The sequence below is a fragment of the Mobula birostris genome, chromosome 4 (assembly GCF_030028105.1).
Source record: "Mobula birostris isolate sMobBir1 chromosome 4, sMobBir1.hap1, whole genome shotgun sequence".
Lineage (NCBI taxonomy): Eukaryota > Metazoa > Chordata > Chondrichthyes > Myliobatiformes > Myliobatidae > Mobula > Mobula birostris.
Window position 1 is genome coordinate 17474359 of NC_092373.1, and position 1153433 is coordinate 18627791.

The 1153433-nt window shown below is 43.3% G+C and overlaps 11 protein-coding genes and 1 pseudogene across 24 annotated transcripts; 11 read left to right on the top strand and 1 right to left on the bottom strand.

Annotated features, from left to right (window-relative positions):
- The first annotated feature begins 108461 nt into the window (after positions 1–108461).
- igsf10 (immunoglobulin superfamily, member 10) lies at positions 108462–151324 on the top strand. Of its 5 annotated transcripts, XM_072254953.1 has the most exons (9): positions 110513–110929; positions 111016–111120; positions 113636–113935; positions 114017–114146; positions 121007–121397; positions 125924–130060; positions 134291–135194; positions 148338–150283; positions 150424–151324. In XM_072254953.1, exons 3-8 carry the CDS (start codon positions 113724–113726, stop codon positions 150244–150246), a joined length of 7683 nt encoding a protein of 2560 aa, XP_072111054.1. In that variant the 5' UTR covers positions 110513–110929; positions 111016–111120; positions 113636–113723; the 3' UTR covers positions 150247–150283; positions 150424–151324. The 5 variants fall into 5 exon arrangements, with proteins under 5 accessions (XP_072111052.1, XP_072111053.1, XP_072111054.1 ...); XM_072254951.1 differs by lacking the exon at positions 110513–110929 and adding an exon at positions 108462–108551 and having other exon boundaries at positions 148338–151324; XM_072254949.1 differs by having other exon boundaries at positions 148338–151324.
- Positions 151325–168000: 16676 nt separating this feature from the next.
- LOC140196181 (mediator of RNA polymerase II transcription subunit 12-like protein) lies at positions 168001–888072 on the bottom strand. Of its 4 annotated transcripts, none has more exons than XM_072254957.1 (46): positions 887879–888072; positions 886734–886899; positions 848784–848888; positions 832799–832990; positions 830959–831118; positions 790372–790544; positions 771386–771496; positions 768594–768866; positions 728281–728430; positions 726627–726726; positions 715703–715839; positions 700785–700919; positions 697926–697968; positions 691334–691566; positions 686425–686529; positions 673033–673215; positions 382053–382197; positions 379433–379551; positions 367720–367863; positions 363145–363308; positions 357769–357900; positions 351617–351844; positions 348155–348296; positions 342242–342362; positions 335436–335537; positions 324562–324675; positions 321757–321974; positions 304196–304384; positions 303408–303482; positions 296944–297119; positions 295115–295276; positions 286541–286652; positions 284875–284964; positions 281823–281932; positions 279158–279293; positions 253403–253564; positions 248014–248376; positions 246173–246332; positions 240494–240714; positions 211358–211414; positions 205685–205771; positions 194228–194445; positions 191712–191865; positions 185696–185770; positions 172594–172675; positions 168001–168844 (listed from the first exon to the last, which is right to left on the bottom strand). In XM_072254957.1, exons 2-46 carry the CDS (start codon positions 886830–886832, stop codon positions 168792–168794), a joined length of 6510 nt encoding a protein of 2169 aa, XP_072111058.1. In that variant the 5' UTR covers positions 886833–886899; positions 887879–888072; the 3' UTR covers positions 168001–168791. The 4 variants fall into 4 exon arrangements, with proteins under 4 accessions (XP_072111058.1, XP_072111056.1, XP_072111055.1 ...); XM_072254955.1 differs by having other exon boundaries at positions 351617–351841; positions 697926–698052; XM_072254954.1 differs by having other exon boundaries at positions 697926–698052.
- LOC140196190 (P2Y purinoceptor 12-like) lies at positions 404418–418480 on the top strand. 2 transcript variants are annotated; one of them, XM_072254968.1, is made up of 3 exons: positions 404418–404522; positions 410819–411111; positions 416595–418480. In XM_072254968.1, exon 3 carries the CDS (start codon positions 416597–416599, stop codon positions 417614–417616), a length of 1020 nt encoding a protein of 339 aa, XP_072111069.1. In that variant the 5' UTR covers positions 404418–404522; positions 410819–411111; positions 416595–416596; the 3' UTR covers positions 417617–418480. The 2 variants fall into 2 exon arrangements, with proteins under 2 accessions (XP_072111069.1, XP_072111068.1); XM_072254967.1 differs by lacking the exon at positions 410819–411111.
- LOC140196189 (P2Y purinoceptor 13-like) lies at positions 434309–451187 on the top strand. Its single transcript, XM_072254966.1, has 2 exons — positions 434309–434385; positions 446309–451187. The coding sequence occupies exon 2, from the start codon at positions 446316–446318 to the stop codon at positions 447345–447347; it is 1032 nt and encodes a 343-aa protein (XP_072111067.1). The 5' UTR covers positions 434309–434385; positions 446309–446315; the 3' UTR covers positions 447348–451187.
- Positions 434337–500482, top strand: LOC140196185 (P2Y purinoceptor 14-like). 3 transcript variants are annotated; one of them, XM_072254961.1, is made up of 3 exons: positions 434337–434385; positions 488304–496328; positions 499992–500482. In XM_072254961.1, the coding sequence occupies exon 2, from the start codon at positions 488306–488308 to the stop codon at positions 489422–489424; it is 1119 nt and encodes a 372-aa protein (XP_072111062.1). In that variant the 5' UTR covers positions 434337–434385; positions 488304–488305; the 3' UTR covers positions 489425–496328; positions 499992–500482. The 3 variants fall into 3 exon arrangements, with proteins under 3 accessions (XP_072111062.1, XP_072111060.1, XP_072111063.1); XM_072254959.1 differs by lacking the exon at positions 434337–434385 and adding an exon at positions 463918–463998; XM_072254962.1 differs by lacking the exon at positions 434337–434385 and adding an exon at positions 477475–477533.
- Positions 463918–480182, top strand: LOC140196186 (P2Y purinoceptor 14-like). Its single transcript, XM_072254963.1, has 2 exons — positions 463918–463998; positions 477322–480182. The coding sequence occupies exon 2, from the start codon at positions 477324–477326 to the stop codon at positions 478440–478442; it is 1119 nt and encodes a 372-aa protein (XP_072111064.1). The 5' UTR covers positions 463918–463998; positions 477322–477323; the 3' UTR covers positions 478443–480182.
- On the top strand, positions 463935–508607 carry LOC140196184 (P2Y purinoceptor 14-like; annotated as a pseudogene).
- LOC140196187 (P2Y purinoceptor 14-like) lies at positions 555341–556503 on the top strand. The gene has a single exon (XM_072254964.1). The coding sequence runs from the start codon at positions 555341–555343 to the stop codon at positions 556433–556435; it is 1095 nt and encodes a 364-aa protein (XP_072111065.1). The 3' UTR covers positions 556436–556503.
- LOC140196188 (P2Y purinoceptor 14-like) lies at positions 585696–591891 on the top strand. Its single transcript, XM_072254965.1, has 2 exons — positions 585696–585785; positions 590843–591891. Exon 2 carries the CDS (start codon positions 590854–590856, stop codon positions 591889–591891), a length of 1038 nt encoding a protein of 345 aa, XP_072111066.1. The 5' UTR covers positions 585696–585785; positions 590843–590853.
- LOC140196183 (P2Y purinoceptor 14-like) lies at positions 619332–625246 on the top strand. Its single transcript, XM_072254958.1, has 3 exons — positions 619332–619436; positions 620624–620713; positions 622475–625246. Exons 2-3 carry the CDS (start codon positions 620641–620643, stop codon positions 623572–623574), a joined length of 1173 nt encoding a protein of 390 aa, XP_072111059.1. The 5' UTR covers positions 619332–619436; positions 620624–620640; the 3' UTR covers positions 623575–625246.
- Positions 647781–657357, top strand: gpr171 (G protein-coupled receptor 171). 3 transcript variants are annotated; one of them, XM_072254969.1, is made up of 3 exons: positions 647781–647863; positions 649762–650114; positions 655512–657357. In XM_072254969.1, the coding sequence occupies exon 3, from the start codon at positions 655555–655557 to the stop codon at positions 656545–656547; it is 993 nt and encodes a 330-aa protein (XP_072111070.1). In that variant the 5' UTR covers positions 647781–647863; positions 649762–650114; positions 655512–655554; the 3' UTR covers positions 656548–657357. The 3 variants fall into 3 exon arrangements, with proteins under 3 accessions (XP_072111070.1, XP_072111072.1, XP_072111071.1); XM_072254971.1 differs by having other exon boundaries at positions 649762–650015; XM_072254970.1 differs by lacking the exon at positions 647781–647863 and adding an exon at positions 648259–648329.
- Positions 888073–942027: 53955 nt separating the features above from the next.
- clrn1 (clarin 1) lies at positions 942028–984075 on the top strand. Of its 2 annotated transcripts, XM_072254492.1 has the most exons (5): positions 942028–942280; positions 970492–970675; positions 972391–972415; positions 980302–980317; positions 983664–984075. In XM_072254492.1, exons 1-5 carry the CDS (start codon positions 942028–942030, stop codon positions 983927–983929), a joined length of 744 nt encoding a protein of 247 aa, XP_072110593.1. In that variant the 3' UTR covers positions 983930–984075. The 2 variants fall into 2 exon arrangements, with proteins under 2 accessions (XP_072110593.1, XP_072110592.1); XM_072254491.1 differs by lacking the exons at positions 972391–972415; positions 980302–980317 and having other exon boundaries at positions 970492–970671.
- The last annotated feature ends 169358 nt before the right edge of the window (positions 984076–1153433 follow it).

Below are 1153433 nucleotides of genomic sequence, written 5' to 3' on the forward strand. Positions count from 1 at the left end.
CGCACCAAGTATATCGTTTCCTCTTCGCTTGTTTTCTGTGTGTCCTGCGCATGCCCAGTAGGAGGAGATTCGCCCAAATATCCGTCTAATGTGGACAGAGGTATTTTGAAAAACGCTTAGTGTGGAGACCCATTGTTTTTACTCGAAACCGGCGTTTTCAAAATTATCCGGCGTAGTGTAGACGTAGCCTAAAAATGTTGCAATCGAACCGACTTCCACTGGCAGTCCGTTCCACACTTGCACCCCTCTGAAAAAGATCCCCCTCAGGTTCCTCTTAAATATTTCACTTTTCACACTTATTGTTATTCAAATCATCAGCTCTGCCGGTCAATAATTATTTCCAGTGAATGAAAGTTCTGTGTATTCTACCCTCATCTTTCCAATCCATCATCACCTTTCCAAATGGAGACTTCAACCGACTTCTTACTTCATTTTTGATCATATTTTAAATTCTGTGCCACGCAGTTTTAATGAGGGGCACATGTTTCAATCCTTTAACACGGGTTTATCTCTAATCTTAAACAGAAGAAATTCTGTAGATGCTGGAAAACCAGAGTAACACACACTCACGCACAATGCTGAAGGAACTTAGCAGGCGAGGCAGTATATGTGGAAAAAAATAAATAGTCGACCTGTCAGTCCTGGTGAAGGGTCTCAGCCGAAATATCGACTGCTTATTCCTTTCCATGGATGCTGCCTGACCCGTTGAGTTCCTTCAGCATTTTGTCAAGTCAAGTCAAGTCACTTTTTAATGTCATTTCGACCATAGCTGCTGGTACAGTGCACAGTAAAAACGAGACAACGTTCTTCAGGACCGTGGTGCTACATGAAACAATACAAAAACTACACTGAACTACGTAAAACAACACAAAACTACACTAGACTACAGACCTGCCCAGGACTGCATAAAGTGCACAAAACAGTGCAGGCATTACAATAAATAATAAACAAGACAATAGGCACAGTAGAGGGCAGTAGGTTGGTGTCAGTCCAGACTCTGGGTATTGAGGAGTCTGATGGCTTGGGGGAAGAAACTGTTACATAGTCTGGTCGTGACAGTCCGAGTGCTTCGGTGCCTTTTGCCAGATGGCAGGAGGGAGAAGAGTTTGTATGAGGGGTGTGTGGGGTCCTTCATAATGCTGTTTGCTTTATGGTTGCAGCATGTGGTGTAAATGTCTGCAATAGCGGGAAGAGAGACCCTGATGATCTTCTCAGCTGACCTCACTATCCGCAGCAGGGTCTTGCGATCTGAGATGGTGCAACTTCCGAACCAGGCAGCGATGCAGCTGCTCAGGGTGCTCTCAATACAACCCCTGTAGAATGTGGTGAGCTGGTGTTGAAGGACCAGCACCAGAGTGTTACTCTTAACTTTAATCTATCTTGTTGTCTGTTTTATGCAAATGACATGTTTCAACAATAGTAGTGGAGGAGCCTTTGGCTAGAAACAAATGCATCACATTCTGTCCCTCCTTGCCTTAAATTTCATCAGCTTATCTGAAAAGCCATTGAAATATAATGGGGGCAAGGTTGAGATACGTCTCTACCAAAGGAGGTGTAAGACACTCCTTCCCTCTGCTAGCCTGCAGGTCACCCTTCAGCAACGTGTAGCACCTGCTTAGCCCCCTCTCCACCCCCTGATCAGGATCACGAAGACTTGGCAGCAGGTGGTGGATGGTTGTATGAGCAGCTGGTAAACATCACAAATCCTGGATTAGATAACATTTAATGTTGTAAATTGCCGGAAGGTGTGGGGTGGGAGCGGAGAATGCCTGTGATTGAATTGGGACTTGACACTAGTGGTGCTGACTGAGAGAGGTGAAGTGAATTAGGGTGAACTGAGAGTGAACTGGGAGAGGTGAAGTGAATTAGGGTGAATTGAGACAGGTGAAGTGGGAGAGGTGAAGTGAATTAGGGTGAACTGTGAGTGAAGTGGGAGAGGTGAAGTGAATTAGGGTGAATTGAGACAGGTGAAGTGGGAGAGGTGAAGTGAATTAGGGTGAATTGAGACAGGTGAAGTGGGAGAGGTGAAGTGAATTAGGGTGAACTGTGAGTGAACTGGGAGAGGTGAAGTGAATTAGGGTGAATCGAGACAGGTGAAGTGGGAGAGGTGAAGTGAATTAGGGTGAACTGCGAGTGAACTGGGAGAGGTGAAGTGAATTAGGGTGAACTGAGAGTGAACTGGGAGAGTGAAGTGAATTGGGGTGAATTGAGAGAGGTGAAGTGGGAGTGGAGAATGCCTGTGCTTGGGTGGAGACTTGACACAAGTGGTGCTGGCTGAGAGAGGTTTGCAAATTAGCAGATCTACCTGTAGGAAATATCGTGAGCTAAGGAGATAATGGTGTCTGACGGCGACTCCTTTGCTTGCGTCATCGGAAACAGCTCTATTTCAATCTTTAATATCTCTATTTTTCCCTTTCAGGGTTCTGTTGAAGACCCTCACCTGGAGTGACACATTGACTACGGTTCTTTGTGGGAATAGGACCCGCTCTCAGAGTCTCATGACTGGCCATTATTCAATATATCTAGGACACACCTAGAAGATTAGCTCACCTTCCAAGTTCCGGGATTCCGTGGCTCTGGAGGTGGGCGGGCTCAAGATCGGTGCCTCTGCAGGGAATCGGTGTGTCGTGGGAGATGGAAGATCTCTGGCTGTGTGCCCAGAGACCCGAATTCTTTGGGCACAGAGCTCGGAAAAAGCAATGCAATGGACTTTTAACATCGTAAATCCACAAATTGTTTGTTATGTCTCCCTTCTCGCTGTGAAATGGAGACATCTCTTTTTCCCTTATTAAGGAGAGAGAAAGCCTGTGGTATATTGAATTACTGGGTGACCGAGCAGTCTTTGGGTACTGCAAGTCTGTGTTTTTATTGATGCTTTGCTACATGCTTGAGTGCCCGGTGGGGGGGGGGGTCGCTAATGTTTTTTACTGGTGGGGAGGGGGTATCGTTGCTTTGCTGCTGCTTACACGTGGGAGGGGGGAGCTGGGGGGGCTTTGGGGTTCTATCATCTAACTGTCGTTCATTCTTTGGGGCACTCCTCTCTTTTTTGTGGATGGTTGCAAAGAAAAAGCATTTCAGGATGTATATGGTATACATTTCTCTGACATTAAATGTACCTTTGAGACCTTTGAAATCTTTGAGAAGGTGACAAAAAATACGAGGAGAGGGAAGATAGAGGAGGAGAGTGGAAGTGGAGGAAGTAACTTGAGAGAAATGTGTAAGATTATGAGAGTGATAGAATGGTTGGGTGGAGCGGTGGAAATATACCTTTACCAAAGGAGGTGTAAGGCATTCCTTCCCTCCGCTAGCCCGCAGGTCACCCTTGGGCATCTATTTAGCCTCCATCAGGGTCACATAAAGGCACGGGAGCAGGTGGTGGATGGTCGTATGACGGCTGGTGCGTATCACAAGTCCTGCTTATGCGACCACTGACACCAGGCAGACAATCTCTGAAGAGTATTGATAATGACTGGGGTCACCCATCTTGTTAAGACACTGCTCAGAAGAAGGCAATGGCAAACCACTTCTGTAGAAAAATTTGCCAGGAACACTCATTGTCAAGACCATGATCGCCCGCATCATATGACACGGCACATAATGAATATGAGGATAGAGTGGACAGCCAGCACTATTTACCCAGAGCAGCAATATCTATGGTGATTGGAGGAAAAGTTTTTTTTCACAGAGATGTATGGGACACACTGGCAAATTGCGGTATTAGAGGCAGATACATTCGGGGCATTTACGAAACTCTTAGATAGACACATGGATGAAAGAAAAATTAAGGGCTATATGGAGTCATAGAAAAGTACAGCACAGAAAGAGGCTCTTTAGCCCATCTAATCCATACTGAACCATTTAAGTTGTTTATTCCCATTGACCTACACTGGGACCATAGCCTTGCATGCCCCCACTATCCATGTACCTATCCCAACTTCTCAAACACTGAAATCAAGCTAGCAAGCACCACTTGTGTTGGCAGCTCATTCCACACTTTCATAACCCTCTGAGTGAAGATGTTTCCCCACATGTTCCCCTTAATCTTTTCACCTTTCACCCTTATGGTTGATTAGGTTAAAATGTCGGCACAGAATCATGAGCCAAAGGGCCTATATTGAGCTTTGCAGCTCTATGCTCTATGTTCAAATTAAGTATTTGCATATAAATACATCTTACATTTCTACCCTAATATATCTCACATTTTTCTGCATATGCGTCACTGATATGCTATGTGGTTAGGAGAGATGTGGAGAAGACAGGAAAGTAACAGCTTTCTCTTGTGTTAATTAAGGACATCTTGTCACCCATATAGGGATCATGCTGCTGCTATGTCAACTTTATCTCATTTCCTGTGCTTTTGTTTTTGACTCGTGAGTCACATATGTTCCCATTTGAGTGTTCCTTTCAAGCTAATTCAGCTCACATTATTTTAGAATCAAAAATACATAAAATGTAGGCTTACACGATTATTATGATCCATTTTCCAAGCCTTTCCATTATTCACAAGCTAATCGAATAAATCTTTTCTCCCTAATGTTCTCACCACCCCCCCCCAACACTACCCTCACACTTTGATGACATACTGCATGTCAGTGGTATTAAACCTGCTTCCAATTCTGATTCTGAACCAAATTTTCTTTTCCTTGCTCTTCCTTTCCTTCTGTCCTTCCTCACATCAACTCTTATTCACACTTGTGTCCATGGTACCTGGGATGGGAATCTTGCAAGAACAGCACCATGATGAGTTTTGTTCACCAATGATCTTCAGGTGATATCAACAGTTGTAACGGGAAGTTATTAAGTGGAAGGGGTGAGATCAAATGGTCTTTGTCAACTGAATCTAGCCTGAACTTTAAAGACTACTTGGCCGAATGCATCTTCAGGGCTTTGCCAAGCATGCAAAAATAGGCCGAGTTGAATGGAAGCAAGGTTTGCATTTTTGCTTTGTGGCCAAGGTTGCGGATAGTACAAAGGTAGCACATCATGAACACAAGAGATTCTACAGATGCTGAAAATCCAGAGTAACACACACACACACACACAAAATACCGGGGGAGCTCAGCATGCTAGGCAGTAACTAAGGAGAGGTACAAACAGTCAATGTTTTGAGCCTGGGAGAGTCAGGCAGTGTTGAGGAAACAGGGAGTTTTTCAGAAGGACTTGGCCAAATTAGGTTAATGTATGAGGAGCATTTGATGGCTCTGGACCTGTACTTGCTGGAGTTTAGAGGAATGAGGGGAGATCTCATTGCACCAAGTGAATATTGAAAAAAAGGCCTATATCGATCTGGTATGCAGAGGATATTTCCAATAGTGGGAGAATCGAGGTCTAGCGAACATAGCCTCAGAAAAGAACAATATCCCTTTAGATCATAGATCATAGAAGATGACGAACCTCTTAGCCAGAATGCGATGAATCTGTGGAACTCATTGCCATGGCAGCTGTGGAAGGCAAGTCATTGAGTGTATTTGAAGCAGAGGTTGATAGGTTCTTGATTAATAAGGACATCAAGGGTTACAAGGAGAAGGCAAAAGAATGGGGTTAAGAAGGAAAGTAAATCAGCCATGATCAAATGGCAGAGCAGAATCGATGGGCTGAATGGCCCGATTCTGCTCTTACATCCAGAAGTGTTATGGTCTAAACAGAAAATACTGGAAATGTTCCCGGGGGTGGGGGGGGAGTCAGGCAGCTTCTGTGAAGAGGGAAACAATCTGTCATTAAAGCAAAATCAATGAAATCTAAAGTTAAAACTTTGAAAAATGAGGAACACTGACTTTGGAGAAGGTAGTAAATATTTTAGTTAGCTAAGTAACTGAGAGAAAATTTAACAGGGTATAAAGTTGTTGTAAATTTTCGCACAGAAGTTTATATTGGAGCATGGAATAATTTTCCACAGGAAGCTGAGGTCATTACATAATTTTGAGATAAAAGAGATGTGTTGAAAAGGATGATGGAAAGAAGTTAGCAATGAGGACCTGATTTATTTAATAAAACTGCTGACAGAATCACATCAACTTCTTCAGTGTCATAAATCTTTTAGTTCCATGCTAAAAGCATACCATGAATTGAAGAGACTGGCAGTAGTACTGGAGGCACAGGGTACAAATGAAGGCTCTTAACTTTTCACGGAGCTGATGGCCGGCTACGACATTTCTGAAAGCAAGTGAAATACGGGAGTCAGTAATGTAAATCAGACTGGAAGCAGGCCTTTCAGTCCATCTAGTCACAGTAATAGAACACTACAACATAGATACAGGCCCTTCAGCCCATCTAGTCCATAGAGTCATAGAACGCTACAACAAAGATATAGGCCCTTCAGCCCATCTGGTCACAGTCATCGAACACTACAACATAGATACAGGCCCTTCTGCCCATCTAGTCCATAGAGTCATAGAACATTACAACATAGATGCAAGGCCTTCATTCCTCTGGTCCATTAATTCATTGATAAGGTTCATCCATCGTCATCGATGAAGACCTCGCCACCATTAGTACTTTTTATGAGGTCGAGTTGCTAGCTCGACGCTCAACCCAGCATGGATGGAGAGTGTTCAAGGGAGCCGGCTGGATTCGAACTTGGAACCTCTCGCCTCGAAGTCCAGCGCTGATGCCACTACACCACCAGCCGGCTATATGATGGTGTCGGGACTAGAGCTTGATTTGGATTTAAGTGCGGGAGAGTTGCGTAGCGTCAGCCTCACTCTCTCTTCCCAATTCCCATCTGGATCCAGTGGGAAGACAAGAGTCCAGACGGCTGGAGTTGGGACTAGGCGCAGTGGATGAGCAGGACGTCTTCTGTGTCTTGTCCTGCTCTACACGTTCCACGACGCTTGCAGAGATCACCTTTCTTGACTTTTGGACCTTCCATTGGTCTCGTCCGCTCAATCCGCCGGAGTCTGTCTTCACATGCTGGGATAGACAACTCTCTATCTCACCGAGGGTTTGAGACCCGTCGGCTACCCTCACCTGGTTTAGCTGGCTTGTCGAAGCCGTTGCCCGGGGTGTGGCCACTGTTGCATGCAAACAGCTACGGGGAGCCACAGGTGAGAGCTGAGTGCCAGGTGGGGACCAAAGGTGGACTAACCACCTTAAAAAGGATGCAATGTGTTCCCCCACCAGAGGTGCTACCCCTCCCTGACACCCCATACACCCCAAGTCATTGAACACTACAGCACGAAACAGGCTCTTCATCCTATCTAGTCCATACGATCATAAAGTCATTGAACACTACATTGAAGCTTCAGGCTCTTCAGCCCATCTAGTCCATAGAGTCATAGAATATTGCAGTGCAGGAAGAGTCCATCAGCCCATCTAATCCATAAAGTCATAGAGTCATTGAACATCACAGCAGAGAAACAGGCTCTTTGACCCGTCTAGTCCATGGCAAACTGTTAATCTGCCTAGTCCCATCAACCTGCACTTGGAGCACAGCCCTCCCTACCCCTCCTTATCCAGATTTCTCTTAAATGTTGGTATTGAACTTGCATCGGTCACTTCCAGTGGCAGCTCATTCCACACTCACGTCACCCCCTGAGTGAAGAAGCTCCCCCCTCATGTTCCCCTTAACCATTTCACCTTTCACCCTTAACCCATGACCTCTAGTTCTTGTCTCACCCAACCGCAATGGAAGAAGCCTGCTTGTATTTAATGCCAACCACAGTGCCCACCAAGTTCATCCAATTTGTCTGCATTTGTCTCATCCCTCCTATCCAAGTTCTTATCCAAATATCATTTGAATGTTGCTTCGTACCTGCCTGAGACACTCTCACTGGCAGCTCATGTATATACTCAACATCCTCTGTGTGAAGAAGTTGCCCCTCAGGTCTCTTTTAAAGCAGCAGATTGATATAACAAAGAAAGATCGATCTCCAGAAATGCAGGCCAACATCTTGTATAGTACGGACTGGTAAGTGCAGAGTGGCTTTTTGCTTCATCTCAGAGCAGGGGTTCCCAACCTGGGATCCACAGACCTCTCGGTTAATGGTAGGAGTCCATGGCCTAAAAAAGTTCAGAACCCCTGCCTTAAAGAAAAGACCACTTGTTGTTGAATCAACACCATCAAAACAAATGATCACAACACTCTCTCTTCTCTCTCTCTCTCTTTGGTTGTCCATCGAAATCCGATGACGACGTCCATTCCTTTAACGGTGAGATCTTTGATGACTATACAGTCCTATCCTGGACCCACAAGCTCTATTGCAGGTGGGACATATGTATGTGGTAGCAGTGGTAGTGGTGGCAACCATGGCTGCATTTCTCCTGGCTCTCTTCCGCTGTCTTCTGGTTGTTCGTTCCATCTCCAGAATACAAACCCCGTCCCTACACAGCTGTCGCCAAGTGGTACGGTCAGCAGCAACATCCTCCAGGTCCTCGGGTCTGATCTTGCACTTCCTTAAAGCATTGTTCATCTGATCCTTATAGCGCTTCTTCAGCCCTCCAGCTGAGTGTCGACCATGTTGTAGCTGGCCGTATAACACTCTGCGGGGTAGCCGACATGGGGGCATCCTTATCACGTGCCCCAGCCACTGCAGCTGTTGCTGGGTGATCATGGTCTCAATACTCCTGCAGTTGGTCTTTACAAGTATTTCAGTGTGAGGCACCCGCTCACGCCAGGTAATTCCCAGGATGCGCTGGGGGCAGCTTATGTGGAAGCGCTCCAAGGACTTGATGTGACGGCTGTAGGTTACCCAAGCTTCACAGCTATAAAGGAGGGTGGTGACACAGACCACTTGGTATATGGCGACCTTTGTGGAGGGACGAAGGCTCCTGTTCTGAAAGACTGAATGACAAAGTCTCCCAAAGGCAGCTGATGCCTGTTTAATGCGGCTCTGGATGTTGTTGTCAATGCGCTATCCTCAGAGAGAATGCTCCCCAGATATTTGAAAGATGGCACTACTGACAGCTTTTCATCACCAACAGTGAAGACAGGTAGAGTGGGTGGGACACTGGTATTCCATTGGCAAACCACTTCTGCCTTGGTGGTATTAACAGTCAGCCCCATCCTGCTGTACGCTTTCACCGCCACAGCAAGGACAGTTTGAAGATCCTTCGGAGTATGGGCCACAAGAGCACAGTCGTCTGCATACTGCAGCTCCAGGACCCGCTCTCTATGTAGATTGGTGGTTGTGTGGAGCCTCCTGATGTCAAAGAGGTTGCCATCTAAACTGACGTCCACTGCCACACGGCTGCTGTCTTCAATCTCATTGTGGAGAAGCTTGGTAACACACAAGAGGAAGGTGTTAAAGAGTACCTGTGCTAGCATACACACTTACCTCACCCCTGGGCTTGGACTCTTGTCCTCCTTTGGTCACCTGAGCAGTCGTCCCATCGTGGAACTGGCGGAGGATGTTAACAAATTTATTGGGACAGCCAAACCTGAGGAGGACATCCCATAAGAGCTCTCTTTGCACAGTGTCGAGTGCTTTGGAGAGGCCGACAAAGGCCATAAACAGGTCCTAATGTTGCTCCCAGAACTTTTCCTGAAGCTGCTGGGCTGTGAAGATCATGTCAATCGTGTTCCTGTTCTTCCTAAATCCACGCTGCGATTCAAGCAGTATTGACTCGGTGATGTTGCTGATGAGTCTCTGAAGCATCACCTTAGCCAAGACCTTTCCAGCAACAGAAAGGAGTGATATGCCCCTACTATTGCTGCAGATGGCCTTGTCACCCTCGTTCTTATAAATGACAACGATGTTTGCATTTCTCCATTGCTGTGGGATGTTCTCATCAGTCCAGGCCTTGGTGATGTACTGGTAGAGGGTGCGCATACACATGTACCCTCCGTTCTTCAGTAACTCAGCAGGGATATTGTCAGTACCAGGGGACTTGTTGTTCTTAAGGGAATAGATAGCTGATAGAACCTCCTGGAAGGTTGGTGGTAGACTGAGGTTGTGGATAGGAGGAAGCTCAGGCAGTTCGTCCAGGATGGTGGGGTTTGCGTCAGAGTCCTGATTAAACAGGGTGGTAAAATGCTCAGCCCACCTCAGCAGAATGGAATTCTGATTCTTCAGAAGTGTGAGACCATCTGCTGTTTTCAGGGGAGTAACGCATAGATTTATTGGGCCGTAGATGGTTTTGACAACATTGTAAAAACTATGCATGTCATTATTATCGGCAAAGGACTGGATTTCATGTGCCTTTTCAGTCCACCACTCACTTTGTATGGCCCGTATTGCCTTTTGCACTTTCCTCCGAGCTGCCTGCCAATGCTGCCTGATGCTGGTGGATGAAGGGTTGTCTAAAGTTGCCCGGTGTGCTTTGTGCATGTCATTTAGCAAGTTGTGGATGGTGTCTGAGTTATCGTCAAACCAGTCTTGGTGGTTCCTTCTCTTACGGCTGATGGATTAGGCTGGTGCATCATAGAGCGCAGAGCTGATATAGGTCCACTGTTGCTCCATGGTATTTTCTGAGCTCAAGCAAGGTTCCAGCTCCCTTAGTTTCTCAGCTAGGAGGCGTCGAAACTCACTTCTTGCTTCTGTGTTTCTCAGGCGGTTGCAATTTAGCCGTTTTTTATTGGGTTTTTGCAGCCGCAAGGAGGGATGCACTTTCATATGGAGCTTGGCCACAATCATATAGTGGTCAGTCCAGCACTCTGTGCCTCTCTTGGCACGGGTGATGAGAACATTCTTGATGTCACTACATCTCACAATGATGAAGTCGATCATGTGCCAATGTTTAGCGCGAGGGTGCATCCACGAGGTCTTACATTTTGCCTTCTGCTGGAAGCTGGTGTTGGTTATGGTAAGGTTATGCTCAGAGCAAAGAGTAAGTAGCCTCAAGCCATTTGCATTCACCTTGCCAATACCATGCCTATCTAGCACTCCACTCCATATCCTGTTGTTCTGCCCCACCCTAGCGTTGAAGTTCCCAAGCAAAAGGATCTAAACATTCTTAGGGATCCGGCAAAGAGCTTCATCCAATGTCTGATAAAAGCATTCCTTGGCCTCATTCTCAGATGGCAAAGTTGGTGCATAGGCACTGAGAAGCGTGGCATAACGTTTCTTTGCTGGGGGATACGAAGGGTCATTAGTCTTTCACTAATGCCAACAGATGTTTCTGTAAGACTTGGTAGAAAGGTGTTCTTGATGGCCAATCCTACTCCGTGGAGATGTTGTCCACCTGGGGGAAAACCTTTCCAGAAGAAGGTGTAACCCATCCCTTCCTCTGTTAAAGAGCCTTCATCCAGGAGCCTGGTCTCACTCAGGGCAGCAATGTCGATGTTGTAGCGCCTCAGCTCAGCATCGATCAAGGCTGTTCTCCGGTGAGGTCTGTCAGAGATGCCATACGAGTCCAGGAGAGTCCTTACATTCCACGTTGCCAGTTTTAGGTTGTATTGTTTCTTATTTCGACTGCAGTAGTGGAATAACCCAAGAGGCGCAGTAATCTATCCAGATGAGTGATTAAATGGACAATTTTTAGGCCACCTTTTCTAGGCTTTCCCCAATTGGGGTGAGCAGTGCGGTCCCTAAATAGGGCTGCTCAGTCGCACAGGGCTCTGCCGGAAACAGCTGCCACTCTGTCCCAGCTGCTAGCGACCAAATACCCTGTACCACTGCCGTTCAGGGTTCTGACTAGGAGTTCCCAGTACATTTGTATCTGCTCCCGTTGCCAGACGCCCCATCGCCATCAGACTTCGACCATATGTAAGGTCCAGGTATTGTTCACTGTGGTCAGAGGTGGAGACCTGCGCAAGGAAGATTTTAAAGTGCCACGGGGGCGCGCCATCCCCAGTAGCACTATCTTCACCATGATTAGGTCAATTCCGGTGGCAAGGGTGATCCCAGGACAACCCGTCCCACATCTTGGGTGCAGGAGGTTGCCGGGTCCTTGGTCTGTTAAGGCTCACCTATTGTGCGCTGGCAGCCCATTGCTTTTCTGTCAGAGTGTGCTCCCTTAACCTTGTCTCAACAGACTTACCACAAGGCAGTGGGGCTATTTGCCCATTGCTGGGACAGTGGTCGATGAGCGCCAGGGCATGTCCACACAGTGGTGGGCCTGCACGCCACGTCTCTGGGGCCCACTGCTGCTCCAAGATCCCCTGTAGTTTAGCCTGGGACTGTAAGATACCCAGTTTCCGTGTGTGGCCCTGAGGTGGCACTGCAGGAGTCTTGGTGATGGAGGGGCTCTGTACTGGCAGGAGGAGGCTTACACACTCGGCTCCTCTTTTCACCCTCTATTAAGAAGGCTAGCCAGTGGCAATAGCTGTAAGCACAGTAGCAGGCAGAGAGCACTATGCGGCATACAGCATGCAGCATGCACTAACTACAAGCAATACTACACTACTGCACTAGACGCTTCACACACACCCTGTGAGCAAATACTCCTACACACACACTAAATGGTCTAACTAACACACACACACACACACACACACACACACACACACACACACACACAGAGGACCAGTGTAAGTCAGGCAGCATCTATGGAGGGGGTATAAATGGTCGACGTTTCAGGCGTCCAGGACTCACATTGTTGTTTATGGGATCTTGCTGTGCCAAAATTGGCTCACGCAATCCCAATCTACCATTGCTCTCACACAATATGTGTACTTCATGGTTGCAAAACATTGTGCAATAACCTGAATGAGCACCTCAAATAGCCTCTCCAGATCTGATCTTTTTGCTAAATTACCAAGGCATTTTCCTTTAGTCTGGGAAGCTTTATCAGATACATAAGAAGAACACTTCGATCTTTTTACATCTGGAGGAGAAAGCAGTTCCATCTTCATGTGGCAAAAGGTGTTTCATCTGCCAATGTTCCAGTGTGATTTTCCTTTATTCCGTTTCAGAAACTTGTATCACTCTGATTTAACTGTTGTGAATCTGTCTCAAACAGAGCAAGAATTCAGGAGTTGGAGAAACTTAACCATAAGATCATAAGACATGGGAGCAGAATTAGACCATTTAGCCCATCGAGTCTGCTCTATCACTTCATTATTTCAAGATCTGCTGGATCTTGCTGTGCAGATATTGGTTCCCACACGTCCTACATTACAACAGTGACGAAACCTCCAAAGCTCTTCTATGGCTGTAAAGTGCTTTTGGTTGTTCTGAAAGGGATGTGATTTTCGTTATGTACATGCAAGTCTTTCTTTCCTGCTTTGGTATCATGCTGTTTCAATGTAATTAACAGTGTTTGCTTAACGATGTGAAAGAAGTAATATTTCCCTTTAAGAAAGGTACCTTTGAACCATCTAAATGAACTAACAATTTCTTGATCTTCTGAAGGATTTGGTGAGGTGAACTTAATTCTCCAGAATGCAGGCGCACCAGCTTGACACGGACGAAGGTTGGCCATCATTGGAAGGGTAGCATAAGGATGGATTTCAAGCCAGATTAAAGCATTGTGGTCCAAGAGCCAAAAATGAATCAGTGATCAGCCCCACTACTCCGTGCCAGCCACAATCCTCACCCTGAGCCTCTGTCTGCCTGGGTCTCCTTCTCTTCTTGCTACTATCATCAGGCAAAAGGTGCAAACACCTTGTCTCCCACACCCAGAATGCTGAAGGAACTCAGCAGGCCAGGCAGCATCTATGGAAAAGCGTAAACAGTCGACGGTTCGGGCCTAGACCCTTCACCAGGTGTTAGGTAGGGTCTCAGACCAAGACATCAATGGTTTACTCTTTTCTATAGATGCTGCCTGGCCTGCTGAGTTCCTCCCCATTGTGTTTGTGTTGCTTGGATTTCCAGCATTTGCAGATTTTCTCTCGTTTGTGTTTGGGTCCCACACCATCAGGTTCAGGAATAGTTCTTGCCCTATAAACTATCACTTCTGCCCCTCTGACCCTCAATACAGGTGCCACTCAGTGCTGTGTCCTAAACCCCCTCCTTTACTTCCTGTACACCTATGACTGTGCCGCCACCCACAGCTCAATCTGCTAATTAAATTCACTGACAATACTACACCAGTTGGCCTAATCTCAAATAATAATGAGGCAGCCTACAGAGAGGAAGTCATCACCCTGACACAGTGGTGTCAAGAAAACAACCTCTCCCTCGCTGTCACAAAACCAAAGGAGCTGGTTGTGGACTACAGGAGAAATGGAGACAGGCTAACCCCTATTGACATCAATGCATCTGGTGTTGAGATGGTGAACAGTTTTAAGTTCCTCAGCATACACATCACCGAATATCTCACATGGTCTGTACATAACGGCTGTGTGGTGAAAAAGGCACAACAGAACCTCTTTCACCTCAAACGGTTGATGAAGTTTGGCATGAGTCCCCAAATCCTAAGAACTTTCTACAGGGGCACGATTGAGAGCATCTTGACTGGCTGCATTACTGCCTGGTATGGGAACTGTACCTCTCTTAATCGCAAAATTCTACAGAGAATGGTGCGGACAGCCCAGCGCATCTGTAGATGTCAACTTCCCACTATTCAGGACATTTACAAAGACAGGTGTGTAAAAAGGGCTGGAAGAATCATTGGGGACCCGAGTCACCCCAACCACAAACTGTTCCAGCTGCTACCATCCAGGAAATGATACCTCAGCATAAAAGCCAGGACCAACAGGCTCCGGGACAGCTTCTTCCACCAGGCCATCAGACAGATTAACTCTTGCTGATACAATTGTATTTCTGTGTTATATTGACTGTCCTGTTGTACATACTATTTGTTATAAATTACTATAAATTGCGCATTGGTCACTTAGACGAAGACATAACATAAAGATTATTACTCCTCATGTAATAAAGTCAATTCAATCCAATTGGGCTCCTAGACCAGATCTCCTCACCTCAGCATAGAATAGACAGTGGAGTCACTTTTGGGGACTCTGCAGCTTGTGTTCTCAATGTTATTTGTTTACCTTTTTTTATTATTTTTGCACAATTTGCTCTCCTTTGCAAATTGGATGTTGGTCTGTCTTTGGTTTTTGGTGGATTCTATCGTATTTCTTTGTTTTCCTCTGGGTGCCTGCATGAAAACCAAGGTTGTGTAGTATATGGTATATTGATAATAAATATACTTTGAACTTTGATAGGCTTGGAATGGCAATGGCTCTGCCCATGACTTCAAGAAACTGCACAGAGTCACGGACTCATTATGGAATCCAACCTCTGCTCCATGGAACTCTGCCCAACCTCTTCACTGGAGTATTTCACTGGAGTATGGCATGCTTCAATAAAGCAGCCAACATAATCAAAGACGTGAAGCATCCCAGAGATTCTTTCTTCTCCCCCTTGCCATCAGGTAGAAGATACAAAAGCCTAAAAGCACACACCACCAGGCTCAAGGACGGCATCTATCCCATTGTTATAAGAATACTGAACAGTTCCCCAGTGCAATATTTTAGACCCTTGCCTCAAAGTCTACCTCATTATGGTCCATGTACCTTACTGTTTGCCTTCACTGCGCTTTCTCTCTAACTGTAACATAAGAACACAAGAACATAAGAAATAGAACATAAGAAGTAGGCTATCTAGCCCATCGAGCCTGCCCCGTCATTCAATAAGATCATGGTTGATCCATCCGTAAACTCAGCTCCACCTACCTGCCTTTTCCCCATAACCCTTAATTCCCCTACTATGTAAAAATCTATCTAACTGTATCTTAAATATATTTAGTAAAGAAGCCTCAACTGCTTCCCTGGGCAGAGAATTCCACAGATTCACCACTCTCTGGGAAAAACAGTTTCTCCTCATCTCCATCCTAAATCTTCTCCCCTGAATCTTGAGGCAATGTCCCCTAGTTCTAGTCTCACCTCCCAATGGAAACAACTTTCCTACTTCTATCTTATCCATCCCTTTCAAAATTTTGTATGTTTCTATAAGATCCCCTCTCATTCTTCTGAATTCCAGAGAGTATAGTCCCAGGCGACTCAATCTTTCCTCATAGGTTAACCCCTTCATCTGGAATCAACCTGGTGAACCTCCTCTGCACTGCCTCCAAAGCCAGTATATCCTTCCTCAAGTATAGAGACCAGAACTGCACACAATACTCCAGGTGCGGCCTCACCAGTACCCTGTATAGTTGCAGCATGACCTCCCTACTCTTGAATTCAATCCCTCTAGCAATGAAGGCCAACATTCCGTTTGCCTTCTTAATAACCTGTACCTGCAAGCCAACTTTTTGCAATTCAAAAACAAGCACTCCCAAGTCCCTCTGCACAACAGCATGCTGCAATCCTTCACCATTTAAATAATAATCTGCTCTTCTATTAATCCTTCCAAAGTGGATGATCTCGCATTTACCAATGTTGTATTCCCTCTGCCAGACCCTGGCCCACTCACTTAACCTATCTATATCCCTCTGCAGACTCTCCACATCCTCTGTACAATTTTCTTTTCCACTCAGTTTAGTGTCACCAGCAAATTTTGCTACGCTACACTCAGTCCCCTCTTCCAAATCATCAATGTGAATAGTAAACAGCTCCGGGCCCAGCATCGACCCCTGTGGCACCCCACTCACCACTGACTGCCAACTGGAGAAACACCCATTTATACCAACTCTCTGCCTTCTATCAGTTAACCAATCCACTATCCATGCCAATATGCTTCCTCTGACTCTATGCGTCCGTATCTTATTTATAAGTCTCTTGTTCGGCACCTTATTGAACGCCTCCTGGAAATCCAAGTATATGACATCCACCTGTTCCCCTCTATCCACTACACTCATTCTGTCCTCAAAGAACTCCAGTAAGTTTGTCAAACAGGACCTGCCCTTTCTGAATCCATGCTGCATCTGTCTAATGGAACCACTCTTTTCTAAATGTTTCGCTATTTCTTCCTTAATGAGAGCTTCAAGCATTTTCCTGACAACAGATGTTAAGCTAACTGGCCTATAGTTGCCTATCTTTTGCCTACATCCTTTTTTAAAAAATGGCGTGACATTTGCTGTCTTCCAATCTGCCAGGACCTGCCCAGAGTCTGGAGAATTTTGGTAAATGATTACCAACGCGTCCACTATAACCTCTGCCAATTTCCTCAGCACCCTGGGATGCATCCCATCAGGACCAGGGGACTTATCTACCCTCAGGCCCTCTAGTTTTCTCATCACTATCTCTGTAGTGATAGTGATTTTATCGAGGTCCTCACCTCCCATTTTGTCCATAACATCATTCTTTGGCATATTAGACATGTCCTCCATCATGAAGACTGACACAAAATAGTCGTTCAATGCCTCAGCCATTTCCTTATCACCCAATATCAATTTCCCCTTATCATCTACCAAGGGACCTACATTGACTTTAGCCACCCTCTTCCGCTTTATATATTTATAAAAAACTTTTGCTATCTGTTTTTATATTTTGTGCCAATTTACTTTCATACTCTATCTTCCCTTTCCTTTCTTGCTTAGTTGTTCTTTGTTGCTTTTTAAAGTTTTCCCAATCCTCCCACTACTCTTTGCGACTTTGTACACATGAGCTTTTAATTTGATACTATCTTTTATTTCCTTAGTTATCCAAGGCTGGTTCACCCCACACTTACTGTTCTTACTTTTGACTGGAATATACTTTAGTTGAGCACTGTGAAAAATCTCTTTGAAAGTATTCCACTGTTCCTACCAAATAGCTTGCAATCTACATTAGCCAACTCCTCCCTCATTCTGTTGTAGTCTCCCTTGTTCAAGCATAATACACTAGTTTTAGGTATGACAATTTCATCGTCCATCTGTATGTGAAATTCAATCATACTATGATCACTCTTTCCAAGAGGATCACTGACTACTTGTCTCATTGCACAGCACTAGATCTAAGAAAGCATTTTCCCTTGTAGTTTCAACATAAGAACATAAGAAATAGGAGCAAGAGTAGGCCATCCAGCCCATCGAGCCTTCCCCGCTATCCAATAAGATCATGGCTGGTCTGTCCGTAAACGCAGCTCCAACTACCTGCCTTTTCCCCATAACCCTTAATTCCCTAACTATGTAAAAACCTATCCAACTGTATCTGTATTGCTTAAGAAAGTCATCACGGATGCATTCTATGAAGTCCTCCTCAAGTCTTCCTTGACCAACCTGATTCACCCAATCTATGTGGAAGTTAAAATCCCCCATGACAACTGCAGTTCCATTCTTACAAGCCTCAGTTATTTCTTGGTTAGTCGCCTCTGCCACTGCAATATTTTTATTAGGTGGCCTATAGACAACTCCTACCAGTGAATTTTTTCCCTTTTCTATTCTTAATCCTGTCAAGTACCCAGTGATGGGTTAAAGAACCAGCAAAAATGGAAAACAATTTGGAGTCTTGTATTGTTATTGACTAATACTCTTCTATTAGCAACTATGCAATACAGTAATATAAAATCAGATATATCAAACAGGTTAGCAAAGATTATATGTATATAAGTGCGGAAATATAGAAACTAAGCTTCTTCAAGCCTGGGGTAAATGGATAGAGTCTTACGGTGATGAGAAAAGTTCAGTTCAGTTCGTGATATTGAGTTGAATAGTGATGGAGAGAGAGAGGTGTTTGGTTCTTCAGGTGAGCTGATGCCATCGATCTTCCCGTTGTCCTCTGAAACTTCCAAGTTAGCCAAACTTGACCAACTTAAGAGCACTGTCTTCGAGTGATAGTCTACCAACCCAGGCGAGGGTTAGACACACTAGTAGACTCCAGAGGGTCGCTCTTTCATGCACTAATAATCACAGATCGATCCCTCAGAATCGATCCACAGTCCCACACTCGTGGGCACCTGAACAGGATAGTGGAAACTTCACCACACCCTTGTGCGTCTGCATGTCCCGTGTCCTGTGAAACGAGCAATTACGCTGGTTTAAATACTGTTGTGCTGAACACCAGCTGACCATCAAGTATTCCTCCCTTCTCTCTCCGTAGGAACACAGAAGCTGGCAGGGTCCTTGCAAAAGTGTAAACATGCTGCACAGATACCATAACATCATCTCCAAGCAGTCTTCGCCTCTGTCTCTCTCTTAATAACAAGATGCCTCAGTTGGACACCTCTCTCTCTCTTTTAAAAGCACAGTTCATAGGGATAATTCAGGATCCCGTCACAATCTCTACTCAGATTCTGCTCCGTAGATCTTATATCATCTCTCACAATCGCCCTGATCTCATCCTTAATTAAGAGCGCCATCCCACCTCCTTTGCCTTCCTGCCTATCTTTCCGTATTACCTGACACCCTTGGATATTTAATTCCCAGTCATCTCCACCTTGCAACCAGGTTTCTGTAATGGCCACTAAATCATATGCCTTGGTACTGATCTGTGCTACAAGTTCACTAACCTTGTTTCTAATACTACGGGCATTTAGATAAAGTGTCCTTATACTCAATGTCCTTTTAGAATCTAGTGACCTATGCGATTTTCGCATTTTACTTTTATGCTCTTACTTTTTTCTTCACTAACTCTAGCTTTGGTCTCTGCATCACTTCCCTCTTCTTTTCTGTGTGGGTTCCCATCCCCCTGCCATATTAGTTTAAAATCTCCCCAACAGCACTAGCAAACGATCTCCCTAGGACATTGATCCCAGCCCTGCCCAGGTGTAGACCAGCTGGATGGTACTGGTCACACCTCCCCCAGAAGCGGTTCCAATGCCCCAAGAATCTGAAACCCTCCCTCCTGCACCATCGCTCAAGCCGCATATTCATTCTAGCTATCCTGCTATTCCAACTCTGGCTAGCACGTGGCACCGGTAATAATCCTGAGATTATTACCTTTGAGGTCCTGCTCATTAATTTATCTCCTAGCTCCCTAAATTCAGCTTGTAGGACCTCATCCCACTTTCTTCCTATACTGTTAGTACCTACATGCAGCACGACAGCTGGCTGCTCACCTTCTCCTTTCAGAATGCCCTGCAGCCTCTCCGAGACACCTCTGACCCTTGCACCCGGGAGACAACACATCATACAGGAGTCCCGTTTGCAGCCACAAAAGCTCCTCTCTACTCCCCTTACAATGGAATCTCCTACCACAACAGCTCCGCCACTCTTTTTCTTGCCCTCTTGCGCAGCAGAGCCACCCACGGTGTCATGATCCTGGCTACCGCTGCCTTCACCTGATAAGCCACTTCTCCCTACGGACTCCAAAGCGGTATATCTGCTTTTGAGGGAGATGACCGCAGGCGACTCCTGCACTACCTTCCTGCTACTGCTCTTCCTGTTGGACTTCATTCTGCATTCTGTTATTGTTTTCCCTTGTTTCCTCGGTGTATTGCTGTGATGAAATGATCAGAATGGACGGTATGCAAAACAGAGTTTTTCACTGTAAGTCATTACCTGTGACAATAATGGTGGTTGTCCGTCATTTCCGACACTGACGGTGAAATCTGTTTGGGAGAGTTTCAAAAGTGGAAAAGCCACTGCACTGGGGCAGTTCCATTCTCTTGACCTCGGAAGTCCATGTCCATTGGTACAAGTAGACATCACAACTGGGGTCTTCCTCGGTTGCAGTGGATGACCATGACTTCTTCTGTGCCTTGTGGTTCACCCTTGCTCTCCACGAAGTGTTACGGAACCATCTTCCTGGCTATTGGATCTCACTGTAGATTTTATCTGCCCAGTCCATCAGAGCTGACTTCACGTGCTCGGACAAGCATGTCCCTATCTCACTGGAGTATGAAGCCCACCGGCTACCTTCACGTGGTTTAGCCTGCCTGTTGAAATGATGTGGGTGTGCCTTCAGTCACATACAAACAGCTACTCGGAGCCATAGGAGAGAGGTCAGTATCTGGTGGGGACCAAAGGTGAGTGAGCTGCCTCAGGATGGACACAACAAGCCCCTTCACATGTGACAATAATAAACCTAATAAAACACACAGAAGATGCAAGTGTAACTCACCAGGTCAGGCAGCATCTATGGAGGAAAGTAGCGAAATAAACAATCAATATCTGGGCACGGAACATCAGCTGTTTATTCCTCTCCATAGAAAAAGCGCGTGACCACTTCGTTGAGCATCTTCAATCCATCCACTAAAGTAAAACTTTCCAGAAATCCAAACATTTTAATCCTGATTCCCATTCCCTTTCTGACATTTTGGTCCATGGCTTCCTCTTGTGCTATGATGAGACCACTCTCAGGTTCTGTCTGCGTAGCCTCAAACCTGATATCATGAATATTGATTTCTCCTTCTGGTAAAAGCATTTTCCCTCTCTCACCCCTCTTCTTCTATTCCCCATTCAGATCTCTTACCTCTTCTCAACAGCCCATCCCTTCCCCCGGGTCCCCTCCTCCTTCCCTTTCTCCTATGATCCACTCTCCTCTCCTTTCAGATTTCTTTTGCCTTTCCTGCCCACCTGGCTTCACCTATCACCCTCTAGCTCTCCTCCTTCTCCTAACCCCACCTTTTGATTCTGGCATCATCTCCCTTCCTTTTCAAGCCTGACGAAGGGCCTCGGCCTGAAACATCGACTGTACTTCTTCTTATAGATGCTGCCTGGCCTGCTGCGTTCCACCAGCATTTTGTGTGTGTTGCTTGAATTTCCAGCATCTGCAGATTTCCTCGTGTTTGAATCTTCCAGTGTTTTGTTTGTGTTGTTTTGTGTTAATAATTATCTGTGGAATTCTCTGCCACAGGAAGCAGTTGAGGCCAGTACATTGGCTATATTTAAGAGGGAGTTAGATATGGCCCTTGTGGCTACGGGGATCAGGGGGTATGGAGGGAAGGCTGGGGCGGGGTTCTGAGTTGGATGATCAGCCATGATCATAATAAATGGCGGTGCAGGCTCGAAGGGCCGAATGGCCTACTCCTGCACCTATTTTCTATGTTTCTATGTTTCTATGTTTCTATTAGCCTATTTAATTAAGCAACAATATATTGAAAATACCTAAAAGCAACCAAGAAATATCAAAGAAAATTTAACCGCATTTCACCTACTTGTTGTGTCCACATTTTACAGACTTTTTGATTTCTTCATGGAAGGTGAGGTGTGATTTATCATCCAAGCTGATTTGTAAATGGGTGCAGAACTGGCTCAAAAACAGAAAACAATGCGTTATGGTGAGAGGATCATCTTCACACCTAGAAGATGTTAAAAGTGGGGTTCCGCAGGGATTTGTTTAAGGGTTGCTGCTGTTTTTAATTTACATTAATGATTTGGAGAAGCACATAACAAATAAACTAGTAAGGTTTGTCAATGACACAAAATTAGGGAGATAGGCTGATAACATTCAGGCAGCAGAATCAATATATTTAGATCTCAACAAAATCAGATGTGGGCAAGTAAATGGCAGATGAAATTTAATGTAAGTAAATGTAATGTATTACATATAGAAAGTAGAAATACTAGACATAAATATACAATACAAGGTCTTGAGTTAGAACGTGCGCTGAATGAGAAGGATTTGTGCGTCCTGGTAGACTCATCACTATCAATATTGAGACAATGCACAGATATAGATGGGAAAGATATACGTTTCTTAAGAAACTTACACTGGGACCAGACAGCATCCATCAGAATAGAAGGAGAAGTGAGTGAGTATGTGAATATCATGAGAGGAGTCAGGCAAGGTTGTGTCTTTTCGCCAGACTTATTCAACCTGTATAGCGAAAATACCTTGAGAAGTATCAAAGACATCAAAGGATTCACAATTGGAGGCCATAATATAAATAACATCAGATATGCTGATGACATTGTATTAATAGCTGACTCAGAAACAAAACTTCAAGAACTACTCCCTATAGTGACAGCAGAAAGTAATCGCAGAGGCCTCTCAATCAACACCAAGAAGACAGAAAGCATGGTCATCTCCAGAAAGACAAACATTCCACAATGTGTGATCAAGATCAGAAATACAAACATCAAACAAGTCAACAAATTCAGATATCTTGGCAGCCTAATAACAAGTGATGGCAGGTGCGACACAGATATTCAAACACAGTATAGCAATGGCAAAAGAAGCTTTCCAAAAAGTGAAAACCATATTAACAGATAGAAAGATGAGCACGTACACTAAAAACAGAATACTGCAGTGCTACATTTATTCTATCCTGACTTGTGGAAGTGAACGCTGGACCATTTCCCCGGCAATGGAAAAGAGACTAGAAGCAGCTGAATTATGGTTCTACAGGAGAATGTTAAAAATATCATGGACCACACACACATCAAATAAAGAAGTTCTCAGAAGAGCCCAAGCAGTTCGATCACTCATACCAACAATAAGAGAAAGACAACTCAGATTCCTAGGACACATCATGCGGAAAGATGAACTAGAAAAACTCGTGCTCTCTGGAAAGATCGAGGGGAGCAAGCCTAGAGGAAGACCTCAGCTTATGTACATCAAAGGCCTAGCCAGGTGGCTACACAGCGAGGAAATAGAAGTCACCCAAAGAACAAGGGATAGATCTATATGGAAAACCATGGTCACCAACATCCGTATCAGACATGGTACCTAGACGGGCAGACAGACAGAAGCAGTTAGGAAGGCTAATAGAATGTTGGGCTATATAATGCATTCAGTGGAATTCAAGCGAAGAGACGTTCTCCTTAAGCTATATAATGTGGTTGTGAGGCCACACCTTGAGTACTGTGTACAACTTCGGTCACCATATTGTCTGAGGGATGTGAAGACACAAGGGAGAGACAGAGAAGGACAACTAGACTCATTACAGGTCTGCAGGGTATGAGCTATGGAGAAAGATGGAAAGAATCAAATTTTTTTAACCTAAGTAGACGTGGAATGAGAGGAGAAATGATAGAAGTGTTCAAAATCATTAAGGGTATAAGTAAAGTGGATGCCAGCTGCTACTTGAAAATTAATCTATTATCAAGTACATGGGGCACTAGGTGGAGATTGGTTAAGGGGAGATTTCAGATCAGTAACAAGAATTATTTCTTTACACAGTGAGTTGTGAACACATGGAACAAACTACCTAGTTGTGTATTTGAGAGTAGTAGCTTAGAGACTTTCAAATCTAAACGCGATAGTTATTTCAACACACTATGCGAATAAGAATTTGGTAAGTTTTGTTGGGCCAAGTGGCCTATTCCTGTCTAATGTCCTAATTTCCTTTCACTAAGTAACTCACTAGACCACTTCAGAAGGCAGCTAAAGCCCAAAAAGATTGTGGTGGGTCTGGATATGCCACCCAGAACAGGAATGGGATATTTCCTTCTCTTCAACAGAACCAGATTGGATTTCAGTCCGTTTCTATCATTGATACTGATGCTGATATGGTGGTAGGTTGGAGATCCATCTCTACCAAGAAGATGTAAGGCACTCCTTCTCTCCGCTAGCCTGTAGTCATCCTTGGCAAGCTGTAGCACCTACTTAGTCCCCTGATTAGGATCACAAGAAGCCATGGGAGCAGGTGGTGGATGATGTATGAGCAGCTGGTGTCTATCACAAGTCCTAGTTATGTGTCCACTGACGCCAGGCCGACAATCTCTAAAGAGTATTGACAATGGCTGGGATCACCAGTCTTGAAAAGACACTGCCCAGGCAATGTCAAACCACTTCTGTAGAAAATTTTCTGAGAACAATCATGATCAAAGACAGACTGAAGATCATGATGCCTACTTCATGTGACATGGCACACAATGATGATAATGACTAATACAAGCTTCTTTAATCTAAATGATTAAATTAACCAAATGTTAATCCTTCAGCTTTCCTGGAGAGATTGAACATGGTCACTAGGTTGCTGGTTTAGTAAACCTTGAGAATCTAAGTCCACATTCTGTACCACACACAAAAATCAATAAGACAGACTTTTGACTTCACAATTTACCTCATCATGGCCTTGACCTTATAGTCTGTCTGCACTGCACTTTGCCTGTGACTGTAACACTTCATTCTGCATTCTGTTACTGATTTCCCTTGTACTACCTCAATGCACTCAACAGATTTGTATGGATGGTATGCAAATCACTGTTTTAATTGTACATGTGGCAATATTTTAAATTGAAATTCGCTGCCTGAAGGCAAACTATATTCCAGTAAAATTCACAATGTTGCACCTTACTTCTTTGAATATCTTTCTTGCTGTTCCTTACTTAATGTTCAACTCATTGCATTGTTAAAGCTGATGTAAAGAGAGACTCGCCCATGATAAAAACACAAAATAGTATTTTCCATTGACATTACTGGGTGCCTGTGGAAAACATAGGCATGACATCTGCAACAAGCAACCAACAGATCTGTAGAAAATCATGAACACAAGAGATGCTGTCGATGCTGGAATTTTGTACAACACACACAAAATGCTGGGAGGAACTCAACAGGTCAGGCAGCATCTATGGAGGGAATACACAGTGACATTTCTGGCCGAGATCTTTCTTCAGGACTGGAAAGCAAGTGGGAAGAAGTCAGAATAAGAAGCTGTGGGAGGGGAAGGAATACAAGCTGGCAGGCGATGAACCAGGTGAGGGTAAGTGGGTGGATTGGTGGGGGGGGGGGAGGAGGAATGAACTAAGAAGCTGGGAAATGACAGGTGGAAAAGATAAAGGGCTGAAGAAGAATGAATCCGAGAGGAGAACACAGCGGACCATGGGAGAAAGGGAAAGAGGAGAAGCGCTAGAGGGAGATGATGCACAGGAGAGGAGAAAAGAAGGAGTAGGAGGGGAGACTGAATGGAAAAAGAGAGATGGGGGAACATGAAGAAAGTACCAGAAGATAGAGAAATCGATGTTCAGGCCATCAGGATGGAGGCTATCCAGTCAAGTACGAGGTGTTGCTCCTCCAACTTGACTGTGGTCTCACAGTGGCAGTAGAGGAGGCCGTGGAACGACATGTCAGAAAGAGAATGGGAAGTTGAATTGAACTGGGTGGCCATTGGGAAATCCTGCAAAGGAGCTTGACAAAACAGTCACCAGCAAATTTAGGAGAGGAGAGAGAATGCATTTAACCCTTGAGAAATTTGCATCTTAACACAAATAGATGAGGAAGTGGCTTTTTCAACATTGCATTAGCATACTGTCATTGATTAACAAATCATTAATACCCCCAGACCATCAGACTATTGAATTCCCTGCCACTATCCAGGTCTCATTGCTTATCAATTGTCAAACTTCTGGAATATATTTTATTATTCTTGAATTTGAATAAGAGCATCCCTGTCATGGTGCACTGCTTACCACAGCCTGATATCATGTGAGATGTGTATAGATGCTATCGACCCAGCTGCACAAAGAATAGGTATGATTCTGTGCACGTAGAATCATTGCCATGCGAAAGACCATTTGGTCCATCTGATCAATGCTAACTTATGGTGTTACAATCTGATCAGTGCTCACAGTATGTCAGTGCAAAGGCTCTGTTGGGAAGGAACACAGGCCAAGGGTTCTTCCATTGATAGACATTGAGTGGCTGAGTCCAGTGGGGCAGCCCCTCAAACCAATAAAGGGTGCGTCACCCCAAGGGGCAACAGGAATGGCAATGTTGCTATGAAAAGAAAATTATATATAGTGAATATAAGGGGACATAATTTTAAGGCAATTGGATGAAAGTATAGGGGGGATATCAGAGGTAAATTCTTTACGCAGAGAGTGCTGGGTGTGTGGAACATTCTGTCAGGGGTGGTGGTGGAGGCAGACACTTTATGGACATTTAAGAAACTGTTAGATAGGCACATGGATGATAGGAAAGTAGAGGGTTATTTATTTGTTGAGATACAACATGAAATAGGCCCTTCCAGTCCTGTGAGCTGCGCCACCCAGCAATCCCCCATTTTAATCCTAGCCAAATCACCTGACATACAATGCCCAATTAACCTATCAACCCAACATACTTGATCAGCAATTTCAAAAAGCACTTGTTAGGTATCAGCAAGTTTACCAATATTCCTGCACGATGCACAAAATTAGAGATACATGTCTACAGTTAGTTCCTCTATTCGCTACTTGCTAGACAATCTCGGAAGACAGTTAACAATACCTTATTGCTGGAATGATCTATATCTAGCTCTTGTTAGCTCACACAAGCAAGGCAGCGTCTGTCTCTTAACCTGTCACACACATAACCCAGGTCTTGAGTAATACCTAGCTAGTCAAGCTTGATAACAAAATTTAATCCAAAAGTTAATCTTAACTTTATAATTTTCTTCCATGGCAAACTAAGGCACTAGGGCTTTTCCTTTTGGAGGGAAGGAGACTGAGAGGTGACTTGATGGAGGAGTATAAGATAATAAGAGGCACAGATAGATTGGGACAGCCTTGCCTTGTTCCCAGGGTGGCAATGCCTAATACCAGAGGATATGGTTTTAAGGTGATTGGAGGAAAGTTTAAAGGTTTAGAAGGGATGTCAGAGGTGGGTTTTTTTTACACGGGTAGTGGTGGGTGCATGGACTATCCTCCCAGAGGTGGTGGTAGAGATAAATACATTAGGGCCATTTAAGACTCTTAGAAAAGCACAGGGATAAAAAAAAAATGAAATGCTATGTGAGCAGGAAGCAGTAGATTGACCTTTACTTTTATTTTATTTATTATATTTTAGAGATACAGCACTGAACAGGCCCAATGAACTGCACAACCTACTTAACACAAGCATATGTAATCATAGGGCTACTTACAGCGACCAATTTACCTACTAATCAGTACTTCTTTGGACAGGGTGAGGAAAGCAGAGCACTGGGAGGAAATCCACAAGGTATGGGGAAGAATGTACAAACTCCTTACACACAGCACCAGAACTGAACTCTGAACTCTGACGCACCAAGCTATAATAGTACCTCGCTAACCACTATGCAACCATGGCGCCCTCGGAGTAGATTAAATGGTCAGCACAATATTGTGGGACAAAGGACAGTATTGTTGTATGTTTTCTGTTCTGCTCTATGTATTGAATGTATTAACCAAAAGACACTATATTATTATGAATAGGGTTTGTTTTTGGAATAAAAGTTACAGCTGATCAGTCCTCCTTTTTTTTCCTGAAGCCCTGAAATTACTTACTTTCAACTCGTTACCCAGGCCATGCCATCTTCTCATTACTGCCATCAGGGACGATGTACAGGAGCCCAAGGATGCACATTCAACATTCTAGGAACAGCTCCATTCCCTCTGCCGTCAGATTTCTGAATGGTCCATGGACTCATTGTAACTTATAATTTACTAGTGTTTTATGTCTTGCAAGGTGCTGCTGTCACAAAACATCAAATTCCATGACATATGTCCATGTGAATAAACCTGAATCTAATTCTGATTCTAATATTTATCCGATTTCCTTTCAGAAGCCCCAATTGAAGTATGTGATGTGATCCAGATCATACAACATGCTGAACAAAGATACAGTTCCTCATTTTACCCTGCATCAGTTGTGAACAATGTAACATCATTGCTCTCATGACTTTGGATAGAATATTGAGGCAGCACGGCAGAGTAACGCTACGACAGTTCCAGCAACCTGGATGTGATACCTGCCACTGTCTGTAAGGAGTCTGTATGTTCTCCTTGTGACTGCATGGGATTCTGCCAGGTAGTCCGGTACCCCTGACATTCACAAAGCATACAGCGCCATAGGTCAATTGGACAGCTTGGGCTCATTGGGCCGGAAGCGACTGTTAACCTGTTGTTTCTCTAAATAAAAATTTTGTGTGATATATTGAGCTCTGTATTACAATCTAAATGTACAAAGGCAACTGGAAGTGAGACAATGAACATCCATCCTGACCGCTGAGAGATGATTGTCGATGGCCATGACCTCTGGAACCAATAAAGACAGCAATGGAAGGGTCAAAAATGGAGAAGAATTTCAGCTGGTTGAGAAGCAGTCTCAGAGAAAGCTGAGGGCAGAAAAATGCAGCAGTTGTGGCAGAGAACACCACAGTGTTGGGATCTCCTGAGCTACAACAAACAACAGGTGATTATGTACTTTGGTGCTTCATGGGATGGAAGGCTGTCATTGTCAGAGTGAGAACTGAAAATGCTGGAGGAACTCAGCAGGCCAGAACCATCAGAAATAATCAGACTGGAAAGAAAGGAATATTCAATGTTGAAGACCTCCTTCATCGGGCCTGAAAGATAGGAGAGAGGTAGCCAGTATATGGGTGACCACAAGAGATTCTACAGATGCTGGAAATTCAGAGTAACATCATAAAAAAAAAGCAGGAGGAACTCAGCAGGATCCAGGGAAAGAAATAAACAGTTGATGTTTTCGGATGAGACCGTTAAACTAGTCCTAATGAAGTGTCTCAGCCCAAAACATCAACTGTTTATTCATTTCCCTGCATGCTAGTGAGGTAGAAACAGGATGATTTGGCAGATAAATGCATGGCTGAGAAGCTGGGGCTGGGGGCAGGGCTTCAGGTTCTGAGATAATTGGGATCTCTTCTGCGGGAGATATGACCTGTACAAAAAGGGACGGATTACACCTGAAGCCAAAGGGAACCAACATTATTGCAATAAGATTTCTTAGAGCTGTTGGGGAGGGTTTAAACTAATTTGGCAGGGAGATGGGAACTGGAGTGAAGGGACTTAGAATAGGATGGATGGTAAAAAAGCAAAGATAGCGTCAGGAAGGACAGGCAGATGTCAGGAGATAGGACAAAATTGCAGCCAGCTGGGTGAGTATCAGTGCATTAGAGATGCAGAATCAAAAAGGGTAGCAAATACAGTACTCAGAGTGCTATATCTCAATGCACAGAGCATAAGAAAAAAGGTGGATGATTTTGTTGCACTTTTACAGATTGTCGGGTATTCATCACTGAATCATGGCTGAAGTATGGTTGCAGTTGGGAGCTGAATGTCCAAGGTCCCATGTTTTATCAGAGGGATAGGAAGGTAGGTGGAGGGGGTGGAGTGGCTCTGCTGGTAAAGAATGGCATTAGATCAGTAGAAAGATGTGACATAGGACTGGAAGTTGTTGAATCCTTGTGGGTTGAGTTAAGAAACTGCAAGGGTAAAAGGACCCTGATGGCAGTTATATACTGGCCTCCAAACAGTAGCTGTGATATGGACTACAGATTACAATGAGAAATAGATGAGGCATATCAAAAGGGCAATATTATGATTGTCATGGGAGATTGTAACATTAGATTAGATTAGATTACGAGGACACTCAGTCCTCGTTTATTGTCATTTAGAAATGCATGCATGCTTTAAGAAATGATACAATGTTCCTCCAGAGTGATATCACAGAAAAACAGGACAAACCAAAGACTGACACTGATTGAACCACATAATTATAACATATAGTTACAGCAGTGCAAAGCAATAGCATAATTTGATAAAGAGCAGACCATGAGCATGGTAAAAAAAATGTCTCAAAGTCCCCGAGTCGATTGACTCCTGAGTCCCTGATAGCAGGCAGCAAAAGGGAGAAACTCCCTGCCATAAACCTCCAGGCACCGACAAATGCCGATGCATTGGAAGTACCCGACCACAGCTGACACTGAGTCTATCCGTCGGAAAACTTCAAGCCTCCGACCAGCCCTCCGATACAGCGTCCCAAGCGCCATCCTCTGCCGAGCGCCTTCGACCTCGCTCCAGCTGCCGAAACAAGTAAAGTCGAGGATTCGGAGCCTTCTCCTCCAGAGATTCCAGACCACACAGTAGCAGTGGCAGCGAAGCGGGCATTTCAGATGTTCCTTCGTACTCTCACATCCGTCTCCATCAAATCAGAATTGTGCACGGTACCCTACTTGACACAAAACAGATATCATTCACCGGAGTGGCCGCGCACACTGCATCGCGCCGCCATCTTAACCACTTCAGTCCAATGCAGGTAGATTGGGAAAATTCAGTTGGTAATGGATCTCAAGAGAGTAAACTTGCTGAATGCTTACGAGGTGGCTTTTTAGAGCAGTTTGATGTTAAGCCCCTATGAGCTAACAGCTACATTGGATTGGGTGTTAGTTAATGAACAAGAGGTGATTAGGGAGCTTCAGGTAAATGAACACTTAGGAGGCAGTGATCACAATATCATTGAGTTCAACTTGAAACTTGATAAGGAGAAAGTAAAGTCTGACATAGCAGTGTTTCAGTGGAGTAAAGGAAATTACAGTGGTATGAGAGATGAGTTGGCCAAAGTAAATTGGAATGAGATGCTGGCAGGGATAACAGCAGAACAACAATGGCTTGAGTTTCTGGGAAAAATGAGGAAGGTGCAGGATAGAAATACTCAGATGACAAAATAGTATAACCATGGCTGACAAGGGAACTCAAAAGCTAATGTAAAAGCAAAAGAGAGGGCATACATCAAAGCAAAAATTAGCAGGAAGATTGGGATTCTTTTAAAAACATACAGAAAGCAATGAAAAGAATCATTAGAAGGGAAAAGATCAAATATGAAAGCAAGCTAGCAAACAATATCAAAGTCAATAGAAAAGGCTTTTTCAAGTATATAAAAATAAAAGAGAGATGAGAGTGGATATAGGACTGCTAGAAAATGAGGCCAGAGAAATAATACTGATATGGTGGGAGGGAGCAGAAAGGAAATTATAGACCGATTATGCTGACCTCAGTGGCTGGGAAGTTGCTAGAGTCCGTTGTTAAGGATAAGGTTATGGTGTACTTGGTGTCACAGGACAAGGCAGGACCAAGTCAGCATGGTTTATTAAGGGAATATCTTACCTGACAGACCTGTGCCTGTGGGAATTCTTGGAGGAGATTACAAATAGGATAAATAAAGGAGATGCAGTGATGTTGTATATTTGGATTTTCAGAAGGGCTTTGACAAGGTGCCACACATGTGGCAGCTTACCAAGTTAAGAGCCCTTGGTATTACAGGAAAGTTACTGGCATGGTTACAGCATTAGCTGATTGGTAGGAGGCATCGAGTGGGAATAAAAAGATCCTTTTCTGTTTGACTGCCAGTGACTAGTGATGTTCCACAGGGATCAGTGTTGGGATGATTTCTTTTCAGGCTGTATATCATGATTTAGATGATGAAATAGATGGCTTTGTTGCCAAGTTTTCAGATGATACGAAGTTTGGTGGAGGGGCAGGTATTGCTGAGGAAACAGAAAGGCTGAAGAAGGACTTGGACAGATTTGGAGAATGCTTTATACTTTTACTTTCTACTTTATTGTCGCCAAACAATTGATACCAGAACGTACGATCATCACAGTGATATTTGATTCTGCGCTTCGCACGAATGGGCAAGAAAGTGACAAATGAAATACAATGTTGGAAAATGCATGGTCATGCACTATGGTAGAGGAAATAAATTTGCAGACTATTTTCTAAATGGGGTGAAAATCTAAAATTCTGAGATGCAAAGAAACTTGAGAGTCCTTGTGCAGAACATCCTAAATGTTAACTTGCTGGTTGAGTCAATGGTGAGGAAGGCAAATACCATGTTAGCATTCATTTCAAGGGGTCTAGAATACAAGAGCAGGGATGTGATGCTGAGGCTTTATAAGGCACTGGTGAGGCTTCACCTTGAGTATTGTGAACAGTTTTGGGCTCCTTATCTAAGAAAAGATGTGCTGGCATTGGAGAGGTTTCAGAGGAGATTCACAAGGATCATTCTGGGAATGAAAGGGTTATCATATGAGGAACGCTTGATGGCTCTAGGTCTGTACTCACTGGAATTTAGAAGGACGAGGAGGGGATCTCATTGAAACTTTCGAATGTTGAAAGGCCTAGTCAGAGTAGATGTGGAAAGGATATTTCCCATGGTGGGGGAGTCTAGGACAAGAGGGCACAGAGTTAGGATGGAGGGACGTTCATTTAAAAGAGAAAAGCAGAGAAATTTCTTTAGCCAGAGGGTGGTGAATTTGTGGAACTTGTTACTACAGGCGGCTGTGGAGTCCAGGTCATTGGGTGTATTTAAGGCGGAGATTGATAGTTTCTTGATTTGCCACAGCATCAGAGTTTATGGGGAGGAGGCCGAGGAATGGGACTGAGGAGGGGAAAAAAAGGATCAGCCATGATTAAATGGTGGAGCGTACTCGATGGGCCAAACAGACTAATTCTGATCCTTTGTATTATGGTCTATGGTCTGCTGAGCGCCTCCAGCACTTTGTATGCATCAGTGATCTTTCTATATTCCCTTTCTGAGCACCTCATAATGTCTACAATGCCATCAGATTCTCTTCAGTTTTGCCTGTTCCAAGGAAGACAAACCAGCCTATTCTCCCAATCCAAGCACCCTATCCCAGCAAAACACCTCGTGAATCTCCTTTGTGGCTTCCCCAGCACAATCATTCCTTTCCTACAGTGGAACAACCAGAAATGCACACAACATTCCAGATGAAGCCTAATGTTTATTAATGTATCATGAACTCCCTTCCATTGTACAGGATAATAAATCTGACTATCAAAGGGAAGTGTCCTTTATGCATTCTTTAACTACCTTGTTTTTTATTGTTTACCTGCACTGCACTTTCTTTGTAATATGTACACTGTATTTTGCATTATTATTGTTTTACCTTGTTCTATTTCAATTCACAATATAATAATTTAATCTGGGTGAACAGTATTCAAGACAAGCTCTTCATTATGTCTTGGTACATGCGACAATAATACCATGAGACTCTAAGGCAAAGGAGCAGATTTAGGCCATTTGACCAATTTGACCAGGGCCGGGGTCAAAGTGCTCGGCAGAGATGGTGCTCGGTGCTCGGTGTTGGAGGGCTGGTCGGAGGCTCGAAGTTTTCAGACGGACTCAAGAGTCGGCTGTGGTCGGGCGCTTCCAGGGTGCTGCATCGGCAAGTTTGCAGCGCTGGAGGTTCATGGCAGGGAGAGTTTTTCTTCCTTCTACCGTCTGCATGAGATGGTGGGACTTTCAAGAGACCTTGAGACTTTTTTTTTACCATGCCGATGGTCTGTTCTTTATCAAATTACGGTATTGCTTTGCACTGTTGTAACTATATGTTATAATTATGTGGTTTTTGTCAGTTTCTTTAGTCTTGGTCTGTCCTGTGTTTCTGTGATATCATACTGGAGGAACGTTCTATCATTTCTTAATGCATGCATTACTAAATGACAATAAAAGAGGACTGTGTGTCCTCATAATCTAATCTAACCTAATCTAATCTAGAGTATATATATTTCTATATTTACTGAAATATCAGAGAAATCAGCCCTTCCTGCCCTTCGAGCTGCACCACTCAGTAACCCACTGATTTGGTCCTAGCTGAATCACAGGATAATTTACAAACACCTATTAACCTACTAACAGATACGCCTTTGGACTATGGGAGGAAACCAAAGCACCAGGAGGAAACATACGCCATCACAGGAATAATGTACAAACTCCTTACAGACAATGGCAGGATTGATGCTGCCACCTCCAGGAATCTTTTTATATGTCTACCCAGAGGTTTCTCTTTCCCTTGGTACTGCCTATGTCTTGCTACTTACTGTATCAGATCACTCGTCTGAGTGTTACTGGTACCATGTAACCTAGTACTACCTGTCGCATGGTCAGGTGGCCAGCAACTAAACCCACCTCCCCATCAGGCTTGGCTGGTGAGGAGGGTGGCTAGACACCTCACCAGGATGAAAAACAAGACCTGTCAAAGGGCAGATGAACCCTCTCGTAGGGTCAACGGCCATCTAGCAAACACGTGCGGTGAAGCGCGGAAAGGGCATCCCTTGCATCGAAGCTTGGTCTGGCCATTCACTGCAACAGAACTTCCCCTAGCCGTTTTGGACCCCACCATGCCACTGGATCTGGGAGGGGATGTCGAGAGGGTGGGTCTGGACCTGTGCGACCCCCTACTCACCTAAAATCCATTCACGCACATGCTGTTCCTTTCTGAGGAGTGAGGTATCCTCACAAACCCCACTAACTGTCTGAAAGGAACCATCATCATCCTATGGGATGGATAGCCAGAGAGAGACTTACTGTATAGAACCATACCTCGAGTCTGAGATACCTTAGAAAGTCACATAGTTGAATATGAGAGTACGTCATGAAAAATATAGAGTGTAGTTGCTCAAAGAGAAAAATTCCTATCAACTTCTTTTGGAAAACTGCAGAAAAGCAACAAATGCCAGCCGCACAATGAATACTCACATCCCACAAAGTTCAAGGTAAATTTATTATCAAAGTACACACTGTATATGTCACTATATACAACCCTGAGATTTGTTTTCCTACAGGCATACTCAGGAAATCCAAGAAGCATAATAATTAATGAAAGATCTCACCCAATGGGATGGACAAACAACCAGTGTGTAAAAGACAACAAACTACGCAAACTGTGAAAATAATAATAATAATAAAGCAATAAATACTGAGAACATGAGTAAAAGAGTCCTTGAAAGTGAGTCCAAAGGTTGTTGGAACAGTTCAGGGATAGCTAAGTGCAGTTGAGAGAAGTTATTCCTCTATCTCTTAATATCAAATCCCTGAACAAGAAGGCACAGCAGACCTCAACTTCCTAAGAAGACTGAGGTAAGCAAGGCTCCCACACCCCCATCTTATCAGTGTTTTATTGGAGCACCGTTGAGAGCGTCCTGACATGTTGCATCTCCATCTGGTATGGGAGCATTCGAGCATTGGACCAGAAGCCCCTACAGATGACGGCAGAGCAGATGTGACTGAAGTTCTGGGAATAGTTCATAAGCCACAGGAAAGATACGTCCCACAGATGAAGTTCTCAAATGGCAGGGGTAGGCAACCAAGACTGACAGTAAAGTTAAGGACTGCATAAAAACCAAGGAAATGGCATAAAATGTAGCAAAAGTGAGTGGGAAGTTGGATGATTGAGAAGCTTTTAAAATCCAACAAAAGGCAACTAAAAAACTATAAAAAGGGAAAAGACTAAATATGAGGGTAAATTGGCCAATCATATAAAGCAGGATACTAGAAGATTTTTTTCAGTTATTTAAAGAGCAAAAGGGAGGTGAGAGTTGATATTGGACCACTGGAAAATGATGCTGGTGAGGTAGTAATGGGGACAAAGAAATAGCAGATGAACTTAATGAGTACTTTGCATCAGTCTTCACTGTGGAATACACTAGCAGTGTGCCAGAGGTCCATGGTGTCAGGGAGCAGGAGTGAGTGCCATTGCTATTACAAACAAAAAATTGCCAGGCAAACTCAAAGATCTTAAAGTGAATAAGTCACCTGGACCAGTTGGACTACCCAGAGTCCTGAGAGAGGTTGCTGAAGAGATAACGGATGCATTGGTCATGATCTTTCAAGAATCACTTGATTCTGCTATGGTCCCAGAGGACTGGAAGATTGCAAATGTCACTCTACTCTTTCAGAAGAGAGAAAGGCAAATGAAAGGAAATTATAGGCTAGTTATCCTAACCTCAGTGGTGGGAAATTATTGGAGTCTATTATTAAGGATGAGGTTACGGGGTACTTGGAGACTAAGGATAAAATAAGTCAAAGTCAGTATGGTTTCTGTAAAGGGAAATCTTGTCTGACAAATCTGTTAGAGTTCTTCAAGGAAGTAACAAGCAGGGTGGACACAGGAGAGGCAGTGGATGTTACTTACTTGGATTTTCAGAAGGCATTTGTTAAGGTGCCACACATGAGGCTGCTTAACAAGATAAAGTCCTATGGCATTACAGGAAAGATACTGGCATGGATAGAGGAATGACTGACAGGCAGGACAACAGACAATAGGTGCAGGAGTAGGCCATTCAGCCCTTTGAGCCAGCACTGTCATTCACTGTGATCGTGGCTGATCATCCATAATCAGTGCCCTGTTCCTGCCTTCTCCCCATATCACTTGACTCCACCATCTTTAAGAGCTCTATCTAACTCTGTCTTGAAAGCATCCAGAGAATTGGCCTCCACTGCCTTCTGAGGCAGAGCATTCCACAGATCCACAACTCTCTGGGTGAAAAAGTTTTTCCTCAACTCCGTTCTAAATGGCCTACCCCTTATTCTTAAACTGTGGCCTCTGGTTATGGACTCCCTCAATATCAGGAACATGTTTCCTGCCTCTAGTGTGTCCAATCCCTTAATAATCTTATATGTTTCAATCAGATCCCCTATCATCCTTCTAAATTCCAGTGAGTACAAGCCCAGTCGCTCCAATCTTTCAATATATGACAGTCCCACCATCCCGAGAATTAACCTCGTGAGCCTACGCTGCACTCCCTCAATAGCAAGAATGTCCTTCCTCAAATTTGGAGACCAAAACAGCACACAATACTCCAGGTGTGGTCTTACCAGGGCTCTGTACAACTGCAGAAGAACCTCTTCGTTCCTATACTCAACTCCCCTTGTTATGAAGGCCAACACACCATTAGCTTTCTTCACTGCCTGCTGTACCTGCATGCTTACTTTCAGTGACTGGTGAGCAAGGACACCTAGATCTCGTTGTACTTCCCCTTTTCCTAACTTGACACCATTCAGATAGTAATCTGCCTTTCTGCTCTTGCCACCAAAGTGGATAAACTCACATTTATCCACATTAAACAGTAAGTGGAATAAAAGGGGCCTTTTCTGGCTGGCTGCCAGTGACTAATGGTGTTCCTCAGTGGCCAGTATTGGGAATGTTATTTTACACATTGTTTGTCAATGAGTTAGATCATGAAATTAATGGATTTGTGGCTAAGTTTGTGGATGATATGAAGACAGATGGAGAGGTAGCTAGTGTTGAAGAAGCAATGCGATTGCAGCAGGACTTAGACAAATTGGAACAATGGACAATAAAGTGGCAGGTGGAATACAGTGTGGGAAGTGTATGAAAATGCATTTTGGTGAAAGGAATAACAGTGCAGACTATTCTCTAAATGGGGAGAAAATTCAAACATCAGAGGTGCAGAGGGACATAGAAGTCCTCATGCAAGACTGCCAGAAGGTTAATTTACAGGTTGAGTCTGTGGTAAAGAAGGCAAATGCAATGTTAACATTTATTTCAAGGGGAATAGAACATAAAAACAAGGGGATAATGCCAAGGCTCTATATGACACTAGTCAGGCCGCAGTTGGAGTATTGCCAACAATTTTGGGCCCCATATCTCAGAAAGGATGTGTTGACATTGGAGAGAGTCCAGAGGAGGTTCACAAGGATGATTCCAGGGATGAAGGGGTTTACATATGACGAGCGTTTGGCAGCTTTGGGCCTGTACTCACTGGAATTTAAAAGAATGCAGGGGGAATCTCATTTAAACCTACCTAATGTTGAAAGGACTAGATAAGGTGGATGTGGAGAGGATGTTTTCTATGGTGGGGCTATCCAGAACTAGAGGGCACAGTCTAATAACTGGGGGGGGTGGGGTTGGTAAGGAGGAATTTCTTTAGCCAGAGAGCAGAGAAACTATGGAATACTCTGCACATACTGTGGTGGAGGCCAGGTCCTTGGGTATACTTAAAGCAGAATTTGATCGTTTCCTGATCGGTCAGAGCATCAAAGGATATGGCAAGAAGGCAAGTGTATGGGGTTGAGTGGGATCCGGGATCAGCCTTGATGGAATGACAGCAGACACTTAATGGGCTGAATGGCCTAATTCTGCTCCTATGTCTTATGGTCTTATTGTCTAATGGACTGTAAGAACAGCTGAGAGGATCATAAAGGTATTCCTACCATCCATCGAGGACATTTATCAGGCATGCTGCGTACACAGGGCCCTTAGTATTAAGAAGGATCCTACCCATCCACCTAGCATCCTCGTTGGCTTTTTACCATCAGGCAGGAGACTGCGATGCATAAACACAAGAATGGTCAGGGTGAGAAACAGGTTCTTCTCCCAAGCCATTAGGGTTCTGAAAACCATGTCGCGTCATATTTGAAGTGTTACCGGTTAATCTGTTCTGTACCTTACAATATTTAATATTAATGAACTTCAGTTGGTTTTTAATGCATAATTCGTCTGTAGATTTTATCCTTACCTTCATAAGTTATCATGTGTTATGTGTGTCATGTGTTACTGTGCTTTACACCCTGCTTCAGAGAAAGCTTGTCTCATTTCTATGTACATTATATGGTTATACATGTTATATACATGTATATAGTTAAAACATAGAAAACCTACAGCACAATACAGACCCTTCGGCCCACAATGCTGTGCCGAACATGTACTTACTTTGGAAATTACCTAGGGTTACACATAGCCCTATTTTTCTAAGCTCCATATACGTATCCAGGAGTCTCTTAAAAGACCCTATTGTATCCGCCACTGGCAGCCCATTCCATACACTCACCACTCTCTGCCTAAAAAATTACCCCTGACATCTCCTCTGTACCTGCTTCCAAGCACCTTAAAACTGTTCCCTCTTGTGTTAGCCATTTCAGCCCTGGGAAAAATCCTCTGATTATCCACATGATCAATGCCTCTCATCATCTTATACACCTCTATCAGGTCACCTCTCATCCTCCGTCGCTCCAAGAAGAAAAGGCTGAGTTCACTCAACCTATTCTCATAAGGCATGCTGCCCGATCCAGGCAATATCCTTGTAAATCTCCTTTGCACCCTTTCTATAGTTTCCATATCCTTCCTGTAGTGAGGCGACCAAAACTGAGCACAGTACTCCAAGTAGGGTCTGACCATGGTCCTATATAGCAGTAACATATACCTCTCGGGTCTTAAACTCAATCCCATGGTTGATGAAGGCCAATGCACTGTATGCCTTCTTAACCACACAGTCAACCTGTGCAACAGCTTTGAGTGTCCTATGGACACGGACCCCAAGATCCCTCTGATCCTTCACACTGCCAAGAGTCTTACCATTAATACTATATTCTGCCATCATATTTGACCTACCAAAATGAACCACCTCACACTTATCTGGATTGAACTCCATCTGCCACTTAAATGCCAATAAACTTGACTAGACTGGACTTGGTTGAAGACCCTGATGTTAGAGCAGCAATAACTGTTCCTGAACCTGGAGGTATTGGTCCTGAGGCTCCTCAGCATTGAGAAGAGAGCATGACTTGAGTGGTGGGTGTCCCTGATGATGGATGCTGCTTTCCTGCGAGAACACTCTATGTAGATGTGCTCAACGGTGGGATGGGCTTTATCCATGATAGACTGGGCTGTATCCACTACTTTTTGTAGGATTTTCCGTTCAAGGGCATTGGTGTTTCCACACAAGGTCGTTGGATATGGTCAAGGAAGAATTGTTCACGTTCTTTACAACACAATAGCAATCTTCACAACTCTTGGTAGAAACTAAACTTACCATAAGTTCATAACCAGCAAGCAAAGAGTTAAAACACTGGTAAAGTTTGTTGCTTGGAGACTTGCAATTGAAGAAATTTGTTCGGTGAATTAGCAGCCCCACGTGTACAGTAAGTATTTGAAGCCAACAAGAAGCAGAATTGGGGAGGACAATGGGAGTTACCAGTTCACTCTTGCCCGTGTTGTGCTACATGATGAAGTGTGATCATTCTAGTGGAGTACAGAAAGTTCTCCGAAGGAATTGTCCGTTGGTGGGTCTTTTGCTGGATGTAGAGGCCGATCCGGAAACCACATAGAACATATAGAACATAGAATAGTACAGCACAGTACAGGCCCTTTGGCCCACAATGTTGTGCCGACCCTCAAACTCTGCCTCCCATATAACCCACCCCACCTGAAATTCCTCCATATACCTGTCTAGTAGTCTCTTAAATTTCACTAGTGTATCTGCCTCCACCACTGACCCAGGCAGTGTATTCCACACACCAACCACTCTCTGAGTAAAAAACCTTCCTCTAATAGCCCCTTTGAATTTCCCACCCCTTACCTTAAAGCCATGTCCTCTTGTATTGAGCAGTGGTGCCCTGGGGAAAAGGCGCTGGCTATCCACTCTATCTATTCCTCTAAATATCTTGTATACCTCTATCATGTCTCCTTTCATCCTCCTTCTCTCTAAAGCGTAAAGCCCTAGCTCCCTTAATCTCTGATCATAATGCATACTCTCTAAACCAGGCAGCATCCTGGTAAGTCTCCTCTGTACCCTCTCCAATGCTTCCACATCCTTCCTATAGTGAGGAGACCAGAACCGGACACAGTACTCCAAATGTGGCCTAACCAGAGTTTTATAGAGCTGCATTGTTACCTCACACCTCTTAAACTCTATCCCTCAACTTACGAAAGCTAACACCCCATAAGCTTTCTTAACTACCCTATCTACCTGTGAGGCAACTTTCAGGTATCTGTGGACATATACCCCCAGTTCCCTCTGCTTCTCCACATTACCAAGTATCCTGCCATTTACTTTGTACTCTGCCTTGGAGTTTGTCCTTCCAAGATGTACCACCTCACACTTCTCCAGGTTGAACTCCATCTGCCACTTCTCAGCCCACTTCTGCATCCTATCAATGTCTCTCTGCAATCTTCAACAACCTTCTACACTATCCATAACACCACCAACCTTTGTGTCATCTGCAAACCTGCCAACCCACCCTTCTACCCCACATCCAGGTCATTAATAAAAATCACGAAAAGTAGAGGTCCCAGAACCGATCCTTGTGGGACACCACTAGTCACAATCCTCCAATCTGAATGTACTCCCTCCACCATGACCCTCTGCCTTCTGCAGGCAAGCCAATTCTGAATCCACCTGGCCAAACTTCCCTGGATCCCATGCCTTCTGACTTTCTGAATAAGCCTACCGTGTGGAACCTTGTCAAATGCCTTACTAAAATCCATATAGATCACATCCACAGCACTACCCTCATTTATATGCCTGGTCACCTCCTCAAAGAACCCTATCAGTCTTGTTAAACACGATCTGCCCTTCACAAAGCATGCTGACTGTCCCTGATCAGACCATGATTCTCTAAATGCCTATAGATCCTATCTCTAAGAATCTTTTCCAACAGCTTTCCCACCACAGACACAAGGCTCACGGGTCTATAATTACCCGGACTATCCCTACTACCTTTTTTGAACAAGGGGACAACATTTGCCTCCCTCCAATCCTCCGGTACCATTCCCGTGGACAACGAGGATATAAAGATCTTAGCCAGGGGCTCAGCAATCCCTTCCCTCACCTCGTGGAGCAGCCTGGGGAATATTCCATCAGGCTCCGGGGACTTATCCATCCTAATGTATTTTAACAACTCCAACACTTCCTCTCCCTTAATATCAACATGCTCCAGAACATCAACCTCACTCATATTGTCCTCACCACCATCAAGTTCCCTCTCATTGGTGAATACCGAAGAGAAGTATTCATTGAGGACCTCGCTCACTTCCACAGCCTCCAGACACATCTTCCCACCTTCATCTCTAATCAATCCTACTTTCACTCCTGTCATCCTTTTGTTCTTCACATAATTAAAGAATGCCTTGGGGTTTTCCTTTACCCTACTCGCCAAGGCCTTCTCATGCCCCCTTCTTGCTCTTCTCAGCCCCTTTTTAAGTTCCTTTCTTGCTCCCCTATATTCCTCAATAGACCCAGCTGATCCTTGCTTCCAAAACCTTATGTATGCTGCCTTCTTCCACCTGACTAGATTCTCCACCTCACTTGTCACCCATGGTTCCTTCACCCTACCATTCTTTATCTTCCTCACCGGGCTGGATTCCCTTAATGAAGAACACTTGTACGTGACTATTTTTAACATGGGGAGGCTGATGCATGGGCAGAGTTCTTGGCAGATTGTGGTCAGGTTCCAGTGACATGATATGCAAGATGGCTGAGGGCCCTTCACTCCTGCAGCCTTTCTCTGCCTTCACTGCTCTTGTGATGTGTCATCATCATCAGCTAGCTCCACCCCTGAGACCTTGGTTGGATTGGTCTTTGTCTGGCACCTCCCCCTTGACCTTATCACCATGGATGACCCTACCAGGAGCTAAAGCTCAGACGACATCACTTTCAGAATCTCAGAAGCTCACAAACCTCTCCACCACAGCAAGGTGATGATCCTCGGTGAGGATGATGAAGAGTCTTCCTCACAGTAAGTAGAACGTGTGCATTTGAGAATCTTCACACACGAACAGGTGCACACAGAAACACGTACTCATGTAATCACACACATGGTCATTCACATGCACATAAACATACTCTCACATCCACCTCCATTACTCTGATATTGTCAAGTCAAGTCAAATTTATTTATAAAGCACATTTAAAAACAATCCATGTTGACCAAAGTGCTGTGCAAACCATAACAGGTAGCTAAAATCACAAATACAAGAAACACAGAAATAAACAACAAGGCACACAGCTTACAGACACAAAAGAAACAACACACGGGACTAGGCATAAGCCAAAAAATCAGCCACGTCAGGAGGATTCAAACGGTAGTGAATAAAGGTAAGTTTTGAGCCTGGACTTAAAAGAGTCAAAGGAGGGGGCAGATCTGATAGGAAGGGGAACGCTGTTCCACAGTCTAGGGGCTACAATAGCAAAGGCGCAGTCACCCCTGAACCTAAATTTAGATCGTGGGACAGCCAGAAGCACCATGTCAGCCGACCTGAGGGACCTGGAAGTAGAATAAGGGGTTAAAAGGTCTGCGATATAGGAGGGGGCCAGCCCATTTAGGGCTTTATAAACCAACAGGAGAACCTTAAAATCAATTCTAAACTGTACTGGTAGCCAGTGGAGAGAGGCCAGGATAGAAGTAATATGAGTCCCTCTTCTGGGCTCCTGTCAGGAGCCTGGCTGCAGTGTTCTGGACCAGTTGCAGGCGGGACAGGGACGACTGACTAATCCCAGTATACAGGGAGTTGGAGTAGTCCAAGCGGGAGGATATAAGGGCGTGGATGACTTTCTCGAGATCTTTGAAAGAGAGAAACGACTTGATTTTGGCAATAGTATGAAGCTGGAAAAAACTGGCTTTTACATTAACTTGCTTAACTGCATTACATTAACTTGCTTGTCAAACTTAAAGGCAGAATCAAATATCACACCAAGGTTTTTGACATGGGGTTTGACAAGGGTGGACAGGTTACCAAGACTGTTGGTAAACACTTTGACGGAGACAGGGGAGCCAAATAGGACAACTTCAGACTTGTCTTCATTCAGCTGTAGGAAGTTTTGTGCCATCCAACACTTTATGTCCTCAAGGCAGTTCATGAAGCTGACTACATTTCACCAGTCGTTTGGTTTCAAGGGGAGATAAAGCTGTGTGTCGTCAGCAGAACAATGGAAGGAAATGTCCTGTTTTTGAATGATTTGACCAAGGGGAAGCATATATATAGAGAAAAGAATGGGACCTAGGATGGAGCCTTGTGGGACCCCACAGGAGAGACTAGCTGGAGAAGAGGAAAAATTGCCTAGGTTGACGGAAAAGCTTCTATTTTTGAGGTAGGATGTGAACCAGTTCAAGGCAGTGCCATCAACACCAACTCCGTACTGGAGACAGTCTATTAAAATGGCATGATCCACAGTATCGAACGCTGCGCCGAGGTCAAGAAGAATTAGGATGGCAGAGTCACCTGAGTCGGTAGAGAGGAAATCATTTTACACTTTCAGCAGGGCAGACTCTGTGCTATGATAAGCCTTAAAACCTGACTGAAATCTTCCCAAGATGTTGTTTTAGTGTAGGTGGGGCAGCAATTGACAAAGAATAACCTTTTCAAGAACCTTTGACAGGAATGGAAGTTTAGAAAAAGCTCTGTAGTTACTAGGTAAGGTAGGGTCTAGGTTGAGTTTTTCAGGAGGGGCTGGACCATGGCGCGCTTGAAGCAGGTTGGAACAGTACCAGTGACCAGGGAGCTGTTGATAATAGAGAGGATGCTGGGACCGGCTATGTCAAAGACACCCTTCAGGAGGGCAGTGGGGACAACGTCAAGGGGGCAGGTTGCAGGTTTCATGGTGGAAACAATCTTTGTAAGAGAGGGTAGCGTGATGGGTTGGAAAGAGTCCAGTTTAGATGAACAAACTAGTGAAACAGTTAGGTCACGGGTAGGGGGGGGCGAATGTTCATTCTAATGTCTTCAACTTGGCTAATGAAGAATTTTTTAAATTCTTCACACTTAGCAGGGGACACATCTAAACTAGTACTGGGGGCGGGACAAATGACAGAGTTTATGGTACTGAATAAGACTTGGGATTATGAGAGTTGTTAGCAATTAGGTCAGAAAAGTATTTTGCTCTCGCAGCCTTACACACCACAATTGTAAGCTGTATCTCGGTTAATGATGAGTTTGAGTACAGAGAGGAAATTAAGAACCTGGTGGCATGGTGCGAAGACAATAACCTATCCCTCAACATCAGCAAGACGAAGGAATTGGTTGTTGACTTCAGAAGGAGTAGTGTACCACACAACCACATTTACTTTGGTGGTGCGCAAGTGGTACAGGTCAAAAGCTTTAAGTTCTTCGGGGTCAATACCACAGATGATCTGACTTGGTCCAACCAAATAGAGTCCACTGCCAAGAAGGCCCGACCAAATAGAGTCCACTGCCAAGAAGGCCCGCCAGTGCCTTTACTTTCTGAGAAGGCTAAAGAAATTTGGCCTGTCCAATAAAACACTCACTAATTTTGATAGATGCACCATAGAAAGCATTCTTCTAGGGTGCATCACAACCTGGTATGGAAGTTGTCCTGTCCAAGTCCGGAAGAAGCTGCAGAAGATAGTGAACACAGCCCAGCACATCACACAAACCAACCTTCCATCCTTGGACTTAGTTTACACCGCACGCTGTCAGAGCAGTGCTGCCAGGATAATCAAGGACACGACCCACCCAGACAACACACTTTTTGTCCCTCTTCCCTCTGGGAGAAGGCTCAGGAGCTTGAAGACTCATACAGCCAGATTTGGATACAGCTTCTTTCCAACTGTGATAAGACTGCTGAACGGATCCTGACCCGGATCTGAGCCGTACCCTCCAAATATCCGGATCTGCCTCTTTGTTTTTTTTTGCACTACCTTACTTTCCATTTTTCTATTTTCTGCTTATGATTTATAATTTAAATTTTTAATATTTACTATCGATTTGTACTCCAGGGAGCGCGAAGCGCAGAATCAAATATCGCTGTGATGATCGTACGCTCTAGTATCTATTGTTTGGTGACAATAAAGTTTAAAATATCAATTGTTTGGTGACAATAAAGTATAAAGTATAACTGCATCCTGCCATTTGTGAAGATTGTATCTCAAAATTTCAAAGGAAATTTGAAGCTTATCACGCTTCCACTTTTGTTCGGATATTCTGCACTTCCTCCTCAGGGCTCTGGTGGTGTCATTAAGCCAAGGCAGAGCTTTATGCTTAGGCTTTTTGAATTTAAGGGGAGCAACAGTATTCGGAATAGAAGAGCAGATGGTATTAAATAAGGAAGTAACTTCCTCAGTGCTGAGATGGGGAGAAGCCTCAATAGTGCAGGTATTAGGAGCAGCTATGAGAGCCTCGGAGAACTTATTGGCAGTCGAAGAGTTAATGTAACGAGAGCAATGTACAGGGAGATGAAATTTATTAGGAGAAAAAGGCAGAGAAGCATCAAACAGAACAGCACTATGATCCGACAGGCACACATCAATTATTTCCAGATTGTAGATCGGAAAACCAGATGATAAGAACAGGTAACACACATAGGAGTTGCTGGTGAATGCAGCAGGCCAGGCAGCATCTCTAGGAAGAGGTACAGTCGACGTTTTAGGCCGAGACCCTTCGTCAGGACAGTCAAGTGTGTGGCCTAGCATGTGAGTGATAAGCAAAGCAAGATTAAAAGACTCAAGCAGATGCATAAAATCACTTACGAGAGGCTTAGCAGGACAGCAAACGTGAATGTTAAAGTCACCAAGAATCAGAACTCGATCAAAGTTGGGTATATTATTTGAGAGGAAGTCCGCAAATTGAGTGATAAAATCCTTATGCATTTTTGGTGGACGATACACAAGAGCAATTAAGAGGAGATTGACTTTAATTAATTGCACCTCGAAGCTGGGGAAATAATCAGAAGTGTCTTCTACCAGGATGCTATCCTTCACAGTTATGACCTCCTGTCTGTCTCTTGTTTTAATTCCCATGTTCCCAGCACCTGCAGGATTTAGCACATAGATATAGAACAGTAAAGTACAGTACAAGCTCTTCGGCCCTTGAAACCGTGTCTACCTTTTAACTCGCTCCAAGATCAATTTAACCCATCCTGATACATAGTCCATAGCCCTCCTTTTTCTATCCATGCCTATCTAAGAGTAATTAATTATCCCTACTGTATCAACCACTATTAGCATGCCAGCAGTATATTCCAGGCACTTAATGTACTCTATAATAAACCTACTTCTGACAGCCCCCCTAAACTTTCAAACTTTCCTCCTATCACCTTACAAGGATGTCTTCTGATATTAACCATTGCTATGCTGGCAAAAAGACACTGGCTGTCCATATTATTCCATCTGTGCCTCTTTTAATCTTACACATCTAAGACCATAAGAATAATTAAGCCATTCAGTCCATCGAGTCTGTTCCACCATTCCATCATGACTGATTTATTACCCTTCTCAGCCCCGTTCTCCTGCCTTCTCCCCGTAACCTTTGACACACTGACTAATCAAGAATCTATCAACCTTTACTGTAAACATCAACCCCTCATCCTCCCTTGCTCCAAAGATAAAAGTTCCAGTTTGTCCTACTTGACAACTCTGCTGCTTCATTGCCGTTTTCACATTTACTCTCTTACATAACCGTTTTGGATGGTCTCTCTTGCTGTGGAAGTCATCAGGAATATATGTTGCTTCCTCACAGCCATGAACTAATAAAAGTGTTTTATTGGAGCTGGCAATCCACAGCCCCACACTGAGAAGCTGCAATGTCAGTGTGCATTAGGAAGAGAGAATCTCTACACAGCATAGACTGTGATGAATAACCTCTGTGTCATCCTGGAATGCGTTGTTTCGTCCAGCTCTACCCCATCTGAAAAACGAAGGCAGAATCTTGTTGATTGTGTTTGGTGGTGTGGCCACGTGGGTTACAAAGAGGGAAGTGTTTCAGTATGGAAAGTCAAACCAGGGTAGGGCTTATGGAGTGAGTAGTAGGCCCAGCGGAGTGTTGTGGAACGGAGCAACCTGACTGGTCATTGTAAGTTGTCCTGTAATCAGGCTCGGGTTAAATATGTGGGCGACTGGGCAGTACAGCTCGTTAGGCCAGAAGGGCCTGTCCCACATTGTATCTCTAAATAAAATAAATGCATAAGCTGACAGAAAGATGCCAGAAACTCAGATAACCACCTGTTAAAACAGTGGCATGCAGAAGTAGCATGCTTCTCTGAGTGGAGGCCTGTGACTAGTGGTGTGCCACAGGGATCAGTGCTGGGTCCATTGTTATTTGTCATCTATATCAATGATCTGGATGATAATGTGGTAAATTGGATCAGCAAGTTTGCTGATGATACAAAGATCGGAGGTGTAGTAGACAGTGAGGAAGGTTTTCAGAGCCTGCAGAGGGACTTGGACCAGCTGGAAAAATTGGGCTAAAAAATGGCAGATGGAGTTTAATACTGACAAGTGTGAGGTATTGCACGTTGGAAGGACAAACCAACGTAGAACATACAGGGTTAATGGTAAGGCACTGAGGAGTGCAGTGGAACAGAGGGATCTGGGAATACAGATACAAAATTCCCTGAAAGTGGCGTCACAGGTAGATAGGGTCGTAAAGAGAACTTTTGGTACATTGGCCTTTATTAATCGAAGTATTGAGTATAAGAGCTGAAATGTTATGATGAGGTTGTATAAGGCATTGGTGAGGCCGAATCTGGAGTATTGTGTTCAGTTTTGGTCACCAAATTACAGGAAGGATATAAATAAGGTTGAAAGAGTGCAAAGAAGGTTTACAAGGATGTTGCCGGAACTTGAGAAACTCAGTTACAGAGAAAGGTTGAATAGGTTGGGACTTTATTCCCTGGAGCGTAGAAGAATGAGGGGAGATTTGATAGAGGTATATAAAATTATGATGGGTATAGATAGAGTGAATGCAAGCAGGCTTTATCCACTGAGGCAAGGGGAGAAAAAAACCAGAGGACATGGGTTTAGGGTAAGGGGGAAAAAGTTTAAAGGGAACATTGGGGGGGGGCTTCTTCACACAGAGAGTGGTGGGAGTATGGAATGAGCTGCCAGACGAGGTGGTAAATGCGGGTTCTTTTTTAACATTTAAGAATAAATTGGACAGATACGTGGATGGGAGGTGTATGGAGGGATATGGTCCGTGTGCAGGTCAGTGGGACTAGGCAGAAAATGGTTCGGCACAGCCAAGAAGGGCCAAAAGGCCTGTTTCTGTGCTGGAGTTTCTACGGTAAGTGCACCCCTGAATGTTAATCAATTCACACCTTGAAGTGGATGGGCTATAGCAGTAGAAGGCCACAAACGTACACTCATAGCCATTTTATTTGATACGGGAGGTACAAGAATTAACATAGCCACTTAGTGTGCACACAGTAACTAACCAGGATATTTTCAATTTCATCTAACTTGAAGTAAAATAAGACATGAGTTTATTTTTCATCAACAATTATGTTCTGGCCTATTCTTCTATTAGTTGGGAGGAAATAGTCTAACCAGTTGTTTGCTTTACATATGACTTTCCTCCTTCTTTCAATAACTTGAAATCCACACAAAGTTATTTCAATAGCAGAAAACGTTGGAAGAGATTCCTACACTCCTGAAAAACACATTGCATCTCAGACATGTGTTCTTGCTGAAATTGAAAAGTCTGCGCTGATACCTCAACCATAGCCACCTCATGGAATGTAAAAAGTATGCAAAACTGAGGAAATAAAAATATCGTCATGTTATTGAAAAATCTCCAGAGGGAAGAGATTATGCTCAGGAAGATGGAAGGTTTCAGATGTTTCAGAAAAGGAATTGGTCATGTGAAATATTATGCTTCTTTTAAATAAAGTAACAAGCTTTGGAAGTACCCACTGACTAGAAACAGCTGCCTAGGTATTTTGCCTAGGTAAAAATCTGTGCATAGAGGCTTATAATGTGTGAAAGCTCCTCTTGTTACAGACACAACTGGAGAACATCACAGATAAAGTAACAACTTGCCACCTGTTAATCCTACAGACTTCATCTGAAAGTCTAAACTGGAATTCCATTTACTGGTAAAGAGGTGTTCTGTAACAAGAATAGAAAATGATGGAAACTTTGAAGACATTGCAAAGCTTTAGACAGGATTTACCAGGATACTGCCTGACTGAGAGAACAAAGCTTATGAAGAAAGATTGAGTGAGCTAGGGCTTTCCTCTTTGGAGCAACAGAGGATGGGAGATGACTTGATAGAGGTGCATAAAATTATGAGAGACATAGACAGAATGGACAGCCAGTACCATTTTCCCGGAGTGGTAGTGGTAAATATCAGAGGACATTCTTTAACGTGAGTCGAGAAAAGTTTAGAGGAGAAGTCTATAATATAGGGATCTATTTCTTTTAGCTCAATGACCCCCTTAGCACTAGTTATTGACTGATAATTTATGCATTTGCATTGATTTGTGTTCTCTCTGCAAAGGGAATATACACATTAACTTCTCCTCCGAGTGTGTGACTTTATTTATTTGATGTGCTGCTGTACAGACGCAACAAATTGGCGACAGGCACAAGCTTCAATGTCAGAGGATATCACCAACTGCAACAACTGTTATGAGAAGACAGTGAGAGGGAAAAGTAAACTGAAACTGTAAGGTGACTGAGATCACAGATGCTAGAAAAGGGCACATGAGTAATAGTGTACGAACATAGTGAGAGACGCAAAGTTAAAGTAAAAATAGCCTGACAATGGCCTTATTTGGGAAAGTTGATGAATTTGATAGTGCCAAAGAGGACTGGGATTGAACTGTAATGTAATGCTAATGATGTGGATGAGTAAAGTAAGTCTCCACACTTCTTAGCTTAATGGGTGCTGGAACGTGTAGTCTCTTACACAATTTAGTAACTCCTGAAGTGCCTGAAAGCAAGCTATTTGATGAAATTGTTGCAATTTTGCAAAATCACTTGAGCTCCATACTGCTAGTAATAGCTGTGAGATTTAGATTTCACAAAAGGAACCATTCAAAGGATGAAAGTATTTCTGAATATATTGCAGAACTGCTCAAACTTTCCCAATACTGTGATTTTAGAAATGGGCGTTCTAATACATTAAGAGACAGGCTTGTATGTGGCATGCATAGACAAAGCACTCAAAAGAGGCTACTCTCAGAAAGAGACCTGACCTTAGAATGGGCATTGACCATTGCAATATCATTAGAGACTACAGCAAAGGATGCAGCAGAAGTACAGAAAAAGAATTTAGAATGTGAAATATGCAAAATGTCTCTGGGTGGTGCAAAAAGCCAAAAATGTTATCAATGTTGCAAATCCTCCCATGAGCTGTCATGCCTAGAACTGCATAGCATTACTGAAGCAGATCACAAAATCATATGGATCACAGCAGATGTGTCTGGTGTAACACTTAAAATGGAGCTGGATACAGTGTCAGCTTTGTCTATAATTTCAGAGGCTGACTACAACAGACTACTTTCTAAGCTACCATTAGAATGTACCTCAGTAATGCTAAAGACCGATGCAGATGAGAAAGTGTCTCGCAAAGGCAAACTGAGAGTGAATGTGATGTACAAAAACAGCAGTTGGAGCTTTATGCGTTGAAAAGTGGAGGGCTAGCACTTTACAGACATGAATGGTTGAGAAAAATCCAACTAGTCTAGCACATAATCAAAGCTGTCAATGTGTCATCAACCGGCAACTGCAGCCCAAACAGTAGCACTAACCAGAGACTGTCACAGCTGCTTAATGCTAATGAGAAGGTGATTGAGAACATTATTGGTAAACTCAAAGGCATAAGGTCCAGAATTGAACTGGATGAAGCACCAACACCAAGATTCCATAAAATGCTTCCAGTGCATTATGCACCATTGTATGCCCTAAAGTGGGTGCTGACCTTCAGAGCTTGAAGGCGTCAGGCGTTCTCTCCAAGGTTGAGTAAAGCGGTTGGGCTATGCCTGTTGTCCCAGTGATCAAGAAACGGAAGGCCGGAAGTGTTCGCCTATGCGGGGACTTCAAAGTAAGCTTCAACCTGGTGCTGCATACTGTGCAGTAACACCTGCTTCAAAGCAGAGAGATTTTTGCATCTTTGGCAGGCGGGAAGAGGTTGTCACAGGCCTATCTGCAAATAGAGATTGAGGAGTTCAAGCAGGAAGTTTCTCACCATCAAAACTCACAAGGGACTGTTCAGTGTAATCGTCTCATCTTTGGTGTCGCATCAGCTCCAGCAATTTGGTAAATAGCAATGACCCAAGTGCTCCAAGATATGTCAGGAACACAATGTTACCTTGATGACATCATTGTGACTGGCAAGAATGATGAAGAGCACCTCCAGAGGCTTCGTAAAGGGCTTACCAGGCTGAGTGAGTATGGTCTGGGTGCAAAGAGAGAAAAATGTGAGTTTTTCAAGAATGAAATCTCATATTGTGGACATGCCATTACATAAGTCACAAGAGAAGATTGAAGCAGTACTGCAGGCACCCAAACCAGAAAATGTGTCACAACTCAGGTCATGCATGAGCTTTGTAAAGTACTACCACTGGTTTCTCCCAAACATTGCTACAGTGCTGCATACGTTAAACACACTGTTACAGACAGGAGCAAAGTAGAAATGGTCAGAAAGAGCATTCAAGGAAACAAAGAGACTAATAATATCAGATGAACTGCTCACCCATTACTGCCCATCAGACTGACGTGTGATGCATCCCCCTATGGCATTGGTGATGCTTTGTCACACACTATCATAGATGGATCTAAACACCCGATTGCATTTGCTTCACAGTCTAATGTTCTAATGTTCTAGTTCCCTTTCACTAAATAATTCACTGGACCATTTCAGAAGGCAGCTAAGGCTCACAAAGATTGTAGCCAGTCTGGACATGCCACTCAGAACAGGAATGGGGTGTTTCCTGCAATTCAAGAGAACCAGATTGGACTTTAGTCAGTTTATATAATTGATATTGATACTGAAGGTAAGGCACTCCTTCCCTCTGCTAGCCTGCAGATCACACTTGGGCAAGCTGTAGCACCTGCTTAGTCCCCCGATTAGGGTCATAAGAAGCCATGGGAGCAGTTGGTGGATGGTCTTATGAGCAGATAGTGCATATCACAAGACCTGGTTATCTGACCACTTATGCCAGGCAGACGATCTCTGAAGAGTATTGATAATGGCTGGGGTCATCCATCTTGTAAAGACACTGCCCAGAAGAAGTTGATGGCAAACCACTCCTGTAGAAAACTTTGCCAAGAACACTCCTGGTCAATTCCATGATTGCCAACATCATATAACATGACACACAATGAATGAGAGCCAGCTCTGAGGCTCAGCAAGGAAGTGTAAAGTCAGGCAGACTGGTAGTGATAGGAGACTCGCTAGTTAGAGGGATATGGACGTGGATATGGATGGGAGGGCCATGATCCAGGTACAGGTCAATAGGACTATACAGCTTCAATGGTTTGGCATGGACTGGATGGGATGAAGGGCCTGTTTTGGGGCTGTAGTTTTATATGACTCTATAAATCTATGACCTTATTATTAAGAAACATAGAAAACCTACAGCACAATACAGGCCCTTCAGCCCACAAAGTTGTACCAAACATGTTCCTACCTTAGAAAATATTAGGGTTACCGATAGCTCTCTATTTTCTAAGCTCCATGTATCTATCCAAAAGTCTCTTAAAAGACCCTATCGTATCCGCCTCCACCACCGTTGCCGGCAGCCCATTCCACGCACTCATTACCCTTTGCGTAAAAAGCCTACCCCTGGCTTCTCCTCTGTACCTACTCCCAAGCACCTTAAACCAGTGCTCTCTTGTGGCAGCCATTTCAGCCCTGGGAAAAAGCCTCTGACTATTCGCACGATCAATGCCTCTCATCATCTTATAGATCTTAAGGATAAGGTTTCAGGGCACTTGGAGGCATGTGATAAAGTAGATCACAGACAGGATGGCTTCCCTAAGGGGAAATGTCTCCTGTCAAATCTGTTGGAGTTCTTTACGGAAGTGACAGGCTGGATAGACATGTACCTACCCAAACTTCTCTTAACCATTGAAATCAAAATCACATGTACCATTTGAGCAGTCATCTCATTCTACACTATCACTACCCTCAGAGTGAAGAAGTTTCCCCTCATGTTCCCCTTAAATATTACAACTTTTACCCTTAACCCATGACCTCTAATTGTAGTCTCATCGAATCTCAGTTTACTTGAATTTTCAGAAGGCCTTTAGCAAGGTGCTGAGCAGGAGGCTGATTAACAAGAAAAGGGCTCCTGGTATTACTGGAAAGGTACTAGCATGAATAGAAGATTGGCTGATTGGCAGGAGACAAAGAATGGGAATAAAGGGGTCCTATTCTGGTTGGCTCCCAGTGAAAAGTGGTGGTCCACAGGGGCCAGTATTGCGACCACTTCTTCTCACAACATATATCAACAATTTGGATGATAGAATTGATGGCTTTGTGGCCAAGTTTACAGATGATACAAAGATAGGTAGTGTTGAGGAAGCAGGGAATCTGCAGAAGGACTTAGATTGGGAGAATGGGCAAATAAGTGGCAGACAGAATATAGTGTAGGAAAATGAATAGTCACGCATTTTGATAGAAGGGATAATGGCGTAGACTATTTTCTAAATTCAAAAATCAGAGGTACAAAGTGGTCCATGTGCGGGTCAATGGGACTAGGCAGAAAATGGCTCGGCACAGCCAAGAAGGACCAAAAGGCCTGTTTCTGTGCTGTAGTTTTTCTATGGTTTCTAAAGGGACTTGGGAGTCCTTGTTCAGGATTCCCTAAAGGGTTAATTGCAGGGTTGAGTCGGTGGTAAAGAAGACAAATGCAATCTTAGTATTCATTTCAAGAGGACTAGAATATAAGAGCAAGAATATGATGCCTAGGCTTTATAAGGCCGCCCTTGAACTATTGTGAGCAATTTTGGACTCTTTATCTAAGAAAAGGTTGGTGGCATTGGAGAGGGTGCAGAGGAGGTTCTTGAGAATGATGAGTTGATGACTCTGAGCCTGTACCTGCTGGAGTTCATAAGAATGAGAGGGGATCTCATTGATGCCTATGGAATATTGAAAGGCCTAGACAGAATGAATGTATAGAAGATGTTTCTTATAGTGGGTGAATCTAGGATCATAGGGCACAGCCTCAGAATAGGACCATTTAGGACCGAGATGAGGAAATATTTCTTTAGCCAGATGGTAGTAAATCTATGAAATTCATTGCCACGATGGATGTGGAGGCCAAGTCATTGAGTATATTTAAAGAAGAGCTTGATAGGTTCTTAGTTAGTCATGGCATCAACAGTTACAATGAGAAGGCAGGAGAATGGTGTTGAAAGGGCTTATAAATTAGCCATGATGGAATCGCAGAGCAAACTCATTGGTCAACTGGCCTAATTCTGCTCTTATGTCTCATGGTCACATCTCAGATATGATGGCGCAGAGGAGGGCGCAAACGAGATTCATTGAGATGTTGCCTTGGATGGGGAGGATTAGTTATGAGGAGATTTATTATGGAAAGGGTTGGTCTGTTCTAGAGTGAATGAGGTTCAGAAAGGTTTATAATTTAGGTATGTAAAATTATGAAGGGTATATATAAGGTAGACCGCTGAAATGTTTTCTCCATATTAGAGCTGAATAAAACCATAGATTTATGGAGGAAGGGATTTGGAGGGAGACCAATATTCTCATGAGCAGGTATGTTAGAGCTGTTGGGGAGGGTTTAAACTAATTAAGCAGAGAGGTGGGAACTAGAGTGAAGGGATTCAGGATAGGACGGTTGGTAAAAAAGCAAAGATAACATGCAATCAGACTGTCAGGAAGGGCAGGCAAATGATAGGACAAAATCTCAGCCAGTATGGTGAGTATCAGTGCATTGGGGATGCAGAATCAAAAACGGTAGCAACTGCAGCACTCAAGGTGTTTTTTCTCAATGCACGGAGTATAAGATGATCTTGTTGCACTACTACAGATTGTCAGACATGATATTGTGGCCATCAGTGAATTGTGGCTAAAGGATGGTTGTAGTTGGGTGTCCAAGATTACACATTATATCAGAGGGATAGGAAGTTAGGCGGAGGGGATGGCATAGCTCTGCTGATAAAGAATGGCATCAAATCAGTAGAAAGATATGACACAGGATCGGAAGATGCTGAATCCTTATGGGTTGAGTTAAGAAACTACGAGGATAAAAGGGCCCTCATGGCAGTTTATATAAAGGCTTCCCAACAGTAGCTGGGATGTGGACCACAGATTACAACAGGAAATAGAAAAGGCATGTGAAAAAGGCAATGTTATGGTAGTTATGGGAGATTTCAACATGCAGGTCAATTGGGAAAGTGCGGTTGGTAATGGATCTCAAGAAAATGAGTTTGTCATTGAGTCTACTAGGGGATCAGCTATACTGGATTGGGTGTTAAGTAATGAACCAGAGGTGATTAAGGAGCTTAATTAAGGTAAAAGAAACCAAAGGAGGCACTAATCACAATATGATTGAGATCAACTTGAAATTTGATAGGGAGAAAGTATTCTGACATAGCAGTGTTTCAGTTGAGTAAAGGAAATTACACTGGTGTGAGAGAAGAGTTGGCCAAAATAAATCGGAAGGAGGTGCTGACAGGGATGACAGCAGAGCAGCAATGAGTGAGTTTCTGGGAAAAAACGAGGAAGGTACAGGATAGATGTATTCTAAAAACAAAGAAATACTCCAATGGCAAAATAGTACAACCATGGCTGACAAGGGAAGTCAAAGCTAATATAAAAGCAAAAGAGAGGCCATACAACAAGGCAAAAATTAGCAGGCAAATAGAGCATTAGGAATCTTTTAAAAACATACAGAGAGCAACTAAAAGAATCATTAGGAGGGAAAAGATCACATACGAAAGCAAGCTAGCAAACAATATAAAAGTGGATAGTAAAGGGCTTTTTTTATGTAAAGAAGAGAGATGAGAGTGGATATAGGACCGCTGGAAAATGAGGCCAGAGGAATAATAATGGGGGCCAAGGGGATGGTGGGTGAACTAAATGAGTATTTTGCATCAGTCTTCACTGAGGAAGACACTAGCAGTGTGCCAGATGGTGAAGGGTGTGAGGGTAGAGAAGTGAATGCAGTTGCTAATACAAGAGAGAAGGTGCTCAAATGCGGAAAGACCTAAGGGTACATAAGTCACCCGGACCAGATGAACTGCACTCTAGGGTTCTGAAAGATGTAGCAGTAGAAATTGGGGAGGCGTTGGTAATAATCTTTCAAAAATCTTTGGACTCTGGCATGGTGCCAGAGGACAGAAAAACTGGAAGTATCACTCCTCTCTTTAAGAAAGGAAGAAGACAGCCGAAAGAAAAGTATAGACCAGTTAGCCTGACCTCAGTGGTTGGGAAGGTGTTGGTGTCAATTGTTAAGGGAGAGGTTACAGAGTACTTGGTGAACAGGAGAAGCTAAGACAAATTCTGCATGGTTTCCTCAAGAGAAAATCCTGCCCGCTGAACCTGTTGGAATTATTTAAGGAGATTACAAGTAGGATAAATAAAGGGGATGCAGTGGATGTTGTATTTTTGAACTTTCAAACGGCCTTTGACAAGGTGCCACACATGAGGCTGCTTACCAAGTTAAGAGTCCATAGTATTATAGGAAAGTGACTGACATAGTTAGAGCTTTGGCTGATTGGTAGGAGGCAGCGAGTGGGAATAAAAGAATCCTTTTTGGTTGTTTGCAGGGACTAGGAGTGTTGTGCAGGGATCACTGTTGGGACCACTTCTTTTTATGCTGTATATAAATGATTTAGATAATGGAATAGGTGGCTTTGTTGCCAGTTTTGCAGATGATACGAAGATTGGTGGAGGGACAGGTAGTTTGAGGAAACAAGTCAACTGCAGAAGTGCTCAGACAGATTTGGAGAGTAGGCAAGAAAGTGGCAAATGAAATACAAGGTTGGAAAATGCATGGTCATGCACTTTGGTAGCAGAAATGAATGTCTAGACGATTTTCTAAATGGGGAGAAAATGTAAAATTCTGAAATGCAAAGAAACTTGGGAGTCCTTGTGCAAAACTCTCTAAAGGTTAATTTGCAGGTTGAGTTGGTGGTGAGGAAGGAATTCATTTCAAAATGTCTAGAATACACAAGCGGAATCTGATGCTGAGGCACGGGTGAGGTCTCACCCTGAGTATTGTGAACAGTTTAGGGCTTCTCATCTAAGAAAAGATATGCTGACATTGGAGAGGGTTCACAGGAGGTTCACAAGGATGATTCTGGGAATGAAAGGGTTATCAGACAAGGAATGTTTGATGGTTCTGGGTCCGTACTCACTGGAATTTAGAAGGATGAGAGGGGATGGCATTGAAACCTTTCAAACCTTCCTAAATGGTGGAGGAGTCTAGGACAAGGAGGCACATCCTCAGGATAGAGAGGCATCCTTTTAAAACAGATGCAAAGACATTTCTTTAGCCAGGGAGTGGTGAATTTGTGGAACTTGTTACCACAGGCAGCTGTGGAGGCCAAGTCGTTGGGATGTATCTAAGGCAGAACTTGACAGGTTCTTGATTAGACATAGCATCAAAGGTTACAGAAGGAAGTCTGGGGACTGGGGCTGAGGAGGGGAAAAAGGGATCAGCTATGACTGAATGGCAGAGCAGACTCGATGGGCCAAATGGCCTAATTCTGCTCCTATGTCTTATGGTCTTATGGAATCTGAGGAGGTCCATTTCCACCTAAATAGTGGTGAGAACATATATAGTGATCATATAAAACTTGGAACCAGGCACCGAATGCTCTGCACCAGATTGGATTGATACAGGTGAGTGTTCACTGGTTAGAGTGGGTATAGTGGGCTGAATAGAGTGTATGAGTCCATGACCTTATAAAAGTTAAGCTGAGCCCTATGTGATCTGTCAAGAGAATGTAACAGATTTCTGTACCATCTTTAAAATGAAGAAATGATCATTAGTGAGTGAGTCCACTGGAAGCTGGAGGCCTCGAGGCAGCCTGCCCCAGGGTTGGATGCCTGTCTGTGTGTGTGAGTGGGTGGACAGGCCTGTTTTGTTGTTGTTGCTGCTGCTGCTGCTCCTGTTGTTCAGCTAAACACTGTGGGCGTGCTACGTTGGCGCCAGAATGCGTCGCGACACACGCGGGATGCCCCCCCCCACACACACACATCCTTAGGTTGTGTTGGCTGTTCGTTGCCACGGCGTGTGCTCGCTGGACTGGACCCAAGTAAGGAAGAATGGCAGACTATCTTTATCATGGTGGTTGCTGGTACTGGTCCAACCCAGCAGCAGCAGATAGCAAGCTCACGACTCGACTCGGGAGAAGACAGCAGCAGATCCCCCATGAAGAGTTGGAAACAGTAGGACATGGGAACAGCTACAGAACCTCAGAGGACGACTGAAAGACACCGCAAGGCAAACAGCAAGAATTCTGCAGATGTTGGAAATTCAAGCAACACACATCAAAGTTGCTGGTGAACGCAGCAGGCCAGGCAGCATCTCTAGGAAGAGGTACAGTCGAAGTTTCAGGCCGAGACCCGTCTCGCCAATATACAGAAGGCCACATTGGGAGCACCGGACGCAGTATATCACCCCAGCCGACCCACAGGTGAAGTGTTGCCTCACCTGGAAGGACTGTCTGGGGCCCTGAATGGTGGTAAGAGAGGAAGTGTAGGGGCATGTGTAGCACTTGTTCCGCTTACAGGGATAAGTGCCAGGAGGGAGATCTGTGGGGAGGGATGGGGGGGATGAATGGACAAGGGAGTCGCGTAGGGAGCGATCCCTGCGGAAAGCGGGGGGGGGGGGAGGGAAAGATGTGCTTAGTGGTGGAATCCCATTGGAGGTGGCGGAATTTACGGAGAATAATATGTTGGACCCGGAGGCTGGTGGGGTGGTAGTTGAGGACCAGGGGAACCCTATTCCTAGTAAGGTGGCAGGAGGATGGAGTGAGAGCAGATGTGTGTGAAATGGGGGAGATGCGTTTGAGAGCAGAGTTGATGGTGCAGGAAGGGAAGCCCCTTTCTTTAAAAAAGGAGGACATCTCCCTCGTCCTGGAATGAAAAGCCTCATCCTGAGAGCAGATGCGGCGGAGACATTGACTTCTCTAACTTCCGCTAATGCCCCACCTCCCCCTCATACCCCATCCGTTATTTATTTATATGCACACATTCTTTCTCTCTCTTTTTTCTCCCCCTGTCCCTCTGACTATACCCCTTGCCCATCCTCTAGTTCCCTGCCCCTTGTCTTTCTCCTTGGGCCTCCTGTCCCATGATCCTCACATATCCCCTTTGCCAATCACCTGTCCAGCTCTTGGCTCCATCCCTCCCCCTCCTGTCTTCTATCATTTTGGATCTCCCCCTCCCCCTCCCACTTTCAAATCTCTTACTAGCTCTTCCTTCAGTTAGTCCTGATGAAGGGTCTCGGCCTGAAACATCGACTGTACCTCTTCCTAGAGATGCTGCCTGGCCTGCTGCGTTCACCAGCAACTTTGATGTGTGACACCACAAGGCAAATCATTCTCTATAGCACAGTGACTCCACTAAGGTACTGAACAACAGTCCCCTTTAAATAATCATAGAATGCAGGAAAAGTCATGCCAGTGACAATTAACTTGACAAGGTTAAACAATAAGCACAAGGACTAAACAACTCTAGTTAAGATAACGATCTGTAAGTATAGGTGCCTGAGAAACCTAGAAGCTCAATGCTCCACAGCAAGCAGCAGAGGCCCATAGGGTTCATGCCAGTGAATTCAAGCGACACATTCCGCTGTTTGTTTTGATGTATTGAAATAAGTAAACGAATCTGAATCTGAAATCTGAAAAGGTGACTGCTCACACATGCCTCAGAGAATGTTTAACTTTACTCTCTGCTACCCAGGCAAATGATCTAAATAATTGCTTGTATAGCTGGCTGGTGGCGTAGCGGCATCAGCACCGGACTTCGGAGCAAAGGCTCCCGAGTTCGAATCCAGCCAGCTCCCTTGGACGCTTTCCATCTGTGCTGGGTTGAGTGTCAAGCTAGCAACTCAGCCTCGTAAAAATAAGGAAGCCTGCTAAAAAAACGCCTTCATGACGGCGACCCGATGACTCCACTTGGAGTTAAGGACTTTCTTCTTCGTCTTCTTCATTTGCTTGTATAAATTAATCATCTTGCTTACACATTAAAATTGTTGAATAATTGTCTTTGATTTTCGAAAGCTCTATAACTGAAAGGAGCATTGCAAATGGAAGCCTTTCTTTAAGGAAAATTAATGAATTCCTCTAATAATATGCTAGTAGGCTTTTAAAGAGGAGTTCCATGATGGATTAATAGTAAAGACATAATGCTGTGTGGCAGACTGTTCTGTCAGGAGTCCAACCAAAAATTCCCTTCAACCAACATCACTAAAAATAGACCAATCAATCAATCATCACATTGCAGTTTGTTGGATCAAGCAATGTACAAAATCGATGCCATATTTTGCTATGTTGATCATTTCAAATGGATTTAGTGCCTGTGAACAGCTTGAGATGTTTATGTGAAACACAGCAGAGGTGCCAGACTTTCTCGTTTTGTGAGGCCTTGCAGGCTTCAATTTTCCCATCCTTCCTGATTACAGTAATCATTACTGGAACAACAAGATAGGCGGAGTAATTAGTGTAAATTGTTAATTGAACTTGCTATGGGCAAGATTGTTGATAAAGTACAGATATAATGGTGTAGGCTGCCAAACTTCCAATCATATTTAAATCTTTTGTTACTGAACTCTTCTGGGAACTTTAAATTTTGTTGGCCAATTCATTCTTTCAATAATAACATAAGCAAATATTTAGATTTATATGGTGGATTTAACAGAATCAATCTTCCCAGACCATTTTATGGAAGTACTATCAAATCAGATTTGATGTCATCATTTAAGAACAGTTAGACTCTCCAGAAAAGTGAACTGATAATGAACAGGATTTGATCTGATGTGAGAATGCCTCCAGATGAGCCAGAACAAATAACCTGATGTCCGCAAGTCCAGTGGAGACCGGAGGCCTGGAGATGGCCCATTCTGGGGCTGGGGGATTGTCTGTATGGGTGGATGGGTACATGGGAGGAAGGAAACAGTTTGTTTTACTGTTGTTCTGCTGAACAATATGGGCATGCTATGTTGGAGCTGGAATGTGAGCTGCCCAAGCACAATCCTTAGGTTGTGTCTGTTGTCTGTGCAAACGACATAGTTCACTGAATGATTCAATGTTCTATGTTCTATGTAAGCCGTGCTGGCCCCTGCGACGAGCCATAGAGCTTTGGACTTCTAGGTTTCTCAGACACCCGTATTTACTAATTGTTACTTTAACTAGAACCATTACTTCCTGATGCTTTTTGTTTAATCTTGTCGCATTCATTGTGACTGGCACTTGTTTCCCACATTCTGTGATTATTTAAAGAGGACTCTCATTTAGCTCCTGAGCGGAGTCCTTTTGTGTTTATGGAGAATTTATCCCGCAGTGTCACCTGGTCGTGCCGCCGATGACTGTTGGTATTCCTGTGTCTAACCTCTTGTTTCCTTCTCCTCATGGGGAGTATGCTATTCCTCCATTGTAGAGTCAAGTTGTTGCTAGCGTTCACCAGGACAGAGACCGCTGCTCCTTCACTCCTGTGTCAAATTGTAGCCAGAGCTCAATGTGACAGAGTCCACTGTTCCTTCGCTCCTGTGTCAAGTCATTGCCTGAGCTCACCGTGACAGTCTACCATTCCTCTGCACTTGGTTCCAGTCCTGCCAGTGACCACTGTGACATATTGTATGCCACAGATTTCAGTAACGATATGGAACATCAATTAAGTTGGGCATTTGAAGACCCAAAGATACTTCAGAAACTGCAATGTTACCAAGGCTTGCTTGGTTAAAATCTGGAGCTGGAGCAAATCGATTTACACATCTCTGCACTGCTCTCGTCTGATCTTGACCTTCTCCAGTGGTCAACGGTAGAGACAGGTTTTAAGGCAGAGGAGGTGGTGAGGAGCTCATTGACACTGGAGTTATACAGCTGAAAGCATGGCCATTGGTGCAGGAGATGGTTCTACTCTAACACTGAAGAAAAGCAATATAACCTGTGGCTTCACTGAGTATCTGTTTTGATGAATTTATTTAGAGGTAGAGCACGGTAACAGGCCCTTTCAGCCCAAATATGCCTGTGTGACCAATTAATCTGTCAACCCATAAATCTTTGGGATGTGGGAGGTGTAGTTGGTGGAAGCATCCATAATTCACAACAACTGACATTGGGATGGGATTCACTTTAAGGGGCTGGTCTGATGTGATGATATAATTACATAAAGTACTTCTACCGCACTTTGAGTGCAGTGCTTGGGGTACAATAAATGAGCAGTTATGGTTTTCTTAAACATCAATGCCTCACGCAGTTTTATTTGCAAAAACCTACATTGGTAACCCCAATGCTTTAGGATGATTCCAGAGATATGAGACATTGAGCATGTCAGCCAGTGCAATTGCTTTGAAACTGCTGGAGTTTTGGGAGCAAAATGCCGTCGTTTGGTTTGTACAAGCCAAGGCCCAATTCACACTGTGAGAAATCATCACCAACAGCACCAAATTTTAATCTGTGGTAGCATCGCTCTGTAGTTCCACAGATGCAAGAGTGGTGAGTGTACTGGAACACCCGCCTGAACACTGTAAATACCGTTAATTGAAAACTCAGCTTTTACAGTTTTTTGGAATAACAGAGTCTGAACACGCAAAACAGTTGCTCTCCTTGCTAGCCTCAGCGATGCTAAGCCATTGGAGCTAATGGATCACATGCTGTCTCTCCCAACAAAATTACCATCCTTGTTTTATTTTTAAAGGTCTCTTCTTGCAGCAAATGTCTGATCAAGTTTGCATAGCCCTCACTAATGCACCCATGAAGTACTATAGGGAACTTGCTAAAATGGCTGGTAGTCTACACTCAGCCAGGCATATACTCTTCATTACAGACACCTATTCAGGGCAACACTTCCTGTCTGACATGGGTGCTGCCAGCGTTGCCTATTGATGAGAAGGCAAAAAGTGACAAAACCTCATTGAAGGCCACCAATGGCAGCAGGATCCAGACTTATGGGACACAACATGTGACGTTGTGCATCAGTGGACCATGTTACACATGGGACTTCGTCATGGCTAAAGTGGCTAGACCTCTGCTTGACCCAGGTTGCCTGTGTGCCCAAGGTCTATTAGTCGATCTTAAGGAATGCCAGCTTGTGGATGTCAAGAGCTTTAGGTCACTAGTTTGCTCCCCCAGTAAGTTCCCCACAACGCCCGTCAAGTGCATGCACCACCCCATATGAGTTACTTGCCTGCTGGGTAAATTCACCAAGACCACATTCTCCACTAGAGTCGCAAAACATTTCTACAACTGGCCTGCCAGTCCATGCCCACTTGCATAGACTGGCCAGGAAAGGCTGGCAACCGTTAAGGCTGAGTTTGCCAACATGTAAATGTTGGCATTGTACACCAGTTGAATAGCCCCTAGGCTTTGCCTCTCCATATGGTCCCTCGGTCCGATGGTGATTGCCACCCATGTGGTGATTACTGATGCCTTAACAAGGTTACCACTCTCAATCGTTACCCAGTTCCACACATCCAAGACTTTTCATCACGTTTAGCTGGAAAGTTAACTTTTTCCAAAGTCAGCTTAGTTAGGAGCTACTATCAGGTGCCTGTATGCTTGGAGGACATTTCCAAATCAGCTGTGATAACCCCGTTTGGCCTCTTTGAGTTTCTGTGCATGCCGTTTTGACCAAAAAGTGCAGCACAGACTTTCAAACGCTAACGGACTTTGTATTAAAAAACTTAGACTTTCTTTTTATTTACCTGGATGACAGGCAGTAACTGTAAAAAGTATTCACCCCTCCCCCTTGGAAGTTTTCATGTTTTAGTGTTTTACAACATTGATTAACAATGATTTAATTTGGCTTTTTTGACACTGATCAACAGAAAAAGTCTCCTTTGTGTCAAAGTGAAATCAGATCTCTACAAATTGGTCTAAATTTATTACAATTACTAAACACAAAATAACTGATGCATAAGTATTTACCTTCTTCAAGACAGTATTTAGGAAATGCACCTTTCGCAACAATTAAAGCCTCAAGTCTGTGAGGATAGGCATTTATCAGCTTTGCACATCTCGACACCGCAATCTCCCCATTATTTGCAAAACTGCTCAAGCTCTGTCAGATTGCAAGGGGAACATGAGGAAACAGCTCTGTTCAAGCCCAGCCACAAATTCTCAAATAGATTGAGGTCTAGACTCTGACTTAGCCACTCCAGGACATTAACGTTGCTGTTTTTAAGCTATTCCTGGGTAACTTTGGCTTTATGCTTGGGATCATTGTCTTGCTGGAAAACAAATCTTCTCCCAAGTCGTAGTTCTCTTGCAGACTGCATCAAGTTTTCCTCCAGGATGTCCCTGTATTTTGTTGCATTCATTTTACCCTCTACTTTCACAAGCCTTCCTGGGGTTGCTGCAGTGAAACATCCCCACAGCATGACGCAGCCACCACCATGCTTCACAGTAGGGATGGCATGTTTTTGATGATGTGCTGGGTTTGGCTTATGCCAAACGTAATGTTTAGTCTGATGACCAAAAAGCTCAATTTGGTTTCATCAGTCTATAGAACCTTCTTCCAACTGACTTCAGAATCTCCCACGTGCCTCCTGGCAAGCTCTAGCCATGATTTCATGTAGTTTTTTTCAACAGTGGCTTTCACTTTGCCACCCTCCCATAAAGCTGTGACTGGTGAAGCACCCGGGCAACAGTAGTTGTATGTGCAGACTCTCCCAACTCAGCCAACTGAAGCTTGTAACTCCTCCAGAGTTGTCATAGGTCTCTTGATGGCCTCCCTCACTAGTCCCTTTCTTGCATGGTTGCTCAGTTTTTGAGGACAGTCTGCTCTAGGCAGATTTACAGCTGTGCCATACTCTTTCCATTTCTTGATGATTGACTTAATTATACTCCAAGGGATATACAGTGACTTGGAAATTTTATTGTACTCATCCCCTGACTTATGCCTTTCAATAACCTTTTCGTGAAATTGCTTGGAATGTTCTATTGTCTTCATGGTGTAGTTTTTGCCAGGGTACTGACTCACCAGTAGTTGGACCTTCCAGATGCAGGTGTATTTTCACTACAATCAACTGGAACACCTTGGATACACACGGTGACCTCCATTTAACTAAATATGTGACTTCTAAAAACCAATTGGCTGCACCAGTGATGATTTGGTGTGTCATATTAAAGGGGAGAATACTGATGCAATCAATTATTTTGTGTTTTATATTTGTAATTAATTTAGATCACTTTCTAGAGATCTGGTTTTACTTTGACACACAAAAGAGTCTTTTTCTGTTGATCAGTGTCAATAAAGCCAGATTAAATCTCTGTTAATCAATGTTGTGAAAAGATAAAAAATGAAAACTTCCAAGGAGGGTGAATACTTTTCATAGGCACTGTACTTGTCACCAGAGTATCCAAATCCGAACATGTATCTCATCTCCACACACTTTTCGAGCACCTAAGCCAACACAGGTTGATTAGTAATCCTGCTAAATGTCAGTTTGGGTTCTCAACCATTGACTTTCTCAGCCATCACATCTCCGCAGAAGGTGCAAAAACCCTCCCATCAATAGTAGAAGAAGAAGAAGAAATTGCCTTTAAACTCATGAGAGAGCATAGGCCATCAACTTTTTTGCTGTTGATGTTTCTGTAGCAGGAAATTCTTTTTTTACGAGGTCGAGTTGCTAGCTCAATGCTCAGCCCAGTACAGGTGGAAAGTGTGCATGGGAGCCAGATGGATTCGAACTCGGGACTTTCCACCCCAAAGTCGAGTACTGATGCCACTATGCCACCAGCCGGCACGCCATGAATAGTAATAGGTTTCAATAGGTACATTTAATGTCAGAGCAATGTATACAATATACATCCTGAAATTCTTTTTCTTCGCAAACATCCACAAAACCAGAGGAGTGCCCCAAAGAATGAATGACAGTTAAATGTTTGAACCAAAAGCACCCCCCCAGCTCCCCCCATGCATAAGCAGCAGCAAAACAACGATCCCCCTGCCCCAGCAAAAAAGCATCAGCAACCCCCACCAAGCATTCAAGCATGCAGCAAAGCATCAATAAAGATACAGACTTGCAGTACCCCAAAGACTACTCATTCACCCAGTACTCGACATGCCGCAGGCTCCCTCTCTCCCTAATAAAGGAAAAAGAGATGTCCCCGTTTCCAGTGTGAGGGGAGACATAGCAAAACAACTTACTGATTTATGATGTTAGAAGTCTGTTGCATCGCTTTTTCTGAGCTCTGTACCCAAAGATCTCGGGTCTCTGGGCACGCAGCCAGCAGCCAGCTCGTTGCTTTCGATCTTCCGTGTACTCCCACGACACACCAGTTTTCCGCGGTGGCACCGATTTCGAATCCGCCTGCCTCCAGAGCCACAAAAGTCTGGCACCCTAATGCACACTAGTCTTCCAGGCCGTACCTGAGATATCAAAAAGCTGCTGGTCGTAAGGCCCTGAGAGCGGGTCCCACTCCTTCAAAGAACCAAAGTCAGCATGTAACTCCAGTTCAGGGTCTTCAAAAGAACCTCGAAAAGGATAAAAAAAAGAGATATTAAGGATAGAAAAAGAGCCGTTTTCAAAGATGCAAGCGAAAGAGTTGCTGTTAGGTGCCATCATCCTAAGCTCTGTCCTCCGCTATTATGGATTTCCCACTGCCCCGCACTACTAAAAAACTACATGAATTTTTAGGCATGGTGAATTTCTATCACCACTTCGTTCCGCAACCTGCTGAACCTGTGCTTCCCCTGTATAGCGTGCTTAAAGGCAATACTTGTAATCTTGACTGGTCAGTGGATGTGACCAGGACATTTGATGATACCAAACAACGTGCCCCATCTGGTGCAGCCACTCCCCAACACACCTATAGACATTACTACTGATGCTTCAGACAATGCAGTGGGTCCTGTCCACGAACAGTTGGTCATTCACCTTCTTCAGCTGGCAGCTCCGTTCCCCCAAAAGGAAGAACAGCAGATATGACCATAAGCTTCTCAGTTTTTATCTGGCTGTCCGCCATTTTCATTTTCTTCTAGAGGGTCACCAATTCACAGCATTTGTTGACCACAAACCCCTCTTGTACACGATGGCCAAATTATCAGACCCTTGATCTGCATGGCAGCAATGCCAACTGGCCGAGTTCGCAACTGATATACAATATATCAAGGGGAAAAATAATGCTGTGGCTGATTGCCTTTCATGGCCAGCCATTAAGGCCATATACATGGAGGTTGACTATGACAGTATGGCAGCTGACCAAGCTACTGACCCAGAGGTCTAGGCTAACAGAACAGCAGTCTCGAGCCTGTGATTGGCTGATATTAAGTTCAGGGAGGCTGGGGTTTCTCTCCTGTGTGATGTCTCAACCAGTCGCCCTTACCCCATAGTGCCCGCAAACTGGAGGCAGACTGATTTTGAGTCCATACATGGTTTCTCGCATCTGGGCCGGAAAAACTCACAGAAACTGGCTGCATTGAAGTTTGTGTGGCACCGCCTTAGAAAGGACCGTGATTGGACGACAGCCTGCTTGGAGTGCCAGCGGGCAAAAATTAACCGTCATGTTCAGGCACCATTGGCACCTTTTGAGTTCCCTGAGCAACAGTTTGACCATGTCAATATGGACTTTGTTGGTGCTCTTCCCCCTTCCCGTGGTTTCATGCACCTCCTTACTATGGTGGCTCCCTCTAGCATCGACGATGGCTGCAGATGTGACTCAGTCATTCACCAGAATCTTGGTTGCTCGATTTGGTACCCCATCTGATATTTCCTCTGACCGCAGTCCCCATTTCATATCCGACCTCTAGGATGCGTTGGCCCAAAGCCTCAGCGTTAGACTAAATCACACCACAATGTATCACCCACAGTCCAATGGCCAAGACAAGCAGTTTCACCACTCCTTAAAGGCTGTTCTGAGGGTTTCCCTGACAGAATAGTGTTGGCACGATTGTCTCCCATGGGTCCTGCTGGGGTTCAGAACAGCTGCAAAAGAGGGCCCGCAGTTATCTGCGGCTGAGTTGGTACACAGGCAGCTGTTACGAGTGCCAGGTGATTTTATTCCTGATGCCGCGATCACCTGGTCGGCCTCTCAACAGTGGTCCATCCTCCTCAGTGAATTCAATTCCTTTTCACCCATTCCTACCTCCCATCGTGGTGTACGGCACTCTGAGGTTCCCGTTGACCTATACTCCACCTCGTTTGTTTTTGTCCGTCATGATGCACATCAACATCCCCTTAGGCCCTCTTATGATGGCCAACTCCACATCTGGAACAGAGAGAAAAGACTTTATGATAGATAAGCGGGGTAATCCGGCCCACCAAGATTTGGAGGATTCCACTACCATGCCCCTGCTGTCAGGACATGACCATGAGCGTGTCAACACACCTCCGAACGAGCCAGAGGCTTCTCCTGTTCCTCCACCCTTGGAATATAGGACGCAAGCTAGGCAGCTCACCTGAGCTCCAGACAGGCTCACAATATTGGTTTTAGTGTATCCTTTGGTGGGGCCTGTATAAGTTAACATAATTGGGGAAAAAAACCTACATAATTCGCAACCTCCGTATCCAAACCAGCTCCTCCAACACTTTGGCGGTTTCCTCCAATATCCCGACGGGCTCCTCCGACACTCAGACCAGCTCCTCTGATATCCCGACCAGCTGACCCCATCCAACATCTCGGCCGACCCCTTCGACAGCTCACCAGCTCTGCCACCAACACCGGCTCAGCTACTCCGATCGGCACTGATGGAGCAGCCCCACAGTACCCCATGGTTTTGGAGTAGAATTGCCTTTGGATCGTAAAAAACTAATTTTACAAAGAATAAAGCACTTTTGCTTGGCCCCTAAGAGGCTGATGTGCTCACACTTGCCACCATCTTACTGGAAGTCTGCACGCTGAAAGTGGAGAAGAAGCATTCAGGGTGCCACTGAGACCTCAGGGTGACGATTGATGACATATGGAAGCCTGGCCTAAGCAGTACAAGACGGAGAATTCTTCACTAGCTATTCTCCTGCCCACCCTGTCAATCAACATCTACTCTCCTCTCCACAGATGCTGCTTGGCCTGCTGAGCTTTTGCACACTTGTTGTTTGTCTGTCTGTGTTTGTGTGCAATTTTTCATTGATTTTAGTGTGTTTCTGTGAATGCCCATCAGAAAATAAATCTCAGGGTCGTGTATTTACTTTGATAATAAATTTACTTTGAACTTTGAAATCCTTCAGCAGATTATTTACTGACCCAAATTCCAGCATCTGCAGTGCCTTGTGTCACCTTCTGCTTTACTTGTGGAAAAGCCTGTGGTTCTCAGATTAGTCTCTGGTAAAAACAATGTGGCAAGATGCTAAGTATTACTTCTGGTTAGTTCCTGCCTATCCAAATACATATTAACAACCAAACAGAGAAGATTATCCACACTCATGAAAGGTTATTCATAATAATGATAAATAATTTAGAAGTCTTGCATGCAGTGGACATTTCCTAATTGACAGCCTTTACTCCTGTGGCTATATTTTGCAAGAAGAAGTTGCTTACTCTTTCTTGGAAAGTTAGCATGAAGTCTTTGTCCACCTACGTATGTAGTTTAACATCTTGAGTTCAGCTCTCTGACTTCATTTTCCGAGATGGTCGCTCAGAATTAAGAATGATTTCTCCTACTTCAGCCTCGTAAGTTCTGAGGCAGCTAATGGGACCCATCTGCAAACCAGCCACGGGGTGGTGAATCTGGGGAATTTGTTTCCACAAACAGCTGTAAAGGCTAAGTCACTGGGTACACTTAAAGCGGATGGTGAAAGGTTCTTGATTAGTAAGGGTGTCAAAGGTTACAGGAAGAAGGCAGAAAAGTGAGGTTGAGAGGGATAATAAATCAGCAGGGCAGCCTTGACAGGCTATGTCTTACGGTCTGCTTTATGATTTCCTGTCAGTGTCATCTTATGTACAGGCACCCCTCTATGGACATACAATTAATCTATATGTATAATCTATCACATATTTACTGCATTTTTAATTATTTTGTTCTTTATCTTATTGTGTTTCTAATTGCACTGCATATTATCCAGGGTAGCAATTATTTCATTCTCCTTTACACTTGTGTACTGGAAATGACATTAAACAATCTTGAATCTTGCAGCTTCTTCACAGGTTAAGCAAAAACACATACCTTTCCATTCAGATTGCTATCAGAAAGTTTGCTGAGTGTAAATTGCCATATTTCCTACATTATAAAAGTGGTTATAAATCTGTTTGGGACGTCCTAAAGGCACTTTATAAATGTGATTTATTTCTGCAGTTGTGGAACGTGTAAGAAAATTAGCATGTAAGCTATATATCAGGCAGCCATGATTTGAAAGTAATGTTCGCTCTGTTAGTGTTTCTCAAGCAGGTATTAACCCAGTTAAGTTCATGCAGAAAAAAAGATTAGCTTTGTTTGTTGCATGTACAGTACATCAAAACATTGAAACATACAGTGAAATGTGTTGTTTGAGGCGACAATGAACACAGTCTGTGGATGTGCTAGGAGCAGTCTAGAAGTGCCGCCAAGTTTCTGGCGCCAACATAGCATGCCAACAACTCAGTAACCCTAATCCGTACATCTCTGGAATGGTCATGGGGAGAACATGTAGACTCGTTACAGACAGTGGTGGGAATTGAACCTTCGATCCTGACTGCAGAACAAATTTGAGCCTGTAATTGACATCTAATGCAAAGTGGAAGAGATCTGATTTCATTGAGGATTTCAGTATATATAGAGTTATAGAAGTAGGAACATTAAAATACGCATGTTCTTTTGAGTGAAAAGATGTGTCAATGCTGTTGCACTCAAATTTAGCACCTTAAATAGTGGGTTCCATGCACTACAATGTAGCTGCATCAAAGCTTGTCAAATTTACGGAGCGAAATGTGAGCTGCTGGGGAAACTCCAGAGTCAGCCACTCCAGATGTTGGGTCTCGACTTGAAATGTCGACTGTCAATTTCCCTCCACAGATGCTACCTGACTCACTGACCTCCTCCAGCAAGTTGTTCTCCACTCCAGATTCCAGCATCGGCAGTATCCTGTGTCTCCATTTTCACTACCCCAGCCAGCTGTGCTGTGAGAGAGACACAGGACGACGAGAGAGGGAGAGAGGGAGAGAGAGAGAGAGAGAGAGAGTGGGAGAGAGAGGGCGAGCTACACATACAAAACGCTGGAGGAACTCCGCAGGCCAGGCAGCATCTATGGAAAACAGTACAGTCGACGTTTCAGGCCGAAACTCTTCGTCAGGATTGGAGATAAAAAGCTGAAGAATAGATTTGAAAGGTGGGAGGAGGAGAAAGAGAAAATTGCGAGGCGATAGGTGAAGCTTGGAGGGCAAGGGATGAAGCAAAGAGCTAGGAAGTTGAATGGTGGGTGATGGTGTGGCAGACAATGGCCTGGTAATTCTTAGTGGGGTCCTGCTTGAGGGGTAAGTAAGAGGAGGTGTCTGAGAGAGTTGGCACTGGGCCTCAGCAAGGTAAAGGTCAGTTCACCGGACTACTATCAGCACCTCCCTTATCTATGGGCTTGACGGTAAGGTTAGGACTAGTGCGGAGGGAGTGGGGAGAGGGAGAGAGCGAGAGATGGCAGGGAAAAAGGGGGAGAGAGGGAAAGGAAGATGGAGAGGGGGGAAAGAAAGAGGGAGAGAGAAAGAGAGGGGGGAGAGAGAGAAAGAAAGAAAGAACTCAAACACCAACTAACAAGTAGTGTAGTTTAAGAACCCAGGAGGTTAGAAATGAGGCCTTCATAAGATGGAATTATTGTGCCATTTGCTATTTATGGTAGCTCTTATCTTTGTAAAGTATTTGTATCCATAACACTGAAACAGTTCATTCTGGGCAAATGTCCAATGCAATAGCCCTCTCTAATGAGCCTAATTTCGAAAATTCCTTTCCATGGAGTGGGAGATTCCTTTATTATTGCAAAACTGCATGATCTTACACTGATCTAGTTTGAATTCCATTTGACATCTGCATATAGTTCTGCAAGTTCATTAGTGTATTTGTTGCATTTCAACGTTCAAAGGTCAAAGTAAATATATATCTCCATATAAAGTACTACCTTGAGATTCATTTTTGCTGATATCCACTATACTTCTTAATTTGAAACTTGAAATAAAAACAGAAATTGTTTGTATACCCCCAGCAGCTCAGGAAGCATCAGTGGAGAAAGATCTGCCAAGTATCTCCAACATTTTCTATTTTTATTTCAATGTCTAACATTGCCAGCTTTTTTGATTTCCAGTCTAATGTTGTCTGAAAATGCTTTGATTGTACATTCAATTCCAAAATATACGTAATATGTGAGATGTAGGAGAAGTGACTGTCCCACGACTGATTCCTGGAGAACACCACTTTGTAATAGTTCCCAAATAGGAGGAGAACTTCCTTTCTGTCTTGAAATGCAATTAGATCGTTACCATCCATTCTTCATCCATTCTTGTTTTCCATCTTGAATGCGATTCTGGAACTGCTGGAGCCTGTGATTTGCAATTTGGAGATCATTTAGACATCCCAGTGCTCTGCAGTCTCCGAGGGGACTCCGGGAGACAGAGACAGCACGTGGGAAGCTCGTGGCGAGAAGGCTACCAGGCGATGTTCGACTCCATTTCACCAATTAAAGCTTCTGTTGTTTACCAACTAAAATGACGAGGGAGATTGAAACACTGGCTGCCTGCCTTTTTATTGCTGGGAAATCACTCGGCTGCCAGAGAGGGGAGACTACCTATTTATCACTCATGAGATCATTCTGCTATGGAGAGGGAAAATGCTGCACAGGTCTTCTGCATTTTGGAAGTGGACTTGGACTGTGGACTTTTATTCAGTCTTATTGTTTTTTTTTGCATTCTATGCTTCCCCCTGATCTTTCCCATTTTTTTGGGGGGGTGCAGGAGAGGGGGATTTGGGAGTTGATGTGCCTGTTCCATTTTGCCCATACTCCCAAGTTCAGTATCCATTAATGCCAAACAGTATCTGATATTGACCCAGATTGACATTGTTTATTCCAGGTGACTAATAGTTTCCAGATTTCCTATATTTCAATGCAATCTCTATCCCAGCAGTGTGTGTTATGCTTCAGTTGCAGAGACTAGGGAAACCAGATTTACAACAGTAACTGCCAGAAACCAGTCCCCATTCTGTTCATTTAATGGTGTCCATCTGTTTTAGTCTGAGCAGGATTGAAGCAGCCAACATTGACCCTCAGACACCCAGCGGCCACGTTAATAGGTACACCTGTACATCTGCTTATCCGTGCAAATATCTAGTCAACCGATCATATGGCAACAACTCAATGCATAAAAAGCATGCAGACATGGTCAAGTGGTTCATTTGTTGTTCAGAGGAAACATCAGAACGGGGAAGAAATGTGATCTAAGTGACTTTGACCGTGGAATGATTGTTGGTGCCAGATGGGGTGGTTTGAGTATCTTAGAAACTGCTGAGCTTCTTGCGGTTTTCACGTACAACAGTCTTTAAAGTTTACAGAGTATGTTATGATAACCAAAAACAAAGCATCCAATGAGCGACAGTTCTTATGGGTGAAAATTTCTTGCTAATGAGTGAGGTCAGAGGAGAATGCTCAGACTGATTCAAGCTGACAGGAAGGTAACAGTAACTCAAATAATTATGCATTAGAGCAGTGGTGTGCAGAAGAGCATCTCTGAATGCACAACATATTATACCTTGAGGTGGATGGGCTACAGTAACAGAAGACTATGAATGTGTATTCAGTGGCTACTTTATTAGGTACAGGCCACTTAGGGTACTCCTCATACGCTCTTAGAGGAGAACTTGTTATGGTACATGTTCAGTCTTGGGCATATTTACTGATGTCTGATAAATCTGATGCTTTGAGACTTTTCAAATATCGTTCTTCTCCAGAAGCATTAGAGAAAATATTCAGAATAAAGCTGTCTGATCCACTGCAACCTTTTGCGCTGGAATGGGGGGAATGGATGAATTTGGCTGTAAAAAATTTACAAGAACAGCCAGTGTTAACACACTATTAGGAAGGGAAATACAAAGTTAGCATCCATTTTGACAGGACTAGAATATAAAAGCATCGATGTCATGCTCAAAGTTCTAAGTGAATTTAATATCAAAGTACATACATGTGACCTTCTACTACCCTGAGAGTCTTGTGGGCATTCACAGTAGATACAAAGAAACACAACAGGATGCTAAGACTTAATGAGGCATTAGTCAGACTGCATCTGGAGTATTGTGAACTGTTTTAGGCCCCATATTTAAGAAAGGCATTGAAGAGAGTCCAGGGAAGTTTTGTGAGAATGATCCCAGGATAGAAAGTGTTAACATATGAAGACCACTTAATAGCTCTGAGCCTGTACTCTCTGGAGTTTAGGTGAACGAAAGGGGATCTCAATAAAACTTACTGAATATTGAAGGGTCTAGACACAGTGGAGAGGATGTTTACGTTGGTGCAGGAGTCCAGAATAGAATGGTGTCACCTTGGAACAGAGGTGAAGATAATTTCTTTAGCTAGAATGTGATGAATGTGGTGAATCTGCAGAACTCATTGCCTCAAACAGCTGTGGAGGACAAGTCACTGGGTATATTTAAAGCTGAGATTGATCAGTTCTTGATTAGTAAGGGCATCAAAGGTTACAAATTACAGGAGGTAGGGATTCTGGGCCAGATGTGTGAATGGGTACAGAATTTTTTTTTAATTTAAAATAAATATCAAAAATAAATATATACAATAAACCATTCAATAACTTTTCATCCTTTACATACGTTTCCATTATACTCAGTACATATCCGTATTTATAGCCGCCCATGTGGCACTCCAGTAGTTCAGCTTACCATATCATTGTTGAGGGGTATACCCCCCGCCCACCGACCCCTCCCACTCCCACGGGTGGAGAAACCTATACTGTGGTCCTTCCCCACCGGGCCCTTGCGGTGGCTGCACCGAGTTTCAGTGCGTCCCTCAGCACGTACTCCTGCAGCCGAGAATGTGCCAGTCGGCAGCATATTGACTCAAAAACAGAAAACAATGAGTTACGGTGAAAGGCAAACACCAGGAAATCTGCAGATGCTGGAAATTCAAGCAACACACATCGAAGTCGCTGGTGAACGCAGCAGGCCAGGCAGCATCTCTAGGAAGAGGTACAGTCGATGTTTCGGGCCGAGACCCTTCGTCAGGACTAACTGAAAGAAGAGCTAGTAGGAGATTTGAAAGTGAAAGGATCATTTTCACACCCAGAAGATGTTAAAAGTGGGGCTCTGCAAGGATTAGTTTAGGGGCCGCTGCTGTTTTTAATTTGCATTAATGATTTAGAGAAGCACATAACAAATAAACTAGTAAAGTTTGCTCGTGACACAATATTAGGGGGACGGGCTGATAACATTCAGGCAGCAGAATCAGTACAGTTAGATCTAAACAAAATCTACATGCGGGCAGATAAATGGCAGATGAAATCATTACATATAGGAAATAGAAATATTAGATATAAATATACATTGGCGGGGGGTCTTGAACTAGAAAGTGCACTGTTTGAGAAGGATTTAAGCATCATGGTAGGCTCATCACTATCAACATTTAGACAATGCACAGAAGTGATTAGGAAGGCGAATAGAACGTTGGGCTGTATAATGCGCTCAGTGGAGTTCAAGTCAAGTGGAGTTCTCCTTAAGCTGTATAATGACCTTGAATACCCTGTACACTTTTGGTCTTCATGTTACGCTAATGATGTGAAGGCATGGGTGAGAGGCTGGGAAGGACCACTACACTCATTTCAGATCTGCAGTCTATGAGCTAGCAAGAAAGAGTGAAAAAGAATTAAGTCTTTTTAGCCTAAGTAGACGTAGAATGAGAGGAGACGGGATAGAAATGCTCACAATCATAGAAGGTATAAGTAACTTGGATGCCAGCTGTTACTCAAAATTAAACCATCATCAAGGACATGGGGCTATAGGTGGAGACTGGTTAAAGGGAGATTTCAGACTAACATCAGGAAGCATTTCTTTACACACTGAGTTGTGAACACATGGAACAAACTACCTAGTTGTGTAGTTGAGAGTAGTACCTTAGAGACTTTCAAATCTAAACTCGATAGCTATTTCAACACACTACTATATATGAATAGGAATTTGGCAAGCTTTGTTGGGCCAATGGCCTATTCTGGTCAAAAAAAACTTTCTAATGTTCTAATGTTTTGGGAGGGAAGACAAGAGAATTGGATTGAGAGAGAAAATAAACCAGCCATGATAGAATGACAGAGCAGACTCGATGGGCCAAAAGGCCTAATTTTGCCCCCATATCTTATAGAGTTGGTTGAAGGTGGTGGACATTAATTGCTTTAATATCCTTGTAGCTCAGATCTTTGGAGTATGTGTCAGTTGTTTGGCGTAGGATTTCAAGACTTAAATGCTGAAAGCCTGTCTAAATCATTAAACTTCGTACCTGACTCTGTTATCCCTGGCTTTCCTTGGAATATTTTTGTAACCAAGTTCAAGACATGCATGTCTAATTATTTTCCAAACTGCAATACAATGAATAAGTGACCTTTTCATCTTACCCTCCTGGCAAGAAGAACATCTGAAGTTTAACCAAGAAATCTCAGGACAACTAAGGGATGATGCTTCGCTAACAATGATGATTTTTAAAGAAGTAGCATTATAAAGAGCATGTGGAAAATGAAGGACTCTAAACTGGCTGCCCAAGGCCTGCTTAAAGCAAAAAGAGACAGGCAACATTAATTAGGACAAAAGGTTATCCAAAATCTTAAGCTCGCCACTGCTTAAAAGCAAGGGATCACCTACTTAAGTCATTGATAAAGGAGATTTTTTTTTCTTCTCTCATGGAATTGGAATTTGAATTGGAATTGGTTTATTATTGTCACATGCACTCAGTGGCCACTTTATTAGGTACACCTGTACACCTGCTCGCTAATCTAAATATCTAATCAGCCAATCATGTGGCAGCAACTCAATGCATAAAAGCATGCAGACATGGTCAAGAGGTTCAGTTATTGTTCAGACCCATCATCAGAATTGGGGAAGAAACGTGCTCTAAATTATTTTGACCATGGAATGATGGTGACAGACAGAGTGGTTTGAATATTTTAGAAGCTGTTGATCTCCTGGGATTTTCACACACAACAGTTTCTAAAGTTTACAGAAAATGGTGTGTAAAATATAAGAAACATCCAATGAGTGGCATTTCTGTCAGCAAAACTGGCTTATTAATGAGAGGGGTCAGAGGAAAATGGCTAGACTGGTTCAGGAAGGTGACAGTAACTGAAATAACCATGTGTTACAACAGTGGTGTGCAGAAGAGCATCTCTGAATGCACAACACATTGAGCCTTAAAGTGGATAGGCTATAGCAACAGAAAACCACAAACATGCACTCAACAGCCACTTTATTAAGTACAGGAGGTATACTGAGATACCGTGAAAACTTTGTCCTGCGTACTAGATCATTGTGGTAGAACAAGGTAAAACTATAACAACAGAATATAAAACCAAGGGCATAATGTTAAGGTTTTATCAGGGTCTTCTGAGGCCTTACTTGGAGTATTGTAAGTAGTTTTGGGCCCCTTATCTATGAAAGGATTGCTGACATTGGAGAGGGTTCAAAGGAGATTCAAGAAAATGGAAGGTGTATCATATGAGGAGCATTAATGAAATTCAGAGAATGAGGGGTGACCTCATTGAAACCTATCGAATGTTAAAGGGCCTTGATAGAGTGGATGTAGAGAGGATGTATCCTATGGTGGAGGAGTCTAAGACCAAAGGACACAGCCTCAGAATAGAGGGGTGTCCATTTAGAGAGGAGATGAGGAGGAATATCTTTAGCCAGAGAGTGGTGAATCTGTGGAATTTGTTGCCACAGGAGGTTGTGGAAGCCAAGTCATTAGGTGTGTTTAAGCCAGAGGCTGATAGATTCTTAAGGCCTGAAGGGTTAGTTAGGGCAGGAGATTGGGGCTGAGAGGGAAATGGATCAGCCAAGATGAAATGACAGAACAGACCTGATGGGCCAAGAGGCCTAATCCTGCTCCTATATCTTATGGTCTTATAGAACAAACTGCAACTGCTCAAAAAAATGTAGTACAGGGAAACAATAAAGTGCAAGTTTATCCCCATTTCCCTTAATGAATATTGTAACAGTATTAGCTATTCGCCATTCCTCCAAGACCTTGCCTATATCGAGTCAGGTCAGGAAGTTATTGGTCAAGACCCCAGCAATCTCATCTCTCACCTCTCTTAGTAAGCTGGGGTATATCCCACCTTAATGATCTTTAAGACATCCAACACTACCTCCTTCCTTCTTTCTTCCCTTATTGAGCTACAGCTACAGCAAGGAAAGTCCCTTCCGGCCCTTCGAGCCATGCAGACCAGCAACGCCCCCCCCCCCCCCGATTTAATGCTAGTCACATCACAATGACCAAATAACCTACCACGGGAGGAAACCCATGCTGTCAAAGGGAGTGGTGGGAATTGAATCTGGGTCACCTGTATGTAAAGCGTTATGCTAACCACTATGCTACCATGCCTCCCCACTTATCCTGAAGTACCCTAGAGTAAACACTAATTGTCCTTCTCCTTGATTTTGACAATAATCAAATTTCAATGCATGTGACTATAAATAATCTGTTTACCAATTTTATTGAAACCTACACCAATCATCAACAATGCACATCATCAACTACACATCTCCTACATTCATTACATATTATATTCTCCCCCTATTCTCCCCCTATATTCATCAGCTTCTGCCACTCACCTGCACATTAATGGTGTCAGTGAACTAACATTTCTGAACAAGTTTGGATGTGAAAAAACCTTGAGGAATCCCACTCAGTGCAAACTCCATACCAACAGCAGCCAAGGTGGGGATTGAACCCAGGTCTCCGGTGCCAAGAGGCAGAAGTTTTACTACCTACACCACTATTATTCAATCAGGGGAGGCTCGGAATAGGATTTGATGTGAAGCTAGATGCAATCAGTGGCCACAATTAAGTACCATCAGCAGCAGCATCGTCATTATATGCCCTGTTGTAAGACGTGGATGATCATGATCTTTGACCATGATTGTTCTTGGCAAATTTTTCTACAGAAGTGGTTTGCCTTCTTCTGGGCAGTGTCTTTACAAGACGGGTGACCCCAGCCATTATCAATGCTCTTCAGTGATTGTCTGCCTGGTGTCAGTGGTCACATAACTAGAATTTGTGATATACACCAGCTGCTCATACGACCATCCACCACCTGCTCCCATGGCTCCACATGATCCTGACTGGGTGCTACACCTTCCCAAGGGTGACCTGCAGACTAGTGGAGGGAAGAAGTGCCTTACACTTCCTTGGTAGAAATGCACCTCCACCTCGCTGCCCACATTATTAAGTATTGGTGTTATCTAATGCAGTAGAAAGGCTACAGCAGCAAAAGAACACAAACATATACACAGTGGCCACTTTATTAGGTATGGTAAGTACCTAATAAAGTAGTCAGCATGTGCACATACATGGTCTTCTGATGCTGTACCCCATCCACTTCAAGGTTCGACATATTATGCATTTAAAGTTGCTCTTCTGCACACCACTGTTGTAATGCATGGTTATTTGAGTTACTGTAACCTTTCTGTTGACTTGAGCCAGTCTGGCCATTCTCCTCTGACCTCTCTCATTAACAAGGTGTTTTCACCCACAGAACTGCTGCCCACTACATGTTATTTTGCTTTTCTCACCATGCTCTGTAAACTCTAGAGCATGGGTCCCCAAACTTTTTTTTAATGACATGGACCCCTGCCATTAACTGAGGGGTCCATAGACTTCAGCCTAGCAACCTCTATCCTAAAGACTAGTGAGCATGAAAATTCCAGGAGATCCTCAAACCACAACGATTGGCACCGACAATCATTCTACGGACAAAGTCACTTAGACCAAATTTCTTCCCCATTCTGATGTTCAGTCTGAGCAGCAACTGAACCTCTTGGCCATGTCTACATGCTTTTATGTTGCTGACACATGATAGGCTGAGTAGATATTTGTATTACCGAAAAGGTGTAGAAGTGTAACTAATAAAGTGGCACTGAATGTAGATGCTGAGGTTATGAAGAGAAAGATAGAGAAGTGAGTTAGAGAGGAATTGGAGCAGGGAGGTGTGTGTGGCAAATTGTTGACATTGACAATTTGTGCCAAACGTACAATTTGTATGCTGTAAGTACAGCTTTATTCACAGCTGTTATCCTAATTAGTGGCTTGTTTTCTTCAGAGTTAATTCAGGCTTCATCCATTACATTGTCCGACAGTTAAGTCCCTGAAAAAATCATTAACCATTCCGCCAAGAGGAACTCCTGACTCAAGAGCTCAGTTTAAAAATAACAGTATGAATCGTTGTACTGCAGCCAGCTAATCATTCAACTGCAATAGAACAAGAACTATCGCGCAAATAATATGATTGGCAAAATATCCTGCTGATCCAGAAAAGTCTGGCAATGAATTCAGCAGAGCATTTTGGATGAATTAACGACATTTGGATGAGATATTTTAAATATTTTTTAGCCTTGTGATGTTCCTAGCCATGTTAATGTTCATTAGAGTCCATGGCACATTTATAGAGACATCTCAGAATGATGCATGCTGTCAGTTAGTACGGTTATCTAAACAACAGTCCTATACCAGCAAAGTCCCATAAACAGCATTGACATAAAAGGCCAATTCATTTCTCGTTGGTTGTGTAGAGATAGGGGAGGAATGTTAATCAGGACTCCTTGCTCTTCTTCATACATCTCATCATCTTTCCTCTCCATCTGCTCTATCAGGAAAAATAACAGAGGGCGGGGTGAAGGATCTGGTTGAACAGAAAGTTATTCTTCCAAATTTAGACCAAATAAAAACTGCCAATTATAATGACCAGGGTCCAGGTTAGCTTGTCTTCATCCATGTTGATAAGTATGACATACATTATTGATAGAACTGTGGATGAGGAGTCTACAAAAGGTCCAGAAATGATATACAAAACACAGTTTTGCTAACATAATCCCAACATTATCAAGTGAGCTGGATTTATCTATATTCAGTAGTCACCTTATTAGCTGCCTCCTGTACTTAATCAAGTGAACATTGAGTGCATGTCCGTGGTCCTCTGCTGCTGTACCCCATACACTCTAAGGTTCAATGTGTTGTGCGTTCAGAGATGCTTTCTGCACACCACTGTTGTAACGCATGTTTATCTGAGTTACTATCTGAGTTAAGTTCTATCTGCTTGAACCAGTCTGCATTCTCCTCTGACTTCTTTCATTGATAAAGCTTCCACCCATAGAATTTCCACTCACTGACGTGTCTTGTTTCCTGCACTTTTCTCTGTAAACTCTGGAGACTGTTGTGCATGAGAATCCCAGGAGATCAGCAGTTTCTGAGGTATAATCCAACAATCATTCCAGGGTCAAGATCACTTAGATCACATTTCTTCCCCTTTTGATGTTTGGTCTGAACAACAACTGAACCTCTTGACAGTGTTTGTATGCTTTTATGCATTGAGTTGCTGCCACATACGGCTGATTAGATATTTGCATTAATGAACAGACGTACAGGTGTGCCTGCTAAAGTAGCCACTGAATGTATGATGTCATGGTCTTCTTCAATGTTGTTAGTTTACATAATAATCATGACCCAACCTATATAAATATTCTGGCACAACTTGTCATTTTCTGAATGAAATGTGTTTTGAATGTGAATAGACTCCTCATCTAGAATCATCTCAGAATGCTTCATGTACATATTTGATTTTGCCACACCACTCCTCCCCATTGTGTTGCTCCCCTCTGGTTATGTTGTCTGAAGAAAATGAAGCATTTTCTCATGCTCAACATTATCTAGTCTACTGTGTTCTCTCTTTATTATCCAATACATCCCAACGATTACTCTGGTTGTTGCATCAATACTGTTTATAGGTGTCATAATAGACTATGTTCAAAGTAAATTTATTATCAAAGTACATATATCTCACCACTTACAACCCTAAGATTCATTTTCTTCAGGGCATACTCAATAAATCTATAGAATAATAGCCATAATAGAATCAATGAAAGACGGACCAACATGGGTGTTGAACCAGTATACAAAAAGCAACAAACTGTAGAAGTACAAAAAGAAAGAAAGAATAGTAATAAATAAATAATGAATATCAAGAGCATGTGATGAAGAGTCATTGAAAGTGGGTCCATTGGTTACGGGAACAGTTCCGTGATGGGCAAGTGAAGTTGACTGAAGTTATCCACTTTAGTCCAAGGGATGATTGCAGAAGGGTAATAACTGTTTCCAAACCTGGTGGTGTGAGTCCTGAGGCTCCTGTACCTTCTTCCTGATGGGAGCAGTGAGAAAAAAGCATGTCCTGGGCAGTGGGGGTCCTTGAAGAGGGATGCTGTTTTCCTGTGACAATGTTTCATGTGGATGAACTGGGCCGTATCTACTGCTTTGTGTAAGACTTTCTGTTCAAGGGCATTGGTGTTTCCACGCCAGATTCAGATTTAATTATCACATGTACAATGAAACATACTGTGAAATATGTTGTTTGCATTAACAACCAACACAACCGAAGTATGTGCTGGGGGGCAGCTTGCAAGTGTTGTCACGCGTTTCAGCGCCAACACAGCATGTCCACAATGTGCAGCAGAACAACACAAGCAGCAACATCAACAACAAAACAACAACAGCAAAACAAATCCCTTTCTCCACCACCAACTCACACACACAGGCAGGCTTCCAACACCAGAACAGACAGCCACCAGGCTCCAGTCCTTGCCTCTGGACTCTCAGGCTCACAGATATCAGGCCTCTGACCTCTGGACAAGACAATCCAGGAGTTTCAACCTTCAGGCCTCCATCTCTGATACTTATGGGTATCGACCCGAGGACTCACTGATAACGGGACGTCAACTCATTGAATTTTGGCCCTCAAACCCAGGACTTGCCAATTATGAATTTTGCCTTTGGGTCTCAACTTCCAGACTTGCATGGACGTCTGACTCAGATGACCCAGTGGGGGGGGGGGGGGGCGGAGGTGGTGTGGCATAAGCCATTGGCCCTCGTAACTCTCCCAAGTCTTTGTAACTTCAAGTCTTTATATCATTATCAAACCTTTGGCTTGGACAAGTGTATCACCAACTAAACAAAGACACTCAAGACTTTGTTAATGAAAGTTCAGGCATCAGTAGATTAGTTATCTGCTTACATAGTGTAAGGTGAATTTAATTCAAGTTTAGTAGATTTGGGAAATTGAATGTTCCGTCTACTCAAAGGTGACTTATTTTGCAGTAGATTGCTACTAATCCTTTAAGAAGACCACAGCCTTGTCATGGTTTGGAGGCTTGCATGCCTCAATGACCCAGTGAACTATGTTGTCTGGAGTCATGGCTTTATAATTTGGCTCTTGGTAGGGTCACCCATGAGAAATAGGTCAAAGGGTAGAGGCCAGACTAAGAGTGGTCCTCTTGGTTCAGGGTTCAGTTCAGGGCTAACAACCCTGGCTGGAAAAACAACGTTCATGAAGAATCCTTCTTCATCTGAGTACAATGGTATTCCTGAGTTTGCACCCAAGACTTGCATGAATGACTGTAGTGAAAACCGAGAGGAAGGTATGGACATGATGAAGGTAGCTCTGGAGACCGCCAGAGAGGGGGGGACCTTCATTACACCAGCAACGTACAGGCAGTAATTGAGATTGCTACTAATGTTATTGCCTGGTAATCTGAAAACCAACATGAATGACTTGAGCATATATCCAATCACAGGAGCAGCACAATTTAAATTCAGTTACCTAAATAAGAAGCTGTTGTCAGTAAGGAGACAAAAAATAAACACTGATTTATGAAAACCTAACTAGTTTACTGATAGGCTCAGGGAGTGCTTCTATTATCAGACCCTTGAATAGAACTCTTGTACAATAAAAGTAAAGATAGAGATTAAAGATTAGCTTTATTTGTCACATGTAAATAAAAATAGACAGCGGAATGTGTAATTTGTGTCAACGACTAACACACTGTAAGGATGTGCTGGTGCCAACACAGCATGCCCACAATTTACCGGTGCTTACTAACTCCTACAGCTTTGGGATGAGGGAGGAAACCAGGGTATGCGGAGAGAATGCACAGGGAGAATGTACAAATAGCTTACAGAAAGAGCCGGAATCGAACCCTGAGCGCTGCCACTGTGAAGCGTTACACTAGCCAGGACACTACCGTGCCGCCAAGTTGGACTCCTGTACAATAAAATGGACTTCTGACCTCAGAATCCAACTTGTTATGACCTTGAATTTCATTTATTTTACCTCCTTTGCATTTTCACTGTAGCTTTTGCACTTTATTCTGCATTGTTATTGTTTCAACTTGTTCTATCTCAATGCACTGTTATAATGATCCGATCTGAGTTGACAGTGTGCAAGACAAGCTTTTCACTCTATCTTGGTGCATGAGCTAATAGAAAACTTGCATCAAAACTAATCCCAAATCTGTCCCTTGACAAAGTCGGCTTCTGATTCCAGTGCCACAGAAACATGTCCGATTTTTAAATGCTTTCTGTAGTACGTAGCTCAGTTAGGGATGGACTATAAACTTCAGCCTTGCAAGCAATTTCTATGTCCCATGAAGGATAAAAACATGTTGAGGATCACTGGAATGCATTTCGAAAAGGTCTGTTATGGCCGCATCATCATTTTTATGGGTTTCCTAATACACTTTTACTTCTGGCCTTTTTTTCCACAGGCTGTGTTCTCTTGTCTGCAACATGGGTAACACTGATTATTTGAATCCAGGATTCTTATTCTTCCTCATGCCTCTCTCTTCTCTCAAAGGTTTCAAAGTACATTTAATATCAGAGTATGTCCTCTTCAGAGACATCCACGAGACAAAGATACCCCATAGAAAAATAGAAACATCAAAGGCCTGAAGCTCCCCTCCCTTCGCACAAGCATCAGTAAAAGCATGGACACCCACCCGCACAAGCAAATGTACCTACCCCCCTCCCACCCCACCATGCAAGCAGCTGCAGAACTGCCAAAAAGTCCATTCATCCAAAGTCCATCAAACCACAGTTCCCAGACCAGCACTTCGGTATCTCAGGCAGGCTCGCTCTCTCCAGCAAGGGAGAGAGGGGTTGCTCCTGCAAGAACGAGAGCGGAGACTGGCGACTCGCTGTTCCGACGTTACAATCTCTCACTTACGGCTCACAATTCCAACTCTCTCAGCCCTCTCTCATGTGTAACAAACGCTGTTTCAAGGGAGCTCATTCATGACTGGCAAGTCCTTGCGCTGTGCAGTGATGTCAGCAAACTTCTGCAGCTGTTCTTCATCAAGTTCTGGTACAGTGATTCGAATGCACAGGAACATAAGAAATTGAAGAGAGTAGTAGACTCACCCAATACATCACAGGCACATCCCTGCCCCCATGAATGCTATCTACAGGAGGTGTTGCCTCGAGAAGACAATGTTGTCTTCTGGGGCTGTGACCTCCGGCCTCAGAATCGAGGGTCATTCATTTAGAACGGAGATGGGGAGGAATTTCTTTAGCCAAAGAGTTGTGAGTCTGTGGAATTCATTGCCACAGGCAGCTGTGGAGGCCAAGTCACTGGATATATTTAAGGCAGAGTTTAATAGCTTCTTAATTAGTCAGAGCATGAAGGGATATGGGGAGAAGGAAGGAGATTGGAGCTGAGAGGAAAATTGGATTAGCCATGATGAAATGGTAGAGCAGACCCAATGGCTTAATTCTGCTCCTATATATTATGATCTTACAGTCCTATCTATCACCAAAGTTACCTACCATCTGCAGCAAGCCATTTTTTTAACAACTATCAATGGGAAGGAGCTACAGAAGTCTGAAATCCCACGCACCGGGATCAAGAACTAATGAAGGGTCTCACTCCAAAATGGCAACTACTTATCCCCTTTCATAAATGCCCCCTGACCTGTTGTATTCCTCCAGCCTTTTCTGTCACTTCCCTTCAACCATTTGTTTCTTAAACCAACCTGAACAATCGCAACCCCAGTACGGCAAAATTACAAGCACTTTGATCATTTTGCGCTACAATGGACATTTTTTTTGTTCTAATTGAGTTCTTTCTTGTAAAAATAATATATAATTTATGTTTAATTCATGTGTTTTTTTTTGTGAATGCTGTTCGTCTGATTTGATGGAGACAGCCGTGAGAGCACGGAGGAACATCTGGAGTAACTTCTGAAATGCCCGGTTCGCTGCCGCTGCTACCATGCAATCGAGAATCTCCGGAGGGAAGGCCCCAAAATCCTTGGCTTTGCCTGCTGTTGGCAGCCGCGGCAGGGGTCGAAACGTTCGGCAGAGATGGTGCTCAGTGCTCGGTGTCAGAGCGCTGGTCGGAGCTCGAAGTTTTCAGACGACTCAGAGTTGGACTGTGGTCAGGTTTGGCAGGGAGAGTTTTCTTCCTTCTCCCATCTGCGTGAGATGTGGGACTTTCGAGAGACTTTGAACTTTTTGCCGTGCTAATGGCCTGTTCTTCATCACGTTACTGTATTGCTTGCACTGTTGTAACTATATGTTATAATTATGTGGTTTATCAGTTTTTCAGTCTTGGTCTGTCGTGTGTTTCTGTGATATCACACCGGAGGAATATTGTATCATTTCTTAATGCATGCATTACTAAATGACAATAAAAGAGGACTGCGTGTTCTCATAATCTAATCTAATCTAATGTTACGTGACCGTGGTGTGTTGCAAGGAATGAAAGGCCTCGAAAGAGTGGACATGGAGAGGGTGCTTCCAATAGTGGAGGAGTCTGGGACTAGAAGGCACAGCCTCAGTATAGAAAGACTTCATTTTAGAACAGACATGAAAAGGAATTTCTTTAGCCAAAGGATGGTGAATCAGTGGAAACCATTGCCACAGACAGCTGTGGAGGACAAGTGTTTAGGTATTTAAAGAGGTGATTGATAGGTGCTTGATTAGTAAAGGTGCCAAAAGTGTCAGAGGGAGAAAGCAGGAGAAGGGGCTTGAGAGCGAAGGAAAAAAATCAGCCATGATTGAATGGTGGAGCAAACTTGATGGGCTGAATAGACTAATTCTGTTCCTCTGTCTTATGGTCCTAAATAAGATTTTCATTGCAACTGTGCCTATACTGTACATAGTTGTTTATATAACAATACACTCAACCTTGACTTTGAGCCTCCTGAACAATGGCTTTCTTCTTCCTCACTGATCTCGCATAGATGCTATTATTCCATCCATAGTTTAATGAATCAGTTTACCTCCAAAACTCTACAATGACGATTCTTGAACTAAGTGCAAGCAAATATACAACAATATGGGAGGTTTAATGTCCACACATTTGCTCAAAAAACCAGACCTGGTTCAGCAAATGCTGGCAAGTGTGATGTTGAAACTCAGTCCGAGGGTTGGAACAGTGCTTGAACCAAGTATTGGAACCAACGCTGCTGGTGAACACAGATATTTTGAAAAGAATCTAATAAAGATTACTTTATCTGAATGTAGACTGACATGTTTAATCAAAATTAACAGGGTAACAATTGGTTGTAAAATAACATGAACATTTTGGGAGGTTGGTCACGGATCTGAAATAACCTACTAAGGCAGGGGTTCCCATCCTGGGGACCATGGACTCCTCAGTTAATGGTAAGTGTCCATGGCATAAAAAAGGTTGGGAACCCCTGTACTAAGGAGAATGAATCAATTCTTCTAATGCATTTTCACCTGATTTGTTTGCTTCTGGTATTCTTTTATTTAAATTTTCTTTTCGGTCTATAATTTCCTAGCTCCTTTTTGTTTTTCTATTGCCTGACCCACTGATTTCTTCAGCAGTTTGTTTTTTTTTATTCATATTCCAGCATCTGCTGTCTCTTGTGTCCACTTTATCAGCGTTTAAGACCGTAAGCCGTATGAGCAGAATTAGGCCATTTGGCCCATCGAGTCTGCTCCACCATTCCACCATGGCTGATTTATTACCCCTCACAACGCCATTCTCCTGCCTTCACCTTGCAACCTTTGACACCCTTACTTGTCAAGAACCTACCAACCTCCATTTTAAATTCAAAGAATGATTTGGCTCCCCCAGTAATCTGTGGGAACACCAGAAATAGGATGATTGTAGTTATCCTCTTTTATTCAAGAGCCTGTTGGGTGAGGTGTAGTAACTGTTCTTGAACCTGGTGGTGCGAGTCCTGTAGTTCTTGTACCTTCTACCTGATGGCAGCAATAAGAAAAGAGCCTAGGTGGTGATGATCTTTGAAGATGGATGCTGCTTTTCTATGGCAATATTAATGGTTGGGAGGGCTTTATGCATCATGTATTAGGCTAAATCCACTACCTTTTGTAAGATTCTCTGCTCAAAGGCATTGGTGTTCCCATACCAGGCCATAATGCAGCCAGTCAGCACATTTTCCACCACACAATTTTGGAAGTTTGCCAAGGTTTTTGATGACATGTTGAATCTCCACAGACTCCTGAGGAAGTAAAGGTTCTGTTGTTTTCTTTGCAATTACATTTACATGATGTGTCCAGGAGAGGTCCTCTGAGATAGTGACACCCAGGAATTTAAGTTACTGACCTGTTCCACCTCTGATCCTCCGATGAGTACAGGCTCGTGGACCTCTGGTTTCCCTCTCCTAAAGTCTACAATCAGTTCCTTGGTCTTGCTGTCATTGAGGGAGAGGTTGTTGTTATTACACCACTCAGTCAGATTCTCAATCTCCAGCCTGTATGCTGATTCATCACCACCTTTGACACAGCCCACAACAGAGGTGTCATCAGCAAACTTGTATATAGTGTTGGAGCTGTACTTAGCCACACAGTCATCGGTGTAAAGTGAGTAGAGCAGGGGGCTAAAAGCACACGTCCCTGTGGTGCACTTGTGCTGATGAAGATGTTTTTACCAATCTGAGCTGACTGGGGTCTGCACGTGAGGAAATCCAAGATTCAATTGCATAATTGAGGCCCAGGTCTTGGAGTTTACTGATTAGATTGGCCCTGGACTCACCACTATAGGAAACATCCTTTCCATATCCGCTCTCTCCAGGCCTTTCAATATTCAACAGGTTTCAATGAGATCCCACTACCGCCCTCCCCTCCCCTATTCTTCTAAACTCCAGTGCATACAGGTCCAGAGCCATCAAACACTGCAGAGGTGCAGGCATCACAGGATTAATCACTCAATCACTTTCATTAACAAGTTGCAGCTGCAGGAATCAACACCATCATCATCATCATCATCAGGTGCCGTGCCCAGTTTAAGCTTTGACTGTCATGGCCCACGCACTCCTGTTTCGGGTCAAGTGGATCCATTCATTGGTATTCATTTCCAGTTCTCTGGCTGCTGTCTCCATCATCATTTGTCTTTGCCTTCCTTTTGTTTTCTTCCCTTCAATCTTTCCCATAATTACTCCTCTTTCCTAATCGCATGTCCAATAAAGTCACATTGCCCTTTCATGATCTCATACATTATTTCTCTTTTTGTACTTGCTCTGTTCATGACATCCTCGTTAGATATTCGTTTCGTCCATGATATTCTTTGCATCCCCCTCAAAAACCACATCTCTGCTGCTTCAATTCGTTTCCTCATGTTACTAGATATTGTCCAACATTCTGAGCCATATAACATAACTGGATAAACATAACATTTCAGTGCTCTGAGGCAGGTTGTCATGCCTAGTTTAGTGTTGGTCAGTATACTCTTCATTCTCGTAAAGGTGTCTTTTGCCATCCCTATTCTTCTTTTGATGTCCAAGTCGCACCTGCCATCTGATGTCACCCAGCTTCCTAAGTAGCAAAAGTTCTGTACTTGTTTTATGTCTTCCCCGTTTATTCTCAGCCTGCAGATAGGATTCTCCTTCTTGTTGGATATCACCATACATTCTGTCTTTTTGCAATTGATAGATAGACCCATTTTTGCACTTTCTTCAACAACTATATCAATTAAGTTTTGTAGTTCTTCCTCCATACTTGCAATTAACACAGTGTCATCCGCATATCTAAAATTATTGATGTTTCCACCACCAACTTTGATACCCAAGATGTCTCTTGTCTTTTGTAATATTGTTTCACTGTGCACATTAAATAAATCAGGGGAGAAAACATACCCTTGCCTCTCTTGATTTTCGTAAACTAACTCACTTCTCCATCTGCTCTAAAAAATTTGTTTGTTTTGTTTGTTTTATCGACTACACAAAAGCATTTGATAAAGTGAAACACAATAAGTTATTCGAAATATTACAGGAAACTCTAAATCTAGATTCAAAAGACCTCCGCCTAATCAGAAATCTGTACTGAAAACAAACTACCGCTGTAAGAAGAGATGGAGAAGTGTTAAAATCCCTAAAATCTGCTCTACCATTCATTTAGACAATAGCTCATCTTTATTTCGCCCTAACCTCAGTAGGGCACATCCGCCTTGAATATACTCGTTAAATGAATATCCAAAGCTTTCTGGAGTAAAGAGTTCCAAAGACTCACAACCTTGACCTAAGACCAAGAGTGAGCAATCCAGTCTGTGAGAGTGAGTGTCCTAGTTCAGGTGATGGGTAGAACTTGGCCTCCACAGCTGTCTATGGCAATGAATTCACCACTCTTTTCATCGCTGTTCTAAAGAGACAGCCTTGTATTCTGAGGCTGTGCCCTCTGGTCCTGAACTCCCCCACTGTAGGAAACATCCTCTCAATGTCCACCCTGTCTAGTCCTTTCAATATTTGATTGGTTTCAGTGAGGACCCCCCCACCCTCCACCTCATTCTTCTTTATTCCCAGAGACCCCTTTTGTTTCTTTGCATTTTTCCTTTTCACTTCGCTATCTCCATGGACTTGCTAAACTCTGCCAATAGATTCTTTAGAATTGCTTTCCTAACAGCTTCCACGAGCATCCATTTTATGTCGTAGTTGAAGGGAACTCTTGGTTGTACTTTTCACTCGGAATGTATTTATCTCATTTTGGCAAGGCAACTTTAGTGTCATGATCACAAGTATAGTTTCTAGTAAGTTTTTTTCTTCTGTTAGTACAGAACTAGTGTGACGAAAATGGGTCCAGGGTTAATGATATGTTCTTTGTGTGAGATGCAAGGTCTCTGGGAGACCTCCAGTATCCCGGATAACTACATCTGCCTGAGGTGTATCGAGCTGCAGCTCTTCAGAGGTCGTGTTAAGGAAATGGAGCTGCAACTTGATTAACTCCAGCTCATACTAGAAAATGAGGAGGTGATAGATAGCAGCCACAAGGAGATAGTCACGCCTAAGTTACAGGAGGCAGGTACCTGGGTAACTGTCAGGATAGGGGAAGGCAATAGGAAACCAGTGCAGAATACCCCTGTGGTCATTCCCTCAATAATAGGTGTAAAACTTTGAATACTTTTGGGCAGAGGATAACCTATTAGGGGGAAACCACAGCGACCAGGTCTCTGACACTGAGGCTGGCTCTGAGTCTCAGAGGGAAGTGGGGTAGAAGAGGATTACAGCAGTGATAAGGGATTGCATAATCGGAGGAGCAGACAGCAGATTCTGTGGATGTGAAAGAGACACCCAGATGGTATGTTTCCTCCCAGGTGGCAGGATCAGGGTTGTCTCAAATTGAGACAACGGTATTTTAAAAGGTGAACAGGTGGAAGTTGTGGTATATATTGGTACCAACGACATAGGTAGGAAAAGGGAGGAGATCCTGAAGAGAGAATATAGGGAGTTAGGCAGAAAGCTGAAAAGCAGGACTTGCAGGGTATTTTCACAATCTGTTGTCTTTTGCATGTTGGTTGTTTGTCCATCCAGTAGGGTGTGGTCTTTCATTGATTTCATTATGTTTCTTGGATTTACTGAGTATGCCCACAAGAAAATGAATCTCAGGATTGCATATGGTGACATATATATGTAAGATGACAATAAATTTAATTTGAACTTTGAACCCAGTAACCCATTGTCATCATTCCAAATGTTATTTAGTTATTTAAAATTCCTCAACAGGACCTGAATTTATGTATATTTCCAAATCATCTGACAGGATTGTGCTGAACAGTGCACGTTGTAGACAATTCCGTCCTGGTTTGAAGGGTTCAGAAGAATCTGATGAAGCCAATGTAAGAATGTTAGACTCATCTACAGATGGGGGGGTTGGTTTTTGATGAGGATAGTTCATGAGATGGTGCATCCTGACCTCTGCCTCTATGTGCTCCTAATCCATGACGTTGAGGCTTTCAATATCATCCCAATTATTGTTAAAGGAATTCAAAAAACCACAGGGTGTATTTACCAAATTTGACTATTGGTAGAAATTATTAATTCTTCTTAATAGTTTATTTTAGAACTGTGTTCTACTTCCCAAAATGTTCAGTTCATTTACACCAATTGTTACCCTGTTATGTTTCATGAAACATGTCGATCTACATACATACCAAAAATAACTTTTATTAGATCACATTCAAAATATCTGTGTTTACCATTAGTGCTAGATCTTCAAGTATAGTTCCAACCCAAGCAATGAATTGTTAGGAAGAAGAGCTGGGAGTCTAAAAAGGAGGCATAAGAAGGGGTAGTGTGGCACAGTTATAGGATTGCAATGCTTGCATCTTGCACTGAGGCCACTCTACATCAAGCATCTGATTCGGCAACAATTGACCAAAGTGCTCTTCAAAGAAAAGAGAGTTTGATGAGTGAAGAAACTCATCCACATGGATAGTGTTTTGACCCACTCAGTGGCCCTAGCTAGCTCCTGTACCTAATAAATTAGCCACTGTGTATACGTTCATGGTCTTCTGCTGCTGTAGACCATCCAGATGGTTCGATGTGTTGTGCATTTACAGATGCTCTTCTGCACACCACTGTTGTAACATGTGGTCGTTTGAGTTACTGTTACCTTCCTGTCAGCTTGAACCAGTCTGGCCATTCTCCTCTGGTCTTTCTGATTACCACGGTGTTTTTGCCCACAGAACTGCCACTCACAGTGTGCTTTTCGCACCATTCTCCATAAACTCTAGAGATTGTTTTGCATGAAAATCTCAGGAGATTAGCAGCTTCTGAGGTACTCAAAACACCCTGTCTGGCAACAATCACTCAAGGTCAAAGTCACTGAGATCACATTTCTTCCCCCATTCTGATGCTTGGTCTGAACAACTGAACCTCTAGACCATGTCTGCATGCTTTTGTGCCTTGAGTTGCTGCTACATTATCAACTGATTAGAAATTTGCATTCATGAGCAGGTGTGCAGGTGTACCTAATAAAGTGGCCACTGAGCGTAGGTCAACAACTTAATCAAGGAGATGATATAACATATTTGCATATATAAGTAGAAAGTAAGTAACAATATAAGTACATAGAAGGGAATAACCTGGATTCAAGGGGATATTGACAAGCTCATAGAGTTGACCAGAACATGGTGCAGCACTGTAGTGTAGCAGTTAGTGTAACACTAATACAGTGCCAATGATCCGGTTCAACTCCCACTGCTATCTGTAAGGATTTTATACATTCTCCCCATGACTGTGTGGGTTTCCTCTGGTTCCCTCCCACATTCCAAAGACACGGGTGTAATTGGGCGATGTGGGCTCATTGGGCCAGAAGGGCCTGTTACCTTGTTGTGTCTCTATAATAATACATGACAGATGGGATATAATGCAGAAGAATGTGAAGCAATTCCAGTAGAAAAGCTAGATCTTCATACTTTATACCTTATTGTCGCCAAACAATTGATACTAGAACATACAATCATCACAGCGATATTTGATTCTGCGCTTCCTGCTCCCTGGAGTACAAATCGGTAGTAAATATTAAAAATTTAAATTATAAATCATAAATAGAAAATAGAAAAATGGAAAGTAAGGTAGTGCAAAAAAACCAAGAGGCAGGTCCGGATATTTGGAGGGTATGGCCCAGATCCGGGTCAGAATCCGTTCCGCAGTCTTATCACAGTTGGAAAGAAGCTGTTCCCAAAACTGGTACGAGTCTTCAAGCTCCTGAGCCTTCTCCCGGAGGGAAGAGGGACGAAAAGTGTGTTGGCTGGGTGGGTCATGTCCTTGATTATCCTGGCAGCACTGCTCCGACAGCATGTGGTGTAAAGTGAGTCCAAGGATGGAAGATCGGTTTGTGTGATGTGCTGGGCTGTGTTCATGATCTTCTGCAGCTTCTTCCGGTCTTGGACAGGACAACTTCCATACCAGGTTATGATGCACCCTAGAAGAATGCTTTCTAAGGTGCATCTATAAAAATTAGTGAGGATTTTAGGGGACAGGCCAAATTTCTTTAGTTTTCTCAGGAAGTAAAGGCACTGGTGGGCCTTCTTGGGATCTATTAAATGAAGAGAGGTTGTGCAGTGTCAATGCTCAATGGGACCTCATTGTGCTTACACACAAGTCACTGAAGGCCAGCATGCAGGTGCAAAAGGTAGAGTGCAAAAAGTGGTATGTAACTCTTTGTCATAAGGGGTTTTGATTACAGGAGTGAGGAAGATTTCTTATAATGTTATGGGGACCACACATGGAATATTGTGTACAGTTTTAGTCTCCTTACCTTAGAAAGGATGCCCCTGCCATCGAGGAAATGCAGCAAAGATTCACTATATTGGATCCAAAGACAGCTTCTCTGACCTGTGGGAATTAGGAGTTGTGTAATTTTCAGTGAGATCGCCTCAATGTCCTGGTCCAAAATGTTGACTGCTTATTCCTCTCCACTGATGGTGTCTGAAATGCTGGAGGAATTTGCAAATCAGACACCATCAGTGGAGAGAAGTCAACATTTTGGACCAGGACATTGAGGCGATCTCATTGAAAATTACACAACTCCTAATTGCCATGAGAGACGAGATCCACAATGTCTGTGCTGAACATTAAATTAGATCAGAACCTGTGGACATCATGGCAACCATGCTCCTCTCTATACATACTCTGTCTATTTTCCTCACTGCATTATTAAAGCAGCCAGCATAATTAAGAACACTACCCATCCTGAACGTTCTATTTTCTCCTCCCTCCCATTGAGCAGAAGATTCAAAATCCTGAAAGCATGTAGGCTCAAGGACAGCTCCTATCACACCGTGATAAGACTATTGAATGGATCTCCAGTACTCTAATGTGAACTTCAGACCTCCCTCTACCTTGTTACGAACATGTACCTTATTATCTACCTGCAGTGCACTTTCTCTTCAACTGTAACACTTTATTCCTCATCTGTAATTCTTTTACTTTGTTCTACCTCAACCACTGTTGTAACAAATTGATCTGTATAAACACAAGAAAACTTGCAGTTGTTGGAAAACTCAGCAGGTCAGGCAGCACCTAGGGAAATGAATAAACAGTCGACCTTCCGGCCAAGGCAGAGTCCTGAAGAAGGGCCTTGGCCTGAAACATTAACTGTTTACTGTTTACTGCCTTATACTAGCATGCTTGAGGATGATCTCTGTCATTAGATTTCTCTGTGTAACTCATGTGATCCATGGCTCCCCTTGAACTCCGCACTATCTGAGGCTTTCTACCCGAAGGATATGACATGTGAGCGTCAGTGTGCCTTAACTGACTTCCAACGAATGAAATACGCTCCTAAGGATGACGGCCATGACTGGGCTTACCATCCTGAATGTGACACTGCACAGTAGCTTTGGGTGCACGCTGTGCAGTCAGTGGCTGGCTGACTAACACTGTTAGTAGAGACTCCTTCTAATGTAGGTGTTGACTGGTAGGTAGCATGCTTTGCCTGCTCTTCCACATACTCGTTTGTGCGCTCCGCTGGATCACGGGTTTGAAGATCAATTTTGGAGCTGAGGTCCTCATTTTGCTCTTCCATGGCTGCCTCTAATGCTCCAGCTTTAGCTACTGCAGCTGCAGCTCTTTTCTCCCATTGAAGAGCATCAAGTGATACCTCTAAGCATGCCTGTTCCATTTTGATTTGGTGTTCCTTTTCTGCAAATGCTGCCTCTGCTTTAGCAGCTTGGGCTTCAGCACGAGCTAAGGCTGCGGCTGCACTGATGGAGGAGTCATATGGTCGATTGGATGAAGACAAACCTGAGGCATGAGACCTTGTCCGTAGTGACTGAGATCCTGATGATTTTTTGTCTGACATTTTGAAAAGAGAATTGCCTTCGTTTTCCAGAAAGCGTCGTTTTACTTTCCTGTCCTCTTCACACGCCTTGCATGAATTGACAGGCAGATAAACTCCATCCCCAATTACCACACTGACAAAGACATTCCAAGTTGACTTTCTTTAATGTAGCAACTGGCAGTAGGGTAAAAGGTGTCCAAATTCCCATTATGGTTAAGTAAAAGGCAAGCATTAGGAATACCACAAATGATACAAACTAATACACAAGACACTATACAAATAAGTTCCAAATATATCATAAAGATAGGCTACTGGTAAGCAAGATGTTGCTACATACAATGTATCTTATGCACATTTTCTCACTACAAGGTAGCCAGAATATGTGGCCCGTATGAATATTCCATCTGCATTTTATCTGCACACAAACCATTCAAATATCTCTGATTTGTGGAAATATGCATAAACATCAATAAATAATAAACCCAAAGATTACTTTTACATACCAACGATGCTTTCAAAGACCTGAACGTCAGGATGATGTCGAATGAAAAGGCACAAGCTCTCCCTGAACTCTACATGGAGAACTGGCTCAACGCCTAGTGATGATGTCATCAACTAGAGACACAGATCACATGACCTAAATGACTGCTATACAAAACTACCAGCAAAGTGTGCTAAATAACAAATAAAAATAACTGACTACTAAGGCAGAACATGCATTCAGAGATGCTCTTCTGCACACCACTGCTGTAATGTGTGGTTATTTGAGTTACTGTTGCCTTCCTGTCAGACTGAACCAGTCTTTTCATTCTGCTCTGACATTTCTCATTAACAAGGCATTTTTGCCCACAGGACTGCAGCTCACTGGATTTTTTTGTTTGCACCATTCTTTGTAAACTCTAGAAACTCCCAGAAGATCAGCAGTCCTCCGGTCCTTGCCCTCAGACTCTTAGACCAGCGGTCCCCAACCACCGGGCCGCGGACTGGTGGCAGGCCGCAAAGCATACTCTACCGGGCCGCGAGGAAACGATATGATTTGGCAATATGTGTCAGCTGCACCCTTCCTCATTCCCTGTCATGTCCACTGTTGAGCCTGAACAGACGCGAGGTCATTACGCACGTGTCATCTATGTCAGCGCAGGAAGAGGATCAACTCCTTGAGCTTGCAAATGACGGCGGGCTGAAAAGTATGTTTGACATAACATCTCTGCCGGCATTCTGGATCAAAGTCCAGGCTAAATATCCTGAGATAGCCACGAAAGCACTGAAAACGTTGCTTCCATTTCCAAGATATCTCTGCAATGAATACAACGAAAACTAAATTGCAGAATAGACTGGACATAAGGAACCCCCTTCGAGTATTGCTGTCTCCCATCACTCCTCGATGGCACCGTCTTGTTGCAGGGAAACAAGCCCTGGGCTCCCACTGATTCAATGATATTGGTGTGTTGCAATGATTTTATATGTTCATACGGGGAAAATATGTGCTGTGTGTTTAATATCCAAATGTTACTTAAAATGTTATGATGCTATTGACTTATAATTGACATATCACTATATTCATGCAAGGAAAATATGCACTGTGTTTAATATTAAATTTGTTAGATAAACCCTTTTAGAAACAAAATTGAGTGTATTAGCCACTTTAAGTGACTTATCACCTACATTAAAGTGATTTATCTTTAAGTGACTTATAACTACATGCCCAACTTTGGAATTTGCCCCAGAACCTATAGATGTTTTAGGTAGTGTCCAGATGAAGAGTCTTGACTTGAAAAGTTGACTGCCCATTTCCCTCCACAGCTGCTGGCTAGCTCACTGAGTTTTTCTAGCAGCTTTTGTGTTGTCCCAGATTCCAGCATCTGTGGTCCCTTGTGTCTCCACCTTGGTTTTGAACTGACCATGTGGTGTCTTTCCAAAGGTATCATCTCTACCATTCCAAGAAATGATTGTTTGAGCCCAACACATCATTGACTGTCTAGACTTAGTCACCAGAGAAGACCTAGTCACTTGTAAGGGAGGCTACTGAGATGCCAACAGTCACCCTGTGTTGCAAGGGGGCATTGAGAGCGGACCCAAATGCAAGACACAGATACTGAAGTACTAGGAACTGGACTAAGATTATCAAAAATGCAAGGGAAGTCAGGAAGCAAGGATTGACCAGAGGGAAATCCAGGAGAGAACAAAGCAGAAGTGGGAAGAAACAAAGCTGGACATGGACATGGGCCCTGGACTAGACAGGGACACAGGGCCTGGGCTAGGACTTGAACTTAGAACCCGGGACCTGGACGAGGAACTTGGAACTAGGAGCCTGGACAAGGACTCCGAACAGAGACTGGACAGGGACTTGGAACCTGGGTCTTGACTGGGACTTGGAACCTGGGTCTTGACTTGGACTCGGAACCTGGGTCTAGGTTAGGACTTGGGTCTAGGATCTTGGCTATGACTCAGGACTAGGATCTTGGCTAGGGCTTGGGACTAGGATCTTGGCTAGGACTTGGATCTAGGATCTTGGCTAGGACTCGGGACTTGGATCAGACTTGACACTCAACTGGGACTGGAAACGCGAGTCTTCACTCGGACTGGACTGGAAACACGAGCCTTGACTCGGACTGGACTGGAACACGAAGCCTTGACTCGGACCGGACTGGAACATGAAGCCTTGACTAGGACTGGACTGGAACACGAAGCCTTGACTTGGACTGGACTGGAACACGAAGCCTTGACTTGGACTGGACTGGAACATGAAGCCGTGAATTGGACTGAACTGGAACACGAAACACAGAGCCAGGACCCCTCCTTGGATACAGGACATGGGGCTGCGACTCTTCTTAGACATGGAACACCGAGCCAGGACCCCTTCTTGGGTACAGGACATAGGGCTGGGACCCTTCTTATACACAGAACACTGAACATGAAGAGACAGATCTCCACTCAAGGTAGTGGCAAATGGCCGGGCCTACCTAGCAAAGGTGAGAACACGAAGAGACAAGACCACACAATGATAGACTGTTCCTTCTCTTGACGCGACAAGGCTCCAGTCTCCCTCTGGCGAGTTAACTTGATGGGGATTCTGACAAAGTCACAGACAAGGTTGCAGACGAGGTTGCTGACGAGGTCACTGATGAAGGTTACTGACGAGGTTACAGATGAGGAAGCTCATAGGGTTCTGACGGGAACAGTCCAGCAGCTATCACTGGACCCCAGAGCTATTTATGTTGTCAGCCCGAGACAAGAATCAGGTGCCTCAATAAAAGCCCCCAACGGAACAAGGGAAAAATGGAATAACCGGAGTACGGAATCCATGGACCGGACCGTGAGCCGAAATGTGGACTTCATGGACCGGACCATGACACCCTGAGTTTGCTGCAGAAGTCAGTGGCTGCAGATGGAGATGAAGTTCATGGCTCCACAATCTCTAAGGCTTTGCACAAAAAGGGTATCTATGGAAGAGTGGCAAGGAAGCAGTCCTTTTCTGTAAAGACTTGGCAATGCATTACTTAGAAGATACTGTAACCATGTGGAAGAAGGTCTTGGGATCAGATGATACTCACTGTGGAACTTTTGGCCTCAACACTAAATGGAACATGTGGCATAAATCTAATACTACGAATCAGGCAGGTAACACCATCCCTACTGTAATGTATGGTAGAGTAGCACCATACTAAGGGGATGCCTTTCAGCAGCAGGGACTGGAAATGTGGTCAGAATTGATGGGAAGATGAATGCTGCTAAATACAGAGAGATCCTGGATAAAAACCAGCTAGTCTCGGACAGAAAGCTTAAACTGGGAAGGAAGTATGGCTTTCAATAGGCACATTTAATGTCAGAGCACTGTATACAATATGCATCCTCAAATTCTTTTTCTTCACAAACATCCACGAAAACAGCGCCAAAACAATCTGTAGTGGAGCTACTAGGACTTGATGTTTCAATCCCTATGGTAAGTTGGCACTCTTGATGTTAGCAGTGGGTTTGGAATGGTGACAAGGAGGGAGGGTAGGTACATCATTGGGGTCATCAGGTGGGCACGCTCCTTCTTTGACGTTTCATTGATAAGCCCACGACGTCTCCAGAGGGTTCAACGGTGCTACCTGGCATCCCAGATACACCCCTCTCAGTTCCATACCCTCCTGTCTTCATCTTGCAGCCCAGTTGTTGTCTTTCCTTTTAATCCAAATCCAATTGCTGCTTTCTTCTGCTGCATTTGACAAGGACTTGATTGCTTGTTGGAGGGAGTGACCCCTCACCCCCATCCTCCTCAATAGACTGGTCGTAGATGTAGCAACGAATCCCCTGCATCCCACTTCTACAGGGAAAATCTTGGACTTCCAGCCATTCTGGGCAGCATCAGTTACCAGTTCAGAGTATTTGGTCTTTCGTCTCATAAGCTTCTTCGACACCATCTTTCCATGGTGCTGTCAATTCCACCACATATGCCAGCTTGGCTGTTGTGGACCACAGGACCATGTCTGGCCGGAGTGTTGTAGCCACAATGTCTGGGGGAAACACAAGCTTTTTTTCCAAGTCCACGTCCATTTTCCAATCCTGAGCAACCTGCAGAATGCTTACATCTTTTGATGTTGTATGGTGCTCTGGAGGTTGACCTGCTGGTACAAATCGTGTGATGCGGACATTTTCTGCCGATGTTTGTGGGAGAGCATTTGTGATGATTCGCCTCTGTTCCAAGATTGATGCCAGCTGTCTGTACGCCAACTGTACCGCCCCTGAGTGAGGCTCGTGGTGCATCCTGTTAAAATATGCCTTAATGATTCAGGTGCGTGACAAAGAGAGCAAGCGGGGTCTTCTCCCCACCACCGGTTCAGGTTCTGGGGTGTGGGTAGGAGGTCATAAGTGGCTCTGATGACAAAACTTAGCCGAGATCCCTCCATCTCCCAGATGTCACAATCAGGTTTATTGTCACCGGCATGTGACATGAAATTTGCTAACTTAGCAGCTGCAGTTCAACGCAATACATAATCCAGCAGCAACAGAGAAAAAAAAAATAAAATAAAACATAATAATTAATAAATAAGTAAATCAATTGTGTATATTGAATAGATTTTTAAAAATGTGCAAAAACAGAAATATCGTATATTAAAAAAGTGAGGTAGTGTCCAAAGCTTCAATGTCCATTTAGGAATTGGATGGCAGAGGGGAAGAAGCTGTTCCTGAATCGCTGAGTGTGTGCCTTCAGGCTTCAGTACCTCCTACCTGATGGTAACAGTGAGAAAAGGGCATGTCCTGGGTGCTGGAGGTCCTTAATAATGGACGCTGCCTTCCTGAGACATTCAAGGTGACTGGAATTCCAAGGTGGGCAGAGACGCACAAGATGAGTGGGGGGATCTCATTAGCCACTCATGCAATGACACCTCCAATGAGAGGGGCTACACCTGCTGGAATTTGCCAGTTATAACAACATGGTGCTGTCGAACACACTTGGAGATCACAAAGCACCCCGAAGATGGACCTGGCGTGCCCCCAGTGGTCAACATCACCAGATTGACTACATCCTGGTGCAAAGATGGCACAAATCTGGTGTGAACAGACCGAAGACCAGAACATCCCAGGACCAGACGTGAGCAGTGACCATGACCTTGTCGTGATGAACATCAGAGTGCGCTTGAGGAGAATCAACAAGCCAAAAAACAGCCGGCTGAGATTCGACCTTGAAAAACTGAAAGACCCCACTATCTCTGAAGGATTTTAGGCAGCAACTGGGGGGATGTTTGCACCAATACCCCTCCTTGATGAAGACCTGGAGACCACCACAAATAACTTTAACACAGTGATGACGGAAACAGCAAGAAAGATTCTGGGGAAAAGCCGTCGCAATTCTAAACCATGGGTCACTAACTAGATACTGGATATTTGTGACACAAGAAGGAAATTAAAGAAAGATAAAAACACAGCAGAGGGAAGAACAGAATACAGGAAAATCAACAAGGAAATCAGGAGGGAAATGAAGGAAGCAAAGCAAAGATGGATAGCCAAACAATGTGTGGACATTGAAGACAGCCTCTCCAATAATAACACAAAGAAGGCCTACTAACTGGTGAAAGATCTTACCAAATAAAAACAAGCCAAAATGAACACCATCTAAGACTAAAATGACAAAAGTCTCACAGAAGAAAAGGAAATAATGGAAAGGTGGACAGAGTACTGTTCAGAACTGTACAACTACCAGAGCAAAGCGGATCCGAGTGTGCTGAATGTGCAGGAATCTTCCAATGAGGATGACTATCCAATCATGCGTGAAGAAGTTGAAGCTGCAATATGATCACTGAAGTGTGGGAAGTCAGCAGGAGTTGAGAACATCCCTGCTGAACTGCTGAAGCATGGAGGAGAGGCCATGATAGACATGTTTACCACCATCTGCAATAAGATCTGGCAGACAGGTGAATGGCCGACACCTTGGACTCAGTCGCTGATCACTGTGCTTCCCAAGAAAGGCAATCCCCAACTTTGCCAGAATTACCGTACCATCAGTTTGATCAGCCATGTAAGCAAGGTAATGCTCAGAATCATCTTGAACAGACTGAGACCTCAGTCAGAAGATATCATTGCCGAGGAACAAGCATGCTTCCGTAAGGGCGGAAGCACCACTGAGCAGATTTTCAACCTCTGCACCCTCTGTGAGAAACACCTTCAGCACCAGAAAGAGTTCATAGACTTCAATAAGGCATTTGACAGAGTCTGGCATGATGCCTTATGGGCCACTATGAAGAATTCAACATGGGGCAGAAGCTGAGTCATACAATCCACCAGTTTTACGCCAAGGGAACCAGTGCAGTACTCACTCAGGGCACCATCGGGGAGTGGTTCCATACCTCTGTAGGAGTCCGTCAGGGCTGCCTCCTCTCCCCCACTCTCTTCAATGTCTTCCTGGAGCGAAAAATGAGTGTTGCCCTTGAAGATCATGTGGGCACAGTCAGCATCGAAGGGAGGATCATCACAAACCTAAGATTTGCTGACGTCATTGATGGACTTGCAGGAAAAGAGGACAAACTGGCCAACCTGGTCAGCCATCTTGGCAGAGCCTCCACAAAGTTTGGAATGGAAATAAGTGCTGAGAAAACCAAGCTCATGGCAAATGCTAATGGTGCCATCACAACAGACATCACAGTCCATGGTCAGAAACTTGAGACAGTGCAGCAGTTTAAGTAACTGGGGGTGATTACCAGTGATGAAGGATCAAGACTAGAAGTCCTGGCAAGAACCGCACAGACAGTGACTGCAGTATCCAAACTAAAAGCAATATGGAGGGACAGCAACATCACCATGAAGTACAAGATCAGACTCCTGCCTGCATTGGTATTCTCCATCTTCTTGTGCGCATGTGAGACAGAGCTACAGAGGAAGATACAGGCATTGGAAATGAGATGCTATCGCAACATCTTGGGCATCTCATACTTGGACCACATCACAAACGAGCAGATCTGAAAGTCCATCCAGCACCTCATTGGCCCCCATAAACACCTTCTCACAACGGTGAAGGAAAGAAAGCTGAGATGGTACGGCCATGTAACAAGATCCAATGGCCTTGCAAAGACCGTTCTACGAGGAACTGTGGGGAGGAAAAGAAGAAGAGGTAGACAGAGGAAAAGATGGATGGACAACACTGAAGAATGAACAGGGAAAACATTTGCAGTGACCAAGGCTCTGGCACACAACCGTGACAGATGGAACAGACTGGTGCAAAGCTTGTCATAATGGCACCCTGATGACTCCACCAGGAGTTAAGGGCGGAAGATAAGGCAAGGCAAGGCTTTCTGAGACACTGCTCCCTAAAGATGTCCTGGGTACTTCGTAGGCTAGTGCCCAAGATGGAGCTGACTAGATTTACAACCTTCTGCAGCTTCTTTTGGTCCTGCGCAGTAGCCCCTCCATACCAGACAGTGATGCAGCCTGTCAGAATGCTCACCACGGTACAACTATAGAAGTTTTTGAGTGTATTTGTTGACATACCAAATCTCTTCAAATTCCTAATAAAGCATAGTCACTGTCTTGTCTTCTATATGACTACATCAATATGTTGGGACCAGGTTAAATCCTCAGAGATCTTGACACCCAGGAACTTGAAGCTGCTCACTCTCTCCACTTCTGATCCCTCTATAAGGTTTGGTATGTGCTCCTTCGTCTTACCCTTCCTGAAGTCCACAACCAGCTCTTTCGTCTTACTAACGTTGAGTACCAGATTGTTGCTGCGGCACCATTCCACCAGTTGGCATATCTCACTCCTGTATGCCCTCTCGTCACCACCTGATATTCTACCAATAATGGTTGTATCATCAGCAAATTTGTAGATGGTATTTTAGCTATGCCTAGCCACACAGCCATGTGTACAGAGAGAGTAGAGTAATGGGCTAAGCACACACCCCTGAGGTGCACCAGTGTTGATTGTCAGCAAGGAGGAGATGTTATCACCAATCCGCACAGACTGCGGTCTTCCAGTTAGGAAGTCAAGAATCCAATTGCAGGGAGAGATACAGAGACCCAGGTCCTCAATCAGGATTGTGGGAATGATGGTATTAATGAATGACAGTTAAACGTTAGAACCCCAAAGCCCCCCCCTCCCAGCTTCCCACTCCCACACACAAGCAGCAGCAAGGCAGTGACCCTCCCCCCCACCTGCAAAAAAGTATTGACGCCCCCACCAAGCACTCAAGTGTGCAGCAAAGCTGTATACCAAAGACTACTCGTTCACCCAGTAATTCGACATACCACAGGCTCTCTCTCTCTCCCCCTAATAAGAGAAAAAGAGATGTCCTCATTAATATTGCCAGCAGGACAACGACCCAAAGCACACTGCCAGAGCAACCATGGAGTGGCTTCAAATGAAGGAAACTGATATCCTTAAGTGACACAGCTAGAGTCCTGGCGCTAACACAATCGAACAACTCTGGCAAGACCTCACAATTGCTATGCACCACCGTTCCTGGATTAACCTGGCACAGCTTGAGCAATTTTGCAAGGAGGATTGGCAAATTTTGCTCCATCACATGTGCAGCTAATAGAGACTTGTTCAGCAAGACTACTGGCAGTACTGTAATAGCTGTGAGAGGATCTTCAACTAAGTGCTGAGCAAAGGAGGTTGAATACTTTTGAAATGCTGCCATTTCACCTTTTGAATTTTTAGTTTTTCATGCTTTTCCCCTGTTTTTTGGACTCCACTGTAAAAAAAAACGGCGCTTGTGACTCAGAAACAAAAATTCTCAGCTAAAATGATCAAAATCCCTGCTTGTAATATTTATGTGAACAGAGTTCGGGACGGAACACTTTTGCAAGGCACCGTACAACTTCCTACTCCACTACGAAGACTCTTCAAGGGATGCATACCCTGAAGAATTTCGATCTTTTCTTTGAAATGAGTTCATTGAGACCCTCTCCAACTGCTCCCACTCTGTGACCTCTGCTGCACTGTGACTCTTTGACCATGTACTCACCCAAATCCACTCTTGTCCTCCTACTACCCCCCTCACCTTTTTATTCCAGCAGCTTCCCTTTTCCTTTCTAGTCCTGATGAAGGATCTCAGCCTGAAACAGTGACTGTTTATTCTTTTCCATAGACTCTGCCTGAGCTACCCAAGTTCCTCCAGCATTTTTTGTGTGTTGTTTTGCTGCAGAATCTCTTGTGTTTTAATTACAATGTTTTTTTCAGTTTTGGTTTCTTATTATTGTCACATATACCAAGATAGAGTGAAAAGCTTGTCTTGCATACCATTCATACAGATCAGATGATCTGTGCATTGAGCTAGTAATGGGTAAAACAATAGTGATGAAGAATATGGTGTCACTGCTACAGAAATGCAGGCAGGTAAACAATAAAGTGCTTGATTACCTGACTGGCAGACCACAGTACGTGTGCTTGCAACACTGTGTGTCCGACAGAGTGATCAGCAGCACTGGGGCTCCACAGGAGACTGTCTTGTCTCCCTTTCTCTTCACCATTTACACCTCGGACTTCAACTACTGCACAGAGTCTTGTCATCTTCAGAAGTTTTCGGATGACTCTGCCATAGTTGGATGCATCAGCAAGGGAGATGAGGCTGAGTACAGGGCTACGGTAGGAAACTTTGTCACATGGTGTGAGCAGAATTATCTGCAGCTTAATGTGAAAAAGACTAAGGAGCTGGTGGTAGACCTGAGGAGAGCTAGGATACCGGTGACCACTGTTTCCACCCAGGGGGTCAGTGTGGACATGGTGGAGGATTACAAATACCTGGGGATACGAATTGACAAAAAACTGGACTGGTAAAAGAACACTGAGGCTGTATACAAAAAGGGTCAGAGCCGTCTCTATTTCCTGAGGAGACTGATGTCCTTTAACAACTGCTGGACGATGCTGAGGATGTTCTATGAGTCTGTGGTGGCCAGTGCAATCATGTTTGCTGTTTTGTGCTGGGGCAGCAGGCTGAGGGTAGCAGACACCAACAGAATCAACAAACTCATTCGTAAGGCCAGTGATGTTGTGGGGATGGAACTGGACTCTCTCAAGGTGGTGTCTGAGAAGAGGATGCTGTCCAATTTGCATGCCATCTTGGACAATGTCTCCCATCCACTACATAATGTATTAGTTGGGCACAGGATTACATTCAGCCAGAGACTCATTCCACCGAGATGCAACACAGAGCGTCATTGGAAGTCATTCCTGCCTCTGGCCATCAAACTTTACAACTCCTCCCTTGGAGGGCCAGACACCCTGAGCCAATAGGCTGGTCTTGGACTTATTTCCTGGCATAATTTGCATATTACTATTTAACTATTTATGGTTTTATTACTATTTAATTATTTATGGTGCAACTGTAACGAAAACCAATTTCCCCTGGGATCAATAAAGTATGACTACAACTACTACTAAGATCATACAAGGTAGATTGTGAGGTCAAGAGTCTATCTTATCATTCAAGGGGGTAAATTTTGAGAAACAGAGAATTTAGATTTATAAGAGTAAACAATTAAATAGAAGCAGTGTTGGCGCTGGATTTGGCACGTGATGAGAAGAGAGGCTAACTCCAGCATCAATACAGGACTTCATTGGACCCCAGAACGTCGGAGGAAACGGAGGAGACCAAAGACAACTTGGCACTGCGCCGTGGAGGCAGAAATGAGGATCCTGAACCACTCCTGGTACATAATACAGAAGATGGCTAAGGACAGACAGAGATGGAAGACGTTAATTGCTGCCCTAAACGTCAGCGGGGTAACGGGCAGTTAAGTAAGTAAGTGAGTGATCTACAGGAATGATCCGGCACCATTCTGCAAACTTTGAAATGTATTTAGACAGATGCATGGATCGGAAAGGTTTCTGGGCGAAACAGAGACAAAGGGGATGTGTTCAGGTGGATAATCTGGTCAGTATGAACGAGTTGGGCCGATGGGTCTGTTTCCATGCCATGGAACCCGCTAAATGTCATTACCTAGCCACGCTCTCAAGACCCGCCCTTCTTGCTTAGTTAAAAGAAAGTACGCGCTTTGTACTTCTTGCTTGTTTTGGACCCACTGTCTTTGGAAATTTCTTGTGCAAAGACTACCGGTAGCTGTGCGGCGTTTGCAACGCGAATATATTGTCCAATACCCTACCTATCAGACATCACCCTCAGAAACATTAACGCCCAAACTGGGATCTTGGTGGTACCTTCTGTTTGTTGCGAAATGAACGTTTCCAGATGTTTCGTACAATGACTGCAGGGTTGTCACTGGCGCCAGTGGTGCAAGAGCAAAGCGTATGATGAGTCCAGTGTCATAAATTTACGCGTCGCAGTCTGAAAATTCCTCTGGATAATAACGAGACTAAACTGCAGCTATGGCCGTATGAATGACACCCTGCAGCCGGTTTCACTGAGAATAACTGGAATCCTTAAGTGCAGGTAAAACCACTACTTACATCGCCACTTAATAATAAAAAAACACTTTAAACACACTTTAGCCCGGCTCTCCTGATACAGTATATGGGCACTCAGTACTGGGTTGGGGGGGGGGGGGAGCGTATCTCTACTGCTATGCTGTTCCTGTGTCTCGCCACGATGGGCATTTGCAGGTACAGGTAGCGGGCAGTCGTGAACTCTGCCAGGGACGATTGCCTGCTTCTCTTTTGGGGATACATACGTGCCCGGATATCCTTGGAGAGGGAGCATACTGTCACCATGGGTACAGAGGGGGATTTCCGGAGACGGTGCCCTCCTCCAGAAATGAATGTTTTATGGACAGTAATAATCATGTTTTTATTTGTATTTGTTCACCTTGTAAATATTTAATGTTTGTATTTTGTGTATATTTGTGCGAATAAACTTTTTGTATTTGGGGAAAAAAAACTTTAAACCTGATTTCGTGGATTGCGTTTCCAGTGCATCGTTCACAAGTTAGCATGTGAGAAATCTACTCACTATAAATTGATAGTTCAAATTATAAACGTGTGAATCGAAAACAGAATAGCTATAAATAAACGAACGTGTTCGGTCACAGTTAACCAGCAAATGCTTCGTTAATGGGTCCGTAAAAGTACGATCAGGGATTATCACCTGAAATTTGTTTTCGGGATAAAGAATAGTTTGATGCAAAGACGTGTGTGTGCGTTGGGGCGGGGGGGGGTGTCTGTGTGTGTGTGTGAGAGAGAGTGTGTGTGTGTGTGTCTGAGAGAGAAAGAGAGAGAGAGGAGAGAGAGAGAGTGTGTACAGATAATTTGAGTGTGTGCGAGAGGGGACGAGAGAGAATCGGAGTGCGTGTTTGGAAAGTTTATTTTAGTTTGGAAAGGTTGAACATGTATAGACGTGCCTGGGAATATGTGTGAGGCTGTAAGAAAAGATGTATGGATGTGTCAGTGTGCATGTTGCATTGTATGAGAATATGCTCAAGGGTGTGCGCGATAGGGTGTGTGAGAGAGAACGAGCTTGTGTACAGAACAGGGCGTAAGTGTGCATATGTATGGGGTTAAGTGGGATCCGGGATCAGCCATGATGGAATGGCGGAGCAGACTCGATGGGCTGAATGGCCTAATTCTGCTCCTATGTCTTATGGTCTTATGCGCGAGAGCATATTTTCCCGTATGACTATGGGAATGAGACTGCGTGCTCGAGAGGAAGAAAATGCATTAGTGCGTCTGACTGAGAAAGCAGACCAGTGTGTGAGGTTCATATTGTGTGTGCAGACTGTGCAAATGTGTGAGATTGAGCACGTGTGTATGACATTGTGTGACTGCAAATGTGTGAGAATGTGTCCTGCAGAGTGAACGCATATTGTATCTGTGAGAATGTGAGCAAAGTGGGCCGCGTGTAAGGAGGTTTTATTCACTCCGCGCGCGCGCGCGTGTGTGTGTGTGTGTGTGTGTGTGTGTGAGTGATTGTGTGCATCTGTGTGTCTATGTGTGTATCTGCGTGTGTGTTTATCTGTGTTTCCTGTGTGTCCGCGCGCTTGTGTGTTTTTTGGGAATGTGCACGCGAAAGAGCGGACTGACAAAAACTTTTTACAGTCGCTTGTCAAAAGTTCCACAACACCGTTTCGGTATCTAAAGCTGAGGGAACAGGTCCGAAAGAGAAAGATGGTGGGATTCGGGGCGAATGCAAACGCAAGCGGGATGTACAGGCCTTCAGACCTCCCCCGACAAAGAAATCCCAATGAGTGTCAACATTTAGAGAACCTTCTGAAAAATATTCAATAAAAGTTATGGGGGGGGGGACAGAACGCTGACTGAACCGGTTGAGAGGCTGAAACAGCAAGAGAGATTCTGTAGCTTGCTTTATAAAGCGGGGGCTTACTGCGTGCTGGCATGAACTGGAGAATACCCTCCCCTTCTCCCTCTCTCCCACGCCGCAGACTCCCCAGTGCACTGAGGGAGGGTTCTGCTGTCTATGGAAGCCTGTGCTGCACCAAACGTCTATGAACGTCTTGTAATAAAGCACTAAAGAAATTCTAACCGACCTATTGAAATATGAAAGTACTTTCGACAAACAGGTGCCCGTGGTATCCGCGCTAAACACTGGTCCTTGCGGATTCTGGCTACCAGGAAGCTGTAAGTGCTTTAAACTTTACCTGTTGCCGTTATCCCTTTTGCATTTGAGTGTACATTTATTTTAAGTAGGATTAAATGCGGAGGCTTCTCGGGAGAAACTGAAGGGCAGTCTGACAACACATCAGCTTGAAGCAATTGACGAAAAGAACCAAATTAAAAGGCATACACTCGCTGTATTTTAGTGAAGAGCTGTCCGCCAAGCACAACGGAGAAATGACTTGGGCTTTTGGCGGTCTTCTGGTAACTGCAGGTTAAAATTGTTATCAAATTCTTAGATGTCGGTATACAGTTATGATCTGTAATGCTTTGTAACGAACTGTCCTCAGGGAGAGCACAACCTCGTCCAGGGAAAACTTCCAGATTGTACCTGGTAATCCACGTGCATTTTGCCGGAACGCTTCACCCACCGAAGGAACAATAAATGCAACAAGGCAAGTCGCTCTGTTAGCCTTTGTGCGCTGTCTTTCATTGATCCGATTCTTTTTATTTACTGTGAATGGCGGCAAGAAAACCAATCTCAGGGTAGTATATGGTGGCATAGAGTGTATGTATTTGATAATAAATTTACTTTGAACTTTTGAACTTCGTAGTCAATAAAATACGGTTGTTTTAAGGGAGTTCTCATTTTGAGTATCTAAGTTACCGAGTATCTGTGTAGAGAGGAGACTAGGTATGAGTTGCATTTGAAGAACGTGCAACTTTCTTTCGTGATAGTGTTTGATTTGTTTAAAGTCATTTTGCTCTCAGTTAGAATAGTCTAATAGTATTCAAAGTTTTAATAAGACTTTTTAAAATATTTGATGGTTGACGGCAGCCGCGAGATCTCCTCAGCTGCATAGAATCAAACGCGCGACCTGGCAGGGACACGCAAGAGTGGGCGTCCAGACCGAGCACCAAGTCGTTAGATCACAGACTCAGCACCCAACGTCTTCGGCTATTGGCAGAACGGCTCCGGACTCCGTGTAAAATAACGTGGCCAGCAATCTTCCTTCTAATTGGCCTGTTGAGCGCTTTTAAGCCCGCATTGCCCCCCCCCCGTCAATTTTAAAGCGGAATTCACCGGGGGGGGGGTGTTTCATCTACACACTACGTAATGTAAACACACATAATCGGAGGAAAGACATCCTTGCCATAGAGGGAGTACAAAGAAGGTTCACCAGATTGATTCCTGGGATGGCAGGACTTTCATATGAAGAAAGACTGGATGAACTAGGCTTGTACTCGTTGGAATTTAGAAGATTGATGGGGGATCTGATTGAAACGTATAAAATCCTAAAGGGATTGGACAGGCTAGATGCAGGAAGATTGTTCCCAATGTTGGGGAAGCCCAGAACGAGGGGTCACAGTTCGAGGATAAAGGGGAAGCCTTTTAGGACTGAGATTAGGAAAAACTTTTTCACACAGAGAGTGGTGAATCTGTGGAATTCTCTGCCACAGGAAACAGTTGAGGCCAGTTCATTGGCTATACTTAAGAGGGAGTTAGATATGGCCCTTGTGGCTAGGGGGATCAGGGGGTATGGAGGGAAGGCTGGTGCAGGGTTCTGAGTTGGATGATCAGCCATGATCATAATAAATGGTGGTGCAGGCTGGAAGGGCCAAATGGCCTACTCCTGCACCATTTTCTATGTTTCTATGTACATGAGGCAGATACATTAAGAGCATTTAAAAAAACTCTTAGATAGGCACATGGATGATAGAAAATGGAGGGCTATACAAGAGGTATGGTTAGAGGTTAAAAGTTCAGCACAACATCATGAGCCAAGGGGTCTTCACTGTGCTAAAATGTTCCAAACTCAGTAGCGACTTTATTAGGTATCTATGTACGCTTGTTTATTCGTTAAGTGCATGTGGTATGGCATGGGCAGCAATGGTCTTTCCATAATCATGAATGATCTTGAAAAATGCTTCCACAGAGGTGGTTTGCTATTGCCTTCTTCTGGGCAGAGTCTTTACAAGACGAGTGATCCCAGCCATTATCAAAACTCTTCAGAGATTGTCTGCCTGGCGTCAGTGATTGCATAACCTAGACTTGTGATACATGCCAGCTGCTCATTAATGCCAAGCATATGGCAGCAACTCAATGCATAAAAGCATGTAGACATGGTCAAGAGGTTCAGTTGTTGTTCGGACCAAACATCAGAATGAGGAAGAAATGCGATCTAAGTGATTTTGGTCATGGAATGATTATTGGTGCCAGACAGGTTGGGGGTTTGAGTATCTCAGAAACTGCTGATCTCCTGGGATTTTCACACACACAACAGTCTCTAAAGTTTACAGAGAGTGGTGTGAAAAACAAAAAGCATCAGTGAGCAGCAGTTCTGAGGGTGAAAACACCTTGTTATTGAGAGAGGTCAGAGGAAAGTGGCCAGATCAGGTCAAGCTGACAGGAAGGCGACGGTAACTCAAATAACCATGTGTTACAACAGTGATGTGAAGAAGAGCTTCTCTGATTGCACAATATGTCGATCCTTGAAGTGGATGGGCTACAGCAGCAGAAGATCACAAACATACACTCAGTGGCCACTTTGTTAAGTTCAGGAGGTATATAATACTGTGGCCACTATGGGTATGAATATAGAATGAGGTCTTCTTGCAATGGACAGAACAATTTTGTAGACAAGAGGGAATGTGAATATTAGAATCTGGCCCAACAAACAAGATGCTGGAAGAATTTGACATGCCAGTCTCCATCCGTGGGGAGGGAGTGGCAATGGACAGTCAGGTTTTCTGTTTGAGACCCTTCATCTGCACTGAAAAATAGAGTGGATACAGTTAATATAAAGAGGAGCAGGAAGAGCTGGCAAGTGATAGGTGGATCCAGCTGAGGAGGGGGTGATAGGGAGATGGAGGAGGAGAGAGTGGAGGTAGCGATAGATGCCGACAGGTGATATATTCATTGAAATATCTTGGCTGTCAAAAACAAAAATTACATGTTTGCATTTTCAGATCACTCTCGGAATCTGGTCCATTGACAGAAAACTTCCAGCATGTAACTGCTTTTCACAGGGCGATTCTCCCAAGCTGCTGAGAGAGGATGAAGCCAGTCCATGGGCGATGCCTCTTGCCTGCCTCTTGGCATGGGAAACTGCTGGTGATCCTGGCAGCCTTCACCTGGTGTTGGCGCTTCTGCCTGTCCTGTCCCAAGCCATGTGCCTGTTATGTACCCACGGAGATCCACTGCACCTTCAGATATCTCAACACCATCCCAGCAAACATCCAACCTCAGGTGGAACGCATCAATTTGGGGTTAGTCTCAATCATGTTGCCTTTAGTAATGTTTGGTTGGATGATGATAGGCAGGCACTAAGATACCTGTTTTTCTCGCAGTTACAATAACCTGATGAAATTAACAAGTGGCAGCTTCACTGGCTTGAAAAGTCTTGAATTGCTGATGCTTCACAGTAACAAGATTGAAGAGATACCGGACAATGCATTCAAAGATCTGCAGTCCCTGCAGGTAGGCTTTCCCAGTGTTAGAAGTTCCTGTTCATTCTTGGCATGCTAGCAAGGCTGACACCCTTCCTAATTTAGCTATAACAAGAAGTTGGACAGACTTTCTTTGTTTTCCCTGGAGTGTGGGAGACTGAGGGAGGATTCAATAAAGACCACACTTGGAATATTGTGAGCAGTTTTGGGCCCCTTATCTAAGAAAGGATGTGCTGGCATTGGAGTGGGTCCAGAGAAGGTTTACAAGAATAATCCTGGGAATGAAAGGGTTAATGTATGAGCAATGTTTGATGGCTCTGAAACTGTGCTGACTGGAGTTCAGAAGAATGAAGGGAGGTCTCAATGAAACCTATCGAATATTGAAATCCCAAGATAGAGTGAACGTGGAGAGACGTTACCTCTCATGGCAAAGTGGACCAGAGGGCGCAGCCTCAGATTAACCACTACTGCACTATAAATACAGTAAATTTTTATTGCATAGTCCTTTTTGAATGTAGAGAAATGAATTCAGAATCAATTTATACTGATTTGGCAAATTAAATTTTCTTTCATTCGTTCATGCCACAGTTCTTGTCCGTGCTCACTGGCCTCTGCACTTCTTCATTGAATCGGTGAAACAGCCAGCAGAATCAAAGACCCACCAACCCCCAGACATTCTCTTCTCTTTCCCACCCCCACATTTGTGTGTCAATGCAAGGAGCATTCGTAATAAGGTGGATGAATTGAAAGTGCAGATTGTTATTAATGATTATGATATAGTTGGGATCACAGAGACATGGCTCCAGGGTGACCAGGGATGGGAGCTCAACGTTCAGGGATAATCAATATTCAGGAGGGATAGACATGAAGGAAGGGGAGGTGGGGTGGTGTTGCTGGTTAAAGAAGAAATTAATGCAATAGAAAGGAAGGACATAAGCCGGGAAGATGTGGAATCGATATGGGTAGAGCTGCGTAACACTAAGGGGCAGAAGACGCTGGTGGGAGTTGTGTACAGGCCACCTAACAGTGGTAGTGAGGTCGGAGATGGTATTAAACAGGAAATTAGAAATGTGTGCAATAAAGGAACAGCAGTTATAATGGGTGACTTCAATCTACATGTAGATTGGGTGAACCAAATTGGTAAAGGTGCTGAGGAGGAGGATTTCTTGGAATGTATGCGGGATGGTTTTTTGAACCAACATGTCGAGGAACCAACTAGAAAGCAGGCTATTCTGGACTGGGTTTTGAGCAATGAGGAACGGTTAATTAGCAATCTTGTCATGAGAGGCCCCTTGGGTAAGAGTGACCATAATATGGTGGAATTCTTCATTAAGATGGAGAGTGACATAGTTAATTCAGAAACAAAGGTTCTGAACTTAAAGAGGGGTAACTTTGAAGGTATGAGACATGAATTAGCTAAGATACACTGGCAAATGACACTTAAAGGATTGACGGTGGATATGCAATGGCAAGCATTTAAAGGTTGCATGGATGAACTACAACAATTGTTCATCCCAGTTTGCCAAAAGAATAAATCAAGGAAGGTAGTGCACCCGTGGCTGACAAGAGAAATTAGGGATAGTATCAATTCCAAGGAAGAAGCATACAAATTAGCCAGAGAAAGTGGCTCACCTGAGGACTGGGAGAAATTCAGAGTTCAGCAGAGGAGGACAAAGGGCTTAATTAGGAAGGGGGAAAAAGATTATGAGAGAAAACTGGCAGGGAACATAAAAACGGACTGTAAAAGCTTTTATAGATATGTAAAAAGGAAAAGACTGGTAAAGACAAATGTAGGTCCCCTGCAGGCAGAAACAGGTGAATTGATTATGGGGAGCAAGGACATGGCAGACCAATTGAATAATTACTTTGGTTCTGTCTTCACTAAGGAGGACATGAATAATCTTCCAGAAATAGTAGGGAACAGAGGGTCCAGTGAGATGGAGGAACTGAGTGAAATACATGTTAGTAGGGAAGTGGTGTTAGGTAAATTGAAGGGATTGAAGGTAGATAAATCCCCAGGGCCAGATGGTCTGCATCCCAGAGTGCTTAAGGAAGTAGCCCAAGAAATAGTGGATGCATTAGTGATAATTTTTCAAAACTCGTTAGATTCTGGACTAGTCCCTGAGGATTGGAGGGTGGCTAATGTAACTCCACTTTTTAAAAAAGGAGGGAGAGAGAAACCGGGGAATTATAGACCAGTTAGCCTAACGTCGGTGGTGGGGAAACTGCTGGAGTCAGTTATCAAGGATGTGATAACAGCACATTTGGAAAGCGGTGAAATGATCGGACAAAGTCAGCATGGATTTGTGAAAGGAAAATCATGTCTGACGAATCTCGTAGAATTTTTTGAGGATGTAACTAGTAGAGTGGATAGGGGAGAACCTGTGGATGTGGTATATTTGGATTTTCAGAAGGCTTTTGACATGTCCCACACAGGAGATTAGTGTGCAAACTTAAAGCACATGGTATTGGGGGTAAGGTATTGGTGTGGGTGGAGAGTTGGTTAGCAGACAGGAAGCAAAGAGTGGGAATAAACGGGACCTTTTCAGAATGGCAGGCAGTGACTAGTGTGGTACCGCAAGGCTTAGTGCTGGGACCCCAGTTGTTTACAATATATATTAATGACTTGGATGAGGGAATTAAATGCAGCATCTCCAAGTTTGCGGATGACACGAAGCTGGGGGACAGTGTTAGCTGTGAGGAGGATGCTAAGAGGATGCAGAGTGACTTGGATAGATTGGGTGAGTGGGCAAATTCATGGCAGATGCAATTTAATGTGGATAAATGTGAAGTTATCCACTTTGGTGGCAAAAATAGGAAAACAGATTATTATCTGAATGGTGGCCGATTAGGAAAAGGGGAGGTGCAACGAGACCTGGGTGTCATTATACACCAGTCATTGAAAGTGGGCATGCAGGTACAGCAGGCGGTGAAAAAGGCGAATGGTATGCTGGCATTTATAGCGAGAGGATTCGAGTACAGGAGCGGGGAGGTACTACTGCAGTTGTACAAGGCCTTGGTGAGACCACACCTGGAGTATTGTGTGCAGTTTTGGTCCCCTAATCTGAGGAGGGACATCCTTGCCATAGAGGGAGTACAAAGAAGGTTCACCAGATTGATTCCTGGGATGGCAGGACTTTCATATGAAGAAAGACTGGATGAACTGGGCTTGTACTCGTTGGAATTTAGAAGATTGAGGGGGGATCTGATTGAAACGTATAAGATCCTAAAGGGATTGGACAGGCTAGATGCAGGAAGATTGTTCCCGATGTTGGGGAAGTCCAGAACGAGGGGCCACAGTTTGAGGATAGAGGGGAAGCCTTTTAGGACCGAGATTAGGAAAAACTTCTTCACACAGAGAGTGGTGAATCTGTGGAATTCTCTGCCACAGGAAACAGTTGAGGCCAGTTCATTGGCTATACTTAAGAGGGAGTTAGATATGGCCCTTGTGGCTACGGGGGTCAGGGGGTATGGAGGGAAGGCTGGGGCGGGGTTCTGAGTTGGATGATCAGCCATGATCATAATAAATGGCGGTGCAGGCTCGAAGGGCCGAATGGCCTACTCCTGTACCTATTTTCTATGTTTCTATCACGAGCCGCAAGATGAAAGAAAACTAAAAGCATGTATCTCAAGCTCAGTTACAGCTTCAATCCCGTGGTCATAAGACTATTGAACAGTCCCGTTATATGATAAGATAGACTTCTGATCTCACAATCTACCACAATATGACCTTGTTCCTTACCGTCTACCTGAACTGTACTTCCTCTGTACCTATTGCACTTTATTCTACATTATTATAGCCTTGTTCCTTATTGTCTGCCTGCACCACACTTTCCCTGTAACTATAACACTTTATTCTGCACCCTGTTGTTGTTTTACATAGTTCTTCTTCTTCTTGGTCCCTTAGCTTCCAGTAGGGCATAGGCCATAGATGACCTCCTATCTCCATTGTCCAAAGTCGGTGGTCTGATTGCAGTTCATCAGTGTTTCGGTAATCCAGTGTATCCACTGTACATGGGATCAGCCCCTGCAGCTGCACCAGAGACGTCTCATGATGGGGACGTAGGGTCGGACTTTGAGAGGCGCTACATAGTACTGCCTCAATGAATTGATCTATATTAACACTAAGCAAGACAAATTTTTACTGTACCTTAGTACACATGATTAAATAAAATAATTTACCAATTCATCAACTTGGACTGAGAGGATTACAAAGTTATTAGAGAGCCTGAAGTCAATTATCAGCTCGTCTGCATAATATTTCCTTTCAACAGGAGGGGCTAGATGGGATGCTATGTATTCTGGTATTGTGGTTCCCATTACTGAATCTAGTTTTCATGCAAGATATACTTAATTAACCACATCTATATGCCCCAGCTGATGCAGTAAAATTTGAAGTTTATTTCTTGAGTTATTCCAATCTTTGATTTCTAGTCACTATTCCTAGCAAAATGTTTTATCAGCATTCCATAAGAAGTGTTAGATGAAAATGGATCTCATGGAAACCTAATAAACATTGAAAAGCCTAGACTGAGTGGATATGGATAGAATGTTTCCTAATGTTTCCTGTAGTGAGTGGGGAGTCTTGGACCAGAGGGCACATCCTCAAAATAGAAGGACTCCCTTTATAACAGAGATGAGAAGCAATTTCTTTAGTACGAGTTTGGTGAATCTGTGGAATTCATTGCCATAGGCAACTGTGGAGGCCAAGTCATTTGGTATTTTTAAAGCAGAAGTTGATAGATTTTTGATTAGAAAGGGCATCAAGGGTTACGTGGAGAAGGCTGGAGAATAGGGTTGAGAGGAAAAATAAATCAGCCATGATAGAAGGGTGGAGAAAACATGATGGGCCGAATGGTCTAATTCTGCTCCTATGTCTTATGCATTTGGTTCACTGCTTATTTACTACCTGCATACTTCTTACAGACATGAGGTTGACAAATTCATTGCTGGTTGTCATTGGAGATGCACATAGCAAGATATGTGAAGAACTTAAAGGGCCAGTTGTAACTGTGATACTCAAGTTGTTTGGAGTCACAGCACAGAACAGGCCCTTTGGCCCAATTGGCCCCTGCTAACCACGTTTTCCATCTAAGCCAGTCTCATCTGCCTGCAATTGGCCCATAAACCTTTCCTGCCCATGTACCTGTCAAAATACTTTATTAATATTGTTAATGTATCTACCTGAATCACTTCCTCTGGCAAATATATAACATCTAAGTGTTGCTATTTAGCAAATAATCATAGGTTAATGCTATTCCTCAGTTTGAAACAGAGTAGCTAATCGCTCATCAATTGCCTGCAAATAAGTCACCATTATTTACACCATAGCTCTGTCGCCCATTCACCCAGCTGTTTATCAGCATTATTAACGTTATATCTCCATCGCCCATTCACCCAGCTGTTTATCACCATTGTTACATTATACCTCTATTGCCCATTCACTCAGCTGTTTATCACCATTATTAACATTATACCTCTATTGCCCATTCACCCAGCTGTTTATCACCATTGTTATATTATATCCCCATCACCCATTCACCAAGCTGTTTATCAGCATTATCAACATTATATCTCTGTCACCCATTCCCCCTGCTGTTACATCACCATTAACATCATATCTCCATCGCCCATTCACCCAGCTGTTTATCACCATTATTAACATATCTCTCCATCGCCCATTCACCCAGCTGTTTATCACCATTACTAACATCATACCCCCTCATCCATTCACCTAGCTGTTATATCACCCTTTTTAACATTATACCCCCACCACCCATTCACCCAGCTGTTTATCACCATTATTAACATATCTCTCCATCGGCCATTCACCTAGCTGTTATATCAGCCATTGTCAACATTATTACTCCATCCCCATTCATCCAGCTGTTATAAATTAGTATATAAACTCAGAATGTCAGAGGCCTTGAAGTATTTTATTGCCCTGTGCTCTCAAGCTATTCCATCTGATTACAATAGCAGGAACAAAATCACAAACCACAATGAAAGTACTTGATCGACAATATAGAGTATATGTCACCACTGCTTTGTCATTTGTAGGTACCATAGAACATAGAACAGCACAGCACAGTACAGGCTCTTCAGCCATAAGGTTGTCCCAGCCCTGTAACCTACTCCAAGATCAACCTAACCCTACACTCCCACATATCCCTCCGTTTTTCTTTCATCTAAGAGTTCCTTAAAAGTCCCTAATGCACCCGCCTCTAGCACCACCCCGGCAGCACATTCCATCATTCCATGCACCCACCACTCTGTGTAAAAAAAAAAACTACCTCTGACATCACCCCAATACTTTCCTCCCAACGCCTTATAGTTATCCTTTTTATATTTCCATCCTGGGAAAAAGAAGTCTCTGCTGTCTACTTGATCTACTCCTCTATCAAGTCGCCTCTCACCCTCTTTTACTCCAAAGAGAAAAGACCTAGCTTGCTCAAACTATCCTCACAAGAAATGCTCTCTGATCCAGCCAGAATCCTGGTGAATCCTAGCACCCGCTCTAAAGCTTCCACCCTCTTCCGAGGCGATGCAGAACTAAGCACAATGCTCCAAGTGTGGTCTTACCTGAGTTTTACAGAGCTACAACCTTATCTTATGGCTCTTGAACTCAATCCCCTCAATTAATGAAGGCCAACACACCACTCTCCAGTTCGGCTGAAGAGTTTTGGGTCAAAACGTTGACTGTACCCTTTTCCATAGATGCTACTGGCCTGCTGAGTTCCTCCAGCATTTTGTATGTGTGGCCAACACACCATACGCCTTCTTAACCACCTTATGATCTTGTGCTGCAACTTAGAGGGATCTATGCACGTGCACCCCAAGATTTCTCCCCACCGCTAACAACTGTAACAACTTTATCTGTTGCCTTTAAAGGTTCTGAAGATGAGCTACAACAAGGTGAAAGCATTGAATCGTGAGACTTTTCGTGGTCTTCGCAATATGGTACGGTTATACATGGATCACAACAAAATTGAATTCATAAACCCCGAGGCACTCTACGGGCTCACTTCATTGAAACTGCTCCACTTGGAAGGAAATGTGCTTCAGGAACTGCACCGAGATACATTTGTTACATTTCGCTTCAGCCAGATCTTCAAAATTTCTTCAATCAAGCACCTTTACCTGTCAGACAACGCGTTAACATCAATTCCAAGTGACCTCCTGTCTTACATCTCAGATATTGAAAGTATCTACCTAAATGGCAACAAATGGTTTTGTGACTGTAAATTGAAGTGGTTAGCTGAACTCAATGAAAAGCAACCAGGTATAGTCATGCATTAATCTTACCTGTTGGTATTTACTACAAGATAAGCACTTTGCTGCACCGCATATTCAGGTGATACACAAATCCATGTACAAAATGTCTCCTTACAAACATACACTGGAATTGAACTCCAAACTCTGGGACCATCCAAGCAGTGATAATGTCGCCCTAACCACTATGCTACCATGACACCCCAATTAATAGCATCAGAAGCACATATGGCTGATAAGAAAGAAAAGAAGCTAAAAATAGAGCAAGAGAGCCTTTTGTATATTTGAATTTAATGATATTATGGAATTTGTCTGTATGCCCATAATTCAGACCTTCATATTCTAGGTATAGCCTGTATCATACCAGACCTTACTTACTTACTGCCTATAACACCGCTGGTGTTTGAGGCAGAAATGAAAGTCCTCCATCTCTGTCTGTATAGAATGATCCTTCATTGCTGTTTCCGTAACAAATTTTTTTGAGCAGTCAGGGTTGCTAGCCCTGAGCTGAACCCCCAAACCTGGAGGACCGGTGGACCACTCTTAGTTTAGCCTCTACCCTTTGACCTGTTTGGTATGGATGACATTTCTAGCCAAAGCACTGGCACTGATTCCAGCCGACCTAGCTGTCAGGGTCACAGAGGCATGCAAGTCTCCAAACCCTATGACAAAGTTGTGGTCCTCTTGGAAGATATTAGACCTAGTGGAAAGAAATTCAACTTGGAAGTTAGCAACAATGAGAAAGATCAGTTTGACCACTGTTATACAGCTTACCCAAGACCTATTCCCACCCAGTTAAAATGGACCAATCCTATACCTCACATCTTACATTAGGTCATACAGAATCAGGTTTAATATCACTGGCAGATGTTGCAAATGTTTCAAATTGTAACTCAGCTAATTCAACAACATTCAACAACTATGATAATATTTTTGATAATAAATTTACTTTGGACTTTTATCTAACCTAATGTTCTGTCCCTCTCTCCCACTGTCTTCTTAAGACTTTTTAGACCTTCAAAATTTAACTGCTATCTATATAGACAAGCTAAAGTTATTTGGAGTTTTAACTGTGTTTTGGTGACAAGAGTTTCAAAATTAGTCATGTTACAACATGAAGGCTCAGGAAAGTTGCCCAGAGAACTGAAATACAGCAATACTCACAGAAAAATTAGTTTTAATTCACCTCTGGATGTTGGCTTTCCAGAAATGTCAGATTGTGATGATGCTCTCTTGAACCAGCACAGTTCTGATGATGCTCCTCACACTGTCTGTTAGAAGGAGTCATTGAATTTAAACCTAGTAAGGATCGAAGAGTTACCATACCCTGTGGCCACTATATTAGATGCACCTCTACACCTGCTCGTTAACACAAATATCTAAGTTGCCAATCAATGCATAAAGGCAGCAACTCAATGCATAAAAGCATGTAGACAGGGTCAAGAGATTCAGTTGCTGTTCAAACTGTGCATCAGAAATGGGAGGAAATGTGATCTAAGTGGCTTTGACCGTGGAAAGATTGCTGGTGCCAGGTGGGGTGGTTTGAGTATCTCAGGAACTGCTGATATATTGGAATTTTCACATACAGCAGTCTCTAGAGTTTACAGAGAATGGTGTGAGAAACAAAAAAATTCACTGAGTAACAGTTCTGTAGACAAAAATGCCGTGTTAATGAGAAAGGACAGAGGAGAATGGCCAAACTGGTTCAAGCTGACAGTAACTCAAATAACCATATGTTATAACAGTAGTGTGCAGAAGAGCATCTCTGAATGCTCAGGACGTCAAACCTTGAAGTGAGTGGGCTACAGTAGCAGGAGATCATGAGCATACACTCAGTGGCCAGTTTTTTTAGGTATAGCAGATACCTAATTGAGTGACCACTGAGGGTATAGTGCTTGTTCTGTTGCGGCACTGGCCAAAAACAAAATGTTGTGACTTTTGTAACAGAGTGGCAGACTGGAAAGTAAAATAAGGACGATCTTTTAGAGTTCATAATAATAAGTTAAATTACTACATGTGTTTGGCAATACACCAACAAATAGTTGTCTGGATAGATAGAGTAATTAAAATGTTATTAAGCTTTTGAGTGAGAGACAGTGAAAGGAACGGAGTACACAAACAATAATCTGCAATCCATTGGCAGGAAAAGAAGTCAGCAATGCCTTCAGGCTTATAGTTCTATGCAAAAATCTTAAATATATATACACACACAAACACACACACACACACACACACACACACACACACATATATATATATATATATATATATATATATATATATATATATATAGATAGATAGATAGATAGATATAGATATAGCAAGGGTTCCTAAGACTTTTGCACAGTACTGTAGTAATTTTCAGTATTGCACTGTACTGCTGATGCAAAACAAAAACACATTTCATGACATGTGAGTGATGATAAACCTGATTCTGATGTGGGTCTCTATTGTAGACTGAGAGTGGGAAGGGGGCAGGGAGAAGGGAATCATGGTTGGGAAAAGGGGAAGAGAGAGGGGAAGGAGCGGGAAGTACCAGAGAGACATTCTGCAATGATCAATAAACCAATTGTTTAGAATCAAATGACCTCACCTGATGCCTCAGGGCTGGGCGTGTCTGTGCACATGCCACTACACACCCCTGGCTCACCTTCTCTGCCACCAGTCCCACACCCCTCCCACGGTGCTGCACCCTTGCCAATCCCAACATCCTTTGCTCCCACCAAATTCGCTCTCTACTCCTCTTTGACAAATACAGTAGTGTGTGCAAAAAGTCTTAGGCAGCCTGGCGTGTGCACTCTCTCTCTCTCTCTCTCTCTCTCTCTCTCTCTCTCTCTCTCTCTCTCTCTCTCTCTCTCTCTCTCTCTCTCTATATATATATATATATATATATATATATATATATATATATATATATATATACATACGTGTGTGTGTGTGTGTGTGTGTGTGTCTAAGACTTATGCACAGTGTTGTACATCCATACAAAGAGGGTGGATGAGGAGGGGTTGGAGAGTTGTTGAGAGCTGGGGAGGGGAATTAACTTCTTCCAACCTATAAATAAGCAGAGTGAAATAAGAAGCAAACCAGCCCAGAAATCTGCAACGTGTCACCCCAGATCACAACGGAATGATGTCAGAGTAGATACAGTCATAAACATTGAGGGATTAGAAACAGCAACATGTTAAGTTAAAGGTATGATAGTTGGTTCAGGACATACCCTTCCTGTAAACATACATAAAGTGGTTATTTTTCATAGTTAGGTCTTGAAACTTAATTCATCATTAACTGTGCGCAAATATCAAGTGACAATAATTCATGCCTTTCTTTAAAAAGTTGCTTATTTTCTAAAGCAACATACACAAGATGCTGGAGGAACTCAGCAGGTCAAGCAGCATCCAAGGCCACCCTCAGGAGGGAGGAGCAACACCTTATGTTCTGTCTGGATAGCCTCCAACCCGATGGCATGAATGTCAAATTCTGCTTCCAGTAAAAAAAATCTCCCCCCTTCTATTCCTCATTCTGACTTGTTATCTTTTCTTACTGCCTATCACCTCCCCCGGGTCCTCTCCTCCTTCCCTTTCTCCTATAGTCCACTCTCCTCTCCTGAACCAGATCCCTTCCTCTCCAGCCCTTTACCTTTCCTATCCTTCTGGCTTCGCCTATCACCTTCTAACTATCCTCCTTTCCCTCCCCCACTTTCTTATTTAGTTGTCTTCCTCCTTCCTTTCCAGTGCTGAACAAGGTTCTCAGCCTGAAACGGCGACTTTATTCATTTTCAAAGATGCTGCCCAACCTGCTGAGTTCCTCCAGCATCTTGTGTGTGTTGCTTTGGATTTCCAGCATCTGCAGAATTTCTCATGTTTAGTAATTCTTTCCTAATTTTGTCTTTGAGTTTTCACAAAAATGAAAGGACTGCTCAGTGAATTGGTCACATAGGTGTAATCGGGCAGCCGGGGGTCATTGGAAGGGAAGGAGTTGTCACCGTGCTGTATCTCTGAACAACAAATAAAGAAGTCCCCTCTCTGGATACCAATCTAGTAACTTAAGCAGAATGCTACTATAGACCCAAAGGATTAATTTCATGGTTAGCTATACTGCAATTTCAAATTTTATTATACGCAGTATAGGGCACGCAGAACTAACTTAACTGTGAAAGGAACCAAAATGATATCAAAACTCCTTTTCAGGTTGTGTGAAAGGTTGTAGAATTTCAGATTAAGGTGCACCTTACTCATTTAATCAATTGATTAAATAAATTCCAGCAAGGCAATTTTGGCAAATAATAAAGTACTCAAAAATCTTTCGAAAATAAGATGAGGGCAATCTAAAATTCCCTCCACTGTCATGGATCTCATAGATTTGGTTTCTACGTCAGAATATGTGACAGGCAACATCACACAGATACTTAATTTGGAATTATTTGCTTAACAGTGAAATTGTGAAAAACTTATGGCAATGGTTCATTATGAGTTGCTTGTTAAATGTACTAAGCCTGAATTTCCCAGGATAACACTTGGTGGCATCTTTTTGCAGGAGTGCTTAAGTGCAAACGAGACCGCAATGACCCTAGTGGTCAGATATGTCCCCTGTGTACGAACCCAAGTATATCCAAGGGCAAGGATATATTACAGCTGCCATCCTCAGCGTTTGTTTGCACACCCCCGAAGATCCAGTCTCCACTGAAGATCCGAAAGAGTGTCTTGGAAGAAGAGGGGGACTATGCCGTTGTTCATGCCCAGGACTTTGTGGTTCCACTGGGTCAAATGAGTTTGAACATGAGCGACCAGTCGGGGAACAGGTGTGAAATAACGTGCAATGTTCACAGACCTTTAAGCACTCCAGGGGTGACCCTGGATCCAAAGGAAGACTACGTGCTGCTAAACACATCCTTATCTACCTTCCTAGTTTGTTACATTGATTACGAGAAGATCCAACGTCTATGGGGCATCCTGGCAATGTATGCGGACTCGCCACTGAAGCTCGGGAGGGACAGGCTGCTAAGTAAGACACCTTCCATGAGCTACCTTTACAAGCAAGCCTCAGCCGTGGATATGCACATTTATACCGGTGTCCAGGCAGAGATCAGAGCTGACCACGCATGGCTATTGCAAAGCGAAATCACTCTGCAGATGGATAGGAGCAGGACAACTCTCAACGTCTTGCAGGTCAAATATCAGGTGGGCATCCAGGTGACCCTGCAGGACTTGGAAGTTAAGCCGGGGAAAGGCAGCTGGGTGATGATCAAGAGAGCGGAGAGTGCGAGGACGGAGCATTTTATAGTGATGGGTGGGACCGTGGAGTTGGAGTGTCAGGCGTTTGGTGACCCCAAGCCTATCAATGAATGGATACTTCCAGATGGCAGCAAAATCCGAGCCCCCTACAGCAGTGAGGACAGTCGGATTTCAGTCAGTGCAGATGGCCAGTTCAGATTGAGGGTTGCCGACCTTTATGACACTGGCATCTATCACTGCATAGGAACTAACTACCAAGATGCAGACGTGGTGAGCTTTAGGGTTACAATATTGGACCCCAATGTTGCGGAGAAGGTTCTAAATGGACCTTCCCTTTCTAAATCCACTGGTGAGTCGATACATTTCCCATGCAAAGCCTCGGGAATCCCAAATGCATCTGTACGATGGGTTCTTCCCGACCATAGAGTTTTAGATCACGCCACTGCGAGTGGGGTAATCATGCCGAACGGGACGTTAAGCTTAAGGAAACTCAAGGTTAGGGACAGCGGCTTTTACAGGTGTGTGGCTTCAAACCGTTACGGGGTGGATGTTCTAGCACTGCAGATGACGGTTACTGGCCCCTCCATTGCCTCCGGGAAAGAGAGCTCTGGAAGTTATGACTCATTTGAGGAGGGCAAAGGGTCAGGGGAGATTGAGGAAGAGCTCTTGGGGTCTGAAGATGCGGACTGGTTAACCACCAAGAGCACACCAGAGCCCGAACTGGATCACTCTGGTAAACCGGAGGCTGGAACACATGCACCAACCACTGCGCCACCAATCGTCATACCCAGGAGAAGGATGGGTGGCTTCAGAACTCGCTGGTGGGCAAACCACAGGATCTTGAAGCAGCCCAGAAGGAGGGTGGACCCCCAGCGCTGGGCAGAGTACCTGGCGAAGGCCAGGAAGAGCATTGTGGCAAAGGCAGCCACGCAAGTGTGGATGACCGCTAAACCTCAGGGGACTACCCCGGCTACTCGAGAGGAAAGCGAAACATCGGGAGATGAGGCGGGGAACCCAGAGGAGGAGGAGTTTATAATAGTCAGTACCCTCCGGCCGTTGGAGGTTATAACCACTTGGGTATCTCCTGGATTAAGAGCAAAGGTTGCCCACACGGATGAAGCTCCAGCGGGTGCACAATCTCCAATACAGGTCCAACATATCGAGCCGGAAGACAAGGTCACAATGTCCCCTGAGCAGAAGGTTCTTACAGACCCCAGCCTGCGTTCCATGGCAATAGATTCACGCTACATAGGAAAGCCCACTCAATCGGTCAATGCAGAAGAGCAGCTGACATTTCCAAATGATCTACCGGGCTCCCACATCGTGGCAGCACCAACACCAACTACATTGGTGACTGATGCACCAGAGGAGGTAGACCATATGGTCTTTAAGGGCGGGGCCATGACCACACAATGTTCTCCCGCTCACACTATGACCATCACCACAGATTTTGAACGATTCCTTCTCAAGAACACCCAGAAGACCACCATCTCTCCAAACCTCTTGCTTCCCACAATGGTTACACAGGAGATCCATATTTTAAAGGAATCCACCACTGACACCTTAGTTTCCAAACCAGGGAGGATGGGAAGAAGAAGGAAGTTGTCGTTTAGGAGGCGGTTCGGCCGACCAGGGGTAAGGAGACACAGAGTGAGACCTGGGCAGCGGAGAACCTCGGATTCTGCACTGACACAGTCACAACACACTTCCTCTGTCACAGAGGTCCCAAAGAGACCCCCACTTCCATTGCCCGTACCAACACAGACCAAGGTTGGATTAGCATGGATCCAACAACCTGGAGGTCCAGTGGATCTGCCTTTTGAGAAAAACTCCCAAAGTGCAAGTACTCAGGAAGCGACACCTACCTACAGGGGGGATCGTTGGCTCCAGATGACCAATCCTGACAGCAGAACAAGAACCCTCACTTCTAAAATCACAACGCAACCTGCTCAGAGCACTCCAAGTGCTAGATTGACTCCTACCAAGCTGATCAGAAAGCGACCAACAGAAAGACCTTCCCAAACTAGCTTCTCTTCAAATGCTCCAACCACTGTGCAGCCTACTAGCAAACGTCTTATGGTAGTCCATGGGAAATTTCCATGGGATCAGTTTTTTGGGGTAAACAGGCAAAAGGACATTCTCCGAAGTCTTGGTAAAGTCTTGCAAGGTGCCTGGAGTACAAATGCTACTCACGGGGCAGTCACTCTCACAAAGCCCACTCTCTGGAGCGTAGGAACCTCTGTGCCAACAACAGACCCAGTTCGACTTCTCCCCTCCACCGTGCCTGACCCAGTGACCACCACCAAGCCAACCATGCTGCCCTCCGTTACTTCCACCAGTGATGTTGTAAGCCCCACCCTCCCAACCATGGTTGGAACTGTGCCAGTCACAACCAAGACTCTCCTTACCACGTCGCCCTCCACCCAGCCAGCTCTGACTACGAGAAGAATTTTCTTCCGACGCAGGAGACCAGGAAGACCCCTTGGCGGAACAAGGAACCATGTGAACTTGTCACGGCCTGGAATGGGTAGAACCCGGTCAATGGAGAGCAGGAATAGGCGGCCGACACAAAACAGGATGATGTTGTCTCCAACCATCACGGTGACCAGTAAAGTGTCTCTCTCAGTTGCTGTTGAGATGAATGGGAATCCTGTGCCAAGTCCAGCTGCATCCAGGAGTCAGTATGATTCAAAGCTGTTGGCTCCACCCGGCAGTAACTCTCCTAGTCAGCCCATTGCAACCATCCCAGCCACCCTTCCATCACACACCACTACACCCCAAAAGTTCATAACCACAGTGAGCGTACCAGCCACCACCAAAAAGGCAAATAGCCTGCCTAGGATCAGAAATAGGTATCCCCCTAAGCTGATGATGACCACCATCCCTGCCACCCAAACACATAGCATTTCCACAGCTATTGCCCCAAATCCTGAACCAAGGGTGCACCCTACAACTGTGATCGCATCCTCTGCTCACTCTCTCACCACCCTCCAACCAACTTCCAGGACTAACCCTAGATTCCAAATCACCTTGCACAAGTTTGACAGGCAGCGGCCTCCCTTACGCTCCAAGTTCAGGGCGAACAGGCCACGCTGGGAAAAATCCCACAGCTGGCTCTTTGGGACGGGTCAAGCGGTCACCCCACGGAGTTTGACAGAAGCGTCTGCGGAGTACAGGGCAACCACACCTAACCCTAAAGCAGACCTTAACAGCAACATAGAGGACAAAGACAACAGGGAGGATCTGTCCAGCGGATCCGACCCTTCATTGCCCAATTTTATCCCTGTGGACCCGGAGCTTGGAAAGCGGCCCTCAAAACCAAGAATAAGCCATGAGATGGCAGCCAGTCTCACAGTGTTGGCTGATTCGGAGGTATTCATACCATGTGAGGCAACTGGAGATCCGCACCCCACCATCCGATGGACGAAAATCTCCACTGGTAAGCTTCTTGAATGGCTTGATGGCATAGTAGGTTAGAGGTGAATTGTTCTGAGTAACTTGCATAACTTTCTGAGAAACACCAAGTGATTGAATGAATGAACAGAGAAATGCGTGAATGAGTGGTGGGAAAAAAATCAGTGACTGATTGCTCTTGAATTGTTGGGGTTAGTCCATTGGAAACGTCTAATAGAGGGTGCTATGGTAGTGGAGCAATAGAGGGTGCTATGGTAGTGGAGCAGTTAGCGCAATGCTACTACAGCTCAGGGCATTTGAGTTCAAAGTTCAATTCCAGCGTCATCTGTTAGGAGTTTTTTTGCATTCTCCCCTTGAATAATGTGGGTTTCTTCCCACAGTCCAAAGACGAACCAGTTCATAGGTTAATTGGTCATTGTAAATTGCCCCGTGGACATGAGGCCCTCCACTGGCCAGGGTCAACCATGGGTATTGCATCCTGGTTATCTGCGTGATGCAAGCTGGTACACAAGGCAAAGCAGTACAATATGGAGAGCATGGTGTTGCCATGTAGCAGACTCCCCACTCTCCACGCAGCTGATGAATCCAAATGAACAACAGAGACTGATGCAGTTTGGCACCCGGTGGCTTTGTGGGAGTTGCCAGTCAGCATTCAACTCAATGTTAGGCTGTCTTAGGAACCCCAGCTCTGGATTTTTCCCTTGGGGTTTATTCCTGAAGCCTGGGTACAGCTGCAAGACAACTGAGGTTTGAGACCAGAGTTTTCCTTCTCCTAAATGAACTGTCAACCACGGCTGACAAGCCGCACCTGCCCGAAGCAACAGGTTTAAAGGTGCAGGTAACCTGCCTTTTCCCCTTCTTCTGTCAGTAGAGACGGTTCCACTGGGCTTAGCAGATAAATCACATGTGAAGGCCGGAAGCTGGACCTGGTTAGAGGCCGATTAATAGGTAGTGGGAGCTTATCCCCTCTAACTCCCCCGACCAGGACAACCTTAAGGAACCTGTTCTGTGATTAGGCTAGTGTTAAATCGGTGTGTTACAGGGCAGTGTGGCTCACTGGGCTGAAAGAGCCTCTTCTGCACAACATATCTAAATAAATAAACTTTATGTAACATGCTCTCACTCAATCGGAGCAACTTATTTAATCGATCGCACATTTCGATCATTCGTATCACTCGTATCACCTCACTCACTGCTTGTTTGATTCACTCATTGGTTCAATTGTTCTCCCTTTCTTGAGTCACTCTCTCACTCATTCATTCACTTCCTGACTCATTCATATATTTACTGAGTTATGCATGCGTTACCTCACTTATTCATTCACTTAACTCATCCTTCTATTACTGCACTCATTCATCCATGTCCCCTCTTGCTCATACACTTCCACACTCATTCTTTCACTTGTCCATTCACATCCTAGAACATAGAACAGTACAGCACAGGAACACAATGTTGTACTGCACCAACTAAATCAGTAATCAAATGGCCAACTAAACTCCAACCTGATGGCACGAACATCGACTTCTCTAACTTCCGCTAAGGCCCTACCTCCCCCTCGTACCCCATCTGTTACTCATTTTTATGCACACATTCTTTCTCTCACTCTCCTTTTTCTCCCTCTGTCCCTCTGAATATACCTCTTGCCCATCCTCTGGGTACCCCCCCCCCCGCCTCCTTGTCTTTCTTCCCGGACCTCCTGTCCCATGATCCCCTCGTATCCCCTTTGTCAATCACCTGTCCAGCTCTTGGCTCTATCCCTTCCCCTCCTGTCTTCTCCTATCATTTTGGATCTCCCCCTCCCCCTCCAACTTTCAAATCCCTTACTCACTCTTCCTTCAGTTAGTCCTGACGAAGGATCTCAGCCTGAAACATCGACTGCACCTCTTCCTACGGATGCTGCCTGGCCTGCTGCGTTCACCAGCAACTTTGATGTGTGTTGCTTGAATTTCCAGCATCTGCAGAATTCCTGTTGTTTGCGGCCAACTAAACTAATCCTTTCTGCACAGTGTCCTCACTCATTCACTCATTTGCGAACATTCTTTCATCCATGTCTCAGTTCATTCATGCATTTATTTACACATTCACACCACTTCACTCATTCTATTTACTCACTTACTTGTTTTTACCTACTGGTTTATTCACTCATATTCATATGTTAATCTATTCGTTCAGTCACATTCAGATTATTCAACAATTAGATATATCCATTCATTCTGAAGCATTTAATGAAACATGCATCACTTTGGTTTGAATCCTACCATGCAGAATGACATTGCCATTTGTGAGAAGTTATCGAAATGTAACAGATAGAAACAGTCCGCTCAGAAGTCACTTGAAATCCAGTGTTGTGAGATGCCACTCCGGGGAAAGCCTTGTCATATCTCCTAGGGTTGGTCTCACATTACGTACAGCTTTAGTGAATCTGCTGAGCTCGGTTGAAAGGTTCGCTATGGTCCCAATGTTTATTCGAATCCACTGATCCTTCATATGTGCATTGAGAAGTTCAATAGTACTTTCTCTTATGATACTGAGACCAGTGGTAGAGTTGATTTGCATTAGCCATAGATTTCTTACATAGAACATAGAAGAACACAGCACACTTCAGGCACCTCAGTCCTCAATGTGCCTAGTCTGAGATCAATACAATCCTTCCCCCTTATATAACACTCCATTTTTAAAAATATCATCCACGTGCCTATCTAAGAGTTCCTTAAATTTTCAAAATGTATCAGCCTCTACCACCATCCCTGGCAGGATGTTCCATCCACTCATCACTCTGCGTAAAAGCAAAATCGACATCTCCCCTATACTTCCCTCCTATTTCTTGTTACCACTGGATTGCAATCCAGCCTTGCACTCGCCCAGCTGTGAATTACTTTCTCCATTTACAATAGGTAAGGCATAGGTCATTTACACTGGGGGACTACAAGCCCTTTGTAGCAATGAACTGACTTCCCTTATCAAATTTCTTCAACCATTTCTTTTCGAGGATTATGACTCACAAACAATCTGCTGGAGAAACTCAGTGACTCGAGTGGCATCTGTGGGAGGAAAGAAATAGTTACAGTGTCTGTCGGTCCTGATGCAGGATTTCGACCGAAAACAACAGTTCCTTCCCCCCAGATTTACTTTATTATTTAAAGATCCAGTGCAGAATAGGCCCTTCTGACCCTACAAGCTACACCACCCACATCACGCTGGAGGAACTCAGCAGGTCGGGCAGCATCCGTGGAAACGATCAGTCAATGTTTCCGGCCGGAACCCTTCGTCCTGATGTTTCCACAGATGCTGCCCAACCTGCTGAGTTCCTCCAGCATGTTGTGAGTGTTGCTTTGACCCCAGCATCTGCAGAGTATTTTGTGTTTACGAAGCTACACCACCCAGCAGCCCAGCTATTTAATACTAGCCTAATCATGGAACAATTTACAATGACCAATTAACCTATTAACTGGTACGTATTTGGACCCTGGGGGAAAACGAAGCATCTATTCTCATGGAAGGACTTGCATACTTCTTACAGACAGCATCAGAACTGAACTCCTAACTCTGATGCATCGAGCTGTAATAACATCACGCTAACCGCTCCACTACTATGGCATCCAGATACCATTTGACCCACCGAGTTCTTCAGGCAGATTGTTTGTTGCTCCAGATTCCAGTATCTTCAGTCCCCTGTGTCTCCTTATGACTCACCCTATCTAGACTGATTACTTGTAATGAATTCTGTTCTTTATCAGAGGTTGCATTTATCAAATAGGGACTTCCCTGAAACTTTAATAGGTCATTGATTATGGGATTCTTGATTCACTTTGATGTCTAGCAGCTTTAATGCACACACGTTAGTTTTTTTTTACTGTAATATATATTTAAACCTTTGAGGCACTGAACATTTTTCCTGATTACATGCTTTCTACCGATTTGAAAATCACAAGCACACAGATGCTCCCCAAACATTCCTGAAACTTATGTTAGTCAAAACACAGTACCCATATGTGCAGTATGCAGCTACATCATTGTAAAAACTTGACATTTTCTGTATTACAATTATGATTGATACCACTTATAAAACATAGTATTACAACATTGGTCCTTTAAATAGCTCGGAATTCAGCTGTGCTGTTTTTTATAATGCATTGTAAGACATACATATTGTATAGTATTACGTTGTACCATATATGTAACATTACTCAGAATTTATATAGTGTAAATTTCATATTGAACATTAATTTGTTTGAAGTTCTTTGATTTGTTGTAGGGGCAACTGTCACAGCTGACACCAAACGAGGCAATAAATTTGAGGTGTTTCCAAACGGTACTCTGTCCATTCAGAAGATCAAAGTTCAGGACCGCGGACAGTACCTCTGCACAGCGGAAAACCAGCATGGCTCCGATCATCTCCTGGTCACTCTCTCTGTGCTGGCTCACCCATCCAAGATACTAGAGCCTCGAGTAAAGAAGATCATGGTCCACTCGGGATACCCGGTGGAGATGAAGTGCAAATCTCAGGGACGCCCCTCTCCAACCATCTCCTGGATTCTATCCAACAGGACCATGGTGAGAAACAGCAGCCCGTTCAATGGGAGAGTCTCGGTGTTACCTGACGGCACACTCCGCATTAAAGCGGTGACCGTGTACGACCAAGGGAACTACAGATGTGTGGCCAGCAACCCTGCCGGGATTGACTCAGTCACGGTGCGGATGCAAGTGGTGGCTGAGCTACCCATCATCCTGGAGGACAACCACCAGAGTCTGGATGCATATGTTGGGGAAAACATCAGACTGCCCTGCACTGCTGTGGGGACACCTCAGCCCACCATCCACTGGCTGGTCTTTGACGGCACTGAAATCAAACCCTTGCAATTTATCAGCACAAAGCTTTTTGTCTTTACCAACGGGACACTTTATATCAAATCCTTGACCCTGTCTGACAGTGGGAATTATGAATGCGTGGCCACCAGTTCCAGTGGCTCTGAGAAGAGGATTGTCAGCCTCCTGGCTCAGCGCAAGCAGCAGCTGCCTAAGATCATGGCAGCTTCACCCAGCAGGAACAAGCTGAACTATGGAGATAAACTCCGACTCCATTGCTCAGCTACGGGATACCCGAAACCCCAGATCCTCTGGAGGTTACCTTCCAAGATAGTAGTTGATCAGTGGCACAGGTAAGGGTCTTGTGACCTAGAGTCCTAGACTACCACAACACTGAATCAGGCCCTGTAGCCCATCTAGTCTGTGGCTAGCCCCATCTAACTGCACCCAGACCATAGCCCTCCAAACGTCTCTCAACCGTTGACCTATCCAAGTGTTACACTTGAACCCACACCTATCACTTCCACTAGTCTACTTGTCTAACTCTCTGTGGGCACAGGTCTAGGCTGTTTTGTTGGTGGTATTTTAACCGAATGCACTTGAAAGGAAAGTTGCCTGCTCAGTTTTCAACTCTCCAGCAGCACTGCACAAAGTAATTGACATTGACATTGGTGTATTATTGTCCTATGTATTGAGATGCAGTGAGAAGATTTTGCTTGCATGCCTTCCAAACAGATCAATCCAAACATACCAAACACACAGTGGCTGCTTTACTAGATACACCTGTACACCTACTGATCAACGCAACTATCTAATCAGCCCTTCACATGGCAGCAACTCAATGCATAAAGGCATGCAACCATTGCAAGAGGTTCAATTGTTGTTCAGACCAAACATCAGAATAGGAAACAAATGTGCCCTTGGTGACGTTGACCATGGAATGATTGCAGTGCCGTCAGGGGTGATTTGAGTATCTCAGAAACTGCTGATTTCCTGGGATTTTCACACACACACAACAGTCTCTAGAGTTTACAGAGAATAGTGCGATAAACAAAATATACCCAGTGAGTGGCAGTTGTGGGCAAAATTGTCCTGTTACTGAGAGAGGACAGAGGAGAATGGATGGACTGGTTCAAGGTGACAGGATGCTGCCAGTAACTCAAGTAACCACACATTACAAGAGTGGTGTGCTGAGGAGCATCTCAAAATACATTGAACCATGAAGTGAATTGCAGAAGACCACAAACATACAATCAATGACCAGTTTATTCGGCATTAGAGATATATTGTAAAGTGGCCACTCAGTGTACACGAGGTAGTAAAAAGAAAACAAAATGCAGAATATAGCGTAGCAGTTACAGTAAAACTCCAGTGCAGGTAGACAAATAAACTTCAAGGACCACAATAAAGTAGAATAAAAGATTAAGAATTTACCTTCAGTGTATGAAAAATCAATTTAAAAGTCCAATAACTGCCACCACAGTGCCTGATCCTATTGGTCTGCCAAAGGGTATCAGAGAATCAGAATCAGATTTACCATTACTGGCATATGTCATGAAATTCGTTGTTCTGCGGCGGCAGTACATTGCAATACATAATAATAAAAGGAAAACTATAAATTACTATAAAATATATGTATAAAAAAATTAAAATGTAGTGCAAAAGGAGAGCTAAAATAGTGAGGTAGTGTACATGGGTTTGTTGTCCATTGAAGAGCAGGTGACAGCCCAAAATTGATGGCCAACAGTGAGCCTCTAACACAAAGGTTAACATGTACCTGGCAGGAAATATGTTCCAGATGCTGGGAGAGTCCAGTACCAGAGGACGTGGTTTAAGAATAAGGGGTAGATCATTTAGGACAGAGTTGAGGAGGAACTTCTTCTCCCAGAGAGTTGTGGAGGTGTGGAACGTGCTGCCTCAGAAGGCAGTGGAGGCCAATTCTCTGGATGCTTTCAAGAAGGAGCTAGATAGGTATCTTATGGATAGGGGAATCAAGGGTTATGGGGACAAGGCAGGAACGGGGTATTGATAGTAGATGATCAGCCATGATCACAGAATGGCGGTGCAGGCTCGAAGAGCCGAATGGTCTACTTCTGCACCTATTGTCTATTGTCTATATTCTATTATTTCTCAAGGCCAGAATTTACTGAGTCACAGTGGTTTAGGAGTCACACAGCATAGGAACAGGTCATCATGCCGAACTGGCCCACACTGACCAAGATTCCCATCGAAACTAGTGCCTGTTTGGCCCAGGTCCCCCAAAACAGTTCCTATCCATGTACCCAACAAAGTACCTTACAAATGTTGCTAATGTACTGCCTCTGGCTGCATGTTTCATATATGGACCAAAGATCAAAGTAACTTTTATTATCAACATGCATCTATGTCACCACATACAACCCTGAGATTTATCTTCTTGTGGGCACACTCAGCAAACCCATAGAACAGAAAAATAACCATATCAATGAAAGATCAGCCAGAGTGCAAAAGGCAACAAACTGTGCAAATGCAAATATAAATAAATAGCAATAAATAACAAGAACATGAGATAACAAAATGAAGTGTCTTTAAAGTGAGATCATCGGTTGCAGGAACATCTCAATGGATGGGCAAGTGAGTGTAGTTATCCCCTTTTGTTCAAGAGCCTGATGACTGAAGGGTAGTAACTCTTCTTGAACCTGGTGGTGCAAGTCCTGAGGCTTTTGCACTTTCTAGCTGATGGCAGCAGTGAGAAAAGAGCATGGCCTGGATACCTCTGATGATGGATACTACTTTTCTACAACAGCGTATCATGTAGATGTGCTCATCGAGTGTAAGGGTTGCCACTCCAACTCCTATTAAATCTCTTCCCTCTCACCTTAAACATCCTAATGCCACCCCAAAATTTGAGATTCATCTGGGTTGGTGATAAAAGTGAATGATTCATACAGCACAGGAACAGACCGTTGACCAACTGGCTCAAGTTCAAGTTTATCATCATCTGGCTAACATGAGGGGGCACAGTTTTAAGCTGCTTGCAAGTAGGTACAGAGGTATGTCAGGGGTAAGAATAGAGTGGTGAGTGCATGGAATAGGCTGCTGGTGATGGCGGTGGAGGTGGATATGATAGGGTCTTTTAAGAGACTCCTGGATAGGTTTATGGAGCTAAGAAAAATAGAGGGCTATGGGTAACCTTAGGTAATCTCTAGAGTAAGTACATGTTCAGCACAGCATTGTGGGCCAAAGAGCCTGTATTGTGCTGTAGTTTATCTATGTTTCTAAATGGTGGTGCAGACTCAATGTCCCAAATGGCATAATTCTGCTCCCATATCTTATGATTTTTTGGTCTTATTATTCATTCCTGGAGTCCCAGAAACGTCCCCATAAATCTCTTTCGCATTGCTTCTAGCTTAACAACATCTTTCCTAAGGGTTTCCAAAACTGAAGAAAGTATACCAAATGTACTTCAACAATGTCTTGCACAGCCACAACATAACATCCCAGCTTCTGTGTTCACTACCCTGATTGGCAACAGAAGCCATTCTAATCCTCAGTGCTGAAACCTTGTCCAGTGACAGGGCCTCCTGGCAGCAAAGCCATCACCAAGAAGCATTAAGCTCTCCCACCCCCATCCCCAGTCATCTGAAATATACCCAATAGCTAATCAAGCCAGCTGACTAAATCATTCAATATTGCAAACATTAAAAAATAAAAATATGAAGAAAATAAGAAACTCAAATACTTCGAACAGCTGAAATGTCTTGAACAGCTGACTGATTGATTCCCTTCCTTCAGAGTTGCTGGGTTCCAACGTGTAGATGTAATTGCAGTAAATTCCTTAAAAGGTTGACTGCAGCTTCAGGATTTCTATATTCAGGAGCAGAATAAGTAGGCCCCATCGGGCCTACTCCACCATTCCATCATGGCTGATTAATTATGTCTCTTGACCCCATGCTTCTGCCTTCTCCTTATAACTTTTGACGCCCTGACGAATCAAGAACCTATTAACCTCCGCTTTAAATGTACCCAATGACTTGGCCTCCATAGCCATCTGTGGCAATGAATTCCACAGATTCACTACCCTCTGGCTAATGAAATCTATCTTCAACTCTGCTGTAAAGGGATATCATGCTATTGTGAGACTGTGCCCTCTGATACTAGGCTCACTCACTATTGGAAACATCTTCTCCATGTCCACTCTATCAAGGTCTTTGAGCACTCAATAGATTTCAATGCGATCTCCTCGCATTCTTCCAAAGTCTAGCAAATACAGGTCCAGAGCCATCAAACACTCCTCATATGTTAATCCTTTAATTCCCAAGATCATTCCCGTAATCTTCCTCTGAACTCTCTCCAATCCCAGCTCATCCTTCATTAGAAAAGGACCCCAAAACTGCTCACAATACTCTGAGTGCTATCTGACCACTGCTTTATAAAGCCTCAGCATTATATCCTTGCTTTTATATTCTAGTCCTCTCGAAATTAATGCTAACATTGCTTTTGCCTTCCTCACCACCAACTCAACCTACAAGTTCATCTTTAGGGAATCCTGCAAGAGGACACCAAGTCCTTTTGTACCTCTGATCTCTGAATTTTCTTCCCATTTAGAGAACAGTCTACACTTTAATTCCTCTACCAATATGCATGACTTTACATTTCCCTACATTATATTCCACATGAAACTTCCTTGCCCATTTCCCCAATCTGTCTAAGTCCTTAAAAAGACTCCCTGCTTTCTCAACACTACTTACCTCTCCACCTATCTTCACATCGTCTGCAGACTTGGCCATGAAGCCATCAACTCTGTCAGAATCAGGTTTAATATCACTGGCATATGTTGTGAAATTTGTAAACCTTATAGCAGCAGTAAAATGCAATACATGATAAATAAAAAACTGAGTTACATTAAGTGACATTTGTTTATTAAATAGTTAGGTTAAAATAAGTGGTCCAAAAAAATAAAAGTAGTGCGGTTGTGTTTATAGGTTCAATGTTCATTTAGAAACTGGATGGATGAATCCATCATCCAAATTATTAACATATAATGTGAAAAGAAGCGGTCGCAATACTCACCCCTGCAGAACATCACTGGTCACCTGCAACCAACCAGAAAAGGTCCCCCTTGTCCCGCACTTTTTCTCTTGCCAGTCCACCAATCTTCTCTCCATGCTAGTATCTTTCCTGAGATACAATAAGCTTTTATCTTGCTAAGCAGCCTCATGTGTGGCATCCTGTCAAAGGCCTTCTGAAAATCCAAATAAACAACATCCACTGACTCTCCCTAGTCTATGCTGCCTGTTATTTCCTCAATGAATTCTAACAGCATTGTCAGGCAAGATTTTCCCTTAAGGAAACCATGCTGACCTTGGCCCACTTTATCATGTACCTCCAAGTATCCCAGAACCTCATCCTTATTAATGGACTTCAATGTCTTTCAAGCCACTGAAGTCAGGCTAACTCTCCTATAAATTCCTTTCTTCTGCCTCTCTCCATTCTTGAAGAGTGAAATGATATTTGCAATTTTCCAGTCCTCCAGAACCATTCCAGAATCTAGTCATTCTTGAAAGATCACTACGAGTTCCTGCACAATCTCATAAGCTACCTCTTTTGGTGTAGGTTTGGTGTACTTGGCAACAAATGATAAAATAGTCTATAGTCAGCATGGTTTCCTGAAGAGGAAATCTTGTTTGAAAAGTTTGTTGGAATTCTTTGAAGAAATAACAAGCGGGATAGACAAAGGAGAATCGATGGTTGTTGTGTGCTTGTATTTTCAGAAGGCCTTTGACAATGTGCCACACATGAGGCTATTTAACAAGTTAAGAGGACATGGTATTACATGGAGGATACTATCATAGATAAAACATTAGCTGATTAGCAGGAGGACTAGAATATAGAAGCTAGGATGTAGTGTTGGTGCTTTATAAAGTGCCGGTGAGGTGTCACTTGGAATATTATGAACAGTTTCGTTTCCCTTATCTAAGAAATGATGTGCTGAAATTGGAAGGGGCTCAAGGGAGGTTCGTGAAAATGATTCCAGGATTGAAAGGCTTGTCATATGAGGAACATTTGATGGCTCTGGGCCTCTAATTACTGGAATTCAGAAGAATGAGGGTTGACCTCATTGAAACCTATCGAATGTTGGAAGATCTCAATAGAGTAGGTGGTTCTATGGTGGGGGAGTCTGAGACCAGAGGACATAGCCTCAGAATATAGGGACATCCTTTTTGGATGGAGATGAGGAGAAATTTCTTTAGCCAGAAAGTGGTGAATCTGTAGAATTCTTTGCCACAGCCAGCTCTGGAGGCCAAGTCAAGGCAGAGGTTAATAGATTCTTGATTAGTCAGGGCATGAACGGTTACAGGGTAAAGGCAGGAGATTGAGGCTGAAGGAAAATGGATCAGCCATGATGAAGTTGTGGAGCAGACTTGATGAGCCAAATGGCATAATTCTGCTCTTGTATCTAATGGTCTTATGGTCTCTTTCAGGACCCTGCGGTTTGCTGCATGTGATCCAGGTGACTTATCTACCTTCAGACCTTTCAGCTTCCCAATCATCTTCTCCTTAGTAATAGCAACTACACTTACTCCTACTCCTTGACACTCTCCTATTTCCAGCTTAATGCTAGTGTCTTCCGCAGTGAGGACTAATGCAAAATATTATTTAGGTTTGTCCATCATATCTTTGTCCAGCAGTCCAATATGCATTCTCACCTCTCTTTTACTCTTTAAATATCTGAAAAAACAAGTTTTGGTATCCCCTTTTATATTATTGGGTAGCTTATGTTCATGTTTCACCTTTCATCTCCTTATTGCTTTTTCAGATTTTGGTTTTTTAAAAGCTTCCCAATCCTCTAGCTTCCAATTAGTTTTTGCTATTTTATATATTGAAAAATGGTCATTCTTTTAAAAAAATATTCTCACTTATTCTAGATTAAAGTAGACATTAATAGAAACTATTTAGGAATAAGAGTTGACATCCTAGCTAAAATATAGCAGAATCCTTTGCTCTAAACTGGTCTCATGGAGCCATGGGATCATACAACATGAACACTATGCCCAACTTAACCATGGCAAACAAGATGCCTTCCTGATCTCATCCCATTTGCCTCTATATTGCCTAAATCCCTCTGAACATTTTCCATCCATGCACCTGTGACAATGTCTTTGAAATGTAATTATACCTTCATCTACCACTTTATTTGCAGCTATTTCCATATATTTTACACCCTTTGCATGAAAATCTTGCTACAGGTCCCCAACAAAATCTTTCACCTTTCCCCTTCAACATACCCTCTAGTTTTATACTCTCTTGGAAAGACAGTGACAATCCATCACCTCTATGACCCTTCTCCTGTCTCCAACCCTCCTCCTCTTCTTGGACCCACCCTGCACCAATGACCTTCTCTCCTGTCTCCAATCCTGCTCCTCTTCTTCGTCAGCCCACTCTGGGTTCTCTGCCTGCTCTGGATCTTTTCATCTCTAAATGGCAAAGAGATATACATCCACTAGCTTGACATCAGCACTCCTCTCTCCTCTTTGAAACTTTCTCCCTCTGAGTGGACTGGCCTCCATTCTCTCCACACCAATTCCCAACTCCCCATCAAACCCGCAGACAAAAGGGGTGATGATGTTGTGCAGTGGACTGACCTCTACCTTGCTGAGGCCAAGCAGCAACTCTCACACACTTTATCTTACTTACCACTTGAAAAACACCTCGCTAAGGACCATCAGGATATTGTCTCTGACTCCATCACCTACCTTATCAAATCTGGAGAACCCCCATCCACAACCACCAGCCTCATAGTTCCCTTACCCTGCACTGCTTATTTCTACCTCCTACCCAAGATCTACAAACCTAATTAGGTACATAATAAGGTGGCTACTGAGTAGTCTTCTGCTGCTGTAGTCCACCTGCTTAAAAGATTCAACGCGTTGTGAATTCAGAGATGCTCTTCTGCACACCACTCTTGTAACACATGGTTATTTGAACTATTGTAACCTTCTTGGCAGCTTGAACCCGTTTGGCTATTTTCTTCTGATCTCTCTCATTAACAAGGCATTTTCGCCCACAACGCTGCTGCTCACTGGATGTTTCTTGTTTTTTTTGCAAACTCCAGAGATTGTTCAGCACAAAAAAAATCACAGGAATTCAGCAGTTTCTGAGATACTCAAACAAACCTGACTGCCTCCCACAATTATTCCATGGTCAAAGTCAATTAGATCACATGTCTTCTCCATTCCAATGTTTGGTCTTGACCATGCCTGCATGCTTTTATGTATTGAGTTGCTACCACATGATTGATATTAGATATTTGCATTGACACACAGGTGTACGGGTGTACCTAATAAAGTGGCCACTGAATGTATATGAAGAAACAGCTCCTTCCCCTGAACAGCCCATGCATCCATGAATGCTAACTTGCTGTTCCATGTCCTGCACTATGTATTCACACCAGTACAGCACAGTACATGCCCTTTGTTGTTTCTCGTAATGTTATGTCTTTGCTGCCCCAAAACAGGTTTCAAGTCATATAAATCAGTGATAATAAACCTGATTCTGACAAACCACAGGTGTCCCAACACCAATTCCTGTGGCACACCACTGCTCACAGGCATCAAAATTGAAAAACAGCCATCCTACAGCTGCCATCTACCTCCTTCCACCAAGCCACTTTTGTGTTCATTTGCCTTGCTCATCTTGGGTTCCATGGATTCTGTACCAGACTACCATGCAGGTTACAAATGCCCTCCTGAAATTTTAGTTTCTTTGTGAATATCTCTGCCAGTCTTTACTTTAATTTCTTTTATTTTATTATCTCTCCAAAGCATCTTGTGATACTGTCCTCTGTAATGTGCACAGGACTACTCCAACTTGTTTGCAATATTTTTTGAGTGACAATTATTTTACCCTGCTTAAATGTGTAGGCATGTAAAATCCATTTGCAAGACAAACTGCATTCTTTCCTCTGTCTTCCTTCTCCTTGGTGCCCTGAAACCCCAAACTAAAATGGAAAGAACGAAGGGAAGATAGAGGGAGGGGGGAAGGTGAGAGGGAAGAAGAGAAGGAACGATAGATAGTTGAAAAGACAAGAAGAAGAAAACTTGAAATAGAAAGGGGAAGAGTAAGAGAGAGAAATATGAGAAAGAAAAAGAAGATGAAACAAAAGAAAGAACAGAAAGAGAATGGAAACAGGAAAGAAAGAATCAAAGTAAGAGAGGGAAGTAAGTAAGAGAAGGCAAAATGTGAATAAAATTTTAAAAAATGAACAAAGAGAAGAATGTAAGGAAGGAAGAAATGAAGGGACAGAGAGGCATATTTATACAGTTTTCTTTTTCAGAATATTGGAACCATTCATGGTCTTTTTAACGTATGGGGTTCTTTTCAAGTTCTATCAACTTTTTAGCTTGCGGAACATATTAGTTTGTGAAAACATTTTTCTGTAAGCACCAATAAGAAATCAATCTATTTTAGTCCCCATGTTGTTTGGGAGTTAAGAAGGGGTGAAGAATCTAGGGACAATTCATCTGTTAAGACCATAAGACTATAAAGACTATTCAGCCTATTGAGTCTGCTCTGCCATTCCATCATGGCTTATTTATTATTCCTCTTATACAGGACTGGGTCTGAAATGGGGAAGGACACTGCAACTACATATATCTTTGAACAGGGATGGTGGTGCAGGAGTAACTTGACACAAAAAGATCTGGAGTCTCAGCTTGAAGCCTCAACTGCTTAGTCCTTTCAATAGATGCTTCCTGGCCTGCTGAGTCCCTCCAGCATTTTGTGTGTATTGCCTTGGATTTCCAGCTTTCTCTTTTTTGTCACCTTATTACTACTTGCTAATAACTTGCATACTTCATTGAAAACCTGCTTTTTCTTTCAGTTGCAGTTAGAGCTCTAGGGAACTCTTTTCAATATCATTTATGTGTTCTTAGGCCAGGAAACTTCCTCTTCAGATCCATGGAACTTCCTTAGGCCGTGTGTGGCAAAAACCTCCCAGAACTAATCATTCATACAGTGAATGTCAAAATGATCGAAGGAGTTAGCTGTAGTATAAACTTTCAGGCAATTAATTGGTAACAGCAGAAAAGAATTCTTTGTTTATGTGTAAAGCTCAGCTAGGCGTTTATTGAAATATGCAGAGTCCTGAATTAGTCAGCTGGTTAGTTACTAAATCAACAGATTTGAATGACTTGAATTGCCATGTAATGATGTGGATTAAATTTAGCATTTTAGCTTCTACTGGCAACTGAAAGTCAATCTTGGCAAGCAATTAAAGTTCCCCAACTTCAATTCATCATCATCATCCCTGAGGCCTGACGTGGTCGTTCTGTCAGAAGCCTCAAAGCAGCTGGTCATGGTAGAACTGACAGTCCCCTGGGAAGGCTAGATTGAGAAGGTGTTTGAGTGTCAGAAAGCCAAATACCTGGTGCTAGTAGAGCAATGCCAGAGACAGGGGTGGAGGGCATGAAGCAAACCTATAGATGTGGGTGTAGAGGTTTTGCCGGCTGCTTGCTTTGTATAACCTACTCTTTCCTTGGCATTATGGGGGCTGCAAAGAAAAGGGCTGACAGGACCATCGCTGAGGCTGCTGAGCAAGTCTCCAGATGGCTATAGTTCAAGAGGTGTGATCCATGAACCAGTACTGCTGGGGCCTGATCATCCCTTGCTGGGTCGCCTGGGTGAGAGTGTCTGATGTTGAAAGACCTGAAACAGCCGACGAGCCCGGGTCACGTCACTGATGATGTATCTCGGCACGTCCAAGGACGTATCTCAGCGTCAAGTCAAGCTGTGCACTTTGTAGTACTGTCAGTGCCTCACTGAGCTACTGGTGCAGTGGTCCGCAAATGCTTAGGGATGTGCAAATCCTAACTTGGCATTTGGTGACTTAGATTTGTTAATTTATTAAATAGCTGGGAAAAAAAAAACTGGAATCAGTAATGGTGACCAAGAAACAGTCAATCTGTTGTCAAAACCTCTCTCTTTCACTGTCGTCATTTGGGATGGTGGTTCTTCACCCCCTGACATATGACAGTTGAGATACAGAATGCACAGCCAGATTTCAGGTCCATTGATTCAAAAGCATGAGCTTGAAGGTCCCCATAGAGCATAGAAAATACAGCACAGGAACAGGTCATTTGGCCTACAATGTTGTGCCAAACCAATTAAATTAGTATTCAAGCAGTCAACTAAATTAATCTCTTCTGCCTACACAATGTCCATTTCCTTCCATTTCCCTCACATATGAAAATGTCGCTTAAAAATCCCTAATGTATCTGCCTCTGCCACCACCGCAGGCACCATGGTAGTTGGGTCTTTACAGTCAAGCATCTAAGAACATTTGTTAGGTTTTAAAAAATGAGCCACAATTAAGGACACAGTCAAAGCTACTGAATTTCAAAACACAATAAACTACTCATTTAGTTTATTCGATTTTCCATATGAAGGAGATACACTGTCCTTTATCTAGGCTATAATGACTTTTGAGCCATTGTGTTTAACCCTTAGCTGTCTTGTTCAAGAACAATAAGACATGAACAGTAAGAGGCAGTGATGAGGAACTTACGTCAACTGTTTATTCCCCTCCATAGACGCCGCCTGACCTGTTGAGTTCCTACAGCATTTGGAATGTGTTGCTCTATATTTCCAGCACCTGCAGAATCTCTTAGGTTTTTGATCTTGATCTATAATTTTATTTAAAAGCACTTCATATTCATAACTATGAAATGATCAGTTATTTTAAATAATCAATTTACTAGTACCTATTAGGAGAAACATTCATGTTGACATGTGACCTTCATCACAAGCCAATGTGGTCAACCCTAAAATGACCATTCCTATTTTGAAGGGAACCAGAATGGGCAATAATAAAACATTGCTTAGCAATGTCACTACACTGTGAATGAATAGGTTCTGACTGGTCATTGAATAATTTGTCAGTAACTAATTCATCAACCAGGACTTTAGTTGTCACATGTCCTAACAGTGTTTCCCTGTGAAATTTTATCAGCCTGACAGAAAGAGGAAGAATGCTATTGGCACACTGGTCTTCGTCAATCAGGGTATAACAACTGGGGGATGTGTTGCAGTTAGTCTTTGTCAGTCGGGTACAACAACTAGGGGATTATATTGCAGTTGTACAAGATACTGGCAAGAATACGCTTGGAGTATTGCATATAGCTTTGGTCACTCTGCAATAGGAAAGATACTATTAAACTGGAAAGGATGCTGCAAAGATTTACAAATATCAGTATGTTGCAAGAATTCTTGGGATTGAGTTACAGGGGGGAGATAGAACAAGCTTAGTCTTTAATCACTGGAGCTTAGGAGACTGAAAGGAGTTGTTGTAGAGGTGTATAAAATCATGAGGGGCATAAATAGAACATGAAATAGTACAGCACAATACTGCCCATGATACTATGTCAACCTATATAAATCTACTACATGATCAATGTAATCCCTCCCTCCTACACAGCTCATAACCTTACATTTTTCTTACATTCATGTGCCTGTCTAAACGTATTAAGTTTTCCTATTGTATCAACCTCTACTACCACACTCTGTAATAAAAACTTGACCTCTGACATCCCCCTTAAACCTTCTTGCACTCACCGTTGAAGGATGTCCTCTGGTTTCAGCCATAGCTGTAGTGGGACAAAGGTGTTGGTTGTCCATTCAGCCTACACCTCTATGAAGTTCAAAGTAAATTTATTATCAAAGTACATATATGTCACCATACACAACACCAAGATTCATTTTCTTGAGGGCATACTCAATAAATCTATAGAATAATAACCATAACAGAATCAATGAAAGACCACCATTCTCCTTCTCTGCAAAGAGAAAAGCCCTTTCCCCAACTTTTCTTCATAAAACATGCTTTCTAATCCTGACACCAGCGAGAGTAAGTACATCCAACCCTTTTCCCAGGGTTGGGGGATGAAGAACTAAAAGGCATAGGTTGAAACTGAGATGGGAGAGATTTAACAGAAACTTGAATGAAGGGTCTTGGCCCAAAGTGTCAACTGTGTTTTCCATCTCCATAGATGCTGCTTGGCCTACAGAGTTCTTCCAGCATTTTGTGTGTGTTGCTTTGGATTTCCAGCATTTGCAGATTTTCTTGTACTTGAAAGACAATGTTAGTAGACAGAGATTGGTACTTATGTGGAATAAACTGCTAGATGAAATGGCTGAGGCTGGTGCAATAACAACCTTTAATAAACAGTTAGACAAATCTTCAGATAGGGAATTTTTAGGTCAGTAAATTGAACTGGCTTGGATGGTCATCTTGGTTTGCATGGACCTGCTGGGCCCTAAAGGCTTACTTCTTTGCTGTATGACTCTATGAAGGTACTCAGGTGAAGTATCTGGAATTTGTTGAAGATACAATGTGAGCAGCTATGGGTGTTCCAGATATTGGCTGAAATCTGTTTTTCTTACCTCAGTTCTCCCTAGATTTCTCTTCCCTGACTTGCATTTCAACCACTCACAGATATGTCCTCTACTTTATTTTCCAGGAAGGGAGGCCGTGTGACGGTGTTGCTCAATGGGACCTTATCAATCGACTCCATCACCGAGAAGGATGCAGGGAACTACCTGTGCGTCGCCCGCAACAAGCTTGGGGACGATCTGATGTCGGTGAAGATTGACGTGTCTATGAAGCCAGCGCTGATTGACCACAACCAGTCCATCCACAAGCATGTGTCGTATGGGGGAGATCTTCGAGTGGACTGCAAGGCTTCTGGGGCCCCCAAGCCCGAGATCTCCTGGAGTTTGCCGGACGGGACCATGATCAACAATGTCCTGCAGGCAGATGACAGCGGCAGGCGGACTCGTAGGTATGTCGTGTTTGGCAACGGGACCCTCTACTATAATAAAGTGGGGATGGCGGAAGAGGGAGATTACACGTGTTATGCACAAAATACTCTTGGCAAGGATGAGATGAAAGTTCACGTGACTGTACTGCCTGCACCGCCCCAGATCAAGAAGTCCTATAAGCCCCTCCACAAGGCAAGGTTTGGCGAATCTGCAATGTTTGACTGCCAGGCGACAGGAAAACCACTGCCAAAGATATTATGGATGTTGCCAACGAATGAAATCATCTCGTTCTCCAAGAACAGATACCACCTATATTCCAATGGCTCCCTGCTCATCAAAAACATTCAGCTGTCCGACGCTGGGGAGTACACGTGTATTGCCCGTAACCCTGGTGGCGATGATACCGAACTCATGCATCTCAGCGTGGTCTTAACCCCACCGGTCATCAACGGTTTCCACGGGAACAGGACAGTCATTAAGGAGATTGCGGTGAGGCACTCGAGGAAACAGATACACTGCAAGGCAGAGGGATTTCCCATGCCCCAGGTCACTTGGATTATGCCAGGTAACATTCTGCTAAGTGCTCCCTACTACGGCAGCAGAATTGTCGTCCACTTCAATGGCACCTTGGAAATTCGCAACGTCCGGGCATCAGACAAAGCCCAGTTCACTTGCTTGGCCCGCAATGAAGCGGGCCAGGCCGCTTTGGTGGTCAACTTGGACGTCACCCAGATGCTCAGGAGGCCCATGTTCAAGAATCCATTTAATAAGAAGGTCATCGCCAACGCAGAGTCCACCGCTATCCTCAACTGCTCAGCAGACGGCTACCCACCTCCAGAGATTCTCTGGATCCTACCCAATGGGACACGGTTCACCAGCAGACACAAGGCTGCCCGCTTCCAGATGGGGAGCAACGGCACCTTCTTTATCCACAGTCCCACTGTGGCAGACGCGGGCAAGTATCGCTGTGCGGCCAGGAATGAGATCGGTTACATAGAGAAACTCATTGTCTTTGAGGTTGCCCAAAAACCCACCATCCACACTCATCCACTGGGACTAATACGGAGCATAAGCGGAGATGCCTTAAGTCTCAATTGTTCTGCAAGTGGGAGTCCGGTGCCAACTATCGCATGGACCACGCCAAGTGGTTTTGTCCTTAATAGACCCCAGATCAATGCAAAGTATATCCTGTTCGAAAACGGGACTTTGACTATTAGGGAGATAAGCATACATGACCGGGGTAATTATATCTGCAAAGCTCGTAATAACGCTGGTGTCTCCTCCTTGGTTACATCGGTCTTGGTCATGGCCTACACACCTCGGATAACCAACGATCCCCCCACATCCGTCCATCTGAGGGCTGGATCACCCATTCAACTCAACTGCATGGCGATCGGAATTCCCAAGCCCGAAATAGTGTGGGAGTTACCTAATCACATGGTGCTTTCAACGTTCAGTAAGGTGCGCCCCACTGGGAGGGAGTACCTACATCCACAAGGAACATTAGTGATCCATAGGATGTCCATTACCGATTCAGGGACTTACAAATGTACAGCCAGAAGCCGACTCGGCAGTGACTCGAGAGTAACTTTCGTTCAGGTCGTCTGAAGCGACTGCTCTTCATAAAATGAAGTCTTCCTCCCAGGTATTCTTATATTCATTTTTGAATAATGTTTACAGACATTAATATTAACTAGTGCCAAACACACAAACCAATGAACTGGCTTGTTTCAGCCATGAAAGGAATATTTTATTTTCTTATTTTTAAAAAATCTGATTATGTAGGGTGCAACTTCAAACAAACACCACTTCTGACCAGTTTCAGAACGAACAGAATGAAGAGTAATACCAGATGAAGATCCATCCAAAAAAGTGCTGCTCCTCTGTGAAGAGTTTGGGATGCCACGGTAGCAAAGCTCAACGGTATTACAGCGCAGAGCATCGGTGTTCAGAGTTCAAATCTGACGCTGCCTGTAAGAAGTTTCTACATCCTTCCTGTGAGTGCCATTGGTTTCATCTGGGTGCTCCGTTTGCTTCCATGCTCCGAAGACGGTTGGTAGGTTAATTAGTTATTGTAAATCATCCTACGATTAGGCTAGGGTTAAATAGTTGGGTTGCTGAATGGCAAGGCTCCTTGGGCTGGAACAGCTTGTTCCAAACTGTATCTCTAAATAAATAAATAATATCCCACTGTCCTCATCAAGACTGCATGGAGAGGCAACTTGTCATATTGTCTATCGTCATGAAAACTTTTCTGAAAAATTGGCAGAGCTGGATGACTAATGGAAGGGAACCTTGAATTACTTTTTCATCCCATTGATGTTACAATCTGTCACAAATAAAAACAGATTTCTAAGTTGTAGAGAATGGTGAAATCACAGACTAGACTCCATTACACAATAATTTATTCTTTGCTTCTTTAACATTTGATGACGCGTTCTTTCACCATTGTAAAAGAATTGCCTAGATAATGCAATCAAACAGCAGAAATCAACACCATTAGAAATTGAGAAGTATTTAGATCTACCTTTCAGCTTCTACATGCAGGTCAAAAGAATTCCCAACATGACCGTCCGTTGCATTATTTACAGCTTTTATTTCTGCATAACACTTGCAATCATTTAACATATAACAGTATGAATCCAGGTGTAACTAAATGTCAGGTGTAATATAATTGATCTTTACTTGGAAAACTCTATAATAAAAGTTTTTTATTAAGTTGGTGATGAAATATTATCTTGCGTTGTGACTGAATGCAATGCATATCCTGCATTGATTGGGACTATTGGTGATGTAAGACCCTAAGAACATCCTTCTATTCTGAGATAAAAGACACACAGATGAGGGTCATTAAATTGTGGGCACCCAATGCCTTGCAACACTTGCACGTTTGTGACACAAATCACACATTTCACTGTATGTTTCGATGTTTCAATATTCATGTTCAAAGTTTTTTATTGAGTTGGTGATGAGATATTATCTTGTGTGGAACTTTTACCCATTGAGAATGTATCCATGGAGTTAAAGAACATGGTCTTTATCTTTAAATATTTAACACAAGCAGCTGAGGAATCAATCAAAAGATGGAGCACGTGTCACACCATGGGTTTTGCTGAGGGTCAAATGCCCTTATGAAGTTCTGGATGTTGAAGATCAGGTGGCAGGCTGTAATTGCACTTTTATTGCAAAAGTGTTTGTGTGCCAGAGGTGAAAAAACTTATAGAAAAAGTGCAAAAATATTTACAGTGCAAAAAATGGCAAAACAAAAAAGAGAAAATACAGATATATATCATCAGACCTTTAAGACTCCAAAATATCAGCCTGAAGGAATACACATCCCCTTACCACACGTTCTCTGCCTTTTCCCCACTTGCACCAAAATGAACCTAGAAGTAAGGATCTCCTTACTCGAAGAGAAAAGGGATCAGCCAGTCCTTGGAATGTATAGGAGTTGTTACCACGAGCCTGAACAATTACATAAAAACCAAAACACATGAATTCACATCCTTCTAAACAATTGCAAATGTCCACAATTATATTCATGACAATATGATCACAATGGCATTGCGCAGAAAACAATCAATAACTAACCATTTTCCAGGAGCCAGCACTCTTCCCCATTCCCCCAAAATGAACTCTATCACTGAGCCAGCACCGAGCACGTGCTACCTTAAACAGGCACCTTTTTTAAGACACCCCACCCATCAATCAGGTCCCCTTCCCTGAACCAGGAAGCGTCAAAGAATGTCACTGTCCTGGAGTGTGCAAGTACTCTCGTTTATGGGTAACACAAGAGGGCACAATTCTAAGGTGCTGGGGAGTAGGTACAGAGGAGATGTCAGGAGTAAGTTTTTTACTCAGAGAGTGGTGAGTGCATGGAATAGGCTGCCAGCAACGGTGGTGGAGGCAGATACGACAGGGTCTTTTAAGAGACTCCTGGACGGGTGCATGGAGCTTAGAAAAATAGAGGGCTATGAGTAACTCTGGGTAATTTCTATAGTAAGGACATGTTTGGCACAGGTTTGTATGTTTCTATGTTTACAAACAAAACCATCCATGCTGTGTATTAGCCTAGCATGTACCTGTGTAGCATAATGCCAGCACTGCCAGACAGGGATTGTCATAGTCATAGTCATACTTTATTGATCCCGGGGGAAATTGGTTTTTGTTACAGTTGCACCATAAATAATTACATAGTAATAAAACCATAAATAGCTAAATAGTAATGTGTAAATTATGCCAGGAAATAAGTCCAGAACCAGCCTATTGGCTCAGGGTGTCTGACCCTCCAAGGGAGGAGTTGTAAAGTTTGATGGCCACAGGCAGGAATGACTTCCTATGACACTCAGTGCTGCATCTCGGTGGAATGAGTCTCTGGCTGAATGTACTTCTGTGCCCAACCAGTACATTATGTAGTGGATGGGAAACATTGTCCAAGATGGCATGCAAATTGGACAGCATCCTCTTTTCAGACACCACCGTCAGAGAGTCCAGTTCCATCCCCACAACATCACTGGCCTTACAAATGAGTTTGTTGATTCTGTTGGTGTCTGCTACCCTCAGCCTGCTGCCCCAGCACACAACAGCAAACATGACTGCACTGGCCACCACGGACTCGTAGAACATCCTCAGCATCATCTGGCAGATGTTAAAAGACCTCAAGTCTCCTCAGGAAATTGAGATGGCTCTGACCCTACTTGTAGACAGCCTCAGTGTTCTTTGACCAGTCCAGTTATTGATAATGAGAATTATGGGACTACTGGGGGTGGGGGTGGGGGTGGGGGGTAAGGAGTTACTTGTGGCAGACCCACTCTGTCACAACTTGGCACACTGCCCTTCATCAGTCAGGGCATTGAGTTCAGAAGTTGGGAAGTGATGTCATGGCTGTCTATGCAAATCTACGCCATCTGGCTAATTTAATTGTCAACTTTTGCAACAATTGTACAATGAGGTATCCCTTATAGCTCAATGATATATCAATACTGGAAATACCATAGATAGCAAATGCTTTGGAAAACACCATTGCAACTGTCTAACTAGTCTATTGATGTGGTATTATGGACTGCTAAAATTGTACCATTTAGACTATTATATACATACTGGTTCATTATAAGCAAAAACCCAACCAGAGCAACAGAGAGTCTTCTCAATAATCCTGCATACTTTTATTTTTAAACTACTACTTTTTGAAAGTTGTCATCGAATCCAATGCATCTCATAACGTTGGTGCCTCTGTCTCATTAGTTGCTGTGTAAAATGTTTTCTCCTCATTGTCTCATGCTTTTGACAAACATTTTACATCTGTTTCCTCTGTTGAATAGTTCTTGGGAATATGTTATCCGGATTTACATAAACGAAGGCTTTCATGATTTTGAACCCTGCTGTCAAAATGGCTGCACAAGTTGAAAGGGTGTTATAAAATACCATAAGGCATGCTTGCCTTTATTAACCAAGGCATTAAGATCAGCAAGCAAAAAATAAAGTTGTAGCTTTATAAAACTCTGGTTAGGCCACATCTGGAGTTTTGCATTCAGTCCTGGTCACCATGATAGGCTTTGGAGAGGGTGCATCTTTATCTATTGAGATACAGTGCAGAGTTGGCCCTTCTGGCCCTTTGAGACACACTGCCCAGCAACCCCTGACTTTACCCGGGCCTAATCATGGGACAATTAACCTATCAATTGGTAGGTCTTTGGGAATGGAGGAAACTACAGGAAACCCATGCGGTCACGGGGAGAACGTACAAACTCCTTACAGGCAGCAGCGGGAATTGAACCCAGGTTGCAGGTACCGTAAAGCGTTGCACTAACCACTACACTGCCGTGCCACCCTATTTGCAGGGGCTAATAACTAGTAAATAGAGACATGGATCGTGCTAATGTGCTAACAGGGAATCACAAACAAAGCCAGGAAGTAGAGACATGGACTGCTGAAACCGAAGTTTCAGGATCTTCTTTAATCACATTATAGTGTGCACCCATTGTTGTAAGAGAAAATTGGATTTACTGTAGACCTGAGGATAATCATTTTATAATCAAGGCCTAGTCCGTTCTTTAATTAAGGCTTTCTGTAATTACCATTCTGTTATAAAAATGTACAGTAGTATTATCAAACTGGTAATCTTGTCATCTGAGACTGTTACTGTGGTGCAGTAGGTGCAGCAGTTAGCCCAATCACTTTACAGCACCTGCGAGCGCCAACTGGACTTCATTTCCCACTGCTGTCTGTATGGTCTGTACATTCTCCCCTTGCCTGAGCAAGTTTCCTCTGGGTAAGGCGGTTCCCTATGGGCTAGGGTTAGAGAGCTGTTAACATGCCATGTCGGCACCCAGAAGCGTGGCAACACTTGAGAGCTGCCCCCATTCTGCAAAATTACACTTAATTATAGACTGTAGAGCAGTACAGCACAGGAATGGGCTGTTCAGCCGACACAGTTGAACCAATTAAATTAATCAAGTTGCTAACTAAAGTTTCAATGTGCATGTGACAAATAAAGCTAATCTCTCTATTTAACTGAGGATGTTAAATATGGCCGGCACAGTATTGTAGTGGTTAGCACAACGCCTTGCAGTACCAATGACCAGGGTTCAATTCCCACAGCTGCCTGAGAGGAATTCGTACTTTCTCCCCATGCCGCGTGGGTTTCCTCCGGGTGCTCCGGTTTCCTCCCACAGTCCAAAGATGTACCGTTTGGTAGGTTAATCGGTCATTGAAAATTGTCCCATGATTAGGCTAGGGATAAATCGGGGTGGGGGGGGTGGATTCTGGGTGGTGTGGCTCGAAGGGGCTCCTGGTGCACAACTAGTTAAAAAAAATCACCATTATTTCAAACACCAACTCCATGTGGCTTTTCAGTATGCTCCTACAGTGCTGAAGAGGTTCTCCAGGATGCTGCCTGGTTTAGAGAGCATGTGCCATAAGGAGAGGTTGAATAAACTTGGGTTGTTTTCTCTGGAACTGCAGACACAGAGGGAAGACCTAACTGAAATTTATAAGGTAGGTAGAGTAGCCAGTATCTTTCCCCCGGTTTGAAATGCGTAATACCAGAGGGCACGCATTTAAGGTGAGAGGACTGTGATAAGTATTTTCTACACAGGGTGGTGAGTGCCTGGTAGGTATTGCCAGGGGTGGTGGTGGAGGCAGCTACTGTATGGCAGAGGTATTCAAGGGTCTCATAGATAAGAATCAGAAACATATGTCATGAAATTGCTGTACAGTGCAATACATAAAATGTACCATACGTTATAATAAGAAATGTATTAAAAAGTAAATAAATAGTGCTAAAAAAGAACAAAATAGTGAGGTAGCGTTTATGGGTTCATTGTCCATTCAGAAATCTGACGGTGCAGGGGAAGAAGCTGTTCCTAAAATGCTATGTTTACAGGCTCCTGCGGCTCCTGCAGCTCCTCGCCAGTGGTGGTAATGAAAAGACGTTATGTCAAGGCTAATGCACATGATGGAGCTGGCTGAGTTTACAATCCTCTGTCACTTTTTCCCAATCCTGTGCAATGGCTCCTCAGTACCAGACAGTGATTGATGCAACTAGCTACAATTCTCTCCATGGTACATCTGTAAAAATTTGCTACAGTCTTTGATGGCATACCAAATCTCCTCAAAGTCCTAATTAAATATCAACGTCGGGGTGCCCTCTTTGTAATTGCATCAATATGTTGCACACATGTATATGAAGAGAATGGAGGGATACAGGCCTTGTGCAAGGATTAGTTTAATTACATGTCAAATGAAATTAAAACATAGAACAGAACTGTACAGTACAGGCCTTTAGGCCTACTACATAAGCCTACTCCACTATTAATTTAACCCTTCCTTCCAACACAGCCATAGGGGCGGCATGGTTCTATAGCGGTTAGCACTAGGCTTTACAGTATCAGTGCTCAGGTTCAATTCCCGCCCTTGCCTGTGAGGAGCTTGTATGTTCTCCCGGTGGCTAGGTGCTCCAGTTTCCTCCCACAGTCCCAAGATATACCGGTTTGTCCTGTGGTTAGGATAGGGTTAAATCAGGGGTTGCTGGGCAGCGTGGCTCAAAGTTCTGGAAGGGCCTACTCTGCACTTTATCTCAATAAAATAAAATAAAAAATAGCACTCCATTTTTCTTACACCCTTGTTCCGAGCTAAGGGCTTCTTAAATGTCTCTACCACCACCCCCAGCAATGCATTCCAGCTACCTACCACTCTCTGTATATAAAAAACACCTACTTCTGACATCTCCTCTGACTTCCACCACTCACCTCTGGTGTTGCTCATTGCCGTCTCCACATGCACAACACCAGAGGCCAGCAATCACCTTGGATTGCTGGAGTTGGGAGCTAATGATATGACCAGGTGCTCTATTGTGCTTCAATGCCAGGAACTACGCTCGCTGGCAACTCCTGATTGCATTGGTGAGTGGATTCGAGGTGCTAGTCAGCTTCCCTGATTCCTTGTTCTATTGAAATCCCAACTATTTCTCCATGTCCGGATATCTGCAGATCTTCTCAGAGGCCATAGATTGACATCACCTAACTTGTCTGGCCTAATGAGAGGAATGACATCTCCTATTCTGCAAACACGAGGAAATCTGCAGATACTGGAATTTCAAGCAAGTCCCCCATCCCTCCCCACCGATCTCCCTCCTGGCACTTATCCTTGTAAGCGGAACAAGTGCTACACATGCCCTTACACTTCCTCCCTCACTACCATTCAGGGCCCCAGACAGTCCTTCCAGGTGAGGCGACACTTCACCTGTGAGTCAGCTGGGGTGATATACTGCGTCCGGTGCTCCCGATGCGGCCTTCTATATATTGGCGAGACCCGACGCAGACTGGGAGACCGCTTTGCTGAACACCTACGGTCTGTCCGCCAAAGAAAGCAGAATCTTCCAGGGGCCACACATTTTAATTCCACATCCCATTCCCATTCTGATATGTCTATCCACGGCCTCCTCTACCGTAAAGATGAAGCCACACTCAGGTTGGAGGAACAACACTTTATATTCTGTTTGGTAGCCTCCAACCTGATGGCATGAACATTGACTTCTCAAACTTCCGCTAATGTCCCACCACCCCCTCATACCCCATCCGTTATTTATTTATATACACACATTCTTTTTGTCTCTCTCCTTTTGCTCCCTCTGTCCCTCTCACTATACCCCTTGCCCATCCTCTGGTTTTCCCCCCTCCCCCTTTTCCTTCTCCCTAGGCCTCCCGTCCCATGACCCTCTCCTTTCTCCAGCCTCGTATCCCTTTTGCCAATCACCTGTCCAGCTCTTGGCTCCATCCCTCCCACTCCTGTCTTCTCCTATCATTTCCGATCTCCCCCTCCCCCTCCCACTTTCAAATCTCTTACTAGCTCTTCCTTCAGTTAGTCCTGACAAAGGGTCTCGGCCTGAAACATCGACTGTACTTCTTCCTAGAGATGCTGCCTGGCCTGCTGCGTTCACCAGCAACTTTTATGTGCGTTCCTCATATTCTGCCTCTGTCTGATATTAATATTGGATTTCCAATTTGAGGTAACTCCCTGTAAAACAGAGATGAGGACGAATTTCTTTACCAGAGTGTGGAATTCAGTGTCACAGACAGCTGTGGAGGCCAAGTCGATGGGCATATTTAAAGCGGAGATTGGTAGGTTCTTGACCAGTTAAGAATGAGAAAGGTTACTGAGAAAAGGCAGGAGAATAGAGTTTAAAGGGAGATGGAATGGCGGAACAGACTTGATGGACCAAATGGCCTAATTCTGCTCCCAAGTCTTATGTTAACTATTACTTCCTGTGTCATCACCCCTCCTTTCAATACACTTCTTGTCCTCCCTTTTCAATTCCCTTCACACTCATTTTCATTCCCATCTCCCTCTTTGTTCCTCTTTATAGAAGAGGGCAGCACTTTAAGATGAGGGTGGCAACGTTTAAGAGAGGTGTGCGGGGCAGTTTTTACACACAGAGAGTGGTGGGTGCCTGGAATGCCCAGGTCAGGATGGTGGTGGAAGCAGATGTGAAAGAGGCATTCCAGAGTCTTCTAGATAGGCAATTGAAGATGCAAGGAATGGAGGCATGCACACTCAGTGGCCACTTTCTTAGGTACACCTGCTTGTTAATGCAAACATCTAATCGGCCAATCATTGGCAGCAACTCAATGCATAAAAGCATGGAGGCGTGGTCAAGAGGTTCAGTTGTTGTTCAGACTGAATGTTAGAATGGGGCAGAAATGTGGCCTAAGTGATTTTGACCATGGAATGATTGTTGGTGTCAGACCGGGTGGCTTGCGTATCTGAGAAACAGCTGATATCCTGGGATTTCCATGCACAGAAGCCCATAGATTTTACAGAGAATAGGTTACAGCACAGAAGACCATGGACATACACTCACTCAGTGGTTACTTTATTTGAGGAACAGGAAGTACCTAATAAACTGGCCACTGAGTGTATGCTGAGCAGCATGCTCAGCATCCATGTTGTGGGCCAGACGGCCTGTTCCTGTGCTGTACCCAGCTGTTCTGTATGTTGACTTAGCAGGTTTTGGTAAGATTAATTTCACTCAAGAGATATGGGGTTCTGGGGAAGGGGTGATTGGGAGAGTATGAGGGTTGTGGGCAGATTTACAAAGAGCTGCATCAATGTATTCTGTGTGGTGACCGCTCCCTATATATTTTTCTGCGCACATTCATTTTCTGGCCAGCACTGAAGACAACAATAGCTGTGTTCTCTGAGCTGTTCCATGGCTAATGCTCTGCCTCTGACAGCCCAAGACTGGATGAAGTCATTATTGGCAGGGAGAGCACTGGAAGTCAGCTGCTCTCCCTTCAGTCAGTTCAGTAATGGCGCCTTGTACCTAGTGACTGTCATACCACTGAGGTAGGCAGCACCTATAGAAAGGAATAAACAGTCAATATTTTGGGCTGAGACTCTTTATCAGGACTGGGGAAGGAAGGGGGCGGAGGCCAGAATAAGTAAGTGGGGGAGGGGAAAGAGTACAAGCTAGAAGGTGACAGGTGAGGCCATGTGGGTGTGAGGGGGTGGGGTGAGTGAAGTGAGAAGTTAGGAGGTGATAGGTGGAAAGGGTAAACAGGTGAAGAAGGAGGAATCTGATAGGAAGGGAGAGTGAATCATGGGAAAAAGGGAAGAAGGAGAGGCTGCAAGGAAAGGTGATAAGCAGGTGAGGAATGAAGATTTATGCGGGGCACCAGAGCGAGAAATAGAAAAAAAATAAGAGAAGGGGAAGGGGGAGAAATTATTAAAAGGTACAGAAATCAATGTTCATCCCATCAGCAGGCCAGGCAGCATCTCTAGGAAGAGATACAGTCAACGTTTCAGGCCGAGACCCTTCGTCAGGACGTTTCAGGTCTCGGCCTGAAACGTCGACTGCACCTCTTCCTAGAGTGCTGCCTGGCCTGCTGCGTTCACCAGCAACTTTGATGTGTGTTGCTTGAATTTCCAGCATCTGCAGAATTCCTGTTGTTTGTTGTTCATCCCATCAGGTTGGATGCTTCCCATATGGAATAGGAGGTATTGCTCCTCCAACCTGAGAGTGGTCTCATCGAGGCAGCATAGGAGATCATGATGAAGGGTCTTGGCCCAAAATGTCAACCGTTTATTCTTTTCCATGGATGTTACCTGACACGCTGAGTTCCTCCAGCATTTTGTGTGTGTTGCGATATTTGTAAGGCAGGTTGGATGTAAACAGGCAAAAGCAAGATGAAAACAAAATATCTGCACATAAAAGTACATCATTACTTTTATAAAGATAAATAAAAAGCTCTAGATTAAATGGAGTTTGAAACATTAATATTTAACTATTTTGAAGTGTGGCGTGTGGCCGTGGTTAAGGCATCGGTTTAGTGATTTGAAGGTCGCTATGTCGAGCCTCAGCTGAGGCAGCGTGTTGTGTCCTTGAGCAAGGCACTTAACCACACATTGCTCTGCGACGACACTGGTGCCAAGCTGTATCGGCCCTAGTGCCCTTCCCTTGGACAACATCGGTGGCGTGGAGAGGGGAGACTCGCAGCATGGGCAACTGCCGGTCTTCTATACAACCTTGCCCAGGCCTGCACCCTGGAAACCTTCCAAGGTGCAAATCCATGGTCTCAGGAGACTAACGGATTCCTATTAACTCTTTTAGAAGTTGGTCAAAATCTACTGTATAGGTTGGAGTTCCAATGACCAAGGAGTTTACACTGATTTATTGGGCTGCGACTGAGACTGTGTGGAAAGAAGTTCACTACCCACTGGCGTTCATCACAGTGAGGTGGAGAGCAACTGAGGAGTGTGGGGGGAGGACAACAGGCAGTGCAATTTTATTGTAGCTTCTGTGACAACAGACGCTAAAAATAACTTACAGACAGTTTCAGTGTTGTCTGTAAGACTCAACCTTACAGAACCAATTTGGAATGGAATATTAAGCCACTACCATCAAGCAGGTAATAGGAGCGTCCAAATATACACCAAGTGGCCACTTTATTAGGTGCACTTGTACACCTGCTCATTAAAGCAAGGATCTAATTATCCAAACATGTCACAACAACTCAATGCATTAAAGCATGCAGACATGGTCAAGAGGTTCAGCTGTTGTTCGGACCAAACATCAGAATGGGGAAGAAATGTAATCTTTGACCATGGAAAGATTGTTGGTGTCAGACAGGTTGGTTTGAGTATCTCGAAAACTGACAATCTCTTGGGATTTTCAAGCACAGCAATTTGCATTTTTGTTTGCAAAGAATTAAAAAAAAATCCAGTGAGCAGCAGTTCTGTGAGTGAAACTGTGCACCTAATGAGAGAGGTCAGAGGAGAATAGTCAGGCTGGTTCAAGCTGACAGGAAGATGACAGTAAATCAAGTAACCCCCCGTTACAACAGTGGTGTGCAGAAGAGCATCTCTGAATGCACAACATGTTGACCATTGAAGTGGATGGGCTACAGCAGCCAAGACCACAAACATACACTCAGTGGTACTTTATTAGGTACAGGAGCTAACTAATAAAATGGTCACTGTGTATCTTCCCATCCACATTCAATCACCCTTCCTTCTTATGGGAATGCAATGTTATATCCAAGTTATAAAAGGAGTGACATTAACCTACCCCATGAGCTATAATGACTCGGTCTGAATTCTTATACCCACTGTAGGTGTGCAAGTATTATGGAAGAAGTCTCTCTGGATGAATATAAAACACAGTTCAGGATGTAAGAGATTCTGTAGGTGCTACAAATCTTAATCAACACACACACAAAGGCTTTGCAGTATATTCCTGCCGCAAAACAACAAATTTACAAAGTACGCCGGTGATAGTAAACCTGATTCTGATTCAGATTAAGTGCTGGAGGACCAACACAGTGAGAAGGGAGCTGAGAAGTGCAGTGGAACGGAGGGATCTGGGAATACAGATTCATAGTTCCTTGAAAGTGGAGTCACAAGTAGATAGAGTCATAAAGAAAGCTTTTGGCACATTGGCCCTCAAACAATCAATGATGAGGCCTAATTTGGAGTATTGTGTCCAGTTTTGGTCACCTACCTTCAGGCAAGATGTAAATAACATTGAAAGAGTGCAGAGAAAATTTGCAAGGAGGTTGTCAGGAGTTGAGGGTCTGAGTTATAGAGAAAAGTTGAATAGGTTAGGATTTTAATCCCTAGAATGTAGAGAATGAGGGGAGATTCAATAGAAGTAAACAAAATTATTAAGGGTATAGATGGAGACTTGCAGACTTTTTACACCCAGAGTGGGTGGGACTAGAACTAGTGGTCATGGGTTAAGGATGAAAGGTGAGAAGTTTAAGGGGAACATGAGGGGAAATGTTTTCACTCTTGAGGACGGTGAGAGTACGGAACAAGCTGCCAGCACAAGTGAAGCATGCGGGGTTGATTTCAACATTTAAGTCAATGGGACTGGGCAGGTTAATGTTTCAGCATGGACTAGGTTGGTCAAAGGGCCTGTCTCTGCTGTGGTCTTCTATGACTCTAATGACTGTTCCTGAACTTGGTGTATGGGACCTAGGGCTCCTGTATGTCCTTCCTGATAGCCTCCCTAGAATGTGTTTTATACCATTGCTCATGCATAGGTTACTAACAACAAAAATCAAAAGTTTTTGAGATTTGCAGTAAGTTAATCAAAATTTCCATTTTGTTTTATAAAACTCTGTGTCAAAATTTTCAGTTTAAGTTAATTTATGGTAACATCACCTCATTATGTGGCACTGCATGCCAAGCCTGTTTCACACTGAAGTATAGCGAGTAAATTCTTCCTTCTTCCGACCATATGCTCAGCGGCTGGTGTGTGAGACTGCTCTTCTGTGTATCGAACACATCCATGCTGCAAATTGTAGGTAAAGATGCCAAACCAATTCTATTGTTTTACTCCAGTTGCAAAGCGGAGAAGGGAGCTATGTAGAAGGAATGGAGAGTGCGATCTTTGTTTAAAAAACAAATATTAGCTTTAATTGTCACATGTACACTAAAAGCTAGAAACATATGTGAAATGCAGCTATGGCCAACACAGGTCCAAGGACGTGCTGGAGTAGGCTGCAAGTTTTCGCTCGCTTCTGGCACCAACATAACATGCCCACAACTTCCTAGCCTTATATCTTTGGAGTCTATGTGGGGGAAAACTGTAGAACCCAGAGAAAACACACACAGTCACAGGGAGAATGTGCAAACTCCTAACAGACAGCAGTGGTGGTTGAACCCCAGTTGCTGACGCTGTAAAGTGTTATGTTAACTGCTGGCCTAGACTGAACAAATGTTATAATATTAAAAAGACATTTACGTGTAAGATTTGCTGCTTTGTTTGAGGCACTTACCTGGTTAAACCTGTGGTGCCTGGTTTCCCTTCAGAAGCTCCAGGATCTTCCCTATTCCAAAGACATGCTAACTGACCGGCTACAGCAACTTGCTCCGAGTGTGAGTGGCGTGAAGGAGGATGAAAGTCGACTTGATAGAGGTGTATAAGATGATAAGAGGCATAGAAAGAATAGACAGCCATCACCTATTTTCCCAGTGTGGCAATGGCTAATACCAGAGGACAGTCTTCAAGGCAGGGGTTCCCAACTTGGGATCCACAGAGCCCTCGGTAGAGATCAATGGTATAAGAAGGGTAGGGAACCCCTGCTTAAAGGTGGGTGTATGTAGGGGAGATGCCAAAGGTAAGTTTTTTACATGGAGAGTGGTAAATGTATGGAACACACTGCTGGATAGGTGATAGAAGGTAATAAATTAGGAACAGTTAAGAGATTCTTGGATAGGCCCATGGATGAAAGAAGTATGGATGGTTATGAGCTATGTAGGAGGGACCGGTTAGGTTGATCATAGAGTAATGTAAAAGCTCAGCACAAAATCATGGGCCAAAGGGATTGTACTATGCTGTACCATCCTATATTCCCAAAACATTTTGACCTGGATTCAGAACTGGCTTGCCCATAGAAGACAGAGAATAGTAGTCAAAGGGACTTATTCCAGTTGGAGGTCTATAATTAGCGGTGTTCCACAGAGATCTGTACTTGGACCTCTGCGGTTTATTATGTACATGAATGACCTGGTTGAAAATGTAGGTGGGTGGGTTGGTAAGTTTGCAGATGATATGAAGGTTGATGGTGCTGTGAACAGTGTAGAAGACTGGCAAAGGATATAGACCAGTTGCAGATAAGGCAGAAAAATGGCAGATGGAGTTTAAACTGGACAAATGTGAAGTGTTGCACCTTGGTATGTCAAATGCAAAGAGACAGCACACTGTTATGGTACAAGACCCTTCGTAGTGTTGATGAGCAGAAGAATCTTGGGGTCTGAGTTCATAGGTCCCTGAAAGTGGCTACACAGGTTGACTGGGTGGTTAAGAAGGCATATGGCAGAGTTGACTTTATTAGTTGACGCACTGAGTTCAAAAATCAGGAAATTATGTTGCAGCTTTATAAAACTCTAGTTAGGCTGTACCTGGAGCTTTGCATACATTTCCGGTCATCCCATTATAGAAAGGATAGCAAGACTTTGGAGAGGGTGCAGAAGAAGTTTACCAGGATGCTACCTGGATTAGAGGGCATGTGCTATAGAAGAGGTTGGGCAAACTTGGGTTGTTTTCTCTGGAGCAGCAGAGGCTGAGTGGAGATCTGACAGAGGTTTATATGATTATGAGAGGCACAGATAAAGTAGACAGACAGTATATTTTCCCCAGGGTTGAAATGCCTAATAGCAGAGGGCATGCACTTAAGGTGAGAGGGGGTAATTTCAGAGGAGGTGTGATGGACTTTTTGTTTTACACAGAGAGTGGTGGGAGCCTGGAATAACTGGTATGGTGGAGAGGCAAATACATTTGGGACCTTTATGAGATGCTCAGATAGTTACATGAATATAAGGAAAATGGAAGGTTGTAGGCATTGTGTAGGCATAAGGGATTAGTTTAGCTGGCCATTTGATTACTTTTTTTTGGTTCAGCACAACATTCTGGGCCGAAGGGCCTGTTCCTGTTCTGTGTTCTAAATCAGCCATGATGGAATGATGGAGCAGACTTGGTGGCCTAATCCTGCTCCTTAAATAAGTCATGGGAAAGATAAATAATGAAGTGGTGTTCATGGGTTCATGCTTTGGCCAATTGTTTCATATGATCCCATGTGGACTCCTGCAGCATTTCTTTGTGTTAACAATGTCATATTGCTTCAAGTTGTTGGAACAGACATCAAAGAAACTTCTATCACCACCATTTGAAAACAAATTTTGACAACACTGGAACTGGGTAAAAATGATTAGAAAGTGACCGAGCTGCGTGGAATGAGATAGGTAAAGAATAGTTGCCTAACATTCATACAGTGAAATGCATTGTTTGTGTTGACCAGCACAGTCTGAGGATTGTGCTGTTGCAGCCCACAATTGTCGTCAGGCTTCTGGTACCAGTATAGCATGCTCACAACTCATGACCCTAACCGTGTGCCTCAGGAATGTGGGAAGAGGCTGGAACACCTGGAGGAAAACCATATGGTCATGGGGAGAATGTACAGACAGCAGTGGGAATCAAACCCTGATCAGTGAATTCTGCATCGTAAAGCATTATGCTAACTGCTATGCTAACGTGCCTCCCCGAAGCATAATAGACTAACTTACAATGTTATTATGGTGTGCCACCAAATGCCACTTGTCACATTAAAGGACTATCGCAGGATGTCTAAACATATGCTTAACAGCCAGATGGTATAGCAATGCAGTTATAACTCTGGATGGTGGCACAGTTTTGTAACATTTGCTCAAAGGTGATCAAAACTCTCTTCTGCCATCAGGAAGAAGGTACAGGAGCGTCAGGCCTCACACCACCAGGTTCAGGAATAGTTATTACCCCTCAACCATCAGGCTCTTGAACCTAATGGGAAAACTTCATTCAACTTCACTTGCACCATCATTGAAATGTTCCCACAACCAATAGACTCACTTTCAAGGGCTCATCTTATGCTTAAAGTATTAATTATCTATTTATTTATTTTTGTATTTGCACAGTTTGTTGTCTTCTGCACTCTCGTTGTATGCCCAAGTTGGGCAACCTTTCACTGATTTTGTTTTGGTTATTATTCTATAGATTTATTTAGTATGACCACAAAGAAATGTATCTCATATGGTGACACATATATACTTTGATAATAAATCTACTTTGAACTTAGTTAAAAGAGCATACACACATTAAATACTATGTGCATGCAATGGAAAAGATCTGTGGTACTGAGGCACAGCCTCAAGTGAGTTTTTAACCTGCATTGCAGTTGGTCTATATATGGCAGAAACTGCTAATCAGTTTTAAAGTTCAAAGTAAAATTTATTATCAGAGTACGTACATCATGTCACCACGTACAACCCTAAGATTATCTTTCCTGCGGGCATACTCAGCAAATCTATAGAATAGTAACTGTAAACAGGATCACCGAAAGGGCAAGAGCATAGAAGATGACAAACCATGCAAATGCAAATACAAATAAATAGCATGAAATAACAAGATAAAGAGTTCTTAAAATTAGATAATTGGTTCTGGGAATATCTCAATAGATGAGTCTAGTTCAATCACAAACAAGAGAAAATCTGCAGATGCTGGAAATCCAAGGAAACACATCCAAGAGGAGTGTAGTTATTCTCTTTCATTCAAGAACCTGATGGTTGAGGGGTAGTATCTGTTCTTGAACCTGATGGTGTGAGTTCTGAGGCACTTGTACTTTTTACCTAATGGCAGCAGCAAGAAAAGAGCATGGCCTGGGTGGTGAGGATCTCTGTTGATGGATACTGCTTTCCTATGACTGTGTTTCATGCAGAGGTGCTCAGTGGTTGAGAGGGCTTTACATGTGATGTACTAAGCCGAATCCACTACCTTTTGTACGATTTTATGTCCAAAGGCATTGGTGTTCTCATACTAGGCTATAGTGCAGCCACTCCTTAGGAAGACTCGCAAGACTCTGCAGACTCCTAAGGAAGTAGAAGTGCTATTGTGCTTTCCTTGCAATTACATTTATATGATGGGTCCAGGACAGGTCCTCTAACATACTGACACCCAGGAGCTTAAACAGAATTGAGCAGCACAGTAGCCAAGCGGTACATGTAACACTTTACAGCACCAACTTTAAGAGGGTTCAATTTCCACTGCCTTCTGTAAGGAGTTTCGTACGTTCACCCTGTGACCTCCGGGTTCTCCAGTTCCTCCCACTTCTAAAGATGTATGAGTTAGGTTAGTAAGTTGTGGGCATGCTATGTTGGCACTGGAAGCATGGGGACACTTGTGGGCTTTTGCCAACACAAGCCTCAGACCGCATGAGTTGTTGCTATAAAACAATGCATTTCCCTGTATGTTTTGATGTACATGAGGCAAATAAAGCTAATCTTTCTTTCCTTTGAATGCAAGTTCAGGCAACAGCATCTCATCTTCCCTCTAAGCATGTTGCAATGTGCACCATTCAGTAGTGAAATCAACAATTTCAGATAGCCTGCCTTTCCAGTTTAACTCTGAGCTGGTCAAATCTGATGAAATATCATTAACCTGCAAAGTAAACTTCACTTTACTTTCTCCATGGAAGTTGCCTGAACTGCAAAGTATTTCCAGTACTTTATTTTAGGTTTCTACCATCTGCAGGTTTTTTTTTGTATCTTACCATAATATTATAAGACATAGGAACAGAATTAAGCCATTCAACTCATTGAACCTGCTCTGTTCTTTGCAGCTTGGCTGACTTATCATTAGCATACCCTCGATGCAAACAATACATTTCACTGTATATTTCGATGCACAAGTGACCACTAAAGCAAATCTTTATCTGGCAGATGTTCTCATAGGAAGCAAATGTTCAATAAGTGATTCACACGTGAACTTGAACTGTTCCAAACTGGACAAGCACACCAAGCACAGAGTCAAGACCCATTTTCTCCAGTGTTAGTTGATGGTTTATTAGATTTCAACTTGTAACCAGTACTCTTATCCTTCATCATACCCTCTTGACCAGAACGTGACATATAAATTACCAAACTCAACCACACACAACAGAGCTGTTCAGAGATGCTGTACAATAATATCATTACTCTGAGGGAAAAATAGCTTTATTATCTTAACAAACTTCATTTCTTCCTCTTAAAAAGTGCTTTTGTAAAATTATAAATCTAGGCAAAATTAAATAAACAGTTTTGCCACGTCCTTAAGAGGCTCAAGCCATCCATGAGACCATGTCATCTGTGGCCATAACTCTGCAGATGCACCTACCTCGTTACGGTCAAGTTCATTCATATAAACCATTATTGTGTTGCAGTGCATCAGAAGAGAGACTTTGCCAGCAAATAAATAAATTCCATTTATATCTATGTTTTTTTTCCTCTCTTAATGTAGATCTGCTAAAAGCACAAAAATGACTTTTAGCAAAAAAAAACAGCTTTCCAGAGGACCTAAATGATCCAAGAAACATTTTGCATTGTAAAACTTCAAGTTCCTTTCAAAATAAAATAGTCTAATCTCACTTTACATTATTTGTTCACAGCGGCTACGTCACAGGGGTAAATGTCAAAATAATATTTAAAGTGAACTGAAGTAAAACTGAAAATAAAAAAGCAAATCACGATGAACAATCAATGGTGCCGCCGTCTCTACCAACCCAGCGGCGTTCCCGAGGAGGGTTGGTCTTGTGCGCTAATCTCCAGTATTTTCCAAGACATTGTGCTTTTCTTTCCAAGGTTCAATAATGGGGAGGGTGGCTGTACGGGTTCGATGGCTGCTGTGGCTGATTACCTGGCAGAGGACACACAATGCACAAATTTCACAGTTAGGTAACATTCGGAATCCGGCTTAATTCTGAATAAAGCGATTGTTAGGCTCTTGATTGATAAAGGGGCTATGCAGGAGGATGGAAGTGCAAAAATAAACAGCCATAATTGAATAGTGGAGCTGATTCAGTGTGCTAAATGTCTGAATAGTGCTCTGATATAGAGACATAGAATCAGGGAAAAGTACAGCACAGAAACAGGCCCTTCTGCTCATCTAGTCCATGCTGAACCATTTAAACTGCCTAGTCCCATCGATCTGCACCCAGACCATAGCCCTCCATACCCCTCCTATCCAAATGTCTCTTAAACATTGATTTCGAGCTCACATGCACCACTTGCACTGGCAGCTCATTCCACACTCTCACAACCCTCTGAATGAAGTGGTATTCCCTCATGTTCCTCTTAAACATTTCACCTTTCACCTTTAACACATGACCTCCAGTTGTAGTTCCACCCAACCTCAGCGGAAAAAGCCTGCTTGCATTTACGCTGTCTATACAACCCAGAGATTCTTTTTTGTATACCTCTATCAAATCTCCCCTCAATCTTATGGTCTTATAGTACTTGGAAGTAAACTAGCAGCAGTCCATAGGTGAAAGATAGACGCTGTTTTCACAGTCAATCATAAGTGGTTTTCCATAAATCACAAATGCACAAAATCACTTGATTCAGAAGCCATACCTCCAGAGCAAATAACTGTGTTTATTAACACCAGTTAACACAAATATTTATTATTGTCTTCTGCTGCTTAGTTACAATCGATGATGGAGATGACCAGCGAAGAAGACAGTGGGATATAGATCAGTCGCTGATGCGGGTGGAGAAGTGGTAGACAGAGTTTAACCCAGATAGGTGGGAGGTGTTGCATCTTGGTAGGTTCAATGTAAACAGACAGTACACTGTTCAGGGCAAGACCCTTAAAAGTGTTGATAAAAAGAGGAATCTTGGGGTTCAGGTTCATAGCTCCCTGAAAGTGGCTGCATATGTTGATGGGGGGCTGAGAAGGCATACGGCATGCTTGCCTTTGTTAGCTGGGGCAACAATTTCAACAGGCAGGAAGTTATGTTGCAGCTTTATGAAACTCTAGCTAGGCTGCATCTACAGTACTGCATACAGTTCTGGTCACCCTATTACAGGGAGGATGTCAAGGCTTTGGAGAGGGTGCAGAATGGTAATACCAGCATGCTGCCTGGATTAGAGGGCATGTGCTATAATGAGAGGTTGTTTTCTCTGGAGTGCTGGAGGCTGAGGGGAGATCTGATAGAGGTGTATAAGTTTAAGAGAGGCACAGATAGAAGAGATAGACAGTATCATTTTCTCAGGGTTGAAATGCCCAATAGCAGACATATCAGATGGGATGCATTTAAACAGAGAGGTGGTAATTTATAAAGGAAAGATAAGGGGCAACATTTTTACCTAGGGAGTGGTGGGTGCCAGGAATGCACTGCCTGGAGTGGTGGTAGAGGCAAGTACATTAAGGACCTTCAAAAGACTTTTAGATAGGTACACAAATATGAGGAAAATAGTATGATATGAACATTGTGTAGGCAGAAGGGCCTATTCCTGAGCTGTGCTGTTGTGTGTTCTAATGGTACTGAATTAGGTGGTCCCACACTCAACGGCTGATTCCAGTGGGCTTCAAGCATCTGTAAATGTTATATTATTTAATATCCTTCCACAACCAGCAGTAGAAGTGATTGCTTGAGGACATACACAGAATGCTGGAGGAACTCAACATGTCAGGCAGCATCCATGAAAAGGAATTAGCAGTCAACATTTTGGGCTGAGCCCTTCATAAAGAGGAGGGGAAGGGGAGAGAGGAGGGGAAAGAGACGGAGGAAGGAAGGAGGGGGAGGAGGGGAAGGAGGGAGAGGAGGGGAAGGAGGGAGGAGAGAGAGGAGGGGAAGGAGGGAGGAGGGGAAGGAGGAAGGAGGGGAGGAGGGAGGAGGGGAGGAGGGAGGAGGGGAGGAGGGAGGAGGGGGAGGAGGGAGGAGGGGAGGAGGGAGGAGGGGGAGGAGGGAGGAGGGGGAGGAGGGAGGAGGGGGAGGAGGGAGGAGGGGGAGGAGGGAGGAGGGGGAGGAGGGAGGAGGGGAAGGAGTACAAGCTGGCAAGTGATGGGTGAAACAATGTAAGGGGAGAAGGCATGTTTTTGGGATTCATTTTCTTGCAGGCATTTACAGGAAAATAAAGTGCAATAGAGTTTATGAAAAGCTATACAGAAAAAAGCCAGACAAATAACCAATGTGCACAGAAGACTGATGCCATCAATAGATATAGAGAGATAGATGATGCTGAGAAAAGAGTTGGAGCGCCCTTGAAAGTGATTCTATAGGTTGTGGAAACATTTCAGAGTTGAGGTGAGTGAAGTCATGCATGCCAGTTCAGGAGCCTGATGTTTGTAGGGTAGTAACTGTTCCTGAACCTGGCAAGGTGGGACCTAAAGCTCCTGTATCCCTGACTGAAGGTAGCAGTAAATATGGCCCGGATGTTGGGTTCCTTGATAATGGATGCTGCTTTCTTGTGGAAGTGCTCCTTGTAAAGTGCTGGAGAAACTCATTGGGTTAGACAGCATCTATGGAGAGAAAGGGCCAGTCAACGTATCTGGTCAAAGCCTTTCACCTTGTCTCTTTTTCTCTCCACAGATGCTGCCTGATCCACTGATTTCATCCAGCAATTTGTGTGTTACTCCAGACTGCAGCAGGAACTATGCCAATAATGACATTGACAACAATGGGTGTAAAATATTTCGTGGGACAAATAGAAAAAAAAGTATTTTGAAAAGTGGATAAGTTGTCAGAGCCAAATGAAGTATACCACAGGCTGTTAAAAGCAGCAAGGTTCCTAGATTTCAGTTGAAAGGGATTCTTAGAAATCTTTGCAACCATAAAATTAACACAGATAAACAGAAGAGATTTTGCAAATGCTGAAAATCTTGAGGAACTCAACAGGTCAGGCAGCATCAATGGAGAAAAATAAGTAGTTGACATGTTGGACTAAGACCCTTCATCAGGACTAGAGAGGAAGAGGGGCCGAAGCCAGAATACGAGTGTGGAGCAGGGGAAGGAATACGAACACAAGAGATTCTGTAGACTCTGGAAATCTAAAGCAACGCACACAAAATGCTGGAAGAACTCAGTAGATCAGGCAGCATCTACAGAAAAGTTAACGTTTCAGGCCAAGCCCCTTCATCAGGACTATAACCTGGCTGAAGCCAAGTGAAGGAAAAAGTGGTGGGTGGGGAAGGGGAATGAAGTAAGATATCTGGCAAGTGATAGGTGGAGAAGTAAAAGGCTGAAGGAGGAATCTGATAGGCTTGGCCAGTGGATCGTGGGAGAAAGAGGAGGAGGAGAAGCACCTGAGGGAGGTGATGGGTGGATGAAGAGAACAGATAGAAGGGGAACCAGAATGGAGAATGGAAAAGGGGAGAGTAGGAGGAAGAGGGGAGAAGTCACCATTAGTTAAAGATATCCATCATGTTAGAGTCTACCCAGATGGAATATGAGGTGTCACTCCTCCAACCTAAGAGGGACCTCATTATGACAGTTAAAGAGGCCATGTTGGAATGGGAGATCAGCACAGATGTTGACAGATATACTGTACACAGTTCTTGTTCCACATTGCTGCATTCACTTCTTTATGAAGAGGTGCACGAATCAGCTTTGCAGTAAGCAAAACCATCAAGCATTTAAATTCAAATCTGAATGCAGTACTTACTGGAGAGTTGCTTCTGCAGCTGTCTAACCAATGCTGCTGTCTGTTGTTGCTGCTGGGTCTGTTGCATGCCCTGTCTTGAAAACTTGGGGGAGAAAGAAACATAATTAAAAAGTAATCTGCTTATTATTCCTGTATTGTTATTTCTTCAGGATGTAAGTTCTGCCTATATATGAGAAAAGGTAAAAAGGGTTCATTGTCCAAAGCAGATAACCCATAATACCACTGCTTTTCCCCCTAAGGTTCTTTCATAAAGTAGCACATGACCATTCTCAGTGACTTCCAGTACCTAATGAAGTGGCAACCGAGTGTATGTTTGTGGTCTTTTGCTGATATAGCCCATCCACTTCATGGTTCAATGTGTCGTATGTTCAGAGATGCGCACCACCATTGTAATATGTGGTTATTTCAGTAACCGTCACCTTCCTGTCAGCTTGAACCAGCCTGGCCGTTCTCCCTTGACCTCCTTCATTAACAAGGCATTTTTGCCTACAGAACTGACACTCACTGCATGTTTTACTTTTGCTTTTCACAACCATTCACAAAAACTCGAGAGACTGTTGTACATGAAGATCCCAGAAGAGCAGCATTTTTTGAAATACTCAAACCACCCTGTCTGGCACCAACAATCGTTCAACAGTCAAAGTCCCTTAGATCACACTCTTCCACACTATAATGTTTGGTCTGAACAACAACTGAACCCTTTGACCATTTCTGCATGCTTTTATGCGTCGAGTTGCTGCCACATGATTGGCTGATTAGATATTTGCTTTAATGAGCCGGTGTACAGGTGTACCTAATAAAGTGGCTACTGAGTGTAGAATCATAGAAATACACAGTATAGAAACAGACCCCTTTGACCAACCTCAACCATGCTGCCCACTATGCCTATTCCTGCTAATCTCATTTGCCTGTCCATCTTCCTCCATGCCTTTCCTATCTTAGTACCTGTCCAAAAGGTTGTTAGTAGATCTGCCTCTACCATCTCCTGTGGAAGCTTTTTCTAGATATTCACCATCCCCTGTGTGAAACCTTACTCTTCAGATCTTGTCAATTTTCTCCCATCTCACATTAAACTGTGCCCTTCAGTTCTAGAATGTTAACTCATGGGAATACCCTATCCATGCCCTCATAGTTTTAAAATCTTTCATAGACACCCCTCAGCTTCTTCCAGCAAGAATAAACCCAGACTATTCAATCTCTCCTCCAAACCGCCATTCAGGGCAACAACCTGGTGAATTTCCTCTTCTTGTTCTTTTAAAACCTGTCACCCCTACTGGGACACAGGCCGCCAACAGCTGCTTGCCAGAGTCCTCTGTCCTGGGGAGTCTTTCAAATCCAGGTATAGTCTATCTACATCTCTTCTAGGTAAAGACTGGTCCTCTCCCTGGGATGAGGTCTTTGGATCTTCATTTGGTGTTTCTGTAGCACTAGGTTTTTATGGGATGGGGTTGCTAGTCCCATGCCCAAACCTCCTATTGCATCCGGTCTTGGGACCGTCCATGGTGGAATTTGAATTTCCTCTGTACTCTCATTATTGCTGTGACCTCCTCCTTGTAGGGTGATGACCAGACAGGCCCACAGTACACCAAGTGTGATTGAACTATGCTATGTAAAACTGCACAACTCTTATGCTCAACACCTTGGCCTATTATCGTAAGCATACTCAGTGCCTTTTTCACTACCCTTTCCACCTACACTTCCACTTTCAGCAAGTTATGGACAAGCAAACCAACATCATTCTACACATCAATGGTCTTAAGGTCACTGCCATTTACTCTATATGTCCCACCAGAACGTAACTTCCTAAATTGCTTTACCTCGTACTAACAGATCTTCCATAAGACAACAGACCATAAGACAAAGAACTAGAATTAGGCTATTCAGCCCATCGAGTCTGCTCTGCCATTCCATCATGGCTGATTTATTATTCCTCTTAAACCCATTCTCCTGCCTTCTCCCTGTACCTTTTGACGACCTGAATAATCAAGAATTTATCAACCTCGCTTCAAATATACCCAATGACTTGTCCTCCACAGCCAGGGTTGGCAATGAACTCCACAGGTTCACTACTATCTGGCTAAAGAAATTAATCCTCATCTCTGCTCCAAAAACAATTTCCTTCTATTCTGAGTCTGTGCCTTCTAACCTGGACTTGTCCACTATAGGAAACATCCTCTCCACATCCACTCCATCTAGGACTTTCAATTTCCAAAAGGTTTCGATGAGATTCCCATGCATTCTTCTAAACTCCAGTGGCAGATCCATCAAATCCTTCTCATATGTCAACCCTTTGCGAATGTCACTCCACTATTTAAGAAGGGGGCAAGGAAGCAAAAAGGAAATTATAGACCTGTTAGCTTGACATCGATGGTTGGGAAGTTGTTGGAGTCAATTGTCAAGGATGAGGTTACGGAGTACCAGGAGGCATATGACAAGATAGGCAGAACTCAGCATGGTTTCCTTAAAGGAAAATTCTGCCTGACAAACCTTTTGCAATTTTTTGAGGAAATTACCAGTAGGCTAGACAAGGGAGATGCAGTGGATGTTGTATATTTAGATTTTCAGAAGGCCTTTGACAAGGTGCCACACATGAGGTGCTTAACAAGATAAGAGCCCATGGAATTATGGGAAAGTTACATATGTGGATAGAGCATTGGCTGATTGGCAGGAAACAGAGAGTGGGAATAAAGGGATCCTATTCTAGTTGGCTGCCAGTTACCAGTGGTGTTCCACAGGGGTCCGTGTTGGGGCTGCTTCTTTTCACGTTGTACATCAACAATTTGGATTATGGAATAGATGGCTTTGTGGCTAAGTTTGCTGATGATATAAAGAAGGTGGAGGGGCCGGTAGTGCTGAGGAAACAGAGTCTGCAGAGAGACTTGGATAGATTGGAAGAATGGGCAAAGAAGTGGCAAATGAAATACAATGTTGGAAAGTGTATGGTTATACACTTTGGCAGAAGAAATAAACAGGCAGACTATTATTTAAAGGGGGGGGAGAATTCAAAGTTCTGAGATGCAACGGCACTTGGGAGTGCAGGATACCCTTAAGGTTAACCTCCAGGTTGAGGCAGTGGTGAAGAAGGCGAGTGCAATGTTGGCATTCATTTCTAGAGGAATAGAGTATAGGAGCAGGGATGTGATGTTGAGGCTCTATAAGGCATTGGTGAGACCTCACTTGGAGTACTGTGGGCAGTTTTGGTCTCCTTATTTAAGAAAGTATGTGCTGACATTGGAGAGGGTTCAGAGAAGATCCACTAGAATGATTCTGGGAATGAGAGGGTTAACATATGAGGAATGTTTGTCTGCTCTTGGACTGTATTCCTTGGAGTTTAGAAGAATGAGAGGGAACCTCATAGAAACATTTCGAATGTTGAAAGGCATGGACAGAGTGGATGTGGCAAAATTGTTTCCCATGGTGGGGGAGTCTGGTACGAGAGGGCATGACTTAAGGATTGAAGGGCGCCCATTCAGAACAGAGGTGCAAAAAAATTTTTTTTAGCCAGAGGATGGTGAATCTATGGAACTTGTTGCCATGGGCAGCAGTGGAGGCCAAGTCATTGGGCGCATTTAAGTCAGGGATTGATAGTTATTTGAGTAGCCAGGGCATCAAAGGTTATGGTGAGAAGACGGGGGAGTGGGACTAAATGGGAGAATGGATCAGCTCATGATAAAATGGTGGAGCAGAATCGATGGGCCGAATGGCCGACTTCTGCTCCTTTGTCTTATGGTCTTTCATTCCTGTGATCATTCTTGTGAAACTCCTCTGGATTCTCTCCAATGCCAGCACATATTTTCTTAGATAAGGGCCCCAAAACTACTTACAATACTGACTAATGCCTTATAAAGCTTTAGCATCACACACTTGCTTTTACATTCTGGTCCTCTGAGAATGAATACCAACATTACATTTGCCTTCCTTAACATCGACTCAACCTGTAAGTTAATCTTTAGGGTATCCTGCTTAATGACTCGCAAGATCATGTGTACCTCTGATTTCTTAATTTGGTCTCCATTTAGAAAATAGTCAACGTTTTATTCCTTTATCAAAGTGCATGGCCATATACTTTATTACACTGTATTCCATCTGCCACTACTTTGTCCATTTTCCTAATGTGATTAAGTGCTTTTGCAGGTTCCTCAACATCACCTGCCCCCCCATCTCTTTTTAGGTCATCTGAAAACTTGGCCACAAAGCTAACAATTCCATTATCCATCTCCACTCTATTTGTTTTCATGATGTGGCTTTTCATTCCTGAACATCTAGAACACCTATCCTCACTCCACAGCTCCAACATCCCCCCGACCTGATATAACAGGGATAGGGTTCCTCACGTCCTCACCTAGCGAACCACAAGCCTCCCCATCCAACACATAATTTTCTGCAACTTCAACCATCTCAAACAGGATTCAAACACCAGGCACTCTTTCCTCTCCCATGCTTGCTCTGTAGGGATCGCTCTCTGTGTTACCCCCTTGTCTTCTTGACGTCCCCGCTGATTCCCACCTCTCCAGCCCTCGAGACACTTACCCGTACACCAGTCTCATATGTTATACATCTCTTGCCTCCCCACAATTCAGTGCCCTAAAAACTCCTTCCAGTTGAGGGGCCACTTCGTTTGTGAGTCCATAAGACTATAAGAGCACAAGACATAGGAGCAGAATTAGGCCATTTGGCCTATTGAGTCTGGTCTGCCATTCCATCATGCCTGATTTATTATCCCTTCAACTCATTCTCCTGCTTCTTCCTGCAATTTTGACACCCTTAGTATTTAATTGATCACAGCTCACCATTTGACATAATCATACCATCATTTCTAATCAACAAGCTCCAAAAACTGGACCTCTGTTACCTCCCTCTGCAATTGGATCCTTGACTTCCTCACTGGGAGACCACAATCTGTGTGGATCAGAAATAACATCTCCTCACTGTCAATAAGCAATGGTACACCTCAAGGACACACGCTTAGTCCACTGCTCTACTCTCCCTACACCCACGACTACGTGGCTAGGCACAGCTCAAATGTCATCCACAAATTTGTAGATGACCTAACTACTACTGGTAGAATTTCCGTTGGTGACAAGAAGTGTATAGGAGCAAGACAGATCAGCCAGGGATCAGCCACATCTACAACCTTGCACTCAACGTCAATAAGACCATGGAATTTACTTTGGATTTCAGGAAGGGGAAGTTGAGAGAACTTACACCAGTCCTCATCAAGGAATCAACAGTGGAAAGTGACACATGTTTCAAGTTCCTGGGTGTCAACTTCTCTAAGGTTCTATCCGGGGCCCAACATATTAATGCAATTACAAAGAAAGCACAACAGCAACTACTGTATATTTTATTAGGAATTTGAGGAGAATTGTTATGTCACCAAAGACACTTCCAAATTTTCTACAGATGTACTGTGGAGCAGTTGCATCACCTTCTGGAACCCTCTCCAATGCCAGCACATCCTTTCTTAGATAAGTGACCCAAAACTGCTCACAATATTTCAAGTGAGCAATAAAACATCAGCATTGCATCTTTGCATTGTTCTAGTCCTTTCAAAATGAACGGAACTCAATGCATAAAAGCTTGCAGATATGGTTAAGAGGTACAGTTGATGTTTAAACCAAACATCAGAATGGGGAAGAAATGTAATCTAAGTCACTTTGATTATGGAATGATTACTGGTGCCAGATGGGGTGATTTGAGTATCTTAGAAACTACTGATCTCCTGGGATTTTCGCGCACAACAGTCTGTAGAGAACTGTGCAAAAAACATATACAGTTAGCAGCAGTTTTGTGGGTGAAAACGCCTTGTTAATGAGAGAGGCCAGAGGAGAATGGCCAGACTGGTTCAAGCTGACAGGAAGGCGACAGCAACTCAAATAACCACACATTACAACAGTGGTGTGCCGAACAGCATCGCTAAACGCACAACATGTTTAACATGTTTAGCGTTAGGAGGGATGATGGCACCTAATGGCTTCTCTTTTGCTTGCATCTTAGGAAACAGCTCTATTTCTACCTCTAATATCTTTACTTTTCCCTTTCAGGGTTCTTTTGAAGACCCTGACCTGGAGTTACACGCAGGTTTTGGTTCTTTGCAGGAATGGGGCCCATTCTCAGGGTTCCACAACTGGCTGTTATTTGACATGCCCAGGGTATGGGCCTGAAAATGTCGATCGCGTTCGGAAGCCTAAGATCTCAGGGCTCTAGAGACGGACGGATCGAGGGTCAGTGTCAGGGCCGTAGACTCGTGTGTCATTGGGAAGGCCGGAAAATCTTTCGCTGAGGGCCCGAAGACCCAAGGTCTTTGCGATCTTTGGACACAGAGCTCGAATAAAGCGATGAAACGGACTTTTAAGATCGTAAACCAGCGGGTTGTTGTTATGCCTCCCGCTCGCTGTGAAAATGGGGGACACCTCCCTTTCCCTTATCAGGGAGAGAGAGAGAACCTGTGATTTATCAAATTTCAGATGAAATGCAAAGCTTTTGGGGTAACTTTGGTCTGTGTCTTTGCTATTGCTTAGTGCACGCTTGGGCTTGGTGATGGTACCAATGAGCGTTTTTTTTGCTGGTGGGAGGAGGGAGGGATTGTTGCTCACTGGCACTTACACACAGGAGGGGGAAGCTGTGGGGGGACTTTGGGTTCTCACGTTTAAGTGTCGTTCGTTCTTTGGGGCACTTCTCTGTTTTCATGGATGTTTGCGAAGAAAAAGCATTTCAGGATGTATATTGCATACATTTCTCTGACATTAAATTTGACCTTTGAACCGTAAAGTGGATGGACTACAGCTGCAGAAGACTACGAACAAGCACTCATTATTAGGCACGGGGGGGGGGGAGGGAACCAAAATAAAGTGACCACTGACTGTATTTTATAATTTCTGAGAATAATTGTCAATATGCAGGGTTAAGAAACTGTCTATTCAACTGTGTTCTGTTAGACAGAAAGTTTGTTAGCAACACAAAGACAAAAGCAACACTGACAGAGCTGCGTTGCAGTTGTCAATTCTGGCAGCGAGCTTAATGAGTAAATATATCGTAACCAGGAGTTGTTTTTAAAAAATATTGTTTTGTCAAGTTACTATGTGATTTGTATTTGCTCAATGTCAGCTTGTGGATATGTGTTGTCCTTGGATTGTTTATCTTTGCACTAGCTCTGGTTTTTCACTTTGTGTTGCAGGTATCTCATTTGGGATCATGGGGATTGTTAAACTCTCCCCGTATTTATCACTTTTATTCAATTTGGGATAATTTAATTGGCATGTTATGTTCAATGTCTGGAATTCCTACGTGCTCAGGGAGAGCAAGTCAATCTCTTTCTGCAAGGTTGTTGTGGTTCTTTGTTGGGTGAAACTCAGACTGACTCGTTCAGTGTATTGTCAGTGATTTCTGTTCATTAAGATTTTGTAGTTTGCCTGGGCTGCTGTTAGTTTCCCTAGTTAATTCACTTAATAAGTGTTTAGTTTTGTTTGAATTGCCAAAGTCTTTGTGATTCCTGCACTGGAGTTTGCTGGTGATCCTCACAAACTAATCCACAAATGAAGCAGCTTTCTGAGACACAAGGTGAGGGTGAACAGTTGGATTTTACGGAACAGAATCTGATTTATTATCACTCACTTATATGACATGACTTTGCTGTATTGTGGCATCAGAACAGTGCAAGGACTATAAAATAAATAAATAGTAGAATGTAAAAAGTCAGGGACCATTCAGAAATCTGATGCAGGATGGGAAGAATCTGTTTCTGAATCTTTGAATGCGATTCTTCAGGTTCCTGTACCTCCCATGCTGAGGGTGGTAATGCAAATGTCCTGGATGGTGAGGGTCCTTAGTGATGCATGCCACCTTCTTGTGGCATCACTTCCTGAGGATGTCCTTGATGCTGGGGATGTTTGTGCCAGAGATGGAGCTGGCAGGGTCTACAACCATCTGCAGCCTCTACACTGGAGTCTCCATACCAGGCCGTGATGCAACCAATCAGAATGCTCTCCACTGTGTATCTGCAGAAACCTGTAAGAATCCCCCATCAGCTTGTAGTGACTCTAAAAGCATAGGCAATCACTTCTTTGCCCCATGGATTTGCAGAATAATAACTGTGGAGGAAGTTAGATTGTGCCAGAAGACTCTGGCTCCACTTTTCCTAACAGAACTTCGTCCAAATGCACAAAATCCACATTACTGTATTAATATACCATGCTGAAAGGAACATTGCTGTCATCAGCAGGATAAGCCCTCACATCCCAAAGGCCAAGAATACTGCACTGCCAAAGAGAAACAGACTGTCAAGAATATTTCTAGCAACCTCAATCCTTACTCTGCCACAGAACAGTTTGTCAAACTTTTTCAGTGGAACTCTCACAACACGCAGGAGGAACTCAGCAGGTCGGGCAGCAATCCGTGGAAAAGATCGGTCAACGTTTCGGGCCAGAACCCTTCGTCAGGACTGTAGAGGGAAGGGGCAGAAGCCCTATAAGGAAGGTGAGGGGGAGGGTGGGAAGGAGAAGGCTGGTAGGTTCCAGGTGAAAAAACAGTAAGGGGAAAGATAAAGGGGTGGGGGAGGGGAAGCAGGGAAGTGATAGGCAGGAAAGGTGAAGAAGGAATAGGGGAAAACACAATGGGTAGTAGAAGGAGGCAGAACCATGAGAGAGGTGATAGGTAGCTGGGGGAGGGGGTAGAGTGAAATAGGGATAGAGGAGGGGGGGGGAATTACCGGAAGTTGGAGAATTCTATTTTCATACCAAGGGGCTGGAGGCTACCTAGACGGTATATGAAGTGTTGCTCCTCCAACCTGAGTTTAACCTCATCATGGCAGTAGAGGAGGCCATGTATGGACATATCTGAATGGGAGTGGGAAGCAGAGTTGAAGTGGGTGGCTACTGGGAGATCCTGTCTGTTTTGGCGGACGGAGCAGAGGTGCTCGACGAAGCGGTCCCCCAATCTGCGTCAGGTTTCATTGATGTAGAGGAGGCCGCACCGGGAGCACCGGATGCAATAGATGACCCCAACAGATTCGCAAGTGAAGTGTTGCCTCACTTGGAAGGACTGTTTGGGGCCCTGAATGGTGGCAAGAGAGGAGGTGTAGGGACAGGTGTAGCACTTGCGCTTACTGGGATAAGTGCCAGGTGGGTGATCCGTGGAGAGGGACGTGTGGACCAGGGAGTCGTGGAGGGACCGATCCCTGCGGAAAGCAGAGAGGGGTGGAGAGGGAAAGATGTGCTTAGTGGTGGGGTCCTGTTGAAGGTGACGGAAGTTGCGGAGGATAATGTGCTGGATCCAGAGGCTGGTGGGGTGGTAGGTGAGGACAAGGGGAACTCTGTCCTTGTTGTGGTGGCGGGAGGATGGGGTGAGAGCCGAAGTGCGGGAAATGGAGGAGATGTGGGTGAGGGCATCATTGATGACAGCAGAAGGGAAACCACAATCAAACAGTGGAAACTTTGCATATTACAGATGTCACATGCATTTATTGATTGTTTTAGTTTAGGTTAGAGATAACTAAGTACAATTTTGACTCATGTTTACAAACACAAGAGACAGGAACAGGAACTGGAATTGGAATTAGTTTATCATTCTCACATGTACCAAGCTCTGTCATGGATACAATCCTCTCCACCATCGAGGCTGTCTTCAGCTGGCGATGCTTCAAGAAAAAAGCATCCATCACAGAGGATCGTCGCCAACTGGGACATCCTCTTTTCTTGTACTACCATCAGGGAGGAGATACAGCATCTTTAATAATTCAAAGCAGCTTCTTCCCTTACTATCAGGTTTCCCAAATCACGAAAAATGCTTCATTATTCCTTTGTTTTGTACTATTTATTTATTCTGTAATTTATTGTCACTTTTAAGTCTTTGCTCTGTACTGCTGCTGCACAACAACAATTATCACAACAGGTAAGACAGGGAGAGTAAACTTAATTCTGATCCTGAGTACTTCAAGATAGTAGAAAGGAAAGCAGTATGCAGAATATAGTGTTATAGTGACAGAGAAACTACAGGCTGGCAAATAAAGCACAAGGGGTCGTGATGAGGTAGATTGGGAGAACAAGGGTTCAGACTCAGAACAGAATCACTATCAGAATCAGGTTTTTTATCATGGACAAATGTCATGAAATTTATTGTTTTGTAGCACCAGTACAATGCAACAATTTACAATACAAAATGCATAAAATAAATACATAAGGTGTGCAAAAAGAGAGAATATAGTGAGCAACACACACAAAATGCTGGATGAGCTCAGCAGGTCAGGCAGCAAGTATGAAAATCAAAGAATAGTCCAAGTTTTGGGGCGAGACCTGATGAGTTCCTCCAGAATTTGTGTGTGTTGCTTTGGATTTTCGGCATCTGCACATTCTCTTGTGTTGTGTTCATGGACCATTCAGAAATTTGAAATCAGTTGAAACTGTTCCTAAAACACTGAGTATGGGTCTTCAGGCTCCTCAGTGCATTGATATGAGGAAATGATCTGTATGGACAGTGAGCAAAATAAACTTTTTACCTGTACGTTAGTACATGTGACAATAATAAACCAATTTACCAATCTGTGTGCAGCTGAAGGACTTCGCCTCCACAGCCAAAGGTGGCAATGAATTCTACAGATTCACCACTCTATGGCTAAAAAAATTCCTCCACATCTCTGAGTCTGTGCTCTCCGGTGTTAGTCTCCCACAAATGGAAAATTCTTTCCATATCCGGTCTATCTAGGGTTTTCAATATTCAGTAAATTTCAGTGAGATCCCCACTCATTCTTCTAAGCTCCAGTGAGTACAGGCCCAGAGCCATCAGGTGCTCCTCATAGTAAAACCTTTCATTTCCGGAATCATTCTCGTAAAACTCTAAAGGGCCCTATCCAAAGACAGCACATCCTTTCTTAGATATGGATCCCAAAACTGCTCACAATCAGAATCAGGTTTAATATCACCGGCATATGTTATGAAATTTGTTATATGGTAGCAGTATATTGTAATACATAATAATAAAACTGTGAATTACCGTAATAAAGTATTAATTACAATATTACAATAAACATAAAAATTAAATTAGTGCAAAAATGTAGTGAGGTAGTGTTCATGGGTTCAATGTGCATTCAGAAATTGGATGGCAGAGGGGAAGAAGCCGTTCCTGAATCATTGAGTGTGTGCCTTTAGGCTCCTATACCTTCTTCCTGATGGTAGCAATGAGAAGAGGGAACATCCTCGGTGATGGGGCTCCTCAATGATGGATGCTGCCTTTTTGAGGCATCGCTCCTTGAAGATCGTCCGAATGCAGTCTGACCAATGCCTGATAAGCCCTCAGCATGGGAGCACAGAGGTTAGTGTAACACTTTACATTGCAAGCTGTAAGATTGACGTTCAGTTCCTACTACTGTCCACAAGGAGTTTGTATATTCTTCTCCTGAGCATGTGAGTTTCTCTGGGTGCTCCAGTTTCCTCCCACATTCTAAAAAAACATATGGGTTAGGGCTTCTAAGTTGTGGGCAAGACATGCTGGTGCCTGAAGCGTAGTCACACTTGCAGATGCCCCCAGCACATCGTTGGACTGTGTTGGTTGTTGATGCAAATGAAGCATTTCACTGTACGTTTCAATGTCCATGTAACAAATAAAGCAAATATCCTTTAATCTTTAGCATTTATATTCTAGTCCTCCAGAAATGAATGCTAACCACCAACTCAGCCTGTGAGTATTCAGTAAGTTAATTGACAAGGTGAGCAGTGAGGAGTGGGGAAAGCAGACACAAATTCCAAATATTTCTGCCGTGTTCCTCCATACCACTGGTATTTCACATCACGCTATTAAAGGTAACACCCCATTTGCGTACTGACATACAATAAAATACCTTCAACGAGTGCAATTTCCTCAGAGATATTTGCACAGGAAAATGCTCAACAGGGAAACAAATTCACTTTGTGCAGTATTAGCTGTTAATATGATCTCTCACCTTCATCAATAAAAATTTAGCCAGGTCAAGGTTTAGAAAAAAAGACAGAACATAGAACATAGAATATTACAGCACAGTACAGGCTCTTTGGCCTACAATGTTATGCTGACATGTTAACCTACTCCAAGATTCATCTAATTCTTCCCTCCTACATAGCTCTCCATTTTTCTATTATCCATGTACCTCTCTAAAAGCCTCTTAAGTTCCCCTAATTTATCTGCCTCTACCATTACCTCTGCCATGGCATTCCATGCACACATCACTGTCTGTGTAAAGAACATACCTCTGATATCTCCTCCTATACTTTCCTTCAATCATCTTAAACTTATGACATCTTATCTGCCTCTGGCTATCCACAGTCTATGCCTCTTACCATCTTGCAAGTCACCTTTCATCCTCCTTCGCTTCAGACAGGAAAGTCCCAGAGCCTCCGCTCGCTCAACCAAAACCCAAAAGACATGGTCTCCACGTGTCGGGCACGTGGCCAAGTAGTTAAGGTGTTCGTCTAGTTATCTCAAGGTCGCTAGTTCGAGCCTCAGCTGTGGCAGCGTGTTTGTGCCCTTGAGCAAGGCACTTAATCACACATTGCTCTAGTTTGTGCGAGGAGTGGCGCCCCACACAGACTTCCAATCTGCGCCTTGTAAGGCATGAAAATGCCCGACGCAGGCCTCTCATGGTCGAGTCGACATTCCCTCCCTTCCCCTCTAATACAGGAAGAACCCTGGTAAATCTCCTTTGCACCCTCCCTAAAGCTTCTACATCCTTCCTATAGTGAAGTGACCAGAAATGAACTCAATATTCCAAGTATGGTCTGTCCAGAGTTTAAAGAAGCTGTAACATTACCTCATGGCTCTTGAACTCAATCGCCTGACTAATAAAGGCCGAACACCGTGTGCTTTGTAAACCAACCTATCAACTTGTGAGATCTATGGATGTGGACCCCAAGATCCCTCTGTTCCTCCACACTGCTAAAACCTTGCAAGTTAACCCTCTATTCTGCATTCAAGTTTGACATTCCAGCAAATTATAAGCTTTTCCCCCTCAAAAAAGTCTTATTAAAATATTTCTGCCCTCAAATCTGTAAAATAAACTGTAATGAAAAGGTGAACTATTTTGAGAACAGGTATTAGAGAACTCTTTGTAGAAATATTTAATTAGTTGCTTGCTTACCAGTGCTTGCTGTGTCTGCACGGCTTGAATTCCTAATGCCTGCTGACTCTGTTGTTGCTGCTGTTGCTGCTGCATCTGTCAAACAGGCACAGCCAGTTATTGTTGAATTCCAATGTCAGAGAATCATAGAAGATCTACACTCAGTGGTCACTTTATTAGATACATCTGTACACCTGCTCGTTAATGCAAACTATCTAATCAGCCAATTATGTGGCAGCAACTCAATGCATAAAAGCATGCAGACATGGTCAAGAGGTTCAGTTGTCATTCAGAACAACATCAGAATGGAGAAAAATGTGATCTAAGTGATTGTGATTGTGGAATAATTGTTGGTGCCAGATAGGGTGGTTTGAGGATCTCAGAAACTGTTGATCTCTTGGGATTTTCATGCACAACAGTCTCTGGATTTTACAGAGAATGGTGCAAAAAGCAAAAACTATATTCAGTGAGTGGCAGTTCTGTGGATGAAAATGCCTTGTTAATAAGAGAGGTCAGAGGGAATGACCAGACTGGTTCAAACTGACAGGAAGGCAACAGTAATTCAAATAACCACGTGTTACAACCTTGAAGTGGATGGACTACAGTAGCAGAAGACCATGAATATACACCCAGTGGCCACTTTATTAGGTATCATTTGCATTCTGTTCCTTCCTAAAAATATCTAAAAATATGAGGACCAACATGTCATACTCTGTCTGGGCAGCCTCCAAACATTGATTTTTCTAAGTTCCAGTAATTTCCCCACTCCCTTCTTTGTTTCTTTTCCTTTCTTCTCTCTTTTCCATTCCCCATTCTGGTTACCCTCTCACCCCTTCTCTTCCTCTTCTGCATCCTCATTACCTGTCCGTCACCTCCCTCTGGTTCTCCTCCTCCTTTCCCCTTCTCTCATGCTCCACTGTCTTCAGCCCTTTATCTCTTCCACCTATCACCTTCCAGCTTCTTATGTCATCCCCCTTTTCCCACTCACCTGATCTTACCTCTCACCTGCCAACTTGTACTCCTCTCCCTTCTCCCACCTTCTTATTCTGGCTCTGCCTCTTCCTTTCTAGTCCTGATGAAGGGTCTCAGCCTAAAACACGGACTCTTTACTTCTGTCCATAGATGTTGCCTGACCTGTTGAGTTCCTTTAATATTTTGTGTGTAATCTGCATTTTATCATTTTTGCATGTTTTTCCTCTAAATGCTTATGTTTTGAAATCATTATCTATGAATGTTCAAAGTTCAAAATAAATTTATTTTCGAAGTACATATATAGTATGCCACTCTATACAGTATGTCACCATATACCATACACCATATATCTAACCCTGAGATTCATTTCCTTGCAGGCAGTCTAAGTAGGACAATGAAATACATTAGAATCAATACAGAACTACACAGACAAAAACTGACAATTAACCGTGGTCCAAGAGAAGGCAAGTTGTACAAATACAAAACAAAAACAAACATTCGTGGTCTTCTGTTGTGACCAATCAATGAGAGGGAGTGCGTAAATAGAACTACCTTTTCAATCAGGTCTGCCATCAAGATTTAAAAGGCAGAGCTTCACAACACTTTCTCAAAGTTGGGCTGTGACCAATCAAAGAGAGGGATTCATTAGAAAGGGAAAATAAAAATAACGCAAGTGCAGGCGGAGCGGCCGTTCCTTTTAGTGTGCCAGGGTTTAGAGTCGCTATGACTCACCAGGCTTAGGCGAGGTAAACTATCTCCTAAGTTGTTTAATTTTTGTTCATTCCTCATCTGTTAGGGCATACTAGTGTAGTGAGAATAGCTCCAGCGAAAGTGTTTCGTACAGTTTGTGGGATACAACCAGAAGACCATAAGACATAGGAGCAGAACTAGGCCATTGGGTCCATCCAGTCTTCTCTGCCTTTTCATCATGGCTGATCCATTTTTCCTCTCAGCCCCAGTATCCTGCCCTCTCCCTGTATTCCTTCATACCCTGACCAATCAACTATGCATACAGACTTGGCCTCTACAACAAAGAATTCCACAGATTCTCCACTCTCTGGCTAAATAAATTCCTCCTCACCCCCGTTCTAAAAAAAACGACTCTCTATTCTGAGGCTGTGTTCTCTTGTCTTAGACTCTCCCACCACAGGAAACATCCTCTCCACATCTACTCTATCAAGGCCTTTTTCTCAGGTAACCTCCTTTGAACCCTCTACAATGTCAGCACATCTCTTTTAAGGTAAGGGACCCAAAACTACTCAAAATACCCCTGGTGAAGCCTCACCAGTGCTTTATAAAGTCTCAAATTACATTTTTGCTTTTATATTCTAGTCCTCTTGAAATGAATGGTAACATCGTATTTATTTTCCTCACCGCAGACTCAACCTGCAAATGAACCTTTACGAAATCCCGCACAAGTAGTCCAAGTTCCGTTTGCAGCTCAGCTTTTTGTATTTTCTCTTCATTTAGAAAATAATCAACCCTTCCATTTCTTCTGCCAAGGAGCATGATCACACATTTCTCGACACTGTATTCCATCTGCCATTTCTTTGCACACTCTCCTAATCTGTCTAAGTCCTTCTGTAGCCTCTCCACTTCCTCAAAACTTTCCGCTCCTCCACCTATCTTTGTCTTGTCTACACACTTTGCAACAAACCATCAATCCCATCATTCATATCATTAACATATAATGTAAAAAGATTTGGTCCCAACACAAAGCCCTGTCCAACACCACTATTCTCCAGTATAATTTTCCAGTGGTTCGATATCTACTCTTTCCTCTCTTTTACACTTTATGTATCTGAAGAAACTTTTGGTATCCTCTTTAATATTATTGACTAGCTTACTTTTGTATTCCATCTTTACCTTCTTAATTACTTTTTTAGTTGCCCTCCGTTGGTTTTTAAAGGCTTCCAATCCTCCAACTTCCCATTAATCGTTGCTCTATTATATGCTCTCTCTTCGGCTTTTATGTTGGCATAGACTTCTCTTGTTAGCCATGGTTGTATCAACTTTCCTCTGTTCATCTTGAAGAACAGATATGAGGAAGAATTTCTTTAGCCAGGGACTGTTGAATCTGTGGATTGGTGCAGCAGACTGAATGGGCTAGATAACCTAATTCTAATCCTACTTCTTCCGGTCTTATAATATTGAATAAGTAATACTGAGAACATGAGTTGTAGAGTCCCTGAAAGTGAGTCCATAGGTTGTGTTCAGTGATCACTTCAGTGTTGAGGTAAGTGAAATCTTACAGTGTCTTATTGCATGTGATAATAATAAACCAATATCTATAAAGAAAATAGTGCTCTTGTATGAACTGGAAAGTACATTTACCCTTGCTCTGTAATACCAAATGGTCATCACGTCCTTTGGCTATTCCCTATGGCCTTCATTGGCATCTGTCACTTTTGCTTTAGAGGGCTGCACTCTGCAAATCCTCTCTCCCCAGATTTTTCCTTAATGTCATCTCTTCCAGCTTCATCATTTGACAAGGTTTTCTGGTCAGCTGATATTTTTATGGCTTGATGTATCATTTTTACTGAGTGGGGGTATATGCAACCCTTGATGGACTGCAACAGTTGGATAACATAGGGATGCTAAGAATTGTAAACTGAGGAGTTCTGCTGGCAAATGAAAATGATGAACACCCAACATAACTCAATGAATGAATATCTTCCTCTCACAGAAGAAGTCTGCACACTTGTTGTGCCAGGAAAAGTTGAATTTCAGCAAGAGGAATTCCAAGGAGTTGTTTTTGCAGGAAGTGGAAAAATAAGAGAAATTTACATTGGAACTTTTCCTTTTCCAAATATTATCCCAGAGTAAGTAGGGAAACGTGGAGGTTTAATCCTCTTCGGAATTGGTGGAAGTGCAAGAAGTTTGTTATTCCAATCTCACGGATTTCTTTGCTCTTGATTTGGACACAAGCTAACTACTAACAGTCACTTCAATCGTAACTTAGCCCAACTAATGTATTAGGTTGTAGTTTTGGATGGATTCTTTAAACCCTTCCAAATTCTGCAGTAGTTATGCAATGGGGATAACTAGCAATAGCTTAAAAGAAATGGAAAAAGTACATAGCTGGTTGAAATAAAATCTGAAATATGGGATCCAACAGCAGTAATTCTAGGACTGCAAACCACGCATAGAAACCGAGTATCACATTGTGGAAAATTGTGTGCCAGATCTTCCTGGTTAGCAAAAGCTCCCTGGCATGGTAAGCTTATGGAAAATCAGCATGACTGAATAACTGTCAACTGCACCAACATGAGTACCACATCAGCAATTATGCTCAAGCAACCTTTCACTTTTCTGAATCCGTGATCTTATCAATCACACTGAGTGGTGGGGTGGAAATACGTCCCTACCAAAGGAGGTGTAAGGTGCTCCTCCCCTCTGTTAGCCTGCAGGTCACCCTAGCGCAAGTTGTAGCACCTGCTTAGCGACCCCCCCCCCCCCAAACAATCAGGATCATGTGATGCTATGGGAGGATGGTAGTATGCAGAGCTGGTGCATATCACATGTCCTGGTTATGCAACCACCAACACCAGACAGACAACCTCTGGAGAGCATTGATCATGGCTGGGGTCACCCATCCTGTAAAGACACTGCCCAGAAGAAGGCAATGGCAAACCACTCCTGTAGAAAAAATTCCAAGAACAATCATGCTCACGGAAAGGACATGATTGCCCATGTCTTTAAAGATGGCTCATAATGAATGAATGAGCGTGAAGAAGGAAAGCAGATAATATTAATATTCCCCATAATATTTATAAACAATACTAACAAGATTTTATAATTATTTGATTGTTATTTTTGAGAATGCTGTAGAATGTATTCAATTTTCCAAACAAAATCATATGGAGGAGCCATTATGGTATGAGTGATAGGTTCAAGGTTTAACCAAAAAAGAGTGAAATGCCCATTGGAGAGTACTTAATTTTTATTTTATTTTATTTATTTAGAGATACAGTGTGGAACAGGCCCTTCTGGCCCAAATGAGCCTCATCACCCAGCAACCCACCTATCTAACCCTAGCCTAATCACAGGACGATTTACAATGAGCAACCAGTAAATTTCTGGACTGTGGGAGGAAACCAGAGGAAAAACATGGGTTCATGGGAAGGATGAACAGACTTCTTACAGTGGACACTGGAACTGAACTCTGATGCCACAGATGCAATAGCGCCACGCTAACTGTGAGGCTACCGTGGCGCTCGGTGTGGGAGCACAGTACAGAAATGCTGAAAGCCTGTTTCGATTCACAGTGAGGAGCATCTAGTCAATCCACAATGAAATAAAAGGTTTCTCTGTGTGAACTGCAAGCGGGAAATTTTATATTAAATTTTAGTTGATGCACAGAGCAAGCAGACAATGATGAATATTCACTTTGACTTTTGATGAATATATAGTTTCTTTTTCTTAATATTAAAATATATTCTACAGGTGGGGGAGTGTGAAAAGGGAATATATTGCATGTATTTCACTTTTTTAATGCTGTTGTTTAATATTCAATGAAAAGTCTCATGACTAATGAAGGAAAGGGGCAGATGAGTAGTAAACCTGTGGATTTCATTGCCACTGATGGCGGTGGAGGCCAAACCATCGGGTATACCTGAAATAGAGGTGAATAGGTTCTTGATTAGTCGGCGTGTCAAATGGAAAAGTAGGAGAATGGAGTTGAGAGGGTAAAACAAATCAGCTGTGATCGAATGACAGGGCAGGCTTGATGGATTGATTGGCCTAATTCTGCTCCCATGCCTTATGGCCCCCCTGGGTTTAGTGCAACTTTGTTATTGCAGTTACGTAGTCAGACAAATGTTACAGCTTTGAAGATACGTTGGGAGTTTTCAGTGAATGAAAAGAGGGGTATGGAGGGTTATGGTCCAGGTTGATGGGACTAGGCAGAATAACAGTTCAGCATTGACTGGATGGGCCAAATGGCTTATCTCTAAGATGTGCTGTTCTATAACTCTGTGACTCAGATTTGTTTTCCAGTTAAAAACTAAAGGGATAACATTGCTCAACAGCACACAATTACACAGGGTACAATACCAAATCTCACCTGCAGGAGCCGCTGCTGTCGTAGCTGCTGCTGCCTTTGTCGCATCTGTTCTTGAGAGAGTTGCACTGTGCCCAGGTTTGCATGGGGGCCTGATGTCACATGTTCAAGGCCAGCTGCCATCAAAGCGCTCTGCTGCAGTGGTTGATGGGTAAGCCTGTGCCGGAGAACATGGCAGATATGACTTAATAATGCAACCAATACACTGGGTCGCAGAAGTACCTCGTAACACTGCTGAACTGACCAGACATACTATTAGTCACACCCATGATTATTGAAGCTGGTTACCACATCAGCATAACCTATACTAAGGACATCACTGTAAACTCACTCCTTGAAGAAAGGATGGGCAAGAATCCAATCACAAACAAGAGAAACTCAGCAGATGCTGCAGCCCCAAGGAACACAGGAAGGCCAGTTTCATCCCTGCCTGATACCTTTCTTCATCAATTTCCATGGGAATTATAATCAGATATGTCACAAAACAAACACTGTACCAAATTTGATTTGCCAATGCTTGGACTGGGTGGATTTTTACTGAATTCCCTTTAGCCTCCTGAATAAGTTGAGGTACTGGTGAGCTTTCTTGGCCATGATGTCAACATGGTTGGACAGGACAGGCTATTGATGATGTTCACTCCTAGGAACGTGAAGCTTTCAACGCTCTCAAAAGTTCATCTCTAACGTAAAAGGTGATGTGGAGAGAGGGTCTGGTGAAATCCAAGAGACTTGCAGATGCTGGAAATATAGCATGTTCACTTTCAGCCTCACCAACTCTTATAGATGCACCATGAAAAACATCCAATCTGGATGCATCACGGCTCGGCATGGCAACCACTCTGCCTGTGAACGTAAGAAACTATAGGGAGATGTGGACACTGCTTAGCATATCACAGGAACCAACTTCCTCCCTATGAACTCTGTCTACATTTCTCACTGCCTCGGTAAAGGAGACAACATAAATGAAGAAGCCACTCTGTTCTCCCTCCTCCCTTCGGGCAGAAGACACAGAAGCCTGAAAGCACATACCACCAGACACAGGGAGAGCATCTATCCTACTCCCATAGGATTATTCAACAGTCTCCTGGTACAATAAGATGGATTGTTGGTCTCGCAATCTTCCTCCTTGTGGCCTTACACCTTGCTCTCTGCACGCACTGCACCTTCTTTGTAACCATATCACTTTATTTTGCAATCTGCTATTGTTCTGCCTTGTACTTCCTGAACATACTATTGTTCAAAGGTTCATTTATTATCAAAGTATGTATGCAATATACATCCAAGATTCATCTTCTCCAGCTAGCCAGGAAACAAAGAAAACCATGGAAGTGATTCAAAGAAAAATATCACCCCCTCCCTGCACAAAAAACCCCACAAATCTCACAAATGGCAACACAATCATGAAGTCTCCATGTGGAAAAAAAATCCATGCAAATGGCAACAAGAACATCAACCCTTCCCAATATAAAACCAAATTCTGCAACCAGCAAGGACATCAAACCCCAAATCCCCTTGCACCAAAAAACCTATGAAATCACACCAAACAATTTGAAATTGTCTGAATGAATGGCATGCAAACAAGTCTTTCACTGTGTCTCCGTACATGTGACAATAATAAACCAATTCCAATTACTCACACGTATCATTTTATCAGATATAAACTATCATGGAATGGAACTGGGATGGCAAAAACCATTGGGAAACATAGAAGTCACAGAATAGGAAACAGGTCTGTAGCTCAGAATGGATCCATCGTAACCCTGCTTCTTCTGTGTAGTTTGTTAAAGAAGCGTACTAGCCGAGGACCGGAAGACAGATGTGAAATCTGCTTCATAAAAAAAAATTGCCAGAGGGCAAATTGCTGATTGTAAAATCATGCAATAATTCAGAAGGTACTGGTTCACTTACTTTGGGTGTATGAGGTGTCCAGATCTGGTGAAGGGGCTTCTTGTGTCCATTCGGGTACAGCCCACTCACCTTCGGTCCCCACTGGACACCCAGCTCTCACCTAGCTCCAAGTAGCTGTATGCATGTGTCAGCTGCCAGACTCCTGGTACGCCACTTTGACAGGCAGGCTGAACCATATGAGGGTAGCCAGTGACCTCATACCCTGGTGAGACAGGGGCATGCCTGTCCTAGCATGCAAAGTCAGCGGACTAAGCAGATGAGACCTACAGTAAGATCCAAAGGCCAGGAAGGCGGTACTGCAATGCTCCGTGGAGAGCGAAGGGCATGACCAGGCGCAGAAGACGTCATAGTCATCCACTGCAACCAAAGAAGACCCCAGTTTGTGAAGTTTGTTTGTACCACTGGACTTGGACTTTTGAGGTCGAGAGAGTGGAACTGTCCCAGTGCAATGACTTTCCCACACAGGTTTCCTGTCATCGTCGGATATGATGGAAAACCGCGTTTAGTTCATTCCAGAAATACATATAGTAGAATGTTTTCCTACCTGTATTGAGGGGTGGTAAGATTTACCTAAACCTGTAATGCGAAGCAACAAGCTAAACAGTACTTACCGCTGAGTGCCCTGAGGATTGGAGGGGTACGGGGAGGCCTGCTGGTGAATGTAGCCACTGGGCTGTTGCTGTATTTGCCGGATGCGATCCATAAGGGCCGGGTTTGAGTGAGCAGTCGGGTACGGTCTGGCGCTGTAGCCCGGTGACAGCACGCTGGTGCCAACCTGCTGCTGCAGAGACATTGGAGTGCTGTAGGCCGTGTATCCATGGGGCAGGGCCTATACAGAAGGAGATGATCAAAATGAGAATCAAGATCAGAAACTGAAACTAAAAAAACTCAGCAGATCAGCTGTAGAACATAGAACAGTACAGTGCAGTACAGGCCCTTCTGCGTGAGATTGTGTGCTGACCTTTTCAGGAGCAGTATTAGCCCTCAACCATCCGGCTCCTGAAATAGAGTGGATAACTTCACTCACCCCCAACACTAAACTGATTCCATGACCTGTGGACTGGACTCACTTTCAAGGACTCTATAACACATGTTCTAAATATTATTTATTACTTATTTATCTGTTATCATTACTTTGTTTTTATTTTTGTATTGACAATTTGATGTCTTTTGCCCATTGGTTGTTTCTCTGCCTTTATATGTAATATTTCATTGATTCTACTGTATTTTGTATTTACTGTGAATGCCCACAAAAATGAATCTGAAAGAGTAGTATACGGTGAAATATATGTACTTTGATAATAAATTTACTTTGAATTTTAATCTACCCCAAGATCAATAGACCTATCCCCTCCTACATTGCCCTCCAGTTTACTTTCATCTATGTGCCTATCTAAGAGTTTCTTAAATGTCTCTTAACGCATCTGCCTCTACCTCCACCCCTGACAGGGCGTCCCATACACCCACCTCTCCCTGTGTAAACTAAATCTATCTCTTGAAATCCTTCCAAGCATCTGTGGGAAGAGAAACAGTTTATATTTTGTTTCTGCAACACTTTGGAAGGGAGTAACAAAGTCACTTGCGCCACGCAGAACGCAGAAAACTTTATTTTGAGATAAGGAAGGTCAGTGTCACATCCAGGCAGAGAGCTTTGTTTTCATACTTTTTTTTTACCCTACCAAATATTTCAGATCTTTTACATTCCACCTCAGAATCTTTTAATTTGATGCCTCACCAAAATATGCATTTACGTTAATTCAGAAGGTTGAAGAATCTCAGTCACAGAGTGATAGAGCACAACAGCATAGAAACAGGCTCGTCTAGCCTGCGCAAAACCACTACTCTGCCTAGTCCCATTGATCAGCACCTGAACCATACACCTGCGAACCCTTCCAATCCATGTACTTACCCAAATGTCTCCTAAATGTCAAAATCACCTCCGCATCCACCTCATCCACTGGCAGCTCGTTCCTTATTCACACCACCCTTTGAGTGAAGAAGTTCCCCCTCAGGTTCCCCTTAAATATCTCGCCTTTCTACTCTAACTTATGACATCTCATCTCCACCCTGGTGCCCATCGTCTTCCCCTTTCTTCCATGGTTCTCCTCCCTTTTCCTTCTTCTTCAGCCCTTTACCTTTTCCACTTATCACCTCCCAGTTTCTCACTTTATCTCCCCTCACCCACACCCCCCCTCACCTGACTTCACCTATCACCTGCTAGCTTGTATTTCTTCCCTTCCCTCCCCTCAACCTTCTTACTTGGGCTTCCTCCCCCTCCCTTTTCAAACACGATGAAGTGTCTCGCCTGAAATACTGGCTGTTTATTCCCCTCCACAGATGCTGCCTGACCTGCTGAGTTCCTCCAGCATTTGTTTGTGTTACCCTGGTCCCACCCAACCTCAGTGGAAAAAGTCTACCTGCATTTACCCTACCTATATCCCTCATAATTTTGTGTACCTCTATCAAATCTCCCCTCATTTCCTATGCTTCAGGATATAAAGTGCCAACCTATTCAACATTTTCCTAAGCTGAAGTTTCAGTTAAGACGGCATTCAGTTATGTGTTACTCTGGATATCCAGCATTTGCAGAATCTCGTGTTTATTCATTGCCCATCCCTGACTGCCTGGAAGAAAATGGAGATGAGTATAAGACAAAAGGGGCAAATCAGGCCCTTTCCTTGCTCATCAGTTCAACAAGATGGTGGCTCATTGTTTATCATGGTCTTCTTCACAACATCATCATCATTATATGCCATGTCGTATGATCATGGTCTTCCATCTGTCTTTAATCTGAGAAGCTCTAATCAGCTCTTCAAACTCTTGCCTGTTCATCCCTTGACGTAACTCATGAATGCCATGCACTGCTGACCACGACTTTTTCTTCCATCAATCTTTCCCGTCACTGAAAGATGTTCGAGCTTCTGCTTCCTTAGTACATATCCCAGAAATTCCAGCTGCCGCTTCCTGATTGATGATATCAGCTCTCTTCTTTTGCCGGCTTTTCACAGCAGTTCCTCATTTGTTACTCCATCCTTCCACAATATTTTTGCCATTCTTCTTAAAAACCACATTCCTGCAGATTCATTTTGCTTTGATATTGTCCAACATTCGCTTCCATATGTTAGTGTGGGATGAACGTAGCACTGAAACACTGAGTTTCATACCCACAGAAATTATATTATTCTTTAGTATCTTGCTCAAATGCCTGAACGTGCCATTTAGCAATCCCAATCCTCCTTTTATTTTCAACATCATCCCAACCATCAGATGTTATTGTGCTTCCATGTCTGTTTAATTGTTTTGTTTCAGTCCTCATTTCTACTTTTCTTCCTTCTTTATGACAACTATACATTTGGTCTTCTTACAGTTGATGGTCAATCCCTCTTGGCACTTTCTTCAACTACTTTATCTTTAGGTTTCTTTGGAGCTTCTCTTTAGAAGTAGCTATCAACATGGTGTCAGCTGTGTATTGTAGATTGTTGAAAAAGTATCCACCAATTATCAAGCCTGGAATACTGCTAATTTCTCCTAGACTCTTCTCGCTATAAAAGTTGATTAGACAGGCTGAGAGAACAGAACCCTATCTGACTCCCCTCTTAATCTAGACAAAATCACTTGTCTCATTTTCAATTCTCATTCCTGCTCTTCGTTCCCAGTACTAACTTCCGATGATTCTGATATCTTCACAACGCTCTGGTCTATAAGTCATTTCAGAGAACAATAAAGGGACAACTGACATTAACTGGGGTCTTGAGTTACTCCACACTAGGCCAGATAAACACCCAAACCAGATGTACTTTTTTGACATCCTTTCAGGTGAGTGGTGGAAAGTTTCAGCGGAATGTCAGAGGTACGATCTTCACACAGAGAGAGGTGGGTGCCTGGAATAGACTGCTGGGGGCAGTGGTGGAGGCTGATACATTACAGACATTTAAAATTCTCTTAGACAAACAGATAGATGAAAGGAACAATAGCAGGTTAAGAGCTAAGAAGGAGGGAGGGTCAAGATTGATTATGAAGTAGATTCGGATACGAACAGAGGTAAGGAGGAATGTTGTTAGCCAGAGAGCAGTTAATCTGTGGAATGTTCTGTCATAGAGTGTGGTGGAGGACAAGTCCGTGGCTATATTTAAAAAGGAAGTTGATCGTTTCCTGATCAGTCAAGGCACCAAAGGATGTGGTGAGAAGGCAGGTGCATGGGTTTGAATGGGATCAGGAATCAGCCATGATGGAATGGTGATGCAGATTCGATGGGCTGAATGGCCTTATTCTGCTCCCATGTCTTGTCATTGTTGGATACAACACACATTAGGTATACCCATAAGAAAATTAATCTCAGGGTTGTAAAAGGTAACGTGTATGTATTTTGATAATAAACTTTGAACTTTAAATAGCCAACAGAGCTTTTCATTGATTCTATTGTAATTTTTGTTCTACTGTGAAAACAATCCATACAGAATGGGGTCTGCAATTGAGGAAATCAAGGACCTAGTTGCACAAGGAAATGAATCTCAGGATAGTATATCGTGACATATACGTAGTTTGACAACAAATTTCAGTTGTTTTCCCCACCTCTCTTCAGGTTTGGAAAGAGCCAGTCTCAATGATCACAGTAAATTTAAGTACAAATTTGATGAGGTTTCAAAAAGAAGGCATCTAGGGGTAAGAAAGGAAAACACAGCAGGAATTCTGTGTAACACTGTACATGCATCCCCATCACTTGCCATTATTAAAGCCATATCTTATTCTTAATGCTCTGGTTAGAAAGAATAGCAGGCTCTATCAGGTTCTCACATGGTCTTCATTGGGACACTTTAGCGTTCCCAAGAGTTTCCACTTCCATTAAATTTCTTGCTGAAAGTTACTGTAAAACAATACAGTGTTATCCCCAGCAGGACAGGAATCATGATTTGTGTACGGTCACAGAAATAAGTTTTTTTTAATTAATTCAAGGTTGATCTGCTGCCGCTTCTGTTTTGCGGACTGTGAAATAAAACTTGAGAACGCTTGCTTAATGTGGTTGGTGAGACACCTGAATAACGGTTACTGTTCTGCAGTGTTGCTGGAACAGGTTCTTCTCTGTCACGACATATGTTCATATCTCAATCTGGTAGGTGTGAAGTTTATTAGTATATGAATCTGGAAAGGAAAGTCAGTATCAAAAAAAAATTCTGAGCTGTAACAAAACCTATGTGATTCAAGGAAGGAGATCTGTCACCTTTAGCAAATCCAACCTATATGCATCAGCAGACAATGCAAGCACCACCAACAATGTACGATACTGGGAAAGAATAAATACAGTTCAAAGTAAGTTTTACCAGGAGCTGGTAGAGCAGTGCCAGAGACGGGGTGGAAGGCAGGTTGTGAACCTTTACAGGTGGGGTAAGGTTTTGCTGGTTGCTTGCTCTGCAGAAGCCACTCTCTCCCTGGTATAAAGTGGGCTGCAGAGAAAAAGAGCCAACAAAACCATCACAGAAGCTGCTGTGCAAACCTCCAGATGCTTATGGATCAAAAGCTGTGACTTGTAGACCAGTGCTGCTGGGACACAAGCCAGGGCCTGATCGGCCCTGTCTGGGTCGCCTGGGCGAGGGTGTCATATGTTAAAAGAACCAAAACACCCGACAACTCCAGGTTACATCTCTGATCATGAGTCCCAGTACCTCAGTGTCAAAACATGTATACACTGCCATCTAAATACACCACATCCACTGACTATCTCTTCTACAGGATCATCATTAACAAACTCCATTAAATGAATCAGACAGGATTTCTTTTTCATAAATCTGTAACGATTTTGTTGAATCTTACGGAGCATACAATGGAATAAGAAAAGGAAAATTAAACAAAAAGGGGTAGTAGAAGTGAGACAAAGTATGCCAGTAAATATCCAGAATCTCAAAAAAGTATAAGTAAATTTATTATCAAACTAAGTACATGTCACCATATTCTACCCTGACATTCATTTTCTTGTAGGAATTCACAGTTCAGAAATACAATAGAGTCAATGAAAAACTACATGCAAATGAAGACTGATGAACAACCAATTTACAAAAGACAAACTATACAACTACAAATAAACAAATAATAATAATAATAAATAATAAATAAATAAATAGATAGCTATTTCCCGATCAGGAAACAATCAACTTCCGTCTTAAATATAGCCGCGGACTTGTCCTCCACCACAGTCTATGACAGAACAGTCCACAGATTAACTACTCTCTGGCTAACAATATTCCTCCTTACCTCTGTTCCCACTATAGGAAACATTCTCTCCACACCTACTCTCTCTAGGCCTTTCAAAATTCAATAGGTTTCAATGCGATGCCCACTTTTCCCTCTAAACTTCAGCGAGTATAGGCCCAGAGCCACCATACGCTCCTCATATGTTAAACTTTCATTCACAGAATCATTTTCATGAACCTTCTCTGGACGCCAACCATTGCCAGCACCTCTTTCTTAAATAAGGCATCCAAACCTGCTCAGAGTTCCCTGAGGGCGGTCTGTCCAATGTCTTATAAAGCCTCAGCACTGCATCCTTACCTTTTATTCTAGTCTTCTCAAAAATGAATGCTTACATTGCATTTGCCTTCCTTACCACCAAATCAATCTGCATGTTAACTTTTAGGGAATACTGTACGAGGACTTCCCAAGCCCCTTTGCATCTCTGATGTTTGAATATTCTCCCCATTTACAAAATAGTCTACGCCTTGATTCATTTACCAAAGTGCATGACTACACACTTCCCTACACTATATTCCATCTCCTAATCTACCAAGTTCTTTTGCAGATCCCTGCTTCCTTACACTACCTGCCCGTCATCCTATCTTCTAATAGTCAGCAAACTTGGCTACAAAGCCATTAATTCGGTAGCAAACCAGAAAAGGGCCCCTTTATTTCCACTCTTTGCCTCGTGCCAGTCAGCCAATCTTCTGTTCATGCTAGTATCTTTCCTGTCATACCATGATGGGCTCTTATTTTGTTAAGCAGCATCATGATCTGCACCTTGTTAAAGACCTTCTAAAAATCCTAGCAAATGACAATCACTGACTCTCCTTGTCTAACTTGCCTGTTATTTCCTCAAAGTATTTGGGCAGATTTGTCAGGCAAGAAGTCCCCTTCAGGAAACCATGCTGACTCTGGCCTATTTTATCATGTGACTCCAAATACCCCAAAACCTCATTCTTAATAATGGACTCCAACATCTTCTCAACCACTGAAGTCAGGATAACTGGCCTATAATTTATTTTCTTCTGCCTCCCTCCCTTCAAGTGATTCTTGAAAGATCATTATTAATGTGTCCACTATCTTTTCAGCTACCTCTTTCAGAACCCTGGGGTTTAGTCCATCTGGTCCAGATGAACAGATGAATAAACTGTCTTCAGACTTCTCAGCTACTCAAGCACCTTCTCCTTAGTAATAAGCAGCTATACTCATTTCAGCCCCCTGATATTCTTGAATTCCTGGGATTCTGCTAGTGTCTTCCACAGTGAAGAATGACACAAAATACTTATTAAGTTCGCCTGCTATTTCTTTGTCCCCCATTAATACATATTAACAGAGGTAATAACACCCCCATTAATAAAGTTGGTGGCCTGGTAACCTGGTTACATACATAAATAAAGATGCATACATAGAAGAGATTTAAAAGAGACACGTGCTTTTAAAAAGAATGGGTGTTTGTCTCAATTTTCTACCAGTTATGTTTGATCGGGGTTCAAATCCCACTGTTCTCTGTTAAGGAGTTTGTGTGATTGCATGGGTTTCCTCAGGTGCTCCGGTTTCTTCCCACGTTCCAAAGACTTAGGCTTAGTAGGTTGGGAGCATGCTATGTTGGCTGAAAGCACGGCACACTTCTGGGCTGCTCCCAGTACAAATTCGGATTGTGCTGGCCATTGACGCAAACAAGGCATTACACTGTGTGTTTAGATCTTTCGATTTATGTGTGACACATAAGCACGACCACAAGAGATTCTGCAGATACTGGAAATCCACAGCAACACACAAAGTGCTGGAGGAACTCAGCAGGTCAGGCAGCCTCGATCGATAAAGAACAGTCAATGATTCGGACCGAGACCTGACATCGGGACTGGAAAGGAAGGGGGCAGAAGCTATACTAAGAAAATGGCGGAGGGGGGAAGGTGGGTGGGGGAGGGGGATTAAGTGGAAGGTGGAAGTGTTAAGGGTAAAGGGCTGAACAGGAAGGAATCTGATAAGAGAGGAGAGTGAACCATGGGAGGATGGGAAGGATGGAGGGGCACCAGAGGGTGGTGATGGGCAGATGAGGAGGAGGGGAAAAGGCAGGAGTCGAGCCAGAATTGTGAATGGAATAGGAGAGAAGAGGGAGTAGAGAGAAATAGACCAAGAGTCAGAGAAATCAATTTTCCTGCCATCAGGTTGGAAGCCACCAAGAAAGAATCTGAGGTGTTGCTCCTCCAGCCTGGGTGTGGTCTCATTGTGACAGTAGAAGAGGCCATGGACTGACATGTTGGAATGGGAATGAGAAGTAGAATTAAAATGCATGGCCACTGGGAAATCCTGCCTCAATGGTGGACGGAGCAAAGGTGCTCAACTGTTGTGGAGGAGGTGACATGAAACTAACCTCTTCATCTTTTGAAAGGCTTCAGACTTGGTGAATGTGGACCAACAACTTACAACCATTGAAAGGATGCTTTGTTATGAATTCACAAGCAAGAGAAAATCTGCAGGTGCTGGAAATCCAAGCAACACACACAAAATGCTGGAGGAACTCAGCAGGCCAGGCAGCATCTATGGCAAAGAGTACAGTCGACGTTTCGGGGTGAGGCCCTTCAGCAGGACTCCAGCATTTTGCGTATGCTGCTTTGCTATTTATTGTTTACTTCTGGGATCAGGTTATAATGGGTAAGGCTAGTATGTACTTGAGAAGACTTGGTGGCCTGCTCTTCTACACACCTCTATTGAAACGCACGGTTATTTGAGTTACTATCTCAAAAAATAATGAGATGGTCTACAGGGAAGAAGTCATCTCTCTGACAGTGGTGTCAAGAATACAACCTCTCTCTCAACGTAACAAAGGAGCTGGTTGTGGATTACAGAAGGAATGGAGATGGGCTAACCCTTATTGACATCAATGTATCTGGAGTTCCTCGGCATCCACATCACCGAGGACCTCACGTGGTCTGTACACACCAGCTGCGTGGTGAAAATAGCACAACAGCACCTCTTTCACCACAGACAGTTGAGGAAGTTTGGTATGGGCCCCCAAATCCTAAGAACTTTCAACAGGGGCACAACTGACAGCATCCTGACTGGCTGCATCACTGACTGGAATGGGAACTGTACTTCCCTTATCTACAGGACAGGTGCGGACAGTCCAGCGCATCTGTAGTTGTCCGTGATTCAGGATATTTACAAAGACAGGTGTGAAAAAAAGGTCTAAAGGATCATTGGGGACCCGAGTAACCCCAACCACAATCTATTCCAGCTGCTACCATCCGGGAGATGGTACCACAGCATAAAAGCTAGGACCAACAGGCTCCAGAATAAATTCTTCCACCAGGCCATCAGAGTGATAAACTCCAGCTGATTTGAGTATATTTCTATGTAACATTGACTGTTCTATTTATTATAAATTATTATGATTGCACATTGCACATTTAGACAGAGATGTGATGTAAAGATATTTACTCCTCATGTATGTGAAGGATGTAAGAAATAAGGTCAAGTCATTTCAATTCCTGTTAGCTTGAACCAGTCCAGCCACTCTCCTCTGACCTCTCTCATTGAAAAGATGTTTTTACCCACAGAACTGCAACTTACTAGATAATTTTTATTTTGCAGCATTCTCTGTAAACCCTTGACGCTGGGGTTCCCAACCTGGGATCTACCGACCGCTTATAAGGTAGGGGTCTTATAGGGTAAGGTTTGGAACCCCTACTCTAGAGAATGTTGTGTGTGAAAATCCCAGGAGATCAGCAATTTCTGAGATACTCAACCCACCCCTCTGGCTCTAACAATTATTCCACGGTCAAAGTCACTTAGATCACGTTTCTTCCCCATTCTGCTGCTGGGTCTGAACAACAACTGAATTTCTTGAACATGTCTGCATACTTGTATGCATTGAGTTGCTGTTACATGATTGGCTGATTATATCTTTGCATTACCGAGCAGTTGTACTAGAGTACTTAAAAACAAAGTGGCCACTGAGTGAATGTGCAAGTCAAGAGGGTATGCAATTTGGAGGGGATCCTTGAGGTGGTAAGTCTCCTGTGCATATTATGCCCTTGTTTTTCTGGACAGCAGAGATCATGGTGTTGGAAGATGCTCTCAGTGCAGCCTAAGTGAGTGCTACACATGCCCTTACACTTCCTCCCTTACCACCATTCAGGGCCCCAAACAGTCCTTTCAGGTGAGGCAACACTTCACCTGTGAGTCGACGGGGATGATATACTGCGTCCGGTGCTCCCGATGTGGTCTTTTATATATTGGCGAGACCCGACGCAGACTGGGAGACCGCTTTGCTGAACACCTACACTCTGTCCGCCAGAGAAAGCAGGATCTCCCAGTGGCCACACATTTTAATTCCACATCCCATTCCCATTCTGACATGTCTATCCACGGCGTCCTCTACTGTAATGATGAAGCCACACTCAGGTTGGAGGAACAACACCTTATATTCCGTCTGGGTAGCCTCCAACCTGATGGCATGAACATCGACTTCTCTAACTTCCGCTAGGCCCTACCTCCCCCTCGTACCCCATCTGTTACTTATTTTTATGCACACATTCTTTCTCTCACTCTCCTTTTTCTCCCTCTGTCCCTCTGAATATACCTCTTGCCCATCCTCTGGGTCCCCCCACCCTTGTCTTTCTTCCCGGACCTCCTGTCCCATGATCCTCTCATATCCCCTTTTGCCAATCACCTGTCCAGCTCTTGGCTCCATCCCTCCCCCTCCTGTCTTCTCCTATCATTTTGGATCTCCCCCTCCCCCTCCAACTTTCAAATCCCTTACTCACTCTTCCTTCAGTTAGTCCTGACGAAGGGTCTCGGCCTGAAACATCGACTGCACCTCTTCCTACAGATGCTGCCTGGCCTGCTGCGTTCACCAGCAACCTTGATGTGTGTTGCTTGAACGATTGTGCATTGTACAGGTGGCACATACCACGGCAATACAGCATTGATGGCAGGGAGTGAATGTTTAGGATAATAAACCATTTGGCCAACTATGACCTAACTTATAAATGAAAGGCCTTAAATTATCCCAGCAAGTAATATATACCCAAAATTATCATATTTAATATGTGCTAACATTTATCACAAGAGATTGGCAATAAATCCTAGCTTTGCCAGTGAGAACTAAAGCCAGAAATATGAATAAATGAATGAGATATGCTAGAGAATACAGAATTAATCTGACAACAAAGGTAACCAATCAGCTCATTAAACCCATGACAGCCCTCCGAATGAAAATCATCTAGGTAACCCCATTCCATTCCTAATCCAATTAAGCCTAATCCTGTTCCATTCCCAACATCCCTGCCAATGTATTCATTTCCAATACTTACCCAATTACATTTTGAAAGCATGGGGCTTTTGCTGTCTGATTGACTTCCCTGAAGCTCCCAAGGATGATGCCAATCCCATCCGGCTTCAGATATCAGCTTTCTTTGCTCAGTATGCACTTTGAGGACTGGCATTTCTCTGGCAGGGCCAGAATTTCATATTGATCTTCAGCCCGCTCTTCAGAAATGGTCGAGAAGAGTCTTCCTGAACTACTGCAGTCCTCAGGGTGTCCTCGCTCCCACAATAACTCCAGCCATTTCAGTACTGAAATAGGGTAACTGCAAGAGAAATCCACTAGCCCTTTGGCAGCAAGTTTCAAAGCTCTCCAAAACAGAAGGGCACGGAATCTTTTTCCACTTAGTTTTAATAGAAGGGATCTTGAAGGGTTTGTATACTGGGCTTTTAATACCTTAAATAGTTTAGCAAAAGAAGATTCAGGAGTAATGAGGAGATGGTTGGGATGATCCATGAACAATTCGCTAGTTTTACCATTCTACAGGCAACTACTAAAATCAATTGCCTACCTGTGCCTGCTGCATACCAGGGTACTGCGAGAGCTGAACAGATCGAACCTGTTGGGCGTAAGATCCGCCTTGATCAACTGTTTGGCCCTGAAAGGAATCAAATCAGAATGTTTTCAGGTTTCTTGCACAAATCACGCCATTGTGCCATCTGCTGGCCATTAATCTGCACAGCTCACGGAGCCAGACAACAGAGAAAGGAAGACACACAGCTGTTTGCTGGAAAACTAACTCATGCCAGCATTTTCACTGCAGCAAGAGATTCTATAGATGCTGGAAATCCAGAGCAACACAGCAGGTTAGGCAGCATCCATAGAGAGGAGTAACCAGTTGACGTTTCTGTCCAAGATCCTTCATCAGTACTCAAACACGAGAAAATCTGCAGATGCTGGAAATTCAAGCAACACACACAAAATGCTGGTGGAACGCAGCATTTTGTGTGTGATCCTTCATCAGTACTTCATCTGAAGCGAGGCTGGGCATTAATAGACACAGATTCTGCAACATCACAAGGTTCAATAGATGGGAAAAAATGTCCAAATACATAAGCAAAAAAAATATTCCTTTGACCTATTCATCAGCCTGCCAGCTTGTATTCCTTCTCCTCCATCCACTTTTCGTATTCTGGCTTCTTCCTACTTCCTTTCCAGTCCTGATGAAGGGTCTTGGCCCAAAACATCAACTGTTTATTCCTCTCTACAGATGCTGCTGGACCTGATGAGCTCCTTCAACATTTTGTGTGTGTTACTCAAGTAGAATATGTTACAATGAATCCTTCTTTCTAGTGAATGCAAGCTCAGATAACCATCCCTGTAAGCATATTGCAGTGCACGTAATTCAATACTGAAAGCAGTCATTTCAGATAACCTGCCTTTCCAGTTTATTTCTGAGTTGGTCAAACCTGATGAAATATCACAACCTGCAAAGTAAACTTTACTTTCTCCATAGAAGTTGCCTGAACTCTTTCCAGAGTATTTCCAGCACTCTGTTTTATTTGAGATTTCTAACATCTGCAGTATGTTTTTTTCTATATCTTTACCATAAAACATACGAGCAGAATTAGAGGGATATGGGACAAACAGAGTCAAATTGGATGAACTCATGTAGATAAATTGGTCAGTATAGATCAGTTGTGCCAGATGGCCTGTTTCTGTGCTGTGTAACTCTGTGGCAAATACATAAAACTTAAACAGAAAATGCTGGGAAGGAAGCTCATTGATTGGGGACATCTGTAGCCTTAAGCGTAATTGCTCATCTGCCTACCTTTCATCCTGGGGACAAGCCTCCCAACCATTGAGGACATCTTCAAAAGGCAGTGCCTCAAGAGGGCAGCGTCCACATCAAGGGCCCTCACTACCCAGGACATTACTACCATTGCGGAGGAGATACAGGAAACCCATACTTAGTGATTTAGGAACCACTCTTTTCCCTTTGCCATTAGATTTCTGAGCAGTCCATGAACCTTAAACACAGCTTCTCTATTCCTCTTTTGCATAACATGTTTCTTTATCTCCTATTGTAACTTAAAGTAATTTTAATGTATTGCTCTGTACTGCTGCCATAAAACAACACATTTCATGACAAATGGCAGAACGAAGTGACGATGATACTAAATGGCAACTCCTTTGCTTGCATCTTCAGAAACAGCTCTATTTCTATTTTTGATACTACTTTTTTCCCCTTTTCAAGGTCCTTTTGGAGACCCTGACCTGGAGTTATTTCTCTGACTTCGGTTCTTTGAGGGAATGGGACCTGCTCTCAGGGCCTCACGACTGGCCGTTTCTTGATATCTGAAGTACGGCCTGGAAGACTAGCGTGCCTTCAGGGTGCCAGATTTTTGTGGTTCTGGAGATGGGCTGATTCAAGGCTGGTGCCCCTGAGGTGTCACGGGAGAACACGGAACATCGGGAGCAGCAGGTTAGCTGCCATGGGCTGTGTGTCCAGAGACCTGAGCCTTAGGGCTGACTTCATTCTCCTGCCCTCTCCCCGTTAGGAGAGGGATAATAAATCAGCCATGATGGAATGGCAGAGCAGGTTTGATGGGCTGAATGGCTTAATTCTGCTCTGGTGTCTTATAAGACATAAGACATAGGATGATTATACATACAGAAGGAGCAGAATTAGGCCATCTGGCCCATCGACTCTGCTCCGCCATTCAATCATGGCTGATGATTTTTTCTCTTGCTTCTTCAGCCCCAGTTCCTGGCCTTCTCCCCGTAACCTTTGACACCCTTACTAATTACGAAACTATCAAACACTGTTTTAAATATACCCAATGACTTGGCCTCTACAGCCAACTAGGGCAATGAATTCCACAGTTTTACCACCCTTACGCAAAAGAAATTCCTCCTCAGCTCTGTTCTAAAAGGACATCCTATTCTGAGCCTGTGCCCTCTGGTCCAAGACTCTCTCACTAAAGGAAACATCCTCTTCATGCCCACTTTATCTAGGCCTTTCAATATGCAATAGGGTTCAACAAGATCCCCTCTCATTCTACTATACTCCCGCATGTACAGGCCAAGAGCCATGAAATCTTCTCCTACATGAAGCCTGTCATTTTGAGGATTGTTTTCTTTATAAAGGATATCTCATTCTCATCCTTAACTCTTGAAGGGCCTTCACCACTCATGACATGGCTTTTTCTAATTACGACCATCAGGGGGAGGTGCAGGAGCTGAAAGACCCACATTCAACAGTTTAGGAACAGCTTCTTCCCCTGCACGATCAGATTTCTGAATGGTCCATGAATCATGAACACTATTTTGCATACTTTTTGCATTAATTATCTTCATATCTTTCTTATTGAAACTTACAGCAATTCTTGTGGTATTGTTCTGTACTGCAGCGACAAAACAACAAATTTTATGACATACGCCAGTGATAACAAACTCAATTCTGATTCTGCATTGAAATTGATTACAAACTCCGAAAGTGCTGGAAACACTCAGCGTGTTGGGCAGCATCTGAAGGAAGAGATTCAGTCAATGTTTCATGTTGGGGACCCTTCATCGGATGAAAGATCTGCAACCTGGTCCCCTCACTATAGGAAGGATGTCAAGGCTTTGGAGAGGGTGTAGAACAGGTTTACCAGCATGTTGCTTGGATAAGAAGACATGCCATAACAAGAGGCTGGACAAATTTGGGTTGTTTCTCTGGAGTGGCAGAGGCTGAGGGGAGATTTGATAGAGGTCTGATCAAATTATGAGAGGCATAGACACCATTGACTGACAGTATCTTTTTCCATGGTTGAAACGTATAATACCAGAGGGCATGCATTTAAGGTGGGAGGGGATAATTTCAAAGGGATGTGAGGGGCAAGTGTTTTACACAGAGAGTGGTGGGTGCCTGGGGTGGTGGTATAAGCATTTTCTAAAAGGCGTTTAGATAAGCACATGGATGTGAGGGAAAGGGAAGGATATGGACTCTGTGTAGGCAGCAGAGATCAGTTTGGTGTTTACTAATTTAATTGATGAGGCCTGTCCCTGTGCTGTACTGTTCTTTGTTGTATGGGACAGTACTGCAACTTTCTCTTTTCACAGAAACATCCTGACATGGTGAATATTTCTAGCATGTAGATAAAAGAAACTGTAGACATCATATACAGATGGGTGGTGGAGCTCGGCAGATCAAACAACATCTACTGCAGGGAAATGGACAGCCGACTTTTCAGGTTGAGACCCTTCATCTGGACTCGGCCATTTTGTTATTTTAGATTTCCAGTATCACCAGACTTCTTTGAAATGTTGAATATAAACTCCTTTTACCAGCTTTTACAGTTTGATAACACTGGACAACAAAGATTTTGCTTCCTGAATACCTTTAGGTGTATCTTATGAATTTTGGGCTACTGATCATGAAAGTCACCATGAAATTTCTCTATCACGCACCATTTTTAAAATAAACTTATGTTTGTTGTTTCAATTCATAATTCAAGTCAATTAAAATGTTGCCTATAATGTAAGCTGGAAAGTTTCCTATCTTGTCCAGGCAAGCTTGGGCATGCTTAGGTGGCGCGGCTGCTGCATGGCAGGACAGGTTTTAGTAATAATTATTGGGTTCAGGACTGTAAGGACGGAATTTGCTATCACCAGGCACAAAAATTTCTATGAAGGATTTTGATATTTGAGACAGATGCTTCCCAGAATAACTGATGCCAAGATTAAGGGAAGTATTTTTGCTGGTCCACAAATCAAACAGGTCATCAATGACAGGCAATTTGAAGAATTTCTAGTGGGACCGGAGAAAATCACATGGAAGGCATTCAATGAAGTTGTTGAAATTTTTTCTCAGCATCTGCAGAGCACCAAACTACATGCAGCTGGTTGAAAGCATGCTTCAAGCATATAAAACCATGAAATGCAACACATCACTAAAGATTCATTTTCTGCATTCCCATTTGGACTTCTTCTCTGCAAATCTTGGTGCTGTTAGTGATGAGCATGGGGAAAGGTTTCACCAGAACATTGCGGTCATGGAGAAAAGATACCAGGGCAACTGGAATCCATCAATGCTGGCGAATTATTGTTGAACACTTAAGCGAGAAGCCTCAGACACTGAGTACAAATGAAAATCATTAACAAAATATTTTTAACTTAGTTGAACTATCAGCACCATTATGCAATTAAACACATTATATTCAATAAAAGTTAATTTGTTGTTTCTCCAAATTCCTATGTGATACAAGTAGTCTGAAATTATATTTGTGTTCATCTTCAAGCAAAAAAAAAATTCTGAGGAAGCGACACTTTCAAAAAAATTCGTTGTCCAGTGTAATTGACCACATGAACAATTCTTTCTATTGCAATATTTTCCATTTACTAAATCACCTTTATTGATATAGATTTAAAATCTAATATTTATATAAGCAGACTTTAATTCTCACTGTATCAGAAAGGGATTAAGCTACAATGGTATGACTTACTACAATGATAATGTGAGTTTCACAGCACATAACCAAGTCATATCAAGTCTTCAGGCTAAGCTGGAGCTAAGTTCCTTTTCTTAAAATACACTCAGTGGCCTCTTTATTAGGTATACCTGCTTGTTAATTCAAATATCCCATCAGCAAATCAATGCAATCATTGTCCAGCGGTTTAGTTGTTTTTCAAATCAAACATCAGAATGCGGAAGAAATGTGATCCAAGTGACTTTGACCATGGAATGATTATTGGTGCCAGATAGGGTGATTTGAGTATCTCAAAAACTGCTGATCTCCTGGGATTTTCACACACAATCATCTCAAGAGTTTACAGAGAATGGTGTGAGAAACAAAAGACTTAGTCAGTAGAAATTCTGTGGGCAAAAATACTGTGTTTATGAGAGTGTTTAGAGGATAATGGCCAGACTGGTGACAGTAACTCAAATAACCACTCATTACAAGTGGTGTGCAGAACAGCATTTCTGAACACACATTGAAATGGATGGGCTACAGCAGCAGACAGCCAAACTGGGTTCCAATCCTGTACCTCATAAAGTAGCCACTGAGGGTAGATCTGATTTCATCCTCCTTGAAACTTGGCTGAAAACTCCATAAAGAAAGGATTAAGTTCAAAATTTTGACAGCATTTAAGAAAATGAGATCTTTGGATGCAGCTTTTGGTTTGAAGTTAGAAAAGCAAGAGGCAAGTTAAAAATAACGAAGCACAAAGCAGAAAAGGGAATAAGTTGCGAGGTTACCATAATGCTGAAATTGTTATAGCCATCCTGGAGGGAGACAGCAGGATTACAGGAGTCCTGGAGAGAAAAGAAAAAGGGCAAGAAAACAGCAGAGAGAATTAGTGGGAGAGTTTAACAGAGAGAGATTATTTGTTTATACTACTAATTAACATCAAAATCCTGGTCTTCATTCACACTTACAAATACTGACCAACCTACAGAAGGAGACACAAACATGTTTAACCCATAAACTTCAAAAAAATGGCATGTTAATTTCACTGTGCTGGCAATTCTTTAAGAAATTCTCACTTAGAGTGTTTAATTCTTACTCTTTTGTAAAAACTCTAAACTCTCAGAAGAAATTCAACAATGAAATGTAATTAATAAAGTTGTTCCCCTTATTGTTCATTCTCTGAATTGAGGTTCTGATGGATACTCATTCGGAATTGGTAATACAGGAGCCAATCAGTTAGTGTAACATGATTACAATGCCAGGTTGTCATAGCTGGGGAAGGAAGTGGGGATAAGCTTCCAATATCTATTAAACATGACTCAAATAGCTTCTGACAACAAAGTCCAGCTCCTGGCCTTCATGTGTAGCTTAGCTAGTATGCCCAGTGGAACAGTTTCTACTGACAGGAGAAGAGGCAAAGATAGTTACTGGCACCTTAAAACCAGTTGCTTTAGGCAAATGGGGCTCATCAGCTGTGATTGACAGAAGAAGGAAAACTCTGATCTCAAACCTCCACTGCCTTGTGGCTATACCCACTCATGGGGAAGGCTCTGGGAGTAAAACCTGAGGAAAAATCCGGAGCTGGAATCCCTAAGGCGGTCCTACATTGAGTTCAACACTGACTGGCATCTCTTGCGACGCTCCTGTTGCCAAACTGTATTGGTCTCTGCTGTTCCTTTGGATTCATCAGCTGAGTGGAGAGGGGGAGCCTGCTACACGGGCAGCAGCTTGATCTCCATATCATACTGTCCTGGCTTGCATGTGATATCTAGGATGCAACATCCATGGTTGACCCCGACCTCCAGAGGGCCTCTATTATACTGCCTGCAATTGTAATCAAAGTTCCAATCCTGCCACTGTTTGTAGGGCATTTGCATGCTTTCCCCGTGATCACGTGGGATTCCTGCGGGTGCTCTGGTTTCCTGCAACATTCGAAAGACCTACGGGTTAGAGTTAATGAGTTGTGGGCATCATATGTTGGCGCTGGAAGCGTAGCACCACTTGCAGGCTGCCCCCAGTGCAACATCAGACCGTGGAGGTCTTTGACCCAAATGGTGCATTTCAATGTATGTTTTGACCTTTTGGTGCATGGTACAAGTGACAAATATAGCTAATTTATTATCTTCAGTATATTATGCCTTAGATAATAGTTGTTTAGTTGTATGTCTGATTCTAGACAAAAGGCTGACCAGAATTATATCAATTATGCCACAAATTTAGAGAGGATATTTACAAGGATGCTGAGAATCTGAGTTCGAGGGAAACATTGAATAGGTTAGGACTTTACTCACAAAAGTGCAGCAAAGTGAGAAGTGATTTGATAGAGATACACAAAATTATGAAAGGTATAGATCGGTTAAATTCAAGCAGGCATTTTCCACTGAGGTTGGGATTCTAGAACTAGAGGTCATGGGTTAAAGGGTGGAGGGTAAAATGTTTAAGAACACGAGGAGGAGCTTCTTCATTTCAGAAGATGGTCGAGTGGAATGAGCTGCCAGCAGAAGTGGCAGATGTGGGTTTGATTTCAATATTTAAGAGAAGTTTGGGTAAGTACATGGATGGGAGGGGAAAGGAGGGCTAAGGCCTAGGTTCAGGCCAGAGGGACTAGACTAATAGCTTGGCACAGACTAGATGGGCTGAAGGGTCTGATTCTGTGACTCTATAACTCACCTGCCAGTTCATACAACAGTTTATTTCTGGCAGTAGGAACCTTCCCCATCATTCTCAATCAATTAGTTATGCCTAAGGTGACTTGATGGAGCCTCCACAGTAAATCAGCCTTCAACCTCTGATGTGTATAACTCAATAGCACACCGGTACATTTACCTTCAATATTATTTGAGACCCAATGCCAGCTCAGTTTGATCTTGTACAGTTTAGTGGAGCACCTTGAAGCTGTGATCATGATAGTCACAGAATGCAGTCGTGTTCTCAAATAAATATTAGTGGGCATTGAAATATCCGAGCCTGTTTTATTGAGTAACTGCTGACGCTCATCCACACTGGGTCCCTCCAGTGATATTGCTGGTAGATAAAAATCAATTTATCACCCATTCACAAACAAGAGAAAATCTGCAGATGCTGGAAATCCAAGCAACACACACTAAGTGCTGAACAGAACTCATCAGGTCAGGCAGCAGCTATGGAAACGTTGACTGTCTACTCTTTTCCACAGATGCTGCTTGGTTTGCTGAGTTCCTCCAGCATTTTGTGTGTGTGTGTTACCATTCATTCATTTATTTACTTAGAGATACTACACGGAACAGGCCCTTCTGGCTCAATGAGCCGTATCGCCCCGAAACCCATCTATTTAACCCTAGCCTCATCTCGGGCCAATTTACAATGACCAATTAACCTACCAAAAAGTATGACTTTGGATTGTGGGGGGACACCGGAGCACCCGGAGGAAGCTCACGCACTCATGGGAAGTACGTACAATCTTACAGACAGTGCCGGAATTGAACTCCCGATCTCCCATGCCCCAAGCTGTAATAATATCATGCTAACAGCTATGTTTTTGTGGAGTCCACAGGATAAAATTTAGCCAGGACAGATTTTTTTGGGTAAACAGTTCAATATTCCTACCACCCTACAAATGAAGAGGTCTTCCCTGATTACACTCCAGAACAGCCTAGCACATTTTCATTTTAAAGATGTAAATATTAACTTTATTTGTCACATGTACATTGAAGCATACAGTGAAATGAGCCATTTGTGTTGCATCAGATGAGAGCGGATTGGGCTGGGGGCAGCTCACAAGTGTAGCCATGCTTCTGGCACCAACATAGCATGCCCACAACCCACTAACCCTACCCAGACATCTTTGGAATGCAGGAGGAAACTGGACCATCCAGTGGAAACACACATGGTCACAGGGAGAAGGTACAAACTCCTTCCAGACAGGAACTGAAGCGCAATCCGTGATCGCTGGTGATGTAAATCGATTGTGCTAACCGCCACACCACTGTGCGTAGCATTGTTTGTTTTGCAGTCCTTCACTACATTAAACATCTAATGTATTTGCACGAACACATTTTTTGATCTCCCTCAGCAATCTAATTAGACCACAGCCTATTCTTGGAAGGAATACCAATCTAGTTTATGGATCCATTAACAAATTTACCTGCTGATTTGTCCATGCATTCTCATGGACTCATTGTTTCATTCAGCAACTTCTTATAAAATCAAAATTTATAGTGAAGTCAACTCCAGTGCATAAAGCAGCCAAGAGACAGACTTCCGCAGAATCCAGCCTGTGTTCACCATTACTTCTATTATCCAATTACTTGAATAAGATATCGCATACCTCTGCACTTCCCCTGTAGGTATCCCAGGTATTTCTCACATCAACTACAAAAGATATGCATAAAGGGCAAAGGAAGACAGATCATACACCAGTCACAACCTAAGGGCATGCTTACTATTGATTCAGAGAGGCCATTCTGAAAAATGGGAGCTAGGAAGCGTCCCGGGATTCCAACCAACATTAAAAATGCCTTCCAAAAATGTAGTCAAGTAGATGGATAGGAAAGTGTTAATGGGCCGAATGTGCAGAAATGGGATTTGGTCAATAGACAAGCTGCCAGCATGCACAACTTTGGCCACGGGGCCTTTTTTCCTTCCTGTATGACTCAACCGCACTGTAGGGATTTGACCATTGTAGGAGACAGACAGCCCCATTTACTGGCTGCTCGTGGCCGCATTGCCAAAAACAACAAAGTGGGACGTGTGGTTAACCATGTAATATTGAAGTGAGAAAATTAGAACATGGAACAACTGCAAAAGGAACTTTGGCCCACAGTGCTGTGCCATCCTTATAACCTATTCTAAGATCAATCTAATCCTTCCCTTCTGCATAGTCCTGCATCTTCAAGTTCAAGTTCACTTTATGGTCATTCAACCGTACACATGGATACCACCAAACAAAACAACATTCCTCCGGAGCAAGGTGCACAACACAGTACATATAATTCACGCATAACACATAAAGCAATACTACCACAAACAAATTAACAAATAATGAAATGGATTTATGATACAAATCAAAAGGTAAACAGTATAACGCTACTGGCGCTTCATACATGATGAGACCGGGACGGTGGTAAGAAGCTCAGGAGTCTCGCAGTTGAGGGGAAGAGACTGTTCACGGTAACACGTTGAAGCTGCACCCTCTCTAACATGCTGGTGGAGAGAGTTTTACTTGCTTTTTTAGCGCTGGAAATAGTTACATTCGGACACGTCTCGTTAGCGTGGCAGCAGGATGGCCACATTGTTTATTCCAGGGACCAATTGATTGCGCTCATGCCCGTCGGTTTAGCGAACAGAGCAGCGGACATCCCGGCTGAAATCTGGAGGAAAACACACAGAGGATGCAGAGGGGGATCAAAAAGGCGAGGGAAGAGAACCAGGTCGAGACAACAGAGGCTTATGGAGAAGAGAAGTTATAAGCCGTGTCTCCGCTCTCTCATCATGGGAAATGTGAGATCGCTGGGGAATAAAATGGACGAACTGACGGCGCTCGTCAGGAGTCAGAGAACATTTCGGGAGAGCAGTGTCATGTGCTTCACTGAGACGTAGCTGCATGAGGACATACCCGATCAAAGCGTTTCCATAGAGGGCTTCCAGACCGTTCAAGCTGACCGGAATTGCACTGAGAGCGGTAAGCGTAAAGGAGAGGAGCTTGCGGTTCTGGTAAACAACAGATGATGCAATCCTGGGCATATTACGATCAAGGAACGTGTTTGTAGCGCAGATATTGAACTTTTTGTTGTTGGACTCCGGTCATATTATTTGCCAAGGGAAATCTTGCATACAATTGTGGTTGTTGTGTACATCCCTCCCTCTGCCAACCCGACATTGGCATGTAACATCATTTACATCGTCATAGCCAGATTACAAACCCAGCACCTGAGTGCCCTCATTACCATCTCGGGTGTCTTCAACCATGTTACCATGGCTAGAACACTGCCCAACTTCACGCAGTATGTGAGCTGTACAACCAGAAGAGAGAGGACTCTGGATTTGATGTACGCTAACGATAAGGATGCATACAGCTCCTCTCCCCTCACCCCACTGGGAAGGTCAGATCACAACCTGGTGCATCTAAAACCCTGCTATGTGCCTCTGGTGAAGAGTAAACCTGCAACCTCGAGGACAGTGAGAAAATGGTCGGAGGAGGCTTATGAGCGTTCCAGGGTTGTTTTGAGGTAACAGACTGGCAGGCACTCTGTGAGCCACATGGAGAGGATATTGATGGGCTCACAGAGTGCACCACTGATTACATCAACTTCTGTGTGGACTGCAATGTTCCGACAAGAACTGTCCTTTGTTATTCAAATAACAAGCCATGGGTGACAAAGGACATTAAGGACATCCTGAACGCTAAAAAGAGGATGTTTAGAGATGGAAATAGGGAGGAGCTGAGGGCAATACAGAGGGACCTGAAAGCCAGGATCAGGGAGGCTAAAGACAGGTACAGGAGGAAGGTTGAGTGGAAACTCCAGCAGAACATGAGAGAGGTCTGGAGGGGGATGAGGACCATCACTGGGTTCCGGCAAACTAGCAACAGAGGAGCTGAAGGCAGTGTGGACAGGGCCAATGAACTTAACCTGTTCTTTAACAGATTTGACATTGTGGCCCCTGCCCATCCCCCACATGAGCCATCTGTTGTCGGCCCCCAAACAACATATATTCCACTCTCCCCTCCTACCCCTCCTCACAGTTCCCCACCCTGCTCTCATGACTATACCCCTTCCCCACACGAAATCATCACGGTGGGCTTCACAGCTGAACAGGTGAGAAGACAGCTGAAACGTCTCAACCCAAGCAAGGCTGCAGGACCGGATGGTGTCAGTACCAGGGTGCTCAAAGCCTGTGCCCCTCAGCTATGTGGAGTACTTCGCCATGTCTCCAACCTGAGCCTGAGGCTCCAGAGGGTTCCTGTGCTGTGGAAGACGTCCTGCCTCGTCCCTGTGCCAAAGACGCCGCACCCCAGCGGCTTCAATGACTACAGACCGGTGGTATTGACCGCCCACATCATGAAGACCCCAGAGAGACTTGTTCTGGAGCTGCTCCAGCCTATGGTTAGGCCACACTTAGATCCCCTCCAGTTCGCCTACCAGCCCCGACTAGGAATTGAGGATGCCATCATCTATCTGCTGAACCATGTCTACACCCACCTGGACAAGCCAGCCAGCACTGTGAGGGTCATGTTTTTTGACTTCTCCAGTGCGTTCAACACCATCCGTCACCTGCCCTGCTCTGCTGGGGGAGAAGCTGACAGCGATGCAGGTGGATGCTTCCCTGGTATCATGGATTCTTGATTACCTGACTGGCAGACCACAGTACGTGTGCTTGCAACACTGTGTGTCCGACAGAGTGATCAGCAGCACTGGGGCTCCACAGGGGACTGTCTTGTCTCCCTTTTTCTTCACCATTTACACCTCAGACTTCAACTACTGCACAGAGTCTTGTCATCTTCAGAAGTTTTCGGATGACTCTGCCATAGTTGGATACATCAGCAGGGGAGATGAGGCTGAGTACAGGGCTATGGTAGGAAACTTTGTCACATGGTGTGAGCAGAATTATCTGCAGCTTAATGTGAAAAAGACCAAGGAGCTGGTGGTAGACCTGAGGAGAGCTAAGGTACCAGTGACCCCTGTTTCCATCCAGGGGTTCAGTGTGGACAGGGTGGAAGATTACAAATACCTGGGGATACAAATTGACAATAAACTGGACTGGTCAAAGAACACTGAGGCTGTCTACAAGAAGGGTCAGAGCCGTCTCTATTTCCTGAGGAGACTGAGGAACTGGATAGTGTGAACCCCAAGCTTCTGAAGAAGTGTGCTGAGCAATTGTGTGGAGTTCTCCAGCGCATTTTCAATCACAGTCTCAGCCTGGAAAGGGTCCGGATTGTGTGGAAAACATCACATGTGGTTCCCAGTACCCAAGAAGGGCCAACCAAAAGTCTTGAATGACTACCGTCTAGTGGGTCTGCCCTCATACATCATGAACACTCTAGAGAGGCCGGTCCTGGCCCACCTCCAAACCCTGGTCAGATCGGGCTTCAGTCCCCCACAGTTTGCCTACCAGGAGCATACTGGCATCAGCAGTACTGTCATCTACCTGCTGAACAGAGCCTATTCCCATTTGGATAAGCAGGGCAGCACTGTGAGGATCATGGTTTTTGATTTCTGAAATGCCTTCAATATCATACAGTCCTCATTGCTGGGGGAAAAGCTCTGTTCAGTGCAGACTGTTACTTCCATTGTATCCTGGATAATGGACTCCCTGACTGGCAGACCACAGTTTGTGCAACTTCAGAGCTGTGTATCAGACATGGCTATAAGCAGCACTGGGGACCCACAGGGGACTGTATTGGCTCCCTTCCTGTTTGCACCGTATACCTCATACTTTAAATACAACACTGAGTCATGTCACCTGCAGAAATTTTCTGATGACTCAGCAATAATTGGATGTATAAAGGGAGGACAGGGGGATGAGTTCAAGGCCATTAACCAGTCTCCGCAGAACACCGCTGTTCACCAACCTCTAGGCGGAAAACACTCCATATGCCTTCTATGTGCTAGCCAATTCTGAATCCACACAGCCATGTTTTCCTGGATCCTGTGCCTACTGACTTCCTGAATGAGCCTACCATGGGGAACCTAATTGAACGCCTTATTAAAATCCATATACACCACATCTGCTGTTCTACCTTCATCGATGTGGTTTGTCACATCCAGAAAGAAATCAGTCAGGCTCGTGAGATTTGACCTACCCCTCGGAAAGTCACGCTGACTATTCCTAATCAAACTATGCGTCTCCAAATGCTTGTAAACCCTGTCTCTACTGATCTTCTCCAATAACTTACATACCACTGAAATAAGACTCACTGGTCTATTTGCATTAACGGGCAGGTGTACCTAATAAAGTGGTCACTGAGCTTATAATGCATGTTGAATATTTGTGTTAAATAGATGGAAGACTTCCTCTGGAGTGTTATGATGTGTTAGACTTGGGGAGGACACTGGCATATTAGCATAATTACATTATAGAGAGAGGCATAATTGAAATTAAGGAGCCACTGTATGACTCATGTATCTACACCCTGCTGTCTTGTTGAGTATGCGTTTTGGAGATGATCCTTTATTGTATGGCTGTCAAAATAACCTGCAGAACTTTGGACATGTTTCCCAGCTTCATTTTTCTGGATTTTTTGTTTGATGATGCTCACTTGCTTTAACGAACTTGGGTAAATCTTTGGTCTCCAGCCGACATTTGGCCAGAGTCACTGGCATTGTCTGTGAAAACATATACCGTATGGGAAGGCTGTTCTGAGTGGGCTCTGCCACGTTGAGTCTGATGTAACTGAGATGACAGGAATTTTGCCAACACAAATCTACAACAAATGTAAACTGACCTAGCTGGGTGTGTGACAGTTATTACTAACACATGACAACTGATGTCCAGCTTTGATTTTGCCACAAGTTTTTCTTCAAGCCCCTAAATAGATGGTTCCAATCAAAAATGCTACAACATGATTATAGTAGAGTTGCAAAAAAAAACCTTTGTCTGAATAACCCATCTGTTGCTGTTTTTACATCGTGACACATTGTTTCTGTATTATGGAAAGATCTTTGCAAGCATGCAAAATGCAGTAACATTTAATTGGGCTAGGATGGTGAGGGTGAATTTTCTTATGATGTGCAGGATAATGAGTGGTGCTCCCACCGAGCTTTCCTTTGATAAGTCATATTTTATTGATTTTTAAAAATTAATCCATAGTATATACATTGCAAATACCTGTTTTGCATGGACTGGAGTAGCACTGCAGTCTCATTGTTTTGAACAATGTTGAAAAATTTGTATTCTATTCTGTATTTGCAGGCATTTTGCTTTTGTCCCTCTGAGGTGGCACAGTAATGTAGTGGTTAGCACAACGCTTTACAGTGCAGGGGACCCAGGTTCAATTCCTGCCACTGCCTGTAAGGGGTTTGTACATTCTCCATGTGACTACATGGGTTTCCTCCTGGTGCTCCAGTTTCCTCCCACAGTCCAAAAAGTCGTGCTGGTTGGTAGGTTAATTGTCCGGTGAATAGGCTTGGGTTAAATCAGGGATTGCTGATTGCTGGATGATGCAGCTCAAAGGGCTATGGTACCCCAATAAATGAATAAATAGATAAAACTTGGATCAACTTTAACCTCTCTCCCCACTCCTTTTTTTTTAGGAATATTCAAAGTTTACCAGATGGGGATGTGTTTATATGACATCAGACTGGTAGGGAGACTCCAGTGCAGAGGGCTCTCGACTCAGCCAGTTCCTTCACTGTGAATGGCCTCCTGACAAGGTTGCATTGCTGCCTGGTCTAAAGGCTTCATTGTGCAGGATCAAAAGTGGCTGAAGAGGGTTGTAGACTCAGCAAGCTCCATCGTGGGCACAGGCCTCACCACTAGTGAGGCCATCTTCACGAGGCAGCACCCATCGCTAAGAACCCTCTCCAACTAGAACCTGCATTCCTCTTGTTATTACCATCAGGAAAGAGATACAGGGGCCTGAAGACTCACACTCAATAATTGAGGAACAGATTCATCCTCTCCACCATCAGGTTTCAGGGACCTATTAACACTACCTCATAATTCCTTTCATAATTTACTCTTCGTATTTTATCAGAATCAGAATCAGGTTTATTATCACCGGCACGTACCGTGAAATTTGTTAACTTAGCAGAGCAGTTTAATGGAATACATAATATAGAAGAAAAAAAATAAAATAATTATAATAAATAAATAACTAAATCAATCACAGTATATGTATATTGAATAGATTAAACATTATGCAAAAATCAGAGATACTAAATATTAGAAAAGTGAGGTAGTGTTCACGGGTTCAATGTCTGTTTAGGAATTGGATGGCAGTGGGGAAGAAGCTGTTCCTGAATCGCTGTGTGTGTGCCTTCAGGCTTCTGTACCTCCTACCTGATGGCAACAGTGAGAAAAGGGCATGCCCTGGGTGCTGGAGGTCCTTAATAATGGACGCTGCCTTTCTGAGACACCTTGAAGATGTACTGGTACTTTGTAGGCTAGTACCGAAGATGGAGCCGACTAAATTTACAGTCCTCTGCAACTTCTTTCGGTCCTGTGCAGTAGCCCCCGCATACCAGACAATGATACAGCCTGTCAGAATGCTCTCCATGGTACAGCTATTTAAGTTTTTGAGTGTATTAGTTGACATATCAAATTTCTTCAAACTCCTAATAAAGTATAACCACTGTCTTGCCTTCTTTATAACTGCATCGATATGTTGAGACCAGGTTAGATCCTCAGAGATCTTGACATCCAGGAACTTGAAGCTGCTCACTCTCTCCACTTCTGATCCCTCTCTGAGGATTGGTATGTGCTCCTTCATCTTACCCTTCCAGAAGTCCACAATCAGCTCTTTCATCTTACTGATGTTGAGTACCTGGTTGTTGGTGTGGCACCACTCCACTAGTTGGTATATCTCACTCCTGTATGGCCTCTTGTCACCACCTGAGATCCTACCAACAATGGTTGTATCGTCAGCAAATTTATAGATGGTATTTGAGCTATGCCTATCCACACATCATGGGTATATAGAGAGTAAAGCAGTGGACTAAGCACACACCCGAGGTGCACCAGTGTTGATCATTAGCGAGGAGGAGATATTATCACCAATCCGCACAGATTGTGGTCTTCTGGTTAGGAAGTCAAGGATCCAACTGCAGAGGGAGGTACAGATGCTCAGGTTCTGCAACTTCTCAATCAGGATTGTGGGAATGATGGTACTAAATGCTGAGCTATACTCGTTGAACAGAATCCTGACATAGGTGTTTATGATGTCCAGGTGGTCTGAAGCCGTGTGAAGAACCACTGAGATTGCACCTGCTGTGACGATAGGCAAATTGTAATGGGTTCAGGTCCTTGCTGAGGTAGGAGTTCACTCTAGCCATGACCAGTCTCTCAAAGCATTTCATCACTGTAGATGTGAATGCTACCGGGTGATAGTCATTAAGACAGCTCACGTTATTCTTCTCAGGCACTGGTATAATTGTTGCCTTTTTGAAGCAAGTGGGAACTTCTGCCTGTAGCAGTGAGAGGTTGAAATTGCCCTTGAATACTTCCACTAGTTGGTTGGCACCGGTTTTCAGAGCCTTATCAGGTACTCCATTGGGACTTTCTGCCTTGCGAGGGTTCATTCCCTTTAAAGACAGCTTAACAATCGGCCTCTGAGACAGAGATCACAGGGTCATCAGGTGCAGCAGGGATCTTCATGGCTGCAGTTGTATTCTCCCTTTCAAAGTGGGCATAGAAGGCACTGAGTTCACCTGGTAGTGAAGCATCACTGCCATTCATGCTATTGGGTTTCTCTTTGTAGGAGGTAATGTCTTGCAAACCCTGTCAGAGTTGTCGTGCATCTGATGTCATTTCCAACCTTCAAAATTATCTGCTTGCTCTTGAAATACCCCTCTGCAAATCATATCTGGTTTTCCAGTACAGGCCTGGGTCGCGAGACTTGAATGCCACAGATCTAGCCTTCAGCACACCACGTACCTCCTGGTTCATCCACGGCTTCTGGTTTGGGAATGTACAGTAAATCTTCGTAAGCACACACTCATCCACACAGGTTTTAATAAAGTCGGTAACAACTGCAGCATACTGATCCAGGTTCGAAGGTGAATCCCTGAATACAGTCCAGTCCACCGATTCAAAGCAGTCCTGTAGGTGCTCCTGTGCTTCCCTTGTCCATACCTTCTTGGTCCTCACTACTGGTGCTGCAGTCTTCAGTCTCTGCCTATACTCAGGGAGTAGAAGTACAGCCAGGTGGTCAGACTTCCCGAAGTGAGGGCATGGAATAACATGGTAGGCATTCTTGATGGTGGTGTAGCAATGGTCCAGTATTCCTCTAGTACTACAACATCTGTTGATGGTACTTGCTTAGTGATATTTCTCAGACTGGCCTGGTTAAAATCACCCAAAATGATGGTAAAGGCGTTAGGGTGCGCTGTTTCATGCATGTTCATCCCATTGCTCCAATTATCTAAAGCCTGCTTGACATTCACCTGAGGTTAAATGTAAACTGCTACCAGCATGACCCCAGAGAACTCTCATGGTAGGTAAAAAGGATGACACTTTACTACTAGATATTCCCAGTCTGGTGAGCAGAATTGGGAGAGCACTAATATATTTGTGCACCAAGAAGAGTTGATTATGAGGCATGCTCCTCCACCTCTGCTTTTGAGAGACTCTATAGATCTATCTGTACGGTGTATAGTAAACCCATCAGTCTGAATCGCTGCATCCGGTACAGAAGGGGTTAACCAGGATTCCGTGAAACCAAAGGACACACGCAGAACTGATGTCTCTCTGCTTCAGCACCCTAGCTCTGAGGTCATTGATTTTATTCACCAGAGACTGCATGTTTGTCAGTAAGACAGTCGGCGTTGGGAGTTTAAAACCCTTTCTCCATGGAATTCTATGTAGATTCTTCTACCAACAACAGCGTTGTTTTCATCAGTTTTAAGCAGTGACAGTTCATTTAAACGCATTAAGACATCTTTGTTGACTGTATTGAACTTGAAAGCAGTTGTGCTTTTTGGCAGTATCACGCTGAGACGAGAATATTTAATTGCATCCATTGCGAATACTGCTGCTACTTGAATCGCCCCTAGGCGCCCCAAAAGTACTACTTTAAAGTAATTTCATGTCTCTGCATATTACTGCTCCTGATAAACAACAAATTTCATGTCAAATTGCATGTGATAATAAACCTGATGCTGATTTTGACTCGTCTGTAAGGCACAATTCTCCAAAGAAATAGACTAAAAATACACGTGTCACTTGCTATATATTTGAGGGGGATAGAGGGGTGGAATCCAACAATGAGACAAATTATACCAGACAGGTGCATCAAAAGATCCAAATTGTTCTAATAATGAGTAAAAATAGAGCTAGATACACTTAGTAGCCACTTTATTAGGTACACCTGTACACATGCTCATTTATGCAAACATCTAATCAGCCAATCATGTGGAAGCAACTCAATACATAAAAGCATGCAGGCATGGTCAAGAGGTTCAGTTGTTGTTCAGACCAAGTATTAGAATGGGGGAAGAAATGTGATCTAAGTGGAATGATTGTTGGTATCAGATGGGATGGTTCAAGTATCTGTGAAACTGATCTTCTGGGATTTTCATGAACAACTATCTCTGGAGTTTACATAGAATGGATGTTCACTTTTTATGGCACCACCTTTTGAAGACAACCCCAATGATATGAATGGTTATGCTCATGATGGAGCTGGCTAAGTCTACAACCTTCTGCATGGAGCTTCCATACTAGGCAGTGATGCAACCAGTCAGATGGCTCTCCACCATATAGTTGTAGAGTATTTGATGATATACCAAATCTTCTCAAACTTCTAATGAAGTATAGTTTCTGGCATGCCTTCTTTGTGATCGCATCAATGTGTGGGGCCCAGGATAGATACTCTTGGGATGTTGGTGCCCAGAAACTTGAAGCTACTCACCCTTTGCATCATTAACACCTCAGTGAAGACTGGTGTGTGTTCTCCTGACTGTCCCTTTCTTGAATTCCCCAGTAGACTCCTTGGTCTTGTTGATGTTGAGTGCAACACCACTCAACAAGCCGATCTACTTTACGCCAGTGCACCTCCTCTTTGCCATCTAAAATTCTGTCATTAACAGTGCTGTAACTGGTGAATTTATAAACGGTGTTTGATCTATGTCTAGCCACACAGTCATGAGTGTAGAGAGGGTAGAGCAGTGGGCTAAGCACACATCTTTGAGGTACACCTGTATTGATTATACGTACAAATGCACAAGTTAGGAGCAGGAGTAGGTCATTTTTTCCCCTCATGCCTGCTTAACCCAATTAGATTACGGCTATTCCAATTGTAACCTCAACTCTCCACTTCTGTCTAACCTTCAGAACTGTCTACCCCACAGTTTATCAAGAACCTATCCATCTTGCTCTTAAAAATATTCCCTGGCTCTGCCTCCACCACCCTTTGATGAAGCAGTTCCAAAGTGTTACATCACTGGGAGAAGAGTTTTGGCATTATTTGTCTTAAATGGGTTGTTCTTTGCTCTTTTTTTTTTCCAAACAGCAAGTCCTAGTTCAAAATACTTCAGTAGGAGAAAGCATCCTCTCTATCCACAAAATGTGAAAACCCATCACGATGAGAGACTGTTTCCCACTCATTCTGTATGGATGCCTGGTGACCTTCTAACGCAAGTCTGTTCCATTGAGCATCAAGTTATAAGCAAAACCACAAACTGGTGACGACTCTGGGGAAACTGACTCTTTGATGAGACAAGGACAACTGCATTGATCATCATTGAACTATCTGCAGCTGTCGCTTGAGTAAACAGCTCATGTTAATAAGGTATTTTGGGAAAGTCGTCTCTTGGTTTTATTATAATTGTGAGCATTATGGCATGACATGCATGGATAGTTGAGTAACGTGCTGGTTTTCTTCTTGGACTATTTTGCTTTTCCAATGAGTAGCAGATGCCCTTTGTTGTAACTGCATTATAACCTGCTGTAAATGTTCAAATGCTATCATATGCCAGATCAAGTTTACCATCTCCCTATTGCATTTAAAATTACAAATGAAGTCAATTTTATCAAGTGTGTTTGTGAAAGGGTAATTAAAGGCAGATTGGCTGCTTGTCGGTCTTTGTTTATGTATAGTTTTTGTTATTCTATTGTACTTCCTTTTTTATCCTTGTAAATGCCTGCAAGAAAATGAATGTGAGGGTAGTATATGGTACCATATATATACTTTGATCATAAGTTTACTTTGAACTTTGAATTTTTATCATAATTTATTTAAGAACGGGACCTGATTGCATTCACATCCTAATCATGAAATACACCAAGAGGCCATTTCATTAGGTACATCTGCGCATTAATGCAAATATCTGATCAGGCAGTCATATGGCGAACTCTGCCACGGACAGTCCCAAGCCTGGCTGCAAAAGGAGGAGGGTTGGGCATGAGGCTAACAACCCCACCCAGTAAAAACCCAGAGATACAGAAAGAACTGGTCATTGACTTCATCGATAGTGTTAAGGTTGAGAGGACGGAGAGCTACAAGTTCCTTGGTGTGAACATTACCATTGATCTCTCCTGTAGAAGCCATGGCAAAGAAAGCTCACCGATGCCTCTTTTTCCTCATTGAGAATATCCTATCTTGATGTATAATGGCTTGGTCTGGCATAAGAAACTGCAGAGACCTGTGGACACAGCTTAGCACATCATGGAATCAGACTTCCCTCCATGGAATCTGACTACACTTGCTCCCTCCATAAAACAGTCAACATTATCGCAGACATCACCCACCCTAGAGATTTCTCTCTTCTCCTCTTTTCCATTGGGTAGAAGATACAAAATGCCTGGAAGCACATACCACCAGGCTGAAGGACAGTTCCTACCGAGCTATACTAGTTCCGGAGCACAATAAAATAGAGTATTAACCACATAACCTCCCTCATTAAGAACTTCCACCTCATTTTTATTTTACCTTCATTTCACTTTCTCTGCTTTCTGCATCGTTATTGTTTTACTCCATTCTATCTCAATGCACTGTGTAATGATTTGATCTTTATGAACAGTATGCAAGACAAACTTCTCACTGTTTATCAGTGCATGTGCCAAAATCAAACCAACCCCAATTTCTCATTAAAATGCTAGAACCATAACCCAGCGGAGCATACTGAATTGATGTTCTTCCAAGGGTCTTGTACTGGAAATTATACAGTGTACGAGGGCCAAAGATTAACGCCTTACATGTTTAAAATGTAAGGATATCACATAAATCAAGGAATCCCACGTCTCCAGATGCAGGAAGGGTGTGCTGTGGAGGTAGGTGTAGCAGTTAAAAAGGAGTTTCCACAACTTCTTGGTCATTTCCCCTGCATTCTTTCAGTCGAGATGAAGGGCTTTAACCCAAAATATCAACTATCCATTCCTTCTTCCCCTCCCAGTTACCCCCACCCCACCACAGATGCTGCTCAACCTATTAAGTTGCTTCAGATTCCAGGATCCAAAGTTTGCTGTGTCTCCTCTCTGTGGGGAGTGAGGAAAAATCAAGAGCTGGGCCAGCGAGGGGGAGTGGAAAGCATTCATAATATTGCCTCGGGTCCCTAAAGGTGACCAAAACACCGCTGACCTCAGATTTGGATAAACGTCTAATTGAAAAATGTGACTCATAGTCTACCACAGGCATTGGTGCTGGGACCTTTGCTGATTGTGATATATGCTGAAAGTTCAAAGAATACACAAGTTCAGATTTATGTCACAGTTTTACAAAACTCAACATCAGTTGCACTCGAAGTTCCGCATGAAGTTCTGGTATAGGAAGAATGGGCTATTTCTGCAGAGGCATCAAAGGAGGTTCATTGGGATATTTCCTGGATTGGAGGACTTCAGTGATGGGGGAGGGGTTTGGGCTGGCTGGAGTTGTTTTCCCTGGAAAAAAAAGAGGCCGATGGGTGACTATATAGAGATATAAAATTATAATGGCATAGGTGGTTCTAATCTTTTCTCCCCAAGGCAATAGTGTCAAAATGCCACTAAGGTTTATTTATATTCTTATTTATTTCATAATAGGGCATGGTAACAGGTCACCTAGCCCATACTGCCAATTACACACATGACTAATTAACTTACCAACCAGTACGCCTTTGGAATGGGGGAGGAAACCCATGCAGTCACAGGTAGAATATACCCTTACAGACAGCAGCAGGAATGGCCCTGGTTTGCTAGCACTGCAAAGTTTTATGCTCAACTAAGGAGAGAGGGAGGAGGTTTCAAGGGGACTTGAGTGGAATGCTCTTATTTTACACACTGCATGGTTGATGTACCTCAAATATGTTGTCAGATGAGCTGAGGGAGTCATTGACAACCATTATGTTTAAGAGACATTTAGACAGGCACTTGCATAGGGAAGGCATGGAAGGATTTGGTGTTAATGCAAACGAACTAGATTTATGGGAAAAATGCCAGGATGTACAAGATGGGCCCGATGGCCTGTTTCTGTACTTCATATCTCCGATTCTATGATTGAGCACTCAGTCTTCACTAGTCAAAAAGTCAGAAGATTTACAAGCCCCTGCAGGAAGAAGTTTCACTTTTTTTTGGTCCAAAGACTAAAAACAAACTAGAATTTGGCCCCTCGTTTGCTGAAGTACATGTGCATTACACTCTAGCAGAATAAACTCAATATTCAATCAGAACTGGGTAACTTGCGAGTGACAGGACAGTGAATCTGGGTGTCACTTTTTTACAAGAACCAAACCAGGATGATAAATCCCAGATGATTCTCAGTGAGGAGTTGTCCGGTCCCTTGACACATGTATGGCTGAATGTCAAAATCCAAAGGCTTTACAATTATTTCATCCTGAAAGTATCCAGTGATTAAACATTTCATGCTGTAATTTCTTTAGGGTCTTGAGAAGTGAGTGCATAAATGCGAGGGTGTGCCAGAAATGAAACGCATCGAAGTCACTGACCAAATATTCGTCATGAATGCCAGTATGCTGTGTACTATTAATTAAAAACAGCAGAGTGGGTGATTAAAATATGTCAGCTAATCATCTACACTGCATACTCTTGTTCCATAATACTTGTTCTGGTAACGATCTCCAGAGATTATTCCTAACTCCAGGAAAATAGGACAGTACAACAAAGGAACAGGACCTTTGGCCCACCATGTTGTGTCAAACTAACTATGATACTGAGACTGAATACCTATGATTACATGGTATGTATTCCTCCATCTTCTGCATATTCATGAGTCTAAGAGCTTCTTAAATGCCTCTGTAATATCTGCCTCCATCACCATCCTAGGAAGCGCATACCAGGCAACCACCACTCGGTGTAAAAAAAAAGCCCTGTCCTGCACATCTCAAAGAACATAGAGCAGTGCAGGTCCTTCAGACTATGATGTTGTGTGGACCTTAACCTACTCTAAGATCAAATCCTCCATCCCACATAGTCCTTCATTTTTCCTTCATCCATTTGCCTAGTGCGCCTCAGGATGCCAGATTTTCATGGCTCGGGAGACGGGCTAATTCAGGGCTAGTACCGCTAATTGATGCGTTGTGGGAGTACACGGAAGATTAGAAGCATTGGGCTTGCTATTGGCTGTGTGCCCACAGCCAAAGAGCTCGCAAAAAGTGACACAACAGACTTTTAACACCATAAGTCAGTGAGTTGTTTTGTTATGTCTCCCCTCTCGCTGTGAAACGGGGACATCTCTTTTTCCCATATTAGGGAGGGGGAGAGGGGGAGGGGGAGAGGAAGCACGTGTGCCAGCCTGTGGTATGTCCAATACTGGATGGGAGGGGGGTCGTTGCCTTGTTGCTTCTTGTGCGTGAGAGGGGGAGATGGGGGGACATTGGGGTTCTAACATTCAACTGTCATTCATCCTTTGGGGCACTCCTCTGTTTTCATGGATGTTTGCGAAGAAAAGGAATTTCAGGAAGTATATTGTATACATTTCTCTGACATTAAATGTACCTCATAGATGAGGCTTTAATGAAGGTGTTCACACCCAGAGCGCAGGCTTCAGATGGTAGATGGGTGACCATCAGGAGAAGTAAGGGAAGTAAGCAGTTAGTGCAGGGTTGCTCTGTAACTACCTGTGCTCACCACTAAAATAGAGGCGAGAAGACTGCGACTAGCGGGGCACTGCCTGCACCACCCCGAGCTACCTGCCAGCCTAGTCATCATATGGGAGCCCAAGCATGGGAGGATGAACCCTGGGCGCCTTCCCAAGACTATGGTCAACACGCTCCTAGAAGACAGCAGCACGGCTAATGTAGATGAACTGAACACACTGATGAGGGAGAGAAAGAAGTGGAGAGTCCGTCATCATGCCTGACACCGACCCCCTAGGCCTGAGTCGACGTAATAGTAGTAGTAGTGCTCTGTGGCCATTCCTCTCATCCTCATTGTAGGTCGCATCTGGAATTTCCAGTTGGCGGACGGTTTCCCTCCACGCCGCTCTGACATGTTGGGAAATCGTGTTGGTGGCAGGTTACAGCAGTGGTTTGCCTTTGCCTGCTGCCGGGAGAGATCACCAGCTCCGGCAGCGGATGACCAGGACGTCTACGTGCCTTGTCGTGCTCTTAGCGCTCCACCAACGCCTGCTGGCCTGCCTTCTTGACCGTTGGACCATTAATCGGTCTCTTCCGCTCAATCTGCCAGGGCCAGATTCCACACGCTGGGATAGGCAGATCCCCTACCTCACCGAAGGTCGAGGACCCATCGGCTACCCTCACCTGGTTTGGCCCGTCGGCCAAGACGGTTTACCGCGGTGCGGCCACTGCGCGTGTTACAGCTACTTGGAGCCACAGGTGAGAGCTGAGCGCCAGGTGGGGACCAAAGGTGGACGAGCTGTCCTAAAAAGGGCACGGCAGGCCCCCCCCACCAGAGGTGCTCCCTCCCTAGACACCCCATTCCCCTCAGCAACAAATAAAACACCTTTGCATACTACTGGGGGGAAATAACCTATCAGGGCACAGCAGCAGCAAACAGGCTAGTGGCCCTGTGGCCAGCCTAGAGGTTCAGTAGGAAAGGGTAAAGTGAAACAGAGTGGTAATGACAGGAGGCTTGATAGTGAGGGGGACAGACAGCAGATTCGGTGGTCACAAAGAAGAAGCCAAGATGGTGTATTGCCTCCCTGGTGCTAGGGTCCAGGATGTCGCAGAGCAGCTGCCGAACATTCTCGAGGGAGAGTGGGCAGCCAGAGGTTGTGGGTGCACACTGGCACCGATGACAGCGGTAAGAGGTCCTGCACACTGAATATAGGGAGCTAGGGAAGATGTTGAAGAGGAGGACCTCCAAAGCAGTAATCCCTGGATTACCCCCAGGTACCATGTGCGAGTCAGGGCTGGGATAGGATGATAGTACAGGTGAATGAATAGCTGAGGAACTGGTGCAGGGGACAGGGTTTCAGATTTCTGGATCATTGGGATCTCTTAAACATAGAAACATAGAAAACCTACAGCACAATACAGGTCCTTTGACCCACAAAGTTGTGCTGAAAATGTCCCTACCTTAGAAATTACTAGGCATACCCATAGCCCTCTATTTTTCTATGCTCCATGTACCTGTCCAAGAGTTTCTTAAAAGACCCTATCGTATCCGCCTCCACCACCGTTGCCGGCAGCCCATTCCACGCACTCACCACTCTCTGCGTAAAACCTTACCCCTGACATCTCCTCTGTACCTACTCCCCAGCAACTTAAACCTGTGTCCTCTTGTGGCAAGCATTTCAGCCCTGGGAAAAAGCCTCTGACTATCCACACAATCAATGCCTCCCATCATCTTATACACATATGTCAGGTCACCTCTCATCCTCTGTCGCTCCAAGGAGAAAAGGCCGAGTTCACTCAACCTGTTTTCATAAGGCATGCTCCCCAATACAGGCAACATCCTTGTAAATCTCCTCTGCACCCTTTCTATGGTTTCCACATCCTTCCTGCAGTAAGGTGACCAGAACTGAGCACAGTACTCCAAGTGGAGTCTGACCAGGGTCCTATATAGCTGCAACATTACCTCTCGGCTCCTAAATTCAATTCCATGATTAATGAAAACCAATACACTGTGTGCCTTCCTAACCACAGAATCAACCTGCAGAGCTGCTTTGAGCATCCTATGGACTCAGACGCCAAGATTCCTCTGATCCTCCACACTGCCAAGAGACTTACCATAATACTATATTCTGCCATCATATTTGACCTACCAAAATGAACCACTTCGCACTTATCTGGGTTGAACTCCATCTGCCACTTCTCAGCCGAGTTTTGCATCCTATCAATGTCCCGCCGTAAACTCTGACAGCCCTCCACACTATCCACAACACCCCCAACCTTTGTTTCATAAGCAAACCTACTAACCCATCCCTCCACTTCCTCAACCAGGTCATTTATAAAAATCACGAAGAGTAAGGGTCCCAGAACAGATCCCTGAGGCACTCCACTGGTGACTGACCTCCATGCAGAATATGACCCGTCTACAACCACTCTTTGCCATCTGTGGGCAAGCCAGTTCTGGATCCACAAAGCAATGTCCCCTTGGATCCCATGCCTCTTTACTTTCTCAATAAGCCTTGCATGGGGTACATTATCAAATGCCTTGCTGAAATCCATATACACTACATCTACTGCTCTTCCTTCATCAATGTGTTTAGTCACATCCTCAAAAAATTCAATCATGCTCGTAAGGCACGACCTGCCTTTCACACAGCCATGCTAACTAATCCTCCCAAATGTTCATAAATCCTGCCTCTCAGGATCTTCTCCATCAACTTACCAACCACTGAAGTAAGACTCACTGGTCTATAATTTCCAGGGCTATCTCTACTCCCTTTCTCGAATAAAAGAACAACATCCGCAACCCTCCAATCCTCTGGAACCTCTCCTGTCCGCATTGATGATGCAAAGATCATCGCCAGAGGCTCAGCAATCTCCTCCCTCGCCTCCCACAATAGCCTGGAGTACATCTCATCCGGTCCTAGTGACTTATCCAACTTGATGATTTCCAAAAGCTCCAGCACATCCTCTTTCTTAATATCTACATGTTCAAGCTTTTCAGTCCGCTGTAAGTCATTATTACAATTACGAAGATCCCTTTCCATAGCGAATACTATGTAATAGTATTCATTAAGTATCTCTGCTATTTCCTCCGGTTCCATACACACTTTCCCATTGTTACACTTGATAGGTCCTATTCTTTCAGGTCTTATCCTCTTGCTCTGCACATACTTGTAGAATGCCTTGGGGTTTTCCTTAATCCTGTCCGCCAAGGCCTTCTCATGGTCTCTTCTGGCTCTCCTAATCTCATTCTTAAGCTCCTTCCTCTTAGCCTTATAATCATCTGGATCTCTAACATTACCTAGCTCCCTGAACCTTTTGTAAGCTTTTCTTTTCTTCTTGACTAGATTTATTATAGCCTTTGTACACCACGGTTCCTGTACCCTACCACAACTTCCCTGTTTCATTGTAATGTACCTATGCAGAATTCCACACAAATATCCCCTGAACATTTGCCACATTTCTTCCGTACCTTTCCCTGAGAACATCTGTTCCCAATTTAAGCTTCCAATTTCCTGCCTGATAGCCTTATAATTCCCCTTACTCCAATTAAGCACTTTTCTAACTTGTCCGTTCCTATCTCTCTCCAATGCTATTGTAAAGGAGATAGAATTATGATCAGTATCTCCAAAATGCTCTCCTACTGAGAGATCTGACACCTGACCAGGTTCGTTTCCCAATACCAAATCAAGTACAGTCTATCCTCTTGTAGGCTTATCTACATATTGTGTCAAGAAACCTTGCTGAACACACCTAACAAACACCACCCCATCTAAACCCCTTGCTCTAGGGAGATGCCGATTGATATTTGGGAAATTAAAATCTCCCATCACAACTCTGTTACCTCCTCGCTATCCCTGTTACTATTGGGTGGCCTATAAAAAACACCCAGTAGAGTTATTGACCCCTTGCTGTTCCTAACTTCCACCCACAAAGACTCCATAGACAATCTCTCCATGACGTCCACCTTTTCTGCAGCTGTGACACTATCTCTGATCAACAGTGCCACACCCCCAGCTCTTTTGCCTCCCTCCCTGTCCTTTCTGAAACATCTAAAACCTGGCACTTGAAGTAACATTCCTATCCTGAGCCATCCAAGTCTCTGTAATGGCCACCACATCATAGCTCCAAGTAGTGATCCACGCTTTAAGCTCATCCGCTTTGTTCACAATACTTCTTGTGTTAAAACAGACACATCTCAAAGTGCGTTCCTTCTCTATCACCTGCCTATCCTCCCTTACACACTGTCTCCAAGCTTTCTCTATTTGTGAGCCAACCGCCCCTTCCCCAGTCTCTTCAGTTCGGTTCCCACCCCCCAACAATTCTAGTTTAAACTCTCCCCAGTAGCCTTAACAAACTTCCTCCTCTTCTGGGGAAGGTATGACTTGTACAAAAAGGATGGGTTACACTTGAACCTGAGGGGTAACAATATCCTGGTGGGAAGGTTTGCTCAAACTGCTGGGCAGGGCTTAAGCTGTTAGCAGGGGAATGGGAACTGGATTGATAGGGCTGAGGATGGGACAATTGGTACACAAGTTGATGCAGTGTGAAGTGAGACTGTGAGGAAAGACAGTTCAGTCTGTGGGGATGAGGTGAAGTGTAATATAAGGACAAAATTGAAAAGGGTGATGAATACGGGACTGAATTATTATATTTTAATACATGTAGGTAGATGATCTTGTAGTGCAGTTAGAGATTGGCAGGTCTAATGTTATGGGCATCCGTGAGTTGCGGCTGAAAGAAGACCATAGTTGGGATCATAGATCATAGCTTAACATCCAAGGATACACATTGTATCGAAAGGACAGGCAGGTAGGTAGAGGGAGTGGGGTGGCTCTGTTAGTAAAAAATGAAGTTAAATCTTTAGAAAGAGGTGACATAAGATCAGAGGATATAGAATCCTTGTGGCTAGGGTTAAGAAACTGCAAGGGTAAAAAGACCCAAATGGTTGTTATATACAGGCCCCTGAACAGTAGTCAGGCTGCTGGATATAAATTACAAAGGGAAATGGAAAAGGTACGTAAAAAGGACAATTTATGATAGTCATGGGTGTGCAGGTAGATTGAGAAAATCAGGTTGGCGCTGAATCCCAACAGAGAGAATTTGTAGAATGCCTACAAGATGGCTTTTTAGAAGAGGTGGCGGTTGAGCTGACTAGGAGAAAGGACAATTCTGGATTGACTGTTGCCTAATGAAGCAGATTTGATAAGGGAGCTTAAGGTTAAGTAACCCTTAGGAGACAATAGGGGACAAGGAAAGGACAGACAAATTTAATAAATATTTTTCATCATTCTTCACTGTGGAAAACACTAGCATTATGCTAGAAATACAACAATGTCAGGGGGCAGAAGTAAGTGCAGTTGCTATCACTAAGGAAAGTTGAAAGTCACCTGGATCAGATGAACTACACCTCAGGGTTCAAAGAGAAGTAGCTGAAGAGATTGAGGAGTCATTAGTTATGAGCTTTCAAGAATCATAGATTTTGGATTGGTTCTGGAGGACTGGAAAATTGCAAATGTCACTTTAAGAAGTGAAGGAGGCAGAAGAAAGGAAATTATAGGCCAGTTAGCCTGCCTTCAGTAGTTGGAAGATATTGGAGTCCATTATTAAGGAAGAGATTTCAAGGTACTTGGAGGCACATGATAAAATAGGCCAAAGTCAGCATGGTTTCCTTAAGGGGAAATCTTGCCTGACTCTTCTGTTGGAATTACTTGAAGAAATAAAATCAGGCCAGACAAAGGAGAATTAGTGGTTGTTGTGTACTCAAATTTTCAGAAGGCCTTTGACAAGGTGCTGTACATGAATCTGCTTAACAAGATAAAAGCCCATGGTATTACAGGAAAGACACTAGCATAAATAGAAGCAACACACATAAAAGTTGCTGGTGAACGCAGCAGGCCAGGCAGCATCTCTAGGAAGAGGTGCAGTCGACGTTTCAGGCTGAGACCCTTCGTCAGGACTAACTGAAGGAAGAGTGAGTAAGAGATTTGAAAGTTGGAGGGGGAGGGGGAGATCCAAAATGATAGGAGAAGACAGGAGGGGGAGGGATGGAGCCAAGAGCTGGACAGGTGATAGGCAAAAGGGGTACGAGAGGATCATAGGACAGGAGGTCCGGGAAGAAAGACGGGGGGGGGGGGACCCAGAGGATGGGCAAGAGGTATATTCAGAGGGACAGAGGGAGAAAAAGGAGAGTGAGAGAAAGAATGTGTGTATAAAAATAAGTAACAGATGGGGTATGAGGGGGAGGTGGGGCATTAGCGGAAGTTAGAGAAGTCGATGTTCATGCCATCAGGTTGGAGGCTACCCAGACGGAATATAAGGTGTTGTTCCTCCAACCTGAGTGTGGCTTCATCTTTACAGTAGAGGAGGCCGTGGATAGACATGTCAGAATGGGAATGGGATGTGGAATTAAAATGTGTGGCCACTGGGAGATCCTGCTTTCTCTGGCGGACAGAGCGTAGGTGTTCAGCAAAGCAGTCTCCCAGTCTGCGTCGGGTCTAACCAATATATAAAAGGCCACATCGGGAGCACCGGATGCAGTATATCACCACAGCCAACTCACAGGTGAAGTGTTGCCTCACCTGGAAGGACTGTTTGGGGCCCTGAATGGTGGTAAGGGAGGAAGTGTAAGGGCACGTGTAGCACTTGTTCCGCTTACACGGATAAGTGCCAGGAGGGAGATCAGTGGGGAGGGATGGGGGGGGACGAATGGACAAGGGAGTCGCGTAGGGAGCGATCCCTGCGGAATGCAGAGAGAGGGGGAGAGGGAAAGATGTGCTTAGTGGTGGGATCCCGTTGGAGGTGGCGGAAGTTACGGAGAATAATATGTTGGACCCGGAGGCTGGTGGGGTGGTAGCTGAGGACCAGGGGAACCCTATTCCTAGTGGGGTGGTGGGAGGATGGAGTGAGAGCAGATGTACGTGAAATGGGGGAGATGCATTTAAGAGCAGAGTTGATAGTGGAGGAAGGGAAGCCCCCTTCTTTAAAAAAGGAAGACATCTCCCTCATTCTAGAATGAAAAGCCTCACTCCCCACTGATCTCCCTCCTGGCACTTATCCATGTAAGTGGAACAAGTGCTACACATGCCCTTATTCTTCCTCCCTTACCACCATTCAGGGCCCCAAACAGTCCTTCCAGGTGAGGCAACACTTCACCTGTGAGTCGGCTGGGGTGATATACTGTGTCTGGTGCTCCCGATGTGGCCTTTTATATATTGGCGAGACCCAACGCAGACTGGGAGACTGCTTTGCTGAACACCTATGCTCTGTCCGCCAGAGAAAGCAGGATCTCCCAGTGGCCACACATTTTAATTCCACATCCCATTCCCATTCTGACATGTCTATCCACGGCCTCCTCTACTGTAAAGATGAAGCCACACTCAGGTTGGAGGAACAACACCTTATATTCCGTCTGGGTAGCCTCCAACCTGATGGCATGAACATCGACTTCTCTAGCTTCCGCTAATGCCCCACCTCCCCCTCGTACCCCATCTGTTACTTATTTTTATACACACATTCTTTCTCTCACTCTCCTTTTTCTCCCTCTGTCCCTCTGAATATACCCCTTGCCCATCCTCTGGGTCCCCCCCCCCGCCCCTTGTCTTTCTTCCCGGACCTCCTATCCCATGATCCTCTCATTTTCCTTTTGCCTATCACCTGTCCAGCTCTTGGCTCCATCCCTCCCCCTCCTGTCTTCTCCTATCATTTTGGATCTCCCCCTCCAACTTTCAAATCCCTTACTCACTCTTCCTTCAGTTAGTCCTGACGAAGGGTCTCGGCCTGAAACGTCAATTGCACCTCTTCCTAGAGATGCTGCCTGGCCTGCTGCGTTCACCAGCAACTTTTATGTGTGTTGCTTGAATTTCCAGCATCTGCAGAATTCCTGTTGTTAGCATAGATAGAAAATCGGCTGATTGGCAGGAGGCCAAGAGTTGAAATAAAAGGAACCTATTATGGTTTTCTGCCGGTGACTAGTGGTGTTCCACAGGGTTTGGCAGGGGCCGCTTCTTTTAACATTATTTGCCAATGATTAGGATGATGGAATTAATGGATTTGTGGTGAAGTGTGCAGATGATACGAATCAAGGTGGAGGGACAGGTAATGCTGAGCAAGCAGGGAGTCTGCAGAAAGACTTGGACAGATTGGAAGAATGGGCAAAGAAGTGGAAGATAGAATATAGTGTAGGGAAGTGTATGGTCATCTTCGGAGAAGGAATAAAGGTGTAGACTGATTTCTAACTGGGAGAACATTCAAAAATCAGAAGTACAAAGAACCTGTGCGTGATTGTTGGTACTGCGTATTGCACCTTGGCCCTACAGTAACGCTGTTTCATTTGGGTGTGTTCATGAGTATTAATGTATGGTTGAATGACAAGTAAACTTAAGTTGAGTTTTACTTATTTATGTATTTATTTTATTTATTGAGATACAGCGCAGAATAGGTAGGCCCTTCCAACCCTTTGAGCTAACTTATTCCTAGTCTAATCATGGGCAATTTAAAGGTACGTAATTGGTCTCTGGGAGAAAACTGGAGCACCCAGAGGTAACCCAACGGGGAGAATGTAGAAACTGCTTACAGGCAGTGGGAGGAATCGAACCCGGGTTGCTGGGACTGTAAGGCGTTGTGCTAACCATGACACTACTGTGCACCTCTGAATCTGAAAGGCAACTGCAGAGAGTGGTACATAAATGGAACAAACTGCCAGAGGGACTGGTTGAGGTAGGTACATTAAAAACACTTAAAAGACATTTAGACAGATACATGGATAGATAGGGTTTAGAGGGATATGGGCTAAACACAGGTAAACAGAACAAGGTTAGGTGGGAAGCCTGGTCTTGACCAGTTCGACAAAATTCGAGATTCAAGATTGGTTACTGTCATTCTTCAGTGCACAAGTGCATAGGAGAATGAAATGATTCTTACTTCAGATGCAATGGAGGATTAAAAATCACAATAGCATAAAGAACACAATAATAAATAAATATAAAAGCAATCCTATTAATCATAATGTAGGAGTGAGTGAGTGTGGCCATATATACAGTAATTAAGATTAGTTTAATAGAGACTGATTGTATGTGCACAAAGAGACACTAGGTATAGAGCAGCTGATGTGGATGTAGGCTGCATGATTTCCTGATACTAAACTGCACTGTCATCTGGTTACATCAAGGCTGCTCTGAGGTTAAACTCTTATCTGTCTGTGGTACTTCTGTCACCATTAAATTCATTAGGCAGTAAAAAGACAGCAAGTGCCCTGATGGAATCAGCAATGGATCCACCCCACACTAGTGTGACCAAATGAACATAAGATACAGAAGCAGGATTAGGCCATTCAGCCCATCGAGTCTGCTCTGCATTCCATCATATCTGGTTTATTATCCCTCTTAACCCCATTCTCCTGCCTTCTTCCCATAATTTTTCATGCATTGACTAATCAAGAACCTATAAACGTCTGCTTTAAATATATCCAGTGACCTGACCTCCACAGCAGTCCGTGGTAAAGAATTCAATAGACTCACCACCCTCTGATTAAAGAAATTCCTTCCCATTTCTATTTTAAATAAATGTCTCTCTATTTTGAGGCTGTGCACTCTGGTCCTAGACTCCTCCACTGTGGGAAACATCTTCTCCACATCCACTCTATCTAGTCCATTCAATGTTTGATAAGTTTGAATGAGATCTCCCCTCATTCTTCTAAACTCCAGCGACTCAGGCCCAGAGCCATCAAATTATCCTTATGTTAACCCTTTCATTCTTGGAATGATACTCATGAACCTTCTCCGAACCCTCTCCAGTGTCAGCATATCCTTTCTTTGATAAGGGGCTGAAAACTGCTCACAATACTCCAGGTGCAGTCTGACCAATGCCTTATAAGGCCACAGTATTACACCTTTGTTTTAATATCCTAGTCCTCTCCATATGAATGCTAACATTGCAGTTGCCTTCCTACCACAGACTCAACCTGCAAGTTAAACTTTGAGACTCCCAATTCCTTTTGCACCTCTGACTTCTGAATGTTATCCCCATTTAGAAAATAGCCTTGCTTTTGTTTCTTCTACCAAAGTGCATGAGGACACATTTCAATACATTGTATTCCATCTGCCACTTCTCTGTCCATTCTCCTGATCTGTGTGAAGTGTTCCCTGATACTGGGCAAGGTCCCCCTCGTGGCTGCCATTCTGAGCTCCTGTACTGGGAATAAGAACTTGTTTTCCGTGTACACAATGCAGAAACGTTAATGGGATTGACACGCCCGGTTGAACCATCCCGGTGGAGACGCACCTGCTGGAAGCTCCTGGACTGTGCCTGTTGCCGGAGTAGTCGTTGTTGATGCTGTTGCTGTTGCTGCAGCAGCTTCATCTGCAAAAGCTGCTGCTGAGGAGAGATGCTGGGCACTGAGGGAGGCTGCATCATGGACCCTGAGCGACGCTGAAGCATGTTGGTGAGGGCCTGCTTGGTGCTCGTGGGGTTGAACTGGCCTGGAGGGTCCAACCTGGGTCCTCCTGCAAACAAAGAAGCGAACAATCATTCGACCTCAGAGAGGATAGTTTCTATCGTGCAGGGTGGCGGTCTCCAACCAGAGCACACAGCCTCAGAAGGGGTAGATGTCCCTTTAGAACAGAGATGGAGAGGAATTTCTTTAGCCAGAGGGCAGTAAGTCCGTGGAATTCATTCCCTCAGACAGCTGTGGAGGGCAAGTCATTGTGTGTATTTAAAGCAGAGGTTGATAGGCTCCTAATTACTAAGAGTGTCAAAGGTTATGGGGAGATGGCAGGAGATTGGGGTTCAGCGGGATAATAAATCAGCCATAATCGAATAGCAGAGCAGACGTGATGGGACGAGAGGCCCAATGCTGCTTGTGCGTCTTACAGTCTATTTACAATTTGCCTATAGGCTCTAGCCTGCAAAATTTGGTACGCACTGAGTATGGAGAGATTAGGAGAATGGGGATAGCAGTGGCAAATGGAGTACAGTGTACAGAGTGCATGGTCATGCACTTCATTTGAAGGAATAAAGATGTAGTCCAATTTTCAGAAATCAGAGGTGCTAAATGATTTGGCAGACCTTGCTTAGGATTCCCTAAAGGTTAACTTGCAGGTTGAGATGACAGTATGGAAGGCAAATGCAGTGTTAGTATTCATTTTGAGAGAATATATTTAATATATGAAAGTAAGGAAGAACTGCTGAGGCTTTATAAGGTACTGGTCACACAACACTTGGAATATTGTGATCAGTCTCATTGAAACTAATCAAATATTGAAAGGCCTAGATAAAGTGGCAAAGGAAAAAAATGTTTCCCATAATGGGAGAAGCTTGGACCGGAGGGCACAATATCAGAATAGAGAGACATCACTTTAGAACAGAGATGAGGAGGATTTCCTTTAGCTAGGATATGGTGAATCTGTGGAATTCATTTCCTGTGTTGGCTCTTTGGAAGCCAAGTCATTGGATATATTTAAAGTAGAGGCTAATGGGTTCTTGTTTAGTAAGGGCATCAAAGGTTACCGGAGATGGCCGGAGAATGGGGTTGAGAGGGAAATTAAATCAGCCTTGATGGAATGGTAGGGCAGACTCAATGGGTCATATGCCTACTTCTGCTCCTATGTCTTAAGATCTAATAAACCAATTCCAATGCTTTACTCACTGTGATAATGAAAGATTCCAGAGGTGACTAGTATTAAGGGCAGCTCCTGGGAGCTGTCATATGAGGACCAGCAAAGTCTTTAGGACTGAATGGTCTATTCCTGTTCCCATACAATCTCATTTGATTTGGGCACTAAACCATATCAAGGTAAGTTCCTGATTCTAAACCTGCATGGCCATTGAAGGTTAAATTGGTATTTAGAAATTAATTTTCTGATGTTTTTCAGGCCAACTTTCCTGATTTCAATTGTTCTACCAGTGTCATTTAAATGTTCAGCTGGAATTTACTCACCAAAGCTTCCTTGCCTCGTTTCCATATTTTAAAATCCTCTTTAAAATCTGTGCTCAACATTTTGATCATTTTATTCCGTTTACATAGAAATGATGAAGAATGATAACAGGCCTTTACCGTCCAATGAAAGCGGGTCGCCCTATTACACCCATGTGACCAATTAACCTACTAACCCATACGCCTTTGGAAGAAACAGGAGCACCCGGAATACACTGACAACTAACACAATGTGAGATGAGCTGAGAGGAGACTACAAGTGTCACCACGCTTCTGGCGGCAACATAGCACACCCACAACTCACTGAGCTAAACCCGTGTGCCTCTGGAATGCAGAGGGAAACTGGGGCACCCAAAGGAAATCCACGCAGTCACAGGGAGAATTTACAAGTTCATTGCTGAGAGAAGCAGGACAGAGACCAGGTCACTGTCAACTATAAGTTATAACGGTTCTACTAACCGTTACACTATCACACTGCCCATGTCGAAATCTGTCCAGATATGATCTTAAGATTATCTAGCTAACTGTCACCCTTCATCCCTGTAGCATATCTTATTCGGTTACAGGTGATATATCAATGGAGCAACAACCTGCAGTCGGAGCTCAGTAGGTCAAACAGCATCTATGGAGGGCAATAAAGTGTTGATGTTTCGGGCTGAGGCCCTTCATCAGGAGGAGTCGGCTGCCTGACTTGCTGAGTTCCTCCTACAGATCGCTTGTTGCTCCAGTATTCTCTTGTGTGCTTTCTCTACTATATAACTGGAACTTTTGTGTTTCTGGTATTAGGGTTTACAGTGCCTTAAATGCAGTCACCATCATCGTTATCATGTGCCATGTCGTATGATGTAGGCGATTACAGGACCATGAGTGTTCTTGGCAAATTTTCCTGCAGAAGTGCTGCTGACGATGATTGGAAGAATTGGATCAGCCCATTATTGAATGGCAGAGCAGACTCGATGGGCTGAATGGCCTACTACTCCTATATCTTATGGGCTTATGGACTGGTAGATTTTCTGGGTTATTGGATGATATTTCTGTTAACATACTGCCACACTTTTAATTTTAAAATGTTATACAAAGAGTAGCCACTTTATCAGTAATCTCCTGTACCAAACAAAGAGGCCATTGAGGGTACATTTATGGTCTTCTGCTGCTGTAGCCCATCCAATTCAAGGTTCAACGTTTTGTGCATTCAGAAATGCTCTTCTGCACATCTGTTGGTAACATATGGTTATTTGAGTTACTGTCAGCTTTAACCAGTCTCCTCTAACCTCTCTCATTAACAGGGTGTTTTTGCCTTTAGAACTTCTGCTCACTGAATGTTTTTTTTTGTCTTCACACCATTCTTTGTAAACTGGCTGTAGTGGGGTCATATTCTGCATGGAGGTTGGTGACCAGTGATGTGCCTCAGGAATCTGTTCTGGGACCCCCTTACTCTTCATGATTTATATAAATGACCTGGATGGGGAAGTGGAAGGATGGGTTAATAAATTTTTGCTGATGACACAAAGGTTGGGGGTGTTGTGGATAGTGGAGGTCAGAGGTTACAGTGGGACATTGATAGAATGCAAAACTGGGCTGAGAAGTGGCAGATGGAGTTCAACCCAGGTAAGTGTGAGGTGGTTCATTTTGGTAGGTTAAATATGACGGCAGAATATAGTATTAATGGTAAGGCTCTTGGCAGTGTGGAGGATCAGAGGGATTTTGGGGTCCGAGTCCACAGGACATCTCAAAGCTGCTGCACAGGTTGACTCTGTGGTTAAGAAGGCATACGGTGCATTGGCCTTCATCAATCGTGGGATTGAGTTTAGGAGCTGAGAGGTTATGTTACAGCTATATAGGACCCTGGTCAGACCCCACTTGGAGTATTGTGCTCAGTTCTGATCGCCTCACAACAGGAAGAATGTGGAAACCATAGAAAAGGTGCAGAGGAGATTTACAAGGATATTGCCTGGATTGGGGAGCATGCCTTATGACAATAGGTTGAGTGAACTCGGCCTTTTCTCCCTGGAGCAACAGAGGATGAGAGGTGACCTGATAGAGGTGTATAAGATGATGAGAAGCATTGATCGTGTGGATAGTCAGAGGCTTTTTCCCAGGGCTGAAGTGGCTAGCATGAGAGGACACAGTTTTAAGGTGCTTGGAAGTAGGTACAGAGGAGATGTCAGGGGTAAGTTTTTTACGCAGAGTGTGGTGTGTGCGCGGAATCAGCTGCCAGCAACGGTGGTGGAGGCCGATACAATAGGGTCTTTTAAGAGACTCCTGGATAGTTACATGGAGCTTAGAAAAGTAGAGGGCTTGGATAACCCTAGGTAATTTCTAAGGTAAATACATGTTCAGCACAGCTTTGTGGGCCAAAGGGTCTGTATTGTGCTGTAGGTTTTCTATGCCTCTATGTAAACTCTTGAAACTGTTGTGTGGGAAAATCCCAGGAGATCAGCAGTTTCTGAGATACTCAATCCACCCTGTCTGGCACCAACAATCATTCCATGGTCAAAATCACTTAGATCACATTTCTTCTCCATTCTGATGTTTGGTCTGAACAGCAACTGAACCTTTTGACCCTGTCTGCATGCTTTTATGCCTTGAGTTGCTGCCATATGATTGGCTGATAAAATATTTGCATTAACGAGGTGTACAGTTGTACCTAATAAACTGGCTACTGAATGTATAGTACTACAACAAATTACCCAGTGAACATGGTCGATTTAAAAAGAGCATAGGAAAGACCGCCCCAGAGAATTCAGGGGGAGCACAAGAAATTTGGCCGCAGTGCCTTTAAGTAGACCAGATGAAATGGGATCTCAGTGAGATTAAAGAGAGAGCAAGAAAGACCTTGGTGAGTTTCAAGGTACAGTGGGGACTGGGACCCAGGTCAATGTCAAGGGTATCTGAAGATATCACCTGTGGCAGATACTGAGCCACTGGAATTTCTGAATAGTCAGATAGTGGACTTTTGGAATCTTAGTGCATTTCATTTGCAACAATTACATTAAAGAGCTTTTCTTTTCCCTACCAATAATAATAACAGATTAAACAATCACAATCTTCATGTACTCAACATAATGTACAAACACTAATGTTCTCGGAACTGAATGCTGACATATTGAAACACAAGAAACTACAGATGTTGGAATCTGGAGCAACACACCAAGAGCTGGAGAAACTCAGCAGGTCAAGCAGCATCATGGATTGAAATGGACAGTCGACATTTGTTGTTGAGACCCTTCAACTTGGCTGACATATTGCAGAGTGCTTTTGAGAGAATGTTCCCCTTTCCCAGCTTTCAAATAGTTCCCTGGTTTCTGTGCTGTAGTGTTCAATAACTCTCATAATCTAATTCTCTTACCCAAAACATTCAAAGGTGAGGGGCTATCAGCCTGGAAGGAATCACATTGCCAGTTTATTTTTAATACATAATTCATTTCCAAAGTCACTGTTTAATGTCCATCACTAAATGATGGAGTGGGAATGTTGAGGCGTCTCAGGGGTGAGTCGGGCCGATTAAGAGTCAATCATATTGTTGGAGTCTAGAGAAAGATATAACATGGACAAGATAAACCAGATTTAATATTTGTCTGGGTTTTATGGTCAAAGGTACTGTTTCCCCCCCCCCCCAGGATAGTATGGTCCAAAACTAAAAGGCATGGGTTAAAGGTCAGAGGGAAAAAAAAATTAGAAGGGACATAAGGGGCAACTTTTTCCATACAGAGGGTGGTGGGTATTTAGAAGAAGCCCCCAGAGGAAGCAGTAGAGGTGGGAACAACTCCAACAATTAAGAGTTATTTAGCCAGATACATGAGGTATGGGTCAAAAGGGATTAGCTTGAACAGACAACTTTGTCGGCATTAACAAGTTGGTCCGAAGAGAGGGCTTCTATGCTGTAGAACTCCATGATTCTAATGCCTATTGCACACATAAATAAGGCATTATTTCTGCAGTACTGTTACTGTACCTATCACCAGGAATAATCATGCAGTACTTACATAGATTCCAGACACACAACAACCGCTTATCTCTGTACATACCTGGTGGGAGTGGCTGGTTCTGGAAGTAGAAACCAGACTGTTGCAGCTGACCCATAAGGTTATAACCCCAAGAAGGTGCTGCCTGGGGATGGTGTATCAACTGTGAAGACATTGGTATGTAATTTGGAGGCACTCGGTATACATTGTTTTGTTGATAGTCCTGCAAAGGATAGGATGAAGGTTAATGAGAATAACTATTGATATTGGCATGACTTAGCACGTGAATGTTTCTGAATGGTCCATGACAAGGTTCCACACGGTAGGCTTATTCAGAAAGTTAGAAGGCATGGGATCCAGGGAAGTTTGGCCAGGTGGATTCAGAATTGGTTTGCCTGTAGAAGGCAGAGGGTGGTGGTGGAGGGAGTACATTCAGCTTGGAGGATTGTGACAAGTGGTGTCCCACAAGGATTTCATTCTGGGACCTCCACTTTTCGTGATTTTTATTAACGACCTGGATGTGGGGGTAGAAGGGTGGGTTGGCAAGTTTGCAGACGACACAAAGGTTGGTGGTGTTGTAGATAGTGTAGAGGATTGTCAAAGATTGCAGAGAAACATTGATAGGATGCAGAAGTGGGCTGAGAAGTGGCAGATGGAGTTCAACCCAGAGAAGTGTGAGGTGATACACTTTGGAAGGACAAACTCCAAGGCAGAGTACAAAGTAAATAGCAGGATACTTGGTAGTGTGGAGGAGCAGAGGGATCTCAGGGTACATGTCCACAGACCCCTGAAAGTTGCCTCACAGGTGGCTAGGGTAGTTAAGAAAGCTTATGGGGTGTTAGCTTTCATAAGTCGAGGGATAGAGTTTAAGAGTCACGATGTAATGATGCAGCTCTATAAAACTCTGGTTAGGCCACACTTGGAGTATTGTGTCCAGTTCTGGTCACCTCACTATAGGAAGGATGTGGAAGCATTGGAAAGGGTACAGAGGAGATTTATCAGGATGCTGCCTGGTTTAGAGAGTATGCATTATGAACAGAGATTAAGGGAGCTAGGGCTTTACTCTTTGGAGAGAAGGAGGATGAGAGGAGACATGATAGAGGTGTACAAGATAATAAGAGGAATAGATAGAGTGGATAGCCAGCGCCTCTTCCCCAGGGCACCACTGCTCAATACAAGAGGACATGGTTTTAAGGTAAGGGGTGGGAAGTTCAAGGGGGATATTAGAGGAAGGTTTTTTACTCAGAGAGTGGTTGGTGCGTGGAATGCACTGCCTGAGTCAGTGGTGGAGGCAGATACACTAGTGAAGTTTAAGAGACTACTAGACAGGTATATGGAGGAATCTAAGGTGGGGGCTTATATGGGAGGCAGGGTTTGAGGGTTGGCACAACATTGTGGGCCGAAGGGCCTGTACTGTGCTGTACTATTCTATGTTCTATGAAATGAGAGGGAAAATACAGGAATTAGGGATAAAAAAAAAACCTCTGGAGGAGCTCAGTTCATTGGGAAATATCTCAAGAACAAAACTAATGGTTGATATGTTGGGTCAAGACCCTTCATCTGCACTGAAAAATAGAAGGGGGTGGGGACAGCAAGTACACAGTGCATTCAGGGGTTAAATCAGGACTTGCCTGTTCTTCACCTTACTCTTGGCCATAAAATATGGCAGGAAGGAGATAGAAATGGACATCAAAAACAAACGGGCCATTTGCGCCCTCTAGATTAGGCTTGAAGTCTCCCAATTTGATCCACCTGATTCCCTAAGCCTTGCCTTGTAAAAATCTATCAACTAATTGACACAACATAAAAAGTATTGAGACATTGAGTTGCAATTTAACTTTAACAACAGGACAAACAGATTGTGAAGGGATGGGAGTGGCAACATGTCACCAGTTGGTCCTTACATCTATTCGCGACGCTGATGATTTTGGCTTCTTTTTCCTGTTCCTGCTCTTCTTCTCATCGTCCTGAGTGCTTTTGTTCTGGTCAGCGACATCCATTGGCTTCTTCTCTAAATCCAGCGATACTGGAGTCGGGGGCTCATCCTCGTCCTCTGGTGGGAGTGGTAAAGGCTCCAGGTAGTAACTCCGTGGCTTTGGCTTGGGGTGAGTGTGATACAGGAGGAGGTGATGCTGATCTTCGTACTTGATAACCTTGCGATCGACGCGCACGGTGCCAAACCAAGCCCAGGAAAGCGGAGCTGGATTCTTGTGTCCCTCAAATAAGTCCCAAGGGTTAACCTTCTGCTTTGTTGACACTTGTAGACCCTATAGAGGACAGCATGCGTCACAAATCAGACTACAGCATTAAGTCGTATAACAGCAGAATTTGTTAGTGACCGAAGTGACACTGTGACATTATTTCATTAGGAGTCTGCTGGAGACTTTGGTGACATACCAAGACTCCTCAAATTTCTACAGATGCACCGCGAAGAACATTCGGACTGGTTGCATCACCTCCTGGTATGGAGGCACCTACGCAGAGGATCAGAAGACAATTGCAGAGGGTTGTTAACTCAGCCAGCTGTATCATGGTGATGGGTCTCCAGGGCATCTTCAAAAGGTGATGCCTTAAGGAGGAGGCATCCATTACGAAGGATGCTTATCATTCAAGACATGACCTCTCCTTATTACCACCGAGGAGGAGGTACAGGAACCTGAAGACCCACACTCATTGTTTTAGCAACAGCTTGTTTCCTCCCACCATCAAATTTCTGAATGGTCCATGAACCCATGAACACTACCTCGCTATTTTTCTCCTCTTTTGCACTATTTATTTATTTACTTCTTGTATTCCTTATTGTAACTTATAGTATTTTTAATGTATTGCACTGCACTGCTTCCACAAAGCAACAGATTCCACAACACATGTCAGTGATAATAACTCTTATTCTGATTCTGAATCAACTCCACACTACCTTAACGTCTGAGTCAGAATGTTCCAGGTTAAAATTCCACCCGGGATATCTGAATGTAAAAACCTGTGTCAAAATGCCACCGTAGGTAGACAGGGTCATAAAGAGAGCTTTTGTCCTTTATAGATCACAGAGTTAAGTACAGGAGTTCAGATGTCATGTTGAAGTTGTTTAAGAAGTTGGTGAGCCTGAATTAGGAGTATTGTGTGCAGTTCTGGTCACCTACCTACAGGAAGGATATCAATTAGCCTGACAGAGTGCAGAAAAAAAAATGACAAACATTTTTGCTATGATTGAAGGGCTTGAATTATAATGAAAGATTGAGTCGGTTAGGGCTTTATTCTCCAGAGCGGAGGAGAATGAGGGGAGACAAAATTATGAGGGGCATAGCTAGGGTGAATACATGCAGGCTTTTCCTCCCTCAGGTTGGGTGAGACAACTAGAGGTCATAGGGTGACAGGTGAAGTACTTAAGGGAAATTATTTCACATAGAAAACTGTCAGAGGGCATAGTTGCGGCAAGTATATTATCACCATTTAACATGCATTTAGACAGGTACATGGATAAGAAGCGTTTAGAGCAGAGGTTCCCAACCTGGTGTCTGCAGAACACTTGCTTAATCGTATTGGTCCATGGCATAAAAAAGGTTGGGAACCCCTGGTTTAGAGGGATATGGGTCAAGCACAGGGAAGTGGTGCTGGCTTATATGGGAATCATGGTCAGTGTGGACCAAAGGACTCACTACCTTGCTGTGTGACTCTGATTCTAATCTGTGCCACTCAGAAGCTGGTGTGACTTTGGAACGAGCTGTCAGAGGAAGTGGTTCATACAAGTTCAGTGCTCGGATGGGTACACGGATGACAGGGGTATTGAGGACTATGGTTTGGATGCAGGTGGATGAGACACGGCAGAAGACCACGGCGGCATGGACTAGATGGGCTATGACTTGTTTCTGTGCTGCAGTGCTCCACGATACTATTCTAGTGCAGAATAGACCATATTGTGGATACCGACTTTCAGATAAGATACGAAATCGAGACTCACAACGGATTTCACAGCTCCAGGGATTCAGCCTCAGTCCTAGTGCCGCTTGTGTGGAGTTTGCATGGTTTTTCCTGTGGCATTGTGCATTTGCTCTGTTTTTGTCTCATATTATTCGATTTTATTTTATTGGGCTACAGTGTGGAATAGGCCTTTCTGGCCCTTCGAGTCGTGCCACCCAGTAAACCCCCGATTTAATCCCAGTCCAATCATAGGGCAATTTGCAATGACTAATTAACCTACCAACCAGCATGTCTTTGGAGTGTGGGTGGAAACCACAGCACAGAGAGAACGTACAGGCAGTGGCTGGAATTGAACCGGGGTTCCTGGTCCTGTAAAGTGTTGTGCTGACCACTATGCTACCGTGCCACCTTCAAAGGCATGCATGGTGGATTAATTATCCATTGTAAATTGTCGCTGGTCCATAGATGTGTGGCAGCATCTGGGATGATCTGATTGGAATGTGGCTGCATACAGTATCCGGGATTAGAATAGGATTAGAGGCAGTATAGAGTGAGTGGGCTGAGAGACCCATTTCAAAGCTAGATTCTCATCCCAAAGAAGTGAAGAGGCACTATTATGACTGTCCTGGCCACTAGCACCTTACTAATTTTATTAAAACTGGTCACAATTGCATGACTGTTTGTCAGAGTTGTTTAGGAGCAAACTAATGGCAAAGCTCTGGCACCACTCTGTTAACTGCACTCAAAATTACTCGTGCAAAAATGGGCATGCTGAAAATACTCAGTTGGTCAGGCCACATCTATGGGAAGAGAAAGAGCCCTCAAGTGTTATCTCTGCTTCTCTTCTCATAGATGTGCCCTGACCTGCTGAGTATTTCCTGCATTTTCCCTTTTTGTTTTATATTTCCAATATCTTTTTGTATTCACTGGTTATAAAGTTCTTTGGGACTTCCTGAAAGGGAAGTAAAAAGAATTTTCTAATTGGAAATTACTATTTGAAATAAGAGAACAAATCTCTTTGATTTAGATTTATGCTTGCAACCACTGACATGAAGTTCAATCCTGACACTTCATTATCCACACCTTCCTTCCCGCATTTGTAAAGAAATGAAGTATACCAGATTTCCTCTCACTCTATGTAGTACCTGTAATAACAGTTGTGAACAATGATTGTTACTCTATCCTTTTAAGGATTGTGTCATGTGCTTATTCTACATCTTTGTTGAAAGCTACAGAGTGTAATTTGTTAAGAACCCTTTGTTAAGAACAAATTTACACACACTTCAAGTATCTTGTGTCTCACATCTATTAAGTTGTATAGTCCAGAAAGGACCATTTAGGAGATTAGACATGCAGCTGACACATATAAACTAAAGTTTTTATAGAGGGATAAGAATTTGACTTTCAGTAACATGGAATCAAAATTGAAAAGGATGATGATCACAAGACTGAAGGTGTTATACATGAATGCACACCGCATACAGAATAAGGAAGATGATCTTTTCGCACAGTCAGAAATTGGCAGGTATGACATAGTGGGCATCACTGAACATTAACGGTTGGGAGCTTAAGATCCAAGGACTTGCACTTTGTTGAATGGACAGAAACGTAAGCGGAAGAGTGGGATGGCTCTAATGGCAAAAAAAAAAAAGTTAAATCCTTAGAAAGAGGTGACGAGGTGTAGAATCCCTGTATGTAGAGTTAAGAAACTACCAGGATACAAGATCCCGATGGGAGATGAGTATGGACCTCTGAACAATAACCAGGATGTGGAGATAGAAAAGGCATGTAAAATTGGCAATGGTAGTCATGGGAAAAATCAATATGCAGGTAGATTGGGAAAATCAGGCTGGTGCTGGATCCCAAGAGAAGGAAATTGTAGAATGCCAATGAGACAGCTTTTTAGAGCAGCTTGTGGTTTAACCCACTAGATAAAAGGCAATCCTGGACTGGGTATTGTGTGATTAAACAGATCTGATTAATGAGCTTAAGGTAAAAGAACCCTCAGGAGGTAGTGATTAAAATACGATAGAATTCACCAAGCCGTTTGAAAGGAAGGAACTAAAGATCACATGTATCAGTGTTACAGTGAAGTAAAGGGAATTGCAAAGGCATGAGAGACAAGCTGCCCAAAGTTGATTGGAAGGATCCTCCTGCAGTACTGACACCAAAGCAGCAATGCTGCTGTTTCTGGGAGCAATTCAGAATGCAGATGCCACTAATTCTGCTCCTGCATATGTCTTAAGTTTTATAGTCTTTACACTAACAAAAAGTGACCTGGAAAATGTACGTATCTATTTATTGAGATGCAGCGTGGAATAGTTCCTTCCAGCCCTTCGAGCCACACCACCCAGCAATCCCTGATTTAATCCTAGCCTAATCACGGGACAATTTACATTGACCAATTAACCCACCATCTGGTACATCTTTAGACAGTGCACGCCACTGTTGTAACATGTGGTTATTTGACTTACTGTTGCCTTCCTGTCAGCATGAAGCAGTCTGGCCATTTTCCTCTGACCCCATTCATGAAAAAGGCATTTTCACCCATAGAACTTCTGCTTACTAGATGATTTTCATTTCTTACACCATCCTCTGTAAACTCTACAAACTGTTGTGCATGAAAATCCTAGATCAGCAGTTACTGAGATACTCAGACTACCCCATCTGGCACCAACGTTCATTCCACAAAGTCACTTAGATCACAGTTCTTCCCTACTCTGATGTTTGGTCTGAGATAGATAAGACTTTTGGGTCAAAGCGGAAGGGGTGAGTGAAGTTGAGTAAAATTATCTCCTCTAGTTTAAGTGCCTAATAGTTGAGGGGTAATAACTATTCCTGAACCTGTCCTGAGGCCCCTGTACCTTCTTCCCGATGGCATCAGTGAGAAGAGAGCATGGCCTGAGTGGTGGGGGTCCTCGATGCTAGATGCTGCTTTTCTGCAACAGAGATCCACACTGGACCCAGACCAGATCCATTTGGGATGGAACCAGCTTGTTCCCTATGCCTGTGAGCGCTGAACTCTCTGCTATTTCTCAGGTCTCGAGGCCAGTAGCCTTATGATGTTTACTTTTAAATATGTCGTTAATGCACCTGATTATGTGTTAATTTATTTGTGCTAATATCACTTTATATGTTATGTGTTAGTTATATGTACTCTGTTGTGCACTTTGATGCACAGGAACATTGTTTCATTTGGCAGTATACATGTGTATGGTGGAATGACAATAGACAAACTTAATGACTATGCAAAAAGGGAAGACTGTTCAAAATAAGATATACTAATAATCTAATACCTTTTCTTAAATGTTATTAGAAATAAAGACAAAATATGAGCTGAGGGTTACTAACTTGATCTTGTCACACAATACCTGCCTGTTTTTTATCAATGGAGTCAAATCCTGCAATTTTGTTGCCCTTTGTGTCGATCAAAGATCCCATTGGCTCACAGGTAATCACGTCACAGGTTTGCTTTGGCAACGGCAGCAGCTGGCGCACCTTGTCGATGCTTTCTGAATGTTTGTCGCCTAGCTCTTTCTGGCAGGGAAGGGAAAGTAGAAGAGGACATGTCAAACACTGTAACTGGGACATGGTGTGAAACACAAGAAGTTCTATACATCTCCAGGAAGATTTCTAAATCTACAGTGGACCTGGTTCGAATGACTAGGATGTAGTACCCACCCTCTGTGTGTTGTGTTAGATGATAAGCTGCTGTGTTATGAAGGCCCCCCCCTTTCCCTCCACAGGAGGCGCCTCTTCCTGGAGATGCTGCTTGGACTGCGCCTCTTCCTGGAGATGCTGCTTGGCCTGCTGCGTTCACCAGCAACTTTTGTGTGTGTTGCTTGAATTTCCAGCATCTGCAGAATTCCTGTTGTTTAAGTTCTATACATGCTGGAAATCCAGAGTAACACACAAAATACTGGAAGAACTCAGCAGGTCGGGCAGCATTACGGAAAGGAATAAATAGCTCGGGCCAAGACCCTTCATCAGGACTGGAAAGGAAAGGGTAAGGGGAGTGAAAATTGGGCAACAAGAAAGTACAACTAGACTGCATGTGCTCCAAACTTTTGCTAGCTGTACTCAATTGACCCTTCCATTGCAACAGAAGTTTCAAAACTTCAGGGATGGCACAGTAATGTTGCAGTTAGTGTAACGCTATTACAATCCCAGCAACTGTGGTTCAATTCCACCACTTATAAGGAGATTGTGCATATTCACAATGACTGTGTGAGTTTCCTCTGGGTGGTCCAGTTTGCTCCTACATTTCAAAAACATGCCGGGTTAGTAAGTCAATTGGATACATGGGTGCAATGGGCAACACAGGCTTGTTGGACTGCAGCGGCCTTTCCCCTTGCTGCATCTCTAAATAAATAAATAACTGATCTTCCCTGAGAATCTGATCATCTTCAAAACATCAGACCTCCCTAATCTACAACCACCCACCAGTAAAACAGGCACAGAAAAGCGTCCCTTTCCTCCAAGTTTCCTAACAGTTAAACAAGGTTTTTCCTTCACTGTCACTGGGCCAGAGACTTGGAACTTCCTCCTGTGGAGGGAAAGTGGGGGGGCCTTCATAACACAGCAGCTTACCATCTAACACAACACACAGAGGGTGGGTACTACATCCTAGTCATTCGAACCAGGTCCACTGGAGATTTAGAAATCATCTGCTTTAGATATGATTTACCTTTCACAAATCTACAATGGTTTTCCTGGAAAGACCCAGGCTTTACTAAGTGACAGTTTAATTTGTTCCTAACAACAGGTTCTTAGAATTTTCCAATCCATGTTAACATGCTGGATTGTCCTCATTTATCAGCCCCTTTGCTTCAACAGTCAGCAACCCACCAGCTCTCTGGGGCTTCTGCAGTGAGACCTGAAAGATTGCACCTTGGCCACTTATATCAAGATTCAGATTTATTTATCATCTGTAACTTGAAACATACCGTGAAATGCATCATTGGCATTAACAATCAACACGCTCAAACACATTCTGATGACAACATAGCACAATCACAATGGCCGACAGAACTGCACACAACGAGCAACAAAACAACAACAGCAAAACAAGCCGTATTCTTCCCTCCCACCCACACACATAAACAGTCCCCCAACCCCAGGACAAGTCGTTTTCTTTCGCGTCCAGCAGCTTTGGACGCACAGACATTGGTCTTTGACTTCCCCCACCTGCTTGCTAGCTCACTGACTCGGGGCTCTGGCCAATGGGCTCAAATTCTGGACTTACAATTCTACCTCAATCCTTAACATAAGAACATAAGATATAGGAGCGGAATTAGGCCATTTGGCACATCCAGTATGCTCCATCATTTCATCATGGCTGATCCATTTTCCCTCTCAGCCCCAATCTCCTGCCTCCTCCCTGTATCCCTTCATGCCCTGACTATTCATTAATCTTCTGCCTTAAATATACCCAATGACTTGGCCTCCACAGCTGCCTGTGGCAATGAATTCCACAGATTCACCAACCTCTGGCTAAAGAAATTCCTTCTCATCCCCACTCTAGAAGGATGACCCTCTATGCTGAGGCTGTGTCCTCTGGTCTTAGATTCCTCCACCATGGGAAACATCCTCTCAACAACCATGCTATCAAGGCCTTTGAACATTCGATAGGTTTCAATGAGGTCACCCTTCATTCTTTTGAATTCCAGTGAGTCGAGGCCCAAATGCTCCTTGTATGACAAGCCTTTCAATCCTGAATCATTTTCCCTCTTCAATGTCAGCACATCCTTTTTTAGATAAGGGGCCCAAAACTGCTCACCATACTCAGCACTTTATAAAGCCTCAAAATAACATCCCTACTTTTATTTAACATCAACCCCAAGAACACACTGAACAACGAACACTAAATTTCAAACTCCAGACTCGCCGATGACAGGGCCCTGAACACTTCATTCCTTTCGGAAACCTACGCTGGGATCCTTGTGAACTAGTTGATTCACCAAGTTCTGTAATACCTGTAGTGTCAGGTTAACTTCTCCTGCAACAAGAGTTGTTGAAAGTCTGGGTTTGAACCAGTACTGTCATGGTGAAGTTCCATATCCTTAACCAGTGGACAGACGGCCTGGAGAGACTTAGACAACGTGGACTCAAGTGTAGAGAAAACCAAAAAAGAGGATAGAACTGAACAAAGAATCTTTACTTATGGATTGGTTAGTATAAAACATTGTCTATGACTTGAGAATCACTACACACAAGGTAGAGAAACTGAAGACTGAGCAAAGACAAACCAAATTGAAGAAACTAAAACAGACAAGCAAAACAAAGGCAGCACAGGTGCACTGATAACAAGAACAAGGCACAGGTGAAAATAACCAACTAATGATCAGGGAAGGAGTTGCTTAGAGCTCGCAGCCTGGTGCACTCTAGCACCCCAGGTGGTCAGACCAAGGCATGACATCTCCAGATATTTTTATCCTGTCCATAATTTTCAGGCCAACCTCCACAGCACCATATAACATCAAAAGATGTAAGCATTCTGCGGGTTGCTCAGGGTTGGAAAATGGACGTGGACTTGGAAAAAAAGCTTGCGTTTCCCCCAGACATTGTGGCTACAACACTCCAGCCAGACATGGTCCTGTGGTCCACAACAGCCAAGCTGGCATATGTTGTGGAATTGACAGTACCATGGGAAGATGGTGTCAAAGAAGCTTATGAGAGGAAAAAGACAAAGTGCTCTGAACTGGCAACCGAAGCTGCCCAGAATGGCTGGAAGACCAAGATTTTCCCTGTAGAAGTGGGATGCAGGGAATTCGTTGCTACATCTATGACCAGTCTATTGAAGAAGATGGGGGTGAGGGGTCACTCCCTCCACCTCCACCCCCTCCAATCAAGTCCTTGTCAAACACAGCAGAAGAAAGCAGCAATTGGATTTGAATTAAAAGGAAAGACAACAACTGAGCTGCAAAATGAAGACAGGAGGGTAGGGAACTGAGGGGGGTGTATCTGGGACGCCAGGTAGCACCGTTGAGCCCTCTGGAGACATCGTGGGCTTATCAACGAAATGTCAAAGAAGGAGGGTGCCCACCTGTTGACCCCGATGACGTACCTACCCTCCCTCCTTGTCACCACTCCAAGCCCACGGCCAACATCGAGAGTGTCAACTTATCATAGGGATTGAAACATCAAGTCCTAGTAGCTCTACTCCTCTACCTTTCTTCCTACCCTGTTCAACCAACCATGAGCAGATATGACTAATACCTGACTGTGTCATTAGTCAAAACAGAACCAATTCTCTAGATGTGATAAAAGAATGATGTTTCAGTTATCATGTCGCTAGGAATGAACAGAAAATACTGATGAAATATTGACACACTTTCAATTACTTCCTTCATTCTTTGGCTGAAGGTAATTAATGATATCTAACCTAACCATATGTTTTTGTAAATCTGACTTTTTTTTCTTTTTCTATCAAAGCTTAAATGGGAAACCTACAGCTGAGACTGGGAAGTCATAGGATGTGACAGATTAAACAGAAGTACACTCACAGATCAAAATTCATTCATCATGCAAAAGACATTAATCACCGGTGTTATGCAATACTTTCCCTTTGTTTTGATGAGTGCGGCTCCAATGAGAAGCATGAACTCAGCACCATTCAGGAGAATGTAGCACCCCATCTCCCACCACAGATGTTCATTTCTTTCAGTACCAATGCAGTTGTGCTTCATCTCTATGTTAGAGTCTTAGGCAGAGACACTACAGCACAGAAGCAGGGCCTTAGGCCCATCTACTCCATGCTGATATAGTCGCCTCATTGTCCTGAATCATAGCCCTCCATACCCCTCTCATGCATTTATCTATCCAAATTTCTCTTAATTGTTGAAATCAAACCTGTATCCACCACTTCTGCTGGCAATTTGTTCCACACTTGCATCTCTCTCTGAGTAAAGTCCCCCACACTCCCCGCAGCTTCCCCTTAACCATTTCACCTTTCACCCTTAACCCATGACCTTGTGGTCTAGTCTCGCCCAGCCGCAGTGGAAAAACGCCCGCTTGAATTTACCTATCTACATACTGTATAATATTACATTCCTCTATCAAATCTTCCCTCGTTCTCCCACCTTTATACAAATTTGCACTTGTGCACTGGCAGCAACTCAGTGCATAAAATCATACAGACATGGCCAACAGGCTCAGTTGGTGTTCAGACCAAACATAAGAATGGGGAACAAATGTGATCTAAGTGGCTTTGACAGTGGAAAGATTGCTGGCGCCAAATGGGGTGGTTTGAGTATATCAGAAACTGCTGATCTCTTGGAATTGTCATTGCACACCAGTCTCTAGAGTTTACAGAGAATGGTGCAAAATACAAAAAAATGTGGTGAGAAACATTTCTGTGGATGAATACACCTTATTAATGAGAGAGGTCAGAGGAGAATGACCAGACTGTTGAAGCTGACAGGAAGGCGACAGTAACTCAACAACCACACCTTACAACAGCCGTGTGCAGAAGAGCATCTCTGAATGCACAGCATGTTGAACCTTGAAGTGGTTTGGCTACAGCATAAACATACACTCAACGGGCACTTTATTAAGTACAGGAGGTATATAATACAGAGGCCAATAAGTTTAAATTGCTATTGTTTTATTATTACTGAACTAAATTTCCTTATTCAACGTCAGTGTGGGAATACTTTCATCTTAAACATGGTAGCAGATCACAAGGATTTTCTCACTACCTATTTCTCAAGGGGTAGGTAATACATGCTTGACCTTTGACATTTGTGTCCCCATCCTTAAAGAGAAAATGACACCAAATGGAGGAGAATAGGAGTTGTTCAGCAACCATGTGCTTTCCTGTCTTGCCCTTGCTCCCCTATTCCACACTCTACAAAAAGACACTGGCAATAGCTCAGCAACAAATCCACTTCACACTCTCCCAAATGGGAAATAACACTTTATAAAAGAAAATGAAAAACTGTTCACAAAATGCCACAGTTCCATTACTTAACCACTTAAAATTTTACTTGCTTTCAATGTTAAGAGTGTGTAGGATAGAATACAGAACAATGCAGGTTCTTTACTTAACCTAGTCTACAAGAGGAGAGGCTGTACTTGATCTGGTATTCGGAAATAAACCTGGTCAGTTGTCAAATCTCTCAGTGGGAGACCGTTTTGGAGATAGTGATCACAACTCCATCTCCTTTACCATAGCATTGGAGAGGGATAGGAACAGACAAGTTAGGAAAGCGCTTAATTGGAGTAAGGGGAAATATGAGGCTATCAGGCAAGAACTTGGAAGCATAAACTGGAAACAGATGTTTTCAGGGAAATGTATGTAAGAAATATGGCAAATGTTCAGAGGTTATTTGCATGGAGTTCCGCATAGGTTCTAATGAGACGGGGAAAGGATGGTAGGGTACAGGAACCATGGTGTACAAAGGCTGTTGTAAAACTAGTCAAGAAAAAATGAAGAGCTTGTGAAAGGTTCAAAAGGCTAGGTAATGGTAGGGAGCTAGAAGATTATAAGGCTAGCAGGAAGGAGCGCAAGAAAGAAATTAGGAGAGCCAGAAGGGGCCATGAGAAGGCCTTGGTGGACAGGATTAAGGAAAACCCCAAGACATTCTGCAAGCATGTTAAGAGCAAGAGGATAAGGCGTGAGAGAATAGGACAAATCAAGTGTGACAGTGGAAAAGTGTGTATGGAACCAGAGGAGATAGCAGAGGTACTTAATGAGTACTTTGCTTCAGTATTCACTATGGAAAAGGATCTTGGCAATTGTAGGGATGACTTACAGTGGACTGAAAAACTTGAGCATACAAACATTAAGAAAGATGATGTGCAGGAGCTTTTGGAAAGAATCAAGTTGGATAAGTCACCGGGACCAGACGAGATGTACCGCAGACTACTGTGGGAAGTGAGGGAGGAGATTGCTGAGCCTCTGGCGATGATCTTTGCATCATCAATGGGATCGGGAGAGGTTCCGGAGGATTGGAGGGTTGCGGATGTTGTTCCATTATTCAAGAAAGGGAGTAGAGATAGCCCAGGAAATTATAGGCCAGTGAGTCTTACTTCAGTGGTTGGTAAGTTGATGGAGAAGATCCTGAGAGGCAGGATTTATGAACAGTTGGAGAAACATGGTATGATTAGGAGTAGTCAGCATGGCTTTGTGACAGACAGGTCATGCTTTATGAGCCTGATTGTATTTTTTGAGGATGTGACTAAACACATTGATGAAGGTAGAGCAGTAGATGTAGTGCATATGGATTTCAGCAAGGTATTTGATAAGGTACCCTGTGCAAGGCTTATTGAGAAAGTAAGGAGGCATGGGATCCAAGGGGAAATCGCAAGGGGAATTCCAAGGGGAACTGGCTTGCCCACAGAAGGCAAAGAGTGGTTGTAGATGGATCATATTCTGCATGGAGGTCAGTCACCAGTGGTGTGCCTCAGGGATCTGTTCTGGGACCCTTCTCTTCGTGATTTTTATAAATGACCTCGATGAAGAAGAAGAGGGATGGGTTGGTTAATTTGCTGATGACACAAATGTTGGGGGTGTTGTGGATAGAGTGGAGGGCTGTCAGAGGTTACAGTGGGACACTGATAGGATGCAAAACTGGGCTGAGAAGTGGCAGATGGAGTTCAACCCAGATAAGTGTGAGGTTCATTTTGGTAGGTCAAATGTGATAGCAGAATATAATATTAATGGTAAGACTCTTGGCAGTGTGCAGGATCAGAGGGATCCTGGAGTTCGAGTCCATAGCACACTCAAAACTGCTGCGCAGGTTGACTTTGTGGTTAAGAAAGCATATGGTACATTGGCCTTCATCGATCGTGGGATTGAGTTTTGGAGCCAAGACGTAATGTTGCCGCTATATTGGACCCTGGTCAGACCCCACTTGGAGTACTGTGCTCAGTTCTGGTTGCCCCTCTATAGGAAGGATGTGGAAACCATAGAAAGGGTGCAGAGGAGATTTACAAGGATGTTGTCTGGATTGGGGAACATGCCTTATGAGAATAGGTTGAGTGAACTTGGCCTTTTTTCCTTGTAGCAACGTAGGATGAGAGGTATGTAAGATGATGGGGGGCATTGTTCGTGTGGATAGTCAGAGGCTTTTTCCCAGGGCTGAAATGGCTAGCACGAGAGGGCACAGTTTTAAGGTGCTTGGAGGTAGGTACTGAGTTGATATTGGGGTAAGTTTTTTACGCAGAGAGTGGTGAGTGTGTGAAATGGGCTGCCGGCGATGGTGGTGGAGGCAGATATGATAGGGTCTTTTAAGAGACCCCTGGACAGGTATATGGAGGGCTATGGGTAACCTTAGGTAATTTCTCAGGTAAGGACATGTTCGGCACAGCTTTGTGGGCCGAAGGGCCTGTATTGTGCTGTAGGTTTTCTATGTTTCTAAGCTCAATCTAGTCATGGCAGCATCTTGGTAAATTTCTTCTGCACCCTCTCTAAAGTTTCCACATCCTTCCGTTAACGAGGTAGCCATAACTGAACACAATATTTCAAGTGTGGACTAACCAGAGTTTTATAGATCTGTGACATTATCTCTTGATGCTTGAACTCTCTTGGCCCCGACAAATGAAGATCAACATTCCATATGCAATCTTCTACACTATCTACAACATCACTACCTAGGGATAAAAGCGAAGAAGTCATACTGCAGTTACACAAACGTTTAGTCTTGGAGTATAGTGTGCAATTTTGGTCAGCCCTTTTTTTGGAAGGATGGGGAGGCTACAAAATAAAAGGTTTACCAGGATGGTGCCTGGTTTGGTATGAGCTGCAAGGAAAGTTTAGACAAACTTGGGTTGTTCTTCCTAGAATATCAGAGGCTGAGTGGGTACCTGAAAAAGATCTCCTGAAGTACCTTCTGGACCAAATAAAGTGGCCTCCATGTGTACGCTCATGGTCCTCTGCCGCTGAAACCCACCCACTTCAAGGCTCAACATGTTGTGCATTCAGAGGTGCTCTTCTGCACACCACTGTTGTAACATGTGGCTATTTGAGTTACTGTCGCCTTCCTGTCAGCTTGAACCAGTCTGGCCATTCTCCTCTGACTTCTCTCATAAATAAGGTATTTTTGCCCACAGAGCTGCTGCTCATTGGAAGTTGTTTTTTTTTGTTTTTTTGCACCATTCTCTGTAAACTCGAGACTGTTGTATGTGAAAAGTCCCAAGAGATCTGTAGTTTCTAGGATACTCAAACCACCCTATCTGGCATCAACAATTGTTTCACAGTCAAAGTCCCTTTGGTTATATTTACAGTAAGTCCCTTAGATTCCTTGAATTCAATGAGATTCTGCCATGTGATTGACTGATTAGAGCAGGTGTGGCTAATAAAATATCCTGATATCTACCTGCCTCTCCACCCATTTTTGTATTGTCCACAAACTTGGCCACAAAACTGTTAATTCTATCATCCAAATCACAGATGTCCTGTATAACATGAAAAGAAGAGGTCTCTTCTCCAATCCCTGCAGGACAACACTAATCACCGGCAGCCAACCAGAAAAGGCTCCCTCTATTCCCAGTCTTTGCCTCCTGCCAGTCAGTCACTCCCGTGACAACACTAAACTATAAGTCAATACCAATGCCAATAATGTGCACCAAAGAAAATGAAATGCTGTCTCTCAAGCTTGGACTAGGCCTCATTACTTCAGTCTTCCAGCATCTACAGATGTTTTATTCTCCTCTTTTTTTTCTATTTGGATTTTAACATGTCCATCTAAGTCTTTCAAAAACTTAAAAAAAATCACTCAACAACTTCTTTTTTCAAGAGAAAAGCCCCCACTTGTTTAGACTTCTCTCTCTGTTACAATGTCCCAGCTTGGGTACTTTTGGCATTGGTCGATCTAAATCCTGAAACTCTGACAAAACTCTGGGAGCGTTTTCATCAGAAGCATTGCAGAGTTCAAGGCAGCAGCTCACCCCGACTTTAAGAACAACTAGGGAATGTCATTAAGTACTGGCCTTGGCTTTCACTGAAATCTCCAGCGTCAGATTAGTGTGCAACTTGCCTTGTGGTAAGACAAAGGCTACGAAGGTAGCCCTCACTGCATGGGAGAGGCAGATTGGATGCCGATCAGGAGGAGAAGAAAAGTTAATTGTCAGCTCTTGAGACCAAGTAACAGTGGTTTAAAATGTCAAAAGTGTTATTGCAACCATCCAACAAAGAAAGTTTAAAAGTTTCTATGGGAATTAAGGGCTATTAAAACAGAAATGTAAACAATTTTGGTAATATTACACAAATATAATGATATAGATGCATTATAAATTTGGGTCAGCCAAACATATCAAAATTGTCAGTTCTGCTCATAAACCGTCTGCCACCTGGAAGTTTTATTTACTGCCTTGCTTTTACTATCTTGGTAGTGAGACCCAAGGGGTGTCATACAGTAATGTTTCCTCTGATCAGTACCAGATCTCCACAACTTGGACATATGTAATTCCTTCATTCTCCCTGGAGGGTGAATGTTTGGTGAGGCAGCTCTTATGGCACCTCTGTAGCCGCAGCAGTCAAAGCAAACGATATGCCAAGTCTGAGAGTAAAATCAATTGAACTTCACGTGCAAGGGCAGAGAACATATGACCAGTAGCTCAGACAACTAGGCTCTGTGTGTAATATACTTCCCCTGAGAAGGATTTACATTATTTTATTGCTGCTTTGAGATATTGCCTAGCAAGATACTTAGCCCAAATCCATACTCCAGAAACCCAATAGTTAGAGGAGACCACACTGGTGGTACCTCTCCAATGTCTGCTGATGATTGTCCAGATCACAGAAGCTTGCAGTAGGGTGGGAATCACAGCTCCTTAATGTACCACAGTGCTGGCTCTGAGATCCTGATTATATTGACATAACTACCTATACTGTAGATAATCCTGGTTCCAGAGGATGCGAAGAGGTTCACCAGGATGCTGCCTGGATGTGCGATAAGAGGTTGGACAAACCTAGGTTGTTTTTTTTTCCGAAAGCAGTGGAAGCTAAGGGGAGACCTGCGAGAAGTTTATTAAATTGTGAGTGGATGCATAAGAACACAAGGAATAGGAGCAGGAGTAGGCCATCTGGCCCGTCGAATCTGCTCTGCCATTCAAAATGATCGTGGCTGATCTGACCATGGACTCATCTCCAGCTACCTGCCTCTTCCCCAAAATCTATCCAGCCTTGTCTTAAATATATTTACTGAGGTAGCCTCCATTGCTTCATTGAGCAGAGATTTCCACAGATTCACCACTCTCTGGGAAAAGCAGTTCCTCCTCATTTCTGTCTTAAATCCATTCCCCCAAATCTTGAGGCTATGTCCCCTAGTTCCAGGATTAGATAGAGTGGACAGCTAGTATCTTTTCTCCAGAGCTAAAATGCATTTAAAATGAGGGGATTAGATTTAAAGGAAATCTACAGATGCACTGTAGAAAGCATTCTGACCGCAGATGAAGACTCCAATGTGCAGGATCGAGAAAAGCTGAAGACTCAACCAACTTCATCATAGGCACAAGCTTCCCCAGTGAAAACATCTTCAAAAGGTGATGTCTTAAGAAGGTGACTTCCATCATTAAGGATCCTCACCATCCAGGATATTCCCTCTCCTCATTATTACCATCAAGGTACCTGTAGTAATTATAAGTTCACTAATGACACAACCGTGCTCTGCCTCATCTACAACAACAATGATAAGAGTGTACAGAGAGGATGTACAGTGGCTGGTAAAATGGTGCAAGCACAACAACTTGAGTGTCTACATGGACAAGAGCAAAGAGATGATTGCAGACTTTATAACGGTGTAGGCTGACCATTCATCACTGTATGTAAACGGCTCCTCCGTGGAGAGAGTTAAGAGCACCAAGTTTCTGGAGTGCACATAACGAACGATCTCCCCTGGTCCCTCGACACCACCTCTTTGGTCAAAAAAGCACAGCAGCGTCTCCACTTTCTGAGGATATTGAGGTGAATGAATCTCAACTCCCTCCTCCATACAGCAGCAGCATTGAGAGTGTCCTGACACCATACAGAGTGCATCTGCTATCGAATTGCAAGGCATCTGACGGCAGGTCCCCACAAAGAATTATGAGGACTGTTGAGATGGTCATCAGGACCTCTCTTCCACCCATCCAAGAGGTCTATCAGGAGCTCCGTGTACACAGGGCCTTTAGCACTGTCAACGAATCTTCCCATCCATCCAACAATCTCTTTGACCCCTTAACATCAGGTATGAGTTGCTGCAGTATTAGGACAAGGACTGTTTGGATGGGAAACAGCTTCTTCCCCTAGGATGCAAGACTACTGAGCTCCCTACCAACCCCCAGGTCTCGTCACATATGATGCGGCAGTACCAGTATACTATTTACTTTTTAACTTTATTTGTGGAAATATTACTTTATGTGTTATTTGTGTGAGTTATATATACTGTGCTGTGTATCTTGGTTTAGAGGAGCATTGCTTTCTTTGGCAGTATACATGCATGGAGTTGAATGATAACAAACTTACCTTGAAGATGAAGGGGGAGGTACAAGAGCCTGAAGAAGCACACTCAATGTTTTAGGAGCAACTTTTTCCCTTCTGCTATCACTTTACTCAATGGTCCATGAATCCATGAACACCACCTCACCGTCTGTGCTATTTATTTACTTTTTATATTTCTTACTATAATTTATAGTAACGTTTTATGTCTTGCACTGTACCGATGCCGCAAAATAACACACCATCTGTTATTGATAATAAACCAGGTCCTGAGAAGTATGGGGAAAACCTTTTACAGAGAACAGTGGGTGCCTGGAATGTGCTCCTGGGGGTGGCTGTGGACACCAATACAATGGAGGTATTCTTAGAGAGGCACATGAATGTGCAGGAAATGGAAGGATATGGACATTGTGTAGGCATAGAGGTTAGGTTAGTTAGACATTTGATTGCTAATTTAATTAATTTGGAATAACAAAGCCCTGTCTCTGTGTTGTACTATTCTGTGCTCATAAATAATCTGGGATCCATTTTTGGGTTGATGTGTTTGATATTAAAAACATGTTATTATGTCATACCTCATTATACTACAGGAAGCCATCTGGCCCAGTGAGTCAAAGAGGGCAATGTCTTTCTCGAGATTATCTCCCCGTTCATCATTCTCTCACACATGCGTTGATAAACCCTTAACTGCTGCTGTCAGAAAGAAGCCTTGGGTCCCACGCCATCAGTTTAAGCTCAGTATTACCCTTCAACCATCAAGCTCCTGAACCAGAGTGGATAACTTCACTCACCTCCACACTGAACCGATTCCACAAACTACAAACTCACTTTCAAGGATTCTCCAATGCTGGTTCTCAAGATTATTTATTAATTATTATTTTGTTTTTCTTTTTGTTTTTGCATAATGTCTTTCTTTTGCACATTGGTTGTTTGTTTATTTTTATTTGTGTGTACTGTTTTTTTATTGATTCTATTTTGTTTCTTCATGTCTCCCATGAATGCCTGCAAGAAAATGAACCTTAGGGTAATGAATCTTAAATTAAACCTGAACTTTGGATGTTGACTCTTTTGCCACCCACCAATACTCGAGGCAATTGATCTAACACCCAGCTTGTCTTTGGATTCAGGAAACAAGAGGTCCCAGAGGGAACGCATGTAGTCACAGGGAGAACATACAAACTTCTCATGGAAAGCCCAGTCAGGATTCAACCAGGGTTGCTGGAGCACTCATCAGAATCAGAATCAGGTTTATCATCACTGACTTACGTAATATGAAATTTGTTATTTTATGACAGCAGTACATTGCAATGACAAAATTACAATAAATTACACAGTAAATAAATAGTGCAAAAAATAACTAATAAGATCGTGTTCATGGACAATTCAGAAATCTGATGGCGGAGGGAAAGAAGCATTTTCTGAATCATTGAGTACAAGTCTGTGTGCTGCTGTACCTCCTACCTCAAGATACTTGTCACGGATGGTGAGGGTCCTTAGAGATGGATGCCACCATTGTGAAGGTGCACAACAGGCAGTGAGTACAATGAATGATGAAAGGATTGGCGGGATCAACATGAGACCCTTGGAATAAGAAGATGGCTTCGGTAGGCCATAACTTTGATAGGTGGCTGGATATTCTGTTCGGGGCATGGAAGCAGTGGTTGGAGAGCTGATATACCTGAATTACCACCAGGTCACCTCTCTCCAAACATTAGAAACACTAGCCAAAGGCAGCTCAGCTGGGGCTCTGATGAAATTAAAGACCAGAGAACTACGAAACACTTATGTTATAGATCCATCCAATAAGTACAAAGCTAAAATGGGAAAAAAATAATCAGAAAGGCTGTAAAGTAGAATATGAAAAGAATAAGATTTTAATTCTTTTGCCTGGGACATGAATGAGGAGCCACTTCAATCCTCCTGAGGATGTACAGGGTAGTGATTAACCTTATCTACAGATGGAAGGAATACCTAATTATCAGAAATCTCCTGAGATTAAGCACATATAGGTGAAGCAGATAAACACACTTTTTATTGCAGAACATCAATTCCTCTGAGACTTTTAAAAGAGACAGTGATAGTTTCCATTTTGAATGCCTCCAGTGAAATGAGAAGCAAGCATATCACAATGATGCATTAACCACTTAGAGTCATAGAACATTACAACACAGAAACAGGCCAGTTGGACCATCTATTCCATGCCAAACCATTAACCTGGCTAGTCCCATCAACCTGCACCTGGACCATACCCTCCATATCTCTCCCATCCATGTATCTACCCAAATTTTTCTTAAGTGTTAAAATCGACCCCGCATCCATTATTTGAGCTGGCAGCTCGTTCCACACTCTCACCAACCTTTGACTAAAGAAGTTTCTCCTTCATGTTCCCCTTAAAAGTTTCATCCTAACCCATGACCATAGCTGTAGTCTCACCCAACCTCTCCGGAAAAAACCTGTTTGCATTTATCTTACCCCTCATAATTTTGTATACTTCTATCAAATCTCCTCTCAGTCTTTGACATTCTAGGGAATAAACTCCTAACCTATTCAACCTCTCCCTACAGCTCAGCTCCCAGAAACATCTTTGTAAATTTTCTCTACACGCTTTCAATCTTATTTACATCTTTCCTGTAGGTAGGTGACCAAAACCACATACAATACTCCAAATTAGGCCTCAGCAATGTCTTATACAATTTCAACATAACATTCTATCTCCCGTACTCAATACGCAGAGTACGTTGTATTCTACCTAGATATCTAACTATGATACTGCTTTCAAAGATTAATGGATCTATATTCCCATAGCCCTCTGTTCTACCACACTTTTCAGTACCCACCATATAAGACCTACTCTGGTTGGTACTCCCAAAGTGCAACATCTCACACCTATGCATTAAATTCCATCTGCCATTTTTCAGGCCATTTTCTAGCTGATCCAAATTCCAATGCAAGCTTTGATAATTTTCCTCACTGTTCGTTACACCCCAAATCACCACAAATTTGATGACCCAGTTTACAACATTATCATCTAGATCGTTGATATAGATGACAAACAACAAAGGAGCCAGCACCAGTTCCTGCAGCACACCACCAGTCACAGAACCCTAATCAGAGAGGCAACCATCTACTGCCACTCTCTGGCTTCTCCCGTGAAGCCAATGTCTAATCCAATTTACTACCTCATCCTGACTGCTGAGTGACTGATCCTTCTTGACCAACCTTCCATGCGGGACCTTGTCAAAGGCCTTGCTAAAGTCTATGTAGACAACATCAAGGCCTTGCCTTCAACAACTTTCTTGGTAATCACCTTGAAAACAATAATGTCTGGTTAGACACAATTTACCATGCAGTTAGCCATGTTGACTCTCCTTAATCATTCCCTGTCTATCCAAATATTTATCTTGTATATCTGGTTCTTCGGAATAGCTTCCAATAACTTTCGGACTACTGCTGTCAGGCTCACCAGCCTATAATTTCCTGGCTTATTCTGAGAGCCTTTCTTAAACGTTAGCTAACCTCCAATCCTTTGGCACCTCACCCATGGCTAAGAAGGTTTGAAATATCTCTACTATGGCCCCTGCAATTTCTGCACTTGCCTCCCACAAGGTCTGAAGGAATACTTGTGGATCTATTACTCATCATTCAGATATGAATCAAAACTAAAGGCCACAAGTCAGTTACTTGAAGACAAAAAGTAATCGCTTCAAATATTAATTGTCCACCAGATATACATTCTGTACAAATATCTATAACCAGACAAATTGTATTGGTCAAATGGATTTCCTGTAACTATTTGCCATTACCACTGACATTAGTCATCAAAAGATGCCCTTTAAATTGTGGTTGGTACTTTGAATCTCTGACCACCTCTCCCTTACGAGAAAAGCCATTTCAGAATCCTGAAAAGGGCCTAGTTAAGCATCAGTTTACAATAGTACACATCTGTATGGAAGTCACACATGAAATTGCAGACTCATTATAATTTAATACTTCCCTTCTAAAGAGGGGCAGCACAGTCACAAAGCAGTTAGCACAACACTATAAATACAGCACTAGCAGTCTGGGTTCAATTCCTGACATTGTCTTAAGGAGTTTGTACATTCTCCCCATGGCTCTGTGCAGTTCTGGTACAAGTTCAACCATACAAATGCATACAGCTAAACAAAATAGTATTCCTCTGGGGCCAAGGTGCAAAACACAATACATATCGTCACACACAGCACATATACAGTAGTTACAATAGCGCAAAAATAACATGAGAACAAATTCCTGAGTGTCATGGCCTGAGGACTGAATGTGCATGGGGTGCTGTTGTGGAGCCACATTTCTGCAAGAACAAGTACATAGCAGCTCTTCATCTTGCCTGGTTCAGCCACAGACAAAGGCAATCCAGCTTGTCTTCCTAGGAGCGTCACTGGAGAGTAGCAGCACCAAGAGAGCTGGCCCACAGGGTCCAGCCCTCAAATCAGCATGGTTTCCAGCATGCCTGCCGCATCTCTGTTCTCTCTCCCCTCACTCCTGCAGTGACTCCTCCCCTGGGCAGCTGTTGCAGGCAATGTCCCTGCATGAGGACCTAGACTGCACAATAACTGAGGCCATTTAGCTCCTCCGACATCAATCTTGCCAATGAACTGGAACTGTGGGCACTCCTCCAAGTTCTCTGGCTTCTTCCCACATTCCAAAGGTGTCCCGGTTGATTGGTTAATTAGTCACAAGGCTGTAACTGGGCAGCGCAGGCTCCTTGCGCCTCAAGGGCCTGCTACCATGCAGTATTTGTGAATTTAAAAATCATTAAATGATAAACATCCCCACCTCTCACTGCAGTTTCACCTGCCCACATTCTGGACCATATCTTACCTCATGACAAAAACACCAACTGTATCTGGTGTGGGAATGATGAAGAGACGTTACAGAGCCCCACTCAGTGAGGATAACAACCTTTTGCTCAATGTCAAGAGGACAAAGCTGGTCAGTGGGATGGGTACTCTCTGTATCACTGGTGCTGAGGTGGAGATGTTTGAGAGGTTCCAGGCTGCAGATGTAAAAATCACCATTAATTTGTCCAATTTGAGGGCAAAAGAAATGATAATTGACTTCAGGAAGGCAAGAGGTCACAAACAAGACCCACTATTCATAAATGGTGAGGTAGTGGAAAGAGTCTCCAGTTTCAAGCTTTTGGCGATGAACATCACCCTTTGGTCCATCAACACAACATCGACAGTTGGGAAGGCACAACAGTGACTATACTTCCTAAGGTGCTTAAGGAGAGCTAATCTGCCTCAAAAATTGCTGGCCAACTGTTACCGATGTGCAATAGGGAGCATACTGACATACGGAATGACAGTGTGTACTCTAGACAGATCACAAAGCAGTCCAGCAGGTGACTAGAATGGTTTAGTATATTACTCGGACTCAACTCCAGGCTTGGAGACAATCCACCACTCTCAATGCCTATGAGATGCTTGTAACACCATTAAAGACCTATAGCATAACAAACACTATCTGTTCAATTTTTTTTCCATCTGGTAGGAGATACAGAAACATCGTAGCCAAGACAGTAAAACTGAAAAACAGCTTCTTCCCGAGGGCTGTTGTGCAGCTGAATAACGCTACACCTCGGCTTACCAATGGTCTTTGAGTGATATGGACTATTGAAGTCAGTTATTACATGTAAGTGTGGGAATTTTTTTTTAATTAAACTGTACTGCGTACATTGTTAATACCTGTTTTTGCATGGACTGGAGTAGAACCGCAATCTCGTCTTGAGCAATGACAATAAAGTTCTATTTTATTCTATTCTAGACATATTCAAAGTTCAAATTAATTTATTATTAAAGTACATATATGTAACCAACTACTATCTGAGATTCATTTTCTTGCAGATGTTCACAATTGAACAAGGAAATACAATAGAATCAATGAAAATCTGCATACAAAGACCGACAAATAATCAATGTATGAAAGTAAACAAACTGCAAATACAAAAAATAAAAATAAAAAATAAATATATAACTAATACTGTGAACATGAGTGGTAGAGTCCTTGAAAGTGAGTCCATTGGTTGCAAAATCAATTCATTGTTGAGGTGAGTGACATGGACACTGGCTAAGAAAGCACCCTAATGTGTCTACCTCCTCTAAAGGCTAAGGGAATTTGCCACGACCCTGATGACCATACCAATCTTATAGTTGCACCATTGGAACTATATGATACAGGCACATTGCAGTTTGGCATATCAAATCTACTCAAAGCCCTTCAAGAAATTGCAGAGAAGAGTGAACACAGCCTGGTCCATCATGCAAACCAGCTTCCTCTCCATTGAGCCCATCAACACTTCCATTTTCATGGTAAAGAAACCAACATAATCAAGAACGGTGTCACCCTGGTCAGTCTCTCTTCTCCTCTGGCCTCTCCCATCAGACAGAAAATATACAAACCACCAAACTCAAAGGCAGCTTCTATGCTACTGTTGCAGGACTCTTAAACAGACCTCACATACACTAAAAGATGAACCCAATCTTCCAATCAACCATGTTGTAGCCCTTGCACCTTAGGGGTCTACTTGCATTGCACGTTCTCTGTAACTGCAACACTATATAAACACAAGAGGTTCCGTAGTTGCTGGAAATCCTGATGAAGCATCTTAGCACAAAACATTGGCATTTTATTCCTCTCTATAGATGCTGCCTGACCTGCTGAGTTCCTCCATCATTTTGTGTGATGCAATACTATATTCTGAATTCGGTTTTTTTGTTTGACTAGCTTAATATAACTCTGTATGAATGATCTGCTGGGATGGCATGCAAAAGAAAACCATGTCACTGTATCTCAGTACATGTGACAATACACTGTATCTCAGTAATGTGATAATGTGGAGCAGCATGTTAGTGAAGTGGTTACCACAACGCTTTACAGTACCATTTCCCCGGATTCAATTTCCACCACTGTCTGTAAGGAGTTTGTACCACATAAGCTTCTGCCAGATTCTTGTTCCAGTACCCTCTAACAGTCCAAAAACATGCTCGTTGGTAGGTTAATTGGTCATTGTAAATTGTCCCATGATTAAGCTAGGATTAAATTGGGGGTTGCTGGGCTCAAGGGGCCAGAAGGGCCTGTTTCACACTGAATTTCACCAAAAATAAAGAAAATAGAAAATAAAAATAATAATAAATAAATATACTCAGTAGCCTTGTGGTCTGCTGCTGTAGACCATCCACTGTAAGGTTCAACAAGTTGGGCATTCAGAGATGCTCTGCTGCACACCATTGTTGTAAGATAGTTATTTGAGTTACTGTCACCTTCCTGTCAACTTGAATCAGTCTGGCCATTCTCCTCTAACCTCTCTCATTAACAAAGTCTTTTTGCTCACAGAACTGCCACTCACTGGATTTTTTTCTCCTTTTTGCACAGTTCTCTGTAAACTCTCGAGACTGTTGTGCATGAAAATCCCAGGAGATCAGCAGTTCCTGAGATACTCAAACCACCCTGTCTGGCACCAATAATCATTCCACGGTTAAAGTCACTTAGATCACATTTTCCACTTTCTGATGTTTGGTCGGAACAACAACTGAACCTCTTGACCATGTCTGCGTGCTTTTATCCATTGAGTTGTTGCCACATGATTGGCTGATTAGATATTTGCATTATTGAACAGGTATACAAGAGTACCTAATAAAATGGACACTGAGTGTATTCCTGACCAAAGATCCATATAAAGTACTTTCATTATCTCTTAACATAGTTGGTTACCAAATGTTTATCATAGTCATACTTTATTGATCCCGGGGGAAATTGGTTTTCGTTACAGTTGCACCATAAATAATTAAATAATAATAAACCCATAAATACTTAAATAGTAATATGTAAATTACGCCAGGAAATGTCCAGGACCAACCTATTGGCTCAGGGTGTCTGACCCTCCAAGGGAGGAGTTGTAAAGTTTGATGGCCAGAGGCAGGAATGACTTCCTATGACGCTCTGTGTTGCATTTCGGTGGAATGAGTCTCTGGCTGAATGTACTCCTGTGCCCGCCCAGTACATTATGTAGTGAATGGGAGACATTGTCCAAGATAGCATGCAACTTGGACAGCATCCTCTTTGCAGACACCACTGTCAGAGAGTCTAGTTCCATTCCCACAACATCACTGGCCTTACAAATGAGTTTGTTGATTCTGTTGGTGTCTGCTACTCTCAGCCTGCTGCCCCAGCACACAACAGCAAACATGATAGCACTGGCCACCACAGACTCGTAGAACATCCTCAGCATCGTCCGGCAGATGTTAAAGGACCTCAGTCTCCTCAGGAAATAGAGACGGCTCTGACCCTTCTTTTAGACAGCCTCAGTGTTCTTTGACCAGTCCAGTTTATTGTCAACTCGTATCCCCAGGTATTTGTAATGCTCCACCATGTCCACACTGACCCCGTGGATGGAAACAGGGGTCATTGGTACCTTAGCTCTCCTCAGGTCTACCACCAGCTCCTTAGTCTTTTTCACATTAAGTTGCAGATAATTCTGCTCACCCCATGTGACAAAGTTTCCTACCGTAGCCCTGTACTCAGAATCAAAATCAATTTCTATACAGAAACTTTAAATATCTTGGTCTTCTTCCCTTACAGTTGTTCTCCTCCATTCAGACCATCTCAGAACTTGATTCTATGGGTATAAGTTGGGGATTCCCACCTTTTTTATGTCATAGACTCTACCATTAACCAAGGGGTCCACGGGAATCCCTACTTTGTGCTGGGAATTGAGGTTATAACATGCTCTCAGGGGATTACATGAGGAGATATAGATGAGAACACATGGGGGAAAATTTATTATTGCCACTTTATACAATTAGAGGCCCAAGCAGAAGCCTCCCCACCATCGAGGTCATCTTGAAAAGGCAATGTCTCAAGAAAGGAGATCCATTAGTAAGGACCCTCACCATCCAGGACAGGTCCTTACTAATGGATTTCCTTTCTTGAGACATTGCCTTTTCAAGATGACCTCGATCATACCCTCTTCTCATAACTACCATCAGGGAGGAGGTGCAGGAACCTGAAGATACACACTCCATGATTTAGGAATAGCTTCTTCTCCACTGCCATCAGAATTCTGAATGGTCCATGAACACCGCCTCACTATTTTCCTCTCGTTTTGCATGTTTTTTTTCTTTGTATATTTCTTATTCTAACTTATAGTAACTTTTATGTTTTGTACTGTACTGCTACCGCAAAAACAACACATTTTATGGCATATGTCAGTGATCGTAAACCAGATTCTGATTCTATACTCATAAGCCTAGCTAAATTTTCCAGTACCTCCTCTTCATTACTTTATGTTCCATCAGAATCTGGACTAGATTATATTTTGCTGAGACGTCAACAGCATCTTCTTCATTGTGATGTTCATTGAGTCGTACAGTATGGAAGCTGGTCCTTCAGCCCATCTCTCCTGTGCCAACCAACATGCTCATCCAAGGTGCTCACATTTGCTCGTTTGGCCCCTATGCCTCAAACCCTCAAAATAAAGCAGCGCTGTAAGCTCAAAACAGCAAGTTGTGGTCCTCCCTCTCTCTCCCCCTTGTTGGTGAGAGAAAGAGAGAGAGAGAGAGAGAGAGAGAGAGAGAAAGAGAGAGGGAGGGACAGAGCGAGAGAGAGAGCTCATGGGATGTCGAACTGCAGGGATAAACAGTGGTTTTTGATGGTCTATAGGTCGTGGTCCCTGGGAGCTTGCTATTGGTTGGTGGGTGGTGGTGGGTTTGATGATTTCTGCTGGAGTAAGTGTGGGGAGGGCTGATGCTTTGCTGCTTTCAGACTGCTTAATTCACACTGGCACATCTGTATTTCTAGGTTATATTGACTGTCCTGTTGTACATACTATTTATTATAAATTACTATAAATTGCACATTGCACATTTAGATGGAGACATAACGTAATGTTTTTTTCTCCTCATGTATATGAAGGATGTAAGTAATAAAGTCAATTCTGTTCAAATCGGGGGTGCTTTGGGGGTTCTAAAGCTTTCCTGTCATTCATCTTATGGTATTTTTCTTCTGTTTCGTGGATGTCAGTGAAGAGTTAGAATTTCAGGTTGTATACTGTACACATTCTCTGATATTAAATGGAACCACTGAACCGTCTTTATCCATGTACCTATCAAAGTGCCTTTTAAAGTACCAAGAGTATCTCAGCCAGACCTTCTTCCACCATGGGAATGGTACCGGAGGATTGGAGGGAGGCGAATGTTGTCCCCTTGTTCAAAGAAGGTAGTAGGGATAGTCTGGGTAATTATAGACTAGTGAGCCTTACGTCTGTGGTGGGAAAGCTGTTGGAAAAGATTCTTAGAGATAGGATCTATGGGTATTTAGAGAATCAAGGTCTGATTAGGGACTGTTAGCATGGCTTTGTGAAGGGCAGATCGTGACTAACAAGCTTGATAGAGTTCTTTAAGGAGGTGACCAGGCATATAGATGAGGGTAGCGCAATGGATGTGATCTATATGGATTTTAGTAAGGCATTTGACAAGATTCCAAACGGTAGGCTTATTCAGAAAGTCAGAAGGCATGGGATCCAGGAAAGTTTGGCCAGGTGGATTCAGAATTGGCTTACCTGCAGAAGGCAGAGGGTCGTGGTGGAGAGAGTACATTCAGATTGGAGAGATTTGACTAGTGGTGTCCCACAAGGATCGATTCTGGGACCTCTACTTTTCGTGATTTTTATTAACGACCTGGATGTGGGGGTAGAAGGGTGGGTTGGCAAGTTTGCAGATGACACAAAGGTTGGTGGTGTTGTAGATAGTGTAGAGGATTGTCGAAGATTGCAGAGAGATATAGATAGGTTGAAGAAGTGGGCTGAAAAGTGGCAGGTAGAGTTCAACCCAGAGAAGTGTGAGGTGGTACACTTTGGAAGGACAAACTCCAAGGCGGAGTACAAAGTAAATGGCAGGATACTGGATAGTGTGGAGGAGCAGAGGAATCTGGGGGTACATGTCTACAGATCCCTGAAAGTTGCCTCACAGGTAGATAGGGTAGTTAAGAAAGCTTATGGGGTGTTAGTTGAGGGATAGACTTTAAGAGTCGCGAGGTAATGATGCAGCTCTATAAAACTCTGGTTAGGCCACACTTGGAGTACTGTGTCCAGTTCTGGTTGCCTCACTATAGGAAGGATGTGGAAGCATTGGAAAGGGTACAGAGGAGATTTACCAGGATGCTGCCTGGTTTAGAGAGTATGGATTATGATCAGAGATTAAGGAAGCTAGGGCTTTACTCTTTGGAGAGAAGGAGGATGAGAGGATACATGATAGAGGTATACAAGATATTAAGAGTAATAGATAGAGTGGATAGCCAGTGCCTCTTCCCCAGGGCACCACTGCTCAATACAAGAGGACATGGCTTTAAGGTAAGGGGTGGGAAGTTCAAGGGGGATATTAGAGGAAGGTTTTTTTTACTTTGAGAGTGGTTGGTGCGTGGAATGCACTGCCTGAGTCCGTGGTGGAGGCAGATACACTAGTGAAATTTAAGAGACCACTAGACAGGTATATGGAGGAATTTAAGGTGGGGGGTGGTTATATGGGAGGCAGGGTTTGAGGGTCGGCACAACAATGTGGGACGAAGGGCCTGTACTGAGCTGTACTTTTCTATTTCTATGTTCTGTGTTCTATGACAAAATGTTCTTTTGGGTGTCTGATCAGCACCATTTCTTTTCTTACAATCTGTGTATTTTCATTGTAATGTCATAGAGTTACAAGAGATAGGAACAGGCTTTTCAGCCAGACTCGTCCACGCCAGCCAAGTTGTCCATTTGAGCTAGCTGCATTTCTACACGTTTATCAGAAGAATCGAAATCAGGTTTAGTATCACTGACATAAATTGTGAAATTTGTCATCTTGTGACAGCAGTATAGTGCAGACATAACAAATTACAGCAGGGTACAATTAAGATAAATAAATAAATAAATAAATAAATAAAGCAAGCAAGCAAGCCTCAAAAATGTGGTGTCCATTATTAAGGACCTTCATCACCCAGGACACGCCTTGTTCTTATTGCTACCATCAGGAGGGAAATACAGAAGCCTGAAGGCACACACTCAGTGATTCTGGAACAGCTTGTTCCCCTCTGCCATCCAATTTCTGAATGGACACAGAACCCAGAACACTACCTCGCTGCTTTTTTATTTCTATCTTTGCACTACTTATATAAGTTAACTATTTTATACACACACACATATATTTACTGTAATTCATATTTTTCTATTATTATGTATTGCATTGCTGCTGCTGCAACATCAACAAATTTCACGACTTGTGCCGGCAATATGAGACATGATCCTGATTCTGAGTAAGTGTGAAAGAGGAATGGTGAGGTAGTATCCTTGGTTTTATGGACCATTCAGCCCTCTGATGGCATCGGGGAAGAAGCTGTACTAAACACTAAGTGTGGTCTTCAGGCTTCTGTACCTCCTCCCTGATGATAAGAATGAGAAGAGGACATGGCCTGGATAGTGAGGGTCCTCAGTAGTGGATGCCACTCGTACCCCTCTAAATCTTCCTATTCATGAACCTGTCCAAATGTCTTTTAAGTATTGTGATCATACTCACACTTCTCTTGGCAGCTCATTCCATATACCCAACACCTTCTGCGTGAGAAAGTTAATCCTTTGGTCCCTTTTAAATCCTTCCCCTCTCACCTTAAACTTATGCTCTTTAATTTTAGATTCCGCTACCCTGGGAAAAAGATTGTGACTACTGAAGAAATGTATATAAAATGCAAACACACACAAACACACACACACACACACACAAAAGCATGCATACAGATGTTTATACACATCAGCCATCAAGGCCACTAAAGGACTGTTGCAAAAAACCCCATCCAGTTCAACAATGTGCTTTAGTAAGGAAATCTGCAATCCTTACTCGGTCTGACATACATGCGACACCTGATCTATGCAATCTGATTGGTTACTAATTACCCTCTGAACGGCCTTGCCAGCCAATCAATTCAATGGTTATTGGGGGGATATGCAATAAACAGCATCACCAGTGACACTTACACTCAGTGGCTGCTTTATTAGGTACTTCCTGTAACTAATAAAGTGGCCACTGAGTGTACGTTTGTAGTCTCCTGCTGCTGAAGCCCATCCACTTCAAAATTCGATGTGTTGTGCGTTCAGAGTTGCGCTGCACACCGTTTTGAGTTACTGTCACCTTAACCATTCTCCTCTGACTTCTCAGATTAACAAGGCACTTACAACCACAAAAATGCTGCTCACTTAATGCTTTTTTCTTGTCTTTCACACCATTCTCTGTAAACTCTAGAGCAGGGGTTCCCAACTTCATTTTATGCCATGGACCACTACAATTAACTGAGGGGTTCGTGGACCCCAAGTTGGTAACATCAGCAATAGAGACTACTGTGCATGAAAATCCAGGAGATCAGCAGTTTATGAGATACACAAACCACCCCGTCTGGCACCAACAATCATTCCACAGTCAAAGTCACTTAGATCACATTTCTTCCCCATTCTGATTTTTGGTCTGAACCACACTGGATCCCTTGACCACCTCTGCATCCTTATATGCATTGAGTTGCTGTCACATGATTGGCTGATTAGATATTTACATTAACAAACAAATGTACTTCATAAGGTGGCCATGAGTGTAAATCCTTAATGAAGTCAACCACCTCTCTCATAACACAGCATGCTTGGTGCACCACAGACCTACCTTTAATTTCTTCACTAGGTTCATGTAGGCTCGCTTATTCTCCTCTGATCCCCCTTGGGAGGCACTTGATAGGTCTGATGCCAGCGTCCCGTTTATCAACACACTCAACATGTCCAGCACAGTGGTGAAGAGCTCGCTGAGAGAGGCAAAGAGAAAGGTCAATTGCATTTAGACAAATAGTCAGCAGTTTAGATAGTTCTGAATGAAACACACATAACTAGAAATTCTACCCCACTTAATGGAGGCAAAAGAAGATCAAAAGCCACAAGGGAGCAGTGACAGCTCCTCTTTGCAAAAAAGCGCTGGGTTGGGGTTGGTTTGGAAGAAAATCAGTAGAGGATTCTTCCGCTACTGGAAAGGGAGCGGTTATGTTGGGTGAAGAGCCCCTCAATTATGGTAGTGGTGCACCAGTCCAGGAGGGTCACATGAGTGACAACAATCCTTTCTTTTTCAATCTTTTTATTAGTTTCATAAAATATAAACATAACATAGCCATAATACAAAATTGTTGGGAATACATTGTTATACTTAAGATGAGTAAGATGAGTAAACCAAATAGTATTAATTAACAAAACTCCCAATCATGTAGGATATCAATGAATAATACAGGACAAAAAGAAAATAACTAGAGAAAAATCATGAAAAAAGAAAAAAAATTTAAAAAACAACCCCCCCCCCCAAAAATAAACTAATCTGAACAGAATTAATCAACTAAACTAAAAAGACTTGGGCAATTTTAACAACGTAAAAATGAAAGAAAGAGTGACAACAATCCCATTGGTTTTCAGGAATTTTATAGAACTCTACTTAAAGCATTGACTATGAATGTAAGAATGAAAAGATATTGCAGAGTTTACTTTTGTTAATATTTTTATGATGGATTTTATTTTGATAAAAAATAGTTACTGCTGGTAACCCCACTGCTGTCTGTAAGGAGTTGGTACATTCTCCTTGTGAGCATGTGGGTCTCCTCCGGTGCTCTGGTTGGTAGGTTAATTGGTCATTGTAAATTGTCCCATGATTAGGCTATTGTTAAATTAGGGGATTGCTGGGTAGTGTGGCTTGAAGGGGCTGGAAGGGCTTCCTCTGTATTGTATCTCAACAAATAAATAAAGCATCCCTAATCAGCTTCTTAAGAACAGAATATTTGGCTTGTGAGAATCTGCATTGTACAATTTGCCATATTATAACGTCATCAGAATTTCACAGTCTCCCCTGCATGTAAAACTGTTTGGCAGATCCTGATAGCTTTCTCCCACTGTTACATCCTTTGTATGACAAAATGGACACAACCTCACACTCTATCCCACTGTGACCTTGCATCGTATGTCTATCCACACTGACTTTCTCTAGTTTACCACTAGGCTCAAGGACACCTTCTACCCTTGTTATGTCTATTGAATGGCTCCCGAGCATAAAATGGGCTCTTGACCTCACAATCTATGGCATTACGATCTTGCACCTTATTGTTTACCTGCACTGCACGTTCTATGTAGCTGTTACACCTCCTCCTCTACATTGTAAACAAATGAGATTCTACAGATGTGCACAAATCTTGAGGTGTGTGCACACATATACACACACACAAAGTGCAGGAGAAACTCAGCAGGTCAGGCAGAAACTATGGAGGGGAACAAACAGTTGATATTTTAGGCTGAGATGAAAGGGACAGAAACCACAATGAGAAGGTGGCAGGAGGGAAAGGAGTTGAAGCTGGCAGGTGATAGGTGAAACCAGGTGAGGGAGAAAGTGGGTGGGCATGGGAGGGGGAATGAGGTAAGAAGCTGGGAGGTGATAGGTAAAATATGTAAAGAATTGTAGAAAAAAACATTCTAATAGGAGAGGACACTGGACCATGTTAGAAAGGAATTCTGTACTTTTATTGGTTTACCTTGTGCTACGTCAATGCAGTGTTGTAATGAATTGATCTGTATCAACAGAATGCAAGACAAGTTCTTCATTGTACCTTGGTACATGTCATATCTCTCTGAAGACGTACCAAAATATGGCAAAGCCCATGGAGTACTTCTGTATTTCAGTCAGTTTTCCGGTCAAGGAATATGACAAGCAATTGACATACTGCAAGCTCCTACAATAGTGACTGTGACTAGACAAGCTAGATTTCAGATCATGTATGGCATACATCTCATGTAGGAAACCACAAGAGCCCGATTTCTAACGAATCTCAGCGGACCTTTTACGACCATTTCTACTATTTGGAATACAAGCAGCTACTGTACAGCTTCCTATCACACCTCTGGGCCTGAATATTACTGTAAACATTATGGGGAGATCATGTCCTGAACTAAAGGAGTGGTTGGGATGTGAAGTGACAGTGTGTGGTGGCGTGTCCCCTAGAGAGCTTTGTTGTAACCTTGACGAAGGAATTGTAGAAATCTCTGCCTAAAAGCCCACAGTTTTCCACTGATGTAACTGGATCATTAGGAATCAGAAGAATTCTAGACACAATGATTTATCATTTAGAGTAGAGGAGGCTGAGATCAGGTGTACTCAAATGTACTTGTTACTCTGCAGGAAACTCCTGGTCTCAAAAATGTTCCATTTGATCACTAATGCATTCATTCTCTGCATTGTAAATTAAATGTAAAATCACAATAGTTATACAGCCATTAAACAACCTCATTTTTCAAAAAAAAATACATACACATTCGTTTGGACATCAACGGTTCCTGAGGTAATTATCTGAAGTAGCAAAAGGGCCCAGTCTGTGGTCCACTGGGTACTGCGCTGGACTGTGTCAAACATTCCACCGACCTGGAAGGACAGATTCGAATGCCAAGTGTTATCCCTCAACCACGTCATACGCAAATGATTTCACGGAATATCAGTTCATTTCCCAAATGTGCAGAGCAAGTTAAGGGTTGCAGCAAAGCATAGGTCAAAATGGTGTGCTAAGAGAACAGAGCACAGACTCTCTGTACAGCTTTTCTCTGTGTTGAAGTTCACTAAGGCAACAGTCAAAATGACAAGCTGACAAAGACAGTGTGCATATATTGTGCAGTCACCCAGTCAGAACGTGGCCCTTGAAAGCTTAACTCTTGTACAGCCTTTCTTTTCAAGCCTGCAAACCAATGTCACCAGCCATACCAAGACAAGATAAAGATGAAAATGAAGGATTCTCAGACAACACTTGCTATTTGGACAATTATTTTACTAATTCTCAAGTATTAATGGCCTTTAACACATTGAATTAATGGGTTAATAACACCTGAAATATGTGCTATGATTGGTACTTAAATATGCAAATGATGGAATTCAGAAGTGCACAAAATTTCGATTGGATAAATATTTGTATACAACTAGTCACTTACTGTATAAAAATGAAATTTCTTCATTCAAACTTCAGAATGTTTTGGTGACAGGGTCCGTGTTGTTTTGTGCACAAGTAAATAAAGTGTGTTTGAGTAACGAGTCTAAACTTTCAGAACAGTTAATTGGTGACTACAGAAGTTAAACCCTAGGCAATAGCTCACTGAAACAGGTGAGTATAATAAAACTGATGAACTGTCAAGGAGCATGTCTTCCATTGCCATTAAGTCCCTCTGAAATGGAACATTTTTACACCAAGTGAATTCAGTTGCATCCTTGCTGAATTTTTGGTTCTGCCAGCCATCTACCCCTCTCTAAATATTCCCTTACCCTCTCACTGGTTCCCTGTGATGGCATTACATGACAGCAACGTAACAGGACTTCTCCAACAGTACCCCTCAAAGCACATCTACTGTCCAGGGCAGGGGTTCCCAGCCTTTTTTATGCCATGGACCACTACAATTAACCAAGCGGTCTGTGGACCCCAGGTTAGGATCCGCTGGTCTAGAAGGACATGACACCAGGGATATATGAGCAGACTTTTCCTTCAACTTTCACACCATCATGACTTCTGAATAGAGTGTTGCTGCATCAACATCCTGGAATTCCCTTTTAACATTCTAGTTTGCCTTCACTGTCAGAACTGAAGCAAATCCAAAGCAATCTCAGCATTTACTCCAGGACATTTGCAAAATGGTCATTAAATGCTGGTGGCATTTATTGCACACATCCCATTAAAATAAAAAACAATGTTTTTTCGACCACAAAATGCTGGAGGAAATCAGCAGGTTGGGCAGAATCAATGGAAAGGAATTAAGAGTCAATGTCTCTGGACGATACCCCTCACCAGTCCTGATGAAGGGTCTTGGCCTGGAACGTCAACTCTTTATTCCCCTCCATAGATGCTGCCTGACCTGCAGAGTCCCTCCAGCATACGTTGTGTGTTACTCTGGATTTCCAGCATCTGCAGAGTCTCTTGTGTTTATAATTTTTGCGCCACTTTGTTTAAACGGCGCATTTATCTCTTTGCTCTCCTCTCGCTGCTCTCATCAGGAAGGAGGAGCAAGGGCCTTAGGTCCCACATCACCAAGTGCAGGAACAGTTCTTACCCTTCAAACGTCAGGGTCTTGAACCAGCGTGGTTAACTTCACTCATCTCAACCCTGAACTGATTCCACAAGCTATGGACTCATTTTCAATGCATTTTCTCAGTATTATTTATTTACTAATTTGTTTATTTTTATTTCCACAGTTTGTCTTCTTTTGCACATTTGTGGATTGTTAGTCTTTGTGTGTAGTTCTTCAATGATTCTATTGTATTTTCCTGTTCTACCGTCAAGGCCTGCAAGAAAATAAATCTAAAGGTTTTATAGGTACTTTGATAATAAAGTGACTCTGAACTTTTAATTTACTATGAAATTCATTCTCAGAAAAAAGCACCCTGGTGAAATGGAGCAGGAATTAATCCTCCTACTGTATTGGGTGGTGGGGACTGGTGATAAGACCAAAGGAGGTGTAAGCTGCTCCTTCCCTCCATTAGCTCCCACGCCCTTCCCCGATCAGGGTCACGTGAAGCCATGGAAGCAGGCGGTAGATGATCGTATGATCAGCCGGTGCGTATCACAAGTGACTATTGAGGCCAGGCAGACAATCTCTGAAGAGTACTGATAATGGTTGGGGTCACCCGCATGTAAAGACACTGTCCAGAAAAAGGAAATGGTAAACCACTTCTGTAGAATAATTTGTCAAGAACATGAGACCATGATCGCTTTGTCATATGACACAGAAAGTAATGACGATGATGATGATAATGAGTCTACTGGATTGAGCGTAAACCCATTACAGCAGGTCATCGTCAGATTTTGAAAGTTTTAGTTATTGGAAAGATGGTTCAGATTGTTGCACTCTGCTTTCAGACTGTTAACATCAGCAATTCAGAATTCATGAAGGAAAAAAAAAGCACTTGTTCACATATAATAATAATCATCCTCTACATGAGGACCATTTTCATGAAAAGCGTTGCTAAATTCTTTGCCAGGATGTTTGGAGAACAGAATGACAGCCTCATCCACTTGTTTAATGAAGGAGCTGAGGGGGTGAGGAGTGGGGTTTTTTATTTGTTCAAGCTTGCTTTGCATTCTGAAAACTGATTGAACTATTGAACACTCCCCACAGTGATAAATATGTTTGCTGATATCTCACGGCAGATCACTAGGAACTATGTACTGCTCTCAAGAAAGAAGAAGTGCGCTGGGAATTTGATTATCGTGTCCTGATTTTGCTGAGCAGCACATGCTTAGATTTAACCATTGCTCTGTGCTTCTTCACCACATGACAGTGCTGCCTTTATGTTTGAAAGGGGAAGATCCTCGAAGGGAGCTAACTCACCAGGTTCAGACGCAGCTGGAGCGCTTCGTGCATCATTTGTCGGGCTTTCATATCGTCCTGGTAACGCTCTTCCCTCCAGTTACTCAGAATCTAGAAATATTACATGGAAGTGAAGGCCTGAGCTGCTGGCAACAATATCCATTCCAATTCACTTCAGTTGTTCATAAATAAGCAGCTAACTGACCAAAACTTATTCTCAGGAGAGTGCGGAACCTTTAAATAGGGTGCAGAGGAGATTTACTTTACTTTATTGTTGCCAAACAATTGATACTAGAGCGTACAATCATCACAGCGATATTTGATTCTGCGCTTCCCGCTCCCTGGAGTACAAATCGATAGTAAATAGTAAAAATTTAAATTATAAATCATAAATAGAAAATAGAAAAGGGAAAGTAAGGTAGTGCAAAAAAAACCGAGGGGCAGGTCCGGATATCTGGAGGGTACGGCCCAGATCCGGGAAAGGATCCGTTCAGCAATCTTATCACAGTTGGAAAGAAGCTGTTCCCAAATCTGGCTGTACGAGTCTTGAAGAGAGAGCATGAGGGACAACTTGATACAGGTGTATACAGTAAGGTAACAAGAGGCATAGACAGAGTGGCTTTTTCCTAGTGCATAATTGTCTAATATGAGTGGGCATAATCTTAAGGAGATTAGATGAAAGTATGGAGGCGATGTCAGAGGTAGTTTTTTTTAAACAGAGAGTGTTGAGTGAGGGCAGCACGCTGAGAGGAGTAGAGGTAGAGGCAGATACACTAGAGACATTTAAGGAAACCTTAGACAGGTGCAAGGATAAAAGAAAAATAGAGGACTAGGTGGGAAGGAATGGTAAGATTGATTTTGGAGTAAGTTAAAAGATTGGCACAACATTGTGGACCAAAGAGCGAGTAGTGTTCCTTGTTTTAAAACTGCTCAGAACATAAACAGTTAAATTGGTGTTAGCTTTGCCTGTTCCATGCAAACTCACAGAGAGGGCAGGCAGATTAAGATTTGAATAACAGGTCTGGGATGGAATAAATCTAGTGTGGAGAGGGATTCAGACCAGTGAGTGAGTGAGAGACGGGACTCAGGTTTGACAACAGGAATGGGGAACTCTGTCCATGGAAAAATAAGCCAGTGAATAGAAAAGAAACGTTAAAATCAGGTCAGTAGCCTTGAAAGGGTAGGTTTATGAAGGTAAGAAGTAAAGGCATAGAAATGAAAGAGAATGGAGCATCCCTGCATTTCTTCTTCACTGTCGAGAAGAGATACTTGGAAAATGGAACTGGAGTAGAGAATGAGGCTTGATTTACTGAATTCTCAAATGCTATTTCTGCTCTGATTTCATATATTATTTTCATATGCCATAGTTGATGTGAGGGAGACGACAAGAGGGGATATAGTGAGGGATGAACTAGGCAACTCTTTCAAGGGACAACAAAAACAGAGGTAGGACAACCCAAAAGTGCTACCAATTCCATGACACTAAAAAAAACTTTAACAAAACACTCCCCATGATTCATACTTGCTGCCACATTTCCAACTCACCAGTTAACAAGCAATACACTGCAAATGCAATAAAGTCCAGCTTGATAATACGAAAATATACTTTCATTCGTAAACGAGAACATCTTTAACTGTATAGAACTGCATAGAACATGCATCAGTTTCCATCCTTCGGAACCATTACCTGGTTGATCTGATTCTGCAGGGAGGTCAGCAAGCCTTCTCGTTGCTCATCCTGTCCCTTTAGGCAAGTGAGGACCAAGGACAGAAATGGCTGTTGGCTCAACAGTGACATGCTGTTGGTAAAGAAAAAAAAACACACACACACAGAGGTTAACTGGTCACAAGCACATCACATTCCCATTCATCAGCTCAATAATTATGGGAGGAATTGGAGGAGATATCCACATTATGTTCAAGAAAATTGGAACGGGAACACTTGTCACCAATTGTACTCATCTCCCACACATTCATCTTCACTTAAGATAGGTGAATGGTTACCAGGAGCTGAATATAACAGACTGCTGATAGAGTCATGGAATTACACAGCATGGAACAGGCCCTTCAGCCCAACTCGTCCATGCCAACCAAGTTGTCTGCTCAAGCTAGTCTGCAAATGCCTGTATTTGACCCATATTCCTCTAAACCAGGGGTTCCAAACCATTTTTATGCCATGGACCAATACCATTAAACAAGGGGTCCATGGATTCCAGGTTGCTCTAAGTGCTTCCTAATCATTTACTGCCTAAATATTTTTTAAACATTGTAATTTTACCCACCTCTGTAGCTTCCTCTGCCAGCTTGTTACAAATACCCAAAATATTTGGTGTTAGCTGCCCCTATGGACTCTTTTAAATCTTCCCCTCTCACCTTACATTGAGTTTTAGAGTACTCTACCCTGGGGTAAAGACCATGACCATCTGATCTACACTCACCATTCATTCATAAATTCCTAAAAAGTCAACCCTTGTCCCCCCGCACTTCAGGGAAAAAAGTCCCAGCTTCTCCTTACAATGCAGTCCCTCCAGTCCTGGTAGCATCCCTGTGAACCCTTTCCAGTTTAGCAGCATCCTTCCTATAGCTAGGTGACTAGAACCACACACAGTACTCCAGGTGTAGTCCCACGAGGGTCTAGTACAAATGCAACATGAAGACACAACTCGATGTCCTGACCAACGAAGGGCAGTATGCTGAACATCTTCTTCACTACCCTGTCTACCTGTGTCGCACACATTATCCTCTTGTGCAAAAGAAGCTGCTAACAAATGACAACTTTTTTTTTTTACCACTGATTTGTCTGAGGAGGGGATTCTCAATTTAGCTCAAAATATCAAGTAGTTATTATGGAATGCTGCTCGGATGTGAAGAGACATTGATCATTCCAGCACCTCCTGGACAGGATGTGCATCTAAGACTGTATGACATGGGAGTAGAATTAGGCTATCTGGCCTACTGAGTCAGTTCTGCTTTTTCATTGTGCCTGAAACATTTCCCTTTCAACCACAATCTCCTGACTTCTTCCCGTAACCCTTCATGCCTTGACTAATCAAGAACCTATCAACCTCTGCCTTAAGTACACCCAATGACCTGCCTCCACTGCTACCTGTGGCAACGAATTCCACAGATTCATCAAACTCTGCTCAGAAAGATCCTCATCTCCTTTTTAGATGGGCGTCACTCAATTCTGAGATTGTGAGACTATGCCTTCAGGTCCTAGACTCCCCCACCACAGGAAACATTCTCTCCACGTTCACCCTATCTAGGTCTTTCAACATTTGAAAGGTTTCCATGAAATCTTCCCCCCACCCTTCTAAATTTCAGTGAGTGAAATCCCAGAGCCATCAATCGCTCCACATAGGATCAGTCTTTCATTCTTGGAATCATTCTTGTGAAACTCCTCTGAATCCTCTCCAAGGTCAGCACATTCTTTCTTAAATAAGGGGCTCAAAGCAGCTCACAATACTTCAAGTGAGGCCTCAACAGTGCCTTATAAACATTATGTCATTGTTTTTTATATCCTAGTCCTCTTGAAATGAATGCTAATGAACATAGAACATAGAATAGTACAGCGCAGTACAGGCCCTTCGGCCCACAATGTTGTGCCGACCCTCAAACCCTGCCTCCCATATAAGCCACCGCCTTAGATTCCTCCATATACCTGTCTAGTAGTCTCTTAAACTTCACTAGTGTATCTGCCTCCACCACTGACTCAGGCAGTGCATTCCACGCACCAACCACTCTCTGAGTAAAAAACCTTCCTCTAATATCCCCCTTGAACTTCCCACCCCTTACCTTAAAGCCATGTCCTCTTGTATTGAGCAGTGGTGCCCTGGGGAAGAGGCGCTGGCTATCCACTCTATCTATTCCTCTTATTATCTTGTACACCTCTATCATGTCTCCTCTCATCCTCCTTCTCTCCAAAGAGTAAAGCCCTAGTTCCCTTAATCTCTGATCATAATGCATACTTTCTAAACCAGGCAGCATCCTGGTAAATCTCCTCTGTACCCTTTCCAATGCTTCCACATCCTTCCTATAGTGAGGTGACCAGAACTGGACACAATACTCCAAGTGTGGCCTAACCAGAGTTTTATGGAGCTGCATCATTACATCGTGAATCTTAAACTCTATCCTTCGACTTATGAAAGCTAACACCCCATAAGCTTTCTTAACTACCCTATCCACCTGTGAGGCAATTTTCAGGGATCTGTGGACATGTACCCCGAGATCCCTCTGCTCCTCCACACTACCAAGTATCCTGCCATTAACGTTGTACTCTGCCTTGGAGTTTGTCCTTCCAAAGTGTACCACCTCACACTTCTCCGGGTTGAACTCCATCTGCCACTTCTCAGCCCACTTCTGCATCCTATCAATGTCTCTCTGCAATCTTCAACAATCCCCTACACTGTCTGCAACACCACCAACCTTTGTGTCATCTGCACACTTGCCAACCCATCCTTCTACCCCCACATCCAGGTTGTTAATAAAAACCACAAAAAGTAGAGGACGCAGATCAGATCCTTGTGGGACACCACTAGTCACAATCCTCCAATCTGAATGTACTCCCTCCACCACCACCCTCTGTCTTCTGCAGGCAAGCTAATTCTGAATCCACCTGGCCAAACTTCCCTGGATCCCATGCCTTCTGACTTTATGAATAAGCCTACCGTGTGGAACCTTGTCAAATGCCTTACTAAAATCCCTATAGATCACATCCACTGCACTACTCTCATCTATATACCTAGTCACCTTCTCAAAGAACTCTATCAGGCTTGTTAGACATGATCTGCTCTTCACAAAGCCATGCTGACTGTCCCTGATCAGACCATGATTCTCTAAATGCCTATAGATCCTATCTCTAAGAATCTTTTCCAACAGCTTTCCCACCACAGACGTAAGGCTCACTGGTCTATAATTACTTGGACTATCCCTACTACCTTTTTTGAACAAGGGAACAACATTCGCCTCCCTCCAATCCTCCGGTACCATTCCCGTGGACAACAAGGACATTAAGATCCTAAGCCAGGGGCTCAGCAATCTCTTCTCTCACCTCGTGGAGCAGCCTGGGGAATATTCCGTCAGTCCCCCGGTACTTATCTGTCCTAATGTATTTTAACAACTCCAACACCTCCTCTCCCTTAATATCAACATGCTCCAGAACATCAGCCTCACTCGTATTGTCCTCACCATCATCAAATTCCTTCTCATTGGTGAATACCAAAGAGAAGTATTCATTGAGGACCTCGCTCACTTCCACAGCCTCCAGGCACATCTTCCCACCTTTATCTCTAATCGGTCCTACCTTCACTCCTGTCATCCTTTTTTTCTTCACATAATTGAAGAATGCCTTGGGGTTTTCCTTTACCCTACTCGCCAAGGCCTTCTCATGCCCCCTTCTTGCTCTTCTCAGCACCTTCTTAAGCTCCTTTCTTGCTTCCCTATAATTCCTCAATAGACCCATCTGATCCTTGCTTCCTAAACCCCATGTATGCTGCCTTCTTCCTCCTGACTAGATTTTCCACCTCACTTGTCACCCATGGTTCCTTCACCCTACCATTCTTTATCTTCCTCACCAGGACAAATTTATCCCTTACATCCTGCAAGAGATCTCTAAACATCGACCACATGTCCATAGTACATTTCCCTGCAAAAACATCATCCCAATTCACACCCGCAAGTTCTAGCCTTATAGCCTCATAATTTGCTTTTCCCCAATTAAAAATTTTCCTGTCTTCTTTGATTCTGTCCTTTTCCATGATAATTATAAAGGACAGGGAGCGGTGGTCACTGTCCCCCAGATGCTCACCCACTGAGAGATCTGTGACCTGACCCGGTTCATTATCTAGTACTAGATCTAGTATGGCATTCCCCCTGGTCGGCCTGTCCACATACTGTGACAGGAACCCATCCTGGACACACTTAACAAATTCTGCCCCATCTAAACCCTTGGAACTAATCAGGTGCCAATCAATATTAGGGAAGTTAAAGTCACCCATGATAACAACCCTGTTATTTTTGCACCTTTCCAAAATCTGCCTCCCAATCTGCTCCTCTGTATCTCTGCAGCTACCAGGGGGCCTAAAATTGAATTTGCCTTCCTCACCACCAACTCAACCGGCAAATTAACCTTCAAGGAATCCTGCATGAGGACTCCCAATCACTTTGCACCTCGGATTTTTGAATTTTCTCCCTGTTTAGAAAACAGCCTATCCTTTAATCCTTCTACCAAAGTGAATGACCATACACTTCCCGACACTGTATTCCATTTGCCACTTTTTTTGCCCATTCTCCTCATCTGCCTAAGTCCTTCTGCAGCCTTGCTGGTTTCTCAGCACTACCTGTCCCTACCACCCATTGTTGTATCGTCCGCAAACTTGGGCAGAAAGCCATCAATTCCGTCATCCTAATCATTGACATATAATATGAAAAGAAGCAATCCCAGCAATCACCCCTGTGGAACACTACTCATCACTGGTAGCCAACCAGAAAAGGCTCTCTTTATTCCCACTCTGCTTCCTGCCAATCAGCTAATGCTCTATCCAGGTTAGTAGCTTCCCTGTAATACCATGTGCTCTTAACTTGTTAAGTGACCTCATGTGTGGCACCTTGCCAAAGGTGTTCTGGAAAAAAAAATCTAGGTTTTAAAGAACTTGACTAGACTGCTCAAGTTGATTTCCAGAAATAGCTCGGAACTGCAGATTTCAACATGAACTGCTTGAACTGGTTGGCATAATTCCCTTCACCACATCCAATTTCTTTATTCTGGTACCTGAATCAGCATGTCAAATCTTGAGTCACAGTCGTCCCCTTTGCAAAACAGTTTTCAAGATCTGCCTTTCATTTTGATTTGCTACTTCTTTCCATCACCTCTATGGTGTTAAAGCCATTCTCAAACTGGCCACTGGTTAATGAGGGCTTAAATGAGGGCTTAAATTTCAGTGGCGATCCAGACGTCCAGCTAGCGACTCAAGGGCATAAATTTGAGTCACAGTATTTAAGTTCAATTGATTACATAAATCTACCCAGTGTCTGCAATGGTAGGATTAAACCAGGGGTTCAGAACCTTTTATAAACGACAGACCCGTACCATTAACCGGGGGTTCGTGGACCCTAGGTTGGGAACCCCTGCATTAAACCACTGGATGGTCAATAAAATCCTTTACCCATGTCCTTAAGGAAAGAAGAGGAGAAAAAAAGCTTATAAGAGAGGCAGAGACCATCAGAGTTTTTTTCTCAGTGTAGAAATTTCAAACATTAGACGACATGCATTTAAGGTGAGTGGTAAAAACTTAAAATAAACCTGCAGGGCAAACTTTTTATTACACAGAGAGTGGTAGGTACCTGGGGTAGTGGTAGCAGATACAACGGTGGTGTTTGAAACGCTTTCGAATTTATACATGGAATGGAGGAATATCGATCATTTGCAGGCAGATGGGTTAAGTTTAATTTGTAATCATGGTCAGCACAGATGTTGTGGTCCGAAAGGCCTGTTCCTATGTCGAACTGCTTCATATTCTAATGAAATCAGTCCTCATGTGACAAACTTGTTCTCACCCAACTACCCAGACCCAAGCTCAAATTCCAACATAGTTGTTTCATATTGCCCTGTGTTGTCAAGAGACAGAACCAACTTTGTTGGACATTATAACATAAGTAAAGAGAAAAAAATAATGGTAAGTTAAAGGCAACTGGGTTGAATTTTTGAGTTGGGCATTATGTTTTCCCAAATCCATATCATTTTCCAACAAAACAGCATCAGGAGTCACTTTAGGTAGGAAGGCAAATGCAATGTGAACATTCATTGTGAGAAGACTAGAATATAAAAATAAGAATGTAATGCTGAAACTTTATAAGGCTTTAGTTAGACTACACACGGAGTATTATGAGCAGTTTTGGGCCCCTTGTTGAAGAAAGGATGTGCTGGGGAGAGGGTCCACAGGAGGTTCAGGAGAATGACCCTGGGAATGAAAGAGTTAACATATCAGGAATACCTGGTGGCTTTGGACCTGATATCATTGGGGGGGGGGGGGGGGCAGGTTTCAATGAAACTAAATGAAAATTGAAAGGCTTCGATAAAGTGGATGTGAACAAGGATGTTTCCTATAGTGGGGCGAACCTAGGACAAGAGGGCACAGCCTCAGAATAGAGGCCCATCTATTTCGAACAGAGATGAAGAGCAAGTTCTTTAGCCAGAGGGTGGTGAATCTGTGGAATTCATTGACACAGATGGCTGTGGAGGCCAAGATACTGAGAATATTTAAAGCAGTGATTGGTAGGTTCTTGATTAGTAAGGGTATAAAGGGAATGGCTTGAGAGGAATAATAAATCAGCCATCATGGAATGGTGGAGTAAACTCAATTGTCCAAATGGCCTAATTCTAGGCCCTCTATCTGAAGGTCCTATGGTTTTATGAGACAGGAAAATTGGATTGACAACAATGCATCTGGTAATGTGGAGGACAGGGTTTTGCAAATGCCAGATGCTGAAATAAAAATCCAAGATTCTAGAAACACTTGACAGTCTGGTGGATCCTGTGGAAAGAGGCAGAGTTGATGAAGGTCCTTCAACCTGAAACATAGATTCTCTCTTTCCAAGGTGCTGCTTACTTGCTGAATATTTTCAGCATTATTAAAATAGAAATTATTAAAACAGAATATTATTATTAAAACAGAAATGCTGAAAATATTCAGCAAGTAAGTAGCACCTTGGAAATAGAGAATCTATGTTTCAGGTTGAAGAACTTTAATCAACTCTGCCTGGAGTTGAGAGGCGGGAGGAGAAGATGGCGGCGCGACGCAGCTCACAGCGGCCACTCCAGTGGTGACGTCTGTCATTTGTCAAGTAGGATGCCGTGCACAATCCTGATTTGATGGAGACGGTCGTGAGAGCACGGAGAAACATCTGGTGAAACTTCTGAAATGCCTGCTTTGCTGCTGCTGCTACTGTGTGGTCCAGAATCTCCGGGGGGAAGGCTCCGAGTCCTCGGTTTTGCTTGTTGCTTGGCGGCCGGAGCAGGGTCGAAGCGCTCTGCAGAGGATGGTGCTCGGAGAGGCTGTATCGGTGGGGCTGGTCAGAGGCTCCAAGTTTTTGGACGGACTCAGAGTCCGCTGCGGTCGGGTGCTTCCAATGGTGCTGCATCGGCGAGTTGGCGGCGCTTGGAGGTTCATGGCAGGGAGAGTTCCTCCCTTCTGCTGCCTGCGTGAGATGATGAGTCTATCGGGACCTTGAGACTTTTTTTCCGTGCCCATGATCTGCTCTTTATCAAATTATGTTATTGCTTTGCACTGTTGTAACTATATGTTATAATTATATGGTCTTGTCAGTTTTAGTCTTGGATTGTCCAGTGTTTTCTTGTGATATCATTCTGGGGGAACGTTGTATCATTTTTTAATGCATGTGTTTCTAAATGACAATAAATGAGGACTGAGTGTCCTCATAATCTAATCTAATCTAACCTTTCCATAGGATCCACCAGACTGTCAAATGTTTCTAGAATCCTGGATTTTTATTTCAGCATTTGGCATTTGCCAAGTCTTTCTTAAAAAATTTCCCTTGCCTTCTGTTGTATTTGCTAGATGTAGAACCATATTCACATTAAACTCCATGGGTTCCAATCCTAACACCCTGCTTTAAACCACATAACTTGAGATGTTAACTGTTCTGCCTGTGACCGCGAGAAACTGGAAAGAGTTGCGGACACAGCTCTGCACATCACGGAAACCAGCAACCTTCCCCTCCCACATGCATTCTGTCTGCACATCTTACTGTCTCAAGAAAGAAGCCAACACAAGCAAAGTCCCTACCCATCCCAGACATTCTCCCTTCTCTCGTCTCCCATTGGGCAGAAGATACAACAGCCTGACAGCAAGTATCACCAGCCTCATAATCTAATGACCTCATAATCTACCTCATTATGGCCTTGCACCTTATTATCTGCCTGCACTGCATTTTCTGTGCAACTGTAACACTATATTCTGCATGCTCTTGTTGCTTTCCCCTTGTGCTACAGATATAATGAAATAACCTGCATAGATGGCACGTAAAACAAAGTTTTTCACAGTAAATGTGATAATAATAAACCAATTTACCAAGACTGCCATATTTGAGATTTGCTAATCCAGATTAAAGAACCAAATTTTGATTTTTCCTACTTTGTTACTTTTAATGAACTGTTTTATTATAAGCATTTTGCTTTACAATGCAAATATCTCATGTGTGCACATTATTTCCTTTATGAATAGTTTGACTTGACTTTTCTTACCTTTTTTGCTTCTGTCTGTCTCTTTCCTTTTTAGACGATGACCCCAAGTGTTGACCCATCTCGAGCTCTTCACCGGCTGCCTTTAGGACTCGACCCTGAACGGATGTGGGCAGTTTCGCAATCAGCGGAGCGACAAGCCAAACTCCTTTTCTTTCTGAGCAGCTGAATGCAAGCCACACACACAGACACACACACGCACACACACGCACACACACACATGCACACACACAGATGAACACAGGCACACACACATGCGCGCACACACACACACAAAGAAACTCATCAAATAGCCATCGGAGCACTTTCAGATTAACCCACTTTTTCAATTGTCAAAACTATTCAAAAATCATTCAGGTTTTAAAATTTATCTATACTGTACATTGCAGTGTCAAATGCTGATGCCCAGAATGGCCAAAGAATTCTCATGTGGTAGTGTAGACATTCATGATTTACTTATTTACTTTTATTTGTGTGGAATAGGCCCTTCTGGCCCAATTAATTGCACCACCCAACAACCCAACTATTTAAAGCTCGTCGAATTGCAGGACAATTTGCAATGATTAATAAACCTAGTAACTGGTACGTCTTTGGACTGTGGGAGGAAACCCATGTAGTGACAAGTAGAAAGTACAAAGTCCTTACAGGCAGTGCAGGAAATTGAACTCCAAACTCTGACACCCCAAGCTGTAATAGCTTTGCGCTAGCCGTTACGCTACCGTAGATGTTTAGCAAGTAGAATTTATAGCACGGGGAACTGCGACAACACAGCACTGCCATAAATAGATATTTGGTTCACTAATGCTCTTTGGAGGCAAGGAATCTGTTGTCCTTACGTACTCTGGCTTATGTGTGACTCCAAGCTCACTGCAAGCTGGTTGGCTCCCAACCACTGTGAAGTGGGCCAACAGAACACTAAGCCACATTAGGACTGTCACACACTGCGAGTACCTTCACCGCACACAGTGGTTCAAGCACTGGCTCACGCCGTCACAAGAGGCAATTGGGAAAGAGCAATTCAAATGCCAGGGACTCCCTTTTATAAATAATTTTAGAAGTCCTGAAAGCTTAAAGAGAAAAGTGTGGGCTGCTGATTAAAAGGGCTGCAAATGGTTTGAAACTGAAATATAAGCTCAAACATTCTGCAATTACACAACACACTTATTTGCACCTGTAGAGAGAGAAGATGTTAGTCCTCAGGTCAATATAAAAACACCGGGCCTTTACTCTCTGCCCCATGATTCAATAGGTTGTTTCCTGGGAAAAGTGCTTGTCCTATGAGTGATTGATTATTGACCTACAACTCTGTGCAGATTAAAAGAATGAGAGGTGATTCATTCCGAGGGCCTAAAGGAGCAGGGGATGGTATCTTATCCAAAAGCAGGTGATACATTTGCAACTGATATGAGCAAAAATTCCATCTTACAAACCTTGGTAACACCCACAAAATGCTGGAGGCACTCAGCAGGTCAGGACCAGAATAAATATTCAATATTTTGGGCCAAGACCCTTCATCTGCACTATCAGGACTTCATCTTATTCCTTTGTATAGATGCTGCCTGACCTGCTGAGTTCCTCCAGCATTTTGTGGGTGTTGCTCTTGATTTCCAGCATCTGCAGAATCATTTGTGTTAATGGTTAACAAGAGCCTTCTTTTTCAGGTAATTCATTTTCCAATATATACTGGAATCAAAACTTAAACCCATTATTATGATGTACGAAGTCAGCCCACTAAAATGAAAGAAAGTAAAACAACTGATGTTTTGAACTCTCTGCTAACCACTTAACATCCCCATTCCATACCTAGAAATGTAGAGTAAACCTTGCTTTACCTTAGAAATGTCTTCTTGCCATTCTGCCTTGGGCTACTGTTTCCACTCTCATTGAACAGCTCAGCCCCAGTAGAAGGAGCACCATTGTTCAGCTCGGCCGACTGCTGGAAGACCTCAATAGTGGCCTTGGCAATATTTTCCAACAGTGAGTTCATTTCAGCAACTGAAGCTGGCCCCTGGCAAAAATAGGAATGATTGAAAAGTCTGAATTGCATTCAAACCTGTAGATTACAGACAAGATACAATGTCAGGTAGGTGGTTCCCTGAAAGTGGAGTCACAAGTAGGTAGAGCAGTGAAGGAGGCTTTTCATCAGTCAGGGCATTGAATACAACAGTAGAGAGGTCATGGTGCAGTTGTGCAGGAGACTGGGTGAAGCCCACGTTCAAAGATTTAAAGATGGATATTTGCTTTATTGTTTCACATGTACATTGAAACATAAAGTGAAATGTGTCATTTGTGTCAAATCAATTCAGTGACGATCGTGAGGGAGGAGACCATAAGTGTCGCCTTACTTCTGGTGCCAACAAACCATGTCACAACTTACTAACCCTAATCTGTACATCTTTGGAATGTAGGAGGAAACTGGAACACCCAGAAGAAACCCACGTGGTCACAGGAAGAGCATTCAAACTCCTGAGAGACAGTGGCAGAAATGGAACACCGATCGATGATCACTGGCACTGTAAATCAGTTGCGCTAATCACTATCTGCCACGCTGAACGTGTACTACTTGAAGTAAAGTGGATTCCAGTTAATTGGAACACATCGGGACTGGTACATTTTGGCCCAGTTAAGCAATTGCCTCAACTGGCTGGTTTCATTGAAATAGTTAAGAAGTTTTAAAAAGACAAACTATTATTTAACTGAGTAACAAATTATGTATTTAAATGAAATACAGAACAAATTAGAACACTACCAAAACTATTAAATTACTATAAAACTGTGTGTCAGTTCTTCATAGTTATCAATGGTGGAATTAATCCAGGGTACACTGTTGCATTCTTAGATTTACTGTAAATAAACAAAATCAATGCAGACGCCTAGTGCAGATAGTGGACTGCCTTCATACAATGTTTTCACTGACTGCAACCTCCAGTTCCTCATTTTTTTCATTTTAACTTTCAAGATAATTGTCAACATCTTTTAATTCCTCAAAGTTCCTAACTTGTTGGAGTAGTGAAATTGTTTCATTTCATTCTTGGCCGCTCCTGAAGTCTCCAAGCCTGAGTGCTTGAAATCGCAGTGAACAAAGCAGTTCTCAATTGTTTTACTGTCTATTTCTCGCCAACTATCAGTGACAAAAATCACTGGGTTTTGGAACAGAAATACATGCAACTGATGCTCTTTAAAACTGTTCATTCCAAGCACAGTGTAGTGTCTAATGGCCACACAAGTGCATGTATCTGACACTAACTAGAAACAGTTTGGTAACAGTCTCCTGCCCCAATTAAGTGGGATAGTGTCCCAAATAAGCAAAGCGAGTCCCAGCTATCTTCTGGATTAGTTTTTGTTCTGAAAGAGTTGTTCCTAAATATGTGACAGACCTGATAAACTGATGGCCCAGTTAACTGGAATCCACTGCATTGTGTTCAGTTTTTGTCAGCCGGCTGCAGCAAAGATATTTTAAAAATGGAAACAGTGCAGTAAAGATTTAGAAGGATGTTACCAGGACTTGAGGGACTGAGGTGCAGGGAGAGGTTAGACAGGCTAGGACTTTATTTCTTGAAGTGTAGGTGATGTTATAGAAGTGTATAAAATTGTGATGGGCATAGAACGGATGAATGAACTTGGTCTTTATCCCAGTGTTACGGAATCAAGAACTAAATGGCGTAGGTTTAAGGTGAGAGGAGAAAGACTGAATACGAACTTGAGGGGCAACTATTTTTTTTGACACAAATATGGTATGTATGTGGAATAGGCTGCCAAACAAAGTGGTTGAGGCGCGTACTGTTATGAGGCAACTGTTACAAGACAGACAGGTACATAGATTGGAAAGGTTCAGAGGGATAGAAGCCAAATGCTGGTAAGTAGATTAGCAGGGATGGGGCATCCTGTTCAGCATGGATGAAATGGGCTGAAGGGCCTGTTAGCATGCTGGTTAACTCTATGCACTTTTTAATAATGATGATTCACTTCTGCACTAACACATTTAAGTCGTTTGTTCAATTAGTACTGCAAATCCAAATGCCTTTGGTAAAAATCCAATGATCAATTTGCAATGGCTTGGCTGGTTTTGGTATTTATTCCATTTCACTTCCAATGATCATTTATCTCTTTTATTTATCTATTATTTCATCACAAGAATGCTTTGGAACAAAACTTCAAATTGGTGTGAATTTATATGATCAGCCAATATAGTATATTTTTGAAGATGCATCCCACTTTACAGAATAGTTGTCATAGAAACATAGAAAACCTACAGCACGATACAGGCCCTTTGACCCACAATGCTGTGCCGAACATGTCCTTACCTTAGAAATTACCTAGGGTTACTCATAGTCCTCTAATTTTCTAAGCTCGATGTACCTATCCAGGAGACTCTTAAAAGACCCTATCATTTCCGCCTCCACCACCGTCGCTGGCAGCCCATTCCACGCAATCATCACTCCCTGCGTAAAAAACTTACCCATGATATCTCCTCTGTACCTACTTCCAAGCACGTTAAAACTGTGCCCTCTCGTGTTAGCCATTTCAGCCCTGGGAAAAAGCCTCTGACTATCCACACGATCAATGCCTCTCATTATCCTGTACACCTCTATCAGGTCTCCTCTCATCCTCCGCCGCTCCAAGGAGAAAAGGCCGCGTTCACTCAACCTATTCTCCTAAGGCATGCTCCCCAATCCAGGAAACACCCTTGTAAATCTCCTCTGCACCCTTTCTATAGTTTCCACGTCCTTCCTGTAGTGAGGTGACCAGAACTGAGCACAGTACTCCAAGTGGGAGAGGTAATGTTCTATATAGCTGTAACATTACCTCTCGCTCTTGAACTCAATTCCATGATTAATGAAGGCCAATACACCGTATGTCTTCTTAACTACAGAGTCAACCTGCGCAGCTGCTTTAAGCGTCCTATGGACTCGGATCCAAAAGTCCCTCTGATTCTCCACACTACCAAGAGTCTTACCATTAATACTATGTTCTACCACCTACCAAAATGAACCACCTCACATTTATCTGGGTTGAACTCCATCTGACACTTCTCAGCCCAGTTTTGCATCCTATCAATGTCCCACTGTAACTTCTGACAGTCCTCTACACTATCCACAACACCCCAACCTTTGTGTCATCAGAAAATTTACTAACCCATGCCTCCACTTTCTCATCCAGGTCATTTATAAAAATCACAAAGAGAAGGGGTCCCAGAACAGATCCCTGAGGCACACCACTGGTCACCGACCTCCGTGCAGAATATGACCCATCTACAGCACTCTTTGCCTTCTGTGGGCAAGCCATTTCTGGATCCACAAAGCAATATCCCCTTGGATCACAGGCCTCCTTACTTTCTCAATGAGCCTTGCATGTGGTACCTTATCAAATGCCTTGCTGAAATCCATATACACTGCATCCACTGCTCTACCTTCATCAATGTGTTTAGTCACATCCTCAAAAAATTCAATCAGGCTCGTAAGGCACGACCTGCCCTTGACAAAGCCATGCTGACTATTCCTAATCATATTAAGCCTCTCCAAATGTTCATAAATCCTGCTTCAAAGGAACTTTTCTATCAACTTACCAACCACTGAAGTAAGACTCACTGGTCTATAATTTCCTGGGCTATCCCTACTCCCTTTCTTGAATAAGGGAAAAACATCTGCAGCCCTCCAATCCTCTGGAACCTCTCCTGTCCCCAATGATGATGCAAAGATCATTGCCAGAGGCTCAGCAATCTCCTCCCTCGCCTCCCATATTAGCCTGGGGTACATCTTGTTCGGTCCCGGTGACTTATCCAACTTGATGCTTTCCGAAAGGTCCAGCACATCCTCTTTCTTAATATCTACATGCTTAAGCTTTTCAATCTGCTGTAAGTCATCCCGACAATCGCCAAGATCCTTTTCTCTAGTGAATACTGAAGCAAAGTATTCATTAAGTACCTCAGTTATCTCTTCCTGTTCCATACACACTTTCCCACTGTCACATGTGATTGGTCCTTTTCTCTCACGTCTTATCCTCTTGCTCTTTACATACTTGTAGAATGCCTTGGGGTTTTCCTTAATCCTGCTAGCCAAGGCCTTCACTTGGCCCCTTCTGGCTGTCCTAATTTCATTCTTAAGCTCCTTCCTGCTAGCTTTATAATCTTCCAGATCTCAATCATTTCCTAGGTTTTTGAAGTTGTGCAAGCTTTTCTTTTCTCCTTGACTAGATTTTCAACAGCCTTTGTACACCACGGTTCCTGTACTCTACCATCCTTTCCCCGTCTCATTGGAATGTACCCTTGCAGAATGCCACACATATATCCCCTGAACATTTGCCACATTTCTGCTGTACATTTCCCTGAGAACATCTGTTCCCAATTTATGCTTTCAAGTTCCTGCCTGATAGCCTCATATTTCCCCTTACTCCAATTAAACGCTTTCTTAACTTGTCTGTTCCTATCCCTCTCCAATGCTATGATCACTATCTCCAAAATGCTCTCCCACTGAGAGATCTGACACCTGACCAGGTTCATTTCCCAATATCAGATCAAGTACAGCCTGTACTCTTGTAGGCTTATCTACATATTGTGTCAGGAAACCTTCCTGAACACACCAAACAAACTCCACCCCATCCAAACCCCTTGCCCTAGGGAGATGCCAATCAATATTTGGGAATTAAAATCTCCTACCACGACAACCCTGTTATTATTACACCTTTCCAGAATCTGTCTCCCTCTCTGTTCCTCTATGTCCCTGTTACTATTAGGTGGTCTATAAAAAACACCCAGTAGAGTTATTGGCCCCTTCCTGTTCCTAACTTCCACCCACAGAGACTCAGTAGACAACCCCTCTATGACTTCCTCCTTTTCTGCAGCCGTGACACTATCTCTGATCAGCAGTGCCACACCCCCACCTCTTTTGCCTCCCTCCCTGTCCTGTCTGAAACAACTATAGCCTGATACTCTAAGTAACCATTCCTGCCCCTGAGCCATCCAAGTCTCTGTAATGGCCACAACATCATAGCTGCAAGTACTGATCCACACTCTAAACTCATCTGCTTTGTTAATGATGCTTCTTGCATTAAAATAGACACGTCTCAAACTATTGGACTGAGCACATCCCTTTTCTATCACCTCACACTGTCTCCAAGCTTTGTCTATTTGTCAGCCAACAGCCCCTTCCTCTGTCTCTTCACTTCAGTTCCCACCCCACAAAAATTCTAGTTTAAGCTCTCCCCAATGGCCTTAGCAAACCTCACTGCCAGGATATTGGTCTCCCTGGGATTCAAAGGCAACCCGTCCTTTTTGTACAAGCAACGCCCGCCCCAAAAGAGGTCCCAATGATCCAGAAATCTGAAACCCTGCCCCCGCTCCAATTCCTCAGCCACGTTATTTATCTTCCACCTCACTCTATTCCTATTCTCACTGTCGAGTGGCACATGCAGTAATCCCGAGATTACTACCTTTGAGGTCCTGCTTCTCAACTTCCTTCCTAACTCCCTGTAGTCTGTTTTCAGAATCTGCTCCCTTTTCCTACCTATGTCATTGGTACCAATATATACCACAACCTCTGGCTGTTCACCTTCCCACTTCAGGATATCATGTCATCTTCTGCTCATCCTAATATTAAAAATAAATGCTTCTTCTACGTAATATGCGGAAGTTTGGCGTGATTACGAAGAAAGCACAGAAGTGTCTCTACTTCCTTAGGAGCTTGCGGAGATTCAGTATGACATCTGAAACTTTGAAAAGCTTCTACAGATGTATGGTGGAGAGTTTATTGACAGGCTGCATCACAACCTCGTATGGAAATACCAATGCCCTTGAATGGAAAAACCTGCAAAAAGTAGTGGATATGGCCCAGTCCGTCACGGGTAAAGCCCTCCCCTCTATTGAACATATCTACATGAAATGCTGTCGCAGGAAAGCAGCATCCATCATCAGGGTCCACAACCACCCAGGACATGCTCTCCTCTTGCTACTGCCATCATGAAGAAGACAGAGGAGCCTCACAACTCATACCACCAGGTTCAGGAACAGTTATTACCCCTAAATAATCAGGCTCTTGAACCAAATGGGATAACTTTATTCAACTTCACTTGCCTGATCATTGAAATGGACTCACTTTCATGGACTTTTCATCATATATTTTTGATATTTATTGCTTATTTATATATTATTACTATTGTTTGTTGTCTACTGCACTCTGGTCAAGAACCTCGGTCAAGCAACAACCTTGTGATATATTGATTCAAGACTCATTGTGGCCCAAATAGAAACATATATAATATTTTAATATTAAACTATTAATAATAGGAGCTTTCAACTTACAGGCTCTTTCATGCATTGCTTAATCATCAGCTGAAGCTCCAACCAAGATTGTCTCAGGATCCACTGGTCCAAGTTCTACATAATCAAAGAACAAAAACAATTCCTTGGATCACCTTCTCAATTCTTTATTTTAGTAAACTGTCTCAATTATACACCCTCAAATAATGGAAAAGGAAGCATAGAAATCTACAAAATTAACCTGTGATTAATAACAATATACCACCTTTCTCAATAACAAAATTTGATGTTAAACATGATTTCAGATTAATAGTTGTTACAGGCCTCTGATCCAAAAATCTAGATTAGCAATCTTGGTAAAAGATATAGCAAATGAGGTGGATAAATAAAATATCAATGACTATATCATACTTAGGTTTCTGAAAGATGCTTGATAAGGCACTAGCTAAAAGCTTATAGGACAGGATACAAATCTACAGGGTCTTGAACAATATATTGGCATGGACAGGGAAGTGGCTAACTAACTGAAAGTAGGGGAACTGAGATAAATGGGTCATTTTTGGTTGGGTAAAGAAGATTAGATTTATTTGTTACATGTACATCCTCCTTAATGGTAGCAATGAGATGAGGGCATGTCCTGGGTGATAGGGGTCCTTAATGGATCTGCCAGAACTAACTTTTCATTCTGATGATGATCACCTTAATACAGCTGAAATGTCAAAACTGCAAATGCCAAAGAGGCGGTGCCTTAAAACATTTAGCTCAATAATTCCATTAATAAATATGATAGGCCCAATGGAGAAAACACGCTTTAACATTGTTCCAAATACCTGGAGAATGTGCTTGATGTGCTGCCGCTGAGGATTGTCCCCTTCCACACACTCCTTAAGGCCATGCGGATAACAGATCAGCCGCAGCAGTTGCCGTGCTTGCTTGTTGGAGAGAACTGGGTCTAGTATTAGATCCTTGTCTGTGCACAGTCTCTCTGGCTCCTTTAAGCAGTGCTCTCCCACCCATTCCTACCAAATGGAAAGTGAAAACATGAGCACTTTGAAACCCAAGGCCAATGCGTAATAAACAAGGGAAATATGATTTGGCCCATTATATAAGAAAGCAAGATATGTTTGTTAAAAAAAAAGGTCACACCTAGGATGCTGTATTGTCATATTACTTCTAGAGATAAGTACCCTCAGAACATTAGTTACTCTGGTAAAAGGGATCATGGAACTGGAATTGGAACTGGTTTAGTATTGTCTCATATATTGAGTTATTGTGAAATGTTTGTCTTGCATACTGTTCATAGAGATCAGATCATTACACAGTGCATTGGGATACAGTACTGTGCAATATATATATAGCTAGGATGCCTCAGACTTTTGCAAAATACTGTATTTATCAACGTGGAGTGGACAGTGAGTTTGTAATTCTGGTGGAAGCAAACGAAATTGGGAATGGCAAGGGTGGAGTGCCATGGGAGGCGAGGGTGGAGCGCCATGGGAGAGGTACGTGACATGTGGCAGAGAAGGAGTGCCAGGGGTGGGGGTGGCATGGGTGCAGACATACCCAGCCCTGAGACACCAGGCAAAGTCATTTGATTCCAAACCATTGGTTTATTTATCATTACAGAATGTCTCTCTGGTGTTTCCTGCACCCTACCCTCTCCCTGCCCCCTTCCCACTCTCAGTCCACAATAGAGACCCATATTAGATTTACCATCACTCATATATGTCATGAAATTTGTTTTTTTTTGCAGTGGCTGTAAGTGCAATACGTAAAATTACTACAGCACTGTGCAGAAGTCTTAGACTGTCCAGCTACATATACGTGCCTCCTTAGTCATACATATGTGTGCACAGAACTGTCATACAAGGTAAAACAATAACAGAAAGCAGAATAAAGTCTAACAGTTACAGTGACAGTTCACTGCAGATAAACAATAAGGTACAAGATCGTGACATGGTTGAGAGCCTATCCTATTGTGTGAATGAACTATTTAATAGTTTTAATAAAGCTGAGTCTCTGAGATTGTTGGTATGTACTTTCAGGCTTTTGTATTCAGACTGATGGAAGAGGGGAGAAGAGAGAATATCTGGGCTGGACGGGATCTTTACTGAAGCAGTGACAAGTACAGATAAGGTCCATAGAGGGAAGGTTGGCTCCTGTGATGTGCTGAGCTGCATCCACAACTCATGCTCAGATGTTCATTGCAACCCAGAAGGCCATTCTTCTCATCAGATCACTGCCAGCTCACAGGTAATGCTATTCGCCCGCTGATTGATCCCTGGTAACCTATTCTCTGCACATTCCCATCAGCTCCCCCCAACTTATTTCTGTAGCCAGAGTGGAAGTCAAGTCATTGGGCACATTTAAAGCGGAAGTTGATGGTTTCTTGATTAGTAAGGATGTCAAAGGCTACGGGGAGAAAGGCAGGAGAATGGGGTTGTGGGAGATACGTTATCATGTATTGCATTGTACTGCCGCCACAAAGTTAACAATCTTCACAACATTTGCCGTGGTATTAAACCTGAAACCAGCCATGATGCAATGGTGGAGAGACTCAGTGGGCTAAACGGTCTGATTCTGGTCCTTTGCCTTGTGCTCTTATGTTGATAGGTTCTAGATTAGTAAGGGCAGCACAGGTAATGGGGAGAAGATGTTGGGTTGAGAGGGATAATATGTCAGCCATGACAGAATGGCGGAGCAAACTCCGTGGGTTGAGTGGTCTGATTCTACTCCTATGTCGTATGGTCCCATGGTCTAGATTGGCGCATTGTGGCTGAAGGGCCTGTACTCTGCTGTTCCAGAGCCTATACAATTTTAGAGAAGTTGCCATACCCCGCCTGAGCTGATTCCTCTGAAGCTCAGTGACAGTCTTCCTAGATCTCCTTCATTGACCATCAAGTGCTTTCAAAGTATTAGATTAGATTAGGTTAGATTATGATTAGATTATGAGGACACGCAGTCCTCCTTTATTGTCATTTAGTAATGCATGCATTAAGAAATGATACAATGTTCTTCCAGAATGATATCACAGAAACACAGGACAGACAAAGACTGGAAAACTGACAAAAACCACATAATTATAACATATAGTAACAACAGTGCAAAGCAATACCGTAATTTGATAAAGAACAGACCATGGGCACGTAAAAAAAGGTCTCAAGGTCTCTCGAAAGTCCCATCATCTCACGCAGACGGTAGAAGGAAGAAAACTCTCCCTGCCATGAGCCTCCAGCGCCGCAAACTTGCTGACGCAGCACCCTGGAAGCACCCGACTACAGTCCGTCGGAAAACTTCAAGCCTCCGACCAGTCCTCTGACACTGAGCACCGAGCAACATCTCCGCCGAGCGCTTCGAACCCGGCCCCGGCAACAGGCAATAGGCAAAGCCGAGGATTTAGGGCCTTCCCCTCTGGAGATTCTTGATCGCACAGTAGCAGCGGCAGTGAAGCAGGCATTTCAGAAGTTTCTCCAGATGTTCCTCTGTCCTCCTCACGGCTGTCTCCATCAAATGAGGATTGTGCACGGTACCTACTTCACAAATACGATATCATTTTGGAGCGGCCGCATGCGCTGAGTTGCGCCACCATCTTCTCCTCCCCTCCGTCAATCCCCAAACCAGCTACACAGAAGGGAAAATTTACAATGGGCAACTAACCTATCAACCTGCACATTTTTTACATTGCAGAGAAAACTCAAAAGAAGCCCCAGGGTAGGCGGGACAATGTGTCAACTCCATACAGAAGGCAGGACTGTGCCCGGGATATCGGATGGTGAGACAGAAGTTCAACAAGATGAGACACTGTGCAGACCTATGTTGACAGAGATTAAGTATTCTGGCCAAAACATTGGGAGGTGGATTGCTCCTGTTGCCTTAAGATGAGTTTGGTAATTTGCCCCTGGAAAAGCAACTCTATGCTGTCAATGAAATTCCTGTTTTGTTGGATTTGACCCATGTTTGTAGTCTCCTGCACCCACTGATGCCCCTGACTATCTTACAGCAAAAGGTGGCATTCGATAGATGCGAGAAGGCAATACAAGCTGGTTTGGGGATGGACTTTGAAAGCACTTGACAGGCAATGAAGGAGATCTAGGAGGGCTATCACTGAGCTTCAGAGGAATCAGCTTGGGAGGGGATAGAAACCTTTAAAATTGTACAGGCTCTGGAACAGTAGAATACAGGCCCTTCAGCCACGATGTGCCAATCTAGACCATGAGACCATACGACATAGGAGTAGAAACAGACCACCCAGCCCACTGAGTCTGATCTGCCATTCCATCATGGCTAATATATTATCCCTCTCAACTCAACGTCTGCTCTCCATAACCTTTGATGCCCATATTAATCTAGAACCTATCTACCTCCACTTTAAATATACCCAATGACTTGGCCTTCACGACTGTCTGTGGCAATGAATTCTGCAGATTCATCACCCTCTGGCTGAAAGGACATCCTACTGTTCTGAGGCTGTGCCCTCTGGTCCTAGATACCATCCTCCTCACATCCACTCTATCTAGGTCTTTCAATATTCAATAGGTTTCAGTGAGATTCCTACCCTACCCCCATTCTTGTAAACTCCAGCAAGTACAGGCCCATTGCAATCAAATGCTCTTCGTATATTAACCCTTTCATTCCTGGAGTCCTCTATGATCAGTACACCTACTCCATGATCAATCTCACATTTCTCTCCTACACAGCCCACAGCCCTTCAGTTTTCTTACATGAATATGCCTATCTAATGACTCACTTCAATCTCCCTTTTGTAACAGCCTCAACCTGTTCGCTCTAAGGATCCAGCACTCTCTGTGTAAAAAACCCACCTCTGGCATCTCCCCTAAGATCTCCTCCACTCACCTTAAATGGGTGTCCTCTGACATTGGCCATTGCCAGACTGCCTGAATGGTGCCACCTGTCCACTGTATCAATGCTCTCATAAGTTAAACACTCTATCAAGTTGCATTTCATTCTCTATCATTCCAAAGAGATAATCCCTAGCTTGTTCAACCTTTCCTAATAAGACACATTCTCCAATCCAGACAGCATCCTGGTAAAAAGCTCCCTTCATCTTTCATGCTTCAGAATCTAGTAGCTACAGGAACGACCAAATCAGGAATAAAAGCACGTACTAGAACAACTTAAATTCTACCAACGCCCACCCACTTTGCTCATGGACAGTTTGTCCCACTCCCATCAGGGAGAAGTCTACATCACATCCAAGCCAGACTCGGTTACCCTTCCAAGCTGACAGGCTAACTAATACATCCACCCACCCCACCACATCCCCCAGCAGCACTACTTTATCATTACCAGTCAGAGTCACATTGTTTACAGACACTCCTGTGCCTAGAGTCACTTTATGGACGTACAGTCAATGTAAATAAGCTATCTTATGTGTTCATATTTATTGCATTTTTTTTTTATTACTGTGTTCTTGATGTGTGCTGCATCGGATCCAGAGTAACAATTATTTCATTCTCCTTTACATGTTTGTACCGGAAATGACAATAAGCAATCTTGAGTTGAGTGGAGTTGAGTTGAGTTGTACGTATTACACCTTGCTATCAAAATAGTAAGGCCAGCAATACTCAGCATTTATGAAAAGTTGTTATTTTATTTACAATTTTATTTACAGTCTACAATGTCATCCGGTTTCATTACTTCCAGTCACAAGATCAGTTTCACATCTGTTAAGGCCAATTTAATTGCTGAGCTAAGGAGTGGACAATCCCTTCCGAATGGATCTACTGTATTGACAACCTGGATCTATTACACTTGCCAGAAGGTCCCATGCCACAACTGACCTCTCTCATCGGTTCCATTCCATAGGCAACCGTCATGTCAATGCAGTTTCATTCCGTGACCAGTTTCTCCCACCATAAAGTGTACACCACCTTCTTCAGCCAGCACTATAACCCAAAGACCACCTCTGCCTGAGAGCCCAGTTCCAAAAATCCTGACAAGCAAAGCGACTATTCATGTAGGCTGTAAACTTTCCTCGGCCTTTATATCTCAACCCAACATATCAATGCAGCTATAATGAAGCCGGGTAGTGGCTATATTTCATTTGGAGTTTGAGGAGATTTGTTAAGTTACCAAAAACACTCGCAAATTTCTGCAGATGTACCATTGACAGCATTCTAACTGGGCTGCATCACTGCCTGGTATGGAAAGGCTACTGTCCAGGATCGGAGTAAGCTGCAGAGAGTTGTAAGATTAGTCAGCTCCATCACGGGTAATAGCCTCCGTAGTATCCAGGACATCTTCAAGGAGCAGTGCCTCAGAAAGGGGGCACCCATCATCACAGACCCCCACCACCCAGGACATGCCCTCTTCTCATTGTTACCATGTACAGATGTCTGAAGGCACACACTCAATGATTCAGGAACAGCTTCTTCCCCTCTGTCATCCAATTCCTGAATGAACATTGAACCCATGAACACTACCTCATTATTTTTTTATTTCCTATTTTTTACACCACTTATTTAACTTAACTATTTGAGATATAAATTTATATTTACTGTAATTCACAGATTTTCTATCTATTGACATGTATTGCATTGTACTGCTGCTGCAAAGTTAAAAAATTTCATAACATACGCTGGTGATACTAAACCTGATTCTGATTTTGATATCCTGCACTCTGCTACTGTTTTCCTTTTCTACTACCTCAATGTACTTAATGTTTGGAACGATCTGTCTGGAAGGCATGCAAAACTGTTTACACTGTACATTAGTAGACATGAAAATAATAAAACAATTACCCCTTTCCATTCAACAACAGAACATTCCAGATTTGATACATTGCTTCTGTTTTCTTTCCATAAGCTAAAGATGAAAGATTAGCTTTATTTGTTACAAGTAGATTGAAACATACAGTGAAATGGTTTGCATTAAATCACTCAGGAGAAATCTGTGCAAGTGTCGCCGTGTTTCCGGTGCCAACACAGCGTACCCACAGCTCACCAACACTAACCGTACAACTTTGGAATGTGGGAGGAAACTGGAGCACCCAGAGGAAACCTAAGTGGTCACAGGGAGAATGAGCAAACTGCTGAGAGGCAGCAACGGGAATTGAACCCTAGTTATAGATTGCTGGTGCTGTAATAGCATTACACTAACTGCTATGCTACTGTGCTAAAAGTCTTCCTATTCATCCTTTCCTACATTCTAACAATTACAATATCCTTTCTCTCAACACTCTACCATCATTACTTTACAGACTTTCGTTTATCTAGATACCATCTCCAACATGCAAATATCAACAAAAACTCTTACAACCTACAAGGGAATAAATTTCCATTAATACTATCCAATGAGATCACTGACTGATGCCCCACATTAGACAGCTCCGTCCTACAGTAACAATTTTTAATATTGTTCAAAAATTATTATTATTTATAATAAGCATTCTCAGGGATGCACCTCACCCTAACCATGGACTTTTTACTCTCCTCCCATCCGGTAGGCACTACAGGAGCCTCTGCTTCCGCACCAGCAGGCACAGGAAGAGCTTCTTCCCTGAGGCTGTGACACTGCTGAACCTCTCATCACAGCGCTAAGCAGTATTGTACCCATATTGTACTGTCTCAGTACTTTTATATTTGTGTGCTGTAGCACTTTTCTTATTCGCAGGTATCTTTGCATTTCTGGTCAGATGCTAAATGCATTTCATTGGCTTTGTATCTGTACTCGGCACAATGACAATAAAGTTGAATCTAAATCTAATGACATTAAATTTTTTAATTCATCATCTGTGGAGACGTCAAATTGGAATTTAAAATTTCACCTTACACAAGCCATGTTGGAAACACTCAACAGATCAGGCGATACTTCAAAGGATATTTATAGTATTACTGATATTGCCAGGTAATCATTCTCAAGACATTTTCCACAGTCAGAAAGCTTGCCAATGCCTCTCCTTTCTGAGGACGCTGAAGAGAGCTGGACGATGCACATTAATAGCATGTCCTCCTGCAGATGTGCAGCAGAGAGCATCCTAATATGCTGCATCACTGCGTGGTACAGAAACTGCACTGCGGTGGAGAGGAAGGCTCGACTATGGGTAGTCAAAACTGCCCAATGCATCAAGGACATATATACTGAAAGGTGCCAAAAACAGGCCAGCAATATCATGAAGGATCTCACCCCCCCTGCTTGTGGGCTGTTCCTTCTACTTCCATCATGAAGGGCGCTACATACCATCTACACCAGGACCACCAGACTCAAAAACAGTTACTTTCCCCAAACGATAAGGCAAATCAACACCTCCATTCACTAACCCACCCCTCCACATCCCTCCCCCCAAGACCACTACCTTATTATTATTATCTGTCAGGGTTACCTTATGTACAGGCACTCCTATGCTTAGTGCGCACTTTGCGGACGTACAATCAAGCTATGCATATAAGCTATCAAATGTATTTATATTTATTGTAGTTTTTATTATTATGTTCTTTATCTTTTTTGTCTTATTTCAGATCCGGAGTAACAATTACTTCTTCCTCCTTTACACTTATGTACAGTAAATGACATTAAATAATCTTGAATCTTTCATCAGAACTGCAGAAAACTCAGATAAGTACATTTTATGTTCAAAGTATTGGGGGCTTGATTCCACTGTAAATGTCTTTTACGGATGGAGATTTAAGACCTTTGGAACTTCCCATCTCATTGGGCCAGGGATATCGATCATTGACCATTCTACTGACTGATTGATAGGGCAGCACAAATGGCTACATCACACATGTCTGCTTTGACTTCTTTATGCACCTTGGGAATCATTTCTGAACAGTAAAATATCTTCAGACAAAAAGGAAAAAATCCATAAAGCTGAACCTTGGAATTTATATGAGTGGTTATCTACAAGAATTTTAACCCAAATGGAGTCCTTATGAGGAAAAGAAGTTCAAAAAACTCTCTTTAATTTAGGAACTGTTTATGTTTGCAAGGATTTAACACCACTGAATCAGGATCTTGGTGGGAAAGATACTCAGATGTGGAGTCTGTGGGAAGACAGGAATGGGAATATAAACTAATTCAGTCTCCAGCCTGGTTAAAACTGGGCTGGCAAGAATAGTCTACTAAAACAAGTTAAAGTGAAAATCTAAACTGTGGATTAGTGTGCAGGGGAAATCTTGCATATCTTCTATTTGGGAAGATATATGGGAAGGGTGTGGAAAATGCTAGCTCAGGTTTAGTGTAAAGGATATAAGCTTTCTGCTTTGTTTAAGCAGGGTTGGTGCAAGGTCCAGAGAAAGATTACATTACCCACTCTATAAAAATATTTAAGCTTCAAATACAAACACATTGGCCTCACACAACACCTCTGACAGAGCTGACTTGACGACATGTTGGTGGCGCATGCACTGGATGAATACCAATAACTGGCTCACATCTGGTAAGGTATTTTATAGGGCAATCTCTGCCAGCTGTTCCTGGAGAAGCTCCTCTCATTCTGGCTGAGGTGATGGTTGGTCACAGTCCAATGTCTCAAGGCAATGAATGGTCAACAGCTGTTTCTACACTAATACAACACAGAACATAGAATATTACAGTGCAGTACAGGCTGTTTGCTCCATGATAGACAGATAGATATACTTTATTGATCCCGAGGGAAATTGGGTTTCGTTACAGCTGCACCAACCAAGAATAGAGCATAAATATAGCAATACAAAAGCCACAAACAATCAAACAACAAAATGCAAACTATGCCAGATGGAAATAAGTCCAGGACCAGTCTATTGGCTCAGGGTGTCTGACCCTCCACGGGAGGAGCTGCAAAGTTCAATGGCCACAGGCAGGAATAACCTCCCGTGACGCCCGAGTGTTGTATCTCGGTGGAATATGGCTGGGGTCCAAGAGCAAAAAGTTCAATATCCAGTCTACAAACACGTTCCTCGATCGTAATATGACCCCAATTGCACCATTCGTTTTTAACCAGAACAGTAAGCACCCAACTCCTTTACGCTTACCGCTCTCAGTGCACATCCGGTCAGCACGAACGGTCTGGAAGCCATCCATGGAAAAGATTTGATCGGGTATGTCCTTGTGCAGCCCTGTTCCAGTAAAACACATAACATTGCACTCCCGAAATGTTCTCTGACGCCTGGCTAGCGCAGTGAACTCATCCATTTTATTACCCACCGAACTCCTCTTCTCCATAAGTCTCTGTTGTCTCGACCCGGTCCTCTTTCCTCGCCTTTGTGATCCCCCTCTGCATCCTCTGTATGTTTTCCTCCAGATTTCAGACGGGGTGTCCGCCGCTCTGCTCGCTAAACCGGCCGGCATTAGTGCAAGCAGCTGGTGCCTGGAATAAACAATACGACCATACTGCTGCCCCACTAATGAGACGTGTCCAGATGTAACTATTTCCAGCACTAAAAACCCAAATAAAACTCTCTCTACCAGCATGTTAGAGAGGGTGCAGCTTCAACGTGTTACCGTGAAAAAAAAATACAACAAATAACGTAAGTTAAAAAGGTAAGAAGAAAAAAGTGACAATACTCGTCGGAACGGCTGTAACAGGCTGCATGCACGACCGGCGCATGCGCACTAAGGATATTATGCCAACCCTTTAACTTACTTCAAGATTAATATAACCCTTCCCTCCCACATAGCCCTCCATCTTTCCTTCATCCATGTGCCCGTCTCTTAAATGCCCTTAATGTATCTGTCCCTACCGTCACTCTGACAGCACATCCCCCACACACACCATTCTCTATTTAAAGAAAACAAAACCTTCCTCTACCATTCCCCCTATACTTTTCTCCAATCATCTTAATATTATGCCTTCTCATATCGGACATTTCTGTCCACTCTATGCCTCTTACCATCTTTTCACCTCTATCAAGTCTCCTCTCATCCTCCTTTCCTCCAAAGAGAAAAGCCCTGGCCTGCTCAACCTGTCATCTTAATACAAGAGCTGAACAATGCCGATGATGCCACAGGAACCAAACCATCATTTACCGTCACCAAGAGGTCCAGATCCATAACCTGCATCTGAGCACTTTGGTTAATGTCATCTTGAACAATTCACAATTTGGGATCTACACCCACAGAATTTCCTAATATTCCCACCAGTATCTCTCTGGACTGAAGAGTGGACCAGAAAATTTCAATCACTATTACTGCCAGCTTTTCCATTGTGCTCGCAATCTCAAAGGGGAGAGGCGGAGAAGAGTAGGGGAGCATGGGGAATGGAGGAGCATGATGGGAGAGAGGGGGAATGGGGAAAGAGTGGATAAGTTGGGGGAGGTGGGGAAGGAGAAGATGGAGAGAGGGGGAGAGTGCGGATGAGGGAGAGGAGGGGAGAAGAAAGATAGATGAGAGCGAGCAGAGGGAGGAGAGTGGGCAATGGAGAGGGAGAGAGTGGGGTAGAGGGGGCAAATATGGGGGAGAGTTTGAGAGGAGGGATGGGAAAGAGTGGAAAGCGATGAAAAAGGAGGGAAGGAAAGAAGGGGAGGGGAGAAGGGGAAAGGGAAGCGGAGAGGGGGCAGAGGGGGGATGAAGGAGTTGGGAGAAAAGGTTAAGAGAGGAGCAGCAGGAGGAGAGGAATAAGGGGGAGAGGAAGAGTAGAGGGAAGAGAGTGGGTGAAAGGGGGTACCTCATATGGTACCTCTCCAGTTCTTCTATTACATAATGTCTCTAATTTCATTTCAGGCTTCAAATTACCAACAAGTATTCACAAGAAACCTACTGACTCCCACTGCTACGTAAATTATACATTGGGAAACTATCATTGCCACGTGTACCAAGGTAAAGGGAAAACCTTGGCCACGCATAGAAAACATTTCATTACAACAGTACATTCAGCTAATACAAGGTAATAACAGAATGCAGAATAAGGTGTTACAGTTACAGAGAAAGTGCAGTGCAGATAGGCAGTAGGACTCTTGATGCGGGATCGAGAGTCCATTTATTGTATCAGGGACCGTTGAATAGTCTTATAACAATAGGATAGAAGGTACTCCTGAGCCCTGTGTTACGTGCCTTCAGGCTTCTGTATGTTCTTCCCAAGGGGAGGAGAGAGAAGAAAGAATGTTCAAGGTGGATGGGATCTTGCAGAAGGGTCTCGGTCTAAAACGTCAACTGTCTATTCATTTCCATAGATGCTGCCTGACCTGCTGAGATCCTCCAGTATTTTGTGTGTGTTGTTTTGAATTTCCAGCATCTGCAGAATTTCTCGTGTTTTTGATTATGTTTGGTGCTTTACTGAGGCAGTGGAAAGTATAAACAGAGTTCATGCAGGGGAGGCTGGTTTCTGTGATCTGCTGAGCTGTGCTGTGCCTACAACTTTCTACAATTTCTTGTGGTCACAGGCAGAGCAGTTGTTTTTCATGGTGCATCTGTGTAAGGGGTTTCTTCTTTTATGTTATTGCGTAGGCTTATTAAAATGGCTTCTTTGTTATGTTATAAATGAAATGGTTTTTTTGTTATGTTAAATGCTGAGAAAGTTCTTTCGCTAGCAGCTTGTTTGGGTTATGTTACTGATAATAGAGCAAACGAAACAATTAGGATAGATGTTATTCTTTCTAGTGTGTCTGTAAGTTATTGTGATGCGCGGGTTTTTGGGGAGAAGGCGCGATGGACAGGGAGAGAATGGACAAGGTGCTGTGAGCTGGCTAACGGGGTCAGACCCCGAGCAGGAGTCCGAGGTCCAGGGTTTTCGGCGAGGAGATGAGATGGAGACAGACTCGTATGGAGCATCTGGTCGACCACCGTGTTTGGTCCCTGGCGGCAGGTCGAGGTGGTCAGAGGGGATCGAGTGGTGAAGAGAGGATCGTTACTAGAGCTCCAACTGTTTGTGCATGAAGAGATTGAACTTTGATAAGTGTGGAGTCTTTTATTTTCCTTGTATATTTTATCTCTATTAATTATATAGTTCCAGTAATATCTATAAACTGCAATTCATATAATCGTATATGGGGTATTGTCTGTTATTTGGCGGGGTGGGGTACATCACACATCCACACAAATTTAATTACCCAGTTTGGTGGGGCCAAGGGCTGTTTCCCTAGACGACAGCGAGTTGAGCAACCCTGAGGCTTGCCAGGAGGGGTACATCTGTAAGAATTGCTGAGGGTTAAAGGGGATGTGCTAAATTTCTTTAGCCCCCTGAGGAAGTAGAGGTGTTGGTGAGCTTTCTTGACCTTGGTGTCAATGTGGTTAGACCAAGACAGCCGACTGGTGATGTTCAGTCCCAGGAACGTGAAGCATTCAATCCTCTTGACCTCTGCACCACTGAAGCAAACAGCAATGTGTATGCCTTGAGAAAATCTTTCTATCCTGTCTCCCGTAAGAACCCCATTCTCTTAGTTTCTCCTTCTACATGGAGAACTATAGCTTCCATACCAGTACTTTGTGATGTCCACAACCAAGAGAAAATCTGCCGATGCTAGAAATCCGAGCAACACACACAAAACGCTGGAGGAACTCAGCAGGCCAGGCAGCACCTATGGAAAAGAGTCCAGTCGACGTTTCAGGCCGAGACCTTTCGGCAGGATCGTTGCTCCTATTAAATTTACAAACTTAATTCTCGCTCCACATTGAAAAATGAACTTGGACATTGAGAAGTGTCTTGGACACACACTAGCTCTATATACATGGGTTCTGCTGAAAGGTCCTGGCCCGAAACGTCAACTGTAATTTGCGATGTCCTGTATTTTTCTTGCCCAATGAAGCCCCTCCATCCACAACTATGTTTCTTCCATTTTCCATACCTTTGCCATCAACCCTCATTCCTTCTTTTCGTTCCACCAGCCTTCACATTCGACATGTAGCACATACACATTTGTAGTGAAGCTTCCCTAAAGCAGACACAATTTCATTGCCTCGCTGGGCATTTAAGGGCAACAGCCTTTCTGGGATTCTCCCGTTTACTTTCAAGTTCAATGTTATGTGACTGCACATATATACAACCAAATGAAACAATGTTCCTTTTGACTATGGTGCACCCACAAAACATATATCAGACATTGCACAGTACTGTAGTAATTTATGTTATTGTACTGTGCTGCTGCCCAAAAAAAAAACTAATTTCATGACATATGTGAGTAATGATAAACTTGATTCTGATATGGGTCCCTATTGTGAACTGAGAGTGGGAAAGGGGCAGGGAATGGGGAGTCATGAATGGGAAAGGGGGAAGAGAGAGAGGACGGAGCAGGAAACACCAGAGAGAGATTCTGCAATTATCAATAAACCAATTGTGTAGAATCAAATTATCTTGCCCGGCGTCTCACAGCAGGGTGTGTCTACACTCGTGCCACCGCTCCCCGTTCCTGGCGCTCCTTCTCTGCCGCCTGTTCCACGCCCCTGCTGCGGTGCTCCACCCGCACCATTCCCAACAACCTTTGACCCACCACATTTACAGACTTGCTTTTCGCTCCACGTTGACAAATACAGTACTGTGCAAAAGTCGTGGGCACACTAGCTATATATATGTGCCTAAAACTTTGGCACAGTACTGTAAAACAAAGTATTACCACAAGTAAACTGATAAATTACAATTCAAAGTGCATGTCGCATGCAACACAGGTAAACAGTCGGCAGTACAGTGAACAGTGAACAGCTTGCTGTCCTAGTGACGAGCCCTCAGTGGTAGCAGGGTGTTCGTTAGTCTCACAGCCAAAGGGAAGAAGCTGTTACCCAGTCTGGCAGTCCTAGACCTGATGCTCCTGTACCTCCTTCCTGACGATAGTAGTCAAACTGATTGTGGGATGGGTGGTAGGGACCCTGAACAGTGCTTCGGGCTCTTCGTATACAACGCTGCAGGTAAATGTCACAAATTGGGGGTGGGGGGGGGGAGATCCCAGTGATCCTCTTGGTGGTTTTTACTATCCTCTGCAGGTCCAATGCCTTGCAGCTTCCATACCACACAATGATGCAGCCATACAGGATATTCTCTATGGTGCTGCTCTAGAGAGCTGGTAGAATGGGGGCAGGGAGCCTTGGACGTCTCAGTCTCCACGGAAAGTGTGCACATTACTCTGGCCTTCTTGCTTAACGAGATATTGTGGATCCAAGTTAGATCGTCCATTATGTGCACACCACTCTTCACTCTCTCCATGGCAGAGTTATTGATGTGCAATGGAGAGTGGTGGACCTTTCATCTTCACTAATACCCACTACTCATGCACCTGTATCACTTTCTACAATGGCCATTTTAGCCCCTCTCTCCTCATAAACCCCAAATGCTCACAGATGCAGCCTCACCCTGCTGTTTTTCCAGCATTTCCTGCTTATTCTCTCTTCTCATTGATACTGTCAAGGAGGAGGTCTGGAGCCTGAAGACACACACTCAACATTTTAAGAACAGCCTCTATCCCTCAGCCATCAGATTTCTGAATAGATAGTGAACCAACCAACCCATGAACACAACCTCACAATTTTACAAAAAATAAGAGAGAATCTGCAGATGCTGGAAATCTGAGCAACACACACAAAACGCTGGAGGAACTCAGCAGGCCAGGCAGCATCTACAGATAAAAGTACAGTCGAAGTTTTGGTCTGAAACGTTTCAGGAAGGCTATTTCTGCACACATTTTGTACTGCTTAATTAATTCAATTTCTATATATATATTTCTGATAGGAATTCATATTATTTTTTATGTATTGCACTGTACTGCTGTCACTAAACATTAAATTTCACAACATATGTCAGTGATATTAAAACTGACTCTTAAAATATTTTAAGATTTCCAGCATCTTTAATTCATTTGTGTTTCCCCACTCTTCCAACAAACTCTTAGTGTTAGAGATGTACATTTGATCTCTCAATCTACATTGTCATGGCTCTTACACTTTTTCTGTCTACCTGAACAGCACTTTCTCTGTAACTGTCTAGATTCAAGAGTCAAGATTAGACTTAGAACATAGAAGGCACATTACAGGCCCTTCGGCCCACAATGTTGTGCCGACCCTGTAACTTATTCTCGAGATTGCCTAGAATTTCCCTACCGTATAGCCCTCTATTTTTCTAAGCTCCATGTACCTGTCTAAGAGGCTCTTAAAAGACCCTATTGTATCTGCATCCACCACCGCCACTGGCAGCCCATTCCATGCACGCACCACTCACTGTGTGAAAAACTTACCTCGGACATCCCCTCAGTACCTACTTTCAAGTACCTTAAAACTATGCCCCCTCGTGCTAGCCATTTCAGTTCTGGGAAAAAGCCTCTGGCTATCCACATGACCAATGCCCCTTATCATCTTACACACCTAATTTATTTATCACGTACATTGAAACATACAGCAAAATGCATCGTTTACATTAACAACCAATACAATCTGATGGTGTTCTCAGGACGTGTCACAATGCCTCCACGGCAATAAAACACAGCATGTCATATTGTTCTGCCAAAATATGACAAAGCAGACAAAACATCAGCAAAATATACACTTTCTACCCCGACCCCCTCTTCTATTCAGCCCATTGAGTCTGCTCCACCATTCCATCATAGTGGATTTATTCTCCCTCTCAGCTCCATCCTCTTGCCTACTCCCCATACCCTTACTAATCAAGAGCCTATGAACCTCCATTTTAAATGTACCTAATTACTCGGCTTCCAGAACCATCAGTGGCAATGAAATCCGCAAATTCACCACATTCTGGCCAGAGAAATTCTTCCTCATCTCTGTTCTAAATACATGTCCTTGATTTCTCTGGCTATGCCCCCGACCCTAGACTCCCCCACTATTGGAAACGACTTCTCTATATCCACTCTACCTAGGTATTTCAATATTCTCTAGGTTTCAATGAAATCCTTCCTCATTCTTTTAAACTCCAGCGAGTACAGGCCCAGAGCCATAAAATGCACCTCACTCCTGAAAAGGGAGGGTGAGCCGTCAGAAATCGTGGCACATATTGGTACCAATGGCATAGGTAGAAAAAGGGAGGAGGTCCTGAAGAAAGGATGCAGGGAGTTAGGAAGGAAGCTGAGAAGCAGGACCTGAAGGGTAGTAATCTGGGGACTGCTGCTTGTGCCACACGATAGTGAGGACAGGAATAGAATGAGGTGGCAGATAAATGCATGGCAGAAGAATTGGAGTAGGGGGCAGGGATTCAGATTTCTGGACAATTGGAACTCTTCTGGAGCAGGTGGGACCTGTACAAAAGGGATAGGTTGCAGTTGAATCTCAGGGGGATCAATGTTCTTGCGGGCAGGTTTACTAGGGCTGTTGGGAGTGGTTTAAACTAATATGGCACAGGGATGGGAACCAGTATGATGGAGCTGAGGATGAGCCAGCAGACTTACAAGTAGATGATGGATGTAACATGAATGTAAGGAAAGACAAGCCAATGACTGGGTACAAATGCAAGCAGAGCAAAGAGTTAAATTGTACCATAGCGGCAAAATTCAAAAGGGCAAAGAATGCAGGACTGGAGGTGCTGTATTTAAATATGCATAACATTTGGAAGAAAGTGAATGAACTTGTGGTGCAATTAGAGATTGGTCGCTATGACACTGTGAGCATCACTGAGTCGAGAACAGAAGTTTCCTATGGTGGGGGTATCCAGACATAGAGCGCACATCCTCAAAATTGAGGGGAAACCTTTTAGAACAGAGGTAAGGAGGAATTTTTTTTAGCCAGGGTGTAGTAAGTCCATTGAATGCTCTGCTACAGACAGCAGTGGAGGCGAAGTCCATTGACAGTTTCCTGATCAGTCAAGCATCAAAAGATATGCGAGAAGGCAGGTGTACGGGGTTGAGTGGAATCTGGGATCAGCCATGATGGAATGGCGGAGCAGACTCAATGGGCTGAATGGCCTAATTGTGCTCCTACGTCTTACAGTCTTGCGTTAACCCATTCATTCCCAGGAACATTATCGAGATCCTCCTCGAAAGCGTCTCCAATGCAGGTTCTCCCAAGAGTACTTTCTGTAGACAAACCTCTTTTGTCAATACATAGCCACCCTTTTTCCTTGAGCACTTTTGTCATTTTATCGTTTTGATTGATCAAGAGATGCAGCATAATAGCAGGCTCTTTCAGCCCAACAGCCTGTGCCACCCATGTGACCAATTCACCTAACAACAGAACATCTTTGGAATGTGGGAGGAAACTGTAGCATGTGGAGGAAAATGATGCAGTCATGGGGAGAAGGTACAAACTCCTTACAGACAGCAGCGGGAATTGAACTTGGGTCGCTGGTGGCATAGTAGTGTTATGCTAATCACTACACTACCACGTCACCCCATTTTCCAAGCCATTACTCAGTTTTTTCCTCTCTATTCATTCCTTCTGTCCTGCTTCCTTTGCATCTTTCACTTTTCTCAGTTCCAGTGAAGGGCCATCGACCAGAAACATTACACCATTTTCTCTTTCCACACAGGTGGAATCTGATGTTACTTGCATCACAACCTCTCTCGTTTATATCTGCATTTATTCTTACCTGCTGACAGATGGTCCTGAGCACAAACCTGGCGTACTCGCTCAGGTTGGCTGTTTCTATAGAAACAGTGCGCCGGATTGACTTGGAGTTTTTGTCCGAGCTCAGAACCTCGTCGTCAGTGATGTCATCGTGGATGCTGATGGGGGCCAGAAAGCCACTCACACCAAAGTCATCAGTGTTGGAAGCGCTGACACTATTATTGCCCAATTCTGCATCGCCTGGACAAAAAAACAAAACAATTTTTGGTAGTGTAGATCACACACTGTAACTTCAGGCATGTTAACCCGTAAACTCCTCTGAGCCAGCAAGGTCACTGAAACCTCATTCAAACAAGCCCGCAAGAGGAGTCAATGTAATACATACAAAATGCTGGAGGAAGTCAGCAGACCAGGCAGTGTCTATGAAAAGAAATAACCAGCTGACAGTTCAGGCTGAGACCCTTCATCAGGACTGAGGGAAGAAGCCAGAATAAGAGGGTGGGAGGAGGGGAAAGGAATATAAGCTGGAAGCTAGGTGAGGGGGAAGATAAGTGGTTGGGGAAAGGGAAGGTTAAGTGAGAAGCTGGGAACTGATAGGTGGAAAAGGTAAAGTGCTGAAGAAGAAGGAATCTGATAGGACAGAAGAGTGGACCATGGGAGAAAGGGAAGGAGAAGGGGCACCAGAGGGAAGTGATTGGCATGTGAGGAAAAGATAAGAGGTAAGAGGGGATCCAAAGTTGGGAATGAAAGAAGAGGGAAGGGAAGGGGGTAAAAATACCAGAAGTTAGGGAAATCATTGCTCGTGCCATTTGGTTGGAGGATACCCAGACAGACTGACTAACTAACTAACTAACTAACTAAATAAGTGAGGTGTTGTTCCTCCAAAATGAGATTGGTCCATCACCTGAGGGTGCCTCACTCTCCCCTTCCTGCCATGGACTTCTACAACACTTCATCCTCCAACGGATATTGCCTCTGGGTAGCCTCCAACCTGCTGGTTCATCCAGCATTTTGTATGTGTTATTCTGTATTTCCAGCATCGGCAAAATCTCTTGTGTTTATAGTTAACGACTATTGGCAAAATGTTGCCATGTGAGGGAAACGCTGGACCTAATACAATGATTGCGAGATTCAATCATGCATCATTCCAACTACGTATGGCCAGTAACTTCGAACAAGAATAAACATTTTTCTCGATTCCTTCAGCAATGGTCTTAAGCAATGTATTAAAAGCTAACCCATCCAACGGACAGGCAAAAGGAGGATTAGAACCGAAATGGCCTGCCTCAATTCCATGCTTTTCGCCAAGTAAGAGTCATGGACAGATAAACCACAGAATCAGAACGTTGAGTCCACACTGATCATCCAGCATCAATTCTACACACAATCCCATTTTATTTTAAGTTATTTTATTTAGAGCTACAGCACAGAACAGGCCCTTCCAGCACAATGAGCCACATCACCCAGCAACCCACCTATTCAACTCCAGTCTATTAGCACAATTTACAATGACCAATTAACCTACAAATCGTTATGTCTTTGGACTGTGGGAGGAAACTGCAGCACCTGGAAGAAACCCATGCTCATGGAACGAACAGACAAACTTTTTGCAGAGGATGCCGGAATTGAACTGCAAACTATACCACCCTGAGCTGTAGTAGCTTCACACCACCTGTTACGCTACTGGGTTAGCATAACGCAATTACAACTACCAGCGACCCGGGTTCAATTCCCACCATTGTCTACAGAGAGTTGGTACGTTCTCCCCGTGACTGCATGGGTTTCCTCAGGGTGCTCCAGTTTCGTCCCACACTCCAAAGACATCCCGGTTAGTCAGTTAATAGGGCACATGGGTACAAATAGGAGGTGCAGCGCCGTTGGGCCAGAAGCGTCCGTTACTGTGCCGTACCTCGAAATTAAATGTGATTTTATTCAGCTACGCTCTAGGAATAACTTAGAGCAGCCAAATACCCCACCAACTCAGATACGTCTAGGACATAGGAGCAGTTAGAATAAACCCACAGCAACAAGCCTATACAGTTGACACCGGAGGCCAGGATCGAACCCAAGTCACTGCAGCTGCTCAGCAGCAGCTCTACCAACTACATCACTGGCAAGAAAATTAGCTGTAATTGACCGGAACTTTCTTTGTACCTTTTCAAATTTCATAGTCATAAGGTACTGCCGCACAGAAATGCGCCCTTTGGTCCATCTAGTCCATGCTGAACAATTATTCAGCCTAGTCCCATCAACATACACTGGGAGCATACCCCACCCATCAATGTACTGATCCAAATTTCTCTTCACTGTTGAAATCGAACCTGCATCCTTCACTTCTGCTCATTCTCCTCGAAGCAAAGAAGTTACCCCTCACGTTCCCCTTAAGTATTTCACCCTTAACCCATGACCTCTACTCTGGTCTCACACAAACTCTGTGGAAAATGCCTACTTGCATCTACCACATCTATACCTCTCATAATTTTGTATACCTCTATCAAATCTCCACTCATTGTCCTATGCTCTAGGGAATAAAGTCCTAATCTATTTAACGTTTCCCAATAACTCAGTTCCTCAAGTCCCTGCAACCTCCTTGTAAGATTTCTCCACTCTCTTTGAATCTCATTGATACTTTCCTGTAGGCAGGTGACCAGAAGTGCACACAATTCTCCAAATTAGGCCTCACCAAGGTCTTAGACAACTCTAACATAACATCTCAACTTCCATACTCAATACTTAGATTTATGAAGGCCATTTTGATGAAACATCTTTTTATGACTCTATCTATCTTCTACAAGCTGTGAAATGTCTTCCAGTGAAAGTATCTTACCCAACATCAGAATAGCTTTTAGAACTGCAAACACAGCTCCCACTTCTATACTGTTGTGTGCTGCAGCTAAAAGGTGCCGGTCGCAGGATGAGCGGATTCCAGGGGTGGATTTACCTGCAGAACAAAGACATTTATTGCCAGAACTGCAGCAATATTAAAATTACACCAACATATTTGCTGTAAATTTTGCCGGATTTAGAGGAGCAAATTTGAAGAGAGGTTGCAGGCTGTTGCAAGAAACATAAGGCTGTGATATTAGGTGATTTTTTAAACTTTTCACATATTGACTGGGACTCCCATACTGTAAAAGGGCTGGATGGGATGGAGTTTGTCAAATGTGTTCAGAAAGTTTCCTTAATCAGTACACAGAAGCCCCAGCTAGAGTGATACTAGATTTCTTATTAGGGAATGAGACAGGGCAGATGACAGAAGTTTCTGTTGGGGGACACTTTGCATCCACTGATCATAATGCCAATAGTTTCAAGGTGATTATCGAAAGGATGGGTCTAGTCCTCAAGTTGAGATTCTAAATTGGAAAAAAGACCAAATTTGATGGTATCAGAAAGGATCCAGCAAATGTGGAGTGGGACAGGTTATTTTCTGGCAAAGTTATACTTGATAAATTGGAGGCCTTCAAAAGTAAAATGTTTAGAATACAGAGTTTGCATGTTCCTGTTAGAATAAGAGGTAAAGATAACAGGTTTATAGAACCTTGCTTTTCAAGAGGTATTGAGGCCCTGCTTAAGAAAAAGGTGCACAGCAGCTATCGACAGGAAGGAACAAATGAGGCATTTGAAGAGAATAAGAAATGTAAGAGAATATTTAAGAAGGAAATCAGGAATGTTAAGAGAAGACATGAAGTTGCACTAGCAGACAAGGTGAAGGAGAATCCAAAGGGCTGCTACAGAAATATTAAGAGCATAAGGATAGCAAGGGACAAAACTGATCCTCTGGAAGATCAGAGTGGTAATATATGCATGGAGCCATAGAGCCAAAGAACCATAGAAACTACAGCACAGAAACAGGCCCTTTGGCCCTTCTTGGCTGTGCCGAACCATTTTCTGCCTAGTCCCACTGACCTGTACACGGACCATATCCCTCCATACACCTCCCATCCATGTATCTGTCCCATTTATTCTTAAATGTTAAAAAAGAACCCGCATTTACCACCTCGTCTGGCAGCTCATTCCATACTCCCGCCACTCTCTGTGTGAAGAAGCCCCTCCTAATGTTCCCTTTAAACTTTTCCCCCCTCACCCTTAACCCATGTCCTCTGGTTTTTTTCTCCCCTTGCCTCAGTGGAAAAAGCCTGCTTGCATTCACTCTATTTATACCCATCATAATTTTATATACCTCTATCAAATCTCCCCTCATTCTTCTACACTCCAGGGAATAAAGTCCTAACCTATTCAACCTTTCTCTGTAACTGAGTTTCTCAAGTCCCGGCAACATCCTTGTAAACCTTCTCTGCACTCTTTCAACCTTATTAATATCCTTCCTGTAATTTGGTGACCAAAACTGAACACAATACTCCAGATTCGGCCTCACCAATGCCTTATACAACCTCATCATAACATTCCAGCTCTTATACTCAATACTTCGATTAATAAAGGCCAATGTACCAAAAGCTCTCTTTACGACCCTATCTACCTGTGATGATACTTTTAGGGAGTTTTGTATCTGTATTCCCAGATCCCTCTGTTCCACTGCACTCCTCAGTGCCTTACCATTAACCCTGTATGTTCTACGTTGGTTTGTCCTTCCAACGTGCAATACCTCACACTTGTCAGTATTAAGCTCCATCTGCCATTTTTCAGCCCATTTTTCCAGCTGGTCCAAGTCCCTCTGCAGGCTCTGAAAACCTTCCTCACTGTCTACTACACCTCCAGTCTTTGTATCATCAGCAAAAAGAGATTGGGGAGATTTCAATGGATTTTTTGGGGGAGACGGACATAGAATCTGTAGATGTGAGCAAATACAGCAGCGAGGTGATAGACCCTCCACAGATTACAGAGGAGGAGGTGTTTGCTGCCTTGAGGCAAATCAGGGTGGATAAATCCCCAGGGCCTTACAAAGTGTTCCCTTGGACCCTATAGGATGCTAGTGCAGATACCTAAAACATCCTCAGTCATGGTTAAAGTGTCAGAGGATGGAGGATGGCTAATGTTTAATAAAAGCTCTAAGAATAAGCCAGGAAATTATTGACCAGTGAGTCTGATATCACTAGTGAGGAAGTTATTGGAAGGCATCCTAGGGGACTGGGTATGTAGTACTTAGATAGATGGGGACTGATTAGGGATAGTCAACATGGCTTTGTGTGTGGTAAGTTGTGTCCAACCAATCTTACAGAGGTTTTCTAGGGAGTTACCAAAGCCAAGGCAGTGGATGTTGTTGATATGGACTTTAGCAAGGCCTTTGATAAGGTCCTGCATGGGAGGTTGGTCAAGAAGATTCAGTTGTTTGGCAATTGAGATGAGGTAGTAAATTGGATTAGACATTGGCTTAGCAGGAGAAGCCAATGAGTGGTTGGAGATGGTTGCCTCTCTGACTGGAGGCCTGTGACTGGTGGTGCCTCACAGAAATTGTTGCTGGGTCCATTGTTGTTTGTCATCTATATCAATGATCTGGATGATATCGTGGTAAACTGGATCAGAAAATTTGTGGTTTAAAAAAGGTATACAAACCTATGAGGGGTAAAGATAGGGTAAATACAAGCAGGCTTTTCCCACTGAGGCTGAGTGAGACTACAACTAGAGGCCATGGGTTAAGGGTAAACAGTTAAATGTTTAAGGAGAACATGAGGGGGAACATCTTCACTCAGAAGGTGCTGAGAGTGCGGAACCAGTGCAAGTGGTGGATATGGGTTCGATTTCAACACAAGAAAAATGTGTATAGGTAGATGGATGAGGATTATGGAGGGCTATGGTCTGGGTGCGAGTCAATGGGACTAGGCAGATTAATAGTTCAGCACAGACTAGACAGGCTGAAGGGCCTGTTCCTGTGCTGTAGTGTTCTTTGACTCCATGACTCTATGTCTCTGCAGGGGACCCTCTTGTTACAGGGGGTGGGTTTTACTACTAGAAGATGAGCCGTATTCTGAAGTTCTGTAACATTAAGCTGGGTCATTGTTAAGAAAAACAATTTGAAAAAAATATTTTTCATGGTGATTTAAGAGTATTTCAAATGTTTGGGTAGAGATAATTGAATTCCATAAAGGCACATTTCAGCTGTAATGTGTGACTGTCCCGTATTCTAGAGGTCATGGGGAGAAGGCAAGAAAATAGGGGTGTGAGGGAAAATAAATCAGCATTTTCCTCCAATGCCTTATGCTCTTATGATAACTGGAGGCTGCCTCTGCAAATGTCTTTGGACTTACAATCTGTACAGAGAGGAAAATGTGTTTTACCTTTTGTACTTTTATAAGTGGCAGCTTAAAGCTGGATCATTTGAGGACTAAAAAGTTCTGTGGTGTTTGGTACCTTCCCCAACAACTCCCAGATGTCTTGCTCGCACATTACATTCTTCTTAGATGGGTTCATCATGATCAACGGCTGGAAACCAGCTTCGAAGATCTTTGGCCAGATTTATCCTTCACAGAAGGCCTGAAAAACTGTTTTCTGAAACATGTGGCACTTGGGGAATGATGTTATCCCGTATGTGAAATTGGGTAGAGATTGCATCAACAGGCAAGAGTCAGGCATTGGATCACATTGTCAGCAAATTAATTGTTATCACGTTTCACTCTAAATGCAGCCAATTTTAGGATAAGTGTGTTGTGCAATAATATTTTAAGTTCAAAGTGCATTTATTATTAAAGTATGTATACATGATACAGCCTTGAGAATCATCTCCTAACAGGCAGCCACAAAGAAACCCAGAAGAACTCATTAAAAAATGACCGTCAAACACCCAATGTGCAGAAAAATAAACAAATCATCCAAACAATAAACGCAAGCAAATAGTGTTCTGAACCGAAGTCCATAAAGAGAGTCTGTCCACAGGCCCTTTGTTCAGCACGGAACTGAGTAAACCTCACGGAGAAGCAAGCTGAACCAGACTTTACTTCACCTCCCGCCCCGACGCGCCGACCTTTTCAATCCGGCCTGGCGCTTAAATTGTTGTCCAAACATTGGGTACTGTTGGTTCAATAAGCTCTGGGCTCTGAACCCCACTACCTCGATTCAGCCTGTATCCAGCCTTTGCAATTTGGCTCGGCACTTAAATCGTCATTCAAACATCGGGTTCTGATGACCAAGGCAATATATATTAATTTTGGAAAGTACTGTTAAAACAGCAAAATGCCAATTCCAGCCAAATGCTGTACTATGACAGTTTTCATAAAACCCGCTTTCAGGTCAATCCTTCATCCTTGAGATTGATTACTGATCATACCTGTACTGATCCAGTGTTTTAATGCACAGGATCAAAAAGGCTACAGAGGGCTGTAGACTCAGAATACTCCATCATGGAGTCTGCCCACCCTCTAGGACATCTTCAAGTAGGTTGCATCCATCATTAACGACCCTCAATCATCTGGGACAAGCCCTTTTCTGATTACTACCATCAGAGAAGAGATATGGGAGTCTGAGGATGCACACTCAACATTTTAGGAACAGCTTCTCCCCCTCCACCGTCAGATTCCTGAACGGCGTATGTCAATGATTGGAGTATGGGATTAATGGATTTGTGGCTAAATTTGCCGATGGTACAAAGATAGGTGGAGGAGTGAGTAGTGTTGAGGAAACAGAGAGCCTGCACAGAGACTTTGATAGTTTAGGGGAATGGGCAAAGAAGTGGCAAATGAAATACAATATTGAAAAGTGTATGGTCATGCACATTGGTGGAGGAAGTAAACGGGCACACTATTATTTAGATGGGGAGAGAAAATGCAGAGATGTGCAGGATACCCTAAAGGTTAACCTCCAGGTTGAGTCGGTAGTGAAGAAGATGAACGCAATGTTGGCATTCATTTCTAGAGGTATAGAATATGAGAGCAAGGATGTTATGTTGAGGATCTATAAGGCATTCATGAGACCACACTTGGAGTATTGCATGCAGTTTTGGGCTCCTTATTTTAGAAAAGATATACTGACATTGGAGAGGTTTCAGAGAAGATTCACGAAAATGATTCCAGGAATGAAAGGGTTACTGTATGAGGAACGTCTGGCAGCTCTTGGACTGTGTTCCCTGGAGTTCAGGAGAATGAGGGGGAATCTCATAGAAGCATTCCGAATGTTAAAAGGCCTGAACAGATTAGATATGGCAAACTTAGTTCCCATGGTAGGGGAGTCTAGGATAAGAGGCATGACTTCAGAATTTAAGGACGTCCATTTAGAACACAGAAGCAGAGAAATTACTTTAGTCAGAGGGTGGTAAATCTGTGGAATTTGCTGCCACAAGCCGCTGTGGAGGCTAAGTCATTGGGTGTATTTAAGGCAGAAATAGATAGGTTCTTGATTAGCCAGGGCATCAAAGGGTATGGGGAGAAGGCAAGGGAGTGAGGATGACTGGAAGAATTAGATCAGCCCATGATTGAATGGTGGAGCAGACTCGATGGGCCGAATGGCCTACTTCTGCTCCTATATCTTATGGTCTTAACCCATGAACACTACCTCACCATTCCTCTTTTGCATTAATTATGTCTTGCTGCAACTTATGGTAATTTTTTATGTCTTGCACTGTACTTCTGCCATAAAACAACAAATTTCGCGACATACATCAGGAACAATAAACCTGAATGATTCTCCCTGCACCATTGGAGAGAGGAAAACTTAAATGAGCTCAAACAATCTTTATGCAATCCTTACACAGTTGCCAACAAAGGTGATAACAGCCTGCAGCTGTCCCTTCATTTTAAGCTGGAGGTATATACTTCTTCAAGACTGGGTTGAAATCCTGGAACTCCCTTTCCTAATGCTCTTTGGCAGCACCTGTAGTGGCTCATGTTGGCAGTGACCCAGCAACTTCGAGCCAGCAATTAGGGATGAACATGAAGTGCTAGCCTTGATAGTAATGCTCACATCACGTTAGACAATCGGACCAGAAGGTACGGGAACAGTATGAGGATATTCAGCCATTGAGTCTGCTCCGCAGGTTCATCAGAGACATTTTTTTAGATTTAAATTGAGATTTATTTGTTTATTTATCACATGTACATCAAAACATACAGCAAAATGTGCCATTTGCGTTAACAACCACCACACTCTGATGACGTGCTAGGGGCAGCTCACAAGTGCCGGCACACATTCTAGCGCCAATAAAGCCTGCCCATAGGCCCACCATGTTCAGCAGGACAACACACAGCCACCACATAACGAGCAGCACCAGCAAAACAAACTCCTTCCCATTCTCCTCCACCCCTAATGCACACACATGGACAGGCCAGCAACCCTAAGAAAGGCCAACCCAGGACATCTGACTTTTATGGCACTGGACACACAGACACACAGCCTCCAGCCTTCTGCTTTGCCAACCTGGGGACTTCAACCTCCCAGCTTGCTGGCTTCAGGGCTTCGATCCCAGGACTCGCCAATCATGGGCATCTGATCTCAGAACCTGCTGAATGATCCAGAGCCTCCATTCAACACCATTCTCTCACCTTCTCCCCATAACCCACTTTCCAATCAAGAGCCTATTGATGTCTGCCTTAAATTTGCCCAGTGGCTTGGCCTGCACAGCTCTCTGTGCCAATAAGCTTCAAATTCATCTTGTCTCTACCTGAGGAAGTGTCTCTTCATCTCAGTTTAAGACCATAAGATCAGAAGAATTAGGGCATTCAGTAAATCGAGTCTGATCTACCAATCCATTATGGCTGATTCATTCTCCTGCCTTCTCCCCTTAATCTTTACCATCCTTAGTGATCAATAACCCATCAACCTCTGCTTTAAATGTCCTCAATGACTTGGCCTCCACAGCCATTTATGGCAATGAATTCCACAGATTCCCCCTCTGGCTAAAGAAATTCCTCCTCATCTCTGTACTAAATGGATTTCCCTCTATTCTGACGCTGTGCTCTTTGGTCATAGACTCTCCCACTATGGTAAACACCCTCTCCACATCAACTCTATCTAGGCCTTTCAATATTTGATAGGTTTCAATGAGATACCACTCATTCTTCTAAACTCCAGTGAGTACAGGCCCAGAGCCATCAAACACTCCACATACTTCAACCCTTTCATTCCTGGAACCATTCTCATGAATCTCTTCTGGTCCCTCTCCAATGCCAGCACATACTTTCTTAGAAAAGGTACCCAAAACTGTTTACAATACTTGAAAGTACAATCTGACCATTAACCTCAGCCTCAGTATTGCATCCATGCTCTTATATTCTAGCCATCTTGAGATTAATGCTAACATAGCATTTGCATTTCTTACTACTGATTCAACCTGCAAGTTAATCTTTAGGGAATCCTGCACCACTGATTTTTGACTTTTCTGCCTGCTTAGAAATAGTTTATGCCTTTATTCCTTCTACAAAGTACATGACCATACTCTTCCCTACACCACATTCCATCTGCCATTTCTTAGCCTATTCTCCCAATCTAAGTCCTTCTGCAGACTCCTAAGCCATATTTTTATTCTGAGGCTGTAACTTCAGATCCTAGATTCTTCTACTATCTCCAATTTAGCTTAGCCTTTCAGTATCTTGTAGGTTTCAATCAGATTTCCCTCCTTCATAAGCACAGAATATTTTCCACTTGGGACTAGGGAGTTTTTGTGCAGGATTCCCTAAATATAGATTTGCAGGTTGAATCTGAAGGCAAATGCTATGTTAGCATTCATTTTGAGAGGATATAAAAGCAATGCTGATGCATTGGCTGGACCACATTTGTAGTATTGTGAGCAGATTGGTTCCTTAAAAGATGTGCTGGCACTGGAGAGAGTCTAGAGGAGAATCACGAGAATGATTCTGGGAGTGAAAAGGTTAACGTATGAGGAGTGTATGATGCTTCTGAGCCTGTACTTGCCGGAGTTTAGAAGAATGAGGGAGATCTCACTAAAACCTATTGAGTATTGAAAGGCCAAGATAGAGTGGATGTGGAGAGGATGCTTCCTATAGTGCTGGGAGTCTAAGACCAGAGGTCACAACCTCACAATAGAGCGGTGTCCATTTAGAACAGAGAGTAGCGAATCCATGGAATTCATTGCCACAAGCAGTTGTGGAGGCCAAATCATTTAAAGCAGAAGTTGATAAGTTCGTGATTAGTCGGGGCGTCAAAGGTTATGGGAGAAAGCACGAGAATGGGATTGAGAGGGATAACAAGTCAACCATGATCGAATGGCGGAGAAGACTCGAAGGGCCAATTGCTTAATTCTACTCCTTTATCTTATGGTCCTATTATCTTCATTCTTCTGAACATCATCTACAACAGGCTGGGAGACATCAAATGTTCCATTAATTAATAATAGATAATGAAGGAGTAATCAGCTAACCTCTGACTTAGGGACAAGGGCAGAGAGTACAGTAAATAATACCCACATTTAACAGAAATATCTTTGTTTGTTTATTCCCTCTCCTAGTTGTCCAAAATGGGAAGTGCAAATTCAGGTTACTTTTTTTCTTGTGTTCTACCTAACTTTTCAGATCAATTGAAAACTATTCAATGAAATGCAGAACTGTAACTACCAGGTGGAAGGTCACACATGTCATTTAATTCTGGAGACCATGCAGCAGTAATGTGGTCACACCCAAGTGGTGTAGGAATTAGAGTCGGGAAGGAAGTACAGGAAGCTTAGGCTGGACACCACCAGGTTTAGAACAACTGTTACCCTTCAACACCATCAGGTTCCTGAACCAGTGTGGACAACTCCACTCACCTCAGCGCTGAACTGATTTCACAACCTATGCACTCACTTTCAAGTTCAAGTTTATCGTCATTCAGCTGTGCACGTGCACACAGCAAAATAAAAGAACGTTCCTCTAGGACCAAGGTGAAAACTGCAGCATGTACGGTAATGTAATTGGTGGAAATGTACATAATTCACCACTGCCAACATTGAATTGGGGTTCACTTTAAGCGGCTGCTCTGATGTGATGACACAATTACGTGAAGTTCGGTTACTGCGATATGCGTTCAGGTTTTGAAGTACAATAAATGAGTTATTACGGTTTTTCTTACACATAAGATGCCTCACGTCATCTTAATTGCGTAAACCTACACATACATTACACGCAGCACATAAAATAATATTAGCACAATAATACTAACAAATAATTTTTAAAAATCTGCAGATATACAAAACATAGAACATAGAATAGTACAGCACAGTAGAGGCCCTTCAGCCCACAATGTTGTGCCGACCCTTAAACCCTGCCTCCAATATAAACCCCCACCTTAAATTCCTCCATATGCCTGCCTAGCAGTCTCTTAAATTTCACTAGCGTATCTGCCTCCACCACTGACTCAGGCAGTGCATTCCACGCACCAACCACTCTCTGAGTGAAAAACTAATATCCCCCTTGAACTTCCCACCCCTTACCTTAAAGCCATGTCCCCTTGTATTGAGCAGTGTTGCCCTGGGGAAGAGGCGCCGGCTGTCCGCTCTATCTATTCCTCTTAATATCTTGTATACCTCTATCACGCCTCCTCTCATCCTCCTCCTCCAAAGAGTAAAGCCCTAGCTCCCTTAATCTCTGATCATAATCCATACTTTCTAAACCAGGCAGCTTCCTGGTAAAAATCCACTGTACCCTTTCCAATGCTTCCACATCCTTCCTATAGCGAGGCGACCAGAACTGGACACAGTACTCCAAGTGTGGCCTAACCAGAGTTTTATAGAGCTGCATCATTACCTCGCGACTCTTAAACTCTATCCCTCGACTTTTGAAAGCTAACACCACATAAGCTTTCTTAACTACCCTATCTACCTGTGAGGTAACTTTCAGAGATCTGTGGACATGTACCCCCAGATCCCTCTGCTCCTCCACACTTCCAAATATCTTGCCATTTACCTTGTACTCTGCCTTGGAGTTTGTTCTTCCAAAGTGTACCACCTCACACTTCTCCGGGTTGAACTCCATCTGCCACATCTCAGCCCACTTCTGCATCCTATCAATGTCTCTCTGCAATCTTCCACAATCCTCTACAGTATCCATAACACTGCCAACCTTTGTGTCGAATGCAAACTTGCCAACCCACCCTTCTACCCCCACATCCAGGTCATTAATAAAAATCACGAAAAGTAGAGGTCCCAGGACTGATCCTTGTGGGGCACCACTAGTCACAATCCTCCAAACTGAATGTACTCTCTCCATCACAACCCTCTGCTTTCTGCAGGCAAGCCAATTCTGAATCCACCTGGCCAAACTTCCCTGGATCCCATCCTACTGACTTTCTGAATAAGCCTACCGTGTGGAACCTTGTCAAATGCCTTACTAAAATCCATGTAGATCACATCTACTACATTACCCCCATCTATATGCCTGGTCACCTCCTCAAAGAACTCAAACAAATAAATAGAGGGGCGATGTGACGGTGATGTGCCTCTCATGTGAGATGTGGCAGTCAAGTTGTCATAAAGTGCATATTGAACATATAGCTAAATATACAACAGTATACAATGCATGTTCTCAATATTATTTATTGCTTGTTTATTACTATGAGTTTTTGTGTTTGAGTTTTCACAGCTTGTTTTTTTTTGCACGTTGGTTGTTTGTCTGCCTTTGTTTTGGTGGAGTTTTTCATTGATTATATTATGTTTCTTTCTACTTGCAGCCAATGCTTGCTAAATAAATGAATTTCAGAGTAGTATATGGTGACATACGTGTGCTTTAATAATGAATTTACTTCGAACGTTGAAGCAGTCCATGCAGACAGCATTTTCATCATAACAAAACTTGTAAAGGGGAACAGGGATGCCAGCCAGAAGCTTACCATTAGCCTGGGGGAAAGGGCTCACTTGCGGTGTACGGAACAAGTGCAGCAGAAGTCTGCACGTCATCCTGGCGCCTGCTTCAGCATCCGGATCGCCGCATGCTGCAGGAAACAGACTTGTCAGTTATAAATATTCCAAATGGAGACTCAATCTGCTTTTAACCTTTAAAAAGAAACAACAGCCAATTTCCTACGACGCTCCAAAGTGGGAACAAATATTCCCGCAAGTTTCGTAGGCTTCGAACGTCTCTTTGTCGTGTCAAAGAAAATCTGCCCCATCAATGTTTCTGCTGGGTAGCATTTTAAAAAGACTCAATTCTATTAAAATATCTTCATCTTCTCTGCACTTTGACCAATTAAGTGAAAGAATTGTCCAGAGGTTAACTCTGCTACAGAGTGGTCATAGGTCGTGGGGCCAATCTCTCTGGTTTGTTAGCAATGTCAGCCTTTGATTATGGAATTAAATGGGCTCGACATGTCCCTTCCAACACTTCAGTTGGCTCTTTCATGTTTTCATTTATTATGAATATCACTGGCAATGTCTGTGTTTTTTATCCATCGTCCCTGAACTGACAGGGTAGTCAAACACATTGCTGAGATTGAAGCCCCATTTAAACCAGGTCAGGGATAGCTGGTATATTTCTTTACCTGATAAAACAGAAATTACCTTTTATATGTATATATAATAAACCTGCTCACTTGATCGTTGCCAATCCAGGCTAATTTTAATTTTCAGATTTGTTTATTGGAATATAAATTCCTCAGTTGCCACAGTAATACACACAAAATGCTGGAGGAAATCAGGTCAGGAGGCCATAAACAGTTGACACTTCAGACCAGGACCCTTCATCAGGACTCCGTGTTAATCTGGATTTCCAGCATCTGCAGAATCTCTTTGTTTACGATCACCAGTTACCATGGTGAGACTCCCCATTATGTCTCTGGATCAATGGTCTGGATTAAGGCAACTCTCTCAACTTGTTGCTTTGGATCTCCAGCATCCGTAGATTTTCTTGTGCTTTGTAATTCTCTCAACTTTCCTCCCTCAATAACTCCTTGGTGTGTATTTTCCTTTTATTCAAATAATAATCAATGATCTTGGAGAAATGTTCTGCCTGGCAAGCCTCAAGGTGTTTTCAGAGCCAAGTCTGTCACTGTACACAAACTCCAGCTGTTCTGTCTGATCCCAAGGATACAACTAGAGTAACGCATTAGGAAGTTTGGGAGCTCAGCAAGTCAGACAGCATCTAAGCAGGTGAATGAACAGTCGACATTTGAAGTGGAAACCCTTCATCATGAGGACTGAAAAGGAAGGGGGAAGAAGCGAGGATAAGAAAGTGTGGGGAGAGGAGGACTACAAGCTGGCAGGTGATAGGTGAGACCAAGTGAGGGAGGAAGGCAGGTGGGGCAGGAAGAGGGGATGAAGTAAAAAACTGGGAGGAATAGGTGGTAGAGGTAAAGGGCTGAAGAAGAAAGAATCTTATAGGAGAGGACAGTGGACCATGAGAGCAAGGAAGGGAAGAAGGACACCAGAGGGAGATGATGGGAAGGTGAAGAGAAGGGAAGACTCCCACCTCCTAGATTTTACTTTTTCTCATTGGGCTCAGTTTTCCTCACCCGGAGCGCAACATTGCAAAGCGTTTGCTACATGCAGTAGTTTCTCAGAAACTCTTTCAATCTCTTCACAACACCACCAGTGATCATGCATTAATACACAGGGAAGTACTGTATGTGCATTTCCATTGGCATGGTTCTTACCATCTCCCTGACTACAGTATTCAACCATCTCCTCATTAGTGCTTCCACTACCTAGCATGGGTTATGTTCACTTTATGAACAGGGAACAATCTGGATTATTTTTTGTAATGGTGAGTATTAGGAGTAAAACTCTTAATGGGCGACAAGGTAGCATAGGGGTCAGTGTAACGCCTTAGAGTGCCAGCAAGCCAGGTTCAATTCCCGCCCCTGGTTGTAAGGCATTTGTATATTTTCCCCGTGACCTTTAGTTTTTCCTGTTTCCTCCCACATCCTAAAGGCATACAGTTAAATGATTAACTGGGTATAATTGGCAGCAGAGGCTCGTTGGGCTGAAATGGCCTGTATTGTGCTGATTCTTTAAATAAACTTTCAGTTCTGCGCAATAATGGGAACCTTCTTTTTTCTGCTGCCATTCCTGGGAGATAACTGCAGATTCCCTTCGAAGTTACACGCTATTGTGACTAGGAAATGTATAAAATTTGCTTTGGGGATTAGATCTATACCAAGTTTAAACTGATGACACAATATGTATCAACTCTCTGGAATCCTGTATGAAAGAAACTTGGATGTATTCGATATAGTTCCTTTGAGGCTGCATTCAATGATTTTCAACACTCAGAACATTAGTCGCTTTTTTTTGAGCATTTCATACGGTAACTAGGAATGTTGTCTCGATGCACAGAAAGTATTTTTCAGTTTGTTTTAAGATATTCACAGAAGTATTTCCAAGTACACTGGAATCTGGTTAATTGGGACACATTGGGACAAGTACATTTTTGCCCAATTAAGAAGCTGCCCCAATTAGCCAAGGTTTCATGGAAATACAGTTGTTAAAAAGCTATAAAAAAGGCAAACTACCATTTAAGTGAGTCACAAAATGTTATTTAAATGAAATACATAACAAGTTAGAACACTACCAATACTACTACAGTACTGTAAAGCTGTGTATTAGTTCCTAATAGTTATCAACAGAGGAATTCATCCAGCGTATGCTGCTGTGTTCTTTTAATTGACTGTAACTGAACAAAATCAGTGCAGATACCTAGTACAGTAAATGGACTGCCTTCATTGCCTTGCTGCATGAAGTAGTGTTACTTTAAGTGTTGTGTGTGAGTTATATGCACTGTGTTGTGCACTTTGGTCCAAAGGAACATTGTTTCATTTGGCAACACATGTGTATGGTTGAATGACAATAAATTGAACTTGAACCTGAAATTTTCAACTTAAGGTAACTCTGGTATTGGACATTTTGGCCCTGGGAGAAAGATTCCATCTTTCTACTCTGTCTACGCCTGTCATAATTTTATAAGCTTCTATCAGGTCTTCCCTTCATCATCTACAGCTGCGGAGAAAACACCCCAAGTTTGTCCAATACGCCCTTATGTCACATGCCTTCTAAACCAGGCAGCATCCAGGTGAACCTCTTCTGCAGCTTCTCCAAAGCCTCCATAATTTCAGCATCCTGCCTGTAACGGGGCAATCAGAAATGAATGTAATCCCCCAGGTGTGGCCGTATCAGAGTTATACAGCAGGTGGACATTTTATTAGGTACCTACTGTACCAGTATCTAATAAAGTGGCCACTGAGTGTATGCTCGTGGTCTTCTGCTGCTGTAGCCCATCCACTTCAAGGTTTGACGTGTTGTGCATTCAGAGATGCTCTTCTGCACACCACTGTTGTAATGTGTGGTTGAGTTACTGTTGCTTTCCTGTCAGCTTGAACCAGTCTGACCATTTCTTCTGACCTCTCTCATTAACAAGGTCTTTTCTCTCACAGAACTGCCACTCACTGGATGTTTTATTTGCTCTTTGTATCTTTCTCTGTAAACTCTAGACTGCTGTGCACGACAATTCCAGGAGATCAGCAGTCCTGAGATATTGAAACCACCCGTCAGGCACCAATACTCATTCCGCGAGGGAAGTCACCTAGTTCACATTTCTTCTCCATTCTGATGTTTGGTCAGAACAACAATGGAGCCTCTTAACCACGTCTACATGCTCTTATGCAGAGATGCTGCCACATGGTTGGCTGATTAGATATTTACATTAACGAGCAGGTGTACAGGGTGTACCTAATAAAGTGGCCACTGAGTGTATAATGTTTTAACTGTTGCAAATCACTGAATACAACATAAATTCCCAAACCTTATACTCAATGCCTTGACTAATAAAAGCAGGCATGCTGTACAATTGATAGGGTAGTTAGGAAAGCTTATAGAGTGTTAGCTTTCATAAGTCGAGGGATAGAGTTTAAGAGTCGCGGGGTAATGATGCAGCTCTATAAAACTCTGGTTAGGCTACACTTGGAGTGCTGTGTCCAGTTCTGGTCGCCTCACTATAGGAAGGATGTGGAAGCATTGGAAAGGGTACAGAGGAGATTTACCAGGATGCTGCCTGGTTTAGAGAGTATGCATTATGATCAGAGATTAAGGGAGCTAGGGCTTTACTCTTTGGAGAGAAGGAGGATGAGAGGAGACATGATAGAGGTGTACAAGATAATAAGAGGAATAGATAGAGTGGACAGCCAGCGCCTCTTCCCCAGGGCACCACTGCTCAATACAAGAGGATATGGCTTTAAGGTAAGGGGTGGGAAGTTCAAGGGGGATATTAGAGGAAGGTTTTTTACTCAGAGAGTGGTTGGTGCGTGGAATGCACTGCCTGAGTCAGTGGTGGAGGCAGATACACTAGTGAAGTTTAAGAGACTACTGAATAGGTATATGGAGGAATTTAAGGTGGGGGGTTATATGGGAGGCAGGGTTTAAGGGTCAGCACAACATTGTGGGCCTAAGGACCTGTACTGTGCTGCACTGTTCTATGTTCTATATGTTCTACAATTTCTTAACCACCTGTCAAATTATGCAGCCACTTTCAGGGTGTCATAGACTTAAGCTGCAAGATCCCTCTGTAACACCAAGGAGTTTATCATAGTATGGATGAGAGAGGGCTTGAGGGTTATGGTCCAGGTGCAGGTAGATGGGACCAGGCTGGCATGGACTAGATGGACCGAAGGACCTATTTCTGTGCTGTAGTGTTCTGTGACTATTAACCTCAGTCAATCGAAGGCATTATCTAAATGAAAATGTATTAATTTCATCAACACTGTTTAGGGAAGAAGCCAAACCATCCCTATCCCCCCCCACCCCCAGATCAAATATTCGCTAACGTGGTTGACTGTCATTCAATTTTTGAGATGGTCACCTGGTTTAAGGTCAATTAGAAATAAGCAATATACACTCAGTGCCCACTTTATTAGGTACACCTGCCCATTAATGCAAACATCTAATCAGCCAATCATGTGGCAGCAACTCAATACATCAAAGCATGTTGACATGGTCAGGAGGTTCAGTTGTGGTTCGAACAAACATCTCAATGGGGAAGAAATGTGATCTCAGTGACTTTGACCATGGAATGATAGCTGGTGCCAGACAGGGTGGTTTGAATAGCCCAGAAAATGCTGCTTTCTTGGGATTTTCACACACAACAGTTTCTAGAAAATAGTGTGAAAAAGAAAAAGAAATCCAGTGAGCAGCAGTTCTGTGGGTGAAAACATCTTGTTAATGAGAGAGGTCAGAGAAGAATGGACAGACTGGTTCAAGCTGACAAGAAGGAGACAGTAACTCAGATAACATTGCATTACACCAGTGGTGTGCAGAAGGGCATCTCTGAACACACAACGCATGAAATCTTGAAGCAGCAGAAGCCCAGAAACACACATTCAGTGGCCTCTTTATTAGGTATATGAGGTACCTAATAAAGTGGACACTGCGTGTACGTTGGGCTTATTTTTAATGCCACCACTGTGTGAATTAAGGAAAATAGACCAGACCATGAAAGGGAAGCGGCTTGGGATGTTCTATCTCACCAATATAGGTCAGGAGATTGACCCTGCCTGCAGATGTCTTAGCAGGATTAGAATGTAGAGGAAGAAAGAGAATGGGATGCAGGGACGCCAAACACAATGAGCAAAAGAGGAATTAATATAGGGACACCAGATACTGGAATCTGGCACAGAAAATACACTGCAGTAGGAACTCAGTGGGTCAGCCAGTCTATGTGGAGGGCAATGGAATATTCTGAACAGCTTTGGGCCCCTTATCTTAGAAAGGGTATTTTTGGCATTAAAGGTGGTCCAGAGCAGGTTTTCGAGAATTATCTCAGGAATGAATGGGTTAAAGTATGAGAAGCATTTGATGGCTCGGGGCCTACACTTGATGGAGTTCAGAAGAATGAGAGGGGGATCTCATTGAAACCTATTCAATATTGAACCGAAGCAACACACAAAAAAAATGCTGATGAACGCAGCAGGCCAGGCAGCATCTATAGGAAGAGGTACAGTTGACATTTCGGGCCGACTGACTAGTCAAGAGTAGATGTGGGGAGGATATTTCCTCCAGTGGAGGAGTCTAGGACGAGAGGGCACAGTCCCAAAATGGAAGGATGTCCCTTTAGAATAGAGATGAGCAGGAATTTCTTTAGAGGGAGGCGAACCTGTGGAATTCATTGCTACAGATGGTTGCAGAGGCCAAGACTTTGGGTATAATTAAAGCGGAGGATGATAGATTCTTGATTAGTCAGGGCATCAAAGGTTCCAGAGAGAAAGGAGGAGAAAGGGGTGGAGAGGGATAATAAATCAGCTATGATGGAATGGTGGAACAGACTTGATGGATTGAATGGCCTAATTCTTCCCCTGTGTCTTCTGGTCTTATGGTCCAGGAATGATTAGGAATCATGCGAATTCTTATTATCACAAGAGATTCTGCACATGCTGGAAATCCAGAGTAATACAAAAAAGTTCTGGAGGAATTCAACAAGTTGGGCAGTAACCACGGAGAGGAAAATAGTCAATGAAAATAGAAAATAGTTGGGCTGGGATTCATCAGCACCATTCACAGGAATTTTTACTCAAGTATTGGAGTGGAATAGGAGTTTTATTGTGCAAATCTTATACTTCGCCGCATTGAAGACTTTTCCCACTTTCCAAGCTCTCCTTCACTGTCCTTGCTGAGTATGTGGGATTATGGGAGGGAGCCTGAAATGGGACACACTCACCAGCTGCCAGAAGAGAAGGAAGTGCCACATGCTGAACCATATCCTCCAGCGGGAAGCACTGGCGAGCGATTAGAATAGCAATGAACGTCGCCAAGGAATCATGGAATGACAGGTCGCTGACCTTGGGAAAAATTACAATAAGCAGCAAGTCAGAGATTTGCAAAAGTTATCATGCTGTCCTTCAGTGCAGATACAGACCCTTTTGGCCTACCATGTGGATGCCAACCACCAAGTACCTATTGAAACAAATCTCAGTTGCTAGCAGTCCGTCCACATCCCACTAAATGCAAGTGATTAGCCAGATGCATCTTAATTTTGGGTGCTTTTGTCTGCATTACCAGTTCAGGCAGTGCAATCCAGATTTTCGTGATTCTTTGGGTGAAAAAAGAACTCTTCCTCAGATCTTCTCTGAGCTTCTTACTCCTCAACTTTAAACTATGCCCTCTGGTCTAAAACAGCTTTGCCATTGTGGAATGCTTTCTCAGTTATCAATAACTCTCATTAATTTTGTCTACCTACACCACTTATCAACTAGCAAAATATTAAACTACAGTAATGCTTCCACTGGATGTGACAAGGGAAAAGAATGGACAAGAAATGAGATTAAAGGGAGACTATTTGTCATACATACTTCGGAATAAATGGTGAAATGCATTGATTGCTTCAAATCGGATCAGCGAGGATTGTTCTGGAGGCAGCCCGTAAGTGTCACTGTGCTTACTAACCCTGACCGTACATCTTTGGGATGTAAGAAGAAACCCAAGCACTCACGGGGAGAATGTACAAACACCTTACAGACAGTGGCAGGAATCGAACCCCGATCTTACAGCTGACATTGTAAAATGCTGCGCTAACCACTATGCTGGCGTTTATGCCCCTTCCATCTGCCTTCCCAGTGAAGCATCCTAATTCACAGAACTCCACCTCATCCATACGAGGCCATCAGGCATGGGAACCGTCTCCCCACTTCTTGAAAAGACATCTGGCTTCGCCACATTAAACACACTTACAATTCCCAAAATCATTATGGTCCTTTCCTCCACACACCGAATTACGTTACACTTAATGGAATTCTTATGAAGACCATAAGATATAGGAGAAGAATTAGGCCATTTGGCCCATCAAGTCTTCTCCGCCATTCCGTCACGGCTAATTTATTATCCCTCTCAATCCCATTCTCCTGCCTTCTCCCCGTAACCTTTGACATCCTTACAAAACAAGAATCTATCGAGCTCCACATTAAATACACCTAGTGATTTCGCCTCCACAGCCATCTGTGGCAATGAATTCCATAGAGTCACTGCCCTCTTGCTTAAGACATTCCTCCTCATCTCTGTTCTAAATGGATGTACCTCTCTTCTGACGCTGTTTCTTCTGGTGCCCCACTAAAGGAAATATCTTTTCTACGCCAACTCTATGTAGGCCTTTCAATATTCGATAAGCATCAGTGAGATACTCCCTCATTCTCCTGACTCTAGCGAGTACAGGCCCAGAGCCACCAAAAGTTCCTCATGCATTAACCCTTTCATTTAAGGGATCATTCTCGTGAACATCCTCTGGACGATCTCCAATGCCAGCATATTCTTTCTTAGACAAGGGGCTCAGAACTGCCCACCATACTCCAGGTGTGGTCTGACCAATTCCTTATAAAGCCTCAGCATTACATCCCTGCTTCTATATTCTAGTCCTCACTAGTTCTAGTGAGGTACAGTGGCTGTGGTAGCACCTACAGGCAAGCAGAGAAACTACTGGCCATCAACCCTCCCCACAATCCTCACGGAATTTCTACTTCAGACTGTGAATGAAATCTTTCAACGCCTTTCAGAGATGAAAGGTTTAATAACATTAGGAGCATTATTTTCTCACAGCGGGTGATACATATATATGTGTGTGTGTGAGAAAATGATGCTCCTGCCACAACCACTTCCCCTGATATATGTGTGTGTGTATATATATATATATATATATATATATATATATCAGGGGAAGTGGTTGTGGCAGGTTCATTTGATGCATTTAGGAAGTAGAGGTATATACAAACCCCATTTCCAGAAAAGTTGGGATATTCCAAAATGCAATAAAAACAAAAATCTGTGATATGTTAATTCACGTGAACCTTTATTTAACTGACAAAAGTACAAAGAAAAGATTTTCAATAGTTTTACTGACCAACTTAATTGTATTTTGTAAACATACACAAATTTAGAATTTGATGGCTGCAACACACTCAACAAAAGTTGGGACAGAGGCATGTTTACCATTGTGTTACATCACCTTTCCTTTTAATAACACTTTTTAATCGTTTTGGAACTGAGGATACTAATTGTAGTAGGTTTGCAATTGGAAATTTTGTCCATTCTTGCTTGATATAAGACTTCAGCTGCTCAACAGTCCGTGGTCTCCATTGTCTGATTCTCCTCTTCATGATGCACCATACATTTTCAATAGGAGATAGATCTGGACTGGCAGCAGGCCAGTCAAGCACACGCACTCTGTGTCTACAAAGCCACGCTGTTGTAGCCCGTGCAGAATGTGGTCTGGCATTGTCCTGCTGAAATAAGCATGGACGTCCCGGGAAGAGACGTTGCCTTGATGGCAACATATGTCTCTCTAAAATCCTAATATATGCCTCAGAGTCAATGGTACCTTCACATACATGCAACTCACCCATGCCGTGGGCACTGATGCTAGTTTTTGCACCTTTTGACAATCTGGATGGTCGTTTTCATCTTTGGCATGGAGAACTCAACGCCCGTTTTTTCTGAAAACTAGCTGAAATGGGGACTCATCTGACCACAGCACATGGTTCCACAGTCCTTCGGTCCATCTGAGATGAGCTCGGGCCTAGGGAACTCGCCAGCGTTTCTGCATAGAGTTGATGTATGGCTTCCTCCTTGCATAATACAGTTTCAAGTTGCATTTCTGGATGCAGCAACGGACTGTTGAGTGACAATGGTTTTCCGAAGTACTCCCGAGCCCAGGTGGCTATAATTGTCACAGTAGCATGACGGTTTCTTAGGCAGTGCCGCCTGAGGGCTCGAAGATCACGCGCATTCAACAGTGGTTTCCCACCTTGCCCTTTACGCACTGAGATGTCTCTGAATTCTCTGAATCTTTTCACAATATTATGTACTGTAGATGTTGAAAGACCTAAATTCTCTGCAATCTTACGTTGAGAAATGTTCCTTTTGAACTGACTAACAATTCTCTCACGAATTTTGGCACAAAGGGGTCTATCCCAACTTTTGTTGAGTGTGTTACAGCCATCAAATTCTAAATTTGTGTATATTTACAAAATACAATTAAGTTGGTCAGTAAAACTATTGAAAATCTTTACTTGGTACTTTTGTCAGTTAAATAAAGGTTCACGTGAATTAACATATCACAGATTTTTGTTTTTATTGCATTTTGGAAAATATCCCAACTTTTCTGGAAATGGGGTTTGAACAATAATGAGAGGCATAGATAGGATAGATAGCTAGAATATTTTCCCAGGGTAGAAAGTCAAATATTAGAGGGTATAGATTTAAGTTAAGAAGGAAAAAGTTTAAAAGGAAATGTAAGAGCAAGTCTGTACACAGAGAGCACTGGGTGCCTGGAATACTCTGCCAGGGGTTGAGTGGAAGCAGTTACAATAGCGACATTCGGGATGCAAGGAATGGAGGGAGATCGATCATGTGTAGGCAGGAGGGATTAGTTCAGTTTGACAGCATGCTTGGCATAGACATTGAGGCCAAACAACACTTTTTTTCCATGCAGTACAGCTCTACATAGGGCCCCAGAGTCAGAGTCACAAGATTAAGGGGTTCTCACTCAAACACGAAATTCTTCCTCATATCTGTTCTGAAGGAATGTCCCTCCATTCTAGGGCTGTGCCTTCTGATCCTGGACTCACCCACTATAGGAAATATCATGTCCAAATCCACTCTATCTAGGCTTTTCGGTATTGATAGATTTCAATGAGATCTACCCCTTAATTCTTCTAGACTCTAGAGAGAACAGGCCCAGAGCCATCAAATGCTTTCATTCCTTTCATTCCTGGGATAATTCTTGTCAATCTCTTCTGGACCCTCTCCAATGCCAGCACATCCTTTCTTAGACAAGGGGCTGCAAACAGCTCACAATACTCTAAGTGTGTCATTTGTGTTAAGGATTGTGCTGGTGGCAGTCCACAAATGTCACCACACATTCCGGCACCAACATAGCATGTGGACAATTAGCAGTGAAACAATTCTATTCTCTAATTGTGTGGTTCAGAATTGGCTTGCCCATTGAAGCAGACAGTGGTAAGAGATGGAGTGTCTTCTGCCCAGAAGTCAGTGAACAACAGTGTTCTGCAGGGATCTGTACTGGGACCCCTGCTCTTTGTGACTTTTACAAGTGAATTGGATGAGGAAATGGAAGGGTGAGTTAATAATTTTGCTGATGACAGGAAGGCTGGTGGAGTTGTGGATAGTGGGGAGGTTTGTTGTAGGTAACAACAGGACATTGACAGGATGTGGAACTAGGCTGAGAAATGGCAGATGGAGTTCAACCCAGAAAATCATGAAATAGTTCATTGTGAAAGGTTGAATTTGAAGGCAGAATACAAGGTTAATAGCAAGATTCCTAACAGTGTGAAGGAACAAAGGGATCTTGGGGTCCATGTACATAGATCACTCAAAGTTGCCGCGCAAGTTGATGGGTGAGTGCATGAACACCTCACTGGAAGTGATGGCAGAGGCAGATACATTATAAACACAAGGGACTCTTCAGATGCTGGAGATACAGAGTAGCACAAAAAATGATGGAAGAACTCAACAGGTCAGTCAGCTTCTATGGAGAGGAAGAAAAAGCTGACATTTCAAGCCAAGACCCTTCCTTAGGACTGGAAAGCAAGGGCGAGGAAGCCAGAATAAGAAGGTGGAGGATGGGAAGGAGTACAAATGAGAAGGTGATAGGTGAAACCAGGTGAGGGGGATGGTAGGTCAGTGGGCAAAGGGGAGGTGAAGTGAGAAGCTGTAAGGTGATAGGAGGAAAAGGTAAAGGGCTGAAGAAGGAGGAATCCGATAGGAGAATTGATTGGACCATGGAAAAATGGGAAGGAGGAGGACAACCAAAAGGAGGTGATGGAAAGGGGAGGAGAAGAAAAGGGGTGAGAATGTAACCAAAATGTGGAATGGAAAATGAGAAGGGGAGAGAGGAAAGAAATTACTAGAAGTTAGCAAGATTAATGTTCATGGCATAGAACGAATATGAGGTGTTGCTCCTCCAACCTGAGAATGGCCCCATCATGGCAGTAGGGGAGGCCATGGACCAACATAACAGGAATTCTGCAGATGCTGGAAATTCAAGCAACACACATCAAAGTTGCTGGTGAATGCAGCAGGCCAGGCAGCATCTCTAGGAAGAGGTACAGTCGACGTTTCAGGCCAAGACCCTTCGTCAGGACTAACTGAAGAAGAGTTTTGGATCTCCCCCTCCCCCTCCCACTTTCAAATCTCTTACTAACTCTTCCTTCAGGACCAACACATTGGAATAGGAATGGGAAGTGGAATTAAAATGTTTCGTCAATGGGAAATCCTGCTTGTTGCGTGACAATGCTCAACTCGGTCTCATCGATGTAGAGGAGACCGCACCAGGAGCACTGAATGCAGTAGATAGCCCTAACAGACTCATTAAGCAGATATGTTAGGGGCATTTAAGAAACTGTTAGATAGACACGTGTATGATAGAAAAGTAGAGTGCTATGTAGGAAGGAAGGGTTAGATTAACCTAGAGTTAATTAAAGGGTTAGCACACAGGTGTGGCCCAAAGGGCTGGTACTGTTCTATATTCTATGTTCTTAATCTAGTCATAACTACTGGACATGGTCATCTTCCCCTCAGGAGAACGCCAGTGGTGAGCAGAGAAACGAGCACACTGTGAGCTTACATCCACACTGCAGAGAAGGTCATTGAATCCCCAGACATGGTTCGATGAGCAGCAAAGAGCCTTTAGAACACCAAGCCATTCAGAGCTGAGGACAGTGCAGCAAGCCGTCAGCTCTGCACAAAGATTTGCGATGTCATTAATTCTGCAAAACAGCAAACCAGGTCATTAGAGTCATTGAGAGGAGATATCTTCACTCAGACAACCTGAGATTTAATTCTCCCCTTAAAATATGGAGCTAACCCTTTTTATCTTGCATTGTTATCAGTGCCTACCTCAAAAATACTTAATAGAGTCACACAAGAAGGTAGACGATTAATAATGAAGCAAAATGGTAATAGCCTATCGGTCCATATACAAATATATACAAAGACTTTTCAGGTGCAAATAGTCTCCTTACAGGAGGAAGGGTTTTCAAGCTATGGAGAGAGTTCACTACAGGTTCACCAGATTAAATCCTGAGACAATGGGATTGATGTAACAAGTCAGATTGAGTTAATTAGGTTTATATTCACTAGTTAATAGGTTAATGGGTGACTATGTTTCTCTTACACTGTTATGTAGTGTTGTCAGTCTGACAGGCTCTATTCACTGCCCATTCAAACTAATCTCACCCTGTCAGCCTTATCCTATAGCAACACACAAAGAAACTGGAGGAATTCAGCAGGTCAGGTAGAATCTGTGGAGGAAATGGACAGCTGGCTCTTTAGCTCCTCATCTGGAGCTTCATCCTACACATCCTTCCCTTCACCCTCTTTGAATTCAAAATTACATTTCTGAATTATATCACCTTCTTTGTAATTCAACATTAAATTTTCTTTTGTCTTTCATTCCTGGACTTAAATAATTATTTTACAGAAATGATTCTGGGATTAAAAGGCTTGTCATATGAGGAGTACTTGATGGCTCAGGGCCTGTACTCACTGGAAATCAGAGGAATGAGGGTGAGTTCATTGAAACCTAATGAATATTGGAAGACCTTGATAGGGTGAATGTGGAGAGGATGTTTCCTACAGTGGGGAAGTCTAAAACCAGAGGATGCAGGCTCAGAATAGAGGGGACAGCCTTTTAGAATGGAGATGAGGAGAAATTTCTTTAGCCAGTGAGTGGTGAACCTGTTGGATTTGTTGCCACAGACAGCTGTGGAGGCCAAGTCATTCGGTATGTTTAAGGCAGAGGTTGCTATGTTCTTGATTAGTCAGGACATGAAGGAATACAGGAGAAGGTAGGAGATTGGGGCTGAGAGGGAAAATGGTGGAGCAGACTCAATGGGCCAAATGGCCTAATTCTGCTCCTATGTTTTATGGTTTTATGGTCTTATAGTCTCTGAACTAAAGCGCTAACTTGGTTTCTCATTCCACAGATGTATCTGACTTGCTGAGTTTTCCCAGCATTCTCCCTTTTATTTCAGATTCCAGCATCTACATTTTTATTCATTTTCACGGGTGACCATGAACAAAAGCACTAAAACATCCAACAGATAAACACTTTTCACCTCTTACCACCTATCAGTAATCCCAATCACCAGCTCGTTAATGCAAATATCTAATCAGTCATGTGGCAGCAACTCAATGCATGAAAGCATACAGACAAAGTCAAGAGGTTCAGTTGTTGTTCAGACCAAACACCAGAATGAGGAAGAAATGTGATCTAAGTGACTTTTACTGCGGAATCATTGTTGGTGTCAGGTAGATGGTTTGCGTATCTCCAGGGATTTTCATGTACAGCGGTCTCTAGAGTTTACAGGGAATAGTGTGGAAAACAAAAAATATATATATAGTGAGTGTCAGTATTGTGGGAAAAAACAGCTTGTTAATGACAGAGGTCAGAAGAGAATGGCCAAACTGGTTCAATTCCACAGGTTGGGGACAGTAATTTAAATTACTACATGTTACAACAGTGGTGTGCAGAAGAGCATCTCTGAATGCACAACACATTAAGCATTGAGGTGAATAAGCTACAGCAGCAGAAGATTATGAACATGGTGGTATTGGGTATTAGGTAACACCTGTACCTAATAAAGTGGTCACTGAGTGTACTGTGTGATGTGAACATTACAGTATTAGGCAAATTCTCAGAGAACATGTGATTCCAAAGTTACAAGGTCAAATGAAAATCAAACAAAAGCTGCAAATGGTGGAAATCTGAAACAAAACATAAGGGGTATAGACAGGCAGGTTTTTTCCCCATTGAAGTTGGACGGAACTGGAACTGGAGATCAAGGGTTAAGGGTGAAAGGTGAATTTTTTAAGGAGAACATGAGGGGGGACTACTTCCCTCAGAGGGTGGTGAGTGTGTGGAATGAGCAGCCAGCAGAAATGGTAGGTGCTAGTTTGATTTCAACAATTAGAAGGAATTTTGATGGGTACATATGTAGATGGCAAGGATATGGAGGGCTATGGGTTGGGTATAGGACAATGGGACTAGGAAGAATAATGGTTCTGCATGAGCCAAATGGGCTGAAGGGCCTGTTTCTGTGCTGTAGTGTTCTATGAGTCTATGTCTCTAACAGAAAAAGACTCAAGCACTTGGCAGGACAAGGGTCTCTCTGAAAAGAGTCAGTTTTCAGTGACAGTGAAATTTTCAGAAATTGGTTAGAATAAAGAAATCATCTCTGATTTTGGAGACCAAATAAGTTATGGATATTTTCTCTTTCTTCCTAATGACAATATCTCCTAATGATCCTATAGAAACATAACATTATGAAAGGGATAAACAAGATGGAGGCAGGAAAGTTGTTTCCACTGGTAGGTGAGACTAGAACTAGGGGACACAGCCTCAAGATTTGGGGGAGTAGATTTAGGACGGAGATGCGGAGCAACCGCTTTTCCCAGGGAGTGGTGAATCTGTGGAATACTCTGTCCAATGAAGCAGTGGAGGCTACCTCAGCAAATATATATAAGACAAGGTTGGATAGATTTTTGTATAGTCCAGGAATTAAGGGTTATGGGGAAAAGGCAGGTAGGTGGAGATGAGTCCATGGCCAGAGCAGCCATGATCTTATTGAATGGCGGAGCAGGCTCAATGGGCCAGATGGTCTACTCCTGCTCCTATTTCTTACGTTCTTATGACAAAGTATCTCAGACCTGAATCATTAATTCTGTTTTTTCTCTCCTAAGATATGGCTGGCCTGCACATTCTGTTGTTACTAGAATATCAAATGTTCTCCACAAAAGTGGCCGACATCAAGTCAACCACAAGAGGCTTCAGGAACAAGACAGAAGCAATATGGTCCAGCATACATTTTGCAAGGACTCCCCAGAACTTAATCCTGCTACCCCACCCACCAATTTCTGTAATAACAATAAGGACTTTTACAGTTGTGGAACACCAAATTTTTTCCATGTGGAGCATCTGAATGGCCTTTAACAGAGAGAAGTAATTAGAGAGAGAGGATGAACATGTTCCCCAGTGATATCATTCACTTCCCTCTTCACAAGATTCAACTGCACTAGGCGATTCTACCTATCTGTGTCCTGGTGTCCCATGCATACGTTCATCAGGGCATTGCAGACAAAGCTGTAGCGGTTGGCCGCGTTGTCACTCAGAATCTTCCCCAGCATCGAGTAATTGACATTATGGGCAGACGGATTTTCAATGAAATCCAGCATGAAGTCGGGGTCCCAGAGCAGGTTGGAGTTGGAGGGCTGCACATTGCTGTAAATCGTTTGCTTAACCTTTGAACAGGCGCTACTGAGGATAAGAAAACACATCTCATTACATTCAAATTGTGAAAAACCAAAAACTTCATCGAGTCATATAGCATGTAAACAGTATGTTGTAGCCCACGTCATGGCAGTTGTGTTAATGGAAATTTTCCCTGATGGAACTACTGCCAAATCTTAGACAAAGAATAGAGATACCCTCTGAACAATTTTGTGTGGGAATGAATGAGCACAAAATGAACAGGGAGAACTGAAAAAGTTTACCAGGTACAATGATTGTAGGCTGCTAGTTCACAGCAGGAGGCCACTTAAGGGACTGATTTTAGAAACTGACTCAGCAATCTCTACTATAGAAACCTGTACAATTACCAATCAATGTAACATCTGCTTCTTAATTAAAACAACAAGCCCTTCTCTTTTGCCTACAATAATAATTTCTTTGCCTATAGACCAAGTACAAATTGGGATATTACTGTCGAAAGGAAATCTTCCTGTAACAAATAATTGTCCGTTAAAACAAACAAAAGAAAATCTGCAGATGCTGGAAAACCAAGCAACGCACACAAAATGCTGGAGGAACTCAGCAGGTCATGCAGCATCTACGGAAAAGAGTACAGTCGACGTTTCATGGGATTCAGTAGTGAAGAGGAAGCTGTGTTTTCTAGGAATGCAGCCTTTCCATAATCGATACGTTAGTCTGGTGACCTATTCCATTACAACATAGTTACGTGGGTAGCAAAGTGGTGTCGTGGTTAGGGTAACACTATTACAGAGCCAGTGACCAAGGATCGATTCTGCTGCTGTCTGTAAGGAGTTTGTATGTTCTCCCCCTGAGTGTGTGGGTTTCCTCCGGGTGCTTCAGTTTCCTCCACCTTCCAAAGGTGAGTACAGAGATGTCAGGGGTAAGTTTTTTACGCAGAGAGTGGTGAGTGCATGGAAGGGGCTGCCGGCGACGGTGGTGGAGGTGGATACGATAGGGTCTTTTAAGAGACTCCTGGATAGGTACATGGAGCTCAGAAAAATAGAGGGCTATGGGTAACCTCAGGTAATTTCTCAGGTAAGGACATGTTTGGCACAGCTTTGTGGGCAGAAGGACCTGTATTGTGCTGTAGGTTTTCTATGTTTCTATGAATACAGATTCGTAAGTTAATTGTTCACTTGTATAATTGGGAGGGCTCGCTGGGGTGGAAGTACCTTTTACTGCGCTGTACCTCTAAATAATAAAACAAAAAATATAACTAAGGGTGCACTGCGTCTATTTACATTAAACCCATTTTTAAAATTCTGCCCTTACTCCCATCAGCTCCCCCGAAATTCCATCATATACCTACAGAAAGGGCAAATTAGAGTGGCTAATTAAACTGCTGACCCACAAAGTCAGAAGTTTGGGAGGAACCTGGAGCACTGTTGGAAACTCATGCAGTCACAGGGAGAACTTGCAAGCTCCAGACAGAAAGCATACAGGGTCTAAGCTAGACATGGCTATCTGGAGTTTGAGTTGTCAGGCAGCTACACTAACTGCTCTGCCAATGAGCTTCCTCACAACTGGGGCTAAAAGTTTACGACTCTGCAACTGCCTGAAGGCCATCAAAGTCCTTCCAACAGACAACCGAGCTATTTCAAGTAAATACTGTTTACCATTGAGGTTGAAAAGCAGCATTACAATGGTGGAACTAGAATCAACCATTTACACTACTTTAAAGCTCAGCAATTTTTTTGTATCATTTTTATTGCCCGGATGCTTTTGCTCTTAATAAGTGCTCAGAAGCTTAATCATTGCAAGGTGGCATTGTGGTTAGTGTCACGGTTTGCTGTACCAGCAACCTGGGTTCAATTTCCCACTGCTGCCTGTAAGGAGTTTGTACGTTCTCCCCGTGAGCACATGGGTTTCCTCCGGGTGTTCTGGTTTCCCCACACATTCCAAAGACATACGGGTTAGTAGGTTGTGTGCAAGCTACGCGGGAGCCGCAGCACGTCCTCAGATTGTCTTGGTCATTGACACATTTCACCATATGCTTCAATGTACAGTACTGTGCAAAAGTCTTAGGCACACGTAAAAATTCTGTAAAGTGAAGATGCTTTCAAAAATAATGAAGAGTTTTTAAACATCAAAAAATGATGATAAAGAGCAGTAAACTAAATCAGATCAATATTTGGTGGACCACCCTTTGCACTTAGAACTCCATCAGTACTCTTAAGTACACTGTTGTGCAGTTTTATGAGAAAATAAGCAGGTAGGTTATTCCAAACATCTTGGAAAACTTGCCATGGTTCTTCTGCAGACTTTGGCTGTCTTGCTTGCTTCTGTCTCTCCAGGTAATTCCAGACAGCCACAATGATGATGAGATCAGGGCTCTGTGAAACCATATAAAAAATCTACTCTGCCTAAGGCTTTTGTACTGTACTGTATATGTGACAAATAAAGTCAATCTCTTTAAGACAAATAATTTCAATTAGGTTCATAGTTGCACCACATGGAAACAAGCCCTTCGGCCCAACTTGTCTAAGAAGAGCAAGTTGTCCACCATTTGCCTGCTTTTTGAAACTTTCCTATCCCTGTACCCGTACAGATGCTCTTTAAGCATTGCAATTGTGCCTGCTTTGACCGGCTCCTCTGGCAGCTCATTCCATACACTCACCATCCTCTGTGTGAAAAAAATCGGGGTCCCTTTAGTTTCTGCCATGCCTTATTAAACCTGGCTGGCAAAATCTGCTGAATTACCAGGCACTTTAACAATATCACTGCGAAAGTCAATATAATGTTTATGACAAGGAATAGCACAGCAGAGTAGGGGTTAGCATAACACTATTACAGTGCCAGTGACCCGGGTTCAATTACCGTTACTGTCTATAAGGAGTTTGTATGTTCTCCCCACTGACCTTGCTGGTTTCCTTTGTATGCTCCAATTTCCTCCCATACTCCAAAGACATAAGGGTTAGTAGGTTAATTGGTCACATGGATATAATTGGGTGACGCAGGATTATTGGGCCGGAAGGGCATGTTACTGTGCTGGATCTCTAAATAAATACAAATAAATAATTTGTGCCAAGGTTAATATTTTCATTTCAGCAAATGCAGCAATTAAAATCCCTGCAGGGAAGGAACCCGATCTGGTTTATTTTCCTCCCATTTTTAAATACTCAAGGATCATTTCCCAAGTGTTTTTATTTCAAACTGATGGTTGTCAAATGATCCCTCTGGTTGTTTCAGTGACCCTGATGTGGTCGCAGTCCATGTTAGATGATATCAGTTTAAAGAGGGGCTGGGAGATGTGGTGGGCAAAAGGTGATCCAAGTCTCATAGCATCTCGATGAGGAAACACTGCCATTTGTTCATCACTGTGGAACTCAGCAGTTCATGCGGTTGGATCACTACCGAAACCTCAAGGGCATTAATTTAAAAGTTAGACAAGTCGAAAAAGGTGTCGATGTTTTAACCCAAACAAGTTACAGGAATAGAAGGTAACCGGATAAGACAGAAAGCCTGGATGGTAAGTGTGGAGTGAGAACATCTCTCTCTGATTTCTATCTTTGGGAGGCGCTTAAACTTTGCATAACACAAACAAAAATATCTATGTGCTGTCACTAAGCTATCAAACAGAAAGTGAAGCCAATCTTGACCTGGACAGTTCGCAAAAGAGCTTCAGAATCAGAAATGAGAAATCAGATTTTGTCTACTCATGGTATGAACAGAAAAGGTTTATCTTTTGCCACAAAGTTCTTTCATGCCTGAACACCAATTCAGGGCCATAAGACCACAGGACACAGGAACCGAATCAGGCCGTTCGACCCTTCCAGTCTGCTCCGCCATTCCACCATGGCTGATTATCCCCCTCAACCCCATTCCTGCTTTCTCCCCAAAACCTTTGACACCTTTACTAATCGTGTGGGCATGTGGCCAAGTGGTTAAGGCATTGGACTAGCGACCTGAAGGTCGTGAGTTCAAGCCCCAGCCGAGGGAACGTGTTGTGTCCTTGAGCAAGGCACTTAATCACACATTGCTCTGCGACGACACTGGTGCCAAGCTGTATGGGTCCTAATGCCCTTCCCTTGGACAACATTGGTGTCGTGGAGAGGGGAGACTTGCAGCATGGGCAACTGCTGGTCTTCCATACAACCTTGCCCAGGCCTGTGCCCTGGAGAGTGAAGACTTTCCAGGTGCAGATCCATGGTCTCGCAAGACTAACGGATGCCTTTACTTTACTTACTAATCAAGAACCTATCAATAAATATACACGATGACTTGGCCATCGCAGCGGTCTGTGTCACAGATTCACCACCCTTTGGCTAAAGAGATTCCTCTTCATCTTTTTCCTAAAGCTACTCTGAGGCTTTGCCCCACCATAGGAAACATCCTCTCCATGTCCACTCTATCTGGACATTTCAATATTCGATAGGTTTCAGTGAGACTCCTCATTCTTCTATATTGCAGCAAGTACGGGCCCAGAGCCATTTCATTCATTCCTGTGAATCTCCACTGGACCCTCTCCAATGCCAGCTCATCCTTTCTTAGATAAAGGGCCCAAAATCTGCTCATGATACTTCCTTAAGAACTGAGATGAGGAGGAATCTATTTTGTCAAAGGACGGTGAATATTTTCCTTAAATCACCTTGAGGTTATGGCCCGTGGTATTATCATTTTCCTCACTGGGACGGGGTTGAACTTCAAATCGGAACCCATACTGACAGGCTGAGAGATCTTAGGCTTTATTTTATTTAGAGATCCACTTCGGTAAGCACAACTCAATCAACTGGAATTGTTTGAAAAGAATGCATCAACAACCAAGGATCCTTTTAGAATTACAAGGGATTATGTTTAATTGTTTAACCACAAACAGATATTAGTCTTTTTGCACATAGTAGATAATATAAAGAAAGAATTGCAATAATATGGTTCAAAAAGACATCCCAGAACGCTTCCCCTTCCATTCCAGCCCTGATGAAGGGTCTCAGCCTGAAATGTCAACTGTTTACTCGTTTCCATAGATGCTGCCTAACCTGCTGAGTTCCTCCAGCATTTTGTGTGTGTTGGGTCAGGGGGGTTAATTGGTCACATGGGCGTAATGGAGCGGCCTGGGCTCATTGGGCAGAGCGGCCGGTTATCATGCTGAACCTCAAAGTAAACCTTTCAGGTAATGACTGAAATCTCTCACGCCTCTGTCCATAATCACCAAGCATAGCTCAGATATCACACAGGTTATTAATAACAATTATATTTCAATAACTTACAACTGGAATCATTTACAACAAGATTCTGTTTGCAATAGCATCAGAATAAGGAAGTATACTAATGACCAGACAATGGTTGTGATTATTTCTCTAATTTTCCACACCTCCATTCCCTCTTATTCCACTCCCCACTCTGGCTCCCCTCTTACCTCACCTCTTTTCCTCACCTGTGAATCACCGTCTGCTGGTGCCAATCCTCCTTCCCTTTCCCTCGTGGTCCGCTCTACTCTCCTTATCAGATTACTTCTTCTTTAGCCCTTTGGCTTTTTCCGCCTATCACCTCCCAGCTTCTTACTTCACTCCTCCTCCCCTACCCACCTGACTTCATCTATCACCTTTTGGCTTGTACTCCTTCCTCTCCCCCACCTTCTTATTCCATCTTCTTCTCCCTTCCTTCCCTTCCTGATGGAGAGTCCTGGCCTGAAGCATCCATTGTTTATTCATTTCCTTGGATGCTCGCTGACCTGTTGAGTCCTTCCAGCATTTTGTATGCATTACTTTGTATCTCCAGCATCTGCAGAATGTAAACACGATGAATTCTGCAGATGCTGGAGATGATGTGTGTTATCTGAAGAATATCTTGTGTTTGTGACTATTTTATTAAGTTCTTTGAACTTGTGATCCTATGCTGAGAGTTCGTTAAAAATTAACCAAAGTAACGCTTCTGCAGCCCGGGAAAAAAAGGGTGCCATTGCCAGGTGTTAAGGAAGCGTTGTTATTCACCTGAAAAGATCACCAAACTTGCTTCTTAGGTGGCTGCAGGATACGTAAAGGTCGTACAGGTAGGCCAGGATGCACCTTTCAGGAGAGGAACATTCTGAAGGATTGACAACGTGCTTTACTACCCCACAGAGTCTGCAAGAAAGAAGACGTAAAAAGGAAATCAGAAGAATCAGTCTGTGGATTGAAAAAAATCAATTCAACCTATTCTTGATTCCTCACCTACCATTTCAGATCTTTTAGTAGTCAGTGCTGGCAGGAAGTGTTAGAAATACTTAGTCATTCAGGCTGCGTCCGAGGATTTAGAAAAAAAAGGTTAAACATTGGCAAGCTCCGTTTGGATCAAGCTCTGAAACCGTGAACCTTTCTGTCTCACACTCATACCATTTGTAGTACGGATTTGCTTACAGCTGTGCTATCCTGATCACTGTTTAAATCTAAAGGTACAGTGAAAAACTTTGTTCTGCATGTCATCCAGTTCACCACATTGATACATTGAAGTAATACAGGGAAAAACAATACCAGAATGTAGAACATCGTGTTATTTACAGAGAGAGTGCAGTGCAGGTAGACAATGAGGTACAAGGTTGTCCCTTTAGGACAGGGATTGAGGAGAAATTTCTTTAGCCTGAGAGTGGTGGGTCTGTGGGTGGCTATGGAGGACAAGTTATTGGGTATACTTAATGTAGAGGTTGACAGGTTTTTGATTAGTAAGGGTGTTAAAGGTTACGAGGAGGTTGAGGGGGATAATAAATCAGCATGATTGTAAGGTGAAGCAGGCTCTGTAGGCTAAATGGTCTAATTCTGCTCCCATGTCTTCTGATTTGTTATGGTCTAAGGCCATGATAAGGTGGCTTGTGAGGACAAAAGTCCATCTTATTGTTCAAGAGGCTCCTTCAAATGTCTGATAACACGCGGGATAGAAGTTGTTCTTAAGCCTGGTGGAGTGTGCTTTGAGGCTTTTGTATGTACCGCCAAGTGTTGGCGCGTGGCCAAGTGGTTAAGGCATTCCACTAGTGACCTGAAGGTTGCTAGTTCGAGCCCCAGCCAAAGCAGCGTGTTGTGTCCTTGAGCAAGGCACTTAATCACACAGTGCTCTGCGACGACACTGGTGCCAAGCTGTATCGGTCCTTGCCCTTCCCTTGGACAACATCGGTGTCGTGGAGAGGGGAGACTTGCAGCATGGGCAACTGTCGGTCTTCCATACAACCTTGTCCAGGCCTGCGCCCTGGAGAGTGAAGACTTTCCAGGCGCGGATCCATGGTCTCACAAGACTAATGGATGCCTTTATAGTTCGAGCCTTGACTGAGGCAGAATGTGTGTCCTTGAGCCACACACTGCTCTGCGACGACACTGGTGCCAGGCTATAAGGGTTCTTGGACAACATCGGTGGCGTGGAGAAGGGAGACTTGCAGCTTGGGCAACTGCTGGTCTTCCATACAACCTTGCCCAGGCCTGTGCCCTGGAAACCTTCCAAGGCGCAAATCTATGGTCTCATGAGACTAACGGATGCCTATATGTACTGCCAATGGAAAGAGGGGTGAACAGGGAATGTCCAGGGTGGTTGGAGGTCTTTGATCATGTTGCCTGCTTAATGAATGCAGTGAGAAATGTAGACCGCAAAGTGAGCTGGGCCCTCAACTCTCTTCAGTTTCTTGTGGTCCAGGGCACAGTAGTTCCCATAGCAAACTATGAGGCATCCAGATAAGATGCTTTCTGTGGTGCTTCGATAAATATTGGTGAGGGTCAATATGGACATGCCAATTTTTCTCATCATCCTAAGGAAGTATTCTGCTCCTAGTGCTTCCTAATTCTGCTCCTATGCCTTATGGTCTAAGGTCTTATGGAAGTAATTGATAGTCATGGAGACTGACTCCAATCCAAAATCCAAATGCTGCTTAAATAGTATCATTCTTCTGTATCTACAGCACGTTGAAGATAAGCTTGACCTATGTTATGAGATATGAAGTATTAAGCTCTATAAAGTGAAATCGAATGAGAAGAGTATCACATCAAATGAAAGACTTAGAAGTAGACAAACGGGTGGTTATTGAGTCAGTGAGCAGAGGTGAACACATTCAGTGAATGGTAACCCATGACTAAGACACTGATTCCTTTGGGAGAGTGAAAGAGGAAACCAACTTTCATCAGGAATCTGGGGTGCAGAGGGAAGCATGGACAATGGTGGGGGTGGGAGGGGACAAGGGGGGGATGTGGTGGACAGACGGTGACAAGAATGGACAGCTGTGACTGAAGAGCAATATCTTTTTGTTAAAAGTTGCTGAGTTCAGTCTGTGTGATGGAGACTGATCCAAATCAGTCGGCGCGGTAGCATAGCAGTTAGTGTAACACTACTGCAAGACCAGCAACCCCGGTTCAATTCCTGCTACTGTCAGTAAGGAGCTTGTACATTCTCCCTGGGACTGTGTGGGATTCCTCCGGATGCTCCGGTTTCTGCCCACATTCCAAAGAGGTTTGGGTTATTAGGTTAATTGTTCACATGGGTGGTGGTGTGGAATCCTGGGTTGGTAGGGACTGCTACACGTATCTCTAAAACAAATTTAAAAATAAGCTTGACAATATTGAACTCTTTTTTTCTCACTTCATTACCCGACTGCTGCAACATTTCTAGCTTTTTACATCATTAACAACACTAATTTTTTTCTCGGGAACCTAAGACACCGAGAGGAGATCTGAGAGGAGCTTAGAAAATTTATGTGAGACACCAATCTTTTCCAAAAGTTAGAACTGTTTAATTCTAGAGGGTATTGAGTTCTATGGTAGTGTGCGGTTAGTATGATGCTATTACACCTGGGGCGTCAGAGTTTGGGGTTCAATTCCCACTGCTGCCTGTAAGGAGTTTATACGTTCTCCCCACTGAAGTGAATTGAATTGAATGATCTTTATTGTCATTATACAGAGGTACAATGAAACTCTGTTTGGCTTCCTCTCAGGCGATTAAATAAAGCAGTAGATAAAAACAAGACAGTAATAGAAAAACAGTATTAAATAGATAAGTAGCAGAAAATAAGTAGCAGCAGCACCAGAATATCACAGTAATGCACAAAGTGCCGTTAGTGCAAGTATTTGAGTCCTTGTGTGTGCATGTGTGTGCTCACAGTTTCAATCATTGTTCTGTGGGAGTGGTGTGATGGAGGCCACAGCTCTGGGATAGAAGCTGTTCCTCAGTCTATTTGTTCTGGCTTTTAGTGTCCTGAACCCTTTGCTGAACGGCAGCGGGTCAAACAGGGAGTGGCCGGGGTGTGTGGTGTCTCTGGTTATGCTGATTGCTTTCCTCCTGAGTCTGCTGGAATAGATGGTGTCCAGTCCTGGGAGCTCCATCCTGACAATTCGCTGGGCCGCCTTCACCACGCGATGCAGGTCTTGTCGCTCAGCGGCTATGCAGCTGGCATACCACACTGCGGCGCTGTTGGTCAGGATGGTTTCGATTGTGCTTCTAAGAGGAGAAGATGGCGCCACAATGGCAGTGCGCGCGGCCTCTCCGGTGAATGATATCTGTATCTGTCAAGTAGGGGACCATGCACAATTCTGATTTGATAGAGACAGACATGAGAGTACGGAGGAACATCTGGAAAACTTCTGAAATGCCCACTTCGCTGCCGCTGCTACTGTGTGGTAACCGGAATCTCCGGAGCAGAAGGCACCGAATCCTCGGCTTTGCTTGTTTCAGTGGCCGGGGCGAGGCCGAAGGTGCTTGGCAGAGGATGGCGCTCGGGAGGCTGTATCGGAGGGGCTGGTCGGAGGCTCGAAGTTTTCGGATGGATGGACTCAGTGTTGGCTGTGGTCGGTTGCTTCCAAGGCATCGACAAGTTGACGGTGCCAGGAGGTTTATGGCAGGGAGTTTCTCCCTTTTGCCACCTGCTATCGGGGACTCGGGAGTCGATCGACTCGGGGACTTTGAGACTTTTTTTTACTGTGCTCATGGTTTGTTCTTCATCAAATTATGGTATTGTTTTGCACTGCTGTAACTATATAATTATTCGGTTCTGTCAGTGTTAGTCTTTGGTTTGTCCTGTTTTTCTGTGATATCACTCCGGAGAAACATTGTATCATTTCTTAATGCATGTATGCATTTCTAAATGACATTAAAAGAGGACTGACTGTTCTCATAATCTAATTAGAAGTTAAGCAACAGCTTTTGTGGGAGTTTGGCCTGTTTCAGTTTTCTGAGGAAGAAGAGTCTTTGTTGTCCCTTTTTTACAAGCAACAAGGTGTTAGTGGTCCACATCAGCTGTTTTGACAACATAATTCCAAGGAACTTTAGATTTTCCACACTTTTCACTACCTCTCCATGTATATGGAGGGGGGTGTGTACTCTGACCTTTGATCTCCTGAAGTCAATGATCATCTCTTTTGTTTTAGAAGTGCTAAGGACCAGGTCGTTGTCCTTACACCATTCCGTCAAATGATCCACTTCAAGCCTGGAGGCTGTTTCGTCCTCATCCGAGATCAGGCTAACCACTGTGGTATCGTCCACAAATCTCATTACGGAGTTTCCTCCAGGGGCTCTGGTTTCCCCCCACAGTCCAAAGACGTAGGGCAGTTAGTAGGGTAATTAGTCATTGTAAATCATCCTGTGATTAGACTAGGGTTAAATATGTGGTTTGCTGGGCAGTGTGGCTCGTTGGACCAGAAGGTCCTGTTCCATGCTGTATCTCTAAAAAAGGATAAAGTGAGGTGGGAGACGTGTTTAAAGGAGATGTACGGGACAAGATTTTGTTTCACACAGGGAGTGGCGGCTGCCTAGAATGGGGTGTTGATGGAGGGAGATGTAATGGTGGTATTCAAAAAGCTTTTAGATAGGCTCATGGATGTTGGGGGAATGGAGGCACGTGGATCATGTACAGATATAAGGATTAGTTCGATCTGGCATCGTGGCACAGATATTGTGGGCCGAAGGGCCTGTTCCTATGCTGTAATGTTCTATAACCAACTTTTGACTGCAACCATGACTGACCTTTGCACACCAAAGAATCTGCGGAAATTTCAGAGATCAGAGATTCATAACTCACTACAATGCAGTTTGGTTCATCTTATCCGTGCTGAGCTATTAATCTGTCTAGTCCCATCGACCTGCACCCAGACCATAGTCCGCCATACCCCTCCCATCCACGTACCTATCCAAATTCCTCTTAAATATTGAAATCGAACCTGCATCCACCACATCCGCTGGCAGCTCACTTCACACTCTCGACACCTTCAGAGTGAAGAAGTTCCCCCTCGTGTTCCCCTTGAACATTTTCACCTTTCACCCTCAAACCATGACCTCTAGTTCTAGTCTCATCCAACCACGGTGGAAAAAGCCTGCTTGCATTTACCCCATCTGTACCCCTTATACAACAAAACTCCAAAGCTCACCCTTCAAACACTTGTGCTGTCTGGTCGGGATTGAGCACGAGGCAGGAATGGTAACGTCGAAGCACTGCCACAATGCACAGACACAGCCCTGTGGTGTAGCTCCCAGCCAGACTTGACGACTTCAGCAACAGCTCTGCTTCCACCACACTTAATTCATTCAGCAACTGAGGCATTAAACACACAGGATTAGAGCATGTGATATGCAACCGACACATTTCAAACTTCCAGAATTCACGATTCAGACTTCAGCAGCAGTACGGAGCCCAGCTGTGGACAGTGCATTTCAGGGTGTGAAAGTTTTGTAGGGGAGGAAGGATTGTTGGAATGGGAGTGGGGATGAGGGACTTCAGTTATGTAGAGAGATGGGGGGAGCCATTTTCTGAAAAAAACAGAGAAACTTCAAAGAAGCGTTATCAGAGATTCTAAAAACTGCGAAGGATTTTGATAGGGACACGAGAGACTGCAGATGCTGGAACCTGGAGCAACACACTGAACACTGGAGGAACTCAGTGGGTTGGGCAGCATCTATGGAGGGAGATGGACAGTCAATGTTTCAAATGTCCAGATGAAGAGACTCGATAAGAAATATTGACCGTCCATTTCTCTCCATAGATGCTGTCCTGAAGGATTTTGATAGCGCAGATAACAAGTCATTTCCAATGCAACACACAAGACACTGGAAGAACTCCAAGCCCCTCTAGTGTTTAGCCTGTTGCTCCCAATTCCAGTGTCTGCAGTCTCCTGTGCCTTTGAAGTACTTCCAATGAGTGGACGGCCAACAACCAGAGAACGCAGTTCTGACACTTTCCAGAGGTGAGAGCAAAAGTCTTTTTTTTTGTCATACAAGTTGGCGACACAGCTAGCAGAACTGCATCCACACAGCTCCAGAGACATGGGTTTAATACTGACCTCTGGTTTTGTCTGTGTGGAGTCAGCATGTTCTCCCTGTGACCACGAAGGCTCACTCCAGCTGTTCTCATTTCCTCTCACATTCCAAAAACGTGCGGATTGATAAGTTAATTAGCTGCTAGACCTAAGCCATATAGAGTCACACAGCATAGAAACAGGCCACTCAGCCCAACTGGTCTAGACTGACCAAGATGCCTCATTCAAGCTAGTCCCATTTGGCCAAACTTGACCCATAAACTTCTAAACCTTTCCAATCTGTGTACCTGTCCAAATGTTCTTTAAAAATTGCTATTAATCCTGCCTCGACTACATCCTCTTCCACATAGATAGAAACACCTGTGTAAAAAGATCTTCATAATCGTTTCCCTTCCCATCTTAAACCTTTAGTCCTTGATACCCCAACTTTGGAAAAAAGACCAAGTGTGTTCACTCCACCAAACCAATGTCCCTCATGATTTTATGTATGTCTGTAAGATTACATATCAGTCTCCAACACTCCAAAGGATAAAAACTTAATCTGTCCGACTTTTCCCTATAACTCAGCACCTCAAATCCTGTCAACATCCTTGTAAATATTTTCTTCACTCTTTCCAGTTTAATAATATATTTCCTATGGCAGAACAACCAAAACTGAACACAATACTCCACATGTGACCTCAGCAGGGCCCTGTTCAACTACACGATAACCTCTCCACATTTAGACTCAATGTATGACTTATGAAGGCCAGCATGCTAAACGCCTTCCTCACCACTCTGTATAGCTGGGGCTCCACTTTATGGGAAATACATACTTGCACTCTTAGTTTCTACAACACTCACTAGAGCCTTACCATTCACTATGGAAGTTCTACCTGGATCTGACTTTCCAAAATGCAACACCTCCCACTCATCTAAGTTAAAATCCATTTGCCATTCCAGCTGATCAAGACACTGTAATTTCGATAATCTTCTTCATTGTCCACTATACCACTTATTTCATGTCATCTGCAAACTTACCAACTGTGCCCCGTACAGTCTTATTCAAATCATTAACATCAATGTCAAACTACAGTGGGCCCAGTACCAGCTGCTGAGACACACCACTAGTCACAGGCTTCCAGTAGGGAAATAACATTCTACCATTGCTCTCTTGCTTTCCAGCATCAAGCCAGTGTACCCCCACCATTTTAAGAACCTGTACCCCAGGACAATAAGCTGCCAGACTTGTTCTACCCTTAGCTCTGTTTCCATAATGGCTATAATATCCCAGTCCCAGGTCGCTATCCAAGCCCAGAGTGCACCCACCTTACCTGACAGACATCTTGCATTGAAATGAATATAATTTAACCCTATTGGCTTTCTCTGTTCCTGACCTTTCTCCTGTCTGTCAAATCTATTCAATTTGCTATCACTTTCTAGCCTCTTATTTACAACTCTGCTGACTGGGATCCTACCCCGCTGCCAATTTAGTTTAAACCCACACCAGTAACACCACCAAATCTATCTGCCAGGATAATAGCACTGCCCCCGCCCCCCACTTCAACAGGTGTAATCTGTCTCTCTTGTACAAATCACCTCTGCCCCAGAAGCAATCTCAATGGTCTAGAAATCTGAATTCCTGGCCCCTACACCAATTTATCGGCCACACATCCCTTTGCCATGTCCTCCAATTCTTACCCTCACATGCACTTGGCATCAGAAGTAGAGTTATAGAAGAGCCACGGAGCACTACAGCACAGAAACAGGCCCTTCGGCCAATCTAGTCTGTGCCAAATTATTATTATGCCTAGTTCCATCGACCTGCACCTGGTCAATAGCCTTCCATTCCCTTCCCATTTATGTACCTATCCAAACTTGTCTTGGATGTTGAATTCGAACAGGCATCCACCACTCCTGCTGGCAGCTCATTCCACACTCAATCCAGAGATTAATACACTGAAGTCCTGCTGCTTCTAAGTTCTTCGCCGACTCCCTATAATCACTCCATAGGACCTATGTACTTTGCTACCTATGTACTTTGTGCCCATGTGTACAATAACTTCTGGATGTTCACCCTCCCCATGAAAAAGGTTTGACAGCAGTTTTCCCAAAGGGGACTTGATGCAGAATAACAATTCAGAATCAGCTTCTTCTCCTCCACCATCAGATTTCTGGATGGTCCATTAACCCAGAAACACTAACTTGTTATTTCTTTTTTTTGCACTTTATTTAACTAAGAGCATTTTACACTCAGTGGCCACTTTATTAGGTACACCTGTAATACTTGTTAATGCAAATATTTAATCAGCCAATCATGTGGCAGCAACTTGAAGCATAAACACAGGCAGACATGGTGAAGAGGTTCAATTGTTGTTCAGATTAGACATCAGAATGGGGAATAAATGTGATCTAAGTGACTTTGACCATAATTGTTGGTGCCAGACAGGGTAGCTTGAGTATCTCAGAAACTGCTAATCTTCTGGGATTTTCACACACAACAGTTTCTAGTGTTTACAGAGAATGCTGCGAAAAACAAAATAACATCCAGTAGCTGGTAGTTCTGCAGGTGAAAACACCTTATTAATGAGAGAGGTCAGAGGAAAATGGCCTGATGGGTTCAAGCTGAGAGGAAGGTGCCAGTAACTCAAATAACACTGTGTTACAACAGTGGTGTGCAGAAGCGCATCTCTGAAAGCGCAACACATCGATCCTTGAAGTGGATGGACTACAGCAGCAAATCACCACGAACATACACTCAACGGCAGGAGGGACCTCATAAAGTGGCCACTAAGTTTATGTCCTTGCATTGCTTTATTGATGCAAATCAATAATCCATGTCATGTAAAACAGAGAAAACAAACCTAAATATTGAAAGGCCTAGATAGAGTGAATGTGGAGAGGATGTTTCCTACAGTGGTGGAGTCCAGGACCAGAGAGAACAGCCTCAGAATAGAGGGGAGTCCACTCAGAACAGAGATGAAGAGGAATCTCCTTAGCCAGAGGGTGGTGAATCTGGGGATTTCATCACCACAGAGGGCTGTGGAGGACAAGTTATTGAGTATACTTAAAGTGGAGGTTGATAGGTTCTTGATTAGTCAGGGCATCAGAGGTTACGGGGAGAAGGTAGAAGAATGCCGTTGACAGGGATAATAAATGGAGCAGTCTCGATGGGCCAAATGGCCCAAGTCAGCTCTTATATCTTATGTGCTTATGGTATTATCATTATAGGTCAGAGATGTTCCATAAGTGTGCAGATTACATGTTCTACTCCCTGCAATACAACAGTGGAGAGATTGAACAGAAGTACTTCACATGAAGTGCTCTGGTGAAATGACAGAGATTAACCTAGGTTTATTTGTCACATACAATGAAATGTGCTGTTTGCATCAAATCAAATCATGCTGACAGCCTACAAATGTCACAACTCTTCCAGCACCAGCACAGCATGCCTACAGCTCACTCACCATAACCTGCAGATCTTCGGACTGTGGGAGGAAACCCGAGCACCTGGAGGAAGCCCAAGCAGTCACAGGGAGAGGATACAAATTCCTTACGGACAGCGGCGAAAATCAAACCCCAATCAGTGTTTGCTGTAAAGCGGTGCGCCAATCGCTACTCTACCGTGGTGCCCCAAGATTCTCCCAGAGTGAAACCACTTCATCATAAATCCCTGGTTTATCGCCTGAACAATCCAGATTGCAAGCTTACCTGGATAGCAAAGTCTATTAGACCGTTGATGTTAAGGGCACACTCCATCATATCGAAAATAAGCTGGATGTGATGAGCCAAAGGCAGATGGTAAGAAGTTCCTGAGGCAAAGCTTGTGATTTGTTCCAGGACATTACTGGAAATCTGTAAGAATATTAGAAATGAATACAGTGTGGTATCCTAGCAAGAGTTAGGAATTAGAAACAGGAGTTAGAAATTCAGGGTATATATCAGAAACAGTGCATATGCAGTGCCTCTAGCATTGCCAAGGACCCTTCCCATCCTTCCCACAATCTCTTTGACCTCCTACTATCGGGCACACGATACCACAGAAATAGAAACAGAACTGTCAGGCTGGGTAACGGCTTCTTCCCCCAGGCTGTTAGACTTCTTAACACCCTGCTGCCCCCCCAGCACCCATACACACAGTCTGAATGCCCTACCACCACGACCCCAACTCCCCAACTCCCCAACTCACTCTCATCCTGCCCTAGTCACTTTTCATGTTATTGCTGCTGTTTCCCACATTTAGATGACTGCTTGTTTTATTACAATCGTGTCCAGAACATTATACTGTCTTACACAAACATGCACCTCGCACTTTATGTCAACCTGACAATATTCAGGCCATGCCACTCAGAGACCTGTGCTAATTATAATTTTGTGACTGTATTTGCTATATCGTAACTATATATGCTGTGTTTTACACCTTGGCCCAGGAGGAATGAGGTTTCGTTTAGCTGTGTACATGTGTATGCTTGAATGACAATAAACTTCAACTTGAATTTCAGCACAAAACAATGTTTTCAGCACTGGTTAATCTAAGTCCTTCAGAATCGTCCCATTATTTAAGACCTCCAGTATCTACAACTGGGTGTGCTGGAACCTTTGCAAGAGCAGGTCATTCACATTCTTCATGAAAGTTTAACACAAACTGAAGTGAACACAGACAGCAACAGGGGCAGTGAACTGAAGTGCTTTATATTTATCACCCAGACGGGTAACCTGAAGCTAGGTGCCACATTTCAGTAACCCAATCTCAACAAAATGCACATTATTAAAGTCATTCTCTGAATCTTCAAGCAGAGAACTTTTACTGTAAAGCACAGAACATACAGACATAAAAGGGTTCAGCACTTTCAGTACAGGCCCTTCAGTCCATCATGTTGTGACAATCTTTTAACCTACTCCAGGATCAATATAACTTGTATTTAATATTTTAGTTGTACTTGAGTAATATTGTAAATATATTGAGTAAGCGTTCTTGCTCTCTAAATAATTTATTACAGGTTATATGTATAAATACATGAATTGCATCACACTAACGTGTAATATATGTGCAACTCGCTTAAAACAACGTACAAAGTTAGACTCGCATTCCAGGCTGTCTTGTTTTCCTTTGAATTAGTTTAACAGTTTGAAGTCAGAAAACATAACAATAACCCTTCCCTCCCACAAACAAGCTCTACTGTGGTTGACTGCAGATTTCTGCGGCATTGATGGTTTGGGTCTGGACTATTTTATTGCGTGGCTGTACCTTACTTTATGTTCTTGCTATCTTTGTATGTGCTATGTGTGCTTTGTGCTGAGCATGACTGTTGGCAACGTGTTCTGCATCTTGGCCCTGGAGTAACACTGTCTCATTTGGTTGTATTCATGCGTATTCACGTACGGTTGAACGACAGCTAAACTTGAATTGATTTTTTTCTTTCCTCTGTGTGTCTATCTAAAGCAGCAGTCCCCAACCACCGGGCCGCAGACCGGTTCCGGGCTGCAAGGCATGTGCTAACAGGCCGCGAGGAAACGAAATGATTTGGCGATATGAGTCAGCTGCACCTTTCCTCATTCCCTGTCACGCCCACTGCTGAGCCATTACGCATGCGAGGTCACTACCCACACGTCATCCATGTCAGCACAGGAGGGAGATCAACTCCTCGAACTTGCAAATGATGATGGGCTGAAAAGTATGTTGGACATAACAGCTCTGCCATCATTCTGGATCAAAGTCAAGGCTAAATATGCTGAGACAGCTACGAAAGCACTGAAGACCTTGCTTCCATTTCCAACATCATATCTCTGCGAAGCGGAGTTTTCTGCAATGAATGCAACGAAAACTAAATTGCGGAATAGACTGGACATAAGGAACCCCCTTCGAGTATCACTGTCTCCCATCACCCCTCGATAGCACCGTCTTGTTGCAGGGGACAAGTATTCAGCCCAGGGCTCCCACTGATTCAGCAATATTGGTGTGTTGCAATGATTTTATATGTTCATACAGGGAAAATATGTGCTGTGTGTTTAATATCCAAACGTTACTTAAAATGTTATGATGCTATTGACTTATGTGACATATAACCATATAACAATTACAGCACGGAAACAGGCCATCTCTGCCCTTCTAGTCCGTGCCGAACGCTACTCTCACCTAGTCCCACTGACCTGCACTCAGCCCATAACCCTCCATTCCTTTCCTGCCCATATACCTATCCAATTTTTCTTTAAATGATAATATCGAACCTGCCTCTACCACTTCTATTGGAAGTTCGTTAACACTTACTTCAAGCTCCCCTGATAATTGACATCGCTATATCCATGCAAGGAAAATATGCGCTGTGTGTTTAATATTAAATTCGTTAGATACACCCTTTTAGAAACGAAATTGAGTGTATTTGCCACTTATCACCTATATTCTGGTCGTGATTAAACCGGTCTGCAGTGCAAAAAAGGTTGGGGGCCCCTGTTTTAAGAGACTCCTGGTTGGCTACATGGAGCTTAGAAAAATAGAGGGCTATGGATAAAGCCTAGGTAGTTCTAAGGGAGGGACATGTTCAGCACAGCTTTGTGGGCCGAAGGGCCTGTATTTTGCTGTAGGTTTTCTCTGTTTCTATGTTTCTATCTGGTCTAATGTCACCTGTGTGGCTCAGTCTCAAATCTTCAGGAATACCAAATGACCTTTGGGTACACTATAAAAAGTGTTATGTATATGATAGCTGCAGTGTGGGCATGTGGCCAAGTGGTTAAGGCATTGGACTAGCGACCTGAAGGTCGTGAGTTCGAGCCCCAGCCGAGGCAACGTGCTGTGTCCTTGAGCAAGGCACTTAATCACACATTGCTCTGTGATTAATGCCCTTCCCTTGGACAACATTGGTGTCGTGGAGAGGGGAGACTTGCACCATGGACAACTGCTGGTCTTCCAAACAACCTTGCCCAGGCCTGCGCCCTGGAGAGTGAAGACCTTCCAGGCGCAGATCCATGGTCTTGCAAGACTAACGGATGCCTTATCATCATCCCAATGGTGCTGGCATTGCCTAAGACTGACTGTGTAAGAGAACAAAATAATATAATGAGGTAATTATGACTAATAATGTTCATGTGTTGCCTCATTGTCCATTCAGGAATCTGATGGTAGATCTTTGCACCATTCAGCTGTTTATCACTCATCACTATATTTAATGTTACATTTATTGTTGTAACGTACACTGCTTAGTCTGTGAGCTTCACGCAAGCAAGGTATTTCACTGCAGCCCAGTGTATAGGATAACTAATGTGAACCTAATTCAAATTATTTAACGTGAGGCCTGGTTTGCAGTAATTCCTTCAGTAGTAGCACAACGCTTTACAGTGCAGATGACAAGAGTTCAATTCCCACTGCTGCCCGTAAGGGGGTTGTGCATTCTCCCAGTGACAGCGTGGGTTTCCTCCGGATGCTGCAGTCTCCTCCTACAGTGCCAGTTGGTAGGTTAATTGGCTATTATAAATTGTCCCTTAAACTCGGATTAAAGCAGGAGATTGCTGGGCGACTTGGATCAAGGTGTGGGAGGGCCTATCCCGTGCTGCAGCTAAATAAATAAATAACATCTCCACAGGAAATGTGATTACTTGAACAAAAACTATCTGATACTTTATCATTATTCAACTGAGGTGGATTTTTTTTTATACAGCAAAGAGGGAGGAGACTGTCATGCAGGAATTGCAGTATAATCCTTCAAGATATAGCTCTGAGCTGCTGCATGATGTGTGATCATCACCAACAGCAGCTGTGGTCACCAGTTTTAATAAAGGAAGTGAAATTGAGTGCACAAGATCCCTCTTAATAATTTAGAGGATATGAATTGCATCAAGAAACTGCACAGAGCTCAGCACATCAGAAAACATAGCCTCCCCTCTGTACGTATCTCTTGCTGCCTTGGAAAAGCAAGCAGATAATCAAAGACCCCACCGTACGACATTTCAGCAGAATTAGGCCATTGGGCCCATCGATTCTGCTCCACCATCGCATCATGGCTGATTTCTTATATCAGTCAGCTACATTCTCCTAGTAACATTTGACACCCATACTAATCAAATGAACATCTGTTTTAAATATAACCAATCACTTGGCCTCCACAGCCATCTCTGGTAATGAATTCCACAGATTCACCACTCCCTGGTTAAAGAAATTCCTTGTCATTTCTGTTCTAATGGGACTTTCTTCTATTCTGAGGCTGTGCTCTGCCCTCTGGTCCCAGAGTCTCCCCATCACAGGCATTCTCTCTACCCACCAAGCTTGTTCCACTGAGAACAAGCTTGAGAATTCCTACCACCAGGCTTACACAGAGCTTCTATGCCACGGTCATCACAATCTTCAACTCTTGATTTCCCGATCTACCTCGTCATGCCCCACTGCACTTCCCCATAGCTCTTAACTCTGTACTTTGTCTACCTATTTACTACTTGTAAGTGCTTACATTGGACACGTTTGGCTGGATGGCAAGCAAAGTAAGCTTTTCACTGCATCTTAGTACATGTGACCATGATAAAACAATACCAATACCAACAGGGGTTTACAAAAAAACATGGTTTTATTTTTAGATTATAAGACCTTAAGATATAGGAGCAAAATTCGGCCATTTGACCCATCAAGTCCGCTCTGCCATTTCTTCATGGCTGATCCATTACCAATCTCCTGCCATCTCCCCGTGACCCTTCATACCCCGACGAATCAAGAATCTATCAATCTCTGCCTTAAATATACCCATTGACTTGGCTCCACAGCCACTTGTCGCAACAAATTCTAAACAGTCAATACTCTCCGACTGAAGAAATTCCTCCTCATCTCTGTTCTAAATGGACGTCCCTCAATTCTGAGGCAGTATGCCCTGGATCAGGACTCCCCAACAATAGGAAACATCCTATCTATATCTACTCTATCGAGCCCCTTAAACATCAGATAGGTTTCAATGAGATCCCCACTTATTCTTCTGAATTTCAGTGAGTACAGGCCCAGAGTCGTCAAACCTGCCTCATATGACAAGCCTTTCAATCCTGGTATCATTTTCATGAACCTCCTTTAAATCCTCTCCAGTGTTAGCACATCCTTTCTTAGTTAAGGATTTTGACAGAAGATGTGACTGGATTTCAGCATTGAGCTGTTCTATGAGGTGAAAACCGATAACAATTACATCCTTTATTTATTTATTGAGATTCAGCTCAGAATAGGCCCCTTCAGCCTTTTGAGCCATGCTGCTCTGCAACCCCAAATTAACCCTAGCTCAACCACAGGACAATTTACAACAACCAATTAACCTACTAATCCGTGTCTTTAGACTGCGGGAGGAAACCAGAGCACCTGGAGAAAATCCACGCATTCCACAGGATACAGACTCCTTATAGAGGATGGCAGGATTGAACATTGAATTCTGATGCTCCAAGCTGTAACACAGTCTTGCCTTTGTGGCCCCTGTAGTGTTCCAGTCACCCAGTGGAAAGCAGTTACTTGCCCACACCTCTTAATCTCACCAACTCTAACACCAGGAAGGCTGAAGGCAGCAGAAGTTCAAAGTATATTTATTATCAAAACTTGTGCATGTCATTATATACTACTCTGAGCTTCAATTTCTTGCAGGCATTTAGTGTAGAACAAAGAAATGCAATAGAATCAATGAAAAGCTATACACAAAGACTGACTAACAACCAATATGCAAAATATGACAAAATGCAAATACAAAAATAAAACAATTAATCAACGAAACAGTAGAAAAATAGATGAATGAACGAATAAATAAATACTACTGAGAACGTGAGTTGTAGAGTCCTGAAAAATGTGTCCATAGATTGTGGAAACAGTTCAGAGTTCAGGTGACAGAAGTTCTCCACGCCAGTTCAGAAGCCTGATGGTTGAAGGGTAATCACTGTTCTTGAGCCTGATGGAATGGGACCTAAGACTTCGTACCTATAGGAGCAGTATTCGTTCTCAATAGGAGCAGTGAGAAGAGAAAATGGCCTTGATGGTGTGGTTCTGGTGCAGAGTGAAGACTGGGGCAGAGGGACATGCAGAGGAGGAGTGGTGAATGAGTGGTAGGGGTAGGGTCCAAGGTCTACCAGCATAAAGAGAATCACTAAAAGCTTCCCATCATAAGACCATACGACCATAAGACATGGGAGTAGAATTAGGCCATTTGACCCATCAAGTCTGCTCCACCATACTGTCAGGGTTGATCCTTTTTTCCCTTTCTCAACCCCACTCCCCAGCCTTCTCCACATAAGCATTGATGCCACGTCCAATCAAGAACTTATCAAGCTCTGCGTTAAATACACCCAATGACCTGGGCTCCACAGCTGCCTCTGGTAACAAATTCCACACATTCAGCACCATCTGGCTAAAGAAATTCCTCCACATCTCTGTTTTAAATGAACGTCCCACTATCCTGAGGCTGTACCCTCTTGTCCTAGACTCACCCACCATGGGGAACACCCTTTCCACATCTACTCTGACTAGGCCTTTCAATATTCCAAAGTTTCAATGAGATCCCCTCCTCATCCTTCTAAATTCCAGTGAGTACAGACTCAGAGCCATTAAAAATTCCTCATATGATAACTCTTTCATTCCCAGAATCATCCTTGTGAATCTCCTCTGAAACCTCTCCAATGCCAGCATATCTTTTCTTAGATAAGGAGCCCAAAACTGTTCACAATACTCAAGGTGAGACCTCACCAGTGTCTTAAAAAGCCCCACCATCACATCACTGCTCTTGTATTCTACACCTTTTGAAATGAAAGCTAACATTGCATTTGCTTTCCTGCAAGTTAACCTTTAGGGTGTTCTGCACAAGAACTCCCAAGTCCTTCTGCATCACAGATTTTTGCATTTTATGCCCATTTAGAAAATAGTCTGCACATTTATTTCTACTACCAAAGAGCATGACCCTGCATTTTCCAACACTGTATTTCATTTGCCACTTTCTTGCCCATTGCCCTAATCTGTCTAAGTCCTTCTGCAGCCTACCTGTTTCCACAGCACTACATGTCCCTCCACCAATCTTTGTATCATCTGCAAACTCGGCAACAAAGCCATCTATTTCATCATCTAAATCATTTATATACAGCATAAAAAGAAGCGGTCTCAACAGTGATCCCTGCAGAACACCACTAGTCCCTGGCAACCAACCAGAAAGGATTCTTTTATTCCCACTAGCTGCCTCCTACCAATCAGCCAATACTCTAACCATGTCAGTAACTTTCCTGTTTACTATGGGCTCTTAACTTGGTAAGCAGCCTCATGTGTGGCATCTTGTCAAAGGCCTTTTAAAAGTCCAAATATACAACATCCACTACATCCTTTATCTATCCTACTTGTAATCTCCTCAAAGAATTCCAACAGGTTCGTCAGGCAAGATTTTCCCTTAAGAAAACCATGCTGACTTTGTCGTTTCTTGTCCTTTGTCACCAAGTACTCCATAGCCTCATCCTTAGCAATTGACTCCAACATTTTCCCAAACACTGAGGTTGGGCTAACAAGTCTCTCCGTTCCTTTCTGCTGCCTCCCTCTTTTTTTAAAGAGTGGAGTGACATTTGCAATTTTCCAGTCCTCCAGAACCATACCAGAGTCCAACAATTTTTGAAAGATCATTACTAATGCCTCCACAATCTCTATCTCTACCTCTTTCAGAACCTTAGGGTTGATCTGGTCTGGGTGACTTATGTACCCTTATGTCTTTCAGCTTCTTGAGCATCTTCTCCCTTGTAATAGTAACTGCACTCTCTTCTCCCCCATCACACCCTTCAACATCTGGCACACTGCTTGTGTCTTTTACAATGACAGCTAACGCAAAGTACTCATTTAGTTCACCCGCCATCGCCTTGTCCCAAAGGTATTATTTCTTTGGCTTCATTTTCCGGGGGTACTATATCCACTCTCATCTCTCTTTTATTTTTATATACTTGTAAAAGCTTTTACTATCCACTTTGATATTGTTTGTTAGCTTGCTTTCATATTTCATCTTTTCCCTCCTAATCATTCTTTTAGTTGCTCTCTGTAGGTTTTTAAATGCTTCCCAATCCTCTATCTTCCTGCTAGTTTTTGCTTTTTGTATGCCCTCTCTTTTGTTTTTACAATAGTTTTGATTTTCCTTGTCAGCCACAGTCATACGATTTGCCATTTGAGTATTTCTTCATTTCTGGAATACATCTATCCTGCACCTTCCTCAATTTTCCCAGAAACTCACGTCATTGCTGCTCTGCTGTCATCCCTGCCAGCATGTCCTTTCAATGAACTTTGGCCATCTCCTCTCTCATACCACTCTAATTTCCTTTACTCCACTGAAATACTGCTATGTCAGACTTTACTTTCTCCTTATCAAATTTCAAGTTGAACTCAATCATATTGTGCTGCCTCCTCAGGGTTCCTTTATCTTAAGCTCCCTAACTGTCTCCAGTTCAATATATATCACTCATACCAGTATAGCTGTTTGCCTAGAATGCTCAACAACAAATTGTCTAAAAACCCATCTTGTAGGCTTTCAACAAAACCACTCTCTCGAGGTCTATTACCAACCTGATTTTCCCAATCGTCCTGCATGTTGAAATCTCCCAAGACTATCATAACATTGCCTTTTGACACTCCTTTTCGATTTCCTTTTTTAATCTGTGGTCCACATCCCAGCAGCTGTTGGGAGGCCTGTATACAACTGCCATCAGGGTCCATTTTGCCTTGAAGTTTCTTAACTCAACCCACAAGGATTCAGCATCTTCTGATCCTACGTCACATCTTTCTAATGATTTGAAGCCAATTTTTTACCAGCAGAGCCACACTCCTATCCTTCTGATAGAACATGTAGCCTTGGACATTCAGCTCCCAACTACAACCACCCTTCAGCCATGATTCAGTGATGGCCACAACATCATACCCGATAATCTGTAAATGTGCAGCAAGATCATCCAGCTTACTTCTTATACTCTGTGCATTGAGAAATAACACATTGCTACCCTTTTTGATTCTGCATCCCTAATGCACAGATACTCACCTTGCTGGCTGCAATTTTGTCTGATCATCTGCCTGCCCTTCCTGACAGTCAGACTGCACTCTATCTTTGCTTTCTTACCATCTGTTCTACCCTAAGCCCCTTCACTCCGGTTTCCAACAACCCCCCCCCCACCCACTAAATTAGATTAAGACCTCCTCAACAGCTCCAACAAACCTGCCCACAAGAATTTTGGTATCTCTTGGGTTCAGGTGCAACCCATCACTTTTGTACAGGTCATACCTCCCCCAGAAGAGATCCCAATGATCCAGGAACCTGAAGCCCTGCCCCCTGCACCAGCTTCTCAGTCATGCACTTATCTGCCAAATCATCCTGTTTCTACCCTCACTGGTGCGTGACTCAGGGAGCAATCCAGAACTTAGCACCCTGGAGGTCCCGCTCCTCAGCTCTCTGCCTAGCTCTCCAAATTCTCTCTTCAGGTCCTCATTGCTTTTCCTTCCTATGTCTTCGGTACCAATATGTACCAAGCCAACTGGCTGCTCTCCCTCCCTCTCTAAAATGCTGTGGACGCGATCCAGGATGTCCCTGACCCTGGCACCTGGGAGACAACATACCATCTGGGTGTCCTGTCCACGTCCACAGAATCTCCTGTCTGTTCCTCTGACTACTGACTCCCCTATCACTTCCGCTCCCCTCTTTTCCCTCTTCCCCTTGCGCACCAGAGACCCATGCTCAGTTCTAGTAACTTGCTCTCCATGAGGTTATCCTTATTATTACCATGAGGTTATCCTTATTATTGAGTGGAATGGCAACAGGAGTGCTCTGCGCTAACTGCCTATTCACATTTCCATTTCTCCTGACAGTCGCCCAGCTACTCGCCTCCTGCGACTTCGGGGTGACTACTTCCCGGTAAATCTGATCAATTAACTCTCCCGTACAAGCCGAAGGTCTTCAAGAAGCTGCAGCTGGATGCACTTCACGCAGATATAGTTCCCTGGGAGACTCTGGATCTCCCAGGACTCCAGCATCCAGCATAAAGAACACGCAGTGGCCATTTACTACACTAGCTATAGTGAGAGAAAAAAAAGGGAGACCTCAACAGAAACTTACCCAGAGCCAATGCCTCTTTGAAGCTGGAGCCCCCTTGGAGCCAACGCCTGACACTCCCCCTCTCACCACTGGTCTACTCCCAACAATAGCCACCCCACTTGTCCTTTTTGTATTTTTCCTTAATTCGCTGTACTCTGCTCCCACTGCTGGAATGAGCCCAAATACCCATGAAGCTCTCCTTTTAAACAAATGTTAAACTTCCTTTTGTTAACGTCAAAGCTTCCTGGTGTTCTTTGGAGCACTGGAGTCAGAGGGGCAACATTATAAAAGTGTATAAAATTCTGAGGGGTGTAGCTAGAGTGAATGCACACAGGAATAGAAAACTAGACGGCAAGTTTTGGGAGAAGGGAAAACTTTAAGGGGGATCTGAGGGGCAACTTCTTCATGAAGAGGGTGCTGCATGGATAGGATGGGCTCTCAGAGCAAGTGGCTGAGGCAAGTCTAATAACAACATCTAAGGGTTTTCTCTTTGGAGTGAAGGAGGATGAGAGGTGACTTGACGGAGGTGTATAAGATACCAGGAGGTACAGATCGAATGGACAGCCAGCACCATTTTCCAAGGGTGGCAGTGACTAAATGAGAGGACATAATTTTAAGGTGATTATAGGAAAGTATAGGATGGATGTCAGAGGTAGGTTTTCATACAGAGTGGTGAGTGCATCGAATACAATGCCGGGGTTGTGATGCTGGCAGATACATTAAGAACATTTAATGGACTATTGGATAGGTACATGGATGAACGATCATGGGGGGGGGGGGCTATGTGGGAGGAAAGTATCAGATTGCTCTTGTAGCAGGTTAAAAGATCAGCACAGCAACGTGGGCCAAAAGGCCTGTACAGGGCTGTACTTTTCTACGTTCTATTGACAACATTTAAAAGACGTGTGGCCATCTACATTAAGAGGAAAAGTCTGGAGGGTTATGGATCAAACAAGGGCAAATAGAATGCGGTTAGATGGGCATCTTGGTTGGCATGGACAAGCTGGGCAGAAAGCCTGGTAGCATAGTGGTTAGCGCAACATTTTACAATGCCAGAGATCAGCAATCGGGGCTCAATTCCTGCTGCTGCTGCAAGGAGTTTATATGTTCTCCCCATATCTACCTGGGTTTCCTCCAGGTGCTCCAGTTTCCTCCCATATTCCAAAGGCATGCAGGTTAGGACTAGTAAGTTGTCGACTGCACTGTAAAACCAACACACTTCCTCTTCTTGGGCCCTCAGCTCCCAACGGAGCAACAGCCATTGATGACCTCCCATCTCCATCATCCTCTGCTCTGAGCCAGTTTCTCGATGGTGGACCATCGCCTAATTAAAACCACAGCACTAATGCTACCTAACAATGGGAGAGAAAGAAACATCTCCACACCTGAGACGTCACCTGATGCTGGTCAAAATAGGAGAGCTGTTGAAGTTTAGCAAAAATAGTCTCTAGGGTTAGTGGGGTTTCTTGTTTGATCCTCTTTGATTTCTGTCCTTCATCACCAGCTGCACAAACAGAAGATGATGAAAGGTTAATTAAAAAATATACAAGGAAAACGCTGGAAGCGATCAGCAGCTCAGGCTGTATCTGTGGAGAGAGAAACAGAGGTAAAGTTTCAGCATCAGGTCCCTTCAAATGAACATGGAGTATGAGAAAACAAGCTTACTTTAAGTTGTACAGAGGGTACGTGGGGATTATTGGGACAAGTGGTGATGATAAGACCATAAAACATACAATGTGTAGAATCAGGCCATTCAGCCCATCGAGTCTGCTCTGCCATTCGATCAAGGCTGATTTATTATCATGTCAACCCCATTCTCCTGCCTTCTTATGTAATTTTCAAGATCTTGACTAATCCAAGACCCTGTCAACCTCCTTTTTAAATATACTCAATAACTTGGCCTCCACAGCCATCCGCGGCAAAGAATTCCACAGATTCACCACTCTCTGGCTAAAGAAATTCCTCCTCATCTGCATTCTAAAGGGATGCCCCTCTATTCTGAGTCTGTGTCCTCTGGTCCTGGGCTCCGCCACTATAGGAGGCAACTTTTAAGTATCGTATTATGGATCATCTTATTGATTGATTGATTGAGATACGGCACAGAATAGGCTTTTCTGGCCCTTTGAGCTGCACTGCCCACCAATCCCCTGATTTAATCCTAGCTTATTCACAGGAGAATTTACAATGACCAATTAACCTACCAACCAGTACTTCTTTGGACCGTGGGGGGAAAACCGGAGGACTCAGAGGAAACCTACATGGTCACGGGGAAAACGTACAAACTCCTTATAGGTAGTGGTGGATATTGAACCCGGGTCGCTGGTTCTGTGCCACCATCTTATCCTATCCGATTGAGGCTATGGTCACTAATTGTACAAGCTGCTTTATAGAAATAATGGGGGGCGTTAGAGAGGGAAAGAACAAATAAAGGTACTTCTTAAAGCTTTGAATAATGCAGCTGCGATCTGCTGCTTAGCTCAAAACCAAAAGGAAAGCAGCGGAGACCCAATGGACTGCAGACGCTGGAATCTGGAGCAAAAGACAATCCACTGGAGGTAATCAGTGGTCCAAGCAGTATCTGTGGGAGGAGAGGATTTGTAACTGTTTCAGGTAGAGATCCTGCATCAGTCCCAAAATGCTGAAAAAGTCCAGCAAATCAGGCAGTGTCTGTGGAGAGTGAATTGAGTTATTACTGGTGGATCACATACTCCAATATTTCCTCAATACCTCCCACCACCAACCAGGGAAAGTGAGTTTCTTGAAAATGTTGAATTCACAGCAGCCTAGTGGTTAGCATAACCCTATTACAGCACCAGCAACCACAGTCTGCCAGGAGTTTGTACGTTCTCCACGTGACTGCGTGGGTTTCCTCTGAATGCTCCGGTTTCTTCCCATGTTACAAAGACGTGCAGGTTAGAAAGCTAGTGAGTGTAATTGGCGGTTTGGGTCATCAGGTTGGAAGGGCTATTACCTTGCTGTGTATCTATATAAAAATAAGCATCGAGTCCCAAAGGCTTCAGAAGAAAGACAAAATTGTATTCCTCATGCTTGAGTTAGGTCTAATTGGAACGGGAAGCTCAATATAAATAGGCTGGTTCTGTGGAAACCCTCGACAGAATGGGCACCGAGATCAATTTGGTCTTTCTAACGCAGCAGATAAAATTGTTCCCACTGAATACCTGTCACTTCCGTTCTCCATCCACTCTTATCTGTTACTTCTTGCTTGGTTACAAAGATGATCACTGTAAGCTGAGGCACTGCTCTGTTCCTTCAGTCTGAGCACGTGTTGAATTCAACTCCTTCCGATTAGTTGCAGCTCTGATTGACTGTTTTGTACACTCCTATTTGCTTTCTCTCCTTTCAATTTCCCCTCACTAAACCTATCAGCCAGAAGGCCCTGTGGACAGCAGGATCACTCCACAATCTTGGTCTTACCCTATCAAAGATATTCCCTTTGTTTTATCCATCCCCCACAAGGTTGGAAATAAGAACATAAGAACATAAGAAATCGGAGCAGGAGTAGGCCATCCGGCCCATTAAGCCTGCCCTGCCATTCAATAAGTTCATGGCTGATCTGTCCGTAAACTCAGCTCCATCTACCTGCCTTTTCCCCATAACCCTTAATTCCCTTACTATGTAAAAACCTATCTAACTGTTTCTTAAATATATTTAGTGAACAAGCCTCAACTTCTTCCCTGGGCAGAGAATTCCAGAGATTCACCACTCTCTGGGAAAAACAGTTTCTCCTCATCTCTGTCCTAAATCTTCTCCCCTGAATCTTGAGGCAATGTCTCCTAGTTCTAGTCTCATTCCCCAGTTCTGATGAACTGAAAATACTAGACCTTCCAGTGAGGCTGCCTGACCTGCAAAGTGTTATCAGCTTTTATATTTCAAATTTCCAGCATCAGCAATTTTTTTCCGTGGTTTCCATGTACTTGCAAATGGTAATTTTTTTCTAATAAATAAAAATAGCAAGAGTGAAAGTTGCTGCCGTCTCTGACTCACCGGTTTCTGCTGTACTTTTCTTGTTCAGGATTTTCAGGATATCTTTGGTAATCCTCTTCAGCTGGTGCCGGGCTTCATCTCTCTGCTTCCCAACACCATAAAGAAGAATCATTCGCTGGTTACACTCGTGGCTTGAGGTTTCATCCTGCAATTGAAGATAGGGACACATTAACTAAATCCAGGAGACGTTACTCTCTAGTTCAATTGTGTTTCAATGTTTTGATGTACATGTGACAAGTAAGGCAAGGCTTTGAAAAATAGCACAAGAGATTCTGCAGATGCTGGAAATCAAAAGTAACACCCACAAAATGCTGGAGGAACTCAACAGGTCTGGCAACATCTCTGGAGAGGAATAAAAAGTCGATGTTTTGGGACAAGTTCCTTCATCCGGACTGCTTTAAACATCTTTATTTAATTTCAACTTCTTATCAAAAACTGCTGAGATTCCATAAGAGGCCATCCGATTTCTGAACAGTTCATAAACCCATGAACACCACCTCATTACTTTGCACAATTTAAAAAAAATTCTTTTGGTAACTTATAGTACTTTTTTTTATTACATATTGCACTGTACTACTGCAGTAAAACAACGATTTTCACAACAAACACCTGTGATAATAAATCTGATACTGATTCTTAAGAAAAAACATTAAAGACCTCCACGAGCAATTTTAACAGAGTCTAGAACCCCACCCCCACTTGAAAGGGATTAAATCTGATAGGAGAGGAGAGTGGACCAAGGGAGAAAGGGGAGGTGATAGGCAGGTGAGGAGAAGGGCAGAGGTAAGAAGGGAGCGCGAGTGGGGAATGGAAGAGGGAGGGAAGGGGGAAAATTACTGTAAGTTAGAGAAATCGATGTTCATGCCAACGGGTTGGATGGAGGCTAGCCCGATGGAATATGAGGTGTTTCTGCTCTAACCTGAGAGTGGCTGATCATGGCAGTGGAAGATGCCATGCACCAACACTTCAGAATAGGAAAGGGAATTGACTGAGCTGCTTCCCCCTTCCTTTCCAATCCTAACTAAGGGTCTCAGCCTGAAATATTGACTGTTTATTCCTTTCCATAGATGCTGCCTGATCTGCTGGGTTTTTGTGTTTTACTCTGAATTTCCAGCATTTGCAGAAACTTGTGTTTAGAATTAACCAGGCGGGGCCAGCTGGTGGCGCAATGACATCGGCGACGGTCTCTGGAGCGGAGCGTCATGGGTTCGAACCCAGCCGGGTCCGCTCCCGATTACGCTTTCCATCCATGCCGGGTTGAGTGTCGAGATCGCAACTCGACCGCGTAAAATAAAGGGAAAAATTCTGCAAAGTGTCTGCGTGAGGAGTGATAATAAATCTGATACTGATTCTTAAGAAAAAACATTAAGACCTCCATGAGCAAGTGGCGCGCCACACAGTCCCTCTCTCTCTCTCGCTCCGCGCCTTGTAAAGGCATGAAAAAGACATTGTCCGGCCAACATCGCACACGCACGGACGCACGCACGCAGATGCACACGCCAAAAAAAAATAGAATTAACCAGGCGGATTTGATTTGGCAGCGATAAGAATTTGAATCAAATTGGCTGTCGTATTGAAAACATGTACTCCAGTATTGGTGTCTATCAAGCAAAGTAGAACATTGGCAGCAATAGGCAGCATTGGCATAGTTGGCATTTTGTTGTTTGATTGATTGTGGTTTTTGTATTGCTATATTTATGCTCTATTCTTGGTTGGTGCAGCTGTAACGAAACCCAATTTCCCTCGGGATCTATAAAGTATATCTACCTAACTATCTATCTATCAATAGCTTGTTCACTGAAAAACAGGGGAGATCCAATCAACTACTTCCCATCCAACCAATCAGTTAAGTAATGGGTGGTGTCCATTACTTTAAACACAAGAGTGTTTGACATACATACAATTCTGCAGATGTTGGAAATAAAGCATAACACATACAAAATGCTAGAGGATCATCTATGGAAATGAATGAAAAGACAACATTTCAGACAGAGACCATTCATCAGGACTTTGATGGTTCAGAGTTGATCGGTTGAATGAGGAAGATACTAATGGTGGTGAAGAATTATCCCAGTCCCAAGGCACCCTGCATGAGTTTTCAATGCAGTGTCCTAGGGTTCAAATATCTTCTGCTGTTCTATCAGTGAACAACCCTCCAGCACAAAGCCAGAAATATGGTGTTCACTGACAATTGCTCAATTACATCCACATTTCCTCAGAGATCAAAGCAGCCAGTGTCTGAATAGCTGGACCTAAAGTTTATAAGATCAGCTTTAGTGGGTGCCGGGGTGGAGATACAATTCGGCTAAAGGAGGTGTATAAGGCACTCTTTCCCTCTGCTAGCCTGCAGACCACCCTTGGGCATGCTGTAGAATCAGCTTAGCCCCCGCCCCCCTGATCAGGATCACGTGAAGGCATGAGAGCAGGTGCTGGATGGTCACATGAGCAGCCAGTGCAAATCACAAGTCCTGGTCATGTGACCACTGACGCCAAGCAGGCAACTCTGAAGAGTATTGATAATGGCTTGGGTCACCCGCGTTAGAGTCATAGAGAAGTACAGCACAGAAACAGGCACCTTTGGCCCATCTAATCTATGCTGAAACCACTGTAAAGACAATGCCCAGAAGAAGGCAATGGCAAACCATTTCTGTGGAAAAAAATTGCCATGCACAATCTTAGCCTGGTGTCAGTGGTTACATAACCAGGAATTGTGATATGCACCAGCTGTTCCCATGGCATCATGTGACCCTGATCAGGGGGCTAAGCAGGTGCTACACCTTTCCCAAGGGTGACCTGCAGGCTAGCAGAGGAAAGAAGCATCTTACAACCCTTTGGTGGAAACGTATCTCCACCCCACCACCCAGCTTAGCAAAACACCATGAGAGCAACTTGAAGTAATCGTCCTCAGGTGACGCTCTGTCTAAGCACCAGCTGACATTTATGGCCTGAGGCAGGGGCTTCACCCAGTTCCAAACACCTTACAAAGCCACCCATAGATCAACTCTTAATGCTTCCACTTTCACTCCCGAAAGACCGATCACCACAGGAGGGAATTTTGACACCCAGCAAAATTTCACATCTTCTTTTGAAATTAGACGTGCTCAAAACTTGGCAAGGGATGTGGGATAGGAGGGGAAGAGAAATACTTCCTTCTGATATGACCCTTGAATAAAATTATTCATAGTGAGATGAAACATGGAAACAGGTCAGGTCTGTACCAACTATCTTGTTCTCACTTACACCAACTCTACATGAATTCCATTTTTTATTCTCCTCAGCTGCCGTAGATTTCACATGCACACTAAGTTGTGAGGCAGCATGGTAACGTAGTGGTTAACACAATGCTTTACATACCAGTGACCTGGGTTCAATTCCTGCCCCTGCCTGTCAGGAGATTGTACATTCTAACCATGACCCTTGTGAGGTTCTTTCAGGTGCTCCAGTTTCTTCCCACAGTCCAGAGCCGTACTGGTTGGTAGTTTAATTGGTCATTGTAAATTTTCCTGGGATTATGCTACGGTTAACTCGGGGGCCACAAGGCGACACAGCTTGGGGGGCTGGAAAGGCCTACTCCACGCTGTATCTCAATAAAATAAAAAAAATGGCTTATCATTACCACATGTAACAAGTTACAGTGAAGATTTGCATTCAAAACTTCTGTTTTGCAACTCAGGGTATCAGAGTTCCGAGTTCAATTCTGTCCTGTCTATAAAAAGTTTGTACATCCTTCCCATGAGCACATGGATTTCCTCCCACATCCCAAAGACCTACCAGTTAGTAGGTTAAATGGGTCATTGTAAATTATCCCATGATTCATCATCATGTGCTGTCTCACATGACATAGATGATCATGGTCTATGATTTACTAACAACAATGTGCCTTTCCGTAACTTCAAAGTAAGGGGGGGCACTTTTCAAACATAATCTGACCCCAAGCAGCACAGGGAGATGACAGAACAGATAATAAAGCCCCACAAGGGATTTAGGGAAGGAATTCCAGAGCTCAGGACCTTGGCAAATGGTTGCAAAGCTGCCACCATGGAGTGATTAAATCTGGAAATAGTTAACAGCCCAGAAAGTTTGTAAAGATATCTCAGAGCCTTAATGTGATTGCTGAAGAAATGAGTGATGTGCAAGACAGAAAAGTGAAGTTGAGCGATCTAAAAATGAGGGTAATTTCATTGAAATAACAGCATTATTTATTCAGGGACCCTTGTTGTTTGGTGAGCAGTATGCCATCACTGAACTTATTAATCAGTAATTACACTTTCATTTTTTTCACCCACTTACAGTAGAAACACCTTCCCTTCGTTTCATCCATCCACCAAGCCCCACCTTCGCAATAAAGACCTCAATTTGATCATCCCAACACTGTTCGGCATACAGTATATGGAAGTTGTCACATGGCTAATTACATTTTGAATCCCTAATTAAAATAAGTAGTGTGGACCTTCTTGATAGATCATCTTTTGACTCATATTCAAACAATGTGCGCTTCAATATTTTTGTAAAGATCTATTACAATGTTTTTGCCTAATTAAATGAATGCAAGAGCTTTAATTATCGTGTTTGCGCTTTAATTATTTTGCTTATTGATTGTAATAGTTGTAACATAACTAATCATAAACAGGGTGTGGCTCCCTCCATATTTGAGTTTGGGTATCTATTAAGTTCAAAGTAAATTTGAACTTAATAGATACCCATCTATTACCAAGAACAATGTGCCTTTCCATAACTTCAAAGTAAGGGGGGGCACTTTTCAAACATAATCTGACCCCAAGCAGCACAGGGAGATGACAGAACAGATAATAAAACCCCACAAAGGATTTAGGGAAGGAATTCCAGAGCTCAGGACCTTGGCAAATGGCTGCAAAGCTGCCACCATGGGGTAACTAAATGTGGAAATAGTTAAGGAAATAGTTGGAAGAAGGAGAAGTTGGCGGTGCGATGCAGCACACACGCCGTTCCGAATGATATTGTATCTGTGAAGTAGGATGCCATGCACAATCCTGATTTGATGGAGACAGACGTGAAGAAGCACAGAGGAACATTTGGAGAAACTTCTGAAATGCCTACTTTGCTGCCGCTGCTACTGTGCGATCGAGAATCTCCGGAGGGGAAGGCCCCAAATCCTTGGCTTTGCCTACTGTCTGTTGCCGGGACTGGGGTCGAAGCGCTTGGCAGAGATGGTGCTCGGTGTCAGAGAGCTGGTCGGAGGCTCGGAGTTTTCGGACGGACTCGGAGTCGGACTGTGGTCGGATGCTTCCGGGATGCTGCATTGACAAGTTTGCGGTGCTGGAGGTTTACTGCCTGCGTGAGATGATGGGACTTTCGAGAGACTTTGAGACTTTTACTGTGCCCATGGTCTGTTCTTATCAAATTACGGTATTGCTTTGCACTGTTGTAACTATGTGTTATAATTACGTGGTTTTTGTCAGTTTTTAAGTCGGTTTGTCATGTGTTTCTGTGATATCATTCTGGAAAAACATTGTATCATTTCTTAATGCATGCATTACTAAATGACAATAAAACAGGACTGCGTGTCCTCATAATCTAATATATAATCAATGTACAAACACTCAGTGGTCACTTTATTAGGTACACCTGCTCGTTAATGCAAATATCTAATCAGCCAACCGTGGAGAAGCAACTCAATACATAAAAGCATGCAGACATGGTCAGGAGGTTCAGTTGTTCAGACCAAACATCAGAATGTGGAAGAAATGTGCTCTAAGCATTTTTGTGACCGTGGAATGATTGCTGGTGTCATATTAGGTGGTTTGAACCTACTGATCTCCTCGGATTTTCACACGCATCAGCCTCTAGAGTTTACAGAGAACGGTGTGAAAAACAAAAGAAAACATCCAGTGAGCGGCAGTTCTGTGCGTGAAAGTACCTTGTTAATGAGAGAGGTCAGAGGAGAATGGCTAGACTGATTCAAGTTGTCAGGAAGGCAGTTGTATCTCAAATAACCACACATTACAACAGTGGTGTGCAAAAGAACATCTCTGAATGAACAACACATTGTAACTTGAAGTGACACACACAAAAAATGCTGGTGAACGCAGCAGGCCAGGCAGCATCTATAGGAAGCGGTACAGTCGACGTTTCGGGCCGAGGAGAAACGTCGACTGTACCTCTTCCTATAGATGCTGCCTGGCCTGCTGCGTTCACTGCATTTTTTGTGTGTGTTGCTTGAATTTCCAGCATCTGCAGATTTCCTCGTGTATACCTTGAAGTGAATGGGCTACAGCAGCAGAGGTGCCACAAACATTCACTCAGTGGCCATTTTATCAGGTGCAGGATATAACTAATAAAGTAGTCACTCAGTGTATATGTAACCACATATTACTCTAAGATTTATTTTCTTGTGGGCATAAATAAAGACTCAGCAACTGAGAGGACTGACACACTTTTTTAACTGTTATGCAAGAGAGAAGGTGCGTTCTTGCTCAACTTCCTTACTAACGGAAATCTACATTGAGTACAAACAAGATATATTTGGTAATAGCCATTCCTCTTTCATGATGAACTAATGTCTGAACTGTCCTGGACATTCTTTCTTCTCTCCCCTTGCAATGGACAGAAGATACAAAACCCTGAAAGCACGTAAAACCAGACTAAAGGTCAGCTTCTACCAAAATGTTATCAGAAGCAACACAAACTGCTGGAGGAACTCAGCAGGTCAGGCAGCATCTATAGAAGTGAAAAACAGTCAATGTTTCGGGCTGAGGCCATCCTTCAGGACTGAGCAGGAAGGGGAAAGATGCAGGAAAATAAAGTTGAGGGGAGGGGAAAGAGGCTAGCTGGAAGGTGATAGGTGAAGCCGTGTGGGCGGGAAAGGTCAAGGGCTGGAGAAGTAAGAATCAGATAGAAGAAGTGAATGGGTGTAGGAAAAAAGGGAGGAGGAGACCCAGCAGGAAGTAATGAGACACATGATTGGACCTCTTGGATGATAAGATGGACCGTTAGCCTCACAATCTACCTCTTTATGATCTTGAACTTTATTTTTATTTTTCTGCATTGCTATTATATCTTTTCCTACCTTAGTCCACTGTGTACTGATTTGATCTGTATAAACAGTATGCAAGACAGGTTTTCAATGTATCTTGGCATGTATGACAATTATAAACCAATATTAATACCAAGTTGACCAAAATCAAATTTTAAATTAATGAACCAAAGTTTAAAATTATGAACCAACTACAAAAATGGTACTATATACTACCTTGACATGCATCTTCTTGACATGAAAATGAACATTGAACAGCACAGCACAATATAGGTATCTCAGCTCACAATACTGTGCCGACCTTTAACCCACTTTAACATCAGCCTAACTCTTCCCTCCCGCAAACTCCGTTTTTCCTTCATTTATTTTTGGAATCCCAATGCAGGGTCCAGACACGAAGTGTCAGCCATTTCTTTGACCCTACAGATGCTGCACTACTTGTTGAGTTCCTCCAGCAGTTTGTTCGTCACTTGTGAAAACGTCTCATCTCCTTCATGTTCAGAAAAAAATCATCAAATTATAGCCACAGCATTTTGCTAAAAATGGAACATATGCAACAAATTATCGGAGCTCTTTCTGTTGATAACGATGCAGAGGTAAATCCTATACCGGGAATCAAAATAGAAATAAAACTCATGTCAAATCAATTTATTATCAAAATAATACTCAGTGGCCACTTTATGTACATCTGGAAATATCTAATCAGCCAATCGTGTGGCAGCAATTCAATTCATAAAAGCATGCAGACATGGTCAATAGTTTCAATCATTGTTCAGTCCAAACATCAAAATGAGGAAGATATGTGATCAAAGTGGCTTAGACCATGGAATGATTGCTGGTGCCAGATGGGGTGGTCTGAGTACCTTGAAACTGCTGATATCCTGGGAATTTCTTAGACAACTTTTTCTAGAGCTTATGGAGAATAGTGCATAAGACAAAAAAAATCTAGTGACTGGCAGTTCGGTGGGCAAAATCACCTTGTTAATGAGAGAGGTCAGGGGAGAATGGTTATGTTGGTTCCAGCTGACAGGAAGGTGACAGCAACTCAAATAACCCCATGTTACAACAGTGGTGTGCAGAAGAGCATCTCTGAATGCACAATATAGAGCCGTTGAAAAGAACCACACAGAAACAGGACCTTTGGCCCATCTAGTCCCAGTCAAACAATTTAAGCTGCCTAATCGCATCAACTTGCACATGGTCCATAGCCTTCCATACCCTTGCCATCCATGTACCTAAACAAACTTCTTTTGAACATTGAAATCAAGTTTGTATGCACCTCTTGAACTCTTGAACCTTGAAGTGGACGGGCTACAGTAGCAAAAGGCCATAAATATACACTCAGTGGCTACTTTATTAGGTACAGGAAGTATGAAATATAGTGGCCCCTGAATGTTGTTATGATCCAACCCATACAAAATGAAGTTAACACAATTCCTGAGTGGCAAGACCTGAAGTTTGACAGGTTGCCATAAATTGTAAAGTGCTTTATCTACAAGAAAGTAAAGAAATACAATAGGATTGAATAGAATAAGTAGATGCAAAAAAAATGTAACCATGAGACAATAAAGTTACAGTATAACCTGCAGAGTTCACTTAACAGCCTGCAGTACCAACCTAGCTGTGTACATCTTTGGCCAATTCAGAACCATATCAATGTGGTTGGTTCATAAGTACAAGTCTGAATGAATAAAATAAAAGCATAAAGGAAGTAACAAAGCCAGCAATCAGCAGATTCCCATCCAGGAGTGGGATTTCAGTGATTAAGCAGTGAGTAGATAGAAACTTTAGTAAAACTGAACTTTAAGCACAAATCAAATGAGAGCTTTAATAAAGGTTTTATTTAGATGGTGCACCTGAGAAAGATGATTATCAATGGTCACAAGTTCAAGAACAGAGGGACAAAAGAAGTATTTCCTGCAGCAATTTTTAACTCCCTCTTGAGATCTAATGAAGCTTTTTACAGCCAAGGGAGCTTCTTAGAAGAGCAGCCTTTGCAATGAAGAGACTGCAGCAATCCACTTGTGGATGGTAAGCTCTGGGAAACAGCATTGTGATGTAGGCCTGGTAAGTTGTGTTTCGATGACTAAAGGATAAATATTGCCCAGAATACATGCAATAATTCCAAATTTCTTCTTCAGAAAGGGATCTTCTGGGTCAGAAACACAAGAGTTTCTGCACATACTGATGAAGGGTCTTGGCCTGAAAAAATTGACTCTTTATTCCTTTCTATAAATGCTGCCGGGCTTGCTGAGTTCTTCCAGCATTTTGCGTGCGTGTTCTGTGTCAGGCTGAGAAAGATAGGTAGCTGGTTTAAAAGTGTATCTAAAGAAAGACACCTCCAACAATGAGAACAGTCTTCCTTTGAGAACAGGGAGTGAATAAACCAAATGTCTAATGGAGTGAACATCAGACTGATCATATAACACTGGGGCTGGGAACCCAGTAATACTGCTAATTAGCACTGAGAGCATTTTTGAAAAACTTCGTTTAACTTCATTCAACTTTAAAACTGCAACTTGGTTGACTATAACTCTCAATCAGAAGTAGGCCACTGACCGATAGCTAGACATTACATTGGACCTGAATATACAGTTAAGATTTTATAGTGGTCAGCATTCTAAATTTGTCAGGCAGCTGGTATCTTGTGAGAAGGAAGAAGAATCGTGAACTAGTACAAGTTGCTGGTGAATTGCTGGGTTCTGAATGATGAATCAGTTCCCTGTGAGTTTGGTGACTGCTGCAGCTGTGCATACAGCGGCATGCAAAAGTTTGGGCACCCCGGTCAAAATTTCTGTTACTGTGAATAGCTAAGCCAGTAAAAGATGAACTGATTTCCAAAGGGCATAAAGTTAAAGATGACACATTTCTTTAATATTTTAAGCAAGATTACTTTTTTATTTCCATCTTTTACAGTTTCAAAATAACAAAGAAGGAAAAGGGCCCGAAGCAAAAGTTTGGGCACCCTGCATGGTCAGTACTTAGTAACACCCCCTTTTGCAAGTATCACAGCTTGTAAACATTTTTTGTAGTCAGCTAAGAGTCTTTCAATTCCTGTTTGGGAGATTTTCACCCATTCTTCCTTGGAAAAGGCTTCTACTTCTGTGAGATTCTTGGGCCACCTTGCACGCACTGCTCTTTTGAGGTCTATCCACAGATTCTCAATGCTGTTTAGGTCAGGGGACTGTGAGGATCGTGGCAAAACCTTCAGCTTGTGCCTCTTGAGGTAGTCCATTGTGGATTTTGAGCTGTGTTTAGGATCATTATCCTGTTGTAGATGCCAACCTCTTTTCACCTTCGGTTTTTTTACAGGCAGTGTGATGTTTCCTTCCAGAATTTGCTGGTATTTAATTGAATTCATTCTTCCCTCTACCAGTAAATGTTCCCCGTGCCACTGGCTGCAACGCAATCCCGAAGTGTGATCGATCCACCCCCGTGCTTAACAGTTGGAGAGGGGTTCTTTTCATGAAATACTGCACCCTTTTTCCTCCAAACATACCTTTGCTCATTGCCGCCAAAAAGTTCTATTTTAACTTCATCAGTCCACAGGACTTGTTTCCAAAATGTATCAGGCTTGTTTAGATGTTCCTTTGAACCTTTTGAATGGAACTTTTTGCCCAAACTTTTGCATGCCACTGTATACATTCAATGGCCACTTTATTAGCTTCCTTCTGTACCTAATAAATTGGACATTGTGTGCATGTCCGTGGTCTTCTACTGTTGTAGCCTATTCATTGCAAGGTTCGATGTGTTGGGGTTTCAGAGGCGCTCTTCTGCACACCGCTGTTGTAACTTATGATTATTTGAGTTACTGTCATCTTCCTGTCAGCTTATATCAGTCTGGCCACTCCCCATGACCTCTTGCATTAACAAGGCATTTTTGTCCACAGACTTGCCACTCATGGATGTCTTTTTTGTTTATCGCACTATTCTCTGGAGGCTCTAAGGACGATTATGCATGAAAATTCCCAGCGATCAGCAGTTTCTGAGATACTCAAACCACCCCATCTGGCACCAACAATCATTCCATGGACAGTTATTTAGATCTTATTTTTTTCCCTATTCTGATGTTTGGTCTGAACAACAACTGAACCTCTTGACCATGTCTGCATGCTTTTATGCATTGAGTTGCTGCCACATGATTGGCTGATTAGATCTTTGCATTAGCAAGCATTAAAGTGTACAGGTTTACCTAATTATTGTTATCGTTCTTGAGCGCAAATTAAACCAAAGTAAACTGGTGCTAGATTTTATTTTAAATCACACTCTGACTTTTTATGTATTTCCTCTTTAGGCCGTAGGCCCTGCCAGCAAGCCAGTGTTTATTGCCCATCCCAAATTTCCAATGTGTAGATGCTGGTGAACCACCTACAAATGACAGGAGCCTTAGGTCCCACACCACCAGGTTCAGGAACAGTTATTACCCTTTGACCATCAGGCTCCTGAACCAGCATACATAATTTCACTCGCTTCAACATTTGAACTGATCCCACAACCTATGGACTCACTTTCAAGGAGTCTACAACTGAAACGTCCTAAGTTTCATTTTACTATCAAAGTATACAACTCAGAAATTCTTCAATTCTCTGAGTAACCATGAAACCAAGAAAGAAAAGCAGCACAATCATCAACCACCAAACTTCTCCTCCCTGCAAAAAAAATTAATAAAATCGGAACAGGCATATCGACTCCCAACTGCCTCCTCCCGTGGAAAAAATATGACAAAACAGATCAGGCATATCAACCCACAAATCCCTACACCCGCACAAAAAAGAACCAACAGAAACTGATAAGGCATATGGATCCCCAAATCCCCTCCCTGCACAAAAAACTGAGAAGATCGGGTGAGAAAACATAGAATATAAAAACGATAAGACTGAAAAAAAGATTTCTAGCTTAGGTCCACATCCAAAACGCAGAAAAAAAACCTGGGCGATACTCTCAGCAGCAACTTCTGCGCTCGCCTCAAGGTTCCAATCGTCCTCACGATTTAAATTGGCGAACGATGGAAGGTATAGTTGAGAAAATGGGGTCAAAGGTCCGCTCGCGTGCCATCCTGCAGCCTTCTCGCCACAAGGTTCGCTCACGCTGCCTCTGCCTCCCGGAATCTCGGAGATTGCACTGTGCTGAAGCAGCCAAACGATCTTCAAAAAGCAAAACACAGTCTTCAACAGATCCAGAATCACATTCAAGATGAGAAACAAACGTAAAAGACATAAAAGAAGTGAAAAAGATGGTGTCATGATTTATCCAGAAGTTGGCGACCAAAGGAGCATTGTACACAAGCACCATCTTGATCGGAAGCCAAATATCTTGAGAACTCATGTTTTCAATATTATTTATTCATTTATGTTTTTTTTTTGTATGTGCGCAGTTTGCCGTGATAAGTATGTTGGTTATTTGTCAGTATAGTTCTTCTTTGATTCTATTGTAGTTCTTTGTATCTACTGTGAACGAGGTAAGTGAACTAATGTCAGCATAGTGCTTGGTCATTTGTACAATGCTTTGCATGTGAGGTTAAAGTCACCTCACATTAATAAAACCAGGCATTACAATTGCTTCTGGTAATAAATCTGACAAAAACAAACATCTGATATAAGATGATGCTGCTGAAGATGGGTGATGGCTTACTGGTGGATCACAAAACAAGAAAAACAACTAATTGCTTTATTAACAACAGTCTTCCTGTGGAAAATTGTGGCAAACTATCACTGTGAACAATGAAGAAGAGAGTGAAGGCCAGGCTGACTCGAGAGTTGAAGTGCCTGTGTGCGATGCAAAGTCAGAGCGAGCGCAAGGCATGTTCCAAATGAAGTCGGAGTTGGAGCAAGTGGACTGGAGAAAAGTCAAAGTGGACGAGTTTTGTAGCCTGTCGCCTAAACTGAAAGAGAGGTTGGATCAACCTAAGTGCCAGGCTGAGTTGGAAAGGTCGGGTATGGGCCAGAACATGCCGACAGGGTCCAGGCCCAGAATATGTCGATGTGGCGTGGCCCAGCACCTGGTGTGGGAGATGCTTAGTATCTGAACAATTTAAATGCCTGGCCAAGTGAACTGAAAAGGCAGGGTATCGGGACCCGAGGCAAGGGTCAGGCCAGCTCTGCTCACTGCCTTGCGGCATTTACTCCTTCTCCTCGATGCTGAGACTGAGTCTGTGTCCTGCTCTGGGCTTCATGTCTGCGAGCTTTGCAACAATTTGTGTGATGAACTGAAGTGGAGGCTGTGAGCCTGCTACAGGCCTTTGTTTCTAAGGACAGACTTTCACTCTGAATGCTGTTGCTTGCTTTTATTGTTTGCGTGTTTTGTCCTTTTTTTTCTCTCTCTCTGTGCATTGGGTGTTGGTCTTTTTTCCAATTGGGTTCTTTTGAGCTTCTTGTTTTGTGGCTGCCTGTACGCAGACAAATCACAAGGTTGCATAATTTATACATACTGTGATAACAAATGCACTTTGAACTTTGAATCTTCATAATGAGCTCACTTTGCATGACTAGAGCGGAACTCAAATTGGAATTGCTTTATTATTCTCCAATGTACCAAGATAAAGTGAAAATCATTTATTTGTGTGTCATGCTGATAGATAATTCCAACACAAATACATTGAGGTAGGCATAAGGGAAAATGGACTGCAGGAAGGAAAGTGATACAGCGGCAGAGAAAGGGGAGCTCAGAATCAGGTTTATTATCACGGGCATGTGACGTGAAGTTTGTTGTGACGAAGTTGCTGTAATAGTAATACAGAGGCTTTCACTGATGATCTGGAGACAAGAGCTTCAATCCAAGTTGGGTTATTTAAATTGAATTAATTACATATGTCGGAAATATAAAAACAATTACGCTAAAACTGCCAAATTGTCACAAAGTCCTCATCTGGTTAACGTATGTCCTTCAGAGTAAAGGAATCTGTTGTTCTGGTCCAATCCAGGCACACATCCATGTCAGATTTTCATCTGCCCTCTGCATCTCTAGCTCACTCCACTGAAACAGAATTAGAGATGACAACAAAGATGCCCAAATCATTCATATGAATCACAAATTCAAAGATTGTGCCACAACAGACTTGAGCATCCAGCTCTCTCTTAAAAGCTGTTGCCTCTCAGGTGTTCATGAATACACAGCATACTCTATGAACCCAGTTAAGCAACAAGGGTTCAAGTAGAAAGTGAAAAAAATATATATTTTGGTCCAAAGGCAAGCAAAAACATCTGCAGCATGTTGAAAATTTGAAATAATGCTGGAAATACTCAGCAGGTGAGCTGGCATCTCTGGAGACAGAAACAGAGATAACATTTCATGTTTTTAATTCAGATTTTATTTATATTGTTAACCACACTGGATCACAAAAGGATATTCACTTAAATCTTATGGTTTTATAATCTAAATAATTTTTGAGTTTATTCTTTATTTTAAATTCTCAAGCGATTTGGTCATCTCTTGAACATTTTTACTCTCAACTTTCATTGGCCTTGAACTGAGTCGTAAGCCAGTGTGGATAAAGAAAACAGCTTTTTTTCCCCGAAGGAGTTCAGATAACCAGATAGATCTTTCTTAACTGCAAGACCAGAAGGCTATAAGGCATCAGAGAAAAATTAGTCTATTCAGCCCATTGAGTCTGCTCCGCCATTCCATCATGGCTGATTGATTATCCCTCTAAACCCCATTTTCCTGCTCTCTCCCCACAACCTTTGACACCCTTGAAAATCTAGAACCTATCAAACTCCAGATTAAATATATCCAATGATTTGGCTTCCACTGCCATCCGGGGCAAAGAATTCGACAGATTCACCACCCTTTGGCTAAAAGAAATCGTCCTCATTCTGGAGAAATGTCCTTCTATTCTGAGGCTGTGCACTCTTTGCCCCCCCACCCCCACCTTGGAAGATCAGATCACAACCTGGTTCACCTCCTGCCCTTGTATAAGCCCAAGGTACAGCAACAGCTAGATACCACGAAGGCAGGAAAGAAGTGGTCTCCAGAGGCCATTGAGGCCTTGAAGGGCTGCTTTGAGGTTACAGACTGGAATGTACTTTGTGAACCATATGCAAAGGACATTAACGGACTTACTGACTGCATCACTGGCAACATCAACTTATGTGTAGATACTGTAATACCATCAAGGACTGTTCATGGCTTTACTAACAATAAACCATGGGACACCAGTGATCTAAAGGCTCTTCTCAACCACAAAAAGAGAGCCTATAGAACAGGAGACTGGGAGGAATTGAAACGTGCAGAGGGAGCTAAAGGTGAAGATCAAGGTGGCTGAAGAGGAATACAGGAGAGAGCTGGAGAACAAGCTTGGGCAGAGTAGCATGCGGGAGCTGTGGAGACGCATGAAAAACACCACTGGCTTCAATCAGTCTAGCTGTAGAGCCTGGAATGCAGCTGTGAATGGGCTAATCAGTTAAGCCAATTCTTAACTAGGTTTGACAATCAGCCCCCCAGCCAGTTCACACCCCTTTCAGCAGACCAGCCCAGGCGCTAAGGCACCTAATGCTGCCTCAGCAACAATGCATCCCCTCTTCCCTCCCTCCCCCTCCAGTTCAACACATGGACGAACAACACAGGCTAACAAGGTCCATATCCCTTCCTTTCCCCTGCACCTGCCATCCACACCTCCACATACCAATTGCTGTTGTCCCAATCTTCACCTCCCCCAGCTTCCACCTTCCACCAACTCCCAGTCGTCGTGGACTCACCTTCGCTACTGAGCCGGCGAGGAGGGCTCTGGGGAAACTCAGATACGGCAAGGCATTGGGACTGGATGGTGTGAACTCCAAGGTCCTGAAGGAGAATGCTGAGCAGCTGTGTGGAGTTCTCCAGCACATTTTCAACCTGAGCCTCAGCCTGGAATGGGTCCTGACTGCGTGGGAAACACCATGTATGTTCCCAGTACCCAAGAAGGGCCAATTGAAAGACTTGAATGACGACTGTCCAGCAGCCCGGACGTTACGCATCATGAAGACCCTAGAGAGGCTGGTTCGCACTCACCTCTGACCCCTGGTCAGATCAGCACTTTATCCCCTGCAGTTTGCCTTCCAGTAGCATATTGGAGTCCTGTACCTGTTGATGCTGTCATGTGGTTGTTGAACAGAACTTCCTCCCATTTGGTTTAACAGGACATCACTGTGAGGATCATATTTTTTGATTTTTCCAGTGCCTTCAATGACATACAGCCCTCATTACTGGGTGAAAAGCTCTGTTCAATGCAGGTTGGCACTTCCATTGTATCCTGGATAATGGACTACCTGACTCGCAGATCAAAGTTTGTGCGGCTTCAGAGCTGTGTATCAGACATGGCTATAAGCAGCACTGGGGACCCACAGGGGACTGTATTGGCTCCCTTCCTGTTTACACCGTATACCTTGGACTTTAGATACAACACTGAGTCATGTCATCTGCAGAAATCCTCTGATGACTCAGTAATAGTTGGGTGTGTAGAGTGAGGACAGGAGGATGAATACAGGGCCCTGGTGGAGGACTTTCTCAAATGGTGCAAGGTGAATTATCTGCAGCTCAACATCAGTAAGACAAAGGAAATGGTGATGGACTTTAGGAAGACTAAGCCTGCATTGCTCCCTGTTACTATTGATGGTGAGGATGTGGATGTGGTGAGGAGATACAAGTGCCTGGGGGAACCTGGATGACAGACTTGAGTGGAGCACCAACACAGAAGCTGTGTACAAGACTTCTACTTCCTGAGGAGAATGAGGTCCTTTGGACTATGAAGGCCTCTCCTTCACATGTTCTACCAGTCTGTTACCGCCAGTACAATCTTCTATGCGGTGGTGTGCTGGGGCAATGGCATCAACACAGGTGATGCCAACAGGCTCAATACACTGATTAGAAAGACTTGTTCTGTTCTAGGAGTAAGACTGTTCACAGTGGAGATTGTAGTAGAACAAAGGACCCTGTGGAAAATCCTGGCAATTCTGGACAATGTTTCTCACCTTCTGCATGTCACCTTGGCTAAACAGAGGAGCACTTCCAGTGACAGACTAAGAGAACTGTGCTGCTCCAAAGAGCACTATATGAGGTCATTCTTACTCTCAGCCATCAGGCTCTATAATGAGGCAACTAATAGCAGAGGAAGTAATCTTGTAATCTTTGATTAGTAAACCTTGTAAATCTTATTTTTAAGGTAACTTAGCTTTATTCTTTCTTACCTCTCTTCTGATATTCATATCTGTACATTTGGAATGCTACTGTGACACTGTAATTTCCTTTGTGATCAATAAAGTATCTATCTATCTGGTCCGAGAATACCCCACTATATGAAACGTCCTTTTCAATTCAAGGTCCAACATGTTGTGCATTCAGAAATGCCCTCCTGCCCACCACTGCTGTTATATGTAGTTATCTGAGTTACTGTCACCTTCCTGTCAGCTTGAACCAGTCTTCCCATTCTCCTCTGACCTCTCTCATGAACAAGGCAAGTTCCCCCACAGAACTGCTGCTCACTGAATGATGTTTGTTTATCGCACCACTCTCTGTAAACTCTAGAGGCTGTTGAGCATGAAAATCCCAGGAGATCAGCAGTTTCTGAGAGACTCAAAACACCCATCTGGCACCAATAATCATTCCGCGGTCAAAGTCACTTAGATCACATTTCTTCTCCATTCTGATGTTTGGTCTGGACAACAACTCAACTTCTTGGCCATATCTGCACGTTTTTACGCATTGAGTTGCTGTCACATGGTTGATAGATTGGATATTTGCATTAATGAGCAGGTGTACAGGTGGCCGATGAATGTATAATCTGTTAGAGGGAATGAGGAAGTTAAGCTCCTCCAGCAGATTGTGTCTCCAGATTCCAGCACTGCAATCTCTTTGGATAATAAGAGCTGAATGTGTTCAACTGCTTTATGTCCACAGCTTTCTGGATTACAGAATTCTTAACTTCCTTTCTTTCTAATCTCAGTTAACCTGAAATCTACAATACGAAGTCTTTCAGCATCAGACTCAGAGTCAAGTTTACTGTCGCTGACATTAGCCATGATATTGCTGTTTGTGGCAGCAGTACAGTACAGGCATACAGGTGACTATAACTTACCAACAATCAATCGATCAATAAATAGTGCAAAAGAAGAACAGCGGGCTATTTATGGGCCAATCAGATATCTGATGGCAGAGAGGAGAAGTTATTCCTTCATTAGCTTGGATGTTTATAAGCCATTTTATGGAATGGCTTGCTAAGGGTGTAGAGTCATGTGTGCCTGCATGGGAAATGAGGACCTTAATTTCAATCTCTCACAGAGTCACATCTGCCAGAAGTGCATCCGGCTGGGCGATATGGAGGACCGTGTAAGGAGTGTGGAGCAGTAGCTGGATACCCTTCGACTCATAAGGGAGAATGAGGCAGTCATAGATGAGAGCTACAGGGAGGTAGTCATACGTAGGCTGCTGGAAGCAGGTCGTTGGGTGACAGGCAGAGGGGGGAAAGCGAAGGTGAGTAGACAGGTAGTGCAGAGCACCCCTGTAGCCATTCCCCTGATTAATAAGTTTACCGTCATGGATACTGTTGGCAGGGACGACCGACCAGGTGTGAGCCACGGTGGCAGGGCTTCCAGCACTGAGTCTGACCCGGTGGTGCAGAAGGATGGGACGGAGAAGAGGAGAGCTGTTGTCATCGGGGACTGTATGGTTAGGGAAGCAGACAGGAGATTTTGTGGATGTGAGAAGGACACCTGCATGGTTTGTTGCCTCCCGGGTGCCAGGGTCCGGGATGTCGACATCCTGGTACGAGAGGGAAAGCAACCAGAAGTCGTGATACATGTTGGTACCAACGACATAGGCAGGAAGAGGGATGAGGTCCTGAAGTGTGAGTTTCGGGAACTAGGCAGAAGGCTGAAGAACAGGATCTCAAGGGTGGCGTTCTCAGGATTGCTGCCAGTGCTGCATGATAGTGATGGTAAGAATTGGAGGAGATGGCAGTTGAATGCGTGGCTAAGGAGTTGGTGCAGGGAGCAGGGTTTTGGATTTTTGGATCATTGGGATCTCTTCTGGCGAAGGTGGGACCTGTACAGATTGGATGGGTTGCACCTGAACTCAAGGGGGAGTAATATCCTTGCAGGTAGGTTTGCCAGCATGGCTCGGGAGGGTTTAAACTAATTTGCAAGGGGGATGGGACCCAGAGCGATAGAGCAATGGAAGAAGTGCATGGAGTAAAGCCAGATCTAACATACTGAGTGGCTTTGAGGAAAGAGAAGCAGAATAAACGGTGTAAAGATAGTAAGGTAGAAGGGCTGAAATGTGTGTACCTTAATGCAAGAAGCATCAGGAACAAAGGTGATGAACTGAGAGCTTGGATACATACATGGAATTATGATGTAGTGGCCATTACAGAGACTTAGCTGGCACCAGGGCAGGAATGGGTTCTCAATATTCCTGGATTTCAGTGCTTTAAAAGGGATGGAGGGGGAGGGGAGGAGGGGTGGCATTACTGGTCAGGGATACTATTACAGCTACAGAAAAGGTGGGTAATGTAGCAGGATCCTCTTTTGAGTCAGTATGGGTGGAAGTCAGGAACAGGAAGGAGCAGTTACTCAATTGGGAGTATTCTATAGGCCCCCTGGTAGCAGCAGAGATACTGAAGAGCAGATTGGGAGGCAGATTTTGGAAAGGTGCAAAAATAACCGGGTTGTTATCATGGGTGACTTTAACTTCCCTAATATTGATTGGAACCTGATTAATTCCAACGGTTTAGATGGGACAGAGTTTGGTAAGTGTGTCCAGGACAGATTCCTGTCACAGTATGTTGACAGGCCGACTGGGGGAATGCCATACTAGATCTAGTATTAGGTAACGAGCCGGGTCAGGTCACAGATCAGTGAGTGAGCATCTGGGGGACATGACCACCTCTCCCTGGCCTTTAGCAGTATCATGGAAAAGGACAGAATCAGAAAGGACAGGAAAATCTTTAATTGGGGAAAGGCAAATTATGAGGCTACAAGGCTAGAACTTGCGAGTGTGAATTGGAATGATGTTTTTGCAGGGAAATGTACTATGGACATGTGGTCGATGTTTAGGAATCTCTTGCAGGATGTTAGGGATAAATTTGTCCTGGTGAGGAAGATAAAGAATGGTAGGGTGAAGGAACCATGGGTGACAAGTCAGCTGGAGAATCTAGTCAGGTGGAAGAAGGCAGCATACATGAGGTTTAGGAAGCAAAGATCAGATGGGTCTATTGAGGAACATAGGGTAGCAATAAAGGAGCTTAAGAAGGTGCTGAGGAGAGCAAGAAGGGGGCATGAGAAGGCCTTGGTGAGTAGGGTAAAGGAAAACCCCAAGGCATTCTTAAACTATGTGAAGAACAAAAGGATGACAGGAGTGAAGGTAGGACCAATTAGAGATGAAAGTGGGAAGATGAGTCTGGAGGCTGTGGAAGTGAGCGAGGTCCTCAATGAATACTTCTCTTCGGTATTCACCAATGAGAAGGAACTTGATGACGATGAGGACAATATGAATGAGGTTGATGTTCTGGAGTATGTTGATATTAAAGGAGAGGAGGTGTTGGAGGTGTTAAAATGCATCAGGACGGATAAGTCCCCGGAGCCTGACGGAATATTCCCCAGGCTGCTCCACGAGGCGAGGGAAGAGATTGGTGAGCCTCTGGCTAGGATCTTTACCATGGGAATCTTTATCCTATTGTCCATGGGAATGGCACTGGAGGACTGGAGGGAGGCAAATGTTGTCCCCTTGTTCAAAAAAGGTAGTAGGGATAGTCCGGGTAATTATAGACCAGTGAGCCTTACGTCTGTGGTGGGAAAGCTGTTGGAAAAGGTTCTTAGAGATAGGATCTATGGACACTTAGAGAATCATGGTCTGATCAGGGACAGTCAGCATGGCTTTGTGAAGGGCAGATCATGTCTAACAAGCCTGATAGAGTTCTTTGAGGGGGTACCTGCATATGGATGTGGGTAGTGTAGTGGATGTGATCTACATGGATTTTAGTAAGGCATTTGACAAGGTTCCACATGGTAGGCTTATTCAGAAAGTCAGAAGGCTTGAGATCCAGGGAAGTTTGGCCAGGTGGATTCAGAATTGGCTTGCCTGCAGAAGGCAGAGGGTGTTGGTGGAGGGAGTACATTCAGATTGGAGGGTTGTGACTAATGGTGTCCCACAAGGATCGGTTCTGTGACCTTTATTTTTCATGATTTTTATTAACAACCTGGATGTGGGGGTAGAAGGGTGGGTTGGCAAGTTTGCAGATGACACAAAGGTTGGTGGTGTTGTGGATAGTGTAGAGGTTTGTCGAAAATTGCAGAGAGGCATTGATAGGATGCAGAAGTGGGCTGAGAAGTGGCAGATGGAGTTCAACCTGGAGAAGTGTGAGGTGGTACACTTTGGAAGGACAAACTCCAAGGCAGATTACAAAGTAAATGGCAGGATACTCAATAGTGTGGAGGAGCAGAGGGATCTGGGGGTACATGTCCACAGATCCCTAAAAGTTGCCTCACAGGCAGATAGGGTAGTTAAGAAAGCTTATGGGGTGTTAGCTTTCATAAGTCGAGGAATAGAGTTTAAGAGTCGCAGGGTAATGATGCAGTTCTATAAAACTCTAGATAGGCCACACTTGGAGTACTGTGTGCAGTTCTGGTCACCTCACTATAGGAAGGATGTGGAAGCATTGGAAAGGGTACAGAGGAGATTTACCAGGATGCTGCCTGGTTCAGAGAGTATGGATTTTGATCAGAGATCAAGGGAGCTAGGGCTTTACTCTTTGGAGAGAAGGAGGATGAAAGGAGACATGATAGAGGTGTACAAGATAATAAGAGGAATAGATAGAGTGGATAGCTAGTGCCTCTTCCCCAGGGTACCACTGCTCAATACAAGAGGACATGGCTTTAAGGTAAGGGGTGGGAAGTTCAAGGGGGATATTAGAGGAAGGTTTTTTACACAGAGAGTGGTTGGTGCGTGGAATGCACTGCCTGAGTCAATGGTGGAGGCAGATACACTAGTGAAATCTAAGACACTACTAGACAGGTATATGGAGGATTTTAAGGTGGGGGGTTATATGGGAGGCAGGGTTTAAGCATCGGCACAACATTGTGGGCTGAAGGGCCTGTACTGTGCTGTACTATTCTATGTTCTACGTTCAATAGTTTCAACAGATTAGTAGTTAAGGAAATGATCAGTAAATTATGTAAAAGGCAAAAATCAGTGACTCATCTGACAAATCTCTAACAATTGCCAGCACATTAACCAATAGCCCAATCTTTTATTCTAAGTATAAACACATTCATCCATATTACATAGTCAGGCCAAAAAGCGGAACTAACAACAAAATCGCAACTTGCATATGACAGAGTTTCTGTTCTATTGATATAATATGCATCTCCTCAGAGGGACAGTTTCCTGAGGGCTCCAAGTACCACAGACACTTGTTCATTCAGACATAGCGTTAGGCAATCTGCAGCCAGTAACAACCCCGTCCAGTGGAAACAACATCAGGAACCACAAAGGTAATGAAATTAAATCTTAGAGTTAACTGGATTAATGGATAGATTTTCAATGTACAAATCGATATTTTAATTTCCAGAATTTTTCAGACAGAAACGCAAAGGAGTGGTGAAACAATAGTAGTTACTATAGTGACGCATTCTCGTAACTTATATTTAGTGGAGAATCTGAAATATTCGCTCTGCTTCTGTTCTCACAGATGTGGTCGGGACAGCAGAGTGTTTGCAACATATCCTGTTTTTATTTTAGATTTCCAGTATCTGTGGTATATTTTTTTAAATTCTTAATCATTATAATTAAATACACTTAGTGGCCACTTTATTAGGCACATCTATTCAGCTGCTCATTGATATAAAGATCCAATCAGACAAACATGTGGCAACAACTCAGTGCATAAAAGCATGCAGACATAGTCAAGAAGTTCAGTTGTTGCTCTCTCTAAACATCAGAATGGGGAAGAAATGTGATCTAAGTGAGTTTGACTGTGAATGAGTGCTGGTGCCAGATGGGGTGGTCTTACTATCTCAGAAACTGCTGATCTCCTGGGATGTTCCAACATAGCAGTCTCTAGAGTCTACAGAGAATGGTGCAAAAAACAGAAAACATCCAGTGAGTGACAGTTCTGCGATTGAAAATGCCTTGTTAATGAAAGGTCAGAAGAGAATGAAAAGAGTGGTTCAAGCTGAGGGGAGGCAACAGTAACTCAAACAACCATGTGTTACAACAGAGCTGTGCAAAGGAGCATCTCTGTTTGCACAACATTAAAGTTGGCTAAGCACAGTTCCAATGCCATACTCAACTATGCTAATTACACCACTGTCCTCGGCTGAACCAAATATGGTGACAGTTCAGAATATGGGAGAGAGATTGAAAATCTGGCCGCGTGGTGCCACAACAACAACCTCTTACTCAATGTCAGCAAGACCAAAAAGTTGATTATTGACCAGGAGGAGGAAACCAGATCTCCGTAAGCCAGTCCTCATTGAAGGATCAGAGGTGGAGAGACCCAGCAACTTTAAATTCCTCACTGTTATTTCAGAGAATCTGTCCTGGGCCCAGCACATACGTACATTTATGGAGAAAACACAGCAGTGCCTCTGTGCCACTTGCTTAGGAGTTTGTGTAGATTCAGCATGACATCTAACACTTTGACAAACTTCTATAGATGTGTGGTGGAGAGTATAATGACTGGCTGCATCACAGACTGGTGTCAGGGTTATGTATGGATCCAGACGCAGGAAATCAAGGAGACTTGGAATAACAGAGTTACACTAACAGTTGAATTAAACAACTAAACTAAACCAGAGCTTGAGAAATAGGGTACAGAGAACAGAAAGCATTGGTCAGAAGCATTCTAAACCACGATCAATAATGATTGAGCACTGAGGGGACAGCATTGTCCCTTTAAAAACATCTCAGGACATGAAAGAATTCATGCCTTGCAAAGTAACCCCCAAAAACCAGATAAAACAATAAACCCCAATTTTCAAACAAGACTACAAGTTAATGAAGGCCCAATGCCAGGCAAACGCCCCCAGCTAAATGCAAATTATACAAAGGCATTAGAACATATTCCAAAAAAAAAAACAAAGCTATTAAATTTAACACTTGCAAGGTCATGGCAAGTGTTCGTAGAAAACAAAATCAGAAACCATTGCTAAAATAGCCACAGCCCAAAGCAAAACAATAACTAATTCCCTAATCAAGAAGTAAAAAGCAATGAAACTGAAAAAAATGACCATGAACCCTCAGAAACCATGATTAACAACTTGCGGTTGTGACAGCCTGGTATGGAAATACCAATGCCCTTGAATGGAAAATCCTACAAAAAGTAGTGGTTACAGCTCAGTCCGTTAGGGTAAAGCCCTCCCCACCATTCAGCACATATACTTGGGAGCGTTGTCACAGGAAAGCGGCATCCATCATCAAGGATCTCCACCACCCAGGACACGCTCTTTTCTCACTGCTACCATCAGGAAGAAGGTACAGAAGCCTCAGGACTCACGCCACCAGGTTAAGAAACAGTTATTACTGTCTCTTGAGCCAGAAGAGACAACCTTACTTACCCCATCACTGAACTGTTCCCACAACCCATGGATTCACTTTCCAGGAGTCTTCAACCCCTGCTGTTGATATTTATTATTTATTAGATGCAACCAGTCAGGATACTCTCACAGGACATCTAGAAACATTTGTAAGAGTGTCCGGTAACATGTTAAATCCCTTAAACATCTACGATGGAAAGTCTTTTTCCACTGAGGTTGGCTGAGAACTAGAGATTGAAGGTTAAGAGTGAAAAGTAAAATGTTTAAGGGGAACCTGACAGGGAACTTCTTCACTCAGAGAAAGGTGTGAGTGTGGAATGAACTGCCAGCAGAAGTGTGGATGCAGGCTCAGTTGCAGCATTTAACAGAAGTTCAGACAGGTGCATGGATGGAAGGTGTACAGAGGGCTATGGTCCAGGTGTGAGTCAATGGGACTAGGCAGAATAGCAGTTTAGTATGGACTAGTTGGGCTGAAGGGCCTGTTTCTGTGCTGTAGTGCTCTGTGACTCTTTCTATGTGCTGGGCTCAGGACAGGTCATCCAATATGTTAATACTGAGGGATTTAAAGCTGCTGACTCCCTCACTGCAGGTGTCATGTCTAATTGTACCCACAGTGCAATCAAAATTACTGAAATATGTCATTGATCTTGTTGCTCTATCTGGGACCTCCTGTGTTCAACTGGTTGTACTTCCTACTGCATACGTTAACTGGACATCCATGGTACTTCATGAGCTGTAGGCTTCTCTTTGAACAGAAAATCCTACAAAAGGTAGAGGATTCGGCCCAGTACACCACAGGTAAAGCCTTCTTAACCATTGAGCATATCTCCATGAAACGCTATCACAGGAAAGCAGGATCCATCATCAGAGATCCTCATCACCCAGGCCATGCTCTCTTCTCGTTGCTGCCATCAGGTAGAACGTACAAGAGCCTCAGGACTCACACCACCTGGTTCAAGAACAATTACTAACCCACAACCAACAGGCTCTTGTACAAAAGGGAATAACTGCACTCACTTGCCCATCCAATGAGATGTTCCCACAACCAATGATCTCACTTTAAGGACTCTTAAAGTTATTTCATGTTTTCATTATTTATTGCTATTTATTTATATTTGTATTTATTTACAGTTTGTTGTCTTCTGCATGCTACTTATCTTTCATTGATCCTGTTAGTTACTATTCTACAGACTTTCTGAGAATGCCCACAGGAAAATGCACCTCAGGGTTGTATTTCATGACATACATGTACTCTGATAATAAACTTTCCATTGAACTTTGAACTACAACATTCTGAATTAAGAACCTAGAAGTTGCTATATCAATACTAGCCTTCAGAGGTGTTTTTTTTAAATTACTCTTCAAACATAACATTCACAGTTACAAATATTATTCAGGATCTGCATCTGATTAACCTTTTATGCTTCTGCATATTCATAGTGTACCATCATTATGGCAATGAGAACATGATGTATTCAATAACACTAGACATTAGCACTCTCCATAGCATTCACTTCCCCTGCTGCTGTAAAGCACATGACTTAATGGCTTCAGTAAAACAGTTTTAGAATATTCCCAGGCGCTTCTTTGAAGTGGTCAGTACATTGTTTCAAAGAGCAGATGTTGCCTACAATTTATAACTTACCTTTATTTGTGAAACGAGACATCTGCATCAAATCAAATCAGTAAGGATTTCACTGGTCAGCCTGTAAATATCGTTAAGCTTCCAGCACCAGTCTAGCATGGCTACAACCTTGTATTCATTGATTTATTGAGATACAGTGTGGAACAGGCTTTTCCACGTCTTTGAGCTGGGCCACCTAACATTCCCTGATTTAACCCTTGCCTAATCACAGAACAAATTACAATGACCAATCAGTCTATCAACCGGTACCGTGGGGGGAAACTTGATACCCAGAGGAAACCCACGCAGTCGTGGGGAGAACGTACAAACTCCATACAGACAGCGGCGAGAATTGAATCCTGACCTTACAGTAGGTGCTGTGGGAGTGTTATGTTAACCGCTACATTGCCGTGTCACCCCAAATTTATGTATCACCCAATAGCTGGATGCTCTGACTGTGCAGCTCACCCTCACTCATGCATATCAAGGCCAGCTTTCATGAAGACAGCATAATTCTATTGTGAACATCAACACAATTAGCTGTTGCCATATGAGATAGTGACTTCATACAATCAACAAAACTAAGCCAAATTATGGCAAAATACGGACGTAGAGCAGTTTATCACAGGAGCAGGCCCTTCAATGCAGTAGTGCACCTACACGGGTGATGCCAATAGGTTCAATAAACTGATTAGAAAGGCTGGCTCTGTTCTAGGAGTCAAAGTGGACACACTGGGGGCTGTGGTAGAACAAGTGACCCTATGGAAAATCCTGGCGACTCTGGACAACGTTTCGCTCTCCGTGCACACCACCTAGGCTGTTCAGAGAAGCACTTTTACTAATAGACTAAGACAACTGCTCTGCTGTAAAGAGCACTATATGAAGTCATTCTTACCCTTGGCCATTCGGCACTATAATGAGTCTACCTGTAGCCAGGGAAGTGATGACCCCCTCCAGTTAGTCTGTGTGAGGTAATTTATTTTTTATTCTTTCTCCTTCTCTTCTAATATTTATATCTGTGCACTTGTATGAATGAATTGACTTTATTTCTTACATCCTTACAGTAAAAATCTTTACATTACATCTCCATTTAAATGTGCAATGTGCAATCATAGTCATTTATAATAAATAGAACAGTCAATATAACATAGAAATAGACTTAAATCAGCATGAGTTAATCAGTCTGATGGCCTGGTGGGGAAAGCTGTTCCGGAGCCTGGTGATCTTGGCTTTTATGCTGCGGTACCATTTCCTGGATGGTAGCAGCTGGAATAGATTAGGATTGGGGTGACTCGGGTCCCCAATGAACCTTCAGGCCTTTTTTTCACACCTGTCTTTGTAAATGTCCTGAATGTGTTTGTAAATGTATTGCTACCGTGACACTTAATTTCCTTTGGGATCAATAAAGTATCTTGAGCCCATAATGTCTGTGACGACTATAACAGAATTTAGAAAATTGAACAATACTGGCCACTCGCTCCTTGATGTTGTGCTAACTCTTTCACCTACCCTATGATCTAAGACCTTCACTCTTACATAGGCACATAGATGAAAGAAAAGTGGAGTACAATCTAAGAGTCTCTTAAATATCCTTGATGGATCTGCCTTTACCACCACTCCTGGCAGATTTCATGCACCCACAACTCTCTGTGCAAAAAGCCTACCTCTGACATCCCCCCCATACTTTCCACCAATCCCCTTAAAATTAAGCCCCCTGGTATTAGCCATTTCCACCCCAGGAAAGAGTCTCTAGCTGTCCACCCTGTCTATGCCTCTTCTCATCTTGTACACATCTATCAAATCATCTCTTAATCTCCTTCGCCCAAGCTCCGGTCAACCATTCCTCATAAAACACATGCTCTAATCCAGACAGCATTCTGGTAAATCTTCTATGCACATTCTCTAAAGCCCCCACACCTATAATGCTAAATTAACCATTCCTGTCTGCCTAGTAGAACTGCAGTTTCACTGCTCCCGAAAACCAGCTCCAATCCTAAACACGAGTGCTGTCTGTGTGGAATTTTCCAGTACCCATATAACCATATAACAATTACAGCATGGAAAACAGGCCATCTCAGCCCTTCTAGTCTGTGCTGAACTCTTACTCTCACCTAGTCCCACCGACCTGCACTCAGCCCATAACCCTCCATTCCTTTCCTGTCCATATATCTATCCAATTTAACTTTAAATGACAACATCGAACCTGCCTCAACCACTTCTGCCGGAAGCTCGTTCCACACAGCTACCACTTTCTGAGTAAAGAAGTTCCCCCTCATGTTACCCCTAAACTTTTGCCCTTTAACTCTCAACTCATGTCCTTTTGTTTGAATCTCCCCCATTCTCAATGGAAAAAGCCTATCCACGTCAACTCTATCTATCCCCCTCATAATTTTAAATACCTCTATCAAGTCCCCCCTCAACCTTCTACGTTCCAAAGAATAAAGACCCAACTTGTTCAATCTTTCTCTGTAACTTAGGAGATGAAACCCAGGTAATATTCTAGTAAATCTCCTCTGTACTCTCTCAAGTTTTTTGACATCTTTCCTATAACTGTGGGAGGAGAAGATGGTGGCGCGATGGCAGCGCGCGCGGCCTCTCGAGTGAATGGTATCTGTAATCTGTCAAGTAGGGGACCGTGCACAATTCTGATTTGATGGAGACGGACGTGAGAGTATGGAGGAACAACTGGAGAAACTTCTGAATGCCCGCTTTGCTGCTGCTGCTACTGAGTGGTCACCGGAATCTCTGGAGCAGAAGGCCCCGAATCCTTGGCTTTGCTTGTTTCAGTGGGCGGGGAGAGGTCGAAGGCGCTCTGCAGAGGATGGCGCTAGGGAGGCTGTATCGGCAGGGCTGGTTGGAGGCTCGAAGTTTTTGGATGGACGGACTCAGTCTCGGCTGTGGTCGGCTGCTTCCAAGGCATCGGTAAGTTGACGGTGCCTGGAGGTTTATGGCAGGGAGTTTCTCCCCTTTGCCACCTGCTATTGGGGACTCGGGAGTCGATCGACTCGGAGACTTTGAGACTTTTTTTTACCATGCCCATGGTTTGTTCTTTATCAAATTATAGTATTACTTTGCACTGCTGTAACAATATGTTATAATTATGTGGTTCTGTCAGTGTTAGTCTTTGGTTTGTCCTGTTTTCTGTGATATCACTCTGGAGAAACATTGTATCATTTCTTAATGCATGTATGCATTTCTAAATGACAACAAAAGAGGACTGAGTGTTCTCATAATCTCAATCTAATTTGGTGACCGGAACTGTACACAATACTCCAAATTTGGCCTTACCAATACCTTGTACAATTTCAACATTGCATCCCAACTCCTATACTCAATGCTCTGATTAATAAAGGCCAGCATACCAAAAGCTTTCTTCACCACCCTATCCACATGAGATTCTACCTTCAGGGAACTATGCACCATTATTCCTAGATCTCTCTGTTATACTGCATTCTTCAATGCCCTACCATTTACCATGTATGTCCTATTTTGATTAGTCCTGCCAAAATGTAGTACCTCACATTTATCAGCATTAAACTCCATCTGCCATCTTTCCGCCCACTCTTCTAATTGGCCTAAATCTCTCTGCAAGCTTTGAAAGCCTACTTCATTATCCACAACGCCACCTATCTTAGTATCATCTGCATACTTACTAATCCAATTTACCACCCCATCATCCAGATCATTAATGTATATGACAAACAACACTGGACCCACTAAGAATCCTGAGGCACACCACTAGACACTGGCCTCCAGTCTGACACACAGTTATCCACCACTACACTCTGGTGTCTCCCATCCAGCCACTGCTGAATCCATTTTACTACTTCAATATTAATGGCTAACTATTGAACCTTCCTAACTAACCTTCCATGTGGAACGTTGTCAAAGGCCTCACTGAAGTTCATATAGACAACATCCACTGCTTTACCCTTGTCAACTTTCCCAGTAACCTCTTCAAAAAATTCAATAAGATTTGTCAAACATGATCTTCTATGCACACATCCATGTTGACTGTTCCTAATCAGACCCTGTCTATCCAGATAATTATATATACCATCTCTAAGAATACTTTCCATCAATTTACCCACCACTGATGTCAAACTCACAGGCCGATAATTGCTAGGTTTACTCTTAGAACCTTTTTAAACAATGGATCAACATGAGCAATACGCCAATCCTCTGGCACCATCCCCATTTCTAATGACATTTGAAATATTCCTGTCAGAGCCCCTGCTATTTCCACACCAACTTCCCTCAAGGTCCTAGGGAATATCCTGTCAGGACCCGGAGACTTATCCACTTTTATATTCCTTAAAAGCACCAGTACTTCCTCTTCTTTAATCATCATACTTTTCATAACTACCCTTATTGTTTCCCTTACCTTACACAATTCAACATCCTTCTCCTTAGTGAATACCGAAGAAAAGAAATTGTTCAAGATCTCCCCCATCTCTTTTGGCTCCGCACATAGCCGTCCACTCTGATTCTCTAAGGGACCAATTTTATCCTTCACTATCCTTTTGCTATTAATATAACTGTAGAAACCCTTGGGATTTATTTTCACCTTACTTGCCAAAGCAGCCTCATATCTTCTTTTAGCTTTTCTAATTTCTTTCGTAAGATTCTTTTTACATTCTTTATATTCCTCGAGCACCTCATTTACTCCAAGCTGCCTATATTTATTGTAGATCCCTAACTTTTTCCGAACCAAGTTTCCAATACCCCGTGAAAACCATGGCTCTCTCAAACATTTAACCTTTCCTTTCAATCTAACAGGAACATATAGATCCCGTACCCTCAAAATTTCACCTTTAAATGACCTCCATTTCTCTATTACATCCTTCCCATAAAACAAAACTGTCCCAATCCACTCCTTCTAAATCCTTTCGCCTCTCCTCAAATTTAGCCTTTCTCCAATCAAAAATCTCAACCCTGGGTCCAGTCCTATCCTTCTCTATAATTATATTGAAACTAATGGTATTTTGATCACTGGACTCGAAGTGCTTCCCAACACATACCTCCACCTGCCCTATCTCATTCCCTAACAGGAGATCCAACACTGCTCCTTCTCTAGTTGGTATCTCTATGTATTGCTGCAAAAAACCATCTTGCACACATTTTACAAGCTCCAAACCATTCAGCCCTTTTACAGAATGGGCTTCCCAGTCTATGTGTGGAAAATTAAAATCTCCCACAATCACAACCTTGTGATTACTACAAATATCTGCTATCTCCTTACAAATTTGTTCCTCCAATTCTCGCTCCCCATTAGGTGGCCTGTAATACTTCCCTTTAAGCATTACTACACCTTTCCCATTCCTCAATTCCACCCAAATAGCCTCCCTAGACGAGCCTTCTAATCTATCCTGCCAAAGCACCGCTGTAATATTTTCTCTGACAAGCAATGCAACACCTCCCCCTCTTGCCCCTCCGATTCTATCACACCTGAAGCAACGAAATCCAGGAATATTTAGTTGCCAATCACACCCCTCCTGCAACCATGTTTCACTAATAGCTACAACATCATATTTCCAGGTATTAATCCATGCCCTAAGCTCATCCACCTTTCTTACAATGCTCCTAGCATTAAAATAGATGCATTTAAGAAATTCTCCACCTCTTACTCTTTGTTTATCCCTAATGGTGCCAACAACTTCCTCCTCCCCTACATCTTTGGTCTTAGTGCTCCCGTTCTCTGTCCCCTGCCTATCCTCCCTCACAGACTGTCTACTAGCTTTCTCTATTCGTGAACTAACCTCCTCTCTCATAGTCTCTTCAATTTGATTCCCAGCCCCCAACCATTCTAGTTTAAAGTATCCTCAGTAGCCTTTGCAAATCTCCCTGCCAGGATATTGGTCCCCCTAGGATTGTTGTGCAACCTGTCCTTTTTGTATAGGTCACACCTGCGCCAAAAGAGGTCCCAATGATCCAAAAAAATTGAATCCCTGCTTCCTGGTCCAATCCCTCAGCCACGCATTTATCCTCCACCTCATTCCATTCCTAGTCTCATTGTTGCGTGGCACAGGCAGTAATCCTGAGATTACTACCTTTGCGGTCCTTCTTTGCAACTCCCTATATTCTCCTTTTAGGACCTCTTCCCTTTTCCTACCTATGTCATTGGTACCTATAAGTACCACGACCTCTGGCTCCTTACCCTCCCACTTCAGGATATCTTGGACGCGATCAGAAACATCCCGGATCCTGGCACCAAGGAGGCAAACTACCATCCCGGTCTCCCGACTGCGTCCACAGAATTGCCTATCTGACCCCCTAACTATCGAGTCCCCTATTAATACTGCCCTCCTCTTCCTTTCCCTACCCTTCTGAGCTACAGGGCCGGACTCTGTGCCAGAGGCATGGCCACTGTTGCTTCCCCCAGGTCAGCTGTCCCCCTCCAACAGTACTCAAACAGGAGTACTTATTGTCAAGGGGCAAAGCCACTGGGGTACTCTCTATTACCTGACCCTTTTCCTTCCCCTTCCTAACTGTGACCCACTTGTCTGCCTCCCGTGGCCCCGGTGTGACCACCTGCCTGTAACTCCTCTATCAACTCCTCACTCTCCCTGACCAGAAGAAGGTAATTGAGCTGCAGCTCCAGTTCCCTAACACGGTCCCTTAGGAGCTGCAGCTCGGCACACCTGGCACAGATGTGGACGTCTGGGAGGCTGGGAGACTCCAGGGCCTCCCACATCCGAAACCAAGAACAACAAGCTGCCCTCACACTCATACCTCCCCCTTTCCTCAAATAACAGGAAAAATTGAAAACCAAACCTACTTCGCCTCATCCGTTTCCGCCTAAGCCCATTCAGCCAAAGCCCTTAAGCCTTCACTCTGCTCCCGACTCACTCCGTTGCCCGCAAAATGAAGCTGCCTGCTGTAGAAGGCTGTGTTCCTTTGAAATCTTCTGTGCTTCACTGCCCGACGTCACACGCCTGCGCAGTCCCGCCTCTCTTAACTCCGATGAGAAGAAAAATTCAAAATGGCTTCCGCCGCACTCTCGCTCCGATTCTCAGACTTCCTTCTCTGAATATGGGTTTCCTCTGAATGCTACTATTTCTTCCTACATTCCAAACTGGTAAACTGGCCAATGTAAAGTACCCCTAGTACATGTCAGTTCTGAATGAATCAATCAGGAGATCTGAGGCGCCTAAATATGAAGAATTTCATTTATTAGGTATACTTGTACTCCTGCTCATTAATGCAAATATCTAATCAGCTAATCATGTGGCAGTAACTCAATGCATAAAAGCATGCAGGTCTGGTCAAAAGGTTCAGTTGTTGTTCAAACCAAATATCAGAATGGGGAATAAACGTGATCGAAGTGACCTTGACTTTGGAATGGTTGTTGGTGCCAGACGAGGTGGTTTGAACATCTCAGATCTGCTGGGATTTTCATGCACAGCACTCTCTAGAGTTTACAGAGAATGGTGTGAAAAAGAAAAAAAAAATCCAGTGAGTAGCTGCTCTGTGGGTGACTACTCCTTGTTCATGTGAGAGGTCAGAGGAGAATGGCTCGACTGGGTCAAGCTTTCAGATGGGTGATAGTGATGATAGTGAGCATTTCTGAAGGCACAATACGTTGAACCTTGAAGTGGGTGGGCTACAGTGCCAGAAGACCACACTCATGTACCTAATAAAGTGGCCGTTGTATGTGTATATTCTATTCCCCCTTACTTAGCTACAATTCTAGCTATTTAAGTACTCTTACAATGTAGATACTGTGGTTCTGCAAGAAGTGTACCATTCAATAAATGCACAGCTAGCTCCCTCAGTTGGCGGCATAATTATTAGCAGACAGGCTGTTTGGATGTTGTTTGAATAAATACTGAAGAGGACAATGGGAATTATCCTCAAAACTATAGAATCTTTTGAAGTGACAGATTCAATATCTAAATCACTAGTCAACGCTTCTAATATGCAGCAGTTCTTTGGTACTGCATTGATATGTCAATCCAGAAACTAGCGCTCAATGTCCCAGACTGGGACTTGAACCCACAATTCTCTAATTGAAATACCTTCGGCATGGTACGTAGTGCCAATAACTGTTAGCATTTAGCTGTCGTTATTCTGAGAGTGCAAGCTGAATACAACACAATGAGTTTCAATGCTTTTGTGATTGAGATAGATATATGAGATATAGAGATATCTCATATATTGAGATATGGAGATAGATATATCCATATCTGGGATATCAGACCTCTTCTCAAAGCTGCCACCAGGCAAGAGGTACAGGAGCCTGAAAGCACACATCCCAAAGTTCGAAAATAGCTTCTACCCTACTTCCATCAGGTTCTTGAACGAACCTGAAAAACCATAACACTACTTCAGACAATTTGCATTGTATTGAGATACTGTATACATGTGTTTTTGACAATAAACTTAAATTTTAATTTGCTATTTAGAGATGGCTCAGAACGACACGGGAGGAAGTTTTTTCAACTATTCAAATAACACAGCGGAAGACAAGTGCGCACCAGACCGCAGGAACAGCCAAGTGATCTTCTCCGTGCTTTACACCATTCTCTTCATTGTTGGCCTGTTGATGAACAGTCTGGCTATTTGGGTGTTCTTTGAAATACCAAGCAAGTCAAACTTCATTGTGTACCTTAAAAACACAGTTGTGGCTGATGTTCTAATGATCGTAACATTCCTGTTTAAAATTATTGTTGAGTCGCAGTTCAGAACACCCAAGCTCCAAGTCTTTGTCTGTCAAGTTAGTTCAGTCATTTTCTACCTTACCATGTACATCAGCATCATTTTTCTAATGCTGATAAGTACTGACCGCTACCAGAAGACAGCAAGGCCATTTGGCCGTTCAGGAATCTGCAAACCCAGAACCACAAAAGTTCTCTCAGCAACCATATGGGTGGCCATGTTTTTCCTGGTGTTGCCCAATATGTTGCTGTACAAGGGCAGCACCATGCTCGTAAATGAGCGCAAATGCTCCTCGCTCAAGACCCAGCTGGGACTGAAGTGGCACGAGTTGGTGAACTTCATCTGCCAGATCATTTTCTGGAGCAGCCTGGTAATAATCGTTCTGTGCTATGTCCTGATAAGCAGGGAGCTTTATAAATCCTATCTGAAAACGAGAGGCAACTCCAACAAAAAAAAGAAAATCAACCTGAATGTTTTTCTTGTGTTGGCTGTGTTCTTTATCTGCTTTGTGCCTTTTCATTTTGCCAGAATCCCATACACCCTTAGCCAGACCCGAGATGCTTTCAGGTGTTCAGTCCAGGTTGCTCTGTACTACATAAAGGAAGGCACACTGAGCATGATAGCATTAAATGCTTGCTTTGATCCATTAATTTACTTTTTTCTTTGTAGATCGTTCAAGAACATGCTATTCACAAAACTGAGCCTCTGCACAAAGAGACTGGCTAAAACACAGACCAATGTAAACTCAAGCATGGACACTTCAGTCTAAAGTAGGCCAATGTGACACTGACAAATTCCAAACATTCTTGGTAAGGGATGGCCAACATGTGTGCAGGGTCAACTCAAAAAAAAGGCACAGGTGTAGGGAAATTGCCGGTTCAATTCTGCCTCAAGATTCAAAGTCAATGTCAATTGTTTTTGTAATTTCCACCTGTTTTGATTACAAGGAAGCAAGGTTTCAAAGTCAAGTTTTGAACGATGAACTTTGAAGAAAGCAAGACTTGCATGAACACTCATCATGACCCAAAGTCAAAGTAAAATTTATTACCAAAGGATGTATATGTTACCTTGGGATTAATTTTCTTGTAGGCATTTACAGGAAAATAAAGAATGACAATAGAATTTATGAAAAAATATACTTAGACAGACAACCGAAGTGCAAGAGAAGACAAATTGTGCAAATAAAAAGTAACATCAATAACATGAGTTGCATTATAAATGCAAAATGCAAGCAAACAAATATGGCAAAATTAGACCCAAAGTTGGAAGTTTAAATGGATTTATTGAATGATCTGAGTGTAGATGGTATTCTGTAGAACTGTCTCAGGTAGAGTGTATTAAGCTGTGATACAGCAAAATGTATCTACTTATATCTTCAAAAATATCTACTTCTATCTTCAATGCAGTAAAAAAAAATCCCAATGAGATTTAGATGTAAACCCTTGTACAAGAAGTTTTGAATGCCTTCTTTATTTGACTTCGGATAAAATGCGTGCAATCGAGATGTACAGTACTGTGCAAAAGTCTTAGGCACATATATATAGCCAGGGTGCCTAGGACTTTTGTACAGAACTGTAGTAATTTTATGTTTTGCACTGTACTGCTACCACAAATAAAAACAGATTTCATTATATATATGCGTGTGATGGTAAACCTGATTCTGATATGTGTCTCTATTGTGGACTGAGAGTGGGAAGGGGGCATGGAGAGCAGAATCGTGGATGGGAAAAGGGGAAGGGTAATGATTAATGATTAATAAGCAAACTGTTTGGAATCAAATGACCTTACCTGGTGCCTCAGAGATGGGTGTGTCTACACCCACACTAAACTCTGCCCTGGCATTCCTTTTCTACCATCCATCCCGCAGCACTCCACCTTTGCAATTCCCAACATACTTTGCTCCCAGATTTACAAACTCGCTCTCTGCTCCACATAGACAAATACAGTACAGTGCAAAAGTCCAAGGCAGCCTAGATAAATATATGTGCCTAAGATTTGCACAGTACTGTAGAGTCCTGACTTGAAATATCAACCTACACCATATACATTTTGCCTCCAGAGATGCTAGTTGGCCCATTCAGTGTTCTGCTTATCATTCCGGATTGGAGTATTTTCACTCTCTTTTAACTCGTCCACATATTCATGTTCCGGCACAATTCAAATGGAATCAGTACATGGATCTTGGGTGCTGGCTAGGAGTGGAAATACAGAGAGGAGACCTGAAAAGTGCCACAGAAGCTGGCAAGGGAAAAGTGCAAAGGGCTTCACAACAAAGATCAGAGAACCAAGGCAGACCAATGCTCCACACATGAAGGTGATGTTGTTGAGTTAGGAAGGCCATTTAAGAAACTAAATATAGGGGTTAGGGTTACCAGATGATGAAGTAACTTTACAAGATGAGGACAACACCAATAACAGTCAGAATATGGGTTTGAAATTGGTCAGGATTTTAAGGATTACACAGAAAGGACTGAACAATGGGATTGGAGACAAATTAGATTTGGTGGCACTGCGAGCAGACTCAATGGGCTGAATGGACTAATTCTGCTTTTATATCTTATGGTATTATGAAACTCAACACAGGAGAGCAATGGAAAGCCAAGTGTGCAAGAATTTTTTAGCTCATTCTGAGCGAACAAAAGGGACAAAGCATGGAATGATATAGTATTTGATGGAAGCTCATAAGGCCAAATTTGGTCTTTGCCCAAAGGATCCATGATCTATATCCAACTATTCCCTAGATATTTATCTGTCTTCCTAAAAGCCTTTTAAACACTACCATCTTATCTATCACCCTGGCACCTACCACTCTTTGTAATTACACTTGCCCTGCATATCTCCTTTAAACTTTCCTCCTCTCACCTTAAAGCTATGCCTTCTCGTCTTCGATTGTTCTATTCTGGGAAAAAGATTTTGGCCATCCATAAAACTTCAGCTTATTGTACATATTTTGAAAAATGCATCCTATATCCTTCATAGGTCAGATGTCTTCCCATGTCACCATGCATTAGGGTTGGGGGTATATTTCACTGAAACCTATCGAATATTGAAAGGCCGAGATCGAATGATTGTGGAGATGATGTTTCCTATAGTGGGCGAATTGATGATTAGAGTTCACAGCCTCAGAATAGAAGGACATCCCTTTAGAACAGACATGAGGAAGAATTTTTTTAGCCAGAGGTAAATCTCTGGAATTCTTTGCCACAGACGGCTATAGAGGTCAAGTCATTGGCTATTTTTAAAGTGAAGGTTGATAGGTTCTTGGCTAGTCAGAGTGTCAAAGTTTATGAGGAGAAGGCAGGAGAGTAGGGTTGAGAGCGATAATAAATCAGCCATGATGTAATGGTGGAGCAGACTTGATGGGCCGAATGATAATTTTACCTCTATGTCTTATGGTACTAATACTGGCCCATGGAAAGTATTACTCCATCTGCCGGGAAAAACAGTGCTCTGCTTCCTATCTTTTGGCTAATCCCCACAAAAAAGTTCTTCTTGCATTAATACCTGACAGGAAATCCACGTCAGAGAAATCTAAACCCACTTCCTAAACTGCAGATGTCAGAAAATAACAGAGTTCCAAAGACAGAAGAAAAAGACCCACTGTTATATTAATATCTGCCAAATTTAAGTCGACAGAAAAGATTATAAACTCATTGAGGCATGTGAATGTCGATGCCTACTGTAATTTTTAATTAACCAACGTTATTAAATAAAATTAACAAATATTAAATCAAATTTTAAAGAGTTTGTTGAGTGTATTCATTTGTAAAGTGTAAAGTGTTTTCATTTTTGGAAAATACTGTCAGGCAACTCGATGATGACCAACCACCCTTAAATAAACGAAACTATCTTATGGGTGTCACATGGTAACGTAGTGGTTAGCACAATGCTATTACAGCTTGGAGCATTGCAGAGTTCAGAATTCAATGCCGGCACCGTCTGTATGTTCTCCCCATGACCATGCGGGTTTCTTCCAGGTGCTCCTGTTTCCTCCCACAGTCCAAAAATTCTATCACTTAGATGGTTTATTAGTCATTGTAAATTGTCTTGTGATTAGGCTTGGATTCAATAGGTGTGTTGCTGGCCAATGCGACTCGCTGAGCTGCATCTCTAAATAAATTTCCAATCCTTTGGGTAGAAATTAACCCGACTGTGGTTCCTAATAAGAAAATAAGAAATAGGAGCAGGAGTAGGCTATCCGGCCCATCGAGCCTGCCCCGCCATTCAATAAGATCATAACTGATCTGTCCGTAAACTCAGTTCCATTTACCTGCCTTTTCCCCACAAACCTTAATTCCCTTACTACGTAAAAACCTATCTAACTGCTTCTTAAATATATTTAGTGAGGAAGCCTCAACAGCTTCCCTGGGCACAGAATTCCACAGATTCACCACTCTCTGGGAAAAACAGTTTCTCCTCATCTCTGTCCTAAAGCTTCTCCCCTGAATCTTGAGGCAATGAAATACACTGTAATAACCCAGCCATTCAGAATTAAATAACTCCCTGAGCCATCACACTGTGATGATGGGACTCCACTCACAACACAATTCAAAGAAAGCATCTCACAAAGATATATTAGGAAGAGAAGCAGTGGATGAAGTGAATTCACTTCAGGAATGGATGAAGTGGGATTTTAACTCACCATCGTACTTGCTGTAAGTCTAAAGACTCTGTGTTTCTGGGTTAGAAATCTATTCACAAACCCCATGTCCCTAGGCAGTATTCTGATGTTGCAGCCTTGCAAACTACCTGTAGTCCAGTCAAAGGTTTAAAAAAAAAGTTAAAATGAAGTTTAATAAAAATATTCCAAATTATGAGGCTTCGACAGATAGAAAGAAACTACTTGCTCAGCCAAGAAAGGATAAATAAAAAGATGAGATATAAAGTCAGTGTTAATGAATCAATGAAACCTGATGATGGCTGGGCTTTGTTTGGAGAATTTCGTCAAGCAAGAGGCATTTCACAGTCATGAACAAGGCTCTGATAGCGACTGACAGTGTAGATGCAGAGAGACTTTTCCTCCAGTTATGGCCTGGAATGATGGGTGATAAGAACCTCATGAGTGAACTATGAGAGATGAGGATGAACTGTCTTATGTAGGTGGTGCCAAATATCCTCAGGCAGCTGAGGATACTCGGGCAATAAGTACATTCAAAGTTGATATCAATTGAATTCTGAACACTAAGGAAATCAGAAGCTATGTGGTATGGGTGGCAAATGTAACTTTTTAAATTCATTTTTCAGGCTTTTGAGATCACCAGAAAAGCCAAAGTTCGTTGCTCATCCCTAACTGGTTTTGTAGCAAGTGTAACTTAAAATAAACCTAAAGTGGACAACTAATTTAAAGGCATCCGTTAATCTTGCGAGACCATGGATCTGTGCCTGGAAAGTCTTCACTCTCCAGGGCGCAGGCCTGGGCAAGGTTGTATGGAAGACCAGCAGTTGCCATGCTGCAAGTCTCCCCTCTCCACGACACCAATGTTGTCTAAGAGAAGGGAATTAGGACCCATACAGCTTGGCACCAGTGTCGTCGCAGAGCAACGTATGATTAAGTGCCTTGCTCAAGGACACAACACGTTCCCTCGACTGGGGCTCAAACTCACGACCTTCAGGTTGCTAGTCCAATGCCTTAACCACTTGGCCACGTGCCCACACGAAGTGGACAACTACTGAACAGTGAATCAAGCTTGGTTGTGTGTGGTCTATTCCTGCTTCTATTGTTTGTGAAAAGGTATCCTCTAATGTGAAAACACCAGGCTGTAAAACCTTAAAACATTACTGGAACAGAAGGGGCACTTATGGTGAATGGAATCTTTCATGCAGAAATACTATGTATGAGTGTGAGTGTGTGTGCATTTACCTCTATATATACTTTAACCTCCTGTTCTTCTGGACACCACTGTTGCAACACATGGTTAGTTGAGACACCGCCGCCTTCCTGTCAGCTTGAACCAGTCTGGCCATTCTCCTCTGATCTCTCACATTAACAAGGCGTTTTCACCCATGCCACTCTCTGGAATGGTTTCTGTTTTTTGCACCATTCTCTGTAAACTCTAGAGACTGTTGTACATGAAAACCCCAGGAGATCAGCAGTTTCTGAGATACTCAAACTACCCTGACTGGAACCAAAAATCATTCAACAGTTAAAGTCACTTGATTACATTTCTTCCCCATTCAACATCTGAACGTCTTGATCACACCTGCATGCTTTGATGTATTGAATTGCCGCTACATGATTGGCTGATTAAGATATTTTACATTAAAGACCAGGTGGTCTTAAAGTGGCCACGGAGTGCATGGTGTGTGATCCTGGTGCCAAATGACATGCATCTTATGCACATTTCTTTCCAGCATCAATGGCACACGTGAAACCAGAAATTCTGATCAAATTCATGAAATATCAGCAGATAAATCTATCAAACAAAACAGCTGTAAATGAGTTTTCACAGTGATCTTGCCTGGGGATTTCTGGCACATGCACTTAAAAAAAGTTCCAGTCACGCCATGGCAATGAACCGCAACTTCCATAATGAAATATTATTTAAGATACCATCAGCCAGTTGGTTCAGTTGCACCGCAGAAGAGAAATTGAAAGTGGCTAATTTATTAAAACCAGAAACTGCCACATTGTATGCACTAAGTGTGCACTCTATAAGTTACACCTGCATACCTGCTCGATAATGTAAATACCTAATCAGCTAATCATGTGGCAGCAATTCAATGCATCAAAGCTTCCAGAAATGATCAAGAGGTTCGGCAGTTGCTCAAGATCAAATATCAGGATGGGCAAGAAATAACATAAAATATAGGAGAAATTTAGGCCATTCAGCCCATGTCTGCTCTGCCTTTTCATCATGACTGATTAATTTTCCCTCTCAACTCCATTCTCTCTGTAACCTTTCCTGCCTAGAGTAACCAAGAACCTATGAACCTTGCATTACTATCACATGCACACCAGCACATGGAAGATTAAATCTCAGCACCTCTGTACGCTTGGTGGACAGGTTGGACTTAGTGTCAGCCAGAAAAAGACTGAGACCGTGACCCTCAATGTAGAATCTCCTCCTCCCATCAAGGCATATGGTGCCAACTTATGCAGCGCTAGCAGATTCACTTACCTGGGCAGCATCATTCGGCAGGATGACTGGACCAAGGACGACATCTAGCGCAGACTCAGCAAAACTAGAAATGTCTTTAGATCAATGACCAACATATGGGGATCAACCAAGTACAGCATCCACACCAAGGTGAAGCTGTACTAGAACTGTATCTGTCCGCACGCTTGTACGGGTCAGAATGCTGGTGCATAACAGAGAACAACCTTGCCAAGTTGTCGTCGTTTCACACCGTAAGTCTCCAGAAGATCCGCCATATTTCCTGACCAAGAGAGAACTCCAACCATGCCCTACTCCTTCAGTGTCATCAAGAGGACGTGGCCACAGTCATCATGAGGAATCATTGCAGAGGACTGGGCACTTGAGAGGCAGAGAGGCCAACTCCATCATCAAGGCAGCACTTTACTGGACTCCCGAAGACCAAAGTCAACTTGACACCATAGCACAGAGGCAGAAATGAGGACCATGAACTACACCTACAGCACAATACAGAAGATGCCCAAGGACACACAGAGATAGAGGGCCTTCATTACTGCACTAAACACCAGCAGGATAATGGACAGTAAGTAAATGAGTATCAACCTCCGCTTTAAAAACACTCAATTACCTGGCCTCCACAGCCGCCTGTGGCAACGAATTCCACAGATTCACCACCCTCTTGCCAAAGAAACTTCTCCTCATTTCCATTCTAAATGGATGTCCCTCTCTTCTGAGGCTATTCCTTCCGGTCCAAGACTCCCCACTATAGGAATCATCTTCTCCATATCCAGTCTACATAGATCAGGGTTCCCATCCTTTTTTATGCAATACACAATACCATTAAGCAAAGTGTCTGTGGACCCCAAGTTGGGAATCCTTGATCTAGGCCTTTCAACATTTAATAGTTTTCAATTAGATCCCCGTCTCGTTCTCCTAAGTTCCAGCAAGTACAGGCCCAGAGCCATCCAACGTTCCTCATAAAATAACCCTTTCATCTCAGGAATCAGTCTTGTAAACCTCCTCTGAACCTTCTCCAAACCCTTTCATTTCCAGAATCATTTTCAGGTTCCTCCTCTGAACCCTCTCCAATATCAGCACATCTTTTCTTAGATAACGGGCCCAAAACTGTTCACAATTCTCCAAGTGACACCCCACCAGTGCCCTATAAAGCCTCATCACAATTTCCTTGCTTTTATATTCTAGTCCTTTTGAAATTAATGCTAATATTGCGTTTGCCTTCCTCCACCCAACCTGCAAGTCCTGCACGAGGACTCCAAAGACCCTCAGCACCTTGGATTTTTTAATTTTCTGTCCATTTAGAAAATAGCTTTTGTTGTCGATCCTTCTACCAAAATGTGTGGCCATATGATTCTTGACACTGTATTCCATCTGCCATTTCTTTGCCCATTCTCCTATTCCAAGTCCATAAGATCATAAGACATAGGAGTAGAAATAGGCCATTTGATCCATCAAGTCTGCTCCACCATTCAATTACTGATCCTTTTCTCCCCCTCCCCAGCACCAGTCCCCGGCATTCTCCCCATATCCTTTGATTCCGTGCCAATCAAGAACCTATCAATCTCCACCTTAAATACACCCAACGACCTGGCCACCACAACTGCCTGTGGTAACAAATTCCACAAATTCACCATCCTCTGGCTAAAAAAATTCTCATCATCTTGCTTTTAAATAGACTCCCCTCTATTCTGAGGCTGTGCCCTCTTGTCCTAGACTCTATCACCATGGGAAACATCCTTTTCACATCTACTCTGTCTAGGCTTTCAACATTCGAAAGGTTTCAATGAGATCCCGCTCATCCTTCTAAATTCCAGTGAGTACAAGCCCAGAGCCATCAAATGTTCTGTGTATGATAACCTTTTCATTTCCAGAATCATTTTTTTGAACCTCCTCTGAACCATCTCCAATGCCAGAACATCTCTTTTTTTTTATAGATAAGGAGCCCAAAACTGTTCACAAGACTCAAGGTGAGGCTTCACCAGTGCCTTATAAAGCCTCAGCATCACATCCCTGCTCCTATATTAGAGACCTCTTGAAATGGATGCTAACATTGCATTTGCCTTCCTCACCACCGACTCAATCTGCAAGTTAACCTTTAGGGATTTCTGCACAAGTACTCCCAAGTCCCTTTGCATGCCAGATTTTAGGATTTCCTGCCCATTTAGAAAGTAGTGTGCACAGTTATTGCTTCTTCTAAAGTGCACGACCATGCATTTTCGAACATTTTATTTCATTTGCCAGTCTCTTGCCCATTCTCCTAATCGGTCTAAGTCCTGTTTCCTCAACACTACCTACCCCTTTACCAATCTTCATATCATCTGCAAACTTGGCAACAAAGCCATCAATTCCATTATTTACTTCATTAACATATAGCATAAAAAGAAGTGGTCCTAACACTGACCCCTGCGGAACACCACTAGCCACTGGCAGTCAACCAGAAAAAGGATCCTTTTTTCCCGAACTCACTGCCTCCTACCAATCAGCCAATGCTCTAACCATGCCAGTAACGCTCCTGTAATACCATAGGGTCTTAACTTGGTAAGCAGCCTCATGTGTGGCCCTTGTCAAGAGCCTTCTAAAAATCCAAATATACAACATCCACTGCATCCCCTTTATCTATTCTACTTGTAATCTCCTCAAAGAATTCCAGCAGGTTCACCAGGCAATATTTTTCCTTGTTGACTTTGTCTTATCTTGTCCTGTGTCACCAAGTACTCCATAACCTCATCCTTAATAATTGACTCCAACATCTTCGGAACCACTGAGATCAGGCTAACTGGTCTATAATTTCTTTTCTGCTGCCTCCCTCCTTTCATAAAGAGCGGAGTGACATTTCCAATTTTCCAGTCCTCTGGAACCATACCAGAGGCAAATTATTCTTGAAGGATCATTACTAATGCCTTCACAATCTCTACCACTACCTCTTTCAGAACCCTAGGGTGCAGTTCATCTGGTCCAGGTGACTTATGTACCTTAAGATCTTCCAGCTTTTTGAGCACCTTCACCCTTGTAATAGTAATAGTAACTGCACTCACTTCTCTTCCCTTGCACCCTTCAACACCTAGAACACTACCAGTGTCTTCCACAGTGAAGACTAATGCAAAATACTCATTTAGTTCTTCTGCAGTCTCACTGCTTCCTCCACACCACCTGCCCCTCCAGCTAACTTTTTATTTTGTCTGCAAGCCTGGCCACAAAGCCATCAATTCCCTCATCCAAATCATTGACATATAATGTGAAAATTAGTGGTCTGAACACAAACCTGCAGAATACCACTAGTCACCAGCAGCCAATGAGAAAAGGTTCCCTTTATTCCATCTCTCTTCCTCCTGCCAGCCAGTCAATCTTCTATCCATAGTAGTATCTTTCCTGTAATACCATAAGCTCTTATCTTGATAAGCAGCTTCATATGTGGCACCTTGTCATATTCCTTCTGAAATTACAAGTACACAACATCCACTGACTCTCCTTCATCTATCCAGCTTGTTAGTTCCTCAAAGAATTACAAGTTTGTCAGGCAAGATTTTCCTTTAAGGAAACCATGCTGACTTGGCCCTATTTATCATGTGCCTCCAAATACCCTGACACCACATCCTTAACATTTGACTCCAACATCTTCCCAACCACTGAGGTCAGGCTAACTGGTCTATAGAATTTCCTTTTTCCTGCCTCCCACTCTTCTTGAAGAGTGGAGTGACATTTACAGATTCAAACACCCATTCCAGAATCTGGTGATTCTTGAAAGATCATTAATCTCTACAATCTCTCCAGGCATCTGTTTCAGAACCCTAGGGTGTAGTCCATCTAGTCCAGTTGACTTATCCACCTTCAGAACTTTCAGCTCCTCAAACACCTTCTTCCTCATAATAGCAACCACACTCACTTCTGCCCCCAACACCCTCGAACCTCTGGCATTCTGCTAGTATCTTCCACAGTGATGCAAAATACTTAATTAGTTCATCCACTGTTTCCTGTCCCACTCTCTAGCATTATTTTCCAGTAGTCCAATGTCTACTCTCGCCTAAATAACTCCGACTGTGGAATGGTTGTTGGTGCCAGATGGGTGGTTTGAGTATGTAGAATTCCTGGGATTTTCATGCAGAGCATTCTCTAGTGTTTATAGAGAACGATGCAGCAACAAAAATCATCTGGTGAGCAGCAATTCTGTGGGTGAAGGTATCTTGTTGAGGAGAGAAGTCAGAGGAGACTGGCCTGACTTGTTCAAGCTGACAGAGGGGAGACAGTAACCATGCTTTACAACAGAGGTGTAAAGAAGAGCATCCTTGACTGCACAACACTTCAAAGCTTGAAGTGAATGGACTACAACAGCAGAAGACCATAAACATACACTCGGAGGCCACTTTATTAGGTACAGGAGGTACCTAACAGCAACAGGATACTACAATTGCCCCAATGAATCTAATGCAGAGATCACTTCCCCATCAGCTTCTCTTCTCTTTCTTTGACATGGTGTGGATATCACTGATAAGGTCATTATTTATATCCACCCCAAATGTCAATGGAAGGAAATGCTGACCCACCATCCTCACTGAGGTCTGTCTGCACATTGGAGTAGGAGAATCACAATCCGCTGAGAATGAAGAGGGAGGAGATGGTTCCAAAAAATACCTTCTTGCATAGCAAGCTGTGGGACCTGGTATTTCATCACACACTACCCACGTCCTTCTTGGTGATAGAGGTGTTCAGTTTGGGAGATGTAGCTGGATCGATTTACACAATCGACATCCATCCATGCTGTCAGTGTGGAGTTTGCAAATTCGCAGTAAGATCTCTCGGGCTTTCCCCAACATGTGGCTTCGTCAGTTAAGTGGCCACAGCAAATTATCCTCGGGTGTAGCATTCTCCCCGCACTCCTCCGTGGGGAGTTGAGAGAGGTGCGGGGAGAATGGTATGGGATCAGCACAGGATTAGTGTAAATGGTTGCTTAGTAACCAGCAAGGATTTAGTGACCTGAAAGGGCCTGAATCCATGAATCAATTACATCTTCTAGATAGGGCATATTTCTTTAGGTGCTGCATGGAAGCATAGTACCATAACAGTGCCAGTGACCTGGGTTCCAGTCCGTGGCTGCCCTTCAGGAATTTATATATTCTCTCTGTGACTGTGCAGCCTTCATCTGGGTGCTCTGATTTCCCCCTACATTCCAAAGGTAGACATAGGGGTTAGTAGGTTGAACGATCACTTGGGTATAATTAGGCAGTGTAGTCTCTTTGAGCTGGATGAGCCTGTATCTTGCAATAAATAAATGTCACTTACGGGATCATTTCAGAAGGCAGCGGAGATAAGTACAGTATAAGGCACATACGAAACGCTGGAGTAGCTCAACAGGTCAGGCAGCATCTACAGAAAAGAGTGGACAATCAACGTTTCAGGCCAAAACATCGACTGTTTACTCTTTGCCATACCTGACCTGCTGAGTTCCTCCTGCATTTTGAGTGGGTTGCTCTGGATTGTGTTTGTGATTCTAGTACAGTGTAGGAGTTGGGATGTTATGTTAGGTCATATAAGACGTTGGTGAGGCCAAATCTGGAGTATTGTGGGCCCTTCTTGTTTACAGAATTCTTGTTAGGCTGCACCTGGAGTGCTGCACACAGGTCTGGACCCCCATTGTAGGAAGAATGTCAAGGCTTTAGAGAAGGTATAAAAGAGGTTTACTAGGATATTTTTACATGGATTAGAGGGCATGTGCTAGAATGAGAGGTTGGACAAATTTGAGTTGTCTTCTCTGGAGCAGTGGAGGTTGAGGAGAGACCTGATAGAGATTTATAAGATTTTGAAAGGCACCAACAGAGTAGGTGGACAGCATCTTTTTACCAGATTTGGAATGTCTAATACCAGAGGGCATGCATTTTAGGAGGTAATTTTAAAGGAGATGTGAGAGGCAAGTTTTTTTTTTACACAAAGAGTGGTTACATTCTCTCCCCGGAGTCATGGTAAAAGCAGATACATTAGGGACTTTGAAGAGACGTTTAGGGATGATTAATGTCAGGGAAATGGAAGGATATGGACATTGTGTAGGTAGAAGGGATTAGTTCAGTTGGCTATTTGATTACGAATTTATTTGGTGCAGCACAACATTGTGGGCCAAAGGGCCTGTTCTTGTGCTGTACTGTTCTAATGTTTAGACCCCTTGCAGACATCAAGGGAATTGGACCTAGGCCGCTACCGCTGTAACCCATTACATTGACTTCTATGCCAGCCTCCCAGATGGGGCAGGAGGCACCTAATGAAGCAGTTCTTAGGACGTACGCTCTTAACTGTTTCTGTTCGAGTGAAGATAATGTATAGAAATAATGGGAAACTGTTCAACCTTTGCCTCCTCCATTCCAAAAGCAGGATCACCCAAGCCTTATGATTTTGAGTTGCAGTACAAAAATTATGACTGTGTCTGTGTGCACTCGTAGACCAAGCAACAAATTATGTCAAAAGGATGGATCTTACATTTAGACCACTTCTTCTGTTAAAATGCCACATGGTGCAGCCCACTGTCAACGTTTCACAGCAGGTTCCTCTTACTTTCCTACCAGCACCTTCAACATACTAGCAGAGTCTTTGCCATTTCAAAGATTCAAAGTACATTTAATATCAAGGAATGTATAAATTATACAACCTTGAGCTTTGTCTGCTTTCAGGCAACCACAAAGCAAGAAATTTGAAAGAATCCAATTTTAAAAAAGACCAACCACCCAATGCACAGAGAAAGAAAAAGACAACAAATCATGCAAACAATAGAAGCAAGCAACAACAGCATTTTGAACCAGTTGGAGTCCTTAGATCTAAATCCCTGGGGGAGCCCAGAGTAGCCCAAAGCCTCAGTATTCAGTTCATCATATTAGCTAGGAGATTAACTATTAACTACCTCTGAGTTCAAGTTCAAGTTTATTGTCTTTCATCCATACACATGTATAGAGCTATGCGAAACAACTTTCCTCTGGGAAAAAGGAGCAAAACATAGCACTTATAATATAAACAACACATAAAATAACATTAACACAATAATATTAACAGATAAAGAAGTATTATGTAGATATACAAGTAATATATGATATAGATATACAACAGTATACCTCTATGGGCAGTGTCACAAGTAATGTGTATCAGGAATGAGGGAAAGCATGAAGGATGCTTAAGGATCCTGGCACGAAATTTCGCATCAGAGATCTCTGGCCTCCTTTAGCAGTTACTGGCTCTCTAATTAAGCCATGTCCCATTACATCCTTATTCTTATTTTCCCTCTGCAGTTTGACCTCTCTGTGTCTGCATGATCTCCCCTGGCTCTACAACCAGCATTCCTGCTCACTTTCCAAAATTGTGATTTCTGCAGATGCTGGAAACCTTGAGTAACGCCCACAAGATGCTGGAAGTCTTGAGCAGTACACACACAAGACACACTAAGTCTTGAGTAACGCCCACAAGATGCTGGAAGTCTTGAGCAGTACACACACAAGACACACGAAGTCTTGAGTAACACCCACAAGATGCTGGAAGTCTTGAGCAACACACACAGAATGCTGCAACAACTCACCAGGTCAGGTAGCATCAATGGAAAAGAAAGGAGCTGACACTTAAAGCTGGTGAGGAAACATTCCAGCTCATGTTAATCGAATCGCAATTTAGAGGCCAGCTTGGAAATTAAAGAAATTAATCAAATGAATGTGGAACTAAGAGGCTTCACTAATGGTAACCGAGATACAAACAAACATCATAAAATTAAAGATTTTAGGGAGGAAACCCTCTCCAAAGCCTTCCTAAAATGGAGTGATTGGAAAAGATGTGGCCTAACTAGAGTTTTATAAAGCTGCAACATAACTTCCTGACTTTTGAAATCAACGTCTTGACCAATAAAAGAAACATGCCATTAAACCACTTTTTCTGTTAAAATGCCACACAGCGCAGCCCACTGTCAAAGTTTCACAGGAGGTTCCCTTAACTTTCTTACCAGCACCTTCCATCAATGTACTTGCAGAGTCTTTGCCATTTCAAAGATTCAAAGTATCACCCTATCAATCTGTGTAGACACTTTCAAGGAGTCATGAACATGGACTCCAAGATCCTTCTGCTCATCAGCACTCTTAGAAGTCTTGCCCTTAAAGGTGTATTTTCTCTTTATGTTTCACCTACCAAGCTGCAGCACTTGACATTTGTCTGAATTAATTTCCATCTGCCATTTCTCAGCCCATATCTCCAAGTCACCTATACTATCCACACGCCAACAATATTCATATCATCAGCAAACTTACTAACCTACCCACCTACAATTTCATCCGGGTGATTTATATACACCATGAACAGCAGAAGTGTCAGCACAGATCCCCATAGAACAACACTAATCACAGACCTCCAGTTAGAATAAACACCTTCAACCACCACCTTCTTTCTTCGATGGATAAGCCAGTTCGGAATCCAAATGGCTGATTCACCATTGATCCCATGCATCTTATTCTGCTGGATGAGCCTCCCATAAGGGACCTTGTCAAATGCCTCACTAAAATCCATGTAGACAACATCCACAGCTCTTCCTTCATCGATCATCCTTGTCAATTCATCAAAAAAACTCAATAAAGTTATTAATACATGACTTACAATGTACAAAACCATGTTGGTTCTTCCTAATTAGGCCATGTTTTTTTCCAAATGCTCAAATTCTACCCCTAAGAATTCTCTGCAGTAAATTCCCAAATACTGACGTGAGACTAACTGGTCTATAGTTAATTTATACGTACCTCTATAATAAATGTACTTTGAATTTTGAAAAATGGTATCTTTCTCGCTTATACAGCACAACACTCCTCAAGAAGATAATTTCACAGACTTCAGAGTGTTGTTTTCTTCTCACTGAAATCTGACTGAATAACTATTAAATAGTATTTTTCCATCAAGTTACACAATACACACCAGCCAACTTGTTTTGAGGATTTTCACAAAGGCAGCAAATCCTACTCTGAAGTTCCCATTACATCTTTGAAGAAATGCACACGTTTTAACAAAAAAATTGCAAGCAGTTCAAAAGTATGAACATCAGTTTTTAAAGTAACCTTCCTCAAGTCAGCTGCTTTCACGTGAGCAAATTTCCCCTTTACTTTGCAGAACAATGTTCATTAACAATGTTAATTTCACAATCACGGCAATGGACATGAGACATTCAGAGTCTACTACTGAAGCAGAAATGGTCAGGGTATCTTGAGGGTGATTTATGTCACAAGTTATTTATTTATTTATTGAGAATAAGCGCCTCTGTGCCTTCAAGCCTAGCCGCCCAGCAGCCCCCAATTTAACCCTAGCCTATTCACGGGAAAAATTATGATGACCAAATTATAATGTCCAGTTCTGGTCGCCTCACTATAGGAAGGATGTGGAAGCATTGGAAAGGGTACAGAGAAGATTTACCAGGATGCTGCCTGGTTTAGGGAGTATGCATTATGATCAGAGATTAAGGGAGCTAGGGCTTTACTCTTTGGAGAGAAGGAGGATGAGAGGAGATATGATAGAGGTATACAAGATAATAAAAGGAATAGATAGAATGGATAGCCAGCGCCTCTTCCCCAGGGCACCACTGCTCAATACAAGAGGACATGGCTTTAAGGCAAGGGGTGGGAAGTTCAAGGGGGATATTAGAGGAAAGTTTTTTACTCAGGGAGTGGTTGGTGCGTGGAATGCATTGCCTGAGTCAGTGGTGGAGGCAGATACACTCGTGATGTTTAAGAGACTACTAGACAGGTATATGGAGGAATTTAAGGTGGGAGGGTTATATGGGAGGCAGGGTTTGAGGGTCGGCACAACATTGTTCTATGTTCTCAGGGAAAAGTACGGAAGAAATGTGGCAAATGTTCAGGAGATATTTGTGTGGAGTTCTGCATAGGTACGTTCCAATGAACCTATTAACCAGTACATCTTTGGACTGTGGGAGGAAACTGGAGCACCTGGAGGAAATCCATGCAGTTCACAGGGAGAACGACAGTGGAGGGAATTAAACCCAGGTCCGCTGGTACAGTAAAGTGCTACGTTAACCATTCTGCTTCCGTGCCACCTTACTTCCCCATAATGTTTAAGAAAGCACATTGGATGACTGCACAAGTTAGAGATGAGACAAATTGATCAGAATTCAATGACACACCTTAGTTGCTTGGAAAATCACCTCGACATTTCAGAAATAGATGTGGGAAGACCTGCAAATCCTGCAACAATTATGCAGTTAGTATACAAAATACAAAAGCTAAGCACTATAGTCCACTGTGACGCTATTGTGACAGCCAACAGGAAAATGGAAAACCACAGTATGAAACAAGAAACTAAAAACCAATCAGGAGATAACATTGGTGCTAGGGGTTGTGGGGAGGAAGTTTATATCGCCAGAGCTCTTAGGTACTCAAGAAATAAGGAACGCTCTCAACCCTTCACACGAATTGTAAGTACAATTTATTAACATTTATACAGTTGATAACGAGGGGTCAGAAGAGAAGGAAGGGAAACATCTTATTCTCAAAGAGCAACACAATTATAACTGTTAAGGGAATGGAAAAATTAATTTGACTTACTCAAATTCTGCATTTAATTGACGGCGAAGGAACTCAAATGCAAATATGGCTTATTGGTATTGGAAAATTCTTTATAATGTGCGATAGGCAAGTTCTGAACAGTTAACCACATAAAATGCCGAAGGCTAAAGCTCTATGATTTTTTTTCTGATTCACATTAATCACCCTCGAGGTAAACAGGATATAATTTCCAAGTCCACTGATGGTGCAAGATTAATTACCAGCAGACAGCAAGGAGGGGAGCAGTAGACTCTTGGAGAGCACTGACAGACTGGAAATCTGGGCGGACTAGACAGGTGACAATTTAGCGCAGAAGATCCAAATGTGGAATCTCCGTGGGAAGGGTAGAATGTGCGATAAGCAGCCAATCAGTGCAATGTTAAAAGAAATGCAGGAACAGATACAGCGGGGTTATTGTACAGAGACTGAGATAGTTCTTATAAACATCTGTGAAATCTTTTTGCCCACACTGTGTTTTATGGAAGTAAAATTTTCCCCTTTAGCTCTATTAATAAATTCAAAAAGGGAAATTACACGCCCATTAAACACAGTGTAGGCACAAGAAAATTCTTTTTATGGCGGGGGATGGTAGCGTAATGCTAATGCAGCTCCAGCAACCTGAGGTCACTCTCTCTGACCATATGTTCTCGCCTTGACCACGTGGATTTCCTCCAGCTGCTCTGGTTTCCTCCATTATCCAAAAACCGTACAGGTTTGGATTAGTAAATTGTGGGCATGCTATGTTGGCGCTGGAAGCATGATGACACTTGTGGGCTACCCCCAGCAATCCTTGGACAGTGTTCTTCCTTGACGCAAATGGCGTATTTCACTGTTATGCCTCCATGTAAATATGACAATCTACGTATTTTTATTTGAGATTAGAGAGGGTAGAGATTAGTTTAATATTCATGTGTATATTGAAGAGACATTTTATAGAGGTATACAAAATTGTGAGAGGTACAGATCAGGTAAATACATGGAGGCTTTTCCTCCTCTGCTTGTGTGAGCCTAGAACGAGAGGTCACAGTTTAAAGGTAAAAGGTGAGATGCTTAAGGGGAACATGAGGAGGAACTTCACTCGGAGGGTGGTGAGTCGATAGAATGAGCTGCCAGTGGAAGTGGTGGATGAGGGCTCGATTTTAATACTTAAGAGAAGTTTGGAAAAAGTACACGGATGGCTGGGCTATGGAGGGCTGTTGTCCTGCTACGGGTACTTGGGACTAGGCAGAGAAACATATTGGCAAGGATTAGGTAGGCTTCAGGGACTATTAGTACTGTAAAGTCCTATGAATTAAATGCTGAAAGTGATTGGAAGTAAATACAAGAAATATCTTCATTTACCCACCATAGAATTGTCCAAGCACTGCACCAAACAGGAGCTAATTAATTACCCAGAAGCATTGTGAAACCTTATGGGGTTACTGGTGTAAACACGCTTCATTCTTTTCAAGTGAATTAGTCCAGTTATAGAGTCACGGAACACTGCAGCACAGAAACAGACCTTTCAGCCCATCTAGTCCATGACAAACTATTGTTCTGCCTAGTCCCATTGACCTGTAACTGAACCACAGACCTCGATAGCATGGGAGAGAGATAGGAACAGACAAGTTAGAAAAGCATTTAATTGGAGGAAGGGGAATTATGAGGCTATCCGGCAGGAAATTGGAGGCTTAAATTGGAAACAGATGTTCTCAGGGAAAAGTACGGAAGAAATGTGGCAAATGTTCAGGAGATATTTGTGTGGAGTTCTGCATAGGTACATTCCAATGAGACAGGGAAGTTATGGTAGAGTACAGGAACTGTGGTGTACAAAGGCTGTAATAAATCCAGTCAAGAAGAAAAGAAAAGCTTACAAAAGGTTCAGAGAGCTAGGTAATGTTAGAGATCCAGAAGATTATAAGGCTAGTAGGAAGGAGCTTAAGAAAGAAATTAGCAGAGCCAGAAGGGGTCATGAGAAGGCTTTGGCGGGCAGGATTAAGGAAAACCCCAAAGCATTCTACAAGTATGTGAAGAGTAAGAGGATAAGACGTGAAAGAATAGGACCTATCAAGTGTGACGGTGGGAAAGTATGTATGGATCCAGAGGAAATAGCAGAGGTACTTAATCAATACTTTACTTCAGTATTCACTTTGGAAAAGGGTCTTGGTGATTGTAGTGATGACTTGCAGCGGACTGAAAAGCTTGAGCATGTAGATATTAAGAAAGAGGATATGCTGGAGCTTTTGGAAAGCATCAAGTTCGATAAGTCCCCGGGACACGATGAGATGTACCCCAGGCTACTGTGAGAGGTGAGGAAGGAGTTGCTGAGCCTCTGGCGATAATCTTTACATCATCAATGGGGATGGGAGAGGTTCCGGAGGATTGGAGGGTTGCAGAAGTTGTTCCTTTATTCAAGAAAGGGAGTAGAGATAGCCCAGGAAATTATAGACCAGTGAGTCTTACCTCAGTGGTTGGTAAGTTGTTGGAGAAGATCCTGACAGGCAGGATTTATGAAGATTTGGAGAGGTATAATATGATTAGGAGTGGTCAGCATGGCTTTATCAAGGGCAGGTCATGCCTTACGAGCCTGATTGAATTTTTTGAGGATGTGACTAAACACATTGATGAAGGAAGAACAGTAGATGTAGTGTATATGGATTTCAGCAAGGCATTTGATAAGGTACCCCATGCAAGGCTTATTGAGAAAGTAAGGAGGCATGGGATCCAAGGGGACATTGCCTTGTGGATCCAGAACTGGCTTGCCCACAGAAGGCAAAGAGTGGTTGTAGGCGGGTCATATTCTGCATGGAGGTCGGTGACCAGTGGTGTGCCTCAGGGATCTGTTCTGGGACCCTTACTCTTCGTGATTTTTATAAATGACCTGGATGAGTAAGTGGAGGGATGGGTTAGTAAGTCTGCTGATGACACAAAGGTTGGAGGTGTTGTGGATAGTGTGAAGGGCTGTCAGAAGGTACAGCAGGACATTGATAGGATGCAAAACTGGGCTGAGAAGTGGCAGATGGAGTTCAACCAAGGTAAGTGTGAAGTGGTTCATTTTGGTCGGTCAAATATGATGGCAGAACATAGTATTAACGGTAAGGCTCTTGGCAGTATGGAGGATCAGAGGGATCTTGGGGTCCAAGTCCATAGGACACTCAAAGCAGCTGCGCAGGTTGACTCTGTGGTTAAGAAGGCGTACAGTGTATTGGCCTTCATGAATCGTGGAATTGAATTTAAGAGCTGAGAGGTAACGTTGCAGCTATATAGGACCCTGGTCAGACCACACTTGGAGTACTGTGTTCAGTTCTGGTCGCCTTGCTACAGGAAGGATGTGGAAGCCAAAGAAAAGGTGCAGAGGAGATTTACAATGATGTTGCCTGGATTGGGGAGCATGCCTTATGAGAATAGGTTGAGTGAACTCGGATTTTTCTACTTGGAGTGACGGAGGATGAGAGGTGACCTGATAGAGGTGTATAAGATGATGAGAGGCATTGATCATGTGGATAGTCAGAGGCTTTTTCCCAGGGCTGAAATTGTTGCCACAAGAGGAAACAGGTTTAAGGTGCTGGGGAGTAGGTACAGAGGAGATGTCAGGAGTAAGTATTTTTACTCAGAGAGTGGTGAGTGCGTGGAATGGGCTGCCGGCAACGGTGGTGGAGGTGGGCACGATCGGGTCTTTTAAGAGACTTTTAGATAGGTACATGGAGCTTAGTAAAATAGAGGGCTACAGGTAAGCCTAGTAATTTCTAAGGTAGGAGCATGTTCGGCACAACTCTGTGGGCCGAAGGGCCTGTATTGTGCTGTAAGTTTTCTCTGTTTCTATGATACCTCTCCTATCCAGGTACCTACCCAAATTTCTCTTAAATTTTGAAATTGAACCCACATCCACCACTTCCACTGGCAGCTCGTTCCACACTTGTACCACCCTCTGACTGAAGAAGTTCCCCCTCATGTTCCCTTTAAACATTTCCGCTTTCAACCTTAACCCATGACCTCTAGTTCTAATCTCACCGAACCTCAGTGGAAAAAGCCTGCTTGCATTTACCCTGTCTATACCCCTCATAATTTTGTATACCTCCATCAAATCTCACCTCATTCTTCTACGCTCTGGGAAACAAAGTCTTAACCTATTCAACTCTTCCCTCTAATTCAGGTCCTGAAGTCCCAGCAATATTCTTGTGAATTTCTCTGCAATCCTTCAACCTTGTTTTCTTCTGTCCTGTAGGTAGGTAACCAAAACTGCACACAATACTACTAATTGGGCTTCACCATCATCTTATAGAATTTCATCATGAAATCCCAACTCCCAACTTGATGTTTTGATTTATGAAGGTCAATGTGCCAAAAGCTTTCATTACTACCTGTGACACCGCTTTCAAGGGATTATTAGTCTATATTCCCAGATCCCTCTGTTCTTCTGCACTTCTCAATGAGCTACCACTTGCCGGGAAATTCCTACCCTGGCTTGTTCTCACAAAATGCAACATGTCACATCCTCTTTCTTCAGTGAGTGAAATAGGAAACAGCAAACTCCTTACTCAAAAGTTGGAGCTGCATTAACAAACAGAATTGAAAGTTACAGTAATATCTAGCTTGATCTCAACCTGAAAGCATGTAGCAGCTGGCTTACCACTGATATAAGCTACTAAATAGTTTCCTAGTAGTCTTAGACCCATGACTTCACAAACCGCCTTGTTATGATCACGCACCCTATTGTCTGTCTGCACTGCACTTGCTCTGTAGCTGCTGCACCTTATTCTATACTGTCTTGTCTTATCTTATTCTACCTCAGCACTGCGTAATGATCTGATCTTTATGAACCGCATGCAAGCAAGCTTTTCACGGTACCCCGGTGCATGCGACAATTCCAATTTCAATTCGTCAAATACATTTGACTGGGTGCTAGCTCAAATCAATTACAACAGAAAGACAGTGATATCCCAACCCAACCCATTTGGTGAGCAGTTCCGAAGAAGGGTCTCAGCCCTAAACATCGACGGTTCATTCATTTCCATAGGTGCAGCCTCACCTGCTGAGTTCCTCCAGCATTTTGTGTGTGTTGCCATGGAACAATTTAGCCCTTTTAAACAAATAGAGAAACACACTATTGTAGCCAAAGAAGTAAAGTATTTCCAGCAAACCATCTACAGAACAAATCATATTTGATTCTGTATGTAAGTAAATGCTTGGGATGATGTATTGTCACAACCCACTTAATATTGCTCTGACTAAAGAAACGTTTCTCTAAAGCTAAACGCGGGATCAAAGCTCTCTGCCAACACAAGCATTGGCACATTTGAACACAGAGATTCTATAGAAATCTGGCAGAAGCTAATGTTTGTATAAGGAGTGTTTGATACCTGTACTTGCTGGAGTTTAGAAGAATATGGGAGAATCTCATAGAAATTTTTTGAATATTGCTTTTGAACATGGTTGAGTGAACTTAGCCTTTCCTCCTTGGAGTGACGGAGGATGAGAGGTGACCTGATAGAGATGTATAAGATGATGAGAGGCATTGATCGTGTGGATAGTCAGAGGCTTTTTCCCAGAGCTCTAGTGGTTATCATGAGAGGGCACAGTTTTAAGGTGCTTGGAAGTAGGTACAGAAGAGATATCAGGGTGGTGACCGTGTGAAATGGGCTGCCGGCTACATCCATGGTGGAGGCAGATACGATAGGGTCTTTTAAGAGACTCCTGGACAGGTACATGGAGCTCAGAAAAATAGAGGGCTATGGGTAACCTTAGATAATTTCTAAAATAAGTACATGTTCGGCACAGCATCATGGACCGAAGGGCCTGTATTGTGCTGTAGGTTTTCTATGTTTCTATGGAAAGGCCTAGATAGTGTGGACATGGAGAAGATGTCCCCTATAGTTGGCGTGTCTAGGACCAGAGGGCACAACCCCAGAAAAGAAGAATATCCCTTTAGAACAGAGGTGAAGAGGAATTTCTTTCGCCAGAGTGTTCAACGTTCAAAGTTCAAAGTAAAATATATTATGAGAGTACATACATGCCACCACGTACAACCCTGAGATTGCTTTTCTGCGGGCATACTTAGCAAATTTGTAGGACGGTAAATGTAAACAGCATCTGTAAACTATAAACATACAGAACTGTAAATTGTAATCAAACTGTGCAAATGCAGATAGTTAATAAATAGCAATAAATAACAAGTATGAAACAACAGGATAAAAGAGTCTTTAAATGAGTGGAGCAACCAAATGAGTGTGGTGCATCTGTGGAATGCATTGCCACAGACAGCTGTGGAGGCCAAGTCATTGGGTGTATTTAGAGCGGAGGTTGACAAGATTTTGATTAGTAAGGCTGTCAAAGTTTACTGGAGAAGGCAGGAGAATGAGGGGGAAAGTAAATCAGCCATGATGGAATGGTGGAGCAGATTCGATGGCCGGTGGGGCAGATTCGATGGCCGAATGGCCTAATTCTGCACCTATATTTTATGGTCTTAAGTTGTTGGATAACAGATAATAGAACAGTGTATAGCTGTATGTATGAAGAAATGCGAAAACAGAAACATCTGCACCATCTCACAGGTTTTACTAAACAATTATACCATCCAGACAATACCTTATAATCAAGGAAGCACCATAGTTGTGTAGGATTGAGCAACCCAGAAGGGCTGAATGGCCTAATTCTGCTTCTCTGTCTTACGGTCTTTCCACCTCATTCTCCCTAGGAGAGACTTACTTTTATAATTTGTAACAGAAATTGGCAAATCTGCCATTTCTTTGCCCATAATTTTGCAGAAGTAAGTGTTCTTTATTTACGGGTGTGGTTTCAAAACCTGGGTGTGTCTGCACTCCATGAGGGAAGACAGAACATAGAACACAGGACAGTACAGCACAGGAACAAGTCATTTGCCCATGATGCTGTGCCAGACCAGTTAAACACCCAACTAAACTCATTCCTTCTGCCTACACCCCAAACCATGTCCAAATCTCTATATTCTCTGCACACTAAGAGCCCCTTAAGCATTTCTGTCCCATTTGCCTCTACCACCACCCCTTGTAACACATACCAGACATTGACTACTCATCGTAGAAAAACATTCCCCGCACATCTCCTTTGAACCTACCCCCTCTCACCCTTAATGGATTCTCTCTCATATTCGACATGGTGACTCTGAGTGAAAGATACTGGCTGTTTACTCAATCCCTTCTCCTCATAATCTTATAACCTCTTTGATCTCCCTTCAGCCCCCATCACTCCAGAGAAAACAACCCAAGTTCACCAGCCTCTTCTAATAGTGCATGCACTCCAATGCAGGCAGCATCCTGGTAAATATTTCTTCGACCATCTCTAAATCCATCACATCCTTCCCATAATGGAATACTCCAGATGCAGTCTAACCAAAGTTTTATAAAGCTGTGACGTAACTTCCTGATGCTCAACTAATAACAGCAAGCACGCCACATCCTGTCTTTACCACCCTATCAGTTTGTGTGGTTTCTTTCAGGAAACTGCGGGCTTGCACCCAGATCATTTTCAGCATCAGCACAGTTAATTGTGTATTGTGCCTTTACATTTGATTTTCCAAAGTACAGTTTCTCACACATTTGGCCAGGTTTAAAAATAAATTGCTAAAAAGTCTGAGGATGTGCTGGGGGCAGTCCGCAAGTGATGTCATTTTTCCAGCACCAACATAGCATACCCATGACATAGTAATCCTAACTTAAGAACATAAGAAATAGGAGCAGGAGTAGGTCATCTGGCCCATCGAGCCTGCCCCGTCATTCAATAAGATCATGCCTGATCTGTCCGTAAACTCAGCTCCATCTACCTGCCTTTTCCCCATAACCCTTAATTCCCCTACTATGTAAAAATCTATATTTTAAATATATTTAGTGAAGAAGCCTCAACTGCTTCCCTGGGCAGAGAATTCCACAGATTCACCACTCTCCGGGAAAAACAGTTTCTCCTCATCTCTATCCTAAATCTTCTCCCCTGAATCTTGAGGCAATGTCCCCTAGTTCTAGTCTCACCTGCCAATGGAAACAACTTTCCTATTTCTATTTTATATATCCCTTTCAAAATTTTTTATGTTTCTATAAGATCCCCTTTCATTCTTCTGAATTCCAGAGAATATAGTCCCAGACGACTCAATCTCTCCTCATAACTTACACGCCGGAGGAACTCAGCAGGTCAGGCAGCATCCGTGGAAACAGTCATAAGTTAACCCCTATATCTCTGGAATCAACCTAGTGAACCTCTGCACTGACTCCAAAGCCAGTATATCCTTCCTCATGTATGGAGACCAGAACTCCACACAGTACTCCAGGTGCGGCCTCACCAGTACCCTGTATAGTTGCAGCATGACCTCCCTGCTCTTGAATTCAATCCCTCTAGCAATGAAGGCCAACAGTCCATTTGCCTTCTTAATAACCTGTTGTACCTGCAAGCCAACTTTTTGCGATTCATGCACAAGCACTCCCAAGTCCCTCTGCACAACAGCATGCTGCAATCCTTCACCATTTAAATAATAATCTGCTCTCCTATTATTCCTTCCAAAGCGGATGATCTCGCATTAACCATCGTTGTATTCCATCTGCCAGACCTTGGCCCACTCATTTAACCAATCTATATCCCTCGCAGACTCTCCACATCCTCTGTACAATTTGCTTTACCACTCAGGTTAGTATCATCAGCAAAGTTTGCTACACTACACACAGTCCCCTCTTCCAAATCATCAATGTAAATGGTAAACAGCTGCGGGCCCAGCACCGACCCCTGCGGGGCAGCCCACTCACCACTGACTGCCAACCGGAGAAACACCCATTTATAACAACTCTCTGCCTTCTATTGGTTAACCAATCCGCTATCCATGCCAATACACTCCCTCCAACTCCATGCATCCATATCTTACCTATAAGTCTCTTGTGCGGCACATTATCGAACGCCTTCTGGAAATCCAAGTCTATGACATCTACCTGTTCCCCTCTATCCACTGCACTCATTATGCCTTCAGAGAACTCCAGTAAGTTTGTCAAACAGGACCTGCCCTTTCTGAATCCATGCTGCATCTGTCTAATGGAACCACTCTTTTCTAAATGTTTCGCTATTTCTTCCTTAATGACAGCTTCAAGCATTTTTCTGACTACAGATGTTAAGCTAACTGGCCTATAGTTGCCTGTCTTTTGCCTACATCCTTTTTAAAAAACAGTGGCATGACATTTGCTGTCTTCCAATCTGCCGGGACCTGCCCAGAGTCTGGAGAGTTTTGGTAAATGATTACCAATGCGTCCACTATAACCTCTGCCAATTCCCTCAGCACCCTGGGATGCATCCCAGCAGGACCAGGGGACTTATCTACTCTCAGGCCCTCTAGTTTTCTCATCACTATCTCTTTAGTGATAGTGATTTTACTGAGGCCCTCACCTCCCATTTCGTCCATAACATCTTTCTTTGGCATATTAGACATGTCCTCCATCATGAAGACTGACACAAAACAGTCGTTCAATGCCTCAGCCATTTCCTTATCACCCAATGTCAATTTCCCCTTATCATCTACCAAGGGACCTACGTTGACTTTAGCCACCCTCTTCCGCTTTATATATTTATAAAAACTTTTTCTATCTGTTTTTATATTTTGTTCTAATTTACTTTCATACTCTATCTTCACTTTCCTTATTTCCTGTTTAGTTGTTCTTTGTTGCTTTTTAAAGTTTTCCCAATCCTCCCACTACTCTTTGCGACTTTGTACACATGAGCTTTTAAGTTGATACTATCTTTTATTTCCTTAGTTATCCAAGGCTGGCTCTCCCCACACTTACTGTCCTTACTTCTGACTGGAATATACTTTTGTTGAGCACTGTGAAAAATCTCTTTGAAAGTATTCCACTGTTCCTCAACTGTCCTAGCAAATAGCCTGTGCTCCCAATCCACATTAGCCAACTTTTCCCTCATCAACTTGTACGTCTTTGGAATGTAAGAGGAAACTGGTGGACTGGTGGAACTGGGGGAAATCCACACAGTCATGAGGAGAACGTACAAACTCAGAGACAGAGGCGGGAATTAAACCCTGATTGCTGGCACTATAAAGCATTATGCTAACCACTATTCTACCGTGCCACCATAACCCCCATCTGCCATTTCTTTGCCCATATCTGCAACCGATCTAATATTTACCAATGTCTAATCTATATCCCTTTTGTAATTTTAGTAAACTTCTACAGCTTCCACAACAGCACCAATCTGTGTGGAAACTAGTGGACTGTCAAGGATATCCACTGCATCATATAGACAAATGAAAGAAAACAGCAAGGCCTTCATTGTTATTTTACATTTTGATTTTCTTTGGGTGGCAAGCATTATTCCTGGGAAATCAGGACAAGTAGCTTCAAAACCTGTATCTTGCTATGCAACTGAATTCTTGGCTTCCTCTTTGGGAGACCACAGCCTGTGCAGATCAGAAATAACATCTCCTCCTCGCTAACAATCAACATTGGTGCACCTCAAATGTGCTTAGCTCACTGCTGTATTCTCCCTAAAACCACAAATGTGTGGCTAGGTACAGCTGAAACACCATCCATAAATTTGACAATGACAGAACTATTGTTGGCAGAATTTCTTATGGCGATGAGGTGGTGTACAGGAGTGAGCTAGGTCAGCTGGTTGGGTGTCACAACAACAACCTTGCACTCAACATCAGTAAAACCAAGGAATTGATTATGGACATCAGGAAGGGGGAGTCAAGGGAACCTACACCAGTCCTCATTGAGGGATCAGCAGTGGAAAGGGTGAGCAGTTTCAAGTTCCTGGGTGACTACATATTAATGTAGTTACAAAGAATGCACGACAGCGGCTATATTTCATTAGGAGTTTGAGGAGACTAGGTATGTCACTAAATACTCTTGCAAATTTCTACTGACGTACCTTGGAAAACATTCTAACCGGTGCATCAATGTCTGGTATAGACGGCCGACTGTACAGGATTGGAAACGTTAGAGGAAGTTGCAAACTCAGTCACCTCCAACATAGACATTAGTCTCCCCAGCATCAATGACACCTTCAAAAGGCAATCCCTCAAAAAGGCCCCATTAAGGACCCCTATCACCCAGGACTTCCCATTACTACCTTTAAGGAGGTGGCATGGGAGCTTAAAGAGGCACACTCAACAATTTAGTACCAGCTTCTTGCCCTCCACTATCAGATTTCTGAATGGACCTTGATGCCATATACACCATCTCACTATTTCTTCTTCTTTTGCTCTCCAAATATATTGGATGGCAGGGTGGAGAAACGTCTCTACCAAAGGAGGTGTAAGGCACTCCTTCCTTCTGCTAGCCGACAGGCCACCCTTGGGCAAGCCCCCCGATCAGGGTCATGTGGAGCCACAGGAGCAGCTGGTGGACGGTCGTATGAGCAGCTGGTACATATCACAAGTCCTGGTTATGTGATCACTAACACTAGGCAGACAATCTTGTAAAGCCACTGCTCAGAACAAGCAAATGGCAAACCACTTTTGTAGAAAAAATTGTCAATAATCATGGTTGCCATGATCATCTATGTTATACGACACAGTACATAATGCTGATGATGTTTTAATTATACATACATTTTTACTGTAATTTATGTTTTTTAAAATGATTATGTATTGCAATGTTCTGCTGATGCATAACAACAAATTTCATGACACAGACCAGTGACATTACAATTAATCCTGATTTTGATTCAAATTTTTTAGCTCCAGGAAGTCCCTGGACAACAATGTTCAAAGTCAGTCCACGCTGTTTAAAAAATGCATTGATGACACTGTCAAGAACAACAGACAAATAATTTCTTCTATTTGTTTTGCAGCACAAAAATGTATGCCACTATTGACCCCTTCAACACAAATACCTCCCATTACATCTCCAACCCGAATAGTTCCTCTGCAGGCAAGTGCATACGAAATACACAGGTCACCCAGATTGTGTTCCCTGTACTCTACGCTATCCTCTTCATTGCCAGTATTGGCCTAAACAGTCTAGCCATCCGAATATTCTCACAGATACCGAGCAGCTCCACCTTCAACGTTTTCCTGAAAAACATTGTTGCTGCCGACTTTCTCATGACTCTAACACTCCCTTTTAAGATCCTCAGTGATACCCAACTGGCTCCCTGGCGGGTGAGGTGGTTTGTATGTCGCTTTTCGTCAGTGATCTTCTACTTCACCATGTATGTTAGCATCATTCTTCTGGGTCTGGTAAGCTTGGATCGCTTCCTCAAGATCACCAGGCCCTTTGGGAGATCTTGCTTTCAGAAGACTAGATTCAGCAAGATTCTGTCAGTAGTAATTTGGACCACCATGTTTCTTTTATCTGTTCCCAATATGATCTTGTCAAATAAGGAGCCAACAGCAAAGTTGGTAAAGAAATGTGTGGCTCTGAAAAGCCCAGCTGGAATAAAATGGCACGCCATTGTAAATTACATCTGTCAGTTCATCTTCTGGGTGGTGTGCATAACTATGGTTGTGCTCTACACCATAATATCCAAGAAGGTCTACAAGTCCTATATAAAGTCCAGAAGCAAAGATGGCCAAACCCAGAGAAAGACAAAAGTCAAGGTGTTCCTCATCGTGCAGGTCTTCTTCACTTGCTTTGCACTATTCCATTTTGTCCGACTGCCGTACACGTTCAGCCAGATGGGCAAAGTGAGGGACTGCGGGACACAGAACACCCTGTACTACATTAAAGAGACGGGGCTCTGGCTATGTGCCTCCAACATCTGCCTGGATCCTTTAATTTACATTTACTTGTGCAAGGCCTTCAGAAGCAAGATAAGCAAAAAGCAGAAAGACAGCACAGGCATAAAGATGACATCAAGAATCACCCAAAGCACAGTAAATGAAGATTGAATGCTGTAAGAATATCTTCTAAAATGGAGCTCAAATGAAGATCGAATGGCATAAGAACACTTTCTCTAAATGGAGCTCAAAAGGACTTTTCTTCACTTATTTTGTACTTAATGTCGGATTTTGATTTAAGACCATAAGACATAGGAGTAGAATTAGGCCATTTGGACTATTAAGTCTGCTAGTCTATTCCATAATGGTTCCATTTAATAACCGAGAATGTCTAATTTATTATTCCTCACAGCCCAATTCTGCTACCTTCTCCCCCTAACCTTTAACACCTTTACTAATCAAGAACCTATCAATCTCCACTTTAAATATAACCAGTGACTTGGCCCTGACAGCTATCTGTGGCAATGAATTCCAGAAATTCACCAAGCTCTGACTAAAGAAATTCCTCCTCATCTCTGTTCAAAAGGAACAACCTTGTATTCTGAAGCTGTGGCCTCTGGTCCTAGACTTCCCTTACTGTCAGAAATATTTTCTCCACATCCACTCCATCCAGACCTTTCAATATCCGATAGATTTCAATGAGATCCCCTCCCCCAGTCTTTCAAACTCCAGTGAGTACAGGCCCAGAGCCATCAAATGTTCATCCTGCATTAACCCTTTCATTCCTAGGATCATTCTTGTGAACCTCCTCTATACTCTTTCCAATGCCAGTACATTCTTTCTTACATAAGGGGCCCAAAACTGCCCACAGTACTCCAAGCACAGTCTGACAAATACGTTATTCCATCTCAATGGAATCAGTGAACAGCTGTACAACTAGTGGTTAATCTTCTTGCATTTTCGTAGCACCAGTAATCAGAGACAAATTTCTCTAACCAGAGTATATTATCTTAATTAGTATGCTAAGAAGCCATTGTAACAAGCAATAGTTTGTTACTAACAGGGATTATTCATAATTGCATTCAGTGTCTGATGCTTAAAGTGGATATTTATGCTCATAACTAATATTTGTTCCCTTACAAAATTTCATTTCTTGTGTAATATGGATAGAATATTATTGCACTAATCTATGAGCATGTAACTGTGACCCTACATTAAAATTCTGCTGTTGGATTTGAATTTGAGGAGGTCATACATAAGGGAAATGTATATCATTACACAAGAAGCATTAGTCAGATTTGGAATGTGGATCTGATGATGGGAGAAGTACCACACACACAAAATGCAGGAAGAACTCAGCAGTAAAGCAGTATCTATAGAAAAAGGGGTGTCTATGTACTTTTTTCCATAGATGTTGCCTGGGCTGATGAGCTCCTCCAGCATTTTGGGTGTGTTGCTTGGATTTCCAGCATCTGCAGATTTTCTCTTGTTTGTCAGGGAAGAAATACACTCGGTCCACTTTATTAGGTACCGGTGGTCTTCTGCTGTGGCCCATTCACCTCCAGGTTTAATGTGTTGTGTGTTCAGAAACGCTCTTCTCCACATTACTGTTGTAATATGGTGTGACAACATTTGAGTTACTGCCGCCTTCCTGGTTGAACCAGTCTAGCCACTCTCCTCTGACCTCTTTCATTAACAAGCTTCTCTCGGCCATTGAACTACTGCTCACTGGAGTTTTTTTGTACCATTCTTTATAAACTCTAAAGACTACTGTGTGTGAAAACTCCAGGAGATTAGTTTCTGAGATACTCAACCACCCCATCTGGCACCGACAATCATTCCACGGTCAAAGTCACTTAGGTCACATTTCTTCTCATTCTGATGCTTGGACTGAACAACAACTGAACCTCTTGACCATGATTGCTTGCTTTTATGCATTGAGTTGCTTCCACATGATTGGCTGATCAGGTATTTGCATTAAAAGCAGGTAAAAGCTAGTGCAAGTGTGATGGGCCAAATGGCCTCATTCCATGTTATTGTGGCACTTAAGAGGTATTTCTAAAGGCGCATGAAGATGAGAGATGAGGATCATAAGCTGGCAGATAGACTTAGGTTAAAGCTGGCATCACAGTCAGACAGACATGGGGAGATGGCCTGTGCCTGTTCTATCATTCTGAGAGTTCATTTTAACAACTCAATATTTATGTATCACAAAAGAGCATTAAGTGCTCCATTTGACTAGATACTGTAGGAGCAGAATTAGGCCACTTGGCTCAATCATTTGATCATTGCTGATTTATTTTCCCACTCAACCCCATTTTTCCTGCCTTCTCCCCATAATCTTTGACACCCTTACTAATCAAGAACCTATCAAACTCTATTTGAATACACCAATGACTTGTCCTCCATGGCCATCTGTAACAATGAATTCCACAGACCACCGGCTAAAGAAATTCATGCTCTCTAATCCTAGTAAATGTCTTCTGCACCCTCTCTAAAGCTTTGACATCCTTGCTAAAATGAGCCGAACAGAAATGAACACAATAATCCTTATCAGAAGGGATTAATAACAACTATTTATGATACAATTATGAAAATACAGCCGGGTATATCTGATAAAATTAAAAATGAATGGGAAAGGGAACTTCAACTTCACGTACCTATAGAGAAATGGGAGAAAATTTTTCAATTAGTTAGCTCTTCCTCTATATGTGCTAAACAGATGCTGATACAATTTAAGGTAGTGCATAGGGCCCACATGCCTAAAGAAAAACTAGCTCATTTTTAGTCCCGTACAAATCCTATTTGTTACAGATGTCACTCTGAGGTGACTCATATGTTCTGGTCCTGTCCTCTCTTGGAAAAATTTTGGAAAGATATCTTTGATATCATTTCAACAGTTTTGCGTTTTGATTTACAACCCCCATCCTATTACAGCAATTTTTGGTTTGCCAATGATGGAACATAGCTCTTTATCCTCTTCAGCCTGTCGTATGATCACATTTGTTACATTAATGGCCAGAAGGTCCATTTTATTGAATTGGAAAGAGACCAGTCCTCCTACTACATTTCAAACTATATCATATTTAAATTTAGAAAACATCAGAAGTGTCATTTTTGATCCTTCGGTTAAATTTGAAAAGACTTGGAAGCCATTTATTCAACATTTTCATATGATGTAGTTTGACCTTTTCCGAATCCTTTTTATTAACTTAGAATATATGAACAGAGGAGCAGAGTTGACGACATTAATGAATGTATTCGATCTAATATATTGGTTCAGCCCTGTTTTGTTCTATTTGGTTTTTTGTTGTTTTTTTGGGAGGTGTTTTCTTTGTGATATTTTTTCTTTTTCTTTTTTTTCTCTTCATGGTTAATTACATCAAGCGTTTGGAAGTTTATTACACTTCTACTATTTGTAGTTTCTCTTGTATATGTTTATTATCAATAATGTAATTCCAATCTCTTTATATCACCACTGTTATTATGTTTATAAAAAGATTAAAAAAAAAGAAATGAACACAATATTCCAAGTGTAGTCTCACCCGGGTTTCACAGTGCAACTCCTGAGTCATGGTGTCCCTTTGCCTTTCCTTATCAATCTGTTAGAGGTCTGATCATGAACGTTGATATGCTGGCATAATATCCTTGAGGAACAGTACATACCAAAGGAGAAACAGCTGGAGAACTGTCCAACACTAAATATTCCCAAGTAAAAATGCCGAACCTCTTAATCAATAAAAGATATATATTGCAGGGAAGTTTGTGGAGGAATATGAGACATATACACATAACCACAACAATTAAATGTTTACAGTAAATAACTTAATTAATCATGAATTTTCAATTTCTGTGGAGAAACTTTTAATTTAATCCAGTAAACAAACTTTAGGTGGAAAAAAAGCTCCAAGGTATACTAATCACTAACAAGAGGAGATGCTGGAAACCCAAACAACCCGCACAGAATGCTGGAGGAACTCAGCAGGCCAGGCAGCATCTATGGAAAAGAGTATAGTCGACGTTTCAGCCCAAATAGTGATGAAGGGTCTCAGCACGAAACGTCGACTATACTCTTTTCCATAGATGCTGCTTGGTCTGCTGAGTTCCTCCAGCATTTTGTGCGCATTGCTTGGACTGAGTAGGAATCAGAATCAAATTTAATATGTCATGATTTTTTTTGTTTTCCAGTAGCAGTAGAGTGCAATACATAATTGTTGTGTATTTAATATTTGAATAATCTTGTATATATATTATTTGATTAAGCATTCGTGTTCATTTATAAAATTCATTACAATTTATATATATAAATATGGGAATTGCATACATCATCACGCTACCATGCGATTCGTGCGTGCCTCGCTAAAACACGAAGTTAAACTCCCATTTACAGCTCCTATGTCTTCCTTTGATTTAGTTTACTGTTTTAAATCAACAAAACATAACATGGCAATGATGTAGAACCACAGAACCATAGAAACTACAGCACAGAAACAGGACTTTTGGCCCTTCCTGGCTGTGCCGAACCATTTTCTGCCTAGTCCCACTGACCTGCACATGGACCATATCCCTCCATACACCTCCCATCCATGTATCTGTCCAATTTATTCTTAAATTTTAAAAAAGAACCCACATTTATCACCTCATCTGGCAGCTCATTCCATATTCCATACTCCCACCACTCTCTGTGCGAAGAAGCCCCGCCCCTAATGTTCCCTTTAAACTTTTCCCCCCTCACCCTTAACCCATGTCCTCTGGTTTTTTTCTCCCCTTGCCTGAGTGGAAAAAGCCTGCTTGCATTCACTCTATCTATACCCATCATAATTTTATATACCTCTATCAAATCTCCCCTCATTCTTCTACGCTCCAGGGAATAAAGTCCTAACCTATTCAACCTTTCTCTGTAACTGAGTTTCTCAAGTCCTGGCAACATCCTTGTAAACCTTCTCTGCACTCTTTCAAACTTATTTATATCCTTCCTGTAATTTGGTGACCAAAACTGAACACAATACTCCAGATTTGGCCTCACTAATGCCTTATACAACCTCATCATAACATTCCAGCTTTTATACTCAATACTTTGATTAATAAAGGCCAATGTACCAAAAGCTCTCTTTACGACCCTATCTACCCGTGATGCCACTTTTAGGGAATTTTGTATCTGTATTCCCAGATCCCTCTGTTCTACTGCACTCCTCAATGCCTTACCATTAACCCTGTATGTTCTACGTTGGTTTGTCCTTCCAACGTGCAATACCTCACACTTGTCTGTATTAAACTCCATCGGCCATTTTTCAGCCCATTTTTCCAGCTGGTCCAAGTCCCTCTGCAGGCTCTAAAAACCTTCCTCACTGTCTACTACACCTCCAATCTTTGTATCATCAGCAAATTTGCTGATCCAATTTACCACATTATCATCCAGATCATTGATATAGATGACAAATAACAATGGATCCAGCACTGATCCCTGTGGCACACCACTAGTCACAGGCCTCCACTCAGAGAAGCAATTCTCTACTACCACTCTTTGGCTTCTTCCATTGAGCCAATGTCTAATCCAATTTACCACCTCTCCATGTATACCTAGCGACTGAATTTTCCTAACTAACTTCCCATGCGGGACCTTGTCAAAGGCCTTACTGAAATCCATGTAGACAATATCCACTGCCTTCCCTTCATCCACTTTCCTGGTAACCTCCTCGAAAAACTCCAATAGATTGGTCAAACATGACCTACCACGCACAAAGCCATGTTGACTCTCCCTAGTAAGTCCCTGTCTATCCAAATGCTTGTAGATTCTGTCTCTTAGTACTCCCTCCAATAACTTACCTACTACCGACATTAAACTTACTGGCCTATAATTTCCCAGATTACTTTTCGATCCTTTTTTAAACAACGGAACAACATGAGCCACTCTCCAATCCTCCGGCACCTCACCCGTAGACAGCGACATTTTAAATATTTCTGCCAGGGCCCCCGCAATGTATTTTAAAATGAACCTCATATGACTAATGACCTGTTGAGGCGCAATGAGGAATGGCTAGTGAAATGAAAAAGCACAGCATATGTTCTTTGGAAGGCAAGACACCATCAAGTTTAAAAAAAAAAGTCAGAAAATGGAAGAACTCACAGGTGCATAAAAAATGAGAAACAGGTGATAATAATCATTAAAATAAAATGAACTAGCTGGCTACATCAGAAACATGAATGAGTCGGATTATACAATGGGTAACTGGCTCATGTATACTGAGCTAAATGAACAGTATTTTGAAGCAAATGAAAAACCAATGAGAAATGAGTTCCAATTTTGCTGGGTGCATTGGTTTTAAAGGCATATACCTTGCTTCAAAGTTCGACTGCTCCAACCTCATCAGCAGAAATGAGTTTTGCTGATATTGTGAAAGTAATACAGGGATACTTAAAATCAAAGCTGTTGTTGATTGCAGAATGCTTTAGGTTTCATAAGCAGAGTCAAACAGGGGAGTTCATTTTAGCATATGTGGCTGAATTGAAGATACTATCTGAGCATGGTCAATTCAGTGTTGGGCTTAATGATGCTCTGAGAGATTGTTTAGCTTGTGGAATCTTATAAGATTCAAAAATGGTTCCTAACTGAAGCACATCTGACATTTAAAACAACAGTTGAAATTGTTCTACCAATGGAATAACAAACAGAGGTGCAATTGAGTTGCAGTCAGGAATGAAATTAAGCATGAACAAAATTGCACCATCTGAACTGAAACCACCATGGCTGAACAAATTCTGTTACCGTTGTGTTCACATAAACCAGACCAATGCAGTTTTAAAGGCAAAACTTGCAGAAAATGCAACAAAGTAGGGCACATACAAAGAGCATTTCGGACAGATAAAAATAGAGAGTCTGCACAGGGAAGAGAAAAGGCTAAAAAGTCAAGTTGCAGTTTCAAAAGGAGCACTAATCGGCATGCTGCATGAAAAATCTGCTACTGATGAGAGTGACACAGGATCGTGTAGACTTGAGACTTAAAATGTGAAAACTAGTAATAGACAAGCAATAAAAATTACACCAGAAGTGAATTGAAAATGAATTAAAATGAAATTGGACACTGGTTCAGCTGCTCCAGTCATTCCACAGAATAAGTTTGAACAGCATTTCAGATACTTAACTAAATCCTGCAGACATTCAACTAAGAGCTTATACTGGAGAAAAAGTAACTCCTGTGGGAATGACATTCAACAACCAACAAGTCACATTGGGCTAGTATATGGTAATAAAATAGGAGGACCAGCATTGTGGGGTCGTGATTGGCTGAGATAACTACAACTTGGTTGGTGATCCAGCCACAATTTGCATGTCACATTCCCTGCAACGAAGCCAGCTGAAAGCACATTAAGAAAGGTACAGGTTGGTGCCACAACTGTCTCTGTACTGAATACCTTGAACCATGGCCCAACAGAGGGCAAACAGATGTTGGTGCCAAACTCTGTACTTCTGTGGATATTGGACCAAGGAAGGACCATACTGCTCATAGGAATAGGGAAACTGACAAAAGCAGTAGTTTGACTACAACACTTTTGATAGGCAACATCTAAGAAAGCATGTGGTGTGTTAATCAGGCTGTCACTAGTGAAACGTGGCTTTGTTTTAAACTGGAAAAGAGTTCAAGAAACTTCAGGGAAGTTACAAGCATTTGAGTTTTGTGAGTATTAAGAACCAGAATCCATTCTATGTGCATAAAGGTTATTGCATGAACTTCAAGTGGGAGATAAAAACCTTCTTGTAAAAACAGATGCAAAGATCAAAGCCCAGCTGGATGAATGGAAGGCCAAAAAGAAAGGGGAAAATAGAGATAAAAAAACAGAGGATTTGTCAGATGATTTTGTGGGTGAGGAAACCAAGTGGAAAGATCAGATTGCACAGAGAGCAAGAGAAGGATTAATAAGCGAATACTCCAGCAAACTAAATGCACCTTCCCAAGATCAAGATGCACAAACCAGAAATAAACAAAAGGAGAAGAAGGGTGTCCAGAGCTGTCAGAACCTCTTACTGGCAGCTTACCCACTCCCCCCCTCCACCGATCAAGGTCACAGGAAGCCATGGAAACAGGTGGTGGATGGTCGTATGAGCCACTGGTGTATATCATAAGACCTGGTTATGCAACCGTTGACGCCAAGCAGTCAATCTGTGAAAAGTATGTATAATGGCTGGTGCCATCCTTCTTATAAAGACACTGACCAGCCGAAGCAATGGCAAACCACTTCTGTAGAAAGATTTGCCAAGAACAATCATGGTCAATGGAAAGACCCACATCATACAACATGGCACATAATGAAAGGAAAGCGTGGATCACTGAGGTTGATGTGAGTCATTTGAGAGCTAGTACAGCCTCAATGGGCCCAATGGTCTTATATAAAATATAAGAATATGATATGAAAATTCATCTTCTACATTAATCTCAAATATGTGGTCCAACTCCTTACTGCAATCTGTAAAGCAGCATTTTTCTAGTTGTTTTTTTACAATTTAGTTCCACTTTCCAGTGCCAGCTGTAAGATCGGGGGTTCAATTCCTGCCACTATCTGTAAGGAGTTTGAACATGCTCCCAGTGACTGACTGGGTTTCCTCCAACATTCCAAACACGTACAGTTAGGATTAGTAAGTTGCAGGCATGCGATGTTGGCGCCAGAAATGTGGGACGCTTGCGGGCTGATCCCAGCACATCCCTGGACCATGCTGTTCGCTGGCACAAAGCGACGCATTCCACTGTATGTTTCAATGTAAATAAAGCCCGTCTTTTTCTTTATCTATTTGCTTTACTCTCTCATGAGAACTGTATTTTGCAAATGACTGCAAATTCAGCATAATTATCCTATGCAGACACGAGGAAGTCTGCAGATTCTCCAAGAGAACCATCATTTCAACTTGGCGAAACAACCCTGGAAAACGTGGACCACTTTCCCTATCTTGAAAGTCACCTCTCCTCAAATGTCGACCTTAATGATGAGATCCAACATCATCTTAAATGTGCTGGAACAGCTTTTGGATGTCTCCGAACAAGAGTCTTTTATGATCGTGACATCTGAACAGACACCAAAATGTTAGTGTACAAAACAGTGGTGATCCCAATGCTCCTGTATGCAACAGAAACCTGGACAACATACCAACGACATCTGAAGGCACTTGAAAAGTTCCATCAACGCTGTCTTCGAAACATCTTAAATATCAGCTAGGAAGATAGAAGAACCAACGTCAGTGTGCTAAATGAAACAAAAACAACAAGCATTAAAGCCTACATCATCAAGAACCAACTAAGATGCAGCGGTCATGTTGTTCGGATGAAAGACGAACGTCTGCCAAAACAAATCTTCTACTCCCAGCTTAAAAAAGGCAAACGTAAAAGAGGCGGACAACAGAAGAGATTCAAAGAGGTCTTAAAAGCCAATATGAAAAAATGTAACATCGACATCAACAATTGGGAAACCAATGCCAAGGACAGGAAGCTCTGGCAAGCCATCATCCGAGAAGGAACAGCAACTTTCGAAGCCAACAGATGTGCAGAATTAGAAGAAAAGAGAAGAAAATGGAAAGAGAGGCAGCAACAACCAAAGCCCAATCTGCCATCTGGAACTACCTGTCCTGAATGCGGAAGAAGCTAAGATTGGACTCATAAGCCACTTGAGAGCCCATAAGTAGATCAACAGAACGAAGACCAACATCCTCGACCTCGAGGGATAGCCACGACGACGACGAAGCCTTTTATCCTTATCCCATGACCTGCAGTTCTAGTCTCACTCAACATTAGAGGAAAAAGCCTGCTTGCATTTACCCTATCTATATCCCTTCTAATTTTGTTTACCTCGATCAAATCTCACCTCATTCTTCAATGCTCCAGGGAAAAAGTCGTTTCTGTAGGTAGGTGACCAAAAGTGCACACAATACTCCAAACTAGGCCTCAACGATGTCCTATACAATTTCAACATATCACCCCAACTCCTTTACTCAGTACTTCGACCTATGAAGGCCAATGTGCCGAAAACTTCCTTTGCCACCCCATCTACCTATGATACCACATTGAAAGAATTATGGATCTGTATTCCCAAATTCCTTTTATCAGACTTACAGGTTTTTGATGCCATTCATTACAATATAGGAATAGGTTAGAACTATATGTCCTGGAGCATATAGAGAAGGAGAGAAGATCTTATAGATATATACAAAATTATGACGAGTATAGATGGTGTCCCCAAACTTTTAAGGTTGAAGCAAGGAACACCAGCTAGGCCTCGGTAAGGTGGAAATTGAATGAACAGGCCAGTACCGACGCAGCAGCAACTGAGCCACACTTGACCTATTACACATTTCGAAATGGCTGCTTGTGGTCACTCACCAATTGCACTGAGCATCAATTCTTCATTAAGGGCAAATTTCTAGCTTATAACTGACCAGACCCAGGCATGCTCTCATGCCCTGGGTTGACCACAACTGTGCCACTGAAGCTGATGGCTAAAAAAATGTCCGTTGGAGAAGGAGTGAAACAAGGCAATTACTTAAATGATGTTGATGTTTTAAGCATCAACTTCAATCGCCATATAAGGTACTGTGCAAAAAGCACATGTAACCAGCTAGGGTGGCTAAGACTTCTGCACAGTACTGTACATTTACATGTATTAGCAACTTACTGTGGTGTGTTGGTCAGGGACATGGCTTGCAACAAATCATCAAATATAAAGAATAAAGAAATATATATAAATATTTAGAGGTTAAAGGACAGCTATAGAACAAAATATGAAAATATAAATACCAACATATATTTACAATGTCAATGTTATAAAAAATGGTTTAATGTCCATAGTGTAGTACAGAGACAGGAGTATTAGACAGAGGTGGGTGGGGTAGCTAACTAGAATGGTTGATCAGATTAATTGCCGGGGAAGAAACATTTAAGATAGTGTTAAGTTTCTAATAGTCTCATAACGCTTTCCAGAGGGATACATTTGTACTTTTCTAAAAGTTTAATGTCAAATCTCTCTCCAATACCAGTGCAAAGTGATGTTTTATTTTAACTCTGATATTGGTGTACATGGGTGGTGGGGTGGAGATATGTCTCTACGACAGGAAGTGTAAGGTGCTTCTTCCTTCCAACTAGCCTGTAGGTCACCTTGGGCAAGGTGTAACACCTGCTTAGCCCCCAGTCTGGGTCATGTGGAGCCATGGGCAGGTGGTGGATGGTCGTCTGAGCAACTGCTGCTTATCACAAGTCCTGGTTATGCAACCACTGACGGCAGGCAGACAAGCTTGGATGAGTATTGATAGTGGCTGGGGTCATCAGTCTTGTAAAGACACTGCCCAGAAGAAGGCAATAGAACATTATTTCTGTTGAAAAATTTGCCAAGAACAATCGTGGTCATGGGTAGACCATGATCGCCCCGTCATACGACACAGCACATAATGAACGAGTGACTGATTTCTAGCTAAAGTGCATTTCTGGAAATAGCACAACAATAATGTAACATTCCATTAACAGGTCCAACTGATAATGTGTCAAATGAAAAGCAAGCATAGGCGTTGAAAACCACAGTCCATAATAAGCAGAAACTATTGCAGATCAAAGAACACCTATGGAGAGGACAGGATAGTATAAATGTTTGAGATCAGAGCATGTGTCTGAACAAATGCTGAGAGTTCACTTTGTTTACTGATCTTGTTAACAGAGTGGCCACTTTAATAGGTACAGGAGTGGAACCCAGTGTGGTCATCTGTTGCTGTAACCCAACCACTTCAAGGTTCAACGTGCTATGCATTCAGAAAAGCTCTTCCACAGTGTTGTAAATAGATATTTGAGTTACTGTTGTCTTCCTGTCAGCTTGAACCAGTCTGGCCATTCTCCTCTGACCTCTCTCATTAACAAAGTGTTTCTGCTTACAGAACCGCCGCATATGGGGTTCTTTTTTATGTTTTTCACACCATTCTCTGTAAACTGAAGAGAATGTTGTGCAAGTTATTGGAAATATTTAAAGGATGTTGATTAGTGTGAAGGGTGCCAAAGATTACAGGAAGAAGGCAGGACAATGGGACAAAGAGGGAAAATAAATAAGCCATGATCAAATGGTTGCACAGACTCAATGGGTCGACTGGCCTAATTCTGTCCTGATGTCTTATGATCATACATCCAACATGGACAAGGAAAGCCTCATTTGATTATCACCTCCCATCGACCCTCAGCTTGGTAATCAGTGCTCCTCTCTGTTGAAACTTAAAGGCAGCAAGGGCCCAGAATGTAATCTGGCTGGGGGGGGGGGGGGGGGATGGAGGTGGGAACCTGGTCCCCACCTCGGATTGAGCTGACGAAGCTCTTAAGGCTTCAGCTACTTGACTGGAGGGAGAGAACCAACACGGAGCCATTACAGAGGCTACTTTGCTGGCAGCTGAAAATAATATAGTCTCATGCCCAATATCTGACCTTTCAAACCCGGAAACCAGTGGAGTCTAAATGATGCACTTTAAAGTTAATTTAATGAATTCATAGTCCTATAAACATTAAACAGACCTGACAGAGTCGGCACAACATACCATCCGGAAGGTCAGTAAGGATTGTAAATGACAGCTGCTCACAGACAATCAATCGGATGATTGCTTAGCCCACTGCGTTACTCTCCATACACACATGATTGTGCAGCTCAAACACCATCTATAAATTTGCCAACAGCACAACTATTGCTGGCAGAATTTCAGATGGCAATGAGGTGGCACGCAGGAGTGAGACAGATCAGCTGGTTGAGTGGTGTCGCAGAAACAATCGCGCAATTGATGTCAGTCAGACCAAGACCATCGGTTGTGGGAACACCAGAAGTAGAATGAGTCTAGTTATTCCCTTTTGTTCAAGAGACTGATGGCTGAGGGGTAGTGGCTGTTCTTGAACCTGGTGGTGCAAGTCCTGAGGTACTGTACTTTCTATTTGACGGCAGCAGCAAGAAAAGAGCCTGAACTGGGTAGTGATGTTGGATGCTGCTTTCTGACGGCAACGTTTCATGTCAGAATGGGAATGGGAAGTTGAAAGGAATTGGGTGACCACCAGGAAATCCCACCTGTTGTAGCAGATGAAGTGAACGTGCCCAACGAAGTGGTCCCTCCAACCGGTGTCAGGTCTCACCAATGTAGAGAAGGCCGTATTGGGAAGCACCAGATCCAGTAGATGAACCTGACAGATGCGCAGGTGAAGTGTTGTTTGAACTGAATGGGGCCTGAATGTGTCAAGAGCGCAGCCAGAGAGTGGGCACAGCCCTCATAAATGAACCTGCAAGACATCATTATCTAAGTTGCTGCACTAAACTGCAATGCATTGGACAAGTACTGCTGCAAACAATCCTGTGCTGGCCACACTGAATTGTCTGCAAAATTCCACAGATTTGCAACTGTGTGCCTGTTAATGGCTGCCGGGGGATTCCAGAGGATCCTCAGCCTCAATAAGAACAAGACCCAGAAAGTGAGAGAGAGGTTGAAGCACCTGCTACCATCTTCAAACAACCATAAACATTCAGTCCCTACATATCCTACACACAAAAGCTGCAGTGTGTTTTATCTACAAAAAGTACAGTAGTTCTAGAGAACACAGAACATAACCACACTGTACTGGCCTTTAACTCATGATGTTGTGCCAAACCTTTAACCAACTCCAAGATATGGGACCTTCTCTTCCACACAGCCTTCCAGAGTTCTATCATCTATGTACCTATCTAAGACTCTCTGAAATTTGCCTAATTTATTTGCCTCTACTCCCACCTCTGGCAGGGTGTTCTATGCAGTTACCACTCTGTGCAGAAAATGTACTTCCCCCATACTTCCGTCCAATCACCTTAAAAATAAAGTTGTCGTGCAACTTGACAGTGTGGTTAAGGAAGCAGATGGTGTTGGCTTTCATTACTGTGGAACTGAGTTCAAGAGTTGTGAGGTAATGTCGCAGCTCTAACCAATCTTTCGTGGAAATTACCAGGATAGTTGATGAAGGTAAGGCAGTGGATGTTGTCTACATGGACTTTAGTAAGGCCTTTGTCAAGGTCCCACATGGGAGGTTGATCAAGAAGGCTGAGTCACTTAGCATTCAGGATGAGACAGTAAATTGAATTAGACACTGACTTTGTGGGAGATGCTAAAGAGTGATAACAGATGGTTGCTTCTCTATTTCTAGGCCTGTGACTTGTGGTGTACTGAAGGGACTGGTGCTTGGTCCGCTATGTTGATAATGTAGTTAACTGGATCAGCAAATTTGCGTGTGACACCAAGACTGGGGGTGTAGTGGACAGCAGGTTAGACTGTCAAACCTTGCACTGGGATCTGGAGCAGCTGGAAAAATGGGCTGACAAATGGCAAGTGGAATTTAATGCAGACAAGTGTGAGGTTTTGCATTTTGGGGGAGACAAGCCAAAGTAGGACTTACACAGTGAATGGTAGGGCACTGAGGAGTGTGGTAAAACAGAGGGATCTGGGAATATAGATCCATAATTTTATGAATGTGGTGTCACAGGTGGATAGATAGGTGGTAAAGGAAGATTTTGGCACATTGGCCTTCATAAATGAAAGTACTGGGTACAGGTGTTGGGAAATTATGAGTACAGACCTGGGAGGACACCCAGGTGAAATCAGGGAGAATTAATATTTATTTTTATTTATTTAGAGACACAGCACGAAACAGGCCTGTCCATCACCACCAGTAACCCACCTATCTAATACCAGACTAATCACATGACAATTTACTTTTTTTTGGCGGTGTGTATGTGTCTGCGTCCGTGCGTGTACAATGTTGGCGGGACAGTGTCTTTTTCATGCCTTCACAAGGTGCAGAGCGAGAGAGAGACTGTGTGGCGCGCCACTCCTCACGCAGACATTTCACAGTATTTACACCTTTATTTTACGAGGTCAAGTTGCAATCTCAACACTCAACCCGGCACAGATGGAAAGCGTACTCAGACCGGCCCCGACTGGATTCAAACCCTGGAACCTTCATTCCAGAGTCCAGCACTGATGTCATTGCGCCACCAGCTGGCCCTACAGGACAATTTACAATAACCTACTAACCAGTACGTCTTGGACTGTAGGAGGAAACCCAAGTGGATCACTGGAAGAACATAAGTTCAAAGGTACAATTTAATGTCAGAGAAATGTATATACATCCTGAAATGTTTTTTCTTCACAACCATCCACAAAAACAGAGGAGTGCCCCAAAGAATGAATGACTGTTAAATGTTAGAACCCCAAAGTCCCCCACTGCTCTTCTCCCTCCCGCGCGTAAGTGGCAGCAAGCAACAATTCCCCCTCAAACCACTGGCAAAAAAAAGCATTGGCACCTGCCACCGAGCACACAAGCGTGAGCAAAGCAATAGCAAAGACACAGACTTGCAGTTACCCACTGCACTTCACCTGGTATTCGACATACTGCAGGTTCTCTCCCTCTCTAATAAGGGAGAAAGAGGTGTCTCCATTTTCCCAGCAAAGAGAGAGACATAACAAACAACTCACTGGTTTACGATGTTAAAGGTCCGTTACGTCACTTCTTTCGAGCTCTGTGCTTGAAGATTGCAAAGATCCCGGGTCTTCAGGCACACAGCCGTAGATATTTCGACTCCTCTGATGACACAGGGGTCACCAGTCGTGACACTGACCCTCGATCTGCCTGTCTCCAGGGCCCCGAGATCCTAGGCTTCTGAATCCAAGCCGGACTCTTAGGCCGAGCCTTTTGTGTACCAAACAACGGCCAGTTATGGAACCCCGAAAGCGGGTCCCATTCCCTCAAAGAACTGTAGTACACGTAGACAACATCCACTGCTTTGCCTTCATCAACTATCCTGGTAATTTCCACAAAAAACAAAGTCCTTACAGACAGCACCAGAATTGAAGTTCGAACTCCGGGAAGCCCCGAGCTGGATTAGTGTCATGCCAACAGCTACTCTTCAGCGGCACTCCATGTGGACTTAGTATAGACATCTAGGTCACTGGAACTACAAGGTATCAGCGCTATTACCTGGGACACTGTTTCATCACCATTATGTACTGTAAGATATGACATAGGCCACCATGACCATGATTGCTCTTGGCAATTTTTTCTACAGAAGTGGTTTGCCGTTGCCTTCTTCTGAGCACTGTCTTTACAAGACATGTGACCCTAGCCATTATCAATACTCTTCAGTGGCGTCAGTGGTCTCATAACCAGGACTTGTGAGATGCACAAGCTGCTCATACGGCCATCCACCACATTGCTTCGTGTAACTCTCACCGGAGGTGTTGGGGAACTGAGCAAGTATTACCTCTTGCCTAAGGGTGACCTGCAGGCTACCAGAGGGAAAGAGCACCTTACTTCTCCTTTGGTAGAGATATATCTCCACCCCACCACTGTTTGACTCCTTTTAAGCCTGCCTCACATTTCTTCTTGGGTAGTGTATGCCAAATCACCACAACGTTGACCTGAAACAGTAGCTCAGCTTAACTCTCTACAGATGCTGCTGCGTCTTCCTAACATCATCTGTTTTGTTTCTGATTTTTGGCATCTTCTGGCTTTACTTTCTGTTTTTGAATTACTGGTGAGCACACACACTCAACCCCAGTGTACACTGGATGGCAGAATTTTATTGCGTTATGCACTAAAGTCAGGAAATAACTAACTTCCTTAAAATCTTCACAACAGCTTCAGGTTAACTAAATTGCTACATAGTATCTGCTCAATAACTTCTCTGAAGGAGAACAGGCACCTGATAGTTTACATGTATCCATTAGTTTCAGGCTGAATTGCACAGGCTGGAATTTACACTGTTGGAAAGAAAACTTTGGAAAGGATATCTCGATCTAAGGACTAAAGTAAGTGATGATTTTCAACTGTTTTTATGTTAAAAATTTAAATAAATGGGATATTATAAGAGGGAAAGTTAAAATCTTTACGACTTGCTGTCTCATGTGTGACACAAAGTATAGGGTCCGACCATCAGGCCCTTTACGGAGATGCCACTGACAGATACAAATTTGCAATTAGTCATCTGGAAGCATGCATTAGTAGGCTTGAAAAACAGAAGCCGAAGAAGCCCTTATAACTTGGTAGATATAAAACAGGAACAAAAAATACAGAATTCAGCAGATTTGGTGGAACAAATTTAAAATGCATAAAGGCATTCATTGTTTAGGATATTGGGCTTCCCGATTCACGAAGTTGTATAAGATGTTGGTGAGGCTGAATTTGGAGTATTGTGTGCAGTTTTGATCATCTACCTACAGGGAAGATGTAAGTAAGGTTGAAAGAATACAGGGAAAATTTACAAGGACTTTTCTGGGTCTGGAGGACGTGAGTTATAAGGAAAGATTGAATAGGTTAGGACTTTATTCCTTGGAACATAGAAGATTGAGAAGGGATTTGATAGAGGTATACAAAATTAAGACAGGTTTAGATAGGGTAAGTGCAAGTAGGCTTTTTCCACTGAGGTTGAGTGGGACTACAACCAGAGGTCATGGGTTAAAGGTGAAAGGTGAAAAGTTTAAAGAAAACATGACGGGAAACTTCTTTACTCAGAGGGTTGTGAGAGTGTGGAACGAGCTGCGAGCACAAGTGGTGCATGTGAGCTTGAGTTCAATGTTTAGGGAAAGTTTGGATAGGTACATGGATGGGTAGGGGTATACAGCTATTGTTCCAGTGCAGGTTGATGGAGTAGGCAATTTAAGTGGTTCAGCACAGACTAGATGGACCAAAAGGCCTATTTCTATGCTGTACTACTCTATGGCTCAAGCTGTTGTAGACATGAGGACAACAGATTCAGTGTTTAGTCCATGCAGAATTGCTTGCCTACACATTCTCTGTAACTGTTGTTGAATCAAATGTGAGAAGAATAAAACAAAGAAAACAAAGAAAGGAAATTTCCAGAATAGAGAAGCTATGAGAAAAAATCATCACTTGGATCTTAAAGACTGTTTCAGTGTAAAGGTTTGTAACAGAGTTGCAGTGAGTTCGGAGCTAGGATGGGGAGAAAAAGGGAGAAGTGAACAACATCACTACTGCTGAGGGTCAGGAAACCAGTAGACACCATCCTGCAAGTAGAGGGGAGAAAAAGATGGTCCATTTCTGGGAACTATGTGGACTGGTGGAACATTGTGGAGATGAATTTTGATTAGGTTCCATCGGTCAAGGTTTTTGGATAATTAGGATCTTTTCTGGGGGAGGTATGACCTGTTCAAAAGTGACAGGTTGCACCTGAACCCGAGGGAGACCAATATTTTCATGGGCAGGTTTGCTAGAGCTGATGGGGAGGGTTTAAACTAACTTGGCAGGGGGTGGGAACCGGAGTGAAGGGACTCAAGATAGGACGGCTGGTAAACAAGCAAAGATAGTGTGCAGTCAGATTGTCAGGAAGGGCAAGCAGGTGATGGACCTGGTTGCAGCCAACAGGCTGAGTATCAAATCATTAGGGATACAGAAACAGAAAGGACAGCAAATACAGTACTCAAGGTGTTGTATCTAAATGTGCGTAGTAATACAAGTAAGGTGGATGATCTTGTTGCACTATCACAGATTGCTAGGTATGGTGTTCTGGCCATCACTGAATAGTGGCTGAAGGATGGTTGTAGTTGGGAGCTGAACGTCCAGGGTTACACGTTATATCGGAGGGATAGGAAGGTAGGCAGAGGGGGGTGATGTGGCTCTACTGGTAAAGAATGGCATCAAATTAGTAGAAAGTTGTGACATAGGATCAGAAGACATTGAATCCTTGTGGGTTGAGTTAAGAAACTGCAAGGGTAAAAGGATGTTGATGGCAATTACATACCAAAAGCCTCCCAGAAGTGACTGGGACGTGGACCACAGGTTACAACAGGAAATAGAAAAGGCGAGTCAAAAGGGCAATGTTATGGCAGTCATGGGAGATTTTAACACGCAGGTCGATTGGGAAAATCAGGTTGGTAATGGATCTCAAGTTGATCATGACGAGGTAAGCAAAACTTTTCAAGGACTTTGTACCTCTTTATACCATTCTGATTTTCCTCATGATCCCAACATCATGCATGACTTTTTAAGGAAATTGAACTTTCCGAAATTATCACCCGAAGAATGGTTAACATTAGAAACTCCTATTACGGATGAAGAAATAACAGCTGTTATTTCCTCAATGAATTCCGGCCGAGCACCTGGTCCAGATAGTTTTACAGTGGAATTTTTAAAGTTTTTTTCCTCTATTCTCTCTCCTTGATTGTCTAGAATATTTAAATCAGATTAGGAAAATTACCACAATCGTTTTATGGAGCTTCTATTTCTTTAATTCTTAAAAAGAATAAAGATCCTACTGATTGTGCATCATACAGACCGATATCTCTTTTGAATGTAGATTCAAAAATTTTTTCTAAAATATTAGAAACTAGGTTAGAAAAGGTACTACCTCAAATTATCTCTGTGGACCAAACAGGATTTATTAAAAATCATTATTCAGCTTATAATATTAGGAGGTTAATGAATATTGTTTATACCCCTTCATTCCAGAATGTATTATTTCATTAGATGCTGAGAAAGCTTTTGACAGAGTTGAATAGCCATATTTATTAGTGTGTTGGAGAAATTTAATTTTAGTCTGATATTTATATCTTGGATTAAATTGATATATCACACCCCTGTAGCTTCGGTTTGTACTAACAATCAAAGATCTCCCTTTTTTCATTTATCTCGGGGTACTAGGCAGGGATGCGCTCTTAGTCCATTATTATTTGATATTGCCCTTCAACCTTTAGCAATTGCTATCCGAGACTCACCTAACATTTTTGGTATTGCCCATGGAAATGAAATACATAAGTTATCATCATATGCAGATGATTTGTTATTACATATCTCTAATCCTGGGAAATCTATTCCCGTTATTTTATCTTTGCTGGCTCAGTTTAGTAATTTTTCTGGTTATAAATCGAACCTTAATAAGAGTGAACTATTTCTCCTAAATATGCAGGTTCCTATTTATGGATGTTTACCATTTAAATTGGTTACTGACTCTTTTACATATTTAGGGGTTAAAATTACAAAAAAGCCTAAAGATTTATTCAAGGCTAATTTTTACCTTTAATTGATCAGATTAAACTTTTGTTTACTAAATGGTCACCAATGTCTCTGTCATTGATCGGTCAGATCAATGCTGTCAAGATGATTATTTTGCCTAATTTTTTATATGTATTTCAAGTGGTGCCAATTTTCATCCCAAAATCCTTTTTTTATAATGTTGATTCCAAAATTTCCTCATATATATGGCAGAACAAAAATCCTAGGTTAGGTAAAAGATATTTACAGAAATCAAAAAAGGAGGGGGGTTTAGCTTTGCCAAATTTTAGATTTTACTATTGGGCAATTAACATTCGATATTTAAAATTTTGGTTATGGGACTTGGACGTAACTAAGTCCACATTGGGTAAATCTTGAATGTAATTCTTTACAAGGGTTTTCATTGGGTTCTATTTTAGGGACTTTGCTTCCCTTTACTCTTTCTAAATTGTGTAAACAAATCGATAACCCAATAGTTAAACATACTTTATGTATATGGTTTCAATTTTGAAAATTTTTTGGGTTGAATCAATTTATTTTAGCAAGTCCTATTGTATCCAATTTCTTTTTTCAACCCTCTACTATAGATCAAGCATATCTGGCTTGGAAAATTAACGGTATAGTATGATTTTGTGATCTATTTTTGGATAATTGTTTCATGTCCTTTGAACAATTATCTAATAAATATAATTTGCCTAGATCTCATTTTTTTAGATATCTAGAGGTTAGACAATTTTAAAATACTGTTTCTCCTACCTTTCCAAACTTATATTCAATGGGTATTTTGGAAAAAAATTTAGATTTAAATCCTTTTCAGAAAGGTGTAATAGCAATTATTTATAATACAATTATGAAATAATGTCCAGACACATCTAATAAAGTTAAGACTGATTGGGAAAGGGAACTTAAGATTATTGTTTTAATTCATCCTCTATATGTGCTAAACATGCGTTGAAACAGTTTAAAGTAGTGCATAGGGCTCATATGTCTAAGGATAAACTATCTCATTATTATTCTCATATAAATCCTATATGCCATAGATGTCAGTCCGAGATAGCTTCTTTAACTCATATGTTTTGGTCATATTGGAAAGATATTTTTGATACTATTTCAACAGTTTTCAGTATTGATTTACAACCTCACCCTTTTACTGCAATTTTTGGGTTACCAATGACAGAATCAAGTCACTTAACCTCTTCAGCTTGTCAGATGATAGCATTTCTTACATTAATGGCTAGAAGATCCATTTTGCTGAACTGGAAAGAGATTAATCCTCCCATCACATTTTATTGGTTCTCTCAAACTATGTTGTGTTTCAACTTGAAAGAAATTAGAAGTGTTGCTTATGATCCCTCTATTAAATTCGAAAAGACTTGGAGGCCATATACTCAACATTTACATATGATGTAATTTGACCTTTTCCAAAGTTATTCTATCTCTTTGTAATGTATGTTGAGAGGAACTGAGTCATCGACACTAATGGTTCCTTTTTTTTTTATGATGTTACAAAACAGCCCATGTCTTTTTTTTCTTAGTTTAGTTGATTAACACTATTTAGGTTAGTTGTTTTTGGAGGGTATATTTTTTTCCCCTTTTTCATGATTTTTTCTTAGATTTTTTTTGTTTTATATCGTTCATCTGTATTCTGTATGACTGGAAGATGTAACACTCATGTGTCAACTGAGCTTATATTTAACTATGTTAACAACAACAATGTATTCCCAATAATGCTGTATCAATATTATGCTATGTTTATTATTCTGAAACTAATAAAAAGATTGAAAAAGAAACGTAATGGATCTCAAGAGAATACGTATGTTGAATGCCTAAGAGAGAGTTTTTACAACAGTTTGTTGTTGAGCCTACTAGGGGATCAGCTATACTGAATTGGGTGTTATGTAATGAACCCCAGGCGATTACGGAGCTTAGGGTAAAAAAACACTTCAGAACATGACTGTGTTCAACTTGAAATTTGACAGGGAAAAGTAAAGTCTGATGTAGTAGTATTTCAGTGGAGTAAAGGAAATTACAGCGGTATGAGAGAGGAGTTGACCAAAGTAAATTGGAAGGAGCTGCTGGCAGGGATGTCAGCAGAGCAGCAACGGAGTGCATTTCTGAGAAAAATAAGGAAGATGCAGGACATATGTATTCCAAAAAAGAAGAAATACTCAAATCGTAAAATAGTACTACCGTGGCTGCCTAGGGAAGTCAAAGCTATTGTAAAAGCAAAAGAAAGGGCATATAACAAAGCAATAATTAGTGGGAAGATAGAGGACTGGGAAGTTTTTAAAAAACTATAGAGAGTAACTAAAAAAATCATTAGAAGGGAAAAGATGAAATATGAAAGCAAGGTAGCAAGTAATATAAAACTGGATAGTAAAAGTTTTTTAACAGTATGCTAAAAATAAAAGAGAAATGAGAGTGGATATAGGATTGCTAGAAAATGAGGCAGGAGAAAAAAAAACAGGGGACAAGGAGATGGCTGATGAACTAAATCAGTCTTCACCGTGGAAGATATTAGCAGTATGCCTGATGTTGAAGGCTGTGACAGAAGAGAAGTGAGTGCAGTTACCACTACAAGAGAGAAGGTGCTCAAAAAGCTGAAAGACCTACGGGTACTTAAGTTACCCAGACCAGATGAACTGCACCCTAGTGTTCTGAAAGAGGTAGTGGGAGAGATTGTGGAGGCATTAGTAATGAGCTTTTAAAAATCATTGGACTTTGGCATGGTGCCAGAGGACTGGGAAATTGCAAATGTCACTCCACTCTTTAAGAAAGGAGGAAGGCAGCAGAAAGAAAAGTACAGGCCAGTTAGCCCAACTCAGTGGTTGGGAAGTCAATTGCTAAGGATGAGGTTATGGAGTACTTGGTGACACAGGACAAGATAGGACAAAGTTAGCATGGTTTCTTTACGGGAAAATCTTGCCTAGCGAACCTGTTGGAATTCTTTGAGGACATTTCAAGTAGGATAGATAAAGGGGATGCAGTGGATGTTGTTCGTTTGGACTTACAGAAGGCCTTTGACAAGGTGCCACACATGAGGCTGCTTACCAAGTTAAGAGCCCATGGTATTATAGGGAAGTTACTGGCATGGTTTGAGCATTGGCTGATTAGTAGGAGGCAGCAAGTGAAAATACAAGGATCCTTTTCTGGTTGGCTGCCAGTGACTAGTGGTGTTCTGTAGGGGTCAGTGTTGGGACCACTTCTTTTTATGCTGTATAACAATGATTTAGATGATGGAATAGATGGCTTTGTGGCCATGTTTGCAGATGATACGAAGACTGGTGGAGGAGTAGGTAATGCTGAGGAAAGTGGCAGGATGCAGAAGGACTTCGATTAGGAGAATGGGCAAGAAAATGGCAAATGAAATACAATGTTGGAAAAAGCATGGGCATGCACTTTGGGAGTAGAAATAAATGCGTGGACTATTTTCTGAAAGGGAATAAAATCCAGGAATCTGAGGTAGAGAGGAACTTGGGAGTCCTTGTGCAGAACATCCTGAAGGTTAACTTCCAGGTTGAGTTGGTGGTTGTTAGCATTCAATTCAATCAGTCTGGAATACAAGAGCAAGGATGTGATGCTGAGGCTTTATAAGGCACTGGTGAGGCATCACCTTGAGTATTGTGAACAGCTTTGGGCCCCTCATATGCGGAACATTTGATGGCTGTGGTCTGTACTTGCTGCAATTCAGAAGGATGGGGGGGGGGGATCTCATTGAAACCTTTCGAATGCTGAAAGGCTTATAGATGTGGAAAGGATGATTCCCATGATGGGAGAGTCTAGGACAAGAGGGCACAGCCGCAGGATAGAAGGGCATCCTTTCAAAACAGAGATGTGGTAAAATTTCTTTAACCAAAGGGTGATGAATTTGTGGAATTTGTTGCCGCACGCAGCTGTGGAGTGCAGGTCGCTGGGTGTATTTAAGGCAGAGATTGATAGGCTCTTAACTGGACATGGCATGAAAGGTTACAGGGAGAAGGCCGGGAAATGGGGTTGAGGAGGAAATTTGAAAAAAGGATCAGTCATGATTGAATGATGGAACAGATTCGATGGGCCAGACGGCCTAATTCTGCTCCTATGTCTTATAGTCAATATTGAGAGGCTGTTGCATCATTTATGCAAAGCCATCATTGGCAACAAAGGTGAATCATTCCACTTATTTACATCCCAGCATGCAATGTTCCTAATGAAAACGCTAGAAACATTCGGTTTGGCAGGCAGCAGCTGTGGAAAGTTAATCAGCATCAAGTAGTTGGAACTGGGAAAGAGTGAAACCTAGTCTGAGCAGGTACGAAGGTAGATAGGATTCAGAGTTGGGGGGCGTTTGTCTGTGACCAGCGGTGCTCCACAGGGATTGCTATGGTGATCTCTGTTGCTTGCGAAATAGATAGCTGGACAAAAACATACGTGGACTGATCACTTCATTTGTAGAAGTCACATATATTGGCAGAGTTGTGGTGAGTGAGGAAGGGTAGAGACCAGTTGGAAATCTGAGCAGAGAAACGGCATGGCATTTAATCTGGCCAGCTGTGAGGTGTGGGAATTTGAGAGGTCCAATGTAAGAGTAAAGTACTTTGTAAGTGGCAGCTCCCTTGGGAAACCAGATATATAGAGCAGGGGTTGCAACCTGGAGCTCCCAGATCCCTTGTTTACTGGTAGTGGTCCATGGCATAAAAAGGTTGGGAACCCCTAATATATAGGATCTTTGGGAGGAAATCCAAAACTCCTAGAAGGGGGGAACACAGAAAACAGGCAGATCCTCGATCCATGCCAGTATACTTCCTGCAAAGCCACAGGATTTTATCATTTTAAGCAGCCTCATGTGTGGCACCTCATCAAATGTCTTTGAAAATCCAAGTAAATCACATCCACTGCCTTTCTTTTGTCTATCCTGCTTGTTACTTCCTCAGAGAACTCTAACAGATTTGTCAGGCAAGATGTCCCTTTACACAAACCATGCTGACTTTGACTTCCTTTATCACTAATCTCCAAGTACCTGAAAACCTCATCCTTAATTATAGTCTCCAACACTTTTCCAGCCACTGAGGTTAGGCTAACTGGCTTATAGTTTCCTTTCTATTGCCTTCCTCCCTTCTTAAAAAGTGGAGTGACATTTGCAATTTTCCAGTCCTCCGGGACCATGCCAGAATCAAGTGATACTTGAAAGATCATGACCAATGCATCTGTTATCTCTCAGCAATCTCTTTCAGGACTCTGGGATGTAGTCCATCTGATCCAGGTAAGTTACTCATCTTAAAGGCTTTTGAGTTTGCCCAGCACTTTTTCCTTTGTAATAGCAATGGCACTCACTCCTGGCACTCACCGACCTCTGGCACACTGCGAGTGTCTTCTGAAGACAGACGCAAAGTACATATTAAGGTCATTCGCCATTTCTTTCTCCCCTATTACTACCTCACCAGCATCATTTTCCAGTGGTCCAATATCAACTCTCAACTTCATTTTGCTCTTTGTATAATTGAAAAAACTTTCAGTATCCCAACTTGTATTATTGGCTACTTTGTTCTTATAGTTCATCTTTTCCCTTCTTATAGCTTTTTAGTTGTGTTTTGTTGGATTTTAAAAGCTTCCCAATCATCCAACTTCCCACTCACTTTTGCTACATTATATGCCCTTTAATTGGCTTTTATTCAGTCCTTAGCATCCTTTGTCAGCCACAGTTGCTTAGCCCTGCCATTCGAGAACTACTTCCTCTGTGGGACATATCTATCCTGCGCCTTGTGACTATTCCCAGAGACTTCAGCTACCTCTGCTCTGTTGCAATCCCCGCCAGTTGACTCCACCAATCCACCTCGGAAAGCTACTCTCTCATGTCTCTGTAACTCCCTTTATTCCATTGCAATACAAATACATGTGACTTAGGCTTCTCCCTCTCAAATTGCAGAATGAACTCAATCATCTTATGATCACTGTTTCCTAAAGGTTCCTTTGCATTAAGCTCCCTAATAAGATCTGGGTTATTACACAACACCCAATCTAAGATACCCCTTCCCCTGATAGGCTCAACACAAGCTGCTCTAAATAGCCATCTTGTAAGCATTCAGCAAATTCCCTCCCTTGCAATCTGCCACCAACCTGATTTTCCCAATGCCCTTGCATATTGAAGTATCCCATTACAATTCTGACATTACCCTTATTACGTGCCTTTTCCAGCTCCCTTTGCAACTCAACTCAACATCTTGGCTATTATTTGGAGGCCTATATATGATTCCCATAATACTTTTTTTTACCCTTACAGTTTCTTTACTCCACCCACAAATATTCAACATTCTCTGACCCGATGCCACCTCTTTCTAAAGATTTAATTCCACCTCTTACCAACGGAGACACACCACACCTATGCCTTGGGGAAAACATAGAAACATTAAAAAACGACAGCACAATAAAGGCCCTTTGGCCCACAAAGCTGTGCTGAACATGTCCCCACCTTAGAACTACCTAGGCTTACCCATAGCCCTCTATTTTTTTAAACTCCATGTATCCATCCAGGGGTGTCTTAAAAGACCCTATTATTTCCGTCTCCACCACCGCTGCCGGCAGCCCATTCCACACACTCACAGCTCTCTGCATAAAGAACTTACCCCAACATCTCCTCTGTACCTACATCCAAGCACCTTAAAACTATGTCCTCTCATGCTTACCATTTCAGCCCTGGGAAAAGGCCTCTGACTATCCACATGATCAATGCCTCTCATCCTCTTGTACACCTCTCATCCTCCGTCGCTCCAAGGAGAAAAGGCCGAGTTCACTCAACCTATTCTCATAAGGCATGCTCCCCATTCCAGGCAACATTCTTGTAAATCTCCTCTGCACCCTTTCTGTGGTTTCCACATCCTTCCTGCAGTGAGGTGACCAGAACAGAGCACAGTACTCCAAGTGGGGTCTGACCAGGGTCCTATATAGCTGCAACATTACATCTTGGCTCTTAAACTCAATCCCATGATTGATGGAGGCCAATACACCATATGCCTTCTTAACCACAGAGTCAACCTGCGTAGCAGATTTGAGTGTCCTATGGACTCGAACCCCAAGATCCCTTTGATCCTCCAAACTGCCAAGAGTCTTCCCATTAATGCTATTTTCTGCCATCATAATTGACCTACCAAAATGAACCACCTCATATTTATCTGGGTTGAACTCCATCTGCCATTTCTCAGCCCACTTCTGCATCCTATCAATGTCCCGCTGCAATCTCTGACACCCCTCCACACTATCCTAAACACCTCCAACCTTTGTGTCATCAGCAAATTTACTAACCCATCCATCCACTTCCTCATCCAGGTCATTTATAAAAATCATGAAGAGTAGAGGTCCCAGAACAGATCCCTGAGGCACACCACTGGTCACCGGCCTCCATGCAGAATATGACCCATCTACAACCACCCTTCGCCTTCTGTGGGCAAAGCAGTTCTGGGTCCACAGGGCAATGTCCCCTTGGATCCCATGCCTCCTTACTTTCTCAATAAGCCTTGCATGGGGTATCTTATCAAATGCCTTGCTGAAATCCATATACACTGCATCCACTGCTCTTCCTTTATCAATGTGTTTAGTCACATCTTCAGAAAATTCAATCAGGCTTGTAAGGCATGACCTGCTTTTAACAAAGCCATGCTGACTATTCCTAATCATATTATGCCTCTCCAAATCTTCATATATCCTGCCTCTCAGGATCTTCTCCATCAACTTACCAACCACTGAAGTAAGACACACTGGTCTATAATTTCCTGGGCTATCCTTACTCCCTTTCTTGAAAAAGGGAACAACGTCTGCAACCCTCCAATCTTCCGAAACATCTCTCGTCCTCACTGATGATGCAAAGATCATCGCCAGAGGCTCAGCAATGTCCGCTCTCACTTCCCACAGTAGCTTGGGGTACATCCCGTCCGGTCCCGGTGACATATCCAACTTAATGCTTTCCAAAAGCTACAGCACATCCTCTTCTTTAATATCTACATACCCAAGCTTTTCAGTCCACTGCAAGTCATTCTTATAATCTCCAAGATCCACTTCCGTAGTGAATAATGAAGCAGAGTACTCATTAAGTACTTCTGCCATCTCCTCCAGTTCCATACACACTTTTTCAGTGTCATCAATTGATTGGTCCTATTCTCTCACGTCTTATCCCCTTGCTCTTCACATGCTTAAAGAATGCCTTGGGGTTTTCCTTAATCCTGTCCACTAAGACCTTCTTATGGCCCCTTCTGGTTCTTCTAATTTCATACTTAAGCTCTTTCCTGCTAGCCTTATAATCTTCTAGGTCTCTATCAACCATGCTGACTACGACCTATTTTATCACGTGCCTCTAAGTCCCTTAAAACCACATCTTTAACAAACAACTCCAAAGTCTTCCGAAACATTGAGGTCAGACTAACTTATCTATCATTTACTTTTTTCTGCCTCTCTCTCTCTCTTCTTGAAGAGTGGCATACCATTTGCAATTTTCCAGTCTTCCAGAACCATTTCTTGAAAGATCAAGGATTCAGGGGAGAAGGAAGGAGATTGGGACTGAGAGGGAAAATGGATCAGTCATGATGAAATGGCAGAGCTGGCTCAATGGGCCAAATGGCCTCACTCTGCTCCAGTATCTTATGGTCTTTAGGTGACAGATAGAAGCTTTGAAGGAGTTTCACAAACAATTATCTTAACATACAGAGTACTGAATGCCTGGAATGCACTAACAGGGAACACACAGGATGCAGATATGGCAACATTGTTTAACAAGCACTTAGTAAGATATATGAACAGGCATATACTTAGGATTACTGACTATGCTCTGCCAGATGGGAGTGTTTTCAATTGGCAATGTGATTGGCACAGATTTCAGCACGGAAGGGTCTGTCTCTGCTGTGCTGTTCTGTTTTTCAACGTCCAAATCTAAACTAAGAAAAGAAATCCTGGAAGTACTGAACAGGTCAAGCCACATAAGATGGGATGAATGTGGATCAAATGGAAATGGCTGATCAAAGGCCAGTGTAGAATCTCAGAACCAGAACCAGAATCAGATTTAATATCACTGGCATGTGTCCTCAAATTTGTTAACTTTGCGGCAACAGTTCAATACAATAGATAATGTTGAAATTTAGAAAAGAAACTGTGAATTACACTATATATAAATAAAATAGTTAAATGAAATAAGAAATGCAAAAATAGGAAAATGAAAGTTGTGAGTTAGTATTCATGGCATCAATATCCATTCAGAAATTGGATGGCAGAGGGGAAGAAGCCATTCCTGAATCATTGAGTGTGTGTCTACAGGCTTCTGTACCTTTGTCCTTAAGGTAGCAATGAAAACAAGGCATGAGACCACACCTGGAGTATTCTGTGCAGTTTTGGTCCCCTAATCTGAGGAAAGACATCCTTGCCATAGAGGGAGTACAAAGAAGGTTCACCAGATTGATTCCTGGGATGGCAGGACTTTCATATGAAGAAAGACTGGATGAACTGGGCTTGTACTCGTTGGAATTTAGAAGATTGAGGGAGGATCTGATTGAAACGTATAAGATCCTAAAGGGATTGGACAGGCTAGATGCAGGAAGATTGTTCCCGATGTTGGGGAAGTCCAAAACGAGGGGCCACAGTTTGAGGATAGAGGGGAAGCCTTTTAGGACCGAGATTAGGAAAAACTTCTTCACACAGAGAGTGGTGAATCTGTGGAATTCTCTGCCACAGGAAGCAGTTGAGGCCAGTTCATTGGCTATATTTAAGAGGGAGTTAGATATGGCCCTTGTGGCTACGGGGGTCAGGGGGTATGGAGGGAAGGCTGGGGCGGGGTTCTGAGTTGGATGATCAGCCATGATCATAATAAATGGCGGTGCAGGCTCGAAGGGCCGAATGGCCTACTCCTGCACCTATTTTCTATGTTTCTATGTTTCTATGACCTGGGTGATGGGGGTCCTTAACGATGGATGCCGGCCTTCTGAGTCATCACTCATTGATGATGTCCTGGATACTACGAGGGCCACTGCTTATGATGGAGTTGTGGGGCAAAGAGCCAGTTTCGTTGTTGTAAACCTCGATGACTCCTCCATTCACTAGGATATTATAAAGTTTGGATGGAATTGATCCATTTCCTCCATCTTCATTCCCTTTTTCTTTCACTGATTCAGAAATGAACATCACAGGCTCGTCAACAAATCTGAGCTGCCGCGATTTACGTAACCCCACTGTGACCGAAGTGCCCATTCCTCTCTTATACTCCATGGCCTTCATCGGAGGATTCCTGCTGAACATATTGGCTGCCTGGATCTTCTGCTATGTTCCAAATAAGTCCAGCTTTGTGATTTACCTCAAGAACACTGTGGCAGCTGACCTGCTGATGGTAGTTACACTTCCATTTAAAATCCTCTCTGATACATCGTTTGGGACCTGGCAGTTGAAAGCCATTGTGTGTCGTTACACAGCTGTTGTGTTCTACAGCAGCATGTATGTCGGTATAATATTCCTTGGCCTGATCAGCCTCGACCGGTACTTGAAGATTGTTCGGCCTCAAAAAAATCTCTTCATGCAGAAAGTAACAGTTGCCAAGGTGATCAGTGTGAGCTGCTGGGTTTTTATAATGAGCTTTGCTCTGCCAAATATAATTTTGACCAATAAGGCCCCCACACCTGAAACTGCAGGTGCCTGCATGAAGTTGAAAAGTGATTTTGGGAAAACTTGGCACGAGGTTGTAATTATCAGATGCCAAGTTATTTTTTGGGCTGTTTTTCTCCTTCTCACTCTGTGTTATTTAGCCATCTTAAAGAAATTATATTGGTCCAAACAGAAATTTCAGAGGGACTCTGTCACTGTGGTTAAGAAAGCAAACCGTAACATTTTCAGTATCCTGGCTGTCTTCTTCATCTGCTTTGTGCCGTACCAATTTATCAGGATCCCGTACGACAAGTACCGATTGGCCAATGAAAACTGTGTAACAAGTAACAATCTGTACTATGCAAAGGAGTTCACACTGCTCCTGTGTGCATTCAACATTTGCCTCGATCCAGTCATCTACTTCCTCCTGTGCAAGGCCTTCACCAGACAGCTGTGCAGAAAGTTGAGAGCGGGGAGAAGTCGGAAAATCAAAATCAGTGAAGGGAGGAACAGGCCGCAGTCAAGCAACACCTCCATTCAAACCACTGGTTGCAGTAAAGTGTTAGCTGAACAGATCAATTCCAATACTGCCCAGCTCACCTTCGACACAAAGGAACCTATGGAGATGAACCTACCACAGGACTCATCAGAAGTTTGAATGCTACACTTCTCAGGATGAACACCAATATCATGAAATTTCTGTCACTTCCTCAAATGCACATTTGGAGAATTTTTCCTCCAAAATTCCTCTGGCAATAACTCATCATTTCTTTCCTGTATTAATTCCTCCCATATTTCAAATAATGATGGAGAAAGGTACAAGTCAGTAGATCACCATCTATCGTTAAATAAACAATACCATTTGTTGGCACCAAAATGTACTCCTGTTTGCCATTGAGAGGAAAGTGCCCCCCAGCAACTTCACCAACAGGTCTTTACAACAGAAAGCAAAGTGATTTGATAATTTTACACATCATTAATCCAATGTCAGATACCACCAAAAGGTCAGAATGAAAAGGAACAAGGAATTTGGTCCATTAGAAACTTTTTCATAATTCACTGATCAGATCTTGGCCTGACCTGAACTTCCAAGTGGTGATACAATATGGAATCTGGACTTTCTGGCTGACTGCTCCTTGCCAAACAAGATTTCCATCTCACCTAGTCCCATTTGCCAGTGCTTGGCTCATATGAAAATCTTTCCAATCCACATATCTGTCTAAGTACCTACTAAATGTCATTGATGTACCTGACTCATTCTATATAACAACCATGCTCTGGGTGAAAAAATTGCCCTCATGTTCTTATTAACTGTCGGCCCTCTCAACTTAATCTATGCTGTCCAGCCCTTGCTTCAATAACCCTGAGAAAAGCATTGTATGCATTGATCCTAATAATGTCCCTCATCTCAATAGGATCACTCCTCCTTCACCTGCAGTATTGAAAAAACCTTTCTGGATAACTAAATACCCTCGCGTCTCAGCAACATCCTCGTAATTACCTTCTACACACTTTCTCGCCTCAAAGCCATCTTTCCATTAAAACAGAGTGGCACGGTAGCGTAGTGGTTAGTATAACAACACGACATTGCCTGTGACCTGGTTTCCATTCCTGTTGCTGTCTGTAAGGAGTTTGTACGTTCTCCCTGTGACTGTGTGGGTTTCCTCATCATGCTCAGAGTCCATCCAAAGATGTACAGGTTAGCGAGTTAATTGGACACATTGGTGTAATTGAGTAGTGTGGGCTTATAATCCAGAAGAGTCTGTACTGTGCTCTATCTCTAAAGAAAAATGAACACAATACTTCAAACATGGCATCACTGGTCTTTTACGTCAGTTTCAAAGTTGAAAAAGTTCAAAGCAAATTTATTATTAAAGTACATATATGTCTCCATATGCTACCGTGAGATTCATTGTCTTGTGGGCATTCACAGTAGATACAAAGAAACACAGCAGAATCAATGAAAAAGACACACACAGCAAAGATGGTCAAATGGCCAATGTGCAAAAGACAACAAACTGCAAATACAAAGAAGAAAAAAAACATAATAATAAATAAATAAACAATGAATATTGAGAAAATGAGTTGAAGAATCCTTGAAAATGAGGCCACAGGTGGTGGGAACAAGTGATGGGGCAAGTGAAGTTGAGTGAAGTTATCCCCTCTGGTGTAAGACCCTGATGGTTGAGGGGTAATAACCGTTCCTCAATCTAGTGCTGAGAGTTCTGAGGCTCCTTTACTGACTTCCTTATGGCAGTAATAAGAAGAGAGCAAGTCCTGCTCCTTGTAGATGTACTCAAACCTGGATCTATTGAATCCTCTCTTTTCAGTCCAGTAATTTATTAAATGATCCAAGATAACGCTTTTGTCTGACTGGGGAAGTTAAGAAATTAAGAGACTTTGATACGTGAACTTCAGTGATTCTGAGGTGGAGTTGCAGAGGGCATGGCACACGCTTCAGCACAATATGAGCTCATTTAGCTTGAAGAGCATGAAGGAAATCATGACTCTGATGTTTCAGTGCAAAACAGAGGGAGAAGACTCAAGATGGACAAGCCCAACAATACTAGATACACGTGCAGAAGGAGAAGAAGTTTGCAAATTTTGATACAACTGCATTAAGGTTGGAAGATTGCATGAAGTCTTTGATATTCAGTGAACACCATTAGAAATTGTACAGAGGGGTTTTTCTCAAAAAGAGTAGTTCTTTATGATAACCAAATATTAAGAAATATATGAACCCAGTTTGCAACTCCAGTTATAGAAAAATGAAAAGAAAATGAAGCCATTTATTATTATCTTTTTCTTAAATTTAATATTTTTATTAAGATTAGTTTGTTCCCTTAACACTATCAGAGTACTCAATGCAGTTCAGCTTGGGCAGCAGCTGGACAGTTCCCATTTTTGGGAATTTCGGGGTAGAAAGTGTCAACTCAGGCAGACCTCAGTTTACATACATAGAATAGTACAGCACAGTACAGGCCCTTCAGCCCACAATATTATGCTGACCCTTGAAACCTGCCTCCCATATAACTCCCCCACCTTATGGATCTCAAGAGAGTGCGTATGTTGAATGCCTAAGAGATAACTTTTTACAACAATTTGTTGTTGAGCCTACTAGGGGATCAGCTATACTGGATTGGGTGTTATGTAATGAACCCGAGGTGATTACGGAGCTTAGGGTAAAAAAGAAACACTTAGGAACCAGTGATCATAATATGATTTTATTCAACTTGAAATTTGATAGGGAAAAGTAAAGTCTGATGTAGTAGTATTTCAGGGGAGTAAAGGAAATTACAGTGGTATGAGAGAGGAGTTGGCCAAAGTAAATTGGAAGGAGCTGCTGGCAGGGATGTCAGCAGAGAAGCAACGGCCTGCATTTCTAGGAAAAATGAGGAAGGTGCAGGACTTATGTATTCCAAAAAAGAAGAAATACTCAAATGGTATAATAGTATAACCGTGGCTGACAAGGGAAGTCAAAGCTATTGTAAAAGCAAAAGAAAGGGCATACAACAAAGCAATAATTTGTGGGAAGATAGAGGACTCACTCTTCCTTCAGTTAGTCCTGACGAAGGGTCTCGGCCTGAAACATCCACTGCACCTCTTCCTAGAGATGCTGCCTGGCCTGCTGCGTTCACCAGCAACTTTGATGTGTGTTGCTTGAATTTCCAGCATCTGCAGAATTCCTGTTGTTTGCGTTTAAAAAGACCTAAGGGTAACTTAAGTTACCCAGACCAGATGAACTGCACCCTAGGGTTCTGAAAGAGGTAGTGCTAGAGATTGTGGAGGCTTTAGTAATGAGCTTTTAAAAATCATTGGACTTTCGCGTGGTGCTAGAGGACTGGGAAATTGCAAATGTCACTACACTGTTTACAAAAGGAGGAAGGCGGCAGAAAGGAAAGTACAGGTCAGTTAGCCTGACCTCAGTGGTTGGGAAGGTTTTGGAGTCAATTGTTAAGGATGAGGTTATGGAGTACTTGGTGACACAGGACAAGATAGGACAAAGTTAGCATAATTTCCTTAAGGGAAAATCTTGTCTAGCAAACCTGTTGGAATTCTTTGAGGAAATTTCAAGTAGGATAGATGAAGGGTATGAAATGGATGTTGTTCATTTGGACTTACAGAAGGCCTTTGACAAGGTGCCACACATGAGGCTGCTTACCAAGTTAAGAGCCCATGGTATTATAGGAAAGTTACTGGCATGGTTAGAGCATTGGCTGATTAGTAGGAGGCAGCAAGTGGAAATAAAAGGATCCTTTTCTTGTTGGCTGCCAGTGACTAGTGGTGTTCTACAGGGGTCGGTGTTGGGACCACTTCTTTTTATGCTGTATATAAATGATTTAGATGATGGAATAGATGGCTTCGTTCCCAAGTTTGCAGATGATACGAAGATTGGTGAAGGGGCAGGTAATGTTGAGGAAACTGGTAGGATGCAGAAGGACTTCGATTAGGAGAATGGGCAAGAAAATGGCAAATGAAATACAAAGTTGGAAAAAGCATGGGCATGCACTTTGGGAGTAGATATAAATGTGTGGACTATTTTCTAAAAAAGGATAAAATCCAGGAATCTGAGATGCAGTGGAACTTGGGAGTTTTTGAGCAGAACATGCTGAAGGTTAACTTGCAGGTTGAGTTGGTGGTGAGGAAGGCAAATGCCATATTAGCATTCAATTCAATCAGTCTGGAATACAAGAGCAAGGATGTGATGCTGAGGCTTTATAAAGCACTGGTGAGGCATCACCTTGAGTATTGTGAACAGCTTTGGACCCCCATACGAGGAACATTTGATGGCTGTGGTCTGTACTTGCTGCAATTCAGAAGGATGGGGGGGGGGGATCTCATTGAAACCTTTCGAATGCTGAAAGGCTTATAGATGTGGAAAGGATGATTCCCATGATGGGAGAGTCTAGGACAAGAGGGCACAGCCGCAGGATAGAAGGGCATCCTTTCAAAACAGAGATGTGGTAAAATTTCTTTAACCAAAGGGTGATGAATTTGTGGAATTTGTTGCCGCACGCAGCTGTGGAGTGCAGGTCGCTGGGTGTATTTAAGGCAGAGATTGATAGGCTCTTGACTGGACATGGCATCAAAGGTTACGTGGAGAAGGCCAGGAACTGGGGTTGAGGAGGAAATCTGAAAAAAGGATCAGCCATGATTGAATGGTGGAACAGACTTGATGGGCCAGACGGCCTAATTCTGCTCCTATATCTTATGGTCAATATTGAGAGGCTGTTGCATCATTTACACAAAGCCATCATTGGCAACAAAGGTGAATCATTCCACTTATTTACATCCCAGCATGCACTGTTCCTAATGAAAACGCTAGAAACATTCGGTTTGGCAGGCAGCAGCTGTGGAAAGTTAATCAGCGTCAAGTAGTTGGAACTGGGAAAGAGTGAAACCTAGTCTGAGCAGGTACGAAGTTAGATAGGATTCAGAGTTGGGGGGCGTTTGTCTGTGACCAGTGGTGCTCCACAGGGATTGCTATGGTGATCTCCGTTGCTTGTGAAATAGATAGCTGGACAAAAACATACATGGACTGATCACTTCATTTGTAGAAGTCACATATATTGGCAGAGTTGTGGTGAGTGAGGAAGGGTAGAGACCAGTTGGAAATCTGAGCAGAGAAACGGCATGGCATTTAATCTGGCCAGCTCTGAGGTGTGGGAATTTGAGAGGTCCAATGTAAGAGTAAAGTACTTCGTAGGTGGCAGCTCCCTTGGGAAACCAGATATATAGAGCAGGGGCTGCAACCTGGAGCTCCCAGATCCCTTGTTTACTGGTATTGGCCCATGGCATAAAAAGGTTGGGAACCCCTAATATATAGGATCTTTGGGAGGAAATCCAAAACTTCCAGAAGGGGGCAACACAGAAAACAGGCTGCTAAAGGCAGCTTATGGTCTGGATGCCTTTATCGGTTGGGCCGCTGGGTGGAAAAGTTGACTGGTCAGGTTGCAGCCACATAAATCCTTGTTGAGGCCATATCTGCACAACTGCATCCAGTTCTGCTTTCCACATTGCAGGAAGAATGTGGAAGTTTTGAAGGGGACCCAGAAGAGATTCACCGGCACACTTCCAACTTCCCACTCACTTTTGCTACATTATATGCCCTTTCCTTGGCTTTTATGTAGTCAGCTTCCTTTGTCAGCCACAGTTGCTTAGCCCTGCCATTTGAGAACTATTTCTTCTGTGGGACATACCTATCCTGTGCCTTGTGAATATTCCCAGAGACTTCAGCCACCTCTGCTTTGTTGTCATCCCCACCAGTTGACTCCTCCAATCCACCTCGGCAAGCTACTCCCCCTTTATTCCATTGTGATACAGATACATGTGACTTAGGCTTTTCCCTCTCAAACTGCAGAATGAATTCAATCATCTTATGATCACTGTCTCCTAAGGGTTCCTTTGCATTAATCTCCCTAATCAGATCTGGGTTATTACACAACACCCAATCTAAGATACCCCTTCCCCTGATCGGCTCAAACACAAGCTGCTCTAAGTAGCCATCTTATAGGCATTCAGCAAATTCCCTCCCTTGCAATCTGCCACCAACCTGGTTTTCCCAATGCCCTTGCATATTGAAGTATCCCATTACAATTCTGACATTACCCTTATTAAATGCCTTTTCCAGCTCCCTTTGCAACCTCTTGGCTATTATTTGGAGGCCTATATTTGATTCCCATAATGCTTTTTTCACCCCTGCAGTTTCTGTACTCCACCCACAAAGATTCAGCATTCTCTGTCCCTATATCACCTCCTTCTAAAGATTTAATTCTATCTCTTACCAATGGAGCCACACCAGCACCTATACCTTGGGGAAAACAAAGAAACATAAAAAAAACTACAACACAATACAGGCCCTTCGGCCCACAAGGCTGTGCTGAACATTTCATTACCTTAAAACTACCTAGGCTTACCCATAGCCCTCTATTTTTCTCAGCTCCATGTATCCATCCAGGAGTCTCTTAAAAGACCCTATTGTTTCCGCCTCCACCACCGCCACCGGCAGCCCATTCCCTGCACTCACCACTCTCTGCGTAAAAAACTTACCCCTGACATCTCCTCTGTACCTACTTCCAAGCACCTTAAAACTACGCCCTCTCGTGCTTACCATTTCAGCCCTGGGAAAAAGCCTCTGACTATCCACATGATCAATGCCTCTCATCCTCTTGTACACCTCTCATCCTCCGTCGCTCCAAGGAGAAAAGGCCGAGTTCACTCAACCTATTCTCATAAGGCATGCTCCCCAGTCCAGGCAACATACTTGTAAATCTCCTCTGCACCCTTTCTATGTTTTCCACGTCCTTACTGCAGTGAGGTGAACAGAACAGAGCACAGTACTTCAAGTGGGGTCTGACCAGGGTCCTATATAGCTGCAACATTACCTCTCGGCTCTTAAAATCAGTCCCATGACTGACGAAGGCCAATGCACCGTATGCCTTCTTAACCACAGAGTCAACCTGCGTAGCAGACTTGAGTGTCCTATGGACTCAAACCCCAAGATCCCTCTGATCCTCCACACTGCCAAGAGTCTTCACATTAATGCTATTCTCTGCCATCATAATTGACCTACCAAAATGAACCACCTCACATTTATCTGGGTTGAACTCCATTTGCCACTTTTCAGCCCAGTTTTGCATCCTATCAATGTCCCGCTGCAATCTCTGACACCCCCACCCTAACCTTTGTGTCATCAGCAAATTAACTAACCCATCCCTCCACTTTCTCATCCAGGTCATTTCTAAAAATCACGAAGAGTAGGGGTCCAGAACAGATCCGAGGCACACCACCGGTCACCGGCCTCCATGAAGAATATGACCTGTCTACAACCACTCTTTGTCTTTTGTGGGCAAGGCAGTCCTGGATCCACAAAGCAATGTCCCCTTGGATCCCATGCCTCCTTACTTTCACAATAAGCCTTACATGGAGTAACTTATCAAATGCCTTGCTGAAATCCATATACACTGCATCGACAGCTCTTCCTTCATCAATGTGTTTAGTCACATCCTCAGAAAATTCAATCAGGCTCGTAAGACATGACCTGCTTTTGACAAAGCCATGCTTGACTATTCCTAATCATATTATGCCTCTCCAAATCTTCATAAATCCTGCCTCTCAGGATCTTCTCCATCAACTTACCAACCGATAAAGTAAGACACCCTGGTCTATAATTACCTGGGCTATCCTTACTCACTTTCTTGAGTAAGGGAAAAACATCTGCAACCCTCCAATCTTCCGGAACCTCTCTCGTCCTCACTGATGATGCAAAGATCATCGCCAGAGGCTCAGCAATGTCCTCGCTCACTTCCCACAGTAGCTTGGGGTACATCCCGTCCGGTCCCAGTGACATATCCAACTTGATGCTTTCCAAAAGCTCCAGCACATCCTCTTCCTTAATATCTACATGCTCAAACATTTCAGTCCGCTGCAAGTCATCCCTATAATCGCCAAGATCAATTTCCGTAGTGAATACTGAAGCAAAGTACTCATTAAGTACTTCTGCCATCTCCTCCAGTTCCATACACACTTTTTCAGTGTCATCAATTTCACACTTGATTGGTCCTATTCTCTCACGATTTATCCTCTTGCTCTTCACATACTTGAAGAATGCCTTGGGGTTTTCCTTCATCCTGTCCAACAAGACCTCCTTATGGCCCCTTCTGGTTAGCCTAATTTCATACTTAAGCTCTTTCCTGCTAGCCTTATAATCTTATCATGTGCTTCTAAGTACCCTAAAACCACATCTTTCACAATTGACTCCAACATCTTCCCAACCACTGAGTTCAGACTAACTGATCTATCACTTACTTTTTTCTGCCTCTCTCTCTTTCTTCTTGAAGACTGGGGTACCATTTGCAATTTTCCAGTCTTCCAAAACCATTTCTTGAAAGATCAAGGATTCAGGGGAGAAGGAAGGAGATTGGGACTGAGAGGGAAAATGGATCAGTCATGATGAAATGGCAGAGCTGGCTCAATGGGCCAAATGGCCTCACTCTGCTCCAGTATCTTATGGTCTTTAGGTGACAGATAGAAGCTTTGAAGGAGTTTCACAAACAATTATCTTAACATACAGCGTATTGGATGCCTGGAATGCACTACCAGGGAACACACAGGACGCAGATATGGCAACAATGTTTAACAAGCACTTAGTAAGATATATGAACAGGCATATACTTAGGATTACTGACTATGCTCTGCCAGATGGGAGTGTTTTCAATTGGCAATGTGATTGGCACAGATTTCAGCACGGAAGGGTCTGTCTCTGCTGTGCTGTTCTGTTTTTTAACGTCCAAATCTAAACTAAGAAAAGAAATCCTAGAAGTACCGAACAGGTCAAGCCACATAAGATGGGATGAATGTGGATCAAATGGAAATGGCTGATCAAAGGCCAGTGTAGAATCTCAGAACCAGAACCAGAATCAGATTTAATATCACTGGCATGTGTCCTCAAATTTGTTAACTTTGCGGCAGCAGTTCAATACAATAGATAATGTCGAAATTTAGAAAAAAAACTGTGAATTACACTATATATAAATAAAATAGTTAAATGAAATAAGAAATGCAAAAATAGGAAAATGAAAGTTGTGAGTTAGTATTCATGGCATCAATATCCATTCAGAAATTGGATGGCAGAGGGGAAGAAGGCATTCCTGAATCGTTGAGTGTGTGTTTTCAGGCTTCTGTACCTTTGTCCTTAAGGTAGCAATGAAAACAAGGCATGAGACCACACCTGGAGTATTGTGTGCAGTTTTGGTCCCCTAATCTGAGGAAAGACATCCTTGCCATAGAGGGAGTACAAAGAAGGTTCACCAGATTGATTCCTGGGATGGCAGGACTTTCATATGAAGAAAGACTGGATGAACTGGGCTTGTACTCGTTGGAATTTAGAAGATTGAGGGGGGATCTGATTGAAACGTATAAGATCCTAAAGGGATTGGACAGGTTAGATGCAGGAAGATTGTTCCCGATGTTGGGGAAGTCCAAAACGAGGGGCCACAGTTTGAGGACAGAGGGGAAGCCTTTTAGGACCGAAATTAGGAAAAACTCCTTCACACAGAGAGTGGTGAATCTGTGGAATTCTCTGCCACAGGAAGCAGTTGAGGCCAGTTCATTGGCTATATTTAAGAGGGAGTTAGATATGGCCCTTGTGGCTACGGGGGTCAGGGGGTATGGAGGGAAGGCTGGGGCGGGGTTCTGAGTTGGATGATCAGCCATGATCATAATAAATGGCGGTGCAGGCTCAAAGGGCCGAATGGCCTACTCCTGCACCTATTTTCTATGTTTCTATGACCTGGGTGATGGGGGCCCTTAACGGTGGATGCCGGCCTTCTGAGTCATCGCTCATTGATGATGTCCTGGATACTAAGAGGGCCACTGCTTATGATGGAGTTGTGGGGCAAAGAGCCAGTTTCATTGTTGTAAACCTCGATGACTCCTCCATTCACTAGGATATTATAAATTTTGGATGGATTTGATCCATTTCCTCCATTTTCATTCCCTTTTTCTTTCACTGATTCAGAAATGAACACCACAGGCTCGTCGACAAATCTGAGCTGCCGCGATTTACGTAACCCCACTGTGATCAAAGTGCCCATTCCTCTCTTATACTCCATGGCCTTCATCGGAGGACTCCTGCTGAACATATTGGCTGCCTGGATCTTCTGCTATGTTCCAAATAAGTCCAGCTTTGTGATTTACCTCAAGAACACTGTGGCAGCTGACCTGCTGATGGTAGTTACACTTCCATTTAAAATCCTCTCTGATACATCGTTTGGGACCTGGCAGTTGAAAGCCATTGTGTGTCGTTACACAGCTGTTGTGTTCTACAGCAGCATGTATGTCAGTATAATATTCCTTGGCCTGATTAGCCTCGACCGGTATCTTAAGATTGTTCAGCCTCAAAAAAATCTCTTCATGCAGAAAGTAACGGTTGCCAAGGTGATCAGTGTGGGCTGCTGGGCTTTTATAATGAGCTTTGCTCTGCCAAGTGTCATTTTGACCAACAAGGCCCCCACACCCAAAACGGCAGGTGCCTGCATGAAGTTGAAAAGTGACATCGGGCGTATTTGGCACAAGATTATAATTATCAAATGCCAAGTTATTTTTTGGACTGTTTTTCTCCTTCTCACTCTGTGTTATTTAGCCATTTTAAAGAAATTATATTGGTCCAAACAGAAATTTCAGAAGGACTCTGTCACTGTGGTAAAGAGAGCAAACCGTAACATTTTCAGTATCCTGGCTGTCTTCTTCATCTGCTTTGTGCCGTACCAATTTATCAGGATCCCGTACGACAAGTACCGATTGGCCAATGAAAACTGTGTAACAAGTAACAATCTGTACTATGCAAAGGAGTTCACACTGCTCCTGTGTGCATTCAACATTTGCCTCGATCCAGTCATCTACTTCCTCCTGTGCAAGGCCTTCACCAGACAGCTGTGCAGAAAGTTGAGAGCGGGGAGAAGTCGGAAAATCAAAATCAGTGAAGGGAGGAACAGGCCGCAGTCAAGCAACACCTCCATTCAAACCACTGGTTGCAGTAAAGTGTTAGCTGAACAGACCAATTCCAATACTGCCCAGCTCACCTTCGACACAAAGGAACCTATGGAGATGAACCTACCACAGGACTCATCAGAAGTTTGAATGCTACACTTCTCAGGATGAACACCAATATCATGAAATTTCTGTCACTTCCTCAAATGCACATTTGGAGAATTTTTCCTCCAAAATTCCTCTGGCAATAACTCATCATTTCTTTCCTGTATTAATTCCTCCCATATTTCAAATAATGATGGAGAAAGGTACAAGTCAGTAGATCACCATCTATCGTTAAATAAACAATACCATTTGTTGGCACCAAAATGTACTCCTGTTTGCCATTGAGGGGAAAGTGCCCCCCAGCAACTTCACCGACAGGTCTTTACAACAGAAAGCAAAGTGATTTGATAATTTTACACATCATTAATCCAATGTCAGATACCACCAAAAGGTCAGAATGAAAAAGGAACAAGGAATTCGGTCCATTAGCACTTTTTCATAATTCACTGATCTGATCTTGGCCTGACCTGAATTTCCAAGTGGTGATACAATATGGAATCTGGACTTTCTGGCTGACTGCTCCTTGCCAAACAAGATTTCCATCTCACCTAGTCCCATTTGCCAGTGCTTGGCTCATATGAAAATCTTTCCAATCCACATATCTGTCTAAGTACCTACTAAATGTCATTGATGTACCTGACTCATTCTATATAACAACCATGCTCTGGGTGAAAAAATTGCCCTCATGTTCTTATTAACTGTCGGCCCTCTCAACTTAATCTATGCTGTCCAGCCCTTGCTTCAATAACCCTGAGAAAAGCATTGTATGCATTGATCCTAATAATGTCCCTCATCTCAATAGGATCACTCCTCCTTCACCTGCAGTATTGAAAAGACCTTTCTGGACAACTAAATACCCTCACGTCTCAGCAACATCCTCGTAATTACCTTCTACACACTTTCTCGCCTCAAAACTATTTTTCCATTAAAACAGAGTGGCACAGTAGCATAATGGTTAGTATAACAACACGACATTGCCTGTGACCTGGTTTCCATTCCTGTTGCTGTCTGTAAGGAGTTTGTACGTTCTCCCTGTGACTGTGTGGGTTTCCTCATCGTGCTCAGAGTCCATCCAAAGATGTACAGGTTAGCGAGTTAATTGGACACATTGGTGTAATTGAGTAGTGTGGGCTTATGATCCAGAAGAGTCTGCACTGTGCTCTATCTCTAAAGAAAAATGAACACAATACTTCAAACATGGCATCACTGGTCTTTTACGTCAGTTTCAAAGTTGAAAAAGTTCAAAGCAAATTTATTATTAAAGTACATATATGTCTCCATATGCTACCGTGAGATTCATTGTCTTGTGGGCATTCACAGTAGATACAAAGAAACAGCAGAATCAATGAAAAAGACACACACAGCAAAGATGGTCAAATAGCCACTGTGCAAAAGACAATGTGACCAAAAGACCAAGTTATCAGAAGATTGATGCTGATAAGAGACAGAGAGAGAAACATTCCAAATGTTAATGAGAGACCAGAGAGATTAACAAAAAGAGACACAGTTCCGAGTATTGTCAGACCGGTTGCTTTGAACCTGAACTGTTTGAAGTTTGATGGACAGGCGATACCCCAGCAGGGGGATAAAAGGAACAGGTTCGCTAAGGCAAGGGACACACCACAACACCACGAGATAACGAGACCCTGGAAGTGCGTTGTGCCCCCCGCCCCACAAGTTGGTGAAAGTTTTGGAGGTCTGGTCGCGGGACCGACCATAGACGCACAGGGTGGAAAGGTACGATCGATCAGGAACCTGGTGTGTCTGTCTGCCCTTGCCTGGGTGCTGGGTTCACCGCAGAAGAACGATCGTATCCGGAACGGAGGGGTCACAGTTGGTGACCTCAGAAGACATTACAAAGGGCTCGCCTGAAAGCTAACTGCGAGGAGTATCAAAGGTCTGTTTGAATCTGATTTGAATATCAGCATTCGCTCTTTCTCTCTCTCTCTCTCTCTCCAATGGCACAACAGTGATTGCCGCGAACTGAACTAAACTGAACTGAACTCTGCGTCACTTGAGACTGATCATTTTACCCCTAGACTGCGATAGAGCTTGATTGATCCTATTATCCTAGTTCTGTGTACATGTGTGTTTCATCATTGCTAACCTGTTGCATTTATATCCTTATGATTAGAGTACTGCGTTACTTATTTCTTTAATAAAACTTTCTTAGTTCCAGTAATCCAGACTCCAACTAAGTGGTCCATTTCTGCTGGTTTGGCAACCTAGTTACGGGGTACGTAACATAAGTGGGGTTCTCGTCAGCGATTTTGAACGCTAAATTTGGGACTGGGTAAATTGATTGGGTTAAAATTCCCAAAAGAAAGAAAAGGCAAACAGCAGAAATGGAGGCTGAGGAATTTCTACAGGTGCTGACCTTGGAGGCATTAGAGGATGCCAGGAAGGCAGAATTGGCAGCTGTGGCCAAATGGTTGAATCTTTTTACAGGGAAGTCGACAAAGAGGAGAGAGGAGATGCACAGAGCTATCATAGAGCATTATGTGTCTAAAGGTGTCTTTCCCCAAGGGGAGCTGGAGGTGATATCTATTGGAAAGCCTTGTGGAGACGCAGTACAGGTGCAGATTGAAAAATTGAGACTCGAGCACGAGTTCCGGGTAAGGCAGCTAGAGCACAAAGAGAAACAGTTAGAACGACAAAGAGAAGAGAGGCAGTTGGAGCGAGAAGAGAGGCAGTTGGAGAAACAGAGGGAAAGGGAATTTGAGCTGGAGAGGTTAAAGATGACGGCAGCGCAGGGGCCCATGCCGAACCAAGGTGGAGGGTCCAGGGCGACCCAGGAGGTTAGGCCGGTTCCCCCATTTGACGAGACCGATGTTGATGGTACTTTCTCCATTTTGAAAAAGTTGCTGCAAGTCAGGACTGGCCGAGAGATAAGTGGGCTGTTTTGCTTCAGAGTGTACTTAAAGGAAAAGCCCAAGAAGCTTACTCAGCTTTGTCCGCAGAAGATGCCCAGAGGTATGAGGTGGTGAAAGAGGCCATACTCAGGACTTATGAGTTGGTCCCGGAGGCATACCGGCAGAGGTTCCGGAATGCGAGGAAGCAGTGGGGCCACACGTATTTAGAGTTTGCCCGTGAGCTGCAGACATATTGTGAGCGTTGGTGTGTCTCGAAAGGGGTCAGTGGGGATTATGACAGACTGCTACAGCTCATCCTGATTGAGCAGTTTAAAGGTTGTGTCCCTGAAGGTATGAGACCCTACCTAGATGAGAAAGAGGCAGACACTTTAGCCACAACTGCTAAGTTAGCAGATGAGTACGCTTTGACACATAAAACGAAGTTCGCCCTGAGTAAAGGCTACCAGAAGGGTAGTCAGGACGGCGGGGAGAGTCCGCCAGAAAAGCCAGAAAGTAAGCCGGGGACTAGTGAGAAGGATAAGGTAGACCGGGAGCAGTTTGGTAGGAAGTCTCCTGAGGTCGTATGCTATAATTGTGGGAAAGCCGGACACTTTGCGTCCAGGTGCTTTGCCCCAAAGAAGGAGACGGGGAAAGGAAAAACGGCAGTTCCGACTGGCTGTATTGAGCTGGTAAACAAACCGCTAGGAGAGAAGAGGTCTGATAAAGTTCAGGAAGAGCGCGAGAGGTTTATCTCGCCGGATTGGTGTCGGTGAAGGAGGGGTTAAAGCCAGTTCGAGTGCGGATCTGGAGAGACACTGGAGCTTGTCAGTCATTGATATTAAAGAGTGTGTTAGACTTTAGTTCAGAGACCCAGACTGGGGAGGTCAGGGTCATAAAAGGCATTGGAAAAGGACTGAAGCAGTACCTTTGCACCAGATACACCTAAAAAGCGACTTGGTCTCTGGACCGGTCACGATCGGGGTGAGGCCCGAACTACCGATGAAAGACGTGGAGGTCTTACTTGGTAATGACCTCGCCGGCGGAGAGGTGTACCCAGCAGTAAGATTGACAAGCCAGCCTGCCAGCATTGAGGCCCCCCCCATGGACTCACAGATTTATCCCATTTGCTCAGTGACTCGGCGTGTGTCCAGAAAGGCTGCCGAGGCTGATATAGATTTAGCTGAGACGTTTCTACCAGCCTTGTACCGGGGGGGGGGTTAGAAAGTGAAAAGAAGGAGTGTAGTGAAACAGGAGGAAGTGAGGGAGTTGAGGCAGACTTAGCATTAGCAAGGAAGGACTTTATACAGGCACAGGAGCGAGACAAGGAGCTGATGGTTTTGGCGGAGACAGCTCTCTCTGAAGCAGAATTAAAAAGGGAGCCAGTGGGCTATTATGTGAAGGAGGGAGTACTAATGAGGAAATGGAGACCCCGCACCATGCCCGCAGATGAGGAATGGGGAGTTGTACACCAGGTGGTAGTGCCGAAAATTTATAGGGGCGAGATTTTTAACCTGGCCCACAAGGTACCCCTCGGTGGACATTTTGGGGTGAGGAAGACAGTCGGTAGAATCATGAAAGAGTTTTACTGGCCAAACAGGAGGAAGAATGTTATTGACTATTGTAGACGTGAGTTAACACAGTTAGAGGCTTTTGATATGCCACGATAGGCGAACAAACCTAGTCAGTGTTATCGCGAAAGTTAATGAGGCTAGGGTGCCACTTGATAAGGGGAGGACCCATTTTGAAAAGATAAGTGTGGTGCCGACCAGATGGGAGAACTCTATTGTGTTGACCAACTTTGCTGATGAGTTCTCTCACTTAACCCCCGAACAAAGCAAGCTGCCGCCAAAGCTAATTAAACAGCACGCACACGTATGTCCCAATGTCCCGAGGCGATGCAAAGAGCCGGGACATGGTATTGTTGTCACATCAGGTCAGCCTAGTGAGCAACACCCCTATAGGATGATTAATTCAGTGACAAAAGGGCTAAAGAACGCAGAAGCGTATATTGGCGATGTAGAGGTCTGGAGTGACACGTGGGAGGAGCACAGTGTGGCACTGTTTAAACGGCTGTTAGAAGCCAGCCTGACAGTGAACCTCGCAAAAAGTGAATTTGGCCACGCAAAGGTCACTTATATGAGATTTGTGGTAGGACAGGGGCAGCTGGCTCCAATGCAAGCTAAGGTGCGGGCTATCTCTGAAGTCCCCACCCCAACAGACAAGAGAGCCCTGAGAAGGTTCTTGGAGATGGTGGGGTACTATTGGAAGTTTTGCAAAAAAAAAACTTTGCGGATATTACCCACCCTCTTACTAAGCCCTTGCCAAAGAATGCTAAGTTGGTGTGGGACGACCCTTGTTATCTGTGTCCGGGACCAAAACCACAGAGAAGTTACACTGATCACAACTCATTAGTGTTTTTGGCCACTATGAAGTTTGCTAAGTTGGAGCCAGGTCTTAGAGGATTATTAAAATAACACATATAAAAGGAATGGAAAATGTGATTGCTGACTGTCTGTCAAGGTGTTGACAACTTAAAGTTCTCTGTATTAGCCAAATAGCTGATGAACATATATATTTGTGTGTATGTAATAGTGTATTCATGCCTATAATTTTTACCCAAGTAAAAATCCTTCGAAGAGTAGGGGTGTGACCAAAAGACCAAGTTATCAGAAGATTGATGCTGGTAAGAGAGACAGAGAGAGAAACATTCCAAATGTTAATGAGAGATGAGAGAGATTAACGAAAAGAGACACAGTTCCGAGTATTGTCAGACCGGTTGCTTTGAACCTGAACTGTTTGAAGTTTGATGGACAGGCGATACCCCAGCAGGGGGATAAAAGGAACAGTTTCACTAAGGCAAGGGACACACCACAACACCACGAGATAACGAGACCCTGGAAGTGCGTTGTGCCCCCCCCCCACAAGTTGGCGGAAGTTTTGGAGGTCTGAATGCGGGACCGACCATAGACGCACATGGTGGAAAGGTACGAACGGTGGGAACCTGGTGTGTGTGTCCGCCCTTGCCTGGGTGCCGGGTTCACCGCAGAAGAATGATCGTATCCGGAACGGAGGGATCACAGTCGGTGACCTCAGAAGACATTACAAAGGGCTCGCCTGAAAGCTAACTGCGAGGAATATCAAAGGTCTGTTTGAATCCGATTTGAATATCATCATTCGCTCGCTCTCTCTCCCCCCCCCCAACGGCACAACAACGATTACTGCGAACTGAACTAAACTGAACTGAACTCTGTGTCACTTGAGACTGATCATTTTACCCCTAGACTGCGATAGAGCTTGATTGATCCTATTATCCTAGTTCTGTGTACATGTGTGTTTTATCATTGCTAACCTGTTGCATTTATATCCTTATGATTAGAGTACTGTGTTACTTATTTCTTTAATAAAACTTTCTTAGTTCCAGTAATCCAGACTCCAACTAAGTGGTCCATTTCTGCTGGTTTGGCAACCCAGTTACGGGGTATGTTACGACAACAAACTGCAAATACAAAAAAGGAAAACAAATAATAATAAATAAATAAACAATGAATATTGAGAAAATTTGCTGAAGGGTCCTTGAAAATGAGGCCACAGGTAGTGGGAACAAGTGATGGGGCAAGTGAAGTTGAGTGAAGTTATCCCCTCTGGTGTAAGACCCTGATGGTTGAGAGGTAATAACCGTTCCTCAATCTAGTGCTGAGAGTTCTGAGGCTCCTTTACTGACTTCCTTATGGCAGTAATAAGAAGAGAGCAAGTCCTGCTCCTTGTAGATGTACTCAAACCTGGATCTATTGAATCCTCTCTTTTCAGTCCAGTAATTTATTAAATGATCCAAGATAACGCTTTTGTCTGACTGGGGAAGTTAAGAAATTAAGAGACTCTGACACGTGAACTGAGGCGGAGCTGCAGAGGGCATGGCACACACTTCAGCACAATATGAGCTCATTTAGCTTGAAGAGCATGAAAACTATGAAGGAAATCATGACTCTGATGTTTCAGTGCAAAACAGAAGGAGAGGAGCAAGATGGACAAACCCAACAATACTAGATACACATGCAGAAGGAGAAGAAGTCTGTAAATTTCAATACAACTGCATTAAGGTAGGAAGACTGCATGAAGTCTTTGATATTCAGTGAACACCATTAGAAATTGTACAGAGGTGTTTTTCTCAAAAAAAGTAGTTCTATACGATAACCAAGTATTAAGAAATATATGAACCCAGTTTACAACTCCAGTTATAGAGAAATGAAAAGAAAATGAAGCCATTTATTTTTATCTTTTTCTTAAATTTAATATTTTTATTGAGCTTAGTTTGTTCCCTCAGCACTATCAGAGTATTCAAAGCAGTCCATCTAGGGCAGCAGCTGGACAGTTCCCATTTTCAGGAATCTCAGGGTAGAAAGTGTCAAGTCAGGCAGACCTCAGTTTACATACATAGAATAGTATAGCACAGTACAGGCCCTTCAGCCCACAATGTTGTACTGACCCTTAAACCCTGCCTCCCATATAACCCCCCACATTAAATTCCTCCATATACCTGTATAGTAGTCTCTTAAATTTCACTAGTGTATCTGCCTCCACCACTGACTCAGGCAGTGCATTCCATGCACCAACCACTCCCTGAGTAAAAAACCTTCCTCTAATATCCCCCTTGAACTTCCCACCCCTTACCTCAAAAGCCATGTCCTCTTGTATTGAGCAGTGGTGCCCTGCAGAAGAGGCACTGGCTGTCCACTCTATCTATTCCTCTTAATATCTTATACACCTCTATCATGTCTCCTCTCATTCTCCTTCTCTCCAAAGAGTAAAGCCCTAGCTCCCTTAATCTCTGATCATAATGCATACTCTCTAAACCAGGCAGCATCCTGGTAAATCTCCTCTGTACCCTTTCCAATGCTTCTACATCCTTCCTATAGTGAGACGACCAGAACTGGACACAGTACTCCAAGCGTGGCCTAACCAGAGTTTTATAGAGCTGCACCATTACCTCGCGACTCTTAAACTCTATCCCTTGACTTATGAATGCTAACACCCCATAAGCTTTCTTAACTACCCTATCTACCTGTGAGGCAACTTTCAGAGATCTGTGGACATGTATCCCCAGAACCCTCTGCTCCTCCACACTACCAAGTATCCTGCCACTTACTTTGTACTCTGCCTTGGAGTTTGTCCTTCCAAAGTGTACCACCTCACACTTCTCCGGGTTGAACTCCATCTGCCACTTCTCAGCCCACTTCTGCTTCCTATCAATGTCTCTCTGCAATCTTTGACAATCCTCTACACTATTCACAACACCACCAACCTTCGTGTCATCTGCAAACTTGCCAACCCACCCTTCTACCCCCACATCCAGGTTGTTAATAAAAATCATGAAAAATAAAGGTCACAGAACCGATCCTTGTGGGACACCACTAGTCACAACCCTCCAATCTGAATGTACTCCCTCCACCACCACCCTCTGCCTTCTGCAGGCAAGCCAATTCTGAATCCACCTGGCCAAACTTCCCTGGATCCCATGCCTTCTGACTTTATGAATAAGCCTACCATGTGGAACCTTGTCAAATGCCTCACTAAAATCCATGTAGATCACATCCACTGCACTACCCTCATCTATATGCCTGGTCACCTCTTCAAAGAACTCTATTAGGCTTACTAGACATGATCTGCCCTTCACAAAGCCACGCTGACTGTCCCTGATCAGACCATGATTCTCTAAATGCCTATAGATCCTATCTCTAAGAATCTTTTCCAACAGCTTTCCCACCGCAGACGTAAGGCTCACTGGTCTATAATTACCCGGACTATCCCTACTACCTTTTTGAACAAGGGGACAACATTTGCCTCCCTCTAATCCTCCAGTACCATTCCCATGGACAACGAGGACATAAGGATCCTAGCCAGAGGCTCAGCAATCTCTTCCCTCGCCTCGTGGAGCAGCCTGGGGAATATTCCGTCAGGCCCCGGGGACTTATCCATCCTAATGTATTTTAACAACTCCAACACCTCCTCTCCCTTAATATCAACATGCTCCAGAACATCAACCTCACTCATATTGTCCTCACCATCATCAATCTCCCTCTCATTGGTGAATACCGAAGAGAAGAGAAGCAGCCAGAGCACTGTCAATCGACGCTTGGCCCACCAAGTTCATGCCAACCATTAAGTACTCAAGTTACTTCAACCATAACCAAATACCACTTTATTGTTCCCATATTCTCAAAGTTCAAAATAAATTTTATTATCAGAAAACATACGTCACCACATACAACCCTGTGATGCATTTGCTGCAAGTGTGCTCAGCAAATCTATAGAATAGTAACTGTAAAAGGATCAATGAAAGACCAACCAGAAGAGAAACCGTGCAAATGCATATAAATAAATAGCAATTTAGTTATTTAGAACAAAAATAATATAATAGAACAAAAAGAATTTTTTATTCTTTCTTACTTCTCCTGTAATATTTGTATATCTGTGTACTTGTAATGCTACTGTGACATGTTAATTTCCTTTGGGATCTATAAAGTAGCTATCTATCTATCAATAAATAATGAGAACTTGAAGTAACAGGATAAAGAGTCCTTAAAGTGAGATCATTAGTTGTGGGAACATCTCAATGGATGGGCAAGTGATTGCAGTTATCCTCCTTGTCCAAAAGCCTGATGGTCGAAGGGCAGTAACTGTTCTTGAAACTGCTGCTGAAAGTGCTGAGGCTCTTGTACATCCTATCTGAAGGCAGCAGCAAGAAAGGGCCTGGGTGGTGCGGATCTCTGTTGATTGGTACTGTACTGCTTTCCTGTGACAGTGTTTCATGTAGATGCACTCAGTGGTTGGGAGGGCTTTACTTGTGATGTAACTGGGCCTAATCCACTACCTTTTGTAGGATTTTCTGTTCAAAGGCATTGATCTTTCCCTACCAGGCCACCATGCAGCCAGTCAATACACTCTCCATTACACATCTAGAGAAGTTTGTCAAAGTTTTAGATGTCACGTCGAATCTTCGCAAACTCCTGAGGAAGTAGAGGTGCTGTACTTTCCTTGCAATTGCATTTCTATGCTGGGTCCAGGACAGATCCTCTGAAGTAGTATCACCCAGGAATTTTAAGTTGCTAACCCTCTCTACGTCTGACTCACCAAAGAGGACTGGCTTATCGACCTCTAGTTTCTCTCTCCTGAAGTCTATAATCCGTTCCTTTGCCTCAACAATTCCTGCCAGACTCAGCCACTCACCTCATAAAGCAGCTTTCCTCAGACAGCCTTAAATTAGTTGAATTCGAATTCCCTCTGCAGTAGTTATATTTTCACACACATCTGAATATAGGGACAATTTACAGCGGCTAGTTAACTATCAACCAATCCCACTTCAGGATGCATTAGGAAACCCAGGAGAACGCAGGAGTATGAATGAACAGAGTGGACATGAGTAGAATGTTTCCTGCAGTTGGGTAGTCTAGGACCAGAGGGCAGAGCCTCAGAATACAAGGAAGTCCCTTCAGAACAGAATGAGGAATGTAATGGGATCCTGAATTATCCCTATGAACTGTGCTTTTAAAAAAGAGAGAGAGAGAGAGAGATATAGAGATGTCCAACACAGACACCTTGTTATTGAGAGAGAGAGAGGCGAAGTGCTCACGGTTTGTTTGGAATTTCTGCAAGGACACTAGCAACTTCTAAGTTCCTACAGAGAGAGAAGGGAGGAGCTGCTTGATGGTCAGCTGGTGTTCAGCACAACAGTATTTAAACCAGTGTAATTGCTTGTTTCACAGGGAAGGACACGCAGACGCACAAGGGTGTGGTGAAGTTTCCACTATCTTGTTTAGGTGCCCACGAGTGTGGGACTGTGGATCGATCACAAGGTATCAATCTGTTATTATTAGTGCGTGAAAGAGCGACCCTGTGGAGTCTACTAGTGTGTCTAACCCTCGCCTGGGTTGGTAGACTATCACTCGAAGACGGTGCTCTTAAGTTGGTCAAGTTTGGCTAACTTGGAAGTTTCAGAGGACAACGGGAAGATCGACGGCATCAGCTCACCTGAAGAACCAGACACCTCTCTCTCTCCATCACTACTCAACTCCATACCACGAACTGAACTGAACTTTACCCATCATCGTAAGACTGTATCTATTTATCCCTAGGCTTGAAAAAGCTTGGTTTCTATATTTCCACACTTATATACATACAATCTTTGCTAAACTGTTTGATATATCTGAATTTATATTACTGTATTGCATAATTACTAATAAATAGTATTAGTCAATACCAGACTCCAAAGTGTTTTCCATTTCTGCTGGTTCTTTAACCTGTTATGGGGTGCGTGACAGGAAGAATTTCTCTAGACAGACGGCGGTGAGTCTGTGGAATTCATTGCCACTGACGACTGTGGAGGCCAAGTCATTGGGTATAATTAAAACAGAAGCTGATTGGTTCTTGATTAATAAGGGCATCAAAGGTTATGGGGAGAAGGCAGGCGAATGGGGTTGGCAGAGGTAATAAATTAGCCATGATCAAGTGGCAGAACAGACTGGATGGGCTGAAAGGCCTAATTCTGCTCCTATGTCTTACAGCATTACGGTCAAATAAACTTTGTGTGGACAACACGAGAAGTCAGATTTGTACCTGGACACACAATCACAGTGAATGCTGAATTAGGTTTCACTACACACAATGTTGATGTAATAACAACTTCCCCAAAATCTTCATGATTGTTTGAGGGTGACAAAATTGCCACACATTTTCTGATATTTATTTGCTGAGTAACTTCTCTAAAGTACAAGAGATGACGTACTCTCCAGGAGGCTACAAGTGTTAAGACTAACTTGCAAGGGCTAGAATTTACAACACTGGAAAAGGAAACTTCAGAAAGGATATCTTGACACAAGGACTGAAGTAAGTGATGGGCTTTCAATTGTTTTAATGTAAAAAAACAAACAAACAAATCAGTTATTGTCAGAACAAAAGTTAAAAACACAACAAGGAAACTATTACTTGCTGGCTTACGTGCACGCAAAATAATGGGTCAAAATCAAGCCCTTTATGGAGACGACACGATCAGATCTACATTCATAATCAGTAAACTGGAAATACATATTAGTAGGTTTTAAATAGAAAAACAGAAGCTAAAGCCAGACAAAAGAAAACAGAATTTAACATATTTGGTAGAACCCTTTCAATATGCATAACAACATCCAAAAATAGCACATTTAGACATGTAAGGAACCAGTTCAAAAGCTTCCAGCTTGCAAAAACTATGACTGAAAACTAGACTGTACAAGGATCCTGGTTATGAGGATTTGGACTTGCATGTATTGTAAACTCAGATCTTAAAATACTGCTTAATGTACTTATTGGTTTATTAAAGCAATTCAAAACAGGGTGCAGGCTATAGTGTGGGGCAGGCTCAAGAAAGAGAAAATCATGGAGGTGAACAGAACTTGGGGGTAGAACCTGTGGGTTAACTAATTATTTTATACTTTAAGAATCACGAGATGCAGGTTCCATTTCTTTCCCAAATGCATCATGGTGAACTTCAGTTTTCTTGACTAAAGCATTGCTGGTTATGCCAGATAAGGTTTATGGTCCAATCAATACAGAGCTGCCTACCTGAACCGTACTTTCCCAGCAACTGTAACACTGTATCTGCCATTTTACGACTTCAAGGTAATTACATTTTACAAGATCTGTCTGGATGGTACAGGAAGAAAAGGTTTTTCACTCTTTTCTGAGCACATGCTGTGTGACAGCTGCTGTACAGTCCAATAAATGGACCTGTGATGATCCAGGCTTGTAACTGGGTTACGGTGAAGTCACGGTTCGGATGGAGAGGGTATGTGAAGGAGGAAAAGGGAGAAGTGGGTTGTGTCGTGACTGCTGAAGAGCTAGAAATCATCCTTCAAACAGAGGTGTGGAGAGAGGTAGAAAGGTGGATAGTGTAAGGGAATTATGTAGACGAATGAAACATTTGGAAAATGATGAGATGTCTATGCACTTGTTTCTGTTGATCAATATTGGGAGACTGTTGCCTCACTCAAAACAGACCAGGAAGCGATCTCATTGAACATGGCAGAAAGAATATAGAACATGGCAGCTGATGGATGGAAGGTGCAGGCCAGGAGAATGCCATCCTTATTCCGTCCAGGGGAGGGGTGAGAGCAGGGTTATAGAAACTAGATGAAATATGCTCAAGAGCTCCATTCACAGTTCAGGAAGAAGAAAGACGTCGTCAGTTCTCATGGCCTCAGCCATTATAGTCAGTCTCTCCTTCCTGACTAGCTGAGTTTTTCCAATATTTTCTGTTTTTTTATTTCAGAATTCCAGCATCTGCAGAATTTTCTTGACTTCCTTGGTTCAGACAGCAAGAAATAGGCCATTTAGCCCATCAAGTTAATGTCAATCATCACTGAGTCATATTTCTGTTCACAGAGTCATAGAGTGTCACAGCACAAAAACAGACCATTTCATCTACCTAGTCCATAAGAGCTCTATCTTCAGCCTAATTCCATCATCTGCATCTGGTCCATTTCACTAAAAACCCTAATCAAGCTTATCTTAAATGTAACAATTGAACCAGCATCTACCACATCCACTGGCAGCTCATTCCCCATTCTCACCATCTTTAGAGAGAATACATTCTCGATACATCCCCAACACCATTCAGATTCTACCAACTAGCCACAGAGCCATGGTAACTTATGGCAATTAATGCACTCACTGTCCTATTTGTGTTTGGGATATGAGAGGACTCAGATGAAATCCTCCCTTGCACAGGCAGTGCAAGGGAAGGAACCCATCAGGACTCTTTTAAATCTCTCTTCCCTTATCTTGCATCAGTACCCTCTATTTCTGAATTCCTGATCCCTGATTCCTGGGGATAAAGACTACGACCGTCCACCTTATCAATAAACTTCTATGAGTTTGCCTCCCTTTTTTTCTCCATGCTAAGAATGTGCAAATAGATAGAATTAGTTTGAATTGGGATCACATTCAGCACTGATGCCATGGGCAGGAGCATTTGCCCCTGTGCTGTATCGTTCAATAATCTAAATTCAGTGTTTTAAGTCACAAACGAGAAAATCTGCAGATGCTGGAAATCTGAGCAACAAGTGACACACCTGCCCCTACACCTCTGCACTCACTGCCATTCAGGGCCCCAAACAATCCTTCCGGGTGAGGTGACACTTCATCTGTGAGTCTGTTCAGGTCATATGGACGACTTTTAAAAACTTACAGAAGGAAACTAAGAAAGTCATTAGGAAAGAAAAGATGAATTATGAAAGAAAGTTGGCAATTAACATAAAAAAGGATACTAAGAGTTTTTTTTAAATATATGAAGAGTAAAAGAGTGACACGGGTAGATATGGGACCAATTGAAAATGATGCTGGAGAAATTACAATGGACAACAAAGAGATGGCAGAGGAACTAAATGAGTATTTTGCATTAGTCTTCACTGTGGAAAATATTAGCAACATACCTGATAGCCAGAGGTCTCAGGGAATAGAATTAGGTACAGTCAAGATTACTAGAGAGAAAGTGCTTGGCAAGCTAAATGGACTAAGAATAGATAAGTCTCCCGGACCGGATGAGGTGCACCCATGGGTTCTGAAGGAGGTGGCTTTGGAGATTGTGGAGGCATTGGAAATAATCTTCCAGGAATCAATAGACTCTGCCATGGTTCCGGAGGACTGGAAAGTCGCAAATATAGTTCTGCTGTTTAAGGAAGGAGGGAGGCAGCGCAAAGAAAATTACAGACCTATTAGTCTGACATCGGTAGTTGGAAAGTTATTGGAGTCGATCCCCATGGACAAGGTTATGAAATACCTCGAGGTGCATGACAAGATAGGCCCAAGCCAGCATAGTTTCATGACGAGAAGATCCTGTCTCACCAACCTTTTGGAATTTTTGAGGTAATCTCAAATAAGATTGACAAGGGAGAGGCTGTGGACGTTGTGTATTTGGATTTTCAAAAGGCCTTCAATAAGGTGCCGCATAAGAGGCTGCTTAATAAGATGATAGCCCATGGAATTACAGGAAAGATATTGAAATGGGTGGAGCATTGACTGAAATGCAGAAAGCAAAGGGTGGGAATAAAGGGATCCTATTCTGATTGGTTGCCGGTTACTAGTGGTGTTCCGCAGAAGTCGGTGTTGGGGCCGCTTCTTTTTACAATGTATATCAATGACTTAGACTATGGATTAAATGGTTTTGTGGTTTTGCGGATGACACCAAGGTAAGGTGGAGGAACAGGAAGTGTTGAAGAAATGGAAAGGTTGCAGAGAGACTTGGTCAGTTTAGGAGAGTGGGCAAAGGAATGGCAGATGAGATACAATGTTGAGAAATGTACGGTTATTAATTTTGGAAGAAAAAATAATCGGGCAGATTATTATTTAGATGGGGAGAAAATTCAAAACTCGGAAGTGCAAAGGGACTTGGGGGTCCTCATGCAGGATACCCTAAAGGCTAACCACCAAGTTGGATTGGCAGTACGGAAAGCGAATGCTATGTTGGCATTCACTTCAAGAGGAATAGTGTATAAGAGTAAGGAGGTGTTGATGAGGCTCTATGGGGCACTGGTGAGACCTCATTTGGAATATTGTAGCAGTTTTGGGCCCCCTATCTTAGAAGGGATGTATTGATGTTGGAGAGAGTTCAGAGAAGATTTACAAGGATGATTCCTAGAATGCAGGGGCTAACATATGAGGACCGTTTGTCGGCTTTTGCACTGTATTCATTAGAGTATAGAAGAATGAGAGCGGATCTCATAGAAACATTTCAAATGTTGGAAGGGTTGGACAGTGTAGATGTGGAAAGGCTGTTTCCCTTGGTGGGTGAGTCCAGGACAAGAGGGCATAGTCTTAGAATTAGAGGGTACCCAGTTAAAACAGAGATGAGGAGATTTTTTTTTAACCATAGGGTCGTGGATTTGTGGAATTTGTTGCCACATACAGCTGTGGAGGCCCGGTCATTGAGGGTGTTTAAGGAGGCGATTGATAGGTATCTAATTAGTCAGGGTATCAAGAGATATGGGGAAAAGCTGGAAACTGGAACTAGATAGGAGAATAGTTTAGCTCATGGTGGAGTGGCGGAGCAGACTCGATGGGCTGAATAACCTCCTTCTGCTCCTTTGTCTTGTGATCTTGTCATATATCGTGCTTGGTGCTCCTGGTGTGGCCTCTTGTATATCGGTGAGACCCATCGTAGATTGGTAGTCTGCTCCACCGTGCATCTACGCTCCATCTGCCAGAACAAGCAAGATCTCCCAGTGGTCACCCATTTTAATTCCACTTCCCACTCCCATTCCGATATGTCCAGCCATGGCCTCCTCCACTGTCGGGATAAGGCCACACTTAGGTTGGAGGAACAACACCTCATACTCTGGGTAGCCTCCAACCTGATGGCATGAACATCAATTTCTCAAACTTTCAGTAATGCCTCCCCCCACTTCATTATTTCCCATTCTCTTGTCAATCTCTCATGTTATCCCCTTGCCCACCCATCACCTCCCCCTGGTGCTCAACCCCTCCTCCCCTCCTTTTTCTTTCTTCCATAGCCATCTGTCTCTTTCACTAATAAACATCCCAGCTCTTTGCTTCATCCTTCCCCCTCCAAGCTTCACCTATCACCTGGTGTTTCACTCTCGTCCCCCCACCATTCAAATCTACTCCTCAGCATTTTCTCTCCAGTCCTGCCAAAGAGTTTTGGCCTGAAACGTTGACTGTACTTTTTCCATAGATGCTGCCTGGCCTGCTGAGTTCCTCCAGCATTTTGTGTGTGTGCTGCTCCATGTTTTAAGTACCATGTTCAGAGTAGGTTCCATGTTCCAGATTCCAAGCTCCATGTTCTAAGCTCTGAGTTCTAAGTTGCAAATCTAAAAAACAAGTGGAAATGCTGGAAATGCTCAACAGGTCAAGCACATCAAGCCACATGAAATGGAATTAATGTAAGAGCGATGTAAACAGTTCCATGATGGTCAGTGTACACTCTGTGGGTAGAAGTGCCTATCTCCTTGCTGTATTACTCTGACTTCTTCTATTCCATTCTTAAGTTCTCTAAAACATTAACCACTTCTAATTTTTCATTGCTCAGAAATGGACAACAGCACAGACTCTTCAAGGAACCTGAACTGCCACAATTTGCGTGACCCCACTGTCACCACAGTGGCCATTCCTCTCTTATACTCCATGGTCTTCATCGGAGGATTCGTGCTGAACATACTAGCTGCCTGGATCTTCTGCCAAATAGCAAGTCAGTCCAGCTTTGTGATTTACCTCAAGAACACTGTGGCAGCTGACCTGCTGATGGTAGTTACACTTCCGTTTAAAATCCTCTCTGATGCACCCCTCCAAACAATACAGTTGGAAGTATTTGTTTGTCGTTACTCTGCCATTGTGTTCTACAGCAGCATGTATATCAGTATAATGTTCCTCGGCCTGATCAGCCTCGACCGGTACCTGAAGATTGTTCAGCCTCACAAAAATTTCTTCCTGCAGAAAGCAACGGTTGCCAAGGTGATCAGTGTGGGCTGCTGGGTTTTCGAGTTGAGCTTTGCCCTGCCAAATGTAATTTTGACCAACGTGGACCCCACATCCGTAACTACTGCAAACTGCAAAAACTTGAAAAGTGATTTTGGGCGTACTTGGCACGAAGTTATAATTATCAAATGCCAAGTTATTTTCTGGGTTGTTTTTCTCCTTCTCACTCTGTGTTACTTAGCCATTTTAAAGAAATTATATTGGTCCAAACAGAAATTTCAGAAGGACTCTAGAACCCTGGTAAAGAAAGCAAACCGTAACATTTTCAGTATTCTGGGTGTCTTCTTCATCTGCTTTGTGCCGTACCAATTTATCAGGGTCCCGTACGAAAAAAGCCAATTGCCCGCAGATGACTGTTCCATGAGCAATAGACTATACTATGCAAAGGAGCTCACACTGCTCCTGTGTGTATCCAATGTTTGCCTCGATCCAGTCATCTACTTCCTCCTGTGCAAGGCTTTCGTCAAACAACTGAAGTTGAAAATGAAAAGGAACCTGGCTTTCAAGCAGTGAAAAATGAGGAAAAACCCTCAAATAACACATCCAAACAGACTCCTGCTTACAGCAAATTAACATTCCAAGTTCTCAATGAAAATTTATCCACACTCTCCACTGACACAACTACCAAAGAACTTATTCAGTTGAATGCACCACGGAACTCAGCAGCTGTTTTGACATTACCTTCTCAAGCTGAAAAAAAAAGGGCACAATAGCATGAATTATCTTTCACTTTTTCGAATCACACACCCAAGACAGCCAGTCTTCTTTTCCTCCAAAATTCCTCTGGCGATAAATCATTGTTTAGTTCCAACATTGAATGCGTTTAGTTAATTCATCCAATTGGTCAAATGATGAGGCTCCTGTGCCGATGTTTGGCCAAACCCACCCGAACCTTTCCATGCACCTGTTAAATGCCTTTAATGTACCTGCCTGAGCCATTCCTCTGGTAGCTCATTAGTAATACAGACTGCCCTCCCGGTGAAAAATTTGGTCCTCACGTTCTTGGCCTCTAGTTCATGGTTCCCCAGCTCTGGGAAAAGAGTCTGCAGATAATCCTATTTATGGCATTTATGAATTTATTCAACTCCATAAGATCACCTGTCATTCACATGCATTCCGTGAAAAATATTCCAACCTGCTCAACTCTTTATGTGCAGTAACTCAGTCCGTTGAATCACAACGACATCCCTGTAAATCTCAGCACTCCTTCCAGCCTCATAGCATCTTTCCTATAACAGGATGACCAAAACTGATCATGATATTCCAAATGTGGCATTACTAGCCTGTTAACAACTGGTTCATTTATTCTTCGCTTCCACTTCTGTCCAGAAATTTATGAACTAATCCAAAGCAGCAACTTTGACAAGAGCAGGGAAATCAAGAGACTTTGGTACATTTCCAATCAAGATGGCACGTACATACAATGCTCCCACAGTTGACATCTTCTGCATGGACCGTGAAATTATTTATTTCTCTTCTTTTACGTCTTTTACATCTGTTTTTTGTCTGCAGTCTCCAGAATGATTCCAGGAGGCAGCAGTAGCAAGCGTGAACGTCGTGATGAGAAGACTGCGGGACAGGGACAGAACGCAAAACAATATTTGACTCCATTTTGCCAATTAAAACTTCTGTTGTTTACCAATTAAAGGGACGAGGGAGACTGAAACAGCGAGGCGAATGCGGAAGGTGAGTGGTGATCACTGGTGAGATCACTTTGCTGCCGGAGAGGGAAGACTGTGTGGCCTGCCCCTGTGCCCAGAGAATGTTACCCAGGTTTCCTGCATTTTGGATATGGATGTGGACCTGGACTATGGACATTTTTTCAGTCTTAAGAGTTTTTATATCCTATGTTATTTTGCTCGATCTTTCTCATTTTTTTGTGAAGTGGTGGGGGATTTTGGGGGGGGGGGGTCAATGTGCCTGGTTCTTTTGTTTTTTTTTGTGTGGGGGAGATTTGTGGGTTGAGGATCATGCTGCTGTTCTTTTCTTTCTTGGGTTCGTGGCTATCTGAAGAAGAAGAATTTCAGGGTTTTATACCTTGATAATAAATAGACCTTTGAACCTCGATGACTCTGAAGCTGAGCTGCAGTGGGCATTGCATACATTTCTGGCACAATATGTTAAACTGAGTTGATTCTGTTTCCAGAGCAGGGAAACCATGAAGGAAATCATCATTTGGATGTTACAGACTGTTTCAGTGCAGAGGGGTGTGATGGCTGCCTGCCTTTTGATCACTGGTGGGATCACTTTGCTGCCAGAGAGGGGAGACTGTGTGGCCTGCCCCTGTGCAGAGGGACAGCACTCAAAATGGGCAGATCCAGCCACCCTCAATATATTTGCATGAAATTACATACAAGTGGAAAACAAGAATGCAGGTTTCCAACAGTAAGGTTGGAACATTGCATATTTTCAATATTAAATTTCTGCCATTAGAAATTGTACAGAGTTGCCTTCTTCAAATTAACGTCGATAAAGTAAATTTCTATGAGAAACAAATATTAAGAAGTAGCACACACAAAATACTGGAGGAACTCAGCAGATGAGATGAAATAGATATGAAATAATCAGTAGAAGACAGAAAGGAAATAAAATATCAATGCTGAAAAACGAGATACTAATACAGAAATGCTGATTATACAAAGCTGTCTAATTCAATGCTTGGTCTAGACGGCTGGATATATATAAAAGTGAGGATGTAATACTGAGGCTATATAAGGAACTGGTCAGACCATATTTGGAATATCGCAAGCAATTTTGGGCCTTACATATAAGAAAAGATGTGCTGGGTAGTATTGGAAAGGAACCAGAGGAGACTTGCAAAGTTGATCCCGGGGATTGAAGAGATAATATACTGTATGACGAACATTTGATGGCCCTGGGACTGTACTCGCTGGAGTTTAAAAAATGAGGTGAAACCTACTGAATATTGCAAGTCCTAGATAGAGTGGACATGGACAGGATATTTCATACAGTGAGAGAGTCCAGCACCAATTAGCACAGCGATAAAATAGAAAGACCTCCTTTTATAACAGAGAAGGGAGAGATTTCTTAAGCCAGAGGGTGGTGTATCTATGGAATTCATTGTCACAGACAGCTGTGGAGGCCAAGATCAAAATTCAGACAAAATTTTATAATCAGAGTACATATATGTCACTACATACAACTCTGAAATTCATTTTGCTGTGGGCATACTCAGTAAATCTACAGACTTGTAACTACAAGAGGATCAGTAAAAGATCAAATAGAACATTGAATCACAGTGGATTTAATTTGGCTTTTTTTTGACACTGATCAACAGAAAACAACTCTTTTCTGTCAAAGTAAAAACAGACCTCTACAAAGTAATCTAAATTAATTACAAATGTAAAATGAAAAAATATTGATTGTACAAGTCAGTATTTAGTAGATGTACCTTTGGCAGCAATTATAGCCTTGAGTCTGTGTGGATAGGTCTCTATCAGCTTTGCACATCTGGACACTGCAACTTTTCCCCACTTTTCTTTACAAAACCACTCAAGCTCTGTCAGATTGCATGGGGATTGTGAGTGAACAGCCCTTCTCAAATCCAGCCACAAATTTGCAATTGGATTCAGGTGACTTGGTCACACCAGGACATGAACTTTGTTGTTTTTAAGCCATTCCTGTTAGCTTTGGCTTTATGCTTGGGGCCATTGTCTTGCTGGAAAACGAGTCTTCTCCTAAGTTGCAGCTCACTTGCAGACTGTAATAGATCTTCCTCCAGGATTTCCCTGTATTTTGCTGAATTCATTTTATCCTCTACCATCACAAGCCTTCTAGGACCTGCTGCAGTGAGGCATCTCCACAGCATGATACAGCCACCACCATGCTTCAAGGTAGATATGGTGTACTTTTCATGATGCATGGTGTTTCCCTTATGCCAAACATAGCATTTAGTCTGATGGTTTCATCAGACCACAAAAACTTCTTCCAGCTGACTTCAGAGTCTCCCACATGCCTTCTAACAAACTCTAGCTGAGTTTCATTTGAAGTTTTTTCAACAGTGGCTTTCCCTTTGCCTCACTCCCATAAAGCTGCGGCTGGTGAAGCACCTGGGAAACAGTTGTATGCACAGTCTGTCCCATCTCAGCCACTGAAGCTTGTAACTCCTCCACAGCTGTCTCAGGTCTCTTGGTGGCCACGCTCACTAGTCCCCTTCTTCTACGGTCACTCAGTTTTTGAGGACGGCCTGCTGTAGGCAGATTTACAGCTGTGCCATATTTTTTCCATTTCTTGATGATTGACAACTGCACTCCAAGGGATATTCAGTGACTTAGAAATTTTCTTGTATCCATCTCCAGACTTGTGTTTTTCAATAACCTATTCGCAGAGTTGCTTGGAGTGTTCTTATGTCTTCATGGTGTAGTTTTTCCCAGGATACTGACTCACCAGCGGTTAGACCCTCCAGATAGAGGTGTACTTTTACTGCAATCAATTGTCTGTATCGTGCTCTATTGTTCTTCGTCCTACTCTTTATTATATGTCTCTTAAATTTATCCCCTCGCACCTTAAGCGCTATCTTCTCGTATTAGACATTATGACCCTGCTGCCCACTCTATCTATACACCTCATAATCTTATAAAACTGTAACAGGTTTCCTTCCAGCCTCCACCACTCCAGAAAAGAAACTAAATCAAGTTTATCCACCCTCTTCTAATTCAGGTAGCACCCTGTTAAGTTCCTTCTGCATCCTCTCCAAATCCTCCATATCCTTCCCATAACTGAATGCAATATTCCATATGCAGCCTGGCCAGTTTTTTAGAGCTAGAACATAACTGCTTGACACTTGAACTCCATGTCTTGACTAATAAAGTCCAGCATGCAATACGCCTTTTTTTTAAAACACCCATATAACCATATAACAATTATAGCACGGAAACAGGCCATCTCGGCCTTTCTAGTCCGTGCCGAATGCTTACTCTCACCTAGTCCCACCAACCTGCACTCAGCCCATAACCCTCCATTCCTTTCCTGTTCATATAGCTATCCAATTTTACTTTAAATGGCAACATCGAGCCTGCCTCAACCACTTCTCCTGGAAGCTCCTTCCACAGAGCTACCACTCTCCGAGTAAAGAAGTTCCCCCTTGTGTTACCCCAAAACTTTTGCCCCCTAACTCTCAACTCATGTCCTCTTGTTTGCATCTCCCCTACTCTCAATGGAAAAAGCCTATCCACGTCAACTCTATCTATCCCCCTCATAATTTTAAATACCTCTATCAAGTCAACCTTCTACGCTCCAAAGAATAAAGACCCAACTTGTTCAACCTTTCTCTGTAGCTTAGGTGCTGAAACCCAGGTGACATTCTATTAAATCTTCTCTCTACTCTCTCTATTTTGTTGACATCTTTCCTATAATTCGGTGACCAGAATTGTACACAATACTCCATATTTGGCCATACCAATGCCTTGTACAATTTTAACATTACATCCCAACTCCTATACTCAATGCTCTGATTTATAAAGGCCAGCGTACCAAAAGCTTTCTTCACCACCCTATCCACATGAGATTCCACCTTCAGGGAACTATGCACCATTATTCCTAAATCCCTCTGTCCTACTGCATTCTTCAATGCCCTACCATTTACCATGTATGTCCTATTTTGATTAGTCCTACCAAAATGTAGCACCTCACACTTATCAGTATTAAACTCCATTTGCCATCTTTCAGCACACTGTTCTAACTGGCCTAAATCTCTCTGCAAGATTTGAAAGCCTACTTCATTATCCACAACACCACCTATCTTAGTATCATCTGCATACTTACTAATCCAATTTATCACCCCATCATCTAGAGCATTAATGTATATGACAAACAACATTGGACCCAGTACAGATCCCTGAGGCACACCACAAGTCACCGGTCTCCAACTTGACAAACAGTTATCCACCACTACTGTCTGGCGTCTCCCATCCAGCCACTGTTGAATCCATTTTACTATTTCAATATTAATACCTAACGATTGAACATTCCTAACTAACTTTCTGTGTGGAACCTTGTCAAAGGCCTTACTAAAGTCCATATAGACAACATCCACTGCTTTACCCTCGTCAACTTTCCTAGTAACCTCTTCAAAAAATTCAGTAAGATTTGTCAAACATGACCTTCCACGCACAAATCCATGTTGACTGTTCCTAATCAGACCCTGTCTATCCAGATAATTATATATACCATCTCAAGGAACACTTTTCTTTAATTTACCCACCACTGACGTCAAACTTACAGGCCGATAATTGCTAGGTTTACTCTTGGAACCCTTTTTAAACAATGGAACAACATGAGCAATACGCCAATCCTCCAGCACCATCCCCATTTCTAATGACATTTGAAATATTTCTGTCAGAGCCCCTGCTATTTCTACACTCCCTCAAGGTCCTAGGGAATATCCTGTCAGGACCCGGAGACTTAGCCATTTTTATATTCCTTAAAAGTGCCAGTACTTCCTCTTCATTAATCATCATAGTTTCCATAACCTTCCTACCTGTTTCCCTTAAATTACACAATTCAATATCCTTCTCCTTAGTGAATACAGAAGAAAAGAAATTGTTCAAAATCTCCCCCATCTCTTTTGGTTCCACACATAGCTGTACACTCTGATTTTCTAAGGGACCAATTTTATCCCTCACTATCCTTTTGCTATTTATATAATTGTAGAAACCCATTGGATTTATTTTCAACTTACTTGCCAAAGCAACCTCGTATCTTCTTTTAGCTTTTCTAATTTCTTTCTCAAGATTCTTTTTATATTCCTCAAGCACCTCATTTACTCCATGCTACCTATACTTATTATAGATATCTCTCTTTTTCCGAGCCAAGTTTCCAATATCCCTTGCAAACCATGGCTCTCTCAAACTTTTAACCTTTCCTTTCAACCTAACAGGGACATAAAGATTCTGTACCCTCAACATTTCACCTCTAAATGACCTCTATTACATCCTTCCCATAAAACAATTCGTCCCAATCCACTCCTTCTAAATCCTTTCGCATCTCCTCAAAGTTAGCCTTTCTCCACTCAAGAATCTCAACCCTGGGTCCAGACGTATCCTTCTCCATAATTATATTGAAACTAATGGCATTGTGATCACTGGATCCGAAGTGCTCCCCAACACATACCTCCGTCACCTGACCTATCTCATTCCCTAACAGGAGATCCAACACTGCCCCTTCTCTAGTTGGTACCTCTATGTATTGCTGCAAAAAACTATCCTGCACACATTTTACAAATTCCAAACCATCCAGTCCTTTTACGGTATGGGCTTCCCAGTGTATGTGTGGAAAATTGAAATCTCCCACAATCACAACCTTGTGCTTACTACAAATATCTGCTATCTCCTTACAAATTTGCTCCTCCAATTCTCGCTCCCCATTAGGTGGTCTATAATACACCCCTATAAGTGTTACTACACCTTTCCCATTCCTCAATTCCACCCAAATAGCCTCCCTAGACGAGTCCTCTAATCTATCTTGCCTAAGCACCGCTGTAATATTTTCTCTGACAAGCAATGCAACTCCTCCCCCTCTTGTCCCTCTGATTCTATCACACCTGAAGCAACGCAATCCAGGAATATTTAGTTGCCAATCACACCCCTCCTGCAACCGTGTTTCACTAATAGCTACAACATCATATTTCCAGTTATCAATCCATACTCTGAGCTCATCCACCTTTCTTATAATGCTCCTCGCATTAAAATAAATGCATTTAAGAAATTTTCCACCTCTTACTCTCTGTTTATCACTGACGGTGCAAACAACTTTACTATCTCCTTTTTCTTCCTTCTCCCCTACATCTGTTCCTACACTCTGATTCCCCTCCCCCCTTGTATCTAGTTTAAATTCACTGGAGACTCTCTAACAAACCTACCTGCAAGAATATTTGTCCCCCTCCAGTTCAGATGTAAACTATCCCGCCGGAACAGGTCCCACCTTCCCTGGAAAATTGCCCAATTATCTATAATTCTGAAGATCAACTTGCGCAGCCCTTTCAGGGAGCGCTGGACTTAGGACCCCAATATCCCTCTGTGAATCATTGCTGTTCAGCTTTGAACTTGAACGTCAAGAGACAGCGTGGTAGCGTCATGTTTAGCATAATTGCGTTACAGCACCGGCAGCCACTGATGGGACTTCCATTCCTACCGCCCTCTGTTAGGAGTTGATACATTCTCCCCGAGACTGCGTTGGTTTCCTCCCATATTCCAAGGAAATCTGATCAGGGTTACGGAGTTGTGGACATGCTATATTGGAGCCAGGGGTGTGTCAATACTTGCGGGCTGCCCATAACCCTAACACAAACAACGCATTTCACTGCAGGTTTCACTGTCCATGTAGTAAATAAAAGCTAATCGTAAAAACATTAATGTTAATCTCATCTGAAAATGGAACTGATGCAATAGGACCATTACAAATGTAACACGGCCATCTTGAATGTCAGCAAAGAAATAGCCAAACCTCAAAGTATAAGTTTAACCACGCTTCCTCTTCTTCTCCCAAGTGCAAACCTTACAAAATTCTGAGATGCAAACTTATGTTATAACATTGTTGCATTATGAATGCTTAAGAAAATATCTGCAAGGTAGAATTTTAAGACCATAACATTGGAGAAACCCCATGTGCAACCTTCGTTTCAGATTAATGATTGTGAAAACATGCTGTTTGCAATAAAGGAAGTTTTTTTTTACTGAAGAGATTAAGATTGCGCTGATGCAATTTATTAGATCAAATCAGTCCGAGAAAATAGAAACATGATTTCTCAATTTATAAATGTTTTACTGAAGGTTTCAACATAAATTAAAGGTAGAAGCAATTCCTTTTTGGTTTTGAAAACAAATGCAATTCGAGATCTCTCTCCCCCCCAAAAAGAGATGAGAACTGGACTACACAACTTCTGTTAAGGTTAATGGCTAACATCAACCAGTGTAGATTCACAGCACTGAAACATAATTAACCTCACTGACTTGCAAACACTTTAGCAAGAAGGTGGCGAATTTGTGGAAGTCATTGCTACAGATGGCTGCAGAATGCATTGAGGGGGAAGGTCTAAGAAAAAGGACTGGTAGGCTGGGTAACAGCTTCTTCCCCCAAGTGGTGAGACTTCTGAAAACCCTGCCACCATCCAGTACACATTTTTATGACAGCGCCCGTAGCCGTATACTGTTGTATATTTAACTATATGTTATATATGACCTTTTTGTCAACTTGTACATCACAAGAATATTTTTATTATCTATTAATACTATTGTGTTAATATTACTTTATGCATTGTATGTGATATGTGTACTGTGTTTACACCTTGGTCCCAGAGGAATATTCTTTTGTTGTATACATGTGTACGGTTGATTGACCATAAACTTGAAGAAGAACATGATAACTAAAGAAGGGTTCCTGATTAGTAAGGACATTAATAAGGGAAGAAGGCAGGAGAATGGGTTTGCCAGTGATAATAAATCAGTTATGATGGAATAGCAGAGCAGACACGATGGGCTGAATGGCCTAATTCTGCTCCAATGTCTATAGGTCTTAAATGAATAAATCATCCAAAACTGAAGTGAGTACATACAAGTTTAGAAAACTGTAAACCCCCCACTTTACAACTGGCTGGAGTACATGAACAAATAAAAACTTTGACTTTTAACAGTATTGACAGATCTTGGTAAGGTAAACAAATGTACAAACGTTTGTACTTTGCTTTCTGGTTTATGCAAAGTAATAGCTGCTGTTGGTTATTTTTTTCCAAACAACCTCAGAGCCCAAAACTGTTTTCTCTTAATCTTGCAAACAGCACTTGAACAAGTCGCATTAAAATTCCTAATTGTGTCATTCACCACTACTTAGAGCTGATTCTCTGACCTACAGACTCACATTTAATGACCCTTTATAACTCATGTTCTCAGTATTATTTTTATTTTCAGTTTCACTGCTAATGTAATGGCCTCTCTGTAATGTTTCACTGCTAAAGTAATGGTTTCTCTGTAGCAGCAATGTTTGGGTTATGACAGGAGATAACGGGGCTTTGGAATGAGTGCTATCCAATGAGAGGCATGTTGTTTTTTCTTGTGGGTCTGGGAGCAGGGATTTTGCGGTCTTTTGTCGGGGAGAGATGAAGAGAGAAGAGAGAGTTGGAAGGCTATCAGACAGAGTGGACTTGGAGTGAGGGTCCGAGGGTTGGCTACGCTTGGAGGAGGTCAACGAGGAACAAATGAACAGAACCATGAGCTCCAATGTTACGCATTAGACTGTTTTATGAGAATGGGCCCTTTTCTTTTTTTGTTTCTTTACCAACCATATAGTCAAATTAAGAATTATAAAGTTCAATCGTTTAATCACATATTGTGTACTGTTTGTTATTTCGTGGTACTGATTTGTAACAGGGGAACAAATCATGCAGCATCCACTCAGACAAGATTTTGTAAGTTTGGCTGGGCTGGGGACTGTCTTCCCCTAGATTACGCCGCTAGCCAAACCAAGGGTTACAATTGTGGGGGCTCGTCTGGGATTGATTTTGTTGCATGCTGTGTGATTACTGTGAGAATTGAAGCAGTGGGGTAGATATTCGTAGTCCAGAGGAATTGTTAATTCACCTGTTAAGTACTGTTAAAGTTGTGATTGCGGGGCAGAGGTTTGATAAAATGGTGAGTGCAGCTCTCGTTTTAATGCAGACCAGCATTGATGTAGAGGTAGCTGGGGACAGAGATTTCAAAAACAGGGTGCTATCGTTTCTGAGGAGTGAGGGAAACAAGTAGTTCCCTAAGGGGATGAACAATGCGGAGGGCTGCTGACAGCAGGTGTAACACGAGAAGGAGAGTGAGCCCCCGGGTACCTAAGCAGAGAGAGTCATTGGGAAATCTTAGCGAAGACATATTGAAGGAATGGCCTGGTGTCTCTGGAGGAACATGTTCCTAGCAATATACCAAGGAACCCCAAAAGCGAAAGGCCCTATTCCTGAAGGCTTAGAGTGTCACTACACATAGAGGGTATTTATGCTAAAGTCATACTCAACACCAGGTCACGGGTCACGTTGTTGTACCATTCGTTTTACAACCGGTATCTGAAGCATTTACCATTGACACTATTCAGGGCACTGGAGATCTGAGGGCTTAGTGCTAGTGATTATTCATACGATGGCTATTTGTCAGTAAAGTTGGAGTTCTCGGAGGCCGATGTGGGAGTTGTCTGAGGTCCTTGATACATTACTGCTGGTTTGTCTGGGCCCCATTGGAAGGGCGGCGTTTCAATTCTGGTGGGGACCAACATCCCTCTTGGGAGGAAGCTCATGGGGGCCTACAAAGAGAAGGCTGGTGAGAGCTTTCTGGGAACATTGTCCATGCACCCGACATTTCGAGCTGTTTTTGAGGAAGTGTGTGGCTGCACTGGGCCAGATACCGAATTTAGACAAAGGACTGTGTGGTTCACCCAGTCGAAGCCAATGGAAGTAGCGTGAGTGATGGGGTCCCCCAAGTTTCCTGGAGTGCCTGAGTGTGAGGCCCTCTTAGCAGATGCTCCGGAAGATCATGAGGGGGAGTCAGGATTTCCTGCTGGGGTACTGGTGAGGCCGGAATTGCAGAAGCCCTCGGTTGTACAGGCAAACAGGATGTCAAGTGATTGTCAGGAACACTACGAAGAGGGAGGTCACCTTCATGCGGGGGATGCCCCTGGCGCATCTGTTCCCGGTGACAGTAATGTCTAGTGTCCCTGTGAGACAAGCTGGGGAGATACTATTGGAAAAAGGGGTAAAGCTGACCGCTGAATCATTCGAATTCGGGGACTCCCAGATTCCTGCGGGTTGGAAAAGGAGGCTGGTAGAGAAGATGTTGAAACTGGAAGGTGGCTTTTCCACTGATGAGTTTGATGTGGGTTGTTTCACGAGTATTCGTCATACTATCCGGGTGACCAAGGACACCCCATTTAGAGAGTGGTCGCAGAGACTGGCCCCTGCAGGGGTTGAAGACGTTTGGCAGCATTTGTGTAAGTTGAGGGAAGTTGGAATCATCACTGAGTCCCGAAGCCCCTATGCATCCCCAGTAGTAGTGGCCCAAACGAAGAATGGGAAGGTGCGATGTGTGTGGACTATAGGACTCTGATCAGGTGCACCGTCCCTGACCAGTATACGGTCCCGAGGGTCGAAGATGCGCTGGCCTGTCTGAGTGTTGCGAAGTGGACTTGAGAAATGGATATTCCCAGATCTCCATAAATGAGGCCGACAAAGAGAAGATGGCTTTCATATATCCCTTGGGATTTTTCCAGTTCGAAAGGATGCCCCAGGGCATATTGGTAGCCCCTACAACCTTCCAGCAGGTCATAGAGAAGACTTGCTTGAAGTATTGGTGTACGTGGATGACCTCATCGTGTTTGGATCCACCTTGGAAGAACATGAAGCGAGGCTGCTGAAGGTCGCCTGAAAGCTGAAGAGTTAAAGCTTTCGCTAGACAAATGCCAGTTCTGCCAAACGTCTGTTAGCTACGTTGGGCACATAGTCTCACGGATGGAGTAGCTATAGATCCGGCTAAGATAGAGGCAGTGACCACTTGGCTAAGACCCCAGACTGTGAGCGCTGTGCGCTCGTTCCTCAGGTTCTGTGGTTACTATCGGAGGTTTGCGACAGGCTACATGAAAGTGAGTCACCCATTGAATCAGCTTCTGTGCAGTTACCCTCCCTTGGGGAGAGAAGGGAGGGGGAAAAAAGGACAGGAGGGTGGAGAGTATCTTAGCCCATCAGAGCCCTTTGGACCGGGGTGGGATGCAAAAATGTGAGGAGGCTTTTCAGTCGCTGACCCAGGCGCCAGTGCTGGCTTTAACAGACCCCCGATTGCCATTTGTACTGCTCATGGATGCCAGCCAAGACGGCTTGAGGGGTGTCATATATCAGGATCAGGACACTGGGTTGAGACCTGTTGCATTTGTCAGCCGGAGTCAAGAAAAACAATCCCATGCACAAGTTGGAATTTCTGGGGTTGAAATGGGCAGTGGTGGATAAGCTGAGTGACTACCTTTTACAGGGCCAAGTTTAAGGTGAGGACGGACAATAACCCCCTAACTTATATCCTGACCTCAGTGAAACTGGATGCCACAGGCCATCAGTGGTTGGCAGCGTTGTCTGCCTATGATTTCAGCCTCGTACCGAACGGGAAGCAGGGACATTGATGCTGACGTGCGCACGAAGGACTGGACAGGGACGAAGAGCAGGAGAGCATTCATGCCCCAGGGGTGAAAGCCATGTGTTAGTTTGCCATCACTGTGAAGGCAGAGGGAAAGGAGGGGCAGCATCGAGTGGCGGATCAATTGGGAGCTTCTGATGACGCCATCCCCCAAGTTTACTGCAACCTGACTGTTCTGAAGACAAATCAGCTGCCGGAATCGAGTTCAGGGGAAGTGGCAGCTGCTCAGTGAGATGACCTGGGCATCGGTACCATTTGGTCAGCGGTCGAAAAGGGAGACATGGCTCAGGCGGAGAAGACGAAACGCATGGCGGTGCCTCCATTACTGAGAGAATGATCTGGTTAGAGTTGCGGAACCAGATCCTATTCCAGGTCATGTCACCCCTGGACCGACCCCAGCGTTCCCAGCTGGTTCTGTTGGAGAAGTATCAGAGGACTGCGTTGAAGTCACTCCATGACGGTTCTGGACATTTGGGGGTTGAAAAGACCTATCAATTGCTCAGAGACCGGTTTTACTGGCCCCAAATGAAGTTGGAGGTCAAAGAATACTGCAAATCATGCATTCAATACATACGGCAGAAGACGCTGCCTACACAGGTAGCTCCCTTGTCCCACTTGCAGCACCTGGTGTATGGATTTCCTGTCGATAAAACCTGATGCCAGGAACATGGTAAATGTCTTAGTCATCACAGACCACTACACCAGATATACGCAGGCTTTCCCTACCAAGGACCAGAGGGCATCCACGGTGGCCAAAGTGTTATGGGAGAAGTATTTCACTTATTATGGCCTTCCCAGGCGGATACATAGTGATTAGGGACGGGATTTCAAGAGCAGACTCATCCGTGAGTTACTGGGCATGCTTGGAGTCGAGAAGTCAAGGGCCACACCCTATCACCCATAGGGTGATCCCCAGCCTGAGAGCTTTAATTGGACCTTGCTAGACATGCTCAGGAGCTTGGAGATCTGCAAGAAGAGCAGGTGGAGTCAACATATTGGACATCTGGTCCACAGTTACAACTGTACCTGAAATGAAGCTACCGGGTACTTGCCATGCTATCTGATGTTTGGGCGCAAGGAGAGGTTGCCCATTGTCCTTTGTTTTGGGACTGACGAGGGCGACTTACTACTGAAGACTTATCTGAAGTATGTGTCTGAGAGAGCTGAAAAGGGTTTATGAATTAGCTGGGGCTGTGCCTGCCAAGCAGAATCAGGGAAATAAGAGGAGGTGTGATCAAAAGGTGAGGTTCTCCCAACTCCTACCGGGAGACCAGGTCCTCATAAGGCATTTGGGGCTACCTGGGAAACACAAGTTGGCGGACCACTGGGTGGCTAAGCCCTATGTGTTGGAAAGTCAAATGGCAAACCTACCAGTTTTCCGGGTGAAACCAGGGGATGGGAATGGGTCTGTCAAGATTCTCCAACGGACCCGCCTGCTGCCCCTGGGACAAGAAGTGCAGTAGGCCCAGAGCCTGACTTGGAGCCTACACCTAGTAAGAGGACTCTGTGGAAATGCGGGGCCACTGCAAGGCCAACAGCAGGCGAAGTTAAACCGGCCGCCACCCCTAAGAGGGATGCTGATTCAGAGCATGAGGACCTGGATGTGTGGTACATATGACGCCTTTTGCTAACTCCCCATTGATTGAAGAGGAGACTTCCAGCCCTTCTCCCACTGAGACAGGCGAAGTGGGGTGGGGGGGCATCTGTGGACAGCCTAGGTTGCAGCGGGGCTTGGCCATGGGTCAGAGGGTCCAAGTAGCAGGTGGGCACAAGTGATAGGCCAGGGGAGTCCTCGCCATGGACACCGGATGTATCCCCAGTAGTGTCTGAACCTGAAGAGTTAGGTGAGGGGGTGTGGAGGTCTCAGAAAATTAGGAGAGCATCGGATAGGCTGGCCTACGTAGCACCGGGGGAACAGAGTGTGACCCCCGCCACTGTTTTGAGGAGCTATGTCACTGCCTTTTACACCGGGATTGGACTTTGTGTTTTGCAGGAACGGTTGGCGAATTATCTTAACGTCATGAAGGCATGACTAGATTTGGTTGCGGGGGGGGGGGGAGTGTAACGCACTGTAAAGTTTCATTGCTAATGCAATGGGCTCTCTGTAATGTTTTGCTGCTAAGGTAATGGCTTCTCTGTAGCAGCAATGTTTGGGTCATCACTAGAGATAACGGGACTTTGGAGTGTGGGCGAGCCAATGAAAGGCATGTTCCTTCTTGTGGGTCTGAGAGCAGGAATTTCACGGTCTTTTGTTGGGGAGAGATGAAGAGAGAAGGCGCGAGTGGAGAGGGTTGGCTATGCCAGAGTGGGTTGACGAGGAACAAATGGATGGAACCGTGAGCTCCAACATTGTGCATTAGACTGTTTCATGAGAATGTTGTTCAAACCAAACATCAGAATGGGGAAAGAATGTGATCTAAGTGACTTTGACCTTGAAATTGTTATTAGTGCCAGAGAGGATGGTTTAAATGTTTCAGAAACCGCTGATTTCCTGAAACTTTCACAGAAAACATCCTCCAGAGTTTACAGAGAGTGGTGTGAAAAAGAAAAAAAAACATCCAGTGAGCAGCAGATCTGTGGGTGAAAAATGAAAAATGAGGAAGGTCAGAGAAGAATGGCCAGACTGGTTAAGACTGACAAGAAGGTGACAGTAACTCAATTAACCAGGTGTTACAACAGTGGTGTGCAGAAAAGCATCCCTGAATACACAATACGTCGAACCTTGAAGTAGATGGGCTACGGCAGCAAAAGACCAAGGACATATGCTCAGTAGCCACTTTATTAGGTACAGGAGGTACCTATAAAAAGTGCCTGAAAAAGTATTCACCCCCACCCTGGAAGCTTTCATGTTTTGTTATTTTACAACATTGAATCACAGTGCATTTCATTTGGCTTTTTTTCACACTGATCAACAGAAGAAGACGAATCTTTCATGTCAAAGTGAAAACAAGATGATCTAAATTAATTACAAATATAAAGCACAAAATAATTGATTGCATAAGTATTCACTCCCTTTAATATGACACACCAAATTATCAGTGGTGGAGCCAATTGGTTTTAGAAGTCACATAATTAGTTAAATGGAAATCATCGTGTGCAATCAAGGTATCTCAATTGATTGTAGTGAAAATACACCTGTATCTGGAAGGCCCAATTGCTGGTGAGTCAGTATCCTGGCAAAAACGACACCATGAAGATAAAGGAGCACTCCACACAACTCCGCCAAAAGTTTATCGAAAAGCACAAGTCAGGAGATGGATAGAAGAAAATTTCCAAGTCACTGAATATCCCTTGGAGTACAGTTAAATCAATTATCATGAAATGGAAAGAATATGGCACAGCTGTAAATCTGCCTAGAGCAGGCCATCCTCAAAAACTGAGTGACCGTGCAAGAAGGGGACGAGTGAGGAGGTCACCAGGAGACATCTGTAGGAATTACAAGCTTCAGTGGCCGAAATGGGAGAGACTGCAGAAAGATAGAAAACCTACAGCACAATACAGGCCGTTTGGCCCACAAATCTGTGCTGAACATGTCCTTACCTTAGAACTACGTAGGCTTACCAATAGTCCTCCATTTTTCTAAGCTCCATGTATCCATCCAGGAGTCTCTTAAAAGACCCCATCGTTTCCGCCTCCACCACCACTGCCGGCAGCCCAGTCCACACACTCACCATTCTTGGTGTAAAAAAACTTACTCGACATCTCCTCTGTACCTACTTCCAAGCAACTTAAAACTATGCCCGCTCGTGCTAGCCATTTTAGCCCTGGGAAAAAGCTTCTGACTATCCACACAATTAATGCTTCTCATTATCTTATACAGAGTGGGCACGTGGCCAAGTGGTTAAGGCATTGGACTAGCGATCTGAAGGTCGTGGGTTCGAGCCCCAGCCGAGGCAGCATGTTGTCTCCTTGAGCAAGGCACTTAACCACACAGTGCTCTGCGACGACACTGGTGCCAAGCTGTATCGGCCCTTGCCCTTCCCTTGGACAACATCGGTATCATGAAGTGGGGAGACTTGCAGCATGGGCAACTGCCAGTCTTCCATACAACCTTGCCCAGGCCTGCGCCCTGGAGAGTGAAGACTTTCCAGGTGCAGATCCATGGTCTTGCAAGACTAACGGATGCCTTTAATCTTGTACACCTCTATCAGATCACCTCTCATCCTCCATTGCTCCAAGGAGAAAAGGCCAAGTTCACTCAACCTATTCTCATAAGGCATGCTCCCCAATCCAGGCAACATCCTTGTAAATCTCCTCTGCACCCTTTCTAAGGTTTCCACGTCCTCCCTGTAGTGAGGCGACCAGAACTGAGCACAGTACTCCAAGTGGGGTCTGACCAGGGTCCTACATTGCTGCAATATTACCTCCTGGATGACTGATGAGAGTAGGGTAGTGGGTGTTGTATTGACAAACTTTAGTGAAGATTTTGTCAAGGCCCATCAAATTTCTGTGGAGTGAATTCCAACTGGTTACATCAACATCCGGAATGGAGGCTCCAATGCACTCAAAAAACACTACAGATGATTGTAGGCTCAGCCAGCTCCATCATGGACTCTAGTCTCACCACCATTGACAACATCTTCAAAAGATGGTGCCCTAAGAAGGTGACATCTGTAATGAAGTACCCTCGCCATAAGATATACAAGCAGAATTAGGCCATTTGGCCCATTGCATCTGTTCTGCCATTTCATCATGGCTCATCCAATTTTCCTGTCAGCCCCAGTCTCCTGCCTCCTCCCTGGATATCTTCATGCCCTGACCAATCAAGAATCTATCAACCTCTGCCTTAAATATACATAAAGTCTTGGCTTCTACAGCTGCCTGTGACATGATCATCCAGGCCATGCCCTCTCCTCATCACCACTATCAGAGAGTAGGTACGCAAGCCTGAAGATGCACACTCAACATTTTTGAAATGGCTTCTTCGTCTTCCATCATATCTCTGAACAGACAATGAACCCATGAACATTATTATTCTGCACTATTTATTCAGTCATTATTGTATTTCTTATTGTAACATAGCACTTCTTTGTATTGCACTATACTGCTTCTGCAAAACAACAGATTTCATGATGTATGTCAATGAAAGTCAATCTGTTGCTGATCCTCATAAACTATTCCAGAGATTTAAGGCACATGCGATCCATGGAGACTTGGATACAAAACTGGTTTAACTATAGATCACAGGGGGTCTATGTAGGGATAAAACTCTGCCGGGAGGTCTGTAACGAGCGGTGTTCCATAAAGATCGGTGCTAGGGTCCTCTGTTATATATCGTGCAAGTGTGCAGATAACACAAGAACTGATGGAGTTGTGGATAGTGTGGAAGGTTGTCACATGATTCAGGAAGGATATATAGACCAGTTGGAAATGCAGACAAACAAATAGCAAATGAGAATTAATTGGACTAGTGTGAGGAGTGCCACTTTGGTAGGTCAAATACAAGGAGAAAGTTATTGGCAAAATCCTTAAAAGCAATAATATACTAAATGATCTTTGGATCAAGTCCTTAGCTTCCTGAAAGTAGCAACACAAGCAGATAAGGTGGTAAGAAGGCACCCTAAATACTTGCCTTCATTAGTCAGGTGCTGAGTACAGAAGTTGACAAGATATCATTGGTAATATCAACATTAACTGCCTTTCTCTCAATGCCCCTGAGAAGACACTGGTTATCCACCTTGCTGAAACACTGCAATCATTCAAACAAGGTTCTCCCAAGGGAAGCAGTAGGATTTAAGGCTAGTGGAAATGAAGGAATTTTGATCTGAACATTGCTCTATACAACAACTGCACCTCTTGTACGAACTCAAGTGAACACTTTATTAGCTACTCCTGTAGCTAATAAAGTGGCCACTGAGCATAAAAGATGCTTTTGGTCTTCTGCTGTTCTAGCCCATCCACTTCAAGATTCACCATGTTGTGCATTCAGAAATGCTCTTCTGCACACCATTGAGGTAATGCATGGCCATTTGAGTTACTGTCACCTTCCAGTCAGCTTGAACCAGACTGGCCATTCTCCTCTGACCACTCTCATTAACAGGGCATTTTCATCAGGCCTCACCAATGTAAAGAACGTTGTACCAGAAGCACTAGATACAATAGACGACCCCAAAAGATTTGCAGGTGAATTGTTACCTCTCCTGGAAAGCACTGCTTAGGGTCCTGAATGGAAGTAAGGAAGTAGGTGAATGGGGATGTGTAGAATTTCTGCCACTTCAGATATATGCCAAGCAGGAAATTAGTGGGGAGTGTCAAATGGTCAATGGAATCATGGAGGGAGCAATCCCTGTGGCAAGTACAGATGGGGAGAGGGGTAAAAATGTGTTTGGTTATAGGATACCATTGAAAATGGTAAAAGTTGTGGAGAATGATGTGTTAGATGTGGAGGCTCATGGGGTGGTAGGTAAGGACAAGGGGAATTCTAGCTCTATTTAGGGGATGAGAAGATGGGTGAGGGTGGATGATAGGAAAAGGAGGAGATGCAGGTGAGAGCAGCATCATTGGTAGAGGAAGGGAAACCCCTTCTTTGAAGGAAGAGGATAACTTTGATGTCATGGCAAGACTCATCTTGGGAACAAGATGCAGCAGTGATGAAGGAACTGAGAAAAGGGAATAGCAATTTTATAGGAGACGGTTTGAAAAGATATGGAAAAGATGGAGGGGTTGTCTACGGAGTCTCTGTGGGTGGAAGTTAGGAATAGGAAGGGGTCAATAACTATTGGGTGATTTTTAATAGGCCATCCAATAGTAACAAAGACATCGAGGAGCAGATAGGGAGACAGATTCTCCAAAGGTGTAATAATAACAGGGTTTTTGTGGTGGGGGACTTTAATTTCCCAAATATTGATTGGCATCTGCCTAGAGTGAAGGGTACAGTTTGTTAGGTGCGTTTAGGAAGATTTCTTGACACAATATGTAGATAAACCTACAAGAGGAGAGGCTGTACTTGATCTGGTATTTGGAAATGAATCTGGTCAGGTGTCAGGTCTCTCAGTGGGAAAGCATTTTGGAGATAGTGATCACAATTCTATCTCCTTTACCATAGCATTGGAGAGGGATAGGAACAGACAAGTTAGGGAAACGATTAACTGGAGTAAGGGGAAATATGAGGCTATCAGGCAAGAATTTGGAAGCATGAATTAGAAACAGATATTCTCAGGGAAACGTACAGCAAATGTTCAGGGGATATTTACGTGGCATTCTGCATAGGTACGTTCCAATGAGACAGGGAAAGGATGGTAGGGTACAGGAACCGTGGTGTACAAAGGCTGTTGTACATCTAGTCAAGAAGTAAAGAAGAGATTACAAAAGGTTCAAAAAACTAGGTAATGATAGAGATCTAGAAGATTATAAGGCTAGCAGAAAGGAGCTTAAGAATGAAATCAGGAGAGCCAGATGGGGCCATGAGAAGACCTTGCTGGACAGGATTAAGGAAAAACCCAAGGCATTCTACAAATACGTGAAGAGCAAGAGTATAAGACGTGAGAGAATAGGACCTATCAAGTGTGACAATGAAGAGTGTATATGAAACCGGAGGAGATAGCAGAGCTACTTAATGAATACTTTGCTTCAGTATTCACTCCGGAAAAGGATGTTGGCGATTATAGAGATGACTTGCAGTGGACTGAAAAGCTTGAGCATGTAGATACTAAGGAAGAGGGTGTGCTGGAGCTTTTGGAAAGCATCAAGTTGGATAAGTCACCTGGACTGGATGGAATGTACCCCAGGCTACTGTGGAAGCAAGGGAGGGGATTGCTGAGCCTCTGGTGATGATCTTGGCATCATCAATGAGGAGGAGAGAGGTTCTGGAGGATTACAGATGTTGTTCCCTTATTCAAGAAAGGGAGTAGAGATAGCCCAGGAAATTATAGACCAGTGAGTCTTACCTCAGTGGTTGGTAAGTTGATGGAGAAGATCCTGAGAGGCAGGATTTATAAACGGCAAAATATGATTAAAAATAGTCAGTATGGCTTTGTCAAAGACGGGTCGTGCCTTACGAGCCTGATTGAATTTTTTGAGGATGTGACTAAACACATTGATGAAGGTAGCGCAGTAGATGTAGTATATATGGATTTCAGCAAGGCATTTGAAAAGGAATGCCATGCAAGGCTTATTGAGAAAGTAAGGAGTCATGGGATCCAAGGGGACACTGCTTTGTGGATCCAGAACTGGCTTGCCCTCAGAAGGCAAAGAGTAGTTGTAGATGGGTCATATTCTGCATGGAGGTCAGTGACCAGTGGTGTGCCTCTGTTCTGGGACCCCTACTCTTCATGATTTTTATAAATGACCTGGATGAAGAAGTGCAGGGATGGGTTAGAAAATTTGATGATGACACAAAGGTTGGGGGTGTTGTGGATAGTGTGGAGGGCTGTCAGAGGTTACAGCGGGACATTGATAGGATGCAAAACTGGGCTGAGAAGTGGCAGATGGAGTTCAACCCAGGTTAGTGTGAGGTGGTTCATTTTGGTAGGTCAAATATGATGGCAGAATATAGTATTAATGGCAAGACTCTTGACAGCATGGAGGATCAGAGAGATCTTGGGTCCGAGTCCATATGGACACTCAAAGCTTCTACGCAGGTTGACTCTGTGGTTAAGAAGGCATACAGTGCATTGGCGGGTGCAAAACTCACTGAGGTGCAGGCAATGGGGGCAAAAGTAAGGCCCTTGCTGAGCACAGAACGTTCTGCCTCAGAGAGGGAAGTTCAGAGAGAATCATGAAGATACAGCAGGGATTAGAGCTGAGATCAGACAGAAGGAGAGGAATTAGTGGTATCAGGGGAGGGGGACTGTGCGAAGGAAGATGGCTTCTCTAGGTCCTCAAATCCTGGCAACATCCTTGTAAGTTTTCTCTGCATACTGCACTTTGCACGTGTAACAATATGAAGCCAATAAACAAATTCATTTACCAGATCTGATTTATTTTTTATCATCACTTCTCCAGAATATTTGCAGTGCTAAATTTTCATTTGACAGTGTTCTCAACTCCATCAAAAGTTGATGGCTTCAAATCCCATTCAAGAAGATAACAGCCAGACAACGCAGCAATGCAGTGCTGCGGGAGTGACAGGTTGTCAAACTGAGATTCTGTTTTTCTCCATAGTTAGACGTAAAAGGATTTCAAATTAGGTGTAGGATTTTATCTGGAGAATCCTGGCTGATATTTCGCATTTTACGATCAATAAAAATACTGTCATTTTTACATGGTTGTGACAAGAAATGGACATCAGAGTGGGGGTAGACCACACAATCAACCACTGAAGTCTACTTTGCAATCCAACAAAGTCATGACTGATGTGATAGGGCCACAGCTCCAGTTTCCTCTAATCAAAGCTGTTAATTCAAGTCCAATCATCCATTATGTATGTCCTGGGTGCTGGGGGTTCTCAATGATGTTGCTAGTTTGAGGCATCGCTCCTTGAGAATGTCGTAGCATCCAAGACATCTTTGAGGAGTGATACCTCAAAAAGGCAGCATCCATCATTAAGGACCACCATCACCCAGGTGGTACCTTGGTCTCACTGCCACCATCAGGAAAGAGGCACAGAAGCATGAAGGGCTTATACACATGCACTGTATTACAGTTTTTCCCCCCTCTATATTATCATCTTTTGCATTTTACTGCTACCACAGAGTTAACAAATTTCACAACATACGCTAGTGGTATTACACCTGACTCAGATTCTTATTCATGCTTCAGTCACTTCCGGGTAGAAAATTGCAAGATCTTCTTGCGTAAGTTGTGGGTTTCTTTGCAATGCTCAAATTTCCTGTCACATCGTGCAGACAAAGTCAGCTGGACAATTGGCTACTGCATATGCTCCTTAGTGTTAAGAGTTAATGTCAAGAAAGATCAAGTGGCAGTGGGTAGGTTTCTGTGAAACACAACACGTTTACAAGGATACAGGGAAGTTTTGAGGGAGGGGGTGCAGTTGGTGAATCTGGCATGGATGCAATGGACAAATATCCCCCAGCTTTGTCATTACAACGACAACTGCTATATATTTATTCACTTACTGCCCATTACACTACTGGCATTTAAGGCAGCAATGAAGGTCCGCCATCATGTCAGTAGTTTCCCCTCTGTTTTCACTACTCCCAGTCAGGCAGGTCCTGGGTGGAGGCTCAGGAATACAGTCACACTGAGATGTATAATTCTTCATTGTTGTTTCGCTAACAGTTTTGTTTTACAGGCAGAGTTGTTAGCCCTGAGCTGAACCCCCAATCCTGGAGGACCAGTGGACCACTATTAGTCTTTCTTCTACCCTTTGACCTGGTTGACATGCATGACACTACCAAGAGCCAAAACATAAAGCTCTGTACCAGCCAACATAGCTCTCTGGTTAATTGAGGCACAAAGCGACAAGATTGTGGTCATCTGGACTATTTATCTATGTCTCTGTGTAGCACGGACCGGGCTCTTCTGGATTATTTACCTATGTCTCTGTGTAGCACGGACCGGGCTCTTCTGGAATTATTTATCTATTTTGTGTGTAGCGCGGACCAGGCTCTTATAGATTATTTATCTATTTCTGTCTGTAGCCCGGACCGGGATCTTATAGATTATTTATCTATTTCTGTCTTTAGCCCAGACCGGGATCTTATAGATTATGTATCTATTTCTCTGTGTAGCACGGACCAGGCGCTTCTGGATTATTTGTCTATTTCCGTCTGTAGTGCGGACCGGGCTCTTCTGGATTATTTATTTATCTCTGTGTGTAGCGCGGACCGGGCTCTTCTGGATTATTTATCTCTTATGTGTGTAGCGCGGACCGGGGCCTTCTGGATTATTTATGTATTTCTGTGTGTAGCACGGACCGGGCTCTTCTGGATTATTTATCTATTTCTGTGAGTAGCGCAGACCGGGCTCTTCTGGATTATTTATCTATTTCTGTCAGTAGTGCAGAGCGGGCTCTTCTGGATTATTTATCTATTTCTGTGAGTAGCGCAGACCGGGCTCTTCTGGATTATTTATCTATTTCTGTGTGCAGCGCGGACCAGGCTCTTCTGGATTATTTATCTATTTCTGTGTGTAGCGCAGACCAGGCTCTTCTGGATTATTTATATATTTCTGTGTGTAGCGCGGACCGGGCTCTTGTGGATTATTTATTTATTTCTCTGTGTAGCACAAACCGGGCTCTCCTGGACTATTTATCTACTTTCTGTGTAACACGGACCGGGCTCTTCTGGATTATTTATCTATTATGACTGTAGCGCGGACCGGGGTCTTCTGGATTATTTATGTATTTCTGTGTGTAGCGCGGACCGAGCTCTTCTGGACTATTTATTTATATCTGTGTGTAGTGCGAACCGGGCTCTTCTGGATTATTTATCTATTTCTGTGAGTAGCGCAGACCAGGCTCTTCTGCATTATTTATCTATTTCTGTGAGTAGCGCGGACCAGGCTCTTCTGGATTATTTATCTATTTCCGTGTGCAGCGCGGACCAGGCTCTTCTGGATTACTTATCTATTTCTGTGTGTAGCACGGACCTGGCTCTTCTGGATTATTTATCTATTTTGTGTGTAGCGTGGAACGGGCTCTTGTGGATTATTTATTTATTTCTCTGTGTAGCGCGGAACGGGCTCTTCTGTAATATTTATGTATTTCTGTGCGTAGCGTGGACTGGGCTCTCTGGATTATTTATCAATTTCTGTGTGTAGCGCGGACTGGGCTCTTCTGGATTATTTATGTATTTCTGTGAGTAGCACGGACCGGGCTCCTGTGGATTATTTATCTATTAATCTGTGAAGCGCAGACCAGGCTCTTCTGAATTATTTATGTATTTCTGTGCATAGCACAAACCGGGCTCTTCTGGACTATTTATCTATTTCTGTGTGTAGCGTGGACCGGGCTGTTCTGGATTATTTATCTATTTCTGTGAGTAGCGCGGACCGGGCTGTTCTGAATTATTTATCTATTTCTGTGTGTAGCGCGGACCGGGCTCTTCTGGATTATTTATTTCTCTGTGTAGCGTGGACCGGGCTCTTCTGTATTATTTATGTATTTCTGTCTGTAGCGCAGACCGGGCTCTTCTGTGTTATTTAATTATTTCTGTGTGCAGCACAATCCAGGCTCTTCTGCACTATTTATCTATTTCTGTGTGTAGCGTGGACCGGGCGTGACTGGATTATTTATTTATTTCTGTGTGTAGCGCGGACCGGGCTCTTCTGGATTATTTATCTACTTCTGTCTGTAGCACGGACTGGGCTCTTCTGGATCATTTGTGTATTTCTGCGTGTAGCGCGGACCGAGATCTTCTAGAATATTTATCTATTTATGTGTGTAGTGCGGACTGGGGTCTTCTGAATCATTATCTATTTCCGTGCGTAGCGCGGACCGGGCTCTTCTGGATTATTTATCTATTTATGTGTGTAGCGCGGACCGAGATCTTCTGGAATATTTATCTATTTATGTGTGTAGTGCAGACCGGGGTCTTCAGGATTATTTATCTATTTCTGTGTGTGGCACGGACCTGGCTCTTCTGGATTATTTATCTATTTTGTCTGTAGCGTGGATCGGGCTGTTCTGGATTATTTATCTATTTCTGTGTGTAGCGCGAACCGGGCTCTTCTAGATAATTTATCTATTTCTGTGTTTAGCGCAGAACGGGCTGTTCTGGATTATTTATCTATTCCTCTGTGTAGCGCAGACTGGGCTCTTCTGGATTATTGATTTATTTCTCTGTGTAGCACAAACCGGGCTCTTCTGGATTATTTATCTATTTCTCCGTGTAGCGCAGACCGAGCTCTTCTGGATTATTTATCTATTTCTGTATGTGGCGCGGACCGGGCTCTTCTGGACTATTTATCTATTTCTGTGTGTAGCGCAGAACGAGTGCTTCTGTATTATTTATGTATTTCTGTCTGTAGCGCAGACCGGGCTCTTCTGTGTTATTTAATTATTTCTGTGTGCAGCACAAACCGGGCTCTTCTGGACTATTTATCTACTTCTGTGTGTAGTGTAGGCCGGGCGCGACTGGACTATTTATTTATTTCTGTGTGCGGCACGGTCTGGGCTCTTCTGGACTATTTATCTATTTCTGTGTGTAGCGCAGAACGAGTGCTCTTGTATTATTTATGTATTTCTCTGTGTAGCTTGGACCCGGCTCTTCTGGATTACTTATGTATTTCTCCGCGTAGCGCAGACTGGGCGCTTCTGGATTATTTATTTATTTCTTTGTGTAGCGTGGACCAGGCTCTTCTGGATTATTTATCTATTTCTCTGTGTAGCGCGTACCGGGGTCTTCTGGATTATTTATTTATTTATGTGTGTAGCGCGAACTGGGCTCTTCCGGATTATGCATGTATTTCTGTGTGTAGCGCGGACCGGGCTCTTCTGGGTTACTTATTTATTTCCGTGTTCAGCACCAACCGGGCTCTTCTGGATTATTTATCTATTTCTGTGTGTAGCGCGGACCGGGCTCTTCTGGATTATTTATCTATTTCCGTGTGTAGCGCGGACCGGGCTCTTCTAGATTATTTATCTATTTTGTGTGTAGCGCGGACCAGGCTCTTCTGAATTATTTATTTATTCCTGTGTGTAGCGCGGACTGAGCTCTTCAGGATTATTTATCTATTTCCGTGCGTAGCGCAGAGCGGGCTCTTCTGGATTATTTATGTATTTCTCTGTGTAGCTTGGACCCGGCTCTTCTGGATTATTTATCTATTTATTTGTATAGCGCGGACCGGGGTCTTCTGGATTATTTACTTATTTATGTGTGTAGCGCGAACCGTGCTCTTCCGGATTATGTATGTATTTCTGTGTGTAGCGCGGACCGGGCTCTTCTGGGTTATTTATTTATTTCTGTGTGCAGCACAAACCGGGCTCTTCTGGACTATTTATCTATTTCTGTGTATAGCGTGGACCAGGCGCGACTGGATTATTTATTTATTTCTGTGTGTAGCACAGACCTGGCTCTTCTGGATTATTTATCTATTTCTGTGTGTAGCGCAGAACGGGCTCTTCTGGATTATCTATTTATTTCTGTGTGTAGCGTGGACCGGGCTCTCCTGGATTATTCATCTATTTCTCTGTGTAGCGCGGACTGGGCTCTTCTTATTTATTTATTTCTGTGTGTAGCACAAACCACCTGGCTCCTGTGGATTATTTATCTATTTCTGTATGTAGCGCAGAATGGGCTCTTCTGGATTATTTATTTATTTCTGTGTGCAGCGCGGAACAGGTTCTCCTGGATTATTTATGTATTTCTCCATGTAGCGCGGACTGGGCTCTTCTGGGTTATTTATTTATTTCTGTGTGCAGCACCAACCGGGCTCTTCTGGACTATTTATCTATTTCTGTGTGTAGCGCAGACTAGGCTCTTCTGGACTATTTATCTATTTCTGTGTTTAGCGCAGAGCGGGCTCTTCTGGATTATTTATGTATTTCTCCGTGTAGCGCGGACCAGGCTCTTCTGGATTATTTATCTATTTCTCTGTGTAGCACGTACTGGCGTCTTCTGGATTATTTATTTATTTATGTGTGTAGCACGAACCGGGCTCTTCCGGATTATGCATGTATTTCTGTGTGTAGCGCGGACCAGGCTCTTCTGGGTTATTTATTTATTTCTGTGTGCAGCACAAACCGGGCTCTTCTGGACTATTTATCTGTTTCTGTGTATAGCGTGGACCAGGCGCAACTGGATTATTTATTTATTTCTGTGTGTAGCACAGACCTGGCTCTTCTAGATTATTTATCTATTTCTGTGTGTAGCGCAGAACGGGCTCTTCTGGATTATTTATTTATTTCTGTGTGTAGCGTGGACTGGGCTCTCCTGGATTATTTATCTATTTCTCTGTGTAGCGCGGACCAGGCTCTTCTGGAGTATTTATCTAGTTCTTTGTGTAGCGCGGAACGGGCTCTTCTGGATTATTTATCTATTTCTCTGTGTAGCGCGGATCGGGCTCTTCTGGATTATTTATCTAGTTCTCTGTGTAGCGCGGAACAGGCTCTTCGGGAGTATTTATCTATTTCTCTGTGTAGCGCGGACTGGGCTCTTCTGGATTATTTATTTATTTCTGTGTGCAGCACAAACCGGGCTCCTGTGGATTATTTATCTATTTATGTATGTAGCGCGGACCGGGCTCTTCTGGACTATTTATCTATTTTGTCTGTAGCGTGGATCGGGCTCTTCTGGATTATTTATCTATTTCTTGAGTAGCACGGACCGGGCTCTTCTGGAATATTTATCTATTTCTGTGTGTAGCGCGGACTGGGCGCTGCTGGATTATTTATCTATTTTGTGCGTAGCGTGGACCGGGCTGTTCCAGATTATTTATGTATTTCTGTGTGTAGCGCGACCGAGCTCTTCTGGATTATTTATGTATTTCTGTGTGTAGCGCGGACCGGGCTCTTCTGGATTATTTATCTATTTCTGTGTGTAGCGCAGACCGGGCTCTTCTGGACTATTTATATATTTCTGTGTGTAGCGTGGACCGTGCACTACTGGATTATTTATTTATTTCTGTGTGTAGCGTGGACCGGGCTCTTCTGGATTATTTACTTATTTCTGTGTGTAGCGCGGACTGGGCTCTTCTCGGTTATTTATCTATTTCAGTATGTAGCGCGGACCAGGCTCTTCTGGACTATTTATTTATTTCTGTGTGTAGCGTGGACCGGGCTCTTCTGGATTATTTATCTATTTCTCTGTGTGGCGCGGACCGGGGTCTTCTGGATTATTTATCTATTTTGTCTGTAGCTTGGACCGGGCTCTTCTGGACTATTTATGTATTTCTGTGTGTAGCGCGGACCGGGCTCTTCTGGATTATTTATTTATTTCTGTGAGTAGCGTGAACCGGGCTCTTCTGGATTATTTATCTATTTCTGTGTGTAGTGCAGAACGGGCTCTTCTGGATTATTTATCTATTTCTCTGTGTGGCGCGGACTGGGCGCCTCTGGATTATTTATTTATTTCTGTGTGTAGCGCGGACATGCTCTTCTGGATTATTTATCTATTTCTGTGTGTAGCGCGGACCTGTCTCTTCTAGATTATTTATCTATTTCTGTGTGTAATGCAGACCGGGGTCTTCTGTATTATTTATCTATGTCTCTGTGTAGCGCGGACCAGGCTCTTCTGGATTATTTATCTTATTTCTCTGTGTAGCAGGGAGCGAGGTCTTCTGGATTACTTATTTATTTCTGTGTGTAGCGCGGACCGGGCTCGTCTGGATTATTTATGTGTTTCTGTGTGTTGCGCGGACCGGGCTCTTCTGGATTATTTATCTGTTTCTCTGTGTAGCACAGACCGGGCTCTTCTGGATTATAACGCATCTTAAACGCATCTCCCCCATTTCACGTACATCTGCTCTCACTCCATCCTCCCGCCACCCCACTAGGAGTAGGGTTCCCCTGGTCCTCACCTACCACCCACCAGCCTCCGGGTCCAAGATATTATTCTCGGTAACTTCCGCCACCTCCAATGGGATCCCACCACTAAGCACATCTTTCCCTCCCCCCGTCTCTCTGCATTCCGCAGGGATCGCTCCCTATGCAACTCTTTTGTCCATTCGTCCCCCCCATCCCTCCCCACTGATCACCCTCCTGGCACTTATCCGTGTAAGCGGAACAAGTGCTGCACATGCCCTTACACTTCCTCCCTTACCACCATTCAGGGCCCCAAACAGTCCTTCCAGATGAGACAACACTTCACCTGTGAGTCAACTGGGGTGATATACTGCATCCGGTGCTCCCGATGTGGCCTTTTATATATTGGCGAGACCCAATGCAGACTGGAAGACCGCTTTGCTGAACATCTACGCTCTGTCCGCCAGAGAAAGCAGGATCTCCCAGTGGCCACACATTTTAATTCCACATCCCATTCCCATTCTGACATGTCTATCCACGGCCTCCTCTACTGTAAAGATGAAGCCACACTCAGGTTGGAGGAACAACACCTTATATTCCGTCTGGGTAGCCTCCAACCTGATGGCATGAACATCGACTTCTCTAACTTCCGCTAAGGCCCCACCTCCCCCTCGTACCCCATCTGTTACTTATTTTTATGCACACATTCTTTCCCTCACTCTCCTTTTTCTCCCTCTGTCCCTCTGAATATACCTCTTGCCCATCCTCTGGGTCCCCCCACCCCCGTCTTTCTTCCCAGACCTCCTGTCCCATGATCCTCTCGTATCCCTTTTGCCAATCACCTGTCCAGCTCTTGGCTCCATCCCTCCCCCTCCTGTCTTCTCCTATCATTTTGGATCTCCCCCTCCCCCTCCCACTTTCAAATCCCTTACTCACCCTTCCTTCAGTTAGTCCTGACGAAGGGTCTCGGCCTGAAACGTCGACTGTACCTCTTCCTAGAGATGCTGCCTGGCCTGCTGCATTCACCAGCAACTTTAATGTGTGTTGTCTTCTAGATTATTTATCTATTTCTGTCTGTAGCGCGGACCGGACTCTCTGGATTATTTATTTATTTCTCTGTGTGGCGCAGACCGGGCTCTTCTGGACTATTTATCTATTTCTGTGGGTAGTGCGGTACGGGCTCTTCTGGATTATTTATCTAGTTCTGTGTGTAGCGCGGACCAGGCTCTTCTGGATTATTTATCTATTTCTGTGTGAAGCGCAGTCCGGGCTCTTCTGGATTATTTGTGTATTTCTGTGTGTAGCATGGACTGGGCTCTTCTGGATTATTTATCTGTTTCTCTGTGTAGCGCAGTCCGGGGTCTTCTGGATTATTTATGTATTTCTGTATGTAGCATGGACCGGGCTCTTCTGGATTATTTATCTAGTTCTGTGTGTAGCGTGGACCGGGCTCTTCTGGATTATTTATCTATTTCCGTGTGTAGTGCAGACCGGGCTCTTCTGGATTATTTATCTATTTCTGCGTGTAGCGCGGACCGGGCTCTTCTGGATTATTTATCTATTTCTGCGTGTAGCGCGGAACGGGCTCTTCTGGATTATTTATCTATTTCTGCGTGTAGCGCGGAACGGGCTCTTCTGGATTATTTATCTATTTCTGCGTGTAGCGCGGAACGGGCTCTTCTGGATTATTTATCCATTTCTGCGTGTAGCGCGGACCGGGCTCTTCTGGATTATTTATCTATTTCTGTGTGTAGCGCGGAACGGGCTCTTCTGGATTATTTATCTATTTCTCTGTGTAGCACGGACCGGGCTCTTCTGGCACAATGGGCTGTGCCGCAAGGCAACCCCCCTATTTAACTCCACCCTAATCACAGACCAATTCACCTACTATCCCATAAGTCGTTGGACTGTGGAGAAAACCAAAGCAATCACAGTGAGAATACACAAACACCTTACAGACCATACCAGAATTAGTTTACAAGTCCCCAGAGGCCAGGAAAGTTGTGATAACAACATGCATCTTTCTTCCCCACTACAAAACAGCCTGCACCATGATCTACCGATGGTGGTGGGCACAACCCAATCCATCACAGGCAAAGCACTCCTCACCATTCAGCACATGTACAAGAAGCACTACCCCAAGAAAGCAGCATCCATTATCAAGGCCATGCTCCCTTCTCACTACTATCATTGGGCAGAAGGTACGAGGCTTAGGTCCCACACCACCAAGTTCAGGATCTGTTCCCCTTCCACCAACAGGTTCCTGAACCAGCATGGTTAACTTCACTCACCTCTACTCTTAAGCAATTCCACAACCTATGGACTCACTTTCAAGGACTCCACAAGTTTGTTTGTTTATTTATTTATTGCACAATTTGTCTTCTTTTACACATTTGCTGTATGTTAGTCTTTGACTTCTGTAGTTTCAATTCCATTAATTCTATTATATTTCTGTATTTTTCTGTAAATGTTTGCAAGAAAATAAATTTCAAGGTTGTATATGGTGACATGTGCATACTGTGATCACAAACTTAACCTTGCATTGATTTAGGGCCATTACTATTAACTGCCTGGTGATCCCAAAACTTTAGCCATTGGAAGCACAAAATTTGCATCACCATCAGTGGATCCCATACTTGAGTCTGCTTTATCATAAAGGAACATCAGCAAAGAACTGAAAAGCTGTGCATTAGTTGGTGTGAAATGAACGAGGTGAAGTGTGGGATGTAGGTTTTTGAAGTTTACCTCACGACTCGTTGTGATTACCAATTTGCTTACCAAAAATGGAAACAACTTTTGCAAAAACAAGGCAGGATGTGGCAACATTCAATTTAAGATGGCTGTGATAGCAAATATCACATCTGCTTGATTTCAGTGGTCAGCACTCTACACATCACAACCCGCCTGCAAAAAAAATCATTGAGCCGTCCACCAAATCAGCAATGATCTACGCAAACTTCAGCAAGCTGATTCAGCTGAATTGTGCCGCTGTCAAAATTGTGAAACGGACCATTAGGAAAGCATAACTTCAGGACGTGGAGTAAGTCTTCATTTTCATCTTAATCAATGCATTAGATTGGAACTCCAGGACATGGACAGGAGAAGAAAAGGAACTGAGAAGTGCAGAAATCAAGAGTGTGGTAAAAGTGCAGGTTATAACGGTAGAGATAAGCCGAGGGGTTTGAGCAGACAGCTTGGGGAGACAATGTCGGCATCAGTATAAATATAACGTTTAACTAAGTGCAGAAGGAATATATTCTGCTAAAAGAACAAAGGTCATGCTTATGAAAGTCTGTGTATAAAAAAGGACCCTAAGAAGGGGAAGAGCTAAGGGAAAAGAAAAAGGTAAAAATAAGAAAAAGAGTTGACATGAAAAACGAGCATTTAGTTCTGCTTGCCTCATTATAGAAAGGATGTGGAAGCTTTACAGAGGGTGCAGAGATTTACTAGGATGTTGCCCAGATTAGAGAGCATATTTTATGAGGAAAGCTTGAGTGAGTCGAGGCATTTCACTTTGAAACAAAGGAGGTTGACAGATGATTTGGCGGAGGTGTATAAAATGACAAGAAGCATCGATAGAGTAGACAGACAGCACTTTATTCCGTGGAGAAATGGCTAATAAGAGAGGGCTGGAGGAAAATATGGGGGAAATGTCAGAGGTCAATTTCTTACACAAAGAGTGGTGCGTGCCCTGCCTGGGGTGTGGGTAGTCGCAGATACACCGATGACATTTAAGAGACTCTTAGGGACATGGATGAAAGAATAATGCGAGCTATGAGGGAGGGATTCGTTAGTTTGATCTTGGAGTAGGTTTAAAGGTTAACACAATATCTTGGGCAGAAGAGCCTATACTGTACTGGGCTGTGCTATGCTCTATATACATCAGTAGTAAAGTTTGACAGCAAAATGTAACAATGAAATTTAAAACAACAAGATATGAAGTATTGTACAAATATAAAAAGGAAAAAGGTGGCAGTCTAGAGATACCAAAGGAAGTGTAAGGCGCTCCTTCCCTCCGCTAGCCTACAGGTCACCCATGGCACAGTATAGCATCTGCATAGACCCCAATCAGGGTCATGTGAAGTCATGGGAGCAGGTGGTGGATGGTTGTATGAGCAGCTGATGCACATCACAAGTCCTCGTTATACAATCACAGATAATCTCTGAAGACTGTTGATAACGGCTAGGGTCAGCAGTCTTGTAAGGACGCTGCCCAGAAGGAGAAAATTGCAAACTAATTTGGTGAAAAACTTTGTCAAGGACAATCATAGACAAGACTATGATTGCCCCACAGCATATGACACAGCAAATAATGCATGAAAAGAGGAAGATTAGGATAGGAATAGGTCAAATAGAAAGGATAAGATAATGAAAATGGAGAAGGTAGCAATGCTAAGTCAGAACAAGAATTGAGAATAGGACTGGAGTTCATAGTTGCACCCAGATACATAAACAAGAGAGCAGCTACACCATTACAAGTAAAGAAAAATGCTTCCCATGCCAAAAGTGTGAAACTGCCTTCCTCTCTGAGATTTACAACAGATAATGTAAGCAATTCTGAGAAAGGGGAAGGGAAAGAAACAAGTATTGTGATGGTCGCAAGTACTCAGCTGCTAGAACAGATTGATGCTCTTGCAGAGTGTAAAGAGAGGAAAGGAAGAATAGACTACAGTTCAAATGAGGGAAAAAAAGTCTATCGAAGGGTCTTTTAAGAGACTCTTAGATAGGTATGTGGAGCTTAGAAAAATAGAGGGCTATGCGGTAGGGAAATTCTAGGCAGTTTCTAGAGTAGATTACATAGTCAGCACAATATTGTGGGCTGAAGGGCCTGCAATCTGCTGTAGATTTCTATGTTCTATCCATAGGTCTATATTTACAGTATATATGCATGGTGACAGGAGTTTTGGAAGAAAGGGGATACACATGAATTGTGCAAAATGAATTGAGCAGCATCTTGATTGGTGTTACTCAATCAAGATGGTGCGATAAGCGGCAACTCTTTGTGTACAGGTCTGTTGGGAATCAGCAAGTATTCTCATTTTGGATTACTACAGCTGAAGTCCACAGCCACAGCTATGGGTACTTCAGTAATAAATTTCATTTTAAGCCATTTAAAATTCTATCGATATTCAAACCCAGAGATATCGGTGGACCTTGGACTGCAGATTCAGGTCACCAGTGCAGTTCCCCTTTAAGAAAACAGAGGCACACTGGTTTACATGTATGATTGAAATGCAGAAGTCTTAGACCCCTTACCCCTAACTATCCTGCTGGTGAATGTTCAATCTCAGGAAAATAAAATTGAAAACCTTTTCAGAGCAAGACTGCAGTACCAGAAGGACATCAGGGACTGCTGTGTACATTGTTTCACAGAAACGTGGTTCCCTTCCACCATTTCAAATGCAGCACTGCAGCTCGATGGTTCTGATGGTTTGACCATTCTCCACAAAGACATAACAGCTCAGTCTTTAACCACAAGCAAGAGAAAATCTGCAACACACACTAAATGCTGGAGGAACTCAGCAGACCAGTCCTGCCGAAGAGTCTCGGCCCCAAAACGTTGACTATACTTTTTTCCATAGGTGCTGAGTTCCTGCAGGATTTTGTGTGTGCAGCTCGGTCTTTTAAAGGTTAAGAAGGAAGAATATGCTTTCTGATTAACTCATCGTGGTGGTTCTGTCTCAATCCTGCTCACCTGAAGTGGAACAGCTAGCAATCAAATGTCATCCATTTCATCTGTCATGGCAGTTTTCTGCCATGATCCTGGTAGTGATGTACATTTCACTTCAGGCCAATGTCAGGCAGACACTGGCTGAGCTGAGTACTGAAATCAGCAGCCACGAAACAGTGCACCCTGATGCCTTCCCTATCAGAATCAGATTTATTATCACCGACATGTGTGGTGAAATTTGTTAACTTAGCAGCAGCAGTTCAATGCAATACATAATATAGAAGGAGGAGAAGAAAACAGTAATAAATAAATAAATCGATTACCATATAAATATACTGAATAGATTAAAAATCATGCAAAAAACAGAAATAATATATATTAAAAAAAAGTGAGGCAGTGTCCAAGAGTTCAATGTCCATTTAGGAATTGGATGGCAGAGGAGAAGAAGCTGTTCCTGAATCACTGAGTGTGTGCCTTCAGGTTTCTGTACCTCCTACCTGATGGTAACAATGAGAAAAGGGCATGCCCTGGGTGCTGGAGGTCCTTAATAATGGACATTGCCTTTCTGAGACACTGCTCCTTGAAGAAGTCTTGGGTACTTTGTGGGCTAGTACCCAAGGTGGAGCCATCTCAACTAAATGTACTACCCTCTGTAGCTTCTTTCAGTCCTGTGCAGTAGGCCCCCTCCCCTATACCAGACAGTGATGCAGTCCGTCAGAATGCTCTCCACGATACAGCTATAGAGGTTTTTGAATGTATTTGTCGACCTACCAAATCTCTTCAAACTCCTAATGAGGTACAGATGTTGTCTTGCCTTCTTTATAACTGCATCGATATGTTGGGACCAGGTTAGGTCCTCAATGATCTTGACACTCAGGAACTTGAAGCTCATTGTGGGGGATTTCAACCAGGCCAGCTTGAAGACTTCTCTGAGCAACTACCATCAACATATCACCCGTGGAACACACTCAACCACTGTTACACCACCATCAAGAATGTTTACTGTGCCATCGCACACTATACTTTGGAACGTTTGACATGTGGCCAGAGACTAAGGACTGCAGCACCAGTGGTAAGGACTAAGAAGGTATGCTCAAGGGAGGCAGAGGAGTGCTTAAGGGACTGTGTTGAGTTGGTGGAATGGAAAATATTCAGGGACTCATCTTTGAATCCGAATGAATATGCCAGAGTTGTTACCAACTTCGTCAAGATCTACGTGGATGAGTGTGTCACTTCAAGAACATACCAGACGTACCCAAACCAAAATACCATGGATGAAGCAGGAGATTTGTAGTCTGCTGAGACTAGATCAGTTGCTTTCAAGATTGGTGATACAGAACTATACATGATGTCCAAGTACAACCTATGGATAGCTAGTTTAAGAGCATGAAAAGAAATTTGATTGAAGTTGGGCGCACGCCAGCTCTGGCAGGGTTTGCACACCATTACTTCCTAAAAGGTAAAACCTAACTACATGAATGGCTCTGATGCTTCACTCCTAGATGAGCCCAAAACTTATCCAAGCTACAAAAGGGAGAATAAAACTATACTTGTGCAAATCCTTGCAGCGTCTGGAGACCCTGTGATCTCTGCCTTGGACTCAGTACATCTTTCCAGAGGGTTAATCCTTGCAAGGCATCAGGCCTTGATGGTATACCTGGTGTTCAAGAACATCTTCAATCTTTCACTGCTGCTGTCGGAGGTATCCACCGCAACAATCACACCAGTGCCTAAGAAGATGAGGTGAGCTCCCTCAAAGACTATCACCCAGTTGCACTCAGGTCTGCAGTGATGAAGTGCTTTGAGAGATTGATCTCAACCAGAATTAACTCCTGCATGAGCAAGGACCTGGATCTGGACCTGGACCTGCTCCAATTTGCCAATTGCCATATTAGGTCTACAGTGGATGCAATCTCACTGATTCTCCACTTCGCTTTGGGTCACCTAGCCCTCATTGCTATCATGAAGGTGGTATCTTCCTCCTGGTAGTCAATAATCAGCTCTTTCATTTTGCTGATGTTGAGTGAAAGATCGTTGTTACGGCACCATCCATCTAGATTTTCAGTCTCCAGGGTTACAGCAAGAAGGCAGGAGAATGGATATGAGAGGGATAACATATCAGCCTGGATGGAATGACAGAGCAGACTCAAAGGGCCAAATGGCCTAATTCTGCTCCTATGTCTTATGGTTTTATGGTCTAAATCATTATTTTGTTTCACTGTTTAACAAGACGGGTGGCGGGGTGGAGTTACACCTCTACCAAAGGAGGTATGAAGCACTCCTTCCCTCCGATAACATGCTGGTCACCCTTGCACAAGCTGTAGCACCTGCTTAGCCCCATGACCAGGAAGCCGTGGGAACAGGTGGTGGATGGTCGTATGAGCAGCTGGTGCATATCACAAGTCCTGGTTATGTGACCACATGGCTGGGGTCGCCCATCTTGTAAGGACACTGCCCAGAAAAAGGCAATGGCAGACCACTTCTGTAAAAAAATTTGCCAAAAACAATCATGATCATGATCTCCCACATCATATGACACGGTACATAAATAACAAGGAGATGCAGCAAACGCGTATGACAATGAAGGCTAAAATGAGTAATGAGCAAGTTTATTTAAAATAGATAAAATACTAAGAACAAATACTTTTTAGATGAAGCATTCAACTTGTTGAGAATGATTTCACTCACACATTGTAAAAGACTTATTAGTAAAGATTAGGACTATTGCATGTACTTAATGTTTAAGAAAGGTGTAATGCTAGAGGATAAATAATCTAAAGCAAATGTTTAAGAAGGGAGACAGAAAATTATCAACTGATCATCTAGTAGACAACTGGTGAGTGGGATACCGGACTGGTAACCAAAGGTTTAGACCATTGATCTAGTGAAACAAAGATGAATACAACAACTGAAAATTTAAAAAAAAAATTTTTTAAACTAAAAGAATTAAAAACTATCCTTTGAAGACGTAACAAAGTATACCATAGGCTCAATGTCCATTAAGAAATCGGATGGCAGATGGGAAGGAGTTATTCCTAAATCTTTGAGTGTGTGGCTTCAGGCTTCTGTAGCTCCTTCCTGATGGTCGCAATGAGAAGAGGGTATGTCCTGGGTGATGGGGGTCCCCCAGTCCCCTTAGACATATGACTTCCAATATTTACCATTTCTACTGTCCACCTAATTTATGCCTTTGTTTTACATACTCCACTGGTCCAGAGACAACAATCCAAGTTGGTCAACCTCCCCTTATTAACCAATGCATTCCAATCCAGGCAACAGTTTGGTAAACAACGCATACAAAATGCTGGAAGAACACTTTAGGTCAGGCAGCATCTATGGAGGGAAATGAACCAGTCAGCATTTTGGGCTGAGACCCTTCAAAGGGCCCAGAATATTGACTGTTCACTTCCCCATTTAAATGCTGTGTGATCTGCTGAAATCCTCCAGCATTTTGTATGTGTTGCTTATGATTTCCAGCGGCTCCAGAATCTGCTGTATCAACTATTTGGTGAACCTCTGGTTGAGGGAGAAGGCAGGAGACTGCGGTTGAGAGGGCTAATAAATCAGTCATGATGAAATGGCAGAGCAGACTCGATGGGCCAAATGGCCTAATTCTGCTCGGACGTCTCATGGTGTCTTTTGCACTCTCTCCAGAGCCTCCACATCATTCCTATAATGTGGTGAGATGAAGTGTACACAATACTCCAAGTGTGGTGTGTTAAAGGTTACAATTTAGCAGTGGTCCAACTGAATAATAGAACAGACTAGATGAGTTCAATTGTCTGTTCCTATTTCTAAGTAACATTCTGTATAACATTAAAAAAAAATCCATGTTGTCCTCTCACCTACTCTCAATTTCCTGTATTCAGTCCATATTCTTTCAGGGCTCTCCGCTCCATAGGCATCTCCAACTACTTCAGAAATTACACCATTGTAGCTACCTCAATCACTTTCTAGTCCACATAACAACCACATACCCATTCCATATACTCACTGCATAAAAACATTGCACCTCAACTCCCTTTTAAGTTTTTCCTTCCATACCCTAAACCTATGCCCTCTAGTTTTGGACTCTCCGACCCTGTTACATTCACTTTATCTATGCCTGTAAAAATTTTAAACACCTCTGTAAAGTAGCAACACACACACAAAATGCTGGAGGAACTCAGCAGGCCAAGCAGCATCTATGGAAAAGAGTAAACAACAGACCCCTTCGACTGTTTACTCTTTTCCATCGATGCTGCCCGGCCCGCTGAGTTCCTCCAGCATTTTGAGTGTGCTGCTTGGATTTCCAGCATCTGAAGATTTTCTCTTGTCTATAAGGTTGCACCTCTTTCTCTTACACTCCATGGAATAAAAACCTAGCCTGGGCAACCTCTCTTTATAATTCAAGTCCTCTCGTCCAGCAACATCCTTGTAAATCTTTGCAATCTTTCCAATTTAACCACATCTTTTCCTATAACAGGGTGACCAAAATTGGCATAGTTTACCAAGCGTATAACCAACAGTTATGACCCCTCAACCAGCACGAATAACTTCACTCAACTCAACACTGAACTTTTTTCCACAACCTATAGTCTCACTTTCAAGGATTCTACAACTCAAGTTTGCAATATTATTTATCTATTCTTATTAATTGTTTTTCTTTTTGTAAATGTGTCATCTTTTGTATATTGGTTGCTTGTGGGTGTAGTTTTTCATTGATTCTATTGTGTTTGTTTGTATCGTGTGAATGCCTGCAAGAAAATGAATCTCAAGGTAATATGTGGTGACATAACATTATAGGTATTTATAGGTATTTCTGTGCATAGAACACATTCTTAACAGGTGTAGGAGGTAGTCTGGACGTCCAGATGGGATTTGGAAATTCAGAAATAGGGAAGTAATGACACAAGTGGGAGGGAGGAGAAGATGGCAGCGCGACGCAGCGCGCGCGGCCGTTCCGAATGAATACCGATATATGGAACTAGGGGTGCCATGCATCAATCCGGATTTGATGGGGCCAGTCGTGAAAGTGCAGAGGAACATCTGGAGCAACTTCTGAAATGCCTGCTTCGCTGCTGCTGCTACTGTGCGATCCAGAATCTCCGGAGACAAAGGCCCCAAATCCTCGGCTTTGTGTATCGCCTGTTGCCAGGGCCGGAGTCAAAACGCTCGGCAGAGATGTTGCTCGGTGCTTGGTGTCGAATAGGTGGTCGGAGGCTCGGAGTTTTTCGGACGGACTTGGAGTCAGACTGTGGTCGGATGCTTCCAGGATGCTGCATCAGCAAGTTGGCAGCGCTGGAGGTTTACCGTCTCTGTGAGATGATGGGACTTTCGAGAGACTCTGAGACTTTTACCGTGCCATGGTCAGTTCTTATCAAATTACGGTATTGCTTTGCACTGTTGTAACTATATGTTATAATTATGTGTTTTTTGTTAGTTTTTAAGTCGGTTTGTCATGTGTTTTCGTGACAACATTCTGGAAAAAGATTTTTATCATTTCTTAATGCATGCATTACTAAATAACAATAAAAGAGGACTGCGTGTCCTCATAATCATATAAGTGTGTGGGATGTTGGCGAGTCCACATCTGGGAATCTACATTGTAGATGTAGAAATCTACGTTTTAAGATGTATATTGCATACAGTTCTCTGACATTAAATGTACCAAATGTACAACTTGTAGGACTGTGTCATAATATTCTAAGTCCTGTATTCAGTGCCCTGACTAATGAAGGTCACCATACTAAAAACCTTTTTCCACCACCTTGTCTGCCTGTGATGCTAGGGCATGATGTTCTACATTCAGGGGATTTAAGGAAAGTGTCTATGGAGATAAGACAGCCTTTGCATGAAGTTTTCAAAACTTACTGAGTTCCAGGAGGGTAACAGCAGACTGGAAAAGCACAAATGTAATTCCCTTGTTGTGAATGGGACAGAAGCTATAGACAAATTAGTTTAACATCTGTTGTTAGAGAATGCATAAGTCTACAATCAAAGAAGAAACCACTAGTCGGTTATCAGACCAAATCATTATGGTTTTCTGAAAAGGAAGTCCTGTTTAACAGAACTGCTAGAGTTCTTCAAGGATGTAAAAAGCAGATTTGAGAGACAAGACTTGTGGATGTCAAGTTTTGAGAGTTTCAGAAGGTAACAAAGAGGGACATAAGATCAGTGCTCACAGTATTGGGGAGATATGTCATCATGGACTGAAGACTGGTCTACACAGAGAAGATAGCGAGTCTGAGTAATTGTATATTTTTTCCGGACTGGATGGATGTAATTAGTGAAATGTCCCAAAGAGCAGCTCTTACTCCTTAATTATTTACTATCTATTTCAGTAACGTGGGGGAGGTGGAGCCATAGCGTAAGGTTTTGCTGATGAACATAAAACAGGGGTAAAATAGAGGCTCTGGGGATAGAGGTAAGTTCACTAAAGTGGGGTAAGTTTGGTAAATAAGAATTTCTTGTGGAAAAGGCTGTGATTGAATACGTTAGTATAAGGAATCAGAAAGTAGACCGTCATCTAACTATGAACACAGATGTGTGGCGCTTGGTGAAATCGTACTATTTCTGTGCATAGAACATATTCTTAACAGGTGTAGGAAGTTGTCTGGGCATCCAGATGGGATTTGGAATTCAGAAATAGGGAAGTAATGACACAAATGTGTGGGATGTTGGCGAGTCATCTGGACTAACAATTGTGGCTTTGGTCCCCTTCTTTAGGAGAATGTGTACTGCACACCCGCACAGAGTGGTGGGTGCCTGGAACACACTGGAAAGGGTGGCGAAGGAAGCAGAAATTATATTGGCATTTAGGAGGCTTTTAAATGAAAATGCAGGGAATGAAGGGATACAGGCTATGTGTAGGCATGAAGGTTTAGGTCAACTTAGGATCATGATTGTGGGCTGAAGGACCTGTTCCTATACTGTATTGTTCTAGCTACTCTATCCAGTCACTTCATCATTTTATATACTTCTACCAAATCTTCTCTCATCCTTCTCTAAAGAATATACTCCCAGCCTCCCCAATCTCTCCTTGTAGCTGTGTTCCCTCAGTCCAGGGACCAATCTTACAAACCTCTTTTCCCTAATGCCTTCACATCTTTCCTGTAATCAAAATGGAAGACAATGCCACTATAAAGTTTCTATGTGGCTTCCTTACTTTTGTATTCTATGCCTTTACTGATAAAGCTTAGAATTACTGTAAATATATGTATGCCTTATTAACCATCCATTTTTAATCTTCCCCTTCCACTAGAAATGGTATGCACTCATGTCCCTAGCTCCCAGTGCCTCTGATGTCCTTTCAGAACAGCGCTCTTCATATTAAATCTCCACATTCTTTCTTTCAAAATACATTACCTCACATTTATAACATAGAACAGAACAGTACAGCCCAGTACAGGCCCTTCAGTCCACGATGTTGTGCCGACCTTTTAACCTACTTCAACATCAATCTAAACCTTCCCTCCATCATAGCCCTCCATTTTTCCTTCATCCATGTGCCTATCTAACATTCTTTTAGAAGTCTCTAATGCCTGCTTTGTAGATTGGACTCTTCACCTTGTGGTGTGCTCTATTTTCTGGTTGCTTCTTCTTTTTTGCTGCTATCTTTGGGCAACTTTTGAATCAGGGCAGCCTGCAGATAATGAACACCGATCTGAGCTAAAATATGCTGCTTGGTTTTGTGTTTTATATCTTGTGTTTTGCTTTTTTTTTGTTGCTATTTGCATGATTTGTTTTTTTATTTTGTGCATGAGGGGGTGGGGTGCTGGAGGTGGGCTATATTTTTCTTTGAACGGGTTCTTTGATTCGTGACTGTCCGTGGGGAAGATGAATCTCAGGGTTGTATACTGCATACATACTTTGATACTTTGAATCTGCCTCTACCACCACCCCGGCTGGGCGTCCAATGCACCTACTACCCTTCGTGGCAACTGCAAGGGGGAGCCCCCATACTTCCCCCCAATCACGTTAAAAGTATTCCCTTGGTATTAGCCATTGTCACCCTGGGGAAAAAAAGGCTGGTTGTTTACTCTATCAATGCCTCTTACAGTCTTCTATCCTCTACTAAGTTACCTCACATCTTTCGCTTCAAAGAGAAAAGCCCTAGCTCTGTACTTGTCTGTAACATAATCTGCCATGTATCTGTCCAAACCAGCAGCCTGTTTGCATTCTACTGCAACTTCTCATTCATCTTTTCACATTCAAAGTTCCGTGTCATCTGCAAGTTTCGAAATTGTGACTTGCATCTTCAAGTTTAGGTGACTAATATCCATTATTAAAAACAAAACAACACTAACACTGATGGCTGACAGACACCATTCAAAGTTCAAAGTAAAATTTATTATCAGAGTACGTAATACTCTGTCAGCATATACAACCCTGACATTCTCTTTCCTACGGGCATACTCAGCAAATCTATAGAATAGTAACCGTAAACAGGATCAATGAAAGAGCAAGTGCATAGAAGACAGCAAACTGCTGAAATGCAACTACAAATAGCAATAAATAACAAGAACATGAAATAACAAGATAGTGACAGATAGTGGCAAAGAAATGGTAGGTGGACTACAGTGTCAGGAAGTGAAAAGTTATGCAATTTGGTAGATGAAATGCAAGGGTTGACTATTTTTTAAATGGAGAGAAAATACAAAAATCTGAGGTGCAAAGGGACTTGTGAGACCTTGTTCAGGTTTTCCTAAAGGTTAATCTGCAGGTTGAGTCTGTGGTGAGCAAGGCGAATGTGATGTAAGCATTCATATCAAGAGGAATGAAATATAAAAGCAAGGATGTAACGTTGAGACTTTATAAAGCACTGGTGAGGCCTCACTTGGAGTACTGTGAGCAGGTTTGGGCCCCTTATCTTAGAAAGGATGTGCTGAAACTGGAGCGGGTTCAAAGAAGGTTGGCGAAAATGATTGCATGATTGAACAGCTTGTCATATGAAGAGCGTTTGATGGCTCTGGGCCTGTATTTACTAGAATCCAAAAGAATGAGGGGTGACCTCATTGAAACATATTGAATGGTGAAAGGCCTTGATAGAGTGGATGTGGAGAGGATGTTTCCTATGGTCTAAGGCCAGAGGACACAGCCTCAAAATAGAATGGTGTCCTTTTAGAACGGAGATGACAAAGAATTTCCTTACCCAGAGAGTGGTGAACCTGTGGAATTCTTTGCCAAAGTCAGCTGTGGAGGACTAGTCTTTATGTATATTTAAGGCAGAGGTTGATAGATTCTTGATTGGTCAGGACATGGAGGGATATGGGGAGAAGGCAGAAGATTGGGGTTGAGAGGAAAATTGGATCAGCCATAATGAAAGGGTGGAGCAGACACAATGGGCCAAATGGCCTAATTCTGCTCATATATCTTATGGTCTTACCAATAATCCTTAAAGAGAGATCATTGAAGGTGGGAACATCTCAATAGATGAGTGTAATTACCCTCTTTTGTTCAAGAACCTGATTGTTGAGGGGTAGTAACTGTTCTTGAACCTGGTGGTGCAAATCCTGAGGCTCTTTCACCTTCCGCCCAATTAGCAGCAGCGAGAAAAGAGCTTCGCCCAGGTGGTAGGATTTTTGATGATTGATGCTGCTTTCCTACGACAGTGTTTCATATGGTCAACGGTTGGGAGGGCTCTGTCCATTATGTAATGGGCCGAATTTTCCATTCAAAGGCATTGGTGTTTCCATACCAGGCCATAATGCAGCCAGTCAATACACTTTCCACTACAGCTCTGGAGGTTTCTGATGTCATGCCAAATCTCAGCAGCCTTCCATGGAAGTAGAGGCGCTGTCATACTTTCTTTGCAATTACATTTATCCGATGGGTCCACCACAGGTTTTCTGAGATAGTGACATCCAGGAAGTTAAAGTTACTGATCATCTTTCTCCAGTCTACTAAGCAACTATTCAACCTTACCTTGTGTTGATTGCTATTTAGTCACCTTCATACCAAAGACCTCTGTGTCCCTTTACGCCACAGGCTTCAACTTTGCTGACCAATGTGTTACATGTCACTTTAACATTTAAAGTCTAAAACTGCAAGGAAACAACCACCTATCCTTGATGGAGCTTTTTTCAGGCAGAGTTCATGGAGGTGAGGCTGGTTTCCTTGATGTGCTGATCTGTGTCCACATACCTGCAGATTCTACCTTGTGTAACCACAAGACAGATGTTTTCAAACAAGTGAGGAACATGATGAGGCATCGGTACACAAGTCAATTTTTACTTCCCTCACCAAGTCTATCAGATCAATGATGCTTCTCACGGCTTCAGGTGCTTTGGAGCAGCACAGTGGTGTAATTCACTGCAGCTACATCGCAGGTCTCTGGTGGCCGGGTCAATCCTGGTCCCTGGTGCTGTCCGCATGGAGTTAGCTTGTTCTCCCCGTTTCTGCATAGGTTTCCTCCGCATGCCCTCGTTTCCTTCCACACCCCAAAGAAGCACTGGTAGGTTCATTGACAGCTGCAAATTACCCCTAGTAGAGATTTGTGGTAAAAAGACCAAAGGAGCGTTGATGTTTGTTTACGGACATCAGCAACTGCACACTGAGGATGTCACCTCGACTGCTGATGAAATGTTAGCAAGCTCAGTGAACTCAACCCAAACACCCAATATTCATCGCCATCCTAAACTTTGTTTATGTGTTGTTTGTCATTGATACTATTGTATTTCTTTGTCCTACTGTGAATGCCCACAAGTAAACAAATCTCAGAATACTGTATGTTGGCATAAATGAATTTTGATAATAAATGCACTTATAACTTTGTACTCAATATTTTACTTTGCCCTCAGGGGAAGGGCACAACTATATTGTGTTTCCTAGTGCTTTGTCAGTTAGCACGCTCAGCCCAACCTTGTCCATTAACACTTCAGGACTCTCTACAGGTCTGGATCTCATATTACGTTTAACTGATGGTTTACATAAAGGAAAATGTTTTTCTGCAAAGGCCACGAGTTTTTGCAAGCTACATCAATGACAGGAGGACAGGGCCCTCTGCAGGATTCTCAGACACAAGTTCATGATCTGAACCAACAAAGACCACTACAAGTGCGCAGGACACTCAAAGCAGGTGCAGGTAGGGAGAAAGCAAGGAAGACAGGCTGATAATAGGCCCATTATAAATAATCGGGCAGATCTTCCACAGCATTGAGATTGCTAACTTCCTCTTATTTCAGAAATACATTCAGAAATACATGAATAAAAAAATTATGCAAAGTTGCAAAACAATTTATAATATTCCTGTCATTTGGTCTGTACATTCAGTAGCGTGACCACATTTTTTTTTTACATAGGCACTCACAGGCCCTCTGGGGTGATACACCCGTTCACGATTTGAAGGGCTTCCCCACTCAACTCCACCGATGCCTCCATTAGCAGAAGGAGCCTAGACTGTAATCATTCCCCACAGACTGTCTAGGCACTGACTGCACCAAATTTCAGTCTGCCCCTCAGCATGTATTCCTGCAGCTTGGGATATTCCAATCAACCTCATACATCCCCTTTGAACTTGCCCCCTCACCTTAAATGTATGCCTTCTAGTATTAAACCTCTCAGCTCTGGGAAAAGATACTGGCTCTCAATCAACCTCATTCTATATCTACTCTATCCAGATGCTTCATATTCAATAGGTTTCCATGAGGTCCCCCCTCATTCTTCTAAACTCCAGTGAATACAGGTCCAGAACAATCTAAACACCTTATACATTTACTATTTTATTCCAAGGACCTCCTCTGGACCCTCTCCAATTAGATTAGATTAGATTATGAGGACACTCAGTCCTCGTTTATTGTCATTTTTTTTAGATTATGAAGACACGTAGTCCCCTTTTATTGTCATTTAGAAATGACACATTATTTCCTCCGGTGTGATATCACAAAAGCACAGGACAAACCAAGACTGAAAAAACTGACAAATCCACATAATTATACATATAGTTACAACAGTGCACAATACCATAACTTGATGAAGAAGTCCGTCAGCACAGAAAAGTTCAAAGTTTCTCAAATGTCCCACATCTCACGCAGACGGGAGAGGGAAGAAAAACTCTCCCTGCCATGCTGACCGCAATCTGACTCTGAGTCATCCGAAAACTTCGAGCTCTGATCAGCTCTCCGACACCGAGTACTGAGCGCCATCTCTGTCCGAGTGATTCGATCTCTTTCTCGTTCGCCAAAAGCAGGCAAGGCCGGGGATTTTGAGGCCTACCCTCCAAAAGATTCCCGACTACACAGTAACGACAGCAGCAGAGGGGCGTTTCAGAAATTTCTCCAGATGTTCCTCTGTGCTTTCATGTCTATCTCCATCAAATCAGAAATTGTCCACGGCCCCTATTTAACAGATACGACATCATTTTTCACCGGAGAGCTGCACACGCGCGGTGCGCTGCCATCTTCTCCTTGCATGTATTAAGAAATGATACAATGTTCCTCCAGAGTGATATCACAAAAAAACAAGACAAACCAAAGACTAACACTGACAAGACCACATAATTATAACATATAGATACAGCAGTGCAAAGCAATACCATAATTTGATAAAGAGCAGACCATGGGAACGGTAAAAAAAAGTCTCAAAGTTCCGATCGATTCCTGATAGTCCCCGATATCAGGCGGCAGAAGGGAGAAACTCTCTCTGCCATAAACCACCAGGCACCGACAACTGTCGATGCATTGGAAGCACCGACCACAGCCGACTCTGAGTCCGTCCGAAAACTTTGAGCCTCCAACCAGCCCTTCGACACCGAGCACCATCTCTGCCGAGCACTTCGACCCCGCCCCGGCCGCCGAGCAACAAGCAAAGCCGGGGAATCGGGGCCTTCCCCTCCGGAGATTCTGGATCACACAGCAACAGCGGCAGCAAAAAAGGCATTCCAGAAGTTTCACCAGATGTTCCTCTGTTCTCTCACATCTGTCTCCATCAAATCAGGATTGTGCACGGCACCCTACTTGACAGATTACAGATATCATTCACTGGAGTGGCCGCACAAGCTGCGTCGCGCCACCATCTTCTCCTCCTCCAATCAACCTCATACATCCCCTTTGAATTGTCAGCACTTCTGCTTTTTAAGCTGTCAGGTCTAAAACTGCTCACAGTACTCCCTATTAAGCAGTTGGGAGGGCAAACGGCATTTTGGCCGACATTGCAAAGGGGGGAAAGTTCAGGAAGTGTACAATTGTAATGATATTTCCAAATTCTAGAATACTCGTACTTGTTTTCGTTCCTTACTTAGCTTAGGAAGAACTGAAATATTCTGGAACGAGCAATGAGTGAGAGTAATGAAGGTAAAGTGGGTTACAAAGGTATTGAATTGGAAAGGCTTCAGCTTCAACCTCTCAATATGATTCTATACCAGTTTGTAGAATCTCAATATTACTAATGAACAACAAGAAATTATTTAAATGCTTTTTCTCCACAATAACTAACTTTCTCACTTTTTATCTTCTGTAAGAAAATAGGGAGATGAACAACACCACAGGCTTGTCAACGAATCTGAGCTGCCGCGATTTACGCAACCCCACTGTGACCAAAGTGCCCATTCCTCTCTTATACTCCATGCTCTTCATCGGAGGATTCCTGCTGAACGTATTGGCTGCCTGGATCTTCTGCCATGTTCCAAATAAGTCCAGCTTTGTGATTTACCTCAAGAACACTGTGGCAGCTGACCTGCTGATGGTAGTTACACTTCCATTTAAAATCCTCTCTGATACACCTTTTGGGACCTGGCAGTTAAAAGCCATTGTGTGTCGTTACACAGCTGTTGTGTTCTACAGCAGCTTGTATGTCAGTATAATATTCCTTGGCCTGATCAGCCTCGACCGGTACTTGAAGATTGTTCAGCCTCAAAAAAATCTCTTCATGCAGAAAGTAACGGTTGCCAAGGTGATCAGTGTGGGCTGCTGGGTTTTTGTAATGAGCTTTGCCCTGCCGAGTATCATTTTGACCAACAAGGCCCCCACGCTCAAAACTGCAGGTGCCTGCATGAAGTTGAAAAGTGACATCGGGCAGATATGGCACAAGATTATAATTATCAAATGCCAAGTTATTTTTTGGGCTGTTTTTCTCCTTCTCACTCTGTGTTATTTAGCCATCTTAAAGAAATTATATTGGTCCAAACAGAAATTTCAGAAGGACTCTGGCCCTGTGGTAAAGAGAGCAAACCGTAACATTTTCAGTATCCTAGGTGTCTTCTTCATCTGCTTTGTGCCGTACCAATTTATCAGGATCCCGTACGACAAGTACCGATCAGCCAATGAAAACTGTGTAACAAGTAACAATCTGTACTATGCAAAGGAGTTCACACTGCTCCTGTGTGTATTCAACGTTTGCCTCGATCCAGTCATCTACTTCCTCCTGTGCAAGGCCTTCACCAGACAGCTGTGCAGAAAACTGAGAGCGGGGAGAAGTCTGAAAATCAAAATTGCTAAAGTGAAGAATAAGCCACAGTCAAGTAACAACTCTAACCAATTCTCTGACCTAGGAATGAATGGTACTTTAAGAGACACTCAAGTATCACAAACACTTGGTCCAACGGCAAATGTTTCCTCAGTTCCCTGAATCAAATCATTCGGCTCTAAACCACCAAGTGCCTGAGTATTGAAAGGACTCATTGAAGATCTATATACATGGCTACCAACAAGCACAATACATCCCGACATGGACTAAATTAAGTTGAATAGCAAACTCCTTCCACACCAAACATGAGGATGAGAGGTAATTTGATGGAGATGAACAAGATGATAGGAGACACAGACACTTTCCCAGGGCATAAATGATGAATAGAGGGGCACAACATTAAGGTGTTAGCAGGAAACTATGGGGTGAAATGTCGGGCTAGTTTTTTTTTTAAACACAGAGAGTGGTGGATGTGTGGAACATGCTGCTGGGGGTGGGGGGTCAGGGTGGTAGAGGCAGATACATTAGGGACATTCAAGAGACTCTTAGATGAAAGAAAAATGGGGGGCTATGGAGGAGGGAAGGGTTAAATTGGTCTTAGAGAGATAAATCAGGGCTTGAAAGGTCACTGGGAGAAGGCAGGCAGGAGAATATGGTTGAGAGAGAAATGGATCAGCCATGATCAAATGGCGAAGCAGACTTGACGGTTAAAATGGTCTAATTCTGCTCCTATGTCTTATGGTGTAGAGAAGGTTAACGAGTACGTACAACATTGTTGGCTGAAGGGCCTATACTGTGTTATTCTGTTCTATGTTCGATGGTGGAGGAACTCAGCAGATCAGTCAGCATCTATGGAGACAGAGTGACGGTCAGCTTTTTGGGGTGAGACCCTGCATCAGAGTCATACCCTTCTTTCCACTGATCCATGCCAACCAAGAGATCATCAAAGTTGGTCTCAATTGCCTGTATTTAACCCACATCCCTCCAAAATGTTCCTGTCCAAGGGCCCTTCTGATGTTGTTAATGTACCTGCCTCATAACAGCACACAAAAACTCAGCAGGTCAGGCAGCATCTATGGAAGGAAATGAAAAGTTGACGTTTTGGACCTCGACCCTTCATCAGGAGGAGAGAATGAGGGGAGATTTGCTAAAGGTATACAAAATTATGTGGGGCATAGACTAGGTAAATGCAAGCAGGCTTTCTCCATTGAGGTTGGGTGAGACAAGAACTAGAGGTTATAGGTTAAGGGTGAAAGGTGAAATGATTAAGCAGTACCTGAGGAGTGGTAAGCGTGTGGGACGAACTGTAAGTAGAAGTGATGGATGCAGGCTCAGTCTCAAAATTAAGAGAAGTCTGCACAAGTACATGGATGGGAGGGGTGCAGGTCGATGGGACTATGTCCTGACGAAGGGTCACTGTCCAAAACGCCAACTTTTCCTTTCCTTACGTAGATGCTGTTGAACCTGCCATGTTCCGCCAGCACTTTTTTGAGGCAGGTACATTAACAACATTTGATTTATAATTCAGCATTGACTGGATGGGCGAAGTGCCTGCTTCTGTCTTCTGTGCTATAGTGCTCGAAGATTGGAAAGGAAGCGGGCAGAAGCTGGAATAAAAGTGTAACAGGAGAGAAAAGGGCCCAAGCAAGCAAGTAATAGTGAGACCAGGTGAGGGGGGGAAGGGAGGTGGTTGGGAATGAAGAGGAATGGTGGGAGAAGCTGGCAGGTGAGGAGCGGAAGAAGAAAGGATAAAGCAGGAGTGAGAACATTTGGCCAGAAAATAAAGAGGAGTTTGGGAACCGGAAGGAGGCAATGAGCAGGTCATGAGAGTGGGGGAGGAGACAAGAAAGAGTGAAGGGGGCCACGGGAATGAGAGAAAACAAGGGAAGTGTAGGAAAACAGACAGACTGGTTACTAGAAGTTGATGCTGGAATGGAGGCTAATGCTGCCAAATTGAGGATTACCACAACGAAATATGAGGTGTTGCTCCTCCAATCTGCACCAGGCCTTATTGTGGCAGTACTGGAGGCCATGGACAGGCACGTCGGTGCGGGAACTCAAAGAGGAATTGAAATGTGTAGCCATGGGGAGCTCCTGGCTCTTGTGGCGGACAGTATGGAGTTGCCCGACAAAGTGGTCCCCCAGTCTGCATTAGGGGTCACCGAAGCAGCGGAGGCAGCACCATTAACTGTGTACTTTCACTTTACATTTGATTTCTCAAAGTGCAATACCTCACACTTGGCTGGATCCCCATAATTGGCAACATTCATAATGAGATTGGATCACTCACTGGAAATTATACTTGTGTAAATAAAGTAGTTGATACAGAACAATGGGTGTTACAATAAAGATCTCACCGAAGTTTACCCGAAGTTCAAAATACATTTATTATCAAAGGATGTATATAGTATACAATCTCGAGATTCAATTTCTTGCAGGCAGCCACAAAACAAAGAAGCAGAATAGAACTTACTAAAAAAAATTCCATACAACAGAGACCAACAAACATACAATATGTGGGAAAAAAAAAGAAGAAATCGCGAGAATTAAAAGGTAAACAAGTAACACAGAGATCATTAACTGCAGAAAAAGACGTACATAACGCATAAAACCTGTCAGGCTTCCAGCTAGCTCCAGGTGTCGATTTTAACCAAAGTTTCAATGACAAACTCAGCCATCTTCATCAGGGATGATGCCTAGGCACGTCTAGTCCAGTAGGACATATACCCCTGTTGTCTGTCCCTCCTGATTGGTTAGTCAACATCTAATCAGATCTCCTCTGTCCCACCTTGTTTAAAAGACATTCGTCTTTGTTGAAATTCTTATTTTCAGGTCTTATTTCAATGGCTTCCTTCACTAGGCAGTACCAAAAGCACAGTAGTTTTGTACGGTCAAAGTAAATCCTGTGATCATTGTGTATGCAATGTTTTGCTACCACCAATTTTTCTGGGTAACCCAAACAGATACACCTTCTAATAAAAGTTGCTGGTGAATGCAGCAGGCCAGGCAGCATCTCTAGGAAGAGGTGCAGTCGACGTTTCAGGCCGAGACCCTTCGTCAGGACTAACTGAAGGAAGAGTGAGTAAGGGATTTGAAAGTTGGAGGGGGAGGGGGAGATCCAAAATGATAGGAGAAGACAGGAGGGGGAGGGATGGAGCCAAGAGCTGGACAGGTGATAGGCAAAAGGAGATACGAGAGGATCGTGGGACAGGAGGTCCGGGAAGAAAGACAAGGGGGGTGGGGGGGACCCAGAGGATGGGCAAGGGGTATATTCAGAGGGACAGAGGGAGAAAAAGGAGAGTGAGAGAAAGAATGTGTGTATAAAAATAAGTAACAGATGGGGCACGAGGGGGAGGTGGGGCATTAGCGGAAGTTAGAGAAGTTGATGTTCATGCCATCAGCTTGGAGGCTACCCAGACGGAATATAAGGTGTTGTTCCTCCAACCTGAGTGTGGCTTCATCTTTACAGTAGAGGAGGCTGTGGATAGACATGTCAGAATGGGAATGGGATGTGGAATTAAAATGTGTGGCCACTGGGAGCTTTCTCTGGCAGACAGAGCGTAGGTGTTCAGCAAAGCAGTTTCCCAGTCTGCGTCAGGTCTCGCCAATATATAAAAGGCCACATCGGGAGCACCGGACGCAGTATATCACCCCAGCCGACTCACAGGTGAAGTGTTGCCTCACCTGGAAGGACTGTTTGGGGCCCTGAATGGTGGTAAGGGAGGAAGTGTAAGGGCATGTGTAGCACTTGTTCCGCTTACATGGATAAGTGCCAGGAGGGAGATCAGTGGGGAGGGATGGGGGGGACGAATGGACAAGGGAGTTGCGTAGGGAGCGATCCCTGTGGAATGCAGATGGGGGGGGGGGAGGGAAAGATGTGCTTAGTGGTGGGATCCCGTTGGAGGTGGTGGAAGTTACGGAGACTAATATGTTGGACCCAGAGGCTGGTGGGGTGGTAGGTGAGGACCAGGGGAACCCTATTCCTAGTGGGGTGGCGGGAGGATGGAGTGAGAGCAGATGTACGTGAAATGAGGTAGATGCGTTTAAGAGCAGAGTTGATAGTGGAGGAAGGGAAGCCCCTTTCTTTAAAAAAGGAAGACATCTCCCTCGTCCTAGAATGAAAAGCCCAGTGGCCACACATTTTAATTCCACATCCAATTCCCATTCTGACAAGTCTATCCACGGCCTCCTCTACTGTAAAGATGAAGCCACACTCAGGTTGGAGGAACAACACCTTATATTCCGTCTGGGTAGCCTCCAACCTGATGGCATGAACATCCACTTCTCTAACTTCCGCTAATGCCCCACCTCCCCCTCGTACCCCATCTGTTACTTATTTTTATACACACATTCTTTCTCTCACTCTCCTTTTTCTCCCTCTGTCCCTCTGAATATACCCCTTGCCCATCCTCTGGGTGCCCCCCCCGCCCCTTGTCTTTCTTCCCGGACCTCCTGTCCCATGATCCTCTCATATCCCTTTTGCCTATCACCTGTCCATCTCTTGGCTCCATCCCTCCCCCTCCTGTCTTCTCCTATCATTTTGGATCTCCGCCTCCCCCTCCAACTTTCAAATCCCTTACTCACTCTTCCTTCAGTTAGTCCTGATGAAGGGTCTCGGCCTGAAACGTCGACTGCACCTCTTCCTAGAGATGCTGCCTGGCCTGCTGCGTTCACCAGCAACTTTTATGTGTGTTGCTTGAATTTCCAGTATCTGCAGAATTCCTGTTGTTTGAGATACACCTTCTATACTCTTTGATGCCGGTTTCCACCGTGCACCCCAACTGACTGATATACACGCTCCGCATTCACGGGATCCTGTAAACAGCAGCTGTCCAGAGTCCCAGGTCATCTTTGACCCACGTAAGCTGGTATCTGAGCTTCCAAACAGGTTTGTGGATAGAAAGAGCTAACAACGAGGAGAAACCCATCGCTACCACCTGTTTCCCCTATATTTCTGTTGTTTCTGGAAGGCTCACCAGGACCCTGAGGAAACACTGGACAAGTACCATCCACTTCAAAATGCTCTTCTGCACACCATCACTGTAATGTGAGGTTATTTAAGATACTGCCACCTTCCTGTCAGCTTGAACCAGTCTGGCCATTCTCCTCTGACCTCTCTCATTTGTTTTCACTCACAGAACTAACACTAACTGGGTTCTTAATTTTTTTGTTTATCTCACCATTCTCTGTAAACTTTAGAGACTGCTGTGCGTGAAAATCCCAGGAGATCAGCAGTTTCTGAGATGCTCAAACCACCCCATCTGGCACCAACAATCATTCCACAGTCAAAGTCACTTTGATCACATTTCTTCCCCATTCTGATGTTGGTTCTGAACAACAAGTGAACTTCATGGCCATGTCTGCATTGAATTGCTGCCACATAACTGACTGATTAGATACCTGCATTAAGATTAGATGTACAGGTATACCTAATAAAGTGGCCACTGAGCGTAACTTCCCAATTCTATACTCAAGGCCCTGACCAATGAGTCATCCATTCAATTCAGAGGTGACAACCAGAGGTTAGTGAATCTTTTGAGTTCTCCTTCTAAGAGAGAACCGGAGGCTTTTACCCTAATCAATGTGCGACAGAGATCAATAGATTATTGTATATTAATGGAATCCAAGTTGAAAGTAAATTTACTATAAAAGTATATATACATAGCATGTTACCACATGCTATCCTGAGATTAATTTTCCTGCAAGTATTTCAAGGATAAAAGATATACAATAGTATTTAATGAAAAATAAACAGGACTTCTAAACCCATATGTCTTTAGAATGTGGGAGGAAACCCATGTGGTCATGGGAAGAACGTAAAAACTCCTTAAAGGCAGTGGCAGGAATTGAACTTATGCGTTATGCTAACTGCAACACTACCATGCCATCCATTACCATTATACATCTATATTGTGTCATGCCAAATTCTCTCAGGCCAGACTTAAGGGTTAGGTACTTTCCCTCTGAAGTAACCAAAAAAAAGTAAATGCTCATTAAACTAGGGGAGAAAATGCCAATGACTTTTTTGATGCTTCTTCCACTTGACCTTAATGAATCGTTACTCAGCAGATCCATGAACCACACCACAACATTCCACAAGGTGGCACTGTGTGCAAAACTAAAAGCATTTGCAACCAGAATAAAGAACATTTCCTGCATGGACGGGTCACACAGCCGGGCATTTAAATCTCACTATTCAATCAGAATCAGACTTATTATCACAGACATTTGCTGTCTTGAAGCAGCAGTACAATGCAAAGACATAAAGTTACTAAACAAAATAACTCATTGCAAACTGAACACCCTGCCAGGCGTGGTGATACAGGCAGGTACATTTAGGGACATTTATGAGACCCTTAGATCAGCACATGGATGACTGAAAATGGAGGGCTATGTAGGAGGGAAGGGTTCGATTGATCTTGGAGTAGGTTAAAGGTTTGGTTTAGGGCAGCACGGCAGTGTAGCGGATAGTATTGGAAAATGCAAATGCATGCATTGTATTTTCTATGTATTACAGTATTTACTCAAATGCACACATTGTATTTTCAATATTTACTATGTAACCACTGCTAGCTCAATAGAAGGTATTCACTATGTAGCCATGACTTTTGACCTGTTCACTATTAACTTATGAAGAGAACTAGAATGAAACCAAGTAGAAAGATAACGGTGGCGAGTAAGGTGATGGAATATGTGGCAGTATGTCAACGCAAGACTAATTAAGAAATAACTGTGGTTAGGGGTGAGAGGACATATGGTCTAAAATGTAAACTAGGACATAATTAAGTTGGGGAGTAAAACAATAGTGCAAAGTCGAGAGCGGATATATTGATGGTATGTTATCACAGGCCGACCGGATACGATAATGTAGCTAAGGTAGGAAAATTGCTATAAAAAATGCTGTATACAAGCCTCGACGGGCAGTCAGCTACTAGCTTTCTGATTGTCTCAGCTTTGATTTGCAAATTAAAGTTTAAAACGTCTTAACGAGTTTTCTGCGTCTCCTTGTCGTTTGTGAGAAACGAGAAACCACGACAATAGCGTAAGCCTATTACGGAACCAGTGACCCAGGCTCAATTCCTGCTGCTGCCTGTAAAGGGTTTGTACGTTCTCCCCGTGACCACACTGGTTTCCTCTCCAGCTGCTCCGGTTTCCTCCCACATTCAAAAGACGTACGGGTTAGCAGGTTAATTGGTGTAATTGGGGGTTGCGGGCCCGTTGAGCTGGAAGGGCTTGTTACCATGCTGTGAATCTAAAGTAAATTAAATTAAAGCCCTGCCTGACCTGACCTGCCCGACCAATCAATGGATCGGATCCAAGTCTCAATACTTCATCCTAACCAACTTCACATTGCACTCAATTTTGTGAGCTTGCAAAAATAAATGTATCTCCCTCTGCTGAATAATTCCAGTGATCTATCCATCAGCAGAAAGAAAAGCAATAAGAACATTTTAGAATTAACTTGGAACTATGTTCAAAACTCTCAACATCTGCACCACTCTGCTTCATTAGGATCCCAAATGGATTAAAAAGACCATCACATTTTCCTAAACACCAAAGGAATTTTGTTTAAACTGTTTATGAATGCACGGCCCTCTTAATCTAGGAATTGGCCCAGTGAACCTCCGCTGGGCTGCCTCCAATACATTCTTTCTTAAAGAAGGGACCAAAATCATACACTGTAGTCCACATGTGGTCTCACCAACATCCCACGCACTTGTAGCAATACTTCCCCATTTCTATATTTCAAATCCCATTTAAAAAAGATGCCAATATACCATCTGGCATCCAAACACCTTCTGCACCTATTAACAGTATGCTTCAAGCACAAAATAAGTGGAGCCCTCTGTTGGTCAGGGTCAAACATGAATGCTGTATCCGAGCTGTCAAGACAGGACACAAGCCAGAGAAGTACAATATGGAGAACAAGCTTTAGCCCTTGCAACAGGCTCCACTACTCCACGTAGCTGATAAATCCAGAAGCCGATACAGTTTGGCACCAGCAGTATCACAGGAGTTGCCAGTCAGCATTGAACATAACGTAGAGCTGCCGTATGTACTCCATCTCTGAATTATTTCTTTGGAGTCTTCTCCCGAAGCCTTTCCCATGAGTGGGAATAGCCGCAAGGCGCAGAGATTTGAGATCAGAGTTTTCCTTCTTCTAGACAAGCTGCAAACCAGTCTGGTTTTGCAAAAATCTTATGCCGTGCAAGTTTTTTGCCCAGTGACAACAATATGTGTACACTGAATAATTTCTTCAATAAAAACAGTATAAATAAGCCGGTTCTAAAATCCGCAGACAAATCATCTTCAACTCCATGTTGTCAAAACAGACCGTATTGGAAACAGGAAAAGGAAACATAATTGTGTATGATCATGAAGTATATTTAACATGCCAATGAGGTAGAGGGTGACAGCCTTTTGTACGCAGTTTAAATTCCTTTGTGTGTTAGTAGCAAAAGTAGCACACCTTAGAGGGAACATTGCAACCAGGGCTAACGAGTTCACAATCACATCATTTTCCCACATTAAAGTTCAAAAGTTCAGAGTACAGTACTATGCAAAAGTTTTAAGCATATATTTATATAGGGTTCCTAAGACTTTCTCACACTATTGTAGTAATTTTATGTATTACATTTTCTGCTGCCACAAAAAAAACAAAATTTATGACATATGTGAGTGATGATAAACCTGATTCTGATACGGGTCTCTATTGAGGACTGACAGTGGGAAGGGGGCAAGGAGAGGGGAATCGTGGTTAGGAAAAGAGGAAAGGAGAGGGGGAGAGTGGGAAGCACCAGAGAGACATTCTGTAATGATTAATAAACCAATTGTTTAGAATCAAATGACCTTGTCTGGTAACTCAGGGCTGGGTGTGTCTGTACCCATACTATCCCCAACTGTGGCAAACCTTCTCAGCCACCTGTCCCAAACCCCTCCCGCGGTGATCCACCCTCACCATTCGCAACATCCTTTGCTCCCACCAGATTTACAAACACTTTCTCCACTCCATGTTGACAAATCCCTAGCTATTACATGTGCCTAGGACTTTTACACAGTACTTTAAAATTATTATTAAAATTCATATCTGTCACTATACACTACCCTGAGATTCATTTTGTCAAGTAAATGGTAAACTCCATTTATCAAGCTGTCAGCTAGTTAGTCAAACTATTCATATTCTCATGGCAACAGGCATCTATTTTACCTTACTTTTATGTTCATCAGCAAAACCTTACACGTTGCCGCGTGCTCCGTGTTATTAAAATAGGTGGCAAGTTAATGAAAGCAAAATCTGATCCCTGGGACATTTCACTAGTTCGATCCATCCAGCCATTAAGAGATATGCTTATTCACTCAATATCTTCTCTGCAACAACTAGCTTTCAACCCATATTGATATACTTCCCCAATACTGTGAGGTCCTATCTTATGTACCAACATTGTCACTTTGCCAAATCCCCTCTGAAACTCCCAAGATTTGACATCCACAAGTCATGTCTCTCAAATCTACTTTTTACATCTTTGAAAAACTCCAGCAATTCTGTCAAACAGGATATCCTTTTCATCAGACCATGTTGATGCTGCTTGGTTACCGAAGCTTTTCTAGGTGACTAATTGCTTCTTCTTTGATTACAGACTCAACACCAATGTTCAAGCCAAGTCAAGTTTATTGTCATTTAACTATATACATGTATACTGTCAAATGAGACATTTCTCCAAGACAAGGGTGTAAATCACTATAGTATACATAATACACATAACACACAATAACCTATGAAGGTAAGGATAAAATCTACAGATGAATTACACATAAATAAACAAACTAAAGTGTATAAATTAAATATTGTAAGGTACAGAACAGATTAACCAGTGACACTTTGAACGTGATGTGGCTACGACTTCAGCAGCCTAATGGCCTGAGGGAAGAAACTGTTTCCCATCCTGACCGTTCTTGTTTTTATACATCATAGTCTCCTGCCTGATGGTAGAAAGTCAAAGAGGATGCTGGATGGATGGGATCCTTAATAATACTAAGGGCCGTGCGTACACAGTTCTCCTGATAAATATTCCCGATGGATGGTAGGGAGATCACTAGGATCCTCTCAGTTGTTCTCTTAGTCCTTTGTAGGGACTTCCATTCTGATGCTCGGCTGCTTCCATACCAGAAGGAGATGCAACTTGTCTGGATGCCCTCAATAGTGCTCCTATAAAATGGAGCTAACTTGCTTACAGTTTCCCTCCCAAATACAACAAGGGCATTACATTTGTGGTTTTCTTAAACAAAGGCTGTCCTATCTCCATAAATATTTCCTTTAAATCTCTTGGATGGAGAACACCAGGTCCTAGGAACTGAGGCATTAGGTTTTCTGAAATTTTGTACCTCTTGATAAGGGTTGATGCAAGTTCTTCCATGATATTTGAAGATATCAACTTTATTTTGTTGTTCTGTGCCAAGCAAAATCACTGAAAATTGCGCAGGAGAGCCCACGAGGGTTGTCACACCTCTGTACCAACATAGCATGCTGTAAGGAAAAAATTCATTTCAGAGGATCTGTCCTGGGTCCAACATGTGACTGCCATTACAAAGAAGGCATAGCAGTGTCTCTACTTTCTTAGAAGTTTGCAAAGATTCTGCATGTCACCTAAAAGTTTGTTTCCTTGGGGTGCCATGACAGTGTGGTGGTTAGTGTGACGCGAGTACAGCTCAGGGCACTGGATTTCAAAGTTCAATTCCAAAACGTTTTAGGAAGTTTGTACATCCTTCCCGTGATCTCTTGGGCTTCCTCTGGGTGCTCCAGTTTCCTCCCACATACCAGTTTGTAGGTTCATTACTCATTGCAAATTGTCCTGTGGTTAGGTTAATTAGGCCAGAAGAGTCTGTTTCACGCTCTATTTCTAAATAAGTAAAAAACTTTGACAAACATCTTTTTTTAAAAATTAAAAATGTTATTTTTATTTAGAGACATGGCGTGGAACAGGCCCTTCAGTTTCAACGAGTTGCACCACTCAGCAACTCACCTATTTAACACTAACCTAATCACAGGATAATTTACAATAACTATTTAACCTGTATGTTTTTGGAATGAGAAAGAAAACCAGAGCACTCGGAGGAAACCCACAGTACGTGCCTATGGGAAAGACATAGAAACTTCTTGCAGACTGCATCAGAATTGAACTGCGAAGCCTTAAGCTGTAATACTGTTGCATTAACCACTACACTAACTTCCATAGATGTGTGGTGGAGAGTATATTGACTAGCTTCATCACAGCCTGGAATGGAAATGCCAATGCCCTTGAATGGAAAATCCTACAAAAAGTAATGAATACAGCGCACTCCATCATGAGTAAGCCCCTCCACACAATTGAGCAGATCCACGCAGATCACTGTTGCAGGAAAGCAGCATCCATCGTCGGGGACCCCCTACACCCAGGTCATGCTCTCATCTTCGGGAAGACGAGAGCATGACCGCATCAGGAAGAAGGTACAGGGGCCTCAGGACTCACCCCACCAAGTTCAGAAACAGTTATCACCCCTCAACCATCAGGCTCCTGAACCAGAGGGCATAACTTCACTCACTCCAACATTGAACAGATTCCACAAACTATGGATTCACTTTCAAGGACTTTACAGCTCATGTTCTCAATATTTATTAAATTTACTATTATTCTGTTTTTTGTTTTCATTTTTGAATTCACACAATTTGTTGTCACTGGTTGTTTGTCCATCTTGTGGGCAGTTTTTTATTGATTCTGTCGTGCTTCTTTGTATTTATTGTGAACACCCACAAGAAAATAACTCTCAGGGCAGCAGATGGTGACAGATATATTTTGATTATAAATTTCCTTTGCACTTTGTGCTTTGAATTTGTATACTAAAGGGTTTTGAATAGTATAAAAAGAGGTAATTCTCTTGTGCAAGAAGAGAGAGGAGCGAGTGAGAGAAGGAGAGGGGGGCAATCCTCTCTTAGCATTAGTATTAGTACTAGAGTTGCAGAAAATAGGGACAAATGTATCGAGAGGGTAAGGCTACATTGAGAGAACGAGAGTGTGGGGACAGCGAGAGAGAAAAGGCTGCATGAAAGTTTGTGGGGCATTCTGCACATCAGCCTGTTTAGTGGATGATAAACATTAGTTTGTCATCTGTACTGCTACTTTACCAACTAGTTGTTTTTCTTTCTGCGTCGAATGCCTTAAGTAACTCTAATAAGGTGCTTTCTTGCAGCTTAACACCTGTATGGTGTCTCCTCTGTCCGTGAATTCATAAGTGAATATGCCTATTGCTGAATCAGGAAATAATTTCAGGACAAATTTATAAATAATTTCACATGCCTGCATTTTTCAAACCCAAACTGTATGTCTATAGAAGCTGGATCAATGAGAGGAAGCCCACACAGTCACAGGGAGAATGTACAAACTCCTTACAAACAGCAGCAGGAAGCGAACCCAGATCTCACAACTACCTTCTGTACAGCACTGTGCTAACCACACCACTGTAACGCCCTTTACCCTGCCATTCTGAGCTTTGTAGTGTCTTCTACTGTGAAGACTTAGTCAATACTTTGAATCAAATTGCCTGCCCTTGTTTTTTGTTATTAATTATGAATCTCACCCTACAGCTGATCACGAACATGAGCAACCCACGTTTTTTTCTCAAACCCTCCACAAAACCCTTGTTTTGTTTTGATATTACTTGCCAATTTATTCTCCTGCTTCCTTTTTGCACTCTTCATCAGCTTAGTCTATCGCTAACTGGAGTGTGCTGCTTCTGAGAAGTCATTTCTTTGACTTATTGTTGAAAGAGAACAGTACAGCACAAGAACAGGCCTTTCAGCCCACAGTGTCTCTGCTGACTCTGATTCCAAATGAAACTAATGCATCCACCGGCACATGATCCATATTCTTCCATTCCTTCACGTTACTGTGTTGTTCTAAATGTTTCTTACTGATTGTAGACTTCAGGAGAGGAAAGCCAGAGGTCCATGGGCCAGTAATCACTGGAGGATCAGAGGTGGAGGGGGTCAGTAACTTTAAATTCCTGGGTGTCACTGTCTCAGAGGACCTGTCCTGGACCCATCGTATAAATATGACAGCACGACAGCGCCTGTACTTCCTCAGGGATCTGCAGAGACTGGGCTTGTCATTAAAAACCTTTGATAAAATTCTAAAGGTGTGTGGTGGACAGGCCGCATTATGACCTGGTATGAGAGCACCAGTGCCTCTGAGTGGAAAATTCTACAAAAGGTAGTGGATTCGGCCCAGTAAATCACGGGTAAAACCCTCCCAACTATTGAGCACATCTACATGAAACATTACCATAGGAAGGCAGCACCCAGCGTCAAAGATCCTCATCACCCAGACCATGCTCTTTCCTCACTGCTGCTATCAGGTAGAAGGTACAGGTACCCACGACCCGCACCACCAGGTTCAAGAACAGTTAATAGCCTTCAACCATTAGGCTCTTGAACAAAAGGGGACAACTACACTCATTTAAGGACACTTATTTTGCAACTTCATGCTCATTATTTCTTGCTATTTATTTCTATCTGCATTTGCACAGTTGGTTGTTCATTGATCCTGTTTAAAGTTACTGCTCTATAGATTTGCTAAGTATGGCAACAGGAAAAACAATCTCAGGGTTGTATGTGATGACATGCATGTACTCTGATAATAAATTTTACTTTGATTTTGACTTCCACCTCTAGCTCTGGCAGCCCATTCCAGACACCTACCACTCCAGGTGTTAAAAAAAAACTTACCCTGCACATTTCCTTTAAACTTTCTCCCTCTGACCTTCTCACCAGTGGAAAATTGCAAGCATTACTCCACTCCTTAAGAAGAGAGGGAGGCAGAAGAAAGGAAACTATAGGCCAGTTAGCCTGACTTCAATGTTCGGAAAGATGTTGGAGTCCATTATTAGGAATGAGCTTTCAGGGTACTTGGAGGCCAAACTCAGCATGGTTTCCTTAACAGGAAATCTTGACCGACAATTCTGTTGGAATTCTTCGAGGAAATAACAGTCAGAATAGACAAAGAAAAATCAGTGGATGTAGTTCACTTGTATCTTCAAAAGGTCTTTGACAAGGTGACACACATAAGACTGCTTAAGAAGATAAGAAAGATACTAGCATGGATAAAAACCTAGTTGACTGGTAGGAGGCAAAGACTGGGAATGACCTGGTTGGCTGCCAGTAACTAGTGTTACTCCAGGGTCAGTACCGGGACCGCTTCTTTTCACATTATATGTCAATGATCTGGGTGATTGAACTGATTGCTTTGTGGCCAAGTTTACAGACAACACAAAGATAGATGGAGGGGAAAGCAGTGCTGAGGAAGCAGGGAGTCTGCAGAAGGACTCATACAGATTAGAGGAATGGACAAAGAAGTGGCAGGTGCAATATGCAAAGGTAAGAGTATGGTGATGAACTTTGACAGAAGGAATAAAAGCATAGACTATTTTCGAAATGGGAGTAAGTTCTGAAATCAGAGGTGCAAAGGGGCTTGGGTATTCTGGAACAGAGAACATAGAAACATAGAAAACCTACAGCACAATACAAGCCCTTCAGCCCACAAAGCTGTGCCAAACATGTCCTTACCCTGAAACTACCTAGGCTTACCCATAGCCCTCTATTTTTCTAAGCTCCATGTACCTATTGAGGAGTCTCTTAAAAGACCCTATCATTTAATAGTTATTGCGATAAATGTAAAACTGAGACAGCAACACTGACACACATGTTTTGGTCATGTTCTATACTGGAACAGTCCTGGAAGTCAGTTTTTTCTACAATTTCTAAAGCACTTAAAATTAATTTACATCCTAACAAATTAACTGTGCTTTTTGGAATAATTCCTCAAAATATCCGCGGTATCTCTCTGTCTGACCAACATGTTATTGCATTTGTTACATTGATAGCTTGGAGGGCCATTTTGTTGAAGTGGAAGGATACGCCGGCTCCCATTTTGTCACAATGGTTCTCTCAAGTGATGCTATGTCTTAATTTGGAGAAAATTAGAAGTCGAACCTTTGAATTGATGTTTGATTCTGAGAAAAGATGTGGTTCATTTGCTCGTTACCATTATTTGAGTTAATTGATAAATTTCCTTCATGATCTAATTGTAAATTTTTGGTACATTTTTTTTTATCTTGCTGGCAGTTTGATGTTTATCTTTAGAAGCTTTTTGTATTGGGAGGCAGATTTTGGAAAGGTGCAAAAATAACAGGGTTGTTATCATGGGTGACTTTAACTTCCCTAATATTGATTGGCACCTGATTAGTTCCAAGGGTTTAGATGGGGCAGAATTTGTTAAGTGTGTCCAGGATGGATTCCTATCACAGTATGTGGACAGGCCGACCAGGGGGAATGCCATACTAGATCTAGTACTAGGTAATGAACCGGGTCAGGTCACAGATCTCTCAGTGGGTGAGCATCTGGGGGACAGTGACCACCGCTCCCTGGCCTTTATAATTATCATGGAAAAGGATAGAATCAAAGAGGACAGGAAAATTTTTAATTGGGGAAAGGCAAATTATGAGGCTATAAGGCTAGAACTTGCGGGTGTGAATTGGGATGACGTTTTTGCAGGGAAATGTACTATGGACATGTGGTCGATGTTTAGAGATCTCTTGCGGGATGTAAGGGATAAATTTGTCCCGGTGAGGAAGATAAAGAATGGTAGGGTGAAGGAACCATGGATGACAAGTGAGGTGGAAAATCTAGTCAGGAGGAAGAAGGCAGCATACATGGGGTTTAGGAAGCAAGGATCAGCTGGGTCTATTGAGGAATCTAGGGAAGCAAGAAAGGAGCTTAAGAAGGGGCTGAGAAGAGCAAGAAGGGGGCATGAGAAGGCCTTGGCGAGTAGGGTAAAGGAAAGCCCTAAGGCATTCTTCAATTATGTGAAGAAAAAAAGGATGACACGAGTGAAGGTAGGACCGATTAGAGATAAAGGTGGGAAGATGTGCCTGGAGGCTGTGGAAATGAGCGAGGTCCTCAATGAATACTTCTCTTCGGTATTCACCAATGAGAGGGAACTTGATGATGGTGAGGACAATATGAGTGAGGTTGATGTTCTGGAGCATGCTGATATTAAGGGAGAGGTGGTGTTGGAGTTGTTAAAATACATTAGGACAGATAAGTCCCCAGGGCCTGACGGAATATTCCCCAGGCTGCTCCACGAGGTGAGAGGAGAGATTGCTGAGCCTCTGACTAGGATCTTTATGTCCTCGTTGTCCACGGGAATGGTACCGGAGGATTGGAGGGAGGCGAATGTTGTTCCCTTGTTCAAAAAAGGTAGTAGGGATAGTCCGGGTAATTATAGACCAGTGAGCCTTACGTCTGTGGTGGGAAAGCTGTTGGAAAAGATTCTCAGAGATAGGATCTATAGGCATTTAGAGAATCATGGTCTGATCAGGGACAGTCAGCATGGCTTTGTGAAGGGCAGATCGTGTCTAACAAGCCTGATAGAGTTCTTTGAGGAGGTGACCAGGCATATAGATGAGGGTAGTGCAGTGGATGTGATCTATATGGATTTTAGTAAGGCATTTGACAAGGTTCCACACGGTAGGCTTATTCAGAAAGTTAGAAAGCATGGGATCCAGGGAAGTTTGGCCAGGTGGATTCAGAATTGGCTTGCCTGCAGAAGGCAGAGGGTGGTGGTGGAGGGAGTACATTCAGATTGGAGGATTGTGACTAGTGGTGTCCCACAAGGATCTGTTCTGGGACCTCTACTTTTCGTGATTTTTATTAACGACCTGGATGTGGGGGTAGAAGGGTGGGATGGCAAGTTTGCAGACGACACAAAGGTTGGTGGTGTTGTAGATAGTGTACAGGATTGTCAAAGATTGCAGAGAGACATTGATAGGATGCAGAAGTGGGCTGAGAACTGGCAGATGGAGTTCAACCCAGAGAAGTGTGAGGTGGTACACTTTGGAAGGACAAACTCCAAGGCAGAGTACAAAGTAAATGGCAGGATACTTGGTAGTGTGGAGGAGCAGAGGGATCTCAGGGTACATGTCCACAGATCCCTGAAAGTTGCCTCACAGGTGGATAGGGTAGTTAAGAAAGCTTATGGGGTGTTAGCTTTCATAAGTCGAGGGATAGAGTTTAAGAGTCCCGATGTAATGATGCAGCTCTATAAAACTCTGGTAAGGCCACATTTGGAGTATTGTGTCCGGTTCTGGTCACCTCACTATAGGAAGGATGTGGAAGCATTGGAAAGGGTACAGAGGAGATTTACCAGGATGCTGCCTGGTTTAGAAAGTATGTATTATGATCAGAGATTAAGGGAGCTAGGGCTTTACTCTTTGGGGAGAAGAAGGATGAGAGGAGATATGATAGAGGTGTACAAGATAATAAGAGGAATAGATAGAGTGGATAGCCAGCGCCTCTTCCCCAGGGCACCACTGCTCAATACAAGAGGACATGGCTTTAAGATAAGGGGTGGGAAGTTCAAGGGGGATATTAGAGGAAGGTTTTTTTACTCAGAGAGTGGTTGGTATGTGGAATGCACTGCCTGAGTCAGTGGTGGAGGCAGATACACTAGTGAAGTTTAAGAGACTACTAGACAGGTATATGGAGGAATCTAAGGTGGGGGCTTATATGGGAGGCAGGGTTTGAGGGTCGGCACAACATTGTGGGCTGAAGGGCCTGTACTGTGCTGTACTATTCTATGTTCTATGTTCTATGTATGACCCATGGCTCCAGGGCTGAACACCTAATGGTTTTTTTTCTCACTTTTCTTTGCTTTAGTAGGGTTTTTTTTAATCCCTTTTTTTGTCACAAAAATTTTTTCAATCTTTAAAACAATCTTTTTTTTTCTTGAGACATTGTAAGTGTTGTCTGCTTCGATGTACTCTTGTTAATTTTGGATAATAATAATAAAAATATTTGAAAAGAAAGAAAAGACCCTATCATTTCCAACTCCACCACCACCGCCAGCAGCCCATTCCACACACTCACCACTCTCTGTGTAAAAAACTTACCCCGACATCTCCTCTGTACCTACTTCCAAGCACCTTAAAACTATGCCCTCTCACGCTAGCCATTTCAGCCCTGGGAAAAAGCCTCTGACTATCCACATGATCAATGCCTCTTATTATCTTGTACACCTCTATCAGATTACCTCTCCTCCTCCATCGCTCCAAGGAGAAAAGGCCGAGTTCACTCAACCTATTCTCATAGGGCATGCTCCTCAATCCAGGCAACATCCTTGTACATTTCCTCTGCACCCTTTCTATGGTTTCCACATCCTTCCTGTAATGAGACAACCAGAACTGAGCACAATACTTCAAGTTGGGTCTGACCAGGGGCCTATATAGCTGCAATATTACCTCTTGGCTCTTGAACTCAATTGCACGGTTGATGAAGGTCAATGCACCGTATGCCTTCTTCACCACAGAGTCAACCTGCGTAGCAGCTTTGAGTATCCTATGGACTCAGACCCCAAGATCTCTCTGATCCTCCACACTGCTAAGAGTCTTACCATTAATACTATATTCTGCCATTGTATTTGACCTACCAAAATGAACCACTTCACACTTATCTGGGTTGAACTCCATCTGCCACTTCTCAGCCCAGTTTTGCATCCTATCAATGTCCCACTGTAACCTCTGACAGCCCTCCACACTATCCACAACACCCCCAACCCTTGTGTCATCAACAAGTTTACTAACCCATCCTTCCACTTCCTCATCCAGGTCATTTATAAAAATCATGAATAGCAGGGGTCCCAGATCAGATCCCTGAGGCACACCACTGGTCACCGACCTCCATGCAGAATATGACCTTTCTACAACCACCTTTTGCCTTCTGTCAGCAAGCCAGTTCTGGATCCACAAAGCCATGTCCCCTTGGACCCCATGCCTCCTTACTTTCTCAATAAGCCTTGCAATGGGGTACCTTATCAAATGCCTTGCTGAAATCCATATACACTACATCTACGGCTCTACCTTCATCAATGTCTTTAGTCATGGCCTCAAAAAATTCAACCAGGCTCGTAAAGCATGACCTGCCTTTGACAAAGCGATGCTGACTATCCCTAATCATGACAAAGCCATGCTGACTATTCCTAATCAGCATAATTCTCATGCCAGAATCCCTAAAGGTTAATGTGCAGGTTGAGTCTGTGGTAAGGATGGGAAATGCAATGTTACCGTTAATTTCAAGAGGACTTGAATATAAAATCAAGGATGAAAGGTTAAGATATGAGGAGCATTGATGGCTCTGAGCCTGTACTCGCTAGAGTTTACAAGAATGAGGGCGGGATCACATTGAAACATCCCAAATATTGAAAGAACTGGATAGAGTGAACATGGAAAGGATGTTTCCAAAAGTGGGAGAGTCTAGGTCCAGAGTTCATAGCTTCAGAATTCAAGGATTCAAGATGAGGAGGAATTTCTTTGGCCAGATGGTGGTGAACCCATGGAATTCATTTCAACGGATGGCTGTGGAGACAATGTCATTGGATATATTTAAAGTGGACATTGATAGGTTCTTAATTAGTCAGGGCATCAAAGATTTTGGGAAGAAGGCAAGAGAATAGGGTTGAGAGGGACAATAAATCAGCCTCGAGGAATAGCAGAACACAATTAAGGGGCCAAATGGCCTAATCCTGCTCTTGTTTTATGGACTTCTAAACACTGATTTTTGAACCAGAGGTCCCTGCCCTCGAATTGCACTTAGAATATTATTCTGCTGTGATCTCTAATCTTAGGAGTTCCTCACCTCCCTAGTCTCTTACTTATCACCACGGTAGATGTAGTTAGTGTAACACTTTGTGTGCAGTTGTAAGATCGGGGTTTGTTTCCCCCAGCTGCCTGTCAGGAGTTTGTACGTTCTCCCTGTGACCATGTGGCTTTTCCTCCGGTGCCCTAGTTTCATCCCACATTCCAAAGACATATGGTTAGTGTTAGTGAGTTGTGGGCATGCGAGACTGGCGTCAGACGCCCGGTAACACTTACAAGGCCTGGCACAATCCTCACTGACTTGATTTGATTCAAATGACATATTTCACTGTATGTTGTGATGTACATATGACAAATAAAGTTAACATTTAGATCTTTTTTAGACAGAACGTAAAGTAGCCTTTTTCCCAAGAAGGGTCTCCAACATACTCCTCTGAGAAACATTTCCTGATCAATTCCATAAACTACTCACACATGCTTCTCTTGACAGGTTAATCAAACTATTCTTTTTGAGGATTAAGAGCACCAAAGAAAATCACAGTTCCTGTCTTGTACACCTCTGATATTTTCCCATTTATGTTCTGGCCCAACAAGCTGGGGGACCTTCATACGACTGCCACCCATGCCTACATTCCCTTTGTTGTCACACAAACTGATCCCACATCATAGTCTAGTCTATCTATATCACCACCCACCACTGCACTGATGCTTTCCTCACTAAACCTCCTTCCCCTTTCAGCTTATTCCTATGGGACAACAAGTAATTTGAAATATTGAGCTTTTAGGGCAATTCTATTCATTCATTAGATATTTGTGAAAATAATATGGCCTTTGCAAAGAATTAGTCAAAGAGAAAGCATTTCATTGGGCTAAAGGCTGAGTTTTAAAATTGAATCCAATGGCAAATTCAAATAGCAAATCATAAACACAAGGCATCTAGAGATGCCTTTTTTTTATATAGTCCACCCAATAGTAACAGGGATATCGAGGAGCAGTTAAGGAAACAGATCCTGGAAAGGTGTAATAATAAGAGTTGTCGTGGTGGGAGATTTCAATTTCCCAAATATTGACTGGCATCTCCCTACAGCAAGAGGTTTAGATAGAGTGGGGTTTGTTTGGTGTGTTCAGGAAGGTTTCTTGACACAATATGTAGATAAGCCTACAAGAGGAGAGACTGTACTCGATTTGGTATTGGGAAATGAACCTGGTCAGGTGTCAGATCTCTCAGTGGGAGAGCATTTTGGAGATAGTGATCATAATTCTATCTCCTTTACAATAGCATTAGAGAGAGATAGGAACAGACAAGCTAGAAAAGCATTTAATTGGACTAAGGGGAATTATGAAGCAGGAACTTGGAAGCTCAAATTGGGAACAGATGTTCACAGGGAAAGGTAGAGAACAAATGTGGCTAATGTTCAGGGGATATTTATGTGGAGTTCTGCATAGGTACATTCCAATGAAACAGGGAAGTTATGGTAGGGTACAGGAACCATGGTGTACAAAGGCTGTAGTAAATCTAGTCAAGAAGTGAAGAAATGCTTACAAAAGGTTCAGAGAGCTAGTAATGTTAGAGATCTAGAAGATTATAAGTCTAACAGGAAGGAGTTTAAGAAGGAAATTAGGAGGGCCAGAAGGGGCCATGAGAAGGCCTTGGTGGGCAGGATTAAGGAAAACCCCAAGGCATTCTACAAGTATGTGAAGAGCAAGAGGATAAGACCTGAAAGAATAGGACCAATCAAGTGTGACAGTGGGAAAGTGTGTATGGAACCGGAAAAAATAGCAGGGGTACTTCATGAATACTTTACTTCAGTATTCACTATAGAAAATGGTCTTGGTGATTGTAGTGATGACTTGCAGCAGACTGAAAAGCTTGAGCATGTAGATATTAAGAAAGGGGATGTGCTGGAGCTTTTGGAAAGCATCAAGTTGGATAAGTTGCTGGGTCTGGATGAGATGTACCCCAGGCTACTGTGGGAGGTGAGGGAGGAGATTGCTGAACCTCTGGCGATGATCTTTGCATCATCAATGGGGACAGGAGAGGTTCTGGAGGGTTGGAGGGTTGAGGATGTTGTTCCTTTACTCAAGAAAGGGAGTAGAGATAGCCCAGGAAATTATAGACCAGTGAGTCTTACTTCAGTGGTTGGTAAGTTGATGGAGAAGATCCTAAGAGGCAGGATTTATGAACATTTGGAGAGGTATAATACAATTAGGAATAGTCAGCATGCCATTGTCAATGGTAGGTCGTGCCTTACGAGCCTGACTGAATTTCTTAAGGATGTGACTAAACACATTGATGAAGGAAGAGCAGTAGATGCAGCATATATGGATTTCAGCAAGGCATTTGATAAGGTACCCCATGCAAGACTTATTGAGAAAGTAAAGAGGCATGGGATCCAAGGGGACATTGCTTTGTGGATCCAGAACTGGCTTGCCCACAGATGGCAAAGAGTGGTTGTAGACGGGTCATATTCTGCATGGTGGTCGGTCACGAGTAGTGAGCCTCAGGGATCTGTTCTGGGACCCGTTCGCTTCATGATTTTTATAAATGACCTGGATGAGGAAGTGGAGGGATGGGTTAGTAAGTTTGCTGATGACACAAAGGTTGGGGGTGTTGTGGATAGTGTGAAGGGCTGTCAGAGGTTACAGCAGGACATTGATAGGATGCAAAACTGGGCTGAGAAGTGGCAGATGGAGTTCAACCCAGGTAAGTGTGAGGTTCATTTTGGTAGGTCAAATATGATGGCAGAATATAGTATTAATGGTAAAACTCTTGGCAGTGTGGAGGATCAGAGGGATCTTGGAGTCTGAGTCCAAGGGACACGCAAAGCAGCTGTGCTGTTTGACTCTGTGGTTAAGAAGGCGTACGGTGTATTGGCCTTCATCAATTGTGGAATTGAATTTAGGAGCCGAGAGGTAGTGTTGCAGCTATATAGGACCCTGGTCAGACCCCACTTGGAGTACTGTGTTCAGTTCTGGTCGCCTCACTGCAGGAAGGATGTGGAAACCATAGAAAGGGTGCAGAGAAAATGTATAAGGATGTTGCCTGGAATGGGGAACATGCCATATGAAAACAGGTTGAGTGAACTCAGCCTTTTCTCTTTGGAGCGACGGAGGATGAGTGGTGACCTGATGGAGGTGTATAAGATGAGAGGAATTGACCATGTGGATAGTCAGAGGCTTTTTCCCAGGGCTGAAATGAAATAGTTGCCACAAGAGCACACAGGTTTAAGGTGCTTGGAAGTAGGTTCAGAGGAGATGCCAGGGGTAAGTTTTTTACGCAGAGAGTGGTGAGTGCGTGGAATGAGTTGCCGGCAACAGTGGTGGGGGCGGATACGATAGGGTCTTTTAAGAGACTTTTGGATAGGTACATGGAGCTAAGAAAAATAGAGGGCTATGGGGAAGTCTAGTAATTTCTAAGGTAGGGACGTGTTCGGCACAACGTTGTGGGCCAAAGGGCCTGTATCGTGCTGTAGGCTTTCTATGTTTCTATGCTGGAAATCTCGAGCAACACACACACACACACACACACACACACACACAAAATGCTGGAGGAACTCAGCGGGTTAGGCAACATTCATATAGAGCAATAGATACCATGTTTCAGCTAAGCCAAAGTAGCAGTCTACAGGAAGAAAATTGAGAAAATGCTTCATATTTTGGCCTTTCAGCTTGGCAGACAGAAGTTGAAATGTCTTTTTCCTCAGCAAATGTACCCTGAAATGCACTGAAAGAGGAGCCACTGATTCTGTCCCCAAGATTGAGCCATAAATGGTACAGGTTGTATGCAGAGAGTAATACCTCACTAGGAGAGTTCTTGTTATTTCCATCTCCACCCACAATGATGCAATTGCCCGTATCAATAGTCAGTCATAATTACAAAAAAGGATTTTTTCCGTAGCAAAACCACAACTGGTCATGAACAAAGAAAATTTTTGAATCCTGCGGACAGGTAGGAAGATATTCTTTACTTGAAAAAGGAAATTTAAAAAGTCTTGCGTTGAACCACATTGAAAAGACTTAGCTGCCTTATGGACATAATGTTGAAAATGCTTCTTTTTCTTCAAGGTATTCCCACAGTCAAGAATAAAAACAAAAAATGTAAAAGTGTATTCTTTCAACCCCTCTGTCCCATCAACTTGTTGAAGTGCCATCCGGTCAAAATTTCTACCACAACCATCCTGTTGACTACTATTTAGTGTTACTCTCATCAACAAATGAGAAACAGGTCCGTATCAATGTCAATTATCCACTTCCTATCCATCAAAAACTGTTGACATAAACTTTAATTCCTTCCACCTTTATCTATAATTTTCAAATGCATCAGTGATATTAATACCAAAAGACCATAAGACATAGGAGCAGAGACAGATAATTCCGTCCATCATTTCTGCTCCACCATTCCTTCATGGATGATTTATTAGCCCTCCCGACCCCATTTTTTCTGCCTTCTTCCCATAGCGTTTGACACCCTTACTAATCAAGAACCTATCAAATTCTGCACTAAGTATTCCTCTTCAAAAGGGACACCCTTTTTTTTTTAATGAGGTTGTGCCCTCTGGTCTTAGACTCCCCCTACTACAAGAAACATCCTCTCCACATCCACTCAATCTAGGCCTTTCAATATTCAATAGGTTTAAATGAGATTTCCCCTTATTCTTCTAAATTACACTGAGTACAACCCCAGAGCCACCAAATGCTCTTTATACATGAGCCCTTCACTCCTGGTATAATTCTCATGAAGCTGCTCTGGACTCCCTCCAATCTTTTCTTAGATATGGGGCCCAAATCTGCTCACAGAGCTCCAAGTGCAGACAGACCAATACCTTAAAAAGCCTAACCCTCTTAATTCAACATAACCTTCAATTCCTTTCATCACCATCAACATTATCAGCCATGTTGCATGACGTGGGCGATCATGGTCTTATCCATAATCATGAATGTTCTTGGCAAATTTTTCTACAGAACTGGTCTGCTATTGCTGCCTTCTGGGTAGTGTCTTTACAAGACTGGTGACCCAAGCCATTACCAATACTTTTCAGACTTTGTATGCCTGGCATCGGTGATCACATAAACCAAGACTTATGATATGCACCAGCTCCTCATACGGCTATCCACCACCTGCTCCCATGGCTTCACATGACCCTGATTTGGGGGGGGGGGGGGGGAGGAAGCGGTAAGAGGGCTTTGCAAGTGCTACACCTTGCCCAAGGTTGACCTGCAGGCTAGCAGAGAGAAAGAGCATCTGGTAGAGACGTATCTCCAGCCCACTCCCACAATTCCCCTCCCTGTATCTATTACTCTCCAATGCATAAATGGTATTATAAATTCACTTCAATGCAGCCTATGGTGGCAGATTCCTAGGAGTTTCACAATCACCTCATTATTTGATACAACAATAAAATATTTGCAGTTCACAATAAAAGTCATTCCACTCCTGTGGAAAGGTTGTAGGATGGCTCAGTAGTGTAGTGGTTAGCACAATGCTTTACAGTGCCACCTCAAAGATCGAGGTTTAATTCCCTTCGCAGTCCGTAAGCTGCTTGTACGTTCTGCTCATGGCCACGTGGGTTTCCTCCAGTTGCTCCAGTTTCCTCCCACATTCCAAAGACATACGGTTAGTAAGACAAAGGATTAGTAACTTGTGGGTATGCTATATTGGCAGCACTTATGGACTTCCCCCAGCACAGTTCTAAAGACTGTGTATGTGGTTGTTCACCCAAATGCTGCATTTCACTGTACGTTTTCATGTACATTTGATAAATAAAGCATCATTAAATCTGTAAAATCTTTGAAAAGCAGGTGCCTTTTTCCAGCAAATGCAAATAAAGTTACTATAATTTCTTGAGATCTGGATGAATTGGAATAACCCATTGAACTGGCTTCATGTGCCACAAAGATTTGACACAGAAAGAAGATAGGAAATGTTCCTTTTAAAACAGTAAGTTGACAAACTCAGGTGCCACACAAGTGAAAGGCAAGTTTTACTTCATGCAGATTAATTTTTGTTTCATTTGAGGAAATGTGCTACCACCATTGAGCTCATCTATAAGGAAGTAACAATCACAACACGCTGGCGGAACTCAGCAGGTCGGGCAACATCCATGGAAATGATCAGTCGACATTTCGAGCTGGAACCCTTCGTCAGAACTGAAGAGGGAAGGGGCAGAGGCCCTATAAAGAAGATGGGGGGAGGGTGGGAAGGAGAAGGCTGGTAGGTTCCAGATGAAAAACCAGTAAAGGGAAAGATAAAGGGGTTGGGGAGGGGAAGCGGGGAGGTGATAGGCAGGAAAGGTGAAGAAGGAATAGGGGAAAACACAATGGGTAGTAGAAGGAGGCAGAACCATGAGGGAGGTAGTAGACAGCTGGGGGAGGGGCAGAGTGAAACTGGGATAGGGGAAGGGAGGGGGAGGGAATTACCGGAAGTTGGAGAATTCAATGTTCATCTATAAGGAACATTGCCACAGGAAAGCAGCGTCCATCATTAAGGACTCCCAGCCTCCAGGCCATGCTCTCTTCTCACTGCTGCCATTGGGAAAGTGGTACAGAAGCCTCAGGTCCCACATCACCAGGTTCAGGAACAGTTATTACCACTTAATTATCAGGCTCCTGAACTAATTTCACTCACCTTAACACTGAACTGAATCCACAACCTACAGACTCATTTTCAAAGTCACTACAATTCATGCTTTTAGTATTCTTTGTTTGCTCATCTCTCGCATTCTGTTTCATTTGCACAGCCTGACTTCTCATGCACATTGTTTGTTTGTCTATCTTTAAGTGTGCGTATTTTTTCATTGTTCCTATTTTATTTCTTTGTTTTACTGTGAACACCTGCAAGAAACTGAATCTCAATAGGTGACAACCATGTACCTTGACGATCAATTTCGGTTGAACCTTCAACCAATGCGAAGACCAGTCCAACCTCAACTGTAGTACAGCGGTGACTCTTGCATTGACTCAAATTTAGTGGGTAAACTTCAAGGCACCAGTGACACATGAGAAAATGGAGCCCCACCATTAATATCCACTAGGGACAGATCATCTCTCATTCTTTCCCTGCTATACAGCAACACCAGGATCAACGTGAGATTCTGGATAACGTGAACAACTCCCACTGTCTTATCAGTGTGGGTAGATAGTATCAGAGTCAGAATCTGGTTTGCTATCTGTGATTAAAGTCAAGAAATTTGTTGTTTTGTGGCAGCACGGCAAGGCAATACATAGAAAACCAAGAGGAAATATAAAAAAAGTAGTGTAAAAAGAGAGCAAATAGTCAGGTAGTGTTCATAGATTCATGGACTGTCTGTCTGCCGTTTCTTTGTCCACCATTACCTCCACTCCAGTGTCATTTTCCAACGGTTCAATATCTACTGTTATCTCTCGTTTACACCAGAGTCCGTGGAGGAGAGGCTAGATTCGCTGATGTGCAGAACTGCATCCACAACTCTCTGTAGCATTTTGGGCTGAGCTTTTGGCATACCAAGCTGTTAAGCGTACAGATAGAATGCCTTCATATCTTTCATTAGGAGTTATAGTTCCTTAGGAGTTTGAGGAGATTTGGGCTGTCAACTGAAGAATTTGAAAACTTCTACCAATGTACTATGGACAGCATTCTGACTGGCTGCCTCACCATCTAGTATGGGGGGATCCTACCGCACAACAATCAAAGTAAGATGCAGAAACTGGTACAATTAGTCAGCTCCATCATGGGTACTAGGCTCCGTAGTATCCAAGACATCTTCAAGGAGTGGTGCCTTAGGAAGGTGGCATCCATCATTAAAGGTGTCCACCACCCAGCACATGCCCTCTTCATACTGTTACCAACTTATCTTGCCCATAGCTCATTATTCCTAACTGCACTTCTTTGGAACACAGGAGGAAACCAGAGCACCCAGAGGAAGCCCTTGTGGTCACGGGCAGAACATGCAAACTCCTGGCAGAAAACAGCAGGAATCAAATCTGGTTAGTGATCACAGGCGCCGTGATGTGATTGCGGTAACTGATGGGGGGGGGCAGTAACCTATCTGGGCACAGCAGTAGCAGCTTGGCCAATGGCACTGTGGCTGACTCTGAGGCTCAGTAGAGAACATTAAAGTCAGGTAGAGTGATAGTGATAGGAGACTCAATAGTTAGGGGTGTGGGGGGGGTGGACATGAGATTCTGCAGCTGTGAAAAAGAGGCCTGGTGGGTGCGTTGCCTCCTGGATGTAAGGGTCAAAGATGTCTCAGAGTAACTGCCAAATGTTCTCAAGAGGGAAGGTGAGCAGCCAAAGGTCATGATGCACATTGGCATCAATGACACAGGTAGAAAGGGAGAAGAGGTGAGCACAGTGAGTACAGAGACTTAGGGAAGAGGCTCAAGAACAGAACCTCCTAGGTAGTAATCTCTCGTTTACGCCCAGTACCATGTGCTAGTCAGGGCAGGAACGGAATGACAGTACAGATGAGTGGGTGGCTGAGGAAATGATGCAGGGGGCAGGGTTTCAGTTTTCGGGATCATTGGGATCTCTTCTGGAGAAGGTAACAGAATCAGAATCAGGTTTAATATCACCACAAATGTCGTAAAATTCGTTAACTTTAGAGCAGCGGAACAAAGAAATACATGTTAAATAAATATAGAGAACAAGAAAAGCTGAGTTGTTGTTTTTGTTGAGCCTTGTTGTTGTTTAACTGTTAGTACCATTGAGTCATTGTCAACTCATGGTTACCCTATGGATACTGTAGCTGTCCATAGAGTTTTCGTGGACATATATGGATTGCCAGGCCTTTCTTCCACGCAGGTACTGCTGCTACCCAAGTCGTTCAATCTTTGTGGGATGAGTTAAGAAACTGCAAGGGTAAAGGACATTGATGGGAGTAATATACAGGCTTCCAAGCAGTAGCTGAGATGTGGACTACAGATTACAATGGCAAAGAGAAAAGGTGTATCGAAAAGACAATGTTATGATAGTCTTGGGAGATTTTATCTTGCAGGTAGATTGGGAAAATCAGGTTGGTAATGGATTGGCAAGAAGGTGAGTTTGTTGAATGCCTACAAGATGGCTCTTTAGAGCAGCTTGTCAATTGAGCTACTAGGGGATCAGCTATACTGGACTGGGGGCTTCCCCGGCACATCGCAAACAATGACACAATATGTTTCAACGTACATGTGACAAGTAAAACTAATCTTTATCTTGTTTCTCATTAAGAATGACACTGAGGGCCAAGAGCTCAGATAGGTCCACTGTAGACTGCAGAACGCATGCTCCTCTGCATAAACTACAAACCCATCAACTCAACAACTAGCTCCTGCCCCATCTTGTCCAATCAAATGAGGAATGTCCCTTGTCCCTAATAGCACAGGATTAGTGTAAAAAAGTGATCAATGGAGAGTGCGAACTCAATGGGCCGAATAAACTATTTCCACGTTATGAAAATGGGACTCTACTTTGGCCAGGCAATTTGATGTTTTATAAAATGTACCTTGGTAACAGATTTAATTAGAACTGTAGTTGGCTGATTATTGCAAAAAAGTATCCCACCATGAGAAACTTTACTTGGTAGAGAAGTGCAAAGTTGAGATACTGAGAACAGAACAGCCAGGAAGTGGTTTATGCACAAAGTACTGCATTGACCAGAAGTGAGCGTTATGGTTAGATTGGCCCCAGTTTAAAAGAAAACAAATTCTAGCAGACTGTGCTATTCATTTTGTGCATTGATCAACCAGACATTAAAGTCACAAGTGCTTCTTCTAACGGTGCAAAGATTTCTTCCAACGTCCCCAAGCTAAAGCGGAAGAGGAATTCAGTTTTCCATTGTACCAACAGGTTCGCCTCGTCCGCTTGGGAATGCAGGTGCGTTTTCTGCTTAATACTTGTCAGTAATCACTAACAAAGCAATTTATACATAGAGAAGATTCAGAATAGGGGAATGTCCCTTCAGAACTGAAATGAAGAGGAACTTCCTTAACCAGAGAGTGGTATATCAGCAGAATTCATTGCCACAGAGGGCTGTGGAGGCGAAGTCACTGGGTATATTTAAAGAGGAGGATGTCAGGTTCTTGATTGGTAAGGGTGTCAATGGTTAAGGGGAGAAGGCAAGAGAATGGGATTGAGAGTGATAATAAATCCTAACATCACTACGGAGCAGACACAATGGACCAACTGCCTAACTATACCTCTATGTCTTCTGGTCGTGGAAGTAAGAGATAGTTGCTTAAGAAGTGTTTAATATTAAGTTCAAGATCACAAAATCAAGGTCTTGTGTGTTTACAGCAGAATCCACTATTAGGCATGGGAAAACAATTTTGCTAACTGTGCCATGCGTCAGTGAGGGTAGCGGGGGGGGGGGGCGGGTATTGCGCATATTTTCCTCGCATGAATATCGTGATAATTCACTTATAAGTCAATAGCATTGTAACATTTTAAGTAACGTTTGGATATTAAACACACAGCGCAACAAGACGGTCCCATCGAGGGGTAATGGGAGACAGTGATACTCAAAGGGGGTTCCTTATGTCCAGTCTATTCTGCAATTTAGTTTCCATTGCAGTCATTGCAGAAAACCCCACTTCACAGAGATATGACGTTGGAAATGGAAGCAACGTTTTCAGTGCTTTCATGGCTATCTCAGGATATTCAGCCTTGACTTTGATCCAGAATGCCGGCAGAGATGTTATGTCAAACATGCTTTTCAGCCCACTGTCATTTGCAAGCTCGAGGAGTTGATCCTCTTCCCGCGCTGACATGGATGATTCACTGGGAACATTCACAAATGGGTTATGGACCCATTCCTTTGCACATCTTGGGTCATTTGCGTTTGGGAAGTAACGCTCGAATTCTGTCGACAGCAAAGGTAGGTGATCTCGCAACAGCTGTGAGAAGGACGGTGCAGCCTCAGTCTCTCCCAAGATCCCAGCTAATGTTGGGAACATGTCAGATATGCCCCCTGTCCACTTACCGTCCCCACAGTTTCAGTTTGGCTTTGAAAGCAGGCACTTCATCTGCCAACTTGAAGACAGTTGTCATTCTCCCCTGAAGTGACAAATTGAGTTCATTGAGCAGGTTGAAGATGTCACACAGATAAGCGAGTTTTGCTATCCACTCCTCGTCACTGAAGTGTGCTGCCAGTGGTGACTTTTTTCCTGAAAGAAATCACTGTAGCGGCTCTCTTAACTCAAAAACCCTGGCCAGGGATCTCCTCCTTGATAGCCACCTGACTTCAATGTGTAGGAGAAGGCGTTTGTGCTCTGCTTTCATTTCCTCGCAAAGCTGCTCAAACAGACGTGAGTTAAGACGACCCGACGCAGGCTGGGAGACCATTTCGTTGAACACCTACGCTCTGTCCGCCAGAGAAAGCAGGATCTCCCAGAGGTCACACATTTTAATTCCACGTCCCATTCCCATTCTGATATGTCTATCCATGGCCTCCTCTACTGTAAAAATGAAGCCACATTCAGGTTGGAGGAACAACACCTTATATTCCATCTGGGTAGCTTCCAACCTGATGGCATGAACATTGACTTCTGTAACTTCCATTAGTGACCCTCCTCCCCTTCTTACCCTATCCCTTATTTATTTATTATTTTTTTTTCCCTTTCTCTCTCTCTTTTTTCTCCCCCTGTCCCTCTCACTATAACTCCTTGCCTGCTCTCCATCTTCCTCTGGTGCTCCCCTCCCCCCTTTCTTTCTCCCTAAGCCTCCCATCCCATGATCCTCTCCCTTCTCCAGCCTTGTATCTCTTTTACCTATCAACTTTCCAACTCTTAGCTCCATCCCTCCCCCTCCCGTCTTCTCCTATCATTTTGGATCTCCCCCTCCCACTTTCAAATCTCTTCTTTCAGTTAGTCCTGATGAAGGGTCTTGGCCTAACACATCGACTGTATCTCTTCCTATAGATGCTGCCTGGCCTGCTGCATTCCACCAGCATTTTGTGTGTGTTGCTTGAATTTCCAGCATCTGCAGGTTTCCTCATGTTTGTGAGTTAAGGGCTTTTGCTTTGATGGATTGATAATTTCAACAACGTCACTCAATACGCTGTTAAGATCAGGTGACATTTTTCGACTAGCCAGCATTTCCCTGTGTGTGACACAGTGTGTAGACTGGTATTCAGGAGCAACCACTTTGACTCAGGTAGTGAAACCAGACAGCCATCCAGTCATAGCTGCAGCCCTGTCTGTGCATATTCCAACACAGAATGACCAGCCCAGTTTGCCTGACGTGTAGTCGTTCAAGGACTTGAATAGTTCTGCCCCAGTTGTGTTAGTTGGCAGTGGCAGTGCACACAACATATCCTTGTGCACGTCATCTTGAAATATATATCGCATATAAACCAGCAGTATTGCCTTGTTGTTGACATCGGTAGACTCGTCGACCTGGATAGCACACCATGGTGACTCGTTAAGCAGTTCCAACAGCTGTACTTCGATGTCCCCCGCTTTGTCATCCATTCTCCTTGAAACTGTGACAGCTGAAAGAGAAACCTGTGCCATCTTGTTAAATGCAGCTTCTCCCAACAGTTCACGGCACATGTCCTTGGCAGCAGGCAGAATCAGTTCTTCACCAACAGTGAAAGGCTTCTTAGCCTTAGCAATACGGCTAGCCATTAAGTACGATGCTCTCGGAGCAGCAGCATTTGTGGAGGTGGTGGCTCTCAGCACTTGTTTGTGTCCCGCTTGCTCGTGTTCTTTCTGCTCAAAAAACTCAACGGGTTTGTCTTTAGGTGCAGGGTGCTTGGACTGAAGATGCCGAAGCAGTTTTGAGGGCTTCATTGCCTCAATAGACAGCTTGTCTCCACGTATCACAGACGGGGGCTTGGAGCATGCGAGTCACTGGTCGCAATAAAGCCATATTTTATGTACGATTTGTCGTATTTTCTGTTGAAGGAAGTTTTCTTTTTTTTTTGCAGTCTCTGCGTTATCATCATCGTTAGGCCTTTTATGTCCCCTACCACTTCTTCCAAAGAAACTCTCAAGCGACGTTTGTTTTTCACTCATCGAGTAGTTGTAGGTTAATGACCGACTGATGACTTCGCATGCATTCAAGTTCAACAGTGGGCGTGACAGGGAATGAGGAAAGGTACAGCTGACTCATATTGTTTCATACCACCAAATCATATTGTTTCCTTGCGGCCCGGTAGCACGTGCTTTGCGGTCCGGTGGTTGGGGACCACTGCCAAAAGTCACAGTTACTTTGTTTGCCTTTGGGAGACACTTTTCGGCCGGTGTAAATCTTTAGCATTACTGAAGTCTTCTCTAATGGTATCTTAGAAAACAGTCTGTTGTAATCAGCCTCTGGAATTATGGACAAAACTAACCCTGTATTCCGCTCCACTTTCAGTTTTACACCCGGACACATTTATTGTGATCCAGATGATTTTGTGATCTGCTTCAGTTATACTATGCAGTTCTAGGCATGACAGTTCACCTTTGTCAGACCCTATGTTGTCTGGTTCTGTTTTACATTCAGTAACTTTATGCATTGCTTAGTTTTGTGTTTGGGACTTTTCACTCGGTTGTGCTTTTTGTCTGCCTTGCACATTCCCTCTCTGTGACCTTGTCTGTGACTATTCCTGCAGACTTTTTCTTTGAACCAACAGTCACTTACATCATGGGAGGATTTACCACATCCATAGCATTTTTGGATTTTTGCACCATACAGGGACATATTGTGCATTTCACATTCTAACCTTTTTTCCTGTAGTTCTGCTGCATCCTTTGCTGCAGTGTCTAATGATATTGCCACGGTCTAAGGTTAGGTCTCTTTTTGTCAGCAGCCTTATTTAAGTGCTTTGATTATGCATGCCACATACAAGCCCGTCCCTTAATGCATCAGAAAGTCCATCTCTAAAGTCATAGAAAAGGGGAAATTTGCGCTTTTCTGCAATGTATTCAGAAATGCTTTTACCTTTTGACTGGTTCCTTTTGTATAATCTAAATCTCTCAGATATTGCAGTAGTTTAGGGCTCAAGTGATTTTGTAAAATTGTGACAATTTCATCAAACGTCTTTGCTTGCTAGCTTTGCAGGGGTTACTAGGTTGTATAAGAGACTGTACGTTCTTAGGCCCATTAAGCTAAAAAGCATAAGGGCTTTCTTTTTCTCCTCAATATTGTCCACCCTCTCGATATATGACTCCCAGCTTTCACTAGTGCTATCAAATTTGTTAACTTTCTTGGCTGAAGCCATCACCACGTTATTTTCACTTTAAATTCAGCGCATCTTTCACTGTTACCATGCACTGTACTCGCACATTTGTTAGCGTCTGGGATGCCCTTCTTGTGCTGTCTAACTCTCAGTGTTTCGTCCTGTAACTGTTGGTGCAGTTTGTGATATTTTCTGACATTCAGACTTGTACTTGACACCAATTTGTTGTGTCTGTGCAGGACTATATATCAACTAAATAAAAGCATGCCCCCAGAAGTTGGCTCTAACTGGTATATTCACATTGTGGGGGGGGGGGAGAGGGGGAGAGGGGGAGAGGGAGGGGGGAGGGGGGAGGGGGGAGGGGGGAGGGGGGAAGAACAATGTGCATGCATAGACAACAGCGCATGCGCAGACAACAGATAAATACGTAGTGCTAAGAGGTGGGGGTCATTGCTCTAAAAGAAATAGATCCATACGTCACACATGGTCAAGATGGTGGGTGTCCTTGATGATGATTAATTGGCCACTCTAAATTACTCTTGGTGACTCACTGGAGAATCAGAGGGGAGATGATAAGCATTTGTGAGAAGAGGTTACAGGGAAGTTAGTTGGGGGGAAATGTGACTGATTGTGCTGCTGAGAGTTAGCATAATTTCTACAGGTCAAATTGCCTCTAATGTTGGAACAAAGTAAGATATTACAGTAAGCAGTGATGATCACTGTCTCAACAGAATCTTAAACTAACCTATTTCATCATCAATATATACAGTAGGTGCACCCATGGCAGCTTTGAAAGAAATCGACCCAGCTCCAAACGGAACTACAGCAGAGAATGAAACTACCTTCAACTGCAACATTACTTGGCAAGGTTTTGTGACATTTCAGATCATAGCCTATGTGATTATTTGTGTAATCGGAGTCATTCTCAATGGCCTTGCATTCTACGTGTACTTCTGTCACATTCCCAGTACCAACAACATCATCATCTACCTGAAGAACCTGGTCATAGCTGACAGCTTGCTGGTCCTCTCACTGCCGATAAAGATCCTCAGGGCCAGCAAGCCCTCCCTACACCTGAACAAAATTTACTGCGGCTTTACAGCATCCCTCTTCTATTTGAACGTGTACTCCAGTGTTTTATTCCTGGGTTTCATTGCAGCCACCAGATACCTGAAGATTGTCAGACCTCTCAACAGCCACGCTTTTCAAAACCTGAGGACTGCTAAGCGCCTCTCCCTGGTAACCTGGAGCATTCTCCTCCTCTTTGGGTTGCTGTTTGTAATTCTGACAAACAAGGGTAGCAACCTACAAAGAGATAGCCCTCAAATTTGTCAGAAAGTCCAAAAGGAACATAAGGCCATTTACTTGTTCACCCACCTTACAGGTTTGGTGACCTTCTTCCTTGTGCTGGCCGGAGTTGGTTACTGTTACTCACAGATCTCAAGTCAGCTCCATGTGTCGACTTTCTTGCAGTCGCTGAAGATGCATGCCAAGGCAAAGAACAACATCCTAATCCTGCTGGCTGTGTTCTTTATTTGTTTTGTACCATATCACATTACAAAACTTCCTTACTTGTTAAGCCAGACAGATGTCATTACAAACTGTGATTGGAAAAGGGTTTTATACTATGTTAATGAATCTTGCCTCTTGCTGTCAACACTCAATGCATGCTTCGATCCGGTCATCTATTTCCTATTTTGCAAGGCATTTAGGGCAAAGTTAGGTCTGGACACAAAGGTTCAGGAGCCCAATGAAATTAGTGTGCCTGATAATGCCACACATCAACAGCAAGAGGCTATTCATTCCATCCCAATTTAGGAAGGTACGGAATGTGCACAATTCTGGCCTCGCAGTCTTTTACAGTGTTTAACCGTAAGGCCATAAGACATAGGAGCAGAATTAGTTCATTATGCCCATTGAGTCTGATCTGCCACTCACTCATGGCTGATTTATTATTCCTTTCAACACAATTCTCCTCCTCTTTTCCCGTAACCTTTGATACCCTTACTAATCAAGAACCTATCAACCTCCGCTTTAAATATACACAATGATTTGGCCTCCACTGCTATCTGAGACAATGAATTCCACAGATTCACTGTGATTTAAAGAAATTCCTCCTCATCTTTATTCTAATTCCCCCTCATATCTCTAAGATGTGCAGGTTGGTAGTTAGATTGATTCGCTTTATTTGTCACATGTACCTCAAAACATCAAAACAGTGAAATGTGCCATTTGCATCAATGACCAAGACAGTATCACCAATGAAAGGCTTGTCTTGCTGTTCATACAGATCAAATCATTACACAGTGCAGTGAGGTAAAACAATTACAGAATGAAGAAAGTTCCTTCTGAAGATAATCCTTGTTGCAGTCATTTTCCCAGGAACCTGCTCACAGCATCAAAAATAAATTGGGAAGAAAGGCCATATGGAGGGTGGTCAGCAGTAGGGGGTACAACTAGTAAATTTACCGACAGCACAAAAATTGATGGAGCCCCCAAGAGCCAAGGTTGTTCCCCAAGTCTTTAGAGGGGCAGGAGTCAGCTGGGCAGAGTGGTGGCAGATGGAGTTTAAATCAGACAAGTACGCACTTTAGGTACTCAAATCCTGATAGGGCATATAGAATAAAATGCCAGAGGCCTTAGGAGCATCAATATACAGAGACACTGTGAGGTGCAGGTCCATAAGCACCGTGAAAGTAACAACACAGGGGATAGGGCCATAAAAAGCCATTTGACACGCTTGCTTTCTAAGGCCGAGGTACTGACTATAAGAGTAGGTGTCATGCCGTAGTTGTTAGAAATGTTTGTTAGACCACACTCAGAGCGCTTTGTGGAGTTCTGGTCACCACACTACAGGCAGCATGGGGTCTCAACAGAGAGGTTGTAGAAGAGGTTGACCAAGATGTTGCCTAAAAGGAAAGCCTGTAGTTATAAAGACAAGTCTGATAAGGTGGGTTAATTCTCACTGGAATAAGGGAGGCTAGGGTTGGCCTTACAGAGGCTGATACAATAATGAGGGGCAGCAATACAATAGCCAGTTAGAATCTTTTGTCCCCAGGCCAGAGTAGTCTGAATCTAGAAGACATAGGTACAAGGCGAAAGGGAAGAAAATTAAAGGGAGATGAGAAGCATAAAACTTAAACAGTGAATGCATACTATGACCTGCCAGAGCGGGTGGTGGAGGAGTAACTACTACAACAGGTTAAAGGCATTTGGACAGGTATCTGGATAAGAAAGGTATAGAGAAAGGTTCTCAAGTTGGGCTCCACAGACCCCCCCCCAATTAATAATAATCCATAGCATAAAAACAGGTTGGGAACCCCTGGCATAGAGGGATAAAGGCTTAATATGGGTAAATAATGCAACAAATAAGGACCATGGTCAGTATGGACAAGATAGGCCGTAAGTGCCTGTTTCTGCGACATACAATCCTATAAACTTACTTTACACTGTTATCTCGGCTATTGCTCACAAACTTGAGTGTAGGTGAATTGTTAAAATCTACAAATGAGATACTAATTATATCAGACTTCTAAAACCTCAACAACCAGAAAAATAAGTTTATGGTTTCCCTAACATTTAACTGGAATTTACTGTAGTCAATCAAAAGCTACAGAAATGTTGTTGTAAGTGTGCATGTTGGCTTCATAATTAGATAGTTCACCAGGAGTTTTGATGGTGTGTGAATAAAACAGTGGTATTGCATGTGTAAACCATGACATTTCTTCTTACTCAACTCTGAGTCACATTGTGAACTTTGAAAGTAGTATTGAACAACTGATCTTTCAAAGTTTACAAGAGAATAGAAGTGTGTTGACAATGGCCCCAAGTCCTATGGAACACAGGGAAATAAATGACAAGTATTACTTGCGAAGGAGTTAGAGCTTTGAAATGGGTAAATTTTGTTCCAAGTAGGCAGGAAATTGGTGAGGCCATGTTTGGAATACCATGCAGAGTTCTGGTTTCCTTACCCAAAAAAAGGACACAAGAGCACAGGGGACAGTCCAAAGGAGATTAACCAAGATAATTCCTGCGTCGACTGTACCTCCTCCTAGAGATGCTGCCTGGCCTGCTGCGTTCACCAGCAACTTTGATGTGTGTTGCCTAATTCCTGTGGTGAGAAGATTGCACTACTGAGAGAGGCTAAACAGATAACATTCCTGTTCTCAGGGATTTAGACAAATGGAGATCTTATTGTAACCTTCCTTACAATCGTACTGATTTTAATTATTATTTATTATTTATTTTGTAACTTACAATAATTTTAATGTCTTGCAAAGTACTGCTGCAACAGAACGATAAATTTCATGAGGTATGTCAGTGATAATAAACCTGATTCTGATTCACAAGATCTTACAGCTTGACAGCGTTGACATATAAATATAGTTTATTTATTTACACATAAGCACGCTAACAGACCAATGAGTCTGCTCTAACCAATTACACCCATGTGACCTTTAACCTTTACCCTACTGGAATTAAGGAGAAAACCGGGGCAACCAGAGGAAATCTACATGGCGGCAGAGGGAACGTACTAACTCCTTACAGACACGGTACAATTGAACTCATGTCGCTGGCACTGTGCAAGCGTTATGTAGCTGTTATGTTACTGAGATACTGACAATCAAGGCATTTTCACTTGTGGCTCAATCTCAAACAGGAAGACACAGTTTCAACAGGGGCAGTTGTTAAAATCAGGGCAGGACAGGCTCGAGGAGTTGAGTGGCCTGCTCGTGCTCCTATTCTGTCTTTGTTTTCCACTTGGACATAATTCATTACCTGCACGGCCCCAGATATCTGATTGATTAGTTATAGAGCACGACAACACACAAACAGGCCCTTCGGCCCAATTAATCTATGCCAAACTATTATTCGGCCTGGTCCCATTGGCCTGCATGTGGACTAGAGTCTTCCATACCTCTCCCATGTACACTCAGTGACCACTTTATTAACACACCTGCTCGTTAATGCAAATATCTAATCAGCCAATCATGTGGCAGCAACTCAATGCATAAAAGCGTGCAGACATGGTTTAAAAAAAACAAAAAAAATACTCTCCAGAGAATGCCAGTACTCTGGGCAAAAACGCCTTGTTAATGAGAGGTTTGAGGAGAATGGCCAGACCGGAAGGTGATAGCAACTCAAAGAACCGCACATTACAACAGTGGTATGCAGAAGACTTCTCTGAGTCCACAACACATCAAACCTTCAAGTACATGGGCTACAGCAGCAGAAGACCATGAACATACACTCAGTGACCGAATACACATGAAATGCCTCATCGCCAGATCTCACCAACAGGCACCAAGACCTCACCTGGCTGGCTGTGAGAGTGGCCCTCCCAGTCAGAGTCCTCCAGTACGCCCGGAACGTCGTCTCCGCACCCCACTGTCCATGGGAGGACTGCAGTGAGGAGGAGTCTGTGACCCACCTCTTTGCACACTGTCAGTTCGCAGAGATGGTGTGGAGGAGGATGGACGGGCTAGTGCACATTTTATCCCCAGCAGCTGCGTAACAGAGGACTCTCTGATCTACAGGCTGTTCCCGGGGACGCACACGGAGACCAACATCCGGTGCTGCTGGCAGATCATCAACTCGGTGAAAGACACTCTTTGGTCGGCCCGAAACTTGATGATCTACCAGCACATGGAGATGTCCGTGGGAGAATGCTGCCGACTGGCACATTCTCAGCTGCAGGAGTACGTGCTGAGGGACGCACTGAAACTCGGTGCAGCCACCGCAAGGGCCCGGTGGGGAAGGACCACGGTTTAGGTTTCTTCACCCGTGGGAGTGGGAGGGGTCGGGTGACGGGGAGTATACCCCTCAACAATGATGTGGTAAGGTGAACAACTGGAGTGCCACGTGGGTGGCCATAAGTATGGATATGTACTGACTATAATGGAAATGTATGTAAAGGATGGTAAGTTATTGAATGATTTATTGTATATAATTTTATTTTTGAATAAAGTATACTTTGAAATAAAAAAATACACATGAACATACACTTATACCTAATAAAGTGGCCACTGACTGTTTCCAATTTTCTCTCAAATGTTGAAATTAAAACTATATCCACCATTTCTGCTGGCAGCCCATTCCACACTCTCACACCGCGTGAATGAAGAAGATCCCCCTCCTTAGGCTTGCCTTAAAGATTTTACCTTTTACCCTTAACCCATGACCTCAAGTTGTAGTCTCTTCCAACCTCATTGCAGAAAATCTCTTGCATTTATCCTATCTATCATCATCATCGTCAGGTGCCATGCCCAGTTTGAGCTTTGACCGTCATGGCCCACACACTCCTGTTTCAGGTCAAGTGGATCAATTCATTGGTATTCATTTCCAATTCTCTGGCTGCTGTCTCCATCATCATTTGTCTTTGTCTTCCTCTTGCTTTCTTCCCTTCAATCTTTCCCATAATTACCGTGTATTCTAACTCCTTTTTCCTAATCACATGTCCAATGAAGTTATGTTGCCTTTTCATGATCTCATAGATTATTTCTCTTTTTGTGTTTGCTCTGTTCATGACATCCTCGTTAGATATTTGTTTCGTCCATGATATTCTTTGCATCCTCCTCAAAACCCACATTTCTGCTGCTACAATTTGTTTCCTCATGTTACTAGATATTGTCCAACGTTCTGAGCCATATAACATAATTGGATAAACGTAACATTTCAGTACTCTGAGGCGGGTTGTCATGCCTAGTTTAGTGTTGGTCAGTATACTCTTCATTCTCGTAAAGGTGTCTTTTGCCATCCCTATTCTTCTTTTGACATCCAAGTCTCACCTGCCATCTGATGTCACCCAGCTTCCTAAGTAGCAAAAGTTCTCTACTTGTTTATGTCTATACCCCTCATGATTTTGTATATTCTATTAAATCTCCTATCATTCTCCTATATTCCGATTAAAGTCCGAACCTTCTTCTTTTAGTTTCTCCTAATGAATCCTTATTGCATACAACACGTACCTTAATTTGCAAAATTCTCCCTCCCAAACCATTTGCTCATGGATTCAAGTCCCAGTCCAGAGACAGAGGATGAACAGTCCTGTTTGCAAATCTGATACTGCACTGTGAGCGATGCCATCTCGTGGACATTGAATTAAACTGCAACCATGTTAGCAATGTCCTGACCATCTGAAAGATCGGCAGGAAGCAGTGTACGGCAAATCATTAATTTATTTATTTATTGAGCTACAGCGCAGAATTGGGCCCTTCTGGCCCTTCGAGCCATGCCGCCCAGCAATCTTCAATTAACCCTAGCCTAATCATGGGACAATTTACAATGACCAATTAGCCAAGCAAACCAGTACATCTTTAGACCCTGGGAGAAAACACATGCGGTCACGGGGAGAATGTAAAAACTCTCGTCGCAGACAGCGGTGGGAATTTTGAGACACAGCATGGAACAGACTCTTCTGGTCCCAGCAACTCAAAGAACTGCACATATAGCTGCTGTGCCCAGCAACCCACCTATTTAACGCCAGCCTAATTACAGGAAGGACAATGTACAATGACTAATTAACCTTTTAACCAGCGTGCAAGACGAAACCAGAATACCCAGAGGAAAGCCACACAATTCATGGGGAGAACATAAAGGCTCCTTACAGATGGCACCGGAATTGAACTCCGAACCCCAGATCGCCCGATCTATAATAGTGTTGCACCAGCCGCTACAGGACCATGGCCAACACCGCTATTCATTACCATGTTGTTGCTTGGTGGAAGTTTGCCATGCCCAGATTGGCTATCACCTTTCCAACAGGACATCAGTAACTACACTTCAAAACACCACTTTCAGCTATAAAGCACTGTGAAATGAATGACTTTGAGAAATCTAATCCTTAAGTGCACATTATTAGTCTAGATGCACACTGGGCAGTCTAGAGGAAAGAATGTCTCTATTTCATGATGTGTGTTTCTGTACAATTACTCTACCTGAGGGGCCTCCATCCTGATGACACAAACGTGGATTTTCCAAACCTCCAGTAATTTCTGCCCTCCACTCCTCCTTTCTTTTTCCATTCCCCATTCTGCCTCTCCTCTTACCCCTGCTTTTCTCCTCACCTACCCATAACCTCCCTCTGATGCCCCTTCTCCCTCTCTTTCTCCTATGACCTCTCCTATCAGATTCCATCTTCTTCAGCCCTTTACCTCCACCACCTATCACCACTCTTTTTTTTTTACTTCATCTCCATTCCCCACACACCCACCTTCCCCCTCATCCGGCCTCACACATCACATCCTTCCCCTCCTCACACCTTCTCATTCTGGCTTCTGTCCCTTTCCTTTCTAGTCCTGATGAAGAGTCTTGGCCCAAAATGTTGACTGTGTATTTCCATCCATAAGCGTTGCTTGATCTTCTGAGTTCCTCCAGCATTTTGAGTTTATTTCTCAGTTTCTCTCCTCTGTCTGCCAAATTTCCTCATGCACATCAGCTCATTACCTTCCACCTAATGTACTGCAAGAAAATGTACATCCCCTTTCCAATATTTTAACAACACCTCCAATAAGTTTCCTTGCCAGAAAAATCCCAGGCATCATACCACACCTCCAGTTCAGTCCCAATATCTTTTGAAGTAACACTTTCTGGAGAAAAAAACAACATAGCAAACAATAATATTTCTGCATGTTTTAGAGCCGGTGACTATTGTATTAAATTTCAGTATTCTGAAGGTGCAAAAAGGTACTACTATCTGTCAGATCTGGACATGATACTGTCCAGAAGGATCTTCAGAAGTCAAGAATGAGGCAAAAATCTTGCAGTTGCAGACATTTCCAAAGTTTTAAGTACATTTATTATCAAACTATGTATACAGAACATAACACTGAGATTCATTCTCCCACAGGCAGTCACAAAACAAAGAAACACCATGGAACCTGTTCAAGAAAACATCAAACACACAAAATGTGGAAAAAAAGAAAAAAATTGTGCAAACAGCAAAAAGGTGAGGGAACAGCAAGTAGATTATCAAACATGACACCAGGGGTCCAGTAGTGTTCAGTTTAGTCCAGGTCAGCGTCATACCGCTACCCGGTATGGGGCCATTCTTCACCAAAGTGCCCCAGACCGCATTGATCGCCCTGATCAAACCACTCAAAAACAGCAAAATAAAGGAGTAAACAGAATCCAAGTCACAGGCAACATGATCCTCAAAGAACTAACAGTAAAGCACAGAAGTAGGCAATGAACTAACTGTATCTACCTCACTCTAACAGAGAAACTTTCTAGTTGTATACTGTATAAATTCTGATATTAAATGGAACCATTGAAACCTTCCTTGTGGATTTTCTTCATAATGAAAACTAGTTTACGCTGAACAGATAAGGGAATCTTTTCTGATGGAATATCCTGTAATGACAATCTTGATTTATGCTGCCATGACACAGGCTCACAGACAAAGAAACCACAGAGGCACAGTACCAGCTCTACTACAAATTACTGAAAATCCACTGAACACTTAACAGGCAAACACAGGATGCCTGAACTGCAATCATCTGTACCTACAACTGATGTGATGCATATACTGCGCATTCAATTCAGACTACTGTTTAGGAATAGCCTCACACATATCAGAAGTTAATTATCACTAACCGTACACCAGCTTTGTTTGAAATTAAATTTCTAACTATTCTCACTACTCTGACCCTTCCCCTAAAATCCACACTAGTAATTATTTAGACTATAAGATATAAGAGCAGAATTAGGACGTTCAACTCATTGAGTCTACTCCACCATTTCATCTAGACTGAATTTTTAAACGCCATTCTTACACTTTCTCCCTGTAACCATTAGCAATCAGGAACCTATCAATCTCTGCAAGACCAAGGAATTAGAATGTAGAACATAACGGTACTTCGGCCTACAGTGATGTGCCAACAAATCAGCAATCAATCCAACTCTTCCCTCCAACATAGCCCTACATTTTTCTATTACTGATTGTGGACTTCAGGAAGGGGAAGTCACACCAGTCTTTATTTATTAAGAGATACAATAAGAAACAAGGTCTTTTGGTCCACCAAGCCATGCCGCACAAAAACCCACCGATTTTGAGGGGTCAGCGATGGAACGGTTCAGCAGCTTCAAGTTCCTGTGGATCAACATTTCAGAGGATCTATCCTGTCCCAGCACAATTATATAATCATGAAGGTGGCACACCAGAGGCTCTACTTCAATAGGTGACAATTATATGTCACCAAAGACTAACAAATTTCTGTTCTGCAGATGTACGCTAGAGACCTCCAAGATAGCCATAACCTGGTCATAGTTTGGAGGCTTGTGTGCCTTAAAGACCTGGAGAGCTCTGTTGTCTGGAGTCAGGGCTTTATGTTTTGGCTCTTGGTAGGATCACCCATGCCAAACAGGTCAAAAGGTAGAGGCCAGACTAAGAGTGGCCCACCAGTCCACCAGGTTCAGGAGTTCAGCTCAGGGCTAACAATTCTGACTGGTTAAACAAAATTGTTATGGAAACACCAATGAAGAATCCTATATCAGAGTGTGACAGTATTCCTGAATCTCTACTGTATGACTGACAACAGTGAAAACTGTGAGGAAGCTACGGACACAATGAAGGAGGCCCTGAACACCGAAGAGATGGACGACCTTCACCACTGCCCTAAACACCAGCAGTGGAATGGGCAGTAAGCATGGTAGAGGACCCAAGAACACAATCATTTTATTTGTCTGTTGCACAAGTTGTTTATCTTTGCAACTCAAAGCAATTTTTGTGTCTTCCACTCTACATGCTGCCAGGAAACTACAAGCGGAAGTGATAATAAACCTGGTTTCTGATTCTGATTCACCCCTCATCCGAAACTCCAGTGAGTACAGGTCCACAGGCATCAAAACGCTCCTCATATGTTAAGCCTTCCATTCCTGTGATCATTCCAGTGACCCTCTCAAGGCATCACCCCTTTCCTAGATACAAATCACAAACTTCCTCACAATATTCAAATTCGGTCTGACCAATGCCTTATAAGGGTTTCTTGCAGTACATCTTGCTTTTATATTCCGGTCCATAAGACCGTAAGGTAAAGGAGCAGAATTAGGCCATTTGGCCCATTGAGTCTGCTCCAGCATTTCATCATAGGTGATCCATTTTCCTCTCAGCCCCAATCTCCTGTCTTCTTCCTATATCCCTTCACATCCTGACAATCAGGAATCCATCAACCTCTGCCTTAATTATATACCATGACCTGGCCTCCACAGCCACACGTGGCAATGAAATCCACAGTTCACTACTCTCTGGTTAAAGTAATCCGTCCTCATCTCTGTTCTAAGTGGATGCCCCTCTATTCTGAGGCTAAGCCCTCTGATCCTAGACTTCCCAACCATAGGAAACATCCTCTCCACATCCACTCTATCAAGGCCTTTCAACATTCGATAGGTTTCAATGAGATCACTCCTCATTCTTCTAAACGCCTGTGATTAGAGGCCCAGAGCCATCAATCGCTCCTTATCTGATAAGCACTCCCAGAATCATTCTCATGAACCTCCTCTGAACTCCCCAATTTCAGCACATCCTTTCATAGATAAAGTGCCAAAAACTTATAAATCCTTACCATTACATACATCATCGCTTTTATATTTTGATCCTCGTCAAATGAATCAAGAACTTACCAATCTCTGCAAGATCAAGGAATTAGAATAATGAACGCAGAACATCAACAGCACAGTACAGATACAGAAGTCCACAATGTTGTGCCTTCTCTATACGTTGTGCATTCTATACTCTATACCGTATATGCTTAACATATGAGGAGTGCTTGATGCCTCTGGACCCGTACTCATTGGAGCTTAGGATGAGGGATGAATGAGAGCCAAAAATCAGGTTTATTATCACTTCTGCTTGTCACTTCTTAGCAGCATACAGTGCAAGAGATTTGCCTGCTATACTACGAACCAACCAGCACGTTAACCTTGAGGAAGTTCTGAACTAAGACTCCCAAAACCCTCTGCACCTCTGATTTCTCAATTCTCTCCCCATTTCAAAGACAGTGCTCAACTTTATCCTTCCTACCAAGTGTATATCTTCACACACTTTGCTATGCTCTAATTATCTGCCACTTCTTTACCCTCTCTCCCAACCTGACTAAATCCTCCTGCAGACTTCCTGCTTCCACAACACTAACTGTTCTTCCACCTACCTTGGTATCATCTGTAAAAGAGACTGCAATGTTATCAATTCCTTCACCAAATCACTAATGTACAAAGTGGGAGGTTGTGGTTGCGACACTGATCCCTGCAGAACTCCACTCGTCACTGGCAACCACCTTAAAAAGGACCCCTTTATCCCCAGTCTTGGACCTGCACCAGTCAGCCAATGTTCGATTCATGCTAGTATCATGCCTCTAACACCATGGACTTGGTCTTTGTCTTTTTTTGCACCTCCTGAATAACATTCATCAACTATCCTTGCTTAACCTACTTGTTACCTCCTCAAAGGACTCTAATAAATTAGTCAAGCAAGATCTCCCGTTCATGAAGCAAAGTTAACTTTGTCCTATTTTGTCATACGCTTCCAAAATTCCATCCTTAATAATGGACTCTAAAATCCTGCCAGCCATTGAGGTCAGGCTAATTGACCTGTCTAATTTCCTGTCTTCTGCCTTGCTCCCTTGTTAAATAGTAATGTCAATTTTCTGATTTTTCAGTCATAAGGCCATAAGGAGCAAAAATTAGGCCATTCAGCCCACTGAGTCTGTTCTGACATTCAATCATGGCCGATTTATTTTCTGCCTCAACCCAATTCTCCTACCTTCTCCCCATAACCTTTGACAGCTTCACTAATCAAGAATCTATCAACCTCTGCTTTAAATAAAGGAATGAGAGTATTCTGGGACCCACCTTGACCCCAGTCATTCTTGAATGATCACCACTAATGCCTCCACAATCTCAACACAACGTTACAGTGCAGACTCTCTGATGGAGGCTAACCACCTTCAAGCATTTCAGCTTCCCTTGCACCCTCTCCTTGTAATCACACAGTCACAGGAAAGTACAGCAGAGGAACAGGCCTTTTCATCCATCTGGTCCAAGCCAACACCATTTAAACTGCCTATTCCCACGGCCTGCACCAGGACGATAGCAGTCCATACCCCTACCACTCATGTACTTATCCAAACTTCTCTTAAACATTAAAATCAAGCTCACATGCACCACTTATGCTAGCATCTCATTCCACACTCTCAGGAACTTTTGAGTGAATAAGTTTTCCCTCATGTTCCCCTTAAACTTTTTACCTTTCTCCCTTAACCCATAACCTCGAGTTGTAGTCTCTCCCAACTTCAGTGGAAAAAGCCTGTTTGCATTTACCTTGTCTATACCCCTCATGATTTTGTATACTCTATCAAATCTCCTCTCAATCTTCTACATTCTAAGGAATAAAATCCTAACCCATTCAATCTTTCCTTATCACTCAGGTCCTCCAGACCTGGCAACATCCTTGTATATTTTCTCTGCACTCTTTCAAGCTTACTTACATCTTTCCTGTAGGTAGGTGACCAAAACTGCACACAATGCTCCAAATTAGGCCTCACCAATGTTTTATACAACTTCAACATAACATCCCATCTCCTGTACTGAATACATTAGTTTATGAAGGCCAATGCACCTAAAGCTTTCTTTACAAACTTGCCTGCATGTGATGCCACTTTCAACAAATTATGTACCTGCATTCCCAGGTCCCTTTGTTCTACCTCATTCCTCAGACCCTAACATTCTCTGTGTAAGACCTACCCTGTTTGGTCCTACTGTTACATACCTCATGGAGATCTTGTGACTTTCTTATGAGAATGATGTAATGGTCTTTTGGAGGTCACCTGATGTAATTTTCCCACCGATGTGAGGTCACATGATGACATGTTCACCACGGGTATAAAAGGAAAGACCCCTGGTGACGCAGTTAGTTTTCCAGTTAGAACGTCAATCAGATACTCCGCTCCGCTGTGTATTTGCATTATGAAGCAGTTTTGATTTTAAACGGAGTTTTATGTTCTAATGTAAGGTACAGAAATCTGAGCCAGCAGTTTGACCATTCTCTGCCAGGTTTGTTAATGTATCTTTTCAGTAACATTGGAGAGTGAAGACGAGACCCTGAAGGAGACGTTCGACGGGTTTGGAAAGGATCCACCATTATTGAATTCATTCAAGAAAGAGTGATCTGCATGAGATAGTCTCTGCTAAAAGTGGTAGAAAAGGCTGTGCAGGATCTATTCTACAGAGGAGGAAGGTCAGTGCCTTTAAAACCGTTTTACCTCAGTCGTTGTGAATCCTGTGGACAAGGCAGGATCCGGCTGGGAGTGGCAGTGACGTTGTGTCTTCGAGGAATTTGTTACTTCATGAAAGTCTCTCCTAATTGACTATATAAATCTCTTGGACTTCAAAATTTACCATTCGAGGAACTGTGTTTGAATTTATCGCTTTAAGAACTGGTTTCGCATTTATCACTTTAAGAACTAGTACTGAGTAGCAGTTTAATGAATGGCCGCATATCAGTTTACTTCCGGTTAGGGTTTTCCATTGTTTATCAGGGTTTAATAAATGCTTGTTTGTTTATAAATCCTGACTCGATATATTCATTGTTGCTGATCATGTGACACCACTGAAGTGCAACAGTTTGCACTTGTCTGGATGAAATTCCATCTGCCTTTTTTTGGCCTATTTTCCAGTTGAACCAGATGCCTCTGCAAGCCATGGTAGACTTCCTCACTCTCCACTACACCCCCAATCTTGGTATCATCTGCAAATTTGCTGATCCAGGTAACCACATAATCGATATAGATGACAAACAACAACGGATCCAACACCAGTCCCTGTGGCATACCACTAGTCACAGGCCTCCAGTCAGAGAGACAACCCTCTACTACCACTCTCTGTCTTCTCCCACAAAGCCAATGTCCAATCCAATTTATTACCTCATCCTGAAGGCCGAGTGACTAAACCCTCTTGACCAACCTCCCAAGCAAGACCTTGCCAAATGCCTTGATAAAGTCCATGTAAACAACATCCACTGTCTTGCCTTCATCCATGTTCCTGGTAATTTCTTCGAAAAACTCTTTAAGATTGGTTATGCATCACCTATCACACACGAAGCCCTGCTGACTATTTTTAATCAATCCCCGTCGATCCAAATACTTATATATCCAGTCTCATAGAGTACCTTCCAATAACTTTCCCAAACTGATGTCAGACTCACCAGCCTATAATTTCCTGGTTTCAGTTTAGAGCCCTTTTTAAACAGCAGACAACATTGTCTATCCTCCAATCCTCTGGGACCTCACCTGTCGCTAAGGATGATTTAAATATCTCTGCTAGGGCCCTGGCAATTTCTGCACTTGCCTTCCTTAGAGTCTGAGGGAACACCTTGTCAGGCCCTGGGAATTATCCATACTGATTTTCCTCGGGTTAGCAAAACCTCCTCCTCTGGTATCTGTATAGGGTCATAGAAACATAGAAAACTTACAACACAATACAGGCCCTTCAGCCCACAAAGCTGTGTCGAACATGTCCTTACCTTAGAAATTACCTAGGCTTACCCATAGCCCTCTATTTTTCTGAGCTCCATGTACCTATCCAGGAGTCTCTTAAAAGACCCTATTGTTTCCGCCTCCATCACCGTTGCCAGCAGCCCATTCCATGCACTCACCACTCTCTGCATAAAATACTTACCCCCGATATGTCCTCTGTACCTACTTCCAAGCACCTTAAAACTGTGCCTTCTCATGCTAGCTATTTCAGCCCTGGAAAAAAGCCTCTGACTATCTACACGATCAATGCCTCTCATCATCTTATACACCTCTATCAGGTCACCTCTCATCCTCCGTTGCTCCAAGGAAAAAAGGTTGAGTTCACTCAACCTATTCTCATAAGGCATGCTCCCCAATCCAGGCAACATCCTTGTAAATCTCCTCTGCACCCTTTCTATGGTTTCCACATCCTTCCTATAGTGAGGTGACCAGAGCTGAGCACAGTACTCCAAGTGGAGTCTAACCAGGGTCCTATACAGCTGCAACATTACCTCTCAGCTCCTAAACTCAATCCCACGATTGATGAGGGCCAATACACCATGTGCTTTCTTAACCACAGAGTCAACCTGCATAGAAGCTTTCAGTATCCTCTGGACTCGGACCCCAAGATCCCTCTGATCCTCCACACTGCCAAGAATCTTACCATTAATACTATATTCTGCTATCATATTTCATCCACCAAAATGAACCACCTCACACTTATCTGGGTTGAACTCCATCTGCCACTTCTTAGCCCAGTTTTGCATCCCATCAATGTCCCGCTGTAACCTCTGACAGCCCTCCACACTATCCACAATACCCTCAACCTTTATGTCATCAGCAAATTTACTAACCCATCCCTCCACTTCCTCATCCAGGTCATTTATACAAATCACGAAGAGTAGGAGTCCCAGAACAGATCCCCGAGGCACACCACTGGTTACCAACCTCCAGGCAGAATATGACCTGTCTACAACCACTCTTTGCCTTCCGTGGGCAAACCAGTTCTGGATCCACAAAGCAATGTTCCCTTGGATCCCATGCTTCCTTACTTTCTCAATAAGCCTTGCATGGGGTACTTTATCAAATGCCTTCCTGAAATCCATATACACTACATCTACTGCTCTACCAGAAGGTCCTTGAAGTTGATGCCACTTTGCCTCACTTCTCTGGAGTTTGCATCCATCTCCTGAGTAAGTACAATTGCAAAAAAATGTATTTAAGAACTCCACCTTCTCTTTTGGCTCTGTACCTGCATTAACATCCTGATCTTCCAAAGGACCTATTTTGTCCCTTACAATCCTTTTGCTCTTAACATACCTGTAGAATCTCTTAGGATTCCCCTTCACCATGTCTGCTAGAGCAATTTCATGTCTTCTTTCGGCTGTCCTGGTTATTTCCCTAAGTGTTCTCTCACATTTCTTGTACTCCACAAGCACCTCATTTGTTCCTACTTGCCTATACCTGCTATGTACCTCCTTTTTTTCTCAACTCAGACCTCAGTATCTTTTGAAAACTAAGGTTCCCCACACTTGTTATCTTTACCTTATTACAGGCACATACAAGCTTTGTACTCTCAAAATTTCACATTTTAAGGCCCCCCCACTTACCAAGTACACCTTTGCCATAAAACAGCCTGTCCCAATCCACACTTGCCAGATCCTTTCTGACACCATCAAAATTGGCCTTTCTCCAATTTTGAATCTCAACCCATGGACCAGACCCATGTTCTTCCAATGGCCACTACACACACCTCTTGTTTACTCCCTTTTACAAAACGTAAATTCAGTCTTCCACCCAACATCCCTTAGGGTGCTAAATTCCAGAACTGTAAAATATAGCCTTGCTAAAAAAAAACTCTCTTCTCATTTCTGGCCAATTACAATGAATCCATAATTTTAAACATAAGCCCTTCTGCCGCTTCAAAAAATCTTCCCCACCTATGTGGGGTGTAGATAGGTGAATGCAAGTAGGCTTCTTCCCCTCAGGTTGGATGAGAGGCCATAGCTTTCGGGTGAAAGGAGAAATATTTAAGGGGACCTCGGGGGGTGGGGGGTGCTTCTTCACTCAGAGGATGGTACAAGTACGGAATGAGCTGCCACAGAAGTGATGGATGTAGGTTTAATTGTAACATTTAAGAGAAGTTTGGACAGGTACATGGATTAGAGAGGCTTGAAGGAATATGATCCAGGTACAGTTAGATAGGACTTGGCAGAAGACCAGGTTGGCATAGACTGGATATGTTTTTTCTTTGCTGTAGTGTTCCTTCACACTATTCCAAAGAATCTTTTCACAACATCAAATGTATTCAAATTATTTCCTGTCAATGTTCTAAGCGCTCAGAGAAATCACTCTAAAACCACAATAATTTTTTGATTGCTTCTACACACCTTTTCACCTTCCACCACAGGCTATTAAAGTGATATAATCCTGGAAAAATTAAAAAGAAACATGCAATTGCACACAAAATGCTGGAGGAACTTGGCATTTTCTGAGTTCTCATTTCTGAGAACATTTTTACTCAAGATTTCCAGCATTTGCAGAATCTCTATGCTTAAACATACAATTTAGATTGTTCATCTCATTTCACTTTCATTTCTGAAAGTTGAAGGAAAGACTTTTCTTGTCTATATTTAGCCCAACATTTTCTCCTACTTTATAGGTTGGCACCTTACTTACCTCCTAATCTGTGATATACACTAAGTGCCCTTTTAATCTTCGCTTCCTTATTTTTTATGCCTTTATCTGATATTATTCATCAATTTTATTTTCCACTTCTCTATCCACTTGAAACCGATTGGTGAGGAGACACAGCAGTGTTAGGTCCCACACCACCAGGTTCAGGAACAGATTTTACCCTAAAACCATCAAGCTCCTGAATCAGTGTAGATGACTTCACTCAGCACGACCTAGGTAATTCCACAACCTACAGACAGTCTTTCAATGACTCTACAAATCCTGATTGCTGCATTGTTTACTTATTATTTTATTTGCACAATTTGTCTTCTTCTGCCAATTGTTTGCCTGTCTGTCTTTGGATGGTTATGTATAGTTTTATGTAAGTTCTTTTGTATTTCTTTATTTTCCTGTAAATGCCTGCAAGAAAATGGAGACAGATACGTACTCTGATAATAAATTTACTTTGACCAATCAGCAGTTGTCACATTCATTTCAGAGCTGGGGAGGGTGAAGTTATCCACACTGGCTCAGGAGCCCGATTGCTTAAGGTTCTCTCATTTGATACCCTGGATTAAACTGAAACCCTTCAAAGATAAATCTGAACCACTGATATCAATTGATGAACAAGCAAAGGTTCATTCCAAGCTCTCCGAACTTCACAAGAATGAATGAATTTCAGAGAGGGGTGGAACATATCAGCTCCTTCTCGGGCAGAATCTGCTCCAATTTGCCTACCAGAGCAACAGGTCCACAGCAGATGCCATCTCATTGGCTCTTGATGCAATGCTGGAACATCTGGACAGGAAAGATGCATATATCAGGATGCTCTTTATCAACCACAGCCCTACAGTTCAGCATTCAATACCATTATCACCTCAAGACAAATCAATAAGCTCCAAGACATCAGCCTCAATGCCTCCTTGTACAATTGGATCCTCAATTTCCTCATTGCAGACCCCAGTCAGTTTGGATTGGCAACAACACCTCCTCCACATCTCCATCAGCATAGGGGCACCACAAGGCTGTGTGCTTAGCCCCCTGCTCTACTCACTTTACACTTATGACTGTGTGGCTAAGAACAGATCCAATTCCATAATTAAGTTTGTTGATGATCCCACTGTCATAGGCCGAATCAAAAGTGGTGGCAAATCAGTATATATGGGGGGAGATTGAAAATCTGGCTGAGTGGTCCCACAACAACCACCTTTCATTCAATATCAGCTGATTATTGACTTCAGGAAGAAGAAACCTGAGGTCCAGGAGCCAGTCCTCATCAGAGGATCAGAGGCAGACAGCGTCAGCAACTTTGAATTCCTGGGTGTCATTATTTCAGAGGACCTGTCCCGGGCCCAGCACGTAAGTGCCATTATGAGGAAAGTACAGTAGTGCTTCTACTTCCTTAGGAGTTTCGAAGATTCACCATGACATCTAAAGCTTTGACAAATTTCTATAAATGTGTGGAGAGTAAACTGATTGACTGCATCGCAGCCTGATATGGAAACACCCTTGAATGGAAACTACTACAATAGTAGTGGATACGGCCCAGTCCATCACAGGTAAAGCCCTCCCACCATTGAGCATATCTACATGATGCGTAGATCATGTAGATGCAGCTTTCACAAGAAAGCTGCATCCATTATCAGGGACCCCAACTGAAGGTGCAGGAGACCCAGGACTCACACCACCAGGAACAGGAACAGTTCTTACTCCTCAACCATCAGGCTCTTGAACCGAAGTGGATAACCTCACTTGCACCATTTCTGACCTGTTCCCATAACCTATGAACTTACTTTCAAGGACTCTTCATCTCATGTTCTCAATATTTCTTTCTTATTTATTTTTGTATTTGCAGAGTTTGTGGTCTTTTGTACACTGGTTGAATGCCCAAGTTGGTGTGGTCTTTCATTAATTCTATTATGGTTATTATTCTAGTATGGATTTACTGAGTATGCCCACAAGAAAATGAATCTCAGGGTTGTATATGGTGACATATACATAGAACATAGAACAGTACAGCACATTACAGACCCTTCGGCCCACAATGTTGTGCCGACCCTCAAACCCTGCCTCCCATATACACCCCCCCACCTTAAATTCCTCCATATACCTGTCTAGTAGTCTCTTAAACTTCACTAGTGTATCTGCCTCCACCACTGACTCAGGCAGTGCATTCTACACACCAACCATTCTCTGAGAAAAAAACCTTCCTCTAATATCCCCCTTGAACTTCCCACCCCTTACCTTAAAGCCATGTCCCCTTGTATTGAGCAGTGGTGCCCTGGGGTGGAGGCGCTGGCTGTCCACTCTATCTATTCCTCTTATTATCTTGTACACCTCTATCATGTCTCCTCTCATCCTCCTTCTCTCCAAAGAGTAAAGCCCTAGCTCCCTTAATCTCTGATCATAATGCATACTCTCTAAACCAGGCAACATCCTGGTAAATCTCCTCGGTACCCTTTCCAATGCTTCCACATCCTTCCTATAGTGAGGCGACCAGAACTGGACACAGTACTCCAGGCGTGGCCTAACCAGAGTTTTATAGAGCTGCATCATTACATTGCGACTCTTAAACTCTATCCCTCGACTTATGAAAGCTAACACCCCATAAACTTTCTTAACTACTCTATCCACCTGTGAGGCAACTTTCAGGGATCTGTGGACATGTACCCCCAGATCCCTCTGCTCCTCCACATTATGAAGTATCCTGCCATATATTTTGTACTCTGCCTTGGAGTTTGTCCTTCCAAAGTGTACCACCTCACACTTCTCCGGGTTGAACTCCATCTGCCACTTCTCAGCCCACTTCTGCATCCTATCAATGTCTCTCTGCAATCTTCAACAATCCCCTACACTGTCTGCAACACCACCAACCTTTGTGTCATCTGCACACTTGCCAACCCATCCTTCTACCCCCACATCCAGGTCGTTAATAAAAATCACAAAAAGTAGAGGACGCAGATCAGATCCTTGTGGGACACCACTAGTCACAATCCTCCAATCTGAATGTACTCCCTCCACCACCACCCTCTGTCTTCTGCAGGCAAGCCAATTCTGAATCCACCTGGCCAAACTTCCCTGGATCCCATGCCTTCTGACTTTATGAATAAGCCTACCGTGTGGAACCTTGTCAAATGCCTTACTAAAATCCATATAGATCACATCCACTGCACTACCCTCATCTATATGCCTGGTCACCTCTTCAAAGAACTCTATCAGGCTTGTTAGACATGATCTGCCCTTCACAAAGCCATGCTGACTGTCCCTGATCAGACCATGATTCTCGAAATGCCCATAGATCCTATCTCTAAGAATCTTTTCCAACAGCTTTCCCACCACAGACGTAAGGCTCACTGGTCTATAATTACCCAGACTATCCCTACTACCTTTTTTGAACAGGGGAACAACATTCGCCTCCCTCCAATCCTCCGGAACTATTCCTATGGACAACGAGAACATATAGATCCTAGCCAGAGGCTCAGCAATCTTTGTACATACTTTGATAATAAATTTACTTTGAACTTTAACTCAGTTGTGTTTTTAGGTTTGTATGGATGGTTTTTGAGGACACAGAGGAAAGTTAGGGGTCAGTATAGGGTTTCACGACAGGGATTTGGAGGAGTTTTTAGATCAGGTCTGAGTCTAGGCGTCCACATCACTCGAGTTCTGTGTTCAATGGCCAGCAATGTGGATGAGTGATGATAGACATCGGTGGTCAGATTTTGGGACAGCATACTGGCAAGGACCCAAGTCAGCGCAAAGTCAGCAAATTCCAAGATCAGAGTTCCGCGTGGGCAGGAGAAACAGTGGGCCACTGACTCCCTAAGTAGGCAAGTCAGCAAGACCAAAGTTCAAGGCCTAGTGTTCGCAGTCCTCATCCAATGTCCTCATTCATCATCACTGGCGAGTCCTGGGTCAATACTGAAGATCAAATCCTGATCTTCTGGGGGGGGGGGGGGGGGGGAAGAGAGAGAGATAGAGAGAGAGAGAGAGAGAGAGAGAGAGTGAGTATGTGTGTGTGTGTGTGTGTGTGTGTGTGTCTCTCAACACTTCAGTACTTCAGTTTCCAGGTGAGGAGTGAAAACCTCACTCTCAGCTTTGAGGCCTCACTCCCACTCACACTGCTCACTCAGGAGGTCATATTAGTCACATGCATAAGCCCAAACTCCCATAGCAGATACTCTCTTCCAAACCCTGCCATGGCAAAAGATAGATAGAGGAAATAGTGACTAAGTCATACAGTAGCCCCATATACCATGGACAACACCCAGGGGAATTCTTGGCCCATGACTGTTCAATATGGAGAAAGAGTCCGAGCATTCTCAGAAACTCAGTGTGTGTACGTGCATGAGTGAGTGGGTGAGTGGGATTAACTACCCTTAATCAAACCCTGCCTTTCCAAATTAACATATATCCTGTCCATGTGAATTTTCTGCCATAACTTCACCACCAATGATCAGCTTGTTGTAACCTGGCCTACTGCATTTCTCATTGACCTGTTTGGGTGCAGGTCATTGGAGCTCGGGAGTTTAAATGGGTTAGCATTGACTGGATGGGTAAAAGGGCCTGTTTCAGTGTTGTAATTTTCTTTGACTCTAAGTGGGACAACATTAACAGCTGCAGTCTTCTGGTACCTCAGCTGCAGCTAGTGAAGACAAAATCTCTGTGTGGGCCTCATTGTTTCCTCTTGCATTCTGGCATAGATCGCATCGACACTTTTGTACACAGTCCAACCCATCCACCTTATCAACGTTCAAAGTAAATTTGTTATCAAAATAGATATCTGTCACCATATACCACCTTGAGATTCATTTCCTTGTGGGCATTCACAGTAAATACAAACAAATACAATAGACTCAATAAAAACTGCACACAAAAAAAAGACTAACAACCAATTTGCAAAAAGCAGACAACAAATCGTGCAAATACAAAAAGATAAAACAAAATTATAGATAAATAAGTAATAAATAATAGTGAAACCCCATTATAACGCGATCGTTTGGGTCCATAAAATGTCATCACAAAAAAAGCGGGGTCGCACTAAATCAGGGTTGTCGTTACTGTAGAAATTAAAACACAAATTAATTTTTAAAGCTTTTTAATACACATGTAGCCCCCCTGGCCACCCTCAGGGTCGCTCGGCTCACTGTCGTCTAGGGAAACAGCCTCAGCCCCGCCAAACTGGGTAATTCGTTTGTGTGGATGCTGTGTGAGGTACCCCACCCCGCCCAAATAACAGACAATACACCAGATGCAATTAAATGATTTACAGTTTATAGATATTACTGGAACTATATAATTAAAAGAGAATAAAATATAAAAGGAAAATAAAAGGCGCCACACTTATCAAAGTTCAATCTCTTCGTGCACAAAACCGTTGGAGCTCAAGGACCTTCTTCTTCACCCTGTGACCCCTCGGACCACCTCGACCGGCCGCCTGGGACCAACAACGGTGGTCGACCAGACGCTCCACACGAGTCCGTCTCCGTCTCCGTCTCCTCGCCGAACGTCCCGCTCGGGGTCCGACCCCGTTAGCGGACTCACAGCACCTGGTCCATCCTCTGTCTCGGTCTCCCCCTTCTCCCCCAAAACCCCGCGCATACAGTATCTTCAAATACACCAAAACCATAACAACTATCCCAATTGGTTAATAGCACTTTCTTATCACCCTCTAAACCACAACAAACTGCTAGCGCAAACTCTCTGCAGCGTTAAAACACAACAAAGCCGCATTCCACAGATTAACATAACAAAAATCGCCATTTTAAATGTAACAAAAGAAAGACCCCGTACACTCTCCCCCCACCTAAAAAAGTCATGTCCTCATGACTTCTAAATAACTCGCCACCCAGTCCTACAGACACACAACACACACATACACAGATACACACAGTGACAGTGCTCCCCAAACAGTAGACCTTACTCCCGTCCCACGGGCGCTAAATAGGCCAACCTATCTGGGAGCTTCTTAACCCTCTGAGACCTCCGTACCCCCTCACCTAAACCCACAAGGCTCAGACACTACTAGGGATACCTCGGGCCTGCTTGCCAACTCCTCTCTCACTCAGGCCACCACTACAGCTCGGAGCCCCCCGTCCCGTGGCCGCGGCCCCGCCTCTCCTCCTTCCTGATCCTGCCGTAACTCAGACTGCCCACAGCTAGCCCTCCCCACTACACCTGACTCAGTGGGAGAAGGGCCAAAGGTCTCTTCCTCAATCACGGGGAAGTTAGCGAAAGGCAGCATGTACCACATGTGCAGCACATCATCCTTCGAATCCGTATTCTTCCTCATTCCTTCGATCGGTAGCTGCTGTTTGAGTTTCTCCAAACTGAAACATTTAGCTGGGGCTACCCCTTCAGCCTCCTGCAGTCGAGACGTCAGCTTCTTCGGGGACTCCTTCAACTCTCGCCACAGCCTCAGCAGTTCTGACTCAGGGTTCCTGGCCATCTCAATCTGGGACGCAGTTACCCCACCAGCTTCTTCCACCCTGACTTGAAAAGCAGCAGTTAAGGAATGTTCAGCCTCCGGTTATTTCTTCCTGAGGACGTCTTCCAGGTCAACCTTCAGTTTTTCCACTTCATTTAAACTCACGATTGTCACCTTCAGGTTCCTTTCAAGCGTCCGCCTCCCTTTTCCGAGATCTGTCCTCCATTTCTTTACCTCCTCGGGAGTGTAGTCAAACTCCCCTCCCTGGGCTCTCGGTTTTCTGTTGACCTTAGTCAGAACACTTCCTTGATCTTCCCCAACTTGTAAATCTTCCAATCTGTTCTGAATGTACGTCTTGAGTTTCTGCTGATACCTTCGAAGGTGGGTCATTGTTTCTTCTCGCTGGATTAATTTGTCAGTATATGACCGCAGTGCGGTGCAAATCCCCTCTCTTCCCTGTGTCTCATTCAGATTGACGACCTGGGTTTCCATCCCCCGGTCCACCACCGTCTGTCCCAACACCAGGAAGTTCAATTGGTATGTCGGGTCATTTTCCTCACATTGCACCAAACTCCTCCGGCCAAAAACTCCTCCACATTTGACACTTCGCTTCGGTCGCCCGGGCTCAGCCACTCGCCTCGCCTCATAGTCCCCCAAGGCGAATCCAAGCTCTAGGCGGTCATCCACATACGTCAAAACTCCACACACCTTCACTTCCCCCACGGTTTTCCTCATGCCCCGCGGGAAGGATGCAGGGGCTCCGGATATGCCCTTGGGCATCTTTTCGGATCGGAAGAATCCTAGGGAACTAATAAAAGCCATCTTCGGATCAACAGCCGCACTCCTCAGGATCTGGCAACATCCACCCCTCAGATGCAGCACATTAAACCACGTCGCATCATCCACACACACGCTGCCTTCATCTTCCACGCCGCCAGGGTCCAGTTGCCGCGACCTCTCTCTCACTGAGGTGTCTTCAGCGGTCAACTCCCCTCCCTCGTGGTGGTTCGGAGCATCTACTAAGAGGGTCTCACCCTCAGCTACTTTCCCCAAGCCGTACCACCGCTGGGTCTCGTTTAAATTCGGTACCGGCTCAAGGCTGCTACACACGTCCTCAGAAGCAACTCGACACGCTGGGTGCCCAGACAATGCCTCCATGAACTCCAGGGTCATTAACCAATCATCGTCTTCTGGATAACTACTGCCACTAGTACCCAAAGTCTCCGGTGCCCTTGCAGTTGTCAAGGGTAAATGCTTCAGACACCGGTTGTAAAACGAACTGTCCAACAACTTGACCTGTGCCCCGGGGTGAAGGATGGCTTTAGAATCGCTTCCCTCTATCCATAACGTCACCCTGGGGCATGGTCCCTCTAAGCCTTCAGGAATAGGGTCTTTTCCTTGCGGAAGTTCAGTGGTACATTGCTAGGAACGTGCTTCCCCAGAGACCGCAGGCCGTTCCCCCACTGGGCCTCCACTAAGTTTCCCGACACCTCTCTGATCAGCTGAAGAACTGATCCCCTGAAATGATCCCCCTGGCACTACAAGCAATTTAGCCGCCCTCCTCGCCAGAGGAGGCACACTGAAAACTTTCCCCCCCTCTTTCAAATAACTGACAGCTGTCACTATGGTGTAAGTGAACCTGACAGCTCTAAGACCGTCACCAGCCCGCCTACTCAAACTTTCAACCAATCCCTGTCGCTCTCCCTCAACCAAGCACTGCCACTCATCTGACAACAGAGATCCGCTCCGCCCCTCTTGGGGTGGAAACTATCCCAAACGCCAGGCGGAGCCTGTCAGAGCTAGAACATTTATTCGCAGACTCTACCTCCAAATCAGACCACTCTTTCCTCTCTCTCCCAACTGCATGGACAGCCCCGAGTGCCACCTCTAACTCGTCAATGCTACTCTGCACTCGAACAGACTTCACCCACCACGCATACAGCAATCAACAGCAAATAACCCACAGGGACACACATTACAGATTTAAACAGGGCACCCACACAGCATACCAACAGACTCAAGCATCCCGGACAAAGCCCCCACAATGTAGCCCCCCTGGCCACCCTCAGGGTCGCTCGGCTCACTGTCGTCTAGGGAAACAGCCTCGGCCCCGCCAAATTGGGTAATTCGTTTGTGTGGATGCTGTGTGAGGTACCCCACCCCGCCCAAATAACAGACAATACACCAGATGCAATTAAATGATTTACAGTTTATAGATATTACTGGAACTATATAATTAAAAGAGAATAAAATATAAAAGGAAAATAAAAGGCGCCACACTTATCAAAGTTCAATCTCTTCGTGCACAAAACCGTTGGAGCTCAAGGACCTTCTTCTTCACCCTGTGACCCCTCGGACCACCTCGACCGGCCGCCTGGGACCAACAACGGTGGTCGACCAGACGCTCCACACGAGTCCGTCTCCGTCTCCGTCTCCTCGCCGAACGTCCCGCTCGGGGTCCGACCCCGTTAGCGGACTCACAGCACCTGGTCCATCCTCTGTCTCGGTCTCCCCCTTCTCCCCCAAAACCCCGCGCATACAGTATCTTCAAATACACCAAAACCATAACAACTATCCCAATTGGTTAATAGCACTTTCTTATCACCCTCTAAACCACAATAAACTGCTAGCGCAAACTCTCTGCAGCGTTAAAACACAACAAAGCCGCATTCCACAGATTAACATAACAAAAATCGCCATTTTAAATGTAACAAAAGAAAGACCCCGTACACACAAAACAACAAATAAAAACATTCAAGAATATGAGCAACCATCATTTACAGCTTATTTCTTAAAAAAGTGATCGAGTGTTACTTGCTTGAACGTAGCATGTCACTGGCTGCGAGTGAAACCTAGAATGCTTCTGAGTTGGAGGTTTTCGATGAGGTCCACCTCCTGGGTCTCCAGCCAATAGAGGCTAGCCTCGAGGTGTTTAATGGCTGCAGACACTTTTGGGAGTGGGGGTGGAGGCTGTTCATTACCATCTTCTTGTGGCTCGAGAACCGGTACACTTGCCTCCACTGGAGCTATACTTACATTACGGATGATCTCGGCGTCCGTCAGGACTAACAGAAGAAAGCGATAGTAAGAGATTTGAAAGGGGGATGGGGAGGGAGAGACCCAAAATGATAGGAGAAGACAGGAAGGGGAAGGATGAAGCCAAGAGCTGGGAAGTTGATTGGCAAAAGGGATACAAGGTTGGAGAAGGGGGAGTATGGATTGACATGGACATGGAGTCCAATGACTCATCACGTTATATCCGAATTCGCATCAAATCGGGGCGCGTAAGATCGGGGTTTCACTATAATAAGAATAGGAGTTGTAGAGTCCTTGAAAGTGAGTCCACAGGCTGTGGAATCAGTTCAGTGATGAGGTGGGTGAAGTTATCCACTCTGGTTCAGGAGCCTGATCACTGAGGAGTAATATTTGTTCCTGAACCTCGTGATGTATCTCCTTCCAGATGTCTGCAGCAAGAAAGGAACATGACCTGGATGGTGGGGGTCCTTGATAATGGATGCTGCTTTCCTGCAACAGTACTTAATGGTGGGTGGGCTTTAGCCATGATGGACTGGGCTGTGTCCACTGCCTTTTGTAGGTTTTCCATTAAAGGGCACTGTGTTTCCATACCAGGCACGCATGCAGTCAATATACTCTCCACTGTGCATCTGTAGAAGCTTGTCAAAATTTAAGTTGACGTGCTGAGTCTTCCAGAGGTTCAGCCGTGCCTTCTTTGTAATGGCATTTGTGTGCTGGTCAAAGAACAGATCATTTGAAATGATAATGCTGAGGAATTTAATTTTGCTGACCCTCTTCATCTATGATCCCCTGATGAGGACTGGCTCATGGACCTCCAGTTTCCTCCTTCTCTCATAGTCAATAACCAGCTCTTTGGCTTTGCTGACTTCGAGTGAGAGGCTTTTGTAGATTCAGCCAGATTTTCAGTATCCCTCTGCATGCTGAGTTGTCACCAACCTTTAATTCAGCCAATATCAGCATAACTAGCATATGTTATTGGAGCTGTACTTAGCCTCAGTCATAAGTATAAAGCGAGTAAAGCAGGAAGCTAGGCACACAGCTTTATGGCAAACCTGTGCTGATAGTGATTGTGGAAGAGATGCTGTTGCTAATCTGATTTATCTGCGGTCTGCAAGTGAAGAAACAGAGGATCCAGTTGCACAAGGAGATATTGTGGCCAAGGTCTTGGAGATTAATGATTAGTGATGAGGGAATGATGGTGTTGAATGCAGTGCTACAGTCAATGAACAGCATCCTGCAGTACTCACTGTCCAGCTGTTCCCAGGTGAATGAGGAGCCAATGAAATGGCATCCGCCTGTTGTGATGGTAGTCAAATAGCAGTGGATCCAGGTCACTCCTCAGGCAGAAGCTGTTACCTACAGTATATAGTCCAATAAAATTTGAAATGGTTAAAATCCAGGAATGATCCTGAAAGCACAGAGACCTTTAAGATGATCTGTTTTCTTTTCTAGGTGCTTTAAGTCACGATGCTGTAATGAATTAGAGCTCAGCTAAACTAAACTGCTGCATTTGACTATTTAGTTCCCTTTCGGCTATATTCGGTTTAAGGAAGTGTTGAAAGCACAAGAAAATTGAGCATAATCATCATGAGAACGTAAAAAGCCTTGGATTGCACAAGCAAATTCAGTCTAGCGTTGCTGCTCGATTCCTCCCTGAGTACAGATTCAGTCCAATCAACTAATTTGAAAATGTGACGGCGGCAAAGACTCTCAGTCAGGTGAGTGATTTTTATTTTCCCATGTTGAATACTATAGAAGGATGATAGTGAGACAAAGTGTACCCTCAACAAGGGGATCAATGAGGTCTCTCTTCCAACCATCCGAGATTTTTATCACGAGCTCTGCATACACAGAGCCCTTAGCATTGTCAAGGATCCCTCCCATCCACCCCACAATTTCTTTGCCCCCCCCCCCACCATCAGGCAGGAGGTCTCATAGCATGAGCACAAGGACTGCTTGGATGGGGAACAGCTCTTCGCCCAGGCTGTGGGTCTACTGAAATGCCTGTCACTACCCAGGTCTCATCACGTATGAAGTACCAGCGGCGTTATACTTTTACTTTTTAACTTGTGGTGTAACATCATTCTTCTGGAATATATTTTATTATTTGTTAATTTATTTGGGGTATTACTTACTTAATGTGTTGTGCTTTGAGTTATAAGTACTACGTTGTGGACCTTTGCTCATAGACTCCTTGCTGAATGGTATTGGTCCAGGACATAACAAACAAAGGGTTGGGAACCCCTGGCCCAGAGGGACATTGTTTTATTTGATGGCATACATGTATATGATTGAATGTCAATTAATTTGAACTTGAACTTGTATCAAGCTCTGCCCGTGCTTCTCTGGAATGGCCATGTATTTAAGCACAGGAGATCATATTCACAAGAAATTAGTTTGAGAAAGCTGCAGCAGCTCAAGTAAAGTAAATTTAATATCAAAGCATGTACGTCCCCTACCTACAGGTACAGTTTCTGTAATACATGATCATCGTTTTTATCTATTATTTTTTTGGGAACAGCATGCTGCTGGCTAAGTATCATTAAAAATTAATGCTAAATTCCAGGATCTGGATTTGACCCAAAAAGTGGCATAAAAATGAATGCTGAATTCCGGGACCTGGATTGAACCCCAGCCACAGATGCTCTGTGAATGATTTTTGTTTGCTTTCCACATAACTGCATTCATTTCTACCAGGCGATCTGGTTTCCCAGACATCCCAAAGATATGCTGATGGTTTGTTTGCCTACTGTGAACTACGCCTGGTTTCAGTAGGTAGTAACAGTAACGGGCACTAATGAATCAGCACAAGTAACTGATACATGGGGACAAGGGTGAAGAATTGAGAGTTCAGAAGACGCCACTGAAACCTAAACCTTATAATTCCCTACTTCTCTTTCTTAAGATGTGAATCTGATATTAATGTCACGAGCAAGCACTTACAGAATAAACAAATACAGATCTTCAGAAAGACGTGAACAATCACAAAGACTGGGTAAGCGGAGCTTGAAATCGGAATGGGCTGGATTTTCATATCTGGTTTATGTACAATTTGTTCTAAGTTAGCACTTTTGTGTCAACACCCTACCTGAACTTGAGGATAAACATAAAGTTAATGAAGAGAAAAGGGGAAGAGGAACAAATAGATAAGTTACTCTATTGTCAGCCTTTCATCTTTTTTATATTTTAACATTATATCACACAAAGTCTGAATTTCATTTAAGCCAAGAAGATAGCAGGAAGTTCAGTTAACAATCAACTGCAACATTTAAGAGGAGTTGGGTGGGATACATGAATAGAAGGGTTTTGGAGGGATAGGCAGGTAGACGGGTCTAGGCCAAAGACCAGGTCAACATTGCCCAGATGGCCTGAAGGACCTGCTTCAGTGCCATAGTACCCAACGACTCTAATCTAGCACCCACAAAGTATTGAGAAAGTACTAGTAATCCTTGAGCAGTTTATGGCAAGCATGGACCACTCCAAACAACAGGAATACTGCAGATGCTGGAAATTCAAGCAACACACATCAAAGTTGCTGGTGAATGCAGCAGGCCAGGCAGCATCTGTAGGAAGAGGTGCAGTCGAGGTTTCACGCCGAGACCCTGCAGTCGACGTTTCAGGACGAAGGGTCTCAGCCTGAAACGTCGACTGCACCTCTTCCTACAGATGCTGCCTGGCCTGCTGTGTTCACTAGCAACTTTGATGGGCCACTCCAATTAGCACAATAGCCAACCCAATGCATAAATCCATCACACTAGATCTTGGGCGTTCAACATGGCCCGTGCTGAACAAATTACTAACCATGCAATCTTGCTCTTTTGTTTCTTATACTGTAAGAGTCATTAGACTTCTAGAATATTCCAATAGCTATGAAGTGCTGTGAAGGCCTAAGATATTAATTATAAGATATAAGTGGAGGTTTGTTCTTTCTTGGAAGATGAGTTAAAATTGTTTAATCTGCAATTGATCATAACAGGCAGAATTTATTATCCTTCCCCAGCTTAGCTAGTGCATGGACCCTGGATCCATAGAACTGCCCTCTCAAATACCCCAGCAAGCTGCACAGGGCATCGTTAAGTAGAACAACAAATAATCTGCTGGAGCAATTCAACAGCTCAAGCAGCATCAGGGGGAAGGAGTCGTCGACGTTTCGGGTCAGAAACCTGCATCGGGCCTAAAACATTGACAACTCCTTTCCTCCCACAAATGCAACTCACACAGTGAGTTCCTCCAGCAGATTCATTGTTGATCCAAATTCCAGCCTCTGCAGCCTCTTGTGTCTCTGGGGAAAAGGAGCGGTGGGCAATACATGCTGGTCTCACCTGTAACGCCTACGTATTCAAAGGGCGTGTATCCATAGTCTATGACTACGACTGCAGAGAATAGGGTTCACCAGGTAAAAGCAGGCCACGGGTTGTAACCACCACTGTCTGTAAAGAGTTTGCATGTTCACCCTGTGACTGCATGGGTTTCCGCTAAGTGCTCTGGTTTCCTCCCATATTCCAAAGACATACAAGTTGGTAGGTTAATTGGTCAATGTAAATTGTCCCATGATTAGGCTAGTGTTAAATCAGAGGTTGCTGGGCAGTGCCGATCGAGGGACCACAGTGGGCCTACTCAATAAATAAATAAAGAAGTTAAATGGCAAATTGAACAAAGGACCAGAATTAGAGTGATTCAGATAACCTGGATGGTTATAGGATTATAGTGAAGGAAGAGACATCTTTCAAGTAACATATTCTGTTTTGATACTCAGATGTGCTAATGGCTGACCCTACAGCAAGCATCGAGGTTACCACACGGACAAACTTCTCTCATGGCAACTCCACTTGCCATCTGCCATACACAACGTTCCCAATGTTTAGTCTGTGTGCATATTCAATCATTTGTATAGTTGGAACCATTCTTAACTGCCTGGCTTTCTATGTGTACTTCTGTCACATCCCCAGCAGTAACAGCGTCATTGTTTATTTGAAGAACCTGGTCATAGCTGACTTCTTGCTGCTCCTGTCTCTGCCAATAAGAATCGTTGAATTGAACGTAATGTTCCCCTACAGACTAAGAAAATTCTACTGCACTTTCATAACATCCCTCTTCTATTTGAATATGTATTCAAGCATTCTCTTCCTGGGACTCATTGCAGCCAACAGATATCTGAAGATTGTGAAGCCGCTTAATGCGTACACATTCCAAAAACTCAAAACCGCAAAAATTCTCTCTGTTGGAATCTGGTGTTCCCTCTTCGCCCTTGGATTGTCTTACACATTCCTGAAAGGAGAAAGCCGACCGCAGACAAATACAAAAACGTCTTGCCTAGAACTAAGAAGTGGATTTGGAGTTCACTGGCACTTAACCCTCCACACTGGGGGCACAGTCTTGTTTTTATTCGTGCTAATAGCCCTTTGCACCTTCTACTTCCAAACTATGAGACGACTGGACAAAAGCCCAACTCCAAGCTCAAGCAAGAAGCAAGCCAAGGCAAAGAACAACATTCTGATTCTGCTTGTCGTATTCCTAATATGCTTTGTTCCTTATCACATCATCAGGATTCCTTACATGTTGACACAGGTAAACATCATTTCTGATTGCTATTGGAAAAAGATGTTCTTGAACATCAAGGAACCAACTATAATCCTGGCAACGCTTAATTCATGCTTGGATCCAGTGATCTACTTTCTATCTTGCAAAGCATTCAGGTCAAAGTTAGGTCTGGATAAAAACGCAGAGGACGACAGTGATCCCCACAGAGACAAGTCCTCGCGTGCTAATATCTCACAAACTGTGCTAGACTCTGCCGGAAACAGCCAAGGTAACAGCATGAATGACTGCAATATAAACCTCGAAAACCTAAAATAAGTTTCACTTTCAGCCATTCGACATTACCGTGGACAGCTTAGCAGCTCACTTTAGGACGAGTTAAGAAGACAGGCTGCAGTTACACCCTTGTCTTCGGAACGTTCCACAGTACTTCAGATCCACCGACTGATTTTGAAATGCAAATAGACTTCCTCATCTGGTGAAAGTGTGACAGATAATGTCTCAAAAAACTGGAATAAAATCATCTGATGTTGTCTGAAAGCCAAACAAAAGGAAGATGTGATAATTATTACAACTATAATCTCTGGCAGCAACATGCTTTTTGAAGACATCTATTTACTCAAGTCTTTCGATGTGAAATTATTTCATCTTCATACATGTTTATAAAGGGTTAATCTTTGTGCTTGTCAAATGTCTCACCAGCTTGGCCTTGAACGTTAACAGAACTGGCTGCAGGAGTTTTAAATGCTACTCTGGGAATACTGTGGCAACAACCGTGGAAACGTGAATGTCAGTTGAACACAACTAAGGTAGAATTCATGAAGAGTGCAGACAAGTGATGATTGGTTCTGATTCAGTGGCTTGAGATGGTGCTACGACTTTATGGATCCACTTGCTGCAATATTTCATATCAGTGGAAAGAATATAAAAGTTCAGCAGTTAGAGACTTGGGGTAGTTATTCAGGGCCTCACCCATCGATGGGTTAGTCATAAACAGTGCTACGGATTGAGATCGAGGTGTGTTCCAACGAGAGAGACCTGCGTAAACCTAGAATAGTATTTTAATGATTGCTCTGCTCTGTCCTAGTAAAGCTAATTTTAAGTAGATAAATGAAATTTGTGTCTTTCTGCCCATCTGAACTGGCTCTGAGAACCTTGAAAGGTTCACTTATTATCAAAGGATGTATGCAGTATACAACTCTGAGATTCTTCTTCTCCAGATAGCCACGAAACAATGGAAGTCCATTCAAAGGGAAACAGAAAATCCACTCCCCCCACACAAAAAAGAACAGCAACGCAGTCAACCCCCCAATGTTCCACCCCTGCACGAAATGCGACAAGATCACTGTCCCCCCAGTTGCCTTCCCCGCACAAGAAAACTAACAAAAACACAAGAACATTGACCCCAAGTCCCCGCTCCCACACCTACTGTTGTAACGAAACAATACACATCATACTTTTGACCTAAATTTCACAGTAATAAGGATGCTCCGAGCTGCCACTAGACATAAAAGAAACTTTAAAATAATGACTTTTATTAATAACCTCTGCTCTTTTTTGTATATCAGCAACTTCAACCTGGAATGACAGAGCAGATTCATTGAGCCAAATGGCTCTTATGCCTTATGGTCTAAAGCAAAGATAAAATTTATATTCAACTGTTCTATATACTGTGCTATAAATTATTAATCTAGCAATTATGTCAATGCCTATGTGCAATACAAATAACAATGTTTAATACTTTGCGTTATCTTGTATGCTATTTTCAGAGGTTACCTTTATGAAGTAATTCATTCAGAAAAAATTTTGGTCTCTTATTCCAGTCACAGAATCATTTTATTTTACAAAAATCTAATGGTAAGAAATTATTGAAGATAAACTGTGTGGAAAAAATGCAAGGATAGCCATTTACACAATCTCTTTGCAAAATATCTTCATGTAGTGAATATCTGATCTCAAATTTAATTGAAAAAGAAAATAAAATCTGTGTATAGCATTTTTGTAAATGTCATCTTTTCACTTTATTTATTAACTTGAATTGACTGAAGTCTTCAAAGTGTTTGGACATCATTGTACTCTCAAATAATTATGTTGTGCTTAGAGAGAGTGGATTTAGAGAAGATGTTTTCTATAGTTGGGGGCTCTAGGATCAGAAGGGCACAGCTTCAGAATAGAATGATGTCCCTTTAGAACAGAGATGAGAAGGGATTTCTTTAGCCAGACGGTGGTGAATCTGTGGAATTAATTTCCTGACAGAGACTGCTGTGAAGGGCCAAGTCATTGGGTATACTTAAAGCAAAGGTTGATAGGTTTCTAATTAGTAAGGGTGGGTGTCAAAGTTTACGGCGAGAAGACAGGAGAATGGGGTTGTGTGCACTCTATATTACCTTGACTGTACTATTTATTATAAATAATTATAAATTACTATGATTGCACATTGCACATTTAGATAGAGACATGACGTAAAGATTTTTACTCCTCATGTACGTGAAGGATGTAAGAAATAGTCAATTCAATTGAGAGGGAAAATAAATCAGTCATGATGGCATGGAGAAGCAGATTCAATGGGCTGAATGGCATAATCCTGCTCCTACTTGTTACGGTCAATGATCTAACTGATGCAATATCAGAGGCAAACTAAGTTCAGTTTCAGCCTTTACATTAATATCTGGAAAATGAAAATGTTTATTACAGGTTAATGTTTTAAATAGCAGAAAACGGGAAGGGTGGGATAAGTAGCTAACAAAGAATTTTATCTGCTTTGGTTGCTTGCTGATCTGATCGTATTACCACAACCACGGCAGTGCACTTGCATCAAAATTAAAGACAGTCGTGAATGCAAATAAGATCTTCTTTGTTTTAAATGACACCATGGCCTCACAAAGTGTCTGAATTAAAATGCAAAGTTGTTCCTCTTGCCGCAAACACACCAAGGGAAAAGCAGTGAACTAGCGTTCAGTGTTGAAACAAAAACTGAATTGCTCTTATGATTGTGCAAGAGTTGTGATGAGAATAATCACGTGGGAAATATTTAAATTTGCTTTTTCACAATTCTTTTTTCTTCCCCAATTTCACCACTATTCTGAAAAGCCCCTCTCACAGGCATTTCCCTACAAACTGATACATTACAAGTAGTTCTAATGTGGTTACACCACTATGTGCAGTGTTGTAGTAAGACTCCCCAACCTTGATGTGTTATCTTCAATGCAGTACAGACCAGAGATCTATTCTCTTGCCTAATGTTTTCTGCATTGTTCATTTCCTGTTAGCAAGTTGTAGCTAGCGCATAATCAGATAAATCTGCAGCATCATTGCGCTACATGCTTGCAGACATGATGCCCCTCTGTACAACAGCGTTCTGTCATCCCACTCTATGGTAAACCATGTATATATGTTGTAAACAACAGGAATTCTGCAGATGCTGGAAATTCAAGCAACACACATAAAAGTTGCTGGTGAACGCAGCAGGCCAGGCAGCATCTGTAGGAAGAGGTGCAGTCGACGTTTCAGGCCGAGACCCTTCGTCAGGATTAACTGAAGGAAGAGTGAGTAAGGGATTTGAAAGTGGGAGGGGGAGGCGGAGATCCAAAATGATAGGAGAAGACAGGAGGGGGAGGGATGGAGCCAAGAGCTGGACAGGTGATTGGCAAAAAGGGATACGAGAGGATCATGGGACAGGAGGTCCGGGAAGAAAGACAAGGGGGGGGGGACCCAGAGGATGGGCAAGAGGTAAACTCAGAGGGACAGTTTCTTTCTCTCACTCTCCTTTTTCTCCCTCTGTCCCTCTGAATATACCTCTTGCCCATCCTCTGGGCCACCCCCCCCTTGTCTTTCTTCCCGGACCTCCTGTCCCATGATCCTCTCGTATCCCCTTTTGCCTATCACCTGTCCAGCTCTTGGCTCTATCCCTCCCCCTCCTGTCTTCTCCTATCATTTTGGATCTCCCCCTCCCCCTCCAACTTTCAAATCCCTTCCTCACTCTTCCTTCAGTTAGTCCTGACGAAGGGTCTCGGCCTGAAACGTCGACTGCACCTCTTCCTAGAGATGCTGCCTAGCCTGCTGCGTTCACCAGCAACTTTGATGCGTGTTGCTATATATGTTGTAACTGGGTTAACTGTCTGGACACTCCCCTCTGCTGACTGCCCCTGTGGCTCCTCCCACAGAGTCCGGTATAAAAGGTGTTTCACCTTGCCCCTCTCCCTCAGTCCGGCGGCAGACACTCAGCGTGGAGGCCGTATTGTACAGCGAATAAAAGCCCTTCAGTATTTTACCTAACCTCAGTCTTTTGGAGTTATTGAAGGTGCTTCACACTCCATCTAAATAACATTGTGCAAACCACTCCTTCCTACCAAAGGCATCACCTCACATTTCCCAGTGTTATGCTCCATCTGCCAAAGCTTTATCTGGACCTTTAACCCAGCCATCTCATTTTGCAGACTCCATACCCCTCCTCACATATGCAAAATACTCTGCAGATGCTGGAAATCTTGAGCAACATACACACGCGCAAATGCAGCAGGGCAGGCAGCATCTCTGGAAAGGAATAAACAGGCAACATTTCAGGCTTCATTAGGACTGGATAGGAAGGGAGAAGCCAGAGGAAGGAGGTTGGGGGAGGGGGGAAAGGTACAAGGTAGAGGATGATAGATGTAAGGCTGATTTATACTTGTGCATCAACTCGACGCCATAACCTACACAAGTGACCTACGCGCGTTGTCAGCATTTATACTTGTGCATTGTGTGTGTCTGCGTCGCTCTGCAATTCGGATACGTCACGCATGCGCACACACCTGCCCGCGCAAGGCTTCATGGTCATGGTAGTCTTGCTCGGGGTAAACAAGAAGTGAGCGTCTTTTTTTGTTAAAGCGAAATGTGTCCTGCATATTTTCGGAGGTCTGTAAAGCCTTATGGAAAGCATTGCAGCCAGAGTTCCTGCCCTCCCTTCAGTCGCCCAATGGGAAGCTACTGCAGCGTAGGAGGAAAAGCCATGCTACCAAGCGGACCAATCACAGCTGTTGCACCCTGCGTTGCCGCAACGCGTAGTTACATTTTGGGAGAGGTGCGTGTCAGGCTACGGCGTAGGGATCCGTGTAGGCACCGCGTAGGGTTTGTGGCTACGCCGTACCTACGGCGTCGAGTTGACGCAGAGTATAAATCAGCCTTAAGCCAATTGGGTGGGGGAAGGGGGATGAAGGGAGAAGCTGGGAGGTGATGGGTGGAAAATGTATGGAGCTGAAAGAGGCAGAAATTGATAAGAGGAGAGTGGAGCATGGCAGAAAGGAAAGGAAGAGGGGGCACCACGGGGAGGTGATAGGCAGGTGATGAGAAGAGAAGGGGTAAGAAGGGAGCCAGAATAGGAAATGGAAGAAAAGGGAAAGGGAGGGGGAAATTGCTGGAAGTTAGAGAAATCGATGTTCATGCTGTCAGAGTTGGAGGCTATCCAGAGGGAATCTGAGGTGCTCTCCTCCTGAGAATAATCTCATTGTGGCAGTACAGGAAGCCATGAACCGAAATTTTGGAATGGGAATGGAGATTGGAATTAAAATGGTGGCTTCCAGAAAATCCAGCTTGTTGCAGATGGAGCAAATGTGCCAATCTACATCGGGTATCACCAGTATAGAAGGGGCCGCATTAGAAGTATAGCTAGATTCTCTATTTCTTCAGTTCTTTTTTCAGTTCCACCACTAGCGCACATATTCTGAAAAGTCCCCCTCACAGGTGTTTCCCAAGTGGAGGAGAAATCAATTTTCATGCTGTCAGATTGGAGGCTACCCAAATGGAACATGAGGTGTTACCCCTCCAAACTGAGTGTGGCCGCATCATGGCAGTACAGGAGGCCATGGATCAACATGTCGGAACCGGAATGGGAAATGGAAAGAAAATGGTGACCAACGGGAAACCCAAACTGCTCGGCAAAGTGGCCCGCCAATCTATGTCAGCACATCTTCAGACTGTGTTGGTCATTGATGCAAAATGATACACTTCACTGTATGTTTCGATGTGCACAGGACAAATAAGGCTAATCTTTAGCACCAGCTCCACAAAAGCCCTTTAAGAACACAGAACAGTACAGCACTGAAAGGTCATTCAGCCCACAATGTTGTGCCAAACTTGATGCCAATTTATATTAATTGTCCTCCTGATCTCTCCATATTCATGTGTCTGCCCACTATTAGGCCCGGTAAACCATTTTAGCCACCTACCACACTTTGTGTAAAAAATCCAGTCCCTCACGCCACCTTTGATGTTAGACCATAAGACATAGGAGCAGAATTAGGCCATTCAGTCCATCGAGTCTCCTCCACCATTCCATCATGGCTGATCCATTTCCCTCAACCCCATTCTCCAGCCTTCTCCCCATAAATTTTCACATCCCAATTAATCAATAACCTATCAACCTATGTTCCCCCTTTAAGCTTAAAAGCATGTCTAGAGTTTCACATTTCTACCAAGTTCTGACTAGGCATTTTCAATAAGTGGCGGCAAACAAATTCTGTAGTGAAGTGAGGTTGAGAGATTACAGCAATTTAAATGTAGACACTGAGATCTCCTTTCTGGCATTCTACCTCTCATTACTATGAGCTAACCCTTGTGTTATACTCCCAACCATCCCACAGACAATCTGCCAACCATCCCATGAAAAATAGCTTCCCCGGAATCAGCAGTTCACTTGCAGCTGAAAGATGGCACATTTAAGATGGAACTCCATTGCCAAAATCAATAGAAAACATTGCACTCTTCCCCTTGATCCTGCACATCTGTGATGCTCCCCCTCGACCTTATAGCCTCAGCTTCCTTTCTGCCTTGGTGTTACTAAAAATATTATATCATCATAATTTCATGATGCATCCCAGCTGATCAAATATCATTTCACTGGTTGTATGCATTATGTTACTTCAATGTGCTGTGTCTAAAGGTGTTAGCTATATTTCTCTGGATCTGGAATTGTACGCACCAGACCACACAAGTAAAGTTAATTTCCTTCCCTATCAAGAGAAAATCTGCAGAGTCACACACACAAGAACTACCAGAGCAAGAGTCTCTCATTATTACAGACTCCCATCACCAAAGACATGCTCTCTTTTACTGCTACCATCAGGAAAGTGATATAGGAGCCTGAAGGCACATACTTAACATGTTAGGAACAGTTTCTTCCCCTCTGCCATCTGATATTTGAATAGACAATTAAAGCACGTACACTACCTCAGTCCTGACGAAGGGTCTCGGCCCGAAACGTCGACTGTACCTCTTCTTAGAGATGCTGCCTGGCCTGCTGCGTTCACCAGCAACTTTGATGTGTTTTGCTTGAATTTCCAGCATCTCCAGAATTCCTCGTGTTTACACTAACTCAGTCTTTCTTTTTACTCTTTGCACTATTTAATTCAATGATAGATAAATTTATTGCAATTTATAGATTTATTATGTTAAACCTGATTCTGATTCTGAGCATTACATCCTTGCTTTTATATTCTAGTCTGCTTGGAATAAATCCTAACATTGCATTTGCCTTCCTTACCACTGACTCAACCTTTAGGGAATCCTACACAATGACTCTCAAGTCCCTTTGCACCTCTGATTTTTGAATTTTCTCCCCATTTAGAAAATAGTACGTGCCTTTATTTCTTCTACTGACGTGCATGACCACACACTTCCCACACTATATTCCATCTGGCACTTCTTTGCTCATTCTCCTAACCTGTCTAGGTGCTTCTGCACAGGGTTGGTTCAGATTGGCGCACCAGTGTTATACTGATGCAGTGAGCAGCAAGAGATTTAAAGATATTGGAGATAAGCTTTGTTACATGCACATTGAAGCAACAAAACATGCAGTGAGATGCGTCATTTGCGTCCAACAATCACAAAGTCTGAGGATGTTGTTGTGTTCTTTATACATACGGTGGGTTACTAAGAACAAACCATATTCTGAAAGAATAGAACTAGAACTTTTATTTACAACACCAAACAGCAACCACGTCTTCACCACACAAGTTTCTAGACCATTCTGTCATTTCTGCGCATGCTCCGAACTCTGTTCAATCACGTTCTTACACGTGACACCCGATATCACCGCAGATGCGTTTGGGGGCAGCCCACAAGAGTCGCCTCGTTTCCACTGCCAACACAGGTCGCACACAACTTACTAACCCTAACCTACACATCTTTGGAATGTGGAAGGAAAGAGGAATATACAGGAGAACGTACAGGCTCAATACAAGAAAGTGGCAGGAACTGAGCGCCAGTTGCTGATCTCTGGCTCTGTCGCAGAAAAGCAGTATCCGTCATCAGGGAACCCCATGACCAGGACATGCTCTCTTCTCACTGCTGCCATCAGGAAGAAGGTACAGGAGCCTCAGGACTCACACCACCAGGTTCAGGAACAGTTATTACTCCTCAGCCATCAGGCACTTGAACCAAACTTCACTCATCTTCACTTGCTCCATCACTGAAATGTTTCCACAACCAATGGACTCACTTTCAAGGCCACTCCATCTCATGTTGTCGATACTTTTTGCTTATTTATTTATTTATTTATTTATATTATTATTATTTCCTTCTTTTTGTTTTTGCACAGTTTGTTGTCTTCTGCACGCTGGTTGAACACCCAAGTTGAGCAGTCTTTCATTGATTCTGTTATGGTTATTATTCTATAGATTTATTGAAGTTGCCTACAAGAAAATGATTCTCAGGGCTGTATATGGTGACACATATAAACTTTGACAATAAAGTTTACTTTTAACTTTGTCAAGTGTTATGCAGCCACTGTACTGGAGATTTGCAGGACCAGTTAGTTGACATTGTGAATCAACGAGTAAGAGCCATGAGAAGCAGCTCACAGGGTTGAGGGAAGAGAGGGAAGAGCAGTGAAATGAACTCACTGTGGTGTATCAACTCTGTCTTACAAAGGAATCAAAGAGCACTCCAATACCCCCACATCCAGCTGCCGTGTTACCACAGGCATTTAACACCCATCTTGCATCCACATCAGTTTCCTGTATTCGCTGCATTCCCGTCACCACAGCAGCATACAATTTGATGACTCAAGCTCATTCTATACACGAGTTCAGCATTTATTCACTGAAGGAAGTGATGTCATGTTTATTCTGAATCTTCACTCTAATAGCTCGATTACACAACAATACAGCTGGCTACAGAGAATCTGCTGGAGGAACTTAGATTGAACAGCGTCAATGGGGGGTGGGGGGGGGGGAACTGTCGATGCTTCATATTCTAACCCTGCAACAGGACCAGATCATGACTCAGCTGCTTAATGCAGGATTCTGTATGAAAGATCAACAGTTTTCCTCCAGGCAGATGTTGCTCGGTCCACTGTGTTCCTTCAAAGTAACACACAAAATGCCAGATGAACTCAGACTCAGCAGGTCAGGCAGCATCTATGGAGAGGAAGCAACACTCTGCCTGCGTATTCCTCTTCACAGACGCTGCCTGATCTTGAGGGGGGGGCATGTGTGTGTGTGAGTGAGAGAGTGAGAGAGTGAGAGAGAGACAGACAGACAGACAGACAGATACTCGGGATTTCCACCATCTACAAGACCTCTTGTACTACGAGTTCCTTCAGATTCCGGCATCTGCAGTCTTTTGCCATTCAGTTCTACTGGCCCAAGGTTCTAGAGGAACAACTGCACTTGCACTAAGAAGAGGCCCTTATCTCTCCCAATCACAGAATCAAACTGATGAGACGATACTTATGGTTTCATTGTCCGTTCGAAAATCTGATGGCAGAGGGGAAGAAGCTGTTAATAAAATGTTGAGTGTGTGTCTACAAGCTCCTGTACCTCCTTCTTGATGGTAGAAGTGAGAAAAGGGCATGTCCTACGTGATGGGGGTCCTTAATGACGAACGCTGCCTTTTGAGGCATCGCCTTTTGAAGGTGTCCTCAATGCTAAAGGGTGAGGTAGTGCTCGTAGGTCGGTTCATTGCCTGGCTCAGAAATCTGATGGTGGAGGGGAAGGAGCTGTTAATGAAACTGCAAAGACCAGCACTTACCACCACTGGTAGGGTGAGAGGCTGCGAGGCAGAAGTGTGAGGACAACAGTTATTTCAGTAACAGCCAGCAACTGGCCGGATACACAATGGATATTGTTTTTTTTTTAAAAAGTGGGTTATCTTGCATTTCCTATTTTGTGGCTGCCTGTAAGCAGACGTGTCTCAAGGCTGCATTATTTATACGTACTTCGATAGTAATCGAACTTTGAACTTTTGAACATCATCTCCACTGACATCAAGCATGCAGCCCACCACCCCCACACTCACCACGAGCCTGTGATGCATTTGACCATGAAAGGAAAGTACGTCAGTGAGTGTCATACTTCCTGCATAGGGCACTGCGGCTCACAATGACTGATCTTCTGACAGGTGTTAAAAGTTAGGAAATGTGGGCCGGCGACTTTCAGCATTGCTAAGTACAGGTGGGTGGAATGAAGCACTCGAATGTTAGGGCTCAAGTAATAAATTGCAGAGATTATCAGAAGCTCACAGGGAATTGAAACTAATGGTTCAGACATTTGGGCTTCAGCTTTTGAAGGAACATTCACTGCTTCTGAGCACAGAGGCAAAGTCACTGAATTTACAGCACCATATAACCAAGCCCTCATGAAAGAAGTCATGTGGTGACCTCCACAGCCAACTGTTCTCACAGCCTTTCAGGATTATAGCTGGAATGCTGCCTGTAGACACAGGACATTGCTTCCATAATGCACCATTACCATAAGACTGTAAGATATAGGAGCAGAATTGGGCCATTTGGCCCATTGGGTCTGCTCTACCATTTCATCATGGCTGATCCATTTTTCCTCTCGGTCCCAATTTTCTGCCTTCTCTCTCTATCCCTTCATGCCCTGTCTAATCAAGGATCTATCCACCTCTGCCTTAAACATACCCAATGACTTGGCCTCCAGAGCCACCTGTGGCAATGAATTCCACAGATTCACCACTCTCTGGCGACAGAAATTCCTCCTCATCTCCATTCCAAAAGGATGCACCCTCTATTCGAAGGCTGTGTCCTCTGGTCTTTGACTGTCTAATCATAGGAAACATGCTCTCCACATCCACTCTGTAGAGGCTTTTCAACATTTGATAGGTTTCAATGAGGTCACCCCACAGTCTTTTGAAGTCCAGTGAGTAGAGGCCCAGAGCCATCAAATCTGCCTCGTCGACAAGTCTTTCAATCCCAGAATAATCTCCTTTGAACCCTCCCCAATGTTAGCACATCTTTTCATTAATAAGGGACCCAAAACTGCTCAGCCTAAAAGCCTTTTAAAAAGCCTCTACCCACCGCTACTCCAAGTAGCCAGGTACCTAAAAGAAGACATACCCTGTACATCTCCAGCTGAGAAACCGGAATGTTTGTAAAAATCTTTGATGTTATTAGAAAACAGGAAGCAGAGCATTTTGTCTGTAACATGTTGGTAATAGTAGGACCATGAGACAAAGTCAGCAGGCCAGTGGAGAGAGAGGGAAAAAAAGGAAGCAAAGATTGCAGAAATGATCAGTTCTCACTGAGGAAGCAAGTTATTGTCAAAGCAATAAATTCATGAGAGCTCAAATATCCAAGGTATCCAGGTGGAAGGGTGAGGTGTAACATAAACACAAAGTTCTGCATCGATAGAGGGGAATGAACAGTCGACATGTCAGCCCAAGGCCCTTCATCAGGCCTAGGAAGGAAGGGGGAAGGAGCCATATTAAGGGGAGGGGAGGGTAGGAGTACAAGCTGACAGGTGATCTAGTCAACCAGGTGAGGGGGCAGGTTGTTGGGTGGGGGAGGGAGGGTGAAATAAGATGCTGGGAGTTGATAGGTGGAAGTGGTAAGGAGCTGAAGAAGGAGGAATCTGATAGGAGAGAACAGTAGACCTTGAGAGACATGGGAGGAGGGGGGAAAGTCATGGGCGGGTAAGGAGAAGGAATGAGAGGGGAAACCAGATTGGGAAAGGAAAACCAGCAAAAAGGTGGGAAGGGCGAGGAGGAAGAAATTACATGTTTGTACCATCAGATTGGAGGGTACCCAGACAGAATATGAAGAGGTGTTATTTTAAGAGCTTGTGTTGGGTTTCACTTTAACAGTGCAAAACCACTATAAGTTACTGGCAGCCAATACGCTCATGATTTACCAAATCCAAAAAAATACCAGTGTGAAATAAAGTGGGAAGATTTTAGAGGAACTGAGCCATCACAATGATCTCAGTGGTCTAGTTTTTGCTCTCAACTAACAAACAGAAAGCCTATGCTGTTCAGTGTGAAAAGGTCCTCATCAAAATGAACAGTGGAATTTACTTTTTTTTCCAAGATTAGCAAGACCATTCAATTCTGGAGCTAAATTAAACACAGCATGATTCAAATGTACCGTTCTGTCTGGTACGGAAGCTCCAATGCACAGGATCAGAAAAAGCAGCAGAGAACTTAAAGTCAGTGGCAGCTTCATCATAGACAGTAGTCTCCCCAGAATTGAGAACCTTAAGCATCAAATAGGGGGCATTCATCATTCAGCCTTCTGTTGCCAACCTATCACAAACCATTCCCTTGCCCATTCTCCCTACTTTAAGATTTGCTTATTTCTAACCTTAATACAAAATTATTAACCCAAAACATTAACACTGTTCCCCTCTCCACAGATGCTGCATGACCTGCTGTGTGGTACAGTACTGGTTAGTACAACGCTTTACAGTACAGGTGACCCAGGTTCAATTCCCACCACTGCCTGTAAGGAGTATGTGCGTTCTCCCTGTGAACGCATGGGTTTCCTCCGGGTGCTCTGGTTTCCTCCCACGTTCCAAAGACGTACTGGTTGGTAGGTTAACTGGTCATTTTAATTTGTCCCATGATTAGACCTCAGTTGAATCGGTGGATGGCTGGGTAGTGCGGCTCGACTCTATGTCTTAATAAATACAATTTCCAGTATTTCAATTCTTATTGCCTTCAGAATCAGAATTAGGTTTATTATCACAAATTAGACCATAAGACCATAAGACATAGGAGCAAAATTAGGCCGTTTGGCCCATTGAGTCTGCTCCGCCATTCAATCATGGCTGATCCTTTTTTCTATCTCCCCCTCAACCCCAGTTCCCGGCCTTCTCCCCATAACCTTTGATGCCATGTCCAGTCAAGAACCTATCAATCTCTGCCTTAAATACACCCAATGACCTGGCCTCCACAGCCATATGTGGCAACAAATTAACACAAATTCACCACCCTTTGGCTGAAGAAATTTCTCCGCATCTGTTTTGAAAGGATGCCCCTCTGTCCTGAGGCTGTGCCCTCTTGTCCTAGACACGCCCACCATGGGAAACATCCTTTCCACATCTATTCTGTCTAAGTTTCAATCAGATCCCCGCACATACATCTAAACTACAACTACAGGCCCAGAGCCTTCAAGCGCTCTTCACGAAATCATTCTTATGAACCTCCTCTGGACCCTCTCCAAAACCAGAATATCTTTTCTTAGATAAGGTGTTCACAATACTCCAAGCGCAGTCTGACCAATGTCTTATAAAGCCTCAGCATTAAAATCTTGTTTTTATATTCTAGTCCTCCCAAAATGAATGCTAACATTGCGTTTGGCTTCATTACCACTGACTCAACCAGCAAGTTAACCTTTAGGGAATCCTGCACAAGGACTCCCGAGTCCATTTGCACCTCCAATTTTTTAAAAATTTCTCCCCATTTAGAAAATAGTCTATGCTTTTATTCCTTCTACCAAAGTGCATGACCATACATTTCTCTACATTATATTCCATCTGCTACTTCTTTCCCAATTCTCCTAATATCCAAGTCCTTCTCCAGACTCCCGGCTTCCTCAGCACTACCTGAATCTCCACTTGCCTTCATATCGCTAGCAAATTTGGCCATTAATTCCAACATTGACATACATATATCGTGAAATGAAGCTTTCCCATCAGCGATCCCTGTTGTACACCTTGTCACCAGCAGCCAACCAGAAAAGGCCCCTTTATTTCCACTCCTTGCCTCCTGCCAGTCAGGCAATTTTCTACCAATGTTAGTCTCTTTCCTGTAACACCACGAGCTCTTGGTTAAACAGCCTTATGTGTGGTACCTTGTCAAACACCTTCTGAATATCCAAGTAAACAATATCCAACCACACTACTCTGTCTTTCCTGTCTGCTACTTTGAATTCCAACGCATCTGTAAGGCAAGATTTCTCCTGAAGGAAACCATGCTGCCTTTATCATGTGTCTCCAAGCGCCCCGAAACCTCAATAATGGACTCCAATGAAGTTCGGCCAACTGGCCTATAACTTCTTCTCTTTTGTTTCCATCTTACTGGATGAGATGTACTAGCTCAGATGCAGTGGCCATTCCCGGTCCAATCAAAGGTGTAATTGTTCATTCTTTATGTCTTTTTTTTTTACAATTTCAAGTAATTGCTGGATACAAAGAACATCAAGTATGGCAGCACTATCAATAACAGTGGAGCCGGAATTATTGCATACCTTTGTGTTGTCACTTGGACTTCTTGTATACTGCTGTAATGAGAAGGTGCACGATGTTTTTACAGTGATCACAAGACCCTGCTGGACATTGGAAATGTAGTTATACTGCAAGTCATGCTCGCTGGTTCATTGGTGAAACCGGCTGCGGGGGGGAGCTGCATTGCCTCACTTGTGGTGAGGACTAAGCACTCGGAACATGAAGTCGTCTGTGCAACTGCCCGGGAGAGGAGACGCCGAGGCAGTGTGTGAGAGAGCAGAGGCCTTTGTGGCCATGCCGGAATCTGTACAGGGTTGGAAGCTGGCCCCAACCCAGGGTTGGTGCTGCCCTCCAGTGTTCACTCAAAGGAAGGACAAGCTAGGCCCCGACAACATACCATCAATCTACATGCCATGCCACTCAGGGGCATGGGCTGTATGTTTTTCTTCGTGACTGTATATTTTTCTGCTTTCATAACCATATGAGCTATTTATGCTATGTGCTATGTGCAGTGTGCTGTATGCTGTTGGTAATGTGTTTTGCACCTTGGTCCCATAGGACTGCTGTCTCGTTTTGCTGTATTCATGTATGTTTAAATGATAATTAGACTTGAATTGCCTCCCTTCTTAAAGAGTGGACTGACATTTGCAATTTTCCAGTTTTCTGGAACCATTTCCGAATCTAGTGATACCTGAAAGATTACCGCTAATGCCTCCATAATGTCTTCAGCTACCTCTTTCAGAACCCTGGGGTGAAGTCCATCTGGTCCAAATGACGAATGTGAAACAAAGCATTCCCAACAACGATCCCCGTGGAACACTGAGTCACCAAGCAGACCTTTCTGATTCCCAAAAAACCTTCCCCTTAATAATAGATAGCAACTACATTTACTTCTAACTCACACGACACACTCGAATTTCTGGCATACTGCTATTTGTCTTCCACAGAATCAAAATCAGGTTTAAATTAAATTATGCAAAATGAGAGGGAAAAATAAATACTGAAGTAGTATTCATGGGTTCAATGTCCATTCAGAAATCAGATGGTGGAGGGGAAGAAGCTGTCCCTGAAACATTGGATGTGCACCCTCAGACTCCTGCACCTCCTTCTTGATGGCAGCAATGAGAAGAGGACACGTCCTGCGCGATGGGGGTTACTTAACGATGCATGCCACCTTTTGAAGGTGTCCTGAATGCTGGGGGGGGCGGGGGGGGAGAGGACTGGTGATCCATAATGGAGCTGACTGAGTTTATAACTTCTGCAGCTTATTTCAACCCTGTGCAGTGGTCCCTCCATACCAGATGGTGATACAGCCAGTCATTTACCATACCAAACCATGATGCATCCAGATAGAATACTTTCTATTGTGTATTGATAAAAATTGGTTGACAGAACACGCCATGTTTCTTTAGCCTCCTGAGGAAGCAGAGGGGTTGGCAAGTTTTCATGGCTATGACATCTACAGGGCTGGACCCGGACAGGCAATTGGAACTTGAGACTCTCAACCCTCTCAAACTCAGCACCATTGATACAAACAGGAGCGTGTGCACTGCCGGCCTCTTGAAGTCAGTGACCAGCTCTTTCGCTGACATGAAGAAAAACGTTGTTGTCATGACACCATGTTACTTAAACGCTGTAGCTCCTTCCTGTAATCTGACTCAACATTATTAATCTCCTCAAACTCTTAATAGAGCACAGCTCCTGGTGTGCCTTCTTTATGATTGCATCTACAGTATGTGTTGAGGTCAATAGCGATTCTCTGACCAGGTGCCTTCTGCTTTAAAGTGGTTTTAGATTACCTTACCAGTGCCAGTCCACATTATCCTCAGCATTGCAGTCCCTTGTAAATTAAAACCAATTCAGTGTCGCCGGATGATAATGGAACAAAGCTGAAGTCAGCTATTTTCATAACTTCTAAGGAAGTCATGTGCTGAATATCAACAATAAATACTTTAAGTTGGGAAGTTGGGGGGGGGGCAGAAATAGTGACTGAAAATGAGTCATGACATGAAAATAGATCTGGGGAATCCAGTAGAAATGCACAATATGCACAATACTGGCAGCTGGCAAGGAGGGGAAGAGGTTGTTTGCTGGCTGATGTCAAAAGACCATAAGATAGCTTCTAACTATACACCACATTAATACAGCATATTCCATATTCCCTAGTTTATGAGTCACTCAATCACAGTGGTCGGATTGTCTGTGCATTTGTATTTACTGTTTCCACACAGCAAATTCAAATTAGCACATCACGGGTCAAATTAGAGATTTATGTGTGCAATCAGAGCAGACACAGGAGGACCACTGGATGTCAAACAGTTGGATTTTCTGAAAGTACTTATTACAGCGTTACACAGAAAAACCTGCTACATAAAGTGCTCACACATTGACATGCACAAAGGGACTATTTGCAGATCAATTTGTCTAGTTTTATTTCCTTTTTCCTTCATTAAATTCTAAAATTAACTCAAGCACTTGTTTATACTTCTGGTGCCCGGGGAGGATACCTAGTTTAGGATTAATCTTGCTGGGAGATATTGGTCATTGTCTCCCAGAAGATAAACAGGGAAAAATACATAATGCAATTAAAATATGTTCCTAACATTAAACAACAGTCTGAACATTTTACAGCAAGGACAGAAAGCACCAAGAAGAAATGAAAGAAAGGAATTTTGTGAGAAAAAGTAGGTAGAGGGGAGAAGCAAATCATATACATGCCATGAAATTTGTTGACTTTGCGGCAGCAGTAAAAAGCAGTACATAATAATAGAGAAAAACTTTATGAATTGTATATATAATCAATAGTTAAATTAAATAAGTGGTGCAAAATAGAAATAATGTAGTGAGGTAGTGTTCATGGGTTCAATGTCCATTCGGAAATCTGATGGCAGAGGGGAAGAAGCTGTTCCTGAATCGCTGAGTCTTCAGGCTCCTGTATCTCTCATTGGTACCAAAGAGAACAAGGCTTGACTTGGGTGGTGGGGGTCCTTAATGAAGGATGCTGTCTTTTTGATGCATCGCTCCTTGAAGATGTCCTATATACTACGGAAGCTAGTTCTCAAGATCAGGAGTTTACAACTCTCATCAGTTACCTTCGATCCTGTGCAGTAGCAACCCCATCCACCCCCACAGCAGATGGTGATGCAGCCTGTCAGAATGCTCTCCATAGTACATCTGTAAACATTTGCTCCCGTTTTTGGTAACATACCAAATCTTCTCAAATTCCTAATGAAATATAGCCGCTGTCGTGACTTCATTGTAGCTGCATCCAGATTCTTAAGCCAGCAGTTTATAATTAGACAGCTTTTAGATGTGCTGATACAGCAAAATGCGCTTAAACAGAACATTTGGCATCGATAACACCATTATAAATGTTAATTTAACCAGTTTACATATCACTAAAATAAAAATTAAAACTGCCGGAAATCATCAGCAGGTCAACCTGCATCTGTAGTGCAAAAAGCTATGAATCCATAGGCCACAGAACTGAAACGCAAAACCCGCTTACTCTCAAAACAGATGTTTCCTGAATATTTTCAACATCACTAATCACTTGCTTGCCAGAAGATCTCTTAAAAACTACCTATGTGGTGCTTCAGTATGTTTGCTAGAACCTAGCAGCAGCCAGTTGCACCATAGTACAACCACAAGACAATTTACATTCTGTTGCACTGCTCAGCCCACACTACAGGCAAGACAACACAGCCAGATCTTATATTACAGAGACTTTGGTGATAAGTAAACAAAATATTGTCCGAAACATAAAGGATATCCACAACCACGATGGTCTTTCACCCCACAGTCTGCAAGCCTAGAGTTCAAGGCCTGGAGTTCGGGTCCAGTCACTGACGAGTCCTACTGGCGATACCAAGGATCGAGGGAAGGTCAATCTTAAGCCTGGAAGTTGAGGTCTGATGGTCTTTTATTTAACTCTTTTAGAGATGCAGCACAGAACAGGCTCTTCGATCCACAGCGCCTGGCAACCCACCAATTTAATCCTAGCCTAATCACAGGACAATTTACAATGACCAATTAACCTACCAACCGAAACTTTTTTGGACTGCAGAAGGAAGCACGTGCGCCCACATAAAGGAATGCACAAACCTGCTTACGGAGGACTCTAGAATTGAGCCTCGAGATGCAAGCAGCTTGCACTAACCGCTGTGTTGCTGTGGCACCCACTGTAGTGAGTGAGGCAGCTGTAGAAGAGGACTGACTGCTTAATATTATGCTCCTTTAAGCTGCCATAGGACGCTCAAAGCAGCTGCGCAGGTTGACTCTATGGTTAAGAAAGCATATGGTGTATTAGCCTTCATCAATCATGGAATTGAACTTAGGAACCGAGAGGTAATATTGCAGCTATATAGGACCCTGGTCAGACCCCACTTGGAGTACTGTGCTCAGTTCTGGTCACCTCACTACAGAAAGGATGTGGAAGCCATAGAAAGGGTGCAGAGGAGACTTACAAGGATGTTGCTTGGATTGGGGAGCATGCCTTATGAGAATAGGTTGAGTGAACTCGGCCTTTTCTCCTTGGAGTGACGGAGGATGAGAGGTGACCTGACAGAGGTGTATAAGATGATGAGAGGCATTCATCGTGTGGATAGTCAGAGGTCTTTTCCCAGGACTGAAATGGTTGCTACAAGAGGATACAGTTTTAAAGTGCTGGGGAGTAGGTGGGGAGTAGGTACAGAGGAGATGTCAGGGGTAAGTTTTTTACACAGAGAGTGGTGAGTGTGTGGAATGGGCAGCCGGCAACGGTGGTGGAGGCGGATATGATAGGGTCTTTTAAGAGGCTTTTGCATAGGTACATGAAGCTTAGAAAAAGAGGGCTATGGGGAAGTCTAGTAATTTCTAAGGAGGGGATATGTTTGGCACAACTTTGTGGGCCAAAGGGCCTGTATTGTGATGTAGGTTTTCTATGTTTAAAGTCTCTGATATTTCTGCCTCTACCACCACCCAGGCAATGTGGTCCAGGCACTCACCACTCTGTGTAAAAACCTTGAAGCTGCGCACAAAAGGATACCACCCTTTAACTCGTTGGCGTGTTACAGTAAGTATACTTCATGATCGTACACAATCACATTTCCTTTTCCAATTTCTGATTTTTTTTTATACTGGCTTATTTATACTGATTTTGTTGAAGAGATCATTCAGTGTACTCAGGCTGTTGTCACTGGGCAAAGAATTGCACAGCACAAGATTTTTCCACACACTGGTCATTGCAAATTACAGGGAGAACATTGTTGTCCGGCTTCTGCTCTCTATTCCAAACAGCATCCAAGTAAACCTCTTCTGCTCCCTTTCCAAAGCCTCAAAATCACTTTTTTTTTGGAGCGAAGCAAAACTGGTTCACTTGACAATGTAAAATTCGTGAACAAGTATTGGGTTTCAGAATTGTGGCTGACTGGAATGCATAGAGTAGAAACGAAGAGCAGCTTTCCTCAATTACACAAGTTTGAACAACTGCATTAGACTTATCCTCAGACCAGAATCGCGATTGGTGCCAAGAACATCTGAGTTCCTCCAGACTAGCCATTGTAAATTGGAGCCCAAAGAGCAGTCCAGCATGCAGCACGTTCATTCACAATCATTCTAGACTGTGTTAAGAACAGCTTCTTCCCTCTGCTGTCAGATTTTTGAATAGTCAGTGAACCCATGAACCGCACATCACTATTTTTGTTCTCTTTTTTCACTACTTATTTAATTTTTGAAATACAGTGGATTCTGGTTAATTGTGACACAGCTGGACCAGTACATTTTGGCCCAGTTAAGCGGCTGTCCCAATTAGCCAAAGCTTCATGGAAATAGTTAAAGAGGTATAAAAAAAGGCAACCCTCTGTTTAACTGAGTAACACATTATGTATTTAAATGAAATACAGAACAAATTAGAACACCGTCAATACTACTACAGTACTATAAAACTGTATTAGTCATTAATGTCATCGACAGAGGTATTCATCCAGTGGACACTGTCATGTTCTTTTGATTGACTGTAAATGAACAAAATTAGTGCAGACACCTAGTGCAGATAATGGACTGTCTTCATTAATTGCATCCTCCAAATCTTTGTTTTCATTGGAACATTCAATATGATTGATGATACCTTCAAATTTTTCATAGTTTCTAACTTATTGAAATAGTGTAATTGTTTCATTTTCACTCCCGGCCATTTCTGGCATCTCCAAGCTTGAATGCTTGAAACCACTATAAGCAAAACAGTTCCAAATTATCTTAGTGCTCATTACTTGCTATCAGTAATAAAAATCACCAATACATGCAACTAAACCTATTTAACAACTGATCACTCGACGTACGCCGTAGAGTCTAACCACCACACAAGTGCACATGACTAATGGAATTAGAAACTGTTCAGCAACAAGATTTTTCCCAGTTAAGCGCCATAGTATCCCAAATAAACAAAGGGAATCCCAACTATTTTCTCAATTAGTTTTTGCTCTTTAAGAGCTGTCCCAAGTAAAGGGCCACCTCAATTTACCAATGGCCAAATTAACCAGAATCTACTGTATATATTTCTTTAATTTATAGCATATTTACTTCAAAGTCAAAGTAAATTTATTATCAACATACATATACATCATCACATACAACCCTGAGATTCATTTTTGTGGGCGTACCCAATAAACCCAAGAAACACATTAGAATCAAAGAAAGACTGTGCCCAAACAGGATAGACGTACAACCAGCGTGCAAAAGAGAAAAAAATAAATAAATAAACAACAAACATTGAGAACATGAGAGCAAGAGTCTTTGAGAAGTGAGTCCATAAGCTGTAGGAACAGTTCAGTGATTGGCAGAGGGAAGTTATCCACTCTAGTTCAGGAGCATGATGGTTGTTGGGTAATAACTGTTCCTAAAACAGGTGGTGTGGCTTCTAAAGTTCCTGTACCTCCTTCCTGATGGCATCAGTGAGAAGAGAGCATGGCCTGGATGGAGGGGGTCTTTGATGATGGATGCTGCTTTCCAGTGACAGCACTCTTCATACATGTGCTCAATGGAGGGTCTGTTGAACCCACTCTTTTGCTACAGTGAAGAAACATATTATATGATCCAAGCTACCACCTTCAACAGACTGGGGAAGTTGAAAAATCAAGAAACTTTGCACATAAACTTCAGTGACTCAGAGATAGAGCTACAGTGCCTCTTGTGCAAATTTCTGGTGTATGGACCACAGTTTCCTCCTCATGAAGTCTTTCTTGGTCTTTCTGACATTGATTGAGAGGTTAATGTGGCACCGTTCTGCCAGATTTTCAATCTTCCTCCTATATGTTGATTTGTCACCACCTTTGATTTGGCCAACCACTGTGGTGTCGTCAACAAACTTCAATATGACACTGGAGCTACGCTTAGCCACACAGTGATAAGTGTAAAGTATGCAGAGCAGGGGGCTAAGCACACAGCCTTGTGGTGCACCTGTGCTGATGGAGATTGTGGAGGAGATGTTGTTGCCAATCCAAATGGCAACAATTTTGTTGGGGTCTGCAAGTGAAGATATCCAGGATCTCATTGCACAAGGAGATATTTAGGCCAAAATCTAGGAGCTAATTGATTCGTTTTGAGGGGATGATGGAATTGAATGCTGAGCAGTAGTCAATAAAGAGCATCCTGATGTATGCATTTTTACTGTCCGGATGTTGCAGAGTTGAGTGAAGAGCCAATGAAATGTCATTTGCTGTGGACCTGTTTTGCTGGTAGGCAAATTAGAGTGGATCTAAGTCACATCTCAGTCAGGAGTTGATATGTTTCCTCACCAACCTCTCGAGCACTTCATCACAGTAGATGTAAGTGCTACTGGACAACAGTCACTGAGGCAGGTTATCACATTCTTCTTAGGCATCGGTATAACTGAAGTCTGCTTGAAGCATGTGAGCACTCCAAACTGCTGAAGCGAGAGGTTAAAGATATCGGTGAACACACAACCACTCGATCAGCACGGGACTTCAGCACACCGCTAGGTAACCCTATCGGTGCTAGATGCTTTCCATGGGTTCACCCTTACGAAGGATGCTCTCATGTCGACCTCAGGGACAGAAATCACAGAGTCATCGGGGGTTGTGGGTGTTTGTGAAATTTCCTCCATGTTTTGACAGTTAAAGGAAGCACAGAAAGCATTGAGCTCATCTGGGAGCAAAGCCTTGTTGTCACCTATACCACTTGGTTTCACTGTATAAGAGGTGATAGCAGTCAAGCCCTGCCACCGCTGTCGAATGGCCTTAGTCTAGAATTGCGACCTCACAAGTGAGATGGCTTTCTGGAGATCATAGCTGGGCCTCCTGTATCTTACTTGGTCTCCAAACCTAAATGACTCAGGTATGGCCCTTTGCAGATTGTAGGTCTCGTGACTCATCCAGGGCCTCTGGTTGGGAAGACTGAATGATTTTGATGTTTATGTATTGCACTGTACTACTGCTGCAAATCAATGAACTTTACGACGTACACTCAGTGGCCACCTCTTTAGATGTCTTCTGTACCTAATAAAGTGGCGACTGATTGGTCTTCTGCTGCTGTAGCCCATCCACTTCAAGGTTCAATGTGTTGCACGCTCAGAGATGCTCTATAGTGTATACCGAGGCGCAAAGTAAATTTATTATTAAAATACGTATATTGCATCACATACAACCTTGAAATTCATTTTCCTGTGGGCATATTGTTATGTGCCAGCAGCAATAGACCACAGACTCAGTTTTTAATGTTAAACAGCTATATTTTCAGTATCTACCCAAATACAGACAATTAAACAAATTACTCCCCTAAACAAAAATTAACAGTGCTATGCATTTTAGCTCACAAATTGCGGAGGTCTAGGAGGTCTAGGTCTAGGTTCTTCGTTCTTCCCACGTCTTACTCAGAGTCCGAGGATAGCAATCCAGAAGGTTCCAGAAATCCACGGGAACAGGCACAGGTGTCTGTGAGGGAGAGCTCATAAATCCACCTTAAGATGACACAAAGTGACAGTCACAGAAGATTCCAGAAGTCGAGTAGTCGTCACTGAAATACTAGAGTCCGAGCAGGGGTAACAAAGTGACGCCTAAGTTCCAAAATCCCCGTAGGGATACCACAAAGCAACAGTCATGGAATATTCCATAACACAAGTGGTCGCCACGTAACACACTCGAATGCATGTACAAATTAACAAAAGTGGTCGCCACAGGATACTCCAGAAATCCAAGTACGGATCCTACAAAGTGACAGTCACGTATCCAATATGCACTGTGTGCTGCTAATTATCACAATCTTCTGGACATGGAGAAGCATTAGACTCGCCCACTGCTGTAGCGAGCTCTTCAACTAACTCCACCCAGCTCGCTCTCCCACTGGTAGCTCACAGTCCGCTGTCCCTTAACTGCTGAATGTCCCACCAACCTCTCCGCATTTTGTTAATAACATCATCCCCCACGCACTTAAATGACACTTACGTTTAATAAAAGCAACGGTAACATGTAGCAATACTCAGTGCTGTTGTAACGCTTTATTATTTGAGTTACTGTCACCTTCCTGTCAGCTTGAACTATTCTGGCCATTCCTCTCTCTGAACTCTCTCATTAACAATGTGGTTTCACCCACAGAACTGCTGTTCAGTGGATTTTTTTTTTTGTTTCTTGCTCCATTCTCTGTAGACTCCAGAGACTGTTATATATGGAAACCCCAGGAAATCAGCAGTGTCCGAGATACTCAAATCACTCCATCTGGCATCAACGATCATTCCATGGTCTGAATCATTTCGATCGCATTTCTTCCCCATTCTGATGTTTGGTTTGAACAACAATTGAACCTCTTGACCATGTCTGCATGCTTTTATGCAATGGGTTACTGACACATGATTGGCTGATTAGATATTTTCATTAACCAGCAGGTGTACAGGTGTACCTAATAAAGTGGCCACTGAGTCTATATCCATGAATGAGAGTTGCTGCCACATAATTGTCTGATTAGATACATATCTACATAAATATATATCTTTCTTATCTTTTGTTATACATTAAATAAATACCCTGAGGTAACTTTGACGTGTTCTTTCTCCCACATTGATTCAAGTTCTCAAAACCTGCTTATTTCCTGTTACAGGAAGGCTGTGGCATTGGCAGTATCACCAAGTCATACTTCAGGGAGGGCAGAAGAAGAGGGGAGCATTCTATCACCTGGAATAAGTGAGTTCTTCAAAGGAAATTTAAACTAATGCAGGATATTGCAGTAATGTTATATAAAAAAAATAATTAGACCTGAAGTCTGTCTTATCATCAAAAAAAGTGAAAAGCTTCTTACAGAAATACAATTCAGATGCCACCAAAATTTTCTGCAATAAAAGTAGTTTAATGTTCTTTCTAAATCTGTCTGAGGCACTTTTAGAGGTGGAGAGTAACGCGATGCCTTCAAATTCATGTCAGCTTCATCGTTAGAATTTTGGTTTTGTCGACGTCAATCGACTAATTTTCAAATAAAACCACACATCCCACAGCAACCCAGGCTCGGCAGGAAAACATGCACAAGGCTATTCGAGAACTACATGCTGTCATGAAGAGTGCATCACACAAAGTACCAGCAGTTTCTCATGTAACCGTGAGACCCAGCTAACTGAAGCAGTTCAAAAGTTAATTAGTCTGTTTCCAGAATCAGGTATGGTGTTTATTTATAATGTTATATCAAAGGCATCAAACTACATTTGACCGTAACTTGCCTAGGTGTCAGAATAGTTATTTCATAGGCTACCTTCTTAAAGTTCAGCAAGGGGAAGAAGTCTAAAATTGTATAAAATACGTGAATACCAACTAAGCGTAGTACCCAAGTGAGACCTGACGCCCAAAATGTCCACTCTTTATTCCCACACTCTATGACTTGCAGAGTTCCTCCAGCTTTTTGTGTTTGTTACTTTAGATTTCCGGAATCAGCAGAATCTACAGGCACCCAACATTTGATTCCATCTATCGTACACTGTTTTCGGCCAATGGTTAAAGAAAATTTTCCCCTTACTGCCTTTACACCAAAGCCAAAAACGTTATTTTCTGCAAAACTGTCAAGCAAATTACAGTCAGTAGAGGAAAAACTCTGTTACATTAAATTTCAAATTTTGTCTCAATTTCCTTCTTATGGCAAAAACACAAAAGAGATTAAGAGATCATCGATCTTCCTGTAATAGGTCCGAAACATAGTCTTGCAGACTGCAAATGCTGTCGAAAAATTTCATGTTTACCCAGTTGGGTAATTTTCTTTCTTACAAGTAGATAAGTACAAATGTTTACAGTATTGCTGTAATGCTGAGTCCTGATGAAGGGTCTCGGCCCGAAACGACGACTGTTTATTCTCACCCATAGATGCTGCCCGACCTGCTGAGCTCCTCCATTACATTGTGTGTGTGTTACTGTATTACTGCCCTGACTGTGCACGAGGAGAAGTGTTTCATTGTTGGAAACAGTTCTGGCTGATGTGTAGAAACTGAAGAAAAATTGATAAGCAAAATGTACAAAAAAAGCCATGGCCTGAATCACTCGTTTGGGAAAACTTGTTTTAAAGCAAATCCTGTTCTTATGACTGGTAGATTAGAAATTTATCAGTGCTTTAAGGATCACATTTCAAAAATGTATGTTTCTTTGGGAGGCAGGAAAATTATGCAAGCCTGTCATTATTAGGTTGTGACTCACAATGATGAGTGAAAACAACTGGACACTGGCAAATTCCTTTTGTTTTGCATGCAAAAGGAACATTTTCCATTTTTTTTTACTTCATTTTTACTAACACTATTCTACTTCCAAAAGCCTCTGCTTCACCACAAGATGATGGACAAGATGGTTGGCTTGACACTATTGGGGCGAAGTGCCCATTTCAGTGCCGTGACTCCAAACTACCCTTCAGGAGCATTAGCACCAAGCCACACCATGTGAACCACTTACTCCATGATCATGAAACATTTCAACAAGCCATTCTCTCTTCCACACTTTTGCTGCAACTGCAAAATATTTATTTGAAACCTGCTCTGCTTCACTTGTTCCTTCAGTATCGGAAGAGCTGCAATCTCACTGTTGATTTCTAATTCGCTGACTTCCTTTTATAGAAGCGAACATTTAAAGGGCTCTCAGTGCACCTTCGGCATTGGCGAGAAAAGAGAGGTCCAATGGGAAGCTCCTGAAAGCCAACTAGAAACAATCAGAGACTGACTGCACTGCAGAGCACTCCCCCCGACTCAGAAGAAGAGCGCAGTGATCCATGTGCCCGAGATTACAATGACGGCTTCAGGCATGAGCACCGGCTTGCAACATTGAAGGCTCTGCTTATACAGAAGAGCTTCCTGACAATTGCGTGCGGGAGGTGAGTTAAGCTTGCCCTTCAAAGACGTTAAACTTTGGAAAGAATATCTCTAACTCATGTTTCTGGTAAACTGAAACAAGACAACTGATAACAAAGACGGTGAGTAATGGGGGAATTTCAAGGGAGATTGAAAACAGGAAATGTGGTGTGCTTTGCTTGGCAATGAAATTATAGTTTTTAAATTTTAAATTATTCAGATTTAAGATTACTTAATGTCTTTTTCAGTACGCAAGTGTAAAGAGTGAAATAATTGTTACTCCACATCTGATCAGACACAAAGCAAAATCACAATAAGATAAAAAAACACTATTTTTTTGAAACACAATAAATATAAATACATAAAATAGCTTATATACATACATGATTGTATGTCCATAAAGTGACGCTAGGCACAGGAATGCCTGCAAACACAGTGAATGATGGGAAATAATAAAGTAGTTGTGGTTGGAGGTGTGAAGGGGTGGGCTACTGGAAGGAGATGTTGATCAGTCTTACTGCTTGGGGAAAGTAGCTGTTTTGTGTCTGGTGGCCCTGGCATGGATCCTACGTAGCCTCGTCCCTGATGGACAGGACAAACAGTCCATGAGCGGGGAGCGTGGGTTCCTTCATGATGTTACTGGCCTTTCTCCGGCACCCTTCTGAATATATATCCTTGATGGCCGGAAGGTTGGTGCCAGTAAACTGTCGGGCAGTTTTGACAACCGGCTGTAGAGCCTTCCTGTCCGCCACAGTGCAGTTTCCATACCATGCAGCGATGCAGCATCTTAGGATGCTCTGCACTGCGCACATATAGAATGACTTGAGCACAGGTGTGCATAGTCCAACTCTCTTCAGCCTCCTTAGGAAGGACAGGCATTGGTGAGCTTTCCTGATTGTGTGAAAAGGTTAATAACATTGCACTGAATTGCAGGAGATCCATTTCTTTGACCTTTAGAAGCTGTTTCTACTTAGTGTAAATAAATATTAAACACTATATTTTGATTATTTTTTAAAGAGTGACTAATCCTGGTGTAAATTAAGCAGCTTCACAATCCTAGCACATCGCTCTATTGAACTGGTTATTTACTCAGAAGTGGGTCTGAATGCTAAGAAAGGAGAGAGATGTCCAAAGGGGAAGCTGTGGACCATTTAGGATGAGAACGGTAAAAAGGAAATTACTCATTAAGAAAGTGGGAACACGCTTCTTAGAAAATAAAAACAGGAATGTGCAGCAGTAACATGGATGCATGTAAAGGAGACCCTCTTTGACAGTTGTTTGAGAGCTTTTTGAGGTTTACACCAGCAGAACAGATAAAGGTAAATAAGCTGATGAGGTGTAATTGGATGGACAAGGATAATAAACCAGCAATGATGGAAGTTAACAAATCTCCATAAGTTAACAAATTTCACGACACATGCCAGTGATAATAAGCCTGATTCTGAATGACAGAGCAGTATCGATGGGCTGAAAGGCTTAATTCTGCTCCTATGTCTTATGGACATGAGCGGACGATGAGAGGAAAGTCGCCCCCTCCCCCTGCCCTCAGAGTAGCAGTGAATCTTTGGAATTCATCGAGCAATAATGCTCTGTAGGCTTCAAAGTCCGAAGTACATTTACTATCAAAGTATGTGCACGGTATACAACGCTGAAATTCCTCTTCCCCAGAGACAGTCATGAAACAAAGAACCATGAAACCAATTGGTTCAAAGAAAAACAACAGATTCCACCCCCCCCACCCCACTTCCCCATGCACAAAAAAAATTGCGCAAATTGCAACAAAAGAAATGAGTGAAAACACATAATATTAAACACAAAAGGCATATTTCAGTACAGTTTTGCTCAGAGTTCATTATCTGCAGGCTGTTCTGATTCAAAACTCCCCAAAAAAGAGGCTTAGTTGCTCCTTATATTTAAGACAGATCGACAGATATTTAGGTAGTACGAAGTGGCAAGATATGAAGGCAAGAAAGTACCATGCATTTAAAAGATAAGCCACAAACTTACTGAATGTTAAAAACAGGCATGAGGAGCTGAATGCCTTATTCCTGATTCTACTATAAATATAGCAAGCATGAAATGATGACGCTTAAGAAGGCATTGGTCAGAATATTGTGAGAAATTTTGGGCCCCTTATCTAAGAAAGGATGAGCTGGCTTTGGAGATCATCCAGAGGAGGTTCACAAGAATGATCCAAGGAATGAAGGGGTTAACACATGAAGAAGGTTTGATGGCTCTGGGCGTGTACTCACTGGAGTTTGGAAGAATGAGGGGGAATTAAAAGAACAGAGATGAGGAGGAATTTTTTAAACCAGAGGGTGTTGCATCTGTGGAATTCGTTGCCACAGATGGCTGTGAAGGGCAATTCATTGGGTATATTTAAAACGGAGGTTGATAGGTTCTTGACTAGAAAGAGTGTCAAAGGTAATGGTGGAGAAGGCAGGAGAATGAGGTTGAAAGGGATAAAAAAAAAATCAGCCATGATTGAATGGCAGAGCAGATACGATGGGCTGAATAGCCTAATTCTGCTCTTGTATCTTATGGTCTAGTGGAAGGGGAAAGTGTACAGTTAATAGCAGGACCCTTAACAGCACCCAGAAATCTTAGTGCCCAAATCTATACGCCATTGAAAGTGGTCATGCACGTAAGGAAAGATGTAACGGTGTGTGCCATGCCTTCCTATACTTGTGGCACCAAGCGTAAGAGTAAGATAGTCTTTTTGCAGTTACTGAAAATGTGGTTATCCTTGCACTTGGAGTTATGTGTAATTCTGGTTGCCCAATTACAGCAAGGATGCGGAGGCTTTGGAAAGAGGGTGGAGGTAGTTCAGCAGGATGGTGCCAGGATTAGAGTGCAGGGACCGTAAAAAGGGGGTTGAACAAACTGATGTTATTATACCTAGAGCATCACGGATACAGGGGAGACCTGATGAAAGTGTACAGGTTATGAGAGGCACAGATTGGGTAGACAGAATCCTCCCAGAGACCAAATGTTAACCTCTGGAAGACACACATTTAAGGTGAGAGGGGGAAAGTTTAAAGGAGATGTGCAGGGTAAGTAGGCTGCCAAGGGTAACAGTGGAAGCAGATGTGAAAGAGGCTGTTGGATATGCGCCTGAATACGAAGGGAATGGATGGATTGGGATCACACTCAGGTAGAAGACCATGAGACAATAAGATTTAGGAGCACACAATTAGGCCATTTGGCCTATTGAGTCTGCTCTACCATTCCATCATGCTTGATCCAATTTTCCTCTCGGCCTCAGTCTTCTCCCTGTATCCCTTCATGCCCTGACCAATCAAGAATATATCAACCTCCACCTTAACTATACATAAAGACTTGGCCTCCACAGCTGCCTGTGGCAAGGAATTCCAAAGATTCACCACTCTCTAGCTAAAGAAATTCCTCCTTATCTCCACCCCTCTATTCTGAGGCTATGCTCTCTAGCCCTAGGCTTCCCGACCATAGAAAACATCCTCTCCACATCCACTTTATCAAGGCCTTTCACCATTCGATAGGTTTCAATGAGGCCACCCCTCATTATTCTGAGCTCTAGTGAAGTGCTCTTCCTGTGACTAGTGGTGTGCCACAGGGATCAGTGCTGGGTCCATTGTTATTTGTCATCTATATCAATGATCTGGATGATAATGTGGTAAATTGGATCAGCAAGTTTGCTGATGATACAAAGATTGGAGGTGTAGTAGACAGTGAGGAAGGTTTTCAGAGCCTGCAGAGGGACTTGGACCAGCTGGAAAAATGGGCTAAAAAATGGCAGATGGAGTTTAATACTGACAAGTGTGAGGTATTGCACGTTGGAAGGACAAACCAATGTAGAACATACAGGGTTAATGGTAAGGCATTGAGGAGTGCAGTGGAACAGCGGGACCTGGGAATACAGATACAAAATTCCCTAAAAGTGGCATCACAGGTAGATAGGGTCGTAAAGAGAGCTTTTGGTACATTGGCCTTTATTAATCAAAGTATTGAGTATAAGAGCTGGAATGTTATGATGAGGTTGTATAAGGCATTGGTGAGGCCGAATCTGGAGTATTGTGTTCAGTTTTGGTCACCAAATTACAGGAAGGATATAAATAAGGTTGAAAGAGTGCAGAGAAAGTTTACAAGGATGTTGCCGGGACTTGAGAAACTCAGTTACAGAGAAAGGTTGAATAGGTTGGGACTTTATTCCCTGGAGCGTAGAAGAATGAGGGGAGATTTGATAGAGGTATATAAAATTATGGTAGAGTGAATGCAAGCAGGTTTTTTCCACTGAGGCAAGGGGAGAAAAAAACCAGAGGACATGGGTTTAGGGTGAGGGGGGTAAAGTTTAAAGGGAACATTAGGGGGGGCTTCTTCACACAGAGAGTGGTGGGAGTATGGAGTGAGCTGCCAGACGAGATGGTAAATGTGGGTTCTTTTTTAACATTTAAGAATAAATTGGAGAGATACATGGATGGGAGGTGTATGGAGGGATATGGTCCGTGTGCAGGTCAGTGGGACTAGGCAGAAAATGGTTCGGCACAGCCAAGAAGGGCCAAAAGGCCTGTTTCTGTGCTGTAGTTTCTATGGTTTCTATATGGTAAGCCACCAATCCAGGAATCATTTTTGTGAACCTCCTTTGAACCTCTACCAGTTTCAGCACATTGTTTCGACGATAAGGGGCCCAAAACGGCTCACAATACTCCCAAGTGAGGCCTCACCAGTGCTTTATAAAGTTACATCCTTGTTTTTATATTCTAGTCCTATTAAAATGAATGCTAACATCACATTCACCCTGATCAGCGCAGACTCAACCTGTAAATTAACCTTTCGGGAATCCTGCACAGGAACTCCCAAGTCACTCAGCACCTCAGTTTTTTTTTACATCTTCTCTCCACTTAGAAAATAGTCAACCATTTCATAATTTCTTTCAAAGTGCATGACCATACACCTCCTGACACTGTATGCCACCTCCCATTTCTTAGCCCATTCTCTTCAACTGTAGCCTCTCTACTTCCTCAAAACTACCTGTCCCTCCATCTATCTTCATAGCGTCTGCAGACTTTGCAACAAAGGCATCAATTCCATCATCCAAATCATTGACATATAATGTAAAAAGAATCGGTCCCAAGACATTTAGTTTAATTTGACATTGTGTTTGCCACAGACATTGCAGGCTAAAGGGCCTGTCCTACAGCCCAAGCTCTTTTTCAATTATAACCACGACTGCACCCCAAGGCAAGGGTTGCAACTGCAAACCAGCAAGGGGTTGCCCCATCCAGATAGTAGCTTAAAAACTGGTTTAGAAACTTCTATATCTTTTTCTTTACAAGCTGCCAAATTAAATCAAAAATGTAATAGCTTTCCTTAATGCTTCTTCAGAATCAATCACATCATATTTCTCAAGGTTCACTCCCACCTTTGGCTTTTGGACCTCATGAGATCTCTCCTGCACAGATTTCCTGATCAGACGCCAACATCTTTGACTTGAATAAAGGAATACAAGAAAATAATTTCCAGTGTTTCTTTTCTTGTTTCAGATCTAAAGCTGGGTTTCACTTTTCTGTTTGGAAAAAGTATACAATGAGTACTAAATCATCGAATGCCTCTGCTACTCAATGCACAGTGAACAACAACATGGAACCATTCACTTACTTCTATTACTTAATCTTCCTGATTGGCATCATTGGGAGTTGCATAGCACTTTGGGCTTTTGTCAAACAGAGGAAATCCAAAAAATCCCTTAATATCTACCTTATTAACCTTCTGACTGCCGATTTTCTGTTAAGCTTGGCTCTCCCTTTCAAAATAGTTGTCGACTTAGGCATTGCTCCCTGGGGTATGCAGATCTTCCACTGCCAGGTAACGGCATGTCTCATGTACATTAATATGTATGCATCAATTATATTTCTTGGCTTTGTGAGCATAGATCGGTACGTTCATCTCTCCGGTAGTGTAAGATTCCAGCAGATACAGAAAGCAGGTTTTGCAAAAATGATATCTGCAGTTATATGGACAATGGTGTTGTTATTGATGGTACCAAACATGGCAATCCCTTACAAGACCATACCTCCGAAGCCTATACTGAAGTGCATGGAGATCAAACAGATAATGGGGCTACACTGGCACGTCTTCACCAACTTTATCTGCATTGCCATATTCATGAATGTTTCTGCTGTACTCTTGACCTCAAACTTTCTCCTGGTGAAAAAGCTCCACAGAATCAAGGACAAAGAAATGCAGAATGACGTAAAGCAAACGCTGAGGCACATTTTGATACTGACTGGCATCTACATCATTTGTTTTGTGCCGTACCACATTATTCGGACTCCGTACACCCTTAGTCAATACAAGCCAAAGGAAGACTGCAGTCTGCAAAGATCACTGTTCCTAGCCAAGGAGTCGACCTTTCTTTTGGCAGTTCTCAACCTTTGCTTTGATCCCATTTTGTACTTTTGCCTCTGTAAGTCATTCCGATTAAAAATCACAGAAACTTTTGGAACAAAAGAGACAAGGTGCAAGGCAAAACATGAGGCTGAAAGGAGGAATGTGGAGAATGATTTAAACCCAGTTTAGCTAAACCGGATGTTACCAGCCGTATATCTTACTATTTTCATTTGAATGCTACAAAGTGCATAAATATATTGAATCTATGAGAGAATTGTAAATTGTGATAAGAGATAAATATTTTTCATCGTTAAGGGAGTCTAGTTCATGCACATACGCTGAGGCCACATTTTTTTTTAGGTACACCTGTACACCTGCTCATTAATGTAAATATCTAATCAGCCAATCATTGGCAGCAACTCAATGCATAAAAACATGCAGATATGGTCAAGAGGTTCAGTTGTTGTTCAGACCAAACATCGGAATGGGGATGAAATATGATCTAAGGGACTGACTGTGGAATGATTGCTCGTGCCAGATGGGGTGGTTTGAGTATCTCACAAACTGTTGATCTCCTGGGATTTTCATCCACAACAGAGTTTACAGAGAATGGAGCAAAAAAAAAACACAATGAATCGGGAAAAAAAATCCCATGAACCACAGTTCTGTCGTGAAAACACGTTGTTAATGAGGGAAATCAGAGGAGAATGGCCAGACTGGTTCAAGTTGACAGAAAGACAACAGTAACTCAAATAACTTCACGAAACAACGGTGCTGTTCGGAGGAGCATCTCTGAACATACACTTTTCAAACCTTGAACTCGATGGGCTACAGCAACAGAAGAGCACAATCATACCTTCTATTAAGTACAGTAGGGACCTTGTGTAATAATGTGGCCACAGGGTATATGTAGCAAAGTGTGTTTGCATTTATGTGTAATAGTGCTGAAATTATATTGCATATTTTATATTATTTAATTAAACTAGCATTTTATCTCAATTAGAAAAATGATTATAAACGAAGCCTCATATTATTTTCTACATAAACTGATACTCACCTCACTGACATTGTCCAAAGAGCATCTGTCATAATTTGCTGCAGTATTTCACATATTCATAATATCCTAGGCCATTCGGCCCATTAAACCTATGCTGGCTACAAGCAGAGCAAGTTAACTAGTCAAATTGCCCCTTGTACTTTTCCCTTGTAGGTCTGCAATATACTCCCTCACACACAACCATTAACTTCAAAGGGCAAATGCACGTTAGTCAATTAAACTGAAAGTGCTTCTTGAGAAGTGGGAGGCAATTCACAGAGAAATCTTCCAAACTTCACACAGACAGCACCCAAGGTCAGAATCGAACCTGGTTCCCTGGACCTGTGAGGCAGCAGCACTAGCTGCTTCACCACTCTGTTGTTCAATACGCAGGTTATTAGCATATTATGAATGCTTTAGCAAGACCCATGACCTTCAATCTCCTTGTACAGACACACGAATGGGTAGATGGCACTATTGATTGGAAATAAGGGGTCAAAGTTCAGAATATTTCAGTCAAAAGGCTCTCCTTGAGAGTAAAAAATATGTGACTGAACCATTGCATCTGGGGCACGTATCAAAAGGAGTCGATGGGCAGTTTACTTGAAGTGACACATCAGACAGTTCTGCATGATCTGGCGTCACGATCAACATCCCAAGGATACTGAGGCCTCAGTTCTAATGATATCCCACAAGCAGTGGGCTAACCTCAAGTGCAATTAGATATCCACACAGCCTGTCCTGACCTCCTGCACACACACTGTCACATTCTCCTTAGCAATGTCTGATGATCAAACTCCTAAGAGCAAGATTCAGGATTGTTTAATATCATTTCCAGTACACAAGTGTTAAGGTAGAATGAAATAATTGTTACTCCAGAAAAATACACAATAAGATAAAGAACACAATAATAAAAAAAACACAATAAATACAAACGCATAAGATAGCTTACATACATAGATTGATTGTATGTCCACAAATGATAAAGGAAATGATACAGGAAACAATGAAGTAGTGGTGGTTGGAGGTGAGAAGCAGTGGGTTAGTGAATGGTGGTGTTGATCAGCCTTACTGCTTGGGGAAAATAACTACTTGTGAATCTGTGATCCTGATTCTGTGTTTGTATGTTTCTATGACATGGATGCTATGCAGCCTCCTCCATAACGGTCCGTGGGCAGGGCAGTCGGGCTCCTCCATGACCTTCCTGGCCCTTTGCCGGCACCTTTCTGTATATATGTCCATGATGACGGGGAGGCTGGTACCAGTGATGAGTTGGGCAATTTTGACGACCTGTTATCGAGCCTTCCTGTCCACCACAGTGTAGTTTCTATACCATGCAGTGACGCAGTATGTTAGGATGCTCTCTACTGCACATCTATAGAATGAAGTGAGTATAGATGTGTTTCATCCTGCTCTCTTCGGCCTGCGCAGAAAGCAGAGGTGTTGACGAACTTTCCTGATTGTGTAGGATGCGACCTGGCACCATGAGAGGTTGTGCGAGAAGTGCACTCCCAGGAGTTTGAAACTGGTTGAAGTTGCCACTGCTGTGCCACCGATGTAAAGGAGGTCATGAGTGGTATGAGTTCTTCTGAAGTCAATAACCATCTCTTTTATCTTGCTGACACTGAAGAAGAGGAAGTGGTTGGCATGGTACCAAGCCTCGAGTTCTTCCACCTCCTCTCTATAGTCCATCGTATTGTTGGTGATGAGCCACACCATGGTCATGTCATCAGCAAATTGATGATATGACTATTCAGGTGTTTGGCCGTGTGAGCAGACTGTACAACAATGGGCTCAGCACACAGCCCTGGGGGCGACTCGTGTTGAGGGTGATGAGGAGGGTGGAGCAGATGTGTTTCCAGACTATCTGAGATCTGTTGATCTGACACCTATTTGCACAGTGGTGTACTTACACTGAAAAGTAGGTTTACTTTCCAAGCTCTGGGGGACAATAATATTGAACGCTGAACTGAAATAGAGAAACAGCATTCTGACACAAGTGGGAAAACCATAAGACATAGGAGTAGAATTAGGCCATTCAGCCCATCAAGTCAGCCCTGTCATGGTTGATTTATTATCCCTCTCAACCCCATTTCCCTGCCTTCTCCCCATAACCTTCAATGCCCCTACTAATCAAGAACGTATCAATCTCCGCTTTAAATATACCCAATGAATTGGCCTCTGCAACCATCTGCGGAAATGAATTCCACAGATTCACCACCCTCTGGACCCTCCTCACCTCTGTTCTAAAGGAATGCCCTTCTATCCTGAGGCCCTGTGCTCTGGTCCTAGACTCTCACGCTATTGGAAACATCCTCCCCAGATCCACTCTATGTAGGCCTTTCAAAATCAGTGAGATTATTAATTTTTAAATTAATCCATCTATGTAAAAGCATTTGATTAAAGAAAACACACTGGTGAAATTAACTAAAATGCCTGGATAAAGAAATTCAGTTGCCAAAGGTCAACTGAGAGGGCTTGTGTTCCAGGTAACAGCTATAATTGGTACATTGTGACCTCTGGTTATGAACACTTGTTCATGAACATCCCATGTGAATGCACTTCAGGAGCATTCTCCGTATATGGAAATAACAGGAGAAAACATACTTTGTTGCCTACTTACCACTGGTCACAGTGAATCACTAGTGATAAAGAACACAATTTAAGAAGTATAACTAAGCTCAAAAATGAAAAAAGTAGCAATCTTTGAAGAAGAAATTAGATATTTAATTTTGGGCCTGCAGCTTTTAAACTGCACGATCCCTTGTGCTTTGGATTCTGACAAGTGATCACTTATATTGACCTTTACAAACAATTTCTGATATTGCCAATTACTTTTCTTCTCCTCTCATGCCCAGTAATCATTACATCCCAGCTATACAGGATGTTCCCATATAAACAATCAGTTAAGGTATTACAGAGGTCCATCAGTCATTTTTGTCCCGAGGTCGAAAAATACACAACATAATACCTTGCCTCCACAGTATTGCAGTGCGTCTTGTACATTGGGTGCTTGTCAGGCTTTGTGTGTAGATTTTCATTGGCTTTATTGTATTTTTTTTTCTATTTACTATCAATGGCCACAAGTAAATGAATCTCAGAGTGACATATATGTACTTCGAATTTTAAGCTTTTTTAATGAACATCATCAAAAACAAGTAAGAATGATGTGAAAAAATAACTACTGAAGGTGAAGAGGAAGAGAGGAAACTAGCACTGCCATTTTTAGGAATGCCTGTATGTAGGTATGTCTGACATGTAATATTATGGGAGTTCACTTTTACGTAATAAACTGAGGTGGTTTTTCTGGACAGAGTGAGAGAGAGAGTGAGAGAGTGAGAGAGTGAGAGAGTGAGAGAGTGAGAGAGAGAGAGAGAGAGAGAGAGTGAGAGAGTGAGAGAGTGAGAGAGTGAGAGAGTGAGAGAGTGAGAGAGTGAGAGAGAGAGAGAGAGAGCGCGTGTGAGAGAGAGAGAGCGCGTGTGAGAGAGAGTACATGAGAGAGAGAGTGCGTGAGAGAGAGAGTGCGTGAGAGAGAGAGAGTGCGTGAGAGAGAGAGAGAGCAAGACGGCGTGGGGGCGCGTGTGAGTGAGAGAGAGTGGGGGCATGTGTGAGTGAGACAGAGAGAGTGGGAGCGTTTCTGAGTGAGAGAGGCAGAGACAGAGACAGAGAGATTTGTTTTTCTGCTGTTTGGATTTATTGTTGAGTTGATCACAATGCTCAGCTTCCCCAGTGTCTGGCTGACATTGGCCAGAGGTGGAATGTACACAGTTACCAGGATAAAGGCAGAAAACTCACTCAGCAGATAAGACTGTTGGCAATTGACTGCTAGATGTTGCAGGTCCGATGAACAACACTGAGTCACACTGCCAAGTCTGTGCAGCATGATGAGTTTATCCCGACCAAATAGCAACAACCTTACTGAGGCCGGATGTGGTCCTTCCTTCAGAGTCCTCGAAGCAGGTTGTCCTCATTGAGTCGACAGTTCCCTGGGAGGACCGCATTGGGGAGGCAAATGAGCGGAAGCGGGCCAAGTACCAGGAGCTGGTGGAGCAGAGCTGGAGGCAAGGCTGGAAGGCTTGCTGCGAGCCCATCGAAGTCGGGTGCAGGGGTTTTGCCGGCCACTCACTCTGCAGAATCTACACCCTACTTGGCATCACTGGGGCTGGCAAGAGTAAAGCGATCAGAACCACCACAGAGGCCGCTGAGAGAGCCTCCAGACGGCTATGGATCAGGAGGGGTGATCCGTGGGTCAATGCTGCTGGGACACAAGCTGGGGACTAAACAACCCTGGCTGGGTCACCTGGGCGAGGGTGTATGATGTTGAAAAACCCGAAACACCTGACGACCCCATGTTTCATCACTGATGATGTGTCCCACCGCATCCGCAGGATGTACAGTATCTCAGAATCAAAAATAACCACCTTTACTCCACCCTTATCATAAAGCATTCTCCACCTCCTCTACCTTTAAAAGACTCAGATGTCTTGCCTTTGCAGTGAATTTTGAGACCCTCAATCTGCAGTGCTGCATGTGAAATGGTGGAGGCGAGCATGTTTCCATGAAGCAGAGTATACAGCAGTCCCTCATGTCCCTCTGGTACAGTGATCTTGCTCTGTCTTCAATTTCATTTTCCAAAGTCTGTATATTCAGCAGCCGGATAGTCGGGAGTGGAGGTCTAAGGCTTCTGAGTTTCATTTATACTGTGCACTGGCGCACACTCTTTAGAGTGAATTTAAGACGGTGATGAAAAGGCATACAGGAGTGAGATGTCAGCTGATGGAGTGGTGTTGTAACAGCAACCTTGCACTCAATATCAGTAATATCAAGGAACTCAGTGTGGACTTCAGAAAGGGGAAGTAGAGGTAACACACACCCGCCCTCGAGGGATCAGAAGAGGAAATGATGAGCGGCTTCAGGCTGCTGAGTGTCAACAGCTCTAAAAATCTACCCTTGCCCCAACATACCAATGCAATTACAAAGAAGTCACAACACCGGCTATAGTTCATTATGAGTTTTAGGAAACTCGGTATGTCACCAAATACTCTCAGAAATTTCTACCAATGCACCGCGGAGAGCTTTCTAGCTAGTTGCTTCACCATCTAATATGGAGGGGGTGACTGCACAGGATCGAAATAAACTGCAGGGTTGTAAACTTAGCCAGCTCCATCATGGGCACCAGCCTCCCCAGCACTGAGGATATCTTCAAAAGGCAATGCCTCAAAAAGGTGACATTAAGGACCCCCACCACCCATGACGTATCCCTCTTTTTATTGCTACCATCGAGGAGTTGGTACAGGAGCCTGAAGACACACACTCATTCTGAAGTTGTTGTTGCATGTGCGTGTGTGTGTGTGGGGGGGGGGTGAGGGGGAATAGCAGAAACCAGGGGATATAAGGCCATCACAAGTGTTCAGTTCTGGCAACCTCATTATTAGAAGGACGTGAAAGCTTTAGAGAGGGTGGAAAGAAGTTTTATGAAGATGCTGACTGGATTCGAGAACATTTCCTCTGAGGATTAAGATAGAATAAGTAAACTTTGGCTTTTCTCTCTAGACTAGAGTAAAGAAGGATGAGAGGTGACTTGATAGAGGTGTACAAGATGATAAAAGGCATAGACTGAATGGATAGCCAGAGACTTTCTTCCCAGGGCAGAAAAGGCAAAAACAAGGGTGCATAATTTTAAGGTGAGTGGAGGATAGAATAGGGGGATATCAGAGATACATTTTGCTTTACACAAAGAGTGGTGAGTGCATGCAACGCCATGCCAGGGCTGGTGGTAGAGACAGGTACATTAAGGGCATGTAAGAAACTCTTAGATAGGCAAATGGTTCAAGCTGACAGGAAGGCGACAGCAACTCAAATACCTGCAGGTCACAACAGTGGCGTGCAGAAAATTATCTGAAAACCTAACATGCCAATCCTTGAAATGGATGGGCTACAGCAGCAAAAGAACATACAGAGATATGCTTGGCGGACACTTTGTTAGGTACCTCCTGTACGTAATAAAGTGGCCACTGAGTGTATATTTCTTACTCTATCGTATAGTATTTGTATATATTGCACTGTACTGCTGCCACAAAACAATTTTCATGACATCCTGTATGTCAGCGGTATTAAATCTGATCCTGAAAAATACAAAGTTTGCAAATTAGTGTGTGATCTGCACAAACCTTTACAGCTCAATACTTCAGCCAATTCAACAAATCACTGTATTTTCCATATATTGTGATTAAAATTGTGGATATTAACATAATTCTCTGCAATTGTTTTCTTCAGTCTTTCTTCAGCCCAAATGAGCAACCACATTTTTGCATTTAATCAACATTTCCTAATGCAAAAATGGCATGAACTTAATCAACACACCTTCAATGGGAAGGTACTGGATTTCATATGTTTCAGTTACAAATGACCACAAAGAACAGGGGGCAGGATGTGGATTCAAGCATTGATGCATTGATATGACAGACTAAGATCTCAATACGCATGTAAGATTAAGATGGCAATGGTGTTCGATCAGCTCTGCCCTTCTTTGGTAATACTCAAGCCAACAATACAACTTGCTATTTGGAAACGTAAGGGTGCTGTTTCGGAAGAAATACCTATGAAATGTGAAGTTCATAAAATAAGTCGTATGATATTATTGCAAATTGTGCAGTTACGCATGCTCAAAGGCTGATTCATTATTGAAATACTTGTGCAGTAAGCAACTCTGAGATTCTTCTCCAGATAGCCACAAAGAAAAACCATGGAAGTCATTTCAGAGAGAAACAGCAAATCCACCCCCACCCCTGCACAGGAAAGAACGGCAACACGGTCATCAACCACCACCCCCCCCAAACCCCCCTCCCTCTGCACGAAACGCAACAAGAATATCAGCCTCCAACTCCCTCTCTCCCCACACAAAAAGCTAGCAAAAAATAGCATAAAGAACATCAACACCCACACTCCCTGCCCCCCGCATGAAATGCGACAAGAACATTGGCCCCAAATCCTCCATCCCCCCCGCATGAAATGCGACAAGAACATTGGCCCCAAATCCTCCATCCCCCCCGCATGAAATGCGACAAGAACATTGGCCCCAAATCCTCCATCCCCCCCGCATGAAATGCGACAAGAACATCGGCCCCAAATCCTCCTTGCACAAAATGCAACAAGAACATCGGCCCCAAATTCCCCTCTTCCTACACAAAAAAAGAGAAAGAAGAGGCAAAAACATAGAATATAAAAACTATATGACTGAAAAAAGTCCATAATCCATAGTCCAAATCCATAAACACAGAAAACCTTGGATCCTCCGACGTCATTGAAAGAGAGAGACCCAGAGGCATACCCTCCGGTCCACTGTCCATCTCCAAGTAATGATCTGACTTGGTTAATTTTGTTCAATAATTGCTCATGAACTTACTGTGCAAGAACTCAACAACATACAGACCACACAAACCAATCCCAAAAACTCAGTGAATGCACTTTTAACAGTGTGGACCAACAGAGAGATCTTGTGGTCCACATCCTCAGCTCCCTCAAAGTTGCCGTGCAGGTTGAGTGGGTAGTTAAGAAGATGTATGGTGTGTTGGCTTTCATTAGTCAGAGGACTCAGTTGCCACCAGGTAATGTTGCAGCTCTAAAGGATTAGAGCACACTTAGTGTGTTCAGTTCTGGTCACCTCATTATAGGAAGGATGTAGAAACTTTAAAGAGGGTGAACACAGAACATACATAGACATCTACAGCATATTACAGGCCCTTCAGCCCATAATATTCTGCTGACCGTGCAACGTACTCTAGAAACTGCCTAGAATTTTCCTACTGCATAGTCCTCTGTTTTTCTAAGCTCCATGTACCTAAGAGTCTCTTAAAAAAAACCCTATTATATCCACCTCCACCACCATCGTCAGCCGTGTATTCCACACACCCACCACTCTCTGTGTGAAAAATTTGCCCCTGACATCCCCTCTGCACCTGAGGTGACTGGTGGACTGAGGAAGGGTATAGGTATAACATTGTAGACTGAAGGGCCTGTTCGTATACTGTATTGTTCTATTTTCTATGTTCAATATTCTCAGCTAGGAACCCGGGTCCCAAAGCAGCAGCAGATAGAACATGGAATAGTACAGCGCAGTGTGTGCCCTTCAGCCCAAGATGTTGAGCTGACCCATATCTAACCTTCCCTGCTCACATAACCCATAAACCTCCATTTTTCTTTCATCCACATGCCTATCTGAGAGTGTCTTAAATGTGCCCAAAGTATCAGCCTCAAACACCACCTGCGGGAATGCATTCTAGACACCCACCACTCTGTGTAAAAATATAACCTACCTCTGACATCACCCCTCACCTTGGAAGGATGTTCACTGGCATTGGTCATTGCTGCCCAGAGGGAAAGGCACCAGCTGTCCACTCTATCTATGCCTCTCTAAATCCTATGCATCTCTATCAAATCACCTCTCATCCTCCTCAAACCAATAAGTGGTGTCCCAAGATGTGGTAAACCATTTCTTGGAGCTGACCGAAGTCCAAGTTTGGGAAGGTGCAATTTAGAGAGACTGTGTCAATGCATAAATAGCATTTACTGTCTCTGATCTGATCTGATGGTAAGCCATCAAATCCACAACCTGTCGAGAAAATTATCCATCGACCACGTTAGGTAAATCTGAGCAGGGTATAACACTAACTATTGCACAATCTTGCCACTTTCCATCAGACAATGTAATATAGGAGCAGAATTAGGCCATTCAGCCCATTAAGTCTTCTCTGCCATTCAATCATGGCTGATTTATGACTCCTCTCAAACTTATTCTCATACCTTCGCCCGACAACCTGTGACATCCTTACGAATCAAGAACCTATCAACCACCACCCAATGAATTCACCTCCACAGCCATCTGTGGAAATGAATTTCACAGGTTCACCACCTTATGGCTTAAGAAATTCCTCCTCATCTCTGTTCTAAAGGGATGTTCTTCAATGGCTGTGCCTTCTGCTCCTAGATTCCAACACTATAGAAAGCATTCTCTCCACATCCACTCTACCTAAGCCTTTCAATATTCGATAGCTTTCAATATTGTTCTCCTAAACTCCAGTGAACCATCAAACACTCCTCATATGTTAACCCTTTCATTCCCAGGATCATTCTCGTGAACCTCCTCTGCACCCACTGCAATACCAGCACATTGTTTCTTAGATAAAGGGACCAAAAGGCTGGATCCATCCTTGGCTACAACCCGGACTCTTCTGAGTTAGTGGTGGAGAGGAGGTCACTAAACAAACTGTTATCCATTATGGACAATCAGGTGCATGCTCGCCATGGCCTACCAAATAAGCAGAGGAACACCCTTTTGAACAGGCTCATTCAGCTCCACTGTCACAAGGATCATTACAGAAAATCTTTCCTGCTAAATGTAATAAGCAAATACAAGAGTTCATCTCTGTGTGACAGGAGAACACACATCACAGTACAGTCTCTGCTTTATTATTTCGTACATTATGATTGCACAATATTGCACATTGGTGAATTATTGTGTATATTATTATTCTGCACTTTATTATTAGTTAACATTATTATATTTGTTATTATTGCTAAGTGTGATTTTAAACGTTGCTGCTGTAACAAAATAATTTCCCACTTGGGATCAAAAAAGTACTTGCTATTAAAACTACTCACAATACTCCAAGTGCAGTCTGATCAATGCCTGATAAAGCCTCAGCATTACATCTTTGCTTTTGTATTCTAGTCCTCAAGATAAATGCTCACATTGCATTTACCTCCCTTACCACTAAATCAACCTGCAGGTTTCCAATTAAGTGAGTCAATTTAAAATGATCCACAATTTTATTAACAGCTTTAGATATAGTCTATTAATCTAAAGATAGGTTTCACATTGGGAGCTGAATAATCCAAGGACCATTTTCAATCAATACCCATAAATTACAGTTACTCTTTTTAACTATACACATAAGCTGTCAACCTCAGGACTCCCCAATTTCACTATCAAATATATCTCATTGTTCTATTAAATCCTAATTGCCATTATAGAAATCTACTGCATATTTAGAATCACAGGGATTCAGAATTATACGGTGCAGTAAAGGTCCTTTGGCCCAAAAGGTTTTAGATTTAGATTAGATTATGAGGACACGCAGTCCTCTTTTATTGTCACTTAGTAATGCATGCATTAAGAAATGATACAATAAACCTCCGGTGTGATATCACAGAAACACAGGACAGACCAAGACTGAAAAACTGACAAAAACCACATAATTATAACATCTAGTTACAACAGTGCAAGCAATACCATAACTTGATGAAGAACAGGCCATGGGCACGGCAAAAGAAGTTCAAAGTCTCTGGAAAGCCCCACATCTCATGCAGACGGGAGAAGGAAGAAAACTCTCCCTGACATGCCCGACCACAGTCCGACTCTGAGTCGTCCGAAAACTTCGAGCCTCCGACCAGCCCTCCAACACTGAGCACCATCTCTGCCGAGCGCTTCGACCCCAGCCCTGGCCGCCAGCAGCAGGCAAAGCCGAGGATTTTGGGGCCTTCCCCTCCGGAGATTCTCGATCGCACAATAGCAGCGGCAGCAAACCAGGCATTTCAGAAGTTTCTCCAGATGTTCCCTTCGTGCTTCTCACGTCTGTCTCCATCAAATCAGAATTGTGCATGACATCCTACTTACAAATACGATATAATTTCACCGGAGAGCTGCGGGCGCTGCGTCACGCCACCATCTTCTCCTCCGGTTGATGATTCCCATCGGAGCTGCACACAATAAAGTTGCCATGTATTGGCAGCATCTTGAGAAACATCTCCTCCTCGCTGACAATCAACACTGCCGCACCTCAAGGATGTGTACTTCGCCCACGACTGTACTTTCCCTACACCTATGACTGTGTAGCTAGGCACAACTCACGTGGCATCTATAAATTTGCCAATGACAACAAGTATTGCTGGCAGAATTTCAGATAGTGACAAGAAGTCATACAGCAGCTAGATAGATCAGCTGGTTGAGTGGTTTTGCAACAATAACACTGCCCTCAACATCAGTGAGACCAAGGAACTGATTGTGATCTTCAGGACGGGGAAATCAAGGGAACATGCACCAATCCCCTTCGAGGGATCAGCAGTAGAAAGAGTGAGTAGTTTGATGTTCCTTTTAATATCTATCCTGGACCCAGATACTGATATTACATAGAACATACAACAGCAGCTACATTTCAATAGGAGCATGAGGAAACTTGGTATGTCACCAAAGACTCCCATAAATTTCTGCAGATGTAGCATGGAAAGCATTCTGACTTCATCATCTGGTATGGAGGGGACACTACATGGTACTGGAAAAAAAGAAAGATTAGGGAATCACTAGAGATAGAGCATGTGGGGGACCTAAGAAGAGATTCTAAGAGTGTAGAGATAGCTCCAGTCTGGCATCACACATTCCTAAAGACGGTTGGCATAAAAAAAAAAGTCGATCAATCAGAACAAGGCTATAGGTTTCCCCCGCTATCCGAAGGTAGAGCGTTCCTATGAAACCGTTCATAAGCCAAAATGGCATAAAGCAAAGAAGCAATTACCATTAATTTACTTGGGAAAAATTTTTGAGCGCCTCTAGACCCAAAAAATAACCTACCAAATAGCACATAAAACCTAAAGTAACACTAACATGTAGTAAAAGCAGGAATGATATGATAAATACACAGTCTATATAAAGTAAATAATGTATGTACAGTATAGTTTCACTTAACAAAATCGGGAAGATTTAGCCAAAACCGATTTGTAGGGAAAAAAAATCAGCACATACACACAGGCGCACACACCTGTCCGTGCAAGGCTTCACGGTCATGGTAGTCTTCCTCGGGGTAAACACAAGTTTAAACTGGGCGTCTTTTATCGTAAAAGCAAACAACAAATCTCACAACATATGCCCGTGATATTAAACCTGACTCTGATTCTGAAGGCTCATGCTGACCAACACATCTACCTACGCTAATCCCATTTGCCTGGATTTGATGCATATCTCTCGAAACGCTGCAACCTGTGTGTGTGGCCAAATGCCTTTTCAATCCCAAAGCTCCAAGGATCCAGCATTCATTTGTTTGGAAACCTCCACATGAAGACCATTCATTAGTCCAGAATATGAGCTTGGTGCCCCGAGAGCAAGTGGAATGCACAGCCAGAGCCTAAAGCCAGGTTCTGGACTCTGTCAACATGTCAGGTCAAACCCCTGTCACAGGACTAAAACACTGCATCAGAGATACCATGACCTTATTAATTATCAATAGACACCTCAAGGCACCTGAAGAGTACCATCAGCACCATCTACTCAAAATCTTTCATGCCCACAAATTAAATACCAGGCAGAAAGAAACAATGATTGAAGGATGTGCTTAGAGTAGGGGTTCCCAACCTTTTTTTTTCAATAGCGCCTTAGCATTAACTGAAGGGTTTGTAGACCCCAGGTTGGGAACCCTTGGCTTAAAGGATCCTTTATGAAATGCAGTATGCCCATTGAATCCTAGGAACCTTTGGCCCAAAACTGCTCAAAGTAGAGAAAGAACACTCAGAATGATTGTGAGAACCTTAAGTCCACACTCCAGGAAGAGAAAAAAGTCCTGCCCGCCCACTTGCCCCTTTAGGCACATCTGCAGAAGAGTTTGTGGTCCTTACATTGGCCTCATCAGTCACCTCAGGACCACCAAGCTAAAGTGAATTTCATCCTCAGTCCCAAGGGACTTGAGGATGAGGATCAGGATGAGGATGAGAAGAGCATTCCTTGAAAATCTTAGTGCAAATGATACACAAATACTATGGACTTCCAGTTACTGATCAGTAAATAAACCATCTCACACATTCATAGATGTCATACAGTCCTTTAGATATTCATCGTTCCATCAAATATTCACAGGGCACAGGCCAGTCAGTTAGAAAACCTATTATTTTCCAAAAAACAAACACACCTTTTCTTAAAATCACCTGTAATGATAAGGTCTGTGGTTATTTCCACTTACAATGTCAATTCTGCCAGTAAAGCAGAGATCATCCCTAAAATATCAGCAGATCTGCACTCAAGACATTAGTAGACCAATCCCAAGCATGAAGATAATTATAAAGACTATGGGTAACCAAAATCGCAAACAAGTAATTACCAAAGCAACACGGCCAAAATGCTGAAGGAACTCAGCAGGTCAGGCACCATCTATGGAAATGAATAGATAACATTTTGGGCCGAAACCCTTCTTCAGGACTGAAGAAGGAAGGGGGAAGACACCAGAATAAAAAGGTGGGGAGAGGGGAAGGACGATTGCTAGAAGGGTGATAGATGAAGTCAGGTGGGTGGAAATGGTCAAGGGCTGGAGAAGAGCATGCGACTGTACAAAAAAATGTGTTTACTGTTTACACATTAGGATGGTTGATGTTTCAGGTCAGGACCTTGCATCAGGACAGAGTATGGAGGGAAGATCGCCAGGAATAAAGTGGTGATAAGGGAAGGGTAGGACTAGGTTGGCAGATATGGTAGAACCAGGTAAGGTGGGAGACGATGGACAGTTGAAGCCAGGTGGAGAAGGGGGATAAACAAGGGAGACAAAGGCTGCAACCAGGTAAGGATAAAAAGACAAAAAAAACAGATGGAGGTGGAATGAGGGGTGGGATAAAGGTGCAACTGTAAACTCAGGTTCAGAAAAATAAAACATTCACTTTAATTATACAAGTAGACCATCACTTTGCATAATAAACACAAGAGATTCTGCAGATGCTGGTAATCCAAAGCAACACAACACAAAATGCTGAAGGTCAGGCAGCATCTATGGACCTATAGAATCCCAGCATTGAAGTTTCAGGACAAGACCCTTGTCAGGATTGGAAAGGAAGTGGGGTGGGGCGGACCAGAATGAAAAGGTGGGCGATGGGAAGGAGGCTAGCTGGAAGGTGATAAGTGAAGCCAGGTGGGTGGGAAAGGTAAAGGGTTGGAGAAGAAGGAATCTGATAGGACAGGAGAGTGGACTATAGGAGAAAGGGAAGGAGAAGGGGCACCGGGGGAGGTGACAAGCAGGTGAGAAGAGGGAAGAAGCCAGGGTGAGGAATAGAAGAAGGGGGGAGGGTGCAGGAAATAGTTCTTTTTAAACCAGAAGGAGAAATCAATATTCATGCCATCAAGTTGGAGGCTACACAGACAGAATATTAAGTGTTGTTCCTCCGCCCTGAGGGTGTCCTCATCATGGCACAAGAGGTAGCCATGGACCGATACATCACAACAGGAATGGGAATTGGCATTAAGCATTGTATAATTCCCTTTTCTACCAACATTATACCTCAAGTGAAAACAGAAAATACTTCAAATTCGATTTTAAAACACCAGGGTTATGTAAATGAATGGATTTCCCCAATAGCTCCTCACAACTGTGATATCGAAACTCCAGCAATAACATTGTCCGCCAATTTCCAGGAGATCTACAACACTCCTCTCAAAGCCATATTCACCACCAATACCTATTGAAGCATTTTATCAATGGTTGTTTTAAAGCATAACAAACATTTCATTCAAAACACTAATTCAAACATCAGTGTTGCCACCAATAGCTTTAAGCCATGGATTTTGGGGATGTTTCTACAGACTTTCTTGTCTATTCAAAGCAAATGAGATTTGAATCCTTTACACACCCGTTACTGAGCGATGTGCTTTTTTTTAATATAAACGAATCATTCATTCAGCAGTGAGTAAGCATTTGAGTTGCTTTTGCTGTGATCACAAGACACTGTTAATGTGGAGTGCCGCGTGTCCGATTCACTGATATACTGGCAGGTGGTGGTGAGCCGCGTGGCCTCGGTCATTGCAAGGACTAGGCGTCAAGCCATGGTGCTGCCTGTTTACAGCAAGCCAGGAGAGAGGCGTCGGAGTCAGTGCACTCCACCAAAGGCAGGGTGGCCCGATGTCCAAACTGGATTCGGCGCAGCCCACCACTGTTTGCTTGGAAGACAAGCTATATCGTCTTCAGACTGCTATAACATTCATGGACTTAAGGTCTTGGATTGTATATTTTTGTGTGAATGCATCTTACTGATATATTTTATGCATGCCTTGTGCTGTGTGTGGCTGTTGGTACTGTGTTTTGCACCTTGGCCCCAGAACAACGCTGTTTCGTTTGGCTGTATTCATGCATAGTTGAGTGACAATTAAACCTAAACTTAACGAACTCAACTTTGACATCTCGTTCAAGACAGTCTAATTAGAATATCAGTGTTGCCCCCATTAGCTCTGAGACACAGATTTTGGAGGTTTTTTCCACAGAGTCTGCTGCCTTTTCATAGCAAATGAGTCTTGAATCCTTTCCACACCCCATATTGAAAGACAGGCTTGATATAAAGGAATCATTCACTATATAAAAAACTCAACTGCTTGTAAGATGAACACAAATGAAATGCAGCTTTACATCAGCTTTCAAGAGATTAAATAATTTTTTTTTCACCTTACTGGAACCTGAACCTAACACAATGAAATTCATCAGTACGGTCACACTAATTCTTCAAAGCAATATACTGAGTCAAAGGCTCAGGTGACACATAGCTGTTGGCTCACCATCCACAGTTGCAAACATCACTCCCGACTATCATTTTCCTTTCTTGTTTTAACAGTCACTCCTTACCTGGGGGATGGGGAAGTGGGTAGCGTATTGCAGGTGTCGAGGGTGCTCGTACGTGCATGGGAAGATCAGCTCTTTCTGCTTCTCTTTCCTGATTGGCTTTTCACCTTTTGTGGCACTTTGTTCCAAAGAAAGGTTTGTATTGTGCTCGGAAGTCAAAGAGTCCCCAGCCATCGGAGAGAAAATCTGCAGACGGAACAGGTAAACAAGGAAATTGTGGATTTTTATATTATAACCATCCTACATAATTAAATACAAAACGTCATGTTAAATTTTACAGACATTCATCAACTATAATCAAAGTTGATGCCTGTTGTTCACTGACAGACTGAGAAAAAACTGGAAGGTGCTCTGAACACAAAAGACTCCTGATGGGCTAATTATCTTACCTTTAAATTTTTACTCATTTTAGGCACATTTACACTGGGTGGCCACTTTAGCAGGTACCTCATGTACCAAATAAACTGGCCACTGAGTATCTGTTTGTAATGTTCTGCTACTGCAGACCATTCACTTCAAGATTTGATGTGTTGTGCATTCAGAGATGCTATTCTGCACATCACTGTTATAGCATGTGGTGATTTAAACTACTGTCACCTTCCTATCAGCTTGGTCACATTTCTTCCCTTATCTGCTGTTTGGTCTGACCTACAACTGAACTTCTTGACCATATCTGCATGCTTTTATACATTGAGTTGCTGCAACATGATTGGCTGAACCCAATAAAGTGGCCACTGGGTGTCTTTTTTTTGCAAATGTGTTTGTTTTTATACAGATATAACGGCACTGCACCATTCCAGTTTTGATCTCCTGGAGACCCACTGCAGAACAGAACTTCAAGAAGATGCTAACAATTCACCAGTGTCTTGTTGCCCAGTGTAATCAATCTCCCACAGGCAAGTTCTGGTGATGGATATCCCTTAGGACATCTGAGGACAAGTGCAAGTGTATCAAAGACATGAGATCCTTCACACAGAACACAGTAGAACAGTAGGGCACAGGAACAGTCTCCAAAATGTTTGCACCCAACACGATGCTGAATTAAATTAAGAACATAAGAACGTATGAAATAGGAGCAGGAGTAGGCCATCTGGCCTGTTGAGCCTGCTCTGCCATTCAATAAGATCATGGCTTATTCAATAAGATCATCTCCACCTACCTGCCTTTTTTCCCATAACCCTTAATTCCTCTACTAGACAAAAATCTATCCAACCTTGATTTAAATATATTTACTGAGGTAGCCTCCACTGCTTCATCGGGCAGGGAATTCCACAGATTCACTAATTTCTGGGAAAAGCAGTTCCTTCTTATCTCCATCCAAATCTTGAGGCTATGTCCCCTAGTTTGACCTACCAGTGGAAACAACTTACCTGCCTCTACCTCAACTATTCCTTTCATAATTTTATATGTTTCTATAAGATCTCTCGTTCTTCTGAATTACAGTGAGTACAGTCCCAGGCGACTCAATCTCTCCTCATTGTCTAACCCTCTCATCTCTGGAATCAACCTGGTGAACCTCCTCTGCACTGCCTCCAAAATCAGTGTATCCTTCTTCAAGTAAGGAGATCAGAACTGCACGCAGTATTTCAGGTGTGGCCTCACCAAAACCTTGTACAGTTGCAGCATAACTTCCCTGCTCTTAAATTCGATCCCTTTAGCAATGAAGGCCAACATCCAACTTGCCTTCTTGATAGCCTGCTGCACCTACAAACCAACCTTTTGTGATTCATGCACAAGCACTCAAGCCCCTCTGCACAACAGCATGCTGCAATTTTTTACCATTTAAATAATAATCTGCTCTTTCATTTTTCCTTCCAAAGTGGATGACCTCGCATTTACCAACATTGTACTCCATCTGCCAAACCGTTGCCCACTCACTTAACCTATCTATATCTCTCTGCAGGTTCTCCGTATCTTCCGTACAATTTGCTTTTCCACTCAATTTCGTATCATCAGCAAATTTTGATACACTACACTTGGTCCCCTCTTCCAGGTCGTTAATGTATATCATGAACAGTTGCAGACCCAGCACCAATCCCTGCAGCACACCACTCACCACTGACTGCCAACTAGAGTAACACCCGTGTATCCCAACTCTCTGCTTTCTATTAGCTAACCAATCCTCTATCCATGCTAATACTTTACCCCCAACTCTATGCATCCTTATCTTATGGATAAGCCTTTTATGTGGCACCATATCGAACGTCTTCTGGAAATCCAAGTAAATAACTTCCATCTGTTCCCCTTGTTCCACTGAGCTCGTTATATCCTTAAAGAACTCCAGTAAGTTTGTCAAACAGGACGTGCCTTTGCTGAATCCATGCTGCGTCTGCCTGATAGATCTACTTCTTTCCGGCTGCCTCACTATTTCTTCTTTAATGATAGTTTCAAACATTTTCCCAACTACAGATGTTAAACTAATTGGCATATAGTTACCACCCTTTTTTGAACAGTGGTGTAACATTCACTGCCTTCCAATCAGCGAGGATCTGCCCAGAGTCCAGAGAATTTTGGTAAATCATCACTCTACTGTAACTTCTGCCATTTCTTTCAATTTCCTGGGATGCATTCCATCAGGACCGGGGGACATATCTATCTTCAAGCCCACAAGTTTACTCAGCACTACCTCTTTAGTGATAGCAATTGTATCGAGGTGCTTACCTCTCATCGCATCCATAACATCTCTTTTTGGAATGTTAGATGCATCCTCCACCATGAAGGCCAACACAAAATAGTCATTCAAAGCCTTGGCTATTTCCACATTACCCAATTATCAATTCCCCCTTCTCACCCTCCAAGGGACCTACATTCACTTGAGCCACCCTTTTCCACTTTATAAAGAATTTTACTATCTGTTTTTTATATTTTGTGCTAGTTTATTTTTATAATCTAGCTTCCCTTTCTTTATTTCTCACTTAATGGTACCTTGTTGCCAATCTTCTGGTGTCCCACCACTCTTGGCGACTTTGTGTGCACGAGTTTTTAGTTTGATGCCTTCTTTTATTTCCTTAGTTATCCAAGGCTGGCTCTGCCCACCCTTACTGTCCTTGCTTTTTACCTGGAATATACTTTTTGTTGAGCACCGTGAAAAATCTCTTTGAAAGTCTTCCACTATTCCTCAACTAAATCAACAGATTTAGTCCCTCAACTATATCTCTTCTGCTGGCACACACCCTATATCCTATGTTCCCTCAACCAGCGCACAAAGGAAATTAATGTGCAGACAAAAGGTTAGTTACCTAAAATAATGTAGTAATTAATAATTATACTCATTGAAAATAATCTTTTAGCTAAATGTTTCTGTTAATTAGTCAGTTTTTCAAATAACACAATGCACGAGGACTGCCCCGTCTGCTAATGGAGTAGCAGTATTTTTCTGCTGCTCTTAGTTTTCTTTCTTTCCCCCTATTTTAAGCTTTTAATTTAAAATTTTTACTTGTTGATTCTTGAGGGTGATCAATATGTCTATGTCTACAAGAAGTGGGAAGAACTTACCTGAACCTAGTGATAAAGGTAATGGGAAAGGAAAGCTGCCGAAGGAAAGATCTGATGAAATGCCATCATGGGCCGAAGATATCGTTCGGAAACTGAATTCAATTAAGGATCAGAATGGATCAATTAAAGACCAACTGGAAAAGAATAGTAATGAAATGAAGTCATTTCTGGGAAAACTTAAAGACCTGGAAACTCAAGTTCTGTCACACAAAGAAGAATTGAAGATAACTAAGCAAAAGCTGTCTGAAGCTACAACTCGTTTGGAAAGATATCAAAATAAGATTATAGACCTGGAAACTAGGTCTCGACGAAGGAATATAAGAATTGTTGGGCTGCAGGAAGGAGCTGAAGATGCAGATCTAACAGCTTACTTTGGTAAGCTTTTCCACACTTTATTTCCTACCATTCTATCAAAGCCGTCTGCTATAGAAAGGGCACACAGGGCGTTTATTTCGAAATCGAAGGAGTCTAGTAAACCAAGATCTGTTCTGGTTTGCTTTCATCGCTTTAAAATTAAAGATCAAATAATACGACAGGCAAGAAAACAGAGAGTTTTTAGATATATGGAATCTGAGCTCCGCTTCTATGAAGATTATCCAAGAGAGATAATGGAACAAAGATCAAAATTTGCCCCAGTAATGAAACAAGCATATGATAAGAATCTTTTCCCGTCTCTGAGGTATCTGACAAAACTTAAAATTTTCCCTCCTAATCCTCCTCCTCGTACTTTTTTTGATCCAAAAGCTGCACTGGATTTTGTTTGGGCTTTGCCTGCCACTGTCACCAACACCGCTGTTGAATGATCCATCTGAAAGGCTGTTTGGCTATTTCTATATTATTTGCATTTTGGAAAGAGACTTATGAAAGTCACTTGTATATTTCGTTGACAGACTAATTAAAGAACACAGGGAGTTGTTTTTTTATTGCATATTTTTGGTTTTCCTTTGGAAAGATTTACAGTTTAATTGTCTCTGCTCAAATGATCTCTGGACATTTTATGACTGAGGGAAGAAGGTAAGGCGATTTGTTCCTTTAATTTAATACTTCGTAGCTAATTAGTAGTTTTTCCTACTAATAGGGCTTTTTATATATTTTTCTGTTCTATTATAACATTTTATAACTGAATTTAAAGCTTTTTTAGGGAATTAATATTAAACTTAAACATGGCACTGGTTTTTCTCTCTAAGAGATAATATTATTTTGGTTCTTTCTTGTTTGTCAGTCGATGGAATGTAAATACCTTTTTTTCCTGAGACTTTATTGTCTTTCTCACAAGGTCACTCTACTTTTTTACTAACTGGGCGGAGGGAAAGAAAACACAGACAGAGCAGTCAGCAGCTTTGAATTCTATCGTAGATCGCTTGCCTCTTTCGGGTTTCCGGGTGTGGGTGGGTGGGTTTAGAGTTGGTATTTTCCCATTGGGTGGTTCCGGAGCATGCATGTTTTTTATTTGGTTGTATTCTTCATCGCCACCATCTTTGATCATCCTGCATTGGTATGTGCTTTGTGCATGTATAAAGTAGAATAAAATTATAGTATGCTGTTCAAACGGATTAATATAATAAGTTGGAATGTACGTGGTCGGAATCATCTTATTAAACGAAAGAAGACTTTTAAAATTATTAACCAATTCCAACCTGATATAATTTTTGGTCAAGAGACACATATCAGGGCGGGAGATCAAAATAGATTTTTTTAGATGGTGGAATGGTTTGCAATTTCACTCCACTTCTCAGGGTAAAATAAAAGGCGTGTCTATTTTCATTAAACCTAATATATTTATTCGAGAGGATATTGAATCAGATTCTAATGGTAGATTTTTAATTGTTAAAGGAACAATCTGTAATAGAAAAGTTGTTTTGGTTAATTTGTATGGTCCTAACTTAGATGATCCTTCTTTTTTTAAAAAGGTATTCACTTTACTGCCTGACTTAAATGAATATATGCTCATAATGGGTGGGGATTTTAACTGTTGTTTAAATCCTATGACTGATAAGAGCTCAACCAATCAGCGACTTCCAAATCGATCCGCGTCATTTATTAATTCCTTTTTGATTAATTTTGGGTTGATTGATTTGTGGAGGTATCTTCACCCCAACAATAGAGAATATTCTTTCTTCTCACACATTTATAAAAAATATTCCAGGATCGATTATATTATAATCAATCCCCGCTTCTTGCCTAGTGTTAAAACCTGCGAATATGACGCTATTGCTATATCTGATCATGCGCCTCTGAGTTTGTCTTTTGAATTTGATGATGTCACTCTTGCCCGCCCACCTTGGCGCATGTCTCAGACATTATTGCAAAACTCTGACTTTGTCACTTTCATTGAAACCCAGATAAAGGAATTTTTTCTTTTTAATGATATAGGAGGTATGTTTAAGTTGGTTATATGGGATACATTAAAGCATTTTTACGCGGTCAGATTATTTCTTATTCAGCTAAACTTAAAAAACAAACTAAAGAAGAATTAGATAGAATTTCAAAACAAATTAAAGATTTAGATAATATTTATGTAATTTCCCCCAATACTGATTTATTTAAACAAAGGGTGGAACTTCAATCACAATATAACCTGTTATTAACTCATCCCATTGAAGGTTATTTGCTTAAATTAAAGAGCCAATTTTATATGTCTGGAGATAAAAATAATAAACTGCTTGCACCTCAATTAAAAATGGCTGCAGCCAAAAGGCAAATCATGAAAATTCGTAGGAAAGATGGTACCTTAGCTCAGGAATATGAGGAAATTAATAAGATTTTTCAAGACTTTTATGCTGAGCTATATAAATCTCAATGTCCGTTAGATTCCTCTAAAATGAATGCTTTTTTACGAAAGATTGTTTTTCCTAAAATCTCGGCTGAGGATCAAAAGATTCTTGATACTCAAATTACTGAAGCCGAAATTCATAAAGCTATTTTTTCAATGCAATCTGGTAAGTCCCCAGGACTTGATGGCTATCCCATAGAATTTTATAAAAAATTTGGAAAGTTGCTCTCTCCATATATGTTGGAAATGTTTAAGGATTCTTTTGTGAAAGGTGACTTACCCTCTACTTTTTATGAGGCCTCTATTTCTTTAATTCTTAAAAAAGATAAAGATCCTACTGACTGTGCTTCATATAGACCTATTTCATTACTGAATGTTGATGCTAAGATTTTGTCAAAGATAATGGCCAATCGGTTGGAGAATATTTTGGGTAAAATTATTTGTAAAGATCAAACAGGCTTTATAAAGGGTCATTATTCCTTTTCAAATGTTCAGAGACTACTTAATATTATATATTCATCCTCTTCTAAAATTCCACAATATGTTGTATCTCTGGATGCTGAAAAAGCTTTCGACCGAGTCGAATGGAAATATTTATTCAATGTTTTAGAGAAATTTGGCTTTGGTGTTAATTTTAATAATTGGATTAAAATGATATATAAAGCCCCTATTGCTACTGTTGTTACTAATAATTGTAGGTCTCCTTTTTTTCAGCTTTCACAGGGGAAAGGGAAGGCCGTCCATTAAGTCCTTTGCTGTTTAATTTAATATTAGAACCCCTTGCTATTGCTCTTCGTGAGGCTAAAAATATTCATGGGATACTTGTGAATGAGACCATGCATAAGGTCTCTCAATATGCTGATGATTTATTGGTTTATATATCTAACCCTGACGAATCCATTCCTGCGCTGTTAAAATTATTTAATGAATTCGGAGGTTTATCACGATATAAAATTAATTTTAGTAAAAGTGAATTATTTCCTTTAAGTGATTCTGTTTCTATATATGATAATACTCCTTTTAAAGTTTCCGACTCTTTTAGATATTTAGGTATTGTAATTACTAAAAAATATACGGATCTTCATAAAGCTAATTTTGTTCCCTTAGTAGATTCTATGAAGTATTTATTTAATAGATGGAGTCCACTTACATTTTCACTTGTTGGTCGTATTCATATAGCTAAAATGATGATTCTACCGAAATTTTTATATTTATTTCAGAATATTCCTGTTTTTTTGACTAGGAAGTTTTTTGATCGGATTGATTCTATTATTTTATCTTTTATTTGGAATAATAAAAGACAAAGAATTAGTAAATGTCATTTACAAAAATTGAAAAAGGATGGAGGTCTTGCTTTGCTTAATTTTAGAATGTATTATTGGGCTGTTAATCTGCGATATATGTCTTTTTGGTTATACTGGGTTGATAAGAGTGATCGGCCAATTTGGGTAGACCTGGAACTAAAAGTTGTAAAACAGTTTTATTTAACTTCGTTATTGGGGGCTCCTTTACCTATGCAATTAGGTAAAGTTGTTAATTTAAACTTATATCCTGTGATTAAGTATACTTTACAAATTTGGCTCCAGTTCCGCAATTCTTTTAATCTTAAAAAATTTAAACTTTGTAGTTTAATTTACCGAAATTACTTTCTTAAGCCTTCTTTGAATGATCCAATTATTCTACTTTGGAAAAATAAAAGTATTAATTCTTCTTTGGATTTATTTAAAGAGGATAGATTGATGTCCTTCGAACAATTAACTGATAAATATTTTCTTTCATACTCACACTTTCTGCAATACCTTCAAGTTAGACATTTTTTACAAAAATATTTAAGTAATTTCCCTTACATATTAGAGGCTGACCTGTTAGATACTATTATGAGTATGAATCCTTTGATTAAGGGTTCTATTGGAAGAATTTATAATTTATTATTACAATGGGATAAGCGTCTTTTGTCTAAGATTAAACAGGATTGGGAAAAGGAACTTAATTTGACTTTTTTGACGGAGGATTGGATGCGGGTATTGAAGCTGGTTAACTCTTCTTCAATTTGTGCTAGCCATTCATTGATTCAATTTAAAATTGTACATCGTTATCATTTGACAAAGGAGAGACTTTCTAAAATCTTTCCTAATGTTGATAATCATTGTGATAGATGTAAAACTGAGATAGCTACACTGACACATATGTTTTGGGTCTTGTTCTATATTGGAACAGTTCTTGAAGTCGGTTTTCTCAACAATTTCTAAAGCACTTAAAATTAATTTACAACCTAATAAATTAACTGTGCTTTTTGGAATAGTTCCTCAAAATATTCATGGTGTTTCTGTGTCTGACCAACATGTTATTGCATTTGTTACATTGATAGCTAGGAGGGCCATTTTGTTGAAGTGGAAGGATACATCAGCTCCCACTTTGTCACAATGGTTCTCTCAAGTGATGCTATGTCTTAGATTGGAGAAAATTAGAAGTCGAACCTTTGAACCTTTATTTGATCTTGGGAAAAGATGAGGCTCATTTGCTCGTTATTATCATCTGAGTTAATTGATATAATTTTTCCACGATCTCATTGTAAATTCTTTTAGTATACTTTCTTTTCTTGTTGGCGGTTTTATGTTTATTTTTAGGAGCTTTTTGTACGACGCATGGCTCCGGGGTTGTACACCTAATGGGTTCTCTTTTTTTTCTCACTTTTCTGCTCAGTAGGTTTTTTACTGTTATCACAAAATTTTGTTTTCAATTTTTAAGATGATGGTTCTTTTTGAGGCATTGTAAGTTACTTTGATGTACTCATGTTATTTTTCCTATATATATATATACACACAATAAAAAGGTTTGAAAAGAACACAATGCACATCACTAACTTACGTCACCTCACCTTTCCTGTTCCGGTTTGTACAGCTGCATCATGGCGGCAGCCATCTTTTTGGACAGTGTTCATATCGTAAAGTTTACAAAGATCTGTTTCAAATCCTGTAGATAGCTTACTAAGTTTTTATTGAAAAAAATATTGATTCACTATGTCCAATTCAAAAGAAGCAAAGGGCGTGAAGCGCAAAAGAACTGCAAATTTGTTTAAAGTTGAATGGCTTAACAAAATAGTAGAAACTGCTACACCTAAAGCTCATGAGGTCATGAACGTTCAGCTACAAGAAATACTTATGTATGATTCGGAAACTGGAGTTATCTGTTTGTATTGTCGTGATGCAAAAGTTGCTGGAGAATTTGCTGGTGGAAAGAGTGGGATGATATTTGGAAACTTGACTTTCTGAAGCATCATTTGGCAAGTAACTCGCATTTGGACATCACAGTCGGTACAAGCGCGCTGTTGACCTTTATAGTCTTTGTGCTCATTTAGAAGAAAGGTTTCCTGAAGATGAAGTACAAGAATGGTCAGCTTTTGGTTTCTCTGCAATTGCAGATTGTGACTTCACATTTGGCGATGAACAAGTTAAAGCCTTATGTCTAAAGTATCATGATTTTCCAGCTGAAAATACTGTAATAGTTAGACAGTTTAATGATTTCAAATTTTCCATGCAAGAAAAAATTAAATCTGAACTGATTTCAAACTTTGCTCAAATGGTGGCATTTGTACTTCAAAATGAACAGTTTTGTGACCTTGCACAGTTGATGGACATTGGGGGAACCTTTCGTACGTCTACTGCGGACTGTGAGCGAGGTTTTAGCCTAATGAATCAACTCAAAAACAAGCTGAGAAACTGGTTAGGTGAATGTCATTTAGATATGTTAATGAGAATCAAAATAACTGAGTGCCTTAAATATGTATGTTATTTTGTTGTCATTCTGTGCAGTTTTATGTCAAGTATTCTGTAAACCTACATAACTGTGCCATGAGTGCATTCAGCGCACACATACTTTTGTCGCAAGGAAAAAAATTTGCACATAAGATTTTTGCGCACACTGACTACTAAAAATTGCCTCTATCCCTATCTATGTATCTATGTATGAGATACATAGATAGGCACTGCATACTCATGTGCCTATCTATGTTTCTCAAAAAGGCAGCATCCATCATTAAGTTACCCCCATCACCCAGGACAAGCCCTCTTCTGATTACTATCATCAAGAAGGAGGTAAAGGCGCCTGAAGGCACACTCACAATGACTCAGGAACAGTTTCTCCCCCTCTGCCATCCAATTACTGAATGGGCATTGAACCCATGAAAACTACCTCATTACTTTGTTTGAACTACTTATTTAATTTCATATATATAAATAAAATGTTATTTCTATGTATATACACTGCAAAATGTAATTCACACTTTTTATTTCATATTGCACTGTACTGCTACTGCATAACAACAAATTTTACAATATAAGCTCGTGACATTAAACGGGATTCTCATCTGCTTCCACCACTACCCCTGAAAGCACATTCCAGGCACCTACCACCCTCTGTGTAAAACACCCTTAATCTTTCCTCCTCTCACCTTAAATGCATATCCTGTAGTACTGGACATTCCTACCCTGGAGAAAGATTCTGCCTCTTACAGTTTTATGAACTTCTATCAGTTTTTTTTTTAAAGCGGAGGCTGAGGGGAGACCTAAGAGAAAATTAGAGTCATAGAGAAGTACAGCATGGAAACAGGCCATTCGGCCCATCCAGTCCAGGCCAAACCATTTAAATTGCCTAAGTTGCCTACTCCCTTCAACCTGCTCCAGGACCATAACCCTCCATATCCCTACTATCCACGTACCTATCCAAACTTCTCTTAAATGTTGAAATCATACTTGCATACACCACTTGTGCTGACAGCTTGTTCCACATTCTCACAACCCTCTGACTGAAGAAGTTTACCCTCATGTTCCCCGAAACTTTTCACCTCTAACCCATGACCTTTGGTTGTAGTCCCACAAAACACTGATGGAAAAAAGTCTGCTTGCATTTACCCTATCTGTACCAGGGGCCCCCAAACTTTCAAACTTTTTCCTTTTTTGCACCGCAGACCGGTTTAATATTGTCAATATTCTTGCCGACCGGGGCAGGGAGTGTTCAGGTAGGATTGCCAACTTTCTCACTCCCAAATAAGGGAAAAAGTAGCAGTCAAATATGGGACACTTGTGTTTACCCCGAGAAAGACTACCATGACCATGAAGCCTTGCGCGGGTAACTGTGACATGCGCATGCGTGTACGTGCCAATTTTTTTCTACAAATCGGTTTTGGCCTAATCTTCCCAATTCTGTTAAATAAAACTACACCGTACCTACATTATTTCTACTTTATATAGGCTGTGTATTTATCATATCATTCCTGCTTTTACTATATGTTATTTTAGGTTTTCTATGTTATAGGTATGATTTGGTAGGTTATTTTTTGGGTCTGGGAACACTCAAAAAATTTTCCCATATAAATTAATGGTAATTGCTTATGCGCTTTACGCCATTTCGGCTTACGAACAGTTTCACTGGAACGCTCTACCATAGTGGGGGAAATAAGGGACAAGGGTGGTCCCGTATGGGACAAACCAATTTAGCCCAATATGCTTGATGTCCCGGCTAATACGGGACAATTGGCAACCCTATCTTCAAGTTGAACAGTGCGTGACTCATATCGTTTCATTTCGCCAAATCATATCGCTTCCTCACGGCCCGGTAGCACATGCTTTGCGGCCCAGTGACTGGGGACCACCGATCTATACTACTCATAATTTTATATATCTCCATCAAATCTCCTCTCAATCTTCTATATTCCAAGGAATAAATTTCTAACCTATTCAACCTTTCCCAATAACTCAGGTCCTCCACACTTGTAAATTTTCCAAAATCCTTGTAAATTTTCCCTGTATTTTTCCAACACTCTTTACATCTTTCCTGCAGGTGGGTGACCGGTACTGCACACAATACTCCAAATTAGGCTTATACAATTATACAACTTCAGCATAACATCCCATCTCTTGTACTCAATACAGAAGTCTGGATGTTATGTTGAAGTTGTACAAGATGTTGGTGAGGCCTATTTTGGTGTAGTGAGTGCACTTCTGGTCACCTACCTACAAGAACACAATAAATAAAATTGAAAGATGGCACTGAGCAGAGAGTTGCCAGGACTTGAGGACCTGAGTTATTGAGAAAAGTTGAATAGGTGAGGTCTTTATTCCCTGGAGCGTAGGAGAAAGAGGGGAGATTTGATAGAGGTATACAAAATTATGAGGGGTATAGATAGGGTAAACGAAAGCAGGTTTTTTCCACTGTGGTTGGATGAGACTAATACTAGAGGTCATGGGTAAAGGGTGAAAGGTGAAATGTTCAAGGGGATCAAAAGGGGGAGCTTCTCTGCTCCAAGAGTGGTGAGAGTGTGGAATGAGCTGCCAGCAGAAGTGGTTCAAATCCAACATTTAAGAGAAATTTAGATAGGTACTTGCATGGGTAGAGTATGGAGGACTATGATCTGGGTGCAGGTCATTGGGACTAGGCAGATTAAGAATTGCTGTAGATATAACAAAGGGCCCATTTCTTCACTGTAGTGTTCTATGACTCTATCTGATCTTTCAGTTCACACACTTAAATATACTTGTTCTACTTCACTCTCCATGGATGCTACCTGACTTGCTAAGCATTACAGCGTTCTAAGACTTCTCATTAAAAAGAGGATCTTGTTATCTGAGTAACATCATTCATGACAATTTCTCGACAGACCATCTGTCCACATCGTAGTAGATCTGAGGGACTGATGCCAAGATGGGGTGGGGTTCATCTTCCTTGGATTGGTGTGGGACCGTATAATGCTCCTTCTGGCAAGCTTCACGACTTCAGGATATCCCAGTACAACCTGCAACCAATTAGGACCTTTTGCTCTATGGACAAGATGAAATGTGAGACTCAATTTCCCCACAGAAAGCTCCCACTAATAGCAATTTAACAAGAAATATTAAGTCACAAAATTGCCACAAACCTTATCTTTGACTGGAATTATTCACTGGAGAGAATGGACAGTTTAGTATTTTGTCCACTAGTCCTTCATGTTCATTCCTGACACCTTCAGAACCACCCAAGGTTTTGGAATGGATACCAGTTAATTCACACTGAGTGTGATTAGTCCTACATCACAATTGACTGCTTCAAACTAAGAATGGCAAGAAATTTTGGAAAGAGAGTCTTCAACTTACTGCGAACTCGGGTCCAAAATCTGCTTTGAAATCATTTGTGTCCACTTCATCAAATAGATTTGTGGGTCCCGTGTCTATATCCATCTGCTCTCCAAGCCCCTGATCCTATAAATGGAGAATTATATTTGGTAAAGCTCATGTGTCAAAATAGAAATACAAGAAATTGAGGGAGTAGGCTTTCTATTTCCTCAAGCCAGTCCCACTCTGTGTGGCAGATCTGACCTTGGTCTCAACAGCATACCTTTCTTTCCCCCACATTGCCTAAAAAAATTAATTAACCTTGAATATTTTCAACGTCAGGAGTTTGTCTGCTCCTCGAGGGTTTCCTCTGGGTCCTCCCTTTTCTTCCCACATTCCTAAAAGACGTACGGTTAGCGTTATGGGCGCGCTATGTTGGCACCAGAAGCACAGCGATAATTGCGGGCTGCCCCTAGCGTAATCTTCCGACTGCGTTGGTCATTGATGTGAAATGACACACTCCACTGTAAGTGTCCATGTACATGTGACAAACAAAGCTGATCATTTGATCTATATCTTTAAAAGAAATTCTTCCTAAATGTCCCAACTGGGCAATTCTGTACTCTGAAGCAACATCCTTACTTCTAGGTTCCTCAAGATGCAGGACACCTTCTCACAACTTACTTTGTCAAGTCCCCTCAATATCTTATAGGTTTCAATAAGATCACCTCTCATCCCAGCTGATTACAGGTCTAACCCAATCAACCAATCCTCATAAAACAATCCTGTGATCAGCCTGGAGAATGGCACAAATCTGAAGCTTCACCCACAGAACTAATCACGATTTTAATATGGTGGCACAAGAGGTTGAAGGTGCAGGAATCTGGAACAACAAACCTAAGAGGAACACAGCAGGTTTAATTTCAATTTAATTCGGAGATACAGCACAGTAACAAGCCCAAAGAGGCCACAATGCCCAATTACACCCATGGGACCAATTAACCTCCCAACCCACAAACAAGAGGAAATCTGCAGATGCTGGAAATTCGAGCAACACACACAAAATGCTGGAGGAACTCAGCAGGTCAGGCAGCATCTATGGAAAAGAGTACAGTCGATGTTTCAGGTTGAAACTCTTCGGCAGGACTGGAGAATAAAAGCTGAGGAGTAGATTTGAAAGGTGGGGGGAGGGGATAGAGAAAGCCAGGCAATAGATGAAACTTGGAGGGGGAGGGATGAAGCAAAGAGCTGGGAAGTTGATTGGTGAAAGAGACAGAAGGCCATGGAAGAAAGAAAAAGGGGGAGGGAATGGGAGGAGCACCAGAGGGAGGCAATGGGCGGGTAAGGAGATAAACAAGACAGACGGAAAAGAGAATGGGAAATGGTGAAGTGGGGGGAGGGGAGAGGAGGCATTACTGGAGGTTTGAGAAATCAAAGTTCATGCCATCAGGTTGGAGGCTACCCAACTGGAATATAAGGTGTTGTTCCTCCAAACTAAGTGTGGCTTTATCCTGACAGTGGAGGAGGCCATAGATGGGCATGTCGGAATGGGAATGGGAAGTGCAATTAAAGTGGGTGGCCACTGAGAGATCCCGCTCATTCTGGCGGACGAGCTTAGATGCTTGGCGAAGATTGGGAAGGCATCCAACACAGATTGGGAGACCACTGAAACCTATCGAATATTGGAAAGGCTGGATAGAGTGGCTATTGAAAAGGTGTTCTTTTTATTGGCTGATTGATTAATTGATTATGTTACAGTGTGGAATAGGCTCTTCTGGCCCTTCGAGCCGTGATGCCCAGCAACCCCCAAATTAATCCTAGCCTAATCACAGGACAGTTTACAATGACCAATTAACCTACCAACTGGTACATCCTTGAACTGTGGGAGAAAACGAGAGCAGCCGGAGGAACCCACATGGTCACAGGGAGAACGTACAAAATCCTTACAGGCAGCAGTAGGAATTGAACCCGGGTCACCTGTACTGTACAGCGCTGTGCTAACCACTACATTGCCGTGCCACCCGGCTATGTTTCCTATAGTGGAGTCTAGGACCAGAGGGCACAGCCTCAGAATACAAGGACATCAATGCCAGGACCTACAGGACCACTGATGTACAGAGGGATTTCTGCGTGCAAGTCCACAGCTCCTGTACAGTGGCAACACAAGATTAGTTGACATCGAAGCATGCAGTGAAATGCACCATTTGTGTTAACAACTTAAAGATGTGTTGGGGGCAGCCCGCAAAAATAAAGTTAAGGTATATACAGTATCCTTGCCTTCATCAGTCAGGGCATCAATTATAATGTTGACGGGTCATACAGCAGCTTAATAACACATTAGCTAGGACAAGCTTGGCGCACCGTGCACAGTTCTAGTTGCCAAGCTGCACGAAGTTTCTGAAGGCTTCAGAGCAAAGGTTCCCAAGTTGGTGTCCATAGACCCTGTTGCTTAATAGAATTGGCCTTTGGCATTAAAAAAAAAGGTTTGGAACCCCTACCTTAGAGAGTATGGAGAAGAGGTTACAAGGGTGTTACAAACAAGAGAAAATCTGCAGTTGCTAGAAATCCAAAGCAACACACACTAAATGCTGGAGGAACTCAACAGGTCAGGCAGCGTCTATGGAAAAGAGTAAACTGTCGACATTTCGGGCTGAGGCCCATCACCAGGGTTTTGCTTGGCGAGTATTAACTATAACAAGTGATTGGGCAAAGATGTATACATTTCTCTGAAGCATTCAAGGCTGAGGTGGCAACCTGATACAGATACAGTGCATAGGCGCCCCCCATCCCTGAGAACTGTCTGTACGCTCATTTTCCCATAATTCAGAAATGGCTGCTTTCAATAACTATCCCTTTTGTGTTGATTTGCACATACTTAACTCTCATTCTGCTGTTTTATTGAATATTCAGCCTCATGCTGCCCAGAATTAAATCAATGTAACAAGTATAGTTCCCAGCAGTTGATGCACAGGGGCAGCACGGTGGGCGCAACGCTTCACAGTACAGGTGACCCGGGTTCAATTCCCGCTGCTGCCTGTAAGGAGTTTGTACGTTCCCCTCATGACTGCGCGAGTTTCCTCCCACAGATGCACTGGTTGGTAGGTTAATTGGTCATTGTAAATTGTCCCGTGATTAGGATAGGATTAAACCTCAGGAATTGCTGGGAGGCACAGTTCGAAAGGCTGAAGGGCCTACTCCACATTGTGCCATAGAACACTTTATCATTACTACCATCTTTAAAAATCTATTCTCTGGGGCTATGTTGAAGAGAACACAGGTAGGATTAAAAAAAAGCATCATTAGTTTGAGTTTGCTCATTATATGCCATGTCGTATGACTTGGGTGATGATGGCCTTTCCCTGACGTATGACGTGGGCGACGATGGTCTTTCCCTGACGTATGACGTGGGCGACGATGGTCTTTCCATGACGTATGATGTGGCAATGATGGTTTTTCCATGATGTATGACGTGGGCGATCATGGTCTTTCCATGACCATGACTGCAAATTTTTCCACAGAAGTGATTTGTTGCCTTCTGGGCAGTGTCATTTCAAGACGGGTGACCCCAGAAATGATCAGTAATCTTCAGAAATGCCTGCCCGGCATCAGTGGTCACATCACCAGGACTTGTGATAGGCGCCAGCTGCTCATACACCATCCATCACTTGGTCCCATGTCCTCATGTGACCCTGATCGGGGGGGGGGGGAGGGGGGCAGCTAAGCAGGTGCTACACCTTGCCCAAGGGTGGCCTGCAGACTGGTGGAGGAAAGGAACCCCTTACCCACCTTTGGTAGAGACATATCGCCACCCTGCCATACCAAGTAACACACATAAAATGCTGGGGGAACTCAGCAGATCAGATAGCATCTAGAGAGAGCAATAAACAGTCAATGTTTTCTGATGAAGACCCATAACATCATTCCATAGATGCTGCCTGACCTGCTGAGCTCTTCCAGCGTCTCGTTTTTGTTACTCTGGATTTCCAGCATCTGCAGAATCTCCTGTGTTTGATTAGTTTCAGTGCTTGATGCATATGTAGACCAAACAGCCTATGTCTCTGGTTATCTCCCAAACTATGACAGAGAAAGAAAACAAACTATTGGAGGGACTCAGCAGGTCAGGGAGGGAGAAGCAGAAAGTCAACAGTCCACCTCCCTCCACAGAGGTTAAATACAAGAGATTCTGCAGATGCTGGAAATCCAGAGCAACGCACACAAAATTCTGGAGGAACTCATCAAGTCAGGCAGCATCTATGACAGGAACAAACAGTTAATGTTTGAGGCTGAGTGATGAACGGTCTCAGCTTGAAATTTCATAAGACCGAAAGAGATAGGAGCAGAATTAAGCCTTTTGGCTGATCGAGTTTTTCTTATCTTTTCCCCCATAACCTTTGATGCCCTTACAAATCAGAAATCTATCAACCTCTGGTTTAAATATGTCCAATGAATTGGTCTCCATAGCTGTCTGCAGTAATAAATCCCACAGATTCACTACCCTCTGGCTGAAGAAATTCCTCCTCATCTCTAAAGGGACATTCTTCTATTCTGAAGTAGTACCGTCTAGGCCTAGGCTCCCCCACTGTAGAAAGCAGCCTCTCCACATCCATTGGCTTTTCAATATTTGATAGGTTTCACTGAAATCCCCCCTCATTCTTCTATTCTCCAGATGGTACATGCCCAGAGCCATTAAAGGCTCAAATGCCATCTGCTCATCCCCCTCCATAGAAGCTGCTGGCCTCGCTGAGTTCTGTCGGCATTTTGTGTGTGTTCTTCCACAGATCTGCCGAACTCCTCCAGCAGTTTTTGTGGATTCTAGCATCTGCACTCTCGTCGCTGACAGACTGAATTAAGCAAAAGGAAATGACAAACTTGAAGCAACTAAATGGTGTCAAAACAAAACAGATTTGTTTAAATAAATGCCTGTCACCACCCCTCTCAATAGCTGCCTCACCTCCAGTTTAGCCCCGAGGTGTCTGCCGTCGTGCTCCTTTGCATACTGTTCTTCCGAGTTGTCTGCAGTGGGTGACCGCGGTCTCGCTGCCGCACTGACAGAGGTGAGGTCTCCACGGGATATAAGCGTGCACATGTACGCATCGTGCGAGAAGACATCGTGGCGAATGAATTCACAGAACAGCAGCACCAGATTCACAAACTCTGCCTTCTCGTTTTCGTTACTGAGGTCAGCTGGTGAACACATAATGGATAGAAACAGAGTGAGGACCAGAATTCATCATATGATGGTCAAAGCACATCCTCAACAAGGTGTAAAAGTGTAGCTTAACCAAGTGTAGCATTGTGACAGTCACATGATTGTCTCTCATCCCAATTCCAGTTCTGGAAATCTACTCAGATACACAGTGAACTACCTCCAAAGGGTCAGTTACCAGAATGTCACCAGGACTTGAGAACCTGAGTTATAGGGAAAGATTGAATAGGTTAGGACTTGGTGCCCTTTAGCATAGGAGAATGAGGGGAGATTTGATAAAGATATACAAAATCATGAGGGGTTTAGATAGGGTAAATGCAAGCAGGCTTTTTCCACTGAGGTTGTGTGAGAATAGAAGTAGAGGTCATAGATTAAGAGTGAAAGGTGAACTAATTATGGGAACATAAGGGGGAACCCTCTTCACTCAGAGGGTGGTGAGAGTGTGGGGCGAGCTGCCAGCAGGAGTTGATCATGTGGGTTCAATTCTAGCATTCAAGAGAAATTTAGGTTGGTGCATGGATGTGCGGCATATGGATGGCTTCTGGTCTGGGTGCAGGTCGATGGGACTGGGCAGCATAATAGCTTGTCACATACTAGATGGGCCGAAGGACCTGCTTCTGTGCTGTAGTGTTCCATGGCTATATGAATCTAAGTGGGAGATATTCAACAGGGAAATAGCGAGAGTTTATGGCCAATGTGTTTTCATAAAAGTAAAAATTCAAAGACTCTGGAAAATCAGGGACAGCAAAGCTGGATAAACAAAGGAAAGAATTATGTGTTGGGTAGAGAGAAATGAAAATATGGGCAGCCCTTCAGGAGTACTAAGTGTGAAGGGGGTGTACTTAAAGAAACTTGGAGGACAAAGAGAGTTTGAAATATCATTGGAAGACATGCTTGAGACATGATTTGATGGCTCTGGGTCTGTAATCACTTGAGTTTAGAAGAACAAGAGAGGGTATGGTATGGCAGCATAGTGGTTAGCAGAACACTTTTATAGTGTCAGTGACCTGGGTTCAATTCCCACGGCTGCCTGTAAGGAATTTGTACGTTCTGCCTCCAGGTGCTCTGGTTTCCTCCCACAGTCCAAAGACGTACCGGTTGGTAGGTTAATTTGTCATTGCAATGTTTTCTCATTATTAGCCTAGAATTAAATCAGGTGGATTGCTGGGCAGTACAGCTCGAAGAGCCGGAAGGGCCTATTCCGTGCAGTATCTCAATAAATAAAAATTCCATCTAATATCAGAGAAATGAATACAATATACAACCTGAAATTCTTGTTCTTCGCAAACATCCACACAAACAGAAAAGTGCCCCAAAGAATGAGTGACAGTAAAAACATTAGAACCACAAAGCCTCCTACTTCCCCGTCCCACGCACAGAAACCTATCGAATATTTAAACACCTAGATACAGCAGGCACGGGGAGGATATTTCCAATAGTGGGGCAGTCTAGCACCAGGGGGCACAGTCTCAGAATAGAAAGACATCTCTCTAGAACAGAGATGTGGAGGATTTTTGTTTCACCAGAGGTTGGTGTATCTGTGAATTCACCAGAGGTTGATAGGTACTTGATTAGTGTGGGCATCAAAGGTTACGGGAAGAAGGCAGGAGGATGGAATTAAGAGGGATAATAAATCAGCCATGATGGACGAGCAGAGCCGAATGGCAAAATTCTGCTCCTATACCTTATGGGGAAATCTGAAGTCCATGAAAGAGTTAAATTTGTTCATCCAACTGAAACTAGCTCATTGGAAAGCAAAACTCGCATGGAACTTCAACATTACTGAATAGGAGACAGTAAAGGTCATTGATAATTTCTTTCCAAGCTGAAATCCTAATGTCACCATACAACTGATGACTGCAGGAAAAGTCAAAAACCTAAAATCCTAACACTCTCACTTTTGCACTATTAAAAACAATAGATACAGTAGATGGTTAGGTTAATGTGGAAAACGAGAGACACAATAGCAACACACATCAAAGTTTCTGGTGAACGCAGCAGGCCAGGCAGCATCTCTAGGAAGAGGTGCAGTCGACGTTTCAGGCCGAGACCCTTCATCAGGACTAACTGAAGGAAGAGTGAGTAAGGGATTTGCAAGTTGGAGGGGTAGGGCGAGATCCAAAATGATAGGAGAAGACAGGAGGGGGAGGGATGAAGCCAAGAGCTGGACAGGTGATAGGCAAAAGGGATACGAGAGGATCATGGGACAGGAGGTCTGGGAAGAAAGACAAGGGGGGGGGGACCCAGAGGATGGGCAAGGGGTATATTCAAAGGGACAGAGGGAGAAAAAGGAGAGTGAGAGAAAGAATGTGTGTATAAAAATAAGTAACAGATGGGGTACGAGGGGGAGGTGGGGCATTAGCGGAAGTTAGAGAAGTGTATAAAAATAAGTAACAGATGGGGTACGAGGGGGATGTATAAAAATAAGTAACAGATGGGGTACGAGGGGGAATATAAAAATAAGTAACAGATGGGGTACGAGGGAGAGGTGGGGCATTAGCGGAAGTTAGAAGTACCCCCTCGTACCCCATCTTGTCCGAAAATTATGGAGAATTTGTCCATGTGGGTACAATTGTTGACCCAGAAGCAATTAAGAGGCAATTAAGAATATGGAATAAAGTTAAAAAGACTTCTCTCCAAAATATTTCCAAACTAGGACAAGCCCAATACATATGGATAAGAGAAGCCTCGCCCCCTTTACACTTATCACAAAAGGGACTAATATCAGGATAGAACCGTGATAATTTAGTTTTAGACATATGAGCCCTATGTACAACCTTGAACTGCAAAAGACAGTGGCGAGCACATAAAGAGGTTGAGTTAACTGACTTAAGAACTGAATCCCAAACCTCGTCAGACAGAGAAATATTTAAATCATATTCCCAGGCAGTTCTAATTTTATCAAAGGGGGCACGCCTCAAAGTCACTAATCTATCGCAAATAGTTGATATTAGACCTTTACCTGATGGATTTATACAAAGAAACAAGTCCACAAGACACATGACTAACTGAAAGAACAGCTAGTAAGAGATTTCAAAGTAGGAGGGGGAGGGATGGAGCCAAGAGCTGGACAGTTGATTGGCAAAGGGGATATGAGAGGATCATGGGACAGGAGGCCCAGGGAGAAAGAAAAGGAGGAGGGGGAAGCCCAGAGGACGGGCAAGCGGTATAGTCAGAGGGACAGAGGGAGAAAAAGGAGAGAGAGAGAAAGAATGTGTGTATATAAATAAATAAATAACGGATGAGAAACGAGGGGGAGGTGGGGCATCAGCAGAAGTTTGAGAAGTCAATGTTCATGGTAGTGAGGGAGGAAGTGTAAGGGCATGTGTAGCCACTTGTTCCACTTACAAGGATAAGTGCCGGGAGGGAGATCGGTGGGGAGGGATGGGGGGGACGAATGGACAAGGGAGTTGCGTAGGGAGCGATCCTGCTGGAAAGCAGGGAGAGGTCCAGTCGCTATATACTTCCATCCCCAATCAGAAAGGTCTCAAAGCTCTCCGCTTCTTTTTGGATTCCGGACCTAACCAGTTTCCCTCTACCACCACTCTGCTCCATCTAGCAGAATTAGTCCTTACTCTTAATAATTTCTCCTCTGGCTCCTTCCACTTCTTCCAAACTAAAGGTGTAGCCATGGGCACCCGTATGGGTCCCAGCTATGCCTGCCTTTTAGTTGGCTTTGTGGAACAATCTATGTTCCAAACCTATTCTGATATTTGTCCCCCACTTTTCTTTCGCTACATTGACGACTGCATTGGCACTGCTTCCTGCATGCATGCTGAGCTTGTTGACTTCATTAACTTTGCCTCCAACTTTCACCCTGCCCTCAAGTTTACCAGGTCCATTTCCGACACCTCCCTCCCCTTTCTAGATCTTTCTGTCTCTATCTCTAGAGGCAGCTTATCTACTGATGTCTACTATAAGCCTACTGACTCTCACAGCTATCTGGACTATTCCTCTTCTCACCCTGTCTCTTGCAAAAATGCCATCCCCTTCTCGCAATTCCTCCGTCTCCGCTGCATCTGCTCTCAGGATGAGGTTTTTCATTCCAGGACGAAGGAGATGTCTTCCTTTTTTAAAGAAAGGGGCTTCCCTTTCTCCACCATCAACTCTGCTCTCAAACGCATCTCCCCCATTTCATGCACATCTGCTCTCACTCCATCCTCCCGCCACCCTACTAGGAATAGGGTTCCCCTTGTCTTCACCTACCACCCCACCAGCCTCCGGGTCCAACATATAATTCTCCTTAACTTCTACCACCTCTGATGGGATCCCACCACTAAGCACATCTTTCCCTCCCCCCCCCACCTCTGCTTTCCGCAGGGATCGCTCCCTATGCGACTCCCTTGTCCATTCGTCCCCCCCATCCCTCCCCACCAATCTCCCTCCTGGCACTTATCCTTGTAAGCGGAACAAGTGCTACACATGCCCTTACACTTCCTCCCTCACTACCATTCAGGGTCCCAGATAGTCCTTCCAGGTGAGGCGACACTTCACCTGTGAGTCAGCTGGTGTGATATACTGCGTCCAGTGCTCCCGATGCAGCCTTCTATATATTGGCGAGACCCGACACAGACTGGGAGATCGTTTCGCTGAACACCTAAGCTCTGTCCACCAGAGAAAGCAGGATCTCCCAGTGGCCACACATTTTAATTTCACATCCCATTCTGACATGTCTATCCACGGCCTCCTCTACTATAAGATGAAGCCACACTCAGGTTGGAGGAACAACACCTTATATTCCGTCTGGGTAGCCTCCAACTTGATGGCATGAACACTGACTTCTCAAACTTCTGCTGATGCCCCACCTCCCCCTCGTACCCCATCCGTTATTTATTTATATACACACATTCTTTCTCTCTCTCTCTCTCTCTCCTTTTTCTCCCTCTCACTATACCCCTTGCCCATCATCTGGGTTTTCCCCCCTCCCCCTTTTCTTTCTCCCTGGGCCACCTATCCCATGATCCTCTCATATCCCATTTGCCAATCAACTGTCCAGCTCTTGGCTCCATCCCTCCTCTTCCTGTCTTCTCCTATCATTTTGGATCTCCCCCTCCCCCTCCCACTTTTAAATCTCTTACTAACTCTTCTTTCAGTTAGTCCTGATGAAGGGTCTCGGACCGAAACGTCGACTGTACCTCTTCCTAGAGATGCTGCCTGGCCTGCTGCGTTCACCAGCAACTTTTATGTGTGTTGCTTGAAATTCCAGCATCTGCAGATTTCCTTGTGTTTGCGTTTTTAAAAACAAGTCCACAACGTTTTCTAGGGCATCTTAAGAAAGTTTGGTATTAAAGGGTTAATAAATGTCTAATTTGAAGATATCTAAAAAAAGTGAGTATTAGGTAGGTTAGACTCTGCAGACAGTCGTTTAGAAGTTGCAAAGCGATTATCTATGAAAAGATCTTCAAACCGCCTAATGCCCTTTCTGTACCAGACATGAAATGTTAAGTCTTGCACAGAAGGTCGGAAAAGATGGTTATGTAAAATAGGACTAGAGTAGAGAGAAACCGTGAAGACCATTATATTGTCTGAACTGAGCCCATATTCTCAGAGTATGTCTAATGAGAGGATTAACAATTCGTTTAGGCAAATGACAAGGAGGCGCAGATCCAAGAAATGCGGAAATGGAGAAATCCTTATTAGAGTTCAACTCCATTGCCACTCATTTTGGGCAGTCAGACTGATTATAAAAGAAAGACCAAAAATTAAGACAATGTATATTGGATGCCCAGTAATATAAGCGAAAATTAGGCAAGACCTGCCACCTTCCCTTTTAGGATTTTGAAGGCAAACTTCAAAAATAATAACCATTCATTATTCACTTCTTAATTCGGACATAAAGTTCCATAAGGTGTGGGGACCTTTTCTTGAATATTTTCATAATTCCTCTTTAGATTATAGGTTTATCCACCCTTTTTTGTATTTTATTCCCTTACTTTCAGCTTTTTTTTCCTGGTTAAGTTTTACGGGTTTTTTTCATGAGAAATATATTACAGTTTAGGTAGTAGGTAGGCACTTTTTTAATATTTACAGCTCTCTGGTGACAAAAGCTCTGTTTAACTTTTCTTTACATCGAAATGGTTGGCTTGGCGTTGCGTAGTGGGAGGGTGGGGAGGATACTAACTTTATATGATTTTATTTTGGGTGCCTTTTCTCTATTGTTATGACTTGTATATTAGACATGTTTGTTTTGCACTGTATAAATCTCCTTTTTACTGGTGGGTTTTTTTTGTTGTATTGTAGAAACTCGTAAAAATAATAAAAAAATAATAATTTAAAAATACAGAACCTGCAGGCAGGTCAAAAGGAACAACAGCAGAAATGGAGGACGAATACTTACTTAATACAGGAGCTTGGGTATCAAGGAATCTAAGCAGAATGTTCTGGAAAACAGGAAGGCTTGAGCCAGAAAGTGACACAGAGGAAATAGACTCTTTCTCATCCAAGACTTCAGACTCTCCACACCGCTGAAAAGACAAGCCATGAATAAGAAGGATTTGTGCAGAGCATCTCAATTTGATCAAAACCCCTGCTGAAGCAACATCACCTCTGCTCCACTAGCTAACTCATTAAGATGCTACAATACTCACCTCTAGCATTTTTAGTCAAGAGTTGTGGGATGACAAGAGCCAGTGGAAAGCCAGTGGACAACCATTGTGGCAAGCAAGACAGAAAACCAGTGTTTCTATCTTCAACGTCAGGGTTATAGATAGCGGTGTACATCTGGTTTATACCAGTTTGCCTTTAACTTTCCTGTATTGGAAGTGAGTTGTTCCATGACCAATAATCCATGGTTAGTGCTTGACATAAAACATTCAGATGGTAGTCAAAATCTTGCCCACATATCAGTGTGCACCACCCTTGAAAGTTAGCTCAGGAGAACAAAACACTGCATTTTCAGACCTCGTCTGCCTTTGAAACTAGGATATTGAATCAGTCGAGGACATACAACGTGGTAATGTACACTCAGCATATTTATTAGGTGCACCTGTACATCTGCTCATTAATGCAAATACCTAATCAGCCAATCATTTGGGAGCAACTCAATGCACAAAATCATGAAGACATGGTCAAGAAGTTCAGTTGTTGTTCAGACCAAACATCAGGATGGGAAAATAAATGTGATCTAAATGACTACGACTATGGAATAATTATCGGTGCCAGAAAGGGTGGTTTGAGTATCTCAGAAACTGCTGCTCTCCTGGGATATTCACACTCAACAGTCTCTAGAGTCTACAGAGAAGAGTGCAAGAACAGTGAGCAGCAGTCTGTTGGTGAAATTGCCTTGATAATGAGAGAGGTCAGAGGAGAATAGCCACACTCATTCAAGCTGAAGCTGACAGAAAGGCAACAGTACAGTGCCTATAAAAAGTTTTCACACCCCCCCCCCGACGTTTTCATATTTTATTGTGTTACAACATTGAATCGCAGTGGATTTAATTTGTTTTTTTGACACCAATCAACAGAAAAGGTCTTTTGAGTCAAAGTGAAAACAAATTTCTACAAATTGGTCTAAACTTATAACAATAATTAAGCACAAAATAATTGATTGCATAATTACTCACCCCCTTCAAGTCTGTATTTAGTAGATGTACCTTTGGCAGCAATAGCAGCCTTGAGTGGGTGTGGATCAGTCTCTATCAGCTTTGCACATCTGGACACTGCAATCTTTCCTCATTCTTCTTTACAGAACCGCACAAGCTCTGTCAGATTGCACGGGAACAGCCCTTTTCAAGTCCAGCCACATATTCTCAATTGGACTAAGGTGTGGACTCTGACTTGGCCACTCCAGGACATTAGCTTTGTTGTTTTAAGCCATTCCTGTTTAGCTTTGGCTTTATGCTTGAGGCCATTGTCTCACTGGAAAACAAATCCTCTCCCAAGTCACAGTTCTCTTGCAGACTGCATCAGGGTTTCCTCCAGGATTTCCCTGCATTTTGCTCCATTCATTTTACCCTCTACCTTCACAAGCCTTCCAGGGCCTGCTGCAGTAAAGAATGCATGCTTCACGATAGGAATGATGTGTTTTTGATGTTGTGTGGTGTTTGGCTTATGCCAAACAGCGTTTAGTCTGATGGCAAAAAAGCTCAATTTTGGTTTCACCAGACCATAGAACCTTCTTCCAGCTGACTTCAGCGTCTCCCAGATTCCTTCTGGCAAACTCTGACTGAGATTTCATGTGAGTTTTTTTAAATGGTGTTTTTTTGTCTTTGCCACTCTCCCATAAAGCTGCAACTAGTGAAGCACCCGGGCAACAGTTGTTGTATGCGCAGTCTCTCCCATCTCAGTCACTGAAGCTTGTAGCTCCTACAGAGTTGTCATAGGTCTCTTGGTGGCCTCCCTCACTAGTCCCCTTCTTGCATGGTCACTCAGTTGTTGAGGACAGCCTGCTCTAGGCGTGTTTACAAGCTGTGCCGTCTTTCCATTTCTTCACTGAACTGCACTCCAAGGGATATTCAGTGACTCGGAAATTTTCTTGTATTCATCGCCTGACATGTGCTTTTCAATAACCTTTTCACAAAGTTGCTTGGAGTGTTCTTCTGTCTTCATGGTGCTTTCCAGGATACTGACTCACCAACAGTTAGACCTTCCCAAGAGGTGTATTTTTACTACAATCAATTGAAACACTTTGACTGCACACAAATCTCCAATTAACTAGTTAGGTGACTTCTAAAACCAATTGGCTGCACCAGTGATGATTTGGTGTTTCATATTAAAAGGTGTGAATACTTAAGCAAACAATTTTTTTTGTTTTATATTTGTAATCACTTTGTAAAGATCTGCTTTCACTTTGACATGAAAGTGTCTTTTTCTGTTGATCAGTGTCAAAAAAATCAAATTAAATCCACTGTGATTCGATGTTGTAAAACAATAGAACATGTAAACTTCCAAGGGAAGCTGAATATTTTTTATAGGCACTGCAACTCAAATAACCACACGTTAAAACAGTGGAGTGCAGAAGAGCATCTCTGAATGCACAACACGTTAAAACTTAATATGAATGGGCTACAGCAGCAGAATGCCCTGTACTTACATTCATGTACAGTTATAACTGTATGGCTTGTATATTATTAATTTTGATTCACACATAATTCACCTCCTATTACCTGTTTATGTCAGCAGTGCAGAAGGAATCTCCTAAATTGAACTTCCCTGACGTTTGAATGCTGGTGTCTAGACACTCAGAGTGATTACTCACCTCTGCTTCGATCTCAGCCTGTCTCTTCTCCAGCAGCTTTGCAACCGTCATAGCTCGGTGCTTCCCACACCGTTTGCAGCTCACTGCCCACTCACACAGCAAGGTCACAACAGCCTCGTCGTTAGGTGCAATTTGCTGTGGGGTCCAGAAAGGAGAAAGGTGTTACAGAGAACTGCATGGGCAGCTGGCGGTTTCCGCAAGGGGAGGAGAGGACAGTGCGGGTGAAAGGGGCATGCAGGGGGGGGAGGAAAGGGGGCACGTGGAGGCTGACAAATAGGCATGGGGAGAGAAAGGTGAGCGTTGGCGGGAGGGAGAGGAAGGCAGACAGGCGGGAGGATGATGGGAGGGGAGGGTCTGAGGAAGGCGGGACAGGGGGCTGAGGAAGGAGGGGAGGGGGTGAGGAAGGTGGGGATGGGGTGAAGGCTGGAGGGGAGGGGAGTGAGGAAGGTGGAGGGGGGTGAGGAAGGCGGAGGGGGTGGGGAAGGGGGAGGGGGTGGGGAAGGCGGGTGGAGAGGGGTGAGGAAGGTGGGGAGGGTGGGAGTGAGGAAGGCGGGAGGGGAGTGAGGCAGGCGGGAGGGGAGTGAGGAAGGCGGGAGGGTGAGGAAGGCAAGGGGAAGGGGATGAAGGCGGGTGGGGAGGAGTCAAAATCATGTGGAGAAGAGGGAAGCGGGCAGGGTTTAGGGAAAGCAGGTGGGGTGCAGAGGAATACGGATATGGTTGAAAAATGAAAGACCATAATGGAGGCAGAAATAATGATGACTTCAGGTATAGTTTTTTTTACCTTAAGCATTCAGCATTACATGGCACAAGTAAGAACTAAACTTCCCAATCCTAAAACTCCATCACATGTAGTTGGACAACAGAACACCACCGCCTGCAGATTCCCCTTGAAACTATATAACATTCCGGATTCGGATATATCATTTCCCTTTGTCATTTCCTGATGCAAGTCCTGGAATTCCATATCCAATACCACAATGGAAGGGTTGCAGAGACTACCGACATTGCAGAGATATGTTCCCTCAATGCTGCCCTGCAAAACTCATTTCAGGAAGGGGCAGTCGAGGGCCACACCAGTCCTCATTGAGAGGTCAGCAGTGGAAAGGGTGAGACGTTTCAACGTACTGATGCAATCAGTACAAAGGCTCGCCGGCGGCTCTACTTCATAGGAATTTGAGGAGATTTGGTGTGTCACCAAAGAGTCAAGCAAATTTCTACAGATGTACCACAGAGAGAAATCTGACTGGTTGTATCAACATCTGGTACGGAAGTTCCAATTCACAGAACCGTAAAAAGCTGCTGCTGCAGCTCATAGTCATAGTCATACTTTATTGATCCCGGGGGAAATTGGTTTTCGTTACAGTTGCTCCATAAATAATAAATAGTAATAAAACCATAAATAGTTAAATAGTAATATGTAAATTATGCCTGAAAATAAGTCCAGGACCAGCCTATTGGCTCAGGGTGTCTGACCCTCCAAGGGAGGAGTTGTAAAGTTTGATGGCCACAGGCAGGAATGACTTCCTATGACGCTCTGTGTTGCATCTCGATGGAATGAGTCTCTGGATGAATGTACTCCTGCGCCCAACCAGTACATTATGTAGTGGATGGGAGACATTGCCCAAGATGGCACGCAATTTAGACAGCATCCTCTTTTCAGACACCACTGTCAGAGAGTTCAATTCCATCCCCACAACATCACTGGCCTTACGAATGAGTTTGTTGATTCTGTTGGTGTCTGCTACCCTCAGCCTGCTGCCCCAGCACACAACAGCAAACATGATAGCACTGGCCACCACAGACTCATAGAACAAACTCAGCATCTACGAGTCTGTGGTCTCATCCACTTCAATCAAGGTTTGACATGTTGTGCATCCAGAGATGCTCCTCTCCACACCACTGCTATAACATGTGGTTAATTGAGTGTAACTCATGGTTCCCTACATCACATTTCTCCTTATCCTGGTGTTTGGTCTGAACCTCTTGACCGTGTCTGCATGCTCTTATGCATTGAGTTGCTGCCACATGATTGGCTGATGAGATAATTGCCCTAATGCAGAGGTGTATCTAATTAACTGGCCACTGAGTGTAAATTCAAGCAATTCAGTGAATTGGCATTAATTCACGACAATGACCATGAAACTAAGACATTGCTGAACAAACACATTTAGTTCAAAGAGGCACACAGATGCTGCAGAAGCTGCAACTTGTAGCAACAGACAATTTGCTGGAGGAACTCAGCCAGTCGAGCAGCGTCTGTGGGAGAAAGGAGTCAGCGGCAGGGTAAATTAGTTGTGCATCAGGGATGCAGAATCAAAAACGGTAGAAACTACAGTATTCAAAGTGTTCTATCTCAATGCACAGAGTATAAAAAAATAAACTGGATGATCTCGTTGCACTTTTACAGATTGTCAGGTATGATGTTGTGGCCGTTACTGAATCGTGACTGAAGTATGGTTGTAGTTGGGAGTTGAATGTCCATGGTTACACAATGTATCAGAGGGATAGGAAGGTAGGCACAGGGGGTGGTGTGGCTCTGTTGGTAAATAATGGCATCAAATCATCGGAAAGATGTCACATAGAATCAGAAGATGTTGAATCCTTGTGGGTTGAGGTAAAAAAACTGCAAAGGTAAAAGGACCCTGATGCAATTATGTAGAGGCCTCCAGATTACAGATTACAATGGGATATAGAAAAGGCATGTCAAAAGGGCAACATTATGATAGTCATGGGAAATTTTAACATGCAGGTAGATTAGGAAAATCAGATCAGTAACGATCTCAAGAGAGTGAATTTGTTGAATGCCTATGAGATGGATTTTTAGAGCAGTTTGTCATTGAGCCTACTAGGGGATCAGCTATACTGGATTGGGTGTTATGTAATGAATTGGAGCAATTAGGGAGATTAAGGAAAGTCAAAGCTAATTTTAAAGCAAAAGAGAGGGCATACAACAAAGCAAAAATTAGCAGGAAGGCAGAGGATTGGGAAGCTTTTAAAAACCTACAGAAAACGACTAAAAGAATCATTAGGAGGGAAAAGTTGAAATACAAAAGGGACCTAGCAAACAATATCAAGGTAGATTTAAAAGAAGCTTTTTCAAGTACAGAAAAAATAAAAGAAATGAGAGTGGATATAGGACAGCTAGAAAATGAGGCCAGAAAAATAATAAAAAAGGACAAGGAGATGGCAGATGAACTAAAATGAGTATTTTGCATCAGTCTTCACTGTGGAAGACACTAACAATGTGCTAGGTTTTGAAAGGTGTAAGGGAAAAGAACAGTTACTATTATAAGGCAAAAGGTGCTCAAAAAGCTGAAAGACCTAAAGTGCATATGTCACGTGGACCAGATGAACTGCACCCTAGGATTGTGAAAGAGGTAACAGTAGAGATTGTGGAGGAATTAGTAATGATCTTTCAAGAATCATTGGGCTCTGGTATGGTCCCGGAGGACTGGAAAATTAGAAATGTCACTCCACTCTTTAAGAAAGGAGGAAGGCAGCAGAAAGGAAATTATAGACCAGTTTGCCTGACCTCAGTGGTTAGGAAGATGTTGGAGTCAACTGTTAAGGATGAGGTTATGGAGTACTTGGTGACACAGGACAATTAGGACAAAGTCAGCATGGTTTCCTGAAGAGAAAATCTTGCCAGATGAACCTTTTGGAATTCTTTGAGGAATTACAAGTGGGTAGACAAAGGGGATTCAGTGGATGTTGCATCTTTGGATTTTCAGGAGGCCTTTCACAAGGTGCCACACATGAGGCTGCTTACCAAGATAAGAACCTACAGTATTACAGGAAAGTTACTGGTATGGTTAGACCATCAGCTGATTGGTAGGAGGCAGTGAGTGGGAATAAAAGGATCTTTTTTCTGGTTGACTGCCAGTGACTAATGGTGTTCTGTTGGGGTTGGTGTTGCGACCGCTTCTTTTTATGCTGTGTATCAATGATTTAGATGATGGAATAGATAGTTTTGTTGGCAAGTTTGAAGATGACACAAGGATTGGTGGAGGGACAGGTAGTATTGAAGAAACAGGAAGGCTGCTGAAGGACTTTGACAGATTAGGACAATGGGCAAGAAAGTGGCAAATGAAATACAATGTTGGAAAATGCATGGTCATGCACTTTGGTAGTAGAAATAAATGCGCAGACCCTTTTCTAAAACAGGAGAAAATCCAAAAATCTGAGATGCAAAGGGACTTGGGAGTCCTTGAGCAGAACACCCTAAAAGTTACCTTACAGGTTAAGTTGGTGGTGAGGATGGCAAATGCAATGTTAGCATTCATTTCAAGAGGTCTCGAATACAAGAGCAGGGATGTGATGCTGAGGCTTTATAAGGCACTGGAGAGGCCTCACTTTGAGTATTGTGAACAGTTTTGGGCTCCTTGTCTGAAAAAAGCTGTGCTGGCATTGGAGAAGGTTCAGAGGAGCTTCACAAGGACGATTCCAAAAATGAAAGGGTCATCATACAGTATGAGGAATGTTTGATGGCTCTGTGTCTGTACTCACTGGAATTCAGAAGGATGAAGAGGATTCACAATGAAATCTTTCAAATATCGAAAGGACTAGACAGAGTAGATGGGGAAAGGACCTTTCCCATGATGGGAGAGTCTAGGACAAGAGGGCACAGCCTCAGGATAGGGGGGCATTCATTTAAAACAGAGACGTGGAGAAATTTCTTTCGCCAGAGGGTAGTGAGTTTGTGGAATTTGTTACCACAGGCAGCTGTGGAGGCCAGGTCGTTGGGTGAACTTAAAGTGGAGATTGATAGGTTCTTAACTGGACACAGCATCAGACATTATGGGTAGAAGGCCGGAGAGTGGGTTTGAGGAGGAGAAAAAAAGGATCAGCCACTATTAAATGGCAGAACAGACTCAATGGCCTAATTCTGCATCTATGTCTTATGGCCTTATGGTGCTAGTGATGTTTTGGTTTGAAACCTTTTATCAGGACTCCTGGTTCTGAGCTGGATCATCAACAATTCCTTCACTCCACCCCACAGACGCTGCTCAACCCACCACAGATTGTGTTTGGTTATAATTCCTTAAGCCAATAAATGTTGAACTGCTCCCACAACCTGTGGGTTCACCTTCAAAGACTCTTCATCACATGGTCTCGATATTTATTGCTTATTTATTTATTATTATTATTTCTTTCTTTTTGTATTTGCACAGTCTGTTGTCTTTTGCACAACGGTTGAACACCAAAGTTGGATGTTCTTTCATTGATTCTGATAGTTATTACTCTATAGATTTATTGAGAATGCCCATAAGAAAATTAATCTTAGAGTTGTATATGGTGACATATATGTACTTTGAAAATAAATTTACTCTGAACATAGAAGCAGAATTAGGTCAGCCTACAGAATCTGTTCCAACATTCTATCATGGAGGCACACACAAAATGATGTTGGAATTCAGCAGGCTAGATTTTTCAGGACAAGGCCCTTCATCGGGACTGTGATGGAGGGTCTCGCCTGTTCACCCTTTTCCATAGATGCTGCCTGGCCTGCTGAGTTCCTCCAGCATTTTGCTTGTGATGGCTGGATTTCCAGCAACTGCAGATTTGCTCACCTTCTATCACTCTCAACCCATTCCTCTTCATTCACCCCATAAACTCTTACCAAAAAGAATTTATCAACCTCCAATGATCTGGCTTTGCCAGCCCTCTGTGGCAATGAATTCCACAGATTCACCAGCCTCCGGCTAAAGAAATGCCACCTCATTTCTGTTCCCAAGGGACATCCCTGGATTCTGAAGTTGTACCCTCTGGTCCTAGACTTCCCCTCTAAGAAACATCCTCTGCACATCCACTCTATCTAGGCCTTTCAATATTCAATATGTTTCAATGAGATCTCCCCTTATTCTTCTAAAGTCCAGCAAGAACAGGCCCAGAGCCATCAAACAGTCATATGTTAACCCTTTCATTCCAGGGATCATTCTCATGAATCTCCTCTAGACCCTCTTCAATTCGATGCCAGCTCTCTTAGATAAGGGGGCCAAACTGCTCACAATACTCCAAATATGTTTTAACCAGTGCCTTCTAAAGCCTCAGCTTGACATCTTTAACAATGAATTCAACAATAATCTGCTTGGAAGGAAATATGCCATCTTTTTTTTGGAGTTGGAAGTAATTTATTATTTGTGTTTTGCACAATGAAATCTTTCATTGCTTTTTTTTGGAGTTGGAAGTAATTTATTATTGCTGCATGCACTGAGATGCAGTGAAAAGCTACATCTTTTGCTCAGTCTGCGGTATTTGAGACTCCAGAAGCCACCAAGGTGATTAATTCTGCACATCATTAATGCAGATGGGGGGGAGGGGCTTAACTGGGATGCTAATTGTACTTCACGAGTCGTCTGCCATAAAGCTAATGTTCAGTGAACTATAGTTGTAAGCACATTATCACCCAGTTGTGGGCTGCTTGAGTGCTGTGGTATGAAGAGGTAACAATTAATTATCTGCAACAACAACTTTTCACTTTCCCTTTCACGGCTCTACGCACTACGCCGTCTGTCAACAGCTGGAGGTTTCAACTTCCTCCCCATTTGTGATCCCGCTGCACCCAGCTCCTACCTTCTGCCAACTTTCATTGCATACTTGTGTCTTGTCTTGAAAACTAACAAACCTTCATTGAGGAAACATGCACAAAATGCTGCAGGAACACAGCAGGCGAGCTGAGATACAGCACAGAATGGGTCCTTCCGGCCTCTCGAGTTGCGCCACCCAGCATTCCCCCAATTTAATCTGAGCCTAATCACAATGACAACTTACAACGACCTACCAACCGGTACATCTTTGGGCAGTGGGAGGAAACCGGAGCGCCCGGGGGAAACCCACGCGGTCACGGGGAGAACGTACAAACTCCTTACAGGCCGCACCAGGAATTGAACCCAGGTCACCTACACTGTAAAGTGTTGTGCTAACCACTTTGCTACCATGTCACCAAAGTTATGGCACTTCACATTCAAGTTTATTGTCATTTATGTACACCACCAAATGACACAGCATTCCTCCAAAACAAGGTGCACAATATAGTACATAAAACTCACATATAACACAGGAATATTAACACAAATAAATGAATAATAAAATATTTTCATTCCAGAACATTGACGTTTAACATAAGGCACACTTACGACACAAGTTAAAAAGTAAACAGTAAAATGCGACTGACACTTCATACGTGATGAGATCAGGGTTGTGGCAGAGTGTTTAATAATCTTACGGCCTGGAGGAAGAAGCTGTATCCCATCCTAACAGTCCTTGTCCTAATGCTATGGTATCTCCTGCCTGATGGTACAGGGTCAAAGAGATCGTGGGACAATCTAGCGATCATCTCACTACACGTCAATGCGAGGGAGCTATCAGTTTTAGCTGGGTGCCAGTAACGGCTGAAAATCAGATACACAGAGGCTGGAATTCAAACATAAAAGCGGAAATTGCTGGCAACACTCCAGTAGGTCAGGAAACAGCTAGAGAAAGGAAAAACAAGAGTTAACGCTTCAGGTTGAAGATCTGTCATCATTCCTGGGAAAGAGAGAAAAACACATTAGTTGAAAGTTGAAGAAAAGGTGGGAAAAGGGTGGAGAGGACCAGGGAAAGAAATCTAATAGGGCGAGACCAAGGTTGCCACACATATATGTATTTATTGGTCATCTGGTTGATGGGTTAAAGTTCTTAGAAAAATAGGTGCAGGAGTAAGCCATTCAGCCCTTCGAGCCTGCACCACCATTCATTATGATCACGGCTGATCATCCAACTCAGAACCCCGCCCCAGCCTTCCCTCCATACCCCCTGACCCCCGTAGCCACAAGGGCCATATCTAACTCCCTCTTAAATATAGCCAATGAACTGGCCTCAACTGTTTCCTGTGGCAGAGAATTCCACAGATTCACCACTCTCTGTGTGAAGAAGTTTTTCCTAATCTCGGTCCTAAAAGGCTTCCCCTCTACCCTCAAACTGTGGCCCCTCGTTCTGGATTTCCCCAACATCGGGAATAATCTTCCTGCACCTAGCCTGTCCAATCCCTTTAGGATCTTATACGTTTCAATCAGATTCCCCCTCAATCTTCTAAATTCCAACGAGTACAAGCCCAGTTCATCCAGTCTCTCTTCATATGAAAGTCCTGCTATCCCAGGAATCAATCTGGTGAACCTTCTTTGTACTCCGTCTATGGCAAGGATGTCTTTCCTCAGATTAGGGGACCAAAACTGCACACAATACTCCAGGTGTGGTCTCACCAAGGCCTTGTACAACTGCAGTAGTACCTCCCTGCTCCTGTACGCGAATCCTCTCGCTATAAATGCCAGCATACCATTCGCCTTTTTCACCGCCTGCTGTACCTGCATGCCCACTTTCAATGACTGGTGTATAATGACACCCAGGTCTCGTTGCACCTCCCCTTTTCCTAATCGGCCACCATTCAGATAATAATCTGTTTTCCTATTTTTGCCACCAAAGTGGATAACTTCACATTTATCCACATTAAATTGCATCTGCCATGAACTTGCCCACTCACCCAACCTATCCAAGTCACCCTGCATCCTCTTAGCATCCTCCTCACAGCTAACACTGCCACCCAGCTTCGTGTCATCCTCAAACTTGGAGATGCTGCATTTAATTCCCTCATCCAAGTCATTAATATATATTGTAAACAACTGGGGTCCCAGCACTGAGCCTTGCGGTACCCCACTAGTCACCGCCTGCCATTCTGAAAAGGTCCCGTTTATTCCCACTCTTTGCTTCCTGTCTGCTAACCAACTCTCCACCCAATTCTTTCTTGGGAGGAAAGAATAGAAAGGGAGCTGGGGGAGCAGCTGGAGAGTGATAATACAGGGAAAAAGAAGTATTAAACAACAAGCAAGAGAAAATACGCAGATTGTTGAGGTCGGTAACATCTGCAGATTCACAGAAAATGCTGGTAGAACTCAGCAGGCCAGGCAGCGTTCAGGGAAAAGAGTACAGTCGACATCTCGAGCCGAGACCCTTCAGTAGGACTGCAGAAAAAAAGCTGAGGAGTAGATTTGAAAGGTGGGGGGGGGGGGGGGGGGGGGGGAGAGAGAACCACAAGGTGATCGGTGAAACCAGGAGGGAGAGGGATGAAGTAAAGATCTGGGAAGTTGATTGGTGACAGAGATACAGGGCTGGAGAAGGTGAAATCTGATAGAAGAGGACAGGAGCCATGGAAGAAGAGAGGGGAGGAGTAACAGAGGGAGGTGATGGGCAGGCAATGAGAAAAGGTGAGAGAGGAAAAAGGGGATGGGGGATGGTGGGGGATTATCACCAGAAGTCCAAGAAATTGATGTTCATGCTATCAGGTTGGACACTCACAGGTGGAGTGTCACCTCACTTGGGAGGACTGTTTGGGGCCCTGAATGGTAGTGAGGGAGGAGGTTTTTGGGGTAAGTGTGGCACTCGTTCCACTTGCGAGGGTAAGTGCCAGGAGGGAGATCAGTGGGGAGGGACGAATGAACAAGGGAGTAGTATAGGGAGCCATCCTTCTGGAAAGCAGAAAGTGGGGACACTCAACATGTGAGTCTGTTGGGGTCACATACTCTGTCTGGTGCTCCCGGTCTAGCCTCCTGTATATCAGTAAGACCCAACATAGATTGGGAGACCACTTCGCCCAGCACCTACACTACGTCCGCCGGGAGAAGCGGGATATCCCAGTGGCCACCCATTTTAATTGCACTTCCCATTCCCATTCCGATATGTCAATCCATGGCCTCCTCTACTGTCATGATGAGGCCACACTCAGGTTGGAGGAATAATACCTTATATTCCATCTGGGTGGCCTCCAATCTGATGGCATGAACATCATTTTTCAAACTTCTGGTAATGCAACCTCCCCCCTTCACCATACTCCATCCCCTTTTCTCTCTCTCACCTCATCTCCCTGCCTGCCCATCACCTCCCTCTGGTGCCCCTTCCCCCTTTTTCTTTTTTCCATGGCCTTCTGTCCTCTCCTATTAGATTCCCTCTTCTCCAACCCTGTATCTCTCTCACCAATCAACTTCCCAGCTCCTTACTTCACCTATCACCTTGTGTTTCTCCTTCCCCTCTACCCCGCCTTTTAAATCTATTCCTCATCTTTTTATCTCCAGTCTAGCTGAAAGGTCTCGGCCCGAAACATCAACTGTACTCTTCTCCCTAGCTGCTGCCTGGCCTGCTGAGTTCCTCCAGCATTTTGTGTGCTTAATGTTAAATGATACACGATGCAAAGCTGTAAGATGTGTCTAGCAGGTCATATCATGCTAATGCAGAGACGAAAAAAATTGACCCAACATCACAGATGAACGACTCACACAAGAAGATCAGAGTGATGGAGTTATACAGCACAAAACCAGGCCTCTCAGCCCAATTCATCCATGCCAACCAAGCTGTCAACCTAAGCTAGTCCTATTTTCCTGTATTTGGCCAATAGCCATCTAAATCTTTCCCAATCATGTGTATGTCTAAATGTCTACTAACATTCTAATTCTACAACTTTTAGAGTAGGTCACATGGTCAGCACATTATGGGCTGAAGGGCCTGTAACGTGCTGTAAATTTTCTATGTTCTATGTTCCTCTGGCAGTTCATTCCACTGCTCTGTCCAGGAGGAGAAGAGGTAAAAGCCAGTTGTGGCCATGCAATGTTGAGCAGGGTAGTGGTGGTGGTGGGGTGGGGGGGGGTTGACACTTGCATGCAACCCAAAACAATCTCTGCTGATTTGGTTTGATGCAAACAACGCATTTCACTGTATGCTTAGATGTACATCTGACAAATAAAGCTAATTTTTAAATTGTTAAATCAATTACTCTGCACTAAATCAAAAGTATCTGACAAACTACAAAAGTTTTGCTGATGGTCCAAAAAGGCCACAGAACAAATTACCTTCATTTAGTTCAGGTCAGTACAGTTGCAGCAGTGTGTCCTAACTGCAAGATGCACTGCAACAATCCACCAAAATTCCTAAGACAGCACATTCTAGACCCACAACCACTACCATCTGGAAGGATGAGACCAGCAGATACCTGGGAAATCCCCCTGCCAGTCACTCACCATCCTGACTTGGAAGCATATCACCATTCCTTCATTGTCGCTGGGTCAAAATCATGGAACTCCCTCCCTAGCAGCACTGCAGGTGTACCTACAGATCACGGACTGCAGCGGTTCAAGATGGCAACTCATCACCACCTTCTCAAGGACAACTGGGGATGGGCAATAAATGCTGGCTTAGCTGGAGATGCCCACATGCCAGACATGAATAAATTTTTAAAAATTAGCTCAGGTACATAATTTCTTCTCCAGTCAAGAGCCCCAGCAAAACCTCCCCCTCCCACCTCCCCCGTAACGTTTGCATCCCTAGATGCTTGTGTGACTAAGAGGCACTGCTGCTCAGCAGGAACACAAAATCCACTGAGTAACCTGCAGTGACCTGACGAATGAGAAACAAATACAGTAACTGTCTGGTTGTTCTTTGTGATGAGAAACATCAGTCAGCTTTGCCTTGGACATCATCAACCCACAGGGACACCGACCCTTAGGAGAGTCGGTTTAAGCTTAAGGAAAGGTTTCGAAGCAGTTAACCCAAGCACATCAATCCCAGTGCCAGAAGGCTCAGTGACCGCGTAGTGCAGACACAGGAAACTGGCAAAACACAGGCAGAGAGGATGAAAAGGTCAGGCCTCCCCCATGCTCCCGACAGAGCTGATCAGGAATACAATGGCCATAATGGATTCATAATTGCTTACAAATAGGAATATTTGTAAAGAAACTAATAACATGCTCTCGGGGAAAAGCGGGACCTGTGATAAAATGGATGGCCTAAGAGATGACCAAGGACTCTAGGCGATAGGGCTTCCAGAGTGCTTCAGATGCCTAACTCACAACTCCGCAAACAGATCCTTTACTCCCAGATGAAGGAACATCAGTGAGCCCTTGATGGGCAAAAGAAAAGCTTCGAGTATAACATCAAAATTAGCCTGACAAAATCCAGCGTTACATCTAACAACTGGAAAGGCATTGCATTCAATGGAAGGAGATCCGTTCGAGAGGGAGCTGCGCTACATGACAACAACCTCCCCTGGGCCACAGAACTAGCAGCAGCTGCGAAAGGAGAGACTGAACAACTAAAAGACCCGACCAGTAACCACAGCCACCACTTCCACTTGTCCACACTGCATCAGAATATGTGGATCCTCAATCGGCCTCTACAGCCAGCTGAGGACCCACCACCAATGAATAATGTATCACTTCTTAATGCATGCATTACTAAATGACAATAAAAGAGGACTACGTGTCTTCATAATCTAACAGACAACCCCCGTAGAGAACATCTTACGCAACTTGAGTGGCTACATGACTGCTACAAAACAGAGCCAGGGTCTTGAACATGACAAGATTGCAGTCTGAAGTGAATGAGGTCAGCAATTCCAGAGCAGGAAATCCTTTTCAGAAACCTTGAGCTTGCAGTGCAGGACAATTGTCACTTTGTGGCTATGGCCAAGTTCTACCATGAGCTAGAGTTCTCTTCCTCAAATAAATTCCACTTCAGTTCCTCTAGGGCAAATAGTTCTTTATTCAAACAACACAGGCTACTGAATCTCAACGAGTTCTTCACAGTTAGTAATTTTAAACTGTTAATTAACTTAGTGGCCACTTTATCAGGTATTTCTTGTAAAGTTGCCACTGAGTGTATGGCCATGGTCTTCTCCTGCTGCAGCCCATCCACTTCAAGGTTCAATACATTGTGCTTTTCTACACACCATTGTTGTAATCTGTGGTTATCTGAGTTCCTGTTGTCTTCCTGTCATCTTAAACGTCTGGCCATTCTCCTCTGACCTCGCTCTTTTTCAAGACATTTATGCCCCACAGAACTGCCACTCGTTGGATTTTCATTTTCGCACCATTCTCTGTAAACTCTAGAGGCTGTTGTACTTATAGTTGAAGTCAGAAGTTTACATACACCTTAGCCAAATACATTTAAACTCAGTTTTTCACAATTCCTGACATTTAATCCTAGAAAACATTCCCTGTCTTAGGTCAGTTAGGATCACTACTTTATTTTAAGAATGTGAAATGTCAGAATAATAGTAGAGAGAATGATTTATTTCAGCTTTTATTTCTTTCATCACTTTCCCAGTGGGTCAGAAGTTTACATACACTTTGTTAGTATTTGGTAGCATTGCCTTTAAATTGTTTAACTTGGGTCAAACATTTTGGGTAGCCTTCCACAAGCTTCTCACAGTTAAGTTGCTGGAATTTTGTTCCATTCCTCTAGACAGAACTGGTGTAACTGAGTCAGGTTTGTAAGCCTCCTTGCTCACACACGCTTTTTCAGTTCTGCCCATAAATTTTCCATTAGATTGAGGTCAGGGCTTTGTGATGGCCATTCCAACAACTTGACTTTGTTGTCCTTAAGCAATTTTGCCACAACTTTGGAGGTATGCTTGGGGTCATTGCCCATTTGGAAGACCCATTTGCGACCGAGCTTTAACTTCCTGGCTGATGTCTTGAGATGTTGCTTCAATATATCCACATAATTTTCCTGCCTCATGATGCCATCTATTTTGTGAAGTGCACCAGTCCCTCCTGCAGCAAAGCACCCCCACAACATGATGCTGCCACCCCCATGCTTCACGGTTGGGATGGTGTTCTTCAGCTTTCAAGCCTTACCCTTTTTCCTCCAAACATAACGATGGTCATTATGGCCAAACAGTTCAATTTTTGTTTCATCAGACCAGAGGACATTTCTCCAAAAGATAAGATCTTTGTCCCCATGTGCACTTGCAAACTGTAGTCTGGCTTTTTTATGGCGGTTTTGGAGCAGTGGCTTCTTCCTTGCTGAACAGCCTTTCAGGTTATGTCGATATAGGACTCGTTTTACCGTGGATATAGATACCTGTCTACCTGTTTCCTCCAGCATCTTCGCAAGGTCCTTTGCTGTTGTCCTGGGATTGATTTTCACTTTTCGCGCCAAAGTACGATCATCTCTAGGAGACAGAATGCGTCTCCTTCCTGAGCAGTATGACGGCTGCGTGGTCCCATGGTGTTTATACTTGCGTACTATTGTTTGTACAGATGAATGTCGTACCTTCAGGCATTTGGAAATTGCTCCCAAGGATGAACCAGACTTGACATCATTTTCTGGCCTCAATCCGATAGAAAATTTGTGGGCAGAACTGAAAAAAAAGTGTGCGAGCAAGGAGGCTTACAAACCTGACTCAGTTACACCAGTGCTGTCTGGAGGAATGGAACAAAATTAAAGCAACTTACTGTAAGAAGCTTGTGGAAGGCAACCCAAAACGTTTGACCCAAGTTAAACAATTTAAAGGCAATGCTACCAAATACTAACAAGGTGTATAAAAACTTCTGACCCACTGGGAAAGTGATGAAAGAAATAAAAGCTGAAATAAATTATTCTCTCTACTATCATTCTGACATTTCACATTCTTAAAATAAAGTAGTGATCCTAACTGACTTAAGACAGGGAATGTTTTCTAGGATTAAATGTCAGGAATTGCGAAAAACTGAGTTTAAATGTATTTGGGTAAGGTGTATGTAAACTTCTGACTTCAACTGTATCCTTTGGTTAATCAGCAGACCAAATCTACCTTTGAAAATACCCAATCACTTGGCCTCCACAGCCATCCATAGCAATGAATTCCACTGATTCACCACCATCTAGCTAAAGAAATTTCTCCTTATCTCTGTTATAAAGGGATATCCTTCTATTCTGAGGCTGTGCCCCATTGGTCCTAAGTTTCCCCACTATAGAAAACATCCTCTTCACATTCCCTCAATCAAGGCCTTTCAACATTCGATAGGTTTCAATTAGGTCACCCCTCATTCTTCTGAATTCTAGTGAATATTTCATGTCAAATTCCATGGCATATTTCCCTGGCAATGAGCACAAAAGGTACTCTAACCACTCACCTCTTGGCTCTCCTTGCCCTGACTTGAACCAAATATCTTGTGATCAAGGCTATCCAGGGAGTTACTGGAATCAGATCTGTCAAAGCAATGGCGATCCAGGACTTCCAATGTGTGCAAGACTTTATTGATTGTAAAACCTATAAGAAAGATAAAATGGAAGCAGCAAGAAAAAGCACACATTATTAAATGGAACCTGTTTTCTTTTTTTGCACTACTTAATTAATTTAACCTTTTTAACAAACACATTTACTTTAATGTACAGCTTTTATTATGTATTGCAATATACTACTACTGCATAATAACAAATTTCATGACACATGCCAGTGATAGTAACTGGTTCTGATTCTGAAATCTTCAGCCACACAGACTAGAAACATGGGTAGCAAACCAATGGTACATGAGCCCAAGATGGCACACACAAAAATTTTATCAGCACAGTTTAGCATGCACTGTCGCCTTTGATTATTTAAACCCCATCCATTTTTCAAAAGATTATTTTTCCTGCCAAATAAAGAGGTAGATTTTTTTTTACAACCCAAAAGCAACGAGATGTCTTATGTTGGCTTGGTGGCAGCCAGACAGCTGCGCTAACACATGATGTTGGATGATTTGCGTTGGAAAATCCTCACAGACGTGGTGTATGCATCAGTATTTGGATAGTTACAACACTAGTTATTTTTCAATTTTCTTCTTCATCATCATCATCAGGTGCCATGCCCAGTTTGGGCTTTGACTGCCATGGCCCACACACTACTGTTTCGGGTCAAGTGGATCAAATCATTGGTATTCATTTCCAGTTCTCTGGCTGCTGTCTCCATCATCACTTGTCTTTGTCTTCCTCTCGCTTTCTTCCCTTCAATCTTTCCCATAATTACCGTGTATTCTAACTCCTCTTTCCTAATCACGTCCAATGAAGTCACGCTACCTTTTCATGATCTCATACATTATTTCTCTTTTTGTGTTTGCTCTGTTCATGACATCCTCGTTAGATATTCATTTCCTCCATGATATTCTTTGCGTCCTCCTCAAAAACCACATCTCTGCTGCTACAATTCGTTTCCTCATGTTACTAGATATTGTCCAACATTCTGAGCCATATATAACGTAAATGAATAAACGTAACATTTCAGTACTCTGAGGCGGGTTGTCATGCCTAGTTTAGTATCGGTCAGTATACTCTTCATTCTCGTAAAGGTGTCTTTTGCCATCCCTATTCTCCTTTTGATGTCCATGTGGCACCTGCCATCTGATGTCACCCAGCTTCCTAAGTAGCAAAAGTTCTGTACTTGTTTTATGTCTTCACCGTTTATTCTCAGCCTACAGATAGGATTCTCCTTCTTTTTGGATATCACCATACATTCTGTTTTTTTTTGCAATTGATAGATAGACCCATTTTTGCACTTTCTTCAACAATTATATCAATTAATTTTTGTAGTTCTTCCTCTGTACTTGCAATTAACACAGTGTCATCTGCATATCTGAAATTATTGATGTTTTCACCGCCAACTTTGATTCCCAAGATGTCTCTTATTTTTTGTAATATTGTTTCACTGTACACATTAAATAAATCAGGGGAGAAAATGCTCCCCTGTCTAACGCCTCTCTAGATTTTCGTAAACTGACTCACTTCTCCATCTATTCTTACAGCGGCAGTTTATTCCCAGTACAGATTTCTGATTAGGCGGAGGTCTTTCGAATCTAGATCTAGAGTTTTCTGTAATATTTCAAATAACTTATTGTGCTTCACATTATCAAATGCTTTTGTGTAGTCGATAAAACAAACAAATCTTTTGCACTTGAATAGCTCGTTCTGATTGTATCCTTAACATCAATATTGTGTTTCTTGTACCTTTGTCTTTCACAAAACTACATTGTTCTTTACCTATTTCAGCTCATATCTTACTTTTAGCTCTTGTCATCAAGATTCTTAGAAGTATCTTGGTGATATGACTCAATAAACTTATGGTCCTATGTAATTCACATTCTATTGCTCCAGGTTTCTTAGGAAGAGTGATAAATACTGTTTTTTCCATCTCTTCTGTATTATTCCAGTCTCATAAATGTCATAGATTAAATCAGTAAGTTTTTCAATTCCACAATCTTCAAGGGTGATAATTTGTTCTATTACTAATTCATCAGGACCTGCTGCCTTTCCTTTCTTCATCTTATTTATTGCATTATGAACTTCAGATTTTAAAATATTTGGACCTTCAATGTTTTTCTTAATTTCTGATTTTTCGTCTCAATCGTCTTCAAACAATTCTTGAATATACTCAGTCCATCTGTTCATAATCTCATCTTTTTCCATGATAATGGTACCATCCTTTGCTTTCAAACATCCACCTGAAGAACAGAGGATCTTTTTAACCAGTGAAAAAAACTTTCTCACCCAGAGAGTGGTGGATATATGGAATGCTCTGCCCCAGAAGGCTGTGGAGGCTAAGTCTCTGAATGCTTTCAAAAAAAAAGATGGATAGAGCTCTTAAAGATAGTGGAATCAAAGGTTATGGGGATAAGGCAGGAACTGGATACTGATAGTGGATGATCAGCCACGATCACAGTGAATGGTGGTGCTGGCTCGAAGGGCCGAATGGCCTACTCCTGCACCTATTGTCTATTGTCTATTGATATTCTTGATTTGTTGATGTAACCTTTTTGGATCAATAATAAGGATTCTTTCTATTTGCTCACATTCCTGGTTTAATCTTTGGCTTTTTGACATAAGCTTTTAACATTTTTATCTAAGGACTCATATTCTATTGGCTTTGCTTTCTTCCATCTCCTTTCTTCCATTAGATCTTTGATTTAATCTGTCATCCATTTATTCTTTGTGCTTTTTTCTTTTTTAGGAATCACTGACTTTGCTGATTCTACCAAGGCATTCATTAGACAGTTAAATTTCATTTCTACATGATTGCTATCATCTTCAACAGATTCTATTTCTAGACTTTGGGATCTATTCCTTACTTCAATTGTAAATTTTTGTATTAAGTTTTTTTCTTTAATTAATTGCAAGTAGTCAAGGGATTGTTCAGGTCTTTGCTTCTTTAGTTTTTTAAGTTTTACTTTTACATGACATACTACCGGGTTATAGTCACTATTACAGTCTGCACGTGAATATGTTTTGCATTGAGTCACTGAGTTTCTAAATCTTTGGTTTATAGTAATAAAGTCAATTTGATTTCTAGTGTTATCACCTGGACTTTTCCAGGTCCATAAGCGTGTTGAATGGTTTTTAAAGTAGGTATTCATAATGACCTGATTATTCATCTTGCACCATTCTACCCATTTCTCACCTCTTTCATTTCTTTCCCTTAGTCCAAATTTTCCTATGGTATTTCCATCAGCACCTTGTCCTACTTTAGCATTTAGATCTCCCATGACAATAACAATATCTTGAGATTTGCTCTACATAGAATTTATCTATATCATTTGTTCCATCTGTTGTTGGTGCATATACCTGTATAATTGCTAAATCAAATGGTTGTCCTCTGAATCTAACAAGGAGCATTCTTTCTGATATTGCCCAATGTCCTAAAACACTTTTTGCCATGTTTTCATCCATAAGAATTCCTACTCCATTAATATGGGATGTTCCAGAAGAATAAATTAGTGTTTTATTTCTATTCTGACATGTTCCAGTACCTATCCAATGAACTTCACTAATTCCCATGATGTTAATCTTTAGTCTTTCTATTTCATTTATCACATTGTCCAATCTTCCTGCTTGATACAGTGTTCTTACATTCCAAGTGGCAATAATTTTCTTTCGTGTTACTTGAATTTTATAAGCAGTAGCTTGATGACGGTCGGGGATCTCCTGCTGCCCAGAATCAATCCTACCAAGCGAAGCATCTTCAGAATTGTGTTGAAGATCCTCCTGACGCTGTTGTTGTGTGATACATTTTGTGAGTTTGACCATGGTTTTCTTAGCAAATAGATTCTAGGAAACCTAGTATCTAGCAACAGTGGTTTGCTATTGCCTACTGTTGAGCGAACTGAAGAAATCGCCATTTCTCTTCCTAAATGTTCATCCAAATTTTCTTCTTAAAAGATTAATATTAATCATTTTGAACAGATTTTTGAAAATGCTTCATTTATTTCACTTTGACTCTATTACACTTTTATTAAGAGTGAAGCCATTAATAGACATAAATAAGTAACATGACTCATCCATTTTCCTTAAAATAGTTCAGAATTATTGTTAATAATTCATTAATCAATGATAACCTCTGCTCAAAATTACAGTGACATATGAGAGAATTTTCAGATTATTTCCCTGCATGAAAAGTCTTGGGTTAATTATTCAATTTTGATGATTTACAACCTCTATACACTTCCCACCCACATTCTGAACCCAGCAACAATAGGGTTTCTTCATTATGTGCCACGTCCTATGATGTGGGCAATCATAGTCTTTCAGTGACCACGATTGTTCCTAGCAAATTTTTCTACAGAAGTGGTTTGCCATTGCCTTCTTCTGGGCAGTGTCTTTACAAGACAGGTGACCCCAGCCATTATCAATTCTCTTCAGAAATTGTCTGGCTGGTGTCATTGATCAACTAACCAGCACTTGCAATCTGCACCAGTTGCTCATACAACCATCCACATGTGCTCCGATGGCTTCACGTGACCCTGATTGGAGGACTAAGCAGCTGCTACACCTTGCTGAAGGGTGACCTGCAAGCTAGCAGAGGGAAACAGTGGCTTACACCTCCTTTGATAGAGAAATATCCCCACCCCACCACCAGGATGATTAGCTGAAAATGGAACTGAACACCAAGAACACTGCTTGGACATTCCTTGTAGTGGAGGTGGGAAGTGAGACAGATCTAACCAAGATGAGATTTTCCTGAAATATCAGTGGATTACCCTGCAGGGAGACTATTCTCCAGAGTCTGAAAGCGAGGCGATTTCATTGTAATATACACAGTTCCTGCAAGATCAGATTTGGGAGAGATAGGGGTGATGGCTTCATTAGGTTGTGGGGTCAGTAGCAAGGCAGGAGGTAGTCTCAAAACAAGTCAGCCATTTCTGACGGAAACCAGAAAATTCTTCACCCAGATGGTAGAGGGCTGTGGAGGATCAGACTTTGAGTAAGTTCAAGAGAGAAATTGATTGTGAGATAATAAATCCTGATCTCGGTACATGAAGACCAAGAAGGACACCATTTTAATTGGGACACCGCTGAGGTTCTGACGCAGGCAAACACAAAGCAGGCACGAGAATTGTTAGAAGCATAGTTGTCTTCTGATAACTCCATAAACAAATTTATCGAAATAGACGCCATCTGCAAACCCTTAAGTGGCAAAGAAACTCAAAAGCTAATAGAACTCAAAGGTCAACTGAAGGGGTAGCTAATCAGGACTGAGGCAAGTGACCAGGGGCCTATATAAATGCAAGCATTTCCAGAGAGAAACACCAACTACTGCGCACTGAGGATGTCACCTTGACTGGTGACGAAACGTCTGGAAGGAAATTGCCGAGCTCAGCGAACACCACAACCTCACACATAATGAACCCTAATGTTTCCAAGTGAGCAAAACAAGACAGGAAGAAGGCAAGAGAATGGGTCTGAGAGAGATAATAAATCAGCCATAATCAAATGCTACAACAAACTCAATAGGACAAATGACCAAATTCTGCTCCTATGTTTTATGGTCTTTATCTGCACTGCACTGTTTTGGTAGCATTTACATGTTATTCTGCATTGTTACTATTTTACCTTATTCTAGCTCAATGGTTTGATCTGTATAAACAGTATGCAAGACAAGCAGTATCTTGGTATTTGTGACAATAATAGACCAATACCAACAATAAAAAAGTTTTTTCCTCACTGTCCTGTACAATTTATATTCTGTATGTTGTCAGTACTTACGTGCCTGTGTTGTGCTACGAGTAACTTTTTCATTGTGCCTGTACCTCGCTGTGCTTCTACATATGACAATAGTAACCTCGTATGGCAACCTTGCACTCATCATCAGTAAGACCAAGGAATTGGTTGTGGATTTCAAGAAGGGGAAGTCGAGGGAACACACACCAGTCCTCACCGAGGGATCAGAAGTGGAAAGGATGAGCAGTTTCAAGCCCCTGGGTGTCAACATCTCTGGAGATCTATCCTGGGTCCAATGTATCAAAGCGGTTACAAAAAAAAAAGGCAATACAGTAGCTATATTTCATTAGGAGTTTGAAGAGATTTGGTACGCCAGTACAGACTCCAGCAAATTTCTATAGATGTACCATGGAGAGCATTCTAATTGGCTGCAACACCATCTGGTATTGGGGGGGGGGAGGGCACTGCAAATTCCACCAGCTCCATCACTTATGCCTGCTCAGCATCGAGGACTTCTTCAAAGGAGGTGCCTTAAAAAGGCAGCATACATCATTAAGGACCCCTCTCCCCCAGGAAATGCCCTCTTCTACCATTAAGGATGAGGTACAGGAGCATGAAGTCACACATTCAGCATTTTGGGAACAACTTCTAACAACAAGAACACTTACTGCGGCATCCCACACGCACACCCCTGATCACCTGGCTGTATTTCCACTCCCAGATTATAGGCAGAGATTAAAGATTGCAGTACTAATGGTGAGGTCCAAGACTGGATGGTCGAGGGAGGTGGAGGAGTGCCTATAGGACTGCTTTGAGTCAGTGGACTGGACAATACTCAGGGATTCATCTTCGAATTTGAATGAATATGCCACAGTTGTCACCAACTTCATCATAACCTGTCTGGATGAGTGTGCGCCTTTGAGAACATACCAGACATACCCAAACCAAAAGCTGTGGGTGAACCAGGAGATTCATAATCTGCTGAAGGCTAGATCTGTGACATTTAAGACGAATAATTCAGCAACAATGGAAGAAGTCCAGGTACGACCTACAGAGGCTACCTCAAATATGATAAAACAATTCCAATCTAAATTAGACTCAGAATCAATGCATGTCAGCTCTGGTAGGGTTTGCAGTCCATTACCTCCTACAAGGTGAACCCTGACATCGTGAATGACTGTGACACGTCACACCCAAATAAACTCAATGTCTTTTTTTGTACGCTTTGAAAGGGAGAATAAAACTACACCTGTGCGAATCCCTAAAGCATCTGGTGACCCTGTGACCTCTGTCAAAGTGGCCGACATCAGAACATCTTTCAAGAGTGTGAAAGGCATCAGGCCCTGATGGTGTACCTGGTAGGGCACTGAAAACCTGTGCCAACCAATGGGAATATTCAAAGGCATCTTCAATCTCCCACTTCTGCAGTCAGAGAACCCAACCTACCTCAACAGACTGCTCTTACAGAACTACTAAGATGAAATACCTACAGCATAGCAGTAAAAATCTTAACCAGGGCACTACATGTTAAAACACTTCAGTGGCTTCTTTATTAGATACCCTCTGTACCTAATAAAGTGACCACTGAGTGTATGTTCATGGTTTTTCTGCTGTGGCCCATCCACTTCAAGGTTCATGTTGAACCAGTCTAGCCATTCTCCCCTGATCCCTCTCATAAACAAGGTGTTTTTGTCCACAGAACTGCCGCTCACTGAATGTTTTTTTTTTTGTTTTGTATTTGCACCATTCTCTGTAAACTCTAGAGACTGTTGTGCGTGAAAATCCCAGGATATCCAGCAGTTTCTGAGATACTCAAACCACCCCATCTGGCACCAACAATCATTCCACAGTCAAAGTCACTTAAATTACATTTCATCCCCATTCTGATTTTTGATCCATACAACCACTGAACCTCTTGATCGTGTCTGCATACTTTTATACATTAAATTGCTGCCACGTGATTGGATGATTAAATATTTGCATTAACGAGTAGGTGTACAAGTGTAAATGGCCACTGTGTGTATTTATAGAGCAACAAACAACCTAGTGGAAGAGCTTAGTGGGTCAAGTATTATTTGTGAGTGGAAAAGAGTTGTCAATATTTTGGGTCAAATGCAGGACTTTAATTCAAATATTAACAATCCCTTTCCTCCCCCAGACGCTGCTCGACCCTGAGTTCCTTCAGTAGCATCATTTGTTTCTCTGAATTCCAGAGAAGGCCTCGGGATAGAGGATGAATAATTGCAGAGCTTTGTAAGTAGCCACCCCAGGCACCATAGGTAAAGATTTAATAAGCAGTTTTCAATGTCAGCAGCCCACAGAATGAGAAGTCTGCCAGCTGCAACCAGGAATGCGCTCAAGGGCTCCATCTAATGGCAAAATAGTATTGTACAGTCTTCTGAACTCGAACCATAGAACCATATATCCCTGCAGGACCACTTTGTCAGGCAACGAGCAGGAATTCCCAGTGGTCACTACTTTAATTCCCCATTCTCATACTGACACATTGATGCACGTCCTCTTCTACTGCCATGATGAGGCCACTGTCAGGTTGGAAGACCAACACCTCCAACGTGAACATCGATTTCTCTAACTTCCAGTAATTTCCCCTTCCTCCCCTTCTCTCTCTTCCTATTCCCCATTCTGGCTTCCCACTTACCCCTTTCTCCTATCCTCACCCACCCATCACCTCCCTCTGATGCCCCTCCTCCTTCCCTTTCTCCTTTGGCCTACTCTCCTCTCCGATCAGATTCTTTCCCCTTCAGCCCTTTAACTTTTCCTCCTATCACCTCCCAGCTCCTCACTCCATCCCGCTTTCCCATCCACCTAACCTCCCCCTACAACTGGCTTCACTTAGCACCTTCTAGTTTGTAATCTTTCTGCTCTCTCCCACCCCGCCCCCCCCCCCACAGCCACCACTTTATTCTGACTTCTTTCCCTTCCTTTCCAGTCCTGATAAAGAGTCCCGTTGACTCTCTATTCCTCTGTGATGTTTTATTTACTGTTCCTAGCAGTTGGTGAATTCAAACTCTGGGGTCAAGGTGAAGAGAATATAGAGAGAATTTTCAAAGTATTAGTTTATTAGTTGTATGTATTAGTTTAAATAACACACATAAAATGCTCGAAGAATTCAGCAGGTCAAGCAGCATCTGTGGAAAGGAATACAGTTGACATTCCCTGATGAAGGGTGTCGTCCAAAATGTCGACTCTTTATTCAGCGTGACTGCTGATTTCCTCCAGTATTTTGTAGGTGTCAGACTGTAGAATTGCTTCCTGCTCAGAAACATTGAACATGCCGTACAGAAGATCAGTTCTGCTGACCTCAGTGGATTGGCATATCAAAAAAATGTCCTCAGAAAACTAACCCATGAATATGATCTCTTTTATATAAAAATATGTTCATTGGCCACTTCATTAGGTCCACCTGTACACCTGCTGGTTAATGCAAGTATCTAATCAGCCAATCACTTGGTAACAACACAATTCATAAGAGCATGTAGACATGGTCAAGAAGTTCAGTTGTTGTTCAGACCAAAAGTCAGACGGGGGAAGAAATGTGATCTAAGCGACTTTGACTGGGGAATGATTGTTGGTGCCAGATAGGGTGGTTTGAATAACTCAGAAACTGCTGATCTCCTGGGAATTTCACACACAACTGTCTCTAGAGTAGGGATTCCTAACCTTTTTTGTGCCATGAATCTCTACCATTAACCGAGGGGTCCGTGGACCCCAGGCTATGAACCCCTGCTGGATATTTTACAGAGAATGGTGCGAAGAACAACCAGTGAGCAGCAGTTCTTTGGGCGAAAGCACCTTGTTAATGAGAGAAGTCAGAGGAGAATGGTCAGACTGGTTCCAGTTGATAGGAAAGTGGTAGTAACTCAAATAGCCAAGCACTACAACAGTGGTGTATAGAAAAGCATCTCCGAACGCACAATGAATTGAACCTTGAACATACACTCAATGGCCTTTTTATTAGGCACCTCCTGTAGCTCAGAAAGTGGCCACTAGCAAACCTGATTCTCATTATGATTTATAAGGAGAAAGGGGACACAGGATCACTACTTTTCAAAGAATCAGAGGTTTTCTGTTCACTAATGGGGAGTCACTCCTCTGTTGGACATCCAACCACATACAGCTAATTTGTCCGTCAGACAGCTGATCCTCATCAGATTATGTGTCAACTTTACGGGGCAGGCGCCATGAGCAAAGAGCAAAGACTTTCATTTACTAAAGTGGGCCTTTGCCCACACGATATGCTTGGCTTCTCTAGAAGGTTTTATCTTTGATTGGAGCGCTGTTTAATGGCCAGTACTATTTATTTATTTAGAAATGCAGCACAGAACAGGTCCTTCCAGCCTAACAAGCCACACCGATTTACTACCAGACTAATCGTGGGACAATTTACAATGGGTAATTAACCCTCCCGCCAGCATGTTTTTGCACTGTGGAAGGAAACTAGAGCACCTAGAGGAAATAGACAGAACGTACAAAGTCCTTACAGATGGCACCAGAAATTAAACTCTGATCTCTGATCTCTGAACTCTGGAATGCCCTGGGCTGTAATAGCATCACACTAACCACTATGCTACAGTGGCACCCTACTTCAGGATTATGTGGGAGCTGGATGAGGAGGGAGGGATCAAAGAGACCCCAACGTCTCACAATTCTGTTACTCAGATCTAGTTTCAAAGTTAGAAGGAGCTTTTCCACAACATGACAGAATTCTTGTTGAAGACCTAGCTATCAAGAAGCTCAAAGATGAAAAATTTCTGAGAAAAGAGTCAATTTACTTGTGGTAGCGATGAAGGAGATCACTTGAGACCTGGAGTCAAAGCCCATTTTGGTTTGAAACCCTTCCAAATGAAATGACTTGACCCGAAATGTTAATTATCTATTCCCCGCCCTCCTTCCACACAGAAGCTGCCTGATGCACTGAGCCTCCTACAGTATTTTTGTTCCTCCAGATCTGAGCATCTCTGAGTTTGTAGGTAACTGTAGATAAAGGGCTTTGTCAATCAACAGATGGGATGGAGATGATCACAGATATTTTGCTTCTGTAGTACTTTGTGACGGTGGAAACCACTTTACCTGCAGTGGACTCCTGACATTTGTCAAAGGACCACCGGACTTCTACGGCTCGGCCTCGTTGCTTGATCTGCTTCTCCACTTCATAAATTTTGGCTCGGACCTAAAGCATTGAGATAACGTTTAGTATTCACCAAAAGAGAACAAACTTGCAACGCGGTGTGCAGGATAAAGTGCATGTCCACGGCATCTGTGTCCATGTGTCCGAATGCAATCTTTGCCCTCCTGAGCTATAATCATAAAAGTCTCAATCTATTAAGAACTTTATTTATGTGTGCACTCCCTGAAAATGTGACATTTGCTTCTATTAACATCTATGTAATTGGTATAATAACATCAATGCCCAAGAATAGAAAAGTCTACAAAAATGATGGAAGCATAAGAACATAAGAAGTAAGAGCAGGAGTCGGCCATCTGGCCCGTCGAGCCTACTCTGCCATTCAAGAAGATCATGGCTGATCTGGCCATGGACTCATCTCCATCTACCTGCCTTTTCCCCATAACCCTTAATTCCCTTACTATGCAAAAATCTATCCATCCTCATCTTAAGTACACTGTACTTACCAATAGCCTCCGCTGCTTCATTGGGCAGACAATTCCACAGATTCACCACTTTCTGGGAAAAGCAGTTCCTCCTCAACTCCATCCTAAATCTACTCCCTTGAATCTTAAGGTTATGCCCCCTAGTTATAGTCTCACCTACCAACGGAAACAACTTTCCTGCCTCTATCTTATCTATTCCTTTCATAATTTTATACGTTTCTGTAAGATCTCCTCTCACTCTTCTGAATTCCAGCGAGTACAGTCCCAGGCAACTCAATCTCTCCTCAAGCAGCCCAGTCCATCACAGGCAAAGCCCTCTCCACCACTGAGCACATTTACAAGAAGTGCTGCTACAAAAAAAGCAGTATCCATTACCAAGGACCCCCACCATCCAGCCCAAGCTCTCTTCTGTTGCCGTCATCAGGAAGGAGGGACAGGAGCCTTAGGTCCCACACCACCAGGTTCAGGAATAGTTATCACCCTTCAACCATCAGGCTCCTGAACTGGCATGGATTGCTTCACTCACTTCAACACTAAACTGTTCATAGAACACAACCTATGGACTCACTTTCAAGGACTCTACAACTCATGTTCTCAGTAAAACTTATTTACTTATTTATTATTACTATTATTATTTGTTTTTCTTTGTATCTTTGTCTTCCTTTGCACATTGGTGCTTGTTGGCAGTTGTTCATGTGTAGTTCTTCATGGATTCTATTGTATTTCTTTGCTCTACTTTGAATGCGTGCAAGAAAATGAATCTCAAGGTGACATGCTGACATATACGTACTTTGAAAATAAATTTACTTTGAACTTTATAATGAAAGGTTTTGCCTTAAAGCATTTCCCTCCACAGATGCTACTTGGTCTCGCACATCCTCTTTGTGTCTACCTGCTTGTTGCTGTCCAGCCCTTCCAAGATGTTTTTCATGGACATCAAGACCAAGTGTGGAGACTGAGTGACCACTGACACAAAGTGACAAGGCCACAAAACATCCCAACACACTTATTTCCAGTTTGCATCAATCCCAAAGCATCCACCAATACAACTGAGTAACACCAAATACACTGGAGGAAAACAAAGAGCACGCCACACCAGTGCGTCCACCTGTACCTGTTTATTGAAGGTGGAATTCCCTCCTGGCATAGGTAAGCACGATGGCGCCACCTGGAGGAGATCAAGCGGTGATCCAGGATTGCTGCTCTTGCTTTCATTCGTGGAATAATTCCACACCAAGGCACTGGGGCAACACACAGTTATTGTCTGTAGAAATAACAAAAATTGAGCTTCGCAATCAATTTATACAGATATTTAGATCATTAAAATCTACTGCACAATTAAAACAGCGACAACAACAACGAAGTGGGAAGTTTGGTAGCGTAGCAGTTAGTGCATTAATTCACTCTGCCAGCGATCACCAATCCTCCCGTCAGGGAGGAGGCTATGTAGCATCCACACCATGACCACTGGACTCAAAAACAATTACTATCCCCTGATCAACACCTCCCTGACTACTTTGTCATTTCTTGTTGGAGTCACCTCATGTACAGACCTCCTGTGCCTAGCATCTCTTTATAGGTATACTACATATAGTGTTTATTTTAATTATTGCCATCTGTATCTCATTGTGTTTTTAATACTTCATCGGATCCACAGTAACAATTAGTTTATTTTTCCTTACACTTGTGTACTGGAAATGACAATAAACAATCTTGAATCTCCGCCACTGCCTGTGAAGAGTTTGCACATTTTCCCCGTGACAGCGTGGGTTTCCTCCAGTCCAAAGACGTACGGGTTGGGGTGAGTGAGTTGTGGGCATGCGACGCTGGTGCCAGAAATGTGGCAACATTCGAACAATCCTCGTTGATTTGACTTGACATAAGCAACGCATTTCACTGTATGTTTCAATGTTTTGATGCACATGTAACAAATAAAGCCTGTCTTACCTTACGAAACATAGTTACAGAGATCTAAATGGATTAATATAGCCACTAGATAAGGAGTCCTGATGAAGGATCTCAGCCGGAAACGTCTTGACTGTTTACTCTTTTTCAAAGATGCTGCCTGGCCTGCTTGAGTTCCACCAGCATTTTGTGTGTGTTGTATTACTATAGCCATTAGCCAAGAATACATAGCAGGATGTGTTTATTTAAAAAAACAGGATAATATCTAACTTACTTACTTACTGCCCAGTATGCCACTGGCAATGTCTACCTCTGTCTGTCCTTGGCCATCTTCTCTACTGTGCCCCAGGTGTGGTTCAAGGTATACCATCACACACAGATACAGAAGGATTCTTCATTGCTGTTTCCGTAGTAATTTCTTTGACCAATCAGGGTTGTCAGCCCTGAGCTGAACCCCTAAAACCGGAGCACCAGTGGACCACTCTTCGTCTGACCTCTACTCTTTGACCTGTTTGGCAGAGGTGACCCTACCAAGAGCCAAAGCACAAAGCTCTGACTCCAACCAACACAGCATGCCAGTTGAGGCATGCAAGCCTCCACAGCCTCCACACCCTACGACAAGGTTGTCATCTTCTTGGAGGTTTAACATCTAAGCTTTGTTTAAACAGAACCCATGACAGTTCAGCAAACAAGTAGAACATAGAACATAGAATAGTACAGCACAGTACAGGCCCTTCGGCCCACAATGTTGTGCCAACCCTCAAACTCTGCCTCCCATATAACCCCCCCCCACCTTAAATTCCTCCATATACCTGTCCAGTAGTCTCTTAAACTTCACTAGTGTATCTGCCTTCACCACTGACTCAGGCAGTGCATTCCATGCACCAACCACTCTCTGAGCAAAAAACCTTCCTCTAATATCCCCCTTGAACTTCCCACCCCTTACCTTAAAGCCATGTCCTCTTGTATTGAGCAGTGGTGCCCTGGGGAAGAGGCGCTGGCTATCCACTCTATCTATTCCTCTTATTATCTTGTACACCTCTATTATGTCTCCTCTCATCCTCCTTCTCTCCAAATAGTAAAGCCCTAGCTCCCTTAATCTCTGATCATAATGCACACTCTCTAAACCAGGCAGCATCCTGGTAAATCTCCTCTGTACCCTTTCCATTGCTTCCACATCCTTCCTATAGTGAGGCAACCAGAAATGGACACAGTACTCCAAGTGTGGCCTAACCAGAGTTTTATAGAGCTGCATCATTACATCACGACTCTTAAACTCTATCCCTCGACTTATGAAAGCTAACACCCCATAAGCTTTCTTAACTACCCTATCCACCTGTGAGGCAACTTTCAGGGATCTGTGGACATGTACCCCCAGATCCCTCTGCTCCTCCACACTACAAAGTACCCTGCCATTTACTTTGTACTCTGCCTCGGAGTTTGTCCTTCCAAAGTGTACCACCTCACACTTCTCCGGGTTGAACTCCATCTGCCACTTCTCAGCCCACTTCTGCATCCTATCAATGCCTCTCTGCAATCTTTGACAATCCTCTACACTATCTACAACACCACCAACCTTTCTGTCGTCTGCAAACTTGCCAACCCACCCTTCTACCCCCACATCCAGGTCGTTAATAAAAGTCACGAAAAGTAGAGGTCCCAGAACAGATCCTTGTGGGACATGACTAGTCACAATCCTCCAATCTGAATGTACTCCCTCCACCATGACCCTCTGTCTTCTGTAGGCAAGCCAATTCTGAATCCACTTGGCCAAACTTCCCTGGATCCCATGCCTTCTGACTTTCTGAATAAGCCTACCATGTGGAACCATGTAGAGATAGGAGAATATAAGTGAGTGCAAGTCAGAAACAGTTTTCGAATGCTAGTAAATGATTTCTGTTGTACAACAATAGGATAATAATGAAAGAACAGGCACTCTTCAAACGTAGTGAATTCCTTTTATCACCAGCAATGCACCATGCACAAAGGTACTGGTTTCAATAGAAAATTAATGGAATCTCCAGGAAAGGCCAAATTTCATAGACATAGAGTCATAGAGCACTGAAATAGGTCCATTAGTTCAATGGTCCAGGACAAGATGCCCTGTCCAAGCTAGTCCTATTTCCCAGTGTTTGACTCATAACCTTCCAATCCATGCATCTGTCCAAATGTCTTCTCAAAGTTGTTATTGCACTTGCCACCACCATTTCCTCTGGCAGTTCTTTCCATATAAACTCAGTACCTCCTGAACCTAAATCAAGAGGTCACAGAGTGTATGTCTGTGGTCTTCCGCTGCTGTACCTCATGTATTTCAATGTTCAAAGTGGTGTGCATTCAGAGACGCTCTTCTGCGCACCACTGTTATAATGCATGGTTAATTCTTACAAGGCGTGTACCTGACCGGGTACTGAAGACTCGTGCCAACCAACTGGCAGGAGTGTTCAAGGACATCATCACTCTCTCACTGACGCAGTCAGAGGTTCCCAACTGCTTCAAAAGGGCAACATTCATACCAGTGCGCAACAGCAGGGTGAGCTGCTCTAATGCCCAGTTGCACTCACGTTGGTTACAGCTAGAATTAACTCCTGCCTGCGCAAAGATCTGTACCCACTGCAATTCAACTACCACCACAACAGGTTTACCGCAGAGACGATCTCACTGGCTCTCCACTTTGCTTTGAAGCCCCTAGACAACAGCAAAACACAAAAGGCTTCTGTTTAATGAGCTCTGCATTCGATACCATCATCCCCTTAGTAATAATCTAATGCTGGGCCTCTGTACTTCCCTCTGCAAATGGATCCTTGACTTCCTCATCAGAAGACCACAGTCAGAATAACATCTCCTCCTCTCTGAGATTCAACACGTTCTCACTTCAAGGATGCAGGTTTAGCCACTGTTCTGTTGCCTCTACACTTGTGACTGCATAGAGCTCAAATACCATCTACAAATTCACAGTTGTTGGTAAGATATCAGGTTGATAAGGAAGTGCACAGCAGTGAGATAGATCAGCTGATTGAATGGTGTTGTAGCAACAAACACCCTGCTACCACACAATATATTATTGTTGACAGTGTCAGTAGCATTATACTGTTGTATATTTAATGATACTGTATGTTGTTTTGTATTGTATATGTAACTATATGCTGTAAGTAGTTTGACAAGATGCTGCACGTGAGGCTGCTTAACAAGATAAGAGCCTCTGATATTACAGGAAAGGTACTAGCATGGCCGGTTGGCAGGAAGCGAGAGTTGGAATAAAGGGGACCTTTTCTGGTTGGCTGCTCAGTGGTGTTCCTCAGGGGTTGGTATTGGGACCACATCTTTTAATTGATGGCTTTGTGGCCAAGTTTGCAGATGATACAAAGATAGGTGGAGGGGCAGGTAGTGTTGACGAAGCAGGGAGTCTGCTGAAAGACTTGGACAGATTGGGAAAATGGGTAAAGAAGTGACAGATAGAATATAGTGTAGGGAAGTGTCTAGTCATGCATTTTGGTAGAAGAAATAAAGGCACAGATTACTTTCTAAGCGGGGAGAAAGTTCAAAAATCGGAGGTGGAAAGGGACTTGGAGTCCTTGTGCAGAATTCTCTAAAAGTTACTGTGCAGATTGAGTTGGCGGCAAGGAAGCCAAATGCAATGTTCACATTCATTTCAAGAGGACAAGAATATAAGAGCAAGGATGTGATGCTGAGGCATTAAAAGGCATTAGTCAGACCTCACTTGGAGTATTGTGAGCAGTTTTGGGTCTCTGATCTAAGAAAATATGTGCTGGCATTGGCGAGAGTCTACAGGAAGTTCACAAGAATGATTCCAGGAATAAAAGAGTTAATGCATCAGGATTGTTTTGATGGCTCTGGGCTTGTACTCACTGGAGTTTAAAAGAATGAGGGCGGAGGATCTCATTGAAGCCTGTCAAATAGTGAAAGGACTACACAGAGTGAATGTGGAGAGGATGTTTCCTATAGTAGGTGAGTCTAGGACCAGAGGGCCAGAATAGAGAGACATCTACTTAGAACAGAGATGTGAAGGAAGTTATTTAGCCAGAGAGTGGTGAATCTGTGGAATTCATTACCACAGACAGATACAGATGTCAAGTCATTGAGTATATTCAAAGCTGAGATTGATAGGTTCTTGGTTAGGCAGGGTGTCAAGCTTACAAGGAAAAGGCAGGAGAATGGGGTTGAGGTAGATCATAAATCAGCCACGATGGAATGATGGAGTGGTCTAATTCTGTTCCTATGTCTTACGGTCTTACTTGCACTTTACATCTTGTACACCGATAGAATTTTTTATCTGTTAATATTATTGTGTTAATATTATTTAATGTACTGTATATGATACATGCACTGTGTTTTCTACCCCGGTCCCAGAAAAATGTTTCGTTTAGCTGTATACCTGTGTATGACTGAATAATGGTAAACTTGAACTTCAACTTGAAAAGCAAGGAACTGATTGTGGATGTCTGGAAGGAGAAATTATAGTTGGTCAAGAGTTCGGAAACTTTATACAAATGCAGTCCCAAGACACTCCACTTCAACTATGTAATTATATTTCAAGCCCAAGAACATTACTATCATTGAGACCATTCACATTGACTCAAATTATTTTATCCATCAACTAAATCTACCTTTCCTTGCAATTTAGGTACAAGTCAAAGGCCAAACCGCAGCCCTGCCATCGCCAACATGTCTGCTGAAAAACTGAGTGAACTTACTAACCTGCTAAGTAAGATCAAAACAGAAAAGAAAGATATAGAGAGCTCAAGCTGAGAAACATTTGGATATCGAAGGAAGTGGTAATGATGGTGAAAGCAAGAAATTTGAACTGCAATTCCCTCCCTGTGATGTTATTTTATTTATTTTAGTTAGAGAAACAGTGCAGAACAGGCTCTTCCGGTCCAATGAACCACACCACCCAGCAACCCAGCTATTGAACTATAGCCGATTTACAGGACAATTTACAAGTACCAATTAACCTACTAACCGATATGTCTTTGGACTGTGGAGGAAACCAAAGCACCCAGAGGAAACCTGTACATTGATGGGGAGGGACATACAAATTCCTTACAGACTGCCCCAGAATTGAACTCCAAACTCTTTCTTTCTTTTCAAATCTTTTTATTATTATCCAAAATTAACAAGAGTACATCGAAGTAGGCAACACTTACAATGTCTCAAGAAAAAAAAACATTGTTTTAAGGATTGAAAAAATTTTGGTGACAAAAAAAAGGAGAGAAAAAACCCCACTAAGCAAGGAAAAGTGAGAAAAAGGTGTTCAACCCCGGAGCCATGCGTCATACAAAAAGCTTCTAAAGATAAACATCAAACCACCAGCAAGAAAAAGAAATGTACCAAAAATTTACAGTTAGATCATGGAGGAAATCTATCAATCAACTCAAATGATAGTATCGAGCAAATGAACCCCACCTTTTCTCAAAATCAAACATAGGTTCAAAAGTTCGACTTCTAATTTTCTCCAAACTAAGACATAGCATCACTTGAGAGAACCATTGTGACAAAATGGGAGCCGATGTTTCATTACACTTCAACAAAATGGCCCTTCTAGCTATCAATGTAACAAATACAATAGCATGTTGGCCAGGCAAGGAGGTACCGTGGATATTTTGAGGAATGATTCCAAAAAGCACAGTTAATTTGTTAGGTTGTAAATTAATTTTAAGTGCTTTAGAAATTGTAGAAAAAACTGACTTCCAGAACTATTCCAGTATAGAATAAGACCAAAACATGTGTGTCAGTGTAGCTGTCTCAGTTTTACATCTACCTCAATAACTATCAACATTAGGAAACATTTTAGACAATCTCTCCTTCGTCAAATAGTAACGACGTACGATTTTAAATTGAATCATTGAATGACTAGCACAGATCAAAGAAGAGTTAACCAACTTCAGAATCCGCGTCTAGTCCTCTGATATAAAAGTCAAATTAAGTTCCTTTTCCCAATCTTGTTTAATCTTAAATAAAGGACGCTTATCCCATTGTAATAGTAAATTATAAATTCTTCCAATGGAACCCTTCATCAAACGGTTCATACTCGGAATAGCATTTAACAGGTCGGCATCCAATATGTAAGAAAAATTACTTAAATATTTTTGTAAGAAATCTCTAACTTGAAGGTATTGTAAAAAGTGTGAGCATGAAAGAGAATATTTATCAACTAATTGTTCAAAAGTCATCAGTCTATCTTCTTTAAATAAGTCCAAAAAAGAATTAATACTTTTATTTTTCCAAAGTAAAAAAATGGGATCACTCCAAGAAGGCTTAAAAAGTAATTTTGAAAAATTAAACTACAAAGTTTAAATTTTTTTAAGATTAAAAAATTACGGAACTGGAGCCAAGTTTGAAAAGAAAGCTTAATCACAGGGTATAAATTTAAATTAGCAACTTTAGCTAATTGTATAGGTAAATCAGTTCCCAATAACGAGGTTAAATTAAACTGGTTCACAGCTTTCAATTCCAAGTCTACCCAAATTGTCCGATCGTTCTTATCAACCCAGTGTAACCAAAAGGATATTCATCGCACATTAACAGCCCAGTAATACATTCCTAAATTAGGCAAAGCGAGACCTCCATCCTTTCTCAACCTTTGTAAGTGACATTTACTAACTCTTGGTCTTTTATTATTCCAAATAAAAGATAAAATAATAGAATCAATCCGATCAAAAAACTTCTTAGTCAGAAAAATGGATATTCTGAAATAAATATAAAAATTTGGGTAAAATCATCATTTTGACTATATGGATGCGACCAAGTGAAAATGTAAGTGGGTTCCATCTACCAGATGAACTGCTGGAGGAGCCCTCAGCTGGATAACAGGTTGGAAGTGTAGATGGAGTCATCCTGGGGAGACTTGCTGAATGGGAGAGAAAGAGATGATGACCGTGGCTTGTTATCATATACCATAGGGCAGGACCAGGTCCAACCACAGTCACAACCCCTGATGGAAATCTAGTGTACCATTAGGGACACAAAGCAGTTTATGATCTTTGGAAATTTTTGTCTCAAATCTGCTTCATTGGTTCTGCTAGAGTGGAAGTACTAGCATAATCTGAGAGGGGTAAAAAGTCACTTCCACATTCTTCAAATGATCTTTTCTTTTATATCTACTTATATATCTTTTATATCTACTTTTCTTTTATATCTTTTATATCTATGGGGAGGGGAAGAGAAGATGGCGGCGCAACACAGTGTGAGCGGCCGCTCCAAAATGATATCGTATTTGTAAGTAGGTACCGTGCACAATCTTGATTTGATGGAGACAGACGTGAGAAGCACGGAGGAACATCTGGAGAAACTTCTGAAATGCCCGCTTTGCTGCCGCTGCTACTGTGCGATTGAGAATCTCCGGAGGGGAAGGCCTCAAATCCTCGGCTTTGCCTACAGTCTGTTGCCGGGGCCGGGGTCGAAGCGCTCAGCAGAGATGGTGCTCGGTGTCGGAGGGCTGGTCAGAGGCTCGAAGTTTTCAGACGGACTCAAGAGTCGGATGTGATTGGGTGCTTCCAGGGTGCTGCATCGGCAAGTTTGCAACGCTGAAGGTTCATGGCAGGGAGAGTTTCTCCCTTCTACCGTCTGTGTGAGATGATGGGACTTTCGAGACACTTTGAGACTTTTTTTTTACCGTGCCCATGGTCTGTTCTGTATCAAATTACGGTATTGCTTTGCACTGTTGTAACTAAATGTTATAATTATGTGGTTTTTGTCAGTTTTTATGGTCTTGGTTTGTCTTGTATTTCTGTGATATCATATTAGAGGAACATTGTATCATTTCTTAATGCATGCATTACTAAATGACAATAAAAGAGGACTGCGTGACCTCATAATCTAATCTAATCGGTAATCCTGGGCCCAACATAATGAAATATAACCGCTGTTATTGCATCAATAAGTTTGAAGAGATTTGGTACATCACCAAAGACTAACAAATTTCTACAGATGTGCCACGGGGAGCATTCTCACTGGTTGCATCACCACCTGCAATGGAGGCTCCAACGTGCAGGATCGGACAATGCCGCAGGAGGATTGTAAACTCAGCCAGCTCCATCCTGGGCACGAGCCTCCCCACTGTCAACGACATGTTCAAAAGACAATGCCTCAAGGTGGCAGTGTCCATCATTATGGACCCATGCCATCCAGGGCACAGCCTCCCATTATTACCATCAGGGAGGAGCTACAGGAGCCTGAAGAAACACATTCAGCATTTTAGGAACAGCATCTTCCCTTCTGCCATCAGACTTCTGAACAGTCCATGAACCTTACTATTTTGCTTCTGTTTTTCACTACTCATTTGTTTTTAATATTTCTTATTGTAATGTACAGTACAGTATTGCTGTAACAAAAAAAATCGATGATATGTGTCGGCGATAATAGACCTGATTCTGAATTGCTCCACTGTTGTCACAAGTACCAAGATACAGTGAATAACTTTGTATTCTCTCCAAACAGATTCTTCCATACACAAGCTCAGTGGTGATACAAAAGTAAAAGTGATAACAGAATGCAGAATATAGTGTCATAGTTACATAGAAAGTGCAGTGCAGGGAGGTAAATAAGGTGCAAGAGCCACCACCAGGTAGACTGAAAGATCAAGACTCCATTATTGTACTAGAGATCTACTCAGGAAAATTATAATAGCAGGACTGAATTCCAAAGTTCACATTAAGTTTATTATTACGTATATGTCACCATATACTAAGAGATCCATCTTGTTGCGGCACTCACAGTAGAACAAATAAATACAATAGAATCAATGAAAAACTACACACAAACAAACCAACTGCAAAAGAAGATAAACTGTGCAAATATAAAAAAAACTAAGTAAATCAATAAAACTGAGATCATGAGTTGTAGAGTCATCGAAAGTGAGTCAATAGGTTCTGTTCAGTGTGCTGAGGTGAATGAAGTTACCCTCACTGGTCAGGAGCCCGGTGGTTGCAGGGTATAATTGTTCCTAAACTTGGTGTGCAACCGAAGGCTCCTGTACCTCCTTCCTGAAGGTAGCAGTAAGAAGACAGCATGGCCTGGACGATGGGGTTCCTTGATGATGGAGCCTATTGATGGATTAATAATAGAAGTTGTCTGATAGTACAAGCTTTTTTAACTTCAACCCAGTGGAAAAAAGGAAGAAGAGAAAATGACTGGGGTGGCAAGGGGTCTTTGATTATGTTGGCTGCTTTCTTAAGCCAATCGGAAATACAGGTGGCATCCATGGAAGGGTGGATAGTTTCCATGATGGGCAGGACAGTGTTCACAACTTTCTGCAATGTCTTGCAGTCTTATTTATCTACCAGTTCATAAGATGTTGACATTGGTGGCATCAAAATCATCTCTTCCCACTCTGTCCTCCACTCACCTCCCCACCCCGCCAGTTCAAAGTCAACGACATTAGTGGGTCTGGTATCATACAGGCGAATGTGGCCACCGATAGCACCTGTCCTTCGAATGACATCATGAATCAGATGTGGGGTTCTCTTGGAGTTAATTTATGAAAGGATTGTTTGTCTTCTAATTGCAGATTTACTTATGCTGAACTATGGGATTCTCTTGTGGACTTCAAATCAAAACGCTATTTGCTTGCAGGTTCTTCTTTTCCTCTCTCTGCACATTGGGTGTTCAACGGTTTTCTTTTTATACACGGGTTTTTATTTTTATAGGTTCTTTTTTTTTTATGGGCCTGATGTGTGTTTTTCTCCCTCTGCACAATGGGTGTTCAACAGTATTTTTTCATATGGGTTCTTTAGGGTTTCTTTGTTTTGTGGCTGCTTGCTAGGAGACAAATTTCAAGGTTGTATAATGTATACATACTTTCATAATAAATGTACTTTGAACTTAGAACTAATTACTTGCATTTATATTTCTGCCATGGTGGGATTCGAACCTACAATTACAAGATCATTCATCCAGAGGTCTGGCTATTTGAAAACGTAATGTGAACATGAGCAGTACATTGTAGTAGTAAAGAAAAACTATAGACTTGAAATATCTGAAGTAAAAGCAATCAAGGCTGGAAATACTCAACAGAACTGACGGTACCTGATGTAAAATGATAATTTGGTTCCTCCCTCGACAGATGCTGCCTGACATGCTATTTCACTCTGCCCCCTCCCCCAGCTGCCTATCACCTCCCTCATGGATCCGCCTCCTTCTACTACCCATTGTTTTCGTGCCTATCACCTCTCTGCCTCCCCTCCCCCACCCCTTTGTCTTTCAAATTACTGGTTTTTCAACTGGACCTACCAGCCTTCTCCTTCCCACCCTCTCCCACCTTCTTTATAGGGCCTCTGCCCCTTCCCTCTTCAGTCCTGATGAAGGGTTCCGGCCCGAAACGTCGACTCATCATCTCCACAGAAGCTGCCCAACCTGCTGAGTTCCTCCAGCGTGTTGTGAGTGTTGCTTTGATCCCAGCATCTGCAGATTATTTTGTCTTTACTGACATGCTGAGCCTTTCCAGCTTTTTCTAATTTTACTAGAAGATTGAATGGTCTCCTCGAACATCTCCAACCTCAAGTCAACACACGGGGTTTAATCTTTCCTGTTTGTATGGACTGATAATGAACATTATTATTGGTTTATCATCATGTGCGGATGTACAGTAAAAAAGCTTTGTTTTACTTGCCATCCTTACAGGTCATTTCAGCACATCAGTGCATTGAGACAGTACAAGGCAAAACAATAACAGAGTGCAGAATAAACTGGTACAGATACAGAGAAAGTGCGGTGCAGGTAGAAAATTATTTTCAAAGCCATAATGAGACAGACTGTGAGGTCAAGAGTCCATCTTATCATGACAGAGAACCATTCAATAGCATGGGAGAAGCTGTCCTTAACCTGGCAGTACCTGCTTCCAGACTTTTCTGCCCAGTAGGAGGAGGAAGAAGGAGGACTCTCTGGGTGAGAGGGGTCTTTGATTAGCCTATAAAACTGTAAGCCAGAGAAGAAGAATTGGCCCATTCGGCTCACTAAGTCTCCTCTGTCACTACCGATTAATTTTCCCTCCCCACCCCATTTTCCTGCCTTCTTCCCAAGCTTTGACACCTTTACTAATCAAGAACGTATCACACTCCTCTTCAAATAAACCCAATGACTTGGCCTCCAGAGCCATTTGTACAGTGAATTCCACATATTCACCATCCTCTGACTCAAGAAATTCTTCCTCATTTCAGTCCTAAAAAGACATCCTTCTATTCTGAGGCTTTGCCCACTGGTCCTAGATTCTCCCACTATTGAAAACATCCTCTCCACCTCCGCTCTATCTTGACCTTTCAGCGCTGGCTGCTTCAGCAAGAGGTACAGACAGAGACCATGGAGGGGAGGCTGGTTTCCGTGGCATGCTGAGCTGTGTCCACAACTCTACAGTTTCTGGCGTTTTCCGGCAGAGCAGTTGCCACTCTAAGCCATGATGCATCTGAGTAAAAGGCATCTAGAGAGGTTGGTGAGGGTCAAAGGAGACCTGCGGTATATTCATAGCCTCCAGTGCAAGTAGAGGCAATGGTGCATTTTTGGCTGAGGGATAACTTATCTCACAAAGGCACAGTGAACTCTGTGTTTACAAATTTAGCACAGAAAAAATGCTGTAGCTTTACCCAAATGCAAGTGGTTGTAGCTTTGCAGATTATACCATCAACCTCCCAGCCCCAGCATCTCAATCCACATAACATATATTAATGTAAAATAATGTGAAAACAAAGACACCTCTTTCTCCCTTATTACAGAGAGGGAGAGCCTGTGGTGTACCGAATACTGGGTGAAACACGATCTTTGGGGTAACTGCAAGTCTGTGTCTTTGCTGTCATTTGTTTTGCTAATGCTTGAATGTTCAGTGGTGGGTGCTGATGCTTTTTTTGCCGGTGGAGGGGAAAATTGTTGCTTGCTGCCGCTTATGCACGGGGGGGGGGGGGGACCTTGGGGTTCTAATATTTAACTGTTGTTCATTCTTTGGGGCACTCCTCTGTTTTCGTGGATGGTTGCGAAGAAAAAGCATTTCAGGATATACTGTACATTGTATACATTTATCTGACAGTAAATGTAACTTTGAAACCTTTGAAAGTGCACAGCATTGAAACAGGCTCTTCATGATGTCTGTGACAAACATGAACATTAAGCCCACAGAACATTACAGCACAAAACAAGACCTTCTGCCCATGATGTACTGACTTTTAACCTACTCCAAGAACAACCTCATCCCTCCCTCTTACCTAACCTTCCATTTTTCTATCATTCATGTACCCATCTTAGAGATTCTTAAATGCACCTAATGTATCTGCCTCTACCACCACCCGGCACAGTGTTCCATGTATCTACTACTCTCTGCTTAAAGAAATTACCTCTGACATTCCCCTCATCAAACATTCCTCCAATCACATTAAAATATTGATTCCTTGTACTAGCCATGTCCACCCTGGGGAAAAGTCTTTCTCTATCCACTCTATCTATGTCGCTTATCATCTATGGATATACAGAATATCTTTTAATCCCCAGGTAAGGTAATAATGCTTTATTAACCTCCATCAAATCATCTGTCATCCTCCTTCACTCCAAGAGAAAGGACTTAGCATGCTAAATCTATCTTCACAGGGCATGCCCTCTAGTCCAGGCACATTCTTGGTAAATCTCCACTAGACACACACTAAGGCTTCCAGATCCTTCTTATAAAAAGGCAAGCAGAAATTAACACAATCTTTCAGGCATGGTCTAACCAAGGCTTTATAGAGCAGTAACATCACCTCTTGGGAGTTTATCAGTTCTCAATTAAGCAGCAGGTCACAGGTTAAAGGCAACAAATTGAACAGGATTATCAAGTGGCTGGTTTATCCCACTACAATGCATCATTACCTTCCCTAGAGGTCCACAATATATTGTGCAGCATATTCCCAAAATAGAAATGTTGGAAATCATGTTCTAGCTCCCAAGTGGTAGTGCTGCAGCTGTGCGAGCAACCGATGGAGATTTAAAGATATGCCTTATACCTATGGATGCAGCCTAAAAGAAAATAGGGGACTGAGAACTCTCTGATTCTGATCCTTATCTAGATTAGGCAGGTCAGATCGATCATGACAGCAAAGGCACCATTAAGCCATTCGGCACTATTAAGATCTGGCCTCAGAAACTTGTGAAATGCCATTACAGAGTGGAAACAGCATCAGCTTCATTTTAGTTCCACAAAGGATAAGGAGAGTGCATTAATTTGCATAACATCTATCACCAGCTATATAGTACTCTAAGCACTTAATGACTAATGAAAAAAAAATAACTTTATGGGATTCTCTTGCGGACCAGTTCAGAATGCTATTGTATACATACGCGTATATAGATACTAAAAGTCTTAGTCTTAGACACATACAGTATATACTGTAAGCTATGCAGCCTTAGACTTTTGCACAGTACTGTTGTAATTTTATGTATTGCACTGTACTACTGCCAGAAAATAAAACAAATCTCATGACATATGTGAGTGATGATAAACCTGATTCTGATATGGGTCTCTGTTGTGGACTGCGAGTGGGAAGGGGGGCAGGGAGAGGGGAATCACAGGTGGGAAAATGGGAAGGGAGAGGGGAGGGTGCAGGAAGCACCAGACAGACATTCTGTAATGGTCAATGAACCTGGTCTGGTATCTCAGGGTCGGGTGTACCGTGCCATGTCCCGACCCCTGGCACTCCTTCTCTGCCACCCGCCCCAGGGCACTCCAACCTCAAAATTCCCATCGTCCTTTGCTCCCGCCAGATTTACAAACTCACTCACTCTCCACTCCACGTTAACAAATACAGTACTATACAAAAGTCTTAGGCACTCTGGCTAAGTATATGCATCTAAGACTTTTGCACAGTGCCTTATATAGTTTTTTTTCAAAGTAAGTATTTATTATGTGTGTGTGTGTATATATATATATATATATACACACACACACACACACACACACACACACACTTTACTTTATATACTTTTTCCATTGGTCAGTATGTGCTTAAGAGTTCTCTGTATGTGATAGATGCTATGCAAATCAATCTATCTATATAGATAGATTTCTTATTGTATTTTTACAGAATTTTTATGTATTACAATATACTGCTGCCACAAAAAACAAATTTTATGACATATACCAGTGACATTAAACCCGATTCCGATTCTGAAGCACATTCATAGTTGCAATTCAGAATAACGTCACAGCTTATTCACAGGCAGCAAAATTTAGAACTGGAAGTATAAAAATGACAATTGGGAAATGCATTTCGGCAGCCTGGCAATTAGCACAAAGCTTTACAGCGCTGGCTATAAGATTGGGTTCAATTCTCACTGCTGCCCTGTACAGGGTTCGAACATTCTCCCCGTGATCGCATGGGTCTCGTCCGGGTGCACCAGTTTCCGCCCACGTTCCAATGATACTCAGATTAAGGTCAGTTAGTTGTGGGCACGCTTTGTTGGCACCAGAGTGTGTCGGCTGTCTCCAGCACAATCCTCAATGATTTGATTCAAAGCATAACTATGCATTCCACTGTAAGCTTTTGAAGCTGCAAAGGTTCAAAGGCTCATTTATTATCAAATTATGTATGCAGAATACAACGCTGAGATTTGTCTTCTCCAGATAGCCAGAAAATACAGAAAGACATCCATCCCCCCAGCACAAAAAGAAACAAAAACTCGCAAACCTCAATCCCGCCCTTGCACAAAAACTAACAGATTACTCAAACCCAAACCAAACCATGTGTACCTTCGATGTACATGTGACAAATAAAGCTAATCTTTTAAAAATCACTCAAAACTTCCTACTTGATTGCAGGTGATCATCTTCAAAAAGATGTAGAGAAAAGCAATAATAATGAGGATTTAGAACCAACAGTCCTCTTACATTACAGAGAACACAATATACAAATAAATAGTTAACATATTGAAGTCTGCAGTACAATCCATTTCATATGTAGATTTGGATAATTCAATGCAGAGCACAATATGTTCACCACCACATAGTGACAACAGTAACCCATCAATAAGAACAGAAGTTTACTCAAACCACTTCCAGCTCTTTATTTCATTTTCTTGACACAAGGAACTATCCTGATCACTGCTTCCATTACCCAAAAATCTCAATTCCTGCTTGAAAATGTCTGCTTCTCTTTCCATAGCTGCTGCTTGGCTAGCTGTGCTTCTTTTTTCCTCAGCCTTTTCTGTTCTTATTCCTGACTTCCAGTTCTGTTTTGTATTTTCTAAGACCTCTTGACAATGGTGCAAGTCTTTTCTGTCTATATTAGCCCAACTTGTAAAGCCAGATCTTGGACATTAGAGTAAAACACAAAAAGTTGGAGAAACTTAGCAGGTCAGGCAGCATCTATAGGAAAGAATAAATAGTCAACGTTTCAGGCAAAGCTCTTCATCAGGATCAAAAAAGGCCCCAGCCCAAAAAGTCGACTGTTTATTTCTCTCCATTGATGCTGCCTTACTTGCTGAGTTCCCCAGCACTTTGTATACTTTACTCTAGATTTCCAGCATCCGCAGAATATTTTGTGTTTAGATCTTGGGCACTACCTGATCCTCTGATCCACAGAAGACTTCCTATATTGCAAAATATTGTATTTTTTTGGTTTTTTTTCACGGTAACACGTCGAAGCTGCACCCTCTCTAACATGCTGGTAGAGAGAGTTTTATTTGGGTTTTTAGCGCTGGAAATAGTTACATCCCGACACATGGGACAGAAGCATGGTCGCATTGTCTATTACAGGGACCAGCTGCTTGCGCTTATGCCAGCCAGTTTAGCGAGCAGAGCGGCAGACACCCCTGTTGAAATCTGGAGGAAAACACACAGAGGATGCAGAGGGGGATCAAAAAGTCGAGGAAAGAGGACCGGGTCAAGACAACAGAGACTTATGGAGAAGAGGAGTTCAGTGCGTAATAAAATGGACGAGCTCACGGCGCTAGCCAGGCATCAGAGAACATTTCGGGAGTGCAGTGTGATGTGTTTCACTGGAACGGGGCTGCACGAGGACATCCCAATCAAAACTTTTCCATGGACGGCTTCCAGACCGTTCCGGCCGACCGGAAGTGCACTGAGAGCGGTAAGTGGACAGGAGTTGGGTGCTTACTGTTCTGGTTAACAACAGATGGTGAAATCCGGGTCATATTACGATCGAGGAACGTGTCTGTAGACCGGATATTGAACCTTTTGTTGTTGGATTCCGGCCATATTCCACCGAGATACGACACTGGGCGTCACGGGAGGATGATCCTGCCTGTGGCCAACAAACTCGCAGCTCCTCCCGTGGAGGGTCAGACACCCTGAGCCAATAGACTGGTCCTGGACTTATTTTCCATCTGGCATAGTTGGCATTTTGTTGTTTGATTGTTTGTGGTTTTTGTATTGCTATATTTATGCTCTATTCTTGGTTGGTGCGGCTGTAATGAAACCCAATTTCCCTCAGGATCAACAAAGTATAGCTATCTATCTATCTATTTCAATTTAGCACAGTGTATAGAGGCTGAAAGTTTTTGTTCCAACTAATTAAGAAGTTCTTTTAATAACTCTAAATATTTGACTCTACAAACTACTAAAAAAAGAGAAAAAGAATCCCCAAACCAAAAAATGCTACTGAAGCATTCCACTCCACTCAACTTCCATATTTCTGAGAAGACAGCAACCTGCTCTTCTTTGAAAGGCTCATTGTGGACAGGAACTTCCAACATCTTTGCAGAGCTTAAGGCAGCTCAAGGCACTGCCAAAGCTCTTTCTCTTTTCACAGATGCTGCCTCATCTATGAGCTCTTCCAATGTTTTCAAAATGAGAGTCTGAATCAGACTTATTATCACTGACATTTGCTGTGAAACGTGTTGCTTTGCCTCAGCACTACAGTGCAAGGGATTGAAATCACCATAAATTATAATAAATAAATAATGCATAAAGAGTGCACAAATAGTGGGTTCGTGGACTGTTCAGAAATCCGATGACAAAGGGGAAGAAGCTGTTCCTATACGTTGACTGTGTGCCCTCACACTCCTGTACCTCCTCCGTGTATTGAGAAGTCGGCATGTCCTGAATGGTGGATGACACCCTCCTGAGGCATCACCATTTGAAGGCGTCCTCGATGATGGGACGGCTAGCACCTACGATGGAGCTGGCTGAGTTACCACCCTCTGAGGTGTCTTCCAATCCTGTACATCAGCACCTCCATACCAGACGGTGAGGCAGCCAGTCACAATGCTCTCCACTGTACATTTGTAGAAATTTGCTGGAGTCTTCTTTTTATTTTCATATCAAAACAATTAACAAGGAACAGTGCCAAAAGATTAAATTCAGGGGTGCTGGTGGCAGCAGTTTGTGAAGTGCTGCAGTCTCTGTTATAATCATATAAAAGTCAATCCTGACACTTTTACCACCCTGCGTGCTTGGGGAAAGAAAAAGTGGCATCTGTTCAATTATACCAGCAAAAGACAATTATTCGGTATTTGTACATTCAAAGGAACCATACTTACGAAACAAGTGGCTACTATGCAGAGGTGACAAAGCAAAACAAATGCCGATATTTATCAAGCAGATGTCTACTACACAGAGCACAACTGAAAGCTGGATCTAGATATTGATAAAGATCTTCCTGGCGTACAGCTTGATGAATGATTGGAACTTAAACTACAATGAAAAGACTTCTAGAGCTTTCATGGAATGTGCCTTATAAATCCCAAAAGTCTTCCTTCGGCAAGATATTAAAGCTATCTGTAATGTCATTCTTCCTGTAATGACATCCTCTAAGCTTCAGTAAACTGTAACAGGATTACAAGCAACTTGTTTAGTCACAGCAATAGTTGTGGAGATCTATTGGTCTGGATTTAATGGGGTAATGCCAAGAGTCCTGTGAGGAATGCCTACATTGGTCAACACAAGTGCCAGTAGCTCACAAGGTCTACTCAACCCAGAGGTCCCAAACTTACTCCACTAACCATTTCCCCATGGAGTACAATGAGCAAGCAGAATCTTTCAGATCCCGCTGGAAAAATCAGCTTTTATTTAAGGGAGGCAGTATGGTAACAGGCCCTACTGGTTCAATAGGCCTAAACTGCCCAATTATACCCATGTGGCCAATTAACCGACATAACGTGTATCTTTGGGATGTGGGAAGAAACCCACGCAGTCAAAGGGAGAACATACAAACACCTTACAGATGGGGGTGGGGGGGGAAGAGGGCGGGGAGAGTTGAACCCTGATCACCAGAATTATAAAAGGGTTATGGCTAATTGCTATGCTAATATGCTGCTCTAGAATCACATGCCAGATTAATTCCGGCACTATAAACACAGTCCCATCTCATTGAAGGAGGATTCGGAAGAAAGAATACAGCATTTTCATCAGTCTACTTATTTTGTTTAAATTTCTAATTGCTTAAAAGCATGTGTACATTTACTTTGTTTCCTTCACAAACTGTTCATTCCATTTTCAGAGCTTCTTGAATGAGTCATGGAGTCACAGAAAAGTAAAGCACAGAAACAGGCCCTTCGGCCCACCTCACCCATACCCAACCATCTAAACTGCCTACTCCCATCGACCTGCTCTGGGACCATACCCCTCCACATCCCAACCATCCATGCACCTACCCAAACTTCTCTTAAACGATGAAATCAAGTTCACATGGACCACTTGTGGTTGCAATCCATTCCACACTCTCACAAACCTCTGAGCGAAGAAGTTTCCCCTCATGTTCCCATTAAACCTTTCACGCTTCATACTTAGAAACATAGAAAACCTACAGCATAATACAGGCCCTTCGGCCCTCAAAGCTGTGCTGGACACGTCCCTACCTTAGAACTACCTAAGCTTACCCATAGCCCTCTATTTTTCTAAGCTCCATGTACCCATCCAGGAGTCTCTTAAAAGACCCTATTGTATCCACCTCCACTACCGTTGTCGGCAGCCCACTCCACACACTCACCACTCTCTGCGTAAAAAACTTACCCCTGACATCTCCTCTGTACCTGCTTCCAAGCACCTTAAAACTATGCCCTCTCATGCTAGCCATTACAGCCCCGGGAAAAAGCCTCCGACTATCCACGTGATCAATGCCTCTCATTATCTTGTACACCTCTATCAGGTCACCTCTCATCCTCCATCGCTCCAAGGAGAAAAGGCCGAGACCTCTGACCCATGACCTTTGGTTACAGTGCCACCCAACCTCCTTGGAAAAAGCCTACTTGCATTTACCCTATTTATATCACTCATAATTTTGTATACCTCTATCAGATTTCCTCCTGGAAATCTATATTCCAAGGAATAAAGTCCTAAACTATTCAACCTTCCCATATAACTCAGATTTTCCAGCCCGGGCAACATCCTTGTAAATTTTCTTGGTACTCTATACTCAAAATGCTTCTGATGGCCACAGAGAAAGCCTTATTAGATTTGACTACACAGACAAAATGCTGGAGGAAAGCAGCAAATCATGTACCATCTATGGTAACAGGCCCTTCTGGTCAAACGAGCTCAGGCCACCCTATTACACCCATGTGACCAATTAGCCTACTAACCCCCAAGTTTTCCGAATGTGGTAGAAAAGCGGAACACCCAGAAGTAAAAGAGAGAACATACAAAATCCTTACAGGCAGTGACAGGAATTGAACCCGGTCACTGGTGCTGTAGAACTCTATGCTACCACGCCCACTTCTGTCCAAGGCTAAACTGAAACAAACAAAATAGCAGTTTGCACAAAGCAAGTTCCAAAATTCAGAGATGTCAACACAGGACCGAGATACTAGAGAGAATCTCTGTGCTCTTCCAAACTCTGCCTTTCCATAGCTTAGGCACACTTGATAAAACATCCCCAATAGCAAGCAATCTGCCAGAAGAACTCAGTGGGTCGAGAAGTATCTGTGGGGGAATGTTATGGGTAATGTCAACAATTCTTTCCCCTTACGATCATCCACCACCTGCTCCCATGACTTCATCTGACCCTAATCAGGGGCTAAGCAGGTGCTACACCTTGCCCAAGGGTGACTTGCAGGCTAGCAGAGGGAAGGAGCGCCTTATACCTCCTTTGATAGAGACATATTTCCACCCTGCCACCTCCTGTACCTAACAAAGAGGCCACCAAGTGGTGTACTCATGGTCTTCTGCTGTTGCAGCCCATCCATTTCAAGGTTTGATGTGTTGTGCTTTCAGACATGCTCTTCTGCACACCGCTGTTGTAACAGTTTGAGGTACTGTCGCCTTCCTATCAGCTTGAACCTGTCTAGCCATTCTCCTCTGACCTCTCTCATTAACAAGGCATTTTTACCTGCAGAACTGCCACTCACTGGATTTTTTTTTTTGTTTGTTTATTCTCTACAAACTCTGGAGGAAGTTGTGTGTGAAGATCCCAGGAGATCAGCAGTTTCTGAGCCACTTAAACCACTCTGTCTGGCACCAACAATCAGTTCATGCTCAAAGTCACTTCGATCACATTTCTTCCTCATTCTGATGTTTGGTCTGAACAACAACTGAATATCTTGACCATGTCTATATACTTTTACACCTCAAGTTACTACCAATGATTAGCAGATAAGATATTTGCATTAATGAGCAGGTCTACAGGTGTACCTAATAAAGTGGACACCGAGTGAGTAAGTTATTGTTACTGCAGTCTGCAGATGGACAGCCAGTGTGATACCATAAGGTTACAATCTCTTCTTGGGAGTCATTCCCATAACTTGAAAAGAAATAGGAGCTGAGAATTTATCATCTTCATTTCTCTCTATTGAGTACCAACGTCATTCATTTCTCATCGGCAGGCTGTGAGAAATTGATAAAGCATTAGGAGGACTGTCCCTCCATTTAACCTCAACAGCCCTGATCATGCATGAAGAAACAAACCTCCATTTAAAGCCTCAGCAATTCAACTCGGTGCTTCATTATCAGAATAGTTAGCAAACCACTGATATGTTTAAACTCCAGTCTCTCATATGACCCGACACTCAGTATAATAGTAATCACAATTCAATCTCCTTTACGATACCACTGGAGAGGGACCGGAGCACACAAGTTGGGAAAGCGTTTAATTGGAGTAAGGGGAAATATGAGGCCATCAGGCAAGAACTTGGAAGCATAAATTGGGAACAGATGTTCTCAGGGAAGTGTATGGAAGATATGTGGCAAATGTTCAGGGGATATTTGCATGGAGTTCTGCTTAGGTATGTTCCAATGAGACAGAGAAAGGATGGGTACAGGAACCGTGTGTACAAAGGCTATTGTAAGTCCAGTCAAGAAGAAAAAAAAAGCATAGAAAAGCTTTAAAAAAACAGTAATGATAGAGATCTAGAAGATTATAAGGCAAGCACGAAGGAGTTTAAGAATGAAATTAGGAGAGCCAGAAAGGGCCATGAGAAGGCCTTGGTGGACAGGATTAAGGAAAACCCCAAGGCATTCTACAAGTATGTGAAGAGCAAGAGGATAAAACGTAAGAGAATAGGACCAATCAAGTGCGACAGTGGAAAAGAGTGTATGGAACCGGAAGAGGTACTTAATGAGTACTTTGCCTCAGTATTCACTACGGAAAAGGATCTTGGTGATTGCATGAATGACTTACAGCATACTGAAAAGCTTGAGCATGTAGATATTAAGAAAGATGATGTGCGGAGCTTTTGGAAATCATCAAGTTGGATAAGTCACTGGGAACGGACATGATGTACCCGGGCTATTGTGGGAGGCAAGGGAGGAAATTGTTGAGCCTCTGGAGATGATCTTTGCATCATCAATGGGGATGGGAGAGGTTCCGGAGGATTGGAGGGTTGCAGATGTTGTTCCCTTATTCACGAAAGCAAGTAGAGATAGCCCAGGAAATTATAGACCAGTGAGTCTTATTTCAGTGGTTGGTAAGTTGATGGAAAAGATCCTGACAGGCAGGATTTATGAACATTTCGAGAGGCATAACATGACTAGGAATAGTCAGCATGGCTTTGTCAAAGGCAGGTCGTGCCTTACGAGCCTGATTGAATTTCTTGAGGATGTGACTAAACACATTGATGGAGGTAGTGCAGTAGATGTAGTGTATATGGATTTCAGCAAGGCATTTGATAAGGTACCCCATGCAAGGATTATTGAGAAAGTAAGGAGGCATGGGGTCCAAGGGGACATGGTTTTGTGGATCCAGAATTGGCTTGCCCACGGAAGGCAAAAAGTGGTTGTAGATGGGTCATATTCTGCATGGAGTTCGGTGACCAGTGATGTATCTTAGGGATCTGTTCTGGGATCCCTACTCTTCGGGATGGGTTAGTAAATTTGCTAATGACACAAGGGTTGGGGGTGTTGTGAATAGTGTGGAGGGCTGTCAGAGGTTACAGCGGGACATTGATAGGATGCAAAACTGGGCTGAGAAGTGGCAGGTGGAATTCAACCCAGATAAGTGTGAAGTGGTTCATTTTGGTAGGTCAAATATGAATGCAGAATATAGTATTAATGGTAAGACTCTTGGCAGTGTGGAGGATCAGAGGGATCTTGGGGTCAGAGTCCATAGGACACTCAAAGCTGCTGTGCAGGTTGACTCTGTGGTTAAGAAGAGATACGGTGCATTGGCCTTCATCAACCATGGGATTGAGTTTAGAAGCCAAGAGGTAATATTACAGCGATGTAGGACCCTGGTCAGACCCCACTTGGAATACTGTGCTCAGTTCTGGTCACCTCACTACAGGAAGGATGTGGAAACCATAGAAAGGATGCAGAGGAGATTTACAAGGATGTTGCCTGGATTGGGAAGCATGCCCTATGAGAATAGGTTGAGTGAACTTGGCCTTTTCCCCTTGGAGCGACAGAGGATGAGAGGTGACCTGATAGAGGTGTATAATATGACGAGAGACATTGATCATGTGGATAGTCAGAGGCTTTTTCCCAGGGCTGAAATGGCTATCACAAGAGTGCACGGTTTTAAGGTGCTTGGAAGTAGGTACAGAGGAGATGTCAGGGGTAAGTGTTTTTATGCAGAGAGTGGTGAGTGTGTGGAATGGGCTGCCGGCGATGGAGGCAGAAATGATAGGATCTTTTAAGAGACTCCTGGATAGATATATGGAGCTTAGAAAAATAGAGGGCTATGGGTAACCCTAGGTAATTTCTAAGGTAAGGACATGTTCAACACAGCTTTCTGGGCCAAAGGGTCTATACTGTGCTGTAGGTTTTCTATGTTTCTTTGTATATTGTATGTCGGCATTGTGTCTGCGTCTACCAGTCTGCCTGCATGGCGATGGGTTGGCAGACTGGTAGACAAACTGGCACTTTTTTTAAAAAACCCATACCAGATCACACCTAGTCCAGCGCCAGCCACGTCAAACTGATATTGAAGATGATTATTGGCTTAAACTAATAAAGGTCCACACCTGACCTCGGTGGCAAACATTTCAAAATTCATAGTTTAAAGTAATTTTATTATCATATGTCTCTGTATATTACCCTGAGATTCATTTCTTTGTAGGCATTCACAGTAAAACAAAAATTACAATAGAATCACTGAAGAACTACACACAAAGACTGATAAACTGCCAATGTGCAAAGGACAAATTCTGCAAATAAAAAAAAAAAGAAAGAAGTCATAATGATAAAAAAAAGTACTGAAAATATGAGTGGTAGAGTCCCTGAAATGGAGTCCACAGGATCAGTGATCAATTCAATGTTGAGGTGAGTGATGTTATCCACACCGGTTCAGGAGCCTGATGGTTGAAGAATAATAACTGTTCCTGAACCCACTAGCGTAGGATCGAAGCTCCTGTACCTCCTTCCTGATGGCAGCAGCAAGAGGAGAGCAAAAAGAGGGGAGAGTATTAGGAATAAAGGGGATGAACTTAGAGTATGGATCAGTACGTGGAACTACAATGTTGTGGCCATTACTGAAACTTGGCTGGAGGAAGGGCAGGATTGGATGATGCAGGTACCAGAGTTTAGTTGTTTTATAAGGAATAAGATGGGAGGTAGAAAAGGTGGGGGGAGTAGCATTACTGGTCAGGGATAGTATCATGGCTATAGAAAGGGAGGACGCTGCAGGGGGAGTGTCCACTGAGTCGGTGTGGGTGGAAGTCAGAAACAGGAAGGGATCTATCATTGTGCTGAGAGTAGTCTATAGGCCTCCAAATAGCCCTTGGGACACCGAGGAGCAGATAAGCAGGCAGATTTTAGAATGGTGCAGGAAATACAGGGTTGTAGTTATGGGTGATTTCAACTTCCCTCATATTGACTGGCACCTCCTGACTGCAAGGGGGATGGATGGGGCTGAACTTGTCAGGTGTGTTCAAGAAGGATTCCTGACACGGTATGTGGACCAGCCAACGAGAGGAGAGGCCATACTGGATCTAGTTCTGGGTAATGAATCTGGTCAGGTGGCAGACCTCTTGGTGGGGGAGCATTTTGGTGAGAATGACCACAACTCCCCTAGCTTCAGCATAGCTATGGAAAAGGATAAAAACAGACAAAATGGGAAAGTGCTTAACTAGGGAAGGGCTAACTATGAACTGATGAGGCAGGAACTAGCGAGAGTAAATTGGAAACAGATGTTCAAGAGTGAAAGCACAGAAGTAATGTGGAGGAAGCCTAGGGGCCACTTGTGCTGGGTTCAGGATAGGTTTGTCCCACTGAGAAAAGGAAAACATGGTTGGAAAAGGGAACCGTGGCTGACGAAACACGTGAGGCAACTCGTCAAGAGGAAGTAGGAAGCATATGTTAGACATAAGAAGCAGGAAGCAGGAGGGGCTCATGAGAAATATAGGGTAGCCAGGAAAGAGCTTAAGAAAGGATTTAGGAGAGCTCGAAGGGGGCATGAGAAGGCATTTGGCATGTAGGATTAAGGAGAACCCCAAGGTGTCCTATGTGTATGTGAAGAACAGAAGGATGACAAGAATGAGGGTGGGCCGCTAAAGGATAAAGAAGGCAACAGTGCCTGGAGGCGGAGGAGTTTGGGGAGGTCCTAAATGAATACTTTGCTTCAGTATTCACAAGTGAAAAGGACCTTGATCAGGGTGAGGTCGAAATAGAGCAGGCCTGTGTGCTGGACAATGTGGAGATTAAGGAAGAAGTGTTGGATCTTCTTAAAAACATCAAGATTGTTAAGTCCCCAGGGCCGGACATGGTATACCCCAGGTTGCTGAGGGAAGTGAGAGAAGAGATCGTTGGAGCAGTAGCTATGATCTTTGAATCCTCTTTGGCTGCAGGGGAGGTGCCAGAGGATTGGAGAATGGCAAATATAGTTTCCTTGTTTAAAAAAGATAACAGGGAGAATCCTGGAAACTATCGACCAGTGAGCCTTATGTCGGTGGTCTGCAAACCATTGGAAAGGATCCTTAAGGATAGGATCTACAAGCATTTGGAGAAGTACAATCTACCAAGGATAGTCAACATGGCTTTGTGAAGGGAAGGTCGTGCCTCACGAGCCTAATTGAGTTTTCTGAAGAGGTAACAAAAGAAATTGATGACAGTAGGGCAGTAGATGTGGTCTACATGGATTTTGGCAAGGCATTTGACAAGGTCCCCCACAAGAGACTCATCCAGGAAGTCATGAGGCATGGGATCAGTGGAACCTCGGCTGTTTGGATAAAAAATTGGTTTACAGGAAGAAAGCAGAGGGTAGTAGTGGAAGGAAAGTATTCTGCCTGGAGGTCGGAGACAAGTGGAGTGCCACAAGGATCTGTCCTGGGACCCCTGCTCTTTGTGACTTTTATAAATGACCTGGATGAAGAGGCGGAAGGATGGGTGAGTAAGTTTGCAGATGACACGAAGATTGGAGGAGTTGTGGATGGAGCTGTAGGTTGTCGAAGGTTACAAGAGGATACAGACAGGATGCAAAATTGGGCAGAAAAGTGGCAGATGGAGTTCGATCCGGATAAGTGTGAGGTGATGCATTTCGGAAGGACAAACCAGAAGGCTGAGTACAGCGTTAATGGTCGGTTGCTTAGGAGTATGGATGAACAGAGGGACCTTGGGGTTCAAATCCATACATCCCTCAAGGTCACTGCACAGGTTGATAGGATAGTTAAGAAGGTCTATGGGATGCTAGGCTTCATTAATAGGGGGACTGAGTTCAAGAGTAGAGAGGTCATGTTACAACTCTACAAATCTCTGGTGAGACCACACTTAAGAGTATTGTGTTCAGTTCTGGTCACCTCATTATAGGAAGGATGTGGAAGCTATGGAGATTGTGCAGAGGAGATTTAACAGGATGATGCCTGGATTGGAAAACAAGTCTTATGAGGCAAGGTTAGCAGAGCTGAGACTTTTCTCTTTGAAGCACAGAAGGATGAGAGGGGACTTGATAGAGGTCTACAAGATTATGAGAGGCATAGATAGGGTGGATAGCCAGTACCTGTTCCCCAGGGCACGAATAGCAAACACCAGAGGGCATATTTACAAAGTTAAGGGAGGAAAGTTTAGGGAAGTTCTATGGTTTCTATGTGTGCAGGTCAGTGGGACTAGGCAGAAAATGGTTCGGCACAGCCAAGAAGGGCCAAAAGGCCTGTTTCTGTGCTGTAGTTTCTATGGGAGACATCAGGGGTAAGTTTTTTTTTTTTTTTTTTTTTTTTTTTATTACACAGAGAGTTGTGGGTGCCTGGAATGACTTGCCAGGGTTGGTGGTGGAGGCTAAAACATTAGGGGTATTTAAGAGCCTCTTGGACAGGCACATGAATGAAAGAAAAATAGAGGATTACAGGGTAGTGTGGGTTTAGTACTTTTTTTTATATAAGGAATATATGGGTCGGCACAATATCGAGGGCCGAAGGGCCTGTACTGTGCTGTAGTATTCTATTGTCTAGTGTCTATTTCTAGGAGACAAAAAGGGGAAAGGACTGAGAGGCAGTGAATGTTTAATTTACAGTTTGGGTTGTGTGAATTTTTGTTCCCCCAGCTCCACAGAGATTTTGAAATGGTTCCATAAGACTGGAAAGTTACAAATGTCACTCCACTGTTTAAGAAGTGAGGGAGGTAGAAGAAAGGAAATTATAGGCCCGTTATCATGACTTCAGTGATTGGGAAGATGTTGGAGTCCATTATTAAGGATGAGGTTTCAGGGTACTTGCAGAGACACAATAAAGTGGGCCGTAGTCAGCATGGTTTCCTTAAGGGGAAATCTTGCTTGACAAATTTTTTGGAATTCTTTGAAGAAATAACAATCAGAAGAGACAAAGGAGACTCAGGGGATGCTGTTCACTTGGATTTTCAGAAAGCCTTTGGCAAGATGCCATTAATATGGCTGCATAACAAGATAGCCGATGGTATTACAGGAAAGATACAAATATGGATAGAACATTGGCAGACTGGCAGGAGAAAAAAGAGTGGGAATAAAGGGGACTTTTCTGGTTAGCTGCCGGTGATTAGTGGTCCACAGGGGTGGGTACTGAGACCGATTAGTTTCACATTTTATGTCAATGATTTGGACAACGGAATTAATGGCTTTGTTGTAAAGTTTGCGGACAATATGAAGATAGGTGGAGGGGCAGGTAGTGTTGAGGAAGCAGGGAGTGTGCAGAAGGACTTGGACAGATTTGAAGAATTGACTGATGGGCTTGGTAGTGTAGTGGTTAGCACAACGCTTTACAGTGCAGACAGCACGGGTTCAATTCCCACTGCTGCCTGTAAGGAGTTCGTACGTTCTCCCCGTGGGGTTCCTCCAGGTGCTCCAGTTTCCTCCCACAGTCCAAAGACATATCAGTTGGTAGGTTACTTGGTCATTGTAAATTGTCCCCTGATTAGGCCAGAATTAAATTGTGGGATTGTTGGGCAACACAGCTCAAAGGGCTTATTCCATGCTGTATGCCAATGAATACATAAATACACACATACATTAGCCATGAAGGAATAGAGGGGCCGAATGGTCCAATTCTGCTATGAATTATGGTCTTAGGCTGAAATTTTTTTTCTGTCTATAGTACAGTCCAATACATGAAAAAATACTCTATTACAATAAAAATATAAAAATCAATGGTGAAGAAGGAATAGCAAAGTAATGTTCTTGGGTTTGTGAACCGTTCTAATCTAATGGCAGAGGGGACATAGGTGTTTCTAAAAAGTTGAGTCCTCAGGTTCCTGCACTTCTGCCCTGATGATAGTAATGAGAAGCTGGCATCACCCAGACGGTGAGGGGTTTAATGACGGATGCAGCCTTCTTGGCGCACCACCTTTTGAAGATGTCCTCGGTGGTGGGGAAGCTTGTACCCATGATGGAGCACAACTCTCTACAGTCTATTCCTATCCTGTGCATTGGTGCCTCCATACCGAGCAGTGGTGCAACCAGTCAGAACACTCATCATGGTACATCCATAGAAATCTGCTAAGATGCCAACTTTCCACAAACTCCTAATATGTGTTAGTCACACTGCTGTGCTCAAGTTTCTGGAATAGGAAACTCAGAACAACAAGGCTACAATCTGTTAAATCAACAAGTACAAAAATCCAGCCACCATGCAGACCACTGCACAAACTTTGGGTAGTGTAAGCAACACACACAAAATGCTGGAGGAACTTAGCAGGTCAGGCAGCATCTATGGAAAAGAATACAGTCCACGTTTTGGGCCAAAACCCTTCGTAATGTCTTTCCTATTAATATTGCCACAAATACAGATTACTGTTCTGGTCACCTACCTACAGGAAAGATACCAATAATATTGGAAGTCTACAGAGAAAATTTACAAGGGTGCTGCCAGGACTTGAGAATCTGACTATTAGGGAAAGGCTGAACAGTTTAGGACTTTATTCCCTGGAGCGTAGGATTATGAGGGGAGATTTGATAGAGGTATACAAAATGATGTGGTACAAACAGAGTAAATGCAAGCAGGTTTATCCCCCACTGAGGTTGGATGAGACTAGAGCTAGAGGTCATGGGTTAATGGAAAAGGTGAACTGTTTAAAGAGAACATGACGAGGAACTTCTTCACTCAGTAGGTGGTGAGAGAGTGGAACGAGCTGCCAGCAGAAGTGGTTGAATGAGGGTGAAATTGTAACATTTAGGAGAAGTTTGGGTAAGTACATAGATGGGAGGCGTACTGAGGATATAGGTAATGTATGCGGGTAAAGGAAAAATGGCTGGAGTTGCTTAGCACTCGAGGGCAAGGATGTTTATTAGGTGTGTCAAAAAACTTACAAAAAAATAGTAAAAATAGTGAAAACTGCCAATATTTACGGAACGATATCTACCAAAAAACACAATAGCTCCATACTTTGTCCAGTACGAACTCCTGGCAACTCGCTATCTCTTTCTCTCTCTCTTAGAGCAAAGAGCCCTGTTTATTAGGCACCAGGATGTACCATCTTCAATAACCCACAAAGTTAACTCAAAATTCCGTATCAATCAGAATCATACTACAAAATAAACAGAAGTATCTATCTTAAGTACGCTATGCAAACATATACAAATTTATACATCTCCATTACCAAAGAAATGGAATATTCAACCATGCATGGCAGGAAAGGCCCCAGAAAGCCAACTCGAGTGCATCAGCCCAGTGCAAAACCCATTCTGAGAATATATCAAGGTAAGATAATGAAGTGTGTACACTCAGAATGACAAGACAATGTTTGTGTGTGTGTGAATGCACATGTGTAAAGAGTGCATTTACTGAGTGTTCTCTGCCACATAACCACCCTCCTCTCCTGCAGCGACGATGTTCGGCAGCCGAGACAGGTAGTCGGCAGTAACAGTTCCTCTCCCTGCTTTATGGTGGACAGAGAATTTAAAGGGTTGGAGCTCCAGGTGCCACCGTGTCACCCTGGCATTGCAGCCCTTCATTGTCTGAATCCATGTCAATGATCTGTGGTCTGGATAAAGGTCAAACTCCCTGCCAAGGAGATAACACCACAGGCTGCCAAAGGCCAACTTAATGGCCAGACAACACAGATAAAAGTTGCTGGTGAACACAGCAGGCCAGGCAGCATCTATAGGAAGAGGTATAGTCGACGTTTCGGGCCGAGACCCTTCGTCAGGACTAACTGAAAGAAGAGCTAGTAAGAGATTTGAAAGTGGGAGGGGGAGGGGGAGATCCAAAATGATAGGAGAAGACAGGAGGGGGAGGGATGGAGCCAAGAGCTGGACAGTTGATTGGCAAAAGGGATATGAGAGGATCATGGGACAGGTGGCCTAGGGAGAAAGAAAGGGGGAGGGGGGAAGCCCAGAGGTTGGGCAATAACGGATGGGGTACGAGGGGGAGGTGGGGCATTAGCGGGTTAGATAAGTCAATATTCATGCCATCAGGTTGGAGGCTACCCAGACGGAATATAAGGTGTTGTTCCTCCAACCTGAGTGTGGCTTCATCTTGACAGTAGAGGAGGCCGTGGATAGACATATCAGAATGGGAATGGGACATGGAATTAAAATGTGTGGCCACTGAAAGATCCTGCTTTCTCTGGCGGACAGAACGTAGGTGTTCAGCGAAACGGTCTCCCAGTCTGCATCGGGTCTTGCCAATATATAGAAGGCCGCATCGGGAGCACCAGACGCAGTATATCACCCCAGCCGACTCACAGGTGAAGGGTCGCCTCACCTGGAAGGACTGTCTGGGGCCCTGAATGGTAGTGAGGGAGGAAGTGTAAGGGCATGTGTAGCACTTGTTCCGCTTACAAGGATAAGTGCCGGGAGGGAGATCCGTGGGGAGGGATGGAGGGACGAATGGACAAGGGAGTCGCATAGGGAGCGATCCCAGCAGAAAGCAGAGGTAGGGGGAGGGAAAGATGTGCTTAGTGGTGGGATCCCGTTGGAGGTGGCGGAAGTTACACAGAATTATATGTTGGACCCGGAGGCTGGTGGGGTGGTAGGTGAGGACAAGGGGAACCCTAGTGGGGTGGCGGGAGGATGGGGTGAGAGCAGGTGTGCGTGAAATGGGAGAGATGCATTTGAGAGCAGAGTTGATGGTGGAGGAAGGGAACCGCTTTCTTTAAAAAAGGAGGACATCTCATTTGTCCTGGAATGAAGGGCCTCATCCTGAGAGCAGATGCGGCGGAGACAAAGGAATTGCAAGAAGGGGATGGCATTTTTGCAAGAGACAGGGTGAGAAGAGGAATAGTCCAGATAGCTGTGAGAGTTGGTAGGCTTATAGTAGACATCAGTAGATAAGCTGTCTCCAGAGATGGAGACAGAATGATCTAGAAAGGGGAGGGAAGTGTCGGAAATGGACCAGATAATCTTGAGGGAAGGGTGAAAGTTGGAGGCAAAGTTAATGAGGTCAACAAGCTTAGCATGCCTGCAGGAAGCAGCGCTAACGCAGTTGTCCATGTAGCAAAGGAAAACTGGGGGACAGATACCAGTATAGGTTTGGAACATGGATTGCCCAATATAGGTTTACTATCTCTTCTTTCAGTTGGTCCTGACGAAGGGTCTTGGCCCGAAACGTCGACTGTACCTCTTCCTATAGATGCTGCCTGGCCTGCTGCGTTCACCAGCAACTTTTATGTGTGTTGCTTGAAATTCCAGCATCTGCAGATTTCCTCGTGTTTGCGTTTTTAATGGCCAGACACTCCTTTTCAATGGCGGTATACCTGGTTTTCCTTGGGAGGAGTTTTCAGCTCAGGTAAAGGACAGCTGGCTCTTCCCCAGGTTCTCCTTGTACCAGCACTGCTCCAATGTCTACTCCTGAGGTATCCCCCGGACAAGGAACAGGTTGTCAAAGTCCAGTCTCTGAAGGACAGGTGAGCTCTAAGGGCTTGAAAAGCACTTTCACACTCACCTGTCCACATCACTGGGTTGCTTACAAGCTTTGCAGTAAGATTAGTCAGAGGTGTGGCCAGAATGGGGGACTGGGATATGAACCTGCGATACCATCCTGCCAGACCCAGGAAGGACTTCACTTCCTTCTTAGTGTGAGGTCGGGGACTGTGTCTACCTGTGCTTGAACCTCTCCATGTCCCAGCTGTTAGCCAAGGTATCTGGTTTCCCTTTTTGCCCAATCACATTTTCGTAAATTCTGAGTGAGACCGGCAGCATATTCCTCAGGACCCTGCGAAGATGGTCCAGGTGTTCTGACCATGTCTAGTTGTAGACAACCACGTCATCTGCGTAAGCTGCACTGCAGTCTTCACTGTCTTGGAGCACATGGCCCATCAGCCACTCAAAGGTTGCTGGTGCACAAAGACCAAAGGTCATCACGGTGAATTGAAACAGATCCAGGGGTGTGCAGAAGGCACTGAGGGGTTTTGATTGGTCAGCCAGGGGAACCTGCCAGTAACCTTTGCAAAGGTTCAGTGTAATAACGTAGTTTGCAAATCCAATCCTTCTGTAGAGGCCATCAATATGGGGCTCAGGATATGCATCAAATAAAGAAATGGCATTCAATTTCTAGAGATCAATGCATACCCCCAGGGTGCTATCCTTCTCGGAGATGATCACAATAGGAGTGCTCCACTGACTATTTGAAGGCTTGATGACTCCCAGCTCCACCACGGTCCAAACTGCATCCTTCAGGGCCCCAACAAGTCGTTCTGGCCCTCCATGGCAGTGATGGTATACTGAACTCTGGTAAGGTCTGATACTGATGGAACGTTTCAAGACCTTTGTCAGCCTTGGTCTTGGCTGGAACAACTGTGGAAAGTCTACAGCTCCCTCAAGACGGGAGAGATCAACCTTACCAAGCTCCACAACCCCTTCTGAATCATCAGCTGTACAATTGTCAACGGAGGCAGGAGAACTGGCATATTTCTCACAACTTTCTAGGCCTTTTGGTTCTTCCCTCACACAGACTAGCATCTAAGTTGTAACCCAGCCAATTGTTTTGGTTTTTTGCATGAATCATGACAAAATAAGAAACAGCACTCTCCACCCCTGGATTAACAGATGGAATTCTGTTATTTCCCTTCCTCAGTAACTTGTGTATCACAGGCAATTCTCTCCTCAAAATCATGGCAACTGGTAGTTCCCCCAGCAGCCTCACTTTCATCAAGTACTTGTGGTCATCCAGCTTAAAAATGATTTCTGCCAGACTTCCATTCACCATGGATATACTGTACAGATAACCATAGTCAACACCGAAGGCACGGGCAAGACTTTCCTTAATAACTGATATTGAGCTAAATACCTAACAAAACTTTAACAGTTTTCCCATTAATTTTGACTATTATAAACAGTGGCTCTTTCTCCTCACATTCTGATTTTTTTCCATTACCACAATCATTACTGTCATTATTATCATCATCACCTTCTCCCTCTCTTGGTACATAACACATATCTGGCAGGAGGAGAAGATGGCGGCGTGACGCAGTGCGCGCGGCCTCTCCAGTGAAATGATATCGTATTTGTTTAAATAGGAGCCATGCACAATCCTGATTTGATGGAGACAGACGTGAGAAGCACGGAGGAACATCTGGAGAAACTTCTGAAATGCCTGTTTCTTTGCCGCTGCTACTGTGTGATCAAGAATCTCCGGAGGGAAGGCCCCAAGTCCTCGGCTTTGCCTGTTGCTTGGCGGCCGGGGCCAGGGTCGAAGCACTCGGCAGAGATGGTGCTCGGTGCTGGGTGCTGGAGGACTGGTCGGAGGCTCTAAGTTTTCGGACAGACCGAGAGTCGGACTGTGGTCGGATGCTTCCAGGATGCTGCATTGGCAAGTTTGTGGTGCTGGAGGTTCATGGCAGGGAGAGTTTTTCTTCCTTCTACCGTCTGCGTGAGATGTTGGGACTTTCGAGAGACTTTGAGACATTTTTTACCGTGCCCATGTTCTGTTCTTCTATCAAAGTACTGTATTGCTTTGCACTGTTGTAACCATATGTTATAATTATCTGGTTTTTGTCAGTTTTTCAGTCTTGGTCTGTCTTGTGTTTCTGTGATATCATACTGGAGGAACATTGTATCATTTCTTAATGCATGTATTACTAAATGACAATAAAAGAGGACTGCGTGTTCTCCTAATCTAATCTAACACCTGACAATTTGGGCTTCTTGACAGGATACACAGAGGATTTATGACCTGGCTGCTGACAACGATAGCAAATAAATTTTTATAAAAAACTACCAGAGGTACTTTGCCCTCGATCTTCCCACTACCTAATTCCATAAAAATTACCCAGAGAGTCCCTTGGGGGGTTAGAGGCCCTGTTGCTTTGGGAAAATAGTCATGATGGCGCCCCTTGTGGACACTGGGGAACTGCAGGGCAAGGCAGGCTGCAGTGAGTCGATCTGTGGGCTTGTGCTTATGAACCCATGTTTTAGTGTCTGGAGGAAGAACCCACAGCACGTACTCCACAGCAATGTGTTCTTCTTGGATTTCTGCTCTGGTTGAATTCATTGCCAGTAGAGACTCCCTCGGGTGATGTTACGTCTCTGTGGGTGACTCCCCAGTGGTAGAGTACTGGAACGGAAGCTTTCATGATAGGCTTCTGCCAAGATATCAAATTTAGCCAGCAGCGCCTCCTTCAGGTCAGGGTAACTGTTGGCCTCTCTTCATCCATTGCAGTATCGGCTTCAAGAGCTTCACCTGTCAGTTGGTGCACCAGCTGGCAGTCCCACCCCTCCTCTGACCATTGCCATATCCAGGCCATCCTCTCGAACCCGAGGAGATAGCTCCCAATATTGTTACCTTGTTGAATGACAGGCATTTTGAGATTCTTCCAAGAACTCTGGAGTTCTTTCCTAAAAGCATTATTTCTCCTCTCCTGGGCAGACAAAAATTGTCTGAACATATTTTCTGGGAGGGTTCAGAGGTTATGCCACTCTACTCCATTATTACCCTCAGGGGGTTTCCGCAAACCCACTCTTCTCCCAGTTAAACGCACCCCTTTGCACCTGGCCATCCCACCACCGCCACTATACATGGGTCATGACCAAAGGAAAACAGCTGGAGTCACTTAACACTTTAGCTCATGGGTGTTTATTCGGTGTCAAAAATCAAACTTTACAAAAAAAAACAAAAAGAAAACTGACAATATTTACAAAATGGTTTCTAACAGAAAGCACAGTAACAGCTCCATATTTTGTCCAGTGTGAACTCCTGGCAGCCCTGATCTCTTCCCCCCACCTGCAAGAGCAAAGAGTCCCTTTTATTCAGCATGAGGACATACCATCTTTAATTACCCTGAAAGTTAACTTAAGACTACACATAACTTAGAATATTATGCACCCCATAATGTAGTTACAATCATATTAAGTACAATATAGAAACTATACAGATTTACACATCCCTATTACTAAAGAAATGGGATATTCTACCATGCATGGTGGGAAAGGTGCCACAAAACCAACCCAAGCAGATCAGCTCAGTTTCAGCCCCAATATACTGGGGAAGACATTGAAGTGCGTACACTCAGCGTATCGACAGCAGAATGACAGAGCAACTGTGTGTGAATGTGCATGTGTAGGGAGTGTGTTTGCCGAGCAAGCTCCATCACAGAGGGATACAATCCAGGTGAAGTCAATGGGGCTAAGCATGGACTAGATGGGCTGAAGGGCCTGTTTCTGTGCTGCAGTACATTTTGACTTTATTTGCTGCAATTAAATATTTTCTATCCACATCCATTATCAGAGAGAAGATGATAAATCTCTATCTCTTGTCCTCATTACGTGGGAGGACACAATGAATGTCATCCAAATGCCATGGGACTGTGAATATGTTTGTGGTCACAAAAGCAAAGTCAAAACAGCTATATTGCTATTTTGTATTGGATTACATCTCCTGAGCAAGAGCTTTCTCACAAAGTGAAGAGTGAACTGCTTCTAGATTGGAAGCCTGCATTAAGTCCAAGATGAGGACTATCATGAGTCAGTTATAAAGCACAACTTGATAGGCTGTCTTCTTCATTACATTTTGATTGACAATGACAGCTTAAGAGCCTCTTGAGTAGGATTGCCAGTGTAAGTGACTCAATTACAAGTGCTTTGTGCACTTCTCTCTCTTTAGAAGTGATTTGCAATTGCCAGGAACAGGAGGAGGAGAGGAGAACTTGCAGGCAGTGACAGGTCAGGGGAAGGGATGTTTAAGGAAAAGAGAGGAAAAGAAGGATGTGGGCATGTGCTGCACTGGAGAGGGTGGAATTTTTCAAATCTCCTTCAATGGACACACTAGCATTCTCCACCACATCCTCCATCCATTGGCAGAATAGGCAATCCAATTTCGGACAAACAAGCCCAACGCTGGACCAGATCCTGTGAGTGAGGCATACTTCCTCACTATAGGAAGGATGTGGAAGCATTGGAAAGGGTACAGAGGAGATTTACCAGGATGCTGCCAGAGATTAAGGGAGCTAGGGCTTTACTCTCTGGAGAGAAGGAGGATGAGAGAAGACATGATAGAGGTATACAAGATATTATGAGGAATAGATAGAGTGGCTAGCCAGCACCTCTTCCCCAGGGCACCACTGCTCAATACAAGAGGATATGGCTTTAAGGTAAGGGGTGGGAAGTTCAGGGGGGATATTAGAGGAAGGTTTTTTACTCAGAGAGTGGTTGGTGCTTGGAATGCACTGCCTGAGTCAGTGGTGGAGGCAGATACACTAGTGAAATTTAAGAGACTGCTAGACAGGTATATGGAGGAATTTAAGGTGGGGGATTATATGGGAGGCAGGGTTTAAGGGTCGGCACAACATTGTAGGCCGAAGGATCTGTACTGTGCTGTACTATTCTATGTTCAACCATATGCCCGACACTAGATTACTAAAGCAATCGCTCAACTTGGAGCTTAGAAGGAGATCGCCAACAAAACAAAGATAACATTACAATAACATTCCTGAAATATCCTCATAAAGTCCAACATCTTCTCTGAGCCATGAAAATTCTCGGAGGAGTGTTCAGAAGTGTTCAAGCTTTTGTGATATGGAAACTAAATAAAAATAGCAGAAGGAATGTATTGCCCACCAAGCATCTGCTAACTTGTGACAGAGTCAGTAGATCACACAAAGGAGTCCTCACCCACTTCAGGAGTCACAGATCTGGAATGGAAGCAATCTGAGGTACTCCTCCACAATCATACTTGACATGAACCCATCTCCCACGCTGTCAATCCCTCCCCAACACCCACTCCACCCTACCCCAGCTGTCGTTGGTCTGTTCAGGGAATGGATTGGTTTTGGACCTTACTGAGGCCTACTCATGAGCTTTTCAATCTGCCAACAATGAAAAAGCTCCATTACTCTGAGAATGAACACAGGAGAATGCTCAAGAACATCTCCTTACCAGTATCAAAAAGGGGTTTCACTCTCGACATTGCAAGTAATCAACCTCCACCTTAAATGTACCCAATAATTTGGCCTCCACAGCTGTCTGTAGCAATGAATTCCACAGATACACCACCCTCTGACTAAAGAAATTCCTGATTTTGGCCTTAAAGAGGTGTCCTTCTATTCTGAGGCAGTACTCTCTGGTCCTAGACTCCCTACTTAGGAAATCTCCTCTCCACATCTACTCTGTCTAGTTGTTTCAAAGATGAAAGCTCTCAACCTGAAACACCGACTGTTCATTTTCCCCTAGATGCCACCTGATTTACTGAGTTCCTCCAGCATTTTCTGTGGGCTGATCCAGATTTCCAGCATCTGCAGAATCTCATGTCTCTGGTACTTGCTAGGGAAATGATGCCCAGTCTAACTGACACACAACTTGAGCCTCTCAGTATGCCTTGTATCCCTTTTGCCAATCAACTTTCCAGCTCTTAGCTCTATTCCTCCCCCTCCCGTCTTTTCCTATCATTTTGGATCTCCCCCTCCCACTTTCAAATCTATTACTATCTCTTCTTTCAGTTAGTCCTGATGAAGGGTCTCGGTCTGAAACGTCGACTGTATTTCTTCCTATAGATGCTGCCTGGCCTGCTGTGTTCCACCAGCATTTTGTGTGTATTCCTCTCAGTGTGCGATTGATTTGAGGCCCCGTTAATTCTTCTCAAGTTCTCTCTCCAAGAGTACATAAGGTATATCATCAATTATTCTTACCAGAGCAGAATATCAGATATTTCCTTGAATTTCCCAAAAAGCTCTAGGACAGGCTTTTTCCACTGAGGTTGGGTGGAACTAAAAACAGAGGTCATGCGTTAAGGGTAAAATGTGAAAAGTTTAAGGGGAACATGAGGGAAAACTTCTTTATGCAGAGGGTGCTGAGAGTGTGGAATGAGCTGCCAGTGGAAGTAATGCATGTGATTTCAACACTTAAGGAAAGTCTAGATCAGTAGATGGATGGTACGGGTATGGAGGGTTATGAATCTGGTGAGTAGGCAGTTTAAATGGTTCGGCACAAACTAGATGGGCCGAAGAGCCTGTTTCTGCGCTGTACTTTTCTATGACTATGATTCTCCTTAAACTTCAATCTCTCACATGTGCACTCTTAACATAAACTTAGTGTTCAGAATACTACTCTACCTGAAAGAATGATCCCCTACAAGCAAGTGGTGCTGCTTTCTGTAAACCAATATAGCCACTTGAACTCAACAGTTGCTGCAAATGCCCTTTCCTCATTCGTACCTTCAGAGAGGAGGCACACACTCAATATTTCAAGAACAGCTACCTTCCTTCCGCCATCAGATCTCTGACTGGACCAGGAACACTGTCTCACTATTGTTGTTCTCTTTATATATTTATTTATTGATTGATTGATTGATTGATTGATTGTAATTTGTAGTATAGTTTGCACATGGCACTGCACTACTGCCACAAAACAACAAACTTCACGACATATGTCAGTGAAAATAACTCTGACTCTGGTGCCGTAAATCTAGAGCAATGCACACAAAATGATGGAAGAACTCAGGAAATTAGGCAGCATCTATAGATGGGAATGAACAGTTGACGTTTTGAGCCAAAACCTTTCTTCATCTGTTATTGGTAACATATTTAATATATACAAAATATGTTATATCATAGCATGTCATATTGTAGCATAAGGTTGTATCATATTTAATGTTATATTTTAGTATTAAATTAATTAGATTATGTTTATTAATACTAATACACTATGTAATATAGTATAACTACAATTTAACCATAAAAAGTAAAAAATTACAGATGCTTGAAACCTAAAATAAAGCAGAAAATGCTCTAAATCAAGGGTTCCCAACCTGGAGTCCATGGACCCTCGGGTAACGGTGGGGTCCATGGCATAAATAGGTTGGCAACCCTGCTCTAAATACTTAGCAGGTAAAGCAGCATCTATGGAGAGGGAAGCAGTGGTAACATTTTGGTTTAACGACCTATCTGTTGACACCTTCCTGCCACTTTCCATCTTCATGGCTTCACTAGATGTCAGCTCCATCATGGGCTCTAGCCTCCGTGGTATCCAGGATATTTCAAGGAGCGATGCCTCAGAAAGGCGGCATCCATCATTAAGGACTCCCATCACCCAGGACATGCCCTCTTCTCATTGCTACCATCAGGAAGGAGGTACAGAATCCTGAAGGCAGACACTCAGCGATTCAGGAATAGCTTCTCTCCCTCTGCCATCAGGTTTCCGAACCCATGAACACTACCTCACTACTTTTTTTGCACTACGCAGTTAACTTTACGCACACACTGTAATTCACACTTTTTACTATTATACCTTGCAATGTGTTGCTGCCACATAACAAGTAATTTCACACCCGGTAATGCCAGAGAGCTACAGAAAGCTCAGAGTTACAAAAGCTGAGACCATGTTTTGAGGAGGCACTCACCTGCAACATGCAACTGAGACCGTAAACTAAAGGACGATGCTGTGGGCACGAATGGAAATCGGAGAGGGCCGGCTGCACTGGGCTCATGATGGCAGTGGGAGTAGCAGGACTGGGGGCTGCCAGTGCAGGGTTACTTGCTCCAATAATCATATGAGGCGAATGTGCAGGAACAAGGTTTGAAGAGCTTTCACTCAGCAGTGCAGAAAGCCTTCTCGCACAGAAATAAGCAAGGCGACGGGACAAGTAGGCCGACTGGACAAACTCTTCTGAATACTGAAAGAAAGGGAGAAATCAGTTAGTCAGTGCTAGATCACATTTTGTAAAGACCATAAGACATAGCAGTAGAATTGGGCCATTCGGCCTATTGAGTCGGCTGCAGCATTTCATCATGGCTGATCCGTTTCCTTCTCAACCCCATCCTCCTGCCCTCTCCCCATAACTTTTTATGCCCTGAGAAATCAAGAACCTGTCAACCTCCAGCAAAGGTCTGGCCTCCACAGCCACCTGTGACGAAGGATTCCACAGATTCACCAGCCCATGGCTGAAGAAATTCTTTCTTATCTCCATTCTAAATGGACATCCCTCTGTCCTGAGACTTGGCCCTTTGGCCCTAGACAACACCTCCAAAGGAGGCATCCTCTTCATATCCACTCCATCTAGGCCTTTCAACACTTGATGGGTTTCAATGAGATCACCCCTCATTCTTCTGAATTCCAGCGAGTACAGGCCCAGAGCCTGCTCAAATGATAACCCTTTCATTCCTGGGATCATTCTCTGGAATCTCCTCTGAACCCTATCCAATGTCATCACAGCCTTGCTTAAATAAGAGGCACAAAACTATTCACAGTACTCCAAGTGAACCCTCACCAGTGCCTTATACAGCCTTCACATTACAACCTTCCTTTTAAAGTTACAGTGGCCAATCTTTCTGCATTATTCCACCTCCTTCCAGGGCCAAATATGGCATTACAGAGCCATAGAATTGAATCATCTCCATCATGGGCACAACATCGCCGCCAACAAAGGCATCTTCAAGAGGAAGTCCCCCAAGAAAGTGGCATCCTCCATTAAGGACCACCAGCAATTCAGCATAAGCCCCCTTCTCATTACTACGATGACGAAGGAGATACAGGAGCCTGAAGACCCACCCTCAATGCTTTTAGGAACAGTTTCTTCCCCTCTGCCATCAGATTTCTGAACGGTCCATGAACACTACCTCACTATTCCTCTTTCACACTATTTATTTATTGTAACTTCTTGCTGCCACAAAACAACAAGTTTCACAACCTATGTGTCTGTGATAATAAACCTGATTTAGATTCTGAAAAGACTCTTCTGTTCATACATGCCATTTTACAAATCAGCTTTATTTGTGACGTGTACATGAAAACATATACAGTAGTGAACTGCATCATTTGTGATGTGCCGTGGGCATTTTTCCAGCACTAACATAGCATGCCTACATCTTACTCACCATAACTCGTATAGCTTTTTGGAATGTGGGAGGAAACGGGAGCACCCGCAGGAAACATGCGCGGTCACGGTGAAAACGTTCAGACAGCGGCGGAACCAAACCCTAATCTTCCAATTGCTGGCACTGTGAAGTGTTAGCTACCCATGTCATCCAAGACAACCAAAATGTTCAGTCAACATAATCTAGGCGTCTCAGTTCAGAGGGAGCAACTTCAGAATACAAGGACTTCCCTTTATGATGGAGATGAGGAGGAATTTCTTTAACCAGAGGGTGGTAAATCTGTGGAATTCATTGCCATGGAGGGCTGTGGGGGCTAAATCATTGGATATATTTAAGGTGGGGATTGATGGGTTCTTGAATAGTATGGGCATCGAAGGTTCCGGGGAGAAGGCAGGAGACTGGGGTTGAGAGGGATAATAAATCAGCCATAATAGGATGACAGAGCTGGCACAATGCCTAATTCTGCTCGTGTGTCATACAGTCTTCCTGCAAGAGGACTACAAACTCGTTGTGGTTTGGAGGCTTGCGTACCTCAATGACCCAGAGAACCATGTTGGCGAGAGTCAGAACATTATGCTTTGGCTCTTGTTTGGGTTACCCATGCCAAACAGGTCAAATGGTAGAGGCCAGACTAAGGGTGTTCCACCAGTCCTCCAGGTCCAGGTGTTTAGCTCAGATCTAACAAGCCTGACTGGTTAAACAAAATTGTTATGGAAACAGCAATGAAGAATTCTTCAACATCTGAGAGCAATGGCATTCCTGAGTGTCTACCCAGGCCTTGTATGACTGACAGTAGTGACAACTGAGAGGAAGCTATTGACATGATGAAGGAAGCCCTGAACACCACCAGAGATGGAGGACCTTCACTGCTGCTCTAAAGCCAGCGACATAACGGGCAGTAAAATAATTGTCTTCTGGTCTTATAGTCTTAATCCAATTTCCTACCAGTTGGCCTATAGCCCTTTAAACTTTTGTCATCAATACACCTGCACATATACTTCTTAAATGTATCTAATGCTGTGGCCTCAATCACTTGGTCTAGCAATTGGCTCTATGTATCTACATCCGCTGTGTAAAAATTACACTTAACACTTTGCCATATTGCTGTGTATCAAGCAGCAAATTTGCTTCAATTCTACTCCCAAGGGCTACTTGAACTGACAATACAAGAGAGTATAGATGTTGGAATGTAGAGAGATGAATTATCCTAATCAGAGTTCAATGGAGCTTTGTAAATGACCTGGTGCCTAGAACACCAGCATTATTCATTCTGCTTTCTTACCAAAGGAATGAGTTCATCAAGGGAATCCTTGCTTACCTGCAGCATAAGAGGCAACAGCAGCTTAAGAAGTTCATCGTCTGCTGGTTTGACTTTCTCCAGCACCTCCAGGATCCAGGTCAAGTATTCATGTCTTTCCAACATACCATCCTGCAACAAAACAGAGCTGCAAGTTAAAATGGGCTCACCTTTGATCAGTTGTGGTCATTTTTCAAGCAAACAACTTAAGATCCCAACAATTCATTAAACATCCTTCACAGAATACTTGCACTATAGCAGCAGTGAGAGTAGGGATGGAAGTTTGTTCAGCTTTCTCTTGTGATGCAAGTACAAGGGGAAAGGAAGTAAATAATACTGCAGAGATGATGACAATTATCAAAATTAAACCTTGCATAAAAGTGACATTTATCAAGATTAGCTTTATTTGTCAAATGTACATCAAAACATTCACTGAAATGGGTCATCTGAATCCAAGGACGTGCTGGGGGCAGCCTGGTGCCGACAACTATCTAACATTAACCCTGATGTCTTTGGAATGTAGGAGGAAACCGGAGCACCTGGAGAGTGCCTTTATTTATTAGCTATTTTTTGACATACAGCACAGAATAAACCCTTCCAGTCCTTCAAACCGTGCTGCCCTGTAACCCCCGATTTAATCCTAGCCTAATCATGGGGCAATATACAATGGCCAATTAACCTACTAACTGGTACACCTTTGGAGTGTGGGGGGGGGGGGACCGGAGGACCCAGAGGAAACCCAAGCAGTCACGGGGAGAACATACAAAGTCCTTACAGGCAGTGGCGGGAATTGAACGCAGGTTCCGTGCCACTCCGACTTTAACAATGTTAGTTATCCATAAGGTGCTAAAATTACTCAGGTCTTACAGTAAAATGCTATCCATCCAAAGGACTAATTAGGTTTGTCTTTTTGTAGATGCTGCCTGACCTACTGCATAGTTCCAGCATTCTCTGTTTATTACAGATTTACAGCTGCTGCAGTATTTTGCTTCTGTTCTACTCTGAGGGGTATATGAACTGAAGGGACTAGATAGTGTAGGTGCTGGAATTTGGAGACACAACTAATGTACTGGAGAAATCCAGCAGCTTAAGCAACATCTGTGGGCATGGAGGTGGGCCAGGGAAATGTCAGCATTTCAGGCTGAAGCTCTGCATCAGAACTATTTGAATAGATACTTTTCATACAGAGTGTTTGCTCTTGCAACATAGGCCATTCAGCAGCAAGATTGCCTGACCAAGTTACCAAAGAAAAATCACAGAATGTTGGAAGAATAGGAAATACAACAACTACCTCACACTCAATGCCATCATCTCCAAGGAAATGATTGTGAACTTCAGGAAAGTGAAGTTGGGAAAAAACACACCAGTCCTCACTGAGGGATTCAGCAGTGGAAAGGGTGACTAGCTTCATGCTCCATGGTCTCGACCTCTCAAAGGATGTAACTTGGGCCCAACACATTGAAGTAGCCATGAAGGTACGCTGGTCGCTCTACTTTGTTAGTCGCAGGAGACTTAATATGTCGTCAAAGATTCTCGTAAATTTCTATAGATACATGCGAATTCTTGACAGAGTGTCCGACAGAGTGATCAGCAGCACTGGGGCTCCACAGGGGACTGTCTTGTCTCCCTGTCTCTTCACCATTTACACCTCAAACTTCAACTACTGCACAGAGTCTTGTCATCTTCAGAAGTTTTCTGATGACTCTGCCATAGCTGGATGCATCAGCAAGGGAGATAAGGCTGAGTACAGGGCTACGGTAGGAAACTTTGTCACATGGTGTGAGCAGAATTATCTGCAGCTTAATGTGAAAAAGACTAAGGAGTTGGTGGTAGACCTGAGGAGAGCTAAGGTACCAGCGACCCCTGTTTCCATCCAGGGGGTCAGTGTGGACATGGTGGAGGATTACAAATACCTAGGGATATGAATTGACAATAAACTGGACTGGTCAAAGAACACTGAGGCTGTCTACAAGAAGGGTCAGAGCCGTCTCTATTTCCTGAGGAGATTGAGGTCCTTTAACATCTGCCGGACGATGCTGAGGATGTTCTACGAGTCTGTGGTGGCCAGTGCTATCATGTTTGCTGTTGTGTGCTGGGGCAGCAAGCTGAGGATAGCAGACACCAACAGAATCAACAAACTCATTCGGAAGGCCAGTGATGTTGTGGGGATGGAACTGGATTCTCTGACGGTGGTATCTGAAGAGAGGATGCTGTCTAAGTTGCATGCCATCTTGGACAATGTCTCCCATCCACCACATAATGGACTGGTTGGGCACAGGAGTACATTCAGCCAGAGACTCATTCCACCGAGATGCAACACTGAGCGTCATAGGAAGTCATTCCTGCCTGTGGCCATCAAACTTTACAACTCCTTCCTTGGAGGGTCAGACACCCTGAGCCAATAGGCCGGTCCTGGACATAATTTACATATTACTATTTAATAATTTATGGTTTTATTACTATTTAATGATTTATGGTGCAACTGTAACGAAAACCAATTTCCCCTGGGATCAATAAAGTATGACTATGACTATGAGAGCATTCTGACCAGCTGCATCACAGCTTGGTGTGGAGGGTCCAGTGCACAGGATCAGCAGAGACTGTAGACGGCTGTACGCTCAGCCAGCTCCATCACTGGCACAAGCCCCTCTATCACAGGCAGTGCCTCAAGGAGGCAGCATTGATCATGAAGGACAGTCACCATCTGAGACATGCCCCTTCTCATCCTCATCATGGAGGATGCACAGGAACCTGAAGACCCACATTCAGTGCGACAAAGACAGCTCCTTCCTCCCTGCCATCAGATTTTCTGGATGAACGCTACCTCGTTATTCCATTTTTCACACTGTTTGTTTTGTAATATTATGTGAATGGCATTATTATTACAGAAGATCTGACCGGGGACCAGCGCGCAAGTGCCACTACAAAGAAGGTACGGCAACGCCTTTACTTTCTTAGAAGTTTGCACAGGTTCAGCACATCTTCCAAAACTTCAAAAAACTTCTATAGATGCACAGTGGAGATTATCCTGACTGGCTGCATCATGGCCTGGAATGGAAACACCAATGTCCATGAAAGAAAAATCCTATAAAGTAGTGAATATAGCTCAGCTTATCACAGGGAAAGCCCTCCCCACAACTGAGCACTACCACAAGGAAGCAGTATCAAGGATCCTACCATCTAAGCCATGCTCTTTTCTCACTGTTACCATCATAAAGGAGGTACAGGGACATAAGGTCCCATCCACCAGCTTTCAATAACTGGTGTGACCCCCTTTGCACAGCAATAACTTCAACCAAATATTTCTGGTAACTATTGATCAATCCTGCACATCGGCTAGGAGGAATTTTAGGCCATTCCTCCTTACAAAACTGCTTCCACTCTGGGATGTTGGTGGACTGCTTGCTTCAGGTCTTTCTACAACATTTCTATAGGATTAAAGTCAGAACTTTGTCTCGGTCACTACAAACGACAAATTTTCTTTTTTTAAAAACCATTCTGTTGTTGATTTACTCGTCTTGTTGCATGATTCAACTTTTATTTAAGTTTCAGGTGACAGACTGCTACCCTGACATTCTCCTGTAAAATGTCTTGATACAATTTTGAATTCATTATTCCCTCAACAATTGCAAGCTGTCCAGGCCCCGAGGCAGTAAAGCAGCTCCAAATTATAACCATATAACATATAACCATATAATAATTACAGCATGGAAACAGGCCATCTCGGCCCTTCTAGTCCGTGCCGAACTCTTACTCTCACCTAGTCCCACCGACCTGCACTCAGTCCATAACCCTCCATTCCTTTCCTGTCCATATATCTATGCAATTTAACTTTAAACGACAACATCAAACCTGCCTCAACCACTTCTGCGGGAAGCTCATTCCACACAGCTACCAATCTCTGTGTAAAGAAGTTCCCCCTCATGTTATCCCTAAATTTTTGCCCTTTAACTCTCAACTCATGTCCTCTTGTTTGAATCTTCCCCATTCTCAATGGAAAAAGCCTATCCATGTCAACTCTATCAATCCCCCTCATAATTTTAAACACCTCTATCAAGTCCCTCCTCAACCTTCTACACTCCAATGAATAAAGACCTAACTTGTTCGACATTTCTCTATAACTTAGGAGATGAAACCCAGGCAACATTTTAGTAAATCTCCTCTGTACTTTCTCAATTTTATTGACATCTTTCCTATAATTCAGTGACCAGAACTGTACACAATACTCCAAATTTGGCCTTACCAATGCCTTATACAATTTCGATATTACATCCCAACTCCTATACTCAATACTCTGATTAGTAAAGGCCAGCATACCAAAAGCTTTCTTCACCACCCTATCCACATGAGATTCCACCTTCAGGGAACTATGTACCATTATTCCTAAATCCCTCTGTTCTACAGCATTCTTCAATGCCCTACCATTTACCATGTATGTCCTATTGTGATTAGTCCGATCAAAATGTAGCACCTCACATTTTTCAGCATTAAACTCCATCTGCCATCTTTCAGCCCACTCTTCTAACTGGCCTAAATCTCTCTGCAAGCTTTGAAACCCAACTTCATTATCCACAGCGCCACCTATCTTAGTATCATCTGCATACTTACTAATCCAATTTACCACCCCATCATCCAGATCATTAATATATATGACAAACAACATTGGACCCAGTACAGATCCCTGAAGCACACCGCTACACACCGCCCTCCAATCTGACAAACAGTTATCCACCACTACTCTCTGGTGTCTCCCATCCAGTCACTGCTGAATCCATTTTACTACTTCGATATTAATGCCTAACGATTGAACCTTCCTAACTAACCTTCCATGTGGAACCTTGTCAAAGGTTACGATGCTCCTTCCACCATGCTTCACAGCCGGGATGTGGTTTTGGTGTTGTTGTGCAGTACCCTTTTTCCTCTAAACACAGCAATGTGTATTTCTGACAATAAGTTCAACTTTTGTCTCATCTGTCCACAGAGCATTGTCCCAGAAGAGTTGTAGAGCATCCAGGTGTGGTTTTTTTTTTTTTTGCGAACTTGAGAAGTGCAGCAATGTTTTTGTTTGGAGAGTAGTAGTTTCTTCCGTGGTGACCTTCCATGAACCCCATTCTTGTTCAGTGTTTTTCTTATAGTGGACACATGAACAGAGACTTTAGCAAGTTCTAGAGATTTCTGCACATCTTTTACTGTTACCCTTGGGTTCTTTTTCACTTCCTTCAGCATTACACGTTGTGCTCTTGGAGTGATCTTTGTTGGACACTCATTGCTAGGGAGAGTAGCAATAGTACTGAGTTTCCTCCATTTGTAGACATTTTCTCTTACAATGGACTGATGAACACGCAGGTCTTTAGAAATGCCTTTGTAGCCTTTTCCAGCTTGGTGCATCTCTACAATTCCTCTTCTAAAGTCCTCTGAAAGTTGTTTCTTGAGAAGAGCAAGATCTGTCAGTAACATGACCTTGTGTGTCTTTTTAATAGGGCAAGACACCTCTACAACCCATACCTCCAATCTCACCTCGTTGACTGGAATACCTGACTCCAAATAGCTTTTGTAGAAGGCATTACCCCAGAGGTTCACATACTTTTTCCACATACATGTAATATTGGATATTTTTTCTAAATAAATTAATTCTCCAGCCTTGGATCCCTTTTGCCAATCAACTGTCCAGCTCTTAGCTCCATCCCTCCCCCTCCTATCTTCTCCTATCATTTCGTATCTCCTCCTCCCCCTGCCACTTTCAAATCTCTTACTATCTCTTCTTTCAGTTAGTCCTGACGAAGAGTCTCAGCCCGAAACATCGACTGTACCTCTTCCTGTAGATGCTGCCTGGCCTGCTGTGTTCACCAGCATTTTGTGTGTGTTGAATGGACAAGAATAATGCTTTTTGGCGTTATTTTTTTAATTGGGTTCTCTTTATCTAGTTTTAGGGCTTACATGAAGATCTGATTACATTTTAGGTCATATTTATGTAGAAACAGAGAAAATTGCACAGGGTTCACAAATTTCTTAGCACCACTGTAGACATGTTGTTGTTGAGTGCCATCGAGTCTTCATCGACTCATAGCGACCATATGCATAGTGTAGTTGTCCATAGGGTTTTTGTGGCGAAATACAGACCCAGCTGGATTCAAACTCAGGACCATCTGCCTTGAGGTCCAGTGCTGATGCCACTACACCACCAGCCAGCCCATACAAACATAGATTTCTTACTGTAATCTATAGTTTTGCTATGTATTGCTCTGTGCTGCTGATACATTTCACATCATATGTCAGTGATAGCAAACCTGATTAGATTAGATTATGAGAACACTCAGTCCTCTTTTATTGTCATTTAGAAATACATACATGCGTTAAGAAATGATACAATGTTCCTCCAGAGTGATATCACAGAAAACAGGACAAACCAAAGACTAACACTGACAGAACCACATAATTACAATATTTAGTTACAGCAGTGCAAAACAATACTATAATTTGATAAAGAACAGACCATGGGCACAGTAAAAAAAAAGTCTCAAGTCCCGATCGACTTCCGAGTCCCCAGTAGCAGGCGGCAAAAGGAAGAAACTCCCTGCCATAAACCTCCAAGGCACCGACAACTGCCGATGCCTTGGAAGCAGCCGACACCGAGTCCGTCCATCCGAAAACTTCGAGCCTCTGACCAGCCCCTCCGATACAGCCTCCCGAGCGCCATCCTCTGCCAAGCACCTTCGACCTAGCCCCGGCCGCTGAAACAAGCAAAGCCAAGGATTCGGGACCTTCTGCTCCGGAGATTCTGGTTACCACACAGTAGCAGCGAAGCGGGCATTTCAGAAGTTTCTCCAGATGTTCCTCCATCCTCTCAAGTCTGTCTCCATCAAATCAGAATTGTGCACGGTCCCCTACTTGACAGATTACAGATATCATTCACCGGAGAGGCCGCACGCACTGCCGTCACACCACCATCTTCTCCTCCTCTCCTGATACTAGGGAATCAATGCACCTTTCCAGCCATTCTCCATACCCACAGCATGGAGCTTTGGATGCGAATGGAGCTGACAAGAGTATTGAAAGTTCATCATTATTTTCCTGAAGAGTGAGAGTGCAGCCGGGCAATTTCTGGGGTGCAAAACCTAAAGAGAAACTGGAATGATTAAGAGCAAGGTGTGAAGCCAGACTCGTGACTTTAAGGCAAAGGCACCCGATTAGGCGTATTCTGTCGTGTTAACATTCCCATCCACATTACCCTACAAATAGACTGTCAGAATTCAGACTTCAGTCCATAATTGGAGGTGAAATGCATGCATTCTGTTGGAATAGCACAATTTAATACCAGCAGTAATTTTGTGCACATCAGAATATCTATCAGTGAATATAACTGGATTTAAGCAGAAGGTATTCAGCAAGCCAGGCATCAAATAGAGAGGAAGAAAGGGTTAATGCTTCAGGCCAACAGCCCCTCAGAGGAATAAAACTTTCAAAACTCCAGGGAACCAGTGACCATTCCTTGGGCTTTTTAAACATGCAGACATTCTGCATGGCTCATCATGCAAAGAGGTGGTCTGTTAATTCCCCGATTTTCACTTCACAAAGCAAGAATATTATTGACCAAACCTCTAAAGCAGAATTAGGCCACGTTTAATGCTGGCATGGTCACATTGTGTCTTTGGTTGACTCATAGCCAAGGGCTGCATAGAGGGGGGATGGATTGAAAAAGGTTTTTTTTTTCTCCCTGTTTGTTGGCTCAGAGGCAAATTTAAACATTTTACTTATGCAAGTAGGAACAATGAGGGATTGTGGTTGTAATCCAGGAACCTTTAAAATCTATGGAAATTGTATCTACACCTGCGGAGGAGTCTAGAAACCGAGGATACAGCCTCAGAATAGAGGGATGCCAATTTAGAACTGAAATAAGGAGGAATTTATTTAGCCAGGGGGTTGTGAATCTGTGGAATTCATTGCCTCAAACAGCTGTGGAGGACAGGTTATCAGGTATATTTAAAGTAGAGGTTGATAAGTTCTTGTTTAGTAAGGTATGAAAGGTTACAGGGAGAATGGGGTTGGGAGAGATAATAAATCAGCTATGATGGAATGATGGAATGGTGGAGCAGACTCAATGGGCCGATTGACCTAATTCTGCTCCTATAACGGTCTTATCTATGGAGGGCAACGAACAGGTATAGTTTCAGGTCAGGACACTTCATCAGTTTCTCATGCAGACTTTGATGCGTGTGCCACCAATTTCGTGAAGCCCAACATAAATACATAAATAAAATCAATATTACTTTCAAATTCAACTGGGCTTATTTTATGTCATCAATATTTGTGTATAAAAAATCAGGTGGTGCAGGACAAGATGTATAGAGTATTTTACAACACACATCATTGAAGGAACCATATGTAACACAGAAAAGTGAGAACCAATGAGAGCTTTTCCTTGAGAATAGAGCTTGCAATTCAGAATTTATCCAATGAATCGCTCCACCACCAGCACAACAACTCCACAAAGTACTGCTCAAACAAATATATCTTGGCAAAAGTAAACCCAACCGAAAAAGAGAAACAGCTTGGGCGTTAATAATAATTCTTTGTTAACGGATCAGTTCTGAAAAGGGGAAGTGAAGCCAATGCTCCTCCGTTAAGCCCCATTTACTTGACAGCTGTGAATTTCCAATGACATCCCCTTTAACGCTGCAGAAACTGCTCTCATGTGACAAGGGCTCCTGCTGAAATTTAATCTACACCATTCACATTGCCGGGAAAAAATTCCCCAGCACTAGTGAGCAGGGAAAAAAAACCTGCATAAAAAGCCAAAATTGCAACTTCAATTTTTGGCATCGCTGGTGGAGGGAGACTGTTTTTGGCCACAGGCACTCTGTGATAGCAGAAAGGTAACAATGTGATCATTTTTCATTGCCATTCAGAGGGTAACACACCATCTCTGAGCCCTAAACTTCAAGGTCCAAGCCTCATCTAAAAAACTTGAGTACAAAATATTATAAGATCACATTAATGCTGTAATCTAGGGAGACTCCATAAGTCTTTGAGGCATAGCAGCAGAAAGGCTATTTGACCCATCAAGTCTGCTCCAGCATTCCATCATGGCTGATTTATTATCCCTCCCAACCCCATTCTCCTGCCTTTACCCCATAACTCTTGATGCTCTTACTAATCAAGAACCTATCAATCCCCACCTTAAATATACTCAATGACTTGGCCTCCAGAGCCATCAGAGCCCGTGTCAGGAGCACAGACATAGAGATGGGATTTTAAACAAAGACTGCACGGGCAGTCTTTGGAATCTGAGAAAGGAGAATAACATGTTGTCTTCCTGATGAATGGAGTTAAGATGCAGATAGGCTGATGAAAGCAAAGTACAGTATCTGGAACTGCTCCCACCATTTCTCTGGGAGCTGCTACACAAATATCTTGCCCACTGCGCTGACTAGATGGACAAAATCAACACTACAATTGGGGAACATGGCTTCGGCCACCGTGAAGAAACGGACCTTCCCTGAGGTAGACCCAGAATAGGAGTAGTCATCTTAGTTGAAAGAGGTCACAGCTGTAGGATCACTTAAATTCCCTGCATACACTCAGTGGCTACTTTATAAGGTACCTCATGTACCTTCTGACTGCATGTCTGTGATCTTCTGCTGATTTAGTCCATCCACTTCAAGGTTCAATGTATTGTATGTTCAGAGATGCTCTTCCGCATATCACTATCGTAACCATGTGGTTATTTGAGTTACTGTCATCTTAAACCAGTCTGGCCATTCTCCTTTGACCTCTGTCACTAACAAGGCGTTTTCACCCACAGAACTGCCACTCACCGGATGTTTTGTTTTATTTTTCGCGTCATTCTCTCTAAACTCTAGAAAATATTGTGTGAGACAATCCCAGAAGGTCAGCAGTTTCTGAGATACTCAAACCACCCCATCTGACACCAACAATCATTCCACAATCAAAGTCACTGAGATCACATTTCTCCCCAAGTCTGATGTTTGGTCTGAACAACAACTGAACCTCTTGACTGTGAGTGTACGCTTTTATGCATTGAGTTGCTGCCACATGATAGGCAGATTAGGTATTTGCATTAATGAAGTGGCAACTGAGAGTGTACTCCTCTGCCCATGTATACACAATCAGATTGTGGATTCGTGGCTGAAGATCCTCACCTCTTCGTTTAGGGCTTTAGTGGGGATATTTGGAAAGTACATGCTTTGACTTCAGTGATGGACCTGCCAACATCATCGTTGTCAAAACATTGCTGAACTTCATGTGCTCTCACCATCCACCACCTGTTCTTTCAATCTTGGGCAGCTTTTGCTGGACCTTTGTCTTCTAGAGCCTACAAAATTCCAAGGAACTGAGGTCCTTGTGGTTTGTCAGTTCCTCAGTTTCCTGGTCATTCTCAAATCAGGCCCGGTTCCTCTTGGTCGAGAAGCTGCAAGTCTTCTCATAGCTGTCAATGGTGGTACACTTCAGGACGGAACATGTGCTAATGATACTTTGTAGCTCGAATGTACCGAAGGATGACAGTCGTTTCTGAGGTACTTTATGGGATCCTTAGAGGCTCGGACTTTGCTTCTATTTCTGACTTCCAATAATTTCCCCCACTTCTCTATTTTTCCATTCTGATTCACCTCTCAACCCAACTTTTCTTCTTACCTGCCCATCACCCTCTGGTTCCTCTCCTCCTTCCTCACGTTGCCCACTGCCTCCTTCTATCAGATTCTTTCTTCTTCAGCCTTTTACCTTTTCTACTTATCCCCTCCCTCACTACCCACATTCCCCATTTCCCCTCACCTGCTTTCACCTAACATCTGCCACCTTGTACTCATTCCCTTCCTCCACTTCCCCACACCTTCTTATTCTGGCTCCTGTCCTTTCGTTTCCTGTCCTGATGAAGGATCTTGGCCTGAAACGTTGAATATCTATTCCTCTCCATGGGTGTAGCCTGACCTGTTGAGTACCTCCAGCATTTTGTGAGTATCAATGCTATATACTATGTTCACTTGGAGCTTCCAGGTTTGGGGCACATCTGCTGATGACCGTAATGTGGAGATAAAGGAGACTGAAGTTGCTGGGATCTGGAGCAAAATCTAGACGCATGAGCCAACTCAGCAGGCTGAACAGCATTTGTGGAGCAAAGAGATGGTTGAAGTTTCGGATCGAGACTCTGCATCATGACTGAGAGGGTAGGGGGAGACGGTTAGCACAAAGAACAGGAGGAGTTACGCAGGGGCTGTCAGATAATAGGTGGAACGAGGTGAGGAGGGGGATGACGAGCAGATGAAGATGAAGTCCTTAGGAGTTTGTGGAGATTCTGCATGACTCTAAAACTTTGACAAATTTCCAAAGACATGTAGTGCAGAGTATATTGCCCGGTATGGAAACACCAATGCCCTTGAATGGAAAATCCTACAAAAAGTAGTGTTTACGGTCCAGTGCATCATGGGTAAAGCCCTCCACAGCATTGAGCACATCCATAAGGAAAGGAGCACCTATCATCAAGGACCTCCAGCACCCAGGACATGCTCTCTTCTTGCTACTACCATTAGGAAGTCTCAAGAGACACACCATCAGGTTCAGGAACAGTTATCACCCCTCAACCACCAGGCTCTTTAATCAAAGAGAATAACTTCACTCGCCTCATCATTGAAATGTTCCCACAATCAATGGATTCACTAATAAGAACTCTTCATCTCATGTTCTCAATATTTATTGCTTATTTATTATCATTTCCTCTTTCTGTATTTGCACAGTTTATTGTTTTTCACACTCTGGTTGAACATCCTGGTGGGGCGTTCTTTCATTGATTTTATTATGACTATTGTTCTATAGGCTTATTGAGTATGCCCACAAGAAAATGAACCTCGGGGTTCCATATGGTGACACATATGTACTTTGATAATAAATTTACTTTGAACTCTTAATTTTTGAGAAATAGAAAGTAGATGCTGTGATGTGTTTGTGCTCCTTATAGTGAACTGTTCACCTTATCCACGGCGCAAGTTGCTGACAGCAGACCAGCTCGGTCTCAATGAGGCTCACACTGCGAATGCAGTGTTCCTTGTCCAGTTTGCCTTGCCAGTAAAAAATGTCCCCAGTACCTTGTATATTAAACTAGCCATCTCCTGCCCATCAGATTGCCAGGATAATGATGCCAAGGTACTTGCATATCCCCAAAAGGCAGCATTTAAGTCCACCAGTGTTGGGATGATCCACAAGGCTCCCAAAATTATAGCTTTCCGTATTGCGAAAGCTATCCATGCGTGGATGCCTTTAGTAGGAAATAGTTATTTCATTCCAGATATCATACAGGTTTTCCATCGTCTGCAATATCACATTAAATATGACCTGCAGCCAAGGTTTGTAAGGGTTGTATTAAGTCAGTACCAGACATTTTGAATGAACCCCATGCTATTTTCTGGGACAAAACTTCCATCAGAGTCTCCTCACCAAAACAGGTGCATCATTGCAAGATGATTGGAGGGAAGTACATGGTAGGATATTACACAGAGAACAGTCTGTGTGTGTGGACAGCCTTGACAGAACCATTGGGGAATTTAAGAGACACTTAGATAGGCACATGGATGATAGAACAATGGGGGGCAACGTAGGAAGCATTAAATTGATTTTAGAGCAGGTTAAAAGGTCGACAAATGTCATAGGCTGAAGGGCCTGTACTGTGCATAATGTTCTATGTTCTATGATTCTGCTTCTCTTCCCGTGGACTCCTGAGTATTTCCATCTGTTCTTATTTTGTTTAGGCTTCCAGCAACTCCAGTTTTTGTTCTGAGCATTCATGATGGAGCATACTTACGGCCTTTCCGTATCCAGCCGACTCTAACAAATCTACAAAGCTTTGCACCCAGAAGTTCAGAGGAGTGAATCAACTCAAACTCCAGGGATTACAGGAGAACACAGAAAATAAATTAGCACCTCACAATATGGAAGAATTTAATTGGGATATTCATAAGGTTAAGTCCCAGATGACCAAAGAAAATTTCCATTACTCAAGCCTAATTTTAATAGCAGATACACATTAAATCTTAAAACTATCCTTAACAATCTTAATACAATCATACAAAATTTTGAATCATAGAACAGTTAATATTATATATATATATATATATATATATATAGGATTTTTTTAAAAAGGGGAAGGAAGATAAACGAAGTGAATGGGCAACATGGTAGTGTAGCCGTTAGCATAATACTATTACAGCATCAGCGACCCAGGTTCATTTTGCTGACTGCTAGGAGTTTGTACGTTCTCCCTGAGGCCACGTGGGTTTCCTCCAGGGGCTCCTGTTTCCTCCCACATTCCAAAGACATACAGGTTAGTAGGTTAATTGGTCACATGGGCATAACTGAGCTGCACGGGCTCATTGGGCCAGAAGGGCCTGTTAAATAATCACAGTATCAAACCAAGGGATGGCAAAACCAGTTCATTTAACTTCAGTGATGAGAAAACTGCTGGAAGAAACCACAAGAGAAAGTACAAGTTTTCACTTAGACATGTCCAAATTAACAACGGACAGTCAGAAAAGATTTGAAGGAAGAATGCCTCTGATGAGATTGAAATTGTTAAAAGTACTAACAAGGATCGTCGTTGTATTTCATGTAACCTACGTCGACTGTAACAAGACTTTTGACACAAGGTAGGATCAAAGAAAATGTCTCAAATATTAAAAAAAGGGTGAATGCACTCAAGTCTTCTCTCTTGTTCTGGAGAATCAAGAACACAAGTGCAGGTTTAAGGAGAGAGGAGAAAGATTTAATGTGAACTTAGAAACATAGAAATCTACAGCACATTACAGGGCCTTCAGCCCACAATGTTGTGCCAACCATGTACTCTACTCCAGAAGCTGCCCAGAATTTCCCTACCAAACAGCTCTACTTTTCAAAGCTCCATATACCTATCTAAGAGTCTCTTAAAAGACTTGAGGGGCAACCTTTTTTTTACACAAAGGATAGTATCTGTGTGCAATGAGATGTCAGAGAAACTGGTTGAGATAGGTACAGCAACAACCTCTAAAAGGCAGTTGGAGAGATACATGGATTGGGAGGGCTTAGGGCAGGGGTTCCCAAAATGTTTTATGCCATGGACCAATACTATTAAGCAAGGGGTCCGGAGACCCCAAGGAACCCCCTTGGAGAGATATGGGCTAAACGCTGGTAAATGGAGCTAACTAAAATGGGACATCTTAGTTGTCATGGACCAGTTGGACCGGTGCCCATGCTGTAGGAAAGGCACAAAGACACAGCTAACAGATCCACTGTCTCACAGCTCCATCAACCCAGCTACAATCCAGATCTCCCAACTTTGTATGTTCGCACTGTGACCATGTGGATTGTCTCTGGGAGCTTTGGTTTCCTCCCACATTCCGAGACCAGTGGGTAATTAGTCAATTGGCTATTGCAAGCTGCACCAAGCCTGGAGGTGAAGAATAGATTCTTGGGGGGAGGGGGGAGTTTGGAATTAAAGAGAATGAGTGAAAAGTAAGGAGATGAGTGAACACATGTGCTTGAGATCAGTATGGCCCGAAGGCCCTGTATCCATTTTGTGATTCTATGGAACATGGTATTTTGGATCCAAAATTGGCTCAGTGGCAGGTGGCAGAGGGTATGATTAACACTTTCCATCACCATAAAGCTGTTCATGATGCTGTCCAATGGGGTTTTGGGTGGTTAAAGATCGTGAACACAATTAAACAGTTACATAGATTTACTGTGAACAGACACTGTGCACTAAAATCTGCAGTGTATAAGACCATAAGACATAGAAGCAGAATTAGACCATTCAGCCCATCGAGTCTGCTCTGCCATTCCATCATGGCTGACTTATTATCCCACTCAACCCCATTCTCCTACCTTCTCCCCATAATCTCTGATGCCCTGACTATTCAAGCAACCTATCAACCTCTGCTTTAAACATTCCCAATGACTTGGCCTCCACAGCCATCCGTGGCAACAAATTCCACAGATTCACCGCTTCTGGCTACAGAAATTCCTCCCCATCTCTGTTCTTAAGGGACAGCTTTGTATTATGAGGCTGTGCTCTCCAATGCTAGACTCCCCCACTGTAGGACACCATGGGTTCCGGCTGCCAGGGACACCTACTGTTCATTACTGACACCCTTTCAGGGCGACACTTCCTTGACACAGGCGCTCAAGTGACTGTGCTGCCAGCGTTGCCGATTGATGGAAGACAAAGTGCGATGAAACCTTGCTGGAGGTTGCCAGTGACGCAGGATCCAGACTTACGGGACCTGATGAGTGACACTCTGCTTCAGTAGGCAACATTACACGTGAGAATTTGTCCCATCTAAAGTGCTGAGACCTCTGCTCAGTTCAGATCTCCCATGTGCCCAAGGATTACTAGTTGATCTTAAGAACTGCCGGCTTGTGGATGTCAAGGACTTTGGGTCGTTACCCAGTAAGTTCACAACAACAACTCTGTCAAGCGCATGCACCATCTTATACGAGTTTACTGGACCGCTGGGTGAATTCCCAAACCTCACCAAGCCCGCATTCTCGGCTACAGTCACAAAACATAGGGTCCAGCACCACGTTTCCACAACTGGCGTGCCAGTCCATGCCCATGAGCGCAGACTGGACCCAGAAAAGATAGCGACCATGAAGGCTGAGTTGGCCAACATGGAAATACACGGCATTGTACACAGGTCAAATAGCCCCTGTATAGTGTGCTTAAAGGCATTATCCCTAATCATATACTGGACTGGTCAGCGGATACGACCAGGGCACAAGCTTTTTCCAACGTGACCCTCCTGGCTCACATGCTCCTCAACACACCCATAGCCATTACTACTGATGCTTCAGACTATGCTGTGGGTGCTGTGCACGAACAGTTGGTCAGAAGCGTGTGGCAATCGCTCGCCTTATTCAGCCGGCAGTTCCGTCCCCCCGAAAGGAGGTGCAGCACGTTTGACCGTGAGCTCCTCGGTTTTTACCTGGCTGTCGGCCAATTTTGTTTTCTTCTAGAGAGTCACCATTTCACAGCGTTCGCTGACCACAACCCACTCGTATACACGATGGCCAAAATATTAGACCATTGGTCTGCACAGCAGCAATGCCAACAGGCCAACATATCAGAGATCACAAATGATATACAATATAACAAAGGGAAAAATAATACCGTGGCTGACTGCCTCTCACGGCCAGCCGTTGAAGCCATACACATAGAGGAAGACTATGCCAGCATGGCAGCTGACCAAACTACAGACCCAGAGGTCCAGGCTCACCCAACAGCAGTTACGGGCCTGCAGAGGGCTAATATTAAGTTTGGGGACAGTGAGGCTTCCCTCATGTACAATGTCCCAGCCAGTCATCCTCGCCCCATAGTGCCCACAAACTGGACAGGCTGCACATGCCCACTCACTTCTGGGCTGGAAGGTCTCGAAGAAACTGGTTGCGCTAAAGTTTGTGTGGCACCGCCTTAGAAAGGATGTGCGTGATCAGACGGCAGCCTGTGTGGAGTGCCAGCGGGCAAAATTTAACCGTCATGTTCAGGCACCATTGGCACCTTTTGAGGTCCCCGAGCGACGGTTTGACCATGTCAATATGGACTTTGTTGGTCCTCTTCCCTCCTCCCGCAGATCCAGGCACCCCCTTACTATAGTAGACCGTACAACCAGGTGGTCAGATGTTGTCCCTCTGGCATCAACAACAGTCGCAGATGTGGCTCCGGTGTTCATCAGTACCTGGGGTGCTTGGCTTGGCACACTATTGGATATTTCCTCTGACAATGGTCCCCAGTTCATATCAGATCTCTGGGCTGAGATGGCACAGAACTTTAGTGCTGGACCACCTCACATTATGGCGTATCACCCGCAATCCAGTGGCCTATGTAAGCGGCTTCACTGCACCTTAAAAGCTGCTCTGTGGGCTTCCCTGACCGATAAGTGTTGGCATGATTGTCTCCCATGGGTCCTGCTGGGGTTCAGAACAGCTCCAAAAGAGGGCCTGCAGTCATTCGCGGCTGAGTTGGTACACAGGCAGCTGTTACGAGTGCCAGGTGATTTTATACCTGATGCCGCGATCACCTGGTCGGCCTCTCAACGGTGGTCCATCCTCCTCAGTGAATTCAATTCCTTTTCACCCATTCCTACCTCCCATCGTGGTATACAGCACTCTTAGGTTCCTGTTGACCTGCATTCCGCCTCGTTTGTTTTCGTCCACCATGATGCACACCAACATCCCCTTAGGCCCCCTTATGATGGCCCATTCAGCATTTTGGAACAGAGAGAAAAGACTTTTACCATTGATAAAAGGCATAAACCTGAATGTCTCTCGGCAGATCGCCTTAAACCACCCCACCTTGACTTGGAGGATTCTGCAACCATGCCCCTGCTGTCACGACATGACCAAGAGTGTGTCAACGCAGCTCTGGACGAGCCAGGGGTCCCTGCTGTGCCTCCACCTACGGAGCACAGGACATGAGCTGGGTGGCTCTCCCGAGTTCCGGACATGCTCGCAATGCCAGTTCTACTGAATTCTGGGAAGGGGTGGGGCTGTATAGACTAACGTAATTGGTGGAAACGTATATCATTCACAGGCACTGACATTGGACTGGGGTTCACTTTAAGAGGCTGCTCTGACGTGATAACATAATTACATAAAGTTTTTTTTTACCACACTTAGTGTTCAGGTTTTGGGGTACAAAAATGAGTTGTTAAGGTTTTTCCTGAAACATAAAACATCTCTGCAATTTTTATTGGCAAAAACCTACAATTCTTTCTAGGCCTTTCAATAGGTCAAAGGTTTCAAAGAGATCCACCCTCATCTCATTCTTCCAAAATGGATTCACCACCCTGTCTGCTGGTCATAGAAGGATATAAAAGTTGATTAAATTCCACACACTAAATGACAATAAACTTCCAAATGTTGACAGCCCTACGTACTTAAAAACTGAAAAAGCTAATGGGATGCAGAAGTTTTTGAAATGCTAAGTTTTCACCAACTGATCTTTACAATGGAATAAGTTTGTGTATGTAATCCATGATGTTTCCAATGGTGGGAGAGTCTAAGACCAGAGGACACAGCCTCAGAACAGAGGGGTGTCTTTTAAAATGGAGATGATGAGCAATTTCTTCAGACAGAGAATACTGAACCTGTGGAATTCATTGCCAAGAGCAGCTGTGTAGGCCTGTTCATTACGTATATTAAAGACAGAGGTTGATAGATTCTTGATTGGTCATGCTATGAAGGGATACGGGGAGAAGGCAGGAGATTGGGGCTGAGGGGAAAATAGGATCAGCCATGATGAAATGGCGGAGCAGGCTCGATGGGCCAAATGGCCTTATTGTGCTCCTATATCTTACGGTCATTTAACCTGGACAAGAAAAGGGGGCATAAAGACAGCCTGAGATAAATTTAAGAGATTTAGAAAGGAAACATTCAATCACATCATTATCACTCCCAACTCAATGTCAAGAAGTTGCAGATTCTAATCCCATGTAAAGAGGGTTAAGCACGCACACACACACACACACACACACAGAAAAAAAAGGCAGACACTCCAGTAAAATACTGGAGGGATGCGACACAGCCAGAAATCTTGCCTACTCTCTTAGGATGTCGTGAAGAATCCCACAAACAAGAGCAGGGTGGTCATTCCTGGTGTCCTCACCAATATTTACCCCCTACAAATAAACTGCTTTCTATCAATTCAGTCTATCCTGTACAATATCAAACAACCGCAAACTACACAAAAATATTCATTTCAAGTATATTGCACTCCAGATGTTGCTGCTTCTTGGATCTTGCTCTGCACCTTTTGGCTCACCTACCTATCCTGGCATTGCCAGGGAAGGGAAACTAACCTCCTGAATCCTGATACAGGTAACATAGCCCAAACATTGCAGGCATAAATTAATTTGAATAGTTTTATTTTAAATACCAAATACAACGGCAAGCACTACTGTGTGGAAGGACGAGGTGATCTGGAGATATGTGTGGATGATGCACCACCCCCATGGACACGTCCGACCTACCTGGAATGCGTAAAATGCCAGCTTCTCGTTGTATTCCCATTGCTTTATTGCTTGTTCCACATCAGGAGGCACCGGCGCTGTAGGCGCAGGACCTTGACCAGCAGGACCGTGGTAATATTCAGCAATTTTGGCCAACTGCTCTCGGAGGTACCTTGTCAAAATCTGTGTCCATTCTGCAAAAGAAGGGGAGGGGAAAGAGGAACGAAATTATTCAAGGCAAGAGAAAAATTTCAACTCAAAAGGCCCAATCCCATTTTACCTATGGTACCTGTTCTTGCTGTGTGGACATCACCAGCTCAGCTAGTATTTATCGCCCAACCAAGATGCTCCTGAATGGAATAACTGATCATCAAACAGCCTTTCAAGATAACAGCTCACTACATTAATGGCTCAGAGCAACACAGTCTGGGCAAGGATGGCAGACTTTTATATAAAATGTATTTCTTTATTGAGATACAGGCCAGAAAAGGCCCTTCCAGCCCTACAAGCTGTGCTGCCCAGCAATCCCCTGATTTAATTCTAACCTAATCATGGGACAACTTAAAAAAGAGATTTGACCTGTCCCCTAAAACCCTCACTAATTTTTATAGATGCACCGTAGAAAGCATTCTTCTAGGGTGCATCACAACTGGTATGGAAGTTGTCCTGTCCAAGACCGGAAGAAGCTGCAGAAGATCGTGAACACGGCGCAGCACATCACACAAACCAATCTTCCATCCTTGGACTCACTTTACACCGCACGCTTTTGGAGCAGTGCTGCCAGGATAATCAAGGACACGACTCACCCAGCCAACACACTTTTCGTCCCTCTTCCCTCCAGGAGAAGGCTCAGGAGCTTGAAGACTCTTATGGCCAGATTTGGGAACAGCTTCTTTCCAACTGTGATAAGACTGCTGAACGGATCCTGACTCTGATCTGGGCCATACCCTCCAAATATCCGGACCTGCCTCTCAATTTTTTTGCACTACCTTACTTTCCATTTTTCTATTTTCTATTTATGATTTATAATTTAAATTTTTAATATTTACTATCGATTTGTAATCCAGGAAAGCACAGAATCAAATATCGCTATGATGATTGTACGTTCTAGTATCAATTGTTTGGCGACAAGAAAGTACGAAGTATAAAATTTACAATAACCAATTAACCAACCAACTGGTTCATCCTTGGACTGTGAGAGGAAACCGGAGCACCCGGAGGAAAACCACACAATCACGGGGAGAACGTACAAACTCCTTACAGGCAGCGGCAGGAATTGAACCCAGGTCGCGGGCACTGTAAATCGTCGTGCTAGCCACTGCGCCACCATGCCACCCCTCCCCATACGACAATCCAATCAGGAGTTGGCCGTCTGGCCCGTCGAGCCTGCTCTGTTATTCAATAAGATCACAGCTAATCTGGGCATGGACTCAACTTCACTTACTTGCCTTTCCTCCATAATCCTCAATTCCTCTATTAAGGCATAATCTACAGTATCTAACTATGGCTTTAATATATTCAATGAGGTAGCCTCTAGCCTCTCTCTGCACAGATAATTCCAAAGTCACTACTCTCTGGGAAAAGAAATAACTCATCTCCATCCCAAATTTATTCCCCCTAATCTTGATGTTATTTCCCCTACTAGTGGAAACAACTTTCTTGACTCCATTTTATCCATTCTTTTCATAACTTTATATGTTTATACAAGATCTCTCAGTCCTTCTATGCCGGTCTGTACGACGAAAAAGCCACAGAATCCACAGCCTCCCGTAACTTCCTGTCGTCTCTCACGCAGGTCTTAGACGACGGCAAGCGGGAGAGTCTGGATCAGCCACTGACCCTGGACTAGCTGACAGACTCCATCCATTCCTTTGAGTCGAGTAAGACTCCCAGAAGCGACGGCTTACCGGCTGAGTTGTACTCGGCTCTGTGGAACTGGATGGGCCCAGACCTGCTGGAAGTGTACAACGCTATGCTTCTGGCCGGCAGCATGTCAGAGTCCATGAGGAAGGGCATCATCACCCTCATCTACAAGCAGAAGGGGGAAAGGGAGGACATTAGAAATTGGAGGCTCATCTCTCTCCTGAATATGGATTACAAGATCCTGTCCAAGGCTATCGCCAACAGGATCAAGTCTGCTCTGGGACAGGTGATCCACCCGGACCAAACCTGTGCTGTACCGGGCAGGAAGATCTCAGACAGCCTCGCGCTGCTGAGGGACACCATCGCCTACGTGCAGGACAGGGGGGTGGATGCCTGCCTGGTCAGCTTGGACCAGGAGAAAGCCTTCGACAGGATATCGCACACATACCTGGCGGACGTGCTCTCCAAAATGGGATTTGGGGAGGGAATCCGGAAGTGGATCAGACTGCTCTACACAGACATCCGTAGTGCAGTCCAGGTCAACAGGTGGGAAACAGACAGCTTCCCCATCAGGTCTGGAGTCAGGCAGGGCTGTTCCCTCTCCAGTCTTGTTTGTCTGCTGCATAGAACCCTTTGTGAAAGCCATCAGGAGGGATGAGGGCATAAGAGGGGTGACGCTGCCAGGCAGTGGAGGGACCCAAGTGAAAACCTCCCTTTACATGGACGACGTCACCATCTTCTGCTCTGATCCAAGGTCAGTTCGCAGGTTGATTGGCATCTGCGAACAGTTCGAGCTAGCGTCGGGGGCCAGGGTCAACTGCACGAAGAGCGAAGCCATGCTCTTCGGCAACTGGCCCGACCAATCCAGTATCAGGTCTGACCACGTGAAGGTGTTGGGGATCTGGTTCGGAGGAGCCAAGGAGTGCAGTAAGAACTGGCAGGAGCGGACTGCCAAGGTGAAACAGAAACTGGGACTGTGGGGAGGGCACTCCCTGTCAACAACGGGCAAAAACCTGGTCATCAGGTGTGAGGTGCTCTCAGGGCTGCTGTACTTGGCGCAGATGTGGCCCGTCCCCAGTTCCTGCAGCTCGGAAATCACCCGAGCTGTCTTCAGATTCGTCTGGGGATCCAAGATGGAGTGGGTGAGAGGGACCATCATGCACAAGTTCCTGGACAACAGGGGCAAGAACGTCCCCAATGTTGCCCACACCCTGATGGCCAGCTTCGTATGTGGCTGCATCAGGTTGTGTGTAGAACCCAAGTATGTGGGCACCAAGTACCACTATGTGCCCAGGTTCTACCTGTCGCCCTGGCTACGAAGGATGGGTCTGGCCCCACTCCCGCTCAACACCCCAGTCAGCTGGTCGTTGCCGGCATACCTGTCCTACGTAGAAAAGTTCATCCAGGAGAACGCCTTTGACCACAGGGCCATCAGGCAGTGGTCGGCACGTAATGTCCTGCAGGCACTGCAGGAGAAGGACGTGATGGACACAGTGGTGTGGTTCCCCGAGCAGACCGTCCAGTTCATCTGGCAAAATGCCTCATCGCCAGATCTCACCAACAGGCACCAGGACCTCGCCTGGCTGGCGGTGAGAGGTGCCCTCCCAGTCAGATCCCTCCTGTACGCCTGGAACGTCTCCGCACCCCACTGCCCACTGAGGAGGAGTCTGTGACCCACCTCTTTGCACACTGTCAGTTCGCAGAGATGGTGTGGAGGAGGATGGACGGGCTAGTGCACATTTTATCCCCAGCAGCGGCGTAACAGAGGACTCTCTGATCTACGGGCTGTTCCCGGGGACGCACACGGAGACCAACATCCGGTGCTGCTGGCAGATCATCAACTCGGTGAAAGACGCCCTTGGTCGGCCCGAAACTTGATGATCTACCAGCACATGGAGATGTCCGTGGGAGAATGCTGCCGACTGGCACATTCTCAGCTGCAGGAGTACGTGCTGAGGGACGCACTGAAACTCGGTGCAGCCACCGCAAGGGCCCGGTGGGGAAGGACCACAGTATAGGTTTCTTCACCCGTGGGAGTGAGAGGTGTCGGGTGGCGGGGAGTATACCCCTCAACAATGATGTGGTAAGGTGAACAACTGGAGTGCCACGTGGGTGGCCATAACCATGGATATGTACAGACTATAATGGAAACGTATGTAAAGGATGGAAAGTTATTGAATGGTTTATCGTATATAAATTTTATTTTTGAATAAAGTATATTTTGAAATAAAAAAAATCTTTCATTCTTCTGAAGTCCAGTGAGCATAGTCTCAGGTGACTCAATCTCTCTTCATAGGCTAACACCCTCGCTTTTAAGTGCATGGGAACAAACTGTACTTAAAAATAGCAGTAAAATTATACTATTATGTGAAGAAATGGGATCACTGATCAGGTAAGATCGCTGCGTTAAGTGGATTAACAGAACACATTACTTTGATGGATGCAAAAATGTATTATGAATGAAGAAACTGTCTGCAGTTCTAATTCTGATGAGGTTTTCAGAAAGAGAAAACTCAGGCCATGAGGTACTTTATACATCCATTTGATTAAATCATGCAAAGTGTTATTTAAATCAGTATCACCAGCAAGAATTGCATAGAATGCAAAAAAAACAGCAAAAAATCTCATCGGCCAGGCTGCATCATCAGTCAACAGATCAAAGAGAGGCAATCATGAGAATTACATTTGTTTAGCACCTCAGGATACACCAAAGTAGTTTGCCTCCATTGAACAATTTCTGAAGTCTCTTTATTGTTGCGATGTGAGCAATATACCAAACAGGGCAGCATGCAACCACAGTGGCTGGTGTAACACTATGACTGCAGCGCTAACCCAGGTTCAGATCCCAATGGATAACCATGGGAATCAGTAGTATAGCTTTTTAACTTTTGCCCAAGTACCTCATGCATCCATCATGAAGAAGCACCAAATGCCTCCGTTTACACCTTTGGAATGTGGGAGGAAACTGAAGAGAACCCACATGGAATAAAAGTGTATTTTCTAGAAGAGAAGAAAATTCAAAAAATCTGAGGTGCAAAGAGACTTGGGAGCCCTCGCGCAGGATTCTCTAAAGAATAACTTGCAGGTTGATTTGGTAGTAAGGAAGCCTCTCATTTCGAGAGGATTAGAATATAAAAGCAAGGATGCAATGCTGAAGCTTTATAACACATTGGTCGGACTGCACTTGGGAGTATTGTGATCTGTTTGGGCCCTATATCTAAGAAGAGAGATGCCAGCATTGGAGAGGCTCCAGACAAGATTCAGGAGAATGAAAGGGTTCAAGTATGAGGAGCATTTGATAGTTCTGGGTCTGTACTCGCTATAGTTTAGAACGAGGGAGGATCTCATTGAAGGACTAGATCAGGGGTCCCCAACCTTTTATGCACAACAGACTGGTTTAATATTGACAATATTCTTGCAGACCAGCTGACTGGGGGGGGGGGGGGGGAGGTGTTCGAGTAGGGTTAAACTCACCTCAACATGTCTTTTACAGTTAGGGTTGCCAACTTTCTCACTCCCAAATAAGGGACAAAAGTAGCAGTCAAATCCCGGGACACTTTACTCCAGGAAAGACAACCATGACCACGAAGCCTTGCACGGGCACCTGTGTGCGCATGTGTGACGTGCTCATGTGATGTGCACATAACATGCCGATTTTTTCCCCACAAATCGGTTTTGCCTTCATCTTCCTGACTACACTGTACATACATTATTTCTACTTTATATAGGCTGTGTATTTATCATATCATTCCTGCTTTTACTATATGTTAGTATTATTTATTTTAGGTTTTATGTGTTATTTGGTATGATTTGTTAGGTTATTTTTTGGGTCTGGGAAAGCTCAAAAATTTTTCCCATATAAATTAATGGTAATTGCTTCTTCACTTCATGCCATTTCGGCACGAAAGGTTTCATAGAAACGCTCGACCTTAGCGGGGGAAATACAGGACAAGGGCGGTCCCATATGGGACAAACCAGTTTAGCCCAATACACGGGATGTCCCGGCAAATACAGGACAGTTGGCAACCCTATGTTCAAGTTCAACAGTGCGTGACAGGGAACGAGGAAAGGTGCAGCTGACTCATATCGGTTCCTCACGGTCTGGTAGCACATGCTTTGTGGTCCAGTACCGGTCCGCGGCCTGGCGGTTGGGGACCGCTGGACTAGCTAGAGTGGAAGTGGAGGGTATCTTTCCTATAGTGGGGAAGAGTCTAGGACGAGATGGCACAGCCTCAGAATAGAGAGATGTCCATTTAGAATCGAAATGAGAAGGAATTTCTTTAGCCAGAGGGTGGTGAATCTGTGGAATTAATTGCCACAGACGTCTGTGGCTGCCAAGTCATTGAGTATATTTAAAGCGGAGGTTGATAAGTTCTTGATTTGCAAGGGTGTCAAAGGTTGTGGGGAGATTGCAGGAGAATGGAGTTGAGTGGGATAATAAATCAGCCATGATGGACAGGTGGAGCAGGTTCCATGAGCCCAGTGGCCTATTTCTGCTCCTCTATCTTATGGTTTTATATTATATGGCAGGAAAGGGTTAACGGGCCAAGTGGCCTGCTTCAATTGCGCACATGGATAGTAACCCAGCAGTGTTGATTCAGCTGATATTCAAAACACAAGCAAAATGCTGGGAAAAATAAAACACTGTATCATACAATGATGCCAGTCCTGAACAGAAGCAGGAGTAAATCATACGCCATATCCACCTTTTCATTTTATTATCAAAGAACATACAGCATGTGTTACCATACAAAACCCCGAGATTAATTTTCTTGTGGGCCCATCGAGCCTCCTCCACCATTCCAGCGTGGCTGATCCATTTCCCTCTCAATCCCATTCTCCTGCCTTCTCCCCAGAACTGTCCATGCCTGATTAATAAGAACCTGACAACCACTGCCTTAAACACACCCAACGGCCTGGCCTCCAAAGCCACCTGTGTCAACAAATCCCACATATTCACCACCCTCTGGCTAAAGGAATTACTCCTCATCTCCATTCTAAACGGATGTCCCTCTATTTTGAGGCTGTACCCTCTGATCCTAGACTCCCACACCACAGGAAACATCCTTTTCAGATCCACTCTATCTAAGCCTTTCAACATTTGATAGGTTTCAATGAGATCCTTTCCTCCCTTATTCTTCCAAAATACACCAAGTACAAGCCCAAGGTCTTCAATCACTGCTCATATGATAACCCTTTCATTTCTTGTGAACCTCCTCTGAACTTTCACCAATATTAGCACATCCTTTCTTAGATAAGGGGTCCAACCATTTGCCCACTTAGGAACAAGCATTCATACGCTTTCAACTACTTGGTTATGATTGGTCAAGCATTATAATTGGTCAATGAAATCCAATCATAATGCTTGATCAACTGATTATACATATTATATGCTCCAACCTGCTGTACTAAAGATCCTATATTGCTTCTGGATTAGAACAAGTCACTGAATCTCCAAGAATGAATCCCAAGACAGAGGCCGCAAGAGAAATTTAAAATTACTTCCCACAGAGATCCTCACCATAAGATACAGGAGTAGAATTAAGCCATTTGGCCCATTGAGCCTGCTCCACCATTTAATCATGGCTGATCCTTTACTTCCCTCCTCAGACCCACTCCCCAGCCTTCTCCCTGTAACCTTTAGTGCCGTGGCCAATGAAGAATTTATCAAGCTTTGCCTTAAATACACCCAATGACCTGTCCTCCACAGCTGCTTGTGATTACAAATTCACCACCTTCTGACTAAAGAAATTTCTCCCCATCTCTGTTTTAAATGGATGCTCCTCAATCCTGAGGCTGTGCCCTCTTGTCCTAGACTCTCCCACCATGGGAAATATCCTTTCCACATCTACTCTGTCAAGGCCTTTCAACATTCAAAAGGTTTCAATGAGATCCCCCTCATTCTTCCAAATTCCAACAAATACAGACCCAGGGCTATCAAATGTTCCTCATATGATAACACTTTCATTCCCAGAATCCTCCCTGTGAACCTCCTCTGTACCCTCTCCAATGCCAGCACATCTTTTCTTAGATAAGGAGCCCAAAACTGCTCACAATACTCAAGGTGAGGCCTCATACAACCTCAGCATCACATCCCTACTCTTATATTCTAGACCTCTTGAAATTAATGCAAACATGGCATTTGTCTTCCTCACCACTGACTCTACCTGCAAGTTAACCTTAAGGATATTCTACACAAGTGCTCCCAATTCCCTTTGCATCTCAGATTTTTGGATTTTCTTCTCATTTTGAAAATACTTATTCTACTGAAATGCATGAGCATGCATTTCCAACATTGTATTTCACTTGCCACTCTCTTGCCCATCCTCCTAATCTGTCTAAGTCCTTCTGCAGCTTACCTGTTTCCTTAACAATGCCTGCTCCTCCACCAATCTTTATATCATCTGCAAACTTGGTACAAAGCAATCTATCCCATCATCTACATCATTGATATACAGGATAAAAAGAAGTGGTCCCAACACCAACCCCTGCAGAACAACACTAGTCACTGGCAGCCAACAAGAAAAGGATCGTTTTATTTCCACTCACTGTCTCCTACTAATCAGCCAATGCTCTAACTATGCCAGTAACTTTCCTGTAATACCATAGGTTCTTAACATGGTAAGCAGCCTCATGTGTGGCACATTGTGAAAGGCCTCCTGAAAGTCCAAATATACAACACCCACTGTATCCCCTTTATCTGTCCTACTTGCAATCTCCTCAAAAAAATCCAACAGGTTTGTCAGACAAGACTTTCCTTTAAAGAAACCATGCTGACTTTATCCTTTCTTGTCCTGTGTCACCAAGTACTCCATAACCTCATCCTGAACAATCATCTCCAACATCTTCCCAACCACTGAGATCAGGCTAACTGGTCTATAATTTCCTTTCTGCAGCCTTCCTCCTTTATCATTGAAAATAGAGGAATATTCAAAATTACAGGAAAAATGTATTGCTAACAGGTGAGCATAGTGCTTTACAGCATTAACAATCAAGGTACACTTCCTGCCTTTTGTCTGTAAGGAGTTTGTAAAATTTCACTCGACCTCGTGGGTTTCCTCCAAGTGTTTCGATTTCCTCCCTCATTCCGGGTTAGGTTCAGTAAGTCAGAGGCATCAGAAGCACGTGACCCCTTCCCCCAGCACAATCCTCAGACTCTGTAGCTCATTAACGCAAATGATGCAACTTACTTTAGGTCTCGATGTACTGTACATGTGACAGAGTTGAGCTTTATCAAGTTTTGGAACAGGTGAGCTTCCGTGGGTTTAATAGGACAGAAATTACTTTTTGACCGCCAGCACTAAATACAGCCTTTAGCAAATGCCACCAGCTGTACAACCTCTATGTTCCTTGTTCTACTGACATGTGGAATTAGCACGTTTTAGGCAGGTGAAACTCTTGCACTAACTTAGCACTAGCAACCAAAGATAGGATACTTCCCTCATTTTTTTCCCTCCTATTTCTTCTCTAATGCGGCACAATTGAGTCACTTGATTACTTTGGATAAATGAAGCACAATTACAATTTTTGACCAGCTTTCCAAGCTAATTTTTAAAATTCATATCTCCCTCTTCCCCCCCCACCCCCAATACATACACACACACTTGCAACCGTGGTTTTAATTTTTCACACAGGCTACACTTAATTACACAGAGATTACCAATTCCCTCCGTGACATTAATAGATCAACCAATCAATAAAGGCCAGCTCAGAACTAAAACCTAAATAAAGATACCCCCTAGGGTAAAATATATGATTTTGCAAAATGCTTACAGCTCATCAGCAGTGGGGGAGGGGGGGTTAATTCTCAACTAATCAAAAAATACATCAGATAATCCATTCGACTGTTCCATTGCAAAATAATTAATGTTTGGAAGATTTAATTTTTAAATTTGTATCATGAATTTGCCGGTTGCTGCCAAAAATTCATGGAACAGTGACCAATGACAGTAACCTTGACATCACACATATATAAATAGCAAGTTTCAAGATGAAGATTTTCAAACCAATTAGACACCCTGAGACCACCTTCTGGCCAACCCTATGCACCTGTTAACTTACTGTTCTAAATCCATTCTCCCCATGGAAAACTATTAGTTTCATGAATTATTGATATCACCATAAGCAATCATTTTAGAAAGGGCGAAGAAAGTGGATTAAACAGTAGATTCTTTGCCTGCTTATTTTATTTAATCCATTTTACAAAACTCAGTATTTAGTCAGCTTCCTCCAAATGCAAGCAGTTCTATTCATTGCAATCACACCTCACAACAGGAGTTTTACATTTTCTCTCAACTCTCTGGAGAAACAATTTTCTTCTAAACTAACTGCTGGAGTTATTCGTGTGTGCCTTGCCATTTTGTCCACCTCCCCATGTCACCTGTACGCTTTTACCAGTTCAATCCCTTTACAATTTAACATTAACTCTTCACATCCCTTTCAGCAATACCAGCTCCTTCAGTCATATTTAGAGCACATGAAAATTGAACAAAAAAAAATCTCCAAATGCTGGACATTAAATTAAAAAAGAAGAAAATGCTGGAAATACTCAAAAAACAGCTGCAATCATAAGGAACGCATCTTTACTTTCTTCGATGGTCAAGAAGCTTGTCATCGAACACTAACAAACTTCTGGAGAAACCATCCAAGTATCCTGACTGGTTACATCATGGTCCTGTACAGCAATTTGAATGGGCAAGAAATGTACAAAAGTTGAAGGGAGCAGTGGACTCCGTCCACAACATCACAGGTACATCACCCCCCCACCCACCACCAATCGTATCTACAGGAGGTACAGCCTCAAGAAGATAACATCCATCACCAAACATCCCCATTATCCAGGTCAAGCTACTTTTGGTCTGAAGCCCCACAACACCACTTGATTCTTCAACCAACCAGCAAAACCCTAATTACCACAGTTTAGCAACACTTTGACTACCTTCCACTGAAATGGACCTTTTTCTTTGTGTTCCAAAGTATTTTTTCTCTTAAAATTGTGTATAATTTGTTTAAGTTATGCCAATATGATGCTAGGAGTTTGTGATGCTGCTGGATATTCATTGCATGTGATAATGAGCTCCACTAACTTTGAGAGGTGTATGCAAGATGCTGGTTCATTAGGTCATTAAGTGCCATGTCGTTTTTACATGGGCAGTTATGGTCTTTCCATGACCAAGATTGTGCTTGGGAAATTTTTCTACAGAAGTGGTCTGCCATTGCCTTCTTCTGGGCAGTGTCTTTACAAGACGGGTGAGCCCAGCCATATTGATACTCTTCAGAGATTATCTGCCTGGCGTCAGGGGTCGGATAACCAGCGTTTGTGATATGCACCGACTGCTCATACGACCATCCACCACCTGCTCCCATGGCTTCACATGACGCTGACTGGGGTGGGGAGGGGGGAGGGCTGAGCAGGTGCCACACCTTGTTCAAGGGTGACCGCAGACTAGCGAAGTGAAGGAGCACCGTACACCTCCTCTGGTAGGGACGCATCTCCACCCTGCCACCCTTATATGCTGGTAAAACGTACCATATCGAGAGTGGCCGACACAATCATCGGAATGAGTCAAACCAGCAATGTTAGTAATACAACCACACTGGTAAAAAAAAATGGTGTCAATTTCATCTTTGATTTTGAAAGAATATCTATTTTTTAGATACAATACCATGCAAAAGCCTTAGGCACGTATATATAGCTTGGGTGCCTAAGACTTTTACACAGGACCGTTTTTGTCAACATGGAGCGGAGAGCAAGGTTTAAACTTGGTGGAAGCAAAGGATAATTGGAATGGTGTGGGTGGAGCACTGCAGGAGGGTTGTGGGGCAGGTGGCAGAGAAGGAGCACCAGGGGCAGGGATAGCGTGGGTAGAGACACACCTAGCCCTTAGACATCAGGCAAGATCATTTCATTCTGAACAGTTGGTTTATTAATCACTCAAGATCTCTCTGCTGCTTCCTGCTCCTTTCCCTCTCCCTTTCGCTTCCCTTTTTATCTACCATGATTCCCTCCTTCCTGCCCTCTTCTCTCTCTCAGTCCCATAGCAGAATCAGGCTTATCATCACTCACATGCATCATGAAATTTGTTTTTTTTGGGTCGGCAGTGTAGTGCTATACATAAAATTACTACAGTACTATGCAAAAGTCTTAGGCACCTTAGCTATATACATGTTCCTAAGATATTTGCACAGTACTGCAATTGTCAACATGGAGTGGAGAGCGAAGTTGTAAATCTGTATATTGCAATTTATTATTGTAATTATTTTATTTATCACATTTTTATTATTACAATGTACTGCTGCCTCAGAACAACAAATTTCATGACATATGTGCGCAACGTTAAATCTGATTCGGATTCTAGTGTTAGAAACCCCCACAAGGGAAAATATTCCATCAATATTTACTCTATTAAACTTCCACCTCTCATTGTCTTAAGCTCCAGTAAAAGCTCAGCCTACTCACTTGCTTTCTCTCTTATGGAAAAAAAAAACTTGGTATAATTTGTTATTAATTCATATATTTCTCTTGCAAATATTGCGTGGTATCTGCCTATGATGCTGCATGCAGCAAGGGCATTTTCATTACACCGGTGCCTGCATGTATTTGTGTATATGACAACAAACTCATCTTTGACTATGAAATCAGACCACATCTACAGGAAGAGAAACAGAGCTACCATTTCAGGTTGATGACCCACCTCAATGCTCTTGTCTCTCTGCAACAACACTGATTTACTCTATTTCATGGTCCACTAGTGCACTTTATTCTTTATCATATTCGGCACTGCAATACATAACCTTTCTCCTTCCTTAATAAGACCATATCTCATAGGAGCTGAATTAAGCCAATCAACCTATCTAGTCTGTTCTGCCATTCCATCATGGCTGGTTTATTATCTCCATCAACTCCATTCTCCTGCCTTCTCCCCATAACCTAAGCCACCCTTAGAGATCAAGAAACTACCAACCTCTGCTTTAAGTATATCAAATGAGTTGGCCTCCACAGCCGTCTGTGGTAACGAAGTCTACAGATTCACCACCCTCTGGCTAAAGAAGTTCCTCCTCATTGCTGTTCTAAAGGGATCTCCTTGTAATCTGAGGCTGCCCTCTGGTGCTAGACTTTCCCTCTATAGGAAACAACCTTTCTATGTCTCTTCTATTTAGGCCTTTCAGTATTTGATAGGTTTCAATGAGATTCCCCTCTCTGGATCTAATCATTGCTACTTCCCGATCACCTTAACTTTTCCACTCCACTCTCATGTGCTATCTATTTATGTATTTACTTTAGAGATAGAGCACAGTAACAGGTCCTCCAGAGCCACTGAACCTGTAGCACCCAAGTGACCAGCTAAATAATCTGTGCATCTTTGGACTGTGGGAGGAAACCCACACGGTCACAGAGAGAGTGGACAAACTTCTCACAGACAGTAGCGGTACATGGACCGGGGTTGCTGGCATTGTAATAATGTTTTGCTAACCGCCATGCTACCAGGCCAACCCGAACTCTGACCTATGCCCTCTGTGAAAGTGAATTCCAATGAAGGAGCTTCAATCTAAAGTGTCAGCTCCATTTCTCTTCCCACAGATGCAGCCTGGCCTGCTGAGTATTTCCAGCACTACTGCACTCAATTTATAAGCCGACACGTTGATGGGGAAACTAGAAGGGCAATGGTATCCAGCTTGGCTAGCTCAACTCTAACAAAATGATAACTTGCATAAAGAGCATCATAAACCCATGAGTTCAGCTAACATTTCCAGAACTCAGTTCCAGCACATTAACAAAAGTAGGCCATTCGGCTCACTGGCCTTGTCCTCCCCGTCATTATCGGCATGGTTGATCCTGCCAAAGCGCAAAGCAAATTTATTATCGAAGTATGTATAATGTCACCATATATTACCCTGAGATTCATTTTCTTGCCTGTATTTACAGGAAAATAAAGAAATGCAATAGAATTTTGAAAGTTCAAAAAGATCAAAGTAAAGTTGCCATTAGAGAATGCATATGGCACCATATACTACCCTGAGATTCACTTTCTTGCAGGCATTCAAGGTAGAACAAGGAAATACAACAGAACCAATGAAAAGCAACACACAAAGACTGACAAGCAACCAGGACAAATAGTGCAAATATGAAAAATAAATATAGTACACAAGCAAAATGATACACAAATAAACAAAGACTGGCAAACAACTAATGTGCAAATGAAGACAAATTGTGCAAATAATAAAAAAATTACTGAGAACCCACGAGTCGTTGAGTCCCTGAAAGTAAGGTTGTGGCGTCAGTTCAGCGTTGAGATGAATGAAGTTATCCACTCTGGTTCAAGAGCCTGATGGTAGGTTAGTAACCGTTCCTGAACCTGGTGCTGTGGGACCCAGGGCTTCTGTATCTCCTGCCTGATGGTAGTACTGAGAAGAGAGCATGGTTTGGATGGTGGGGGTCCTTGATGGTGAACACCACTTTCTTGTGGCAGTGCTCCATGTAAATGTGCTCAGTCCTGGGGAAGGCCTTGCCTGTGACAGACTGGACTTCATCCACCACTTTTGTGAACTTCTGTCTCAAGCCCATTGTTCCACCTAATTCTCATATTTCACAGCAAATGGAAACAATGGAAACCTGCTCATGGAATAAAGCAAGGGGGCTCGATAAAGGACAAAGGAGCACAATGTGAACTTGTATTCAATAAATCAAAATGCAGAAGAATATTTTTCTCAGACAGCAAGGGTCAATTGAATATTGACGTGTCAAGTGTCTGGTAAAACGGATGCCCCTTGACAAGGTGAATGGCCATTTATACTTTATAGTCACCAAACAATTGATACTAGAGCATACAATCATCACAGCGATATTTGATTCTGTGTTTCACGCTCCCTGGAGTACAAATTGATAGTAAATATTAAAAATTTATATTATAAATCATAAATAGAAAACAGAAAAGGGAAAGTAAGGCAGTGCAAAAAAAAAAAAACAAGAGGCAGGTCCAGATATTTGGAGGGTACGGCCCAGATCTGGGTCAGGATCCATTCAGCAGTCTTATCACAGTTGGAAAGAAGCTGTTCCCAAATCTGGTCATACGAGTCTTCAAGCTCCTGAGCCTTCATTTGATAAACAGATATACTTGATAAAAATGCACTTGCAGAAAAGTCAATTTGTGGAAAAACAAAGAACCACATAAGTAATTTAAAGCAAAAGATTCTACAGATACTGGAAATCCAAAGCAACACACACAAAATACTGGAGGAACTCAGCAGGTCAGACAGCGTTGATGGAAAGGAATAAACAGTTGCATTTCAAGCTGAGACCCTTCATCAGGGCACCAGTAATTTCATCATTAATTTAAAGTTGATCAGTGATCAGTAATTGAAAGCATTGGAACATGAAATGGGGAGAAGGTTCAGAATTTTGTTTCAAAGGAAAGGTTTTCTGACCAATTCTGCCATGCTCAGTCTCATGAGATACTTCCAAGGAAGGCGGCAAATTGCTCTTCATACCAAATAAAAACCACAGAAACGGACTGTTGCTAGTCATGTGAAATAGATGAACTCCCAAGGAACTGCTCTGCCCTGTATCACTGTAATACATCTGCTCCTGTGGTGGTTTAGAAAAAAACAAGATATTTATAGGCTGTCAAAAAGGGTGTGTAAAATGAGGCACAGGGGGAGGTGCTGGATTATTGTGCCGGGCTGCATTGGGAATGAGGTTCAACAAAAAGAAAAACTAGCTACTGTACAGCTTCTATCAGGACAGTGGAGAGCATGAAGCTCCACTTGAAGTGCAGTCTGCTGTTGGGTGAAGCAAGTAAGAGCTGTGTGTAGAGCAGGCTCCCAAAGAGAAGATAAATGTTTTCTTTTAATATCATCAGGCTGGCTGGGGGATAAGGGGATAGGGTGAGCAAGCATAATAGAAATAAAAGAGCAACAATGATCTTTTAAAAAAAGAGAAATCAAATGCTTCTAAATGTAGTCAACCTATGTTCTTTACCCATCTCTGGTGTTCTCTGTTCCCCACATGTTCAGCTGTCCAACAAGTTTTCTTTTCCCTATCCATGCCCCATCTGGTTTCATCTTTACAATATTCCCTCCCCACTTGTCTCCACGTATCATGGGTCTCCATCTACCACTTACCAGCCTCTCTCCTAACCTAAACCCCCTCCACCACCTGATTCAATCTACCCATCATCCCTCCCTATCTCTCTCCACATATCATGTACCAGCCTCCTCCCACCCCAAACTCCTCCACCATCTGGTTCCATCTGCCTACCTTCTCTCCTCATGTCTCCATCTACCACTTACCAGCCTCTCTCTCACCCCAAACCCCTCCACCACTTGATTCAATCTGTCCATTATCCCCTTCCTATCAGGCTTCATCTATCATGTACCAGCTTTCTCTCCCACCCAAAATCCCCCTGCCACCTAGCTCTATCTGTCTCCACCTATCATTTACCAGCCTCTCTCACACGCCAATCCTCTCCACCACCTGGTTCCATCTGCCTATCATCCTTCCCCATTTGGCTCCACCCCTCTACCTCAGACCTTTAGCCTGCCTCATACTCCAATTCCCTCTCAATCCTGATGAGAGGTCGCAATCTGAAACGTTGACTGGTTTCTCTTTCCATAGATGCTGCATGACTTGCTGAGATCTTCCAGCATTGTCGAAAATAAATGGGATTGGTATGGATCAGTATTTCATGGTTATCGTGTACGTGGTGGGTTTGGGGAAGCAAAATCCGAAGAGCTAAAAAATCTTACCCAGTCAAACAGCATCTCTGGAAAGAAAAACCTAATCAAAATTTCAGTTCCAAGACCCCTTCTGAGAACCACATCAGGGACCCTTTGTCAGAACCACATCAGCTTCTCTTTCCAAGAACCCCATTGGGTACCCTTCCTCAGAACCTCATAGGGAACCTGTTCTCAGAGCCACATCAGGGACCCTTTCTGAGAGAGGGCCTTTGACCCAGATCTTTACCAGTTTCCTGTTTCTACAAATACTGCTATCAGCCTGAATTCTTCCAGGATTTTCAACTGAGGTTCTCCTAGTTTGTCATTCGAGGGCTGAATGGCATGTTTCTGTGCTGAGTGACTACAACTCTACAACATGCACCAATCAGGCACATGCCTTCTCTCTGCTCCAAATTGTTTTCTGTTCTAATGTGCTAGGACACAATCAACGTTTTGAGTACAGAAGTTGGGAGGTTATGTTAAAGTTATACAAGACTTTGGTGAGACTGAATTTGGAGTATTATGTGCAGTTATGGTCACCTACCTACAGGAAAGGCATCAGTAAAATTAAAACACAAGAGAAATTTGGCTAGCTACTTGGATGGGAGAGGTATGGAGGGTGATGGACCAAGTGCAGGTTAATGGCACTAGGCAGAATAATAGTTTAGGATAAACTAGATGGGCTGAACGGCCTGTTTTTGTACTGTAGGATTTTATAACATCATGGAGAAAAGAATTCATTTTGGCAGAGCACACAAAAAATTCCATTTGACCATCTCATCCAACAGACAATATATGTGGTACTGCACTGGAACGTCAGCAGATATTTTGTGCTGGAGTCTGTGGAATGTGAGGCACAAGCTGATGTTTGACTCCATTTTACCGAATGAACTCCTATTATGCGCTGATTAAAGCAATGAGGAAGACTGAGGCGAATGCGAAAGGTGAGCACCAGCCTGGCTTCTGATCACTCTGCTGTCGGAAAGGGGAGAGCTGCTGTTTGCCCGGAGAATGTTACCCAGGTTTTCTGAGTTTTGGATATGGACTTGGACTATAGGCTTTTTTCAGTCTGATAGTTTTTTTATATTCTGCGTTTTTCGTCCGATCTTTCTCGGTGTTTTTTTTTGTGTGGGGAGGAGGAATTTGGGAGTCGATGTGCCTGTTCTGTTTGTTCACTTTTTTGTGTGGGGAGGAGGGATTTGGGAATTAATGTGCCTGTTCCGTTTTGGTTTGACTTTTTTTTTGCGTGGGGAAAGAGGATTTGGGGGTTGATGATCAGCTGCCTTTCTTTTCTCTCGCGGTTTCATGGCTACCCGGAGAAAAAGAATTTCAGAGTTGCATAATTTGATAATAAATGAGCTTTTGAACCCATAATCACCCCAATTAGAAGACAGCACTAGACAGTGAGCAACAGTTGATGTGGATGAAGACCACAGAACAACCAAACAGGATCCAAACTCAAAGGTGTGGTAAAACTGTAGATGTATCATATTACAGCAGGGGTTCCCAACCCAGGGTCCACGGACCACTAGCTTAATGGTAGGAGGCCAACGCATTAAAAAAGAGAGTTTGGGGTCTCCTGTACAACAGACTCAATATCAGTGAGTGACTGGACTTGAACAAGTTGACAACTGCAACATACAAATTTAAAACTTTCCAAGATCATGGAGAAACTCTTATGAGGAACTGTCTGGCTACCCCATACTCCTGCTGTATGACTGAAGCAGGGAAATAGCAAAGGCCAGGAACTTCTCTCAATAGCATGATATGGAGCAAAATAAATTCTCATCTCAATGTACGCACACTTTCTTTTAATTCTAGAGGGAAGCTTCACCGAAGCAAAATTTGGCACAATCAGTTTAGGGTTTATTGTTTTCCAACACATTTATTACATGCCTCAAGATGTGCTGTATGACTATCTCCTTGAAAATAAAACTAACTCTCAACATTGTTTCAGTTTCAGAAACTTTAGTCAACCACAACCACAAGTTATCTGTAGCTTAGGATCTGAAAGGCCACGTTAGTTATTTTTGTTTATCTTCTCTGCCAAGGTCTATCATGTTCCTATTCATTTTTGGTTCATCATGGATGTCAAGGTCACAAGCCCTTCCACCCTCCTACTGCACTTCTCTTAGTCCAAGGTCAACTCAAGATCTTCCCTCATTCATATGGACCACTAATATTTAGCATGTTAACAAAAGTAATGTGTGCCATGGTTGGTAGCGGTTGGCACAACTCTATTACAGCTTGGGGCATTCTTGAGTTTAGTGTTCAATTCCAGTGTCATCTGTAAGGGGTTTGTACGTTCTCCCCATCACCATGTCGGTTTCCCCACAATCCACAGGCGCATCAGTTAGAAGGTTAATTGGTCATTGTAAATTGTTCAGTGATTAGGCTAATTAGGCTAAAGTATTAAATGGATGCTTTGCTGGGTGGTTGGGCTGGAAGAGCTTGTTCCACACTATCTCTAAATGAATAAATATAAATAAAACCATCAAATAATTAAAACAGAAGCAGTCAGTACTAAAAAAAAAGTTCTTTCTCTGCAAGGATTCACATCAGAACCGCAATTGCACTGTAATAAAGGCAAAAAAAAAGGTGTGATAAGGTGCAGGTAAGGCAGCAACCATGGAGGGTGTTTTTCAGATTGGAGGCCTGTGACCAGCGCATGCCACTGGATTTGGCGCTAGGTTCCTCGCTGCTTGTCACATACATCAATCAATTGAAGCGGAATGTAGGTAGCATGATTAGTATTTTTTGCAGATGACACCACAGTGGAAGAAGGTTGTCTGAAGTTACAATGAAAAAGAGGGCAAAGAAATGGCAGATGCAATCTTGCTTGAACAAGTGTAAAATAATGCATTTTATAAAGTTAAACTAAGACTACGAATGGCAGGATCTGGGGAATGGTGTATAATAGAGATCTTGGAGTACGAGCATGTGCACTCAGTGGCCACTTTAAACTTAATAAAATGGCCACTGTGTGTATGTTTGTGGTACTGCAGCCCATATCCACCCCATGGTTTGATGTGTTGTGCACTCAGAGAGGCACTTCATGGTTCTAACAGTATTTGAGTTACTGTTGTCTTCCAGTCAGTTTGAACCAGTCTGGCCATTCTTCCCTCTCTCACAGAATCCACTCACTGGATTTTCTTTTTTGGTTTTCTGTACCATTCTCTATAAATTCCCATAACTGCTGTCCATGAAAATCATAGGAGATCAGCAGTTTCTGAGATACTCATACCACCCCGCTTGGCACCATCAATCATTCCACAGGCAAAGTCAATTAAATCATGTTTCTTCCCCATTCTGACGTTCGGTCTGAACAACAACTGAACCTCTTGACCATGTCTGCACTGAGTGACTGCAATACAATTGTCAGATTAGGTATTAGCATTAATGAGCAGGACCCACTGCCATTTTCCCATCGCCACAATAGGTCTACAGCAGACACAATCTCATTGGCTCTCCAAGTAGCCTTGGATCACCTGGACAACACAAATACCTACACCAAGATGCTGTATATTGACTAAAGCTCAGCGTTTAACACCATCATTCCTACAGTTCTGATCAAAATAGCTCCAGAACCTAGGCCTCTATACCTCCCTCTGAAACTAGATCCTTGACTTCCTAACTGGAAAACTACAATCAGTGTGGATTAGAAATAACATCTCCACCTCAATGACAATCAACACTGGTGCACCTCAGGGATGTGGCTTAGCCCACTGCTCTACTCTCTCTCTACACCCATAACAATATGGCAAAGCACAGCTCAAATGTCATCTGTAAATTTGCTGACTATACAACCATTGTTGGCAGAATCTCAGATAGTGACGAGGGGGTGTACAGGAGCAAGATATACCAGCCAGTTGAATGGTGTTGCAGCAACAATCTTCCACTCAACATCAGTAAGACCAAACAGCTGATTGTGGAAGGGTAAGACGAGGGAACACAAACCAGTCCTCATAGAGGGATCGGAAGTGGAAAGAGTGAGCAATTTCAAGTTCCTGGGTGTTAAATCTCTGAGGATCTAACCTGGATGCAACACATCGATGCAGCTACAAAGAAGGCAAGACAGCAGCTATATCTCATTCGGAGTTTGAGGAGATTTGGTACGTCACCTAAAACACTCAGATTTCTGCACAGCATGCTAACTGGCCGTATCACCAACTGGTACGGGTCAATGGAGCGGGGTGAGTGGGGTGCTACTGCAGTGGATCGAAGTAAGCTACAGAGGGTTGTAGACTTAGTCAGCTCCATCATGGGCACTAGCCTCCATAGTACTCAGGATATCTTCACAGAGCGATGCCTCAAAAAGGCGGCATCCATACTTGAGGGCCCTGAACACCCAGGACACGCTCTCTTCTCATTGCTCCCATCAGGGAGGAGGATCAGAAGTCTGAAGGCAAACACTCAACGATTCAGGAACAGCTTCTTCCCCTCTGGCTCCTGATTTCTGAACTGAACCCATAAACACTACCTCACTACTTCTTCATTTCTAATTTTTGCATTACGTATTTAACTATTTAATATATATTTACTGTAACTCATAGCTTTTTTTCTCTATAATTATGCATTGCATTGTACTGCTACCACAAAGTTAACAAATTTCGTGACATATGCCAGTGATATAAAACCTGATTCTGATATACAGGTGTACCTAATAAAGTGGCCACTCAGTGTTGTTCCCTCAAAGTGGGAACATGTACACAGGGTATTGAGAAAAGCACATAACATGCCTGCCTTCATCATCTGAGGCTCTGAGTGTAAGTGTTGGAACATTATGTTACTGTGTACAAATATTCGGGTTGGGTCGCATTAGACCATAAGACATAGGAGCAGAATTAGGCCATTTGGCCCCTAAGTCCGCTCCACCGTGAACGATTTCTTTCCCCCCAGCCCTATTCTCTTGCCTTCACCCCATAACCTTTGATGCCCTTACTAATCAAGAATGAACTATCCTCCACTTTAAATATACCCAAAGACTTGGTCTCCACAGCCGTCCGAGACAATACATTCCACAGATCCTCCTTGTCTCTTTATTAAAGGCATGTCCTTCAATTCTGTGGCTGTGCCCCCTGGTCCTAGCCTCCCCCCACTACTGGAAACATCCTCTCCACATCCATTCTAGCAAGGCCTTTCAATATTCAGTAGGTTTCTATGAGAATCCCCTCTCCACCCCACCCCCCGCTCACAAATTCTTCTAAACACCAGTGAGTACAGGCCCAGAGCCATCAAACACTCCACATACATGAACTCTTTCATTCTCTGGATCATTTGGAGCATTGTTCCAGTTACCACACTTTAGGAAGAACATACTTATGTAGGATTCTCAGTAATATTAACTGTAATGTTAACTGTTAACTGCTAATTATACAATGGCTCCTCTTAAGTGTAATAATGAAATGGCTTCTTTGCAATGTTAACTATGAGGTAATGGTCTCTGTAGCTGAAATGTTTGGGTTATAGTTATAGATAACGGAGGAACTAACCAATGGAAGCTATGTTTATTCTATCTGTATGTGTGTGAACCTAAGTCAGTGCGCAGGCTTTTCGGGAGGAGACCCAAAGAGGAAGGACGTGCTGGACACGCTCTGGTCGACCACCGTGGTTGGTCCCAGGCGGCAGGTAAGAGGAGATCGGATGGTGGAAAGAAGACCCCATTAATTGAGCTCCAACGGTTGTGCACAAAGTGGTTGAACTCTGATAAGTTTGGCGCTGTTTACTTTCCTTTTATATCGTATCTCTATTAATTACATCGTTCCAGTAAGATTTATAAAGTGTAATCTGTAAATCGTACATTGTGTGCTGTCTGATATTTTATGTGTGAGTTTGTACCAGGTGGCATTACACAGCAACTATGCAAACGTGAGACACGGTTTGTTGAGTGGACGGGGCTTCCCCTAGATAAACACGAGGCATTAGACCTGAGCGTTACACTTACGCCAAGAAGTGTGCAGAAATAACTCACAAGGATGTGGCCTGGACTGGGGCGTTCGAGTTATGAGGAAAATTTGGGCTAATTCTGTTTTCCCGGGAGCAAAGGAGACGGAGAGATGACATGATAGAAATGTATAAAACTATGAGACATAGATGGGGTAGACACAAGAGATACTGCAGATGCTGGAAATCTAGGGCAAAACACATAATGTGCTCAGCAGATCAGGCAGCATCTATGGATGGGAATAAACAGTCAGCGTTTCAGGCCGATGCCCTTCATAGATGGTGTCTCTTCTGCAAGGCAGGCACGGTTAAAACTAGAGGGCAGTTTAAAAGTGAGATGGAGGAAGTTTAAAGGGGAGCTGAGGAGTAATTCTCTTCACACACACTCCCCCCCCCCCAGCACAAAGCTGTTGCTGATACTCAGAATGAGATGCAAGTGGAGGCAGGGTCAGTAATAAGTTAAAAGACATCTGGACAGGAACTTAATTAAGCGGAGAATGAGGAACATTGAATTAATGCAGGGAAAAGGAATTAGTATAGATAGGTGCGATGGTCAGCAGGGACACAGTAGACTGGAGGGTCTGTTTCCATGCTGTACAAGTCTAAGCCAGAAGCACAACAGCCAAGTTGCTGCTTCACCTGGAAGGGGTGTTTGAATCCATGCTGTGATAGTGTCAAAATGGAGTGGATCCAAGAGGACAAAAGAACCAAAGTCACAAGTCATTGAAAGCGGATTAGAGATTCACATGACTATTAAAAACTGCCAGCATTGGCCATTATTTTGAAGAATTGTTGAACAGAGAAGTTAAATCAAAATACAGAATAAAAATGTTTTAAATTAAGCCCATTTATCTTATCTTCTTAATGATCAGAATATCTACAACCAAAATCAGGTTTAATATCAAGGGCATACGTCATGAAATGTGTTGTTTTGCGGTAGCAAACAATTATAAAATTACAAAACTATAATATACATGTGCACAAATAAACAATAAAAACATCTGTGGAGAAAAGAAGTGAATAAGGCAATAAGACATAGGAGCAGAATTAGGCTATTTAGCCCATGGAGTCCGCTCCACCATTCCATCTTGGCTGATTTATTAATGCTTCACATCTGATTAAAACAAACAGACCGGAACATTTTCTCTCCCCACAGATAGTGCCTGAGTCATGGACTAGTTCCTTGGTTCAGTCCCTTCCCACCTACGGTACATCCACAACATTTCTCACACCCTCAATCTCCTCAGTAGCTTCCAATTCCCTGGCCCTGAATGCCTCATCTTCTCCATGGATATCCAGTCCTTATGCATTTCCATCAGGAAGGCCTCAACGCTCTCAGCTTCTTTCTTGACACAAAAACCAACCAATCCCCCTCAAGCACCACCCTCCGCCCAACTTTTTATTCTGGCATCTTCCCCTTTCCCCCTCAGTCCTGAAGGAGGGTCTCGGGCTGAAATGTCAACTCTTTTCCATAGATGCTGCCTGACCTGCTGAGTTCCTCCAGCTGTGTGTGTGTGTGTGTGTGTGTGTGTGTGCGTGTTGCTTCAAATTTCCAGCATCCACAGAACTTTTTGTTTCTGTATTTCCAACATTTTTAAATTAACATTTCCAGCAAATACAAAATCTTGTCTTTTGATTTCATAAACCTTATTTGCTCAAGTTGACATTGAATAGACAAGGGTAATGCAGGAGATATAATTAATCTGAATTTCCCAAAGGTCGCCATTAAGGTATGTTGTACCAGACAAGTGAATGAGATTGGAGCACTCAGAATCAGGGGACAAGTAGCATAACAAATAACCTTCTGGTTATAAGAGCGAAAGCAGAGTGCAGCTGTCAATTGAGATATTCAGAGTGGCAGAAACTGAAAAATAGGTCACAGAAGTGGGACTACTTCACAATTTATACCCAAGACCTGGACCTTGAAATCAGTCAAGTTTAAATTTGCAGTCTTTCCTCCAGAATTTCCAAATTGGGATTCAGTTGACTACAACTAATTATAAGACAACATTAATACATTTGCAGATTAGGCATGTTTGACACAATCATTTCATTTCAGTCTGCCAAGCAAGGAAGTCGCATATCACTTGCTAAATACAATTCTAAATAGCGTGGAAGAACAAAAGATTACAGAATGCAAAAACTTAAGTTACCAAAAACAAAGCAGCAGAGGTTAGCACAGGTGGGAAATAATCACACCAAGGGTTAGAACAGAATGGGAGGAGGTAGGTCGGGGTGGACAATGCTGAGAGAGGAAGAGAAACATAAAGCAGTACAGCACAGGAACAAGCCCTTCAGCCACAATGTTGTGCTGAACCAGTTAAATCAGTAATCACAGACCAACTAAACTAATCCCTTCTGCCTACACAATGTCCATATCCTTCCATTATCCTCACACACACGTGCCTATCTAAACATCTCTTAAAAGTCCCTCATGTTGCCACGGGTAGCAGTGGAGGCCAAGTCATTGGGTGTATTTAAGGCAGAGATTGATAGGTGTCTGAGTAGCCAGGGCATCAAAGGTTATGGTGAGAAGGCGGAGGAGTGGGACTAAATGGGAGAATGCATCAGCTCATGATAGAATGGCGGAGCAGACTCGATGGGCCGAATGGCTGACTTCTGCTCCTTTGTCTTATGGTCTTATGTTTCTGCCTCTGACACAACTACAAGCAAAGCATTTCAGGCATCCACAACTCTGTAAAAAAAAAACAACAACCACCTGCCCCTCACATCTCCTGTAAAATTACCTTAAATGCATCCACTTTATTAAGTACAGGAGCATACCTAATAAAGTGGCCACAGGAGTGAAACCTGGTGTGCTCTTCTGCTGCTGTAGCACACACACACACACATACGTACATACCAGCAAGGGTTGAAGTGCCCTGGGTCAGCTGATCTGGAGGTCAAAGACCCAATGTCTGAGAGATCAGGCCCAAGGACTGGAGAGCCAGTGAGGCAACCTGTCCTCTAGATGGAGTGAGTGAGTGAGCAAGCCAGCAAGCACAGGTGTAACACAGAGAGGGACAGAGGGACAGAGGGACAGAGGGACAAAAAATTGTTTTGCTGCTGTTGCTGTTGTGTGTGGCCATGCCATTTTGGTGCCAGAATGTGGGGTGACACTCGTGGGGTGCTCCCAGCATATCCTCAGGTGTGATGGTTGTTAACACAAATGACACATTTCACTGCATGTTACAAATAAATCCGAATCTGAATCTAAATCAGGTAAGGTTTGGCAAAATTAACATGGATGTCAGAGTTTTAACATGCAGGTTAACAGCAAACCTAGAGGTTGTGAGTAAATTACTATGAAGTTGTATGAGACGTTAGTGAGGCAAAGTTTAGAGTATTGTGTGTAGTTCTGCCCACCTACCTACAGGAAAGATATCAATAAGATTGAAAGAGTGGGGAGAAAGTTTACAAAGATGCTATCAGGACTTGAGGACCCAAGTTATAGGGAAAAAAGTGGCATAGATAGTGCGAATACAAGCAGGCTTTTTCCACTGAGGTTGGGTTAACTAGAAATAGAGGGGACTTCTTCACTGAGAGGATGGTGACAGTGCCAGTAGAAATGGTGGATGTGTGTCTGATTTCAACATTTGAAAGAAATCTGGATAGGTACATGATGGGAGGGGTATGGAGGGGAATAGTCCGGGTGCAGTTCAATGGGCCTAGACAGATTAATAGTTCAGCACGGACTAGACGGGCCAAAGGATCTTTTTCTGAGCTGTAGTGTTCTGATACCATGGCTATAACTCAATTTAAAATGGAACGAAACTCCCTTCACCCAGTGGGAGGGGAATGTGTCAAAATCATCACCACAAAGAGCAGCAAGAGTAATCATCCAAGCAAATCCACCTCAATCCAAGCACTGGAAGTAGAAGGGAATCGAAACGATTATATTGACGACAGGCGGAGGATTAGAAGGCGGCCAAGTGGAATATAACACTGGCCTGAACTAGTTGGACCATGTGGTCAATGCTAAATAATTCCATGTTCATTATTTCCAGTTCCAGTTAGGGTAACTAAAAGATAAAAAATAGTGATAACGGAAATGGGGCCTGATAGCATAGTGATTATTGTAACACTTTCCATCGCCGGCAATCAGGGTTCAACTCCTGCCACTGTCTGTACATTCACCTCATGACCACGGGGGTTTCATCTCACATTCCATGCCATCAGGTTGAAGGACCAACACCTCAAGCTTCACCTGGGTAGTCTTCAATCTGATGGCAGGAATAATGATTTCTCTAAAGTCCAGTCATTTCGCCCAGCCTACCCCTTTGGATTCCTGAACAAGCTGCCCTGTATTTGAAGATTAAAGATTAGCTTTATTTATCACATGTAGATCAAAGCATTGAAGCTTGCAGTGAAATCCGGTGCTTACCTCAAAGACCAACACAGTCCAAGGAAGTGCTGGTGGCAGTCCCAATATAGAAGTCCAGTAATTTCTCCCCCACCCTCCCCGACCCAGCTTCTCTCCCATTCCTCCTTCGGGCTCTGTCCTTGCCCTTCTCTTCTCCGCATTGACCCATCAGCTCCCTCTGCTGCCCATCTTCTGCCCCTTTCTCCCGCTCCACTCTCCTGTCAGATTTCTTCTTCTTCAGCCCTTCAACGCCCAGCTTTTCGCTTTGGCCTGCCTCCCCTGTCCACCCAGCACCTTCCTCACCTGATTTCACCTATCACCTACCAGCTTATACTCCTCTCACTCCCTCCATCTTCTTATTCTGGCTTCTGCTGCCCTCTCACCCATTTCCATTACAATCCAGATGAAGGTACTCAGCCTGAAACATTGACTTTTTATTCCTCTCCACAGATGCTGCCTGACCCGCAGAGTTCTTGAAGTGTTCTGTGTGCAATGTTTTGGATTTCCAGCATCTAGAGAATCTCCTGATTATATTACCCATTCCTCATTATGTTGGAATTGTGTGGCTTGCCAGGTTAGTAGATAATTAACCACAGAGATGGAAGGGATGGAGTCACCTATGGACTAGACTGCTCATGAATGGTAAAGTGTTTTCCCCAAATGGGATGGACCTATCATACAATCTACAACCTCTGATGCCTATGGCATGCTCATATTATTATTAAAGACATATCCCATCCCGGACACTGTCTGTTTAATCTCCTGCTGGTAGGAGATGCACAGACATCTTAGCCAAGAAAAGATAACTGACAGACAGCTTCCTCCCGAGGGCTGTTATGCCTCTGAATAATGCTACATCCCGGCTTGCCAACAGGCTTTGAGTCAAAGTCACTTCTTGCATGTAAATATGTTTTTTTTTAAATTAAGATGTACTGCAGGCATTGTGAATATTTGTTTTGCATGGACTGGACTATCACTGCAATCTCATTGTCGAGCAATGACAATAGTAACATAAGATATAGGAGCAGTAGGAGGCCATTTGGCCCATCGAGTCTGCTCCGACATTTCATCATGGCTGATCCATATTCCCTCTCAGCCCCAGACTCCTGTTTTCATGCCCTGACTAATCAAGAATCTATTAACCTTTGCCTTAAATATACCCTACCACTTGGCCTCCACTGCCACCTATGGCAAAGAATTTCACAGATTCACCACCCTCTGGTGAGAGAAGTTCCTCATCTCCGTTCTGAAGATGTGTCCTTCTATTGTGAGGCTGTTGCCTCTGGTTCTAGACTCTCCTACTCTTGGAAACATCCTCTCGCCATCCACTCTATCAAGGCCTTTCACCACTCAATATGTTTCAATGAGGTCACCCCTCATTCTTCTGAAATCCAACGAATGCCGGCCTGAGCCATCAAACACTCTTCATGTGACAAGCCATTCAATCCCAGAATCATTTTCATGAACCTCCTTTGAACCAGTTCCAACATCAGCACACCCTTTCTGAGATGAAGTTCTCTTCTATTCTAGTGATTGTTTTATAATCATCATTACTGCTACAACCTCTTCAATTATGAAATTTGCTTCATTAATTGAATAAGAAGTCCACCTCTGGCATAATGGGACCCAAACTCCCAACCCCGGCCTCATAAGATGCTAGTCCTGAACATTGGGATTGCAAAAGGTTTATTATTGTCACTGTACCAAGACACATTGAAAAACTTTCCTTGCATCATGTTCATATGGATCAGAATCATACCACAGTGCTACAAGGTAAAACAGGAACAGAAGGCAAAATAAAGATTCGCTAAAGGGGCAAACTAGAGAAACAAAAACATGAAGGAGTGATAGGCAGGTGAGGAGAAGAGAGGACAGAGGGGAGTCTCCTCCCCCTTCCTTTCCAGTCCAGTTTTTATTGTTTTATAAAGATACAGCACGGAGTAGGCCCTTCTGGTACTGTATGCTGCACTGCCCAGCAAATTCCCCTAATTACGGGGAAATTTACGATGACCACTTAACCTACCAACCGGCACGTCTCTGCACTGTCGGAGGAAACTGGAGCACCCAGAGGAAACCCACATGGTCACGAGGAGAATGCATAAATTCCATACAGGCAGTGGGGGGAATTGAACCCAGGTCGCTTGTACTGTAAAGCATTGTACTAACCATTACACTACCATACCGCCCCTGATCAAGGGTCTTGGCCCGAAACGTCGACTTTTTACTCATTTCCATAGATGCTGCCTGACCTGCTGTGTTCCTCCAGCATTTTGTGCTTGTTGTTCTGGATTTCCAGCATCTGCAGAATCTCTTGTGGTTAGCGAGGGACAAAGATATGTTGAAAGGGCAAGATGAAATGGGGGGACAGAAAGCTCAAAGTATGGGCTAGATGGGTCAAATGGACTTCCTGCATGAAACACCTCACCTGTAATTAATCTGGGAAAACAAAATGGTTCATATTGTCAGTAAATGTTAAAAATATACTGCTCCCTCTCTGCAATCTTCAGAAAAGGTCCAAACACTTCTCTGAGACATTATTAACTGGGATAAAACCACTGTATGCCTTTGATCCTAAGTTAATTAAATGAAAAAGCCCTTAAAGGGATTCTTGTACTTAATAGGCTGATTCCACTTCATCGAGAAACCAGCTGTACTTCCCACTTACTCCAAGGTGTCAGACAAAGAGATCAAGCCTGTCCAGTTAAAAATTAAGTGTTTCAAAGTCTGCCTGCTGATGACATCTTCAAAGGAATAATGTATAATGCCCCTTAAAGTGACAGAGACTTACAATCACTAAGTCAAGGAAATAACAGGATATACATTAGATGGGAAGCTGGTCAGAGCATTAGCAGATGGAATTTTAAGTCCCACAAGGGCGAGCCGATACGCTTTGAGAAATCATAGGGGAGGAGGACATTCCCATTCAGTGACCACTTTATTAGGTACCTCCTGCATACAATAAAGAGGCCCACTGAACTTGTGGCCTTCTGCCGCCACTTCAAGTCAACATGTTGTGCTTTCTGCACACCACCGTTCTGGCACATGATTACCTGAGTTACTGTCGCTTTCCTGTCAACTTGAACTATTTGGCCATTTTCCTCTTTACTCACACGTTAACAAGTTGACTTCGCCTACAGAACTGCCATTCATTGGATTTTTTTTTTTTTGTTTTTCGCACCATTGTCTGTAAACTCCAGAGACTTGTGTGAGAAAATCCCAGTTTCTGAGATACTCAAACCACCCCATCTGGCACCGACAATCATTCCACAGTCAAAGTCAATTAGATCACATTTCTTCCCCATTCTGACACCTTGTCTGAAGAACAACTGAACTTCTTGACCATGCCTGCATGCTTTTATGCACTGTTGGGCTGATTAAGTATTTGCATTAACAAGCAAGTCTACAGGTGTACCTAATAAAGTGTCATTGAGTGTATACAGTAGATGTTTAAGTATGAAATAACGTCGATGAACACAGGGACCTGGAGACTGAAATCCTGAGATCCCTGAAAACAGTGACACAGATCAATGGGACGATGAGGTTGGCACATGGCAGGATTGTCTTCAGTAGGTTAGGGCAATGAACATACGAGTTCAGATGGCATATTGCAACCTTACAAAACACTGTCCAAGCTGCCCTTGACATATTGTGTGCTGCATTGGTTGAGTCATACAGCACAGAAACATGCATGATAGCATATTGGTTAGTACTGGTGACGCAGGTTCAATTCCCGCTGCTGCCCGCAAGGAGTTTATATCTTCTCCTCGTAACTGCATGGGTTTCCTCCAAGTATCCTGGCTTCCTCCCACAGTCCAAAGACCTACCAACCAATTGGTAGGTTAATTGGTCACTGTAAATTGTCCCGTGATTAGGTTCAAATTAAATTGGGGGATTGCTGGGCAGCGTGGGTCAAAGGACCAGAAGGGCCCACACTGTTCTGTATCTCAATAAATAAACAAATAAATAAAATCTAACAGATCCACACTCACCAAAAAACATCTAAGCTGGTCCCATACCCCTCCAAACCAGTGGCTCCCAAACCTTTTTGGGTTAGCAAGACCACATCCCCGGCACCCCTGCTACCATTAGATAAAAAACTGTAAAGACTATAGAATTTACAGCGAAAAGTGAAAGAAAATATGAACTGCAAGTTTAAAGCAGTTACAAATAATAGCAAAAATTACTCATTTAAAGCTGCAAATAAAAATATTTTATTCAATTGCAATAAAAACTTCCAAACATTTTGGAGTGCAAAATTGTTTTAAGCTCTCGAACAATTTAGGGTGGTTGTTTTTTTTCCAATAGTCCATTCACTATTTCATTGCTTTTTCATCTTCCAATGAGATGAACGGGCTTGGTGCAGCGATATCAGCTTTTCACCATCAGGCTGAATGTCACTCAGGAGTCTCATATCCCCACATTCAGTAACTTATTGGCCATTTTATTGCTCTGAAAGAAGTTGAGTGACTACATGAAAACCACTAAAACGATCTTGACCTTTTTTCCCTCCACAGTACAGGATAGCATTCAGAGATTTCTTTCTACAGCCAAAAGTCATGATATGATTTTTTTTGAACCTCAGCTTCAGCTCAAAGTCATTCTGTAGCAAGATCAGATCTTCCTCCATCTTTCCTGTTAATTCATCATTAAAAGTGTTCAGGAATCTATTAATTACCCAATCAGGAATTTGTATCTAGAGAAGATCCTGAAATCTCTTGGACATGTCTTTAGGCAGCTCATCCAGGTGTAACTGAAGATCATCATCTAGTATTCTTTCCTTCTCCTCCAACTCAGAGAGGCTTAGAAATTGGAAAAGGGCGCAACAGCCAATGTTGCACTTCAATAGGGTTAACTTGGACAGCAATGTGGAGATGACTGATTTGACTTTGAAAAGATTCACATAATTTCCTTGCAGTCGAAAATTGATTTCACTAAACTTGGCAAATATTTCTGACAATTAGGCAGTGGCATGCCTAATATTCTTGAATTAATTACTGAATAAAGTATTTGAGCCTTCAAACAATATCATAGTTTCAAAAAGCACATAAAAGCATCTCAGACAGTGTCCTTTTAAGTGTCATCTGACTTCTGTGTGCAATCACAAGCATTCAAATTGTTCATCACTCAATACAAATCTCTCAAAATAGTCAAGAATTGAGAGCATGGGACTTGATTTTATTTACCACTATGATAACAATATTTAATGATTTGTGCAGCCAATTAGGTATTTTTTATGACAAGAGGTTGTCTGTAAATTACACAGTGAATAGTAAATATGTTAGATACAGCTTTTTACAATAAAGTAATAACCCCACTGTGGCTTCCTGTCACTGATGGTACCCCATCTGTTGCACAAGCAAGAATGTTGGTGAGCAGAATGTTCTTTACTTTGAAAATTTGTTCAACAACCCAAAATATTGGCCTCCCCCTTTGTACGTTTCTAATCCCCTCGCAAATAACGACTCTTGAACCATGCTTTCATATTTTATGAAGCAAACATAACTGAGAAGCAAAGATTTGCTGCCTGTATACTCATTGAACTGCAGAGCAAATTCAGTTATTCTATATTACACAATGCTTCTTCCACATTCTCAATCATTTCATCTAGTCGGCTTTAAAGAGAATTGTCACTGAGCAGAATCACTTATATGGTCTGGTGACTTGCACAAACCTATACTCAGAACCTCCTTTGACTGCTGGCAGAATCAGTACTTCTCCGATTTTATGGAGCTTTCCAGATTTAACAATGAACAATTAAATGTTTCATTAAGCATACAAGCCATCGCGGTTCTGCTGTGAAGTGCTGGCAAATACATTTTAAAGTGTTTTCCATTTCTGAAAGTTTTCACAAAGTGACTGAAAAAAAAGCCAACTTCAGAGTGTATTCTCTTCAAATATTCAAGGAACCTGCAAAGTTTCATTGCTTCATTTGAAAAAAAATTTTTCACACAACATGCGTATTGATTGCTTGGTGTTACTACAAATCTATATTTCAGATATTCCACACTATACTGTCTGCACTTTTTTCATTTGGTCTGCTTCTGCCATTTTCATTATGGATCAACGACCATGGTCAATAAAGGGGAAAGTTACGATGTTATCATAACTCAGGCAAACCCTGGCTCTGTGCCTGAAGGTACATAAAGTGGGGTAGTAATATCTCGGTTGAGCCATGGGCTAAAGAAACGTGGTCAAGATCATTCAAAAAGGCAGATTCTGAACTTTACCCTACTGCATGCCTTACCCAATTTCACAGAAACGGCGTCACTGAGTAGAGTACAGGAATCGTACTGGCTAGCACTGTACTACGGCAGTGAACATCAATGATGTGTGGGCTGGGCCTAGAAATCTCGCAATTTCTTCAGTCCACATTCCTCATTATATGCCAGATATATAAATGTCACATTACTTTTCAATGACTATAACACGCTTTGAGCAAAGTCAAAGAGAATGATGGGTTAGCAAGCGGTGAGATGATTATGTGAACATTGTTATCAATTATGAGGCACTGAGGATCAAATGCTTCTAATAAGTAATTCATTTCTTAAGTCAAGCCTGTAACCCCTCAGCTGGTCCCCTTGCCACTCAGCGTCCCCTACTGCCCCCTTTATCTTTATTACCCCTTACAGCCCCTGGGGGTTGGGTGATATTGCCCACTTTAGAAGCCACTGCTGTCCACCTGTCCAGGTGACTTCTAAATGTTTTGAATGTCAACGACTTCATATATGGGCACCCTCTGGGTGAAAAGGGTATCCCTCAGGTTTCTTTCAATCGTTCCCCTCTCACCCTAATCCTGTGCTCTCTAGTTATGATTGCCCCACCTTGGAAAAAAACTTATGCATTCTTTTTATACGCTTCCAAGAGTTTTGGCTGAGGGACCGGACAGGCTGAGCTTGTTCTCACCTAGGGTGAAGCAGGTTAAGGGATAACATGACACAGTGCATAATATTATGACAAGCATGGATATGGGAGATATTCACAACCTTTTGTCCCCCAAAGTAGGGGTATCAAAAACAAGAGGGCGCAACATTAAGGTGAGCTACACAGGTCAGGGAATAAATTTATTTCCTTCCATAGACGCTGCCTGACCTATTGAGTTCCTCCAGCATCTGCAGGAACTCTTCTGCCTCTAAATTGAGATGGAGGAGCTTTAAAAGGGAATCTGATGGGCAAGTGTGTCTCCTAAACAGAGAGTGGCTGGCATCAGGAAAGTGATGCAAGAGGAGGTGGTGGTTTAAATACAATTATTATGTTTAAGAAGCATTAAGACAGATACTCAAATCGCAAGGCATCGAATGAGCTAGTCCTAATACAGGCAACTGCAATGGAGTAGATCAGCAAAAGATGGAATGGCTGTGATGGTTTGAAGGGTGGGTTTCTGCACTGTCATTTGACCATGACTCGAAGATACTTCACCACTAGTCCAATCTGTATTAAGCAATTCCACAGAAATTCCAGCTTATTATTATCTCGTTCCTACAAATTTAATTCAGAAGTATCCTGGCATATATTTGCCTCCACCTCTGTGGGTGCCACGGGAATGTAGTGGTTGGTGTGTTGTTATTACAGCTTAGGGCTTCAAAGTTCGGAGTTCAAACCCAGCAGACTCTGTAGGGAATCTCCGTAGCCTTCTTTGTGAACTGTGTGAGTTTTCCTCAGGCCCTCCGGTTTCTACCCACAGTACATTGTAAATTATCCCATCATTAGATTACGGTTAAAGCTGTTGCGGGTTGCTAGCTGGAAGGGTCTATTCCGCTCTGTATCTCTAAGTAACATGATCCTCTAGTTCGTTAGTAAACACCTGGAGCACCGAAGCAGCAAGTTATGTATCAGACACAGAGTGCTGGAAGAGCTCAGCAATTCAAGCGGCATTAGCGGAGGGGAATAAACAGTTGGCATTTCAGGCCGAGAACCTTCATCTGGGCTAAAAGGAAGGGAAAAGAAGCCAGAATAAAATGGTGGAGAGAAGGAAAAGAGTTCTGGCTGGCAGGTGATAGGTGAACGGTGGTAGGGTCGGGGAAGAAGAGGGTGAAGAGGCTGTGATGTGATAGGTGGAAAAAGTAAAGGGCTGAAGATGAAGGAATATAATAGAAGACAGTGGATTATGGGAGAAAGGGAAGGAGGAGGGGAACCAGAGTAAGCTAATGAACAGATGAGGAGAAGGGATGAGGGGAAATAAACTGGCAAAGAAAGGAGAGGAGGGAGAAATTAAAGTTAGGAAATCTATATTCATGCCGTCAGGTTGGAGTCTACCCAGTCAGAATATGAGGTGATACCCCTCCAACCCAAGTGTAGTCTTATCATAACAGTGTAGAAGGTTCCAACCCTCCCATACCTCCTGCATTTTTTATAACCATATAACAATTACAGCACGGAAACAGGCCATCTCGGCTCTTCTAGTCTGTGCCGAACTCTTACTCTCACCTAGTCCCACCAACCTGCACTCAGCCCATAACCCTCCATTCCTTTCCTGTCCATATATCTATCCAATTTAACTTTAAACGACAACATCGAACCTGCCTCAACCACTTCTGCTGGAAGCTCGTTCCACACAGATACCACTCTCTACGTAAAGAAGTTCCCCCTCATGTTACCCCTAAACTTTTGCCCTTTAACTCTCAATTCCTGTCCTCTTGTTTGAATCTCCCCCACTCTCAATGGAAAAAGCCTATCCATGTCAACTCTATCAATCCCCCTCATGATTTTAAACACCTCTATCAAGTCCCCCCTCAACCTTCTACGCTCCAAAGAATAAAGACCTAACTTGTTCAACCTTTCTCTGTAACTTGGGAGATGAAACCTAGGCAACATTTTAGTAAATCTCCTCAGTACTCTCTCAATTTTATTGACATCTTTCCTATAATTCAGTGACCAGAACTGTACACAATACTCCAAATTTGGCCTCACCAATGCCTTATACAATTTCAACATTACATCCCAACTCCTATACTCAACGCTCGGATTAATAAAGGCCAGCATACCAAAAGCTTTCTTCACCACCCTATCCACATGAGATTCCACCTTCAGGGAACTATGCACCATTATCCCTAGATCCCTGTTGTTCTACTGCATTCTTCAATGCCCTACCATTTACCATGTATGTCCTATTTTGACTAGTCCTACCAAAATGTAGCACCTCTCATTTTTCAGCATTGAACTCCATCTGCCATCTTTCAGCCTACTCTTCTAACTGGCCTAAATCTCTCTGCAAGCTTTGAAAATCTACTTTATTATCCACAACGCCACCTATCTTAGTATCATCTGCATACTTACTAATCCAATTTACCACCCCATCATCCAGATCACTAATATATATGACAAACGACATTGGACCCAGTACAGATCCCTGAGGCGCACCGCTACACACCGCCCTCCAATCTGACAAACAGTTATCCACCACTACCCTCTGGCGTCTCCCATCCGGCCACTGCTGAATCCATTTCACTACTTCCATGTTAATGCCTAACGATTGAACCTTCCTAACTAACCTTCCATGTGGAACCTTGTCAAAGGCCTTACTGAAGTCCATATAGACAACATTTTTTGTGTTCCTCAAGAATTCCAGCATCTGCAGAACCTGGAAGTCACGTATTTGGTTTGTAAACTACTGTTTAGCTTGAGTCCAAGTACAAAATCCTATCTTGAGCAATACACTTTAGAAAGGACTTGGTGAGGATGCCAATAAAATTTAGCACAAGTTTGATGGAATTCAGTCAAGCAGAAAGAGAATAGAGATGAGAGAACAATTCCAATTAAAACAAAGTGATTAAAATGCAGGTGTTTTCAATTATAATCAGACCTTTAGAGGATGAGACAGAAGCCGTCCCCAACAGTAACTGAGCCAATATGAGAAGAAATGTTTTTGCAGCATAAAGTTTTTAATGAAACACATTTGAATGGGTAGTGCAGCAGAACTAATGGGCCATAAGACATGGGAGTGAAATGAGACCAACCTATCAACCTCCACTTCAAATATACCCAATGACTTGGCCTCCACAGCAATCTGTGGGAATGAATTCTACAGATTCGCCATGATCTTAAGAAATTCCTTCTCATCTCTGTTCTAAAGGGATGTTATTGTACTCTGAGGCTCTACAATCTAGTCCTAAACTGCAGCAACTAGAGGAAACATCTTCTCCATGTCCACTCTATCTAGGTTTCACTGAAACCTCTCATATTCTTCTAAACTTCAGCAAGTACAGGCCAGAGCCATCAAACACTCCTCATACATTAACTCTTCCATTTTCAGAGTCATTCTCATAAACCTCCTGTGGACCTTCCCCAATGCCAGCACATCTCTTCTTAGATAAGGGGCCCAAAACTACTCACAATATTCCAAGTGTGATCTGACCAATGCCTTATAAAGCCTCAGCATTACTTCCTAGCTTTTATAAATCAAGACCACAAAGGAAAATACAGCTAAGAAAATTGTTTCTCGATGCTGCAATGCAACTTAAATTCTCTGAGCAGGCTAGTTCATTTAACCCATTTGACTTAAACTGTTCAATAAATGAAAAAGTTTACTCTTTCAATAATAACTAGACAAATTATTAAACATGGTGGTCCCACTTAGGGTTAAAAAGAAATCATTTAGTAAACGTCATCATGGTTAAACAAGTCTGTCCACAAACTCAAGATCATACAGAGTATTTGAGAGAAAATTGAGGAAAACTGGACTTGAAAATTTTCAAGGAAAATCTAGGCTCTTTTAACTTTTCTATACACTCTGCAAGAGCCCATTTTTCCAAGATTATTGCAGAGAATAGCAGCAATTCAAGAATATTGTTCTCAACTCTAACCGACTATTGAATCCTGCCTCAACCTATAATGTCCTCAGTCAAGCACCTACCACAAAATGTGAGGAATTTGCAGCATTTTTAACCAACAAAATTACTTCCATTGGAGAGAGTAGAGCTACAGATACTGGTAAGCTCTTAAAAAGTTGGCAACCATGTCAAACTTAATGATTCAGAACTCTAAGATTGTAGCAAAGAGAAAACCAGCTACTTCTGTCTTGATCCTGTCCCTATCACACTTTTAAAGACTGTTTTAATAGTGTTTTCAGTTCTGTGAGGGAATTTATTAACACATCCCCCGAAAATGGAACTTTTCCAGATGCCGTTAAAACTGCGGCTGTCAAGTCCCTACTTAAAAAGCCAAACCTTGATCGTGAGGTACCAGCTAACTTGTACCAAGATATCAAATCTTCCCTTTCTGGGAAATTTTCTTGAGAAGGTCATTTTCAACCAACTGAAAAACTTTCTGAATGAGAACAATCAGAAGTAACTAGCCTGGGTGTTTTGAGACTATAAGACCATAAGATATAGGAGCCGAAGTAGGCCATTCAGCCCATCAAGTCTGCTCCGCCATTCAATCTTGGGCTGATACAAGTCTTCCAGTCATCCCCACTCCCCTGCCTTCACCCCATACCCTATGATACCCTGGCTAATCAAGAACCTATCTATCTCTGCCTTTAATACATCCAATGACTTGGCCTCCACAGCCGCTCGTGGCAACAAATTCCACAGATTTACCACCCTCTGACTAAAGTAATTTCTCAGCATTCCAGTTCTAAATCCTTCAATCCTGAAGTTGTACCCTCTTTTCCTAGAGTCCTCTACCATGGGAAATAACTTTGCCATATCTAATCTGTTCAGGCCTTTCAACATTCGGAATGTTTCTATGAGATCCCCTCTCATTCTCCTGAACTCCAGGGAACACAGCCCAAGAGCTGCCAGACATTCCTCATATGGTAACCCTCTCATTCCTGGAATCATTCTTCTGAGTCTTCTCTGAACCATCTCCTTCAGTTATCCTTGATTCAGATTCAAATTTTAAATCCCACATAAAGAAAGAGACCAGAGCAGCATTTCTACACTTAAGAAATACTACAAAGGTACATTTGTTTCTGTCACATAAAGATACTGAAAAACTAATTCAAGCCTTTATATCCAATAGACTAGATTACTGCAATGCATTTTTTACTGGCCTTCCAAAGCAACCTTCTGACAGACTTCAACTCATTCAGAATGCCACTGCTAGACATTTAACCAAAACCAGGATGACAGAGCATATCACTCCCATATGGGCTACTCTATGTTGGCTTCCTGCATCTTTAAGAATTGATTTTAAAGTTCTCTTACTTGTTTTCAAAGTTCTCAATGGTCTGGCACCAGGGTAAATCACAGAATTGTTTGCAGTTTATTATCCTGCTCGACCTTTGAGATCTTCTTTTGGTCTCCTAAATCTAAAAAAAATTTCTCTCAGGTCAGCATTTTTGAAGTACGCTCCTAAACTGTAGAATTCAATACTGAAAACAACCAAGGATGCAGACTCAGTTGATACTTTTAAATGCCATCTCCAAATCATTTATTTAACCTCTTTTTTAAACTAACATCCTTTCGTCTTTTATTTTATTTTTATATTTTTCTTTATTTTCATGTTTATACTTTAATCTCATTGTAAAGCACTTTGAACTATATCTGTATGAAAAGTGCTCCATAAATAAAGTTATTCTTCTAGTCCTTTTGAAATGAATGATAATATTGCATTTGCCTTCCTTACTATCAACTCATCCGGCAAGTTAACCTTAAGAATATTCTGCACGAGGACACCAAAGTCTTTTTCATTCATTCGTTATGTACCATGTCATATGACATTGGCGATTATGGTCTTGACCATGACCATGATTGTTCTTGGCATTTTTTTTTCCAGAAGTTGTTTGCCACTGCCTTGTTCTGGCCAGTGTCTTTACAAGACGGGTGACCCCAGCCATTATCAATACTCTTCAGAGATTGACTGCCTGGTGTTCTTGGTCGCATATCCAGGACTTGTGATATGCACAAGCAGTTCATTCGACCACCCACCACCTGCTCCCATGGCTTCACGCGACCCTGATCAGGGGCTAAGCAGGTGCTACACCTTGCCCAAGGATCTGCAGGCTAGTGGAGGGAAGGAGCGCCTTACACCTTCTCTGGTAGAGACGCATCCCCACCCTGCCACCCAGTCCCTTTGCACCCAATTTCTGAATTTGCTCCACATTTTTTTTAAAAAATAGTCTACGTCTTTATTTCTTTTTCCAAATGCTTCCCTCCAGTTTTAGGGGTCACAGTTTGAGGATAAAGGGGAAGCCTTTTAGGACCAAGATGAGGAAAAACTTCTTCACACAGAGAGTGGTGAATCTGTGGAATTCTCTGCCACAGGAAACAGTTGAGGCCAGTTCATTGGCTATATTTAGGAGGGAGTTAGATATGGCCCTTGTGGCTAAAGGGATCAGGGGGTATGGAGAGAAGGCAGGTACAGGGTTCTGAGTTGGATGATCAGCCATGATCATACTGAATGGTGGTGCAGGCTCGAAGGGCCGAATGGCCTACTCCTGCACCTATTTTCTATGTTTACACAGTTTTCCATTCTGCAAGCCTTCAAAAAAAAAACCTAGGCACATGCTTTAAAAGAACAGAATTAGTGCAAGGAAGTGGGTTTGAGTTAAGAAATGGGATCAACAAGAGGACTTTCTAGGAAACAGAGTAGACATGATTGATTGAATTGCCTTCTCAGTGCTGTTTCAACATACTCTTCAATTCATCAGGAATTCCAGCTCTGATCAGTCCGGCCATTTGTCCACGGAACTGTAACATCCCACTTTTCTCAAAAATTTACTTAACTACAAGAGTGTTCAACTATTAATCAAATTAAAGGAATAACACAGGTTTTAGCTTCATTACCAAGGTTGGGATCTGTGGCTTGCCTCTTCTTAATCTTGGCTTCAGACACCGCAGCATAATATGCACAGGTCATCTTCATGAGCCATGCACCCCTCAACAATGGCACAGAATACTTGGCCAAATAAGCAAAGATTTCTTCCTTCTTGCTAAGGATTGGGACCTGCGGCAGAAGAGCATAATATGTTTTGAATGTAATTCCGCTGGTCAGCACGTTCACGTCCTAGCAATGCAGCACCGAAAAAAAGACAGCTTGTTATTTAAAAGGTCAGAAAAATTGGACCAACCCTTGCATGGAGTCCAGCAAAGGTCAGGGAAAGGAAGATTGCAAATAGGTTGGTAAACATCGGGGATTGCTGGGTTGTGCAGTTCGAAGGGCTGAAGGGGCTACTCTGCACTGTATCAGGACACTGCAACGAATAATGTTAAATTTTGGCACAGTGAGATATGGAAGGGTCTCTGGGTCAATTGTGAAATTAAATAAACCAGTAGATGAGCTCAGCAAGTCAGGTAGCATCCAAAGAGGGAAACAAACACTCGATGTTTCACGAGGACTTTCCTCTGGACTGAAAGAATAGAGGGGAGATAGAACATAGAATAGTACAGCACATTACAGGCCCTTTGGCCCACAATGTTGTGCTGACCCTCAAACCCTGCCTCCCATAATAACCCCCCACCTTAAATTCCTCCATATACCCATCTAGTAGTCTCTCAACCTTCACTAGTGTATCTGCCTCCACCACCGACTCAGGCAGTGCATTCCACACACCAACGACTCTGAGTAAAAAACTTTCCTCTAATATCCCCCTTGAACTTCCCACCCCTTACCTTAAAGCCACGTCCTCTTGTATTGAGCAGTGGTGCCCTGGGGAAGAGACGCTGCCTATCCACTCTATCTATTCCTCTTATTATCTTGTACACCTCTATCATGTCTCCTCTCATCCTCCTTCTCTCTAAAGAGTAAAACCCTAGCTCCCTTAATCTCTGATCATAATCCATACTCTCTAGACCAGGCAGCATCCTGGTAAATCTCCTCTCCTCTATAGCAAGCATAGAAGTGAAATGTAGAGGTAGGACAAGAGCTGGCAAGTCTAAGTAGATCAAGGTTAGGCATGACACATTGGCAGATAGGTAAATGGTGCAATGGTGAAGCCAAGGAAGCAACAGAGGCACTTTTGATGGTTTCAACATCATAAGGGCAGGGTCAAGGAACAATAGGCCAACACAGACTCTAGGAAAATGCTGTGGAAAATTTCGAAGTTCATCCTGAGGTCGACTATAAGAGTCTCATCACCTTCAGCATGGTAACAATGGGAGTGAAAGTGTGAGGGAGGATGGTTACAAAGGAAAAGGGGAGAAATGTAGAATTGTGAATTGAGAAGGTATCCAAGCTCAATAGTAACACTTAACAATTACAGGAATTTATGAATGACAAAATCATATAAAATTTACACAAGTAAAAGGTAGATAAGGTAAATACAAGCAGGCATTATTTTCCCATTGAGGTTTAGGTGAGACTACAACTAGAGATTAGGGGTTAAGGGTGAAGGGTGAAATGTTTAAGGGGAACATTACGGGAAACTTCACTCAGAGGGTGGTGAGAGTGTGGAACAAGCTGTCAATGGAAGTGGTGGGTGCAACAGTTGAGAGAAGTTTGGATAAATATAGAGATGGAAGGGGTATGGAGGGCCAAGGTCCAATTGCAGGTCAATGGGACTAGGTAGCATAAGGGTTCACATGGACTAGATGGGCCAAAAGGCCTGTTTCTGTGCTGTTGTGTTCTATGACTCCACAGTTAAGGAACAAAGCTCTCCTGTGAGTTACATACACACTGCGATCTTACCTTTTTGGCTAAAACTGTCAGTGGTTTGTTCCCTGCGAGGTCCATGAACCAACTGTGGATTGCACTCTGGGAGCGGGCAGTCACCAGCCAGTAGTTATCTTTGGCATTCACCTGAGGTTTCTTTTTCCCTGTGTCTTGAAAAGTGTTAAGCTTAAGTTTCTCTGCCAAGATGCTGCTGAAATAGGCACCGATCTGTTAAAAGACAAAGAGGAGGAGAAAATTAGCCTCCGACAGTGTGCATGATTCTGTAGTCTCTACATTAATTGGTAATATTCTACCTTACAAAGAAAAAGCCTTTGGGGTTGTTGTCAGAGTGGGAAGAAACAACTAACCTTACCTCATGGGGTAGGGATAGAGTGAGGAGTGAAATAAACACATTCATTTCTGTCACTTACTAACTGCCCATTACGTCACTGACGTTTAGGGCAGCAATGAAGGTCTTCCATCTCCAGTCAGTGTTCAGGGCTTCCTTCGTCATGTCAGCAGCTTTCTCTCCGTTTTCACTAGTATCAGTCATGTAAGTCCCAGGTGGAGCTCAGGAACATCATCATACTCAGATGTAGAAGGATTCTTCACTGCTGTTTCCGTAACAATTTGTTTTACCTATCAAGGTTGGTAGCACTAAACCAAACCCATGAATCTGGAGGACCAGTGGACTGCTCTTTGTCTGGGTTCTATCCTTTGACCTGTTTGGCATGGATGACCCTACCAAGAGCCAAAGCATAAGGCCCTGACTCCAGCCAACACAGCTCTCCAGGTCATTGAGGCACAGAAGCCTCCAAACCCAGCGACAAATGGCTGGTCCTCATGGAGGGCCTTTATCTCATTCTACCGTTAAATCCTAAATCAAGAATGTAGTAACTCCTACTTTGAAAAAGGCATACTCGGCAACTTCAGGCTCAAGAAACAACTTTATCTCGAACTTCAAAACTGTTATGTATATACAGAGGCTTTCACAACCTGTACAGCATGGCAGGTACACTATATACAAAACCCACCAGAAGTAAAAACGGAAGTAAACCCCCCCCCCTTTCGTAATTAGTATTAACTTACTTTTAATAATCCTCACATTACAACAAAGAGCAATCATGATATACAGTCCTGTTGAAGGGTCTCAGCCCCAAGTATCAATACTTTATTCCTTTCCATTAACACTGCCTGATCTGCTGAGTTCTTCCAGCATTTTATGGATTTCAGAATCTCTTGTGTTTAATATATTTGCATAATCCTCATGACAAAACATAAAATAGTACAGCTCAGGAACAGGTCCCATGGCCCATAATGTTGTGCCGAACCAAATAAACTAGTACTGTAATCAAATGGCCAACTAACTAATCCCTTCTGCCTACACAAAATCCATATCCTTGCATTTTCCTCACATTTACGTGCCTATCTAAACATCTCTTAATAGTTCATAATGAAAATGCCTCCACCACTAACCTAGGCCATGCATTCCAGGCATCACTGCCCGTAAAAAAAAACTTGCCCCTCACATCTCCTTTCAAATTACCCCCTCTCAGCTTAGTTGCAGGCCCGCTGGTATTAGATATTTCAAACCTGGGAAAAAGATACTGTCTGTCTACTCTACCTATGCCTCTCTTAATCTTATAAACCTCTATCAGATCTCTCTTCAGCCTCCACCACTCCAGAGAAAACAATCCAAGGCCGATCTAACCTCTCGTCACAGCACACATCCTCTAATCTAGGCAGCATCGTAATAAATCTCGTCTGCACCCTCTCCAAAGCCTCAGCGCCTTCTCTATGATGGGGCAACCAGAACCGTATGCAATACTCCAGATACAGCCCAAGAGTTTTTATAAAGTCTTAACGTAATGTCCTGACTTTATAAACCAAAAATAAGCACAGCAGTATTCCTCCACTTCCTATAGACCGTGATTAACACACAAATGCAAAATATACCAGTGGAGTGTCATTGTAGCTAGGCTGCAAGGTGGAGGTATGTTTCTACCAAAGGGGGTATAAGGCGCTCCTTCCCTCCACTAGCCTGCAGGTCACCCTTGGGCAAGGTGTAGCACCTGCTAAGCCCCCGATCGGGGTCACATGAAACCATGGGAGCAGGTGGTGGATGGTCGTATGAGCAGCTGGTGCATACATACTTTGATAATAAAATGAACCTTTGATGGCTTTGGGCCTCTACTCAGCAGAGTCTAGAAGGATGTGGGGTGGATCTCATTGAAACCTACTGAATATTGAAAGGCTTAGAAAGGACTGATATGCAAAGGGGGGGGGTCTCCAATAGCAGGGGAGTCTAGGATCAAAGGGAGCAGCATCAGAACAGAAGGACATCCTTTTAGACCAGAAATGATGAAGCATTTCTTCAGGGAGAAGTTGATGAATCTGTGAAATTCATTGCCACGGCTGGCTGTGGCGACAAGTCTTTATGCATATTTAAAGCAGCAATTGATAGATTCTTGATTGGTCAGGGCATGAAGGGATACAGGGAGAAGGCAGGAGATTGGGGCTGAGAGGGAAAATGGATCAGTCATGATGAAATGACGGAGCAGACTCCATAGGCCAAATGGCCTAATTCTGCTCCTATATCTTACACCTTGTAACTTGCTCCAATATCACAGCTATTGACCATTGGTGTCATTTATTCATTAAAGAAAACAATCACAGCAATAAGGGGTCTCAACAAACTGCATCTGCTCCCATTCTTACTGAATACCACTTTCCTACATTGGCAGCCATTAATAGATTTCCCATTTTTCCACAAAATCTCTGCCTCATTGTAGAGAGGACAGCTTCATGGAGAGAGGGAAGAGGGCTTAAAGGACATGGGCAGGGTGAGGTCTCTCTTTCCCGTAACCACAGAGTGGTGGATGCCTGAAATGCACTGCTGGGGGTGGTGGTAGAAGTAGGTATGATAGTGACATTCAAGAGGTTTTTTTAAAATAGGCAGGGAGTAGAGGGTTATGGATCACATTCAGGCAGAAGGAATTAGTTTAATCTGGCATAGAATGTGACACAATCAACACTGGTATTGGTTCATTATTGTCACATGTACGAAGATAGCTAAAAACTTGCCTTGCATATTGTTCACACAGATCAAATTATTCCACAGTGCATCGAGACAGAACAAAGTAACACAATAGCAACGCAGAATGAAGTGTAAAAACTACAGAGGAAGTGCAGAGCAGGTAAACAATATCATAGCAAGATCATTACTTCATTTCACCGTACAAGAATTCCATTCAAGAATCTGATAACAGTAGGTAGAAAGTGTCCTTGAGCCTAGTGTTAATTGCTTTCAGGCACTTTTTTTTTAAAAAAATCTTCTGCCCAGTTGGTGAGGGGAGAACAGAGACTGTCTGGGTTGGGTGGGGACTTTGCTTATGCTGGCTGCTTTACTGAGGCAGTGAGAAGTATAGACAGAGTCCAGAAGGCAGGCTGGTTTCTGTGAAGTGCTTGAGTTGTGTCCACAACTCTCAGCAGTTTCTTACAGTCACGTGTGAGCAGATGCCATACTTAGCAGTCATGCTTCCAGACAGAATAGTGCTTTGAGGACTTGTTCCTGTGCTGTACTTTGCTATGTTCTATGTTCTTTCAACTGATCCTAACATAATGGAATCCAAGGAAAAGGAACGTCCATTCTGCTAAAACACTGAAGTTCCATCGGGCCAAGCCGATGTGGCTCTAGGTTACTACAGGTGTCCTGTATTCTTGTTCAATAGCACTGGACTATTGAGCACATCTGCATGAAACACTGTCCCAGGAAAACAGCACTCCCACCACACAGGACATGTCATCAGGAAGACTCAGGATTCACACCACCAGGTTCAGGAACAGTTTCTACTCTCAACCAACAGGTTCTTGAACCAAAGAGGAGAACTTCATTCAACTTCACTGCCCCTTCATTGAAATGTCACCTTCTGCACTCTAGTTGAATGCCCAAGTTGGGCAGTCTTTCATTGATTCTGTTATGGTTATTAGTCTGTAGATTTATTGAGTAAGCCCACAAGAAAATGAATCTCAGGGTTGTATATGGTGACATATATGTACTGTGATAATACATTTACTTTGAACTTTGACATGCAGCATGCAAAGTCTCTTTTCTAAAAGTTCCTCTGGGTTGAGTCAGGAATAGGAAAAAAAAACAGACTCAAACCTCTAAGTGCATAAATGTCAGCCTCTTCATTTCAAGTGCAAATCACCGACTGCTGGAGGAAGGCCAGGCAGCGTTTGTGGAGGCAGAGGGATGGTTAACATTTCAAATCGAGAAGAGGGCATGGCCTGGATGGTGGGGGCCATGATGACAGATGCCGCTTTCTTGTGGCAGCACATCAATGGATTTCCTCCGCTGGGAATTGAACCCTCAATCCTCTGATATGTACGCTAACCGCTATACTATCTCAAACCCCTTTTTTACTAGGCATCTCTAGAGATGGGGTTCATTAGTCCCTCGCTAACAGCCACCTGACTCAGCGGTGAGAAAGCCACCTTTCTCAGACTCCGTATATCTAGGGCCAATATGACTTGGGTTCCACCAAACCCAGGAAGTTGGGAAGTCTCGCCCACCCGAACCCTGGTCTGTGTGAATACAGTGTAACTACCGCCCCTGTGCAATTGCCCGTCAGCAAGAAATAACAGATTGTACACTGCATACAACTAGAAAGAAAGTATATTTACAAATGTCAGCTTTGTTGAACAGTTCGTAGAAAAACGAAAAGAAAAAAAAACAAAAAGGGCCCATTACAGTTAGCTCAGTCCAAACGTGCATGAAGTTGCAGCTCATCTTGAAGTTGGCTTTAATTCACGCACCGGACCCACAATCTACGTGAAAACACACACCAGCTTCAAACATCGCTGGAAGTCCACCTCAAGCAAACGGGCTCCCCCACAGGAGTACTGGGCCTTCCTCCTTGAAGCCATTCATCTGCACCAAGCTCCCTGTACAACAGGGAAGGCATCCTCAGCTATCTTCCCTCTTGTCTTCTCCCAGCTCCCAGCAAAAAGACCTCGACCCACACCAGTGTCCATCACAAAAACCTCTCCACCTAGCATTCTCTAGAACCTTCTCCCAATTCCACCATTCTGACGGGCTGACACAATATTCCTAAGTTGAACAACATAGCTCCTTATCTTTAGCTCAAACCCAAATATGCTAAAAGCAGAATAGACTGCTCTTACAGGACTGCTAAAATGAAATACCTACAGCATAGCAGTAAAAATCTTAACCAGGGTGTAACATACCATAGCTGTCAATGAAACTAAATACTTTGTTAACCACACTTTTTCTGGCAAGTGATCATCGCAAGTAATAGTCTATAACTTCCCTTTGGTCTTGAAAGCAATTTTGTGCAGCAGAACTGAGGCGAGGCGGGAGTGCCCGTTGCTGAGAGCAAGGAGGACTTGAGCTTTGATCAATTTAAGCGTCATGCCAAAGTCAGAATCAAGGTGGCAAGGTTTGGGCACCAGACTGTACCGATTCAACTGACCTCGATGTATGGACAGAGACTATAGTGCCGTGCTGAATCTAAAGTGTCGGTTACAGGCTGGATCAAGTCCGGAGGGTCCAAGCCCCAGAGCATAGAGGCAATTGAACCCAATGTTTGGACAATGACTCAGGTGCCGAGCCAGGTTGAGAAGGTCAGGGTGTCGGGGCCTGAGGCAAGGAACAGACCAGTTCAGCTCGCTGCTCCGCAGGGTTTACGCAACTCTGCAATGAATTATGCTGAACTCTGGGACTCCCTTACGGACTTCAGTTCAGAACACTATTTGCTTGGGGAATTCTCCCCCCTCTGCACATTGGGAATTAGGTGGTCTTTTTTTTTTTTAAAATATAGGTTCTTTTATTCTTTCAAGTTTATTTTTATGAACATGTGCTTTTTCTTCCCTCTCTGCACATTGGGTCTTATTTTAAAATATATATATTGAAAAGTTCTTTAGGGTTTCTTTGTTTCATGGCTGCCTGTTAGGTGAATCTCAAGGTTGTATAATGTATACATACTTCGACAATAAATATATTTTGAATGTTAATTACATGCTTGATGAAGGGTCTCAGCCCGAAATATCGGTTCTTTATTCTTTTCCATAGAGGCTGCCTGACTCCGTGTGTTACTTAGCGTCTACAGAATCTCTTTGTTTAATTATATGACCTCTTTATTTCAGTCAAAGCATGCTATTGAGTATATTTCTTCAATCGACCTTTTTTTCTACACTTGACTACACTTACATAAAATACGCAGTAACTTGGGCATTGATGCACAGAGGTGCAAATGCACTTAAACCAACATACTCTGATGCTGCCACACATGAAGATTAATAGCCATTAAGTCATAGTTCAACCATGTTTAACAGCAGGCGAGTGATTTGGATGAAATCAGCTTTAAGTAGATGCTGTGCAAGTAAGACACACTTGTCAGAAAGTCTGGTTTTAAACTGAAATTACAGGGCTAATTATGGATTACGGTGATTGAAATGTGCCTGGAGGTGACAGAGCAGACATCTGTAGAGTTAGCATTCGAGCAGTAATTGGAAGCAATTTTTCTGAGGTAGTGCTGGGAGCCTCCACATCCACTGACACGTGGTTTGACCAGGCTACCCTACAAAAGGAGGCGAACACTGTATCTCCTGCCCAAGGATAGTAGTGAGAAGCTGGTGGCTTGGTGGAGCGGGGTGGGGGGGTATTTGAAGTGCTGCCACAGTAAAGCAACATCCATCAATAAATCCAAGACCTCCACCATCCAAGCCATGCCCTCTTCTCACTACCACCATCAGACAGGAGCCAGAGAAAAGTCTTGGGTCCCACACCACTAGGTGAAAATTTCAAAGTTCAAAGTAAAATTATTATCAAAGTACATATATTTAACCATATGCTGCCCTGAAATTCATTTTCTTGCAAACATTAACAGAAAATACAAAGAAACACAATAGAATCAATGAAAAGCAACTCAGATGAACAAATAGCCAATCTGCAAAAGAGTGCACGAACAAAATTAATAAATAAGCATTAAATATTAAGAACTCGAGTTGCAGAGTCCATACATCATGGAATTTGTTGAGTGTTGGGAGTGAGTCAAGTTATCCATCCGGTCCAAGAACCTGATGATTAAGGAGTAATTGTTCCTGAACCTGGTGGTCGGTGACTTGGGTGTATCCAAACCAGAAACTCTGGATCAATAGTTCCGTGCTCGCTGCACTCATCACGCCAGACAGAGCTTTCGCCGCCAGTAACCACCAGGAACTCAAGAAATGCAGCAATGATCTACGCAAAGTCATCAAAGCAGTGAAACGACAATACAGGGACAAGATCTTCACCAATCAACACACACAGCAAGGTCTGCACACCATCACAGACTTGAAAGCTAAACGCAGTGGTGCTGCCAATATCACAGCCTCGCTCCCAGATGGGCTAATTTTTTTTTTTGTTGGTTCAATGTTGCCAACACTGAGCCCCTGAGGAGAGCTGCCAATGCGACCGGCACTTTGGTCATCTCTGAGGCTGAAGAACACAGGTGTTTCCAACGAGTGGACAGTGGCAAGGCTGCAGGACCATATGGCACCCCAGGGCGGTTACTCAGAGTGTGCACAGCATAACTGGCTGGTGTGGTTGCAAACGTTTTTAATTTCTCCTTCTCCCAGTGCAGAGTGACCTCCTGCTTCAAAACATCCACCATTGTCCCTGTACCGAAAAAGACCAAGGTAACATGACTGAACAACTAGCGTCCTGTTGCATTCACCTCAATAATAAGCAAATGTTTTGAGAGGCTGGTCAAGGACTACATCTGCAGCTTGCTACCACCCACACTGGATCCCCTACAATTCGCCTAGCGACACAACCTATTGACAGATGATGCAATAGCCACAGCTCTACACAATCTCTTCACACATCTGGAGAAGACGGATGCTTTTGTGAGAAGGTTGGTCTTGGACAACAGTTCAGCATTCAACACCATAATTCCCTCCAGCCTCGACAAGAAGCTCAAAGGCCTTGGCCTTCACCCTGCCTTTGCAGCCAGATCCTGGACTTCCTGTCAGATCGCTAGCAGGTGGTAATAGTGGGCTCCCTCACCTCTGTCCCTCTGACCCTCAGGGCTATGTCCTAAGTACCCTCCTTTACACTCCGTACACCCATGACTGCCACCACCCACAGCTCCAATCTGCTAGTTAAATTTGCAGCTAATGCTACATTGATTGGCCTTATCTCAATTAATAACGAGGCAGCCTACAAGAAGAAGTCATCTCTCTGACACAGTGCTGTCAAGAAAACAACCTCTCCCTCAATGTCACAAAAACAAAGGAGCTGGTTGTGGACTACAGGAGGAACAGAGACAGGCTAGCCCCTATTGGCATCAATGGATCCTAGGATTGAGAGGATGAACAGTTTCAAGTTCTTTGGTATGCACATCACCGAGGGCTTCTCTTGGTCTGTACATACCAGCTGTGTAGTGAAAAAGGCACAACAGTGCCTCTTTCACCTCAAGACGGTTGAAGAAGTTGGGCTTGAGTCCCCAAATCTTAAGGACTTTCTACAGGGACACAATTGAGAGCATCCTGACTGGCTGCATCACTGCCTGGTATGGGAACTGTACTTCCCTCAATCGCAGGACTCTGCGGAGAGTGGTGCGGACAGCCCAGCGCATCTGTGGATGTGAACTTCTCACAATTCAGGATATTTACAGCAACAGGTGCATAAAAATGGCCCAAAGGATCATTGGGGACCCAAACCATCCCAACCACAAACTATTCCAGCTGCTACCAATCAGGAAACAGTACCACAGCATAAAAGCCAGGACCAACAGGCTCCGGGACAGCTTCTTCCACCAGGCCATCACACTGATTAAATCACACTGATTAATTCACGCTGAGACAATTGTATTTCTAAGCTATATTGATTGTTCTGCTGTATATTTTACTGTACATATTATTACTATAATTTGCACATTGGACAATCAGAGAAGACACAATGGAAAGATTTTTATTTATACATGTGAAGGATGTGAGAAATAAAGTCAATTCAATTCAATTCTTTGAAAGTGCATTCTTGGTGCTGATGGTCAAAATATTTAAAAGTTCATTTACTGCCATTGTAGTACTTACAAAAATTCAAGTTATTCCAAGATGCTTGGGTATATAATATTTATAGACTCATTACGTGGCAAAGAGAACTGGACAGCTTAAACAAATTGCAATGTGTTAAGGACAAAGTGTAACCTATTGTCGGGCTGTGTGGGGCAGCATAAAGCTTTCTAATTGGCAACAGACACCAGCATTAGGTGACGTGGGAGATATTAAGGACAAATTGATCGAAAACCTTTGGTTTCTCCAAGCACCTTTCATCCATTATTCAGGATGTTCTGACAAATGTCAGAGCCAACAAAATACTTAAAAGGTACAGTTGTTTTGGGTATCTGGAAAAATTAAGGTGAATTGTGCAGACAAGCTCGCACAAACAGCATCAGAATTATATCACTGGCACGTCATGAAATTTGTTGCTTTGCAGTAATAGAATATTGGTGTTCCTCTACCCCATCGCCCAGGACAAGGGGCAGAAGATAATCCATCTGTACAGGACAACTTCCATCAGATGAGAGAGTAGGCAGAACTCTGATGAACTTCCACCTGAATTCCTGTGGTTTGTCTGATGGAGATGCTTGCTGCATTGTTGGGCAGCAGGTTTCCGGATTCAGTTCCAACAATGAAGGAATAACGATAGTGTCCGACTTGGCGGGAATCATCGAAAGGGAATGGTGACGTCAGACACCAACTGCCATTGCCCATTCTGATAGCTGGGAGTGTAATTATGGGGCAGAACAGTTAGTGTAGTGCCTTACAGCACCAGTGACCTGGGTTCCATTCCCACCGCCGTCTGCAAATCTATTCCCCACCCGTGACTGCGTGTGTGGGGGTTTCCTCTGGGTGCTCCAGTTTCCTCCCACATTCCACAGACATAGGGGTTGATAAGTTAATTAATCACATGGGTGTAATTGGGTGGTGTGGACTCATTGGGTAAAGGGCCTGTTCACGTACTGTGTCTCTCATTAAATAAAAACATTTCTGATCAGAGCAACGAAACCAAGTAACTTCTGAGGCTCTCAGAGGCCAAAGAGCACAGCAGCAATAATGCGCTGATGCAGAGGGGCTGAATGCCTTGAGTTGTGGATCCGTTGCTCATTTAAACAAACTGCTCCAATCTGGATGGTGTCAAGCTTCTAGACAATATTGGTACTACGCTCATCCAGGCACGTGGAGAGCATTCCATAACATTTCAGGCTTCTTCGTGCAGATGGTGGAAAAGTTTTGGGAAGTCAAAAAGGCAAGCACTTACCACTTACTGTTGTGTATTTAATATTTCAGTAACATTGTAAATTTATTGTTTGATTAACCATCCATAATGCACTGAGGGTTAGACATAAAAGTACGTAAACGGCAACATCACTGTATGCTCACATCATACGTACACGCCTTGTTTAAAGTAAAACAAGTTTAGACTTGCATTCCTGGCTCCCTTGTTTTCCTTTCAATTAGTTCTTATGTTTTGAAGTTTCAAAATATTACAGTGGCGACAAGAAAGTTTTAAACGAACCCGAGATACCTACATAACTGTTGAAGCACAGCGAGACATCAGAACCTTTTTTTTTAAAAAAAAGCATAGTGAGAAACAGTTGAGTTAAAAGAAAAGCACAGCATGTGCTTCTTTGGAAAAGGACAGACGATCGAGTTAAAAAAAAAGGCACAAGATGGACATTCACAGATTCATGAACAATGAGTACCAGGTGATAATAATCATAAATTTGGGAAAAAATAGAAATGACTGTCTACATTGAAAGGATAAACACATTCAATTGCACACGAGACAACTCAAGCATGTACACTAAGCCATTTGAGCAGTATTTTAAAGCAAATGAAATAGCCAATGAGAAACAAGTACCAGTTTTGCTGAATGTACGAATTGAGAAACCATACAGTTTGCTTATAAGTTTCACTGTTCCAACCAAACTAGACAAAATGAGCTTTGCTTATATCATGAACGTTACGCAGGAACATTTAGAACTGAAACCATTGTTGTTTACAGAATGCTTTAGGTTTTATAAGTGGAATCAAAAGGAAGGGGAGTTCATTTCAGCATACATGGCTGAAGTTAAAAAGAACAGATAATTCCCATGGGAATGACATTCATAATGGAGAAATACAAAACCAACAAGCCACATTGGGCTTGTATGTGGCAAAACAGGAGTGCCAGCATTGTGGGGATATGATTGGGTTAGTCAACTACAACTTGGAGATCCATCTACCATCTGGACACCACATCCCCCGTAATAAAATCAACTGAAAGCGAATTAAGATAGATATGGGATGATGCCACAGCCAATGTTCAAGGATCACACTGGCAAACTCAAACATATCAAGGGTAAAACAAAGGTTAAATAAAACTGCCACACCCAAGTTTTGCAAAGCCCATCCAGTTCCTTATACCATCCATGATAAAGCAGTCAATGAGGTAGATCACATGGAGGCTGAAGGAATACTTTTGAAGGTTGAATAGAGCCCATGGGCAATGCCAGTGGTCCCAGCAGACAAGAATGGGTCTGTCAGGATCTGTGGTGATCTTAAAGTCACCATTAACCCATTACTGAAAGTAAATCCATACCCTCTGCCCAGGATAGAGGATAACCTTGCAAACCTTTCTGGAGGAAAGCACTTCAACAAAGTGGACTTAGTTGAGGTCTACCTACAGATGGAGATGGAAGAAGAGTCCAAAGTGCACCTCACGGTTAACACTCAGAAAGGGTTTTATCACTACAATAGGCTTATTTTTTGAGTAGCACCTGTACCTGCACTCTGGCAGAAAGCTGTAGACCAGGTGTTGCAGGGCTGTCCGGGCACTCAACATAACCTGGATGACAACACTGTTACTGGTAAAGATGACAAGAAACATCTCTAAAATCTCAGGACAATGTTAAAATAATTAGAAGATTATAGGCTCAGAGTATGATGCGACAAGTGTGAATTCTTTAAACCAAGTATCCCTCGCGGTGGTCACACTATTGACGCACAAGGATTACATAAGTGTGCTGAGAAAATTCAAGCGGTGGTGGATACCCCAAGGCCAAGGATGTGTCACACATGCAGTCCTTTTTACGATTTGTCAATCACTATAATAATAGGTTCCTGCCAAACCTGGCTACTGTAATCCACCACTTGAACTCATTACTACAGATCAGCAAGAAATGGCAATAGACAAAGCAATGTGAGGGAGCCTTCATAAGGTAAAGGAAATGATGGCGTCAGACACTGTACCCACACAATGATCCACAGTGAAGCTTGCCTGTGATACCTTGCATTATGGTAAAGGTGCAGTCATGTCACATGTTATAAATGATGGAAGTGAACGCCCCACAGCCTTTGCATCATGTTCCCTTACCGCTGCAAAGAGAAATTGCACACAGATTGACAGACAGACCCTGAGTCTGGTTTGGGGTGTAAATCGTTTTAACCAGTACTCATCTGGGAGAGGGTTGTACCATTGCTACTGTTCATCGACCACTGGTATCCGATTTTCAATTCACAGAAGGCTGTCAAATATCAGCAGCAGCACGAATGCAGAGATGGGCTCTGTTTCTTGGAGAAAACAATTACAAAAATGAATTGAAGAGGAAGAATAATCATGAACATGCTGACAGATTGTCCTGTTTACCCTTGGATAAGGAAATACCTGAAACATTTACAAAAAAAGGGTTACTCATCCCTCAATGCATTCTCACAAATGCAAACTGAAGGTCTCCCTGTTATGGCAGAAATGATCCAAGAGGAAACCAGAAAAGACACCATATTTCCTCGTGTCTACATGGCCGCCCAAAATGGCTGGAATATGCAGCAGAAACTCCAAATCCCCCATTTTCTTCTAAGCAGCACAATGCTGAACCTGCCCTTGAAGGTTCCCTTATGTGGGGTTGAGAACTGTTGTACCATCCAAGCTAGGAGCTCAAGTGTTGGAGGAGCTACATGCCAGTCATCTAGGTGCATTGGCTCAAAGCTTTGTCTGGTGGCCTGGGATAGATCAGCAGATCCAGCAATTCATCATGAACCAGTCAGGATGCCAACACACATCCATAAGGTGCCAAGAGCAGCACCTCTCCATCCCTGGGAATGGCCTGCAGAGGATTCATTTAGATTTTGCCTGACAATTCATGGGCACAAATTTCTTGGTAGTAGTGGATGCAGATACAAAGTGGCCAGAAGTGTTTCCAATAGCCTCCACTACAGCCTCACACACTGTTGAGAAGCCCCTTCTCGAGGGCTGGTGTTCCAGAACACTTAGTCAGTGGCAATGGACTACAACTTGTTGTGGAACAGTTTCAGTCATTCCTGAAATGAATAGAACAAGACATATTACAACCGCATCGTGCCACCCAACTACAAATAGCTTGGTGGAAAGGCTTGTCCAGAATCTAAGTAACGCACTATAAGCAATGTCCGTAGAACACACTACACTGAAACTGCGTCAGAAACTTGCCAATTTCCTCCTTGCATATCACATTGCACCACACTCCACAACTGACAACTCACCAGCTATGCCGTTTCTGGGTCGTTCCTTGCATTTATGCATGGATCTCCTCAGACCCAATCTCAGGAGGAGTACGAAGGACAACCAGCTGAGACAGATTGAAGGCTCCTCAAACAAGGAGGTTCAATGTTTCATTCCTGGATAAGCAGTCCTGGTAAGGGACCACAGAGGTGACCAAAAGTGGTTACTCGGAAAGATTAAGGACAGAACTGGACCATTCTCCTACACAGTAGAGACTGCGTCTGATATCAACCGGAAACAACACATTGATCTCAGATCGGAGGAGAACAGAGTCAATTGTTAGAGAAGAAAGGTGGCCAGAGGTGGCCACACACAATACAATGACTGCATATACAGTATATATACACGTGTATAAGTTGAGATGCATTCTCTATTGAGTTGGGGTGTTGTGTTTAATATCTGAGTTATTGCAAATATATTGTTTGATTATGCATTCTTTGTTGTTCACAATGCCTTGTGGATTATATGTAAAATATGTAAATGACATATGTCATCATGTACATTTAAATATAAAGTAATGGTGTTTATCATTACGCCACCATGTCATACGTACATGCCTTGTTTAAAGTAAAAATGAAGTTAAGCTCGTATTCCCAGCTCCCTTGTTTTCCTTTCAATTAGCTTATATGTTTTGGAGTTACAAAACGCAACACTTGACTCCATTAAACTGGGAATAAAATTCTTTTAAAAGGAAAGGCTGTTTAAAAATGTCAAAGCAACACTAATATACCAAGCCATCTCAAAGAGAAGCCTAGGGCTTTTCTCTTTGGAGCAAAGGAGGATGAGAGGTGGCTTAATAGAGGTGTACAAGATGATAAGAGGCATAGATCGAGTGAATAGCCAGAAATGTCTTCTCATGGAGGAAATGGATAATACAAGGGGTGTAATTTTAACGTAATTGGAGGGAAGTATGGAGGGGTGCTTTGTTAGGTCAGTTGTTTGTTTGTACTACACAGGTGTTAGATGCAGGTTCCTTAGGGGAATGTAAAACACTCTTAGATAGGCATATGGATGATAGAAAAATGGAGGCCTTTGTAGGAGAGAAGCGTTAGATTGATCTTAGAGTAGGTTGAAAGACCAGCACAGCTTTGTGGGCCAAAGGGACCATGCTGTGCTATAATATTCTATATTTTATGTTCTATAAACCTTTAAATCTTTACACAAAGAGTGAAGAGAACAAAAAGTGCAAACACGCTCTGTGCCGAGATCATAAGCCACATTTGTACCATGGCAACAAGGGTACAGAGTGCTCATACGAGACTGAAAATGTTGAAAAACCCATCTCGTAAAAGACATCCTATTAAACTCAAATACCTGAACTAACAATCGGCACAGGATTTCAATTAGACTAAGCCAAAAGGGAACTAAAGCAGTTCCTTTCAAACAACAGGAAGTCAAAGGAAGCAAGGAAAAAAATGTCAAATCAGTCATTTTCCTGCATTATTCCAATAGATAGGTTTAATATTTAAACAGATTCCTTAACCCCCAACAAGCACAAATTTACACCCTTTGATTTGCTCCTGTAAAGAAAGAGACTTGATTGACTGAAGTATGCAGCAATTACCATATGCATAATTCAAAAGGAAGTCACACAAGGTAGCAATATCTCGTTGACATTGTATCCAGCATGTTCATAAATTATATTGCCTGCAAACCTTTGGACTACCTTGTTGTTGCTCTCCGTGTCTTGTGGAGCATCGGGCAGCAACCCGACTGCTTGCTTAGCATTTGTCTGTTTTTTTTACAAGGCTGAGTTGCTAGTTCGACGCTCAAACCAGCACAGGTGGAAAACATGCAAGGAGATGGCCAGATTCAAACCCAGGACCATTTGGCTCGAAGACTGGTGCTGATGCCACTACACCACCGGGCAACATTTGAAATACCTGGAGGTTCTCAATTGTTCAGCCTGCTTATCCAATGAACAGCTTTTGCAAGTGTCCATCAATAATTAAACAGTCCACCTTCAAGTCATAGAACTCTACAGTACATACAAAAGATCCTTTGAACCATCTAATCCATGCCAATCTGTTAATCAACCTGCACCTGGGCCATATCCATGAACCCATCCAAATTTCTCTTCAATATTTAATTTGAACCCGCATCCAGCACTTCCACCGGGAGTTCATTCCACACTTTTACCACCCTCTGAGTGAAATAGTTCCCCTTCACGTTCTCCTTACACATTTCACCCTTAACCTGTGACCTGTAGTTCCAGTCTCACCCAGCCTCAGTGAAAAATTTCCCTTACTTAAAATGAGTAGGTGCCTAATGGTTCAAATTCTCTTCTGAAAAGTCAGTGGGCCAAAGATGCGAGAAATAAAGTACAAGCAGAAGGAAGTTTATATAAAAAAAACTGTACATTCTTAATCCACTCATCCCAGCCAACATTTGCAAGCTACCAGACCAATCCGATTTAACCATAGGAATCCTTACCTTTGCTGGATTGATGACGATGTTCCGGGCTGAGCCATGTTCATCCCCAGAGAAGGCAGGCTGATTACTGAAACCCTGCTTCACATTCACTGCCGTCAACTCATCCTGCACAACAAGAGACAACCAGTCAGTTCTATCACCTTGAAACTGCAACACACCACAATATCTATTGCGTAGGAGCCCCTCTTGTCCAGCTCCCAGTAAGGCATCCAATTCAAAGTTCAAAGTAAATTTATCAAAGTGTGTATATCAAGTTCAAGTTTACGGTCATCTGAATGTACATGCATGCAACCAAGCAAAACAACGTTCCTCCAGACCACGGTGCACCCATATAACATATCACACACAGCACATAAACCATTATACTACAAGTTATTACACAATTCAAAACGCATGTTCTAAAGCACAGCACAGGTAAACAGTACGATAATAGCTCACTGTCCTAACAAGACGTGGAGGATTTTCTTCAGCCAGAAGGCAGTGAACCCATGAAATTTGTTGCCACGGCAGTTGTGGAGGCCAAGTCTTTGGATGTATTTAAGGCGGAGGTTAATAGGTTCTTGATTTGCCAGGACATGAAAGGCTATGGAGAGAAGGCAGGAGAATGGGGTTGAAAGGGAAATTAAATCAGCCATGATGAAATGGCAGAGCAGATGTAATGGGACAAATGGTCTAATTCTGCTCCTTTGCCTCGTGGTCTTATGAAGAAGACCTCAGTGGTGGCAGGGTGTTCACTGTCTCACAGCCTAGGGGAAGAAGCCGTTACCCAGTCTGGCAGTCCTAGTCCTGATACTTCCGTACCTCGTTCCTGATGGTAGTTGCTCAAAGAGATTGTGGAATGGGTGGTAGGGTGTCTCAACAATGCTTTGGGCCCTTTGTCTGTAATGGGTCTGGCAAAATGACACAAATTGGGGAATGGGGGGGTAGGGAGTAGAGGAAGACACTATAATCCTCTCAGCAGTTTTTACTATCCTCTGTAGGAGTTTGCAGTCTGATACCTTGCAGCTTCTGTACCACACAATAATGAGGCTAGACAGGACACTCTCGATGGTACTCCTCTCAAGAGTTATTAGGAAGGGGACAGGGAGTCATGCTCACTTTAGTCTCCTCAGAACTTGTGGATACTGTTGTGACTTCTTGACTAGTGAGGTACTGAGAGTCCAGATTAGATCATGTTATGTACACACAAAGGAACTTTGTAATTTTTCACCCTCTCCACAGCAGAGCCATTCATGTGCAATGGAGAGTGATTGACCCATGCCTTCCTGAAGCCCACAACCGTCTCCTTTACCTTGTCCACGTTGAGACTCAGGTGGTTGTTTTCACACCATTTGACAAGACTCTCTACCTCCTTTCTGTACACTGGTTATTGCTGATGAGGCCAACCACTGTTGTATCATCAGCGAATTTGATGATGTGGCTCGCGCTAAATCTGGCAGTGCAGTCGTGAGTCAGCAGCGTGAACAGCAGTGGACTGAGCACACAACCCTGGGGGCCACCAGTGCTCAGCCTAATGGAGCTTGAGATGTTGCTGCCAACTCAGACTGACTGGGGTCTTCCCATCAAAAAGCCCAAGATCCAGTTACAGAGAGAGATATTGAATCCAAATGAGGATAGGTTTCCCCAACAGTCTCTGAAGGATAATCATGTTAAACACTCAGCAGAAGTCAATGAACAACATCCCGGCGGATGAGGCATTGTTTTCTAGGTGGGACAGGATGGAGTGCGGGCCAAGGCTATAACATCACTACTGAGCTGATTTGAGCGGTAGGTGAATTAGAAAGAGTCCACTGCCACTGGAAGCTGAGATCTTATACAATCCATTACCAGCCACTCAAAGTTGATCTTTGAAGTCAAGTCTGAGTGGTAAACACTTAGGACAGTTACCATTGCTCCCTTGGGTACCAGAATGATGGTGGCTGCCTTGAAGCCTGCAGGGACAGTGCATCATATGTCACCTTCGATTAGTTTCTTGTGCAGGCATTCACAGAAGAACAAAGCAACAGAATAGAATCAATGAAAAACTACACACAGACTGACAAACAACCAATGTACAAAAGACAAACTGTGCAAATACAATAATAAATAAATACTGCAGACATAGGTTGTAGAATCAGTTCAGAGTTGAGACGAGTGTAGTTCAGATGCCTGATGGCTGAGGGGTAATAACTGTTCCTGAACCTGATGGTGAGGGTTAAAGTTCTAAGGTTCCTGTAACACTTTCTCAATGGCAGCTGCATTGCCTGGATGTTGGGTGCCTGTACAATTGGCAAGAATACCTGAGGGCAATGCAGAAAGTAATCGATTTCTTTAGCAAAGACTGGCACAAAGTCCAAAATAAATCCGTTATCAAAGTGACACACATGCCACCATATATTACCCCAAGATTCATTTTCCTGCAGGCACTCACAATATATGCAGAGAAATACAACAGGATCAATGAAAAACTACACACAAATACAAACAACCAATGTGCAAAAGACAAACTGTGCAAATACAGAAAGGAAAACAAAATAATGATAATAGATGATATTGAGTTGCAGACTCCTTGAAAGTGAGTCTTTAAGTTATGGGATCAACTGGGACCTCAGTGCTGGGGTGAGTGACGTTATCCACTCTAGTTCATGAGCCTGATGGTTGAGGGGTAATAACAGTGCCTGAAACACAAGGTGTGGGATCGAAGACTCCTGCACCACCTTCCTGATAGTAGCATCCAAGGAGCTAGATGATGGGGGCCCTTGATGACGGGTACTGCTTTCTAACGACAACGCTCCTTGAGATGCGCTCAGTGGTGGAGGGTTTTGCCTGTGATGGACTGGGCTGTACCCACTACCTTTTTTTAGGCTTTTCCAATCAAGTGCATTGGTGTTTCCATACCAATCAAAATAACACAAGGATGCAAAGAGAAGCACCCTTGCTGGTCTAATGAAAAGATGCTGAATTTCCACACATATAAAAAAAACCAACTCGTTTGTTGTCACTTTATGAGGTCCCATATGGCCCAAAGCCGAAAAGTACCAGTTCACCACAAGCACAATAAAAACTAAACTTCACCCATTAGTTCCAAAACATGCTGAAAAAAACAAGGTACACCACAAGTCAGAGGCATAGCAGCATGCTCTTTGTTCCAAACTGAGACTGAAATTTGCAAAGTTGCTTTGTGTTTCCATCCAAGGCCCTTTGCCAGATACATCAGTGGAAAATGTTGATCTAAAAAATCACAATTAAAGTGGTTCAGAATGACATCGCTGGTTGTGAAGTTCCAGCAGTGCTGAATTATTTCAGCCACACAAGAACAGCTGCAGCTCCATTTAACAGAAGGGTATGCACCACACCTGGGCCTCAACTTACCAAACACAACCACAGCTTGAAACGCATGCAAATGGGTCAGCAAGATAAGCAACTGCACTCCACAGAGCTGTACTTCTCAACATCAAAATCTCATAATAATCAATCTCAAACATCGCCTACTATACAGTTCCGGATTCATATGTGCTTTCCATAGAGTCAGAAACCGTCCCAATCCCAGACACTTCATCACAGGACATCCCTGGATTAAGAACATTTTATTTATGGACAGCCCTACATATGAATAAGCTCCTACCGTATTATTACATTCAAAAGCGTGACATATGTACACACTTCCTTTCCTAAAAGCAGTTTATTATCACTGACAAATATAGTGAAATTTGTTTTTGTGGCAGCAAAACAGTGCAAGACTTAACATTATTTTACATTATATTTAGAAATAAAATAAAGAGTACAAAATAAGAAAAGTGAGGTAGAGTTCGTGGACCGAGTGGACTGGAAGAAGCTGCTCCTTAAACACTGAGCATGGGTCTTCATGTTCCTCTACTTCCTCTGAGCTTGTAATGAGGAGAGGACACATCCTGCATGCTGATGTCTTCTAGAAGCACCGCCTCGTTACTTAAAGTTGGATGCCATCTTCTTGAAGATGTCCTCGACGGTGGGGAGGGTTGTGCCCGTGATGGAGCTGGCCAGCCTACAACTCTCTGCAGCCTCTTTCGATCCCAGGCATTGGAGCCATCATTCCAGTTGGTGATGCAACCAGTCAGAATGCTCCCCATGGTACGTGTGTAGAAACTTGATAGACTCTCTCCTGACATATCAAATCCCGAACTCCTAATGAGCAGAGCCACTAAAGTAAACCGGCCCTGCTCCACAGAACTGTCTTTTTCGCCAGTAAAAATCTCACAACATTCACCCTCAAAGGTCACCTTTTGTGCAGGTTTTCATTAATAAATACATTCCCCGGAATCTCAAACTGTCCCACTCCGAAGCACTTCATTACATTCTTGGGATAAGAACATTTTGGAACACGCCTACATACAAGCTCACAATATATTATTAAATTCATTAGTCTGACAAACATATACATCTTCACTCTTACAAAAGGCAGAACCAGTTTCCATTCTCTCTCCTCTCTCAGTAGCTATTCTTTCTCAGTTGCTTCGTGTGCTTGATGCCATTCATTACAAGATACAGAGGACAAGACAATGTTAAAAATAAACATCAAAAATAACGTCTTGCAGTCCTGAAGAAGGGTCTTGGCCCGAAACATCGATTGCTTATTCATTTCCATGGATGCTGCGCAACTTGCAGAGTTCCTCCAGGATATTGTACGTGTTAAAAAATAAAACTAGCTTCAAAGTCAAAGCATGTTTATTACCAAAGAATGTGTACTATATACAACCTTGAGATTCGTCTCCTTACAGGCAGCGCTAAACAAAGAAACTCAATACAACCCATTAAAACAAAAGAAGACCAACACATAAAAATGTGCAGAGAGAAAAAAAAACATAGAAACAATAAAAGTAAGCAAACAGCATTCAGAACCGAAGTTCACAAAAGTGAGTCCGCACTGTGATAGCTGCAGGCCACAGCCACAGTTCAGTGCAGAGATGAGTAATCCCCACAGAGTAATGAGCTTACATGAGGTAACACAGCAAAAAACCTAGGTGAGTCAAGTGAGAGCACAAGTTATTAATTTTTTTATATATAAAAGAGATACAGTGCTAAACAGGCCCTACCAGACCAATGAGCCATGCCACGCAGCTACGCAGCTACTACTGAAATTCTTTGAAGAAATAACAAGCAAGATAGACAAAGGAGAATTGGTTGATGTTGTGAACTTGGATTTTCAGAAGGCCTCTGACAAGGTGCCACACACAAGGCTGCTTAACAAGCTATGAGCCCACGGTGTTACAGGAAAGATTCTAGCATGGATAAAGCATTGAAAGAGTGGAAATAAAGGGAGCCTTTTCTGACCGGCTGCCGGTGACTAGTGGTGTTCCACCAGGGTCTATGTTGGGACCGAATCTTTTTACATTAAATGTCAATGATTTGGATGAAGAAATTGATGCCTTTATTGCAAAGTTTGCAGACAATAAGAAGGCAGCTGGAAGGGCAGGTAGTTTTGAGGAAGTACAGAGGCTACAGAAGTGCTTAGATTAGGAGAATGGGCAATGAAATGACAGATGGAATAGTGTCGGGAAGTGTATGGTCATGCACTTTGGTAGAAGGAATGAAAGGATTTATTATATTCTAAATGGTGAGAAAATACAAAAAACTGAGATGCAAAGGGACTTGGAAGTCCTTCTGCAGGATTCCCTAAAGGTTAATTTGCAGGTTGAGTCTGTGGTGAGGAAGGTAAATGTGATGTTAGAGGACTTCAGGAGGACTAGAATATGAAAGCAAAGATGCAAAACTGAAATTTTATAAAGCACTGGTGAGGCCTCACTTGGAATATTGTGAGCAGGTTTGTGCTCCTTATCATTGGAAGGAGGTGCTGACAATGGAGAGGTTTCAAAGGAGGTTCATGAAAATGACTCCAGGATTGAATGGCTTTAATATGAAGAGCATCTGATAGCTCTCGGCGTGTATTAACCAAAATATAGAAGAATGAGGGGTGACCTCATTGAAACCTGTCAAATGGTGAAAGGCCGTGCTATAGAGTAGATGTGGAGAGGGGATGTTTCCTATGGTGGGAGAGTCTAAGACCAGAGGACACAGCCTCAGAATAGAGGGGTGAATTTTTAGAACGGAGATGAGGAGGAATCTCTTTAACCAGAGGGTGATGAATCTGTGGAATTTATTGTCACAGGCAGCTGTGGAGGCCAAATCTTTATGTATATTTAAGGTGGAGGCTGACAGATTCGTGATTGGTCGGGGCATGAAGGGATATAGGGAAAAGGCAGGAGATTGGAGCTGAGAAGAAAATTGGATCAGCCGTGATGAAATGGAGAACAGACTCAAACAGTCTAAAGGGCCCAGTTCTGCTCCTATGTATATTATCTTATGACCTTACTCAACACTAGCCTAATCATTTGACAATTTACAATGACCAATTAACCTACTGACCCTTGGACTGGGTTAGGAAACCAGAGCACACAGAGGAAACTCACACGTTCGCGGGGGAGAACGTACAAATTCCTTAGACGAAATTGAACTCAGGAACACCCTGAGCTGTAATAGCGACTTGCTAACAACTCTGCTACTGTGGAATTGAAACAAGAATTAGTAAAGCAGAGAGCTTATGAGAAGGCACCAGCAGATGATTAATGAGATAAAAATCTGAATGGTTTGACAGCATAAAGAGCAAAAAGAGAGAGGGCCTCTTAAAGATCAAAAGGTAATCTCTGCCTGCTGGCTATATTTGTAGGCAAGATTTTTAATGAATGCCCTGTAGACATTTTCACAAAACATAAGAATGCAACACTTAGAAGGATGGAAATAAAATATTGAGTGGAATAAACATGTGAACAAATAATAAGAAATGGGATTAAAATTCTTAAAAATGATTGTACATGGTAGCTTGGTCAGAAAATTAAGATCCCATTGGTTCCACGAGATTGGTTTTAAAATTGACTCAGTGTGAGATGCAAAAGCAATCGCTGATGACAACTAGAATTCTGTAACCTCTGGGTTCAGTACATGATCATTTCTCATTGTGTAATCAATGCAAATTTGAATGGGGCAGCGGGGGGTAATGATAAAGAAGTTTATAGATACAAAAACTGGCTAAGTGGTTAGCATGAAGTAGAAAACCTGTAGACTGCAAGGTGGTATAGAAGAGTGTAGGCAAATGAGGGGAGATTTTACAGTAGTAAACAAAATTATGAGGGGTAGAGATAGGGCAAGTGCAAGGTCTTGATGGAGCCAAGTAATTATTGATACTTCCAACTGAGGTAAGGTTTGTTTGGCAAAACCCAGCCCGATTTTCTCCAAGGTTCCAAAAGTTTTGCCGCTCCCAGAACTTGTCCAAGTTGCAGATGTCATACCGAGTCTTCACAAGCTCCGAGGGGAGGAGAGATGCTGCTGTGCTTTCTTTATAATTGCACTTCTGTGCTGGGTCCAGAACAGGTCCTCCTAAAGGACAGCTCTGTGGAATTTAAAGTTGCTGACCATATCCACCTCTGATCTCCCAATGAGGACTGGCTGTTAGACCTCTGGTTTCCTCCTTCTGAAATTAATCATCATCTCCTTGGTCTTGCTGACATTGAGTAAGAGGTTGTCATTGACGCATCACTCAGCCAAAGGTTCAGTCTCCCTCCTATAGGCTAATTCGTCACCATCTTTATTTCGGCTTACGGCAGTGATCTCGGCAGCAAACGTGTATGTGGTATTGAAGCTGTGCTTAGCCACACAGTCTCCTGGGCGAGATGGTCAAAGGATGAGGTTCAGCTCCTCACCCCTGGGTGGAGGGGAGAGTGTTGGGGGAAACAGACTTCTATGCCTCTACATCAGCATCAGCTGTGACAAGGATATGTGTGGAAAGTAAGCAGAAGCCCAAAACAGCCGATCTTCTGTACGGGCACCTTCTCAGCTACCGAACACCTAGGTGGGCATACAGGTGTAAATTTGACAGAGTACATGTTTTGGGCAAGAGCCTAAGTTTTGATTTGTCAAAGACAATATCACCGAAGGTTTGGGTCAGCTGAAAGGAAGATGAAGTTAGCTTTATTTGCCACGCGTACATTAAAACAGAGTGAAATGCATCATTTGTGTTAACAACCAACACAGTCTGAGGACTACACTGGGGGAAGCCAATAAGTGCCACCAACTGAGCATGCCCACAACTTGCTAACCCTAATCCATACGTCTTTGGAACGTGGGAGGAAACTAGAACACCAGAGGAAGCACAGGTGGTCACAGGGAGAATATACAAGCTCCTTACTGACAGTGGCTTGACTTGCACCTAATCACTGGTGCTGTAAAGCATTGCACCGGCTGTTTTGCTACTAAGCCACTCAAAGAGCCTGCTTTCAGTAACATGGCAGCTCACCCTGACGCAGCAACCTCTATGAGGCCGACCAAAGATGTTATTGTCTCTTTTATAATTGCAAGACACCGCCCGACATTTAGAATTTGAAGCATTGCAAGTCTACCCCATCAGCGAGATGTTCATTGGCTGAAGAGCTGGACTTGGCGCGGACCGTGCTGTTGCCCGCTACAGAGGGTCGGTGCGTGATGGCGGCGTGCCGTCCGACAGCGAGTGATTGCCTTGATCGTTTTTCTTGTGGTCTCAGGACTGTTGCACATTGGTAATGTGGAAAGCTGCAAAACCGGTCCACAGATTTATTGGGCGGACCAACGTCGGGGGGGAGCTGTGCAGCATCAGTTACTGCGGGGACCAGGCCTCATGCCACGGTGTTGCCCGCTGCAGCTATCCAGCAGAGGTGACACTGGAGGCAACGTGTCTCAGTGTAAATCCTGCCATCAGTGCTGCCCTCTAGTGTTCAATTGGTGGAAGACAAGCTGGACAGCATTCATCTGCAGGCTTATTCTTCCTGACAACATCTACCATCTCAGGGACTTGGGCTATATTGTTTTTTCTGTGTGACTGCTACCTTACATGTACTCCATGTGTCTTGAGCTGTGTATGACTGGTGAAGAATGTTAGCCGAAACATTGACTGTTTATTCACCTCCATAGATGCCACCTGACTTGATTTCCTCCAGCATCTTCTGCTTCTTGCTCTAAATTTCCAACATCTGCAGAGCCTCTTATCTTAGAGTCATATAAAATACAGCACAGACAGGCTCTTCAGCCCATCTATTCTGTACAGAACCATGTAACTTGTCTCCTCCCATCGACCTGTACCCGGACCAAAACTCTCCATATCCCTACCATCCAAACTTCTTAAACATTGAAACTGAGCTTGCATGCACCACATCCACTGGCAACTCATCCTTCACTCTCACAACTCACCCTGAGTGAAGTTTCCCCTCATGTTCCCCATAAACTTTTCACCCTTAACCAATGAGCTCTGGTTGTAGTCCCACCCAACCTGAATGGAAAAAGCCTGCTTGCATTTACCCAATCTATAGCCCTCATAATTCTGTATACCTCTGTCAAATCTCCTCGCAATCTTCTAAATTTCAAGGAATAAAGTTCTAACCTATTCAATCTTTCCTTCTAACTCAGGACCTCTGGATCCAGCAGCATCCTCATAAATTTTCACTATAGTCTTTCAAACTTGTTTACATCCGTCCTGTGTTTAGATTCTGTAGTGTATGGAGTTTTTGCAGTTGGCTGCACTTCAGTGACCAGCACTGACAAATTCATGTGCAGCTGTTGGATCAGGCACAGTTTAAAGTCTGACTGAGCAACAGGGTTTGGCCAGTCAACCTTCTCTTTTGTGCCCCAGATAACAAAGACAACACAGTTCTGGTGCCCCAGAGGAAAACAGATTTAAGAAGACCACAAGCCCAGGTGCTGGGGTAAGAACCAGAGTTGCAAATTTCTGAAACATACTCATTTGATCTGTGATCACCTATGCTCAGAAATCAAGAAGTTTATCAAATTGGCTTATCTCATGCCAATTCAAAGAAACTTCAAGTTTTAAAATATACTTTCACATCAGTTCATCAAATGAAAGATGTTTGATTGTAAGCAATTCATTGGTTGCTGATGTTGGAGAGGGATAGAGAAAGAGGAATGACAGTTAATCCGAATCAGATTATCACTGACAGGTCCTGACGAAGGCTCTCGGCCTGAAACGTCGACTGTACCTCTTCCTAGAGATGTTGCCTGGCCTGCTGTGTTCACCAGCAACTTTGATGTGTGTTGCTTGAATTTCCAGCATCTGCAGATTTCCTCGTGTTTGCAGTTCTGAAATTTGTTGTTTTGTGACAGCAGTACAGCACAAGATACAAAAATTATAAATGCCATGTTAGCGTAAAAGCAAGGATGTAACATTGAGGCTTTATAAAGCACTGGTGAGGTCTCACTTGGAGTATTGTGAGCTGTTTTGACCCCTTATCTAAGAAAGGATTTGCTGACAATGGAGATGGTTCAAAGGAGGTTCATGAAAATGATTCCAGGATTGAATGGTTTGTCATATAACAATGTTTGATGGATTTAGGCCTGTATTCACTAGAATTCAGAAGAATGAGGGGTGACCTCATTGAAACCTATTGAACAGTGAAAGGCCTTGATAGGGTGGGTGTGGAGAGGATGTTTCTAATGGTGGGAGAGTCTAAGACCAGAGGTGACAGCCTCAGAATTAAAGGGGTGTCCTTTTAGAATGGAGATGAGGAGGAATTTGTTTAGCCAGAGTGGTGAATCAGTGGAATTCTTTGCCATAGGTAGCTTTGGAGGCCAAGAATTAATATATATTTAAGGCAGAGGTTGATAGATTCTTGATTAGTCAGGGCATGAAAGGATATGAGGAGAAGGCAGGAGATTGGGGGCCGAGAAGGAAAATGGATCAGCCATGATGAATCAGAGTCAATGGGCCAAATGGCCTAAATCTGCTCCTATATCATATCATTCTACAATAAATAAATGATTAATGCAAAAGAGAAATGACAAGGTAATGTTTGTAGGTATACCTAACACACAACTACAGCATATACTAGACAAGCTCCACTTAAATTCAGAGAAGGCAGGCTTGTAATTATACAGCAGATATCATGCATTGCAGGGAAATGAATCTCCTTCGAATGTGATCCCTGCAATAAAACAGGAAAAAGAGCAACCAATTTCCATACAGCGATGTTATCATTACCAAATCTCCTACTTTATGTTTCTGACTGAAGGATAAATATTCGCTGGGATGCTGGAGCATAACCCTTCAAGACAAGTCCATGGGAGTTTATGAGAGCGAACCTCACCTGGCCCTAATCTGAAAGACAATACCCAAACAGCCCAGCACACCCTCCCAAACTTTCTTCTGCCCAATGAGTGAGAACAGGGTAATACCAGACAAGACCAACATATCATAATGCTGAATTTGGTTGGGATATTCACAACACAACAGTCTCTTAACTCCGCAAATTCAAGGTTATGCATCAAGCCAATTGGGCAAACTCTCATTACGTTCTGATGTCTTGGGCACGTGAGAGTATCTCCTCTTGACAAGAGGTTACGTGCAACTATTTGATGGCACTTGGATGCTCAAATTTCAATCCAAGGAAATCTGAAATCAGTTTGTTTGACGTCCATAAGATAAAGGAGCAGAATTAGGCCATTCAGCCCATTGAGTTTGTACTGCCACTCGGTCAGGGCTGATTTCTTTTCCCTCTGAACCCATTCTCTTGTCTTCTCTCCATAACCTTTGATGCCCTTTAGTAATCAGGAACCTATCACCCTCTGTTCTAAATATATCCAATGACTTGGCCTCCTCAATCATCTGTGGCAATGAATTCCATGGATTCAACATCCTCTGGAAAATAAATTCCTCCTCATCTGTTCGAAAGGGATGTCCTTCTATTCTGAGGCTGTGCTTCTGGTCCTAGGCTCTCCCACTATATGAAACATCCTCTCCATGTCCACTCGATCTAAGCCTTTCAATATTTGAGGGGTTTCAAATAACATCCTTCCAAATTCTTCTAAACTCCAGTGAGGACAGGCCCAGAGCTATCAAGCACTCCTCATGCATTAACCCTTTCATTTCCAGAATCATTCTCACAGACCTCCTCTGGACCATCTCTAGTGCCAGCACATTTCAGTGGAATAAAGGAAATTACAATGGCATGAGAGCAAAACTGGCCAAAGTTAACTGGAAAGGGGCACTAGTAGGAAGGACAGCAGAGCATCAATGGCTGGAGTTTCTGTGAAAAATGAGGGTAGAGCAAGACAGATATATTCCAAATAATAAGAAATTTTTGAATGGAAGGACACTACCGTGATTGACAAGTGAGATCAGAGCCAAAGTAAAAGCAAAAGAAAGGGCATACAAGGAAGCCAAAGCTAGTGGGGAAATAGAGGATTGAGAAAGCTTTTAAAGACTTGCAGAAGGAAACTAAGAAGGTCATTAGGAAGGAAAAGATGAATTATGAAAGGACTATTGGCGACTAATATCAAAGAAGATACTAAAAGCTTTTTTAAGTACATAAAGGGTAAAAGAGAGTCTTGGGTAGATATAGGGCCAATAGAAAATGACGCCAGAGATATTGTAATGAGAGACACAGAGACGGCAGCGATACTCAATGCATATTTTGCATCAGTCTTCATGGTGAAAGACATCTGCAGTATGCTGGACATTCAAGAGTGTCAGGGAAGTGAAGTATGTGCAATGAAAATTACGATTGAGAAGGTACTCAGGAAGCTTAATGGTCTGAGGGTGGATAAATCTCTTGGACCTGATTGAATGCACCCTCAGGTTCTGAAGGAAGTAGCTAGAGAGATTGTGGAAGCAATTACAATGATCTTTCAAGAATCGATAGATTCTGGCATTGTACCAGATACCTGGAAAACTGCAAATGTTACTCCACTGTTTAAGAAGGGTGGGAGGCAGCGGAAAAGAAACTGTTAGACCTGTCAGCCTGACATCAGTGGTTGGGAAGTTGTTGGGAAGTTGTTAGGGATGAGATTAAGGAGTACCTGAAGGCACATGACAAGATAGGCCAAAGCCAGCATGGTTTCCTGAAAGGAAAATCCTGCCTGACTAACCTACTGCAATTTTTTGAGGAAATGACAAGCAGGGTAGACAAAGGAGATGCAGTGGATGTGGTGTACTTGGATTTTCAGAAGGCCTTTGACAAGGTGCCGCACATGAGGCTGCTTAGCAAGATAAGAGCCCATGGAACTACAGGGAGTTAGTCATACGGGTGGAGCATTGGTTGATCGGCAGAAAACAGATAGTTGGAATAGAGGGATCCTATTCTGGCTGCTGGTTACCAGTGGAGTTCCACAGGGGTTGGTGTTGGGACCGCTGCTTTTTACGATGTATGTCAATGGTTTGGACTATGGAATTAATAGAATTGTGCCTAAATTTGCTGATGATACAAAGATAGGTAGAGGAGCGGGTAGTGCTGAGGAAACAGAGAGCCTACAGAGGGACTTAGATAGTTTAGGAGAATGGGTAAAGAAGTGGCAAATGAAATACAAAGTTGAAAAGTGCATGGTCATGCGCTTTGGTGTAAGAAATAAACAGTTAGGCTATTATTTAGATGGGGAGAGAATTCAAAATGCAGAGATGCAAAGGGACTTGGGAGTCCTTATCCTAAAGGTTAACCTCCAGGTTGACTCAGTGGTGAAGGTGGCGAATGCAATGTTAGCATTAATTTCTAGAAATATAGAATAAAAGAGATGTTGAGCTCTATAAAGGCACTCGAGAAACCAAACTTGGGGTATTGCGTGCAGTTTTGGGCTCCTTATTTTAGAAAAGATATACTGACATTGGAGAGGGTTCAGAGAAGATTCACGAGAATGATTCCAGGAATGAAAGGGTTACCGTATGAGGAACGCCTGGCAGCTCTTGTACTTTATTCCCTGGAGCTCAGGAGAATGAGGGGGGAATCTCATAGAAACATTCCGAATGTTAAAAGGTCTGAACAGATTAGATATGGCAAAGTTATTTCCCATGGTAGGGGAGTCTGGAACAAGAGGGAACAACTTCAGGATTGAAGGATGTCCATTTAGGACAGAGATGTGGAGAAATTACTTTAATCAGAGGGTGGTAAATCTGTGGAATTTGTTGCCATGAGTGGCTGTGGAGGCCAAGTCATTGGGTGTATTTAAGGCAGAGATAGATAGGTTCTTGATTAGCCAGGGCATCAAAGGATACGGGAGAAGGCAGTGGAGTGGGGATGACTGGAAGAATTGAATCGGCCAATGACTGAATGGAGGAACAGACTCGATTGGCCGAATGGCCTACTTCTGCTCCTATATCTTATGGTGTTATGACGTTAAGAGGCATTGATAGAGTGGACAGCCAGTGCTTTTCTCCCCCCAGAGCAGCAACATCTAATACCAGAGAATATCCTTTTAAGATGAGTGAAGGAAAGTTTAGGGGGAACATTCGAGCTAGGTTAGCTTTTTTTGTTAGAGAATGGTAGGCGCATGGAACGCATTGCCGGGGGTGGCAGTAGATGCTGATACAGTCGGGATATTTAAGAGAATTATAGATAGGCACATGGATGAAAAAAAAAAAGAGGATTGTGGGCTGTGTAGGAAAGAAGGGTTAGATTGATTTTGGAGTAGGTTCAAATGTCGGCACAACATTGTGGGCCAAAGAGGTCCATACTGTCCTACGTCTATTTCCAATACAAAAGACTTTTAATTCTGTTTTTTTTTTTAAATACATGTAAATCAAAGCCAGACTGTTAGTAAACACAATGATATTCCCATTTGCACAAACTGCAAAGTGCTCCATTTTGAAATAATGTGAAGAGTTTGAAAACAATTTGTCCAATTAGATTGAGTTATAAAGCTAACGATAAGACAAGACATAGGAGCAAAAATAAGCCATTTGGCCCATCAAGTCTGCTCTGCCATTCGATTATGGCTGATCCTTTTCTTTCCCCCTCCTCAGTCCTTCCCACTAGCCTGCTCCCTGTAATCTTTGATGCCATGGCCAATCAAGAATCTTTCAAGCTCTGCCTCAAATACACCCACCACAGCTGCCTGTGGTAATAAATTCCACAAATTTACCACCCTCTGCTAAAGAAATTTCTCTCCATCACTGTTTTAAATGGACGTCCCTCTATCCTGAGGCTTGGAGAATAAATTATACTTTTTCCAACACAGCTGATGATGTACATGGACATTAAAAACCATTTGGTTGTGCTGCTTACAATTTGGGAAGCTTTGTTGATCTCCTAAGCAACATTTCCATCTAAATCACCAGTCTCAAACCAAACTGCAGTCATTTATTTTCATTGCACGTTATAGGAATTCTTTTGGGGACTTGGAAGTGGCCATCTATGTGCTCTGATAACAGATCTACAGCAGTGCAGAAAGTGACTCAGAGAAATGGGGACCTTTGCAAATTTCTTTAAAAGTACTAAATGAGTTGGAAATATGCTTCATCCATCCCAACAAGTCTCCCCTCCGTGCACTCTGTACTTCTCGCTGCCTCAGTAAAACAGCCAGCATAATCAAAGACCCCAACCCACCCCAGACATTCACTCTTTCCCCTCTCCCACAAAGCAAAAGATACAAAAGTCTGAAAGAAATTACCACCAGGCTCAAGGACATCCTCTATCCTGCAGGTAAATGTCCCAAGATGTACACCCTGTGGCCACTTTAACTTTATTAGGTACACCTACACACCTGCTTGCTAATGCAAATTTCAACAGACCCCTTGTACGGTAAGATGGACTCTTAGCCTCACAGTCTACTTCTCTGTGATCTTGCATTTTATCATTTACCAGCACTGCACCTTTTTAGTAGTTTTTACACTTCATTATTTATAAAGTGGCATCTACAGTGACAGCCATTACAGCACCTTTTGCCAAGGGTAGCATTTGCTAATACGAGAGGGCATAATTTTAAGGAGGAAAGCATGGGGGGGTGCCGTAGTAAATGTAAAGGCATCCGTTAGTCTTGCAAGACCATGGATCTGCACCTGGAAAGTCTTCACTCTGGGCAAGGTTGTATGGAAGACCAACAGTTGCCCATGCTGCAAGTCTCCCCTCTCCACGAGACCAACGTTGTCCAAGGGAAGGGCATTAGGACCCATACAGCTTGGCACCAGTGTTGTCGCAGAGCAATGTGTGATTAAGTGCTTTGCTCAAGGACACAACACGTTCCCTCGGCTGGGGCTCGAAATCACGACCTTCAGGTAGCTAGTCCAATGTCTTAACCACTTGGCCACGTGCCCACATGATGTAACCATAGGTTACATTGATCATGGAGCAAGTTAAAAGATTGGCCCAAATCATGGGCCAAAGGGTCTATGTTGTTCCATATTTCATTCTGTAGTTATTGGTTTAACTTGGCACACTTCAACGCACTGTGCAATAATCTGATGTGTGTGAACAGTATGAAAGACAAGCTTTTCACTGCATCTTAGTACATGTGACAGTAATAAACCCATTCCAAATAACATGCAAAATAAGCAGAAAGGATAACTCCTTATATGAATGATGCCAAGTGGCCCAGCATCAGAACTTTTCTACGACAATCTCTTCACTCAAGATCGTAAGAGATGATTTCCTTTTGTCAAAGGGTTAAAAAGGCATCAATACATTGAAGGCAGAGGTCGATAAGGGATCGAGAACACACACACAGGTCATGCAGCATCTTTGGAGAAGATTAAAAAGCCACCGTTTCAGGCAAAGACCCTTCACCAGTACTGGAAACAAAGGGGGAAGATGCCAGAATAAGGTGGTGAGTGGAAGGAGAAGAGTAGAAGCTAGAAGGTGATAGGTCAGACTAAAAGAGGGGGAAATCGTGTGGGTGGGGGGGAAGGAAGTGAGAAGCTGGAGGTAATAAGTGGAAATGGTAAAGAGCTGAAGTAGATAAGGGGTGAAAGGTTACCAGGGTTAGACAGCAGGTGCAGAAGTGAGGTTACAGTAAGAGCAACAAAAATGTAACTAAATGGTGAAGCAGATCTGAGGGCCAAGTGCCCAGCACTGCACCCCCGCCGCATCTAATTTCCAGACACATTCATTATGCTCCCAATATACACTCAATGGCCACTTTATTAGGTACCTCCTGTACCTAATACAAGGGCCACTGAATAATATTCATGGTTTTCTGCTGCTATAGCCCATCCACTTCAAGGTTCAGTGTGTTGTGCAATCAGAAATGCTCCTCTGCACCCCACTTTTGTAGCACATGGTTATTTGAGTTACAGTCACCTTGAACCAGACTGGACATTCTCCTCTGACCTCTCCCATTAACAAGGCGTTTTCGACCACAGAATTACCACTCACTGGAATTTTTTTTTTGTTTTTCCACACCGTTCCTGAATATCCTAGGAGATCAGCAGTTTCTGAGATACTCAAACCACCCCATCTGGCACCAACAATCATTCCATGGCCAAAGTCGCTTAGATCACATTTCTTCCCCATTCTGATGTTTGGTCTGAACAATAACTGAACCTCTTGACCATATCTGCATGCTTTTATGCATTGAGTTGCTGCCAATGATTGGCTGATTAGAAATTGTATTAACGAGCAGGAGTATAAGTGTACTTAAAAAGGTTAAAGTGGCACTGAGTGTACATCTTGGGACATTTACCAGGATTTAGATGGTATTATGTGGTGGGGGGGGTGAAAAAGCCTTGAACTGGTTAACTGAACACTACAGTCAAGCCAATCTGTACACAGTAGACCCACACAACCTGTAGTGCTGCAGGGACACCACCTCATTATTCTTCTTTTGGACTCTAATTTTTGTTGTAACTTATAATTTTTTTTTCACTGTACTGCTACCACAGAAAATAAATTTCACAACATATATCAGTGATAATAAATCTGATTCTGAATCTGTACTGGCAATCACCTGGCAACACGGACAAATTGTAATTCAGAACCTACTCCAACTCCAAGGGCATCAGCGAGACCTTAATCTAACATCCTGCCTGAAAGGCGACACCTCCAACAGTGCATCATTCTCTCAGCAACAGGGACACAAGAGACCGTAGATGACAGAATCTGGAGCCACAAGCAAATATAGCCGGAGGAATTGAACAGGTCAGGCAACAATATGGACAGTCAACGCACCAGCTCAAGACCCTTCATTTGGACTGAACGATAGAGGGGAGATCACCAGTATAACGAGGTGGAGGGAAGGGGTGGAGCAGGAGCTGGCAAGTGATAGGTTTATCCCGTCCGAGTGGTCTCCTATTTCCAGTAAACTGCCTCCTTCTCTTTCCACCCCCTCCCCCTTCCCATTCAACATCTGCAGCACTCAGTGGTGGCCAGCGTTCTATTCTACGCTGTAATCTGCTGGGGCAGCAGGGTGAGAGCAGCTGACGCCAAGAAGATCGACAAGCTCCTCAGCGAGGCTGGTTCTGTTCTGGGGGTGGAACTGGATTCCCTGGTGGTGGTGTCTGAGGGGAGGATGCTGCAGAAGCTACGGAGCATTATGGACAACCCCTCTCACCCCCTCCATGACACACCGGACAAACAGAGGAGCACCTTCAGTAACAGGCTGATTCCACCGACGAGGTGCACCAATGAACGTCACAGGAGATCTTTTCTCCCTGTAGCTATGAGACTGTAACTGCTCCTCCATAAGTATATGGTTTAATTGCACATCTGTATTTTGCACTATTACTTTTCAAATGCACATTTTGTATTTTTTCATGCCTCAATGCATACATTTTATATCTTAAAATATACATTTCTGACTGAGCAACATTGCAACAATGATTTCCTTTGGGATAAATAAAGTTTCATCTTGTCTACCTAGCACCTTCACCCCTGTCTGTTTCCCCTCCTCCACCCGCTCCATCTACCCTTTACCCACTCACTCTTCCCGCTGTAGCTCTTCACCTCCTACTCCCATCAGCCCTCCCCACCTCCTGTCCTGTCAGATTCCATCATCTTCAGCCCTTCTTCACTTCCCAGCCTCTGGCACAATCCTTAATCTCCCCTTCTCCACCTGACCCTCGTGCCTTCTCACCTGGTTCCACCTCGTGCCTGCCAGCTCCACCCATATGACACAGGGGCAGGATTGGGCCATTCAGCTTGTGGAGTCTGCTCTGCCATTCCATCATGAAGATTTATCATCCCTCTCAACGCCATTCTTGAAACTACAAATCCAAGGTTATGCATCGAACAAACTGGGGCAAACTCAAACTAGGTTCTGATGTCTCGGGCGTGTGGAAGTACCTCCTCTTAACAGAAGCAGGTTATGTGCAGCAATTCAATGCCATTTGGATGCTGAAATTTCAATTCAAGGAAATCAGAAACCAAGTTTGTTGATGTCCATCAGACAGAGGAGCAGAATTAGGCCATTCAACCCATTAAATCTGCTCTGCAGGTCCATCACAGTTGACTTATCATCCCTCTCAAACCCAGTCTCCTGCCCTCGCCCCGTAACCTTGGCCGCCGTGACTAATCAAGAACCTATCAACCTCAGCTTTAAAAATATCCAATGAATTGGCTTGCACAGCCATCTGTGCCAATAAATTCCACAGATTCACAACCCTCGGCCAAAGAAATTCCTCCTCATCTCGGTTCTAAATTGGCATCTCTCTATTCTGAGGCTGTGCTGCCTGACTCCCCTACTACAAGGGCATCCTCTCCATGTCCACTCTATCTAGCCTTTCAATAGTCAATAGGTTTCAATGAGATTCCCCCACCTTATCCTTCTAAACTAGAGCCATCAAATGCTCCCTATACATTAACACTTTAATTCCCAAAATCATTCTCATGAACCTCCTCTGGGCTCTCTCCGATACCAGCATATCCTTTTCAAATCAGATGCCCAAAAAAAAAACTGCTCACAATACTCTTAGTGTGGTCTGATCAATGCCTTGAAACCTCGGTATTACATCCTCGCTTTTATATTCTCGTCATTTCGCAATGAAGGCTAACATTGAATTTGCTTCCTTACCACTGACTCATCCCTTCATATTGTCCATCTCCCCGCTACCCTCCAGTCCAGATGAAAGGTTCAAGCACAAAATGATGGCACTCCACTTCTCTCCACAGGAGCAGCCTGACGTGCCAAGCTCCCCCGTGTTTTTGTGCAATTCACTGGACAACGTTCTGCTGTCCAAGCCTGGAGTTCTGAGCTCAGGCACTTTGTCGTGGGGCTCAAACTCACAAGCTTCCAACTCCAAAGTGACAATGTGGCCAAGACCTCTTCCAACAACTTACCTAGAAGTAGGCAAAACTTTATAGGGTCACAGAGCACCACAGAACATAAACAGTCCCTCTGGCCCATCTAGTCCCATGGACCTGCACCTGAATCTCAGTCCTTCATACCCCTCCCATCCACACTCTTATCAAATTTCTCTTCACACCCGCATCCACCAATTCCACTGGGAGCTCATCTCACACTCTCACCACCCTCTGAGTGGAAAAAACTCCCTCAAGTTCCCCTCAAACATTTCAACTTTCACCCTTAACCCATGACCTCTAGTTCCAGTCTCACCCAACCTCCGTGGAAAAGGCCTGCTGGAATTTACCCTCTATAATCCCCAACCTCTAGCAAATCTCCCCTCATTTTCCTACCCTCCAGGGAACAAAGTCCTAATATATTCAACTTTTTCCTATAATTCAGGTCTTTATTTGAGCAACCTACATGAAATGTTGTCACAGGAAATCAGAATACATCATCAGAGACCCCCACCACTGAAGACACGCTCTCTTCTCGCTGCTGCCATCAGCGAGTGGTACAGGAGCCTCAGACCTCACACCACCAGGTTCAGAAATAGTCACCATGCCCCAACCATCAGGCTCTTGAACCAAAAGGGATAACTTCACTCAACTTCAGTCGCCCCATCACTGAAATGATCCTACAACCTACAGGTTTACTTTCAAGGACTCTTCATCTCATGCTCTCAATATTTATTGTTTACTTATTTATTATTATTTCTTTCATTTTGTATTTGCACAGATTGTTGTCTTTTACACACTGGTCGATCACCTGAGTTGGTGTAGTTTTTCATTGATTCTGTTATGGTTATTATTCTATTATGGATTTATTGATTATGCCCACCAGAAACTGAATCTCAGGGTTGTATACGGTGACATATATACACTTTGATAATAAACTTACTTCGAACTCAAGACCTAGGAACATCCTTGTAATTTTTTTTCTGTACTTTTTCAAACTTATTGATTCCCCTTTTGATCTTATTGATATTTTTCCAGGAGATGCTCATTAATACCTTTCCTGTAGGTAGGTGACCTGAGCTGCACATAAGACTCCAAATTAAGCCTCACCAACTTATACAACTTTACATAACATCCCCACTGTTGTACTCAGTATTCTGATTTATGAAGGCCAATGTGCCGAAAGTTCTCCTTACGACCTTATCTACCCGAGACATCACTTTCAAGGAATTATGGATCTGTATTCCCAGATCCTTCTGTTCTATGGCACGACTCAATTCCCTACCATTCACTGTGCAGGTCCTACCCTGTAAAGTTCCTTAAACAGTTTGTCTAAACCAACTATTGTCTACTCCAGGAGCTAGAGGTGAAAAATAGCACATGGCTGTTTAAAATCAGGATGATTCAGTGCGTGTCATTAAAAAACACTGACCTACTTTCCCTTCATTTAGCACAAGCACAAATGAAGTGCTTTAATCGGTGTTTTACTGGAACTACTACTGCTGAGGAACATCGGTTTGGGGATCAGAACCCAGACTTAATATCACTGGCATACTGCATGTCGCAAAATTTGAGAAGGCATGTCCTGCGTGATGGGGTCCTTTCTGAGGCATCACTTTATTGTTTCTACTGCCCCTTTGCAAAATATTTGGTTAATAATTTTAATGGCTCACTTCAAAGGCAGGGAGTAGAGGAAAAAAATGATTTTACAGTATGTTTACAAAGATGTTGCCAGATCTTGAGGAGCTGAGTTAGAATCAGAATCAGGTTTATTATCACCGGCATGTGTCATGAACTTTGTTAACTTAGCAGCAGCAGTTCAATGCAATACATAATATAGAAGAATACATGGAAAGATTAAATAGGTTAGGACTTCATTCCTTGGAACATAGAAGACTAAGAGAAGAGTTCGTAGAGGTATATAAAACGTTGGGAGGTATAGATTGGGTAAACGCAAGCAGTCTTTTTTCCTCTGAGGTTTGGGGGGGGCCTACAACTAGGGGTCATGGGTTAAGGATGAAAGGTGAAAGTTTAAGGAGAACAAGAGGGAAAACTTCTTCACTCAGAGGACCGTGAGAGTGTGGAATGAGCTGCCAGCACAAGTGGTGCATGTGAGCTCAATTTCAACATTTGAGGAAGTTTGGATAGGTACATGGATAGTAGGGATATGGAGGGCTATGGTCCCAGTGCAGGTCAATGGAAGTAGACAGTTTAAGTCAAGTCACGCACATACACATGCATACATATATATACACACACACTATATACATATATATACACACACACACACTATATATATATATATATAGTGCTCAAGGACACACACGCTGCCTCAGCCAAGGCTCGAACTTGAGACCTTCGAATCACTAGACGAACGCCTTAACCACTTGGCCACGCGCCAACTGCCTAAAGGCAGTTATTAACAGTGGAATCTTCGACCAATAAAAAAAGGCTACACGTTTACTGGGTGTAGCATCTTTCAGACCATTGGGTCTCTGCAAAAATCACTGAAGTGACTTGCTCATTGGGAGACCACAGTCAGTTTAAATGTGTAATAACAATCGACATCGGCGCACCACAAGGATGTGATCGTAACACAGTGCTCTGCTCCCTCTGCAGTCATGACCATGGTCAAACACCAAAGGCTCTGGCAAATTTCTAAAGCTGCACAGTGGAGAGCTTTCTGGTGAGTTGTATCACAGCCTGGTACAAAGGCTACAATGACCAGGATCACAAGGTTGTAGAGTCAGCCAATTCTGTCATAGGCACAACCCTCCCCGTCATCGACATCTTCAAAAAGGTGGCACCCATCATCAAGACCCTTGCCATCCGTGCCATGCCCTCTTCACCTTACTACCACTGGGGGAGGGATAGCAGCCTGAGCACCCACACCCAATATTTTAACAACAGCTTCTTCCCCACAGCCTTCAGATTTATGAATCAACACTGCCTTGTTATTCATCCTTTGCACTACTTTACAACTGGTTGTAATGTTTGCATCTTGCACGGTATTGCTGTCTAAAAACAAAGTTCACATCATGCACACGATTCTAATCGTTTGCAATGGTGAAGATGAGGCAGGCAACTTGTGTAAGAGTAAGCACCCACAAATAGCATCCTTCACGCATTAGGTGCGATTGCTTCGGGGCCAAAAATCAACCAGGATATCAAAACATGCCTGGGATCTTTAATATCATCTACCCTTGATATAAATGCCTCATCAGAAGGACAATGCAATGCTCCCTCAGAACCCACAGTGTATTCAGTAGCACACAGTGATGGGAGCAGTTTCCACTATCACGGATTTACACAGAACCCTTTATGCTCGTCCTATGCAATTCAAACAAGCGAGCAGCCCGCAAGATCATTAGATTCCGCTGGTGCATTTGGGACTTCTCAAACCAATCCCCAACAGTCGTCCAAAAAGCTTGTGACAGGAAATGGTTCTCTCTCACACAAGCTGGAGAAAGTATTACTGACCAATACTATTTAATCATCCGCCAAAGGCACCTACAATTGGTCCATCGTGAACAGACATTGATATCAATCACAGCAAATAGCACAGTCAGATGATCATGAACAGACCAACAGAGAGACTTGGCCAGCAGGGCGGCATGTTGCTCATTATTCAAGCCAATACCTTTAAGGAGCTGTGAGGTTCAGCCACTTAAGCACAAGACCATAAGACATAGGAGAAGAATTAGGCCATTCAACCCATCAGGTGCACAACCATTCTATCATGGCTGATTTTTTTTTAAATCCCTCTCCACCCCATTCTCCTGCCTTCTCCCCATAACCTTTGACATCCTTGCTAATCAAGAATCTATCAATCTCCGCTTTAAACATACAGTATGATTTGGCCTCCACAGCCATCTGTGGCAATGAATTCAACAGATTTAGCACCCTCTACCTAAGAAAATTCCTCATCATCTCTGTTCTAAAGGGACATCCCTCTATTCTGAGGCTGTGCTCTCTGGTCCTAGACTTCCCCACTATATGAAACATCCATTGTCTAGGTCTTTCAATATTTGATAGGTTTCAATGATATCTCCCCTCATTGTTCGAAACCCAGCGTGTACATGCCTCAGAGCCATCAAACACTCCTCGTATGTTAACGCTTTCATTCCCAGGGTTATTCTCGTGACCCTCCTCTGGACCATCTTCAATGCCAGCACATCTTTTCTTAGACAAAGGGCCCAAAACGACTCATACTATTCCACATGCAGTCTGACCAATGCCTTATAAAGCTTCAGCATCAAATCCATTCTTTTGTATTTTAGTCCTCTCAAAAGTGAATGCTAACATTGCCTCCCTACCACAGACAGGAGCAATTTCCAGCCTTCCGGTACATTACATACCATTTAAAATTTACTGGTGCTCAGCTGGTAACCTCATGCACCCATTCACTCCACCACTAATCATCAAAGCCACAGAGTTCTGGAATTCACCCAACACCCCCCTTCCAATTTCTCCTCATTAAGGCCCTTCAGAGTTTCGTCAGCCCCACTAGGTCTTTTCATTACCGGCCACCTCGTTTCCTCCTGGAAACATCTTAGGACAGTTCTCTGTCAAAATTGCCAGACAAGCACACACAATACTGATTATTTTGACGTCCTACTTAATGTCACATTCATTCTCCTGCACGAACATCAAGCAAGAGTTGAAGTTATTTATATTTCATAGCAGCTAAGGACAGCTTTTACTGCCCTGGTAGTGACTTCTTTCAATAATCACCACAGTGCTTCTGCAGAGCTGTTTGGTAGGGGTGTGCCAGGATTTGGATCCAGCAGCGATGGAAGACCAGCGAAATACAGAAACTCCAAGTTAATATCATGTGTGCCTTGCATCCACATGTTCCAGTACCATGATATCTTTGTCCGTGGTGGTCCAAGCTACTAGTCAGAGACGTGCAAATAAGTACCAAATGTCCATTTGGCCCCTCAAAACAAATCTGCCACTAATTGCTAAGATCAATTTGAATCCAATTAACCTTAACTCTACATTTCCTACCTTCATCGTTTTAAACCTTCATCGAAAGTACATCTCCTCTAGCTAAAAAAAAATCAAGGATTCTTTTTCCATTATTCCTGGAGGAATAAAGTTTCTCCTTGCAAGAAAGATTCATCTCATTTATGTCCTAAATGGAGAATCACTTACTTTTTTTTTAAACATTGAATCCTAGTTCTAGATTCTCCCACGTCTACCTTATCAATAGCTCTCAGACCATGGTTCATTTCAGTCAAGACATAGCTTATGACCAAAATAGCAATCTAGCCTTCCCAAGCTTTGCTTATTGGAAAACCTACCTATTCCAGTTAATAGTCTAATAAATATCTTCTGAATTGCTTCAGTAGCACATATTCAGCAGGTACAGCAGCATCTACGGAAATGAACAAAGAGTTGACAATTCATGCTCAGGCCCTTCATCAGGACCGGAAAAGAAAGGGGAAGAAACCAGAATAAGGTGGGGAAGGGGAAGGAGTGTAAGCTAGAGGTGATAGCTGAAGCTAAGTGGTTGGGAGATTGAGGAAGTAGTAAGACATTGGGAATGATAGGTGGAAAAGGTGAAGGGTTGGGAGGAGGAATCTGAGAGGAGAGGACAGTGGATTATGGGAGAAAGGGAAGGAGGAAAGGCACCAGGAGCAGGTGAGAAATAGCAAGAGGAGAGCCAGAGTGAAAAATGTAAGAACAGGGAAGGGGGAGGGAGAAAAATTACCATAAGTCAGAGAACGCTGCCTGGCCTGCTGAGCTCCTCCAGTATTTTGCGTGTGCTACTCTGGATTTCCAGCATCTGCAGAATCTTGGGTTTCCGAATTCCTTGAAATACTTTTACAACCTTCCATAGACAAGGATACCGATACTGTACACAACACTCTAGGTCCCACCAACACTTACATAGCCAAAGCAAAACTTCCGTACAAGTATTTAACTCCTCAGTCACGAATGACATTGTCCTGTCAGCTTTCCAAATCACAGAATGTACCTGCATACTAACATCCTGCATTTGAAGCACTTAGGTTATTGAGCTCTGAATGCCGTTATTTTTTAAAGACAGTTTGCTGACAAAATGAAAAACCATCTTTTTCCCCGCAGTTCATTCCACTTGTCCTCTTTCCAATTTATGTTCCCATCTGTCTTTAGCAAACATACTGCGTGCAAAAACTTTAGTAATCATACACTAAATATGAAACAAACTGTGTGACTTCATCCAAGTCATTTATATAAATATTAAAAGTTGATTCTCAAGCACCAAGTCCTGGAAAGGAGGTGGGGGGTGGGGGGGGGGGGGGGGGGAAGAGAAGCCAGAATAAGAGACAGAAGTAGTACAAGCTAGAGAAGTAGTACAAGCTAGAAGATGATTGGTGAAGTCACACGAGGGGGAAGGTGGGTTGGTAGTGGAGAGGGGGTGAAGTGAGAAGTTGGGAGGTGATAGGTGGAAAAGGCAAAGGGCTAAAGAAAGGGGACCATTGGGGAAAAAGGGAAGGAGGAGGAGCACCAGAGGGAGGTGATAGGCAAGAAAGCACAGGTGTGAGTGGAACTGGAACAGGGGATGGAAGAGAGAAGGTGCAGAGAAACTACCAGAAGTTAGAGAAATCTATGTTCATGCCATCAGGTTGGAAGCTGCCCAAACAGAATATGAGGTGTTACTCCTCCAACCTGAGAATGGTCTCATCTGTGGTATACAATCCTGGATATCACATCAACAAGAAAAAGACTAATTTATGCCTACTCTGTTCCCTGTTAGCCAGCCAACCTTCTACCCACAACAATATGTTACCTCCTACACCATGAGATATTATTTTTTGCAATCATCTTTGATGCCTCACCTTATGAAAGGCCTTCTGAAAATCTTAGCACAACCACCTGTTCCCTTTGGAAAAGCACATACAACTTCTCCAAAAATTCCAATAAATCAACCGATGATTTTCTTTCCCATAAACCAGGATGATTCTATTTTCACTTTTCTTTCCATACCTTTTAAAATATTTCCAACATTTTCCCATGACTAACGTTAAGCCAATACAATTAGTTTCTTCCCTTCTGTTTCCCTTTTTACAATAAGTGCTTTAATAAAGAATTTCGAACTTCCTTTCCCTGCCATTTTCATTAAAGGCACAATAAGGAGATGACCAAAACTGAACACAACATTCCAAGTGTTGTCTAACCAGAGTTTTACAGAGATACAACATTACCCCATGGCTCTTAAACTCGGTCCTGGCCAATATTCCACATCACGTAATAAATGCGTATTTTGGAATTTAACTCGACCAGCTTGGCTTGTATTGAAGCATGAATCAAAGTCAAAGTCATGTATATGTCAGCACATACTATCTCGAGATTCACTTTCTGACAGGCATTTATAGGAAAATAACGAAATACAATAGAACAACCAATGAGCAGAAGAAAAATCATGCACAAAAATAAATAAGTGAGAACACGAGTTGCAGAGTCCTTGAAAATGAGCCTGTAGGTTGTGGAATCAGTTTAGACCTGAAGTGAATGAAGTTATCAACACTGGTTCAGAAGCTTGATGGACGAGGGTAATAACTGCTCCTGGACGTGGTGGTGTGGAACCCATGGTTCCTGCACCTTCAAGGATATAATGTTGAGACTTCATAAAGCACTGATGAGGCCTCACATGGAGTACTGGCAGCAGTTTTGGGTGCCTTACCTTAGAAAGGATATGCTGACATTGCAGAGGATTCAAAGGAGGTTCACGAAAATGACTCCAGGATTGAATGGCTGGTCATATGAAAAGCGTTTGATGGCTCTGGGCCTGTGTTCGCTGGAATTCAGAAGAATGAGGGGTGACCTCACTGAAACATACCAATTGGTGAAAGGCCTTGATAGAGTGGAAGCGGAGAGGATGTTTCCTGTGGTGAAAGTGTTCTAAGACCAGAGGTCACAGCCTTAGACTAGAGGGGCGTCCTTTTAGAACGGAGATGAGGAGGAACTTCTTTAGCCAGAGAGGGGTGAATCTGTGGAATTTGTTGCTACAGGGAGCTGTGGAGGCCAAGTCTTTATGTATACTTACGACAGAGGTTAATTGATTCTTGATTGGTTAGGGCATGAAGGGATACGGGGAGAAGGCAGGAGATTGGGGCTGAGAGGAAAACTGCATAAACCATGATGAAATGAAAAGCCAGACAAGATGGGCCAAATGGACCAATTCTGCTCCTGTATCTTATGGTCTCCTGTTCGATAATGGTAGTGAGGAGAGAGCATGGCCTGGATGGTGGGTTCCTTGACAATGAGTCTTCAATACTACAGCCAGGATACAAAGAGTTTGAACAGGAAAGGCTAAAAGAGTACAGGTGCAGGTAAAGTGCTTTATTCAGATCATAGTGCAGTGAAAGTGTCTATGCAAGTTGATAAGCTGGCATGCTCACCTTCATTGGTTGGTGTTGATATCAGAGTAAGGGATATATATTAAATAGTTAAATTAAATAAGTAGGCAAAAACAAAAATAAAAAAGTAGTGAGGTAGTGAGGGTTCAATGTCCATTCAAAATCCGACAGCAGAGGGGAAGAAGCTGTTCCTGAATCACTGAGAGTGTGCCTCAAGACTTCTGTACCTCCTTCCTGATGGTAACAATGAGAAGTGGGCAGGTCCTGGGTGGAACGGGTCCTTAATGATGGACACCACCCTTTTGTGGCATCACTCCTTGAAGATATTTTGGATACTACGGAGGCTAGTGCCCATGATGGAGCTGACTAATTTTACAGCACCCTGCAGCTTACTTCGATCCTGTGCAGTAGCTCCCTCTCCCAAACCAGATGGTGATGCAGCCAGTTAGGATGCCCTCCACAGTACATCTGGAGAAATTTCTGAGTGTTTTAGGTAACATACCAAATTTCCTCAAACTCCTAATGAAATATAACCGCTGTCTTGCCTTCTTTATAGCTGCATTGACATGTTAGGACCAGGTTAGGTCCTTAGAAATATTAAGAATCAGGAACTTGAAATTGCTCACCTTTTCCGCTTCTGATCCCTCTGGGAGGACTGGTTTGTGTTCCCTCGTCTTGCCCTTTCTGAAGGCAACTATCAGCTTTACTGATGTTGAGTGTAAGGTTGTCGCTGCGACACCACTCAACTAACTGGGATATCTCACTCCTGTACACCCTTGTGTCTCCTTCTGAGATTCTGCCAACAACGGTTGTATCATCAACAAATTTATAGGTGGCATTGGAGCTGTGCCTCGCCACACAGCCATGGGTGTAGAGAGAGTAGAGCAGTGGCCTAAGCACACATCCATCCCTGAGGTTTGGCAGTGTTGAGTGTCAGCGAGGTGGAGATGTTACTTCCAATCCGCACTGACTGCAGTCTTCCAGTTAGGAAGATGAGGGTCCAGTTGCAGAGGGAGGTACAGAGGCCCAGGTTCTGTAGCTTTCTGATCAGTACTGTAGGAATGATGTTGTTAAACACTGAAATGTAGGCAATAAACAGCATCCTGACATAGGTTAAAAGGGGATGTTTAAAAGTGATGCGGGGAGCAAGTACTTTTTAAATATGCAGGGTGATGCATGTCTGGAGTAGGTTACTCTAGGGGAAAGCGATAGAAGCAGGCAGCTTGGTGTGCAAGTAGCAAATATGAAGAGAATGGGGCGGGGGGGGGGAGTATGGATGATATATTTAGTATAAATAAGCATCAAGATTGGCACAACCACATGGGTCAAAAGACCCATCCAATACTGCACTGTTCTCTGTTCTATGACTGCAGATGACATAATGCAAGCTTTCAAGACTAACGTAGATTTGGTAGGAGGGTGACCTCAAGTAATTCTGAGCTGTTGAAACTGTCCAACACCGATAATGTCCTCAACTTAAAGTATGTATGCAGCATGCGACCCTAAAATTTGTTTTCACCACAGAGAGCCACAAGACAAAGAACAACAGAACCAATCCATTCAAAGAAAAACATCAGGCCAGATTGTGTTAATTTCGTCTTCACTACTCAGGTAGTAACAAACAGAATATTTATCCTCTTAAAACACTGCCACCAACCAACTCCAAGCTATCACTGCCAGCTCCAATTCCAAAAAGTACAACAAGTAAGTACTTTTCTCTCGGCGACAAAGATGAAATTCTAACCCAGGGAATAGCAGGCATTCAAATTTACTTGACCGATACAAAATACATAACACTTTCTGGCATTACTGCTATGTAGTTACAACCAAACATCTGTTACTGTCTGTGTCGTAATATCTTCAGAACAGCGAATCATATATCAAGAGCACCATTATAATGAAGGAAGAATGTTGCCCATTGTATGTCTGCTTGGAATAGATTTCAATGGCTTTGCCACAAGATTGTCGGGCACTTTAAATGGGTATCAGCATCGGTTTATTAGTTGTTCATAGTCCAAATGATTATTTAAGGTACACTGTGTAGAAGCATATTCACTTCACAGGAGATGGACACAAGTCCAGATCATGCAACCAAAGGGTGGTACTATCCCACCCTAGACAGAGATATTTCACAATCAGTGCAGAAATAATCTTCCACTAAACCAGAAGCTGCAAATCCAACTCAATTTCAGAAATTGTCTGCACTACATCCGAACTTCTTCTTTCTTACAAAGGCTCAGGGTTAGGGTGATGGGGAAGGCCAAAAGAATAAAGGGACCTTTGGTACTCTTCTGTTAAGGTTATGTATTTTTTTTTATGGCTCGTTGACTTAACACTTAGCAGCCCCCTTTTTCTGGTACATTTGCTTGTTAACGCAAATATCTAATCAGCCAATCATATGGTAGCAACTTAATGCATAAAAGCATGCAGACATGGCCAAGAGTCCATTGTTCAGACCAGACATCAGAATGGAGGGGGGGGGGGGGGGGGGGGAATGACTTTGACCATGGAATAATTGGTAGTGACAGACAGGGTGGTTTGAGTATCTCAGAAACTGATCTCCTGAGATCTTCACACACACACAATTCAGTGATTCAATCTCTAAATCATTTAGTGAGTAGCAATTCAGTGGGTGAAAATGCCCTGTTATTGAGATCAGAGGAGAATGGCCGGACTGGTTCAAGATGACAGGAAGGTGACACAACTCAAATATCTGAATGTTACAACAGCAGTGTGCAGAAGATGATTTCTTGGAACAGACAACACATTGGACCTTGGACTGGATGGGCTACAGCAGAAGGCCATAAACATACACTCAGTGGTCACTGCATTAGGTACAAAAGGTACCTAATAAAGTGGCTACTGAGTGCATGTTTGATGTGGAAGCAAATTAGAAAGAAAGTAAACACAAGGAATTCTGCAGATGCTGGAAATTCAAGCAACACACATCAAAGTTGCTGGTGAACGCAGCAGGCCAGGCAGCATCTATAGAAAGAGGTACAGTCGACGTTTCGGGCCGAGACCCTTCATCAGGACAAACTGAAAGAAGAGCTAGTAAGAGATTTGAAAGAAAGAAAGTAAACGGCTTTATGCTGTCAAAGCTGGAAGACTGACGCAGACCACAATGAAGTCTTGAGACAATGACATTGAGGCAAAAAAGATAATTACTTTACTGGAATACATCAAAAAGGAACTGCATTTCCCAACAAGCCAAAATAAGACTAGCATGCAGAAGAATAATTTGGTATTGATGTGTTTCAGTTATCACATTCCAGAATCTGTCTTGAAGCCAATAATCAACTAGTATCTGAAATCTATCTTCATCAGAAATTCCCATTAAATTTTTCAAGGATAAAAACTTTTGCACCATACTAATAGATACAGAAAAATGTATTTCCAAAGCTGGAGCTCAAAGAAAATAAGAAAGGAATTTGGGCCACCTGCAAATAAAGGAAAGTGCACTGTAGATTTCCTATTTCTCCTCCAAATCACCTGTAATTGCCTTTTTTTCCTCACAATCTATTTTGCTGAGAGCCCCCTCCAAACTTCTCATTAGCCTTCAGGTGAAAAAGCAAAGACAATCTTGAACGATTTGACCTACATTCCCCTATGGCTCATGATATCAGAATTTCACAATGTATCTCAGTTAAAATTAACCCACCAAGTTGATGTAGATATATATTAGACAGACAGACATCTATATCCATCTGTCTTGCTCAGCAGACAGATGCAAACACCACGCTATCCAACTGACCTAGTCACATCCCAGAACATGCGAAGCCTAAATCATTGTCGCTGCTAAAATTAAAGCAAATTTTAATCATAGCCTACAAAATTACAATTATCATTCTAAATAAAATCACAGGAAGGTGTTTTAATGAAGTGCTAGGTATCATAAGAACATTCAAAGAAGCTATTTGAATTTAAGACAAAGGCATCTGTCATCCATTTTGCAAAATATAATTTCAAGGCCTTTTAATGAGCTAAGCCTTGAATGCATGTTCCCATAGGCACATGTAAATTGTCATAATTATGATTAAAGTACAATTGTAACTTCTGTAGATCATGAACTATATATAAAGTAGTCAGGCGACCGATCTGTAATCCACATTGAATGAACAGCAGGAAAAATGGAATCACATAACAGTCACAAGAAAGTGTGTTTTTAAAAAAAAAAAATCAGTCAGGAGGACAAATCAATCAGTGATGCTTCCAGAATCATGTGCACATGTAGGGGGTGTAGTGGGCAACGAGGAAGGCTATCGTGGCTTGCAGCAGGATCTGGATGAGCCGGAAAAATAGGCTGAAAGATGGCAGATGGAATTTAATGCAGACAAGTACAGGGTGTTGCACTTCAGTAGGACCAACCAGGCTAGGTCCCACACTGTGAATGATAGGGCACTGAGGAGTGCAGTAGAACAAGGGCTGCAAATGCAGGTCCATAATTCATAGTAAGTGCCATCATCAGTAGATAGAGTCGTAAAGAAAGCTTTTGGCACATGTGCCTTCATAAATCAATGTATTGAGTACAGGAGATGGGATGTTATGTTGAAGTCGTTTAAGACATTGGTGAGGCCTAATCTGGAGTATTGTGTGCAGTTTTGGTCACCTGCCGACAGGAAAGAGGTAAATAACATTGACAAAGTAAAGAGAAACTTTACAAGGACTTTGCCGGGTCTGGAGGACCTGAGTTTATAAGGAAAGATTGAATAGGTTAGGACTTTATTCCTTGGGATGTAGAAGATTGAGGGGAGATTTGATAGAGGTATACAAAATTATGAGGAGTATAGATAGGGTAAATGCAAGCAGGCTTTTTCCGCTGAGGTTGGTCGGGACTACACGGGTTAAGGGTGAAAGGTGAAAAGTTTTAGGGGAAGATGAGGGGAAGCTTTCTTCACTTAGAGGTTCGTGAGAGTGTGGAATGTGCTGACAGCACTAGCTGTGTATGCAAGCTCGGTTTCAATGTTCAAGAGAAATTTGGATAGGTAGATGGATGGTGAGGGTATGGAGGGCTATGGTTGATGGGAGTAGCAGTTGAAATGGTTCGCCATGGACTAGATGGGCCAAAGGGCCTGTTTCTGTGCTATACCTCTCTATGACTCTGACTCTCTAATACCACCCTTTTCCATCCCTACCACCCTCTTACCCTACAACCCCGACTCATGAACCAGTGTGGATAACTTCACTTACCTCAAATCTGAACTGATTCCACAACCTACAGACTCATTTTCAAAAACTCTACAATTCACATTCTCAGTAGTATTTATTTGTACAATTGTTCTTTTGCACATTGATTGTTTGCCAGTTTCTATTTATGTAATTTTTCATAAGTTCTATTGCATTTCTTTATTTTGTTGGAAATGCCTGCAAGAAAATGAATCTCAAGGTAGTATATGGTGACACACTTCGATTATAAATCTACTTTAAATCTATCTCACCAACCTAACCCCTCAATGAAATACAGTGAATTCTGGTTAATTGGGCCATCGGTTGATCACTTATTAGGGACAACTCTTAAAGATCAAAAACTAATCAAGAAAATAGCCATGATTCCTTTCTTTTATATGGGACACTATGCCATTTAATTGGAGCAGGAGACTTTTGCCAGTTTCTAACTAGCGTCAGACGCATACACTTGTGTGGCCATTATACACGATACTGTACCGTGCTTAGTTTTTATTTAACAGCTTTTAAAATAGCATCAGTTGTGTGTGTTTGTGTTCAAAAAACAGTAGATTTTTGTCACTGATAGTTGGCAAGAAATGAACAGTAAGATAATTCAGAAACACAAGGAAATCTGCAGATGCTGGAATTTCAAGCAACACACATACAGCAGGCCAGACAGCATCCATAGATAGAAGCACGGTCGACGTTTTGGGCCGAGACCCTTTGTCAGGACTAACTGAAAGAAGAGCTAGTAAGAGATTTGAAAGTGGGAGGAGGAGGGAGAGATCTGAAATGATAGGAGAAGACAGGAGGGGGAGGGATGGAGCCAAGAGCTGGACAGGTGATTGGCAAAGGATATATGAGAGGATCATGGGACAGGAAGCCCAGGGAGAAGGAAAAGGGGGAGGGAGGAGTCCCAGAGGATGGGCAAGGGGTATAGTGAGAGGGACAGAGGGAGAAGAGAGAGAAAAAATATATATATAAAATAAATAAATAACAGATGGGGTATGAAGGGGAGGTGGGGCATTAACGGAAGTTAGGAACAACACCTATATTCCATCTGGTAGCCCCCAACCTGATGGCATGAACATCGACTTCTCTAACTTCCGTTAATGCCCCACCTCCCCTTCATACCCCATCCGTTATTTATTACATTTTTTCTCTCTCTCTTTTTCTCCCTCTGTCCCTCTCACTATACTCCTTGCCCATCCCATCCCCCTCTCCCTTTCCTTCTCCCTACACCTCCTGTCCCATGATCCTGTCATTTCCCTTTTGCCAATCACCTGTCCAGCTCTTGGCTCCATCCCTCCCCCTCCTGTCTTCTCCTATCATTTTGGATCTCCCCCTCCCCCTCCTACTTTCAAATCTCTCAATATCTCTTCTTTCAGTTAGTCCTGACGAAGGGTCTCGGCCCGAAACGTCCACTGTGCTTCTTCCTATGGATGCTGTCTGGCCTGCTGCGTTCACCAGCAATTTTTATGTGCATTGCAAGACAATTCAGAACTGTTTTGCTCACTGCAGTTTCAGCATTCAAGCTTGGAGATGCCAGAAACAGCCCAGAGTGAAAATGAAACCATTTCACTACTTCAACAAGTTAGGAACTAGGGTTCGACAATCTTGAATGTGACAATGAAAATGAAAATTTGGAGAATGCAATCATCAAAAACATTTTATGAAGGCAGCACGTTATCTGCCCTGATTTTGTTTATCAAAAGAAGGCGGCAGCATACACTGGATGAAGTCCTTCAATGCTAAATATTAGGAACTAATAAATGGATTTATAGGACAGTGGTAGCATTGGTACTGTTCCAACTTGTTCTGTGTCTCATTTAAATGCATAATTTGTTACACAGTTAAACTGTAGTTCATGTTTTTTTTATATATTTTAACTATTTCCATGAAACTTTGGCTAACTTGGGCAGCCGCTTAATTGGGCCAAAATGTCCTGCTCCCAATGTGTCCCAAGTAGCCAGAATCCACTGCACATTCCTCTTGCCTCCACCAGCTAAATGGGGCACTGCTGGATATCAATACACAAATATCGGATGGGCAGAAGCAAAGGCAACCATTCCAGCTCAATTGTCACAGCCAAAACTACCGTTGCCAACCACCTGTTTAGATTGCAATTCAGTCACTGTTCGAATATTCCAGTTAAGCCAACATTTACACCGTTCGAACCAACAAAATTCAGCTTTTAATACCAAATATGTCGTAACGTTCTACACCATTATGCACACAACTTATTTTTTAAATGGACGGAAACTATTTCACAAGACAGATATTCAATTTAAAATATGTGTTGCTAAATTTCCCTAATTTTAATTTTTAAAACACCTCTTGCACTTTGCATCCCCATCAAACTAATAGTTATTGGGAATATAAAGTCAGTGTCTATGATGTCCTCTGTTGGGCCGGGGTGACCACGGACGTTGCATCCTAGTTGTCTACATGATACACAAGCCAGGGCAGTACAATAATGGAGAGCAAGCTGTTGCCCATGCAACAGACTCGCCCTCTCCATGCACCTGATGAATCCAAAGGAATGGCAGAGACTGACAGAGTTTGGCATCAGTGGCGTCACAGAAGTTGCCAGGCAGTGTTGAAGTCAATATAGGACTCCAGCTCTGAATTTTTCAGTCAGGGTTTACTCCTGAAACCTTGGCCATAAGTTGGTTTAGCCGTAACGTAACAGAGGTTTGAGATCAGAGTTTTTCTTCTTTGAGATGAGTTGTCCAGCTGGGTTACCAAAATAACAGTGGGCTTTGAGAGGCAGTAAAGTGCACTTTGATAGTTTAAGACAGGGGTTCCCAAACTCCTTTTATGCCATTGACCCCCATCATTAACTGAGGGGCCCATGGAAGCCAGGTTGACAACCCCCGGTTTAGGGAGAGTTGCAAATGCATCAAAATAAAATGTCCAATCATGGCATTTTTCATACAAAATAATGTGCATTGGTACAGTGAATAAACTCTTGTATCTACACAACTTCCTTCACATCACCACAAGCACCCCGTGGCCAGTTAAGTATTTCTGAAGTGTAACATGGGAAATCCAGTAGCCAATCAATGCACAGCAAGCTCCCACACACACAATTCAGTAACAGCTGCATAAAGTGTTTTCGTCATTGGGTCCTAGAACTATACAGCCATTCAGCCTATCCAGTACATGCCAACCACTTGTCCCATAGCCCTCGGAGCCTCAACACTCCATGTACCTACACAAGTGCTTTCATGTTGTATGAGGGTTAAACTTTGGCCAGAACACTCTCCTATTATTCCTCAGAATGATACCAAGGGATCTTTCATAACCACAGGAACAGAGCCTTCAGCCCACAATGTCTGCTCTGAACTTAATGCCAAAGATAACTACATCTCTTCAGCCTGTACATGGTTCATTGCCTTCCACACCCTGTATATTCCTGTATCCATCTAACTGCCTCTTGAACACCACAATCATATTTGCTCCCACCATTACTCCTGGCAGTCCATTCAGAGCACCTATCATTCTGCGTTAAAAAAAATTGCACCACACATCTCCTTTAAACGTTCCCCCTCTTAACCTAAATGCATATCCTCCTGTACTTGACATTTTTACCCTGAGATAAGGGTTCTATATTATATATATTCCTCTCTTACTTTTTATAAACTTCCTTTCCAGTCTGATGAAGTGTCACAGCCCAAGTCATTGACTGCTTATTCCTCCCGGACCCCAAAGATGCTGCCTGACTTGTTGAGTTCCTCCAGCACTCTGTGTGTGTCTGTTGCTCAATACTTGCAGCATCAGCAGAAGCCGGAGTATTACCCTTCTATCGGGTTCATCCTCCTTCTCTGACACTGCAGACAAAACAAGCCAAGTTTGTCCATCCTCTCCTTGTAGCTCACAGCCTCTGGTCCAGACTGCATCCTGGTGGCCCTCTCCAAAGCCTCCACACCCTATAACAGGACAAAAGAGGAATTCTGCATCCTCCTGACACAGGTGGTGAGGCAAGGTTCTAAGTCTGATCCAGCAGACATCACCTCAGACAACACACCAGCAGCCAAGTTCCTTGATCTGGAAGGGTGCCACCGACCAAACCTGGCAACCTTACAAGGCTCCGGTGAAAGCGATAGGGTGGGTGGGGGGGGGGGGGGCTACAAAGTAACACGTCCTTCAACCTGCAACACTCCTTCTCTTTAGGTACCATGAAGTGAGGATACCGTCGGAAACTCTGCAGCAGTACTGAATACAAATGTTATTGCAGGGTTCATCTTAGGAAGTTACTGTGTTGAAATAAGAATGCACTGAAAGGGTACGGGGTAGTTTCCCGGCTGTCGCCAGTAGTCAAAAGTGGGGGGGGGGGGGAAGGTGGTGGGATAGTGGGGGGGGGGAGAGAGACAGAGGAGGGGAAGACACAGAGGAGGGGGGCCGGGCTTCTCCTTCAGCCGTGAGCAGGCAGGTAACGCCCTTACCTCTTTCTGCTTGGGGTCCTGCGGATAGACATCGGGAGGTCCGAGCCTGGGCCGTTTGAGCGGTCTCTGCTCGTAGCTCAGAAAGCCGAAAGCCGCCATCCTACATCCCAGCAACAGAAACTGAGTTTGGAGAAGCGCTTCCCACAATCCTCCGGCCCGCTCCCAGCTCATTAAAGAAAGAAAGGGACACATTTTAAACAAAAATAGACTATAATAACGGGAAACTCAAATGCCGACTGCATTGCACCAAAAGAGAGATTACGGTGCAAAAATAAAAACAGGAGCGTAAAAGCTCCCACAGAGTTACTTGTTTCGAAAGGCACTCAATACCAACATCTCTGAAGAAAATGTACATCTAACAACATATAGTCATGTAAATATTAATATATTCTATGATACTGCTTCACGGATGTATAGATTATGTATTGCAAATGTCTAATACTGTCTTTATGGCATGGATGTGAAGAATGTCTATTATATATCAACGATAATTGTCTATTATGTAGATATATCGGAGATATAAAATTGTCTATTACATAGTTACTTAATAAGGAATCTATTTAAATTAAATATATACTCCTATGGGGATAATTTTCATACTCATTTCCAATATTCTCGCAGCCTTTCCGTACATTATATAGGAATCTCTCTACAGATGTACTGGCAACAGTTTATATAGTGGCTGCTTTTTTGGGGAGAAAAGATGAGCGTCCGGGAAAATTTTGCCGTGTTACATTATAGACATTTTAATCTATTCGCCACTGTGATCAGCACCTCTTAAAAAAGGTGGTTATTGACAACTATTGTTATCAATTATACATTTTTGTCTCTCGTCTATTAATTATTTAATCTACTCAATCTGTCAGCCAATGGAGAAAAATTAAGAGAATATTGGAAAACTATGTGTGTCGGGATTGACAGAGGAATAACCATACTTCTGGCAAACATTCATTTTTTTTGCTAAATGATGTTGGCTTTTTTAAATTAAAAACTGTCAGATTCTACATTAGCGTCCGAAAATGAAACGAGTTGCGAGATTTTTTTTGTGTTCTTGCTTTTTTTTTGTTCAGTTTGCACCCTAAAACAGCGAAATAAATAGAGCACAGCCGCCGATGCCGGCGCAGGTTGTTCAGCGCCGTTCTTACCTTAGTAGCGGGTTATTCTGTGTGCAGGAAACTAGTCAATGATGCATTGATAATCATGATCCACCGCGGTGACAGAACCATCACATGCAAGCCCCACTGTCCTCGTAATTAATGGGATAATCTGTCTGCCCTTTGTACAAAACCTCTCCGCGTTTGCCCGCTTCCTCGGTGCAGGTCTCCCCTCTGTACTGACCCAGCCCCGACACCGGTACAAAACAGCTCACGCGGCAAGCCCCCGTTTAAAGGGAAAGAGATGAAAAACACATTAGGTCGGCCGAAAAATATTTCGCGAAGCTTGTGGCTGTGAAATAAAAGGGGCTGGTTAAGGGAGCGTCTCCAAACAAAAATTTCTGACGCTTCCTTCATATCCTCTACGCGGATATGTTGACATGTGTACCACTTATAACTCTGATAGGCGGCTGCTCCTCGTCTCTGGGATCGCGGCCTTGATGGAATCAAGTCACACTCCAAGGATCAGAAAACAGACTGCTGGAGGAACTAGAGACGGTGGATGCTGGAATCTGGAGCCGAGGCAATCTGCTGGGGGAACTCAAAGGGTCAGGCTGCATCTGTGGCAGGGAAACAATCAGTCCACCTTCGCGTCGAAAGTCTTCATGTGGACTTGCGGAGAAAAGGGTCCTGACCCAAAATATATATATAATCGATATACAGTATATTGTTTTATACGTTTGTATGTGTATATATATAATATATATATAATCTTCTTCTAATTTATGGTTTTGTAGTATTTTGTTATTAGTTTTTACATGGTACTGCTGCCACAAAACAACAAATTTCACAACATATGCCAGTGATGCTAAACCTGATTCTGCTTCTGATCATCAATTTCCCTTCACTGATGTTTTTTAATGCTTGAGGAACTCCACAGGTTGGGCAGCATCTGTGGAGGCAAAGGGTGGGTTGACTTTATGTTTTTTATTTATTGAGATACAGCGTGGAATAGGCCTACCCAATCCTTTGAGCCATGCCAACCAGCAATCCCCCAGTTTAATGGGACAATTTAAAATGACCAATTAAGCTACCAACCGGAGCACCCGGAGGAAACTCACACCGTCCCGGGAAGAATGTACAAAATTCCCTGCAGGCAGCGACTTACAGATCAAGGCACTGCATCAGATGCTGACCGACCAGCTGAGTTCCTCTAGCATTTTGCTCATTGCTCCAGATTGTAGCCTCTTCTGCCTCCGTACTCCAAAGACTTGACCACACAATGTAAAGCTGACACTGAGGGCCACCGTGTCAAGGTGCTACCTCTTGGACGAATCTGTTGCAAGAGTGACATAAGAAAAATCCCACGTGGGTGATTTTTTTCGGGGAAAAAAAAGTTATTTGATGTCGTGAAATGATGATCTTTCCAGCAGCTTCGCAACTATAACGCTGTTTGTGCAAGCTGTGCCTGTGCAAACTGGCGTTCAGGTAGGTATTTCCTAAAACAGAATCCAAATTACTTAATTGTCTGTAAAGGTGCTGAGGGATACTTTGAAAGAGATACAAAAGACGTACAGACACGAGAGATTCTGCAGGTGCTGGAAACATTGACTGTTTACCGCCTTCCATTGGTGCTGCCTGACTTGCTGAGATTTTTTTTCCCACTATTTTGTGTGTATGGCTAAAGAACTGTTTGTGTGTGAATATGAAATAACACTTCCTTTGCCCACAGTGATTAAAGGAAATGAAAACCAATGGCAGTGCCCTCCCCTCAGACCAATAACTGGCAACCTAAGTACACTCAGTTGGTAAGTCACATCACTTGATTGCCTGTTACTAAGCTCCAGGGTCACAGAGTAATGCCACCAAGTTAGTCCTTTTTGCCTGTATCCCCGGAGGTCTATCTCCCCCGAAACCTTTCCCATCTGCATACCTATCCAATTGTCTTTTAGGTGTTGTTATCAAACCTGCCTCAATTAATTCCTTTGGCAGCTCATTCTATACAGTATGTCCCCACTCTCTGTGTGAGAAGTCACCCCTCAGGTCGCTTTTAAATCTCTCCTTTTTCATCTTAAGCCCGAGCCCGCGAGTGTAAGGGTTCCCAACGTTTATCATGCATGGAGCCTTACCATTAACCAAAGGGCCCGTGGAGCCCAGGTTGGGAACCCCTGCTCTAGTGTTCAGTTCCCGTTGCCTGGGAAAAGACTGAGTGCACTCATCCTATCTCTACCCCTCATAATGTTATACACATCTTTAATGTCACAAGTCAGTCTCCTATGTACCAACTGATAAAGTCCGAGACTGCTCATCCGCCCCCCCCCCCCGCCCCCATAACTCAATCTGTCAAATCCCGGCAACATTCTGAGATTGACACTCAATTCTGAGCTCAGTCAAAGGCAGTCCAGAGGAAAAGACCCAAGGATGTACTCAAAATCTCCTTGAAGTGTTGCAGAGTGCCACTGACCCCTGAGAAACTCTCAGGCTGTTCTCAGTGGAGAAGCAATGTTTGGAAGGATATTGAGAATGCTGTTGTCCGTGCATCTGGAGGACAGGGGGGCTCTGCGGAAGCAGTGGAGGAGTGCGCTACCTCACAAACTTTCACCACATCGAGCCTTCATCTCCACTTGTGGAGAAAACAGTGGTTCCAACAAAACCCTCAACAGCCTCAGAGCCCATAAAGCAAGTGGAAGCAAGTCACCCTCAAACCTCAGAGGACTTCCTAAGGAGAAATAGAAGATATGGCAAATTAAAAATAAATATATTGATGAAAAATCACTTGCTACGTGACGTAGAGCCAACGCATCACTCTAAGCGCATCGGAAGAAACAGCCGCCCCTCCATGGATCCTGCCTACACGTCTCGCTACCTCAGTAAATCAGCCAGCATAATCAAATACCCCACCTATCCTGGACATTCTCACGTCTCTCCCCTCCCGTCGGACAACAAATACAAAAGCCTGAAAGCATGTACCATCAGGGTCAAGGATAGCTTCTATCCCACTGTATCAGACTCTAGAACAGAACTTTTATACGATAAGTAGGATTCTTGACCTCACAAACTTCCTTGTTATGATCTTGCACCACTTTTTTTCCAGTAGCTGTTACACTTCATTCTGCATTGTTATTGTATTACCTAATTCCAGCTGAATGCACTGAGTAACGATTTGATCTGTATGAACTGTATGCAAGACAAGCTGTTCACTGTATCTTAGTACATGTGACAATCATAAACCAACACCAGGACCAAAGTGAGGGCAGGATTAGGCTCGACTGTGACAATGCAGTCAAACGATCTGCTGTTGAACACCTTCCCCAGAGGAGATAAAGCTGCGAGATGTGATTCAGCAAGTTCTCCCGACAAAACCAGTGTGGGAGTGATTTCACCGTGATCACAGTGATTCTACACAGTGACTCACCATCACCTTCTCAGCTGAGCACAGGGCAGCATGGCAGTGTGGTGATTAGCACACCATTTCACAACACAAGTGCACGTGGTTCAATTCCCGCTGCTGTCTGTAAGGAGTTTGTACATTCTCCACGTGACCACACGCATTTCCCCCAGGGGGCTCCTGTTTCTTCCCACATTCCAAATGGGTTAGTAGCTTAATTGGTCACATGGGTGTAATTGGGCAGTGTGAGCTCATTGGGCTAGAAGGGCCTGTCACCATGCTGTATCTCTAAACCTAAATCACAATCATTTTTTCCCCAGGAGAGCAATGCCTACATCCATTATTTAATTTTTAAAAATAAATTAATGGGCCAAACTGAAATTGGGCATATTCCATGATTCGCACATTGAGCATATTTGACACTTTGATCTCAAATGTAATTCAAGATTAAGAGGCACCCATGTTACACCGTACAAAATTTCAAAGGCCTGGTGGTGGTCATGGATGGAAGGTTACAGAGATGAATTAAATCCTTTTCTCAGTTCAAAACTAGCCAAAGCCCTTTACCTCCCCATTACAGTCATTGCACTTTCCCACCTACCCCATCCCGCAAGCTCAGTGCAGCTAAGGGATTGGCAGGAAGATTCCGCCATCTTGTTGTACAAGTTCCACCGGGGCTTTGGACCACTTTTGGCTGAAAGAATTTCAAGAGGGCATGCGCCCTCTGCTGTAACATTCTGGAACTGCAGTTCCTCCATCGGCAGGTCATCAGATTTTGGCTTTGGTTTATCATTGCCATATGTACTAAGATAAAGTGATAAGCTTATCTTGCAGACTATTCATACAGGTCAGATCATTACATAATGCATTGCAGAATTAAGTGTAAAAGTGTAAAATGTTCAAGGTCAAGTTTATTGTCATTCATACAACCAAACAAAACAATGTTCCTCTGGACCACAATGCAACCAGAGCACATATAACACACACAACACACAATATAAAATACTGCCACAAATAGTTAATAGAATGTAATTCAAAATGTATGTGAAGTGTGTGGCACAGGTAAACAGTAAACAGTTCACTGTCCGCATGACAAGACCTTGGTGGTTGGAGGGTACTCATTGATCTCACAGACTGGAGGAAGAAGCTTTTACGCAGTCTGGCTGTCCTAGTCCTGATGCTCCTGTACCTTCTTCCTGACTGTAGTGGGTCAAAGGGTTTATGGGTGGTCGGTGGTGGGGATCCCAAACAATGTTTTAGGCATTGCCCTTGCTCCGTGGAATTTCCCAAATCATCTTGTCCAACTCCTCCCTCACTCCCTTCAAAAATCTCTTTTTAGAAAAACCTCTGTGCATAATTTTATTTTCTCCATCTTCCTTGCCTCTAAAAAGGTTTTCTGTTGTGTCTTTGACTTTCATGCTTTAAGAGGATTTTCTTAATATGCAATGTGTTCTATTAATTCAGCCTTTTGCTTATGATTCTCACCCGTTTCCTGTGGAAATCACAGGCAAATCCATATTTCCATCCGTTACTCTAACAGGTTATTATACTTTTGAATCTATATAATTATTTGATGAGACATTAATATGAAAATATTTCCTAATATTTCCTGCCAAGCAGCCAACCAGAAAAAAAGTATCTTCATTTTAACCAGGCAATAAAACTACTGTAGATGATTGAAATTGGTAATTGGAACACAAAGCGCTCAAAGTGCTCAGTACAAGAGCTTGTGTCTGAGGAGAGAGAAGCAAAATTAATGCTTTAGAATCATAGAATCATGATGCACACAAAGGCAGCCTGTCGGCCACCTCATCTGTACCTATCAACACTCGTTCCACTTGCCTGCATTAATTAAATATTCCTCTATGTTGTTCCTATCCAAGCACCTATCCAAATGCTTTTTAAATTCTGTTATTATATCTGCAAGGATGAAGATTGGTGGCCCTACCAGCAAATTGTCAATGGGTTCCAGAGTTGAAATTCCATGCAGACATCAGTAATGAGTCTGATGGTGCTTAGGATTTGCGAGCCAGTGACACCGGAGTTTGAAACCTAATGTTTGAGGTCCTGCCATCGCCAAGTCTGAATTTCAAGGCCTAGTGTTCACTGGTCAGCAGGTCCTGGGGTTGATGCTGAGGATCGAGGACCAGGAGTCAAATTGGAAGTCCAGAAGTTGAGGCCCATTGGACGGTGTCCCGGGTCAGCGAATTTCTGTGAGTCCGCTGGGGTAATCGAAGGCCTAATGTCTGCATGTCTGAATCTGACTCCAAGTCAACTGGAAGCTGAAGGCTGAGGAAGGATCGGGTCTTGTTTTGCTTTTGTTGTGTTGTTGCTTGTTGTGTTCCCTATTGTTCTGCTGAACATCGTGGTTATGTTATGTTGACACCAGACTGTGTGGCAACACTGATGAAGGTGGGGTTTTCAGATCAATGGATGTTGCCTAACCCTAACTTCAGCAGTAGATACTGAGCCAGCTTCCTGAATTCCCACATCGCATGTGCAGTGCAGAATTTAATCCTGAACAGAAATTTGTCGGTGGTGTGGCTCCCAAAAGTTTTCATTCAATCTGCACTGCATCTGTTCTAAAGGAAATTTACTGCCGCAGTGCTTTACTGTGGTCACTAACTGATTTACTTGTCCATATATTTGTGCAATATATCTTGTAAAAATTTGCTTTCATTTTCTTCTCGAATGTGTCTAAACTTGGGTGTTGCACAACCTTGAGCCGTGGTACATGTTCTACGGGTACTGTTAGAGTGGTATTACTGTTTGGCAGGCATCACTCATACTGGAGGTACAGTTGTACAGCACCGCTGAGTTGAGTGGTGGCTCAGTTTTACAGACACTGCTTGGAGCGGTAGTAATGTTCTGCAAGCACTAATTTGAGTGGTGCCACAGTTGATTTGGTGGTGCTGTTCTACTGGTACTGAGTGGTTTTAGACCATGTGACCATACGCTATAGGAGCAGTATTTGGCCATTTGGCCCATCAAGTCTGCTCTGCCATTTCATCATGGCTGATCCATTTTCCCTCTCAGCCCCAATCTCCTGCCTTCTCCCCCATATCCCTTCATGCCCTGACCAATCAAGAATCTATCATAAATATACATAAAGGCTTGGCCTCCACAGCTGCCTGTGGCAAAGAATTCCACAGATTCACCACCATATGGCTAAAGAAATTCCTCCTCATCTCTGCCTTAAAAGGATACCCCTCTATTCTGAGGCTGTGCCCTCTGGTCCTAGACTCTCCCACCACAGGAAATGTCCTCTCCACATCCAGTCGACCAAGGCCTTTCACCATTCAATATGTTTCAATGAGGTCACCCTTCATTCTTCTGAATTCCAGAGAATTACAGGCCCAGAACCATCATACGACAAGCCAATCAATCCTGGAATCATTTTCGTGAACCTCCTTCAAGCCCTCTCCGGTGTCAGCACATCCTCACTAAGATAAGGGGCGCCTAGAATTAATGTTCTGAAGGCTCCATTAGTAACCACTGCAAAGATACAGCATTAGATAACAGCTCCAATTAGATTACACTTTGCTAATGATACATTTGGGCACAACCCAGGTACTGACGACTTGGAATGGCAAATGGCTCACAGACATTTTTCCTGATGTTTGTCAGGAGCAAATATGAATGCTTTATTAGAGCTTGGCTACTATTCAGGTGAAGCAAGTCAATCTGGAGGGAATGAAATGTACCTAACCATTCCTGAAACCAGGGTGAGCAAGTGTGTGTGAGTGTGCTAACAATGCCTTCACAAGGAGTATAGATAGGGTAAATTGGGGCGCCACAGTAGTGTAGCGGTTAACACGACTCTGTTACAGCTTGGGGCATTCCAGATTTTGGAGTTCAATTATGCTGCTACTCGAAAGGACTTTGTGACTGCGTAGGTTTCCTCCAGGAGGTCTAGTTTCCTCCCACAGTCCAAAGGCATACTGGTTAGTAGGTTAACTGGTCATTGCAAATTGTTTTGTGATTAGGCTAGTGTTAAATCATGGGATTGCTGGAGGGCGTGGCTCAAGGGGCCAGAATAACCTATTCTGCACTGTATCTCAATAAATAATAAATAGGAAGATAGTTAGACAGGTGGGTTGCTGAGCGACGCATCTAGCTGGACCAGAAAGCACCTCCAAATAGGCAGCAAACAAACAAACAAATAAATAAATACAAGCCGACCTCTTCCATTGAGGTTGGGTGTGACTATAATTAGAGGTTGTGGGTTCAGGGTGAAAGGTGAAATGTTTAAGTGGATGTAAGGAGGAACTTCTTCACTCAGAGGGTGGTGTGAGTGTGGAACGAGCGGCCAGTGCATGAGGTGGATGTGGGTTCGATCGCAACATTTAAGAGAAGTTTGGATAGGTACATGGATGGGAGGGGTTTGGAGGACTATGGTCCAGGTGCAGGTTGATGAGACTAGGCAGAATAATAGTTCAGCATGGACTAGGTAGGCTGAAGGTCTGGTTTCTCTGCGGTAGTGTTCTATAACGCCATGACGCTGTGATTAGGCTAGTGTTAAATCAGGGAATTGTTAGGCAGACTAGAAGGGCAGAAGGGCCTGTTTCTCTTCTATAGTGTTCGATGACCTTGTGTATAATCTGTAAAGATTGTCAAGCCATTACCAGGCATTTCAACCTTGATTAGTTCTAAATTGGTTTAGAGATAGTTTAAATTATTTGTCCTTCTACTGGTGTGGCATGATGGCATAGATCCAGCTGTAATTTAGTCTTCATGTCTGATGTGTCAGCGAAAATAAAATAAGAAGCTGTAGAGTGTGGACTTCTGTGAACAGATGTTTCTCTGAGAGTTTCTGAGGCAAGGTCTGTTTCTCCAACTACAGTTTCGTGAGCAGTCATACTACTGTGTCATTTTCAACCAGACGGAGGAGACATTGCCGGCTACATTCCAAGATAATAAAAGTGAGGATGTGACGCTGAAGCTTTATGAGGCTTTGGTCAGACCGCACGTGGAGTACTGTGAGCAGTTTTGTGCCCCTTATCTAAGAAAAACTGTACTGGCATTGAATAGGGTCCAGAGGAGGTTCATGAGAATCATCCCAGGAATGAAAGAGTTAATGTATGAGGAACACTTGATGGTCCCAAGTCTGGACTCACTGGAACTTAGAAGAATGAGAAAGGATCTCATTGAAACCTATCAAATATTGAAAGCCCCAGAGAGAGTAGACATTGGGGAGTCTATGACCAGAGTGCCCAGTCTCAGAATAGAAGGACGACCCTTTGGAACAGAGATGAGGAGGTGATGAGTCTGTGGAATTCTTTGCTACAGACAGCTGGGGAGGCCAAGTCATTATGTATATTTAAAGCCGAGGTTGATAGGTTTATGATTAGTAAGGGTGTCAAAGGTTATGGGGAGAAGACAGGAGAATGGGGTTGAGAGGGATACTAAGTCAGTCATGATGGATTGGTGGAGGAAATTTGATGGGGCAAATGGCCTAATTCTGCACCTGTGTCTTATGGTTTAAAATTCACTCCTTGCAGCTTTACTCTCATATTTATTTTATTCATCTGTTTACTGTTCTTCTTTCATTGTACCTGAACTCAGAAGAACTAATAAGTCAAATGCATCAAAATGCAGAGACATTAAAGGCAGGTTCACACTGAGAACCGTCAGGCTACTATCTCCTGTGACATCACTGACCTCATCATTTCATCTGTCCTCTACATTGTCAAACCTCACTCTTCCCGAACCTGGCACAGCCTGTTTGTACCTCCTAACCTACATCCACAAATCTAACTGCCCAGTAGACTTGTTGTTTTTTGAATGTTCCTGCTTCACTGACTTCATGTCCTCGTATCTCAACTCCACTTTGTCCCCATCAGTTCAGTCCCTTTCCACCTACAGTACATCCATGATACTTAAGATGCTCTCCACCTCTTCAAGAACTTCCATTTCCTTGACACTTCATCTTCACCATTGGACATCCAGTTCCTCTACACTGCATCCCCCATCAGGAATGTCCTGGGGTTCTCTGCTTCTTTTTTGACAACAGTCACAACCAGTTTACCCTCCATCTGGTGGAACTGGCCCTCACCCTTAACAATTTCTCTTTCGGTTCCTCCAGCTTTCTCCAAACCCAAGGTGTAGGCACGGGCACCTGCATGAGACCCAGCTATGCCAGCCTATTCATTCCAAATATGGAACAGTCCATGTCCCAAGCTTACACCAGTAATCCTCCCCAATTTGTTTTCCATTACATCAGGAGTTCTCAACCTTTTATCATGCCATAGAACAATACCATTAAGCAAGGGGGTCTGTGAACCCCGGGTTGGGAACCCCTGCATTACATCAATGAATGCATTGATGCTACTTCCTGCACCCATGCAGAGGTCATCAGTTTTATCAACTTCACCACTAACTTCCACCCTCCACCCCACCCCCCAAAAATTACTTGGTCCATCTCTGACTCTTCTCTCCCCTTTTTTGATCTCTCTGTCTCCATCTCCAGAGAGAGAATATCTACTGACATCTTTTACAAACCCATTGACTCCCACAGTTATCCTGACTTCACCTCTTCCCACCCTGTCACTTGCAACAATGCTAGACTTTCTTTCAGTTCCTCCACCTCTGCCGCATCTGTTGTCAATGATGAGGCTTTCCTTTCTATGATATCTGATATGTCCTCTTTCTTTTTCAAGGAACAGCGTTAACACTACAATCAATGTGGCCCTCACCCAAATCTCCTCCATTTCCTGCAAATCTGCCCTCATCCTATCCCGCCCCCACCCAGCAAACATAAAAGGGATAGGATTCCTCTCAACCTTTATCCCACAAGCCTTCACGTCCAACATATCGCTCTCTGCAACTTCCACCATCCCTCATGGGATTCCATCCGCCAGGCATATCTTCCCCTCCCTTCCCTGTTTTCCACAGGGGTCACTCTCACTGCAACTCCCTGGTCCACCCGTCCCTCCCTATCCCTGCACCTGCCGCTACAAGCTTCTCCCATTAAGGACCCAGAATCATGTGAGGCAGTGCTTCGGATGTGAATCCATTACTGTCATTTATTGCATCTGGTGCTCCCATTGCAGCCTCCTCCACACCGATTGCAGGATTAATTTGTCAGACAACTTTGCTCTGTCTGTCATAACAGCCAGGATCTCCTGGTGGGCAGCCTGTTTAATTCCACCTCCCACTCCCACACAGACATGTCTGTCCATGGCCTCCTCGATTGCCAGGTTGAGGCTAGGCACAGATTAGAGAAGCAACATCTCATATTCCAAAGTTTCAAAGTTCAATGTAAGTTTTATTATCAAAGTACACATACAGTATGTAACCACGTACAACTCTGAGATTCATTTACTTGCAGGCATACTCAATAAATCCAATAACCATAATAGAATCAATAAAAGACTGCCCCCACATCTTGAGCTGTGAAAAAAATACAATTAATTAATTAATTAATGGATAAATGAATAAATAAGGAATAAATATCAAGAACATGAGATGAGGAGTCCTTGAAAGTGAATTCATAGGTTGTGGGAACAGTTCAGTGTTGGGGCAGGTGCTGTTAAGTGAAATTATCCCTTTTGGTTCAAGAGCCTGATGGTTAAGGGGTAATAACTGTTCCTGAACCTGGTGGTGTGATTTCTGAGGCTCCTGTACCTTCCTCCTGATGGCAGCAGCAAGAAGAGGGCCTGACATGTGTGGCGGGGGTCCCTGATGATAGATTGCATCCTGGTAGACCCCAGTGATGGCAACAACATTGATTTCTCTGACTTCCTATAACCACTCCCCTCTGTTCCCTCCCCCCTTTGTTTACCCCCCCTCTGCTTCCCATTACCCCTTCTCTTTCCCCTCTCCCAGCCTCACAACCTGCCCACCGCCCATGCCCTCCTCTCTCTGGTTCCCCACCTCCTTCCCATTATTCTATGGCCCAGTATCTTCTCCTGTTAGATTCCCTCTTCCTCAGCCCTTTGCCTCTTCCATCTATCACCTCCCAGCTTCTGACATCAATCTCACTTCCCCCGTCTGCTACCTGCCTGCAGTACCTTCCTCCCCCTCACCTAGGTTCATCTATCACCAGCCAGCTCATGCTCCTGAGCTCCCCCACTTTTTTATTCTGGTTTCTGCCCTCTTTCTTTCCAGTACTAGTGAAGAGTCTCAGCCCAAAAGATCAGCTCTTCATTTTCTTTCATCGATGCTGCCTGACCTGCTGAGTTCCTCCTGCATTATGTGTGCTGCTCTGGATTTCCAGCATCTGCAGGATCTCTTGTGTATGGATTGATTTTGGATTAGGTTAAAAGATTGGCACAACACTGTGGGCCTAAGGGCCTTTACTGTGCTGCACTGCTCTATGGTCTATTTTCTAAGTATTTCAACAGATAATATAAAATAATAAAAAGTGTTTCTCATTTTAAAGGATCACGAGTTTTCAGTTTGCCACTTTTACTTTGCCCCTATAATTGTTAAAAATACAAGTTTAAAACTCTGTGATGTGAGAAGCCTTCAATATGATTAGCTGCTGAACTAAACCGAACGTTCCTAGACTGCTTCAAAGACTCGGTTGTTTGATGTTTTATATTCTGTGTATATTTCCCTTTTTTTGTGCAATTTGTTCTTTTTTTGCATGTTGGGTGTTTGATGTTTTCTTTGCAACACACATAAAAGTTGCTGGTGAACGCAGCAGGCCAGGCAGCATCTCTAGGAAGAGGTACAGTCAACGTTTCGGGCTGAGACCCTTCGTCTTTGTTAGTCCTGACGAAGGGTCTCGGCCTGAAACGTTGACTGTACCTCTTCCTAGAGATGCTGCCTGGCCTGCTGCGTTCACCAGCAACTTTTATGTGTGTTGCTTGAATTTCCAGCATCTGCAGGATTTTCTTTGAATGGGTTCGGTGGTTTTCTTTGTTTCATGGCTGTCTGTGAGAAGACGAATCTCAGGGTTGTATATGGCATACATACATTGATAATTAATGTACTTTGAATCTTTGCTGAGCCTGTTCAGTAACATCATGGTTACTGGATGCCGTGATGCTTTATAACTGACATCTAAGTTGTGAGGGTGAGGGAAGGGAAAGAAAGGGGTAATGGTGGCCAGAAGGATAAGGGAAAGCCAAGGGGGGAAGTGGTAACAGAGGGGGGTGCTTACAGTCAGAGAAATCCATGTTGATGCAGTCACTGGAGAAAAGCACTTGCTACGCACCTTAATGCACCGTCACTTCACCATAGTCAAGAGAAAATCTGCAGATGCTGGAAATCCAGGCAACACACACAAAATGCTGGAGGAACTCAGCAGGCCAGGCAGCATCTATGGAAAAAACTACAGTCGACGTTCCAGGCTGAGACCCTTCGGCAGGACCACCTCCTTTTGCAACTGTATCCTTGCCTTTCTGAAAGCGACCACACAATCAGTAAGGATAGGCAGCGAAATATCTGCTACGATTGTTCCTAGCGCTCATGTCCCACAAGATTGTGCCCTCAGCCCTCCACTCTACACCCTGTACACGTAGACAGTGTGGCCAGATTCTGTGCTAACTCCTCCCACAAGACCAGATGACCATGACACGTAGAAGCAGAATTAGTCCATTTGGCCTTTCAAGTCCACTCCGCCATTTCATCATGGCTGATTTATTATCCCACTCAATTCCATTCTCCTGCCTTCTCCCTGTAACGTTTGATGGCGTGACTAATCAAGGACCTTCCAGCCTCTGCTTTAAACATACTCGATAACTTGGCCTCTACATCTATCCATGGCAAAGAATTTCACCACCCTCTGGCTAAAGAAATTCCTCCTTATTTCTATTCAAAATGTACTTCCCCCTATTCTGAATTGGCGCCCTCAGGTCCGAGACTCACGCACTATAGGAAACATCCTCTCCACATCCACTAGGCCTTTCAATATACAGTACATTACGATGGGTTTCAGTGAGATCCCCGCCTCCCCCCACCGACTCACTCATTCTTCCAAACTCCAATGAGTACAGCCCCAGAGCCATCAAACACTCCTCATATGTTATCCCTTTCAGTTCTGAAATTATTCTCATGAACCTCCTCTTGACCCTCTCTGATGCCAGCACATCTCTTTTAACATATGTTTCCCAAAATTGATCACAATACTCCAAATGTGGTCAGACAAATGCCTTATAAAACCTCAGCATATCACACTTGCTCTTATATTCTTGTCCTCTCAAAATGAATGTTAAAATTGCCTTCCTTACCACTGACCTAATCTCTAAGTTAACCTATAGGCAATCTAGCTCAAGGAATCCCAAGTCCCTTTGCACTTCTGATTTTTGTATTTTCTCCTCATTTAGAAAATAGTCATGTCTTTATTCCTTCTGCCAAAATTCATAACCGTACAACTTTCCTACACTATATTCCAGCTGCCACTTCTTTGCCCATTCTCCAAATCTGTCCAAATACTTCAGCAGATTTCGTGCTTCCCCAACACTATCTGTCCCTCCACCTATCTTCGTATCATCCGCAAACTTGGCCACAAAACCATTGATTTCAACATCTAAATTATTGACATATAACGAGAAAAGAAGCGATCCCAATACTGAGCCCTGGAGACCACCACTATTAACTGGCAGCCAACCAGTAAAGGCCTGCTTTATTCCCACTCTTTGCCTCCTGCCAAGCAGCCGATCTTCTATCCATGCTAGTATTTTTCGTGTAATACCATGGGCTCTTATCTTGTTAAGCAGCCTCATGTGTGGCACCTTGCCACAGGCCTTCTGAATATCCGGGTAAACAACATCCACTGACTTTCCTTTCTCTATCTTGGCAGTTACTTCCTCAAAGAAGTACAAGATTTGTCAGGCAAGATTTCCCCTTAAGGAATCCATGCTGACTAGGCCTATTTTATCAAGTGCCTGTGAGTATCCCAAAACCTCATTCTTCATAATCGACTCCAATGTTTCTCCAGTCACTCAATTCAGACTAACTGGCCTATAATATCCTTCCTTCTGCTCTCTCCCTTCTTAAAGAGAGGAGTAACATTTGCAATTTTCCAGACCTTCAGAACCATTCCAGAATTTAGTGATTCTTGAAAGATTGTTACTGATGCCTCCACAATCTCCTCAGCTAACTCTTTCAGAAACCTGGAGTGTAATCCATTTGGTTCAAGTGACTTATCTACGTTCAGACTTTTCAGCTTCCCAAGCACCTCCTCCTTCATAATATCAACTATACTCACTTCTGCCCCCGACACTCCCGAACCTCAGATATGCTGCTAGTGCCTTCCACAGTGAAGACTGACACAAAATATATTAAATTCATCCACCATTTCTTTGTCCCCTATTACTACCTCTCTATCGTCATTTTTCAGCAGTCCAATACCCACTCTCGCCACTCTTTTACACTTCATACATCTGAAAAATCTTTTATATTATTGGTTAGCTTACCTTCATATTTCAACTTTTTTCTCTTCATGGCTTTTTAACAGCCTTCTGTTGATTTTTAAAAGCTTCCCAATCCTCTTAATTTTTGCTATATTATATTCCCTGTATTTTGCTTTTATGCTGTCTTTGACTTCCTTTGTCAGCCACGGTTGCCTCATCCTCCCATTAGAATACATCTTCATCATTGGGATGTATCTATCCTTTGCCTTCTGAATTGCCCCCAAGCAACTCCAGCTATTGGAGTTCTGCTATCACCCCTGATATTGTCCCCATTCAATGCACTTTGACCAACTCCTCTCTCAAGCCTCTGTAATTCCCTTTACTCCATGTAATACTGATACATCTGATGCTATCTTCTCCCTTTCAAACTGCAGTGTGAATTCTATCATATTATGACCACTGTTTCCTAAGGGTTCTTTTACTCCCTAATCAAATCTGGCTCATTACACTACACCTAATCCAGAATGGCTGATCCCTAATGGACACAACCACAAGCTGCTCTAAAAAGCCATCTCATAGGCACTCTACAAATTCTCTCTCTTGGGATCCCTATCCACCTGCGTATTGAAATCCTTATGACTATCGTAACATTGCCTCTTTTAGATGCCTTTTCTATCTCTCATTGTAATTTGTACCCCCCATCCTAGCTACTATTCAGAGACCAATATTTAAGTCCCATCAGCGTCTCTTAACCTTTTCAGTTTCTTAACTCTACTCACAAGTATTCTTCATCTTCTGATCCTATGTCACCTCTTTCTAAGGATCTGATTTAGTATTTTACCAACAGAGCCACCCATCCCCTTGGCATACTTGCCTGTCCTTGCAATACAATATGTATCGTTGGATGTTAAGCTCCCAACTGTGATCTTCTTCCAGCCATAACTTAGTGATGCTCACAACATCATACCTGCCTATCTCTAACTGTGCTACAAGACCATCTACCTTATTCTGTGTACCGTACGCATTCAAATATGACACCTTCAGTCCTGTATTCATCACCCCTTTCAATTTTGCCCCCATGTTGCACTTCAATTCTTCTTTGACTGCAATTTTGCCCTATCATCTACTTGTATTGTAATTGCCTCATCTTCAGCCCCGTTACTCCAGTTCCCAGCCCCCTACCAACTTAGTTTAAATCTTCCCAACAGCTCTAGCAAGCCTGAAAATAAGGGTATTGGCCTCCTGGGGTTCAAATGTAGCCCGTTCTTTTTGAACAAGTCAAACCTTCCCCAGAAAAGATCCCACTGACCCAGAAATCTGAAACCCTGCCCCCTGCACCACTTCCTCAGCTACTCCTTTATCTGTCCGATCATCCTATCCCAACCCCGACTAGCACATGGTATTGGGTGTAATCCAGAGATGACTGCCTTGGAGGTTCTGCTTTTCAGCCTATTCCCTGACTCCCATTAGTCACTCCGCAGGACCTCTTCCTCTTTTCTACCAATGTCATTGGTGCCAATGTGACCAAACCACTGGCTGTTCACCCTCCCTCTCGAGAATATTCTGCAGCCGCTCTGAGACATTCTTGACCCTGGCATCTGGGAGGCAACAAACCATCCTGGCGTCTTTTTTTGCAGCCACAGAATCTTCTGTCTTCCCCCTAACTATCGAGTCTCCCATTAGTATCACAGTGCCTGGCCTTACCCCTCCCTGCCGAGCCTCTCGAGCCAGCCACAGTGCCACCAGCCTGGCTACTGCTGCTGCTGTGCCTTGATAGGTCATCCTCCCAGCAGTATCCAAAGCTTGCAGATGATACCACTATGGTGACCTGTACTTCCAATAACACTGAGTCAGAGTATAGGAAAGAGAAAGAGAGCCTAGTCACATGATGTCATGACAACAACCTTTCCCTTAATGTCAGTAAAACAAAAGAGCTTCTCACTGAAAGGGGGTGGTGCACATGCTTGTAGCCAAAGAGGGTCTTGTTTACACTGATGCTGAGGGAAAGAGGGTTGAGTTTCAAGAACATCACCAACAGCCTCAGAATCAGGTTGAGTGTGTGTCTTCTGGCTCCTCTACTCCATGCTGATGGTAGCAACGAGAAGAGGGCATGTCCTTGGGGACGGCGGGTCCATAATGATGGATTCCACCTTTATAAGTCATTGCCTTTGAAGGTGTCCTCAGTGCTGGGAGGCCAGTGCCCATGGCAGAGTTGGCTGAGATGACAACTTCCTGCAGCTTTTTCCGATCCTGCGCAGTGGCCCCTCCATACCAGGTGATGCGGCCTGTCAGAGTGCTCTCCTCGGTACACCTGTAGAAATTTGCAAGAGTCTTTGGTGACGTACCAAATCTCCTCAAACTCCCAATGAAATATAGTCACTTGCTGTGCCTTCTTTGTAGTTGCTCCCAGGATAGATCTTCAAAGATATTGACACCCAGGAACTTGAAACTGCTGATCCCCCGATGAGGTGTGTTCTTCCAGCTTCCCCTTCCTGAATTACTGCCTGTTATGCCACTGGCATTTAGTGCAGCAATGAAGGTCCTCCACTGCTGCCCGTCCTTGGCCATCTTCTCTATTGTCCTCCCAGGTGTGGTTCAGGGTCCTCATTTCTGCCTCTACAGTATGACGCCAAGTTGCCTTTAGTCCTCCCGGTTTTCGCTACTGTCAGTCATGCAAATTCCAGGTGGAGACTCAGGGATACCATCACTCACAGCCATAGGATTCTTCATTGCTGTTTCCATAACAATTTTTTTTTACCAGTCAGTGTTGTTAGCCCTGAGCTGAACCCGCGAGCCCGGAGGACTGGTGGATCACTCTTAGTCTGGCCTCTATCCTTTGACCTGTTTGGCATGAGTGACTGAGTGACCCTACTAAGAGTCAAAGCATAAGGCCTTGACCCCAGTCAACATAGCTGACTGGGTCATTGAGGCACGCAAACCCCCAAACCCTATGACAAGGTGGTAGCCCTCTTGGAGGATTCCCCTTCTTAAAGTTCACAATCAACCTCTTGGTCTTACTGACACTAAGTGTTATGAAATGGCTCAAACAGCTGATCTACCTCAGTCATGTATGCTCCTCATCACCATCTCTAATTCTGCCAACAATTGTGTCATTGGCAAATGTATAGGTGGCATTTGAGCTGTGCCAAGCCTGTCGTAGGTGTAGAGAGTAGAGCAGGGGGCTAAGCACATTCCTTGAGGTACATCAGTGTCAAATGTCACACTTTTGAAGCTGTCCTAGCCCAACCACATAGGTGCCACAGCCAAGAAATCTCACCTGTTCCTTTAAATCCTGAAAAGGCTGAAGAAATTTGGCATGTTCCCTTTGACACTCACCATGCATCATAGAGATCATCCTATCCAGATGTATCATGGTTGGCATGGCAACAGCTCTGCACATGACCACAAAATCTGCAGGCAGTTGGAGACACAGCTCAGCATGTGACACAAACTACCCTTCCCTCCGTGGACTCCCGTTATACATCGTCAAGCAGCCAGAATAATCAAAGACCCCACCCACCCCAGACCATCACTTTTCTCCCTTCTCCCATTGGGCAGAAGACACGAAACACTGAAAGGCAAAACCAAAGAGCTGCTCATTGAAGTGGATAGACAGCTTCAGGTTCAAGGATGGCTTCTACACTGCTTCTCTAGGACTATTGGATGGTACCCTAGTGCAACAAGATGGGCTGTTGACCTCACAATCTATGTCCTTATGACTTTGCATCAAATTACAGTGCCTATAAAAAGTATTCACCACCCCCCCCAAAGTTTTCATGTTTTATTATTTTACAACATTGAATCACAGTGGATTTAATTTGGCTTTTTTTGACACTGATCAACAGAAAAAGACTCTTTCATGTCAAAGTGAAAACAAATCTCTACAAAGTGATCAAAATTAATTACATATATAAAACACAAAATAATTGATTGCATTTTAAGTATTCACCTCCTTCAAGTCAGTATTTAGTAGATGTGCCTTTGTCAGCAATTACAGCCTTGAGTCTGTGCAAATAAGTCTCTATCAGCTTTGCACATTTGGACACTGCAATTTTTCCCCATTCTTCTTTACAAAACTGCACAATCTCTGTCAGATTGCATGGGGATCCTGAGTGAACAGCCCTTTTCAAGTACAGCCACAAATTCTCAATTGGACTGAGGTCTGGACTCTGACTTGGCCATTCCAGAACATTAACTTTGTTGTTCTGTGTAGCTTTGGCTTTATACTTGGAGTCATTGTCTTGCTGGAAAACAAACCTTCTCCCAAGTCTCAGTTCTCTTGCAGACAGCATCAGGTTTTCTTTCAGGATTTCCTTGTATTTTGTTGCATTCATTTTACCCTCTACGTTCACAAGCCTTCCAGGGCCTGCTGCAGTGAAGCATCCCCACAGCAGAATGTATGCTTCACAATAGGGATGATGTGTTTTTGATGCTGTGTGGTATTTGGCTTCGCGTTTAGTCTGATGGCCAAAAAGCTCAATTATAGTTTCATCAGACCATAGAACCTTATTCCAGCTGACTTCAGAGTCTCCCAGATGCCTTCTGGCAAGCTGTAGCCAAGAATTCATGTGAGCTTTTTTCAACAGTGGCTTCCTCTTTGCCACCTTCCCATAGAGCTGAAACTGGTGAGGAACCCGGGTAACAGTTGTTGTATGTGCAGTCCTCTCCCATCTCAGCCACTGAAGCTTGTAACTCCTCCAGAGTTGTCATAGGTCTCTTGGTGGCCTCCCCCACTAGTCCTCTTCTTGCACGGTCACTCAGTTTTTGAGGACAGCCTGCTCCAGGCAGATTTACAGCTGTGCCATATTCTTTCCATTTCTTGATGATTGACTGAACTGTACTCCAAGGGATATTCACCGACTTGGAAATTTTATTGTATCCATTTCCTGACTTGTGATTTTCAATAATCTTTTTGCAGAGTTGCTTGAAGTATTCTTTTGTTTTCATGGTGTAGCTTTTGCCAGGATACTTACCACTGAAATTATGGAACCGCACGAGAACAGGTCGAGGGCATTGGTCTGGGCCCAGTTTTGGAGCCAGCGTACGATGAGCTCTTTCCACTTTAATGCATGCAGCCTTGGTTTCCAAATCAAGGAAATTGGGCAGGCAGCCCTCAAAAAAACTTCACTGGCTGGCTGCCTTCTGTACCTTCAGGTAGACCGATGATCCGTATGTTCTTCCTCCTGCCTTTATTATCAAGATCATCGATATGGTCAGACAGGCTTTGAACTTGCTTTTCTAGCGCTGGATGCGGCTTTGTGCCTGATCAGTTACAGTCCCTACCATGGAGACTCGGCCCTTGGTCTTGTTCGTTCTTGTATCAAGATTTTTAAGCTCCAATGTGTGGTTCTGGAGTGTTAGAGAGAGCAGACCCAGCTTCTTGTCCATCATTTTGGATATGTTCTCCGTAACTTCCTGAGTTACTTGACGAAAAGCAGGGTCCAGCGTGTTAGCATAGCTAGCAGTAGCTAGCTCCTCAGCCCCGGGTGAGCGCTCTGTGCAGTCCATCTTGGCCTCCTTTTTAGTACCTTTCGATGGCATGATGTTGGAACAGCTCCAAAAAAATACTTATCAACGTTCATGTCATTAAATCCGACACTTGGGGATTTTTAAAAAAAGTTGAAACGGATAGGTTTATATGCAAAATTATCAGTGTTGTGGTGCTGAGCTCAGCAAAGCAGAGTTTTCACTGCGCCGCCATCTTGAAAAACCCTTTTGCCAGGATGCTAACTGACTAGCAGTTGGACCTTCCAGATACAGATGTAACACCTTGACTGCATACGGTTATCTGCATTTAACTAATTATGTGACTTCTAACATCATTGGCTGCACCAGTGAGGATTTGGTGCATCATATTAAAGGGGGAGAATACTTATGTAATCAATTACTTTACATTTTATATTTGTAAATAATCTAGATCTGTTTTCACTTTGACACGAAAGAGACTTTTCCATTCATCAGTATCAAAAAAAGCCAAATTAAATCCATTGTGATTCAATGTTCTAAAACGATAAAACATGAAAACTTCCAATGTGTGCGAATACATTGTATAGGCGCTATACCTGCATACACTTTCTCTCCAATTGTAACACTTTATTCTGCATTCTGTTACTTGTTTTCTCTGTACTACCTCAATTCATTATTGAAAAGAGCAATATGCAAGACAAGTTCTTCACTGTACCTCATCACATGTGACAATTTACCAAATTACTGTCAGTGGACCAGATCTTCAAAGCAATAGACAATAGACAATAGGTGCAGGAGTAGGTCATTCAGCCCTTCGAGCCAGCAGCGCCATTCACTGTGATCATGGCTGATCATCCACAGTCAGTATCCAGTTCCTGCCTTATCCCCATAACCTTTGATTCCACTATCTTTAAGAGCTCTATCCATCCCTTTCTTGAAAGCATCCAGAGACTTGGCCTCCACAGCCTTCTGGGGCAGAGCATTCCATATATCCACCATTCTCTGGGTGAAAAAGCTTTGCCTCAGCTCCGTTCTAAATGGCCTACCCCTTATTCTTAAACTGTGGCCTTTGGTTCTGGACTCACCCATCAGCGGGAACATGCTTCCTGCCTCCAGCGTGTCCAATTCCTTCATAATCTTATATACTTCAATCAGATCCCCTCTCATCCTTCTAAATTCCAGTGTATACAAGCCCAGTCGCTCCAATCTTTCAACATATGACAGTCCCGCCATCCCGGGAATTAACCTTGTGAACCTACGCTGCACCCCCTCAATAGCAAGAATGTCCTTCCTCAAATTTGAAGACCAAAACTGCACACAATACTCCAGGTGTGGTCTCACCAGGGCCCTGTACAGCTGCAGAAGGACCTCTTTGCTCCTATACTCAACTCCCCTTGTTATGAAGGCCAGCATGCCATTAGCTTTCTTCACTGCCTGCTGTACCTGCATGCTTGCTTTCAGTGACTGATGTACAAGAACACCTAGATATTGTTGTACTTCCCCTTTTCCTAACTTGACTCCATTTAAATAATAATCTGCCTTCCTGTTCTTACCACCAAAGTGGATAACCTCACAGTTATCCACATTAAACTGCATCTGCCCACTCACCCAGCCTGTCCAAGTCACCCTGCATTCTCATAACATCCTCCTCACATTTCACACTGCCACCCAACTTTGTGTCATCTGCAAATTTGCTAATGTTACTTTTAATCCCTTCATTTAAATCATTAATGTATATTGTAAACAGCTGCGGTCCCAGCCTGAACCCTGCGGTACCCCACTGGTCACCGCCTGCCATTCCGAAAGGGACCCGTTAATCGCTACTCTTTGTTTCCTGTCAGCCAGCTAATTTTCAATCCATGTCAGTACTCTGCCCCCAATACTATGTGCGCTAATTTTGCCCACTAATCTCCTATGTGGGACTTTATCAAAAGCTTTCTGGAAGTCTAGGTACTCTACATCCACTGGCTCTACCTTGTCCATTTTCATAGTTACATCTTCAAAAAATTCCAGAAGATTAGTCAAGCACGATTTCCCCTTCGTAAATCGATATTGACTCGGACCTATCCTGTTACTGCCATCCAAATGTGTCGTAATTTCATCTTTTATAATTGACCCCAGCATCTTTCCCACCACTGACGTCAGGCTAACCAGTCTATAATTCCCTGTTTTCTCTCTCCCTCCTTTCTAGAAAAGTGGGACAACATTAGCCACCCTCCAATCCACAGGAACTGATCTTGAATCTATAGAACATTGGAAAATGATTACCAATGCATCCACGATTTCTAAACCCGCCTCCTTACGTACCCTGGGATGCAGACCATCAGGTCCCGGGGACTTATCAGCCATCAGACCCAACAGTCTATCCAACACCATTTCCTGCCTAATATAAATTTCATTCAGTTCATCCATTACCGTAGGTCCTTTGGCCACTATTATATCTGGGAGATTGTTTGTGTCTTCCCTAGTGAAGACAGATCCAAAGTACCTGTTCAACTCGTCTGCCATTTCCTTGTTCCCCATAATAAATTCACCCATTTCTGTCTTCAAGGGCTCAATTTTGGTCTTAACTATTTTTTTCCTTTTCACATACCTAAAGAAGCTTTTGCTATCCTCCTTTATATTCTTGGCTAGTTTACCTTCGTACCTCATTTTTTCTCCGCGTATTGCCTTTTTAGTTATCTTCTGTTGCTCTTTAAAATTCCCCAATCCTCCAGCTTCCCACTCGTCTTTGCTATTTTATAATTCTTCTCTTTTATTTTTATACTGTCCTTTACTTCCCTTGAATAAACAGCTCAATGACTAGTGATCTCAGCAGGGTGAGGAAGCTAACTAACTCTGCCTTCACTTACTTCTGCTTTTAATAATTTCAGTGAACGATCTTTGTGCTTCTGGCTCTATGCAAACTTTAAAAGCAGATTAATTACCTGTTCTCGGTATTTCAGATGCTAATGTTTTCATTGCTCAGCTAGGTGAGTCAGTGCAAGTCCCTTTTATTTACTTATCAGAGTTTAGCCCATATAATCCCTGTACTCTTTTACTGATGGTACACCTAATACCATTAATAATACCATGCAAGAGTAGTAGTTAGATAATAGAATCTTGGATAATGTGTTAATGTAAATGTGACAGAAACTCAATGCTTAAAAGCATGCAGACATGGTCAAGAAGTTCAGTTGTTGTTCAGATCAAACATCAGAATGGGAAAGAAATGTGATCTAAGTAACTTTGACCACTGAATGTTGGTGCCAGACAGGGTGGTTTGAGTATCTCAGAAATGCCTGATCTCCATTGATTTTCAGGTTTGGAGCCCTGATTGGTAGTGAGGGAGGAGACATGACTCTTGTTCCACTTGCAAGGATAAGTGCCAGGAGGGAGACAACTTCTCAGAGCACCTCCGCTCAGTCTGCCAGAAGAAGCAGGATCTCCCAGTGGCCACCTATTTCAATTCCACTTCCCATTCTCATTTCGATATGTCAGTCCACGGCTCCTCTACTGCTGTGATGAGGCCACACTCAGGTTGAAGGAGCAACATGTTGTGTTCCCTCTGGGTAGCCTCCAACCCGATGGTATGAGCATTGATTTCTTGAACTTCCAGAAATGGCACCCCTTTCACCATTCCCCATTTCTGTTTCCATCTCTCCTATCTCCTTACCTGCCCATCACATCCCTCTGGCGCTTCTTCCATGATCTTCTGCCCTCCCAGATTCCCCCTCCTGCAGCCCTTTACCTCTCCACCAATCAGCTTCCCAGCTCTTTACTTCAGCCCTCCCCCCTCTCTCGGTTTCACCTATCACCTACCGCCTTCAGCTTCTTCCTCCCCTCCCCTCCCCGCAACTTCTTGCTCTGACTTCGCGTCTTTTTTTCCCAGGCCTGAAGAAGGCTCTCGGCCTGAAACGTCAACCGTGTACTCATTTCCACAGACGCTGCCTGACCCGTTGAGTTCCTCCAGCATTTTGTGCGTGTTGCTTTGGATTTCCAGCATCTGCAGATTTCCCCATGTTTGTGGTACATCCTGTATCAGACCATTAAATTACTTTAAATTTATTTTTATTTAGAGATACAGCAAGGTAGCAGGTCCTTCCGGCCCAGCGAGGCTGTGCTGCCAAATTCAGAATCAGAATCTGGTTTATTATCATCGGCATGTGACGTGAAATTTGTTAACTTAGTAGCAGCAGTTCAATGCAATGCATAATTCAGCAGAGAAAAAATAATAATAGTAGTAATAGTAATAAATAACTAGATCTTATTCAGTATACTTTATACAGTATACGTATGTTGAATAGGTTAAAATCGTGCAAAAAAACAGAAATACTATATATTTAGAAAAAAAATGAGGTAGTGTTCACAGATTCAATATCCATTTAGGAATCGGATGACAGAGGGGAAGAAGCTGTTCTTGAATCGCTGAGTGTGTGCCTTCAGGCTTCTGTGCCTCCCACCTGATGGTAACAGTGAGAAAAGGGCATGTCCTGGGTGCTGGAGGTCCTTAATAATGGACGCTGCCTTTCTGAGACACCACTCTTTGAAGGTGTCCTGGGTACTTTGTAGGCTAGTACCCATGATGGAGCTGACTAGATTTACAACCCTCTGCAGCTTTTTTCAGTCCTAATTACACCCATGTGACCAATTAGTCTCCTAAATCATCCGTCTTTGGAATGTGGGAGGAATCCAGAGAGCCTGGAGGAAGTGTGATGACAGGGAAGGTACAAACTCCTCACACAAGGTCAATTCAACGATACCTGTATTGACAAACAGGGTTGAAGTTTCTTCGCATGGTCTATGTCAAAGCCCCACTATAAAAAGTCCAGTTCCTTAGATCTTTGAATTTCCATCCTGTTTTTAATAAAACCAGAGATTCTGAAGAAAATAAATCTGCATTGATAATCTTTGATGGAGCAGATGCTGTGAGTTTATGTGTGAAAGCTGACTGGCAGCACCCAAGCAAGAGAAATTTTCACAGCAGGTTGTTCCTGATTGTTCCAGAAATGAAATCGTGTGGAAAATGCTTCACTAAGGTGACATCACCCTTCAAGTGCAATTCTGGCTGCATTAAGATTTATATCTTAACCATCAGACATCCAGTTTTGTACTTGTTTATCTCCAAATTCTAATAGTACTCTCCTGACCTCGAATCCATCAAGGTTGTGGGATCAGGAAAGGTGCTGGGAGATATCTGATTCCATTGGAACAATGACCTCCTGGCAACCCTTAAATGAGACCAGAAGGAGTTGGTGGTGGCATCAGATGATGAGATTCAAAGGGATTTGGGAGTCCTCGTGCAGGATTCCCAAAAGGTTAACTGGCAGGTGGAGTTGGTAGTAAAGAATGAAAATGCACTGTTAGCATTTGTTTTGAGCAGAACAGAATACAAAAGCAAGTATGTAATGTTGAGGCTTTATAAGGCATTGGTCAGACTGCACTTTGGAGTATGTGAGCAGTTTTGAGATCCTTTTATCTAAGAAAGGATATTGACGAGGGTCCAGAGGAGGTTCACGAACATGATCCCAGGAATGAAGCATTAACATAGAAGGATTATTTGATAGTTTTGGGACTGTACTCACTGGAATTTGGAAAAATGAAAGGGATTTCATTGAAAACTATTGAATATTGAAAGGCTGGGAGAAACTAGTTGTGGAGAGAATGTTTCCTAGAGTGGGGGTGCCAAAGGTTACAGGGAGAAGGCGGGAGAATGAGGGTTGAGAAAGATAATAAATCAGTCGTGATGGGATGGTGGGGCAGACTCAATGGACCAAATAGCCTAATATTGCTCCTATGTCTGATGGTCCTATGGTGCGTGCACCAGTCCTGGTAGGAAGGTCTTCAGTCTCCCTCTTTCTGTCATTGTGCACTGCCAATCGAGAGATCTCTGTACTTGTTGGCAAAGCCTCAAAATGTAGAAGTTGACAGAACCGATTTGTCGTTGGCAGCCACTGGTTAAAAAGGCAGGCAGTCCCAGCTGAGAAGATGTCTTCCGCCATCAGACAGTAAATGTCTGCCTCTGGATGATGCAAGGACACATCGGAGATACTCTGCCATTGCAATGTGATGACTATAATTGTGGAGCTCATTGGCACAGATGGTTGGGAAGGCCAAGTAATTTATTTTTTTTATTTATTGAGATAAAACGCAGAATAGGCCCTTCCGTCCCTTCGAGTCACACCGCCCAGCCATCCCCGATTTAACCCTTTCCTAATCATGGGACAATGTACAATGACCAATTAACCTAGCAACCGGTACGTCTTTGGACTGCGGGAAGAAACTGGAGCATCCAGAGGGAAACCATGTGGTCACGGAGAGAACATACAAGCTCCTTAGAGACAGCAGCAGTAATTGAACCCAGGTTGCTGGTACTGTAAAGTGTTGTGCTAACCTCTACACTACCGTTTAAAGTGGAGATTGATAGGTTCTTATTTAGTGAGGGTATCAAAGGCTACAGGGAGAATCCAAGAGAAAGGGGTTGAAAATGATGATAAATCAGCCCTGGTGGAATTCGATAGGCCATGTGTCCTAATTCTGCTTATATGTCTTATGGTTTTATGGTCTTATAAATCAGTACCAATAACAAAGGAGGTAAATTGACCTATTATTCTCCAGTGCAAGACAGTAACTGTGATAGATTCACTGTTAGGCTGTAATATCGGTGCACATTCTATGAGCTGACCAAGATTTCTGTCTCAGAAAACCTACAAATTGTTGACTTTAGAATAGCTTCCCACATTTAAGATAAGACAAGACACAATAAGATAAGATTATCTTTATTTGTCATGTGTACATTGAAACCTACAGTAAAAAATGCATCCAAACTGAAGCGGCAGGGTCCCGGTCCAGGAGCGTATCGAAGCAGCTGAACCTAATGTGTGTACGGCGATTTAAGCACTGGGCCAAATTGAAAAGGTCAGGATGTCAGGGACTAGAGCAAGGGACAGGTGGGTTCAGCTCGCTGCCCCACGATGTTTGCTCGGCTCTGAGCTGAACGGAGGGCATCAGGGCGGACTCTCTTTCCTGGAACTCAGTTCTGAATGGTATTTGCTTACTTGTATTGCTTACATGTTTTTTCTCTCTCTCTCTCTCTGCACATTGAGTGTTTGACAGTCTTCTTTCTTTTGAATAGGTTCTTTTGGATTTCCTTGTTTTGTGGCTGCCAGCAAGGCGATGAATCCCAAGGTTGTATAATGTATAGGTACTTTGATAGTAAATGTACTTTGAAGTGTCTGGATCAGACTGCCGGGGGAGGTGGTGGGAGAGGATAATACATTACGACATTTAAGAAACTCTTAGACAGGCACATGATGTAAGAAAGCACTACAGGGCTATTAAATCAAAAACATCATGCCATCTTCAAAGTTTCTTCCCCCACGTAGTTAATTTGATCAACCATTTGAGTTAGCTAGCCCACCCCCCCAACTTCATCCATTATCCAGTCATTGCACTGCACTGTAAATATTTTAAGTCAAATTTTATAATTCCATTTAGATTATTTGGATTAGATTTAGATTATGAGGACACACAGTCCTCCTTTATTGTCATTTAGTAATGCATGCATTAAGAAATGATACAATATTCCTCCGGTATGATATCACAGAAACACAGGACAGACCAAGACCGAAAAACTAACAAAAACCACATAATTATAACATATAGTTACAACAGTGCAACAATACCATAACTTGATGAAGACCAGGCCATGGCACAGTAAAAAAGTTTAAAGTCTCTCGGAAGTCCCACAGCTCACGCAGACGGGAGAAGGAAGAAAACTCTCCCTGCCATGCCCGACCACAGTCCGACTCTGAGTTGTCCAAAAACTTCGAGCTCTGATCAGCCCTCTGACACCGAGTACCGAGCACCATCTCTGCCGAACGCTTCGACCTCAGCCTCGGTCACCAGCAGCAGGCAAAGCTGGGGATTTGGGGCCTTCCCTCTGGAGATTCTCGATTGCACAGTAGCAGCGGCAGTGAACCGGGCATTTCAGAAATTTCTCCAGATGTTCCTCTGCTTCTCACGTCTCACAATTTACATTGTAAATGCATGCTGGAATTTATGGATTTATGCACATTTTATTCCATAGCTGCACTTTAACCTCCATGTTTATTTTGGTATAATTCTTTATTCTCATAACTGTTAAATCTGTTGTTTTTGCTTCATGCCATGTCAACACGCCACAGCAAATTCTAATACATGTAAGTATATATGGCAAATGAAGTGGATCCTTGAAAAATGGAGAGTCATGAGCTGTGTAGGAGGGTAGGGTTAGATTGTCTGTAGAGTGGGTTAAAAGCTCAGCACAACAATACAGCACAGTTCTGTGTCTTGCACTGTACAGTTCTATGTCCTGTGTTTGTTCTGTAGGAAAGCTATGTTTGATTTGACTGCTGGGTTATTTCTCAAATTTTATCAGGCATCTTTTGCCAGCTTGGCTGAATTTTAGTTGTCTTGGGATTGGGAAACACTGAAGGGAAGCTTTGACTTCAATAAAGTAGTGCAGGAATTTTGGCTCCTTGCTGTTGTCACCCGAGGCTATACTTTATTACTCTTTCTCTCTCATTTATTCTTCATGTTCCCTTTTTTTAATGTCACAGTGTATTAGCTGGTTACAGCAGATTCTGAACCGATGCTTCCAAAGTGCTAATTCTCCTTTAAGTAGCACATGGCAAAATACTGTATAATTTTGCAAGAAAATTGAATCAGAATCAGAATCAGATTCATTATCACTGATTTGCCATGCCCATAAAAGGTATTCACGCACCTTGGAAGTTTCCATGTTTTATTGCTTTACAACATTGAATCTCAGTGGATTTAATTTAGCTTTTTCAACAGAAAAAGGCTCTTTTTGTCAAAGTGAAAACAGATCTCTACAAAGCAATCTAAATTAATTGCAAATATAAAACACAAAATAATTGATTGCATAAGTGAACCTTCACCAGAAGGAACGTAGTGGCTGAAGAAGGTGGCTCTCTACTATCTACTCAAAGGCAATTAAATACTCACTTTACTCTATCCACCACTGGTACAGCACTGGTTTTAGATGTCACATAATTAGTTAAATGGAGATCTGTTTTTGGAGACCTGTGTGCAGTCAAGGTGTTTCTATTGATTGCAATAAAAATACACCTGTATCTGGAAAGTCCAACTGCTGGTGAGTCGGTATCCTGGCAAAAACTACACCATGAAGACAAAAGAACACTCCAAGCCACTCCACCACAAAGTTATTGAAAAGCACAAGTCAGGAGAAAATCTCCAAGTCACTGAATATCCCTTGGAATAGAGTTGTCAATCATCAAGAAATGGAAAGAATATGGCACAGGTGTAAATCTGCCTAGAGCAGGCCATCCTCAAAAACCGAGTAACCGTGCAAGAAGGGGACTAGTGAGGGAGGACAGCAAGACACCTATGACAACTCTGGAGGAGTTACAAGCTTCAGTGGTTGAGATGGGAGAGACTGCACAAACAACAGGATATAACGAGCACAGTGGATAGGAGGGAATAGATGAACGTTATTTACAGGGATTTCCAGAAGGTGTTCGATAAGGTGCCACATAAAAGACTTATCAATAAGATAAGGATGCATAGAGTTGGGGTGATGTATTAGCATGGATAGAGGATTGGATAACTAATGGAAAGCAGAGAGTTGGGATACATGGGTGTTACTCTGTTTGGCAATCAGTGGTGAGCTGTGTGCCATAGGGGTCAGTGCTGGGTCTGCAACTGTCCATGATATACATTAACGATCTGGAAGAGAGGACCAAGGGTAGTGTATCTAAGTTTGCTGATGATTGCTAAATTGAGTGGAAAAGCAAATTGTGCAGAAGATACGGAGAGCCTGCAGAGAGATACAGATAGGTTAAGTGAGTGGGCAACGGTCTGGCATATGGAATACAATGTTGGTAAATTCAAGGTCATCCACTTTGGAAGGAAAAATGAAAGAGCAAATTATTATTTAAATGGTAAAAAAAATTGCAGTATCTGCTGTGCAGAGGGACTTGGGATTGCTTGTGCATGAATCACAAAAGGTTGGCTTGCAGGTGCAGCAGTCTACCAAGAAGGCAAACGGAATGTTGGCCTTCATTGCTAGAGGGATTGAATTCAAGAGCAGGGAGGTCATGCTGCAACTATACAGGGTACTGGTAAGGCCGCACCTGGAGTACTGTGTGCAGTTCTGATCTCCATACTTGAGGAAGGATATACTGGCTTTGGAGGCAGTGCAAAGGAGGTTCACCAGGTTGATTCCAGAAATGAGGTTAGATTATGAGGAGAGATTGAGTCGCCTGGGACTGTATTCACTGGAATTCAGGAGAATGAGAGGATATGTTATAGAAACATATAAAATTACGAAAGGATAGATAATGAAGAGGCAGGAAAGTTGTTTCCACTGATAGGTGAGACTAGAACTTGGGGACATAGCCTCAAGATTCGAAAGAGTAGATTTAGGACAAAGATAAGGAGGAACTGCTTTTCCTAGAGAGTGGTGAATCTGTGGAGTTCTCTGCCCAATGAAGCAATGGAGGCTGCCTCAGTAGATATATTTAAGACGAGGTTGGATAGATTTTTGCAGAGTGGAGTAATTAAAGAGTCATGGGGAAAAAGCAGGCAGGGGGAAATGAGTCCAAGGCTGATCAGCCATGATCTTATTGAATGGCACAGCAGGCTCAATGGACCAGATGGCCTACTCCTGCTCCTACTTATGTTCTTATGTTCAACAACAATGTTGCCCAGGTGCTTCATCAGTCGCAGTTTTATGGGAGTGTGGCAAAAGAGAAAGCCACTGTTGAAAAAAAACTCACATGAAATCTTGGCTAGAGTTTGCCAGAAGGCATGTGGGGGACTCTGAAGTCAGCTGGAAGAAGGTTCTATGGTCTGATGAAAACAAAATTAAGCTTTTTTGGCCATCAGACTAAATGCTATGTTTGGCATAAGCCAAACACCACACATCATCAGCAACACACCATCCCTACTGTGAAACATGGTGGTGATTGCATCATGCTGTGGGGATGCTTCACTGCAGCAGGCCCTGGAAGGCTTGTGAAGGTAGAGGGTAAAATGAATGCAGCAAAATACAAGGAAATCCTGAAAGAAAACCTGATGCAGTCTGCAAGAGAACTGCGACTTGGGAGAAAATTTGCTCTCCAGCAAGACAATGCTCCCAAGCATAAGTCCAAAGCTACACAGGAATGGCTAAAAAAACAACAAAGTTAATGTTCTGGAGTGGCCAAGTCACAGTCCAGACCTCAACCCAATTGAGAATTTGTGGCTGGATTTGAAAAGCTCTGTCACTCACAATCCCCATGCAATCTGATAGAGTTTGAGCAGTTGTGTAAAGAAGAATGGGGAAAAACTGCAGTGTACAGATGTGCAAAGCTGATGGAAACCTATCCACACAGACTCAAAGCTGTAATTGCTGCGAAAGTTGCATCTACTAAATACTGACTTGAAGGGGGTGAATACTTAGGTAATCAATTATTTTGTGTTTTATATTTGTAATTAATTTAGATCACTTTGTAGAGATCTGTTTTCACTTTGACACAAAGGAGTCTTTTTCTGTTTATCAGTGCCAAAAAAAGTCAAAAAAATCAACACTGTGATTCAATGTTGTAAAACAATAAAATATGAGAACTTCCAAGGAGGGGGAGGTGAATGCATTTTATATGCACTGCATATGTCATGAAATTTGTTGTTTTATGGCATAAGTACAGTGCAAAGGCATAAAAATACTTTGATGAGAGGCCAAGGCGAGAATGGAAAGAACCCAGGTTTTGGAATATCAGAGGCTAGACTCAAGACACAATTACCAGATTGAGACATGAACAGAGTTCTTGACTAAATGCTAGCTGAAAATCCAAGCAAGACAGAAATCCAAAACGCAATCACAGACTGAACTAAAGTTGAGCTGATGACTGAGCACTGAACCCGAGTTCAGGCGCTCCTCAAATGTTAAAATCCTGGTGCTAAAACATGGCTGCCAATTAGTGGAGCGGGCCTGAACCTTTAAAGGGCCACACCAGCTATCCATATTCCAGAGAACCGGAGTGTCTAAATCCCAGAAACCGGTCAGGTCAGTTGGGTACCATTACAAATATTATGAATTTGTATATTATGAATGAAAAATAAGCCAACTTGAAATGAGTAACATTATGATATAGTTATTATAATGTAAAGAACAATCAATATCTAAAATAAATACTGCCGGAGAAGGTGATGGAAAGAGATTAATGGTTCAGGTAATCCATTTAATATCAGAGAATATATACAGTACACAACCTGAAATTCTTACTCTTCACTGACATCTACAAAACAGAAGAAAAACCCCAAAGAATGAATGACAAACAAATGTTAGAACCCCAAAGCCCCCCACCTCCCTCCCATGCACAAGCAATACACCAACTCTCCTCCCCCCACTTATTCCAGCAGAAAACATCAGCCCACTCACCATGTAACAAAGGCCCCAAAGAGACCATAATCTGGAGTCCATCAGAAACAACGGTTCATCCCAACAGTTCGACACCCTATAGGCTCCCTCTCTCTCAATAACAAGGGAGAGAGAGCTATCACTCCTGCCACAGTGAGAGGGGAGAGCAGCAGCTCGTTGTTTTGACGTTACAGTCCACAGCGTCGTAAATTCGAGTTCCACAGATTCGAGAATGAGCAGTGAACATATTTATCATGTAGATCAATTTAGCATGGTAAAGAGCCATGAACCCAAGAACATTACCTCTTTATTTGTCGTTTGCACTATTTAATTAACTTTGTAACTTATAGTAATTTTATGTCTTGCACTGTATTTTTGCCAAAAACAACAAATTTTATGATATGTATTCCCTCTGAAATGCGAGGCACTCAAATAATACTGGCCTTTCCCAAAATGACCATGTTCCATAAATGGATAAACCACCCTAAACATTTATTCCCTCGGCATAATTGCTCCATGACTACAGTGCATTCCATCTACAAAATACACTGCAGTTACTTATCTTGGGCCATCAATAGGAGTTCCCAAATCTGTGACTTCTATCACCAAAAGTTTCAGGTATTTGGTAATATCACCAACTTCAGATCTCCCTCCATGGAAACGCATCACTTTTTCCACCTCAGGGTTGGGTCTACGTCCTGGGACATCCTACCCCACAGTGACATAAGAGACACTGCAGATGCTGGCAATCTGGAGCAACACGCACAAAACACTGGAGGATCTCAGCAGATCAGACAGCGTCTATGGAGGGGAATGAACAGTCGATGTTTCAGACCAAGACCCTTCATCAAGATGAAGGTCTTTGCCTGAAATGCTGACTGTTCAGTTCCCTCCCTAGATCCTGCCTGGCCTGCTGAGTTCCTCCAGTGTTTTGTGCTTGTTGCTACCCAGAAGCATTGTGGTTGAACCTTCACCAAAAGGAACGTGGCAACTGAACAAGAGAGAGTGGTGAGTGTGTGGAATGGGCTGCCGGCAACAGTGGTGGAGGCGGATATGATAGGGTCTTTTAAGAGACTCCTGGATAGGTACAAGGAGCTTAGAAAAATAGAGGGCTATGGGTAACCCTAGGTAACTTCTAAGGTAAGGACATGTTTGGCACAGCTTTGTGGGCCGAAGGGCCTGTATTGTGCTGTAGTTTTTCTGTTTCTATGTCTATGCTCACTACTACCCACTGAAGGGCAATAAATACCCATTTTGCTCTATCTACTGCAGAAGGCAGGATCACCTGGTGGCCACCCAGTTCAACTTGACTTCCTATTCCCATTCTTACAGGTTTGCCCATAGTTTCCTCTACTGCCACAATGAGGCCACACTGATGTTGGAGTAGTTCAAGTTCAAATTCAAATTCAAATTGAAGTTTATTGTCATCTGTCTGTACATATTCAGTATACGACCAAACAACTCCTCCAGACCACGGTGCACTCACAAAACATACCACACACAGAACATGAAACAAAATATTACTATAAATAAGTTAATAAAATATAATTCAAAATGCATATAGTGTGCAGCACAGGTAGACAGTAAACAGCTTGCTATCCAAGTGATGAGAACCTGGTGGTGGCAGGATATTCATTACTCACAGTCTGAGGGAAGAAGCTGTAACCCAAAGGCAACATCATTTATTCCATCTGGGTAGCTTCCAACCTGATGGCATGAACATTGATTTCTCAGATTTGTGGTAATTTCTCCTGCCTTCCTTTTTCTCTTTATCTATTCCCCATTTGGGTTCCCCTTTCATCCCTTCTCTTCTCCTCAAGAGCTCATCACCTCCCTTGGCTACCCCCCTTCCTTCTCTTTCTTCCATGCACCACTGTCCTCTCATATCCTTCTTCTTCCCCTGGCTTCTTCCACCTATCACATCCCAGCTTCATACTTCACCCCTCCCCCACCAACCCACCTTCCCCTTCACTTGGTCTCACCTATCATCTATCAACTTGTCCTCCTCCTCCTCCCCCATTCCACCTTCGAATTCTGGCTTCTGTCCTCTTCCTTTCCAGTTCTGATGAAGAGTCTTGACCTGAAACATCGACTGCTTATTCCTCCTCATGGATGATGCCTGACTTGCTGAGGTCCTCTAGCACTTCATTTGTGTTGCTCAATAAATACTTACCAGCTCAGATCCAGAAAAAAATAATGAAAATTTGAAAGCTTCAGGATTTTAGAACAAAGGGTGAAGTAATTCATTTTGTTACGAATGAAGAAACTATTCAAATGTCCAAAAGTAAGAGAATAAATGCTGGAGCATTTAAGAATTCAATAAAGATGAGAGAGGTTCAAAACTAATTTAAAAGATTTTGATATTAAAAAACAGATTCTATAACACACAGTTACTAAATGCTGGGTAAAACTATTCTGGACTTGATAACATAACAGAGATTTGCAGAGAAATTGCTTCCAAGACACAGTTGAGCAAAATCACTAGTAGTCTCCAGAAAGCCTTCAAACAATCCAACCGAATTTGATTATGTGGAGGAATCGTTAAGTGGAATAAGCACCATATTAAGTTGTAGAAAAGATGAACATCCAAAGGTAATTTTTTTTTGTATTTACAACGTTATTGGAAAGAACAAAATGACAATAAATCATTTTCTATCTATATAATACTAAAACTTTCATGCTCTGTCTGTCTGTTTGTCTGCTTGTGACCTCCAATTAGCGCAAACGGTGCATTACAGCGGCACTTTTCTTGGCTAAATCAAATTAAAATGCGCTAACTTACAAAATGCAGGCAAAGTTCAGGGTTATATATTCATATAAAATTGCTCATTCGCAAAAATCAACAGGCTCCCTTTTAACCCGAGAGCCGATCCACCATCATAGAAATCGGGACGTGACAGCCGGACACATGCGCAGGCCCAGACTCAGCAGCGACACCTACCGGAGCAAAAGGGCAGGGCAGCTCTATTTCGAGGGGTCACATTCTGCTAATCACCATTAGCATGTGCAGGATTGGGACAGATCTAACTGCCACCTATCAGTAAGAGATAATTAAATCTTATTGTAATGATGTACTTCGAGACACCCATAAAACCCTTTGCTGCAGTCAAAGGACAGCGATGACTATATCACGTCCATTTAGGAGAGCGCCAATCACATAATCAGCAATAATCAGCATCCTTTGGGGTGTTACTGCTTCGTCTCTTCTATCTAGCATTAGGGTAAAAAAAATGGTCAGCCTAAATATGCCGCGTGGTCAAGAGATGATACCAAACGTCATCGGGAAGCGGCAAGGGGAGGGAGAGAACAAGAATCGGATGAGGCCAGGGCCACATGACTCCAGGATCAAAGAGTCAGGACAAAAAAAGATGAGAGAAGAAGAGACAGAGGAGGAGAGGCATGCATGTCTCCAGGATCAGAGACAAACACCAAACAGCAGAAGAGATGAAGAGACGGGGGATGAAAGGACTGCACGTCTCCAGAATGACAACGAGATGCACAAGGGTGGCAAATAAACCAGAAATGATTCCATCGAAAGTGTCCTTCTTTAAATGAGGAGCAGCTATATTTGCTTTGCTACGCGTCGTTCTTCTTTAATAAACGGAGGTTTTCTACTTCAGTTTCAAAAGCAAAGTGATACCAATAGCATTCACGAAAATTTAATGTTCATTCTGGTCACACCAGACTGCACAACCCTTCTTTCAAAGGGTGCCCCAACTGATCATCCCGTTGTCTAGTAAATTCTATTTTGGTGCAAGAATCCTCAGTATTCTCCTTCCTGCTCAGTCTATGAAATAAATTAATAGAAAATCAAGAGGGTGCAGACATTGCATCACAACTGGAAAGTTAATTGTCCATGGATGCACTGGGGAAGTGAAGTTCATCAGGGTGGCTCCCTTTATAAATATTCATGAACAGCATGTTTGCATGAATAGCAGTTTGGGCCTAGTTGACTAATTCTGACAAGAACCTCTTGATGGCTCACTGTGCAAAGTGAAATCTGTTTAAGAAAGAACCGCATTATATGGGATCACCCTCCACTGTGCTGCAGAAATCGAATGGCAGCTCTGAAAGGAGAGACTGTAAAACCAAATAACCTAACCACTAACCACAGCCACCTCTTCATGGTGTCCACACTGAACCAGAATGTGTGGATCCCAGATTGGCCTCTATGACCACTTGAGGACCCACCAATAGACAACCCCTTAGGAGAACATCATACTCGACTCGAGTGATCATACTGCACTAAACAAGATAAGTGGAGTATAAAGTACCATCGAGATACAAGGTAGGTGTATAGAAGATCGCCTGTGGAACCAGAAGACCCAAACACTTAACTACTGTTATACCACCATCAAGACAGCTTACCATGCCATCCCATGCCCATACTTTGAAAGTCTGATCATCTAGCTGTACTTCTACTCTTGAGGTTTAGGCAGAAACTTAAGATAACAACACCAGTGGTGAGAAGTAAGAAGATATGGTCAAGAGAGGTGGAGGAGCACTTATTGGACTACTTTGAGTTAGTGGAGAAGACAATACTCAGAATTCATCTTCAAATCTGAATGAATACGCCACAGTTGCCACAGACTTCATCAAAACCTGTGTGGATAGGTGTGTGGCTTCGAGTACATACCCGATATACCCAAACCAAAAGCTATAGATGAACCAGAAGATTAATAGTCAGCTGAGAACCTGGTAGGGCACTGAAAACATGAGCCAACCAACTGGCAGGAGCATTCAAGGACATCTTCAGTCTCTCATTGCTGCAGTCAGAGGTACCCACCTGCTTCAAAAAGGCATGTGCCCATGAAGAGCAGGGTGAGCTGCCTCAGTGACCATCACCCAGTGGCACTCACATCAACTGTGAAGAAGTGCTTTGAGAGATTGGTCATGGCTAGAATCAACCCTTGCCTGAGCAAGGGCCTGGACCCACTGCAACTTGCCTATTGCCATAATAAGTCTATGGCAAATGCAACCTCACTGACTCTCCACTTGGCCTTGGATCACCTGAACAATAGCAATATCTACGTCAGGTTCCAAGTAGTAAAAACCTGTGCCGATCAACTGACTGGAGTGTTCACTGAGATCTTCAACTTCTCACTTTGGCAGTCTGAGGTACCCAGCTGCTACAAGCAGGTTTCAATGATACCGGTTCTGAAGAAGAATGGGGTAACCTGTTTCAATGACTATCGTCCAGTAGCACTTACATCCACAGTGATTTGAGAGGGTGGTGATGAAACATAACAACTCCTGCCTGAGAAGTGACTTGGATTCACTCCAATTTGCCTACTGAAGCAATAAGTCCACAACAGATGTCATCTCGTTGGCTCTTCACTCAACCTTGGGCCATCTGGACAGCAAAGATGCATATATAAGATGCTCTTTACCATCTACAGCACAGCATTCAATACCATTATCCTCTCAGAACTAATCAATGTCAAGTCAAGTCAAGTCACTTTTATTGTCATTTCGACCATAACTGCTGGTACAGTACACAGTAAAAACGAGACAACATTTTTCAGGACCATGGTGCTACATGAAACAATACAAAAACTACACTGAACTACGTAAAACAACACAAAAACTACACTAGACTGCAGACCTACCCAGGACTGCATAAAGTGCACAAAACAGTGCAAGCATTACAATAAATAATAAACAAGTACAGTATAGAGGGTATAGTAGGTTGGTGTCAGTCCAGGCTCTGGGCATTGAGGATTCTGATGGTTTGGGGGAAGAAACTGTTACATAGTCTGGTTGTGAGAGCCCGAATACTTCGGTGCCTTTTGCCAGATGACAGGAGGGAGAAGAGTTTGTATGAGGGGTGCGTGGGGTCCTTCATAATGCTGTTTGCTTTGCGAACGCAGCGTGTGGTGTAAATGTCTGTAATGGCGGGGAGAGAGACCCTGATGATCTTCTCAGCTGACCTCACTATCTGCTGCAGGGTCCTGCAATCCGAGATGGTGCAATTTCCGAACCAGGCAGCGATGCAGCTGCTCAGGATGCTCTCAATACAACCTCCCTAGAATGTGGTGAGGATAAGCTCACCTTGGTCTCAATACCTCAATGTGCAACTGAATCCTCAATTTCTTCACTTGCAGACCCCAGTCAGTTCAGATTGGTAACAACATCCCCTCCATGATCTCAATGAGCACAGGGCCACCACAATGCTGTGTACTTAGCCCACTGCTCTACTCGCTTTACACCAATGACTGTGGCTAAGCACTGCTCCAATGCCATAGTCAAATTTGTTGAAGACACCACTGTCATAGGCCAAATCAAACATGGTAATCAATCAGCAGATTGAGAATCTGGCTGAGCAGTGCCACAAAAACAACCTCTCACTCAATGTCAGCAAGACCAAGGAGCTGATTATTGACTTCAGGAGTAGGAAACCAGAGGTCCATGAGCCAGTCCTAGTCAGGGAATCAGAGGTGGAGAGGGTCAGCAACTTTAAATTCCTTGGTGTTATTACTTTGACGGACATGCCTTGAGCACAGCATGTAAGTTGAATGATGAAGAAAGCACGCCAGTGTCTCTACTTCCTTTGGAGTTTGCGAAGTTTTGGCATGATATCTAAAACTTTGGACAACCTTCTATCGATGTGTGGTGGAGAGTACATTGACTGGCTGCTTTACAGCCTGGCATGGAAACACCAATGCCCTTGAATGGAAAATCCTACAAAAGGTAGTGGATACTGCCCAGTCCATCACGGGTAAAGCCTCCCCACCACTGAGCACATCTACATGAAAAGTTGTCGCAGGAAAGCAGCATCCATCAGCAGGGACCACACCACCCAGAACGTGCTCTGTTCTCACTGCTGCCATCAGGAAGAAAATACAGGAGTCTCAGGACTTACACCACCAGGTTCAGGAACAGTTATTACCCCTCAACCAAAGGAGATAACTTCATTCAACTTCACTCGTCCCATCATTGAAATGTTCCCACAACCTATTGACTCGCTTTCAAGGACTCTTCACATCCTGTTCTCGATATTTATTGCTTGTTTATTTATTATTGTTATTATTATTTCATTCTTTTTCCATCTGCACAATTTGTTGTCTTTTGCACGCTGATTGAATGCCCAGTTTTCTGTGGTCTTTCATTGATTCTATTATGGCTATTATTCTATTATGGACTTATTGATTATGCCTGCAAGAAAATATATCTCACAGTTGTATATGATGACATATGCGTACTTTGATAATAAATTTACTTTGACTTTAATGTTTATTGAGTGCAGCTCAGTGTTCAACACAATCATGCCCTCAATTCTAATCAGCAAGCTCCAAAACCTTCTTCTGCAATTAGATCCGCGACCTCCTGTCAGGCGTCAGTGCTGATCAGAAATAACATCCCCAGTTCATTGATAAACAGCGCTGGTGCACCTCGAGGATGTGTACTTTATCCTCTCTATACCCATGACAGTGTGCCTAAGCACCATTCAAACACCATCTATAAACTTGCTGGTGACACAACCATTGTTGGCAGAATTTCAGATGGTGATAAGGAGGCGTACAGGAGCGAGATAGAACAACTGGCTGAATGGGTTCACTACAACAGCCTTGCGCTCAATGTCCGTAAGACCAGGGAGTTGATTGTGGAAGGGAAAGCACACAATAGTTCTCATTGAGGGCTCAGTGGTAGAAAGGTGAATAGCTTCGAGTTCCCGGGCACCAGCATCGCAGAGGATCGAATCCTGGGCCCAACATTGATGCAGTCACAAAGAAGGCACATAAGTGGCTCTCCTTCATTAGGAGTCACCAAAGACTCCAGCAAATTTCTACAGATGTACGTGGAGAGCATTCTGAGTGGTTGCACGCTGCCTGGTGTGGAGGCTCCAGTGCAGAGGATTGAAAGAGACTATAGAGGGTCGTAGACTCAGCCAGTTCCATCACAGGCACGGCCCTCTCCACCACTGAAGACATCTTCAAAAGTTGGTTTCTCAGGAAGGTGGCATCCAACGTGAAGGATCCTCACCATCTGGAACTTGCCTTGTTGCTAACTACAATCGGGGAGGAGGTAAAGGAGCCTGATAACTCACACTCAGTGTTTTAAAAAAACAGCTTCTTCCCCAACCCTCCCACCATCAGATTTCTGAATGGCCTATCAAATCTTCAAACCCTCACGACTTTATTCATTTCTTTAACTATTTACTTATTAATGTAAAGCAATTTTTTTATCTTGCACTGTACCGCTGCCACAAAATAACAAATTTTACAACATATGTCGGTGATAGTAAACCTAATTCTGACTCTGGGTTGCTGTAAATGAGTGGTTGACGGTAGGTGCGAAATAGCTGGGCCGAGGGACCAGACTGAATGGTGAAAGGGACACTTCCATGAGAACACATGTAGAACATAGAACATAGAATAGTACAGCACAGTACAGGCCCTTCGGCCCACAATGTTGTGCCGACCCTCAAACTCTGCCTCTCATATAAGCCCCCACCTTAAATTCCTCCATATACCTGTCTAGTAGTCTCTTAAACTTCACTAGTGTATCTGCCTCCACCACTGACTCAGGCAGTGCATTCCACGCACCAACCACTCTCTGAGTAAAAAACCTTCCTCTAGTATCCCCCTTGAACTTCCCACCCCTTCCCTTAAAGCTATGTCCTCTTGTATTGAGCAGTGCTGCCCCGGGGAAGAGGTGCTGGCTATCCACTCTATCTATTCCTCTTATTATCTTGTATACCTCTATCATGTCTCCTCTCATCCTCCTTCTCTCCAAAGAGTAAAGCCCTAGCTCCCTTAATCTCTGATCATAATGCATACTTTCTAAACCAGGCAGCATCCTGGTAAATCTCCTCTGTACCCTTTCCAATGCTTCCACATCCTTCCTATAGTGAGGTGACCAGAACTGGACACAGTACTCCAAGTGTGACCTAACCAGAGTTTTATAGAGCTGCATCATTACATCGCGACTCTTAAACTCTATCCCTCGACTTATGAAAGCTAACACCCCATAAGCTTTCTTAACTACCCTATCCACCTTGTGAGGCAACTTTCAGGGATCTGTGGACATGTACCCTGAGATCCCTCTGCTCCTCCACACTACCAAGTATCCTGCCATTTACTTTGTACTCTGCCTTGGAGTTTGTCCTTCCAAAGTGCACCACCTCACACTTCTCCGGGTTGAACTCCATCTGCCACTTCTCAGCCAACTTCTGCATCCTATCAATGTCTCTCTGCAATCTTTGACAATCCTCTACACTATCTACAACACCACCAACCTTTGTGTCGTCTGCAAACTTGCCAACCCACCCTTCTACCCCCACATCCAGGTCGTTAATAAAAATCACGAAAAGTAGAGGTCCCAGAACAGATCCCTGTGGGACACCACTAGTCACAATCCTCCAATCTGAATGTACTCCCTCCACCACCACCCTCTGCCTTCTGCAGGCAAGCCAATTCTGAATCCACCTGGCTAAACTTCCCTGGATCCCATGCCTTCTAACTTTCTGAATAAGCCTACCGTGTGGAACCTTGTCAAATGCCTTACTAAAATCCATATAGATCACATCCACTGCACTACCCTCATCTATATGACTGGTCACCTCCTCAAAGAACTCTATCAGGCTTGTTAGACACGATCTGCCCTTCACAAAGCCATGCTGACTGTCCCTGATCAGACCATGATTCTCTAAATGCCTATAGATCCTATCTCTAAGAATCTTTTCCAACAGCTTTCCCACCACAGACGTAAGGCTCACTGGTCTATAATTACCCGGACTATCCCTACTACCTTTTTTGAACAAGGGAACAACATTCGCCTCCCTCCAATCCTCCGGTACCATTCCCGTGGACAATGAGGACATAAAGATCCTAGCCAGAGGCTCAGCAATCTCTTCTCTCGCCTCGTGGAGCAGCCTGGGGAATATTCCGTCAGGCCCTGGGAACTTATCTGTCCTAATGTATTTTAACAAATCCAACACCTCCTCTCCCTTAATATCAACATGCTCCAGAACATCAACCTCACTCATATTGTCCTCACCGTCATCAAGTTCCCTCTCATTGGTGAATACCGAAGAGAAGTATTCATTGAGGACCTTGCTCACTTCCACAGCCTCCAGGCACATCTTCCCACCTTTATCTCTAATCGGTCCTACCTTCACTCCTGTTATCCTTTTTTTCTTCACATAATTGAAGAAAGCCTTGGGGTTTTCCTTTACCCTACTCGCCAAGGCCTTCTCATGCCTCCTTCTTGCTCTTCTCAGCCACTTCTTAAGCTCCTTTCTTGCTTCCCTATATTCCTCAATAGACCCATTTGATCCTTGCTTCCTAAACCTCATGTATGCTGCCTTCTTCCACCTGACTAGATTTTCCACCTCACTTGTCACCCATGGTTCCTTCACCCTACCATTCTTTACCTTCCTCACCGGGACAAATTTATCCCTAACATCCCACAAGAGATCTGTAAATATCAACTACATGTCCATAGTACATTTCCCTGCAAAAACATCATCCCAATTCACACCCGCAAGTTCTAACCTTATAGCCTCTGTTACGTACCCCGTAACTGGGTTGCCAAACCAGCAGAAATGGATCACTCAGTTGGAGTCTGGATTACTAGATCTAAGAAAGTTTTATTAAAGAAACAAGCAACACAGTAATCGAAAGGATAATAAATGCAACAGTTCAGCAATGATAAACACACATGTGCACAGAATTAAGATAACAGGATCAATCAAGCTCTATCGTTGTCTAGGGGTAAATGGCCAATTTCAAAGTGACACAAAGTCCAGTTCAATTTAGTTCAGTTCGCAGTAATCGTTGCCATGGCAATGGACAATGTGGGGGGAAGGAGAGAGAGAACGAGAACGAATGATCATTCCAAAACGGCTTCCACTCACAGTCCTGCGATATTGCTCACAAGCAGCTTTCGGGCGAGTCCTTTGTGATGTCACCTGAGGTCACCGACTGTGACCCCTCCTCCGGATGCTGTCGATCCTCTGCAGTGAACCCGGCACCCAAGCGAGGGTGGACACACACCGGGTTCCCGCTGATCGTACCTTTCCACCCCATGCGTTGTCTGGTACTTCCCACCGACTCGTGAGAGGCGCACCGCTTCCAGGGTCTTATTACCTCGGGTGTCGTGTGTGTCCTGCCTTAGCGAACCTGTCCCTTTTTATCCCCCTGTTGGGGTATCGCCTGTCCATCACTTCAAACAGTTCAGGGTTCAAAGGGGGAGCCGATCTTGACAATACCCAGACTGATGGCTCCTTCATTAACATCTCCAAATGCTGCTTCATTGTTCCTTATCTCTCCCTCCCCTGAGGACAGGTGGCAGACCAACTGCTGATCCCACTGGTGCGAGCCCAGGCCAGCAAACATCTTAATTTATGTGTATTCTCGTCACACCTCATAATTTGCCTTTCCCCAATTAAAAATTCTCCTGTCCTCTTTGATTCTATCCTTTTCCATGATCATTATAAAGGCCAGGGAGTGGTGGTCACTGTCCCCCAGGGGCTCACCCACTGAGAGATCTGTGACCTGACCCGGTTCATTACCTAGTACTAGATCTAGTATGGCATTCCCCCGGTCGGCCTTCATTGCCTGCAAGCTGAGAGGACATGAAAGCAATTTCAATAATAATGTTAAAAAGGCAAATTGCGTTTTACCCAGAAAGGATCATTGAGTGCTTTGACAATAAAACTATTTTGACTTTGACTTTGTGAAGGTTCTGTACAAAATCAAAGCGAAGATGGGGAATGTGTGTTAGTTAGGGAAGTAGAAAGCATTGAGTCACCTGTGGAAGGGTATTGTACACCAAAGTACAGTCATGTTGTCACGGCAGATGACAAAGATCATCCATAGAAATTTGAAAATAAAATTCTTGAAGTACTTAGCAGGTCAGGCAAGTTACTATTGATAGAAATAACAATTTAAGTTGATAATCCTTTGTCAGGGCTGGGAAAAGAAATGGAAAAGAAGAACAGAGGGTAGGAAAGGTGAGAGACAGAAACAGAGAATCCCTGTTCTACATAGAACACAGAACAGTGCACGCATTTCAGCCCACAATGCAATGTCGACTTTTTAACCTACTCTAAGATCAATCTAACCCTTCCCTCCTACACAGCCCTCCATTTTTCTATCATCCATGTGTCTATCTCAGAGTTTCTTAAATTTGTCTAATGTACCTGCTTTTACCACATCTCCCAGCAAAGTGTTCCATGCACCCACCACTCTCTGTGTAAAAAAACCTACCTCTAACATTCCCCTATACTTTCCTCCAATCACCTTTAATTTATGCCCTCTCTATTAGCCATTGCAGCCTTGGGAAAAGGTCTCTGGCTGTCCATTCTATCTCAGCCTTTTATCATCTGTTCACCTCTGTCACGTCACTTCACAACATCCTTTGCTCCAATGAGAAAAATCTTAGCTCATTCAAGCTATCCTCATAAGGCCCACTCTCTAATCCAGGCCGCATCTGGGTAAATCTCCTCTGCACCCCCTCTAAAGCTTCCACACCCTTCCAAAAATGAGGCAAACAGAACTGAACACAAGTTTTCAAGTGTGATCTAGCCAGGGTTTCATCAAGCTGCAACAGTAATGTGTGGCTAGAACTTAATCCCCTGACTAACGAAGACCAACACACCATGCACTTTCTTAACCAACCACTCAACTTGCATGGCATCTTCGAGCGATCCATGGACATGGACCCCAAGATCACTCTGTTCCTCCACACTCCTAAGACTCCTGCCATTAACCCTGTATTTTGCTTTCAAATTCAACCTTCCAAAGAGAATCACTTCACACTTTTCTGGGTTGAAATCTATCTGCCACTTCTATGCATCCTGTCAATGTCCCATTGTAACCTACAACAACCTTCTACACCAAGTGTTGCCAACCTGGCATTCACCAACCCCTTACTTAATGGTATTGGTTCATGGCATTAAAAAAGTTGGGAACATCCTGTGATGAATAATCTTCACCCTAAAATGTTAACTGTTTCTCATCCCATAAACTTTCCAGTTCTGATGAAAAGTCTTTAACATGAAATATTCAGCCCCAGTTTAACACTTCATCTCATAGGCAAGGTTAATGGGAGAAAATCAATGACATGAAAAAGAAATTGTGACAAGAGACCTAGGTGAGGATGGTTGGGACTCAAATGCAGGAGTATCTGAGACTAGAATCGAGGCACGGTATGAGACTGAGACAAGGACAGGGTTCCTAACTAGACGCCAGATGAGAATCTAAAGTTGAGCTGATGATTGAGCACTGAACCTCAGTTCAGTGTCATAATAGGGCCCCCTCCCCTACAGCCGACTCCTGGCAGCTCTAGCTGCTCAGAGAGATGATAATGATAGTCATGTATGAGAGCCGGATCCAAGATCTCCCTTTCAAGAACCCAGCACTGCTCCTCAGGTCCAGATCCTTCCCAGTCCACAAGGAACTGCCGAACACCCCAAATAGGTTGTGAATCCAGAATTGTTCGCATGGTGAAGACCTGTTCCCCATTGACAAACCTGTGGCGGAAAGACCCATGATGGTGGGGCTAAAGGGCTGGTGTTCATAGGTTTTAATTTGGAAATGTGGAAAGTGGGATTGACCATGAGGGGTTTGGGGAGCTGCAAGGTGTAAGGTCCCGGGTTTACTTTCCTGGGAATATTGAATGGTCCAATGAATTTGGGTGCCAACTTCCTAGACACTACTGGAGAGGCAAATCCTGAGTCAACAGCCAGACCTGTTGCCCAGGCTGCAAAACTAGTTCCTGTCTTCTCTTACTGTTAGACTTTATTTCACCCTTCCAGGTAGAAGTTAACAAAATCTCTCTTGCCCTAGTCCCTTTCTCCTTGCGGCATTGGATGAGGTCTTCAGCCGCAGGATCCCCAGCTTTGATCTCCTGCTCAGGGAAGAGTGGCAGAGGATACCTAAATTGGCATTCAGAAGGGGACATCCTATTCACCAAGCGCCGTACAGTGTTGTGAGCGACCTCTGCCCACGTCAATTGGTTGCACCACTCGTCTTGTCTTCCAGAGGCCAGGCATCTTAAGGTTTGCTCCAAATCTTGGTTCACGTGCTCAATCTGGCCATTAGGCTTCCGGTGAAACCCACAGGAAAGACTCGCTGTCACCCCAATTAACTCATAGAACACCCTTCAAAAACGTGACGTGAATTGTGGACTGCAATCCAACATGAAGTCCATCGGAAAACCATGGATCCTGAAGACCTCATGAAGGAAAATTTTGGCTAGTCTGTCAAAGAGGGTAGTCTGTCAAAGGCGAGGAATTTGTAGGCATTCAAAAAATGATTCACATTTACCATGATAATAGTCTTCCCCTTGGAAGGAGGAAGACCCGTGACAAACTCCATGGAGATATGAGCCCATGGTCTTTCCGGAAGAGGCAGAGAGTGAAGGAGCCCTTGAAGTTGGGTTGGGCTCCTTGTTCCGGGCGCATATCTCGCCTGCCTGCATGTATTGATGGACCATTCCAGGCCACCAATATCTTCTCCTAATGAACTCGAGGGTCCTAGCAATCCCTGATTGAGCTGTCATTGTCAATACACATCACCACTGAAGTAATTGAAACTGGATGGAACTAGAAACAAACAGCTGACCTGGGGGGGGGGGCCATTCTGCGGAATCTCCCATCGCGCCTGGACCTTGCGAACAAGTGTGTTGATTCCCCAACAAATTGGCTCCATCACCCTGGTTTGGGGCAAAACGGCGGTGGGCTGCTTCCCTCATTCGGGTTCCTCAAACTGGCGGGACAATGCGTCTGGTTTCTGGTTCTTTGACCCCGGTCAATAGGTCGAGACAAAATTAAAGCAGTTAAGTAAGGAGACCGCCTGGCCTGCCTGGAACTCAGCTTCTTGGCCTCCTGAGTATAAACCGGGTTCTTGTGGTCCGTCCGTACAATAAAATTGTTCTTGGCACCCTCAGGCTGGTGACGAGTCAAGTCAAGTACAATTCTTCATTTCAAATCCAATTCTGATCGTCAGCAGAGAGATGAAATTTATATCCCACTGACTTGTAGCCAAAATCAAATGCAGGTTCCAGAGGTATACACGACTGATTAGTCACATGCAATGCTTGTGTGGTTCCTCAAAATGCAGGTGTTCATGATGGGAGGATTAGTGGAACTCCAAAAGAGACAAAATTGACGTTTTAAAACAACTAATCACGAAACTTGAAAAGATGAACAGGACTTCTGCAGGGAGGAGTAATTATCAGAATAATCTCTGTAAAGTGCATGCAGCCCTGCCCGGTAATTGAAGCTCTGCACTCAGATGTTTCTGACACAGCCAAGGAAGTAAGTATAAGTGTCTATACTTGTGCCATATTTAGCCACAAATAGATTTGACTTTTAGCAGCTCAATATTTTCTTTGGAGACAAAGAAAATCTATGAAACCATTCCAATGCTCTGCTATTTCCCGTCCCCCGCTCCTCCTCTCCCCTTTTCTCCCTCTCTCCTTGGCCTTTAGGCGCAGCATCCAGGCAGATCATCCGTGATGGACAAGCCAGGTCTGTCCTCTCTCAGCTAGCACCAGCACCATTTGTGTCACTCTGTCTCGAACCAGAATCAGGACCAGGTTTAATATCACTGGCAAACTGGATGCCGTGAAATTTGCTGTTTTGTGGCCACAGTATATAGCAATACATAATAATTTAAAAAATCAATTAAAAAAAGACATTTAATTTTAAACAATTAAATTAAATAAGTCGTGCAAAAAGAGAGAAAAAAATTTTGAGGTGGTGCTCATTGTCCATTCAGAAATCTGATGACGGAGGCCAAAAATCTATTTTTGAAACGTTGAGTCTATGTCAAGAGCTTGTTGTGACACCTCTCAACCAGCTGATCTGTCTCACTCCTGTAGTTCTCCTCGCCACCGTCTGAAATTCCGCCAACAATATTGTGTCAATGGCAAGTTTATAGCTGATGTTAGAGCTGTGCCTAGCCACACAGTCGTGGGTGTAGAGAGACTTGAGCAGTGAGCTATGCACGCATCGTTAGATATGCCAGTGTTGATTTTAAGCGAGGAGATGTTATTTCTGATCGGCACTGACTGTGGTCCTCTGAGGAAGAAGTCAGGGATTCACCTGCTGAGGAACATACGGTGGCACAATCTCTGTAATAGTGTGGTAAAAGTACAAGGTATTTTTGCTTGTTTTATGCAGAGTTTAAATGCCTCCCCAGGATAGAAATCAGAGAGATCTGTTTTCTTTCCACACTTTCCACCCAGGCTTTCTGTCTTATCCGGTTACCTTCTATTCCTGTGCATTGTTTATTTAAACATTGACACCTTTTCTGACTTGATGGAGCTGTCTGAGTTTACAACTTTCTGCAGCTTTTTTCAATCCTGTGCAGAGGCTCCGCCATACCAGACAATAATGCAACCAATTATAATGCTCTTCACAGTACATCTGTAGGAAGTTGCTTTGGTGAGAATCTTTGGTGACTCACCAGTTCTCCTCAATCACCTAATGAAGTATAGCTACTGTTGCGCCTTCTTTATAATTGCATCAATACGTTGGGCCCAGGATAGATTCTCAGAGATGTTGGCACCCAGGAACTTCAAAGTTCAGAGTAAATTTATTATTACATATTTGCCACCACATACAACTCTCAGATTCATTTTCTTGTAGGCATACTCAATAAGTCCATAATAGAATAATAACCATAATAGAATCAATAAAAGACCACATCAATGTGGGAATCCGATTAGCATGCAAAGACTAGTAAACTGAGCGAATACAAAGACTTTCTGAAGGCCTCAGAGACTGAAATCACAGGATCATAGGGAGCTTTGGGAGTTCGTGATGGCTCCTCCAAGTTTTTATAGTCAAAGCAAGCATAGAAGGCGTTGAGTTTATCTGGAAGCAAAGCCCTGTTGTCACCCATGTCTCTTGATTTAACTTTATAAGAGATCATAGTGTTCAAGCCCTGCCACAAATATGGAGAAACCTTCGTTGATTCAGGTTTAGTGTGGAATTGCCACTTCGCCTGTGAGATGGCTTTCCGGAGATCGTAGCTGGACCTCTTGCAACTTTCTTGGTCACCAGTCTTGAATGCCTCTGATCTGGCCCTCAGCAGATTGTGGATCTTATTGTTCATCCAAGGCTTCTGCTTGGAGCAACCTGAAACCGCTCGCCCTTTCCACTGCTGATCCCTCGATGAGAACTGATGTGTGTTCCCCTGACTTCCCCTTCCTGAAGTCCACAGTCAATTCCTCATTCTTACTGACGTTGAGTGCAAGGTTGTTACTGTGACATCATTCAACCAGCTGATCTATCTCACTCTTGTACACCTCCTCACCATCATCTGAGATTCTGCCAACAGTAGTGATGACATTTGCAAATTTATAGACACAAACAACAGGAATTCTGCAGATGCTGGAAATTCAAGCAACACACATCAAAGTTGTTGGTGAATTCCTGCACGCATGCTGAGCTTGTTGACTTTATTAACTTTGCCTCCAACTTTCACCCTGCCCTCAAGTTTACCTGGTCCATTTCCAACACCTCTCTCCCCTTTCTAGATCTTTCTGTCTCTGTCTCTGGAGACAGCTTATCCACTGATGTCTACTATAAGCCAACTGACTCTCACAGCTATCTGGACTATTCTTCTTCTCACACTGTCTCTTGCAAAAATTCCATCCCCTTCTCGCAATTTCTCCATCTCCGCCACATCTGCTCTCAGGATGAGGCTTTTCATTCCAGGACGAGGGAGGTGTCCTCCTTTTTTAAAGAAAGGGGCTTCCTTTCCTCCACTATCAACTCTGCTCTCAAACGCATCTCCCCCATTTCACGTACATCTGCTCTCACTCCATCCTCCCGCCACCCCACTAGGAATAGGGTCCCCCTGGTCCTCACCTACCACTCCACCAGCCTCCGGGTCCCACATATTATTCTCCCTAACTTCCACCACCTCCAACGGGATCCCACCACTAAGCACACCTTTCTCTCCCCACCTCTCTCTGCTTTCCGCAGGGATCGCTCCCTACGCGACTCCCTTGTCCACTCGTCCCCCCCATCCCTCCCCATTGATCTCCCTCCTGGCACTTATCCTTGTAAGCGGAACAAGTGCTACACATGCCCTTACACTTCCTCCCTTACCACCATTCAGGGCCCCAGACAGTCCTTCCAGGTGAGTCAACACTTCACCTGTGAGTCGGCTGGGGTGATATACTGCGTCCAGTGCTCCCAATGTGGCCTTCTATATATTGGCGAGACCCGACGCAGACTGGGAGACTGCTTTGCTGAAAACCTACACTCTGTCCACCAGAGAAAGCAGGATCTCCCAGTGGCCACACATTTTAATTCCACATCCCATTCCCATTCTGACATGTCTATCCACGGCCTCCTCTACTGTAAAGATGAAGCCACACTCAGGTTGGAGGAACAACACCTTATATCCGTCTGGGTAGCCTCCAATCTGATGGCATGAACATCGACTTCTCTAACTTCCGCTAATGCCCCACCTCCCTCTCGTACCCCATCCGTTATTTATTTTTATACACACCTTCTTTCTCTCACTCTCCTTTTTCTCCCTCTGTCCCTCTGACTATACCCCTTGCCCATCCTCTGGGTTCCCCCACCCCTTGTCTTTCTCCCCGGACTTCCTGTCCCATGATCCTCTCATATCCCCTTTGCCAATCACCTGTCCAGCTCTTGGCTCCATCCCTCCCCCTCCTGTCTTCTCCCATCATTTTGGATCTCCCCTTCCCCCTCCCACTTTCAAATCTCTTACTAACTCTTCCTTCAGTTAGTCCTGACGAAGGGTCTCGACCTGAAACATTGATTGTACCTCTTCCTAGAGATGCTGCCTGGCCTGCTGCGTTCACCAGCAACTTTGATGTGTGTTGCAAATTTATAGATTGTGTTTGAGCTGTGCCTGGCCACACAGTAAATGAGTGTAGAGAGAGTAGAGCAATGGCCTGAACATGCATCTTTGAGGTGCCATAGTTTTGATTTCCAGTGAGGGGGAGATGTTATTCCTGATCTAATGTTAATCCTATTTATTCACAGAGGAATTTTAAAAGTATTGTACGTAGCCCTCAAAATATCGCCGTGTTTCACTGGTGCCATCTTGCAGAACTCATCAGAAACCCCCACTACCCAAGATATGCTCTCCTTTCACTGCTGCCATCAGGAGGAAGGTACAGGAGGCTCAGGACTCACACTACCAGGTTCAGGAACAGTTATTACCCCTCAGCTATCAAGGTCTTGAACCAAAGGGGATAACTTCACTCAACTTCACTTACCCCATCATTGAAATGTTTCCACAACCTATATGGATTCACTTTCGAGAACTCTTCATCTCATGTTCTCAATATTTATTGCACATTTATTATTATTATTTCTTTCTTTTTGTATTTGCACAGTTTGTGTCTTTTGCACAGTGGTTGAATGCCCGAGTTGGCACAGTTTTTCATTGATCCTATTGTGGTTATTATTCTGCTGCGGATTTATTGAGCATGCCCACAAGAAAATGATGTGTGTTGTTGTGTTTTACTATTTATTGTTATGCTTATTATTTAGTGTTGCATTTGTTATGCTATGATTGCACTGCTCCTGGGAAACGCTGTCTCATTCTGCCCTGCAGAGCTGATGTACGGTTAGAATGACAATAAAGTTTTTTGAATCTTTGAATCTTGAATCTTGAATCTTCGGGTGGTATATAGTGAGATAATGTACTTTGATAATAAATGTACTTTGAACTTTGATTTATGACCTATATGTTGATCCTACTTTGTATTTTTCCCACACAATTCCCCCCCCCCCCCCGATTCAACTGCTCACCTTCTCCTCTGGGGCAGTTTACTATGGCCAGTAAACTCAGTCTTTTGGTTGTGAGGGGAAACTGAAGAAACCCATATGGTTATAGGAAGATCTCCACACAGATACCACTTGAGATCAGGAATGACCACCATAAGGCATTGATCATCATATGGCATAGGAGAGGAATTAGACCATTTTTCCTATTGTGACAGCTTCACCATTCAATCATGATCGATTTATTTGCACTCTTGGGTATACTAAAATGGGGGTTGATAGGTTCTTGATTAGTAAGGGAATCAAATGTTACGGGGAGAAGGCAGGAGAATGGGGTTGAGAAAGCTAATAAGTCAACCATGATGGATTAACTGAGAAAACTCGATGGCCTGAATGGCCTAATTCTACACCTACTATATGCCTTATGGTCTAATGGTCTTAGATTTGTTTTTCATTGACTTCACCATGGAGTTTAATGCAGTTGTCCATCAGAATACAAGGGTGTCCCTTTGGAACAGAGATGAGAAGAAATTTCTTCAGCTGGAGGGTGGTGAATCTGTGGAATTCATTGCCACAGACTGTTTGGAGGCCAAGACATGGTGGAAGATAGGTACTAGATTAGTAAGGGTGTTATAGGTTACAGGGAGAAGGCAGAAGAATGGGATTGAGAGGGCTAATAAATTAGCCATAATGGAGAGGCCTAATTCTGCTCCTATGTCTTATGGCTTTATGGTCTATGGTCTCTTAACCCAATTTTCCTGCCTGTTCTCTCTGTCATCTTTGATGTCATTACTAATCAAGAACCTAGAAACAGTTAAACTAGGTGACTTAGTTTAACTTTACTCAGTGTTAGCTGGCAGCATGGTAGCATAATGGTTAGTATAACACTTTACAACGCAGTTTGAACCAGTCTGGCCATTCTCCTCTGACCTCTCTCATTAACAATGCGTTTCCGCCCACAGAAATGTCACTCTCTGGATGTTTTTTTTTGTTTTTTTTTCACCATTCCTTATAAATTCCGAAGTCTGTTGTGCATGAAAATCCTAGCAGTTTCTGATGTACTCAAGCCACCCTATCTGGCACCAATATTCATTCCACAATCAAAGTCACTTAGATCACATCTCTCGCTCTCACCCCCACCCCATCCCCGTCCCTGTCAATGTTTGGTCTGAACAGCAACTGAACCTCTTGACCATGTCCACATGCTTTTATGTATTGAGTTGCTGCCACATGATTGGCTGATTGGATATTTGCATTAATGAGCAGGTGTACCTAATAAAGTGGCCACTGAGTGTATGTTCTTCATTCTGTTATTGTTTTCCCTTGTACGACCTCAATGTACTGATGTGATGAAATGGTCTGTACACGTGACAATAATAATGCCAATTAAACCAACAACTGTAGAAGCGATAGTACTGATATATTTTGGAAATAAGATTCTAAATAAGACATTTTTTTTTTAAACAAGCAACTCTTGCAACCCGGGTCTCCCTCTTTGCAGGATATAGATTAAATTCAGAAGGACTCCAGTGAGAATGAGGAAAGCTCTTTATTCCGGGTCATTGGTCCAATCACATTAAAAACGAACTAGGACAGGCAGGGGGCAGGACTGAAGAGACATTATCACATTACACGAGAGAGGTTTCTCGATGAAATCTGAAACCCTTTTGTTGTTCCCCTGTGACCGTTCGCAATATCTTGTGGGCAATTAGCGACTGCAACTGGTTTTGGAAGCCTTTATCCAGCCACAGGCATAGTTTTGCTCTATTCATCAGGAGTGTTTAATTGGTTAACCATCCTCTCTCCCTGGAAATACTGTTTGTCAAAAATGTGCTTCCAGTGACAGAAGGGGACTCGAAGTCGCGGTTTAGTGCGAGACAGCAAGTTGGGAAGTTTCAAACGAGGGGAAGGATGGCCAACAGACGAAAGAGGGTGATTTTCTGCGGAGGGGCTCTGTTGAGCTTTGCTTCTGCCTTGACGGCACTCGTGGCGCTTGGGACTCACTTCTGGGTCGAAGGCTCCTTGTTGTGCAGGACCGGAGTGCAACTGGTCAATGCCTCGGGAGCAGAACTGCACAAATTCATCGGGGCCATCCGCTACGGCATTTTCCACGGCCAGAGGCTCCGACAATGTGGTCTCGGCGGAAGAAGCTTTCAAATCACCTGTGAGTATATACGGTAGCGATCGCCCTGTCCGGGGCAAATTCCATCCTTTATCTTTTTTGACAATTGTCTTACCGCAGAAGTGTTTTAATACATATATATCACAAAAAAAGAAAATCTGTGGATCTTTTCATGTCGATATTTAGAGAAAATATTTCTGCAGTTTTCAATGGGGAAAAGCACTGCAATTCCCATTCTTATATATAAATTAGTTCAAAGTAAATTATACCAGCAGAGTATATACGATGTCACCATTTCCAGCCCTGAGATTCATTTTCCTGTGGGCATACTCAGCAAATCTATAGAATAGTAACTAACAAAATCAATGAAAGATCAACCAGAGTGCAGAAGACAGCAAACTGTGCAAATGCAAACATAAATACGTAGCAATAAATGGCAAAATGTGATAAAGAACATACACTTATTGTAATTTGTAGTTTTTAAAATTATGATGTGTTGCACTCTAGTGCTAACGAAAAACAACTAATTTTACGATATATGCCAGAAATATTAAACTTGATTCTGAAAATATTAAAAATACTCAACTCTCGTTAGATAGAGATAAGGAATTTTGATTAAAATTTAAGATACTAAGTGCAATGATCAGTCTCGGAATATCTTTCTCCAAGAAGGATGCAGACACAAAAGGCAAAATATGATGTGTCAGGGCGATTTCTTTTGGGATCAATATAAAAGATCTGGAATTAGACATTTAAACAGATTGTGTGCATTCAAGGTGAAGGTGATATAAATTCAAAGGAGATATGTGAGAAATTTTTTTTACACAGCGTGGTGCGTGCATGAATGGGCTGCCTGGCGTGGTCGTGGAGGCGGAAGGATCAAAGGTGATGAAGAGGCTCTTAAATGGGTGTAAAAACGTGCAGAGGATGGAGGGATATGGACCTTGTGAAGTCAGAAGGAATTAATTTAGTCAAGCATTTAATTACTAGCTTAAAAAGAATGAAGGAAGATCTCATTGAGACCTCTTGTATGTTGAAAGGCTGAGATAGAGTGGACCTGAAGAGGATCTATAGTGACGTAGTCTAGGCCCAGAGGGTGCAGCCTCAGAATAAAAGAACATCTCTTTATTCCAGAAATGAGAAATAATTTCTTTAGCCAGAGGGTGGTGAATCTGTGGAATTGATTGCCACAGATGTGCCAAGTTTTTGGATACATTTAAAGTGGAGGTTGATCGGTTCTTAATTAGTCAAGGTGTCAAAGGCTATGAGAAGAAGGCAGATGAATGGGGTTGGGAGGGAAAATAAATCAGCTATGAGCTATGATCGAAAGCCAGTATAGACTTAACCAGTCAAATAGCCTAATTCTGCTCCTACAGTAGAATTCTGGTCTTAAACCAACCAGAACAACCCTAATCCGACCTAAGCAATGGAACACTATGCATCATCTCTTGCACTGTCATAGACCTGTCTCTGATTGTGTCCTTTTTTTTACTAATGTCTTGATTGTGCACAACCCTTTTTTCTTTCTTCACTGCATTTCAAATGTAAGTGTAATTTATATTCCAGGTGTTGTGTCTCTGAATGCTGCTACAAATTTTACTTCGTTTGTACACTCTCCTTGTGCACATGACCTTAAACTGGATTAGAGTTGAACCGTAAACACAAGAGAGTCTGCAGATGCTGGAAATTCAGAGCAACACGCACAAAATGCTGGAGGGACTCAGCAGGTCAGGCAGCATCAATGGAGAGGGATAAACAGTCAGCAGTTTACACCGAGACTCTTCACCAGGACTGGAAAGGTCCTGCTGTGTACTTTGCTTTATGGAAACATGGCTATCCCCACCATTTTGGACACAAAGCTGCAGCCCAATGGCTTCACCATTCGCTGTAAAGACAGGACAGCTCAGTCTTTTAAAGGCAGAAGGGGCGGTGTATGCTTTTTAATCAACTCATTGTGGTACACAGATGTGGTGGTTCTGTCTCAGTCCTGCTCACTTGACCTGGTACACCTAGCGGTCAAATGCTGTCATTTTTATCTGCTGAGGGAGTTTTCCACCGTCACCCTGGTTGCAGTTTACTTTCCACTTCAGGCCAACGTCAGGCAGGCACTGAGGAGCTCAGCTCCGAAACCAGCAAGCATTAAGTAGCGTACCTTGATGCCCTCCCTATCATTGTGGGGGATTTCAACCAGGCCGGCTTGAAGAAGTCTCTGAACAACTACCACCAACATATCACCCGTGGAGCTAGAGGAGCCAACACACTCGACTTCTGTTACACCACCATCAAGAGTGCTTACCTGCCAACTCACGCCCACACTTTGGAAAGTCCGATCATCTGGCTGGACTTCTCCCAGCGTATAGGCAGCAATGGTGGTGGAGGCGGATACAACAGGATCTTTTAAGAGACTCTTTGGTACATAGAGCTTAGAAAAATAAAGGGCTGTGCGGCAGGGAAATTCTGGACAGTTTCTGGAGCAGGCTACATGATCGGCACAACATTGTGGGCGAAAGGCCCTGTAATGTGCTGTAGATTTCTGTGTTTCTAATGTTTCAGGGGAACATGAGGGGAAACTTCCTCACTCAGGGGGTGGTGACAGTGTGGAACAAGCTGCCAGCTCAAGTGGTGGATGTGATTTCAATTTCAACATTTAAGAGAGATTTGGATAGGTACTTGGATGAGTGGCGTATGGAAGGCTATGGTCTGGGTGCAGGTCGATGGGACGAGGCAGTTTAAATGGTTTGGCGCAGTCTAGATGGGCCGAAGGGCCTGTTTCTATGACTCTGACTCTAACGACAGGACAAAACAAGTTAACAACAACAAATCAATCCCCTTCCCCACATACACGTCAACATTATATATATTTATATATATACATACATACACACACGCGTAAAAACCGTGGTGTGAATGCTGTTCTTCTTCTGTAAAGTCAACCCAACAGGAGACAATTCATATTAAAATATTATTGTAATAGAGTCACTGTACAAATAGTGTCCAAGACTAACATTCAACTCCAATCAAGTTCTATTGCCCACACGGACTTCCTTATGAGAATAGGTTGAGTGAACTCAGCCTTTTCTCCTTGGAGCGACGGAGGATGAGAGGTGACCTGATAGAGGTGTACAAGTTAATGAGAGGCGTTGATCGTGTGGATAGTCAGAGGCTTTTTCCCAGGGCTGAAATGGCAAGCATGACGGCATAGTTTTAAGGTGCTTGGAAGTAGGTACAGAGGAGATGTCAGGGATAAGTTTTTTCGCGGAGAGTGGTGAGTGCATGGAATGGGCTGCCGGCGGCGGTGGTGGAGGCAGAAACAATAGGGTCTTTTAAGAGACTTCTGGATGGATACATAGAGCTTAGAAAAATAGAGGGCTATGGGTAAGCCTAGGTAGTTCTAAGGTAGGGACATGTTCGGCACAGGGCCGGTACTGTGCTGTAGATTTTCTATGTTTCAACTTAATGAGAATACAGATGATGCCTCTGTACAAAACTGGCTTTTTCATGGTCCATTGTAAAGGGACCATAAGCTTGTGCTGTGGATACCTTACTTATGCTGGTTGCCATGTTGTGTACTTAATAATTCAGTAATATTTGTGTAATCTTGTATAATCATTCTTATTCATTTAAATAATTTGTTATGGGTTCTATGTGAAAATACGTGAATTGCATGTCATCTACTGGACCCTCTGATGGTGGTGTCTGAAAAGAGGATGCTGTCCAAGTTGCATGCCATCTTGGTCAATGTCTCCCATCCACTACATAATGTACTGGTTGGGCACAGGAGTACATTCAGCCAGAGACTCAATCCACCGAGATGCAACACAGAGCGTCATAGGAAGTCATTCCGGCCTGTGGCCATCAAACTTTACAACTCCTCCCTTGGAGGGTCAGACACCCTGAGCCAATAGGCTAGTCCTGGAATTATTTCCTGGCATAATTTACATATTACTATTTAACTATTTATGGTTTTATTACTATTTATTATCTATGGTGCAACTGTAACGAAAACCAATTTCCCCCGGGATCAATAAAGTATGACTATGACTATGACTATCACGTTACCACATGATATGTGTGCTCCGCGCTTAAAGTAAAGTACAAACTAAGACTCACATTTTGGATTCTCCATCTTTTCCTTTTAATTAGGTTAATGTTTTGAAGTTACAAAGCATAACAGCTCGGACTTGCATCCCTATCTCCTGAACCTACAATATGCTCTGATTCCGTCAACTACAGTAGCACCCGTTTCCCCTATTGTATGACTACATGGTGCACAGACCTATCTTCCTGTGCTCTTTCTAATCCTGGCTGGCAACTCAGCACTGAGTTACAAGCAGATTGTTTTGTAGACAAAGCCACTGCACCAATTAGATATCCAGCAAACATCAGGAACTGAATTCACACGTGGATCTACACTATATAGAAGATAGAACATAGAGCAGTACAGCACAGGAACGGGCACTTTGTTCTCCCACAATGTTGTGCCGAAGTAGCTTAAAAACAAATCAAAAACACCCAAACACTAATCCCTCCGACCTACACAAAGTCCAAATCCCTCCACTGTCCTCACATCCATGTGCCTATCCAAACGTCTCTTAAAGTCTCGAATATATTTACCTCTGCCACCATACCAGGCAGCGCATTCCAGGCATCCACGACTCTGAGTGAAAAAACTTGCTCCTCTCGCCTTCAATGCATGCCCTGTAGTAGTAGACATCTTGATCCTGGGAAACAGAAACTCTCTGTCCACTCTGTCTGTGCCTCTCATAGTCTTATAAACCTCTATCACATCTCCCCTCAGCCTCTGGCACTGCAAAGGAAACAGCCCAAGTTTATCCAGACGTAATTTCTCTTCTGTTTTTGGTTGGTGTTTACAGGAATTACAGTCGACATGGGTGAGGTTGCCCAAAAGGTACCATTTCTGTGTTGTTAATTTCTATGAATATGAATATAACTGTATACTCACTTTAACATAACCACAAGAACTTCTGCAGTGTTACACACACAGAAAATGCTGGAGAAACTCAGCAGGTCAGGCAGCATCCATGGTCCACACGCCTCTCCTATCAGATTCCTTCTTCTCTCGCCCTTTACCTTTTTCACCTATCGCTCCCCAGCTTCTCACTTCATCCGCTCCCCCACCCACCCACCTTCCCGCTCACCTGGTCTCACCAATCACCTTCCACCTTATCCTCCTTCCCCCTTCCTCACCTCCTTATTCTGGCTTCTTATCCCTTTCCTTTCCTTTCCAGTCCCGTTGAAGGGTCGTGGCCTGAAATGTCAACTCTTTATTCCTTTCCAGAGATGCTGCCTAACGTGCTCACTTCAACAATTCAAATTTGCAATTCCTCAATCAATAAGGACATTTCCTTTGAATAAAAACAGCTTTCAATTAAAGTCCCATTGACAGCTGCTATATTGCATCATTAAGTTAGGAGAATAATTGAGGAAAGGGGTGGTTTACAAAGTACAAATTTCCGTGAATTGAAGCAGCCAAATGGGCTTTTGAATTGCATTGAACATGCCAAGCAAACGTTCATGGGTCATTAAAATTCCTATCACCCAGGATAGTTATTCCCTTTGGAGTGATGTAGTGCTTCAGGCAATAAAGGGTAAGAGAAACGAGATGCAGAATTTACAGCCCACAGTTTTATCCCTAGGGTAAGCTCCATGGTTTACAATGAACAAGAAGCTTCACTCAAAATTTATGAATTGGTTAACTACAGTCCCAGAGGAAATCAGGGGGTTATGTAGGGCACTTGCATGCAGTCCAGATCAGTCCAATCATTCTGAGCTAGTGCAGACTGAATGTTTTGAATTATTTCATCCAGAACGGAACATAGACATCAAGAATAAAACACTTAACCAAAAAATGACTCTTTTTGTAAGCTTTAGTTGTAAAGATACATTTCTAGAAGAGATTTTCAAATGATAATACTATTGCATTTACACTCAGTGGCAACTTTATTTGGTACCCCTTCCCAGTACTCGGTCCCCTTTGCCCCCAAAACAGCCTGAATTCTTTGTGACTTGGATTTTACAAGGTGATGGAAACATTCCTTAGAGATTCTGGTCCGTGATCACTTGATAGTATCATGCATTACACCACCAACACCAATATAAATTATCGACACAAGGCATAAGGTAGGGTGGATCCATAGATTCATGTTTACACCAAATTCTGACCATACCAGCTGCATGTCACAGTTTTGAAAATGACATCCATCAGACCAGACAATACCTTTCCAATCTTCACCAGTCCTGTTTCGAGGAGCCTGTGCTCGCCGAGGCTGATAGGAGTGGAACTCAGTGTGGTCTTCTGCTGCTGTAGACCATCCACTGCAAGGTTCAACGTGATGTGCTCTTTTGCACACCATTGTTGTAACGTGGTTAGTTTTTATTGTTGCTTTCCTGTCAGCTTGAACCAGTCTGGCCATTCCCCCGTGACCTCTCTCATTAACAAGGTGTTTTTGCCCACAGAACTAACACACACTGTATGTTTTTTGTTTCTCGCACCATTCTCTGTAAACTCTAGAGCAGGGGTTCTCAACCTTTTTTATACCATGAATCCCTGCCATTAACCAAGGGGTCTATGAACACCAGGTCGGAAACCCTTGGTCGAGAGACTGTTGTGTGTGGAAAATCCCAGGAGATCAGCACTTTCTGACATACTCAAAGCACCCCATCTGGCACCAACAATCATTCCACAGCCAAAGTTACTTAGATCACATTTCTTCCCCATTCGGATATTTGCTCTGAACAACAACTGAACCTCTTGACCATGTCTGCATGCTTTTATGTACTGAGTCATTGCCACATGATTGGCTGAATAGATATTTGCATTAACAACCAGATGTACAAGTGTACCTAATAAACTGGTGGCTGATTGTATATAGCACTGCATTAGTTCTTCAGATGGCTTTGAATAATAGCCAATTAAGTAAAAAATAGTCTTTATTTTACACACCGGACTCTCTCCGAAATAGCAACTGATGACAAACAGTAAATCTTTTCCCACAGTGACTTCCAGGAAGTCTGAGGTCTACTTGAAACAATAGAAGATATAAAAGCAGTACTATTTATTATTGTTACCCATGGATTTGACTTGGATTTAATTAAACTCTTATTCTAAGTGTGTTTGAAACCTGGTTAGAAGACATTTGGAATATCCAGTCCATTTCTGGTCACCTCAATATAAGAAGGGTGTGGAAGCTTGAGAGAAGGTACCAAGATGCTGCTTAGACTAGAAGGTGATATTTCCAATGATATTAAACCTGATTCTGATGTCTTATGAGGATAGGTCAAGCAAGTTAGGGCCTTTCTCTCTGGAGCAAAGGAGGATGAGAGGTGACTTGATAGAGGTGTTTAAAATGATGAGAGGCATGGATAGAGCAGACAGCCCAAAACTTTTTCCCAGGATGGAAATGGCTGTGGGGTACAAGGGGATATTTTAAGGTGATTGGAGGAAAATATGGGGGGGAAGTCAGAAGTAATTTCTTTTCACAGGGAGTAGTGGGTGCATGGAACACCCTGCCAGGTGTAATGGTAAAGACAGGTACATTAAGGGTATTTAAGAAAATCTTAGATAGGCATGTAGGTAATTTAAAAATGGAGGGCCATGGGGGAGGGAAATGTTGGATTGATTTTAGAGTATGTTCGAAGGTCAGCACAACTCTATAGGCCAAAAGACCTGTACTGTGTTCTAATGGTCTATGTTTAAAAAGTCTGTGACAGTGCTGTTCCTCCCCAATCCTGCACTTTTGCATCAGTATATATTTATTACTCAAGTATTGCACGGGACAAAATGTCTTATGCTCCAACTCAGAGGCAGGAGAATGCCAAGTAAATCAAGCTGCCTTTATTCCTAAATAACGCCATTTCCCATTACAACATCCAACAAGATTATGGACATCCCTGGCATTTGTAACTCTCCCACCTAACACGACAGAATACCTCAGGTATTTAGAAACACTTCTAACACATCTTTTTTATGTTGAATTGAGACCAATTTAAATTTATACCAAATTGGCTCTATCATCTTATCTCAAAAGCAGATGAAGCAAAGCAGATTAACATGTAATCTTGTACATCTTCCCACCCCCCCCCCCCACCCCCATCTTCTGCAGCAGAGACATTTCACACTGGGAAACATGATTTCCTCGCTTTAAAGTGACAATTTTTTTACGGTAATACATGCATGTTAATTCAGAATTAGAGAATCCAGAATTAATATTTCATTGTGCTGTCATTCTAAGCTGGAACCCAGGGCTGGCAACATCAGAGGAACAAGTTCTGAATGTCCATCAATGTCCATCGATCTACACTATTTAGTCACAGATGCATCGGAGGGCAGATGCTGAGCTGTTATCACACAGTAACTGCTCATAAAACTTGTTTATAAGGGGCGGCATGGTAGTGTAGTGGTTAGCACAATCGCTTTACAGCAATAGCTGATCAGGGTTCGATTCCTACCATTCTCTGTAAGGAGTTTGTATGTGCCCCCTGTGACTGCATGGGTTTCCTCCAGATGCTCTGCTTTCCTCCCACACTCCAAGGACATACGGGTTAGGGTTAGTAAGTTGTGGGCATGCTATGTTGATGCTGGAGGCATTGCAACTCTTGCAGGGCTGCCCCCAGCACAATCTTCTCCGATCTGATTTGGCGCAAATGACGCATTTCACTGTATGATTCGAAGTACATATGACAACAAGAGCTAACCTTTATCTTCATCTGTAATCCCTCGTGGCTGCATAAAAAGATTTTGCGGTTATTGTTTCAACTAAAGCTGGTTTTGTTACAAAAGATAGGATTCATAAGATGAAAAGTTTCAGCAGCAAACATTAATAATATGTTAATAAGATATTTATTATACATTTACATGTATTTACATTAGATAGCTTGCGGGTGTTTCACTTATAAAGAACGGGAAGATCGCAATCTCCCTTATTTGTTCTGTAATCTATTAACATTCTCAGTTTGTACACGGTGCTAGTTCACATTGGATTCTCAAAATATTTCTCTCAAACTGATTTCACATAAGCCGTTTCGATAACAGTACATCTTTATTGCAGACATGCAGAAAACACAGTACATTTGATCAACAGCTAGACCTGTCCTCCTTTAATCTCCATTGCTGTGTTTGATTTGCCATTCATAGTGTGTGTTCATTTGCAGATTGAAATACAGCCCAGATACTCACCATCTGCATAATGGCATTCAGTGAGACTGACATGACTTGTGAATAAGGTTGAGTTCATTAAAATAATTAATGGGGAGGTTTAGTTGGATTTTTGTCAAGCAGATTTCTCTGAGACAATACAAATAGATGAAGTGTGGTATTTCACAAATCACCGTGGTAATGTCCCTACTACTAATGAGTTTAGATGGGGCTTGTTTAAAAATAAAGACTTGCATTTAGATTTCAGTTTTTGCATGCCTCCTAGAACATCCCAAAGGTATTTACAGTCTGTGAGTTTTGAAGCACAGTTGCCTCGCTAACCTTTTGAGCCAGCCAATTTGGACACAGAAAGCTTCCACGACCTGTATTGTAAGTGTATATCAAGTCATTGGGCAGATTTAAAGAGGAATGGCAGCCCACACTCTGGACCAAATTCTCCTCCTAAGTTTTATAAGACATAGAAGCAGAATTAAACTATTCAGCCCATTCCGTCATGGCTGATTTATTATCCCCTCAAACCATTCCCCTGCCTTCTCCCTATAACCTTTGATGCCCTGACTAATCAAGAAAATATCAATTCTCCCTGGCCTCCACAGCCATCTGTGGCAACGAATTGAGAATCGGAATCAAAATCAGATTTATTATCACCAGCATGTGTCATGAAATTTGTTAACTTAGCAGCAGCAGTTCAATGCAATGCATAATATAGAAGAAAAAATAATGATAAATAAAGTAAATCAATTACAGTATACGTATATTGAATAGATTAAAAATCGTGCAAGAAATAGAAATAATATATATTTTAAAAAATTAGATGGCAGAGGGGAAGAAGCTGTTCCTGAATCGCTGAGTGTGTGCCTTCAGGCTTCTGTATCTCCTGCCCGATGGTAACAGTGAGAAAAGGGCATGCCCTGGGTGCTGGAGGTCCTTAATAATGGACGCTGCCTTTCTGAGACACTGCTCCCTGAAGATATCCTGGGTACCTTGTAGGCTAGTACCCAAGATGGAGCCAACTAAATTTACAACCCTCTGCAGCATCTTTTGGATCCTGTACAGTAGCCACCCACCCCCCTCCATACCAGACAGTGATGCAGCCTGTCAGAATGCTCTCGATGGTACATCTATAGAAGTTTTTGAGTGCATTTATTGACATACCAAATCTTTTCAAACTCCTAATGACGTATAGTCGCTGCCTTCAACACACACAGATTCTCCAGCCTCAGGTAAAGAATTTCCTCCTCATCTCTGTTCTAACTGAACGTCCCTCTATTCTGAGACTGTGCCCTTTGGTCCTAGACTCCTCCACTATTAGAAACATCCTCTCCACAACCACTCTCTCTCTGGGCCTTTCAATGTTCGATGGGTTTCAATGAGATCACCCCTCATATGGTCTTCTGTGTATTGCCATGATAGTGGCACGTTCTGTATTAGAAATTCTAAAACAATCCTGCAGATCTTGGAAATCTGAAATTCAACAGTATCAGCAAGTCAAGCAACATCTGTGTAGAGAGAAACAGAATTCATGCCATTAGTGAAAAGGTCATCGTCCTGAAGTTTAATGCAGTTTGACTCTAGAAATGCTGTCTGACCTGCTGAGTATTTCAATCAATTTTTATCTGCTTTTATTGATTTTTTTTTCAGAGCAATAAATGCTAGCCAGGATTTGCTTTATTTGTCACAAGTACATTGAAATGTAAAGTGAAATGCATTGTTTGCATCGTCAAATCAGCAAGGATTGCGCTGGGCAGACCACAAGTGTCGCTATGCTTCTGGTGCCAACGTACCATGCCCACAACGGTTACACTGCCATGGCGCCGCGTAGGAGAGCAACAAACGACCTGCTGGAGTCGAGCAGCATCTGTTGTGGGAAAATGAATTGTTGCTGCATTGGGCTGAAATCCTGCAGCAGTACAAGTGGGGAGTTTGGGAAATCTCCCTGTACTTCCTTACAGACTGCCAGGGGATCTTTTACAGCCATTTCAGAGTGCAAGCACCTCAAATGAAAGATGGCTTCTCCAATGCGGCAGAGCTCCCTTACAGGGAGGAATCTTTATGCTTTGGTTTACAAAGTAGGACAAAGCAGGATTTCCTACCTCAGTATCAGGTCTCCTATCAGCTCAGGCAGCGATGACACAAAAAAAGCACAGAAGATTTCTGGAAACGAAATGGAAGCAAATATTATCATAAAATTAAGATAGAGACATGTTGGAACTGACAGTTCCTTGAGAAGACCAGATTGAGCAGGTGTTTTAACGTAAGAGAGCCAAATACCAGGAGTTGGTAGAACAATGCCAGAGACAGGGGAGGAGGGCACGATGCAAACCTATAGAAGTGGGGTGTAAAGGTTTTGCCGGCTACTCGCTGTGTAGAACCGACTCTCCTTGTCATTATGGGGGCTGCAAATAAAAGAGCCATCAGTGCCACCAGAGAGGCTGCTGAGCAAGTATCCGGGTGGCAATGGATCAAGAGGTGTGACCCATGGACCAGTGCTGCTGAGGCACAAGCCAGGGCCTGATCAGCCCTGGTTGGATTGCCAGGATGAGAGCATCTGATGTTAAAAGACCCGAAACACTCACTGACCCCAGTTTACATCACTGATGATCTGATAATCTGATGATACATTCAAGGATCTATCTGTTAATCTGAAGTTTTAAGGAAACGTTTTCCAGTTTACATTAACCTATTGATACAAACAATCATTTCAACTAGATGTACACACATAAATTACACACAGTGTATGGGGGATAATTTTAACTTTAAGCAATACACAGAATAGGAAATGTCAAACATTCCAACATAGACTTCATTTGTGAGATAGAACAGAGGCAAACCTAGTCTCCAGAAGCAAACATCTTGATTCAAAGTAAGTACTAGGCTCAACTTCCTCATAGAGTTGGCTGCAGTGAAAAGGAAGATATATTTTAGAAGTATTCTTGTCTCTAGTTCCTCTGAACTCTGTCCTTTTAATAAGACAAGCTGTTTTTGTTCAGCCGTTCACTATTATAGTATTAGGTTTAAAAATGTACCTGCACTGGGTTTGCAGGGTGAACACAAGGTACCATACAGCATGATAACATGGGGGCACGGTACTGTAGGGGTTAGCATAACACTATTATGGCACCAGCAACCCAGGTTCAATTCCACCGCTGTCTGGAGGGAGTTTTACATTCCCCCTGTGGGTTTCGTGCAGACGCTCCAGTGTTCTCCCACTTACCAAAGACGTACGGATTCGTGGGTTAATTGGCCACAAGGGTGGGATTGGGTGTGGCGGGTCCATCGAGGCGGAAGGGCCCGCTATCTCTAAATAAAATAAAATCTCCCCACAGGAAGGCAGCAGTAAATACCACTTGTCAAGTGCTTGTGTGTGGAGACACAAGAGACTCTACAGATGTTGGAACCTGGAAGAAGATAAAAACAAACCGGTGAAGGAACTCAGTATCATGATCAGCTTTAATATCACTAGCCTATGTCATGAAATTTGTTTGTTATGCAGCAGCAGTTTATAATAATGAAAACGGTGATTTACAGTAAGGGAGAAGAGAAGAAAGCCCTTAACTCCGAGTGGAGTCATTGGGACACCATCGTGACGGCATTTTTTTTTTAGCAGGCTTTCTTATTTTTACGAGGCCAAGTTGCTAGCTCGACGCTCAGCCCAGCACGGATGGAAAGCGTGCAAGGGAGCCGGCTGGATTCGAACTCAGGAGCCTCCGCTCTGAAGTCCGGCGCTGATGCCACTACGCCACCAGCTGGCCCCTTACTGTAAGAAGTATATGAATAAAATAGTTAAATAATTAGTGCAAAAAAGGTAGTGCAGTAGCTCCCATCCCCATACCAGACACAGCCAGTTAGAATGCAGTCCACGGTACACCTATAGAAATTTGCGAGTGTCTTTGGTGACATATCGACTCTCCTCAAACTCCTAATTAAATATAGCTGCCGTTGTGTCTTCATTGTAAATTGAACACCCAGGAATTTGAATTGAACTCAGCAGTTCAAGCAGTATCTGAGGGTTGGGTTGGAGAAGGAATTCTCTGTGTTTCGTGTCTAATGGAAAGTCTCAAACCAAAGTATCAGCAGTTTTTATCCAACCTCAGAAACTGCTCGAGCCACTGAGTTCCTCCAGTAGTTTGGTTTTCGCTAATAAATGGGGGTTAGCAGGGATGGGTATTTGATGATCAGCATTGACAATGTGGGCTGAATGGCCTGTTACTATACTGGGTAACTCTGACCATCCACAGCCAAAATGATGGGTTGATGCTGCAACTTTGCAGACAGTAATTCCTGATCTTTCTTGGCTTAATGAAGAAACCAACATAGAACAGAGAGGAGTACAGCAGGCTCAGGCATTTTGGCCCACAATGTTGTACTGACCTTTTAACCTACTCCAAGTTCAATCCAACATTTACCTATTGCATAGCTCTCCATTTTTCTTTCAACCATGGTGCCTATCTAAAGGTCTTTTAAATGTCCCTAAAATATCTGCCACCCCTGGCAGTGCATTCCACAAACTTACCACTCTCTGTATAAAATAAAACATCTGATATCCCCCAATACTTTCTTCCAATCACCTTAAAGTTGCATCCTTTCATATTAGTCATTTCTGCCCTTGGGGGAAAAAACAGTGAGGGCTAACCACACTACCTAAGCTTCTTATAGTCTTGTACACGTCTATCAAGTCACCTTCCATCCTCCTTCACTGCAAAGAAAAAAAGCGGTATCTCACTCAACCTGTCCTCATGCTCTGTAGTCCAGTCAGCGGCCTGGTAAATCTCTGCTGCGCCCAGCAAACAGCAAATTGAATGTGGGGCTGAATTCACTCAGCGGGCAAAGGGAAATCGGTGAAGTTCCACTCTCAACTTTAATGCAAGCCACCAAGTTCCCCTCTCCTCTGAAAAATTGGAAGGATAATTCACTGGATAAGATGGCAGTCTGTCTACAATACACTTTCATTTTAAAAAGAGCCATATGTCATGGTTAATTGAGGGTGATGGTATATACTGCTGCTCTGGGTCACCGGTTCATCTCTAAAGGGCACCTTCTCTTAAAGGGAAAGATTGCAATTATCTTTAAATGTATATTATCAGCAAAGGGGGAACGAGTTGAGGGCGATCAATGACAATCCACTTCCTGCAGGTAATTGGGCTGGTAGTTATTCCTCGTCATTAACAAATGTTCAGAAATTATTGATGATTCGTAGGTGTGTGGAGCCTGTTAGTTCCAACTTGTGTAGCTTCTTACAGCTTACATCGAACAGAGAAGAATACGGAACAGTACAGGCCCTTTAGCCTTTTAACCTACTCAAAGTTCAATCTCACCGTTCCCTTCCGCAGAGCCCTCCATTTTTCTATCATCCGTGTGCTTACCTCATCACCATCATCATTATGTGCTGTGTCATATGACATGGGCGATTATGATCTTTGACCATCTGTGTTCCTGAAAGAAATTTTCTACAGAAGTGGTTTTCCATTGCCTTCTACTGGGCAGTGTCTTTACAAGATGGGTGACCCCATTAGATTAGATTAGATTATGAGGACACGCAGTCCTCTTTTATTGTCTTTTGTAATGCATGCATTAAGAAATGATACAATGCTCCTCCAGAATGATATCACAGAAACACAAGACAGGTTATCAATACTCTTTAGAGATTGCCTGCCTGGTGTCAGTGGTCGCATAACCAGGAATTGTGACATGCACCAGCTGCTCATATGACCATCCACCACCTGCTCCCATGGCTTCACGTGACCCTGATTGTGTGGGGGGGGTGGAGGGAAGGGGTTAAGCAGGTGTTACACCTTGCCCAAGGGCGACCTGCAGGCTAGCAGAGGGGAGGAGCAGCTTGTAGCTCCTTTGGAAGAGACATGTATGCACTCTGCCACCCCTGCCTATCTAAGAGACTCTTGGATGTCCCTAATGCTTCTGCCTCTACCACCACCTCTGGCAGTGCGATCCATGTACTGACCACTCTGTTTTTTTAAAAAAAAAAACTACCTCTAACATCCCGCCTTATCTTAACTCAAATCACCTTCAAATTATTGCACCCTCCTATTAGGCATTTCCACCCTGGGGGGAGAAAGAGCTAGCTTCCTACTCTACCTATGCCTCTTAACATCTTGTATACCTGTATCAAGTCTCCTTTCATCCTCCGCTTTATTATTTGATAATAAATTTAGTTTGAACTTTGATTCTTGTGCTCTCTGGTCGAGATTCTTGTACTGTTGAAAACATCCTCTCCACATCCACTCTGTTTAGGCCTTTCACTATTTGGTAAGTTTCAACAAGATCCCCCTCATTCTTATAAACCCCAGCGAGGACAGACCCAGAGCCATTAGACATTCCTCATGGTTTAACCCTTTCATTCCTGTGATCAGTTTTGGTTCTCTTACCTAAAATGAGGGATATAATAGAATCGGGGGCAGTCCAAAATAAATTCACCTCGTCAATTCCTGAGAATTATCCTATTAAGAGAAGCTAAACAAGTTGCGGTCTGTGTTGTTTGGAGTATAGAAGAATGAACGTAGAACTGTAGAACACGGTACAGGCCCTTCGGCCTACAATGTTTTGATGTCCTGGGTAGGTCTGTAGTCAAGTGTAGTTTTTGTGTTGTTTTATGTAGTTCAGTGTAGTTTTTGTATTGTTTCATGTAGCACCATGGTCCTGAAAAACATTGTCTCATTTTTACTGTGTACTGTACCAACAGTTATGGTCAAAATGACAATAAAAAGTGACTTTAAAAACACAAACACAAGGAAATCTGCAGGTGCTGGAAATTCAAGCAACACGCACAAAAAATGCTGGTGAACGCAGCAGGTCAAGCTGCATCTATAGGAAGAGGTACAGTCGACGTTTCGGACCAAGACCCTTTGTCAGGACTATTCTTTCAGTTAGTCCTGACAAAGGGTCTCGGCCCGAAACGTCGACTGCACCTCTTCCTATAGATGCCGCCTGGCCTTCTGCGTTCACCAGCATTTTTTGTGTGTGTTGATAAAAAGTGACTTGGCTTGATGTCCTTTTTTTATCTACTCTATGATCAGTCTTCCTATATAGTCCATACTCCTCCATTTTCATTCATCCATATGCTAATCCAGGAATCTCTGAAATGTCCCTAATGCATCTGCCTCTGCCACCAATCCCATCAGTGAATTCCAGGCAGCCACCACTCAATGTTAAAGTAAAACTCAGCTGCTGTTCAGAATAAACATCAGAATGGGGAAGAGATTTGATATAAGTGATTTTGACCATGGAATAATTGCTGGTGCCAGACAGGGTGGTTTGAGTATCTCAGAAACTGTAGACCTCTTGGGATTTTCACACACAACAGTCTCTACAGAGAATGGTGCAAAAAAACAGAAAAAAAACGACAGAGCGGCAGTTCTGTGAGCGAAAATGTCCTGTTAATGAGAGAGGACAGAGGAGAATGGCCAGACTGGTTCAAGCTGACAGGAAGGCGACAGTAAATCAAATAACCACATGTTACAACAGTGGTGTGCAGAAGACCAGTCTGGGCACAGCAGCAGAAGACCATGAACGTACACTCAGTGGACACTTTATTAGCTGCAGGAGGTACCTCATAAAGTGGCCACTGGCTGTAGTTACAAGGTAAGGTGCTTGTCATTCAACAGAAATGTGTGTAAAAGCTGCTTTCAGTGGATGGTAAATCTCAGGAGGTTTCTACCCCTGTGTGTTGTGGAGGCCAATTCATTAGAAGTATATAAAGTGGTGGTCAGTAACTTTTGGAAGGATCAAGGAACAGAGGAATATAGTGAACTGATGCAGGATCTCAGCTCTTCCACAGAAGCTGTCTGACTTACTGCATACCAATAAAGACAAATGAAACAACGGTTAGTGAATCCAAATCAGGCTACACACCTGTCCTACAGAGCACCCTGCACCCTGCACTCTTCCCTCCTCTCCCTCCCACGAACTCCCAAGTACCAAGCCTTCCTCACCCCAAGAAGCTCTAGATGATCTTGTGTTATCATGATCGGGAGGCCAGCCAAATAGAAAGACGCAATACTTGTGTCTTGACAGGCTTGTCATCCGTTGGATGGATTGATTGATTGATTTGTCAGATGGTATGACAATATTTATTGTTTCTTTTTGCCCTCAGAAAATTTAATGCTCTATGTAATTGCAGGCATCAAATTCTGTACCTTAGCTTTGACCGCGAGGGTTTCCTCTGGGTGCTCTCTCACAGTCCAAAGATGTACTGGTTAGTAGATTAATTGGTCAAAGTAAATTGTCCTGAGATAAGGTTGTTTCAATTGTTTTTAGTGTTGGGTTGCTGGACAGCATGGCTTATTGGGCTACTGTATTACTGATTACTGTATTAATCAACCAAAAAATAAATGGAACAACGGAGCAGCCTTGATGGGCTGAATGGCCTGATTCAGCTCCTGTGTCTTATGGTCTTGCAGAAAAATTGAACGACTTGCAACTACACGGCACGATGAAGTAGCAGCGATTGGGCTACAATTCCTGCTGCTGTCCGCAGGGAGTTTTACGTACCACCCGTGATCACGTGAGTTTCCTCCCGGTCCGCCAGTTGCCTCTTTCATTCCAAGGACGACTGGACTGGGTAGTAAGTTGTGGGCATGCGATGGCACCAGAAGCATGGCAACACTTGCCGGGTGTCCCCCAGCACACTCTTGGATTCTATTTGTTGTTGATGCTGATGGCACAGGTCGCTGTATGCTTCGATGTACATATTTCAAATAAAGATAGTCTTTCCTCTTTATAAAGAAATAAATGCTGAATTACATTTAGTTAGTGGCTTTCATGATCTCAGATCCATACAAAGCAGCCAGTAAAGGAAAGTTATTTTAATCCAAGTTCATTAATGCCTTTGCTGGCAAATATATGGTGATTTAGATTTACTCAATTCTTTAACACCATCTTCCAATGTTATTCTGTTACCAACTTAGATTAAGTAGCAGGTCACAGGAATGGAGCTGGAATGCTATTGTAGCCCATCCACTTCAAGGTTCAATGTAAGCACAAAATAATCTGCAGATGCTGGGGTCAAAGCAACACTCACAACACGCTGGAGGAACTCAGCAGGTCAGGCAGCATCCATGGAAAAGATCGGTCGACGGAGTGTTCTGGCCCGGAACGTCGACCGATCTTTTCCACGGATGCTGCCGGACCTGAGCTTCTCCAGCGTGTTGTGAGTGTTGCGTCAAGGTTCAACGTGCTGTGCACTCAAAGATGCTGTTCTGCACACCACTGTTGTAACATGTGGATATTTGATATCTGTCAGCTTGAACCAATCTGGCCATTCTCCTTCGAACTCTCTCATTAGCAAGGCATTTTCAGCCGCAGAACCACAGCTCACTGCATGTTTTTCTGTTTCTCACACAGTCCTCTCTAAGCTCTAGAGACAGTTGTACATGAAAATCCCAGGAGATCAGCAGTTTCTGAGATACCCAAACCAACCCGTCAACCACCAACCATCATTCTGCGGTCAAAGTCACTTCAATCAAACTTTTTCCCCATTCCGATGTTTGGTCTGAATAACAACCATACCCCTTGACCATGTCTGCATGCTTTTATGCATTAAGCTGCTGCCACAAGATTGGCCGATTTGCTTTAACAAGCAGGTGTACCTAATAAAGTGGCCACCGAGATTCTGCTTTCCCCTATCTCCTTCACCTGATGTATTCCCAAATTGAATGAATTTACCAAATACATACACTTTAGCTAACCAACACTTACACGGAGAGCTTACAATCTAACTGCAGGTACAGTTTATTGGTTTGGGACTACACATGTCACGCATTCAGTAGCCATGAAGAAAGCTGATTGAGCCTGACAGATGCTTTGCAGATAGGAGACATGCATCACAGTCCTTGTGGTGCAGGGTAACAAACTGTGAGTTGCTAAACGGTGGCTGTAAATTGAAGCAAATTGCTGCTTCTGTTTAATGTTGCTAACACCATACCAGCTCCCACCAAGCTGTGAATCAGCAGCAACCTTTGTATAAAATTTCACAGACAGAATCTGCCATGCTGGGAGCATATACAGTGGATTAGGACCCATCAGGATGAGTACATTTTGGCCCCATTAAGTGATTGCAACAATTTGCTAGTTTCATTGAAATAGTTAAAAAGATATAAAAAAAAGACCAGTTACAATCTAACTGAGTAAGAAATTATGCATTAAAAGAAATACAGAACAAATTAGAACTCCAATAGTACTACAGTACTATAAAATTGTGTATTTGTTCCTAATAGTTATCGACGGAGGAATTAATTCAATGTACTCAGTGAATAAAATCAGTGCAGACACCTAGTGTAGATAATGGACTGCCTTTCCTACAGTGCATTCTCCAAATTTTCGTTCTCATTGTTACATTCAAGATGATTGTCGATACCTTCACATTCTTCATAATTCTTGTGGAAGTGGTGAAATTGTTTCTTTTTCACTCCCAGCCATTTCTGGCATCTCTAAGCCTGAGTGCTTGAAACTACAGTGAGCAAAACATTCTGATTTGTCTTGCTGCTTATTTCTCGCCAACTATTAGTGACAAAAATCAGTGCTTTTTAACACAAACACACCCAGCTGACACTATTTAAAAACCGTTCACTCTAAGCAAGGTATAGTGTCTAATAGCCACACCTCTGACACTGGTTAGAAATTTTAGCAACAGCTTCCTGTTCCAATTAAGCAGTATGATATCCCAAATAAATGAATGAAATACCAGCTACTTTCTCAATTAGGTTTTGCTCTTTCAGAGTTGACCTAAATGGTGGCGGCCCCAATTAGCTGATGGCCAAATTATCTGGAATCCACTGTACTTGGGAAAATTGCTTAAGAAGTTGACTTTACAGATTATTTTTAAAAGGTAAGATGAAGAATTAAGTTTAGTTTTAACTGTACATCCGAACATGCAATGAAATGAGCCATTTGTGCCAAATCAAATCCAAGATTGTGACGGGGCAGCCCACAAGCGTTAACCGTGCTTCCAGTGCCAAATAGCACGTCCATAACCCACAAACTCTAATCCACGTGTCTTTAGAACGTGGGAGGAAACTAGAGCACACAGAGGAAACCCACATCGTCACAGGGAGACCCCAGCCAGTGATGGTTGGTGCTGAAAAGTGGACAAACGACTACACTGTTGTGCTATGGAAGGAATGAATTGTGCTGTGGTTAATTAGTTGTGTCTTCATCTTACAAATATTCCGATTAAAAACCCTTTGCTCAAAAGCTATAGCTTGATTGCATACTGAACCATTCTGCAATGTGACGACTTGAATCCCTAACTGATGCCAAGGCACCTTCGGAAGTGTGTACAGTGACAATCCATCTTGTGGATTCGATGAGCTCTTCTTCATCAATCGCTGTACCAGGCCAGTGACGACTCAGAGGGAAAACAGTCCTGATGTTCTTTGCACTTTTGAAGAAAGGTAGGAAGAGATCTAATTCCAGATCTATGAAATGTTGGCAACACACATCAAAGTTGCTGGTGAACGCAGCAGGCCAGGCAGCATCTCCAGGAAGAGGTACAGTACCTCTTCCTAGAGATGCTGCCTAGCCTGCTGCATTCACCAGCAACTTTGATGTGTGTTGCTTGAATTTCCAGTATCTGCAGAATTCCTCGTGTTTACGTCTATTGAATGTTATTCAGATTCCTCACTCGAGATATCAATCAATGAAAGGCTGAGCTCTCTTCTGAGCTGGATGTTTTTTTTCCCCCTAAAGGCAAACCTGCTGCTGGAGGTGAGAGATTTTGAAGGTCGGGCTTCGACAGAGCTTGTCTGATGTCAGAAATGATTGCAGAAGTCTGAAGAGAATAGGACATAATCTGATCAAGATGGCGCTGAGTTACAGTCTGAGTCGAGGTCGCAGCACAGATTTAGTTGTAAGGTTCGTAGGGATGGTTTTGGGTACAGAGAGGGGAGTTAGAGGTCAGGTTAGGGTTCAGAGGCAGGGATATGGGGGAAACCAGCACTCTGTGTTCAAGGCCAGCAACCCAGATGTGGGACATCCATGGTCGGATGTTAGGCTGGCAGACCATCGTGCGTGAGGGCTGGTGGCCCCCTCACGGTCAGCAGGCTCCAGAATCGGAGATCTGGGCAGGCAGGAGGAACAAGGGTTGGTGACCCCCTAGTTACACAAATTGGCAAGACCAGAGTTCAAGGCCCAGTGTTCGGGTCCCATCATCGGCAAGTCCAGAGTTCGGGTTCCTCATTCAGGGTCTCCACTTGACATCAACGGCGAGTTCTGGGTCAATACCGAAGATCAAAGCCCGAAGGTCAATTGAAGTCTGGAAGTCGAGGCCTGATACACACGAATCTCTAAGAGTCCACTGGAGGTGTTGAAGGCCCAGTGTCTGTGAGTCTGAGCTCTGTGGTCGGAGGACTGTGTGTGGGTGGGTAGGTGGGAAGGGGTCAAACAGGGCTTGTTTTGCTGGTGTTGCTCTGTCGCTTGTTGTGTTCTATGTCGCTCTGCTGAGCATTATAAGCATGTTATGTTGGCAGTGGAACATGTGGTGACACTTGCAGGCTACTCTTAGTACACCCTCAGGTGCGTTGACGCATTTCACTGTATGTTTCGATGAATAAAAATGAGTCTTGGTCGGAGACCATTGGAGCTTGGGAATGATGTCCAATCCTAGACTATTATTGTGGAGACAAAGAATCGAGTCATTTGGACCAGGAACCATATTTGGTTGTCATGGAGTCATAGAACACTACTGCACTGAAACAGGCCTTTTGGCCCATTTAGTCTGTGCTGAACAAGTGCTTTTTAGTCAAACTTGTTGCAGCTGGTGTACCATACAGTAGGTCAATATGCCCTCAATTGCACACCAATAAAGGTTTACCAGCAGCTTTGGGGTGGATTTGCTCTCTCTAAACTCCTTTGATAGTATAGATACTGCTGAGCCTTCCCTATTATTAAGGAGGTGCTGGTGGTCCAAGGGAGCTCCTGAAAAATTAAAGCTGGAGATCCTTTCCACTGCTTTGCCACTTTTGAGCAGTGGAGCTTGTTCATACCTTCTTGGTTTCCTGAAATCGGTAATCATTTCCTTGTTTTTTTTTTGATGATGAGTGAAAGGTTTTGACACTTTTTGACTGTCAGGCAGCAAGATCTTCTGGATATGGTTCAAGATCTTGACATAGATGGGAAAGATATACGTTTCTTAAGAAACTTATACTGGGACCAGACAGCGTCCATCAGAATAGAAGGAGAAGTGAGTGAGTATGTGAATATCATGAGAGGAGTCAGGCAAGGTTGTGTCCTTTCGCCAGACTTATTCAACCTGTATAGTGAAAATATCTTGAGAGGTATCAAAGACATCAAAGGATTCACAATTAGAGGCCATAATATAAATAACATCAGATATGCTGATGACATTGTATTAATAGCTGACTCAGAAACAAAACTTCAAGAACTACTCACTATAGTGGCAGCAGAAAGTAATCGCAGAGGCCTCTCAATCGACACCAAGAAGACAGAAAGCATGGTCATCTCCAGAAAGACAAACATCCCACAATGTGTGATCAAGATCAGAAATACAAACATCAAACAAGTCAACAAATTCAGATATCTTGGCAGCCTAATAACAAGTGATGGCAGGTGCGACACAGATATTCAAATACAGTATAGCAATGGCAAAAGAAGCTTTCCAAAAAGTGAAAACCATATTAATAGACAGAAAGATGAGCACGTACACTAAAAACAGAATACTGCAGTGCTACATTTATTCTACCCTGACTTATGGAAGTGAACGCTGGACCATTTCCCTGGCAATGGAAAAGAGACTAGAAGTAGCTGAATTATGGTTCTACAGGAGAATGTTAAAAATATCATGGACCACACACACATCAAATGAAGAAGTTCTCAGAAGAGCCCAAGCAGTTCGATCACTCATACCAACAATAAGAGAAAGACAACTCAGATTCCTAGGACACATCATGCAGAAAGATGAACTAGAAAAACTCGTACTCTCTGGAAAGATCAAGGAGAGCAAACCTGGAGGAAGACCTCAGCTTATGTACATCAAAGGCCTAGCCAGGTGGTTACACATCGAGGAAATGGAAGTCATCCAAAGAACGAAGGATAGATCTATATGGAAAACCATGGTCACCAACATCCACATCGGATATGGTACCCAGACAGACAGATAGAGTGAAAGTTTATGGTTATTGCACTATTCAGTCAGTTTCTGCACCTCCTCTCTCTATCATTGTTATTTGTAATTAATCCAGTCACTGTGGTGTCATCTGCAGATTTGACAATGGAGGTGGTGGTACAGGCAGGGGCACGATCATGGGTAAAGGGGTGGGCTCAGTACACATCCCTGTGGTGCCCCAGTGTTCAGGGTCAGGGAGGTTGATGTGTACTTGCCTACTCTGTCTGTCTGGGTGCGATTGGTAAGAAAGTCCAGATTCCAGTGCAAATTTACACATTGAGAACCAGATTGTGTCATTTAACGGTTGGTTTCGGTGATGTGCTGAGCCATGTCTACAGGTGTCTGCAGTTGCCTGTCGTCACAAGAAACTTACAGTTACCACACTTAATCCATTTATCCATGTTTATTAAATCTGATGAGAGCCTTCACTTTCTGATTTAATTTGAAAATCATGAGCAGGTCCTGGTGTAATCGGGCCGTGTTACCTACAGTGTGAGTACAGGTAGCTCTGTTATCACCCATGGTATAGGGCCCCATAGCAGTGTACTGGTTAATGTGACACTATTAAGCTCAGGGCATCAGAGTTCAGTTCTGCCACCGTCTGCTAGGAGATGGCAAGTTCTCCCCATGAGTGAGTGTGTTTCCTCTGGGTGCTCTGGTTTCCTCCTATAGTCCAAAGATGTACCGGTTAGTAGGTTAATTATAAATTGTCCTGTGGTTAGGCTAGGGATAAACCGATGGGTTGCTGGATGGTACAGCTTGTTGGGCCAGAAGGGCCTGTTACACACGGTATCTCTGAATGAATAAATGAACCCGTGTTTCCATAACTTGGGCAAATCTGGTGTAATCAGGCTGTGTTGCCTGGAGAGAAGGCAGGAGAATGGGGTTGAGAGGGATAATGAATCAGCCATGATGGAATGGCAGAGCAGACTCGATGGGCTGAGTGGCCTAATTCTCTTCTGACGACTTACGGTCTCAGGCACAGCAGTTGCTAATCCAAGCCCAAGTGCATCAGGATAGAATGCTTTCTTTGGTGCATCAATAAAAATTGCTGAGTGTCAGGGAGAACCAAATTGCTTTAGCTTCCTGAGAAAAGTCAAGGCCCTGGTAAGATGTGGAAATCATAGAAAGGGTGCAGAGGAGATTTACAAGGATGTTACAAGGATGTTACCTGGATTGGGGAGCATGCCTTATGAGAACAGGTTGAGTGAACTCGGCCTTTTCTCCTTGGAGCGACGGAGGATGAGAGGTGACCTGATAGAGGTGTATAAGATGATGAGAGGCATTGATCATGTGGATAGTCAGAGGCTTTTTCCCGGGGCTGAAATGGTTAGCAGGAGAGGGCACAGTTTGAAGGTGCTTGGAAGTAGGTACAGAGGAGATGTCGGGGTAAGTTTTTTACACAGAGAGTGGTGAGCGCGTGGAATGGGCTGCCAGCAACGGTGGTGGAGGCGGAAACAATAGGGTCTTTTAAGAAACTCCTGGATAGGTACATGGACCTCAGAAAAATAGAGGGCTATGGGTAAGCCTAGGTAATTTCTCAGGTAAGGACATGTTTGGCAGAGCTTTGTGGGCTGAAGGGCCTGTATTGTGCTGTAGGTTTTCTTTGTTTCTAAGTGTGAGTGGGTAAATTTGACATTGTGCAACAGATATGTAAATGGAGTAATAAGGGGACATTTTGTTTACATTCCTTCCACATTTTCCTTCAGGGCTAATGGAAAAACTCTCTGGAAAAGATTTAAACAGATGGCTAATTTGATATCACCCAAATTTGCATCCATTGGTAAAGTCACAATTGCAGTGCCTTCTTTAAAGCATTCACAGGTGTTGGTATAGCTACTGTGTAATTATGTTGATTAGTTCCCGTCGTTGGACAGATCGTGACAAGTTGCTGAGCTGTCTCAGAGGACAGGCGAGAGCCTCCGCCTTCTGTGCATCTGCAGTCATGTTTAGGGCAGGACCGGAGAGGAATCTCTTTAGCCAGAGGGTGATGAGTTTTGTGGAATTTATTGTTCTTGATTAGTAAGGGTCTCAAAGGTTACAGGGGAGAGGCAAGAGTTGAGAGGGATAATAAATCAGCTATGATGGAATGGTGGAGCAGACTCAATGGGCCTAATGGCCTAATTCTGCTCCTATATCTTATGGTGAGAGAAGCAGTTAACATTTCAGACTGAGGACACTTCATCAGCATTAGAACAAGGATTCTGTTTGTCTCTCCAGTCCTGTTCATCCTCAGTTTCACTGAGGGTTGCCAACTGTCCCGTATTAGCCAGGACATCCCGTATATTGGGCTAAATTGGTTTGTCCCGTACGGGACCGCCCTTGTCTCGTATTTCCCCCACTAAGGTAGAGCGTTCCTATGAATCCGTTTGTAAGCCGATATGGCATAAAGTGAAGAAGCAATTACCATTAATTTATATGGGAAAAATTTTTGAGCGTTCCCATACCAAAAAAATAATCTACCAAATCATACCAAATAACACATAAAACCTAAAATAACACTAACATATAGTAAAAGCAGGAATGATATGATAAATACACAGCCTATATAAAGTAGAAATAATGTATGTACAGTGTAGTTTCACAACAGAATCGGGAAGATTAAACCAAAACCAATTTGTAGGAAAAAAATCGGCACGTACACGCATGCACACACAGGTGCCCGCGCAAGGCTTCATGGTCATGGTAGTCTTTCCTGGGGTAAACACAAGTGTCCCGTATTTGACTGCTACTTTTGTCCCTTATTTGGGAGTGAGAAAATTGGCAACCCTAGTTTCACTTGTTGCCTTTAATCTTCTCAGTCCTGACAAAGGATTATCAACCTGAATCGCTATCTCTACTAATGGTAACAGTAAGTCTGTTTCTCTTCCCATTGACGCTGCCTGACCAGCCGAAAACCTCCAGGATCAACCATAATAGAACAGCGGAGCAGACTTGACGAGCCGAAAGGCCTGATTCTGCGCCTACAGTAGTGTGCAAAAGTCTTAGGCACGTACATATTGCTGGAATGCCCAAGACCTTTGCACAGTACTGTATTTGTCAATGTGGAGCGGAAAGCAATTTGTAAACCTGGCGGGTATAAAGGATGTTGGGAATGGTGAGGGTGGAGTGCCACGGGAGGGGCGTGGGACAAGTGGCAGAGAAGCAGTGACTGGGGCGGGAGGTGGTGTGGGTGCAGACACACCCAGCTCTGAGACATCAGGCAAGGTCATTTCATTCCAATTATTGATCATTACGGAGTGTCTCTCTGGTGCTTCCAGTCCCTCCCCTCTCCCTCCTCCCTTTCCCAACCATGATTCCCCTCTCCTTACACCCTTCCCATTCTCAGTCCACAATGGAGACCCATATCAGAATCAGGTTTATCATCACTCACATGTCATGAAATTTGTTTTTTTTTGCGGTAGCAGTACAGTGCAATACATAAATCACTGTTCTGCACGAATGTCTAAGGCACCCTAGCTATATACTGTATTTATGCCTAAGACTCTTGCACAGTACTGACCGTCTTATGGTCTTCTGGCAGATATACTGCAGAAGGACATGAGCGAACCTGATGGATTTTTAACCACGACCCAGTCATTTCATGGCCAATAATGATTCCAGATTTATCTATTTCTCAGAATTCCTGTTCCTTCCCAGTTGTTGCCGTTTGGATTTGAACTCGTCTTCAGGACATCAGACAGGGCCCCTGTGCTTCTCCATTCCAGCTTGGTCTTAGATAAGAGTGGTTAGGTTTTGACTTTGTGCTGGCTTTCGTCTCACTGTAATGAGGCAGAGCGAGTGCCATTGCATCACTGAGACACTTTCACCTTTGGCATCTTGCTTTCATGGCTGCCAACTCTCTGATCCACTGCAGACCCTTCCCTTGCTTTCTCTGTGGATTTTCCAAATGACGTATTGGTGCTTATTCAATTGAACCATAAGACATAGGAACAGAATTTGGCCATTTGGCCCATCGAGACTGCTCCACTTTAAATAGATCCAATAAGACCACAAGACCATAAGATATAGGAGCAGAAATAGGCCATTTGGCCCATCGGATCTGCTCTGCCATTTCATCGTGGGTGATCAATATTTCTTAGTCCCAATTTCCTGCCGTCTACCCGTATCCCTTCATGCCCTGACTAATCAAGAATCAATCAACCTCTGCTTTAAACATACCCAATGACTTGGCCTCCACAGCCACCTGTGGCAGTGAATTCCACAGGTTCACCACCCTCTGGCTAAAGAAATGCCTCCTCATCTCCATTCTAAAGGATGCCCCACTATTCTGAGGCCATGTCCTCTGGTCTTAGACTCTCCCACCATAGGAAACAACCTCTCCACATCCACTCTATATCACGGCCTTTCACCATTCAATAGGTTTCAATGAGGTCACCCCTCATTCTTTTGAATTCCAGTGAGTACAGGCCCAGAGCGATCAAATGCTCTTCATATGGCAAACCATTCACCATGGAATCATTTTCAACTTGTTCTCCACAGGCAATGAATTCCTCTGAGGCTGTGCCCTCTGGTCCTAGACTCTCCCACTTTTGGAAACATCCTCTCCATGTCCATTCTATTTAGGCCTTGCAATACAATGAGATCCCCACTCAGTCTTGCAAACTCTAGCAGGTCTGATCAGAAACATCATATGAGCCTCATATGTTAACCCTCTCTTTCCTGGGATAATTGTGTGATCCTCATCTGGACCTGCTCCAATACCAGTATCTCCTCTCTTGGATAGTAGGACCAAAACTGCTCACGATATTCCAAATATGGTCTGACCTATGCCTTATAAGACCTCGGCATGACATCCTTGCTTGCATATTCAACCTTCTATATAGTCTTTCATACTGCTCTTCAGGTGTTGGGGCAAAAATTGAATTTGGAGAATGTGCGTTAACACTCTTGGTAAACAATATAACAAGACAACTCGCTCAACAACTGCTGCTTCTTTTCCAGTTTTCCCAACGCTATTGGATGCCATACCTGCAAGCCTTCACGTCATGGTTCTACTGTTTTCTGTAGCGATCATTGTATTTGCTCTGGTGGCAACTGGATTCTTCATGTTCAATGCTTTTGGAAGACCTTACGAGACCCTCCATGGTCCTATGGGCTTATACCTTTGGAATACCATTGCATGTGAGTATCTTTGAGATCAACGTAATGAAGCAATGATTGGTGGTGTTGGGGATCGTGGAGAAGGTGTTGCAGGTTACAATGCACATTGACACGATACAGTGCTGGACTGAGAAGAGGTAGATGGAGTTCAACCCAGAAAAGTATGAAATGATACGCCTGGGTTAAACTTGTAGGCAGAGTACAGGGTTAATGGCAGGATTCTTAGCAGTGTAAAGGAATAGAGGGATCTTGGGATCCGTGTCCGTAGATCCCTCAAAATTGCTCGCAAGTTGGCAGGGTGGTTGAGAAGGCACCTGGTGTGTGGGCTTCATTAGTAGAGGGATAGAGTTCAAGAGTCCTGTGGTAATGGATGGCTACAAGAGAGGGTTAGATTGATCTTAGAGTCAGTTTAAATGTTGGCACATCATGGGCTGAAGATCCTGTATTGGTCTATGTTCTGTTTCTATTCCAGGACTAGCGGATGGAAGAGTGGGCATGGGACATTGTCAGGACTTCTGCTAGTCCACTTTAATGTTGATGTATTAATCGGTATTGGATTGGACTTTATTATTGTTATCTTCCTTGTAGTTTAACTTTCTTATGTTGGTCTGCTTTTTGTATTTTATATAATTACCTATGATGTGCTTTTTAGTGGTTACATTTGCAGGTATCGCATTACTTGAACAGGGGCTATCTGTTGGTTAATTCAAGCAAATGAAATATCTGCTATCAACAATTTAGTATAAAAGGACCATCTCTCTCTCTCTCTCTCTCGCTCTCTCTCTCTCTCTCTTCCCCTCTCTTTCACGCTTCATCTTCTTTCCCCTTGTTTCATTCTTGTAACACTTAACAAACGATCGTAATCAACAAATTTTATGTTTCATTCTTGACTTCTAAAGAACCTTCAATCACAAGAACATTAGGATCCAACATCAGGGATTGGTGTGCCTCAGGGATCTGTTCTGGGACCCTTACTATTTGAGAATTTTAGAAATGACCTGGATGAGGAAGTGGAGGGATGGGTTAGTAAGTTTGCTGATGACACAAAGGTTAGAGATGTTGCGGATAGTGTGGAGGGCTGTCAGAAGTTACAGCGGGACATTGATAGGATGCAAAACTGGGCTGAGAAGTGGCAGATGGAGTTCAACCGAGATAAGTGTGAAGTGGTTCATTTTGGTAGGTCAAATATGATGGCAGAATATACTATTAATGGTAAGACTCTTGGCAGTGTGGAGGATCAGAGGGATCTTGGGGTCCAAGTCCATAGCACACTCAAAGCAGCTGCACAGGTTGATGCTATGGTTAAGAAGGCGTACGGTGTATTGGCCTTCATTAATCGTGGAATTGAACTTAGGAGCCGAGAGGTAATGCCGCAGCTATATAGGACCCTGGTCAGACCCCACTTGGAGTACTGTGCTCAGTTCTGGTCGCCACACTACAGGAAGGATGTGGAAGCCAAAGAAAGGGTGCAGAGGAGATTTACAAGGATGTTTCCTGGATTGGGGAGCATGCCTTATGAAAACAGGTTGCGTGATCTCGGCCTTTTTTCCTTGGAGCAGAGGAGGGTGAGAGGTGACCTGATAGAGGTGTATAAGATGATGAGAGGCATTGATTGTGTGGATAGTCAGAGGCTTTTTCCCAGGGCTGAAATGATTACCACAGCAGGACACAGGTTTAAGGTGCTGCGGAGTAGGTACAGAGGAGATGTCAGGGTAAGTTTTTTACTCAGAGAGTGGTGAGTGCGTGGAATGGGCTGCCGGCAACGGTGGTGGAGGTGGATATGATAGGATCTTTTAAGAGACTTTTGGATAGGTACAAGGACCTTAGAAAAATAGAGGGCTATGGGTAAGCCTAGTAATTTCTAAAGTAGGGACATGTTCGGTACAACTTTGTGGGCCGAAGGGCCTGTATTGTGCTGTAGGTTTTCTATGTTTCTATCAGCCTTTACTGTACAGAGAAATCCTTTGTGCAACTGGTTGGTCCCACCTGGACTACAATTGTTATGATCCCCATTGATAGAGAGCTGTATTTGAATCAGAGATTGTTCACCTTCTCTGAATTTTTTCCAATTCACCTTCAATAAACAATCAGGGGGATAGACCCTTTGGCCCAGGATGATCATGATATCTCAACTAGTTCCATTTTCTTGTATTTGGTCCATGACAATTTGGTTCCTTTTCACACCTTGTGCGTCAGGCGGCATTTTTAGCCATTTCCGTAGCATTTGACTATTTTTAACAAGGCCGAGTTGCTACCTGTATGCTCAGTTAGCATGGCTGGAAAACATTCAAAGAGCCAGCCGGATTTGAACTCAGGACCATTCGCCTCAGAAGTCCAGTTCTGTTGCCGCTACACCATCAGCCAACTAGTCGGCCCATATTGATGTCTAGACTTTTTCTATCCATGTATCTCTCAAATGTAATTTAACCACTGTAATTATACCCAGCTCTGCAGCTCATTCCATATACCCATTGCCTCTATGTGTGGGGAAAATTGGTTTCCTTTTAAATCTTTCTCCTTTCAACTTAAATCTATGTCCTCTAGTTTTAGATTTCCCTGTGCTGGGAACAAGGTTATGACCATCCACTTAATTTGCCCTTCATGATTTTATAAATCTTTATAAGGTCACCCCTCAACCTCCTATGCTTCAGGGACAAAGTCTGAGCCTGGCCTCATCTGTGCTGTGTACCCTCTGATTTTCACCTAAAGAAACTAATTCTTCTTATTTCTTCATCATCACCATTACATGCCATATCATATGACATGGGCGATCATGCTTATTGGCCGACTGTTCTTGGCAAATTATTTTATAGAAGTGGTTTGCCATTGCCTACTCCTGGACAGTGTCTTTGCAAGACAGTGACCCCAGCCATTATCAATTCTCTTCAGAAACTGTCTGCCTGGCATCAGTGGTTGCAAACCCAGGACTTGGAATGTGCACCAGCTGCTCATACAACCATCCACCACCTGCTCCCATGGCTTCACGTGACCCTGAATGGGGACTAGGCAGGTGCTATACCTTGCCCAAGGGTGACCTGCAGGCTAGCAAGGGGAAGGAACACCTTTCACTTCCTTTGGTAGAGATGTATCTCCACCCCACCACCTTTCTTCTTATTTACTACGTGTCACAGTGTGCTCTCGGAGTACTGAACTGGTCCCAAGGGCAGGGGAACGGCAGGCTTTCTCTGTCACGGGGGTCACTGGCACGGACTCAACTAGGAGCTGCAGACAGCAAGCTCACAGCTCAGCCCCAGGAGTGGAGGTACGGCAGAATCCCCAGGAGGAGATGGAAACAAGAGGTTCAACATAGGAATAACAACAGAGCCTCCGCAGAATGACTGAGAAGCACCACGAGACAATTCATTCTGTCCAACTTAATGACTCCACTAAGTCCCTGCATGAGAGTGCTCTTTAAGTAATCATAGTCTGCGGGAAACTCATGCCAGTCACAATTAACTTGACCAGATTAAACCAAAAGCACAGGGGCTTAATGACTCTTGTTAAGATAACAATTAGTAAATACAGGTGCTCAAAAACCCGAGAAGCTCAACACTCTATGGCAAGATGCTGAAGGTACAGGGCTCACGACACTATGTCTTTTGTCTAGATCTCACTTATAATGTTCCTCAGCCTTTCCATTTCACAGAGAACAATCCCAGCACATCCAATTTCTCCTCATCATAATTCTTCTAATGTTCTAGATTTCGGTCATACCTAACCATTTGTAGTTGGGGGTTAAGTTATGTGTTTGTGTGGATTAGAGGAGGATTGGTTTAATAAGGGCTGAGATTGTCTTCAAAATCAGAAAGGGTTTGATAGAGGTTGTGGAGAAACTGTTCCCAGTAGTAGGAGGATCAGTGGCCTGAAAATTTAACTTGAAATAGAACCAGATTGGAGGAGAAGGCATCCTTGGGTGGGTTGGTTGTTAACACAAGTGATACATTTCACTGTATGTTCCGATCTACCTGTGATAAATACATCCGAATCTGATGATTACATTCAGATGTGGGAATGTGCAAATGTAGAAGGTGGAGTTGGCCACTCTGCCCCTCTAATCATCTCCTCCAGTCCACATTACAAACTACTGCATATTATGGACCCACTAACCTCTCAAATATAGTCAAAAACTTTGCATCCACCACCCTTTGAAGGACATTGCATGGACCTAAATATAATTTGCATGCTCAGATTCAGATTCATAAGACCATAAGTCATAGGAGCAGAAAGGCCATTTGGATTATCGTGTCTGCTCCACCATTCCAGAAAAAGAATCTCAGGGATGTATGTGCTCTGATAATAAATTTTACTTTGAACTTTGATCATGGCTGGTTTACTATCCCTCTCAACCCCGTTCTCCTGCCTTCACCCCATGACCTTTGAGACCCTGACTGATCAAGAACCTATTAATCTCCACGGTAAATATATCCAATGACTTTGCCTCCACAGCACAGCTGTCTGTGCCAATGAATACCACAGATTCACCACCCTCTGGCTAAAGAATTTCCTCCTCATTTCTTTTCTAAAGGGACGTTCTTCTATTCTGAGGCTGTGCCCTCTGGTCCTAGACTCCCCCACTATAGGGAACATCCTCTCCACATCCACGCTATCTAGGCTTTTCAATATTCAATATGTTTCAATGACCTCATTCTTCTAAATTTCATTGAGCTTAAAAGATTTGCAGACTTAAAAGTATTGAGCTTCCAACCTCTGGACAAGCTGACATTGAGTCTTCAACTTTCAGTTCCCTACCTCTGACCTTCATAACTTTCGTCTTCAGTCTTCAGTCCTCCACCTCTGATCTCAATGACTTTGATCTTCAACCTTTGGGCTTTAACCTCCAGACTCACCAAACTCTGGGCTTTGACTTTTGGCTTTACCCTCTGGACTTGGGTATCAACCTCAGGACACTCCAATCACAGGTTTAACCTTCAAGCCTCAGCCCCAGGACCTGCTGATCATGGGTTTGACCTTCAGGCCTCAACTTCCAGACCCACACAGACCTCTGACCCCAGTGACTCTCGTGGCTCTTGCCTGTATGGCCCTCCAATCCAGTACTCACCAACCTGGACTCCAAACAGTGGCTCCCGTCCCTGACTCTTCACCTACTGCCTCTGACCTCTAGCTGTCTCTCATTCCTGTCCCTAAGACCTAACCTCTAAATGCCCACTGTGTTCCTAAAACCATTCCCATGAACCTAAAACACAGCTGAGTCTGAGCCATGACATCAAGGTACGTTGCATCTCCATGCCATCTGGAATATTCCAGCAACTTCCAGAAGCATTGTAGTTATTTGGACTAGAATAAGATTTGAAGAAGAAATTCATGGTGATGTTGCTAGGGTTTAAGGGATTGGAATATGGCAAAGGGTGGGACAAATGGGTCTTTATTCCTTTGGAGTGTAGGAGATTTGGGGGGGGGGTTAATCTTAGAAAGGTGTACACAGTTAGGAGGGGCATAGATAGGGTGAATGCTCACAGCACTTTTCCCAGGGTTGAGCAGGTAAGATCTAAGCCTAGGCTTAAGGTGAAAGGGGAAAGATTTAGTAGGAACTCAAGGGTGACTTTTTCTCACAGTTTTTCCTGCATTCCATGGGAAATAACCTTCCAGACCCACTTACTATGCAGGACCTTGTTGAAGGCTTTGCTAAACTGCAAATAGGTAACATCTGCTGATCATCCAAGATGTTAGGGTGGATTTGCTTAATGCGGAAAACCTGTGCATAGGGAGGCTGGTGCGTGGGCAGTCACTACACAGTCCTTGACAGATCGGGGTCAGGGTCCAGCCAACTGTGGACCCTTCACTGCTGCAGCCTTCCTCCGCCTTCACCGCCGTTGTGATCTGTCCTCATCTTCCTCCAGTTCCACCGCTCAGGTCTTGTGGTTGGATCATTCTTTGTCCAGAAAATCCCCCTTGACTTTGTCGTCATGGGTGACCCTACCAGGAGCTAAGCTCCAGATTGTTAATCTCCAGGCGGCGTCACTCTCTGAATCTCAGGAACTCACAAACCCCTCCATCACGACAAAGTGACGATCCTTGGAGAGGGCCATTTATGTAGACAGGAGCATGTCTCAACTTAAGTGTATGCCCTCTAATTTTGGATATTTGAACCCCAGGAAGCTACTAGCTGTTTATTTATGTCTCTCACAATCTTATGAACTTCTATCCGGTCTCCCCTCAGCCCAGAGAAAACAACCGAAACTTGGACTCCCTGTGTCCCCTCCTAAGGTAGGGACATAGTCGGCACAACTTTGTGGGCCGAAGGGCCTGTATTGTGCTGTAGGTTTTCTGCGTTTCTGTTTCCTCCTTCCCTTTCTCCTACATCCACTCTCCTCTCCTATCAGATTCCTTCCTCACCAGCCCTTGATCTTTCCTACCTTCACCTATCACCCTCTAGCTATCTTCCTTCCCCACCCTCCGCCTTTTAATTCTGACATCTTCCCCCTTCCTCTCCAGTACTGATGAAGGGCCTCAGCCCAAAACATCAACTGTTTATTCATATCCATAGATGCCGCCTGACCTGCTGAGTTCCTCCGGCAGCTTGTGTGTGTGAATCTATGGAAGAGTCCTGATTGAATTGAATTAACTTTATTTCTTACATCCTTCACAATAATGAGTAAAAATCTTTACGTTACGTCGCCATCTAAATGTGCAATGTGCAATCATAGTAACTTAAAATTTATAATAAATAGAACAGTCAATGTAATATAGAGTACACTCAAATCAGTGTGAGTTCATCAGTCTGATGGCCTGGTGGAAGAAGCTGTCCTGGAGCTCGTTTGTCCTGGCTTTTATGCTGCGATACCAATTCCCAGATGGTAGCAGCTGGAATAGATTGTGGTTGGGGTGACTCGGGACCCCATTGATCCTACGGGCCCTTTTTACACACCTGTCCATGTAAATGTCCTGAATCTTGGGAAGTTCACAACTACAGAAGCGCTGGGCTGTCCACACCACTCTCTGCAGAGTCCTGCAATTAAGGGAGGTACAGTTCCCATACCAGGCAGTGATGCAGGCAGTCAGGATGCTCTCAATTGTGCCCCTGTAGAAAGTTCTTCAAATCTGGGGGCCCATACCAAACTTCCTCAACCGTCTGAGGTGAAAGAGGCGCGGTTGTGCCTTTTTCACCACACAGCTGGTGTGTACAGACCGCGAGGTCCTCAGTGATGTGGATGCCAAGAAGCTTAAAGCTGCTTACCCTCTCAACCCCAGATCCATTGATGTCAATAGGGGTTAGCCCCTCTCCATTCCTCCCGTAATCCACACCCAACTCCTTTGTTTTTGCGACATTGAGGGAGAAGTTGTTTTCTTGACACCACTGTGTCAGAGGGATGACTTCTTCCCTGTAGGCCAGGGGTTCCCAACCTTTTTTACACCACGGACCAGTTTAATATTGACAATATTCTTGTGGACCGGCCGACCGGTGGGGGGGGGGGGCGGGGGTGCGGGATGGGTGTTAATCGTGACTGGAATATAGGTAATAAGTCAACTATAAGTCACTTATAAGTGGCTAATACACTGAATTTCATTTCTAAAGGGGTTTATCTATCGAATTTAATATTAAACACACAATGTCGCGTGCAAATGCGCTACTAAAGAAACACACAGAGGCAGAGAGAGCTGAACTCAGAATGCCTTTACTGATTCAAACTCGCGTGCTTAAATCTCCCCTCCCATGGGCCCCTGCGACCCGTGGGGCGGACGTGACGTTGGACCGTCCCCGGAAGGTCCACCCCAAGTGGGTAGTTCCAAATGCGCTACCGCATGTCTGCCCGCGCTCCCGATGGCGGTTGGAGTCCTGCGTGTGCGGGCTGCCACAACAGCGCATATTTTCCTCGCATGAATATAGTGATAAGTCAACTATAACAGTGGTCCCAAACCTCCGGGCCGTGGACTGATACATTGCCACGAAGAATGCAACGGTGCAGCGGTAGCCGGAATGCACCCAGCACATCTTTAAGAAAAAAGCCAAAATAAAGAAGCTAATTGATTAGGTACTGCCCGACACGTAAATGCCAGCCCAGAACAGAGGCGACGCAATCGGCAATCGCCTCTGATCTGAGCTGACATTTACGTGCTGGACAGCACCTAATTAATTAGCTTCTTTATTTCGGCTTTTTTCTTAAAGACGTGCTGGGTGCATTCCGGCTACCGCTGCATCCCTGCATGCTTCATGGCCCAGAGGTTGGGGACCAGCGAATTATAAGACACTTATAAGTCAATAGCATCATAACATTTTAAGTAACGTTTGGATATTAAACACACAGCGCATATTTTCCCCATATGAACATATAAAATCATTGCAACACACCAATATCGCTGAATCAGTGGGAGCCCTGGGCTTGTTTTCCAGCAACAAGACGGTCCCATCGAGGGGTGATGGGAGACAGCGATACTCGAAGGGGGTTCCTTATGTCCAGTGTATTCCACAAATTAGTTTTCGTTGCATTCATTGCAGAAAACTCCGCTTCACAGCAATATGATGTTGGAAATAGAAGCAACGTTTTCAGTGCTTTCATGGCAATCTCAGGATATTCAGCCTTGACTTTCATCCAGAATGCCGGCAGAGATGTTATGTCAAACATACTTTTCAGCCCACCGTCATTTGCAAGCTTGAGGAGTTGATCTTTTTCCCACGCTGACATGGAAGATTCACCGGGGACATTGACAAATGGGTCACGGACTCATTCCTTTGCACGTCTTGGGTCATTTGTGTCTTGGGTCACTGACGACCTCACGTGCATTAAAGTTCAACAGTGGGTGTGACAGGGAATGAGGAAAGGTGCAGCTGACTCATATTGTTTCATATCACCAAATCATATTGTTTCCTCGCGGCCCGGTAGCACATGCTTTGCACATGGTTGAGGACCATGACTACCACTGCTTTAGGCCACCTCATTATTGTTTGAGATAAGGCCAATCAACGTAGTGTCATCGGCAAATTTAATTAGCAGATTGGAGCTATGGGTGGCGATACAGTCATGGGTATACAGGCAGTAAAGTAGGGGACTCAGTACACAGCTCTGAGGGGCTCCTGTATTGAGAGTCAGAGGTTGGAGGTGAGGGAGCCCACTCTTACAACCTGCTGGCGATCTGACAGGAAGTCCAGGATCCAGCTGCATAAAGCTGAGGTTTCTGAGCTTCTTGTCGAGCCTGGATGGAACTATGGTGTTGAATGTTGAACTGTAGTCCAAGAACAGCATTCTCACATAAGCATCCTTCTTCTCCACATGTGTAAGGTCGGTATGTAGAGCAGTGGCTATTGCGTCATCTGTCAATCGGTTGTGTTGGTAGGCGAATTGTAGGGGGTCCAGTTTGGGTGGTAGCAAGCTGCAGATGTAGTCCTTGACCAGCCTCTCAAAGCATTTGCTTATTATTGAGGTGAGTGTGACAGGACATGCTACCTTGGTCTTTTTTGGTACAGGGATAACGGTGGATGTTTTGAAACAGGACGGCACTCTACACTGGGAGAGGGAGTGTCAGTAAACACACATGCCAGTTGTGCTGTGCACATCTGGAGTACTCACCCTGGGATACCGTCTAATCCCGCAGCCTTGTGACTGTCCACTCGTTGGAAGTATCTGCGTACCTCAGCCTCAGGGATGACCAGGTTGCAGGTTGTGGCGGTGGCTTTCCTCGGAGGCTCAGAGTTAGCGACATCAAACTGAGTGTAAAAGCGATTGAGCTCATCTGGGAGAGAGGCTGCGATGTTGGAAGCACCAAAATGTTTTGCTTTGAAGTCTGTGATGGTACGCAGCCCTCGCCGCAAGTCACGTGTGCTATTCGTTGTGAATCTTGACTCAGTCTTGTCCCTATATTGTTGTTTTGCAGACTTGATAGCTTTGCACAGATCATAGCTGGTTTTACTGAGCTCTAGTTGATCTCCAGCACTGCTCACTGTGCTGCTTGCATTGAACTATTGATCCAGGAAGACCCTGACCGACTTCTGGGGGACAACATCGTCGATGCACTTCCGGATGAAGCACGTGACTCCATCCGTGAACTCGGAGACATCCTCATCATGGAAGACATTCCAGTCGATGTCATTGAATCAATCCTGCAGCATGAAGGCTGATTGGTCAGACCAACAGTGGACGGTTTTAACTATGCCCATCTCTTGTTTCAGCTTCTGCCTGTACGTCGGCAAAAGCAGGATTGAAGAGTGGTCTGATTTTCCAAAAGCTGGGTGAAGGAGAGCTTTGTAAGCATTGCGGAAGGGAGTGTTGCAGTGGTCAAGTGTGTTATATCCACGAGTGCTCACCTGGACGTGCTGACAAAACTTTGGAGAGCCTTTTGTCAGCGACGCCCGATTAAAGTCACTGATGATGAAGGCAGCCTCTGGATGTACAGTCTCCAGCGTGTTGATGGTCTCGTACAGTTCCTTGAGAGCCAGGTCAGCATCAGCCTGTGGCGGAATGTACACCGCTGTGATGATAACAGCCGTGAACTCCCTAGGCAGCCGGTAGGGTCTGCACAGCATCACCAGGTACAAGTATTCCAGGACTGCACATTCTGGGGGCCACACCAAGCATTGTTGACCATGAAGCATACCCCTCCTCCTTTACTCTTCCCAGAGAGGTTTTTTGACCTGTCTGCCTGGAACAGGGAGAATCCAGAGGGCTCGATCTGGTATCTCCTCCATCAGCCAGGTCTCCACGAAGCACAAAACATTGCATTCCTTTCTTTCCCACTGATAGAATATTCTGGCTCCCAGTTCACAAAGCTTGTTATCCAGGAGCTGAACGTTAGCCAGGAGTATGCTAGGGAGTGACGGTCGATTTGCACAGCGTCTCAGCCTCACCAGACATCACACGCTGCACCATTGTGGACGAACAATATAGATGAAAGCTCTCATCCCAAAACTTGACTGTTTCTTCCCGTCCATAGATGCTGCCTCAGGTGCTGAGTTCCTCCAGCATGTTGTGTGTGTTGCTCTGGATTTCCAGCATCTGCAGACTTCATGTTCCAAGTTTGTCCAAACTCTCCTTTTAGCACATAGCCTCTAATACACGCAGCATCCTTGTAGAATAGAATAGAGCAGAACTTTATTATCATTGCTCAAGACAACAAGATTGGAAGTGTCCTCTGCTCCTTCTCCGAAGCCTCCATATCCTTCCTGCAACCAGAACTGAATGCAATACTCCAGATGTGGGGCCGAGTTAGAGTTTTATAAAGCTGTGACATAACTACCCAACTGTTGAACTCAATGTCTCAACTAATAAAGATAAGCATGCCATAGAAGAAACACAAAATGCTGAAGGAACTCAGCAAGTCAGGCAGCATCTGTAGTGAGGAATAAGCAGTCCAATTGCCATACACTTACTTCACACAGAGTGCTGAATGCGTAGAACAAGCTGCCAGAGAAACTGGTTAAGATATGTACATTAATAATATGCAGAGGGCACTCTAGACAAGTATAAGAATAGGAAGGGTTTAGATGTATCTGGACCAAACACATGCAAATAGTACTAGTTTAAATGGGTACTTTGGCCAGCATTGATGAGTTGGGCCAAACAGCCTTATCCTATGCTCTATGATTGTGTGAAGAAGGTTCTTCCACATATCACAGTTATGTCTATCCACAGTCTCCTCTACTGTAAAGATGAAGCCACACTCAGGTTGGAGAAACAACACCTTATATTCCATCTGGGTAGCCTCCAACCTGATGGCATGAACATTGATTTCTCAAACTTCCGCGAATGCCCCACCTCCCCCTCGTACCCCATCCGTTATTTATTTATATACACACATTCTTTTTCTCTCTCTCCTTTTTCTCCCTCTGTCCCTCTCACTATACCCCCTGCCCATCCTCTGGGTTTCCCCCCCCCCACTTTTCTTTCCCCCTAGGCCTCCTGTCCCATGATCCCCTCGTATCCCTTTTGTCAATCAACTGTCCAGCTCTTGGTTCCATCCCCCCCCTCCTGTCTTCTCCCATCATTTTGGATCTCCCCCTCCCCCTCCCACTTTCAAATCTCTTACTAGCTCTTCTTTCAGTTAGTCCTGACGAAGGGTCTCGGCCCAAAACGTCAGCTGTACCTCTTCCTATAGATGCTGCCTGGCCTGCTGCGTTCACCAGCAACTTTTATGTGTGTTGCTTAGACTTCTTCCTACTGACTCTAAACCTACTCCTCAACTGTACATTCCTAAACAATGAAAAGTTTCCCACTGATTACCATATATATACTTAGAATTTTATATGCCTCAATCATGTCCCGTCTTAAACCCTCAGCTCCAGCGGGCTTCCTTTTTCAATCTCTCCTCATAATTGAACTGCTTCATTCTAGGCAACAGCCTGGTGAAACTCATTTGCACCCTATCCTGTGTTGTCAGGGATAATGCTGAAGGTGTCTTGCTGAAGCTTTATAAAGCATTGCTCAGGTCTCATTTGGAGTATTGTGAGCAATTTTGGATTCCATATCTAAGAAAGTATGTGCTAGCTTTGGTGCGGATCCAGAGGAAGTTCACAAAAATGGACCTGGAATGAAAGGATTGATATATGATGAGTGTTTGATGGCGCTGGGCCTTTATTTGCTGGACTTTAGAAGAGTGAAGGAGACCTAATTGAAAATGAATATTGGAATGTCTAGATAGAGTAGATGTGGAGAGGATGTTTCTAATATTGGGAGAACCTAGGAGCAGAGGCTACACTCTCAGAATACAAGGATGTCCCTTTAGAACAGAGATGAGGAGGAATATCTTTAGCCAGAAGGTGGTGAATCTGTGGTATTCATTGTGGAAGCCAAAAGTCTGGTATATTTAAAGCAGAGGTTGATAGGTTTTTGATGAGAAAGAGCGAGAAAGGTTACAGGAGGAAGGCAGGAGAATGAGATTGAGAGGGATAATATATCAGCTATGATGGAATGATAGAGAAGACTTGATGGGCCATAATGGCCTAATTCAACTCCTATGTCTTATGGTCTATTATTATACAGTAACAGAACTAGCAAAGGAGGCAAACTCCCTTGTTGTGTCAAATATTCTTCTAACACTGTCCTGATTCTCTCTGTACATTTTAGGTTCCTGTGGTTTTATGGTGATGATACTGTTTACCTCAGAAGTGAAGGTTCATCATCTGTCCGAGAAAATCGCAAATTACAGAGAGGGCAGCTTTGTCTTCGAGACGTACACTGAGGTGTTTGGGTATTCCTTCTGGCTTGTCTTTGGGTGTTCATTAGTTCACTGCAGTAATATACTACTCATCAGGTTCATAGGAATCCAATTTCCTTTCCCACTCTCAAAAAGTACCAATTCAAGTGATGGAGGAGTTGACCTGATGTACTGACCTCTCTACCCACAACTTACAAGTCAAATTTCAGCAAGAATTCACTGAAAGTCAGCACAGAGCTTCCTAAAGCCTGAAGTTCATGGATTCGGGATGTTAGAAGAGTATCTCACACCAACACATCAGTGCTGTATATGAACGCGTGCTCTGGGTAACATGGCATACAAATATAGTCAGTGGTTTCTTTATTTGGTATGTGAAGGTTCAATGTGTGCATTCAGAGATGCTCTTCTGCACACCACTCATTGCAACGAGTGGTTATTTGAGTCACTGTCACCTTCCTGTCAGCTTGAACAAATCTGGCCATTCTCCTCTGACCTCTCTCATTAACAAGATATTTTCACCCACAGACCTGCCACCCACTGGATTTTTTTTTTTGTTTGTCTTTTTGCAGAGTTCTCTGTAAATCATAGAATCTGTCGCGCATGGAAATCCCAGGAGATGAGCAGATTCTGAGGTACTCAAACCACCCTGTCTGGCACCAAGAGTCATTCCACGGTCATAATCACTTAGATCACACTTCTTACTCATTCTAACGTTTGGTCTGAACAAAAACAGAACTGCTTGACCATGTCAACATGCTTTTAAACATTGAGTTGCTGCCACATGATTGGCTGATTAGATATTTGCATGAACGAGCAGGTGTACAGGTGTACCTAATAAAGTGGCCACTGAGTATCTACGGGGAATTTCATAGGGCTGAAATAAACAACATGATGTCGTCAGTATATGACGAAAGCAAGGTAACTTTGAAGATAAAACGCTGTGTACATCCAGAAGCCTGGTTACCGAGCATCAGTGCCTCTGAAACTGCTACAATAATACAACAATGGTATCAAACCCACTAGCATATTCAGATGAACACCATCTACCACCATTTTAATCAAAGCAGTAATGATTGTCAATGACTTACTTCTTCTATGGTGAGATAGCTGACAAGGAATTGATTAAGAATACTTAAGTCAGAACACAAGGAAACCAGCCAGGTTCATACTTTTAGTAGGTTTCTTCTTCAATGCTTCATCATTGGTTCTGATTGCTTCAGGTCATCCCAACCAATTCTTTCAGTTTGTCTCGAAATTTAAACTGTCCAGAAACTTCCACTAACCCATGAAGCCAGCCTTTATGTGGAAAAGCTTTTTTATTACCTTTTCCTTCTTAATTTTAAGGTTAAATCTTCTTCCTCCTGATTTCCTCAACAAAAGAAATGCAAGTCAGTATTAATATCAACAGAGCAGTTTCAGTTTCAGTAACTTCAATCTAAATTGTCAATTGTAAGTAGGTCACTATCATGGTATCAAGGTATTAAATGCTGTAATAATTCTATCTAGGGCAGACAAATGTATGACAGGATTTTGTTTCTAATCTATAGGTTTACACTGGTCGTTCTGTGATTATTAATAATAATTAGGACTGCTGATCGACGTAATAGAAGTGGCAGTGAGATTCAAGATTATTTATTGTCATTCATCAATTCACTAGTGTAAAGGAGAAGGAAATGATTGTTACTCTGCATCCGATGCAGCATAAAAAACACAATGAACATAAAGAACACAAAAACACAATAAATATATATACATAAGATTAGCTTATATACAGTATATCTAGAACTGATTGTATGTATATGATGTGATGCTAGAGGAAGAAAGTCATTGTTGTTGATGGTAAATAGTAAATCGGTTTCTATTTGTCACAAGGGCAGCTTCTACCCTGCTATAATAGTCATAGGACACTACAGCAGGCTCTTCAACCCACCTAGTCCGTACTGAATCATTAATCTGTCCAGTCCCATTGACCTGCCCCGGACCATAGCCCTTCATACCCATTCCATTTATGTACCTATCCAAATTTCCCTGAAATGGTGAAATCCTGCATCCACCACTTGTTGTTCGTTCCACACTCTCACCACTCTCTCTGAGTGAAGCGGGGGGGGGAACATCGACTCAGACCATGAGAGGCCTACGTCGGGCATTTTCATGCCTTACAAGTCGCAGATTGGAAGTCTGTGTGGGGCACCACTCCTCGCACAGACACTAGAGCAATATGTGGTTAAGTGCCTTGCTCAAGGACACAAACACGCTGCCACAGCTGAGGCTCGAACTAGCAACCTTCAGATCACTAGACTAACGCCTTAACCACTTGGCCACATGCCCAACACAAGTTCCCCTTAATCATTTCACCTTTCACCATTAACCTATAGTTCTAGTCTCACCCAAGCTCAGTGGTAAAAGCTTGCTTGCATTCACCCTATCTATACCACTCAATTTTGTATGCCTCTAATAAATTTCCCCCCATTTTCCTACGTTCCAGGGAATAAAATCCTAACCTATTCAACCTTTCCATATAACTCAGGTCCTCAAGTCCCAGCCACATCCTTGTAAATTTTATCTACACTCTTTCAATCTTATTTACATTTTTCCTGTAGGTGATTGACCAAGACTGCACACAAGACTCCAAATTAGGCCTCACCTGCATCTTATACAATTTACATCCCAACTTTTGAACTCAGTACATTGATTTATGAAGGCTGATGTGCCAAAAGCTTTCTTTATGTCCCTATCTTTGATGCCACTTTTAAGGATTTATGGATCTGTATTCCCAGATCCCTCTGTTCCACAGCGCTACTCAGTGTCCCACTGCTCGCCGTTTAAGACCTACCTTGGTTGATCCTCCCAAAGTGCAACGCCTCATACTTGTCTGCATTAAATTCCATCTGCCATTTCTCCGGCTGATCCAGATCCTGCTACAAGCTTTGATAGTCTTCTTCACTGTTTGGTACACCCCCAATCTTGGTGTCATCTGTAAATTTGCTGATCCAGTTTACCACATTATTATCCGGATCATTGATATAGATGATAAACAGATCTCCAGTCAGAGAAACAACCATCTATAACCACAATCTGGCTCCTTTTTCAAAGCCAATATCTAATCCAATTTGCTATCTCATCTTGAATGCCAAGTGACTGTACCTTTTTAACCAAACTCCCATGTGAGACCTTGTCTTGCTAAAGACCATGTAGACAACATCCACTACTTTGCCTTCATCAACTTTTTTGGGAACTTCCTTGAAAAACTGTATAAGATAGGATAGACATGATTTACCATACGCAAAGCCATGTTGATTTATCTGTCATCAGTTCCAAATACTTATATATCTGAGCCCTTAGAATACCTTCAATAACTTTTCCACCATTGATGCCAGGCTCACCGGCCTATAATTTCCTGGTTTAGTCTTGGAGTCTTTCTTAAACAATGGAACAACATTAGCTATCCTCCAATCCTCTGGCACCTCACCTGTGGCTAAGAATGTTTCAAATGTCTCTGCTAGGACCCCTGCAAGTTTTACACAAGCCTCCCGTGGGGTCTGAAGGAACACCTTGTCAGGCCTTGGGAATTCATCCACCCTAATTTGCCTCAAAATAGCAAACACCCCCTCCTCTGTAATCTGTATAGGGTTCATGACATTGCTGCTGCATTACCTCATTTCTATAGACTGCGTCCATCTCTTGAGTAAATGCAGATGCAAAAAAGTCAATTCAAGACCTCCCCCATCTCTTTTGGCTCCATGCATATATTACCACATTGATCTTCCAGAGGACCAATTTTGTCCCTAGCTCTTAATATATCTGCAGAAGCCCTAAGGATTCTCCTTCACCTTGTCTGCTAGAGAAACCTCATGTCTTCCTTTATCCCTCCTGATTTCCTCCTTAAATGTTCTCTTGCATTTCTTATACTCCTCAAGTACCGCTGCATAAAAGCAACAGGCTAAATGGTAATCTTCTCTCCCAGATCCAGGACAACAGCAAGAAGGGAGCGCAGGTGTAGCTCTACTTTTGGATCGGTCTCAACAGGACTGGAACAAGAGGGAATTAAATACCACCACAATGAAACGCTAATTGGCTCCTACTCACAAGCATGATTGCCGAACTTGTTCCACAGCCCAACCCCGTGGCAGAGTCCATGGTTGTGACAAAAAGACATATATTTTAAATAAAATATATAGAATGTGGAACAGAGGAACAGGCCCTTTGGCCCATCCTGCCTGTACTGACTGCTTTCAATCCAAATTAATCCCACCTGCCTGCACATGGTCCATATCAACCCCATTCCTTGATTGTTCATGTGCCTGTCTGGATACCTTTTAAAGTTCGCTGTTGTATTTGCTTCCACCATCTCCCTGCCATTCACTGTGTAAAACGTGGCTTGAGAATCTCCCTTAAACTTTTTCCTTCTCACATTAAAGATATGCTTGCTAGTATTTGACACTTTAACTCCAGGAAAAAGACTCTGCCCATCTCATCATTGTCATTCATTATACGCCATGTCATATGACGTGGGCAACCATGATCTTTCCATGACCATGATTGTTCTTGGCATAGTTCTGGGCAGTGTCATTACAAGACAGGTGGCCCCAGCCATTATCAATACTCTTCAGAGCTTGTCTGCCTAGCGTCAGTGGTCGCATAACCAGGACTTGTGATGTGTGTCAGCTGCTCGTACGACCATCCACCACCTGCTTTGGTGGAGACATATCTCCACCCCACCACCCAATCAGCCCTTCTACCCTGTCTGTACATCTCACAATGTATTTTTTTCCTTACTTCACTCCTTGGCATTGACCTTCAAAGGGCTACAGGATTTCTACCAATTACCGATTCAGTGGAAGCGGAGATGTCTGCAGTATGCTATTTTCATGAGACCCCTGCAATGATGTCACACCCTGAGAGTCACAGAGTACTACAGTATGGAAGCAGGTCATACAGCCCATCGAGTCCATGCCTACCTGACCTTCTGCATAATCTCACCCACCTGTACCTGGAGTATAACACCACAAACACCTCCCATCCACGTACCTATCCTAATTTCTCTTAAATGTTAAGATTGAACATGCACCTACCACCTTGGGCCCTGCCCAAATTGTGATTTTGTGAAATTGTGATTCTGTAATATTTTATTTTTTTTAATATTTTATTGAAATACAGCATGGAATAACCCTTTGAGTCATGCCACTCAGTTATCCCCCGATTAAATCCTAGCGTAATTACAGGACAATTTACAATGACCAATTAACCTACAAACTGGTACATCTTTGGGAGGAAACCAGAGCACCTGGAGGAAACCCACGCGGTCACAAGGAAGACACGGGAACTCCTGACAGACTGCAGTAGGAATTAGTCCATAAGACCATAAGACATAGGAGCAGAATTAGGCCATTTGATCCATCGAGTCTGCTCCGTCATTTAATCATGGCTGATCCTTTTTTTCCCCCCTCCTCAACCCCACTCCCCAGTCTCCTCCCCATAACCTTTCATGCCGTGGCCAATCAAGAACCTATCAATCTCTGCCTTAAATACACCAAAAAACCCGGCCTCACAGCTACCTGTGGCAACAAATTCCACAAATTCACCACCCTCTGGCTAAAGAAATTTCTCCACATTTCTGTTTTAAATGGGTGCCCCTGTATACTGAGGCTGTGTCTTCTTCTCCTAGATTCACCCACCAAGGGGAAACATCCTTTCCACATCTTCTCTTTCTAGGCCTTTCAACTTTCAAAAGGTTTCAATGAGATCCCCCCTCATCCTTCTAAATTCCAGAGAGTACAGGCCCACAGCCATCAAACATTCCTCATATGATAACCCTTTCATTCCCAGAATCATCCTCGTGAACCTCCTCTGAACCCTCTCCAGTGCCAGCACAAATTTTCTTATACAATGAGCCCAAAACTATACTCAAGGTGAGGCCTCACCAATGCCTTATAAAGCCTCAGCATCACATCCCTGCTGTTGTATCCTAGACCTCTTGAAATGAATGCTAACATGGCATTTGCCTTCCTCACCAGCGACTCAACATGCAAGTTAACCTTTAGAATATCCTACACAAGGACTCCTAAGTCCCTTTGCATTATGGTCTAAAAAGCCATCTCGTAGGTGTTCAACAAATTAGCTGTCTTGAGATCTGTTTCCAACCTGATTTTCCCAATCTACCTGCATGGTAAAATCTCCCATGACTATCATAGCATTGCCCTTATGACACACCTTTTCTAATCTGTGGTCCACATTCCAGCTACTGTTTGGAGGCCTGTATGTAACTGCCAACAGGGTCCTTTTACCATTGCAGTTTCTTAACTCAACCCACAAGGATTCAACATCTGATCCTATGTCACATCTTTCTACTGATTTGATGCCATTCTTTACCAGCAGAGCCACACCACCCCCTCCACCTACCTTCCTATCCCTCCGATATAATGTGTAACCTTGGACATTCAGCTCCCAACTACAACCATCCTTCAGCCACAATTCAGTGATGGCCAGAACATCATACCTGACAATCAGCAATAGTGCAACAAGATCATCCACCGTATTTCTTACATTCCGTGCATTGAGATATAACACTCTGAGTACTGTATTTGCTATTTTTTGTTGATTCTGCATCCCTAATGCACAGATACTCACCCTGCTGGCTGAAATTTTGTCCTATCATTTGCCTGCCCTTCCTAACAGTCTGACTGCATGCTATCTTTGCTTTGTTTACCATCCGTCCTATCCTGAGTCCCTTCACTCTGGTTCCCACCCCCCTGCCAAATTAGTTTAAACCCTCTCCAACAGCTCTAATAAACCTGCGAGAATATTGATCCCCTTCGTGTTCAGGTGCAACCCATCACTTTTGTACAGGTCATACTTCCCCCAGAAGAGATTCCCAATAAACAAAGTACCTGAAGTTTTGCCCTTTGCACCAGCTTCTCAGCCATGCGTTAATCTGCCAAATCATCCTGTTTCTACCCTCACTGACGCGTGGCACAGGTAGCAATCCAGAAATAACTCCCCAGGAAGTCCTGCTTCTCAGCTTTCTGCCTAGCCATCTAAATTCCCTCTTCAGGACCCCTTTGCTTTTCCTTCCTATGTCATTGGTACCAGTATGTACCAAGACATCTGGCTGCTCTCCCTCCCCCTCCAAAAAATTGAAGGGGAAGGGAGAGATTAAACCACTTCCCAAGTTCTGGGAGACCTGACAACAGATAAAAAGTTCAAAATTTAAAGTAAATTTATTATCAGAGTACGTTTATGCCACCATATACAATCCTGAGATTCGTTTTCTTGTGGGCATTCACAGTAAGTACAAGGAAATGCAATAGAACCAATGAAAAATCGCTCACCATAAAGCCGTTTAAACAATCAACGTACAAAAGACAACGAACTGTGCAAATACGAAAATGAAAGCAAAAGGAAAGTGATAATAATAAATAAGCAATAAATATTGAGAGCGTGAGTGGTAGAGTGAGTTGTGGAATCAGCTCGGTGCTGGGGTGAGTAAAGTTATCGACTCTGATTCAGGAGCCTGGTTCATAAGGATGGTGTTGCAAGCCTGAGTAGGGCTGTCTTCCTACTCTTGAGACATTGCCAGAAACAAGGATAGGTCCCGACTCTGAACAGGATTGTTTCAAAAATGTCCCAGTGGCGAACGTAATAAATATAAATCAACAACATATAATAAAATTGTAACAACAGGAACTTGCAACAGTATAAGTCGCCATTTGCATTTAATCAACCCACACAAAGTGCTGGAGAAACTCAGCAGGTCAGGCAGTATCTGCAAACAGTCAACATTTCAGGCCAAGAACTTCATCAAAGGAAGGGGGCAGAAGACGGAATAAGATGGTGCAGGGGAGGAGAGGGAGTAGAAGTTGACAGGTGAGACCAGATGAGAGGGAAAGTGTATGGATGGGGAGGTGTCTCTTCTCACCTTCCTCTGGTTCCCCTCCTCCTTGCCTTTGTTCCATGGACCACTGTTCTGTCCTGTTCCATTCCTTCTTTAGCTCTTTACCTCTTCCACCTCTCCCCTACAAATTCTTACTTCATTCCTCTCCCTGCCCCACCACCTCCTTCACCTGATCTCAACTATCACCTGCCAGCTTCCACCCCTACGCCTCCCCACCCTCTGATTCTGGCTTCTGCCTCCTTCCTTTCCTGCCCTGAGGAAAAATCTCGGCCTGAAGCACTGACTGGTTATTCCCCTCTATAGATGCTGTCTGAGTTGCTGGTTTCCTCCAACAGGTTGTGTGCATTGCTCAATCTGCTGACTCTCTTCAGTTTATGATTTGGATTTCACCAAATAGTTTTTGCGTCAGTAATAAAAAGTAGTCCTGTTGAAGTGTCATGGAAACTCTATTTTACTCCACAGGTGCTGTCGGACCTGCTGAGAGATTCTGGTACTTTTTTATACATTTCGTTTGCCAGCATCTGCAGTTTCTTGCTTCTATCCTTCAGTTTAGCGTTGTTTATAGATGAAAATGATGAATTTGCTGTTAGATTCTTACAGACAGGCTGTGCCAATGAACTAATACATTGTTAAATGCAGTGAAAAGATGTGAAATGTTGAACGAGACAGTATCATACATCTCAGAAAGAGCCTATTTGCTTCACACCCTTAGAGTCAAAGTACTACAGCGTAGAAGCAAGCCCTTCTGCCCACCTAGTTCATGCCTGGCTGATATTCTGCCTATTCCCATCCACCTGTACCTGGAGCATATCCCTCCAAACACTTCCCACCCATGTACCTATCCTAATTTCTCTTAAATGTTAGGATTGAACACCCACCTACCACTTTAGGCCCTACCTAAATTGCAATTTTGTGGAAATTGTGGTTCTGCAATATTTTTTATATTTTATCGAGATTCAGCGTGGAATAGCCCCTTCTGGCCCTTCGAGCCACGCTGCCCAATAATCCCCCAATTTAACCCTAACCTAATCACAGGACAATTCACAATGACCAATTAACTTACCAACCGCTATGTCTTTGCACTGTGGGGGGGGGGGGAACCCACATGGTCACGGGGAGAACATACAAACTCCTTACAGGCAGTGGTGGGAATTGAACCTGGGTTGCCTGTACTGTAAAACTTTGCGCTAACCACTATACTACTGTGTCGCCTGCACAAAGAATACTTAGTTTCTGCCACAATATTCAAAAGAATACTAACAAATGGGACTTCCGCCAATGACTCCCTCATACACTGAGTCTCCGTGTATTGGATGTCTGCTCTGCAGTGGAGAGAGACAAAGGTAGAGACACAGCGATGGTGGTGCTATGGGCAATGTTTGCAGAGGAATCAGTGTTTTGGAATCCTGGGTCATGGGACTGGATTCAGATTCATTTATTTATCACCTGTACATTAAAACCTCCAGTGAAATACAGTATATCATTTGTGTTAACAACCTCCACACCCAGGAGGCAGCCCGCAAGTGTCACCATGCTTCTGGCGCAAACATAGCGTGCCCACGATACTTGCCAGAACAACACAAAACAGAACTCAACAAGCAACAAATCAATAATGCAAACCAAGCCTCTTTCCTCCCTCCCTCCTGCCCACCCACACACAGGCACTCCTCCACTCCCAGGACAGGCCTCTGGGCCTACAGTGTCCAGTGACCTCAGAGAAAGGACACCATAGATCATCGGTGCTGGTTGTGAGAAGTTAGAAACATAGAAAACCTACAGCAAAATACAGGCCCTTCGGCCCACAAAGCCGTGCCGAACATGTCCCTACCTTAGAACTACCTAGGCTTTACCCATAGCCCTCTATTTTTCTAACCTCCATGTAGCCATCCAGGAGTCTCTTAAAAGACCCTATAATTTCCGCCTGCACCACTGCCACTGGCAGCCCATTCCACGCACGCACCACTCTCTGTGTAATAAACTTACCCCTGATATCGCCTCTGTACTTACTTTACATGGATGGGAGCGGTCTAGAGGGTTATGGACTGGGTGCAGGTCAATGGGACTAGCGGAATAAAGTTTTGGCACAGACTGGAAGGGCCGTCTGTGCTGTAGTGTTCTGTAGTGCACCTTAAAACTATGCCCTCTTTTGTGCTAGCCATTTCAGCCCTGGGAAAAAGCCTCTGACTATCTACACAATCAATGATCTTGAACATCTCTATCAGGTCACCTCTCGTCCTCCGTTGCTCCAAGGAGAAAAGGCCGAGTTCACTCAATCTGTTCTCATAAGGCATGCTCCCCAATCCAGGCAACATCCTTGTAAATCTCCTCTGCACCCTTTCTATGGTTTCCACATCCTTCCTGTAGTGAGGTGACCAGAACTGAGCACAGTACTCCAAGTAGGGTCTGACCAGGGTCCTATATAGTTGCAACATTACCTCTCGTTAAATCACCTTACCAATGAAGGGCAAGCTGATGGATTCTTTGTGCAGGAAGGAACAGGCAGCCTCTCCACCCGCCAGCTCCTGGGTCATCACTGCCAAGTGCTACCCCACATCACTTCCCAGAACTTGCTGAGGAAACTGTCCTTCAGTTTCTGAGGCAATCAAACTAATGGCACCAACAATCACTCCACAGTCAAAGTCACTTAGATCACATTTCTATCTCATTCTGATGTTTGGTCTGAACAACAACTGAACCTCATGCCCATGTCCGCATGCTTTCATGCATTGAGTTTCTGGCACATGATTGGCTGATTAGATATTTGCATTAAGGAGCAGAAGTACAAGGTGTATCTAATACAGTGGCTACTAAGTGTATGTTTTTACCAATAGTAATGAAAGATCAATATTACTTTTCCACGTGCCTTTTGCCTATTTGGAGTTATTTTCTGATGTTCAAAGATAAAAAAATTGAAGATTACCTTTATGTGTACATTGCAACATACTGTGGAATTCATCATTGGTATCAACGACCACCACAGCCCAAGGATATGCTGGGGGCACCCCACCAGTGTCTGCTTGCTTCCAGCACACAAAGCATGCCCACAACCTACTAATCCTCACCCTTTGGAATGTGAGAGGAAACCAGAGCACCCAGTAACATAGAACGTAGACATTACAGCACGGTACAGGCCCTTTGGCCCATAATGTTGTGCTGACCTTTTAACCTACTCTAAGATCAATCTAACCCTTCTCCCTTACATAGCCCCCATTTTTCCTAGTGCCTAATTGTGATTTTTAAAAGCCCCTAATGCAATTACTGACGTATCTGCTTCACAGGGAGAGTGTACAAACTCCTTACAGGCAGTGGCGGGAATTGAACACTGATTGTACAGCTGGTTCACCAAGTTACACAAAATCAAGTTTTCTATCTAGTCTTACTTCAAAAATAATTTTAGAAAGAAGCTTTTTTGCTAAATCAACGGAGTGTAGTGTTGAAAATCCTACAGTGCAGAAGTTGGTCATTTGGCCCATCATCTTATGCTGGTCCTTTGAAAGCACTGTCCGGTGAGATAAATGATCTCATTGGTCACCATCCTCCAGTCCCTCACCCTCTTTCCCAACAGCACTGCAACAATACCGAAGGCAGCAATATTGACAAAGCTAGCTAAGCCTTATAAGATATGTTATAAACTGTAAGTTGCATCTGTCACAACAAGATATCTTTTCAGGCTAAGATATAGTGGCCTTTTCAGCATTTCCAGGGATAGAATAAAGAAGTAAATTTTCTAAGTTGCAATATTCAAACGAATTACCATTATAGCTATCACTCACATTTCGGACTCCCATGTCTTCATTTCAATTAGTTTAATGTTTTGAAGTTACAAACGATCACCCAGGACGTGCCCTCTTCTCACTGTTACCATCAGGTAGGAGGTACAGGAGCCAGAAGGCACACACTCAGCGATTCGGGAACAGCTCCTTTCCCCTCTGCCATCCGATTTCTGAATGGACCTTGAACCCATGAATACTACCTCACTACTTTTTTTTCTCTCTAACAGTCTAACAGTCGTAAATTTAGCGATGAATCTGGCTTATGCACGAGATCAGCACTCGCTCTTTCTCTCTCCCTCCCCCCATCCCAATAATCCTCCAGCTCAGTGTCATCTCCCACGTGTCCCCTCATCTTTTCTCCCAAAGACTGAACCCTTTTAGCACAGCTTATGCGGCTGTATCGCTTCGGTCTACCTTGACCTCAATGTACTGATGTGACGGAATGATCTGCGCGGGTAGCCTGCAAAGCAGATCAGTTTATTACTGTCACATCTACTGAGGTTCAGTGAGAGGCTTGTCTCACATACTGTTCGTACAGATCAAATCATTGCACAGTGCATTGAGGTAGAACAAGGGAAAACAGCGGCAGTGCTGAACTAACACAATGTTACACAAGCCGAGTTTAGAGACGAGTGAGGTAGCAAGGTGGAAAGAATTCCAGAGGGAGGGAATTCTGTAGCTGAGGTGAAGGCATCATTTACTTTTCCAACAGTATGAAGCAAGGCAGAGAGCCCATGAAGGAGAAGGGGGAGACAAAATGAAATACAACTGTGATTTTGAAAGTAGGCTCTAAATCTGCGATCATCAATGTGATCACGTGCCTAAGTTTGAGGTAATGAGTGAATTAAAACCAACAAAGGAAGGCACGGAGGAACGTAGATTACTTGGTGGTATTCCAGTGTGGTACAATGTCTTGATGCACAGAACTGCCATACCACCTCGATCTGCCTCGAACCTGATGTACTGAAGGGGTTGAAGGGATCTGTATGGATAACATGCAAAACAATTTTCTGATTTGCTTTGGTTTATTATTGTCACAGGTAGCAAGAGACATTGAAAATCCTGGAGAGGAAGAGGGCAGACTACTAAGATGGGGGGAGGTGAAGGAGTATAAGATGGTAAGTGATAGGTCAGACCAGGTGAGGGGAAAGGTGGTTGGGTGGGACAGGAGGGGATGGACTAAGAAGCTGGGAGGTGATAGGTGGAAGAGGTAAAGGACTGAAGAAGAAGGAATCTGATAGGAGAGGAGAGTGAACCATAGAATTGTATTATCAGAAACGTTCAAAGATAGCTGAAACTGACTTAAAAACGCAAACACAAGGAAATCTGCAGATACTGGAATTTCAAGCAACACACATAAAAGTTGCTGGTGAATGCAGCAGGCCAGGCAGCAACTTTTATGAGTGAAACTGGACTTAAATTATTTTTAATAAACATTGATACACACATTTAACCACTTAACTAATTATAAACAGAAATATACAGAGAAATAAAAACAAACAAAAGTGATTTGCAAAATCAAAATAAAAAAAAACAAAATCAACTTTCAATTTAGGTCATGGATCTCATCCAAATGAATGGGACTGCCCAATCTTGGCTGGTCACCAGATTAATAATAACAGAGCAGCAGTATCGTGATCAGCATTGCTGCTTTTAGATACTTTGTGTTGTAAAATTTGCATGTTTTAATTCACTTTATTTAATTTCCCTTCGTGAAGAAGGAGGAGGCGCAACTTTATTCGCCATATACATTTACAGGTATTAGGAATTTGATATGGTGTGTTAGTGTGGCATGCAACAAAAACAACAATAAACAATTAAGGATAAAAATGATTTTCCCACCACTTTGGTGGGACTTGAACTGTAAACGGAACTTCCTGGTGGCCAAACATTTTAGTTCCAATTCCCATTCCTGTTCTGACATGTCGCTCCGTAGTCATGTCCTCTTGGGCCAAGATGAGGCCACCCTCAAGGTGGAGGAGCAACACCTTCTATTCCATCTAGGTAGCCTCCAATCTGATAGCATGAGTATCAAATTCTCCTTCCAGTAAAAAAAATTCCCTCGCCCCTCCCCTCTTCTGCTCCTCGCTCTGTCCTTCTATCTCTTCTCACCTGCCTATCACCTCCCCCTGGGTCCCCTTCTCCTTCCCTTTCTCCTATGGTCCACTCTCCTCTCCTATCAGATTCCATTCTCTCCAACCCTTTACTTTTCCCACCCTCCTGGCTTCACCTATCACTTCTAGCTATCCTCCTTCCCCTCCCTCCACCTTTTTATTCTGGCATATTCCCCCTTAATTTTCAGTCCTGAAGAAGGGTCTTGGTCCAAAATGTCGACTTTTTTATTATTCGTTTCCATAGGAGCTGCCTGGCCTGCTGAGCTCCTCCAGCATTTCGTGTGTGTTGGTTTGAACTGTTGCAACCGTGCTTGCTTACACCACTGTACACTATCAGTGTAACCAGCTTCTCAGGTCAGGAGAGTAAATGCATCAACCTTTGGCCTCTAGCATATTGGGGGCTACACGGTAGCAACAGCTGACATAACGATTTACAGAGCCAGCAACCAGGATTCGATTCCCGCTGTTGTCTGTAAAGAGATTATACGTTCTCCCTGTGACTGCATGGATTTCCTCTCACATTCCAGGGACATACAGAAGATTAATTGGTCACATGGGTGCAATTGGCTTGTTGGTTCATTGCACCATGCTGTATCTGTAAATAAATAAGAATAAATATTCTTTCTTTGGAAAATCTACCTCACCGTCAATGTGGCCTTGCCACTCAGCTCAGATCAATGCCTTTTCTGTAGAAGTTGTGATAAAATATTAATGCTCTCTCTTTCTCTCCTGGTGCCAACTGGAGAGCTCAATTTTTAGAAAATTTCCAGCATATTTTTTCAGAAAATATGAGAGTTATATTTTAGATCTCCTGTCCTGCTCCAGACTCCAGCCTTAGCTAGAGCAATTGAAACTTGGTTGGTCATCTCGACAAAGTTGTCAGATCACAATTTAGAAGAGCTCAGAACTTCTTTGCATCCCAAGGAACAATTTTGCCCTTAGTTCTATCTATAGCTGAAAATGACTTAAATTGTGTTTTAATAAATATATAGAAAAGCATAATTTATCATTTAATTAATTATAAGGAGATGTATGCAGAGCAGTAAAAAGAAACAAAAAAGATTTGCTCATTTACACTTTCAATTTAGATCATAGACCTCAACCAAATGAATGGGATTGCCTGAGATTTGCCTGACCCTGGCTGGTCAGCAGCTTTTAATAACAGATCAGAGAGTAGTGAATCTGTGAAATGCTCTGCCACAGACTGGGAGAGGCCAAGTCCGTAGGTACACTTAAGGCGGAAGTTGATCATTTCCTAATTGGTCAGGGCATCAAAGGATATGGCGAGAAGGTGGGTGTATGGGTTTGAGTGGAATCTGGGATCAGCCATGATGGAATGGTGGAGCAGACCTGATGGGCTGAATGGCCTAATTCTGCTCCTCTCTTATGGTCTTATCAGTAGTATCATGATCAACTTTGCTGCTTTTAGACTTTTTTTGTTGTAAAATCTGAATTTTTTTGTTGTAAAAGTCAATTCTAAAATCAGTCCACAACATCCATGCTGACAATAATGCCAATCTAAATGAATACAGTCCAAAGACGTATTGGTTAATAGGTTAATTGGTCATTATAAATTGTTCCGTGATTAGGCTTGGATTAAATCAGCAGGTTGCTGGGCATTGCGGCCTGGTGGTCCAGAAGGTGCATCGCTAAACAATTAAATAAATTTGCCGGTTCATGTGCCCATCTAAATCCCTCTTCAACTTTGCTTTTGTATGGCTTCCACGATTTCCCCTCATGTTCCAGACACCTGCCATCCTTTGTGTATAAAAATATTGCCACGGAAAACTCCCTTAAAACTTCCCTCTCTCAGTGTAAACCTCTGGTATTTGCCATTTCCACCCTGGGAAAAAGTCTCTGACTGTCTACCCTGTCTATGCCTCTCAGAATCGCAATGATGATCACGAGACTACTGACTGGTTGCTAAAACACTGACTGTTTTACTTATCTTCCTCTTGTGGGCACCTGACAATCAGACAATGTAGTTTAAGGTCTGGTTTAAGATGGTGTTGATGATGCTCAGTGACTACTTACTAGCAGCAAAGTACAAGACAAAGGCAGCCACTAAACACATTATTAATATCACCTTGTGAATAAGGATCGCCGCTAACAATGGAGCGCCATGCAGAGGCGAGGTGAGGTGAGCTGGGAAGGAGGCGGAGGCAGCAAGGGAAGTCCTGATGTCTGATAGATTTAAGCGCCGGGCTGAATAGGAAAGATTGGGTACTGGCCGAATTGTGGTGATGGAGTCCAGGCCCAAGAGCTGTCCAAGAATGAGGAACGATCAATTAAGTGCTGGGCTAAATTGGGAAAATCGGGTACGGGCCAAATCATGGTGGTGGGGGTCCAGGCCCCAGAGCTGTCTGACAATGAGGAACGACCCAGGGTTTGGACAATCTAAGTGCCAGGCCAGATTGAGAAGGTCAGGGTGTCAGGACTGGAGGGAAGGGATAGGTCAGATTGAGAAGGTCAGGGTGTCAGGACTGGAGGGAAGGGATAGGTCAGATTGAGAAGGTCAGGGTGTCAGGACTGGAGGGAAGGGATAGGTCAGATTGAAAAGGTCAGGGTGTCAGGACTGGAGGGAAGGGATAGGTCAGATTGAGAAGGTCAGGGTGTCAGGACGGGAGGGAAGGGATAGGTCAGATTGAGAAGGTCAGGGTGTCAGGACTGGAGGGAAGGGATAGGTCAGATTGAAAAGGTCAGGGTGTCAGGACTGGAGGGAAGGGATAGGTCAGATTGAGAAGGTCAGGGTGTCAGGACGGGAGGGAAGGGATAGGTCAGATTGAGAAGGTCAGGGTGTCAGGACTGGAGGGAAGGGATAGGCCAGATTGAAAAGGTCAGGGTGTCAGGACTGGAGGCAAGGGATGGGCTAGATTGAAAAGGTCAGGGTGTCAGGACTGGAGGCAAGGGATGGGACTGGTCTGTCTGTTTCTACTCATGCTTGCTGCTCCATGACGCCTACTCATCTCTGCACTGAACCGAGGCTGTGGCCTGCTCCTGCTACAGTGATATGGTGGAACAAACTCGATGGGTCAAATGGCCTAATTCTGCTGCAATATCTTATGGTCTTATGCCTGGCTTCACATCTGTGCTCCCGCGACATTAACTCAGCTCCGTGATGAACTGAGCCTGTGGCCTGCTGCAGCTACAGTGTTGCCTGGCTTCATGTCTTTTGTAAAACTTCAGTTCTGAAGTTATTTGATTACTTTTCTTGTTTGTACAATTTTTTTTTCTCTCTGCACATTGGGTGTCTGACAGTCTTTTTATGAAGGGTTCTTTTGGGGTTTCTTTGTTTTGTGGCTGCCTGTAAGACGTATCTCAAGGTTGAATAAAGTATACATACTTTGATAATAAATGTGCTTTGAACTTGAACTGTAAAATAATGTCTTTATTCCGAGCCCCAAATGCAAAGAGCAGCAGGGAGGCTGGAAAGGGATTGACAAGCTGCCCAGATTGAGACAGAGAGAACAAAGTGGAGTTTATAGATCTTCCAGCTCATTAGATAGATATACTCAGCAAGGATAAATGTACCCAACCATAGAAACACTCACAAAATGCTGGAAGAACTCAGCAGGACAACCAGCATCCGTGGAGGGGAATAAACAATTAACATTTTGGTCCGAGACCCCTCTTCAAGACTGGAAAGGAAGAGAGAAGGACCCAGAATTAGAAAGTGGGAGGAGGGGAATGAGTACAAGCTAGAAGGTGATAGGTGATGCCAGGTGAGGGGAGGAAGAAAGGTGGGGGGGGGGGGCGTTAAAGTGAGAAGCTCGGAGGTGATAGGTGGAAAAGGTAAAGGGCTGAAGAAGAAGAAGCCTGATAGGAGAGGAAAGTGGAGCATGGGAGAAAGGGAAGGAGGAGGGACACCAGAGGGAGGTGATGGGCAGGTGAGGAGAAGAGAAGGGGTAAGAGGGTAACCAGAATAGGGAATGGAAAAAGTGAGAAGGAGGGCAGAGAAATTAATGATCATGCCCTCAGGTTGGAGGCTACCCACATGGAAAATGGAGGTGTTGCTCCAACCTGTCAGTGGCCTCATCATGGCAGCAGAGGAAGCCATGGACAGACATGTCAGAATGGGAATGGGGATTGAAATTAAAATAGTTGGCCACCAGGAAAACCTGCTTTTTGTGGATGAAACAAAGGGGCTTGACAAAACGTTCCCCCAATCTACTTCAAGTCTCTCCAATGTAGAGGAGACAGCACCAAGAGCCCCGGATACAGTAGATAGACTTGCAGGTGAAGTATTGCCTCATGTAGAATGACTGGAGGTGAGGGAGGAGGTGAATAGGCAGGTGTAGCACTCCTGCCATTTACAGGGATAAATGCTCGGACGGAGATTAGTGGGGAGGACCATAGACTCTGATCTCTCTGTAACGTCTCTAGTTGTTGAGATGTATTAATTCTAACTCGCTTTAACTTACTGACCTCAAAATATTGGCAGTCCTTAGCCCAGGATATTTAACAAACCCACGTCAGGAGGTATTGCTGATCTGCTGTGTCTCCATCAATTTCTTGTTTTATCTGAGATAGTGTGGCTTGGCTATACGTAGGTGTAAAGTCATAACATCATGACGGTACAGAAGGAGAACTTTCAGCCCATTGATTCCATGCTAGATTAAGAAGTAGATGGAGATGGTTAGAAGGAACTGTCTATGCACCCACATTTCCTCTCCAGGTTGCATTGTAGGTTTGGGCCAGTGCTCAGTAGTCCCATGGGGCCATTGATGAGGAAGCTGGAAAATAAAGCAGTCTTTACATCAGCAGCCCATGGCACCTAAGGTACTGTGACTGTCTTGACTCCACTCACTGAGTTCCTCCAGCAGATTATTTGTTGCTAGCATTACTGGCAATATGGCAAAATATTACTCAGCTTGGCACATTTAGACCATAAGACAATGGAGCGAATTGGGCCATTTGGCCCGTTGAGTCTGTTCTGGCATTCCATGATGGTTGATTTATTATCCCACCCAACCCCAAACCCAATTACTTGGCCTCCACGCCCATCCGTGGCAATGAATTCCACGGATTCACCACCCTTTGGCTCAAGAAATTCATCGTCATCCTCATCCTCATAGCCTTGTATTCCAAGGCTGTGCCCTCTAGTCTTGGACTTCCCCACGATAGAAACCATCCTCTCCACAGCCACTTTATCTAGGCCTCTCAATATTCAATAGGTTTCAATGAGATTCCCTCCTCATTCTTCTAAACTCCAGTGAGTACAGGCCCAGAGCACATATACGTGTATTAAATAGCTAAATTAAAAATAGAGCAAAAACAGAAAAAAGATTGAGGTCTTGTTCATGGGTTCAATACCCATTTAGGAATTGGATGGCGGAGGGGAAGAAGCTGTTCCTGAATCGCTGAGCGTGTGCCTTCAGGCTTCTGTACCTCCTACCTGACAGAAGCAATGAGAAGAGGGCATGCCTGGGGTGGTGGGAGTCCTTAATGAGGGATGACACCTTTCTGAGGCATCGCTCCTTGAAGATGTCTTGGATACTACAGAGACTAGTACCCATGATGGAGCGGACTAATTTTACAACTCTCTGTACTTCTTATGACCCTGTGCAGTAGCAACCCCCCATACCAGACGGTGATGCAGCCAGTTAGAATGTTCTCCACGGTACATCTGTAGAAGTTTTCAAGTATCTTAGGTGACAAACCAAATCTCCTCAAACTCCTAATGAAATATAGCTACTGTCTTGCCTTTTTTATAGCTGCATCAATATGTTGTGACTAGGTTAGGTTCTCAGAGATATTAAAACCCAGGTATTTGAAGTAGCTCACTCTCTCCACTTCTGATCACTCTATGAGGATCGGTTTGTGTTCCCTCATCCTACCCTTCTTGAAGTCCACCATCAGCTCTTTTATCTTACTGATCTTGAGTGCAAGGATGTTGCTGTGACACCACTTAACTAGCTGGTACATTTCACTCCTGTACACCCTCTCATCTCCATCTGAGATTCTGCCAACAATGGTTGTATCATCAGCAAATTTATAGATGGCATTTGAGCTATGCCTAGCCACACAGTCATGGGTATAGAGGGAGTGGAGCAGTGGGCTAAGCACACATTCCTGAGGTTCGTCAAAGTTGATTGCCAGTGAGGAGGAGATATTTGTGCGGATTGGTGATAACATTGTGGTCTTCCGGTTAGGAAGTCAAAGATCCAATTGCAGAGGGAGGTGCAGAGGCCCAGGTTCAGTAGCTTTTCGATCAGGACTGTAGGAATGATGGCATTGAACGTTGAGCTATAGTCAATGAACATGCATAGGTGTTTGCATTGCCCAGGTGATCTAAGGCCATGTGACGAGTTATTGAGATTGTGAGACAAGGTCCTTGCTGAGGTTGGAGTTGATTCCAGTCATGACCAACCTCTCAAAACATTTCATCACTATAGATGTGAGTGCTACTAGACGATAGTCATTAAGGCAGCTCAGACTACTCTTAGAAACATAGAAAACCTACAGTACAATACAGGCCCTTCGACCCACAAAGTTGTGCTGAACATGTCCCTATCTTAGAAATTACTAGGCTTACCTATAACCCTCTATTTGTCTAAGCTCCATGTACCTATAAAAAAGGCTCTTAAAAGACCCTATTGTATCTGCCTCCACCACCGTTGCCGGCTGCCCATTCCACGCACTCACCATTCTCTGTGTAAAAAACTTACCCCTGACGTCTCCTCTGTACCTACTCCCCAGCACCTTAAACCTGTGTCCTCTTGTGGCAGCCATTTCAGCCCTGGGAAAAAGCCTCTGACTATCCACACAATAAATGCCTTTCATCATCTTATACACCTCTATCAGGTCACCTCTCATCCTCCGTCACCCCAAGGAGGAAAGGCCAAGTTCACTCAACTTATTCTCATAAGGCATGCTCCCCAATCCAGGCAACATCCTTGTAAATCTCCTCTGCACTCTTTCTATGGCTTCCACATCCTTCCTGTAGTGAGGTGACCAGAACTGAGCACAGTACTCCAAGTGGGGTCTGACCAGGGTCCTATACAGCTGCAACATTAAGCCATTCTTCATGGGCACTAGTACAATTGTTGCCTTTTTGAAGCAGGTGAGAACTTCTGACTGTAGCACTGAGAGGTCGAAAATGTTAAGTACTCCCACCGGTTGGTTGGCAGAAGTTTTCAGAGCCTTACCAGGTACTCCATCAGGGCCTGACATCAGCATCCAAGACAAAGATCACAGGGTCACCGGGCACAGCAGGGGTCATCACAGCTGTAGTTATCTTCTCCCTTTCAAAGCAGACATAGAAGACATTGAGTTCATCTGGTAGTGAAGCATTGCTGCCATTCATGATGTTGAAAAGCACATCATTTTAAAATTTATTATTATTTACTAGTTATTTATTTATTATTTATTAGGCAATAGAGCAACCATCAAGCCACACCACCCTATCAATCCCTGCTAAACCTGATTAGCCCTAATGGGGTCACAGGACAATTTACAAAATCCAATTTACCTACCCGGTATACCTTCGGTTGAAGTATTCATTTGGTTTAAAAGTTCGATCTAATTCTGGAGATAGGAGCCTGCGCTGGAGTAGGTGGACTATCTGTGTGTGAGCAGCAGGTTCACCCGATGTCACCATCATCGCTGGACGAGGCACTGGCAGAGGCGGAGAGGACAGAAGCAACTTTAGCCTCCCAAGGCATTCTAGCATCGCCCCACACGCCGCGAGCGAGGGCTTGTGTCACCGAGGTGGAGGAGGAAACTTCCAAAGAGGAGCCCGCGAGACGGGTCCAACCAGCACCACGCCAACCCTGCCATGTGCCGTGGAGCGTTGTCTGCACCGCTGTGGTGAGGTGGGCCATTTGGCCCGGGACTGCCCTGAACCAGCACCACACCATAGCCCAGCACGGCCATCAGGAATCGATTTCGATGTTGAATGTGCTGAGAGTTTAGTCTCTGCAGGAACATTTATGGGCCACAAGACCAGCATTGGATCGGCACTGTCTCCCACATCGTTTGCATTTGTGATTTGACTGGTCTAACACCGAATGCCAGTGTTCATGACCTGTTTCATATTTCTTCTGCCTTTTCTCCTCGATAGCTGGATTGACTTCTTGACAATACAGTGCCAACTTCTTCTGTCCAAGGCATCTTTTTCCCAGGTGTTGATGTTCATGTCCGTGTTCTTCATCTGGCGCCTGAGCACATCTTTGTCGAGCAACTTCTGTTCACCATGCTTCCTCGTTCCTTCATGAAGCTCGCCACAGAAAACAGCTTTGGGTAAACGGTCATCGCTCATTCTTGTGACATGACCAGTCCAGCGCAGCTGAGAAGCTCTAATGAGCGATTCTACACTGACTGTCCCAGCACGTTTGAGCACCTCCACATCTGGTACCCTCTCTTGCCACTTGATGTGTAATATTTGGCGTAAATGCCTGTATTGTGTCTTGGTCAATTTCTTGTTGTGCTTCCGATACAATGTCATCGCTTCAGTTGAATAAAGCAGAGATGGTAAAACAGCTGTGTATACACTTTGACCTTGGTTGCCATTTTAATGTTGTGGCGAGACCAAAGTTGCTTCTGCAAAGCACCAACGACTTTTGTAGCTGATTGAATTCTCCTCTCAGTTTCCAGATCTGATGAGTTGGTGTTGGTCATAGTGCTTCCTAAGTATGTGAAAGAGTCAGAACATTTCAGCACTACCCCATTGACCAATATGACTGGTGGTTGTGTCTCACAGAGACTGGTACAGAAGTTTGGTTTTGGAGACATTGATTCTTAGGCCGAAAAGAGTGGCAGCAAACGATTTCTTGAATCACATTAACATCAGTAGCACAATAGCCCAGCACAGCCATCAGGAAACGCCAAGTGGGCGGCCCTCCCGGAGACCTCCAGCAGAATCCCTGCATTGTCGCTTCTCTGGGCAGGCCGTTTGGGTGACGAGCAGGGTTTATATGTTGACTGCGTAATGAAAGACATCAGAAACCATGTGGATGGTCAACCATCACCATCAACTATCCTGGTGTCCTCCCCAGCACGGACTAGCCATCCCGGCCTGGGTGGACAACGACGGTTGTCCAGCTGGCTACGGTCACTGGACACTGGACGCTGTGCGGTGATGCGAGGGAAGAGGAGGCTGTGCATTGTAGCGGGGAGAAACACGGTGGAGCACTAGGTGCGGATTGCCAACATCATGGAATCCTGCATCATTGGCCTGGACCTGCTCTCCCACTGGGGGCAACACTCTACCTTGGTGGTGAAGCTGTGGCTCTCCATCAAGGCAGTTCCAGGAAGCAGATCTGGCAGGGGCAGCAACACCCAGCCCTGGTCTCACAGTGGCCCGCCACGGTGCAGCACAGCCCGCAGCGGCCCAGTGCAACACAGCGGAACCGGAGCAAGCGTGGGTGGTGGCGTTTCGGGAGGCAGCTGGGGGCGAGGTAGGCCTCCCCTCCATTGACCGGCAGCTGCACAACGAGCAGTCGAACGATCCCGCGCTGGGCGTTCCCGGGTGAGGGAATGGCAGCATAGGGCAGCCGATGGAGTGGGCAGAGGTCTCCGCCCTGGATCCAGGGACCGCAGCCCTGTACTCTCAGTGGGGAACGCTGGAGATGCGTGACGGGTTGCTGTTCCAGCCCTGGCCAGTTTCCTCCTGCGGCTGGTGGTCCCCCGGGGGCTCCATGCCATGGTGCTGCAGTCAGTGCTCGAGCTGGTGGGGGCAGCCATTTCAGGGTCACAAAGATGTCTGGCAAGCTACATGAATGCTACTGGCCAACGTCAGACAGGCTCGGGATGATCTGAACAATGCATGAAGCAGCGTACCCTAATGCCTTCACCATCAGTTTGGGCGATTTTATCCAGGCCAGCTTGAAAAAGTCACGAAACAATTACCATCAACAAATCACCTGTAGTACCAGAGGAAACAACACACTGGACCACTGTTACACTAAGGTCAAGAGTGGTTACTGTGCTATCTCATGCCCACACTTTGGAAATTCTGATCATCTGGCTGTACATCTACTCCCTGAGTACTGTAGCACCAGCAGCGAGGACCAGGAAGGTATGGGCAAGGGAAGCCCAGGAGCACCTACAGGACTGCTTTGAATCATATTCAGGGATTCACCTTCGAATCCAGATGAGTATGCCACAGGAGAATTTCACTACAGCTGTGAAGATCCCTGCTGAATCCAGTGACTCTGTGATCCCTGTCTCGAAGGCCGACGTCATTGTGGCTTTCAGAAGGGTGAACCTTTGCAAGGCAGCAGGCCCCGACGGAGTATCTGGTAAGGTCCTGAAAACCTGTGCCAACCAACTGGCAGGAGTATTCAAGGGCATTTTCAACCTCTCACTGCTACGGGCGGAAGTTAACACCTGCTTTAAAAAGGCAACAATTATACCAGTGCCTTAAGAAGAGCAGTGTGAGCTGCCTTAATGACTATCACTTAGCAGCACTCACATCTATGGTGGTGAAATGCTTTGAGAGATTGGTGTTGGCTAGAATGAACTGCTGCCTCATTGCAATTTACCTATCGCCACAATAGGTCTACAGCTCACACAATCTTAATGGATCTTCACAGGTTTTAGGTTACCTGGGTAATACAAACACCTATGTCAGGACAATAGCTCAGCATTTAATACCATCGTTCCCACAGTCCTGATCAATAAGCTACAGAACCTGGGCCTCTGTACCTCCCTCTGCAACTGGATCCTCGACTTCCTAACCAGAAGACCACAAACTGTGCAGATTGGTGATAATATCTCCACCTTACTGACAATCAACACTGGTGCACCTCAGTAGTGTGTGCTTAACCCACTGATCTACTCCCTCTATACCCATGGGATTAGGTATAGCTCAAATACCATCTATAAATTTGAATTGAATTGACTTTATTACTTACATCCTTCATATACATGAGGAGTAAAAATCTTTACGTTACGTCTCCATCTAAATGTGCAATGTGCAATTTATAGTAATTTATAATAAATATTATGTACAACAGGATAGTCAATATAACATAGAAATACAGTTGTATCAGCGTGAATTAATCAGTCTGATGGCCTGGTGGAAGAAGCTGTCCCGGAGCCTGTTGGTCCTGGCTTTTATGCTGCGATACCGTTTCCCGGATGGTAGCAGCTGGAACAGTTTGTGGTTGGGCTGTCTGTTCCACTCTCTACAAAGTCCTGCAATTAAGGGAAGTACAGTTCCCATACCAGGCTGTGATGCAGCCAGTCAGGGTGCTCTCAATTGTGCCCCTTTAGAAAGTTCTTAGGATTTAGGGGCCCATACCAAGCTTCTTCAACCATCTGAGGTGAAAGAGGTGCTGAAAGAGGTGTTTTTCACCACACAGGCCAGTATGGACAGAACACATGATGTTTATGCCAAGAAATTTAAAGCTGTTCACCCTCTCAACCCCAGATCCATTGATGTCAGTAGGGGCTAGCCTGTCTCCATTCCTCCTGTTGACAACAACCAGCTCCTTTGTTTTTGCGATGTTGCTGTTGATACAACCTTGTTGGTAGAATCTCAGATGGAGGTGAGAGGGCATACAGGAGTGAGATATACCAGTGAGCTGAGTGGGGTCACAGCAATAGCTTTGCACTCAATACCAGTAAAACCAAAGAGCTAATTGTGGACTTCAAGAAAGGCAAGATGAGGGAACACAAACCAATCCTCATAGAGAGATCAGAAGTGAAGAGAGTGAGCAATTACAAATTCCTGGGTGTCAAGATCTCTGATGATCTAACCTGGTCCCAACATATCGATGCAGCTATAAAGAAGGCAAGACAGTGGCTACATTTCATTCGAAGCTTGAAGAGATTTGGTTTGTCACCTAAAACACTCAAAAAAATTCTATAGGTGTACCATGAAGAGCGTTCTGACAGGCCACTGCACAGGACCAAAAAAAGTACAGAAAATTGTATAATTAGTCACCTCCATCGTGGGTGCTGGTGTCCATAGTATCCAAGACATCTTCAAGGAGCGGTGTCTCAGAAAGGCAACATTCATCATTAAGGACCCCCATCACCCAGGACATGCCCCCTTCTCACTGTTACCATCAGGGAGGAGGTACAGAAGCCTGAAGACACACACTCAGCGATTCAGGAACAGCTTCTTCCCCTCTGCCACATGATTCTTAAATGGACATTGAACCTTTGAACTCTACCTCACTTTTTAAATATATATTATTTCTGGTTTTGCACGATTTTAATCTACTTAAAACAGTATACACATATACTTACTGTATTTGATTTACCGATTTATTTATTTTTTCTTTCTAAATCATTATGTGTTGCATTGAACTGCTGCTGCTAAGTTAACAAATTTCACGACACATGCTGGTGGTAATAAACCTGAATCTGATTCTGATTTTGAAGTGGCAAGTTTGAAACAATAACCTGTAATTTATTAACGGACCACATGGTGGCAACTGGGAGTAAAAGTTAACAAACCAGCATGAGAGATTATTGAGTAACACACACAACATGTTGGAGGAACTCAGCAAGTCAGGCAGTATCGATCAATGTGGAAAGTAAATGTATTATCAAAGTACATTTATATACCACCACATACAACCTAAGGATTCATCTTCTTGCAGGCATTCACAGTACAAAAGAAACAATAAAAACCTGCACACAAAGACTGACAAACGACTAATGTATAAAACGAGACAAACTGTGCAAATAATAAATATAAGTAAACAGAGGTTCTGCCGAAGGGCCTCAGCCTGAAGTGTCGACTATGTTTTTTTGCCATAGATGCTGTCTGACCTGCTGAGTTCCTCCAACATTTTGTGTGTATATTGCAGAGGTATATCATGCCTTCTTTGTAACGACACTTGCATGCTCGTCCCAGACAGATCCCCGGAAATGATGACGCCGAGGAATTTAAAGTTACTCTCCTTGTCCACCTCCAATCCCCGAATCGATGCAGGGCTGGCTCACGGACCTCTGGTTTCCTTCTGTAGCCACTAACCAGCTCTTTGGTTTTGCTGACACTGAGTGAGAGGTTGTTGTTGTGGTATCATTCAACCAGATTTTCAATCTCCCTCCCATGTGCTGATTCGTCACCACCTTCGATTCGGCCTAAGACTGTGGTGTCATCAGCAAACTTAAATATGGCATTGGAGCTGTGCTTAGCCTCGCTGTCATGAGTATAGAGCGAACAGGGCAGAGGGCTAAACACACAGCTGTGTGTGTGCACCTTGACGTTTCAGGCCAAGACTATGAGAGATCATTAATGATTCAAGACATATGTTTATACTCCATATTACCATATTTAAATTTCTGATGTGTATTTGTTTATTTGGGAATTAACTCTTCTACTATCAGGAAAGGAAGGAAGAAAATTGCCTTTTAAACTCACGGGGAGCATAGGCCATCAACCTTTTGCTGTTGATGTTTCTGTAGCAGGCAAGTTCTTTTTTACGAGGTCGAGTTGCTAGCTTGACGCTCAACCCGGAACGGATGGAAAGCGTGCACGGGAGCCGGCTGGATTCGAACTCGGGAGCCTTCACTCCGAAGTCCAGTGCTGATGCCACTACACCACCAGCTGGCTTCTACAGTCAGACTCTCCTGATAATTCTCATATCAGGTTTACATGCAGGGTACAGCAGGCAATGAGGAAGGAAGCTGAGTCACTTTCTCATACTTTTATGGACAGATAAAAGTTATGAGTCCCTGTTTGGGAATTTGGCCAATCAGCCCATCATCTGTTCTGCCATTCTATCATGGCTGAATTATTATCCATCTCAACACACTTTCCTGCCTTTGAATCCCTGGCTAATCAAGAACCAGTCATCCTCCGCTTTAAATATACCCAATGACGTGGCATCCACAGCCATCTGTGGCAATGAATTCCACAGACTCACCACCCTCTGGCTAAAGAAGTTCCTCACCTCATGGTGAGAGTGTAGAACAAGCTGCCAGCGGAGGAGGTGAATGTGTGTTTGATTTCAAAATTTAAGAGAGATTTAGACAGATACATGGATTGGAGGTGTATGGAGAGCTATGCTCTGGGTGCAGGTTGATTGCATGAGCCAAATTAATAATTTGGCATGGTTTAGATGGGCTGAAGGGCCTGATCAGGGCTGTTGAGTTCTACGACTTTATGGCTCTGTCCTAAAGGGACGTCCTTCTTTTCTGAGGCTGTGCCTTCTGGTCGTAGACTCACCTACACCCCCCAAATCTTCTAAACTCTAGTGGCCTGGAGCCAACAAATGCCCTCATATGTTAACCATAAGACCATAAGACAAAGGAGCAGAAGTCAGCCATTCGGCCCAGCGAGTCTGCTCCGCCATTTTATCATGAGCTGATCCATTCTCCCATTTACTCCCACTCCCCCGCTTTCTCACCATAACCTTTGATGCCCTGGCTACTCAGATACCTATCAATCTCTGCCTTAAATACACCCAATGAGTTGGCCTCCACTGCCGCCCATGGCAACAAATTCCATAGATTTACCACCCTTTCGTTCCCAGGATCATTTCATTGTTTCATCAGTGATTCTCACATCACCTGAAGGAAAATTGCTGGAGAAAATCCTTAGGGATAGGATATACGAGTTTTTGGAAACCCACGGCAGAATTAGGGAGAGCTAGCATGGCAGGCCGTGCCCTACCAACTTGATAGAGTTTTTTGGCAAGGTGCTGAAGGAGATTGATGAGGGTAGGGTGGAGGATGTTGTTTACATGGATTTTAATAAGTTGTTTGACAAAGTCTCCCATGGGAGGCTAATCCGGAAGATTAAGGTGCATGGGGTCTGCTGTGAATAAGCTGTTTCGATTCAGAACTGGTTTGTGCATAGAAGACAGAGGGTAATGGTTGAAGGGACTTATTCAAACTGCAGGTCTGTAATTAGTGGAGTTCCGCAGGGATCTGTGCCGGGACCTCTGCTGTTTGTGATGTATATAAATGACCTGGATGAAAATGTAGATGGGTGGGTTAGTAAAGCTGCGGATGTTACCAAGATTGGTGAAGTTGTGGATAGCGTAGAAGACTGGCAAAAAATACAGCATGATATAGATCAGTAGCAGATATGGGCAGAGAAATGGCAGATGTTACAAGGGGACATTGGAAGCGGACCTAAATGCAAGACACAGACACTGAAGTACTAGGAACAGGACTAGGTTTGACAAGAAAGCAAGGGAAGAAACGACGCTGGACATTGACACAGGCCCTAGATGAGACTAGGATTCAGGGCCTGGGCTAGGACTTGGGCTAGAGGCATGGGACCCAGACGTGGAACTAGGAAAAAGGTGCCTGGACTAGGAACTCAGAACCCCAGAACCAGAGTCTGGACAAGGACCCGGAACCCGGGTCTAGGCTAGGACTCAGGACTAGGATCTTGGCAAGGACAGGATGTGGCTACAGGACAGGACGAGGTACCTCAGCACAGGACAAGGAATCTCCAGCACTGCGCTGGGCAAGAAACTGCTGGAGTGGGCAAGGCACCAGAACTAGATGAGGACACGAAGTTCAGATTTGGACAGGGCTGGAACACGGCACCTGCACTTGGTGTTGGAACACAGAGCCTTGGACGTGGACTGGGCAAGGGAACTCCAGCACCAGGCTGAGCGAGGTACTCCTGGGCTGGGCAAGAACACAAAGCCTTGACTTGGACAGGACTGGAACACAGCACCTGGAACTTAGAATATAGAGCCAGGACCCCACCTTGGGAACAGGACCTAGGGCCAGAGCTTTACACAGAGTCAGGACCCCTCCTTGGGAACAGGACCTAGGGCCAGGACTCTTCTTTGTCATGGACACTAAACACAGGGACACAAAGAGACAGTTCCAAACTCAACAATAAATAGTTCCTTATCTTGGCGTGGCAAGGCTCCAGTCTCACTCCAGCAGTTGGACTAGACAGCAATACAGGCAAGGACACAGGCAAGGTTGCAGGCAAAGGTAGCAGACAAAGATTATAGTCATAATCATAGTCATACTTTATTGATCCCGGGGGAAATTGGTTAAAGACAAAGGTTAGTGCCAAAGTAACTGTTGGGATAAACTGCCAAAGTAACTACCAGGGATTCAGAGGGTAAAGAGAGAACAGTCCAGTAGCCCAGGCTGTCTGTCTGTCTGTATCTTGTTTTACGGCGGTTGGCATCCAGCTTAGTGGTGAATTACCACCACCCTCTGCTCCGGAATGTGCACTAGACATACATTCTAAATCCCTAGTAGCCCAAGCTGAATCCAGGAACAATTTATGTAGCCAGACTGAAACTAGAACCAGGTGCCTCAATTAAGGCACCCAATGGAACAAGGGAAAACAGGAAAACTGGGAGTAAGGAGTCAATGGACCGGACCATGAACCAGAAAGCAGACTTTACGGACTGGACCATGACAACAGATGGAGTTTAACCCAAATAAATGTGAAGTGTTGCTCCTTGGTAGGGCAAATGCAAGGAGACAGTATACTGTTAAGGGCAAGATCTTTAACAGCATTGCTGAACAGAGAGGTCTTGGGATCCAGGTTCATAGCTGCTTGAAAGTGGCCACACAGGTCGATAAGGTGATTAAGACAGCTTATGAAATGCTTGCTTTTATTAGTCGAGACATTGGGTTCAAAGTCAAGAGGTTACATTGCAACTTTATAAAACACTGGTTAGTCCACATCTGGAGTATTGCATACAGTTTTGGTCGCCCCACTACAGGAGGGATGTTGAGGTTTTGGAGGGGGTGCAGAAGAGGTTTACTACAATGTTACCTGATTTAGAGGGCATGTGCAATCATGAGAGGCTGGATAAACTTGGATTGTTTTCTCTGGAGCACTGGAGGCTGAAGGGAGATCCGATGGAGGTTTCCAAGACTAGGAGATGCATAGATAGAGTGTACAGGGAGTATCTGTTTCGCAGAGTTGAAATGTCTAATACCAGAGGGCATACATTGAGGGTGAGAGGGGGTGGGTTCAAGGGAGGTGTGAGGAGTAAGTTTTTTACTCAAAGAATGGTGAATGCCTGGAATGCACTACCTGGGATGTCGTGGCTATCCCTCGACGTCGAGGATGATGGTCTTCGTTCTGAAGAAGTGGTCCACAGAGTGAAGACGCCTGTGCGTGTATTTGTTTAACATGTACTTGATGTTGCACTCCAAGAAGCACACGGTACTTCACAAATCAACCAACCGATTCCAATGGCATGGAAACCACGATTATTGGAGCTGATGGATTTGTTGCAGCCTTCATCCGCCTTCACAGCCGTTGAATTCAAAGTAACTTCATCCGTCTGTTCCACCGTTGAGGTCTTGGTTGGATTGTTCTTTGTCAGGGACCTCACCCTCGACCTTACCGCCATGGGTGACCCTACCAGGAGCATAGCTCCAGACGGCATTGCTCTCGGGATCACAGGACCACACAAGCTTCTCCACCACGACAAGGTGACAATCCACGGAGAAGACCTGGTATGGTGGTAGAGGCAAATACATTGGAGGCTTTTAAGAGAAATTTGGATAAGCACATGGATGTAAAGAAGATGGAAGGATATGGACAGGGCGTAGGTAGGAGGAGTTAGTGTTTGGTTGTTTTTGATTTGCTTTTTAGCTGGATTAGCATGACATTGTGGGCCGAATGACCTGTTTCTGTGTTGTACTGTTCAATGTTCTATTAGTCCTGTGCAGTCTGTATTTGGGTAGATGCAGACACAATCGAGTTTTTTTAACCAGAAAATGGAAGAATTCATGGGTTCATAACAAGTGAGTACTGGCTGATGATAATAATAATAATAATTTAAAAAATAATCAAGAAGGCTGGCTACATCAGAAAGTTAGGCATGTTTGATTACACAACAGACAACTAGATTTTATACTGCAAAAATTAAAGAGTATTTTGAAGCAAATGAAATAGCCAATGAAGAACAGTTTGTTTCAAAGTTTGATTGCTCCAATCAGACCAGCAGAAATTAACTTTACTGACTCTGTCAAAGTAGAACCAAAGCTATTGTTGATTGCAGAATGCCTTATGTTTCATAAGCAGAATCAAAATGAAAGGGAATCCATTTCAGCTAATGTGGCGGAATTGAAGCAGTTGGCTAAGCGTTGTCAGTTCAGTAATGGGCTTAGTAATGCACTGAGAGACCATTTAGGTTGTAGAATCTTATAAGAAAGCATTCAAAAATGGCTTCTAACTGAAGCACAACTTACACTTTAAAAAGTAGTTGAAATTGCTGTTTCAATGGAAACCGACCACAACAAAGTTGCAACATCCAAACAGAAACTGGTTTGGGCAAACAAGTTGTGTTATTGTTTTGGCAGGGGCTGATACACACCAGAACATTGCAGGCTTAAGGGTGAAACTGGCAACAAATTAGGATGCATGCAAAGAGCATGTCGGGTAAACAAAAATAAATAGATTGCACAGGGAAGAGAAAAAGCTAAAGTATCAAGTTGCAGTTTCAAAAAAGCACTAATCTGCATGCTGTTGATGGAAAATCTGATAATGATGAGAGTGATGGAGGACTGTGTAGCCTTGAGATTTACAGTGTGAAAATTAACAACAGACAAGCAATATGGCTTATACCAAAAGTGAATGGCAAATTAATTAAAATAGAACTGGTCACTGGCTCAGCTGGTTTAATCATTTCACAAAGTGAGTTTGAACAGCATTTCAAAGATACTGAACTGAAGCCTGAAGATATACAACTAAGAACTTAAACTGGAAAAAAGATAACATCTATAGGGAATGCCATTTGTAACTTTGAAATACAACAACCAACAAGCCACGTTGAGCTTGTATGTGGTAAAAGCAGAAGGACCAGCATTGTGGGGATGTGATTGGCTGAAACAACTGCAACTTGATTGGCAATCAATTCACTGTTGTGTTCTTTATATTCATACGTACTGTGGGTTTCTTTTTAGATTAGATTATGAGGACACACAGTCCTCTTTTATTGTCATTTAGTAATGCATGCATTAAGAAATGATACAATGTTCCTCCAGTATGATATCACAGAAACACAAGACAGACCAAGACTGAAAAACTGACAAAAACCACATAATTATAACATATAGTTACAACAGTGCAAAGCAATACCACAATTTGATAAAGAACAGACCATGGACACGGTAAAAAAAAAGTCTCAAAGTCTCTCGAAAGTCCCATTATCTCCTGCAGACGGCAGAAGGAAGAAAACTCTCCCTGCCATGAACCTCCAGCGCCACAAACTTGCCGATGCAGCACCCTGGAAGCACCCGACCACAGCCAACTCTTGAGTCCGTCCGAAAACTTTGAGCCTCCGACCAGCCCTCCGACACCAAGCACCGAGCACCATCTCTGCCGAGCGCTTCGACCCCAGCTACGGCCGCCAAGTTCAGGCAAAGCCAAGGATTTGGGGCCTTCCCCTCCGGAGATTCTCGATCGCACAGTAACAGAGGCAGCGAAGCAGGCATTTCAGAGGTTTCTCCAGATGTTCCTCTGTGCTTCTCACATCTGTTTCCATCCAATCAGGATTGTGCACAGCATCCTACTTGACAAATACAGATATCATTCACCGAAGAGGCCATGCGTGCTGCGTCGCGCCGCCATCTTCTCCTCCCCAATAAAGAACCATCTTCTGGAAGAAATAGAACTTTTATTTAACAACAACCACAACATTTTTACAATACCATATTTCTCAATCTTTCCATCATCCCTGCGCATGCTCAGAACTCTCTCCAATCACGTTCATACACGTCATATCACCACATCTTCCTTTCCTTAAAAGAAGAACAATTAGCCTCATTGACCAGAGCAAATGCATAATTTAACATGTCTCTATCAGTCTCTCTGGGGGTTTATGAACACGAGTAGATCTTCTAAGTGGTTCACACAGTTCTTGTGTTTCATTGTTATTTCCATGTTTTGTCTGGTCTGCATCAGTTAACTGAAATTCTGAAGTTGGCTCTTTCTTGAGGTCTTTGCGATTTCTTCTTAACACTGCTCCTTCTTCTGTTTGGACTATGTATGATCTGGGTTGTACTTCTTCAAGTACTGTAGCTTTCTGTGCCCATGTGTTCATTTTGTCTTGTATCCTCACTCCATCTCCTTGTTGCAGTTCAGGTAATGGACGAGAACGTCTGTCAAAGTATGTCTTCTGCTTTGCTTTGTGTTCATCTTGCCATCTTTTCACTTGTTCACCTCCTTCTGTTCTCAGAAGGCTCTCATTTATTGGCAGATTGGATCACAACGGCGTCCCATCAACACCTGAGCAGGTGAAAATCCACATTCAAGTGGAGTCCTTCGATAGGCTAACAAAGCTTTATAAAAATCACCTCTACTATCTTTTGCTTTGTGCATCAGTTTCTTGATAATTCCTACCGACTTCTCAACCAATCCATTGGACTGAGGGAAAAATGGACTAGATGTTGTATGAACAAAGCCCCATTCATGAGCAAAATGTCTCATGCATTCACTACTGAATTGTGGACCATTGTCTGTGAAAACTTCATCAGGTACACCATGTCTGGAAAAAACTGATTTCATGCATGTAATTTCATTCTCTGTAGTTGTTCTGCTCAGACCACACACTTCAGGATACAATGAGCAGTAATCTGTTATTAATAGATAATCTTTGTTGTCAGTTACAAAAAGATCAACGCCTACCTTCTGATAAGGTCTCCAAGGACTAGGATGTGGATGCAGTGGCTCCTTTAGGTTGCTAAGTTGGTATTTAAGGTATATTTGACATTAAGACACCAATTCTGCAATTTCTTGATTCATCCTGGGTCAAAACATCACTTCCTGCACCCTTCTCTTACATTTTTCATACCTAGGTGGCCTTCAAGAATTTTCCCAAGCATTTTTTTTCAGAGACTGTTAGGAATCACAATTCTGCTACCTTTGTACAATATCCCATCCACAACAGAAAGTTCTAATCTGTGGTTCCAATATTCTTGTACTTCTAAGGTAGAGTCATGCTTATTACCTGGCCTTCCATCCATCACCACTTGTATTACCTGACTGAGAATTTTGTCCTTCTCTGTCTCAAGACGCAGCAGTTCCAACTTTTCGGGAGCAACAGGTACAGTCTCTATGATCATATCAACAAATGCCTGTGAATGTCTTTTGTTGTTGGATCCACAGCTCTGGAAAGTGTGTCAGCCATGTACATGAATTTTCCAGGAGTGTATGCCACACTCAATACATATCTTTGCAATTTGATCATCATTCTCTGAATTCGCAAAGGACAATCGCTTAAAGGTTTGTGAAACAATGCAATCAGAGGCTTATGATCAGTTTCAACCTCAACAGATTGCCCTGACACAACTGATGAAATCTCTCGCAGGCAAACATAATGCTGAGCAATTCTTTTTCAATTTGGGCATAACTTGTTTCTGGATCAGATAATGAACGAGATGCACTGGTAGCCATTCCTTATCATGTTTTTGAAGTAATACTGCCCCTAAGACTGCTTGAGATGCATCACATGAGATTTTGATGGGTCTCTCAGCATCACAGAATTTCAACACAGGTTCTTTAGTACACACTTTCTTGAGGTTTTGCCATGCCTTCTCCTGTTCATGATTCCAGCTCCATTCATTTCTTTTTTCTGTTAGCTGTCTCAATGGAGCAAGCTGTTCTGAAAGATTGGGTATGAATTTTCCCATGTAGTTGACCATTCCCATGAACCTTTGAACATCCTTTTTACATTGCGGTCTTGGCATGTTCTGAATAGCAGACACCTTCAATGGATCAGGATGCACACCCTCATTGCTGATGATGTCACCCACAAAGGTAAGTTCAGTCACTCCTAGCTGACATTTGTCTTTATTCAACTTCAGGTTTGCCTTGCGTGTTGCCTCAAAGACTTGTCTGAGTCTGGTGTTATGCTCTTGTTTAGATGATCCCCAAACAATAATATCATCCATGGAAGTATCCACACCCTCAATGTACTCATATAGCATGTGAATAGTTTGTGGTACACTTCAGGAGCTGGTGCAATTCCAAATGGAAGCCAGAGAAAACAGTATCTGGCAAAAGGAGTGTTAAAGGTACATAACTTTGAACTCGGTTCATCTAGTTTAAGTTGCCAGAATCCAGGGTATGCATCTAATTTAATAAAGTACTTTGCATTAGCAAACTGTGACATAATTTCTTCACCAGTAGGCAATTTGAAATGCTCTCTTTTAATGCCTCGATTCAAGTCTCTCGGATTTAAGCAAATCCTCAGTTTTCCATTTTTCTTATCAACAATAACAAGCGAATTGACCCATTCAGTTGGTTCATCAGTTTTTCTTATGACGCCTAGCCATCCCATTCTGTCAAGCTCTGTTTTCAGTTGATGACGTATTGCAAAAGGTACTTTTCCACATGGATGTACTATGGGTTGCACTGTGCTGTCAATTTTAACCGTGTGCTCTCCTGGAAGACAGCCAAGCCCTTTGAACAAGTCCTGATACTCTTTCATCAAGTCACTGTGTTCTGACTCTGTGTCACTGTCCAGGACTAAGACTCTTTTCACCAAATTCAGTCTCTCACAGGCAGATAAACCCAGTATTGACTGTACATTCTTTGGCACCACCACAAATGAAAGCGTGTGCACAATACTTTTGCGTGATACTTTTGCCACACATGTTCCTTTAACTGGAATGTCTACACCTGAATACCCAGTTAATTTTATATTTGTCTTAAGTAACTTTGGTCTTGGCTTTAATGCATTAAACTCAGATTCTGCAGGAACATTTACTTGTGCTCCAGTATCAAGTTTAAACAGAATATTCTTGCAATGGAATAGTCCAGTCATTCTTACTTTGTTTGTTTTCACAAAGCACATCTGTATAAAACTCCTCAAATTCATTTTCAAGTACTGCATTTACTTGTTTTATATGCTTTTTACTTTTGCAACAGCATGAAAAATGATTACTCTTATCGCAGTCGTTTCACATTTTCCCATATGCTGGACACTTCTTTTGTCGGTGCTGCCACCCACAGCGATCACATAGCTTTTTTCTCTCAGATGACATCTTGCTCTCTGTCGGTTTTGTTGTCATTTTATTATTTTTTCTGATATGTTTGCGCTTCCTCAAAGCGTCTGCGTTGCAGCTCTCGATGAAAAGTTCTTTAGCCTGTGACGTCACGGTTTCCGAAGCTTTGCAGAGCATCGAAGCTTTTTCCAAGTCTAAGTCTTGTTCTCTTAACAGTCTGTCTCTCAGACCATTGCCCAGAATGCCAGAAACAATTCTGTCTTTAATTAGAGAGTCTGCGAGTTCTCCAAACTCGCATGTTTTACTACGGTGTCTCAACTCAGTAACATATTGATCAATAGTTTCACCAGCTCTCTGCGTACATGTAAAAAATCTGTGCCACTCGTACGTCACATTACACTTTGGTATACAAAATGCTTCAAATTTGTCCATTATCAATTTTATTTTTAAATTATCTCCATTTTCAAAAATAAAATGATTATATACCTCAATTGCTTCATCACCTATTACGTGGAGTAGAAGTGCAGCTTTTGTTTTTTCCAATTTTCGATCTGCATCGAATACAATTCAAAACGTTACTTAAGTTTTCTCCAGTTCTCAGCTACGTTCCCAAACAATTGAAGTGTCAGTGGAGGCTGCAAACCTTCCATATGTAAAACTGTTAGTAAACACCAAAACAGTTCGAACTTTTTTCAGAAAATTATCTTTGATTCTCCCGTGTTAGGAAACGTATTATTCTTCCAGACCAACTTCTGACACCATGTTGTGTTCTTTATATTCATACGTACTGTGGGTTACAATTAAAGAACGATCTTCTGGAAGAAATAGAACTTTTGTTTAACAACAACCACACAATTTTTACAATACCATGTTCCTCGATCTTTCTATCATCCCTGTCCATGTTCAGAACTCTTACACGTCATATCACCACATTCACCATTTGCATGTCACATTCCCTGCAATGCATCCATCTGAATGCTACAACTGATGATGCCACAACTGTCTCCAACGCAGAGGGCAAACAGGTGAGAAAGATTCTGATACATTAATCAGCCAGTTACTTGCGAAATGTGGCTTGGTTTCGGAAGGGAGTTGAAGGGTTGTGTATATTGTTTGATTAAGCATTCTCGTTCATTTAAATAATTCATTACAAACTATATATAAAAATGCATGAATTGCATGTGTCATCACACTACCATATGCTATGTGCACGCCTCACTTAAAGTAGACTGAAAGTTACACTCAGATTCCCCGACTCTCATGTCATCCTTTGAGTTAGTTTAGTTTTTGAAGTAGCAACACAAAACATAACAGTTTGCACCTCTGACTTTGGGAGCTGCTCCCCATTTAGAAAATATTCTACACCTTTATTTCTTCGACTAAAGTGCAGGACCATACACTTCCCTACACTATATTGCATCTGCCACCTCTTTGCCCATTATCTCAGTCTCCCTAAGTCCTTCTGCAGACTCCCTGTTTCCTCAACACTACTTGCTCCTCCACTCATGTTCGTATCATTTGCAAACTTCTCCACAAAGCCATCAATTTCTTCATCCAAATCATTTACGTGTAATGTGAAAAGTCATCAATTCCTTCATCCAAATCATTCACGTGTAAAGTGAAAAGTCACCAATTCCTTCATCCGAATCATTCAAATGTAACGTGAAAAGAAGCAATCTCAACAACCACCACTGCCAAACACCACTAGTTACTGGTAGACGACCAGAAAAGGCTCCCTTTATTCCCACTCTTTGCCTTCTGCCAGTCAGCCAATCTTCAATCCATATTAGTATCTTTCCTGTAATACCATCTTGTTAAACAGCCTCACGTGGGCCACCTTGTCTAAGGCCTTCTGACAGTCCAAGTACACAACATCCATTCGCTCTCATTTATGTATCCTGCCTGTTATTTCATCAAAGATTTCAAGATAAAAATTGTCAGGCAAGATTTCCCATTAAGCAAACCATGCTGACTGGCCTATATTATCAGGCGCTTCCAAGTACCCTAAAGCCTCATCCTTAATAATGGACTCCATCATCTTCCCAACTGCTGAAGTCAGGTTAACTGGCCTATGATTTCTTTCCTTCTGCCTCCCTCCCTTCTTAGAGTGGAGTGACATTTGCAATTTTCCAGTCCTCAGGAACCATTCTAAAATCTAGTGATTCTTGAAATATCATGACTAATGCCTCCACATTCTCTTCAGCCACCTCTTTCAGAACCATGGGATGTAGTCCATCTGGTCCAGATGACTTATTTACCTTCAGACCGATCAGCTTCCCAAGCACTTTCTGCCTATTAATAACAACTGTGATCACTTTTGCCCCCTTGACACTCTTGAATTTCTAGCATACTGCTCGTGTCTTCCATGGTGAAGACTGACACAAAATACTTAGCGAGTTCCTCCGCAATTTCTTTGTCCCCTATTACTGCACCTCCAGTGCCATTTTCCAGCAGTCTGATATCCACTCTCACCTCTCTTTTTATATATTTGGAAAAAACTTTTAGTATCTGCTCTTATATCATTGGCTAGCTTCGCTTCACATCTCATCTTTTCTTTCCTAATGGCTCTCCCTATGGTTAGTTGGTTAATTGGTCATTGTTAACTGTCCTGTGTAAGCAGGTGGGTTGCTGGGCTGTGAGGCTCATTGGGCCGGAAGGGCTGTTCCACGCTGTATCTCTAAATAAATTAATTAAATTAAATACAGTACCGTGCAAAAGTCTTAGGCACTTATATATAGCTAGGAGGCTTAAGACTTTTGCACAGGACTGTATTTGTCAATGTGGAGCGGGCAGTGAGTTTGAACATCTGGTGGGAGCAAAGGAGGTTAGGGGATGGTGAAGATGGAGCACCGTGGAGGGGCGTGGGACAGGTGGCAGAGGAGTGCCAGGGGCAGGAGGTAGTGCAGGTGCAGAGACACCCAGCCCTGAGAAACCAGGCAAGATCATGTGATTCCAAACAATTGGTTTATTGATCATTACAGAATGTCTCTCTGGTGTTTCCCACTCCCTCGCCTCTGCCTTCCCCTTTTCCCAACCATGATTCCCCTCTCCTTGCCCCGTATCCACGGTCAGTCCAGAATAGGAACCCATACCAGTACAGTGCAATGCATAAAATTACTACAGTATTGTGCAAAGAGATGGAGTAATTGCTTAACCCTTTACAAGTTGATGTTGCCCTTCTCCATTGCTGCATTCAATTACAACAGATTAGTCATATCACAGCTGAAGTCTGAGATTAGTTGCTCTGTGAACATAAAATTAGATTATCTGGGCCCTGATTTGATTTGTTTCATGAAATCGCTTCCTGTGACTCAAACAAATTAAGTATTAAATCACAGAGTAATAGTGTTAGAATGAAAATCTCTTCTTAAATCATGGTCTTCAGTCTCGTGTTGTCAGCTCCTGATAAGAACCAAACCTTCTTTTCAAGTTCAATTTCAGGTTTATTGCCATTCAGCCATATACGTGTATGCCACCAAACAAAATGTCCCTCCGGACCAACACAGTCCATATAATTCACTCACAATGCATAAAGTAATATTACCAAAATAAACATACAATAAAATATATTTCAGAAGATTGACATTTAGAATAAGGTGCGTTTGTGACTCAAGTCAAAAAGTAAGTAGTTTTAATGCTACAGGTGCTTCATACAAGATGACACTTGGGTGGTGTTCAGTAGTCTAGTAGTCTCACAGCCTGGGGGAAGAAGCTGTTTCCCATCCTAACAGTCTTTGTTCTAATGCTATGGTACCTTCTGCCTGATGGTAGGGGATCAAAGAGACAGTAGGATGGATGGGAGGGGTCTTTGACAATGCTAAGGAGCCCCCGTGTGCAGCACATCCTAATAAATACCTCAGATAGATGGAAGGAGACACGATGTGGGAGGTGGATGCCTGTGCTTACCAGGGCTACGTACAAGCAAAGAGGTACAAAGGACAGGCTGTCTGTTCGGTAGCAGCGTTTAGTAGGAACTCCTGTCTCCTACAGTGCACTCCACTGAAGCTTGCTCACAGGTAGGTGTGCGTGAGTGTGCGTGTGTGTGTGTGTGTGTGTGTGTGTGTGTGTGTGTGTGCGTGTGTGTGTGTGTGTGTGTGTGTGTGTGTGTGTGTGTGTGTGTGTGTGTGTTGTTCCTTTATTGTAACCGTGGCACACCATTAACAAAAAAACCTCCTATAAGTATTGGACACACCCCAGTCCATCACGAGCAAAGGTCTCCCTACCCACTGAGCACATCTACAAGGAGCACTGCTACAAAAAAAGCAATATCTGGTATCAAGAACCTCCACCATCCAGCCCATGCTCTCTTCTCACTGATGCTGTTGGGAAGGAAGTACGTGAGCCCGAAGTCCCACACCAGCAGGTTCAGGAACAGTTATTACCCTGCCACCATCAGTCTCCTGAACCATAAGACCATAAGACCATAAGACAAAGGAGCAGAAGTCGGCCATTCGGCCCGTCAAGTCTGCTCCGCCATTTTATCATGAGCTGATCCATTCTCCCATTTAGTCCCACTCCCCCGCCTTCTCACCATAACCTTTGATGCCCTGGCTACTCAGATACCTATCGACCTCTGCCTTAAATACACACAATGACTTGGCCTCCACTCCTGCCCATGGCAATAAATTCCATAGATTCACCACCCTCTGACTAAAAAAATTTCTTCGCATTTCTGTTCTGAATGGGCGCCCTTCAATCCTTAAGTGATGCCCTCTCGTACTAGACTCCCCCATCATGGGAAACAACTTTGCCACATCCACTCTGTCCATGCCTTTCAACATTTGAAATGTTTCTATGAGGTCTCCCCTCATTCTTCTAAACTCCAAGGAATACAGTCCAAGAGCGGACAAACGTTCCTCATATGTTAACCCTCTCATTCCTGGAATCATTCTAGTGAATCTTCTCTGTACCCTCTCCAACGTCAGCACATCCTTTCTTAAATAAGGAGACCAAAACTGCCCACAGTACTCCAAGTGAGGTCTCACCAGCACCTTATAGAGCCTCAACATCACATCCCTGCTCCTATACTCTATTCCTCTAGAAATGAATGCCAACATTGCATTCGCCTTCTTCACTACTGACTCAACCTGGAGGTTAACTTTAAGGGTATCCTGTACGAGGACTCCCAAGTGCCGTTGCATCTCAGATCTTTGAATTCTTTCCCCATTTAAATAATAACCAGAGTGGATAGCTTCACTCACTCCAACACTGAATTGATTCCACAAACTACGGACTCATTTTCAGGGACTCTGTAACACATGTTTTTAATATTATGTATATTTTTTTTTGTATTTGCACAGTTTGTTTTCTTTTGAAAATTGGCTGCTTGTCAGTCTTTGTGTGTAGTTTTTCACTGATTCTATTCTGTTTCTTTGTATCTACTCTGAATGCCCGCAAGAAAATTAACCTCAAGATAATATATGGTGACATATACATCTTTGACAATAAATTTACTTTGAACTTTAACATTTGTCTAATCACTTTGTTGTCCAGCTTGTAAGCAGGCTTGGCTTTTACCTGGTGAGGAGTACTTTTGTAGATTGGGAAACTCTGCTCAGTTTGGACTCTGTAGCACAGGGCATATTGTGTTGGAGTTCTGTTGCTGCTTGATCAAGCAACCCAAAGGTTGTGGGTTTGAGTCCCACTGGATGTAAGAAGAATGGAGGATTATGTTCTGTGTAGTACAGAAGGAAAGGTTAGGGTAGATTGATGGTGGAATAGGTTTATATAGGTCGGCGCAGTGCCATGAGCCAGATTGATTAAAGGATAAAAGCAAGGATGTAATGCTTTATAAGACATTGTAAGACCACTCGGGGTATTGTGAGCAGTTTTGGGCCCTATATCTAAGAAAAGATGCGCTGGCATTGGAGAAAGTCCAAAGGAGGTTTATGAGAATGATTTCAGGAAGTGAAGTGTTAATATATGAGGAGTGTTCAATTGTTCTGGACCTATACTCACTAGTCACCAGATCTCATTGAAACCTATTGAACAGTGAAAGACCTAGACAGTGTGGACATGGAGAGGATGCTTCCAATTGTGAGAGACGAGGACCACAGGGTACAGCCTCAAAGTAGAAGGACGTCCCTTTAGGACAGAGATGAAGAGGAATTTCTTAAGCCAAGGGGTGGTGAATCTGTGGAATTCATTGCCACAAATGGCTGTGGATAGCCAAGTCATTGGGTATACTTAAAGTACAGGTTGATAGGTTTTTGATTAGTAGGTGCTAAAGATTATGGGGTGAAGGCAGGATTATAGGGTTGAAGGGAAAATAAACCAGCAGACTCAATGGCCAGATGGCCTGATTCTCCTCCTAAGTCTCATGTCTCATGGTGAACTGTGCTGCATGTTCCATGTTCTACACATACCTAGAGCATCTGAGAGGTAAACAAACCAGCCTCACAATGCAGACTCAAGAACCATTTCAATTTATATAGCAATTTGCGACACCAAGTTGCAAAGGAAGGTATGGGGGCACAATGGGAATGTGGCAGACTGGGGCTTAGTGGATCAGGCAGTGTCTATGGAGGGAAAGGGACAGGTGACATTTTGGGCTGAGACCCTTCATATTGGAGCAGATGACCAGATATTTTAAAATGAGTATGAAAGTAGGAAAAGTAGGTGGCAAATTGGAGAAGTTTGGGGAGTGTATTCCAGAGTTAAGGATCACTTCAGCTATAGGGATGGTCTGCTCTGATTGAATTTGGAGAGGGGCAAGGGGACAGCAATGGAGGAGCACAGTTATCACAGGGGTTGTGGGGTCTGGAGACAATTGTTAATATAGGGAAAGGTGAAGACAAGGGTGAGAATTTTAAAACCAAACCATTTTTAATTGGAACGTAGAGTAACCAAAAGCATGGGAACAGATCTGTTGTGTCTTCAGAGTCAAAGGGACATACAGCATGAAAGCAGGCCCTTCAGTCCAACCAATACATGCAGACCAAGATTCCCATCTAAGCAAGTCACATTTGCTCACATTTGATCCATATCTCTTTAAAGCAGTGTTTCCCAACCTTTTTTAAACCAATGCCCCCTCAAAGCACTTTCATACTTGCCAACGCCCCTCTTAGACACATTATACTTCCTGGCACTCCCATAGTGTAAAACATGCCTACCATATGCTAACATGAGAAAAATGATTATACTTTAATTTTTTTTTGTCTTTAAACCTAGCTTACACAATACCTGTGCGCTGGACAGCAGATTCGATACCAATGTGGTCCTTAAGCTTGATGGTTTTTAGCAAGAGTTGAAATATCTGGTTCAAGTTGTGGCAGCAAAAGTCCCCACAAATAACAATGTCCAAACAATTTCTGTTTTTTATGAATATGTGGTTCACTGAACTGAAGCCTCCTTTAACAAGATAGGAGGATGGAAATGCAATGAAGAGCAGTTTGGCTTTTCTCCGAAGACCAGGAAACTTCGTATGACAGTATAGCCACATACCACAAGAGCTGACATTTTTGAAAAGCATTTCTGATTCATCATCATTCTGAATTTCAATGATTTCTGCTTGCAAGCTCTCTTGCTGTTCTTCCACCTTGCAAAGGAATAGGTCCATTACCCAATCCAGAATTTCCAGATCATTCAAATCCTTGAATCAGTTCTGAAAACCCTTCCTTAGTGACTGCAGGTGTCAGCAGTACTCTTGCAAATCATCGTCTGTGAAAGAGAGTGGCATACTTGTGATGCTGGGAAACTGAGAGAACATTCTTCTGCAAGGTTTTGCTTATATATTTCCAATTTACTGATATAAGTGGACACTGCACTTTTTGCCTGGATTAAATTGGAATTTTCAACCTGCAGTTTCTTCATTGTTATTTTGGCATTACTGGCAAAATATTCTGCTATTTAATGCATGAGCTTTAATTTTGTTGATAGCAGAAATTGCAAGAGTCATGCTTGAGAAAAGTCGGCGGCTGAGGTTCTTGGCCGCAAGATGTTGACGATGAATTACACAATGGATTGCAAACATTTTTTCACAAATGCCCCTAAACTAGCATGGTGATCTGTCATATATGGTGCTCCATCAGTTCGACAAGAAATCATGTTCCTAATCAGATTACTTTTATCCTTAATATATATTCTTAACTTCTCGTAGATGGATTTTCCATTGACACTTGTTTTTAACTTTTTACAAAAGAGAATCTCTTCATAAACGTTTCTATTTTTGATAAACCCTACATATGTCATTAGCAAAGCCTCATTGTCTCGCACAGTGGATTCATCCAGTTGTATCCCAAATTCTGTTTTTTGAAGCTATGTGTACAGTCCTTGGCAAATGACTGGAGTGTGCAACGCTTTTCAAATGCTTCTTTCATCTTCTGGAACTGAGAAATACCATAAGTTGCCTTCCCAGGGGGTCTTTTACGGAAGTGTTCCTGTATTCTTGATGGTTTCATGGCTTCATTAGACATTACAGTATTACAGATAAGACACATGGGGCGTAACTGATCTGACGGGAATGGAATAAAACCATACTCCAGGTATCTAACATTTTATTGATGCACTTTCTGTAGTTTCTGTTTCTTAGCAGAATTAGAATTCAAGGCTTCACCGCCTTCCGGTTCATAGAGATCTTGCCGTATGCATTTCTCCATCATTGATGTGGCTAAGTTAAAATAAAAAATTAACACAAACTGGGAATGCTTATTGGATGTTGATGAAGGCAGCGAGTTGGCAGGGATGGAAAGATGGTAGCAGCAGGCAAAGGAACGGCAAGGCGAAGATGAAGATGATCACAACAGTAAAAATTATGTTGACAAGGATTCAGATTGGAATCTGAGTGTCAACCGGGATAGAGCTGGTGTTCGGCAAGCTGCTTTTATAAAGTTAGCACAATTGACCAATCACGTAAGGTCTCATAATCCCCAAAGATGGTTCTTGGCCGAAGTCGCTTTGAACACCTCAAGAGGAATCCTCAGGGTCAGCAAGTTCACTGATTGGTTCCATTTCACCGCTTGGTTCTGGCCGGTGATGTATCGTTGTGCAACCTGTTTTCCATAGATTGAAAAGAAAGTTGAGAGGGTGTACTTGACTTACCAACTGTTAAATTGCATAAACTCATTCCATGCCACGAGTTAAGAGGAACGGTTGGGCACCCTGGCTGCTAATTTATGCATCCCCAATAATGTCTGTTTGGTTGGTAAGGTCGGTTGAGATCGTCGAGTTTCAGACACATTGTGATGACGAGTGCTCACCACCTGCAGAGCTGTGGTTCTCTCTGTGTTCCAGTGCCTCATCCTTTTTTTTTTGGAAGTGCCTGCTCTACTAACAGTCGGTCAGGTCTCGTGCCTCAAGTTAGGATGCCGCTTACTGCCTCCCCACCAAGAATCTTGAACACCCCCACCAATGACCTCTATTACCCCTAATGCCCCCTTAAGACATGTAACTGCCCCCGTTGGGAATCACTGCTCTAAAACCTTCCTGTAGAAGAATGGGGGGGGTGGGGGAATCTGATTGAAACCCTACTGAATATTGAAAGGCCTAGACAGAGCGGATGTGGAGAAGATGTTTGCTGCAGTGGGTGAGTCTAGGAACAGTGGGCACAGCCTCTGAATTGAAGGATATCACTTTAGAACAGAGATGAGGAGGAATGTCTTTAGTCAGAGGGTGGTGAGTCTGTGGAATTCATTGCCATAGACCCCCGTCAAGGCCAAGTCATTGGGTATATTTCAATTAGAGGTTGATAGGTTCTTGATATGTAAGGGAGGGATAAAGTGTTATGGGGAGAGGGCAGGAGAATGGGGTTGAGGGGAATAATAAATCAGCCATAATGGAATAGCAGAGCAGACTCAGTGGGCGTAATGGCCCAATTCTGCTCTGATGTCTTATGGTCTTATGGTCTTATCCATGCACCTGTCCAAGTGTGTTCTAAAAGTTGCCAATGTACCTGCCTCAACCATTCCCCCTGGCAGCTAATTCCACATACTGACCACCTTCTGGGTGAAAATGTTGCCCCTCCCTCAGTTTACTACTCAATCTTTCCCTCTCACTCTAAACCTATGCCCTTTAGTTCTTGATTCACTAATTCTGGGAAACACCCGATGTATTCATTTGTTCATTATGTACTGTGTCATATGATGTAAGCAATCATGGTCTTCACGACCATGATTGTTCCTGGCAAATTTTTCTACAGAAGTGGTTTGCCATTGCCTTCTTCTGGACAGTGTCTTTACAAGACAGGTGACCCCAGCCATTATCAATACCCTTCAGAGATTGTCTGCCTGACGTCAGTGGTCGCATAACCAGGACTTGTGATATGTACCAGCTAGCTGCTCATAAAACCATCCACCACGTGCTCTCATGGCTTCACGTGACCCTGATCAGGGGCCTAAGCAAGTGCCACATCTTGCCCAACGGTGACCTGCGGGCTAGCGGAGGGAAGGAGCGCCTTACACCTCCTTTGGCAGAGACATATTTCCACCCCGCCACCCAACCCTGTCAATAACCCTCATAACTTCTCTTACGCAGCTTGCCGGAAAGTCTGTTGAATTAATATCCCGCTCTCTTTGATGTACCCCCATATGCAGACCAATCCATGGTAACAAATGGGTTCCAGTTTCACAGAGGTCCATTAGTTGATTTTGACCATTAAGTCGAAAAATGCACAAAATTACTCAGTATGCTATCCGTTCCTCCAGAGCATTGTAATTGGAAATGTACAAGACTGATAAGAAAAAACAACTAGCAGGAGTGGAGGGAGTGTGGAAAGCAGTTCAGCTGTCCATAGGGAAAAAAACATATTTATGAACGTCTGACATTTGAATGTAACAATTGTGTTGAGGGGTGGAATGCTTCTCTAACAAAGGAGGTGTCTTCTCTCCGTGAGCCTGCAGCTCACCCTTGGGCAAAGTGTAGCACCTGCTTAGCCCCTCCCGATCAGGGTCACGTGAAGCCATGAGAGCAGGTGGTGGATGGTCATGTGAGCAGCTGGTGCGTATGACAAGTCCTGATTATGCAGCCACTGATGCCAGACAATCTCTGAAGGGTATTGATAATTTGGGTGTGATTGGGTGGCCGGGGCTTGTTGGGCCGGAAGGATCTGTTGCCATGCTGTATCTCTGGATAGACAAATAAACTGTCTGATGTTTCCAGGGCACCACTTAATACTGAACCCACTTTAGTACACTTAAAAGCAGGGTCTTGACCTGAAATGTCAACTATCCCGAGGTAATGTTGCAGCTCTATAAAACCCTGGTTAGACCACTCTTAGAATATTATGTACAGTTCTGGTTGCCTCAGTACAGGAAGGATGTGGAAGCTTTAGAGAAGGTGCAGAGGATGCTACCAGGATTAGAGAGAATTTCTTTTGAGGATAGGTTGAGTGAGCTAGGGCTTTTCTCTTTGGACTGAAGGAGGATGAGAGATAACTTGAAAGAGGTGTACAACATGATAAGAGGCATAGATAGAGTGGATAGCCAGAGACTTTTCCCAGGCTAACATGTGGGGAACTAATTTTAAGGTGAGTGGAAGAAAGTATAGGGAAGATGTTAGAGTTGGGTTTTTCTTTACACGGGGAGTGGTGGGTGCATGCACCACTGATGAGAGCGGTCGCATAATCAGGATTTGTGACATGCACCAGCCACTCACACGACCATCCACCACCTGTTGCCGTGGCTTCACGTCGCACTGACTGGGGGGAGTGGAGCTAAGCAGCTGCTACACCTTGTCTAAGGGTGACCTGCAGGTTAGCGAATGGAACCTCCTTTAGTAAAGACATATCTCCACCCCGCCTCCCAGAATAAAACAATACTCAACTTAATATGGCTTCTTCTTAGTTTCAGGGCATATAATTGCGAAGAACATAAGAACAACATAATTGCCCTGCCACTCAATATGAACTGTGTAATGGAAAGTATATTGTCTGGCTGCATCACAGCCTGGTATGGAAACACCAATGCTCTTGAATGGAAAATACTACAAAAAGTAGTGGATATGACCCAGTCCATCACAGGTAAAGCCCTCCCCACCACTGAGCACATCTACATCAAACACTGTCGCAGGAAAGCAGCAACCATCAATAGGGACCCCGACCACCCAGGATATGCTGTCTTCTTGCTGCTGCCATCAGGAAGAAGGTACAAGAGCTTCAGGACTCACACCACCAGCTTCAGGAACATTTACTGCACCTCAACCATCAGGCTCTTGAACCAAAGGGGATAACTTCACTCAACTTCACTTGTCTCATCATTGAAATGTTCCTACAAGCAATGAGTTCATTTTCAAGGACTTTTCATCTCTTGTTCTTGATATTTAATTGTATTACTGTTTCTTCCTTTTGTATTTGTTGTCCTCTGCACTTTGGTTGAATGCCCTAGTTGGACGGTCTTTCATTGATTCTGTTCCCGTTATTACTCTATAGATTTATTGAGTATGCCCACAAGAAAATGAATGTCAAGGTTGTACATGGTGACATATACGTTCTTTGATTACAAAGTTTACTTTGAACTTTGAACTTTGTGATAAAGACACCCCAGAACTTTCTAAGACTTGATATGTTCAACTTCTAGTTCAATTTCTTCTCTGTAAAACAACCCTCTCCTTGTTACATGCTTATCTGATCTGTGCACTGAAGGGTGTTGCCATCACAATAAAAAACATTAAGAACAGTCAGGGGATCTTTTTATCTCACTCTGGCATAAACAAGCTGTTGCCTGGTTACAAAAAACAAAAGGATAAGACCTCAGTGTGTAAGGAAGCGAGCCACAGGCAAGCAGACAACTGATTGATATGTCACTGTGCTTTTAGAACACTCTTTAGAGGCATTGTTAAAGTGCAGTAAATTTTGTCTTAAATTATTGTAAAATACTTTTCAAGAGTGGAAAATCAAATATGCTGGAAATCTGAAATAAAAACAGAAAGTACTGGAGACGCAAGCATGACGCTGGAAATCTAAAGCAACACACACAAAATGCTGGAGAAACTCAGCAGGTCAGGCAGCATCTATGGAAAAGAGTAAACAGTCGACATTTTTGGGCTGAGACCCACCTTCAGGACTTACATACTGAAAAAACTCAGCAGGGGTGAGGGCTGTCAGAAATGAAATAATAACTCTACTTCTTCTGTTGATGCTGCCTGAACTATGCAGTGTTTGAAGTATTTACTTGTTTTACTTCTATTTACTGTTTGCTATGTTGCTATTAGAAAATATGTGGCTGTCTCAACCACGGATTCAGCAGTGCAGTAGATACGGCAATTGAGCTTGTTGTCAGCTAATTATTATTTCATTGTGATAGTATTTAACTCCATTCATTCCATCGTAGTATTTGTCGAGACTTGAACACAGCAATGCTTCGCTGTCTGCTTGCATTATGCCTTGCCTGAGAAATTGGACTGTCGAGTCAACTGACTCTGAAGACTAGCAGTTGCTCTTTTCAGTTGCAGTGTAGGCTTCGTTTTCCATTTGAGAGTTTTAGTTAATGGCCCTGTTGGCCTAGTACTTGTTGTTTTATTTTCCCTGTAACACTGTTTGCATTAAAGTCTGTGAATTATCGACCCACGTCAGTGTCTCACTCTGCTCTTGGGCCATGTCCGACCCTGGTAACAGTGGTACTGCTGTATATAATGGTGGTTTAATCAGAATCATGATCATTATCATTGACATATATCATCTATAGTCGTTCCTTGAAACAAGCCAAAACCTCTGAAACACTGGGTACGGGAATTGACATGTATGATGCACTTCCAGATAACTGAAGTCCAAGTCAAAAAAGGTATGTTCGATCCTTTATAATGAAACCAACGAAGATGAACAATATTAAAAATTAACAAAACTAAATTAGCAATATAGTGGAATAAGAGTAATTAGCGTCAAATTCACATAATTAAATGGCCAACAAAATAAATCATCCCAGCTCTCTTCCTCTCCACCAAACTAAAACTAACTGTCTAGGATATAGCCCTCCACTACCTGTAAGAAGTTTATATGTTCTCCCCAAGACCGCATGGGTTTCCTCAGGGTGCTCTGGTTTCCTCCCACAGTCCAAAGACGGATTAATTGGTCATTGTAAATTGTGCCGTAATTAGGATAGGGTTAAATCAGGGGATTGCTGGGCAGCACAGCTCAAAGGGCCAGAAAGGCCTAATCTGCACTGTATCTCAATAAATAAATAGAGTGTGACTACTTAACTGTATTATTCGCTTCTGCCATGACCCGACCTATGTGACAAATTACCGTGACCCATAATAAACGCGCAACACGAAATACAATACAGACGGACAGAAAGTAGATACATAGCTCCTACCTCATGAAATTTATTGTTTTGCAACAACAGTACATTGCAATACATAGAGATTACTAAAAAATATTAATGAAAGATACAATAAGAAATATAAAAAAGGGTACCAGTGCAAAAACAGAGCAAAGTAGTGAGGTAGTGTTCACAGGTTCATGGACCGTTTGGAAATCTGATGGCAGAGAGGAAAAGGCTGTTCCTATGTCATTGATTGTAAGTTTTCAGGCTCCTGTATCTCTTCCTGATGGTAGTAATGAGAAGGAGGCACGTCCTGGGTGATGAAGGTCCTTATCTAGGAAAGGATGTGTGTGCCTTGGAGAAGCTCCAAAGAAGGATCAAGAGAATGATCCCATGAATGAAAGGGTTAACGTACGATGAGCATTTGATCACTCTGGGCCTGTGCTCGCTGAAGTTTAGAAGAATGAGGGGGATCTTATTGAAACCTATTGAATATCGAAAGGCTTAGATAGAGGAGATGTGGAGAGCATGTATCCTATAGTGGGCTAGTCTAGGACCAGAGGTCACAGAACAGAAGGATGTCCCTTTAGAATATAGTGAAAGATTTTCTTTAGCCAGAGGGTGGCGAATCTGCGAAATTTATTGCCATAGATAGTCATGGAGGCCAATAGTTGGTTATATTTAAAGTGGAGGTTGATAGGTTCTTGATTAGTACGAGCACCAAAGGTTATGGGGAGAAGGCAAAACGGAGTAATATAAAAACTTCATTTGCCCCATCACTAAACTGTTCCCACAGCCTATGGACTCAATTTCAAGGACTTTTCATCTCATGTTCTCGATATTTATTGTTTATTTTTATTATTACTATTGCTATTATTTCTTTTTTATCTCTTTCTTTCTTATTTGCACTGTTTGTTGCTTTTTTGCACATTGATTTTTGTCCAACCTGTCTTCCATTAATTCTATTGTGTTTCTTGTATTTATTGTGATTGCCCGCAAGAAAATGAATTGCAGGGTTGAATATAGTGACATATATGGATTTTAATAATAAACTTTCTTTGGACTTGATGGACCAGATGGCCTATCTCTGCTCATATGTCTCATGGTCTTATGCTCCTATGAAGAAGTTTCCCCTCAAATTTCCCTTAAATATTTCACCTATCACCCTAAGCCTATGTCCTTTAATAATTGTCTCAGCCAAACAGAAGGGAAGAAGCCCGCGTGTATTCATCCCATCTACACCCCTCATCATTCTATATACCTCTCTATGAACTCCCCTCATTCTCCTATCAAGAGTCCTGACCTATTCAACCTCTCCCGATAACTCAGGTCCTCAAGTCCTAGCAATATTCTTGTAAATTTCCTCTGCACTCTTTTAAACGATGATATCTTTCCTGTAGGCAGGTGACCAGATTTTATCATCTGCTGCCCTTTGTTGCTTCCACCCATCACCTCCCATCTTCTGTCACTATTTCCACTCTCTCCTCCTTTGCCTGCCTATAACCCCCACCCCCACCACCTGGATTAACCTATTATCTGTCAGCACTTCTCCACATCTTCCCTGCCACCTCTTTATACTGGCCATTTCCCATCTTGCCTTCAGTCCAGATGAAGGGACTCGACCTGAAACATCGACTGTCCACCCATTTCCCTCTATAGATGCTGCCAGAGTCACTCAGATCCTCCATTTGTTTTTTATTGCTCCAGATTCCGGTATCTGCCGTCTCTTATATCTTCAACTATAGACTCAAAGAAAAGTGCAGTACAGAAACAGGCCCTTCAGCCCATCTAGTCAGTGTTGAACTATTTAAACTAGCAAGTCCAATCAACCTGCACCAGGACCATAGCCCTACCATCCATGTACCTATCCAAACTTCTCTAAAACGTTGAAATCGAACTCACATGCACCACTTGCGCTGGCAGCTCATTCAACATTGACACAATCCTCTGAGCGAAGAAGTTTCCCCTCATGTTCCCCTTAAAATTTTCACCTTTCACCCTTAATCCATGACCTCTAGTTGTCGTCCCACCCAACTTCAGTGGAAAAAGCCTGCTTGCATTTACTCTGTCTATACCCCTCATAATTTTGTATACCTCTATCAATTCTCCCCTTAATCTGTTGTGAGCAGGACAACGTTGAACTACACAGAACCCTTGGTGCCTGGTGAATCGATAATCACATTCTAAAGAGCCATGTTTCCAGTTTTACTGGGAATGTTGATCAGATTATATTTTTTCCTCTATTTTTCACATTGCTGTTTTTCCAATGCTATTTTCACAGTTCTCTCTCTCAACAGGCTCCAACTCTGAACCATGCCTCTTATTTCTTCCTTCATCACTGGATAAAAAAAAGATCTAAAAGGATTTGAACGAAACGCAAGCAAATAGGATGAGCTTAAACTGGCATCTTGTTTAGCATGGACTGGATGGGCCGAATGGTCTGTTTCCTTGTTGTATTACTTTAGAGCGTCACTGATAACCATGGCATAGTTCCTAACCTTTCTCCAACTATGTATTTTATTTTCACTTCTTTAGAGGTACAGCACAGTAACAGGTTCTTCCAGCCCAACAAACCCACACCCCAGTGCGAACAATTAACCTGCTAACCTGTATGCCTTTGGAAAGAGGGAGAAAGCCCATCCAGTCATGGTGAGAACATCCAAATCCCTTACAGATAGTGGCGGGAATTGAACCCGGGTCACTGGCGCTGTAACTGCTCTGCTACCGTGCAGAATAGCTTCCTGAAAGCTCAATGGTCCTTCAATGTAATGGCTCCTTCAAAAGATGGCGTCACGACAGTATAGCACCCCTCTGAAGCCTAGGTTATGTGAACAGGTCCTTGGAGTGGATTTGAATTCATATCCTCCCTATAGTAGTAGAGAGTCGTCAATCCCAGGGGATCATGGATTTGCACCTCTGGAGGACTGCTTCCTCTCCAGGGCGCAAGCCTGGGTGGGAAGATTTGAAGAACCGGCTGTTGCCCATGCAGCGGGTTCCCCCTCTCCACATCACTGATGTAGTCCAAGAGAAAGGCAAGCACCGATATAGCTCGGCACCAGTGTCGTTGCAGAGGCTGCCAGAAGTTGTAAACAACATCAAACTGCCTTAGGGAACCTGGCTCCAGATTCCTTCCTCAGGGTTTACTCCCAAAGCCTTTCCCATGGATGGGTATGGCCGCAAGGCAGCGGAGGTTTAAAATCTGAGTTCTCCTTCACCTAACAGGGCTGCCATCCAAGGCTGATGAGCCCCACCTGCCCAAAGGAACTGGTTTTGAGGCACCAGTGGTTCGCCTTTGCCCCTTCTCTTGTCTGTAGAAACAGTTCTTCCGGGCCTAGTAGCTAAGCCACATGTAAAGACCAAGAGTTGGACTTGGTTGTCAGAGCCGCACGCCATTTGGAGCACTTTGTCGGTAGTGGGAGCTTATCCCTACTACTACCCCCAGCTATGACAGCCTTAGGAACCATAGATGTCAAGAAATAAACCTTTAACTCAACTTCAGATTCAGATTTTTTTATCCCATGCACATTGAAACAAGGGACATCACAGTAGTGTAGCAGGAGGCATGATGTGTTTTGCAATTTGCCCAATTTGTTCTTTAGCGTGCACTGGGTGTTTGATGTTATGTATTGCACTGTACTGCTGCCGCACAGATAACAAATTTCAGAATCAGAATCACTGGCATATGTTGTGAAATTTGCTAACTTTGGGGCAGCAGTATAATGCGATACATGATAATAGAGGGAAAAGAACTGTGAATTACAGTAAGTGTATATATATCCATCTGATGCACCATCAATAACTCCAAAAGACTGGAAGTATAGTAAACACTGAAAGGCTTTTATTAACAGTAAAATGTGACCTCCAGCATGCTGAGTATCTGCCCCTGGACTGAGAGGAGGAGCAATGGCGCAGTCACCTTTATTCAGGGGTCTGTGGGAGGAGCTACAGGAGCAGTCAGCAGAGGGGCGTGTCCAGACAGGTAACCCAGTTACAACATATATATATGGTTTACCACACCATCAAATAGTTAAATTAAGTAAGTAGTGCAAAACAGAAATAAAAAAGAAGCGAGGTGGTGTTCATGGTTTCAATGTCCTCTTAGAAATCCAATGGCAGATGGGAGGAAGCTATTCCAGAATCGCTGAGTGTGCACTTTTAGCCATCTGTACCTCCTTTCTGATGGTAACAATGAGACAAAAGATTGTCCTGGGTGCTGGGGGTCCTTCACAGCATATGACGGTGATATTAAACCTGATTCCGATTCTGATGTGTCCTTCAGGTTCCATGGTCTTTGTTTTGTGGGAAGGTGAATCTCAGAGTTTCATTCTATATACATATCTTGATAATAAATGTACTTTGTCTCTTTGGAATCTTTGAATTACAGCTCAGAGCATCGGAGCTGAGTTCAATTCCAGTGTCCTCCACAAGAAAGCATTTACGTTCTTCCCATGTGCACGTTGGTTTCCTCCGGGTGCTCCGGTTTCCTCCCACAGTCCAAAGACGTGCCATTTAGTAGGTTAATTGGTCATTGTAAATTGTCCTGTCGTTAGGCTAGGGTTAAGTCGGGGAGTTGCTTGGCGGCACGGCTCACACTGCGTCTCTAAATAAACTAAATTGACTGAAATGTGTTATTTGTATTAACAACTTCAGGTTACACTGCGGGCAGCCCAAAAGTGTTGCTGCACATTGCAATGCCAACAAAGCATGCCCGCATGGTATGCTAACGTGCCAGGAGCACAACTTTAATATTCCCTGCTGTGACTCATGGGCTGAATTATTTATCTTGATGAGACCATATAATCTGTTGTGAATGAAAAATCTCTGCCTTCCTCTTAACTATTCATTTGGTGATGGCAGAGAAAAGGGAGCAATTCTATGAGAGACAGTGAATTATTTAACACAATGTAATCGAGTATCTGTGCTCTGAGAGCTGTCTTGATGTCAGTTGATCAGTCGCTCTGTTAAATAAGTGGCTTGTCTCACCAACGTCCAGGCATTTCCTGCAGACCACGGGAACTGAGATCTTGCTCGTTGAGAGGACGGTTCCTGTAATTCACAGATGAATAAGGAGCGGAGCAGTCAACAGCCCAAGTTCGGCAAGCAAGACTTGGATGTGATCAACAACAAGATCAGAAATCTCAGAAAATGGCGAGAGATCTTCAGCCAACGAGGGTAAAGCAATTTGTTTCCCTTTCCGTCCGATTTTCTCTAACTGCTTGGAAACTCTGGCCCACTGTACATGAGACCCTTTAGACCAAGAGTTCCCAACCTGGAGTCCACAGACCCCTTGCTTAATGGTATTGGCCCATGGCATAAAGAAAGGTTAGGAACCCCTGCTTTGACTGTGGCCAGGGGAAAAGAATACAAAAGAAGGCAGGTTTCACTTTGTCATAGAGTTATAGAACAATACAGACAGAAACAGGGCCTTTGGCCCATCTAGTCTGTGCTGAAATATTAATCTGTCCCTTCCCATCGATCTGCACCAGGATCATAGCCTTCCATACCCCTCCTATCTATGTACCTGTCCAAACTTCTCTTAAACATTAAAATCAAACCTGCATCGACCAGACTGTCACCACCTCTGAATAGAGCAGATCCCCCTCATGTTCCACTGAAGCACTTCATCTGTCATCCTTAACCCATGATCTCCAATTCTAGTCTCACCCAATCCCAGTGGAAAAAGCCTGCTTACATTTACCCGATCTATACCCCTCATAATTTTGCTCCACCATTTCATCATGGCTGATCCAATTTTCCTCTCAGCCCCAATCTCTTGCCTTCTCCATGTGTCCCTTCAGTTCCTGACCAATCAAGAATCTATCATCCTCTGCCTTAAATATATATAAAGACTTGGCCTCCACAGCTCCCTGTAGCAACAAATTCCACACATTCACCACTCTCTGGCTAAAGAGGTTCCTCCTCATCTCCATTCTGAAAGGATGCCCCACAATTCTGAGGCTGTGTCCCCTGGTCTCAGACTCTCCCACCATTGAAAACATCCTCTCCACATCCACTCTGTCAAGGCCTTTCACCATATGATAGGTTTCAATAAGGTCACCCCTCATTCTTTTGAATTCCAGTGAATAAGGGCCCAGAATCATCAAATGCTCTTCATATGACAAGCCATTCAAACCTGGAATCATTTTTGTGAACTTCCTTTGAACCCTCTCCTGTTTCAGTACATCCTTTCTGAGATAAGGGGCCCAAAACTGCTCACAGTACTCCAAGTGTGGCCTCACCAGTGCTTTGCAAAGTCTCAACATTACATCCTTGCTTTTATATTCTAGTCGTCTTGAAACTGATGCTGGCATTGCATTTGCCTTCCTCATCACAGACTCAACCAGCAAATTAACCTTCAGGGAATCCTGCACAAGCACTCACAAGTCCTTTTGTCTCCAGTGCTGCTGAAATATCTTGCCTGAAACATCGACTGTACACTTTTCAATAGATGCAGGCTGGACTGCTGAGTTCCTCAGTATTTCGTGTGTGTTGAAAGTACTCCCATGTCCCTTTGTGTATCAGTTTTTTTTGTATTTTCTCTCCATTTAGAAAATAGTCAACCTTTTCATTTCTTCTACCAAAGTGCATGACCATACACTTCCCAACACTGTATTCCATCTGCTATTTCTTTGCTCACTCTCCTAATCTGTCTAAGTCCTTTTGTAGATTTTCTACTTCCTCAAAACTACCTGCCCCTACATCTATCTTTATATCGTCTGCAAACTTAGCAACAAAGCTGTCAATTCCATCATGCAAATCATTAACATATAACGTAAAAGGAATCAGTCCCAACACAGACCCCTGTGTAACACCACTAGTCTATGGCAGCCAACCAAACAAGCCTCCCTTTATTCCCACTCTGCCTTCTGCTAGTCAGCCACTTTTTTTATCCATGCTAGGATCTTTCCTGTAATACCATGGGCTCATGGCTTGTTAAGCAGCCTCACGTGCGGCACCTTGTCAAAGGCCTTGTGAAAATCCAAATGCACATCAACCAGTTCTGCTTTGTCTCTCCTGCTTGTGTTTTCTTCAAAGAATTCCAACAGATTTGTCAGGCAAGATTTTCCCTTGAAGAAACCATGCTGCCCTCAACCCATTTAATCATGATTCTACGGCCAGTTTTATTTCAGATTCTATTTTCTTTAGCCAGAGAGTGGTGAATCTGAGGAATTTGTTGCAGTGGAGATCAAGTTTGTAGGTATATTTAGGGCCGAGGATGATAGATTTTTGATTGATCAGGGAGGCTGCGGGCAGGAGATTGGGGCTGAGAGGAAAAAACAGAGCAGCCATGATGAAGTGGCCTAATTCTGCTCCTCTGTCTTATGGTAAATGCATGCAGGCCTTTTCCACTGAGGTTGGATGAGACTACAATTAGAGGTCATGGGTTAAGGGTGAAAGGTGAAATGATTAATGGGAGCAACACACCCAAACTGCTGGAGGAACTTAGCAGGCCAGGCAGCATCTGTGGGGAAAAAGTACAGCTGGTGTTTTGGGCTGAGACCTGATATGATTAAGGTGAGCTTGAGGGAGAACTTCTACAGTCAGACGCCGGCGAGAATCTGGAATGAGCTGCCAATGGAAGTGGTGGATGTGGGTTGGATTTCAACAGTTAAGAAAGGTTTGGACAAGTACATGGTTGGGAGGCATATAGAGACCTATGGTCCAGGTGCAAGTCAGTGGGGCTTGGCGGAGTAACAACAGTTCGTCACGGACTAGGTAGGATGAAGGAGCTGTTTCTGTGCTGTAACGCTCTATGAAGCTCCGTGACTTGGTGCCTTTTGAACTTGAGTCTCCTCTGCAGCTGGAGACACACCTGGATCAGAACCTAACAGCTTGCTTAATGTCAGTACCTCCAGATGAACTCTGTCTTCTTGTGTGTTTTTCCCCCTAGCTGTCAGTCTGTGGTTTTGTATTGCCATGTGCTCCTGTCCCCGCTCCTGCTCTACTCCGGCCCCTGTATTACTGAGTACTCTGTCTCTCACCTGTTTCTCATTATTACCTGTATTGCTGCCACCTGTGTCTCATTGTGCTCCACCTATCATCTGCCTCTGTTTATTGCTCCGTGTATTTCAGTCCTGTGTTTTCACCTGTTTGTTTTCAGGGGTACAGAGGTTTTTTTTGTATAGGATATGATGGATAAACAGGAATAGGGTACTAGGATGGCCAAAGATGGGAGGATAAAGTATAGGATTGTGGGTTTGTGTGTGTGAGAGATTGATTGATTGGGTGGGTGAGGGGATTTAGAATGTACGTCTATTGCACACTTCGGAGCAGAAGGTGGTGGTAATGCACCATTAAGCTGGGTGCCAACTGCCGTAAAAACAAGACACAGACAGACAGACTGTTTGTTGTCAGATTGTCCCAGTGAATTTTTCTGAGCCTTTCCAGCACTCGTGTCTGCCTGTGTCCTGATTCTGGTTTTTGGATTTCTCTGGATGTTTTGATCTCTGCCTGAGCTTTGACGCCGACTTTGTTTGCACCTTGGGATTTGTTACTCAATTAATATCATTGTGTGCACAGTACTGAATCTGTAATTGGATCCCTGCTCCAGCGTCCTGACACTTAAAGAAATATAATAGCCTGTGTGTAAGATTGTAGGGAGTATGCTTACTTCATCAGCTTAGGGCAGGTGAAGACCATAAGGCCATTGACATAACAGCAGAATTGGGCCATTTGGCCCACTGAGTCTGCTGCCCATTCCATCATGGCTGATTTATTATCCTTCTCAACCCCATTCTCCTGCTTTCTCCCCAGAATATAGAACCTCAGCATAGTATTGCAATAATACTTTTCCAATAAACCTGGGAGTTGGAAGGGAGTGAGAAATAACCAAGGGCTCCAGAGGCTGGCTGTGTCTGCAAGTCTACCCGTGGTCCTGACTCAGGTCCGGGTTCCAGCACAGTACTAGTTGAACAATCTGCTCACGCTCAGACCTCTCACATACCAACCGTGCCCCCACCACCAATGGCTCGCAACCTGGATCAATGAGTGAGCTCAACACCACAATACCAGCACTTCCAATTGGATGCTGGATGTTCAGAGCCTTGCTGCACAATGAACCGTATTGCCCTATGTTTGTGGGCATTCCGAGGTTTATAGCACTGACGCATTGAATGGGTGGAACGTCCTATGAGGAAAGGCTCAGAGAGTAGACTTGATTTGTCGAAGGGTAGAGAAGTGAGCTGTGTCTAAACTGAAGTCTCAGTGGGGAGGCTGTGGGGCAGCAGGGTGGAATAGTGGTTAGCACAGCGATTTACAGCGCGGGTGACCCGGTTTCAGTTCCCACCGCTGCCTGTAAGAAGATTGTACATTCTCCTCGTGGCTGCGTGGGTTTCCTCCCACAATCCAAGGATGGACCAGTTGGTCGGTTACTTAGTCATTGTAAATTGTCCTGTGATTAGGCTAGGATTAAATCGGAGGATTGCTGGACAGCTCGGCTGCAAGGGACTTTTCAGTGCTGTTTCTCAATAAAATAAAATAAAAAATAAAAGAGGACAATTCTCTAATTTAAAGCAGGAATCACTAGGTAAAAATAAGGGGCCGTCTTGTTTTCAAATAGACAAAATAACTTACATGAAATATAGACAAAAAAAATCTCTCAGGGTTTTAGGATAAATGGATCATTTTCAGGTTAGCAAACTGTACTTTGTGGGATGCTGGGGCCTCAACTAGTTATAATCAATAATAATCTTAGATGGATAGACATGTGTACAGCAGTCAAAGCTGTGCTGATAAAAAGATCAATAGCTTCTTCAGTTGTGAGGAAGCCTTGTGAGGGGCTAGGATAGTTTAAGCAAGTAGAGAAGGGATAGGCTGGTGGGGTGTAATGAGGAGAATCGTGCAGATATTTTCCTTTGGAAGGAATTCTAAAAGGAAAGCTATTATTCAGACAGAGACGGTCTACAAAATGTTACAATGCATAACCTGGGGTGGGGGTCTGAGAACTGGAAACAAATAAACTCGGTACAGCATGCAGGTGTGGCACAGTAGCGTAGTAGCTAGCTCAAGGCTTTTCAGCACCAGCTGTAAAATTGATCAGGCTTTGATTCCCGCTGCTGTCTGCGAGGAGTTTGTATGTTCTCCCCGTTACCGTGTGGGTTTCCTCGGAGTGCTCCAGTTTCCAAAACCATACAGATCAGGGTTATTAAGTTGTAGGTTTGATACGTTGGCACCAGACCATGGCAGCACTTGCGGGTTGCCCAGCACAATCCTCAGACTCCATTCAATCACGAACAGGAGAAAACCTGCATGTGCTGGAAATCCAAGCAACACTCACAAGATGCTAGAGGAACTCTGCAGGCCAGGCAGACTCTGACTCCTCGTCTTTTTTTCTCCAGTCCTGCTGAAAGGTCTCGGCCCGAAGCATCAACTGTACTCTTTTCCATAGATGCAGCCTGGCCTGCTGAGTTCCTCCAGCATTTTGTGTGTTTTCCTCGGACTATTTTGACCATTGGCGCCAAAAACACATTTCACTGTCTGACCTGATGTATTGATGTACTTGACAAAAAAAGCTAACGCAAATATCTAATCAGCCAATTACATGGCAGCAACTCAATGCATAAAAGCATGCAGGCATGGTCAAGAGATCCTGTTGTTGTTCCAAACCAAACATCAGAATAGGGAAGAAATGTGATCCAAGCGACTTTGACCATGGAATGATTGTTGGTGAGAAACGGGGTGACTTGAGTATCTCAGAAACTGTTGCCTTCCTGGGATTTTCATGCATAACAGTCTCTAGTATTTACAGAGAATGTGCAAAATAAAATCCAGTGAACATCAGTTCTGAGGGCGAAAGAGCCTCGTTTATGAGAGAGGTCAGAGGAGAATGGCCAGACTGGTTCAAACTGACTGGAAGACGACAGTAACTCAAATAGCAACACGTTGCGACAGTGGTGTGCTGAAGAGCTTCTCTGAATGCAGGGTGTACCTAATAAAGTGGCCACTGAGCAGGAATAACTGGTGCTGTGACTATAATGGTAGAGACTTTCGTTACGATGAACAAGATCACAAGATAAGGGAAACCCTCATCTTGGAAGCACTAATAATTTAAAAGGCTGTGCTTTCATGTCCTCGGTTCTCTTTAGAGGAATTATATTACTGATAGGCTTCAGCATTGCTTAATACTGGGTGAAACTTTACGCCAAGCTCATGTGAGATACAAGGCATAACTTAAAGAGGAACAGGGAGTTTCTGTATTCTGCCCAAGGTTCACCCCTCACAACAGCACCAAGGATTTATGTCAATGTCAGACTGCACTTCGAGTATTGTGGGCAGTTTTGAGCCCCTTATCTAAGCGGTGGTGGGGGGGGGGGTTGTCATTGAGAGGGTCCAGGGAAGGTTCACAAGAATGAAACGATTTATGTATGAGGAGCATATTGTGGCTCTGCGCCTGTACTCACTGGAGTTCAAAAGAATGAGGAGGGAATCTCATTGAAAGCTATCAAATATTGAAAGGTCCTGATAGAGCAGACGTGGAGAGGATGTTTCCTATAATGGGACCATACAGAATCGCCTCGATACAGAAGGTCATCCCTTTAGAACAGAAATAAGGAGGAATTTCTTTAGCCAGAGAGCGGTGAATTCATTGTCACAGACGGCTGAGGAAGCCAAATCTTTGGGGACATTTAAAGCGGGGTTTCAGAGATTCTTGATTAGTCGGGGTGTCAAAGGTTGCAGGGAGAAGGCAGGAGAATGGGTCTAAAATAAATCAGCCATAATCAAACGGTGGAGCAGATTCAATGATTCCATCTGCCACTTCTCAGCCCACCTCTGAATCCCATCAATGTCCCATTGTAACCTCTGGCAACCTACACTATCCACAACTCCACCAACCTGAGATGACTGTACTGTGCAAAAGTCTTCGGCACATACGTATAGCTAGGGTGCCTAAAATATTTGCACATTACTGGAATTTCTCAGCATGGACTGGAGAGCGAGTTTGTAAATCTGGCAGTATGTTACGAATGGTGACGATGGGAGCGCCACGGGAGGAATGTGGGACAGAAAAGGTGTACCAAGGACGGTGAGGGTGGTTGACGCAGTGCAGACACACCCAGCCCTGAGACCCCAGGCAAGGTCATTTGATCCCAAACAATTAGTTTATAGATCATTACAGAATGTTTCCCACTCCCTCCCCACTCCCTTCACCCTTCCCACTCTCACTCCACAATAGAGACCCATATCGGAATAAGGTTTATCTTCACTCACATATGTCATGACTTTTTTTTTTTGCGACGGCAGTACACTGCAATACGTAAAATTACTGTGCAAAAGTCTTGCATTTTGGGTGAAGGAAAACTCCCAAGGTGTTTCGTCAGGGATGGGCAGAAGAGTTTATATAAAGCTGCCTCTGGAAACCTGGCAACTGTAGACTTACTGTATGTTTTAAATACCATGGATTCTGGTTAACTGGGCCATCAGTTAATCAGGGCAAAACTAATACACAGTTTTATTGTACTGTGGCAGTATTGATAGTGCTCTAATTTGTTCTATATTTCATTTAAATACATAATTTGCTACTCAGTTTGTCTTTTTTATGCCTTTTTAACTATTTCTGTGAAACTTCAGCTAATTGAGCCAGCTGCTTAATTGGGCCAAAATGCAATGGCCCCAATGTGTTCCCATTAACTGGAATTCAACGTAGTTCTTTTGTTATTGATTTGCACTTTACTACCAACTGGATGACGGTGGAGAGCTCATTCTGATAACAAATGCCTACTGACAAAATTGATTTGGATTCTAAATTGTAATATTTACTTTGTTTACAGGTTGCAGTTCAAGGACACTGTTGTGAAGGTAAGGGATTTAAGTGTTTAGAGTGATTTGTCAAGCCCATCTTAAATTTGTTGGTTAGGTTACTACTTTCATATATAGTCATAAGACCATAAGACATAGGAGCAGAAATAAGACATTTGGCCCATCAAATCTGCTCTGCCATTCCATCATGGCTGATTTATTATACTTCTTAATCCCATTCTCCTGCCTTCTCACTGTAACCTTTGATGTTCTTACTAATCAAGAACCTATCAACCTTTGCTTTAAGAATATCCAATGTTCTCCAGGGACGTCAGAGATGAGGAGGTATTCCCTTGGCCAAATGGTGGTGAAGCTATGGAATTCATTACCACAGACACCAACTTTGCCATAGAGTCCTAGATTACTACAGCATAGAAACAGGCTCTTCAACCTACCTTGTCCGTTCCAGCTTTGTCTATTGCTAGTCTGATCTGCCTGCATCTGGATCATAGTACTTCATGCCCCTCTCATCCATATACCTATCAAACTTCTCTCTCAGATGTAACAATTGAACTAACTTCTACCACTTCCCAAGGCGGTTAGTTTCACACTCGTACCACCTTAAAAGTGAAGAAATTTCTGCTCAGGTTCCCCTTAAACATTTCACCTTCCACCCTAAACCTATGACCTCTAGTTGGAGTCTCACCCAACCTGAGGGGGAAAAGCCTGCATGCATTTACCTTATACTATACCCTTCATAATTTAGTACGTGTCTGTCGGATCTCCCCTCATTCTCTTGCGTTCCAGGGAGTAAAGTCCTAACCTGTTCAACTCAGGTCCTCAACCCCTGGCCGTATCCATGTAAATTTCCTCTGCACTCTTTTGAGCTTATTGGCATCTTTCCTGCAGGAAGCAAGGTAAATGACAACATTTGAGGGGTGCGCTAGCTTCCCAGTTAACACAATGAACAGGTAAATTCAATGCCTGATTAAGGGCCTGGAGATACATGTTTGAATCCTACCATTGTAAGTCAGGAGTTTTCAGATAGCTACAGAACACGTCTGGAATGGAAAGATATTTACAGTGGTGGTGACCATGATACCACTAGGCTGTTTCACCAATGAGAGCCAAATACTAGGAGCTGGTAGAGCAGGGCCAGAGAGAGGGATGGAAGGCACGATGCCAACCTACAGAGGAGGAGTTTAGAGGAATTTCGGGCTGCTCGCTCTGTGGAACTTACTCTCTCCTTGGCTTCACAAGGGCTGCAAAGTAAAGAGCCATCGGGACTGTCACAGAGGCTGCTGAGCAAGCCTCCAGGTGGCTATGGATCAAGAGGTTTGACCCATAGACCAATGCTGCTGGGACACAAGCCGGGTCCTGATCAGCCCTGTTTGGGTCGCCTGAGCGAGGGTGTCGGATGCTGAAAGAACCAAAACACCCGATGACCCCAGGTTACATCTCTGGTGATGCGTCCCAGCGCATCCTAGGATGTATCTCAACATCCTGCTCCATACCGGACTCCTGATCCATTGCAATGTGGTTAAGAGTTAATTTTATCTTGAAATGGCAGAGGAAATCACTCAGACCAGTGGTTTTATTTATTTATTTATTGAGATACAGCTCGGAATAGGCCCTTCCAGCCCTTCAAACCACGTCGCCCAGCAATCCCCCATTTAACCCTAGCCTAATCATAGGACAATTTATAATGACCAATTAAGCTACCAACCGGCACATCTTTGGATTGTGGGAGGAAACCGGAGCAACCGGAGGAAACCCACACGGTCACAGGGAGAATTTACAAACTCCTTACAGGCAGCAGCGGGAAGTCACAGACAGAAAGTACTGACCTCTATGATGTCCAGCTTCTGTGGTTTAATTCTTTAAAGAAATTCTTGGGGACACAACTGACTGCAGATGCTGGAAGTTCAAGTGAAAAAGAACAAAATGCTGGAGCAACTCAACGGGTCAGGCAGCCTCTGTGGAAAGAAATGGACAGCTGACGTTTCAGGTCAAGAATCTTCAGCTGGACACTACATCATCAGTCCAGATCGTCTACTGTTTATTTTGCTCAATTTCGATTAGATTAGATGAGATTAGCTTTATTCGTCATGTGTACATCGAAACATACAGTGAAATGCGTCATTTGCGTTAACAGCCAGCTCAGTACAAGGATGTGTTGGGAGCAGCCCAAAAGTTCTACCATGCTTCCAGCGCCAACGTGGCATGCCCACAACGTGCTAACCCTAACCCGTACATGTTCGGACTGTGGGAGGAAACTGGAGATCCCTGAGGAAACCCGTGCAGTCACAGGGAGAATATACAAACTTCTTACAACACTGTGCTGGCACCAATGAATTCAAAGCAACATCTCCTGCGCAAGTTTAAAAGACAAGGAATTGAAGATCTCTCTCATGGCATGGTGACAGATCAAGGAATTGAAGATTTCTCTCATGGCATGGTGACGAATCAAGGAATTGAAGATCTCTCTCATGGCATGGTGACGGATCAAGGAATTGAAGATCTCTCTCATGGCATGGTGACAGATCAAGGAATTGAAGATCTCTCTCATGGCATGGTGATGGATCAATTTAGACAACCCAGCCGCCACCACCCCCATCCACCCTGAGTGACTCCATGTTCCTTGTGCAAGCACAACATGAGAAAAGTTCTGGGAGTAAGCGTACTTTTCGGAAGCAATCTGAAGGAGGGAGAGCAATATATGTAAGAAAGAGATGATTTGCATTTACATATCTCCTTTTATGACTCAGGGATGCTTCAATATACTGTACCTCCAATTCATTATTCTTCCAAAATGTAATGTGTGTTGCAAAACATAAAATATGGTGGGCAAGTGAACAGGTTACAATCATAATGACTTGCTAGAGATGTATATAATGGTAAGAGCCATGGATAGAAATGGACAACCAGAGACATTTTCCCAGGAAGGAGATGGCTAATACGAGGGGGCATAACTTTAAGCTGATTAGAGGAAAGTATAGGGGGATGACAGAAGTAGTTTTTTCACACAGAGAGTGATGGGTGCATGGGACGCCCTGCCAGGAATGGTGGTAGAGACAGATGCAGTAGGGACAGTTAAGACACTCTTAGATGGGCATATGGATGAAAGAAGATTAGAGGGCTGTGTAGGAGGGAATGGTTAGATTGATCTTGAGGTAGTTTAAAGGGGCGCACAACATTATAGGCTGAAGAGCAATGTTCTGTTCTATGTTCTATGTTCTGCCCATCTGAGTAATATTCCTCTAGGCCCCATGGAACTCGCTTCTGTCCACCTTGCAATAGTGGCCTGGGACTGTTTCATGCCACCAGTGAAGGGCAGATGGTTAAGTTTAGGTTTAATATCACCGGCATATGTCGTGAAATCTGTAAACTTTGCGGCAGCAATACAATGCAAAACGTGATAAACATAGAAAAAAAACTGTGAATTACAGTATGTATATATACATATTAAATAGTTAAGTTAAAAGAGTAGTGCAAAAACAGAAATAAAGGAGTAGTGAGGTAGTGTTCATGGGTTCAATGTCCGTTCAGAAATCTAACGGCCGAGGGGAAGAAGCTGTTCCTGAATCATTGAGTGTGTGTCTTCAGGCTCCTGTATCTCCTTCCCGATGGTGGCAATGAGAAGAGGGCATGGCCTGGGTGGTGGGGGTCCTTAATGATGGACGCCACATTTTTGAGCCATCTTTTTGAAGTTACCTTGGATACTGCAGAGGCTAGTCCCCATGATGGAGCTGGCTACATTTACAACTGTACAGTTTACTTCAATCCTGTGCAGTAGCACGCCCCTCCCATCACACCACACCCCACCCTCCCCGTCCCCACACCAGACGGCGATGCAGCCAGTCTGAGCTGAGTGCTCTCCAGGGTACATCTGTCGTAATTTTCCAGTTTTTCTTTTAGCCCTCTAATCTTTTCAAACTCCAAATGAAATGTAGCCACTGTCTTGCCTTCTTTATAGCTGCATCAATATGTTGGGACCAGTTTAGGTCCTCAGAGATATTAACACCCAGGAACCTGAAATTGCTCACTCTCTTCACTTCTGATCCCTCTACGACGATTGGCGTGTGTTCCCTCATCTTGCCCTTTCTGAAGTCCACAATCAGCTCTTTGGCCTTACTGACATTGAGTGCAAGGTGATGTTGCATGATGGCGTATCTGAAACCAGGCATACGGGAAAACACGGCATCACCTTGACGCTGCGATGAAGAGGGACCATAGGTTATCCGGCAATGTAAAATCCCCGGGCACAGAGGAACAATGATTTCTTTCAGCAATTTCGGCTTATTTCAATACTTTAATTGCCTCATTAAACGGCATGGACAAGTGCTGCATCATTTGTAAAACAGGCAATTAGAAACATTAGGTTTAGTGATAAATAACCCTTGAAATTCCTGCAGAGTTTGGTTCACAAATACAACATGTCTTCTTGACAATTTTTGCTTCTGGCTATGAACAGTCACCAATAAATTCAGCACCATTGTTTTCCCCCAGGCAGTGATGATGAGTAATGCCTCAATTGCCTGCAGCTCATGTGATTTCAGATTGACAGTATCAACACTAAACATCAGACGGGACGGGAGAGAACAAAGCAGGCTGTCAAACTGAAACCCTTCTTCCCCAAGGCTCAGATTCTCTCACACCTCTGCCAGACCATGGATGTATGTAATGATGCATCTCAAGCTAGAAAAATAACAGGCAGTTCAACACAGAATTACATTGATATACTGCAAGAGGAAGTTACTAAGAGTCAGAATGTAAGTAAAAAACATTCTCGTTGATATCAAGGATCAACTATATTTGCCATATGTACTTACATGTATTAGGAATTTGCTGTGGTGTGTCAAAGTTCAAAGCAGAATTTATTATTAGCATGTAAACACAACATTTCACCATTCTAAAGAATAAAGGATAATACAGCGAAAAAGCAAGCTTAAGGTTAAAGTACAGAATGAAATAAAATATGCATAAATTCAGAAAGAGCAGAATATATTTAAAATGTAAACAACGTTATAAATATCTGTTGGATCCCACATTTTCTGTAAACTGTTCTTTAAAGTCAACGATCTTGCCTAGCAGACACTTTAATCTCCTTTTTATACAGAAACATCACGACAGTCGGAAAGTAGAAGAAGACAGTAAAGACAAGGCAGGACCTCTTCAGTCCACCAGTTGCAAATCTAATGGGCACCTCGCCATGTTCAATTCCGTTCCGAAAATGTTCCTCCTGTCTCCCAGCCTGGGTGGTATTCCCATCACACTGGATGACGCAGTGGTAAGTCAACTCAGTTCCCTGCCGCTTTTACTCAGTTGGGGATGAAACCGGATAGCGTGCCAACAAAGAAATGGTGGAACACAATCTGTGTCTGCATGCAGTGACTGAGAGCCTGCACTGTTTGGTGTTGGACAAAAGGTGTTCATAGTGTTCATGTTTCCCATTAATAGGAGAGCATGCCAAACTGAAACACTTATTAGTAATTCTGATTCTCATTCAACAACAACAATAATGTGTCTTTATAGAGTACACCTAAGATAGCAAAGTGATTCCCTAATGGATAGGGTAGTAGATGAGCAACAGGAAACATCTAAACCAAGGGGTTCCCAACCATGGAGTCCACAGACCCCTTGCTTAATGGTATTAGTCCATGGCATAAAAAGGGTCTGATCTAAACAGGTGTAATGCCCAGCAGGAATGTATCACAATTAGAAAGAGGGATCCCAGGAGACAGAGGAACCAGCTGTGGTTAACGAGAGGAAAGGTACGCCACAGCAGAGCAGCGGTTAGCCCGACGCTATTACAACTCAGAGTGTCCCGGAGTTCAGTTCCGGCGCCGTTGTGTAAGGAGTCTGTACATCCTTCCTGTAGAATGCGTGTGTTTTCTCCGGGTGCTCTGGTTTCCTCCCACAGTCCAAAGACGTACCAGGTAGGTTAATTGGTCAATGTAAATCGTCCCGTGATTAGGCTCGAAGGGCCAGAAGGGCTGACTCCGCTCTGTATCGCTAACATAAGATAAAGTCAAATAAATAAGTTAGGACGGGGAAGGTAGGAGAATGAGGGGTCTTATGCAGGTGTACAAAATTATGAGGGAGACAGAGTGAATGCATACCATCTTTTTCCCCTTAGGTCATGTGAGTCTAGAACTAGAGGTCATAGGTTTTGGGTGAGAGGTGAAATATTTAGGGGGTTCCTGAGGGGGATCTGCTTCACTGTGACGGTGGTGTGAATGTGGAACGAACTGCCAGCAGAAGTGGTGGGTTCAGGTTTGATTGCACCATTTAGGAGATGCTTGATAAGTATATGGAGGCAAGAGCAATGGTCTAGGTACAGTCAGATGGGACTAGGCAGAAGATCAGGTCGGCATTGAGGCCTGTTCCTGGGCTGTAGTGCTCTATGACTCCATGGCTCTTAAGGAGGTCAAGGAAAATACTAAGTCAAAGACTAGAAACTGTAAAAAGACAACAGCTGATGGTAGGCCAACGTAAATTGGTAAGTTTACTCTTATTATTATTGTACCAAGGTACGGTGAGTAACTTTGTTCTATGTGCCACCCATACAGATCATTTCATCACATCAGTGTGTTGAGGTAGCACAAAGCAGGACAATAATAAAGTGTTACAGTTACAGAGAAAGTACACTGCAGGGCGACTATAGTGCAAAGGCACCACTCAAGTTTCTAATACAGAGGGATAGGTGCTGTCCTTGAGCCCAGTGGGATGTGCTTTCAGGGTTTTGTATCTTCTGCCTGATGTGGGGCGGAGAGGAGGGAGAAGAGAGAATGTAGGGGGTCTTTGATTATGCTGGCAGCTTCACTGAGACGTATTGACACAGTCCTAGGCCCATTACCACACATCCATTGTTGGTACAAAGCTGGAGTCCATAATGAAGGACAAAGAATTAGCAATTGAGACAAGTTAAACCTAATTGGACTAAGTCAACATGGTTTTGTGAAAGATAGATGGTTTGACAAATTTGCCAATGTTTCTTGAGGATGTAACAAACAGAGAACCAGTGGAAGAAATGTGTTTGGGTTTTCACTCAGCCACAAAAAAAAGGCTGGTGCACAAGATGAGCTACTGCACAGAAAGAACAGAAGTCAAAATGAATAGGTTTGTTTCAGCATTGAACGATGTGACTAGAGGAGTGTCTCAACGATATAAGGTGATTGGAGGAAAATATGAGGCGGATGTCAGGGGAAAGGATTTTACACAGAGAATGGTGGGTCTGTGGAATGTCCTGCCAGGGGTGGTACATTTGGGACAGTTAAGAGTCTCTTAGATAGGCACATGGATAAAAGAAAAATGGAGGGCTATGTAGGAGGGAATGAATAGATTGATCTTGAAGTAGGTTAAAAGGTTGGCACAACATTATGGGTCAAAGGGCCTGTACTGTGCTGTACTGTTCCAAGTTTTACATTCAATGGACACTTTATTAGGTACACCTGTACACCCGCTTGTTAATGCAAGTTTCAAATCAGCCAATCATGTGGCAGAAACTCAATGCATAAAAGCATGCAGACATGGTCAAGAGGTTCAGTTGTTGTTCAGACTAAACATCAGAATGGGGAAGAAATATGATCTAAGTGACCAAGTTAAGAGAAAAAAGGAGGTGCATAGCAGGTATAGGTAGCTAGGAACAAATGAGGTGCTTATGGAGTACAAGAAATGTGAGTGAACACTTAAGAGAGAAACTAGGAAGGCTAAAAGAAGGCATGAAATTACCTTAACAGACAAGGTGAAGGAGAATCCTAACAGATTCTGCAGCTATGTTAAGAGCAAAAGGATTGCTAGGGACAAAATTGGTTCCCTGGAAGATCAGAATGGTAATCCATGTGTGGAGCCAAATCAAGTGAGGGAGATCTTAAATAAACCTTTTGCCTCTGTCTTTGCTGAGGAGGTGGACACAAAGTCTATGGAAGTGAGGCAAGGCGGTATCAACTTCATGGACCTTGTACAGATTGCAGAGGACGAGGGGTTTGCTACCCTAAGGCAAATCAGGGTGGATAAATCCCCAGGGACTAAGGTGTTCCTCAGACCCTGCAGGACACAAGTACAGAAATTGCCAGGGCCCTAGCAGAGATATTTAAAACATCCTTAGTGACAGAAGAGGTACCGGAGGACTTTAGGATAGCCAATGTTGTTCTGCTGTTTTAAAAAGGCTCTAAATAGAAACCAGGAAATTATAGGCCAGTGTGTCTGACATTAGTTGTGGGAAAGTTATTTGAAGGTATTCTAAGGGACTGGATACATAAATACTTGAATAGACATGGACTGATTAAGGATAGTCAGCATGGCTTTGTGGGTGGTACGTCATGTCTAACCAATCTTATAAACTTTTTCGAGGAGGTTACCAGGAAAGTGGATGAAGGCAAGGCAGTGGATGCTGTCTGCATGGACTTTTGTAAGAGATTTGACAAAGTCACACATGGGAGGTTAGTCAAGAAGGTTCAGTCACTCAGCATTCAGATTGAGGTGGTAAATTGGATTAGACATTGGCTTTGTGGTAAAAGTCAGAGAGTGGTAGTAGAGTGTTGCCTCTCTGACTGGAGCCCTGTGACTAGTGGTGTGCTGTAGGGATTAGTGCTGGGTCCTTTGTTGTTTGTGATCTATATCAATGACCTTAACGATGATGTGATTAACTGGATCAGCAAAATTGAGGATGATACCAAGGTTGAGGGTGTAGTGGGCAGTGAGAAAGGGTATGATGTTTTGCAGAGGGATCTACATCAGCTGGAAAAATGGGCTGAAAAATGGCAGATGGGATTTAATGCAGACAAGTGTGAGGTTTTGCACTTTGGTGGGAACATCCAGGGTAGGCTTTACACAGTGAATGGTGGGGCACTGAGTAGTGTGGTAGAACAAAGGGATCTGGGAATGCAGGTACATAATTCATTGAGAGTGGTGTCACAGGTAGATAGGATCATAAAGAAAGCTTTTGGCACATTAGCCTTCATAAATCAATGGATTGAGTACAGAAGATTGGATGTTATGTTGAGGTTGTATAAAACATTGGTGAGGCCTAATTTGGAGTACTGTGTGCAGTTTTGGTAACCTACCTACAGGAAAGATGTGAAAGAGCACCGAGAAGATTTACAAGGATGTTGCTGGATCTGGAGAACCCAAGTTATAAGGAAAGATTGAAGAGATTAGGACTGTATTCTTTAGAACAGGGGTGTCAAACTCATTTTAGGTCACAGGCCGGATTGGGCAAAATGCGACTTCATGCGGGCCGGATCAGTTGTGCACGCGCGCATGCTCCCATAGCTTTCGTTGCCTTTGTTTTTTTCAACCTGCTCTCATGTGTCTCAGTCTCTGCTATAACTACAAAGTGTTTCACTTTACAACTTTCATTTCTTATGAAGGAGATTGCCTAGCAAGCATTATTTTTATGATTGGTATTAACTTACAGTCGTAGGCTACAAGAAAGTTGTGATGAGAGAGAGAAAAAACAATGCTAATTTGGCTAAGATTGTTTTGGGAGCCACAACCTTTCCATTAATAAACCATTTGAAATCAAACATTAGCAGACACAAATGTAGACCTAATGAAACAAATTGTAAATGTAGGCTACACAACTGCACCTAATTTTTATTAGCTTCCAGCAATCAAACTCAGACAATGAACACAGTTAGCCTCGAATTTTTATTGAAGTGATCACATTTACTCTAATAGAATAGTCAGAAAATGAATGAATCACAATATTATGACACTTAATATTTCATAATGCATTTTGCTTACACATCACAGTGCATCGAACAGTGTCACTCATTTTTCACTTGCTGCTTCTAGACACCTGACATCTCTTGGCTTTAACCAGCCTGTCAATGTCAGGGACCAGTTTCTGGGCAGTTGTGATCTTTATAATGTCATTTAGATGTCTGTGTGTCAGCTGCGATCACAGTTTGGACTTATTAATGTTCATTATGGAGAACGCCTGCTCACAGAGATATGTTGTCCTGAACATGCAAAGGATCTTTGAGGCAAAGTCTGTCATCTTGGGATACATCGGTCCCAGGTATTGATAGAATGAGTCCAGACCCACAGTCTCAAATTTATATTTCAAAGCTGAGTTACACTGAATTTCAATTAGTTCCATTTGGATTTCCTCCGGCACATCTGATGCTGCGTTGACGGCAAATGCAGCAAAACAGTGAGAATTCCTTCTCGAGCTGAGTGAAGGCTTGGAAATGATTCTGAAACTCACTTTTCAGCCGTGATATTTTGTTCTTGTACCTGTCCATGTTGTCATTATTCCCATGAGCGACAGGCACAGTTTGCAAAGAGGGGAAATGAGCTGGGTTGTTCTGGGATAGTTGCATCTCCCACAGGCCTAATTTAATTTGAAAGGCACAAATGTTGTTGTAGTATTCCGTAACAAGTTTGTTACGGCCTTGCATGTTAACATTAAGCACATTTAAGTGCTCTGTTATATCCACCAAAAATGCAAGATCATGAACCCAGTCTGGGTCATCCAACTCTGCCACTGGCTTCCGTTTCTCGTTCATGAATAGTCCAATTTCCGTACGTAATTGAAAAAACATGTGAGCTCAACCCCTCTGCTCAACCAGCAGACTTCAGTGTGGTAGGGTAGGCCGTGTCCAATATTACTTTCGGACAGAAGAGTGTCAGATTGCCGACGGTTGAGTCCCTCGGCTCTAATAAAATTAACCGTTTTGATTACTACATCTATGACATTGTCCATTTTCAGGCTCCTGCTACATAATGCCTCTTGGTGTATAATGCAAGGAAAATTCCAGAATTCCTGCTCTGGATTCTCTGTCGGAACTTTCTCTCTGAGTTTCACAACAGCACCTGCCTTTTTCCTGACCATGGACGGTGCGCCATCTGTGGCCACGCTGACAGCGTAACTCCAGTCAACCCCCAGTCTGTCCAAGGCCTCGACGAGGCTGGAGAAAACGTCATTCGCCGTTGTAGTGTTTGTCATGGGCACCATCTCCGCAAACTCCTCAGTGACGGTCAAAGATGCAACAACACCACGAATAAATATTCCCAACTGAGCTACATCAGTTACGTCGGTGCTCTCATCAATCGCAATACAGAAGGCAATAAACGACTTCACTTTGTCTTTTAGTTGACTGTTCAAATCTCCTGCAAGGTCCCCAATTCGCTCTGCCACGTATTTCTTGACAAGCTGACATTTCCAAAAGCCTGTCTCTTCTCAGGGCACACCAGCTCAGCCGCCGTCAGCATGCATGCTTTGATGAATTCCCCTTCTGAGAATGGCTTCGACGCAGCAGCTATTTTGTTGGCAATAATATAGCTGGCCTTGACAGCTCCATCATGAGTCTCTCAACTTTTGGTGAACGCTGATTGCTGTTTTTTTCAGAGCTGCTTCAAGCTCGATTACCTTTTGCGTTCTGAGTCGTCCTGCGTACTTGTCATATCTTTCTCCGTTTGACGTCTCATAGTGTCATTTGATATTGTACTCTTTTGCCACAGCCACTTGTTGCGAGCATATCAGACGCACAGGTTTGCCGTTGACCTCACAGAAGTAAAAACGATCTTTCCAATTATCATTGAATATCCGACATTCGATGTCAACTTTTCTTGGATAGCATTTTGAACCACAGCAGCAAACAGTCTCAGCCTTGCCACAGGTGTTGCTTACCTGAGTACTTTGTGTGTTTATACTGTCTCTGACAATGTAAGTGGGGCCCTAGTGGTCTTCAGTGCAGGATGGTAGGTGTTGTTTATGCACAGCGGGTGGTTAGCTGCCGCCTATTGTTTTCTAAGTACACACAACAAGCTGCCGGCGCAGCAGGCGGCACAGACAGCGGTGGGAGAGAGAGAACGGCCGCCGTATAGATACATAATAAATGGTCATGAATATACTTTTTTATCCCCAATCATCCAGCAGGCCGGATTGGACCCCTTCGCGGGCCGGTAGTTTGACACCCCTGCGTTAGAACATTGAAGATTGAGAGGATATCTGATAGAGGTATACAAAATTGTGAGGCATATAGACAGGGTAAATTCAAGCAGGTTTTTTCCACTGAGGTCGGCTGGAACTTCAACCAGAGGTCATGGTTTTAGGGTGAAAGGTGAGAAGTTTAAGAGGAACATGAGGAGAAACTTCTTCACTCAGACGGTCGTGAGAGTGTGGAATGAGCGGCCAGCACAAGTGGTCCATGTGAGCTGAATTTCAACATTGAAGAGAAGTTTGGATAGGTACGTGGATGATAGGGATATGGAGGGCTATGGTCCTGGTGCAGGTCAATGGGAGTAGGCAGTTAAAATCACTCTCTGACGGTGATGTCTGAAAAGAGGATGCTGTCCAAGTTGCATGCCATCTTGGTCAATGTCTCCCATCCACTACACATTGGACTGGTTGGGCACAGGAGTACATTCAGCCAGAGACTCATTCCACCGAGATGGAACACCAAGCGACATAGGAAGTCATTCTTGCCTGTGGCCATCAAACTTTACAACTCCTCCCTTGGAGGGTCAATAGGCTGGTCCTGGACTTATTTCATAATTTCCTGGCATAATTTACATATTACTATTTAATTATTTATGGTTTTATTACTACTTAATTATTTATGGTGCAACTGTCATGAAAAACAATTTCCCTCGGGATCAATAAAATATGACTATGACTATGACTATTACAATGACTATGACTAAATGGTTTTGGCATGCAATGTCTGGGCCAAAAGGTCTGTTTCTGTGCCGTACTTTTCCATGACTCTTTGATTCTGAGTGACTTTGACCATGGAATGATTGTTGGTGCCAGATGGGGTAGTTTGAGTATCTCATAAAGTGCTGATCATTGGGATTTTCACGCTCAACTGCCTCTAGAGTTTACAGAGAATAGTGCGACAAACAAAAAGCATTCAGGGAGCCACAGTTCTGTGGGTGAAAATGTCTTGTTAGTGAGTGAGATCAGAGGAAAATGGCCAGGCTGGTTCAAGCTGTCAGGAAGGTGACAGTAACTTTAATAACCACACATTACAACAGTGAGCATCTCTGAACTCACAACATGGACTACAGCAGCAGACAATCATGGACATACTCTCTGTGGCCAGTTTATTAGATAAGGAGGTACCTAATAAAGTGGACATTGAGTGTATATTCTATGATCTATTTTGGCCCTTTCTTTTCATGAGTTCTTTATTTGTTACTAACACAGACTCTCACAGGCAGGCAGCTGAACGGGTCAGCAAACACACTAGTGAGTATGTACGTACCTGCCAATCAGAGTTTCTTTGCGGTGGTATTTAACTCCCTTCCTTCCATTTCAGTCCTGTCGAGCCTTGACCAAAACACAGCGAAAGCAATGCTCCCTGCTCGCCTTGTCCTCTTTCCAGCAAAGAAGACTACAGTTTAGATTGACAGCAGAATTTATTTAGTATAAAGTTACTGTTTCTGAGTTATTGTTTCAGTGTTAGCTTTGGTTTGAGATTTTAGTCAGCAGCCCCATTGGTCTAGCTAGTATTATTTTCCTTTTCTTCTGTCCAGTTCTTATTAAAAGTTAGTGAACCATTCAATGCTCTTCAGTGTCTCGCTCTGTGCACTTGGGCCTTCACCGCACATCCTTGTCAGTAAGGCTCAACCACCAAAATGAACACAGCAGAGAGAAAGCAGCTGACCATGGCCCTGACATTCATTAGTCAGGGAGGAAAAAAGTTAAAGTCAGTGGAGGCTGGGTTGGCAGAGGTGTCTCTCGCAGTGGGACAGCTATTCACAGAACGACAAGCCCAGCCCAAACCAAACTTCCTGGAGGAGAAGCTAAAGTCAATGGAGGCTGGGTTGGCAGAGGTGTCTCTCAGAGCACGACAGCTACTTTCAGAGTGGCAAGCCCTGTCCAAACAGGAAGAATAGGTGTCGGCACTCACAGCAACAGTTCGGCAACTCACCACAGACAGCCAGAGTGAGGTGCCTCTCACTGCCATGGTTCATCGTCCTTCAGTCAGGACAGTCCCACTCCCAGCATCGCCCACATCCTCCTCTTTAGTGGCCGAGTCTCATCAGCGTCAGCCACTAATGCCCCGATTCCCTCAGATCAGGACCAAGTATACCTTCACTGGGTAGATACAGGTCTCCCCCTCCATCTGAACGTAGAGCGTTCCTATGAAACCTTTCATAAGACGAAATGGCATAAAGTGAAGAAGCAATTACCACTAATTTATATGGGAAAAAAATTTTAAACATTCCCAGACCCAAAAAATAACCTACCAAATCATACCAAGTAACACATAAGACCTAAAATAACACTAACATATACTAAAAGCAAGAATGATATGATAAATGCACAGCCTATATAAAGTAGAAATAATGTATGTACAGTGATGCAGGCAATTTCAATGAACGCACAATGTCTTTATTTCGTTCACCACGATCGAAATGCTTAATTATGTCCAGATTTACGCTAAGTGTAACACCCTTACGAGCTCTCTTAGGCTTTTCTGTTATCTTAGGACACATCTTGCTAACGAATGCACAAAATAAATCGAGATAAAGCACAGATACTCACAGACACAGTTCAAAGTTATGGCGGCTTGATGCTGAGATGCTGAGTGTAGTTCCCGGGGAAGGGGCTTGGCGGCGCCACTCTCGCTGCTCGGGGTGCGCGCTGCCTCTATAACGGCTCGCTGCAAAACAAACGCTGAACACTATTTTCGCTTTTCGCCTTTATTCGTAAAGCGAAAATCCTCTTCAGATTTCTTTCAGTTAGCGAAAATGGGTACTAGTGTAGGTCTTTCGTAAAAGCAAAGTGGCGTAAAGCGAACTTTCCAAAAGCGGGGGATACCTGTACTCCAGTGACGCCGACGGCTGCTGGGATTTTATCGCCCAGCGTAAGCTGAATTTCCAAGCCCAGCCAGGTCGGTTTGGTGATGATGCGTGTAAACTGGCTTACCTGGTGAATCTTTTAGATGGACCCCCAATCAGCCTATAAGTCACTCCACACGAACAATGTTCCCCTGCAGAAGAATCTTTCCAGCAATCTGTGATTGAGTTCAAGAGAGTGTTTCACCCTCCAGGAGTCAGCCCTCCAACTCCTGGACCTGCGCCAAGGGAAAGGGACAGTCAGGGACTATGCTGCAAAGTTCCACCTGCTTGGAGTTGAGATGGAGTGGAACGAGAGATCCCTCATCAGTGCTTTCGAGTGTTCGCTGATCGTAGGGTTTCGGTATGAGATCACGGTGCATGACGAACATCCTGGATGACCTGATAAATCTGGCCATTCAAATGGACATCTGGGCAGCTGAATGGCACAGAAGGAGGATGCCCTGAGCCTCTTTAGATCACCATCTGTCCTCGTACTCTATCTCATCATCAAGTAAACGGTCTGCAGAGGAGCCTGTGCAGATGGAGGGCATGCACATGTCACTGGAGGAAAGAGATCACTGCTGGAGAACAGGTTGCTGCCTTTACTGTGACACACCAGGACAATTCTAGGCATCATGTCCCAAGCGTACAGTAAAAGACGATACCCATCAGCAGGAAGGGGGAGTTCTGGCTGATTGAATCTCAGTGCAAGCATCTTTCCCTAATCGCATAATGCTCTCAGCTTCCTTGATATGAGGGTCTCAGACCCGTGAGCTTCAAGCATTTTTTAACTCCAAGCTGATGGAAACTTTATGGATACCTCTCGGGCTCCAGGTTCCAGAGAGATATCCATGTGGTCGGACTCAGCAATTGAGAGAGAATATTGATATCAAGGCTCTGGATGGTCGGCCTCTGGGCACTGACGAGGTCCCCCTTTCCACACACTACCCCTCCAACCTGTGACAGTGGGAACCATAAGGAGCAGCTCTCCCTCTACCTTGGTGATTCACGTGCAATGCTGCCGGTGCTTGGGCTTCCCTAGCTATCTTGACACAACTTACAGATTGTTTGGTCCCTGAAGGCACTCCAAGAGTAGGGACTGGCATACCTTCTACCTGTATGGGTCCAGCTCAATCTTCTGTCAGAATATCCCCTCCAGTGCCAACTGCTAGTGTGGATCTGTCTGGTATCCCGGCTGAATATGTTGACCTTGCTGAGGTTTTCAGTAAGAAGAAGGCTACCTCTCTGTCTCCACACCAACCATGCGACTGCATTATTGACCTTTTACCCCGGACTAATTTGAAAGTGTTGAATCACTTTGTTTGTTTATGGGCAACATTCTTATCAATACCTGCTCTTTAACCAGGAATATGTCCAGCATGTCTGAACAGTTCCCAGATGGTTCCTCAAGGATTATCTTTATGGTATGCCAAGCCAGAGGGGTCTAGTTCCATAAAGAGCAGATGTTGTCCTTGGGCTATATCCTCACAGGGGAGGATCTTCGTGGGGTTTGCAAACTTTTATCACCATGTCATCAGAAACGGCAGTTCCATCGAGGACCCTATAAATGCACTCACCAGGAAGACCTCTGTAGGATTCCTGTGGACAAATGAAGCAGACGAAGCATTCTCAGAATTAAAGTGACACTTCACCACTGGCCCAGTGCTGCAAAACCCAGACCCATCCCGTCTATTCATCATCAAGGTGGATGCGTCAGATGTCGGCATTTGATCTGTACTCTCTCAGCGCTCTTTTGCTGATAGTTGGATGCACCCCTGTATCTTTTTTTCCCATCACCTGACTCCTGCAGATTTTAACTATGATGTCAGAAAACAAGAACTTCTGGCTGTCAAGAAGGCCCTGGAGACATGGTGACACTGGCTGGAGCGGGCAGAACACCCCTTTCTGGTATGGACAGATCACAAGAATCTCTCCTATATTTGAGATGTCAAGAGACCCAACTCCCGTCTAGTCTATTGGGCTCCCCTCTTCACCTGGCTTAATTTCAACCACACCCACCATCATGGCAGAAGAATACCAAGGCCAATACTCTCTCCATTTGTTTAACATCACTAAGGACAATGCCAATCCAGAGCCCATTCTTCCTTGCTTGTGATTTGAGGAATAGAGTCAGAGGTGAGGGCTGTCCACCAGTCAGATCCAGGCCAGGTTGGAGGACCTCCCAACCAGATGTTTGTCCCTGCCACTGTGCATCACAGAGTGCTGGAGTAGGGTCATTCTGAAAAAGGATTTGGAGCTTTCCCAGCATATCTAAATGAATAAACTCTTCTCAGGCTTCCAATTTCCAAGGGTCGATTTTAACCGATGTTTTAATGACAAATTCTGACGTTGTCATGAAGATAGAGTTTGTCATAGAAACATCAGTTAAAATTGATACCTATACCCGTCTGGAAGCCAGAGAGGAGTTTATTCGTAGGGTCACTCTTCCCACCTGGTTGTCCAACTGGGAATTCATCAGACCCTGAAATTTATAATCAGATGATTTTGATGGCCACCTCTGTCCCAGGATGTCCACAACATCGTCCCTGAACCCTCTGGTGGCTATGGTATGACTCTCCAAAATTGCCCACTTCTTTGCTCTCTCCAAGCTCCAGTCAGCTCGTGAAGCTGGCAATCTCATGGCGTGGCTCGTGTTTAGACTGCATCGCTTCCCTTGCCACATAGAGTCTGATCAGGGACCACAGTCCACATCACAGCTTCCTCTTGTAGGAGTCACAGCCAGTCTCTCAACAGGTTTCCACCCCCAATCTGACGGCCAGACTGAGAGAGTGAAGCAGGAGCTGGAGGCAACACTGTGCTGCCTTGTCTCTTCCAACCCCACGTCCTGGAGCTCCCAAATGGCTTGGGCAGAGATAGCCCATAATAACCTCCATTTGTCTTCCACTGGCATGTCCATCCCCCTTTGAATGCCAAACGAGATTCCAGACACCACTTTTCCTTGACCAAGTAATTGACATGGAAGTTCCTGCTGCAAAACAACTGGTCCAGTGCTACAAGCCACATGAAGACGAGCCAGGACTTCTCTGCTGCAAACTCAGAAACAAGCCCAGTGTTCCTTGTTTCCCCGCTCAAGCCAATGAATTCCACCCCCTTTGCTCCAGTCACCTGTGCAGTGCCTCCTGGTATCTCACCGGGTACGGGACGGTGTCCAGTATCTTGTGGGTTGGGAGTGGTACGACCCAGAAGAACATCCTTGAGTTCCAGCCCATGAAATCCCAGACCATCTCTCATCTGGAACTTCTGGCAGGCACAGGTCTCTGGCACTAGGAGGGGGGCCCTTGGACAACTGTGGACTCTGCCATGGAGTCTGGGTGCCCTCAGAGTTGGGCATCTGAATGGGGTTGGCAATCATGTTCGTGAAAATGCACATTCCAGCCAACTAGTGTTTCATTGTGATTGCATTTCACTTCCTTCCTTTCATTTCTGTCTTGCTGAGTCTTGACCAAAGCACAGAGACAGCAACGCTCCCTGCTCACCTTAGTCCAGGAAAGATCACAATTCAGACAGGCTTTGAGTGGAATTTATTTAGTATTAAGTTACTTCTTCTGAGTCATAGCGTCAGCATTAGCTTTTAGTTTGAGGTTGACAGTTTAGTTAACTGTACTGCTGGCCTAAAGTTTGTTATTTTCCTTCTGTTCTGCAGAGTTCTTGTTAAAACCCAATGAATTGTTCAGTCCGCTTCAGTGTGTCTCCCTTCACCAAACACCCTGTCACCATTAGTAAGCTGGAGGAGGGAGCAAGTGCAAGGTACTTAACGTTACCAATGACGTGAGAATAGGTGGAATGGCATGTTGCAAGGAGCATATTTGGACTCTACAACAAGATATAGATAGATTGAGGAAGTGGGAGAAAATTTGGCACGTTGCGTTTAACATGGGAAACAGCGAAGTCAAAACACATCAGTAGGAGGGAGCTACAGGCAGACAGTCAGAGAGGGACTGCAGATAAGTGAAGTATAGAGGAACAATAATAAATCAATTCCAGTTCCAATTCCAAATGAGTGTATAACAGTGCACCTTTGGTTCAATGGCAGAATCTTTGCTAAATCTAGGAGTTTCCTTAGAAATGCATGTTCACGGATAATTGTCACAGATACATGCTGGGATTTGTGGTTTAATTTACCCTGGTGAGCAATATGACCATAATTAGCTGTTGAGATGTGTAGCCCTCAGGTGCAACAAGGGGACTCTCTTGTGGCTCATGTTAGATATTTATGTTCATATGGTCTCTATCAACTGGTGTTACTGGAAGGAAGAGAGATGTGCGGAGGCACCTGCTCTCTGATTTCCCTCAAATACTGAGGCATTTCTGGAATCGTCTTTTCATCTGTATTGAGAGCTCCTGATGAGCTCCACATTAGGCTTTTCTGGGGGGTGGTTATTGACAAGATATCAGGGCTAGAGGTGGGTGCATCCATGGAGATGGGGAAGTATCAGGAGAGTGGAACGAGATGGTCTTTCACGTTACCAAAATAGCTCAGTGATCGTATGACCTCCTTTGAGGTATGATTCCCACAAATAATCCAACCATTAGACTGTATGCTTGCTAGGAATGATCCTGCGAAAGCCAATAGGTGTTGTATTGCTGGTTCACCATTCAGCAACATTGAAAGGACACAATTCTTCACAATCAAACAAATGTGAGTTCAAAGCAAGTTTGTATTAGAATTGTGTTGAGTATCAAACACCTTGCTCTGAGGAAGATTTGTCTAAATTAGAGCGCAGAACATAGAACAGTACAGTACGAGGATGGGGGGGGCGGGGTGGGGAGAAAGGCCCTTCAGCCCACAAAGTATGTCCCAACCATATTGCCAATTTAAACAAATCCCCTCTGCCTGTACATGGTCTATTTTCCATTGCCTGCCTCACGAACGTTACCACCGTAATTTCCCCTGGTAGTGGATTCCAGCCAACTCTCACTCCTCAACTCTCAAATCTCTGTGCAAACAAAATCGTTTAAACTTTACCCCTCTCACCCTCATCCTCTAGTAGTTGACATTTCCATAATGCAAAGCAAACTATGAGGTATAGCTAAACAGGTCCACGTATTGATAGGACTGAAGACTGTAGGAGGAGAGCCTATGGAGCAGAAAGATAAGCACAGACCAGTTGGGCCAAACAGCCCGAAACGTCGACTGTACTTGTCTCCAAAGATGCTGCCTGGCCTGCTGAGTTCCTCCAGCATTTTGTGTGTGTAGCCTTCTTCTGTGTTGGAAACTCTATACAATAGAAGCTCATACACACAAATATTGGTTGTCCAAAAGTTTAATGAGTTTCTTTGTATTTATCTGCTTGCAATACATAATATTACATACAAAATAACATCTCAAATTTCATAATGTGCACCAAGAAAACCTCACTGATTGAAATCTATCCATTACTGTTTGGTCCCAAGGAGTTCAGATGGGAGAATCTACTCTGTAATTCTGTGTTTATATGAAGAATCTTTTTCCAGTCAAAGCAGCGTATTGAGGCTAAGGTGAATCTTTGCTTTCATCATAGAACCTTGGCACAGAAGGAGGCAATTTAACACGTTGCATCTGTATCTGTGAATTGAGCTTCCGTTTTGATAGTTGAAACAAGGTTTAACAAACCATGTTATACCCTTGAGTATTCTTGCAGGGGTCACATCATGACTTTTTCTCTTTGATGTAGGCGCTACGGAAGATTCTGCTTGGGACAACATTTCAAGTTTTCAATTATGAATGGAGGAAATCTCACTTCAGATTCTGAGACCCTAATTCTGACTTCTTGTATGCTTTGGAGGCCGAGAGGGTCAGTGCCAATAAATTCTTTTTTTTCACTCAAGGCATGGTTTCTGAATCCTGATATCTGGCTCTTGGAAAAAATCTGCCACCAATTGAGTAGAGTGTATGGTCTGACTTTCAGCTTTACACCTGAGCATTGACTGGTGTCCCGGCTGGTCAATATATAAAAGATGGCAATTTTTTTAATCCATGTTAGATGTTCAGGCATTTATTGTACATGAGAATCTGATTCACAAGGCCAGCTTGTTGGAAGATCACCCTTCACTGCTCCCCCCCCCCATCTCCATCAGAGCAGTTCCCAACTCACTGTGTGAGAGAAAGCTCAATGGACGGTTCAGAGCTCTGAGCCAGCTTTACTGTTTAATGACTGACCTGTACCTCAAATTTGTTCACCTACCTTAGTATCTACAGCTAAGGAAAAAAATTCTCTGTCTTTAGATGGGGATTATAAATGCATCTATGTACTTTCCCCTTGTTTGAACAAGAAACATTTTATGTCCATTCCAAATATTCTCGCTCTAATTTTAAGATGGCTCATTCTTCATCATAGGAAGCAGTTTCCTGATGTTTATCCTATGAATCCTCCTTTTTTCATTTTAAGTACTTGACCAGATCATCCTTGTTCTCTTTGCTTTTGTCATAGAATATTGAACAAACGTTCAAAAGTTCAAAGTAAATTTAATATCAAAGTACATACAGGCCACCATATTCGTGCAGGCATACTCAATTAATCCATACTAGAATGATAACCATATTAGAATTAATGAAAGACCGCACCAACTTGGGTGTTCAACAAACTGTGCAAATACAAAAAGAAAGAAATAATAAATAAATAAACAATAAATATCAAGTTCATGAAAATAAATATCAAGCCTTTGAAAGCGAGTACCTAAGTTGTGGGGGCACTTCAGTGATGGGGCAAGTGAAGTTTTTCCCTTCGATTCAAGAGCTGATGTCTGAGGGATAAAATAACTGTTCTTGAACCTGGTGGTGTGAGTCCTGAGGCTCCTGTACCTTCTTCCTGACGGCAGCAGTGAAAAGAGGGCATGTCCTGGGTTGTGGGGGTCGCTGATGATAGATTTTCTGTGACAACGCTTTGTGCTGATGTGCTCAATGATGGGGAGACCTTTACCTGTGATGGACTGGCCGTATCCATTGCTTTTTGTAGGATTTTCCATTCAAGGACATTGGTGTTTCCATACTAGGCAGTGATTCAACCAGTCAATATACTCTCCACTACACATCTATAGAAGTTTGTCAAAGTATTCAATGCACCCACCACTCTCAGTATAACGAACCTACCTCTGATATCCCTCCTAAACTTTCCCCATTGACCTTAAAAGGGTGTTCTCTGGTATTTGCCGTTGTTGCCCTGGGAAAAAGCCACTACCTTTACTTCTTATCACCTATGTCCTGGAGAGTTAAATACAGGTTCTTTAGAGCTACCTTATAATAAAAGATTGAGCGAGCTAGGGCTTTTCTCTTTGGAACAAAGGAGGATGAGAGGTGACTTGACAGAGGTGTACAAAACGTTAAGAGGCATAAATAGAGTGGACAGCCAGAGACTTTTTCCTTGGGAGGGGGCATAAGTTGAAGTTGTTTGGAGGAAAGCACATGCGTACACCTTAGGGGGAATATTGCTTCTACCCTCCATTGCTCCAGAGTGAAAAGCCCTGGCTCATTCAGCCTATCACCTCTGGATCTTAAAGAGTGGGGGAATGATACCAGTGAGACTGCTCAGTTAGGGGCTGGCATAGCTTAATTGGGCTGCGTGGGCTGTTTCTGTTCTGTGTTGTTTTATGACCCTATCTAGGTGGGCTGAAGGGCCTGTTTCTGTTCTGTATTGTTTTATGACCCTACCCAGATGGGCTGAAGGGCCTGTTTTTGTGCTGTAGTGTTGTTTTACCCTATCTGGATGAGCGGAAGAGTCTGTAGCTGTACTATAGTGCTCTATGGGACATTGTAATTCAATGCTTCCATAATTCAATGTAGTCCTTGGAATCCATGGTGCTACTGGCAATGATCTAGCAATGAAATAGAAATGATAATTTCTTGATCAGATTGGATCTGCTTTTTATTTATCACATGTATTTAAAATATACAGTGAAAAGTATCACAAACAGGAGAAAATCTCCAGATGCTGGAAATCCGGGAAGCACACTCAAAATGCTGGAGGAGCTCAGCAGCCCGGGCAGGATCTATGGGGAAGAGTAAACAGTCGACATTTCGGGCCGAGACCCTGCATCAGGACTCAAATTGCAGTGAAATGCATCGCTGATATCAAATCAGCAAAGATTGTGCTGGGAGGCAGCCAGCAAGTGTCACCACACCTCTGGCGGCAACTTAACATGCCTACGACTCACTAACCCTAACCTGTACATCACTGGAATGCGGGAGGAAACCAAAGTCCCCAGAGGGAGACTGTGCAGGAAAAATGTGCAGGCTCCATACAGACAGCAGAGGGAATTAAACCATGAGCTTACAGGTGGTGCTATAACTGTACTAAGCCAGCCACTGCACTACCGTTCCACCCCAATCTGTAAAGGTCAGAATGCCGGGTGACCCAGATGTGATTCTGTATGAAAGCATCTAGTGCCCTTGTCTTTCTGAGATATAAAGGTTGTAGTTTGGAAGGTGCTATTTAATACTGATTGTCTAAAATACCCATTTACTGGATCTTACAAGTCTAATAGAGACCATACAACAAGATGGAATACATCTTTAAAGTATTCCACTTTAAGTGTTTCTAAAAGGACCAACAGCATTTCAATATAGTAAATAATTGCAATAGTTTTGGTTGACATGCTTTGATAAACTCCAAAGGTGGTACAAGATGTATTCAGATGGCTGTCCAAACCTACATCCTTAAACGCTTACTCTTCACAGGAAATGGTGAACTGGAAGACACCAATGATAAATGGTAAGAATGTCTTCTCACCTTGACTGTAAATAATCACGACATCTTGCTGGTTATTCCTGGATGCTTCCATCACTCTTGGGGCACCGAACCTTTGGTAAATCTCAGGGAAGAGAAGGAGTCCACTCGATAGAGTAGAAGTGGAGAGGATGCTACCTATAGTGGGGAAGTTTAGGACCAGAGGACACATCCTTAGAATAGAAGGAAGTCCCTTTAGAACAGAGAGGAGGAGGAATTTATTTAGCCAGAGGGTGATTTATCTGTGGAATTTATTGCCACTGATGACTGTGGAGGCCAAGTCATTGGGTATATATAAAGTGGAGTTTGATAGGTTCTTGATTAGCAAGGGCTTCAGTACTTGTGAGGAAAAGGCAGAAGAATGGGGTTGAGAGGGATAATAAATCAGCCATGCAGGGATGGTGGGGATCAATTTGATGGGCTGAATAGCCTAATTCTGCTCCTTTGTCTTATGGTTTTATGGAATGTGAGAGGAAACTAGAGCACCCAGAGGAAACCCACGTGGTCATGGGGAGAATGTGCAAACTCCTGACAGAGAGCGGTGGAAATTGAACTCTGATTGGTGACCACTGGCAGTGCAAAGCGATTGCACTAACAACTATGCCTTGGTGCTGCCTTTCGTGTGCCTTTGAGTGATGCCTCCCATCTTCTGTATTTGCCCGCAGCCTGCTGGAGGTCAGCCAAAAAGACCGAGAGGGAGTGTTGGCAGCTGCACTGTCCGACATTCTGTGGACAGCAGGGGAAGGCATCCAGAGTTGTGTTTGCCTGGTAACCACAGAATGCTATATCGCTCCTACCATCAATTACAAATTTGACAGTTACACAGAACAGGTAAGACGTAGCACAATTGTAATTAGGAATTGCTATTTATTGTCACATGCACCGAGACACAGTGAAAAACATTTAATGGGCCTGTCATCCAAATGGGTCATTCCATAAATAACCACATCGAGATAGTACAAAAGCAGGAGAAAACAGAATGTCAAATATAGTGTTACTTTTACAGAGGAAGTTCACTGCAGGCAGATAAGTAAATTGCATGACTGGGAGATCAAGTGTTCCTTTAATTATAGTATATAAAATGTCAGCATTTCATAACAGAAGCTGTCCTTGACATAATGATGCTCCGGTTTCCAAGGACATGTGGCTTAGGGTTAGTAAATTGCAGGCATGTTATTTTGAAAACAAAAACAACAGGAATTCTGCAGATGCTGGAAATTCAAGCAACACACATCAAAGTTGCTGGTGAACGCAGCAGGCCAGGCAGCATCTCTAGGAAGAGGTGCAGTCGACGTTTCAGGCCGAGACCCTTCGTCAGGACTAACTGAAGGAAGAGTGAGTAAGGGATTTGAAAGTTGGAGGGGGAGGGGGAGATCCAAAATGATGGGAGAAGACAGGAGGGGGAGGGATGGAGCCAAGAGCTGGACAGGTGATTGACAAAAGGGATACGAGAGGATCATGGGACAGGAGGTCCAGGAAGAAAGACAAGGGGGGGGGGAACCCAGAGGATGGGCAAGAGGTATATTCAGAGGGACAGAGGGAGAAAAAGGAGAGTGAGAGAAAGAATGTGTGCATAAAAATAAGTAACAGATGGGGTACGAGGGGGAACTTCCTAGTGGAAGTTAGAGAAGTCGATGTTCATGCCATCAGGCTGGAGGCTACCCAGACAGAATATAAGGTGTTGTTCCTCCAACCTGAGTGTGGCTTCATCTTTACAGTAGAGGAGGCCGTGGATAGACATGTCAGAATGGGAATGGGATGTGGAATTAAAATGTGTGGCCATTGGGAGATCCTGCTTTCTCTGGCGGACAGAGCGTAGGTGTTCAGCAAAGCGGTCTCCCAGTCTGCGTCGGGTCTCGCCAATATATAAAAGGCCACATCGGGAGCACCGGACGCAGTATATCACCCCAGTCGACTCAAAGGTGAAGTGTTGCCTCACCTGGAAGGACTGTTTGGGGCCCTGAATGGTGGTAAGGGAGGAACTGTAAGGGCATGTGTAGCACTTGTTCCGCTTACACGGATAAGTGCCAGGAGGGAGATCAGTGGGGAGGGATGGGGGGGACGAATGGACAAGGGAGTTGTGTAGGGAGCGATCCCTGCGGAATGCAGAGAGTGGGGGGGAGGGAAAGATGTGCTTAGTGGTGGAATCCCGTTGGAGGTGGCGGAAGTTATGGAGAATAATATGTTGGACCCGGAGGCTGGTGGGGTGGTAGGTGAGGACCAGGGGAACCCTATTCCTAGTGGGGTGGCGGGAGGATGGAGTGAGAGCAGATGTACGTGAAATGGGGGAGATACGTTTAAGAGCAGAGTTGATAGTGGAGGAAGGGAAGCCCCTTTCTTTAAAAAATGAAGACATCTCCCTCGTCCTAGAATGAAAAGCCTCATCCTGAGAGCAGATGCGGCGGAGACGGAGGAATTGCGAGAAGGGGATGGCGTTTTTGCAAGAGACAGGGTGAGAAGAGGAATAGTCCAGATAGCTGTGAGAGTCAGTAGGCTTATAGTAGACATCAGTAGATAGGCTGTCTCCAGAGACAGAGACAGAAAGATCTAGAAAGGGGAAGGAGGTGTCGGAAATGGACCAGGTAAACTTGAGGGCAGGGTGAAAGTTGGAGGCAAAGTTAATAAAGTCAACGAGTTCTGCATGCGTGCAGGAAGCAGCGCCAATGCAGTCGTCGATGTAGCGAAGGAAAAGTGGAGGACAGATACCAGAATAGGCACGGAACATAGATTGTTCCACAAACCCAACAAAAAGGCAGGCATAGCTAGGACCCAAACGGGTGCCCATAGCTACACCTTTAGTTTGGAGGAAGTGGGAGGAGCCAAAGGAGAAATTATTAAGAGTAAGGACTAATTCCGATAGACGGAGCAGAGTGGTGGTAGAGGGGAACTGATTAGGTCTGGAATCCAAAAAGAAGCGTAGAGCTTTGAGACCTTCCTGATGGGGGATGGAAGTATATAAGGACTGGACATCCATGGTGAAAATAAAGCGGTGAGGGCCAGGGAACTTAAAATCATAGAAAAGTTTAAGAGCGTGAGAAGTGTCACGAACATAGGTCGGAAGGGATTGAACAAGGGGTGATAAAACAGTGTCAAGGTATGCAGAAATGAGTTCGGTGGGGCAGGAGCAAGCTGAGACAATAGGTCGGTCAGGACAGGCAGGTTTGTGGATCTTAGGTAGGAGGTAGAAACGGGAAGTGCGAGGTGTGGGAACTATAAGGTTGGTAGCAGTGGATGGGAGATCCCCTGAGCGGATAAAGTCGGTGATGGTGTGTTATTTTGAAGCAAGGCGACACTGGTTGCTCCCAGCACGCGCTTGGACTGAGTTGGTGGTTGACGCAAATGATGCATTGCATTGTATGTTTCATTGTTTCAATGTACACGTGACAAAAAAGCTAATCTAATCTAATCTGATCTAAATGTCCCTAGCCTTTTGAGGAAGTAGAAGCGTACGAGTGCTTTCTTGGACATGTGTGTTTTCTCGCCCATAGAAACTATTTGGCCGGAACCAAATAAATTGTTGGTGATATTTGCATCCAGAAATTTGAAGCTCTCAGCCATCTCCAACTCAACACTATTGATACAGGCATGACATTTAAAACTTTGACAAACGTCTATAGATGTGTAGTGGAGACTATACTGACAGGCTGCATCACACCCTGGTCTGGAAACACCAATGCCCTTGATCGGAAAAGCCTGCAAAAAGTAATGGATATGACCCAGTCCGTCACGGGTAAAGCCCTCCCCACCACTGAGCACATCTACATGCAGCATTGTCACAGGAAACCAGCATTCTTCATCAGTGACCCCACCACCCAGGTCATGTTCTATTCTCACTGCTGCCATTAGGAAGAAAGTACAGGAGCCTCAAGACTCACACTACCAGGTTCAGAAACAGTTATTGACCTTCAACCATCAGGCTCCTGAATCATAGGGGATAAATTCACTCAAATTCATCAGCCCCATCATGGAAATTTTCATACAACATATGGACTCACCTTCTAGGACTCTTCACCTCATGTTCTTAGTATTTATTATTAGTGTTTTTTTATTTTTGTATCTGCACAGTTTATTTGTCTTTTGCACACTAATCGAACACCCAAGCTGGTGCAGTCTTTCATTGAACCTATTACGGTCATTATTCCATTATCGATTTATTGAGTATGGCTGTAAATAAATGAATCTCAGGGCTGTCTATGGTGACATACAGATATGTACTCCGATATAAATTTACTTTGAGCTTTGATTTAATTTAATTTGTATATGATATCGTAACTCCTGGAAGAGGAATCTGTCTGTTTTTGCTGGTGTAAGAGAGTAATGCCGAACGGTTACAATGACCTCCTGTATCCATGAAGTCAACATGCAGAGAAAGAGTACAGTTTGTGCTGTATACCCTAACACATAGTGAGCTGTTAGCTGTGAATATTAGTACCTGGTTTCTTTAGAGCATAGGACAGTACAACAATCTAAGATTGATCTTAGGGTAGCTTAAAAGTTTGGCACAACTTTTAACCTACTCTAAAATCAATCTAACCCTTCCCTCCCGCATAGCCCTCCATTTTTCTATCAAACCCATGCCTTTCTAAGAGTCTCTTAAATATCCCTAATATAATATATATGTTGCAGAATAAGGCAGATGATCTCATAGCGCAGTTAGAGATTGGAAGGTATGACATTGTGAGCATCACTGAATTGTGTCTGAAAGAAGATCATAGTTGGGAGCTTGACATCCAAGGATACACATTGTATTGAAAGGACAGACAGGTAGGCAGAGGGGATGGCATAGCTCTCTTGGTAAAAAATGAAATTAAATTCTTAGAAAGAGATGACATAGGATTGGAAGATGTAGAATCCTTGTGGGTAGAGTTAAGAAACTGCAAGAGTAAAAGGACTGTGGTGAGAGTTATATACAGGCTTCTGAACAGCAGCCAGGATGTGGACAACAAATGACAATGGGAACTAGAAATTATTACTAGGAAGAAGGTGCTGGGGAATTTGAAAGGTCTGTAGGTAGATAAGTCACCTGGAACAGATGGACTATACCCCAAGGTTCTGAAAGGAATAGCTGAAGAGATTGTGAAGGCATTAATAGTGAACTTATACTTTTATACTTTATAGTCGCCAAACAATTGATACTAGAAAGTACAATCATCACAGCGATATTTGATTCTGTGCTTCCCACTCCCTGGATTACAAATATTAAATATTAAAAATACTAAAAACAGTAAAAATTAGTAAATATTAAAAATTTAAATTATAAATCATAAATAGAAAATAGAAAAATGGAAAGTAAGGTAGTGCAAAAAAACCAAGAGGCAGGTCGGAATATTTGGAGGGTACGGCCCAGATCCGGGTCAGGATCCGTTCAGCAGTCTTATCACAGTTGGAAAGAAGCTGTTCCCAAATCTGGCCATACGAGTCTTCAAGCTCCTGAGCCTTCTCCCGGAGGGAAGAGGGATGAATCAATAGATTCCAGCATGGTTTTGGAGGACTGGAAAATTGCAAAAGTCATTCCACTCTTCAAGAAGGGAGGGAGGTAGAAGAAAGGAAATTATAGGCCAGTTAGCCTGACCTCAGTGATTGGGAAGATGTTGGAGTCAATTGATAAGGATGAGGTCTCAAGGTATTTGGAGGCACATAATTAAAATAGGCTGAAGTCAGCATAGTTTCCTTAAGGGATAATTTTGCCTGACAGATCTGTTGGAATTGTTTGAGAAAATAACAAGCAGGATAGACAGAGGAGAATCAGTGGATGTTGTTTTATTTGGATTTTCAGAAGGCATTGGACAAGATGCCGCACATGAGGCTGCTTAACAAGATTAAGAGCCCATGTTATTTCAGGAACACACTAACACGGGTAGAGGATTAGCTGATTGGTAGGAGCCTTTTCTGGTTGGCTGTCAATGACTAGTAATGTTCCGCAGTGGTCGGTATTGGGACGTCTTCTTTTCACGTTATGTCAATGATTTGGATAACAGAATCGATAGCTTTGTGACCAAGATCGTGGACGATCCAAAGATAGGTAGAGGGGCAGATAGTGTGGAGGAGGCAGGGAGGCTGCAGAAGGACATGGACTGATTAGGAGAATTGGGCAATGAAATGACAGATGGAATACAGTGTAGGAAAGTGTATGGTCATGTACTATGATAGAATGAATAAAAGCATAGACTATTTTCTAAATGGGGAGAAAATTCAAACATCCGAGGTGCAAAGGGACTTGGGAGTCCTCAAAAATGATTCCCCAAAGGTTAAGTTGGTGGTGAGGAAGGCAAATAAAATGTTGACATTCATTTTGCGAGGACTAAAATATAAAAGCAAAGGTGTAATGTTGAGGCTTTAGAAGGCACTGGGGAGGCTTCACTTGATGTATTGTGAGCTGTTTTGGGCCCCTTATCTAAAAAAGGATGTGTTTACACTGGAGAGTGTTCATAGGAGGTTGGTGAGAATGGTTTTGGGAAAGAAAGGGTTATCGTATGAGGAGCATTTGATGGCTCTGGGACTGTACTCACTGGAATTAAATAAGGGGAGATGTTGTTGAACTCTATCAAATGTTAAAAGGCCTACATAGGGTGGATATCGGGAGGATGTTTCCTATGGTGGGGGAGTCTAGGACAAGGGGGCATGCCTCTGAATGTTGATGAGGAATTTCTTTAGCCAGGGGGTGGTGAATCTGTGGAACTTGTTGCCTCAGGCAGTTGTCGAGGACAGGTCATTCGGTGTATTTAAGCCGGAGGTTGATAGGTTCTTGGTTAATCAGAGCGTAAAAGGTTACAAGGAGAAGTCTGGAGAAAGGAGTTGAGAGAAAAAATGAATCAGCCATGATAGATGGTGGAGTAGACTTGATAGGCCAGATGGCCTAATTCTGCCACTATGTCTCATGGTCTTGTGGAATATATCTGCACATTACACACACCTACCACACTCTGAGTAAAATGACGACCTCTGGTTTTTCCTCCGCTCACCCTAAGATTATGCATCTCCATTTCCACCAGAGAAATGCTGCTGGCTGTCCACTCTATCATATTATATTATATGGCTAGTGTAAGTTAATCCTTGATGGTGAGTGTCGACGTGGAGGACCAGACGTCCTGCCTGTGTGCTGTCTGACTCAATGACAGGGAGTTAACCCAGAGACAAATTCAAAAGTGAACTGAATAACTATCTGAAAAGAAGGAGTTTGTGGGGCGGTGCGGGGAGGGAAGTAGAATGGAATTTGTTGCATTGCTCTCACACAGACACAACAGGTCAAATGTTCCAAAGATTGAAGGTAAAGTTTAGCTTTATTTGCCAGCTCCTCCAACAGGACTACGACCTTGTCGTAGGGTTTGGAGGCTTGCGTGCCTCAATAACACGGAGAGATATGGGCCTTGTGCTTTGACTCTTGGTGGGTTCACCCATGCCAAACAGGTCAAAGAGAAGAGTGGCCAGCCTAAGAGTGATCCAACGATCCTCCAGGTTCAGGGGTTCAGCTCAGGGATAACAACACTGACTGGTCAAAAAAATTATTATGGGAACAGCACTGAAGAATCCTTCTCTTTCTGTGTGCAGTGGTATGGACAGACAGAAATGGAGGACAATTATCGCTGCCCTGAGCGCCAGCGGCGCCACGGGCAGTAAGATCATTTGTCCAATATATGTGAAAACACACAGTGAGATGCATCAGTGACAAATACGGTCGAATATGTGCTGGGGGCAGCCTGTAAGTATTGCCAAATTTCCCACACCAACATAGCTTACCTGCAACTTACCAACCTAGGCGTCTTTGGAATATGGGAGGAATCCAGAGGATCCGGGGGGACCCCCACTTTCAGGTTGCTTAGCCTTCTGAGGAAGCAGAGGCACATGATTTCTTTCTTGGACTGGTGTGTTTCATTGACCATGGCATCTATGTGGCTGGAACAGTACAAATTGTACTGACAGACAGCAGCAGGAATTGAACTCCAATCGCTGATCACTGGCACTGTAATAGCACCACACTACTGTACCACCCTGATGCACCATCAATAACTCCAAAAGACTGGAAGTAGAATAAATACTGAGAGGCTTTTATTCGCAGCAAAATGTGACCTCCAGCATGCTGAGTGTCTGCCCCTGGACTGACAGGAGGAGCCAAGGCCCAATCGCCTTTATTCAGGGGACTGTGGGAGGAGTCACAGGGGCGTGTCCAGACAGGTAACCATAGAAATAGAAACCATAGAAAAACTACAGCACAGAATCAGGCCTTTTGGCCCTTCCTGGCTGTGCCAAACCATTTTCTGCCTAGTCCCACTGACCTGCACACAGACCATATCCCTCCATACACCTCCCATCCATTTATCTGTCCAATTTATTCTTAAATGTTAAAAAAGAACCCGCATTTACCACCTCGTCTAGCAGCTCATTCCATACTCCCACCACTCTCTGTGTGAAGAAGCCCCTCCTAATGTTCCCTTTAAACTTTTCCCCCCTCACCCTTAACCCATGTCCTCTGGTTTTTTTCTCCCCTTGCCTTAGTGGAAAAAGCCTGCTTGCATTCACTCTATCTATACCCATCATAATTTTATATACCTCTATCAAATCTCCCCTCATTCTTCTACGCTCCAGGGAATAAAGTCCTAACCTATTCAACCTTTCTCTGTAACTGAGTTTCTCAAGTCCTGGCAACATCCTTGTAAACCTTCTCTGCACTCTTTCAACCTTATTAATATCCTTCCTGTAATTTGGTGACCAAAACTGAACACAATACTTGAGATTCGGCCTCACCAATGCCTTATACAACCTCATCATAACATTTCAACTCTTATACTCAATACTTTGATTAATAAAGGCCAATGTACCAAAAGCTCTCTTTACGACCCTATCTACCTGTGACACCACTTTTAGGGAATTTTGTATCTGTATTCCCAGATCCCTCTGTTCTACTGCACTCCTCAGTGCCTTACCATTTACCCTGTATGTTCTACCTTGGTTTGTCCTTCCAAAGTGCAATACCTCACACTTGTCTGTATTAAACTCCATTTGCCACTTTTCAACCCAGTTACAACATATATATATATGGTTTACCACATACCCTTCCCTGCTGAAATATTCTGTGACTTCACAACTTTGGCTCTAAAACCTGGGGCACATTTGAGTTAAGACATCCTGCTTCGGGTTTGATTCGAAGAAGGAGTCTGAGAGTCTGAGTGGCAGTGCTGAGAAAGACATTTTTGAAATTTTCGTTATTTTTTTTTCTCCAACGGCGTTCTGAGAGGCGGGACTGCGCAGGCATGTGATGTCGGGCTGTGCAGCGCGGCAGATTTAAAAGGAACAGAGCCTCATAGAGCGGGCAGCGTAGTTTGCGGGCGGCGGAGTGAGCCGGGAGCAGAGTGAAGACTTAAGGGCTTCGACGAAACGGGCGAGGAAGGTTTGGCATTCATTTTCTGTTGTTATTTGAGGAGAGGGGCAGTATGAGTGTGAGGGCAGTTTGCTGTTCTCGGTGTCGGATGTGGGAGGCGCTGGAGTCTCCAAGCCTCCCGGACGTCTACATCTGTGCCAAGTGCATCGAGATGCAGCTCCTAAGGGACCGCGTTACAGAACTGGAGCTGCAGCTCGATGACCTTCGTCTGGTCAGGGAGAGTGAGGAGGTGATAGAGAGGAGTTGCAGGCAGGTGGTCACGCCGGGGCCACGGGAGGCAGACAAGCGGGTCACGGTTAGGAAGGGGAAGGGGAAAAGTCAGGTAATAGGGAGTACCCCGGTGGCTGTGCCCCTTAACAACAGGTACTCCTGTTTGAGTACTGTTGGGGGGGACAGCTTACCCGGGGGAAGCGACAGTGGCCGTGCCTCCGGCACAGAGTCCGGCCCTGTAGCTCAGAAGGGTAGGGCAAGGAAGAGGAGGGCAGTTGTGATAGGGGACTCGATAGTAAGGGGGTCAGATAGGCGATTCTGTGGACGCAGTCCAGAGACCCGGATGGTAGTTTGCCTCCCTGGTGCCAGGGTCCGGGATATTTCTGATCGTGTCCAAGATATCCTGAAGTGGGAGGGTGAGGAGCCAGAGGTCGTGGTACATATAGGTACCAATGACATAGGTAGGAAAAGGGATGAGGTCCTGAAAGGAGAATATAGGGAGCTAGGAAGGGAGTTGAGAAAAAGGACCGCAAAGGTAGTAATCTCGGGATTACTGCCTGTGCCACGCAACAGTGAGAGTAAGAATGCGATGAGGTGGAGGATAAATGCGTGGCTGAGGGATTGGAGCAGGGGGCAGGGATTCAAGTTTTTGGATCATTGGGACCTCTTTTGGCGCAGGCGTGACCTGTACAAAAAGGACGGGTTGCACCTGAATCCTAGGGGGACCAATATCCTGGCAGGGAGATTAGCGGGGGCTACTGAGGTGACTTTAAACTAGAATGGTTGGGGGGTGGGAATCAAATTAAAGAGGCTAGGCGTGAGGAGTTTAGTTCACTACAGGGGGATGGGAACCAGTGCAGAGAGACAGAGGGGTGTAAAGTGAGGGTAGAAACAAAAAGTACTATGGAGAAATGTAAAAGTGGCAGGCCGACAAATCCAGGGCAAGCATTAAAGAGGGCCACTTTTCAGCATAATTGTAAAAGGACTAAGAGAGTTGTAACAGAGCGCCTGAAGGCTTTGTGTGTCAATGCAAGGAGCATTCGTAATAAGGTGGATGAATTGAAAGTGCAGATTGTTATTAATGATTATGATATAGTTGGGATCACAGAGACATGGCTCCAGGGTGACCAGGGATGGGAGCTCAACGTTCAGGAATATTCAATATTCAGGAGGGATAGACATGAAGGAAGGGGAGGTGGGGTGGCGTTGCTGGTTAAAGAAGAGATTAACGCAATAGAAAGGAAGGACGTAAGCCGGGAAGATGTGGAATCGATATGGGTAGAGCTGCGTAACACTAAGGGGCAGAAGACGCTGGTGGGAGTTGTGTACAGGCCACCTAACAGTAGTAGTGAGGTCGGAGATGGTATTAAACAGGAAATTAGAAATGTGTGCAATAAAGGAACAGCAGTTATAATGGGTGACTTCAATCTACATGTAGATTGGGTGAACCAAATTGGTAAAGGTGCTGAGGAAGAGGATTTCTTGGAATGTATGCGGGATGGTTTTTTGAACGAACATGTCGAGGAACCAACTAGAGAGCAGGCTATTCTGGACTGGGTTTTGAGCAATGAGGAAGGGTTAATTAGCGATCTTGTCGTGAGAGGCCCCTTGGGTAAGAGTGACCATAATATGGTGGAATTCTTCATTAAGATGGAGAGTGACATAGTTAATTCAGAAACAAAGTTTCTGAACTTAAAGAGGGGTAACTTTGAAGGTATGAGACGTGAATTAGCTAAGATAGACTGGCAAATGACACTTAAAGGATTGACGGTGGATATGCAATGGCAAGCATTTAAAGGTTGCATGGATGAACTACAACAATTGTTCATCCCAGTTTGGCAAAAGAATAAATCAAGGAAGGTAGTGCACCCGTGGCTGACAAGAGAAATTAGGGATAGTATCAATTCCAAAGAAGAAGCATACAAATTAGCCAGAGAAAGTGGATCACCTGAGGACTGGGAGAAATTCAGAGTTCAGCAGAGGAGGACAAAGGGCTTAATTAGGAAGGGGAAAAAAGATTATGAGAAAAAACTGGCAGGAAACATAAAAACGGACTGTAAAAGCTTTTATAGATATGTGAAAAGGAAAAGACTGGTAAAGACAAATGTAGGTCCCCTGTGGACAGAAGCAGGTGAATTGATTATGGGGAGCAAGGACATGGCAGACCAATTGAATAATTACTTTGGTTCTGTCTTCACTAAGGAGGACATAAATAATCTTCCAGAAATAGTAGGGGACAGAGGGTCCAGTGAGATGGAGGAACTGAGCGAAATACATGTTAGTAGGGAAGTGGTGTTAGGTAAATTGAAGGGATTGAAGGCAGATAAATCCCCAGGGCCAGATGGTCTGCATCCCAGGGTGCTTAAGGAAGTAGCCCAAGAAATAGTGGATGCATTAGTGATAGTTTTTCAAAACTCGTTAGATTCTGGACTAGTTCCTGAGGATTGGAGGGTGGCTAATGTAACTCCACTTTTTAAAAAAGGAGGGAGAGAGAAACCAGGGAATTATAGACCACTTAGCCTAACGTCGGTGGTGGGGAAACTGCTGGAGTCAGTTATCAAGGATGTGATAACAGCACATTTGGAAAGCGGTGAAATAATCGGACAAAGTCAGCATGGATTTGTGAAAGGAAAATCATGTCTGACGAATCTTATAGAATTTTTTGAGGATGTAACTAGTAGAGTGGATAGGGGAGAACCAGTGGATGTGGTATATTTGGATTTTCAGAAAGCTTTTGACAAGGTCCCACACAGGAGATTAGTGTGCAAACTTAAAGCACACGGTATTGCGGGTAAGGTATTGGTGTGGGTGGAGAGTTGGTTAGCAGACAGGAAGCAAAGAGTGGGAATAAACGGGACCTTTTCAGAATGGCAGGTGGTGACTAGTGGGGTACCGCAAGGCTCAGTGCTGGGACCTCAGTTGTTTACAATATATATTAATGACTTGGATGAGGGAATTAAATGCAGCATCTCCAAGTTTGCGGATGACACGAAGCTGGGTGGCAGTGTTAGCTGTGAGGAGGATGCTAAGAGGATGCAGGGTGACTTGGATAGGTTGGGTGAGTGGGCAAATTCATAGCAGATGCAATTTAATGTGGATAAATGTGAAGTTATCCACTTTGGTGGCAAAAATAGGAAAACAGATTATTATCTGAATGGTGGCCGATTAGGAAAAGGGGAGGTGCAACGAGACCTGGGTGTCATTATACACCAGTCATTGAAAGTGGGCATGCAGGTACAGCAGGCGGTGAAAAAGGCGAATGGTATGCTGGCATTTATAGCGAGAGGATTCGAGTACAGGAGCAGGGAGGTACTACTGCAGTTGTACAAGGCCTTGGTGAGACCACACCTGGAGTATTGTGTGCAGTTTTGGTCCCCTAATCTGAGGAAAGACATCCTTGCCATAGAGGGAGTACAAAGAAGGTTCACCAGATTGATTCCTGGGATGACAGGACTTTCATATGAAGAAAGACTGGATGAACTGGGCTTGTACTCGTTGGAATTTAGAAGATTGAGGGGGGATCTGATTGAAACGTATAAGATCCTAAAGGGATTGGACAGGCTAGATGCAGGAAGATTGTTCCCGATGTTGGGGAAGTCCAGAACGAGGGGCCACAGTTTGAGGATAGAGGGGAAGCCTTTTAGGACCGAGATTTGGAAAAACTTCTTCACACAGAGAGTGGTGAATCTGTGGAATTCTCTGCCACAGGAAACAGTTGAGGCCAGTTCATTGGCTATATTTAAGAGGGAGTTAGATATGGCCCTTGTGGCTACGGGGGTCAGGGGGTATGGAGGGAAGGCTGGGGCGGGGTTCTGAGTTGGATGATCAGCCATGATCATAATAAGTGGTGGTGCAGGCTTGAAGGGCCGAATGGCCTACTCCTGCACCTATTTTCTATGTATGTTTTCTATGTAAGATGTAGATCAGCAGTGGCAGGAGAGAGCCCAACAATCTGAGCTGTACTTGCAGAACATTTAAATCTGGCAGTCTATCTGCACATGAAAATACCATCCAATACAACACTTCACTGATTCTCAAACAAAGGGAAATATTCCATCCACAATCTTGATAGGCAGCCTACTTTTAAATTGCAGGATTCTAATAACAAAATAAAGCCTGCAAACTTGGAGCATGCTGACTGTGATTTGCCTCTTTGAAAGTCAACAAATTAAACTGCAAGTGAACAATATTTCTGTCACATTGGCCAAATAGATGTGTTTATTTTCCCCACGAGCACAGGACCACAGGAAATATTTCATGTGCTTTATTAAATTTCTCAATGATCCCAGAAGTGTAGATTAATCCATTTCTACTTGACCTGTAATCAAAATGCATTTCCAGCAGAATAATTTATTTGAATTCGCAGTCGGCGTGTCAGACACCATTAGGCACTCAGTGGCCACTTTATTAGGTACCTCCTATACCTAATAAAATGGCCACTGAGTGTATGTTCATGGTGTTCTCCTGTGTAGCCCATCCACTTCAATGTTTGGTGTCTTCCGTGTTCAAAATTGCTTTTTACACGCCACTGTTTTAATGTGCGGTTAATTGAGTTACTGTCACCTTCCTGTCAGCTTGAACTAGTCTGTCCATTCTCCTCTGACCTCTCTCATTAACAAGGCATTTTTACTCACAGAACTGTGCTCACTGCGTATTCTTTTGTTCTCTCACACCATTCTTTGTAAACTCTAGAGACTGTTGTGCGTGAAAATAGGGGATCAGCAGTTTCTGAGATACTCAAACCACCCCATCTGACACCAATGTGGGCAAAGTCACTTCCATCACATTTCTTCCCTATTCTGATGTTTGGTCTGAACAACTGAACCTCTTGGCCATGGCTGCATGTTTTTGTGCAATGAGTTGCTGCCTGATGATTGGCTGATTAGATATTTGCATTTACAAGCAGGTGTACAGGTATATCTAATAGGCCACTGAGCCACACGCGGTGACTAATATCAATGACTGGGAGCATATAGAAACATCTAAGAGCCACAGAGGTAAGTGAATTACAAAGAGTAGCTGAGCACATTTCTAAACATCAGTGTATTGAGATAGTACAAAAGGAAGAACAATAAAAGAATGCAGAATAAGACCATGAGACAAAGGAGCAGAATTAGGCTATTCAGCCCATCGAGTCTACTCTGCCATTCCATCATGATTGATTTATCATGCTTCTCAACCCCATTCCCCTCCTTTCTCCCCTTAACCTTTGAAGGCCTTAATAATCATGAACCTATCAACCTTTGATTTAAATAACCCCAATGACTTGGCCTCTATAGCCATCTGCAGCAATGAATTCCACAGATTTACCATCCTTCGGCTAATGAAATTCCTCCTCATCTCTCTTCTAAAGGGACACCCTGTTCTGAGGTTTTACCCTCTGGTCCTAGACTATAGAAAACATTCTCTCCACTTCCACACTTCCTTACCAACCTCAGTATCGTGTTAGTTACAGATACAATAACAAGGAAAGCACAGTGCAGGTAGACAAATAAGATGCAAGGTCACGACGAGATAGAATGAAAAATTTAGAGTTCATCTTTATCGTACTAGAGATTTATTCAAACTGTATTGTTTTTTTTAAAAAACGTGAAAATTACACCAACCTCCTGGCAAATGTAATTCCTCAGTCAACCACTTTCAAAAATGGCTTTTATTAAACTAATCTTTTCAACAAGTTGGTGAACCTAAATTTATTCTCTACGACAGTGTTTCTTTAATGTTCAAATATTTCGTTGACATTGGAACCTGCTAGGATCAGGGAAGGTTCTACACCTACACGGGAAGAGATATAATAGTGAAAATGTAAGCTAGATGTTTGGTCTCCTTTGCCTGTCCTGAGTTTTAGAGCAAGTGCATTCACCTCCATCCTTTGTCCATAACCACATAAGGTTCCCAGATCCTCACAGACATCAGTGATGCCATCTCAAGCATGGTCAGTTACCAGTTGATCCTAGTGTTGCTGTGTCATCCCATTTCTCTGGTATTTCATCCACCTCTCAACAACTTTATGGGTGGCAAGAGACATAGTCATAGTCATACTTTATTAATGCTGGGGGAAATTGGTTTTTGTTACAGTTCCTGCTTAAATAATAAATAGTAATAGAACCATAAATAGTTTAATAGTAATATGTAAATTATGCCAGTAAATTATGAAATAAGTCCAGGACCAACCTATTGGTTCAGGATGTCTGACCCTCCAAGGGAGGAGTTGTAAAGTTTGATGGCCACAGGCAGGAATGACTTCCTATGATGTTCAGTGCTGCATCTCGGAGGAATGAGTCTCTGGCTGAATGTACTCCTGTGCCCAACCAGTCCATTATGTAGTGGATGGGAGACATTGACCAAGATGGCATGCAACTTGGACAGCATCCTCTTTTCAGACACCATCGTCAGAGAGTCCAGTTCCATCCTCACAACATCACTGGCCTTACGAATGAGTTTGTTGATTCTGTTGGTGTCTGCTACCCTCAGCATGCTGCCCCAGCACACAACAGCAAACATGATAGCACTGGCCACCACAGACTCGTAGAACATCCTCAACATCGTCCGGCAGATGTTAAAGGACCTCAGTCTCCTCAGGAAATAGAGACAGCTCTGACCCTTCTTGTAGACAGCCTCAGTGTTCTTTGACCAGTCCAGTTTATTGTCAATTCGTATCCCCAGGTATTTGTAATCCTCCACCATGTCCACACTGACCCCCTGGATGAAAACAGGGGTCACCGGTACCTTAGCTCTCCTCAGGTCTACCACCAGCTCCTTAGTCTTTTTCACATTAAGCTGCAGATAATTCTGCTCACACCATGTGACAAAGTTTCCTACCGTAGCCCTGTACTCAGCCTCATCTCCCTTGCTGATGCATCCAACTATGGCAGAGTCATCCAAAAACTTCTGAAGATGACAAGACTCTGTGCAGTAGTTGAAGTCCGAGGTGTAAATGGTGAAGAGAAAGGGAGACAAGACAGTCCCCTGTGGAGCCCCAGTGCTGCTGATCACTCTCTCGGACACACAGTGTTGCAAGCACACGTACTGTGGTCTGCCAGTCAGGTAATCAAGAATCCATGACACCAGGGAAGCATCCACCTGCATCGCTGTCAGCTTCTCCCCCAGCAGAGCAGGCCGGATGGTGTTGAACGCACTGGAGAAGTCAAAAACCTTGGTGAGGATCCTGCTCCCAGCAGCTTTTGCCAATTTACCTCTAATGTCTTGAGCCCTGTGGCTTGCTGGAGAGCATTGGGCTTCTCAGTTTCTCAAGCACCTGTATTTACTAATTGTTGTCTTAACTAGAGCTGTTAAGCACTTGTGCTTTCTGTTTAATCTTGTCATGTTAATTGTGACTGGCATGGGTTTCTCACATTTTTGTGATTATTTAAAGAGGACTCTCGGTTAGCACTAGAGCAGCTAATGTGCATGGACACAATGATTCTAACCCTGCTAAAGGAGTGTTGCAGGAGTGCTGTGAAAATGGGAGGTTTCAGAAGGATACATTTAGTCGGGTAGGGAATGATATTGTGAAAGAATGTAGAGTGTTTGATCTGAGGATAAGTCCTTCAGTAGTTTATCTGGTTGTAGCTCCATGGAAGCTTGTATGGCCTGACATAGACTGGCATTTGTTAGAGGTAAAAAGGAAAGAAAGATATAAAACAGATTTGGTAAATGTATTTAACTGTCATGTGATGGAAAAGTATAGTGATTATACTCACATTTATATGGATGGTGCGAAGGAACCTGAAACAGGAGTGACAGGGTTTGGGGTGGTTATACCAGCAAAAGGAATTTGAATCAGCAGCAGAACAACTAATAAGTTAAGAGTGTTTACAGTGGAGATGCTGGCAGTGTTGGTTGCATTGCAATGGGTGCAGAAAGCCAGACAAGTCAAAGCATTGATATGTTCAGATTCATCCTCAGTTCTAGCAAGTTTAAGGTCTTTTCACACAAACAGTCAGCAAGATGTACTTTATGAAGTCCTTCAGTTAGTTACAAGAATTGCAAACCAGGGAGGTCAGGTAAAATTTCTATGGGTTCCAGCACATGTAGGGGTGAAGGTGGATGAGTTGGCAAAGAGGGCGTTAAAGAAAGAAAATGTGGAAATGCCCATTAGTATCAGTAAAGCAGAGGCTGAGTGTGTCATCTGGAAAAAAGTCAACTGAATGTGGCAAGAAAGATGGGACAGGGAGGGGAAAGGGAGGCATTTATATCAAATACAAAAGAGTGTTGCAGGTACTAGGGTAGGTAATGGAAACAGAAGAGAGGAAACTGTGTGGACTAGGTTAAGGCTGGGGCATTGTGCATTAAACAAAACATTGAAAATGATAGGGAAACACCAGACAGGATTGTGTGAGGAATGTCAGGAAGAGGAGTCAGTAGAACATGTAATTTTGTGTTGCAGGAAGTATGGGATACAGAGAGAGATGATGAGAATTAAATTAAGGGAGTTGGGGATGCAGGAATTCACATTAAAAGGGTTGCTGGGCATGGGTGAGAGAGCACAAGTCCGGGTATTTTTAGTGTTTTTAAGGGGTACAGGGGTTTTTATAGGATATGACGGATAAACAGGAATAGGGTACTAGGATGGTCAAAGATGGGAGGGTAAAGTAAGTGTGTGTGCACGTGTGATTGGGTGAAGGGATTTAGAATATATGTCTAGTGCACATTCCAGAGCAGAGGGTGGTGGTAATGAACCATTAAGCTGGATGCCAACTGCTGTAAAACAAGATACAGACAGACAGCACTGGAGCAGGAGGGAGGGGACTGGAGTTCTGCGTGCAGTGTTTTGCTTTGGATTTTTTCTGGTTCTTTGGAGGATGACAGCGGTTGGCTAAAGAACTGGACAGTGGATGGAGGATGGCAGGAGGAAGTGACAATTTGGGAAGTGAGTTAGAGATGGAAGATAGTGGGAAAGAGGAAGGGAGTGTAAAGAGTAAGAAAAGAAAACAGGTATGAGCAGTCAAATCCTGAGGGGTCAGGGGATGATTGAAAAAGGATAGCAAAAGAATGGAAAGAAGATGAGATTAAAGTATTTACAAGACTGAGCGAAGACGGGGCATCTTTTGGGGATTGGAACCCGATTCATTTGATGAAGGTAATCAACAAACTTATAGGTGAAGTCAAAAGAGCCAAGGTATTATGAAATGGATCGCTATTAGTGATATGTTGGGATAGTGCTCATCAAGGCAAAGTGATAAGATTAAATAAAATAGATGGCAAAAAAGTACAATGCTCAATACTCAACAATAGAAAGTGGACTAGGGGAGTTATTTCAGGGATACCAACAAAAGTTACTATGGATGAGATTAAACAGAACATAAAAAGAGCTAAGAATATTGAGACCAAACATTTGAAAGTTACAAGAGACGGGAAAAAAAGTGTGATAGTTTATCGGTGATTTAACTTTGATGAAGAGAGATTGCCAACTAAAGTTTATTTGGGGTATATGTGTTATGAGGTCAGAATATATATACCACTGCCTTTTAAGATGTTTTAAAAGTCAGACGTCTGCAGAGGGAAACAAAGATGTGGGAGATGCACTGGAGAACATGAATGCAGGAAGTGTGAAGCAGGAGTTAGGCTAAAATGCTGCAATTATGGCGAGGAACACAGTGCAGCTTATCGAGGGTGCATTAATAGCAAGAAGGCAGCTGAGATACAATATGTTAAAAGTAACTCAAGGGATTAGTTATGCTGAGGCAGTGAAAGGTTTCGCTGAAAAGGAGAAAGCTACTAAGCAAACAAGTACAGGGAATAATAAACCGGAGAACTGTGAGGGCTGTAGTATGATAAATAAGGACACTAATAATGAGTAGAAAAGATTTTGTACTGCTTATGGTAGATGCAATTAACTGTTCAGTGCAAACAGACAAAAGAACAGAAAAAATTATAGTCAAGTCTGTAGAAAAATATCTTGGTATTACAGGGCTTAGGTGGGAAGCAGTTGAAAAAGCACTGAATGGAGGATGAAACAGATCACAGGCAGGGCAGGCAGGATCTTAATGGCAATATATATTTTGCAATGGAATGTAAGGAGTCTTATCGCAAATGGTCAAGAATTTAAGAAATATGTATCAGAACTTAAGGAAAAACCTCAGATTCTATGTATACAAGAAACATGGTTGAAACCACAATTATATTTTGTTTTACAAGGATATACAGCAATTAGGAGGGATGGAAGCAATGGCACTGGTGGAGGAGTAGCAATATTTATAGCCAGTGGGATGAGATATAATATAGTCAACATAGGGCAGAAGTATGAATCAATAATAATCAAAATATGGATCGGCAGAGAAAGCTTGGCAATAATAAATTATTATAATCCACATAGAAGACTAAGCTAAGATACATTAAACAAAGTGGGTGGTAAGATGCAAGGGAAAATAATATGGTGTGGGGATTTCAATGGACACAGTACACAATGGGGATCTTAAAAATGTGGATGAAAATGGATTAGTGATAGAAGAATTTCTAGATGATGAAAAACTGGTATGTATAAATAATGGAGAAGGTACGAGATATAATGTATCCCAAAACACATAAACTGCAATAGACTTAACATTTGTAAGTAGAGAATTAGCAGGAATCAGTACTTGGAACGTATTGAAACAAACTACAATAGGAAGTGATCACTATCCCTTACTCACAAGGATTCAGGTTAAAATAGAACAAAATGTAGGATCTAGAGTGTCAAAGTGGAAACTAAATAAGGCAGAGTGGGAGATATTTCAAAAAAGAAGTGAAGTAAGATGCAGAAAGATTTTAGATGAAAATGTATCAGATATAGAAGAATTGAATGATAAATTGGTCACAGCAATTGTAAATTCGGCAGAAGAAACAATTCTGAAAAGTAAAGGTACAGGAAAGAGGGGAAATGTTCCATGGTGGAATTGTGAAAGTAGTAGAAGTGTAAAAGCAAGAAATAAAGCATTTAAAATGTTAAAAAGATGACTTTGGTAGAAACATTAAATCAATATAAAAGAGCACAAGCAGAAGTTCAGAAAACAATCAGACAAGCAAATTAGAAGAGAAACTCAACTGTCTGAAATATGGGGCATGATAAGGAAAATGAATGGTATAGGAAGTAGTAAAGAGATTCCTGTGCTAAAAAGTAAGGACAAAATGGCAATTAACAATGTAGAAAAAGCAGCAATATTGGCAAAGACTTTTGTAAACTTACATAGCTCGGAGAATTTGATGGTCCAGGCTAGGCAGCAAAGGGAGGAGAGGCTTAAGTGAAATTCAGGAACTCTGGACAAAAGAGCAACATCAGAAGAAGTGCTGGATACACCTATTAGCATAACAGAAATAGAAAGAGCCATTATGAATGTGCGGCCAACTTCTCCTGGGAAGAATCAAGTATGGGGTATAATGCCGAAGCATTTATCAAGAAGTGCACTTCTAGTTCTACAGAGATGGTTTAATAAAATATGGGAAATGGGTAAACTACCAACTGCATGGAAACATTCTGTTATTGTTCCAGTATTACAACCTGGTAAAGATTCATCAGACCCAACAAATTATAGACCAATTACACTAACTTCACAGCTAGGTGAACTTATGGAACGAATGATAACTGATAGGCTTACATACTTTCTACAAAAAAGAAATCTGATTTCTCCCTATTAAAGTGGTTTTCGTAAAGGAAGAACTATAGTAGGTTCAATACTTAGCTTGGAATCTGAAATTAGGAAGGCTCAAACATATAAAGAAATAGTCCTGGCGGTATTTTTTGACATAGAAAAGGCATACGATATGCTCTGGAAAGAGGGAGTGTTAACTAAATTGAAAGAACTAGAGGTGGAAGGAAAATTATATAATTGGGCTCTCGACTTTCTTTTTGGTCGAACAATTCAAGTCAAGGTGGAAACAGAGTACTCCAGGACATATTTGGTTGAAAATGGAACACCACAAGGTAGTGTCTGCAGTCCATTACTATTTTCCATAGTGATAAATGACATACTGTGTCCAGTTCTGGTCGCCTCACTATAGGAAGGATGTGGAAGCATTGGAAAGGGTACAGAGGAGATTTACCAGGATGCTGCCTGGTTTAGAGAGTATGCATTATGATCAGAGATTAAGGGAGCTAGAGCTTTACTCTTTGGAGAGGAGGAGGATGAGAGGAGACATGATAGAGGTGTACAAGATAATAAGAGGAATAGATAGAGTAGATAGCCAGCACCTCTTCCCCAGGGCACCACTGCTCAATGCAAGAGGACATGGCTCTAAGGGGTGGGAAGTTCAAGGGGGATATTAGAGGAAGGTTTTTTACTCAGAGAGTGGTTGGTGCGTGGAATGCACTGCCTGAGTCAGTGGTGGAGGCAGATACACTAGTGAAGTTTAAGAGACTACTAGACAGGTATATGAAGGAATCTAAGGTGGGGGCTTATATGGGAGGCAGGGTTTGAGGGTCGGCACAACATTGTGGGCTGAAGGGCCTGTACTGTGCTGTACTATTCTATGTTCTATATTTGCACAAGTTGAACATAGTGTGGGGAAATCCTTTTATGCAGATTACAGGGCTTTATGGGTGAGGGGAAGAAATTTAATTTATGTGTATATACAAAGGAAAATGCAAGATGCAATAAATAAAGTGGAGGAGTGGGCAAATAAATGGGGTTTCAAATTGTCTACAAGTAAGTTGCAAGGGATATGTTTCTCAAGAAGTAACAAACCAGTTTCCATGAAATTATATGAACAAAAATTAGAGCGGGTAAAGGTAATTCGGTTCCGTGGTTTGTTATTTGATGAGAAACTTACATGGAAAAAGCAAATTGAGAAAATTACAAACAAATGTAAAAAAATAAATAACTTTTTGAGGGGTCTTGCTGGACGGGACTGGGGTGTGAGCAGGATATCACTATTAAATATTTATCAAGCTTTAATAAGGGCTACATTGGATTATGGAAGTGTAGCTTACATGTCAGCTGCAGAAAGTAATTTAAAAATGCTGGTGTTGAACAAGCTCAGGCCCTCAGGATATGTAGTAGTGCATTCAGAACATCACCTATACTCTTCAAGTCGAAATGGGGGAAATGCCATTAAGACTTAGAAGATTAAAGCTAATGCTAAATTACTGGGTTAACATCATGGGGCATAACTACTCACATCCAGCTAAAGCTATATTAAAAGACAGCTGGGAGCATAATAGTTCAAATTATAATAGCTTTGGATGGACCGGGGATGCAGCAGCACAAAAATATGGTCTATACGAAATGGTATATAGCCCTACAGTTCCAATATCTGATGTTCCTCCATGGCTCTTTACAACGCATACAGTAGATAAAAACCTGCAACAACTTTTAAAAAAGAAGTCTAACTATGGAATCAAACAGATAGTACAAGAATATATAGACTCGTATTTTAGAATGAACTTGTAATATTTACGGATGGATCAAAAAACCCTAGATCTGGCCACACAAGTATTGCAGTCTACATTCCTCAGTGCAAAACTAGTATCAGGAAAAGAACATTAAACCATTTATCAGTGTATACAACAGAATTAATGGCAATATTGAGTGCATTATCTTGGATAGAAGAAAATAATATCAAAAGGCTGTAATCTGTTCAGACAGTTTATCTGGATTAACCTCGATCAAATCAAGAGCCACACATGAGGCTACTTAACAAGATAAGAGCCCATGGAATTATGGGAAAGTTACTTACGTGGGTAGAGCATTGGCTGATTGGCAGGAAACAGAGAGTGGGAATAAAAGGATCCTATTCTGGTTGGCTGTCGGTTACCAGTGGTGTTCCACAGGGGTCCGTGTTGGGGCCACTTCTTTTTACTTTGTACATCAACGATTTGGATTATGGAATAGGTGGCTTTGTGGCTAAATTTGCTGATGATACGAAGATAGGTGGAGGGGCTGGTAGTGCTGAGGAAACAGAGAGTCTGCAGAGAGACTTGGATAGATTGGAAGAATGGGCAAAGAAGTGGCAAATGAAATACAATATTGGAACGTGTATGGTTATGCACTTTAGCAGAATAAATAAACGGGCAGACTATTATTTAAATGGGGAGAGAATTCAAAGTTCTGAGATGCAATGGGACTTGGGAGTCCTCGTACAGGATACCCTTAAGGTTAACCTCCAGGTTGAGTCGGTGATGAAGAAGGCGAATGTAATATTGGCATCCATTTCTAGAGGAATAGAGTATAGGAGCAAGGATGTGATGTTGAGGCTCTATAAGGCGCTGGTGAGACCTCACTTGGAGTACTGTGGGCAGTTTTGGTCTCCTCATTTAAGAAAGGATGTGCTGACGTTGGAGAGGGTACAGAGAAGATTCACTAGAATGATTCCGGGAATGAGAGAGTTAACATATGACGAACATTTGTCCACTCTTGGACTGTATTCCTTGGAGTTTAGAAGAATGAGGGGAGACCTCATAGAAACATTTTGAATGTTGAAAGGCATGGACAGAGTGGATGTGGCAAAGTTGTTTCCCATGATGGGAGAGTCTAGTACGAGAGGGCATGAATTAAGGATTGAAGGGTGCCCATTCAGAACAGCGATGCGAAGAATTTTTTTTTAGTCAGAGGGTGGTGAATCTATGTAATTTGTTGCCATGGGCAGCAGTGGAGGCCAAGTCATTGAGTGTATTTAAGGCAGAGATTGATAGGTATCTGAGCAGCCAGGGCATCAAAGGTTATGGTGAGAAGGCGGGGGAGTGGGACTAAATGGGAGAATGGATCAGCTTATGATAAAATGGCGGAGCAGCCTCGATGGGCCAAATGGTCTTATTATGGTCTAAAATCAGAAAGTAGACAGGATATTTTATTGGAGATTTTATGCAAGTTATATACACTGACCAAAAATGGGGTGGAAGTAAGCTTTCTTTGGGCTCCTGCTCATTGTGGAGTGGAGGGCAATGAAAAGGTGGATAGTATAGCTGAACAATCACTCAAATCATCTATAATAGAGGTCCAGATCCCTCTTGGCAAAGCAGAAGTCAAGAGCATTATTAAAACACGTATTGAGTAGACATGGCAGAAGAAGTCAGATACAAAAGATTGTCAAGTGGATATAGAAAGATAGAAGTGATCATCAGTCGTTTGAGAATTGGACACACTAATCTTAATTACACGTTACACAAAATAGGGAAACATCCAACTGGGTTCTGTGAATACTGTAGTCAACCAGAAACAGTTGAACATGTATTGATAAAATGTCAGAAGTATCAAAAAGAAAGAGTGAAGATGATAGGAGCGCTCAAGATAAAAAAACTGATGTGGGTATAGAAGACATTTTAAGTGGGAATTCAAGAGAAATACAGATCCGTATCGTGAAGTATCTGAAAGACTCAGGTTTCTTATATAGAATATAGGGAATGCAATTCTTTTCCCTTTTTTTGTTTATCCAATGATCCACACTCCAGTCTAGCAGATGGCGGTAATGCACCTTAAAGCTGGCTTGCCAACAGCCATAAAACAACAGAAGAAGAAGAAGAAGAAACACTGGGGCAGAGTCATTGTGTTTGTACGGAGTGATTTGTCACACGGCGTTGCTTGCTCATGCCTCTGATGCTCTGTTTGTGTTCCTCTGTATAATCTCGTGTTTCCTTCTCTACATGGGAGTCTGCCAGTGACCACTGTGACACCTAACTCCTTTCCAGGTTATCTGTAACCAATCACACCTTGTTCTTATTTCTCCCTAGCTGCAGCTCTTTAACTTCACTGACAAGGCAAAGCTGCAGCAGTTTGTGACTGACCACATACACTGTGTAAGTACAAAGACAAAAAATTAACTGTTGGCATCTTGGTTGACGCTCCAGACTCCACCATCTGCAGATCTCTTGTGGCTCTATAGTTCAGTGGGTGCTTTGTTGGAACCATTGAGTAGTACAGGAGAAAAAGGCCCTCTGGTCCTTCAGAGTGCCCTTACTTATCCCTCTTCACAGATTATCCCGTCAATATTCCATCGCTGTGTCTTGGAGTTTGTGGAGCACAAACTGGCGATGGTGTTTCTTCAGATTCATATTCACTCATCACATGTACATTACAGTAGCATAGCAGTTCGGATGGCACTATTGCAGCTCGGGGCATTTCGGAGTTTGGAGTCCAATTCCCAGAGAGTGGTGAATCTGTGGAATTCTCTGCCCAATAAAGCAGAGGAGGCTACCTCCGTAAATATACAGTACTTAAGACAAGGTTGGATAGATTTTTGTATAGTAGGGGAATTAAAGGTTATGGGGAAAAGGCAGGTAGGTGGAGATGAGTCCATGGCCAGATCAGCCATGATCTTATTGAATGGTGGAGCAGATTCGACGGGCCAGATGGCCTACTCCTGCTCCTAATTCTTTTGTTCTTATTCTGGTCCCCTTCTATAAGGAGCCTCTCTGTTGTCCAACCTGTGGAATACATTGGTTTTCCACAGTCTGCTCCCACAGTCTAAAGATACCCTAGGTAGGCTAAGTGATCATTGTAAATCACCTCGTGATTAGGTTAAGGTTAATTGGGTTTGTTGTCGGGGAGAGTTGCTGGGGTGGCGATGCTCGAAGGGGCTGGAAGAGCCTACTCTGCGTTGTATGGCTAAATAAATAAAATCAGACAGTGAAGTGCATTATTTGTGGAAACAACCTGCAAGCCGAAGGATGAGCTGGGGCAGACCGCACGCGTTGCCGTACATTCCAGCGTTAACGTAGCATGCCCTCCATGCTGGGCAGAACAACAGCAGAACACTGGGTAGCACAGGCGCATAGCAGTCAGCGTAACCCTCCACAATGCCAGCGACCCCAGTTCAATTCCTGCTGATGACCGTAAGGAGTTTGTATGTTCTCCCCGTGACCACATGAGTTGTTTCAGTGCCCTCCCACATCCCAACGGGTGGGTTCACTGTCACCTGGGTGTTTTTGTGCAGTGTGGGCTCATTGGGCTGGAAGGACCTGTTACCGTGATGGTAAATAAATAACAATAAATATACCAAGAAACAAAACGGCAACAGCAAAACAAGTTCCATACCTCCCTCCCACCCACATACACGGGCCGTTCTGTTTCGTGCAATGGAACAATGACTTCAGATTCTCCTGAGAACTTGATAGTTGCTTTAGAAATGCTTTTATTATTATGTTTTAATAAGCTGTCTAAGCCCTTAAGGCAATAGTAAAAGTCCAACTGCAATATTAGTAACAACAGCAGGTAATTTGACCCTAAAGTATACTCTGTTCCCTATTTTAAAGAAGACATGAAACTATTCAAATTAATTAAAAGCTTAATTATGATAAATGCTCATTGTCATCATTGTGTGCCATGTCATGTGAAGTAGGCATCATGGTCTTCAATCTGTCTTTGGCCATGATTGTTCTCAGCAAATTTTTCTACAGAAGTGGCTTGCCATTGCCTTCTTCTGGGCAGTGTCTTTGCAAGATGCGTGACCCCAGCCATTATCAATACTCTTCAGAGACTGTCTGCCTGAAGTCAGTGGATGTGTAACCAGGACCTGTGATATGCACCGGCTGCTGTTATGACCATCTACCACCTGCTCCCATGATTTCATGTGGTCCTGATCGGTGGTGGGGGTGGGTGGGTGCTAATCAGATGTTACACCAGGGCAGTTGTCCACCTCGAGTCCACGAACCACTTGCTTAATGGTATTGGGCTATGGCATAGTAAAGTTTGGGAACACCTGTGCTGCACCTCGCCCAAGGGTGACCTGCAGAGGGAAGGAGCACCTCACACCTCCTTTGGTAGAGATGCATCTGTACCCCACCGCCCAGATAAATGCTGAAAGGATGAAAAACTAACAACTTTAGAACATTTACTACAAACATTATTATAAACAAGAGAAAATCTGCAGATGCTGGAAATCCAGGCAACATAAAAAAAGTGCTGGGGGAAGCTCAGTAGGCCAGGCAGCTTATGTGGAAAAGAGGATAGTCAACGTTTTGAGCCGAGACCCTTCATCAGGACTGGAGAAAAAAGATGAGGAGTCACAGTTGAAAGGGTTAGGACATTATTATAATGCGTTTATGAAATTGTGAAGTTCATGTATGAACGTCAACTCACTTTTGACTTTCTTTGTAATTAGTTTCAAGGTGAAAGAAGTCATGGAGTCATTCTGTTCCTGTACAGTTTACTCTTCTCAAAGACTCCGGAAAAGTAAGGATTTGCCAATGTGGACTAATTCAAGCATGATTTCTGCACCAAGGATTGAATTGTTTGATCAAGAAATGCAGAAGAATAGGAAAAAGCACACTAGTTTATTATTGAGTCCTTGTTGAAAGAGTAAATGTTTTTACCACTCCTGTGCCCCAAGATGTTACATTGAATCAGAATCAGGTTTATTTTCACTGACAACAAAAGTCAGGAAATGTGTTTTTTGTTTGGCCCCTGTTCAATGCAAGCACAACAAATTACTGTATGTTACAATAAAGAGATAAAGAGTGCAAGGAGGAATAGCCAGGTAGTGTTCAAGGGTTCATAGACTGTTCAGAAGTTTGACGGCAGAGGGGAAGAAGCCATTCCTAAAACTTTTGAGTTTGTGTCTTCAATCTCTTGTACCTGATCGTAGCAATGAGAAGAGAGCATGTCCTAGGTGGTGAGGCCCGTTAATGATGGACGCTGCCTTCTTGAGGGAACACCTTTGGAAGATGTCCTTGGTGGCAGGGAGGTTTGTACCTATGAAGGAAATGTCTGAGTCTGCAACCTGCTGAAGCTCCTTACCATCCTGTGCATTGGTTCCTGCATACCAGACGGTGATGCAATCGGTCAGAATACTCCGCACGGTACTGTATATCAGTAGAAATTTGCTCGATTAGATTTGCTAAGTAGATACCTACAGATACATTGTAGTACCATGTTGCAGAGTTTTCAGGCATGGGACATCACATTTGCAGGTGCTTTCAGGTTTTTCTTTCATTAATGACCACAAACTGGTGGCAATGGAGCAGGTGAAATGTATACTTATTATAGGCTTTTATCTTGATTTATTTTAACACTTCCTCGGCAATGAATGTCTTCCTTAAAAAAGACACAAAAAAGAATGCACGACTAATTTTAACATTTGCTGTCTTAAGCGGTCTGCTTGATGTAGTGAACATTGTACAGTGGAGGGTGCTTATTCATTTCTTTGGCTTCTGTGGAGGAGGCTTAATGAGCTTCTGATGATTTTGTTCATTACAGGCTTCATAAGGATATGGACCATACAACCCCTCATCTCCTGCAGCTAAGCCTGGGGAATGTCACTTGTCGGCAAGTAAGTATTAATATTTTAACATGCATATACTATTGATAGCTCTTTATTTCATTCAAAAAGAGTCAAATCCTACGGTCCAGACTGAGAAAAAGGCCTCTCGTATCCATCCTGTCAACATTTCCCAGAATCCTGTGTGCCCAACTGAAGCCACCTCTCATTCTTCTAAACATTGAGCGTTGTTTAATCTTCCTCAGTCACTCCCCAGAGAACAAATAAACTATAGCAGAAATTCCTGGTCCTGCAGTTCCTTTGTCCTGCAATTGCTGTCTGCTTGCACCTCACCAAGGAGACACAAGAGTACGTCTCGCTCTTGAAAGTGGTGCCACAGGTAGATAGGGTCATAAAGGGAACTTTTGGCACATTAGTCTTCATACTCAAAGTATTGATTACAGGAGTTAGGATGTTATATTGAAGTTGTATGAGACGCTGGTAAGGAAATTTGGAGTATTGTGTGCAGTTCTGATTATCTAGCTGCAGGAAAGCTATCACTAAGATTGAAAGAGTGCAGAGAAGATCTGCAAGAACATTAGAGAAAGGCTGAATAAGTTGTAGAGTGTAGAAGACTGAGAGGAGATTTGATAGAGGTGTACAAAATTATGAAGGGTATAGATAGGGTAAATGCAAGCAGGCTTTTTCCACTGAGGTTAGGTGAGACCACTACAAGTCGTTAGTTAAAGGTGAAAGGCAGAAAGTTTAAGGGGAACATGAGGAGGAACTTTCTCAGGAGAACCTCAGTCAGCATCTGTGGAGGTAAATGTCCAGTTGAGGGGTCTCGGCCTAAAACATCAACTGTCCATGTCCCTCCACAAGTCCACATAAAGGGTCTCGGCCTAAAGCATCGAATGGCTATCTCCCTCCACAGATGCGGCCTGACCCCGTGAGTTTCTGCAGCATCTACAGTGTTGCCACTGCTGTCTGATCCAGCATAGCCTGTGATGGGAGTTCATGTATTTCAGTACAGCCCAGTGCTGAGAACAGGCAGCAGCCTCGGCACAGATTTGGCCCCACCACCATATACTGGCTCAGGGACTGTCAGAGTAGCTGGACCGATTGATTATGATCATGTAGCTACGACATGGAAAAAAGCCCTTCGGCCCATTGCATGCATGCTAATCATCACCCCTTCTTACAATCATCCCACCCAGCCTAATTTATTTGACACCCCATTCCCATCAGCACCCTAAAACCCTCGCTCAGATGCTAACACTCATCTCCACTGTGACTTTAATGGCCCATTAATCTACCAACCTGCTTATTGTTGGACTGAGCACCCTTAAAGATACCCATGGTCACATGGACAACCTGCAGACTCCACACAGACAGCACTTGGAGCTGTGAGGAAGCAGCTCTGCCGGCTGTACTGCCTTCAAATGTCCTTTGAGTTCATAAACACAAGATCAGAAGAAATAGGAGCAGAATTAGGCCATTTGGCCCATTGACCTGCACTATCATTCAGTCATAGAGTCAGAGAAAAGTACAGCACAGAATCAGGCCCTTCGGCCCATCTATTCCACGCCAAACCATTTACACTGCCTACTCCCATTAACCTGCACCGGAACCATAGCCCTCCATACCGCTACCATCCATGTACCTATCCAAACTTCTCTTAAACATTGAAATCCAGCTGGCATACACCACTTGCGCTAACAGCTCGTTCCGCACTCCCACGACCCCTAACCCATGGCTTCTAGTCGTAGTCTCACCCAACCTCAGTAGAAAAGGTGATAGGTGAATTATGGCTGACTTTTTTTTTGCCCTATTATCCTGCCTTCTCCTCATAACTCTTAATCCCCTTACCAACCAGGCAACCGTCGAGTTACACCCGGCATACCCGGGAAGACAAAAAAATTAAAATACAAAAAAAGTGAAATATTGAGAAAACAAGTATTGTAGTTTTTCTAAAAAAAATATTTTCTAATGAAATTGGAAATGTGGACAGGTTGAGCGAGCTGGGACTTTTCTCTTTGGAGCGAAGGAGGACGGGAGGTGTATAAGATGATAGGTGGTACAGATAAAGTGCACAGCCAGAGACTTCTTTTCCCAGGGCAGAAACAGCTAGTACAAGAGGGCATAATTTTTTAAGAAGAAGAATGCCCTTAACTCCTGGTGGAGTCATCGGGTCGCTGTCGTGACAAGCTTTTCGCACCGATCTTTTTTGGTGATTGCTCATTGCGTGGCATTTCTGTACCATTCTCCAGTTTGTTTTTTACGCGGCTGAGTTGCTAGTTTGACGCTTGACCCAGCACGGATGGAAAGCGTGCAAGGGAGCCAGCTGGATTCGAACTTGGGACCATTCGCTCCAGAGTCCAGTGCTGATGCCACTACGCCACCAGGAGACTGGTGAAATTGGTAGGAGGCTGGTGCCCACGATGGAGCCGGCTGAGTCTACACTCCTCGCTGCTTTTCCCAGTTCTGTGTGTCGGCGCCTCCATACTAAGACAGTGAAACAACCAGTCAGCATGCTCTCCAGGGTGCATCTGTAGAAACTTGCCAGAGTCTAGATTATGAAGACACGCAGTCCTCTTTTATTGTCATTTAGTAATGCATGCATTAAGAAATGATACAAGTTTCCCCCGCCATCCGAAGGTAGAGCGTTCCTATGAAACGGTTTGTAAGCTGAAATATTGTAAAGCCAAGAAGCAATTACCATTTATTTATATGGGAAAATTTTGTGAGCGTTTGCAGACCCAAAATTAACCTACCAAATCATGCCAAATAACACATAAAACCTAAAATAACAGTAACACATAGTAAAAGCAGGAATGATATGATAAATACACGGCCTATATAAAGTAGAAGTACTTTTCCACAATCATTACTGAACTGTTCTCTGTAGCGAAAATCTCACGCAAGCACTGCTGGCAAAAACACGGCGCAAGTGCACTCCAGTAACCTTTAAGCTATGAAGCTGCCAAATCATACCAAACAACACATAAAAATACACAGCCTATATAAAGTAGAAATAATGTATGTACAGTGTAGTATCACTTACCGGAATTGGGACAGCACCGAGCACACTGATGATGGTGTGTTAGACTGAGTCGTCGCAGGTTGGCTGGTGCAGTGGCCCCCACCCTCCGGGCCACCAACCGATACCGATCCGCGAAGCATGCAGGGGTCCAGCAGTAGCCGGGAGGCATCCAGCACATCATTAAGAAAAAAGACAAAATAAACATGCTAATTAATTAGGTGCTGCCTGCAACGTAATTGTCGGCCCAGATCAGTGCCGATTGCCGATTGCATCGCCTTTGATAGGGGCCAACATTTACATCTGGGGCGGCACCTAATTAATTAGTATGTTTATTTCGGCTTTTTTCTTAAAGATGTGCTGTGTGCCTCCCGGCTACTACCGCATTCTCCGTGAATCGGTATAGTATCTGTCCGCAGTCTGGGTCTTGGGGTGGTGGGACACTGGGGTGCCATCTCGTCGTCTGTTTCCATTAGAGCTGGCAGCTCATCTTCTCCTATGACTGCTCGCCTCGATGTCGAAGGTCGAGGGTCGTCGTCTGCTGTGGCTGATGTGGAAGGCTTGCTTGACTGCTGAGCCTCGCGCATTTTTCTATCACACAGTTCTTTGTAAGGACTCAAACCATGCTGCAAATATCCCCTAAACCTAAGTACCCTTTCAAAATTAAAGTCGTACTTATCATTGCAGCGAAAATCTCACGCAGTTGCTTCACCTTCATTTCTCTACTGCATTCGGTTTCTATTGTTATCCTTTCCTCTTCCAATTGCATCAGCTCTTCATCTATCAGTTCTTGGTCATGGGATGCCAAAACCTCTTCAACATCATCTTCGTCAGCTTCCACAAGCCAAACTCACTTTGCCCTTACTTTGTTCACCACGATCGAAACGCTTAATTATGTCTAGTTTTACGCTAAGTGTAACACCCTTATGAGCTCTTTCAGGCTTTTCCGATACCATAGAACTCATCTTGCAAACGGCTGCTCACAGGCACGTGTTAAAGCAAAGCAGTTCCGAATCCGGGGGAGAGCGGCTGCTCGGGGCGCGAGCTGTCTTTTATCGCACGCTGATTTTTTTCGCGTGCTGAATTTTTTATCGTGCGCTGCTTTTTTTTTCGTAACAGTGAAAACACCTTCTGAAAGTGAAAACAGGGTACTAATGTAGGTCTTTCGTAACAGTGAGGTTTTGTAAAGCAAACGTTCGAAAAGCGGGGGACACTTGTACAATATTTCCTCCAGTGTGATATCACAAAACACAGGACAAACCAAGACTGAAAAAACTAACAAAACCACATAATTATAACATATAGTTACAACAGTGCAACAATACCATAACTTGATGAAGAACAGTCCATGGCACAGTAAAAAGTTCAAAGTCTCTCAAATGTCCCACGTCTCACGCAGACAGGAGAAGGAAGAAAACTCTCCCTGCCATGCCCGACCACAGTCCAACTCTGAGTCGTCGAAAACTTCGAGCCTCCAATCAGCCCTCTGACGCCGAGCACTGAACACCATCTCTATCCGAACGATTCGACCTCAATCTCGCCAGCAGCAGGCAAAGCCGGGGATTTTGAGGCCTTCCCTCTGGAAGATTTCTCGATTGTGCAATAACAACGGCAGCAAACTGGCGATTCAGAAATTTCTCCAGATGTTCCTCTGTGCTTTCATGTCTGTCTCCATCAAATCAGAATTGTCCATGGCCCCTATTTAATGGATACGATATCATTTTTCACCGGAGGGCTGTGCACGCGCGGCGCACTGCTATCTCATCCTCCCGCCATCTACGTCTTTAGTGACATATCAAATTTCCTCAAACTCTTAATGAAATACAATATTGTGCAAAAGTTTTGGGCAATATATTGCCTAAAACTTCTGCAGAGTACTGTAGTAACTTTATATATTGCCCTGTACTGCTGCAAAAAAACCATGTTTCATGACATATGTGAGTGCTGGTAATCCTGATTCTGATATGGCTCTCTACTCTGGACTGAGAGTGGGAAGGGGGCAGGGAGAGGGGAATCATTGTTGGGAAAAGGGGAAGGGAGAGGGGAGAAGCGGGAGGCACCAGGGAGACATTCTGTAATGATCAATAAAACAATTGTTTAGAATCAAATGACCTTGCCTGCTGTCTCAGGGCTGGGTGTGTCTGCACCCTTGCCACCCTCCATATCTCGCACTCCTCTGCCTCCCTTCCCACACCCCTCCTGCAGCACTCCACCCTCACCATTCCCAACATCCCTTGCTCCCACCAGATTTACAGACTCACTCTCTGCTCCACGTTGACAAATATTTTGCACTATGCAAAAGTCTTGGGCTCCCTATCTATCTATATCTACTGAACACTTTTGCACACTACTGTATAGCCTTGTTTGTAATTGCATCAAAATGTTGGGCCCAGAATGTATCTTCAGGGGTATTCGCACCCTGGAAATGGAAGTTGCTCACCTCTCATCATAACAGAAACGTTCCACCCCAGACACCATCTTGGTAAATCTCTTCTGCATCTTCTCCATATTATTTACATCTTTATAAATGTTATAATGTTCAAGATTCAAAAAACTTTATTGTCATTCTAACTGTACATCAGCTCTGCAGGGCAGAATGAGACAGCGTTTCCCAGGAGCAGTGCAATCATAACATAACAAATGCAACGCTAAATAATAAACATAACAATAAATAGTAAAACACAACAGCCACATGTCAGTTAAAATCAAGTTATAAGTGTCCAGTGCAAGTTAAAAGTGTCCAAAGCAGAGTCAGGTAGAGCAGCTATTTAGCAGTCTGACTGCCTTTGGGAGGAAGCTGTTTAGTAGCCTTGTGGTTTTAGTTTTGATGCTCCTGTAACGTTTGCCTGATGACAGAAGAACAAACAGTTCATGGAGAGGGTGTGAGGGGTCTTTAATGATGTACCGTGTCTTCTGGAGGCATCGACTCTGAAAGAGGTCTTGGACAGAAGGTAGGAGACCCCAATAATCTTCTCTGCTCCCCTAACCACCCTCTGCAAGGCTTTTTTGTCGACAGCACTGCAGCTGGAGTACCAGGTTGTGATGCAAAAGGACAGCACACTCTCAATCACGCCTCTGTAGAATGTAGTTAAGATGTTAGTGGGGAGTGATGCTTGTTTAAGCTTCCTCAGAAAGTGCAATCTCTGCTGGGCCCGTTTCGCAATCCCAGTGGTGTTCCTGGACCAGGTGAGATTGTCCGAGATCTGTACCCCAAGGAACTTGATGTTTTCCACTCTCTCCACTGTGGAGCCGCTGATGCTGAGGGGTGTGTGCTCAGGCTGAGACCGTCTGAAATCGACGATCATCTCCTTGGTTTTGGTAACATTAAGCATCAAGTTGTTATCCCTGCACCAGCTCTCTAGATGTTTGACCTCCTCCCTGTACACTGTTTCATCATTTTTGCTGATGAGCCCCACCACTGTGGTATCATCTGCAAATTTAATGATCAGGTTCTCCTTGAATCTGGCTGCACAGTCATGTGTTAGCAGTGTAAACAGCAATGGGCTAAGCGCACAGCCTTGTGGGGATCCCGTGCTCAGTGTGATGGAGTCAGAGATGTTCCTGCCAACACGGACTGACTGTGGTCTCTCTGTCAAGAAATCCAGAATCCAACACACATGGCAGTGCTAAGGCCAAGCAGCAATGTAACTTCATTGGACATGTGATTAGGAAAGAGGAGTTAAAATGCACGGTTGTAACGGGATAGATTGAAGGGAAGAAAGCAAGAGGAAGACAAAGACAAGTGATGATGGAGACAGCAGCCAGAGAACTGGAAATGAATACCACTTGACCCAAAACAGGAGTGTGTGGGCCATAGCAGTCAAAGCTCAAAATGGGCACGGCACCCGATGACGATGATGATCTTCTCCTTACAAGTCCTGGCAACATCCTTGTGAATCATTCCTCTTGCTTTCCAGGCTCTTATAAACCTGATGCTCACGGGTAGAGCCAGTCCGAACGTTTTCAATGGAGATCTTCAATACGATGACCAGGGTGCCTTGCTGAAAGATCCACGACATGGAATCCTTGCTCGAAGCGATGTGGGTTATCTCTACTGGAACAGGCATGAGCTGGACCATGAAAAGCTCCCACAGGTAGCTCCTTACTCTTCGCAGTTGTATAACTGATTCTGTAATGACGTGTTGGGGCTGGAGGTCTGTCTGTGGGGATGGGTGGATGGTATGGAGGAAAGGGGCTTGTTTGGTTCTTGTTATTTTGTTGCTGTTGCTTGTGTTGTTCTGCTGAACATTGTGGGCATGTGATATTGGAGCCAGAATGTGTGGTGACACCTGCGGGCTGCCCCAGCACATCCTTGGGTTGTGCTGGTTGTTAACGCAAATAATGCATTTCTATGTCCAGTACTGTGCAAAAGTCTTAGGCACATATATACTGCTGGGGTGCCTAAGACTTTTGCACAATACTGTAGTAATTTTATATATTGCACTGTACTGCTTCCGCAAAAGAAATCATGACATATGTGAGTGATGATAAACTTGATTCTGATATGGATCTCTATTGTGGATTGAAAGTGGGAAGGGGGCAGGAAGAGGTGAATCATGGATGGGAAAAGGGGAAGGGAGAGGGGAGGGAGCAGGAAGCACAAGAGAGACATTTTGTAATGATCAATAAACCAGTAGTTTGGAATCAATTGACCTCGTCAGGTATCTCAGGGCTGTGTGTGCCTACACACGCACCAACCACACACACCCACCCCCCCACTTTTGGCACACCTTCTCCGCCACCCGTCCCCACGCCCCTCCACCAGTGCTCCACCCTCACCATTCCCAATATTTTCTCCCGCCAAATTTACAAACACGCTCTCCACTCCACGTTGACAGATACAGTACTGTGCACCCTAGCTATCTATATTTGCCTCAGGCTATTTCTATTTAACAGTACATGTGATAAATCTGAATCTGATTTGTTACCTGGTTTTTCAGAGTTCTGTGAAAGGAATAAAATTTTACTTTATAGTCCCATCTCAACCAAGAGCCACTAAATCGACCTTTCTTTCAGTAAACTAACAATTTGCTTTTAGTCAGCAAAGTGGATACAGTAAGATATTTCAACGTGCTAAAAGCATTATATATTTTTAGAAACCATCTGCTAAAGTGCTTAAAAACATTATACAGTATATGAAAGAAAAATGGAGGGGTATGTGGGAAGGAAGGCTTAGTGTTATGCTTTGTAACTTCAAAACATTAAACTAATTCAAAGGAAAACATGGGAGTCCGAAATGTAAGTCCCACTCTGCACTTACTTTAGGCGAAGCGCACATGTATCACGTTGCAGTGTGATGACATAATTCATGCATTTATACATATATCTCGTAATTAATTATTTAAGGAACAAAAATGGTTAATCAAGCAAGATTACTCAAGTATTAAATACACAACAGTGAGACTGATCTTGGAGTAGGCTAAAAGTTCAGCACAACTTTGACAAGGTCCCGCGTGGGAGTTTGGGGCAGTCATTTGGCATTAGGGATGACGCAGTAAATTGGATTAGACATTGACTTTGCAAGAGAAGATGGTTGCCGCTCTGACTGGAGGCCTGTGACGAGTGGTGTGCCGCAGGGATGAGTGCTGGGTCTGTTGTTGTTTGTCATCAACGATCTGGATGAGAATGTAGTGAGCGGGATCAACAAATCTGTGGGTGACCCCACGTTTGGGGGTGCAGTAGACAGCGAGGAAGGCTATCAACGTTTTCAGTGGGACCTGGGCCAGCTGGAGAAATGGGCTGAAAAATGGTGGGTGGAATGTAATGCGGACAAGTGTGAAGTGTTGCACTTTACTGGGACAAACCAGGGTAGGACTCACACGGTGAGTGGAAAGGCACTGAGGAGTGTGGTACAACAGAGGGACCTGTGAATACAGGTCCATAATTCCTTTAAAGTGGCAGATCAGGCCATAAGGGGAGTTTTTGACACATTGACCTTCATAAATCAAAAGTATTGAGTACAGGAGTTGGGATATTATGTTGAGATTGTATAAGACATCGGTGGGGCCTAATTTGGAGTATTGTGTGTAGTTCTGATCATCTACCTGTACCTACAGGAAAGGTGCTTTGATAACATAGCAGTTAGTGCTACACCATTACACTCAGGGTGTTCCCGAGTTCAAGAATTCAGTTCTAGCTCTGTCCTGGAGGCTGTCTGTCCAATCAGTGGAACGTAAGGGTTTTCTCCGGGTCCTTTGTTTTCCTCCCACAGTCCAAAGACATACGGGGCAGGTTAATTGGTCATTGTAAATTGTCCTGTGATTAGGTTAGGGTTAATCGGGTTGTGGGGTTGCGTGGCACAGAAGCGCGTACTCCACTCTCTATGACTCAATGAATAAATAAGATATCAATAAGATTGAAAGACTGCAGAGAAAATTTACAAGGACGTTGCCAGGACTTGAGTTATAGAGAAAAGTTGAATAGGTGGGGACTTTATTTCCTGGAGCGTAGGAGAATGAGGGGAAATTTGAAAGATGTATACAAAATTATGAGAGGTATAGATAAGGTAAATGCAAGGAGACTTTCCACTGAGGGTGGGTGAGACTAAAAATAAATGTCATGGGTTAAGGGCAGAAGTTGAAGTGTTTAAGTTGAACGGAACAGGGAACTTCACCAGGATGCTGAGATTGTGGAATGAGCTTCCAGTGGAAGTTTTCGATGTAGGTTCAATTTCAAAATCTAAGAGAGGTTTGTATAAGTCACGTATGGGAGGAATATGAGGTCTGTAATCTATGTGCAGGTCAGTGGGACTAGGCAGAATAATGTTTTGGCACAGACTAGGTGGGCTGAAGGGCCTGTTTCTCTGCTGTAGTGTTCAATGAATAAGCTCTAATGAGAGATTGTCAGCCTGAAATATTAACCCTCTTTCTCCCTTCACAGGTGCTGCCTAACCTGTTCAGCATTTCAGTCATCTTCAGTTTTATTTCAGATTTTCAGATCTGCAGGATTTTGCTTTTCATCAGAGTAAGCAGGTTTCTCTTGTATTCTTTTTGGATTCTCATCAGGACATTCTTCAAAGTATGATGAACAACCAGTTCATGGCATTGGCCCACTTTGAGGCACCATTGCATATGGTTTAGCAGGCCAGGCACTCGAAGCAAATTCCGTTAATTGTGCACAGGGATTGATTGCTGAATGAGTTGCCTGAAGCTAATGAGCTGAAGAGCTGTGTGTTAATGAGGCAATGCATTCCTTTTGTGGATCAGTGGAAGTCTGGTGACAGACTTTCTGCATGTAATTAATGAATTATTTATGCTGCAAAACTGTGGGATGTCACATATGGCATATGTTATGTCATATTCTCCCCCAGGAGGGGGGAGAAGATGGCGGCACGACGGCAGCGTGCGCGGCCACTTCAGTGATGAATATCTGTTATCAGTCAAGTAGGGGACCGTGCACAATCCTGATTTGATGGAGACAGACGTGAGAACACAGCGGAACATCTGGAAAACTTCTGAAATGCCGCTTTGCTGCCGCTGCTACTGGGTGGAAACCGGAATCTCCGGAGCTGAAGGCCCCGAAATCCTCAGCTTTGTGTGTTTCAGCGGCTGGGGAGAGGTTGAAGGCTCTCGGCAGAGGATGGCGCTCAGGAGGCTGTATCGGAGAGGCTGCTCGGAAGCTCGGAGTTTTCAGATGGATGGACTCAGGGTCGGCTGGGGTGGGCTGCTTCCAAGGTATCGACAAGTTGACGGTGCCTGGAGGTTTATGGCAGGGAGTTTCTCCCTTTTGCTGCCTGCTGTCAGGGACTCGGGAGTCAATTGTCTTGGGACTTTGAGACTTTTTTTTACTGTGCCCATGGTCTGTCCTTTATCAAAATTATGGTATTGCTTTGCACTGCTGTAGCTATATGTTATAATTATGTGGTTCTGTCAGTGTTGGTCTTTGGTCTGTCCTGTTTTCTGTGATATCACTCCGGAGAAACATTGTATCATTTCTTAATGCATGTATGCATTTCTAAATGACAATAAAAGAGGCCTGAGTGTTCTCATAATCTAATCTAATCTAATATGCACCTGATCTCTTTCTTCAACACAGTGGAAACTGTACACAATCTCTAGATTTCTGCCAGTGATTCCAGTAATCCAAGGGCACCAAAAATTCTGGGACAAACTTCAGGGCATTCCATCACAAAAACACCACACGCCAGAATAGTAAAGATGAAGATAAACTTTATTTGTCACATGTGCACCAAAACATTTGAGAAATACAGTGAAATGCATCAATGCCAACACAGTCCAAGGATGTGCTGGGGGGGCATCCAGCAAGTGTTGCCATAGTGGGGGAGTCTAGGACCAGAGGGCATGGCCTCAGAACGGAAACACATCCCTTTAGAACAGAGATGAGGAGGAATTTCTTTAGCCAGAGGATGGTAAATCTGTGGAATTCAATGCCTGAGACGGCTGTGGAGGCTGCCGTCATTGGGTATACTTAAAGCAGAGGTTGATAGGTTCTTGAATAGTCAGGATGCCAAAGGCTACAAGGAAAAGGCAGAAGAATGGGATTGAAAGGGATAGTAAATCAGCCATGATGGAATGATGGAGCAGACTCAATGGGCTGAATGGCCTAATTCTGCTCCTATGTCTTGTAGTATCTTGGCCTTAAATGGGTGGCGAAGGCTCGATGGGGCAGAAGGGCTATTATCGTGCTGTATTTCTAAATTTTAAAAAAATATCTTAATTCCCAAGAATTTAAAGCTGCTGACCTTTTGCACCGTCAATCCACCAATGTAGACTGGCCTATATTCTCTTTCCTTCCCCTTGCTGAAATCAATAATCAACTCCTCAGTTTTACCAACATTGAGCCAGAAGTTGTTGTGGTGCATCACTCAACCAGGTGCCCTATCCCTCTACTATATGCTGACTCATCACCACCTGTGATTCATTAAACAACAGTAGTGTCATCAGATCTCTAGGTTTATTGCTGTTAACCAAACCATTGACAAGAATGCTGTCTCGGTAAGGGCAAATATCATGCCCTCACCTCACCCACCAGCTCCTGTGTCTATACGTCCCTCGACTAATATTTGCCCTCCTGCCCTTAGTACCAGTAATAAGCCAGTGGCTCCAGGCACAGCCCAATCCAATCCAAGGACCTGCAGAACAATTCCTCAACCCAATAGGTAAGATGTTGATGAGACCACAGTTGGAGTATTGTGTTCACTCTTGGTCACTCTGCTTACAGGAAGGATGTAATTCAGCTGGGAACGGCCCAGTGGTGGATACAGCCTGGTGCACCACGGGTAAATCCCTTCCCACCACTGAGCACGTCAACACAAAACATTGTCACAGGAAAGCAGCATCCACCATCAAAGACCCCCGCCTCCCAGCTCATGCTCTCTTCTCACTGCTGTTATCAGGAAGAAGGTACAGGGACCCTCAGGACTCACACCACCCTCACACCCAGGAACAATTATTACACCCCCCCCCCCAGCCATTAGGATCTTGAACTACAAGGGATAATTTCATTTGTCCCATCATTGAAATGCTTCCACAACCTATAAACTCACCTCAAGGACTCTTCATCTCATGTATTGCTTATTTATTTATTTTTTACTTTTTGTATTTGCACAGTCTGTTGTACACCCAAGTTGGGGCGGTCTTTCATTGGTTCTGTTATGGTTATTACTCTAATATGGATTTATTGAGTATGCCCGCAAGGAAGTGAATCTCAGGGTTGTATATGATGACAGAGATGTACTTTGATAATAAATTTACTTAGCACTTTTTGATCTTTTTTTTATTTGCAGAAGGGATTTACAGGGTGTAAGGAGCAATCTGAAAGTTCACATAGATCTGGTGTTCAAAATAACGGGCGATTTATTTAAAACTGGTTACACCAGGAGACCAGTCAAAGCTGCTGTACCTGAGCATGAGATCTGATGCAGCTTTTTACATTCTCAGTTGATGAGACAACCAGTAAAACTACATTTTGGTAACAGAACGGTGGCTCCAGGAAGACATAATTCAGTAACAGACTAGATCCTTATTACAGAACAAAATTATTGTCCGTAAGTCTAACAGCAAATCCATTTTTCAATGATAAGAATAGGTACTGTACCTGTTATAACATAATCAGTGAAGTTTGATTTTGCAGTGTTTACCGAGCTTGGCAATTAGTTTGCAGACGTTTCATCAAAAGTCGAGGCAACATCCTCAGTGTGCAATTCTAGACATAGGCCCCCGTTTGCTTGCCTTGGTCATGATTGGCTACCCCTTCAGTTGACCTATGAATTCTATTGGCTCAAGCCAACAGAGAGGGGCAGAGCATGTTGGGACTTTACTCACTGGAGTTGAGGAGAACAAGAGATGATCTTACAAAAGTGTATAAAATTATGATGGGCATGAGGAGGGATATGCACAGTCCCCTTCCCAGGGTTAAAGAAACGAGAGAGTGTAGGTTTAAGGTGAGAGGGGAGAGATTTAAAAAAGAACCTGAGGGGCAATGTTTTTACTCAGAGGATGGTCAGTATATAGAATGAGTTGCCAGAGATGGTGGTTGAGGCAACATTTTAAGAAGTACTTGGACAGGTTCATGGATAGGGATGATTTAGATAGGTGCAGACCCACAAGAGAAGTCAAATCCAACATAAAAGCCAAAGAGAGGGCATATAATAGAGCAAAAATTAGTGGGAAGTTAGAGGATTGGGAAGCCTTTAAAAACCAACAAAAAGGCAACTAAAAATGTCAAGAAGGTACAGATGGAATACGAAAGTAAGCTAGCCAATAATATTAAAGAGGAGATCAAAAGTTTCTTCAGATACATAAAGTGTAAAAGAGAGTAGATACTGGACTGTTGGAAAACGATGCTGGAAAGGTATTAATGGAGGAGAATGAAATAATGGATGAACTGAATAAGTATTTTGCATCAGTCTTCACTGTAGAACAGACTAGCAGTATGGTGAAAGTTCCAGGTGTCGGGGGCATGAAGTGTATGAAGTTACCATAAATAGACAGACGGTTCTTGGAAAACTGAAAGGTCTGAAGGTAGATAAGTCACCGGGACCAGATGGTGTACACCCCAGAGTTCTGAAAGAGGTGGCTGAAGAGATTGTGGAGGCATTAGTAAGGATCTTTCAAAAATCACTAGACTCTGGAATGCTTCCAGAAGACCAGAAAATTGCAAATGTCACTCTACTCTTCAAGAAGGGAGAGAGTCAGAAGAAAGTAAATTATAGGCCAGTTAGTCTGACCTCTGGTTGGGAAGATGTTGGAGTTGATTATTAAGGATGAGGTCCCAGGGTACTAACAGGCACATGTTAAAATAGGCCATAGTAAGCATGGTTTCCTCAATGGAAAATCTTGCCTGACAAATCTGTTGGAACTCTTTGAAGAAATAACAAGCAGGGTAGTTAAAGGAGAATCACTTGATGTTGTGTACAGTACTTGGATTTTCAGAGGGTCTTTGACAAGGTGCCACACATAAGGCTGCTTAGCAAACTACAAGCCCATGGTGTTACAGGAAAAATTCTAGCATGGATAAAGCAGTGGCTGATTGACAGGAGGCAAAGAGAGGGAAAGAAGGAAGCTTTTTCCGGCTGGCTGCCAGTGAATAGCGATATTCCACACGGGTCTGTGTTGGGACTGATTATTTTTACATTTTCCGTCAATGATTTGGATGATGGAATTAATGGCTTTGTTGCAAAGTTTGCAGATGATGTGAAGATAGGTGGAGGGGCAGGTAGCTTTGAGGAAGTAGAGAGGCTACAGAAGGACTTAGATCTGTGCTTGGTCATGCACTTTGGTAGAAGAGATGAAAGGGTGGACTATTTTCGAAATGGAGATAAAATACAAAAAACTTAGGTGCAAAGGGACTTGGGAGTCCTTGTGCAGGATTCCCTAAAGGTTAATTTGCAGGTTGGGTCTGTGGTGAGGAAGGCAAGTGTAATGTTAGCATTCATTTCAAGAGGACTAGAATATAAAAACAAGGATGTAATGTTGAGACTTTATAAAGTACTGGTGAGTGTTGTGAGCAAGTCTGGGACCCGTATCTTAGAAAATATGTGCTGAAACTGGAGAGGGTTGAAAGGAGGTTCATGAAAATGGTTCCAGGATTGGAATTCAGAAGAATGAGGGATGACCTCATTGAAAGCTATCGAATGGTGAAAAGACTTGACAGAGTGGATGTGGAGAGGATGTTTCCTATGGTGGGAGAGTCAAAGACCAGAGGACACAGCCTCAGAATAGAGGGGCGTTCTTTTAGAACAAGGATGAGGACGGATTTCTTTAGTCAGAGAGTAGTCAATCTGTGGGATTTTTTGCCACAGGCGGCTTGGCTAGCTTGGATGGGAATCTAGGTCAGCATGGACTGGTTAGGCAGAAGGGCCTGTTAGTCTTTGAGCAGGCTGTGCGTCTCTATGACAACGCATACAGTCGGTTCTTATCTGCCTTGGCTCAAGTAGTTGGATTCTAGCCTGAGAGATCTCAGGGTTAGCTCAAAGCACAAGTCTGCACGTTCGTAAATGGCAGATCTCCTGTGTAGGCAGGAGGTTGAGGATTAACTTTATTTGTCACACGTACATCAAATCGTTGAAGTATACAGTGAAATGCATTGTTTTGTGTCAACAACCAACACAGTCCAAGGATGTGCTGCAAGCGTCACTTTACTTAGCATGCCCAGAACAGTATATCTTTGGAATGAGGAATGAAACCAAGAGCACCCACAGGAAATCTACATTTCACTGGGAGAACGTACAAACTCCTGCAGACAGCAGCCGAATTGAACTCTGATTGGTGATCACAGGCACGGTAGAACGTCACACTAACGGCTACTCTACTGTGATGCTCAATACAGAACAACTGATCAGTTACCACCAGAGGCCAATTGGACTCTCAGCTCATGAGATGTAACGTGGATCGTATCACTGGCCTTTTTCAATGCTGCAAATAAAGACACAAAAGACTCCAGATGCTGGGATTTGTAGCAATAGACAAACTCCAGAGGAATTCAGTGGGTCAGGCAGCTTCTGTGGAGAGAAATGGACAGTTGACATTTTGGGTTGAGGCTCTTCACCTGACTAAAAGAGTAGAGGGGAGAGAGCCAGTTTAAGGAGGTGAGGGGAAGGGACGTCAGGAGATAGGTGGATCCATGGTGAGGAGGGTTGATAGGCAGGAAGAGGTGAAAAGGGTGGAAATAGTGATATATTGGGAGGTGATATGTGGAGGCACAAAGGGATGAAGGTGATGGAGTCTGATGGGAAGGCAGGGTGGAGCACGGTAGCAAATAAGGCAGGTGGGAAGGGCAGATAGGATCAATGGGGAGGTGATGAGTGGAGGAGGAAAAAGGGGAAAGAAACAGGGTGATGGTGGCTGGGGCAGGATAGGGGGAGCTGATCAGATGGAGAATGAAAGAGACAGGGGGTGGGGGGGGAGCAGGTTACCAGGAATTGGAGACATACAGTATCTGTACTTGGATAACAAATTTACTTTCAACTGGAATTCAATGTTCCTGCTGTCAGGTTGTGGATGACCCAGATGCTGTTCCTCTAACCCAGGGGTTCCCAAGCTGGGGGGTCCATGGACCCCTCGATCAATGTTGGGAAACTCCTGCTCCAGTCTGTGTTCAGCCTCAGTGAACACAGTGGGAATGAAGAGGGGGATTGCAGTAAAATGGCTTAATTTCTCAATTTCTGGTTGTGCCATAAAAAACTTTGGAGCATAAAGTTAAAACGTGGGAGGATCTGGGGAAGAGATGGGAAGATCTTCTTTCACTCCGCGGGAGGAGAGTGTCTGAAACTGGCTGCCTGAAAGGGTGGTGTTAAATAAACCCTCATTCTGTTTAAAAATTAACTGAAGTGACGTGAGTGACTTTTCGGAGGTTACAGGAGGTGAACTGGCTCTTTTCCAACCAGTCCAGATGTGATGAATTGAAATGGACTGTATCTATGTCATAAATATTCTATTCTTTCTCAGTCTTTCTGGAGGCTTGCATGTGCTTAATGGGACAAATTGCCTCCTTCTTTGCTGTAGGATACTGTGACTCAACTGACACAGTCAAAAACCATTAGACATTCTACTCATCCCAATTATGTCCAGTCTGATCTGGTCCAAAGGCGGTGTGGGAGAGAGCAGAGGCATGGCAGCTACGCTGGGATCTTTGCTGGGTTGGGAGCGGGCCTGTCCTGTTCACACGTCGGAAGACAAGCTAGATTGCATTCATTGGCAGTGCATCAGAGCGAGATGAGGAACTGCTGTGCTCTTGTTCTTGCAGAAACGTGGCTCCAAGGCAACATCCCATGCACTATCAATCTTTAAACCATACCACTCAGGGACGTGGGCTAATTTTTTTTTTGTAACTGAATGCGCTGTGTATAGTGTGTGACGGTATGTACTGTGTTTTGAGCCTTGGCCCCCAGAGCAAAGCTGCTTCGATTAGCTGTATACATGTGTATGGTTGAATGAATATTAAACTTGAACTTGAAAGGCCTTTGGATTACAAATCGTTTTACACCATTTATTTGGCGTTAGAACAGCTTTGTCAGTCATCCTTCCGCTCGGTTACAAACAGTTCTACACCATTAGAACAGCTTTATCGGTCATCCTTACACTCTTTGTGAACAACACATGAATCATTTCTTCTAGTTATCAACCTTCAGTTATGACCTTTGCAGCAACACTTCGGGGAACGACCCAACAGAAATAATACTCTTTCAGGTACTCTGTTCTACTTATTGGATGGATCAATGGAACCGGGTTCCACGTGCATACCTTACTGTGTTTATGATTTATTTTTCATTCATTTATTGTGATACAGCGCGGACGGAATAGGTATATAAATTTGCTGATGACATAATTGTAGGCTGTATCTCGGGTAATGATGAGTTTGAGTACAGAGAGGAAATTAAGAACCTGGTGGCATGGTGCGAAGACAATAACCTATCCCTCAACGTCAGCAAGACGAAAGAATTGGTGGTTGACTTCAGAAGGAGTAGCGGACCGCACGACCCAATTTACATCGGTGGTGCGCAAGTGGAACAGGTCAAAAGCTTTAAGTTCCTCAGGGTCAATATCACAAATGACCTGACTTGGTCCAGCCAAGCAGAGTTCACTGCCAAGAAGGCCCACCAGCGCCTTTACTTCCTGAGAAAACTAAAGAAATTTGGCATGTCCCCTAAAACCCTCACTAATTTTTATAGATGCACCGTAGAAAGCATTTTTCTAGGGTGCATCACAACCTGGTATGGAAGTCATCCTGTCCAAGACCGAAAGAAGCTGCAGAAGATCGTGAACACAGCGCAGCACATCACAAAAACCAATCTTTCGTCCATGGACTCACTTTACACCGCACGCTGTCGGAGCAGTGCTGCCAGGATAATCAAGGAAACGACTCACCCAGCCAACACACTTTTCGTCCCTCTTCCCTCCGGGAGAAGGTTCAGGAGCTTGAAGACTCGTACGGCCAGATTTGGGAACAGCTTCTTTCCAACTGTGATAAGATTGCTGAACGGATCCTGACCCAGATCTGGGCCGTACCCTCCAAATATCCAGACCTGCCTCTTGGTTTTTTTGCACAACCTTACTTCCCATTTTTTAATTTTCTATTTATGATTTATAATTTAAATTTTTAATATTTACTCATTTAACTATTTTTAATATTTTTAATATTTAATATTTGTAATCCAGGGAGTGTGAAGCGCAGAATCAAATATCGCTGTGATGATTGTACATTCTAGTACCAATTGTTTGGTGACAATAAAGTATAAAGTATAAGTATAAAGTACTGGCCCCTCGAGCCGTGCCACCCGGGAATCCTGTGATTTAACCCTGGCCTAATCACGGAGCAATCTACAATGACCAATTAACCTATTAACAAGTATGTTTTTGGACTGTGGGAGGAAACCAGAGAACCTGGAGGAAACCCACACAGTCACAAGGAAAACATACAGGCTCCTTACAGGCTGCGGTGGGAATTTGACCTGGATTGCTGGTACAGTAAAACGTTATGCTACCGTATTGAGTGTGAAAAAATGTACAAAAGGGGGAGGATATACTTATCTTTCTACTTAGTATAATGGCTTTAACGTGACCTTGGTGACATTGTTTTTCCAGGTAGGAAGCATGTTGAGAACTCCAAAGCTGCCGATCTGGCTGTGTAACATCAACAATGCCTTCAGTGTGTTCTTCAGCACAAAGAGACAGCTACTGTCCAACTGGAAAATGGAACATGTCTTTGACTCGCATTTTTACACTGGCCAGCCTTCATAGACAAAATTGGTCACACTAACAATAGGTATGAACTATTCCATTCAATTTAAACCTCTTGTTAGCTTTGGCTTGGTGGCTGCACTCTGAGCCCAGGTATCTGAGCACAAACTCAATGCTGACATACTGGTGTCGGTCAAAGTCAAGTTTATGTAAAGATGTAATGCTGAGATTCTACAAGGAAGTTGTCAGTCCGTATTTGGATACTGTGAGCAATTTTGCATCCCATTTCTAAGAATGTGCTGGCATCGAAGAGGATCCAGAGGAGGTTTGCAAGAGTGAGGTGTGTTTGATGGCGCTGGGCCTGTACCCACGAGGGCGAAATTTCCTTAAAGACTGTCAGATATTGAAAGGCCTAGACAGAGTGGACATGGAGAGAATGTTTCCATTAGTGGGAGAGTCTCAGACCAGGGGGCACAGCCTCAGAGTAAAAGGATATCCTTTTAGAACAAAGATGAGGAGGAATTTCTTTAGCCAGAGGTTAGTGAATCTGTGGAATTCATTTCCATTTTCGGCTGTGGATTCCAAGTCATTGGGTACATTTAAAGTGCAGATTGATAGGTTCTTGATGAGTAAGGGTGTCAAATGTTACAGGGAGAAGGCAGGAGAATGGGGTTGAGAGGGAAGATAAATCAGCCATGACGGAAGAGGAGAACAGATTTGATGGGCCAAATGGCTTATTTCTGCTCCTATGTCTTGTGGTCATATACACAAGTATATGTATATGTGCAATAAAAAATGTATTTGCAGCAGCATCACAGATATGAAACCATCTTGGTTTCCCCGGCTGTGTAAGTCTAGGGAAGGCAACCTCTGGCCCCACCAAACTCGTGAGATCCCACTCCAAACCCTGGTTTGTGTGGGTGCTGTGTCATTTGCTATCCTGTTACAAATTAATGCCATGAAATAACAGTCAGTACACTGCATACAGATAAAGAAATTAAATTTATGAATCTTAGCTGAAGGGTTAGTAAAGAATAACAAAAAGGGCCCATTCTAATCAAACAGTCAAATATGCACAAGTTGGACCTCATTTTGAACTTCTCTGTCACTCACGTGCTGGGCCCTCGGTCAACATGAAAGCACACACCACCTTCCAAATGCCACTCGCAATCCATCTTGAACAAACGGGTCTCCCACCAGATCGTATGCTACAACCGGTTCTCCCCAGTGTCTTCTCTCTTATCTCCTCTCAAACCAAAACCGCAAGCCCATCCTTATTGTCCCTTACCAAGAAAACGTCCTGCTAATCGGATGGTACACATTCCACATCATCCTTTATCTTCACCAATAACCCAAACCGGCTGAGAGCAGAGCAGCAGCTCTTACAGAGCTGCCAAATGAAATACAGAAAAGATGTGACCAGGGCATTACATATATATACCATCATATAAGCAGAATTCATGAGAAAATCTTAAACATAGATCAACTACAATTTTTTACAGAAGAACACAATTCGAACATAAATAAAATCCATTTTAGTGCAAAGTGATCAAAGTGGTTACAGTATTGCTGAATTGTAATAATGAGTATTATTCTGGCTGGTTCAAGAACGGAATGGTTGAAGGGATGTAGCAGTTCTTGACCTGGTCAGTGCAGAGGGAGTGCTACACTGTCAGACACAATGAAATTTGTTTCATTTCATTTCATTTTTAAAATCTTTTTATTAATATATAATCTTCTACAGCTATAAAATACAAAAGTTCAACAAATTAGTGTATATATAATTAATAAAGCTGAAGAAAAAAACTTGTACATGCCAATGAAAAAAAATTTATATAAGAAAAAGAAGGAAAAAAGAGAACCCCAACTAACTAAAAACAAACCACTAACTACAAAAAAAAACATTAGGAACCAACTCCTGGAGCAATACGTCTTACAATTATCCATATATATATATAAATTTAAAAAAGAGGAAAAAAACAACTGCCAAATCACATTTATATAACATAAAATTGGAAGGAATCCATATAAATTAATTCAAATTAAATGATAATATTTGGCAAAAGAGCCCCAGCTTCTCTCAAAATCGAATCAGGGATCAAAAGTTCTACTTCTAATTTTTTCCAAGCTAAGACATAACATTACTTGGGAAAACCATTGAAATAGTGTAGGAGCAGAGGTATCTTTCCACTTCAATAAAATAGCCCTTCTTGCCAACAATGTAACGAATGCATTTACATGTTGGTTTGAAAATGAAATACCCTGAATATGATGCGGAACTATTTCAAATAAAACAGTCAATGATGAAATTTGGATCGAGCATTAGACCAGGGTCTGCTTTCGCCCTCTCAGGTGAATATAAAGGATCTTACAGCTTTGTTTTGAAGAGCTGGGGGAATCTTATTAACGTTAATCCTTCAACCGGCATCTCCAGTTCAGAATCAGCTGGACATGGTCTCTGCTGTTGATGCGACCTCACTGGGAATGACAATCCCATAAACTTATGTGTTGGAGATGAGAGTGTAAGTGACGGAGAAACAATTCAGAAATGATGCAGCAGAATCAATGAACTTTACTACATTATAATGTTGCAAACATCTCTCAGGACTTCACTTATATAAGGCTAAGACTTCATTCCTCGGACCATAGGAGGTTGAGAGGAAATTTGATAGAGGTATACAAAATTATAAAGGTATATACTGGGGTAAATGCAAGCAGTCTTTTCCACTGATGTTAGGGTTGACTAGAAGTAAAGGTCATTGGTTAAGGTTTAAAGGTGTAATTTTTAAGGGGAACCTAGAGAGGACCTTCTTCATTCAGAGGGTGATGAGAGTATGCAGCGGAAGTCATGGATGTGGGTTTGGGTGCAACATTTAAGAGGAGTTTTGATAAATATAGGAATGGTCCAGGTGCAGGTTGATGGGACGAGGCAGAATAGCCGTTCAGCATGGACTGGAAGGACCTGTTTCTGTGCTGTGGTGATCCATGACTCTATGAGCTAGACCTTGATAAAGTCCCACAAAATACATCTGGACATCCTGACATAGATGTGAAAATGAGTAACGTGTTGTGTCCGGTTTTGGTCACCTACCTACAGGAAGGATGTAAATAAGATTGAAAGAGTACAGAGAAAATTTACAAGGACATTACCAGGACTGGAGGACCTGGGTTATAAGGAAAGGTTGAATAGGTTACAACTTTATTCCCTAGAACATAGAAGATTGCGGGGAGAATTGATAGAGGGATACAAAATTATGTGCGTTATAGAGAAGGTAAATGCAAGCAGGCTTTTTCCACTCAGGTTGGGTGAGACTAGAACTGGAGGTCATGAGTTCAGGGTAAAAGGTAAAATGTTTAAGGGGACATGAGAGAAAACTTTGATGCGATTTCAATTTCAATGATTAAGAGAAGTTTGGATAGTACATGGATGGGAAGGATAAGGAGGGCTATGGTCCTGGTGCAGGTCGATGGGAGTAGGCAGTTTAAATGGTTCGGCTCAGACTAGATAGACCGAAGGCCCTGTCCCTGTGCTGTAGTTTTCAATGACATTATAACTCTGTGAAAAGCTCAATCCTTTTTTCTCTCCTCCTCTTTCTTTACTACATCTTGGAAATTCATTTTTTACAGTCAATGTTGATTTCATTCCCAATGTGAGGAGCTCATCAATGATTGTTCCTTCTGTCTCTGTCCCGATTCCCTCACATCCCCAACAGAATTCTCAAATGGTATTCTTTCTCCCCCTTGTCTTGCAAATACTCACTCTCATCACTGGGAAGAGGGGATGCATGGGAAGGAAGATGATCCCGAGAAGAGGACCCCTTCAGTGCTGATGACCATTCGCACCAAGTGGGAAGGAGCTGCAGTTGACTGGAATGGCACAGTTCCGTTCTACTAAAGCCGGGACATCGCAGAACTCTGTCGGACAATAGCCGACAACTGACCAACCCTGTTGCGCTGGGAGACAAGGAATTGGCAAGCTCAAATTCTCAACTCCTTGGTACTGGTCTTTGATCCCATCTTCTGCCACTACTTGAAGAATTCTTCAAGTTTCTCTTCCCCAGTATTTTTAAAAGGGTTGGATCAATAAGTTGCTGATAACTCAGCAAATGATTGGACCTTACACAGAGCGCACAAAGTAACTCAAATTCTGCAAGAGTATCAAAACACCATGACATTTACACGTTGACAAACACAGTACTGTGCAAAATTCAAAAACAAGAGAAAATCTGCAGATGCTGGAAATCCGAGCAACACACACAAAATGCTGGAGGAACTCAGCAGGCCAGGCAGCATCTATGGAAACGAGTACAGTCGACGTTTTTTTGGCCGAAATCCTTCGGCAGGACTTGAGAAAAAAAAACTGAGGAGTAGATTTAAAAAGTGGGGGGAGGGGAGAGAGAACCACCAGGTGATACGTAAAATCTGGAGGGGGAGGGATGAAGTAAAGAGCTGAGGAGTTGATCGGAGAGATGAGGTGAGGGAGGGAAAAGGGGATGGGAAATACAGAAGGAGGTGAGGGGGTTGGGAGCATTACCATAAGTTAAGCATCGATTTCTCAAACTTCTAGTAATAACCGCCCCCCCCACCCCCAGTAGTCATGTGAAGAGTAAAAGGGAGGTGACCACTGGAAAATGATGCTGATGAGGTAGTAATGAGGGAAGAAATGGCAGATGGACTGCATCTGTCTTCACTGTGGAAGACACTAGCAGTGTGCCAGAGGTCCATGAGTGTCAGGGAGCAGGAGTGAGTGCCATTGCTAATACGAATGAAAAAGTGCTCAGCAAACTCAAAGGTCTTAAGGTGGATAAGTCACCTGGACCAGATGAACTATATCCCAGAGCCCTGAGAGAGGTTGCTGAAGAGATAATGGATGCATTGGTTATGATCTTTTAATAATCACTTTATTCTGACATGGTTCCAGAGGACTGGAAGATTGAAAATGTCACTCCACTCTTTAAGAAGGGAGGAAAGCAAAGAAATGAATTCATAGGCCAGCTAGCCTCACGTCAGAGTGGGGAAAATGTTAGAGTCTATTATTAAGGATGAAGTTTCAGGGTCCTTGGAGACTAATGATAAAATAAGTCAAATTCACCATGGTTTCTGTAAAGGGAAATCATGCCTGACAAATCTGTTAGAAATCTTCGAGGAAGTAACAAGCAGAGTGGACAAAGGAAAGGCAGTGGACGTCAGTAACTTGGGTTTTCAGAAGGCTTTTGATAAGTTCCACACATGAGGCTGCTTAACAAGACAAAGTCCTATGGTAGTACAGGACAGATACTGGCATGGATAGAGGAATGGCTGACGGGCAGGAGCCAGCGAGTGGGAATAAAATGGGCCTTTCCTGGTTGGCTGCCAACATTGTTTGCCAATGATTTGGATAATAGAATTTGTTAGTCCTGACGAAGGGTCTCGGCCTGAAACGTCAACTGCACCTCTTCCTAGAGATGCTGCCTGGCCTGCTGCGTTCGCCAGCAACTTTGATGTGTGTTGCTTGAATTTCCAGCATCTGCAGAATTCCTCATGTTTGCATATTTATAGTGTCAGTGGTTAAGTTAGATTTTATTGAGTGAGAAATTCAAGCCAGTAAAATAAGCTATTGCATTAAAATTAGCTATTTCAAAAAGGTCAAAGTCCAAAGTACATTTATTATCAATGTATATATACGGTACTATATTCAACTTTGAGATTCGTCTCCTTACAGGCAGCCCCAAAACAAAGAAACCTAATAGAACCCCTTTAAAAAAAAGACAATCAAACACCAAATGAGCAGGAAAAACAAACAAATCATGCAAACAATAAAAGTAAGCAAGTAACATTCAGAACTGACATTCACAGAAGTCAGTCATCACTGCAGCCAGTCCAGGAGCCCATAGTTGCAGGCAACAGCAACTGCCCACACCTCCTCCCTCACGACTATTCAGTGCCCCAAATGGTCCTTCCAGGTGAGGCAGCACTTCACCTGTGAGTCTGTTGGGGTCATCTACTGTATCCAGTGGTCCTGGTGTGGCCTCCTATGTATCGGTGAGACCTGACGTAGACTTGGGAGACCACTTCATCAAGCTCCTTGGCTCCACCTGCCACAAAAAGCAGGATTTTCCAGTGGCCACCAATTTCAATTCTACTACCATTTCCATTCGATCATGTCAGTCCACGGCCTCCTCTACTGCCACAATGAGGCCACACTCAGAATGGAGGCACAACACCTTATATGCCATCTGGGTAGCTTCCAACCTGATGGCATGAACATTGCTTTCTCGAATTTCCGGTAATTGGCCCCCCCAACCTTTCACCATTCTCCATTCCTGTTTCCCTCTCTCACCTTATCTCTTAACCTGCCCTTCACCTCCCTCTGGTCTTCCATGGTCTTCTGTCCTCTCCTGTCAGATTCCCCCTTCTCCGGCCCTTTATCTCCTTCACCAATCAACTTGACAAGGCTTTACTTCATCCGCTCCCCTCTCCCAGTTTCACCTATCACCTACCAGCTTGTACTTCTTCCTCCCCTCCCCCCACCTTCTCACTCTGACCCTTCTCCTTCCTTGTTCCACTTGCAAGGATATGTACCAGGAGGGAGATCACTGGGGAGGGATGAATGGACAAGGAGTTGTGGAGGGAGGAGTCCCTGCAGAAAGTGAAATGTGGGGGGGTGGGGGGAGGGAAAGATGTGTTTGTTGGTGGGATTCCATCAGAGCTGGCGGGAGTTATGGAGAATTATGTGCTGGATGCAGAGGCTGGTGGGGTGGTAGGTGAGGACAGAGGAACTCAATCCCTGGTGTGGCGGCGGGAAAATGGGGTGAGGGCAGATGTGCACGAAATGGAAGAGATACGGGTGAGGGCAGCATTGACGGTGGAGGAAGGGAAGCCCCTTTCTTTGAAGGAGGAGGACATTTTGGTAGTTCTGGAATGAAAAGCCCCATCCTGCGAGCAGATACAGTAGAGATGGAAGAACCGAAAGAAGGGAATGGCATTTTTACAAGCAACAGGGTGAGAAGAGGTAGAGTCCAGATAGCTGTGAGAATTAGTGGGTTTATAAAATACATCAGTAGACAGGCTGTCTCTAGAGATGGTGACAGAGAGATTGAGAAAAGACCAAGTAAGTTTAAGGGCAGTGTGGAAAGTTGGAGGCACAGTTGATGAATTGATGAGCTCAGCATGGGTGCAGGAAGCAGTACCAATGAAATCGTCAATGAGGTGCAGGAAGAGTTGGGGAGTGATACCGTTTATTTCCATCCATAGATGCTGCCTGGCCTGCTGAGTTCCTCCAGCATTTTGTATGTGTTACTTTGGATTTCCAGCATGTGCAGATTTTCTTATGTGTATAAAACATGGTTACAAGGTGGGATCTTTAGTACTCAGGGAGTAAGCCCTCACAACATTAATTGATTTCTTTTGCCAGAAGCTTTAAGATTATTTGTCCCAGCAAATGTGTCCGGAAAGCATCACATGCAAATGATACCTAGTACAAATTTGTATAATTACCAGCACAGTTGTGGGATTGTTTAGAATGACAAGGCAAACAACAGAAAGAAGAACTAGAATTCATTCCTCAAACCTTGGTTTCTGCAAAGGACACCCTGTTCGTCTGCAACTTGTTGATACGTTCTTCTAAATCGTAGGAATTGTACCTGTGTTTGGAAATTCTTTGTAGTTTGTAATCTTTTGTAAGTCAGAAATCTTATAAATTAGACATCCTCTGTTAGTGTTAAATGTGTGTTATGAATTATTTGTCAGAATTTAAATGTGTACAATTAAATATAGTTATTTTTAATCTTTGCAGCATGGTAGCATAGTGGTTAGCACAACGCTTTACAGTACAGGCGACCTGGGTTCAATTCCCGCCACTGCCTGTTAAGAGTTTGTATGTTCTCTTCGTGACTGCATGGGTTTCCTCCAGGTGCTCTGGTTTCCTCCCACATCCAAAGGTGTACCGGTTGGTAGGTTAATTGGTCTTTGTAAATTGTCCCGTGATTAGGCCAGGATTAAATTGGGGGATTGCTGGGCGATGTAGCTCGAGGGCCAGAAGAGCCTATTCCGAGCTGTTTCTCAATAAATAAATCTACTTTTGTTAGCTGGAAGTATCTCCTCCTTGGTAGGGGGCGGGGAAGCACCACTCGAGCTGTGGGTGTTGGCAGCTAGGCCTTGCTCAGAGGGTAGACAGAAGTAAGCTAGCCCTTGAAGAGTAGATTGATACAATACAACCTCCCTATAGTGAGGGTACCCGTAGATATCTTGGACAGGCCTTAAAATCTACTGCAACACGCATAAAAGTTGCTGGTGAATGCAGCAGGCCAGGCAGCATCTCTAGGAAGAGGTACAGTCGACGTTTCAGGCCGTTTAGAGCTTTGTGGATACAGAACCCAATACTATCCCACTACTCTGACCGCAAGAATGGTGCAACAGTGCCCAGAGTCGAAATGACCTCCTCTAGAAATTATGTTGTTAAACTCAGGGAAAGGTTTAGGACAACATTAAATATTGAGTGTTTGTGTTCTGTGAAAAATTTCTTTTGAATATCTCTTGGTCATTTGTTTTACACATTTTGGGCAGGAAGCAGAGGTACAATTTGACTGTCAGACCAGAATTGTTCTATAAGTAATGAAGACTCTGTAATTCTGACATTGAATGTGGCTGGGAATTGCCTAGTGAGTCTGAACGTGTTGGTGATAATGGTGGGAGAGTGAGGAAGGGCAGTTGGAGATGAGAGGCCATGTGAATGAAACCTCCAAGAATTATATACATCCAGATTTAGCAACACCCAATCAGTATAATAGTGAGGGATCAAGAAGGAGAAACAACATACACGCTGTGGCCATTTTAGGTACACCTCTACATCTGCTCATTCATGAAAATATCTAATCAGCCAATCAAGTGGCAGCAACTCAATGCATAAAAGCATGCAGATATGGTCAAGAGGTTCAGTTGCTGTTCAGGCCAAACATCAGAATGGGGAAGAAATGTGATCTAAGTGACTTTGACCGTGGAATGATTGTCGGTGTCAGACAGGGTGGTTTGAGTATCTCAAAAACTGCTGATCTCCCTGGATTTTCATGCACAACAGTCTCTAGAGTTTACAGAGAATGGTGTGGGAAAAAAACATCCAATGAGCGGGAGTTCTGTGGGCAAAGCTGCATTGTTAATGAGAGAGGTCAGAAGTGAACTGCAACAAATGTTCATCCCTGTTTGGCAAAAGAATAAATCAAGGAAGGTAGTGCACCCGTTGCTGACAAGAGAAATTAGGGATAGTATCAATTCCAAAGAAGCATCATACAAATTAGCCAGAGAAAGTGGATCACCTGAGGACTGGGAGAAATTCAGGGTTCAGCAGAGGAGGACAAAGGGCTTAATTAGGAAGGGGAAAAAAGATTATGAGAGAAAACTGGCAGGCAACATAAAAACGGACTGTAAAAGCTTTTATAGATATGTAAAAAGGAAAAGACTGGTAAAGACAAATGTAGGTCCCCTGCAGACAAAAACAGGTGAATTGATTATGGGGAGCAAGGACATGGCAGACCAATTGAATAATTACTTTGGTTCTGTCTTCACTAAGGTGGACATAAATAATCTTCCAGGAATAGTAGGGGACAGAGGGTCCAGTGAGATGGAGGAACTGAGCGAAATACATGTTAGTAGGGAAGTGGTGTTAGGTAAATTGAAGGGATTGAAGGCAGATAAATCCCCAGGGCCAGATGGTCTGCATCCCAGGGTGCTTAAGGAAGTAGCCCAAGAAATAGTGGATGCATTAGTGATAATTTTTCAAAACTCGTTAGATTCTGGACTAGTTCCTGAGGATTGGAGGGTGGCTAATGTAACTCCACTTTTTAAAAAAGGAGGGAGAGAGAAACCAGGGAATTATAGACCGGTTAGCCTAACATCGGTGGTGGGGAAACTGCTGGAGTCAGTTATCAAGGATGTGATAACAGCACATTTGGAAAGTGGTGAAATGATCGGACAAAGTCAGCATGGATTTGTGAAAGGAAAATCATGTCTGACGAATCTCATAGAATTTTTTGAGGATGTAACTAGTAGTGTGGATAGGGGAGAACCAGTGGATGTGGTATATTTGGATTTTCAGAAGGCTTTTGACAAGGTCCCACACAGGAGATTAGTGTGCAAACTTAAAGCACACGGTATTGGGGGTAAGGTATTGGTGTGGGTGGAGAGTTGGTTAGCAGACAGAAAGCAAAGAGTGGGAATAAACGAGACCTTTTCAGAATGGCAAGCGGTGACTAGTGGGGTACCGCAAGGCTCAGTGCTGGGACCCCAGTTGTTTACAATATATATTAATGACTTGGATGAGGGAATTAAATGCAGCATCTCCAAGTTTGCGGATGACACGAAGCTGGGTGGCAGTGTTAGCTGTGAGGAGGATGCTAAGAGGATGCAGGGTGATTTGGATAGGTTGGGTGAGTGGGCAAATTCATGGCAGATGCAATTTAATGTGGATAAATGTGAAGTTATCCACTTTGGTGGCAAAAATAGGAAAACAGATTATTATCTGAATGGTGGCCGATTAGGAAAAGGGGAGGTGCAACGTGACCTGGGTGTCGTTATACACCAGTCATTGAAAGTGGGCATGCAGGTACAGCAGGCGGTGAAAAAGGCGAATGGTATGCTGGCATTTATAGCGAGAGGATTTGAGTACAGGAGCAGGGAGGTACTACTGCAGTTGTACAAGGCCTTGGTGAGACCGCACCTGGAGTATTGTGTGCAGTTTTGGTCCCCTAATCTGAGGAAAGACATCCTTGCCATAGAGGGAGTATAGAGAAGGTTCACCAGATTGATTCCTGGGATGGCAGGACTTTCATATGAAGAAAGAATGGATGAACTGGCCTTGTACTCGTTGGAATTTAGAAGATTGAGGGGGAATCTGATTGAAACGTATAAGATCCTAAAGGGATTGGACAGGCTAGATGCAGGAAGATTGTTCCCGATGTTGAGGAAGTCCAGAACGAGGGGTCACAGTTTGAGGATAGAGGGGAAGCCTTTTAGGACTGAGATTAGGAAAAACTTCTTCACACAGAGAGTGGTGAATCTGTGGAATTCTCTGCCACAGGAAACAGTTGAGGCCAGTTCATTGGCTATATTTAAGAGGGAGTTAGATATGGCCCTTGTGGCTACGGGGGTCAGGGGGTATGGAGGGAAGGCTGGGGCGGTGTTCTGAGTTGGATGATCAGCCATGATCATAATAAATGGCGGTGCAGGCTCGAAGGGCCAAATGGCCTACTCCTGCACCTATTTTCTATGTTTCTATGTTTCTATGAACAGAGAGACTAGTTTAAGCTGACAGGAAGGCGATAGTAATTCAGATAACCACACGTTACAACAGTGGTGTGCAGAAGAGCACCTCTGAATGCACAACATGTCAGACCTTGAAGTGGACGGGCTACAGCAGCAGGAGACCACGAACATGCACTCAGTGACAACTTCATTAGGTGCAGGAGGCCACTGAGTGCATGTTCCTGCTCACCAACTACGTGGTTGCAATGTTGCGTCCTCTACAACTCTAATACCTCATCTGTACTCCTTCAAAACAGATTAGTTGCGATTGAAATGAAAACTTGGCATCCAACCCTGTCAGCTGCCGCAGAATCTGCAGTAATGAGCTTAATTGTATCAAAGAGGTTCAACAGCATTTAGATTATAAGTGCAAAGTCTTCTGAATCCAATATCAGTCCAGATTGATCAAGCTTTATGAGATAAAGAGCTAAATCCAAGTGAATCCCAAATAGATGGCTTTGTCAATCCTTGATCATATAAAAAGATTATAGGTCAATTTCAAGCCTTTTAAAATTGCTTTATATGGTCCATCTCTCCCTTTCACATTTCAAATGCTGGTGTTTCACCTATAGATGGCAGTAAACAGCCACTATGTGAAGGTTTAATTAAAAATTGCTTTAACACAGATAAGCTTATGCGACAACACTGCAGTAGTGATGAGCAAATTCTGCAGCATTGGAAGGAAAAGTATTTCATTATGCGGCTTAGTATTCATTCTCAGTATAGTCAAATTAATATTAGTAATTCCCTGCAATCCATTCAGCTGCAATGTCTTGTGTAATTTAGTAATCAAAGTTCAAAGTAAATTTACTGTCAAAGTACATGAGAGAGACTGGCCAAACGCAGGCAGTCAGTGCTGAACACCTGCTCACATTCCACTTTCGTCTTTTGATCTCAATTTTGTTCAACTCTTTAATCAGCAAGATCAGTGAGAAATGAAGTCAATCATGGGCTCGCATCCTAACCCCAGGCTTCTTAGTCTCCAGGCTGCACACTCTGCATGAATTTCCTCAGTCAGCAAAGCAACAGATCAGGCGGCCTGAAAACATAACATCAAAATGTAAACCACAGCTTCCAACAGAGGCAGAATCATATTTGAAAGAAGAAGCAGTTTTGCAAACTGTCTGAAAGACATCACCATTGGCCACATTGTTTGCTAGCGCTATCTTCTTCCCACTGAATTAAGCATTCTTTGCTGTTTACATAATGCATTGCGGGTTATATGTAAAAGTACATAAATGGCATACGTCATCATGCCACCATGTGATACATGTGTGCCTCACTTTAAAGCAAACATGAAATTAGACTCACATTTTGGACTCCCCATCTTTTTCTTTCAATTAGTTTAATGACTTGGAGCTACAAAACGTAACAGTGGCAACGAGTTATTTTTAAAATGAACCCCAGACGACTATCTACCTGTTGAAGTGCAGCGAGATGTTAAAGTTAAAAATAAAGAGATGGTCAAGTCAAGTTTTAAAAAAAGCACTGCACAATTTTTTTGTTCTTCAGTGCAGAACATTTTCTTTGCAAGGACATCTGATGATGGAATCATCCATCATTGAGAATCCCAGTCACCTGGGACATGACCTCTTCTCATTCCTGCCATCAGTGAAGAGGTACAGGAGCCTGAAGACACACACTCACCATTTTAGGAACAGCTTATTTCCCTCCACCGTCTGATTTCTGAATGGACAATGAACCCATGAACACTACCTCACTATTTTTTGCTCTCTTTGCACTTCTTGTATAATTGTAATTTTAGGTTTTTTATGTATTGTATTGTACTGCTACTATACTGCAAATTTCACAATGCGCGTCAGTAATATTAAACCTGATTCTGATTCTAACCTAGCACTGGAAATCTCACTAGCCAGTCGGAAGTCCAATGGGGACTTTGCAGGGTCCAGAAACTGCAATCAGTTAACAGCAAAGAAATGTGCCCATCAGCAGTAGCTGCTGGATATAAACAGCAGGTAAGCAGGCTTTATAAAACAATTCATTTGACATAACTCACAATTTAAATCATTTTGGCACTGGAGATTGTACAGTAGCTGTACTGGTAGGAAAGACTTGAATCAAAACACATATTATCATTCTCTCAAGAAAAAAGAATCAAAAACTTGAGGGCAAAGGCTTAAGGTGAGAGGAAAAAGATTTATAAAAATGACCCGAGGGGCAATTTCTTCATGTTACATAAATAGAACAAGTTGCCAGTGGGAGTGATTGAGGTAGGTACATTAACAACATTTAAAAAACACTTGGATAGGGAAGGTTTAGCAGGATATTGGCCAAAAGCAGGCAAATGGGAGTGGTTTAATTGGGCACCTTGATGAGTTGAGCCAAAGGGCCTGTTTCTATTCTGTATTACTCAATGAATCCATGAATCTATAAGCTGGGAAAGTGTGCTGATCAATGGCAGATGGCCAAGTGCAAAATGTTGCATTTTGGTAAATTAAACCAGGGCAGCACCCACACAGTAAAGGGGAAAACCCTGGAAAGTGTTGTAAAATAAAGATACTCAGGGCTAAAAGTACATACAGTAGTTCCCCAAAAGAGGTGACACAGATTGACCTGGTGGTGAAGAATTCATTTAACATAGGACCATAAGACATTTGGCCATTGAGTCTTCTCTGCTATTCCATCATGGTTGATTTATTATCTCTCTTAATCCCATTCTTCTGCCTTCTCCAGGTAACCTTTGATACCCTTACTAATCAAGAATCAAATATCGTTGTGATGATTGTACATTCTAGTATCAATTGTTTGGCAACAATAAAGTATAAAGTATAAGTACCTATCAAATTCTAATTTAAATACTATACCCAGTGACTTGGACTCCACAGCCATCTGTGGTAATGAAGTCCAGAAATTCCCCACCCTCCGGCTAAAGAAATTTCTCCTCATCTCTGTTCTAAAGGAATGTCCTTCTATTCTGAGTCTGTGCTCTCTGGTCCTAGACTTAACCACTATAGGAAACATGCACCCTATGTCCACTCTGTCCAGGTTTTACAATATTCATTAAGTTTTAATGAGATTCCCCTTCATTATTCTAAACTCCACAAAAACAGGCTCACAACATCAAACACTATTCATACATTAACCATTTCATTCCCAGGATCATTCTCACAAACCTCCTCTGGACCGTCTCCAATACCAGTCTATCCTTTCTTAGATAAGGGGCCCAAAACTGCTCATAATACTCCAAGTGCAGTCTGACCAATGCTTCATAAAATCTCAGCATTACATCCTTGCTTTTAAACATACAGTGGCCACTTTATATGTTCAGTGTTTATGGGCTCATTGTCCATTCAGAAATCTGATAATGGAGGGAAAGAAGCTGTTCCTAAAACATTAGGTACACCTGTACACCTGCTCGTTAATACAAATATCTGATCAGCCAATCATGCGGCAGCAACTCACCACATAAAAGCATGTAGACATGGTCAAGAGGTTCATTTGTTCAGATGAAACTCCAGAATGGGGAAGAAATGTGATCTAAGTGACTTTGACCATGGAATGATTATTGGTGCCAGATGGGGTGGTCTGAGTATCTCAGAAACTGCTGATCTGCTGGGATTTTTACTCACAACAGTCTCTAGAGTTTACAGAGAATGGCACAAAAAAAACAAAAAAAATCCAGTGAATGGCAGGTCTGTGGGCAAAAATGCCTTGTTAACGAGAGAGGTTAGAGGACGATGGCAGGAAGGTGACAGTAACTCAATCAACCACACATTATAACAATGGTGTGCAGAATAGAAGCTCTGAATGCACATGTTGGACCTTGAAGTGGATGGGCTACAGCAGCAGAAGACCAGGAACACACACTCAGTGGCCACTTTGGCCACTTCATTAGGTACAGGAGACACCTAACAAAGTGGCCACTGACTATACACTCCAGGTTTCCTAAATGAGTCTGGAAACCTCGGTGTTTTGAGCGTAGAAGCGAGAGGGTTGCCACTGAGCTGAGGCTGATCACTAGCTTCACTGTCACTGGGCCGCTAAAATGTATGTCTTCAGCTCTGATGCAGAATGCTAACCAACAGAGAGCACCTGATATCTGGAATGTGCTGCTGAAGGAATTGGTGGAATTGATAAAATTACTACGTGTAAGGAACATTCAGAGAGACATTCAAACAGGCAAAGCACGGCAGGATAGAGACCCAACACAGATAAATGGGATTGATATAGATCAGCAAAAGGGTCAGCAGACAGAGGCTGTGTTGAAAGCGCCGTTTCTCTGCTGTATGAATCTATGACTCAATAAGATACAGACTCAGATTCAACTATTTATCACATGTACGTTGAAACAGTGAAATGAGTTGTTTGCATTAACAACCAACACAGCTGAAGGATGTGCTTGGGGGCAGCCTGCAAGGGTCACTACCTATTCTGGCACCGACATGGTGGGTCCTCACTGACCAGCAGAACGACACAAGCAGCAGCAGTAACAACAACAACGGTCTATTAGCTACCTAACAAAGTGGCCACTGTTCGCAGACAGGAAGCACAGCGTCTAGGGGCAGTTTCACATCCTTAGCATTTCGGGGAGAGGGGAGATCCCAGACTATCTGGACCAGCGTTTAATTTGCCCATCCTCGCACTAGGAACTGGGCACTGCTGCGGCGAATCGCTCTGGGCCTAGATCTTGCTGCCAGAGAAGCCGTACTCAACCTCTCCAAATCAACTCAGCATCCAGAGCAATCTAACCTCACCTGACCCTCAGCACCATGCCTTTCCAGTCTATCTGGGTCAGTGTTTAGATTGTCCAAACAGCGGATTGAACCTCACAAAGAAGCTGCTATCAGGAAGGAGGTACAGAAGTGTAAAGGCACAAGCTCAGCGATTCAGGAACAGCTACTTCCCCTCTGCCATCCAACTTCTAAATAGACATTTATACTTTATACTTTATTGTCGCCAAACAATTGGTACTAGAACGTACAATTATCACAGCGATATTTGATTCTGCGCTTCCCGCTCCCTGGAGTACAAATTGACAGTAAATATTAAAAATTTAAATTTTAAATCATAAATAGAAAATAGAAAAATGGAAAGTAAGGTAGTGCAAAAAAAAACGAGAGGCAGGTCCGGATATTTGGAGGTACGGCCCAGATCCGGGTCAGGATCCGTTCAGCAGTCTTATCACAGTTGGAAAGAAGCTGTTCCCAAATCTGGCCGTACGAGTCTTCAAGCTCCTGAACCTTCTCCCGGAGGGAAGAGGGACGAAAAGTCTGTTGGTTGGGTGGGTTGTGTCCTTGATTATCCTGGCAGCACTGCTCCGATAGCGTGCGGTGTAAAGTGAGTCCAAGGACGGAAGATTGGTTTGTGTGATGTGCTGCTCCGTGTTCATGATCTTCTGCAGGTTCTTTTGGTCTTAGACAGGACAAGTTCCATACCAGGTTGTGATGCACCCTAGAAGAATGCTTTCTATGGTGCATCTATAAAAATTAGTGAGGGTTTTAGGGGACAGGCCAAATTTCCTTAGTTTTCTCAGGAAGTAAAGGCGCTGGTGGGCCTTCTTGGCAGTGAACTCTGCTTGGTTGGAACAAGTCAGGTCATTTGTGATATTGACCCCGAGGAACTTAAAGCTTTTGACCTGTTCCACTTGCGCACCACCGATGTAAATTGGGTCGTGCGGTCCGCTACTCCTTCTGAAGTCAACAACCAATTCCTTCTTCTTGCTGACGTTGAGGGATAGGTTATTGTCTTCGCACCATGCCACCAGGTTCTTAATTTCCTCTCTGTACTCAAACTTATCATTACCCGAGATATGGCCTACAATTGTTGTGTCATCAGCAAACTTATATATTGAGTTTGATGGACACTTGGCTACACAATCATGGCTGTACAGTGAGTACAGCAGGGGGCTGAGTACATGGAACATTGAACCCATGAACACTAACTCACCACTTTTTTATTCTTTTTTTTCACTACACATGTAATTGTGAGTGTATACTTACATATACTCACTGCAATTTAGTTTTTTATTATTATGTATTGCAATGTACTGCTGCCACATAACAACAAGTTTCATGGCATATGCTAGTGATATTAAACCTGACTCTGAAATGAGCTGCCAGAGGAAGTGACAGAGACAGGAACAATTACAACATGTAAAAGCCTTTTAGACGGACGCATGGATTGGGCAAGTTCAAAAAGATGTTGGCCAAACACAGGCAAATGCAACCAGACTAAGGGCTAACAAGCTGGTCCAAATGGCCTGTTTCTGTTCCGTTTAACGCTGTGATTCTGGGACTTCGATACAGCATCTTCCACAACCCCAAAAGTTTCGAAGCATAAATATGGAAAATCTCTGAATGTAGAAGAGCAGGTTGATAAAAGCCATATTGCCACTTTTGCAATTGTGATATGGAGGTAAGCATTGGTTGGGGGTGTTTTGGGTGTCCAGGGAGGGGGTGAAGGGGCATGAGGGACAGCCCACTCACCTTTGGTCCCCACTGGACACTCAGCTCTCACCTGTGGTTCCAAGCAGCTGTTTGCATGCGACAGCGGTCACACCCCGGTAGACTGCTTCGTCAGGCGGGTTAAACCTGGTGAAGGTGTCCAGTGGGTCTCATACCCTGTTAGGGATAGGCCTGTCCTAGCACGCGAAGCCATCTCCGACGGATCAGGTGGTTGAGATCTACAGTGAGATCTAACAGTCAGGAATGTGGTACTGCAATGCTCCGTGGAGAGCGAAGGGCATGACAAGGCACAGAAGATGTCATGGTCATCCACTGCAACCAAGGAAGACCCCGGTTTATGGTACTTGTTTGTACCACTGGAGGCAAACGTCTGAGATCGAGAAAGTGGAACTGACCCAGTGCAATGGCTTCTCCACTTCAAAAACTCTCCTGCACAGGTCTCCTGTCATCTTCAGACACGACAGACATTGACTGGATTGCTTAGGCAGTAGGAAAAATCCGCTACCCTTCTTTAAATCTCAGGATAATCAAGGACACGACCCACCCGGCCAACACACTTTTCGTCCCTCTTCCCTCCGGGAGAAGGCTCAGGAGCTTGAAGACTCGTAAGGCCAGATTTGGGAACAGCTTCTTTCCAACTGTGATAAGACTGCTGAACGGATCCTGACCCGGAAATGGGCCGTACCCTCCAAATATCTGGACCTGACTCTCGGTTTTTGTTTGCACTACCTTACTTTCCATTTTCTATCTTCTATTTATGATTTATAATTTAAATTTTTAATATTTACTATTGATTTGTACTCCAGGGAGCGGGAAGCGCAGAATCAAATATCGCTGTGATGATTGTACGTTCTAGTATCAATTGTTTGGCGACAATAAAGTATAAAGTATAAATTGTGCAGAGATTGAGCAGTGGTATAACATTTTACACCAAAAGATGTCACCTGTGGCAACACAAATTTCCTACAGTACTGCTTGGGAAATAACAAACTAGGTTTTGTGCTTAAGACTCTGGGAAGAGACTCATACCCACAATACTGTTGAATTCAGGTAGTGCCTTTGCTGTAATAAGATCCCTTGGGTGTTTCAATGCTGTGATTCTCGACAGGTTTGAGGCTCTGCCACATTTTATTGTAAATGACCAAAGGCAGTCGGAAAAAAAATAGGCTTTAAGGAACACCTTGGGGAGGCACAGTAGCATAACAGTTAGCGTAACGCTATTATAGCACCAGTGACCTAGGTTTAACTCTGCTGCTGTCTGTAAGAAGTTTGTACATTTTCCCCGTGACCAGTTGGGTTTCTTTTGGGTTTGCCAGTTTTCTCCTGTATTCCAAAGACGTACAGGTTAGTAGGATAATTGGTCACGTGGTCGAGTGGTGCAGACTTGTTGGACTGGAAGGACCAGTTACCATGCTGTATCTCTAAAGGCTGATTTATACTTGTGTGTACTAGCTTACGCCGTAGGCTACGCAAGTGGGCTACGCTGTTGTGAGCATTTATACTTGTGCGTTGGTGTGTCTGCATTTCTCTGCAATTCACCACCTAAACGCTAGTTGACGGTGGGGTTTCTATGCCACTGTGTTGAGTTTCTTCGTGTTGAAACTCAACACGAAGAAACTCGAACTTCAAACAATGGCGACTGAAACTGAAGGAGGGTGAATTTTCTGTGCTTGTCCGGCCACTGAGAGACATGGACGAGGAAATGCATTTCAAATATTTTCAGATGTCGGCAGGTAGATTTGACGATTTGGTTCATCGTCTCCATTTATTTCGCATCAGTGTACGCACAGTATACTCTGAGACTGGCAATCACCATCCGAGTTTTAGCTTCAGGTGGAAGTGAACAGGCTGTAGCAGCTAGCTACAAACTGGCGTCAAGCACAGGGTCCTCCATAATTTCGGAGGTCTGTAAAGCTTTATGGAAAGCATTGCAGCCAGAGTTCCTTCCCTGCCCGTCAGTCGCCCAATGGGAAGCTATCGCCGCGTAGGAGGAAATGCGATGCTACCAAGCGGACCAATCACAGTTGTCGTGGTCTGCGACGCCACAACACGTAGTTACATTTTGGGAGAGCTGCGTGTTAGGCTACGGCGTAGGATTCGGCGTAGAGTACAGCGTAGGGTATGCAGCTACACCGTACCTACAGCGTACATTTGACGCACAAGTATCAATCAGCCTTTCTTTCTTTTTCAATCTTTTTATTAATTTCATAGAATGAAAACATAACAAAACAAAAATACAAGTAGTAGGAGATACATTGTTACATTTAAAATTAGTAATTGTAAAACCAAATAGTAAAAATTGACGAAGCTCCCAATCATGTAGAATAATAATGAATAATACAAAGCAAAAAAATCTGAAGAAAAATCATGTAAAAGAAAAAAAAAACAAACCCCATCCCAAAAAAAAACTAAACTAAACAGAATTAGTCAACTAAACTAAAAGACTTGGGCAATACTAACAACTTGAAAATGGGAAAGAAGAAAACCTTAGTGTCGACGACTCCATTCCTCTCAACCAACAGTACAGAGAGATAAAACAAGTTTGGAAATGGTCAAATTACATCAAATGAAAATGCTGAATGAATGGCCTCCAAGTTTTTTCAAATCTAATGGAAGGGTCATAAGCCGTACTTCTAATTTTTTCCAAATTCAAACATACCATAGTTTGTGAAAACCAATGAAATACCGTAGGAGGGTTAATCTCTTTCCAATTCAACAAAATGGATCTTCTAGCCATTAGAGTAAGAAATGCAATCATCCTACGTGCTGAAGAGGTTAAATAATTTGAATCTATCATTGGTAATCCAAAGATAGCAGTAATTGGATGAGGTTGTAAGTCTATATTCAAAACCGTTGAAATAATGTCAAAAATGTCTTTCCAATATTTTTCCAACAAAGGACATGACCAAATCATGTGAGTTAAAGAAGCTATCTCGCAATGACATCTATCACATATAGGATTTATATAAGAGTAATAACGAGATAGTTTATCTTTGGACATATGAGCCCTCTGCACTACTTTAAACTGTATCAACACATGTTTAGCACATATAGAGGATAAATTAACCAATTGAAGAATTTTTTCCCATTTTTCAATCGGTATAGTAATGTTAAGTTCACTTTCCCAGTCAGCTTTAATTTTATTGGAAATATCAGGACATAAATTCATAATTATATTATATATAATTGCCACAACACTTTTCTGAGAGAGATTTAAATCTAAAATTTTTTCCAAAGTGTCCATTGGATATGGATGTGGAAAATTAGGAGAAACAGTAATTAAAAAGTTTCTAATCTGTAGATACCTAAAAAAGTGAGATCTGGGTAAGTTATATTTATTAGAAAATTGATCAAAAGGCATGAAACAATTATCCAGAAATAAATCACAAAAACATATTATACCTTTGGTTTTCCAATCAAAATAAGCTTGATCCATAGTGGAAGGTTGAAAAAGGAAATTAGATATAATAGGACTTGCTAAAATAAATTGATTGAACCCAAAAAATCTTCGAAATTGAAACCATATACGTAAAGTATGCTTAACTATTGGATTATTCATTTGTTTATACAACTTGGAAGAAGTAAAAGGAAGCGAAGTTCCTAAAACCGAACCCAAGGAAAACCCTTGTAATGAATTACATTCAAGATTTACCCACCGTGGATTTAAAGATACATCCAAATCTCGTAACCAAAATTTTAAATATCGAATATTAATTGCCCAATAATAAAATCCGAAATTCGGGAGGGCAAGCCCCCCACCTTCTTTTTAGGTTTCTGTAAATACCTTTTACCTAACCTAGGATATTTGTTCTGCCATATATATGAGGAAATTTTTGAGTCTACATTATCAAAAAAAGATTTTGGGATAAAAATTGGAACCGATTGAAATTAAATCAGCCTTAAGAGACCGACAGATATCCAGATATCAAAGGGAGATAGAGAGGCTTGGCCGGGCAACTTTGGAGCTGAAGGCATTCCAGCTGAAGGCACAGCCACCAACGACAGACCAGTTAAAACCGGAGTTGCAAGAAGCCACAATTAGAGTCATGCAGCTACGTTCGTGTATTGTAAGGATGGGAGAGGAGATGCCGCAGAGGATTTGGAAAAGTATGACGGAATTATTTTGAAATCAAGGTCTTGCTCTACAAAGTGTCAATCTACGTCAGCAAGATCAGAGGTGATAAAGCAGAAGAAACAATGTGAATTAGCACTGTGGTCCGAGTGTGTGTAAAGTTCAGAGCGTATGTGTAACTATGAGAGTTATGCCTCAGTAACTGCTTTCAAGATACTGGAAATACTGATTCCAGTTAGCACTGGTTTCATTTAATTTTAATTTAGAGATACAACACAGTTACAGGCCCTCCTGGCCCAATGAGCTCACTGCACCCAATTACACCCATGTAGCTTACTAACCCGTACATCTTTGGAAAACAGGGGAAAACCAGAACACCTGGAGGAAACCTACAGGATCACAGGAGAACATACAAATTTCTTACAGCCAACAGCGGGAACTGAACTCGAGTTGCTGGCTCTGTAATAACATCAGATTGCTACGTGACATTGTTCCTCATTAAACAAACATCTGCTCTGAGGGAAAACATCTTTCCTGTGGCTTAATTCCACACAGGCAGGCTGATTTTGTCCAGATCTGCACTGAAGCATTCATAGCAAATTTGCAGGTAACCATTGAACACATAACACAATTCTTAAAGGGGTACACAGTCCGTGTTAGATAGACCACGTCTTCTATCAGCCCAGTCTGGAGAACAGTAAAGTATTTGTCTGCAAGTCCCAAAGTTTTGATTGAAATCTCCAGTAGAAGGCAAGATGAGACAAAAAAAGAATCAAGCAATATTATGAGGGTGGACTTGGTACTGCCTGTATCTGTTACACATACAGTATGTACCCTATGATTCTGCTCATCAGTTCATCTCCTACAACAATGCAAAATGCCCCCAGAGTTGCATTGGACTGCAACTCATTTCTCTGGATCACACTTAACATTCCCACCTTCATGATAAAGTTTCTCCACAGGGTCGTCCCAGCCAATAAAATCTTCTCCACCCTTTGTACCATCCTAATTGTGACCTCTTGCTGACAACTGCCAGTTTAATCTCCTCAGCACTGGCCAGAATCAGTTTGTGACTGCCCAAACTTTTACCCAGCTCTGTAATGGAACACTAAAGTTAGCTTGCCAGAAACCTCTGGCACCTAGATACAGATTATTATCATGCAGCTCACTTAATCTGCATTGGTGTGATGTCTTTCTCAACCTGTTGATACATTATGTATTTCCGAACTGCAGTCACTGTGGTGACTCAGTAAATACAATCGGGGCACTGCAATGTCCCACAAAACAGCAACATGATAATAAATAGTCTTTTTTTTAATGATGTTAATTAGCTACAACACCAAGGGCCATGCCCTATTTGTCTTAAAAATAGCATCATGCACTCTTTCACATCCATGTGGAATAGTAGATGGAGCCTGGGTTTAATATTTCATCCAGAAATTTTCACCTCTGACAGTGCAGCACCCCTTCAGTCCTTCATGGGAGGAAAAATAGATTTAAATTTTTATTTTAGAGATAGCACACAGTAACAGGTCCTCCCAGCCCAACGAGTCTGCAACGTCCAGTTACACCATGTGAACAATTAACTGGCCAACCTGTACATCTTTGGACAGTGGGAGGAAACCAGAACACTCGGAGGAAACCCATGTGGCCATGTGGAGAATGTACAAATGCCTTACAGACAGTGTGAGTTTTATAATTAATAAGTAAGTAAGTATCAAAGAAAATTTGCCACTCCAGAGATTCAACCAACATCATTTTATTTCAGTAATCTTTGCTATCAGGAATACCAAAGGCACGGCAGAAAAGGGGAAGAGGTCCTACGCAGTGAGTATATAGAGTTAGAAAAGATGTTGAAGAGAAGGACCTCCAAGGTTGTAATCTCCAGATTACTCCTGTCCCACGGGTTAGTGCAGGTAGGAATGGGGTGATTACATGGATGAAGGAGTGTCTGCGGAGATGGTGCAAGGGGCAGGGTTTCGAGTTGTTGGATCACTGGAACCTCTTCCGGGAAGGAATGACGTGTAAAAGAGGGTCGGCTTGCACCTGAACTAGAGGGGGACCAATATCCTGGCCGGGAGATTTGCTGATGCTACAGGGGAGAGCTTAAACTAGTTCTGCAGGGGGCAGAAGTATGTATAGCTTCAGAAGTTAGGATCAAGTGAAGCACATGAGGAGTATAAAGAGCCCCAGGTCAGTAAGGGAAGGTTCTGAGCAGAAGGTAGATGTCAGGAACAGTATTGAAAGGCAAAATCAAAATAACAGGTATGATAGTCGGATATTTAGAAGTGTGTATATTTTAAGTGAGTATTATGCGTAAGGGTGATGAGCCTAGAGCATGGATCAGTATACGGCGATGCTATAGCAATTATTGAAACTTGGTTGAGAGGGGTAGTAATGGGTGATCAGTGTACCAGGTTTTCAAATTTTTAGGCAATAAAGAGGAAGAGGTCGGGGGGGTGGTGGTTACTAATATTACAGCTGAACTCGGGGAGACATAATGGGAGGGGTCAGACGCTGAGTTCATTGGGTGGAACTCAGGAACAGGAAGGGTGCAATCACAATGATGGGATTGTACTACAAACCTCCAATGGCCACCGGGACATTGAGGAACAGATATGGAATCAGATTAAGGGAATGTGTAAAAATAAAGGGGTTGTTGTCATGGGGGATTTCAACTTCCCTAATATAAACTGGGATCTTCTTAGTGTAAGGGGTTCAGATGAGGCAGAATTTGTTAAGTGTATACAAGGAGGCTTGTTAAACCAAAATGTGGACGGTCCAACGAAAGGAGGGGCCGTACTGGACCTGGTGTTAGGTAATGAGCCTGGCCAGGTGACTGAACTTTCAGTGGGTGAGCAGTTCGGGAACAGTGACCACAACTCCTTAACTTTCAGAGTAGTTCTAGATAAGGGTAGGAATGGTGTTTGTGAGAGTGCTTTAAATTGGAGTAGGGCAAATGGAAAGGGTATTGGATAGGAACTAAGAAGAGTTTATTGTGAACAACTTTTCTCTGATAGGGAGAGGGTGGAAGCACTCAAGGATAAATGGTGGGAACATTTGCTTGGATGCAGAGAATGTGATTAAAGTACTTAATGAGTACTTTGCTTCAGTATTTACCAAGGAAAAGGATATGGAGGACGTGGAAATCAGTATTGAGTGTATAAATATGTTAGGGCATTTAGAGGTCAAGGAGGAGGAAGTGTTGGGCCTCCTAATGAGTATTAAGGTAACTAAGTTCCCCAGGGCCTGATGGGATTTACCCAGGTTATTGAGGGAGGCAAGAGACGAGGTGCTGGGGCCTTCATTAGTATCTTCGTGTCCTCTCTAGCCACAGGCAAGGTCCCGGTGGACTGAGGAGTGGCTAATGTTGTACCTCTATTTAAGAAGAGAATGAGGGAAAATCCTGGGAACTATAGACCGGTGAGTTTCGTGTCAGTTGCAGGGAAACTGCTGGAGAAAATTCTTAGGGATACGTTATATGAACATTTGGAAAGCCATAGTCTAATTAGGGAGGGCCATCATGGCTTTGTACGGGGCAGGTCGTGCCTTACCAACTTGATAGAGTTTTTTGACAAAGGGATGAGAGAGATCGATAAGGGTAGGGCAGTGGGTGTTGTCTACATGGATTTTAGTGAAGCATATAACAAAGTCCCTCATGGGAGGCTAATCGAGAAGATTAAGGTGCATGGGATCCCTGGCGTATTGGTTCCTTGGATTCAGAACTAGCTTGTGCATAGAAGACAGAGGATAGTGATCAAAGGGACTTATTTGAGCTGGGATTCCGTAGTTAGTGGAATTCCACAGGGATCTGTGCTGGAATCTGTGCTGTTTTTAATGTTCAATATATAAGTGCCCTGGTTGAAAATGTAGATGGGTGGGTTAGTAAATTTGTGGATGATACCAAGATTGGTGGAGTTGTGGCAAGTAAAAAGACTGGCAAAGAATACAGCACAATATAGATCAGTTGCAGATACAGTATGGGCTGAGAAATGGCAGGTGGAGTTTAACCCAGATAAGTGTGAGGTATTGCACCTTGATAGGGAAAATTCACGTACATTGTTAAGGGCAAGATCCTTAGCAGTGTTGCTGAGCAGAGAGATCTTGGGACCCTGAGATTCATAGCTGCTTGACATGGCCATACAAGTCGATAAGGTGGTTAAGGAGGCTTATGGAATGTTTGCTTTTATTAGTCAAGGCATTGAGTTCAAAAGTCAGGAGGTTATGTTGAAACTTTATAAAACTCTGGTCAGGCTACATCTGGAGTATTGTGTACAGTTCTGGTCACCCCACTATAGGAAGGACATTGAGGCTTTGGAGAAGATGCAGAAAAGATTTACCAGGATGCTGCCTTCTTTAGAGGGCACGTGCTATCACGAGAGGCTGGATAAACTTCGCTTGTTTTCTCTGGAGCACTGGGGGTCGAGGGGAGATCTGATAGAGATTTACAAGATTATGAGAGGCATAGATAGGGTAGACAGAGAGCATCTGTTTCCCAGAGTTGAAATGTCTAATAGCAGACGGCATGCATTGACGGTGAGAGGAGGTAGGTTCAAGGGGGATGTAAACGGTAAGTCTTTTACTCAGAGAGTTGTGGATGCCTGGAATGCACTGCCTGGTATGATGGTAGAGGTGAACAGACTAGAGGCTTTGAGGAGATGTTTGGTTAGGCACATGGATGTGAGGAAGATGGAGGGATATGGACATGGTGTAGGTAGGAGGGATTAGTGTTTGCGTGTTTTTGATTTGCTTTTTAGTTGGTTCAGCACAATATTGTGGGCCGAATGGCCTGTTCCTGTGCTGGGCTGTTCTATGCTCTATTGTAGATTTTTGTATTCGGGTCTCCGGGATTTGAATTCAGAGGCTTCTGAGGAAAGAACGTTAAATATCCATTTGTAAACTCAGTGTGCTACAAAGCCCTCATTCAGCTATTAGAAGATAGTTTCCTTCCATCTTTCTGTTAGCAACGACTTACATCCCTATGGTATTCCCAACTGAAGCATTCTTCCATTAATTCCAGATTTTTATCTCATCAACCATGTTCCATCCAATATAAAATTCATGTTGACCCTGTGAATATTGATACCTTCTGATTGGCTATGCGTTACTAAGTTTATTTCAGATTCGTGGATATGTATGAGTGTCTTAACATTCCAAAGGAACTAAATATTAAAGACTTTGACTAGTTGCGGTTCAGAACTGTGGAAATTGTATGGTATGTTCTGCAATTCAAAGTTCAAAGTAAATTTCATTAATAAATTACAAAAATGCACCATATAAAGCCCTGAGATTCATTTTCTTGCAGGCATCCACAGTAGATACAAAGAAACAATAGAATCAATTTTAAAAACTACACACAAACAACCAATTTAGAAATGCAAAAAAGAAAAAAAAACAGCACAAGTAACATAGAGAACTTGAACTGTAGGTTCCTCGAAAGTGAGTCCATAGTGGAATCAGTTCAGTGTTGGGGTGAAGTTATCCAGAAGTTCAGGATCCAGTTTACTCTCCAAAATGCTTTTCAGAAGCAAGAGAAATAACGTTAGCTGATTCTGCAGTTAATGGTTATATTTCAACATTAGTTTTATGTGGCACATGTACATTGAACCACACGGTGAAAATGTATCATTTGTGTTAATGACCAGCATGGCTTGAGGATGTGCTGGAGGCAGCCGACAGATGTTGCCATGCTTCCAGCACCAACATAGCATGCCCACAATTTACTAACCCCAACCCATGCAACTTGGGAATGTGGGAGGAAACTGCAGGACCCAGAGGAAGTCCACAGGAGAACATACGAACTCTTTACAGTCAGCAGTGGGACTTGAACCTGGGTCACTGGCATTGGAATAGCATTAATCTAACCACTACACTACCGTGTTGCCCCACACGGGTTTGTGTCAAACTTTATATGAAGAGCTTGATGAGGCGACGCAAGGCAAGCACGCAAAACCAGTTCCTTGCCAGGCAGATTAAATTATAATTTACATAATATTCCAGTTCAGCCAGTGACCAGTCGATAAGAATGCTCCCCAGAAATAAACAGTTGATGATCAAAAACACAGAACATAGAATAGTAAAGGACAGTGCAGGCTCTTTGGTCCATGAGGTTGGACCAACCTTTTAACTTACTCCAAGGTCAACCTAGTCCTTCCATTCCATGTCGCCTTCCATTGTTCTTTCCTCCATGTGACTATATAAATGTCCCTAACGTATCTGGTTCTACCTCCACCGCTGGCAATGGGTTCCACGCACTTATTACTCTGTGTAACAAACCTGACATCTCCCCTATACTTTCCTGCGATTACCTTAACATTTTGCCTTCCCATATTGGACATTGCCACCATGGGGAGAAAGACACTGTCTGTCCACTCTATGGATGCCTCCTATCCTAATGACATCTCTATTAAATGATCTCTCAACTTCCTTTGATCCAAAGGGAAAAGCCTTAGCTCACTCAGTCATAAGACATGCTCTCTAATCCAGGCAACGTCCTGATAAACCTCTTCTGCAACATCTCTAAAGCTTCCACATCCTTCCTATAATGAGGCAACCGGAACAGAACACAATCTTCCCAGTGTGGTCTAACCAGAGATTTATAGAGCTTCAATCAGGTAACCAAAGCCTAGGAGCAACTGGGTGCGGCTGACTGGTTGAATGGGTGAACAAGGACTGTGGATGAGAGCCGGGATTAAATAGGTTACAGTTGATAAATTGGATACAAGTGGCTGGTGACTTCTGTTAGCTGAATGGAGACTGAGAGGAGTCTGCATATGCAGCCTGAAAGGACCCAGCTCCCCCTCCCCTCTACAGCCAGCCTGTGATGGCCCAGGATGATCCAGAAGGGGTCAGTGCAATTCCTTGAAGAGCACTGGATCCAAGATGTAACTGAATGGCACCCAAGACCTCTCCTCCGGGCCATACCATTCCCAGTCGACAAGGTGCTACACACCCCATCCACAGCAATGTGAATCCATCAGCCAGCAAACCGTGTACACCGGACCACCTTCCACCATCCTAGGTTCTGGAGGTGCAGGCTCAGGTGGATTGAGAGGTCGGTGGACAATGGGCTTGAGGCTGGACATGTTGAAGGTAGTTGTGATCCTGAGGAATGGTGGCAGCTCCAGACCGTAAGTGTCTGGATTGCTGTTACGGGTAATCTTGACAGACTGGGGCAAGAGCTTGTGGGAGTGAGTGCACAGGGACAGATCTAGGGTGGACAGCCAGACATGGTCCCCAGTCCTTGGAGAAGATGAGGTAGGCCAACACATACCTGTGAAGCATGTCTCAGAGGATCTTGATAATGAAGGCTTGGAAAACGATTGGACTGTTGGAAAACTAGAAAGGTATCACCAAGTATTCATAGTGGCCAGTGGTGCTATGAGTGCCATATTCCACTCATCTCCCGGCAAATGCAATCTCCATTAAGGGGAGAGGGCAGCTGTCCTGAATGGAGATTTTGTTCAGTCAATGCAAGGACAACGACGCTTATCTTTCTTTTTGACAAAGAGGAGGAGAAGATGGCGGCGCGACAGCAGCACGCATGGTCTCTCCAGTGAATGATATCTGTAATTTGTCAAGTAGGGGACCATGCACAGTTCTGATTTGATGGAGATGGACGTGAGAGTACAGAGGAACATCTGGAAAACTTCTGAAGTGCCCGCTTCGCTGCCGCTGCTACTGTGTGGTAACCGGAATCTCCGGAGCAGAAAGCCCCGAATCCTCAGCTTTGCTTGTTTCAGCGGCTGGGGCAAGGTCGAAGGCGCTCAGCAGAGGATGGCGCTCGGGAGGCTGTATCGGAGGGGCTGGTCAGAGGCTCGAAGTTTTCGGACGGGCGGACTCAGTGTCGGCTGTGGTCAGCTGCTTCCAAGGCATCAGCAGTTGTCGGTGCCTTGGAGGTTTATGGCAGGGAGTTTCTCCCTTTTGCCGCCTGCTATCGGGGACTCAGGAGTCGATCAACTCGGGGACTTTGAGACTTTTTTTACTGTGCCCATGGTTTGTTCTTCATCAAATTATGGTATTGCTTTGCACTGCTGTAACTATATGTTATAATTATGTGGTTCTGTCAGTGTTAGTCTTTGGTTTGTCCTGTTTTCTGTGATATCACTCTGGAGAAACATTGTATCATTTCTTAATGCATGCATGCATTTCTAAATGACAATAAGAGAGGACTGAGTGTTCTCATAATCTAATCTAAAAGAACTCTGCATCGTCTGTGGACTGGGATGCTCGAATGAAGCCACGTTGTAGTGTTCCAGTGATGTTGTCATCCGTGGCTTGAGTCTCAGGAAGGGAAAGGGAGAACAGACTACCTTAGGGAGGAGTGCTACCCAGGAGGAGTTTGATCACTCATGCGGTCTGTGATACTGGCTTCCCTCTTACTGAAGCTGATGGCTAAGTTGTGGCACAACATTGGGAGTTGGATGAGGTTGAAAGTTTCCTCCATTGATAGTGAAGTCAACTGAGATTGCAGGCAGGGGGTCCAGCAGATGGTTCCCCAGCCCAGCAGTGAACTGGATAACCAGGTGAAGTGAGGGTCGTGAGCAGAGAGCCAGAGTAACCCAAGAGGAGAGCATGGATGAGTCGATCAGAAGGAACTGGATGCCCTCAGAAGCTCACATGCACAGGCAGTGTGCACACCCTGACCATTCCAGACCCCAAGTGACGTCCAGCAATGGCCGTGGTGCAGAAGGGGTGAGAGACAGGCTCTGTAGGGAGTCTGGTCCAGATCGCTGTCTGCTGCGCCGGAATCCACCAGGGCTTCCTGTACATAGAGGCATTGGTGTGTGGAGGAGGGCAGAGAGAGCAAGTCTGTCTATGGTGCTGGAATGAGGGGACGGGAGAAGCTTACCAGATAGAAGCCCACCCCCCCCCCATCCTCCACCTGGTTGGGATGTTTGCCGGATGCAGTGGGCACATGAGGTGTGGTAACTGGCTGCTCCACAGTAAGCACACAATTTTTTTCTCCACCAACGCTCAACCTCTTGGACTGGCGGGAAGTCAGAGTTAAGGGAGTTCTCCCTGACTGCATGGGTTCTAGAGGCTTTGATGATGAGGATTCTGAGAACAGAACTGAGGTTCTGCCTGACGACCAGGAGGGTCATCCCATAAGATACCTGTCAATACAGGGTAAGAGTGATGAGGCTTTCAAGGTCAATGGGTATCTCCCAGGTAGACCGCTTGTCTTTTAAGCACTCTGAGAAGCTGTGATAATTTTGGGCTAGCAATATGTCTGTATTCCAGCTGCACACCACCACAAGGGAATGGAAAAGTATCTGATCTGCTGCCTCCCTTCCACTTCCCCAGTGGTTGAAAACCCACTCCATGTCAGGGGTGATTCCCTCATATTGGTTGCGAACAAGTGTTTATTGTCCTGGTTAGCAGTGGCCCAGGTCAGAGCTCAACCCAGAGAGAAATGGCAAAGGCAGTCTTGGCTTGGTCCATAACATACAGAGATGGCTGGAGCTTGAAGTGTAAGACGTACTGGGACAGGGAGTTACGGCAGCAGGTTGGGAATCCATTGAGGTGTTCAGGTACTGGAATCCAGAGCCCAGAGGGAGGAAGTTGACTGGTGCGGTATTGCTGTATCGAGACGGAGAGTTGGAAGAGAGTGGCAAGCAGATGGTTAATGGTTTCTTGTTGCTTCTAGATTGTGTGCTCATGTGGTTGGACAACATCCTCCAGGCAAGCAGACTCCACTGGGTCAATCAATGGTTCACTCATCCTGGCAGGAAACGTAGAGGAGGCTTGACCCAAAGAAAGAACAGTGGTATCAACAGCATTGAGTGACAAATAACTTTAATAATAAACTCCAAAATAACAAACCATGAGGGCGAACAAAACAAAATAACAGATTCTTAACACAACATGGTAACTGAAGGCAAGGAGCAATTGGTTGAGGCTGGCTAGTTGACATGAGTGAACAAGGACAGTGGATGAGAGCTGGAGTTTGAAAAGGCTGCAGGTGATGAGTCAGAATTAAGTGGCAGGTGACTCCTGTAAGCACGAGGAAATCTGCAGATGCTGGGATTTCAAGCAACACACATAGAAGTTGCTGGTGAACGCAGCAGGCCAGGCAGCATCTACTGGAAGAGGTACAGTCGACGTTTCGGGCCAAGACCCTTTGTCGAGACGTCCTGACGAAGGGTCTCTGCCCGAAACGTCAACTGTACCTCTTCCAATAGATGCTGCCTGGCCTGCTGCTCTCAGCAGCAACTTTTATGTGTGTTGCTTGACTCCTGTGAGCCGGGTGGAGACTGCATGTGCAGGCCTGACAGTGACTAATGAAGGCCAACACATTATTCACTTCCTTAACCACCCTATCAACCTACACAGCAGCTTTGCCAGACCTATGGACACGGACCCCAAGGTCCCCCTAATCATTTGCGCTGCTTAGAATCATTTAACCATGTACTCTGCCTTAAAGTTCGGCCATCCAAAGTGTATCAATTCACACTTCTCTGTCTCTGCCTCCATGCCTGTAATAAAGAATATTTTAAAATCCGTTCTATGTTCTTTTCTGATTCTCCAAGGGGCATTCTCTTTTTTTTTAAATTTTATTTTTATTTGGATAAGGAATTCACAAATATCGTGTACTTTTTTCACACATATAACCTTTTCCATTTTTTTATATGTATAAAACTACAATTATTTATACATTCTTAAACAACACACATCAAAGTTGCTGGTGAATGCAGCAGGCCAGGCAGCATCTGTAGGAAGAGGTGCAGTCGACGTTTCAGGCCGAGACCCTTCGTCAGGACTAACTGAAGGAAGAGTGAGTAAGGGATATGAAAGTTGGAGGGGGAGGGATGGAGCCAAGAGCTGGACAGGTGATTGGCAAAAGGGGATATGAGAGGGTCATGGGACAGGAGGTCTGGGAAGAAAGACAAGGGGGGGGGGGGGACCCAGAGGATGGGCAAGAGGTATATTCAGAGGGACAGAGGGAGAAAAAGGAGAGTGACAGAAAGAATGTGTGCATAAAAATAAGTAACAGATGGGGTACGAGGGGGAGGTGGGGCCTAGCGGAAGTTAGAGAAGTCGATGTTCATGCCATCAGGTTGGAGGCTACCCAGACGGAATATAAGGTGTTGTTCCTCCAACCTGAGTGTGGCTTCATCTTTACAGTAGAGGAGGCCGTGGATAGACATGTCAGAATGGGAATGGGATGTGGAATTAAAATGTGTGGCCACTGGGAGATACTGCTTTCTCTGGCGGACACAGCGTAGATGTTCAGCAAAGCGGTCTCCCAGTCTGCGTCAGGTCTCGCCAATATATAAAAGGCCACATCGGGAGCACCGGACGCAGTATATCACCCCAGTCGACTCACAGGTGAAGTGTTGCCTCACCTGGAAGGACTGTTTGGGGCCCTGAATGGTGGTAAGGGAGGAAGTGTAAGGGCATGTGTAGCACTTGTTCCACTTACACGGATAAGTACCAGGAGGGAGATCAGTGGGGAGGGATGGGGGGGACGAATGGACAAGGGAGTTGTGTAGGGAGCGATCCCTGCGGAATGCAGAGAGAGGGGGGGAGGGAAAGATGTGCTTAGTGGTGGGATCCCGTTGGAGGTGGCGGAAGTTACGGAGAATAATATGTTAATCATATCCCTTACTCACTCTTCCTTCAGTTAGTCCTGACGAAGGGTCTCGGCCTGAAACGTCGACTGCACCTCTTCCTACAGATGCTGCCTGGCCTGCTGCGTTCACCAGCAACTTTGATGTGTGTTGCTTGAATTTCCAGCATCTGCAGAATTCCTGTTGTATACATTCTTAAGTACACATTGAGATGATATAAAAGGAAAATAAACATTTAAATAGATAATTATGTACTGTGGTAAATCTAACCTATTAGGCTAAGTAATGGAATTAGTTGTTAAGAAAACTGGTAATAATAGTTTCCATATAACCCTTCTGGACCATTTCCACTGGTCCAAAATGTTGTATATAAGCCTATGTATCAACCATTGTAGGTATTTATATCCTAATTTGTTCATGCTTGCTCCTGCCCGCAGACATAATTATCCAATCCCTATGTACTTATTTACTTAATTTTTTCATTTTTTTATCCCTTTCCCAAATCTTTCCCTTTACTTGTGTTAATTCTCTATTTTCCAAAAGAAAACAAAAAAAAACAAACATTTAGACTAGGGGTGCTTACATTAGCAATATTACTGTGTTGATGAGAAGAGCAGTATAAATCATTAGGAGAATCATCTAAAGTCTGCTCGCATTGGGGTTATATATTCAATCCATTTATTCCAGATTTGATAAAATTTTTCTTTTTGAGTTCTCAGGGAGTAAGTCAACTTTTCCATTTTAAATATTTCCAAGATAATTTCGTACCAATCTTCTAATGTAGGTGGTATTGGATATTCTCCAGAAAAAGTCACTACACAGGTATTAAAACACAAGAAGTCACTTTAATAGTTATATAAAGTGAGCAATATGGAAAGAAAAACAAATGGTTAATGAAGTAAGATTTCTGAAAACAAACTAATACGTATCATCCATTAAATAAGCTGATCTGCCCAATGCCAGAGAGAAACAGAGATCTGACAAACTTTCACACAACATTGTCTCTCTTTCTGTACATCGCCCTCGCAACATATTCTCACCCTCTCAACATGCTTGTCCCTATCTTCTCCATCCCTGAGTCATGACCCAGCCAAACAGCAGATTTCCTCAGTGCACAAAGGAAAATGCCCCTTTTTATACTTTTCAACACTCCAATATAACTCTTACCCCAGTGCTTTCCCGTCATAAGGTACCATTTGGTGGCTGCACCTATACAAAGACATCACCTTCCTTAGACAAACATGTATTCGTTATTTACTCTCAAGGATGTAGACTTGTACGCCTTCAACTTTCTCAAAACAATCCCACATCATTTTGTCTTACAAACTTCCATTTTATTTTAACATATACCACGGAGGATTCACATTTAACACTTTCCT

Bases quoted from the DNA above. Each gene is read 5' to 3' on its own strand.
- igsf10 (XM_072254951.1), top strand. From the start codon at position 113,724: ATGAAGCCAGTCCATGGGCGATGCCTCTTGCCTGCCTCTTGGCATGGG. The intron at 114,147-121,006 runs GTAGGCTTTCCC...TTGCCTTTAAAG, and splicing joins AAGATCTGCAGTCCCTGCAG to GTTCTGAAGATGAGCTACAA. The intron at 130,061-134,290 runs GTAAGCTTCTTG...GATTTGTTGTAG, and splicing joins ATGGACGAAAATCTCCACTG to GGGCAACTGTCACAGCTGAC.
- LOC140196186 (XM_072254963.1), top strand. From the start codon at position 477,324: ATGAACATCACAGGCTCGTCAACAAATCTGAGCTGCCGCGATTTACGT.
- LOC140196185 (XM_072254961.1), top strand. From the start codon at position 488,306: ATGAACACCACAGGCTCGTCGACAAATCTGAGCTGCCGCGATTTACGT.
- LOC140196189 (XM_072254966.1), top strand. From the start codon at position 446,316: ATGTATGCCACTATTGACCCCTTCAACACAAATACCTCCCATTACATC.
- LOC140196188 (XM_072254965.1), top strand. From the start codon at position 590,854: ATGGCAGCTTTGAAAGAAATCGACCCAGCTCCAAACGGAACTACAGCA.
- LOC140196181 (XM_072254954.1), bottom strand. From the start codon at position 886,832: ATGGCGGCTTTCGGCTTTCTGAGCTACGAGCAGAGACCGCTCAAACGG. The intron at 726,727-728,280 runs GTACAGGTGGAC...TCAATGCTTTAG, and splicing joins ATTCCACCTTCAATAAACAG to GTCCGAGCCAAAATTTATGA. The intron at 295,277-296,943 runs GTAAAGCAAGGT...GCTTGCATTCAG, and splicing joins GGCAAGAAGACATTTCTAAG to CTGCTCAGAAAGAAAAGGAG.
- LOC140196187 (XM_072254964.1), top strand. From the start codon at position 555,341: ATGAACAACACCACAGGCTTGTCAACGAATCTGAGCTGCCGCGATTTA.
- LOC140196190 (XM_072254968.1), top strand. From the start codon at position 416,597: ATGGCTCAGAACGACACGGGAGGAAGTTTTTTCAACTATTCAAATAAC.
- gpr171 (XM_072254969.1), top strand. From the start codon at position 655,555: ATGAGTACTAAATCATCGAATGCCTCTGCTACTCAATGCACAGTGAAC.
- LOC140196183 (XM_072254958.1), top strand. From the start codon at position 620,641: ATGTCACGAGCAAGCACTTACAGAATAAACAAATACAGATCTTCAGAA. The intron at 620,714-622,474 runs GTAAGCGGAGCT...TTTGATACTCAG, and splicing joins TGAACAATCACAAAGACTGG to ATGTGCTAATGGCTGACCCT.
- clrn1 (XM_072254492.1), top strand. From the start codon at position 942,028: ATGGCCAACAGACGAAAGAGGGTGATTTTCTGCGGAGGGGCTCTGTTG. The intron at 942,281-970,491 runs GTGAGTATATAC...CTTCTTTTCCAG, and splicing joins AAGAAGCTTTCAAATCACCT to TTTTCCCAACGCTATTGGAT. The intron at 970,676-972,390 runs GTATCTTTGAGA...GAGAGTGGTGAG, and splicing joins TGGAATACCATTGCATGTGA to TGCGTGGAATGGGCTGCCGG.